Raw genomic sequence first — 1,153,433 nt, forward strand, 5'->3', positions numbered from 1 at the left:
CTTGTTTTTTTTGCATCTGAGTGGCTTATTCCCAGGTTCTCAACACAATTTTGTTTCTGATTCTTTCAAAGAAACATCTTGAAAAATTGCAGGTGCAGATGCTGGGATTTGAATTGTCCTTGTTTTTTTTGCATCTTATATGAGTGCCTTATTCCCAGATTCTCAACACAATTTTGTTTCTGATCCTTTCAAAGAAACATCTTGAAAAACTTCAAAAGCCATTTCCTAATTATTAGCAGGACCCCCTCAAAGGCAAAGGAGGATGGATTAAAAAAGGGGTGAAAGGACTGACTTACACTTTTGTCTTTAAAAAACCCCCCACAACAGACGATCCTGCTACACCCTTCTATAAAAGCACAAATCAAAACTTGTGCTTATTTACAAACCTTTTGCACTTCATACACTGGAAGCAGTTTTGATGAAGCCAGCTAACAGGGCTTAAGGTGACTTTTATAAAGTGCAAGAACTTGGGTAGTAACTCCTTCTCTGAAGTCAAGTCTCTAGGCTTACACGTCTTTGACATTAATTGAATTTTTAAACTTTCAGAGAGAACTTTTAAAATATTTTCTTCTGCCATGCTACCTTGGGGAGGTATAATTGCATTTTAACAACTGCCAATTCAAACATGATTTTTAACCTTCCACTTTTTATGTGTTCAAGTATATATAAGCCATTTCAACCTCACTTTCACTATAAAAATATTATCTACGACAAATGAGAAATTAATTTATCTATAGCTGCCAGGGAAAAAAAAATTCTAAGATCTGCTGTCAAGGAGCTACATTCATGCTCTTTAAGGAGTACAAGAGCTCCTGCTCAGAAGAAGAAATTAAAACCTCTTGTAAGACTATTGTAGATACAGGGAAACCTGATCTAAAACTCTGAGTCATGCAATTACAAACCATTAAAGCCTTATGTGTAGTTTTCTAATGGCTGGATATACAAATGGCAATTAAAAATACTGAAACTGTTGTGAGCACAATGAGCTGCTCTGAGGTATGCATTATGAGAGATAATGCCATGCTTTGGGTCATTGAATGCACTTAGCTTTACAATGCATCCGCAGGGTGACACAGCTTGTCCTGGTTTGCTGTCTAATTATTGGGGAAGATGATGATGATGGAGGAGTGCAAATAAAATAGAGAAGCCTCCGCAAACGGACCACTTCACTACTGTCCTTTTTCCAGCAAGGTATTTTGCACAAAAGCACGAATTTAATTGGAACAGCAACAAAGCTTAAACAGTATCACTGTCATCCCCTGGGATTACAGGCTGCTTCATGGGGTTTGTGATAAAGAAGGTTAAACTATGGCAATGGATTATGTTACACTGTTTCTGTTAGAGGAACAAATAATAATCGTAGCAGTGGCAGAGCGGCAGGCTCTTGAAACACATACATCTAGAGCTATTGGGGAGGGGGAAAACTATTATTTATTCCACATGTGTTGTAGTATCAATGAAAGTCTGTCTACACACAGAATTCCCAGCCCTTCAACCACATGCACATAGCAGCACAATGCCAAATTTTAAAGGCCTGATTTGGAACAGTTACTTCTGTACAGCACAGGAATGGAGCTATGCCAGGATAAAGTACCTTTATACCAACAGCTGAAATTGATATTTACCATTTTATTTGCATTTGTTAAAAAAGAAAAAAAGAAGTCGTGACCCACCTGATGTGCACACAGGGTTATAAAACTGAGCATGGGCCAGGCCTTGCAGCCACCAAATAATAAACAGTAAACTTATTGATGTAGTGAAAAGCTACAAGGGATTGCAAGTATCCTGCAGTCAAGGACAGAATTCAAAATGATCTCGACAATCAGAGAAATAGCCTGAAAAAAACAAAGGGTCTGATTCAAAGAGGACCATGTGCAGAGTCCCAGGCTCCAGCCAGAACTGGGGGCACAGTGTGCTCAGCACTGCCAGAGAGCTCCAGGGAAAGCCTCCAGCAAAAGGGTTCCTGCTGACCAGGAGCTGAACACAGGCAGTACCGTCAGGCTTTTGTGGAACAGGCAAAATAACACCAAGATGAATCCTGACGTCCCTCGGCCTCTGGAGGTCGTCAGCTGAAGCAATGCAACTGATTTTGAACACTGACTGTCAAAAAAAGATGAAAGAATCTATGGGAGAAGCATTGAGATCTAGAAAACAGGAAAAAAAGCCTGGACCAGGGGTATTGCAATTGCCTTCCATACTTCTGATACCTTTGAGCAGAACATCTGTCAGTCAGGATCACCCAGTGAATTGTTCATATGCACTTGACAGAATTAGTAATGTAAAAACATTTTTTTCAGTGGCTTATGACAGATGAGTAAGAGGCAAGACTAAGTCCAGCAGGTTGGCTTTCTAAAGACCACCGTCTTACAATGTCAAAATACACTGAACTGTCAAACATTTGACTTCATCTAGACATTGCTTTATCAGGATAATTCTTCAAACTCCAGACATCGTGTCTATTTGCATTAAAAGCTGCTATGTGATAATTTTAAAGATTTGTGCACCAGCTCGCTGAGCACATAATGGCAGCTTTACTGTGTTATAAAAACAGTTAAGCATGGAGAATTAATGGAAAGATGTCTTTTCTAATGTAATTAGTTCAAATTACTAAATCTGAGCAGAACTGAAATCACTCACTTTACTTTGAAAAGAAAGTTTCAATTAAAAAGAATAAAAGGGAACTCTATGTAACTATTTACACCATAGCTTAATTTAATCTTAACAAAAACAATATGAAATAAATCACTGAAAGGAAGCTGGGTTTCATGTTGTACTGTCTTCTCAAGACTGATGGCTCCTGTTCAGAAACAATATTACTTAAGAGAATAAAAAAAATCACCGACACTTCCTTTTTTGTCAACAGAAACATTTGTGTTCTCCAAATTAAACTGGAGGGTTTTGAAAACACAGTCTTAAGGAGGGCAAATTAAGAGGTGGGCTTCACTGATAAAACAAACACACCTGGTGGTAAGAAATGGGCACAGGCTTCCGAAAAACGATCCACTCCACGATCTCGCTGCAGGGAGGAGTAGTCAGGGAACCTGTGTAGCGGTAGTAGCTCCCCAGAGACGTTGGCAGAAGTTCCCTCAGCACAAAGGGATCCAGAAAGGTCTCCTTCTCTGCAGGGAAGATTGACAAGCAGGATTACACTTTTTTTTAACGTGTCTTTAAAACAGACATCACATCGCTAGGCAGCCTAACAAGGTGTAATGGCAACAACATATTTTATCATATATGTAATGAAAAATGGAAACCCTCTGTAAGAGCTGACGTGTGGTTTATTAAAAGAGCAGCCAAAATGCTAGTCAGCCCCATCCCAAACACACGCCCTCCTAATCTGAATGTGTGCAGGTGTGAAGTGCACTTGCTACCTCACTGGTTTATGTCAGTACAGAAATAACGCTGCAGTCAATGGTTCCAGCACTCAGAACGTGGCTCTCCAGCTTGATGGCAGCAAGGCAGAACCTAGTGGGACACAGCCAGGCCCATTGTCCTGTTTGCTGCTGCTTGACCGAAGCACACCAGGCAGTGCATCTGTCCCATCTCTGCCAGCGGCAGAAAGGGATGTAGGAGCAGAGTCAAAGCCTCAGTGGATTGCTGAGATGGAAGAGGCAGAGCCATGCTGCTCAGCCAAACTTCTCTGGGAGCTGCCAGGCAGCTGGGCTGAGGAGCAGGGACACAGGACACTGCTGAAGCTCAACGTGGTGCTCAAAGCAACATCCAAGCAGTGCTTGCTCAGGCTTGCCTGCAGCCACCCACGCTGGCACTGCCATGGTGCTGCCAGACACAGCCAGCACTGCACCACAAACAGGTCTCACAGGCAGAACTGCTGCATCTCCCAAATCCAAGAAAGTCCTTCCCAGGGTCCAGCAGTCTGGGGACAAACCATTTTTTTCTCTGAACATCTCCTTGGACAGCCTGAAATGCAGACCTAAGCACTGGAAGCATTCACCTGCAAGTAACAGTGACAAGCTGGTAATATTTAACACCGTGAGGAAAAAGAAACAAACAAAAGGAGGGAACAGCTGCAGGCAAGGCAATTTCCCTGCCGTCCCTGAGCATTTATCCTCTCCAGTTCATGTTGACTCAGAGGCTGAAGCGCCCTCTCAGCCTGGGCAAAGGTGCTCACTGCCTCGGGCAGGCTGACACACAGGGCTCTCCTGGACATGTCTATTCCTTAGTTTCAATATCCTGCATGTCTCAAACAGGAGTCCAGACTTGGGCAGAGGGAAGTCTTTTTTCTGTCTCACCAGAGCTGCTGAGCAAACCCACCACCACCCCCTCCCCGCCCCAGCAGAAGGGAGAAGCAGGTGGGCTGGTGATTGACACACACGTCTCCCAAATAGGATGAAGTCTACAGAATTCACTTCCACAGCATCCCACAGTCTTCTATGATCAAATCAGGAGTTGCCTAAACCTCTTAGAAGCACTCTGATAATTGGGAGACTTTTTTAACTCCACTGCTGCTGCATGATGCCAATGATACATACACTTCATGTATCTTCTATTTTCTGCACAATATCAACAGGCCTGTGATGTTTTCATAGCTTTTAGCATTCCAAAAGATGAGTAATTCTATTAAAGCCAAGGCACTACTGCAACCTCTTGGTGAACAATTCCTTTCCTTCTAATCTAAGTAGATTTTGACCACATCTGCATCTCCAAAAAGGAAATAAACAAATAACAATCTAATTTTTTTCCCTCATCATAGCACACCTCTGTGAGAAAAAGTGTGCTTAAGTAATAAATACTAAAATATATGTGATTGGCCAAAGTTCAAAGAGATTCTAATCAAGAAGTCATAATCACAGCAAAAGGTCGCATTTAATTTGATTGGCTCATTTTTATGCAGAAAAAAACTTGGTTGGAAAAACTAGAAACTCAGTCACAGGACTTGATGCAGCACACAAACCTTGACACTGGATTTCTATTTCAGAGCTGTCTCTGTATCAGCACTCAGCACACAGTGGGGCACGATGAATCCCAAAGAGTGGCTGAATATGCCAACATCCCCTGCATTAACAGGCAATGACTACACATGAAAGAGCTGGGAGGCAGAGGCACACTCTGAAAAGTGTTTTCCTCTTGAATTTCAGAAAAAAAGTGTTGCAGTTAAAATTAACAATTTAACTCTTTCTAACTTTTGTAATCTTTTGATTACAATGATGGAATCACTTGAGATGCTGGATAAAGGCTCTGCAAAACCACAAATATGGTATCCCTTTATCAAAGGATGGCAGGAGAAGGAAGCTCATTCTACGCTTTCAAGGATTTTTGTGCCATATGCTGACAATATTATATTTTAATAATTAATTGTTCATCAAAGGAAAAGATGAAGAACAGGGATGCTAAATTCAAAGTTATTCAAATTGCAAAAATGAATAATGCATAACTTTTATATTAAATACACACTGTATTAAGCAGTCTACATTTCATCCAACTCTGTCTTTCATTTTTAAACATTTTGAACTACAATATGAATAATCAAGTAAAGGAAGCTTATTTAGACAGAGAAATACCTTATTTGAATGCAAACTGGAAGTATCGGACTATGATTAATTTTTGGTTATCAATTACGGAGGGTTTTTTCCTAAGCACTTGGGAAGTCACACTTAGCTGTGAAAAAGAGTATTTCTCAAGGAAAAAGTAGCTTTGCTAATACACAGTTTAAGTAGGGCAGGGTGTACTCGATCTAATTTTTCATGGCTACAAGCAACGCTCTAAGTTTTCATTAATGAATGCCAAAGATTAAAATGAAAAAAATACATATAATTGGATTAAAATGACTACAAAAATAGATGATAATCAATTGATTATGCTTTAAAAATGCAACACTTTTGAAAACATGTCATTCTTTTGTATTGCTTGCCATCTAGATGCATGGTGCAGAGTTTTAGAAATCGGAGCCACAAAGATCTTCACATGAAGCTTAAAGAAAAAGGGACTTTGAAACTCCAGTGCCTGCCTGCCATATCCGTCAAGAGCATATTGAAACAGTAAATGCCATGAAATTAAAGTTCCTAAGACCTTGAGACAGTTTTGAATATGGCATTTTGAAGTCATATCATTTTAAAGATTTCAACGCTAAGTCAGTTATTGTTGTTGGTAGAACTGTAAGGAGAATAATTTCCAGGCTAAGCAAGAGCATTCACTGATTATCATAGAAATATTTTTAATATATATATATATTTATATATACACACGTGTGCATGTATATATAGCTTCTACTAAATGAAAAAGAACAAGGTTGGAAATAATAACAAACCTTTCTTCACTGTCTTTTATTACCAGCTCCTGTTTCCCATTTACAGTGTTTGGGATGGGCATGAACTGTGTCCCGGAGGCTGGGAACAGACTGAGTGAAGGGAGAAGATTCTAGGAGGAAGAAAGTGGAAAAGGCTGGAAACTACATGACTGATGAGACAGCATTTGCTGACAGGTACTAGGAAATAACTGGCAGACAAAAGCAAAATAAGACAGCAAAGCAAATGTGGTCACCTGCAAGCACCTGTGAATCACTAAAATCAATGCTGCAAAACTGACCCATGAGCCATCTACTCACTCTCACATGTAAACCAGAGCCCTGCAATGCTCTCTTCTGCTGCTCCTTGTCCTCCTCCCATCTCAGCACCAGAGCACCCAAATAGAAATATCAACAATCAGGAAAGCAGAGCCCCAGAGATCCTGACCCTGAAGACAGGCCCTTGAAGTACAGAGCGTTCCCTTGGGAAAGAACAAGAACTTGCTGCTGCCACCAGGGCTCCCAGGTGATGCAGCAAAGAGCAGTATCCAAAACATCCCCCCACTAATGCAGTTTTACCCACAGGTAACAAAGAGCAGCGCTTTGTTTACAGCACCAATGCTTGGAAAAACATGTTCACTCTAACACCTTGAAGGTAAAAATAGCAAACACCACAGATTCATTGCTGACCATTAAGACAATGAATGTGGCATTTAAAATACTAAGTGCTCCTCGGTATGAAAGGACAATATTGTATTTCAACTCTTATATTCACAACAAACAATTAACTGAGCCAGCTGGTAACATATTTGACCTTCTGACACAACATTCACATCTGCCTCTTGGTCTATGTCTCAACAGCAACGTGAAAAGTCACACCCAGCATATTCTTTGTTTGGGCTGAGAAACCTCCCCAGCATTTTGCATGGGACAAAGGGCCATTTTCTGCACAACCTGACCCAAAGGCAGAGCAACTGCAGACATGCTTTAAAAGCCTGACCTATTTACACTCTGTCAAGTCATCACCACTAGGTCTAAACTAATACTAAATTGTGCACACAGTTTACAGAGCAGAGGAAAAAATCAGATCTTAAACCAGATACCAGCAGTGGATCTCCACCAACTACTGCAGTTTTCACAAGCTGGTGCAAACAAGTATTATTTTGTAAGAGCCATCAGTTGAACATTTTGCCTTCGAGGACTTACTTGCTAAAAATACAGTCTGTAAATCAGTGGAAAAAGATAGACCTGAATTTTAACCAAATCACTAGACTAAGAGGCTTCTTGAGATATGCAGGTAAACAGCATACAGCTATCTGTGATCAAAACTCTTTTAAATCTAACAGGAACTTGGATCGGACATCACAAGAAAATAGCTATATGCCAAGTCCATTTATATCTCATGGAATGCTTTGGGACTTTCATCATGATTTTCTGTAAGAAAACAGGAACTTGGCTGCATTGAAAACAATATCTTAAAATGAGCTTATTTCCAAAATTAACGTATGTGCAGTGCCTGATAGGTACCCAGCTACACTTTGAATAACTGAAATCTGCAATACCAATATGAAGAGCTTTGAAAGTCTCCCAAATTTATCAAACAATGTTATTGCCAATTTCATTTTCACAATGAGCCAAGACATTCTAAAGCTTCTGCATTCAAACTTTCAAAAAGCAAACACACAAAAATAATCAAAAGGACACCATGTCGCACACCCACTGAGCCAGAACTTCCCAGATAAAGCAGGCAGCAAAGCATAGCCAAGGATCAGACTCGTGGGGGTGATTTTAAAGATGAGATTATAAATGTTTTATATTACTTTAACTGAAAGGATCATCAGATGAGTGCTTGCTGTGTAAATCCTGCAGGAAGAGCAGTCTCTGTATTCAGGGTAATTCTTGTCATTTATTGTGCAATTATTTTTCTCACTTTTATTTAATTTTTTTTTTTTTTTAAAAAGAGCCTCTGCTGAGCCATGTAAGGAGCTGTAAGGACGCAGAAAGCACAGCATGGCAGGGAGGAGGGGAGTGAGATAATAACACAGTCCTGCAGACTAATTTAATCTGAGACAACCAGTGAGAGGAACAAAAAACCAGGAGGAAGTAACAAAAAAGGCAAGTCTCTTATTCACAAAAAAACCCATTTCCATGCCACGTGTTTGTCTCAGGCTTAATTTTTCTCTCTCCCTTTCTTAAAACAGCTTAGGAGGAAAAGACTTAGCTGCAGAGAAGAGGTCTTAACTTTTTAAAGAAGGAAAATGTTATTCTGAACCTTTCATGCTTAAGCAGTGCCGATGCAGAGCAGCTGTTGGCATTCTAGACTGGGATGAGACTTCTCCAGGTTTCACAAAACCTGACCTGAGGCAGAGGTACATGAGGCTGGACAGGCAAGGAAACGAAGAAATACAGAATAAGCACCAGCCGTAAGAGGAAAAAGAAACTATGACAAAGTTTAGAGGAGAGGAGGATCCCTGGCAAAAACTGGACCCTGGCAGAGGCTGAAGTGAAGCAGAAGTGCCCAGAGGAGCATGGAATTGTTCACAGCTGCTCCTGCAGAGCCAGAGCAAAACCACACGTTCTCAGACTTCTCTACCCCTTATTTCTCAGTGAATATCCCCAAAGCACCGCACAGCACCAGCACCAGCACAGCACCCAAATCCTACTCCCTGCAGATGATTTGTTCACATTTAACATCAGCTTTAATTCCTGACTTTTACAAGTGTAATCTTTTTTGTTAGTTTGAGTTAGTTTTTCTGTGCAATTATTAATTCTCTGTCAACTTGCTGGTCTTTACTCAGCCGTGACCAGCACTGCTTTTTGCTGAGGAGACAGGTGAAGGACCAGAGATTTCCAACACTTCCACCATTTATTCCTTTAAATGATACAGACCCCCGCAGCTATGCACAGAGCTGCCCTATATAAAGGTGTGAACTTATCACCTCTGCTCTCATCTTCATTTCCCACTTCCCTCCTCCTCCCCTTTGCTCCACAGCAATCGTGTCCTGGCCCCTTTCACAGGGCTACTCTGACTGTGAACACAAGAACAGATCAGAAAACAAAAGAATATATCCAGCTCATCCCTGAGGAAAAAGAAATGCTCCTCCATGTTTCCTTCTCAGCTTAACATACGGTGTTGCTCTCCCTTTGATGGTCCTTCCTTGTTCCAAATTGAGCTGCTGCTTTCTTCAAAGTTTTACTTTCAAAGATGAGGTCCCACAGTATCACATCTCACCTTCACCCCTTTCCCCCACCCTTCTCTACAACCCCAGGATATTTGGTGTAGGAGGCAAACAGCTTGTCAGGCTGTTATGTTATGGTTGAAGTTCAAAACAAAAGAAAAAACGTGTCATGGTGCTAATGGTGTTTTCTTGCTATTATGCATTCTGGTGTGATAGATCCACAGGGTAACTAACACTGTCTAGATTGCTTCTTTTTTAGTGCTGATTTATTTTAACAGGTTATTCACGGATTTTTCACCTAAGACAACTGGAGAGATGTGCAACATATTTATTCTCTATCCTTTTTCATTATTAAAGCAGCTGTTTCCACTGTATTTTGATAAGTTCTCTCCAGTAAAAGCAGAAATTTTATAATCCCTTGCCTGACCACTTCTGGCCCATCTCAAGGGAGATCCAAGACTACAGACTGCTCCATGCTGGGTTCCAGTTACAGCTTTATAAGATTTTTTCCCAACCTTCCTTTTAAATAAACCAAGGTTCCTCTCCCCCTCTCACCCCACCTCATGTTCACAAACAAGCAACAGATGCCATTGATTCACTTTGTACCTAAGCTTTTGATCTGGTAGCACTTTGATTTTCAGAGCTCACTTTTGACAAGGAAGGTAATAAGAGTCCCATTTTTGTGACACTGAGCCTTTTCTGCTCTGTGGTAATTTATTTGTGCTCTAATAATAATTTTCTGCTGATCAGTGTAGATTCTTGATGACAGCCACAGAGAACAGGACAGAGTGACAAAAAACATGGTTTCCATCACTCTGAAATCTTTTCCAGGGGCCTGGGGTAGTGTGGGCTGCTGTCCCCTCTGACAACCCTTTGCAACACAGCAAAACAGGACTGTGGTCCTGTGCAGAGCAGCCATGCCAGGCTGGGAAAAGGGGAATGTCACACAGCCTCCAGCACTGGGTGCCACCCCAGGACTGACATCAGGGAAGAAGGCTCATTTTAATGCCTTTCAGGCAGTTGGTAAAAACAAGGAAAAGGCTTCTCTAAGAGGCTTACATACAAAATGGTACCAAAAAGGGCAAATCAAAGCAAAGGTGGAAAAAGCAATGTTTCTGTGCAATAGCTCCATCCTGCCAGGTGCTCCTCTGAGACCTCGCTGGAATGTGTGGCAGGCAAAAGCTTTCATAGCCATTTTAATGCAAATCAACTGTATAACACATAACCTGGTATTTCAGAGTCCCCTGTTCCCACAAGGCACAATCATTCTCTCTGAGACCTTAGCAGCCTCCTCAACCCTTGCACAAGAGCAGCTCCTCCTGCCCTGCAATCCTCAGCATCCTCAGAAGGATGAGGAATAAAGAGGGGCTCAGGGCAGAGCACCCAGCTGAGCACCTGGGCAGCAAAATGGGCAGAAGAGTCAGATGTGCAGCACCAAGACTGCCCCATGTGTGCTGCAATCACAGCCAGGCACCAGTGGCTTTTTTACCTGTGATCCAACTGCAACATGAACAACGTGCATCATCCATCCCACCGGCACCAGCAGTGCTGAAGACCCTTCCCACCAGATTTCATGATGAGAAGAGCATTTGCAGAGGAGCTAAAAAGACCCCCAGCAATCAGAGCTGAAAGAGCAAGTCAGCCCCAGAAAATCCAAAGCCCACCTGCTGGTCCCCCATTCCTTCCCCAGGGAGGGCTGCCCACTCCCAGCTGCCAGCCCTGGCTGGGCTCGGTGGCTGCTCCACATGCTCTGGGGCAGGGAAAGCAGCAGGGAGAAGAGCAGGCACCTGGCTGGCAGGAGGTGTGACAAATCCTTGGCAGAGCACAAAACCAAAAGCAATTTCAAAATCAGCAACAAGCATTTGACAGCTCGTGTAAGAGCCTTCTCGGCGTTCCTGGGCTGCTCTTGGAGGGCAGATACAGGAGCTGGGGAGAGGTGTGGGAACATCCTGTTCAGCAGCAAGAACATGGGGCAGACCCCAAAGCATTATCACAGATCCAGACATCATCTGGCAGTTTGGTGCACCATAATTTCCTTTCTAGCTAAGAAACTTTATATGGTTGCTCATGTAAAATTAAGTTTAATGTCGCCATTAAGATTCTACAAAATTATGCCTGGAGATGAGGAAACAAAATCAACTAAGTAGCAACTAAGCCTGTATTGATTTTTATGTGTATGTTTCTCTATCATTGTTACTAAGCTGGTGACACTGTGAAGGGCACAATTATTTATGTTCCATCAAATTAGTAAGTAATTCAAATCCCTGATGAAATATCAAGCAAAAATTGCTTTCACTTCTACAGAAAGTACTTATGACTTTGGAAATGTCTACATACCCCTGGAAGGGCAATGTAAGAATACAAGACCTTCACAGGAAAAAAGAAAAAGGATACAAAACATTTTTTAAAAAACTATCTCATCATACATGAGTATCATCTGTATATTCACCTGAGTGCTACAAGATCTGTCACCACTATGGGGACAGGCAGTATGGGAGCCCTGTACAGAGTGGTGCAGAGTGGAGTCCCCATACAGGGCCAGGCCTTCTAGTAAATGACAAAATGAGGATGATGAGGGCTTGTGCGGGTGTGCCATTCCCATGCTGAGAACTGAATGAGTGTGAGGAAGGAGTGAGTGTTCAGCACAACCCATGAAACATCCTCTGCCAGATGGAGGGAGAGGGACAAGAAAATCTCAACATTTGTAAATATTCTTAATATTACATTATACATATGTGCCTCTGTATTGTGACAACCACCTAAAACTAACATGGTAATGGAAATGTTATAAAATGCAAAAAAAGTAAGGTTTCAATTTTGCCTTCTTTTGTTGGATTCCTGCTTGATCCAACCTCTTTATTCAAAAGCCACAAGAGTTTTTCACTGTGTTTCAGCCAAAAAGTCCATGTTGCCTTAGGGTCCCAGTTGAATGCAAGGCAAATGGAAGGCAGGAAGAAGCTTTTCAGACAAATTCATAGAACTGTGCTCATGTAAGATGTAAGTAAACCACATCAAGAAAAGAAATGTAAGAATCTGGAATAAAACCCTCACATCTTTACTATTATTCTATACAATAACATTAAAAGAGAGATATGATATGAGAATTCTTCACTGAAGTGTTCTATCAATATTTAAGTTAAAGAGAATGATCTCTTTCAACAACTGCTTTGCAGGAGGAAATTCCTTTACTCTAACCACCAAAAGAACCTTAGAAAAGGCCTTTAATCAGGGCCTTTGAAACAGGAAGGAAAGCATGATTTTCCTCTTTTTCTTCCTTAATGTTTTGAAAAGGAAACAAGCTATTGAAATATATCAAGTGATTTCCTTTACTTGAAACACTAGCAGACTTCTGTGCATTGTGTGCAAAACAAAAATAAACGCCTTTTATCCACCCAGATTTTGCTGTGGGTAAGGCAGCACGGAGATGGACTGATCATTATGTGGTCAGGGAATCACAGCCTCAGGACGAGTCACATCCTACCCAAACAATTAATTTTGGGAACAGAATAATCCTCTAGGGAGACACTGGTGTGATTATCCATGAGTGGCTGTTTTTTGTCTGTGAGGAGCAAGACTGGGAGCAGAAAAACCTGATGAGGTGGCCAAAACACTGTGTGCTTGCAGGGGGTTGGAGTCTTGGAATAGAAAGCAGGTAAAGAACAAAACTAAAAAGAGATCCCAGTCCAGTTAAATGGCAGCTTGGCTGCAGTGTCAAATTACACAGACATTGAAAAAACCTTGCAGCCTAACGCATCCCAGCTTTGCTTTTGCTGCCCTGTTTTGTTATCCAGCAGCAACGAGGTAATAAGTTCTATTTTTGTGGAAAACCACACCAGTTTTTCAGCTCAGTGTGTTGTTTTTATTTCACGGCAGAACACTGCAATTTACAAGCAGCAAAACCTAAGGAAAATTCTCTAAATGAAGGACTTTACGGCATGTTATCATTTAACCCATTTTTCACTATGTTTGGATTTATTTGCCTTCCCAGTTGCAAAGTTAAATGATTCTGAAAGGAGAACAATTAATCTAAAATCCTATTTGTTTTAATCTAACACTGTCAACTAGTTTTAGGTTTGCAGTCAAGAGAAAAAAAATGTCTGTTAAGCTCTACAGCACTAGCTAATGTCTAAAGACAATCCTCAGAAAAGGTACAAAGATGTTTTATCACAGCACTATAGATGGAACAGAGATTTATTATTGTACTGAGCACCATTCCAGCAGATGCCTTTTGAATTACAATGAGATTATTAAAACTTTACAAATCATTATTTTAAAACCTGACAAGAGTACTTTGGGAACCAGAGCATCCTGATGTCATTGCTGATGATGCATTACCTGTGGTAAGGATTCAGGAAAATTCCCAAGTAAAAAATTGGTTATAAAAGTATAAAATATATTAATATTTATTTTAGTACCTGCTATAAGTTCAAGGATAACAGGTATATGCATCAGAATAGCTGAACGATCGTATTTATGCCAGCATTAGAAAGATGTTCATCTGCTGCAAAGTTTAATTAATTTTCATAGATAGTTAATTTTCTGTTTCATTATCAGTTCCCTAAATTTGAAAGACAAATAATTTATTTACAAATAGAAACTTCAGAGAGATGTATTTTTAGAGCAAACAGAAGATAAATAACAGAGTGAAGTATCCAGGCTGCCTTCGAAGTTCTAATATGAATGATAGATTGCAGCAGGCTGTGATTGATAACTTATGCATTCTGGAGCACTGACTGAAAAGAAACAAATTGTTTACTGTTCACCCCAAACCATGCTCAGGTAACAAATGACTCTGATCTTTACCTATCAAATAATGCCTGTGATGCCCTTAAACATCAGTGAATGAGGAATGTGTGGCCTCACTGTGTCCTTCCAGGGGTGACCTAATCCTTTAAGGACAACATTTCTGCCCCTCTCCCCTTCCCAACAAGTAGAAAGTTTAAGCAGCTACTTACCATGATGTACAACGCCCTTCAACCCATGGATAATGGGATCCAGTGCTGAATTGTCCCTCTGACTGACCTACATGCAAAGGATACAGGATTGGTTACATCTACTCTGGCATTAGGCAGAACAGTTTCAGTTTAATCTTCTAACAAGAGAAAAAAAAAAGATGTTACTTAACAAGCTGCTTAGTTCTCACATTTACAATGGATCTTCACCAAATGCCTAAGGTACATGGTGATAAAATAAAGTGAGGAAGGTTAAATAAAAACAAAAAGCCCTCTGCATTCTTTAAAACATTAATCACATTATCAGCCCTGCAAAGCCTAAAAACACAGAGCTGATTTTGCTCCATCTACTCTTGCTTTCATAGAGGAGAACTGCTGTGATAAACAGAAGTCATCTCAGACCAGTTCATTCCTTACCGACATGGCCATAAATCTGGTGCTGCCACTGCAGTCAGTGAAGCTGGATCCCTTTCAGCCCTAATGGAGTTTGGCCTTGGCATCTCATTGCTATTCATATTTTTAAATTTATTTAATTTAGTGTCACTTGGACAAAGGAAAGGCAAAAAAGCTCTGTGAGAGGATCTAGAAAAAATAATCAATTTTTGACAGTGTAATTGCCTGCACTGCCAGACCAAAACCTGCAACATTCCTTCTATCACTCAGAAATTGCTCACGTCCTCCACAACAGTGAGATCCACCACCAGAGAGAGGAGGGAAAGGCAGCAGGAAGGATTAACCCTGTTGAGCTCCACAACTTCCAAATTAAACCCATCATTTCAGTCACTTCCTTGCGCACAGCCAAGGAAATCACAACCAATAATGCAATTTTTTTTAACCTTTTGCCTCTTCAGAGGTATTGTAGGAATAACTCACAATTTCTGTGAACGTTTTCTACTATTTAAGATATTTGCCAATTTACCTTTAGGAGATAAATACTGCCATGTATCTTACTCATGGGGTACATTCTTCCTTCTTTTCCCCACCAGTCAGCTTCAGAACCTGGGCAGTGTTGATAATTTCTAGATGGACAGCTCCTAATGGGCAACACATCAGATACAAAAGACCTGCCCTGTACTTTACTGCCTGCTGATGACCTTAATGTCATGAGGAAAAACAGTTTAATCACATTATGGCTGTGTATTAATGTATTTGGAAAGGAGTGGAGACAAAAGGAGAAAACCCTGAGAAAGGACCCTGTGCCCAGCAGGGAACACAGTGATCTATGAAGGGCAGAACCAGCTTGGAGCTGTTCTTAGGAGGAGGACATCATTGACCACAGCACATCCAAAAAGTGTGCTGTAAAAATATCACAAATTTTAATAGCCTGACAAGAAAATTGGAATTCACTGCCCAAGTTTCACAAGCACAAGTGCCTCTCATCTTGTCCTTCCTCCCCGTAACTAATTAGGAATCTTAGAAACCTCATTATCTTCTCAGCCAACTGCATTGAGATAAACCAAAACAAACCACTTTTCTTTTTCTGTTCATTTGCCCTATGAACTACTCTGCTGTGTTCAAGACACATTCTCATGCACTTCTCTAGAGACAAAATGGTTTGGTGTTGTAAATGGAAATTGAAAATCCCCTCCTCATCGCAGTATTCCAGAACTTGCAATGATCATCTAGGGCAAGAAATGCAATAAAATTATCAAAGCAGCAAAAGCAGCTTTGAAATATATGCAGCTCAGATGTTACTGGACATAACACCATTACCCTGAAGGCTGCAAGCTCTTTGAAGCATGAACTTTTATATGTCCAAAGGGGTGCTCTGTACACTTTGGATCCTGTATAAATAATAATCACAGGACAGTGGACCCAATTACCCACTTTGTAGGTTCTGTCTGACATCTAACAAATCAAAAAGAAACTAAAAATACAGGGCCTGTTGTGTGACACATTCCTGCATCTTTTCCATTTATCCAGGTTTCTCCAACCACGGGCACCATTGAAAACAAAAATCATTAAAATGCTACTAGCATTTAAGGACAAGAACATAAGAAAATATTGCTCTGGTCTTAAACAATGTTTTATTTATTGCTGCCTAACTATAAGTGGTAGAGAGTTTTATTCTGTTTACTTTGGTTTTATTTCTGGTGACAGCTGCAATCAGTTTGAAAAAAGCAAATAGACAGAAAGGATCATAAAGGTTAGGGCTCTTCCTTTCGGGATTTTGTGTCAAAGTAGATCAATCCTTAACCTCAGCCCTGGCAGCGCCCCTTCAATCTGAGGTGGTGGGGCTGTATAGATCCAGCCATGCAGCCTCTTTGATAGCACATTCTGCAATGTGCTGTGCTCTTCAACAGCACAAAATCAACAGGCACAGGATTCCTATGGAGGCTGGAAGGCAAATGCTCCATGCATCTGTAATCTTGTTTTCTCCAGGGGTATGGGGAGCGGGATCTCATGTTTCTTTAAAAATCATATTCAAACAAGTACCACTTGCAGAGATGTCAGTTCAGACCTGCATGGGATATAGCTTTATTTTCCTTCCAGATGCTTTCCTTCCTTTTACCTTACGTTCACACACAGTTCTCTCACACCTCAGTACAATTGTTTCAGGATCTTGGCAAGACCATTAGAAAAGTGACCAAAAGTTTTCTTATTTTGTGGAAGGGTTCAGACTTCAGAACAGAAGTTTTTTTACATCTTTTTCTTCTTCAAATTTTAAACAACCCAAAAAACCCACCGTCAATTTCATTTCTCTCTCTTTTTTTCCCCCCCACTTTTTTGTATCCTTTTTTTCCCTGTGTTCACAGAGGAAATCAGGTTTCTGAAATCCAAAATGTCAAGTTCTATCCTCATTGCTGCACATCTCTGGTTTAACTGGCCTGCAGCTACCACACTGGTTGAGATCAGAGAATCACCCATACAAGAATACTGTCTCTCATAACAGCTGATACTTAAAAGAAAGGAAGAAAAAAAAATTTAAAAAAAGCAGAAGGAAAAAAATCTCCAGAATAGGAAGTGTCCTTCTGACCTGCTTTATGATTTCATGTCATGAAGCTTGATCTTATATCCTCCTACAAACTGTTTTTAACACATATAAAAAAACACATATAATATGTGTTTCAGACATGTATTTTTTTATCTTATGAACATATCCTGAAGGACAACCGCAATGAATTCTTCAGATTGGAATTATTACATTCCACATTTCTGCTGGTACCTTAGAGAAAGATCACACATCTGTAACTGGGTCTGGGCACTTTGGATTCACCCAACACATACCTGTCTAAGATGGGCAAACCTTTTCCTGTGAGTGAAGAGCCGTGAGTTTCCCCCTACTCCTTCAAGAACTTACCAGAAGAAACACAGAGAATGACAAATTTCTTAAGCCACAGGAATTCCAGGCACAAACACAAGCCTACAATGCTGCAGAGTGAGTATTAACAGACAGATGGAAAAGCATCCTGAAATTGCCCTAAAATACCCACAGTACCACTACTACAAATGTTGCTTCCTGTACAAGATGTTTTTGCTCAAAACTGACTAACACGCTATAGGTCTGCAGTGAACAGATGAAATAATGCTTGTGTGCATCATTTATAATTGAAAAATGCCTGTAATCCTCTTCAGCAGAAGTAAATAGGTAACTGTCATGCTAAGCGCAATGGAAAAACAAACACAGAGATATCATTAAGCAGTTTCCTGTGCTAACAGAGCTCTCACCATAGGGTAAATATGGGACAAACATGACATGAAGAAGCAAAATCTCTTGTTTATTGTACCCTTTGGGTGACTGCACTGCCTGGTGCACATGCCATTCTGAATAGAAAGAATGGCTTGATGCTAATACAATGAAGAAGACAAATATTTGCATTATGGGAAAAGGCAAGGCACAAGTGACCCCATTCTGCAGTCATAAACCAGTTATGTTCTTCACATGAAGTCATGGTGGTAATCTTACTCTAGACAGGTTAGATTTACTTACAGCTCCTGCATCTGATGCAGGGACTGAGAAATTACTCCTTCTTCAGAGAACAAGGCTGATCAGCCATGAACTCTATTGACAGCAGGGTTAACGCCTCTGAGCAGCACAATGTGCTGTCCCTGTGCTTCAAAGTGCTGCTTCTACAGCTGTACCCTTGAAGGCAGGCCAGGAAGCACAGCCCCTTCCCAGGATAACATTAAAACTCCAAAGAGGACAGTTTCAGTGACTGAGCAGAGTAGGGATGTGAGCAGAGGACAGATCAGAGCACCTCAGCCAGGTTGACCATGCTAGTCCAGCCACCAAGCCACAGCATGTGAAAACAGACTTTTCTGGGCAAGGAACTACCCCTGTGCTGCAGCTGTACTGAGCTCAGCATGTCCTCATGAGTTAAAAACCACCAACCTTCTCTATCACTCATTGTAGAGCAGCCTGTTCATCTAAAAGCTGTTCATGTAAAGCTCTCTGTTCATCTGATTATTATATAGGACATACTCAGAATCTCCTGAAGACCCTGATTTATCAAAACTCAGCAGACTCGTAAAGTGTTAAAATTTATGCCACATGCTGTATAATTAAAGCCATATGCTAAAGTCATGTAAGTAATCCATGACCTGTGTTTCTGCTGGAAACAGTTCTATAAAGCTGCAAAAAAGATCTCAGGCAAACACACTGATCTTACCATGCTTCTTTTAGAAACAGTAACAAATGAAAACAGGGAACCCCCCAAATATACACTGAGGCAGTTAGAGAGGCCACACAGCAACATCAAACCTTAACTCTAAGACCCCTGTCCAAAGCAACAGACACCCCCCATTGCCCAAAGCTCCAGGCAGCCTCTCTGAAACCCAGATTATCTTCCCAACAACCAAGGAGGTCTGGAGGGAGCATCACAAAGCTCTCTAATGATCACTGGTACCAGCTACCTTGTGAGAAGAAGGTGAATATTAACAATTTTAACAGATCAGGAGTAAGGAATATACTTTCCTTTTAAAAATATGTTGGAAGAAAAGGGTATGGGAAAAAAAGAACTGAAGAAAACTCACCTATTTGGGTTGATGCAAAATACAAATTTCTCTTTCATTTCCACCTTAAAAAATATCTGGCATTTAGACATTAAACTGTCATAAATTTGCAGCAACTGCTTTCAAGCTCATTAAATGGGCTCACAGACAGTATTGCAAAGCATCTCAAAGTGAAGGAGAATGCCACAGTCGGCTGTATTGAAAGGTGAAATGACATGCATTTTGTGCAAGGCAGAGGAAAATGAATGGCAACAATTTTGTGATACAGTACCTGAGCCTTTCCCCTCTGAATTGTGATATAATTTACTTTTCTCTCCCAATGCAACATTTGGCCCTTGACTTGGAAACTAAATCTTCCATCTATCAAGCCTTACCCATCTGCTAAGTAAAATGGCCAAGAAAATCTGCATGCCTTGAATTCGATATAGCCAGCTGCTCCCAGAGTGCTGAGCATTAACATCCAGAGACCATCCTCTCATGCTGCAAAGGACGCTGTCTGCCAAGGATGAATGACTACATACTTAACCGTGGCAGCTGAAGCCAGTGACAATGGCTGACACAGAAAGATGCCAATGTGTCAAACTCTACTTTCAATTACAACACTGAAAGTCAGGGGTAATATTCCCCCAACTGTGTGCCTTCAGCTCCCATACAGCCTGCAGTTAAGATATACAACTCACCAGCCAAAAACCTAACGCTCTGTACAAACAACTAAGAAGAAAAAGAAAACTATTATGAATTAACTGGGTTGCAGAGATTAAATTTTCCTGTAGGGTTTCAGGACAATCAACATGGTTAAACAATTTATTCTTCTATCAGTTCAGTGATGTTGGACACATGCCAGTCCCCAATCTCTGTGGGAAAGGACCTGATTTTCAGTTGGTTAGAACAGAAATTAGAAGAATCCCATTAATGTGAACACTGTGCCACACAATACTTATTTTAACATCACAGCAACAAGATTTAAAGAATCCAAGATAATCACCATCAAAAGAAACATTCTTTTCTCACTAAAGGGAAAGCACTAGGGATATTGCTTTTGAAACTCTTCAAATCCATGTCTTCAGGGCCAAATAATTTCAGGGCTAGCTATCAGCTTGGGCAGCCCTACTCCTAATCCTTCTGAACAACGATGCTTTAACCTGCATCAGTCTGCAGCACTTGGAAAGGATCCTGGCTTTGTGGTCCACACCCTTCTGCTCTGCACTAACCCCATTGTCCCACCTCTTGCCTCTCCCTTTTGAAGTCCACATTGTAAAATCTGATTGTGGATAAATATCTAGTTTCTTAAACATTGCTGAATAAAAGGAAGTGAAAGATTTCGGCCGCATCTGGAATGCGGATGAACAGATATGAAAAGTTTACATGTGTTTTGCTTTGAAATAAAGCAGGAAATATTTATCTGGAGCTTTCCAGGAGAGCTGATGGGTGAGAAGGGATACTGGTTGACACAATAGCACACTGAGCTATCTACGAAGCCAAGAAAATGCCTACAGAGCTCCCGACATAATGATAAGCTAGATTTGGTACTCTAAGTTTTTCACCTTCGCAAGCACCAAATGATCCAAGAATGATATATTCCTGCTCCTCCACAGATGATATTTTCTTCCATCTCCCCCATATAAGCTATAATTGCACATCTCCCATATGAGCTGATGCAAAAGGACAAATCTGGCCAAAAGCCTGCAGCCTGACAGAGGTGAGCAGGGAGGCAGAAGGCATTTGCTATGTAATGAATGCACTGCCCAAAGTAAGTATCCTGCAGAATATATTTGTAAGGGAAAACAAGAAATGGAAACAGCCCCCTTAATACTTCAATTTTCTACTCATGTGTAAAATCAGAGAGAATAACAGGTACCCAGGCAAGATATGACACTAAACCTTAAGGTGGCACACACACTATTGCACACAGATACCACCATGACCTTTCATTTTTTAAAAAAATGTGCATTAGAGCTGATTTTGTCTTTGCCTATGGCAACTGGTTTCAGATTTAGGGATTTGAAGGCAAATACTGTTGAGTTAAATTTGGGTTTTGGCCTTCAGGTGTTAATAATCCTGCTATGAATGAAAATATTCTGAAGTCATAGAGGTGCATATGCTGGAGGAGGGAGTGTTCCTAAATGTCTCATTCACTATGTTGTTTCAAGAGAAGAGGAAAAAAAAGTTAATGAGTCTTCCAATGATTATTTTAAATAGAGTAATGGGTGTGCATTGATCCTTCTAGCTAATTCCACTTTGAATAATACATTATTCTGACTGAAAGCTTGCTAGTGATGTATGAACTTCATATTTCACTACAGCATTGGAGGATATCTACTAGCAGGGTGTATTAACTAGCAGTGCCAAAGAAGAAGCTGCTCTTTTTCCTTTACTTATTTGAAGTCCACAATGGGTTTAAAAGCTATTGAACTGACTTTGGGGTCAGGTGTTCTGGCTGTCCCTCATTTTTGGTTGAGTGCAATAAAGCTGTTTGCAACCACAGCTCCTCACAGCCTTTAACTCAGCCCTGCATCACTTTGTACCTGCTGCCTCTGCACCTGAGTTGCAGACATTCTGGGACTAGGATGGGACAAAGTAGGTTATAGATCAGCAACTTCCCCTTTCATTATGTCCAGTAGGGATGCTTGAAAACACAAGGAGCATAAATAGTCACTTCTACACCACAGGTTGGCTGAAATACCAGTGTCACAAAAAGAGGAAAGCACTGGCTACCACAGAAGAATGTTGAACAGAATCTGTGTGTTGGTGCAATGTCCTGCAAGAGACTGTCTCAAAAAAAAAAAAAAAAAAAAAAAAAAGCAAGACCATGAAACTCCGAGGAAGAGTTAAGTCTGCTTAATAACTCAGCTCAGAGTGCTCTGTGTTTGTGCACACTGAGTTCCTTTGTTAGCACAGAGGAACATTGATCGTGCATTGCAACCTGCTGGCAGCGGCTGATTGGAGCACCAGGCTGAGGAAGACTCTGCAGCCCCCTCTCCACAGCATTTCCTCCATTCACTATCACAAGATTTGCAACCTGCAGCATGGTAAGAAACAACAGACAATGCATTTTCCTTTCTTTTTTAAGGCACTCTTGTGCTTGAACTTTGACTTATTCCATTGCTAAATTAATTAATTTCCCCAAAGCATTCTTGCACAAATGCAGCTATTTTACTGCAAGTGAATAGCACATTCACTTAACAAATAACTGAATGATCTTAATACACACATATCTAAGGAAAAACAAAAGGTATGTTCAGCCCAAAAGCCCAATCTGATTAGAGCAATAGAATATCTCAGATACAAAGTTCTGTAAAGGACAAAAATGAAATTGCAACACAGAGCAGAGGCAGCTTCAGTGGCAGCTTCTCAAAGCTGGGAAAGCTTGATTGATAGACTCTACCATCTGCAGCTGCGCAAAAAAGGGCTACAGTAGCTGCAAGTTTATTTAAAGCAATTTCAGTGCACTGAGCCTACTTGTTCTCCTTTGAGAAAATAATATGATTTCTTCATAGAGCATGTAGTCTATTTATTTAAGCAGCAGTGTGCAAGATCTCTCAATCCTACCAGCAGTTCAGCTGGAAAAATGACACACCAGGGGGTAACATTTTATCAGGATGGAGGCTATTTTATAAAAACTGCCATCAGGTATAAACTGTTCTCATCCTCTAAGTTAAAAAAAAAATTTAAAGGGGCCAAAAAAAAAAAAAAAAAAAAAAAAAAAAAAAAAAGAGTTGGGTATCTTTTAAGAGTTTTCGCAATTTGCTCAATTTACAGTTTTTAGGTAAAAATAACCATTTTGACCTAAGTAGGAAGGAAGTAGGAAGGAAAATGAAATGGTGTAATGAAAAAATGTAACAAGCACTACAGCCAGATCATCTTACAACACCCACTCCTTGATGTACAGCTTCACACATTTGGAGAGGCTTAACTCAAAACTGTGAAACCACAAATGGAAGTTAGCTCTCTCATTTTCTTCTGCTCCTGGCTCGAATTTGGTACAAAATTGTGCAAGTGAGAAGAAAGTATCTCCAGGTTTTTTTTTCCCCTTTTCTTATTTTTTTTTAAACAAAACTAAAGCCATCAAGTCTGTTGGCTAAACAGGCAAATTTCTTGGGCAAAATGCAAAGGCTGAAAAGGAATGGCTCAGATGGACATCTGGAACTCCAGCATTTTGCAGGGGTTTAATTGAATTGCTCCAGCTAAGCTTGCCTAGGATGCAGCAGAGATTTCCAGCCTTTTCCTCTTTTCTAGCCAACACAAAGGATTTTGGTGAGAGAGGTCACATCAATCTCTCCTTTAAAATAAAGAAAAGGAATTGTCTCAGCTTCCCAACATCTTTCATTCATTCTACAAGAAAAGTCCTGTCTTTTCCTCTCCCAGCACAGCCCTGGGCTCCCTCCAGCCAGGCAGCACAGATGACTCAAGCCAGCATCTATGAGTCACAAACACAGAGGATGCAGAAATGTCAATTAAGTTACACAGTCACTTCCCTAATGACAACCACACCTCAGTTCACAATTAAATTAGAAATCCAGTGAAAACAAATTATTGTAGGACAGCTTCTTCTTTTTTCCCCCCAATCTTATGCTTTGAAAAATCAAATTCCAGCACAGTTTGTTTGCCGCTCCTTTTACCTCATTTCTAAGGATGTTGGTGTAAACTGGCCTCCCAAAACTGCAGCAGGAATTTTGCTACACCAAATTCCCCATTTCTAATGCAGCAGCCATGGGCTGGGTGGGCTCTCAGGCTCCCAGACATCTTTGTGGTACAAGGACCCAATGCTAAACCAGTGCTGTTCATTAATACTTTCCAGCACAAAAGGACAACTACAATACACTCTTGCATTTGTAATTTTCTTTCAAGCAAATTCTTCCATCTTTACTTACATTTTTGTAAATTTTTCAGCGTCATATATTTCTTGCAGGTGTGTGCATGCTATGAACTTGTACAGTTTGGTGCTCATAGTACCTCAGGCAGAAAGCACCTACTAACCCTCAGTTTCCTCACTTCTGACTCCAGTTTCATGTCTGAGTTGCCTCCCTCTTCCATCACACACCTGCCACATCCTCCTCACTGTCTCTTTCCACCCAGTGAGCTGTTTCTGTCTCCTCAAATGTTACAGCCTTCTCCCTTCCCAAACTGTTCCACATACACCCTTGAGCATCCTTCCACAGCTCTCCCACCTTTTCCTCTCCACCTCCCTCTCCAAGGAAGCTCCTCTGCTCTTCCATCCCCTGAGATATTATGAATGGAGACAAGACAAAGAAGTAGCTTTGGCTGCTGAGGATGGTGAGCGCGTTTGTCCAGGGGAAACCTGGAAGCCAGCAGACAGGGTGCCAAGGGTACCAGCTGCAGGACTGCCAGTGGGAATGAAGTGTGGGTGCAGCAAGAGCCAGTCACAGAGCTGTCCCTGGGCAGTCACAGCAGTAGAACTCCAAGAAGCAGGTGAGAGAAATGAGGCAGTCCAACTCAATCTTCTTCAAGCCACTGAATTAAGAGTGGCAGGATGTGGCCTGCATATTTCCTTTTCTCAGCTGCTTCTGAACTGCTCAAGTTCCTGCAGCAACAGAAGAACAGCTCAATCCCCCTGTTTCACCTGGTGTAACACTAGACAAAACCAGTGATGATTATATGTCAAGATGTTTATTTTTCTCTTGGTTAGCATGACCCAACAACTCACTTGGTTCCTTAAAAAAACATTTCAACAAGTATCATGGCTCATGTTTAGAACAAATGGGTAAATTTTGTGCAGGAAAAACAGCACTTAGAACACAAGTGCATTAAAAGCCTGGCAAACATTCAGTTTGTGGCAGCAGTTTCTTCCTCTTGAAATACAAAGAAACACAAAAACTAACATGACATGTGTGCTTGTTTCAAGATGTTCTACATTTCAGCAGTGGCAAAGTGAATGCTATTCAATCACTGCGAGTAGGTGATAATCTTAAAGCCACAGAACTCCTCAGGATTCTCTAGCCTTCATGCCTCTGCTCCATGGGCTTCTTACAGCCTTCCTGTGCTCCTGTGGAGCATGACCTAGCTATGGAGGGCATTTTCCAGCTCTGTCTCTGGTCAGGAAGCCCTCCTTCTACACAGGGTATAACTTCAAAATTGCCAAAATCTAAAAATCTCAGGGAAAGTTATGAGAGAAGAAGCAAAATACAACTGAACAGGATTTAAAACAAAACTTAAAACAGGGTTAGAACAAAAGGTGCTCTTTGAACAAGTCTAGCCTGACCCAGAGGAGTGACGATGCTTCCTGTAGGTGAATGTATATAGGAATGCTCGCAGGAAGATTCTTCCATCTCCTCTCCTTCTCTGTGAATTTGCTCATCAGAAAATCTTGCTATTAATTTGAAGTGTTTCCTTATGTTTCCTTATTATTTTTTCGTTCTTCTCCCACCCAGCACTGTAACATCTGGGTGTGCACAGCTCATGGACAGTGGTTATGATCTGATCCCCAGTGCTGTGGCAGGTCAGCTGGACCATCCAGGCTCATGCATTGCCACAGCCCCAGTTTTGGCGTCGACCTCTAGAAAAGTCTCTTATCTCTCTTGTTAAGATCTGCCAGGCTGCATGGTCTCTTGATGTCACCATCCTCATACAACCATCTGCAACTGACACCACAACCTGCACCACCTTTTTGCCTGCCAAAAGCCTGATTGTTACGGAGGGAGCTAAAGAGCCAAGCTCTGTGAGGGCAATCCACAGAGGGCTGGCACCCAGGGACATCTGCACAGCCAGGCTGCCCAGACAGTCCTGCCCAAAGTGCCTGAGACCAACACAGTGGGAATTCCAGCCCAGCTGGAACAAGCACACCAGAAGTACTGCACTTCTGGCTGCTGTGAGGATGAGAGGCTTTCCAGGGCATCACCAGAGCCCAAAAGCTTCATGCTGGAGCATCCCATGTTCCCTGGAGTCTGGTCTGTGCCCCCAGCACACTGGTAGGATGCACCTGCACTCGCAGCTCTCTTTACACTCAGATTTTAAGGGGAGCAGCAAATAGATATGGCATGACAATGAAGGCATTAAAAAATCTCCTGTTTTTAGGGTTAAGACACTATATGTCTCAGATGGAATGCAAGCTGTAATGAATGAAGGAAGAGGGCACTTTCTAAAAGGCAGATATAGGCTGGGCACTTAGGACACAAATGCAGCATTTAAAAAAATTGCTTCTGACACAAGAACAGCTGACAGAGATAATCTCCACAGCCCAGCATGAATTTAGATAGTCTTTCAATGACTCTATTAGACAGGTGTGGTAGCAGCCAGCTGTACTGCATGCACAGACCAAGATTCTCTAAAACCTGAGGGTCCATATGGCCCTGCAACACACTGAGGTGGTGCCCAGGCATCACCCTCCTGGCCCACCACCATCTGTCCACAGAGAGGGATCAGTATCAGCCTGAGGGGTAGTGCAGAGCTGGTCTAGATAATGAGTGAGCTCAGACTCCAAAATGATGGATGTTCCCATCCACAACACAGGGACCCCCAAAGAGCTCGACCCAGACAGGTTCAAAAGCCAGCTTTACTTCTGGCCTTTAATTCTCTGCTGAAGTCATGAGCAGAGGCAAGTCAAGCCATAAGGCGGGGTGGGCTGTGTGCTATTAGGAAGGTAAGCTTATTATCTGAAATGCAATAAATCTCTGTAGATATCTGGAATAGCAGAAGGCAACAGTTTGCTCTGCCATATCACTAGTAATGAGTTGGCAAGAGGAGAGCATTCCAAAATGTTAACCTAAAGTTTAATTTGACTGGTATGCACTTTGGGAGAGTACTTAATAAGACTGGTTCACCCAAGATGGGGAACTATCTGTCTGTTCATGCCTCCCATGAAATGCAGGAGGATATAAAAGAGTGCGATTTTAGCAGTTTAGAATACAAAATGATGAGGGAAAAAAGTCTTTGAAAAGTGATTGATGCAGTCTAATCATGTTTCACACAAGAGCATTTCAAATTGTGTTAGATATTTTTATAGGATCTAGATATGATAAAGTAGGTTTGCCAGGGAGCAAGGTAGGCAGGAGGGAGGAAGGAGTAAGAAAATAATAAAATTATTTTCTTACTTTTTACACAGGCATATGGATAATGCCATACAAACCACAGACAAAATGCACCAAAAAATTGCTAGCTTAGCTGTTAAGGTTATGGAGCTTTGCTTTCTAATCAACACTTACCCATAAAGCTGTTTTTAAATATTGATCTGATATCACGATCCCAAGGGAAAATAAATATCAAAAGGGGTGATTTAATTCAATCTTCATGGTTCCTGCATAACCATGATCCTATTTCTTCCAAAACCTAGAAAGCAGTAACTTAAGTGAAGCTTACAGATCACCTAATATATTTACAGCCTTAAAATAACATGAGACACACTATAAAATACACTGAGATCCAAAGTTAATCTCTTTTAGCAATATTCTTGCAGCAAGTAAAGATGAATTTTACGGTGAAAAAAAATCCATTTCATCAGGAGCAAGACTGAGCTTTCTAATAACCAAGCTCCTTTCTAATGTGGTACATCATTTTACTTTTCTCATAAAGAACACTTTGCCAAATCTCCAGTTAGGCTTCATTTGATACAGCAGAGATGTTGCAAAACCAATATCCTCCTGCAGAAAGTCTCTTTAGACTTGATAATGACCACATTTCCATGCATTTTTGATGCACAGAAATGGTACAGTTACAATCAGCAGCTAAATACTGTTCTGATGGTGTCAGCCAGACAGCTTTTCCTTGGCTCCTCAGAGCTGTGAAGCAGTTGCAAACACCATAAGCTCATAGGAAAAATCCTGCTCCACCAAAACTCACTGTTCAGAGGTGCTGAACAGATTTAAGCAATCTTTATTGAACACTTTTCTGCATAGAATAAGATGGTGATTGGCATTCTTGACTCTCACCTATCTCCAGCAGAGCATAAGAGCACATCCCAGCCTCTGTGCTGGTTTTGTTCTGGAAACTGATACCAGCACACCTGAACTTTAAACAAAGGGAGCTTTAAATTACTCTAACCAGGACCACTGAGCTCATTTGGAACTCATCACTTGGAACTCATCACCTTAGTCAAATTTGTGTGCTTTTCAGTGAATCCCAGATGTAGAAGATACCTCTGAAAGCTACTATAAAGTTATGCTGTAAAAGGGTTCCCAGGTTTACACACCTTCAGCTCCACCCTATAAACCTGAAGATTTCTGATTTAGATTCATAGGAGGTAAAACATCAGGTACCAGGATTGCTCTGGGCAAGCTGCCATCTCAGCTGCAGAATTATTTTGGGGGTGATCTGCCATCAGCATTATCAGCTCAACCATCAGTTATACATACAAATGTCTACATCTGTACAAAGACATCAAGAAGGGACCAGACTAGATTATGATTTACTTTCATTGCCTTTTTTCTGACCTCTGGAATGAAAACCATGGGCTCAGAACGCTCTCAATAATCATCTCTCCCACAGTCATCCTGCAGCACAGAAACTACAGACAACAAAACCCAGCAACAATTCAACCCTCTGGCAGTAACCTTTAACACTGGATTTATAGTAATTTAGGACAGATGATAATTAAATTACTGGGATATTTTCCGGCATGCTTGCTCTGCATCATGTGTAACATTTAGGAATTGCACAAGAAACCACACATATCATTGGTAACAGCCGGGGTGGCGCTCACACAGACATGCCAACCTCACACCAATCCTTGTGAGCCTGAAAGTTCCCAACCATCCTCTTCTCTCCCTTGCATGCTTTTCATGCTTTCCCATCACTTCTGATCTGGGAAAATACTGACATTTCAGCCAGACCTGCTCTGTGATTTGAGTAAGGCTGAACGGTGTGGGCAGCACAAAGACACAGTCAGGATGACTGTGCAACCACCTCGCTGACTGTACCAAAAATGACACGTTCCGTTTATTTGTACAAAGAGAGCCCTAAGTGATTCTTACATCTCACAGCAACCTATTAACAAAAAGAGACTTTGTGAATGGAGTATCTGGCTAAACACTTCAAACAAATACATTAATTATGCATAGTCTGTATACTTTTTCCACCTTAGGGATCAAACTGGAACGAGACTAAAGAATCATGTTTTATTTGTATTAAAAATGTATCACTGCTGTCCGAGAAGGTTTTCCAGAACATTTGGTATGCTACCCAGGAAATTCTGTCTGAAGCTTGTATTGTTTATTCTTGCCAATACAAGGAGAAACGTGGTGCTGTTATAGCTGAGAACTACAGTAATAATTCTTCAGGCACAACAGCTTGTATTTAATAACTTTTTCATCTGAGCCAGAAGATCTAAAGGGAAAGGAAGCCCCAATTTTACCCATCTATTTTATATATTCAAACTTTACAACCAATCTCTCTTTTATGGCACAAAGTGAAACTAGACAATCATTTATGAATAGATCCTGTGCTCACCTTTGCTTAAAATGTGTCATAACACTAACTGGTAACCAGAGACACAGGAAGACTTTGCAGTTTAATGGAAGACACCGAGGGCAAAAACAGGTGTAACTTTTCTAAGGATTACACAAATCCTGTTCAAAATCCTGCAGAATTGGGCAACTATGGACTGGAGAACTGGAGTTTCTTGGCTGAAATGTTAGATTTCTCCATCTATGTCCCACGAATGTAAACCACATGTAATCCATTTGATATGATAACCCTCTGAGAGACAAATGGGTCAGAAAGCAAGATGAATAAAGAGCCTGTCAAAAAGAAAACAAAAACAAATTAAATTTTAAAATGAGGTGGGCAGACAGGCATAAAAGAATATCTTCCTGGAATCCAGGCTGGATGTCTAAAAACTGAGAGAAAAAAGGGACTTCCCAGAGGCAACTGTTATGTTTGGGAGAGAGGAGAAGAAAGGAGATGAATGTACATCCTTACATCTCCTGTGATTCTGTAACTAAGACCAATTTTAGCAAAACTCTCCAAAAACTTAGATAGCAAAAAAGATTCTTTATTTACAGCTTCTCTCTTTCTTAAAGAAAAGGTCAAGTAAAAATGTACCGGATTTGGGACATGTAAGAAGGACAGTGATGAAGCAATTGTTGGCATCACAAAGTCACAAACAAGCCACATGTGATGGCTTCTCAGTGCTCAGAGACACAGAGGGGCTGCTGCCCCTTCCCTACAGCAGTGATGGAGCCTGCAGCAAGGCTGGGGGTCTCTCCACACTGTCCCAGCTCTGGGTTTGCTTTGTGATGTTTGACAAAGTGACCAAGTGATGCATCAACAATGCACAACAGAGACCAAAATGCACAAACTACTACTGTAGTTAGGGAACTAATTTTTTTTTTAGTCTAATGATTATAATCAGTAAACTTCCTGAGTCTCAATCTTCCTGAACCACACAAGGGGTGAGATTATAGGCTGACAACTGTAATTTTTACATATTACACATGTAAGTGTCATTTGCAGGAGTCTAGTAATGAAAACTCCACGAGACATTTTCAATAAATTTAAAAATTTTTATGGCATGGCTACAAAATGGTTTGGTTTGTTTTTGTTTTTTTCTTTAAACAGGATATTTTTAAATCACAGAGAAGTAAATTGCTGTGTTTAAGAAGCTGACATTAGACATAAATATTCCTAAACTGATTTCACTTCTGAACATGAAGGGTGAAAGAAAGGAAAGGGAAGAAAAGAATTCACAAATGCATACTGAGCAAGTTCTTAAGGCAAGTAATTAAAATAAAACCACTAAAATGTAAGGGAACAGTTATGAGAATTAATGCTAACAGGTTGGTATGTAATTTAATGAAGCAAGTTAATAATGGCATCTTGCTTGGGATTAATCTCAATACATTAATCAATTAAGAATCATTCAGAAAGCAAAAAAACTGCAGGTCAAAAGCATTTACAATGCTGTGAACTGAAAGACAGTGATCCTAACATTCAAATGAACATTAAACCAAAGAGCACAGAGATCTATTCCCATGCAACACATACAGCCATCTCTCATTAATGGTTATGACTGATAACTCAAGACCTTGAGGACAGACCCCATAAAATGTGCAGAGCATTTTTCATATTTGCAGCATTGCAGAATTTTGGAGTCCAAGTCCTCTCAACAAGAAGAAAGTTTGCAGTTCTTTCCTACCAGCAATAATTGTGATTTTTCCATGAAATAAATTGGAGCAAAGGACTGTGGTTTATCACAAAAAGCAGAAGTCACTTGGTAACCCATCCTCACTGTTATCGTCCCTGCTCCTTGCTGCTGCATCCAAGCCAGAGACAGCACAAGCTGTGAGTTGTGGTCTCAGAGTTCATAGTTAAAAAAGCATTTACAGTGCATTTGAGGGAAAGAAAGGATCTAATTCTAATTTTTACCTTCAATTAGATCTTTTAGATGCTTTGGAAATTCATTTCCATAGGTATGTCTGAGATTAAAAACAAAATAAAAGCCAAAGACTCTCTGTGCATTCTGGTATTTTGCTCTGAACTGTAAAAAGAACTGCATGGCACCACTTTCAGTACTGCCCATATCCTTTAAAACTCAATCTAACAAAAATGCTTTAATTGAAAGTATTGCATTTTGGAGGTCACCAGACTTTTTGCCTTAGTGGAAAATACCATGAACAAGTTCACAGAGTGAGGAGAAGAAGGGAAAGGAAGACGATTGCTTGGGCACTGAAGAAGATAAGTGCACATAAGGTAAATTACCCCTCTACACTCCACAGTCAGCCTGTGGATAGAAAGTTTCAACACAGCAGGTTGCAGCCATCATGATCTAGAGACTGCAAATGCCTCTTGGCAGAACACAGGCAAGCAGAAGTGAAACGATGTGTTTGCTTCCAAGAACGATCTGTTTCAGCCGCCCTGTCAGTCTGTGCCTCCAAACCCAGCCCCCCTTTCGCTCACACATTTGTACCTCATTCCTCCAAGCAGGCTTGCTCAGGATGTTCAGGCTGCTGTGTGAACACCTCTGCTCTTCACACTCACAGACACAGCCACATGAGCTCCTTCTCATGACAAGCCATGACAAGTGTGCAGCCATGTGAGCAGGAGCCTGAACCCACAGCAGCCTGCCCACAGACAGAAACTCTGCTCCTGTCTGCATGGGATGTGACACCAGGGAATCCCAGGCTCTGCGCAGTAACCCAGCAGCAAAGGTGTGTCTCAGTGCTGCTCTCAACGCACTGAAAGTTTGGAGAACTGAAGCATACCTGGTACAAAAAAAACCCACAGGTGAAAGGGCTACTGTTTCTTCAGGGCAATTCAGCTCACTTACAAAGTGAGTTTCTTGAGTCCAGCAGCGTTGAGTGATGAACACCGCTGGGCTCACAGACCCCTTCCAGCTCCCTGAGCTCCCCAAATTGCTCACAGCAAGGTCCCAGGGCTCATGCCTGCAGTCTGCCCCTGCCTTGCCTCTTATCTGCCCTCCTCTTCGAGAAAGGGTTGCAGCTCTGCCCTTCTCACAACTGCATCGCCCTCCACAACTAAAAACCTTTTGAGGATTCTCTACTAAACTCAAGACTTCATCAGGGATTGTTTGCCTAGTGCTCTCAAGAGTCAGCCTTCTCATTTATGTACCAAAATAAAGGATGAAGAACATTACTAGAAGAAACCTTGATTTAAAAACAAAATAAAAAAATCTGTTGTAAACAGTAGTTTTGCTATTAAACGTCATTTGAAAGATGACTAATCTGGGCAGAGGTATGGATCAGAAGAAAGTCTCATTGTTAAGCACTGGAAATTTAATAAGCACCAAAATTGTAGATATACAGATATATATTTTACTCTCAGAGTTATTCCCCATCTGTTCTCCTTTTCCTTTCTTATTTTACATAAAATATTCAAAAAATATTCATATTTCCCTAAGAAACTTTCAACATAAGTTGAAATAAAAAATCAGAATTTTGAGCTTAGTTTAAAAAAAAAATTGTTTTCTTTAATGGAAAGGGTAGAATAGATTTTTTTAGAAACAGTTTCCATGACTTTTTGTCTTCTACCCAAACCCTCCTCCAATCAAAATGGTTTTAGAGGAAGTTAATCAGCATGAGCACTTGTTATTAGGCATCAAAACTTGCATATTTTGGCTAAAAAACACCTCTGGAGGCTGGTCTGTGCCACTGACATACTGAACTCTACTCAAATCCAACAGACCTTAAGAAATGCTCAAAATTTTGTATTTAAATTCTCCATGCTGCAAAATCACTTTTGGCAATTTTATCTCCACTTATTTGGGGAAAATGAGGAGAATCTTCTTCTGCTCCAGAGATGCTTCCTATGTCACTATACCCCCTGCTCATGCACTACACCATGTGCTCGTGCAAGGTATTTCTCAGAAAAACGTGCTCTGGTGCTGCAGTGGCCACATCCACGTGCTCTGGCTGTGTCTTTGTGTCAGGGTAGCTACTTTTTACCTCTATACTATTTTAAAACCATTTAAAGGCCCTAGTATTGCTTTTATTATTATTTTATTTTCGAACAACTGCAACATTTCAAAATGCTGCAAAACTGGACTTAATGTAGAAAAATACATTTCAAATTGTTTTTCTTGTCTTCACTCACATAGAGAGTTATTGGTATACAGCTACTGAATAAGGAGCTGTACTTACCTTCATGGTATGAAGATAATAAAAATACACCTGTACTGATACTAAATAACACTGCTAATCAATAACAACAGTTTATTATTCATGAGCTACTATTAATAAAACCCCATGGGCTCTAATGTAACCATTAAAAGAATTAATACCGTAATTCAATTTTAAGTTCTTTACATCTATCTGAAGTCTATTAAAATAAATGAAAAGTCTCTCAATGACTCTAGATGATGCTCTGCATGTTAATGATGCCATGTATTATTTTCACTCTTGCAAATCACCTTTAAGATATTGCCTAAACACTGGAGTACTGATTATGCTTCATGTGGGTGGATACAATGTTCCAAGAGAAGTGCACACCTCTCTCTCCATTCTCATTGTCAAAATCAAATTAGTTTTGCTCAGACTTTCAAAAATCATTAGAATAAAGGAGAGGCAGAATCAGGGAATTTCCAGGAATTGAGATGGGGACATGGAAGGGACCCTGTCTCCTACTGGATGTGGTTTTCTCAAAGAACATATTTAAATCACTTATTCACTGAATGTTTTGTTATGGTGGCAAACACATGAAACAGTTAATGAAAGGGAAGAACAGGGAGCAAAAAGGCTTCCAAGGGAAGTTAAAAGCTGAATCCTGTTGTTTGAGAAACATACATTTAAAAAGCGTATTTTTTGGCAAATATTCAATAGCTTTGATGGTGTTCCACCAATTTATTCTGTGTTCAGCTAATTTAGGCCCCTGTGAAATGTGAGTGATTGATCATATTGATAATGCAGATCAAGAACTACTATAAAAAATCCCACAAAAAGCAAGGCCACAAACATGCATTTTACTGAAGAACACATCCCTGGATACATGAGTAACTAGTAAATATAAAGACATTTATACGCAAATAATACACATATATATCTAAAAGTTAAAAGGGCTACAGAGTAGTTTTTTCAACAAACTTATGAAGACATGTCTGCATTGGCAGGCAACTCAGCTAAAGACATGTAAACCCTTGATTTTTATTCCATGTACTTTTAAAAATACTGCAAGTTGCACATTTGCTGCCAAGTACCTAATTACCTTTAAAAATCTAGCTCTGCACTGCTGAAGCTCTTGAGTGATCGAGGTATCAACATCACTCATCATTATGGAGCTAATTTTAATGATGAAAGCATTGCTAAAAGTTATTTTAAAATTCATTTTTACTTAATTTCTTTAGAGATGATTTGTTTGAGTACCTGAGACACAGTAACTAATCACTGACGGTTTTCTCTGCAAATATAAAATAGATTTATGTGCCCTCCCAGTAGGAACAAGAATTCCATCACCTCCTCCTGAATTTCTGAGCTATCGAATATTTGATGAGTGCTTAGGGAATCAGTATTGTGCCTTTTCACAGCAGTAATCAAGGAATGAAGTATTCTCTGCCATAATGAATCTACTGCAGGACTAAAAGATGAATATTTCAAATGCAAAAGCAATATGTTTGTTTTGAACACTTTCAAGTTTGGCTTTAATAAAGCAAGTAGTGAAGTATGCAATGAATTATATTGTTAGATGGTTAAAACAGAGCTGTGCAATATGTCTGAGTGCATTTAATCCAAGTAACTACTCATTTTAAATGTGACTTATAAATATGTATTACATGTATGATGAACGGATGACTCAGGAACCGTGAGAGACCTGGGCCTTGCCTTCCACTCCTGGTTTGCTTCAAAGCTAGCTCAGCCTGACAATTAACCAAGGCCCAGAGCCAGAACATCATTAACTCCAAGCTGAATCTTACGTGGGCTGAAATGAAACACGAGCACCAACGATTCAAGTTAGGATCATTTAAATCCAGCCTGAGGTGCCTGGCTGGGCTGGGACCTGCTGCAAGTGCTCCAGCAGCTGGTGGAACCAGCGTGCAGCCAGAGGCTTATTTAGGATTGCCACCAAACAGGGTCCCTCACCTGGGTCCATCACTACCCTTCCTGTAAATCCAGAAGCCCTTCCTGCCAGCCAAGAGGGTGCTGGCAGCAGGAGGAGATGGGCTTGTCAATTTGAACATCTCCCACCAGTACCAGCTCCACTCTGAGAAACACCAAATCACCGCAACACTGAGAGGAATGGCCATAATGTGTCCTCTTGAAAAAGGCAAGGTCTCATTTGTCATGGCATTCTTTCCTTTGTCTCCAGGGGATTTGGATTTTTGCTAAAATAACAACCGAGTTCTCTTTAACAACTAAGAAAATCCAGCTAGAGATTTCAGGCCAGCTCATCTCATTTGCAAATTGACAATATTGCTACAGAGTCCCCAGTGTGCTATTTTGTGTGAGACCCTCGCCGTGTCTATCCACAATGAGATACAGAGATGAGCAGTTATAGCAGCTTGTATTTGCAAGAATTGTTTCTTAGTTTAGTAATTTTTTTTGTCAGATCAACTAACCAGCAGCACACAAACAGAAATAGCATTTATCAACAGAGCTTAAAATGAAAGTAATGAGAAAAGCACAGCTTTAATTACAACAAAATTCCAAGTGCCTCAATTATCCAAGTTCAGAACCAATGTACTTTACCTGGAAATTGCCCCTGAAATAATGAATTCAATAAGGAAAATTCTTGTATAGTCCAAGTTAAATTATTTAAAAAGGAAGAAAGAGGGTACTTAATTATTTAATGTTTCACCAATAATTATATAGTTCAGTATAATGTTCACTCACTGGAGAACCTGATTTTCAAAGGAACATTTATGAACATCAGTCAAACAAAAAACACCTGCCAGACTATAAACTCAGCCAGTGTTGTGCACATTCATTCCAACACAGCATTACCACATTAGCAAAAATCCAAGTCTTAATGGCAAATGTATCCAATAAATTATATTAAAATATTTATATAGAAAAGCATGCATGATACAGTTTTCTAATGCATTTGTAAAAAACAGTATGACCTCTCTTGTTACAGTTTTTTAAATGAGTTCAAGATGGGACCAAAGCTCTGGGAAATAGAAAGCTGCAGTACTTGAGCAACATAAGCTGCCAATCAAAATGTGACTATGGACATCTTAGGGACATTTCATTCAAAAGTCACTAGGAATCAATTTTAAAACACAGCTTTAAATTAGGTCCATGAAACACTAGCCATGGCAAGTTTATCTGCATGGAGTCCTAGGGAGCAAGGCTCAGGGAACATCAAGTATTTCTCAAGAAAAAGGTTTCCCCAAGTCACAGACCAACAAGCTCGGCACACGATATGCAGCTGAAGGGGCTGAAACAGCACCTTGGTCAAACACAGTAGGAATCTGCAAAGGACCACCATCATCCATTAATAACCCTATGTACAACAATTCAAGCCCTATGGGACTAGCTCTGGAAAATCTTCATGATGGCCAAAACAGCAGCTGTCACACTGGTGTCCCTAAAGTTTACTTACAGGTGCCAGAATTCAGCACGTGCCCCTCTAGACTGGGGCCTCTGGGCTTTACAAATCTTCCTCAACTGTTCTCTGTCTTGGAGCAAAGCTGCCCAGAAGGAAAACCTGATACACTCACAAGTTTAACAACACAGCACTAATTTCTCATTTCAACCCAAAAGAAAAGGAAAATATGCCAAAACCCCCAAATAATTTCCCTGCAGCCACAAATCAGGTCGTCCCTGGGTCACTTTGCCAAAGAATTACTTTGACCTCACTCTTTGGAAAAGATCAGAGGGTGTCCATCAGTAATGGCCTCAGATTTCACAGCTCCCAGAGCAGAGGAGCCCAGCTGCACCATCACCCAGACTTTACAGCCTCATGTCCTGCGACCTGCAGGGCTGGAAATGTTGAGCAGTGTAGATTTCTGCTTCCCTGAGGGGACTGCAACACTCAACTGGGGTCTTGAAAAGCCTGAGGTCTCTGACAATCAAAGATGGGGGTCTTAACAGCATAACACACTATTTTAAGTTATTTTAATGGCTCCCTTGGAATAGCACAATGAGAGACTTACAGTAAGTGCAGCACTTTGCAGGTGGGCAATAACACAGTCCCACCACGATTTTAAGATCCCGTAAAAAAAAAAAAAGGATTTAGGCAATGCAGTGATGGGGCAGTGCTTCACATGGCTGATATGAAGCCCATCTGGGTAATTTAGCAGTTAAATTCCAGACAGATGATGCCACAACATGCAGTGAATACCATGGCACAAACCCATGCTCCTTCTGATATGGCACACACCCCAAACTCACAATGCTTCACTGTGGTATGAACCAGCCTTTGGTTGTTCTGCTTCTAAAATTCTGCCTTGTATGGCCAAATTGAACTTGCCCAAAGCTTCCCATAGTACACTGAGATTAAGAAGTCTGGGGAATCATCATCATGCCATGCCACTGTAAATTATCACAGCTCCAACAACTTTGCCCTAATATGAAATGCCACAGAACTGCTCAGAATCCAACAGTGATGAATTTAACATGCCTCCTTCCACTATCCTGATGTCAGCAGAGTTACAGCAATTTATGCAATACAAGGATCTGTCCTTTTCTCCTTATCAAAGCATTTGATCAAAATCAGTGTCATGCAAAAAGACAACCTTACTTAATTTGAGCAGCAGAGTCAGGCTTGTCACTCTAACATCATAAGAAAAAGGGAGGTATTTACATATGAGTACTTGCATATTCCTTTTTATCTGGCTTCACAAAGATAACAGCAAGATCACTTTCTTCCTCAGTAAAAACTAGTGTGAAACCTCACAAAGGATCAGCATTTTCCCTTGCTCTTCCCTCCCATCTTTCCTCTCTTCTGAAAACCAAGACCCCAAGACATTTCAAATCTTCATTAGCTACTTCTCTGCCTGTGACAGCCTGGTAGTGTGGAGCAGCTCCAGCTCCCTCTCTTCAATTCACCCTCAAGTCAGAAAGGTAAGACCCTGTTTCTGATGTGAGGTGACAAGGGGCTCACACTGCTGAATGCCACAGGTGACACTCCCATCACCAGCAGTGGTCCCGGCCTCACACTGCAGATTTGGAGCGTGTGGAACCACAAATGAGCTCACCCAGCAGCCCCAGATCTGCATCTCTCAGGATGCATTTCAAACAAGTGGATGCATAAATTCACTCATTTGGAAATCTGGTCTGTTCAAGAACTTGCTACTATGACAATTTAGAAGAAGCCGCTACAGATAAGATTGATGAAACGTATTGATTAATTTTCTCTCAAGCTACATTTGAATTTTAAGTTTTCCCTAAACAAAACCAGTTGGTGTTGGTTTGTTAGTATTCCAGGGACTGCAGCAATGTGTTTCAGCAGCAAAGGAAGTTCCATGATAAATGTGTTCTCCAGTCTGCATCTGTAGAGTAGCTATAAAGTCAGAACAATCCAGGCAAAATTTTTCATTATGTTTTTAAATATACTTATTTACATTTTAAATCACACATAGACAATATGAAATATCTTTCACTTAGACAGGTGGGAACAAGAAAACAGATGCATCCATTAAGCTTGAAATAATTCAATGAATTAGATAGTACTCAGTGAACACTTTGGTTTATGGATATAGCCTTTGTTTTAACTTACTTGAAAAAACACGGCCATGGCTCCTACCACCCTGTTTTCTAGAACTGCTGTTCCAAAACTGTCAAAGTCATCAGGATTGTAGAAGAAAATCTGCATCTGCAAAAATTAAAACCAACAACAGAATCACATTAGTGTTGATTCATACAGCTTTCACATGATGTAATGCATACAATGTTGTATGTAAACCCAGTGTTATGAACCTGAGATAAAGCAATTCTGCTGAACAATTGTTTAACCAGCATCTTGATTAATAGCATGACTGCCCTGCTGGGACAGTAAGCAGGGAACAGAGTTGATGCAATGCATTTTAATACCAAATCCAAAGGTAAACAGTATGGCCAGTCTGTTCAGATGTTAAACTTTGTGCTTTCTGCCAGCATCTCTTCATTTCTTTGCACATTGAAGACTCATCTCCTGCTCTGTTAAATGTGCTAAACATATTTATCTCAAAATCCATAGAGAATTTTGAAAAGGATTTCGATGTTTAGAGTTATTCCTTTACTCCTAAAGTAATTTGTAAGATAAAAGTCTGTCTCCATAGCAATGCATTTTTATGAGCCTCTGATATTCAGGTCTATCAGTTAAGGTCACACTTCTCCTTGTCTCCAGTTAAATTTCATGACTTTTATTTCCAAAGCGTTAGTACTCTGCAAAAAAACATGAGACAAAACCAGATATATTGCTATAATTTTTTAATGAATAATAAATATTAATAATCACACAAACCCCAAGTAAGAGCAGGTGAGAGCAACGATTACCCCAAACTAGCAAGTGTTGGAGTTACACAAATAGAAGACGACCAAGAACAGCCTCCTCTATACACTCTGCTGGTAAACAATCCCACTCCACCACACACATGCCATGAGTAAGGGCAGCCTACCCAGGCCTGTGGGTGCTCATGCTCTTAATTTCCTGTACAGTTCTTGTTCCACTTTACACAGTAGCTGAGCTCCCACTTCTGCCAGCTGTCTGAACACACTGCTGCTTCTCCAGTGGTTGTTCAACCCCTCCATTCCAAAAGAAGTCCCTAGTGTTAATCCATCTCTATCAGTCATGATTTGCTTGTTTGGGTTTTTCCAAAATAGTGCAGCATGACACATCCTACTGGATTCACAAATGCACCATTTTTCTCATATTTTGTATATGCCAAGAGAGATTATACCCTTTTTTCTTGCACAGATACATTCCTACTCTCATTTACTGATTCCCAGGCTTCTGACTTTATACACTGTCTGTAGTGGATAGGTGCTTTGCCAGTATTATACAGATAAAAAAACATCACATAGGGGAAAGGCCAACATGAAGGTCAAAGCATTCTGAGGTAGAGGTACTTTTTTCAGCAGAAGGAAGACCACACTCCAAATAGCCCACAAAGAAATGAAAAAATTTGGCACTCACACTAGCTTTATAAAATTTGAAAGCAATTTTCTTCCCCTTTTTTGGCCTTCCTATTCCCAGCATACTCATAGCACACACACAGATGCTGACAGTATCTCACAAAGGTGGCAGTGCCTCCAGATTCTGACAACTCGTGCATTGAACAAACGCAGAGCAAAGTACAGCCATTCATTGATGCAGAAACTAGAAACAGTTTGTTTCAGGTAGAATTGCTTAAACTTCAGTTTAGCCAGCACAGACCAAACCTGGCAAAACACTCACAAACTACATTTTGCTTCTCTTTAAAATAAAGTCTAAAATTATCTATACCTTACATAAAGCATTTCATAATATATTCCTCACAGGAGTTTATGAAGAAAAGCATCACTGAGTGAGTTCAGCATATGCCAAAATCATTTTGGATCCATTTTGCTCACGGCATTTTAAGGAAATTAATTTTTACAATGCACTTTTGCACACCAGTGCAAAGGGCTTTGGTAAAAGAGTTTTTTATTCAGATACCTCGTCTTAGCAGTTTAATCTCATAGCCTAATCAAGAACCACATTCTGCCTTGATTACCATACACATTGGAACATTTTACCATTGTTCCCTGGTGTTTTTCCAGAGAGCGTGGCTGCTCTCTCTGCATCCATCATGTCAAGGGGAACTGTCCTGTATGAAAAATTATTGTCATCTGTCATGCAGTAGCTTCCTTATGTGCTCGTACAGCTACAAGGAACATTTTAGGAATACAATATCTGAGGAATTGCTATTATTTAATTTACACACACATACCCTGCAAAAACAATGGTAAAAAGACAGTAAAATTACACCCTCAAAGCCTCATGGTTCAGGCTGCTCATAAAACCACACCTGGACACTGATGAGCATTAGCATTATGGCAATTTTCTAATTATGTGATCACATATTGTTCTCTTCCATAATACAGCCTCATCACTTTTCCCCAATTTACAATAAAATGCAAATGTATCCAATGTATTTTTGTTCTTTTATTCATAATATACATAATATTGAATGCATTTATCAGTAGATAGTTAATTTAATATTTTCTATGGGTGGGATAAGGTTCTTTATGTACAAAGTGGGAATAAGACAGTTAACTGTAAAATTAATTTCACCGCATACTTAAGTGGCCTAAACATGCTAGAAAATTTTCATTATTACTCCTTATTATATAATTAGTGTATACAATATATGGGACACTTTGCATATAAATGACTTTTACTGTCTCTGCCTGGGACGTAAAAAGCAGCAGCACAGAATGCAACAAAGAGGCTTTTAAGGTAAAGAAAATTTGGATCGTATTATAATATGCTATTTGTGAAATACAGAATGGAGAATCACCCAAGCTTACACAACCAACCTGATTTATGGCACTGACTGATTTCAGCCCCATACAACAGCATTTTTGCATGTGATTCGACAACGGCTTCTATTTTTCAAAATCACAAAATTTAAAGGCTGAGAATCCTGCAGTAAAGCCTGAAATGCCCTTTGTAGTGTGACAGTACCTGTGTGCAGTCAGAACGCTCTGCTCCACACATCCCTGCTGACTGTGCTCCAAAGAGCCTTCCCCGTGGCACAGGGCCAGGAGGGCATGAGTGTCCTGTTCTCTGTGGCACAAGAGATGAGATTTACAAGGCTTTCACATCTAGCCCCATTACAACTAACAAGGCAGGAAAAGGCTTACATGGCCTTCCTTAATCTCTGATGTGCAACACGGCAGTGCAATTGCAGTTACCTTGTAAAGAGGTATCATAAAAACCATGTGTGTACAAGCAACTTGAAATTTTCAGTATTTAGGTAAAGCCAAGCTGAGAAAAAACATCTCAAGTGAAACAAAGGTTCTTTGCCTGCAGGAAGACACTCTCCATCCTAAAAAGCTACCACTAATACTACTGCAGCTACAGAGCTTTACCAAGGCAGGGAGAGGGCAAGAGCTTGATTTTAATGGGAAAGCCTCATGCTTTGACACTCTTCAAGCTATAAAAGAATTGTTTCCAAACTTGAGAGAGATTTGCTGCACAGCACAGATTTAAGCCCGAAAAAATATCACTGAGGGCAAAATCTTCAGACTGTTACAAGTGCCTTAAAACAGAGGATTAGGGAGAAAGCCCTCACTCTGCCATAACCCAAGAGATAATCACCAGTCACCCAGAGAAAACATGTCATGTTTTCTAGTCTCTGCTGTCCAGGAAGATCCACTGGCCAACCATTACAGTTTCCAAGCACTCCAGGTCTGTCTATTCCCAGCCTACAACACTTAGACAAGTGAATACACCCTGCATATCCAACATGTGGGTGATTTTCCAGCTGGAGAGCCTTTGCCTCCAAGGTCCTACCCCTCCACCACGCCCTAGGGGCAGGAAATTGCCTCCTCCTCAGGACAACTTACTCCCTGCAGCAACACCTTTCTTCAACCGTGTGCTTTCAACCTCTACAGAAATCTGGTGTTACCCAGACCTGGCAAAATGTCTGTGCTTAGATTTTGATGCCAAACTGGGCTGCCACCATGCTGATGTTGTAAGGACAGGCTGTCCAAAACGTGTGTATTACTGAGAAATACTGCCCACCAGAGACCGGTTCTGATTTTATTAAGTGCAATTGCCTCTGAATGACTAAACCCTCATTATGAAAAGTCACTGGCTCGCAAGAGCTGAGCCTGCTTCCAATGAATGGCCTCCCCTCACCACCCACCCAGAAATAAAAGGCTCTGTCTCTCTGTTTGGCATGACAGGCATCCAGACAGAAATCACCATTCCCGTGCATGACATCTCTTTGCTGTCATTACCCCACTACAAAGACAGAAAGTTTACATCCAATACAGACTGTCATGGCCAAACTCATTCAGCACTTATGAGAGAAAAGCCACAATGAGCATTTGATAGATCCCAGAAGATGTGAGTGAGTTCAAAGCAATTCTAAGAGACTGGGAACCAAGCAAGTACATTTTCCATAGACAGATGCCAAGTATTTTTAAAATAAATAATTGAGACTTTTAAATTGGGCTGCTATCACCCTGTGCAACCTCCTACAGCAGATTTCTCTTTAGATTAAAAAATGAACAAAGGCTCATTGTGCTGTCACAGATGTGGAGTACAGAATATTCAATAGAATCAGGAATTCTGGTGCAAGGGAAAGGATCATCAGAATTATCTTTCTGCTCATTTCCTTCCAGCAATCCAAGGACTACCGTGCAATTTAAAGCATGGTAAAAAAGCATAAAAAAATAAAATAAATAGACCAGCCAATTTTTTTATGAATTAGGCAGCAGAATGCAGAGGGAGCAGCAATGTGGATTATTATGTAGTGTTTTAGAGACTGAGAGTATTTTCAGAACAGCACAACACCCAGGCAGTGCAGGTAGATTGCAACTCTTTGCAGAGTGGTGAAACAAAAATTGTGAAATGTTTGCTTTAAATGATGGAGTTAGGCACTGAATATACTAATTCTTAATTAGTGTCTTTGCTGCTTACATTGCAAGAATAAATTATTCTCAGACACTTTTACAACTGGATTTAAAACCTTTTGCACAAAAATAAATCCTCTGCTAAGATTATGAATCATACATGATTTTTCTTAATTGAAAGCTCGCATGTAACTTACTTTTGCTTTAAATATGTGCATAGATTTCCAGTGAACTGGATGATGTGATCCATTTGGCTGGAATTAAAATTTTCTACAGACATAATGTAATCTTCACTGCAGCACTAAAAATTCAAAATAACTGTCCTGCAGTCTGTGTGTTTACTGGAGTGTGAGATGTACACTGGGGCAATAAAGTCTAATGTTTGACTTCTCATTATATTCCCTTTAAAAAATCCATAAAACTTATCATTTATAACATATTCAAAATCTGCCTAGGAAAGGCAGGGGGAAGAGCGAATCGTGATGTTTTCCAGTTCTCCTACCAGAGCTTGATGTAATAACACAGAGTATATTGCATTCTTTTGAAAAGATAAAGTTGAACAGGAGCAGATAATGGCATGTTTTTCCTGCCTAGTCTATTATTCATCAGTGAATTTTTAACTATAGTTAGGCAGGTAGAGAGATGTATTTTGAATGTCATAACTTGGTATTCTGCAGTGACTAAAAGTGTGCTGGGTAAAATTGCAAAACAAAGAGTCAGACAGGGACTTTGTCCCAATGTAATTGCAACTTGATAATGAATACAATGCTAGGCTGAAAAAAAATGAAAGGAGCTGAAACACAGGAAGAGCAAGATCATGCAAATGAAATACCAGAATTTAACTCAATTTAGATGTTCATATCCCTCAGAAGTATGGCAAATTTCCCTTTCATCATCTTTAACAGTAAGCATGAATTCTTGCTTTGTTGTCTCCAAACAACGCAGTAGATGTACCTATGCTATAAATTGAGACTAAGCAATTTCAGAGTGTTTTTCAGCCTGAAGGGTGATAGGTTTTGCACCTTCTGCCCGTAAGTCTGCAGAGCATTTAAACTTCTCAGTGTTCCAGTGACAGTTCAGCAGAGCAGGCAGGAAACCCAGCACTCCTGGGATCACCCTGGGCTCCCACGCATTGCTGGATCACACCCACATATCTCAGTATTTTGAGCATTAAGTCCTGATTGTTAAGAGAGAAGGACCATGCCAAGACAGAAACTTCCCTGATTTCTACTGCCAGAAATAAATACCCCTCAGGCCTGCTCCCATCCCTAACACAAAAATCCATCTCGTGTGTACACAGTGAGTCATTACACAAGGAAGGCCCATTTGATGCTAAGAAGCTGCATGTTGCATTCATTTGTATTACCGTAATATGAAAATAACGGTGTCAGTGTTTACGCTTTCCATAACGTGAAACTTTTTTGCAATTGCTTTGTACTCCGAGTAACAGCCATATGATTCACCATGAAATGAAGTCTGGAAAATCGTTTTGGATAAATGGAACTATAAATTCAATAGAATTTCCATGACAACATAGATTGCAACACTCCACCACAAGTGAAATGTTATAAATCATTCAAAACCAACAAAAAAATCAGCAGTAAGTCTTCTCTTTCACAATGCACAAGACCCTTGAATTATAAAGCTGTGGTTATTACCTCCCAGTGCAATGTCTCTTGTTTCTGATCCTCCTTCCTCTGTGTTACAAGTGTTGTTTCATATTTGACCTCCTTCCAAACACAGGAGATTACAACATTAACACTTTAATACTGAGACATAAGCAAGAACTGAAACATAACAAACAGGAGGCTTTTTTGAACCTTTCTTTCTCATCTCCTAAAAATGTTCAAAATATCTTCATCCTGTGGTAATTATACCTGTGTACCCAGATATATCACAGCATCTTGTTAGACACACAAATTTAGGAGGCTCTTTTTCTGGAAACGTGGGTGGTAACTGGTGCAATAGGCTGCTCAGTCAGCCTGTGAAAGGGATGTGAACCACATGTCCAAGGGATGGAAGAGATCCAAGGAGAGGAGGTAAAAATAAAAAAAGGCTAAAAGATTGCCCCACACAGTATTGCTCATTTCTACCCTTCCATCAGAGGATTCCTGACAAATGGTATTTCACTTCAAGTTCAAGGAACTGAAATGATTTGATTCCAGGAGAACCCTCACTGCAATTTTAAAATCACTGTGGCTCTTGCCTCCATGCCTGGAAGAAAAGCTTAGAAAATGCAAAGCTCTTTCCTTCCTGAAAAGATTAAGAAATCCATGAAAACACAGAGAGAGAAATAGTTCAGTATTCTGGTTTGGGGTTTTTGGGTTTTTTTTTGTGTAAAAGTAGGAATATTTCTTAAATATCAAGTCTTTCGGTAACTTGATAAGTAACAACTTGTTAGCCCTTGGACTGCAAAGGCTATTAGAGAGTTTCTGCTGTCTTGCATTGATCACTGCCCTTTTCTGGGCCTCAGTTCCTCATGTGGTCATTGTCTATCCCTTCTTTAAGCAGAAGTTTTATGAAAAAAATGTTGAGAATTTTGAAATTAATGGGAAGAATGACACACAGTTGAAAACCATGTGAAATTAAGTGCCACATGGAGTATTGTTGGAGAAAAAAAATCTTTGAGGTTGCTGTTCATTTGCTTGATACTGCAAACAGGTACCTCACATAGAGTCTATTGCCTCCTTAATACTGGTACCAACTTCAAGCAGCTCATAACTGACAGGAGAAGATGTCATGAAAAGTTGTTTGTGCTGTGTCCCTGAGGTGTTCCAGGCCAGCCTGGATAGGCCTATGGATAACCTGATCCAGTGGAAGGTGTCCCTGCACATGGTAGGGAGTTGGAATCAGGGGATCTTATAGGTTCCTTCCAACCCAAACCATTCTATGCCATGTGGGTCGCATCCCTTTTACGAGCAGATGTTGCAGAGATTCAGTGCACACAACTGATGCAGGGCAGTGCACCCACACACCCAAGGGCATCTTCCCAGGCTCTGGGAGGCCAGCTGGTGTCTTTCACTGTCTTTACCTCCTCTGTCAGAGACTTTTTTGTTTATTTATTGAGTAGCTCTGAGTCTTACTCACAGTGGCATTGTCTAATGATGGCATATTCCAAGTAAGACAGCAGGAGCACACAACACTGAGGCAAACATGGCTTCCTAAAACTGCACAAATGGAAAAATTAGAGGCAATACTTAGCTGCTGTCATGGCTGAAAATCTGAAACAGGCAATTTAGAAAGTGGCTAAGCACCAAATAACACAGCAACCAAAAACAAGCTGGATGGACTAACTGTGTGAACAGAATAGCTCTGAACTCCACCCAAAAGTGGCTGTTTTAGATATCTTCTTCATCTGCTTCCCATGCGCTTCCTAAAAGAAAAAAAATCGCTACTGAAGAGTTTTAAACTTCAAAACATCCAAACTACCCATACTTCAGATCATCTTTCAGGAATCCATTTACTGTCTTAAATACCAAGAAGTGCTGCCAGAATGGAGAGAACTGGGATTTCCTTCCAAAAATACTCCAGCACTCTTGAGGAAAAACAAAGGAGCTGCACTTGAAGAATAAACCCCACAAAAGCGTACTTTTCCTAGCATGTTTGATTAACACAATTTCATGTCCCATTCACTTTAAAGATGCACTAGAAGAAGTATTCATTCCTCTGAGAGCTCATGTCTTAACACAAATTCCTCTTTTTGCACTGTGGAATTCAAAATGTCCTCTGTGTGTGGTCTTTTTTCTTAATGATGGGTTTTTCTTCTTCTTCTTCTTTTTATTTTTTTCAGTGGGAGAAGGCAAGGTCTTCCAAGAGGTTTAATGAACTTCCAAATGCCTCAGAACAAATTTTGAGGTATTTATAGTTTCACTCTGGATTCAAAGCTATGCAGCAGATGGGGCACGTTTTCAGCAGCATTTTGCTGGGCGAAAGGCCATTCCTATCTCTGAGGGGATGTGAAATCCTCCAGGCTGTACACTTGCAGAGTTATTTTTATTTATCAACTGTGAAATAGATGGACAGTTAGAGCAGAACCAGGCCAGCACAAGAGCTTACTTGGAGGGTAAAAATAATAATGGGTTTTCTCATATTTTGCAGAATACACCTTGATCTAGACCCTCATCACAGTGCCAAAGGCAGAGCAAACAGAGGGCTCAGCACTGTTCTCAGTAGCTACTTGCAAATTACTGGAGGGATGTGTGACAGCCTGTGCTGCAGGGACAGCACTGGTTCTGTCACAGCTGTCCCATTGGAACAAGAGGGATTTTTCCAATGCAGCTGCTTAATGTGGGTGTTTTACTTCAAGATTCTCAAAAAGGTTTAATATGCAAGGAGTGAGTACACTATATCCTTTCTAAAACTCAGGATCTCCTGAAAATACCTCAAATTGAAATCCTTCCCCACCATGGTCTGCCTCCCCAAATTCCCCAGTATTGGAAAACCTTACATGTAATATCACTGTACTGTCTCTAATTTTCTGGGTTTCTACCCTCTGCCTCTTCTACCAAGCAGAAAGTGAAATCTACACACATCTGGAGTGCAGTGTTAAGAAATCTGTGAACTTCTTTTCTTAAGTGTACAGACACACACACAGAGTAGCTGAGTGCAATCTTAATGGCACCAGTGTGTTAAGGACATGATTCTGGATTTACACTAACAAATCAAAAAGAAGTAGACTTCAGCACAGCAAGAAGCAAAATACTCAGGCAAGCAGCAAAACTGACAGAAAAGTAAAGTGCTGGAAATCATGTAGCCTTTTAAAGTTAAACCCTTGTCCACAGTCACAGCTGCAAACCCATTTGCAAGCACATTCTGTAATGGACCTTTGCTAAATGTCAAAGTTATTCTTCCATGCCTATGAAACAGACACACAGCTCTGATTCTCACCCCCTCCCTTGCTCTACCTGTCTGCAGACGACATGTTGAGACTCCCCTGGTGCATCTGATGCTGCTGCTCACTTATGGCATCACCTTATATAATGTTACTAAAACAACCTCTCAGCTTTAACACTTCCAATTTCTTACAGGCCCATTGATGTTGAAAAAAAAGAACACTGAACATCTTTGGAGTCCCAAAGAACACAGCAGCGCCACCAGATTGGCATTTGAGTCCAAATTTCCCAGGCTTTGGTTTGGTAGAGCTTTCAGAACACATTCCTGGTGGGAGGCATGCCCGTTATGTCCCTGCTCAACCAGGCTTTGAGCCAGTTTCATCCCTTCCCTCGACTGTATTTTAACCATAGAAACGATTTGCATGCCCAAGAGTCATATTTCCAGTGTGACTCACACCTGTGTATTTCTGAAAACATCTCTTCTGCCTCAGCATCTCACACTCAAACAATTCACCTGTGTAATGGACACCAGAGAAGTTCTGGTTCTCAGCGTGACGGCTGCTGGCTCCTCTCCAGACTCTTGGTGTCTCTGGCTGTAAAAGTGCCCAACCAATTTAATTCTGGCTCATGCCATTCCTCTCATCACCAGCACCAGATATTTGGATTGCACTGGCAAACACAAATGGGAACTGGGAACACTCCAAAGTGGTGCAGCCTCTCCCATCACACAGCAGGGAGAGCTGCCCCAAGCTGCCCAGAGCCAGGGCTGGGCAGGTACCACCTGCCACACAAATCCACACCAGTATGTGCTACTGGTGCATTCACCTCTCCTGGTGTTCTGTCCCAGAAATGCCTCAGTGGAACTTTTGAAATATGGGAGTTGCACAAGTAAAGTCTTTATCATAAATCTGATAATTAACCTGCATAACTCATTTCCCTCCTGGCAGTAGACAGGTTGGTATAAATAGGCTACTCAATACCTACTGAGAGAAGACTTCTATATTTCATGTTTACTTTAGACAAGTACAAAAACCTTTTGACAAAGGGCCTCAAAGAGTCAAATTCCTCGCAGTTTCAACAGAGCACCCTGAATAATACATAAAGCAGCTATGCTCTTATCCCTAAAACCACAGGTGTGAACCAGATGTCATGCTTATCTTCTCTTGAGATTACAGCAATCGCACGCCTTCAGAATATAAAGTAAGCTTTGGATCAAGGAACCTGAAATATATTAAAAATGTGGCACTGAAGTTAAAAATTCAAATATTAACCTAGAAATCACTGTTTCGTTCGAGAGTCTGTTTATAGCCTATGTTCTGTAAAAGTTGTATTTCTTTTATTTAACCTTTTTATAACAAGATGTATTATGAGTCATACATCTGAGATAAAACTATTTTGCATAAATCTCAGTATTGGTAAGCAGGATTTTGCCAAACAGATCTTTCAAATATACCACCATCTATTAAACATGCATCATGGCTCAAGAAACAGAATTAAAGTTAAAACTCTAATTTATATTTTAAGCTTTCTTATTATTGTAGTGAAGGCTTAGAAAAAGGTGAGCATATGCTGCACTCAAATACTGAAAAGAGATTAAACCCAGAAAGGTATCTCAAAGAGAATTTTAAAGTCAGCAATACACACTAACAAGAAATGGTGCAAATGTGCTCTAACCATACAGCCTTGATCATAATCAGTCACCTAAGAGTGCATAGCCGGAGAATTATTCAAAAATGTTCAGTTGTAAGAAAAATAACAATTTCCTTGCTCAACAAGCAAACATCACTAGTATGTGTGTTTGTTACTAGGGGCATTTCAGGAAAAGAACCTCACCAGATGCACAAAACATCCTGTCCCAGCAGATTCCAAAGGTCATACTCCCATTGCAGTATTTCTTCTCTTAAACCAGGTCCAGGCATCACCTCCTGACTCCTGTGTCAACGCCTCAGGAGCAGCAGTGATTGCTGCAAGGGTCTGTTGTCCCTGAAAGAGGGTTCATGTCCTCCTTCAGTTTTTGCTCAGCTTTCCTCCTCCACCTTGGCTAGCTTCATTCTTTAATCCAACATTCTAGTTTCCTTCCACAGCATCCCCTGTCAAACACACACACATTCCAAAGCCTGTCAGCAGCTAATGCTAACACTTCACTAAGAGAAGTCTGCTAGGTCAATTTATGACAGAAATATTGCAGGTTTGTAATTAGAGCCCTACGTAAGAAGCCTCTGTTTACTCAATAATCTCCACATTCACTTAACGGATGCATGCATCTCCTCTCTGGCTGTAGAGAAAAGGTGGTGAATGTGACCTGAATCCAACAGCTGCAATGTCACCTGCTTCATCTTGAGAGAGTTGAGCTACCTTGCTCACATACCAGTATTCACCAGTGACCCAGAGCCTCAGCCTGCCCTCCAGCAGCAGGGCCTGTGACTCCTGGGGAAAAAGCATCAAACATCTTGGCTCACTTGTGTCAAAAAACCAGAGTATGAAGAGTCGTAGGTTAAGGTGTTAACATGACCCTATCTGTAAGGCTGAACAGTCAAACTTGGTTTGAGTTTAGAGCACAGACCCAGGCTGCTCAGCTCCATGGCAACACTAATGATTTAAACATTTTTATAACTTTTAATTGAACATACAGGAGAAAAGTTGAGAACAGTACAAAAAAAAGATCAAGAATTTCAAATATAAACAATTGAGTCTTCTAGTGTCATCTATGCCTTATCTCCATCTCTGTAAGCAAATGGGTTTTTCTTACAAAAACAATCTATGGATGGTACTAAATGTGGTGAAAAACATTCTTCTTCAGAAAAATAGGTGGGACAAGCGACATCTAAGTCTGGAGTCCAGTCCTAATTTCTGCAGAAAAAAAACATGTAACAGCAAAAAGAAAAGAAGAGCACAGCCAGATAACTCAGCTTCTGCGACTGATACTTGTAACTTCATTACTGTGGAAGGCAGGCAGTGAAAATGGCTGTTATCAGCCACTTCAACACCTGGCAACTCCTGCCAGGTGGCACAGGACACAGCTTTTCCCTGCCTCGCCAGGCACGGGATCACAGCAGCGCCGTGAAAGGGAGCGTGTCTGGGCTCCCTGTGCCAGGCTGGTATTGAACAGATGGAGAAAAGAGATAGGAAGGGGAACAAGAGATGGGGGAAAGAAAAGGATAAAGAAGGAAAAGACAGCATTTCTATCTCTCACACCAAAGGGCTGTTAAGACTTCACTGAAATCAGTGGCAGCTCTGGTAGCTTCTGGTAGTGTTTTGAACTGCTGCTCTGAGCAGTTCAAAACACAATCAGGATCATGACTGGCTTCCTTGAACACCCAGTGGTTGCTGGGTTAGCATTACAGGGTCCTGACATCCCAGGAGATTGCAAAATTCAAGTATTTCAGTTCATCTCCTTCCCTGCACCAATCTGGCTCTTTCACTGCCAAGATCTCCCATCGCACAGCCTGCCAGCCAAGGGCTACGGGTGACACCAGCATATCTATCAATTACGTGCACCAATCTTCTACAAAACACCAGCCTGGTCTGCTAATTTCCAGCTCCATTCCCTTCTCATTTAAGCACATAGCTTGGAAGGCATTTTGATGGGTTTTAGATGATTTCAAGGTGCCCTCTTTCTGTTGAGTTTCTTAACAATGCTCCACACAGATCTTAAGTAGAGCAGTGTGGCCATGGATATCGTCTGATACTCCAGGCTGCAGAATACAGCTCTGGAGAGCCCTCACAAAACACTTGATTACAGCTACAGGTGCATTAGGCTCTGTATCACATCTCAGGCACTAATAGAAAGTAAATCAAGACATGGACAAAGAGCAACTGTTCCCTTTGGTATACCCCTGCAGCTTCCAGCAAGCCTCAGAGGCTTTTGTGACCTGGAAGCTGCACAAGGACCATCCTTGACTGGTGTGCCCAGAGCTCTGTTAAATCCTCTTTCTAACCTGTATTTATTGCTGACTGCTAGAAACTCATTTCCCAAGGGGCTCCACAATTCATGCACCTTGATACACTGCCAGAAAAGGGTTCCTTTGTGCACCTTCTGTCTCTCTGGACTCAGAACCTTAGCTACGCTGGGAAGCATAGCAAGTAACATTTATTTAACTTTGTTGAAATTTCCACAGCCCTGTGTAATAATGCACCCAGAGTCACCTTTTCCAAGCTGAGATGTCACAACAACTATTTATCTTTTTTTCTTGTCACTGATGGCCTCCTATATTTTCGGACATAGCCAGCATTTTTTTAGGATGGGCAGTCAGAACCACTCAATTTATATGTATCATGGAGTAAAGATTTTTCCATGCACTAATTTCCTATTATTTTCAAATCTTACTCTTTGCCTTTTTGCTGCTGCTGAGCTCACATGTTCAGACAGCTCTCTGTAAGAACTCCAGGAACACTTCCTTGAGTGGCAATAACTAATTTAATGTTCATTAGTCTATGTGCAAAGTCAGAGTCTTCTAACCCAGTTAAACTAGGAAATGAGATTTATATGATCCTGCTTTGTGTGTGTGTCTGCATATGATGGTGTCAGACCTTTATAATAATTTTAGAGTGCATTGACCAATTTGATCAAAACCCAACTGCTCACTTACCGTCTCAACTACTCAAAGACACACATTTAAGTGCCTTGGCAGTTAAGTAGTAAAGTTAAAGAGAGACCCCATTAAGTATGGATCAAATACTGAAGACACTCCCTGTCCTCCTTCACAGAGCACTTCACCATCATGCCCAGCATGGGCAGCAGACACTTCAGGGGCTCTCACATCCCCTCCAAACTCAGCAATGCTGCACACAGACAGCCTGGGCCTTTTTCAGCTTGAGAGCACTCATTTCTGCACCTGGGGATGTTATAGGTCACACAATGTACCCTCTTTCTTTTGCTCAGTGGGAATGCTATCAGTAGGTGCAGATTCCCCTGAGTCACTGAGAGAACACCAGCATTTGAATCTAAGCACACACAATATTAATAGAAATCCACCACTCTGTTTAATATTGTAATATGCTAACTTTAATCATAAAGCCTCTCAGTATTTAAATACTTCAGGCACTGTAGACATTTATACAACTAGCAGTAGATGAATTTTCAAACAGATACTTCTGAGTAATTATCCTCTTGAGACAGCACCAATTGCTAAATAATGCCTCAGTTTAAACAGCACGTAGCTATTATTCTGGGCACTATTAAATCTCTCAGAAACATAAAAAATGATGATGATAAATATCTGACACTCCATTTTAGTTTTCATGCAGATGAGGAATAGGACATTTTCCCTCACCTCTTAGTTGGTCTTTAAAGAGAATTCCTTAGAAAATTAGGAGGTAGCCCCTCCCTCTAATAAAGCAGGGTATGCAAATTTGTTCTAGACATCAGCAAAGGCTCCTTATGAGCAAAATTAGCACTCAGACTCACAAGGAAAGCTGTCTTAGCAAAACTTATCAGAGGAAGAATAACTGGATGGGATAGCTGAGTGGGAACTCCTGAGAATGTCAAAATTCCTACAGATTAGCTGGCAAGGAACAATTGTTCTGTCGCCCCAGAACATCCCTCTATCATTCCAAGGAAGAACTGCCGAGCAAAAAAGCAGAGAGAACAGAAAGAGTATTCAGTCCAAACTTCAGTGAATCAAGGCATGACTACAGAGAGAGTTTTCAGACAAACCTGCTTTTATATAACACACAAAGCCCTAGAATATCAGGAAAATGCAGACCTCTTGTTCAAATAAAACATAGGCCTTTATTCATGATCCCTTAAGATGCTTTTCCTGAAACTCCTCCTACTTGCATATTACTTATCACTAATAAAAGAGTCTGAGGAAAGAAATTTGCATTCTCTGGTTATCAGAGGTCTATGAATAGAGCGATTCATCATGCTGCTCCATAGAAAAAGTTGTCTTTTCATGGTCAAGAGTAAAAACATGGAAGAAAAATGCATAAAAATAATTGTCTCCTCATCCAGACATCCTTTCATGTCTCAGGGGTGTTCCAAAGCCTTTACAGATGATGAGCTCTCCAAAGCAAACCATGTCAGATTGTTTTTACCTTCATGCTAGTGCACAACATCTTGATTTAATTTCAAAAGCAGCCATCAACAATAGAGGCCATCTCCTTAAACACAGAAAGCAAAAATTAAAAGTACTGCAATAAAGCCAATTTGTAGCCACCAACTATCAAGTAGTTTCATCATCTATTATCAGTGCATCATGAAATGCTCCTTTTCTTAATTCCAGTTTGAATGATGACTGAATACAAGATGAAAGATTTCTTAACTTGCTGGCCAAAAATGTCCATTGTACTTTCCTCCTCAACAGAAAAAGTTACCATAAAAAAAAAGAGAAAGACTTTAAGCCATGACTGGGAGCTTCACATTTAAAAAAAAGCTCCAAAAGTAAGGACAGCAAGATATCTTTAGGTGTGCAATAACCCACAGCATTTTAACACACACACCCACACACACACACATATATATATATATATATGTGTCACTTTGAGTTCAGTATCTGATACATTTCCATTAGTATCTCACTGACAATTAAAGCACAGCTGAATACTAAATAAAGCCACATGGGTGTTCTACTAAACCCTTTTGTGGAAAAGAAGGAAGGTCTGAAAACTTGGGGGGAAAAAAGCATATGTGTGAGGTCTAATCACAAACACTTCTGTGGCCACTGCAGGGAGAGAACCAGAGGGATGTGGTCACTCCAGAGCACATGGTCACCACATGAATCGTGTCGTGGACCTGACAGTGGCCATCCCCTTGACCTGTGAAAGGTCTAACTCTGAACAGCTGAGTTACACCTTGCTTCAGTTTCTGCGGGCAAATCCTAAGGAGAAACAGAAGCAGCAACTTCTTCTGTTTTCTCATCCTAAAGCTGGGATTTAATAAATGCATAAAATAATCTTCAGAATTTTACATTCAAGAAGCATGTAGACCTGTTGGGACAGAGCTCTGGTGTATTCTGCTGTGAGTTTATACAGATGAAGCCCTCCTTTGATGCTACCTTAGGATTCAGTTAGTGATGACCCAGTCAGAGAGGATATGAAGGAAGTCCATGTCCTTAATAAATATAGCGACTTTATTATTCTGAATTCAAGACCACCTGAGAAGTTTCAGATCCAGGATTTCTATATCTACACATAATTCCTCAGGAAGCCATTCTCCCATCTGTAGATGTTCAAAACCTGGTAACACTAATGGTCTCCAGACCAAAAAAAATCAGCATATCTATAAGTATGTGATATCGAATTTAATCTTCTAGACAAATTCAGGAGTATTCATGGATACATATACTGAATTCTGTCTCTATTAAGTTACCTTTTCAGAATGTAAAGCATTTGACCAGTGCAACCTGCCAAGTGCCAGATGAGTTACAAGCAGAGCAACACAGCCCAATCAGTAAGTTAGGGTACATGTTAATTGTATCAGGCAGATATTCCTTTTTCACTTACTCACACAGACAAAACAAGTTAAAGCAGCCCTGTGCTAAACAGGGAAAAATCTCAGAAGTGGGATGCTGAGAACCAAACCAAAGGTCAGTGAGAGGGAGCCCTCGCTGCAGGAGGCTCATTTTGAAGCCACCCGTGTTTACACTGCTCAGACCTGGAGCAGCCTCCTTGCTTGGTGTTTGCACAGGATCCAGCCTGACAAACATGAAGCCTGGTTCAAAAGATGCTACAATCACAGAAGCTAGCAAACCACAGGACTTCTGCACGCTATTTTGAGCTCAAAGAACCTTAACAAAGAGGCAAGAGTTCCTTATTGTCTCTGGCCTATCTAGGCATGCAAACATTTCTGGTGGAAGGTGGTTCAAAGATCTGATGTATAGCATATATACATATATGTATATATACACATTTATATAACATAAACTACTGGAGCCAACTTAGGGGAGATTTCCTCCTCCTTCCTTCCATATCACAACTTGATTACAGTCACATACAAATCCAAGTCTGTAATCACTATTATCTTGCTCTTTTCCACGTTAACAGCAGCAAGGCATAAATAAGGATGAACTTGCCTCCTTGGCAATAATGTCAGGCATTTTACTAAATCTATGATACAAAGAAATTTCCCCCATTTTTAGATGCCCTTTATCACATGCATGTCACATCTCACCAAGAAATAGTTACATGCACGTGTTTTTCAAGGATTCAGGGCTTCCACATAAATAAACACACACATATGCCCACAAGCTTAGGGAAGCAATAGATTTGTTTTCAGCAGGATGCTGTGAAGACCGAAGTTTATTTCCCCTAAAATGCATAAAATTGCATTAACTGATTGTCAGAGCACTACAGTTTACTTATAAAACTCTAAGAAATTTTAGCTGTTCACAAACTAGCCTTGAAGGACTTCCAAAGACCTTTGTTAACACCTGTCTCCAGAGAGGACGGAGATTATGCAGGAATACCACCTGCCACAAGAAAAAAATCAGTATTTTAACATTCCTTCTGTGATACAGTTGATCCACACCTAAAAAAGAGATACCAGGAAAGTTAGCCACAGCACTTTCTGTAATTTTTCAACTCATCACACACCCAGACAAAGCTCTATGCATGATATTTTGGTTATTTTTGTCTGTATTTTCCTAGTATATTTCACAGATTGGCCTCCTTGTCTATCTAGGCTTTTAAAAAAGCAGTGATTTGTTGGACCAGACCTTAACTCCACAGATTCCACAATTTGGCTTTCCTAGGAGTTATAATTATTGGGGGCAAGGACTGAAATGAAGTTCTCAAGTGACAGTAATGGGCTCTCTTTCTCCCTTCCCCAAGACTGATGCTATTCATTTGGAGCAGGTCTGAACACAAGCCCTTCTTATCTGATCTCAGAAACCTTGGTGAGAGCTGGCTGTACCTCAACTGGAAAACAGTTCTAAAATTAATAATAAGCTGACCTTTCAGTTTAATGCTTTGGCTATCACAGTTATCTATTGGTACACTTTACCCAAGTCTCACAGCAGGACAGGAACAAAGATTAGAATTACAGCAAATTCTTTACTGCCACACAAATACAGCCACTTTAAATGCAGTTATTGACCAAGCAGACAATTTTATTTCATAATATATTCTGTTTCAGTAAAGCTTGATCTCAATCTTTGCTTATTCAAGAAAATCTTAAGACAATTGTGTGGGAGCAAAGGCTTCTTCTCTGCTCTAAGTATATAGATTAAAATGGGCTGAGGCTTGTCCAGTGACTGCAACACTGAGGTGGATAGGGACTACAGAATGCCATGGTTTCCTACTGAGTAGAAAGAAAAACATGAATACAATATCTTAATTTCTTAAATTTCAATTAATTATAATTCAATTTGGCAAGGCTAAACATAGGAAAATATCTTCACTTTCCTATCTTGTACATTTTTTAATGAATTGAGACTATATGATTGATGGAAGCTTTCAAGCTTTTAAGTAGTGGATACTATATATAAGCTTTCCTTAGATAAATGATTTCCCCAATGTGAAAATGTTAGTTTTAATGCAATGAAATAGCCTTAATTGGTTGTGATGGGAAGTAAACCCTGAGATAAACATTGCATAAATAATTCACATCCTTCCATCTGGGGAACTTCTTCCTGAACTGCAAAGTGTCTCCAATCTGAAATGCAATATACATTATTTTAGCAGCAACCAAAAAAATACAGGCTTCTTCCTATACACTGCATCTGGAGTGTAGAGCATCTGCTATTCTGGAGCTGAGTGCATATTTTAAGACACAGTTTCAGAAAGATTTTTGATTCTGGACTAGAACATTTTCTCTAAACACATGGTCTTCCACAGAACTGGTGTCCGCTGTAACCAGATCTAACTTTAACTGGATCTGTGGAAATTCACAGTTCCCATGATGAAGCAACTGGAATATGTAAAACCTTCTCCACTATTTTCATTTACACCATACTGTGGCCAAGGCAGCATCTAAAAGATATTTGGAGAGGTACAGCTGTAGCATATTTCAGACTGGTTTATGCTATATTAGCCTAATGTTCTTTCTCTGCACTTATTTATTCTGTTTATTTATTTTAAGAGTTTGTCTCCTGCTCAGGAACAACCTTTCCCCTAAGGACTTGCTTACTTACACTTACTTGCTCACTACAACACTTACTGCTGGCAAACACACTCAAGATGGGTCCCCTTGTTACAACAGAAAATACAGCTGATCACAAATTCTCTGCAGGATTTATGGCAATTACTGCATCCTGCACAGAAATCAGGGGGAGAATATGGAATCTGTGCAACCACAAAACCTGCACTTGCACTATTTGCACTATTTGATGTGATCCCATAAAATTCACCACGGAGAACGTAAGCAACCATAGCTTTTATGCGCTGGTCATTTGGGTGTTGTGCAAATGAAACCTAATAGCACATCACAAATTATTTTTTTCTAATCCCATCTCTTGTTCAGCACAGCTACTGACTTTTCCTGGGTGCCTGAAGGAAACCCAAAAAAGTTTTTTTTCAATGGTACTATTCAGAAAATATCACAACCTTTGATGAAAATAATGTAGATTTAAAACACAAATATGTAAAACAGAAGCCTCTGAAGTGAAAATTTACTATCTATACATAGCTTTTAAAAGGTTTCAGTCAACAATAATGTTGATTCAAAATGTTGTTCAAAATGTTTCAATCAACAATAATATTCTCAAAAAGGGCAACTGCTAGTGACATGCTTATTTTTCTGCCTATTACACAAAATAAATATAGAAGCATAATGAAAGAATATATTATGCTTGCTTATGTTCATTGTCACGATTTTTATAGGATCAAATCAAACAGACAATGGAAATGAGTTTTGCAGTTTCACTATGCCTTCTGGTTATCAAGTGATAAGTTCCTAGCTGTTGACCATTTTCATTCCCTTTCAATGCAGACTCCAAAATAAACAATTCCAGCACACAGAATGAAACTTTTAGGAGTAATTTCCTCCTCTCTCTGCAAAAGCTTACAGAGGTTCTCACAGATCAGGGTTGGATACAATTTTTCAGAGGATTCAGTCAGAGCATTTGCTTTTTCTTCCAGGAAAGCACAAGACACGCTGGGACTGGACTCAAATGACAGAGCTTACTAAGGCTGCCTTTACTCACTCTGAAGTCTGCTACACTTAAAAGGTTTCTCCTGGCTTGGGTAGCTCTTAAATATGGAGAAGTGCTACTGGATGAGTCACAAATCATTTAACAGGATTCTGCTCTGCTTCCAGAGAGGCACGAGCAATGCTTGCAGCTTTTTATACCTATCAAAGAGCATCAGAAAGGTGCTGAGATTTTCCACCCATGGAACAACTAAGAAAGGAAAGAAGGATTTGACATGCCAGGATTTTTGTTGTTTCCTCTTGCTGGAGAAAAGCACCTAAAACACTTGAACCTTTCATATGTCACTCCATATAATTAGCAGCTTGAACTGGTTTTCTCTATTATTTTCACACAACATGGGAAAGCGAGAAAGACAAGGAAAAAACGTGATTTTCAAACCACAACAGCGAGTGACTCAGAACAGGTACCAATTAGGAACAGTGAGTAAATGTTTTGAAATGGCCTCGATTCCACTTGGTGATGTCTCTGTTAGAACAGCTTGCTCAGAGAGGATGTGCATGAAGCCTCCTTTAAGTTACTTCATTCTTAAAGTCTAGATCTTTAACACTCAGAGCAGCTCAACAGTTTCAAAATATAAGAAAAAAGAAAAGGGGAAAAAAATAGCAAGCTTTATGCTCAGAGTAATTTTGCAGAAAATCCCCAAACTACAGAAAAACAATTGCATAGAACTTACATTTAATACTGAGGGCTATTCAGGAAATACAAAATGGTTCTTTAAAATGTTTAAACATATAAACAGCGACTGAGAAAGCATTTCTTATTAAGCATTTTTATGGTTACAGCTACTTTGCTGCTGAAAAAGCAACTACTTATAAAAATAAAGCTAATATTTATGGGCACTATAGCTCAGGAAGGGACCTCTTTTATAAGACATTTACTGCAGCAGCCATCGCAGCTGAATCATGTTATTGCACAAAAATGAGGGTTTTTTAAAACTCAAGCTACCATTTAACAACTTTAAGTAAATGATAGCATATGAAATTAACTTTCAACACTCGTAAAAGACAGAATAGCAAGGACCAAATCTGTGAGTTGTTGATCATTCTCCCACTGTGTAAGCACCTGCAATGGGGCCAAAAAGTGGGGAACACTGTGACCACCACTAAAGGAGATGATTTACAGAGCTGTGCAGGTAAATAACAAAGTATTGTGCACAGGCCACCTTTCCTTGAATGGCTGCGACCCCTGAAAGTTCAAAACTCCCCTCTGCGTTACTTCTCTCAGTATCAAGAGCTGGATACAACACATCTTCCACAATCACTGCAGGAAAAAACACCCCACCGTCCCTGTTCCCTAGGAGTTATGTCCTGAAGTTTTTCTCCTCTCCTTGGTAACTGCTGGCAGCCTCATTTGTGAAAATTCTGTTCTACAGCACCCATTACCAAAAGACCTAATTAGAGCAGTAGAGAGTTACCCTTACAAACCTCGATGGCATGACCTTTACAGTACAAGCTCAAGGTCATACTTCCATTCACCCAAAGTCCCCAAGATTATTATTTTACAATGTATGCAACAATCAAAGCCATGCTTTAGGGTTTGGCAGACAAGCTGTTCTGTCTATCAGAATAACTCACAGATGGTATGTATGTGACACAACATATTCATCATGTTATATTCTTAGTATATGCAATTTTCTTCCTTGCTAAATTTTCCAGCGTTCAGCAAGGGCTCTATGAAACTGCTGGTGCCTTGGAAGAGATACCCTTCCAGCCTTGTTGTCTTTAAATTAACTGAATAAAGAAAGAATCTAAAGGTTGAAGAAACTCATTCTCCTGTGTAATTGTAAAACATATTGAATTTGATTTTTTACCTTAGGTACTATTTTTTAACTCCTATTTTGTAGCTCATGTTTATTTTCTGCACTTCACATATTGTACTTTCCTTTTACTTGATGTGTGCCATATTGTTTTAGATTTTGCTCTTACTTCTGCTTATTTATGATCCTTTTTTGACCAGAATCTCAGTTAGATTTGCTTTAGGGGAATTTTTTTTCTCTTTTTTTCCAGGTAGTTGCATGCATAAGTGAACCATTAAAATTGAATCAGTTCAGTGAATCAAACTGAATGACAACAAACTAAAATGAGCAGAAACATACCTAAAGCAACAATCAGGTTACTTATTTTACTTATTTGTGATGCTGCTTTTTTCCTCTCCTTGAGTTCTTTTGATGAAATAAAAAGCCACTTTAAAAATACTGGATGAGATTCCCATCCTGAACACCACATAGTTTTTATGTAGGAAAACACAGAGGGAAAGTGCACCCACACAAGGTCAAGTTTCGGATGCTGGCCCAGCAGCCTGTTTTAAAGCTCATCATTTGGAGGAGTGAACCACCAGGCACAGGCAAGAGTTCATGAAAATAAACTTCCTGCTCCCAGTTTCTCTTGCTTCTGTTACATCTGTCTGTCAATTACTCCCACTTTGCTTGCGTTTTAGAGCCTCAAGGACAAAAGTCACCTCTACCACTGATCTTTGCTTTGCACAGTGTGCTGGCTTGGGTTAGTCCTTGTGAAATGAGCACAAGAGACAAAAATAAGTGAAAATTGGGTTCTCTGCTCTGGAAAGAACAAACCAACACAGCCAAAAAACCCACCTATTTTTTGTTACAGAATGATAAATGTCATTGCCATGACCAGAATTTTACAGTGGTTTTCAGTGTTTTAGCTTTTATGCCGAAAGCCAAAACATGAATAAAGCAATTGGAGTAGTAGGGATGTAACTCTATGAGTGTCAGTAGCAAGGCTTCATGTATGTCACTGTGCAGTAATAAAAGACTTCATATATAGTGTTAGCAATGGATGTTACTATTTTTATTTTTTATATGAGCAACTAAGGACAGGAATGCAAGTAAATGGAGGAGAAAAATGAAGGCAATTCCAATTAATCATTTCCCTTAGTGACATTTTAATGCATTATTACAATTATTCTAGAATGTCCTCAAAGGATCACCACACCAGCTTTTTCAGACTTCATTTTTCACAAAGTAAAAATTTAACAAGCAATCTTTTTGAAAAGTTTGGGTCTCTAAAGGGGCAATACCTGTTCATCTCTCTGACTTTGTGGAAGCAAGGCTACTGCATACACTGCCATATCAGGTGTGCTGTGTTACAAGGACCTCTTTTCATTTCCTTGTACCTTCATTGATTTGAGCTTTTCCCTGCTTCAGTTTCTTTTTTATTCTTTTTATTCCCTCCCCAATGACCTTCTTCAATTCTGCATTTTCAAAACCTGACTGAAAATATGGCAAGAAAAAACATAACAGCCAGGATGTGGGGGGGGATGAAGGAGAAGTACTGTTTTTTTTTTTTTTTTCCTTTTTTAAGCTATAAAGTTACTTTAATATTTTTTCCATTTTACAGCATATGAGTAAAATAACCTCTTCTGTCTCAGCATAATTAGTTCCCCAGTCCTGGCATGCCTAAGAGCCTCGTGTTGTTTGGGGTGCTGTTTGCCAGGGAACACTTAATATTCTCATCTATCACATGAATCAATAAAATGCAACCCTGTTTTTCAGAAGGTGGCAGTGTATTAGGAAGAGTCATATGGGCTGAGTTAATTTAAAAGTAATAGACTGAAATTGTCCACATTACTTTTATTGAACTGACAGAGCAGGTCCACTGGTGCAAAGAAATTAATCCCATTTCATGGAATCACAGAGTAAGGCCATAAAAGTTACCGGTTTATCTTAAAAAATAGTAAAAAAAATATTAAGGTCTGGTTTTTACTTTCAGAATATGGGATTTTTAAAAGGCATTACTCAGGAAATGAATAGGAGGATTAGAGCTCTGCCAGATTGATCTTATAGCCATTGGGTTAAGTTTATGTTCATCAGAGAATAAGCATCTCTCTCCTGATTACCAAAAGGTCAAAGCCTGAAAATAAACTTCAGGCACCTCTGACATGTATGAAAGTAGGAGTGGAGTAACACCATTACTTCCCTTCATCCTCACTGGAAGGATCCCTTCAGAGGGCAAATGATCCCAAGGGTTTGGTGACCCTGAAGACAGTGCAAACCATTACTGAACAGAGTGGATAACCACGGTGAAGAGTGGGAAGCAGGGACTGAGGTTTGGTCCACCTACCCAAGGTGGCCCTAAGAGGACAAAATCCTAGCAGTGAATTCCCCCAAATCGAGAGCAGGCAGGATGTTCAGCGCTGGATTGTGCTGGGGGCCTTTGCCTGCAACACTAACTCAGTCCCCCACCCCAGCTATGTTTGGGCTTGCTAACACATTGTACTTTAAAATGTTACGGTATTTTGTCCTGGACACATTTGTACAACAGAGGAGACAGGGCAGGCACAGTGCCAGAGAGGAGCATGGTGTGCATGGCAGGACAGGAGCATTAGCAGGATCTGTGTCAGCAAAGCAGATTTCACCTTCCATAATACCTCTTTTATCATTACTGGACCCATTACAGGAGGTTACCAGGCAGGAAACCTTCACTGCAGGAGACAGTGATGCACTTGTCATGGCATCCCCGCACCATGCCTGGAAATTCTGACCTTTGTTTTCCTAAAAGTTTCATCCTCAAATTGATAAATTTCCTCAGACGTGAAATTAAAATCTTCAGCAGCAAAAATATATTTGCATCCAAGGATACGTGTCATTTCTCATATTCTGCTATTTAAATCATTTGACTTTGAGTGAGATATGGGAGAAATTTAAGTTTCAGTACATTTTAGTCTCCATCATGTCAAATTTACAACCCTGGAGTAAATCACACTGCCAAGACAAATGTCTTCTCTTAAATCAGATTTGTTGCTTCCTTCCATACTTCAGAACATTAATAAAATTGGAGTTCTAGTTCATAATAATAGTTTCACCGTCACACTGCCAGGAAAACCACAAAAAGTTCACAGGAACCTTAATTCACCCTCCCCAGGCTCACTTCTCTAGGCTGAGTAATTCTAGGTCCTGTTTTTTATTAGCTGTGTGAATGTGTGTGCGTCTGACTCAGATTGTTACCAGTTCACCAGCACGCTCACAGTCAGTGCAGGTATACCAAAATTTGCTTTAAATGCCTTCTCTAAATGCTGTTCTTATCTTCAGACTTCCTGAAGATTGGAGTCATTAAAATCAACAAAACAGCTCTTTGGGAAAGGGGCAAAAGTACCTGAAAGCAAGCAAAAATGGCACGAATGTTTACAGCCCACTGAAATTACTTGACATTTCTCCCATAGGTAAAAGAAATTTCTAACAATTGTTTTTCTCTGTCATCTTTCCAACACTTCTTACATCTGTGCTCTCAAGAGAACCACGACCCTCTTTTACTTCTGGATCTGATGCTCAATTACAGGAGCTGCTGCTGAAGGGCATTTCAGATCCAGTCCCTCCAGCAGATGCAAAGGAGATGATCCCTTTATGTTCCCCCACTGCAGCACCACCCTTGACCCCAGTCAGAGGCCAAGGTGCATTGCTTTAGTCTTTGTGAAAAGTTAAAAAGCAGATCCCCACCAAGGCACACAGCACTGAGCCAAAGTGGCACAAGGGTATAAAGTGCACTGGTGTAACAGCAAGTCACAGACAGAGACCTCAATATCTTAAAAATTCCTTGAAGCTGTTTTTTTGACCCTCTGCTTTACTAATCATCATTCCTAAACCTAGATGCCAACAGAGATGGGGGTGAGTGACACAAACCTGGATTCCTGGCACAGACCAAGGAACATGAATGCACTTTCTAAGCACCACCCATGGAAACCCCTCTGGCACGTGTGGCTCCAGCATTACACGTGGTCAGGAGCTGTCTGCAATGGGAGGCACATGGCAGTGGAATGTTGCTGGGAACTCTTGTGTGATTCAAAGCCTTACTGCAGCATTATTACGGCAATCTTTCAGCATGCTTTCACTCCCCAACCTCTCCCCATTTTAACAAAACAATCCTAAGCCTTTATTAACAACGGGGTTTAATGAAAACCATACATTTCATGATGAGTGTTTGGTCATGCATGGGAGATTTGTTTGGAATCAGGATCACTTCTCTCTAGGAATATGACAGGAGATTAAATCATTAAAAATGTATAGTCTGTAATTAGTTTATCATTGCCAGAATTGCAGGAATATTTTTCAACATAAAACTGATGCCACCAGCAAGAGATGATTTTGAAAGATCAATGTTGCTGAGGTATCAAAAAACAAAGTAATTAGGAGACAGCAGGCACACTGTTCTCCTCTGCAATTTTTTTAATTTTTTTTTTTTTGTAGACACAGACGCATGCATATATGGACATAGATAAAAACTGTGTAACTCACTCCTTATAAATGCAACCAGTGATGGAACAGACTCTATGAGCCACAGAAACACTATTAGTGATTGTCTTAACTGACATGGTGATGTAAGATTATTCTGAAGCCATCTTCCAAGCCTTGAGGATTTATACTAACTGCATAATTCTGGGGAAAGCAGAGAAAGCAAAGCAAACAGGATCTTGGTATTAGTTAATTATGGCACTGCAATATTTTCACCGGAGGCATTTTAGAAATAAACTGCAGTACAGTGATGCTGTTTGTATTGCAATAGTTAAGGTGGTTTCAGACCATAAATTATAAACCTCATTTTTCAGATTTTATGACAGGGCTATAAAGAAGGAACCAGCCCTAGCCAGTTTTCTTTTATGACATAAAAAATTAGCTATTTGAAAGCTATACATTTATGCATGAGTTCAATGCCTTCAAATGCTTTTTCCCCTCCCACACTCTTTCCAGCATGGACAAAGCCATGGCCACATCTGATGGCCATTGTCCTCTTCCTCCATACTGTGCCCTAGTCCCTCAGATGTATTGCCACTTAAAATCAGATTCTTTTGTTTTCCAGAGGGAATTATCAACCTTATGTGAGTTAGCATCCCTGTACAACTCTTTGTATGTATTTAGTAAGGAAATATTAAAGCTGTCATTTTCAATATGAGGTTCACAGACCCCTGGGGGACTAATTTAAAGGGGTCTGGAAAAGATAATTAAGAAAAGTCAGTCTACTGTCAGTAGGCTTAAACTCATTGAAAAAGGGCTGACATTTCATCAGGAAAATGACTAGGAGACTCACAAATTAAAAAAAAAAAAAAAAACCAAAAAAAAAAAAAACCCCAAAAACAAAACAAAACAAAACAAAAAAAAAAAACAAAACAACCAACCAACCAACCAAACTTCACTGAAATACTAGATTTCTTTTTCCAAGGAGAATATGAATTTAAAGCAGCACAGAGGGTTGATGTCAGCTTCCAGTGCAGAATTTCACTGCAAAGCAGATGTCAGCCCTAGGCTCAGAGCTCACATGCAGCACTTAAAGCAGCAAATGCCAGCTCTTCCTGTGAACAGAGCAGGGAATTCCCACCACATCCATGGCTCTGCAGTGAGGCCACCACCTCCCCAAGCTGCCACTGAGCCTCCACCTCAAGTGGAGGCAAACACGCCAGCTCCACGCCCTTCTGAATTGAAATGGACTTACTTTCTAGATCTTGATTTTTTTGGAATTGTGAACCAGAGGAAGAAAATGTCCACCATTTTTAATAGAAAAAACAGATTGTCCTTGCCTCAACTGGTCAGTTCTTTGTCCCTTCTGACTGTGGTGAGACAGGCTACCTGGCAGGCATCTTCCTCTTTTTAGAGACCTATTTCTACAAGACAGCAGGGTATTTACACAGACATATACCAGTAGGGCCAGGAGCAAAGAACAAGCTGTTCCTGGACTAACAATTACCTTGATGCTTGTGGGCTTGACTTTTGGGAACTGAGGAAGCCACCATGTATTGACCTGAAACTATCCAGAGCCATGTGGACACAAATGGGACACTGGACCCTAAGTCACTTAATATACGTTTTTAATATACTTCCCTCTGCTCATTATTATTTCCAAATTGCTTTATGCAAGCAAGTCTTTCAGCATACAGATTGGTTTTACACATGCTTCTCAGGTAACAGGGAAAATACAATCATTTCACATGACCATTCATTCACATGGCACCGACACTTTCTAGGTGTGCAAACATCCTCATTTTATGAATTATATATATTATGTATATATAAATGAGAGAGAATGCAGAGGAAAATCACTTATCAGATATTAGTCACAACTTCTTGAAAGGGAGATAATATTTCTGTTGAAGCGCGCTTTAAGTACTTTAAATTGAGATACTGAAACCTCTTCAACATCATTAACCTGGATTGAAAATAATCAATAAATAATCATTTTGCATGTAAGTAGGAAAGACAAATGTCTGAAACATTAATTGTGAAACCCCTTCTGTACTAATGGTTGCCATAACCTAGGGGATCGATTCCATTATGGATATTTACACAGTGACCTATTAGGAATACACGGAAGTATCATTTTTTACATTGATTATCCATCCTTAAAACAGATAGTAATGTATACTTAAATGCTTGGATTGCAAAAATAATTTTTAACCTTTGTGATGTACTCTTTGTTGAAGAGGAAATCGTTTAGATATCACGGTATGAAGAACACAAATTCAATTTATGTCTTAAGAAGAGAGGACAACTATGAATGCACGTAAGAAAAAAATCTCTGATTTGTAATATTTACCTTGACCACAAATGGTTTTTATCTGAACCCAAGCAAACTATGCAGACATTGCTTGGGCATCATAAAATAAATCCATATTGAACTTTCACAAATTCTATCGCCTTTGGAAAATTCCTAAAGCAAAACTCCCCTTCTGAATAGCTCCAGTACAAACCAGTATAAATTCTAATCCGTATGGCCTGATGCTGGATGCAGAACATTTTAATTTGACAACCCTGTCCTGTGTCAAGTTTCCACAGTAAATAGCAGAACTAATGGGGAGGCAACTGCAAATCCAGCCATGAGCTCACAAGCAGCCCAAAGGTTACACCTGAGGGAGAACCCTCCAGCCACTGCTGTCTGCACCCCAGGGCATGGCACCTGCCCTTCTGGCATGGGGCAGGGCCATCGTGACACCAAGGAAAGGAATAACCTCCTCTTTGTGCCCCAAAGGAGAATAAGCCCATGGGTTACCAGGCTAGCTGGGAATGAGCAGCTGGAAATGGAAGCAAGGCTGTTATCAAGGCTCCGAGTGAGTCAAAGGCTGCTGCAAAGCTGATGCCCCCTGTCTAGGGAAGGCAGGGGAGGTGAAAGGCTGTAGTCACATCGAGAGGACAAACACTTGTCACTGATGATGGTCACTACTATCTGGAGAAAATGGAGATAGCTTAACCTGGGACAGCAGCTTCTTTGTAAAAGTGAGGTCTGGTCATCTTCAGGTTTGTTTGACAGCCAAAGAGAAGAAATGGCTTCTTTTATTTGGGTCTGTGTGGGGTTCATCCCAGAAAAGAAGGGAAAAATAAACTACAGCCTCCTAGTATATTTAAAACAAGCTGTCACTAAGTTAACCAAGCCCCAAAGAAGGCACGTAATACCTGCTCTTAGCAAACTCACTTACTGATTATCAGATCAATTTAGTGATTCAGTGAAGTGCCTGTCATCCCTCAAAGCTGTTACCACACCTGTCAACAAAACCAGGCACTGACTCCTCTCTTAAGGACATAACATGTGTCAAATTGAAGGTCCTATTCAAATCACAGCTTCCTGCCAGTTCTGATCTCCTCCTCCATCTTTCATGCCATAATCTTCTTAAAATGAAGAAAACCCACTGGCTGTGAAAGTGCTGAATTTTCCACCTGCCAGTGAAGCCGGTGGTGGCACAGCGGGGACAGCAACGGCCCTGCAATGAAGCGCCCGTCAATAATAGCAGGCAGAGGTACAAACAATTCCTCTCAGGCACTCAGAGGGCAGCCACTGATCTTTACAGCCTTTATCATAAAAATTATTTTTTGTTAATGTTGTAAGATAAATAGGTTGCTTTCAACAAAAACTTCTGCCTGGCTAGAGATGGCACATACATGTGGTGCAGCCAGGGAAGGGATACTGTCCTGTTGAATGTCTCCTTGCCTTCACAGCAGATGTCATCAAAATTAAAATTTCTAGTCCATTTCAATTCATCCAACACACATGCAGTTGGGGAAATCTGGTGAGTACACTCAGAGGAGCAGACCTAAATCTCTTGTCATACTTATCTACAGGTTACTTATTTGCATGGGCATTATTTCAACCCAATAATGTACACATTATTTCTGTGTCCTGGGATGTGCATTACAATCCCACAAATAGTTCTCTGCAATGAGAAAAGATGTGGACCAGCAGGAAACATTAACAGAAAGAAGCATCATCATGTTTAACCCAGCAACAATTTGGCACTATTAGAGCCTATGCACAATCTCAATCTACAAAAGCAAAACCTCAGCTGTGCCCAGCTCCTGTTCCTCCCCTGTCCATGAGGTCAGCAGAGCCAGCATCAGGGAAGCTCTAAATTCAAAATAACTCTTGCAGAAAACTCCCTGCCACTGTGAGCACTGCAAACTCTTAAACCTGTTCAGTATGAGGCCCCATTTTAATCTTCTCAGCATCCTTTCTTTTTAAAGCATAAGCAGATTAAGCTCACTAGGCATCTTTCTTCAGCAATCACCATAGATGCATTAAAATACAGCAAATGAAGAAGGTCCACTAAGGCTGTAATTAATGCATTATTCAAATCCCAGATTGCTATAACTTTACAGGAGTAAAACAATGAATCTAAGAACAGACTTTAAATACTGTTTCAAGGATAAAGTACTGATGTATCGATCTTATGAGTGCCATTATCAGATGGCTATCTCTGGGTGTCAGGTGAATCCATTCACTGCTAGAAAGACTCACCAGGTTGTCAAGGCCTGACAATTATCCTTACTAATTATTTCTCTCGTACTGCCTTTTTCAGTTCCAGTTTCTGACTACTGCCAAATTATTCCTTGTAGTGTTTCCAGAATACTTTTCACTGCTACCTCACTTAAGGATGATGGGAAAACATCTGAAATAACTCTGCTAACATTGCAGCAATATTATGTCAGAGATCATGCGTGGCAAGTGTTAAGCAAACCAAAATGGTTTATTAGGAAGCTTTCTTTGAAATGAGAGCTTGCTTCTTTTCTACAGAAAACATTAATTTCTTCTGACATCGTCTCATGAGAGCTTTCATATATTTCATATTTCTTTTCTTTAAAATGGACCAACACAACAGCCATTTGAGCTGCAAGAATCCAGAAACTGATGCCTTCAGTTTCTTGAAAGACTAACTTGTAACACTGTAATCCCATACCCTGGAAATAGAGCATTCGCTTCCAGGGGACACACAGCTCAATGCACACGTTCACAATGCTACAAAAAGAACAGAAAAGAAATATATTATCAGAAGCAACATAAGGAATATACATTTTCAGACTTGACCAACTTGGGTCTTGGTCTTGCTACTGCTAAACTGTCTGATAAATCACCATAAGGTTCAGTGGGAGGGCTACCAGGCTTTCAGAAATGGTATTCCAGCAACAACAGCCTGTAGCTTCCAGCATCACTGAGTAAAGAGCTCATGCTTTAACATCAGTGACTGGTATGTACGAAGGTATCTACTTCAGGTATTTGCATTTTTCCTAGTTAAAAAGGGAGCAAGAGGAATATTATTAGATGAGGTTGAAGAGAAGGACACAACTAGATGGGTGACTCAATTTATGTTCGGGAAATACTGAGTTTTACTTTTACTCTCTTGAAATTTTATCTTTTGAATGTAGGTCATTTAAGTGAGTGCTCACATTCCTGCCTCCCAAACACAATGAGAGCTCTCAAGCAAAGAATTTCAAATGAACCTTTTTCAAAATCGTCCTGTTACTGCATATCTCCTATTTTGAACTGGATGTAATGACAATTCTTTTTCTTAAGAGAAATTATGGTCCTGTCTGGAGCATGCCACCTCAGGATCAAATGTGTAACTCAACTCCCAGCAAGCCACCCCCTCCCTCAAGTGCACTAACCCGCCCTAGGAGGACACAGACCACAGAGAAAGGAGCATAGAATTTCACACTCAACCAAAGCTGATGAGAAATGAAGTAAAAGAGGCTTTCCTCTTCTTTTCAAATGAATTTTGTAATTTTGACTACTCATCTGAGGGTAGTTTTGCATTAAAAAAAGTTAACCTTCTATTCTTTGAAGACCCCTTGAGCACTGCATGCAGGCATTGAGTATTGAATTTATCTTATTTGTAGGCACTGCTGCCCTGAAGAAATGGAAGGGCTTTATGTAGGTATAAAAATTAACAAAAATCACCCTTACAGTGATCTGGTTAAGGTAAAGAGCAAACACAAGCACTATTGCAGTTCTGAACTTCAAAACACAGAAAGCAGTAAAAATGTATATAAGGGCAAAAAATACAAAATTAAAGAAATTTCATCCATTTATGGCACAACCAAATCGCGAAGATATCTTTTCCCCTTTCATAACAAATGTGTGAGAGATGTTGTACTAATGCATGTCTTTATTTCTCAAATTACATTCACCACTTGTGGTGAGCAAGTTTGCTTCTCCACCCTGCATTTGGTCCTTAAGAGTCTGTAAAAAAGTCTGCAAAAAAGTGAAATCTGCCCCCAATCCCAGAAAAGAATGATTCATCCCTAATTTAGCAGGGAAACACTCTCAATCTTCTTTTCCTGGACAATTAACAATCCCATCTGGAGAAACTAATGCTCTTTTGGCAGAGCAGGTACCATTTTCTGTGCTTGAAGAAACCATTAACAAACTGTTGGCCCACTGTAGGGGGGAAAGCTCTTTCCCACCTGGTAATGGTGTTTCTAGCTCTGGTGGGAAGTCTGAATTTGAATTTCTTACACAGTGTAGATCAGAGCTATGTTTTATTAAAAAAACCTTTCTGAATGGTCAATGACCAACAATAGCCAAGTGTCTTTGTGGGATATGCTAACAAAGGCAGTGAACACTGAGAGTAGCTGCAAGCATTTCCTATAAATACCAGCCCACTTTGCCTCCTGTCTGAAGGCAGAGGATAAAGGAAAGCCCCTTCTGCAGACAGCCAGCCTAGATGGGACAGTGACAGAAAAGGGCATTACTGGCCTTTCATAGAATGTGATGGAAAGCCCAACTATTTAGAGAAAAAAGAATGTTTCTTATTAAGCCACATAGAGAAACAGGAAGCAAGAAGACACATATTCAGGGATACAAATGTTTTCACCAAATTGTTTTTTCTTTATGGAAAGACGAGAGTCTCAAAGCATGAGCAAACACATACTTTTTTTTCTTGTTTTCAGCTACTTGATTTTTGTTTCATTTCCACCAGACAGTAAATTCTAGCTGTATTTTAGATCCTTTTTCAACTTTAGTTAACCTTCCCATCCTGTCTGGAAATACAATGCCTTTGAACTGGGAAAATAACAAGGATTATGCTCAGATTGCTGCACCCCAGACAGGAATTCCTCTGGGGCAGGTCCTGTACGAAACCAGCAAAGAGATTCTTTATCCCAAAGAGCATTTATATTCAATATAAGAAACTGCAGAGGGATTCGGGTGGAAGGGCAAGAAGGTAACTATGATACTACTGATCAGCACAGTCCACAATGAATATATTTCACAGCCTGTTCCCCCTTAGAATTAAAAAGCCTTTTGGTGACCTGCATTGGAAAATCAATTCTAATGAAAAACCTTTCTGGATACACAAATAACCAGACAAGAAGATGCATCTTCCTTTCTGGTTCACACAAGCTTTTGGTTGTCATCCCTTACAATGCAGTTCTTTAACACGTGATAAAATGATAAAAAAGAAGTGTCTGAATAAATATACACAAATGTCTCACAGCAAAAAACATGTCTGACATAATTTATTCTCTTGGCACAAAATTATAGTAACTGTTTAGAATTCTTCAGGAAAAAAAAACCCCAAACAAAACCCAAAAGAAGTAAAATGCAATCAGTAAAGCACCAGTATAATAGATAATTTAAATAATTTCCTCCTTGCTGCCTTAAATCATGATTAACATTAGTGAAATCTATTCTGATTGTTTGAGTCCCAGTGAAATGGCTTCCACGGGAAATACTCTCTGACAGTTACCAATCAGCCCATTAACCATATTAAGGTTTTGTTTTAAGATATTTGTACAATCTTTCTTTTATCCCTCACACCCCTAAATATTATCCCTCTTTGTTATTTCCAGAGGGCCTATTGGGATAATCATGAAGGGTCACACATCTCCATGGGAAGACATCTACAAGACTGTTGGACTTGCCCAACAGAAAGGGGCTGTGCTGAGCACTTACCAAGCCTCACATGTTCTTCCTAACCAACATGCCAGGATCCTCATGGGCAGCCAGCCTGGCACAGCATGGAGTGTGCCCCTGTTCTAGTGCTCAGAGCCCACAGCTCAGACACACCTGAGGGACCTGCAGCTCCTGTCCATGCAAGCCTCACACGTTTCATGGCTGTGCACTGCAAGCTGAAAAAATTGCCTTCTGGCATTTAAGTTCCCAAACTTCAAAAACTATGAGTAATTCTTGAAAACTTGGCTCTCTGTTTAAGATTGAAGTGGCCATCTCTACTGAGAGTAATCAAACAGCCCCTTTAATAGTTGCAGGAGCAAGTTTCTTTTGCAGCATTGCTGAAGCCCCCTTTTCTACCCACATTAAGTGCTTCTGTCCAAGATGTGTTTGATGCTGAGGTTCAGCTGACTCCTCACCTCACCTCACCTCACCTCTAACCCAGGTTAAAAAGCTTCAGTGCACAGCCTCCCTACCTGCACTGACCTCTCACAATCACTGCTGGGGAAAGGAAGTTGACATGATTGTGTAAGAGAACAGTTCATGCTAAACATTCTTTCAACTCGACCAAAGTCCTGGCTGCTCATTACAGTCAGGGCCAAATGAAGCCACCTCCTCATAATGAACCCCTTTTCCTTGAGGAAGACTGCTAGACACTCTCACATGGCAGATACCTAACATGCTGAAACAGCAGAAATAGCTATCACCTGCTGTCTTCTTCCTTTTCCTCCCATAATAAAGTAACTTTTCCAGAAGAACAGAATTTAGTAAGTTCCTCTACCTATTTTTCCTCCTTTTTTCATCATACTGAGTGGCCAGAGCAAATGCCAGTAAATCCAGTGGACTAAGTACACAGGAAGCTCAGCATGCAGAGCTCACCTTTACAGCTGGGGAGAGACAGTCCCATTTTTCTAACTCAGACAATCCTACATTTCAAGTAACAATCCTATTGAATCTGCTACCTTTCATTAAAGTAGCTCTTACAACTCTGTAAAATCCTCCAACCTTTGTATTGATTTTTTCTCCTATTCAAAATAACTCTCCTTTACAACAAGAGCTGGCTGTCAGCCTCTTATCTCTTATTTTCACCCCATCTGATCCTCCTTCTCCTTGTCAGTCTTTTCAGAGTCCAATTAATCATGTAGAAAATCAGGGACTTATGTTAAGAAGAATGTAGAACTCTTAGCTCATCATTAACATACTGTAATTGCAGTGTAGTGCTACTGCCTCTGACCTTTTCAACAAGTCAGTGGAAATCCTTTGGGGTAAGCAGGACATTCCCAGCTACAATGAAAAGGGTTATCTCTGATCCATGCTACTGGATAGTTACTTCAAAATAAAACTCTGGATGCATTGTAACATTTGTTATTCAGTCTAGAAATTACTGGGGCCTGGCAGACAGCAGGAAGATGCAGCCATAAAACCAAACTGCTGCTCTAGTCCTAAATTTTGTCTTAGTCTCTAACGAACAGCCCCATGATACACTAACCCCTCCACTAAACATATTTAATTTCAGACCATCCTCTCCCGTTTCTTCTTAATTATCATGGGACATTCAGAGAAAAGATCAGCCAGATGGAGACTAAATATTTCACTACTATAAGATGGAGCATTCTGCACTAAAATGGAACCTTGATTACAATAAAGTCATTAATTAAAGTCTCAACTGACTCTCCTGAAAGTATATGGGAGTCACTAAAGACAACTGAGAGGAGGCAGTGCAGCAGCTACACTAAGGAAAATAAAACAGTAAACCAGACAGTGATAAGATGATGTTTAATTTCCACTACTCACAGTGAAACAAGGCAGAAACTCAGTGATGTGTTCAATATATCCATCCATTTTATGTTTTCAAAATGATGACACACTGCTTTCCTGACAATGAGAAACTTGAACAAGATTTAAAAGAAGTGAAGAGCAAAAAGGAGTAAAGCCTAGAGACTCGGAATAAAATCTTACTTTACTGGAGATAAGACAGAGATGTAGATTTGGCTTTTTAGATAAGACAGAGACACAGATGTGGCTTTTTAGCACATTGTATGTTTAGAGTATTTTATGGCTATCTGGACCCTTGAAGACTGTGGGGAAAGGGGAGAGAGAAGACTGTAAGATAACCAAAAAACCCCTCATGCTAAGTGTCATTTTGAAGAAAAAGGAATTAAATGTGAAAATCCCCAAGCCATTTCCTTGTCTGAATGATTAAGTCAGAGGCGCTGTAAGAAATGCAGACGGAATAAGCAGAGCATGCTAAATTCCCTGGACACTCTACAGCACAGACATGAGTATGGAGCCAAATCCTCACCCAGAGTTTCACCAGCACATCTCCCATCAAAGTTACTGGGAGCTCTAAGTATCCCTTTATAAGTGTGGATTTGGTCCTTAGAGAGAACATTACACTAAAATTACTTCAGATAGTCATAGTATCTCACTGTGATATATTCCCAGTGGTCTTCTTTAGGTCCCCCTATAATTTTCTGACTTCTACTTTGCTACATCCTGCCAGATGGAGGTATGGAAATCTGAAGAGCAACAAGTAAACAAAATATAAGGAGATAAACCCATCACTGGCTCCCTGCTTCACAATTAATCTTTACTTGTGCTTGAAATCAGCACCAGAGATCTTTGCAAAATTACAGTTACCAGATATGCTGGATGCCAGAAATAATAAACCCAGCTGCAATACAGGGTGTTAGTTCTCTCCTGTATAGGAAGAGAACATGCTGTGGTATGTTCATAATTTAATGTCCTAGAGTGTGTGCAAATCTAAACAGACTCACAGCTGCACCAAGAGTAAAATTACAGAACAGAAATGGTCCCATTTCTAACATTACAAAGTAAATATTCCCTGCCATTCACAGGTGGACAGAAGTCTGGATATATACTGTAGGTGATTCCCGGTGTGACAGAAAGACTTAATATTCAGGATATAACAAAAAAAGCCACAACCTAGTAAACTGAGTAACTAATCTCAGTTTATTCCCTGTAGCAAAGCTTTTTGTGCACAGAATAGTACTCATTTCTTTTACTTTTATGACACTGATTGTCATCTGCCTGTGATAATACAAACTATCAGAATTTAAGTAATATAATGAGAGGTAGAACAGCACACAATGATAAACTCTGGCAAGGTTATCTGAGCATTCAAATTAGAGCAACCAATTGTAGATCTGGACCACACAGATGTCAGCATGTAGATTCAAAGAGAAAAGGAAGAAAATCAAAGAAGTAGCAAGAACAAAGACACCATTAGAACATAGAAAGTCTTCTAAGAAACACACTTGAAGAGCAGCAAGAATTGTTAATGCAAATTATTTTGTAATAATAACTTAATAAAGTGAATACATAGACATAATGTAAAAGGTTGTTAATTGACATAAGAGGGTGTCAGCTTTTCATTTTCTGCCGGGAAGGTTTGTGAAGGTGGTGGTTTTTTTGGTTGTTTTGTTTGGCTGGTTGTTTTGTTCGGTTGTGGGGGGTTTTTTGGGTCTTTATTTTTTTTTATTTTTTGTTTTGGTTTTTGTAATTAATGGAAAAGAACTTGAGATTTCCAACAACATGCATGTTGGTACTTGTGGGTATAAAATCACATTGCTCTTTCAGAAGCAATTTAGCCTAAACAGTGCAAGTCTGCTCATGTAAGAGTAAAAGGATGAGGTCTCTATGGCATATTGCAGTATGGTCCTTGGAATAAGATACTCATTTACTAAATAAATTACTGTATAGTACTGTATAATGGCGTTCACATTATAACTGACAATTAGCACCATTAAAGAGAACGCTCATAAACAGCCAAAGCTCACATCAAATTAACACAGCCATGATTAAAATCACTCTTCTGATTTCTGCTCTTCACAAAAATAAGCGGCATTTTGCATAAAAATTACTACCAGGCAGCTAAGGAAAAAAAAAAATAACCCCACGGTTCTGCTGGGATGGTGGTATCTCACTCCAGCAGCACACAGAGCACTGCCACGTCAGCTCCTCACTTGCTATGAAATATTAAGCATTGGGTTTCTCTCGGAGCAGCCAGCCAGCACAGCACCCTGCCTGCTGCTGGGAACCAGTTTGGTGGCACGGGAGATTAAAGTGCTGCAATTACTCCTCTTGGCTCTAATGAGGGAAACCCGGGTTCTCTCCTGGCCTGAGGGAAGCTCATCTTCTTTATTTTAATTTTGTCACTTTTCCACTTAAGTGGTTTCTAGCATTTGCATGTCCACTTATATTGCTGCGGTTTCAGAAAGAAAAAAATAACCTGAGGAATTATAGTGGAGAAGAACAATAACAAAATACAAAGGAGTCAGCAATTCATTAAAATTTAGAAAATGTAACATTAAAAACTTTTCTTAACTCTAAGAAAAAAAAAAAAAAGAGAGCCTTTTTCAAAACAGAGCCCATGTCCTCATTAGGATTCACACACCACTCACACAGCAATACACTAATGGTATCACTTTAATGCAGCATCACAGCACTACTTCCTGGCTTCACCCAGATATTGCTTGTAAAGTGGCAAGAAAGAGGGGAAAAAGAAGTTTCTAGTGAATGTTGGCCAGGTCTGGTATCAGTCTGGATGTACATGGAAGTTTGAAGCACATGGACATCTCTGATCATGAATGCTGCTTCAGAGAAAGCCAAACTCATAATGGCCTCATAAAGATCAAGTATCACTAAGGAAAATCTAGTCAATAAATAAGCAATGAAGACCACATAATGAAAGAATACCATTACATGTGCCATAGTTTAAAAAGAAGTCACAATATGCTACATTAAAGTAGTGCAAGATAATACGTCTTTGATCCAACATGCCTTTAAAGCAGGAAACAAAAGGATGTTCTCATATATCTTACTAACTAATTTAACATATAAATCATAAAAAAATATAATCCAGATGGGCTTCAGTGAAGGAAAACAATTAACGTAGACAGCCTTACCATCTGACACATTAGTTGTAATAATAAAGACCAAACAACATGGTCAAACAATAATGCTCTGTATTAGATCTGACATTTCTAATTAGTTTCTGTATCCTCTTCAAGAAAAAAAGACTACCAGCAAGCACTTTTTTCCCAGAGGAAAAAACTTCTAAACTTAATGTGCACAGACCTCATTCTATGGATGAAGCTGATCTGTCTGTGTTCCCCTGGGATGTGCTTTGGAACTAATGGGTTTTGCATAGTCCACATCTGGTTGCAAAATAAAGACTTAGAAAACATTTCCTTTCAGCTGCCTTGCCACTGTAACTGCTGCAGACCTGGAATGTCAATACCTGCACACTGCTGTAAGCTTTTCCTGCATTCATGGGCTCAGAATAACCAGAATGATTTAGGCTTTGCTTTCTGTAGGATAGAATTTTGGTTTATCCTTTCTACAGCCTCCCTAGAAATGCTACTTCTCAAATGAAGTAGAGTGTTTTTGGCACAGACTTCCCAGCATCAGGCAATTGGGGTTGCATCAGACAGTTGCAAGCTGCACCACAATTAGCATTACAAATTAAAAGCCCCACTGAGAATACATGTACAGTTGCTGTTTGAGAAGTCTAATCCCAACTATTTAGACTGGTTTTGCATCTATCAGCAATAAAAACTCAATTTTATCACCTTAGACCTACTGGACCCTCCAAAACCCACCCATAGCAATCCTTTGCAGCATGTGATTGAAAATCAGAATTCTTGTGTAGGAGGTAGACAGCATCACAACAGGGAAAGGCTTGATCTGGAAACTGTTCTTCCTTTACGGAAAAAAAAAAAAAAAAAAAAAAAAAAAAAAAAAAAAAAAAGTAAAGGAATGGCTGTGGGAATTCTACTAATGTCATCATATCAAGGAAGGCCAGAGGCCAGAGGTCCATGTCATTGCAACAAACACAAATCACTTAGAAATTATTAGGATTAACACTAAACCTATCTGATCCAGCAACTTTTCTCAGCATTCATAAACAAGCAAAAATAACATAAACATAAATTCCTAAAGGCAGTCAAGGCAGTCTCCCCCCACTTTTCAAGTTAATATTCTAAACAACTGAAATGAAGAATATTTACACTGTAAGAAAATTGTTTCTTAGAAACTTGCTTATTTCCACAGTACAAGAGCTTCCATTCATCAAGACACAATCAAATAGCCTTGGAATCCTAAGAAAGAGTTTCTGAAGTAGAAATATTATTTTTGACACAAACAAGAAGGCCTAGGATTTTTCAGCCCTCCACGTCCCCAAATTTCAGAAGAGGAGTTGACTGGCTCTGTACATTTCCTGAGTTTTACAAACACCTGAGTTTTACATCTTCCTGAGGTTTACAAACACCAGTATTGCCAACTGAGACAGAAGGGCAGCATGGCAGTGTTTGAGCCTTTGCTCCATCTGCTCAGGGGTGGCCCCTTGTGAGAAATCACAGCTACATCAAGGAGATGATAATGGAAAAGCTCATTAAAAAGAAGACAAAAATAAAATCGTTGCCTCTCAGAAAATCTAACATACAGGTACACACTTGGGATACAAAAACCAGCTTCTAATTCTTGTGTGATGGGGCAGTTTGAACAGGCAGGTGAAAATTGGAGGTTTTGATAATGCACCAGAGTCTACGACAACCTCCCTTTGAGCTTTGGAAGCCTCTTCCCACCTCCTGATAAACGTGACTTGGCTACAGCCACATGTGATGAATTATGGCAAGCTGGGGGGTGAATCAAGTCCCAAGACCACCACTTCTGCTCACCCATGAATTTTCTGGGAAAGCAAGAGCAGCTCAGGAACCACGTGCCACACTTGGGAACCGCATACCTACTTACCCACAGGCAAAGGTAATCCCAGATAACCTCTTGTTATTTCACCATGCAAAACCTTGACTATCGAGTGAAAACTATCAACAAACTCTGTTGACACAGAAAACACTGCAGTGACGAAAGAGCGACCTGGGGCTACTGCTCACAAGCCAAGATCCAACTGCACCCAGCTCCCTGAGAGTGCCTGCACTCAGGGCCCTCCAAAGGCACATCCCTGCAGTCACTGCACTGCACACAGGTGCCTGGCCCTGGCTCTGAGCCCATCTGAAGCCATGTACTTGCAGTCACTGCACACAGGTGCCTGGCCCTGGCTCTGAGCCCATCTGAAGCCATGTCCCCACAGTCACTGCACACAGGTGCCTGGCCCTGGCTCTGAGCTCATCTGAAGCCATGTCCCTGCAGTCACTGCACACAGGTGCCTGGCCCTGGCTCTGAGCAGGGCTGTGTTCCCAGGGCGCTGTGCCCGAGGCTGTCCCTCACTCCTGGGATAGCTGGGCCGCTCTTGGCTGGGGCTGGCTTGGGCCCAGCTGGCTCCAGCACAGGCAGAGCAAACACAGAGCTGTTGGCACAGATCTATGGAGAGGAACTGTTAGTGCCAGGCAGGGGACAGCAGCTGAACCCAGGTAGAGATCAGGTCCTGTGTGTGGGCAAGGAGGCAATTGCGATGACAGACAGCGGTCTCAGCACGATGGCTCCCAAACTGCTGCTATTTGTTTGTAAGCGTCATGGGAAAGGAAAAGTTTGGAGGACAACAAGGTCACTCAGCAGATATTTGTAAGCAGATCCTCCCACACACGGAAAGCTTATGGGACAAATGAGAAAAGTGGCTGTTTGCAACTTAACCCATGGGACATGAGAGCTGGCAAGGCCAGCAAAGCAGAGCTTGGAGCTGACATTGCAGAAGCACATGAGAGATGATGGATAGAGTGCTGTGAGGGCCGGAAGGGCCTGCAAAGTGATATGTTCACTGAAAGAAACATTGCCTTATTTCACAGTTGCCTCGGACTACAGCAACACATTCTGATTTTGTTTTCTCTGAGAACACAAGCACATGTCTTTCCACTCACCTCAACGGGGAACCTCTTGCCGTTGATGCTGTGTTCAGAGCCAGCTGATCCGTTGCTTTGACCCCAGTGAAACTCCACTTTCTCTGCCTTGAATCTGCCCGGTAACCCGGCACCACTGACAAAATAATCGTCCTTCAACAGGATAGCAACTGCACACACAGAACAACAAGAAAGAAACTCAGCATAGTTCTTCTGAAACACAGTTTTTGCTCATTATATCAGAATACTTTTCCTAATGCATGTAAAATGTCGGGTCATCATTTTCCTCTTTAGAGGGATTGTTAAAAATCAGGTCTGCAAGTAATGTTGGCTAATTCTGGAAATGATTATGAAGTTACACAGACTACAGAAAATCCCAAAGTCCAAATTTCTCAAGGACATTTTGCCATCCTTATTGGATTTTCATTAATTCTAAATGGAAACTACGTCGAAACCTGTTTAATGTGGTTCCAGAGGGTAATGGCTGACCATGGTCCTGCCCTTATAAAACCCTCACGGTCTGCAGATCACAAGTTAAGAAAAGAATGGGTCACCTGTTTTTTGGATTTCCTCTTTTTTGTTGTGGGGACCCCTGTGCCCTGTCCCACCTCTACTGCTGGACATGCTGGGTGCTTTCCTTAGCCTCCCTGCTCCTCCTCTCTGTAAAATCAGGAGAGTCACAATAACATTCTTGAGACCCAGTCATGAGACATCCTCCATAAGAACTGGGTTTTATTACAGTAACTCTGATATTATTATTACCTGATTCAATGAGGGTCAGAAAGATCTTCTTTGTATTCTCTTTTCACTTCCAAAAGCCTTTGTATTTTATGTAACAATAAAAGCTGTGGGTCCAGACAGAGGGCAGAATCGTATGGTGGAAGCTGGTACATGTTACAGGGGAGGCCTGTGGTCCAACCAAGAACTGATTCCAGCTTTCCAAAAATTCCTTTCTGCTACTCTCACTATAATATCCCTTTCCTTTCCAGCATATCCTGGTTTTAATACATGCCATTCCTAAAAACTGCTCCCTGCAAAATTATTTTTTCTCATCCTTCACAAAAACAGAACTAAAATTTGAATATTGTTTCTGTAAAAGTCATTGCAGACCAGTGCTTGCTGTGCCTAGAATCCTGTGATTTAAGTTGAGGGCTTGACTTTGGAGATTTTTTTCTTTTTTAATGGAAATAGCAAAACCCACAAGGATTTCTCTGTGTTCTTAAGCCAACTGTGTGTCATCACAACAGGAACATTAATATAAATCCGATTTCTTTATGTAAGAAGGAAGATTTTATTTACTGCTGAAAAAAAACAAAAGAAAGCTACTTGTGAAATAAAAGTTATTTCTCTGTTGGTGATACAGTGCAGGCTCTGCTGCAGCAGGCTTTGTGCCCTCCCCTGACAGGGACCTACACCAACATCATCTCAGGTGCAATTTTTCCACAGAGCTCAAAGTTAAACGGTTTGTGTCAAAACCATCCTAATGTTAAATTGCATGAGATGTTCGGGTGTTTCTAAACTGTGCCAGCAAAATCATGGGGCTGTTTTCTTCCATGATTTCTGCTTCTTTTTGCACTCTCTTTGCATCCAAGTGCTTTGTGTAGGAGGATGGGTGGTGCAGAAGTGCCTATAGGATACTGCGAGTGTCCGCTAGGGTACTGCTGGTAGTCTGTCTGCTTACACCAAATCCCTGAAACATAAGTGACTGAAAGCACCACTGCTCTCTACTTCCCTTAAAAAATTCTCAATGAGCTCAGCAGTATTTTAAATGGTGAAAAATCTCATTCAATTAGTTACAAATTCCATAGATGAAATTGTAGGAGATGAGGAATACAGCAAAGCAGATTCACATGCATCTGTTAAAAACCTCTGTGGAAATTCAGTTGCATCTAATAAATATTTGATAGTTCCCAAATAATTTATGGCTCTGTCAGGGGTCATTTTACTTGTTTTAGATGAATAATTAAAAAGGATAATTAGGAGGATGTACAATCTGTAATGTTCATCTAATTGTTCATTTTACAGTATTTCTTACACTGCTGAGCTGTATGACACATGTTCCCATCACCTTCCCAGCTAAGCAGCATCCCCTTACAGCCAGGAGCTTCCCTCCTTTTCCTGTGACCCCAGGTATTCAGTTCTGAAAGAACCAAACATCACTTTACTGGGCTTTGGGAGCCACTGCTTTTATCCCAGGATTTCTGTAGAGTGCAAGGAATCAAGCCCCAAAGCCCACTAATTTAAAACACTATATAATTGAGATTAAAAACCAAAGAAAGTGGTGTGCAGCCACCAGGACCACAAATGTGTAACGTCATTTTCAGGTTCCGGGCTGGTGTTGGATGCCCATCACCTCTGTGGGAGCAGGAATAAACCTGGACTCAAAGAGCTCTTCCCCTGCCCTAGCAGAGCAGCTCTGATGGTCAGGATCAGGCAGAGTGATGCACATTACATGGGATACTAAACAACATTTCTGGCAGAAATTTTACTAAGTTTTTCTGAGCAGAATTCTCCTGATTTTAGAAATTTTTTGTATGAACACAATTAATGCAAATACAACTATGAAATGTGTATATCCTCCAAGTGATCTCTAGCACTTAATACTATGGTCAGCTACTCCAGCTAAGAAATTGAACCCACATTAGTGCCTTTCCCAATGTAATTGTGCACAAAAGCACTTCTGGTCAAGACAGACCTATAAAATCCATTGATATTTTCTGAACGAAACACTGTTTTCTGTACATTGTCTGCTCTTTACCTGATAGAGAGGGGGACACAAAGAAGAAAGAGCAGAACAAATCTAAACAGAATTACCTTTCAGAGCCTAAAAATAACTCATTGTTCAAATATTAAAAAAAAAAATACTAGGTCCTACAGCCATAACAATAACCCAAGCAGCATATTTCCTGCCAGTTAATGAGCATTAAGGTTAAGGGCCTTTAGCTTTCCCAGGGACCTCTGTCTCTTTAAACCACACATTAATTGCTGAGAAATGCCCTCTACATCCATCACCATTTCTTAAACAGTTATTTAGTTTACTGTCTCTGTCAGTCTGCAATATGAAGGTCTTGTGTGGCCATCTGCTGCAAGACTCTGCTGCCAAAATGCATCGCGATTTATGGCACAGTCGGCCTCTATCTTCTACCCACAAGCCAAAACATCCTACTTGGTTTGCTGCTCTACCACTTACCACCTTAAAAATTCATGCCAGGCAAGTTTCTTCAAAAGGTCAGAAAACCAAGAAAAGGAATGGGACTTGATAAAACAAGGGAGGAGTTAGGAGCTCAGGAGAAGAAATCAGGGCTGACAGCAAGGCAAAAAGAGTCTTCACGTTACCAGTAAAAGGCCGTAAGTTACCAGGAAAAGTGACAGTTACTGTTGCTCTGAGAAGCAATAACTTGTCAGCAAAAATCCATACCCCAATGGGTGAGGAAATCAAATATAGCAGCAGTGCTAAAATCACCCAGCAGAGAAGACTGAAGCTTCAGCTTTCATTGCCAACTGCACCAAGAACCAGAAAATCTGCTGACACTTTTCACTTCAACAGAACAAGGTTCTGGCTTGCACCAGCAACAGTGTGGCCAGCAGGACCTGGGCAGTGACTGTCCCCTTGTACTCAGCTCTGGGCTCACTTTTGGGCCCCTCACTACAAGAAGGGCATTGTGGGGCTGGAGTGTGTCCAGAGAAGGCAAGGAAGCTGGGATGGGTCTGGAGCACAAGTTTGATAAGGAACTGCTGAGGGAGCTGGCAGGGCTCAGCCTGGACAAAAGGAGGCTCAGGGGGGATCTTCTTGCTCTCTACAGCTCACTGAAAGGAGGCTGCAGCCAGGCGGGGATCAGTCTCTTCTCCCAGATAACAAGTGATGGGACAAGAAGAAATGGCCTCCAGTGTTGCCAGGGGAGGTTCAGATTGAGTATTAGAATGAATTTCAAAAGGGTTGCCAAGAAGTAGAAGAGGCTGCCCCAGACAGCGCTGGAGCTCCCATCCCTGTAGGTATTTAAGAGATGTGTAGATGTGGCACTTAGGGACATGGTTTAGTGGTGTCCTTGGCAGTGCTGCATTAATGGTTGGAATCAATGTTCTTAAAGGTCTTTTCCAACCTAAATGATTGTATGATTCTAACACGGTTTCCTATTGTATGTGCAGCAATGTTTCTGTTGCATGTACAGGATAGCATTAACATCCTTAGAAGAATAGCACCATCACTTTTTCATGATCTTTCTAATTACATTTATTGCTGATCACCATAAACAGCCTCTCTGACCATAAAGGGCAGGGTGCATAACATGAGTAGATTAATTAAGCACCAAATTTCCATAGCATTCAACCTTGCCTGAACCTCATGCTGCTATCAAGGGCAACCAAGTCAGGATTTCAAAGCAAACAGGAGCACTTCTCAGTGAAGATGGGAAAAACCCCAAGTAATGCAGCAAAACCCCCAGCTATGCTTGGTGGTGGTTTATGTCAACTGGATTTGCTTTGCAGTGAAGGAAAACAGGCTACAGCCTGCCACTCCATTTCATCTGAGGGGCAATAACTCCTGCTAAGATCCTGAAATGCTGGGGCTGGACCTGAAGCACTTGCTGGACTCCAGGCCACAGCTCAGACGTGAAGTGCCCTGGAGTTGATGGGTGCATCTGAGGTCACACTGTGTGTACAGCTGAGCCACCAGCTCCAGAGCAGGTACATGCCCTGGGTCCAGCTAGCCCACCTGTGACAGGGGACATGGCACAGAGAGCACTATAGAGATGCATGTCAGATGTTAATAAAGATAAAAATATACTTCCAATAAATAAAATTGAATTAATTAGTGGTTTAATCCAATTCCCTAAAAATACTTGACCTTGTCAAATGAAGAGGGTGGCCTTATAATTTCTGCTTTTTACGTTTTTAGAATTAAAGAGTAATCAAATGCATGCAGCTTTGCATATAAATCAACCTTGACCTTTCGTTGAACTGTTTTGGTAAAAATAAGCAGTACTCATGCCTGCTCTTTTTTCTCTAAAAGCCAGAACAGACAGAGCAGAAAAGGATTCAGTTCAATGAAGAACACTGTGCTATAATCATACCAGAAAAACATTAATAAGCCCCCACTACTCTGAACAGTTATTGCTCTTTCTTCTCTAAAATCTTCCAATTTCTAAGACTTCCCCTCTCCTTCCCCCTGAGCCCTGCATCTCAGCATTCTTTTGGATTAGGTGTTGCAGCCTCCCAAAGCTGATAATTCAAGGTTACACCTTGAAACTCTTACACTGCCTTTTATTCAGAGGAATAACTGACTACCAAGAGAATTAGTTTAGACTGAGAACAAAAAAAACATCACCAAAAAAAAGCAGCCCTTAAAAAAAACTCCTCAAAATCAATCTGTAGAACTAGCTCTGCAGAGAATGCAGAGGCAGCGGTAGGTGGCTCCTACTGAAAAATTACATTTAAAAAAAAAGACAAAAATACCCAAACAACAGAACAATGAAAATGGAGGAGGGTGGAACATGGCTTGAATTTTTAATTGACTGCAGTCAGGCTATGGAGACAAGCAGAAGAGAACATACCTGTTTTTCCTGTGTTTTTCATCCAAGTCTTGTTTGAAGATTCATTGTCAAAACCATCCAGCTGCAGCTCTTGATACTCATCTCCAACATGGGCCAGGTGGTCGACGATGTCTATGGGGGACTGGTGAGACCCCCCACACTTCTCACTGGACGTCACCCAGTGCTCGGGACCATAGGTACCTGTGAAAAAGCACCAATGTCAACATCCCAGTGGCTCCACAGTGCTGGGGAACTGTTTAAGTGTGAGGATGAAGACTGAAGCTCCCCAGGTAACTCCACCACAGTTACAATTCCCACGTCTGAAAGGGGTTAAGACTTTTTAACTTATGAGGAGACTGAAATCCTTTGGCTTTGTGCTATGTTCCAACTTTGCCTCTGGCAGTAATGAACAATGGCCTTTTTTTTAAAAGCAATTATTCTATAAAACTTTCTGCAGTTCCCAAGCTCCTCCCATGCATATGTTATCAATTACCATGTTGATCCAAGAACTTCCCTAAAGTTCCAGCCTTAATATATTACTGTATAGTTTATGCTTTCATTATGGACAAATAATGCAACAGGCACACATTAACTTGTGCTCTTGCAATACTATGCCTAGATAATATGATCTTTATTAATGATCTCATTTCTTTTGGAGGTTTTGAAGCCAGAAAATAATAAAAGAAAGAATTAAACTAAATGTATGTTAGTAAATTTGAAGAAAACAACAATGGAAAAAAAAATTATTCCGGAAGAAGTAAACAAGACAATAACCTCTCAGGAATACACAGTAAATTTATTTTGTCATTATTCTTACCTGAGTTTTGTAGTTTTGATGAACAATTAAAATAATATGGAAAAATGAAAGGTCTGAGGCAAAGACCTTGTCATCCACACCACATACCAGCCCAAGATGTACTAGAACACCAGGGACTCTCAGCACCACTCTTAGGAGGATCTAAACCAAATTTCAAATTTTTCTTATGACCTGCCTCTTCAACCCTTAAGTTGTATTAACAGAGACTGAGAGCTTATCTTCCCATGAGTGCAAACAGTGGTTTAAGCTCCTGAAATAACAGCATAGATTTCTTGTAAAGCACTTGTTGCTCACAGCTCTTGAAGTGCTTTACAGCAGGAATCAGCTACACTATTCTCATGTAAAGACAAAGAAGTTGCTGGCTGAGAAGTGAAGCAACTTGCCCAAGCTCAACTACGAAAACCAAGTTACAACTCAGTAACTCTGCTCTCCTGAGAGTCCTGATGTTACACCTGTGTCACACCTCTGAACTGCAGTCAGGAGGTCTGTTCAGCAGGAAGCCAGCAGGAAATGATGCACCAATGTGCATTTATTACCCTTGCATCTGAGAGGCATATGTATATTCAATTAGTGCCATCCAAACCCAGCAGTTGGGAAGGCCAGTTTCTTTGGCCTCTGGGTTTTAATCTATCTAGTTGCAAAGTGCATTAGTGCTCTCTTCTCGTGAGCTGATGCAGGACATTTAATCAATAGCAAGATTTTGCTATACTCATCACACACAAATGCTGTTTGGTACCTAAATGATAATAAGAAAATTTTACTTTCAAGTACAATTAGGCAAAATTGCAATATAGTTTAAAAATAATTTACATCATCTGCCCAGGTTAAAAATCAGTTTTGTTTATCTCGGAGTTCAACTTATATTGTCAGCAAGAGCTGCTTTCAGTTATTTCCCAATGTACCACAACCAAGGAGAACAGAATTATTAAAACCCCTACATGGGGGAAACCAAATGTCTTCCACTCAAACACAGCTATTTTTCTCCAATCAGGATGCCCTTAGTAATTGGTCTGTAGTGAGTTAATTGGAAATTCAGATTTACTTTACATATAACCTCGCATCTACCCTATGAAATTTGGGAATTTGCTTTAAATATCTAGCACTACACATAATCAAACCCACCAGCTCTCGTTTTCTGGCTTTATAATAAACAAGGGGTGAGCTTTTCAAAAGCACTCTGCTCACAGAGGCTATCGCAGTGGTTTCAGCTGTGCATTCAAAAGGAGCTGTGCACTCCAGTTTTTCTTTTGTAAGTATTCTGGTGTCAATGAGGATTTTTTTCCCTTTTTTTAAGTAGGCAGATTTATTTTAACAGACTGTAGGGTTTCTTCCATGCATCTTGTCACAATTATTTATTTATTTGTTTTAAGTATACCCAGTTCTCAACCTATCTGCAGTGAAAACTGCCTTGTCAAAATGAATAAAATAAGCCATAAGGGTAAACAAACAAACCACCATGTTGAATTAAAACCTCAAGTGACTTAGGTACCTGAATTGACTCTTGCTGAAATGTAGTGTTTCACAGACATTTAAAGGCTTTGTTTCATTTTAAAAAACAAGTTTTCTTTTTTTTTCTTAAATTAATTTAACTTGCTTGAATTAATTTAATAGCAATAAATCTCTTTCGATAAACACAGTAGCTTCACTTGCTTGTAAATCTATAATCTAACAAAATAAAGCCTAGCAGTATCTGCTTTCTTCATGTGACAAGATAAGTTTCCATGCATAAAATGCTTCCATACTTGTGCTGAATTATTAAAGAAAAAAAAAAAATCTAATGCAGTGAAACTCTCAGCAACTCAAAACCTCAACTTAGTGCTGGTGCTGTGACTCCAAGTCCTGACATCACAAATTACAGTCATAAGGCTAAGCTCCGATTTAGAGGTTCAAGACCTGCTAGTTAAAATCAGCCCAAGATTTTATAAGTGCCTAGGCTTGCCATTAATTTCTTTCACAGGTTTTTGATATGTAAATGACTACATGCAATGTGACCTGCACCATTATGGCTGCAGCTTGAGACAGATATAGGGGCCACAACCCCAACATCTCCACTCCCAGCAGCGCAGAACTGGGGCTGCCCCAGCTTTAACAATGACCACAGAAAAGGGAAGGCAGTCCAGGGAGGGGAGAGGAAAACTTTTGAGTTCGAAAGAAAACTAAATAAATTATAGCTCCTACCCAGAAGGGAAAAAAAAAAAAAAAAAAAAAAAAGGCACTCAACAACCTATGAAATGTAATCAAGAATAGTGCAATGTGATTCACAAATTCCCAGGTGGCCACCAGAAGGGTTCAGGCCCAACTGCCTGTTTTTTTCCATGGACATTCAAGTGCACTTTCAATTAAAACTGATCTTCCACTACAGATTTCAAATTAATTCTTCTTCCAAGTGTCTCATGCTCCAGACATCCTTGCTTTGCAAAAAAGCCCTATATCATTAGAGGAGGAAATAGAACACTTTTTCCAAGCTTGCTGATATTGATTACCTATTCCTTCCATCAAAGCACAATTGCCATTCTGCACTGTATAAATCTCTTCAGCGTTAGACACTTTATAAAGTAGTGAGAATTATATCATTAATCATTTGCAGTTACACCTGTCTTACTTTATTGAATTTTTTGTTTTTTAGAACTTTAAATAAATGCTTTTAAATGAAAACATGACACTAAATAAAGACTGTTTCACTTAAACCTAGTTAAAAAAAGAAATCCTGTAATTCTGTGTGTGACATTTACCCATCTGAAACACAGGAACTTATGGCTATTTGTATTTCATTTTTCCAACAGTAAGCATGGTGACTTAAATCAAATAAAATTTCAAATGAATTTGAGTTGGCCTTTTAAGGCTGATAAATAATTCCGTTTTCAGAAACCAAGTTAAGAACCCACACCTGTGTTAACAAATAACACACATTTCCACTGAGAGGGTGGGACAACCTGCAGGCAAAGGTAAAACATCAAGCAGCCCCATTCTAGAGCTGGAATATTTGCTGCAGAGGCAGCACAGAAAGAATGATAACTGATAATGTTCTGCAGGAACTGAAGTCAGAGTCCTGCCTCCAGAAAACCATGGGCTTGGGTCCAACAGCTGGGGCAGGAGGGCTGCACCCACCCCAGGTCACCCAAATGCAAGAGCAGGGTGTGCAGGGGTGGCAGCCAGGTCTCTGTGGACCTGAACTCTCCTCTGCTGAAAGCAGGGACAAAAGGGCTCCCACGGCTGGAAGGAGAGCTTGGGTCAGGGAGCTCAGCAGCACCTGGGGTCTCACACACATTTTCAATCCATCCAGAGATGTTATCACCCATCCTTGTCTGAAATTACCTGACACTTCCTAGATTCTTTTCTCATGCAAAATCATTCTGTCAATGACTGCAGTAACTTTAATAGTTTTTTAATACACTGTCTGCTCCTTAAATATAACCCAAGATTACTTTTTTCTTCTTTTTACTGTACAAAGAAATGAGCAGTCTTCATTAATGAAAAACCATTAAAGTGTTCTGCCAAAATCTAATTAAAGCTTGTATAAAAACTTCCACTTAAAAAAATATCAAATGCATTTGTTTTTCTCACACAGGTTTTGTTTAAAACATCTGTTGTTAAAAACATTGGCATTTCCTTGATTTTGCATAACTTTTTAATTAATGGATCAGCTACTCTGATATAAACTTGTCTGTAACACATAAACCTTTACACAGATATAGTTTAACAGAAATTAGCAAATTTTGAGTAATACGATTTTCATCATCCATTCGTAAAGAAGTAGAAATAGAAACCTTTTTTAAAATTTCACTTATTTTCTAAACATTTTTACAAAAATGTGATTTTAAATCTCAGAACTGACACAGAAAGAACTAGTTTAGAGGCTTTAATTTTGGAGGTTTTTCATTATTTGTTCTTCTTGGGTCCTTTTTTTAACAGAATTACCTCAGACAAATCTTTGTGTGTACTCAATGCCTCTTTACTTTTCATTTTTGAATGAAAATGGTAATAATGATTGCAAAGCAATCAAATCCCCTCATTTCTGCAATTAACTTGATCATTTCATGGAGACATCCTATCCCATCATCTTAATATGGCAGAAAATTCCATGTTTCTCTTAGAACAAAATTCAACCAGTTATTAGGGATGGGCAGAACGAATTAGTATTTCCTCTTCAAATGAAAACAGAGGTCCCAGCCTTTGCTTGCACAGCTCTGGAGGGGCAGCCTACAGACTTCAAGAAGCACAGCAGTGAGAGGTGAGAACCTCAGTCAGGCTCTGGATAAATGGAGATGCTTCCCTTTTCAGGGACTGGCAGCTGTGACCTGCCCAAGCATTCCAGCATTTAGCTGAGCAACACTACAGATCTGAATCTCTGCCTCCAAGTCTCTGCCCTACCTGAACTGCTCCATCACGAGCCAAATCTCAAGAAATACTGAAATGTCACCACCAGCAAACAAAATCATCCTTTCTTCCACACAGAGAATGAAAAAGGAAGAGGTGCCCTTGCTCGGCTACAAAGTAATGAACTTCAACAGCAGGGTGGATTTTCAAACAGGAAAAAATTGTTTTAAACAAACAAGTACCAGTGAAATTCACTACAGAAGTGAAACGTTTTAAGATCCTTCAGAAACCTCAGTCCCAGGGCTCCTCTCTGTTATCTCCTGAAGCTGTCACTTGATGCCAGAAGATCTCACCATCACTGTTTGCCATGTAAAAGGAGCTGTATCAGTAAGTCCAGGAAGGTGCTTAAGCCACGTAAATAGTGACAGGAGGCAAGGCACATAGTGCAGATCCAGACTGGCTGAAAAATCAGCCTCCCTTTACCCTCTCCTCTCACCTGCAGTCCCCTCCTGGGAAGCAGAAATAAAGTGAAATCTGTAGGATGAAGCTTAAAGACTGCACTTAGATACAAGGCCGAAAAGAATGATTTGAATGACATATCTCTTACTGATTGATTTAGCATGAGGCTGCAGAGGTAAATGTATAAAAATCCCTGAAAGCCTTGATAAAAAATCAGTAGCATCTTTCAGAGGTCTTCCAATTGCAGAGAAAGCAGCCACGTTGTTAAATCATTATATTAGGGGGAAAAGTTGCTGAAATTTTACTGTCTTCCTCTAAAGTGATGGCATACCAAAATCAAAGGGATGGAGAAGGAGAGCCTGTAGTTAAGAGTTCACAGTGCTGCTTTGAACAAAGATTTCCTGCCCTGGGGGAAAAGGGCTTTTCATTTTATTATTCTCTGTCATCACTCTGTTTAACATGAGACACTCGTGCTTGCAGAAAATTCCAATTACTGCTTGAAAAATGAGAGCGAATACCAAGGGCAAGATCCTGACGAGCTTGCTGAGACACAAACAGGTCCAAGCAATCTGCAAGCTCAGTACAGGGAAGGTGTGCCAGGCTTGGGAGAGGTGTAAACAACCAGGGACAGTTTTCTGAGAAGTCAAAAAATCTGAAAGAAGCTTTCCCCAAGAACAATCTCTGATAAGGTACATCTTAACTAGTACTTGTTGGAACAAACACAGAATACAGGAAGATGGATTTAGATTTAGGTTGGATTTAGATAATCCTAGAGCCAGCAGCAGCAGCAGCACAGAAGCACTGATGCCACCACAGCTCCAGCTCTGCCCAGCCATGGGGCTGTGGAAGGAAAGCTGATCTTCAAAACTGATTGTGTCAGTGATACTGCCACACTGCCAGAATGTGGCAATCACAAAGAAAGGCTTTAAATCATGCTCCTAAATATAAACTATCCTTTAATGTCTGCAGCTTTTAAACTGAAAGACAGAGTGCCATGCATGTTCTCCTTAAATTTTCATATCCACAGATGCTACAGTTTTTTTACAGTGGATTTCTAATTAAACTTCCTAACTTTCAATTACCTTTGGAGAAGTTTTTAATGTGTTTTCAATCTTCATATTCCTTAGTGAACTATTCTCTATTACACAGTCACAAATGTAGTGATTTTTTATTACATATCCACCCCCCCGACCCAATAAACAGACTTTCTGCATCCCAATTTTGTTCCTCAAAAAAGTAGGAAGCTGCCATGAATCTTGTATGAAGCTCCCACAGTACCTATCAACCTGCCAGTGGCAAAATGTATGATAAATATCCAACATTAGGAAACACCAGGACCTTAGGACAAATGTTGCAGGAAGCTCACAAAAAAGTGGAATAAGTGTAATTACGAAAACAAGCTTTTTCCATAAACGTTTCAAGTTTTAGCATTTGTGAGCTGAATAATTTACCACCACACAAAAGTGAAAATAGTACTAAGTTTAGCTGTGCTGGCAAAATAGTTTGGGGCTTTTTCAGGGGTGTCTCACACAATAAACTCTAGATAGACTTGCCTAATGACCTGTTGAATTTAACAACTAATATTTCAAAATTATTTATACTGAGCACAGAGCACAACAGTGTCAATGAAATTATTATGCAGAACTCACTGAGTGGGAGGATAAATTGTGGTTTTGAAAGTTCCTGCTGGTGGCAAGTGACTGAGACAATGTATATCTACATCCTCTGTTTTTTATAATTTTCTACATTTTTAATAAATGTATCTGACATCTCACACCATTCATTTCATAACTGTCAGAGGCCTTTTAAAACTGCTCACCCTGAGCTGCACATAATAAACGAGGTGATAACTTACAATATAAGGAAAAAACAGGAGATTAATTTATATGAAGGCATCGTAAATTACCTTTCTTCTATTTTATACTAGTTCAGTAAAGCCCTATGAAGACTAGGGACAGACATAAAAATAGATTTTTTCCTAAATATAATTTAAAAAAGTATAAATCCTAATGGAAATTACAGAATGAAGATGTATTACAAATCAATGCAGTAGCTGAGTGAGAGCACTTTGTGTTGTTGGGAGGAAGACACAGATTTTAGTAATGGGTGCATTGGACAGGTCACATCCAGGCCAAGTTTCTCTGGAGAAGGATCACTCTTTTCAACTATCCTTTCTTCATTTACAGGGTAATAGCTGTATGATGATGGACCTTGACAGGAAGGATATTTATATTGCTCTAGCGCCCCAATGCAGCAAAAAGAAGAGGGGTTCCATTCTTCCAAACCTCACTAGCAAACAGCTGCTGCCTCAAAAAGCTTAAACTGAACAATGTAAGACAAGCACAATATAAAACATCTCAAACTTGAACAGATGCATCCCCCTGGGCTAACCTCCCCTTCCCTGTAACACCCTGCTTCATGCTTTCTTCTCCAAGGCCATCTTCCAGAGCTGGCACTAACACACCAGAAAGGTGATCAACCTTCCCATGAGAAAGAAAAAAAACATCACTTCTTCCAGAGAGCAAAGATAAAAGAAGAAATGAGTCTGGCATTTCATAGAACTAAACATATGAAAAAGCACAAGCTCATATAATGTTGACGTAAAGCATGGTTCCATCTGTGCTACTCCAAGGAGAAAGCACAGCATGAACAAAGCTCTCAGAAAATAAATCTGAGCAAACAAGAGGAAGAAAATGGGCAAAAAACTTTCCCACCCAAGAGTTGTTGGATGCAGATGGAGGATTCAGCGAGACTTTGCTGAAAGAAAAGGAATCAAGAGGACCTGAATTTGGCTCAGTGCTAACTACAGCCACCACTGCCAACACCCAGAGCAGGCAAAAGCCAGGAAGACAAGCAGCCAGCTTGCCACTCTGTGCCTGTGATCTTACCACTGTACTGCAGGTGAAATCCCCACAGGATCTGGAGTTGAAACTGGGAAGCAGCCTGGGAGCATTTGCTGAGCTGAAACTGTGGGAGACACACCTCAGGCTGCAGGAATAGTGAGGCAAGAAGAAAATGTGCAAGAACAGACATGATGGGCTCAGGAACCCTTATGTGGTTTTTGAGCCAGAGATCATAGGTTGTTTGAGGGCTTGACTGAGACCCTGCTGAAGCATCAATGCTCCCATGCTGCTGAACCTGCCCAGGGGCTCAGACATGAACACTGAACGACAGTGACAGTAATACACCATGACATTTACGTCAGGAAATCTAAAATTCCCATCTTGCTTCTCTGTCTCCTTCCTACCACCAGGAGCTACCTGCTCCATTTCACTCCCTTCCTTCATAAAGGGAGAAGTTCACCTGTCTTATCAGAGCAGCTGCCAAGGATTGCGCAAAACTTCAAGAGAGCTATGGAGATACAAAGCTGTGCAAGACTCAACTGTCCCACTACAGATCTTGCCAGGGTACCTGCAAACACATTTAGAAAAAAACCAGGTCCAGTTATTTCTCAAAGCACCACAGACTTGAGTTCTGTTACTTCTCACATGTACCCTTAATAGGCTTGATCTCACCAAAGAAACTGCTAACGTAAATGATGCATCACTGTAACTTAATTACCTCCAATTTGGGTGGGTACAGGAACAGAAAGTACCTTTTCTTGATTCCCATCTGTTCCTCATAACTAACCAAAGAAGCCCTCCCCAGAGCTCTGTCTCTGAAAGCCAGCATGAAAAAAAAAAAAAGAAAAGGAGAGGGAAAGACAGGAAAAAACTGTATATTTTTATTGAATTTTTGCAGGATGCAAGTTAATAAAACACCCACAGAGAGCACAGAGCAATATAGAAAGCGAATAAAGGGAGGGAAGGCTGATATCAATAAAGCTTATCCAGAGGCACTGGTGAAAGTACTCATCATTTCAAAAGGAACCTACTACAAAAATGATTTCCACTTGTTGCTTTGGCTCAGGTTTACAAAAAACAGAAGTGTCCGAAGCAGAGGGTGGATTTAAAAAATAAAGCCAGGAAGATAAAATTATCCGTTGTTGAAACACGTCACCCTCAGATTTTCAAAACCCCTTGTTGATCCTAACCTGACCAGAGACAGCCACCACATTAGGACCTCACTGTTTTAATCACATCACAGAAAACACTACAGTCCCCAAAGTCACTCATCAAATCTCGACAAATACTGCCTTTGATGTGATATTGCCTTTTTAGGTGAAAATCAACTTTTGCCCAACTAAGTTCTTAATGGCATCTCTGTTCCAACAGCCTTCTCAATCCAGCTGTCCCTTTCACTAATATGCACCAGTAAAACAGCTCCCAGGAGAGTTGCTGGGAGATTGCTAGCTTTTACTTAATGACACATCGTGAACCCTGCCCTCAATTTCTATTAACATTCAGTCTATGTTTCTACCATTAATTTAAGAGGAATGAACAGGAAGAGAATAAGCAGCCCTAGTGTCCAGCCCGAGGTACTCCATCAGACACTGCTTCTGCGGCTGACAGAGAACATTTACAACCAGTTCTCTCGTTGCTGTTCTATATCTGTCATTTCCAGTATGTTACACTACATGGCTTAAACTGCTCCAAATCAGCTTTAGTTTTCCATTAGGAAAGTCCAGAGTTAGGATAAAACAAATAAACAAACCCACCAAAAAGAAAAGAGAGAAAAAAACCCCACAAAAAACAACAACCCCAAAAACAAAACAAAGCCAAAAAACCCAACAAATCAAAGTCATGAAAGGGACCTAATGTTCCTAATGTGGATCTTATTCCCTTGTACCCCTTCTCTCCAGAGGAGTTTTAGGTAGTGACCTGTCAGTGCTGGAGGAGGGCACTGGCAGCAGCCCCTCTCTTGCCCCAGACCTCTTCCCTTCTGTCAGCACTACCCTTTGGGCAGGGCAATGCACACAAACACCTGAGCCGCTGCTCTGGGGGAAAACCAGCTGCTGCAGAGAGCTGGCAGCAAGGAACTGCTGTGATGGATGGAGTCAGGATGAGCACTACAGGAGATTCACTCCCACAGTACCTGTGGTGACCATTCAAACACCAAGTCAAATAAAAAAACCAAAAGATACCCTAGCTGGGATAAAAGTTCTTTCCTTCAGCACCATATGAACTGTTCGTTTAGGGACAGTCACCCCAGAGTGCAGCTTGCAGGCTTTGAGATGCAGCTGCTCCCAGGACAAATTTTCTGAGGGCAGTGTAAGGGCATCACCTGTTCCTCCACCTCACTGCCTGCTGCTCCCACAGCCTCCCATGGGAGCATCTTCACTTGCTGCCACCAAGGATGCTTGGAAGCAAGGCAGTGTTCCCACAGCCCTCCCTGTCCGGTGTGGGGAAGGCAGCAGCCAGCTCTGAACACAGCTCCCTGTGCTCTGCAGTCACAGCAGTGTTTGGGCAGCCCATGGTGACACATATCATAAAATGGAATCTGGAGTGTATCACTTCACTGTGAAATCTGTAAGATATTGGATTTATATGGTGTCTGCAGAGCACATTAGAAGATCATCAGCATCATCATGTCTTTTTGAGACAGCCATAATTATTCAGGCTGTTACTTTATCTCATTGGTGCTTCTGAAAAACTATTCAATATTAGCAAACTCTCACTAAAAACAATGTTTTGGTTGAGGGACTAATCTTCCTATCGGTACACAGCCATACCTGGGCTTATCTACATTACCAATTCCCTGCTGATTGAGTGGATTCATTAACAACACAATCTCTGGTGACTGAAATGAAGTCTCATTCTTCCTATCACCGGTGCCTTGCTGTTTGCTTTTCCTTCACAGTATGCACACAAGTAATTAACTTACTATGCTCCACTAGCTCCTGACACATTACTTGGCATAGAAAAATTCACGAGCAGGTAGTTAAGCATGCAAAATATTTTCAGTCAAATGAACTTCATAACAAAGCTCTACTAAGGAAAAATGCAGCTCTTTCTGATACAATGCTAACAGACAGCACACTGCCCATCCCAGCAGGAGCTTCTTGAGAGGTAACAAAAAAATGTATCATTTTTACCATTTTTGCTCAACACACAGGAAATTTCTTTAGGGGGGAAAACCTGGTAAGGAGTAGATGCTCATGGAAAGGATGAGCTTGGAGATCAACCTGACTGTCTCTTGTGGAAGCCCAACATAACAAGGACAGACACAGGGTTCACATGGTATGAAAGAAAATGGGGGAAAAAAACCAAACAATGCAAATAGGAGATTCAATTCAATGCAGCACAGCTGAGATTACAGGTGTCTGGAAGTATGGAAAAACAGTGCATTTTGACTTTAACAGCAAAATTTAAAAAAAAAAAAAAAGGTAAATTGCTATTTAAAGCATGAGTGCTTTTAAGCCTAGAGAAATGGCAGTGAAAACTCCCTAAATAAAAAAATGAAATTTATTGTATGCCCCACCTAATGAGTCCACTGAGGAACATGACTTGAAATATTTAAGTCATTTCAGTAATGTCAAGAAGTAAAACTGGAGTAAAGTTACTGCTGTATTTAAGGTTAAGGTACAAAGAGATGGTGACTTAGGACAGAAGCAGTGTGGGGATGATGGGCCAACCCCAGTGCAGACTGGTGTCACTGATGTGACAAGATTGGCACTGAGTTTGACAACACCAGGACTTTCCCTTGAGAACATAAAGACACTGCAGCCTTGTGGGGCTCTCCTCTGATTTGAACATACTCTAAATGATGATTGTAATCACCACAACATTTTTCTAGTACCAGAGGCTGGGAAGCATGAGATCCTCACATGACACTGCCGCAGTCCAGCCAGTGCTGTAGAAAACAACGTCACTTACTCTACACTCTCCTGGTCCTTCCTGTCAGCCAATAGTAGCTGAAATTCCAAAATATATGCAAAAATACTTGACAAAACCCCAGCAACCTGGGTGTGTAAAGACCCCTTCACAGTCCTTTTCATTTCAACTTTGACCTTTCAGAAATTCAATGACTGTATTGACCTAAAACACTGGAAATTGTGATCCTGAAGTTTCCTTCCACATAAGGAAAAAATTCTTAAAAATCCTTCTGAAGTCCTAGAAAATTAAACTGTTCTTTTCTTCAGTTTTTTCCAGAAGACATTTGTTTCTACCCTCTTCACATGCCACAAGGCATGTACCTTTGCCAATCTCAGACCGTTGTTTCGACTCATTCGGTCACAAAAGTTAGTTCCTCATGTTCCATCACAGCAATTTTTGCTTGGGACAAAAGAAATAGATCTGTGGAGGACAGAATTCACTGTCATTTGTGTATATCATTTTCCTCTATTCTTGCACTGCTTTCAACTCGGCTCATTTAAATATAGCTCCTGTCATACCCATCATTTTCAGTTCACCTGTTATGCAAAACCACACACTCCAACAGAGCAGCCTTTGCTGCACAGTTTGTACAGATTCTCTACTCCAGGCCTGAAATCCTTATTCATTTATGAACTAGATGTTCCTTGAACAGTATTTCCAGTTGCTTAACTGGCATGTTAAGGCACAGAATAGAAACCAGATTTTGTTTCTTTGGATTTTCATCAAAAATAAATTATCTCACTTAACCTCTGGCATCCTTGATAGATACCCAGGTCCGTGAACAGTACACTGAATCAAGGAAACCCTTGTAATATTTCCAAAAGACTGCTGAAGCTTGCTCTGTTCCAGAGGAAGGAATCTCAGGTTTTGTTTGGTTTTCCACTCTTACAATATCAGTGAAAACTAACAGGTTTTCATGCCAGAATAAACAGTTGGATAACACATACTGACATGACAAGTGTGAGTCACTACACTTCATAAACCCACCTCTCAGAGCCTTAAAAACAATTTTCATCTTGTTCAGAAAGGTATTGAGTACTGAAGAACACAAATCTTGAGCAGTCATTGCGTGTGACTTTTTGGTGGTTTTTTTTTCCTGAAGGTTGTTGCCATGTTTAATTGCAAATCAAGTTTCAATCTGCAGCTTACATCTTACACCAGCTCAGCAGGTGTCCAGTCTGGTCCTTGTTTGCCTTCCAGGTGATCTTCAGGACACAGCATCGTCCCTTGATGGAGATGCAGACTTCTTCCCTTGCAGAGGGTCGCCATCAGTAAAGGCAGTTGTGCAGGATAACTCTTCTCCAGAGGGAAGGTCTGCCAGAACTGTTGTTCAGAGAAGTCAGCCAGGCTGGGGATTCAATGACAACACTGAATAGACCCAAACAGAGCCCTCCACTGCCCTAATTAGAGGATATTTCTTGGATCAGAAATGTGTAAAGGAATCCTCTCTCTCCTAAATCACAGACATCCTCCAAAACCCTAGATTCCTTCACAGACATATAAACAGATCCAGCCTAAATACCAAACACAAATATTAAAAAACTTTTTTTCCTTCCTTCAGGTTGACCCTTATTAGTTTCATCTACAAAATTCCAGATGCTGACTGGCTCACTGTGGGGACAAGATCAATTCCAGCTATGCTGAGCAATGCACTGTTGCACTTGTTTGTATTCCTGCGGTATCTATGACCTTACACTGAATTCAGGAGGAGCCTTTTGAGGAGCAGACAGACTTTCTGGTTTTATTTTGCTCAAAGTAAAACACAAAATAGATTTCAATCCATGACTGGAATTTCTTTCCAGTACAAATGTATAGGAAGAAGTTAGAAGCATTCAAAGTATTTTAAGGCAATCACAGTGGCAGTATTTGGGAACAAGGACAAAAATATATAATTAAACACAACCTTCCTGATTACAGAGCATGTCTTAAGCAATTTAATGACTTTACTAAGGCCATAGTTGGTGGACTCAAGAGACTTGAGTCTCATGAGAATAAATTATGTCCAGCATTTTAAACTAGAAACTTTCCAGGGTCTGTGGTTTCAGAGGAAAATCTGGAAACACAAAAAAAAAAAAAAAAAAAAGATCCAGGACCCAGAAGGTAAATGAGAAACTTAAAATGACTGTCTCTTTTCTATCTCCCCTAATTTGTTTTGTTCAGTCTCACCACCTTTGAGCAACTGATCTTGGCAGTACTCCAGAGTATCTGACTTTATTGACAAATACAAAAAAAAGAATCTAATCCAGGGGAAATAACAAAAGAAACCAAACCCATCAATAGCAGGAGCTGGGTTAATACACATGGATCCACTCGGGTGTCCAAGGGCCTTTCAGTGCCTGGCCCAGAGCCACTTCCATTGTCTTTGTAAACAAATGAAAATCCATGGATTGCTATTTATCTCAGAATGGAGGTGACACCTATACTCTAGATGACACCTATACACTTCATACCATCTAACAATAAAAAAGATGGTGGTTGTTTTGTTTGGATTTTTTTTTTCCTGGTAAAATAGGATTTATTTGTATCTTTTCCAGGCCTTTGTCAATGACTGCTTTAAAAGCACATACAGCACTCTGTTTCTTCCTCAGTTGTGAAGTCCTGTACAAGTCCCTGCCCTCAGAAACACAACCTGGTGCACACCTTTGGGAGGAGATTATTTTCTAAGGGACAGAAACTCATGCAAATAGTTAAACTTTGTGATAGTGTTGCATCAATGTTTTTATGTCTCTTTTTAATTATCAGTGACTGACACTAGCTGTCTTTTACTTCTGGTCTCACTGGTCTTTTCAGGTTCTCACAGCAGCAAAAAAGCAAGCAGGGCTTATTCTGAAGTAAATTCTGGATGTAACCACTTATAACTCCACTAATACAGAGAAACTAGTAAATCAGTAGCAGAAGTTTATTAATTTAAGAGTTATTGAGACACATCTTATTGATCATTTCTCACACCCAGCCTCCAGAGTTTACCTCACAGCTCCAGTTTATGCCTCGATTAAGTGGTTCAGAGAAGCCTTGCATTTTATAGCACGCATATCATGTAGCATAATGCTCCTGCTATGATGACTTGCAAACTAAGCAGTGGATTTATTGCCCTAGAATAGACTTCAGTTTTACTCACCCCAGGCAGCCAGCACAAACACTCCTGAGTAAAGCTCACAGCTTGGAGCTTGGATGGGAGTTGCACAGAGCTAACCAGCCAACAGTGGTCTCACACCCAGCTTTAGCTCACTTGTGTAGCCACACAATATCAGCTAACTAGACATTCGTTTCCATTTTCAGTATTCACATGTTTTTCTGAACATTTCTTTTTATAGGCTCTGATTCAGCAAAGTACTCAAGCACATGCTTTACTTTAAATAGCTGAATAATCCAATGTCTTTTCAGCAAATGTTTAACTTTAATTGTGTGAATAGTTCCAGTTCAAGGGCTCCTCATATCTTGGACACTGAGCACTCATTTGTGTGCTCAATCCATTGCACAGATATAATATCATTCATGGGCTTCACATTATGTATTTACTAAAGTGCTTTGCTAAACAAGGTCCTAAAGCAAACATGCCACAGCCAGAGTTTATTTAATAATGCTTCTACAAATTCAGCTCTAAACTGTTAAGAATTTTTAACAGGAAAACTAAGTAACCATAGGACTCACTTCAATTTCTCTCATATCTGTACCTTGATTTAGCCCTGACTACGATTCTGGCAATGTGGTTTAACAAAGCATTAGCATTAATTTTTCTCAACCCGTATGAGAAGATGTGTTTGCTTCTAAAATAAAAACAAACAAAGAAACACACCAACCTAAAATAAAAATATGGTGTGTTAAAACTACCCCTGCAGGGGCTTTTCCTCTCAGCCCATATGTCACACAGAGCCATGGTCCTGCACAGGGGCTGCAGCAACACACTGGGGAGAAAAAGGGAACACCTTGGATGGAGAACTTGCCCCTCTGTTTACAGCATTCCCAATCCTACTATGCATTTCATCTCTGAAAGATGATATCTGATTACAAAAATATGACCAAAGTGTTCTGGAGGTCTTTTTATGTGACCTTTTTTTCCCCTCAGTCAGCAATACCTGGAACAGACATTCAAGTTCCTCTCCCATAACCACTGCTGCCTTTTTACACAGAAGCTGATGAATTTGCCTCTCATTAGAAGACTCCAGCAGCTGTGGCTTAAAGAAAAACACCACATGCTGTGAGAACAACAATAAAACTCCCAGACCTGGCAGTGCTGCCTCACCCCTATGGGCCATTTTTATTCCAAGCTGCTCCCCACCAAACCACACAGTGCAGGGCCCCTTTCTCCTCTGGTAGCTACTGCTTAGATGTTTCAAAATATAGTAGTTTAAATTATTAGAAAAAGGAATGCCAAAAACCCTCAACTGACCAACAGCCAGTTCTCAAAATTTGTTAGATTTAAAGGCAAAGAATAAAATTCACACTTTACAGGCATCTGCCCTCAGAGCAGGACATCTCCCTTGCCTGGCATTAAGTCATTATTTCAGATGGAAGTCCCAGCTCCAGCCCTGCATGTAAAGCAGGTTTAGGTTCTAAGGTGGCCAGAGAAGACAAATTAAAGAGGGTAAAAAAATCTAAATAGAACCAGATGCACCTGAGAACAGAAAGAAACTAAAATTGCCTTAAAAGATAAAAGGATTAAGCTCTTCTGACCAGTAGCTCTAAAATGTGTAATGAATTTAGACACTTATTTTCTAAAGGAAGAAATCTATTTGATGAGATAACTATTATTAAGATAGAGCATAATAACTACAGTGTAGAAAACTGGTCATTAGTTGGGGCTTAATTGCTCTTCCAGGTGGTGAAGAAGCAGTAATTACTATATCCAAAAAAGATCTATATTTCAAGATTACTTGCTTTTATGCATGGAACAAGAATAGTACCTTGATATTAAACAAAAATTTAGCCAGAATGTGTCCAGTGTCACCCCACTGGAACTGAACACTGACAACTGTACACTGTGGAAGTAAGAAGGAACTTTATTATAGTGAGGAATGCAATTGTACATTATTCTGAAACAGGACTTCAATATTATAGTTAGTAATTCACTATGGTCTCACTGTTTGCCTGTTTTGTTTATAAATATTTACCATATACTATCTTCATAAAATAATTGCTATTCAATGTGCACAGTAAAGAAAAGACATTAGCCATTTCTGGCTGTGTGTTTTTCCACTCTAATCTGTATGACAATATGTTAATTCAGTGTTTAACACACGAATCCTTACAGCTGAATGTCCTGAGCTTTCTTTGCCAGGTTAACGCATACAAACATTTAGAGAGAACAGTGACTGCCTGTTCAACACAGACCCCCATTTTGGTGACATTAGAGAGGATTACCAGGGACTGCAACATTTTCAACCCTCAGAAGCAATCAGTACTTCTTCACAGGGATATTTAAAGAGTCTCTTAAGAGACTCTTTAAATATCCCTGCTTCTTAACTGATACACAAATAAAATCTGAATGAAAGCACTGATCTAGGAAAGGCTTCGCCCCAAAATGCTACCATGAGAAGCCCCACCAAAGTTCAGGATGAAGGGGTCCATGTTCCATGCTAACAGGGCTTTTTTGCCAGATTCACATGGCACAACACATCTTCAAGTGGTAAACAGCCTCATGCTTTGGAGTCTGCAAGGCACAAGGTCAGTCCTCCCTTGCAGACTTCCAAGGTAATCACTGCAGCTTCATCTCAGAGCCGAGAGCTTCCTTCACCAATGTCACAAGGACATCAAGCTTTAACAGAGTGCTCCTACTACTCCTGTCCCAAACATCACCCAGGTTCACTAATGCTAAAAAAAGATAAAAGGAAAGTTTCTTTGAATTTATCATCAGCATCTGGCTGGGATCTGCAGCACCCACAAGAAGTACAACCAATTTGGTGGTACCACCTCATTCTCTCATAAATCATGGCTGTAAAACACATAATGGCAGGACAGCCAAGGTTAGAAACAATAAAATACTTTTAGGCCAGTTTTTATTTAATTTGATTGTATTTCAAGATAATGATACCCCTTTAACTATGGGAAACATGCTCCAGCTGTTCCCCAGAGCCTCTACAGGCTTGCAGTTTCCTTCCATGTGCAATTCCAGATGTTAACGGGGACCCTACGACCCAGGTTTCTTGTTCTCGCTCCCTCAACAGCACCTGGGAAGCCCAGACCAGCAGTGAAAGCTGCATCCAGCCCCAAGCACCACACAAAAAGATTGAAATGAGATTTCAGCACAGAGGGTCTGCTGCAAATCCTCGCTTTCTGTGAGAAGGTGAGATTTGCACCATCCTGGAGTTCTGAGCCCAAGGGATCAGGGAGGGTTTTCCAAGTGTCAAGGCACCAAGCCCAGATCTGCAGCACTCTTGTTTTCCTGCAGCATCTGTAACCTCACAGGCATGGCCCAAGGCTCTATCCTCCACAGAAGTACATAAATATGTTTTTTGGAACTCTGAAACTCAAGTGAACAAGATCTCTCTGAGCAGTTTTTGGGAACTGACACCACACAAGTAGTTGGCTTTTCTGTTTTATAAACCTCACATATATTTTTATCAATTAAAAACAATTTTCAAGGAAAATGAAATGTTGGAAATTTCCTCTGTGATCATATATGAAAAGGCATACATACATACATACACCTTAAACATCATTAAAATATTTTTGATCTAGATTTTGAAATCCCTTCAATGAAAAAAACCCAAACCTCTGATGTACAAAACTATGAATTTTAAATCCTGCAAAATCATTCTGTGATAATGACTAATCCCTTTCTATCACCCAGATAAACTTAAGGGAAGAATATTCAAAAGGATGAGATAAATGTAGGGTAATGTGCTATTCTGCTTTTACAAACTAGGAAGCTTTTATAGCTAGATTCAGCATCTAAACTTTCACAGAAGTAAATTGCAGTTCAAACAGATTATATCACTTTCAACTTCACTTTGCTTGTATTAATCACACTTATTCCTTTATATTTATAGAGGTTTTTTTTTTAAACAGGATCAACATTAATAGCGTAGCAGATCAAATATTATTCCAAATTTAAATAAAATCTGTTCATCATTATGGTCATTAGGTAATGGTTTCACCTTCCTTTGGGACCATAGCAAACATTAAAATTCAATTTATTTACCATTTACTGCTCATTAAAAAAAAAAAAAAAAAAAACAAAAAGAAAAAGAGAACATCATTTCCTTGCAACAATAGCAAACTCTTGGGGTCACAAAACTCTTGAGAACCAGGTTGAAAAAAAAACCCAAAACAAACAAAGTCCACCACAGTTTGAAGGCTAATGAGGAACTGAAGAAAGGACATAAACATCCACAGGATCTCCTACAAGGACTGCGTGCCGCATTCTGCAGCTTCCGATTTTCCTTCTGCTGCAAAGGCCGTAAGGCTGGGGAGCTGCAGTCTGAGCTGCACTCTGCAAACACCTCCCAAGGTGGGTGCACAGCCCAGTAAGTGCAGATTTAAACCACAGATAATTGGTTTTCTTTTCTTAGGTGTCATTCATGGATTCCTCATGGATGCCCAGGGGTGCACAAGCCCAGCCCTGGGCAGGTGGCTGCGGGTGCTCTGTGTGTGCCCCGTGCTGCAGGACAGAGCCCGACACACACAGCTGTCCTGGGCACAGCCAGCACTCTGAAACAGCTGGGTGAAAACCTTTGTTTTCCCAGTGATATATCTGCATCATTAATCAAGCTCTGATAAATGCGTTCTTTTACCTAAATTGATTTTCTTTTCAAAGCTCCCTTTGTCAGCTGATTTGCTAAGTGCTAGAGGACTGCACATCTCGCTGGAGTTCCCCTGTGTATTCATTCTCCTCACAGGTTCCCCTGCAGAACTACCAGAATTTCACTGATTATTTTTCAGTAGACACTTTGTTAGACTACTTATAAACATACTGACCCAATTGCTTTTAATTATTCCAGTGGAGTCCTGCTTTTACAGTGGCTATTTCCTCCCACACAAAAGGAGAAATACTACTGTGAGAAGCATTGAAAAATCCATAGCCTGGGCTTCTCTCTGAAGCCAAAATCAATCAGAAGTTTAATGCACACTGTAAATGTTTATGTGCATGTGTTGCTATTGTGCATGTATGCATGCATTATATAGGCCTCTTTTACACCTATATACATCCATTTATCACATAAACCAAACGGGGCTAAGAAGACGGCAAACCAAATTAATTCCCAGTTTTGGAAACAAAGTGTTTTCTTAACAGCCCTCTGAAGGATCCAGTCAAATTTGGTGTTTTCACATTCATTCCTGGCAGATGTTTAGAAAATTGTTTAAATTTTAGACATCCACCAAGCCTGTTCATAGCCACATACGTATTTCTGCAGGCTGCCCATATTAGCAAAGCTGCTGGAAATAAATGAAAGGTAAAAATACAGAAAGCCATTTTCTCTGCATCTACCCTTTAGCAGATAAAGTACCTTCACCACAAAACCTGCAAAATATCTCCTGTGAACATCAAGATGGGTTGGACCGTTAATCCAAGTGAATGTCCTTAGGATAAACAGTTCACCAGCAAAGTGAAAAAGAAGTGCAGTTCAATAGGGAAATCCATTGAGGGACAAAACCAGAAAGAGGTGATACATGGAAGTCTGTCCCAAACACACTACAGAGCTAACAGCAAGGAGATCTCTAGCTATACTTGTAACTACTCATTAAAAACGCCTTTTTATCCTTGTTGACATTTCTAAACCCAAATATATTAAAAAGAGGGGGAAACAAAAGAAGCAGAAAAGTGAAAATTAGAGCAGATGGCAGAGGCATCAAATAACTCTGCTAACTCCTCATTTTGCTCTCCAAGGACTGCACAGTACATGCAAAACCAGAGGATCTAAAGAGGAAATACCTATGCTGATAACAGCTTGCTGCCCAGAACACAGCAATATGCTGAAAGGAAGCCTTAAGCTTCCTTCAGATTTGATATTCAAATACCAAAGGAAAATTGGTATTTTCCACAAATAGAAAGAAGCTCACTTTTGAGAATCTTTTTCAGCCACAGAGTTTTGTGAAATGAGCAGCTTGTGTGTTATTCTCAACATTCAGTTTAATATTTTTCGGCAAGGAAAAAAAAAAAAGAGGCAGTATGTAGCACTTCAATTAAAACAAACAAATCAAAACAAAATAACACCCACGAGATGTCTGTGAAACTGTCCCTCCTAGTATGAAATAAGATAAGGTTGCAACAACCTGCTAGTTAAGGTGTTTGAAATCCTTTCCAAAAATGTTTTGCAACATCATTTACTCGCAACAAAGCAAATTCTTATCTTGACAATTACTTAAACATGTTCATAGCATTTTTAAATAACTTTCTTCTGGTAAGAATCTTCCCTTAAAGTTGCAAATAAATATCACAGCACAAGACAGCATTCAAAGCCTGACTATTCCATCAGTTACTGTGCCACTGCCAGTGGTTGGATTATCCGAGCACACAACTCAGAAGAAATTTCCCAAAATTCAACCAGTGCCATTCCAGATACCTGTTGTTTTTGAGAAAAGGGCCTGTCCTGTACTATTGGTACACACAGAGTTTGGATCTAGCCCCAGCTAGACAGCACTGCTCAAAGATCACAGATGATGGCTCCTACCTTCAAGTATCCACAGTGAAGGGATTTTTGGAAAGCCAGCTTCCAAAAGTTTTGCCAAACACTCAGACTGGGGACTGAACAAGCCCTGACCCCAATTCACCCACTGACAGTGCAATCCCACTACATTGAAAACATCCTCAAAAGAAGTTTTTCAGTGAAGGTTTTATCTCAGTCCTCAGTTCTTGTGTTTGACATGATACAAGCACTCAGGCTGCAGGAGAATAACTCATATTCAAGATGTAAAATATGCTCTCTCATTAGTGCATCTTTTGGGTCTCAAGCCTTTTGTGAGTGCTGTTACTGTACTATTGATCACTGCCCAGCACAGTAATATACCGTGATCCTTCATGCTGGGGGAAAGGTATGTGCCAGTCAGGTTTATGAAGGCTATAAAACTTTTACTGTGCTTGTAGAACAACCAAAAAGAAAGGGAAAAATAGTTATCTAGAAATCTAATCATATGTAATTATATGGCTTCTGTTCTTTGAGACACCTCTCCAGGGCAGTATAAGATTACTGAATACCACCTGGCTCCCTGGATCAAGGTAGTACAAGATTTTTAAAATCTCAGTGACAATTAATAGAACAATTTCCTCCTGTACATGAGCCTTTCCTAAACATGGTGCTGTTACTCCCTGACCTTGGTGCAAAGAGGCAGGTTCAGAGGTGGAAGAAATGCCAACAAATTCTGCAGAGCTGCTCTGCCAGGGCTGGTTCTCATCACCAGCCACAGCCTCCATCACCCACTGGCAGACAGTGACTGATGCTTTATTTCAGGCATTTCTTGCAACCCTCCTGCTAAAAGAGGAACAGATGGCTCCCTTTGACTGTAATATTTCTACCCTGCTACCAAAACCACCTCCTCCTGATCTGCAATTAGAAACATGGGATTGCTGAATCCCTCTATCCCACAATGTACCATTCAATTTGAACTTCTTCCATTTTAAATGCTACTTTATTTTCATGAGGAGACAAAGGTAGCAGGATTTGCCATGAATACACACAAGTTAGTCTGTGGGGTTTGTTTAAAAAGGCCAGTCTGAATCTGAATTAATCTAGTCTAATATGGGGAGTATTTTCAGCTAAAAAAAAAGTAATTTGAAAAGTTCACATGTTCACTTTGATCACCTGCAAAATATTTTATTTTTCTGTTCGGAAGAACTTCATTTTGCAGTGGAGTTATATTTTGAAAAAGAATTAAGAACATGCTTCAAAGAAATGCTGAAAAATTTTTGGTCTGTTTACATTTCACCATGAATAAATGCTATTCTTCTTTCGGGGCTGATCCAATGCTTTTCCCATCTCCAACCTTCTCTCCCTTATTTTGCAGCTTGGCCACTGTCTAAAAAATGAACTATGACATAACTACCCAGGGAGGAGATAATCCCAGCTATAAAAATTTATTCTAAAGACAGAGACAGATAACAGATTAGGGATTTTCATTCAAAAAACAACCCAACAGGCATTATGAGGAACTTACACAGCTTTGCTACATGGATTACAACGGATTCATTTTAAACAGCCTTAGTGTTTAAAAAAAGAAGGAAACAAAAATCCCATGGAAAACATCCAATAAAGTCAGGGATTATAGAAGGAAAGCAGAGTAGGAGACCGGACGTGCTGCACTCTGAGGATGTTGCACTCCTTGTTCCCACTGACCCAACCACAGACTTCCCCAACCAGCTACCAAACAGCCAGAGCCTTTCCCCTCATCCCAAAACATGAGTCCCAGCACCAGAAATGCACAGACTTTTACTGTGATAACTCAGTATCAATAAGGGCATCCAAGCAACACACAGGTTACAAAATCTAAAATAAGTAAGAAGTGCAAAATATCACTAGCTGCCAAGTTTCCTGCATGCTTTACAGTGAAACACATATCATCGTGATTTCCGATAAAAAACAACGTGAAACAAATTACTCTGGCACACTGTCTTTCTGTTCTTCACCATCATTACCAATAGTTTGATCTCATTTCCTTAGAAATAATCACCAGGCTACTTAAGTATTAACACGAGGAAAATATTAACACACTGTTGGGGAATCAAGATGAAACTGATCCTACACCCAGTCAAGCTTCCTGTCCTTAAACAATCCTAAACTCTATTACACCCAAATCTGGGTTCTGAATTCTCAGAAATATACTCAGAGGGTAGCAAAGTAACCCAGAGGAGTTGACTTGATGTCTGGGTACAGTCAAAGAAGGTGGCCCCATTTCTCCCTCCTCCTGGGTATCAGTGACAGAGCCACTGTCCATGCATCCTGCTCTTCCAATTTCACACAGGCATCTACATTCTTTAGTAACAGGGAGGATTTCTGACATTTTATTGCATCAAGAGTCCCATCATGTGAAATCCTTTTACAACATCAGATTCTCATTCTCACATAAGCACCCATGGTATTTTTGCAGATTAATTGAAACTGAATAAATTTCCTTAATATTTTGAGCCCAGGTAATTCAAGTGGCAGTCTGCCACCACAGCCGAGCCAGCAGAGCCCCACTAAAGTTCCCTGCTCGTGGTCAGCCAAGGTCTCCAGCCTGGCTGAAGACTCCTATTTAAGATTCCCCCCACAGGGAGAAGTTGCAGGAGCAATACTGCTCTTAGGGCAGCAGTGATGTCCTTCTCTTTAAAGGAAAAAGGAAGAATGTGCAGGACCAGCAAGGGCAGACTGCACAGCTGGTAGACAACTAGGAACAGAGCCAGAAGAGTGTGTCAGAAAGGGAGTCTTTCAAAGCTGGGAAGGAGCACCTGGAAATGTGACACAGGAATGCAGATGATGATGGGTAATTCCAGAATAGAGGTCTGAGGGAATGGAGTCTGTTTTGGTACCATCAAGAATGGGGGAGATGCTGAAGTTCAGGAGGAATGAGTCTGTGATCCTCTGGGGATTCTTTTCTGTTCATTTGAGTTACTCAGGGTAAAGCATCACACCCCCAAGTCCTGCTTTTACCTCCCTGCTACCCCCAAAATACATTTGCACCAGACAAGAAGCCAAGGAGGTTTTGTCATTCCTTTGGGAGCTCCATTTTCAACTCAGCTTTCCAGTCTTCCAGCTCATTCTTCAGTGATGACTGCCTCACTCCTACCAGTGTTCATATTTTTCAGTCTCACAGAGGTAGCAAAATAGTATCATGTGACTTTGAAGATGGGCAATAAGGCCCTTTTTCACAACATAAATGTCATCAGGAATTCTCCCCAAGAAGCTTCTGAGATTAATTCTCTGCATTCCAAAGGAAGAAAAGGTTACCTGAAAACAATACAGCTCGTGCTGGCACATGTTGGTAGGAAAAAAGAAAGAAATCCTCATAGAAAACAAGTGATATCTATTTTTAGTCTACACTTTTCCAAACAGTTACTGCTCATATCCACAACCCCAGCACATCTTTGTACGAGCCACTTCTGCCTCCACCAGCAGCACGTTCATAGCAGAAGAAAAGCACACAGTCCAATGTGTCAGGATGATTTCTGTAGGTTCTGGAGCCCACATAAAACAGTCCCATAAATTCACATTAGCAGTCTCTTTGATAGCTAGGGTTTGTTTGTTTTTTTCTTGTTGAAGATAATTTCTGATTTACTTTCATTGTCCTACCAGACCAAAGGGTGCACTATCACATAGTATTAAACCTTACATCTCCAGAAAACGTCCTAGCCTTAGTGTTGGAAAGCAAACACACCCCAAGCTTGTACAGGTAAACATTTGTATGTGTGGAGGAGTTACTAAAACAACTATAGCACCTCTCAAAAAGGCTCAAGATGCAAGGAAGGAGGGAGAGATGGGGACAGGAGTGCTGGGGCTTGTGTCGGTGACTCCACCTTGTTCATCAGACATATTCAAGCCAGCATATCTTTCTCTCCCAAGTGAAATCTGTTTCTACAATTTTGCCAAAACTTTTATATATGGCAGTGGCCAGCTGGCTGCTTGGAGAGCCATGTGTCAGCGGTCCTGGCGAATGCTTAATGTGTGAGATGGATCTGCGCAAACTGCAAGCACTTGGTTTGCAAACATTCCTGTTTTATGCATTTAGAAAGCAACTAGAAAAAGGAGAAGCTTCTGAAACAAAGTCACACAACATGGCAGGGACGGTATATTAAGACAGTTCCTTGGTATACAAATATATCATGGTAACTTGGTAACTCCCTTCTCCCCAGCACTGTTTGTCCCCATGGGCTGTCATGAACGTGTTCTGTCTCTTCCTGCAAAACACCATCACCTCCACTGCCACCTTTGTTTCTACAGAGGCAGGAATTCAACACCACCAAGGTTTCCCCAACAAGATGTGGGAAACCTGTGCAGCCTTCCTCCAGCCCTGCTGCCTGACTGGACCCCAGGAGGGGGGATGTCAGCAGATGTGACCACAGGCGAGGCTCCTCTCACCCCTCAGCTGGTGACACACTGGCTCCTGGGCTGCTGGCAGAGATCCCTCTGGTGAAGCCACCATCCACCCATACAGGGATCAGCAAGTCAGCCCACACAACTCTGGGAATCCAAGGGGGAGGCAGTAAAGCAGGACTGAGGCACACTTTGAGTCAATGTATTTTTGGGCTACATTACTTCTGACTGTGCCATCCAAGAGCAGACGTGAGAAGTGAAATGAGGTGGGTTTTACACAAAGAGCAGCAGAAACCGACTACATTGAAAGAGGTGCATGACTACAGTCTCCATGTATATAAAAAGTGCTCGTGACATTTAAGGCCATCTATTTAGGGATTTGTAAGTGCATTATCCCATGTGGTCTGCAGGTCTGTATACAAGATTATATACGGTTTATTGAACAATGTCACGGAAAATAGACTTCCCATCCTAGATTAAGTTTATCACAATCTCTGCAATCAGCACAGTGAGCAACAGCACAGGTGACAGAAGAGCATTCCATGGTCTCCCAAATGCCAGCAGACACCAGGTGAAAAGGCACCAGGGGAAGGTAATTCCAAGCTAAGGCTGCCTGAGCAGACCCCCCTCCTAAAGTACAATGAAGAGGCCTCTCGTTCATCTCCTCCATCCTGGCAGCTCTTGGACCCCAGAACAGTCTCATCAGCCAGGCCCCAAAATACAAAGAACACCACATATCAATACCAGCACCATGACTCGTTCCTAGAGATGAAGGGAAAGCAGGGCTGGTCTCCACCCCACTGGCAGGACAGGCTCTGCACAGCTGCAAACAGCTGGCTCCTGCACGTCTGCCCAGACATCACATCTGGGGGCTAAGTGTTCACCATCTGAGATGAATTTGGCAGATGGCTTCACTGGAAGCAGTCACGGGGAGGCTGGAGAGGAATAAAGCTTCTCTCTCTCTGCACAAGTAGAATCAATTGACTTTAACGTTTTGAATCAAGCATTTAAACCCTTCAGATCAAAATTGTGTGCCAATTACAGAAGCAAAAGAAAACCACAATGCAAAACTTAGGTCAGAAGTTTGTTCCAAACATTGTAGCTCCAAATCAAAGATTCCACAATTTGTGCACTACAGTGGTGCTCATTTCTTCTCCTCAATATTTGTAAAATAAGAATGATGATGGCATTCCCAGTGAAACTCACAGTTGTTTCCAAGTCCACCATAAAAATCAGCCAAATCTAAAACATAAGAACCTAACAGTACCTGTAAGGACATGGATAAGTAGTTCATATAAACTTAACTGCCCAGAGAAGGAAACAGAACACTCTAATAGACACAGCATCAAAATTAATCTTGATTTAAACAGGAAACCAGCATGGGGTAGTGAGCAGGACAAAATGCTGGTGTCCTCCGGGTTATCATTAAGTACTTGCTGCAAAGAATCTGGTCTTCCTCAAACTGCAATAAAGGACTCTTTTTTTCTTTCCTTACACTGCCTGAAAGCTTCTTAGGAGCACCAGCAGTTTGTAAAGATGAAAAATGTGTTTAATCAGTAATTGCAATGGGTTTAGGAACTGCTAATAAATATACAAGGAGGTTTGGAGGGGGAACACTCACTCATTCAAAGCCACTAATGCCACAAAAGTCAATCCCACACACAGTTGTCAGCCACATGACCAAATTCATTTCAAATCAGTTCTTAAACAGAAAATGCTATCAGTTCAATTAAAAAAAAAATAAAAATCAAGCTACAAATGCAGACTTGCAAGGTAAAAGTGTCTAGTACCAAGGTGGGATATAAGTCAATCTAAACATTTCCTTGTTCCTACACAAAATTTTGGCCAATACTGCTACAAAAGCCAACCTGATAAACACATCCAGCACTAAATCCAGCTGTTGTCTCGTGGGGAGCTGTAATTCACAATGAGTTGTATCTATTATATGACGTTCTCAATGGAAATAAATACAGAAAACCCAAAAGGCAGCTCTTGCAGATTAAAAAACAACATTCAGCAACGCAGAAGATGGGTCATTAGAGCTGTGAAAAGTACAAGAATGAGCTACATAACAAAATGGGTCAGCAGTGGTGGCAGGGGCAGTGAGGATTGCAGCTCTCTGCCCAGCCTCTGCTACTGCATCTGGTTATTGTTATGTGCCCCATGGAAGGAGAAGGAAAGAAAAAAGGCTACATCTGCTATGATTGCTTTGCCTGTTTAAGATTCAAAAGCTCCACTGAAAGCTTTCACAGAGCTGAAGGGAGCATGATTTATACAAAAAGCTACAAGCCTTTTACAGTCCATTTTGAGCAGAATGGACATCAGTGCTACCTGCCCTTGGAGAATAGTGTTTCCTATTTTATTTACATTTGCTCTTCATTATGCTTTTAGAGTAACTTACCAATCCAGCCAATCAATTCAAACTATTTTGCAAGCATTTCAAGTCATTTCTTAGCATCACCCTGTAGGCACTTCCTTCTATGTAATTACAATCATTTTTCTGCAGAGATTTGCCTCATTCAACTGGCTTTGCCAAGCAACAAGAAACAAAAGAATAACCGTGTCTAAAAATAAGTAGAAAAAAATGTAGGAATCCCACAACTGTATTGAATAGGGTCATCAGGAAGAGGAGAGGATAAATGTGTGCCCCCATGTCCTTCATGTCATTGCTGACAATATAATATAACAGCCCAAAAATAATGCTGTTTAATGTTTGATAGTTATGTCTCCATATTATAGCTTAAACTTATTTTAAAAAAACCTGTCTTAAAATACAGCATTTTCAATTCTTCTGGGGAGACCAGAAATAATCTAGCTAGTTGGTGCTTTTTATCATCTTTCTGTTGCAGAAGCAAATTTAACTATTTCTTTTAAGAATAAAAGAACACGTCATCACAAAAAGTCAAAAAGTGCCTCACAAAGGAAAGTATTATAACTGTCCTGATCAAGTATCAGAAAAGTGTGGGCTCTTTCCTTCATTTTAGCAGATAAGGTGGCATTTGACTTGAATTAACCTGCCTGTTGAGAGGGACACTGCTCCAGACCTGCTGCTCTCACACCTGACCAAGACACTGAAGTACAAATCCAGGGATTTTAACAATCTAAGTCCAGAAAAAAAGGACTTGGAAGAAAGGTGCAAGCCTTGAATGCCAACCATCTCCCAGTGGAAACAAAAGACACAAATGTGAGTTTCCAGCTGTCCTAGCAAGTTTAATGTTTTTATAAAAGTAGGAGGCACCATTTCCTCACTGGCAGCTCCCCTCTTTTTACTACTTCCATATTTCTTTGAGACCAAGTCCAAACCTTGTCAGCAACTGGCAGCACCAAGGATCACACAGAATCAGCCTTATCACTAGTTCTAGGGCTGCCTTAAAATAAAAGCAATCAGAAAACTTCTTAAAACTAAATATCCTTCCCCCTACCCTACATGTTGACATGGCCACTAAATCCCACTGGCTAATCTCCAGAATCCATCTGTTCCTTTTCATTCTCATCCCGAGAAGCTCCCATAGCCCCTGATTATTTCTCAACTTGTCTGAAGAAATATCCTGTCTTCTGGCTTCCCAGACATTTGTTTCACCCCCTTCTCCCCAGAGGTTTGCAGAAAAAGGCAGCTGCAAAGATTATCCACTCCAGTGTCATGCCCAGGCTCTCTTTAAATCCCTCGAGGGAGGAGACATTTTAAGAGGGAAAATGTTTAACAGAGGAGAACAAGCATCTCTCAGAACTGAGTTTCTTCTCAGTTAAATCCTGGAAGCAAGATCCACCTACAGATACCCTTTGAGCAAGCATCTCTTAAAGCACAGCTGGCTAAGAGAAGTAGGAGTTAGAGTCCTACAGTGACCACATGCAGACTCTCCACCAACACCAGGAAGATGAACTGTGCCTGGGCCAGGTTGCAGGAAAGCCCTGCCTTACCCAGCAACACAAATTAATGGCATGAGGGGGACTGGGAGCATTTACCAAAGGTCATCTCCAAATAGCAGCTGTAAGCATAAAAATGATGACATTTTCCTAATGACCACAAAGCAGCTAAAATTACAGGAATGCATGTCTTCTCCTTTTTCAGGTCAATACAGCCAGCATGTCTGTGCATTTAATGTACAAAACACAGCTGCACAAAACACTCTAAACACTTTTCATTTAACTCGAGGACTGTTAAAAGTGGTGGAGGAAAAACACACCTCTCTATTACTTGTGTTGTTGCATACAATCAAAACACAAGAACTAAAGCCACAGAGGCCCTGAGATTTAATTGTTTGCTTGTATGCTGTTATTGCTTTATTTGGAACTCGAAGCCCACCCCAGGATTACAGCTCTTGTGTTCTTTTAGGTTCCCATCCTTTTACCTGCTCCAGAATCAGTCAAAGGTACCAAAACTCCAAACAGCAAACAGTAGCTCACTGCAGGGCTTTTGTTTGCCTACAATTCCAACATCACTGCCACTCAAGTTTAATTTCAAAATTTATGGGGATGCCAAAGGGTTAAGTTTGCTTGAAATTTTCCTATTTATTGTCACTCACTTCAAAAAAAGCAAGTACTGCAGGAATTTATGATGCCCAAACCTGACAGTCACTGACTGGCTAACAAATCTTCCCTTCTGTTTTCAAAACAGTTTTGTGTTAATCTCTCAGGTCACTATCAAAGACAGCTTAGCATCTAATTTATCACCTTTTGGGCAGAGATCCATGCTGAAAAATTCACATCCAAACTGTAATTTAGTTCAGTTAATGGCCTTTTCTCAGAGGAACTGGACAATTAAAAACATATGGAAATGAAATAAGCTACTCACTTTTCAACTAAATGTTTGCTCTATGTCTTGGGAAATAAATTCAGGATGAACAAGCTGAATTCAATGAATGGATTAAGGAAAAGGAATGGACCGTTGTTATAAATCTTTTGTCCTCATTGCACAAGCCACATAGCAGTATTTCATTTTTTTTCTCTTTTTTAACAGAGCATTGTCTTACAATGGAGAAAAACCTTCAAGGTTCACACAGAATTAGCGCTATTAAAGAAGTGGGGGGGAGGGGAAATCTATGCACTATAAACATTTGACATATTTAGGCACCAAGATGAAGTAATCGCAAATGTCAGGTTAAACAAGAAAAGCATAAAGGCAAAAATAGTTTAAAATGTGTACATGGATGCACACTGGCTTTCATTATAGTGGCAATCAAGTTTCTGGTATAACTATGACATTCTATTATGTCTGAAAAATACCATGGTGCAGTTGACACCTTTACAGAAACACAAAGCCTGGAAACATATATATGGCATTTTAGCAATGTTTCTTTCTCTTTTTCTTTTTTTTCTCCCCGAGAAGTGCCAATGCCTGTGTAACAATTCACAAGCCCCTGCTGCGTGTCCTGCAGAATGTCTTTCATGGGGTTTATTGGGTGCTGGATGAGACAGAAGGAGAATATCAATGACAGCCAGCTCCTTTGCCGTGTGCCATGACCTGAGTGGTGTCTCCAGCCACTAGGAAAAATCATAGCATGGATTTGTTTGCACAATATGTACCTGAAAGTGAGGTACCAGATTTAATCCTTGTCTCATTCCCAGTCTTAGAAGCACTCCCAAGTGGGAACATCTCCCAGTGTATTCCAAAGGTGTGCTGGGTCTCACAGCTGTTCTGAGTCACCATGCCTGTGCTCTGCCAGCCTCATTAGCAATTAAACCTCAGCACAGCTCTCTCCACCGGCTGCAGGAGACAGAGCCAAGGATCTCCCAGACCAGGAGGACACACTGACAGCAACAGCCCTGAGGTCACGCCTTATTACAACTGATCACAGTCACCACTACAACAAAAAGAAATCAGATTTTAAAAAATGGCAGGATGATATTATTCTGCTTCTCACACTGCTTCGGACAAAACACGGGACCAAAGTGGTGACTTGCAGGATTAAAATGACAGGTTTGTATCCTGACCCAAAGCCCCAACACTTCTGGAGCACAGCAGTGGCAGGCTGATGATCTCCAGGGGCATGGCAATGGGAACACACCAGTGCATGGGCTGCACTAAATTTTTCAATTAAAAAAAGAAAATGTAGTCCCTAGCAACAACAGGATAAAAATAAATAATAAAAGAAAGCCCACACAGGAAGACAGAGGAAGCTACACCCTCGAAATGCCTTTTGATGTTAATGCTATGAGTCTTAGCATAATCTGCTTCTTGAAAAACTGAAAGTAAATTAAAAAAGGGAACACAAGCTTATCAACCTCTCCACCTTACAAAACTACCTAATGCCTTCAGTCTTCCTTACCATGACATGTCATTTTTTTAATTTTAGCCAGTGCAAAAAGGCCCTCAAAATACCCCTTTCAATTCTTCTCCTTAATGAAGAGTTGCTCTAAGATCAATTAACTGAGATGAGAAACAAAACCGAGGCTGTTGGTTGAGGACGTCCTTTCATAAGACCAAACGTTTGATGTTAATTTTCTGTGATGCATTTTCCAATAATCCATGAGTATGAGCTTGAGCACTGACAGAAAGAAGCGTTGTATTTCACAGCCACACAGGGGCAGACAGTTTTAAGATCATTTATTTAATTATGCAAATGCTACTCTTGTGACAACAAGAGACAGACTCAAGCTGAAGCTATACGTTGGATAATAAAGTTCATATCCAATTGAAGATTCACTACCTGCTGTGTCAACTTCAACTACTACCACATTATTATGGCTTACACTACTGTTTAGTTAAAGTTGAGATAACATTTCCAATCTAAACCTCTATTTTTAGGACAGTTAAAAAGAAGTGTTCATTTTGTATGTTTTCATTAATTGACTATTCTACGAGAGACTCTGCACGTACAAATTAAAGACAAAACCCAACCACTGCTCTGAAGCTAATCACCGTTGAATAAACAAAGAGGCTTTTTAATCAACTCAAACTTCACTTCTTTCCTGCATTTTACAGCAGTGTGTACCCAGAAGACATGCAGTGTTTTCTTTTCTCACCAACAGATGTATTAAAAGCAACCACAAAGCACCACCTCAGCAGAAGCCTCCTGCACCCCCAGTACAGACAGGATGGAACCAATACTGACCAACACAGGGAAGAGAGCAGCAGGTGCTAAATTTATTTTGAAACTACTGTTCATGCAATCCAACAAAGCTTTCACCACCTTTCATGGAGCTGTGCTACAGTCAGGAGAGCAGAAAAGGAACTTGCTACAGAAATGCTGCTCCTTGGTCCTGCTCCTCTCAAAGCATTACTCTGACTGAAACACAAAGCTAATATTCACACTGTGAACACAAACCTTCAACTCCACAGGGTTCCCAGCACAGTGGTGAAACATCAGCCACGACAAACATGGGGCAGTAATGCCTGAGGGTGAGACACAGCCCTGTGGTGGAGCTGTCCCCAGCAGGGACTGCTGCTCAAAGCTCAAAGGATGGGACCTTTCTCCTTTATACCCCTCAACTGCTCTGGCTGCTGGGCTGATCCCACAGGGACCTGGAGCTACTCCTTTTCTTCCTGGGGTGAATTCTTCCTAAAGAGACTACAAATGGGTCAGATGAGCAGAGCCCAGGAGAGGCAGCAGCACGTGGCAGTGACCAAGGACAGAACTGTGCTTTCCAGGGGTAATGCAATCTTGAGTTGGCTCAGGTGCACCACAAAACTGTGACTCTTAGGTAATTATATTTTAACATCTTCCCACTGAACAAAAAAGCTTTTGCATGTAATGGACCACTCCTTTGCAACTGATGGACCAACAGAGGATAGGAGGCATGTTTCAGCTACACTTAGGCATTTAAGGTTTAAAAGCTTACACATTTCATCTCAGGTACCACATGTACAATGAGACTGAGCAAGAAAACAAGTCCCACTTCTGCAGCAAAGTTAGTTTGCCCTTATCAGACAGCCATCTCTGGCCACAAATCTTGAGCTGCTTAAATTACAAGATTCAGGGGTACTCTAACATGTTGAGTTGGTGTCTTTTTAATTAGTATATTAAAACACTCCTTTTCAATATGTCACAGTATATAAGTATCTGGCATAAATACTTACACTTGGCTTTTCTTTTTTTTTTATTGAAGGATTTTATTATCAAAGTGGTTTTGGTAACATGCAGCTACTGCATGCCAAACACTATGCATGAAATACCTTCTTGGATAGAAGATTAATGTGCTTACTGTTATTCTGTGGACAAATTAATGTCACTGAGGAACAAAGCAAAGGCCTAAATACTAAGCACCACAAAAATCTATCCCAGTCTGCATCTTTCAGGCCTGAGAAAATGTTATATGCATGTATGTTTACATACACAGTCAGATCTAAGGTACATAAATAAAAACCTTTCAGCAAGATGAACAATACACAGAACACACATCTGATCTCCCAGCTTGAAAAATGTTCTCAGTGCTGATTTCCCTGCTCTGCTTCTCCGTGTGCTCGTGGCCCTGCACAGCTGTATTCAAGCAGCACAACGGCTGCTCAGGATGTAAGCACCCGATTTCATGAAATCCAAAGGTAAGCAGATCCAAATCTCACCAGAGCTAATGGATTTGGCCCTTATCTCCCCTTGCTAAAGCATCCTGAGTGCTGAGAGACTTATCTAAGCATTAGGAACCAATATTAGTATTAAAATGCAATATCCACGTATTATTCTCTTGTCAGTCTTTTAGCTTATATACAACACTTCAGCATAGACACTTGCTCATATTCGGTTTTCTATCTACCTTATTACAGTTTTTATACTGAATAAAAGCAAAAACATCTAAATGTGTTAGGTACATCAGCTTCTGCTGAAGTTTAATGAAGAAAAGAGTTATTTTTAACCTGGGACAGCTCCCAGATCGGCTCATTACATAGCTGAAAAACTGGCACAAGAGGAATGCATGTGGCTGGGTACAAGCTGGGGGGAGCAAGGGGAAAAAACATTGTACTCTATTTGTCACCAATAAATACAACCAAAACCCCATATGCTAGAGCAGAGAGACACTAAAGGCCAACCCAAAGGTATGAACATGTCTAGTTGGGACATAAAGTGCACCTCTGCAGCTCAGGTGCCGTTTCTAACATGTCCATGGAATTTAAATGCCTACATCATTTTGGGTGCTTTTGTGAATTTGCATGCATGCCTTACTGCATCTCTTCCAAACTTGGCCTCTACTGGCTTCCAGAGTCTGAAGAAAAGATGAACAGCAAAATTCACAGCAGAATATGTGGCTTCCAGAGCCCGGGATGGGAAACTTCACCCAGGCCAGCAGCCACACCAGATTTCATCAGCCATATAGCATCAGGCTCATATCACAGCATCAACATTTTCATTTGTCTGCCTTGACAAGAAGAAAAATTCTCAGGAAGTTTTACATACGAACAGACAAAAAGGTGAAGCATCTCAAACCCTTTTTGAGACTGCAGGTTTCCAATGCATCTTCAGATGAAAACTCAGCTTGCAAGCAGAGGCTGAGCAGGAGCATCCCTCCATCACCTCAGCTCAGCACACAGGCCTGCGAGGCTGAGGAACTACGGGAAGCGCAGGCGGCTCATCGCTTAAACACTATTTCATCCCAAGGTTCCAAAATGATAATAGACTTTATTCTAATTGGATTGTCTGCAATGAGCCAATTTAAGTGCTAAATGCTGCAAATTATTCAGCATGACATAGCAATGCAATGATCTTAGCCACTGCAGGGCAGAAGGCTTCTTGAAAGCTACAGCTCCTGAAGCATAATAAGGAGACACAAGTCTTGCTTGGCATGTCTCCACCAACCAAATTCACATTGTTTCAACAGCTGCAGTGTGCCCACTGAGCATTAACTAATGCTCTGACCTAGAAGCAACCACTGCCAGCCAGCACACCTGATTAGATGATGATTTTTCTGAACACCCCTTTAAAGCCCGTATCACTCTAATTGCTGCTTTTCAAAGAGACTAAGTACGGATGACATCCTGCGTACACTGCACAGCGCTGTGAAATATTGATCTAACCACAAGCTTTAAAATATTTAACCAACTTGAGTCTGTACTTTTGTCATCAGGGTAAGAATGTCACATCTTTTCACAAAGATTTAAGGGACAGGAAGAGACAGACATTTAAAGCTTTAGATTTTATTCTGGTGCAACTACAGCAGCATGAATTACAAATGCAAATGAAGGACCCCTGTGTTAACGCTTAGCCTTGTACACACTGAACAGTTCAAAAGACAATTATTTTTAGTAATTATGTATAAAGTGGTTTTCTACATACATTTCACTGTAAAATGTATTAAAAATATGTACTGTATTAGCAAGGAAGAAAAAGTAAAGCTCTTCTGAATTTAAGTCTTAGATTATACCAAAAATTTGCACAGTGGAATGAAAGAAAAAATATGTAATCCATGACTCCTGTTCATAACTTTTAATATAACATTATTATTCTCCTACAGTCATTAGAAGAGGCTATCCAGAATTCTCTTGGGACTACAGAATTTTAGATTACTTGAGTTAATTTGCAATTAAAGTCCAGAATCACACAGCAATGCCTACTTTGTCACTTTGTGTTGGTTTTGCACAGCCTGGTTTCTGGTAGCAGGGGGGCCCAAGAGGTGGCTTCTGTGAGAAGCTGCTGGAAGCTTCCCCTATGCCCAGCAGAGCCAGTCCCTGATGGCTCTGAGGATGGACATGCTGCTGGCCAAAACTGGGCCAGTTGCAGAGGATGGTAAAGCCTCTGTGATAACAGATTTGAGAAGAAAATCAAAACAATGGACACAAAGTATTTTCCTAGCTAGAGAAGAGGAGGAGGTGAGAACATGTGAGGGTAGAGATCCCATCTCAGCCTGTGGGGCCAGTGTCCAAACACAACACACTTACAAGATAAGAAATTTTACACCTTAGAGGTGGTCACCAAACTCTGTTCCTGGAACATTGGACCTCCAGTCCCAAAGAGCTGAGAGACAAAAGCCTCAGCATAGAAGGTAAGTGCCTTACATCTTGGCTCTCAGCTGGGTCTGCACTTCCTTCAAAACAGTTTAGCAGCATTCATCCTTAGTGGAAATCAACTTCTCAGCTCTGCAGGAACGCTTGTATCCAAGTTATCTGCCCCCGCTGATATAAAAATGATGGATTTTAATACCTTCTGTCCAATATCATGCCTACTTGTCAGTGTGATGGTACATACTTAAATCACCAACATCTCATATGAATACATCATCTGATTTACTGAACAGAAGTATTTATTAAAAGCTTCTGCCTTAACTTGACTTTGCTATTTGGCTTCTGGATTTATTAGAATTAACTCCAGTAGATGAGCAGTTTACTGTATTTTATTTTCCCACATATTTTCTAATCCAGAGAGGCACAGGAACATTAATTCAGGAATTGGCTGCAATTATTTTTTGCTATTCAGCTAGGGGCAGTAAATGCAAACAGAATTGGCTGCAGTTCAATGTCATTGCATAAGATTTCCTCTATTGTTCCCTTAGATACAGATGTTAGGGTATAGAATGCTAAATTAAAATAGTGACAGTGTTATCCCATGCACTTTCTAATGGGTTCCTGGTAGGTTCAGTTTTCTTGCTCAAAATTAATTTCCTTTACCTAAAAACAATCATAGAATTACAGAAGTAAGGCCACATCTTCCTTCACCAAAATATAAAAAGGAAAGAATGCTTCAGCTGCTCATTTTTCACATAAAGCTCAGAGTACACTGCAAATTGAGGACTGCAAGCTTCAAGCATTCACCTGAATCATGAAGGCAGTGAAAATAAGATAAATATGAAATTTGACATTGCTATTTAAACAATGATTCTTTCTCTTGCAAATGCCATTTCCTTTCACACTGAAAGCACTAGAGAGGCTTGAAAAACTCGTTCATTAATCAGGATTTCAGCACAATTCTCCAGGTTCTCAAACCAATCATCAAGAAATTCTCTTGCTCTTTGGAAACGCTGAGGGCAACAGAAAAATAAGGGGAGGCAGCCTTTTCTTTTCCGCTGTGTTTGTTCAAGATCATTGTTTTGTCTTTTAAAAGAAATGCAGATGACATGCAGCTACTGCTGCTTTTTTTTTTTTTCCTCAGAGGGAACAGAGCAAAGGGGGCTAGATTATCTACAGATTGATATTATTGCTGTTTATCACACAAAAGCCCCTTCTCCAAGGAGCAAGCTGCATGGGACAGCACAGGGATTACAGGTCCTCACTGCTGCAGATGTAACCACAACTGAAAATACTAATTATCTTCCCAAACAGAGCTCCTCTGTAGCTGCAGTAGCCCAGTGAGGGGCATTAACACAATACCCCTGAGGGCAGCCAGCCATCTTTTACTTATTTCTGTTTGCTCGTTTTATATGCTGGGGGAAAATTAAAGGAGGAAATGATGATATTAAAAAAAGGCTTTCACTGCTTGCCCCTCCCCACAGAAATAAAGATACAAACAAACAGAATCCATCTCTCTTCCCTCTTCTGGGATGCTCCTGACAACAGTTATTACAGCTCCCAGCTGGGAGCTCACTCTTCACTGCTGTCTGAAGACTGTCACAGCCACAGGTTCCTGTAAGATTAGCAGGGGTAAGAAAAGATGCTGCCAAAACTGTGTACAGTCCGTGCAACCCTTCACAGGCTGCCTGAGCACCGTGAGGCAACAGCCCGAGATCCAGCCCCAGTGTCAAAAAGCAGCCCACGAAAACATGAGCACACTCAAGAGATAATGAGTTCCCCAGGGAGGAATCCAACAGCCTGGCTTGAAAGAGGCCCGCCAGGAATACATTTTTATTTACACTCCTTTTAAATGTCCACAGCTTTGCTGCAGGAAGCTGTAATCTCAACTTTCTCAGGCATTGGCCCCCAACCTCCCAAGCCTTTTACCACTGACCTTCAGTGGCACCTAAAATGCAACTAGCACTCTTGGTAAAATTAAAATGTACATTTTAATGGATCAATCTACCTTTTTAAAATGAAGATGAAAAGTCAAGAATTGCAATTAAGAATCATGGCCTGGCTGCCTGGTCTGATCTTCTTGGTAGCTGTTTTCCACTGCGATAATTCAAAAAAGCTAATGCTTTCAATAACATTTCATTGCTTATCTTTACTAAAACTTAAATTTTAAAAAAATAGCGTAAGAATGGGGCTTGAAGGTGGCTACAGCCTGAGCAGAGGGGAAGGCACCAAGCTCCCTGCCCTGTGTCAGGCTCTGGAGCTGCTCTCTGCACACAGGATCCTGGGACAGGCACAAGGCACCACCTTTGATTTTGCCATAAAGACTAGACACCTCTACACTGCAAAAAAAAATAAATTGCTTATCCTGCATGTCATTAGAAGGTGACAGGGCAGAGCCCATTTCAGGAATCCTGAATTCCTCCTGCAGAATTTTGCAGCTCTGAACTGTGCAGAAAGGGGCTGCAGCTGTTCAGAATCCTCTACCTTCAGCTTAAGCACAGGGGAGGGAATTGCAGACCATGCACAGAACAGGAGGAAGAAGAGCATCCAAGAGGAAATGATCACATTCAGTGATTATGAAGCTAGATAAAACTCACAGTAACAAGATTAACTTGTTACACTATATGAATAAGCTACTGCTAGGACTCTGCTTATTATCAGACCATTAGAGAACAGTCAATTTTTTGCATGCAACATATTCCGTTCCAAAAGTACATTCAGCAGGTAATAACACAAAGCTCTTGGGTAGAAACTGCCCTGTGCCCTTCCACACACTCCTCTTCCCTGTATGCTACAAGGGGTTCATTTGTTTACTCAATTATTAAATCTCCAAAAGAACGTGTATTCCCCAGGTAACAGCAAAAACGTTCAGCAAAGCAGGAGCGATGCTTCAAGTGGGCATTTCCTCTAGAATTTGTGCCCGAATTAGCTATGGCAGAACCAAGGGCCTGCAGCAGGCAGCAATAAGTCAGACAGCAGCTCACCCAAGGTACACCTGGGGCAGGGACACACAAAATGAAGAAGCTGTGGCTGCCCCACCCCTGGAAGTGCCCAAGGCCAGGTTGGACAGGGATTAGAGCAACCTGGTCTGAGTAGAAGGTGTCCCTGCCCATGGCAGGGGGCTGGAATGAGATGAGCTTTAAGGTCCCTTCCAATCCAGGCCCTTCAATGATTTGATTCTGTGAAAACCCTGGCAAAGTGAGTCAGTGATGAGAACATCAGCTGCCAGCCTTGCAGTCCTCTCAGAGGCCAAGTGAGAAGCAGAGAGGTTCTCCTTAGCTGCTTCCCAAACTCACCCCAGGGTTACTCTGAGGGCAGTAAAAAAAGCCAGAAATAACTTTACCTGGGCATTTCCTTGTGCACTCAGCCTGAGTTCTGAAGTAAGCCCTTCTATTAAATACTGGTGGGGATCAAATGTGCTAAGGGTATCTTTTATGAAGATGGCTGTGCACATACAAATAAAAATTTAACACCAAGAGAAACTGTAACAGCATACAGAGATAGAGTTACTGAAAAACCAATGCTAATAAACAATGTGTATTGAATAAATGATAAAGTGACTGAGAGCTTAGCTAAACATAACTCTAAGAAAAATCAGATCGTGTGACTGCCACATCTTTATGCATTTTGTTCAAGAACCTCCATTATGTTCTGCATTGCAGAAGTCATTCTGACTGTATGCTCTACCAGCTTCTGCAGTGATTCAGAACTTCACAAATCTAGGATGATTTGTTGAGCAGTAAAAAAGAATGTTTATTTGTCTTTAAAGCTTCTAGTCTTGATTTAATGTTAAGGGTATGAACAAAACAATGAAAATTATCTTTAGTGTTTTATGTACTGTTTTAAAAGAAAACACAAACATCCAAGCATCTTCATATCTCATATATATTCAAATATTGCATATTCAAGTCAATCATAATGACAAAAATCCGTAATCTGAAATTACAGGGCAACTGTTTTGTTCTTATATGACATTTTTGGTTACAGTTTAATAAAGAAAAACCAATGCTAAAAGATGACAGACTCCTAAATCTGAATTGGTAATTACATTTTAATTTAAAAATGGAAGCAAGAAAAAGACATCTATAAAGTACCAATTTGCTTTACAGACAAATAATTTCAAAAAATCCGAATAAACAGAAAACCAAAATTAAACATTTATTTTGTTAGTTGTACAATAGCACCAATAAATATAATCACTAGCTGGTAGGTAGTCAGAAGCAGCATGAAATTCTGCTGTAAACATTTATTCTCACTTGAGCTTGAAAACATCCACAGATTCATCCCCTGAACACATCGCTTTGCAATACTGAAGGAAACCTCTCGAAGAACATTAATACATAAATATTGGAGAGTTAAATGCCCCTGGGTCAAAGGGTTAGTGTAATACAATATTTCTGCTACACTTTGCATTATTATCATTATGCTTGGTTTGCATTTTTACAGCACACAAAATCAAATTAGTTTGCTCTTCTGCTAAGTGCACGGTTCCTGGTGGCCATTAGTGTGACTCCCAGGTCAGGAGGAACCTGGAATTTGGCAAACATATGTCTCCCTTCCAGAAGCTCCTATCACCTGTAAATCCTATTGAAAAGAGTGAAAGGGAGAATAGCAGAGCATATTTTAAAATTAAGATACTGCTACCTAAGAAACTTGGAACCATAAAGTTACTTGAAGATGTTGGATGAAAAATAAAATGTATTCAAAGCATCTGAACCCTTACAGAACGAGTGACTCTTACCCACCAGAGCAATTAAATTATCTGCCACATTTCCTTGTGAGCTTTCTCTACACATCATCTTGAGGACTGAAATGTTGCAGCAATCACAGAAGCCTTACTACAAAAATGTTGGGCAGTTCCTGCTGAGCTCCCTAAAGCATAACCCCAGAAATACAAAAATCCTTATCGGACCTTGTGAATACATACACAACTATTCCATCCCTTCCCGAGATGACCTCAAAAGGAGTTTAATATTCCAGTCACACTGACATTGCTACAATAATTTTTATATCAGTATCATTCATTTTTAGGTAGATTAATTATAATAAATATATGCTATATCAACAGACTTTTCATTACGGTCCATTTAACCCCATAAAACATAATTGATTCCTATTTGCTCCCTGTGATCGATGCTCAGCACTCAGTGATGAGCTGTGTTAGTAAAGGAGAAGTCAGAGAAGGGCCATCTCTCTGTAGGATAAATAGCAAGGTTGATAATCCCATGTAGCTCTGTCTGCATAAATATATGTCTATGTACTTATGGAGAACACAAAAATTAATACTGATGCTTGACTAACTCAAAAATCACATCTGAGAAACCCATAATTTATAAATCTGCAGTATTTATTAGTTTGTGTTTCCAGGCACATGCACTAGAAGAACTAGACCTCCTATGCTACATAAATAAAAGGAATATTGGCACAATATGCAGCTTTAAAAGCTCCCATTTTTAGCTCACACTTTCCCTGCTGCTTTGGAAGATTGGTCTAAAAGTAGTTATGACCTTCTGGACTTTAGAATATGTCACAAAATGCAAGGAGGGAAAGGAAAATGAAGAGAGCAGTGTTTGTGCTGTGCCTCTTGCTACAGCCTGCTGTGTTCTCAGTAACTGGAAAGCCTCACATTTAATTTATAAAGAAAAGAATAGTGAGCACTGCTTTACACAGACCCACAGCAGAGGATCCCAGGGATGGACAAAGTGTGGGATGAGACCCACACAGGCTGGGTTAGTGATGTCCTTCCCTCCACGCCTGGGCATTTCTGACAGATATTTACATTCTGGGAAATCAGCTCTGTGCCACAAGATGAGCAATGCTGGAGCTGGCAGATCTGAACTACTCTGATTCAGGCAAGGCTGAAAGACATTATTTGCATTTCTGGGATCACAGTCTCACTTTGATCTGTCATAAGAAGATATATGGAAACATATAAAATTTATGTGCTTTTACTGAAGGAAAATAACAATGGCACATGCCTTGATACCTCAATTACTCAAAACCATGCACAGAATTCATCACTTTTGTAGGTATTAGCATATAGGATAATTGTAATGTATATTAATGCAATCTGTTGAAAAAAGACTTTCCAAAAATTTCACCTCTAAGAAATGAAATATTAACTTAACATCACTGAAGCTAACTGGGTATTCAGCTCACATCTTTAAAAAAAAAGGAAGCAAGTTTGAGATGAAAACCAACTTTAAAAAACCCCAAACGCCAAAGATGTTAGTACAGTGCTGATAACAGTGGGCAAATATTTCATAGCCAAGTCCCTAACATTCAAATTTAACTGTAGAAGAAGCTTATATTTTGAGAAAGAAATAACCTTTGTCAGAACCAGCTAATTTAGTACTTGTTGTACTGAGTTTTAGTGTGATGGATAGGAAAAAAATAACAAATAGGTATAAAGAAGGAAAACTTCAGCAGTGTATTTCTAAGTGCTGCTTTCTTAACTATGAAAGAGAGGAGAATGTATATTCTTTAAGCAAACATTTGGAGTGCAGCTTTGCCCTTTGGGCCAGTTAAAAGCTACTTAATTAAAATATTAACTTCAGCTCCCATGAAGATGTATTACTAACAGAGTTACAGTTAAACAGGTATGTCAACAAAATCATTCGCAGTCAGTTTTACCATGTGAAAAACACAGTCTCCACTATATATAAAATTATATTTCATGTTTCTCAGAAACCATTATTCAAAAGCTCACCTGCCCTGCACTTCTCTTAACGAGTTATCAATTTTTAGAACACCAGGGTATAGTAATATTTTATAGTACACACTAAATGTTAACCAAGATTTTGAAGCATTAAAAAATGCCAAGAGACAGTTTCAGATTTCAAGATGCCAAGCTTGTCCAGGCAACTAATCATCTCCCAGCACAAGAAAAACAACAGGAGAGCAGCTACAGCACAAGGACTTGGTGATTAATTTAACTCTTCCAGGTAAGCGCTTCGGGAGGAAACTCTAAAGGCTCAATTAAGGGATGCTGAAGCAGGATTTCTGAATTCTTGCTGTGAGATGATGCTAGACCCAAAAGCTTTTACTTTCCTCTCCACTAAGGCAGAAGCAATTTCCTTTCATTAAGGACTCCGACAGCCCCTTAGGTCAAGATGAAAGATCTATTTTTTCCCTGTGTGAATCTGACATGCCAATCACCCAGTCAACCTCAGTGGAATAACATTTGGCAACGAAGGCACAAATAAGCAGGCACAGCTGGGCAACAGCTCTTCAAGGAGCAGCCTGGGCAGAGTCTCCAGCCAATTCACTCCAACCACAGCACATCTGCATGCCTCCCCAGCAAACTCTCACTGCATTTCACATTGCTTATGGGCAGGGAATTAGCCACAAACCTTGCTCTTTGGAAGACCTGGGCAGGATTCACTCCCCTAAATTGGGAAGTTAGTATTACTCTAGCAGGATGTGAACATCAGGTTAATGTCTAGACACCAGAAGAAGACAAATATTAATTCAATATTTGCTTTAATAGCACACTGGCTCTTTGTGAATGAGAAACAGCCATCCACAGTGTCCTTCTGTTGAGGCAGTCAGAGCTGCTAGAGGGTATGGGGCTGCAGGGCTCACTTCAGTCTGGACACTGAATTACTCTCACATGTGAGAGAGGCCAAGAGCACTCATTCACGTTCTGCTGCCTCAGACAGCTGCATGGACTCTGCAGGAATGTACTACACATCTGCACGTACACTTTGCCCTTAAAAACTGAAACATGGGTTTTACTGTTCCACTTGAAAATTTGCAGCCTGAGAAGAGTGCTGTTTCATCAGCATAATGTCTCTATGGGTTTTAAAAGGCAACCTCAAAGGTTATAAAGGGCTAGAAATTGTAGGTGTTAGACAAGTGGAAAAAAAAGGAATTACTCCTCCTGTCCTCATGGCTCATCTGCTCTTGTCCTTCAATAAAGTATTTCCTGCCAGGTTCTCAAATCACACCCACAGAAAATTCAGAGCTGTTATTACTGAGATTACACCCCACACCCCCACAGCCCTGATTTCTTAGGCACAAAAGCATGTGAGGCACCCTGGACTTCAGCACCAAAAGAAAAGGAGACCAAAGCCATTAGTGATTTGGGCAATTCCTTGCACTTCCCTCCCTGCTCACTGTCACCTCCCATTACTTATCCCAACAAAGACACCCAGCTGAAGAACTTGGATCCATGGCAGGAAAGCATTCACACCCCTCTGAGTGCAAGAAGAGTCCCTGCCTGAGGGAGCCCCTCTGCAGGCAGAGCCAAGGGGCACAGCCAGGCTCACAGGGGCTCTGCCAGCCCCAGGCACAGCTCTGCACCTGCCTGGCTTTGCACAGGCTGGAGTTTCCCATGTCCCATTTCCAGTGCGTGTGGGAACCAAAGCCAGAGCAGCAGGATTAATCTTCTGGCATCATTTTTCATCTGCACAAGGTCAGAAAGTTGTACACCAGTATATGGGGTCATAAAATTGGATTTTATCTGAATCTGCAGGGATTCACATCTCTTTCCACACAGTCTATTTGCCCTAATTGCTGCTTTGACTCGGAGATATTCCAGCATCTATCAGTTTAAACAAAACTTTAAACATTGTTTGAATGTATCTAAATGCATTCAGAAATGTAATGAAGTCCCATTTCCCCCAACAGGCTGTGTCTATTGCCCCTAAATAGCTCAGTTGAGGATTTATTTGAATTTATAGGCATCAACCCAGTCATATATTGCTCTCTTAAATGCCTTATACAAGCAAAAACACATAACTAAGACATGAGGAGTTCAGCATAAGAGCAAACCAAAGCTTCATAAACCACAATAATTTTATAAAGCTCCTTTCTAAAAGAGTTTTAAAAATAAAATACTTTTTTCTTCAATAACTGAAGATGATCAAAACCAGCCTAATGAATTCCCTGAGCTACAGCATTTCTCACAGAGCACTCCTCAACTCCTCCCTTTACTTTGCTGCATATCCCAACATCCATTAGAGATCCAACACCAGCAAGAACTGTAAATGTCAAACATTTGAATCCAAAACTCAAATTGCAGCAGAGTGCTGTGTGTGATTTTCTATCAACAAGGCAACATCTTAACACTCTACCAAAGCCAAGTCAGCTCCTGAAATACAGTCTAGGTTTTCTAGGCTAAGGGCTTTCATTGAGAAAATGCAAGGTTGTGCACTGTGGTTCAATTTACAAATTAGTCACTGATCACTATTTATTTGCACTGCATCAAAATTAAGAAAATAGGTGATGAGTCACATCTCTGCATCAGAAATCAAGAAAAAGCCATTTAAAATACTCTAAAGTTAACATCTACAAAAAGGAACAAAATATATAAAAAAATTTCATTATTTCCACATTCACATGATAACTTGCAAATATAAAAGATTTGGGATGATGTGGGAAGTTGAATGGAACATTTAATTTTACCAAACATGCCAAGATCTGATGACTGTGTAACATTTTCCAGTGCTGGTAATTCATCCAAATGAACACACATGCTTTTTCTGGGAAGAAAAATTAAAAAAGGGGGGAGAGGGGGAGAGAAAGGAAGAAAATAAGAGAAAAAAAGGAAGAAAACAGTCCTAACAACTCAGATGATAGCTTTGCAATTTTAAGCACACACAGTTGTCCTGAGCGAACACTTCTTCACTTCTACATCATCATGTCCCTGTAGTATTAAATGCTCTTAATCAACAGTTGTTGATAATGATTTGTCACCTATCAAGATTAAAGTCTGAATGGGAAAACATCTGTTCTACTCCTTTGTTGGGAAACTGGCAACATAGTTTTTGAACACATAAAATTTGACTTTTAATTACCCTCTTACACCTTCTGTTCGGCTATTAACCAGCATTAATCCATAAAACCATTTAACACATTATGAACTATAAAACTAAGTCCTATAATGTTTCTGTATGAACAAAACAGAGAAATTTTAACACAGAATGAACGTCATCTATTTTCTCTAGTTTTTGAATCAAGTTATTAATTCTGTCATAAGGTTGGAGAAAAGTAAATTGTGCTACCTTAGACAAAACAGCTAAGAACATTGGACACAGATATTGTAATAAACTTTAATTGACAGAGGTTAAGCAGCAGCACAGCCCAGTAACTTAAACAGCACAGGATAATGTGTCATAGTTTTCTTTTACAATAATGAAACCATTTAGAATCATATTCAGCAAGCAGGAGACTAAACCACTACGTACACAAATTAAAAAGTGTTGTGTGCTATAATCATGGCCCATGTTATTCCATTTCTCTTTAATTGGGCTGAGTTCTCTGTTCGTAATTACAGAGATAACAGACAGATAACCACACAAAACACTTCTCTCTCCAGCACCTGCTTGCACAGAGTAATGTTTCAGAGAAAGGTCAGGAAAGTGCAATGTCTTAAAAAATAAATTTAAAAACACAAATGTATATTACAGCAACATGAGGTTCTAGTACAAGAAAAATTATTTGCTTTGCCATTTGCTTCACATGCCTGGCAGGACAGAACCACTCATGTCCCAAAGAATATGACTTTTCCAAAGACTCATGACTTGGGTTTACTGTCTCATGATTGGGTTTGTGTGTGTAAAGCAGAACCTGGCACAGCATAACACTTTTCCATCCCATCACCATATGCAACAGTCTTTTTGAAACAAACACATAAATGGACACAAAACTACCTGTTTGCACCACAGAGGCACAATAATGTTTAGAATTAAGGGATAATACTGTTAAAAAAAATAAATTGCAGCAACAGATACTTCAGACAAATATAGTATGTTGAAGTGCCAGCTATTCCCAGTCTTGTTAGTGCTGTAGTAATTAGGCAGCAGTTACCCCATGCTGTTGAGTGGAAAACTGCTCACTGGGACCCAATCTCCACCTGTCCTGCCCAGGCAGGGAGGGTGCAGGGAGGATGCTCACAGCCAGCTGTGATCAAACTGCCTCAGCCTCATTTCCCGCAGAGGAAATTGGCTCCAGCCTCACCCAAGTTAGCCAAGACACATCTATATCAGTCATCAGGGCTTCTTCCAAAACCAAGACATTGAAACAAGAACCTACAAAGAGCATACAAATCTGTACCTTAGGAAAAAAAAGGTGCTTGCAGAATTTTCTTTTTTTATGGTAACACTCAACCAAAATGCAGTCAGCTGCACTAACAGTTTCAAACTCTGATACGTCCAAGATATTGCATCAAAGAGATTTAACCTTGATCTGACCTAAGCCCATTGACACATAAGAAGAACAGAAATAAAAATTTATGTCATTGACAATGGCATTAATCAGCTCAGTTCTATCTACTGGCAGCTCCTTGCTGCTTGACACAAAACCCAGGACATGGCAATTTCCAAACTTAACTCCAAGCACTCAATTCCCCAGTGATTTCACAAGAGAAAAACTGCCACATTCCCCCATTACTGTGTGCCATCCAGGGAATGCACAAAGGAATTGTCTGTGCAAAAGCTGCTCTGGAAGGATTGTGATACTGCAGGGAACTCAGAGGCCACAACAACCCAAAGGATCTGCCACGACCTGTGCAGCAAGAAACCTGCAGCACGACAGGCAGGAAATATCTTGAACATATATATATATATATATATCTAAAACATTACTTGTGAGTAACACAAAAAACTGCATTAAAGCCATTTCTGTTAGCCTTCATTTCCAAAAATCCTCAAAAGAAGAAATTACCATTTTTAAATGCTGGTGCCTTAGTGTTAAATTTCTCCCACTATATGCAGTAACAGCCTGTAGAACTATACAGACTTTCCATCAAAGCAAAAACAACAAAGAATGTTATATTGTGAGACTACCAAAAGACATAATTTAAAATTACACTGCATTTATTTTTTCAAACCAAAGGCCAGGAAACTACTTTTGTGTTAAAAATAAAAGCTACATTCCTGTACAGTCACTTGGCTATTCAGAAGTGAGGGGTTGCAAAACACAGGGATCAAGATCTTCACATAAGTGCACTGCTTCTAGTGAAAGAGATGAAAATACTCATGCAGTAAATCTAGAGAAAGGGCAGGAGTCAGGTGCTGGACTGCCAGATACAGAACAAAACAAACAAACAAAAAAGCCAACAAAACCCAAAAAACCTCACAAAAAATTACTGTGAAGAATTTGTACATAAGTAGTTAGAGAATAGAAAGTTAAAGGAATTTTAAATTTCTTTTTTGCCCGTATTTTAATACTATTTGGGATAATCAGTAAGAAGATAAAAAGTCTTTGTATTTAATATCACATTAGTTCTTACAGGATGCATCTATAGCCAAGCAGCCTGTGTCTGTTTCCCATATTTCTCCATGACTGCACCCTTAAGAATTCACAATTTCTTTGCCAGAAACAAAATGATTAAAAAGTGTCAGAAAAGAGCAGTGAAGAGGTCTCCAATTTTTGCTGTACCTTCTCTGTCAACCTCTTTTCAGACTCCAATTCCTCTATAAATCTCGACCCTACACAATCCCTTGTGGAGTTGAGTGGCTCGTGGCCAACACAGTCCACATTATCCAGAGAACACAACAGATACATTCTTCACCCTCACAATGCACTTAAACTTGGGCGCCCAGTAATTTGGCCAAAGGCAGGCTTCCATTCATCCAACTTCTCAAGCAACTCCTTGTCATTTTGGCACAAGCACTTTACAACTCAATTTACAAGAAAAGTGGCAGTTTAGTTCCAGCTGCAAAGCTCCAAGAGTAATATTAGGAAAATACAAACCATATTTCACCTTCTATTGGCAGGGCACACACAGCACTTCATTAGTTTACTTAGCACCCAGGAACTGCATGTGTGGATGGATCAGTTCTTTGATCAAGCTTTCACTTATTTAAAAGAGACCAGACCTGTAGATCAGTCTTCTAGCACAGACCAAAAGCAGACATGTAAATAAAGAAATAAAAGCCCATAAAACTCAGGGAAAAGAAAAAAAAAAGAAACTGGCAATCACTTATTTACACTTAATTAAGCATAAACTAACTCCCCTCCTCCTTTGGGAAGGATATAGATAAAATATGAATGGAAATAAAGGAGTGGATGAGTAATTACTGCAGTTTCAACAATATTTCACAAGCAAAACAAGTATGATAAGATTCAGTAGCCTGTGGCTGACATTTGTTTGAGTGAACAACAAGATCTTATTTTCATACTTTTGGCCATCTCTGTAGTCTGAGGCAAACTGCCAGTTCCTACTCTACTGTCAACCCCCAGACCTAATGGAGATGAAAGGCAAAATATAGCTCTGTTCCAACTGCATTATTAATTCCTGCAGGGCCACATTTGGGCTGACAGGGCTGAGGTCATAATTTAGCCATTAGCACTAGGAACAGCAGGATTTGTCTGCCCAGAACTGCAGGACTGTGGCCACGCTTTCCCTTTTATGTCCAATCAATATTATATTTCGTGTTGTCTCGCTGGGCTAATGGAAGAACGGTCACAGTGTTGGTTTGAAGAACATTTCTAGCAAAAGACAAAATTCTCCTCACAGACTATCAGAAGTCCCACTTCTGTTTTTCTGCTAGAATACCCTGGCCACATTAAGCTTAGTTTACTTTCTACAAAGATGCAAAAGGAACATACAATATGATTAAAAAGAACTGTGCTGGCAAGAGCAGCTCTGCCTACACCTTGGGGTTTTCAAACCTCTGCAACGCTGCAGGCAGCTTCTCCTAACTAAACATGAAAACCCTCAAATATAAAATACTTATAACCCAAAATAAGCCCTACTGCAATATAATACAGCAGCATTTATGGCACAAGTACAATTTATTGCATGATCCTGCCATTTTTTATTTGCCTGCAGGCAGCCAGAAGTGTCTCCCACAAGGAGCTGTGGAGCACAAGGCCTGCAAATCCAACCTCTTTGATTTCCTCCTGGAGCTACATTTACCTTCTCATGCCTTCCAACAACTCTATGGTGGCAATTAAAAACATGCCTAAATCCAAGCTAGTACAAAAGAATTTCCTTCCCTGCTTAAATGAGTCTCCCTTGCCAGGATGTCCACTGGAGGTGGGGACATGGGACAATCAGTTCTGGCATCACCCCCCACCCTTGGGCATCACTTCTTCTAAAGACTGCCACAGGTACTGAAGAGGACTGAATTAAGGAAACTCAGTTTTACACTTCTACAGACTGCAGGATGATAGCTGGAAGGATGAAAGCTGTATCTTCTTCACACTCAACTTACAAAGACCTCAGACTTTGCAATTTCCTTCTGTGATTTCTCTGAGGACCTTTCATTTCCCTCCCCAACACTTTTAGATCCAGTCAGCTTTCACTTTACAGTCAGCTCTTAGTCAGAGCCTGTGAGCAGGAAGAGATGAAGATTTTAAGCATCTCTGTATCATTGGCTATTTTAATTAGGTTTTGTTTTTAAAATAACAACATAGAACCACTATCATTCTCCTGACTTTAAAATTGGCTGCTGAAGTTCATTGATTTTAATTATTTGCTGAAGACAAAGATGTCCCTAAATGACAGCTTCTGATATATGGTAGGGCTTTATTAAATGTTGAAATATTTAACTGAATTCAGTGACTCAGAAAAAAATCAGTGGATATAAATTCAGAGTGGTAATTTTATAGATTAAACAGCAGCCTTAAGGCCCCAAATTATTTTAAAACAAATTTTATCGACTTTTTTTGGAACATTTTAAATTTAAATGTTACTGTCAGCTCCACATAAGCTCATTTCTGCAAAGTTTTCTCACATACTATGTTACCAACTTAAATTCTAATCCATCTGCATTAAACTGGTACACACACCCTGACAGGTTATAAACAAGGGTGAACTTAAACATGTTCCCACTTTACTTAATTTGCAACAATACAACCTACTTTTAAATAAAAGAGCTAACATTAGGCAACACTAAAATATCAAAATAAAACATGTCCACATAGCATGTTAAGTTGATGCAACCCTGTTTTTAAAAAGGAAAGAAACAGGGGTAATAATTGGGCAGGTTTTCCATGGAAGGAAATTGACACTGAAGGGATTCCCACTCCAGACAGATACTCAAATCTTAATTTATCTAGGAAAAAACATTTAAAATTTTTCTGTGATTAAGTTAAAAATAGAAGTCTGTTAACCAGCAGCTCTTGACTCCTGTCATGCACCAAAAATTATTTCAAAGAGGTGTACAGGGATCTCACAGCACTGCTCAATAAACAGCAGATGAAATTCAATGACAATCAATGCAGAATCAAAGCTAATTATATATACAATGATGGACTTGAAATTAGCTGTTAATATTCAGGGAAGACTTTGGAGTAATCACTTAGGCTGGCAGCTCTCTCTGTGTCACCTCCATGCTGCACAAAGCTCTGAAGGCAAACAGAACCCAAGGAATTACTATTAAAGAATTAGAGAAGAGTGAAACGCCATCACAGCCATCTTATGAATTCACCTTCTGAATACTGCCAGCATTTCTGCCTGCTCATCTCCAAAAAAGTGATCAGGAAGGGCATGAAGGATGAGCATGGACATCCAATGGCTTCTGTTTCAAAAAGAGGACACAAAAAATCCAAGCCTGAAAACGAGATGATTCAGGGCAGACAGAGAGGAGCCTACCAGCAGCCTTTAAAAATCAGGAGTGGCATGAAGGAGATGAACACAGAACCAGACATCACACTTTGTGCCAAGAGCTCCAGAGCATCAGGTGGATGCTCCTTCCTTTGGCATGTGCTGCCACAGGACATTGTAGAGGCCAAAAATATTTAAATGGTGCAAGAAATCAGTGAGGAAAAGGCATTGCAGAAGATCCAGTCAAGGGCTATTTAAAGCAGTTGCAGAGACAGAAGCTCAGGCTGAAGAGGCCCCTCAGCCCAGAGCATCCCTGCCTGCCAGGGCAGGTCCCAAACATTCTGCCTTCCCCTTTTGCCCCATTCAGCAGCCCAGCTTACTGAGCTACCCAAACCCACAAAATGCTGGGCTGAACAGACCTCTATGGCCATTTTGGTATTTTCCTATGAAAAGCTATGAGGCTGAGACATTTAATTGTGGTGCAATGGGATCACACACTAAAAATAGTGACATCCAAAGCTCGATCACCTGCACAGGAATAAGCAGAAAATTTAAAGAGCCACTCTTGAGTCAATGTATAATTCATGCAAATTTTGCCATCTAAGCTCTTTAAGCTTTTCTTAAATAAGCAAATAATTCATCCTCCACATCCTCTGCAGTCTGAAGCTCGTACTGATTATGTTGATACCCTGCTAGAATTTAGAGCCCAGCTGAGCACAGAGTCCCATCATGTCCTCTGCAACCAGAGGAAGAGAAAGTTCTTGCCTCACAGAGCCAGCAATATTAAAAAAACATAACACAGGGATCACAGAAGACTAGAAACAGAGATGAGGCAGCTCCAAACCAGAGCCTCAAGAACAGAATTCAATATTTTAAGTTAATGTCTATGCACTTCTCCCAGACTGTCTCAAAAAGTTAGAAAAGAGTGGATCTTTCCAGATGGGCAAACTAAGCACTGTGAAAGGGCATTTAAGAATCTCATGCAGATATTGTGCCACAACTGAAGAAACATGATCCACAGAAACATTTTTAATTATTTCACATACTCATAAACCATGATGGACCCCAAGAGTAACCTTACTGCATCTTTCAGGTAATTTAAATGGAAACCATGTCCAGTAGTCCTGGGCTAGTGCTGTGAAATCTCAAGGGATAGGAAGCACAAATCACTACCAATAAATATAACACAGGTACACAAAGACATCTGGTACAGCTTTCTCAAATTCCAGACTTCAGCACTGTCAGTAATGAACAAAGTTAAAGAAACCTTTCCTTGAGGGGTCTGATTCTTCACCTTTTTTTACCATAGAATTTCTACTGTCCCAAGTCTATCACAAAGCAGACGATAAAGAAACCCACTGCCTGCTCTGTTATTAAAAAAGACTTCTGAAAGAACAAAATATCCAAACTCAAGAGAAAAATAATAGGGTCCACAGACATGTCAGCTGGTTTTTGAGGGGCTTTTTTTCTTCATATCATCTTGTATTTACATAGCTGTCTTACTCCTTAAGCAAAAGGCAACACAGACAAGGTCCCAAAGGTGTAACCAGCATGTGAGTGCACAGAATCCCCTCTAACTCCACAAACACACCAGTTGGCTTTTGATATTTTTCACAAAGTTTTGGTACAGCCTTTGACACCCAGTTTCAGTCTAGAGGTGACACGAAGTAGCACTGTTAGTATTCTAATCTGAAAAACCCCAGAAATATGAGATCCATCACAATAATGCAGTCTAGCAGTGCTATAATTTGGGTGACAGCACGAATGAGTCACAGGTAATTGTCAGGTAACAGGAGGAACACAACTGCCTTCAGTCAGCACCAGAGTCCCACTGCAGGCATTGGAAATAGTTTTTTGCAGCGGTAAAACAACTCAGGGAAGCACAACAGAGATAATCAGAGTCAAGGAAAACATGATTGAAAATATTTAATGAAAGGATTTAATGCTTATAAATAAATCACAGTCATATTCACTGTAAGGGTTCCTATTCTCCAAACTAAGAAGAATCTTTATTTTGCAATTAACACAAGCAAAAATGGATTCTCCTCCTTAGAAAAATATTCTCTTTCCCTGCTGATGGCAGTGCTGATTATACACTGGTTTTGTCCCAGTTTGCTCTGAAAAATATGCTAGAACACAGCTCCATTTCTGAGAAGGGTGTGAAGTCCAACTTGTGATATCTGATCCAAAGATACAGCAGCGTCACTTTAAATATTTAGTTTCCTGCCTAAAATTATTACTGGAATATCAAAAAGAACCCTGTGACACCTCCAGTGAAAATTCTCTCATATGAGGATCCCAATTTTAACAACAGAGATCTCAGGAACTACTTCTCTCACTTAATGAGCCTTGGCAGCCATTCAAATTAAACACTCTATTGTGCAAGGAGCTAATTATGCTGAGATTAAACCCAGAGAATGATAGGGACATTTACTGTACTTCTGGCAATTATAAGAGCTCTCAGTATTGGAGAATAGAGCTTGTATTTCATAATTCTGAAAGATGTCCCTGGTAATCCAATAAAAAAATGCATGTGCATGCTCACACATACAAGATTAATTAAATTTTTAAAACATTTTTCAACTATTTCCGACACACATTCTCAAATTATTATTATTTGTTTTGCGTTATTTCTCCCATATCTGAATGTTCATCCTGTCTCCCATATATCCATTTGTCATAATCCTCCACCATTTCTCTGATAGGCAATTAATGTTATCTCTTTCCCTAGGAACGCTGAAGTAATGACAGTAAAATATTTGCTCATTTAGTACTCTAATTTATTTTTCCAGCATCTTTGCTGATAGTGCCCTTTTCTTTCCCAGAAAGCCTAGTGGTCAGTTATCTCTGTCACTGCTGCCCAGAGACAATGCAGGTGCACAGAGGGAGTTTTCCTCACTCGGCACACGCAGGCAGGAGCACTTCTGAAATTTCAGGAGTAAAACTCATCACAGGATGATTTCCCACTTCCTCTCCACTAATGTCTACTTGGAAGAGGTTTGATTATGCAACCTAAAACCCTCTAAATCCCCATAAGAGCCTGGGGAGACTAAAGACAAGTGATCACTCTTCCGCAGCAAAATGTGTTTAACATCTCACAGGAACGCGCTCTTGCACACACGATGGGAAGCTGGGTAGCAAAGTAATGAAACCTGGATTTGTGATGGATTTTGCCTCTCGTGGTTATCTCCAGCAGCATCTAGCAGTGTGTGTAATGTGATTTAAGGTTCCCCCATTCCACAGTCCAGGCACTCACAGCAGCTGCTTCCCCAGGGGATTTGCTGGTGTCCCATGAAAGCAGAGTCCCTGCAGCACCACCCCTTGAGGGAGAGGCATCAACAGAGCTGTGTTTCTCTACCCTGCCTTTGGTTTTCATGAAACTTGTCAAACTGCCATGCACTGAACACTCCTAACCCTGCTGCTCCCATCCCATGGCATTCAGGAGCCATGCCAGCAGGTGCAAAGGCTTTTGTCAGGATAGACAGGTGGAGAGAATCATCAGCCTGAGCAATTAAACAATCTGATCTGTGCTTCAGGTTGTAAATTGTAAATCAAAAGCAGCTTTTCAAGTTTGCAGCCAAACTGGATCACCTGGCAGAAGGAAAGTTGTCTCTATCATCTTGAGGCAGCCGTGTTCCCTTGAGGAAAACTCTCCAGAAGCTGTGAGGCAAAGCCCTTTTTCCCATGGGCAGCCTTCACACACGAATTCTGCGGTGCTTCATTTCCATATTCTCTACCAACATATTGTTTTGCTTAAAATGGAAAAAAATAAATGTGAAAGGTGTGACCTCTCTGGGGCTGATGGGTGTGAATCAGGGCAAGAATGAGCTGTATCTGCAAGTAATGATGACTGAAACAAGTCCCCAGAGGACCGGAGGCAAAGCAAGGTTGGTATTATTAAATGTAGCTCACCGTAAAACAAGATAAATCAGGAAGAGTTACAGGTAATTATCTGTATGTTGTCACTGGTCAATCAACAAACTGCATTTAAGAACCTGTGATAAAGTAATTTCCTAATTAACTGCTCATCACAAGCACCTTTGGAGAGAACAGAGAGGCTGAGCTAATTGTTGCAGTAAAACCAGAAGATAAACGAATTATAAGTTTCTTTAAACAAATAAAAGAACGAGGTAGCAGAGCAATGCACCGAAGGAATGCACTTCCTAAGCTTGCACTCTGTTATTTCTATATTTCTGTTCCTGCTGCAGAGCAGGCACACACAGTGCTCCCACTGAATGCCATCCCATTCATGAGGCACATCCACACTGGGCAGCGTTCCCTGCATTCCCCCACGGTGCCATTCTAACATTCCACATTAACGTCTGCTTTTCCTCTCAGCACCTCCTGCCAAACCCAGCTCCTGCATTTCTGATAACACCAGGTGCTGGGAACAGGGCAGGGACAGCACAACCCTGAGTGTGCTCCTGCCTCCCCTCCCGGAGCATCAGGAATTACAGAACCAGCATTCAGCCTGTCACACTATGGGGCAATCTCCTCTTTTAAACTTGTACCTTTGCAATTCTGCAACAGCCACATCCTAGCAGGTGCAAAGCCTTTGCAGATGCCCCTCCTGCTCCAGCATCCCTCCCAGGATGTGCATTTCAGACTCCTCTTATAAACCTGGTCTTATCAATATCACCAGGAAAACTCTGGCCACAAATCTCTCTCAGCTGAATACACAGGTTTTGCTAGTTTCTCCCCACTAAGGTTTTAAATTATTGCTTTTAAAATAAATATAGATGAAAAATAAGTAACCTGATGAAGACAAGTATCTTTAACAGGCTGGTTTCCTAAAATCTTTGTTATATTTTTAAAAAAGGCAACGATTGCATAACACCACCACTCTGGAAAACTTTCAATTATGTAGTCAAAAGCCTTCAAAAAAGTAATGAATTTAGTGAATTAAAAATTTATCTAACTCTTTACATGTCACCATTCCCAACAGCTGGTTTTCCTGCCAGGATGCAGTATCTGTGTTTGAAAATTCTTATGCAACCTCTGATTTTTTCCATCTTGCTCCAGCAAGCTGATATAATCCAGAGTCTTCTGTGTCCCTGTGCACGTATTAGCAGTGAAGTGTGAATGCTGCATGGGAATAGCTTAAAATATTTCTTTAATATTTTATCATAACTTTAGTTCATGTTCATTTGTGTTCCCTCCAATCTCAGGTGCTGGCAGATGGAATTTCTTCTTTTTTAACTAGCAGGAGATGGAATTTTCTGGTTTGTTTTCCCTTACAGCGGATGTATTCATATCTCAATATATTTCAGTAATTTTTCTATTCCTCATCTCTTCCTTGGAGATTGACTGCTTAGTTGCACAGTATTTTTTAAATAATGATGATTTATTTTTTTCTCCTTGACAGGAGAGACAGGTTCTAACATTTTTTTGTTTAACTATTGCATGTAATTTGATAATTCCTAGTAAGAGACAGGTAATTCTCCTTATAAGTATGTGGATTGTCAAATTTTATTTTTTAAGAAGTCAAATACATTAGGGGAAAAACCCCCAAGTTTAGGTAAAGAACCAACATTCTATCAAGGCATTACACCAATAAAACTCATCTCCATTTATTCTCCAGTCTGCTGCAACTGAAGCACAGTTTCTCAGATTAATAGATCCAGTATCACTATTTAATCCTCTCCTCAGTGACAGGATATAATGATCTGATGAACATGCTACTTAATGGACTACCTGAAAGTGTTCAAAAACCCTAGTGATGAGCACAGGCTGGAAAACCATAGAAATTATCCTAGAATAGAATGAGAACTGAGAAATAAATCAGCCTGTAAGGGACAAGATTTATTCAGGGATGTATGGGGCCTTTTCTTTCCCATAAGCATTTCCATTTTTAATTCCTTTATTAATATTTTTATTGTTTCCCCAGCTCCATGTGAATGCACTGGAATCATACAAGGTCTAATCTAAATTATCTTGCAGACCAAGGTTGATAACCTCCCACAAATTATCATTAGCTCAGTAACTTGGCAGTTTGTGCATATAAATTGCCAAAGATACATGGCGCCTCCCTGCTTCCTTATAAATGTAATTTACCATGGATTTATTACTGATATTACAATACACAGTCACCCTGAGGCAGTTATTTATTTGTTTTTCATTTCAATGGGGCAGAAGTCAATTTGTCAGCCATGCAGGCTCCTTGCTCAATGGGTGATCAGGAGATTCTGAGAGCTCCTGGAGCACATCCAGCACATGGGCTGGGCAGAAGTCAGCTTCACCTGGCAGCCAGGGCAATTCCCGAACTTCTGTCAGGTCTGCCAGTGTTTATGCCAAGGACAAACATCAGCAAGGACTTCTTGGCATTGCAAATACTGGAGAGATTTCTATGCCTATCCTACACAGGGACTGCAGTACCCCTGGAATGTGCAGGAATAGGAAGATATTGGCATCCAGTCCCTCATGCAACAACCCAGTTCTGTAGAATCCACTGCACAACCACTCACAACCATCTAGTCCAGAATGCCAAGAGCCTCCCCAAGAGCTTTAAAAAGTTACACAGCTTCCTGCATAACTCACAGTAAACACATTCAGATCTATGTGGACCATGTCACCTATCTGCAAATATCAAAATCCGTTTATCCAAAGGAAGAAAAAAAAAAAAAGCCCCCACAGACATAAGATTCAACATCTTGGGATGACTGTGAAATGCCAACATAAATGAAACCTCCAAAATTTTACTGTTCTGGAGAGGGAAACATTGAATTACCAACATCTTTACATCTCAATCAAATACAAAGTTGACTTTGTTTTTAATTACCAATCAAATTAAGACCATCAGGACTATTTTATTATACAAACTACGGGATTCTTTTAGGTTTTGGTTGTTTCTATATACAGTTATAAAAGGACATATAAAATAAGGTTTTTACATCCACGCACTAATCAAAAGCAGAAGAGACTTTATGTAATAAACATTTTGTAAACAGCAGTTCACATAAAGAGCCATTTTTTAAAAGCACTCCTAATTAGATTGTCAGTTTACATGCACACACACTCTACCATGCAGAATTCCTATCCAAGGACTGTGGTGTGTCTTAGCTTCCAATTCAACCTCTTTTCAACCACATCCCATGTCTTGCCTGCTCTCTTAATTTTAACCTCATCCTTTCCTGCTTAGTAGAATGCATTTAAAGCATCAGAACTTCAGCAGAGTTCATTAATAGAATAAAAACATTCTTTGCAATTTGTCTTTTTATTTTAGTAATTAAAACATATAATTATACTAATTCACTTGCAAAATAAAAGGGAACCATAGTAGTTTTAAATACTTTGCTTATTTAAAAAACATAATCATTTCTCTGCTTTGCTTAAAAAGTAATTTTGTTACAAATATCTGTGTTTAATTTATTTTGTCAATATACAGTCACTGATAAGCCACTCAAACACATAGCCCTGGGTATAAGGTTATAAGAAAGCTACTGTCAATTAAATATCCATAATGTGACTCAATATGCACAGTCATGCTATTTGCAAACAGACAGAGGGCAGAAATTTAACTGTACAGCTGGCCTGGCACACAATCCACCTGTGATTAACAGCAAATGCACGATGTTCAGCAGGGGTGTGACTATACACAATTCCTCACGTGTTCAGTTCTGTGCTACAGCTCAAGTTGCAGCAACAGAGATGTGTCCTAATGCAGAAACAGCAGATGCATTACCATGAAAATGTTTAGAGACACCAGCATTGCTTTTTGTCAGCTCGTACATTTTGACAAGTGACAATAATGATAACCTCAAGTTTTATTTCCAATAACAGATGCAGCCTGAGGGCAACAGTACAAGTTGTATCATGTCTTTCTACGTCCTTCACCAGTCTCCACACTGATCTCCATCTGCTTGGCCCTCCTTTAAGGCTCTCTTTAGATTTTAATTTGTGCCTTTCAGTCAAGCTTCTGACCAGCTGGCAAACAGAGAATGAAAATTCCAGATACTACCATTGGTTCAGGACCCAAGCATTCATTCCATCAGGCAGACAGCTCATGTGTCCAGGTTGAATAACACTGGATCACAAGGAGGATCATTAGCTCAGGGGATTCACAAATGATCCTTAACAGCAACTGGCTCCCTAAGCCTGAAAGGTGCTGGGAAGGGACACAGCTCTGCTGCACCTGAATTAGCTCATGTTGTACATGAAAGGAAACTTTGCAAACTGCTCCCAGTTCCTCCATGCTGGGCTCTCTCGGCCATCCTTCAGTGCATCCATCAGCAAAAGGAGCATCCAGAGCCCTGACACAGTTGCTCCTGAAAGGATGACATCAGAACTTGGGAACATGTGAAATGCTCAGGCCAATGGTCCATGATTTCATGTATTTTTTATTTTTGAGACTTTAGCATGTTGGTTTTCCCTCCTCCTCTCACGGATCAAAAGGCCTGAGGTGTTTCCTTCCTGAAGAGCTGCGTTCATGAGAAGTTATTGCCTGCTCCTTCAGAAACAGGGCTAAATCACCCTGTTTCACACATGCCACTGAAAAGACCAGAATGGCATAGCTAATGCCAAGGCTAAAATTAAAGCAGTGAGAAAAACACAAGAAATAAGCGACTTCCATACAAAGAAAAAAAACCAACCCAAACAACGTCCTGTGGGATCATGTTTCATTCTGGAAAGTTTGAAAACATGGATACATAACAAATGACATTAAGGTAACACATTTCATACAATTCACATTTCCCATCTCATAAAAAGCAACAATCCCTGCCACAAACTCCTTTTGATCAAAGAACAATGGCTTCAACAGAAACAGCTTCCAGGGATGTTTGTCCATGCAATTAGAAGACCCATCTCAATTTTCAGTCAGTTGCATTAAATAACAAAAGGTGCATCCCTGTTCAGCCATTTAATAACTCACATTATCTTCACAAAAATATTTTGAACAAAGGTTGCTAATACATTAACCCACTCAGCAATATTTTTTCTAATTGGTAACCCCAGTGGCTTTAGGTATGGCATGAGACCATCCTTTGAAATCAGTTGCAGAGACATGGAGATAATTGGGATTGATTACAGCACTCAGAGCAGTAGGAACAAAGACTGACAAATTACAGTCTAAGAGACAGAATGGGAGTTTTTTTCAGACTAAACCATCAAGTCACAGAAATGGTAAACATATTCCAAATTGTCAAAAATCAGGATTTTGTTTAAGAAGCATTTTCTGTTGTACAACTGTATGACTGAGGTACAGCAGTATCATTTTGTACCTGTATCAGGGATGCTATTTATTACATTTTATTGACTTGAATTTTATTTCTCTTTATTCACACTGACTTTAAGCACAGCCAAGTCACTGCAATGAGAAAATAAAAGCATATGCTGCTCTAGGTGATTCTGCAGGGCAAGGAGCTGATCACTCTGAGCCAGACAAGCTATGCTCAACGGCCAAAGGTCATTAATTTCTGAACAATTCAGAATTTAACCAATTTTGAAGAAAGGGTGGGGCAAGACAGACTCCTGTACCTACTCTCTAATTTCAGTAGCAGTTTTAGAATAACAATCTACTCTGGAACATCAATCAGAGGATTTGTTCCACAGCATTAGAATTTAACTACATGAACAGGCTTTTCTCATCTCCCAGGAGTGAGCTAAGCTCAGTTTGACCTGTGTTTGGTAAAGTGAAGAACATACCTTGTCTGCCTTGATGTAAGGCAAGGATAATTATTTTTTACAAACACTGTTCTATCCATATTCCCAAATACCTGCTCTTTTGTTAAGCATTCCTGATCCCTTCTCAACTTCTTACAGGAACAGGTTCAACTGTAGAGCAAGCACACAAAACCAAGCCACAAATAAGCGGAACAAAGAATAAATCCATCTCTAGCCAGCTTCAACAGTCATCCTCCAGAGCAACTGCAAAATTGTCTGTCAGTGGGAGGCCAACACTCCTTCCACACAGGTACAATCTTCCTCCTGCCAAATTAAATTCTTGAGTAGTAACACTTCAGCCAAGCTGCAAAAAGGAGGATATTCTGAATTATAAGAGATCTGCAGCAGTTTAACTGCAGTAGGATGATTAAGACCAATAAACCTGCTGGCATTTTCTTAAATTTGCTTGGCAGCTCCTGTGGTGTCAGCCATGCTACAGGAGTGACACATGATCAGAGCAACAACAACCCACAGACTAAGAGAGAAACAAGTGCCCAGGTTCCACCAGCAAACCTGGGGGAAATTCCTGCTTTCAGGGACTGTTTCAGGAGAAACAAGGCAGAAATTTCAAGAAGGTGCACAAGCAGCTTAAGGATTTCTTGAGTGGAATAAGTCTATCAGCAGATATTACCCTCCTCTCCCCCTCTGCTGAACTGAGAGCTTTCCCTTCAAGAATCCAACATCAGTGACCTACTCATGACTTTAGAGATCAAAGATATCAGACACAGTTCATCCAGACTACATTGAACAAGGCTTGAAATGAGGCAGTCTGGGAGAGGAAAAGTAGCTTAGGTTTCTGCTGCTGGATCAAACCAATGAACTTTCTCCAGATGGAAACTGGAACTTTCTACAAATGGAATTGGACTGTTACCTCTGGTTTTACAGACAGAGGAATGGTGTAGGAGGTATCAGGCCAGCTGCCACAAACCATACTTGTTAGGGAGGGCTCCTTTTCTTCATAAACCCTATGAACCAATATCACTAGTCAGAAAATAATTATATGGTTTTGCATACTTCAAAAGCCTGTGGAAAAATTATACGTTGGCTGTCACTTTAGAATTTGGGTCTATTGTTTTACTTTATTTTGCTCAGAGTATAAAGCCATTACATGACTAAAATTAAATAAAACTGTTTCCTTGAGAGCTGTTTAAAATATTCTGATGTATTTGTCTTAGAGCTTCATTAATCCATTTCTAATTCATTCTGCAGGTTTACTCAACAGCTGTGCCTGATGTAAACTACAAATCTGGATAAAATTAAAGCTGCTATGCCACTAAATCAGTTTATTTTCAAAGACTTAACAAAAATCTTCTGCTACTTTAGGTCACAATGGCTTACAGGTTTTTCTACCTATAGGGAAAAAAGTACCTTTGCTGTAACATAAGAGCAAACAAATACAAGTACTAGAGGTTAAGGGTGAAATTGATTTAGATATCAAGCACAGAAAGTATTCTGTCTTACGATCTACACTTTTTTTCATTAGAGATCAGTTTTCATTTTTAATCTTCCATGTGCAGTATTGAAACAAATCTGGAACTACCACTTTATTGTTATTTATAGCATTGTAGCAGCTCTCACAACCGGCAGTTTTTCTTAAAAGAGACTGGATTTCAAAGAACAGTGAGAAGCAGCCGTAACTAAGTATTGTCTATGTCAAAGATGATTTACTGTAACAAACACCCAGTCCTCTTTCTGTTTAAGCAAAAATATAATTAAGGAGCCTAGTTATATAACATCATCTAAATCAAAGGAAATGCTGCCTTTCCAGCATTTTTGGCGATTCCCATCACTGCAGCACCTACACAGAAAATCACTCTGGGCTCAGCACCAAAGGGTGTCTGGGGGTGCAAGTGTTCAAGAAACAAGTTCAGGTGTTCATTAGGAATTGCATCCCTGCACCCTTCAGGCTTTGCTGTAGTATTCCTGTATGGCAGAGCTCCGTTCCAATTTAGGAAATGTTACACTAATTGAGTATGCAGGCACACGCTCTCCCCATCTCTGATTAATTAGCACCACTCTAGCTCTTCACATCAATCTTGTGAAAACCACTGTGACTGATCTTGTCTCACTTGGAGCTGAAAATTACTTTGCCAATAGTATAACATAATACTTTGGTATAAACAACAACAAAAAATGGGACTCTTTGGTGGCCTCAGGATCATTCTTTTCATACTGCACATCTCTCTGGTGCTTTTGAAGACAAAGGACAGGACTTTATTATCAGCAGACAAATGCAAGTCACAAAAACAAAGGCAGCATGCTGGAAGCTCTGTATTTTCACAACAATGTCTCTGATCAACAGCAATGTATTTTTTGCAACCCCTACACCGCTTCAAAGGTCACTTCTGTCTCCACACCCTTCCTTGCGATGAGGAAAAGGCCCATTTAGGAAAACATTCAGGAGCTTCAGGCATTCCAGAGCAACTCCTGGAGGATCAGTGCTAAGGCTGAACACAGCCAGACTACACAGCATGACCCAGGGCCACTCTGCCGTGTTTCCCTTTCTCAAACTTTGGGAAAAGATCTTCTCTCCCTTGCCCAGCAGCCATTTTGAACGAATGCAAAGGAACAACACGAATTGCAAGATGTTTTTTCTCACATTGTCTTTTGCTACTGACAAGTCAAACCGTTAAGCCAAGAAATGTCAGCAATACAGAGATGAAGGCTGATGATTTCAGGGCAGGAGTGAAGTTTTCGGGCAGAATTTCCCTGCTGGACCAGGCTGCTTTCATCACGTGTATCTCAGCTCCCAGGCTCGCCCAAGGCTGCGCAGCTGGCTCCCTGCTCCCAGCCCCATTGTTTTACACATTCTGCTTCCCCACAGTTATCAGCCCAGATTTCACAGGCCATATTGTCTGCCTCTGAATTCACTCACCACTTTTAACCCAGCATTTACTCAGCTCCTCAAGCTTTGTGTTCCAGACTAAACCGTAGGGAAGGTTTTGCAGCAAATACGGGCCTTTTTTCCTGAGAGCTGCAGCCTTCCAGCTGAGTGCTCCTTCTATTAGGGGCTTGTGCTCCAACATACAAAACAAAAATCAAGAGAACTGAGATCTACCCGCTGTCCTTCCACCACCACATTTTAGCAAGACCACCAGGAATTGCTGCATGTGTCCCTGTGCCTCTAAAAGCTCTCCCTCCTGCCCCAGTCCTGGTGGGAAGCAGCTCATGTTGAGGAGAGGATGTGCGCTCTGCCCAAAGGGCTGCAAAAGCAAACAGAGCTCCCTCCCAAAGAGGCGTCAGGATCTCAGTGAGGTTTGTCACTATGATCCTATTCCTGCTTGTTTTGGCTGCCTCCCTCGCCCAGTGCTCCAAGAAAAAGCCCCACCTTCCATTTATAGCTGAAGAAACTGGGTGAGAAACAGATTTGCCACTAAGTTGAAAATGAAAAGATTTTAAAGCCAGCCATTTCCAGAAGGTTTACAAAGGCTGAGATTTTGAAAGTGTCCCGAGGGAAGCAAAGAACCTCTCTGAAATTAATGGGAATTAAATGTCCAAAACCCACAGGCAATTCTGAAAATCCTATCAAAGTATCTAATACTTCTATCTGTCAAAGGCACTAACATTTAAAACAAAAGTGATTTTATCACCAGCTAAGAATCAGTTTTCAAGTGAAAGAATTGCAAAATATTAAACCAATTAGTCTGTTTGACAACTTGACATGATTCTTCCCAGATGATGAGAAAGCTGCAGCATGGCAGGAAATAGTAACATTATGACATAAAATAAGAAGTAACTTCCAAGAACTCTCAGAAATCTATAGGTCAGAGCTCAGACCTATGCATGAAGAAACAAGCACTTCTTTGTATTTGGTGTAATGTGGGTATTTACTACCTAGGCATAAGATTTATGATCTCCTTAACTATCTGTTAACCTCGTTTGAAGTGCTTAGGGTTTATAAATTCCTGATAGATAATAATATTTTTTGGTGCTTTTATCGTCTTGCTTTGTCACCTAAACCAATGGTCTTGTATATGCAATATGGATATTTGAATGCAGCATGTACTAACCTTTTTCAGAGCCTTTCCTCATATTACTAGCTCCAGCAGATTACTCATTCAAGGCAGGGATACTTGCTCAGCTTGTGTAAGACAAAGCCATGCCAATGTGAATGGTAAAGGAAATTTAAATTTAAGCTTCATTTTACATGGGGGAAAAAAACCCCACCACATTTGAACACTATAAAAGGTCACATCAGTAAACAACAGGGATTCAGAGACACAACTGCTAAACGTTCCCTATGCAATGTAACAGTTCCTAAAAGAAAAGGAAAAATGGTGACATTAAGAAACACACTTCCTGCTACTTCAGACAGTATGGTTAAATTCAGTCTCACATCCTTATTTGACCTATGAAATTAAGCTATGTGCCTCCCAACTCATACACACACATTTTCATAGAGTAAAGGTTTAGATGAAAATGCCTCATTTGCTGTTAGCAGTGACTTGTCTTCAGCTGGTTTCATGGGGACAGGAAACAGGTTCATCATCAGCCCAGCTCACCAACGAGGAAATGCCAAAGCAGCCTTTTACCACAATTCCCCAGACCTCAATTTTTGACTACTCTGACATTGTAAGAAAGAAGATTCAATTAAGATTCTTTAGGCTTACTCATCCAGCATTTTATGAACCATCTCACCTCTTATCAGGCTAAACCAGATATTTATTATAACAATAAGAGATTTCATACTAATGTTTCACATTCACTGAAGCTAGAGATATTAAACAAGATCATTTACTGCTGTCTGCTGCCATTTAAAAAACTGCATTCAGAAAATGTGACGTGTCCAAATGTTAATTTGGATTAATATCAATGGCTTTTGCTAATTTCTCCCAGTCCTTGACTCCTGTGCTTCATTGAGGACACAGGCCCCTTCCAGTTGATGTGGAACAGAGCTCAGATGCTCAGAGACAGGAATGGCTCTGCCCTCTCTCCATGCTCTGATGCTCTCATCCATCCCAGCCCACAAGCAGATTCTAAAACACCTGAATTTTCAAGACATTCACGTACAATAAAGCAGAGTAGACTTCTGGATTTCCTCATAAGCCCTCACCACCTGGATCAACCCGGAGGGCTCAGTCCATGACACATCCCTGCTCTGAAGGGTTTAAATCACAGCTATTGCTCCTGCACTCAAGGAGGGTCTCACAGCTTCAGCACAGGCACTTGCTGTCCCTGCTCTGTCCCTGCAGAGGGGAGTCACAAGGAAAGTTTCTGGGCACTTCTTCACAGCTCCTGAAAATGAACAGGTGGCTGCACACAGAGACCTACCCCAAGGCTGGCAGCTGCTGAACCTGAGCACGAGCCACGTGCCCCTACTGCACAAAGGGTTAAAAACCCTCAAGTTTAGCCAGCAAGCAAACACCAACACCCCAGACTTTCCTCCACACTTAGCCAGCAGCCATCCCCAGGCCCTAACACAGTACAACCATGCAGGACCAAGAAACACAAATTAAACTAAAATCTAACTCCAAATAGGGAATTAATAAGTACACTAAATTTAATAATGCATTTCTTTGTCTCCCCTTCTTTAGAGAAGAGTAGACTAACAATATACAATGGGCCAGATAATGAGAAGGCCAGATGGCTGGATCTTGTGGAATTTGGGAAACAAGATATGGGAGAAGTACACAGAGAGTGAAGAGCAATAGTACTTTAAAACCATTATGCTGCCAAAGACACATTTAACATATTAAAAGCATATGTCTTTTCTTCCTGAAACAGTACCAGTTGCTAGATCCCTGAATATAAATCAGGGTATCCATGCTTTAAGCACTAGCTTGGCACCTATTGCTAAAAAATAGCAAATGTCATGCAATAAGAAGACACTATTTCCATGTAAACCAATGCTACCTTTACATTTATTTTCCTTTTGCTAAATCTACTTTTCTCCTATCAAACAAATCACACACTATCATTTGCCCCACTGTATCCTGGTCCCTAGCAGTGCTCCTGGTGGCACTCCAGTTACTCATGGAAACACCACATTCTTTTTTCCTCTGGCTACTCAGCCATAGTTCTGCAAACAGGCTGATGTAGAAGGATGTTCTTCACCAAAGTCAGTTTCAGGTTAAAAAAAGCTGCAGTTCAGTCCAAGACAGAGAACAAGTTTACAGTGGAATTAGCTATGTGTTTAGTAACAAAGAGATTTGTTTCTACGTTGACACTTGAAATTAAGTACAAGCTTATTCCACGGGAAACGTTCTGGGTCAGGCTGCCTGTGTGGGAGTGCAAGGTCATCACCAGCACCATTTCACTGGCATTTCACCAGCGCATTTCAGCACCAGCTCCCAGTGTGCACCAAACTGATCATGACAGAGAGGGAGCAAACACTCCCTGCTCCCCACAGCCCCACGCTCCCCAGCTGCTGCCCCAGGGAGAGGGAGATTGCTCCAGGAGCAAAGGGCACTTCTGCACACAGCTCTGGGATGAAAGCTGTTTCCACAGCTGGGGAGGAGGCTGAAGGAGAAAGGTGGGGCAGTACACAGGGTTTCTGCTTTGTAGGGAGATCTGCACAGCAGGGTACAGGGAAAGAGCACACTTGGCTGCCCAGTGCATAAATTGCTTTGGTGGCTCCTGAAGTGCTTAAAGTGTGGAAGTGTCCTCAGACAGCAATGCAAATTACACTGGCATGCAGGGGCTGTCCCACTGTGGCAATTGCAGGAGAAATTCATGTTCAAAGCCTCTCTCTGAGCTACTGAGCAGTGAAACGAATCTCACTTTTGCAGGGAATGGAAAGTGGAAAGCAGGCACTTATCTGGCTAAGAGGGTAATTCCACAGCACAGGAAACATAACGCAGCTGTGGTAGCTTGGCATTAATATTATTAATGTACTGTGGCCTATATGGCTCCATTAGCACTGGGCTTCCATGGGCCAGGGCTCTCCAAACACGCAAGAGGAAAGCTCTGGTACAGCAGCGAGCTCTGCAGAAGGAAGTGCCATGTAAGGCATCACTCCTTTATTCAGTAGTGGTGTCTTCTAGGCAAGAAATGAGTGATGACTTCAGAAAGTATCTAAAACCCAAAGCAAAAACAGCTTCTCTTTTTCAAAGCCTCTCCCTTCCCCATTTACAAAGAGTATTTTCTTCCCCCTTCTGCAGAAATGCCACATTATAAATCTAAGGCAGCAAGACACGTCTGGCCATCCGGGAAGGTGCCCAGCCAGCAGAGCAGCTCAACCACCACATATTCCAACCCCATATTTTTCATTCTTAACTTAACCATCCAATACTTTCCAATGCCAGAGAGCATTTACTGCCAGAAAGCTATTTTCTGCTTCACGCTCATCGTTCAAATAAACAAGAGAAGGAAAGGAAAGGAAGGGAAGGGAAAGGAGGTTAGCATTAGGTCCTGGAAATCCAGGAACCAGGAAAAAAATTATATGCTCTTTTTAAAAACATGCATATCTGAGCATCATGTAACACATTTTAATGGTGGTGATGCTGGGAGGTTTAAATTTCTTTTTTAAACTAACCGAAAGCAGGAACTTTCCTGGATGAATCATCCATGGAATACGATGAACCAAGAACATGCTGGAGGCGAAGCTCACTTCCCCCAGAACTGGTTCTTAGTAAGAACTTTCTGGATGCCATGGCCCATATAGCTAACAGTCTCTGTTTAATAAAACAAAACAATCTCTTCTAAATCTGAAATCCTGAAAATTTTCAATAACAGCACTTTTATCTTCCAATCATTCTCTGCATGTCTTGCAATCTTGACCTCATGCTTCATCACTGTGATTACTGAAGTTTACCAAACTGGCAGATACTGGGAATTCGGTCAAGTGCTGAATCACACTGTTCTACTATACGAAAGGTGTCACAAAATTATTTATCATCATATTGGGGCAAAGATGGAAGTTTTAGTCTCTGTCCCTGTCTAATCATCCATCATGAAGAGCCAGAACAGGAAGAAGAAATAAAAGATCCTCTGCCCTTGCAATACCACGTGGATGGCCCCATGTGTCAGCGTGCCCTACATGTACTTAGTGCTGAGTATTCCTTAAACTAAAGGGTTTAGAAATGAGGTAGGCATTTATATCCTTTCCCAGACTACACTGCATGATTCCACATGCAAAAATGCTTTGGTATTTTGTAAACTTGTGGTTATGTTTAGTTTGCATTCCTGAAATGGTTTTATGACCTACACTCCTTAGCAGATCCAAAATGAAAAGATTCGTGAGAAAGTTCAAAACATTTTGTGCAGCACAACTAAATATTTGTCCCTTCAATTCCATCACTTCTGTCCTTAAGGGCCTGGGCAATCATCTCTAACTGAAGATCTGGCCTTTTTTTAACCTATGCTTAAATCCATTTTTCTCAACACTGGGTCTGCTCTTAGGCCCATTCCTTTAAATGTTTTTACATGAGGAGTTGGTGTCTTTGCTCTTCTTTGTTACAAAAAAAACTTTCAAGTTCAAATACCATAAGTTCAACAGCAAACATGGAGTGGCACAGTGCTCTCATTCATACAAAAAGGATAAAAGGATAAAATAACTTACACATTACTATCATCATCTCAAACCATTAATTGTGGTAAATAATTTAAAACAGGAAGGTTATCTGTCTCCACCTTGAAGAAATTTAGGACAATCCATGTTTTCCTGTTAAAGGGTGTTGTCCAAAACTGCTCAACAGAAGTCTGCAAAAATACTCTTTTTCCCTCTGTTTGAAAGCAGTGCTTGGAGCTTTTCCCATTAAAAAAGGAAATAGGCTTGTCTGAAGTGCAAAACCTTCGTATTCTTCAAAGAATACAAACAACCAAATAACCTAAACCTTTTTTGGGGGAGTTGAGGGAAGAGAAGGAAAGAGCTTATAATGTGGGATGACTGGATTTTTATCTTGATGCCATAAGGAGACTCAAATACGCAGTCTGACTAATAATTGTTTAACTTATCCTCACTAAAGTAATTAGTTTAATATATAAAACAGTTAGATGACAAAGAGACAGGAATGTTCTAGTTTTAATACAACAATGAAATGAAACTTTCCCAAATAGCTCCTAATCTTTATAGATAAATCTGCTATCTAGGTTTACACTAGCAGAATACAAAATGGTTTCCTGAGATATTCTAGACAGTAACTATGTGTTATAAAGGAGCTGCTAGACAAGAGCCATTTTTTATTTTAAATTACCTCAGCCAGTCACCTCTCTGCATGCAGAGGTTTCTCTTGTTGCTATTTGTTCTCTGGTTTTAAATGACCCGGGTGGTTTTCATCATCCTGGTCCTGCTCTTCAGAAACATAGGATGCTGCAGCTAGGAATGGCACATGACCCCAAGTCAGGAAAGGGGCCAGCAGCCAGATGGTCCTAGAGAAATCTGCTGCTCAAGCACAAAAGGCTGGGTGTGTCTACATGGGTGTCTGAGACAGAGGGGTGACACAGTCCTGACTTCCACAGCAGCAGGCAGAGCTGAGGCTGCACCTCGTGCCAAGGAAGACTCCTGACACACATCAAATTTCTCCTGAGCTGCTCCCCCCAGCTCACACGTCCCTCTTTGCTAAGAATAAATGTACTTGTTTCCTGCCAGCCACCCTTTCAGCCAAAGGGAAGCCCAACACATTCCCACCACTACACAGGAGAGATCATATCTTCTGCACTAAAAAAAAAAAAAAAAAAAAAAAAAAAACCCAGGAAAATCTTAGCAGAAGGAGGAAGGAGACAACCTCTGTTGGGTGTAAAATGACTAAAAGAAAAGCTAATGAGTGCCCAGGAAGAGGGCCAGCCATAGCTGAGAAGTATAATCTGGAACGAGGAATCGGGGTGCTTTTGGTGCCAAACATATGTCACGAGCTGTTCCAGCGACTGTCTGCCTGCTCTTCTCCAGGAGCCAGCTAAAGGAGGCAGGCAGGGCCCTGCAAGCATTCTTCCAGTTTTGACCTAGAGACTGCAGAGCAAAGGGATTATTCCATTTGCATGAAGATTGTGCTTGAGGCAGTTAGGAAAAACTGCAGCAATGAAATTCTAATCTGCCGATGTATTTATAGCTGAAACACGGCTCGCAAATAAGAATTCCAAAACATTTTAAAAGAGTCTTGCAAACAAGGACAATTTCATACATTTCATATGATTTCATAAAGACAGAGCACCATAAAAAATTAATCATAAAACCGGTGACAAAGACAACTGATTAGTTCATCATCTTCATTGCCTGCCATGGCAAAATTTTTCTCCAGAGTATATTTAAAAGCACATTCTAGATGTTAACAAAATTAGTTAACCCTACAACTATGCACGATGTAGCAAGAATAAGTGGTTTCTTACACTAAAATGGTCTAAAAATTAGGAAAGAAAGAAAGAAAAAAAATTAAGATCTTTCTTGCCATGGATCTCTTTTTGCTACAAAATCCCAAAATGCACAGTTCTGGGGCAGCACAGCTGCCAGAAAGTCTGTTCAGGTTGCAGAGCCAGCCCATCTCACAAGGTTATGAGAAGCAGCATAGAGGACACTGAAAGAGTAAAGGACTTTAAAGGACGCCAGTGAATGGGAAATCTAAAATATTTAGAGAGCAATATATTGATAATTATTTGGTTTAATCAACTGGTCTGACTTGCGCACTTAACTTTAACCCCTCACTCCTTACTGCTCACCAAAACAGCTCTTTAAACGAGCTATAAAAATCCCTGCATTGTGTAGTGGTTCTTCCTGACCCCCTGGTCCACAGACATCACAAGGTTACAAGTCCACCTCTTCCACCCTTTGTAGGTCCCTGTCTTCTTTTTGGGAATGGGAGAAGGATCTAACACCTGGTGCATTTAATCACTTCACCAGCAAGCATCTTACTCATAGTCCTTGATTTGTTTCAACCTTCTTGGCACTGCTGTGCAAGAAAGCCTTATCTGAACAAATGGACTGAAGAAGGTCCCTGCTCACAAGGGCGATGCAGGGCAGGTCTGTGCCCTCCAAAGACATCCCTGAGGTGCCTCTGCCCTTTCAGCAGGACCCATAAGATCAGTGAAGCACAGCCTCTACTCCATGGCTCCTTCCTTGGGCAAAGGCTGTGAAGGAAAGGGCCAGGTTCTGCCTGATTTCAAGTCAATGGCAGTGCAATTGCAGAGGGAAAAGCCCACAATGCCAGACCTCTTCTCCTTGGTGCATATTTGACAGCGCTCTCGTACATCTTTGTTGAGGTTCCACCAAGCACAGAAATTATTTGGAGTACCCTGGAAATCCTGTAAACAAACTAGTTCTAAGATTTTGGCTTTTGTTGTGACAAAGCAAAGCCAGAAGACAGGCAGCTAAAAGAAGTTAAAGGTATTTAAAAAAGAGGTATGTCTAGGATACTTCTGTTGTCAGCTTTCATTTAAATCCCTCGCCACTGTTAAATGGCAGCCATTCCAGTATGTGAAAAATACATACAGGAAATAATGTTTTTCCTAAGCATGTAAGGGGTTCACACTCTCTTTCTTAAAAAGAACACTCTTGCTGTCTTTGATGTTGTAAATCTTATTATGTAAAACAGACTGTTGTGTAAAATAAATGATGGCACACGATCCTGCAAGAAGCTTAGTAACCATAAGTCATTTTAAAGCCAACATGAGGAAAGGGCACTGGGCATCAAGCAAATTTCTACTGTGAACTTGTGCTAAACAGTTGCTGAATGAAAACCTCCTGAGAGAATGAAATTTAATGTAAACACAACTTGCCCAAATCACAAGTTGGCATGCTTGAGAGAAAGCGTGAGTGCAGGAAAAATTGCACAGCTCTTTCAATTGCTCAGGAAAGGGCCAAGCCACGAGGAAGACTGTTCCTGTTCAAAACCAATGCAGTAAGAAACTATCTCACCATCAGCACTGTAATCCTTAGAGACCCAAGGAGAAGTCAAGGATCTTACAAACAGGGGAAATGTATGAAGTAATTTTCGTGAGGGGCTCACAAAGTGATTTCATTCACCAGTATCAGCAGCTTTGTGATGACTAAAATGAAAGCTCCAACTCCAGAACCATGGATGCCAGTGGCAAAACTTCCACTGGTGTATGGAGGACCAGGTTTAATGAGAATGCTGTATCGCTTGTGAAAAGTGATGGACTGATTTCTCTCTCAACTGATGCTGAGCTTGGAAGACAAGCTGTTGCATGACAGTCTTGCCTCGAACGTGCTCCTCGTGCTCTCCTCAGAGTCAGGGATTTTCAGTGGCGTAATAGTAGCTAATCCTCTATGTTCTGCCAAACATCTCTCCTCTGCAGAGTCTACAAAGAGGCACAATTAGAACAAGTTGCTCTATTAAGAACTGGAGTAGAGCCATAAATTCATTTTTACTGTCCTCACAGGGCCAGCACTGATAATGGCTGTCCCCCTTCTGCTGCAGTTGGCCCAATGTGGGAAGATGACTTGAACAACCTACCAAATTGTCCATCTTTTTCTCTTTCCTCTAACAGGACCCCAGACACTTTCTGAAAGGATAAATATTGTGAATCTTCACCTTTCAATCTGGGCCACAGCAGGAGATCACGACCCTGCCACAAGCAGTGAACTGGTATTTACCCTGCTCCATGGAAACAACTTACACCAAGCAGATATTTATTTTTAGCTGGTCACTTGGCATAAAAATGGTCACATCATGTTTATTTGCATTTTTAGCTTAATCACCTCTACCCTCGTGCTGTACTTGAGGGAGTTCTAATAGGATGTTAAGAGAGAGCCTGTTCCCCACCGTACATTGCCTCAGGTTAGCTCGATGCCCCATTAGCCCATCTAATGGCTTCTCATCTGAAAGCTGAGTGTGGGCGTCCTGGAGTCAGTGTAGAGAAAAGCACAGAGGCTCAGGGAATAGAACTCCTCTTCCTGGACCTTACGTGTTCCGTCAGGCATTTTTAGCTAGTAACAATATTGTTGATTCGAGTTAAAACCTCACCCCAATTAAAATATTAATAGATACCACCTACTCAGAAAGATAAAGAATTTTTAAAATTGTAGTTGATTTAGAGAAAAGCAGAAAACCAAAACATCACATATTACTCATCTTAGGAGACTACCTTTTTCCATGGTGTTTTTACTAGGTGGTAGAAACTATCATGTTTTCTTATTTAAATTCTTACACAGCAACTTCATTGCATTGCTGTCAGATACAACAAAGGTACTTTTTTTCCCCTCTGCTTTCAGTAATGGAATCCTTTCTGATTCTACTGTGGTAACAGATCCCATTCAATGGTGCTTAGGACCAAGACTAAGCTGCTTATAACTGATATTTCCCACAGAGAACCACAGCAGGAATTGACTTTGTTCCTCATCTATTCTCATGGCTCTGTGAAATAACTGACCATCCCCACCACCTTCTCACATCTCACTGCACAGACCAAGTGGGAACAGTGAAAAAAAAAATGACATGCTTAATGTTCACTGTCCTATTGTTCAGACACGAGTAACTGAACTCTTGAGCCCAGCTCGGGATGGAGCGAGGAGGAGGAAGAGGAAGAGGAGGTTCTTTGATCTGCAGCAGGCAGAGGACTGGAACATCCACGACAGTACCAAGATCAGGTCTGTGCTCTGACTGTCGTCCTCTGCAAGGCTTGGGATGTTATTGCACTGTCCCTCAGCTTGATGCAGGAGGAAATGGCAGGATGGGCCAGAAGCCCGGAGCTCTGGTTCGTGACTTGGCTGGGGCACGCAGAGCCCGCAGGCTGCCAAGGACCAGCCCCGCTCCCCGGGCAGCACTGCCAGTCTCCAGCAGAGAGAAGGGGCTGCCATGCCCCCAGCTCTCATCCCCACCTTCAGGGAGGGTGTCTGGGCAACAGCCCACGAGCCAGAACCGCCAGAGCTGTGATTCCACCCTCTGCAACCAGCCCAAAACTTCTACTTGGCTGTGATGCAGGAGGGAGAGGAATGTGGAGTGAGCAGGGGACAACTTTCTGAGGACAAGATCCAGTGGTATTTATGTTCTCTGTGTTCTGACAAGGGTGGTAACGCCACCCTGCCTCCTAAATTATACAACATGAATATAAGTTCATTTCCTTGTTTAAAACCTCCCTCGATTTCGAACTATTTTTAAAATAACTATGATCAAGAATGTCAAAGTACAGTTCTAAATCTACTGAGGTGCTTGCCCCTGTTTATAATGCACATGTATTTCCAGAGAATTCAGCGTTCTAAATCTACTGAGGTGCTTGCAAAAAAAAAAAAACCAAAAACAAACCAAAAAAAAAAAAAAAAAACAAAAAAAAAACAAAAAAAAAAAAAAAAAAAAACCAACAAAAAATACCCCCAAAAACAAAACAAAAATAAAACCCAAGCAGGAACGTGGCAGCCACATGTTCTTTCATTCATTTGAAACAAACTCACTTCCAAACCCACTTACATATTTAAGCATCACTAGTAGGACAACCCAATTCATCCACATAAAACACTTATTAACTGCTGTTAAGTCAACAAATTTATAGATTACCAGTTCATTATTTGTGCCAGTAGGAGAAAAATAACAATCAAGATGCATTTAACAATCAAGATACATTATTCAAAGTATAATTGCACACATAGGGTGTGACCTTCACTACAAGAGGCACCTCCAGCACTAAGTAGCTTGGGTGTGAACAGGCAACAGAATCACTAAACCCCAAACATTCCAATAAGCCAAACCACCATGCATGGCTCCCTCCTGGCACATAAGTATTTTTCCTGTTATAATTTCTTATGGGGAAAGAAATAAAGCACTCATTCCAATCATACTGAGATTTGAAAATAAATTTTTCATCTTTATCACTCCAAATTATCTCTCCATCCTCCCACACCCTCAGATCCATCAATATAATGCTTTATGTTCTCCCACAAGTCTTGCATGTTACTTTCTCTTGAGTAATTTCTGATGGGATCTAAAAAACAAGTCAAATATTTTGTTTCATGCGAACCACCTCACATACCCTGAGCTACGTTTTGATGAACTGCAATATGCACAACATTTCTGAGACAAAACCTAGAAATACCAATATATTCCTGTTTCTTCTTAATTCCCTACTTATTTTGACTCACAATTAAATGGAATGGTGTAAAAGGATAAATACTTCCTAGACGTCAGTTCAAAATGTCATTGAATTGTTTGCAGTGGTTTTGAAAACACAAACATAGCAATGCTGAAAATAGAGACTAGTAGCATTATCCAATCCTTTTACTGAAAAACAAGGCAAAAAAAATTTCAAATGACAGTTACTCAAAAGAAAAGTAAGAATGTTTCAAACACACTCCAAAACCACAAATAATTTTAAGTTTGTCATTCTTATCTAGCTTTCCTGGACATTTCGGCAGTATTAGCAGTAATCCAATTTAACTTTAAATATTGTAAATGGAAAATAATCGGGATTTTCTTTTTTGACGAATTAAAGAGATTTCACTGGTAGATGGGACAAAAATTCAGGTGGAGACATTATAACACTATGATCTTTTGCAATACGAAGCACAGGGCAGCTCTAAGTATAGCACAAAAATCACCAGTTTAAATGGGTGAATATAAAGCAGCAGACATGTTGAGATTGGCAGAAATACACATAAATGTAATGAGAGCCAAAACCTCCCTGTTTAGTTTCTAGGAGCTGGTCAGATTTTTATGCTAATACAGAACAACCTTGGGTGTGTGAATGTCACAGAGACACAGGATGTGTGTGGAGAGTTGAGGTTTTGGATAACCGAGGTAATTTTCAGAGTAATTAACCAATGTCAGGGGACACGACCATGTTCCAAATAACAGAGAAGGTTAAATAATCGAATGCTGCTGTCTTACCACTTATCTTACTGAATACTGTAAAGGTTTTTACTGAAAAGCTTTTACTGAAAAGGAGTTCAAGATCAAATGAGAAGAGAGACCATTAATTTCACACACGAAAAGCACTGCTACAAGGTATTTTGTGCCAAACCACACAGTGCTCATTTGCCAGACAACAGGAAAGTGGTTTGTACCTTGAAAAGTGAATTTCCCCCTCTGGACAATTTACCATGCACGTCCTTCCTTCAGCAGCAGGAGCTACAGCAGCACCTCCAAATCCCACAACAAGGTCCCAGGGTAAGAGACCATCAGCTCTCCTTTGCATCCCCAAAACCCAGGCTCCCAGTGTCACCTCAAGTGCCGAATTTGCTGGCCTTAGCCTCATACTGTCCTTCAGAAACACCCTGCAGAGTCTGGAATTTGCTGGGTCATGGCTGTAAATGTTATTTGGAATACAAAAGCTGATCAGGAACAAGCTGGGTGACAGAGCTTTGCCAATAGGCAGGTAGCACAAAGTTAATATCTGCTCTAACCATGCACAGATTCAGCCTGGACCAAAGATGATGCTGCAACTGCAGGCCTGGCCTCGAGGCCAAAATTCTCCCAGTCTCTCTCCCCTCCAATGGTCTGTGTTAAAGGAAGTGTGAGTGACTCCTGGGCCATGGCCCTACACTGGAACATATCAGGAAGATATTCCCAATAGTGGCTTTACACACATGAATGTATTCTGTAGTTTTCATCACAGGGTGAGTGCTGCTGTCTTCCATCTCCACTTTGTTCACCACCTCTCTTGCTCAGTATTCATGAAACATTTGCAGTAATAGCAGCAGAACAGCACCTACACCACTGTGCCTGTTTTATAAGGCAATAATCCACTTCCCTCCTTGAGATAAACTACAAGGGGGAACAAGAGCTGGGTTATTGGCTTGTAAAGCAGTGTGATGATAGTATTATTGTCTAAATTAATGTCATTTAACACTCTATACACTAATGCAAAGGTCCCACCTCAAGCATTAATAATGCATTTTGCTTTTTAACATGCCACATGGGAAAATACTTGACTTCTGACATCCAAGGATTGCATCAGTAAAATATAACTAATTGGGGCAATCTGCAAGAACAAAACAGGAGACCTTGATTGTTCCTGAGAATGGTTCAGTCACTTCACCCTCCCACCCCATCTTAATCCCTCCCCTGCCCTCCCAAACACAGGCTTTTTTGTTCTTTACATTATTAATTTCTGAACAGTACAAGGAGCTAAAAATGTAACTTCCTCATATATGTTTTCTACACTAAAATGTGTAGGCATTACCTCTCCTGAGTTACCTTCTTCTCATTCATATATTCTACTCCATTTATCAATGTAAGAAACTGAAGCTTTACGAAGGAATCACACACACAAAAAAAAAATTGGAAATCATCAAACCAGGCCCTGCATTTCTAAGACACAGTAAACAAGTCCTTGGCTGATAAATTTACTTATGACAATATTGGCAGTAATTTGATTCAAATTTCAGCAAAGTCAATTTTGAATTATAACAGGGACACAAAGTAGCTGCTTTTCTTAGCTGTTAACCCCATAAAACCATAAAAGCTACTTTTTTAAACCATAACATAAGTCCAACACATTACCCTGGTGGTACAGCTTAAACCAGTGATCAGTATAAGTGAAGCATGATAAATAGCTACTGCACTACACCCCCATCAGCTGAAGTCTACACAGGTCTAGCTGTGGAAACAGAAAGGTCATTCATTACTCTGTGTGAACAAACAGACGGCACATTTGTGATAAATAATAGCTATTACAGAGCTACAATACACACTGAGCCTTTCTGCTCCGTGGCTGTGCATGACTTCCCCTGTGTTACTCTTTAAATATAATTATTTAAAATTGGCTTGTGTGTGTGTGTGTGTATCTACCCACACGTGTATTTTTAAAACCATTTGTTTGATTATGGCAAGCAGAGCACAAAGTCGTTTGTCTCATCTACTAGAAAAAAAAAGGATCCAAGCACATTTGCTTTTATTTTTACTTCTCTCATCTCTCACAATGTGGATCTCAGGATTGTAACAGAAACAGTAATTAGTCAGCCAACCTCTGGTCAGGAAACTCCGAAGATTTCAGCTCTCAGTGATTGCTATAAAAGTAATTTCAAAAAAGCAAACAGCATCCACATATGGTTTCCTTTCCCTCCCACCCCTTCCAGACGGGCAGGTCGTGCCAGGACAGTTTTCACTGGCTGTTTGATCTTGATCTTTGAAATAAAATATAATTTCTTTTGAGTATGAAAGGCTTTACTGTCAGTTCAAACCTGGTAAGCAGGTGCTGAGTCGCTCTGACATGGGGGACAGACATTGTCCTAACTCTCACAATGTGAGCACCTGCAAAAGCCACACAAGACTCTGACTTCCCATCACCCTGAGAAACATTCTACTTCCCAAGTGATCCTAGCAAAACAAAGGGACTTTTGAGACCTTGTTTGTGAAGCAAATCACAGCCACAGAAAGTTAATACACTAAAATACATTGTCTACTTTTCAATCTTTGTCCAGCATCAAGCAAAGGGAAGCATCAGCATTGCCTTCTGCCTTCTCTCTCTTGCAGGGGCACAAAGAGGGACACTCCCTTCCGATTATACCAATTTAATTTACAAATCTACCAGCTACACTGACCTCTGAACACCTCACCTTGCTGAGTTTCTGCTCTCTGTGCCACCATCTGAGCCTTTTGTGGCAATGCAGGAGTCAAGGGCTCGGTGGGCAGTAACTTTTTCAAACCGTACTAAAAACCTGACAATGTTCAGAAGCGTTTGGGATAAAACTGTTTTCTCTCACCAACACACCTGTGTCCATTTTCACAAGGCTGCTTGTGCTTTAAGCAGCACTGAGTGTGATGCTGCAGCCTCTGCTGGCTCCCAGCCCTGTGTGCTGTGTGCTGCCAGGGACAGCTCACCCTGCTCAGAGAGCAGCTCCAGCCACACACACGGGAAATTAACTGGTCACCCCATGAATGCAAGGACGTGAACGCTTGAGTGCATGAATCTGATCACAGGAAGAGAGTCCAAGCAGCGATGTGCTCCCACGTTCAGCAGGAAATTAACTCTCCTGCATTTCCATCCCAGCTCCCTGCTGAATATGCAGCAGCAGCAGCAATTAACTTTTACAGGGGTGGGGAGGGAGGGGAAAAGGGTGAAAGTTCTGAACTTTCATCAAACTTGGACCATTAATCACAATCTGTAAATTCAGGTGAAGAGACCACAGAGGCAAATGATTCCCTGTAAATTTCAATTCTTCATTTACATGGCAAACAGAAAACACAAGTCGTAACTCACAGCAACTGGAATGCAAACTATCAAATTAGCCCAATAGAGTATGTCATTGTGCAGCTTCAGAAACAAACAACAGCCAGCCAGGAAGCCTCCTGAAAGTCAGAGATATTCAACTGAGCACACTCCACAGTGTGCTGGGATGAGCGTGGTGATTACGGGGAGTAATGACATGAATAGCAAAATGATACAGAGCATTTATTTCAACCATGGAAATCAAGGAAGCCTGCAGCAATTTAAATTTCAGGCTTTGCAGCTAAACGCAAAGCAAGCTCTATAAAAAAAATCCTAACACAAAGAAAACCAGAGCTGCTTACTTTCTGATAGGTTTATATATTCCTAGTTCTATGTGGAAATTATACAGAAATTTGAAAAACAATGTACAAAACCTTCTGGTAGCAATATGATTTTCTGTTTATATGCAGAACATACATGTTAGATATACTGCTACAGCATCTCTGCATGTGTGTGTGTATGTACACAAGTGTTCAAAACTGGTTTGGTCTCATAAATATGTTTTGGGGTTTCTTTTAAGCAAAGCATATGTTTTTGATGTGTAGAAAGACTTTCTATTGTATTTTTTTCTTCCAGGTTCCCTTCTGCACCTCTCTGAAAATGGTGCTGTAACATGAGATTCAAAGGAGCAGGAACATTTGCCCAAAATATGGAGCCTTCCAGCTCCATTTCCAGCCCTGGAAGCTGGACCTTAGTGCCAAGAAGGAAGTGATTGCAAGATTCAGCTTTAAAGCACCAGACTTTGAGGAGTCTGAGAGTCTGTCTCCAGTGTGACTTGTCCTGCACAAAGAGATGGCTGCATTGGGAACAGCTCCTGTGGCAGCTTCCCAGGCCAGGCAGCAGCACAGATGCTGTCAGCACTCCCCAGCTCCCTGCCTGTGATGCTGACAGCAGAATCAAACCACAAAACCCACCCAGCTCCACGCTTGGCTGGGACCTCTCACCTGACCCCTTTTCCCCAGCACATTTCTCTGCTTTTCTGAAGCAATGTGGATGCACATAGAACATCCAGTCAGATAAACTGGAAGTCAGCCTTTTCCCCAGCACATTTCTCTGCTTTTCTGAAGCAATGTGGATGCACTGTAGAACATCCAGTCAGATAAGCTGGAAGTCAAAAGGAAAACGTGGGTCCAGCTGCAAGGGGAGCTGTTATCAATGCAGCCATCCCTTTGTGCAAGGGTCAAACCACACCAGCAAAGAGCAAAAGCCAGCTCCACAGATTTGAAGTATAACAAGATTGAGTATATCACAGTGACAAATTCATTACTTTCTACCCCAAAGCAGTAGGCCCTGGGTAGGTGACGGGGACGTACATTGAAAATTCTCTAATTGAAACTCTGAATCCTTCAACAATAACTAAATTTCAGGAAGCTCTGTTTTTCCACAAGATCTGCCTGCCTAGTCCAGGTACGAGTAGCAGGATGTTGCTCACTCCAGTTCAGGACCTTAGCTGAGAAACCTGGCTCTGCATCCACTGGTAAGAAAAGTCAAAACATGGCATTTTCTAGGACATACATATCACTGCAAGTGAGATCACAAATTATTTCCTGTTCTTGAAATACCTCTCCCCTCCTGCCTTTCTTAAATCAAGCTGTACAAACATCAGGGGAAAAGCAACAAGAACAGGGGCTAAATTATTTTTTATGTGACCAGTCACCCAGAAAAGATTTTACCTGTCAGGAGACTGAAGATGAGAGAAAAAAAAAAAAAAAGAGAAAAAAAAAATTCCACCAAATCTCCTTGACACCTGAAAGCTACAGACAGGTAAAACAGAACCAAACCCAAAAACTTCTTAAGTGTGAAAAACTCCTCCTCATTATTTAAGAGAAACAAATCTCTGGGCACAGCCCTAACGGCACTCAGACAATGCAGAGCAGCTTTCATGGTCTCTCCTTTCTTGTAAATGCCTGATTTATATTTCTTGTCTGGTTGGACCCTAGGAAGATTCCTTGGAGGCTACACAGGATCGTCCTTTCACTTGCTTAAAAAAAATGATTTGCAGAAGTAATGAGATGCTGTTCTGAGTTTCTTTTTGGAAAGCTCTCGGAGGTGCAGTTTGGGGGTCAGAGCTGCAGCCCTGCTCCCCACTCTGCAATCACACTGATTGCAGTAACTGCAGTAACCTCAGGCAGTGAGATGCAGGGAGTAGCCTGGACCTCAGGGTAGGGCTCTCATTTACATTAAGATCATTTTAAACCACTACCAAAGGGCAAAGAGCAGCATAAATGGCTTCTGTGTGGGAGTAAATTACAGGGGTACAAAAGACCAAACAATGCCAACAGCACACATAGAAAGCGACACACTTATGCAGAATTTGAAATTACTTTAACCTGTACCTTGCTTAAAATTCCTCTGAACAGGTCTCTTTTTTCCCCCCAAAGTAACTGTAGACATACTCCTGCACAAACCTTCTTTAATGGCTGTATTTATTTGGTTTTCAGATCTTTGCTGTAAGTGATCTTTGCTATGAAACACCCATACAAATTTTGATGATTTTCTGGATGAAAAGAATAGTGTTCTAGAAAACTTCAGTTCAATTATCTTTCAGGATATTGCTAGGCAGCACAGACAGAGGATGTTTATGGACTCCAAAATACTAATTTCATACCCAATTTCTACGCCCTCAGAGTCTTGCAAAGTTTCTGAGCTTCACACTTCTTTTACAAATCTGTATTTTCATGAGTTTGAACATCTTGGTGGATTCTGCTTTAAAATAAACTGTTAAACATGAATCCTAATTGAATTACATTTATTCAGTTAACTCAGTTTTCAGTTCTCTACGCAGACAAAGCTGAGAGGACTGAGAAATTCCTTCGTGCCCCAATGCAGAGAAATCCTTCCAAATATGTGCTTTGACTTAGCAACCCCCTTAGTTCAATGGGATTTACAATCACCACAAATACTCTTTTATTCACACCACTGAGGGTGAGCCAATTTATCCATTTGACAAGCCATGGCCAGAATGCCCAGGTGAGGCACAGATAATACACACAGGGATTAGGTTCTGGGCTATTACTCTGATCTGAATGACACAGTTACAGCAACACAAGCACAGAGTGGAGAAGTTAACATAGACACACAAAAAAATCCTGGGTTGCCGGCACATGCCATGAAATTTAAGTGGGTTAGGTTTGCTTACTCCAAAATCCTTTCATTCAACAATCAAAACCTGGATGAAAGAAGCTTTTTTGTTTGCCATTAGTGGGGCTGGTTTGTTTTAGGAGTAAAATAAATTACACTGAAGAACAGTGCTGGACCACAAGTTGGCATTACACCAGCTTTTAATGGTACTCTGAATGGCTCACACACTTTCCTTTCAGCCCAAGTCTCTTGATACTCCTTTGGAGTTTGTTCACAGATTCCTTTCCTTTTCCTTTTCTTTTTTTTTGAAAAAAAAAGAGGCCTGAGGATTTAAAAAGTTTGCTATCTGAGTCATCTCTACATGATTTGGGTGAGTGAGTCTTTCATTTCCAGTCCTTTTTAGAAATAAAAACTACCCAACAGAACCTGGTTGAATCTGGAGTGGAATTTGCTGTTTGATGAAGTAAGGTGCAGAAGTATGGTTAGAGCAGGGGCTGGGGAGACAGGACTGCAACACTCAATTCCCAACCTTGCCAATGACTCACTAAACCTGATTCTGCAAAGCACTTACGAATGCTCAGCCTGTGGATAAAAATTACTGCACTCCCTGAAGAACCTCACCGGCTCCAAGCCTGGATGATTTGAATTTGATTTAACTTCTCTGTACCTCAACCTGTGGCGTATGCAGTAATTCGTTTAATCTGTAATACAATTTGAGATCTCTGAATAAATATGCAATCCCCATAAATATTAATACTTTATTATTAAGTAAGTGCTTCTTGCTTGTAACTGACCTAGTAAGTTCTGAAATATCTGCTGCTGACATCAGTGAGGAAATTTTTAAATTTATATGAAAACCTGTTAGCGAGTTCAAAAGGCATGAAAAATCCACCACTTTGCTCCTTTTACAGCAAATTTTACTATACTGGTGCAAGCTCCTGAAACATCCATTTTCCATGCTGCGCTTTTTCCTCAAACACTTTCAAAATGTAATTTTAAAAAGCCAAGGCACAGGAACAGCTCTGGCCCTCCAGACCCCCAACAAGCCTGATGAACAGCCAAATCTGCTGCAGCTCCTTGCTCTGTCCAACACCCCAGGATGTCCCAGGAATAAAAGGGCAGATGAAAAGCACTGACAGTGTCTTTCATTCCCCTCTCTTCATGCAGATTTCCAGAGCAGCACAACACGTTAGATCAGCAGCTGGAGGGTTGCTGGACACATAACTGCACTTCATAAAATAGCATCTGACCTCCTGCACTCCTCGCACTAGAATGCTCTTAATGAGCTGGAGCCTGGGAATGGCTGGAGATTCCTAAAATAGTCAGTTAATGAAGACTGACATGCACCAAACTGTGACAGCAAGGGGAGCAATGGATGTGGCAGCCAGCTTGGGATTAATGCAGCACACATGGCCAGGGCTGCTGCCAAAGCTCCCAAGCTCTTCCTGAGCTGTAAGGCCTCCATAAAAGAAAAACAAACAAATATGAACCCCCTCCCACAATAAAGTTTATTTCCTAAGATGCTTTTGTGTCATTAACAGTTCATGTCTAATTACTCAGTGAGTACAGAGAAATCACTTACAGCATCCTTGTGTTTACATAACAGCCACTCTCAAAGCATGTTTATTGCCAGAGGTAACCAAGAACCTTTATCTCAGTATCTCTTACAAGAGGGAATGGATTTAAACAGCACCAGCGTGATCCTCAATCATAAAGGCAAAACTAAATAAACAAATGAAAAATTTTACAAAAAATAATATCCAAGGGTCACACAGACATATGCTGTTCAAAACTTCCTACTGAGATTATTACAATTCAAGACATGATAGTGCATAAAAAATACAAAATTTTGAAGTACTGCAGCTGCAAAGTCTGTTAGTTACAGGCACAGGAGATGAGAGAAAAAGATCTGTTATTAATCAGAATTCATATTTAAGAAACAGTGGTTGTTAAGTAACTCCCCTGAATCCTAATCACAACCAGGAGGGTACCAATTATCCTGACTCTGTTACTATTAATTAATATCACGCTGAAATCTTATTTGTTTCCACAAGCTGGGGTGGGAGATGAAGGAAATCACCTTTGAGGGGGTTGCTTTACTGGTATTTTTTGAAGTGCATCTGTACCTGAACCAGCTGAACCCACAGAGATCAGGCAGTCAGGATACAAACAAGAACTCATATTTGACTAATTGGAAGGTCAGGTAAACAAAGTTCTGTTATCATAACAAGAAGATATGTTCTTTCTGGCAGTCTTGCAATTAGTTTTATGCATCTCTTGCCCCGACAACAAATGAAACCTCTGCTGAAATGAAAGAAATACTATTATACCATTCCCTACATATTACTTTCTGAAAGGCTTTGCCCCCTCCAAGATTGACCTAATGCTTAATTAAAGTTACACACAGAAGCAGAGAAAGATCTAAAGCACCAAGCCAGCAATGACTGGAAACTGTTCCATCTGATTTTCTGTATAATGATATTCTCTTATCAGCATAAGCAAAACAACAACAAATGTGAGCTGTAATAATGGTCAAAATGTGTTAACACGTTGTGGGGAAAGCTTTTTAGTTTTTCTTTTAAGCCTCTGCCATTTTGGAAAGTAACCAAAGCATAATTCTGCTTCCCTTGATTGACAAAGCCTGCTATACCTTTAATTAAATCTGTGACTGTATGCCTCCTTTTCAGTAAGAATAAGGAATTAAAAATTGATTTTCTAGATAAAGAACCCCTTCTCCCTACTGAAAAACAGTATAATTCTTTTTTATAAATATATATATATAGCATGATTAGCTGAGATCATGTGTATGGCATTTCCAGAATAAAACTAATCAGTGTTACATGCTCTCCATCATTACTCTATTTGCATTTTCTCCTGGAAGGCTTCCAAAGAAAGACAAAAATCTGCTTAGAGAGAGGCAAAATGGTCTGAATGTCTACCCCTGAGTGGGGCATCTAGCAGAAAACCACACAGCCAGAGCCTGCTAGATCTGTTTTCACTGGAGCATCGCTGGGCAGCGTGACCTGCAGAGCACACACAGCGATGGGAGCTCCAGCCAGACCCTGCAGCCATGGAGGCACAAATGGAGCAGACTGACAGCTCAGCCAGCCTCAGTTCACACACCACTGACCTGGGGCTGCATCCCCAGAGGAGCTCACCAGGAATATTGTGCAGTGCAGCTTCCCCACAAGGGCTGGTCTGAGCGTAGCCAAAGGCAGGACAGCCACGCCCTGACTGCTTCAGGGGAAATGGGGACTTCTGGTAACTCCTCTTCAAGCTGGTGGAAAATGAAGCTCAAGAAGGCAAAGCCTCCCACATTTTGGAAATTCAGTGGCCATGTATGTGCCTGCATCTGGGATGGTTACAGGAGGATCTTACCAACTTAATCCAGAAAATGGGGAAATAAAAGTCAATCCTTCCAGGTTTCACAGAAAAGCTAAATAAATGCCACCCAAAAAGAATTAGAGAACAGCTCAAAACAAAAAAGCAGAGGACTATTTTTCTTCTTTCCTTTTGATAGTATGGGGTTTAATACCAATCTCCTGACTGAGCTTTTCAAGGATTAGGGCTGAGGGAACTGCCTGAATCTGAATACTTCCAGCCTCACTGGAGAGATGAGCAAGATACCAGAAGGATGAAAGTTTCCAGGCATTTTTCACCTTCATTATGGGATTAACAAGTCTGCAAAGATCCCTCTATTTCCATGAGTACCTAAGGGAACAGACAAGCTGAGGATAGGGCAAGAGACTCCAATGCTAAATTATCTCAGAAGAGAACACAAGAGACTCCATCCCAAGCAGCAGTGAAGATCACTTAGGAAGCAGAGTGAGGGCTCCCTGTGCCTCTGCTTTGGCTGCTCCTCCAGAAGAGTACACTGCAGCCTCAAAGTGAGCATCTCTGAGGGCAGAATTCCAAGGTTTAGGGAAAAATACTCATCTGCAGGCCCATCACAGAGGAGAATGGGACAAAGCTTGGTGCTTCAGCCATGTCCTGACAGAAAACATTTCCTCCTACAAGCAATGACAAGCAGTTGTCAAGTGACAAATATGTCATGAATATCAAGTGTCAGATTGAAAGGGTGTGAAACAACCCTGACATCAGCTTTGAGTATGAAGCTCCCTAAGGCATGTTCAGGGGGTAATCTTGTAAGCATTATTTGCTGAATTTTGAACAAACAAAATGCTTTGGGAAGCATTAGAGGGTGCATAGAATGCAACTTGTACATACAAAACTGTTCTCACTCAACAGCAACTACATCTCTGTGTAACACAGAAGGCAGGGCTCAAAACCAATCCCATGCAAAGTGAACCTTTGTGATTTAAACATTAAGATCCATTCCTCTCTGTCAAAAGGGACAGAATAAAGTAACATTTATTACCCTATCCCTGTCATGAGCTTTGCTATTGCATCTCATCACTGAAGGATCTGGGAGCTTTTCCACAGAAGCAAACTGCAGCAGAAAAGTGGACAGGAGACTGCAAAAGCTTTTCTCCTGTTCAATCTCAGCTCTGTCTGAAGTAGAATATCTTAACCAGGGAAGAAAGAATGGTCTGATGTGACTTCTTTCTTGCTAATAGCAAAAATATTTGAAAAAAGAGCTTTAAAGATGCTGAGTATGGTTGGACTTCAGGTTTTTCATCCTCCACAGGTTTATAAATAACAAGGTACATATTGAGCTGCTATAACCAAGAGGTTCTCTTGATAACTGCAGGGAGCTAAACACATCAAGCTCTAGACCAGTTAAATAAAAATACAGTTTATCTGACAAACTTAGTAGTTGGGAGCTGAACAGAAAAAGCATCCTCACACCATTTTTGAGGTAGACAGAAAAGGGGATAGATCAGAGGAAGGAGGACCACACACTGTATATATTATAATACATGAATCATGATCCAAGAATACGAAAAGAGTTGCATTCTTCCTAATTTTAGGATCTTGATGATCTTAAAAGAACTTTACTCATGAACTACAATGACCCTGAAAACTCAGCATGATTTAATCCTTTATATTACTTTTTTAACAGATTGTCAAACTCTTTATTTCCTGATATTATGCTAAATTATTCTTTTAGTTCCTTGAGACACTTTTATTTTGACCTTCAGTGTAAAGAAAAGTCAATATTTGTACCACATTAGAAGTGATACAAACACACACGAATGAAGAAGCTAAAAAGAGGTAACTAAAATTAAAATTTAATCTGCACAAAGGATGCTCTCTAACACATATTTATCTCCACTGACTCTCCCCTCTTCAAGCCAAGCGTAGCTGTGCTGATCCCACTGAATTCCACAGCATTCCTTTGCCACAGCCCACCAGTGAATCCTAAACATGGCTCATTTGCATCCCAGCAAGGCCCATGACCTGACTGCCTAGAAGCCCCACTCATGGAAGGGCTCTGCCATGGCACTGAAGGTCTGTCACCTACAGGAGCACACAGAGGTAAGAGATGCCCCAGTTTTCACAGGTCCCTGACTGTGTCAGCCGAGCCCTTGGGCATCCAGGACACTCTCAAAGCAGCAGGAAACTTTGTTCACATAATGCTCAAGTCAAAAGTACATCAGATGTTGCCTAAAAACTAACAACTTGGATTTGCACATCTTCCTTCCTCAAGGAACCAGTCACCACATTTTCCAAAGAATCCGACAGTCCACTTTAATATTCAATCCAATATGTGTAACATAATTAACATAACATAATTAAATTCCCAATCTACCCTCTGGGGCGTCTAAGCCTGCAATGATTTACAAACAGGACGTACTGAATGCAGAAAGGCTACTAACAGAGTAGTTCTGGCAAGTGTTTTTTCCTGAAGATGAAGAGGTTGAGACCCCAGTTTCCACCCCTTCTCTGTGCTGGCAGCTGTCATCCTCGAGCACTGCCTCCAAAAGATGCAGGCTACTGTCTAGATAGATAATACATCAATCTAATCAGCAGCAATGACAAATACTAACTTGTTTTATTACCAAATTAATATGCACATTTGTGCAGCTTAGCACACGTGCTGTCACCATGTCAAAGCTATTTCTGTCAAGCTCAAAATAGTCAGAGCAGAGGCTCCACTGGTCAGAAGGACATAAAGGAGAGACACAACCAGCCCCAACGCTCAGACTCCCCTCTTGCCACTGAAGTTAATGAAGTTAATGTCAGGGCAATAAAGGAAAGGGATTCAGATTTCCTTTGTCTGGTTTTTCAAACACGTGTGCACGTGTGTAATGCTCTCAACACAACTGACACCAGCAAGTTGGACAGACACTTGAGCCACTCCAGGATCAAGCTCTTAGTTAGCAGCCTGACAAGATGAGATTTTATGAACTAGTTTTCAACACTTTCCCCTTCGTTCTGCTTCTCTTCTGCAAGCTACAAAATTTAATGAACAAAAGTATTTCTTCTTTCACTCTGCAGCTCATCACTACAATGACCTGTTAAAAGCAGTGAGATTCTTCAAACAGCTAAAACTGCCTTTTTTTTCAAGGGGTTGGCAGGTTTTGATTTTTGAAATCAAACAATTAGGTCTCTACCAGAAGTTCTCTGCATGCAGGAAGGCAGCCAGCAGGTCGTTTAATTATTTATCTGCCAGAGGTCTTTTAAGGTGACTCTTGAAATATCTGAGCATCTCCATTTGAGAAAGTATTGATTAAGACAAAGTCATTAACAAGTGAATGTGTAACTGCAGGAAGAACCTTGGCAGGTCTGTAACACACACTCAGGCACTCAAAAGAGCTCTAAAGAGTATTTTAAAAGAAGTAAACAAATCTATTTTTTAAAGTATTAGACATCTAAAATACAACCAAGTGGTGGGTTTTTGTGCCTAAAATTTGTGACACAGAACTCCTTAAAGTCAGTCTAGACTAATTGCCAATATTACACATTATATGATTAATCACAGTGAAAGCTCTGAAATTTTCCTATGTGTATATGATTAGGTAATGATATTTTTTCTGTAATTAACTGAGAGCAGTCTCCTTTCTATTTCCTTAAAGGTATTGATGAATTACATCAAGGGTATCTTCAAAGATAGATCTGAAATAGAAGGTAGGATACTGTTTTTCAGATTGGAAGATGTGGTTTCTCTAAAGCTGAAAAATTTCTTTAATGTGGCACCACTTAAAACTAAAGCTGAGAGTTAAACCAAGGAAAAGGAAAATGTTCCAAAACAGGAAAAAAAAAAAACCCACTTACATTAACGAAGGTATTTAAACACTTAATTATTATTTACATATTAGTTGTTCAAATACAAAATAGTCTTAGATTTCGGAGCCTGTGAAGGAGCTACCAACTACATCCAAAAAATACAACATTTTCTTAAACATTCAAGAAAATGTTGCCTTCAGTTCTGTACAACTATTGGGCTGCTTTCTATAAATGATGAGCCTATTCTCATTTCTCAAGCTATCAAGTCAGTGGTGTAATGGTGCTCTGTCACTGGTGACAACATAGCCTTGACCACAAAAAAAACAAGAGAAAATCCAGGATTTCTAAAAAATGTTGTGGAAAGTTGACAACAGGCCAGGTTGAGGCAGAAGGCGAGGTCATGTAAAGGAGAAGCAACTTTTCTGCCCAGATTTCCATCTGCATGTGAAAAGCCTATGAAGATGTGCTCAAAAGCACAAGTGCTTTGGGGAAATAATGGCCCTGCTTCTCACAAAGACTTTGGAGGATATTACAAAGGTGGAAGCTCAGAGTTTACTGAGGCAAAACAAATATTTAATATGATGTTGTCTCTATCTCTCACATCTCAAACTTGGCTTTTTCACTTCTTTCGTGCCAAGTTCACCTCATCTGGCATGTGACCTCCACCAGAAGAAACCTGCTAAACTCCCCTCCAGCCTGCCCCAGCAGCATCCAGATGAAGGACTGCACTCTGTGCTGTGACCTGGAACTCTCTGCAGCTCAGGTCAGGAAGGGAGGCCTGTTTGTAACACAATTTTCTTCTGCTGTTCCTTCATTTTGTGCTGCAATTTCCTGGCAATCAGTGCTCTTCCCTTCTTTGTTTTAAGCCTTTCCTATTTTGAAACAGGGACAGGTAGTGGGTGTGCTATGCATAGGAACCATGCAGGGTACCCACCCAGCAGTGGAGAGGTTTTCATCAAGAACAAATCATAATTACTGTCATATTTTGAAAGATCCTCCCTTTCTACCCTAACAGCTTCCTTTGCAGACAATGGACATTTTTAAAAAGAAGCTACATCTCTGAAATTCACTGAGGATTGCTGGAGTCTTAACTGCCCATGAAGATGCTCCAGGACAGGATGAGGGACACTGGTTACAACCATCTCTTGATGATTTTGCTCATTGTTGTCAGTCAACCAATTTACCAGCACATCCTGCAGCCATCTATTTTTGGGAAGATGTATTACTGTCTCTTGACACACAGAGGCAGCATATATAAAGGTTAGGGAAGGAGACAGAAGTCACCACTGCTGGGCTCCACTGGCAGCCTTCTGCTGCCTCTTTAGTGGTGGCTGGGTCATGTATTTAAACCTGTGGTTTTAAATTCTGGGCTGTGGAACACCAATTGCAAAAGGAACATTTGCTGGTTGATGTCCTGAGAAATTGGCTGGCCAAGTACCGCTGGCTCTCCTTGCTCCCACACATGTATGTGGGATTTACTGCCAAGACAAAGGCAAAAAGGCATCAAATATTTTCTTAATTATCCTCTGCATAAAGAGATATACTGTTGTTTGAAAGTGACATGATATGGCAAATGCCTGAAATATGGGAATTGTGAATGAATACATTCAGTCATTGGGGAAAAGATTACAATTCCTCCTCTTAAATATTCCAAGCTTTAAGTTATTTGTACAGGAAAAAAAGGTGCATTTCTGACATGCCTAATGGAAAGCTATTATTCTTAATTGAGTACTGTTTGGTCTATGCTTTGAAAACCACAGGATTTGCAGAAAGAAAACAAGAGGTTTCTGACCATAAATGCCTTCCGAAAGCTGAGGTAGGAAATAAAGGAAAGGTTTGAGCAGGATTCTGCTGAGCTGATGTTACACAAGGGCTCATCCATGCTGATGTGCATCAGCAGTGTTCTATTGATTACATTGATTTTACCCAGCTCAGGGTTTGACCCACAGTCTCTGAGGAAGACCTAAAGCTAAACAACCTCTAACTAACACCAAACAATAACTATCAAAGCAATAACTATTTTTAAGAAAATAAGAGGGATCAAAACCAATGACCATTCAATAACAGCAGCACAGGAATAAACAATACACATTCTAAGGCACACAGACAGGGCCAAACCAGAATAGCTGCAGCTGGGAAAAAAATACAATATACTGAGAAAACATCAAAACTCTGAGGGATTAGGGGAGGCAAGAAAAAACAGTAGAATAAGTGAATAGCTATGCCTGACCCTGAACCAACACAATTTCCTCAAATACTGAAATACAACATACGTATTCACTATGTTTCTCATTCAAGCCAAGAAATTAAAACTAAGGACCACAGTCTTCAAAATCCCTTTTAATACATATTTTAAGTCCCCAAATTACTCTCCACCTATCAAGCCTTCTGCCAGAAAGAGCCCCAGCCCTCATGCCTGTGCCCCACACAGCCCATTGCTCCAGGGGCTCGCCCAGTCCTGCCCAAGGCAGGTTCAACACTTCCAGCACTCCTCTTGCAACAACAGCTTGGAGCTCTGCTGTTACTTCACTACCAGCAACTAACTGTGGCCTGAGGAGTTGTTGAATATGCAGCAATTTGGAGAGATTTCCTTATACATGCACAGTTTACATACACCTACAGCATAGATATAATGCAATTGAAGCTTCACATTTGCATGTAAGTGATTCTCCTTGCTCCTGCTGACTCAGAAATGCTACAATACATGCTGCTTTCCAGGAAAACAGCCACACACACACAAAAAAAAAAACCCAAAATAACCCCAAACAACCCCCCCTCAAAACAGATCTGTATTCACCTTTAATCTCTCTGTAATATAACAGAATTCCTTACAGCACATCTCTCCACAGAACCATTTTCTGTTAGAGACAGTGCTATATATATTTGTTCGGAGCTGAATAAATGATTGTACCCATGTTCTTTCACACCTCTTCCCCAAAAAAGGCCTCTCAGTGGAATCAGCCTGTATTCTATGCTCTGTCAGCATGAAATGACACTGCCAGTCACATTTGCTGACCAAACAACTGTATCTTCAAAAACACTGAGATGACACAGATGATCTAAGCAGCCTAATGTTCAAATATAAGTTATTCCCTGCTGTTTGGCCTCATTTGGCTTTGGTCAAATTTTACTCTGACTGTGCTCCAGCACAACATTGTTTAATAGGCTGTAGGGACAGAGGGGGTGTCCTGGTGCCTCAGAGAGATGCCCAGCCAGCCTACTCCTCTCTCCTGCAGCAGCAGCTGAAGGAGCTGTTTGGGAAGTGCACGAAAGCGAGTGAGGAATGTTACACAGCGCATTCCCTTTAACACTTGTCCACAGGAGGGTTCTTTTAGTAAGTGCCATGCCTTTCTTGAGGTGCAAATACTAGAAACACAGAGAGCACTCAAGATTGAGGAAAACCAAGGTTCTGTGTAGCAGCAATATAAAGTAAACATACAAGTAAGTCCTTCAGAGAACTCCTGTTTTGGCCACACTTCACTGTCAGGAGATGATAGTTAGGTATACAACACTGTATGTACATATAGGTATTGTAGCACTCTGCTACAATAACACCTATCAGCTCATGGCTCTATTGCCATCTGATGATTATTTGTGGTAAAAATATCATTAACCAACTTAGGCCCATGGCACCAATCATCTCCACCTTAGAGGGCTCTGAGAGCAGAGTTCAGCAGCGCCAGAACAGCAGAGCTGCAGGCTCTGCCCGCGAGCCAGAGCTGGAGGCATGGCCTTTAGGGTGGCAGGGGCTCCAGAGGGGCTGTTCTGCCCCATGGCCACGGTGATCTGGCATTAGAGAGCTCCCAGACAGGCCTTAACAGGAGTTTAATGAGCAAGTCACGGGTGTGGTGTCACATCCTACTCGGGGACACTTTAGTTCACGGATCACTGAAATGAAAAGCAGTAAAGGCAAACTCTTCAGAACTCCTATGAACCAGCCACCCATGCCCAAATGTCAGCTCCTTGAGCCCTTACAGAATAACTTAAACCCCTCTCTGTTCTCCCTACCCTTTTCCTGCTGGTAGAAGGGAACCTGTGTCACAAATGTAGCACCTCTTCCCCCCATCCTCCTTCAGCCACCAAGAGAGGACAAGAATGTAAAAATACCATTAATAACTAGTTTGCTCACTGTAATTAACACCTTTGCAATCTCCTTTCCAGAGAGAAATTGGCGTACTTAAAGACGGCTCAGCAAGGTGTTATTTACTTTAGGAAAAAGAAAACATTAAAGCTTTATGTGAAAGAAAATTATCTGTTCTATCTCATGGCTCTCAAATACATTTTGCAGCAGTGATTTCCCAGCCTGCAGTTAAAAAACCAGAAAGAACTTTTCTAAAAATCCATTAGGAGCTTAAAAGTATTATCTACCACTTTGCTACACTCTCTCTAATGCAACTGCCAACAATAAATTCACAAAATTGTTTCTGAGTTGCTTGTTTAGTTATTTATTTATTTATGCACGCCTGTGTTGGTGACAGAGAGGAAAAGCATCAGCCACACAGGATGTTTTTAGCATGTCACACACAGTGCCAGCCTGGGGGAGTTCCCAGCTGCCCCCCAAGTGCAGCAGCCCAGGACACTCAGCCTGCCCTGCAGGAAGGGGATGGCACTTGGGACACTCAGCCTGCCCTGCAAGAAGGGGATGGCATTTGGGACACTCAGCCTGCAGGAAAGGGATGGCACTTGGGACACTCAGCCTGCCCTGCAAGAAGGGGATGGCACTTGGGACACTCAGCCTGCCCTGCAAGAAGGGGATGGCATTTGTGATGGGAGGAGTGCTGTGGTGGGTGGGACGTGGTCCCCTGCCAGTGGGAGAATCCAGGGCTGTGGGGATCCCCTCTGGAGCACCAGAAAGGCTCTGGGAGAGCACCCCCAGGCTGGTCACACAGGGAGGACACTGCTGAACTCCTTCCAACCTGGCCACATCACACAGACCTCATTGGAAGATGGACCTGGAACTCTATTCCTCACAGCAAGTGGGAAAATAAATGTCCTTATTCAAAGGGTTTCTTTCTTCCAGTGAACTTTTCCCTTTAGGGCTGGGGTTAGCATCTCCTGCTGTCACAGGGCAGACAGCTGCTCTCTGTGGGACCCATCTTTCCTTGCCTTGAGTATGATGAACCTCACATTTTAGTTATTTGTACAACTTCCCAAGCCCTGGATGGACATCTGGGAACCATTCAAGACCCAGTGAACAAAGAGGGAGATGACAGCAGCTTCAGTCTGAGCTTCCAACCATGGCAAACAGGACATCAAGCCACCCAAAATCACACAGACAGCATTCCCATGGCTTGGAGTAAAAGGGTGGACAGGATACCCTGGTAAACCAGAGAACCTGGGGGAAAGTGTCTGATTTCTTCTTTCTCTGTTGGCCACCAGAATCTGCAAAGTACTCTTTAATAAATCTATTGTTTTTATCTGAATTCTGTCTTTGTTGCATAAGAAACAAGCTTTTAAGACAGAGAGGTCTGTTACTATAAATCCAGAAGATAAACCCCTAGAGATTATTATAAATTTAAATGTTGTTTTTAAAGTAGCTGACTGTAACCTTTTCAAAAAAAAGGACCACATTACTGTAGTCATACCTAAAATACAGTACATTAAAATAATTTTTTTTCCAAAATATTAATACAAATAATCCATGGTAGTGTTGGTGATGGCATGAAAGCACATCCATCCCCTCCTTTACTGCTGCACAATCACAGGTGATAGGCATTTGATCATTATTGCAACCACCTCTCAAGTATCACAATGAATTTTTCACATTTCAGGAGTTAAAAGGGCTTATACACCAGAAAACTGTGCAAAATACAAAGTGCATTAAAAATCTATATCTATTTAAATATCCTCTTAAGGAGGCTTACTTTTGATTAATTTTCTTGACTCTTGAGAAAACTGCTAACAGGAACAGAGGAAGAACACTTGTATTTATAAATTGGTTTGTCTAACATGTTTGAAGATTTTTTTTTCCAGTTCTCATTTTGCATGTAACTGCCTCTCCTGCTTTGCAGAAGATCCTCTGTCATATGTTCATGTAAAAAGTGTTCTTTTGAAAGTCAGGAAAAATAAATCATCTCCTGTTCAGGCAGTGGATTAGCTCTTCCAGACTACCCTTTTTTGCAGATAGCAGAGGTGTCATGTTTCTAGCCTGGCAATGACCTCACTCACAAGGTTGGCAATGTACCTGTAAGAATGGTACACAGAGACACAAATTTTAAAGAAACCTGAAGTCATCTCAAGTTCACTAAAAACAAACAGAAACCCAAACATCCACCACACAACAAAGAAAACCTTTAGCACAAGTTCAACTTTTGCCCTGAATATTTAGAAGCACACAGAGAGGGATATCAAATCCTGATCCCACCATATCCAACTCAGCAAAACACTGCATTTCTCTCCCAAGAGATTTCAGCTCTGCAGTTCAGACCTTTGCTTGTGACACCAAGCAAAGGACCATGAACTCTTTTTGGAGCAGAACAGTATAAGTGCACACAGAAGGTTCATTTGGCCAGCTGCAGGCTGAGTGTTTATAATTAATTCAGGGGCTAAGTCTACTTGGTAAGCAATTGACTGGAGTTTGCACATAAATGCTGATTTTTTTTATCTCCTTTTCCAAGTAAATTCAGTTCCTTCTCATTTTCTGCCTGGAAATCACAGGATCCAAACTGACCCTGTCCTGCAGTGTCACCTTATACTCTTTAGGGCAGGGTATGCTCCTTTTCTTAAAACCAAGGAGGCAGGTCATTCTCATTCAAGCAATGGGTAACAATTCATGAAATATATCACATCTTTTACTTTAGGATGACAAAGGATAACCAAGATTTTGAACAAATTGAAAAATTCCCTAGTCAGACAATCTGAGATGAGAGCAAGAGATAGCAGGCAGTGAAGCAGTGTCCAAGAAATGCTTGCCAGCCCAAACCAAACCATGTAAAACTTCAAAATGTCAAAAATTAAAATAGACATCCCTGCATGAACTTTTGCTTCTCAGACCTGAGTCAGATTGAATGCTGACCTGTATCAGGCTGGTGTTTGGTGTTAGTGTATCCGTATCATGCATCCTGTTTGATTTTGTCCATCAGTATTGGAGAGGCAGGAATAATTTGCAGTTCTTAGGCCACATTGTTGATTTGAGAACTAAGCTTGCTAGAAACACATCAGATATTTTCCCCCTTCCCAGTTTAGTGCTTTTTAAAAAAAACAAGTCATTAATCTGGAGCATAGAACCAGCTGAAGGATGGCCCAGCTAATTCTACTGTGGCAAGCACTGACAGTGGTTAATGCCTACACAACACAGTTTGCTTTAGTCAGAAGAGACAAATGGTTTGTGGCCTATGAATTCTTCCAGGTACCTCACTCACTTCTGATTTTTCCTGCACACTGTTAGCATAACACCCTGTCTCTTTCTCCCTTAGATATTTGTCAGTATACAAATGTCTTTCTACCCTAGATAATCATGGCAGACAGGGACAACATATTGATATACAGCACTATTTTAGACCAAGGTATGAATATTACATTAGCTGAGTTATCACTATCAGTTCTGACCTTCAACTATCCAATTTTAAATTCATTCATTTTCAAACTATTAAACTCTTCTCTGTCACATCACAGAAATAGACACTATGATGGTAAATTTTCCTGACAATGTTTTAGTCAAAACAAACTATGATGTATTAGTAGAATTTGCAAAAAGGTGTTTGTGCTATTAAAAATCTGGAAGGAGTCTGCAGCCTGTGGTCACAGCCTGACCCTGAGTAGTCAAGCAGAGAGAAGTGTCAGGTGAGTGGTTGGTTCCTGTGCTTCCTTCCTCCTCCTGATCCCTGATCGTGGGTCAGAAAGCTCAGCTGTGCTGCCAAACACAGAAATATAGGCTCCATGACCATTTCACTCCTCCTGACTGAAAAACCCCCAACGTAGGGATACTGCTGCTCTCAGGAGCAAGTCCCAAACAAAAGAACAAACTCAATTAAGAAAAGTGCAAAAGGGGAAGATTAAATGAAACTATTTCCCAACACGTTACTGGCAATCTGAAGGAAGAATAGGAAGCTGTAAAAAGCCTTCTCCTTCAGTTTGCTTCCCTGAAATCTTCTAGCAAGTCCCTAGCCTGGTACTATATCTCAGCATTCTCACTTCTCACCTAGGGCAAATAAAAAGGTAGACAAGAGATTTCTTACAGCAAGTGGTACACTCTTCTGGCAGTTAGCTAGAGCTGGATATTTTATCTTTCAAACTGCAACACATAAATTTCAAATGGAAAAGCCAAACCAACGTCAGACCCCCCTGGAGCAATGCCAACTGCTTGTGAAGAGCAGCAGGGAAGTGTTCAGCTCCACTGCCTGTAACGTGGGGGTTAAAGGGGAAAGGAGCAGCAGCATCACCACTTAATGCAGGGGATGTGACAATAGAACTCTTAAATACAGATACACACCCCCTTGGCTTCCCAAGCCCTCCTACCTGTGCAGGCCACTGCAGATAATTGTGTAATAACAGCAGGCTGTCACAGCAGTGTGGAGACATCCCTAACAGGCTGTGCAGGAGGTGTGCACGAACATTTAGACGTCAATTAGAGACACTTTTTGCCAGGTTTTAAAACATGCTGAATACAGCCAGCACCTTCATCTGTCAAGACTTTAAACAGTGAAACCTCAGTAAAAAAATAAAATAAAATTGTATGCTCTTGGATTGAATTGAAACGTGTGGTACAGAATGCCCTGATGAGCAGTTGAACACAAAGAGAGATTTACACAAAATTTTTGCTTCTATTTCACTTTCAGAATGAAAAGGATTCAAATATGCAAACAAGCCACAATTGCTTGTGGCTTGGTCAGCATCTTCTACTGACCATAGATCTGATGACTATTTCCCTCCATTCAACAAACAGTGCCCAAAAGGACTGAAATATCTCCACATGGGAACAGAAGCCATTATTTTATCAAATTGATTGCTGCTGAAACCTTTGAGCTCTAAACAAGCCTTTGCTAAAGTCCTATTGGCATTTAGGTTAACAATTATCTTTTTACACGTTCTTAAGATGCGCTGAAAGTAACAGCACCCCCTAGTTAACAGAGAGCTAATTGATGCCAGAAGGATAAGGGATGGGATTCTGGGATGTTACTATTAAAAAGAAATCACTCAGTCAGTCTAACTTTGCTCTGAATGACAGCCTAAGAAAAGAGGTTTTGAGGATTGTCTTGTGAAGAAGGTGCTGCCTGTGACAGCAGTGGGAAACCTCTTGAAATCCTAGACAGCCCAGTGAAGGGGGGAACCAAAACCAATGGAAACATCAGTCAATTACACCTACAAAAAAAGAGAACTTGAACTCAGTAAAGGGGTTTCCTTTTAAAAATTCAGGCTGTAGGCACAACAGAGCTCTAGCTGTCACGTTTATGTGGGTAGCCACTTGAATCAACCTTTTTAGCGTGTATTTTGTGTGTCTGCATTAGAAATATTAATTCTTCCTACCTGCTTTCTGAAAAGCTCTTTCAATTGAGACACTGCCTCCTCTGCAATGTCTTCTCTCATGAGTCAAAAGTCAATGCCCTAGAACTACAGGAATCTAGACTAAAAAATCCTCTTCTACTTAATGCTTCTCCATAAACAGAGGAACTTCATCTCAACTGAGAAAACAGCAATTCTTGAACTTCAGTGTATGGTAGCATAAATTTCTTACTCAGCTGAAGATTTATCAGCTCTTAAAGCCAAAAAACTGTCTTCCTCAATTCACTCCTTTGTTTCATCATCCTCAGACAACACAGCTTCTTTCAATTTTTATAAACTTTTTCTGAGGGGTCCTAATTTATGCCAAGAAAAACACTGTCTGTTATATGGTATCATTAGACTCACATGATTTCTTGTGGTGCATGTGAAGTTTTTGGTCTCCTGCATCCTAAATGATCCTTACAGTGTGAAAGAAATCAACATAAACAGCTGCTTTATTCTGTGCTCTGATAACTTAGGGAAAACAATCCTCAATGAAGAAGTCATCCTCCATTTGGGAGAAAGTAAATGGGCAAATAAGTACACAAATAAAATTAGCAGATCAGCCACTGATTTCCTCACCAAGGCACGTGTGGGCCCAAGCAAAAGTTTTCATAAGCAGAGCTCTGCCTTTTCTTATGGATTAATGAAAGATAAGGCTCTTCATCTGCTCAATGTCATTGCCACAAATACTTTGTGGATAAGAAAGAAGGCAGAAGAATAAGGAAACACAGGTTCAGATTTCTTTTTGGTTTCTGAATTCACAGGTAGTATGTGTTGATAGCAAGCCCAAAACTTCCATCCAGCCACAAAGTCACAGAAAATGGGACAAGAGGCAGGTGTCAACCATCTAGCAAACAGCTTGGTGATGACATCCATTTGCAGCCTGATAAATAGGTTCATAAAGACCTGCAAGAATTTTTCAGGCTTTAAATAAAAATACTGGGGGATCACTTCCATGCCTCACTACACTATCTCTGTCTAATGCCAGTGAGCAAACTGGAAAAAAAGTGAAAGGAAAAAAAAGTGAAAAGTGGGAGCACAAAGGAAGAAGTTAAACCATTACTTTCTCAGGAGACCAAAGGTGACAGGGAAGGGAAAAAAAGTAGTGTTCTCTTTCCATCTCTTTTGAGCTAAGGGGCACACAAGAATTTAGGGGAATAGACCCAAAGTTATCTGAGCACATGTAAGAAACACAAGAAGACAGGAGCTCAAACATAGCTCCAATATCCTGCTGCCACAGAAGAATGTTTCTCATACACATCTAAACCTTTTTTTTTGGCATGCTTTGGGTCTGATCCAAAAGTCTGACACAGCCACTAGAAATGGTTATTGGATTAAATTCTTAGACAGCACAGAAAATAGCAGGCTAAAGAATCTTAGCAGACTTTCCAAGAGTATTCATTCATCTCTGGCTTGGGAAAAGCTTGTGAAGTGTAAGACTGAAAGAGAATTTTGCCAGGAAAGTCTGGGTTTGCACCACAAGAGCAGCTGCCTATAATAGTATTGCCCAGAGAGGTATTGAACAGGTGCTAGAACAAAAAAAAAAAAGACAAGTAAACAAAACAATAAACCAAAATTGCCTAGTGCCCTCTAAGTAAGTTTCTTCATCGTGTGTAACAAAGCAACAACTCAGAGGAACTTCTGAAAGACATAAATGTCAACCCAGCACCCTGCTCAGGCTGACCTTTACAAAAGAGTTTTTCATTTTCACATTTTCCTATTTCTATAGCAATAGAGAACTCCTTTGAAAGCCTCCTCCTGGAGACTGCTGGAGAAGCACAAGCCCTGGGAAAAGAACAAGATTGCCCAATAACCCCAGTACTCATGAATTTCCAAATCTGCCCTGTCACTTGTGAGCTCTGTTAGCAGTTTGGGCAGGGAGAAGGAAGCCTCCCCCTCCTTGTCCACCTCTGCAGCTGTCCCAGCCTCCACATCTGGCAGGCATCTCGGCACGGCTGAGCAGTTGCACCCCAGGAAGAATTTGCTCCAGTGAGTCCTGTTTCTCCACAATTGCTGGCAAAGGGGGAAACAATGACAGCTTTCAAAATTCCCATGGCAACAGCTCCTTCCTTCTCTCTGCAAACTCCACTGGCAGCCCAAGCACTGCACAAAGCAGCAGCACACGGGGGATTTGCAGCCAGGTAGCAACTGCTCCTATTTCATAAAAAATTCACAAGCGCAAACCACCGGCCACAGCTGGACAGTAACACTGAACTCAGGCACCTAATTGTTGCTCCAGCATGGATCCTTCTGTGTTCCTATCTTTGCAATAATGGGCTTACCTAAAATGCTGGAAATTAGGTTTTTAAGGTCAATGGGAGACCTTTAAAATCCCTCCAAATAGAACCAAGGTCATGACTACTTGTGGTCATTGACATTACAGCAATTTCTGTAAGTACAGAGGTATTAATCCCAGGAGCCTGACAATTTCAATTTTAGTAATGACATTCTAAACGCCTAAAACTTTTAGTGAAGTTTAATATTCTTCACTCCATGTACTGATCTGTTCTGTGCTGTTCTTAAGCATTGTTAAATGGCTCTTTCATTTCACTGTGGAATTGGCTGACCACATTTCAGCTGTGCATGGAGTGAACTCTGTGTATTGTAACGTAATTACTCTCAGGGGATCCTAGGTAGTTGGAAAATGTTCTTATTTGATTTTGGATTTTTTTTTTTCTTTAAAGCAGCTACATCTTGCAAAAGCAGCCAATTATTTCTCTCCCTGGAATGAACAAAATAAAAAAAAAAATTACACCATACCAGGATTAATTGAATTTTAAAATGGAAAAGGTCCACTATAAAAATACATACTGTATAAGTAATGATGTTACTTGGGTTGAAAAAATAATATTTAAATAAGCTTGAAGAAGATTACAACAGTATTTATACTTATTTATTTCATGCACAGTTGAATGTCAGTGTCCTGACATTTATATTAAGAGTATATATGCAGTGTAATTCATAATCACCAGGTATAGTTTTACAGAATTACTGATATGAATCAAATTTCATTATTGTTTAAGTGACTGCAAAAATTGAGCTCTGCAATGGATTCCCTGTAAGTAGGATTTGAACCAAAACCTGCAGAATTTTTTTCAAATTTAAATGCTTCTGACGGGTAGCAAGAAACATCTCCTCTGGGACATGTATTTGGCTGAAAAAGGTGTCCTCAGCACAGTTAACAGCATCAGCATGGGCATCTAATCTCTATATCATGCTAAATATTTTCTTCTTTGAAGTGATAAAAATCCAACTGCCAAGAAGTGCTTGATCTGACCCAGTGCCTGGGGAAAGCTAATCAAAAGGAAGCCTTATAGGTTCCCCTGCTTAAATCCACCCACCCAAATAATCACAAGTTAGAATTTTTATGAGCTAAAAGAGACTCTGCTGTCACAGCCCGATGTTAATTGGCACAAAGGTTTGAGAATACCTTCGTTTTACTGAGCTGCTTTGATTTCAAGACTTCTGAGCTGAATTTTCTTGCTTCTTTATAATCCTGTCTTAACTATCACTGAGTTTGAAGTGAGAAAGGAGCTTAGACAGATCTATATCGGTGTTCATTCATGCCAGACTGTTGCATTTTCATCTGAAACATGGTTTGAAAAAAATTCCAATTTAGGGCAGGAGTAGCAGGGGGAGCACAGGGAATGCTAATCCCCTGTTCAGCTCTTGTGGGAGCCACAGGTGATAATTAGTCATTGGCCATCATGTCAACGACCTCTTATTTACTTCTCTGACTGGAAAAAAAACCCCATAAAAATAATTCTTGCCCCTTTCCCCTCCATCTTTGGGTTTGTACAGCTGATGCAATGATTTAGGCAATGACCTGAGGCACCTCCCAGGATGCTGACCTCCCAACTGCTGTGGGAAGTAGGCACATTCAAAATTCAGCAGAGAAATAAACCTCAGACAGTAAAAAAGATGCAGCTTGGGCTAATTTCCACCCCCCAGTTTTACTCCACGTCAGTTCAAAGGCCTGGATGTCGTCCATTTTCACCAGTGAAAACATTATCATCCACAAGACAGTAGAGTGGAAGCCACCATGGGGCTCCACCACTACTGAAAAACAAAACCCAAGATGTAGAAACACATGAACACCCAAATTAATATTGAACTACAATATGGACAGGAGAAAAAGGTTAGTGATTTGCAGATTACCTGGAAAACTGCCAGAAATGGACAAGCAGCTTACTTCACATGTAGCACTCAGTTTCAAGAGTTATCTTGTTTTCCTCTTCTGCATTTGCAGTCTCATATAGACATTCTATGTTATAAAATCCCTCTGCAATTAAAAACAAGCTAATGACACTTCACCCAATCCTTACACCTATGACTAATCACTGCAAGATTGAAACCATTTCCAGGACTAAGAATAGGATTTCTAATTTTCATAAAATTACTTCCAGTGGGACTTATATATTATTTTTTTAAGATTTGAAGTATTTGATGAAAAGAGTTTAGAGGTTCACACTTTCTACCATTTACTGTCTAGCTTTCAGTTAGTTCCACTTTTTATTTATGTGCTGAAAAGGATAGATTTTCTTCCTCCTTGTTTTATAGAACTGCCTTTACTGACAAAAATAAAAGATCCCCATTCTGCTGGCTTTGCTTATCAAATTAGAGCCAAGTGCAATAAAATGGCTGTTTGACAAAGATTTTAACAAGGTACCCAAACACAGTAATTTTCATAATCTTATAATCCACTAATATGTTTCTCCCAATATTTTCTCAAAAACTTATTTAAGTCATAAAGCCTTGCAAAAATCACCCACATTTTACAGCCTACAGTACACAAACTTGAATATTATTTTACATTTTTCTTTCTAAGTATACATGCAGCTTGCAGTGTCTAGTAAATATTATGTCTTGCCACAGATAACCAGCCATTCAACTAATTGGAGATTTCTATTAAGATTTCTCCCAAATTCCCCATTCCAGTAGCATTTTTTCATCCTAATTCATCTCCCTGAAAATGAAGTCCATTTTCTCTGTATTATCAATTTCTGTAGGAGATACTGGTATCATTTTGAACTGAAAAGCAAAGAAAAAGTTTTAAGTCTGCAGAATTTATTTATACTGCAAGGTCTTGAAATTGCCTTCTTAAACCATTGAAGACAAAATTCTCAATCTATTTTAATGCTGTGGAATATATATTCCTCTTTTCCATCAGCTGGTTTTGCTTTAAGATACATATTCAGTTAAAAAAAAAAAAAACCAACAGGAATGACGGAATATGAGAAGAGAAACTGACTATCAAAGGAGGAACTTAATTTAAATTAACTGATAAAGCATTTCCTAGATATATATAAAAATAGGTATTTAGTTCTTAATCAGAGCACTAAACACAGAAAACCTCATTTCACATTCACACAGGTTTGTTCATGAGTCCCCTGTACCCCAAGAGACAATGTGAGCACACAACTAAATCTAACACTGTCTGGTGATTCCCATCCACTGCAGCAATTCTGAATTACACCTGTGTCAATTCCATCAACACTCATTAATCTAGCAGCAGCCGTCTCCTGAATCCAACCTTCACTATTTTAAAGGTAACTGTTATTTCATGAATGAAAATCCTTGTCTGGAGGTCTGCATGTAGTAAAATTCCACTTATGGAAGTTGCCTGCGGGAAGTGCTTTTTCCTTTATCTCTCCTTTCTGTCAGAGAAGATGGACCCAGTTTCTGGCAGTTCAATCTCTCTGCCATTGAAGTCTACAGCCTTAACAGCTTCATACAAACCACATGGAGTTTCAGCTCAGGGGTTTGGGTTTTTGCCCACCTCCACGTAGAGGAGGCAGTGGAATATTCCTAGAGCATGGTCTGCAGCCCAGCCTGCTGTACAGCAATCTCTAGCAGCATACAGTGGCAGATTGCACAGGTTTAAATCACACCAGGAAGCAGTCAGGACAGGTGGCTGTAAAAATATAGGCTTCCAGGGAGCCAAAACCTGACTTTTAGGAACTGGTTTATTTTAGAAGAAGCAAGCTTTTCCTGTCAGCCCCTGGGCATGCAGCTTGCTTGAGAAACACCTCTCAGAGGCACCGGCTGGCAGGACACGGTCAGATTGTTACCAGCACTTGGGTTTAAAAACATACAGGAATGGCATTTATATTTTCATTGATTAAAAGTAATTTCTCTTTCATTTAGGGAGACAATGTGTATGCATCAAGATAACGCAGTCTAGAGTCTAAAAAAGTCAGCAATAGATCCTTTTGTGAAAGCAAGTCCTGTGGAGACAGGGCACAATTATTCACAAAGTGTTTGTGGGAGGGACTGCCAGTGTAACTGGCTGGAGATCTCTGTCTTGCTATGGATGCTCAAGGAAGAAAGATGTGTGAAGACAAGAAAACTGAGGAGTGATGAGAAGAGATAATGAGACCAGTGAGATAATCACCTCCAGCTTCAGCTGGACTGACCTGGGCTGAAGAGAAGGAGAAAGCAGAACTGCCACAGCTGGGAAACACAAGTGATTCCCACAAACACTGCTTCTCTTCTTCCAGATTTGGCAAGAAAGGCTTCTTTTACCAAGTGCAAGAGTCTGAATGGCTGCTCCCTGCTCCACAGCATCGCTGCTCCCCCAGTGTGGGTAAGTTCTGCCAGCAGCACATTATCATAGGATTTATTCAGGCAAATTCTCCACCAGCAAGAGGTCACAGAAGTCACAGTCCCACAGAAATGATACAAGGCTGTGTCCCTACATGGCCATTGGCACGAGGGGGTGGATTTGCTTTCCCCAGCCAAGCCGGAGGATGTTGATAAGGGTACAAGGCTTTTCCAGGGACAATAGAAGATTGTTATTTTTATTTTCTAAAGGCCTGAACTATACAAAACCTAAAGAGTGATTGAACAAACAGCAGGTTTCTAAGAGCCAAGCAGTGCCCCAAAAATGCTTTTAGATAAAGGTATTAAAGTTCAGTGACTTGCAAAATATGGATAGATTATTTAACCTGCACTTCTACAGTGGAGCTACAAAACATTTTTGAGCTTAAAATTGAAAACATATAAAACCAACAAGCACATCCCAAAGATATTGAAACATCTTATTAAAAAAGCTGAGACAGTTGTGAATGCAAAAGCATCCTGCCTTGCCTGCAGAACCACCCCAAGTCTTCGACTTGCACAGACCCAACACTCACAGGCAGGCAGCACCCTCCTGCACTGCAAGAATAACCTGCTCCAGAGAGCTGGAGCCTTCCAGTCAGGGAATAACACACCTGCATGGCTCATGCTACCACACACAGAGCAGGCTGTGTCTTGAAAAGGATGAAGCACATCTACAACCCTGGTTTGGACCCCAGTCTCTGCTTCCTGGGTCTCCTGGATGGCTCAGGACAGACAATGGCTTTCTTTTCTCCCTTACAGTGGTGGACTTCCTGGGTCTCCTGGATGGCTCAGGACAGACAATGGCTTTCTTTTCTCCCTTGGTGGTGGGGAGCAATGACCTCTGGCCTTACAAAGGTGCTACAAATAAGGACATCTTGGACATTCCCTCAATGAAGAGAACATTAAACATAACAAGCCACTGTCAGCTCAGTGTGATTTTTATGGACCAGACCCTACTTCAGAATTCAATGCTAAGAAACAAGGGGTTTTTTCCTAGTGAAAAAGCAGACTGGAAACAGAAGTAATGGATGCACTAAAGATCTTTAAAACAGCATTATTGCAGTGTTCTGGGTTAATCAGGCCCATACGGTTTGGTACAAAATTAATCATCTACAACTGAAGTAATAAAGTCGCACTTGGAGGCTGCGTCTCTGCTTGGCATGGGCCCAGGAATGCACACTATGTGAGACTGCTGAAAAACCATGGGGAAGGAACAGAAATAGTCATCTTCCCTACCCAAGTGCCTCAGGCGTTCTCTCCATCACACCAAACAAGGAGGTTCAACATCTCCCATCAGAATTTCACTGCATTTACTGCAGGTACGAGACAGACCCCGGTGCTCCTTCAGTCATGTGGCAACCAAGAGTTTCATTACAATAATATATATACCAATGATAATAATACATCCATTTTTCACCACAATTAGCTTTATTTGCTCTAAATTCTTGTTCCCCAAAGACACATTAGATACTAAAACACATGACTGGTCTAAAATAAATGGTTAACTCTAAATGACTGGATAATTTTTTCAGTTGACAGTGAAACAGATGCAAACTACATAAAGTTAAACAGTAATGACTCTTTGTAAAACTTCTAGTAGATGAATATAGATGCTGTTAATTGCGATTAATTCCAGCTCAGTTTTAATTTGTGGTAGAGGCAGTTGCAGTACTTTTCACCAAAAGTGCATCAAACTCAAGACATGCTCTGTTTCCTATTAACGTCATCTCTGGCAGAGCTGGGGGCACACACAGACTGGAGGCATCTGTTACACACTCAACAGGGCACTGTGTGGTCCTCCCTTCAGGAGCCAGGGCACAGGGGTAGGCTGCTGAGGGAGCAAAAACAGGTTTTGATCTCACTGTGCCTCTTATCCCCTTTCAGCTCCACTGAGGATGCTGGAACACCTTTATTTTGCCTGTTGGGAATGTCAGGAGGACAAGACTGCTCTCAGATTTTCATACTGGTAACAAAATATTTGGAAGCAGAGGGGAGAGTATTCATGCCTTTTTCTTTTCTTCTTCTCATCATGAGAAGAACTAGATACAGGCTAGTCCCAGCTCTACACAGTAATTTAAAATCAATATAATCACAGTGAACTTTGTCACCTCTGCTTCAGCTGAGTAGGTTTTTCATTCGGGTCTCTTGCCATTTTTCTCCCTGAAAATAAGTTCTTCAGTTTCTAGTCTGCCTTGAAATGAAATAAAGCCACCCTTGGCTTCAACACAGCACGTGAGCAGTCTCTCAAGACATGCAAGACACAGAGCAAACTTCCATCAATTGCACATTGCTACATTCAAACACAATGATTTCCATTAAATATTTAGGACTCAAATATTTATATCCAGTCAATTACACTGAACATTACTTATTCTCCAGGGAATTCTTGCTCTCCCTCAGCACAGAAGAGAGGATCAAAGTGCATTTCCTGTACTTAAATGTAACACCTATAAAGAAAATCGTTCCCATTAGATGCAAAGACCTTGTAAGACCTTGGAATATACATATTTAGTATAAAAGAAAACAGCAAGATCTTTTTGGGAGCCAATATTAACAAGTGCTCATCTCTGCCCCAAGAAGCTTAAAGCGTGGGCTCCAAGAGAGAGTAAAATGGTGTGTGAGGGGAGGGAAAGGTCAGTGATGTAAGAGACCTTTTCCACAGCTGTACCTTCACTCTGGAATACAGGCAGCTGGCAGGTCTGCCAGGCTGCAGAGTAATGCCCCAGGAATGGAACAGTCATCAGTACCAGAAGTTGCCACCAGTGCTGTAGGTCCTACTGGGAAGATTTACAGCTCGCATTTTGTACCAAAGAAATCACCAGCTAGACTTTGCTAATTGTGTTATCATGCTCAGTAATTCATACAGCTCTCCCACAGCAAAACCTTTTTATTACAGAATTTCAAAAACCAATACTTGAATTTTAAACTTTAATATGAACTTACATTTTAAAACATTAAATTATCCAGTGAAGCGGACGTGAATGTGAAAAAAGGCCATTTCCTCCATCATTTCATTAAATTTGAAAGTACTTATTTATTTTAATAAGTAGAGATGTCCATATGCCAGGAAATTAACATCAAAGAATGTTAAATATACCCAGTATCACTTAAAAGCCTATGGAGCATTATGCATTTTCAGAAATAGCATAACTCAGCAAAACTACTTTCCCAGCAGTTACTTTTTATTACCGTTTCCAATGGTACTTTGGGGGGAAAAAAGCTGAAAATGTTTACCATACTCTGCACTCCTGTTCGTACTGAAATCATAAGATGCAATGTTGAATGATGAGTTCAGATGCCACACCACAACACCTTCCCTCATTTAAGGTCTTCTGCTAATGCCAAACAGATGGTTGCCTACAAATCCCTCTTCCAAGGGCTCCTGAGCAGACCTCCTCCGCTGGCACATATGATCAGGGCATCAAATGGAAAGGCTGGACTTGGACTATTTCCTTTGAACAGTTATACTTCACTTAGCTCAACAGGATAGAGTTATGACTAATATTTTGATCACTTGAACCACCCAGACATTTTTCACCCTTCAGAACCCATCTGCCACACTCACAGGGGTCTCCTTGCAGAAGCAGAACTTCACTGGCACGTGTTCTGAAAAGCTACTTGGGAGCACTGGCCATTTTGAACAGGGGCCCATCATGGATTAGCCTAATTTCCTAAAGAAACAGGCTTATGTATTTGAGCCTTCTACTGCATCTGGGCTACCAACTCCCCTTCCCTCCCAGCACAACTCTCAAACTTGTGGGTAACTCTGACCCAAACTGAGGGGTGACCTTTACAGGTACAGCACAGCCACTGGTTTAGTGATGCACAAGCATCAACACAGGGAACAGTGACACACAGCACAACTGGAGCCATTAAATAATCTCAGAGCTTCTTAGGCACTGGAGACTTCTCACAGGAATATGAAGCACTTATCTGTTCATAGAGCTGCACAGCTCTGTGTTTTAACAAAAAAAAGGAAGCTCTTGGTGCCTTCTCCAGCTCATAGTCTTCACCTCATTGCACTCCGCTTCAGCCATCGATGCATTTAACACCAAGCCACCTGTCAGATGACTTGTAAAAATTTAAGGTAGAGGTAACTTTTCTGTGTTTGCACTGAGAGCAATTGTGTCCTTCAGGCATCTGGGGAGCCCTTGTGCAACATAAGCAGTAACTGAGCTACATGCACTGAGCCCTTTACAAAAGTCACATCCAATTCTCTGCAAACACCTTCACAGAGCAAATCCCCTTCCTCAGAGATCAGCATATGCTAATAGTGTATCATGAAGATAAGTGGTCTCCATTTCATGTCTCCAGCAACAGAAATATAAATTAAAAATACGATCTGAAGTGCCACAGAAGCTTCCAAGTTGGAATCTGTCTGAAAAGTTCACGTCACCTCTGGGTAGGAGCAGACTAGCATCTGGCACGTAAAATGGTTTTTCATACCCCAAGGGGCCACAGAAGGCTCCAGCAGCAGCCTGAGCTCAGCAGTCTGAGCCACACCACCACACCTCAGGAGCAAAAGACAGCATGTAAAACTGAACCTGAAGTGATCTCAACTCTCCATGACTTCACTGCTGTGCTACCTCCGGGTAAATCTTATTTCTGTACTTGGGAAATACGTTCACACAAACACAAAGTAAATCACATCACTTTCACTTCTTCATTCTGAGCCCATCCATTTAGTGGTTTGTTTGTCCAGGAGCTTGACACAAGGCATGGGTCCCAGTGCTCAAGGACCAGATGGTGTGAAATACAGCAGAGGGACCCTGGGAGGTCAAACCCAGCACAGAGCAAAAGCAAATGATCAACATTTAAGGGACTTTTGTCACCTCAGTTCTAACTGTGAGCGTATTATGGGGAGCTGGGACACACAGGAAACATTTGTTTCACTATTCCACATAAGGAAAGCAACAGAAGCTGTAGTCACATGCCAACACTTATCACCTTCAGGCATTCAGCTGCAGGGACTGTTCCTCTTTTGTTCATTTCTGAGGAAATTTATACACCAAGACAGCTCAGAAAACCTCGCAAGAGAGTCAGAAATCAAGAGCCCCACGTGGAACAGCTCCTCCTCCACTTCCTTCCAGCAGCACACCTTAGATGTTGACCTGAATGTTTAATTTAAATCAAGCTACAAAAAAAGCAGCATGGGGCAGCATCAGAGACCTCAGCTGAGGCACACTGGGGTGATGAGACGTGGCACCCAGCCTGCCTGTGCCCTCCTGGTCCTCACAGCTGTGCTCACAGCACGAGCTGCCCTCCCAGCAGCTGTGCCAAGGAGGGATGTGCAGCTGTGTGTGTTCCTGCCAGGCTGTGACCCTACAGCAGCGTGCAGAAACGTGCATGGAGTGAGGCTGCATTCACACAGGGATGCAGGGGACAGGGTTTACTTCAGCCATGGCCAGAACAGACTGGCTTAGGTTGAACTTGGCAAGTACTGTTTGGCAGAAAACAGGCAGGGTGGAGATAGAGGAGGATGGAAGGTCTAATACTCATGGCAGCAAAGACTCCTCTGCTGGAAGAGTTATTGCTGGCTGGGCAAGTCTTAGATATTTTTTAAAGAGTTACATGTTTCAAAAGCATCTCACCCTACTGAGAGTTCAACCACAAGGCCTCCATGAGTAAGCAATACCCACCAGCCCTTACTACGGCAGGTCAGGTGCCAGTCTTTGTATCTCTGCAACATGGACAAAGGGCTCCTAATTCTTCACAAATGAAACCACTCATCTCACTAATTATCCTGAAAATATTATCAACACACAGTCCCACTCATCTCACAACTGGGCAGTGTAAAGAGATGGGAATGGGTGGGAACACACACTTAGGAAACATACATTCAGGGTCGGATTGAATTAAACCCACTTGCTTTCCCTGCTTTACAAAAACATAAGTTTGATACTCAGGTTCTCAGTAAGGCTTGACATTATTTTTACACTGCAGAGCAACATACCTCTTCAATAAATCATTCCAGTACCAATAGCCTGCCTCAGATAGAAAGGCTATAGAGATGACCCTTAGAAGTTCAGAGGAGAGTTGAAAACATTTCCAGAAAATCACTCAAGTGCTGCTTAAGGATGTAATTTATATGCACAGCTCCACACTCCATTGCAGGATTTCATATTTATTTAATTTGACAAGTTAAAAGTGTGCCCATCCAACTCTTTAGGCACATGCAGTCTTTAAAAAAAAAAAAAAACCACAACTTTGTAACTTAAAGCCAAATCTCTGTGTATTGAATAGGGAAAGAATATGATCTTCCTCAAACCCACTGGATAAAACTGAAAGCATCAAACAGATTGAGCTCCAACAAAGCACCAGCACAGGGAGAAGTCTAGTTTGCTGATGAAGGAAGAATTAAGCTCCATAGCCTGATCACCTCCAGAAGACCTTCTGTTAGCTCAGGAGCTTCACAACAGCTGTGCTACCAACACAGTCTCCCCCAGAGGAGGCAGTCTCCAAGGCAACCAAGGTGTCTTCAATCAGCATCTGATAAGGTGGGACGTGTGGCCTCAGAGACACAGCACAGCCCTGGGACTGGCACTGAATTTCCCACTCTGCTGTGCATGCAAGAGCCACTCACAGTGCCCTGTCCCTCAGGCCCCACGGCAAACACGTCCACCCCAGAGTAAGAATGAGAATTCCTGCAGCTGCTGAGCACTCGTTCTGCAGTCCCAAAGGATCTAACTGGGACTCCTCCTTTCTCCAGCAGACCTTTTGACACAGAATGAACACAGGGCAGCAGTGTGCCATGGCAGCCCTGCCCAGGCTGCTGGGATGCCCAGCCTGCCCCACTCACTGCTCCCCCTGCAAGGGAGCCCAGCATGGCAGATCTGCTCCTCGTGCAGGCAGGGCTGCTCGTCAAGGATCATAATGACTAAAAACCCTAAATCTGCAATACCGCATTCTGCAAGATGGAGACACTTTTTGGGAAAGGGGAGAGATAGGGCAATTCCTGAGGCAGAGATACTGAAAAAAATATTATCTTCTGAGCAGTGACTGGGACGATACAAAGAAACCATCTGACATAATAAAAATAATGGAAATAATTCTACATCTACTGCATCGACTGCAGTACTGGCCTGGCTCAGCCATTTCATACAAAGACTCTGCTTATAATCCTGCAACTAGAATTCTCATTCATTCCTTGATTATTTCATGCTTGGACTATTGCAATAATGTTTGTGCCAAGCTACTTTTTTTTTTTTAACCACACACTACAAGGCTATTCAGAGCTTCCGTGCTTGCTTTGTTTCCCACTGAAGTATCCTTGCTGTTCACATACTTTTTTCCTCGCTGTTATTCTCCTATATGTGTTCAGTTACATATGAAATCAAGATTGGAACTTCAGTATGTCACTGCAATCATTCAAGAACCTCAAAAACAGCAGACTCAAATTTTCTGAGTATTCTCCAGCCCATTTGCCGAGCTTGTATCACAGCTGCTACCCAAATAATCCATCTTTCTTTTGCCTGCTTAAAATATATGCATTTCACGTGTTCTTATGTCTAAAGAACTTCAAATATTTTGTCCTGTTGCTTATTTCAGTGCCTAGAGATCAACTAAACTGACAACTTTTTTGCTGCACTTTAGCACATTCTCAGCCCTTTGAAACAGTGCACTGGTTGTTGTAATTCCAGAGGTTTTCCACAAATGTCCCAGTGTTCACATTGAAAGAAAATGCAACAAAAAGCACAGTACATTTAAAGAAATGAGAGGTCTCCCCTCCCCAGCTAAAGCAGCTCTTTGTGCTCCCTCATGTGAGAGGAGATCACCACAGCTGGGATTGCAGCAGTGCAAAGTGAAAATGCTTGTGATGCACTGCTGGAACAACTGCATCTGAAGCTCTGAAGATTTCATCTAGCATCTGTTGCTGATATTTTATACTTCTGTGCTGTGCTAGGGAAAATAATTCATGAAAGAGTGAAAGTTGAGGGGACTGGTTCCTTGCACATCTCCTATTTCAGCTTCTCAAAGCTGTTCATCTGCCAATGGCCTATCTGGTAAGAAACAGTAAAGAAAAAATTCACAACACTCCAAAATCAGAGATTTGCTTTAATGCACTTAAGCATGAAAACCATCAAATTCTAGTGAGAACCTTGCCAAAAAAAAGAAAAAAGGGAATTTCACCGTATCTGCATCCAACTTTTAAAAATCCAGCCAAGCATTTCAATATAGACTGGATATACCAGGATTGACTATGACAGTACTTGGAATAAACTGTTAGCATGGCACACAGGAAGAGGTGGCAAGAGAGAGAGTAAACAGTATTAATGGTATTCAATAATGAAATCGTGTCTGTGTCTAAGTAGAAACTAAATTACTATCTGAGGTTTCCTTAGCAGATTATTTAGAAACTTGCCAATAGACAAACAAAGTAAATGACAAGACTCTCAATCAGGGCTGTGGTCCCCAGCAGTATGGCTTAGCAAAAATGATACAGACTACTTGGGCTGCTCCTGGCAAGGCTGGCTCTCCTCAGGGAACTGCTAATGGTAAATACTCAACACAAGCATGATTGTGAATTCCTTATTCAAGCTGTGGTTAGGAACATGTATCCCCTTCTCTGGGAAAGGATTGTGACAACTCATTTCTTCATTCTCTGAACAGAAACAAAAGATAATATTTTGTACTGGTCCCTTCACAGGGGCAGGGTAGCTAAGGAAAGATAAAAGGAACTCTCCTTGACATCCTCTGGGTATGTGCACACTCAGATGCAGATTCTGCAGACACAGATGTGCCTCGTGCACATCTGTACAGTGTCGTGGACATGAAGCCTCATCAACCAGAAACGTCAGAATACAAACAATCAAAATATACAGCTGGTAATTCCTGTTTATTTGGGAAAACACACAGCAGGTGCTTTAGCTGTGCACATTCAAAATGAGGGTTCATGCTCAGACAGTAGCAGCAAACTCTCCAGCTATGGTTTCCTGTGTTCCCCTTATGGAAGAGTGTAGCATTGATTTCTGGAACAACTGTTCCACTAACAAGATGCATATGGAAACGAATGCCTTGCAGCTGGTTCCAGCAGGGTTCACTGAAGACTACTATTCATCTCTGATGAATGCAGATAAAAATATTCAAAGCTCAGTTTACTGATCAGATCAGATATTAATGGGAATGTTTTTACTACTTCTCTCAGCTTAGTTCCTCTTTAGAAAGTCAGCTCAAAAGAGTGAGAAAGCAAGAGAGCCAGAGCCTCCTGATTTTGACTATCCTGCAGTTAAGGGAGATGAGTACTTTTACAGAGGAATGATAACTGAACACATGGTGTGCCAGAGTTTTGGTCAATACCAAGATTTATTATTCTGAGGGACTGAAGGAGTGAAATACTGACCACAGCAAATAGCCCATTAGTTACCTCTCAGTTCAATAAGTCTTGATGCTTTCCTTGCTATGTGCTGATTATTTCCTGTCCAATTCACATTAGCAGCTTATTTAATGAGAACAATCTAAGCAAAGAGAGAAATTCACACATTTACAAAGGATATGGCCAAGTTACATTCCATCACAGTTAACACCATTTGCTGTTCTTTCAGGAAATAACCATTACCCATCATTCCTGTTTTAATGCCAGCAATTGCTTTTGAGAAGAACACTCAATTCTTACATCCACCACCGGTTATATTTTAAATAATAGCATCTTAAAGGACAGCAGTAAGTGCCTAAGTGTTGTAGGACAAAGCATTCACACACTGATAGTGTCCACTAGCTTGACAGCATGGCCAAAGTTCCTGTTCTTAATGGACACCTTTCCCCACTCTAAGGGTCATCTCTTCTCTTGTAAAGCCTGTTTTTCTTCTATTAACTTCACCTAATGTTCATGGCAGCTGCACAGAATCTTAGAAAGGATTCAACGTTTTAGACAGAAAAAACATCAGTAAGGACATGCACAAATAACAGAAGCATTGTAAGTGGTGCAAATAATTTCACATGGAATAGGAGAGACTAAAGGTACGAAGAGGAAAGAGGTGCCTTGAATGCACCATGAGATTAAAGGAAAAAAAACCAACTGTATGAGTTTTTTACACAGGATTCTTTTTACAAAGCCACAGTTAGATAAACATCTAAAAAGAACACATCTACATCCTCAGCCAGCCTCTGGTTTTTTGTTCTCTGAGAAGCCCAAATGGTTTTGATTACTCAGAAGAGTATTTCTTGAGTGAGTCAGCTCACAGCACTGAAGCTGATCAGCAGAACAGTCATCAAGGGAGGAGGGCACACCAGCCCTGCCAGTGCCAACACCCCAGCTCAGTGGGGAACTCCAGTGACAAAAGCACCATCGTCTACAACATCCTGCCCCAGAACAGGGCAGACCCATTCCATACCATTAATCACAAAAATTAGCACCAGGAATAATCAGACATCACATCTTTCACCTGAAGACTTGAAAAGGAGTTTCCTGGTTTGGGTAAGCCCCTTCCTACTTCTGGTTTTCCACAATCTCATGCACTGATTGCCACGTTAATTTTGCACAGCAGCTTTTCAAAAGACCAGTATGAGGCAAGTCCTCCAGAGCTGCCATCACTCAAGGTACAGCCATCTGCATCAGCATCTCACACTGTAATCTCCTCCTAAGGCCCTGACCCTGAAGCTACTCATTTTTTGGGCTACTGCAAGGCAAACTAGGGTCTGCTCAGATTACCAGCAAAGTGTTCTGAGAACTGACAGATGCAACACTTGACACTGAGAGGCGTCTTTAAAGGTCTGGAATGTTATGCTCCGTGAAGAAGCATACATTACACAAGGGAGGGTCAGTCAGAAAGCCCTGGATCTAGAAGATGTTTCAGTTGCATATTTCTGTAGGCATTTGTTTCAAGTATTGTTTTGGTTTTTTGTTTAAAAATCAGTTTACATATTGACAAAAATATGTCCACACTGATGATAAAGCAGATGAACTGCTACTATCTGTCACTATGATGGGTACTAGAAACATACTGAGTTCTGTGGCAATTATAAAGGTGTGCTAAAAATAATTTCGAACCTGTCCATTCAGTGGTCAGCCTAACAGAAAAGATGAGTTGGAAAAGCAAAGACTGCAGTGAAACACATTCAGGATCCACACCTGCTTCTTGTGACTGTGCTGTGCCTATTCCACATTTCTGCTGCACTACAAGTAATGTGGCCAGTCCCACTTTAGGAAGTCTTTGGCAAACTCTAAGACACAATCATGTCAATACTGAAAATCATACTATAAATAACACAATAAATACTTTGCCAAAACATACAGGAATACACATGCACAGAGAATTCCCCCCAGAAATGTAATTTGAGCTTCTTAAAAATCCTAAAAAGAACATCTAGGAGATGTCAGTCTCTGTTCAGTTTTGCTGTTCCTATTTAAAGACAAGCTAGTCTTCTGTTTTCAGCGTTTGCTCACTTCTGAATTTGGTTTAAAGAGCTGCTAGCAGAGACTTAATGAAGTTTCTTGTAAAGGGCTGATTGTGTTTCCTGCTGTCTTTTTGACAGAACCCATTCAAAATGGGCCTTCTTCATTTAATTATCTAGTCTTTACTTTTGCAAGTTTTATTTCTGAACTAGAATAAATGTTATAGTCAGAATTGTGTCTGTAGACAGGGTTATTTTAGAAGGCTTAAAATCCTTTCCAACCAGTGAAAGGAGAAGTGTGGTGCAGCTCTGCACAAGGCACTGGAGCTCACATCCACGGGAGCCTTTAGGGATGTGGGTACCCCATGCAAATGTTACAGGTCCAAGGGCTGTTCAACACCTGATCAATGCCTGAAGTTTCTCCTCTCTAAACTCTTGTGCCTGAGAGGATCAATATGACCAGGCAGCACAGGGTAATGCTGTAGATCACTCATGAAACCAGGAAAATTCCTGATCTCCGGAGTTTATACCAGCTCCTAGACCATTCACCCTCCACAAGAGCTCCAAGCAGCAGAAGGACTTCCTACAGGCTACTGAGGAAATAATCTAAAAGCACAGTATTGGACAGATATATCCTGTGGAAGATGGATATTTGAGGGCTCTTTGCAACATGGCTGTGCCCTTTTCCCACCCCCAAGCAGGAAAACCACAACTGGCTGCCTGCTCTTGGACCTCTCCACCCCCAAACTCAGGATTTATTACAGAAACCTTAAGCCCAAAAATACAAAATCTCTGCAAGCAGGCAGGCGCAGCCATAAAAAGATAGAGACCTATGCTGCTGTAAATCTGTTATACTCAAGTGAAATCAATATGAAGCCAGAGCTCAGCCTAGCACACATGGTCTGTGCTGGGGCTCAGCAGAAGCTGCCCACTGGCAGGGCTGTCAGGGGCTATCCTGGCCTTGTTTACTGCCTTCCCTCCTCAGAAGAAGCTCCAGACTCACCAGCCCTCAGCCCAGCAGAGCCTCCTTCCCTGCCCATAATTGCTGGGGCTGGGCCAGCAGCTGTTGTACAAATAACTGGAGGGGAGCTGGCCTGACCATCTGAGGATAGGGAAGGGAAGCAGCCTACCAGATAATGTCTGTAACAGAGCTTGGAAACCACTGGCACAGGCTAATTGCTTACTGCAGAGTGAAGTTTCCCCTCTCTGTGGGCTCATTTGATGCAAACTTCCCAGGCATGTCCAAAACCCTGCCCACAGGACAAATGTTAGTACATGAAGTGCTTAGCCAAGCCCTGCTCAGGGTTCCTGGGAAATATTCTGGGGAATGAGGAAACAAGGAGAAAGAAACAGATAACATGATCATCCTCCTCACTGTGCTCAGCTAGAAACAAACATCTGTCTGGTATCTGGGCTCTGCCACCCACCATTTATTCCCACTTTCAACCTAAACATAGAAGCTCAGCATTTTCATTACCTCTGATCCCCTCAGTGAGCAAATATGAACGAAATGGCATCAGATAAGAGAGGCTGAACTGGCTGAAAATCAAAAGTGGTCATTTGTCCTACATTACTGAAATGTTTAGATTTATTTTACTTGCCTGACCCCATTTGCAAATGAGATAGATTGTATTTTGAGATCTAATGGAGATAACTTGTGTATATTGATGGAAAAACCCTCTACACTTACCTATAATCATTCATTCCCAATGAAATAAATGGTCTGGATAAAAGAGGGGTGTTGGCAGTCAAAAAGTAACAGTTGCATATTTATATCACCATTCAGACCTCTTAGAAAGCAATATTTTTCCTTCAACTAAAACTAGCCCTGCACAACAACCCTCTTGGACAAGCAACAAATGTCTGAAACATATCTCAGATCTTCCAGAAAAGCACACACAAGTTCCAGATAATGCTTGAAATCTTCATAAAATCTTTCTAGATATTGGCTATCTTCCACAGAGTCAACATAGCTATTAACACCATTTCTAGAACACAGCAACCAGCAAATCAAAGACATCATTCTGAAGTGTATTTTTATTTGTGGTATTTCAAAATTGTGCAGGTACATGAGCTCTTCCATAAGACTTTGTGAAAGCAGTGGTACAAACAATAAAATACCCTTCCAGTATCCTATCTTTTCAGCACCACACATCCTGGCTCGATGCACTGACAAGTCTCATTGTTGTCATTATACACTACCACAAAAATACATGCACAGAAACAAATAACTGTAAAAATTGTGGGTTTTTTTTTTTTTTTTTTTGTTTTTTGTTTTGTTATGTTTTTTTTCACTCTGGATATATATATATGGATGCTTACAGTCTTCCTAGAAGGCACAAAATGGTGAGCTTGGGAATGTACTCATTAGACCAGAAGAGCAAAGAAAAGTTGGGGAACATGCCTGACCAAGGGTATTTCAAGAAATGAAAACAAGACTGAAATAAGGAGGAGAATAACGAGGCAAATGCTGCAGGTAAATAGCAGAAATGGAAGAATGGCAGGGGTGTGTACAGGGGGAATTTGCAAGGAAGGCAGAAGAGGAAAATACACTGTAAAACTAATTTAAACCGAGCACAGTGGTAATAAATGCAAGTAAACAATGTGATTCTGGAGACATGTCATGTTTCAGTGCTCTGAAGAAGACAAATCACTCACCCGAGTATGCCCAGTAAGGATCCCCTGAAGCCTTTCTCCTGCGGATCTGCACAGAACTCCCATGTCTGTTCTCATGCAGAGAGCCCACATAACCTTCGGTCAGAGCTGGCAAGAAAAGAAACAGGAATCGTTAGGAAAGTGCTGTTGGCTCCCTGGAGTTTGCAGAGTGAAGCTTCAATCTTTGCTGAGCAGAGAGTACAAACTGGGGATTGCTTAAAAGAATTTAACAGGCTGAAGCCTCCCCACATCCAAAGGAGAAGCCAGGACTCACTGATGCCATTATTCTGGTCTGGATGTCCATGCAACTCCAGTAATTTCCATAAGGAAATTCTGATGTACAAAAACAAACAATATGAGCCTTGACATATGACCAAATTTTCTCTGTTTAGACCCAGAAGTTAAGTTTACTTTGCCAATGACTACCAAACTATGTCTGTCAAAACACCCAATGTGCCATACCAGTGACTTACAGCATGAACGGGAGAGAACAGGAATGGAGAAATCTTTGTAAAGCTCCACAAGCTACAAGGTGTTAAATTCAAGTAAACCAGAAAAAAAACCCCACATCCTACCCCTACCCACCTACATTCCATTCCAGGACGTTTTCTTTTATACCTCCAATAATTTTTATTTTTTCTCTTGTAAAGGAATGAATTGCTTCCATGATGGGGTATTTGGGCTTTTTATGTGCAGATTTGGCTTATTGTTTCTATGCATCTGACTGAACCAAAGTGGAGGTGTGTAAATTCACAAATGTCAGTAGAAAGTCTGTAATAAATTCAACTACATTTTTCAGAGCACCATAATAAATGCACACAAACAAAAACCACCTTAGATCCATAGATATGGAATGAGGAACAAGTATGCACCAAATGGCTTTATGGAAATTTATGCCCAACTTCTCCCAAACCACTTATTTGATCAGTAAGAAACTAGCTGAATAATTCAAATTAAAGCTTCAGAAAACCCCATGAAGCACTGCTACCCATATGCAGTCACCAAGTGCTGCATTCCCTTCTATTCCCAAGCCAATTACAGCTGGGCTGGAGACAAGCCTGGAACAGGACTTTATTGAACATCATGCACCAATAACTCAGAATTTGCCTTTCTTTCCCTTTGGAAAAGCTTTTGGGAGGCTCTTGCACCACAGCAGCAGAGATCCTGCTGTGCCCGAGGTCATGCACAGCTCTGGGTACAACCTCCCCTCTGCAATGTGGATTTCTGCACGTTTTGGAAGCCTGAAGTGGTAGGAAAAGTCATGCAACTTCAGGAAAGGCAGTACAGGTTTGCCCTTGCCAAATCATCTCTTGTGCAAGCAAAGGTACTAATTGTGCCATTTGAATGAGTTTTCCAGATTCCTTGGCAACTTCCTAAATGTTAAATTCACCCTAGGCTGTGAACTAGAAACACTGGAACACATCATGCTACCAGAATTTGCAGGCAACACGACCTCACATACTTTGTTTTCCTCTCTAAAAATACTAAATTAAACATCTTACTTCAGTCTTTTTGTTTTCTCTTTATTTACTTTTATACGTCTACGTGGTTGGGAGTTAACAGGCACTCATTTCGGCAGGAAAGAATGGGTGTGGGATGTGGAGACCCAAACATTCTTGGCAAAAAAAGGCAAAACTGAACAAAGATAAGAGACCATGAAAAGCCCAAGGAAGAGAACAATGAAATAGCCTAGGCAGATGGCTGGAAAGGATACCAGGAAAAAATGGCCAACTTAGTCACTTAAAAATCACATGTGCTGACAAATACACCTGAAGCCTCTCCTTGTTACAAAATGAAAGACAGCAGTTTTTTCCTGAGCATCCTCTACAGAGAAGACAAGTAATTGTGGGATTTTTCTTGTTGAAAAAGTCTGAACCTTTCAGGCAGGAGGAAGATTGGACACTGTCTCCTCCGAAGAACAAGGTGCTCCTGCTCAGTGAGCCCTCCTGTGAGCCTTTACATCCAGAGAGAGGCACTGAGTCTAAATAATCTATATTTGTTGAAGGTACAGGTGGTGAGTCAGTGAAAAACATCTCAGGTTGTAAACACCTCTTACTTATAGCTGGAGCCATCAAAAAGCCTCACAGTAACCATGGTATGGCCATGAATCATGCCACTGATTTTCAGTGTCTTCTGTGCAGAAAATTAAATTATGCAAATCCAAGCCTTTATTAATGCCTAACTTTAATGTGAAATTGAACATTTGCTTCAGTCAGCATCTTATTCATGCAATTATAAACCTGATATTCTTATGAAAAAATGCAGTTTTAGTTTTCTGCATAGATACTTAATAGATTTGTGCATCTATCTGTATTTATAAAAGATGAAGAGACATGCTGTACAGAAATTTATTTCCACTATAAAAGATGTTACAGACCAGGAGGAAGCTCAAGTACTTTGCAGAGAACTAGGGGAAGAGACTTGCTGGTTGCTAAATAGCTTCTGTAGGACTGAAAAAGAAACAAACTGAGAAAGAAACATCCTGTTCTAAATAAAACCCTGCACCACTGCTAGATAGCCCAACATTAATGTCAATAATAATCCCCTTATAAACATGCAGTAATTCAGTAGTCATCAGCAATTTAGAGAAGATATACACTTATTGGGTAGCTGCAGAAACCCTGGGAAAAGGATGCTAGCTCAGGATCTCTGGCCATGCTGTGAAGTGGACAGGTTCTGGCTCTTACAAAAATCATGCCACGACACCCTCTTCCCTCCCTCAGCCTGTTCACAGTACAGCCAGGCATTTCTTCAGAAGCCACAGAAACACGAGAAAACACAAGTGGTGTTGTGCTAGTGAACAAACAGATATTGCTGGCCATATCTCACAGTGGTCAAGTCATCTCAGAAAAGCAGACTCGATCTCATGGTGCTTCTGTTCTTCGGTGTTAATTGGGGTCAGTGACTCTCTCATCCTCAAGAGGTCCAAGGTACAGAGCAGAGCATACAGTGGCTTTTCAGATATGTCTGGAAGAGCCAAAGCATTCAAATCAAGCTCTTTCAAAAAATTAAGTGCTTCATACAGCAAAGCAATCTTATGTTTTGGGTAAAATCACTACTTTTTCCAGATTTGGGGCAGGGAGGTGGGAATGTAACTTCTGACCAAAACAACCTGACACCAATGAAAGTTTAAGTTTTTGAGAAAATATTTAGGTTATATTAGCACCAATCACTACAGGATTCCAGAAGTCTTTTTTAAGCTGAGAGACAGTTAACAGCTCCAGAACAGGGAGCAGCCAAGTGGTTTCCTGCTCCACTCCTGCAGAGATGGATGCTGGAGAAAAGCCAGCAATTAGACAGGCTGGTCTGACAGGGAGCAAACAGGAGAGGCTCCTCTCTTCTGGGAGCCCTGCAAAAGTTGGGGAAGTGGAAATTGGGACAATAAGAGGGGCAGGAACATGCTCCAGGAAAGCTCAACATGGAGCAGCCAAATTAGAGGGGTGGAATAGAGGGACAGAGAGCAGGAGGGAGAGATGAAGAGAAGGCACAGCAGAAACCCTTGCCTCGCAAGTTTCCTTTGATCCATCAAGCCAGTGCTGATTGCAGAGGGGAAATGAAGACCATAACGTATGGTCTGAGGCTTGCAGATCCACAATTAAAAGAGAAAGGGAGTGATTGCACACTCAGATACACAAGCGTGAAATTAAACCCTGCGCAGCTCCCCTGGCTGCCGGCGCAGCGCCGGTGTGTGCTGAGCGTAACACCCGCAGCCTGTGGAGCCCTGCTCCTGCCAGGAGGAGAGGATCCTTCAAAGCCAACGTGGAGAAATCCCTTACACACGATTTCATATCATTTTAAGCAGCGCTGAACGCTACATGATTTTTCGATGATGTGCTAAATGAATCAGCCCGGGCCACAGATCTGCAGATGGCAAAAGCAACGCAGTGCTGAGCACTCAGCATCCTGAGCAGTCTCCATTCACTCTGACTCAACATATTAACTTTCCAATAAAAATTATTTGATAAGTGCCCTCAAAGGTACGATAAGGTAATTCCTGCCTGAGTACCTTACTGGTATTCATAGCTCACATGAAAACACAAAATTTTATCCCCAATCTACCTTAAATATAAAGCTATTACACTATTCAGAGAGATTATACCCTCGGCGTTAGTGTTTAAAAGGTATCAAGCCATCAGCTATGAAAGAAAAATCCTTTAAGATCGATACATTATGTCTGAATGGTGAAATCATTAGTTATAACGGTAGATTAACTAGATTGCGTGCCACACTCACATTCTTCTAAGCTTTCTTTGAAGACAAGGGTTGCACACAAATCTGTTTTCGGACTAAAACGGGACAGATTCAAAGGTACACACATTGCCCACCTCATAATCATTCTGACTTGCCACCGTGGACTATAGTAGCCGCTGAATCACAGTTTTATTCCTAGTCCCTAATGTGTATGAACTTCTTAACTGAGTGGTTCAACACAAAGCTCAAGCCAGCCTTTGGAGACAGAGCCTTGTCTGTTGGAGTCTGGACTAGTGTCACACTATGAGAACACTTCAAGCAAGGAAGTTTAAGAAAAGATCTTGTTAACATGTAACGAAAAAAGCACTAAATCATAAGGTATTCTAGCAATTAGTTCTGTATCAAATCAATGCCTGCAGAAAAGCAACTTTTCCAAACTAAGAAAACCATTCTTTTCTTGAAGACTGCACAGCACTGCATTTTAAAAAAGGCATGAAAGCACAGAGACATTACTTGAAGGGCTTTTATACCATCTTTTAAATGGAGATAAAGAAATGAGTGATCCCAGACACCCATCTGCAAGCCTAAAGCTTTATGCAAGCCTCACCAGAAAAAAGCAGCACCTTTATCTAGGTGCCTTCACTGTATTTTAATTGGAGTGTGCTAAAGAGAAGCAGGTAAGCCGGAGATATTGCAATGCTACGCACTGTAACACACGCTCTGCTGAAATCAGTTCAGGCTTCCGGGCAATTTCTTAGAATAAACGTTGCCAAATGAGCCAGAAGGAAAGAAGAAAAGAAGAGGGAGGAAACTAATAGATAATAAATTTATAATATTGGGCAATTAAAATATTTTGCACAATTAGTATAAATAATACTTAAATTCATCTCCCTAGGCTCTTTCGTGGTCAAATTCCTAAACACAACTAGGCTATTTGCCTTAAATATTTTACCACCCTTTGACAGCAAATAAATCTAGAAATATTTCAGGCACGGCCAATCCATTTTGAGAGTGCATTACTTTTAAACAGACTTTTCAGACGTGGATCTCCATATTTTACAGATTATTTTAGACCTTGCCAAAGAGGGATGGAAGTTACAACAACATGTAGTGGTCAGACAGCATCAACAAATTATATTCTGAATGAGACTTCATCCCTTGATAATGCTGCAGAGATTTCTTCCCATTATCAGATAAAAGCCAAAATCTGTTCTCCTATGAACACACAGCCAATTTTCACAACTTTCCATTAATGAAATATGGGAGTTAAAAATGATGAGTTTTTCGCAACTTAAGTGAAATAACAGGTACCCAGATGCTACATCTGCCAAGAGACATATGTCCCTTTCCCAGGTGACAGTCACCCAGACAGCCCCTTAATTCCTGTGTGAGAGGAATCCACAGGTCCATTCGTAAAACTGACACGGAGGCTTCTCACACCATTCATTCTCTGTAGCTCACGTGTCTGATAGATGATGTGGGAACAGCACAAATCCTAAGAACAAGAACATAAATGCAGAGCACAGCAGGCCTCTACAGGAACCTACCAGCAGAATGCAATTTGAAGATGAAAAATAGTCCAAGGAACACACTGTCAAACTATGGGGATTAAATTAACTGGCAGAATTAAAAGCCCTTATCCCAAACATGAATACAGCAGTCACTAGGTGTGTCCCTTGCTAACCTGTTGTGTTCAATGCCATGAGGTAAATGCAGTGCAATTTTGTAATACTCCAACGTATCAACATAATGCAAGTCCCTGAGCAGCAGAGCTGGAGTGGACAAGCAATGGAAAAGAGATTTGCAGCAGAGACTTCTTGTGTTACAAGGGATGGAGTTTAAGGGCCACAAGAAAGTCTGTGATGCCAAAGCAGACCCTGGGCACGCACTGTACTGTGGTGGCCAGTGCCATCACACTCCTCCCCAGAGCAGGTGCCCTCCCAAGGAGAAGCAAACCAGCCTCTTCAGCCACAGCTCCTGCTCTCAGCCTGCCTGGCTTTATAATCGAGATGAGCAAAGCTCGTTAGCAAGACAGTGAGGCAACTTCAAGTTGCATTAATGATGCTCCATTAAGGGGACACAGAAAAAGAAGCTTGGGAGGCCAGGAAGAGACAGATGCTGCTGGATGATTAGAAAGGGCTTGATTTTGCATTTTCATGGCTTACACTTAGCTGGCATCAGCTGTGCAAGATGTGACATAGCTGGTAAATTTGGACCACTGATGTCAACCAGCATCACCGGCAGCACTTGTGCTCAGAGTAAGCAGTCAGCCAGATAACAAACAGTGCCATCAACTTCCACCTCAAGATAAAGCCACACAACATAAACCAACTGCAACATTGCCCCTGCCAAGAGGATGGTGCCCTGCAGCAAAGCTTCTGCCAGAGAACTTGCAGAATACCCCGAGACCAAGGGCTCTCAGTCTGTGGAACATGAGCTCCCATCTACCCATGTGTGAGATACATGTAATGACAAAAGAACCAAACAAACCAGTTTGGTATTTTTCCCCCTGGAGAAAGTGCAGAAAAGATATCCCAGACAACTGTGGGGCTCCTCCAGGAAGGAGGGTCTGCTGTTCATGTCACACTGCAACAGCTGAAGAAACGAAGTCTGAGCATCCCAGGAACACTCATCCCCCAACTCTGGGAACTGCAGACACACCAAAACCAGCTGATTGTAAAACCATTATTTCACCAAACTGTTCTCTGACACTTCCCAGAGAATACAGAAATACACTCCATTTACCTTTAACACAAAGTTTTCAAATAGACTGGTACTCTAGGCATCTAAGCTGAGATGCCTTAAAAAAGACTAAAGCACATTATATTCTAAAATCTGGAGTCCTTTTACACACTTCTGATTTTGGTAGTCAGATAGAAAAATAATTGGAAGCAGCTGAAAACTCTGTAACCTTGAAAACTCTTGGTCTGTGCATCCTTCACAGTCCCTCAGACTCCTGTTAACCATCATTATCTGCATTTCTTAAAAGGAGGAATCCTCATCCTTGTTCATCTTCTCTCCCCACTGCACTTCACAAGGGTCCTGTCACCTCTGAATTTTATTTGTAGTAATGAGTGATGCAAACACAGAAATAAAACTTCAGAGGTTCATATGCAAGGCTGACCTCCAGGGAAGCTGATGCTCCCTCAGCCAATTCTGACAGAATCACAGCAGGCACTTGGGAGAAAACACATAAACTCAGTAAATTCTCCAGTACCTCGGGTAGCTTGGGCAGAGTGAGCTGAGGCAGTGAAAACCCAGATATTGGGGTAAAGTCACTGCTCACACAGCTGCAGCACCTCTGCACTGTTTCCACAAAGACAAGCTTGAAGCCAAGCTTGGAACAAGCTGGAACCCCGAGGCAGGCCAGTATATTTGTGTAGAAGAGATTTCAATCCAGGAGCCCAGGCACTCTGAGAGGGCTGCTTTGGTCTCTTCATTCGCGGCACGGTTTATATGGGAAATGTATAAACCACACACGTATAATGGAGTTTGTACAATGGATTAACAGTTGCAAAAGGGAGCTTTATTTCACTTCTTGCCTTATGGCAAGTGCCCAAACTTTAAGGGTTTTGCAACAGAAAATGCCATGGCCAGAACCACCCGTCTCACTCTTATTCTCACATAATCAGGTGCTGCAGCACGCACGGTGTTGAAAGAGCACCCTCTGAATAGCAAACAAACATGACCTTAATGGAGTATTTTGTACTTCCAGTGCCTTGCTTAATGCAGAATCATACCATTATCATTTCACTAAATCTAGCAGTACTCACAAAAACACACAAACTTATGCAAAATCAGCAGTTCCACCTCTCTGCTCTAGAAATAATTTGCTTGCATCGACTGCCAGCATTTGTGGTAGTATAGCCTTATTAAATTTTCAAAATGGATTCCCCCAAGTACATGAAATACCTTGATAAAAAAGCTATTAGACTCCTCCAAAGAACCGTGCAAGGACCATGGGACACAGATCTACTTTGTGCATGACTTCTGTCCACCCACTGCCATCCTTCCAGACATATTCCTGCCTCCTTGTTGGCAACCTATAATTTCATTTCTCATCCCATCATCCCATTAAAAGCCCCTTTGCATTCCATCAGTAGAGACAAACATCTACCTACAAACCGAGGTTTTTGCTAAACTTATGCAGAACCCCCAGAGGACAACTGTTGTTGGGCAAGAGCTTCCCCTCTGCACTCCCTGCTCCCAGGGCTCATAGAGTCCTCACTCCAAGGCATCCCCCAAATTCACCCCAAATTCAGCCTCCTCCACTCTGAAGGAGCAGCACACCCAGCATTCATCCAGCAGAAAATGCAGGGCACAGTGCTGATTTCAGTCCCACTGAGGCTCTTTATGAAGCCAACAGAGCTGCTCCACTGCATGACATGAGATCAAACATGCCCCACTATCAAATTTTCACAGAAAGGGGCTTGTCATCTAATAAAAATCCCTCCTTCTTTATACAAAATGATTTTTTTAACCTGTGTCCTTTGGCCCATTTAACAATTTATCGACTGTGGGAAATAAAGTGAGGCCACATCAATCTCTTCCTGGTTATTTGGTTCCGGCTCTCAAATTAATGCTGAAGGTGGAAAGCTCAGTAAAGAACTACTTAAGAAAAGAAAGGAGAAATGCTCTAGTCCCACTGTGAGATGTCCTCCTCTCAGTTTGCAGTCAGGTCTCGCCACCTACAGTTGCACAATCTCCTGGAGGAAAGATGGAAGAGCATAAATGTGCATGCTCCCCTGGTCTGAGCAGAAATAACTTGAGATTTGTGCCATTCTGTGCTGAAACAGATCAGTAGTGCCCAGATAGCCAGATTTAGTGCCTCCAGCATGTGACAGCAATTCCAGCCAGATCCACAAAAATTATTTTGGGATCCAACTAAAAAGCTGAGTAGAACCAAGCAGGCAAACATTTATTTTTATTTGTGTAAAAATGCATTTAATTTGGCTTATGATCCACAAAACAAGGTTTTTCATCTTTTTTTTTTTTTTTATGCTGACAGCTTGCGTGACATACAGATTTTGTAGCAAAGGGTTTCATCCACACTTATTTCCCAAAATATAAATCTAAAGTGGAAACTGACATAAATAGAGGGGGTTTTTGGTACTGACTGAACAAGTTGTTAGTCTGGGATATATGCCCCAAAAACATGACCCACCACTCTGAGAAACTCTCTCCTTCCAAATAAGTTGCACTGTTCAAAGGGAGAAGACACTAAATACTGAAGAGCTGATCTGTGAACTGAATCAAACTTCCATCCTGGCTTTTCAGTTTCCCATTAGTGTTTTCACCCAGGCAAGACTTTTTTCTGGAAATTTCCCAGCAGGACGGTCTGGTGCTGTTTAGAATCCCAAATTAATACTTGGTTCATTGGTCATTTGTCTCCAGAGAATTCAATGAAGATCTTGACATAGAACCTCATACTACTAGGAGCAAGAGCATTAAAGCCTTTGGCAGCAAGAACAAAAAACCCAAATCAAGCAAAAACAAACAAAGCAACACACACACACACAAAAAAAAAGTTCATGCTGCAATACCACTGCAGAAAAAGACAATTGCTATCCTGGGCCACATGCACAGAGATACTGGAAGCAATAACTCAGTTTTAGACAGTTTTTGGCAAGCCTGTCACTGCAGTGCCACATGCTGTTTGAGGCCTATTACTCAAAAAAAAGTAAAATTCATTTTTAGCAAAAAATCTGAGACCTGGGGCAGGGGAGGGAGGGACGACAAGGGATGACACATGACACATTAAATGAATCCAAGCACCTTTAAAGCCAACCTTGTACCCTCCTATTCTGTGCTGGCTGGGGCAGCCTCAACCCAGGCTGCTGAGCCCTGCCTGGCTGAGTCCTGGTATGCTCCTTGTCACCCTCTCCAGTCTCCAGTGCCTCACTCCACCCTCCACCTCCTTGTTTCATACATCAATTTTCATAACAAGCCTCATAAAGAGCTAGATTTTAGAGCACTCAGAAATGGTGATCTTCAGGCAAGAAGTGCTCTCACAGCACAAGAGTGAAAGAGGAGGAGGTGAAGAGCTCAGTAAGGAACAAAGGGATGCTTTCACCTTCTGCCAGGCCCAGGGGAGCCCAGATGAACACCACGATTTGAGTAAGCAAGGGGCAGGTTTGAGAGGAGGAGCTCAGTGCACTCAAGTGCTGGAAACAACACAGGCTTTGCTTGAGTGTCACTGCAGATCAGCTGAGGCTGAGAGCAGAGCACAGTGATCAGCAGAGAGGGGCACACAGCGTTCCTGAAAAGCCTCAAAGCCCAGCAGGAGACACCTTCACTCTGGCATGGGTGAAACCAGCCAGGAGCTGCACACTCCATGGCCAAGCTCTGCCTTCCCAGAGCATCTCATCCCAGGAAGGCTCAGGCACAGAACGCTGCTCCCTTCCCAACCACTCCCATCCCCAGTGCTACTAATCCTACACTTATTACAAGCACTTCAATTACTGAGAAACACAACAAAAGCACTATGCCTTGAAAGGCCAGAGAAATCTGGTGTACAGCCTGCAGCCTGACAGATGTAATTGTTTTCGTAAGGATCATGAGAATCCTCCTGAAGACTTCAGCCCACCTGCAGGAAACAAGGGTGTTGACTGCTGCAGGTCCTCACTTCCCAGGCAGATTGCTTGGCTATTTAATTACAATACAGCTTTATACTTAGTCCCCACTTGACTCAGAAAGCCCCAGAATGGTCCTCAATACCCACAGAAAGTTTAATTACTCTAGAAAATAACTGCCCCCAGGTGAGTTAATTCCAAAGAGTGCATATGTGTTCCACAGTTGTTATTTCTGTATTTTATGCTTCTTTTATGTTTCCACTGTGAACTGTAAGAATATTCCATCTCCCAGATAGCCTGTGTCGATGTTGAAAAACGGATTCACTTTTATGCAATACTTAAAAAGATTTCTTCGTGGCGATATTCTGTGTTCCAGTTTGTCAACAAAAAGGAGATATTCGTATCAAAACAGATATCCTCTCTTACTCTAAGCAATTTAAAAATACATTAAAATAAGGAAATTACTTTTTAAATAACAAATGCATTAAATATTGACAACATATCAGTGTGTGCTCTGTGACAACATTCCTCCTTCTATGCATGACAGGGATCAGCAAAGCTGCATCTAACAATTACAAAGAACTTCTATCAAAACTGCACAGACTATCAAAAATGAGTTTTCCTCAAAAAAAAGCTGTTCATCATTAAACATACTTTTATTGCTATTCTTTTTTACATTCTCCATACCCACCAGAGTCTTTGCTAGAGAAATCAGAAGTAAGTCTATTCATAAGAAAACCTCTTGTTGTCTTTCTTTTCTTAACCCCCAATTCATATTTTGTAAACAAGAAGCTCAAAGCAATCAGTTCCAGTCAGGCTTTTCAGCTTTGGATTTAAATCCTTTCATGACTTCTGCAAAACATGCATAAAAATTTCAGGGAGGGGGAGGAAGAGGACTCCTGACATTGTAATTTTCTCTGATGAACAAACTGATGCATTACAAAGAGGCATCCACACACCCAAGCTACTTGCCAACTGACAACCAAATCCGATTTGAACACAGGACTTGAAATAGCTATAAAAAAGGGTAGCAATGATTAGAAAATATCATCTACTGTATGTGGTTAGATTTAAAGGTGCAGGAGCAAATGTAGAGCACATTTGGCAACTGATATGATCCATCTTAACACAGCATATACAAAGAACGTCTTTGCTCACATGGACTGTATCCCTCTGTTTACTGCACTGCCCTGATGGGAAATAAAAGGTACAAACACACGTTAAGAAGTTAGTTTAAGCAGATCTGCTGAAATACCAAGAAACTGCAAGAAGCTTAGCTTCCAGCTGAGGTGGCTCAAGTCATTATCCTATTAAGATGGCTACTAGGATTTGCCAGGATTTTGGAAGCCCAAAACAATCACCAAATGCCCAAAAAAAAAAAAAAAAAAAAAAAAACCACCACAAAAACCCTACAGCATACACAGAAAAGAGGCAGAGAAGCTGAGGCTTCCAAAATGAACAGCAGCAAGGGGCCAGAGCCAGCCTCAGGGAGAAGGGATCAGGGACAAGACTGAGGCACAGGGAAGGTGAAGGAAATTGGTGCAGTAGAGAAAACCAGTCCCAGACTCAAAGAAACAGGTTTGGAAACAAATCATCCCATCAGCTTTCTGAACAGATACAAGACCAGCAAAGACCCTGCTGTGGACAGAATCCTGGGAGCTGTGTGGTGGGGGAGTGGAGCAGCAGGACCATTTCTGAGGGATGCTACACAGAAAGAACACAAAATTCTCAGGCACAGTCTGGTCTGGCTGGCAGACCACATTCAGGTGGCAGGTCTGACAGGTCAGCAGGACCATGGCACTGCTCACAAAAAGAAAATGTTGTGGGACAGGAACACAGCAGCCTGCCTTGGCTCCAGGCAGCAGAAGGGCAGTGACAGGAGCCAGGACTGCAGAGCAGCTCTGCCAGGGCACCCTGGGGACAGGGCAAGGATGAGAGCACCCAAACACAGGGCAGGATGAGAGCACCCAGACACAGGGCAGGGATGAGAGCACCCAAACACAGGGCAGGATGAGAGCACCCAAACCCAGGGCAGGGATGAGAGCACCCAAACACAGGGCAGGGATGAGAGCACCCAAACCCAGGGCAGGGATGAGAGCACCAAACACAGGGCAAACCAAGCAGCCACAGAAACACCACATGGACTGGTGCCCGTGGGGCCAGGGACCAGGCATGGCTTGCAATGGCACTGACCATTTTCTTACCAGGAACCCACTCTCTAAATCTAAACACTACAATAACAAAAAAAGCCACGGAGCAGGAGGCTGCTTTTGCAATTTTTAGCCACTCTGTTACAGCAGAGTGGTGTTAATGCAAAGAAACCAGGCCCTGATGTAGCTGGAAACTCTCCACTGGAGAATCTTATTTTAAGTGTAAATTTATTAGAGCCCATTAAGCAACATGTGATCAATAACTATTCATTATTTTCAGTATAAGTAAGGAAAGGAAAAAGGAAAAAGGTGCTTCTCAGGTCACAGTAAGGAATAGATCAAGTCAGGAAAGAAGAAATCCTTGAAAGAGCTGCAAGTTCTTAATTGCCACTGAGGTCCGAGGCAGCTGAGATATTCAGCAGACTCTGCATTTCTGCCCCTTAGAATTAGGTAAGTGAGAAGGTGTTACACACTCTTTATGTCATTCACAGGCAAGGGCCCTGGGTTGATGTAAGTTTATTTGTACTATACAAAGCCAATGACACTCAAATTGAGATTTAAGGTGGTTTTGTTCGTTCTCCAGTTACAGACAATGCAGAATACAGCGGGGAAAGGGGGCAGAAAAATATTTTTAAAACTTTACATTTGAATAAATACCAGTGCTTTAAGAAAAAAAAAAAATTAGAACTATATAGTGGTGCCAGAATATGGTAATAAAAAGCTGTCACTATCGGAAATTTCACTTCTTGAAAATATATCTACTTTAATTTGCTTTTTAAAAGATGACTGTGCCCTAGTAAAAAATCTGCAATTTCCAGCCAGCTACATTAATATTTCAACTTGGTAAATGATTATTTTAAAAAAGTTTTTAATAAAGTAGCACTTGCAGCACGCCTTTTAATAAGATTACATTTCTATTTATGACGTTATAATACGTTGTATTAAAAACAAAAGAAAGATTACCGTGGGAAGAACAGAGATGTCTTTCTTCATTTTAAATTTAATTTAAAATGGAGGAAAAGGATTTTTCTTTTAAATTAATATTTCCCTTGCAATGTTATGAACCCCAGCTTGTGCTATTGAATGAGAAGCAGGAAAGGAAACTTTATCATTTTTATGCAAACGCAAAGAAAAGTCAAAGCTAAACTTCATTAAGCCTCATATATACCTGTAAAGCCAAAACTTGCATCTTTGCATAGTCTAAGGGTAAAGGTCCTAAGCCAAGGTGCACATTCCTCCTGCTGAAGGGGAGGGTAACAAGGAGCTGCTATTGCTCTGTGTTATCACAGCCACCCCTAGGGCAGGTGAAGGGCAAAGGAACAGAAATCATCCTCAAATGAGTTATGCCAGTCAGAGAAGAAGCAAAATATCTGCAGTGCCTGTCCATCCTTCTCACCCTTCTACCTGGAAGGCAGGAATGTCTTGCTTGCAGTGCCAACAGAGATAAACCTTCCATACCTGTTAGGTATTTGTGTTTTCTGATTCTGGGGAATGAGAGCAGAAAGTCCCATTCTCTGGCTCCCACCCCATCATGGAGCTCTGACAGCTGCTCTCAAAAACTGCTCTTACACAGTCCTGCACAACGTGAGATACCACAGCATTTTGCAAAGACAGTCAGCACTGTCAGGAAAAACAGAGGTGCAGAGAAGACAAATCATTACCTGGTATCATCTGATAGCCATCAGTCAAAGCAGAATTAAAATGCAGGCTCAGATCTGAGTGCCAGTGGAATATTCCATCCAGGCAGTTGCACCAATTTCTCCTTCAAAGTTAAACCCAAGGTGACAAAAGTATTTCACAGACTGCACTAGTCAAAAGGTGCACCCAGGCATTCAACCACAGAAGAGACCCAAAGCAGATGTACACAAAACAAGGGGATTTGGGTGGCAGAAGAGTAACATTATCCTGGAGAAGCACTTCTATGTGTATTTGCCATATTGTAAAATTGCCATATGCTTTTTTTTCACTTCTGTTAGCTCCCACTATAGTTTGCAGGAATCTTCTAGCCCAGACTCAAAATAAACCAAACATTTTTAGGCATTCAAAGACAAAAGTACACACTAAAATAATCACCTATAGCCTGAAATGGGACTAAGGGGCAAAATCACCATCTGAGTAGAAGCCAAACCAGATTCCAAAACCCTTTCTGAATAACTAAGAATTCCCAGAATAAAGTGAGAAAGTGTGCTTAGAAATTATTTATTCACTTCAATATATTCTTGATAAAAATCAATGCTCATTATATACACCATTCCATGGAAATGACCTTTAAATAGCCAGTCTTGGCATGTCAGCAGGCCACAACCACCCTTCAGAAGGGGTGTGGAGGGTGGGAGAAGTACAAAAAAAGGATGTTCTTCAGATAGGTCTTTACTGGTCCTTGACAGTCAACAAATTTATAACAGATGTGCCTCATTCTTGGTGTGGAGAAATGAGTGCTGGTAACTGTTATTGTCAGGACAAATCAATTGGAGCCATATGTCTGCAGCAGCTGACAGCATCATGAAAATCTCAAGCAACACACAGACATGAGGATGATGCAGAAAATAGGAGCTTTCCCATTGTGTAAAGGGCCTTTGGGAGATGCCTCTTTTCTTTGAGATAGGTTTGTGGAAATTAGCTTATATATTTTTGATTCTTTCAAATGTTTGATTCTGTGTGAGACTTTGCCCTCTCTTACCTATTGCCCAGGTAGCAGGTCATAATTAACAGGAGGCAAAATTAATCATATTAATCAAATTAGTCATAGGATACACCTCATTAGGATTCTTATTTTATCTACATTAAACCAGAAACTGACACAACTGAAAACAGGGAAGTTTCCAAACCTTCTCCATCACCCTGTGCTCCCCAACAAAATGTCAGCCATTATTCCCAGTGATGAAACCCAAGGGGAATACACAACTCACAGCAAAAATGTAACTGGTGACAAAAAGGAAGAAAATGCAAGCAGCCAATTCTAACAAACTGAAGTTATGCTTTGAGAGCATTTCCTCCTACGGTGCATCTCCTGGATTTTTCCAGGAATACAAACTAGTTAGTGGCCATCAAATAGCTGCACTGTAAAACAGAGTAGTTAGCAAGCAGCTGCACTGTAAAATAGGATTGGATATGGTGGGACAGATCCATAGCCTTCTTTTTGGCCACTATGCTAGACCAAAGCAGCATAACATGCATTACAAGAAAAGGAAGTAACTACCATTGTCAAGTCAGCAGGGTCTCATGTAGGTTAAAATGTAATGCAAGTTAAGTGCCATAATTATCCATACCAAGCAATTTTTTTAGTTTATTGACTATACTGCATTCCTGAATTTATGTCCTTGGGCTTAAATTACAAAATATTATTGCAATGTGGCAGATATTATAATGCAGATACTGGTAGCCATGCAAGAGTTCTTGGTATTTCTCTGAACAGATAGGTTTCTTCAAAAAAAGAGCCTTTCTTCTACCAGTACTAATGAGGAGTCTGCCAGAACACAAGCATACGTATTTCTGAGTAAAATACACACAGAGAGCAAAACGATCAAGGCTTTCAAAGAACTTCTTTTCCAAAGAACTGTATCTAGCTCACTGGCATCCATCACTCCTGATCTATTGCACAGTGAGGAGGCTCCAAGAGCTGCATGTTCTCTCTTTCCCTAAGCCCCTTCCCCATCCCCTCTCTACACCACAACCCACAAGACTTTTCCCATTTAGGTCACCATTTCCAAGTCAACCCAGGTCCCCCTTCTGCAGCCCAGAGGCAGGAAGACAGTGAAGCATAGAGGACTTGAACTGGTTTTTCCCTCTTGGAGCAAGAATACCTCATTTTCCTCAGGAGTAATGGTGCAGGTAAGGCTGAGCAGGAGTGTCTGCTCCACCTCAAAACATGTAACAACGACCCAAAAGCACCAAAGTGAAAGTGCCACAACATCCAGTAGATCATCTTGAAAGCAACTGAAAAGATTTTAATAACAAAACCCAGCATTTTGTTTTTGACTGTTCCCTGCAAGTAGAAACTGTGCTCACACGTCCCCATGGAAGGCTGGCTACAGCCGTTGTATGAGGCTTGGCTGGAATGCTTGATGTTTTCCCAGCCTTCCAGATCTCCACCAGGGCAACTGCAACAAAATCTACTGCAGTTTTTCACCCTATTAAGAAGTGACAGGGTCACTGACACAAGCTGTAAGAGACTCCTGAAACTTGGGGCACCTGCAACACACATCTGCTTCAAATGTCAGCCTGACAACATGGGAGTAACAGGGCAGAATCCTCTGGTCTGTGCTTTGCAGGAGGTCAAATCATAATTTAAATAATCCCTCCAGCCTTAACTTTTAGTTATTTTGTACTCAGGCAGGCATGTGGGAATATATCATGTCTCAATCTTGTCAGGAATAAGAAGAGGGAGGAATAATCAGAACATACTCAAGACTTTTTGTGAAGAAGCCACACAGATAAACATTTGGCACAGGGAAAACACCATACTTGTATTAAGAAACTCATCCATCTGCTACATCTGCTACAATCAAATTTTCCTTTCCTTGGATGTGGAAGTTTCCATTACTTGTGCTGGGGCTCGGGCTATTTAAAAAGTCATTTTCCCTCTGTGTTCTTTTGTTGACATATGATTTCAATGCTTTACTGCTGTATTAATCCTATTTTGTCTTTCAGATAATAAGGATATTGTTGTTACTAAGTACTATGCTAATTGTTTTTGTCTAATATTAAAAATACATTGCACTGCCTTATTCTAATTAACTTGAGATTATTATTGAAATAATGGTTTTATTATTTTACCACTGGCATTTTACTGCCTTGGAGTCTTAGTTGTACTGAAGCTATTATGACTTTGTAGCAATTGACTAACTACAATTATTCCATTATCCAGCTTCTAACATTTAATTGGGTAAGCGCAGAAAATACTTTCCTATTACAAGATCTTTGCTTTCTGATTTATTAGAATTAACCTTCAACATAGAGACTAGACTCAGTTTATTTTTCCCTCTTCTCAAGAAATATCCTATGAGGATCACCATAAGCTTCATTTGATTTAATTAGGAGGGGGGAAAATTCAAAATATGTTACGAGATTTATATTGATGCCCTCCAGCACACACTGTTCACTTCACACTTTATGTAAGACTTCAATAGCCAACACACTAGCCTCCTCCCCAGACAATCACACGCTGCAGGGCAGGGCTGTTAAATGCCATTAGCATGAATTACTTTTTATATTGATTTTTGTTGCTCTGTTTCTCCTCCGTCCATTCGATGCACTGCAGAGTTCAGATTTAAGTTTTAATTGAAATACTTGGAAGCCTTCATACCTTACCCAGGCTGCATTTTTCCTGGCGTTCCAGCTACAGAAATCCATCAGGTTTCCCCATGCAGCAGCAGCAGCACCAGCTTGGCTGAGGAGCGTTTGCTGCTGGCTTTACTCTGAGAGGCTCCAAACCAGACCGTTCCACTTGGGGTGCTCCTCCTCACAGTGGCAGGCCTGTTACTCTACCAGCTGCCTTTTTAAGTCAGGACTAAGTGATTGGCATGTCAGGAGACAGCTCAGCCTCAGGTGCCAACCAGGGCTGGGCAGGCACCAGCTCTTGGCGGAGGCGCTGGCGCAACGAGCGCCGCGCACAGAAGGTGCCTGAAGAACTGCAAGAGCTGGCAAAGGACAGCAGAATATCAAAATGTTTGTGGCCAGTCTGAGGACATTTCTCATCCTCTGATGTGTGAATAGCTAGTTTAGAATCTGGGCACAACCTGTGCTTTTGTGGACAGTCTGCTGTATGTGGGGGGGAAGGGAGAGATTTTAAAAAACTAATCAGTAAGCAAACAAATAAACCAACCAGAATGACTGAAGGCTAAAGTGTGCTACACTTTGAACTCCTACACCCTCATTTCCAGCTTTTATTGGCATTAAGTTAGGTCATTAACATTTTATCAATATATTATGTGTATATAATGTTACTGAGATTAATGGACACAGGCAATGCTGCTCCCAAGGCAATCAGAGTTCTGTAATAAGTAATATGCTTGCTCTTCCAACAGGCTGCTCAGTGGTAGGGATGCATGGATTTTTAAACAGCTCAAAGTTTAATATGTTAGAATTAAAGGTGTGACTACACTGCAGAATTAACTTTAAAAGAACAAATAACTTAACCAAGATTAGTATGCTGCTCCCGCCAATCGAAGTTTTGAAACCCAAGTAGTTCAGACTTCAGCATATGCTTTAAGTCGATATGTATTGAACTCCAGGCCTCTGCTGCAGCTGATTAAGGACAAAGAAAGGACATGATACAATGCTACAGGAATCTTTTTTGTGTTCCAGAAGAAAGAACATTGCTCATTTTTATTAAGTCTTAAACTTTCTGATATGTGGCTACCTAATACCAGGTATGTTTACTGCCCTCATTGCTGGATTTAAACTTGAAGTACGTAGCCTCAATTGTCATTCTGCTCATCTACTCTCATTAGATGCTGCTCTCATTTAGCAAATATTCAATTATACAAGTTTTATTAGAATCCCAACCAAAACCCCACTGCCTTCCTTTTTCTCCTCCCCACTCTCCATCCTGCTGGTGTAGGTACACTCTTATGAAATATTTTTACAATTTATTATTAGGATAATTTGTGTTTACCTAAGGGACAGCCTGAAGCTTAGTAAGGTGAAATGGAAGGAGTTAACTATTTAAAGCCCCCCAGCAGCACTCGGAATTTACATAAGAGGAAGCAGACATAAGCTCCTATCTCCTGGTTAACTTCCAAATGCCACTACAAAGGAAGGGAACACCTCTAGTCATGATGGTACAGCATGGAAGGAATTTCATGTCACACTGTAACAGGTGTCAGCATGATGTATTAACTCTTTCTCAAAAGCCTTACAGATGTCTCTGCTTTGACCACCGTACACATTCATCGAGAAGTTTAATTCAAAACCCCAGGTGAGGAGACTCACCCTGTTACCAGAACTTTACACATTCTTTTATGACTGCCTTAACAGCAGGAACATTCTCCTCATTCCCGCAATACTTGGTGACAGAAATGCTGAGCAGGCTGTGAAACCTCACAGAGAGCTGTTAATCAAAGCTTCCTAAATAACAGACCACAAATATATAGCTCATTTTATCCAAAAGTGCCTGCACACCCCACCTGCACTCCTCCTCACAACCCATCCAGGCACACTGGTCCATGCTGAAGGAACAGGCTGATCCCATTTTCTTATGCAACTTCACACAATCATTTCCAAAACTATCTCATCACTGTCCAACTTGCCTACAACTCTGCCAACTAGCTTTTTCATACTTCTCCTCCACTGCTATGTCCCATTATATTAGCAGGGAAGCAGAAAATAGAACTAGCTTTCAAGTTTTCAAAATTCTTGCTTGGGAGATAAAATAGGGTACTTCCCCCCCTCTTTAACACCCTAGCCCCATTTCTGATTCACAAGCTGCATTCCCTAAAATGAATCACATTGGATAACAAAGGTTCCCACGCTGACTCAGATAACTTGGAAGAGTTATCTGAGAGTCTTCCCCCTCAATGTTTTTAAAGGCTGAGTTTTAAAATAGCAGTTCTGTTTAACTTATGATTTTCCTAAAGGTTCAAGAAGAGTTTAATTAGTGAATTGACTGATTGTACCAAGAACCTAAATTCCACCATCAGCATATCATATTCTGAGAAGTTTTTCTCAAAAAGCATTGTGAAAAATCAGATTAAGCTTCTGAAAATATTCCTTGTATTTTAAGAAATTACCTCAAATATTTTGAGAAACTATCTCAAAACCCTATCCAGTATAACAGTGATTTAAGGAGATCCACACAGGACTGAAATCAGCACTCAGTAATTTTATCATCACAGTTAACTCCCAGATAATGCACAGGTACTTTTTCTCCCTTCTCTCAAGGAATGAAACCCCATTGCCTCTCCCCATTCACTGTGCATCTGACATCCCAGTGGCAGAGAGAAGGTCACCAGCATCTGAAATCACAGTGAACAGCTACATAATTTTTTCTGCCTTGTCCATCATAATCCCTAGACTCCTTACGATGAAGGAACGAGAACTGAGCAGAAGCCATCAGTCACTGACAATGAAATGTCTCTCCCCTGTGATCATAATGACATAGTATCTAAATCTGTTCATCACAGCATAGGTGTGTTAAAAATATGCACAGAGGTGTCTTTCACACCACCACGAGAAAGAGACTCCCCTTATATTTGCTACATTATGAGATGATACCAATTTGCATTTATGTTTTGATTACATCTGACTGAATTCTAAAATGTTCAGCAATTTGTGATGGATAAAACCTGACACCATCAAAAGAAGCATGAGCTTTGCCACTGACATCAACAAGGACCTGATTTATCCTGAGTGCTCCCATATGCAAAGCTCTAAAGAAATAGAGGAGCAGACCATAGTTTGTTCTATTTTAAAACAGAATAACCCCAAATGAATCTACAGATTTAGACCATTAGAAGCAGAATTCCCCAAACTACTGTTATACCTGAGTCAAAGTTTACTGCATTACAGTTGGATGGTATTTCAGTGCTGTGCCTTATTATGTAAAATGTCACAGACTGCAAATGCAGCTGGGGCTTCCCTCCATACCTCCAGCCCTTCTGCCTTTCCACATACCAGACTTCCCAGGCTCCTCTTCAAAGTCTTGAAGGATTTTGCATTCAATGCCAGCTGAGGAAACAGCAGAAGGCAACAACAGTTTTTCATTAACTAAATCTTGAGTCCCTGAGGCCACCAATTTATCACAGCCAGGGCAATTTTGCTATCCTGGTACTTACTTGCAACATTCCAGGTTAACTGTAACTCACTTTTTAGAATGTGTTCAAAGCATACTGCCCTGATACAGCATCACACACTTACCATCATGTAGGTCCAGTTTTGATTAGCTGAACAGGTCCTTTGGGAACACAAGCCCAAGGTCAGACAGACTAAGCACATTTGGAACATTTCTGTATAACTAGGAATAAAAAAGATTAAGGTGGATATACAGTGTGTCACATATCTTACGTCAGTCCAGGAGAAGAATGCTGACAGACTTTTTCAGGAGCAAGATCTTCAGAGATATATGGGAGCTCACCTGGTATCAATTTACCAGTTCAAGAGATGAGATGCGCTATGTGCTTCCAAGAATAACAACCTTTCAAATTCCCTCTGCTGTCCCCTAAATAAAAATATTTATATGTATTTTATACATATATACACACATACATGAGGCATTCCCTCATCTTCCTTGACTGTATTTTTCAGCAGTGCCTTTGGCAAGAGGCAAAGACTGGAATGGCTTTAAGTTCTGCTTTTTCTTTTTTTTCTTTTTTCTTTTCTAGCTTCCAAAGAATTTTTCCCTACTCAGACAAATACACCCTCCAGAAGAGCACCACCCTGATTGCCCCAGCCAGTTAGATCCATTCAAGCCTAATGTCTTGCAATTGCTGGTCTTATGACTGAATCCACTTGTCAGGCAGAGAGCCAAAACTGCTCCTCTCTGATAGCCCAACATATCACCTCTAAAATCCAATATATATGCCAGTTTCTGAGACCTGAATCAATAATTGTCATCAAGAATTCAGTGCCACATTGGACTGAGCAGCTCACCTGATGTCCAAGTCTTGTGTCACCGTGAGAGTGCTGATAATCAGGAGTCAGCGAGGTTCAGCCTTGGGTCCAACTCCTCCTGTGCTGAGTGCCCTGTGCTGCACCCACCACCCTTCTGCCCTCCCTCCCTCCCTCCCAGCTATCCCTGACCTCCCTTCCACTGCTCCTCAATCTCAGCCTAAATAATTCTGCAATGTTCCCTGTCCCCTTTTTCAGCTCACATATAAGCATTAAACGCATTTTTGTAAGAAGCACAGGGAACCCTTTCCCAGGTCTAAATTTAATGTTCCATTGCTTGGCCAGGTTTCAGTCCTGACTTCTGAGGTAAAATAAAAACCCCATGAAGATTCACATATCCTGGAATATTTAAGAAGGTGGGAGTTAGTTAATGAAGAAGAGTTTAAAAGGCAATTAGAGAGGCAGAAACTGGACATCTGCTGGCACAGCAGTGCCTAAGTAAAGGGGAAACAACTTTTCAGCATAGTTTGGCAACATCATAGGGAAATTATTTTCATTAATAAAAACAAAGTCAGAGATTCTGAGCAGCTTTTAGCAACGTTCATGCTGAAGTCACAAAAAGTAGGCAGCACTCTTCTCCAAGTCACAGCGTTGATCCCATTCCTATGGGGCTTTACTTGTACAAGCCTAGGCAGAAGGGTTACCCTGTACCAGACCTAAAGCTCAGCATCTTCCCAAGAAGCTGCACTGCATTCATTTCCATCACAACAGCTCCTAGAATAACCACTGCAATTGCTGTTACCTCCAGTGTGGATTCTTGTTCTGGAATAGGACCATTTAAATGGGATACTGGTACAAGAGCAGCAGCATAAATAAATCACTACAACTGTATTGTTTCATTTCCTTGAGTGGCCTTTAAAATGATAAAAACCTTCTTGTCCTCCAGAAGACAAGAAGCTGGTGTCATTTTTTAATACATTATGTACACAGAATACTTCTGTTTGGACACTCAGACATGCAGAGAATGCTTCTTAAACAAAGCTTCACCAGCTCAGACTCAATACACAGAACAGCTGTATTCTATTAAGTATGGAATATAAATATGTTTTTCTATTTACAAAAATACCATGTCAAACACACTCCTCTGTCAGGTAACAAACACATGGAAACCAAGGTACCTAACAGGGCTGGGGCTTCTGTAAAAAGCCTATCTGAAGAATAAGTTTATTTATGAGAATAAAACCTTCACAGAATATCTCAAGTAAGTTGGTGAGAAAATTAGGACAGCGGAAAAAAACCCTGGGATTTTTTTTCCCTAAACAAATGGCTTCATATTTCAAGCAAGCACAGGAGATGCCGGGGGGGCTGGTGACAATCATCACTGATGCGAATGATGGGATATGTCAAGGAGAGAGAAATGTCATGTGGGAAATGTAATTAGCCACCATAGAAGGGGGCTGACACCTCCCCACCACTCACATGCCAAAAAGCCCAAAATAAAAGTACAGCTCCTTTTCACTCATTTGCTGTTTGATATTCTAGCACCAGACATAATTATAAACACATCGACTCTTCTTGAAGCACCACAGCATTCCAGTTACTTCCAGCCCAGGTATTACCTGAAGACATTTAATGGGAAAGGATCAACTGATCAAGTGCTCCAAATTCATTTGGGTTACTCCACAATAAATCACTTTCTTTCCTCATCAGGGTAACTAAGAAGGCAAAATGTGTCCATAACCATGAAATTTAATAGATTCTTCCTCTGCAATAGCTTTTTAGACTCAGCTGATGTTACCCACTCATTAACATTGTCAGATCATATAAGCATCTTTAACAGCAACAACAGAGTGACAGCTATACTTACTGCAATAAAATCCCTGGCCAAATTTTCTGATGTAGATTCAACAGGTTTGCAGAGAGAAATTTCCCTGGCATCCTTTGCATCTGCTCAAAACTACCTGATGTTCACAGGGCACAGCTGAATGTGACACACTCTTGTTTCCATTCCAGGGTGCAGGGCAGTGGAGGAAGAAGGGAAAAACCACAGATGCTGACCTTTCAGAGCTAAGCTGGAGGTGTGGGGAGAACTTTTCCCCAGGGGCTCAGGAGGTATCCTGGAATCAAGGTTTGCACACAAAGCAGACGTGCTGCCTTGACCTTAAGCAGGAGTTGAGGTGAGGCCCCCCCACTGCAACGCCACATCTGATAGTGGGTTCAAGCTCTGTAATCCCTGCCCTAAGCCAGTTCCCTGGCAGACCCACTGCAACCTAACAGGTTTAATAAAGTCAGCATCTCCAGCACCACAAGAGGATTAGTTGCCATTATCCTCCCTCTGCCTCCCTTTCCTGATATGCTGAAAAAAATGAGGTTTGAACAATCTCCTGAAGGCTGGGCAGGTAAGCAAGCCCTCAAATAACCAGAATATTGGTGCACTAAAACACCTCCTGGCTTCCTCAGAGTGTCAGCTTTGCTAACCCATGGTGTCCCCAGTGCTGGACAGATTTCTGTGCAAAAGACAAGATACATCTTTCCCACATTCCATTTCCCCTGGCTGGACTAAACTCCAGCCAAAAAGATATCCTTAATATTATCTTAGAGACATGTAGAAAATGGTTCCTTTTCACTAGGCACAGTTGTATGCAGAAGGGGACATGTTCCACCTTCCACAAGTTTACAAACCTAAATAGTTCTAAAGCAAGAGGCTTATTCAGAGCTGCCCAAAAACCATGAACAAGCCCAGGTTCTCAGATTTCCATTAAAGAAACTGAGCTGTATTTTCACCCTTGAGACACCTTCTTGCTCAAGAGCAGCCCATGCTGCACAAGAACACAAGGCTTCTCTCTCTGAGCCTTGGTCAGATCCACCTGTCAGACACTTCCTGGGCATCCCTACAAAAGAAAATCCCAATGTGCTGGGTACTGCAGCACTGGTGATGCTCCACCACAGAGCAGCTCCAAGCCCTGAACGCTGTGGGGCTCTCACAGAGCTGCTCCTGCTGTGATGCACAAGGAGAGCCTTGAGGGAGGGGAAATCATGCAGAGCCACTTTCAAATGTCATGTAAGCAGGCTCCAAAAGCACAAGGAAGAGATCATTCAGGCAAAGATTGCTCTTAAAAGGTGCCTGTAGTTTTCATCTCTGGAAAAAACCTGTGTGGAAAGGATCTAAAATATTCTTCAAATGCTTCAGTGCTCATGTAGTTGGGTTAAAGGTGCAACTCCAATACAATGGTATGCAATCTCTTTTTCCCTTTTTTAAATAGGGACCTTTGACTATTGTTTCCATACTCTTTCTCCTCCATCCCTTACTACATATCTCTACAAACATTAGTTGATTTCTTCAAGTTTACTTGTATGGGGTCATATTAATTTTTAAATAATGCAAGGAAAAAATGACTGTAAACAATGTCCTTGTAAATACACTTGCCAAGAAACTGATTACATGCATCCATGCAACATGCATCCAGCCATAAAAACTAGTTCTTGAATGTGACCTGAGAAACTTGAAATGATACAGCAACTCTGGTTTGGTTTTTTTGCCATTTTTTTATTGTATAAACCAAATTGCTCGGTTGAAGTTCTACTACATTGTTTTTTAGGCAACTTGTTATTCAGTGGACATAAATGTGAGCAATTGCCTTTCAAAATGCTGCGTGTTCTGACAAGACCACAAGCAAATACACAGTCCCCAAAGATTCAGGGGCCTTTGCAGTCCTATTAATTGCTAGAGGAAAGCAACCATATGGCAAGACAGTAGCATGCTCTATGAGTTGCACAGTGGGAAATATGTAGCTTACTGGGAACTTTTTATAAAGGGCAAGGGGAAAAAAACACAGAAGCTGCTAAATCTATAGATTATTCATCAGGAATTCAGTTATAGACTAGTGCATTTCTAATTACGGAGGTTCATTAAAGAACAGGGCTTTTTCTAGATAAACTAGAAAACTTTCATCCTTCTCATTACAAGAATAATTGAAATCTTGTTTCTATTAAAGTTTAGATGGCTTTAAATACCTTCCTTCAAAACTCTAACAGCATGTAATTTAATGCTTACATAGGCAACAGAATTCAAATTACATGCTTGCTACTTGACAGACACTACACCTGCATGGTGCACACAGCCTCAGGGGCACACCTGAAGTCCAGATTCCAAAGCAGTTGGATTTGAGCCATTTGCTCTGGGTGTGGGAGCCTTTGGGCTCTAGCAAGGCATGCTTTCCTGGCACAAGTAAAAGTTCAGGCATTCTCCAAGCTCTCCAATTCCATTCATTCCTCTCCCTGCTCAAAAAACCCACTTGGGCTGGTGCAGCTGTCTGTGGGTTCAAGTGGGGAACCACATTTAAGCCAAAAAAAGCCTTCAGCAAAATAACAGTTTTCTTTAATGGTTGTGTTTAGTTGAGCTCATTTCATTGACTGGGGTCACTCTGGGGGCCTGTAAATATCACATGGTGCCAACACAAGGGATGAGGAGGCAGCAGCAGAGGGAACATGCACTGCCTCCATGTCAGAAAGGCTGCAAACCATGCTCTGAGCAGGTATGTGAGCGACTCCTGTCTGCATTTCCTGCACAGAGAAGAGCCCCCTACAGCTTCGTAGCACCAATCCCAGCCATGACAAGCTCTCAAGACAAAAGCTGACCCTCACAGAAACCACAGATGTAAACACAACCCCCAGCACACAGGTACAGACTCACCGTGACATCCCTGGATATGCACAACAGCAGGAGCAAACAGACACGGGGATTTTATAAAGCCTCTCCACACAAACATTTGTAGTGGGGCTGCACAGAAGTACGGAGATAAACAGAGCACATTCCCCCCATCTCAGTTTGCCTCACAGCTGCAGCATCCTGCTTGAGCTCCAAGGCTAAGTGAGCACTTGTCTGGGGTTCACAGCACAGCCAGAGCTGCTGGTGGTGCCCCTTTCCTTCACAGAAAGGCTGGGACCCAGCACAGCTGGAACAGCCACTGTAATCCATTGGAAACAGGGCACCAAAGCTCTCCCTGAACCTAACAGACCCCACGCTGCTAAAGGCTGTCAAACACACCCCACAGCCTCTCCAACTATCATCCCAAATCCTCCCAGCCTCACTGCTCAGCTTTTCCACTTGATTAAGCTCCTTGCACCAGAAATTGAGAGAACAGATTTCTCTCTTGAAGGCAATGATCAGAGCTCCTGGCGACCTTCTTCAGGGTAACCAGCCTCAAGTCAAGTCCACCCCACTCAGTCACTCCACCTTTTCCCTTGAAGCCCAGTGCCCCAAACCAGGCACAGAGAATTCCCATGGGTCTCAGGAACAGCACGGAACAGCAGGATGGCACCAGGTGACCTGCAGGCAGCACAGCCAAGGTGACGTGGTGGCTGTTCCTCACAACAAGGAGTTTTGATTTCTCTGGAAAGTGCTCTTGCAGCAGTGGCATTGCTGACTCATGTTCAGCTTGTGACACACCACAGCTCCACATCTTTTTCTGGAAGCCTTCTGCACAAATCCAAGCCATTGTTCTACATTTCTTTGCAATGAATCACATCCATTTTTTAAAAAAGATTCTTTATGTGACGTATTTACAGCCCAGCCCAGCTTCACATCATCTGCCAGCTTAACAAGGACACTCCCTTCTGCATCATCCAAGTCATTACAAATACAGAAATATTAAACTGAACTGGTGCCAGGACAGACCTTTTCTGAGCCATGCTCAGTACATTATCCCATACATTTCTGAAAAAAACTACTGATAAGTAACCTCTGATCACTCTCACGACCATTATCTAGACAGGCTTGCATCCAACACCCAAGCAAGACACTGATCCACAGCAAGACACTGATGTCAATATCTAAAAATTGCCTCTCCTTTATCTCCAAAGGACATTAGCCTACTGTAGAGTAGATTTGATGTATACCTGTCAAATTCCCAGCAAGGCATGGGAACTGCAGTACAGGTATCAGCTGGTTATTAACTTACACTGAAAATGCACGTGAATGACAAAGGGCTGAAGTAAAGCTGCCCAAGTCTCCCAAAAGCAGCCTGGGCCACTCAGGCCCTGCAGCTCCTCCTGGTGCCTCTCTGCACCAAGGAGCCACCTGAAGATCACCCTTTTATCTCTGTCCTTCAGGCAGGCACTGGCAAAGGGCAGAATCAGCAGGCTGACCATGGCTGCTCTGGAGTGCACATTAGGGAGAGATAAATCAATTATACAAGTCTAAACAGGAGTCCAACCATCCAACCCCCCTACTGCAGCATCACCAGTGACTCACTGACCCACTGCCATGGGGTAGGAGAGCTCAGGGTGAACATCTGTCACACACTTGCCATTCTGCTAGTAGTTACTTTCAATACATATGTAAAAAATATGCAAATGCAAAAATAAAGCAAAAACAAAAAGAACCCACCACAAACACAACATTTAAAAAGGAGAACTAGCCTGCTCACACTATTTTTAGTCTTTTAAGACTTTGTACCATATATTTTCCATTTTCATAGGGAAAGTGAAGCTTCAGGGGTGTTTCACAAAGAACTGCAATACAGTCCTGGCAAATATTTCCATTTTCAGCATAACAGTGGAACACACAGATTCATGTCCTATGTTTAAGTCTAGACACACAAATACTCACTACAGAAAGCCTAAATGTCTTAGCATATGCAAGACCAGAGCTGAATTTCTGGGAACCAAGATTGCTTGCCACATCCCAATAGACAGTATGTCTTACAGGCTAGGAACTACTCACCTGGTTGATATTCACTCTGTAATTTCACATTCAATAATGAATATTTATATACAGTTTTAGGAATGCTAGCAAAATAGGAAGCTATAGAGACTGCAAGGCTAGGCAGAAACTATATGTGACATTTTAAGACTGATAGTGAGCTCTGGCTTCCTGACAGTGCCACTGCCTCATAACTGCTTAAATCAAAGGCAAATATTTCCCACTGCCTTACCCAGGCACCATCTCTCAAATCATCTTTTGCCCTAAGTCATGCCTTCAGTACAACTGAATACAGGAGAAGGGCAAGATTATCCGAGTGCTCCACCAGAGGAACAAGGATGGCAAGAAATTGTCAGCAATTGTCTTGGGCCATATCCTCATCACTTCATGATTTCTCCCACTTGGGAATTTCTTTCCTTCTCTGCCCAAGAAAATTTTTGGATAGGCACGTGGCCTTAAATGATGCTCCATCAGAGGCCCTCCCTGGAGAACAGGCTTTGCTCCAGAGCCCACAAACCTGTTCGGCAACACTTGTTACTGCACTGTGTTAGCTCCGTTACAGCCTCTGCAGCTGTGTATTCAGTGTATTAACCTAATTTTAGGAGCCCCTTTTGAGTTGTTACTTGCAGGGAAATCATTGTGCTCTCCTGTCATCAGCGAGGCTCTTTGCTGTTCTCTCTCCTTTGTTCTCTTTTGTTTCACTGAGTTAAGCTTATCTTTTGCTTTTGTTTTCCTACAGTAGTAAAACTCCATTATGATGCTTGACAGACAATTTAAGCTACTGTGACAATCATCTTTGCAAAGGGAATCTGCTTTCATAAACCCTTTCTACATGACTAAATATTCGTTTCTGAGCTAGAAGTAGGCAAAGATGCTGCCCTCCCCACTATCAAGCTCCTGATTTTAAAGCTACTTAAAAATTAGAAGAGGAGCAGCAGCTGCCTGCAGAGGATTGTTCTTTTTAAGATATCCACAATACCCTCCTCAAGAACAATTCCCCCTCAAAGACTTTGTTATTTCTACCTCATCCTGTTTCTTTTCAGAAAAGGGGTAAAGCAACACAGGATGCAAATCTGCAAGGTGTTCTCCACACTCCCCTCCCGGAGTGCACCACAGCCCAGACTGTTCACAAACAGCCTAAGAGTTGCAGAGGGATTCTTTTCCTTGTTGGGTGTTTTGTACAGAAATACTACATTAGTTTTTTAATCTTTGCTTTGGGTTTAGAACCTTATTGGGTGACATTTTTGAAGTTTTCCTCCAAGGACCAAGGATTCTTTCTCCACTAACAGGCAAACAACTCGCACATGAATACAGAAAACCCAGACAGGCTCCTCATATAACCTCATACAACTTCTCATATCCTGGTCTTGGGGCTTTCAGGGAAGCAGCACCCTAGGTTTCTGATTAAATATCACAAAAATTGGAATAACCAATACAAAGGAGTCAAGCCACAGCAGGTCATGAAGCCCTGAAACAGCCTCCATCCTACGCTTCCCTGTGTCCTGTTCATCTCCCATGAATTGCTCTGCTCTAACATGGAAAGGCGTGGTGTGGAATCACAAACACCCCACCAGGGGCTTCCCAGGAGGATGTGCAACAACTCCGGCACCAAGGGTGGCCCAAACTTGTCTCCATGACTAGAAAGAAGGAGCAGCACCACGTGGTAAATAAAACTGAACACAGAACCAGCAGAAAATGAGTTGTACGTAGGGGGTGCAGGGGGAAGAGGAGTGTGTCGGATCCCTGCTGGTGGCTGACAGCAAGGATGGAGAGCTTTGCTCTGTGCTGCTCACACCTGGCTGCTGGCACTGCAGCCTTCCCTCAGGCTGGCAGGGAGCAGCCCTGATCAGATGGACAACAGGACAGCAGCAAAACCCACTCTGGCTTTTACTAAGCCAGAGACCTAAGGCAGTAAACAAGGATGTCCCAGTGATGAGCAGGGAGGGGAAGGTTCTTTATGTTTGAGAGTCCCTCACAGCATAGGTTAGGTTGCATAAGAATTAGAAAAAAACTCACCAACACACAACAAACAGCCAAACAGGCTAACCCTACATTAACATTTTAAAAAAACCCCAAAACAAAAAAAAAAAAAAAAAACCACCATTAAAAATTAACACTTCATTATATGGCTGCCAAGAATTTTGCATTATGGGGAAAAACCCCCAGACTGTCTACTGTGAAATATTAAATTGGCAAGGAAAACCACAGAAGGATCATCTGTTGCTCTCCTAGTAGTATTTTTCTAATTCTTTGCCACTTGTTTTCATTCCATCAGGATTTTTTTTCCCCTATTAGTTATTTCATTAGTGAATAAAGCACGTTCTTAAAAAAATAAATCACAGCTCGCAGGCCCTGACCATGACCAGAAATCCACCAGGCTCAGTCTTGCACAGCCACAGAGACACTGTGGTGCCCTCTCAAGGAGCTGCTTCTCTACTTTAGAAGCAAAGGTAATAGGTGAAGATGCCAGAGGGAGAAGGCACAGACGACCACATCATGCAGTTATGTAAGTGCTCAGTTTAGGTCATCAAAGCAGTGGAGAAGGTAAAGACTTGAGGGACTTGCTGAAAATGTTTGGTAATATTGGCTGGGGGTTAAGACTGATGACTTAGAAAGGGCAGAGTCATGGGTCACTGAAAAAAAAACCCAAAAAACCACAGGCTCAACAAACTTTGATACAAACCTATCAGGGGCAACTGCCTTTGCAAAACCCCGTAATTACAGTGTAGGTTAAATTCCACTGACTGAATTCACAGAGCTGTTTTAGGAAATTTCAGTAGACATCACTGGACACTGCACACTGATTACTCCAAACCCCAGCACCTTTTAAGTTTCTACATGTTTATTTAGCTGTTCTTTCTCCCTGGAGTGAATATTATCCTGTCTTAAAGGTTTGATGTAAAATCAAACAGCATGTTGTTTGGCAAGGCTTTGCTCTTCCTTTTAAGACTGCTACTTCTTAAAAAGACATTTCAAAACACAAATATACCAGGGCATCTAAATAGAACTGACCTTACTTGGACTTAAGATCTCCATGCATCTGCCACCTCTCCCTCAGATCTTTTTAAATTGCACCTACTGGGTAATAAATAAACTATGCTGTCCCACAAAGGCACAGCTGCTTCATGCCCACTTTGGGAGAGGATCAGCCATGAGCTGCCCTGAGCCACTGCTGAGTGCCTCCTGTGTGATCGCTCCGGCACACCTTGGGCTTGCTCAAACATCCATTTATCTTCAGTGTTAAATTCATGGTGAAATTCGCTTCAAAACCAGCGCCGTGGTTTCCTGGGCTGATGTAACCAGCAGCACAGAGCACTTGCAGTCAGTGGCACAAACCTCCCCAAGCTGCTGGCTCAGGGAGGATTTGGGAGCTGGAAGCAGCCTTGTCCTCAGAGCTGGCTGTGCAGAGCCTCCTGTCCCGAGTGCCACGTTCAGCTCAGGGTCTTGCCTGGTGCACGAGCTGAATCTTCACCCCAGAGGTGCCCCAGGCTGCTCAGCAAGCAGCTTTCCCCTCCTCACAGACCTCCAAAGCCCCAAGACACAGCACAAACACAGGTGTTGGATGGAGGTCTCTCTAAACAGTAAGGCACGAATGAAAAAAGGCAAAGCAGCAAAGCTGGGAGCTTCAGAGCTCTCTGCTGCTCTAGGAAGGTGTTTCTGATGCTGCAGACCATCAAAAGGTGATACACAGCCAGGACTAACCCGAGCTGCAGTGCGACTTACCCTGCTCTTGCTCTGTGTCACTGCACTGCTCACAGCCCAGTCCCCACACTGACATGGATTTCAGGCAACAACAGCTTCGAGGCTTTTAGCAGAGATGGGAAAATGAACTTTCTTATTTGCAGAGCCATTTCGTCAATTACTTTCTGAGATTATATCATATACTGCTGAATATTAATATATCTCAAAACTGTTTCTATAATACTGTTGGACAAGAGTGCTAAAGGCATTCTAAAGCAGTTTCAGTGAACTGTTCTTAAAATTTACTAGTAAAACTGTGCAAAACAAGTCTTCCTAAAAGCATTGACCTAAAAAATTAGCAGACTTTTGTTAATCAAAAAGAAAAAAAGGCTTTTCCTTTTTCATTGAAATGAAGCAGCTCTACCATCTGATTCTAAGTTCCTCCACCTTTAGAGATGCTCAGAAGTTCTTGACTTTTGTCAGATTATTAAAAGTTCTCCTTTTAATTAACTCATTAAGGTCAAACAACTGTACTAGACATCCAGAAAAAGAGCTGAAAACAGAAATCCAATGCTTCCCACTTCCATAGAGAAGCCCTCCTGATTATCCTCTGAAGAACTAACATGGTTTATCAACACATAATTGACTACATATTGGAGAGTCTTGCTTCTTAATAGGTTTGAATGTTCTGGGTTACCTTCTGGAGGATGGTCAAAATTAAAAATAAAGGAAAAAAAATCCCCAGTCCTTGACCACGGCAGCTGCTCCAGCTCCATACAAGAGTGTTATTAGAATTCTGGTTTTGACTGAAGGTGAGATTTAACTTCCGACTGGAGAATAATTAGCTTTAAAAGAAAATGCTTCATTAAGCTGTAAAAGACAGTGTTTCAAAACTTGACAGCTCTGATGTCACTTTCAACTTAAATAAATTACTAAATTAGATACTTGTTTGGGGAAGAGTTTTTGTTGTGTCCTTTTTTTCCCACCCCCATCTGGCAGAACAAATCAGAATTGCTGTTAGGTTCAGCCAAAATAAATAACTGGTCTTCAGAAAAGCAAGTTTTCTTCAGGTCTTTTTTTTATACAACAGGAGATATACAAACTATACAAAGGTATCAGCACCTGCCTTCAGCGAGTGATGAGTCTGAGCCGGAGCTGAATTCCATGGTAGGCAGTAAGAGTGATATTCCTACTGGTATATTTTATTGTTTCCTGCAGCTCTGCTAGCAGGGTGATTGCCAGACTTGTGTGTTCATGGAGGTATGTGCTTATTTGCTGAAAAATATCTGTAATGCTTACCATATTAACAGCAAGAATTAGTAGACAGCAAAATAACAGGTTTCAATCCTGCAAGTCCAAGACTAGAGTGAAAAATATCAGAAGGCTCTACCCTATCATGCAATGCAGAATAACTGTGATTGGCAGCACAGACAAGCAACCTTCTTATTCAACCAAGACATTTTCCAGGCCATGGAGCCCTTGGCAGTGTGCTCTGCCATGCACTTTCCCTCACCAGGTTTCTCAGAGTTCTGTGAAGAACAAGGTAAACAAAATCCCACACACAAAAGAACTTTGCTCTGTTACTTTTTCCTCAGAAGCCATTTTTTGTTCACTCTAAGTTAACAGCTCAGTAATAGCCAGAGGTGGTTGCATGACAGGAGACTGACATTTAAACACATCTACACACTGGAACACAGAGCAGTAACATTAATTATTACTTTCACATCAGCTATGAATATGAAACAAAAGAAAAAAAGATTAGCCACTCCTTTTTCATTAGTTGCTCTAATTTCCTCTTGCTACTTTTACTTCAGAGAGAAGGGGCTTATGGCAAAGAAATCAATGCCTGAAATGGTATATGACTCTTTACATGTTGTTCTAGCATTACAGAGATGCCAAGTCATGAAATAAGCAATATAATTTAAATTATCATATAGGGTCCATTCTAATTTTCATGTTCTTAAAAATGAGTACTTGGAGTGTACTGGAGCATTTCAATCTTTTGGGGATTTGTGTTAGCACTGCCCTGCTCTTCCAGGCTTCTGTAGAAGTAAGGACAGCCTCAGAAGTTCAGGTGACTGTTGTAGCCCAAGCTGAGATCCAAAATAGTCCTTTTCAGTACAAAAAAAAGAATCACTCCTCCTCCCTCCAAAAATCAAAAAAAACCTCCAAAAATACAGTTTTAAGGAACAAAAATTGTGCATGAACTTATATTTAGGTGAGTAATTACAACATTCACCTGCAGACAAGCAGGTTGAAACCTCCTTTCTGGCAGATCTGGATCTCCTACTCACCAAATGTCCTTACACTACACAGCTACAGGATATTCTAAGGGCAACCCCACATCAGAGCTACTCATTCTGAATAACAACAACTTGCAAAAGCATGTGCTGGAGCTCCTGTTCCCCCACTACCAGCAAACTATACTAGGCATCAGCATATGGAGATATTCTTGTTTGCTCACTTGCTCTCAAATAATATATAGCAAATATTTGCATAAAATATTTAAATATTCATTGGATCAGAAAAAGGCTCAATTGTCTGGTGCTTGGATAATTTGCCACAGGCAGAAAACTGGCAAGAGGAAAGAATTCAATTTCAGGTTCTGCTAAAATGAGTATTTAAACTAAGCAGAAGTGGGGAGCAATAGGAGCAAGTACAATTCCAACAAGAAGAAAGCACCAATACAAAATAGATATGACAAGAGGTTCAGGGGAAAGAAACTAACAAAAGACCTAACCTGGAAAGGCACAAAACATATCTGATAGGTTTGAAATATTTCGTGTCCCTGGAACACCACTGTACCAATCTGTGATGTGCTGAGTGTTGCCACCTTCACCCAGACAAGCTGAGGACTTCATCCCACTAAGTAAATTAAAACACAAACAACAGACAGCTGTCAAAACACAAAACACATCTTGTCCCTCTGACATAAAGAGACCTGGAAATCACGCATAACACAGATGGAAATTGTGCCAATTCATCACAACCAGTGAAACCCTGCTGATGCTAAAATGCTATTCCATGCAGTCTTCCCACAGCCGGATCAGGGAGCACACAACACACAGAAAATGCAAGGACAACACAGAGGAAATAAGAGATGAATGAAAGGGTGAGTTTTTGATTTGCAGTGTCCTCTTCAATAACTGAAGAGACACCTTTCAAATTTCCCAATTTTGAAAGGCATAAAAAGAAAGCAAGGCCAAAGAGAAAAGGAAAGATGACTAGAAAAATGGTGAAATATTTTGGAAAAGAAAGCTAAATTATTTGACTAATCATATGGGGCAAGAGGGAAACTTTCTTTGGGAAGGAAGAGAGGAAACCTACATCACTCTTCAAAATAAGGCCAAAGTTGCATTTTATTCTCACTTCCATCACTGCTGCTCTTCCTGCTCCAGTTACTCACCATCTCCCAGATGTACCCAGGAGAAGTCCTGCTGGAAGAGGCCACTGGCACTGAAGACATGAGGGTGGATTTTCCCTTGTCATGAGACAGCAAGGCCTCAATCCAGGTACAGATTTAGAGGAAAACCAGACTTGTACAAAATCTGGCAGGAGGCAAGTTTAGTGTCACTTTCAGTCTCCAAATCCTTGTTATTCTACCAGGAGAATGCATCCATTAATGTTGCATTGAACAGTCACTGGTGCCCCCAGGAAGACTCGGGAAAAAAATTCTATTTAAAGACAAGCCTGTAAATGTGTCATCTGCAATATGCCTCTATTACTCCTGGGAAATTTGCATGAAAACAGGGTTGTTATTGCTCTGACATTCTTGTGTTCCTACTGTTTATTCTCACTGGAAGAGGCATGTTACCTACCCCTGCCATCACTGCACACCCAGGCTCCCATCAAAAAAAAAAAAGAAAAGAAGGAAAAAAAATTAAAGGGAGTTTTAAATGCAACCTCACTGCAGTTTCAGCTCACGTTCTTGAAATCCCTGTTTTAGTAGCAGGGAAGCTCACATGCCAAAGGAAACAGATGCTAAAAAAGCCAATAAAAAACAAATAAACATAAATAAATAACATTTTGTCACCATTAGTGAAGGTTTGTGATTATGTGAGTATTCAATAGGAGCAAATACAATTCCAACAAGAAAAAAAGTACCAATACAAAATAGATACGACAAAATTGAAGGGAAAAGGCAGACCAGAGCACTGGAACAGGCTGCCCAGAGACACTGGGCAGTCTTCTTCTCTGGATATGCAAAATCCTGGATGAGAGCCTCTGCAACCTGCTCTAGATGGACCTGCTTTGGCAGGAGGATTTGGGCAGAGGATCATCTCCAGAGGTCCCCTCCAGCCCCAAATCATCCTGTGATTAGTCAGCTAAAACAAGAAGAGACTGATTTTAAGCTGGTATTTCCCAAGTACATGACCTTTTACAACTGTGTGCTGCCACACCTAAGCAAAGTCCTTCTCTTCAAGGAGATGAAAGCAGAAAACACCAAGAGGATTTAAGGGGAGTTTGGTTACAGGGATAATTTACTTGATAGTTCAACATTAGTGGGAAACTTCCTTGTTTTTTTCATTACATTCCTCATTTTCACTGTTGCACATGAATTTCTCCGCATTTTCAAAGACATTCACAGCAAAAAGGTTCACAGAAGGGTTTATTGTTGAAGACTCCATTTGAAACAGATTGATCTGCAGCGTCAGTGCAGCTGCCTCATATGAAACATTGCATTCTAAAAATCCTTTATGACATTTCTCTTTAGACATGAATCAGCAGACTAACAGATGTCTCATTCACACCATGTTTGAGTTTCAGCTTTAGTAATGAAATTAATTTAGGGCCAAATTGTATCTTGAGTCGCACACAGAACTCTTGGTGACTTGCATATCAGCCAAATACATGCATGGGAGAAAGGAAATTTGACCTTGATTTTAATTTCATCTTTGCAACAGATTGCTAATTTGAGGCGACAGATTGTGATATCCCTTGCTTGTGTTACACACTACCTTACATCACAAATAATCCCACTGAAGACAGCAAGAATTCTGGAGCTCCACATACTCCTAGGAGGGTCAAGATCTCACAACCTGCCTGTTCCTAGTGCAGACTGACTCTGAATCTTAAGAGGTGCCAGGATGCAGCTTTCTGAGCTGTTTCTCTCTGTGCAGCCACGTGTGCTCTCCTGGCAGGACCTGCTGAGTTGTTGCTGAGTTTTGTCACGCAGCGCTCGGCACAGGCAGCAGTTGTCAGAAAAGGAGATGAGGAAGCAGCAGGGAAGTCTGCTCTTCCCCACGGGTTGTTCACAGTCTTCTGCAGGCAGATCCAAGCTTGCCTGGACCAGAGCCTGTGCAGCCAAACTGGATTTCCTCACTTTAGCCAATAATCCACTGTGTTAACTCATGGCCACAGCTACCTGTCAGAGCTCAGAGCGCAGGCACAGCTGCTGGAAGCAGAGCTCACATTCATCTGCAAACAGCCCCAGTCCCTGGCTGAGGCAATTGTGAAAAACAGCGCTGTTCCACGAGAAGCAAGCCATTGTACTGAGGGTCTTTCTAATCTCCCAGTTTTCTCAAAGGAATGTCTGAACCATGCCCTGAGCAGATCTTCCAGTAGTAATTTTTTTATTAACTGGTGTAACATCCAGTCTAACATTCCCTCATTCCCTTCACCTCAAATACCTTCTGTAACTTGGAGAAGCAACTTCTGTGCAAGTGACATTATGTTAAAAAATCCAAGCTACTGTTGGCAGAATATTCAAGAGTTTCCACTCGCATGACTTCAGTCCCCAATCACATTCTGCTTCACACTGCTCCAGGAACACACCCACATTTCTAAGTCCCATACTGTCTCTAGCAGTGACTGATGCTTATTTGGAACCAAGATAAGCTTTTATTATTTTTATTTATTAAACTTTTGACTTCACAGTTAACTCTAAGGACCCAGACATACAACAAGCATCACGATCCAACAAAGTGAAAACAAGGTTCCTTAGCAAGGAGGATGTAACAAGAGCTGAGGACAACTTCCTACTTGAAAAATAACCACCTGGAGGGCAGCTGGCTGTAACCACTGATAGGGCTAAAGACAGTCAGCAGTTAAAGCACAAGGTCAGTGAACTCCATGCATTCAGCATCTCAAGTCTGTAACTTTCTCAGGAATATCAGTGGGTTTTTTTCACTTAAGCCTGTCAGCCAAATATTATTGCTATACTTCCACAGTAGGTCTACTCTTCCCATGTTTGCTCCCCATATAGTTATGGCCAATGTTTACTCAGAGAAGAGATATCCATCCCCTGTTCTGATAAACTAAATAAAAAGCTGTACCAAAAACCTGATACTGCTATTAACAACATTCAGAGGGCGATTCTTCCTTCACTTTTTCAGCAGCTCAGGCTGGTTCACTAGCATTCTCTGGCTACTTTCAGTTATTCTCCGCCCCTGCAGAGATCACTGAGCCATATTACTGCTCCCTTTTCTATAATAGTCTGAGGCTGAATTAAACTATGACTTGAAAATAAATAGCAAAAATACCAATGGTTCCTTGAATTTGTTGCTGGGATATCTGTTTTACCCGCAGAGCCATTTCTGCTATGATTACATAGTTAAAGATGCAGAACATATTGTACAGCTTTCACCTTCCAGTGACTTGTGATAGGCTACTTCTGAAAGCATATGGTTTTCTGCATTTTAGAAAAATCTTCTTGATGGTTCATTGCAAGATGCAAGGCTCTGCTTTAGTAGCCTGTAAGCTGAACCACTGCAGTGTGAAATTTAAGAATACCAAACCAGAGGAAGAAAAATACACAAAAAAATCCCAGGAACAAAATGTTTAAACAGGCTGGCACAAAAACTGCTACAGACTCTCACATGTGCCCAGTTTTCCTGGTGTTTTTGTTGCACCCCTTCTACCCCACACTGCCCTTCATGTATTGTAACCTTCACTTGGGTTTCATATCCTATATCCCACTGCATTTTGAATTGTTACATTTATATTTAAAATCAGTCTCAAATATGTCCAACAAATATTAATGACCTCTAAATAATTTAGGGGACATTCAGAGCATGACGTGAGCCTCTGCTAGATACTCCAGAGCTCTTTGACACAAGGTCAAGACTTTGGATGCTCTAAGCAGGTACTACCTCAGCATCATCTTTTCCTAGGCCTGTGCTAGCTCCTAAGTGGGTCAAGAGTTGTCTTTGATTTTGGTACTTTAAAATACCCTCAGCTCCTTTTGTTCAAAATTAAATGAAAGAGCTTTCATTTAATTTTGAACAAAAGGAGCTGAGAGTATTGCTATTTTCTCAGCAGTACCTGGGCAGGCTCAAAGAGGCAACATCCCATTCCAAGATGGTAGGTGGTACCATGGATCTGTAACTTGCTTGGACCTCAGAACATCTCAGACATTATGCGCACATCACAGAAATGATGAAAGGTACAAATCTTCCTTAAATAATACAAAGAGCAGCACACGTATGACATGCCTAGATAAAATAATTAGGGTTTTCACACTGAAGCCTGAGCTCTGTCCAGATTACTGAAGAAAAATTCCTTTTTCAGAACTTCAATGGCAGCAAAGAACCTATTTCAGACTTTAGCCATTTTTTAAAAACACCACAAGCAAATAAAAGAACAAATTAGGGAAAGTATTAACAAGTGATCTATCTCAAACACAACTCCTCACATAAGCTGCACCAAACCTCCATCCAAGCCCATTCCACCATGAATGAGTAGCATCCCAAATACACTGGGTTTAGCACACTTAGGGCTAAAAGCTCCTACTTGGGGGGAAGGGAGCTGCAATCCGAGAGCAAATCTGAGTCCTAAGCACAGCCCTGGCCAGGGCACGAGCAGCTCAGTACAACACAACTGGGTAAGATGTGCAGCACCAAAGGTTTGCCACGTTATGTAACTTATCCACCAACTACTTCTCTCACCCATTTTCAACACGTGCTGCACATAACCACAACTGACTCTGCCCAGTAACTGCTGTTCATTACTGCTGATTTTTAGCATGGAAGTTTGATCCTTCTCATCAGCAAGAGAGCAGAGCTGACTGGAAGATGGCTTTCTCTGGAAATGCACTGACAGTGCTGCTGCTGCAGAGGAGGTGGCTGCCATGGCAGAGAGCTGGGAAAGCCCCCTGGAAGAAGCCAGGTCCTGTGCTCCAGGATCTGCTCCAGGATCACCAGCAGAACTTTATGGACAAAGAGAGAGCTAACAGGCTGGCTTGTGTTTAATAAATATTTGAGACACAGCTTTGCTTCTTGACATTGTTCCATCTGCACAAAACCCAAGAGTTTATAAAAAGACACTGGGATTTCTAGCCACGCTGCTTCCCCAAGCCAACAGCAGGGAAGGGAACACGTCCCTATTTTCCAATGTATCCATAATGCATGAAAAGCTGTAAAAGCCAGGATAGACGTTCCTGCATTATAAACTCTGAGCTATAACACACCAGATTTGTCTGTGGAGCTCCATACATATCCTGGAAACTGTTTTAAAATGTGCACAATAAAAGTTAAATTTTCATTTACAGTTTAATTTTGTCAACAAATCATGATTTACTATACCTATCTGTCAAACACTGCACTACTCCCTTTCAAATATTACAGGAACTGAAATACAAACTTCTAATTTACTTTGTCATATGAATAAGAGTTGTTCTAAAACTTCTGTCTTCAAAGCATTGAGACTTAAAGTAATAAATATTCCTTCAGAAGTAGGCCAGTTTGAATTTAATATGCACCAAATAAATATTCCCTCAATTAGATGTGAGCAAGTAAAAAGCTTTATGTTATGGCTTATAGCAATTTCAGATAAAGAGCTTGTGTGATGGAGTGAATCCAGCTACAAAATGATTGCAGTAGCACAACGTATTTTTAGCACAGGATAGCACTCATCTCAAAAATAATTCTGAGAATTTTTGTGATTTTCAGATCACACTGTTTTCATCAGGGCTACCATGCTTAATAGATTTCACAAATTACTCCTAAAAAATTAATAAGGAAAATTAAGGATCCTTGTAATGAGTCATGTAACTACTTATTTGGCAGAACTACACTCTTTTTCACTCTGTACAGGAACAAGCATCCAAGTTGTACCAAAGAGAAAAAAACAATAAAATTACCCATTTCTGTGATAAAACGTCTACATTATCACTACTTAAACAAAATTATCACTTCCAAACAAAATTTCTACTCATCAGTTTGACTGAAATCTGTCTGTCTTCACAACTATTGAACTGTTGTTACTGTGGAACAGCCTTACCACTGATTTTTTTTTTAAATTAAACAGTTCAAGTTCAAAGAATATTTATGAAACAATCTAAAAAAAAAAAGTGTATAATCCACAACTGAATCTCATACTTTTCACATATCAATCACCATAAAACTCCCTTCTGTGATGACATCTGAGAGCTAAACACTGACTACATATGTCAGATACCATTTGGACTCCTAGCAAACATTACCAGCTATTTTTTTTCTCTGGAGTGCTGTGGCTGTGTAAATAAAAAAACACTTGTTCAAGGGGTTACACACCCCCTGTTTTACACAGACCCCAAAGTCAGCAAATCACTCGGGGCAGCTGCAGGTATTGATGCAAAGCATGGCTACACTTGGCAGGCTGTGCTACGAGCCACTACTAAGCAATGGTTCTTGTCAACAAATCCATAGCCATTGCCAAAAATCAGATCTTTGCTGGAAAAGGGGGAAAAACAGTGGCAGAATCCTCCAAAGGTCACTCATGGTCTCTTCTAGAACAGGGAATTATCCAAGGGAGCAGAGACTACTTCAAGCCATACAAGTCAATATTCAGCCTTCTGACTTCAGCAGCCATACACTCATTTTTATGTAGAGGAGATCAGGCATCCTCAGCCAGCACATCCTCTGACAGACAGCTGCTGCAGGGAGCAACTGGGCAGCTATTCCCAGCCAATACCTTAACTGCTGTGGGAGACACAAAACATCTGGACAGACTTGACTGATCAAAAAGACAGGAGTACCTCTTTTCTTCCCTTTATTTTTCTCCAGTATCTGTTATGCTGGCTCAGAACACCTTCTCCCAGCAAGAGCTGGTACCAGTTCTGCAGCTGGGAACACGGCACTGAGACAGAGCAACTTCCAGCGGGGCACCCACAAACATGCACTGCTGACAGCCCTTCATTTTTACCTTGGTTCTGCTTTCAAAACAATCACATGAGGCCTGAAAGATCATTTGTGCTCTACATATTGATGTATGATGTCAAAGGAGTCCTAATACTCTGTGTTTCCCCTAAAACAGTTTAGAGAGAATCAGTGTTAGGTAAACTGGGGGGGGATGGGGGGTTGTACACATCACACACCAACCAGAGCCACATGACTACAAGTATACCTGTAATAAACTCAGGAATAATATCATTTAGTACTTTCAGTCCCTTATTACCACCAGGAAGAAGTTTGTAATTTAGCCCTACACTCGTCCCTTGAAGCAGATGCTGTGATTCTGGACATTAAAGGGTTTTATCAAAGTCACCTCATGTTTACAGAGGTAACACACAGTTACCAACATGGTCCCTTACTTCTCAAATTCTGAACTTATTCCTCCTGCAGTATCTTCCTGAATTCACAGTTAATGCTGTTTTTTCAAACTTGAAGGGACTTTGTGACACAGCATCTAGTGCTGGGTTTGAACATGTCCCTGGAACAGCTGAAGTGAAAATGACAAGTGGCTTCGGCATTACTTTAGACCAGGGCTTGTGGGTAGAGGCAGAAGATGAATTTCTGGCAATGCTTTTCAGTCCCTTCACAGTCCTTTGTTCTGGGGGATCATTGCCTGTTATTAGCCTAAATCAAGAAATTCAGCTTTGTCTCATTTACTCCTGAATGATTTAAAATTCATCTTATAAATGGAGTATAGTCTGCTGTGATTCAGAGCTGCAAGCCTACATCTATGACAGTAAGAAAGATATGACACAAAGTTCAATCTTAGGGCTGCTCATAGCTTCACTTTTCGTAAATTATTTACCATCTGTTCACAGTACTGTCTATTTAGACGAAGATGATTCAGCCATCCATGCCAGGAGTTACAAGTGGAGAGGTTGTACCAAGAAGTCAGACTGATTTCCACTTCAAGTATTATTGCTTTGTGGGTGCTGCCAGCAAATATAGATGCCAAGCATTTTCCAAACACTTTCCTGAACCTTGATTCAGGGAACAGTCAGCAATTTGTGTGTCTGTCAGCTCAGTTCACTGAGCAGCACGGCACACACAGGTCCTCAGGAGGGACTTAGCACACAGGACAGAGACCTGTGCAGAGGAAAGCAGGGAGGTCGGAAATTAACATACAGGGAGTCATGGAGAAGGCAGCACAAAGATGCATCATGAAATATCTGACAAGCAAGGAGCACAGCAGAAGTGACAAGGGACCTCGGCAAGCCCAGCAAGTGATGCTAAACGGAGAGGGTCACAGCTGTGTATAGCTTTCACAACTGACAAAAAGTATCCATCACACACAATAACTGCATGTGAAGTTTACAGGGGATTTCTAGAAAGGAGCTGCATGAACAAGTGGGTTAGAACAAGTGTTTTAGCTGGACCAACAGGACTGAGAGAACAGATTTATTTAATACATATTAATCAGAACAGGTTAGCAGAAAAATGCCCGAACAAAAAAACACCCTGGAGAAATGGAGAAAATTCAGAATAACCTATCTGCTGTGGTCCTGAGCCAAATGAGATGCTGATGTTTCTGTAACACTCTGCTTGCTCTGAGAAGACATTTGTAAGGCATTTTACAGAAACAAGCCAATATGCAAGATCGAAAAGCAGAAGTTTAGCAGTGAACAGAGACACTTTCACAAATCTGCACAGAGATGATAGCCTCAGCTACATTGATTTAGCTGTGAATTGAAGAAATTGCCTGAAGGTTAAGGTGAAGAGCAAAGGGGACAAGAACAAAGCCTTAAGAAACAACCTCTTCCCTCTCCAAATCATTGGGGAAAAGCAGAAATTGAAAATACAGCATCTCATAGAAGGGGAAAAAGGTGAAGGACCAAACACTTGGCCATTTAAAATGAGCCTATTATGATTTTTATTACAACTGTCAATGGCAACAGCTGTCCTTTCTGTCCTCAATAAAATCCCCACACCAAACATAGCCTAAACAGCTGAGCTCTTCCCAATGAGAGCAACTCCTGGAGGCACTCTGCAGCTTCAGAATGTGGCATCTCCCCTCCCTTTGTCTAGTTATAGTATGTTATTACTAATCCTACTATTACTAATCCCATGTAGAGAGCACAACAGCAGCAGCTCAGAGGCTGATAAAAGGAGATAACACACATCCCCTCAAACACAGCATCATTTTCTCAGGGATTTGTGCTTATGAGGATGCTTTACTGGCATCCTCATGCTACAGGAGATGGCTGCATCTGCTGGGTACTGCAGATGTGACCTCTGTGCTGAAGTCTGTCTATCGATCCCTGCAAGCTTTTACATTTAAATAAACATGGTGTACAAGTGTTCTTCCATCTGCTAATTACTGGACAGAGACATGGAGCTATGCTGAACAAAGGCACATTATCCTGGCCACACAGGATGGCAGTTGTCACCACCACTCCAGGTTTTCTACAGATAAATTGTACTGATGCAAGGAATCATTCCAATTCCAGATATGCAAACCGGCCTCTTACAGGTCTCGTAAATTCATACAGCTAAATGGAAATACACACACACACACACACTCTCCCTCTCTCAAAATACCAACACAAAGTGGATTGGGAATGTACACGCACAAAAAAAAAAAAAAATGACAAGCTGAAAAATTATAATTGCATAGAAAAATAGGACATGATTAACTGCTGCATATTCTAAATTCCTTTGGGACACTGAAATAAAACCAGTGAGATATATACAAGAACAAGGAACTCTACCAAGGCAGAGAGCAATAAACTCCCTAGCAGCAAAAAATTAAGCTCACATTTTAACAATCCTGCCAGAAATAAAGTACAAAGAGTATTCCTTCCTCATAATAAAAAAAACAAGCAAACAAAAACTTGAAAGAAACACTGAAAGTACAGATACTAAAGAAAATTCTTAGAGCAGCCTGCCACAGGCAAGAAACAAGCTCTCATGTAAACAGAAAAGGCCACTAAAAACATGGATATTGACAGTACTTCCTGAATTAGGGAAAATTATGCCTTGAGTTAGAGGCCTGCTGCCACCCAGATCCCATCAACTGAGCTGCAGAAAAGAAAGCTGGCTTGATATGAGATGTTGTTCCCATTTATGATGTACTGCTATCAGTACCAAAGTCAATAAAAATGAGCTATGGATGATGAGATTCAATTTTGCTTATGTGGTACCCGAGCTGTGCCAGGTTCATTCTAATGTACAGATGAAGATATTCCCTGTCTCCATCAGCACACAATCACATGTCCAGTGTGGGCAAAAAGCACATGAACTACGTAGTTTCTCCTGCATACACCACCAAGATGCTCCAAGGTGACCCACAGGGCTTTAGGTGGTGCTTTTGCAGCAGAAGGACCTGGGGAACCCACAGGTCTTGTGTCAGGTTTGCTGGCCCTGAGGGGTTGTCCCAAATACCCTCCAAGATCTGAAGAGGCACCACATGCATTCTGTGCTTATGCAGCAAAATTCTGCCCAGAATACTGATTAAAACCAGGTACACATGGGTTAAGTTTAAAATTCTAGAGCAGATTAAAATAAATTTGACAGCAGCCACTCTCCTTTTTCCTTCCAAACAAAATAAACTGGGAGTCCAATTCTCCTTCTGGTAAGAGCACCTAAGGAAGCCCAGGTGATGAGAAGGTTTCAGAGGTTACAACAAAGGCTCCCAGCTGAGACTGGGAGCTCTTGGGATGCTGAAGCCAGAGCTAGCCATGGCATTGTTCTTCAGGAAGTTTCTCAAATGAACCAGCTCAATCAGTGTGCAGCAAGGATGTGGGGGGCGGGGGCTATATTCTATTTTTAGTGTATGGAGCTGCTTCTGGGGGCTTTTTTGTTTTGCTCTCAAGTTAGAACCATCTCGAGAAGATGAGAAACACATGAGAAGAGCTGTCAGGAATCTTCACCTCTGCATGAGAGCAATGCCTCTGAGTGCACTCCCGGCTCAGGGCCCTGCAAGGTGCAGGAGGAACAGCAAGAGACACCACTTCCCTTCCAGGAATTCACTGGTTCCTGGCCAAGACAAGTCAAAACCCACAAGGAAGCCAGGACAAGCTGGAGACTAAACATACAGAAGGGGTAAGAGGCATTGGGAGGAGGAAGAAACATTAAGGTGAACAGCACCTAACAAAAGAATAAGATAAATACCAAGAAGAAACACTCATAGTAGTAAGCACTCAAATCTATTTCTGATTCTATTCAAAGAATGACAAATATTCTCAAGGGAAATAACAGTTCCTGGCACCACACCCACACATCATTATGCTAAAGCTTTTGCATTTTCTCACTGCTCACATTAATTCAAGTTCTAAAGAAACACAATCTGGAAAATTCAAAACACAAGTTGGAAGATTCTGGCCCTATTTGTGCTCCTACAGCCCCAGCCAGTTCTCAAATGCCAAAAGAGAAGTCAGCAGGGAAGACCACCAACCTGGCTGAACAGAGCTCTGGCTGGAATCCAGGGTGAAAAGGAAAGCTTATGACCTTTGGAAGTCGGGGCAGGCAACTCAGGATGTATGCAAGGATATCAGGAGGTTATGCAGGGAGAAAATTAGAAGGGCCAAAGCCCAACCAGAACTTAATCAGGATACTGCCATGCCACAATAGACAGTAAAAATGTTTCTATAAATACATTCTACAAATGTATGGTATTCTACAAATACCACTCTAAATGGACAGACTACAAAGAACATTAAAGAAAACAATACCTCGACTGTAAATAAATACTGGACTATTATATGTAAATATAACAGCATTTTGTAGTACTGTTCTAAGCTACAGCATTGACAATAATAATAAAACATCGTGTGGCTAAGGAGCCATCTAATATCAGCAGCATCCTTTGGTAGCAAGCCAGACAGGTTTCAAAAGTTCAGCCCAAAATCTTCCAAGCTTAACTTTGTTTGCAATAACAGGCAGCAACCATTTGTACTACAAATTGACCCAGGAGCCCAGCCTATTTCACAGATCACGGACACCAGAACTTTTGGGTTGTCACATCTCACATCAGCCTGCTGAAGTGACAGCACTTCCTAAAGCAGGGACTGAGGACAGCAAGACCCAGCTCTGCCCACAGCATCTGAATTTCCCACGCATCAAAGCCTCCCTTCCACACAAAAACTCAGCACTCCACCTTTAACCAATGCGTCCCTGAAGTGGGAGGCATCACTTTGACCAGCGTTGTGCCCTCTTAACATGGAGAGGCAAAATGAAAGGCAAGAAAGCACTCAGGGGAGGCTGTTCCTTGAGCTGCCACGGACACCCACTGCTGACCAGAATGAGGCCAAGGAGCCCCAAGGCAGAGCAGGGCTTCCCCTGCTCATCCCCACCAGCCACTCCACTAAACACAGCAGTGTAATCTAACAGCCAGGTTACACGGCATTTGTTCAGTGTTTACCACTATTTCACTTAATGCAAGCATTTCCAATGAGAAGTGTGTAAGAGGACAGCCAAGGGAAAACTCAGAGTGGACATAGCAAAAGCCATTGCTCCAAAAATCAGAATCATTAACATAACCAGAGAGGTGTACAGCACTGTTTCAGCAGGGCTCCATCGGCACAGATGAAGCAGTGCTTGCCTCTAGTTCCATCTCTTCTCTACATCTGAAAGACAGAAGTAAATTTCCAGTCTAAAGAAACAAAAATACTCTGGCTTTGTAAAGAGGATAGATAGAAAGAAGTTTATGCAGCAAAACAGTATGAATTAACTTGAATCTTACACCCTGGCACTTGCATGTAAATAAATCTAACTTTATTATGGCTCTTGTGTTAGCATCCAGTCTCTGAATACTTCATCACAGATGAAAATGGAAACAACTTAAAAATCCCATGCACATGATAATAAGGCTTTGCAATGTACCCAAAGAATACATATTCACAGATTTACACTCCTTGTTGAAAAACTGGATACAAAGCTGGAACAACTTAGAATTAAGGCTCAAGTTTTAAGAAGGAAACAAAATCCTCTCTCTTACTGGGCTTCTGGGTTTAGCTTTTTTGCTTGTTTAAAGATAGAACTACACTCAGTAATCTGAATTCTTAATAGAGCTATTCACTGATCTAAATTTCTCCATCATCTCTTTCCCTCCAAAATCATGTTGAAGTAGTCTGCTAAGATACAAAAGCACTACTACAGTAATTGCACTTTGGATAGGAGGAATTTCCTTGCTTTCCCTCTCTTGCAAGGCAGAGTTCCTTCTCAGGTGAGTCAGTTTTTCTCCACTGATCTACAAAATAAAGCTTCTCATTTTACTTCACATTAAAAGTAAGAGCAAAACATGGAGAAGGAAAGTCAAAACTAGGTCCTGGAGTGTCTCCCACTCTTGCTACCTGTATTTGTTTTTCAGAAATTAACTACAATCAAAGAGTATGTTTTTAAAAAAATCATTAAGAAGTCAAGGCATGCTTTTTGCTCTTCCTAGCACACAGGCAGAGTCCAAGATAAACATGATATCTACCCACATGCAAGATATTGGGGGGGGATTTTTTTGTTTGGCTTCCCCTTACATTCTTACTTCCCATTCAGGCTTATTATACCACCTTAAAAATCTGTGCATATGCTGTCAGTAACTTGGGAAGCAGAAAGATATTTCCAGCTCCTTACTGAACAACTGCTTCTATAGCTAAATGGTCAGACTTTTCAAGCACACTCCCCCTCACTTTTAATCACTTTTACTTTGGGGAAGCCACCCAGAGCTGTAAGCAGACTCCCAGCTGTGCTAACATATTTCACGTGGAAGCCCCCACTACCCAAGCTCATTCTCAGTGGTACAAGCACTCACTCCACCAGGGCTCAGTGCAAATTCCTGCACATTCTGCAATCCAGATTTCAGTGCAGCACAACTGCAGCCTCTTGAAAAAGCTGCAGGATTCGCAGCACATCTGTAGAGCAGTGCCTGAATTTTTAGCAAGCATCTCTAACACTGCAATGCTTTTGTATTTTTGGACCTAACAGAGTTTTTTATTCCAGCTTAAGCAGCAGTTCAAGAACTGAAAGAAAATGATTTTTTTTTTTTTTTTTGAAGTGAGAAATGTGTTGCTGCTGGCACTTATCTGGAATCTCTGCTCGATGCTGGCTTTAGCCAACGCCAACCGAGGTTCCAGATGGGCTGCTGAGTGTTTTTGGTTTTTAAAAAACATGGCAGCCAATGCACCCATCTGGCTGCATATAGAAGTGATGTAGGAAAAGAGATCAAGCTCTACCATTGTAATTGAGGCTGATAAATCAGGCGCTAAAATTGTGCACAGCAGGGAAGAAATATAAATGTATATACAGAGAGAAGAGCAAGCACAATTTCTCTGCATCATTAGAGTAAATGGTACCATTGAGTGATTGCCACCATGCTCCACACACAAACTTTGAACTGCTGAATCCCTGTGAACTTTTACAATGCTGGTTCTGGTATTTCAATATAGTTTACAGCAAAGAGTGGAGCTTAGATGTGCAAACTTGCCACACAAATAAAAAGCAAAGAGCAAATAATAAAGAGCAAAGCAGCAAGAGGTGCAGGTTCCAAAATTTATGCTCCAAGGGAAGTCAGAGGCCAAATTACCCTGGCATCTTGCATTATTTCCCATGGTTAGAAGTTAATAAAAGGTTATACATTTTTGTTTTGAGTCAGCTTACATTTACTTGCAGCAATAAGTACTTTCAAAAATCACACAACAGTAGAAAGCCCAGCAAACCTAGACAAAAGTGTGTTAACTGAATGGTATAACAGATGAAAGCAAAGACTTCAAACTATTTAGCTTTGCACTGCAGCAATTCTCATTGAGGCCAAATACTTCTCACATGTGCCCACAAGAACAAAAAAGGATGGAGCATATTTTGTCATTAATACAGACTCTATGTACTCTCTATTGTAAATGTCACTGATCTCTGACCTTCAGTTTTGACAATACTTGATATCTGAAGGAGGTGAACTTAAGCCTGTTGTTAGCTTTAACAGGAAAACTTCTATTCTCAGTTGCAAATGCCAGAACTGTTATTTTTTCAAAGAGCTGTGTTAAAAAAAAAAAAAAAAAACCCTAAAGCACACTTTGGTTTTGTTATTTTTATTAGTTTAAAATCAAGAGGCCCAATTTTAAATCTCTTGTCACTTAACACTGATTTAGTTACCTTAACTTCAGCAGAGTAATTTCTAATTTGCAGTGGCAGAGGCAGGAGGGAAGTGAGAATGACAGAACTCTGGGGATGAACACTGACTGAGCACACTCTTGGAGAGGTCTCTGGGCCCCAGCTCACCGTCAAGGTACACGAACACTCAAGTGTCACATTCCCCCAGCTGCCATGCAGGATGACTGCCTGGTGACAGCCTAAATTATGTGGATTTTGCTTGCTTTCCCCTTCCCTTGAACAGCTCATTGCAGCATCGATAGAATAAAAAGAAGTCATGGCAACCAAGACATGGAAGGAAAAAAGCCCAGGCATACAGAAAGCAGTGGGCATTCTGCCATCCAGGATGCTGGAGCCAGGATTTCATGCATTGTCTCATTCTATTAATATTGAAGTAATAATGAGCACAGATTTACCCAAAAGGACATCTCATTCAAGCTCTTGGATCACTGGCATCTTCTAAACATCAGCCAGATGTTCCCAGAAGCACATCCTTTGCATCCTGAAGAACAGAGCCATTTCAAGCAGCATTAACACTGGAAGGTTCTGGCCATACTTCTAACAAGAATCAGATGGGTTTGGCTCACTGAAATGCCAGCTTCCTTGGAGGCTTCATGTGCAGCAACACGGGGGAGATTCGTGTCCATCAGCAGAAACTGTTCTCTTCTTTACAGACTTTAACACAGCACCAAGAAACAAAGAAACTGAAGGCAATAACAGCATCTCCTCTTTATGTTACAGTTTCCACCTCACACTTAATAACTAAAAATAATATACTACTTTCTTAGAACCACTGAATTAGAAGTTAAACAAATACTTGAGTGAGAAGGAAAAGTGACAGGATGATCAACCCCAGCTGGGAATCCTGCTTCATCACTCAGGGGCTTTTGTTTGCTATTTCAGATACTGAAAGAAGGATTGCCAGCCTTGACCCTGCTCAGCCATACCTGCCTCACTCCAGAGCTCAGGAAGGCACTGAGAGACCAGGACCTGTCCTAGTTGTTGAACAGAGCTTTTTCTTTTTTTTTCCCCCTCTTTCTTTTAAACAATATTGCTTGCTAACTAGAATTCAAGATCACTAAATATAGACTGTAGCTGTATAAAAAAAGACAAAGCAATGTTGAGTCTACTGTCATTGTGACAAGTGCAAACATCCTGCTCAGCTCGGACTGTCAGACCCAGAACTGTGGCAGCAGCAGTATTTAAGTCACATTAGCAGCCTTTGCAGTGCTCCACGCAGAGACAGCATTGGAATCTGCTGTACCCAGCCAGCTAATTTTTTTCTATGTAAATAATATGTTAATAATACTTTATCTTCTGCTAGGTCAGGGCACTAACAATCTTTTGTAGGTAGACATTATTTCTAGGAATTTGAGCAGATTTTTGTAAAACATATTTCAGTATCAATATTTATCCAAGAAGAAAATTGAATCAGTCTGGCATCTGCCTGCCTTCTCCACTTTGAGGTCACAAAAGGAGATGCAGGATTTTTTTTTAATTGATTTTTAAGTTGCAGTAAGCCTTAGCTGCTCCTTTGTAAAGCCACCAGGCAATGAACAGCAGTTCAAAGGTGAACAAGTAACTTTAAATGAAACTGGTCCAGAAATAATGGACTTCTGCCCCAAATAATTTCTTTTACTGCAAGAGTATAGTATTGTTAATAGAACATAGCCAAAGGTTTCTTCTCCACAGGGCTCACCCAAGGCATCTCTGCTGGCATTAGGAACTGCCTGCAGTGGCTGCAAACAGCTTTGCTGGTTCTACATGAGACCAAACCAATGAAAAACATGATGAGTGATGAGCTACCTGCTCACCTCCCTGGCTTGTGTGGCAGGAGGAGGAGGTCAGGGACTACAAAAACTACAAAACACTACAGTCACATGAGTGACACTGGTAGGATTTTGTATCACATGAAAGAAGTGCAATTATCTTTGAAAATACGTCTTAAAAGCCCAGGGATTAAAAAACAAAACAAACCACAACGTATTTGAGACCTTTAAGTCTATGCAGGCTTAAATGTTATTAATGCACACAGTCTTACTCAATTCTGAGAATCTGAAAATCCTGGACTTTCCTTGGAAGAAGAACACAGTTTTCACCTATCTGAATGTACAAGAGCCTGATACACACAAGAAAAACTTCAGGAAGTCTTGTTTTTAAGGATATTAATAAGGTTTATTTCCAGGCCTCAGACACAGGGGCATTGATTTAATTTCCATTACACAGCACTTCTTCTAAAACCTAAAATTAAAGTCTGGAGAAGAAAAATATATTACTCCACAATATCCTGCAAACTTTAGATGTATACAAATACATGAAAGATGATCAAATGTATTAGCAGTTGGTGGAGTACTCAGGGTTTCAATAGAGCTTTATTTAACAATGTTTGTACAGACTGAAGGCTGAAGAGCCAGAGGCAAAACAGGCACATATTAGACATCTAGGTCAACATTAGCCTGATAGCAGGCATTTCACTGTGAGAATAAATAGAAATAAGAACTGTTTCAAAGGTGAGATCTAGCAGTATCTAGCTCCTGCACTTAAAAGGAACCAAGTCTAGCTGAAAGGTGTAAATGCACAAAACTCATGCACCAGACATATAGAAAAGACAAGACTTAACATACATCCAGTCCTTTATGTGATTTCTCTCCAGCTGAGACTACTTAAGCCATGTATTAAACTATTCATTCACAACTACCATGACACTCCTACATGAAAGGACTTATGGACATGTTAAATATAGTTACAGGCCAGAGAAAACTATCAGTTTTGCAGCTTTTGCTCACAGGAAACAGGTTTATTTGTGCACACACACAAAACCTGACCAATTAGAGCTACCAAAATCACTTATAAATTCTGCTATTCATCATCCCAAATGTTACATTTGGGAGCTGGGGGAGGAAGGAGCCTACAACCAGTCAGATTTAATCATAACATCTGCCAAGAACTCCCAACCTTCGATTTCATTCCAACAAGAAGTAACCTTTAAGAAGAACACGCAAAAAAAGCAACACTCTGTTCAACAAAACCCTCTTGAAATATTTAATGTCAAAGCACTGATAAGTTTAAGAGAAAATGTTGGGATGTTTCAGGAGCTGCATAAGGCAGTTGAAGCAAGTTGGAGATTTACAGTGTCTGCCCAGAGCTGAGTTACGCAGCATTAAAGAGGCTCAATCCAACGTGCTACTTAAATCCAAGCAAGCTTTGATTTATATTCATTCCTTCTGATTTTAAAGAGTCTGTGTCCATCTAACCCCTCCTCAGTTCACTGGGGAGACACAAGCAGCTTGGAGGATGCCATGGTGGGGGCGGCTGTCCTCAACCTGTATAAAAGCTGTCAATAACTCAGCCCAGAGCTGGGTGCCTCAAGTAAACGAAGGAAAGGGCAGAAGGAGCCGAGTCCAAGAGCAGCACAGGACACTGGTGACGCAGGTGGCTCTGGCCCCTGGCTGCCCCTCTTGTGCTGACGCTTATCACCCGAGTTCCCAGCCCCACCCTGCAGCCAAGGGGGAAAAAAAACCAAAATAAAAAAAGTTCTGCACTTCGGATTGTTCATGGAGAAAAGGGGAGGAAATGGGTTTAAAATTACAGAGGAAGGAAAGGTCTGCAGACCGAGAAGAATATTTCTTTTTCACTTCCAAAAACCACACAAAGCTGAAAGGACACAGTTCAAAAGAGCTGTAACAGCTTGAGCCCCTGAAGCTTCCTTGCACCCCACTGGAAAAGCACAATCCTCTAAGTGAAGCCTTGAACAACAAAGCACACCATAAAGTAGCCAAATTTCTATTGGTAATAGATCAGAATACACTTCAAATATAAATTAACAGATGAACAAGAAAACCCAATACAGTAACTTATGGCAATGTTCACACCAGTCAAGTTCTCCTGCAGCCAACAACACGTCAAAGGCCAAACACTCATGGAAATGTAATGCCACTTCCATTTGGAGGGTGATGGAGAACAGCTAACAGAGCTAATCCAGATTCATCTTCAAACAATTCCATAAGGTTTTTTTTCCTCCCACCATCATCACATTATATTTCCAGTTTAATTTTGTTTCAGCAATATGCTTCACAGACTAAGATATTACACTTAACATTTGACACTAATGTGTTCTAACAAAGTTGACGCATTAAAAGGATTACACATTTACAGATTACTGAACAGGTTCCTCCTGGATGGCTGCCGAAAAAATCCTGCAAATGTTCTGGCTCCAGGCTCTCTGGGTTACACCCAGCATTCATCCTGCTGGGTTGGTGTAATCGGTTTGCATGGCACCAAAGGATCTGCAGCAACTGGGCTGCTTTCACCAGAGCCAGGCAGAGCAAAAGAACCTGAATAAATTAAAAAGAAGGTTAAACACCAGCTAATTCTTCTTGCAACACATTGCCGTTTATTCTGGTGCTTTGTGAATTTAGCAATCCAGCAAAACCATATATATGGCTGTTATCTTGTATGTGCAAGCGAGAGATTATTAGGAGGGAAAGGAATTTAAATTGTCTGTAATAACAAACTGGAACATTCAGAAAGAAGAGAGAAAGGTAAAAAGGAGAAAGTTAGCAGATAAATCGTAGCTGCAAAACTGAAATAAACGTTTTATGTTTGCTTAGTTTATTTTTATGCAGCAGAAATTCACACGTTCTGAAAACCATTTAACTTCCAGGGATTCAAGTATTGAAAATGCAATGAGAGAAAAGCCATCCAGCAGGAGGGTCGGCACATTTGCCTCCCGGGCTGCTGAAGGAATGGACTCCGAGGTAAGGACAGGACTGCAATTCTGAAACAGGTTAATAATACATAAGAACTTTCCTGAGGGCATACTGCATTTCTATAGTTCCCAAACTTTCAGTGTTAATTTGAACTTCTACTTCCATGGGGGGAAAACAGGAGTTTTGAACTTAGTCTTTAATCACTTGAGGATACAACCACGCGTTCCACCAAGAAGTGTTTCTTTCAACTCCTGTATAGGGCAGGGGGGGAAGTACTGTTTGGTGCCAGTACTCATCTGAGAAAGAATTATGAAAGAGTTAAACTCACACACACCCTTCCTGCCTCTCTGGGAAAGGAAGAGTGCATTTATTTATGTATTCCATTCAGAAAGCTATATTTGAAAGCTATTTTAAGGCTGCAAACTGAAATGTTCAAGAGGCAACATTAAAGCAATCTGGACAAAAGGGGCTTTTTATCCTGCTGCTGTATCTGCATGGCACCATAGTCTTAAGTGAATTCCATATATATTTAAAAGATTTATGCCAAAATTACTGCTAAAGTGGAACAGGAGCACTGAAGAATGCACCACCACAATCTAAACTATCTTTGATTTTTACACCTGTAGAAAAATACTCTAGGAGGGCAATCCAATGCTGTTTCAAGTTGTGCTGCAATTTCGAAAGCTCGTTCTTGACAGACCTCATGTTACTGCTTCTTTTCAATTAATTTTTATGACCTTTTCAGTTGAATTTTGACATACACAAGTGCTTGAAAAGAAGAAATTTCTAGCGGCACTATCAGGAGGCATGAAATGGGAACTTAAATCCTTGGTGTTTGATGAAAATGTCATCAATGGGATAATGATTCCTTTATACAATCTGGTGCAATGAATCACTTTCTTCAAAAAGTGAATATTTCTTTTAATGGTACATCAACTGATCTTGGCAAATCCAATGATCCTCAGTAACCAAGTGAAATTTTTTTTGTTATAAAAATGCAACAAATCTGACAATTTCATGTCTTTGGTGTTACTTTCAGTAGACAAAAATACTCCAAATCTTGTTTTTCCCTTCCCTCATTCATTCCACCATTACCCTTGTCCTGTATCCTTCTATTTTCAGCACATTGCATCAACCAAATTAAAGGAAGTGTAGAGAGCTAAAACTGCTAATCACCTGCTTGTACTATTGATCAGCAGCTTTTAGGACCCATTACAGCAGAGTGAGAAACAACTACAGAAATTTAACTGGACCCTCCATTTAGACTTTTGGAAGTAGACATCCTCCCACAGCTTTCCATTAGCTAATTCCCCTCCCCCCCCCACTCTTTTAAGCACAGCAGTTTAAACAACTGTGCCCCACACCAATCTGGAACAGAAACATCTGGAAAAAATGTTGCATTTCTTAAAATATACACTTTTTTTATAGTGTCAAAAAGCAGCAAATGCATTTTTACTCAGAGTCTCAGAAATGTTATTCTACACTAAGCACAGATTTGTCAAATTGGTACCCAAAAGATATAATGCTCTAGGAGGGGACGTTCAAAATGAAACTACTCACAGAGCCTGAACTGCAGAAGTCACATTGTACCTCAGCTATCATGCAGCTGAAAGCAAATATTTTATCAATGAGGAACAGACTACATGCATTTGTTTCCTTGAACTCATTACCCCACCTGTGAAAGAATGCAACAAAATTCAACCAGTTAATTTAAAAAAAGAAAACATAATCCCCCACACACACACTTCCTGCAGCTCATCTCTCTGTCCTCTAATAATGACAAAAAAATGTTGTTTTATGTAAAGCTGATAGAGTACCACCATGTAATACCAACACCAAACAAAGCAGTGACCTGACAAGAGGCAGACAGTAATTTCACAAACCATTAAATAATTAAAGCTAAGTGTCCAAAGGATTCTTGTAACCACATGGTTTGACAGGTTTCAGGAAGCAGAACTCGATAATTCACTGCATATTCAAAAACAAGCTCGCGTGCTTTACAAGGTCTCTGCACTCCTGTGAACCTTGTCCATTACAAATACAGGCTCAAAATATATTCTCACTTTGAGATAACTTACACAGTTGACTATTTGCAGGGCAAACGAATGCAATCAAACACCAAAGCTTCAAGGAGATTAGAGAGCTGCCAAGGTCTGAACTATATCAACAGCTTGAAGTCAGCTCATTCAATAAAGCTTTGACAGTATTATGCTGGCAAAACAAACAAACCCACGGTGCTCACACTGGCCCTGGCTTCCTCTTGCACTGACTCTTTCTACTCATGGACAGGGCAAAAGGAACCTGTTCATTCCCATTTATAGAGAAACAATCTGATCCTGCTGCCCCAGGACAGCATCCAAATGTTACAACCCATGGTCTAAGTGTTCTTGCTTTATTTCAAACTGATTTTGCCCCATTTTAGCTATTGCTCCCCTCCTACCCAGCCTTCTTTTCCAAATTGTTACATGGAAAAAAAAGAACATCTTACAGAAATCAGAGAGTGCCCCATCACTGTGTTCCAGTCAAATGTGCAGCTCCATAGCAGGAAGCCTGACTGGGTCCCATAGAACAGCAATGGCATGCAGGAATTACATTACTGCCTTCTATTCACACTATTTATTGCTTTCCACATCCACTTTTCCTTATTTTGCCTGGAATGGATCTCAGGCCATCACTATCATCCATATTTCAGCCACCTGAAAGCAAAGATTGCTCCCTAATTACCTCCTGTTTCTCAGTGACTTAAAATGTACTGGAGAAAGTCATGTCATTATTTTTGCAATATGGAAACAGCAGCTCATTCCCCTCTCACTAAAAAACAGACATTCATTCAGGACCATATAGATGACTGAATATTGGCAAATTTACCATTCTCACTCATAACATTTCATATTTGGTTTGTCTCAATTAATTCAAAGTATTTTTTCTTCTTAAATGTAAATCAGTTGTCCAGTTCTTCTGAACTGACAATTACCTTCCCTTATGAGTAGTTTTACTGCTGCTGCCTTGTTTGTATTTTTTTCCTGTAAGTTTCCCTTTTTTATTTATGCTTTCTCATCCCTCTAACCAGGAATTTTCTTTTGAAAAAAACCCATACATTCATGTTCCTCTGGAAAGCATGTTTGGTTTTGAAGGGTGTACAACAAGGCATTTGAAATGGCTTCCATCTATTTCTGTTTGCATTTAGTTTCTTCCCAATCACCAAATACAACATGGTTCTTTGAGTATAGAAATAACAATCCTTCCAAAACCTTTGTGCATTACTGTATGCATGTGTGTATACAAACACACACTCAATATCTCTAAGGTGGGTTAACATTTTATTTGTACATAAACTTACTGGCTTCAAGCTCATGAGACTTGAAATTCATATACACAGGTGGAGATGCTCTTGCCTAATCTCTTTCCAAAGCTGAGTTTCATCTCCAGCAGATCTGCAAGTGGCAGGAAAACTCTACATTCTACCTCTGACAGACTCCATAGATCTTGTCCCCACAGTTTTTGCACTCAAGCACTCAAAGACAGGAGCCAGACATTGGAGCACCTATGTTCTCAGATGTCACACAGCACACAAGAATTGATGCACAGCAGTCACTGTTTGAAATGCATCATTTTCAAGCAAACCTTAATGGCACAGGTTCCATTTTGATTCAGTATCTCTTGGCTTATTACTTCTATTTGCAAGAATCTGCTTACTGAAGCGCTGAGGATTCATTTATGCATGGATGACGAAGAAACTTTTCAGAGTTATTAGAAGAAAACTGCAGGCAGTGACAGCAAAGCTGGGAGCTGGTGGAGTTTTGACCCTTTAGAACACAAAAGCAATATATTGAACAGCTTGTATTCTCCACAACATGTAACAAGTCGTTTTACCTACTGTGTGGAGAACACTTTCATTCTTGGGAGAAGGCAGAATCTCCATTTCTATAGCTCATTAGTAACCCATTTCCATAGTTCATTAGTAAGCAAAAGGAATGCAAACCGACACCTTGAAAAATTGTCCTGTGCTTAGTAATAAACTGCTTTTCTTTTCCAGGGTTAAGGCAAATATGCACAGTACGTACACTTCAGATTTGCATTTCATGAATTTAACACCAGTGCAGCAGAACAAAAATAGAATAGCTTTATCCAACCATGGACTATAATACACTAAGTTCTATCCTTCCCTAGAAAACCAAGCACTTCCCTATTAGATGTTGGACAGTTTAAGCACTTGGGAATTCACAAAATTGAAATTCTTTCCTCTGGAAACTATAGAGCCTAGCAAAACACAACCTACTTAGTATATCATACTTTTAAAAAAAAAAAACTTTCATTAGAGTTCTCTGAAAGATTGCCAGGAAAAGTAGATTAAACCTCTGAGCCTCCCTGTGAAAAACACAAGAGCATGAAAGAGATTTTTGGGGTAATAATAGTGCTAGGCATGACTCTTAGATTTCTTCATATGGACTGTACATCCATAAGAAAGTAAAAACAAAATGAACTGGAAATACTGTTTATAAAAATCCCCTATTTTTATTTCTTACAACCTTCCCTTCTCCACGTAACTATTTCAGGGTATATGGGTCCACAGAAGCCCACAGTGCAATTCAGTGATACTTCAGCATCAGAGAGCACCAAGAATGTCCCCACTCAGGACAGATAATACCTGCACACCCAAAGCAAACCACTGCCAGAGACTGAAGCAGTGAAACCAGGCACAGCCACCCTGATTCAGCAGAAGTGTGCCTGTTTAGGCTGATGGCAAATCTGACCAAGGCTCTGTATTCAAAGAGCTGCTCACCTCAGCCTATCACCACGTCCATCTAGCAGCCACAAAGTCAGCTGCCCTCCACTGTGTAAGAGCATCTACAAACACATCTGTCCCTTTGTTCTCTGAAAGGTACCCAAGCCAGCAGGATCACCACTGGCAGCAACACACCAGGCAATTCTGTCACTTGAAGGAAGTGATTCACAGCATATTGTGGTTTTGATGCTGCTCATCTGTACCAGCTGAACCAGACAGTTTTTCTTCTACCACTTCCTAGCAGTATTAATTATTATTTTAACATTTTAATAATAAATACTCATCTCCCCTTCACTTAGAGAAAAATATTTCTGCTTTTAATGCTCCTCTGAATCCTTAATCCTGTCTTCAAGAACATTATCTCTTCTATTAGGATGATGTGTGTGTGTGTGTATATGCACAAATACTCTTTCAATCATTCATTACAGTTTAGCTGACTGTTCTAGAGGCACTCCAGAAAGGCCCAGAAATAGCTGAAATTTTCAGGTAAAGCTGTTTCTTGACACCATGATACAACATGATCCACTTGATGAAGTGGCCAAAAACCTGAAGTCATTTACTTCTGTAACACTGGTTAACACTGGAAGTCTCACTGAGATCAATTTCAATCTGCCATTTATTACTACTTCAAGAACCCTACATGCCTTTAAGAGAACCTACAGTAAACCCTTGCCCTTTCTATCTGCCTCATACCCAAGATCACAAAACTAATATGCCACAAGCTTTAAGAAGATACTGCTTTCCTGTTGACTCAGATTGCTTCCAAGCAGCTTTGCACACAAAGCTATCATTGCATTACATCACAGGGACCTCTTAAACCTGCAGTGGGAGGCAGCAATAATGCATACAAAACAGCTGGCAAACAGGGGTCACTTCAGCAAGACATTTTGCAGATTCTCTTTAGAAGAAAATCTTTGTCTTCCTCTTAATGGGTTGGTACCATAAATGTTTCATGAACATAATGTTTTATGTGGGTGCTAAGTAAGGAGAAGACAAAAAATACTTTGTACTTCCAGTAAAACAACTGAAACCCGGGGCCATTGAAGGAAAGTATTCAAATCAAACATCTGCACATATATAGATACACTATAAAAAACACCCCCATTGATCAACCAAAACATTACTGGGCTACATTTGACAATTTCATGTTATTAATAAAGTATCAGCAAAACATTTCATAATAGAGCTGCAGCAGTGTGGGCCTCTACAGAATTGCAGGAGACAGGAGAGAAACCAACCTCACTCAGAGACTTCACAGGACTTGGACCCAAGGAAATTTGGATGCACTAATGCAGCAATTTCCTCACCTTAGCAGGAAAGGACATTTGAGCTGTACATGCAGCAAATTGTAAGAGCAACAGATGAGCATTTTGCAAACTAAAAGGGAAACACCAAGCAATAAATCACCTACTTGGCTTTCAAAAAAATTTACTAATAGTTTTTGAAAAACAAACAAAACAAAAACCCCAGTAATTTATCTTAGTGAGAAACTTCTCACTTTCACCATTTTGGCTCCAATTCAATAACACATTTAAAGAATTCAAGAGTTAAGTTCATGTTTAAGCATGTTCCTGAGTTAAAGCCAAGAAGTAAAAATGGGTTGTTGAGTCAATATAAAAAGAGCACAGCATTAAACCAAAAGCACTGATGGCTGCAGCCTCACACACCCAGCTGGGCACAGAGCATGAAACTTCACAGTATGAAGAGGAGTCTCTGCTACCTTGGCTAACAGCTCCTGCTCCAAAGTCAACAATGGTTCTACCCACGTTTATTTGTCTGTGACTTGAGCACAAAGTCAAAATGTCACACAGGCTGCCTGCAGGCTGGTTTTACCTTGAGTTCTGCATCTCTGCTGCTGCTGAAGGGACCCCACAAACCCTGTGTCAGCTCCACTCCACAGCTGCTGGCACCTGGCCTTTCACAGCACCAGGGTGAAACTGCAAAATGACCTTTTAGGGGGTCACCTCCCTCTGAGATTAATTTTGTCAAAGGTGCAAATCTTTCAACATTACCCATTCTGGGATATCACAGTCTGGGTTGTCTCACACCTCAGCTTCAGAAACATGAATTATTGTATCATGGGAAGAAATCAGCCTGTTTAGCAGCCAATCCTAAATTATGGAAAACAACAACAATAAAAAGCTGCTGCCATTCACAGAGGAAGGAGATAGGGAGAAGTGCTGTCCCTTAATGCTATTTATAGTACTGCAGTACTCCAGGCTTTGGGAAAGTCTGCAGATGCTGACAGAGGAGCAGTCTCTGCCCCAAACTGTTCACCCAAATGGGATGGCCAACGAATCCAGCTTGCTTGGCTCTAAAACAAACCAGCAGCTTCCAAACACTGAAATTTAAACAAACCAAACCCCACCCACAGCCTTCTGAGCCACCTCAGGCTCAGGGCTCTTTCTGCCCTGAGCTTCTCAGGATAGCAAAGCCAATTAAAATAAACAGATTTAGGATGCTCACAGCCTTTTCTGCATCGGGACCGTTCATGGAGTGGCTACAAAAAAAAAAAAAAAAAAAAAAAAAAGAAAAATCAAGAAGTACAAAGGCAATAAGGCCTGTAGCCAAAGCAGCTGGAGTTACACTGCAGGAAATACTTGAGGGATCCTGCTCACAATGGGCAGTTTCCTGCAGCTCCAGCCAGCCCTGCTCCCCCCAGCACAGCCCCACCAGGGCTCCAGAGCATTACAGCCAAGCTCTTGGCCAGAAAGCTCCAGCTTTAATCAGTGACATGATGAAAACAGGGGCAATGCTAACTACAGGTAAATCAGTGCCCTGTTTTCCCCACGTGCTCCCCTTCTGTTTCCTGCAGCTGGAGAGCAGATTCACAGAATGTTCTGCACTGGAAGGAACCAGAGAGTCCATCAGAGTCCATTACATGGGCATGTACACATGGGCCTCTGCATCTCAACCACTGGCTGTAATGATTTTAAATGGAAAGAATTTATAAAAAGGGATATATTTATAAAGCCAGAAGCACTTTTTCCCATACTCCATAATTACTTCTATTCATACTTTTAAATTATACAACATTTAGCAAGGACTATACTCTGGTTAAAATGGAAGGCAGTTTAAAAGTGTGACGTTCACTGGTCTATAAAAAGAAGGAAAAAATAGAAACAAGAAGAAAACAAAGCCAAACATCCATCCACACCATTAAATTATCATTTTCCTGTCACCACCAGTTTATTCTGACCATATGAACGCTGGCTTGTCATTCTTTTGCTTTCACAGGCGGGAAGACAGAGCTCCACTGAAATCAGAACAATACAGATGTTATCATAAGGGACATAAAACTACACCCAGGATATAAAAAGAAAATAAATCCTGCAGTCCACTGGCAGCCCCAAATTCAGGCTATAGGCTGGTGGGGATTGTCACACAGGTAGAGCTTACAGGAACCCAGCAGCTCAATACAATGCACAGTAATTTAAGCATAGCTGGACTTGAAATTCTTCAGGGCCAGGTCTGTGCTTACCCAGACACGGTGCAAAGTCTCTCACACATTTGTTGTGCTACATAAAGCACTCACTAGGTTGACCCTACAAATCCATACATTTTTAAGAGTTATGTCAAGGTACGTTTTGCTTCCATTAGTTCTTAGATCTCAAAGAAGCACTACCCCAACCACTTTTCCCCTCTTAGTAAAATAAATCACAGCATCCCATCCTTCCACTATTGAAGTCTGTGGGCACAGGCTCAAGCTCAGACTTTGCATACTCTTATTTGCCATTAGCTAGTTACTCCCACACAGAGTGAACCTGGACTACTTTCATAGTCACCTGCATCAATGTTTTGTCAAACCACAAAATTGCAGAAAAAATGAATGAATGACCATTACAAATCCATTTGGGCTACATCATTATCATTTCAGACTACAACCAAATCCCATTTTCCCTTTGCAAATTCAATTTCCATCAATAGCCCCATACATCAGTGGCTGCTCATGTTTGTGGACTCATTTTTTACATTAAAAAAATTGAAAGATTACTGCCAGTATAAAATAGGCAAACTGCATTTTCAATTCCCAACACATGTGCTTCAGGGGGAAAAAAAGAAACACAAGGAAGGGGTAAAAATGCAAATGACTGGACTGCTATCAGCTGTGTATTACCCTAGTGACATTAACATACTTCATATCTCTGGTTGCACACTTCAGATGGGGGAAAAAAACCCCACTACATTGCCATTCAAGTAAATTCTTTCATCATTTTACTGAATATTAGTTTACTCTTTAGGTTTCTATTATATTTTCCCAAAACCAAGCAGGGATGTGTCTTTCTACATATGTAGTTTTTATCTAATTTGGTAAAATTTTTCCCATGACCAACATGGATAACAAGCTAGATTTCAGGTGCAATGCTGCTTTCCAAGTGACAAGGCAAAAAAATCCAAAAAAATAAAAAATACCCCCACATACTGGAAACGTTAAGACAACTGCTTGGTGTGCCAAATCCCTTCCACCCATTCTGTGGAGCATCACAGAGTAATGATGTCTGCAGGAGTCAAAACTCTAGACTTGTCAGAAAAAAAAAAAATGTACTCCATCATTATTACAGGTACCAGTACATTCAGTAACTGGCACTGAATTTCAGCATCTGTGCTGCATGGATAATTCAGGCACGTGTTAGCTGGCCACTTCTGGTAAACACTCATTTCATTTGTGATGGGCTGCAATGCAACAGAACAGCTCTTGAGGGAATTAGAGCAGGCAGGTAGTTCCTGCCAATCATTTCAAGGGTCCATTCTCACACCAACAGACAGAAGATTCAGACACAATGCCAATTAGTGCTAATTGTAGTTTTCTCCAAGTCCCTCTGCAACCAAAGATGACAGAGACTTCATATGTGCTTCTTAACATAAGTGGCAACACTAATTTTGTTCACTTCAAAATCCTTTTTGAACACAGAGCTCTAAGCTTGATAAATAAGTTTACCAAGTTTTCAAATGGCAGAAGTGCCTCTCTTCTAAGGAATCTACTCAAGTATTTTCTTTACCTCAGTGTCACAGCAATCTGAATAGGAAATGGTTGTTCTGTAAGTTTTCACGCTGCATTTCCCTAAAAAGAAGGCTGTAAATCTTCAGAGACCTTGACAAGAAGAAATGGTGAAGTGTCTGGTGTGCACACGGGGCCCTCCTCCAGCAGTGGGGGCATCCAGCGGTGCCCCGAGCAGGCTGTGTGAAATACCCTTGGGCACAGCACAGCAGCAGGGCTGCTCCAGCACACACCTGGAGCTTCTCTGCCTCCAGCAGCACCATCTTCATTCCTTCCCTGCCTGCACACTGCTCCGCAGAGCTGCAGGAAGCCTCCCCCACACACGTAGGATTTTTGATGTCAGGAGCTGCTCACTCAGGTTCTCCTTCCCTCCCCAGCAGGCAGGATCTGCTCAGCTCTACCAGAGCTGCCCACAGCTTCCCGAAGGGCCATGCCAGGAAATCACAGGCTGAGCACAACAGAGCCACAAAGTCTTGGGGAGTTCAGGTTAATGCCGTCATATCCATCAATGGGGAACTTTAAAGGCAAAGGTTACGGGAGACAAACACAACCTCAATGTCTCCAGTGAAGTATTTGTATCATCTGTGAAATCCACATAGATAATTATGGCTTAAAAAGGATATTTTGGAAATAGTTTTTATACCTCATTTTCATACCAATCCTACCAACATCACAATCAGGCTAACAAGATTCCCCAATGTCCATCCACCCAAGCAACACACACAACTTAAGACCAAAACTGTGTTTGCTGCCAAGATTTCATGCCTTAATCATTGTATGTTTAAATAAACACATCTACAAAACAAATGCCATGTCCACAGACCACAAGCCTTAAAAAAAAGTGAAATAGAAAAATGTTAACAATTAATTAAACCAGTTCTCATTACCTCAATTTCCATCTGCAATTATAATCATTTCCCATTTAAAATATCTACCACATTTTATTCTTAATTAAAAATTACATCCTTGCAATGAAGTGCAATATGAATTAACAATTCAAATGTTATCTATGCAAATTCGTTAGTCCTTTGATTTTTCCTCCATTTATGCAAAGTCATGTATAGGTTTATTTTTATTAAGCTTGTATAACTTCACTCAACATCTTCTGCTCTGAACTCTACACATATTTCAATCCAAGGATGCAGAAATAAGTTGTAAATTACACAGTTTCTTTTCAAGTCTCATACCATTCATTTGAGAATCAATACATATGTGAAGAGGTGTCTTTCCTAAATAATTAGAAAAAAAAACAACACTGTAATTTTAAGATTCAAAGACATTTTAAGTTTCCAGTGGTTTTGACAACAGCCATTTCTTCAGGCCCTGCTGTGTAAAGCCATTGGAGAAATGACTGTAACACAACAAAACCCCATCTCTAAATGAGCTTTGCCTGCACTCAGTTCAGTGACTCAACTCCTCAACACGACTCTGCCCTCGACTCTCCCACAGGCATCTCTGATCCAATTTGGCTTTATCTCCCTCAGCAGTGTTTTGAACTCTTACCCCAGATTTAAAATTTCTCCCTGCTTCATCAGCCAAGAGCGAACTCAGACTCTCCAAGCGAACAAACCCAAAGCATTAACGCCTTAGAACGTGAATTGTTTGCCTACACAGTCTGTTGATTTCAAAGGAATTCAGCAACAAAGTAGCACCAAAACAGTAACTTTTTTTCAAAGTCCACACCTTGAGAAGACCCAAGAGTATAAAACCCATTTACTAAGAGCATCATGAGAATAATACATTCAGAATTACACATCCTACCCTCACCAATCACTACCTTGCCCAAAGCCACTCACAGCCCGTTCCAGCAGGAAACGCACGGAGCACAGGACCAGCTGAAACTGTGCCACACACACACAACGAGGGGGGATTTCTCAGCGAGGATCAGCCAGCTCCAAGAAGATGCTGTGACTCCGTGTTCTGGCTCCCCTGCCAAGAGAAGGCATTCTGCAGCTGGGAGAAATTAAGGCATCATACAGCAAGCTCCCTTCAGCTGTGTGGTCGTAAACCGAGGTTATTCAGGATGGCAATTAGCTGTGTGTGCTCAGCAAGGGAGCAAGCAAAGGTGGCCAGATGCTGCACAGATAAGATCCACACACAGATTATCATTACACAGCAGAAGATGAATTTTTCAAGGTCCAGAGGGCAGTGCAATGGCTTTAAACAGAGTATATACTTATGAGGCAATTAGACGTGTCAATGTGAGGCACAAGAAAAATGCAGCAGATTGCAGCAAGATCTGCAGTTTACCAAATTACAAGGACAGATCTTGAAGTCAAATTATACAAACACAATTACACAAATTACACTGTAACCTTCAAAGGAAGAGGTCTTCATTGTATTCCAAAAGCCTCATTGTGCTTTATTAATAAATTCTGGCAGGACAAAGTTTGAAGTCATGCATTTATTTCAGTGGCTAGTTTAAAACCCTCTTTATTCAATGATTTTTTTCTGTCATAATCTCCTTATCTAATTTAAACAGAGTGCATTCTCTTTCTATGAGTGTAATTTTCATTTAAGTTGCTATAACTTGTGCACAAAGGAGTATGTCAGTTCAGCTCACCAGCTAATACATTCTCCTGTGCTATTTGTGAGCAAAAGTAGACCATTTATATATCCCAATATGAGAGTCACTTTTTTGTAAAAAAGGCCAGATAGCATCAAGCCCCACATAGCACACCTGGGAGAAGTCACAGGACATTTTTTACACAAGCACTTACTCTTTTTTCTTTCTTTCCCAACCTGGAAAGACTGCTTGAGAGACCAGCAACCAGAAAGGACTAAGATCTGAGGCAGTTTCCTGGCATTGTCTATTCCCTCTCACTCTTTCAGAAGAAAGCACGTATGAAGTCTCTGTCTCCCCCTCCAATTATGTCATTTGTCCTCTGCTAACTCTTATCCATGTAAAAAAAAAAAAATCCTTCTATCCAAGATTGTAATTGGAGGAGCTTTAAATAGCTAATTTAACCTTGGGAGGATGTTCATTTTCACTGAGCATATCTCTCCAATCTATGAAACAGACAAACCCTTTCACCTGAGCATGCCATTCTTTAATTGTGGCAGCACTGTGAGATAATGCATTTCAAATAGTTGATCAACTCTGGGGGAATATGAATGCCCAAATATTTAACAGACAATGAGGCCTTTTAAAATGAAAACTCAGCCTTGTGAAGATGGTTATAGCATGATCAACAGCATCCCAATACCATCACACAGAAACAATTTATTTTACACACCACAAAGAACTGCTTTTTCAGAAACTAATCAGTAATTTGCAGCTGTATCATTTTTGATCTGTCTCAGGCACTGCATATCAGTTTACCAGCTCACAGCCTCTCTCAGAAGAGGTTATCTGATTAAAGAGAAATGGAAAGACTACTGCTATTTGTCCTTTTTGAAAAATTCCACCAGCTCAGTACCAATACTGATTTCATAATTATGAACCTCCAGAGCAAACCAGATTCATGCTGTAGCCAACCTTAGAGAAGCTGAAAGGTGTAGGTGTAGCTGTAGCATCCCCTTGGTCAGAGAACCTCAGATAACACTTTGGAAAGGCTCCTTTATTCTCCAGTGTAGCATGGTCTGATAAGACAGGTGTGTCCAAAAGGAATCCAAGCCATTAAAGGGAACAAAAAAAGGCTCCCTGGAGAATACACACCTTCCCTTCTTCACTGTCAGTGTACTCATACTGAGCACTACAAGACATTGGGACCCCTACGGACATCTGCTGGCATTGCCCACAAAGATACCAGAGTCCTCCCAAGCTACCTTGGATCCACGCAGTTCAAGCTGTTGCTGTGCGCACAAACTTCTCCTTGTCTTGCTTCCCAAGCGGAGAAATCAGGCAGGCTGACACCTGCACCTACAACTGCCAGGGCAAAAAGGCCTGGCTGCTCTCTCATGCTGTCGTTACAAGATTAGAGCAGGAGGAAATCTGGCTATTTGATACCTCAGCTGAGCTAAGCACAGCAAGATGCAGCACAGAAAACTGACCTCCTCCCTTGCCAGAAGAGTGAGAAGCCATCCTGGGTCGGTCAGCCTGGGTTGCATTTACCTGGGCACACACCTGCTCATCCTTGTCCAGCAAGTCTTGAAAGCACCACCAAATACTTTGCCAGCACCCTGCTGAGCCAGAGTCTGGGAGGGAGAAAGCACAGCCACCTACTCGGAGCTTCTCATCCAAACACACAAGACACAGGAACATAAAGCACCAGAACAGACTCTGTTTTATGAGTATACTGTGAAGAACATAGTCCAAATAGTTCAAATTTAATTAAATTTAATTGCTTCTAAACAGGAGTGACTTTGATCAACAGGAGAGCAGAGGAGTCCAGTTTGCCAGTCACAGGTGTGATGGGGTCACACTGGTCTTCACTGCAAGGAGGGGGTATCACATTCAGCTGTTCTGTGGCTGTCAGATCCAACCCCAGAAATAAAAGCTAGAGCAATTCAACCAGGTTCAACATCCTGGAACTGATAGAAATGCAGACTGTGCTCTGAGAAGTGCTGGTTACACACAAGCCAACTTAAGAAGGTAATTTTAAGCATGTTTGTTCAGCTTTATCACCTCAAAGAACAGCTCCAGCCCAGTGCACTGGTGCCCTTCTCAGGGATATGGGAACATCAGGAGACACTGAGATCTTCAGGGCCAACACAGCCCACCACTCTTCAAGGTGTGCTTTCTTCACAGTAAGATTCAAACCAGGACACCACTAAGATTCTCCAGTACAAAGTCTCCCATAATCATGGTAGAGTTCAGACTTTTTCCCCACAAAATTAACATCAGGACCTTTCAACTTGTTTATGCTTGAGCAAATCACCTATGATCTGGTATAATATGCCATGCAATTTCCTTTTAATTGGCACTTGCAGAATTCTCCCATATTCCACAGTGAGAATTCTGGGCCTCACGAACACCCCTGGGATGGCACCAAACAGACAGGAACTAGGAAAGGAGTGGCAAAGAAAAATATAGCTGAAGTTTAGATTAAAATACATGTTAAACTGATTTTAGAACACCAGTGTGTATTTTACACAGACACTGTTTCTACTGCTTTTTCTTGAAACACTAAAGAAAATGTATAGTTGGCAAAATAGAGCCTAGACAGAAAAAGGGAGAAATCTGGCTGTGAACATGATTGTCCAAATAGCTTGTTTCTTCACTGCTTTCCCTCATTGCAAAAAACGTGTCCATAGGCATCAGTGTTTGAAAACAAGCAATCTCCACACATTTCCCTTCCATGACACGAGCTGCCCAAACTGATGAAGCAACATGTAAACTATAAAACATCAATGCCACTGTAGCTTTTCAGGGAAGAAACTGCAATGAAATATCATTGTCCTCTATCAACGCAGCCTGTGGTAGATACGTTTTTTCTTGTCAACATTGCAATAAATCATTCACCAGTCAGATTTCATCTGATGTTGCACCATCACACTCAAGGTAGAAATCCCCACTGCCTGAAGGGGGACTTTTTTCAAGACCAAAACCAATAGTCCTGTGTACTCAACTACCTGTTTCTAGGTAATGTAGCCTTTCTCCACCATTTCAACCCTGGTGCAAAATTAACACGTGTTACCAGTTTTTATTTGGACACTTAGAATTCTGGCTTCAAACTCAACATAAAAGTAACAACAAAAGACAACACCAGCCGAAGGAATCACAAGGCCATCTGCCTTCAGTATCACACACCAAAGAGGTTTCCTGCCCTATAAAACAGCCTCGTTACTTGGTTGGACAGGACTATACTAAAAAAAAAAAAAAAAGCCAAACTGATTATGTGATGGTGTCTCTAATCATGGATTCAGACACACATTATGAGCCCCAGTGAAAAATCACTTCTACTCTACTACTGCAATATCTGCTGAATATTTGTTCTGTTCCATATTCCACCTACTGCTTCACTATTAGAAGAAACCTGTTCTCAGACAGTGATCCAAGAGCATCAGAGCATCCTCCTTCCCAGAGATGATAAATTTCTGAGAAATCAGGTCCAGGTGTCTGGAAAAGTTCTCCAACTGCTCAGCTCCTGGGGGATGGATGACACAGCTACTCACACACCCAGGAACCCAAACTCCTCCTGCAGCCCACCCACGGGCTGCACAGCAAACCCTGCTGAGTGTAAAAGCCCAGCTGCACCAGAGAGGAACAGGGCAAAGAAAGGAGCCCCCAGTCCCAACGGGAGGGCTCCTGCAGATGGGAGGCCAATGCCCACAGCAAGGCCAGCTCAGTGCTCAGGAAGGCAGCACTGCACCTCCTGCTGGGTTTTGGTTTTGCAGCCAAGGTTTTGCAAGCCTCAGGAACCCACATGGCAAACAATCAGAACCACAGAGCAGGGACCATCAGAGCAAGCCATTAGTGGAAGACAGACAAGAAAGGACAAAAATAGCAAAGCAGCTCTCTGAAGCTCTTGATAGTTCTGAATAATATACAATTCTTCAGTCTAAGGTATTTCTATGAGATGCTGCAAATACTCAAGACACTAACACTGCATTATCCTTAGAAGTCCAGCTGAAAGGTCTCTGGAGCTCTTTTTGGTTATACATCCAAACCCACAGAATTAGCTCCTTACAGCCGCCTTGGCACCACTGCAGTGTCATCCTGGAAGGCAGGACAGCAGAGTCACATCATGAAACACAAACAGTGAGCAGGCCTCTCACAGAGCACGTGTCTACAGACAGCAAGGGCAGGCAGGAAGCTCCAGTTTTTGCTGATGCTGCTTGTATCAATCACAAAAGTCAGCGAAAGGCACCAAGGGAAGCACTGGATAGCTGATCAGCTTTCCAGAGCAGGCAGGACACTACTCCTGGCTTTGATCCTTGATTCTACCCAGTACTGCATTCCCCAGCCAGCCAGTGGAAATGTGTTCACCAAAGCCATGTATTTCATGTCCACCTCACCAAGAAAAAACACTTTCAGTAAGGCCCACATGCTTCAACACAATGTCCAATGAATCCAACTGAAAGCAGCAAACTCCAGGATGGCCTTTACTACACAAAGAGAAGCAAAAAGGCAAACCAGAAGCAGAGAGACTGTAAAAATCAAACTGCAAGGCCTACGTCTCATAATGTACATAGTTTAGAAACATCTGGTTTTGCAAAGAAAGAGCTCTGCTTCATTATACAAATGAAGGGCTCACAGCCTCAGTTCAACTGAAAGCACAGCTGTCAGGCACATCAATAATTCTGTCCTGCTCTTCAGCTTTTTAGCAAGGGAACTTGTTACTAATAGGGTGCAAATAAGACAAGTTGGAGTTGTTTCTCATTGATAGTGAGTAACAACTCATTGACCTCATCTGCCTCTGCACCCAAAATGCCTGATTGTGTTTCCAAAATACAGAAGTGAAGGGGGGAATGCAATCTCAAACTGCAGGAATGAAGAGTCATTGATCAAGACAGAAGTCAGAAGTGTACAGTGTGAAGGTGTAATCAAGACTACTGTGAAATTATAACACTCCTCAGAGCCAATGAAAAAAGTTCATTTTCTTCCTAAGTTGGTTTTCACCTTGGAAACTAATTCTTGATAAAGGTCACACTGCTTAATAGCATGAAATAGGGAAAACAGTACATGCAGATAGTGCTTGACATGAAGTATTAATTACCTTTTTGGCAGAGCATCTGTTTGTGCTGTGATGTATTAGTCCTTACACTGAGCCATGGCTTGGGATTCACTTAAGGTAGGTGTCACTGGAGTATGGACAAGTCACTTTTACCTTACATCCCTGGATCCCAGGTGTGCTTATGGATTTTTAAACACAGCTGGTTTCTTGGCACATAAACATGAATTGCTGTGTGGTTTTAAGTTATTAGTAACTAATTAGCTGTTGCTGTTTTGTTACCAAATTCAAGAAATCCACACACAACTCCTATGCTGCCTCCAAGGGTTAAGGAGATGTGCTCTTCATCATGTCATCTCGTTACTAATTATGTTTTGTTCCTACAAAACACTACTTCAGCTGTTAACTTAAGAGAACAGGCTCTTGCTTTGATTACCAAGGTAGCCAGATCTGCCTTTTTTGCCCTTGGTTTGCCCTCTTCTTAACACATGAACACATCTGAATCAAAGCAAGCAGAAGGAAAAGAAAAGGTGAGAGAAAAATGAACCCAAGAAATTAAAGTAACAGGTATCTCATAACACTTAGGCACTTCAAAAGAAGGTCAAACAGGAAATGAGATTTAGACCAAGCAAAAGGTTCTTGTATTCAGAATTAAGCATTCCAGGAATTCTTCAACATTTCTTAAATTACAAGAAGCATTGAACAAGATCACAGCAACCCAAAGAACCACCTGACAAAAATACAGGCATTTACCTTTCCAGCAAACCACCAAGGATGATTTCCTTGTCACCCTGATCACCCTGTGATCAACTCACAAGAGCAGCAACACTTCCTCTTCTGGACATTTCATCAGAGCACAGCCTTCAGGTATTTTCTCTAATATTACATGATGGCTCACCATTGCCTTACCTGGGAAGCCCCAGCACTGCTGCACTGTGAATTCCATGTTGAATTTGACTCAGGGTAATTGTTATTGCTGGCAATCTGCTGGCTGTGGGGTAAAAGCCAGCTGACAACACAACAGCTTCTTACATGAGTTGGCATAATGCAGAAATATCCTGGCCAAAGACTGAAAGCACAGAGACCCAGACTCTGCTTTTTCCACTGGAAGTCATCCCTGCAGATCACTGCCCAAATGTGCCAGGGAAAGCCTGAGCTACCTTGCCAGTGCAGGACTCCAGGGTCTCAGCATTCACTACAGCCCCCAAGATATTTTTAAACTACTTCAAACTGTCAAGTATTTTTTACTTCATTTATTTCTCAGTGATGACTTGGAGTAAGTACTTATTTTTAAATCATATTTGACATTTTGTTAGGTACATTGGAAAATAAACCAATTCCTACATATGCAAAAATTAGGAATTAATGAGGCCTGGCAATTATCTTGACGGAAAGAACCAAGTGACTTAGTTGAACATACAGAGACTCACTTAAAAAAAAAAAAGTCTGCTCTAGTAGTTAAAAAACAAACGAAATTGCTTCTTATTGATTTTAATTTAGCTTGAAACACTAGCTGTCTCTCCAACAAAGCCAGAAATGGAAACAACTATAAATGAGTACAAGATGTGATAAGATAGACAGATTCTTAAGCAATCGAGTATAGAGATGACCTCCAGTTTAGACAGTAGTTAAAATATGATATCATATGTATGGATCAATAAATAAGTTTGCATTTGTCTCAGCTCCAAAAGCTAGAGAGCTACGTTCTCTTTTCTTTAGCGACTCTAAAATGTTGTCCAATTAAGCTCTGGGTTTTTTTTTTTTTTCCTTACAGATCCTCTAGATTCTAATTTACAAATAAAATCAAGAGAAGCAATTAAATATTTAGTACTATCAGCATGTTTCCCCAAGTGATGCACATGTGGAACAGAATAGAAGTAGTCCAATCTTGATACAGGAGAATGGGTTACAAATTGAAATACGTTCCCATTACCATTACTCACAGGCTTCACGCTCCAGCAAGTCCCAGAATCAGCACCACGCTGCCCATCCCTGCACAGGAGCCTGCTCCTCCAGGCTGCAGCAGCTCTGACCCACTGCCCTCCAGCCTCCAGAGCCAGCACAGACACAGGGCACGGCTCAGGGTGCATAGGAAGGGTGTGTGCAGCACAGAACAGCACTGGAAGGGACTTTTGGTAATGGCCATCCAGCCCATCGTGTTAAAGGCTAATTAAAACCTTCCTGGCAAACTGCCTGGTCACTCTTCTCTGCTCTCCAGACAGCATGCACTGCCAGGGCCTGCCTGAAGCACATCAGAGCATCAGGATCAATCAAGCATGATTTATGATCCTTTCAGCACACCAGAACTTGAGCCAGCATTACCTGGTAGGTACACATCAGGTCTTCTGTATTTTTTGTGAAGGCTCCTATATTTGGAAGGCAGGTCTCCCTCTCTCCTTTTGTCATAAATATCTCTTCACTTTCTCACATACCTTTGCATACCCCAGGCTCATCCCAGATAACACCAGCTGAGGGAGAATGGACTGGTTTTTCACTATTTGATACATGACGCTAATCACACACAATCAAGGTAAAAAGCTAAAAGCATCCAAGGGAGGTCACCTGTCACAGTTGAGATGGCCACAATACACAGAGCATCACCACACAATTTTAGAAAGCTTTAAACAGTCCCCCAAACACAGTAACACCATACCTCATCAGAAGGCTTCAAGCCATACAGAGTAACACCACATCACTTCAGAAGGCTGCAAGCATCTGCCCCTCTTGTTCTTTAGCCCAGCCTTTTATCCCCTCATGGTGATGCACTGCACCTGTGTGCCCTCTGCTCCCTTTGGTGTTGCTCAGTGCCCCTGGGCACTCCATGGCTCGTTGCTGCCAGTGCTGCTCGCAGCTGAGCCCACGGGGGATGAGGCTGGGCCAGCCCATCCCAATGACCCCAAACTGTGTCCCTACAGCCACCCGAATGGGCACAGGGGCACAGCAACAGAGCACATCTAAAATCTTGCAAACAGCCCAACATCCAGTCCCCCCACCCACTTCCAGCAGAGGAGGAAAAGAAACACTTTCTACCAAAACCAGCAGCACCATGACCAGTACCAGGCTGAGGGAATGGACAGCAAACCCTGCTCCATTTCCTGGGAAATGCACTGCTCCTTGGGATGGCACCACATTGCAGTGCCCACTCCAGGTGTCTGATGGAGCTCATCTTGGGTCGTCACTCCAGGGGGATAAGTGTGGCCAGGAGGTCACAGGCAGGGTCTGGAGCTGTGTGAAACCTTCAGTGTACCACGTCGGACAGAAGTCAAAGCCTGAGTTCCCTCCTTAGATAGCTCCACATCACCTGGACTGCTAGGGGATGCACGGATTGCTACTCCCTTAAAACTGTAGGGCATAAAAAGGAACCAAACAAAAACAGAAGAAAATATCTGACACACTAAGACTGCAGAGGACTTAAGCTTTTCTTTCTATTTCTAAAATTCCCATTATAGCAGCATTGAAGCCACATTAAAAAAAATAAATAAAAAGGGCAAAGAAAATTAATTTGAAGAGCTTATGAAAATTAAGTTAGAAACCCTAAGAATCAGTGATCCAGGCCACATCCACTGAACAGCAGAGTATTTTGTTCAGCACTGTCTCCAATAATGATCTAGAAGTCATACTAGGCAAACAATCAACATGAGCTTCCTTGCTGTGCCAGAAAAATAGGCCACTGAAAATCCCTGGACAAACAGAAAGGGCAAGAGCATTGCACATACATAATATGAACAAGACCAGTGTTCAGTTCTGGTGTGCACAACTTTAAAGAAAAAAAAAAAAAAAAAAAAAACAGAGAAAAGCAAAAAAAAACAAAATACTCTGACAAAAAATTATTCAAGGACTGGATAAAAATCTCATTACAAAGGGTTTGCGAGGCTCAGGTCACCGGGTTAATCAGGACATTGTAACATGGTTTTATCCTCATGTGGAAGTACTCTCATGGTAACAAAATATCAGAGGACTCTTTAAACTAGTAGAGAAAAGCGAAACAGGTAAGAGACAGTTGTTAAAGTAGTTGTATATTTATGACTTGACATTCAGTAATTCAAACATCACTTTTTTGGTGGCTTATTTATTTTGGTAACGACTTTTTTCACAGAAAGAAGTTGGGGATAATTTCAAAATGGGCACCAAACAAATAATTCCAAGGACTGATACATATGATAAAGCATCCTCCAGAAAGCCAGAATTTTAATGGACAGATTGGACATCTCTGCTTCACCACAGGCAGACTCATACTAGGAGGTGGTTTTGCATTTCACCACACAGTAAAAGAAGAACTTTCAGAGAAGTGTAAAGACGGCATTAAAACAGCACCCCTCTGACACAAGGCCACCCAAAGGGAATACTGACAATAACAAGCACAGTTGTATTTCAGAATAATGTCATGATGAGGGTTATGGGACAAATCCTCACCTGGTGAACGCTGCCACAGCAACAGCAGTCGTGCCATGATGGTGTGCAGCAGCTGAGGCTCTGCCATTGCACCGAGAGAAGAAATGACAGAACTTGCACATTTTGCACCCCCAGTTTGCAAATATAACAATGAATTAATTCACAGTAAACAGGAGGGAAGCGCTTTGCAATGCATAAACAATGTAGTAAGAGACAATTTAAAAGTCACAGTTTCTGAAACTGCTGTCACTGAGCACAAACTTTTAACACTTAAATAGCTAAAACTGTACAAAGGTGTCACTTCAGAACACAAACAGTTATACAGAAACCATATAATCTGATGCAAAACCCTTGGGCAAAGAAAGAAAAATAAACAACTAATTTTAGAACCTGAACACTCCATTAGCACTTCTCACCAATTAAAATATGATGCAACTGCTGTCAACAGGCAAATTTTAGTTGCATTTTAAGCATGGATTTAAATACAAAATACACAAGCTACTGCACTGTATAACAATAATAAGCCAACTACCTACAAGCAGAATGGAGGCCAACAAGAAGAAACTTTCTACTGGTTCTCTCTGCCTATCCAGTGAATGGATGCAATGCTTAAGAGACAGACACTCTGCACAATCCCTCATTTCTACTTTGACTGCAGTAAATCTATACCATAATCTCCAGAAGTCTAAAAGCACCTTAGTAATCTAAATGCCAATGAAAGTCTATAAAAATTTAATCCTGAAACTCAATTTTGACAGCAATGTAGATCTGCACTTAATTATTTGGAAGTTACTAGGTATCTTTATTGTTTCCACAGGTTCGGAATGGGGAGGGATGGCTGGACACAAGCCTCACAAGCTGAGGCCAATAAACAGAGGTTTAATAGAAACATATGTCTAAGAAAAAAATTTCACTAAACTTGCCCTAAAAAGCTCTTTGTCAAAACCTATTTATTTTGAGGCATGCATCATGAACTTCACCACCGCCTAAGATACAAACCAAATTCTTGCAAAATCCAGAAGGGGAGATGGGAGGTGGGGAAAGAGAAAAAAGATTATTCAGGATAGCATTTCTGAGCACACCAAACTGAGACAAAGGCAGAGAGCGGGTCTCAGTGATGGGAGTTACTTTAGTTACTTTTAACAACATTCTTGTTGCAAAGAAATGTACAGACCAAAACAAAGTCATTTGCTTTCAACTGAGGACCATCAACACCGGTCAGGACAGAACTGTTTTTATTTACCTTTGGAAAAATTACTTTTACAGTGCATTGACACAACATTGCCATCACATCCTGCTTATTCAGTGTTCACCTCTTCTTACACTGAAGTCCTTTTCCACTCTGGGACAAAGAACACTGGTCATCACCCAGCCTGACAACCTCCCCGAGGAACTCCAGCTCTAAGACTTCAGACTGTTAAAAAACAATAATCCAAGTAGATATTTTTATAGGAGCAAGACAAGGGCAAGGCACAACGTTGGTTAAAGCAAGTATTATAGCATTTCCTATGTCTCTTGCAAGCCTCCTGCAAGGACAGAAGATGGAAAGAGTGAGGTGTGGGAAAACTGAACGACTCTTCACTTTGCCTTCGAGAAGCTATCAGATAGCTTTCCTTTCTGTCAGCAGAATAAATTGACTCCCAACAGAACTTTTAACAGTACTCTGTCAGAGAGACAGGCACATTTTATTTCAAAAAAAAAAGAACAAAGCAGCTGCCACAAGACCAAATAACATCCCGCATTTTGCTCCTAAATACCACTGCAGCTCTTCAGGGCTCAAGGTTTCATTCATTACATTGCTGCAAGCAGAGAAAAGGATTTTTCAAAGGAGCTATCCTAAGCTAAGCATCCAAGTCTCAAAACGCCTAGATTTTCTTTAGAAAGGCCCCCACACTATGAATGCCAAGTCCCTCAAAGCAGGCACTGGACAGGATAAACATCTATCAGGCACCACTGCAGCATTTATGCATAGAAAAACTACAACACCCACATCAATTGAGATTTTATGTGCCAGTAGTGCTGGCAGGTGCATGATGCAGACATGTTTTAAGTTCTAGAAAATTGTTCATCATTATTCAAATGACTTGATAATTAAGAGCACTAGTACTTCAACTCCCAAGCAAACTTGGAGATGCATAATAAAACCACATGAAAAAAAAACCCAAAAGGCCATACAGTAACTGATTTACTTGAACCATAGTTCACTTGAATACTAATTCAAATTGCTGTAAAGTGAGCCATTCACTGTAGCAAAACACAGTGACTGCATGAACTCCTGAGCTCCCTTACTGCCCTGTGCCTTCACTCCTCCTCCTCCAAATTAGGGAGTTTATTCCCACCACTGTTTCCTCCAGCTTCCCAGTAGTAATATCAGGGGAAAGGAAAAATGAGACAAAAAACAGCAATATCCATGGAGTATCTCAGCAGCATCATTGCTGTGCTTGCAATCTGCTCCCTAATTCATCTGTTCTCTTTCAGGGTGGGAAGAGATTCTGCTTAGGCCACAAATATGTGACAGCTCAAGGCATAAAGCTGGAATCTGCTGTGTCCTGGCAGCTGTGCCTCAAGAAGATGAGTGCACATTGAAATGCAAGCATTTGGAGACACAGCCAGTGCAGCCCAGATTCATTCAAAAGGACACTTGTCCTCACTGAAGTGGGCTGTGATCACATTGGAGCATTGGAGGACCTGTTAGCACCACTGAAAGGAAGAAACCAATTTGACTTGCCCTGGCAAGTAATCTGCACCCTGCAAAACAGATAACGTGATCATCAGGGCAAGACACTGAGTAATGGAAAAATTATTATTCAGCACTCAAGGATCATTTTTCTGTGCTTTTCTTTTTTCTCTAAAGGTTTATGGACACACAAATGTGAAAACTAGTTGTTTTCATCAAAAGTTATTCTCTAGTTGGGCACCTCCAGTTGGCCACACCCCGGGTTCTTCTGCTTAAGATGAAAGAGCGCATTAATGCACATCTTCCTTCTCCACTTGGCTTCCAACCCATGCAGGTGATCGCAAAACTGATACTCCCTGGTGGAATTGGGCTGTACCTGGCAATCTGTGAAGTTATATTCCCATCAACCTGTGCAAGAAGATGCAGATCCACAATTTTCACTTGGAGGAAACGCTGACATGAGTTTACCTCATGAACAAGGGAAAAATTGATAAAGGCATTTAGGCACCTAAAGCAGCAAGCAGTCCCCAGAAGGAATATATGAACCAGAAATTAACGCATATGGTGCATTGCTAAATCCTCAGATGACGCCATATTTTTAAAAACATTTGTCTGATAAGCTTTACTTCTTAAAATAATTGTAGTTTAGAAATAAACTTAAAGTAGCATGGCACATAAGCATAAATAATTACAACTTCATCAACACACAGGAACAACTTTACAAAAATGGAAGTACAGTAACTTGGGCTAACAGAAATTAGGCTCATTTTTTCATAATTTCTCTGATTAAAGTTATATATTAGCTAAAGTACAGTGTTATTACTAGACCCTTAGGCTTCAGAGCACATCATGCCACATGTTCATTTGGCTGCTAAAAAGCAGTAACCAAATGATTAGCACTTTTTTCCAAGGACAGTTGAGATTAATAGTTTGAAGTCATTCCTTAATTTAACCATGAAACTTGAACATTTAAATTAGAGTCAACTTTAATAACATTTATTTCAGAAAACTGTAAGTATGTTAGTCCTTGAGCACTGATTATAAGATGGATAGAGCTGTTAGCTGTCTTTTCTGTAATTGGAAACAAATTCCAACTATTAAACTTACAGAACTTGATAACAGTACAGCCAACACTTGTCCCTGCAAAGACCCAGAAACTGGGAGTGGAACCATCACCCTACTGAATAAATAGGTTTTTTATGGGATCAAGAAGGATCTATTTGTTCCACAAAGATTTCTAGTGTGGATGCAGGTGGGACGGGTGAAGGACACGACATCTCTGCTTGACTCACAGAAGTCCATCAGTGCTCTAAGACACCCCTTTTCTGAACAGGATCAGAACCCCTCACATCCTCCTTTCCTAGACAAAAAAGAGAGGAAAGAAATCCTAACTCATACACACAGGCAAAAAATCCTCCGTGTTCTTCCAAGCAGAGCAACATCTCCAGCCTGGATACGGGCTTTGCACATATTGCAATATGGCTGAGGGAATTCCAGTTACCCTCAAATTGTGTTCCTTTCTCTTTTTTTGGATGTATCAAAATCCTTTCCTTCTGTGATGCCTCTTCCTCCCTCCCAACTTTAGGAAGCTCCTCCTCCGGCTGCCAGCACAGACAGCTCCTGCTTGAAGACTTTTGCAAGCTGGGTCCAGGCCCCGTTAGCCACAAACCTGCTAAGGGACAGCAAAGCTCTCCCTGGAGTTCCCCCCTCCCAGAAGCAAATCACAAGCTCAGCTCTTGCAGCCTGGGAAGGCTCACTTGACTGCCTTTATCTGCAAGGACTCCATTAGCAACTTCCTGTAACATATTTTGAAACAGCACTGAAAATAAGGGATAATTAAAATGTACGAAGTGTCATCTTCATAAAAGCCACAGGACTAAATAAAGTCTTGGAGGGCCCTCTCCTGTACATTCCGTATTTCTCTACGTGCACAATGCATCTTCCTCTGTAAAATCTTCACTAGACAAAGCCAGTCTTCTCTGTAACTTCAGAAATATCTGAAGTAGCATTTACTTAGTTCATAAGGCATAGCTCCCAGTATAATTTTTTCTCCAAGGAGAAGACAGTTACATGCAAAATTAACTCTCAACTCAGATCTGTGAGGACTCAAAATCCAAAACCCCATTTAGGCAGTTACCAGGTTAGCAACAATTTGATTCATTACCAAAGATTCATTACCAATCTAGACTCAAGAAAATTACTTTTATGTATGCATCTAGCCTAAGAAAATGTAGCAATTGTCATTTCTTAGATGACAGGAATGTCAAGGAAGAGCTAAGAACTGCACAAATGTGTACCTTTTCCTTCACAAAAAAATATTTACTCTCTTGGCAAAGAACCAAGAAATCAGATAGTAAGGATATCACCTCAGTGTTAATATTTACATCTTACTGATGTTTGGTACTGTGAATTTAGATTAATAAGCAAACAGACCCCATGGAAACAACCTCTCTTACTTTGCCTTGGTTTGATTTATTAACCAATGCAATTACCAGTGACAAGCCCACAAAGCAATGCACTAAACAGTTCAGAAAGAGGAAAACCTTACCCACATATTTTTTTGCCAGAGTGACTCCTTTCTCTCACTGCAACCAAAGGAACAACAACCAAAATACCTACTTAAACAGTGAAGCCCTATTACAACACCACTAACAAAGAAATACTGCAAAGACTTATTTTCTACATGGTTCATTTATTGTTACTGAACAAAGAAAAGAATAGCTTTTATGTTTCCTCACAAAGTAAAGTGATTTGCAGGGGAGAAAACTAGTGACCTCTCTTCCATTTAAAGGGAGCTAGATATGAAACAGAGGGAAGAATGATGCTTACAAATTAAAACCAAGCTGATAAACACCTTACTTCTTTAAACCTCTCTAGAAAATGCTATGAAAATGTACAGAAGTATTTGTGGTAGATACTAAATGGTTAATATCTGGCCGGGATTCCCTGCCAACACAAATTCCGATGATTTGCCATTGGATGTTGTCAGCACCAATGTCCTGTTATAGCCCACAGAGATCCTCCCTGCAGCTTCCCTGCCTCGGGCATCTCTGAAGTGCGGGATCAGAGTCGGAGGCTCCCCGTTTATCAGGATGTTTCACTCAGCCCTCGCTGCACGCTCACCAGCTACTGCTGCTCTTCAGAGGAAAGCTCACGGGAGCCGGTGAGCACCGAGGTCTAACATGGTAGCTCTGTAAAAAACTAAAGGCATTAAAGCCTTTCTGGAAAATAGTCTGCTTTCCAGTCAAACCTTTAGCAACGAAGAGCCCTGAAACATTCCCGAGTATTACACAGCTGTTTTATGGCTTCTGGCATTAAAGAGTTTTACCAACACTCTGCAAGCGTCCTGCTACCCTCTGCTTACATCCATCTTCATATTCGAACCATAACGCAAATATTATCTGGTTAAACACCGCTGATCTAAATCAGCAAGTCATACAATACTGTCATATTAAACCAACATCAGGGCTTGTTTTCCTGCAGCATTCCTGGAGCCTGCCTTCTAGATGTAATTACTATACAATATATATCAGAACCAGAGAGAAAAGCATCACTCCAAGGGCTGAAATTGAGAAGAAATCAATACAAAGAAGATAAATGTTTCGTCAAAAGCTGCAGAGGTTTTAACCCTCTCCCCAACTTAGTTTCTTTTTGCTTCAAATCATTTTACCATGTGAGAAGCTGCTGGAAGGAATGAGATGGGTCTATCTGCTTAGCTCTGCATTTGGTGTTAGGAAATAAAGGGTATTCCAGGAAGAAAATTTTTTTTAAAATTAAAAAAAAAAAAAAAAAATACATAAGTGAAAGTTCCTATAGAACCTCCAGAATTTAATTATTCCATTAGACTCTTGCACACCTGGCCGCGGCGAACAACCAGGGCAGCCTCAGGAACCCACGGCAAGGACCGGAGAAGCCGCGGTTCCCTGGAAGAGGGGTCCGCGCTGCCCCCGGAGCCTCACACCGCGCACCCCCCGCCCCATCCCCGCCGGGAGGGAGGAAGCCCAGGGCAAAATCAACCCCGCGATCCCTGGGGGCTCCCGGCCCTTTCCCGGCGCGGCCGCGGATCCCGGCGGGAGCGCGCGCGGGGGGGCGCGCTCGTGTACACGCTCCCGTGCACGCTCCCGCCCCGCCGCCTGTGTGTGTGTGTCTGGGGAGGTTGGGGACGGTGTGTCACCGAGCCGCGGAAATTCGCCGTTTGCAGTTTCGGGTTCCGCGCTCTCGCCCCGGCGGTGTCTGTTGGGAGTTTCTTGTCTCGTTCTGCCGCCCCCCGGTGCTGCGAGGGGGCCCTGTCCTTCGTGGTCCCCCCGCTACTTGTGTGCATCACTCGGGGTGCTGTCAGAGGGGTCCGACCCCCCCTCCCCGCCCCTCAACCACGCAGTTTCCCATTCCCTTCGAATCTGTCCCCCACAGAATCCCACAGCTCAGTGCTGTGCCGGGTATTTCCAGAAATCCTCATGGAAATCGTACAGATTTTGTTCTCCTCCAATGGTATGTATCTTTTTGGGTACTGCAAGAGACACCTCCACCCCCACTACCCCTAGAATCACATCGATTTTTCCTCCCCCAGTAATACTCATCATTCTGGGTATTGCTGGAAGCATCCCACAAAACTGCTATTTTCCCCCCAGTATTGTGCATACATATTTCCAGAGAGCCACCTCAAAATGAGATAATTCTTTGGTGTTTCTGCAAAGTCAGATGAAGGCTGTCCCAAGCCACTCTGCATCCACCCCCCACACCCCCCCGGCAGCAGTTTCTGAATGAGTGATAATTTTGCACAGGAAACAGAAGCAGAAAATGGTGTGAATTCAGGATGAAGGGATGGTTGCTTGTACTTGGTATTTCCTGGCTGTGCTGTGGTCTGCTGATGCTTAAATTTCATTCAGTGGTAGTTTTTGTCTGTTTCTTTGTTAATTACATCCATTCCAGGGATTCTGTTTCAGAAAGGAAAGGGTTTGGCCAGGTTTATCAGCGAGTAGTGTGCTCAGCCCTGGCTCTGTCATTTGCTATGCTCTTCTTCATTTACCTGCAAACCTTCCACATTTGTGGTGCTTCCAGAGGAGAGGAGATGGTCGCCAGGAGAAGGAACAGAGTAGGAAAATTCAGCAGTCATTTTTGGAATGGCAGTGATTTTCTCTCCCCCTTCCTCAGCTCAGGGGTCACTAGAGCAGCACCCTCAGGTAATTAGCACTGTCTGCAAGTGGCTTGGTGTCCGTCCAGGTTTATCCCCCTCATCACAAGATGCCAAGGCAGTGGATTATGCTACATCCAAAGGCCCCCTCATCAGGAGACATTTGTAGCCTTTCCTTTGACTTTCTCCCCACATACCAGGTCATGACTGCCAAAAATCACAGTTGGAAGGTAAAAGTGCAGTCCTTATTGGCCAAAACTGCTCATCCCAGTAGGGATTTTCAAGTGTAAGCATTTAAGGACCTGATTAGATATTCTCTGCCCTTGAGGACACTACCTGTTGGGTTGTGCAAAAATTAGAGAAGGTACTTGTGTAAAGATTTGTCTAAAGCAAAGCAAAAATTTATAGGCCCTGGAGAAAGGTCTCATCCTACTTGTCCATCAAATAATTTCTGAGAACATGGTTTCAACTCTCATAAAAAACAAAGATACAATTTTAAGAGCTACATTTTCTAGATGTTTTTTGTTCCTATGAAAATCAAAATTAAATCCCCACTTGCCTTGACCTTTTGGATTCTGCCGTGACATCTGGGCTCAGTTACTTATTGGACTGTTCAGAAAAACCTGCAAAATATTCCCCTTTTAGCAATTGATTGCAACTTTGCTGTTCTATTTCAGCAGACAGGGAGGCAGGTTCTACACCAATACTGAGCCTTGCCTCTTCAAGTGATGTCTCCCTGGTATCATAAGAGGCAATCTTAAGGTGTTTCAATTTAAAAGTGGGTTTCAACAGGTCTCATTACATGAGAAAAGTTATTACACACTATTGCAATATCACAAAAGAGGAGTAAAAGCAGTGGATTTTTTTTCAAAGAGCAGTTTGAATTAGTATTTTTCTCACTAATTCAAAATCTTTTGCAAAAGCTGTTAATTGCACCATTTTATATTTAAAACATATTTTTAAATTAGTTTAGGGTTTTCTTTCCTGGAAAATTACGAACCTGAAACTGGACCCATATTTTGGAATTGGAGGAATTTTGCATTTTCCATTCTTGGTGCAAACATGAAAGTAAGCTATAAAATGCATAATCAGAGTACAGTCTCCTGAGGAGCAGAGATGACTTCAGATCTCTCTAAGCTGCTAAGGAAGATTTTAGAATGGCAGAGCTCCCATCAAAAACCTGAGGTGTTCGGGCTGGATATTCACAGTAGTCGCCTCAGGTCTGAACTTCTTAAAACAAATCTGTAAAAGCCCAATGTCAGCACGACCAGCTTGGTTCAGCCTGCTGTGGTACAACATGTACAATGACCCACTTTTCCTGGAGTGGGAAATCAATCATTGCATCGTCACACATCAGTTTAGGAGCTGTGGTGGCAGAAGTAGCTTTGTTTCGCATTAGCAATTTGGGTGGGCAGAGAAATGGAAAGATGGATGATGGAGATGCAGAGAACAAAATTAAACACGGTTAAATGAGAATCCATTTCCTGCATGCAGTATCTCTGTGCCCGAGGCACGCTGTCTATCAACAATACACAGGTACAAATTGGCCTGCAGACGGATCTTTAACTACCCAAACACAGCAAACTGCATTAGCAGGATGCTGCTCTGCTGGGCTGTGGACCAGCCACATCTGATAGGACAGCTGATTCTTCACAGTGACTGAAGTACTGTGGTGTGATTAAAATAACTGCTGCTGTATTGAAGGGGTTGAGAGTGCAGCTAAACCAGTGCAGCTAAACCAGACCAATGGGTGCTCTGCAAATCTTGTGATATTTATGGTTAGCAAAGCAGGTGATGTCAAGGTGAGAGGAATGGGATGAGGAGCCCTGGTTTGCTTGGAACAGTGAATAAAAGATAACATTTATCCTTCTTTTCCCCCTTCCTGTTTGAAGAAGTAATATTTTTATGCTGCCTTCATCAACATATGAGCATGACTCCTGGGAAAGAAATGAAAGTCTGTTAATTTATTTGATCAGACATGAGAAATAATAGAAAACTGAAACGAAGAGTTGTATTTGTCATATGTTTGAATTAGTGAAAAGCTGAAGAAAGCAGAAAATATTGCAAGGAGTTCAAAGATGAGAGGTTTTATTGAATTAGAAAATTATTAATAACATTAATCATTTCCAAAACAGGCTTCTTAACATCTATAATGACTATGTAAAGGATTGGAGAAATAAAAATCAAAGAAAAAAGTCAGATACACAAAGTTACACTTCTTTTTGTATCTAGAAAGAAAGGGATGAATTTTCCTTTATTTACAGCCAGCCTCACTGGAATGGTTAATCTGTGGGGAAAAGACCAGGTGAGGATCTAGCCCTGAAAGGATAATTCAACATGAAGTATAAAGAAGCAGCTACAGTTCAGATTATAAGTAATGTGACATATAAACTTCCAGATTAATTCACCAGCCCTAGTTCCTGTTCAGCTTTGCATGGAAAGTTAAAAAAGGATGCCGAGTTTCATAAATTATACTATTGCAGAATTAGTTTCTTGCAGCCTCAGGAGAGATGCATTCTTCTCAGAGTATGCTGTGAGGCTTTGAAGGTCTTAACAAGGCATCTGAGAACCTGCTGAGAACCAGAGGTGGAGGGCAAGCAAAGTGCTGTGATAAAAGAGAGGGCTTTATTTCAATATAATCATAGCAATGAGCTGTGTTGTTTGATTTATGAAGACATAAAAATAAATGAACTCAGAGATGCAGGTAAAGCAAAAGGTATGAAGAATGTTAATGGTTGATGCAAGCTCTGGCTAAGACATAGGCTGTGGTCAGAGATTGCTGCGAGGGTCACAGGCTGCACATCTACAGCTCAGCCAGCATGACAGGAATGAGCACTGACTTGAGAGATGCTCCAAGATGTCCTGGCTGGGAAGTGTCCCACAGGGTTTGCACAAGGCTTTTTTGGAAGACCAATACATTTATTTTCTTGTGTTCTAAAAAAGGAGCCACCACCTTAGGGTAGCCTTAGGCTAAATCACTCAGAACAGACACTGGTCACATGCTGAGATGCCTACTTGAAAACTTGGAATTAACCTTGAAGTCAAACAGTTCTTTTGTCTCCCGAAAGGGCCTCAAAATGGCTGTGTTTGTAAAAGTGTGTATGGAGGGTTGGACTGATCAGCAGCAAGTTTCTCTTTCAAAAGCAGCTGTAGTTCAGAGTCCTGTGGTACGACCTTGCTAGGGCCCTGAGTGTGTTTAATTCACAAATCCTCTCCTGTTAAGAGAAGAATATAAAAATCTATTATCAGTGTGGCAGCGAGCAGAGCAAGTATGTTCATGACTAGAGCTGAGAGATGAGATGGAAGACCCAGTTTTCTGTCCTGCTTGTCTGTGGCCATGTCTGTGACTCAGTGGGAATTATTGCCTTGGCAGAATTAATGAAACTAATGAGACAACAGACTTAGGGTCTTCCATTATTAGTTTGTAGGTTTCAGTACTATCTGGGTTCAATGAAAGTCTTGGGATCCTCAGCTGCAGAGAAGCAGAAGTGCTTTGAGTGAGAAGGCTCTATCCATGCTCGATGTTTTTCCACTATCGTGCAGCTTGCCAGGGAGATAACTGCAACTGTTGGGTTTTTCTACATAGTGAAGTTGACTCAAGGACAGGCAGGGTTTGCAGGCAGTGTGAACTCAGGCTGAATATAAGTTGCTGTAAGGAGCAGCAGGGGTGTGGTGTGCTGGATCTAGACATGTTACAGACACAGTTATCATGAGCAATCTTCTTGTCTCTGGTATACCCACATTCCAGCCCCCTTGTCTTCCTGGACTCCACAAAGCCAGTATCATAATGAGATACCTACTCTTTAAAAGGCCTCAGGCATTACAAGCAAAATTGGTGAGAATTAATAAATTCATTGAAGGTGGAATTTCTGCTCTTTCTTTCCTCTCTTTCTGTCCACCGCTGATTTCTGCCAAAGAAGTTAGTGTGATATATCCCTGCCCTCCTGCACAGATGTCAAAAAGATGTGTCAGAAGCTACTGGTGAAGGGTAAAGACACAGGTGTGCTGTGGTCCCAAGGGGAGAGGCAGTAATGACTCTGTAACAACGCATGACCTTCTGCTGTAAACCCATTGCAAATGGTGTCCAAAGCCAGGCCCCCGAAATTGCTCCACAATGAAGACCAATCAAGCAGACTGCAAAAAACACTTTCCTAGTCAATCCCAGGAGAGCACTTTCAAGAAACAAAAATCTGTTCTATAAATGGTAGAAGCAGACTCCCAATCTGTTTAAGAAAAGAAGAGAAAGTTAAAGAGAAACGTTTGCCATACCCATGTTCACTCAGAGATACACTCTCTTTGACTGCAGGAATAAGATGATGTGCAAACTTGTATGTTCTGGCTATCTTTTTTAGTTGGTAATGTCTTACAAGAGTTTGCACAGATGTGAATAATTGCATTTCAGAAAGTAATGCAGCCCCTGGTGGGAGGGTGTGGGGAGGAACGGCCTTGACAGAACAAGGAAAGAAATAACACTTGTGAAGTACAGGAAAAGTAACTTGTTTTATTTTGGGTCTCTGTGTTGCAACAGAGAAATGCAGATATCAGATACCAGCATAGCTCTGTTTTTGCTATTCCTCTCTGGTTTCAGATATCTGTGTTTTTGGTGTTTGAGTATTTTTTTCTTAAAACATCAGCAGTTACTCAAATATAGACTTGTGTAAAGCACTCTGGATTTGAGTGTGGACAGGCAGTACATTAGCTAATATGATTCCATTTAAAAAGGATTCCATAGCCAGTGCCCCAATTAAATGAAGAAGTGCCAATATTAATAAAACTCCCAAAGAAAGGGATAAAATCAGATGCCCCAGTGACCCCTCAGACATGAGTAATTCAGATCAATACGTACCCATAAGCACCGATGGAGATAGATAAACAACAACAATGTAACCAGGCCACTGAGGTTTGGCAGTACAGCACATCCACAAAGTCTCCTTTGTTTTCTCTATTTTACTTTCCATTCCCTTATTCTCCAGTGTCAGGAGCATGAGCTACTTGTCTGCAAACTCCAGTTTCTTGCTTGGAGTTCATCCTGTCTCCTCTTGATGCCTGGACTAAAAAGGATTTCTTGGAAGCGTAAAGAGGCCGTCCAAAACGTTGAATAAGCAGTAATCCAAATCCCTGACAGTTTACATCCCTAATGCAACTGAAATGATTTTCATTCATCTTTTCAATTGTCATCAAATACAGATCCACTGCAGCTGGGCACAACTCCACTGGGCATTCCCTTTCCTGGAACTGCACCTACTTGGGTCCAAGTCAAAGTTTTGCCAGTGCAAGGAGGGATGTGACCAAATACCACAAAAATGCAGTTGTTACTTTCTACAGTGTTTTGCTACTGTGGGAGTGTGGCAAGGCTTATCTTTTCTCCCCAGATTTCATGTTCATGATGCATATCTTCGAGCCATCAAGGTCTGGTAGTTACAATGCGTCCTGCTCACAGCTACAGTGTCGAAGGGTTTAAAACATTTTAGAATTTCAGCATCTCTTTTTGTTGATTTCAGATGAATGGGAGAAGAGGATGCCAAGTTCCTGAAAACAATAAACACTTTAATAAACACAATAAATGCTGGGCCAAATTCCACCTTTGTCTATGCTGGTGTAAGTCTAACCTCTCTTCTTGCAGCTGACAGGTAATGTGAGACAGTGTAACATGGGACAGAGTCAAACCCTTTAACTTGGAAGAAGACAATTGCTTCCTCTGGCCCAAGCCCAACGAAATATACATAAGACATACAAAAGATAGTAGTAGAAACTGTAATTTTTTTTGTTTTTGTTTTTGTTTTTGTTTTTTGTTTTTGGTAAAAATATTCAATTCTGGACTGAAAACTAGGCTTTTGTAGCTAAGCCAAAAAGAGTAAATGTTTATCATAAGCGACCTGAAGAGGAGTACAACTAATGTGTGTTTAGAACCTTGAACTGTTGTGTTAGTCCACACAAATTTATAATGCCACTTTTAAAATAACTAATGATGTCCAAATAGATTTTAGCATCTATTAAAGGTATTATCTTAAGACACATTAATGGGGGAAAAGAAAACTGAGAATTGTATTAAGACTACTTCATAGCAAAAGAATATGAGCAGCATCAGTTAGTACAGTTGCCCTGTAGCAGAAACACAACAGAACGACATTATTCTCTCGGGGTCAATATTAATGGCAAATTAATATTTGCCACTTCCGAGCACGGGAGCGATCCCCGGGCCGGGTTTGCCGCCGGGTGTGAGCTCGGGCAGTCGCAGCCCGGGGCTGAGCCGGAGGCGGCTTCGAGCCACACGGGGGAGTCGCAATGCGCGCACGGCCAAGTTCGCGTCTCATAAATCACTCCTTGGAAACCTGATTTCTCCGTGCCGCCGCCTCGTCAGTCTGTCTGGGACATAACACGAGATCTGCAACACTTAGCACAGCAAAAAACAAAGCCGGAGACGCGGTGTTTCTGTAACAGAACGGCCTGTAAGTGCGGCGGGTCGGGGTTTTTGGAGGGGGAGAAATCTGCGCCAAGCGTGATTCTCTTCACTGAACGCCGAGCCACCAGCCTGCCTGGTGATGCCATGTAGAACACTAAGAAAAGTTAAAGAAATCTCAGCTATCGGTAATAAAATACTAGCGATTTGGTGTAATCCATTGGGAAAGCAGAGGGTGTGGCAGCTCATTGCGTGACAGGACAACACGGAATGTCACAGCGGCAGTGGAACAGCAGCGCTGGAGCAGGAGCCAGGCCCTGCTCCTCATCGCATTTCTCACTGCAAGGGCTGCACAGCCCTCCACCCGATAGCTGCAGGAAAACTGGGCACGGGCACGGTGTGGGCAGGCTCTGATGCCTGGCCCAGGATTTAATGATCCTACAAAAGCCACCTTCAGTGGGCACAGGCCATGAGCAGTGGACACACTGCCTGCAAATCCTGCAGCAGTGAACCATCCTCACTCCCCAGGTCCATCCCAAGGTGCAGGACACAGCGGTGATGAGGGTCCTGAGCAATGCACAGGGGGAAGCTCGGGCAGAGATCTCTCAGCATGGCACAGGTTTTCTTGCAGTACCCAGGCCATCCTAACGAACATTCCCTTGGATTTTTATACATCTTTCTTACGACCTAACCATATTACACAGGAGACTTTCCCAGCTTATTGTTACCTGCTACTAATCCAGACTGCTGCTCACACAATACACCATTATCCAGCAAAACAACACGTACTGACAAACGCTGCTCGGCGAGCACTGGCCACCAATCCGAGGGAGCCAGGGTCACTGCTGAACAATACCAAGAGAGGTCTCACTAGCTTCTTCTCCCTCCTCCATTCAATGAGCTGTTAATAGACAAGCTGTTAGAGAGAAAAAGAACTAAATAGTTTACAAGCTTACATTTGAAGGCCTGTGAATTGCATTAGCTGAGCCAGCTGAGTGAGAGCCAAGGCAATCTCCCCACGATTGTAGAAAATGGCATTGAGGCATGTGGAGGCAAAGAAAGAATGACAGTGACCAGGTTTACAATATGCAAAGCTGAAATAATTACTGCTTTCTGTGGCATAGAATTTTTAGCTGAACTACAATATGGAATCAAAGCATTCTGTTAAATGCGCAAGTGTGTTTGTGTGTGTTCATATTTTAAAACTTTCTTCTATGCAAATATTTATTTACAGCGTTAATAAAAATTTTCTGAAGCTGATTTTTATTATTTCCTCATTGGACCCCCTCCTACCTCTCATTCTCTACTGCAGAGGCCACTCTCAGTATGAGAAATGACCGCAGTATTTTTCATTACTCTCTGGGTTTTTTGGGGCCTAGCAGTTATGAATACGAATGTGAACCACTTTCAATACAATTACCTGGACAATAATTTGGGATCTGTGGAGCTGGAATGTGCAACTGAAAATATTTGTAACCCTTTAGTTACCAGTCAAGTGATTGGCATATTTCTTTTTAATATTTCATTCTGTCCTTTAACTTTACCAGAGGGGGGAAAAATTGAAAGCAGCAGAACAGGACAGATTAATAATAGTGAAATAGAAAAATTGAAAAATAAAGAATGGAACCCTCAAATAATTCATTTTAAGACATTCTGTGGCAGAAAAGAATGAAGGAAAGAACAGTTAAAAACCAGCCACTATTAAACAATCATAGTTCAAAATTTCTACCTTTGAGAAAAGTTCAGAGACTTTCAAGGGGACCATAGCTTCAAACAAAAGGATTGGTGTGGATCAAATGCACTTTCAGGTAAACTTGCTTACTAATTTTCTTCTTTATATTGTTCTTCCCATTTTCCATAATCTGGTTAGAAAGAAGCCAGGCGCTGTCTCTAGAGCAGTGCAATGACAGCGGCAAGAGCTGAGGGAGCTGGTTCAATGCAGCCCTTACAAACAACCTGAGGGGCTCAGGCAATGGCTGCTGGGCTTTCAGCAAAGGACAGTGGTGGCTTTTGCTGTAATCTCCACTAATGGGCTGCTGTCTTTGATAGCTCATTCGAAGTCCTCCTAAAGCAGTAAAAATAGGCTTGACAGCAAACACAACTTTGTCTTTTTAAAACATTTTTTTTGCGCATTACCACTTAGATCATTCACAAACTGGATTTATTTGGGTCAGTGATCCAGAAAACAGCTTTTCCAGTCAGACTTGAGCTTTGCCCATTAAACTTTGTCTCAAAATCTGAGTATATTTACCAAAGAGAAACCTTTCAGTCATGCTTAGAGTACCAGCCATCTATTGCTTATATCTGAAGGGAAAGTAATCCAGCATCCTTCTACATGGGGTAAGAATTTCTGCCACTATTTTAAGAACAATGGCAAAACTCATGCTGGCATTAGAATGGACAGTCTGGCTTCTGAATTGTTAAATGCTCTCTTTTGGTTCCAGTCCTTCAGTGTCCGTGCAGGTAAATCAGTTTCTGGAATTAGTCACCTGAGATCAGACCAAGTAGAGACTATGGATTTTCAGGTCCTTGATTATGAACATTTTTCACGTAGGCTGAGAAAAATTCTCTTTGGAGGCTTCAGAGAAACCATCATGTCAAACGTATTTTGTTTTAGTGAAAGGCTGAGGATTTATCTAGTCAAACCTGGGAATCATTCTCTTTTGTTTTGGTGGGTTGGTTTTCCTGAACTGTTGAGTGTTCCCTCCTCTTATATCCTTTCATTCAAGTTAGTAGTTTCCTTATATTGGCTGATCTTTATTTCTGCTTTTAATATTCTCTATCGATTTTATTGTAGTGCACTTACATGGTGTTCAACAGTCCCCTATTACAGTAAATAAAACGAGATAAATAACTTGGCTTTCTTTCTGCATGTGAAATATTTGGCAGCAGCCATCCCCACCCTTAACTGAGCACTTGACAGTGTCACAGTCAGTATGTGTGAGAGCAGCTCTGCATGCCCTCACATGTCACCAGTGCCCATGCTGGTTATATAAAGCCAGCTTGGGGTCTGCTGATATTGCTGGCTGGCTTTATCTAGCAAGCAGAGGTACCAGTGGCATCTGTACATCTGTTGGATGTGCAGATGGAGGCAGCTGCCCTCTCAGACACTGGCAGCAATAGCAGTTTTAACATGGGCATCTGTGACCAGGCAAGATATTGCTTATCTGCAGTGCATGGCGAAGTCACTGAGGCTCCTGTTTTCAGATCAGGCAGGTGTTATTTCTATCTATCACTGACAGACTCAGGCTTAACCGGTCACTTAAATAACCACAATAAGATCCAAACCACAGCTTCGCTTTTCCCCGTGGGACTCCGCAGACACTCGCTGTCCTCAGGGAAATAACCAGCACAGTCAGAGTACAGGAGGTGCGTTCCTTTGGCCAGCAAGAGTCTGGATGGCATTCCCAGCAGCTGCACTCCCTCCAGAGCCCTTGGTGTTGGCTCTGTGTCAGCCGGAGGTCGAAGGCTCTGCCGAAGGGCTGGGGCAGATCCAGGGCAGCACCTGGCCCTGATCCTCAGCCTGCGCTGGGCCGGGCTCTGGAGCTGGGCCTGAGCCTGGGCCTGCCCTGGGAGCACACACGGCTCATCCTGCCTGCTTGGGGCACTGACAGCAGCTGCCTTGAGCGCCTGACTGCATGCCAGGATCTGCTGCAGGCTCTGCAAGGAGGCCAACTGCATTGTTATTTCCCCCTGCCCCAGACAGACGGGGCTAGGTGCTGCTCCAGCAGTGCCCACACTGGCTGCACCCTCAGCGGTACTGATGTCCTCTGCCAAGGTTACAGGTCTCACTCTTACTGCAGGTGATGCTTACTCCCCTTAAAGTCCTGCAGGTTTATCTCCTCTTATTGTCTCTAAGCCAGCTCTGAAGATCAAACCTGGGTGGAGGTTCAGATCAGCACTGCCAACAGTCATCTGTATTTGTTCTCCAGGAATACACAGATGTATCTTCCTGCTGTGCTTTGTGTGGCTGCAGCCCAGATCGCCTCCAAAACAGACCTCCACATGGGGTATGCTCACATCCAGACATGCTGAAACTGTGCTAACGTTTTATCTGATGTCTCAAATTTTAAAGTATGGAGTTACAAGTTTTAACTGATTTTTTATTTAAATACATACTTGAGATCTAAAAAGATTGTATTTTAATTTTGTTATTGCAAAAGCAAATCTATTCCAGTAAGTTAATGCAAACTGCTTTGAAAAGAGCCGTGGAATATCCTTGTAAATATTGTGTGGAAGCAAGTAATTAGAATAGTCAAAATAAAAAGTAAAAAACACATGACTTTGAGAAAGCACATAAAGAGTAATCAAGCAGAGTAAAACCAAATAAGATTAATTGAAGTTACAGACTCAGTATACGGTGTATTGTATTCTTTGGACTGAACAGAATTGCATGCTGTGCAAGGGTGTTCTGAACTCCATTAAAGAGTAATCTTTGTACACAACAGTAGTGCTGTGCAAATAAATGTTGTGAGGCAAAATAAATAAGTTTTGAGAAATGAATGACTCTAGCAAGAGTTTGTCAATTAATTAGAACAAAGAGGGAAGTCTAGCAAACAACACAAAGAGATAAACAGGGAAGAGTTCAAGTTGCCATAACAGCATTTGCTATTTTCTTACTTTACTTTTTGCTAATTCTCCCTCTCAAAAGCTTTGTGTGATTTTCTTTGAAGGGGCAAGCAGCCAAGAGGGTGCAGTGGCAAATTTGCTCACTCATGAAATGCTGTCTTTGGGCCTTTCCTAAAAAAGGTTAATTGTAACTTGATAATTTTGTTTTAACAGGGAGTTAACAAGGAGTGTGAACTAGAATAGAGAAAGAATTACAGAAGATTTAGTTAAGTTACATGTATTGTAGACAGCAAGACCTGTTCCCCTAAAGTGGTTAAGGAATTAACCAGTGCAATTTCATAATTGTTAGTTATCATCTCTGAGAACCTGTGGAAGATAGGTCAAGTCCCAGAAAACCAGAGGAGGACAGATATAGTACCTGCTTTCAAGAAAATGGAAAAAGGAACTCTCAAGAAACCATGTATTTCTCAGCCTACCTTTAAGCAGGTTAAAACTGGAAAAAATAAATTAGATATTGTAACATTTGTAAATGACAGCATTTTGGAAGCAACTGGAAATACTAGAGAGCACCACAATCAGAATTAGTGCTCTTGGTAAACCAGGTAACTTATTCTAATTTAACAAGGTCACATTCACTCAAGTGAAATAAAAAGAGCTATATATAGGCAGGAGAAGCCAAATCTCTGCACACCAAAAAGGCAGAGGAAGCCTGGAAGATCTGAAGGTGATAACATCCACAGTAAATGAGAAGTGAGATGTACTCATAAGAAAGCAAATCTTGTAAAATGTACTACCAGTAGCACTGCTTGTAACATGACAAACATCATTACTCTGCTGTGCTCAGAAGTATTGGAGGTTTTACCCAGTTTACCCAGAATGTGGTTTAAGTACCATATTTTTAAATAAAAGGGTCAGTCCCACTGGACAGGAACAGGAATAAATAGAAACCTATAAACTATGAGAAAAGGTTGGAGAAACTGAGTTTGTTTCCTGTACACAGTTGAGGAGGGTTTGATAACAGACTTCCAGCATATAAGAAGCCACTAAAAGGAAGTACTAATCCATTGTCCTCTGAGGTTAGGGCAAGAAATATTGCTTTAATTTCCAAGAAAGGAGATTTGGGTTATCTTTCTAACTATAAACCTAGGTAAACACTGGAACAGGCTGCTGGAGTGTCTGTAGAATCTCTATTACTTGGAGTCTTAAAAACCAGATTAGATAAAAGAGCTGTCAGCCTTGTTGGATATATTTGCTCCACATTCCTCAGCAGAGGTGGACTACACCAAACATCCTCTAAGCTCCTTGTCAGCCCTACTTCCTTAGCTCCTGAAATGCTGTAGTTGCCCTTCTGTTGCACTCACACACACATTTTAATAAAAAACAGACATACAATCAATCAACAAAAAAATGCAAAAAGGAACTTGAGAAGGTGATTCTTGGCATTGCAAAGATCAGAGGTGAGTAAAACAAGTCAGTATCTTTTTGCTGATTCTGATTATTCCAAATCCAGCTGTGTTTTAACAGAAGTACAGAACTTAATCAAAGAAGGAGGATGCTGAAGGTGGGGAAGGCAGGATTGGGAAATAGCAATAACTATTCTGCTACCCATCCTTTAAGACTCTGTATGGTATCTCCTGGAAGAGAGGGGAAGTTGTGGTTCTCTTTTTTTATTCTTTCTGCTTTTGCAGAGTCCAGGCAGAGTTGCACGACCAAGAACTAATTTGGAGCTGAAAGGAGGACACCAAGGGGTCACTCTGAACATCCAGGCCAGCATTTCCATGTTCTTGTCCAGCCCCACACAGCCTGTGGATTGAGACAGAGGATCCCCAGAATGGAGCCCAAGGGATGTGGAGAGGCAGCAACAGAGGAAAGCAAGAGAGTGGTTCATGCAGATTCCTCCCCTGCACTGAGAAAGCTCCTTCCACACACATGGGTGTCCCAGCACAGAAATTTGCTGGGACAAAAGTGGCAGATTCAGCAAACACTGGGGGGTAGTTTAATATTTCTTTAACTATCCTCAAGCACTATATTTTTTTTTTTCTGTATGTTCAATTAGACTGTGGATTTATTGATAAATAAATCAAGTCTCTGCTTTCAATTTTTGCTCTGAGGGAAGCCACAGCTGAGTAGCAGAATTTCAGGAATACATTCATCTAAGCATGGGAAATTCTCTTTGGTCTTTGAATCCTCTTGCAGATAAACTACTCTTACCATATTTATGGAGTACCAGCTTTTCAACACTTATTTTATAATCTATAGTCCTCTGCCCTTTTGCAAATAACTTCTGTTTTGTCCAGAAAGGCAGACTCTCTCAGCTCACACAGCCTATGAGTTCGTGTCAGTCTGCATTATTTATATCTCCACTAAAGCCGTTCCTCTTTTCCATGTTCTTATAATGGTGCCTATCATGTAATATTTGAGCAACTGTTTGTTGTTGCTGATGAGACTTTGGCCACTGCTCTCACCTTTATGGTACAAGCTTTCAGCAGAGTTCTGAATTGTTGGGCATCCAGCAGAGTCTCAGTAGCAGCAGATGTCCATTTCACAAGTGAGTTATCAGAGGTATCTAAGGATGTTTGGAGTTTGATCTCTGCTTTTCTGAATGATGCTTTTTCATTTTGAAAACTCATGGTGTTGATGCTTGCTTCTAAGTTATCATAGCTTTTAAGTTTCATCCAGCAAGACATCAAAGTCAGAGCCCACACTGTACATTTCTTGCTCAATTACACCAAGAGAGGTGTAGATTTTCTTTGGACAAGTTGCAAGCAGTGGTTCCTACAGATTAAGTCCTTGTTTGAAAATATCTGTACTTCACAGCTGAGGGATGAAGGGACCAATACTCAAATGTTCTCTTTTTCTTCCTGGTGTAAATGCCTTTACTAGGAAAGATCCCTCCCAACCCTACCCTTGCTGAGGCTCAGAGAAGTGCACTGTGACATCCAGCCCGCCCTGATTCACTGATTCATGTGGATTCACCACCATTCAGGCCATTCCCTGACTCATGTGGATTCACCAGCCCCCAGCAGCTCCGTGCTGCTGGCTCCACATGGGAACCACAGGCTCTCTCAGGGACTGGGCTGGCAGGATGTGATAGCTGCGAGTCCTCCCAGAGCAGCTCATTCTGTCGTGCCCTGCAGAGGGATTTGAGATTTCTAGCACAGCACCTTCTGCTGAGCTACTTACACGTTAAAGGCATTCCCAATCCCTATAGTGGGATACACCTGGGAAATAATCTGTTCCCAGGAGTTGCAAAGAAAGGCTTCTGGGTTTTCAATATCAATATTTATCAAGCTCTACACCCCCAGAGGAGGTGTTTGCTCCCCACTCCAGTCTGTTGATACTTTTGTCTGAACTAACCAACTCTGTCAATTGTAATTACAATCTATAAATATTTTATATTACTTTAAAATCAGGTTTTAAAATATTTAAATTAATTTGGGCTGGTGAATTAGATAGCCAGGAATTTGAAACTGAGCTTGTCTAATCCTCTGAGCTTCTCTTTTCAGCTTTTAGCTGTAGCCCAAACACTCTCACTTTCTGCAGGGTAAACCAATGGGAGGAAATTTTACCTGCAACCTAGGAATGGTTTGACTCAGTTATCCACGTTCTGTTTTCTTGCAGCTGTTTCAGCTCACCAAAACCAGACTGAGTGTCCACATTGCCAAAGTATGAATTTAGATGGATGGGCACCACAGAAGGTCTGCCCGAGCCTTGTAAAATTTTACAGTACAACCGGGATTGGTCTGTAAAATGTGAGCCTGTTGTGATCTATCCTGTAGTCATGCTGTGTGGTGTGCCCTGTGCAGCATACCCTGGGTTTCCTAACCTGTGGTTTAGCAACAAAAAGGCTGAATGAATTGTCCCAAGATATCCTTTTCCACACTGTATCCAGTGACCCTATCAGGGTCTACAAAGGATATTTTCAAAATATTATGTGTCATAGATATGTCATGGTAATTGCCAGTATGTCCCAGAAATGTGCTAAATTCTATAGTGACTACCTGTAGGAATAATCCCACAGACTATATGCTCAAAATTTGGTTTTTAATTTGGCATTTGTGATACATATAAAGGAAACTTCAAGAGCTGAATATTACTAGTGTGATGGTTCATTTAACCAGAGACTTTGGTAGTGTCCTGTTTGAAGTGAATTACCATCGAAGACAATGTTGAGCCCCTGAATTTAAAAGGCAAGGGAAACTATTATGCTTATCAGAGTTGATTTTTAGGAAAGCTTTCTTATATTAAGAAGCTCAGACAAGCTGTTATCTTTCATAACTAGCTACCAGGATGAATTTCAAGTGTAATACTGTCAGTCTTATCCATCTACCAGTTTGTACAGTGAATGCACCTTTCAGGAGAAGAAGAGAAGAAAGCAATCATGGATGAAGGAACATTCCTGTAAACTCCATTACCAGTTATGGAGTTACTCACTTCTCACTCTTTGACCATAAAGCGCAAAATTATATTTAAGAAACTTTTCTGGTGTGAAGCTCAAGATACTGCATAGTAAAGCACAAAGTACTGAAGACAAAGCCGTGTGTGTGAAGCTGTGTCAAGGAAGGTTTAGGTTAGATATCAGGGAAAGGTTTCTCACCCAGGGAGTTTTCAGGCACTGGAACAGGCTCCCCAGGACAGTGGTCACAGCACAAATCCTTCCAGAGCTCATGGAACACTTGGACAATGAATGCTCTCAGGCCCATGGTGGGATTGTCAAGCTGTCCTGAGTGGGGCCAGGAGTTCTACTTTGATGATCCTTGTGGGTCCCTTCCAACTCAGGAATTCTATGAGTCTATGATTAACTGATACCTTTCAAATGTTACAGAAGAGTTTAGGGAGGTGTAGAGGTCAGTGTCACACACTTGGAACTCCCAGCAAAAGTAGGAAGTTTTAGACAAGCATATAGTTAGGATCTTTTCCTTAAATCTACATCTTGCTCTAGATTATTACCTTGTGTATTATCCATAAGCTGAAGCAAACTACATTTTCCCCTATTATCCTACTTAAACCCTAGAAATAGGGTTTATTTCACACACAGTGACTAGGTGGGAGCAGGGAGCAGTGTGATTGATTTTCACTGTGACAAAAGCCACCTGGTTCTCCTGGAGAGAGGACAGGGAGGGGGAACCAGACACCCTCTGATGAGCTCTTCATGTGTTTCTGCTCTACTAAAGTTTATCTAAGGCCATTTTCTCCACTTTGATTCTTGGCAAGCCATACTTTGCATTCAAAGGAAATCTGTCCCAGGACTGTAATCATGGAATTAATAGACCTATGCAGGGCTTCCCTGAATCTGCATTCACTGAAAAACCCTGTACCCAGCAGGTCTGTGAGGAACCATTCAAGCAGCTGCCTAAGTGCATAAAGCTTTTGAAAACACTGGCCTTATCTCCTCAAGAGTTGACAGCAAAATGTACAGCCATGTTGAGGTTTCTGGCAGTTCTAGAAATAGTGCCTGCTGAGCAAATAAGGTCAGAGTGGGTGGGTGAAAATAGATTGTTCTCAAAATTTGGCACATAAAACTTTAAAAGTGCTTTATGAACAGAAATCATTCTCGATCCTGCAAAAGCTCATGTGGGTAGGCTTCTCAAGATCATAAATTTAAAGATTTGTTTATGATTTTGCAGGGTGGGGTTGTAGACTAAATAAAAATTTGAAAGATTAGCCACAGGAGGCTTCACCTGGAAAGGAAGATATCCCTGCCTTTCTCTTTATTAGTTTTCCTGTGAGAAAAATACTTGACTAACTTATTTTTTTTCATTTGCCTACTCTTTCAAAACTGAAGAAGCAATTCTTCTAAGGCACTTGTTTTGATTTTTTCACTGAGGTATTCTAGAAACTCGCTTAAATCATTTGATGTTTGTGTTAATAACATAAAATCTTAGTGATCTGAAATTTTTATGTAATTAAGCAAAATAATACAGCTCCCTACATGGAACTAAAGTAGTTGGGAGCAATTCTCAGTGGAAATAAGGATGACTCATTCCTCAAGCAACACCAAGAAAAATATATATATATATATATATATACATATATATATGCTGTAAGTTCCCAACTGGAAAATAAAAATGGGGACATTTATATAATAAAGGGCTTTCTTAATCTGCATGGAAAGATGACAAGGTATTTGTGCCATTGAGACTGTATATAGGAATGTGTTTACCAGTACCCAAGTTTATTCTCAAGGGCAACATCCAGTGAATAAGACTATAGTGGTTGTAATTTTAAGTCTCACATGTATGTAAAGTCATTATGCTGTCAGTCCTTTCTGATACCAAAGTCTGCATGCTGTGCACTTAAGAGTTTATGATGAACGACTGAAAAACAATTTCTACATTTAGACATTTGGAACCAAGTAAGAGTTGGGCTTTGAGAAAAATCCAAAGAAAACCTTCTAATGACAAAGCAGCCTTAGATGCTATTAAATCCTACCTTCCTGATAGGGATATTTGATTGTGAAATTCTATCTGCAATTCAGCTTCTCCCTTTGGCATCAGCATCCCCACTTTATTTGTGGTCTAATCACAGCCACATCATTTCACGACTTGTGCCAGGTAATGGACATTGTAAGCAGCAATAGAAGCCCTTGGATGCATCTAGATCAGCTCTGCCATTTGGGGTTTTTGCCTGTCTTGCTGACAGAAAGATCCCTGTGTGGAGGAACCCAACAACTTCTAATGTCACGAGGGGTCTGTTCTGAATTAATCACGCACTGGCACCTGCCTCTGCTCCAGCCCAAAGAGAATCAGTGCCCATGCTGAAGGCTATGTAGACCCCTAATAGTCATAGGTAAGTGTCAATGATATTGGCAACACTGTTTGGTGTCCCATTGCCCTGTTTTCCTCAGCCCAGAGTGATCTGGAATCCCACATTATTTATCTCTTGTGGTATTAGACCTTGTTTCCCACTGAAATCTCATGTTCTTGTTAAGAGGTGGGGAACCAAGGCTGTGAGGAGAGACAGCCAGAGCCACAGGGAAGGCTGTGAGGGCAGGACCAGTCCTTTCCCAGAGCTCCTGTGGGCACAGCGTGGCAGCAGCAGTGTGCCACTGCAGGGCACTGTGAGGGGACACACAGCCCTCAGGGATTCTCAGGTACCACAGGGGTGGGACTGCACAGCGACCAGAGCCAGGCAGCTCTTGGTGACCTCTCCCCTTCCATGTAAGGACCACTCAGCTGGTGACAACAACAGCTTTACTGAGCCCACAGCTTTATCAACACCAGCACTTCATTCCTGCTTTCATCCCCTGTCCTCCCAGAGCTTGTCAGCAAACCCAGTGCCCATTTTCCACAGATGAGCCTCTTCTGACAGTGAACTTCACTCCCTGTGTGTCTCTGCTTACACAACACACCCAGCTACCCTGTTTCCCTCCTCAGGAGTGGGATGTTCTTTAAACTGATACATGATTTGATCCACTGTGTTTATAGTGCATATCGGATGAACACTAAATTGCAGGAAGTTTTTACAAGTGGAAAACCTTGCAAAAACACATATTATTGAATGGACATCTTGCTGTGCTTGGATCAATGAAGCTTATACTGTGGCTTAAGTCTAATCTTACGACAATTCAGCAATTGAATCCACTTATGTTAGGCTACTGGCAATGTTGCAGGATGCATTTTGTATCTACTGATTAACTGTGTTCAGTTTGTGCTGAAAATGAAAAAGAAATCAATGAAAACACTTAGAAAACTAAAACAGAGAATGACACGAACATATAAAAAAGCAAAAAGAGGAAACAGCCCTGTAAATTCTGTAGTGATGTTGAAGATTTCTCTGAATTAATATATATTTCTTGGTATCCTGGAATGATTCCAAGGTCATCACACTGAAAACTTAATTTTTAAACATTTAGTGCTTAAACTCTTAAAATAACAGCAGCTCTGGACATGTGCTGACTTAATGTGGGACCACTGCAAGATATCCACTGGAAAACCATTGACCAGCACACAGGACTGTGATGTCTAAAACATAGACAGAAATGTTTCAGACTGCTTTCCTGGAATCATGCAGCTGTGGAAATTGGCAGAGGCATGGAGGCCTTTAAGACTTTTCTACACAGTTTGTAGGCAGTGAGTAGAAAAACGTGCTCCTAATGTTTCTGCTTAGGAGGAAAAACTTCCAGTACATCTCATGCCTTACTAGATATACTAAGGGAACTACACAAAGGCAATCTGAGCATATTCCACAGAAAACCAGGCAATGTTAGTTTGGTTTGCTCAGGGAGATCCTTGCTATAAATACAGATCTGAAAATTCAGTTGTCCCAATTTAAGTGTTTTGGAAGTGATTTTCACCGTTGGATTAATCTCCAAATGGGAAAAACTGGAGACATAGCAGTCTAGATTTTGATCTTGCAAAGCATTCCCAGGATCTGTCATTAAGTTCTTGCTAAGTGGCTTCATGCAGCTAGGGATATATCTTAGTATGTGCATTTAATGCTTTTGAAAGGTGCTTAGCTGACAGTCTCAGAGGATGACTCCTGGGCACATTCTGCCTTCAGTATCTGCAAGCTACTTCTCTTGATGTCAGTGAGAACTGCCTTTGCTTATGAGAAATGTAGGCAACTCACATTTTCCTCTTGTTTCTCCCCTGCAACTCTGACATATTGGCAACCTTGAACCTTCCCTTTTTTAATTTTCACTTGTAATTCTTACATGATTCTTAAATGTTTTGTGATTGATCAAAGTTTGCCTACTGGAAGTCAGTGCTGGGACTGCAGCTCTATGGATGCTCTCATAAGTTTCCTTCATCATTTTAATCCTTAGACAAGTCTCAGCATCCCTTGATGATTTCTATAATTCTCCCCCAAACACCTCTGCTGAACACATTATTTGGTATTTGTCTATGTTCTCACACCTTGATCTGACACAGTTATCTCACATTGGATTTGTGTTCTGGTGTCTGTTTTCGTATGTGCATCTCTTCCACTGCTTTCCAAATGTGTCTGAATTGCTAAGCTCCTGTTCAGAGATTACTGCTTCCCCTCTCAAAGATCTAAATTTGCTTTCATTTCTTTGATCTTTGACTACTATTTTGGCCCACAGATCTAGCTTCCAGGTTCACTCTGTTTTATTCTGGTATCCATTGGTGCTCACAGCACCATCCAGATTGGGCTTGGGCAAAAAAACCCCAAGTATCTTGAGTGGCAGACCATCATTGCTGTCAAAATTGCCAGGCCTTGGCTGTGGGACATCTCAATTTTGCTCACCCCAGAGCCACACTGTGGCTCCTGGTGCCAGAGCAGAGGACAGGGCAGGCAGGATGTGGGGCAAGGCAGCAGCACCATCCTCCTGCTCCCCCCATGAAAGCAGAAGGTGCTGCCTTACTGTCTGCAAATCTTCTCTTGCTCCTCAGTAATTTTCTTCAGAAGACCAAGAACTAAATTTGTCAGTGCTTCTGAGAAACAAGGAGCTTTTTTTGATACCATAAGATTGAAGCATTGTGTGCTCCACATTTTGCTTAATATTCCCCCCGCCACCTTCTGTTCCCATTGCTTAGGCTTTGTCATGATTTGAATCATCTGCTTTCTGAGAGTAATCAGATTAAAATATTAGTCTTCTATATCTGAGATTTCCTTTCCTGAAACAGAAAAAAACTGCAAGATGAGGTGGTTCTTCCAAAAGCGCTATCTCAAAGTCGTGTATTTCAACTACATTGAAATTCACATTGTCTATACTCTAAACATCACTTCCACAGATTATTTTATCATTACCATTAAAAGACAATGACAAGTTCTTCTTATGCCGTACTGATTTTCTAACTTCTTTTCCATTTTAATTTAAGCTAAAAGCTATCCATATGTTCTAGTTTAAAGGACAGGTGTCTGCCAAGGAAGACACCTCTGCCCTTCCCAAGAGAAAAGCTCCTGCTAAGAGGCTGCAGCCAGCAGCACCTCTTTCCCCCACCTTGGCCACTTCTTTTGTCTCTCTTAAGCACCAGTTGTTATCATCTCTTAGGCAACAAATAGGACAAAATTCTCTGAGAGAAGGAAGAAAAAAAAAAAAAAAGGAAAAATACTAACCTCCAGTACCATAGCATTCCCACTGTTCAATCTATTGCTTCTCTGACAGAAAATCATCTGCTGCAAGTGTTGTATTTGTGACTTAACAGAACACAAATCAGAAAGGAATTTTTGGTTTTCAGAGTTATGCCCAAAGGTTAATAACTGCTGATTGTACTGCCAAATACTTTTCTCTGTGATGTTACTGTGAGCATGCAAGCAAGTCCTGCTTTTCTGACTAGTGGAAAAAAAATCAGATAACCCCAAGTGAAAATTGTACTAAATCTGAAAAGATGCTAATGTGCTAAGAACCTGGTGAGGTCATAGAGGAGATGACAAAAGGCTGCTATTTCCTAGGAAATAGATTCAGGTGAAGAAGATGAATAAGGTCCTATGGATAAAATGGAAAGTAAAGATCTGTCTCTTGTTTCCAATAAAGTGCTGCTAGAGGTTCTCCCAAGAGATTTCTGTTAGTCTATATATTTCAGATTGCTGAAGTTTAGTTGTTTCAGCACAAAAACAATGAAATAACATAAACTCATGTCACAGCACATCCTTTTGCCTTGGTATCATCTGTCTGAAGACTTTAATGTTGACCAAGATACTGCATCTCATTATTTGTAGTTTAGTTTAGGTTCATTTTTCATGGAGCTAATGGATTCTTTGAGACTTGCAAGCCTGAGTGAGCTGGACAGGTGAGGGCTGGCAAAGCTCCATGACATGGGTATAACTCAACAGCTTTGCTGTAGTTTGATTTTGAATATCATAAAAACCCAAGTTTGATAACAAATTAGTGCATCATTACCTAGTGTAATATTGTATAAACTCTGATTAATACATTCACATTTTATCAGTAAATGTAGCCACATAGACACAAAACTTGTACATTAAACAATGAACATGAACATGGTTATGTGTGTGTATATGCCTTTCCTTTGGTGCATAAAGAGTAATTTTTATTGTGTTTAACAGCAACAGCCACATTTTTTTAGCTGGTTATAAATTTCCTTAGCACAAGGCTTCTCAGTCCTCAAAGAAACAAACCCATTAGGCTCAAGAGCTGTCTCCTTACCCCTGTACATGGATGGAAGCTGGGGAATGACTCAGCAGCACCCAGACAGGTACAGGCAGCCCAGGCTTCCCCTCCGTGGTCAAATTTATAACCAAAAACCCAACACACAAAAGATAAAAGGGTAGCAGAAGGTTTCCTCCAGGGCTGAATCTAAACCCCAAACCACATCTGTGGTGGGGTCTTCCTCTTCTGTTGCCCAGGCAGCTGTTTCACACATCTTGAATTGTGTGAGGACATTTGATGTGGAGGGGCTGCAGTGAGAGCTGGGCTGCTGGCTTCTGGCTGAGCCTGGCTTCCTGCCCTGCTGGGGCTGCCCTGGTGCAAAAGAGAGAGGGCATTTGTCCCTACTTGTGGACTTAGGAGTCCTTGGGTGAAGACTGGAAAATACCCTTGCTCAGGCATCATAAGATTACAAGTCGCTGACTGCCCTGCTTTTTACCTCAAAGATTATCATTTTCAGAAATTGTCTAATAAGCAAGAAACACTCCTGAATTTTTGGAATTAGGTTTAGGTGATTTTATGTAATTCTCGCCTTTCAACTGTTGGTTTTAACTTTGCCTTTCATTCTCTCAGGTTGTTCCTTGTCATGTTCTAGTTCAGAAAACATTAAAAGTAACCTTTTCCTAATGTTACAAGATATCAGGAGAGTTGTCTGCCTCAGTAATGGAAGTGTTTAATTTCAAGAGGGGGGCAAGTTATCATCTGACTAATACAAAGGAAAGGAATTATGTCTGGAGGCAAGGTCCCTGGACTGGGACTCAGGGACTGTGTTCCCAGCTCAACTTCGTGCACTTCTTTCAACTGTATTCTGTTTTAAGCTTTCTATATCTCATTCACTTAGGCTTTAAGTTCTTTAGGGCTGAGGCTTTACCATGTACTATGAAACTATAGGGTCCTGATTTTCACTTGGAATGTCTGGGTACTCTAAGAATTGGAAAGAAAAAAAAAGTTCATGTCATTGGCTTAGTGTAGGAAACAGGCAAGTCACAGGGCTTCTGATGCAGACTCACTCCTAAAGTCTCTCTGTTCATCATCTCAGCCATTTACCCCCATCTGAAGTTGTTCTTGATATGTTTCTGCTCCAGTAAAGTGTGTGCTGAAATTTGCATCTCCCTCCTAGGGGTGTTATTAGGTTTAACACATTACCATTCATAAGCACTTTTCTATGCCTGGATGAAAGAAGCTATAGATACACAGAAATGCTCTGCATTAATGGCAAGGCTCAGCATTAATGGACTATGCACTATGGAGAGGGAAAGGGGCCCTGCATACGAGACACAGCCCCTCTGAGGGCAGCACAAACCAAAGGACATCCCAGCCCAGGGATGTGGTGCTGGGCAAAGCTTGTATTCCTTGAGCTGGATGAGACAAGGACATGCTGGTGGTCAAGGCTCACCATGGTGGGGACTGTGGTGGCCCTCAGAGTCAGAACACCTCCTCACTGTCCTTCCAAAGCACAGAACACAATCAGACAGCTCCCAGACTTCTGCAGCAAGAAGTCTAAAGAGATTTAATTGCTCCAGTTTTAGAACTGGGTAATTGTAGCTGGTCAAAGTGTTTCAGCACATGCAATTAACCATGTAGTGCACTGGTTCTCCTGACAGCCCTGATGTCGGGCTCTGCAAAACTGATTTCCTTCTTCTCTATTAATATGCATTTACAGAAAAATCTATGCCACTGACCTTATATCTTAATGATCATTTGCTTATAGGAAAAGGTGCAAGTCAGAACCTCAGAGGTTAAATGTACAGCAAAGAATACCAGTTGGTCTGGGTATTAATTTCAGTTCCCCATGAGGAAGAAAAACCTTCATTGCCTCAGATGAGTTTAAAATGCCAAGATCATCTATTTAGAAAACTCATTAAAAATATTTTGCATATCTGAGATCCTAGTTTGTTCAGGTGAACATTTTTGTTGTAAAAACCACATAAAGTAGACACTAAATATATGATATGAATTTATTCAAATTTCAGATTTCTAAAAATATTCTTGAGAGCACTATGTAACGACAAGTCCTTGTAAATAAATTCCTAGTGTAAAATAAAAGACCAGTTCCTTGAGGATTGGAAGACGCAGCAGTGATCTTGGGTAGATGTGGAGCTATGATATTTTTGAGTAACACAGCTTTGAGAACAAAAAGAAAGAGAAAAAGGCAGATTTCATGAAGCTGCTCAGCTGTTTTGGACAAATCCTGCAGACACAAGACATTTAAAGATGCTTTTGGGTTATGCTGTGTGGAGCCATGGCTGAGTTCAATTAGATTAAGTACTTGGAATCATCTGAGCCATTGTGAGGCACCTGACAAGTGTGTGTGGTCTGTGTGGCTCCAGGAAACATTTGGAAAGTACAGGAAGATCAAGCTGGGCACTTTTTTGCTAATGGGATTCATTCATTCACCAGTGTCATCTGTGTTTCAGAAGAGAAAGAGACTGCTCTGAAGAAGGTGGTATATTAGATAAGTCAGAGTTTGAGCTGACCTTAGGGGTTTGTGTCTTTCATAATATTATACTCTCATTTATTTTGTTTCAATTCATGTGAGTCAGCCTGCATAGGAAGAAATCTGCCACGAAAAAAAAAGTTTTGCAGCAGTTGTTAGGTCTTCTGCATCATTTAGAATCCCTTCAACAGCAGAACTGGGCCAATCCCAACCTTTTTGTTCTGTTTTGGGTCTCTAGAAGATTGTTATGAAAAGGGCAATTGTTCTCATTTCAGCAAATAACCCAAAGCCACACTGAAACCCTCAGCCAGTGAAAGACCAGGCCCTGCATCCAGGGGAAGACACTTCTGATGGAGAGTACCTGAGGCTGCTCACCATTGCTGGCTGTTCTCCTTTGGTAGATCTGCCAATTAAAGATGGCATTCACACTCTGCTATTGTCATTAGCAGACACATAATATTAAAGAAAGTTTGTTTCCTCTATGCAGTTGTCCAGAACTCAAAGTATGATGAAACATGACAATGAAGTAAAAGCTACAGAGTTAAAACATTCTTGAAAAGGCTATGTAATGCAAATATATATCCAGAGATTTTGCACAAGTTCCATCCCAGCATTGCATACTGCATTTCTGCTTGCAAAAGAACTATTAATTTGGAAAAAGAGAACAGGAAATATCACTACATTCAGAGAATTGTTCTGCTGAGGAAAAATAACTTATTTAATTAAAGTGAATTGACGAATTTGAAGATGTCTGGAGGTACCTCTGGGCAATACTAAGGTGAAGGACAAAATGTATAGTTTACAGGGAACATGGAAAATGATATCTTCTCTGACGATTGTCTAAAAGTATTTGATGTGAAACCTCTCTTAATGAAACTTTCCCCCAAAATAATGATTACAAGGCGCTTCAGGAAATATTTAAGTCTAATTTACCATTATTTCTGGTGTTCTAGGTTAATGAAAAGCATTCCCTAGGCAGCTGCACATTGTCTGCTGTGGTTTTTCTTTACTATGATCTCATGACATAAAGCATAAGAATATTAAAAAATATATACATGCTACAAAGTCATAATGCACTTACAAGCAGGTGGAACACAAAACAACCTGGCTACCTGCTCCAGCACTCCTCTCTGATGTCTGTGACATTAGCAGCAGGAAATAACTACAATTATTTGTGAAGAATTATCTGTGTTCTTTGTTTAAGAAAGGAAAAACATAGTGAAACATCCCATTTAAGGTGCTGAAGCACTGGAGAGCCATTTACCACCCTAACTCCTTCCTAGTGGAGACTTTGCTTGAAATACAGCACACTGCATTGCCTGTGCACTTTTCAAGGAACACCTTCAAAGATATCTTTAATGCAAAGGTATCTGCATGCATTGATATGGTAATCAAGTGTAAATGTCATAGTAGGCTACTTCAGATTATGTATTTTACAGCGCAATTACATTCCCATTAAATTAATACAGGAATCTTGCATTAGTAAGTCACACTTGCTGGCAAATATCTACTAAATGGTTGTCTGTTACAATGCAGAAAAATGCAAATTTTGACTGATGTTGAAATACAGGACTTCACTGCAACAGACAAACAATAGCTGATCCACTTCTCAGCTGTTTGTGGGTCTCTTTTTCATTATTCAGTTGCTATGTTCACAACCAGGGTACCTGATACAGTGACCTGTATTTCAATATGTGCTTGGAAAAAACCCCAACTTAGCCCCAGATATAATCACTGTGAGAATGGAGAAGTTTTCATGTCCAAGGGGAGAATATTCAAATTATTTATGTGTCTAATGCTACACCCTCTTTATCTTCAGCACACACCTCTGAGTTCCAAACTTAAGTAGTTTCCTGACTTAGGATTTTGTGTTGCAAATTTAAAGGTGTCTCAACTGATTGTCCTGTTTATAGCCTTGAGTATGTTGGCATGTTACAAGGTTCCTACACTAATGATTTGTTCCTTCCAGTTGATGGTGTAGAGCTCTGAGTATTTGGCAGTGAACACACCACCTGTGCTGGGTTACTTTGATACCAAGAGCTGGAATTCTTTTTTACTTTTTCCTTGCTGCAGCAATGGAAATCCCTACTTACAGCTTCCTGATTTGCCAGGAAAGATGGAGAAAACTCCAGAAGGAATTAGCATTCTGAAGAATTCCACCCAGCAGCTGTGTCCTTTTCTCAGAACTCTCCAGGACAAACTGGTCATTTGTTTAAGCTGGGCTCTTTGATACACTGGGAGACATTGTCACTGTCTAACTTGAAATGCTTCCATAAGAAATGCCGGATCCTCATCTTCCTCCAGTGCCTGAAAAGAGGCTGCTGAAAGTCATGGAGGCCACTGCAAAACAAAAACAATGTAATGGAAAGTTGGAGCCATTTCCTTGGCTGTGGTTGCTTACAATAACTTTCAAAAAGTCAATACTGCTACACTTAATTACTCTGAGTAAAAAATTTTGCTCCATATTTTCATCAGCCTTTCAGAGCAATAGCATCTTAGTCACCCACAGAACAGCCTTCATGGTGGCATGGACCTGAATTAACTCTGGCTATGGAACCAGCCCAGATCGATTGCTGAAGTAAAAAGCCTTGTTACTTACAAAGACAGACTTGCATTAAGTATGCACAAATCATAGGCTGAGACAGAAGAGCCTTTCCTGTAGCTATTGTCAAAGGCAATGAAACAAAGTATTTGTGTAGATTCAGTTCTCATCAGAGATATTAATGCATGCAAAATCTTTTTGGATTCCTTTCTACAGCCACAAACCTTAGCTCCATCCTTAATCTCACAATTTGGCCTCAAACTTACAAAAAAAAAAAAAAAAGCCAGTCATGTAGCTTTTGCAGCTGTCTGCAACATAATTCATAGTGGAAAATTCATTTCAGCTTGATTTATTGAGGGTGCTCACTTAAATCTTCTGTAGCACGATAGATTGCATCTCAGTAAAAGGGGCCAAACCAAATGGTATTTGGATGAAGTATAAAGCTGCAGACCCTGACCTGAGCACATTCCTAAGGCTCGATGACTTCATCATCCAGCCATTGCTAAATTAAAGATGAAGAGCGTAGGAAGTTGTGCGTAGCAGATGCAAATGTGTTTTATATAGAATATGCTAACTTTGACTATTTTTTGGTATTGTTTGCACACCCAAGGAATGAAAGATGAATTTGTACAGATTCTCTGTGGGTGTAGGAATGCACACTCATCTAATAAAGGAAACGATATATATGAAAATTCAAATTTCTTGGAATTTAACCAAATTCATCTATGTGAACTAGACAGTATTTTCACACACACACACACACACACACATATATATATTTTTCTTCTTCCAAGTACTAAAAATAATCCATCCTCATCATGAGTACATTTTAAAAGATCCATTATATGTGCTCAATAGTACCAAAATGCATAGATTACATGAAAATTCTGTGGTGATGTTGGTGTAGGACAAAAACAGAAAGTTTGCAAAGCCCAAGCTGAATATGTTTATAAAGAAAATAAGTTTTAATGTCTTCTCTGGAACTGAGAGCAGAAGAGAATTGGAAAAAAATCTCCTGTATGCTCAGAAAGAGGTAAAATGGAAAGAAAACTCAAAAGCTGCCTCATACAGCAAGTAACACTATCTGTGATCTGCATTTTAAGAGCATTTTCAGAAACTAAGTCAAAACAAGGATTATCAATACAAAAGTATCATCAGCAAGGATAGAATTTTATGAGCCTTTTTCCATGCCTAGACAAAGAGAAATAAATGTGCAAGTAGGAGGCTGAGAAAGGATTATGACATTACATGGAATGATTATGCTTTTATTTCCACAGGTAGTCAAATGAAGAAACAACTGACTCAAAACTCAAGATATCCTTGCATCTTTTTGCCCTCTGTCACTCCGAAGAGGAAATTACAAATTTACAGGTGAAGAAAAATAAGAGTTCACAAGCTATTCCTCCATCCAGTGTCAGAACTGCCAATCTGTGCCTATTTGTGTAGGGATTGTGAACAACCAGAACACAGACCTTGAGCATGGCTTAGATTTGAACAGACACAAAGGGCCTCCTCTCAAAGAAATGTGAACATAGAAAGAATGGCTGCTAAAAGGGTAAAACATGTGTGGAAATGGTCATTCATGAAAAGCAACATTCAGTGGTGAAATAGCATTGTAGTTACCGTGGCAGTGAATGGCACAGCTCTCATCTTTCTTCACATACTGCTTTTAACCCAATCTTATTTCAAGTGTCATTGTCCAAAACGCCCTGACCAACTGTTTCAAGGTGGCATTGGAATGCTTGAGACATCTCTTCCACTTTTATTTTTTGAGGTATACTTGTTAAATCATTCTTAACTGTTCCTAAGAAAGAGTTGGTATTTTTTTCTATTTCTGTATGGAGGCCTAACCCTCCTTTATTTATACAAGCACATACATTTTCAGTCATTGTATTTGACCTAAATCTTCTATTTTTTAACACTTTATTTATGTATAAAATTTACTATATCAAGACATTATGAGTCAATAGAAGAAGCAGTTACATTGTAATAAGCATGTATCTATTTCAATCTGATTAACCTTGTTACAGCTTGTAATTCAATTTCTTAATTAAAAAGATGCAACTTTGTTTCTATAGAGCACAGGATGAAAATGAAATTCTGAGCCAAAAATAAACCAAACCTCTTCTGGAACTTATAAGGAAATGTCTTACCATACTCTAATGCAAAAGGTCATTGGTTTACTACCTCTGACAAATTATAATAATTTGAAAAACAGAATGTTTCTTACCTTCATTAATATTTTTCTTTACTATAGGGATAGAGGTCTGGGACTTGGACAAAACAAGAAAGGTCACAATTAGAGCATTCATTCTTTCACTCCTTTGAGAATCTACTGAAGTCTTCAGAGAGTCAAGTTATTTAAGAATGTGCTTAAATGTCCCTTGTCACTAAAGAACATCAGCACATCCTTCTCTTTGCTTGGAGATTTAGGTATCTTTTTATTGTACTTGGTTGAATTCTAAATTCAGAGATAGAGAACAATTTGTACTGTAGGACAGACATATAAACACAAATTCCAACTTCCTCATAAAAAGGAATCTTAGGATTATTTGCTGACTACATGTAGCAGGGATGAAAGAAGATTTTATACAAGAGTACTGCTTTGACAATGGTGCTTTGCAGTGTGGATTGCTTCTTTTTTCTTTCCAGATTTTGACAATATGAACTTACCACCTTTGTGGTGGTAAGTTCTGAAAAGCAGCTGTCAGGGCTCCTATCAAAATGGTTTTGGGATCAGCATTTGAAGCAAAGGATATGCTACAACTGTTTTACCTAATCCAGCCAAGCCCAGCAGTGTTCGGCGCCAAAAGAGGTGTTATAGATGTTGTGGCCAGTTATATTGTTAAGGGTTATTACTTTCTACATAATTTTATAATAATTTGACAAAAAATAATGTAAGACATTAAATAAAGCATTGCAGTTGAAGTTTAAAAATAAACTCAGGACAGTAAATGTTTATATGTGTTAATAATAATGATGTTGCCAACCCAAACTAAGCACAAGCAAGTGTAACATCACCCGCCGTATGAAATTCCCAATCGGAGTGAACGCCCTCAGAAATCGATGTCAGTAAGTCTGTCTGCTGATATCAGCAAGCCTGCCAAACACCAAACCAAACACGGGTCATTCTGAAAGCTGGTTTTGTCTGGCTTCTCCTGGAAAACTGCATTGTGGCACTTTTAATTTTTCTCCAAGAGTCAATTAAAAAATGAATGCAGGAGAAAGGACTTTTTTTGCTGAGAGAAGTATCTTCTTGAGCTTAGATGATTATAGATTTAATGACTCATTTCATTAGCTGACACTGCTCCGAATGGCTTTTGTTAAGAAACTATCAATCACTGCTGGAAATTCAGCTTCAAGTATTTGCAAACAGTTAACAGCCAAGATGGATGACAGGAGAGGGAGAGGAAGGACATGGCAGGAGATGCTATGGTGTTGTACAGCCTTTTGTCTGCAACCAAATGCCCATTGCTCGGCCCATTCCACAGGTTCTCTGCAGTGATTTCCTGCAGAGCACAAGCCAAGGAAGGGACCTTTGCCTTGGGGCTGCACTTAGAAAGTTATGAACTCTCCAACATCGAGCATTTAATCCAACAAAGGGACACCTTGTCATCCACTGTCACTGAGTGACATCCAATTCATCCTTGCCACTAGATGACAGCACAGCAACACACATCTAGGAAGGAACCTGTATTTTGCTATGGGTTAAGAATTCCTGGGGATACAGGTTTCAGGAATTTTAGGACCAGCCCCATGGAGGCCAGAGATGACATGGAATTTCTGTGTCTTTAGACTTCTCCATCCAACGTGAATGATGAGAAGGGACTTGCGTGATGCCTGTGCTGCTGAGCAGGACAAAAGCCTCAGCAGCCCTGGAATGCTCTGCAGCTGGATGGTTTCCTGGTGTTTGTACAGGTAAAGCAGAAAAGTAGGAGAACATGGAGGCCAGCAACCCTCAATGCCAAAACACGGACCTGGCTACTAATTCCAAATGTCTAAGGAAGGTATTTGGTACAAGAAGAAACTAGGATCCTTTGGAGATCAGAGGTCTTCTGATGTTTCAGTTTCACAAGTCTTTTCTCAGTGCTGATCTGGGAACTTCAGGAATAAGGAGATCAGAGGTCTTCTGATGTTTCAGTTTCACAAGTCTTAGTGCTGATCTGGGAACTTCAGGAACAGAGTAGACCTTTACATATTGGAAGACTAGAGAACGCTGGTACTGATGGATGCTTTGGGATAGAAAACACCAATAATTCTGTCATTATTTCATGTACACTTCTTGACACACTCAGGATTTCTGGTAAAATACTTTTGTCAGATGTTGTGATGAGAAATTAAAGAAAACAAAGGGAAAAACCCTATGAGTTCAATTTCACGAATATTAATTCTGGAGAGCTGATGCAAACAACAATCTTCCTTTCTGCTCTTTTTCTCTAAGTTACAGTATTCTTCCAAGAAGAGAAAGAAGAGGGCTACCACACAAACAGGTCCCTGCTCCAAACTTCTATATCCAGTCCACTTCCTGTGCTCAGTGCAGGGAGGTGGAATACATGATCTATTGAGATCCTCTTCAATCCCAGTTTTCTTCCTTAAGTCATTGTAGTCCTTGAGTTTGAATTAATACAGTATTTAGTTATATTAATTCTTCACCCCCTCAGAAGGAAGATGTAGGAGTAGGTCAATACTCCTGTGGCATAAGACAGTGCTCTACACCATACTCTAAGGAGAAGGGTCTCTTATGCTAGAACAATTATTGAAGTAATTAACTGTTCCTTCAAATGAAGTCTTGGAATGGTCTCCCATATTTGTGCAAGCACTCTACCTTCAGGATATTCTGAGATAGATCCCAGCCTCTTTCCTCTCCTCTGCTCTTTCCCATAAATTTCTGAACATAAGACTTTTTTTTGCTTGTCAAAAAAAGCGGTACATTCTTGTGAAAACTTTTGCTTTTGAAAACGCTGCTTTTCCAAGAAACAGTCTTGTTTCCAAATTTTTCCCAATCAACAGATGGGGAGAAGATTTATAGTTTTCTGTGTGGCAAAAAGAAAAGAGGAAAAACTGTGGCTTTCATTTCAGTGAAACATTTTAAACCACCCCCCCCCCCAAAAAAAAAAAATCCCTGTCCTGCTTATCTGTCCTTTCTTAAAGGTGCACATATCCAGTCCTGAATTATTAGAGTGCTTTCCTCTACCTTTGGTCAGTCCCTGATAATTAGTGCTATTGTATATGTGTAGGTATTCACCACATACAGGTGGTGACACAACAGGACTGCAATATATTAGCATTTTGTGACCAATTCTTTAACATGTTTACCACTTTTCTTATAATTCTGCTTTCTTTCAAAGGGTAAGGAGAAATTACAGCCCACTGAGAAAAGGAGGAGAGAATAGTTGTGTGTGGGCAGAGAATAAGTGTATTACAGGATTTTGTGATTTTTTTTCATCTATTTCTTTCTATTTGATAATACAGCTGGTTGATACCATACAGGGTGTACTTTATCATTGGAAAAAAAAATGTGTAGGAGAAAAAAACCCCAAGCATGCCATTAATTGCTTATAAATATATGCTCTCAACACTAGCAATCAGCCTTCAGGATTTCTAACCTCTAAATTCTGTTCAATTCCTTCATTTGAATACAATTATCAACTTGTATCTTTTCTAGCATGATTAAACACATTGCTTGCAGGCAGGTTATGATTAAATAGGAAAGATTTCCATTTTTTGAAGTACACAGTATCTGTGTCTCTCTGTAGGTGTGTGTGCATATCCATGTCCCAATATAAACCTCCACATGTGTGCATACACACATGAATGTGTGTGCCCATGTCTGCAAGTAAATCAGGGAGTGAGGAGCAGGAAACAGGAACCAAAGCTAAGTTACATGGAATGATCTAGATGCTCAGGCCAGATTCTTCAATCTTCTGCACCCAGTTGCATCCAATGTGACATTCATAAAAGTTCAGTACTCATTTCTCAGGGAAGTTTAAGACCCAAGATGCTGAGCCTTTCTCAGTCTTCCAACCACAGAGCTTGAGGAGCTCAGCTGGAGGTTGTTATTTCTTTCCTAGAAGACATGTGTTTTAAAAGGAAGTAGGAATAAAAAAGAAAGAAACTTTCTCAGCTTGCTGAAAGCTTTTTCTTTAGACAGTCATGCCTCGCATACATATGGTTGTACTTGTAACACTATAGGAATATTAGTACAGGCCTGTTGAAAAGCTGGCCATAAAAATAATTTTCTCCAAAGCCATGGCTATAAAAAAAATTTCCTTACCCAAATTTTACATGTTTTCAAATATGTTTTTATTTCCCTTAATTATTATTTACTGTCATTCTGCCTCGCCTCCCACCCTACATAGCACCAAGCTATGCTTGAGACACAAACATTCCCTCATGTTATGATCTGATGTTATAATGTGTTCTAATACTGCAATAAAAAATGAGAAACTAGTGCCAGTAGTACAACATATCAGTATACAAGAGGAAAACCCACATGAGTGATGGCAGAAAGGGAAGTATCTCAGGTCTGCTCAGTGGTAATTGGGAATAAGGTGGGCACTTCTGCCGATCATGTGCCTGCCTATGGCAACTGAGTCTGAACTTCACTTTTCCATCACCTGGCTGGTTTAACACTAATACAGAACCATTGTGGCATTAAGACCAACTGACATTGGTAAAAAGGAGGGCAAAGTTAAGCCTCCTCTACCTTAATATCATCCAGTTGATCTTCTTTTCCTCACAGTCTCTACCTTTTCTCTGCCTGTGGCCAATTAAGTAGGAGGCTTCTTGTCCTTCTAGGGCAGGACATTTAATTTGTTGTTGCTACTCATCTTGCAGTTACAGCTGTCAATCAGCTTCAAGTTGATTAACTGTCAATTAATTTGGTCCCAGAGGGCCAAAACGCAGAGAAAGGCCATGTTACTATTTGCACTTGCGCTTCCATCATGAGAATGAGGAGTTTATCACATTAATAAGATTATGGTAAGAAGAATGCTATCTAAGCATGACAAATTCTAATGTCTTCAGATCCACACTGTTGGACAGTACAGCCTTTGTCTTAATTCATGGACTTGCTTTACAGAACTGCTGAGAGACTCTACTGTACTCCTCAGCAGAGACACTTGCAATGTAAATAGCAGGACAGACAAAAGAGAGGAAAAAGCAGAATTTTCATTCTAGTCAGGCCTTCTAGGTCTCCATGAGATTAAATGATCTGTCCAAGGCTGCACAAGTAGTCTGTGGCAGTGACAGTTTTCTGTATTTCATAGTAATTTGTAAACCTCTGTGCTACACAACCAACAGGTTTTCAAGTTGCCTTTTGATCTGTATTTCCTATAGAGATCTTTTGCCTGGAAATAAGATCATGACTATTCAACTCTGAGGAAGTTTGATGCCTTTTACAGTAGTTATCACACCTGGGAAATACTGAGCAGTTTCATTTTTTGATTCATCTGCCTCACAGTTCTGCCCACGTGGACTGCAGCACAGTGGTGGGACACCAATTTACCCTTCATGTATTCTCCCTGGCTTTGCAACCTATTAGTGCAAATGGGATTCTGCCTTTTGTCTTCTGGCATTTGTGATTCTGATACTACTCAACAGGAGTCGATCCTTTGTAGCAAAAAAAAAATTAACCTCACATATAACAGGACTTTACAAAAGTAGGAAGACTGAAAAAGTTAAGGACTAAGAGTAGTTCTGAAAATTTATTTGGTAGACACAAAGCAAAAAAATTTCAGAAAAGTCACGTATGATGAAACACGGCTGATTTCAGGAAAATTGTACAAAGTAAATTTGCCCCATTTGCTTCTCTTTCATGTGAGGGTTAAGGGAATCGACAAAGTCAGAAAGGATTAAAACAATCCCAGATAATTCAGATGAAAGGAGCTTAACTGTACAGTTGACTAGGAAGTCAAAACGACTGTAGCTGGACAAGAAAAATCCAGAATTATTTTGGTACTTGCATGGACTGCACTTAGAATGTTTGGGAATAGCATCCATAAGGTGCTAAAATTCTCTAATAAGCCAAATGTGTATTTGGGTATGTCGGAAAATCAGTTGAAAAGACTAAGAAAAGGTGGTTACACATATGGGGCAATGCTAGCATGACAGATGGTATTTGTTTTATTTATGTCTTCACAACTGTGTTTATGTTCTTTCAAGAAGCCTGTCTGGGTGGAGTCTTGCAGAGAGGTTGTACAGGCTCCTTCCTCAGGGAAGCTGTTGAGTGTGTTGAGACGGAAACAATTCCAGGCTTCATGGGGCCAGCAAAAGAGATACAGAATGAAGATGATGGCTTGAAGCTCATACAAAGACACTGCAGAGATGAGGAGGGTCAACCAGGCAAATCTCACAGATAGGTGTTCCCTTCTAAGGAGCAACAGAACAGAATTTGCTCAGTGACTTAGGAAGTCATGGAGTCAACTGGGAACACCCAACCACCTGCAAGGACAGAGGGACCTGGGACAGCCAGGTCCCTCTGTATACAAAACATTGTAATACAGCTCTGTCTGCCCCACCTGTCTTAAACAGTATTTAATAAAAAAGTTTCATTTCTAGTTTTTCTTCAAGGACACGTTGGCTTTGCTGAATTTAAAACCATTTTGTCTTCACTAGGTTGAAAGTCCAGGCACATCAAGTGTAGTGCTTGGTTGACTCACTGTCCTGGCTACAGCCAAAATATAAAAAACATTAAGACAACCTAATTTAATGCAAACACCTATTAAGCGTTTTCTGATTTCTTGGGCAAACAGAAAGTACTGGAAATTCTCAATGCTAATGAATCCTTGAATTACAATTTTGATCTTTAAACCTTTCTTTCAAGAACAACAAATTGTATTTAGAAAAATATATACAGTAAATAAGCTTCAGGAAAACACACTCTCCTAACAGAAATTTGGTTTTTTGCCAGATGTTAAGTATTGGCTCAACTGAATTTTCTCCTAGAACATAGTTCCATCTCGAGGTAAGTTTCTGAGCACATCACTAAGATATTGCTTTTTCTTTTCAGTTCTTCAGATAACTGCTTCAGGTGCTCTTGGCTAATGTAAAATAGAGCTCCTCTATGGTGAAAATATTTTGGTTTTATTTTTCAAGCCATTCCCAGAAGAACAGGATCATTCAGATGTCAGTTCCTGTTAGGTAAACAGCACATCTTGGACCTTAGTGCAGAAGCCTCTCATTGCTACCAGTGCATAGAGGATAATGCAAGCAATTTATACTTTCCATTTATGTTAATAGTGACTTATTAAAAATTCATCTGAACAACTGAAGCTGGTAGAATCACCCTAAACTCTAAATAATTAATGTCTTCCACAAAGGTGACCTAGGCTCAGCATGCAATATGTATTTTTTTGGCTTAGCATGGGAATTTCTTGTTCCTTACCAGAGGAAATAACCAGTGTCCCTATGCCAGTTCCAGGGAATAACTAGGTATCTTCCAAAGCTACACTATTGAATAAGACACTGCCAAATGTGACTGATGGTAAATGCCAAGGAGAGAAATAAATATTTCTTAATCTCTATTCTCTTCTGACATTTCCCCCCCTCAGAACATTGTAGATGTCAGGGGCTGGCTCTCTGCTTCAGATCCCTTTGCACAAAATAGAGTGAGAAGCAGCAGTGGTGTTGCTACCTTCTAGCAGGTGATCAAGGGTTAGAGCAGGAAGGATATGAAAAATACAGACTCAAATCTCATTTCAGCTTCAGCAGATTTTAAGACAGATCTTAATCCTTCTGTTTTTCTGAAGCCTGGTTGATTTTGACTGCTATAATTTCTATTTAATTAATACACTTTATTAAAAAATATAAAGTCATTGGAGAAAGAGTCCAAGACTCCTCATTTACCAAGTGAAAAGACAGATTTTATTTGCAGTGACTTTTTAAATCTCTCTCTAAATACAAATATATTGAATTTTCAATTAATAATCTTTTTTTTTTTTCTCCATGCAGTGTGCTATGAGTTCCAGAGATGTGTATTCTCTCTTAGAATAATCAATAATTGGGTTTTGAGGACAACATGATGGAATTTGCAGGGTCAAGTCACTCAATATGGATCTGTCACATCTCCAATTTGTGCATTCAAATATTTCAGCAAAATTGAGACAAACTCTGAGCACTTCAGCACTGGCAAAAGGAATTTCTGATCATGATCAATTACTTCTTGGCTGTTTATGATCAATTACTGTTGGACAAGTTTTACAGTTATAGACTTCAAGTGGTAACTGGAGAGTGAATCTGAGGATTAAATGTGGTGTGAGTCGAAACTCTGTTAGTCACCTCTAAAGAGGTGTCTAAGGCCAGTGTAAGCACTATAGGAGACCTTGTTCTTACTGAATTGCTCTCAGGTGAAAAATTAGGTGTCTAAAAAAGTGTAATTCTGTGCTTTTCATAAGCCATGTATGAGTAAATCCAATAATTCCACTGATACCAGCTGACTAAAGAGGGATGCCTTCAATTCAATTCTATAGAATGGGAATTATAAATTATTGAACTTTTCAATATATTATTATTAGAACAATGACTAAAAATACAGTAATTGTAATGAGCAATGAAGCTCTGAACTCTGTTAAAATTATACAAAACAATACTGACTTTTATAGCTGTGAAAGTTAAATTATTTGTGCAAGTGGGATTCTAAGGTACTGATCAGCAAATCCAGTCCTCCAGTGTGTTGACTTTTCTCATTCCATAAAACTTAAGTATCCATAGTCCTTTCACAGTAATTTAAAAAATGAACATGGAAATGTATTTCCCCTTCAAAGAGGCTTCAATTACTAACTCTGCTGGTTTGATAGAACAAGGACGGTGAAGTAACTCAGCGCTGAATCTGAGCCTGCCACAACAATCAGTGTTTTTGGACTGCCAGACAAATCAGTCCTAACAGCATATGTTCATTCCAGAGTCTTGACAAGTCTACAAGGATGCAATACATATTTTCTTACTGTTACCAACTTCATGTCAATCACCAAACACATGAAATTGTAACGGTTACATATTTGAGAGGACACATATCCAGCTAAGGAGGATTGGAATATTAAATAAAAAATTTGTCAGCATAGGAAATTATGGCACAAAAAAAATCTGTTGGGCTGAGGGCCGTTAGAAACAGACAAAAAGAGGCCACTGGTGAGATTTTAACATTCAGACTAGCAGACTCCCCTATTATAACCTATTTATTAGGCACAGGAAGAATTTATCTCCTTAGCAAAGGAAAATAATTCTTATTTGTTCCTCATATAACCTGGTTTTTAAATGCCTCTGTGACAGTTCTGTTTCCTGGTCTTGCTCCTATATAGCAATCAAAAAAAAAAAAAGATTATACAAAACTATAGAAGTTCTATACTAACAGTGCACTGTTTGTATAATGGGAATTGCTTCGAGTGACTTTAATGCTCCCTTAGAGCTCCCTTCATCAGTAGAGTGGCCAGTGCAGCTACACAGCAGAAGGGAGACTGAACAGTAACCTGGGTCCCCAAAAGAGAGGGACAGCTCCTGTGGAAATGAGGAAGTTGCTCTCCTGCTCCCCACTTCTGCCCCTCCTTTAGTTTGTGATCGTTTGCAATGTGCTTCTCAGAGACTGATTGTCTCTAGCTGAGTACAAAGGTAACTTTAATACCTCTGCCTCACCTTGAATTTTATTCTATTACAGTGTCCTTGAAACCCATCAGGGAAAACAAGCCTAATTCCTCGTAATTGCTCTGCATCAAAGCGTCTCTCAAAAGCAGGAGCCACCCTGACTTCCTGCACTGCGCCCTTCCAGGAGTGATAGCATCCCATATCTGATAAGGTAATCAAAGCTGACTGCAATACTGCAGGTGGAACTAGATTTTATATATTAAGTATTTTCATTAGTATTCTCTGTGTTGGCATTTTCCTCTTCCTATGGATGCATTTCAGCAAGTATGTGTTTTTTTCCAGTTCACTGGGATGATGACTTCAGATAGTTACTGAAAATAGCCCTTATCTATTCTTTTCCTGGTCAGTATTCTGCACAAATTCTCTTTTTAATAGGTACTTCCTACTTCCTTATACAAGTCCAAATTACCTGTATTGTTGGAGACCCTGAATGTCAGTTGCTCCTAATTCAAATACAGTTCATATCCCTTGGTAAAAGACTCTGAATGCCCTGTGGTTCTCCAGCTATGCAGCCTTCCATTATATATCCATGGACTCATAAGAGTTGCACATCCTGATACTCCTGGCTGACGAGCAAGGAGACAAAGAGGAAATCATTTTACTTTGTCAGACAATGTCTAGGTTTCAGAGTTATTATTACTGAGCCCATCCATAATCTTTCTTTCTTGCTGTGAGAGGCAACTTTTTTCTTTGAAGAAACTAACGCCTAAACACATGAGATAAAGGATGGAGAAAGGAATAATATTATCCATTTTATAGATAACTAACAAAGGTACAGGGAAAGTAAGATACACTCCTGTGGTCACACAGGAGGTCTTTGGCACAGGGGTGTTCCAAACAAAGCCTTCACTCTTTGGTGAGGAGTCAATGAACTGTGAGTTGCAAGAATGTTAAAGCTCTTTTGTTAAACTACAATTTCTCTTTCAAGCAACTTACAACAGGGTTTTTTTATGGGAATCTTCTATGATTTAATTAATCATCTCCAGACTCATCATTGCAGATTCAGTACCTGTATTTTTATCAAGCTGGAATTGAGTTTGGTATTTTTTGGGTTTGTGAATGATGAACCCTATCTGAATTCCTCCAGGCTCTTTGTTTTGTTTGTATTAAAGCTCCCTGTCTCCCTGTTGCTGGCCAGTGGCCTAGGTTACATGAATACTCTGTTTCCCAAGTGCAGCAGGTAACTGGCTTGTGCACACAGTGAGCAAAGTAAACGCTGCAGGTGCACCCTGGCTGTGGCTGCACGAAATCTGGGATGAACTAAGTGTGGACTGAGTTCCCACTGAGCTCTGTATTGTGTGGAAGGAGTAAACCTTACCCCAGCCTACACAGAGTCTACACAGTGTAACACTGACCTTTAATCTATACTAGGGTCTCCCTGTCCAGCAAATGAATTTGTTTTCTCCAGGATGGGGTTAGGTAAGAAATGTGTGTAGGAAATGGGGACAATGAGGAGGCTTTGACTGAGATGAATCAACACAGCAGTGCAGCTAATGCTGATTGAATCCTTCCACTCAGCACAGGATTACTTTCAGTTGGTTCCAGAATGGCCTTTTCCCTGACATACTCACAGATGTCACTAGGATTAGGAAAGGACAACCAAAGGATAACCATGAAAAGCTGTCTAATGGCATCATTCCTCTTGTATTCCCTTCCTGCTTTGTCCCAGTTTTAGAGCATGGCCTGGAAACAACCTTTAGAGAGGACAAACAAATTCTCAAACACCTTCCATAATTTGCATTGTTAGACGTGATCTGAGTCTCCAGGGGTTTCTCTGGTCCAGAGGCCAATGCTACCAGGGTCAGAAGCAAACATGGATCTGCTTCAGAATAGTTTTATTTGGGAATGGGGAGTGTCAGAGATAACTGGCAACATTTGATATGAAAGAGACCAAACCACAACTGCGCTGCTCAGGGAACAGCTTCACTCTTGGATGCATGGTTAAAAATGGGACTGAATTTGCATGTGTGCTTATGATCCCCTGAGTGGGTCAGGAACTTTCTGTGCTACAGAAGCACACAACACAAAAGCAGCCACAAAAAAGCTACAGCAGAGGCAGAAATTACTTTTCTGCTCCAGGATTAAGTGTATTCATCACATCATCTTAGCTAGAATTTTTGTGTCTTGGTTTCCTTTGTTTGGCTGCTTTGCGTGAATATTAAAGGATGATTTGGGGAGGAAGAAAAAGTGTCTCTTAAGAAATAGAAACACAAAGAAAAAACCCTTTTGTTTGCAAGTGCACCAGACCTTAGAAAAGTATATAATCCATGGACCATTGGCACAATCAACTGTAATGGCTCCAAAAGAGCCATTGTGTTAATGTGGCTGATGAGCATGAGTATTGCCTCTGCATACCAGAAATTCTCATGAAAATTTAAAAAACATGCAGATAGTGGATAAGTGAAGCATATAGTCTTTGTAAAAAATGAGAACACAGCACTGTTTCATCAGAATGCAGAATAAACCACCAGCAAAATGTAACTTTAGCAGCATCTGATATTTTTTCTCAGATAAAGTAAGTGATTTTTTGACAAAGGAAATGAAGCAGGTCTCATTCATCTGGACTTCGTAAAGGGTTTTTATATACTACCATTTGGGAAATTACCAGTTAAACATGAGAAGTTGGGGAATAGTAGAGGAAATCTAAAGTAGGCAAGGAAGTATCTAAAGGAGAGATAACAATTTAAAGGGAAAGCACTGCAATGAAAAGAGCATGCTAATGGAGTTCTTCAAAGACTCATTTAATATTTTCATTAATGAGCATGACACAGAAAGGAAAATGTGGTAATGAAATTTCCTCAAAACAGAAAACTGGGAGAGATAATCAATGCAGAAGAGGACTAGAATAACATGTGGGTCAACTTAGATGATTTGATGATCTCAGAAATACAAATACATTTGATATTGCATACTGCAAAGTCATGAGTTCAGAGATGAAAAAGAAGATTTTTGATTTTAATTGGTGAAAGTCTACAAAAGGACACTGCAAGATAACGTAATGACTAACAGAAGAGAGAAAACTTCATCTTAGGATGCATCAGGAAGATGGGAAACAGTATTGTGTTTAGACCGTGATGTAAGACCTGATCTTGAATATGACAGAATCACAGGTTGAAAGAACAGGATTAGTTATGTGATTAAAGAAAATGTATAGAATTTAATTTACCTAGTCAAAAAACCAAAGGCTGGGAAAGGTTCTGTTTAATGTCTGCCAAAAGCAAAGAGAGGTAAACACTTGACATAGAGGGTAACTATTTAAATGAAAAGTATTGCCAATAATGGGAATTTTCACATTGGCAACACATTTTTTGTAGCTGAAAATTAGGAGATTTTGGCCATTGCAGGAGTGACATACTGGAACAACTTCCAAGAGGAATCAATGTCAAACACCCAGTGGTCTCTAAAACAGGGCATGAACAGTTTGTCAGTGGGATGAACAGGAGACAGTGGTGGCAGCATTTGCATCCCAAGTGTGGTTGCATCCCAGGTGTGATCCTGTGCAATAATAGATTTTGAACAGTAACCTTACTAACTAACCTCTGAGTGACTGATCCACGATCTTGGCACATGGTCATGTGATTCAGACACTTATGTCACATCTTGTTTCATCTGTATGAGAACTGGTATTGCTTTCCATCTTACCAAGTTACACTGGGGCTGAACTTTTGCATACCAGGACTTCTGTGCATTAAAATAAATGTGTGATTCTAAGTAATTTTATTTGTACCACTCTTGTTTGTTTCTTTTTATAGTCTATGTTCTCTAGCTTTTCCGTTTCTACAAATTTGTAGCTAAATATTCTGTTTTATTGTGCAAATAATCTGTTCACTTCCAAATCTTAATCTGAGTTCAGTTTTTTGACACCCATTAACTTTTGATTTTATTCAGCAATGACTTATACTGAATGACACTAACAAAGTAGACAGAGATGGACAGAGACACAGAATTTAGAGCCTCAAAAGAGTATTCTGATGTTGTTGTGCATTAAATGATACACTATTAGTTACACTACATACTGTCACATCCTGTATGGCAGAAAAAAGTGGGAGCTTTCTTGAAATTCTCTGGTTTTTTTACCTTTTTCTGCTTCCTAGGATTTATCCCTCTTCAATCCTTTGGTACCTAACCTTTTTTCGGTGAGGTCTCAAAGATGTCTGTCAGATCCATCTCAGTCAGTTCCTTAAGATCCTTTGGTTGAATATGATTTATGTCTTCTGAATAATAAATATTTAAATTATCTAAATATTCTTTTACTTGCTTTTTATTAATTCTGCTGCTAGATATTCCCAAACCTCATTAATATTTATCTCACTGAGCTCCATGCTCTCCTTTTCTTTTCTATTAAATATAGGGAAAAAATGTAAATGTTGAGCAATCCTTTTTCTCTGTGGCCAGTATCAGTTGACCTTCCTTTTGATTTAGGAGATATTTGTTTTCTTTTATCCATAGTGTATTTATTTTCTTCATGTTTTCTCCCAGGTTACTCCATTAACTTGAATTCTATTTTGTCCTCTCCCATCCTTATTATTTCTATATTTCTGTATGACAGATGTAGCTGCTTGTATTTTTAGCTCTCATTTATTGTGTTCTTTGCCTTCTGTCAGTTTGTAAATGGACAGTGTTCCCATATTTATGACTAAGGGATTTTCTATGTAGAACTGGCAGAATGCCTCATAAAAATATTAAAATATGTGCTTTATATATTTGTCATACATGCAGCTATATAAGAATAATGCCTGCTCATTTTTACTAATTTGAAATAGTGGTATTGGAAGCAGCAATTGAAGGAGGGCTGCTGGATGCAGGTGTTTGAATATGAAAACTGTGTGATTAAATACCGGTATCATTGTAGCCTATGGGAATATTGCCATTGACTTCAGTTGGGTTAAGATTTCACTATGGTTTGTTATTGTACATCGACTCCAAACTTCAAATCTAGAACTAGACTGATGCCTTTAGCAGAAGTTGCAACACAGTAACATTAATCCTGGGCTTAAGAGCTTGATGAGCTGGGCAATATTTTTCAGGTAAGAAATGTTTTCACACAAAGAACAAATTAATGTAGAATGAAGATTTTCCTATTTTAGAGCTAATGAACAGCTTGAGTGAATCCTTCCTGTGCATTTGCTCAAAAAACAGTATCAAAATATTTATGGACAATGTGTTATTTAAAAATATCTGATATAGTCACAGTCCCATTTGCATAAGTGTCTTCCTGCAGTGCTCCATCCACAATACTCTTCAAAGAACAATTGAATAAATATTTTATTAATTATCATTAAGAAATAAAAACATCCTTAAATTGTGACATTATGCAACCCTAATTCAAAACTGGAAGGACTTCAGTCCTTCAGTTTTATTGTTGACATGACTTGATGAAGGTTGATATGTTTGAAGTTTGGGATAATGTCTTACAAAATTGCCTAAAAATACTATTGTTAGGCTATGACTACTCCCACAGTATGGGTGCTTATGTACATAAGTGGTTTTTAAACAATGATTACACCACAGAATCAAAATTTGAATTGTGTAGGTATTTGGAGTATCACAAAAAATTTAGGGCCTGGGGAGGTTTTCTGATTGTAGGGAATTCTGCAGGACACGCAGCTGATGTTGATTCATGTTTGTGAGTGTGGCTGAAAGCTATGGTGGGACTGTGGCTGCAGGCTTGGCACTTAAGGCTGGTCTAGAAATACAGGCACCTTTTTCTCATCTGACTTTTATTTATTTGGTGTGAGCAGTTCTTTGAGCTGCATCATGAGTTTTTAAGGAATTTGCTTTCTTATGTTGTGCAATTAGAAGTCTCTCTATCACAACAACAAGAAAGTACTCGCTCTTTCAAGTTCTTTGTGCAGTTTCTTATTGCCAACTCAACAAATATGGAAATTTTGAATTTCTTAAAAATTAAGGCTTGCATGGAAAAAAAGACACTATTTTAACCGCACCAAAGGCAAAGTTTGTTGTAAATATCAGGGCTCTGATATTGTAAAAGCTCTTTTATTGTAAAAGCTATCTTAATGATTTCATTCAGAATCAATAATGACAAATAAACCAAGTTCTTCAAACACTGCATAAAAGGACAATACACAGACCACATTTCAAAAAAGTCTGGTTTTACAGGTTATTAATATGGATTGAGATGACTGTATTTTTGTAATTCAGATTCCATCTGGTTTTAACTTATGCTCTAGAAAATGAAAGTTTAGATAGAGGTCTTGAGTATCTGTCTTACTGCCTAGAACTGCTTGGAGCTGTAGTGCCAAAAGAATGAATGTGAAAACTGACATGCAATGAAGGCTGATAAATAGAGACGCAATAGCATGAAAATTATAGTTATGAATAAAAGATTTATCCTCAACCCCATGATTTTTTGTATCATTTATATCATCATAGTATACAATTTTCCACTGTCACTTACTCCACGCTTCCGAGATTCTTCACAGGAAAGTAACTGATACTTTCAAGTCAGAAATACCAGCAATTGTTCAATAGCTAAAACAGGCAGTTGCAGGAGAAATGGCCATAACAATGAGCTGGAGCTGCTCATCTGGGATCATTTTGTTTATATTGATCTCTTGCCAGTGTTTTCACAGAATAAAATATCTTAGCTGGTTTGTAGTTTGGAAATAAATATAAATGTCTAAGGATGTATTGCCTTTATCCTTTCCCAAATGCTGGTGTGCCAGCAGGACAGTTTCCAATTTGTTTGTCTTCTTTCTTAAGTATATAAAAGCCCGTTCATACCAAGAATAATTAAAGTAATAAACAGACATTACTGAGTCCAACTAAAGAGAAAATGAATATTCCTAAATATTTACCAAAGGCTTGTTGCAAAGTGGCAGCATTATTCAAGTAAATCAACCAAGATGGCTCCCACCATTAACAAATAAACATGTATGAAAAATGAACAGAATCCCCACTGCTTTTCCACTGTTGTGCAGCTTTAACTCCAGGATTGTTTCCAGTGTGGCAATGCATTAATGTTGAATTTCAAGCTTGGCAGCTGCCAGAGGTTCTCTGTTCCCATAAGGGGAAGGAGTGGAAACAGAATGGTGCCTGCACTACTGGGTGCTCCTCTGCCACAGGCTCTTTTTCAGAGTATGATGTTTAAAACCCCAAATCTAACACTCTGCTCTGGTTCTGGACCATCATTTCTTCACCTCACATCCATTCATTTCCCTCTGGAAAGTGAGATGTCTCATTGCTAAGCAAAGAGGGAAGAAATTGATGCAGTTGAATTCTTACAAACCTTCTCCTGCAGACTCATATTGTATCTTACTGAATACTAAATACAAAGCAGATGCAACTTATGCTATGCAGTAAAATTGCACTAGGCACCATCTTTATTGTATGTTTATTTGAAAGTGGAAAATGTCACCATGCTAAACATTCTCTGATATTTAATACTATTCATGTTTGATTACAGAAACAGAGTATGGATTTCAAAGTTAAAATCCTCATTGCACTTGAGGCATTACACACAGCTCGTTACATGAGATACTGAACACAATTTTGCACAAAATTATGAAAATCTCCTTCCTGCATGAAATTATTCAGGTTTTTCTAATTCATGGGAGGCCATGTTGGATATATCAGAGAAAGGTGATTTTCTAAAGTGAGTTGCAATGCATACTTTAAAAGGCTTCCTCATATTCTAAGTACAAAACAAGTCAAAAAAAGATAATATGAATTTAACATGAAAACTCAGGTCAAATTTATCCCTCACACTCCAGTAATATCTTTTTCACTGGCTTATTTTACTGAAGTCAGTACAAATACATGAACTTAGTCTAAATCTTGAAAAATTTCATCAGATACTGTTTGATTTAGTAAAATTTGTTCAGCACTGCTTATGTTGATGTCAATGCACAAATATTCACATATCTTAGTATTCTTCAGGTATAATCCCCCATAGCATTCAAGTGGAATGTCTGCAGTTTTGTAATAGGGAAAATACCTGCACAGAGATAGGCTTTACATTTTATGCTAAATATATTAAAATTCAAATGATGTCTTATGGAAAAGAGACTGAAACTGAGAGCCATTTATTAAATACTGCATAAAAACTTTAGAGCAGCCAGAGCCAGATTCTGCTCCCTGTGGAGACAGATCATAACAAAGGGTAGAACTGAGAACACAGATATTAGGAAAAAACATGGCAACCTTATATTTCAGCACAATAAGATGGTTATAATTTCACCTCAGTGCCCAAGGATAGGGTTGCACTCCTTTGAACACTGCAGCTGCAAGATGGAATTCTCTTTTACTGAGTTTCTATATATCCTATTATCTATATCCTCTTCCCAATCTATCCATTGTATTCTGCTATGGTGTTACTAGATCCAACTGCATCCTGCTTTGTTTTTAAGCAGAGAGTACATTTTGGAGACTGAGTGAGGACCAGAGAATCCTTCCCCATCTTACAGGAATCATAAAATATATCAGCTAAGTCAAGCCTTTTTGCCTACTCACTGTGTGTTTGGAATGTCAATTTAGGTTAAAATTCTGCCTATAGCTTATACTCATTCTCCTCTACCAAATATAAAATTTTCCTCTACCAAAATGAAGGGATTTTTTCCCACCACTTATTTAGGGAAGCGTACTACATTGCATTTAAATGTTCCTGTGTGGCCTCATGTCTGCGAGACTGGAATTTATCTGAACGTTTTTGTTGCCATTCTGTTGGCAATCAGTCCAGGCTTGCTGTCTTGCCAGCTAAGGGATCTTAATAGTACTATCTGTTTCTTGAGTAGCACCATTTTTCTCTGTATTGCTCTATTTGCCTCTCATGCTAATTTTGCTTTGCTTAGAAGTTTCTTGTGATAGGAATGCAGTTTTGCTTTATACTCTAATATTAAAAAAAAAAAAAGGTATGAAAGCAAACCAACAATTTACAGATTTTTGTTTCTCTATTGAATTATTATGTTCTAGAAGACAAGCGGTTTCATAATGAATCCACTTGGGAGACATATAAAGGAGTAATTTGAAACCTCAAATATCTTGGTCTTCCCCTGGAATTTAGCAATATAGCTTTTGATTCATTCATGCAGCTTGTATTTTTATAAAGTTAGTCTCAGATGGTTTGGCTCACTTCTAAACACTTGCTAGGGAGCCCACAGCAGCCATGGTCACAGAGTACTGATGAAGGAGAAAGCAGAATGGCAGCCTCCAGTTACTTACTGTGAATCATCCATAAACCCAGACCCCTTCAGATTCTCCCTCTCTCCAACCAGCAGCAGTGGCACTTTACTGATACCCCAGTTTGGAATGCCTTCCTTTCCCCAAAGGAGTGGTACAGCTGAGAATGAAGTGACAAGACTGTGCTGAGCCTGTGAGACAGTGAGACTGAGTGCTGTGAATTTTTGTCAGTCCATGCACAGGGCCATGCCTGCTTTCCTACTTGCAGACTATATTCCCAGATTAATGCCACAGAAAGCTGGTCATGGTCTTCTGTTAGTCAATGAACACCTATTCAAAACTCCATGGGTTTCTTATTGAAAGAAATGTAAGACAGGGTCATATGCGCTTTATTAAAATTCCCAAATATGAACAAGAAGACATGTTACTCAAACTACTTGTGATTCTAAACCAATGTCAGCAAACAAAAAGCATACTGACATCTAGTTAATGCTTAAAGTAATAGCTTTGACACATTCTGAACAGGGTTAAGAAAACTGTTTGGCTACAGCTGACAAATAAAGAATTTTTCAGGCCATATTTGTGATTTATATTGGTTAAGAAATGGTACCAAACCCAAGTTTCTTAATGTCCGAATCATAATTGTGATATCTGATGTGAAGCTTCCTCCTGTAGAAATCACACTAAGTTTGAAGTTGCACCGGGTATTTGGGATTTCCATAGTGGAGGCTCACTCTGCCCTCTTAGCAGTCACAGGAGATTTACAGAAACAGCTTAGCAGGTCAGAAGGGGAGGACTACTGTTGTCAGTTGTCCCCAGTGCCTTATCTGACATGGGCAGCATGGCATGGGACCAGGGAGAGACCGTGCTGCTCTGTGCACTCCTTCCCCACCTGCAGCTCCAGAGATCAACTGTCCTTGCAACTGTTCCGAATGATCTTGAGGAACAGTGGTTTGATGACTCCCATTTACCAAAAGTACTCTAATAATATCAGTTCCTTATGACTTTAAAGGTCAGAATATGCTGCAATAAAAATTACTATAAGAGAGTATTTTAGAACAGTTTAAAACTTGTTCCTGTGTTTTCTAGCTCCTCTCCTTTGCTGACTGCTTGGGTGCTCACAGAGGTAGGTGCAGACAGACACAGTTTATGAAACCTACAGTCACTTTCAAACCCCCATATCCCCCTGAAAAAAGCATTTTCCAGAGAAACCAACCAAAAATAAATGTAAAAACATCAGAATATCCCTCACCTACTCAAAAGAGAGCATAAAGAGAAAAACACAAAATATTTAAGCTGTCAAGAGTACAGAAACTCTTCAGCTTTCTGAGTTTTCTGTGGCCTAGTCAAGATTGCAACTGCATTTAAGTAGCTGCTGGCACAGCTGTTTCAACCACTGAATGTTTTTCACAAGCACAAGAATTGTCAAAGGATAAGTTACACTTTTGTCAATACTTTATCATACTGTTCTCAAGGTAAATTTCCTTTGGGTAATCTATGGATTCAAAGGACAAGCTCTAAAATAGGCCAGCAGAATTTGATTAAAAACAGTAACTGATTTAAATCAGTTTTATGGGATTTAGGAAAAAAAACTCCTTAAATGACATTGTGTAAATGACATATGGAAATTTTAGAAACATTACTCTATAGCTATACTGAGCCCTTCAACAATAGTCCACCAACCAATTTAAAATACATTTGAGCAAACCTGTGATTGGTTTTGTTACTTCCAGTGAGATGCTTACAAGGGAAATTTAGTCCATTTTTCTCTGTGAAACAGAGCTCTAAATCAACTTACCTTATCAAATCTTCAGAAGGAAAAGATAATTTCAAGCTTCTCAAAATGAAACCCCTCCATGTAAAAAATTTTGAATTTTATGTAAGTTCTGTAAATCCATACGAACCATATTTCTCACCCCGAGCCTGTCTGTAAGACTAGGCCTAGTTTGCCAAAGACCAAAGACTGTAACCATGCTTACCTATGCTGCTTTAGGAGCTGTGAGTCTCCTGCAACTCTCCTGCCTTTTGCCTCTTCCTTCCTAGTAAAGCACAATACTTTATAAGCAATATACTCAGTATATCTTGAAAACGTTTTATGATTGCTTTGGACATGACATGTCAAACCAAGTGCCAAAAGAAAAGCAATTTTCCCTTGACTTTGCAAAAATGTACTCCACTTTGATGTACGCCTTTGATAGTATCACAATATGAATATTCTTTGCATTAATATTCCCATCTATTGTTTAACAACTTCTGTAGGTAATATATGTGATGCTCAACCTTTTCTTTTATATTTAATTATTGTAATATGTTTTATGTCTGGTTCCTCACCAGATTGCTAAGCAGATTTTTAATGTTAAATAAGTTTTCTGTTGTACATGAAAGCTTGTTGTTTTCTGGTTTTTGGTTTTGTTTTTTTTTTTGTTTTTTTTTTTTTTTAAATTTTTTTTGTGATAAAGATCTAGTTTTTTTAATATTAAAATGATCTAAAGGTTTTTGTTGCTCTTTTAGTTAAATGGGCACCATATACCATCTTTCTTTTCTAGCATTCCCGAAAGAATTAAAATAAAACCTGAAACAAAGTGAAAATATTTACTGTTGTTTTTAGAAAAAGTGATCATAAGAGTCAAGTAAATACTGAAGTCTTTGTGTATAAACCTGCTTGATTTTCTGCCTTTAAAATTTTAACACTTTGAGTCCCTTGTGTAAACTGAATATCTTCAGTTACCAAAAATATTTGGGTTAAAAATACATTAAGGAATTTCACTGCTCCTTAGTTTCAAACCACAAAATTGATTTACTTGAAAGAGAAGTTTTCCAGCATCAGAAGACAAAGATTGGTCTTCATTCAAAAGTACAATGTTAACAATCTAAGGAATTACCTAATTTATTTAGTCTGCACTGATTAACTTCGTTCTTGATGGAGACAGCTGCTATTGCATGTGATGAAAAATGAAACTCCCTGCTATGCTGCAAAGTTTTCTGACTAAATTGGCTGTTTTCCTACTAGTCTCAATGGCCACAGAGAGCATGAAGAAAGAAACACAAGAAAGAAAGACTTGTGGTGTTTTTTAGGTTGTTTTTTTTTCTGTTCTTAAAATTTGAATTCAAACTATCAAGCTGTGTTGATTTGAAAATTGGTGTTTATATTTTATTAATTGTATTGTGTGCTGTGACACATCTGTGAACCTACAACAATTAACTAGCTTATTTTTCCAAGATATGAGTGTTGTTTCAATTATCCTTTTGAAATTTTATTTGTGGCATGCTGTAATTATACCTTGCACATACATTTTGTAAAGTTTCCCATTGAACTGAGAAACTGTGCATTGTGCTGACAAACCCCAGCTTGTCGTGTATGCTGTTTTAAGTGTGCTGTGAAAGCTGGTCCCTTGTGCTCCAAATGTAAATTGGACACAGCTAATTGCACCCACAGCTGGTGAGCAGGTTCAGTGAGTGCCGATTTCTGGAGGGAAATGTGCCTCCACTCCTCATGCCTAGATAGAGCTTTGAGTCCTCCTTTAGATGTGCTTCATTATTGGCAGGGGTAGGCTTCACTGCCACTGCTTCTTATGGGAAAACAGAACATTCTGTATTTGTTGATAGAAACCCAGAAATGTTTTTCTGTTTTGAATGTAGACTATTTCTCATTAATTTCTGTGCAAAACTCACTTCCCAAAACCCTAAGTGTTGAAACTTATTCTGAAAGTAAAAGCAATCTTACACTCTTGTGCTGTTTGTAGAGTCCTTCACTCCAGAGAGAAGTACAACACCTAACACAAAGAGAGGCTGCACTTCTGTGGTGAGCTGCAGCTGCTGAGGTACGGAAGAGGAGAGCTCAAAAAAGGATGTGGTGTTATTATTGAAAATTCAGTCACTCGTGGATGCCTTGTGGGTGCAGTTATGGGAAATGCACAGGGTGTAAACTCAGCAGACATCTGGCGGTGGCAAGATACCAGAGAGGAATTAATGACTGGCTTCTCAGGAGGAGCTGTTTTGGTTAGATGCAGTATCATTGTTACTCTGCCAGATACATGAACATCTTTCCTGGTTTTGAGGAAAAATGACTAAAAGGAAGTTAGAAGGAACAACCAGTTGGTCTTAAGTAGCTGATGCGTTGTCCATTGGAAAATACATTGTGGCTTGGAGAAAATACTTAGTGAGAGCAAGCCTGCATCAGTAATAAAGAAGTTGCCATGAAAGTGAAACTGCATGAACGCCCAAGGCCCAGCCTCCTTAGGACAGTGTTAATCCAACACATTACAGTCTCTGTATCCCACCTAAATAAAACCAACAAAATACAGCTTTAGAATTGAACTACTAAAGAAAGGAGTGAAAACTTTAAAAATCCTATGATAGTTTGCTGATTGCTACACTGATGGCTACACACTGAGATCTCACAGAAGCTTTTGGATTGTGAATTATATAATTTCACACAAAAGAAGTAAACACACACTTTAAATTGCACAACCCAGAAGAAAGAGACCATGAGAAGAATCACCTTATTATATGACAAAACTGCAGGATTTTAATTTACTCATACCATTTTTACTTCAGAACTACTATGTCCCTATTTCTTGGAAACACAACAAATACTGAGGCAAAAGACAACAGAAAGTTTGTTTGAAAATACATGCTATATAACATCACAGATCTAAGGCTTGTACTTTAATGTAATTTAAGACAGTTTCATATTGGAAACCAAAGAATTCACTAAAAAATAAATACAATTACCATGCATCACAGAGGAAGAGAGATTCTCATGTATCGTTTTGCATATAAAACACCTTTTATAAGGACTTGACTTACTGAAACTTTGAAATTGGCAAAGTCAAATATTAAGGGCTCATGCTCCTCAGGATTAGAGGGAGGAAAAATACTTTCTGTGTTAGTATAAAGTAGCTCAGTGTAAAGGAACAAAGTGAACTGCCCCACTGAACAAAGAAGAAGCAGTGAGCTAAAGGAATGTTTTCCTGGGATCTCTATCAGGTTTTTCTTCAAGAGATTTCATGCTCAGCTGAATGTTAGAAGCAGATTATCTACAAACACTTCACTTCTGCTTATGTATTAGATTTCCCTGGTAATAATAGAATATTAAAGCTGTTTTCTTGGTAAGACAAGGCTTCTGATGTAGCAGTAGCCCACCTTTTTGTGTGTCTCCCACATATTTTAGCAGTTGGAAGTACTTAATACATAATCTCTGGTTACAGACAGAGTTTGCAGAGGTAGAAGTGGAGAATTATGTCTAGAGCTATTCAAAGAGATTAGAATTTGCAGTTTGTTTTCAACAGTGTTGGATAACATTCAGGATTGTTTGTTGGTGGTGTTTTTCTGTTGGTTTTAAAACTTTGTGACATATTTAAGCAGATTTTCTGATGTGCTGCTTTACTGAAGTGTCTGCTTTCTCAGCATATATTTCAGTACAGTGTTTTCACAGTATCATGAGCATGTGCTTGGCACAACAAAACTGTCTTAAATTTTTATCTTTTCTTGTCGACCTTAAAAGAGGAAATGTTTTTGAATATTTTTTAAAAAGATGAGTCAACAAGAGACAACTCACATAAAAGGAGTGTATTTTCATGAGGGCATGATGGACACATCATTTCACACAGCATCCCTTGATTTGGATGGATTTTCATCTGCAAATGGCAGTGAAATTTTCCATATAAAAGTCTGATGGCCTTTGCTTTTACTAGTGATATGGTCTCCTTAACAATTAATGACAGTAAAACATGCCAGGAAGGGAAAAGTGTGATCATTAAGAAAGAAAGCGACCCTGTGATGGCAAACCACTTCACTTGTACTAGGAAAGGGAATTGCTCCCACTGTGTTTGCTTTTGTGAAGAAAATGAGTGGTCAGGATGTTTCTCAGGACCAAGTGCATATAGGAGGAGCAGCCACTACTGGATTCTCAATTGCTTAATCCTAGAAGACAGGAGCACACACTGTAAAAGGGACATATCTAGGGTACCTTTAGCAGACAAATGTCTCAAGGGACCTGTTGCTGTGCAGTGTCACAAAGGGCTGACAAAATGTGTAACAGCAGGGGAATTGATGCTGTCACTTCAGCACAGAGTGGTTCTTGGGATTAGACAAGGGACTTTGCTGTATGGGAAGTACAGACACTGAGACATAATGCACAGCAGTGGCATCAAAAGGCAGTCTTGGTGCTCTATTGGCATTCAGTACTAATGACACTTGGTACCACATTCATGGGTTGGTGACAACGTCTTCAATGTGAGTTTACAGGATAAACTATGACAACTGGAGTACTGGTCATTATTTGTGGCAGTGTTGATTAATGCAGCAGTAGGAGTGTCTTGAACTAATTCTTAGTGGTACTGGCTCAGCAAATACATCCAACATGTTCTTTACTATATACACTAAAGTTCAAGGTTTGGGCCTGAGCTCAGCATCTCTGATGGCTCAAAGTGCTGGACTAACAGTAATGTTCAGCAACTTCACTCCCCTACAATGGACATACACAAAAGTAGCTGTGTGAGAGTTTGTTTTTTTTTTTTTGGATATCAAACAAAACTCTCAACAAACAAAAGACCCATTGAAATCCTGGCTTTCTGCTGTAAGACCTTGTCTTCACCAAAAAAATCTCAGTTCGTCTGAACGAAAGCAAGGCATTAACCATAATTTTTTCCTTTAGGAAAAGGGTGGAAGGAGAAATACTTAATGGCAGAAGCTGATTTTGGTGCTGGATGTGCTGCTCTGGAAGGAGCTGCTGCTAGAGAGATCCCTGTGTGACTCCAATACTGAACTGAAGGAGCTCCAACACCTGTGCCTGTGCCAGGGAATTCAGCAGGGACATCACTGCCTGCACGGAAGCACAGACTGATAGTCTCACTATTGCTACAGAGAACTAAAAATTAAGGCAAGATGAGAGCAAAATGGAAGGTATCATCCCAAGTCTTGTCTCCAGCAGGGTCTAAACCAGATACGCAGGGCAGCAGCACGAGCACAGCACACACTGTAACATCACTTTCTCCACTTGTAGTGGTGTGAGCCACTCGTTTTGCCAAGGGAAGTGCCCACACAATTAGTGAAGCTTTTCCCCGCGGGCTCCCCTCGGGCACGGCTGGCCCTGAGCACGGCGCTCCCGCACTCCCCTCACCTCCGGGAGCGCTGGCACCTGCGGGGCGCCACGGCGGCCAAGCCTCCGCTCGCCTCACGATCCTACTGTGCCCGCCACAAGCGGGGAAATCGGCGACAGGGAGGAAAATCGGCGATAGGCACAAAAATCAGCCGCAGCCACCCAGCCACCGTCCCAGCTGGCCCTGACAGAAAGGCGATCCCGCCTCCCGGCCGTGCGCCGCCACAGGCGGGGCCGCGCACGCGTGTCACAGCGGCACTGTAAGTCTCCATTTTGTGTTAATTTCACCCCTTCTCCCTGTCCCCGCTGCGGATCGTTCCGGCGAGCGGGAGGAGCGGGCTGCGGGCCCTGCCGGGGAGCCCCAGGGCAGCGCTGCCCCGCTCCCTGAGGCGCTGCCGTGCCCTCCGCCCGCCGCCCCCTCACGGCCCCACCGTCCTCCTGTCCCTCCCCTCCGGCTACTGAAATACCCTCGTGGGGAGGTTTCGCGCTAATTAAAATTGTTTTATTTGCCCCTCGGGGAGCGGCAGAAATAGAGTGTGTTAAAGCAGATCCATTAATTCCCATGCTCAGCAGAACGCAAGGCACTCGTTGCAACAGCCAGCCCATGCTGGGATCACTGAGACTGAGCAGCCGCTGAAGTTTGAATTTCTGTGTAAGGCAGTAACGCTTAAAACCATTTCAGAAACCTTACGTGCTTTCTCGAAGTGGTCGATCAAATGCTTTTATACCAGTTCCTAAATGATTTTAGCGGAACATGGGTAGGCTGCATGACTATACCATACACTAGATAAAGGTGGCTGTGTTTTTCTGAGGATACCATGTGTCCAAGGAATAGATTCATATTGCAGATTCCTAGTAATCCATTTCAGAAATGAATAAAATCAAGATTAAGGACAAGAAAAAGCCCCACTCCCTACTCCCTCCCTAAAATAGTCCTCTTGTTCTTGGCTGTAGGATGGAACCTAAAATGTGAGCTCAGGGATTTTCAGCGAAAAGTTTTAAGACAAAAAATTATTTTAGGTTTAATTTTTTTTTTTTTTGGGGTGTAGTGTAATTAAAAATCTTACATGATATCATAATCTTAAAAAGAGGAAAATACAAAGTTCAGTTCAAGGAGCAATTGTACAATATGTCCACCTGTAAGCAGTTTTTAAAGTATTTAATTTTTGAATGTTGGATGTTAGTGATTCAGATAAGATATTACAGAACATGTGCTAAAATGTTAATTTTAAATTGAATCACTGAAATGTCTAATGGAAAAATGGCATTAAATATTTTGTATTTTTTCTCAGGACAGGATGTCTCATCTCAAATAAATAGCAGGTCCCCATATTTTATAACCTACATTCACATTTCCTTTCAAATGCACTTTTAGACATTCTGAATAATTTCAAGTCTTTGAATGACAGGAGAGTACTTTTCCTATCTTTAAAAGTTACATTCTGTGTGCTGAAAAATTCAAGCTTAGGTGGAGCTGGCACCTCACCCATGCCCATGGAAACCCTTCCTGCACAGCCCTCTGAGGGACAAGGAGACAGCACCAACAAAACCACTGAGCTGTGCACAGAACCCGTGCAGACAGCTCGCACTTGGATCGCGCTGGAGTTTGGATAAAGTTGGAAAAAGCAGCCTACACCCTCCTGGTACCAGTGCAAGCAGCACTGGGCTAAGGCTGGTTAAAATGAGAAAGCCGTGGAGGAAGCTGTGTTGTGACAGTTCTGTGTTCCCCTTGGCACGCCTTTTGCAGCTGCAGTATGCTTCGAGCTCTGGGCTTTGTGCTTTTCAAAACCCTAACCCTAGGCAGTAAAAGCAGCCTTGAGCTAAGAGACAGTTCTGTGTTCCCCTTGGCATGCCTTTTGCAGCTGCAGTATGCTTCGAGCTCTGGGCTTTGTGCTTTTCAGAACCCAAATCCTAGGCATAAACCTAACCCTAACTGAGGGAGTAAAGGTTTCATGGGGATGAGGCTGGTGGCAAGCAGAAAGCTGTGGAGGGAGCTATATTATGGCAGTTCTGTGTTCCCCTTGGCACGCCTTTTGCAGCTGCAGTGTGCCTGGAGCTCTGGGCTTTGTGCTTTTCAAAACCCTAACCCTAGGCATAACCCTACCCCTAACCCTAGGCAGTAAAAGCAGCCTTGAGCTAAGACTGGTTCCAAGGAAAAAGCTGTGGAGGAAAGCATGTTGTGGCAGTTCTGTGTTTCCCTCGGGATGCCCTTTGCACCTGCAGTGTGCCTGGAGCTTTGAGGTTTTCAGAACCCTAACCATAGGTGTAACCCTAACCCTAGGTGAGCAAGCAAAATTTCCATGGGGTTGAGGCTGCTGCCAAGCAGAAAGGTGGGGAGGGAGCCATATTGTGGCAGTTTTGTGTTCCCCTTGGCTTGTCTTTCGCAGCTGCAGTGTGCCTGGATCTCTGGGTGTTGTGGTTTTCAGAACTCTTACCCTAGTTGTAAGCCTACCGCTGGGCCGAGGAGTATGGAAAAAGCTGTGGAGGGAGCCATGTTTTGGCAGTTATAGCCTATAGACCACACTGCTTTTATCCTGTGTTTGGCTGAGTGCTGGGAAAAGCTGAGTTTAGTTTACTTGTCAATTTCAGCACTTACTGTGAAACCTTTAGTTTATTTCTTTCGGCTTGATTTTCTTTTATTTTTTTTCCCTTGTGAGACATTTCAACAGAGGTGCTGCTAGTTTCATTCAATGGGAACTGTTGCTTTTTCAAGTATAACACTTGTAATGCAAGTTCTAATTCAATCGCTTCAAAAAGTGCTATTATAATAATGCTAATTTAATTGGTATTGTAGTTTTGAGAAAACTTAGAAGAAATAAGGCAGCAATATGTGAAAGCTGTGGAGCATACTTGTTTTCATTCACTTATTTATTAAACATTTAATCCATTTTTCAGATGCTTTTATTCAGTTTATAATTTTGTTTTCTTTGTTATGGCTTTTTTTCTCAATATTAGAGTGCAATGAGAAGAATATGTTACACAAAGCCTGTAGTTACAGTAATATATTTTAGTTTGACAGCCTTTGAACCATGTGTTTGCAGTTTCCATTGACTTTGCTAGTGACCAAGTTAATGCTTTTACATGTTGGGAAAATTGGAGGATATAGAGATGCTATTGGAAACAATGGGTCAACTCATGTAATTTAACACTGAACATGGGATTATCCACTTGTCTTGCATATTACAACTGTGTATGTATTTTATAGGATTTGCCTTTTTATAGTTACAATGTATAATCCTCTCATTCGTTTTGTCATCTGTCACATGAAGCCTTTTGTGAATTTGCAGAAAATTGAATTATTCAGTTTTATACATGTCAGTCATTCTTTCTTCTCCAGAATCTGCAGATTCAATTATGTCAATTACATTTATTTATATTATAATTTTGCCTATTTCTGCAAAGGTTAAAAATATTGTCACTTTCCAACTTTGTCAGCTGATTTGTGTATAGAACCTCTTTAGTGTGTAAATAAACAGCTTCAGACAAATTGGCCATGCTTACTACAGAGGGCCAAATGTTGATATGTTAAGTCTCCAAGAAAAGCGTTGTTGACTTCTGTACCTCAGATCCTAACAGGAGAATGATTACAGAATGCAAATTGATTACTTTCAAATATTTTGGTGCTGTGTAGGCAATGTTTTATTTTGTGCATCAATCTAAGTTGATCCAGTTGATCCAGTATCATCCATATATTCTCCTTATTAAAATAATATCTCAAGTGTCTTTTTTGCCTTCCTGTAGATATTTTATCACTTAGATTAAAGTTATTCTTACAGGGCTACATAGTTTTGTTGCTTTGTTATTTCCGTAAGCTCTAGGGGGAGATGGACGCTTTAAAGAAAGTCTTAATAAATTACATTCATTCTTCTTGTCTTTCTCAACTCCACCAGTAATTTATCAAATAAAACTCTCAGACATGTTCGGTGCAATGTGTTCCTTGTGCATCCTTGCAGTTTATAACTCATGTTTTCCAAGTGCAGTATTCAAATGCATATGTAATTTTGGTTTTTTGTTTGCTTGTTTGTTTTTTATTTATTTATTTCTTTTTAAGGTCTAACCAAATTTTAGTTTGTTTTGTTTGCTGATAAGATGCCTGCTGGGTTCCTTTGGGTACCAGGGAGGGAAATATGATTGTCTCTAAAGCTACAGGATAATTCTGAGTATCCATGGTAAACAGTCAATGTTAGATTTGAAGCCTTTCACTTTTGCATGTAAGTTTTTGTAGTGAAGAAGTAACCTCTCCACATAATAATGTGCACACAAACTACGGATGAAATTGGGTTGTATGGGAAAAGCAGCTTCATAATCAGCATTTAAGAAGCTTTACTGGTAAAAAGGGAACTTGCATTGGTTGAATATGATTCCTGTTGGAAAGGGTTGGATCTGGCCCTGATTGTGCCTAACCCAGCACCCTCAGTGTCCCTGCAGTGCCACTGGGGGCTGTGCAATTAGATTTCACTTGTGCTTTCTGTGAAAGGGTTTCTGCAGAAGCCCTTCATTAAGATTAGTTCCTCCTCCCTTCCCTTAAATTCCAAGACGGTCTGCTAACTGAATTCCTACATGGAACAGACTGGAAAATTGTTGAAAGAGCTCTCCTCCACCAGTGCTTGGACTGTGAGGGCGAATCCCAAGCTGTAAAAGGCCCCAGAGTGGAGGTTCCTGAGACTGTATTCCCTGAGGGGGATGTGTCAGGGTGGGAGGAATGAGGGTACCTGCAGAAAGGAGCAGGTGTTTGCACAGGTACCTGCAGGTTGTTACAGGGTAGAATTTTTCAAATTTAGAGAGCACTTCTGAAGGCCTGCTCCTCTTGGAAATGGCATGGCTATTCTAGTAGCAAATTTGAAAAATTGTAAAGAGGTCTTGGGAAAAAAAGCTGGTTTTAATCTTTTGGACAATACTAAAGAAAATGTCCTAATTGTGAGATTTAAATAAACTTTTTTATTTTATTCAGACTGTGTGCTTCTCCTCTCATCAGTTTGCACTGCAATACTGAATATTCCCAGTGTAGCTCATCGGATTTGCATTGTAACACATAACAACAGCTGCATTTTTCTGCTTCACATTTGTAGCTTCTCCAAAGTACAGAATTCCTGTATTGGCACTGCAGTGATGCCTGTTACTTTATCAAAATAATAATGCTCTGTCTTAATGAGGAGCCAAAAACATTTGTATCAATTCTTCTGAATATAAAGATTTTTTTAACATTAATGTTTGCAGAGATTTAACAAGGTCTTAAGTCACTAAAAACCGGATGTGTCTGGTAGGTATTGGCCTTGGCAGGTATTTTGTTGTTCAGAAGTCATTGCATACTGACTTGTTGGAATACTTTATATATGTCATTTAATTTGCTTTCAAAGTTATTTCTGAAATGTTAAAGAATAAGGCTTTAAATTGGCGTAGTGCTGATGGTTGGCACTAATTATGCATATTATTGATCCTGTTCAGTGTTATTATGCAAATACTGAAAATTAAGTACCTTCTAAACTGTTTTGCTGGATTTGTGCACAAGTCTTAACTGAGAACTAAGAGATAACGAAGGCCTGTTAGAAAGCAGTAGGTAACACATGAGGCTCAAATTTGCATTTAGCTGGCATTAGGAATGAACATCAGTCTTCTCTTAGTGAAAACAAAATAACGATTCCTTAAACTGGTAGGAAGTAAAGTGTTTCATAGGGACTTTGGATTTTGAAATAGCTTTTAAATAGAATTAATGCAGTGATGTTTTTCTAGATGGTCACTAAAATAAAAAGGTGCTTGATTTTGTTGTTTTCTGTTGTCACTACTTTGCCTGTTTTGATGCTTTATCTGCCTTTTGCTACCTTCCTGGTGCTTCCCTCTCAAAAAGAAGGAAAAAAAGGAAAAATTATTAACTTTGTATTCTTTATCCATGGTCTTTTTGGTATTTTTATGAATCAAAACCAATAGCTTCATTACTTGCTTGTTTAATATACAGTAGCAGAGTGACCTAGCTGACAGTCTTTAGATCCCTCTGTGAAAGGACTTTGAAATTGCACTTGCAGAGAAATGTATGTCTCCTTTTTATTTCTTGTGATGTGACATCTAATGATTTCAGGGTTTCAGTCTCTTTTTAGTGCATGTTGTGTTATTAAATATTTAAGAATTATATGGCTGTGATGAATCCTATTTCAGAAGAGCAGAGTTTGGTTCATTGCAGAGAAATTTTCAGGCAATATTTGTTTTTGAAACATTCAATATTAGGACCCAGGACTTCAGCTTCCATTGCTCTGCAGGCCTTTATAGGGCTTGGATTGAAGCTGCAGTGATGTTATTGTTTGGGGAAGTGTTGATTGTCAAACTTCTGTGCCTGTTTGTGTGTTGCTGCAAACTATTGTCAACTAAAGTGTTCAGCTATCATTTTAGACTGGTGTAAGACTGGTTATTTGCCTATTAAAAACTGTAGTGAAATATTTATGTTATAAACATAAGAAGTTTTTATAAGTGTAGCTATCATGAGTTGTCCTACTAAGGACTGAATTGGAAAAGGGAGAATACAGAGAGTATTCTTGGCAGTCCCACTGTAGCAATGACTGTTCAGTGGGGATAGTAAATAGCTGTGGGGTGGGAATAGCTACTTGTCTGCAACTTCGTAATCAAGATTAGTGTTTGAAGTTCCATGAGATGATTTGAATCAGGAAAGAGGTAGTTGGATATTGAAGCTAAACAGTGCAAAGAATCTTACTCAGGATACAATTTGAGGTACTCGAAGGTTAGACAAAACAGTTCATTTTAGTATAGGTATTTTGATAGGAGTAGTCAAATAAAGGAAAATTACTTTCTCAGGAAAACAAGTTTTTTAAAAGGTGTTTGTTTGTCTAAAGATGTAGAAAATTGCTTAAAAATTTGAAAGGAAAATATAAAACTAAAAGTTCTATTCAATTTGGCAGCTGTTTTTCCTTTATTTTTCTAGTATGATGTTAGTTTTTGGTCGTGTGTGAGCATTCATTGTATATTGAAAATAGGAATACGAAGGCAGCATTAGCAAGGATAAAATCATTCTACATTATTTCTTAAATGTTTTATAGTTATTATTACACATTGTAACAATTTCCGTTGTGTACTGAGACTCAATGATGCAGTTATTAATAATATTTGCCAATATTGTAAGGAACCACCCACTGCACTCAGTGTGATTTATTTCCAGGTGCCAGGGCCTCTGTAACTTTGTTTGCAAGGTCAGAATGCTTCACACTGACAGACTGTGCAAGTGTCTGTACACAGTGATCAGCTCCCTTCTCAGCTTCCTGATAAGCTGAATAAATTAAACTCCTTAATAGGAAAAGATGAGGATATCAGATAGCTGTTGCAGACAAGCTGTAAAATTCTCTGTGAGTAAAGGAGAGGGAAGACCAGAATAGTGTGGCAGAAGAGAAATGTGGTTCTTGTCATAATCTGAAAGGGTTAGCTGGCCTGCAGCAGTTTCAGAGAATGAATCAGTGTCACACAAATGGAGGAATGCTGTTCTGGAAACCTGTGTTGTTCATGATCCCACCTCAACATGTGTTAGCTCTCAGCAAAGCTGGTTTTCAGAATGCTATTCTCTTGCTTATTGACTCAGAGGCCGTGTCAAATAGTACCAGGTTTGCTCATGATGATCTGAGTGGGGGTAAGGGAACCAAATTATTTAGAAACACATTTGACTCATCTTGCTGCTCATAAGAATTACAAGGGTAGTACAGGTTCTACAAGGAAACAGCCAATATAGAAAATTCATTTGTGAGCCATGAATACTTATAAATTCATATAGTTAATAGTATTTATTTTACGTTTCCTTTCCAGCTGTTCTAAGTGATTTATTAAACTGAACATCTTTTTGTAAATGCTAAGAAGTGAAGCTTTAAAAGCAACTAGGCCAGGAGTAGTTTGGACTGGTGCTGTTAGATAAAGTGCATTATTTGACAAATCTACATTGTCATATTGTATCCCCCAACTGGGCAAATAATTAATGAAGATCTCTGTCCTGCTCACTGTTGCTTTTCCTCAAAAGTACCAAAGCCAAACTTCAGCTTTTAAAGTGTCTTTGTTTAGTTAGATTTTCCTCTCATGCTGTCTTTTCCAGCTTGGGCAGAATCCTCTTGTTGCTGTTGGCATGGAAGCTCTAATTTGATGGAGGCTGAACATTGTGAACCTAAACAGGGCTTTCAGCTCCCCATGCTAATTATTTTAATTTCACCAGGCACAAGTAATAGAACCACTTGCAGTGACCTGCTTTGGGGCTTCTATAAAGTATAAGGTTTAACTCCTGGTGTAACATCTGTCCTTCCACAAAGGAAGGTGCTGCCAGGTACTTCAGCTAAGGCTCATTTGTGTATATTTCTGAGAACTTCTGCTCTTTGTAACTTGAGGTTTTTCACTAGTCAGCACTGCTTGTCAGGTTATTTATGCTGCAGATCTTGATTATTTTTAGTCATTAGGTCTGAAAAATCTAAGATGATCAATGTAACTGAGAAGCTTTAAGCAGCCATTGCATGCTAGGTGATCAAGGAGGTAACTACAGGCCACTCCCACAAAACCCGATTTTTAAAATATTTGTGTAAATTACTTTCTTATTTTTCCTTTTGATGTCAAGTCTTCATCTTGACTGAGACAGAAATGTGCATAATTGGCAGAAAGGACTTTTCTGTCTAGAGCTGAGTTATGCGCCTTAGCCTGATAGTGAGGGAGTAGAATTTCAGAGGAATTGTTTCTGAATCTGAGACTCTTAGGGATATTTAAAAAAATATTTGAAGATGGTTTTATTTTGGTAAAATGTTGTCTTTTTCTTTCCTTAAGTAGTTTTGTCATCTTTGTGTTACTACAAGGAACCTGAGACAGACTAACATTGTGCAAATCTGATTAAAATTATCTGTGCTGTTTCAAAGGTCAGGCACACTCAGTGAATTTGCTTTCAAATTATTTTGTTTATTCTGTCTACGTATGCATCTTGAGCTCTATAAAGGTCAGCAGAGAAGATTCATTTTGGAATTTAAAATAAGTTGGGTTTTTACTGCTGGTAGCCCTGGTTAGTTTTATTTGAACTGATGAAAATTGTTTTCCATTGTTGGTTTTATTCTGCTGTCAGATTTATTTTTCTTGTGAAACTTGTTTGTAACTATGAAGTTTATTTGAAAATAAGACAGTATTAGTAATGCATTTTATTTTTTTAATATTTTATGTGATCTTAAAAATTAAGTACTGTTTGTACAAATTAAATAGAAGTCTTACTTGGTTTTTGGTTTCTTGGCTTCTTTAATTCATCTGGTAGACTAACTGTTTTCTCAACTAGAATGATATATTTAAAGGATACACAATGTTTAACTGTCCCTTGCCACAAATGGTTTAATAAAATAGGCATGGTGATGCAATTCCTGTAGAATTTATAAGAGTTCTGCTATTAATGTTCAGGCTGAATAATATAACCACAAAAGGATTCGTGTGTGTGTTGTGAAGTGTAACTAATTGCAGTTTTCGGTCACAGAAACAGTGACAATTAGTAAGGGCTTCTATTAAATACAAAAGAACTGCATCGCAAAAGCCTAATTTTCATCCTAAAAAAGGCTGTTATATAAACCTCCTTGCATTCCAGTTCTGTCTCTAGAATGGTTGAAATATTTGGTGTTGTTTGACACAAAAAAAAAAAAAAAAAAAAAAAAAAAAAAAATTAATATTTGTAGGAATGAAGAAATTTTCAAAACAATAATAATGATTTTCACTAAAAAGTGAGTATATTTTTCAAAGTTTACATTCACTTGAAAAGTCTTGAGCTGTTTAACCAAATCAGATTTTCCTGTCAAGAACATTCTGACATTTTCTATTCTGACTTAAGGAGGTGAAATCTGAATGAGGCAGAACATGCTGATTGAATGAATGTAGTACTAAAACTTAACAAAATTCTGTGTTTTAATGCACATTTTACTGGAAGGATGGACAAATTTTGCAGTTATGTGAGAGGTTAAGAAAATTGTTCTGACTCTTTTTATGTGTAGAAGAATGTAAATCTCATGTGGGCAGTTCTATCTCATGTGGGCAGTTCTGGTGCTTTCAGAAGTAAGTAATCAATGTTGTTGTAAGCAGAGCACTCATCTACCTTGCCAAAGATGGGTTCAGTGTGTGTTTAACCTGCAGTTGCTTCAGTCTGTGTGGATGTAACCAAGCTTGGCCATTAGTAGCAACACTCTGGTTTTTTTTCAGTTTATGCAAAAAAAGTTGAAAAACTTGCTTTAGTAAGTTGGGTGTTTGCCCAGGCTGGATGGCTCTAATTTCATAGGGCAAATGTTGACTGCTGGGTGCCTCCTTTGAAGGACACAGAAGATGGTGGGGCCTCAACTGGCTGCCTTTGCTTGTGGGGGTTTTTTCAAGATGCTGCTCCTGCTTTGAGGCTCTTATTTTTCTTGCCTGCTTCTTACTAATTAGTATAATTTGTAAGCTTCCCTCCACAGAGTCATTATTTTTGGTAGCAGGCACTGTCATTTCTCTTTACCTAAGTGTTTCCAATGAGAAAGATTTCTGTGTCAGCTTTTCCTCAGCTTTGCTGTTTGAATCCTAGTCCATTAATTAACTTCAGTGTTTTATACCTATTGTGAGATGTAGCCTTCCCAGTGCTGCAGCTGAAGCTGTAGCTGTTAGGCCTTGAGCGTGTAATTTAAGAAAAATTTTAAAAAATTCAAATTGGGACTTTTTGGACATTTGTATTAGAATACATTTACTAACACAAAGCCCCCAAACCCCAAGCATTGTGTATATTTGACTTACTTGGAAAAATTTCTGTTAAATGTAATCCTGTTTTTCACTTTCCCAGGTGCCAGGGAAAAAAAAATGCCTTCCAATATTGCGATATTAACACTTTTCATGTCACGTTAATTCTGATGCATGGCTGGGTTTAGAAGACTTTCTTAGGTAGGATAAAGTCCCAGTGTGATGGATGCTGTGATGGCACATCTCTGAGAGGAGAGCTTGAGGGTACAGACTGAGTATCAGGATCTGAGTGCAGGTGAATAGAGAAGAACAGAGGTAGAAATGGTAGAAATGTTTTGTAGAGGAAGATTAATAACACTTAATTTTGGGAGTGATATGTAAGGGCTGGTGTTGCACATAATCAGGATTTTGGCTTATAAAAATGCTTTGGATGCTACTTGGAGATTCTAAAATAACTTTATTGTTTTCTTCCAGATCTGTGTTGTGATATAGAACCACATTCATGTTCATATACTTACACGTAATAAAACATTTGTTCCAGTGGATCTTTTAAACTTTGATATACAAAAGAAACTCTTTTGAACAAAAGTTTGGGGTTGGTAGTAGATTCTGAGGTATTAGATACTAAGCATCCTGTGAGATAAATTTGGAATCCTAGAATTAGGAATACTCAGTCTTTGAACTTTTTTTGTTATTATTTGATACTGGGACCAGAGCAGCGGCTTTCTGTCTGTGGAAATTTGGTGTATGCTGTGACTGCTATTGTGGGCACTGCATAATCATGTACTTTGCTGCATTTGCACATTTATTTTACTGTCATTAGGAAGGTTATAATGGCTATTTCTCTTGCAGTGTAAGAGTTACTTCCTAGATAGGATTCTTTAATGGATGGTCTCAAACTGGTGTAGCTTTATCTGAATATATATATATGTATTAATTTTGATATAGTGTATTGAATCTCTTTGCTGCCATGTTGTGGTGAATTGCTTCAGTTCCCTTGGGTGCTTCTCATTTATGCTGTGTGTGCAATGCAGGTGATTCTAGGAGCATTCTGGGACTCTTCCTTTCAGCTTCCTGTGAAAATGGAGTGTAAACAATGGAAACTCAATCTGAGCACAGCTGATGTTTTCTGAAATACAAAGCACACAAGTGCCTCGCTGTTCCTGCAGTTGTGTGTGCACCTGGGATGGCAAATATCAGTGGCTGCTCTTGTTTTCTGGCGACAGCACTGCTGCTTTTGTGCCTGGAAACTCCTGAGGCTGAAAAGTCGTGACTGGATTCTTCCTTTGAGCATTATTCATTCTGTCCACATGTATCATGTGTTTCTCTTGTTATCTGCTTAGGCTTCCATGCTCAAAATTGGCTGAATTAGTTATGCATTTGTTGAGTTCCCTTTTGTTTTAGAGAATGTGTACCGTGTCTTCAGGAAGTTTGAAGAAAAAACTGAAGAATGCAAATAATTAAGTGTTGTTGGTGTTGATGAAAAACATAAGTCAGAAAAAAAAATTGATAGCATTGTTTAAATAACTTCTCATAAATGTGTAAGATTCTCATTAGTTCAACATCAGAAGTCTAATGAATATTAATGAATGAGATCAAAGACATTTAGAAATCAAAGCAAGTAAACAACAATTATTTTTAAGAATTATATAAGTTTTTAACTGCACAAAAATATGAATCATATTAATGGTATGGCTCCATGAGAAGTTTTTCTTGAAAATATTTTTCCTGAAAATTTTTGTGTTGAACTAGAAAGGCAAGTGTGTAACATGAACCAGAAAAATAGATACATCAAAACCTGAAATATATAAAATGTCTTCATTATGCTGTATTGAAGTACCTAAATTAAACTGTGGAGTCTAACAGGCTGGGAATTTTTTACTTGGCCTGAGTCCATGATTTGAGCTTGACTCAGACTGTCAACATAAATTGGTAAATATTGAGAAGGAAATTACTTTTGGATGTCTCGGACCTTTACTGTTTCCTTCTACATTTCTAGTGCTTTTGGACTAAATGTATCCGTGCTGAAACATATACATAGTGTAATTCTGTTAAAAAAGATGGGTTCACACATCATTTAATGCATTCAAGATTTTGATCATCAAATATCAGAGTATGACCAGAACTATCTTCATCTCATTATCTGCTTTTCCAAATCTTATCTAGAACCAGCATGTGGTGTGACCTGTATACCACAGTTATTTAATCTTTGAACAGTACATGCTTGTAATATAGCCTGGGGTATTCCAGCATCACAGTGTGGTGTGAGTAAATCTTCGAAGACTGAGGGAAATAATTGGAACAATTTATTAAATATTACTTTTCATTTATCTTTACATTTTTGCTATCATTCATTTAATAATTCATTTATTTCACTAAAAATAAAAAGTTAATTTTTATATGAGATGGTGATCTAAAAATCAAAATAATAGGTGCAGACATGAGTTCAGGCATCTTTTATTTTTCTTACTGCAATTAAAGGAAACATTTTATATCTGTATAATTTTCTTTAAAAGTCTGTGATGATTTTAATGCATTTAATTCACAAAGGCCATAATGGTGCTGTAACTCCAAAGGCCCCTCTTCCCCGGTGCAACACGGAGAGTGTTGTGCTCATAAAGCACCCGCTGGCTTTGGGCAATAGTGACATTATTTGACAGTTTGTGATTCCTACGAACTTTAATGGCAAAGAGGATCCTTCAAATACTGTCAGAGAAACAGTTTCATTTTAACTTGGATATAAAGCTAATGGTATCTAACAGCTTTTAGTGTCACTGAATCAAATTCCTCACGTAGAAAGAAGGGGTGACATTCTGTTTTAAAGTGACCGTATGTTTGACCCAGTTTGGTGATGGTGGTGTCATCACAATTGTATCTTGCTGCTGTAGGCTCTTGCAGCCTGACAGGCGGAACAAGTTGCTTTAGCTCACAGAGCTCATCTGTCACACTGAGCAGCTTGCAGGTTTCTGTTATCTGAATGAAATGTGGAGAGAGGACTTCTCCCTGCTCCCCGCCTATCAGCATAGTCAGCAACCTGCTCACACTCCATTCATATGAAATGCTAGAAGAAGAAAGAATTAAAAAACTATTTCCAGAGATGCAAATGCAAGCCACATTTAGTAATTAAATGAGATGTGGTTCAAAAATAATAATTAAAAAAAACATGTCCAGGAACTAGATGGAAAGTTAATTTCCAAAGAAGAATTGCAATTTCCTTATCTGAAATGAGAGATGGAAAGCTTTTAATTGTATATTTAAGACCCAAAACTAAGAACAGTTTTATAATTCGGTAGGGCAGTGACAGGCATCTTTTTTCATCACGAGCACTTACTTAGCATTTGAAGTGTTCAAACCTTTATCAAGATTTTATTACATTTCCCAAAATAGTGCATCTAGAATTTTGTACCTTGGGCCAAATCTTGCCATAATCTCTACACTCTTTGTAGTTCTGTGATAGGAGCAATGTTCAGGCACTGAGTTTGTGCTGGTTGCTCTTTGAAGTTCATATATGACTGACTTGGCTGCTTTATTGTTGCAATGACCAATTTTTACTTATTTTGAGAATATTGGCAAAAGGTGCACAAACCATAATGCTTAGTAAATGCTGATTAGTGGTTTTTTCCTATGTTAAGCATAGGAAGAAATTTTTCTAGCCTATTATGTCTAGTTTTAAAAATGTTTTTACTAGAGTAAAATTTCCAAATAAAACTTCAGCCAGTAACAACTATCAAGTGGTTTCTGTTTGTTACAATAATAATGATTGTGGCAGTCCACAAACAAAATGATTAACATGTGACACATGTCAGGAATGCCTTCTGTTATTCAAAAATTAGATAGATTATAGTTGGGGAGAAACTGTTAATAATGTTTTATTCAGAGTGATGCTGTACAACATTATTCAAAAGGAATACACCAGTTGGTATTTTCATCATGGAAATGATGAGCTGAATCAGCCCAATCTAATAAAAAATAGGACTATGGAATGTATGGTGTGTGTATGAATTAGGAAGATATTTCTGACTTTGGATTTTGCAGCTTCAGTGGAATAGAAAGGGTCGTTCTGTGATCGATGGATTTGTGGTGATTTGCACAAGATCTGAGAAAATGAGGATTGCATTTATCACATCTAAGGCGAATGTCAAAGTGTGTGACTGCCCATAACCCCATCAGTGGTAAAATGATGACAATGTGCCTTTGGGAGATACCAATCAATATGACTGTTGTAAAGCTCAACAACGACTGATGCCATTCTATCTGATGAACTCTGGGGGTGGCTTAGAGAGCCATGGAAAGAAAAAAGCAAAGAAAAACATCAGGTTTGTACCCAAGACCTGCTTTGCAAAAGTTTGAAATAAGTCTTATGAAAATGAAATGGGACACAATGCTCTAGGTTTGAAGAAGATGTTCAGCTGAATTAGATAAAGATGTTCAGCTGAATTCTGATCACCTGATCATTATAGACAGCATGTACACACTATATAATCATTGGGAGCATGACACAGAACCAGAATGAGTGTGTAATGAACTTTCCAGAGTGCAGTTAGTTGGGAAAACCAGTAGTTCTTGGCCTCCTTAAAAAAAAAAAAAAAAAAAGGAAAGAAAAAAAAAGAAAAATAAAGAAGTTGATGATAATTGATTCAGAAAGCTCAGTGGTTTGCTCAACAGAAATAAATCCTATGATTTCTGACCAGAATAAATCATTGGCAATGTCACAAATGAAGAATATCCAAAACAAGCTCAGAAGTAAAATGTAAGTGAACAGGAACTTTTTAAACAGCAGAAAGCTGCTGCTTCTGTCACAAAACCTGTAACATATAAAGGCTGAAATATATTTTGTATATATTGTTTTTCTTTTCCCAGTAAGAACTCTAAAACCTGAATCAGATTTTCTGTGGACAAGAGTGAGGGATTTCTAAGGGAATAACCCAAATGCATGCTGATAAAAACATGCATATATAATGTATATAGGCACACTTAAAATCTCTCTAAGTATTTTCAGCAGTGGTGAAGACAAAAGCACCTGAAATCTGTGCTGCTATTTCCTAACTCTGAAGTTCCTAGCTAAAAGACATGCAGCTTTATTCCTTGATTTGAACTGTTTTTGTTGGAATGGGTATCTTACTCCTTATGTAGCCAGCTCTTGCTAGTCTAAATAATTTGAAGAATCATTATAATTTAGGTGCAATTCTGAAATTAAAAGAGGGAAGAGGGTAGAAATGGGAGTTTTTTTGGGAGCAGTGACAAGGTGCAGACAAGAAGTAATTCTCCATCAATTTTTCCAGGAAAACTGAAGGAAAGTCTCAAACAATTTTGGTTTTGCAGAAATTTATGTTTCTTTTTGTGCTAAACTTAGATAAAAATTGTACCTAGAGTTACGAGGTAGAGACTAATAGTTGTAGAGATCAAAAGAGATCGCTGAAGTTCTTCCTTTGAGCTCCTGTTGGGGAATGTAAATGTCTCTCGTTTCCCTGGATGGAGGCTGGTAACATGCTCAGCTGAAGTGGATCTGCTGGAAAGATTCTCTTCATTTGAAGAGACTGAGAGGGATTCAGTGCCTACTTCCTTTGGTAGTTAGTTCTACCTGTTTGTTAATCATCTTCCAGATTAAACTTGGGGTTGTACAAGTTGATCTTTTATCTCTGTTGAGTTGTCTTGCTGACATGCAGGGCAGCGCCTTTTAACTTCTGTGGCAAATTGGCATTGGCCAAAATTGCTTCAGCCTTGGCTCCCCTGTCCATGTACAGGACTGCTGGATGAGTTCAGTGTTAGTGACCAAACAATGGGGTCATTCAAGCAGTAGAGGGAAGCAACATCTGTTTGTACAGACTTTTTCCACACAGTAGTAGCTGTACAAAATAAACATCATTATTAATGTATAGGCCAAACATGTATTTATTATCCCTTTGTAGTTTCAAATTACAGAAAGAGGATACTCTGAAGGTAAGTGTATTTCTTACATTGCTGTGACAAGCATTGCCTTACACCCTTTGTGTTGCATTCACAGATCTGCATGCAGAGATTGAAGATTAAGCTGACAGGACAACTTCTTTAGCCACCTGGCTTCGCTATCAGACAAAAGGGGTGAGTGACAGAGGGAAAATGTAAAGAAAGTTGATATGCTGAGCGTCTCCAAATCTTAGAGAATAAGTGCTGACTTCTGCTTTGTTCACAGTGGTTAAGTTGTGCTGTTGTAGTTATGTTTGCAAAGATTAATGCCAGTGTATTTAAAAATAAATGCACTGGTCCTGCGTCTGCTCCCTTGATTAATAATACCAGGTGGGAAAAACAAGAAAATTGAAAGTGACTTTTTAATGGTTCTTCTGAATTTGCATGAGGCTTGCTTATGTAGTAGTGTGCATCAAGGATTTCTATGGAAAGCAGGAAATTAAGATAGTTAAGGCTGCATAACTGTGGATTTTCATTGTGTATTGAGTGGATAAATACCTAAAATTTAGGTAGCAGAGCATAATAGTTATCTGTGTGAATAATATCACAATAACTGAAGTCTTTTGAGATAATTCAGCATTTTGTACTTGCTCATAAACGTATAACATAATTGTTCTTTGATTAATAGCTAAAGTAGAAATAGGATTTTTTTTGCTAAAAAGAAACTGGATATTTCAGGCAGCCTGACAAAGACCCGTTTTCATCAATAAGCTATTTTGCTGAGATTCAGGTATCCCATAAGCTTATATTTGTTTCAGCAACTTCACCTTTTCATTTTTCACTTCACTTTTTTCTGTTGTCACATTCAGAAAATTGAACTGGGATAATTAAAGCAGCCTTCAACATAAAAGAAAGATGTAGAAATTCTAGATAGTCACATTATGCAGTGAAATTTAAATTGATATGATTTTGTGTCATTATAAGTTGTAAATCACTGTGATCAATTGTTTAAAGACCAGTCAAACATCAGATTTGTATAGCCCAGAAGAAGCAAATGTATGCTGTGCTGTGGTGTGAGTTTACTTGTTTTTCCTGATCATGTTTGCCTTTTATGACATGGTACATGAATTTTTAATTTATATATGCAGTTGAGCTGTTAATTGGTAAAAAAAACATATCAGAAAAAAGAGATTGGAGCAAGCAAATATTTCTAATAAATAAAAGTATTTTCAAAGGAAAACATTTAAGAGAAGCTAAAAAGTGGAGCTCTGTACGTGGCAGCAGCACTCTAGGTTAACAGCTGTTGTACCTGTCTAATCTTTTTACCTGAAGTTATTGTGGTAACTGTGGTGTTGTCTGCCATAGGTGACCTTGAACCAAATAACCTCCTTATAATTAATTTAGATAGATCTGGCTTCCATTTCGTACTCACACATGCACACATCCAGTTCTTTCTCCTGTTCTGTATTTGAGAACAGGCTGAAAATGTCAGTTCGATCCCTCACAATACCTGCGTCCTTTAGGTGGCACATCTGCACAGCTGCTGTCGGGTGCTGTTGCCTACATTAATTGTCAGACTTGCTTTTCCCTGGAGAGATCCTGGCAGGAGGAAAATTCTCTGGAGAGGAGGTGGTGACTAATTCTGCCCTTGTATGAGCACGTTTCTTAGATGCTCTAGTCATGTAGGTAGAAACTCACCACGCCTTTGTTGTGAACTGGTGAATACGAGCCAGCTCCGTCCTGAAGCTGCTGTCTCACCCCTTTAGCTCTGAGTTCAACTCAAGCTGCTATGTATGATTTGCCCCTTAGCGTTGGCTACTGATCTGGGTTTGATGTCAAATTAAGAGAATCGTGCAGCTTTTGTTCGGATTGAAGAGGCAGTTTAGGTCTGTCCTTTGTGTGTTAGTGGGATGTTAAGCACAGGGGTTGGGTGAGCAGAAAATGGCAGTGAAGCGTCAGGACTGCAGAACCTTGTCCTTGGCTGTAATGGAATTGCACGTGATGATCTCTGTGGCTCGTTGAGAGCCTGATTGCTTTGCTTTTGAGCCCTGAGCAGCCCTGGTGAACTGAATCAATTTATCTTTTTGTGAGAACATGAGGCTTGAATTCCTGATTCTCTGGGCATGTTTGTGCTTGAGCTGATATTAGTCTGGCTCCAGACAGAGAAAACAGGAACTCTGAAGGGAACTTAGACAAGAAAGGAATGAACGGTCTTTCCTTCTGGAATTCTATGCTCAGTTCAAGTAATCAGCAGAGGAGTTAAGAATTACAAGAGTTCTTTCTTGTTGGTCATTTTTATATTGTGGAATGTACATTTAGAATCGTTTAGGTTGGAAAGACCTTTAAGATCATTGAGTCCCACCATTAGCACAGCACTACCACTAGACCATGTCCCTAAGAGCCACATCTGCACAGTCTGTATTTGAATATAGGATACTGGTGTACCTAGAATGTATGAAATATGGGACTTGCTTATCATGTCATTGAGAATTAATTTTATGTACTGTCAGTTTTAAAATAGTCTCAGATTTTCCAGATGGAGGAAGAGTGAATAAAGGAAAAAAAAAAGAATAATAAAACCTTAATTACTGGCACATCACAATCTGGCAATAACAGTACTATTTATTAGGTGGAAAGATGGAAAAGTTCCATTTGCAAAGCAGCACACTATGTATTCACATTTTTTTACTGCTTGCATTGCAGTGGATCTTAATTTGATCAAGTATCTTTGTCATTGAGAGGCAATAAATGTTTCCCCACTAATTGTTTCTAATGCATTTCTTTTAATTTATTGTGGACATGAGAGTTGGAAACACTGAAAGTTGCTCAGATTTCATGAAAGAGCTGGAGCAATGTTGCCTTGAAATAAAACAGGAGTGTCGAGCTCCTAGAGGAAGAAGTGTATTCCCTGAATGCGTTTTTCCAAACCAGCTCTTTCATATGTCAGAGATTTTTAAGACAATTTTCTATAGTATTTGTTTACTCGTAAAATGATTGACTTTAATATTTTTCTGGGACCATTGTATATCAGAGGCATCAAAGAGTACACTTAGATACACTTTGAAAATATAATTGCATAGACCAGCATAGATTTAATTATTTTAAGTAAGTTATCTGAATTTGGAAGCACCTAACTTTGGAAACCTGCTATGTCCTGTAGAAAGAAGCATGTTAGAATGGGAGTGTGTAGTTAATGTCTCTTTTTTAAAGAGAATATTCATAGTACCAGAATACCAATTACATTATTGGCCCTGCAGAAGAACTGGAAGGTGATTGCCTGAATTAAGGTGACATTGGGCGTGAGTGTGATCAAATTTAAGTTCCCTCTTACCAAACACAATTGGTAAGCCCTTAGAATCTCCAAATAAATACTTGTGCTTTAAGGTCAGTCCAGACCTCATGGATTGCTTTTCCTTTCCCTGATAAAAGCAGATGCAAGCATGCCAAATTGCTTTGCTCCGGCTTAACCCCAGCACTGTTTGAATTCATAAATGCTACAAAAGGAAAGCTTATTACCGCATGCGACGGTGAAGTGGGAAAATGTCATGCCTACCTAATCTATTTCCTGGGAAGGGGAGAACAATCTTTTATTCTTTTACTAAGACCTGGGGAATAAAGTAAGGACTGGATGTGATGCTGATAATCAAGGATTGTCTTTCATATTTTAAATTGATATCAACCCTGTATTTTCTGTTGTCTGGGATATATTTTCTCAGAAATGAGACAGTAAAGGATTTTTTTCTGTGTTGAATTAGAATAATATACTGTATTTAAATAGTTTTTGTTTTTTTAAACTTATTTTACTTGTTTTTTTACTATTAAGCAGCTATTTCTCTGAAGCTCTTGGTTTAAGGATAAATTGTTCAAACACTGGCACATGGTTTAGCAGATGAAACAAAGCAGTGCTGCATTTGGGCTTTATATGGTAACTATAGCAGTATTAGAAAGAGCATCAATGTTCTGAATTGATAACAAGTACATAGTTTTAAATAACTTGGACAAGAACAAAACACTCCTAAAATAGAGTGCTTGAGGGGAAAGTAGGTTTTCACCCTGTAAACAGTGTTCTTTGAAGGCTGGGAGAAGGAAAAAAAATGCTGTAGCATAGTACAGTTAAATCATTATATTAATTGAACATTTGCCTCTTTGCAGTGTTTTTGCTTTGTGGATGTCAGTAAGATGAATGGTTGAGAAGGGAAGTGAAAAGGAAGTAGTAGTGGGTAACGTTCAAAACAAAATAATTAATATTCATAGGGTTTAATTGTGGGTAATGTAAGTTCACTTTCCTGAAAGTTGCTTAGTGGTGTTCTAAACTACTACCTGTAATCGACTTAGCAAATCTACAAACACAAATTTTGTAATAATATGTTCCTCAAGTTTTAAGTGAGCATGACTAACATCTTGTATCAATGAATCTATTTTATTTCATCATAAATGTTTTGTGAAATTTCACTTCATTGTAAAGGTGAAATTCTGCATCCAACAGGTGTTGAATCCTTTTCTTTTGGAAGGTGGTACTTAAACCTGAATGCCTTTCGTTGTAGTTCTAAGCCTAAAATAGGGCAGATATTTCTTAAGCTATTTGGTAGACAATGAGGTATTGACAGGATTTTATAGGATGCAGATGGTGGAGGAAAATATAGTATTTCACTGTTAGCATTTTGTTTCTGATGACGATCCAGTTATTAGGTTGCTGGTTTTCTCACAAAACATAGCAGGTGGCTACCTAATTGGATTGCTTTAAAGCCTGTTGCAAATGCTGATATGTTTCTTGTAATCCTTTTGCCTTGGGTTGCTGTTGTTAAAGGCTAACTTCTCAGTTTTGGGAAAAAGGCTTGTTCACTGGGTTAAACATGAAAAATGCATTATGCTTGATGTTCTGCTTGATGCTCTTGGTTAAAGTGTAATGTGCAACAGAATTCTCTCTATACTGTGGCTCTTGAAGCTGTAGCTGCTGGGCAATAATGGCAAAAAGGTGCTCTGATTACAGTTGTAGGAACTCTACTTAATCATAATTGGTAAGAGATTAAACTTTAATCATTCAATTAAAGCTTTTGGTGCAACTGTTTTAAAAAGAGTATCTATAATGGAAAAACTTGGTTCCGGTAAGTCTGTGTTATTTGACACTGCAGGCAGCATTGTCTTTGTACAGCATACTGCATATACATTGCACTGGAAGGGTTTGCATTTTATTAGGTACTTAAGAAAGTGGAAGGTTTTTTTTTGTTTTTTTTTTTTTAAGTATGCTTTAAATTGTCCATGAATGAAACATACACGTCCAAGGCTTCACTGTACACTTTTAACTCTAAAAAGGGAACCCATGCTTCTGTGTGAGAGCAGTAAGAAATATGTTTTAGGGAATTGCTTATTTAAAGGTACTCAAAGGCAGTTGCAGAGAACTGGAGTCACCAAGAAGATTTAGTGTAATCAGGGTAAACACAAAACTAAAGTTTGAAGCTATTCAGTTGTCATGTGAGCAAAAGCAGATCCCAAACTGGCATGTGTTTATTGTTTTATTGATAATACTTCTGAAGTAAAGCTACTGAAATGCATCTTTAACCCCACACCACATTTTTGTATCTCAATCTATTATTCTCCGTTTTCAAATTATTCAAAGAATTTATTGGAATCTCTGCCAATCTTCTCAAAGAAATTATGTGAACAAGGAAGGTGGAAAATAACCAGTTTGTTCCAGCTGCTCTCCTGAAATACTGTGTCTGGTGGCTGTCTCAGTCTCAGGTGAGCTGAACTGAGGGCTTGCAGTGAGTGCTCAGGAGTGGCTTCACTGTGCAGAAGCTCAAACTTGGGTTCAGTGCCACAAAGTGAGGATGACTTTTGGCCACATTCTTGTTATGAAATGTTGTAGTCTTTTTGTCCTTTCAAGTGTTGGCACTAATGCTTAGAACACAGAAGCTGCAGTAGCCAATTGATTCTTTTTTCCAGTATCGGCATTCTGTATTCTGCATGAGAAACATAAATCCTTACCATAATACACAAGTACAGTTTAAAATAATAGGCAAACCTGTTAACCTGCAGGTAGGTAAACCTGCTTTTTCTTGTTATCATGAAAATTAGATGAAAATTAGAAAATATTTTCTTACTTTCAAGCCTGGACAATGCTCAAAGGTCCTGAAAAGCACTTGCCCATTCCTTATGTGTTTAAAGATTCATGATAAGGGTAAAAATTTAGTGATGAATACAGAATTCTAGTTTAATTGGAGAGTACTAGAATGCATTTTTTTCCCTCTAAGAAAGTGAATTTTTTTTCACTTTTTTCCTACCTGACAAAAGCTAATTTAAGCCAACCAGATTGCACATCCAAAATGTACAGAAGTTTGGTCCTATTTACTGAGTATTGCTCCCTGGGTGTATATCTCAACTTCCCCTCACAGGACTGACAGATGCCTAAATGTAAGAGATTGTTCTTGTCATGGGAGGCACAGACACAAATTCAGTTGCATGGGTTGTTGGCTCTGTCTGATGTTGTCCCTTCTAATGCTACTGAACAAATCACCTTACACAAGGTAAGCAGCATGCCCTGTCTGCCTTTTATTGAAATCTGTTTCTTCAGATCTGTCATGTCATGATATCCTGTTCTTGAACAGTCTTGTGTTCAAGCCAAACTTTCACAGCAGTTTTCTGTTGCAGAGTGATCTCCTATGCAGCGTTTGACTGTGGATGAGTATCAAAGGGCCTATTCATTGCAACATGAAAGGCTTTTACCTGCTGTGACTAAACCATGTTAAATTGTTACAGACATGCAGGTGTACCGTGTCTTGGCAGGAGTGTTCGAACAGAAATACCTTTGTTCAATCACCAGGTAATGAAACCAATGAACTTGATTTGTCTCCTTCATATGAATTAAAGAAACAGATTGACTAAGAGAGATCTTGCTGAAGGAGCATTTGCTTCTAAAAAAGGTCCATCTTTTCTTTAAACTATATTTTGTTCACTATATTTTATGGGTCTTCTAATTGCATGGTTGTTCAGAAGAGGTTTACTGTAAACTCTGCATGGCGTGCTCACAGTTGTATTGAAAGAGAATGTGATAAGCTACAGCTTTGTTGAACTAATTAAGTACTTCCTGGCTTTGTTAGTGTTCAGAAAACTTGACAACAGTTGTACTGTACTTTCCCCTGTATGTTTTGAAAAAGCTCTATTGTAAATGATACAAGGACAATTTTTTTGCTAGAGCGGTACCTTCTGTTGCACTGCTGACCCTGATGAAAAAGGTAAAAAGACACCTCTGGCCATTTTTTCTCATTATCAGGTTCCTAATTAAATATTTCCCTATGCACATTGTAAATAAAGTCATTTTGTAAAAGTGTGGAAAGGAAGATGTTCCTGTTGACCCTCTCGGTCTCGGAGAAAAAGTGTTGATAGACAAATCTGCTCTCCAAAGGAGGAAGAAGCATTAACAGTCTTCAAGACAACTTTTGGAACAAATACAGGTATGGGCAGCCCTCTTTCTTGGGAGGGGACAGTGTGAGTGAAAATTTTAAACCCCATAATGGTTTATGGATTCTCTGTCCACTGGAGTGTCCATACTGCAGAGTACCATGTTTTCAGCTTGAGTTCTCAGAGTAAGCTGCCATGGGTGGGGATGAGATGTTCACTTTTATTACAGCTGTATTCTAGTCAAGCCTTTCCCTAGGTTTTTTTAGAGTAAGTAGTATGTACTTGGGATATGAAAATGAGATGTTGGTTTACTTGAGAATGCAACAATTCAGAGCATCCTAGAGTTTTTTTATTACAATGTTTTTAGTGTTTTGGTAGACACAAAGAGGTGGAAGGAGCAGAGGTAAAATACAGTCATCTTCAGTAAGATGGAGTAGAGTTAATAATGTATTCCTCTACTTGAAAAACTTTTGAGAATTTTTTCAGAAGATATTTTGATGAGTTCAGAGAGAAGTTGGTGGTATCATTAAATAAGTTGACAACTTCTGTAATCAGCTTTTTGGTATTATAGCTCAAGGGAAAGTCAATAAACTTTGATTCCCAGCATTAATGTAATTATTTTTCCCCTCTTTTTTTTCTTTTCTGGCTCCTTCTGCAGTAAGACTGCAGTAATGTAATATCAGATGGCCAAAAGCAATTCAGTGTTCAGAAAGTCAGTGTCCCCTAGGATGACGTACAAATGTGGGAAGACTGGGGGTGGAATAAATCATTTTCTCTGATCTTGTTAGGGATGAAATTATTATAGAGAAGCAAACGTAATTTGCTGAATATTCTGTGAGATAGAGAAGTATGGAGCTCCTTTGATTATTAAAGGTATTTTTTAAAAGTTTTTTTGTTTTCCCCTCACCTACAGTATTTTCCTTACACAGTGTGCAAAAGTGTGTTCTCATTGCCACTTGTTTTGGTACTTGTACTACTTTAAGTTAGCTGCTATGCTGCTTTAAGTCAGTTGCTATATTTTGGTTGATTGGGCTAATTGGACTTTAATTTTCATCTTCTCCTGATCTTGGCCTAGTGAGAAATTACTTTAAATGTTTCAGTGAAAAACTTGCATTGCATTTCATATTATTTAATTATTCTGATATTAATGTATTCAATTTCATTCTCATAAGAGAATACAAGACAGGTGATATGAGTGAATCATTACAATATAAATGCCCTGGTGAATAGTATAGGCCAAAGAACTTGCAAATTGACCTAAACCCACAAAAGCTTGATCAACCTCCTGTGAAAATATTCTTTTTTTATGAAAAAAATAAAGGTGATGCACTGAATCTTTAAAACCAAACCGTTCCATAGGTTTATCATCAGTGTGGTTATTTGAGGCTGACCAACAACATTCAGTTGGAAGTTTCAGGTGCAGGATTAAAGGTGTGATTTCAGGTGTGATGTAGCAGCTGTGGTCGTGTAAATCTGCTTTCAGTCACGTGAACAGGCAGCAGCCAGCAGAGCAGACTGGCTTCAGTGCGTGTCTGAATGTAAGTCTGCTCTGAAGAGTCCAGCACTAAGAACTTTAACTGGGTAAATACAACTCTATCTAATTCCCTAACTTTATAATCTGGGATTTGAAGTGCATTGCTTTCCAGTTTAAGCCTGAAGTTGCTTAGAATTTTCAGGTATTGTTATGAAGGAGTAATGTCTATAGTGCTTAAATTTAAGGGTTAAAAAAAGATATACCCAACTGACTGAAGTGTTTATGTTCCAGTTTGGGGCGAGACTTGCCTTTGAGGAAGGTGGACACGTTTTTATCTCATGAGTTCAATGAACAGTAAGAGATACTGAATTTACTGCTTGGTGGTTACTCTATAGTTATTTCCTGGGTAAATACTTGTAGAGCACAACTAATGCAAGATGCTTTTCTGTGCACTTCCCAACTTTCAGAGAGAATCAGTAGATTGTGTCATGGTTGTTTTCCCTTTTGTCTGTCTTAGTAACTTCCCCAGAAGAACTTGGTCAGTTCTCCCAAGTCTTAGAGCCTTGTCAGTAGAGAGGAACAGGTTTCACAAAGCAGTTACAGATTTGGATAATGCAGCTGAGCATGTCTTATGAACTCCACTATGTGCATTATTAGACAGTGAGAATTTGGTGACCTGTGGTAATTAGATTGTGTGATCTTGCAAAATAAGGACCAACCTCACATAATTGGCTTAGGTACTTTGAAAAATTGTATTTTTTGATGTTTATCTTATGCAACTGATATTTTCTGGCATTTAATAGGGAAAATATTTTACTATGTGTAAAACTGAACCTGAGCAAAGTAATCTAAAATTTCTTCCTTGTGGTTTCTCCTTGTTTTTTTCTTATTTCCTTTTTGGAAGAAACTGGTAATCAGAGTAGCAGACCTCTGGCTGATAAGACCTGTTTTGTGTAGCTCTCAGTAGTGGAGTGGTGGTACACTTTGAAATACTGATAGGCCGTGCATAAACCAAGAGCGGATTTTTCTTGCCCCCTGGCAAGAAAACAAGATCACGATGCGTTATTATTGAGGCAGTTCCTTGAGTAGTGTAGCTAGACCTTAGCCAAATTTATAAAATGGAATCTTCATTTCTGCAGGTAGTAAAACTGTATTGCACTTCTATTGTTGTTGAGTGTGCTTTGTTTTTCTTGTGTCACTTTCTTAAGTGGTTAAAATGGTTGGTTTGTTTGTTTTTTCTGAAGGCATAATTTCACCTTTCCCAAGCATGTATTTTACCCTTTGAAGTTATCATTAGAGTATTTCCTTTGGCAATATATTTTACTGGAACATTAGCAATGCAGTTGAGTCACTGAAAAATGTGGGAGCCATGGGCACATGAGACTTGCCTGGTAGTTTTGTGTTAGTAATCAGATTTTTTAGTGGTCTTTAGTAGAGACAACTGTCAGTAATGTTTACCTTGGCAAAAACAAGGCATTGGGAGTAGAATAAGCCATAAAGAGACTGTGTAGGTAATACATGATAATAATGATGGTGCTTATAAGCACATGACACATTTGCATGTGAAACAGATTGGATGAAGAGCTGTCCTGTATACTCTACTTCGGGAACATCCAGTGCCAGTTGATAAATAAGTGTTTAATGGGCTTAATGACTTTTTGCATGGTTTCTTGAAGAATGTCTGTGGTTACAGTTAATGATAGCATCACAGGATTATTTTGCATAGTGACTCATATTTTCTTCTTAGGTATGTGTATATAGAGATCATTAAATTTCTGTTCATGGTGCAAACATTTACATAGGTTCAAAATCCTGAATGACCAAGCAAATTTTATAGTTTGAAGTAATCTTCCACAGGCAGTTGACTGTATGACTAATAGAATTACATATGCGTAAAATTGCTTTTACTGGAGAAGCCAAAATGCAGAATAATAGCTTGTCAAACTGCCATTTGCCAGTGAGAGCATAGATTTTGTAGTCCAAATTAGGTTGTGTTCTTTTTCTTTTTGTCAGGTCACATTCTAATAACCATATTGTGCATTAAACCCTGTGATTATCTGAACACTTGACAGATGGTAGGATGTTAATTTATATGTAAGAGACAGTGATTGCCTGTGCAGCAATGGCATTTAACAAAATATGAAATGTCAAAATTCCCTTTTTTTTGTTATGTCTTCACTTATTTCAACAAGGTAATTCTAGCAGAGGAATATTTTGTGTAGCTAAACGTATGCTTCATTTACTACTATTATTAACAGGTTTTGGAGTTTTGAATCTTAATTTTTATATTGAGAGGTGTTTACATGATGGTCTAGTGTACAAGAAAATTGTAGAGTACAATTTGAGAGTGAGAGTGAAGGAGGTTATTATATTTATGAATCTAAACTTTTGAATATGCATATATTTTAAGGAAAATGAGATTACTTTTAGGTTCACTTAAGAGTTACTATGATACCCCTGAGTTTGCTTTATGATAACACAATTGTCCTAACTTAAACCAGAGTTCTAGTAATTGTTGTCAAAATGAGTAGTTAGTTGCTCCTAATATTTTACTTAATTGTAACTTGTGTAAAATGTCATGGGAAAAATGTGTTTGTACCCAAAGGATTTTGCCTTTTTTCTGGATTTGGGACAGTTGGGGCTATAACGTAGAGCTGAGGGAGAAGTGTAAAAAGTGGCACCGTTCAGCACCACACACTCAATACTTGAAATAGCTTTCTAAAGCTGGAATACAAATACCCAAAGAAACAAGCTAAGGTTATAGTTTCCTTTAACAGTGCTGTTTTCAGAAAATTCTTTCTAGCTTTACATCTTGTCAACACATTCCTTGTTCCTTTCAGTTTATTGTATACAATTCTTCTCTACCTGTTTTTTCACAGGATTTGCTTATCTGTTGCTGATTTTTTGTCACTGTTACTCATGTTATCTGTTGGACCTTCAACTAAATGGTAGCACCTTTGAGTTGAAAAACTTTCCTTTTTATGAGTTAAAATCCCCAAAATACTTGGCTTTTGAACAAGGGGTTTAAGTTTGTTGGTTTTTAGTACTGAGGAAAAAAGTATTTAATTTGCTTGAAACAGTTTTCCAGCAAAAGGGAGTTGAGGTAGAAAATCCCAAGTCTTAATGATGTATTTTTGCAGTTCAGTTGTCTTTGGCTGAGACATCATTATTATGCATTTATAATAAATCACTGCTGTATTTAGGTATTCAGTAACTCTTGACTTATGTAAGAGTACATTCCTTATTAATGTTCCTTAATCACTAAGAAAATTAGTTTTCTGTAAACTGTTTCAGTACACCAAGAAAGAAGTCATCAAGCCCTAGAGAGTGGTAATTACTTTGCTTGTGCCACAGCAGCATTGTGTTGCTGTTTTCAGTGTGTGGGAAGTCTGAAAGGCTGTGAATTGGTGCTTCCAGAGGGCAAACAGCAGAGATCGTTTCTGTTGAGTATATAAGTTATAGAAATTCCTTGTTGGCTTCTGTGCTTGAGGAAAAACGTGGTCATCAGTGTAGTCAATATGTGTTATGTAAATACTTTCTATAGTAATATTAGCTCTGAAGCATAATGTTCTTTAGGAAGAACAACAGGGACAAGAATTTCACAAACAAAATATGTTGTACTTTGTAGGCTGCTACTTGAAGTTGAGTGTTGTAATCTCTCAGGCATTATGAAGATATGTTCAGTCATGAATGCTTGTGACATTTTGGAGGACTGAAGAATAGTGCAGTGTATGATTACCTGTACTTCATGTTATAATGACACTTCATAGAAACTTTTCCAAATTTATGGAAAAGCGTTGTTTCTCTACTCCAATAATAATACAAGTATGTACTGCTAAAGTGACAAATTAAAATGTAAATACCAGAATTTTTGCAGCTATTCCATTTGTCTGCAGTTTTGCTTGCAGTTTTCTATAAAAGCCCTATTAAAATGCTTTCAAAAGATAAAATATAATGTTAAGATGAGCTTTTTTGTACGAAATAGTAGGAAAAAAGCTACCTAGCCTATCAAACTAAGCTGCTGTTTAGTACGTCTTTTTTGAAAATACGTTCCTTAACTTTGGAGTAATGTAAAAGCTTCTTTTTTGATATTTTATTTATTAATTTTCTGTGGTGATCTTAATAACTGGGCTTGAAGATATTGACACAGAGCCAAACAATTATTAGTATATCTGTCATTTCTGGATAAAAGTTCTTCAGTTGAGCATTAGTAACCTCTTAAAAAATATTCTAAAGGTTTTGTGGCCTCAGTTAATTGTTCTTAGGCTTTCTGTTGTACTGAAAAGCACTAAGAGTCCCCACTGTAGGATAAAGAGTAACTGTACAAAACACACTAGCTAAAGCCTTTAATAGAGTTATAATGTTATTTTAACACAGCTGTCAATGTAGATATTCCAATTTCATGTAGAAGTGTTGTATCTGGTTTTTGTTACCTGTTTTTTGCAGGATTGGATAAATTTAGGGGCATTATTTAAAGCACACTACAGCAGCTGTAATGTGATATTGTAGTATTTAACTAATTCATGTGTTTATATACAAGTGACAAAGGATTGCCCTGAGTGTTACTTTTGTTGCTTGCTGTTGAAACCTTTGATAGATGGAATTGTAATCAGAAGATTAAAACTTGTAACAGAGGCCAAACTACAAAGTTCCCCTGGAATCTCCTTTGAAAAGAAAGACTTGAACAAAATTATTTTAATTTAAATAATAATTTTTTAATTTCAATAATAAACTATTCTAAATGCACTCTTCTTTGTGTGAAAATCTCTTCCATTAAATTGCTTCTGTAAGGATGTAAAATGAAATGTATAAATGCATGTAAAATGATGTAAAAATGCTCTGAATCATGCACATGCAATACCTGTATTAGCAGCTCTTTGAGGGGGATGTGGGGAACTAGCATACCTCATGATTTAGATTTTTTTCCAGACCTAAATATGTTAGAAATTGTGGCTCCGTCAAACTTCAGAGTTGTTGAAATAGATAAATCACACAATAAAGGAGAGAAAAATAATTGTTCTTACTGGGAATATGAAAGAAACAAACCAAACTGTGAACAAGTGAAGACATTGGTGACTTCAGAAGCGAAAAGTGTATTTTAATTAGAGGGAGCTAACTTTTCTGAGAGCAATGATGTATGGATGTTCAGGTTCCAGGGAAGCCTGGAACTGCTTTTAAATGTACCATTTTGAAGAACTTTGTGTGGCATAAAGCCTGTTTCTCTTTGAGAGAGCAGTGTGCTCAGCTAAGAATTTGCCAACCATGCTAGCTGGAAGAAAGAATGCTGGTGCTCAGAACTCTCAAAAAGTTGGTGCTGCATCTTCTCAATTTCCCCCTTCATTCCAAATAACCTTGGTAACCCTTTGAGAGGTCAGTTACCTCATCCACCCTGGTTTCAACTCTCACCTTGTAGGTTTTGCAATGAACTCCTTCCTGTTGCAGTCTTTTCTTGAAGTCAGATAAGAATCAGGGAGTGAAATAATAAAACATACAATGAAATACTTCAATATTTGCACCGGAGCTGCACTGGAAATGAAGTTTACACCTTTGCAGTCAGAAGTAGATTCTGTATTGAGGATTTTGGTGCACTGGCAGACTCTGAGGAACTCTTCAAAGTTGATTGCAATGTTTGTGACTGCTGGTGATGAGAATTCGAGTTCTATAAATGCATAGTGATAATTGTGTATGTAGCTGAGATAAGAGATGTAATATGTGGCCTTTTTTTGGTTGTTTTTCTTGTGATTTTTGATATGGTGTGGAGTGTAGTTTCAGTGCACCTAAAGCCACTTGAGTACTACTCATGAAGTGACATTTTACTTGACAGTGAGATGTGTTTTCAAATAAGAATTATGTTTCAAACTAGTGTTTGAAATACTGAGCTTGTTTCTCTTTCTACAGTATATCCATTTAAGGATCTCTCAGCATTTCATAAGCATTAATGAAATAAGCCTCACTGCAAGCCAGGTATTATCCCAATTTCACAGATTGCAGGGAGGTTAATTAACTTCCCCAGAATCACTCAGTAGTCTGTGATGAAAATTGGTTTCTATTTAAAAATGGATTTGCCATCTCATGCTTCAACCATTAGACTGTGCTTCCAAAATAATATTTGTGGTTGCAAATAGTGTTTGGCTTATTATCAAGATACCATAAGCTTTGTCTATGCACAAAATTGAGTTGAAGTGACCAAATCAGTTTTAACTCTACCTTCGTACATTCCAACTGAATGGAGTTGGGTTTGGGCTGGGTTTAATCGAAAAGAAATTTAAACCAGGTAAATAGAGACATAGGCTTGGCATTAAGTCTATTTAATGTGCAAATTTGTGCTAGTTTATGTCAAAGGACCAAGTAAAACTAATTTTCCTTATTGGTCCAAGTTTTTAATGGAAACATTATAATTTCACTTAATCTGGTTTAACGGAAATAGCATAATTTGAACAGTGAGGGGAAAAGACATTTTTCAAATATCTTTAGAAGTCCATCAGGCATGTGGCCTGTTCGTTCCTATTATTTCAGTTGTATACACACCAGTTTTAATTTAAAAAAACATAAAAATTAGTTTCCTGTTAAGTGTTCTCACTTTCATTAATGAAACATACAAATTCAGCTGGAGCAACTTATTAAAGTATAAAACTTTATTTCTGGGAGGATCCTTCTTTATAGTTTTGTTGACTTGGAAGGAAAGAAAGTAATTTAGGAGAGAGGGCTTTATTTTTCTTGATGTGTAGCCCCATTTTCCCTGGTTCTTTACCCAAATATGCAAATCTGGTTGTAAAAGTGATGATGCTTGGGTCTTAAACCTGCAACTTTTTCACATTTGCACTGTTGACTCTTTATGTATCCTCTGACGGGTCATTTCAACAGGTTTTAATATAGTTTCTACATTTAAAAAATTGGCATAATGCTTCTGAAATGCTTTGAAAATTTGAAATTTGAAAATTTGATTGGGAAGGTATTAATTTTATTATAAAAGTGTAGGAAACTTTTCAAAATGGAATGATCTTTGGTTTTGACTGTAGATTTAATCTAGTGAATCCCAGCCAAATGCAATTCTGTTTAATGAAAAAGACTGGAATTCATCACCTAATTAACAGCACTTGACTTTATGCACCGAAATGCCTGATTTAAAAGTAGTTATTTCTTTCAAGTTTGTTTTTTTTTTTTTTTAATAAACTATTTTAAGGCATAAATGTTTTTCAAATGTCACATAAATGTCTCCATATAATTGCTGATTACATGTAATGCAACACATATGTAGGGCATGCAATTGTGGATCTTTTCTTTGAGCATTGCTGCATCTAAGGTACTGCAGTAATTAGGTGAGTGCTGAATTCAGACAAATTTTTTGCATCTTCAAATGCAGTAAATTTTTAACATCTAAGTTAATACATTCAGAGATTTTTTAAAAAAAAGAAATAAGATGCTCAATGAGCTTTTTGGTACTTCCTCCTCATTATCCCTCCTTTCACATTCTTTGATTTTGTTTGAAGGCCAGCATATATTTGTATCCTCACCCACTGAAGGTTTCCTCGGTTTCTTTCTATACTTTTTTGTCCAAGCAATGAGAAAATTTCTAAGACTGTTCTGAAGGTAGTGGTCTACTTAGTGCTGACAGCAAAAATCTGTCTCTTCACTTGTATCTAATTTCCATAAGGACACTGTGGCCTGTAAGTGCAATATAATATAAATAATGCAACATGCCAACCAGGAAAAAGAGTTTGATTTAATTAATGTTCCTCCAACACATTAGTCCTTCATTACATATAATTACTTGGGGACTCAAAGTAGGCACAGCTGTAATATGGCTGGTGTTAAAGTTGAGATTTCTCAATAATGCATCTCATAGGTTACTTTTTCATGTTTCCTTCAAGTTCCCTTCTCTTAGTGTTGTGCAGAAAATGACTTCAGTCATTGACCAGGGAATGTTCAGTCTTGCTGCCACTCAGATGTCTGGGAGAGCAGACTGAATTGTTCAGTTACAGGGATGTTAAATTTATAGCAGGTAAAAGCTTTCTGTGTTTGTCAGACTATTCCTTGAACACAAAGTGATTGCACCCTCGAGGCAAAGAGCCTCAATGAAAAGTGGCTGTACATAAATACAAACTAAATTCCTAGCCAAACAATTCCTAAACTTCAAGAACATGTTGCAAAGGAATGCAGAGTGCCAGCCAAAGGCATATGTCAAGATTTGCCTAATTATATTTGTACTGTACCAAAAAGAATAAAGTATACGTTTCACCAGAGTATTTAACTTCATAGTATTTTTAGTCTTGGTCTTAAACTGCTTTGCTGAAAGCATTTATTTGTCACTTTTTGTACATATAGATACTCTGGTGAAGGGACTTAGTGATTTGCACTTGCCCTTGCATCCAGCTAATGCTCTTCACTGTAAAAGAAACATTGTCTAGTCACATAGAAAATTGTTTTGAGTACCTGGCCATGCTGAAAACAGAACTTGCTGAGAGTAGCACCCAGATTTTCTGTGAATGGGAGTCCAGTCTCTTCTATTGATTTATTCCTAAACAGAAATAAATTTTGTGTGATATTCTCAAAAAAAAAAAAAAAAAAAGATGCCACTGTTGAGGGAATAGATATTCAGGTAACACTGTACTTCTGTGGGTAGGACAATATTCATTGGTTGTGTATTGCCTAATAACAGGGTCAGGTTTATTATAGTCAATATTTTCTCTTAATATTGCCTTCAAATATTTTGAAGGTTGAGTTGGTGTTGTCTATGCCCCAAAAATATGACATTGTGTCCCAGGTCCGTTAGATACTCTTGAGAATTTACTTCAGGTTTGTGTAGATATGTTTGAATGTCTTGTCAAAGTTGGAAATGACAGGGTTCATTATTATTGGTAGATCTTGATAACTTATTTCATGTTTCTTCATAATTGCTGAAGGCTAAATACCTTCAGTCACGGTTTGCTGGGATTTATGGACTGACAGTTCCAGGCAGGGTGTGGGAGTTTCCTTTTCACCCATGTTTGCTACAGCCCTCAGGGTTTTCACAGGTATTTAAGCCTTTCCATATTTTCCCTCATGTTAAAGCCTTTTGGTTGGTAAATAAGACTTAGTAATAGTAGTAATGTAGTTTCTCTGAGTGCTTGGGAAAGCTAATACCTGCTGCCAAGGGACTGAGCATCAAAAGAGACCGTGGATTAATGCTGACTCTGAAAGTTTTTATCTTTTCTCATTCAATCGTATTTCTAACACATGCCTGTGGCATGTCAAGAGCATAATTGTTCCCTGGAATTGTTTTATTAATACTCAAATTTATTATAGTTCTGTCTAGTGACTCTGAAATGATTTTATGGAGGATTAAAAAACCATAAAAAATCTACTAAAAAGACGTCTTAACAAGTGAAAATTTTGGATGAAAACTGACTTCCTTTTGTCTTTATAAGAATAACAAAGAACATAGCCTAGTTCAAATTAAGGGCAGACCACAGTGCTGAAGGTGTGCCTGATCAAATGGCTGTTGAAGATAGTAATTTATAAACAGCAAAATGTTTCGAAGATTTTTTTTCACTGACTTGCTTTGAGCATAATGTACAGAAATCTGTAATGTAGGAGATAGAGCATGTTATTAGCTGACTTAAGAGAAAAATGAAGTTGTAGCAAAAGGTTGGTTTCTCTTTTTTTGTCTCTGTGTCTGTGTTCAATCTTTTATTCACCATAGCCCTGCTTTCCACTTTTCTATTAAATACTTTAGTGTGGTTCTCTGAGAGCTGAAGCCAAAAAAGTGTGGATTTAGAACTAAATATGAAAAGCAGGGATGAGAAGCATCGGACTCCTATTTATGTTTATATTTGGAGTATAAGAACCATGTATCAGCAACAGAAACTTGAAAGTAAAAATGAACAAAAAGTGTTATTCCTGTGCTTTAGCAGCACATGTAGCTTAACGTGGGAGTTGCTTTGTGCTAATAAGATTGTGTTTCATGCCTAAAAGTGATGTTAAACAGAAATGAAAACCTTTTCTAGCTATTGTAACAACTATGGGCTTCAAGTTAATGTTGGTTTATACCTGCTGCTTTAACATAACAGCCCTCACAGTGAAATGCCTCACCTGGATCAAGTTGATTATATGCATAAATCTTTGCAAGACTGGAGCATTTCATTAAATGCAAAATGGTAAACTTTTTATGGTTCTACACTTAATGTTTTTGTAAACCAATCTATAATTTAATTATGGCAGGGGAAATTGTATGAGCTTTATGATAAGCTGTCTAAACAATGACAAGTTTTTTTTGAAGGAAGGAGAGAAAATAAATGTAGATATTCTCAGCACTAAGGTAGATTTTTATTTATTTATTTATTTTTTTTTTTTACTGTGGTTCTTTTTTTGACAGAGCTGGGTGCATCCCTGCACATCTTGTAGTTTGAGAATGTTTGTTTAATGAGGATCTATCCCTTGCTGCTTCTCCCTCTCTGTACCCCTGGCTCAAAGGAGAAAGGCAAAAAAGCTTGTATGCTTACAGGTCTTGGTAAAAGACTGTAATTACATTTATCTTATCATTGTTTTTACTTTGCTATATGGCTCTTTTGGTACTCTCATCTATCATGTCATGTCTTTTGATCAAGACTCTTAACACTTCTGCCTCTTTCTAGGCCAAATGCTTAGCCTGGGAGAGTTTACTAATTGTCCTTGGCTACCTTCACATTCAGGAGGGGGAGAAGCTGCTGCAGAGTGTGACTTTGAGCACCTCCAGCACAGCTCACCAGGCTCTGCTTCCCCCAGGGACTTTAAAGGCAGCTGTGCATGACTAAAGACACACAGGTTGCTGTCATATTTTAATGTCCCACACTTGATTTTTGTTGTAAAGCAAGGAAAATGAGATTTTTAAGACTAGGGTCATAAGATTTTATAACAGTTCAATACTTGTTTTATAAAATATTGTGGTTGTAGTTAGAGAAACTACTCATCAGTTGTGGGGTTTGAGGTCACTTCTGTCCAGATTTGCAGCATGTCCCAATTTAATGTATTCAGATAATAAGCATGATATAAGACTTTGCATACCTGAGAAGGTCGGAACTTGTGACTTGAACTTCAATTCTGGCAGTTCAGAGGATGTGATGCTCAGACTTGTTTTGAATGTGGCAGATTGTGGGTTTTTTTCTGGTTTGATTTTTCTTTTTCCCCTGGAGAACAGCAGTAAATAGCAAAGTGTGTCTTTTCAGTGATTGCTGAAGTTCTTGGTCTGAAGTAAAGATGTAAATTCTTCAAACTTTGACTCAAATAACTGATGTTAATGGCTTTTCTTTTGATTGGCAGAAAATACTTTGATCATAACTTGATCGTAAAACATAAGAGTCAAAATGCTGCTCTAAATTTTACTGTTCCTTTGTGCAAGGAATGAATTACTGGTGATAGAATATACGAATTATTTATTTTGAGAAAAGAAAATTAAGTTTTTTTGTAAAATTTTATTTGACTAAATTTTACTTGAAGTTGTGATACATGCAATTTTCTAAGACATATGTAAATGAATACATTAGTGCACAGTCATATTGAAATCTATTTTGGCCCTGGGATAATTTGTATTTCCAAAGCATGACATGCCATTACTGATTCCGAAAAAAATTTTCTTTGTTTCTTTAAATGTGAATTTATTTCTATTTCTTCATTCCATCTTACATATATATAGCACCCAACATAAGGGAGATGTTTTCTTTCCCCTCCTTTATATTTTCAAATAAATGCTCAAACAGACTTTGGAATTAATCTTGCAGTTAGGCCAGTGGAGGGAGCAGAGCAATCTGTGGTGACAGGCAAAGGGATAAGGGTGGAAAGGGTCCTTCTGAGATGCTGCTAGGATAGCATTTATGGACTCATCCCAGGGGAACTGCTTGGTATCCAAAGCAAGTAGGAAAGTGCTTGCAGAATTGGTAGCTGAGTGCAAATAGAATATTCTATGTGGCACTTCAAATATTGTGATAAATTTGCTCCAAATAAATCTATGCTTCCTACAGTCATTTTAGGTTTTTTTGTTGCTAAAATCAAGTCTCAGTGTACTTGGAAATTTGCATTTAGCATGTAACATGTAAAGTTCAGTTTCTACACTTGTAGAAATTCTTTTTCTGATCTGATTTTACAGAAATTGTGTAAAAGTAGAAATATTCGGTTGTACTATCACTCTGCTACAGTAGTTGGTTGGAGTTTTTGTTCTGGTCATTTTTAGTTTTGTTTTTTTGTTTCAAGAAAAGTATCTGATTGGATTAAAACCCAAACTTGGTGCAAATATAAATTAATTGATTGACAGCAGCTTTTGGATCCTGCTAATGCCCTTCAGGGCGTTGGATTTGTACCATATTTGTTAATGGTCTGGAGTGGATCTTCAGTAACACATTAATGTCTTAAACAACGGCAGGGTTTAAAGTTTCAAGTGTTTATGTGGATAGAAACAAGATTGTGTTTTTCAGTTTTTTGTTTGTAATTGTTTCGTCTACTGTCCTTCTCCTCTTCTGAAATGTGTTTGTGAGATAATCTGAGGGATGTAATCAGAGCTCACCAAAACATTTGCTGGTTTCTGCTTAGAATCTCGTTGTAGGGGGTTTGGAGAGGCCTGAGGCTGATCTGCGCTGAGCTTTTGTTGACAGACCTTGAATTGAGTTTGATATTCTATGACTTTATTCTTCAGCACTTAGCTACAGGGATCACTTTAAAAAACAATGGCAACCAAACCCAACAGAAGCAATCCCTCAAACAAAGCTTTATGAAGTCATTCTAATCCAACATCAGAAAAAACCCCAAACAACTATGAAAATAATAAATTTGAGGTCACTGTAACTGACCTAGCCCTGTGAATATGGAGGGCTTTTATCTGTTAAATTTGTTTATATAATAATAGATTATATACCTAGTATTCCAGTTTATAATTGTAATAGGTATTTTGGCTTTAGAGAACTCATAAGACTATATATTTTCCTGAAACTTTAGTTTACTGAATGTGCCCTACTTTCTAAAATTAATCAGTGTTGTCATTGGAATGCAATTACTAGAAAGTGTGTTGGATGTTCTGGAGTTGCTTTGTAAAAAATAATTCCACACACCCCCAGCCACTAACTCCTCCCCCCAAAACTGAAGCAAAATAAATCCAACTCGAACCTTAATTAATTATGAACTAATTCATTTGGGAAGAAAAAACATTTGAAGTATATACTGTAATGTGTTTAATTTTGCCAGAGATCTTGACCTCTCTGGCATACCCGAGGTACCAGATGCAAGATTCTTAATGAGCAGAAAAAAAATGAAAATCAAATGGATTATATAAATTGTGGTTTAAGAAATTATACTGGCAGATGTTAAAAATATTCCTTGGAGTGTACAATTTGGTTAATGTAAATTATTTTTGTGGGTTTAATGATCCATGGATAGTAAATGTTTCTCATTTGTTACAAATATCCTGTGTCAAATCAAGAATAAGCTGCTGTTTTGTTTTACTTCATATTTACACAATCAGTTTAGCTCCTTTAACCCTGCTGAAAGAAATTATGAAGAAGTTGCCAATGGTGTTCATAAATTTTCAGAATTTCTGTCTTGTGTCCTTGAAATTTCTGCTTAAGTCTCCCCTCCTTAAATTGCTTAAACTTACATTGGAAGCACAACAAATATGATAAAGAAATAGAGTCTGTCTGGATCCTTGTTTTCTTTTCTAAGGTATATAAGGTAAAAGGAAATAAATCCTTTGTGCCAAATATAATTTTGGGAAGGGATGCAATCTGAAATGGTTTGAAATGCTCCTCTTTTTTGGGAAAAAAAATCAATTAGGCTTCCTTTAGAGTACACAGTATTTTGATTATTGCAAATGGGATGTGATCTCATGTTCACAATCTCTTAAGAACAGGATGAGTAGACAGAGCTGGTTCCTGGTAGTTGTTCTGTCATCCTGACCTTACCACGACTTTTGTTTAATTCTGTGAAATACAATTTACTCCTTAAAAGCAATTTGATTAAAAAAACATTGGAATCAAAACTGGGCCATTGAAAATGCAGTTCAGTTCCTGGTTGTGGTTCATGTTCCTTGTAACCTTGATACGGAGACCAAATTCAGTTGTTTCAGTGTCTTTTAATATGTGGTAATAGATGTTTTAGAGCAGTAATTTACTGAAGTATGAATTAAATGAAAAGTACAGGGGTTTTTCTTTTTTTATTAAGTACAGCTAAAATGAAGTGCAGGGAATGAAAGTGCTTTATAAGATGAAATATTCACATAAATGTTTGAATATTTCCATTTTGCTTAAACCTTTTTATTTCCTTATTTGCAATAGAAATGTGCTGCTGCTGACAGTGATGACTGAACCATCCTTATCTTCCCTCTTTTGCAGCTTCACAGTGGGAAGTCTTGCAGCTCTTCCCATTTGGGCAGGGTGACCAGTTTGAGGGAACAAGCTTTTTGGCTCCATTTTGTACTTATCACTCTGGGTCTTGATTGCTTCTGGTTGTTTGATTGCTTCCAGCTCTCTTCAAAGGGTCTTGCCTGTAATCACACAAAATTGAGCAAAAAGAGTTGCATGTGAATATATTGAGGTGGCATATTGATAAATCAGTGCTGCCTTAGCAACCATTGGTGCTTGAGTGGTTTAAATTTAAAAAAAAAGTCATTAAACTTCCAAGTAGTCTATGGACAACTTAAAAGCATTGGTGGAGGAATAACAAGTTCAATGAATTAAGGACTTATTTGGTGTTACTTGAGAACTTTTCAGTGTTAGGAATCTCACCCAGTGTGACAATACACTGGAGGACTTTGCTCGCCCTGGAACAGGGTGACACACGGCCTCCTCCTTTGTGGCTGTGCTTATTGCCTGAAGAATGTCTCTTTATGTGATGAGGTATAGAGAATACCATCAGAGAATGGTTTGGGTTGCAAAGGAGTTGAAAGATCATCTCATTCCAGCAGCCCTGCCATGGGCTGGGGCACCTTTCACTGGACCTGATTGTTCAGTGCCCCATCCAACCTTCCAGGGCATCCACAACTTCTCTGAGCAGCCTGCTCCAGCACCTCAGCACCCTCACAGGAGTGAGGTACTGGGACAGGCTGCCCCAGGAAGGATCCTATGATGAGTTGGGTATTCTCCAGGGGCTTCAAAATTATATTTATTAACTGTTTGGGAGAGGAGGAACTATAAAATAGAGATATATTTAACAATATTTTTTGTTTTGGAATTTTTCTGTGGATTTTAAAAATGTTTTCCTGATTTACAGACATTTTACTTACCACTTAAGAGATGATGGATGATGTGCTTTGCATCAAGGAACAGGTTACTTTTAATGCAATGGGAATCAGTTTATTATCAAGCTTTTTTCCTTCCACAGGAGAATTCTTAGCCTTCAACAAACTTGTACTTAAATGCTGACTTTTTTATAGTACAATTTAGGTTAAGCTGTTTAAAATGAGGGTTGAAAATAACATTTTTGTTTTTTAATACATGTCATGGTTTAACCCCAGCTGGTGTCTCAGTACCACATAGCCCCTTGCTCACTCTCTCCCTTCATTCCCCCAGAAAGGAGGAGGATTAATTGGAGACAAAATATAAAACTCCTGGGTTAAGAATGGTTTAATAATGGAAACAAAAAAATACAATAATAGTGATGATGATAATAACAGTGACAATAATAATAGTAGTAATAATTGTGCTGAAAGGGAGACAGTGAGGACTAAAAGTGAAGAGAAACAAGTGATGCTCAGTACAATTGTTGAGCACCCACTGGTGTCCAGCCTGTCCCTGAGCAACCATTGGCAGCTCAGTCTATACCAAGATGAAGCAGATTGGGTTTTTTTCCTCAAAGGCAGAAGAGCATCCTTGTGAGTGAAGTTTATTGAAGAAGTGATAATAGATTAAAATGTGTGCTTGGGCATTTGGTGTGTAGAATTTATAAAGCTGTATCCCATCTAAACCAGCTATGTTCAGGACTCAGTTATTGGCATTTTAGATTTTCTTATACTCTGTTATACCATTATACTCTGTTTTAGAGTTCCATACATTTATTGATTTGGGACATATGCCAGTCCCTAATTGTTTCTTTCAAGTAGCATTTGTTGGGAGTTCTGACTCCATTATACAAATTCAGACTGTACAATCCATTGCCATATTGTGACAATCTCCCTGAGCAATTTTAGGGACTGTGGACTTGATCAATCCTAGTCTTTGTCTTGCCAAATTCTGTCTTTCATACTTAAAGCATCTTGAAACTGCTTGACTGTTGCTAGTTGCTGTATTTCTTTTTTTCTGCATGTTAGTCTGTGTAGTTGTATTGTGGATATCAGTCAATATCTCTGCCAGGTGGAAGCATTCTGTGTGTCACTTTACCTCTGAATCCTCTTGTGTACCATTTTCTCTCTGCAGTCAAGCAGCTCCTCAATCTTTTGGACAGATTTTTCCAGCTCTTCTCCCTGGAGGAAATTTCAGTTATGTTTTTTGCTGGTTGCTTATTTTCACATCATTATGCCCCAAGCCCTCAAAATTAAAAAAGTGCTTGTCCCACAGTTTTCTTTCATTGCAGCTCAGACTTTCCTGTTTTGATTCTCCTTTCATTCCATTATTTGCAGATAGGGAGGAGAAAGTCTTATTTCATATATGTATATACACAGACACACATTATAAATGTAGATAGTTTGTTAGAAAAAATAAAGGATATCTTGCCAATTGGAAATACTATTAGTGGAAGGGTTTTGGGGTGATGGTTCATTCCCCTCCCCCTCATTATAATTCTGATAATTTTTTCCTGAAAAGTTTTAAATCGAATACAGGGACATTTCTTCTTTGGTTATGTCTAACATGGATTTTGGAATACATTTCTCCAATTGAATGTGACAGACATCTATTTGAAAATGAAGATTATTTCTAGTCTTTAAATTAGCCCTGGAGCTGTAAATATTACAGTAGTGCTGAAAAATAAAGGAAAGCTTGGGGTGAAAGCAGTTGATTTAAGTTCAACAAATATGAGTTCAGTTCCTGCCTCTTGCTCTTTCCTGACTTCATTCCTGACAGTGGTAAAATAATTTTGGTTTTGACAAGTATTTTGAGGATTGTCTTCATTATTCCTACTGACTTACATTGTAAAAGGAATGTAGATGTGGACATGAATTATTTGCAAAAATTTTACCTTTCATTCTTTGCTTCCATATGAGAGATAGATGATGATAATTCTCGTGCTTTATCTCAACTTGTCTTCACCAAACATGGGAACTGGCCTCCTGCTCATGAACAGCCACCATCCCAGTCGGACATTCTGAGAGTTCCAGAACTCATAGATGGCTGTAGGGGATTCATTCATGAAAGCGCACTAAGCTGTGTTGAGGAGTCTTCAAGGTCTTGAAAACTGCAAGTGAAAAGCACTTTTCTTAGTGCATTTGTGCAGAAATATAGTAAACGTTTCTATTGTGTCAGCAGATTTCTTAGCTGGGCTGATGTTCAGCATACCTTTAAAAAAAGCAATGTAATACAGTTTTAGTGGATATAGATTCTTTATGCAAAATGTCCATACCACTGTAGTCTCTGCATTAAAATTCCAAGGAGGAATATTTTGTTTTAGCTTTCCAGTAGAAAAATTAAAACAACAAATTCAACTTCCCAGATAAAACAAGTATGAGAAGAGTTTTTGTAAGTATTTGGTTGTCTTAAATGCCTTGTCAAGGTGCTGGCCAGAACTGGATTTCAGTCCAAGTTAATGGCAGAACTGATAATAAGAGCTGTCAGCAAGGAGCAATAGGAGTAACTCTGATTTCTTGGCATGTCAAGAATTCCAGGAATTACTGTGTTTCCCTGAGACAGCGTGACTCCTACAGTTGTGTGGGAATGTATTCAGTGTCTTCAGAAGACAAATAAATAGGTTCTAATCAAAATTAGCCTGGATGATGCATAAAAAAACTGGGGACTGAAACAGGCAGTTGTTTGTGCTGACTGGAAGGGTACCATTTCAGTCATGTCCCTGCCCGCCAGCCTGTGCTGCTCTGTTTCAGAAGATGCCTTCCCAGCCACTTTCTTTTTAGAATAAAATAAAGATGTGCTTTGCTTGTTGACACCTATGGAATAATTTATTTTTTAATGTAGAAGTTTTTAAAGTTAGTGAAGAGATACAGAGTTTTTAATAGTTGGTAAAGAGATTTAAAACATGAAGGCTTTTAGTAATAGGCTAAGTAGGAGTCTTATTTATGGTGTTGCAGAAGAGTTTTGTTTTGTCCTATGTTGGCTGTTTCTTGGGAAAGCTGTAGTTCAGGATGTAGTGCTGTCTAGGTCATTTTCAGAAGAGTTTTGTTTTGTCCTATGTTGACTGTTTCTTGGGAAAGCTGTCTAGGTCATTTGTGAAAAAATTAAAAGTGCTGCTGGATAATGCTCAAGCCTTTTGATGATAAGGCTGAAAACCTTTTAGAGGATTTCAGCATGGGAACCTGTCTAATGGTGTCAGGTAAAAGAATTGATGTAGTACTTCCAGGAATTGTGTATTGGTAGAATTATTAGAAAATACAAATTCAGTTAATCTAGTTGAAAAGTCAAAAATACTATAGGTGTCACAAGAAACTGAAGGTTACATAGGTTTTCATTTAGAGGTGAATAGGACAGGACTCTGCTGAACTATTGAGTGTGTAGATTCCCTCCCCCCTTAACTGTTATATACAATGCACAGTTAAACAAGTTGTAGTGGCTGTGCAGCTTTGCTGCCTGATTCATTGTGCATTTAATTTAATTCACTAAAGGTGACCTTTTTGTATTTCAGTACCTTGACACAAACTTTGCTGGCTTTGATTACCCAGGCTTATGTTGGGACTTCCCATGGTAGAAAGGACATGATAATTGTACTCACGTGCTGTCATGTGACCTGGCCTTTGAGTGTTTATTTAAGTGTTTTGACACAATTTGAATTTTCTCATCAGAATTGCTCTCTTTCAGGGGGTTGGCTAAAAAGGTATCTCAGCCATGTCCTTACCCATTATGTGCAAGCTACCCTAGTAGCAGCTGCTTCAGCACAGTGCAGAAAATGTTTTGGACTCATAATTGTTGAATGTTTGGGTCTCTGATCTAGAGAAGAATTACTTTGTTATATATACACACACACTCTGATACCTCTGAAGATACAATATGATACCTATTATCTCCAAAGAAATGGTGAAATTATGACTTGTAAGAGAGCTTTTTTTCCTTTCTTTTTTTTTTTTCCTGAGTACTTTTTTTGGAGGTGGATGGTAACTGTAGGTGGTTGTAGTTGTGTTTTGCTAAACAGGTATCTTTTGGAAGACCTGGGAATTGATGCCTGCAGAAGCTTTCCCAAGGAATGGAAATTTAAATAATTGCTTAGACAAGGAGGACAAGGCTTCACTCTGGTCTTTTGCCCACCTCTCATACTTAAGTTTATAAGAAAACAGTTGAATGCCTGATAAGCCTTTCACTGGGATAGATCATCTCCTGTCTAGCTCTGGATTTTCTTTGTCCTTCCTGGAAATCACAGGTCTCAAGTCAGTTTTCTAGGAAAGTTTGATTCAGTAAAGCTCTGAGTTACTTTTCCTCAGTATTAAATTCCAAGAGTAAATCTAGGCATTTACTGTGAAATACAGATTTTTACTCTGCCTCTTTTTTGTTTCATAATAAAATGTCTTAGAGTAGCAGTATTTTTTTTCTGTGTTCAGCTCCAATTTAATGTTAGAAGTCAATCGAATTGACTTATTTCAGTTTTCCAATAGAAGTTTGACTCTAATTTGATGTTTAGACACAGGTTGAATCTTATCTTTGCTTATTAATAAGTATTCTAGAAATAGAATTTTCACAGCAATAAATTTTAACAATTTCTGGTTTTACAGCATTAGAAAACATCTGGTGTTATCAAAACCCAGACAAAATGAACTTGCTTTAGAGAAGACTGCTTTTCTGCTTGTAATGGCTTCAGCTGTTTATTTTGCACCTAAATAAAAACAAATTTGTGTTCATGGAATAATATCAAGATGCTTGCATTAATAGATTTTGATGTTTTCTAAAGCCTGGGGAGATGTTCTTGTGGCCTTTCACTACTTAAAAGGGGCTTGTAAGAGAGAACAGTTTCACAGAACCTGTTGTGATAGGACAAGGGGTAATGGTTTTAGGCTAAGGGGAGGTGGGTTCCGACTGGATTCAAGGAAGACATTTTTTATGATGAGGGTAAAATCACTGGCACAGATTTCCTGGAGGTGTAGATGTTCCACACCTGGACACATTCCAGGTCAGGTTGTATGGGGCTCTAAGCAACCTGATTTACTTGAGGATATTTCTACTCACTGCAGGCCAGTTGGGGTAGATGACTTTCAAAGGTCCCTTCCTACTAAAACTCTGCTTTTATGATTTTCAAATATAATTTTTTTTTTTAAGATGGGATAATGAAAGTAGATATTTACGTGAAAGAAGAAATCACACAGAGTTTGTAATCATTCATATGGATGATATATGACATTGGTAAATACTGCCTTAACAGTTTTGCTTGAACACAGTCAGTGAAGCCAAATCTCTGTTTAAAAACGTTGCCTCTTGCATTTGCTGATTTCATCTGTTGAATCATTTAATAAGTTCTTTTCTGCAGATGATATTATAGAAGTAGTCAATGGTTAATTACCATAAATCAATAGTTTGTCTGGTTCTTGAAATGTCTACCATAAAACAGCATTAGTCTTGAATCTGTGAACAAGGGGATAAATTAATTTTGGGAATTTGCACAGAAGCATCATAAAGTACAAGTTATGTATGGTGAGGTGGAGGGAAGGAGGCTCCTGACTTAAAGCTGAGGTGTCAGTCTCCTTTTGACAGAAGTAATGCAACTCCACTGTGCTGTGTTTTGAGGCTGAGTGCTGAAAATGACAGCAGGGAGCATGAACAACTAAGTGATGAACAATGGTTTTGGTAGTTTAGTGCTACAAGATTTGATTGGACTTTTTCTCAGGAAAGTGCTGATATTTAACGAATTACTAATCTAAGGAAAGTGTTGTTTGAACAATAGTATTTGATGTGTAATTTGTGGAAAAGACATTCTCTTAAGGTCTTATGAAGCTTACTGCTGTGGCAATTGAGGATTTTCCAAGGTTGAGAGAAACTCAAGTAAGTTAGGTCCATCAAATAATCAACATGAAGTGGCAAGAAAAGAAATAATTGTTTCCTAGTTTTGATTTATTAAGAACAAAAACTCTGGTTATGTTCTTTTATGTGATGTTTTATATGAAAAATTTAAACGTTGCGTCAGGAACAAAACATTTTCATTACAGTTTATTATCATTACTGGTAAAGATGATTTTAATTAGAATAAAATTTTAAAAAGGAAACAAGGAAAAGTGGCTTGAGGAGTAATTGAAAGGTTGTGTTATTGAAACGAAGTTATATTTTGATCTTAAAATTAAGAACCATTCATTACCTCTTTCAGGATAGGTTTATCAGATAGACAAAATTTCTTTATGCTATACTCTTCATTTTTTAAACTGGTTTTGAAGAATATGTTGAAACAGTCTCCTTGGCTATAGTATGTGGGGTTTTCTTTTTGTTTTGTAGAGTTAACTCTACTATATTACAGAAGCTTTATTTTAACTTTAGAATGTTTTTGCTTTATTGCAGTAGAAGAGTAAACATCAGTCCCTAACATCAAATGTCTTGTGTAGTGTTTAGTCATAGGTGGAAAGTGCTTCAGTATCTCACAATTGTTATCTTCAAATTTTCATAATGAAGGTAGTAAGTTATGACGGTTCATTTGCTCAGTGCAATGGTGTCAGTATTTGCAGGGGAGCAACATAGCCATCTCCAGTCAGCTCCTCTTTTCCTACCAATTTCCTTTCTCTAAATTCCCCCTCTCCTCCCTAAAGTTTCAGAGAAACAGAACAATTCCAGTGCTGTTGTTCCTCGTGTTCACATGTTGCATTGTGGAGCAGAGTGATGTTAGCTCGTGTTCTGTATTTCCAATTGAATGCTTTTGGAGCTGCTTAACTATATCAGTAAGGTGGAATTTCATTTATCTGGGAACATGACAAAAAGCAGGTGTGAGAGCTGAAGCTTTTTCAAAAGAGTTTAGTCTTCCTATCAGGTTTGAAAAGAAACATGTTGGACAAGCTCTTATCCCTGTCTCACTATTCCCTTAAATCTGAAGTTCTTGTAGAATCCCTGCAGGCTTCCTTTTTTCCAGATTTGGTTGATGTTGCTCACCACAGACACTTGTCTTTTGTTAGCAACTAATTATTGGGCTGGTAGAGCCACAAGGACCAGAATAAGAGAGATCTTTTCTCTGTGGAACATTTCTGTTTGGCTTTCAGAAGTCCTGAGCTTGACCAGGACTTGGGGCACTCTGAGCTGAAGCATTGTCTCCTTGTAGGAGATCAGACAAGTATGTTCACTCATCTATTGATATCTTTTCAGGTGCATTATTTGCATCATGCCACACAGGTGAAACTGACAAAGATGTTTGTCATTTTCTGGCTGCTTTTGCAATTTTAGGGATTCCTCAACAGATTAAAACTGATAATGGTCCTGCTTACACTTCGGAAGGACTTGTCTCCTTTCTCGCCCTATGGGGAATCTCTCAAATCACTGGCATCATGGACAAGCAATTATTGAACATGCTCATTCAACACTTAAGTGTCTTCTAGCTCAACAGAAAGGGGGAATGCAGGGATGTATGCCAAGGGAGTGGCTACATAAAGCACTGTGTGTTTTCAATTTTTTAAATTGCTATGCTGATAGCAAACTTCCCCCTATAATAAAGCACTTTTCTACTTATAAGGAAATGTTATTGGACATGGGCCAAAAAGCATGAGTCCTTGTAAAAGACCCAGAAAGTGATAAAATCATAGGCCCATTTCCCCTCATTACATGGGGTACGGGTTATGTTTGTGTTTCCACAGATACTGGTCCTCGTTGGGTTCCAGTCAAGAACATCAGGCCCTTCATCGAACAACCAGCTGATCAAAATACAGAAAAGGATTAATGTCCTTGAAGAGGTGGTTTGGGTTTCCTAGAGACGTCAAAGTCATAAAAGACAAGTCTTCCGTCCTCGGGGAGCCGGTTGATCATATGTCCAGAGGTGGTCGGTACTGTGCTCCCTTTCCTTTTGATGACCTTTTTCTTGCTCTAGACTGGCAACACCCAGATCCCAGCCAGTTTGTAACATCTTTTGAACGTGAGCTTTCTGCAGGTCTGTTAATCTCCTTTCCCTGCTTGACCTGTCACACAGGGCATCATCAAGCGTGGACTCTGTGTGAATGTCAAAGGTGTGGGTGCCTTTGGTATTGTGCATCTCATAAAAGAAGAGCTGACTGTCGGCATTGTGACCCTTTAAGGAGCAGTCGGAATAATATACAAATTAAACAGCTGGTGTGTGGGCATCAATATGGTTTGCCCGAACATCAGGAGTTAACAAGTGAGCAATGGCTTGCTGTTATTAATAAGTTTTGTAGTGTCAGTTCTAACTCCTCCCACAGTGGCAATGCAGAGTCCTCCATTGCCTCAAGCTAGTACTTTGCTTACACTAGCAAAGGCTTTTCGAGTATTAGTACTTCCTCCTGTTACTTTTACTTGGCATATCAATCAGCCAAAAACAAATGTACGGAAAACTTTAGCCAACTTAAAAGGACAAGATACTTTATGCTTGGCTACAGCCTCTCCTGAAAACCCATTTACTACTTGTCTTGTTGCTTTGCCTTTAGATACAAGGCCACATCCCCCTTCAGCTCATGTTCTTCATTTTGGGAATAATGCTGATGTGTGGAACCAATGGTCCCATATCTCCCTCATGCAGCCCTTGAGCCTCAGGAATTAGAACTTTTAGGATCTGTAAAAATGGACCTTTGTATTAAATTTAATTATTCTGGGGCCAACCAGTCTAAAGCATGGGATGTTTCTCTGAGCCAACCCATATTCAAGAATGAAAATGCCTGTTGTAATTGCACTTCCATCAACATCTCTCTACTAATGCTCCATTATCATTGCGAGCAGGAATGTTTTTAATTTGTGGAGACAGAGCTTGGGCTGCTATTCCAACACATATTGAGGGAGGCCCCTGCAGTTTAGGGCAAATCTCACTGTTGACACCAGAGCTTGGGCTGCTATTCCAACGCATATTGAGGGAGGCCCCTGCAGTTTAGGGCAAATCTCACTGTTGACACCCAACACATCCATAATTTCACAAGAAATTTCTGTGGAGAGGGAAGCGCAATATTCATGTGTTTACCCCTGATTGTGATGATAACCTCGCCTTTTGGTCACTACAACAGTGTTGGGCTGTCTCCTTTTTGCTCCAGCAGTAGAGGCTGGAAAGGCATTGGGCTTGTTAAACCAGCTGGACTGCTGGTTAGCTCAACAAACTAATGCTGTTTCACTTGCTTTAACAGGATTGTTAACCAATATTGATTTGATTAGATATGTTGCATTGCAGAATCAAGAGGTATTGAGTTTTTGCTTTTAGCCCATGGACATGGATGTGAAGATTTTGATGGAATGTGTTAATTTGAACCTTTCTGATCACTCACAATCTATTCCTGTGAATATTAAAGCTTTACAAGATATTGTAACCAAATTAAAAATAATAGATGGAGCTGATTGGTTTAACAATCTTTTTGGAGACTGGGGGATCACTGGACGGGTCAAAAATTGAATTAAGATGGGAATGTTTGTATTAGGGATGCTATTAATTATAGTGATACCTGCCTTGCTTGATTCATTGTATTCAGAGATTGATTAATAAATCAGAATAATGATTATAGAACAGAAAGGGGGAAATGTAGAAGATCAGACAGCTGCAGAAGCTGAGTTGGGTGGCACCGCAGACCTCCTGGCCCTGGTCCAGTGGAAGCCGTGGGAGAGAAACTCAAGGCAAGAACAAGAAGTGAAGACATCACGTGTGATTGCTCTGGTGCAAGAGGATGTTAACAAGGACTTGATAACTGAAAAGATTATGTTGCTAAGGGAACAGGGGCAAGGGGGTCTGAGTGGAAAATTTTGTGTGGAAGTTAGAGAACTCTAAATTCTGGTGATTAGTGTAATAAATTGGCTTTGCTTGCATACAGCATGGTCTCTCTGAATTTCTGCATCTCCTGGCTCAGGGGATGGCCATGGGCTGCCCTTTGTGTTCTGACAGGAGAAAATCCTGATAAAAGGCACAGGTTCCATGGTTCCAGGAAAATACTCATGCTTTCTTCTCCAGCTCTGAGTGTAAATAGCTTTGCTAGGGAAACCTTGCTCACTCCTTCCAGCCCTGGCCCTCTAAGTCACACTCTTGTTTTCTGCTTTCTCAGGATTAAACTCATAATTGCTTCTTGGCCTTTTAAAGTTTTTTTCCTTCTGGCACCTCCACCAAGCTGGGCTGAGGTCATGGGGGTTAAATCAGTGGAATGCCCCCGGCTTTGCAAAAACATTTCTACTACTTCAAGGTTGATTATTTCCCAAAAGTAGCTTCTAACAGAGGCCTTTAGGAGAGATCCAATGACTGGGTAAACAGCTTCTGCTGTTTCAGTTCCGTGAATTTTTTAAGAAGCTTAAGTGCTTATATAATTTAGCTGAAGAAAGGTGATTTAAGATATTAAAAATAATGATTGCAAATTTCACAAACTACTTTCGGAGTCCAGGTAGTAACTTTTTGTGATCTGCGCAATTGAAACAAAGCAGCTGCTGTCTGCAGAGAAGTGAATGTTTGGACAATTGGTCTACTTTTGGAAAAACCACAGTACCTTTTACGAAGATATACGGAAAAATAGAGGAAATTTGTAATTTTCAGAAGAAAATCCAAATGGTAATTTTCGTTACTTTCATCTTTTAAAATTTACAATAAGATGATATTCCATAGTACTTATTTCTTTGCAGAGAGAAATATCTAAAATTTTATTAGATACAACTTGCTAAAAGCATTTCATTCAAGGAGGTCTTCATGGTTGTTATTGAGCACTTAGCACTAACAACAGGTAAGGATTGTTAGTCTAAATTACATTTTGTTTTGACAGTTGACCACTATGTCAGTTTTCCAGAGTCTATTTTCTTCTTGCAGTGAATGTGACATAAGGAGAATGGTTCATCTATGAATATTGTTCCTTGTAGATTTTTTGTTCTTACAAAGATGCTTTAACAGGCTTCAAGATTCCTGGGAAGAATGAGTTTTTTCATTCTCTGGAGTTTTTTTCAGTGCAGAAGTTGTGAAGTGTTGAAAGCATAGATTTTCCTTGATTAATATAGCCTTTGAGATTCTCAGCTTCTTGGCAGCATGTCCCTGAAAATTCCGATTCCTTTTCTTTTTTTTTTTTTTTTTTTTTTTTTTTTTTTTTTTCCTTCTTCCCACCATCTTCTCCCTCTTCTCTCCAAGATACAGAGGAGTAAAAAGGTATCTACCTGCCAGGGAAAAATATGCTTGAGCATAGCAAGGGGAATTAGTCTTCTTCCTGGCTTTAAAAATGAAATTGTTCCTGAGGTGTTGTACAGATATAAGGCATTCTGGATCTGTGAAAACAATGTGACATAACAGAAACTTCATTTAGTGTAGCAACAGTTGAGCCTATGATTATGCACTCCCGATTCTGAATTGTTGTCTGTAGGTCTTTGCATTTAGAATGCCTTTAAAAGAACCAGACTCCACTGATTCAAAACCATGCTGGTTTGCTTTAGATTAGGAAGCAAACCCAGTTATATGCTCTCTTTGCATACAGAATAACATGAATGTCATGAAGTAGTGAAGACAGTGTGCATAGTCTTTTCTAATTGTCTTGAGTTTCTAAAAGATGCTTCATGTTGTAGTTTCCCCTTTCTGTGCCTGACTCTAGGAATGCCTGTTGTTAAGTGGTGGTGGGTATGTGAAAAGACTTGCAAGAAAAATGTGTTATGTTTGATCTGTTTGTTTAAAAAGATGCAATAGTATTTAGTCTGTGAACTTTAGTTATGAACCCTTCCATGTCAGGTGATTTGTGTGTAAGGCTGATGAGGAAATGTAGAGCACTTGGAAAAGTATTTCATTCTAGTGAACTGCTAATAAAAATAGATACAGGCAGAGTGGTGAGAGTGGCAAGACTTTAAGCTGGTTGTGCTCTTCCTTCTCACAGATTGCTGTGCTCTGCTGCTGAGTAGGCAGTGAGCAGGTCAGGGACAGAGGGACCTGTGCTGCCATCCCAGCAGGAGTTCTTTGGGATAAATCTGGCCCTGCAGGTCCCAGCAGTGGTGTGTGGGGATGGTTGGACTGGAGGGCTGAACTAAAAGATAACGAAGGGAACTCTTCTCATGATCCTATTCAGTCTATGTGTAGAATGCAATTAGTAATGTTCTGATCTTTCACATGATTTAGTGACTTTTAAAACCTTGTGTCAGATATTTGTAGTTGGGTTTGATCTGCCTTATTACTGTCTGTGTAGGCTTAACCAATGACTATTAGAATAAGCAGTGCAACTGCAGAGGAAAAAGCCACAGCTCTCAGGTTTTTGATGTTCAGTTTGTCATGCCTTTTTTGTCATTGGCTCAAAATCTTTTTTTTCTTCTGAACATTTTAGGAATTGGGCTACATAGCAATGACTCTTGATGCTGAACGTGGGGATTTTTAACTGCAGCTGTCCCTGGAGTACAACTCACCAATGACATGAATAAATGAGAACACTTCTCTTGTCTGTGAGAAGCTTACAAAGCTGCTTTCACTCTGACAATTGATGCAGAATTGGTTGAGACTTAAAGAACCTTAAGACGTAACATTTTCCCACAGTTTTTCACATTTCTTACCTGAGAGCTTCCTTGTGTTAATTCATGGATTTTGTAATATAAATAATGCTACTTAATGAAGAGCAGTATTACACATATATATTTTCTATATGTAAGTGTGTGTGAGTGAACTACAGTTTGGGTTTAGTATAACTAACGCTAAAATTGAGATGTGGAGTCATGAATGCCAGTCTTTAAAAAAAATTATTTTTTTTTTAATAGCTGGGGTGATGTCATTGTGCTAAAACATGTATTTTTTTTTTCCACCTGTGCAGGAGCCAGATTTGTTTTGTTCAGGTATCCTCAGGTGATTAAATTTCCTGACAGAGCCTTATGAGGCCAAGACTCTCACTGTGGACAAGACATTTTGTGTGTTTTGTGTGCACGAATATGTATTTAATTCACTTTAAGGTGTATGATAAAACTTCCTCAACACTTTTCTTTGTTTGTAAAGTTCCAGCATAGACAGCAACTTCTATAAGAATATAAAAGGGCATGAAAAACTGTATTTGGAACTTCTGGGAACTAGTAGAAGAATATGAAAAGTAGTAGGCTTTAGAGCAGGTTAAGTATGTCTTCCACTTTTATCTGAAGTTATTGCAGCTGTTGACAGTCAGACAAGTTTCTTACCAAACAGTTTTAGGAAATCAAAAGGTATTGCAAGATCTGGTATGTAAAATATCAGCTCTGAAACAATGATCTGAATCACTGCCTTTCCCAGGCTTTGTAGATGATTGGTGTGGCTGATCAATAGGTTTTCTCTTAGAGGAGAATGTGGTGAACCCTCCTCTCTTGGTCCCATTCCAGTGTTGGATAATAAGAACAAAACTAATTCATCATCTCTCTACAGTTTGCCAGTAATCTGTTATTAATGCTTGCATTCACGTAAATAAAACTAAACCTGACAGATGTAAAAACTGTTGTATTCACATCCTGATGATGCAGTGAGGTGTAAAAAATTGGCTAGGAACTGAAAAGTATAGCTTTTCATGGAACCTAATGACAGTGTCTAACTTCCTGATGAAAACACATTTTTGTGAATGTCAGTGCACAGAGAATTGTTTAGACAGACTGCAATGATGATTGCTAAAGAAATATTGAAAGCAATAAAATATAGAATAACAACCTTCCATTGGTTTTGTTATAATTCAAATACGTTATCACTTGTGTAGTATCATTTCATATGAAGAGTCACATGGAGTGTGACAGTTGATCCTTGAAAAGGAAGTCATGGGGAAAAAGGTTTTCTTCTGATATCTTGAAGACTTAATATGGATGTAGTCATGTGTTTTGTGTCTAAAACCCAATATTATGGAAATTTGAGATGGAAGAAACTTTGAATTAAACTTCTTTTTTCTTGTGGGTGATGTTTGAGGCTCCAATTAACTTTCATTGGTAATTAAAAAGATCCACTTCTGAAGAGAATTGATTTGGAGAGTAATCTTACTCAGTGGAAATACTTTGTTTAAGGGAGTATCTGGTTGCATCTTTTTGCCTCTGCAAATCAAGCCAACAAAAGTAGGCTGCTCTTTAATTGTATCCAATACAAAAGGTTACGTTTATGAAAGGTGATTGTTTCCTTAGGATTGTTTATGTATTGCATTTATGCTGAGGTACTGCTTATCTGATAATGGCAACACTTAGTGGTATAATTACTTTTTTAGAAAGGAAAAGTTTCTATCCTTTTAAAATAATGGGTCACTATGTACATGAGTTACTAAAACCCTTGGAGTTCCCTTGACATTGGAAATAAATTGCGAATATTTGATCTAATTTGTCTAAGTTATACCTCTGCTAGGAAATCTCAATTAGAGGTTAGCGGGGTGCAGGCAGTCGAGCTGCACTGCTCTTAGGTTCTTACAACCGAAGGAAGCCTTGGGCGGGGGCACGTGTGTGTGCTCTACCTAATCCCTGGCTCTCCTGAAGCCTGGAATGCAGGGCTGTGCAGAGCTGTCTGCTGCATCAGGCATTTGGAAACAAGGCCACATCCTCTGAATGAGCTCAGGAATTTGGCTGTTCTGGGTTACTCTTAGTCTCTCATTATCTGCTGCTTTGACAAGAGGTGCTTGTCCTGTTATTGCTTGTGTGTCAGTATGTCCTTGAGGAGTCAGGGGCATTCTCACTCAAAACCAGAAAGTAGAACTCCAGGTTCAAGTGATTGCTCAGAGTATAAAAAAATCTGCCCTGAATTTACAATGCTTATAATAATATGCTTATTAGCTGTTTGTAAAATCTTCACGAATCCCAAGTCTTTCTGCCTTAGCTCCACACACCCTGTCCTTTCTGAATGAGTTAGGTTGTCTTTAAAGCAAGTGAAAATATCACAGTCTTAATTTGTTTGTTCTGCTAGAGAAAATTAATTATTTACATGATCAGCAAAAAATGCTTTAGGATACAAACTTTGATACTATTTTTCTTTTTAATTTTAAAACAGCTGCTTTTAAAACCTTCATTCAGTGTTGGTTTATGGTGTCATGGGAGGGAAACAAAAGGAACTTTGGAAGAATTGGATTTTATTTTCTCTTAAGGGGTTAAAATAATATACCTGTAGATTGTTTTGCTGTAACAGTATTTATCAGAGTAGAGTCGATTTGAGCTTTTGCTCTGTTGCATCTGTGGAGAGACAGATGGCTGAAAAGAATATAAAGAATGCAGTATTTTTTCAGTTATTTCTGAACAGTGAAAGTGCTCCTTGGGTCCCTTGGCTGCCTGAAGACAGATGCAGAAAGCAGGAAGAGATAGTGCAAGAAAAAGAATTTGTATATGAAATTTTATCCAGTGAAATACAGAAAAAACTCCCCATCTTCTCCACTCCTTCAAAACCAAATTACTGAAACCTAAATAACAACAAAATCCTAAAAATTCATCTCTTAACTGAGTTTTTGCATTGGTCATGTTGTGTGCTCTTGGACAAACTGGGCTGACTTTTTTTTAGATGTTAAACTTTTATAAGTGGTCACGCACAGTACTTTGTTCTGTCACTTTGAATTTCTGTTCATATCTCCAGTTCAATAAACCTTTTCCAGTGGTATCAAACATGACTCAGTACTGGGAAATGCTATCAGAATATTAAATTTGAGGTGCGTTGTTTAATTTTCAAGTTTCATTTATTGATAGGACACATCCCTCTAATATGCATAATTAATGAAACACCTTAAGCCCAGTTCATCTGAGTGCTGCTGGCTATCAGCTGGTAGCAGAGGGTTCATCATAAATCAAAGCCATTTGTTCTATTGTTAAAAGAAAACCTAACCTTTTTGCACTCTCATATTTTATATTTATTATATATTTATATTGAAAGAAACCCCAACAAACCAACAACCACAAGAAACTGTCTCCTGGTGGTAAGGTCAGAGGTGATTGCTGTCACACAAAGGAGGAGCTTGACTCCTGCTGCAGAGAGATGCAAGTAGAGCTGGCTTAATGAAAGGACAGATTAGCCTCTAAAGGGGCAGTGAAGGAGACTTGCTGAGGCTTCAGGGTCTAAGAAAAGGTTTTTAAACTTAGACGTAGTGGCAGAGTAGACAGCCAGGTGATGGGAAGCTGTAGAAAATAAAAGAGGGATACCTGGGAACAAGAGATGTTAAGGAATGTGAAGGAAGTTCTAGACTAAAAGGATGTATTGTAATCCACAGAAGAAATGCATTTGATATAGGAGATATGGTAAAATATGGAGTGCAGGGATGATGAGGTACTATTTCTAATAAGCAGCTTGCACTTACATTCATCACTGCATTTCAATCATTGAAAAATCAAAACTTTATTTAAGGAAAAAAAATGTTCAGAAATAGCCCTTTGTATAGTTAATAGCCTGCCTGGTCAGTGAGCTGCCAAATATATGCTGAGCTTAGTAGTCCCACTGTGATTTCTTTTTCCATAATGGAAAGAGCAGGAATGGCTTTCATAAAGACTATTTGTCATCTTTTAAAGGATGTATTGGATTTTTTTTCCATTCTAAAAACATGGCCTTTGGCATTCACAACATGCATTTTTCATAAATGCAATTCCTTGGCAGAGTGAACCATTCTGATGTTTGTAAGAAGTAGAATTGGTTCAGGCAAAAAACTTTAAGTTGTTGAATGCAGGCTACTATAGAGTTTTCATAATGCAAAAAAAGTGTTTTCTAGACAAAAAAAACCAACCCATCAGATTGTTTTAAAGTTTTAATGAAAATATTTTACTTTGAAAGCTTAAATTATATTTGATCTATTTAAATTTTGTGCTTTTTCCTACATTCTTGCTTAAATTATTATTAGAATGTTAGTTCAGAGATACAATTTCTAATGAAGCCTGCTCATGTAATTGTTGGAAAACTATGTTGGAATGGTTGGAAAATTCTTGCAAAAATTAAGTTTCCCTAACTCTGGTAATTCACTAAAGATAAAATGAATTAGCGTAAAACGAAAATTCTCTTTCTTTTTCCCTTTCCCTCAAAAAAACCCCAAACCCAAACAACCGACCCCAAATTTTACCTGTCCTGTTGCTTTCAGGTGTTATTTATAGATAAACCTTTTGGTGTTAGAATATCTAGCTTTCAGTTTAGCAGAAAATTGTGCTGACCACCTCTCCTGTTGGCCTTGGTACAATTCTTACCATTTGGTATGAAAGGTAGGAATCTGAAAAATGAACAATAACTGCCAGCAGTATGAAAAAGTATATTTTAAATTACTTTATTAAAGCTGTTTAGCTCACTAGCTTTGATAGTGATAGATAGCATAGATATCTTAGATATTGAATAATTACTCAATTTCTGTTACTGTAGTTGAAAAATTGTAAATCTTTTTGCCTTCTCAAAAATCTACAATGCCTTCTAAAAATCACATTTGCAACAGTTTTTAAATGGCATTCTTAAATCCCCAACTGTAATCAACAGCAGTAAAACTTTAGTGGCTATTGACTACTGAAACTGTATTTGTTTCAGTATGAAATGTTCTGTTTTACAAGGACATTTATGGAGTAAAAAGAATTCTTTGCTCCTTTCCTCCCCAGAATTAATAATTTTGTCATGTGCCCTCTCTGTGCCTCTTCTGTAACCATGACTCACCTTAATACCAGTGTTTGACATTAGAAGCCTCTCCAGAGAGGAAGAAAATCATTCAGAAATGAGCTGTATAAAGGTTATTAAACCAACACTTAAGATTCTAGTCCTGCACATTTTCCTTTGCCCCTAATTACATGCCAAGAACAGCAATGTAGAATTTTCAGTATATACATATGCTGAATATATCTTTATCAGTGGAAAAGTACCTACAGTGAACTGAAAGTTTGCTCCCAGCAGTAACATATATTGCTTAAATATACTTAGAATGCTGTTTTTTTTTCAAGAATGGGGATGAAATCTTGGGGGTTGAGTATCCTAAAATTACAAGTTGAAGTACATATGTAATAGGATTCTCTCCTTACCCCTTGTTGTATGGGTCGGGTTTTTAGCTGAAGTTGTTTTGTTGACTGCCCTGTTACTCTTTCTGTAAGTAAAGGCAAATTGCACAAGAAAGTTTGGAACATTGAGTCGACGCTGTGTAAATGCATCCCTGCTTGCAAACTTCTCATTTGTCACCTCCCAGAAAGCTCCAGGTCTAACCTGAATATCAACAGCCACGATACATGGAACAGTGTCTTAATTTTCTCAATAACTTTGCAATGTAGGCAAAAACCAACTTACCTTAAGTTTTTCTGTTTCTAAAGCTTCTAAAATCCATGTGGACTGGGAAAAAGTTTATTTTTAATCACCAGAGTGTAGCATGCTCAGTTACATTGCCTTTACAGGTAGCAGACAGTGGCAGCTGCAAAGCAGTGATAATTTGCAGTGTGGCTGTTCCAGCTTGCAGTGCATGACCTGGCGAGGTCGGGTCCTTTCAATTAGCAGGATGAGGCAGGGAATTCCCCTGCTAGTATGTTCTTGTTGCCAGGGTCTGCTACTGATTTACAGAGTATTGCACAGGTTGGCCATTGAAGTCTAATTAATTCAATAACAATTTAACACAAACTTCCTTTCCTAATGTATAAAACTGTATGTCTCTTTTTCTAAGCAATTTTTTCAACCTTGTGCATGTCAAATGAATGATTTGAGACTATAGAAGGTCTCTAGATCTTTATTTTTTTGTTGGCTTTTTCAGTGAAGTTTGCCTAATACTGGATGAAATTATTTTGCCCTCATGAGGGGTAAAGAGGTAATTCAGCTGAGGAAAGGTGAAATTTTTGTTATTTAGTGCTTACTGAAAAAAAAAATCAAGTAATTGTGGCATTTATAAAAGCTTTAGGACTCCTAACCTGATTAGGCTGCTGCTGCTAATTAATAATAATAAGGCGGCACCACAAAAGCATGTTGTAGCCTACATGAGAATTTCCTAAATTGAGAGAACTTTTAATGGAGTCTTTTCAAGAAACAGAAAAGGCAGTGCTAGAAAAAAAGAAGCTGTGAATTATGAAAATCTGGAAATTCTATTTTATCCCTAGGCATGGTTTGTAAAATAGCATTTAGTTGAGCTTATTTCTCAGTTCTTCAAATTCAGATTTTTTTTTGACAATAAAAAATCGGAATACTAAGCTTGAAATTACTGACCTGGTTAGCTAAGTCAAAGCAAGAGACAGATATTGTAGAATTATGCTGCATGTGTATGTACTGCAATTTTTTGTCTTGTTTATGGTTCAGTTTTCAATTAAATACCCACTAAAAAAGGTAGTTAAACTGGGCATGAACAATTATCAGGGGTTATGTCTTTAATGGTTGTTTTCCTACTTTAACATCTATGAATACAAATTTTGTTTTCTTAACAAAATATACAGGTTTTTTTTTAAAGCTTTCCCTATTTCTTCATTTCAAGAATGCATCCCTGTTTGTTTTGGTTTTCTAAGCATGTTATAATCCTAATTTGTAAATCAAATAATTCTGTTTATTTTGAAACACTTTCCCCAAGTGTAGTTATGATGTTCTGGCCCTTGTGTCATTATTGATGTTTGAGGCAATGGGAATGGGGCAGCATTTCTGCTGCTCTTTAGCTCTTAAAATTCATGTCATTTGCTTAAAAAGTAACTTTCATGGTGCACAAGCAATAATAAGGGCATCTGTTGAAAAACTTATTGACATTATTTTTAGATGCTCTTCCTTTCAATATGTGTTGCTTTTAATATTCTTTGTCAAATGATGAGGAAACAGCTACACTGTAGTGTTATCACTATTGATACCTTAGGAGTGTTTATACTCAATTAAAATATGCAAAATTGAGAAATAAGTTTTCATTAAAAACTCATTTTACTTAGCTGATGTGAAGTTTGATAAAGGTTTTGAATCTCTGAACTAGCATTCATGTTAGTGCACCAGCATCTATGCTGTGTTCCAGATTTCTTTCTGATATTGCCTTCAAAATGAGTATCATGTCTCCTTATAGTTCTCTGCTGGATATTTTCTGGTTTGCCAGAAGGTGTTTAATTACAAACTAAGCTTATGCAAGTATTTAATTGAAACTGAAAAACGTTATTTGGATTTTTTTATCTAATCCTTTGTGATGTTTTTACTTATATAGATTGTAATATGCCTATTTTAGTAATTTAGAAATGTTTAGATACTTTACATTTACTTTCAGGGTTGTCAGATTTTTTGTGTGATGCAGTCTGAATTCCTCACTGTTACTGGTGCGGCTTCTCCCTTGTTCACACACAGGTTATGTGCACATGTTTGTATTTTTACATTTGTGAGTATTTTCCTATGTATCTCACTCTCTGTCTTCTATCTTGAGAAGTAATTTGGGAACATGAAATTATCAATATGTACCAAAAAATTGTAATAATTCAAGAATCATGACTGCTGCTGCTTTGTCAGAATCTGTTGCTCTGTTGTAAAATGAATAAGCAGATTTAATTAGGGGAGTTGGTAGGAGTATTACTTGAGAGAAAGAAGCATTCTGATGCATGATTGATGCTAATGCAGGTATTTTAGGTACAATTTTTGACCAGATGATTCCTGCCTTGACACCTGGAGGATGCCCTGTTGTTTGTGTGTTCTGGGGAGGAGCTGTAGGGTCACTGTTTATCTGCAGCTGTCCAGGGGATTGCAGCCATTCATTTCCTAATGGTGGTTTTATTATCTGCTTGTTTATAGGTTTTCCTGTTCCAGTCTTGTCCCATCCTCTGTTTGAGGTGGAAGTGAGCAAAGTTCCTGCTAACAGACAGGCAAAGCACAAGTCATGTCATGGCCCGCTGGGGTTAACTCATTCTCAAGCCTCAGTAAGGGCTTTAAGTTCCTCTCTTGATACTTAGTCTGGAATTTAGTTAATTAAGAGCCTGACTTTTATCTTAAATCTCTATGAAATGAGATTTGTTGGAATACATGCACAGCTTGAACTTCAGTCAAAAGCCTGCATTTAGGGAACACGTTCCCTTTCATGGTCACCCACAGAGCAAACATTTAGAAATGCTTTGCAGACAATTGATTTGCTTAATCCTTTATCAAGTTATGTTTTGGATCTCAGTTTTGTAGCACATTTTTTGTGATAACTGCATTATTGATATCTGCAGAAATAAGTATTCTATTTCTTATGTTATCCCAGGCTTTTTCTGACTGCAGTTAATTCACTGTGTGTTATATCCCTTCCGCAGAAAGTCAGGTGCAAGTATCTCCCATGTTTGCTTTCATCATGGGCATTATGGCATACAGGAGTGAATCAGTTCTACATTTGACCAGTAGCTCAGTAACCAGCACTATGAATCTCTTTCTTAGATAAAATCCTGACCTTTAAAAGGTCTCATCAAATGTGATGTGTTTTGTGCACTGAGTGCATGTCTCCCCTCCAAGCCTGGCAATAGGAATGGCAAACTGATAGATATTCTGGGTGAGGTACAGATCAGATTGATTTACTTGGTGTACAGTTGCTTTGAACCTGTTTGCAATGGAGACTTGTGGTACTAATGAAGATCTTTTCTCTTGGAATAATTTCACTCCCATAATCCTCTTTTTTCTGTTTTTTTTTTTTCTTTTTCTTTTATTTTTTCTTTTTATTTTTTTAATGGTACTGTTGCACCATCTTATTGCACAATAAACTCTGAATTTGTGATAAAGCTATAGTGTTCCATTAAAACTATTGTAGCTGCTTGCTTGAGTCCAGTTTTGATAAAGCAGAAAATTAATTCAGTTTCTAAACCAAGTCAAATGTCTACCAACCTGTCTCATTTTCAGTGAGAACTTGTGAGATTTTGTAGTTTCAGGATTCTTCCTCTGTTACTGGTACAGATCAGTGGAACTGAAGCAACTTAATATTTATGTTGGAATGGGGATGAAAGGATAGACTTTCCTATGCTAAGCAACAGGGCTGGCTGTTGCCTATGGAAAAATTGATTATAAGAATTTTCTTTATTGCAGTGCTAATAAAACCAGGCTGCACTGGTATATGGTATGCATGGACACCTCCCTCGTCCTTGATTTATAGCAGCTCTGTAATTTTTAGAAAAGGAACTTTTAAATTTCTTGTAATAAGAACTTTTCGTATTTTCTCTTTTTCTGTGTGATTTATCAGAAGTCTGTTTCTCTTTTATACATTGGCCTGATTTGTAGGAAGATTTTGTAAGTGTTCCTAATTGCCATTTTGCACCCAGAAATCAGAATTACCGATTGCTTTGGGCCAATTTGTAATGTCTCGTATAACTGTACTGAATTTAGGAATTACAGTATCACAATACAGTTCTAATAGAGGCTGAACTGCCTTTTTTTTCTTCTCATATTTGTCATTACCACTCAAATAACTCACTCCAAAGTGTCTGTTGGTGTGCTGCCTCATGAGTGCTTAATGATGACTTTCATTCAGTCTGAGCTGTCAGTAGGTCAGAGATGCCTCATATCTTGGATGGAGTTATGAAATATCCTGAGTTTATTACCCTATTAAAATTCATTTTAAATGTCAAAGTTTCTAATTTGAACAAGGAAATTTAGTTTAGGAGCATCTTCAAAGTAGCACACAATTTTCTCCTTGAGTACCAAGTGAAGTGTCAGATAAAAATAAAAAGAATTTTACAGAATATAATATTTAATTCTTTCTGTGTTTTAACTTCAGGTAGTTTGCAGAGGGGGCTATAAGAAATAATAATTCTGTAGTCTTTTATGATTTACTTTTTATGTTAAAATCAGTTTGGAGAAAAAGCCTGTCTAACCAAAGATAACAATGATTTTAATAAAACAAGCCCCAACATTCTTAGCAAAGCCCACTGCAATTTTTCCTTTAGAGAATTCTATGCTTTGCCATCCCCAGAATGCCTCATTGTTTACTTTGACCCAGTTTGTTGTCTGTTCTGTTCTGTTCTGTGATGATAATTTAATTTTTCTCCCTTGCCAAGCTGTGGCCGGTCTGCACCAGGCCTTGTCCTCTTGCTGGCTGGGGTGTGTTGGGTCCTCTTCTCATGGTAGTGGTTTCCTGCCCAGGGGGCTGCAGCTTCAAGGCCTGAATGTTCTACAGCTGGTAAAATATTACAGGGCAGCTAGAGGCCAAGCTAGATGGTGGTGCGAGTCTAAAACTGTCCAGATGAGCATGAAGATTATCAGGTAATGATCAAAAGAAATTATTTTCTGAGCCCTTTCACTGTGGTTCTGTTTCTAAAGCTGGACCCAGAGTTGTTCCATCAGCTGCTTGTAAAACCTGAAGCTGGAGCTTTAATAGTCTCTTTTCTTGTTAATAAAGAAATGTCATTAATGATATCAGATATCAGAGGTACTGGCTTGTTGCTCTCTGATTAATTCCTTGTGTGGAAGTATGAGATTAACAATGGAGGACAAAAGACATGATAACTTCAGTTAGTGATAAGGACTTAGAGTAGTCAGGAAGTAGCTTGTTGGTTTGTGAAGCTTAAATGTTAAATTCCCTCACAAAAAAAATATAAATAGTTGTGGTGTTCATTTCAGTATCACTAGATCACTGTTGAGTTTTGAGGATGGATCATGTGAAGCTCAATGAGGCAAAGAGCATGTGCAATGTATGTCTCAAATTCTGTTAAATAGTTATCATTTGGGATCACACAGGAATTTTAATTTCAAAAGGAAATTATAGCAGCATAGGAGAAAATAACTGTAATTTTTTTTTTTATAAGGGTAATGAATTTTGTTTGAAACAAGCCTCTTAGTGTTTGATACCTCCATCATAATGGTGTGTAACACTCTCCAGAATCCCCCAATTACTGTAACTTTCTCTCCAGGCTAATTTACATGTTTGCATACTCAGAGTCTGTACAAAGAGGTATCATTTTCAGAGATGCTGGCCTGCATCTTGAAATGATCATTGCTGTACCTGTGGGGCTGAGTAGCTATCCCTGAGGTCAGTAGTCTATTTTGAATGTTAGAAGTCTGTATTGTATTCCAAAATACTTAATAAAGCAGCCTTAAATTGCTTATATTTTAAAAAAAAAGATAATGACATTATTGCCAATAAAAACTTAGATTTAATAATCACATTTTCATGACTTGAACTTCAAAAGTTTTGATGACATCCTGCGTTTATTTAGAATGTAAGTCTCAGTTATCCAGTCATTATCAAATGTTAGCCTTCTCAGCTGAATCTGTTCCTCTGAAAAATTTGCAAAAAATACTTGTTTCTTGTGGCCCCACAGAAAAGAGACTCTTGGTTTTGTTCTACAACATGAATAAAAATGCAACCTGTCTTAAATTCTGGTATTGATGTAAGAAGAGTTAATATTGGGAAATTGAATTGCTTTCATGTGCTCTAAATATAAGTTTCAAGACAGTTAATTTCAGGATGGCGTTTCTCAGCAGATGTGTGGAATTTATAATAGAGCTCATCTTCACTATGAGCCTTAATATACAATTATATAAAAATTCTAGAAATGTCAAGTTGGGTAAAATTCTTAATGCAAATCAATAACAATTTGGCCGTATTGCTAGATCAGTTGTATTTTGTGGTTTGTAATTTTTCAATGAATAGACAATAATGTTTTACATAAGCATTGTAATTTCTTTTTCTATTGATTTGTCTTGATAGTTCCTTCTAGTTATTAGCATGACTATTATTTGTTTGACACTACCACCTAGCGAATGTCGTTCTTCTCATAAGCTGCAGTGCAACTTCCTGCTCACACATAGAAGACACCTTGCCAATAATACCAAAAGTAGGACAAAATATTATCTCCCTTTTACAGATGGTCTGTTTAACATGAGTACTTACCTTGGTTTCTGGGCAGAATTGTACCATGCATGCTGGAAACTTTGCTGCCGCAATCAAATTGTCACTGGTTCTTTTGGGATTCAAACTGAAGCCATTTGGATTCTCTGTGTATTAACTGCAAAAGCAGACCTTGCTTTGAGCTGTAGGGTTGTGTACCTGGCACCTCAATGGGGTGGCAAGTTCTGTCGTCAGTACTCTGTTATTAAGAGCTAATAAAAAAAGTCTTCCAAGCTGTGTTTGTTTAATCCCCCATTCAAAACAGCCCAGTTTCTTGGATAGTTAAATCCTTGCTTTGGTGGGGAGCTCATGTATTCAGGGTGTTTTGTATTAAGGTCCAGAAAAAAATTTGAGTGGAGAAATCGAGTTGCTGCAGAAGCCTGAGTCCCTGTGGTTGGAGCAGCTCATCCTCCCATCTTCTCATGCTTCTCTCTGTTTCCTTGCCACAGGATTTGGGAATCTCATTGCTGCTCTTTTCATTAAGGCCCAGAGGTCCCTTTTGTGCTCCACTAGTGAGTTGGTGGTAGTTTCCAGAGTGATGTAGTGATTGGGTTTGGATGGGGGGGTTGTGCTTGGTAGTGTATTTTCAGTGGTTTTTCACTATCCTTGTGCATTGCTGGGTTCTTTACTCAAGTGCACTCACACAGATGAGGACAGACTGCAAAGAATGTTCTGATCATTCTGATCACTTCTGTGATCCCCTGAATTTTATTGATGCAAATGATTGTGTTTTGGTATTGAAGGGCATGTATCACGTGCTGGCTCAAACAAGAAGTTCATTTGGTTTGCTCAGTTTGTGTGTTTTTAATATTGTTTGGTACAGCTACTGTTGAGTGAGGACATATACTCTTAGGGGTGACACAAATTAATTCCACTCCCATCATAGAATCTCTCTATGGATTTATCACAAATTGCTGCAGTTGTGAGTGATTCCATGCTCTCATGAGAAGCATGAGATTAAATTCTGTCACTACTGTACTGTTTTTAATTAATTTAACCTCCAAACTAATCATTTCCCCATGTCAGTTTCTCTCTCTTTGGTCAGTAGATAAATTAGTTAATGGCAAATTAATTAGTTAATGCAGTCAATGTTTAAAAGCTCCATAAAAGGGATAAGAATGACTGGTGCAGATTCTGTACATGTTGCAGAAGTAGGGGTTCATGTCTTTAACAGGAAAAACAGAAGTTGCATTTTTGCATTGGTTGCTTGACTATTACTGTTGAATTAACTGTGGAAAATGCTCAGCTATAAAATTAGAGTGGAAGCTGAAATTTTGAACTAGTCTGACAATGAAATGTACACCTTGCCCTCTGTACACTGTCAGTTGCCATATTAAGAACTTCAACACTTGAGTTTGATTAAAAGTTGTTTTAAATTGGATTTACTGCCTTTAATATAGATAGTGGCTCAATAGGGAGGATGCAATGCATGTTTTGTGAGTTTAATGAGCCATTTCAAATGACACTTTGTTATTAGTTTCAAAAGTGACATTGTGTTTTGTCATGACTTTTTCTAAATCAAATGTAAATGGGAAAAACACTGCAAGTTATCCTGAAGGTGCTCAGACAGGAAGCAGCAAAAACTGTTTAAACTATTAATATATAGGAAATGGAATTACTTAGTAAGTGGTTGAATCCTTGCCAGTTAAATGGGTGTCAAAACAGATAATGGTTAACATAATTGCAAAGGAGGTAATTTTTTTCAAAATACAGATGCTCATATGAAACAATTGCATACACAAAACTCAGTAACAATTTTGGAAAACTGTCTCCTGTTATGCTGCATTTGACTGAACAGATTTGGTGTTTGTCAGTATTTAGGGATGCAGACTTGGATATTAATTTTTAGGAAAGACTTTCTAGCTTCAGCTGGAGAATGTCTTCTTTCAATACATTATTTGTGTGAGGGTTTTGTGTGTTCTAGGAGACTTTAGTGAAGATGTATGCCCTGTTGGGTGTATATGAGGCTAATTCTACTGTGGTTTGTGTTTAATACTTCATAGCATGCTCTGTGTCTCAGGTCAGTATGTATAATTCGAAGGCTAATATGCTTGCTCAGTGCTCACAGGAATCTGCTCTTTGAAACTTGAATTTTGTTTTTTGGTATTGTTTTGGGTTTTTTTCTGGTTTCCCCCAACCCCTCCATGCTACCTGCTGTTTAAGAAATAATGGTATTTCTCCTGTGATGGCTCAGGTGTACTTTGAATTTTATTGGTGTTTCTTGTGTTTCATGCTTAATCTTTTCAAATGCAATTATCCATGTGATGTATTATAAGCTTCTGGGGAGAACAGAACATTATAGTTTCTACATGAATAGCTTGTAAGAAAATGACTAAGTGGACCTGTTTATAGACCTAATGCACCAGGATTCAACTCTAAAAGGAATGTAAGAACAATGAGCCCTGGTTAACATTCTGTGGAAGTCAGCAGCTTTGATGTATGTATTTGTAGATGTCTGCAGAATACAGATAATCATTATTTGAGGTGTGCAAATTGAAGATCTACTTGACCAGTCATAATTACAGCACTGTAAGGGTAGAATGGCAGTGAGAAGTAATAAAATGGTCTTTAATCTCTTGCACTGTAAATTATAATCTGTTTGTGGTTAAGAGAAAATGTTTTGGTGGCTGCATTATCCCATTCATGTGGCTGCTAGGGGGGATTTTCTTACCTTCCAGATTTTACTTTGAGCAGGTATTGCTTAGGAATTTCCTCCAAGAGGAAAAGCCACTAAAAATGTTCTTTATTTATTGATTAAAGGTTTATCTGTCAGGGGGGTTTGACTGTTACTCTGACTTCCTTTTTTAGTATTGGAAGCCAGTTGGGGTTTATTATATGATGCTTTACCTGCCTTCATTTTATTGAGATACTACGATATCTTAGCATTTTGAAAGTTAATATGTCTGTCTTTTGGTTAGTGGAAAGTATCTCCATTTGATTGTTTTGTCAGTTTTACCCAATTATTAGTCAGGGTTTTTAGGTGCAGTACCTTTACTGTATTTTCTAATGCTGCTTTTTTACTTAGTTTTTATATTCCCCCACTAAATTTTGATTAATTATACTGAATAGAAATACAAGTGTTTCTTGTACTTAGGCTCTCTATTATATCAACAGAAAGCATGAAATGTCAGATTAAATGTTCAAAAGAAAGAAGAATGGACTGAAGTCCTACACTGCTCACTGTGCGGGAGGAAATGTACAATGAATGCAAAGTGTGGGGAAGGTCCTGGTAGATCCCAAGGGAAAGGCTGGCATTGCTGGGGCTGGTTCTGGTGACAGGTGCTCTGGCTGTTGGTGCTCACACAGAACTGGTGTGCTGGGCACGCTGTGTTTCACTTCTTTTGCCAGGTATTTCTCTTGCTTTGAGCTGGGATCCAGCCTTAGGAAACTGTACTCAGGCTACCTGGACCGCTTCCATAACTCAGCAGGAGTAGGAGCCATAATTTCCGCTACAGTGAGTACAAGTAAAGTTAAGTAGAAAAGATGGTCTGTCCAGAAGTCTGCAAGAGTTAATTGCACATATCTGATAACACAATTCAGTAATTTTGGTCTGCTGGGTGCTCTAGTTACTATTACTATTTTCTCTCTATTATTTATGAGAATAAATAATTGTTTTGATGGCTGTCTTGTGAACACTTGAACAATAATTTTGTCTTGAAGAGTATTTTCAGCAGTTATCTGCATTTGTAACCATTTTGGTAACATATCAAACAACTTCAGTGTTTATGAAAGGAATAAAGTTCCTGAGGTCTTAATAGCTGCATTTTAATTGCATTGATAGTAAATGAGGAATATTGTGAATTTGGAGTTAGAAACTTGGCAAGATTGAGAATTGCTGGTGTTTTTTCTTCTCTCACATGAAGAATGACTGTTCCATTAGTTTGCTTCATTTCTAGCTTGGCCAAATACACTGAAAATTGGGATACGGTGCAGAGTATCTTGGTTGTAGGTTTGCAGTTCAGGCTATTAAATGCCAGCTATATTTAAAACCTCATACAATTTTAGTAGCTTTCCCAGTAGTGTTAATGGAATTGTCTCAACCTTTGCTATGTTGTTTAAAGTGCTGATAAAAATGGAAGCCTGAACTATAGCAAATACAGATTTTTTTTTTTCCTATACAGAACTGCCATTCTCTTGTTTCTATCATACTTTGATCATTACAGTCAAATAGTTTCAAGCATATTCCTTTCATTGACTTTTTTCTTTCAGCTAGAGTTAGTCCTGTTGCACCGGTGCTATTCAGGAGAAGATGAACTGATAGTAACTCTGCTGTGTCTCTCTTGTGACCACACCAGAGTACTTTAGACCTTCCTAATCTTGCACTGTGTGATAAAAGCTTTCATGTCCTTTGCTGTTGCCCTGATACCAGTGCAGCTGCCTCACTCGTGGTTCTTGTTATCCCATTACTAACATTACATTCCTTATATTGGCTAACTTGAAAAATCTGCTAAAAAATTTCCAGTGGTAACTGGCAGGAGAGGCAGCACTGTTTCACAGCAAGTGCTTGTGAATAATTTGAAACACACACACACATCTGTCTTCTATTTAAGTGAGAATGTGTTTCTGTGATACTTAAGTGTCTTTCTTCATCTGAAACAGGCACCTGAAGGCCAAGGAGTAGTTAGAATGGAATAAATGTTTGAAATTGGAGAGAAGGATTTATTTGCCTCTAAGTAGAATTTTACAATCTCTGGACAGTTGCTTTCTCCCAGTTAATTCTCTCCAATGTACACACTCCATCTGACAGTCTGGATATGTTTCTTGTTGTCAGATGATCTTCCTCTGTGCATTGAAGCTTCTTGACATTCTGTCTTGCTGGGAAGTATAACTCTAGCAGGAAAGCAAGATGGAAAACAAAAAACAGCAAAGAAAATGCAGGATTCCCTTAGGGCAGTAAGTTTTACTTTTATGTAGCAGCCATTTTCTGACAGGACACATAACAAGTTCCTTGTATTTTTTCCTTGTGTGACTCTCCATGTTCCACACAAGCCATACAGAGATGTTTATGCCTTTTTCTACTTCATTAAAGCACTTCCTGGAGGAACAGTTCCTTTCCTCTCCATGGCTTTGTATGGCTTGTTCTGTATAGAAGTACAAAGATGAGGGAGGTTAATGCTATTACTTTTTTCAACAGGAACAAAATATGTGGTTTTTTAAGTATTGTATAGAAGCAGGCTTGCAGGCAGGATGAGAGAATGTAAGTAAATACAGCTCTTACAGGCATCTGGTTTATAGACAGTAAGTATTTATCAAGCAAGACAAAAGCCATATTCATATGAATATAAATGATATCCTGAAATTTTATCACTCATAAATGTGTACTGATCTGAAACATTCTTCAAAACGGTAGAAATAATTTATTCTTGTCTTTTGTAATGCCTGTTTTCATCAGAATATCTCTGAATAGAATTCTCTTCACTTTGACATAATAATAACATGGAAATCAGGAATGTCACTGGCAGAAGTGATGGACCCACAGAGAATTAAAGATATATATATATATATATATATACACACACACCATATATATTTGCTTTAAAAACATACTTCCCTCAAGTAAGGATTTGATGAATTTTAGCACTTGGGGTGGTGGAGTTTGAAAAAAGAATGGTGAAAGGGTGATTCAAAAGACATTAAACAGTAGTAATTAGCTTAGAATTTTATGCTAACAAACGATTTTAGCATATGGCTCTCTTCAGCTTTTGTGAGGTACCTTGTAAATAGTGTTGAAAAATATGTTAGTCTAAAGATGATTTTTATGCTGTATCGTTTTATATAGAGCAGTGTCACATGTCCCATATTGCTCTGTCACATAGAGAGAAGTTGAATAAGCAGAATTAGAAACTTTTTTTTTTTAGATGTGAAGCTCTCATTTATGGATTTCAGATAGTTCAGATGTCACTCCCATGCATGAGAAAGGGTTCCAGACCACTGCTGCTCTTCCTTTCAAAGCCGGATTTCCCTGGACCAAAGAGGAGATGTGGGCCACTGATGTATACCAGGCAGATAACAGAATGTAGGCATCATGGCATGTGTAATGAAAATTTACTGAACAATGAAATAGATATTGACAACACGGATTTCTTAGAGAAAGACAAATGGCACGTGACATAATAGAAACATGAAGTGTAGTGCTTTGTGTTGCAAATAAGCAACTCCCTTGAGAAACTTGAAGCATCTTGTTAAATGGAGACATTACTTCCACTGGATTGAAGTCCACATTTTTACTATTTCTACTTTTCTTATGACAGCATATTTATATTAGGAAAAAGCTTTCTTTGATTCTTCTAAATGCAGATGCCCCACTGAAGGTTTTCACATTGACATAATTATTCTTCCTTAGGAATTACTGTGCTGTAACACTAGATATCAGTAAAATATATCTGTTCTATGGCTTGTATTGGTGGATCAAGTTAATACTACAGCAGTAGTTAAGGTATTTCATCTTAGAAAACTCTAAATTGTTCTATTGGTGGGTCTGGGTAACAGAAAGTTTGCTGTAGTATCATCCTTATGATAAATACAACCAAGGACTGTACTGTTGCTGCTACAGTTTATCTATCACATGTAGAGAGTGTTGTTCATGAAAAGAGAAAATTCCCCATAAAAATTGTCTCTGCTGAGAAGTTTGATCAGTGATTTCACCTTACTTCTCATGACTGATATAGCAGGGTCAGTGCAGACCTTATGTATATACAGATTATAGGATTTGAATTCTGGTCAAAACCATCAATAACACATAAATTATCTGTGTTCTTTTTTAAGCTAGACTTATAAGCCTAGTAATACTTAGAAAGTGTCATTTAAGATAAAAGAGGGTGGTTGAGAGAAAAGACTTTAGACATAAAAGTTAATAAATATTATAAATACTCAACATTGGTCTAATTTGCTTCATTTTGAGAGGTCTTACAAACTTGAATTTTGAATGCTGGCTTTCCTTTTTTGAAGGTTGTATGCTTGTTTTAGGGGTGCATGGCAAATGGGTTAACTTTAAAGAATTGTCAGGCACGTACTTTTTTAAAGTGATTTGAGCATGTTGAACTTTGGAGTGGCTTAGCCATTTGTGTATTTAGGGATGTTGTATAGGATAGAATGTTCTAGGTGTCAGAATGATCTGGGAGAACTGGCACACACAGGCTTCCAAAGTCCTTTGGAATAGTTGGAATTTTTTTGGCATTAAATAAGGGAATTAGAAGAGAAAAGGTGAAAAGGAAAAAATAAAGCCTGCCCTAGAGCAGTCACTGGGGACACTACCATTTTAATTTAAGATAATTGCAGAAGGTGGTAAAAGAGAGTTTTAAAAAATTTGATGTTACTGCCTGTTTTCTCAGACTTCCTGCTGTCTGCTGATGACAGCTGCTTCATTGAGATTATTGGTTGTGGCTCTTATTGTAAGAGTTTGGAAGCTGTTAATAAATAATGTATGAATAAACCAAATGGAAGCATATCCATATCTGCTTCATTAGCAAACAGACTTACAGGAATATACCAACTTTTTGAACTCGCAATACCTAAAGTCAGTCCTTAATTTGTGCAACAAATTTCTTTTATGCATTTGTCCCCAAATGACACCCTTATACTCCTATGAGTGACTTTTCAATGGGAAGCTTTGCATGAAAATAATGGCAAATGGGTGATGTGGCAAGAAGCTTCAAATAAATTGTGTAATTTAAAAAACAATTATTTATCAAGTGAATATAATTTTACTTAGACTTGTACTTAACTGGGAATTCTTGTATACTTTTTGGTGAGATGCTGAAGACAAGAACAACGTATGACCTCAAAATAATCATGATGCTACCTGACTCTGGCTGCATTGCTGTCTTTGTATGCACTGGATTAGCGTATGATTGACTTAATATATTTCTTACCACTCTTTGTAAATGTTTGTTTATCTTGTCTCACCTATTTGTGTATTTCTACACCTTCAGTTCATTGTTGTTCTTTATGGATTTGTTCTTTTACAGCAAATTGCCTTGTGTAAGGCTAGGTCTTTCCTGCAGTGGATTGAACCATCAGAAATCCTTTTTTTCAGATGCAAATTCTTGGGTGTAATAATAGTTTTTGCTTCAGTTACAAATCCATTGACCTCTTCATCAGCAGTTACCTCAGGGCTACCTTCCTGTTAGTAGGCTGGGAAGAGTAAATTTAGGACTAGATTTAAGTCTGTTTTCTAAAATATATGTAACCCTTTGTTCCTTATTTATATCTTTGATTTCATATCTATTAAATGCAAGGGATGCAATTAGCTGTGGTTGTTGTTGTTGCTGTTGCACGATGAAAGGCATATAATTCTCCTCTCTCCTTTCCAGCCCTGGCCCCCTAGGCCCTTCCAAAAAAACCCATAAAAACATCCCAAACAATCTCCAAACTCTCAAGAAGGTAAAAGGACCATGGGTTTTGGGATACCTTTTAGAAAAACTTATTCTCAGTATCTTTTCTGAAGTTATGTTCAATCACCTGTACTGTATCATCTCCTATTTGCCTACTACTGCGCAGTTCCATTGATGTGGAAAAGTCTCATGGAAAAGAAATTCAAGATTGTTATCTTTTTACTGCACTGAAAAATATCTAGAGTTTTACAAAGCCTTCAGTAAATTATTTGCAGTCCATTTAAGGAAGCTGGCTGAACTATCAATAGATAAGTCAGGTTTTTGCTTGTCTGAGATATCCTTAAAAGCCTGAATTTTCTACTTGAATTTAACAGTGGCAGTTGTTCCAGAGTGAGCGCTGAAAAAAATCACTGCATATTTTTATCCAGCTCTTCTTTGCTGAAATTGTAATGAAGGCTGCTGAGAGCATTTATTTTTTGATAATATAAAATTTTTATTTTACTTTTAAAGTATAACTCTGGTTTAGAGACCACTTTCAGATCTGAGACTTCCATAGTTACTCTGCTACAAAAATAATAGTATTTTCAGCTTTTGAGACTGAAGGTAGTTTAGATCTTGCCTTTCTACTTTTATGGTTCATAATCGGGTCCTATATTCCCAGTGGCCCTGCAGGGAAGGGAGCATCTCAAACTCTTGGTGTACAAGTTCGGTGCATCTTGTGTTTAGCCCCCCCAGTGGGGAATGCAATATTTGTGTAGGTGTATGCTCAAGTAGGCCTTGGTCTTACTGTGCTGTTTTGGGCTGGGGTACAGTTACTTTTCTTCACAGTAGCTGGTTTGGATTTGTGCAGGAAACTCTGTTGATAACTCAGGGATGTTTTAGTTATTGCTGTGTCATCAAGACCTTTATGCATTAAACTGACTTTTCCTCAACACATGAGTTTTCACACTTCTACTCCTCTAATTCCCTCCCCAGTTATTGTTTTGATGCAGTTTCGAATCATGACTTTATTTGGGATTTGTACCTATCTGTCTGTGCAGCACCATTATAATTTGTAGCATAATTATGGATGTAAGGTATTTAAAAATCTATATGTGGTGAATGTGATGCCTGGAAGATACCTGTGGTGTATTCAGTTTGTCACTATTTTAATGATCTTTTGTTACTGTCAATGTTTATAAACCAGATTAATTTATCCCTTGAAAAATTTTAGTCTGTTTCTGGTAGCAAATGTCAGGACTCTGGTAACCTTTATTAATAATTGTTCCGAAATACTGAAAATTCACCAACTTGAAAATGGCATCTGGGCTGTGTGCCCACCTGTCAATAACTGGTATTGAGTTGGGTGAAGTTGCTTCCAGGATTGAAGGGAATTCTGTGCCTGGCTGACAGCAGGTCACTGCCTCAGGCTGCCAGGGGGATGAACTGAAGTTGCAGCAATGCTTTGGAAGGAAAGTTGCAGAGAGCTGCTGGGTAAAAGAACTTTCCACTGTGCTCATATTTTTGTGTAACCTTGAGAACCTCAGATGTCATTCTTCTCGTGCATTCCTTTTGGAGAAATCTAGGCTGCTTTGAAGTTAGTGGAAGTTCACTGATTCTAGATCTGAAGTTCCTGGATATGCATACCCATTTAGGTAATGAATTTGGATTGCAGAACACTACATTTTCTGCCCCTTTTTTGGTAATTTTGGGTTTAAAAAATTTGTTTTAAAAAATTATTTTATTTTTATTATAAGGCAATAAGGAAAAGGTTAAAAATTACGCTGCTTAAAGCAGCTCTCAATCTGAAGATTTTTGTAGTCAAGCAGGAAGGTGATCAGGGCATTACCACCAATCTGTTGTAAATCCTTTCCTTGTTCTTAGAAAGCTCATGCATAATGAAACTTTGCTTGAAATTATTCTAAGCAGGGAAGAAACTTCCCCAGATAAGCATGAAAAATAGAGTGGATCTTTCTAGATGCTTCTTTCCTGAACATTTTATGGCTTATTTCCAAGTGAAAATAGAAACCATCAGGTCAGCAGCTGGCTGCCCTGGCAGGGGCCTGGCTGATCAGAGTATTTGAGAGCTTGGGAATTCTGTATAGCCTTAGATTTCACAGTGGGACAGAAGTTTGTTTGCTGCTTTATCATGTGTAACAAAACATGGTCTGAAAACCCTGGTTGATGTGGACATGCTCTTAGGGACGAAAAAAGCATGAAAAGTCAAAATCCATTAGGCAGTTTAGGAATGGGGTTACAGTAGTGGGTGTGGCATGACATGCTGACATAAACTATGTCTGTGAGGTTATCAAGTCAAATATTGACTTGGTACTTCAGTTGTAGCCTTTGGGCAAATAGTCATTGAAACTTAAAGGTTTTCTTGGCTGTGGCCTGGTTCCTTTTGGCTGATTCCAGTCTTTGTTTCTCTTCTGGTGATTTACAAGCGATTAGACTTCCAGGTGTTGCTAAAGCATGACTCTGGACTTACTGAAAGCCACCCTAAGTACAGGAGAAAGTGAATCATTGAAGTTTTTGCCTTATTTGGCCAGAATTCTGAGCATTCATCTTTTTTGGAAAATTCCCATTTCTCTCTGCTAGCTGAGATACAGCAGGTATTTATCGTACTGAGTTAGACTCAGAAGGACTCCTGGGAGCTACAGGTTGAAAGTTCAGCCTACAAAGTTGTGGTTGAGAAACTTTATCCTCTGTGTGTGCTCAGGGATGTTTTGTGTGAGTTTCTTTGTTTTTGTGGTGGTGCTTTTTTTCTTTTTCTAAAAATGTGTATAAAAATGGTGACAGAGTAGATAGAGGAACTATTTTAAAGAGGATAAATGGAGTTCTAGACCTTTCAAAGGAAAAGCAAGGCATTCCCCCAAAACTGAGGGAGCATGAGAAAATGGGGCATGAGTATGTCTCAAGTTGATAAATATTTAATGTTTTTCTTTTCCTTGGGTTTACTGTGTTTCCTGGCATTTGGGCTGGCAGCAAATCTAAGGATATGAGTATGACTATCTCCTTTAGTTACCTGTCTTCTTTTTGAGGAAATGTGCTTCTCCAAGTACAGTCTCCTTGTAAAATGCTGCAGTTTTATATCCTACCTGTTTGGAAAATAATGACCTGGGAAGTACAAGGTAAGTCCTGCCCTGCTCTAAGAAAGAGGAAAGCTGTTTGTTTTCAGAAGCCAAGCTTTACGTCATCCTCACGCATCAGTGCTGTGAATAGGGGGGCAAATTCAGTAGGCTGTTTTGCGTTGCTGACTTTTCTTTAGAGAAACTTCTGAAATGCAAGAATTTTAGATAAAGATGTAAAATAACTGTACCATGGTCAAGGCAAGGATCAGACCAGTTCACTGTCCCTCTAATTTGTTACAATGCTTTTTTGTAAATTTCCTGCATTCTTCAGTATTTGTGCAGAGTTCAGCCCAAACTGAGTACCTTAAACAAGGCACTGTTCAGTATTGCACCAAATCCCAAGCTTTTCTTTCATGATTTCAAGAGATCTTTATCTTCTCATACAAGATTTTAAAAAAAATCCTGGGGAAGAAGAGAACTACAAGAAAGATGGAAAGAGACTACTTACAAGGGCATGTAGTAACAGGAGTAGGGGGAATGGCTTCAAAATGAGAGTAGCTTTAGATTGAGTATAAGGAAGAAATCCTTCCCTGTGCAGGTGGGGAGGCCCCATCCCTGGAAGGGTCCAAGGCCTGGTTGGACAGGGCTTGGAGCAACCCGGGGTTGGGGAAAGTGTCCCTGCCCATGGCAGGGGGTGGAATTAGATGATCTTTAAGGTCTCTTCCAACCCAAAACATTCCATGATTGGAAAAATGATTAAGGCTGAAAACATTTTTTGCAGATCTCTACATTTTGGATGTAAGGGTTCCGGATACAAATTATTTCCCAAAACTTAAGTGTTTTGATATTCCTCTCTTTATGGCATTCCCTAAAGATTCAGTTGCTGAAGTTTTTATATTGCCTTCAAGAATCAGATTTTTAGGATGGTTTCAGAGTGACCAAATACAGTCATTATGTTATAAAAAGCTTTATCTCAAAGCATTGCAATAAATTATTATGAGGTCCTTCCAAATGTTTTTGAAATTTCTATAACTCCTAGCAATCTGAAAGTTTCCCCAGATGTCTGATAAACACAAGATTTCAAGCAGTATAGTAGACGTGGCAGACACTAAATTCTGCAGAATGTAAATTACAGTCATTGTGCCTATAAATCCTCTTGGCATTTTTCTCCTGTAGGCTCAGCACAGTGTTACTCCAGTGAGTCCCATTTACCAGGAGGCTGGAGTTTAACTGCATGGGATACCAGTTAAAAAATCTCAACCAGGTCACTAGCAACTCTTGATGTACAAAATTTACTCGCTATTTTAGGTCTTTGATTTTCTCATTTGATTTTGTGTTATGGTTTGTTCTTATGTCACCAAATTCTAGCAGTAGATGTTAAAAAAAGTATCCATTCCAAAGTCTGTTCTAGTGGAAGCTGGTCTTAAATGTCTGGGTTTTGTTTTTTTTAGCAACTGCCACTTAAAAGCTTGTGCATATGGGTTTTAGAAAATTAGAGACTTTAATTTTCAAACAACTTCTCTGTTTTCTCCAATGACTGCTCTGTATTTTCAAATTGGTCCAAGCTCCTCATACTCCCACATAATGGTAAAATTTCACTAGTATTTGAATTTCTCAATGTATTCTAATTTTTCACATTTTATAGGTTTGACAAGCCACATTCCTATAAATTGAATTACTTTAGTAAGGAGTGATTAAGCTGCAAATCAGGAGCCCCTTTGAGAGCTGCCTTACAGACCTATAGGGAGGAAGTTCTCTGATCCAGGGAGCTTAAAGCCTGTAAGTGGAAGCCTGGAAACAGCCAGTGTGGGCAAATAGATGTGAGTGTGGAACTTACTGAGAGGACAAATTCAGGAATCTTCCCCCATACAACCTGATAAAGGAATGCCTCCTTCTCTCCAACATTGCAAATGCCAAACCCCTATAAAAGCTTCATGATATATATATAAAATTTACAGTTTCTGCTCTGATTTTCCTGTATTTCTCTTTGAGTTCTCTTCATCCTCAAAGCTATGTGGTAATTTATGATAATTAATAATTTACCGCTTTAGGTTATACTGAAGAGCCCACCAAAACAATCAAGTTTCTTGCTGCTCCTTGTTTAAAAGGCTGTCCTAGGTTCTGCCCTGTAAACCTGAGCCTATGGTTCTGAGATTTAGATCCTGTATGCTCTATCCCAAGGAATCAAAATGGTGGAACTTACAGTCAAACCACAGGATAAACCTTCCTGGAACTGAGAACTGATGGAGTTTTAACATAATGAGCTGCAATCCTACCTGTAACCTTTGACAGTTATTTTAAAGTGTCTCTCATGTGTCTCTCTGCTTTAGTCTTAAATAATGATTCTAAGAGAGACACTGAGGAGCAAATGTGTGTGATGTCAAGGAAGGTCAAATTACTGAAATATTGGTATAGTTCTAAAACATACCTGAAATATGTTCAAGAATAAAGCTTCTTAATTAGTAGATGTCTGAGCTTTTTGTTAACATTGCATCAGTCAGTGTCTTCAAAGTGTTGGCTCGAAAACTCATGCTTATACTCATATATGTATAAATAAATTTCTCTAAATTGGCCTCTAGAGTCACCTTTGTGCTGTCAAATTGCTTGGCTCAAAAATAGGGGTAGGGTCCTTTTGCAGGCTAAAGAGTAGAAGGTTTTAGCACCAGTCCTAGAGTGACCATCTAGTGTGGTCACTAACAGTCAAGTTTAACTTTTAGAAGTCCTTAAGGTAGATATTTTTAAATCCAATTTTTAAATCCCTACCAATCAGAATTTTCCCTTCCTTCAAGCCTTTCTTTCCCATGTTAACTTCTTGTAATACCTAATGCTGTGCTTTTTGTTGTTAACTTTTTGTTTACCATTGAGAATGATGCTTTGGAAAAATAGGTGATAAAGTATGAATTTCTCCATTCTTCTGATTCAATAATTGATCCCAATTTACAGAATTACTGGAATTTCTGGAACAAAATATTTCCTCTTTATAAAGGCTTATGCTACTTCCATGAAACCAAAGGGTTTTATTGGATGACAATAATTGTATGGTTGGCAAGTAAACAATAGATAAGTTACTGACAAGCACAGAGTGGGCACCTGGATAGAGGGATTTAATAGAATCATTAAATAGCCTTAATTTAATGGAACTACTACTTAGAGCACTTTCCAGTGTTTTTAAACTCTCTGTAGACTGACAAAATTCCACATTAGGTTAGTTCTGTTCATGGTGGCTTTTTTTACTTACACTGAGAGAAATCTTCATGTCACTAATTTGCAATAACTGTGGATTGTTGCAGAATCTTGTCTCCTAAACACTGGCATATTTCTTACCCCAGGATCATATTTGCTAATAACTCATTATCAAATCACATTTGGAGAAGGGACTGCTGAATTACTTAGCTAGAATGCAGTCATAGGTTTGGCCTTACTCATGACCTTCACCAAATAATAAGAGGCAGCTGCATAGATCTTGTGCATGACAGGAATGTTAATCTCCATTCTCCTATAGCACACCAGTGTAATTGATGGTGAAATGCATAGGGCATATTGTCCCTTCCTTACACACTGCAAAAAATCACTCTAATCATGCTCTGCACTGAGCTGTATGGTATAGACTTTCTTTCCTCAGGCTTGGAGCTAAAATAGGTCCTAACAAGGAGCTCCTAGCAGTGTGCAAGAATGAGAAATATCTTTGCTTTTCCTTCTCTTCAGACCATGCATTGCTTTACTGTATAGGTTTGGGAAGTTCATGTCAATTATGTAACTCAGTCAGAATTCTGATTAGCTGTGGCTATGTGATCTGTAAGGATAGAGTTGGACTTGTTCTAAAGCAGACCTAATGAAAACCTGGAATTCATAATATTTGGAGTGAGGCTTAAAAGAAAATCTGAATGAAAAGAGGTAATGTTAAAGTTTCTCACCAAAGAAACATTAGTTTTTTCAATGTTTTGCTTTATGACAGAATTCCTATGTGGTGCTTATAAAATACGTTATATTGGTGATAATGATTTCCAATCATGATATTTTTTACTAAATTGTCAATTTGGTGGCTGGCTCTTCAACATACAGCAGATGATTGATGCTCTAAATATTAGTGATTATTGAATTAATTTTGGTTTGATTGTTTTGTAGCAAAAAAAAAAAAAAAAAAAGGCAAATACCAATTGAGTTCTACCAGACTGAACTGTTCTGTTCTGAGGAATTCAGTAAGGCTCCCATTGAGAGTACATCTCTTTCCACACAACAAGCACTTATGCTTGAATTTCTCCACTGAATAATTTTGTGACCCTTTCTAGTAAAGTCCTCCAAGTTGTGTTTTCTTTCAGGTGATTGAGTAATACATAGAAGAGGCCTCCTGCAACCTCCTAATGTGAGCTTGTATTTCTCATATGAACATTCTGCTCTGGTTGCTGGAACATGAATAAGACCCATCAGTGATTTCTTTACAAGGTTCTGCAGCAATGAACAAAGAAATGAATACCAAAATCCATATGACACATATTTGTTGTGTCCTTATTTCAACAATGATTGCAAACACCTTTGGGGAAAAAAAAAAAACCCACCCCAAATTAGGTAAATAATGTAACACTGACCTCTGTGAGTCTCTTAATCTACATGCCTTGTCTTTGAACTGGGAACACAATATTGTTCATCAGAACATTTTGGAAAGAAAATAAGCATTATTATAGATCCAGTAATGTGAAACAGCTTTAGGTACTCAGGACACAAACTACATCTAAAGCTCTTCTGAATGTGAAATAAGGCTGGACAGTCCAACCCCCAGCAGCCAGAGCAGGGGTGATGGTTATTTCATGATTTCTGATTGAGATTTTTCCTCTATAGCTCTTGCAAAAATTTTTTAATCCAATCACAAAAGCCAATTTTATGAAGCCAAGAGGCTTGGCATTGGTAAATAGAGTGCCCAGCTGTACACCCTAACCCCTGGAGAGGGATTGACTTTCTGCTGAAATACCTTGTTCTCCTGTTCTCTTCTGCTTTCCTGCTTGTAGCCTTCTGCATCTTCTAATTCTTCACTAAGCTAATGTTATTTAATGGGGAGCTGAATTGTGCAGCTGGTGTGCCTATGAGAATTTTGAAATTAAAGTTTCATCAAGCCAGGATATCTCCAGACATTGAAGCCTTCAGTCTTTCCCACTCGAATGCGTGTGGCAATAATGGAACCCCAAGTGAGCCGGTAACTGTAACAGTAATTCCCCAGAGAAATTATGTAATGAAATCAAAATCTTACAATACTGAACTGTTAGTTTTGCAGGGAGGAAACCTCACTGGTTTTAAAGCTAAAAGAAAAATCTTACTATAAATATTATAAAAATCTCCACTTCTCATAAGGAGCTACCATGATACTTCTGATTTGGAAAGTGGAGGTTTGTCCATTTGTACGCTGAAGGTTTGTACATTTAGGCTTAATTTTCTTGGTTTTGCCCCCCTTTGACAGGGCTGTGAGTTTGTTTTGTTAAATTGCAATAGATATGATCCAAGAAAGCATGAGACAGAGTATGTGGGTGGCACAAAATGTATCAAAGTATCAAAGCCTTGGGTTTACCACAAATTAATCATCTGTGGTCTCAGCTTCTGGAGGTGGGGGGAAGTGTGAGTTATTCCCACTCTGTAAATAAACTTCTTGGCTAACATAGGGGTGATGTGGTTGAAGAGGAGTCTCACTTGGTTTATCATTTCTGGAGTATTTCTCAGCCTCCAAGTTCTCAAGAACTGAGGTTGTTTAGCACACGAGTGATCATTGCAAACAAGGGAAATACTATAACAACTTTTTTTTTTTTTTTTTTTTTTTTTTTTTTTTTTTCCCTTTAGGCATAAACAGAACAGCTGAAACAGAATTGAAATTTGAACAAACTTTGAGGTTAGATAAGAAATACAAGGCTAGTTGAGCGTACAAATGGATCAGAAACCCAATAATCTTAATATGAATAGGTTAGGAAAAAACTTGTGTCAGGCTGCCCTTGCAGCTCCTGGGTTCTTTGATCACCTTTGCAGAGTAAAATGGCAAATACTGACCTGAACTGGGTTTGTCCTGCCAGAATTAAAATATGAATTGGATCACATGCAGGGTTGTTTGCTTGCACTTTGACTCACTGAGTGGCAGAAAATGTACATGCTGCAGGAAAGTGCATTTCTATTTTTATGAAGACAAAGAATTACCATCAGTCAGTTTATGAAAAAAACCATTATTAAATATGTAATGTGAAAAGAAAAACTGTTACTTGAAAAGCACTGGCTACATTAATTGTTAATTTGCATTCTGTAAAAAAATGTTTTGAGATTGCTACTTATGTAATAGTTTAGCTGTGGAACAAACTTTAGCAACTGATGTATTGGCAGATACATACCTAGTAAATTAGTTTTATATTATTTACTGCTAACCAGCAGCTATCATGTGTGTGATATTCATCCCTCTTCTCTTGTATAAAGCTGTGGATGGTCATTATTAATTCTTTATGGAAGCAACTGTTGCTTTTTGATGATAGGGAAAAGGATTTGCTCTTTAATTTTGTGCTTTATTTGAGAAATTTCTACTTCCTTATCTATGTCAGAGAATTTTTTTCTTTTGTAAACATGTCACTTGCAATCAGGAAATAAAATTTAAAGTTTTACACTTGTAACATAAATCTTTTTCTTCCTTTCCTGCCATGACCTCTGCTTTTCTCCAGCGACATGAGGTCTTGTCCAGCAGGGGGTTACTCAAAGTTGACCAAATAGCAGGAGACATTTTCATTCTAGTGACAGAGAGGAACAAATAGATGTGTCTTCCCCTATCCCAGCTTTACAATTGAAGTCAGAAGGAGGCAAAAAAAACCCGACGGAGTCTGTTAGAGACAGCTTGCTTCTCAAAGGAGAACAAAAGAGACGGTGGAGTGCTGAGAATAGTAGGGGGGTTTCTCCCCTGCAGTTTGTTTTGTTGTGGGTGGTTTTTTGCCCCCATTCCACTTGTCTAGTGGGAAGGGGCTGGAAGCTGATGCAAGCACAACTCAAACGTGTTTTCCCAGGGTGCAGCAAAGTGACTCTGATGGCTGTGAGCTCTGTCCTGACACTGGAGGTGAGCAAGGTCAGGGCTTCTCTGTGAAATGAGCAGCAGCAGGTAGTCAAGGAGCATCAGGATTGGCTTGCCTAAAGTATACAGAAAATTCCAAATAGCCAAGCATGTTGGTTTTAGTCTCTGTTTTGGATGTGTGGAGATGATTGCTCAAATGCAGTAGTCTAAAGTTTGTAGTCCATTCCAATGATTCTCTTCAACCATCTTGATCTTCAAAGATCTCTTGACAGATAAGAAATGTGCTATTCCTTACAACCAGATCACCAGGGTACACCTGGAGTAGCATATATTTTTCTTCAATTTAAATAAATTTTAAAATTGATACTAAACTTCTAATATTTTTTAACTCTGAAAATGATTGTATCATTTTGGATCTTTGCAGAATCCTGTACATAGTGTACTGCTTTTGAGACAAAAAAGTTATAAATGAACATTAGAGATTTTAGTACATGATGTGTTTGGTTTAGTATCTCAGATAAGAGATGCTTGTGACTGCTTCCTGAGAACAAATTAGCTGGTATTTATTTGGGAAGTATTCAGAAGACACCTTGTTAGTGATTCATTGCATGATCTGGCATCTGGTAAACTGATATATTTTCTTTATGGTGAAAGTCACCAAAAATCATTAAAGAACTATTCAACTTCTTTATGCTTTCTAATAATACAGTAATTATGGTTAAAATTGTTCTTATTAGCAACATTACTGAATGATGGTAAGCCAAGATCAATCTCATAGTAGAATCTGTTAGCACAGATAATAAAAAATGTTAATTCCAGTGGTAGTTTCCCTCTTCAGCATGCAGGTGGCTGTGGTTAGTTGAGCCTCTTTTCTGTTTTGCATATGGTATAATAGAGTGGAGTTAATTTTTAAAGTAATCTTGTCATTTTTAGCTGTTTTATTGATCCCTTCACTGAAGAACTGAGCATCTGGAGCCATCTTGGTTTGATGATCTATATTTGTTTTGGTGAGATTTTTTTATGATCAGTTATTTTTTACTTTTGAAACTGTGTGTGCCCTTGAATATGTAATGAAGATGACATCAAGTTCCTTTTTGAACCTTCCTGAGAATACAGTTCCAAATGGAGCCTGGATTTCCCCAGAGGCTTGTCTGCTTTATGAAAGTTTCCCTTGTCTGTTCTGCAGCTGAATTTAAGAAGTAATATTCAATGTAGAATTCAAAAGTAATATTCAACTTGATATTTCATAGCATGGTTTAAAAAAAGATTTTTTTTCTGACATTTGAATATGTGGGATTTAGAGTGATATCCAGATGACAGAAGATAAATTTTCAAGGTTTTTTAATATGTAGCTTGAGTGTATTTTTAATGGGTAGTCACTTAAGATTATGCATTTGGTTTATAAAACACAAATGATTGAATCAAAACTTGTTAAAAGACTCATTACAAGAGAAATGAAGGCTCTGAAATAGATAGGGCAAGATTTATTCCTTCACTGAAATGAGTAAGTTCAGGCAATAACATTTGTAGATGGAATCTCTAAGACCCATTTCAACTGTCAGGATCTTCTTGTTAGATCCTTCAGTTCAGTTTGGTGTCAATTTTCTCTTTTTAGTGAATTTCGGAGGCAGCAGATAGGGCTGAAATGCTGGTGATTTAAAGATGGATGGATGCAAAGTCAAGTTTTGAAAAGGCCAGACAGCTCTCTCTCCCTCTTTCTATATTTGCACAATAACTGTCTCTCCCATGCTTGTCACCCTTTAAAGTTTATATCACTTGTTGCAAAGGTTGTCATAGCGGTTTATTTTCCGTTGCAACCACTCGCTGTGTAAAACCTTTCTTCCAGCATTCCCTTTGAAGATGACCCTTCCTTAGCTTAAGTTCATGCCCTTTGTTGTTATATTTGACACAATTTTCTGTAGCCTTATAAACTATATCTTTTGTTCTTTTACAAAATTCTTGTGCAACTTTGCAAAATCTGCTGTTAATTTATTTTTCTAAGGGTTAGATCTCAATCCTCTGAGGAGTTTTTTTATGATCACAGATCTTCCAGCACGTACATGATTCAGTGATGTGTTTATATCTTTATTTTTTGCATTCTTCTCCTAAAACAGTGATTGAAAATTTTGGATGTTGTTCAACAAATGCTTTCAGTCTCATATCTGTGCAACAGATAATGTTCCTCTGCCTAACAGCATCTTCATGTGTGAAACCATTCAAAATTGTATAAATAGGTAATCATTGCATTTTAACCCACAATAGAATAGGATTAAATGCTCTTTTTGCTTTTTTTAGGATAGCATTTACTCAAAAAATGGTTCTGTGTAATAGACAACTAAAGAATTAACCCCATTTATGGGCATAAATCTGCACTAGCAAAAGTCAGCTACCAACCAACAGCAATCTGGCTTTTTTATCAACTGAATTGCTGTACAAAGTCATACACCTGCTTTAAAAGTATCTGCATAAAATGGAAATTTATCAAGGTAAATCTGTAATTGGTTTAAGCTATTTTGGGTTCTGTAGGAATAAATTCACAATTCAAAAGGGAATTGAAAAAAGAATAAAAAGAGGCTACAAAAGAGTCTTCAAATTATTCCTTTCATGTGCCCCAGAATGCTATTTGTAGCTTCATTGTTTATCTTCTGAAATTGACTCAAAATTTAAAATTTTCTCAATTTTTATTCTATTTTGCTACATGGCTCATTGCAAGCATCTGTTGATTTCTTTTGCCTTCCTGTAAGGGAAGGGACCAATTTAGTAATTATCACATAAAATTCAGTTTTGCACTGTGCAGTATGATAGAAAACAGGCTTTCTAAGGAAACTGTCAGCAAGGTTGATTAGATAATAATATTTTCTTTAGAATTCTGTAATATTTAAAATTAGCTGCATGGAAGGATTATGAACTTTGTTATAAATGTTTTTGTATCTTTTCATAGAACAGAATTGGTGATGTCTGTAAGACTTGCTGGTTTGTCAGTACTATATTAATGACCCAGGATTATTAAATACTGTAGGATTGTGGCAGGTTGACCCTGGCTGGATGTCAGGTACCAAAGGCTCTCCATCATCCCCCCTGCTCAGCTGGACAGGGAGAGGCAATAGAATGAAAGGCTCATGTGTCAAGAGATCACTCACAAATTACCATCTCCAGCAAAAGAGACCTGACTTGGGAAAATTAGTTTAATTTATTACCAATCAAGTCAGAACAAGGTAAAGAGAAATAAAACCAAATGTTAAACCCACCTTTCTCCCTCTCCCACCCCTTCCCCCCTTCCAGGGCTCAACTTTACTCCTGCCTTTCTTATGGAAAGTATCACTAAAATTTTGTTTATTTTCCAGTATATGATAAAATTAACTAATTTTGATTACTGCTTCTTAGTTTTTTTCTTATCAAAAGAAAAATTCTTTCAGAATATTTTAATATTAACAAAATTTCATTCTCTATGTCTGAAACCATACTTACCTGAAATCTGCTCCCTCTGGCATGGATTGTTTTTGCAGTTGCTCACAAATAGCTGGCAGCACCTTTCTGAGAAAAACAGGCTATGAATACAAAATATTAATAAACCAGAAACATGCAGTTCCAAGACAAAGAGTTTTTAAAAATTGCATTATGTATACTTAATGTCTAACTGACCTTTTCTGCTGTTTCTTAAATCTCTTAAAAATTCATCTAATTTCAAAGCCAGAGTATTAGCCCATTTATATGTAAATTGCCTTTAATTCATGCATTGATTTGAAAGACTAATCCAAAAGACCCTTTACCACAGGTGACCTTTTTGACACTGTACTTCTGGGAAGACTGTAAAGTGGTTTCTTACGACCTCACATCCACCTGTAGCATAAAACATGTGCCTACTTCAGTCTGTATAAATCAATCATAAGAGAGTGGTTTTCAAGCAACAATGAATTATTAACAGTGTAACTGTCTTGGTTAGTCATAGTTAAAATAGGTCCTATTTAAACCAATAATTATTTTCTGTTGGCATCCTTGCATATTTTAGGTGTTAAACACAGTTAAGGCATTCACTGATTATGCCCCTTAAATAATAAATAGTAGTATAATCTAGCTTTTAATGATGATCTCCAAAGATTGTAAATTTCCACAAGCATTCAATATTTATTATTTGTCAAAATTTCATTAACCACAAGAGCTGCTAGAAGAAATATGCTAAAGCTGACTCCTAAGCCCTTTCCTTTGCAAAGGAGAGTATACAAAATTGGGATGATTAAGTATTAGGATTTGGAAATATACGTTTTCATCTATTTGTGCTCCAGAAAGTGACTTTTGATCCACACCTGCTGCAGAGTACATTTCACTGCACGATGAAGGCTCACCTGGCTTGATGGACAGTCTATTATTTATTATTTTCTCCCTGTGACAGGTTTTTCCTGGGGAGCTCCGTAATAATTCTGTTGAATTACTGCAGGTTTTTATTAATAATACATAATGTTATAGAAAATAAATGCTGTATTTGCATCTGATTTCTTTTTGAAAATAAAATTCGTTTTTTCAATCAGTTAATTCTACAGAAGATAAATGGTACAAAGAGCTAACATTAAAGATCATTGCCTACTTGCATAGTCATCAATAAAACAAGAAATTATTTGATGTTCTGAAAACGCATTTTAGTTCCGAAAAGAAGAATTTTTTGGACTAAGGAAACCCAAAATCTACCTTTTAAAATCCATTTAGGCAATGAAGTGTACCAGACAGTGCATGCCTATATTATTATTATTATACAATAAATGAAGATTATTTGTGTTGCATGCTTCATATGAGAAGACATAAAATATTTTACCAGTTATAATAAAGGAATAATCCCTTGCCAAGGTACATACAGCCTTGGAAACGTGCAGTAACTGAAAAAAGTGTGCGATAACGAGATCCAAATTGGTCTCTGTCTAGAACTATCACACACTTCTCTGTTTTATCAGGATAAATAAATACAAATGGTCTTTGTGGAGGGACAGGCCTGTCTGCTCTCTGACTAAGGAGATTTTTTCAGAAGAATGAGAACAAGGTGACAGAAGTAGTATTTTATCATTTTCTGTTAACATAGACACAAAAAAATCCCCAAACTCATATGGCATTGTTTGCAGAATAAGATAAATTGCTTTAAGAAGAAGAATGCTAAACCCCTAAAAAAGAAGTAGCTGCTGTAAGCAAGAATATTTCCTAACAGATACTTTTAGTAATGAAGCTATCTGCTTACCTGTTGTTTTAGCCATAAGTTGTTAATTATATCCTAATGTGGCTTGTTGAGGTTTCCTATCATTAATAAGCTGTCCATAAATATTGGTTATAATATTTCTTTTCTGAAGTACTGATCAAGTGTAGCTACCATGTTAAATAGTGTTGTCTTGGCATATAAGGATCAAAAGGAATTTTATGCAGGAACACTGGCAGAATACATTTGGTGACAAAGAAATTGGCATTTTGGTGAATTGAACAAGTACCTATTGAAAATGTTTCTTTCTTAAAATAACACCACCAAAACACTTCCCCCAAGACCCTGTTGATTGTGGGAGGGCATCCTTGTGATCTTTTTTACTGATGGCCTGAATGGCTGCAGCTGTGAAAATCACATACACAAGGGACAGGGATAGATGTCAGTATCCTTCTCTGGTCTGCTTATGCATGTGATTGATTATCCTTGTTATTTGCTATGGTAATACAGTTGTCTGCTCAAAAAATAGATATAATTAGGAAATTGAAGGGATAGATGTAGGAAAGGGTACTGAAAATTAGCTGCTCGTGCCAACAACTGTGATGGTGTTTTTGGCTGAGCTAAGACCAAGAACGAAGATGTCTAACACCAGATTGGTAATTCTGAAAGTTTTTCTGGGTTTGAAGATGCACATGAATAGCTTGAAATGGAAATATTTTATTTAATTACCAAATCTGGCAGGCAGTTTCCATATGAGGGCCAATTGGTTTTCCTGTTATCATGGGGTGATGTGATGAAGAGTAGGACATTGTTTCCTGTTCCAGACTTTGTCAGCTTCTGGATGATTGAGAGAAAAAAATAATTCCAGTTTGTCTTACACTGGTCTAAATACAGACAGAAATACCTGTGTGTGTTTGTTTGTGGACTTGGGCTTATTACCCAGAGAACAAAATGCGGAGGTTGTAGTGTTAAGAAGTGAATAGGAATGAGAGGGAAAGAAGTTTTAATTAGCACTAGTATTTAAATATTCTCATTATCTGTTTTCCCTGGCTGATAACTATAGTTGATGTGTTCTGTTCTGGAGTGTACACAAGCAGGATGGAGGAAAAAAAGCACAGAAAGACCCCAACTTTCAAGTGTTTTCTGAATTGGTCAAAAATATGTTGCACTATGAAGAGTGATAATACTCTTACAGCTTTACTACAGTTTATTACAGCAGTGAATCTGTGCCACTAATGACAGTGTTTCTGAAAGCTGTGCATTATCCTCCTCCTGACTCAGGACTGGGGTTCTGGTTAACAGATATGAAAAATGCTGGATTTTGATACTGGGTAGCAGTGCAGAGGAAAAAATGCTTCAATTTTCAGCTGTTTTAAATGGCAAGGATTCTGCTTCACGATGTATGCATGTGAAGGTCTCACTGTTGTGCATACAAATACTTGTCTTATACTAACTGTGTGCTAAGGGTATAAAATTATGAACTATTTTTTTGTGTAAGTCTTTAATCAGTATTTTTGTGAAAGTATAAAGCGGCGTTCCAGTGTGACGGGGGAGGTGATACTGCACAAAGTATTAGGTTGAATAGCACTTTGTGTGGGTGTGAAAAATTAGCTGGTGCTTCCAGGGTCCATGTTTTTACTCCTGTTGTTGCTGAATGTTTTCTTCACCACAGAACACAACAAACATGTCTCTCAGTAGTGCTGCTTTCAAGTAAAGCCTCTGTTGCAGCAAGTAGCATTTAATGGGGTGGGACTTATGACTTTATGGAAGTCAATTCCTGAGAGGTGAATTTATGTACAAACGTGGGAGGATCAGGGAGATTGATAATGATATATTCACAGGGTAGCTGTCAGGAAGAACAGGACTGCAGCACCAGGGATAAATGAAGATCTTGACTCAGCAACATAATACTTCACAGAGTGATAGCGAAAATAAGATGACAGAAAAGATTTATATTGATCAAAAGAAATACTGGCCTTGGGCTAAAGGACCAAAGTGATTAACAAAAAGTGGTGCAACTGACATTCCATGTGTAAGTTTTGACAGGATTTAGTGATCGCACCTTGGAAAACGTGTGAATTCACATGTGAGGAGAGGCTTTGATGGCTCTCTTAGTTCTGAAGTATTCTTCGACTGGATGCAAACATAAAAAAGGATAAAGGGGCATGTGCAATGGTACCCCCAATGTCAGGAGTTGAGGAAGGGCTGCATTAACCTCTGAGTGCCACAGAGACAGCCCTGTCTGTGAGTGGGTGGGTGCATGCAGGATGGGCTGATTTACTGCCCAGCAAAGGCATAACAGCACTGGCCTTCATAAAGGATGTTCCAGTTCACCAGGTTTAATGTGCTGTGTTAGTGTGCTTGTGTTTTATGAGAGTTACACGTGTTACAAGGAGAATGGGGGCCCTTTCTGTAAAGACAGAAGATGCCCATTATTCCCTGATGTGATCTCCATGCCTGGAGTTGCACAATGTTACAGTGATGAGATATTAATAAAACAGGAAATTAATTTTCCTATTGGAGGAAAGGTGCAATCCTGTCCTGTCACATCCCACGGGTGTTCAGTGGCCTGGTGTCTCAGGATAAATGTCAGCTGCTCAGGGATGGGCTCACTGCTCTCTTTGGTCCTCTAGTAAACAGGGTAGGGCTCTGTGCTCCCTGTGAACTTGTGAAGTACAGGGCTCAGTCCTCTGTGAAACATTGTCTGACTTCTGCTGTGCCTCAGAGGAGCAGCAGCATTGCAGAAAATAACTGTGTCAAAGATAAAGTTTAGCTGAATCCAGGGAGGGGAGCTGAACAGTGCCATGGGATAACTGAGCCTGAGCTGTGACAGGGTGGAGGAGTAGAAGGACAGGTGTGTTTGAAGTAGTCTTACCTTTCAGAGAGGATACTCTGAAGCTGTGCTCAGGATGTATACATCAGAAAATCCATGCAAAGTGAGATTTGCCTCTAAGCTTCTATTGCACTGGAATTTCTCTCCTTTTTAATTATGTTTTCAGGATACTCTGATTGATATGGAGAGCAGCTTAGATTTTTCCATGGAATTTTCAGAGAAGGCTGTTATGCCTTCTAAGGACTGAACTCCACTATTTTCTAAGCCAGTTTCAATAGAAGTAAATGAATGAAACCCTATCAGTATTGCCTGAAGAGATCTCCTCTTGCAGCGGGGAAGTCTCCTGAGAGAGTGATGCTCTTTCAAATCCTTTCTAACCGAAACCACTCTATGATTCTGTGACATTTGCATCCTCAGTATCAGTTTTGTTTGCATATCAGGCAGATGAAAATGTGGGATGGAGGTGACCCATGGCTTTGTGAGTTCTATGCAAAAAAATTATATTTCTGAGGTGAGATAATCAAAAAACATGACAACAAGCTTTGACTATGAAATATTGTTGAGAGAATTGTTTCATGCTTTGACTGTACCTATCCCACTTTTGTTTCCTTTTAGAGTATTTAAGTTGAAAATATCCCTGCTAGGATTTTTTTCTTTCCTGTGGCGTAACAGCTTCCAGAGTCTTCCATACTGACTTTGCTTAATCCAGTTCTTAATTTAACATGTTTATCTTTCTGTTCAAAAGGAACCACAGATCACAGGCAGGATTCTAGCAATCCTTTGCAGACCTTTTGTTAGGTGCTGATTGGTGTTCTGGTATTTCTGGTCCTTGCTGCACACAAATATTCAGCAAAGAACTCATGAAAGGTTATATTTCTAATTTAAAAGAAACAGTCTGAGAACCTTTATATCTTGCATTTCTTTTCCCATTTGAATTTTGATACTAGACCAATTTCATTGGGTTTTTTTTTTTTTTTTTATGAACTTCAATTTGGAGCTTCTTTTATTGTTCCTCACAAACTTTCTTTCCATGACAAGTGGATCTGATTTTCAAGACGTTTAATTTTTTTGCCTCTTGATATAATAGATAATCCAAATACCATGCAGTATTGGGAGAACATTTGTAGCCTTCTGCAAATAGCATTTTCTCGTGTGAATTCTGAAAAGCAAATTGTTTTGCTTGTCCAATTTGTCTTGTGTAATATGCAGTTAAACTAAAGGTTAAGGGTCACTTGTTCTTCCTATCTGCAGACTATTTTATGGTTTTGATATAGTAGCTAGTTTTGGGGTAATTCTCTGTATGTGTAGAGCCTTATCCATGAGGCATATTTGTCTGATATTTAAATTTATTTTTTCTTCTGGAAATGAAACAAAATGGAATATTTACTTGTTTATACCTCCAGTTGATTAGTTCAATATCTTTACTTTGTGCTGCAGCATCTCTTTGTCATACTTGTAAATTGTGTGCTGGTTTTGCTGGAGAAGAATACCTTATCTAATACAAATAACTTGATCCTATTTCAATCTCAGCCAAAAGGTGTTTAATGTTACCAGGCTGTACACTCAGCATTACATCTTGTTAGGAGATCTGGAGTATGTTACAAGTGTTAAAGATGTGCTCTGGCTGAGGAATGGTTTAGTCTTGGATTTGGATTAAAGGCAGCTGTTGCTTTCACAGAGTGGATAAACCTGTTTGGGTTTGAGACAAATACCTGTGTTCCAGCCCCTTTTTCTTTTAGAGTGAACAGAAGTGTGGCTCTCAAGGTAAGGGAGTGGATTTCTATTCTGATTTTTGTGTTTTTCTGTTTTTGTTTGTTTTTTTTTTTTTTTTTTTATTCACATATTTCAGTATCAGTGTGTTTTAATAATAAATATCTAATTTCTCCACTACTTTATTATTTTCTCCTCCCTCTTGATATGATGAAAAAAAGAAACCCTCTTTTCTGGTTACACATAGTTCCTGAAAAATTAGCTTAAAACCCTTTTCTCCCCACCTTAAATAGTAAAGCAGATATCTCCTTATTTGAGTTATTTCTGTTTTCTTTTCCTGAAGGCAGAAATATATTTGTTTCCAAATTAAGTTAGAATTACTTAATCAGAAAAATTACTTTTATGCATGAACACCCATAATTTACTATCATTGCTTTATTATTAATAGTTACAACAAAGCCACAGAGGTCAGTTTGCCAATGGCATGGCAGTTATAGATTCTGATGTTTTTAGTAACGTTAAAAGTAATTAAACCCAGCTTTTCTCTTCCAATGGAAGGTGCAGTTGCTCTCACATGCCTTCATGGTTGGCTGGCACCAAGTGCTGCACATTTCTCCTGCCTGCTGCTGCTCCAGCTTCACCTGAGGGACTGTTCAGTTCCTTCCTCTGCCTCACTCAGTGCTGGGGGCTCAGAGAAGGCACTGCAATGTCCACAGGAGCTGATTTGTGCTGATAATCCGGATGTTTTGAGCAAGGAACAAAGTTTCAGCAGGTTTGGTCATCACCTTGGAGTGTTACTCCTGTCAGGGTTGTCCCTGGCTGTTTGTGTCTGTGCTGGAACTCAGAGTGGATGTGTATCGGGACTGCCTGCAGAGCCACTGAGGCTTCCCCAAGCAGAGAAGGTCATACCTTTGCCTATGGTCAGGGCAAAAAGTAGGGAAATATTACAACACTAGGTATTTTTATCTGTCTACATATATTGTTACTGTTTTGCTTATTGGGTACGTTAATATATCACAGAGGACTTGATATAGATAACATTTTGTATTCTGTTGTAAATAATGGGTTATGAAAAATAAGAAGTAGTATGGACTGTAAATAAAAAAGGGCACACTTTGTGAAATATCCTTCTATAGGGTTTCCCTTTGGAAAATTTCTTTGTCTCCATAAAAATAGCTGTTCTCTGATCCTGTTCTGTGGAAAATCTGTTGGTATGAACTCCTGTGAGCTGGTAGAGCCCAGCATGGTGATAACATAACAGTTTAAATCTTCAGTGTGTTAACTAGCAATTCCATATTCTAACATCCCACTGATTGACTTACTGAAGAGCCAGCCTGATTGCATTGTGGTTCTGTGAAGGTCAGGACCTTGGTTTAGAAGGATCACAGAACTTGCTGTTCTCTTCAAATGGTGAACAAGAATAAACCCACTAGATCATGCAAATACTTGACATTTTTCTTCCTGAGCTAGAGGACTCTTATCAAAATACACATCTGCCTTCATACAGTCTGAAGCATAGGAAGGCTCTCTTCATATTGATTATGGGTTTTCTCTCTCTTGTTACTGATTGCAGAATTTGTTTCTTGAAGAAAAGAAAATCATAAACTTCCCACGTTATTTACTGCCTGAACATCTAGACTTCTCAGAATTTTCCCTTCCAGAGTTCTTCAGAGCAATTTTGGAAATAAATAGCTAATCACTTTGGTACTCTTCTTGCAGTAAGTGTGATGTAAATTATGGCACAGGTTTTATTGACTTCAAAATAACAACAACAGCAAAAGGAAAATTCAACAATGTCCTCACTTTGCAAATACAATTTTTAAATAAAATTATTTCAAAGGCCTTTGATTTATTTATTTGGAAACAGTGAACTTTGGATCAAACAGAAAATTATTTCCCCTTCATCTCTTCCTACCTCTTGTCTAACAAATTTGTTTCTTTCCCCATTCCTGATGATTTTTATGTGATTTTATACGTCTACCTATATGTATATTCCACACTATTTAAACAAAGACCAGAGCCACTCATAATGCTGCCTAGGGAAATTTTATCAACATCAGGATAATATTAAGAGGATGAGTCAAGCAATTAATTTATTTCAAGGTAAGATCAGCATATCTGACTAGATATTATATTACTATGTGTAGCAAAATTTCAAAGTTAATTTAGGCTATGTGAAGTAAAGTCATCCTTTTTCAAATGCATGAGAAGAGATTATTAAATTCCAGATTCCAGTGTAAATTAGCTTCTAAACATAGAGGTTTGCAGCTTGAATTGAATCAAGGAGTGTTTCAGAGGTTCAGAGTGTTAACTATTTGCTGATGGCTTTGCTCAATTCATTTCTGAAAAGGATATCTCACTGGGCTTGTCCAATTCTCAGTATATAATGGATTAATGGCTTGGAACTTTATCTATAATTCCTTGGTTTTATGTTTAAACACTTCATAAACTCTTGATATCCTTTTTTCCCTCTTGAGTTCATTAAGAAAATACCATAAAGGAAAGCTAGCCCTTTCTATTCTTTGTATTCAATTATTTAGAAAATGCATGGTGATATCAATATTCTAAACCACTGTAATGTAATAATTTAAGGACTTTGGAAAAGTAAAAAACAAAACTCAGTTTTTTGTTGAGGCTTCTCTGTTAAGAAGAGCTGTAATGAGCAAATTCATCAAATGCCTGATAGGTAGAGTAGTTACTTTTATAAAGCTTAGAAAGCCAATATGCCTTTTCTGCCCAACTTTTGCAAACTGGGATACAGTGACCATGCATAAGGCAGCAGCTTGAATGCAAAGCACTGGTTTTATTCTCTGCTTATTTCATTAACTCTTTTAACACAAAGCCTAATTCTAAAATGCGTAATCTGCATTCCTGTGCAGAGGTTTAATTGTTGAGTATAAAGAAACATTTTGAACCATTTTTGATCCTTCATATTTCCATGTTCCTTTCATTACTGTTTCTTACCTCTTCCCTTAAAGGAAACACAGTAAAAACAAACAACAACCAAAAAAACCCAACAACCTCCCCCTGCAAAATAGCACACTCCCCAAAACCCCCAAACCAATAAGAAAACCACGACCCACAGGGAGCTGACTTTGTCCAATATATACACTATAAATACACCATGTTTCCAACATCAACAAGCCCTGCAACTGTGGAAGCATTTCTCCTTCAAGGGTTCAGCTCTTGGTGCCTAAGTACAGCTGATTTAAGTCAAGGAGGCAAAGGGCAAAGTGTGGTTTCTCAACATTTCCAGAAGCATGAACTCTTGCAATGCAATATTTTTTGGCTTGGTAATGCCAAGTATGAGCTATTCAGTGGCTTCTCTCGTCTTAGTTTTCAATTCTGGAATTTATACTTCAGCAAAGGACCCATATTATTAAGAAATTGAGAGAAAGGAATCAAGATGGATTTGTTTTTCTTGGTTCCAAATGTATTTAGCCAAATTCTCTGTACAGTGATATCTGCATTTCACCAAATAATTTTTGCTCTTTGCTAAAAAGCAGTATAGCTTTTTTTGTGCTTCTTGAGATTCTAAACTGCTGGGAAGCAATGTGAATAATTGATACCTTTTATTACTCATTGCTCATTGCTCTTGCATAAAGAACAAAAAATGTCCTTTATAGTTTGCTCTCCTGTGTACTAAACTGGCTTTAGGCATGGAGAAATTAGCAGCTATAGAAACTACTATTTCTGAAGAGGCTTTCTGTTTTGTGACTAGCTTGATGGACTTGCACTTTTAATTAACAAATCAACAAGCATTAATGTGGTAGCAGTAGAGCTTAGGTCAAACATAATCAGCCAAACCCGTTCTAATGAGTGAAATTACTCTAGGGATTAATCTGACAATGCAAAATGAAAGGGCTAGGGAAGGAGCTGCTATTCCACTTCCTTGGGTGATACATGTTTTCCTTCCAAAATATTTTATAAACACTTAGATATTTGATGTTGCACACTTCTCTGATGGGAGCTAGTCAATATTTGAGATTTATGTGCTGTTTGTATTTGTTGTCAAATGAAGTATAAAATAGGGCATTGCAGTTGTGTTAAAATGTATTAACACTAATTCTGATTCTAGCTAAATTCATCTGAAGAGAACAAGGAATTAATTTTACAGGTCAACTTGAGATATTCTCACTGGTGTGTACTAGAAGCTGGTTTAGAGAAGGTTTTGCAGGCTGCTGTCATGGTATTTTTAATACATTTTAACTTTCCTTTGGCACAAAGATACTCTAATGCTAGTAGGCTTTGTATTTTCATGTAAATTATAGGATAAATGTGAAGCTCTGTAGCCTTGCAAGGAGGATAAGGAACAGGATGTCATATCTAAATTCTGTCTCCAGCTTTTTCACTGTTAAGACATTTGCCATGTTACTTATCCTTTTGTGCCTTGTTCAATAAAAAAGGGATAATGATGCTAGCTTAATATTGTAAAGTGTTTTCAGGATGAGAAGAACTTGCAGTGTGGCAGCATTGCTTCTCTTAGTGTGTTACTGGTGAAGTTCAGTTCTAAAAACCACTTTGATCCTTTGGGAGAGAACATTCTCAAGTCTGTCCCCTGCATGTAAGGTTTGGGGAAGGATGGTGCTTTGGGTGTTTTAATGAGAATGCTGTTTAAAAAGTGCTGCTGCCACAAGAACAGAGGGTGATCTCTCACTATATTGCAGTGAATTAGTGACTGTTCTGTATTTTTTTCTTGTGTTTTTTTTTTTTTTTTGCCTTTTTTTTTTTTGGTAGATTTTTGGTTCTTTTTGGGTTTTTTGTTTCTTTGTTTGGTTAGGTTTTTGGGATTTTTTGGGGGTTTTTTCGGTGTTTTTTGTTTGTTTTTTTTTTTTTTTTTTGTTTTTTTTTTTTTTTTTTTTTTTTTTTTTTTTTTTTTTTTTTTTTTTTTTTTTTTTTTTTTTTTGTTTTTTTTTTTTTTTTTTTTTTTTTTTTTTTTGTACTTGTATTTAGTGCCCACTTAAAAATACCAAAAAAACTGTATTGGACTGAAGTAAAAGAATAGAAAGCAGGAATTCAGGAACGAGCCATTTTGCAGTACTCTTCGGTCTTGTTTTTTCCCAATTTATGTCTTTGTAGAATGATGAAATAAAGCACAAATACTTAGCTGTGATGCATTAGAAATAAGACACATGCACAAAAAGGAAAATGAACAAACTCAATACAGCATAAGCACAATGTTTTCCTTATCACAAAATGAACTTTTTTATGTCATATACTTTCCCAGTTCATTCTTGTCATGGGAACACAATGCTGTTATCGACACAGCATTCCCTAGCCTGCTTTCCAGAACATCTCAAGTTCATTATTCTCTGTTAAGATATTTAGGAGCTAAATTGAGCAATGCCATTTCATTACAAAATATAACGATTGGAAAGAGGACAAATGGTTGTATCCTGAATCTTGTTTATCAGTTAATTCTTTATTATAGTACAGCAGCAATTGCATATGCAAAATGGAATTCTAATTACATTCTGCATAGCTGTTGTAGTAGTTTTATCAATGCTATTTAGTTGCATAATGCACAGTGCACAAACTATGGTACAGCAATATAAATAATTGGTTTAATTTGCTATTAATGACTCTTCAAAATGAAATTATATTAGTATTTTCAGAACAAGTGGTTAATTACAAACATCATTTGCATATTACCCTCTGTTGCTGTTGGATGTATTTTTTGACATTGGTTATAATTATTTTGTGGAGAATTTCTCATAGTGGGTCGTGCCAGGGGGTTTGTGCCAAGCTGTCTAAATTTTGGCCCAGACATCTCCCTTTCGGCTCCTGCGCTAAGCTGATAGTGAAGGTATTTTGGGGGTTTGAGTCGTTTTGGTAATGGGCAAATAGAAGAAGGTGTAAGAGACATGATGGGAGGCTGCTTTTTCTCATGCACCACAGGCATGGTTTCATGTACCTTCTAGCTATAAAACAGATTAGGTCTGAAAATGTGATTTACCAAAGATCATTCATGCTTTGTCTTTTTTGCAAAGAATTTTGCTGTCAGAAGGTCACGGTGTTTCTGACTGCAGCAGTTCAGCAGTTTACTCATGTGGGCTGTGTTTTATGCTTTTGCAGGAGGAGCAAAATGTAAGTGGGCCCTGAAAACCCAGTCAGTCGGCAAACATAGTGTGAGGTGTAATTACCCAGTCACTGTGTGGTTTTTAGGAAAAGAAGCTAGGGGGTAGTTAAATACACCTGAAAGACTGGCCCCAGAAAGCTCCCTCCTCCAGTTCAATCAATATCTTATTACATAATAAACCATGATAGAGAGCTGCAAATTATGCATTCATGGCCAAGGCTTTGTTCTGCAAAGGTTGCTGGAATCAGATAATCAATATAATTGTTACTGCCAGATGTTATCTTGTTAGGGGAAAGTAGCACTGATTACATCTCCTTTGTGGACAAGGTAATACTTATTGCTAACTGTGGTGAAAAATTATTAAGTTTTTAAGGCTGAAGTTCAGTTATGTTGACTGTCATTTGAAAATAAGTGTTTGTGGTTTTGTCTGCCTTTGAGCAGAGATTCCTTTCACTGTAATCTCAAAATTCCTTTTGTTGTCCTGTTTTTATTAAACTAGTTGGCATTCTGTGTTGATCATCATCTTCAGGAACTCCAGTAAGGCTGAAAGAGCAACAAGCACATTTCCTTTTCATCGTTTAGCTCTAAGTGGTTCAGTATCTTAATTTTTTAAAACTACATTGTGTTGACAATAAGCTTCTAATCTAAATAACTGTTTGCTCAAAGGAGCTGAGTACCTAAATTATCCAGCTGCTTGAACATCTGTCTCTTCATTGATATCTGAACATGAGCTGCCTGAAGGTAGATGGTGCATATCTGGGCTACCTGCATTTCTCCCTCTCCTGTTGTCTCTGGACTGAAGAATGGCATCCTATTAAACTTTCAGTTTCCACCTCTCCTGGCCTTCAATAGATGTAGTTTGTTTCTGTGCTGTGGCTGCTTCTAGGGATAGAGGAATTTTAGTATTTACCACAGTTGTTTGAGGTATTTACCTCTGCAGGTCTCTTTTGATAGCTAAAAAAAAGGGTATAGAAAAAACAACATAACCTGTTAGTGGAACTAAGAGAACAATTCAGTGTGTATCAGCTTCAACTCAAGGGACAAGCCCAGCTTGCCTTGGGTACTGTTTTCCTGTTCTTCAGCTATTTGAAAATGCCATCACTTCTTTTCTGGTCTAAGGCTGTTCCTTTCCTTTGTTTTCTACCAAGTGATGTTTTTGGTTGATGATTTCAAAAAGAATCCAACAGTTATCTAAAATGTTATACTTTAAACTGCTGCAGGCTATTAGCTAGCTGCTCTGTAAATGTTTTGCTTAGAGTAATAATATGTGTGCTGCCCGTGCCCATGATGCCTCACGTCTTCCATCAAGAGAAATATGCAGCAGCACTGGTATGAGCCCATGGTCTTCATGGTTCTTTCTTCAGCATCACTCATCAGTTTGCTTCTGACACTGGCCCTCTCTCAATGGAGTCAGCAAGGCATGATGTCAGATGTTTTAATTCTCTGTCTATATTACTTGCTTCTTGATCGTTCTTTGTTTTTCATCTTAGAGAAGACTTGTGGTAGCCTGGGGATTTCAGTTTCTTCACATGAGAAATATATGTTTGAGGGGGAGGTGAATAAGATGCTGAAACCTCTGCCCCTGCTTTTCTCTTGATTCTTACAGACTCTACCATGTAATTGTGCTGAAGTTGTACTTCACTTGATTCAGGATTTTGTTCTTAACTGAAATTTCTTTGGTTTTCCACCCTGCTTTTTCTACTCTAATAAGCAGAATGAGGATTGGTGCTGTTGAAACATGTACACCCTCTGTTAAGCCATGTGAACCTGCAAATCTTTTTGCTAAGATTTGAAAAGTCAGACATTAAAGAGAATCATGGAAAGGGTACTGACTGGTCAACAGCAAGTTTATTCAATTCAGTGTTGCAGTTAGACTTATTAGTCTTCATATCTGCTTCTCTGGAACCAGAACTGCAATTTCTTTTTATCTGTAGTGGCTGCAGACTCGCAGAGTACATGTGTTAACCAGGGCAAATGGTCTGTAGTTAGTTTAGGAATTTAATCTAAAACAAAATTGGAGATTTATCCTCCTTCCTGGTTTATCAGTCATATTTCCTGCTCTGTTCACTGTTCTTGGCTTCCCTTCCCACCTGGGACATTGCTGCTGCCCTGGGAAGGTTGGATGAAAGTTGAGCCAGTTTGTGTTGCACCACTGCCTGCAGTTAGTGCTGCTGGGCATTCCTGGCCCAAGTCCTGGGAATTCCCTGGCATTCATATCCATACCTCTGTTTGATGGGTAGGCTCTTCCCTTGCTTCCAGAATGATTTCTCCAGCCAGGACAATCCCCTGCTGCCTGGTAGCATTCTCAGTGTAAACTGTTTTTTCCACATGCTGAGGTTCTGTAGTCAAATTGGTAAAATAAGATCTTTCTTAAAGCAACTTAGATTTTTCTCTTCTTTTATTGTTTTGTTGGTATTTTTGCTTCCAGAAGAGCAGGTTTCTTTATGTTGCATAATTTTCAACTGCACTTTGATGAATGAATGATAAAATATCTACACAGCCCCACTGTGTGAAGAGGACCTGTGTGACAGGAGTTTTGTTCATTTTTAACTAAAGTATTAACTGCTTTGGCCCAGGGTCCTTGTACAATATTGATTTTTAACTTTGCAGAAAAAGAGATCAGTGTTTGTATTTAAGAAAAAGGAATTGAGAAGTGCTGCATCAGAGCAGTGGAACCACAGGAGAAAGATTAATATTAGCTGCATCTGACTACTTGTTATTCTATCTCAGCATTTCATTAACATTGTAAGGTTGTTTGGCACTTGGTTTCCCAGGGAATATGAAGCTTAATGTTGAAAGACATCTAGTCTGGCAGTTCTGCCCTCTGGAGGGCTTAGAAAGGGCTTTTTCAGAGGACCTGCCCCTTTCAGGGCCTCTGTTGTTGGTCCTGTGCTAATTACTCATAAAAAACTTGCTATTCCTTCAGCAGACATCAAAGGCAATTTTGCTAATTTTTTTTTTTGAGGATTTGTCCTGGAAATAGAGATGACCACTTAGAAAGTAAGAGCTTTTTGAATTTCATCGAAGCTGTCCTGCATAAGGCCATCCTGAAAAAAATGAATCTTTCAATTAGAAATATGAAATGGACATACCAGAAATTATCAATATTAAACATTTATTAACTGAAGTATTCCAATATTGAAATAGTCTCATATTTCTTCTTGGGCTGCTCAGTAGGTATGTGAGATTTAACTTCAATTCCAGATAATGGATTTGACATTATATACAGGAGTGGGCTGTGTTTACTGTGTAAGTAATGGCAAGTTTAAAATAAATTGGCTATTTGTGTTTTTAATATTTGTGTTTTGATGTTGCAGCATCAAGCAATTTGTGTTTCAGGTGCTGTTTTATAGAGTATGTGCTTTCAGGTAGTATTCTATGATAGTCATCAGTTGACCATGACTCCACAAGCTTATAAAATAAGAATCTTTCACTTTGAAAAGCAGTAACTTTTTCAGCTCAGGAAGTTTGATTTGAATGTCTGTGCAGGTACAGACTTTAAAGCACTTGACAATGACTAAAGAATTCAGATTTGACATGCCATTTCTAATTATTGATACATGAAAACACCCAGCAAGGGGAGCATACTGGAAGTTTGTGCAGAATTGCAGGAGCTTGTTCTGGTTGGTGGAGTTTGGCAGTGGGGCAGTCTCCTGGCTGGAGTTCTGAAATGTGTGGCTCTAGAATTAAGAGACTGGGAATGGGGAGTGTTTTGAATGCAGGGAGCTCTGCTTTGAAATAGGAGATGAGTCCATGGAGAGCTCTTTGGGTAAAGATTCATTAAGTAAAATGATCATCAGGAAAAATCTTTCTCCCTTACAGTGTTCAAGTTTGAATACTAAGGGCTGGAAACACTTGGCATCAGTTATTGTTTCCTAAGAACCTTCTGTATCATCCCCTTTGAGACTGGCAAACTTTAAGGGGAGTATATAAATTTATTATGAAGTATTTGCATATAATATTGAGCAACCTGCATACTAAAATTTATAAAACTAAGGTATTCCTTCCTTGTTATTGCTAAAGAAAGGGCAAGAACGAGTAAAATCATAGGGACTGGTAAAAGCAGATTCCATTCTAAGAAGGAGAAATGAGGAAAAAGTAGGTTTTTTTGGTCTGTGTTTTTTTAGTCAAAGATCAGTGGACCAGGAGGATCATAAAGTGACAAATGTGCAGTGGTATTACTGGGAAGTCCTCTTGTCTTTTGTGAGAAAAAGACACAATTTCCACAAGGACATTCTTCCTATTCTGAGGCATCCAGAGGCTAATTGGAATGAAAAATAAGTTTTACCTCATGATGAAAGATCACAGGGTTGATAAGGTCTACCACAGTTTCCTAGGCATGGAATAAGCTGGGTTTGATTGCTTAATACTTTCACTTTTTGGCCAGACTTAAAAAAAGAAAATTAAAAATTCTATGACTAAACCTCCTACTGTTCCTGTGAGTTTTCTGAAATGTTCAATTTCCAGTAATTCTCATTAATGTTCATGCAGGACTCTTTCAAAAAAACACACAAAGATTATCTGTAATCTGGAATGCAACAAGCTGGAAATAAAATAGATTTTTAGCATGTTCCTTAGTAATGAGATACACTTGCTTTATCAAAATAAACAAAGTAGAAGAAGAGAGGCATGTCTAGTCTTTAAAAGAAATCATAGGCCTGCCTGATAATGAAGAACTGTTCAAGAGCCATTCATCCTTGGGAAATTATTACCTCTGTCATCCACCCAAGGTCAGTGACACATTCAGTTAACAGCTACATCAAAGGCAGAAGCATAAATTAAAAGAATTCCATGACTCCAAGTCAGTTTGAGCATAAAGTCTAAAATACCCTGCAGTTTGTAGGATCTCCCTTAGCCTTTTCAGTTTTTGCATTAGCTTTTGTTGTATTTTCTGTGCTATTTTTTTTGTTGTTAATAATTCTTTACCAAATTGCTTCCAGGAGAGCCCAGGAAAATCAAATCTTCATTGTGCTCTGGTACTGCCAGGATGCTGTAGACAGTAAACAATTCTCTAGGTGCGCACAGTCAGTATGTTGGTGAGCCTGGAAGTAATCCTACTAAAATGAATTTGACTACTAATAGTTGTCACTAAGTAAAAGAGGAAATTTCTGTCCTCAAAAGCAGAACATTTCCAGTACTGGGGGTAGGGGGGCATGCACATGCCCTGGCACTCAGACTCCACAAGTAGTGCTGTCACAGCCAATATTTGTATATACATGAGGGTGGTTATTTTATTTGTGTCAGACACTGACATTTTAAAAGTTAAAATATAAATTTGAAGGACTTAAATTATGCTGTCTCCTTTTGTGCCCTACTGCCCCACCAGTCAACCAGAATTCCTTATCACTTCTTTTCCTGCAGCTTGATTTAAAGGTTATAAATAATTCTCCTCAATAGGTTCTGCTTTGGAGTCCAACTTTTGAACTTTAATATACACCACTATATTATATTGTTACATTGGCAAACAGTTGACTGAGACTAGGTAATATGGTTATAAAGGTGTTTGCTCTTGCCTACTTTAATAAAAAAAAGAAAAATAACAACAGAAAATGTGACTTAAATAGGCCTGAATGGTGTTAGGGCAAGATGATTTTGTTACCACAAGAGAAACCTTGTTTGGTGTCACATGGGAGTATTGGGGATGCTCTGTAGCTTTTGAAGGAAAATAAGCTGTGGTGTTTTCTAAAGTTTCATGTTCCTTTCCACTTCTCTCTGTCTGTCTGTTGCAGGTATTCACACTGGGGATGGTCTGAGGCAGAAATCATGTTGCTTTTTCTGTCTGGATGTCATGTAGTGACTCTGGATACTTGTTTGAGAACTTCACGTAATGATATTTAATTGCACAATACCAACAGGGGCTTCTTCCTGGGTATAGACCCTGCCACTTTATGTAGCATGACTTGTGGGGAGTAAAGTTTTAGGTTTATTTCCTCTTTGCTTTGACTTTACAAATAGCTGTTTTTAGAAGCTTCCTGCACTTTATGAAGAAGGTTTTATTTATTTTTTAAATTACAATGGCTGTGATGCAGGAATAGGAAGGAAATGTAGCTGTGTTAATCAAAGCTGTCAGCTCTTGTTACTGGAGCACTATTTGTATCAATTTTTAAAGTGTTTAATAAAACATAGGGACCGTTTCTCCTCTTTCTAGTCTGTAGCCATCTGACTACACTGAAGTCAAAGAAGGTACTTTTCATGTGCAGTGCAGTAATGAGAAGAGAATGATAGATTCTTTGCTGCTGAAAGTTTCAGCATCTGGTAAGCAGTTTCTTTTTCTAGGTTGGAAAAGAAAGCAGCAGTAGGTAGTGGCCTCTGTTTAAAACTCTTGATGCACTGTTGGCAGCTTTTCCTGGCTAGCTTTCATATACTGGTTATCTTCCATATGAATTTTGGGTCAAATTCTAAGTAAATTTACTTCTGTGAATCAAATACAGCTCTAATTCATTTTGCTGGTGGAAGGACTGAGAGGATAATTTCATTTCTTGGTTTTATTACATATTGTGATTTTGCAATTTCATCCATTTTTATTAAAAATATCTGAGAGTTCTTGTTTTTTCATGAGGCCCAGAAATGCAGTGCCATCCTTTCTGAAGACTCCAAAGTCTATGTTGTATGCTAAGTGCATCAGTAGTTCTGCTGGGTTTGCAGGCAATCATTCCTGAGGCAGACTTTGGCAGCCACATAATTAAGATAGGACAGAGTGCACCAGTTTAGCTCTGGAAACAAGCAAGAGTTTTACACTGAATTGAGATGGAAATTATGAGGATGCATCTCAGTCAGCTCAGGCTATCCAGCTGCTGTAACTACAGGAGAGAAAGGAACTCTGCACTTCTTGCTGATGAAAGATAAAAACTTGTTTTGCTGTGATCCTATAAGAGAAGACATTGAGTAAAGGCATCTATGTAAAAGTTAGTGCTGAAAACTTTGCAGAAGGAAATAGAAAAGTGTTTACAAGAACCATTTAAAAACTTAGAATGTAAAATAGTTGCAGGTCTGACAATGGTGTGATGACCTGTTTATTTTTTTTCTTCCCATTTCCCATTTAGCAGATTTTCATTGAATTTTACATCTGCAGCCTTCAGAACAAATTCTGTCAAGAGTATTCAGTGTCAGGCTTTCCCACCCCTCCTCAAATCTGTTTTCCCAGAGACCCCATCCCTCTTGTTGATGGGCTCAGCATTGGCCAGTGATGGATCCATCCTGGAGCCACTGGCATTGGCTCCACTGGAGATGGGGGAAGCTTCTGGCAGCTTCTTACAAAAGCCACCCCTGTGGCCCCCTGCTACCAAAACCTGGCCACACAAACCCAATACACTTACCACGAGGGTGAGGTGTTTCCTCAGGACAGAAGAAAAGTCAACTCCTATGAATTCCTGTTTCTCATACAAAGACATGCCTTGAACACTCTATAATGAAATTTTTATATGTGAGAGAGATTGTCAACATCATCCTATATTGTTCTTTGATGTGCCCCAAAAATACTGCAGCAGAAGGTATTAAAGAATAAATCATGTGCATAGCCCCCCCCAGCACAGTTTGTCTCTTTACTCTTAACCAGTTTGTGTCAGGGTGAATTTCCTCCTTCCCTTGGTTTTCTGTTTGTGTCATGGGTGTGTTAGTACATTCTTGCTCAGCATCCATTACCACATTATTTCATAATTTCAGGGGGAAAGGTAAAGCAGTAACAATCTTGTGTCAATGTCCTCTACACAGTGGAAGCAAACCTCCTTTACCCTTTGGATGCAAAGAAATGCTTTGCACAGTGGTTGTGTTTTAGTATCACTGAGCTGGTAATTGTGTGAAACATTAGGTCCAAGTCTTTAAGTACCAGCTGTTGCCAGTCTCCAGAGAATTTGCTGTGACCTGTGAGTATATCAGATGTAAGAAAATCCAGAAGTGTGTGCATCTCAGTGCATATGACCCCCCTACCCACACAACTGCATTAAAAATTAAAGAGCCATTTCTTTGCAGTGCTGCTGTAGTTGCTCTGTGTTCCCCTCATACTGGGATGAATATTAAGATCAATTATTTCCCCTCTTTCTCTCTGAAAAAATCCTAAACTCCAGTTCTGGATCCAAGGCTTAGGTCCAATATACTTAAATTTTAAAATTTGTATAATTAGAATTTTATCCTCTTCCTTAAAGAGTGTTGTACCTTTCTAAATTTCAGTAATGGAGAAATGTAAATTAAACAGAGCTCACTCTTTAGTCTTTCTTACTGGTTTTTGTTCTTGCCTTTTCATAGATAAGATTAAGGTCCCAGTCTTGCCTAAAGGGCTGCTAATCTATTTGCTCTTGATCTTTTCAACCTCTTTCCAAGAGGCCACAATACTAACTCTAAGTTTTCTGGGTTGTTCTTTCCTTTGCTTTTCAATCCCTAAAGACTACAGGGCCTCCTGCTAAGACAGTTATTTTTATGTTCTTTCCTGTAGTAAAAAGTGTGCTGCATTTTAACAAGACTTCTGTTTTTAAACAAATGAAGAGGTGCCCTGAGCAGAGGTATTTGTACAACACCGTAACCATTACAATGGTTCTCTTCAGGCAAAGGCAGACACAGTAAATAAGGTCCTTTCTTATCCTGACTCTGCAATCATTAAAGTGGGAGGCTAATGAAGTACAATTGTAAATTCTGAAGGAGTGTGGGCTTTATGGGGATGTGTGTGTGTTTGTGTTAGGACTCTGCTGTTTCATCTGCTGAATGCAGGCAAAGCTTTCTCCTGGTTCTGGGAGACCTGGCCCCCTCTTATCACTGAAGTGCTGTTTGGCATTCTTGGGTCTCTGTTTATGAATCCATCTCTTCAGCTTTTGGAATTACATAGCAAATTCTTTTTCTTTCTTCATGCTGGAGCTGCTGCCTAGCATTAGTAATTTTAGGGCTTTTTTAGTTTTGATGTAGTGCTGAGAAATATCTTCCTTGGCCCCACATCCCAATGAAAGGAGCATAAAGAAATAATAATCCACACAGCATTCTGATGAAGATGGTTCTCTGCACTAGAGAAATAGTTACTTTTCCCTCAAAAACCTAAGGCTGAAAGCAGTAGGTAGGTGAAAATAGAGACATGTAGATGATAAGAACATCTGCAGTCTGCTAAGTGATGGTTTCTTGCCAGAGATTTAGTCGTGGTACTTCTACTAGCCCTGGAAGGGGCTTGGAGCCCAGAAGCCTCTCTGTTACTGCTCATCCCTGCTAGCTGAAGATACTGGCAGTTCTGGATTGGTGGTGTAACTGCCATACCTAATCCAAAGATGGCTACATTTCTGGAATCAGAGAAATTACTCCTGTATAAGTAACCTCTAAATTGAACATTTGAAATTTTACAGTTTGTCAAAAAGGGTTTGATTATTTGGAGGAAATAGCCTCTGTTTAGAACTGTCTTTCTTGTTGGAAGAGTTCGTCTTGGGTGACATTAGCTGGACTTGATATGCAGGCTAATTTTCTTTTGTGAAACTTGATTTTCCTTTTATAGTTGTTAGACTTACCTGGGAATGCATTGGCTTATACAGGTCTGTAAGAATTACATCCACCTTTCATCCAAACTAGAGGCAGGGTGTGGTTAGAATGTGCTAGCAGAACATTGCAGGTAAGTTCCAGTGCCAGAGGAACTTTCTCTTGGGATTGTGGGAGACCTTTAGTAGACTTTTGACAGGCCTTGCACCAGCCCTGTAGGATGTGGATATGCATTTCAGAAACTGGAGGAGGTACACTTTGATTGGTTTTCCTCCCTCCACACCTCCCAACCCCACCCCCCCCCCCCCCAAAAAAAAAAATCATACAGCTTTGATTTACATTAAGGATCAAAACAAATGCTGCATTTCATGTTCTAAGTTGTCCTTTCCTAAAATTTTCAAAGGTTTTCTGTTTAGAGTATTGCTTATATTTCAGATGCCATCAAAATACATCTGAAATTTTGACAGCCTTTTTAGTGCTGTCTGGAATAGGAATAGCCTTCTCCCCTTCTTTAAAAAAGAAAGAAAACCTGTGCATATGTGTATTTCTGAAAAAATCAGACATACAGACATACTGTGGTAGCAGTGGCAGCTGAATTGCTCTGAAAATTTAGAGCTATGTTGTATGAATTTCAGACAGAATCTCATCTTGAAAAAGACCACTGGACACAAAAGGCCGCTTTTCCAGGTGCTGGTTCATAGAACTCCCCAAGGGTTACTTACTTTTGCTGGTACTGGTTATGAGCTGTTGTACCTTGTGGTAAGCTGGTAGCTGGGAGTTGATGGAATTCCAGACCACACAGACATTTAACCATGTGCCCTGTTTGTTTTCTCTTGATTTAGCTTTGCCCAGTTCAAGCTAAACAATTTTGGAATAAGGGACTGCAGAGAGAAAAAGCCAAATATTTGTTTACTTTTTGCAAATGAAAATATTGTGCTTAGTTTACTGTAAATTTAAACTTTAATTTTCTACCTGATTGCAAATAGAAACATATGTGTGATTAGTGACAACCAGCCTTCCAACTGTCATCCTAAACTTCTTAAGTTATATTTTGAAAGTAAATGTAAATCACTCTTTTTCTGCTTGTGATGGCAGACTTTTTTGGCACTCAGAAAAGAGGCTGCATACCAAGTTTTTAAAAAGGTACAAAGATAATGTTGATTAATGTATGTTATTATGTAAGTACTGGACCAGAATTCATAACAGAATCAAAGGTGTAATAGAAATTAAACTTACATTTAATTTTAATTACAGATTACCTCATTTACTCAGTCCCCTACCACACTGCTCAGTGATCATTACCATGACAAAAAAAAAGCACTGCAATATTTGTGAGCCTGCAATGTGCAGCAGTAAAATTCCTTAAAGGAACTAATTCCTAGTTCCAAGGGGCTAGTTCTAATGTAGTCACCTTAGAGTGCCTTCCACTGTCGCTGGACAAAGCCATATGACTTTCCCAAATAAATTATTGTTGGAATTATATTTCAGATAATCCTAACTTATTTGTTAAAAATTACTCTTGATGAAAGATCCTGACCTGGGTAATTTGTTCAAATAAGTTATTTTTAAGTGAAATGTACCAAACAAAACATGCACTTTATTTCTGAGCTCATCTCTTTCAATAGTTGTCATTTTCAAACAATAGAAGCTTTTATACCTTTTTGTTTCGAAATTGCTAAGCTCTGCATGGCTTGTGGCTACTTTTGCACTCAAGACACTCCTTAAGCTTCCCTTCTACAAGAGAGATAGATGGAGTTCTGTGCCCTTTGGCAAAGTACGTTTTCTAATTGATTTGTTGTGTTTATGTTGCTTGAATATTCTCCGATATATCTGCCTGATTAAAAAAATTATAATTCCTTGCATGAGGCCTTATTCCATCTCTGGCTGCACTGGTGCCAAGTGCAGAAAGTAATTTAACATCCATTTGTGAGCTTGGGACTTCCCTGTGCATGTCCAGCCATGAGGCTGAACCTTTGCTGCAAAGTCTCTGAAATTGATCCCAGTGACTCCAGAACTCTTCTAAACTCCTGATTCTCAGTGAATATTCTTGATATGCAAATATGGCAACAGACAGTTGATAATTTGGTGTTTTGCACAGCCTCTGCTTCTCTTTGCTCAGCTTTCTCAGTCAAACGATTTTCTTGCTGAACATTTGTGTTCTACTCTATATCAGAACATTCTTCAGTCTATTATGCAAAAGCTTTATCTGCAATGATTTGAATTTCCTTTTAAATACCAGTAACAATGTTAGTATGGAATTAAATGCCAAATTCTGCAGTGTTCATCTAAACCCAGATTATTCTAATTTACAGTTATTTATTAGTGTCTGTTAGTGATTAAAAAAAAAGTTATCTTCTGTATGTCATCTTGAATTGTTCTAGTTCTTAATGAAAATGTCCTGTGCTGTTGTTTTTTGAAAATGTAACCTTTTGAAGGGTACCCTGATTTTGAGGATGTACCCTTTTTTATCAGTCAAGCTTTCTAATGCATGTAAAGAAAAAAAAAAAAGTGAATCCCAGGTAGCTAACTTGATTTCCCATAAATCTCTCTCATGTGGCATTAATTTTGCCTTATTTTACTTGCCTATTAGTAAAGTCATACATCAACCATTCCAGTATTTTGCCTGACTTGCCCAATTTATGGATATTGGTTTTGCTTGTTTGTTTTTTAAAGCTTAGCAATGTAATCTCTTTTTGACACTCTTATTGCTGCTTGGCTAACTGTCTCAAAATTTTGGGATGCAAATTATCCAGATCTATTTCATTTCAGCGACTGTTAATTAACTTTCTCTCTAATAATTGTAGAAAGCACTCACCCTGCAATGGCATCATCTTGCTTCTTCCTGAAGACCAATACTTAGTGGATGCTTTTGTCTTTTTACTGTATTATTGCTTCTATTAATACTTCTGCCACAAACTATGCATATATACAGCACAGTTATAATTCTGTGTTCTTAATGAAATCTCTTAGTGTCCTCTGCTGCCCATTTTTTTAATATATTTTTTTCCTTGATCAGTTATGCAGTTGTTAGTCCTGACTCCTATGCATTGCTGGGAATGGCTTTACTTTCTTTCATTCATTGTGTGCCTTTCACTACTGATCTAAATCATGTTGATTATTTTGATTTTTTTTAACCAATATAACCTAATTTCTGTTTGAATTAGGACTATCCCTGAGTTTGGAACTAGTTCTTAAACAGTGCCCAACTTTATACAAATAACTTTTTCTCTGTTGACTTCTGTAGTGAACAATTCACAAGTTTTTTTAAGTTCAGATTTCCGTAATTGCAAAGTTCATTGAAGGCTGGCTTAGTTTGCTGTCAGTCACTTTGTTCTTTTACATCATGGGGAGTTTTATTTTGGATACCTTGATCTTACAGTTTTGAAGAAGGGGGAAGCAAAGGCAAGAGGGTGATGTGTTCTAAATATTCTTCCAAGAACTGAGCCATCACATTAATTTCTTTTTTTTTTGGTCTAAGGTTGGTAGATCAATCTGGAAGTCTACAAATTTATTTGTGAGAAGACACATCTGTTAGATGAAGGGTTCAAGTGCTCTCATCTGGAATAGGGATTTTGAGGTAGAAGTTGATAGATTAAATACTGAAACAATACCATCCACAGATTGTGAGTTTAAGCTTAGTAAACACAATCATTGTATTATTCTCCCTCCTCACTTGAATATTTGCCTGAGAAAAAACAGTTCCTGAATTATCTTGCTACAAAAGGACATTTGAGGATAGCAAGTTTTTAGATTTAGAACATGTTCTGAATTTTTTTCTCCGACTGATACTTATAAAAGCAAAAATTGTGCTTTGGTTTGGTTTTGAATATGAACACTTATTTTCTATAAAGCAACATAAAATGTGCTCACTGTAACAGTGAAAAAGTATGCGAACTGCTGGAAGTTAATCAGATGACACAGAAAATTAACTTGTATCATCTTAGGGTTACCTCTGTTTGCAGAAATCACTCTTTGCCCTGAGTAGGTGGTTCAAATAAACTGTTCCAATAGACAATGAGTTAATGGAATAAATTAGAAGGGGATTAATAGTAGATGTACTTTATTCATCAGAGAAATGTCAGAGTACTGTATATACACTACTTAAGAAATACATTTTCCAGTTTCCATACTATTTCATACTATTGTTTTGATATGAAATAATGGGATGAATGAAGTAATAGGAGTGTTCTTGAGTGGGTTAGGCATACCCATTTATAATCCACTTTTTATTCCTCTTCAAGTTTAGGTAACTTGATGTTATTAAAGTCAGTTAAATATGGGTCAAATATGAGTCTCATATCTGGGAGATCCCTACCACTGACTGATGAAACGGACATATAGGCTATAAATTCTTTCAAAGAGTAAAATAAATTATGGAAAATTTACCTACATTAACTTTCTGTAAGTGAAGGGGCACTAAACAACTGCAGGGAAGACTGGACCTACAATATTGGTGTGATAAGTACCATTTCTGAGAAGATATTTTAAGTCAATTCAAGTGTTATGGTAATTTTTCCTTCCTGTGAAGAGGCTTTGGATTGTGCCTTCAGTAAATGAAACCACAATAAAATAAGAAATGAATTTAAAACTGTGTTGATTCAGAAATAATTAAATATGGCAACGCATCTAGCACACTTCAAGGACCGTAAGTGAATACATATCGCACTTAGGCTGTCCTGAATGTTTACATATTATATGCACTGCAGTATAATAGTTTTAAATATCTTTAAATGCAAACTGCTGCTGCAGTTTGATTGCTGATTTGAGATAATACTTCACTTATGTTTGGAAAAATTAATTCCTCTGGAGGAATCAGTATTTGTCCTGTCAGATTCCATACCTTGGTTTGTTGGGGGACAGGGTGGCCTCTGGGGAAGAGCTGATTGTTCATATACATTAGCAAGATCTATTTGTGGAATAAAGGATTGCTCAGTCCAGATCCCTCTGTCATCCTGCTCTCTTCTGTCTCTTCCCTGAACACCCTGCACTGGGGTGGGTAAATTCTGCATTCTGAACTTGAGAAACTAAAGGCTCTGCCTCCTGCTGCCATGGCTTGTTTCCTCTGCAGCCAGTAGTGTTTGACTGTGTGTGTGTTCTGTAGGGATGGGGAATATAAGTGTGTGGGAAGGACAAAGGGCGTTTCAAATACCTGGAGATATTAGCAAGGTTTCTCTCCAGCTCAGAAATAATGACAAGCCATGCAATGGAACTGCCTTGTTTTCCTTTGTTGTTCAGTGGGTGTAGGCATATATGTGTGTGTGCAGCAAATGTGCATAAAATAAACGACACACTACTGATATGCTCTGTCTTCAGAATTCTCCCATGGACAGAATCATGCTCACGATGCTCTGAAGAATACATCACACATATTTCTTCTCTATGTAAATTCCTTTGTTTCCAATTTAGCAAGCTATGTGTCTCTGTGGACATGTAGAAATTGCAGGATAAAAAAAAAATTACCCAGCCCAGTAAACAAAGTCACTTATGTACCTGAGTAGGCACAAGATAGGCACAAGCAGGATCCCTCCTTCCGGAGGGTGAATCTCCTACAAAATGGGGTCAGTGCACTGTTTACCCATGCACAGAACTACAGGGGGAATGAGGCTGCTCCCCACACTGCTTTGGGTTTGAAATGACATTTCAAGGGATGCAATTGCTTCAGGGACTTCTTGTGAGATTGTGTGATTTCTTCATCCCAAATTGTTAATTCCACAGAGTAGCTGTTATCAGGAATGCAGTGAGCCCCCAAAGCCCCCTTGCCTGCTTTAAAAGTGCAAATGTCCAGGGCACAGGCACAACCTGAGAGGCTGCACCTGAGCAAATTTAGAGCTGCAGTATCCTGTGCTGTACATTCTGAAGAGATGGAAATCAAAGTCCTTTGTAAAAGTAATAATTTTGAGTAAAATATTCAGCTGTAGGATCATGGATTAGCCATTGCCATGGCAACCTGTACACATTCTTCAGTTGAACAATGAACTACAGAGTATTAGTCCTACACCTTAAAAGAGCAAGGCCCAACATTTCATTCTTTAAGGTTAACACAAGTGAGTCACAGCTTGGAATATCTATGTGTGGAACTGGAACAGTTGCTGTGTAACTGTTGAATTTCTCTTTCCAGCAAAGAAGCTGAAGGGGGTAATACATATCTGACATAAGAACCTGGTGCCCTATAAGGCTTGTGGTGTTTTTGGCGGAAATCTAAGGATTGTTTTCTTTAGTGTTCATTCATAACCTACATTTTTTTCCCCTTCATATTGAAGAATATTGTTTCTGGGGTTGGTTGTAGAATGTCCATCCCTGGAGATTCAGCAGGCCAAAGCCATGGTTGAAATGATTAAGTGTTTGCCACAGTTCCATTGTTGTCTCGAGGTCGGAGTTGACACTTGGAGATCTCCCTTCCTGCCAACATCTTCTAGACAGCATAGGAGTTCTAATAGAATGAGCTACTCCTTCTCTCTTCACCTTCACTTTTCTGATCATCTGATGCTGGGGGAAGAGGAAAATGCACTGTTTAGCTGGTTACATTGCTGTCAGAAAGAGAAAATAGCTAAGTCAAGTTTGAAGGCAAGGAGTTTTGTTTATTACTTTATTTTGGCCAATTTACCTCTTGATTTTTTTTAAAAAAAGTATTAATTATTAAAATTTTAAAATTTTAAATTTCATACCACTTTGTCATTGGAAAAGGCAAATTTGCTGGCAGGCAATGACATCTGTGTTTGGTATTTTAAGGTTTTTACAAGTCATACCCTGGAAATACAATACGTGCTTTTTTTGGCAGTGTTTGTGTGCTTCTGTATTTGTTACTGTTTACTGAAATTTGGTTTCTTGGCAATTAAGTACTTCCTCAATAGAGAGAAAAAATGAGAAAGCTTTTCTTTTTTTCCAAAAGCTCATTAAGTGAGAAATGTGTGACCGTTTTATTAGTTGTGTGATTATAGGTTGGTTTGTGTTTTTTTTTTTTTTGTTTTGTTTTGTTTTTTTTTTGTTTGTTTTTTGTTTTTTGTTTTGTTTTGTTTTTCCTTTTGCTAGGGAATGTTAGATCATTTACAAGATTTCTAGTTTCTGGATAACTGTTTACCATTTCAAGAAGCCAGAGCTTAGATTTCTCAGCTGTATTTTGCCTTTACTTTGTATGACTGGATATTATATGAATCTGGACTTCAGTACGTTCTAGCAGATTTTAAATAAACCTTTTCTAAATTAGTGAAAGAAAATTAGAAAATTTCCAGGGAAATCCCTTGCTAGGTATCACATCTGTCAATTCATGTCAGGCTGGAGTAATTTTCATCAGCCTCAATCAGCAGTTTTGTTCAAAACTCAATTGTAGTATTTGCTAAAGACAAATACAATTATTTTTGGGCATATCTCGAACTTTGATCAAGTACCAAATATTTTGCTGTTGAAACTGTAATGTCCCAACTTATATCAACAATGAACTAGTTAAATAAAAAGCTAAAAAAAAAATCTGAAATGATGCACAACAGTGTGAAAATCTCTGGAGACCTTCTGTAAGCAAAGTGAAACAGAAATCACTACCCTTGCAAGTACTGATAACACACAGAGATGTTTGTCTTCATCACTAGCTGAGAATGTGGCATATCACTATGTAAATTTGATTTGTGTCCTAATTAAATATTTAAAAGATGTTGGCTTTCTGTTGCCTTTTTGAGAAGATGGCATATTCTAGGCAGAAAACCTTCTGGCTTCTTATTCCTATATATTTGTTATATTATGAAATATTTGTTCACAAAGTAAAATGAATTTGGTGTTGATTTGAATAAAAAATGTCTGCTAATTACTCTCTGAAGACAGCTATTTTAAATGGAATATAACAGGTTTTACTTCTCTTGGGGATGTTTAAGAGCACTGATCATACATAAATGATATTAATGAAATGGGAGTATTCTTTTCTTAAGGGTTTGTGCAAGTAGTCTCTGGGAAATCTAATTTTTCATATTATTTTGTATTAACAAAATTAGTTTGAGTTTGAATACTATTTTAGTACTTGAGTTCTAGAAAACTTTTTGAGCTGCAGGGTCTGGGTCTGGTCTTTTATTTCTGGGTGTAACTCTTCTGGATTTTAAGGAGCAACTTAGATATCAGCAGAATGAAGTCAGGCCTGGGAACTGTCCATGCTCCTGGAGTCTGCTGGCTTGGTCGGGTGGCAGAGCTGTTTGTGTAGGGCTCTTTCTGGGAGGGCTGTGCTCTCCCAGGGCACTCACAGTGGTATCCATTGCCTTCAGTGTTTTTGTGCAGTCTGGAGCCGGAGGTTGTCACCAGAAAAGCACCATCACCTACTTCTGCAAGTGCAGGGGGGATTTTTTGGATGAGGAAGAAGGCACTGGAGAGCATGCTGGGGAGATGCTATTCCTCTGGGATTCCCAAGTGCAGTTCTATCTTAATTTCTGCCTGATTTACTTCCATGGGAACTGGCAAGGGGAACGTGTCAGCTGCTGTTGTTGTTGAAAATTAAAATTTAATGCCTAGGATTAAAATTAAAAGGACAGTGCCCTGATGAGTTTTCCCTTTCCAAGTGTCTTATGGCAGTGCACAGTAAGTGTGAACAGAAGTAACACTTGGACCATTCCAAGCAACTGAAGAGGAAATTCAGTGGAAGCCCTGCTAAATTTACCAAGCCTAGGCAAGAGTGGTATTTTGTTTTTCTAATGAAATTTTTTAAAACCAAGATTTCTTTCATTACCACTTGTGCATGGAAATCAGAGATTCACAATGAGATTATAATTAATTCTTTTTTATATAAATGTTACATGTATAAACTTCATGAAGAGAACATTATTAAGAATGCAAAAGCAAGTGGGCACAAGAAGAGAGTGTTAAGACCAGCATTGCAACAGAAATTCAACTTCTCTTACACATATACATTCTGATGAAGTAATCAGAATTATGTAAAACACGTAATATTTTCCAGAAAACTTCTTCCTTTCTCAGTGCACAAGATGGACAGTGCTCAATTAATGAGCAGCTATTTGAGGTGCTGTTTTATCCTGAGTGTTTGATACGTGGCCCTAAGCCTTATTTCCAGCACATTGTTCAGACCCTGCTCAGACGTCAGAATTATTAATTTCCTCATGAGCTGTTCTGTGCTGCTCATCACTACTGTATCCAAGTGCTACACAGGTTTTAAATTAAATTTATCTCCACAAAGCCTCAGTGAGGGATGTGGTATTATCTCTGTTTTACAGATGCGGAGCTGACAGAGATTAAGGTCAGAAAAATTCACCAAATTTGGATGTACATTTTAGAACATAAGATTGGATTTTAGCGCCCTTCAGATCATCCAGGATGTTTTGTGTTCAGAAAACACCACTTGCTACTTCAGCATCAGGCATGTTCTTCTTGTGCCTGGATAACTTCCCCAGGACCTCAAGGCTGCGAACTGAACATTTTCATGGCTCTACTTATCACTAAAGAAAACTTTGTGTTTGATATCTTGGGCAGTATCACACAGGAACTCAGAGCTTTCTCTGAAATAGGCAGAACTTCAGTGAAGCACCTGCAGAAATGAGGCACTAGGGCTTGCTGAAAACTCTTATATGACTATATTATTAAAGACTGTTCCTTAATGCTTGCATGTAAATTGGCTTTACAAAAGCCATCTGAATTCTCATCCTTGTCAGTTTAGTTGTTTGATTTTTGCAATGGAGAAAGAATAATTTGGACTATTGGAATTTGTGATCCAGTTAATTTGGGGAATGAATATTAATTGAGAAACCATATTGCCTCAAAGATGGTACTGTCTTCTCTGTGATAAACATGAAGAGGATCTTTCCAAATGAACTTTCATTTATTTTCATTGTATATTCATATTTCTTATCCCTGTGAAGATATTCTACATACCAGAAGATTTGTGAGCAAGTCTAGCAAAGTACTGTTTCTCTATTTGGGAAAATTTTAATTGGTGATTTTTATGTGTAGTGTCCACATTTTGTTTACTGAGTACATTTCCATTATTTTCCTTGCATTTTCTCCACTGGAAGTTTGTGCTAGTTTTTGTTTTAGGCCTGCTGATTGCTTATAGAGTAGCATAGAGAATTCAAGGTAAGCCCTTAGTTCTCCACAATTCTTTAAAAGCAGCAGCATAGATTTGCACCATGGCTAAACAGTGATATGTGAGTCTTTCTGTTAATTTTTGAGAATTTTGGTAGCATTAATTTGACCAGGGAAAAAAAAATTTCACTGTATCATTTTGTGCTTCTTAAAGTCTATCTCTGCTTTGTTTTCTTATCTGTTAGATTCCTGTTTCTTAGATTCCTGTTTTCCCAAAGCTCTTTGAAATCTTTAACTGGCAATGATTAGAGAAGTGAAATGTTTCTTACATTCATCAAGAAAGGTACCAGGATAGTGGCTGGTATGATAGAATTATGTGGAGAGTTAGAGTGTGTATGGAGTTGGAGAGTTTTTCCTAGCTATGAAGTGTACTCAGTGAAGCCAAAATGTCTCTTATAACAGCACAAGAAAATTAATTTTTCAGTAGTTTCAAAGTCTCTTTTGTTTACAGTTGTATTCATTTCCAGACTGCTGAGAGCTAGCTATTCCCAGAGCTTTATGGTATTGCTGTGGCATTACTTACAGAACAACTGCTTGCTATTGAGGAAAAAAATGAAAGTTAGTGAGAACTTCACTTGACTAAGTACGATTTCCTACTGGGCAGCTTGGGTAGTACATGTGTATTGTGCAAATCACCTTTTAAATAATAAATTGCATCCATTATTTAAGAAGTGCAATGGTAGTCCAAAGTTTTCATTGGAAATAAACCATTTATGCCTACCTTCTATAAAACATGCTAGTGTGGGGCAGTCAGGGCTGTGGGTGCGGGGCAGTGGCACTGAGCTGGCAGCCCAATTTATGAGTTACCTGTCCAGGGGAGTCAGAGGAATTCAGAAATAAATCAGAGTTTCAGCTTTGACAAATTCTTGGAGCTACAGAGGGGACCCTGATTGAGGTCTCTGCCAGTTTGCCATATTTCAGCCTAAACATTTATCCTGCAGATTGCAGATTAAGATTTAATCATGTCTATAGATTTCTAACTACTCACAAGTATCTTTTTAGAAACCCTGGCTGGCAAGGAGTTCCAAAGACCTTTCAGTAAATCGTACAATAAATTTGTTCCCCAATTAGTTGCAGAACAGTCATCTGACACCCAATTCTTGTTTAAAGTGTTAGCAAGTTTACAGAAAAATAAGAACATAATACTCTCAGCTATTCCAATCCACCATGTGACTATAAATGTTTTTTAATCTTGAAAAGTTAAAGCAGGAACATGAAAACATTTTTTGTTGATGCCTGAAGTGATACAGTATGGGAAAGCGAGCCAGAAATACAGCAGAAACATACAAAACTATTTGCTTGGTTTATGGCTTGATTATATGACTCATGCAGTTCTCTGTGGTGAGTCTAGGTTAAAAAATAATCATATAGATTGTTTTCTAAAAGGAAAAAACATGAAGAATCATATGGTAATTACAGATAGATGAAAATGCATGTTTTTAAGGACATTTGGCAATCATGAAGTAAACAGCAATGAGGAGAATGAAGTACAGATACAGTAAAATGTGTAATTATTAGATGAATAAGAAAATTAAAATAATACATTTGTAAAAATAAGGAGCACTTAAAAAATTTCCTATGTTTATGTAATTTTTAAAGCATTTCTTAATCTTTTACCAAGGACAATGCAGGCTAGCATATTGAATATAGGTTTAGGCTCTTTATCACATTTGGTTTTGGTTTCTCTGTATTTCTGCTTCTAGTATTACAGTGGAGGAAATGCTTTATTACATCAGTGATTTTGAAATTTGACCTTAAGAATATTGACAAGATCATCTTTGACTTCTCTTACTTCTGTAAATCAGTCAAAGGAGTTGCTGGACTTAAGGCCTGATTCTGAAAGTAACCTAGTGAAGCCAGAAAAAACTGTTTAATAGATTTTAGTGGTTAATTTGCTAAGAGCACCTGTCTAGTGGGAGAAGATTCCTGAAGAGCAACCTGAGGTAACCCCAAATGTAACCCCAAAATTAAGAAGAGCAACTTGAGGTAACCCCAAATGTAACCCCAAATTTCTCAGGCTTAGTATCCTACTGGAATAAATCTAATGCTTGTATGTATTACATAACAGGAACTGCAAGCCACTTTCTCTCAGCAGAAAATACCTTATGAAAAGAAGTCATATTCAGTAAATAGTTGTATTTTAATATAACTGTGTTTTCTGCTACCAGATATGAAACTTCTCACAAAAATATCATGTAAGACCGCCTGTATTTACCTACATTTTTTTAAGTCATAGTGTTCAGAATTAATCTAACCAAAAATCTGTAAGTAGGTTCCTGTCATGCTTTAATGCTTGTTTGACAGAGTGTTTCCTTTTCCAAAATTTCCTTATTTTTTCAGTTGATTTGCAACCCAGATATTATTCAACATAACCTTGTTCAGCAAGGACCCTCATAGTGCTCTGTACAAAAATGCAGAAAGCTCTGATTGCTGCCACAGGTTTCTTTGAAAAAGGTAGGGAAGTGACCAGAAAGTAGGAAGGGTATTTGCCATTTTCCAAACATATGGTCAAGTAAAGAGAATTGGGGAAATTTGGGGAAAATCAGAGGGAAAATCTGCACAGAGGGGGAAAGTTAAACCTAGAAAAGTGTGGACTGCATGCAAAGAACAATTTAACTTGTTTAAATGAACCAGAAATAGTAAAAACAAATCACATCAGGTTGCATTTTTCCAGTGAGTATAGTACAAACTTTTTCAAAAATATCTGTCAAATTTCAGCATTAGAGCAGCACTTCTACTTTGTGTTAATTAGATAATTAGATATGTATGTGTACCATGGTAGTTCTGTAATTACACTGTACGGTCCTAACAGTTCACTTTTTGGCCAGTGGCCCTGACCTGCTTTGCATGGTGGGAGCCTCTTTTTCCTCCCTGCTGCTTCCCAGGGTGGGCTGGCAGCTCTTCACATGGATAACCCTGGGAGCCCTGCTGGAATTACCTGCCTGGGATACACTCAGGGCTGTGTCAGAGGCCTCTCATTCTGTGGGGGACCAAAGGAGGTGGAGAAAGATGTGGACATAAATCCTTTGAAATGATGCTTCATTAATTCCAGCATTTGTAGAACAATCTGGTTTAAGTGGTTTCATTTTGGAGAGCAAGCACATATATAAAGTGATGAAATGAGAACTAATGGGGTTTGTCTTAAAGATTCCAACATCTAGAAATAAACATAAATGCACTGTACATAAATGTGAAGGATCCACTATATAGTCTTATTAGCTATATATAAATGTTAATATGACAATAAATTTTCATTAAATGTCTATTTTAATTTATATGCCCGAGGAATTGTTAGACTAAGTACGGTGTCTGCATTTTCCTCTGAATATTTGTGTCACATTTATTAATTCAGCAAGCTGAAATGCTTGCAGAAATACTCAAGTCTCCCAGGAACTGCTCTAAATATAATAAATTCAAATTCATAGTATTACCAAATAGCCATAGTCTAATAATAATAAGTTTGCCTTCAGAATGAAATTCTGGGCAAAAGGACAAAAGAATAAAATACAGGAAATAAATCTTTAAAGGTGTTTACTGGTTCAGGAGAGCTTTTGGAAGTGGTGTAGCTGATTTTTCAGTGAAGAAATGATAAAATTCTGGACTGTATCTGGAAACTCATCATCCAGCATTTCTGGCTCATACTACACTTCTTTTTGCCTGGACTTGTGCTGGCTCTGAGTTGTGTGGACCAGCCTTTTGCCATAGCACACCCTGTGCTCTCTCGCTCTCTCTCTCTCTGATTGTGCTTTGGTTTATAACACCATAAAGGTTTGGGAAGAGCCATTACTCTCTTCTCCCAATGGACTTCTGTACTCCTTGAATCTTTTCACTGAACTCCCTGCAGCTTGTCTTCTGCAGCTCTCTTGGCCCCATCTCTGCTGTCCAGCACTGTAGATGTCCAAATTGCATTCACTCAGAGGAAATAGGAAGCCACTTCAGGGGAAGGCTTAGTCTTGGTGTGAATGTCTAAAGCCTGTAAAGTGACTTTATATTTTGCAATATAAGTAATAATAATAATAAAAGATAGAATAACTTTTTCTTCACTCCACATTTTTAAAGCCGCCTTTTTTTTTTCCACTGAAGGGTTCAGGAAAAGAACATTCCTAGTTGTTCCATCATGTCTGGTCTCTTAGTCTGTAGCTTCAAAAGGAATGAGCTTCCTCCCCCATCCCTCCTTTTGCTGGGGTAAAGTTTTCCTTACATTTATACATCTCAAGAGATGTCACAATTTTTTATTGCTCCTCTACCATGTAATGTAGCCCTAGGTAGCCACACTAGGGAAAAAGGATTTTCATGGTGTAATTTCTACCATTTAATGCATACTGTAAAGCATTTTCTTAATTTTTTCCTTTTCTGCCTTTCACCTCTCTGCTCAAAAAAAGGGCATGATTGATATTAATATTTTTCCCTAATAAAAATGTATTTTCCCTTGATCTTAGTGTTGGTAATACATTATTCAGTGTTCCTTCTTAATAAAAGCCATTGGTTGTTCCATTACTCACAGCAGTTATTACAACACTAAAGGTCTCGTTCATCAGAATGACTTGCAGAGGCAAAATCAAACCCCTGAGTTCTCCATGCATCAGGATAATAGCTGTGGTACATGCAAGTTGTTAAAAAATGGAAATATAATGTGTGTTGCTTTGTTTTGTTTGCCTTTTTTTTTTCTTTTCCCCTCCCCTCTCTAGAAGATTAGACACTAAAGAAGGATCTGTGAACATCAGTTATTTTATTGGATATATGTGGGTTTGCATGTATTTTGTTCTTTTGGTAGAAGTTGTTGAGAATGAATGGTTGATTTTGATTGATTTTATCCTGTTTCACAAAACATCTTCCTTAAAATCACAGATATAGTCCATGGATTTTGAGTTGTTCATAATTAACAGACTTGTCTTTGAATTCCTGCTGAATTTTTGTTGGATAATGATAGAAGGAAGTATAATCTTAGATAACCTCTGCTAATATGAGGAAAAATGGGCACAGTTTTTGAGCAGAGAAGATTGTGAGAAGATCTAGATCAAGTCTTGGGACTGGAATTCTTGTGAGAGACAACCTCTGTAACACTGTGGTGCATTGAGTTTCTGCATTCTGGCATAAAATGGACATACTGCAGGATAATGCAAGACAGCAATCTTATTTCATGCTCGTAATTGTAAAAGGTTTTTTAAAAAAGTAAAGTTGCAGGTCTAGCTAGGATGTCAAAACAACAACAAAGTGATGTTTGGAAACAAATTCTCATATTTGAAGTTGGCTGTTACCTCAGCACAGAGGCAAAGAAGGGCTTCCAGTGCCAGACTGATTTTCTCAGCATGGTTAAATGGTGTATGAGTCATCTTCTGAGGCACACAGTGTACACACGGACACTTGAAGAATGTCGAGCCTGTTTAGTGCTTTCACGACTCTTCTAAACCCTCATTTTTCTACAAGCTTAATGTATTATACAACTCTTTTGCCTCTACAAACCTTTTCATTTATTGTTTATAACTTTGCACTCTTTACCTGAATTATAAGAAAAAACCAAGTTGGCCTAATTTGTATTCCAAAACGCTTGCTGTAGAAATGAATTTGACAACTACGTCTACATCATTTAAAAATATTTATGCCCTCTCCATGTATTATGGATGTTATATCGCCTTTGATGTCTAGCTTGATTCTGCATTTGCTGATTAACTTGTCAAAATTGCAGTGGCTTTACAGTGTTGCTACAGGGTTGCTCACTTGCTTTTAGGTGTCTGCGTTGTTCTTGGTCAACAGGGTTCTGGGTATCTGAAGTTTGAGTTGTTTTTTGGGGTAGTTGTGAGGATTTTGGGAGCAGGGGAGAGGTCTTTAAAAATTTCTTTTGATGGTGGACCAGAAAATTGGGAAAGAAAACTGAGGACAGACTTAGGTACATGTTGCATTTGTGTACCCACACATTGCCTGACCAGGTGCAGTAGACAAGATGTGTAATGCCGGAAGAAGGATGGATAATTTTGAGAAGTCTGTATGCTAGGACCCAAAAAAATGAGAATGCTAGTATGTTATTTGACCTGTAGCTTTTAAATAGGCTATAGTCTTTGTTTGAATTTTGTGTGTTTTCTGCTTTAGATAAGTTGATGGGACAGCTGAACTGGTTGCACAAAGTATTTTGAGACAAGTTTGGGGGCAATGCAGCTTTCCTGTCAGGAGCCAAAGGCGAAGATGTACATCAGCTCACTAGTAATGAGCAGAATGGAGAAAAAGTGAAAGCCTTGTACAGCAATGGCCAAAACATTGTTGTTTTATCAGCACTGATTGGGTTACAAAACCAAACTGCAGGACCATACTGGCTTCTGTGAACAAAAGCCCATCCCAGTCAGACCCAGTACAACTGGGAACTGTCTGTTTTTTATCAGGACCTCAGAGCTCCCTCAGATCACTGCTCATCACGCTGTCCACGTCCTGTGCTGTGCTCAGGGGTGGTGCTGCTTGCCCAGGGAGCTTGCAGCAGTCTCCTCCTTGGGCTCACTGCTGTCACCCAAAAGCCACAGCCAGGCAGGGGAAGGGACAGTTCTCATGATGGTCACAGTCACACCCTAGGACCACCCACTGTAACAACAACATTGGGATTTTCAGGGGTGAGACTCTGAGACCAGAATGGAAAATCCTGTCCCAGAGGGGCTGGGAAACTGCTGAAGCTCAGGGGAAAGGGAGCAGAGCTGCAAGGCAAAGGCTGTGGGATTGCAGATGGATGTCTGTGGCATCACGCATGGAAGGTGCTGAGGTGCTATGCAATGGGCCACAGTCTATTTTCATTCTAAGTGTAGATAATTTAGCTTGATTGACCATGCTAAGAAAATGGCTATATAGTTAAACAGTAATAATTTTGATGTTTTCTTCCCTGCTAGATTAAGCAGGGGAAGCCACGTGTAGTGGATTTGAGTCCATCATAATCTGTCTGTGATGGGAGGAATCGGTCCTTGTCAACGCCACAGGATAGGTTACATGCATCACATTTAATGGCCTTGCTGTTCAGCAGCTTCCTTGGGTGGTGAAAATGAAAAATAATCCACACAAGCTTTTCCCTTCAATGTCGTGTAGAGCATTAAATACCATCCCCATGGAGAGAATCTAGGCTATGGCTGTCAAAGATACAGGAGAACCTTTTCTAGTTTTGTAATTCCTCTTGGCTTTTTCAGAACAGAAATGGCATAGTATGTGGTGTTTTGGCTGACTGAGAGGGAGAGCAATTTTTAATTAGAGGCCATTTTCTGGAACTGGAAGAACACAAAATACATAGTTAAATTTTGTGCAAGAGTGGGAGTGAAGGGTGCTGAGAGATAAAGCTGTTCTAGGACATAGAGCCAGTAGAAGAACTAAGTGATTTGAGAATAAAATAATTTATTTCTATTAGTGCTTTTAGGTATTTCTTGATGAAAATGTCAAATTCTGGCTGCTGGTAACAAGCACATTTATTGCTAGGTGCTTAAGTTAAATAAGTAATATTCTGACTTGTGTGGATTTCATCCTTACAAAGTGGCAGTGAGAGGAGAGAATAAGTAAAAAATACCAAAGCGTGGAAGGAGGGAAGGTAGCCTGCAGTGCAGGTCTTCATTGCACATTACTTTTTGAATATGGTGCAAAATTCAGATGTCTAAGTAGGCCTATCACTTTCCCCATAAACAAACCTTTGAAAGGGAACAATGCCAAATATGAATTTAAGGATATAGGTACTTTATTCCCTTAACTACAGTGTGTAACACAAGTTTTTGTATCTGGATGAATTAAAAAAAAAATTAGTATTTTTGTAAGACCTTAAAGAAAATTAGAAAGGAGGAAGTTTTGCCACATAAATTTGCAGTGTTTTTACAGTGAAATTGAGTATTGGAATCAGGACTGTCAAAATTTTGAAGAGGTGATGTTAATATGGTAAAATAAACTTTAAAATGTAAGAATACTCCTGGGAGTGTTTCTAAACCAGTCCTTTCTATTAGCACAGAGAGATAATGGTATTGTAATTGGTTTCCTTTAATGCACACATTTAAGTTAGCAGCCCATTTTGCATTCTCATCTTCTCCCTTTACAGCCAGATGTGCAGCTTTCCTAAAACAGTGCTCAGGGGATTCTCAGCAAAAGCCTTGAGCTTGGTTCCCAGCAGGTGCTGATCTCAACACCTTGTTCTAAGGAGGAGTAATTGCATTTAAAAAAAAAAAGGGATTTTGGAGTACCAACACCATCTCAATTAAGCATCCAGTGGGGAGGCCTGTGGCAGCAGGAAGAGAACATTAAAGAACTGCTGCCATCACTCCTTGTAGTCAGCAAACTTCCAGCACTTTTCCAGGTCTCTGATTTTAGCTATGACCTGTAACAAGCAGATACCCATCTTGATGTCCTGTGCACCTGTTTTTAGGTGAACTTACCTTCTGTCCAGAAGAGAACTTATTTTCTCTTCAGAGTTCTCACTGTGTATTTGACACAAATGATTCTACAGCTTATGCTGTTTAAAAACTGAAGCACAAAACAAAGCCCCTAACCCTGAAACTGAATAAATCTGGAAAAGTGAGATATGTACAGATTTCTTCTCACAAAATACATTTAATATATGAGTAGTGCTTATACAGACTGGGGAAATGCCATGTGCCTGTGATACCTTTTTCTTGGATCTAAAATTAAGAGCCAGGCATGGTTAAAGGATAAAGGGTTTTTATTTCGGTATTTCATCAGGATCCTTATGGTGCAACATTTGGCCAAGGTGGAATACACCAAAATGCACATTCACAGTAGATCCTGCATACAATTTTATAGACCTTGCAAATTACTATATTCAACAAAGATGCCCCAATGAGAGGCTTGAATGAATAGTGTGATATCTTCCTATCCCTTCTAGATGGGCTTAATTTTAGTTTACAGGATGTATTCTATAGGGCACCTTGGTTTCTCAAGATAGCTTAAGGCTTTCTGGCCTCCAGCTGTGAGGCCTTTAGGATGTTTGATCTCCTGGCCTAACAGAATACCAGGACTGTACTAAATTATCAGACTGAAGGAGAATACATAAAAGGTATATAAAAGAAAAGGCAAAAAATCATCATGGCATCGCCTACTGAAGTTTTACAAAACTGTAAAAATATTTGAAAACATTTCAGTGTATCTCAGTATTTTTTTTTTAATTTTAGCACTCTGTTTTTTTCATGGCATAATGTAGATTTCCAGTGTCTTTTTTTCTTTTTTCTTTTCCTAGTATGGTTTATACAGATTTGAGGTCTGTTGTGGCTGTAAAATTAGTCTACTTGCTGTGTTAGCCTTTAATACTGTATTCCCACGTACAACTGCAGTAACACAGCTTGAAGAGAATTTAATTAGGAAAATGAGGCAGATGAAATAGGCAATATAATGTATATCTGCAATATGAAGAAGAGTAAATACACTTTTCATCTGAATAGTCAGAATAGAAACTGTGTTAAACTGGGCTGAAATTTAATCAGAAATGGATTTGTTTCATTTTCTAACATTACTGTGTAATTGTCCTCCTTATTACTGAGGATTAGAAAGGCTACCATCATTAAAGAGGAAACATCTTTAACCAATTATGTGTTGTTTCTAGTTTGTATGGCACTGACCTCCTCTTTATGTGAAAAATAGAAATCCCTGGAGGAACAGACTTAGTGTGGTCATTCCAGCCTGGGATTTGGGAAGCCTTGTGCACACACTGTTTGCATCTCATGACCTGTGCGCACACACCTGTGCTCATTGATTCCTGCTGCTTTACAGATCATGCAAGCAATAAGTGGTAGAGTTCAGGTGACTAAAATCTTGCTCTGCCAGTAGCAGTTTCCTGCCTGGCAGCACTCTGGAATATTCCAGCCTTGCTGTAGTGTGTTGCTGCACAGTCATGGATATTTCACTTGTACCCATTACTTATTTCCCTAATGCATTTTTTAGCATTTGTGTTGGTTCTGAGCACAGATGATTGTACTGTGCAGAAAAACACAGAGGATCACTAGGGCAGAAGGCAGCTGAAGTAATATATAATAGATCATGAATAATTGTATAAGAAAAAGTCTCCCATAATCCCTTTGCAGAATTGGAGAAAGTAGCACTGGAAAGTCTGCAATATTACACAGCACAACCAGTACAACTGACACATTAGTTTGAAACACATTTATTTAGTCTGAATCAAGAGATAGAAATACATTATTCAGGTACAGTTTTGCACAGTAAACAAACAGAAGGTGTTTTAATAAATGCTTTAATTCTTTGCATGAGATTTTTTAATGTTCTAATAGTTCTGGATCAACCTACTTGGGCTGTAATGTGATTCTTCAGACTATTCCAGAGAGAGGTATGACATTAGTGCTTTTACTTTACTGATTTTTCTAGGTATTTTAAAAACAAGACAGGTAGTTAAATAAGTAAATATAATGTGGTAGGTGCATGATGAAAACACAGTACAGGCAACCTAATGTCACCAATCTTATTTCAACTACTTTTTGCTGTTTTTTGCTTATGGCAGCAATCAGTCAGAGGACTTCTCCAGTTGATTACCGGATCTCAGGGTCTCTCCCTCCTTAAGTCAAATTTCAAATCATCACATTTTACATTTAGCATTTGTGATTTTGAAGCCTTGTTTCTGTGCTTAGGTCTGTGCCATGCCTCTGGACAGTACCTTTATTTTCAGTGTCCTGGAAGGCAGAACAAGAAACCATCAGTAGTACTTTGATTTTCATCCGTAGCATTGCCAAGTGCAAGGGCAGGTACTACATTTGATTGTCCAGTTTCTGGAGACACCAGCTTATCATTTCATCACTGGAGGGTAGTCCTGCCTATGGAATGTTTCTCTCCTTTGTCAGAAGCATTTCCTTCATTGCAAAGAGAACCATGTCTCTTTACTGAATTGTGTGAAAACATTCTTGCATGTTTTAATCAGAATGAAAAACCCCCACGGGGGGTTGCTGATGGCCTGCTTAAGAGAAATGAGGCAGATTGATTGAAGTTCCTAATAGTTATTTTTTCAAGCATCAGCACAATATAGCAGGTGTTTTCTCTGCTAAGCAATTCTTCTAGTAGCTAAAGAGACTTGATTTTTGTATGTTGTCAACTTTCAAGTTTAATATATGCTAAGGGACACATCTCAGATACTTAATCTTCTGTTGTCTTTATGTGGAAAAGGATGTAGAGCCTTTTTAAATCTTTGAACCAGGCATAGTTAAAATCTCTACTCTTCCATGGTCTGTTCAAGCATTTCCTTTCATCTGTGATTTTCAAAAAAAACCACAAGACATGGTGCCTGCTTGGAAAATGTTTATTACATGGAAATGTAGTAATCTTATTTGTTACTGTATCTTATACTAAGATTTATACATGTTTTTCTGGTGTAAACCTTGATTAGATGCATCTGCTGCCCTTAATTTAAGTTCTTCTGTGGAATCAGACCCTTACAAAGCCAGAATTTCCTTTAGAAAACAAGTATTTCTCAAAGACATTTTCAAATTGTGTGCACTTAGAGGGGGTTGTTATGTGTAGTTTTCTTATAGGAGCAGGTGCAAGTGTGTAGGGACACAGTTTGTGGTGACTGGGAGTGGGACTGTGGCCCAGCCTCATCTCCAGTGGGTGCAGCTGTGAGCAGCAGGTGAGCAGCACTGGCAGCAATGAGCCATGGAGTGCCCAGGGGCACTGACCAACCACCAAAGGGAGCAGAGGGCACACAGGGGCACTGCATGAATGTGAGGGGTATAAAAGGTTCTGCTGAAGAACAAGAAGGGCAGGTGCTTGAAGCTTTCTGATGGGGTGTAGTGTCGCTGTGTATGGGTGAATGCTTGAAGCCTTCTGAAATTGTGTGGTGATACTCTGTGTATTGTGGCCATCTCAACTGTGATATATGCTGTGGCACAAGTGGGATGATAAATCAGAATAAATCTCTTAGATCAAGAACCAAATTTAGGTCTTACTGTGTGCAGTAATCTTCCAAGAAAAGAACTGCAACAGAAGACCCTCCATGGCTGTAGCAGAGATTTCCCTGTCTCAGTCAACATATGAAACTGAATTTCCTGATTAGTCACTTGGTTCAAGCTGGGTAATGTGAATGTAATGCTTCCGATGTGTCTGAAGTATTGTCACATGAAATTTGTCATTTCTTCATTTTCCACCCTGCAGTACCTTGGATATTTCTGATTGAATTAAATACTTTAAATACTCTAGGGCTTAAAGACCTAAAATAGACACAACTGAGACAGTGCTGTATCTATTTAAGAGGGATTTTCATTCTTGTCACGGAGAGAGAATTTTAGTGAATGAAAGTGGAATTCTTTGACTTCCTATGAGAGAAAATGTCTTCACATTCCAGTTGCTCAAGCTAGAAAATGTGGATGGAAAATGGCTAAATAAACTTTCTTCAATTTGCCAGTATTTCTTTAGTTGAGGTATTTAATGGAGAGATTAGGAATTGTGGTTTATTTCATAAGTCCTGTGTGCACTGATTTGCATTATGGCAGAAAAAATGTGAAATCCTGTTTGTGCTTTTCAAAGAACATATGATCCAAATTTTTACAATGCAGGACAAATGGAAATGGGAGGGACAAATTGCATTCCCTAGAATTTTGTAGCCCTGCCAAGATGATGAGAGAAGTCTTTAAGAAATTATATGTAAACTTTTTGCTTTGGAAAGAAGCCTTTTTCACCGCTCCTTCAAAGACATGATCATATTAAGGAAGATGTATCAAACATTCCAAGACATCCAATGCTTTGATGGGCCCAGGAGGCGCTTTCTGCTAGAAGCTGCATAGACAGGTTGATTGTTTTATTCCTGCTGCTTGGAAAGGCAGAGTCAGTCCTTTAATTATCTTAACAATTGTCTCTTTCAGACCCTGAAGATCAACCCTGACCATGCTGAGATTCGGGCAGCACCTCATCAAGCCCTCGGTGGTGTTCCTGAGGACGGAGCTGTGCTTTGCTCTGGTGAACCGCAGGCCGGTGGTGCCAGGACGTATCCTTTCCATGGTGCTGCTCTCCTGGGAAAGGCAGGACGCCATCAGGGAACTTGGAAGCCCAGGTAGGATGTGACGTGGGTTTATTCCAAATCCAGGCAGTGATGCTTGATCAGAAGATGCTTGAGCAGTGTTGCAGAACTGCCGAAAACAGTTGCTTAGCAACTGTGACCTTCGAGGTGAGTTTCTATTGACCTTTTCACCACAGAAGATATATAAACAACCAGGTGCTATAAAAGCATTTTAAAGTCTATTGGAGGTGGTGCTGTTCAAATTCCATATTATGCTAAATAACACATCCTGCTTCCCTTTTAATAATGTCACTTATTTTTAGATGTGGCAACTTGTTTATGGAGGATTTTCAACTTTTCCTGGCTAAATGTACACTATTTGTCAAATGACAGTAGAACCCTGTATGAAGACTTTGAAGACTTTTTTTTTCTGGGGGGGAGGGGCGGGGGAATGGACGGACAGATTGCTTTGATTAATTTAGGTGGGAATGGATTAAATAAACCATCTGTATAGTGCTCACATTTTGTGATGAAAATATGAAGCATCATGGTGTAAGTAAAATTCTTGAGTTTGAAATTGTATTGTAACTTGATTATACAAGATGCTTAATGTACCTATTTAATGTATTTTGTAGTGTAGTGGGTTATTTTCCAGTCAAAATTCTGCTGCTCTGTAACTTGTGCTGATTTTAGTGGCTGAAAGTGCAATTTTTCAGAAGTAATCAAGACTGATCTCTTCTTCCATAGATGTTATGATGAAATTTTAGTAGGAGCTCTGGCAAAGAATGACTATGTTGGGGAGAAAAAGGAAGTTGTCTGGAATTTATTGAGAGATTTCTTGTTAGTTTTGTAGTTTTATGTTGTTTCTTTCATAACTTAAAATGAAGTGAATTTTAATATATATATTTTTTAACCCAAAAATTTAATTCCTCTGAAATGTGAGACCTTTCTTTCCTCCCCTCACTTCTGTAGATTATAATTGTTCAATATTGGACTTTTCTCTCCACATGTTTTGAATGGTGTTTGTGTGTACCAGGAGTCAGACTTCATAAAAACTTTAAAGGTGTTACTGACTCGCCAATATACTTTAATGAATTAAATTAACAGTTTTTCTGATCTTTGAGTTTCTGAAATTCCTGATGTAAATCCAAGGTGATTTACAGATCTGTCATAACAAAAACCATTTCAAAGCTATATAAAGACAATGTCACATTGGTCACTGTGTGATGCAGGGCCTGTGAGTGCCTGAGCAGTTGCTGTATGCATTGTGTGGATCAGAGAGTAAATAAACTCTTATCTGTTCTGTGAGTGCAGGTTTTAAAAACAATATTTGACTTTTTTAAAATTAACCAGTTAAGTGAACAATTGCATCTGTTGTTAAAAATAGAGTATTTCAGATGAAGCATTCTTGTTTTAAAGTTTTGTGAGCACCTCGTAATGACAAGTTAAGGAGCCTATAAAACTTAATTATTACAAGCTTCTTTTCTTCTTAAATAATTAAAGATTATAAACTCTTGTTGTATAATTATTGCTGACTTTTGGCAGATACATTTATTTGCTCAGGGTTTAGCTTTGTTATCCCATAATGAGTATTGCAACGTATTTTATAGTGTCACATTGTTTTAATAGCTTGTGTTGTAACATATAATGTAGTTTTTGTTTCTCCATTGAATAAATGTTCAGGTAATAAAAACACAACCCTTTTCCTTTCTCATTACAATAAGAAGAAATTAGGAGAGATCTTGATGTAAAGGCTAGAATACAGTATGTAAAGTAGAGCAATTTGCACTTATAAGCCTTTTAAAGTGTCTGTATAATGCAGCATTCATCTTGAGACCTGGCAGTAAGAAGTGTATTTTCTTTGTTTTATTGCAATAATTTTATCTGCCTTGTCTTTGGCACATGTGTGACATTTTTTTTTTTTCAGTAGAAAATAAAATATTAATGTATGTGAATTAGAGAGACAAAGGAAATCAGTTTGAAAGCCAGATCACTCCAGGTGGTGGCTTTAATTAACTAGTAAGGTTGAAATTCCATCTTGAAACAGAACATAGGGTTGGAATTATGAATTTGCAGTAATAGTTTTAACATAAAACTATTCTCTGGGAGAAAGTCTGTCAGAGTGGCCTTGTGGAGTTCAGTGTGACTTGAGCAATGCCAAAGCAGTCTCGTTCACTTAACACATTGCAAAGTTTTGTTTTGTTTATTTTGAGCTGCCAATCCTGTGAATTTAGCTTGACATTTGAAAGGCAAATTGTGCTAACAGTCCAAAATTATGTAGAGTAGGAGTACAGTGTTTATGGTAAGGAAAGGGTTCTCCTGTTCCTAGATAGAGGTACCTCATTTTTCCCATTAGACTTCTGCCCAATGGGTGCACCAAGTTCACAGACTCAGGAGCCTGTTTGTATTGGGATTCCTTCAAGTGATTACTGCACATTCTTGGTTAGGAAGGTGCTGGGTTCTTATTATTGAGTGAGGGATATCCAACGTTAAACTGGAATTTTCAGTGCACAAGCTACAATGTACACATGTGTGGGACAGTAGGAAACATTGACCTCTTTTGGCACAAGGAGACCGAGGAGAGCTGCAGGTGGTCAGGGTGCAGGATTAGTGCCTGTTCCCCTCGGGAGATCCAATCCCTTTGTTGTCACCTAGCAGGCAAAGACTCAGAGGTGTTGGAACACAGGCTGTCTGGTGACATTGTCACTCAACACTTGTAATAATAAGGGGTCTGTATCTGCTCTGCTCTTGCCTTCTCCTTGTCTGATATCAGAGCAGAAGGCACATGGCATTGGGGACAGTGTTGATTAATGAGAAACTGGGTTTTGGGCTGTACTTTTTATGACTTTCTAGCATTGTCACGGAGCCAAGAGTCTGGGTGGGAACACAAATACTGTATTCAGTGCACATCTGGGCTGTAAGCTTGCGAGTGGGGAGGAGGTTGCTGGGTGTTCTGGAAGCTTGCTGGGATAAACTTATACAGGTACCCATTCCCTTTTTTTACAAGGGTCCTTGTTTCCTCTCTGTTCTGTCAGCTCGCTGCTTTGCAGAGGGTGATTGTGAAAAGCAGTCACTTGTGGCTCCCTTGAACAGCTCTGTGGTTGTTTTGGAGGAGGCAGCTATTCAATAGCAGGAGCAGTGCAGGGATGTGTCTATAGTCAGCAAATGCATTGTTTCTGTCACACGAAAGGCACAAGATGAACTGAATCAGCTCATGCAAGCAGCATGAGCTCAGCTTCTCCTTGGCTTCTTGCTTGAATTACTTCATTCAGAAGCTTGCTGCCTCCATAGAGCAGAACTGTGGTGCTGTTTGAAGCAAATTCCGTCTACTCTTTGGCATGGACCTTTTGTGCTTTCATATGGTAACAAATACCTTGTGAATGACCTACCAGTTTATTGATATTTTCTCAGTCCTTCACCAGAGCTTTACATGATTTTGCTCACATCTTCAATAAATATGAACTGGTTTTTATCACTGCCTTTTTCATGGTGTTGTTCAGGGTACTTGTTTTCATCTTGTGTTAAATATGAAAAATGAATTTCAACATTAGCAGAATCCATTTGGGGACTAGAACTTTTTATTATAAATAAAATTATTCATTAGTTATGTCCATTTTTTTTCAGTAGACAAGGTATTGATCTTTAGATTTGTGTTCAGGATGCCATAAGAACTAGCACAAAAGGAACACAGCAACATTTGTAAATTGATTGAATGCAGTATGTAATGACAGAGACAAACAGCAGATCTATGGCAATACTATATTATACAAAGCATTTTTCAGCAGTTTATTGAATTGGTTATTAAAAGGAACAGTCTTTCCAGCTGGGAACAGCAAGCTGAGGGTTATTGGGACCAAGTAATTTTATAGAAATTTGTGGACACTTTGGCTCCCTTACTAAGGGCACATGTATGTGTGTAATAAATTAAAAGAAACACTTCACCACAACTTTTCATATGGGATTGATTATGAAAAGGTTTTTCCATCTAAAAAACCCCAACAAAATGGAAAGAAAAAAGGAAGACTGTTTAACTGTTATTTACTGAATTTCTCTGGAGTATTTTGTACTGCTCTTTTCATAGATATCGAAATTTTCCCACCAGAAAGTATTCTGTTTGTGGGGTATAGACCGTGTATAAACCCCAAAGCATATGACATTTTCTGGCACCTTTATCACTACATGGAGATAATGGTCATTATTTGTTGCTGAAGCCGTGTGCTGTTCTGTGAGTTACTGCCGCTTGTTCCTGTTATTAACGAGCAGAGAAAACATTAGTTGAACCAGATGCTCCCTTCAAAGGCCTGCTCACACCCCGAGCTGCAGTGTAATTGGTCTGCTGCAGGGGTGGGACGGGATCCAGGGTCAGGCAATGTGAGAGCAGCATCTGCTCTGCTGCACAGTTTGTCTGGCTGGGAGCTCCCTGTCATCTGCTGTCACAACGGCTGTACTGCTTCAGACTGATGCGTTCTGTAGTGCCACAAATATTTTCCTAATGCTTTCCTTAAAAGTTTTGCAGTTAAAAAGAAACGATCTTTTAGAATTATTGTTGATGCTTAATATATTTTCAAAGTAATTTTCATTTAGTTGTGGACCTGACAGAGTTTCTACTGAAGATAGCACTCTAGAAAGAACGGTAGCAAGTTTGGTTGAAAACCATGGTATTTATCTTGTACATGAAATTTTAATTCTTCATAAATGTACAGAATTGCTGTTATGATTTTATTTGTACATTACACATTTATCATATCTCTATTTATGCTCTGTAAGTATGAATTTTATGGGTTTTAGCCTAAATAAGTGTTAATATTTACCATAAAACTAAGATTAAGAAAATAAAATTAAGTTATATTGAGAATATATGTTTATATCTACATATTCCTATAATGTACACTGCATGTTTGCAACAACTTGTTTGAGAGATCTAATCTTGTAGGAAAGTACTATTTAGTGCTCATTACAGAAGCTTCCCATACATTACTACTATTATTAGTTTCTTTAGCACAATGTTAAGGAGCAGGCATGTTCCATTTAGCTCTTTAGCAAAGAGCTAAAAAAAAAGGGGTTTGGTGAAGGCTTTATAATTTAAATAGGAGGCTGGAGATGCGAGGGAATCACAATGGAGACACAAAACGTTCTTTGGTGCAATAAGGCCTGGACTACTTAGGTTAATTTCTCAAAATGTGTAATAACTCCAGAACAGGAGGGCATTAGAAAGAGGATGCAGTTCCTTTGCTGGTGCAGCAAAGACCTCCTGATCGGGAAGAACTGATGTAAATCATGCATCTTATTTGAAAATGGGGGGAAGTATAGAATATATCTCTTCATCAGGAGTGCAGAGGAAATTCAGACTTTATGTATTATAAGTATCTGAAGCTTATGAGAATCAGTGAAAACTCCTGATTTTTTTTTACCTCAGATCCCAAATAAAGCTGTTCCATGGCTCTTCCTTACTGATCCCTCAAGTAGGATTTATTAATGCCTTATAATATTTACTTGTACAAATGAGTGTAAGAAAAACAGTTCCTTTGTTTAATAACTTCAGCAGAATTAAGCTGTGTTGTACAGAGGGCAAGGAGTGGGACTTTGCCCTTGGCAGCCCCAAGCCAACAGAGTGTTTGCTGTATTCTCCAGTTCCCTTCTGGGAACAGGGCTCTCCTCCAACAGCCCAAAGAACGACTGATGCGCTCTGTGTATGCAAACCACTTGAACTTGCTGGTGATAGAGAGGCCAGTTAATTATCTCAGGGCTGGAGTCATTTTGTTTGCAGTCTACAAACAAAAGGATGGTGTTTGACTCGCATTAAGAAATGCTGCTTCTGAAGATAAGAGATTCAGGGCTCTGTGCACAAAGGCTTGTCTGTATGGCTTATTTGTGGGGATGGAATTCAGCTGTCTCATTTGGTCTGATAAAAATACTTTCTGTCCCTTCAAATCTTGTCTTGCTTGGAAGGTGCTGACTGTTTAAAGAGGATGTCCTTCACCATAAGGATATATAATTCTGTTTGCATTGTTATAGTTGTGTTAATATACTGGTATTGATGAAAATCCCATTCTAAATCCTTTGTGCTAGTATTGTAAATATAAAAGAAAAAAAGTAAAGTAACATGATCAGAAGTATTTCTTGCCTGTTTGCAAATGGAGTAAGTTACCAGTTAAATCACTTATTTACATGTACTCAGCAGATTAGTGGTAAGAATTTCTCAGGCTGTAGTACAACCTACATTGGAAGAGGTGCTAGAAAAGCTGTGTAAGGCCATACATATAAGGGAGAGGCAGCAGCTCCTAGGGTGGAGCCTGTTGCATCTTATCAGGGCTGTGGAGGGTGAGCTGTCTCTTATTAGTCATGTGTTGAACCAGCCTTCAACCCTGACTGTGTGGAGACTAATGAAATCTCTGGGCTTGTAAGCAGTGTCATAATAAATTGGATTTATGCAACTAAATTTCTTGACTACATTGCTAACAAATATTAAAATTCAGCTAAAAAATGCCAATTCCATTTTTGTCTAATGGCTTTTATTCACCTGTTTGTCATCATCATTGATTGGAACTTATAAATGGCTTAAACCACATTATGCATGAACCTCTCTACTGCTTTGTGTGTTTCAGGGGCACTTACTGTCCAGTTCTGAAGGTCTGTTAGTAATGTGTGTCTTGTAAAAGTGGAACTGCTTGTCCTTACATGCTCCAGGGACATGCAGAAGGGCTTCCATTTTGTCATATTTACACTCGTTATCAATTTTCAAAGCATGTTACAACTTTAGTTTCAAAGTAACTGAAGTGAATCTACTTTGACATTTCTGTCATTGGGGTGACAGAAATACCTGGTAAAAGAATTTATTTTAGCATAGCAAGAAACCTGACCAAACGTTTAGTGAGAAAAGCCTCAATCTAAGGAGCTGGAAGTCAAGCTTAAAAAGCAGAAGAGCAAAGCAATGTGGAAGGTTGTGAAATTAAGTGATAGCAAACTTTTGTATGAAAAGTGGCAGGGAACCTAAGGCAGGACTCAGGAAACATTAAATGAGTGATGTCTTGAGGTTTAACACAATAATGGGCATTCTTGTTTAAAATACTGTGAAGTCCTGTGTATCTTATCACTCTCTAGAACTACCTGAAAGGAGGTGGTAGGGAGGTGGAGATCAGTGTCTTCTCCCAAGGAGCAGGAAATAGGACAGAGTAGTGGCCTGAAGTTGTTCTGAGGGGGGTTTAGATTGAACATTAGGGAAAATGTATTTGTCAAAAGGGTTGTCCAGCCCTGGCTGCCCAGTGCAGTGGAGGGGTCGCCATCTCTGGGAGGATTTAAATGATGTGTAGATGTGGCATTTGGGTACACGGGTTAGCAGTGGCCTTGGCAGTGTTGAGTAAAGGGTTGGACTTCAAGGTCTTTCCCAAACTAACCCATTCTATGATTCTGTAAATAATGAATACTTTTAGTCCAGCAGTTACTTTCTAGTCTAGTAGAGAGCAACTTTGTAATTGGTGTGCTTATTGAACAAACCTGTAATTTTATCCTTTTTATCATATCAGTAATACCCACACAAACAAATGGACAGTAGATAACAAGTATAAAGGAGGTGTTTGCTGCTGTTGCACTTTTGACACTATAGAAAATTTGTGTTCCTGCATCAGTAGCAGATAACCACAAGCTTTGCATTTAAATTCCAATTACTACAAACTTTAGAAAAGAAAGGAGTACAAACAAGATTTTTCCCTCAGTATATAACTGGATTTAAGTTCAGGTTTTCTTACTCATTTAAGTAGGTTCTGGCTAATGAAGGAGATGACAGTTACAAGCCATTCCTGTTACACTTTGTGCACCTTTGTCCTCAATATAGCCATTAGAAAGTGATAAGCAGCGCACACAGAGTTAACCAAGTCTGGGCAAGCTATTGCATGACTTGCTCTTACAGCAGAATATAATTAAAAGAGATGATTGGAATACATGGTTATTCATAATAGATGTCACACAATTACCATAAGTAATGCAATACATGCAAAATCTCCATTTGTAATGAGAATAGATTTGCTGGAAAGTCAATTGGAAATTTCATTTATTGCTTATTGTTTCCAGCGTATTGGGCTATTTTGTGCTATTCAGTGTAATACAACTATGTGTTTTCTTCAGGAACACATTTTTGAGAGGCATCTGGCATGAACTTCCTATTGCAACTCCTCAGAGGAGATCCAATGTTAATCTGTTATCTCTTGTCCTTGCTGTGAAGAGGGGATTGTTCTGATGAAACATACATTAATATTCCTTAATGTACCATAATTATAATCTAGAGAAGATATTTCATAATTTCAAAAGTAACCATTTTGTACTCCTTATATTTTGAGGACCTCTATCATGGTTTAACCCTGGTCAACAACTAATCACCACATAGTTGAGTGTTGGGCTTCAGCTCTTCTGGCTTCTATTGTTTTTAGGTCGGGCGAGGTCCTTCCCTCCCTGTTTTCCTCCTCTCCAGTGCTGTGCTGTCCCCCACTGGCTGCTCCAGAGGGGAGCACGTACACCACCTCCTGTGTGTCCAAAGGTGCTCACCTGTGCTCCTTCTTTTGTTCAGGGAACGTTTTCCTCTGTGGTTTGAAGTGATAAGTGAGACTATCAAGTACAGTGATTCCAAAAGGCACCATAATTGCTTTGCAGATCTTCAGCAGAGGGTCAAGCACCTTCTCTGAGCAGGTAATTGGGTAAATTATGTTTTAGTAAGTTGTCTTGAGTAAAGTTTGATATCAACATAGCAGACAATGGAGGCTTTGTTGTAAAATGAGGCTACAGTAGGAAGTGGAGTACATAATTCATGGATACAGATGTATTTCACTTTATCACTCATACCATATCTGGGTTTCTAAGGCTGCACAAGTGTGCACAGTCTGCTATTCATTTGCTAATGTATTTTACTTGTGCTGCTCCTTGTAACCTGCCGACTTCTACTGCTTCTAATCAAAACATGAAAACCTCAGCATCTCTCAGTGATCTCTCTTGAGAAAATATTCATATTGTACAATAAAAGTTGAATACTCTCCTTCTGATGCTCCAGTGTAAGATTGTACTGCTTTCAGATGAGTGATCTCTCTAAGAGTCTGCCTAAGAGCTGTTGCTTTTAGTTCAGGATTCAGTGATCTTTACCTGTTAGTAACTGGGAATGTATTGAGGTGCCTTGTTGCTGTTTGCTTCATAAAATTAGAAATTGTGTGCAATGAGTATGAGTTTAAGTAGGTAGATTTGGAAATTCTGCTTTTTGTTGGTCTAATGAACTTTGTGTATCAGAATACAAGATTTTGCTCCAACGTGTATGTAAAAATGGAACTATTTTAAATGGAACATATTTTAAAAATGTGTCATTGTTTCATTCAATATTTCTTTTTCTATCACTCCCAGGTAGAATTTGCCTGGTTGGAGAGAAAGAATATATGATGCAGATTATATATTTAAATTATGCCATAGAAATGAACATTGCCAGAATTCAGGCACTGTGAGCACATATTGCAGGAATGCTTTCTTAGGCTCAGATTTGTTCATGATGTTTTAGTTGGGTAAAGCCTAACTAATTTGGGATTTAATTCACTTTACTACCTTCATACACCAAAGATAAAGATGAGGAAAAAATATAATGAGCACATGGCTCAGTAAATAAACTGTATTTCTGGCTGAGAAGAATCCTAGAGCCCAATTGTGAAAGCATTACATTTCTGGTGACACTATTGAGTTGAAAATCATGTGTGATTTGGGGAGCAAGAGGAAGAAGGAGAAGTAGAGAAGGGGGAAGGGGAAACATGTTTATATATATGGGAACAAATTTTCTAGGAATAAAAGTCTTAGATTAACAATGGCATTCATAAGAGCTATAGCTGTAAATCTGAATCTGGGGATTCCTGAACTAGGAGCAGTGATTTTTTTTATATTTAGAGTAAACTTTGTGACTGAAACAAATTGCTGGAGATGAGGAACATTTGTTATTATCTGGTACTTTGAAATCAAGATTGAACTTTTCTTTAAGATTAATAAGAAGCTAATATCTGTATGGAGGAAGGAAAATGGAATCTAGGTTGACATGGAGGAATTGAGAATAATTTCTCTCTTTTTCTCTCACTCACTGACTGATGTGGACTCTTAGTGGGACAACAATGAGCTGTGACATTCTTTGCCATTCTCAAGCCTTCAAAATCGAATTTCATCTTCTTTAAAAGAAATATTGATATAAAAAGGAAGGGAAAAAGATGTGTTAGGAAATGAAGTCAAGATAATTGGATAAGCTTTCAAAGGAGAGGTGCATCTTATTTCTGAAGGGGTATCATTTAAGTTTGAAAATAGGAATGGAGAATTACAAATAAAGCAGCTTTATTGACCTTTTAACCTCATATTCCTGCCAGGAGTTTGAAAGGGAACATAAAGTTACTCTATTTCTAAATATCTGTTAATAGCTAATTTAGAATTTGTTAAAATTCTGTGTAACTCATGTATAGTAACTCATATATTAGTGATTGTATTTCTATACATTTTAACTCTTCTCTGAATTGCATTCATTGTAGGGCAAAATTCAATTAATTAGAACTGCATCTGAAAAAAACTCTGATGTTTTGGGTTTTTAACTGCCTGATCATGAGAACATAGCAGGGCACCTCTGTCAAGCTTTACCTGCCTGTTGAGTGTTTGGTGCAAGCACCACTAGCAATGCTGCAAACAATCAAATGCTTCCTTGTTAGAGCAAATTGCCTCCTGTCTCAGTGTTCTGTAGAAAACTTTGGTATATTTTCAAAATGAAATCGTGTGTTCTTCTCCCTGCCAATTGCTTTAGCTCCAGGTAGTGCAAATTAAGGACAAAATGAAGGCAAACTTTTAAATTCAATAGCTCTGTTATGGTGGAGAGTAATTATGTTGGGAGTGAAAACTCTGTAAACACTTTGAAACAGGATAAATGTATTTTTCAAATTACTCTCCTTAAAGAAAATTTGTGAGATAGTTGAGACATGGCTGCTTACACTGAGAAGCAGAGGAACTAGCAGGGTATTGCAAGAAAGTTTTCTTTTAGCTGTGGTTTTTTTTCTACAGTCATTTTCAGTGAATACAGTACATGAAATTGCCACCCTTCTTAGGTAGTGAGAAGATTTTCAGGATAAAAAAAAAGAAAGCCACTTAATTAGTATCCAGTCATGTGGAAGCATACTAATGACATTTCTGCTCAATTAATGTTTCCTTACTATGACCCTATCAATATTAATAAAATAAGTTTTACTTGCTTGTCTTTCAAAAAAAATTCTGAATTTGACCCGGAGAAAGTTCATCACAAAAATATTGCGGAGTTGTACAATTCTATTTTTATAAGCAATGTTAATGAAGCACTGCTGACTTAACATAATATTTTGCTGAGGCTATTTTATCTTAGAAAACAATGCAAGTTTTTCCCTTTTCTCTTATGTTCCTTAACAAAATTAAATTAAATGAATCTAGTATCAATTATGACTTATTTATAAATACCTGTGGTATTGAATATATATTTTTTTAATGTGGAGAAACATCCTTCTTACATGAAAGTTTGGTGTTAAAAGAAAGGACACAGTGGTTTTTATAACATTTATTACATCTTTATATACAAATCTTAAGCTTGTTTGACCCATTTTTAAACTGGAGGGACACAAAATGTCAATATGAGTTTTCTTTTTCTGTGTATGAAGGATAATCTTAATCCAAACCTCCAGTAGGAGTCCAGGTCAGGATTTATTCATCCTTAAACAAGAAAAATTTGGTTTATTTATCTGGCATTCACAGCAGCATTGCTTGTTTTACTGGAACCCTGATGTGTGATGTGGATTCTTTATTCTTGTTGAGGACTAGTTTTTTACATTCCTTGGTGTTTTAGAAGCCCATGTATTTATCTGCTCATTTGTAACTGTCCAGTGCTTGCAGTGTAGCAGGCACTTTGCAAAACTGACTGCTAAAAACAGGGATGTTTTTGTGTGCAAATTAAACATATGATTTTATGTACCTGCCATAGGTAAGAGTTGAGGTAATTATATGTGGGACCTATTTGGAAATGTAACGGGGTTTGATCTTCCTAACTGAAATAACAGCACACATAATAATGACTATTTTGATATGAAACAGATACAAAGAATGTGACTTTACTAAATGAAAGAGTAAAATAATTACTATTTTAACCAAGCTGTAAAAATGCAAGGTCCTTTTCTGTGCAATGGTTAGATGGCTGTTGTACCTATGTATTCCAAAAATCTACTGCTTTTGAGATATTCTGTTTATTCCACATGGGGGCATGGTGAGGGAGCAGGGAAAGGGAGTGGTGTGCAATCCAGCTTTGAGTCTTTTCTCAGATCTCCCTTGATCTTTAACCATCACATTGATGGTACCTGAATGAATTTAACTTTGTACCTCAGCTAAAGTGTTGTCCATGGGGGATGATTTTATATTGCCTACAAGACATCAGAGTAAAGGAAATAATATGATTTGATACCTGTGTTTTGTCACGATTGAAAAGGCACAGAGAGATGCTCTATTTGTCTTTTTAAATAATGAAAGTTAAATCAAGATTGTCATCTGATCTGTCAGAGGATTCAGCAGCAATAACTATCTACCATCTTAATACTTCTCCTTCCCTTTTTAAACTTTTTAATCTTTGCAAGAAAAATTGTCAACTGTTGTAGATCTGCAGTGTTTGTTGTGCCCATTTACTGCGTTGACATAAGGATAGGTTCTTATTTCTAAAGCCTATTTCCCAAGTTGGTGATTTTGTGAGGAGATGACAGTGTTCTCACCTGTCAGACACCTCCTGTGTTCCTTATCCCTTATCCCCTTCAGGTTTGAAGACAAAAAACAATAATTTACTAAATCCATGCTCTTTATCCCTGCAGGTTTGAAGAGAGAAAAATAATGATTTATCTAATCAGATTCTGGTTTTAATTTGTATTTTGGTTTAAAATGGTATTTAAGGCTTTTTCTGCCATGTGTATTTGGTGGCTTTGATTTTTCAAAGCCATTGCTGAGATCACATTGAGGATCTCCTTTGATAATTGTTTCTACTTGTAGGCAGCGGCAATTTCATTAACTCTAAAAAAATCAATATTTGTCCTTCTTAGCAAGATGTGCATACTTGTTATTCTTAACACTGTACCAGTTTGTCAGTAGTCACAGACTGATCAAAATTGTTCATTTCTACCTACAAGGGGTAGAAGATAGCTTTAAGAGTAAGATACTCTGAAACATAAGCAATTTGAGACTATTTCCCAGTTGGAATTCACATATTTGGGAACATGTGACCATCAAAAATATGTATTTACAAGTGTTTTATTTAAAAACTAAAAATGCTACTACAAATACTGAACAGAAAAGGAAGTGAAACAGTGTGGAGGTATAAAACATGTTCTGTGTTTCTCATGAGAGACAGTGGACCTTTGACTGTCCCACTGTTGCAAGGCTGAGGGGGTTCCCTCTGAGTTCCCTGTCCCATTGTCCTTGTTCCTTGTATTGGAGTGTAGTGAAATCCAGCAGACTCATCTAAAACTAATGTTATTCCAACTCTTGAATCTAATTTTTGTTAGTTGTCAGTTGAGCTGCTGCACTCTGCAAAGCCTCTGCTGTCAGAGCCACAGAATTCTCAATATCTGTTTGAGAAGGTCCTTTGTGACATCCTAATTATGTTCCATGACAGCGTTGTTAGTTCAGTAAAATAATGAAACTGAAAACTTCCAAAATTAGTTTATACATAAACACATATTATATGCAACACAGTGATACCTCGTGCAAGTGCCATTCCCATTGAGTAATTAAATATCATTACCTGTAGTGACTGCTGGATGGTCTGTTGTTTGTTAAGGAAAGGGAAGCGCAAGGGTGCTGCATATACTGAAAGCAATTCAATTTGCCCAGCTAGCAGCAAGGTTCAAGATTGATTTCAGTTTCATGATTCATCTGATGATATTAGTTGTTTTGTGCCTTTTGATATAAAAATATTAGCCCTAAAATGTTTTTTTTATTTTATATTGTTGAGGCTTAAATTAACTCTGAAAGTTTCCATGCAGATTCAGTTGAAAATTAAGTTTAAAATATCCATTCCATGTGAAAGAAATAAAGGCAGTCATCGTCTTTCTGTCCTCCTCCTTGTAGTTCTGGGCACACTGAATGGCAAGGATGTGACACAGGCTGCTGTTTTCTTTAGGGCTTCAAATCTGCTCTGTTAGACACTGAATCCCAGGGCCTGGCCTTCACCACTCTGCAGTAGTTGGTAATAAGGATGTGATGATGCATTTGGCACTAACAAAAGGAAGTAGAGAAGTAATTAATTAGGTTTGATTCTGCAGATGACAGTGTAGCTCAGATCACTTTGAACTATAAAAATACCACAAATGAAAGACATTTGGAAGTAGTTCCCAATAAGTGGAAAAATGTCTTCTTTACTGGAAGATAATTTTAATGAAGCTAGAGAAACAGTAGGGAATAACTCCGAAACTGGTAGGCTCTTTATTCCCAGTTCCCTCCAATACCTTTTGGCAGCTATCAGAGATTGAGAAGAGTGAAGAATGGGTAATGTGAAGGAAAACAATACTTTTTTCAGAAAGCAAAGAAAGATAATTAAACTTAAACTCTTTAGTTCCACTAGTTGTTTATGATGGCAGCTATTTACTCAATTAAAATGCCTCCATTTATTCTCCAAGGCTGTACTGGTATAGTTGTTTCAGCTGTAAGTTAGGGATGCCAACAGACATACATTGCTCCATGAATGAGGCTGGACTAATATGGAGAAGGAAACCCTATAATTTACTCAGGTCATGTTCAACAGGATTCTTGAATTTTGCTGAACTTCTCCTGTTTCATTCATGACTGAGTTGATTTTGATTACTTAAAAGCACATAGGCCATCAATGGTTCAAGCTAGATGAAGAACTGAAGAATATAACTGTTGTAATCTAATGAATTTTCTTATTTTCCCATACATAAAATACTCTAATAAATTAAAAACAATCTGATAAAAAGGCAGATTTTTTCTTTTAATATTAGACTCAGAGACTCATTTCCGAAGTAGCCAATTTGTAGCTAAGAGGAAAGTTGGATTTTAATAAGGCTGTTGTAATCTAGTAAAATACAATAATCAAAAAAAGTCTTGTCCTTACTTGTATTTTTTGTAGATTTTAAACATATTTTTCCTTGTATTCATTTTTCTATTTCTTTGTCTATTGTGTATGTGTCTCATTTAGAAGATTGTGGTGGAAAGGGGATTCCTAATAAAGTCATGAGGACTATGATTTCTTAAAGAGTCCACTTAAATCAATAAATAGCTACTGATAGCTGCTTAATGGCTAAGAACCTCTTACTGTTTTTCTTGACAATTGTTTTGATGGGAGAAAAAAAAGTTGTATTCATGCAAAGCAAGTCTTTTAGGTTACTTCCTGTAGTAGTTTGGTAGTAAGTATTTACACTGATAAGCTGGGCTGAGTGTAGTATTTTGTAATGTTAAGTATCAGTAAAATAGAACTTTTTAAACGCCACGGCTGAATATGGTTCTTTTATTTTTCTGATGTTGATTTTGATCCACTGCAGGAGATTTTGAGTTGTGTTGAGGTAAACTTTAAGTCATTGCTTTCAAGAAGAGGAAAATATTACTGATAATAAATTTCCTTGCATAAATGCTACATTCTCATTTTGGATCCAGACAGCTTTAGTCAGCAATTGTTTTCCTGGGGCAGTTATGTCTCAGTGTTTGAGCCCTTGTTAGGATCACTAAATAACCCATGGGACCAGCAGATATTATGATAAACTTGGTGTGTGAAGAACGTGGTGTTTTTAGTGAACTCATCTTCACATCAGGATTTGCTAGAGCTGAACAACTACTGTTTGAATTTTCAATATATTACTTTGTCACCAGCAAATATTCAAAATCATGATCCTTCTTTTAAGTGAGATGCATCACACTAAAAATAAAATCTAAATGATATGTGCTAGTTTCATTTGGAAGTATAATTAAGGTGTATAATGTCATTTAACTGTTTAATGAACTCTGCATAATGTAATGGAATACAAATATTTGACCTTCCTGACAGTGACTGATGGATTGAAGTTGCACAGCATGATATCATTAGAATGTCAAATAACATCATTATTCATGATTATCAGGAATTATTCAGGTGAAATGGCAAACGTAATAGAAAGCTATTATTTTTGTGGGGGTCTCAGATTGACTTTCTTTGTCAGTATCAGTCTTTTGATGATACAGGGGGAAGATACTCAGATTTATTGAGCTACAAGGAATTAATGTTATAGGTTAAACAAATGTCAGTAATATCAGAAAGGTACTTTCAATAGGTCACGTCATGTATTAAGTGTCTAAGAGTAACTATTAGAGGTAATGTTTTAACTTCTGCTTTTACTTCTGCTGAAAACTAAAGCCATCTTTAGATTACAGGTGTTTGCAGCATAAAAATATACCAATCACCACTATTTTCTGGCTGATATTTTTGATCAGCAGAAGTGAAAAATGCCATACAGTCTTTTCAATGGAACTGCAATTTCACCCTCTTTTCTCAGAGCCTACCTTTGGAGACCAGACCTTTGTTCTGAGAGAATTTAAACTGAAATCACAACAAGGTGTTATTCTGTCACTTAAATGCTCAGGAAGTTGATGGACTGGGGCAGGAAGTACCATGTTCTTGGAATACTCAAGTGCCTAAAGCTGAGCACACACTTCTACAGTTTGTTGAATCATGGCCTATAGAAATAAATGCTGAGTAACCTCTTTTGATTTTGGATAATTAAGGCCTTACACCCAAGACATGAATGAGCTCTGCAAGTGCAATTTGCCTGTTGGGACAAAAACTGTAACAACATTTTATGATGTGTTTTCTGCTGAATGTGAGTCAGGCAAAAGGTTATGTTTTGGCCCTGATCTGCAGATACCAAGCACGCTGTTCTCTCCAGTGGGAGGTGGCAGTGCTTCAGAAGGAGCAGCTGCTGTTTGCAGTGAAAACAGGATGAAGTTCCAAACAGGCCATTTTCTCAGGACTCCTGGAATTTCCATAGAGTTTGGGTGGTGGTTGTGGTGCCTACAATGAGTATTTTGTATACAACTTGGCTTTTATTATTAAGACGTGATCCAGGGACAGGTCATGGTATGGGCAAGGGTGGAGCAAACACTGAGTGATCAGGGAAGCTGTGTGGTGGTGGTTGCATGATGTGCTGCAACACATTAATGTCATTTTAGTGTTGAGACAGGATTGAGCCTTGCCTTGGGGTCCGATGCTAGATGTTGGTAGTTTAGTTGGGGATGGTTGTCCCTACTTCCTTCCTAGCACAAGCACTTCTGTGCTTTGAAGCTTTAAAAATATGTGATTGACCATTGTAGATGGCTAAGACTAACCACCTTCCTAATTTCTATAGCTGCCTAGGTAAACACATGCTGTCCAAAGATATTAAAACTACTGTCTTTGTGAGGTACTCCTACAGATTAACCACAAACAATAGAATTTAGCATGGAATTCAGTACAATTGGCTTTTCTTCTACTTCCCTGTTGAATTTTGCAATTCCTGTTTAGTTCTATACAGCCTCAGAGGAAGCATCCCTTCTTTTTACCCTCCTTTTCCCCCTCTGTAGATACACTGACAGTAATTTGGAGTGCTTCTTGATTTGTGTATTAAACCTAAATCGCAATCCTAATTCTCCAATTTACTTTTTGTTCATGATGTCATAAAGTCATAAAACCTGGATGAAGTTGATAGCTTGGAATTCATGTGGAAGGATATTTTCTCTTAAGTGCCTGTACGATGTAAATGTGCTTGAATGGGCTGACAGAAGGCCAGGTGATTTCCAGTACCTATTTTTAGGGTGATAAAATCTTCTGAATACTCTTTTGCTCCTTGCTGCTCTGAGCTTCTACCTCAGTCAACAGGTTTTCAATCTCACCAGAACTCCCACTTCACAAGTTGTCAAAGGACTGCTCAAGCAGGAAATGGGAACCTTGAACACTGTGTGTATGATTTGAGGTGTGTGTTATTAACAGGGAGTTGGAAAGTAGCCTATCCTTGGATATGCAAAAGATGGTGAGATATAACCCTGTACTGATTAGGAAAGTCTGGCAATGAGAGAGAAGTTATTGTTGACGCATTTTTTTTTTCTTTTTAAAGCACTGGGATACAATTACAAAACTTTGTTGGGGTTTGCCAGCTGTTCACCCCTCAGCAGCTGGGTGGGCAGTGCCTTGCATGCCAGGGGGCTGCAGCTGCAGCAGTGCCAAGGTTTGGTGGCAGAATGGGGGCAGTGTTTATCAGGCGCTTCCAAGTTGAACCTCGTGCACATACACAGTGTGCTGCTCCTCTGAATACAGAGGATTCTGGCTTGCAAAGCAGTTCCACAAGAAAAATCCCTGGGCCAGAAAGATGCAGGCTTGAGCCAAGGGTGCTGACCGAGTCATGTGTACAACATAAACAAATTCCTTTGTGATTTTCATCATCATGTTCTGTTATTTTATTGCACTTAGCTTACAGAACAGAATAAAACAAGCAGAAGACCAGTCAAAGTGGTGCTGATTTGAACTCTGTGTACTTGTGTGAATAGTCCTTATTAATTTAAGGTCTTTCTACTTATTCAAATGAGGCCATTTAATAAAACTAGCTTTGTGTAGAACTTTCTAGGAGCAGGTGCTGTATTTATAGAGCAGAAACATAATTTTAAAGCTTTATGAAATCATAATTTAAAAAACCCCCCAGATTATTGCATATTATTATCTTTAGTTACTCATTTATAATTTATTCTAAATAAAAGGAATTATGTATATGTGGGGCCAATACATTGTTTTCTCATAGATTCAACTGTCTTTCCTAACTGAGCTTGCCAGTTTGGGCTAAACTCGCAAGGAAAGAAGTATAAAGGATTTTGGATATGAACATTTATCATGTGTGTAGCATGATAACATTTACATTTTATACTTTGTCTTTAGGCTGGAAAAGTTAATTCCCTGCAGATTTGGCAGAAGGGGCAGATTGTATGTCAAAAGGAAGTAGGCAGCAGAGCGGAGGAGAGTTACTGATGGTGACCCAAAATGAAGATTTTACAGGGGTTTGCCTTTTATTAGATAGTAGAGAAATGACACTAATCTGATGCCCTGAGGCATAGATCCATATGAAAACAGTTTGAGTTTGGGTGGGCTCTTAAATTGTTTTCACTGCTTTTGAAACCCTTTGTTTATTGTATCATTAGTAAAATAGAAATGAAGAAAGTCTTCCTATTTAAGAATCACATTTCTCTTGAAGCCTTTGAAATATTTTACTAAGCATATAATATTGTAATCACATTATAGCTTAAAGTACATCTGAGAATGGAATTTGTGTATTCAGATGCTCCTGATTGTTGATCAGGCATGTGTTTTATTTTCAAGAAGCTGCAACACTAGTACAATATAATTTAGCTGATTCCATTCTCAGGTTACTTTGTTGCTTTAGTCCAATGCTTGTGCATATGTTATCTTGCTTGATGACATGGGAAAAAGTGTAATGGGTTAAAATGCTTTTTAATGAATTATAATTACCTGTATTCATAAGATATATGAAGTAGAAATTGCTTTGTGAGCCATAACAGTTAGAGGAGGAGATCTAAATTCTGTAAGTGTTTTATTTATCTCAAACTGATGAAAAGAGAAACTGAGTTATGATATGGAAAATAAACATGAGATTTAGGCTTTTATCCTTTCCAGTGCAGGTGACTGAAGTTTTCCATAGGAGGGTACATTTGCTATAATTTTACTTGAAAGAGGACTAATTATGCATATGTGGTGTCCTTGATCTCTCAACTCCTTTTCCTTTGCCTATACAGGCCAAACAAACAGCAAACAAAGGGAAAAGCCCTAATTTAATGATTCTAGTTGCCTAAAAAAATAGTAGGGTGAAAATTGCATCTTATCAATTTTTTTATGGCCATTATTGGAGTCAGGGACTGTGTTCAGCACATACTTTTCACTTTGATTGTAAACAGCTGCTATGTTCCATCTTGGAGTCTCAGTCTTTTCTGCTGGCTTGTAGGGATTATCAGGTCTCTTATAGTGAGTTTAATGGATCAACAATCAGATTTTATCTAAAAGATACTGTTTTCCTGTATAATAAAGAAAATCTCCAGTCTCCTAGGACTTGCTTTCTTTAGTTTTCCATCCTGTCTGACCATGGATCCAAGCAGAAGTTTCACATACTTATTATAGGGCTATTTATATTCATGACTATTTCTATATAGAAACAACAAAATGAACTTTTGAATAATACCTTCATTAACATTAAAAAAAAAAAGCTTTTAAGAAGTCTGTTGTTTTGATGTAAATATGGAGTAAGGAGAACATGATTCATCTTAAGGATAATGGTATTTGAATTCCTTGTTTTTTCTTCATCTTCAGGGAAGGTTGATTTTCCAGTAATGTAGGGCTGTGCACTGTAAACATAAAGAGGTATTAGAATGATTACACACAGAGTACTTCTCATAAATATCTTTTTAGCCTAGTTTAGACACTAGAACAAGTACTGTTGTAATGGCACATGTAGTTCTCTTCCTGATGTAGTAAATTTTAAGGGGTCAATAACAGCTTACAGACAGAATTAGTAGCTACCTCGCATGTCTCCATATGAATGTAATGGCTGTCTTATCTGTGAGGAGCTGATGGCTATAAAATGAAATGCATTTAAATAAATGCCTAAGGATGATTAAAATATCATACAGAACCAAAGCACTTCAGCTGTAGATAGTCATTAAATTGACCATTAATAACTTACAATATAAGGGAATATTACTGTATTCATAAATTTTGCATGCAGATTTTATTAAGCTGGCATATTATATGAATTGATTCCCTGACACCTTCTGGCTGTGGCTGTATAGATAGTAGTGTCTTGTAGGAGTTTTCTATAATCTGGGAATTCTGATTGACTGTTTCCAGCTGGAAATCAGTTTTGTTCTGGATGGCAATTCTTTCTACCAACTGTTAATCAAAGAATGTAATTACAGCATTGTGTTTAGAATGGTTGTAATGTTTTGTCAGCATTTCTGTCACAAACTCCTTTTCTTCCAGTGCTTGTAACTTGAATATGAGAACATTCTCAGACCTGTCAATTATGGTTACAGTGTAGTCAGGCCCTCAGTGACATTTCTTATACGTGCATTAAGAGCAAATATTCCAAATTATAAAACAAGGTATATCTTTTGCATGTGATAATCATTATAGAATGCTTTTTAATACTGTTCAGGGAGAGAACTTGGTAGGACATAGCAATAATAACCTATAAATTTCTTTTTATTAAAAAAAATTAAGAAGAAATTAGAAATAAATCAGAATGAAAAGTTTGAATCTGATTATTTCCACAACATAAACTTTGGTTGATTTCAAATGCATTCAGGAAAATACAATATGTGGATCATAAAGAAAATTTAATTTCTGTGGTTTGAAAATATAATTTCTCTGGTATAAAAATATCTCCTGCTGATAAATTTCATCTTTCATACAAAGTATGAGGTTTTTCTCAACTGGAATATGTTTTAGTTTTTAGAATCATTTAAGTAAAATTAACCAGAAGGATAAAGATGAAATATTTTTAGCTTATCACGAGGTGAGAATTCATTTAAACAATTCACCTGTAGGAAATGTTACTTTAAGCAACCTATTCTTGCAATATGTTTCCATTTTAATATGGGGTCTTTTTTCTACAGAAAACAGGTTTCTAAACAAAATCAGGTTGTTAAGGTTTGCTTAGAAATAGCAGGTTGCCAGAAAGGTGGTGAGGAAACTAGTTCTTAGCAAAATGCCTTTCTCTCAATGTCCCTGTGTGAAAATTTTCTGCTTACACTTTCTTCTATAAGAAATAATCTGACTTGTTTAGAAGCAAAGTCTAGTTAAAGGAACAACTTTTAATGTGCAAGACTTATCTCGATCCACAGGTAAAAGCTAAATTCATACTTCAATCAGAACTACAACGCAGAGCAGGGCTGTTTTAGAGGGCTGGAACAAAAAGTATGGTAAGAGAGTTCCGCATTAAGGCGCTTTCTACATGTCAGCTCTTGGAAAGGCAGAAGGTTTTGTTTTCCCATTTTACACTTCTGTTAGCCCTGAGGCTGAGGCTGCTCTCCGGGTCAGCAATCTGAGCACTCGGTGGGTGCTGAGCACACAGAGCCCAGCCAGAGGCGGGAGTCAGCATCAACCAGAGGCTGCTCTGCCTGGGTGAGGGTGACACGGGGCTTTTGGCAGGGGAAGGGTGTCACACTGCTTCTGGCTGGGTGAGGGTGACACAGAGCTTTTGGCAGGGGGAGGGTGACACAGAGCTTTTGGCAGGGGGAGGGTGACACGGTGCTTTTGGCTTTACACATCAGTTGTTCATAGGTGTAAGATGCTCAATGAAATTTAAAGGCATTGCTAGAATCAACTTCCTCGCATGATTTGGCTGTGGGATGCAGGCTTTTTCTCCAAGCTTCTTCAGCCTAAAGCAGACTCCTTATCTGCTAAATTTGCCCAATGCAGAATTTTTTGACACTCAAATACACACAGAGGAATGCTCACAGACAAATTTCCATGGCAACCCTGAAGTCACCTCTCAACAGACTTTATTCTGCTTTTCTATCCAGCTCTTTCACAGTACTATTACCAATAAATAAACTGAGAATTAAAAGTTTCTCTCAAAGCATATGTTTGGCAGGTGTTTGTATGACACACAGTGACCTCCGTAAGAATCTGCTGGACTCTGAATTGTTTAGCTAACTTCTTATTTTAAGTGCATTAAAGTGTAGTTGTTTAATGAGATAAACTAAGAGAAATTAATGAGAAACTAACAGAGAACATCTTTCATTCATATTCCAACAAGCAAAAATCTAGTCAAAATTCAGTTAAGAGTTCTTGAAGTTGAAAGTTTGTGAAAAGAAATCCCAAACACTCTTATTGTAATTCAAAGAAGGAGCCTACACCACCTCAAGATGTTTCCATATATTTTTCATCTCTCTGATAGATACTGCCTCACCTTGCTGAGGTTAAACTATTTATTGTTGATTATATGTGCATTTCTGCACATAGTCCTGGTAGGAGAGTGAATGAGGTTTGAACACACAATGTTGGAACATTGGCAGTATTTTCAAGCTTGTGTAAGGGAATGGGAGGTTGGATATAGGGTTCTACAGGGAGGGACTTCAAAAGATTAGCCTAGGAATATTTCCTGCTTTTTTTGATGAAGGGTTGTTACATGTACTGTCCTAAATGATCATTAAAGAAGTAGCAAACTAAAACAACTAGAGAATCTATGTAGTCAGCGATACATTAAAAAAAAAAGTAACTAATAAAAGGGTTTGGGGTATAACTGAATGCAGAAAAAGCTGCCTTGGCCTAAAAAAACTGATTTGGTGTTACAGGCTTTTCCCCTCAGCTGTATTCTTACTTGGATATATTTCCTTTCACTTCTTTTTCCCTGGATGAAACATTCCTACACTTGACAGACAATAACAAACCAGTCCCACTGAGCCCAGTGGGGTTAGTCAGGGCTTGGGGGTTATATCTTGAGTGTTACATATATTACACTGCCTGTGGTATATATATTTTTTCCTGGTGTTGTTGTGGATGCTTGTTGTCTAGCAGCTCCACTGGAAAGGTTTAGATTGTGCTACTTTGGAACTTGCCAGCCCTGCAGCTCTCTGAGCTCTTTGGGTTTCCTTTCTGCCTTGGATGCTGAGAGGAGCAAGCACAGCAGCACTGGAGGGTGTCTTGGAGCTGTGCAGGGGGACAAACCAAAATGGTGTGACTGGGGGGCTTAATCCCGTGAACTTTCCTTTTGCAGTGCTGAATATTAATCAGGGAAAGGATGGATTATGAAGATTTCCAAATAGTGCAAGAGATACATGTGTATGAAGTATGTTAGATTGAGAAGCTGATAAATATTACAAAAGACGTCTGTAACTTATTTCTCTTTGATGTGCCAGAATGCTTCCTGCCATACACGTTATCTTTGATACATTGAACTGATATTAGAAAGTCTTATGTATAATCCTTTCACTTATGTTGAGCTTTAGAACTTAAAACACTGAATTGTAATTTAAATTAACTCTTTATATTCTCTTTAAAAAAAACATAACTAGCTGAGCAGAAATCACATTTTATGCTTGCCTTTGAAAAATTCTTTCTTGTCAACAAACCATATTGGTGTCAGAAAGTAAAAGTTTGTAGTTGTTTGATGATCTTTTTTTGTTCAATATGTTGAATTGAAATCATGGAAACATAAGCATAAAAATGCTGGGGAGCCTGTCACATAGGGTGCTGCCTTCTCTTGCTTGCTTATTTTTGGTGCTTCAGCTGTTCCTTTGATGTCCTGTAGCCCTGCTTGCAAAGCTAAGGCTGAAAAGCCAAAAGATATTGGACATGAAAAGAGACCTAGTAAAATATCTAGGTAGACAAATCTGGTGACTGGAAAAATCAGGGACTAAGAGAAAACTAGCAAAAATCCTGGTCAAATCTTAGAAAGTAATATTAGGTGGTGAGCTTAACAATTATCACCATGTGTGGTGCTTAAGCCAGTAGAGTAGAAACAATATTTTCCTTCTTATTTCTTTCTTTGCTAAGCACAGAATGAAAACTTTCCAAATATTTTTGTTTTGATTCAATCAAAAGGGTTTGTTCTATTCTTGAACATAAAAGAATATTTGAAGTATTAACACAAATATAATTTCAATTTAAGAGCTGATAGTTATTAAAACATTTATTTCTGAAAAATCAGAAATATTATGTTAGTAAACACTATTTTAGTATTTTTAAGGGATGCTTAAACCAACTTTTTCTTGAACTTCTTCTTCTTCTTCAAGGGCAAGTGTTCACCTCCTTCCTTTGCTGACAGACTTCTCCAGTTAGCCAACTGCATTGAATTTCTATTCCTATGTCCTTGTGCTCTTCCTTTTTAGCATTCAGGTCTGTAAACAATGGTCTTATTGCTGTTGCATCTCTTCTGGACAGGCTGTAAGAACATTGTCCCATGTGCTCTGTAAATACTGGTGGGTAAGGGGAGAAAAACTTGCACATCACTCCTTTTGCAGTGGGAGGAAAGGAGAGATTTGTTCTCCCATGCAGTATCCCTATTTTCCCTTCTCTTTCTTCAAGCCCATTAATGAAAGACAGATGCACTTTCTAGACATTGGAAGGGCAGTGAGTCTCTAGAAGAGCAGAAGCCAGAAGAATGAGAATCTCCAAGTTGTTTTTGGCCTTCCCAAACAATTTATAATGCTCAGAGTGTGTCTTTGAGCATTTCAGCTGGAAGAGCTTGTTTTAGTGTCATTAAGCTGAATTGTGCTTAATCTGTTGCTGCCTCCCGGCAGATCGCAAAAGGCTTTCTGGAAAATTTGTCCAACATTGCTGTGTATGCTTCCAGCAGGTTGTTACATGGCTTTGATGGATAGGATACAGGTAGGAAAAATCACCACAACATCTGGGAAAGCAAGAATGCAGGCAGAGATACTCTTCTGGAAGGTGACTACCTAGAGGTGCTGACAGATGGTGAATAAACAAACTTATCATGTGATTTGATCAACTAATTATGTGTTTGGACCACAAAATGCAGTGATATCTGCAGTCTATATTTGTTGCTGATTTGAGAGTACCTGGCACTTTGACTCAACTTAATCTCTGTTGTGTAACTTCTTCCACCTCAGCAATTATGATGGAGGAGAACATTGTTCTGTCCCTGACACTGCTGTCATAAATAGTGTCATGATGATATCAATGTGAATGCTGCTATCAAAGGAGGCACCGAGGTTATTCTTTGTGGAGAGGATATAACTTACACCCATTCTGCCTTAGACAATGATGGATTGCTATGGAACGTTCAAATAGAAAAGAAACTTTTATCAAGTCAATGAAAAGTAATGTGCTAGAGATTAATAAGACACAATAGGGAGGGAGAAAAAGCAGCAGCAGAAGCCTTGACTGTCACAAAGTTCCTGAGAGTAAGATGTGCAATTAATGTATTTCTAGTCTGTTATGCCTTGTATTTTTAAAATTTAGTGGTTAAAACTGATACCACATTATAGGACAAGGGTTCTATGCTTGTGGAGAAGTACTATGAGATGATTAATAACCATTATTGAAATTTCTAAGAGGCTTTGACATCTGGGAAATTAAGGCCTGAGGGACTTCATCACTGAGCTTTGCAATTCTAAAAAGTGTGCAGCATTTTTTACTTGTCTTATTGATGGTAACAAATTAGGCTTAATCCCGATTTATCTACTTTTCCTGAAAAATCAAGACTTAACTGAGTTTTTTAATAATATGCATATATTACTAATGAAACTTGATCTACATAATTTAACATTAAGAATAAAAGCAGACTTTTCTCTTGTATGCTTTAGCGTTCTGTGAGGCAAATGGTAAATGCCAGTTTTTGGGAGGAAGCAAGTAATGTTTATTCAAGCCACTTGATTTTCCTGCAATTTATGGGATATGATAATTGCTGCAATTTTAAGATCAAAAAGTCATTTCTATTCATTTGAACACTAATGTCTTTAGGGGTTTGGGACTTTCTATTAATCCAAAATTTACAAAGGCTTAAAAAAAGTAAAATCCCAAACTGTAGCAATGAGTTTCAAGGAGTGCATGAAATATGATGGTTCTCTATGTGAAATGAATATCATGGAGAGTTTTATCAGTAGGGGTGAATTAAACACACTGGAAATCCATGAATTGCCAATATTGGAATAAAGAAATCTATGTGCTGTGCTTCGATATAATGGATTGGAAGCATAGGGAGTGTATGTACATGTATACAAATATGCAGTTAGAGAATTTAAAAAGCTTTTATCAAGAAAAAAGTATTAGAGTAGTGTGAGAAAGTTTCTAATTCTAATGCATGAACTCTTTAACATGCTGGTAATGCTGCTTCATTTAAATTGAAAATAAAAGAGGATATGAAAAGAATATTCCCTAAATGGCATCCATGGACTAGAAATAAATGCTGTCGGCGGAAGTGCTGTACTTTAATCCTTGTGCTTTCAAGAGTCTGTGTTATAAAATGTCTCTTCATTTGTGTGTGTCACACTGGAGCAGTGTCTGCAGCCTGGTCCTGAGTGAGGCTGTGCCCAGTGAGGCCACATTGAGTGACAGGATGAGGGCAGGCTGGCCACACTTGCACTGTCTGATTTGGTGGCAATAGCTGTGGATAATGCTTTCTCCTCGAGATGGTTCTGAAGTTTTGTCAAGCTTGTGGCTTGTGCTCAGGACAGCTTGTGCATCCTTCTTGGAAAACTGTTGTAATGCTGTGGTTGATCCAGTCTTCTCTTCCGTGGTGGCTTGCTGTGTTTCCTGTCAGCACAGGGCAAGCAGACTCTTCAGGGTACAAATTTGATCCATATTGTGCCACTTCCTGGCACCTTCCAATGGCTTCGTAAAAGCCAGTGGTAGACTTGCCAAGGTGAGGTATTTGGGACTGGAGTTCCTGCTCCAGGCTGCTGGGGACCCTAAATACTGTATTTTGTCATGAACATAGTTGCATGATAGGGCTTTAATATCTGCAGGCTTTTGTATCTATTTTTAGACAGTCTCTTTTTTGGTAACAAAAATCACTGTGGTGAAACCATAGAGCATTTAATAGAGTTGATAATCTTTCCCCTGGGAAGTGCTTTCATTAATGACTGGGTCCATAGGCTCTTATCCTAGATGGTGTACCTGTTATTGTCAAAAATAGACCTCACTCAGCACAACCAGCCTATGGATTAAAACAATGAGCTGTAATCTTAGAAGAGTGAAAGCATCTGCATCCAAGTCTTTCTAGAGGGGTGTTTCTCTGGGTGATGCTGCAGGAGTGCACAAAATGTTTAAGTTCAAATATGACAAATTAGCAACCTAAATTTAAAACCAGTTTGTTAATAGCAGTTAACTACAAATTTTCTGCAGTATTACCTCAGAATCACAGATCATTCACTTGCTCCACTGCACAGAGATGCTTTTTTTGCACTGGCCCCTGGTACTACTGACAGACACAAACACTCCTTACAGTGTCTGGACAGATGCCTCCTTTTTGGCAGGCTTTGTTTAGGTTGGAACACTTTACTGGCCATAACTTTTGATTGTTTGGCAATTGTTATTGCAGAATAAAACCCAAAACCAACCAACCAACCAAACCCTAATATAAAATCAAAACCCCACTAGCAGGAGGATGACTGCAACCCTTCCTGCTTGCTGTGCCATACTCGTTTGCCCGCTCCTGTTCACTGCCCTCCCCAGAACCTTCTTTTAATTGCACCTGTCTGTGCCTGAATGGCTAACAAGAGGACCTCATTCCCGTCTGCCTGTTTGCCAGCATATTAAAATATCAATTGTGTGAAACTTGACTGGGATTTTCTGGTGTCCTTAAGCAGGAAGGCTACAGAGCTCAAACGCTGTTCATGTTTTCCCTGAATTAGTGGTAAAACCTGAAAGGTGCTCTAGACTGAAGAGCATTAGAAAAATTAGCCAGGGCTAATCTGGGACAGAAGACATCACTAAAATTTGCCTCCCACTGTAATGACAGCATAGGACCCTAAGGGTTCAGAGGACTGGGTACCTAAATATTTTAATATGCAAGTTCTCACATTTTTCAGATAGCTGAGGCATTTTTTAGTGCCATAAGGTTGGGGGGGGGAAAAGGAAATCCTTGGGAAAAAAAACCCTGGGAGGAAGAGAAACATATCTGCTAGGCAATTGGAAAGCCTTCCTACTAAGAAGCAACATCTGGCAGGTGTCATACTTTTGATAAATTTTCTAGGAAGCTGTGTCACTACAAAACAATGGCAAATGGGCTTTCCTAGGTGTAAGAACTTCCTTTCCAGCTTAAAATAAAGCCTTATACTCCAAACCGAGGAAAGAAAAAACAGCTGGTAAGGTTTAAAATTTGATTAACACAAAAAAAAAAAAAAAAAAGGAGGAAGGAATGGGTTCACTTCCGACAGAAAGCATCCAAGGGTTTTGGCTGGTATGTAATGCCATTTTTTCTGGAGCATGTGCAAGAATTCAATGAACACATATTTATATTTTATAAACTCAAGTTACCAGTCCATGTTTCCTTGGTCACTCTGAGTTAAGAGGGTTACATATGGTTGATGTTTAAAGACAGTGAAGCTGAGAAAAAACAAATAAACATGTGGTTCTCTGGTTGGCATTAATTTTTATTACAGAACCCCAAATGAGAGGTTGGAACCTAGAAAGAAAGGCAGATAAAATGTCATTTTTATAATTGAATTCTCTCCAAAGAACTGTGCCAATCATGCAACTGGTAAATTGCTATCACCCAAGATGAGAATTCAAGTTCAGTGGCTTATTGAATTATATCAGTTGAATGATTAACTCCCCTGTTTTGTTACCAGTGCATGGTGTAAAGAGAGTATACAAATAAAAAAATCAAAGATGCCAAAGAGTTGATACATTTCCTCATTTCTCTTTTGTGAACTTTATTGTTTAGAGAATCAAGTAATTTTAACTTGGAAACTGTAGTGGAGATTTTTGGGAAGAGTTAGAGTGTTTCACTGGAATGCAAAGAATTTTATTCTCTGGTAGAAGGCAGCTGTTCTTTAGAAAACTAACACAGAAACTTTACCCACTGGGTTTCTTGCTTTCTCTCCCCCTTTAGCATGCAAAGATGTACAAAAATTAAGCCTATGAGTTATTTTTATTGCTACTGCCTTACATGTGAAATAATGACACCTTTCCTTAGACTCTTTAGCGAAGTTGTGATCAAGTAAAGGCTGTGCTGCAGGGCGTGAAGAAATGAAGGAGTGATGAAATCAGGGGCTAAGTCACAGCCCAGATTTCTTGCTGCCTTGTGTTTTCCTTACGTGCTTGTTCTCAGTGGATTCCTGCACAGGTATTGAACTGAAAAGCTTCAGGTATAGAAGCCATGAAGTACTTCATGGTTTTTGAAATTGGGAGACATTTAAAATCAGTTTTATTACTTTTGTGATTCACTTTAGAACGTATTTCTCTAGAGTCATATAAATATTTGAAAAATATCAAGTGGAAATGAAGAACTACTGGTGCTTGGTTTTGTAATGTGTATTTTCTACAAGTTGAAAACAACTCAGCACTGGCTGTTCATGGCATTCTTTTGGGCAGCCAAGATAATGAGAAACACATAAGAAACAGTCTGGAAATTCTGCCGTTGGATGTTTTGAAAGATACTTCAAGGGAGTTTTTTGATCTTGTGCCTTTTAGGAAGATGTGTGGCATTGGTCTCCTGTCTTCTCTAACCCTCCACACCCCTCAAAAATTTTAAAAAATAAAACACACAGTAACAATAGAATTTTCAAGAGCTGACTGACTGAAGAAGATATTTTTTTATTTGAGGAATTTTTATATGTTGTTTTAAGAAAATAGGATATATCCCAATAGAGATAACTTTCTAAACGGCTGGGAAATAGTCACAGATATCCTTTTTGAGTTTGTTCTTCTATTTTTTTTTAATTTTTTTTTTTTAATAATGCTTCTAGCATAATTCCATGTACTATCAATTAAAAGGAGGAAAAAATACTGGCATTTCCAGGGCTGCAACAGGGATAAAGGAATGAATACTTCTACTGTTTGCAAGAAGTCTTAAATCTGAACATTTCAGGTGAAGTCACAGCCTTCAAAATTAAATGTACAAACCTTTCATCTCCTTAGGAGCCATAAATCCATACAGAAAGCACTTCCTTTTTGAGCAGGGCTGAAGACATCTGCTCCACACCAGCAGCACAGGCAGTGAGTGGGATTACAGACTTATAATGGCCTAAGAGACCTATTTTAATATGGCTAAGAAAAAAAGTAAAGTATAATTTCTTTTTATCCTCTCATAAGAGTTTAATTATAGGTTTTGTTTTCTTGAGGCAATCCTAATCCTGGCAGTACAGTAGGAGTAGAATAAATTGGTGTGACACATGCTTGGTAAAAAGGGCAAAATCTTGCACATTCTAAAAATGTTTAGTTTTTGGTGTTTTTCTCTGGCGATGTTAAAACAAATTTCACTATAAAAATTATAAAGTATTAGAAACTCAGAATATCTCAAAATCTGTCATCTTTCGTAAAACCAAGTTACAGAAATCTTGTTTGGGGGAAGGAAATCCCATCTATCACAATACTTGTTTTGATGAAATGTGTAGATATTAATGGAAATATGAAATAAAGAAAAGAAAAAAATTTGATGATGTAAATAATGTGACAGCAAATTTCACCACATTTTCTTTTTAGACTGATTTTTTTGGTTTTTTTTGGTTTTTTTTTTATTTTTATTTTTTTGTTGTTGTTTTGTGTTTGGTGTTTTTTTTGTTTGGTTTTTTTTTTTTTGAGTAGTATTGCTGACTTTAGTGTTGAATTTAAAGCAAGCAAACAGTTTGAGTTGTGCTGTGTCTGGAATGAGTAGGTTCAGGGAAAATGTTGTTTTGGTTGATCGTATGGAAAGCCACACATTTTTGATCAAAACTCCATTAGTTTACTGCTGTTTCCCAGCAGTACAAATATATGGTGAACTCACTTTTTATAGATTTCTGTTTGACTGTTGGGTCATCTTGCTGTTGGTGGGGATGTTCTCAAAGCATCATTACTGTTCAAGCACAACTGTTGTGTTACTGCAGAGGGGCAAATCCTGGGACAGAGTGCTCAGCTGTTGTTAAGGCTGGCAGTAAAGTCTGCAGAAGGCTGGATTCCCTTCCCAGCTCTGCCAGTAACTTTCCTATTCTTTTATCTTTGTCTCAAAAGCTCAGGAATGGCAGTGCTGTTCCCACAAGGCTGAGCAGATACTTTCTGATCCCAAAGTGTCTGGCATTTGACACTGCAAATATGATAGGAATGTGAATATTTGTAAGATGCTCTGACAGCCTCATGGTTACCTACGACATCATCATCATCATAAACATTCTTAAATACTGGGAAAAAGCATGATGCATTTAAAAATAGCATGGCAAACAGGACACTCTTTCCTTCAGCCAAAACAAGATCAGAGAGATGCAGATTTTGAACTACCCTGTGATTCATCCCCAAAACCTAATATTAATAGTAACCGATATTTCATAATTTGTCCAAACTTTGCTTTTAGAGAAGAGAAAATTATGTGTGGGTGCCAGTTACGTTCTGCTGCTCACTGCAAAAGTGGAATGCTCTGCTTTGTATTGCCCTGGTTAGGTCTTTCCTTCTTCTTAGATCCATATGGTACTCTTTAAAAATTAAAAATCTTCCTGAAGAATAACTTTTAAAGTAAACTTTCGCAGATGGGTTTTGGTAAGATGTCAACAAACATGACCTTTCAATCTCTAGTGCAAATGGCAATAAAACCCAAGCCTATCTAATCTGCCTGCAAATAGCTGTAGCTTCACTGATCTAGTCTAATCAAAGGAACAAGCCCACAGGGGTTTAAAGGATTTCTTGCTGTTGCTGCAGCCATTAATTTAATTGCTAGAGTACGGTGAACTCTCAGAGTACAGTAAATGTTTGGATCTGCAGGGGGATAAACAGCTGAACCCTTGGAAATAAAATCTAAAGCAAATAGGGTTTTCTCTGCAATTAGTGTTGTCTTAAAGTATGTTTTAAAAGCAGGCCCCAGTAGAGCTGACGTGAGTTATCATCTGCATTTCCATGTGATGTACCACTGGTTATTCCAACGTGTCCTGCAGGAACTCCAGTGAATTGCCTGCAACTGCCAAGTGAAATGCTGAGCAATAACAAGTGGCAGGAGTGCACGTGGGGGTGGTAGCACTTATTCCATCATCTGCCTGGCTGCTGCCATCCTCATCCTCTTAAAATTATAGTTTCCATTTTGAGATGCTTTTCCCCCCCAAGGATGAATTTTCAAGGTACTACTGTACTTTTAAATTACATTTAAAGGTAATTACTATACAGGGCAGAGATTAAATTATTAGTGGAATGTAAAAATCTGATGATATGGATGACAAGGACTTCTTGAACAGACTCTCAACTCTGAAGGTCTAAAGTGATTCCAGATTGAGGAAGGTGCCTGAATTTTAATTTTATGTGGTGCTTCTCAGGGCGGAGTTGCCTTCCTTTCAATCTCAAAGATATTTTGCTTTTGGTATTAATATTAATAGAAGCATGGCTTTAGCAATTGTTGTATAAGGTGTCTTTTTGTTTTAATGAAGAACAGAAAATGAATGTTTTTTCCAGGAAAAATTGTTTCTCTGTAAAAGTCTGAGCAATTTACTGGTCAGCAAAGTTGGGTGCTTTCCCTTTTGGCAATGCATATTCCCACTTATGGAATGATGAATCGATTTCATTTAATAATGAGAATTGGCTTGAGGCAAAGCCAAGCTTAGAATAAAACAAAAGAGAATCTTATTGGGTTAGAGTTTAAATTGCCCTCTACCCAGTCTCCATCCTAGCTCTACACATGGCTCCTTTAGCTGCCCTCTTGCTGGCAGATGTAGGACTGGGGAAAGTCACTGTCCAGCCTGTGGGGGTCATGGGACAGAGGAGGGTTGTATGAAGATGCAAATGTTCATATAAACAGTGTAGAATTTAAAATCATGTGTAGCTGGAAATGCAGAATCCCAAGTACAGTTGTAGGTTCTTAGGATGTTTGTGTGAGATTTTCAGATATTTTGACGAGCAAGGACTTATATTCATGAGTCTGAATTCTAATTAATTGGTGAACAATAAATACTGAAGATTTAAGTGTAGCTTCCAGTGCTGCCAAATATTTTGGAGAAACAAAGCTTTTTATGGTATCTTTTTATGGTATCTTTTTAGTGAGGAATGTAAGAGTACAGATGTATTAAGGAATTTATGTGTATGCTTTGTTTTTAATGGAAAATTAAAGAGCCCCTTTTGGTTTCGCATTGACAACCACAAACCCCACTGGAATGTCATCATAATGAAGGACAGGCAGTTTAGTGCTTCCTCCCAGCTTCACAATGTCATGTGGGTCATCCCTTGTCATCCCTTGCCATGTACTTTAGGCAATTTTATGAAATGTATTTCTCACTGGGCTTCGGTAATCCGGCAGAATTATTAATGAGAAGGCTAAAAAAGCTCTCTACAACTTGGCAAGTTTATTTATAGATCAAATGTGACCACTGAAATGCAGGAAATCTCTAGGGAAAACTGTTATTACCTGCCTCTAACAGTGTGATCCAAATTAGAGTCTTTTATAAACGTACAGTTGAAACAACCCCTGCCTTGCCAGTAGAACCTCCCTTGTGTGGAGCCCTCCATTGATTCAGGCACGTTTTTCTTTAATGCAAATGGCTTTCCAGTGTAGTTATTCAATGAGCAGCATTGCATCAGCAGGTCCCAAAATGGGGCTTGGCAGCTTTTTTTGCAGTACTGTGCAGTTCTTTTGCAGTACTTTGCAGTACTTGTGCATCAGATGTGTGACACTGTCTGTTAGCAATGTAAGAGCTAAGGATAGGCTTTAAGCAGTGTTTAAGCACTAAAGATACAGCTGACTCTCCAACAATTTCAAAATTACTTTGGTGAATATTAATTTTTAATGAAAACCTTTTGTAGTTCTGTCTGACCGCAGCCAATATCTCTAAGAAGAGAAACAAACATGAATTGTCATTTAATGCCAATTGGTGACTTTTTATTTCAGGGTGTTTATGTACTTTTTGTTTGTGTTTGTGTGTGTCAGAAGGGAATGAATTTCTATGTGGTGGTATTGTAATCTAGGACAACAGATTACAATGTACTTAAAATCAGTCAGGTATAGAAGTAAGAAAATTCCAACAGTGCCCTAATTTTTTAAAAAAAGGTTTGCTCAGGCACGTGGTAATTAAACTGTCCATGACCGCATGTAATTACATCATTATGTACACAATCCTGTTTCTGCAGTTTGGATCATTGGAGGGCAAAGTGTCAAAATCTCTCTAATGATGTTTAATTCCATTCTAACATTTCCTAGAGGAATTGCTTTGAGTTTATTTTCAAACCACAAAACTTAGGAAACCCGTTGAAGTTTGTGGGAATTATGTAAGTTACAGCTACTTTTCTGAACTGGTTTGATCATGCCATCACTAGTTGCCATACCTTCTGATCTGTCTCTTTGATTCTAACAAACAGGCAACATTTAGAGTAACCTAGTTCTCCCAGGTTTTCTCAGTACTTTTAGGAGCCTGAATATGGGTTGAATTGATTTCATTTTAACACAAAATACATACTTTAATTCTTTTAGTTTTTAATTACTTTGCAGAAATTTTATATGTTAGCATGAATTTTTGCAGTGAAGTACAGTATAGGAATTGCCATTGGACTCTTTATTGAAATCTGCAAAATAATCTACTGTGGATTTTATTGCTTATGCTGGGCTCTCATGTGTTCTGTTTAAAAAAAATGAGAAGGGTATACTTCAAAAAAAGGGTATACCTTGAGAGCTATAAATATAAATATGGGCTTTTCCCCCTCGGTTAAGATTTTTTCACTTTGCAGAAATATTTTCAAAGTAATTATATTCCTAGAATAGTAATTCAGAAGGTTTGTGATTAATTACTACTGTTCTGCCATTAAATCTCAAGATTTTTAAAGACACTCTTTCTTACAGTTGGATTCATCATATGAAATGAGTAACTGCAAGGGTTTTTAATGAAAGATTTAATCTTGGCTGCTCCTAAGAGTCTGACCATTGAATTCAGTAGGCTTTGAATTGAGATGGAGAATAGGATAAAGAGCTGCACTGAATCTTACAGGATGCAAGGTCAAGTCTCTGGTCTTTCAGTGACCAAATTTGGTGCTGAAATGATTTTTGCCTCTGCCTCCCTCATTTTCTCTGTCTCAGCAATAGTGACACTGTAATCACAGTCACTGAAAGCTCCAAGAACTCAGATTACTTTCTGAAATGATGTTGTGGAAGAAGTGGCAGTTTCTCCATGGATGATAGAGTGTGCCTAAAGCAGCAGGAGGGCTAATTAGGCAGAATCTAAGCCTCTGTGTCTCTGTTACTCCATAAACGAGAGCAGAATAATTGTTCCACTTCCCGCCCATGTTTTTAAATAAAAATGCACTCATTAAAATGTAACCTTTTTGAGACAGACTCTCCCTTATTATGCATGAAGCATAATAAGGGGCTATTTTTAGTCTAAATTAATAGATAAATCAAAAAATATTTTGGGTTTTAAAAATGAATAAAATTAGTTAGTATCTTAAGCAGATACATGCTTAATATTTCTCTGGAAGCCAGAGAAGTATTTTGAAATTTTTATACAAAGGTTTTATTTTTAAAAGTACATAAAATACCAGTAGCAGTTTGCATTGAGAAGAAAATTTATCTAATACCAGGTAGTTTGATTCCTTCAAGAACACTGGTAGCTCTCCAGAGGTCTGTCTATAATTGGCCTCTTGGGATGTCTGCTTTGTTTTCTATGTAGTGGACAGGGTGAGCATGATGCCCAATTATAAACTAGCACAAGCCAACAGAGTAATCACTTTAAAAAAAAAATCTTGATGCTTTTCCCAGGCTTAATAATAGTGTCTGTTTGTTATATGTTGGCTACTAGGGACACAACCTGGAAATCAGGAGTGCTATTAAACTAATTACAACACAGACCAAAACATGTTCTTGCTCCAAAAGGATGAGAGTGCACAATATACACAAATTGCATATGGTTCCTTTAATAGTGGTGTGTATGAACAGTAAATATAATTTATCCCTGCCCTTTCTATTTATAGAGCTTTGCAGATATAGAGACAAGAAGGGAAAGAAGATGACTTTCCCCTACCAAGTTTGAGAGGTAGGGACAAACCAGTACTTATGGAAAGACAATTCATTGTTTAAGTGCCAGGAAGACATGTTCATTTACTAGAATTCAGCATCAAAGTGGACAAGAGACACTGCTGGACAAACAAGGCTTCCCAGATTCCTTGTAAACATACTGTAAAATGTCCTAGCAACTTGTTAGATGAGAGAGGATGGCAGCTTTCAAATGCCAAGGAATCACTGAAATGCCTATTGGCTACAGGAAGAAAAATGAGATAGCATGGGCTTTTAAAGCTTGGAAAGGTTTTGACTGCCAGGCTTGGAATAATCAAAGAATTTATTTCATAGCAAACATACTAGACATATAAGAAGTCAAGAAAGCTTTATAAGGAATATTTAGACTTTATAAGGAATATTTAGCACAAAATGAGGAGTAGATAAGCCAAGTATCCCAGGAAGAGAATAATTAGAAGAAAGCCAGCAGTCTAAAGACAAACAATTAGAAACTGGCATACATCCAGCTGCTATAAAGTCAGATTATTTTAGGGCAAGAAATATACCACTGTACACTGAAATTACAGTCTGCTTATCTTAAGCAGCAGCTTGTATGCAGGCAGTGTGTGGTGTTGTGTTCTGAATAAACAGAAACTATATCTCATTGGCAAAAAATCAAAAGTAAATTTGTGTGCAGAGGTGTTTGTCATCACGAATTATGTATTTAAACAGACAAATTCTTCAGGATGCTAATATTGTATGTATTAGGGGGAGAAAGAGAGAATTTTGGGTTTAGACAAACACCATACCGCTACTTCAAGAGTGCACTTTGTAAAAATCTGAAAATGCTCTCTGAGACAAGATCTTGTTTGCAGTAGAGTTACCTGGCATAGAGTGAGGTCTTGGTGAGATTTTGGGGGAGCTGTCAGTAAACTTACACTATTTCAAACTGTAGCTAATGAAATATCTACTCTTAGTGCTTTCATAGAGAAGTTCATTACTCACTTGAAGAACTTCAGCAACATGAAAGCACCTCTGTCCCTCTCTGCTGCTTCCAAAGAGAGATTCTGGTGTGATTATTCCAAATATATTTGGCCTTTGACCTCAGAGTAACATTGACATGGCTCTTCATTTTGTCAAGAACCTTCTTGTATGGCTGTGGGGAAGGTGAGAAGAGTTATAAGCCTGTGGTTTCCGCTGTGTCTTACAGGTAATAAAGGCTAACATGCTGCCCTGGTAGTGCTTCATACACTTTATGTGGATTTTTATTATATCAGTTCTTAAAATACAAACATCAATTTATAATATACAGAAGAGTGGCTGAAAAAATCAATACAGCAGTTGTCTAGCAGTGATGGTTTGAAAGAATGCGACAGGTCATTATGGATGGGAGGAGGCTGGAGAGAACATGTTGGTTTATAAACTTCCTAAGAGGCGTGGCAGGTTTGAAAGAAAGTGAAAACCACATATTTTCCTCTCTTCGCTTCATGCTGAATATCCATATCCACAGCCTTTCCTCTAGACTTTGACCTGAATGCTGCATATGGTGTTCCTGGAATTTCTCCTCACACAGCATTTCAGAGCATTAATAAATCCACACTATGCATTCCCTGTTCCTTCCACCCTCACCCTTGTCCTTCTGTTTCTGTTCTTTGAAATAACACCAATGACAACATTTTTAACAAAAGGTCTGAAATAGAATTGCTCCAGTGGTATATTTTTCTCTCCCCTCACCTGCTCCTCTAAAAAGCAGTTGCTTCCGGAAAAGCATGTCAGGAGCAACAAGCTTCCTGTCAGGCACCAGCATTCCCTGGCTTTGTTAGTTCTGAAGCCACAGACAGCACATATTGGAAAAGCACATGCCACCTCACCAAACTGCCTTCCCACAGGGTCAGCTGCAAGCCACTTTTACATATTTGAGCTTGTTTTCAACTTATTTTCCATTCTTGTCATGGTTATTTCTATTTCACATGATATCTTGGCAGGTAATACTTTAATAGCTAATAGACAAATGGGCCATTCTCAGAAATTATTCCTGTATTTAAGAGTGTTTTATTTAAATATGACAATCTTCTCATTGTTTTTCCAGAATGACAACTCTACAGAATCCTTTCTGCCAGGTCAATCTTGAAAGCTTTAATTGTAATCTCAGCAGCAGGAAACTTGTTCCAATGCAGTCAATGGAAGAATATCTGTCATGCTGTAAATCACTTTAATAACAGGGGCCTTTTCATCTTCAGTAAGTAAAGCCATTATTATTACCAGAAAAATAACATGTCTTATTTGCTGGACACAGCTTTTCATGCTGTGTGAAGTCCAAAGACAACTAATGAAGACTGCAAGGAAAAGGAGTACCATCCTTCCAAGAAAACTCAATCTTGTCTGTCTCTCTATAAATACAGAAAACCTAGAAGAAGATAGATATTGCAAAGTCAGTAGGGAGTTAGGAAATGTCAGAATTAAAATAATTTTACAGGGTTTTTTGTTCCCATGTATACACACCAATTCTAATTACATCATCAAACTATTTCTTGCTTTCAGATCTCTTCATCTTTCAGTATGCAGAAACAGTGGTAGAAGCTTTAGAAGCAGCTGTTGAGAGTTTTGCTTCTTTGCATGATTGAGTATATGGCCCTGTTTTTTATACACTGTGCTGGGACTATCTGCAGTATCATTTGCTATATAGACTTTCCTGTGACACTTATCAAATCGTAGCTACTTCACAGAAGTAGTGAACCTCTGCTCACACTCTCTGCTGAGAAACCATGTGATGGTTTTAATGCTCATTTGTCTTCATAGAGAAACAGTGGACATTAACATCAGCTAATTTGGGAAACTCAATCTGAGTCATTATTTTTCAGAGCTCTGTTTCATGCAAAGTTCATATCTTCCTTTATTTGCAGCTACGATTCAATAATTCAATGTAGATGACAATTCAGTAATTGCACCACAACATGCAGGGTTTATTTCTGTTGCCCTTTTTCTAGATAGGGCACAATCCTCCTATGCCATTCCCTTTAGATGGTCTCTGTCCTTTTCTCTCATGTCACTTGGCTATCTAACCAGATTTTCCCTCGCTCAATCCTTTTCTAAGTCTTCACACTTCTTTGTTTTCCTTTCTTCGCCTGTTCTTCTCTTGGTCTCTGAGCCCTTAACAGGATGAAGAAGCTTAACTGCTTATGTTTTTGTGCTGCAACGTGTACTCTGACCACTTTCCATTCTCCCCCATAGTTCGGGGCAGTTTTTAGTGGCAGCAGAACCAAGAAGTTCCTCCATGAGAGGTGATGGGGGTAATGTACGAGCAGTTGCATCTCATGAGAAATGTGTGAGCAAAAGAAACCCGGGGATGATTTTTAAGAGCAGAGCTGATCCTTTAATTTAGCACTTGGAGCTGTGAAAGCATCAAACCTCTACAGAGGGAGGCTGTGTGGTGATGTATTTATTTGACTGAGGGTGTTGGAATGGCAGTCTCCAGCTGGCTTTATTGCACATCCAAATGGAGAGGGATTTTTGGCAGATGACCAGTGAGCTCCTTCTTCCCACTGTCCGTGCCTAAAGTGCAGGAGGGTAATCAAATAAAAGGTCACCAAACCTTTATAATAGGTAAAAGAAAGTTGTCCACCATAAAGCCCACTGACCAAAATAGCCCCAAAGGTTGGTTAAATGCCATCGGCTTAGAAACAATGGTGTTGGGCATTCAGGGAGGATTTAGCTGGATAATGAGCCACATGCAGAAGTGCAGCACATTTGTAACAGCTCTTTGCTGAAAAGGAAATGTCCCAAAGCTTTTAAGCTTTTTTTTTTTTTTTTTGCTATGGGGTTGCTGGGCAGTCCAGTTTCTGAGTACTTAAAAATTATGAAATGTTGTGAGAGAATCAAAATGGTTAAAATATATGAATCTCTTGATTATGTTTTTATGTTGGTGTTAAAACTTTCAAGAAGAGTTTAAAAATGTAATACAAATATATAAGACATAAAAAACCTAACACTGGATCTGACTTTGAAACATAGCCTGAGGTAGCAGGCATTTTCTCACTGAGAGCATTTGATCACTGACTAACATCAAGGTGTTAGCTCTGCCACAGACTCAATTCATGACTGAGATCAACTATTACATGAACTGTTTCAAAAGCATTTAGTCACTGTCTGGGGGAGAGAGCCTGTGCTCTGATCAGATCCAGCAGACCTGTGAACAAACCTGTGTGGACACTGCCTGCAGTGTAAACTTGGAACAGTGTACACTTGTGTATTTGGCATAGCTGAACACATGCAACCCCACTAAAATGAAATATAAAGGAATAAATGTAGATGAAAAAGCACCATGGAAGGTACTGATCCCATGATGTTGATTTTACATCTGAATCATTATTTAAAAGGTATTAGGTATGCTAAAATATTGTAGGGTGGTGGGAGGGAGGTTTTTTTGTTTTTTTGTTTTTTTTTTTTTTTTTTTTTTTTTTTTGTTTTTTTTTTTTTTTTTTTTTTTTTTTTGGTTTTTTTTTGTTTTGCTATGGGGTTGCTGGGCAGTGCCAGTTTATTTGGGTTTGAGACTGGAAAGGTCTGGACCCATTAATTCAGGGACTACAGTATAAAGAATGCCTGCATTTCCAGTGAAGTATCAGGACTGTAAAATTAAATATTTTATTACAATGTAAAATCTAGAAATTGGTAGTTTAAAGAACATGACTGAGTCGAGTGTTTTGGTATAAGCTTAATGTCATAACCATTAATTTGTTAAAAAAGTGATAGATCTTTGTAAGCACAGTTCTGCTGGATGTGTTGTGTAGTACTGTAATTGTACATGCTTCTTGAGAATTGGAATGTGAATCATATTTACCTCTAGAATAAAATAATTTGATTAGTGAATGTATACAAATAGTCCATTTTGCAAAACAGTCTGTACAACAACAAAGCTTGGATTTAACCTCTTTGTTACAGAAGGCACATTCTAGTTTGTCAGTGCATATTGGACAGTAAATCAATCTTCAGTAAAGATCTGCTTAGGATTTTTATTCCTTAGCAAATTCCTGCAGTCACTGTGATATTTTACACCAGGATGGGCAGAGCAGGCAGCCAGAGTCACCTAGCAGGGTTTCTGCCAACTTTCACTGTAGCCCTTTGTGAGCTTCACTGCAAGCTTTGTGTTCATGTGTGTGTCTGAGGGAAGGAGGAAAAAGAATTTGTGAGTGTGTATGTGCATGGTAAATTTTCAAAACACCGTACAGAAAATTGGCAGCATTATTTTACTACGGGAAAAGTTTCTGGAAACATATCAGTATGGTGCTTGGTTTCTAGAGTATACTTCCAAGACCTTAGAATATATCACTTAGGCTTTTGGTACTTGGTTTTTTCCATTTCTAAATGAGGATTAGTTCTAATACTCTTGTTGCTTTGCATATTAGTTATTTAACTCATCACAATACATGGAAAATCTAAAACTTTGATTTTATTTTCTGATTCCATAATTGCAGGAAACAAGTCACATTGGGCATTTAAAAAGTAAGACACTATTTAAAATAAGTTTAAAGTAAAATTGCTGATCTTGAGTGTCATGAAAATATCTGGTGATGTTACAGGACAATACTGTGGTAATGAGATGTAAAGTTCATTGCTTTGGGAATGATGGGAGGTAATTGACAGTCAGACCCAATGTTCTGCACTTCCCTCTGTCCTTTTCTCAGTGATGCCTATTTTTAAAGTGACTGGCCAGAAGGCTCTTCTAGGAACCATTTTGTTAGACTGTAACCAGGAGATTGCTGTCTGTGTTGTATTTATTTGGTAAGAGAAACGGAGCATTGATCAAATATTTTTTGCAATTGACTGGTCTCCATAGTGGGAATACTGAAGGAATAACTGTGTTTGGGAAGAAATTTAGATGATAAATGAGCTGAATGCCCATATTGTGTCTTCTAGCCCTGTTCTAATCACTGTTCTAAGTGACTCTGTGTGGTTTTTTTTAACCTTAAATGAGGTAGGATTGTTTTTACTCTTTGCAGATGTGATTGTCTTTGAGAAGAGCATCTCCATTTATTTCTTACAAATGGCTAGTTGCAAATTTTATCTGCTGCTCTAGTTTTGCATATAAACAACTTTGGATTTTATTTCTATAAAAGCACATTAACATGAAACAACTTTTTGTACTGTATTGTACAAAGAAACAGATCTTTGTGAAGTTTAAACAGGACAAGTTAAATAAAATTACTTTGTCATGAGGAATTTTGAGACAGTCTTAACTGTATTTGCAAAAACATGTCAGAGGCATTTTTAAGTCCTCATGTTTTAAGTGCCCAAAATGCTGAACTACCACACATAAAAACTTTACTTTTAAAAATAGCCAGTTATTAAATTTGCCTTCATTTGAACAAATGAATAGATGCAAGACAGAAATTAGTTTCCTACTTCTAGATCTTGATTTATCTTCAGAAGATACATTCAGTAACATTTTTCTTCTATGTGTTTTCTGAGTTAGAGCTTCTCAGTGTAAGTAAATATGTGTGTTTTTCTCATTACTTGTTTTTCAGTGTATTAATATATTTATAAACTCTTGCAGTTTCACAACTTTTTCCATAATGGCAGAAAATATTGCTAGTAAGTAAATCTGTATAAAGCAGTATTTTACTTCTTTTGCTTTAATAAGATTGTGTACACTCTTGAAAATCCCTACAGGATAAGTTATCTGTATAAAGCAGTATTTTACTTCTTTTGCTTTAATAAGATTGTGTACACTCTTATTGAAAATCCCTACAGGATAAGTGTGGACTTTGAGTATCTGCAAGCACTGCAGAGCATTTCAGGGAACAGCTCTACAAGACCTCTGCAAGAGGAACCCAAGTCCCTTCCTTGGGCTAAGTACAATCATGGTTAAGCTGAAATCCTGCTTAGATAAAGGCTGGAACTATTTCAGCACCTTTGTTTCCTTCCAGAGCTGTTCTGTGTGGCTGAAAATACTGAAGTAATCATTTAAGGAGAGGGAAGGAGTAAGTTCTTACTCTGTGGAGGACTCCTGGAGTAGCAGTCTGGCTCCAGAGCATGCAGTAGAGCAGCATGGGCTGTGAGACTGGCAGGACTCCACCAGCCAAGGGGTCTGTGATACATCTCCAGGGAGTAGAGAGAGGCAAGTGAACGTGGATTTCTGGGCTTAGGGAAGGGCATTTTAAGTTTGAGCTGTACCATTAAAAGAGAACTGGCTCTACCTTCAACTTTTTTGAAGCCGGTTCTTGTTTTCTCTTTGCCTTTCTTATAGGTACCCACAATAAATATTTGATGTCAGATTGAATTAACCATGTTGTGCTGAACTGAGAAAATGTTGTGCCACTTCATTGCAGTCTGTTGGGGAAAAACAAGATAAATAATGAAATAACTTAATCAAAAGCAGTTTGGGGTTCTTTAGTGTGTTGTTTGCTTGGTGTTTGATTTTATTTTTTACTTTCTAGTTTCTGCTTTCATCTGGAAAAACACTTATTGATACTATTCTTCTTGTGGAGTCATGAACTGATTTGTGACCCAACTCACTTGCAAAAATCCAAGATGGTTTCAGAAGCAGTGCCAAACTATTTTTTCAATGCTGTGTACCAGACAGTATTGAAGCCATTAAAAAAATAAAGGCTAAAACTTGTGTATTTTGTATATTGACCATGATAAAAATCTGTTGCTATCAGGAAAAAGAAAGGAAAAAATAATGACTTCAATGCATGAGGATGTGCAGTCACTTAGTGTGCTTGAAAAACATTCTCTATATCTTCATTTGTCATCATTAGAATGCACTTCCAAAAGAGTGAATTTACCTTTATCAAGTTGTGAAAGGCATTTGCCTTCATGCATCCTTACCCATGTAAACTAAAATGTTTTATTTTGATATTTTTGATAAATGCACATGCGCTACTCTTCATAAAAGTCTAAATGACAAAATATGGATGTAGTTTCTAAAACTAAAAATAAAATAAGCAAAATTGAAAGTTTTATGTAAAAAGATTAGGGCCAAAGGAAAAAAATCAAATGTTGGACATAGAACACTAAATACAGAATAACAGTTTGTTCTCTGCACTAGAATTCAGCAGTAGAAAATGATGCATTATAGCTTTCAAATAATTTGTACAGTTTAAGACTATATTTTAAGTAAAATCAGTAGCCAGAGTCTCAGCAGGTATAAATAATTGTGCTTCCATTTACCTTGAGATATTTTTGTCATCTGTTAAAATGGCTGTGGAAGAGGAGTGCTGGTCACAAGTAGAATGTTTTCCAGTGCAGGGCTGGATGTGTTGGAGATAATCTCCAGAGCTGTGCAGCATCTGATGTGTGGCTGCAGACTGGAATTGTTTAACCTACCAGTTTAGCCTAAAATCCATCACAGTAAAGAAATGTGCCTGCAGGAATTGAAAACTCTTTCCTCATACTCTGTATGTTAAGTTTGGTGCTGAGCAGCAGAAGGTGTTTGTGGTTTGCATGTCAGTCTCTCGTGGGCCTGGCAAGAAGCCACATGCAAGCTGATGCATCCTGAGCCTCAACAGAAGTGATAAACAATCAAAATAAACCAAAAAGTGCCTCTGTCTGCACAAGCAGCTTCTTCTTGCAGAAGGCAACTGATGAGTGGTGACACTTCTCCTCTCTGCGTTTTTGCAGCAGTTCCATTGGTTGTAAGCAGGCACAAGCTGTGATAGGTATCGAGTACGTTCCTTGTTTTCATATCCTGGGGATGCCTGTGGGCTAAAGAGAATATTTTCTATTTTTGAGTTTGATTGCTCTTTTGCTGCTTGGGGAACATGAATTGCAACTGTAAAATGAGGATGCTGTTAAGATGAGCAGGTACATCTCTGAAAAAGTGCTGAAAGTTTGAAGTGAGCAGGCAGGAGTCTGTGAATTAGCTGATAATTTTGGTTGTCTTTTGTGGATAACTGCAATGGGGTAACCATATTCTCCTGGGGGTTTTTTATGCCTTTGTAACTAGTTTTCCTTTTTATTGTCTTCCCAGTTTGTCACCTTTGCTCTCAGACTATGACTTTTCTAACTCATCATCATCCATTCAGTAAAATCTCTATTTTCCCTGATAGATTTTGATCCCATTTAGAACTTATACATCTTCTAGAGAAGAGAGAAATACCCTTTGTTTTCTGTAACCTACATGCATATAACAAATTGTATGTTTAGTTATTTTGTCCTGTGATGCTTAGGTGCTCCAGTGACGTTAGAGGCAGGTTGTGCCTGCTCTGCAGTAGGGAACTGCTGCTTCTGCCTCATGGAACAGTTCTATTTCATTACCTCTTTTCAGTGTTGAGACAGGGGTTTGCTTGTATTTTGGTTATTCTTTAATAGCTTCTTTTTTTGTCACTTTCTATTCATAGCCATGTTGACACCTTGTGTATTTTCTGTGCCTGATATGCACATGATTTTTACTCAGGTAAATTAACATGATTTTCCTTAGCTGGCAATTCCTCTCCTGTTGGTCTCTCTGAAACTCAAGCTTTGAAGAAATGACATGGAGGATACACAGTGCCAGTGGCATCTGGGTCTTTTCAAAGACTCAGACTGATGTCAGGGACCAGCAGGTCATCTTCTTCACTTCTCATATTTGTTCCTTTTTTTTCCTCCCTCAGCAATGTTTGCAGTCCATTTTATTCTATTTTTCTACCTCTTTTCTTTGTTCTATGTCCTGTAAGGCTGAACCAGCCTGTCCAATAGGTTACAGCTTTAGAGTTCCCAAAGCTGCTGTGAGATGAGCTTTGAAAAGCTTCCAGCATTCCCCTGGCTGCCAAAATGAGTCAGGTAGCTCCGATACTCCATGAATGATGACTTTCAGAACTGTGAAAAGCAATGAGCATTCTTTTTCTGAAAATTAAAAACTTGGCAACATGAATCCATATTTCAGACCATCCTTGTAATTTTTTTCTTGCTTTATAATTAGATGTATTTACTAATGAACTGTTCTTTCTTTCTACTACTTCTGTTCTCCAACTAAATCAGCATGGTCCTTATTAGTCTTTACTTTCTTTGAAAGCAACATCTATATTCTACTTTTTGCCATTTTCCCTTTGTTGTGTCACATCTACAAGTACATAAACTTGTTATGCTCCATAATCAAAAGCAAAATTTAAAACCTTTTCATTTAATGGAATATATAAATTTCTTTTTCTCTCTTTTTTAAAAATTCAAAATATGTCTATTTCAGCTAATGTGGAAAAATGAAATTTGGGATTAAAAGACAACTTTTCTGGCACAACCAATTCTTGCTTGTTTCTGATATGAATTCAAGATAAATATTGCCCATAAAATTGCTGCCTTGTGTTTCTCTTACAGAGGCATAATAATGATGAAAAAGAGCTTTCTCTATTTCTGCATTACCACTATGGAATGTTTCACATTTGTGTATTTACAGAGACATACCTGCTGTGCAGCAATTATTATTTTCATAAACATGAGAAGAAAAAGAAGAGTTTGCCATTATTCTGAATCAGAGATAATGACTGGATGCTTGGCAGCTTTTTTTGAAGTAGCAAATGAAGAAGACAAGGACTGCAGATGCCTTGGTCAGGCTGGCCCCTGCAGGTGTCTGAATGGGAAGCTGGGGGTAGGATGTGAAATAAAGATTACATTTAGACTGGTGGCATGATAATTTAACTTCTTCCACTAGAGCTTGAAATTGCATCTTTTTATGTTTCTATGATCCATTATTTCTGAAAGGAACACATGTATTGGAGCATCCTGCACTGTCACAAAGATCTTGCTGTAGGTGTGAAATGAATCTGTGCTTACAGACCAACTATAAAATATTTCTTCCCTTTACTAACTGTGAGCTGTAAGCATGGGAAAAAGTGTTCAGGTTTTGAAAGGAACAGCAAATGTTCTGTAATTGAGATTGCTAATATTATAATAATATAATAATAATGTAATTTTTAATCACAATTCTATATCTTGAATGTGATACAAGAAAGGGAAAATTAGAAATATGCTGGAGTAAAGATGTTGCCTGTAAGGGAAGAGATGGATAACAAGTACAGTGCTGATATAGCTGAGCAACAGAAGTGATTTCAGAGTTGTTAATAAATATGTGGATATATAATATACTATGGAAAGAGGGAAAATATAAATATTAAGCTGAAAATGACAGTCTGAAGAAAAGAAAAATATTTTGATGACTTTAATATTGGCTGCTGTTAGGAAGTCTAGAAGAAATATAAATACATATGGCTTTATAATAGTAGCGTGATTTATTTTGTTTCCTGTGTTATATCCTTGCATATGCAGTTCTTCCAGAAAAATAAAGAAACAAAGTGGAAAAAAAGATCAAATACAAGTAATGATTTTGAATTTATAGAATAAATCAATTTTGTTTAACTATTTTCAGTTTAGCTGGTTTAAAAAGTGTATAATTTCAGAAAATTAGAAAATTGATTTCTTTAATAGAGCAAAATTCTGTATGACTGTAGCAGCTTTATTCTTTTATCCTTCCTTATAGTCTATTTTGACCAGTTATTTCATGGCTTGAAAAAGGCATGAAGAAAGGAAGAACAGACAGTCCTGATTGTGGCTGAGTAGATTCCAGTGGTATTGAGAGGATGGAATACATAAAAGGAGTAAGAAGAGATAAAAATGATTGGATATGACATTTAGGAAACTAAAGATATACTGGAATACTGGAATAATCATAAGCAGTGTAATGGTTGCAAGAAGTGAAGTCTTTCATTAGATCAACTTATATTGCTGGGAAAAGAAAAACATATTTTGAGACAGAAGCATGTTTTCAGCTCTTTAGTTGTGGTCCACTTACTCTCCCTGGGTCCTGATAGATTCCGCATACCATTCTCCTTTATTTTTTGCACAGTATCATTCAACTTTCAATTTTTTTCAGAACTCATCTTCAGTTTCAGGCTTAGGAAGTATGGTGGCTGGTTGGAATAAATATCTCATTACAAGGAGAATTGGCTGCTCAGTGCCTGATTTGGTAGTTTGTTTTTTTTTTAATCAATTTTACATGTGATGTTTTAAAATTCACATGAACGGTTTGAGAAATTTCTTATCAAATGCAGAAATTTCTTCTGTCATTACAGTGAGACAAGAAGTTTTGACTTTAGAAGTTTTGTGACCTACTAACTCCAAATGATACCAATAATGGAGTTCTAAACCTCTCCTCTCCATATAAGTTACACTTGTATAAAATGCTGCTGAAACATTGTACCTTTAGTCTTATTTAGCCTATGGCTTCAGTGATTTTAATGCACAGTGTCCCACTGATTGTAAAAAATACAGTTTACCTTGCTAACAGCAGAATTTATATTATGTATCTCTATTGCACTCAGCACTGGGAAATATCACTTCTTTTGGTTTATGTTAGGGAAATCATGCTTGCCAAAGCACAGAATTTTGAATTTGAAATTAGGACATTTTTTGTTTGACTGCCATGACATCTGTTTCAGCTGCTTCAGTGCACATGGCTGTAGTTTATTGCACATTCTCTGGAAACAGTTTTAAACTGCAGGGCAGGTATGTATTTTGAGCATTTTAAGTCCTGTTGCAAGGCTTTCCCTGCACACACCTGACACTAGGAAAGAGGTCATATACAGGTGGCACTGGTATTTTGGATAAAAGATTTAGACCCTTTTATTTTAATGGAAGATATTTTTGGTGATAACTAAGACCTTGTCAGAGGAGACAAGCATGTAAATGAAGTCAACTTTTCAGACCTCTGGGATCTGTTACAGCATGAGTTACTCTTAACAGTTAATTAGCTGGGGCTGTTAATCAAGTTGAACAGGTGTTGAGTAATGAACCGAGGCAGGGCAGCTGCTGTGACCCGCCTCTCACTCTAATCTGGTTAGGGAACCTAATGCCAGTTGGAGCCCAGAGTGCTTTGTAGTGACATCCAGCATTGCATTTTCCTGATGCTTCCATCAGTGCTGTGACATCAAAGAATGCTGGCTTTACAACAGGAATACATAAGGAATCAGCCCAAAATTCCCAAAGTGGAAGATATTAAAGAATAGGCTCCTTTTCTTTACTTTGAAAGCATTTCTTTGCTCAAGTTGAATGAGCAGTTGAACTTCTGTCCATGTTTATATCTGTTTGCCTTCCAAAATGTAATGAAATCCATTTCAGACTGCTGCTTAACTAGGATCATGTAGAGCACTGTTGTCAAAGGGATGGGAAATTATAGTTTCAGCATGTCATTTCCAAGACCTCTTTGCAATAAGAACTTTGCAACTTCATATTATGTATTAAATTATTTTGCATATTTAAGAGATCCAGGCTTTGCAATCCAATGTCACTGAGTAGCAGCTTCAACTCTTTGACCTTTCTGTAAACTCCTACCTTGACCATTAAGCTGCCTGTTTTTCCCTGCATTCTGTCCTCAGAATGGGCAGTGTCAGCTTGGAGTGTGAGGCCACATTTGGAGCTGGCTGACAGGATTGATTGTTAGGGACACCCTTGGTGCTCACTTTGGGTCAATCAAATTGTTTAGGGAAGGGGAATCCAGTGCTGCTGAGTACGTTGTCTGTGTGTTGTGTCAGAATACAGAGTAATTTCCTATGTTTTCTTTTTTTTTTTTTAATATAAACTTGCTTCAATTTATTTGCTGTACCCTTTACATCTCTTTCCAACTTTTTGCCCAAAAGCAAAAAGTAACTTTAATTTCCTTCCTCTTACTAGATTAATCAGAAATGCTTCAAGCAAAAGTGAAGGCTGAGTCATTCTGTGAATATTGCAATTCTGTGATTCTAACCAAGTCTGAGGCTTTTAGACCTGTCTTGCCATTAAATGGCAAAACCTGTGTAATGTTGCATCTGTGGCTATTTTCTGCAGAGCTCTTTTATAATCTACTTTACTTATGCTGGTCATTTTATATCTCTGTGATCAAATTCATAGCAATGTTTCCAGCTCTTCACTTTTTCAGTATAGCGTGGACTTGTGTATCCAATAATTAGCATAATGCATAGAATAAGTGTGTTTATAGCAAGTGGATAATTCAAAATTGTAACCAACATTCCTGGCAGAAGAAACAGCAATATTTCTGCTGTTGGCAGTGTTTGACATATGTCTTTTGATTGGCGTGAGAGATTATGGTGCTCTCATTTATACAGGACTTAAAGTCTGAGATTTTGATTATAGATCCCTGAAATGATCACAGGAATTAGAAAACCCTCTGCAGTATTTCCTTACATGAAAAGTAAAATTCTGATCCAGTGGGCTTGGCAGGCAGTTCCCACTGAGCTCAGGAGATTTAGGTTATCGCCCGGCAAGTCGGGAAAAGCTCAGTAGAATTGATATAATATAAAGCAAAAAGTGAGGCAAGAAACAAGCCCAGAATAACTACATGGGAATTCAGAATAAGGGAGATGAAGATATCACACAGCTACAGAGAGAGCAGGAGGAAAATGGAATATAATCAGAAATTGTGCTAGGAAGGGAAGGAGGATCACATAGAGAGTGAATTTTGGGTGAGCAGTCTGGAGAAGATCAGGAGAGGAATATGGGCCAGTTGGTAACCTGGGCATGGGGAGAAAACATCCCCAGTGCAGTAATGGAGGAGCAGAGTCAGAGCCAGGAGGCCAGAGAACCTGTGCCCTGCTGCTCCCTTTTCAGGAACAGGTGTGTATAATGTCTTGTGTAATTTTTCTTCTAAAAGCTTGTCAGTATGGAGTTGTGCTTGGCTGTTTAATTAGCTATATCCTTTCTATATGTTTTGGGTTTTTTTGGGTTTTTTTGTTGTTTTTTTAGTTTAGGATATGTGATTTTCTTTAATGGGAGCCATTCCTGTCTATTATGTACATTAAAAAGTATGGTAAAATTCCTTGGGAAAGTTCTTAATATATGTGCAAAGTAGCCATAATCCAAAGTAGCCATATTTCATACATGGGTATTTGATATTTCATTTCCCCTATGCTCAAAAGTATGAAAAGTGATTATCCCCTATTAAGGACTTATCCAATTTTATTTAAAAATTCTGGTTTGCAGTGCTGTGATCCTCAAGACCCTCTGGGAAATTGCATGGAGTCTCATGACAAGAGTGATATTAACCTGTGCCATTATTGCAAATAACAATTTTTAGAGTTTCTGAATGTGGTTTTCCCTTTCTCTTATTCATTTTGAGACTTTGTACATCTCTTCTGCATTGGCCTGTGTAACCTTAGGGAGGATTATGGCTCTGCTTAACTGTTTGCCATCTTAAGCCATCTGGATAAAGATGCCTTCCTTTCATTGTGGTAGTAAGACACCTTTAACTTTCAGAAAGAGCAAAATTAAATTTTAGGTCTGTCTCTCCTCTGGATTAAAAAAAGAAAAAAGAATAGGTGTCAAAACTTGGGATATCTCCCTTGATGTTAGTTTTGTCGACATATATAGTACTGGCTCTCTAAACTCCTTTCCTGCATTCAAAATTAACCTGTCTGCTCCTCTGAGCCTTTAACCTTTGATCCAAAAGATAAATCACTTCCTGGAAATGTCTGAAAACTGTTGGAATGGTTTCCCCCCTCAGCAATGTCTTTTCTACAAATGCTTTTGTTAAGTACAGTAGGTTTTAGTACTTCATAGGTCTGTGACTCTTTAACAAGTTTTTTAAGTGATATTTTCTTTCCCTTTTTAGGTTTTTTGCACTTCAAATTTTGTTGTTTTCAGAGTGCTTTAATAACTGGCAGTACTACGTGATTTTTGACTTTTTGTGAGTGCACAGTGAAATTGCTTTTGTAAGTAGTCAGAGTATTCTGTTCATCTCATTTCATACATGAAAACAAATGGTTTCTTTGAAGTTAGATGATCCTTTGTGTCACATCACTGGAAGTCATGTAGGCTCTAGAAAATATTTTTGTTGTCCAGTCCTTGCTGGTGATTAACTTGCAGATAGAACAGAATAGCTGCAGAAGGCAGCAAGAACTGTGGTGTATCACCTTCAAATTCTTTTTAGTGGCAAAGACAGGGCTTTGTAGATTTTGCAAGTTTCTCCAGAAGGACTTTGACTTTATTAATTTGACTTTGATATCTTTCTGAGAAGTATGTAATGGACACAGTAGAAATGTGGATGTGTGGCAGCAGGTTGTCATTCTCTGATTCCAAAATACACACTGCTGTGTACATAAGGAAAATGTCTTGGTCTATCAGTGCCAGGAATAGAAACTGAAGCTCTTTTGTGTTTCCCCTGGATTTCTGCAACATGCATTTTTGATTAGACTAGTTATACCAGGGAATCAGAACAATCACAAGAAACTCCATGTCAGAAGTGCTTCCATATAAACTTTTCAAGATTATTCAAATAATCTTAGGAGTCTTCCACTATTTCCACTCTGTTTTAGAGGTGCAGACCTGGCCAATATTATTAATTAATCAAAAGAGCAATGAAGTGTAAACTAGTGTTAGGATAAATTAAAAGTACAAGTTAATTTATATAAAAGTAGAAATTGACAGTTGTTTCATTCAATAGATGCAGCACTGTATTACCATGAAATTTGTCGGTATGAATTGATCTCTCTATCTATATATACAGATATGGGTGCAGAGATCAACTGTTCAAAAATCACTTTTTTCTTTCCTACCAGGATCTGTTGCTGAAAATAATAAATTTTAGTTTCTAAACTTGGTCTGTTTGAAGATTCAAAATTTTTTTCTAAAGGTTTCTGTGCAAACTGGGACCCAGTCACTCCATCAATTATGGTAGGAGTGTGCTAATTTGTATGGTGCTATCTAAAACTTCTGCACTGCCTTGATTATATTGATATCTGGCAGACTACAGGAAGCAGTAAACACCCCAGGCTTAGTTACCAGCAAGTGTTCTGGCTTTTGGTGTAGAGGAGAAAAGTACAATGGCTGTATCTTTGTTCAGATGCTGCTTCTGAGAATCTGGAAAGGAATTCTCTTTGATTAAACCAGGGCTGAGAAAAAGGCTCTTGTTTTCTGTCTGTATGTTGGTGTGCATCTGACAGGTGTCAGCTTCAAAGCCAAGACAAAGACATAAAAGCATATTTTGGAAAGTCTTTTGGGAGAGCAATTCTTGAAATAAGTATTGGAAAGGAAAAATAGTTGTGATAGTTGTGGTGCTTCAGCCAGACGAGAATTCATAGAGCTTGATGGGGGGAAGTTGGAGGTGGCTCAGTGTGTGTCACTGAGCCTATTTCAAAGCCATTGTATTTGGCAGAGAGGCACAGGATGCTGACTGCTGTTGCAGGAATCAAGAAGCTGCCTCCACTCTTTTACTATTTGTTACTCAGTGTGTTTATGTCACTCATGGTCTTTGGCACTGCAGGATTTGTTTCAGAATGGCTTTTTTGGACTGCCTCGAGCTCAGTGTCTGCAGCCTCAGAAGCTCTTCCTACACAGCTGCATCTGAGTGCAGCCTTTTGCAGTGCTTACTACAATGCCCACAGCAACACTGACCCTGCACCACATTCTGCTTATTTGTACTCAAAAAATGAGTTGATAGTATTCTTACTTGCCTTCCCATTCCACTCCCACACATCCACCAAATCACTTCTAAGTGATTTTGCTTTTGAAGCCAAGCAGAATCATAAATATTTAAAAACAGTATTTTAGTATTGTGAGACTTTGCTCAGGTTATGAGAAGAGCAAGTGAAATTTGGATTGTAGGAACTACTGTTAATGACTGCAACAGTAGTGTAGGTTTGTTTGGTTTTTTTTACATGCCAGACTTTGTTTGTTTTACTGAAGTGAACCATATTATATTTTCCAACAGGAAGGAAGCTTCCGTGGATCTTGGTTTTTATAATTCTTATAATAGCATCAAACTGAACATTCTTACAGCAGAGACATCTGTTTTCACAGTTGCCTTCTGTAGGAAGAGACTTTGTTTTGTTTTGAAATTCATAGTTCATGTATTTTAGCAGATGATCATATTTAAGCCAGATTCTGATTGTCATCAGTACAAATTGGGAATTAACTCAGTGTATTTCACTTCATCTCTCCCAATTTATGTTAGTGTAAAGGAAAACTGAATCTAATGAATTGGCTGTTCTATTTCTGTGTTTAATTGTGCCGACAAGTATTATTTTTAGAGAAATGAGACAATGCAATTGCAGATAGCTCAAAAAGATCCAGTATTCTGGCAGCTTATTGCATTTATTTTGCTGTCCAATAGAGTGATTAGAAGACTTCATTTGGGTTTGACAAACAGTATGTAATATTCCAGCCTTCCATATGAAGCTTTCAGCATGCTGACACATACTTCCAATCTAAAAAGATTTTGTACATTTTATTAGAAGAATTTGTATTTGTTCTCTCAGGTGCTCCATTCTGTATAGATTTTTATAAAACCTGTAGATTTTGGTATTAGGTGGAAAAGGTTCACTTTCCAGCATGTTGTAGCTACTGCAGTACATTTTCTAAAACATGAATATCAGTTGTGCTCCAAAGGAGCACTCTGTGAACTCTTTCAAATTATACTCCTAAATCTGTGCAAGCAAATGTTCTGACTTTCGGACTTCTTCAAGGCAAATTTGAGAGCTACACTTGGTTTCAGTGTGTGGAAATTCAACTATAAACCCAAGTATGTTGGGCTCAAATTGGTCTATTTTTCTTCCTGGTTTTATTTAGCTCTTGGAATGGAAATAGATGTCCTTAGTAAATCCTGAAGCTTTTATAGCTCTAGTTTTATCTCAGACAAATTATTGGAAAATGCATAATGCCATTGATCTGACTAGAACTAATAGGAGTTTTAAATAGCAAAGAAAATAAGACCTTTAATGCTGAAAACCTCTTCCTCTCTTTTCTTTCTTTCTTCCTTCCTTCCCCAAAACATCAGCAAAAGGAGCTAATAAATGCAATTGATTTATTTTGAAGTGCTGTCTGTCTTTTTTCACTTTTCTTTTGAATAGCAGAGTCTGTGCCAGCCCTGGCTCCAGATGTCTGCGAGACAAGCTGTAATATGTTTCAGAAATCCCTGTTTGATGGCAATTGTCTGGGGAGAAAAATGAAATAAGCTTTGTCTTTGCTACAGTAACACTTGGCTCCCAAGAACAGCCTCGGAAGGAGAGAGGGCATTTCTGATCTAGGATTAGAAAACCTCTGTTTGCAGTTGTTTTGGCATATTTTTAGTAAGCACAAGCAGTGGTGGTGTTTTTCTGCAGCACATGCAGATGGACATCCTGTAGTTGTACTTTTCTACTGTAATTTCTGAGGCAATATAACAGAATGCAACGAGCCATTCTGGAGTCTGCGGATTGAAGAACTTTGTCCTGAACGTGTTATGTAAGAGCTGTGATGTTTTGCTCACAGAGAGCAAATATTTTAAGCATGAACTATTTACTTGGTGGGCCTTATATTCCTGAGAACTTGGAATACTGCACCCATCTTTCTTGGAGATAGCCTCAAATATTTCATTAGAGCAGAAAAGGCCAGAAGTCAAGGTGCTCCCATGCTGTGTTTGCTTTCCAGTTTGTGTAACACTTTGCTGGAACCACAGGATTTTCTTTGCCATCAGCACTGGTTAGTGGTCAGTTCAAACTCTGCATGTACTCTGGTGAGAAAATTCAAGACATGTAATTTCCATGCTGAGAAATTTGGGCAGCATGACTTGTGTGCTTCTCTTGCTGGCAGCATTCTTCAAAGCATTTAAAATGGAAAGAAAATGGAAAGAATTCCACCTGTGCCAAATTTTCAAAGAAAGGACAGTAACAGCAGAAATTATCTAACCTCACCAATCTTGACTTTACAAAGGGAGAATTTATTATTAATGTTTTTTAAGGTTAAACTTGTTCATGTGTGTCAGATATAATCTTACTAATTCCATGTTCTTGGCTTATGTGCCACATTTAATTGCAGTAATTGGAATGGATTTCAGGAAACGATAGTGTCCCAGTGTCAAGTGGGTTACATTTTCTTGTTTGTTAAAAATGAAAAATTCTGGGAGTTGGATCTTGGCTCTAAGAGAATCAGCTATATTTCTCCTGAAGTGTGAGTTCTTTCCCAAGTTGGCTCATTTTATTTGTCCTTTATTCAATTTTCAGTGGAAACATAGTCAGCTGTAGCCAGAAAAATGAAGCTAAAATTTCCTTAGGAGATTTTATGCATATTTGGTAAGATTCTGGAAGATATGTCTGTGTGGATTTGCTTTGGTGAAGAACAGTTACTGAGTACTAAGTCTCCAAACAGGTTGGAAAAGTATGATACCAAGATTTGGTAGACTTGCTTTCCTAGAAAGAGCAGTTTGCTCACTGAATGTGGCTTTTCTCATTGGTGTTTTTTATCTGTGTATTAAGTGAAGAGATGCTTCACCTTTGCTTATGGAATGCCTAGATAACAATTAGACAGGGATAGGAATGTAATCATGCTCTACTCCTGAGCTGTGTCATAGGAATAGTACAAGAAGATTTAGTCTTATGTTTGCTACTAGTGTTACTTACTGCCCTGTTTATTTATTGTATTAAAATCTATATAAAATAGTTTTTTTTGGTGTTTTTTTTTTTTTTTTTTTTTTAATTTCTGTGTAATTGCATTCTTTGCTGCTTTAGAAATAACAGGTTTTGAACCATATTAGACAGCGGGTCTCAACCTTGCTCAGTTGAATGCAGTTTCTCAAATAAAAGTCTGCATGAATTTTATACTTAATGTAAGAAGAAATATTCTCCTTGCTCTTAATGCAAGACTGGTCAAGGAGTCTTGTTTGAGTAGTTACTGCTAATTGGAAACTTCTTCTATTCCACTTGTCTTGGTTTATTTGCACTGTAGTTTTACTCTGTTACGTCCCTTCCAATCCAGATATGAATGTGGATCATCTGACAGTACTGTGAGTTAGGGATGTGTCACTTGCACCACTCTGTACCTTGTTTCTGCCTCCTCTTCTAAAAGGTTTCCCAAGGGTCTTGTTAGAATTTTCCAGTTTAGTGAAGTAAGTGTATGATTACAGTCACCAGTCTGTTCTTGTCTTTTCTTTGTTAAAGGAAGCTTGATGTCCACAATTCTGGATCCTGAGGCCTTGAAGAACCCATTTTCCTGACATTTCTTTTTATTCTCCTCTCTAAATAATGTCTTGTATTAAATGTAGGTACAGAGACTAAATGAAAGTGTTGTAAGAGAAAGCTGGCCTGTTACAGCCCTTGATTGCTGCTGGAAGTGAAATACTGCAGAATAGACTAAATCAAAGCATTGGGAGGTGAGATATGGAGAGAAAACATTTCCTGGCTTATAAAATATCAAGGGAAGTAAACAAATGCACTCTATTTTCCTTGCTATTGAAAGCCAGAATGTCCTTTTTCCATTAGGAGTGTTTTGCTATTCTTTTGGAAATCTCTTTTAATTAAGGCTGTATAATATGTTTCCAAGGATATGAAAGAAATAATTCACCATGGCTCCAGCAGCCACTGTTCCTTCCTGATGAAGAAAAGCAAATATTTCTTATCACTTGGAGAGGCAGCAATGATTAGAAATAGTCTATAGTCAGGAATCAATTAATCTTTCTCTGGACAGCTTCAAAATATTGTTGGCCATTTTGCTGTGTAATTCTGTGGTGTGATGGTACTGCAGCAAGGTGTTGTGATCCTTGCTGTGCTGAGACACTGCTGGCAGTAGCTCTCCAGCACATGAACTTGGCTGAACCCATTTAAAAGTTACTGGGGTGCTACAGAATGTTTGCAATATCATCACAGAAGCCACTACAGTGGATTTGACACCGAGTAAGGGCATCCAAACAGGACCAGAATTACTCTGAGCTCCCCAGCTCATAAAGCTGCCTGCCAGCCTGGAGGTGTTGTCAGGGCACTTTTATCCAGAATGAACACAGTCCTGTTTCTGCAGTGTCAGGTGGACAAAGAGGAATGTTTCATTAGCTTCCTGTACTAACACAGAATTTGCTCAGAGTAATTCTTGGTTGTCCCAAAAAGAGCAGGAGGTGAAGAGGGAGCACTGACCACTGTGCCAGTGACCCTGGAACTGAAGAAGAATCTCATGTGTGCCCCTCAGAAGTACAGCAGGGTTTCAGCTCCTGCCCATGCTGCTCCAGGACCTGTTAATGCCTGCTCAGGCACAGTCTCCCCCTTCCCTCACCTTCACAACCCGACCTGAATTCCTCTGTCTGCTTTCTGGTGATTAGCTTAGTCTCATTCACAATGTAGGTTCATCATAGGGAAAAACTGCCTGAGAAGAGGGAAGGTGAGCTGCTAAATATGACAGTGCTAGAAAGTAAAAAAAAGAGGATCTTTCTGCATTGCAAAAGGTGATGTCCTTGTAAAAGGCTTCAGTCTGCTTTTTGTACAACATTTTGCTGAAGAACTGTCCGTCTCATTTACTTCCTCACTGCTAACAAAGAGAAACACTGACAGCACTGGCTCCAGGTATCTGTCAGGAGAGCAATAAAAGTTTCAGCCATGCCCAGTGTGATTGTGTTTGATAGGTAAAAACAGACAGATGCTAATTTCAAAACTCGACTTTCAAGCAGACAATTCTCTGTATGTCAGGTTAAGGAAATGAGAAGTATATGTGACTTATAGAAACAAGTCACTGAGTTTCTTTTGTGATTAAAAATATTAAATTACTCTTTCTTTTTATAGTGCTGGTCATAATTTTTTACCAATAAAGCATGTGCATTTATTTTCTGCAGACACTGCAGTTTTACTGTCTTCAGAACAGAGATGTTGGAAATGAATCAAATGTGATTCACAGGACATACAATGACTGCCTTTGAACAGCACTAATGGCTCCAAGAGCAGGATGTATCCAGTATCATCTCTGTTGTACAAACCCTGTAGTCAGTGGGGTTAAGGTTGACAAAACCCAGGCCCCTTTATCTTTTCCTCTCTTTTCCTTTAGTTTCTCCTGCTATTCTCCCTTTTGCATTTTATTTTTAACTTCCATTTTAGGTCTGTTATGAAAGTGCTTTTGTCAAATTATTGCTTTATTTATAGAAAGGTTAAAGGGTTGGCATGGGACTGAACAGCACAGTTTTTGCTTTCCCTTCAGGGCTCCAGGAAAGCTCTCTTAGGAATTGCTGAAGGAGTGCTGGACCTGTTGATTCAATAATACTTTGGTGTGAATATGGCATCTACTTGGACATTTGAGACACCTCATTTGTAGTACAAATAGTAAACATTTTATGAGCATGCTCAAGTGGCAGAATTAACTGGCCTTCAAGTTCTTGATGGACCACTTTCAATGGTAATATAAATAACACATCTCAACATACAAGTAAGCAGCTTCTATATAATTATATGAAATTGTTTACTTGTAAGGGTACTAAGGCTTACCTATGAAAAAGGGCAGTATTTATTTCCAGAATGCACCCTTTTCTCCCTCCTCTAGGTGAATTTATTCTCAATATGCTATTCTGTACCATGTAATTGAATGAAAATTTAAAGTTTTTATCTGGAAATTGCATTGATTTCCTTTTTGCTTCTTGGATATTCTTCAAAGTGATGGTGCTTGTGGCAAATGTCACTTTATCAACAGTCACACAGTACGTTATTTCCAGCTACTAAGCACCATGAATGTATTCAGAGAAGCAAATAAAAGCTCTGAAGGATTGTTAGGATGGACAACTGCAATACCATTGCCATCAGAATTACCTTAAATTCATTGCATACTCTGTGTACTTTAATTAGTGTGTTGGTGAAATAAATGGGGACATATGTTACCACAGGAAAGTAGTAGGAGATGACAATCCATTAAGCCCTGACAGGTATTGTAGGCTTGAGAATGAATAATGAAAAAAAGTGACAGTAATTAAAACATGTTTACTTAAGATGACAATTACTTGAAATACGGTTGCATAGTAAAGACCTCATTACGAGCCAGACTCTGTACGTAAAAATTATCCATATGCCAAGGGGTAATTAATTTGTTCTGGTAGGTGAGTGATAGGTCACTTGTGGTTCTGTCTCACCTTGTTTACATTTGATGGTAATGGAGATGATATTGTACTTTGATCTCTCATATACTTTAAGGTTCAACATGATGGTTTTATTATATCTTTTAAATGAAAGTATCTTTATGGATTCTGAGTGAAGACATGGTCAAGTCTTGAAACAAACTTTCAGACAATGTGTTCTGCATAATGAGATTTCCTGTTGCTGAAATAGTTGTTGCAGCCTATTTGCATCTTGTATCTCCCAGTTTTTACTTTGGCAGAGTGGAACTCAGAACTGTAATTGAACTATTACAGTTTCAGGAGAGCATTTGAGAGATGTAAAAATAATCCAAGAAAAGCAGTTGACATATTTTAGAGATGCTCTAAGACAGGAGTTTCTAGGAAGTCTCAGTACTCTGAGGTTTGTTCAAGACTCTAGAATCACTGGACATGTAACATTTACAATGTTCTAAGAGTCCCAAGGATGGTTAATTTTTTTCAAGTTCAAACAACAGATGCTGCTGAGGTGGCTGTCAGTCTTAACATTTTCAGAGCCTTGTCTAAGGATGCTTTACAGATTTATATTTGTGAGTAACCTCAGAAGAAGAGCTGAAGATTTTTGAACTATTTTTACATTCACTTTCCGGATGTAATTTTTTCTTCTCCTCATTGTAAGTGCTTACGAAAGACAGATGGCCACTTCATTTCTCCTCTTTTACACTTGCCACCTTGTGTCATAATCTTCTGCTGCAGTTAAAATCTTTTTGATTACAAAAGTTTGGCGATGTGAAAAAACTGAAGCTTGTTGAGAATCCCCAAAGGATTTTTGTTACTGCATTTGAAATACGTTTTGTATAATACAACACAGTAAAATAATGATAATATACAAAGTTGTCTTGGGGATGGTTTATTATCCCATACCATTTTTGGGTTTTTTGATCTGTTTTGTTTTGTTGTGCCCAGGGTGGCTGCTGTCCCTGCTCCAGCCCCCATCCTGCCTGGCTCTGGGGCTGTTGCAATAAATGGGAGCCAAGCTGGGGTTTCTGGAGGGAGCTGGATGCAGGGTGAGAGGCAGCCTTTCCTTTGAGCGTTCTGTTCCACTGGACACACGCGGCCGGTACAGTAAAACCTCTTTTTTATAGCATTTAAATGTAAGCATTATTAAAAAGAGGATGTGGTGTTAAAATGTCCTCCATTCCAAATGATTAGTATCTTATTTCTCACTGCCCCTTAGGAATGAAAGATACTGAGTTGCCAAACTGGTATCAGAAACATCTCCCCTGCTCAGTGTGTAGTGTTGTCTCATTTTTCTTGTATGTATTAATTGTTAATCAGTCATGGCAGTGTGAAGTCTGATAAACAAATTGTGCTTTCACTGCTTCAGTGAAGAACTAACAGATCCTTTTAATATGTCTTGGGAATGCAAGAATTGCTTTACAGCATCATGCTACTGGTCTGTCGTGTCCATTATCCTGTTTCTCTAACAGTGCTGAAAATCAAATGCTGCAAGGAAAATGAAACAATTCACTTACTAAAGCATTATGGATTGACGTGGTACATGGGAGGGGTTGGGAAGAAAAATTCCTACACTGTGAGCTTCAGAAACACCTTATCTGCTTTTCTGTTTCCACCAAGTTGCTGTACCAATATTCTGACACTTATGCTTATGCTGTGGGTGAGGAGAGAGGGATTGAGGAAAGTTCTCTTCTAACTGTTGTCCTTTAACAGGAAGAATGCATTAGGCATATCTTTGCTACGTTTTATGACCTCTTAATTTTGTATTAATTAGTGGTATCAGAATGTCTGTACTATTTTAGGTAAATTTTAACTAAAGATCATACTTTACTTCTCATCCCTCTGTACTTATTTTCCTAAATTGTCTTTTGCATGGGGACTTTGAGGAAAAAAATTATTCTCAAATAATTTTTTCAAATAATATTCCTTTATGCTAGAATTCATGTTTCAGCTTCATAGCAGGTTAGCTGTGCATTTACACAAGTTTTTTGCTGACATGGGAATAACTTGATAAACAGATGCAATTGCCTCCATATTGTGACTTTCATAAATAAAAATGTTAATTTCTGACTGGTTCTGTTCAGGCATTTCATTGCTGCTTTCCTTCTGTACTGTTCACTTGTTGCAGAGAAAACCAGACTTTTCCCTCAAACTCTGGCCATCTGAAGAAACCTATGATTTCTAAATTGAAAGAAAAAATTGATCCCAGAGTAAAAGATAACACTCATGGTTTCCAGGTCTGCAAGGCTGACTGAAGAAAATTGGGAGGAAGGGTGCTGTCACCCTTGAGGGTGCAAAAAATACAGGATAAGGATGGAGCAAACCAAAACTGTGGGAAACATAAGTCACATTTTTAGTTTCAGAATATGGATTATGAATTTTGTAAATCTTTGATATAAGCTTGGATATCAGCTTTTTCACTAGTGTGAGATTATTTGACCTTACTAACACTTCTAACATGAGTCCATTTTTTCTGTATAGGTATTTTTAGGATTAGCAAAAGCCAGCATATATATAATTCTTCTTCTGGAAATAATTTTAAGTTAATGGAACAGGTTGAGCTTTTGTATTTTGTTCTGTGATTTTGCAAATCACTTTTCTTACTAAACTACTGCTCTTCTGAAAGAATTTTATATTTTCTATCTCAAAGTGTCAGATTTAGTATAAACAAATCTCACTGTACTACTATAGATAAAGGAACAATAACCTTTATCATAATATAATGACAGATTTTCTGAGAAGTTTTTTGCTGGTATAGATCACATTGATTAAACTCACAGTGAATTTTCTATCACTTTGTGTAATTTCAGGCTAATATTTAGTAGAGCTCAGTCTGAGCTGGGAGTGAGCCCGCTGTGGTCAGTACTTACCCTCTTTCTGCTTTCACTCCTATTGATTCCAGTAATTTAGTTCAGAGATTTTGAATTCCCACAACTACTCCTTGACCTGCTATTGAAGAATAGGGTGGATTTGTCTTGGCAACACAGTGTTGGAGTTCCTTAAATACCCATTAGCTTTAAGTTTATCCTTATTTCACTTAGACACACACATGAACATGGAGTCATTTGTTTGCTCTTAGCTTACATTTTCTGGATCACATCTACTTATAAAGACATCCTTGCAGAGAGCAAATGCTCATTACTATCTCAGTAATTCCCCACTAAGGTCTAATTGATTGGCCTGTAGTCCCCAAGTCTACATTGGAGAAGGTTTTATCCTATTAGAATAGCTGGCAAATTGCTTAACTCCCATTGCATGACAGGCAAAACTGTCCTTGATGAAAGTAAAATTCTTCTGTGATGTGCAAAACTGGCTTTAATAGGAGATTTATCTATCTGTGATTCCTTTTGTTGTGTGATTCATTTTGTTGTGTTGATTCCTTTTGTTCTGTGATTCCTTTTGTTTTGGTTTACCTAGGGTTTTTTTGTGTTGGTTATTTTGGGTTTCCCCCACTGGAGGGTAAATGCTTCATGACAATGCTAAGAATTTATAAAATTTAGTAAGCTTGATTTGATATGAAAAAGAGCCAAATCTGTCATTGAACATTTTTCTTAGTGTTAGAAAAGTAAAATTTGACTGCAGGCAAAATCAGACACTTGGCCCAAAGTAAAATTTTGCTTTCCTCAAAGGAATCCTTCATAATTTCAACAGTCAGAGTGTGGCTTCTGAGAGAGGGTAAGAAAAGCTGGAAACATTAAACCTATGTTTTCATGAAATCAAAAGGAAATTTGAGATAAAATTGGTACGAACCATGATTTTTATTTACCATTTTTGAAAGCAGTTGGATTTGGTGTTGATGTTTTTTTCCTATAGCTTCACCAGTCATTCAAATTTCTTATTTGAATAAAGACTCTCGGGGGCATATTGGGCTCTTGGTCTGTGCCTGAGATTCCCACTGACAGCAGTGGGAGATCTGTGTGTGAGCCAATGAAGGTTTGTGGCCCATAGTTATTCTGTGCCTTAAAGGCACAATACATTTCTGCCACTAAAGATTTCATTTACATATTCATTTTACATAGGGCTACCGAGTTCTTCCCCATAATAATTCTTCAAAACTTGCGGGAAAGGAGATTTGCTGCTGTTACAGTGCCCTATTGACCAAATCTGCAGAGTGATTGGACTTGGGATGCTGAGTTGTCCCAGGGCAGAATTGGCCTTTGGAGCTGATGCTGAGTTAATGTTCAGGCTCCTACAGTGAAACGTGTGGGGAGTGGGATGTGACAGTCACTATCTTTGTGACCTCAGCTTATTCACACTGAACTCAGAACAGTGTTGTTTAAATCCTGCCCATGGGAAGGAACTTCCACATTATCTCAGATGTGGGGTAAAGCGCTTCTGGCAGAGACCTGAACCTCTGGAGGGAGGGCAGCTGTATCATCAGAAGCTGAACCAGGAATGTCCCTTCCTTAGAAAGCAGCCTGGAAAGGGGATATTGATGGTGCCTCCTCCACACAGCAGATGAGGAAGGGCTCCCTTGGTCAGCGTGGTCCATCCTCAGCTCTCGTGGGTCAGACAGGCTCTGTGCCACTGCAGAGGGATGTTTCATCTTCTCAGGGTAGTCCATGCCTTTTGCAAAGGAAAAAAGAAGTGAGGATGTGTTTATATATTTATGAATATTTTCAAGCTTCAGTCAACCAGAGACAGGGAAGGGGGAGACTGATGCAATGACCTAGAGATTGGGAAACTGAGGGGAAATTAGTTATAGTCAGAAATCCCAGGATCCAGTCTCTGCTCCAAGGTCTTCCTATGCATTTTACATTAACTGAGCACTGCAGAAAATGAAACTTCAGGTGATATTGCCTGTAACAGTTAGCAGCATCTGCTTTTGCTGATTCACAGGGATTTGATTGATGTGTTTTAAAATTGCTTTGAGGTAGCAAAATCCACATGGAGTAGGAACTCAATATTTATTAAACAGAAATTTGCAACCAGCTTCACATGGTGGCTCCTAGCTTTGCAAATAGCCATTTATTACAAATTGCCATTTTTATACATGGTACTGTAGAGATATCCAAACCTATGATATCCCATTCAAATGTCTTGAATTTGCTTTTAGATCTTTCCGATTTTATTTTCAGGGCTAAGCTCTGATACAAACACATTTTAGATCTTATGCTGAATGGTTTCATCATGTTTGCACTCTTTTGTTGATAATATTGCAAAGTTTAGATGAAGTTATTAATCTATTTCCAAAAAGAAAATTAAGGAAAATGTTTTTGGAAATATTCCTGTGGTGTTGCCTTTGAAAAAGAGATTCTGATCCTGAGCTGTGTCAGCATTTCTTAAGGGACAGAGTGTTGGAGAACCGTCTGTACTTCAAGCATTCACACTCCTCATTCTGTTTGAAAATAAAGGTGCAAAAACAGGGAGAGGAAGAGAGAGCACTGAAATTAAGGGCAAGAGGAGTTGATATCATGCCTTTGAAATCATGCCTTTGGACTGATGCATGAGGAGAGCATTTCTCACTGATGGAAGTGCTAGAGTAGCAAAAAAGCTATAGGCTTTTTTTCATAAAGCTGGTTTAAGTTTTATCCAGGCCTTGCTTTATCTATTATATTTTTTCTACAATTTCTGTGTACTTTCAACCTCTCCTAATAAGATCACTTTCAGACCCCAAGTGGTGCTTCTATGTACAGCCTTTGGGGAAAAAAAACCCAAACTGGTTAATGGATTTGGCTGTGAAAGTCACAGAATTATGGAAAACTGGAATATTTATAGACAGACCTGCCAGAGAATTTGCTAAATAATAATGGAAAATTACAGACAGAAAGATGGTCTCATATTTGGTACAGAATTAAATCAAGCAACCAGCAGAATTTGTTTAACCTTTCTGTGAAATTGTAATGAATTGCATCAGGCAACAGCAACTGCTCTGCAGACCCTGTGGGGTTGTTTGTTTTTTTTTTAAACATAGTTCTAAAAGTTCATGGTGAAGTTTCCTCTAGATGAATACTGGAAATACTGCTTTTCAAACAAATTACCAACCTGTTTAAAAAAAAAAACAAAACTGCAGTAAGTTTCTCTGTCTATTTTAATTACACAAACCCTACTGGCATATCCTTAGCACTACAAATTAGCAGGAATTCCTTTTGCACAGGGAAATGAGAAGAGGGATCTTTGCATTTGAAATTGTAAGTAGATGGGGGTGGATGGAAGGAAGCTCTACCAGTTAGTGACTGATTTTTTTTTTGGTGCAGCAAAACTTGTAGAAGACCTTTCCCAGTTCACAGGAAATCATTGTCTGTTAGAGCAGTTTCTGCATGCTGGGGGAGCCTGGTTGGAGCCCAGCTTTGCTGCCTCCCTGGAGGAGGAAGGGGAGATGCAGACCCATCCCTGAGCAGAAAGCCTTACATTCTGCCTGTTCTTTGGGAGAAGTGGCCAGGTGCTGAATTATCTGGACTTCTGTTGCTTTTATGCTGGAACAGGGAATGCTGCAAGCCCTCTGAGAACTTCTGGGGAGCTTTTGGGAGCTCTCAAGTCTGAATCACTCTTTCTTTAAGTCTTGTGCTCTGCAGTTTAGCACACCACCACTTTGAAACAACTGTTTGAGAAGAGCATCAATGTTTTGGATCTGTCTGCAAGTTTTTGCAGTATTTCTGCCCTTCTTAGCATTGCTTCTTTACTTCTAATGATCATCTTCTGGAGCTTGGGAACAGCAGATCCCGAGATCTCCAGGTCAGTGGTGAAGCCCAAAAACTGAGCAGAGAGCCCTGGGGAGAGCTCCACTGCAGGTAAAATATACCTGGAAAGGTAAAACCCAAAACTAAGGCAAAATCAAAGGGTGGGAATCATAGAATGGTTTGGGTTGGAAGGGGACCTTAAATATCATCAAGTTCCAACCCCAGTTCTGTGAGCAGAGATATCTTTCACTAGACCAAATTGCTCAAAGCCCCAACCAACCCAGTCTTGAGCACATCCATGGATGGGGCATCCACAGCTTCTCTGGGCAACCTGTTCAGTGCCTCACCACCCTCAACATAAACAATGTGTTCCTTATATCTAATCTAAATCTTCCTATTTTTAGTTTAAAACTGTTGTCCCTTTTGCTATCACTACAAACCCTGGTAAAAAATGTCTATCTTTGTTATACACACCCATCAGGTACTGAAAGGACATAATCAGGTCTCCCTTCTTCTGACAAAGAAACCCAGCTCTGGCAGCCTGTCTTCACGGGAGAGGTATTCCAGCCCTCTGATCGTTAACCTATGACTGTACCTCTGACTGAGGCATTTCTTGAGCCTCTTTTGGGGGAGTGATGAGGTTTTAGTACCCATTGATATGCTACTTCTCATAAACATCCAGCCTAGTGCTGGGACTGTGACTTTTGACTGCTGCTTTCTGGTGATACTCTCTCACATGGCAGCCTAAAGACGTGTCTGTTGTGATAAAGCATTTGTGTTGCTTTGATTGTGACATATCCAGCCTTTTCCAGCCTGCAGACAGGGGAATATGAGACTTGTTAGCCTTCCACTATGGCCCACTGTGTGTGTGGCACCCAGCATAGCCCAGATTAAACACAGGAACAATGAGTGTGGTTTGAAAACAGTGTGTTTACAGATGGTATTATTTGAAGCGAAAGTCATCACTTATGTAACATAAAGCTTGGCCCTGAGATGTCTTTTGTCCAACCCTTTCATCTTGTTAAAAGATAGTTCAAGTAGTTACTTTGTTTCCTGCTGGGCAGCTGATTGCACTGATTTAAAGCCCAATGGCTGGCACAACAGACATGCAAATGGAGCAAGAGATGGAGATAAAGCAGGGTCTGTTAGAGCAGCTTGGGTTTGTCTGTTCAGGACACTAAATGTTATTCATTAAATATACCCCTGCAGCCATGATACTGTCACTTTTATGACTGTACTCAGAGATGGTTGGAGTTGTGCTTCTGTAATGAACGAGAGTCTTCAGTGCTTTAAAAATATACACACTATTTGGGAAGGTAGAAAGTTTTACACTTTTATTCTCTGCAATCACTGCCTGAATGAGCTGAGTTTAATGAGAAATTGATATTGTACTTGTCCAAATATATTTTAAAAAACCCTGAAGTCATCCTGAGTTCAAGTCAACTCTAATTTTTCCCTGTAGAAGACTGATGAAAGGCAATGACATCAGCCTTGATAATAGCCCTTCCTTTAGCTTATTGTTAATGATCACCATCGAATCAAATGCAGACTTGGTGGAATTCCAAGGACTTAAACGGAGCTGCTCCAGAGATAAATTTTGCACAGTTTAGATACCAGGAATATAAACATTGAGACCCATGTCATGCCCAATGAGCCACTTACTGCACTAACAGATGGTTGTTCTTGTTAGGACAATGGGAATTTACTAACTCTGTCTTTCCCTCTTAGAAACAATTGAACAAATTTGCACATTTTAATAACTTCCCTCAGCAAGAGTAGTCCATCTGTATCATGCCTTTTTTACCTTATTTTCAGTGTTTTGCCTATGTCAAGAGAAACCCGCATTTTGCAGGAATTATCACCATGCTAAGTACATATTGTCAAAGGAACTTCCTGCTGGGACACATCTGTTGCTTGATAAGAAAGCAGATACAGAATTATACCTGTTCTACTGCAGCATGCTGTAAGGAGGTAATACAATTAACATAGGCTAATTAGTTGTATTTTACTCATGATATTTTATCATAAACATAAAACTGCCTAAACTTGTGGAAAGCTTAGTTCAGGAGCATCCCTGGAACAAAAACCATTTATTTTTCTGATTTGTCTTCCTCCATTTCCTGTTTTAAAATGCAGAGAGAAAATACTTCCTTGGCTATTTAAAAGCATGGTTAGGTTCATCAGCTGGAATCGTTTTTTATTATATTATTGCTCTAGTTCCTCTGGTTATTATCACCTGAATATATTCCCTTTTAGTCACATCAATTTTTGCTAGAAATTAGACGAACTCCACAAGCAGCATTATTTACAGTTTGAAATTAGGAGGAATTGCTTGGGAGAAAGGTTATTCTATAGCTGAAGTCTGTATTGCAGTACAGGAATGGAATGTATAGAGCTAAGGGATTCTGAACTCTGGAATTTCCTCATCGAAGAATGCTTCACTTCATTATATTCACATTTTGAGGTGGATTTCTGCAAAATCTTAGAAGTTTTGAGTGGGAAGGGAAAGTTTTTTCAGCTCATACTGGTGAATTGGGATTGAAGAGTTTTATTGTTTCAATGTAGAATTTACAGTACTCTGAGCTCTAAGTTCATTTAGGTGTAATGTTGTTTGCTGTGGTGCTCAGCTCTTCAAGTCTTTGTGCCTATTTGATGACAATGCACGGATTAAACAAAAGAATCAGAAAGATTACAATGACAAAGCAAAGCTTTCTGTAAATTGAGGTGCTTACATAATGAACACAATTTACAAGTAGATTTCAAGCAGCAGATCTCAGTCACACCCGCATATTAAATAATTATCTACATGACTTAGGAATTACTGCAGTTATTTGACAGTGGGGCTTTGGATAAGGAAAAGGAATGCTGAGAACTACAGTAAAAATTCCTTATATATCTTAATTGACAAACATTTTTTAAGTTCAATAACCTTTCCGAAAAACCTTCTTTCAGTTGATTTCGTGCTCTGCTTTTAAAGCTGTTTAAGTTTACAACTTATGCATAATTTTGTCTCTGTGCAAAGTTTGTTGTTTTTTGTTTGTTTTTTTTTTTTTTTTTTTTTTTAACAAATGACATGGATTTCATATTTGACAAAATAAATGTGTAGCTTTTGGAGTATTTTTGAGAACTAAATGTCATTATTATGCTTTTCCCTTTTCTTTTTTTTGTAACACCATCTGTTTAGTAAACATCAAGATGGATTGATATGAAACTTAAAAAGTTTATAACAACAACAAAATAGTGCATGACAGATTATATAAGAACAAGTCATTAAAATGGCCTATAAAAGGACAACCATCTGTAGCACTAAAATAATCTTTCTATTGAAGACAGTAATGACTTTCTAAGTCGATGACAATTTTGGATTTACAGCATAAATAGTAATCATGTGAACCAAATAATTGGAATGTATTTTTTGTAATTAATGAACTCTTTTCACCCCCCCCATTACTGTTGTGAAGAAGCAGAATTAATACAAAATACACATGTATGCTTAATAATGATTTGTATGTTTTCTCCCAAGTTCATGTAAAGCAATTATAAGTTCATGAAATATATTATATGTAACTCTAAGTCTGAAGAAAATAAGTTTGTGTTTATGGAAAAAGTTTCTGATGTCCTCTGTCACTCTGAAAATCTTTGCAGTAGGCAAGAAGAGTGAAAAATGCTGAGGATGCAACTTCAGTAAAGATTCAGATGCACATAGATCCCCTCTTAGAGAGGCCAGTGGGTGTTTTCTGAACAGAGAACAGCCAGCAGGTGTCCCAAGAGGAGAATATCTGTGAATTATTTTAATTAAAAAGGTACCTGTTTGTAATGGTTTGATTTTTTTTTTTTTTTCACCTGTTCAAGGGCACATTATAGGGAAGTGTCTACTCTTAGTTGCACACAACCTCTGCCTGGGAACCAGCAGCTGCCTCTCTCACACCAGGATGCCATGGTCACCTCTGATGATTTGTGTCTTGCTGGAGGTCTCCACCCTCTAACAGATTGATCCTGTTGGGAATTGATTTAATTCCTTGTACATGAAAATTTATGTTCTTGGACTTAAAGCAACCCTTGTAATTCACTTTCAATGCAAAAAGGAATCCACTGAATAGAAGGTATTACCTTTACTTCTTTTATTAGGCATATAGTTAAAGCTTTTAATCTCCAAAGTACTTTAAAAATGCTAATTAACCTTCACAAAATTTCCCTCCCCTTAATGGTAGGTGGCACACGAATGACTCCCTGCTACATTATAATCCAGCCATTTCAGTAATTAGTTTTGAAGTACAGCACATGAACTAATTAGAAAATTGTGCAACTACCAGGCACCTGTTGGCCACAAATGCCTGGGAACTATCCAAAAATGTCACGTACTTTCAAGTGATGCTGTAGCTATGTACCTCATGGAGTAATTAATTTTTTGTATGCCTCGAGTTGGGTCTCTGGGAGTCAGCAATATGGGAGCTTTCCTCCTTCCCAACCCCTCACTGAGCCTGTAGGACTGTCTCTCAGTGTTGGAGAGCTCTGAGGACCCTGGAGGGCTGTGCCAGGGAGCTTTTATTTTTTTTTATTTGCATATTTTATTAATTGTGTGTATTGTGCACAGGCAGAGCTGTGGCCAGGAGCCTTTCCTGGCTGGGGGCAGAGCAGGCTGGGGCCACAGCTGGGTGGTGTCACTAAGCAGGGGGACCAGATCACCCCCAGTTTTCAAGCAGAGCCCAAAGCCATCACAAAGCATGTGGAAAAGGAAGCTTGGCCAGGTGCTTCAGCTTTCTCTCCTGTGAGGGAGGTTTTACATTCCTGGTAAAGGAGAGGCACAGTAGGTCCATGTTGAGTGCTTTTAGCCTGTAAAGTTATTTTTCTTCTTCGTTCTCAACTGTAAATCAGAAATGAAACTTGTAACAAAAACTGAGTGTTTGGAGTGTGCGTTACCTGACTATGTAAGTGTTGGCTATAAAAACACTTCACCCTGTCCATTCTTGCTGCTTGAGTCTGCTCTCCTGAAATGAAGTTCCTTGGTGCTTCTCAAAGCCTGTTTTGCTGCCAAACAACAGAGCTCTAATTTCAGCTCAGAAGCTGTCTGTATTGAATAAGCAATAGCCATGTTTCTGTGACATAAATTTAATTAAAGAAAACTATCTCCAGTCAAACAGTTCTTGCCCTAGAAGATGGAGCAAGCAAACCTGGCTTCATTTGGGGGTCAGAGCTCTCAAGGACAACAATCTCTTGCTTTGTGCTTTTCATGTTTTTTGTTCAATGCACAGCCAAGGAGAACAGCCTGGAAGTGGAAATGGAGTGTTTCACTTCTGGTTTGCTGCAGTGGCACAGTCCTCATGTCTTACTGACACTTTCAGTGTTGGTGGTGCTCTGATTTTTAATAGCATATGAGACAGACTCTGTTGCTCAGATAAGCACAGCTGAATTCCAGTTACTTCCTGTGGTAGGGTAGTGAAGTTGGTTGCCTTTATCCATGTTATGGTATTGTGTACAGCCTAGGGTAAATCCATTTATAGCATGGATTGTGACATGTGGGAATGTCATATCACTGGGTTTTGTCTGAGTTGAAGAAGTTTAACAAGTTCCTCTGATATTCTGTCTTTTAAAGGTAGATCGGATTTCCTCCATTTTAAATTCAAACAATTTTGTGTGATCATGGTTGTTATTGCTGTGTCAGTTTTCCATATCTCAACATCCAGCTGCATACAGTGTACAATGATCACTTCCAACATTTTGGCATTTCCCTTTTCTCTGCTGCCCAAACATCTCTCCAAAACTCAGTGGTAAAACCCCATAAACAATATTATTTCACACTAAAACAAAAATCATTGCATCTATTGAAGACAAGAACTAAACTGTTTAGGACATTTTTCTAGAATTTGTCATGTCAACTTTCAATGAATTTGTTCAGTTGTTTTCCAAGATGAAATTATTTGACTAGTTTTGCACAGTGATGCCTAGCTGTGGACTTTGTATCCTTTCAAGCATATGCTGAATCTGTTATTTAATATTGGAATTCTTCAAAAATTTTGTTAATATTTTTTTCAATAAGAGGAGAGTCCCCATTCTTCTATGCTGGCAGAATTATGTTGGCGCCAGTCTGTGTAGAAAGATTTTGTTGTCCTGAAATTCACTACTTCACAATCAGGCCATATTCCTCTGCCTGCTAGCATCTCTCCAGCAGAGGTTACCGGGCGGTTTCAGGAGCAGCCCAGACTGGTCAGATCAGGCTGCCTGGAGCAGTCCTTACCCTGAGGGTAGAAGGGTTTGCTCTTGTTGTCTGGTGTGGGTTTTTCTCAATCACAGTGATTTTCTTTGCTTAAGATGGTGATTTTTCTATCTGTGTGGGTTGAGGTTTCCTGTAGATGTTACATAAACTTGATACAAAATTAAGCCTTTGAAATGTAATATTTCTGTGCTTTTTACCTTTACATACCTTCAAAGGAAAGAACAAATTTTTTTGCCAGAAAATCACAGAGACTCTCATGTGCATTTCCTTTAATCATTTACTCTCAACCTTCTTCCTGAAATTAATCCTGTCCTCATCCCCAAGAAATAAAAATCCAAATAAATATTGAAGATAGAATTTTTTTAAAACTTGAAATTGTATTTATTCCCATACAGCTGTGTTTATCCACATTTAGTTTTTATATAATTTTGAGTGCCTCCAAGGTTTTGTGGACCTCAGTGTAAGACTTCTTGTTCATCAGTAGTTTTGAAAATATAATATTTTCCTTAAGTAGGCATTAGACATATATATTAGACTAACATATACTTAAATAACTAAGTAATTTTAATCTTTTCAGTAACAGTAATCAGCTATGAAGCGTACTAGAGATGTGTCACAACAGTAAAAGCCTTTTTGTTTGTTTTTTTTTTCTACTTGTTTAATAACGATAATTTTTAATTCTCACCTGCTGTGCTGCACTAATTTAATATTGCTGAATTGTGGTTGATTGAAACTGTAAACTTTAGCAGAGAATTTAGTGCTTTAATATTATTAATGAATTCAGTATTGGATTTTCTAAGCACTCACTGAATGAAAGCAGCAATAAATTAGGAGCTGTTTAGTTTAGTTCTTCTGTACTGGCTTTGCAGGGGGTTCACTGGAGGTGATTTTATGGAAAAAGGTGCTGAGCAACTGACGTGGATTTTCTCCCTTTCCTGTTTTCCCTTTTCCTTAGACAAGCTGAATTATTTAGGCTGTTGGTCAAAGAGGGCAGGATGATAGCAGTGGCTTTTCCTTAGGAAATTAAAAGAATTTGAGAAGCTGTAAAAGCTGCTGGGACCACTGTTAATTCAGAATGAGAGTTATCATGGTCACCTTGCTACCTCTATGTCCTCATCTTGGCTGCCCAGGGAAAGTTGGGGGTTTTCAGTCATGCCTGAGTTTCAGCAGTGGTTGTGATAGGAAAGACTTTGATATTTGTTTCACAATATTTATAGCGTTGATCCATCTAGTATTTAATGGATATTTGCCTGTTTCATGAGTTTTCAGGGTGACAACTGAAGTAAAAAAAATAGTGCATTTGATTTTGTGAGAGCCTGCATCCTGTCAAAGCGATATACATCTTTCTTGACAAGCTCATCTGATTTCTAAATTCACATGATCCATAGAAGATTTTATATAGTTAATTATATATTAATTTATATAAGTGGGTCTCAGCACTTTTGTTTATAATAATACTTGGTAAAATACTTAGGTATTCACTGCACAAAAATAGAAATAGTGCTTGGTGGCACTTGCAGACAGCACTAATCCTGTCATCTCAGGGCATACTCAGACTTTTCTAATGCTTTGTGTGATTGTCACCAGCTTCTCCTCACAGCTGACTGGATAACAGGATTGTAGATACTTTGGGTAAGGTAGGTCTTGAAAGTTCAAGAGCAAAAGTTGGCTGATTCATGTGTGATGAGTTATCCTCTGGAATTCATAATCACAAGTAAAAGGATACAGGTGCCTCTTACTAATTCACAGTCTGTAGTGTATTGGAAATATGAAGCTTATTAAATTTTAGCTTATCGTTTGGGTGACAGGGAAATTAATGTAAAAAATATTAATTTTTTCACCTGCAATAAACCTGTACCTAATTAACAAATTTATTACTTGCCTCGTGTGGTATTCATGGTGTTTTGCAGTCTGAGAGTTCCTTTGTCAAATGTGTCGAGTCCTTGCTTCGAGGTCACCGTGCCATGTGTTACACACTGGCCTGGATTTGCTTACTCCAGAAAATGACATTTGTGCAAATATGCAGGTGCTGACACTCCACACATTCTTGAGAACTTAATTTATTTTCTGTAATGATGTTGTTAATCAGAGAAAAAGATTATTCTGTGTTAGCCTGAGGGCAGACTCAATGAAAATTACATGATCAAACTGGGTCACTCACTTGTTTTATCTCCTTTGTGGTTTATTTGTGCAGAAACCCTTGGGTGTTCCTGCACAGGCTGAGGCCCCACTTGCACCCAGGGTGCCCCACTATTCTGAGATGAGGAACATCGGCTCTGCAGCCTCGGGCAGCTGCACACACAGCTGGGTGTGCTGAGCAGGGCTTTCCTTGCCCCAGGCAGGAGCTGCCCTCACCCACAGCATCACCTGGTGGCACTTGTATCATTCTGGTCTTGGCTAAGACATGTTCACTTCTTGGTTTACTTTTTTTTTTCTTTTTTTTGTAATACTCAAAAACCAAACAAATAACCACTCACAAATTTATTCTCTTACGTTACACTTACTTTTTTTTCCTGCATTGTCCTTTAGCTTAAAGGTTCTTGCCTCCTTTTGTAATTTCCTATCCCATCTCAATCCCTTATGGCAGAGATATTACAACAGCTGAGATTTGTTTGTCAGCTCCTATTCTGGTACACTGAACAAGTCTGAGTTTTCCAATAATGAGATATATTGAATAAACACTTAAGGATATGGCAATAAATTAAAGAATGAGCATTGCTTTTCTCTAGCCCAGTTAATATTATCTTGTATATATCTTGGTAAGTCACTTAGATTTACTTAAGTACAATGTAAAATGCTATAACCTCTTCCCTTGCTGCTTCCCCAAAAAAATAGATATACCATTTTTATTTGATTAAGCAGACATTTTTGCTAAGTAAAAAATGGAAACACAACTTTCCAGGCTGTGGAAGTCTTTTAGGATTTTGCACTAGTTTAAGAAGCTGGTCATAGAAGATAACTTGGGGTCAAACTACTTTGTTTTTCCCTTGGTTTTGGTTGCGTTCTTAGAAGTCTTTTTTGTCTCTCAGAAGAAAGTAAATGGTAAGGCTCCCAGATATCTCAGATATGATCCAAACTATCCATAGCAAGATTATATAGGCATCCTATTAACTGCTGTTGCTTACCATGGTGTACAGTGAGTGCTCACCTGCCCAAGGAGTGCTAAGTACTGTGTAAGGCTGCAAGATTCAGGGGTGCTGGAGAAAGGTTTTGGTTTATTTTATTTTTTTTTTTTAAGACAATGGGACTAAGGAATATGATAGACGTCTTTGAAACCTGACAGTATTTTAACAGGCTAGAACCAAAGCCTGTTTAAGCTTTCCCTTCTGCTTTTGCGTAAATCTGACAATTTTTGAGCTCAGCACCTTTTCCAATCTAGGTCTGATTACAGAACTGCTAAAAAGAGAGCTTTGTAATAGGAATTGATTGCAACTTTAACTTGGGAGCTGTTACTTCCTTTACATAATGTTCTTTTCTCCCTCCTTCAGCTTACTCTTTATTAAATCATTCTCTCATGCTGCCTGTTTGACACAGGCACAGTTGTGTCGCTGCTGGCCCATAACAAAATGTTTGTGGCACAGGTGGTTTGGGGAGAACAGGAGCTCCTCTCAGGCTGTCAGTTGCTTGGTACTTTGATGTCTGGAAGACAGCTTTTTTAATTTCATTAAATAGAAGGTGGTCCAGAAAATTAAATGTGCTGACGATTCTAAGCAGCTGGTTATAGGCTGGTTATTATTCCTTGTAGTTTCCTGACAGCAATAATTGTTCACATTTTTTTAAAACTTAAACATTCAGAAAAACAATGAAAATCAGGTGGAGCATTTAATATGTAATAAGATGAGGGCAGCTTTTATGCTAATATTCTGGATTTCTTGTCCCTCTAGTTAGGCTAAAGTTTGTTCAAAAATCATCACCATCACTGTCCCTTTTTAGAGAGAAGAGGAATATATTAAAAATGGAGTGGGTTTTATACTTTTGTGCTCTGTCTTCAAAATTTTTCTGATATAACTCTACCTTGGTTGCATATGTCCAGCATGATTTTAGTATTGACCTTTCTTACCTTTATGCTTCAACAAGCCTATTTTCCCTCTGTTTGTGTTTTCTGCTTTTCTGCTAATAGCTGTTCCAGTAAATGAGTATCATGCTCAAGAACCTGCAGTCATGTTTCTTTGACTGAATTTACTGTAAGACAAACTTATGATTCCCCAGCTGTCACAGCAGCACAGTCCTTACAACCTTTGCCTGATATACTGGAAATGCTTTTATTTCACCATGCAAGCCTGTGAACATGATGATGATGTTCTTTGATTCTGCAATAGTATGGGTAGTTTTTTTCAATTGTGGTTTTTTTGTTATTGCTGATGTTGGTTTGGTTTTGTTTTGGTTTTTTTTAATACACAGTAGGAGGTGGCAATGTCTGTAGTTTTCTGCCTTTAGTCTAAGGAACTGTTACTCATAACCTTACCTTTACTGTGCCTTATATACTGAACTTCTGTATTCCCTGTGTTCAGGCACAATCTCCTTAGCACAGCATATTGACCAAAGGTTTGAGAGCCCTTGATTCAAAACCAGTTGTCCCTTTTGCTTTGTGTATTAAGTTGCATGAACAGCAGTGTCTAAGCTTTATGCCCTGCTTTCTTTATGGTGCACTATATTTGTAAACATGTTTCTTAACTTCAAAACATGTTTGTTCTGCCTCATTTATTTGCAGATAACTTACTGTCTCTTGGATCTTTAGCTTCTTGTTCTAATGATTGCTTTGAAATATTATTTTAATGAACCCATGTAACACATCATTGTATTCTTTTTTGTGGTTGGACTGCTAATGATACCCATCCATTAAGTAAATGGTTTTGTAAGCAATACAAATGTAATAAATAAAGTTAGTCGGCTCTTTTTTACCACTTTTGTGCTGATAGGCATACCCCATGCTGGGGAGCTAATGTCTCATGACCAGAATATTTCAGGCTCTAGGCAGCCTGCGAATCTTTGTGTTTAGGTTCAGTCAAAGAGCTTCTGAGAACTTCCTGAACTATGATTTATATACACTAGAGTTTATAATTTTGAATCTGGTTGCAATGTCCCTTGGGAGGTGATCCTGAAGGGCAGAGAAGTCCAGGAAGGTTGGACATTGTTGAAGAAGGAAATCTTGGGTGCACAGGTTCAGGCTGTTCCCATGTGCTGGAAGATGAGCCAGCAGGAATGAGACCAGCCTGGCTGAATGGAGAACTTTGGCTGAAACTCAGGTAAAAATAAAAGGAGAGTTTATGAATGTTGGAAAAAGGAACAAACAATGCAGGAGGTATGCAAGGGTGTCATGAGTTTATACAGGGAGAAAATTAAAGGGTCAAAGCCCAACTGGAACTACCTAGACTTTCGTGACTACGCTTTATATAAATGGCTATAAATAACATCATTTCTTTAACCAGCAAGGGTTAGCATTATGACAAGTATCTCTTATTTTTAATATTTCTAACATGAACACTTATAATGATAGCTCAAGGTGGATAGCAGGGGTTAATGTTTAGAATAAAGCCATTGCCCCTGTCATCCTAAATTTTCTAAATGAAAAGAAGTGTTTCCTTTGAGTTCTTGAGAGATCAATAACAAATGTCACTGTAAAACTTCTAGGGATGTGCCAACAGCATAAAAATATCAAGCTGCTTATAAGTTATAAATGAGACCTTTGCTTGAACTACTAGAGATGATTCCCTAATGAGATTCACATTGCTTGATTTATTTTTTAATATATTTTAATTCTCTAAGGATATCAAAAATCTGTAAATTACAGCTCTGGAATGTAATCAGACTTAGTCATGAGAAGGCAAGTTCTAACCACGCATGTGGAAATTACATAATATTTTACCAGGTAATTATAGCTGGAAAATTTAGGTTGAAAGGATGGGTCAGAAGTCCTCTTTGAAATGTTATTAATTCACTGAAGAAATGAGAGTTACTATAAAAATTATTATTTCTTTTGGAGAAAATAGTGCCTTTGCACTACTTCCAGTGATTTAGTGAGATTTAAGCCAGATCACACAAGCGAATATTCACTTCCCCTAGAATTTTGAAGGTACCTGCCACTAAAGATGAAAACTGACTTTATTAATGTTTTATGAGGTCTTCTACAATCACTACTAATTTTGGAGCAGGTGTAGGGCAAGCATTGTCAGCAAGAATGCTTCTATTACCCCTCCTTCTTTTTCTTTTTTTTCTTTTTTTTTTTTTGAATAGCATTTTAACATGATTGCCTCAGGCATTCATTCAGGGAAAGCATAGGGGTGATGGAAAATGGCAATTTTCATGTATTCCACACATTAGGATGATTTGGGAAAATTATCCCATTTTCTAAATGTCCTACCATCATGAATTGCACAGAAGATTAGGGTTTGCTTTGATTGAATGGCATTTTTCTTAGGTTTTGACTGTTCTGAACTCTAATGTCTTCTTGACTGGGAGTTGAAACACAGGGCAGGCTGCAAATTCTGGGTTAAAGTTTTTGACTAGTGGAATTTTCATTTTTTTCAAACATCCTTCTACAATGCACTTAATAAAGGCAAATACAAATTCAGGTGGCATTTCAGGTTGATGCAAATTAGATTGAAATGTTATCCTAAAACTTCTGCATGTTGGTGAAGAGAGAAATTAAGTTAAGAAGTTAAAACAGAGTTGATAATTGTGTACTGCATGGAGATGTTAGGCCCTGGGCATATCCTAAAGGAGAAATCATTCAGGATTTTATTTATGATACAGAGATGCAGATTAAGCACACAATGCAGAAGTTTGGGGTTGGTTAGGAGATGCTTGCTCTCTGAATTGACTCTTCCGAACCTCTGAATTCCTAAGTTGTTTTTTTGCAATCCATGAAACTCAGATTTTTATTTATTTATGTCTAAATACAATACATCCTACAGTTTCAAAGATGCTATCCCAGGAGATGCATTAATAATAGAGATGTGTCCTACTCTCCAGACATCAGATACAAACATCTCAGGAAGAAAAAAAAGCCCTGAAACTTTTGGGAAATACTAAGATACTTCTGAGGACTTTTTGCTTTGAGTTTTACAATGACCCTATTTTTCTGATTCAGTTCACAGCTACTAACTTAGAATTGCTATCAATATAGGGATGTGTGCAGAAAAAATTGGTGTTTGCTGATATACTGGAATGTGTGGTTAAAAGACAAAAAATACACATCATTGAGGACCTTTCCTAAATGACAATTAATTACTCTTTTAAGGTTTTTGGTTTTTTTTCCCCAGAGAAATGCTGAACTGCTTAACAGTAATTTGGAGTTGGCAGACCATGGACTCTTTCCTGTCTGCCCTCCTTCTGCTGGCCAGCTTTTGCTGGAACATTGCAGGTTTCCCGTTTGGAAGTGAAGTGGGAAATGTTGTCCTTTAAATTTTAGCTGTCGTGTCAAATTGGGTCAGAGTTTACAGCGTGCCATGGCACAAAGTGATGCAGTGTGTTATGAACAGAGCCTGCTAAACGTGTGTTCCTTCTGCTGCCAGTTGTACATTATTTGAGAATGAAGTGACTTTCTGCTTATAAATCTTCATTGGATTCATAGCTCTCCTGAAAAGATGAATAGTGGGAATTACTGGGTCCTGCAATGTTGCAAATCACTTGTGTTGTTTGACTGTTCTGCTGAAAAATCTATTGCAGTCAATAGCTCCAGTTTTCTGGAGGGTGGAGGTCTGTGCAAAGCACTGAATCACTTAATAAAATAATTTTTGTGCAGGAAAGTTAAGCATAACACAATTTGAAGCCTCAGAGATTTTGCAGGTGGCTTTACTGATTTACTGATCTACAGAAATGATCGAATTGCTATCAAAAAGGTGAAGAAAAGCTAGGCTTTGTTTTTGCATGTAAGCAGAAGATTGTGAAGGAGAGCTCCACCCATTGGAAAAATGGAGCTCTTCTGTTACCAGCCCATTAAACCAGTCTGTTAAACATGCTGGCAAGAGAAATCCATGATATTGCACTTTTTAGGCTGCTGGTTCTGTGACTGGAAAAGTAATTCCCTGTGTCAAACCTGGACAAAGGAATTAATGAGGGGAAAAAAAATCAAAAATACATCCTGCTCCACCTTCCCTTAAGCATTCATAAGATGAGAAAGATTGATTGATGTGCATTATCTAGAACTGTTTTGGCCAGACTCTCCACTACCCTGGATATGAATTGAAGGGTGAAACCCATATCCAGAAAAAGTACCAAATGCAATAATGTACTTCAGGCACAATGTCTGGTGGAAGTCTTATGTTAGATATGGAAAATCAGTCCAATATCCACTGCTGGCTGTACTAGCTGGGATTTTTTTTATTTGCCATACATGGTGTCAGGTGTCATATTGTCACAGGTGTTTCCTGCCACCACTGGCTGATCAGGAATTGCACAATGCAGGAGACAACAACTCAACACAGGGATGCAGAGGAGTGCCAAGGCCAATGGAAGAGCCTTGGAAATGGAAAAGCCTATGGCTTTTATATGCCATATATATATGTACCTTTAGATGCCACATTCCTCAAAATCCAGAGTTATTGGTTGACCTGATTCATGGTGCTCGTGGTGTGCTCAAAATAGGGAGTGTGTGACAACAGGTGTCATAAAAAATGTGATGAATGAGAGATTGCACTTCAGTGTTCGTGGCCTGCCTGGGGGACAATGACCCAGCCACACTCCTTATCTTGTGTCAGGCATAAACAGTGCAAAGCTCTGGATTAAGCTCCTTGAGGTGCCAGTGAAAACTGAGAGCTTGTCTGCTTGTTTGTCATGGTAGTTTAGATAAATTTGAAAGATAGCATGACAGGATTCAGAATAAGAGCAGATAAAGAAGTTCTGGCTAACAGCCTGTCTATCACTTAATACTCTGATAAACCAGCAGCACTGACTTTCACGGCTGTAGGTGAGGCTGCTGAGTGCATAATGGCTGCTGTGTTTATTTGGCAACAAGAAGCACTTTGCTCTCCTTTAGCATGCCACCTGCTGCTAAAGGCTTTGCTGTCTCTTTCTCTAATATGTCCATGGCAATTCTATACCTCAAAAAGGCTATTATTACTGTTAAAGAGAAATGGAAATGTGTGCATACAAACCAGAAAAGCCTGTGTGTGCGCACACACATTGTAGATGTTTATTATTCTGCACCATGGACTAAGAAACTGTATAATACACTGCTTTTTCATTTTTTTTTTTCCATATTGAACTTAGTTTCCCTGCATCCCTCTTTAAAAAGGGATGTTAAAAAAACTAACCATGGAAATGTATATTGTTATTTATAGCATGATGAAATGTAATGGTTCAAACCAAGTATTTGAATTTCATAATATTTAAATATCTGGAAAGAGATTATCTCCTGCTCTGAAAATCATCCCATCAGAAAGTGCAAAGTCCATGAATGACTGTGAGAGCAAAAGACCTAAGTTCTAAAGGGTCAGCACATTTGGTCAAGGTTAAAGATCAGCCTCAAGACCTTCATGGCTTAAGCAAAAAGAAAATTATTCTCCCAATAATAGTGAATTTCTTTAATTTGCATGCAAATCAAGAGAATTAGAAGGGACATTTGGTTGCACTTGATTCATTTGGCTAAGATATGCTTGGTTCCCAGTTGCTCTTTCCACTGAATTTTCAGCTGCTTCCACAGAGTGTCCAGGGCAGTCCTCAGAGCTCTCCTCTGCCAGGAAACCACTGACTGCTGGGCTGTTTCCTGACAACAACCACGAGTTTCCTTTGGCAGCTTTGTGATTTTAGCCTTTAGCACCTCCTGTGTGCAGGTGATACTGGTATTAGATGTGTTTTCTCTGTATGTGCAAACTGTGTGGCAAGGGCTTGAACAGCATTGCTCAGCACATTCACCACAAACAATTCCCTGGAGCTGTCCTTTGACAAGACCTGACAGGTAGGGAGGATCAACAGGCTGGGAAGGTAACAGCAGGTCAGCTTAGCCTGCTAGGGGCTGCTCTCCATCTTTTCTTGGCCAAACAGAGATGGCTAAAGATTCCCAGCATTTCTCCCTCTTACACTTCCAAGGAGACTCACTCCATTTTGTAATTTTATATACTAATATGTTATTTAATAGATTCACTGATGAACAAGTAAATAATTCAGTGTTGTGTTTATGGAACCACAGCTGCTTAAGAGGGGTGTTTCTAAGCCCAGTAAATCAAAACCAAAAGGTTTTGAAATAATAGCCGTGCTTGAACTGAAATTAAAATATTTGCATGTTGAATCACCCCAAGGAACATAATCCAGCTGTTTAGATCATGCTTGCTGTGACTGATTGACAGTGCACTGCTCTGCCTTTTTTAAAAATTATTTTTCAGTCAGGAGAAAGTCCACTAACCACAGGGAAATCCCTGTTCTTGAGACATCCCAGAGTAGCAATTTGATGAAGTTAAGAACAATAATGAAAAATAAAGAGATGAGAATACAGAACATCATCATCCCCCCCCTCCCCCCCCCATCTGAGGTAATTTACCAGGTGGATGAAAGCAAAGATCTCAAGGCCTTTCTGGGCATATCTGCCAGGCAACACAATGCAGATAATTTCAGCTGTTCATGTGATTTACTGCTCTTAAGAAACAAAGAATCATCCATTGCTCGGTTGGGTTCAGATAAGTGTTTTTTATTGTGTTGGTTTTGTTTGGTTTTTTTGGTTGGCTTTTAAAAAAAATAAAATTAATTCTGATAGGATTTTTTGTCTTATTGTGAGCCCTAAAGACAGAAAAGAGCATTATAAGGCTCTGCAGAGAAATGGTATGGAGTTTGGGAGGTTAGAGAATGCAGACAGAGCAGCAGACCTAGCAGGGCTTGAAATCTGGTTTTGAGTACCTGACAGGGAGGTCACAAGTAGTGTGTTCTCTCCAGTTAAAGGATAGGGACATTGGAACCCATTGGCTTTAGACACATCTTGATTCAATTTTCTGTCTAAATATGATGATTCAGTAGAGCATTTGCTTTAACATTTTTACAAAGTTTATGCTGACTTAGATTTTCTGATTTTCTAGTGAGGTGTCAGATATGTAAGTGGATTACTTACTCGTCTTCCTGGCCCTAAGCAACTGCTTATCAGTCGATGTGATCCAATCTTTTATGAGCCATATTCCTCACAAGCCAGAGTTATTTGCCTTATATGTGCATGCAGTACCAAGCTGAACCTATTCTTTCCTTTTTTCCTACTTTATAATCTTTCTACATAGAGCATTTTATGTATATTCCAACCCCAGAATTGGTGTCATAGTCTGACTCAGATATTTCAATGTAATTATTACATTTTTAAGCTATTCCATTTATCACATTATGGGGTTACAGACCAGTTCAAAACATCCTAATTTCCAAAGGCTGTTGCCCTGGAGCCTTCATAGCTCACCACATCTAAAATAGTGTACCCAGAAAAATGACTGTGTCTCATTTTCATTTCCTCAGGATCTGAGATACAGAGATGATGTGTGATTCTGAGACTGAAATGAACACAAAAGAGGTGTTTAAGAGGTGTTTAACACAATTAGAGGTGTTTAATAAACCCATCTGAACTCCATAGAGGAGGGCAGAAATCAGGCAGAAGACTGTTTTTGTCTTGCAACATGTGATGTAGGACGGCATTATCCAATTGCAAAGCTTCAGGAAAGGCTGTCCTTGAACGTGCAGCTTGTAGACAGAATCTTGTAATACCCAAGAACAGCTGAATCATAGAATCACAGAGTGTTTTGGCCTGGAAGCATCTTTAAAGATCATCCAATTCCAACCCACTGTCATGGGCAGGAGCACCTTCCACTAGACCAGGCTGCTCCAAGCCCTGTCCAACCTGGCCTTGAACACTTCCAGAGGTGGAGTGTCTACAGCTTGTGTGGGCAATGTGTGCCAGGGTCTTCCCAGATTCTCTTTTAAGGAGGGAATTTCTTCTTCCTCTCTGATGTAAATCCACCCTCTTTCAGTTTAAAGCCATTAGCCCTCACCCTGTGTCCCCATGCCCATGTAAAAAGTTCCCCTCTACCTCTCTTGTGGCCCCCTTCAAGTACTGTAATGTGCTGTGAGGTCCCCCCAGAGCCCCCTTTCCTCCAGGCTGAACAGCTCCAGCTCCCCCAGTCTGACTCTAGAGCAGAGGTGCTCCAGCCTCCTCTGGACCCACTCCAACACATCCCTGTCCTTCTTATGTTGGGGCCCCAGAGCTGGATGCTGTGCTCCAGGTGGGACCTTATGGGAGCTGAGTAGAGGGGGAGAAGGAAAGACTCTTCTAAAAGCTTGGGGTTTCATAAGGGGAATGATACCTTCATGCATTTGATTTGAACAATTTTAAGCTGACATTGATGAAGAATCCAAAGCTTCCATAATAAAATAATGGGGAGGATGAAATAAAAGATTTAATCATTCCTGTAGTTGCTCAAGTTATTTGGTTAGTGTATTTTGTCATATTTAACTTGGAACTTAGATTAAAACTGAACTACATCCCTATAAACATAACACTACATATCCAAATCATAGTCTGTATCAATAAACTACCAAAGAGTTTTCAGCTGGTAGACATTCCTGATTTTTGCCATGTTTTTAGTGCAGATACAAATGCACAGATTGCTGCTGATTTAAAGCATGTGGGAAAAGCCCATGGAGATTTATATTTCTTTCATGATTGAATGCTGGTACTTGGTGTTATGTGGAAAAGCAGTCACTTGGTTTAATAGTTGCACAGCTGGTGTTATCTGAAAAATAATCATTATGATAGAAAGCACACATTTTTCATGTTTTTTGTCAGGTCTGTCAGAATATGTTCTGTGCTAAGTCTACACTCTCCATCTGACATCCCTTAAATTAATATATTAACATATAATACTTTTAAGAATGTCAGTTATAAAATGTGACTGTAATTGAAACATAACAGAGTATGGCTGTGTGAAACAAAGCAATTTGCAGGACCCATAAAGTGAGAAAGTCACTATGATCCATGTTTAGAAACAACATAACATTATTGTCTGGAAAGCAAGTGACAAATTGCAAGAATTAAAATTATGCATAACCAGTTCAGCTTGGTAATATGTACTGATTTGAACATCTTTAAATTACAGCAAATATGAAAATATTAATTTGAAGTACAAAACAGCTTGATTACAAAATCTGGATTTCTCTTTGCTCCTCTGTACCTTATCAGGGCTTTTCAGCAAGCGAGGAGAGGCAGATCAATTCAGGCTGTAAACGAGCACATGATGTCACTTGTGAGGAGCTGGGGACTTGCTGGATGTCCATTATTTCTATCTTTGGTAACTGGACAGCTGAACTTTTTATCTTCTCACTGCCAGAGGCAGGGGTCAGCCTGGGAAAAAGAAGCTTATTTACCCAGTCTTCTCTCTTTTTTATATGTTAATGGACTACACACTAACACATAATTCTGTCCTGTGTGGACTCCAGCAACAGAAGGAAGGATAAGGAGGGGGTAGAGTGTGAATGCAAAATGATCTGCAGTGGCACAAGTTATAGAGAGCTCCTCCTCTTGTCACTTTGTCAAGTGGCAGAGGTTTAATCTCCCAAATAAAGGGATTGTGTGAGCTCCAGAAGGAAATGTTTCTAGTTCTGAATTTGAATTATCTTTCAAACTCATGAATGGAATGTGAGTGGCTCCATGCTGAATTGAAACCCCTCACTGTTACAGATGGTTCTGTGCCAGGAAGGAAAGCTGGTGAGTTAAGTTCCATGGGCTGGTGCCTTTTCCTTGGCTATTCCACATGTGCAGTTCCTACAGGAAACTGAAGATCTTGAGGAGGAAGAAGTTCTATAATGGAAGAAGTAGCACACTAATTCTGTACTCAGAAAGACTTGTAGAATTTACCTGAAGCATAAACCTTAATGTGTAAATGATATTGAATGTAATCTGTTGCTATCAGAAAATCCAAAGATTTGACTTAGGAAAACTCATAATATTTATATTGCTTGCTTTTACGTTGCCATGACATTTTAAAACTCTTCACAGTATTTAAAAGCTTAACCCCACACTAAAGAGGTTTCTCTTTTTTTTTTTTTTGCCATGAATATTTCATAGCAAAGAAGAATACAGTAAGCTCGATTCAAATAGAAAAATTCAGGATTTACATGGATGTGCTCCAGCATATGTTATTGTTCTAGTTAGCTGCTTCAGGAAAAATCCTATAGAAAATTCACCTTTCCTGACATCACTAGAACTTTCCAGGCACTCATAGCCAGGGCTCATTTGATGAAGTAGCAATGACTGCCCAGTTTTAGTTTTCATACAAGTAGCAAATATAAGGATAATAGCAGAAAATATAACCTGCAAGTCACAAGAGTGTCAATGATCCTCAGTTCCCCACAGTTCAGGCAGAAAAGAAAAAGTGTTTATGATCCAAAATGGAAGAAATCTTGAATATGTCCTTAATATTGAAGACAAATGCACTTACTCAAATGTTGCATTCAAGAAGTTCAGTTCACAGAGATGGCTCTTTTATTTTAGTGATTGAGTGTTTCTTTGTAAAGGTAAAAGGCGTTCTGCACTACTAAAAAGTGATGCTGAGTTGCCATGGTGGCTTTGAGATGAGTAGTAAAAGGCTGTTTGTTTGCAAATGTAACTGTTTCCTCCCCCTCTGCCCTTGCTGCAATACTTGGCAATTTCCAAAGTGAATCTTGAGCTAATTGCTGATAGTGCATTAGTGGTTTTTTTCACCCTGTCTAGTTCACCCACAGAAACACAATGGACACAAAAGGAAATTGTTTGAAAGAGAAGGAAAGTCCATCAGAATGAATTCTGATCTGTTCAGCAGCATTTATTAGCAGTGTTCACCCCTATTGTGCTGTTTTCATTAATTAATTTGCCTTTTCATGACAATTTTCAGTTCCCTTCACACCCATTTTTGTCAGTCTTTAATTGAAGACACCAAGTCATGATGAGCCAGTGCAACTGCTCTGACAGAAGGAGCTGCTCTGGTCCAACAAGGGAAACACTGTGGTTGTGTCTGTCACTAATTGTCATCTCTACTTGCTGGTGAGGGGGATGAATTGGCTGCCACTTAAATGGGCTGCACTGTGCCAGGCCCTCCTGTAGCACAGGACTATTGCTGTGAACTCCAAAAATGAGCCTGAAGGAGCTGATCCCAAGCAAATGTGAGTTAAAAGTGTTGAGTTACAGTGGAGACACCAAGGTATCAGACAAACGTTTAAATAAACAGATAGTTTTGAGCAGCTGCCTCATTCCTGTATTAATTTTAGTGCTTTTGTTTTAAAGCATTCTTATTTCTTGTGTTTTTGCAGCACAGCGATATCCTGCTATGTGTGGATCAATCCAAAATATTGTAATTAGTCAAGAGAAGTTTGACTTCTTTCTGAAAATACACTTGCAAATCTAATGTGCTGTTTTTTCTTTGCAGTTAGAGATTTACTAAATACTATTGTTGTGACACAAGGAAGTGCATGCTCATTCTTAGTTTTTCAGTAAGATCTCAAGCCAGCATATTTCGTTCCTTTATTTTCAGGACACAGGAATTTAAATACATGGAAAATAAAGAGCCTGTGTTGTTTCATATCATAAACAATAGGCATCAGGAAAAAAACAGGGTAGAAAAAGACTGTAATTTTAAAATGAGGTGATCCCTACTACTGTGTGTTCTGGCTGTGGTTTCACTTACATTCTTCTAGAATTTTCCAGGAGTATTAACGTTGAGCCCATGCTTCCCACCTTCCCAGTTGTTCACAGATGTGTTCAGCCAGCATGGATCCAGGTGGAAAGTTGCTTTTGCTTTTATCTGCCAGGATATTGGTGAGTACACATCCTGTGACACGCAGCAGGAGTAAGGATGTCCCCTCGTTGGCTGCTGGGCACAGCAGGGATGGGCTTCCCTCTCCTCCATCCCATCCAGGACCTCAGGCCTCCCTTTGATCCTGACAGCGGGCTTTCCACTAAAGCCTTTAATGCTTCTGAAGTGAAAGCTCTTCTCTCCCTCTGTGTTTGGGGCCTAGCACACACTAAAGAAAGAGCAGAGTTTTGCCCTTTTATGTTTATATGATGGATTTTGTCTTTATAGATCCCAAATCACTTCACAATATTTGTAGGCTGCAAAGAGACCTTGAGAGTTTATCTAGTTTATCCCTCTGCCAAAAGGGAGCCCAAATTATACCTGATTGATTCTTGTCCAATTTAAACTTTTGCAGTATTTCTAGGATTGTTATCACTGGACAATTACAGTTCTTTTCAAATCTGAGTGGTTTTTGATTGCTTTTAATTTCTTCAGCATTTTGGTGAACCTATTTTTTATAAGGATCATCTTTCTACTCCTCCCTGTACTGATTTAGGGATTGAAGCTCCAGATTAGAATCAAAGAGAATTTTGTGCTCAGATTTATTCTAATAAGTAGTTGTATTTCAGTAAGTGGGGTTACTCAAATATGATGTAAGTCAATCCAAAGTTTATATGCTTGGCTGGACAAGACTTTAATATCTGATATTGTAATTTTTTTTTTCAATGATTATAACATTTTTAGTTGTTTATGATTAGCTGTATATTATTTTCAAACCTTTCTGGTGTCACTATGTATATAACATTATTATCTATTATCAAATAAGGTCATTGGATCTGTTCAGACTAATCTGTCCTGAGTATTGTAAAAAAGGTTTCAGATTGCTTTGGGGTTATGTGTTTCTTGTTTCACATGCAATAGTTTATTTCTTTCTCATAAAATAGGGGGGATTGAAAACACAGATTGATTTCCAGGCCTATTTAGTTATGGGTATTGATCAGGTTCTAAGTTTTAGAAGAAAAGTGCTTTGGATAAAGAACTTTAGATAGAAGTTTTGGATAAAGAACTTTATATAATAACAGCCATGGCAGGCTTATTTCTCTTTATTGCTCTGCTGTATTAGGGCTGGAAACAGTACAAGGATCTTGTAAACCCCCATTATTGGAATACAGCTTCTGCTTTGGTTTATCTTGCTAAATACTATGATTTATGCTTTAATATTTTGGAATATAGTCAGAAGATTTTCAACTTAAAACAGTTTTACATTAATAAAATATATTTTACCCACCTGCTATGTAGAAATGTATTTTATATATTCCTGAATTGCTTGATAAATATGCATGGCGAGAGAAATTTGGTTTGGAAGCAATGTGATAGGAATAACTTGCCTGTTTCCAAACAGAAAAGATGAAACCTCTAAGGGATGTGTGTTTGAAAGGGACTGGCGGGTGCTAAACACAGCTCTCTGGTGTGAAAGCAGTTTTGGGCTCATGGGACTGCCAGCCATCCCTCAGGAGGGCCAGGCAGGAACGATGTGGGAAACACAGCTGGAGTCAGAGGTGCTCCATGGAGCCGCCAGAGCCGGGGCACCATGGAGGGTCTGGGGCTGTGCAGGTGAACTGGGCATCCCAGAGGTGCAGAGACAGAGCTTCCTGCTTTGTGTACCTGGGAATGTGTGTGCTGGAATTCCCCAGGAAGCCAAGAGAAAACTCTCAGATAATGAGGGAAGTGCAGTTGCAAGGCAGAGCAGAGATGGGGATTGTGTAGGGATCAGACCCAGCTGGAAAGGCAAAGCTGGAAACCGCTTTGTTTTTTGTAATTTTTATTTTATTTTCCAGTAAGCTTTTTATGTTGTAGCAGAAGATCACTTGATTTATACCACTGTTTTTTTTTTTTTTTTTGTCCTCCTGGGAACATGACATCACTGTTACATTGGCTGACTCCTTTGCTGAGGACATGAAAAGATCCAGTCTCAAATGTACACCTGTGTAGCTGAACGAGCGAGGAGTTCATTCTGCAGGTTACAGCAACCCAAGAAATTAATTATCATGTGTTCAGCCTTACTCCAAAACATGAGCTGAACATAAAAGCTTTAGCAGTTTATAGCAGTGAAGAGAATCTGAGCTAGATTAACTTTGGGACTGTATGAGTGTGGAATTGTGTGGTTGTAGGATGGAGTAGAGAAAGGGAGCAAACCTTTTGTGGAAGATTTTATTGAGCCAGCTAAGCCTAGCGTTAGATTATTACAGCACTTTTCCAGTGTATAACAGTGGGTTTTCTCTCTCTCTCTCTCTTTTTTTTTTTTTTCCTTCTTTTTCCACAGGAGCATAATTAGATATGAAAACATTACAATCAAAGTATTGTGTCCCAAGCTGCCAGGATTGTGTTGGGTTTTCATTTCATGCTTGTAGTTTATTGTAGCTGCCTTGGTTATATGCCAGGTTATCTGAACTATTGTAAAAGCAAATGTTTTGGGCTATTCTAAGCACTTTGAGCTTTTTGAAGAGCAGTTTCCTTTTTGTGTGCTTAATTTGGGCATGGAACCCTGACCTGGGTTTTGAATGAAAGATTTCTAACATTCAGTGCTCTGCCACACTCCCACTTTCTGTGCTCAGGGGTACTCTGGCCCCCCTTTCTTCTCAGTGCATTTGTCTTGAAGAGCTTAAACCCAAATGGCTGTGCCTGATTTCAGCACCCAGTTTTGGAAATCTGAATCTACATTAAAAAGCAGTCTTAGTATAAGGACCACCAGCAGAGTTTTGAGAGTGTCTTAAATTACCATCACGGCAGTTATGATTAATATATTTGTCTCTTTAGGGCTTTTGTGGCACTGATAATATTTGCTGTTCTCACTAAGTCTCGATTAAATGAGTGCCTGAGACTGACGGGCAGTTTGTCTGTAATGACAAGTGCTTTACTGTAGCAGAAAAGGATGAGCTGCCCCAGGGAGACATCACCACCCACTTGAGCGAGATCCATGAAGGGTTTATGACCCGTTTGAATCCTGATTGAGCATCACTGTCTTGACCCTCAGGGAGCCAATTGTCTGGAATACTTGCTCTGTCAGTCTGAGCGATGTGCTCAGAATCCCTCTGAAACCTGTATGTCTTGATTGTGTGTAATACACACAGTGAATTATCAAAATGGTATAAAAGATAGGAAAATATTTTGTCACTGGGTATCTGGGTGTCGTTATTTAGAGAGCACACTGTTTTACTTGCCAAGTAAAATGTACTGTGAGCTTAACCCTTTCAGGAATAAATTATTTCATGTCTGACATTTAATGTATGAAGGGTTTCCTTTGAGAAAAATGTGTCTGATAGGTGATTGCTGAATGAAATTAAACTCCTTGAGGCAGAAAGTCTGTGCCTGGAGCTCTGGGGAAGCCTGGGGCCAAATCCAATTGCAGGGATGGTCAGTGGCCCTCCATGGGAGCCCAGGTGGGCACAGGCTGGTCACAAGGTCTGGCAAGTAGAGCAGCTCTAAGTGAAAGCCAGGCTGATGGGGAGGGCAGAGCTTAGCACAGAAATGGCTTCTGTGCTTCTTCTGGTCATAAAGAAGGTTTTGTGAGTCCACAGCAAGAGCCGAGCTGGAATCCTGTCTCTGCAGTGGGGAGTGTTGGGAAGGGGCTGTTCAGGAGGGTGTTGCAGGTCTTTTTCTCTTATTGGTGTCATTGGCCTTTTAAATTTCAAGTGCTCTTGTTCCAAACTCAGGATGGTCAAGCCATAACCCCCTGTGGAACAAGAGAGGGGTGCTCCTAGTAATAAATAAACTGTGCTTCATCTGCTGGGCAGCCTTTAGACTGTGTGTTTATGTAGTAGGGAAGAAGGAGATAGTTGACTGTTGTTGCAAAAATTTTAGAAGAAAAAAAGCTTCACAAAAAATCAAAACTGAAACTCGAACAACAAGATCACAAAAAGAACCCTTCCTCCATTTTACCCTCATCATGCAAAAGCAGAAAACAACACCCAGTACCAGAAATGGGAAAAAAAAGTCCTCCTTTGTTTTATAGTTAAGTGTTTCACAGCCAGCTAATCTTTATTATTATGGCTATTGAAGCAATTAAACAGATTAAACAGAATTAACTGTTGTTTTTCTACTAACAGAAAGATGGCCTCTTAATCCCAAATGCCCTTTTTTCTAAGTAAATTGTACTTTCATTCCTAATTCCAAGAAGATTGTGGTGGGGTATGTTTTTTTATCTATGCAGGTACTGTTGCTGTTAGCAACATTTTTTAAAATGACCAACTAGCATATGTAACTAAAACCTTGTTAAAAAAACTCATTAAATCTTAAAAATGGTTAGATAAATTAAAGGAAGTAGTAGCAGACTCCTGTATAACTCAGTACAAGAGAACATCAATATTGTTCATTGAACAGTGTATTCTTCTAATTTTAAAAGAACAACTATTTGTCATGGTTCCTGTCCTTGGGCTGGCAGTTATCTAATTAAATGCATATGAAATTCAAAAGCCTTTACTGAGGGACAGTAATTTTCCTTGGTTGTTTTTAAAGTCACCAAGAGGAAAGAAGAATTACATTGAACAGATAATGGATAAATTTCTCCATTGTGCATTAAGGTCTTGGATTGACTAATCATCCCATTGTTATTAATCAGTGTGTTATCTTATAGTTTGAAATTAGAGGTTCCGTTCTCATTACTGCTGACTCCAGGTAATAATACTTCCAGTCCTTGATTACTATGACAGTCCAATGTACTGCCTTACAATATACCCCAAAACTAATCCAAACCAGGTCAGATCTATAAAGAACAGCCCCAGTGCATCATGTTTACATGACTCTTTAGCAGGGTATTTTTCAGTCTAGGCTTTCCAGAATCCCCTCTGTGCTGTTTTCACATTGATGTGTATCTGCCTCTTTTTCCTTATCACCATCCAAATGGAATGTGCTGCTTTACATTTGATGGTATTGGAAGATAGAGACATTGCTTGAGATTTTTGCTTAAAGGAGGTGATTCCCTCAGTCATGCCAGAACAATTCCAAAGGGTGGATTGTTGCAGGTGCCCAGTAAGTACATGTGCAACATAGACAGAAAATAGCATTATAAAGTTGTGATTTCTGTACTAAATATGATGCAGTGTTCAAAGGGAGTTTGTAGACACGAACTAGCCCTGACTGCACCTTGTGAAGGTAGCCTGGCAAATTAGAAGGCACAGCAATATGTAAATATATATATTTTAGCACTATTAGTCATATATTCTGGTGTTTCTGGAGACCTGTTTTTGACTACTGATTATATATAAAGATGAAAAGATATTAAAGTAGCAGATATGAAGATGGATTCATGGGAAGGTTTTATTACTTTCACCCCTATAGTGGTTTCTTATTTCTTTACTTCTGCCCTAGGGTCAGAAATCCTCAGGCTTAGTGCACTTGAGGACCTTCTCTCCTATGGCTCATACTGAAGTTATATTATTTAGAGAGAAAAATAGTCCCTGATTCTGTAATTGAAGCTTTTAAGGGCATGATACAGACACAAAGATCTGACTATTCATGTGCAGCTGTGGAATTGGGATATTAGAACTAGATATTAGAATTGGAACAATCAAGTTAAACAAGTCTTGATCTGTACCACAATTATAGTGAAAAATCCAGAGCGTGATGTTGGTTTCTTAACAGATCTGTGGTATTATGTAGTTTGAATTCAGCATTAAAAAATACACTGTAAAATGTTTCTCATCAATGTCAAAGACAGTGCACTGTTTAAGGAGCAGAATGCTGCTTCTAACCCAAATTATCATTTAGTGAACTGCCAATAATGATCTCGGCTCAGGAATTTCCAGTATTGAACTCTTTTGATGGCAGAATAATGATGCTGTGAACAGACTCCTATTTCTGATTTTGTCTACATCAGTGTCATGTTCAAAAGCAGTGAAATAATTCTAATTTTTGGGCTTGTTGCTGTGTGAATGCACACTTTTGTTGCTTTTTTAAATACTGGAAAAAGGCACTAAAAAGTCATTTCATGAATAGTGCATGTGGTTTAAAGCTAAATATTTTAGAGGTCTAGCATTCAACAGAGGTGAATAATGATAGACTTCACATTTAAAAAGTAAGGTATCCATTGTATTGGAGGAAGCCTGAGAAAGAGCAAGTCATTATGCACGATCAAATGAAACAACCTTTCTGTGGTGTGTTGGGATTCATATCATCTACTTTAGCAGATAAGCTACGACATAGCAGAGATTAATCAGTTATTTGCTGTAATTAAATCACAAAAGTGCTTCATCAGCTTCCTGATTTCAGTGCTCTTCCACTTGCTTATATCCTGGCTGTGCTTGAGCCAACACAAACATGGAAAAAAAATGAACTCTTTGAAAGAAATTATATCCCAACATGTCAGAGCTAAAACCTCCACAGTATTAAAATTATACCCTGCTGAAACTTATAATGTCCTGGAGAGATTTCATTATACTACGTACACTGAAGTTTGTGCTGAACTCCAAAATACAGTTCACACATCTGATAAAATATTAAAGAAGGACAAATGTAGGGCTTGCCAAGCTGAGGTGCTGTACACTTGTCCGTGCATATTTGGCCTTTCATGACTTCTCGTGCATCTTTATTTATTGTTTCCAAACGAAGTGCATTGTCACGAAAATGACATTGTACTTGGAAAAATCCTATCAGGCAAAGTCAACCCCTAAAATAAGTGTTATAATAAATATGCAGAAATGTCATTCTTTACATTAGCCCAAAGGTTTTGTATAGCTTAAGGATATGTGCAGTAAGCTAACTATAAAAATAGAAGCTTGACAGTGGGGATGAATGTGTGTGTCAAAATAATATTACTCTTTCTGGGAGGATGGCAGAAAAAATGACACTACATCCACCAGCATGATTTTTATAGATCTGCCTCTTTGCCAGATGTCACCTTTTATAAACTACTTTATAAAAACATGACAGCGTAGTGAAGTAGTGTGTTTATAGCTTGATAAACTTTTGTAATAAAGTTGGGATTGGGTGAAAATTAAAGCCTTAGAGCCTACTCATTAAGCATTTGAGAAGCTTGCTCAGATTTAAAAAGTAAAATATTAAAGAAATATGCAGAATGAGTCACAGGCAGTAAGTGGTCTTTTTCAAGAGAGAATGGCTTATGGTTGTGTTTACCAGCATGCCATGCAATAACCTTTCCAGATATATTACTGGGATTTTAGAGAATAAAGTTTGCATTACTTTAAATGTAAACACACAGAGACAAAATATACAGTGTGTATTAAATTATATGTTTCCAAAGAGTGCTATGAGGACATACAGGATTATACTATAAATATCACCCCAGCACACAATTGTTTTATTACATAATAAAGGTCTGTATATTACCCTCTGCTGCACCATACGACACATAATTCAGATTTTTCATGACATGTCTAATTTATACAAGTCTCTGGCTCTGGAAATCATACAGGAATAATATCTTATACTCAAACTGTTACTAGCCTGAAAGACTTTAACATTGGAATTGCTATCCCAGAACAAACACTGGTCTGTGGAGGCTGGGGTCACCTCTCTGTGTGCTTCACTAACTGCAGTGCAGGGAGAAAAGTCCCCTCTGGTCTGCAGGAAGGTTTGACAGACACCTTGAAGGCAGAGATGCAAAGACCTCCTGTATACCCTCTTGCCTCTTAGAGAATTCCTGTCATACCTCTCTCCTTGCTTCTTCACCCTGAGAAACTTTTGAAACTATTCCAGCAGACTTTATTCCATCCATATTAATAGCTGTGAGGAGAGGCCATGGGCAGTATGTGCAGGGTCTTGGGCATCAGCTGCCATCACAGCGGGGCTCTCCTGGACAATATGAGGTGAAATCCTCTGTGTGCACATGGATTGCTCATAACTGGAAGTGCTGAGCCACTGAGAAGTAGAAATGCCACCACTTGAAGCCACCTGTGTTTATTTGCTCAGCCACCTCTTTTTGACAGACACAACTTGAAGTTAAAATCATCCTCTAACATACAGGATCTTCTGTACAGGGTGAACCATAAGCAAGCTGCTTTTTCACAAATCATTTCTATACCTGAGAGTTTTCTAGCAATGTGAAACATATTCAACCCAATGTTGAAAATATTACTATCCTTTTAGTCGTGTTTGAAGTTCTTAACCTTTCCCACGTCTGCCCCCCTAGAGATGCACTTTCTTGTGTAACTTCAAACTAAACACAGTCTTTCTCTTGAGCTATGTAGGTTTGCATTTTGTGGGGAAAAACACACACAAACACGATTTAGAATCATAGGAAAATAGGCTTGGAAGTCTCCCAGGAGGCAGTCAGCGCACTCTGCCATCCCATGGCAGTACCAGCCTGTGTTGGTTTATGCTGATGCTCTGCCTCTCATATGTTTGTTTAATCCTTTTTTCCCACAGATCTTTGGTGATGGAAGCTCCACAATATTTCCAGGAAAATCCGTTCCAGTATTACACTATTAATTTGGGGATATGTTGCGGGGAGGGTTTTTTCCCAGGTGTCTAACCCAGCCCTGTCAAATTTCCAGAAGCAAACTGTTTGGGATTTTTTTGGTTTTCTCAAGGGGTTGGATTTGGGTTTTTTTTGTTGTTGTTGTTGTGGTAGAGTTTTTGGGGTTTTTTTTCCGCGGGGTGGGAGGGCAAGGTGTTTGGGTTTTTTAATAAGCCTAGTAAAAAAAAGAGAAAACTGTTCTATCAAATTGTACTAAGCCTAATTTGTAGTCCTTGTGTATCCCAAGAAAATGGTGCAGGACAACTAGAAGCTGAGCTTTACTTTAGTATTTAGTATGGAAATCAATCTAAAAGAACCTTTTGTTCTGTAATACATCTAATGGATGGGAGTTCTGCTTTGGATGGCATAATAGGAAAAGTGGCTTGCTCATGTGATTGATGGTCTCTTGCAGGTGTAGTCACAGTGGGTGCCTCTCTAAGTGTGAAAGCTCCCACAACAATATGGAGGGCACAGGATACTGGGTTTTTCTGGGAATTGTTCCTAATAGCTGAGCACACATGAGCATGATGAGGGAGGGCATCTCCTGTACTGACTGCAAGATCCCCAATGACACCAATCCCAAAACCCCTGTGACCCATCAGGTAACAGAACAGTAAAGGAGTCACCTTTACTGTTACGCACCATTACAATGCCCAAGAGGCAGGGCTCCTTGGGAGGGAGAACGTGGCAAGAGCTTGAAATGAAGGAGTCTCACAAAAAATAGCACAGCGTATTTGTTCACAATAGCACACAATATTTGTTCAGAAAATAGCACAGACTTCTCTCAGCCCATCCTCTCAGTGAGGAGCAGCCACAAAGGAGGTGCTTCCAGGGCATGTCCTTCCTGTGCCCATCTCCTGGACCCCAGTCTGTTGATAGCTGATGTGTCTCTGAGCACTGCTGACTATTCCCCTCTCAAGAAAAATGTAGGTTATGCTAGAGACAGATCTGCTCCTTAAATTCTCTGCCCATGAAACTTGACCACACAGATTTTGACAATGGTAATAGATTTTTGGAGAAGACACCTGGCTGTTTGGGCCCGGTGTCCCTTACATGTCCCTGAATTTATCCTATTGTTTGTGCAGTGCTCCATCTGCTCTTGGTACTTATCAGACTGTTAAGTAGTTCTTGCCTCAGAGAGGCAAGTGAATGCTCTAATGGAGGAATATGAGGTGCTCTGGTAAATATCTAAGTATTCATGATTGGTTGAAATGGAAATAGAGGAAAATTACATTACGGCATTAGAGTGTGTTAGATCTTATGATCTATTTTTCGTGTGGTGGGTGTTAGTTTTGTTTCTCTAAGACTCCATATAGCTCTAAACATGGGATCTTAGAAAACATTGGTTTTCCTGTTGATCCTGCTGTCCGTGGTTTAAGTAAACAAGTTTCACTTCTTTCCCTGTGCTGAGCTTCATGCTACTGCAGCCAAATGCAACTATCCTGAAACTAAATAGTTCAGACTTGAGGCTCTTTGGCTTGACTGCTTTTCTGCTGATTTTGTAGACTGAGTGGACTCCCTGAGGATTCACATGAACAGTGGGGTCAAATGCACTGTAGTTTGTCCAGACAAGTTTTTGACTGTGCAGTTATTTTCAGGTTCTAATACACCTAAAAATTTCTATATTCAGGTGTTGATATTTGTAAATTAAAGAATTTCCAGATGCATGTGATCTACTGATGGAAGGAAGTTCTTACACTACAAGTGGAGCACTTAAACTGCACTGCCTATTTTCTGCTAATATTCTGGCTTTTTCTTGATCTTTTTCCTGTCATGTGGCTGGTTGTGTTTCTTAGAGTCTTGGCAAAATGAAATCCTTTGTGGCAAATGTCATTTTTCTATGCATGATTCCAAAGGGGATGGGACTGTTTAGACTTTTATCTTTGCTCTGCTCAGTTCTAAAGAAAAAATAGGGGGTAACCACACCCCCCTCCCCATGTTATACTTGTGAAAACAGATCAAACTTACTGTAACAGCACCAAAATGACACTGTGAATTGTGTAGCCATTTCACGCATTCTCTGTATGTTATGTGTGTTAATTTGCATGAAATTCAGTCTAAGTGCCCTTGGAAAGGTGTAGGTGCTCCCATGTGCAGGAGGTTTAACTCTGGCTCTGTGTGCTTGATGGGCTCCCAGCTCAACCTGTGCAAGTGCTTCACAGAATGTCTCAGGAGGGGGCTTGACCTACTGGGTTTGTATCCAAAGTTGGATTTAAAGCCCAGAGGAATGCAGCAGTGTTTTGTCTGACTCGTTTCTGTGGAAGGTGCTCGCTCCCTGCCAGCACTGAGTGTCAGCTGTAAAGGTAGGGGGTGATTCTGCATCACACACAAGGCACTGCCTTGTTCCATTCCATTTGTTCAATACTTTGTCCTTTATGTTTTCACTCTCTGGTCCTTGACGGTTCTTGAGAAAGCACAAAGTGAGGTTTTGTGGGAAATAGAATTATGAAAAGTTCTGTCAGGTATATAATGTGGTGATTTGGTCTTTTGCCATATCTGCTACTTCATTTCATGTTATTTAAAAAAAAAAAAAGATGAGATTTCTTTAAATTCTACTTGAAAGTTATTTTTAAATTGATTATACACAAAATATGAAGTAATTATAAAATGAAATGAAATGAAGTGAAAGGATTACAGAGCCTTCCATTGTATTCCTAAGCATTAGGCAGGAAAGATTTCAGCCAAACTAAATATGTAGCTAGCCATTTCCTTGTTTCAATGCTGATTTTTTTTTTAATGGAATTTTATTGTACTTCTCTTGAAATAACTTTTGGAAACAGTAGTTTTCCATGACTTGTTGCCAGTGAGAGCTGTCTGGATCATTGTCAGGTATTCAGGCTCCTCAGCTGGGGTTTCTTATGCTGAGTAAGTTCCTTCTGAAATTTAATGTCACAGTCTACCTTCTTCTGTTACTTTTGGAATATGTTGCAAAGACAAATGGAATTCAATTCGTTTTAACCCACAAGCCCCGCTTCTTTTGCTCAGCAGAAATCTTTCACCCTCTTTATCTTCTCTTGGTTTTGGAGATTTTACAGAGGGAGATTGAGCATGAAGGCATGGAAGCAAGGCAGCAATGAGGAAATGTAACTAATTTTCCTTCTCAGAAAAGGAAAGATGCTAGAAAAAATGTAGTTTATGTAGAAGAAAGGTGTTTGATTAACTTTATTGGACTTAGTACCTGATTCAAAGTAGGTCAGCAGTGAGACACTGTGTGACGGTGTGATGAGATTGGAGAGAATTATTCCAAAAGCAGGATAATCTCTGAATTAGAAAAAGCACATGAAGGAATGGATCAAGAAGGGGTGTAAGTAGAGTGTTTTCCAGAATATTAATAATAAAACTTTTTAGATTATTGTTTCTGGTAAAACAGGCAATGTTCTTAAAACTGAATATGGTTTTTCTGGATGAGTACTTAGGACTTTGTGGCAATAAATCATTACTTAGTTGAGAAAATCCTGTCAGAAAAAAAGAGCGATATTTTGATAGAAGGAAAGCTTTTACAAATTATTCATTCACTTTTTTAACTTCAACTTGGATAGTTATGAAACTCATCCCAGGGGTGTTGTTGTCTGGCATTGTCATTTTGGTAAATACTTGAGCGAGGCTTACAGAGATGAATACAGGATTATACAGGTGTCATTTAGTATCCATCATTTTTTCTTACTAGTTTGGTAAATAATATTTAATTTTATTTATAAATGAAAAATACAAGCAGCAAAATACTTCACTTTTACATCTTAATATTAGCTGAAATAAATAATTTTGTTTGTGAAACAAAGATACAGGCCCCTTTGTTTCTGCAGTCTTTGGCAGATGCAAAGTAGGCTTCTTTTAAATAAAACTGCTTAAAACAAACAAAAAACATGTTCAGAAAGTAAAAGAGGCTGTGTAAATAATGGCCACTTACAATTTCAGAATCTGAGGATCTCGGTAAATGACTTCTTCTGACTTTGAAATTTTTGCCTGTGCATGTGGTTGTTTTCTTTTACAAAGAAAATTAAGTGAAATGATCAAAGCACCAATTTTCATTACTCTTGTTTTCCTGACTGCCCCCAAATGATGATGATTGATGTTTGTATTTTAACAGCTTCAGCTGAAGGGTCCACTTAACTGCATTTGTTTTCTATTTTATAATGGGCCAAGGTAAATCATCTTTTTCTTATATGTACAGTCTACCTTTGTTGGGGTTTTTTTGTGGGCAGAGGAAATCTACTTAAAATTCCATTAGTTCCTAAGAGTTGATTCTTGAGACCATATAAAACATGTCCAAAAATGTGAACCATGAGCATACCAGAGCTATTCACCACAGCTGTCAGAGGAATATGTGTTATTCCTCTGTGTTCCATGCTTTAAAATAAATAGTTTGTGGTTTCCATGTCTGCCATCTCTGGCTACTCTGGAAGTGATGTTGATCTTGGCCACATGGTATAAAGACAATAATTGTTTTCCACAAGGTAATAATTATTTTCTGTTAATGTTATTGAAGTTGATTAAGAAATATTTTACTTGTGGAACTCTGCTTTTCCAAGTAACAGTAACTATTCCTCTGGAAATATAATATTTTAAGTTTGTGTGGTAGAAATATCAAACTACTCCAGTACAGGTGATTTCAATTTTTTGACGGGCTCCGAAAGATAGCAACAGGGTTCACCTTGTGGAGCTGTAATTTCAGGAATGTCAGGTACTGAAATTAATTTTCAGATAAACCCGAAAGAAATATATAGAGAGGGAAACTTTGTGACTGATTAAAAGAGTTTGTAGTTCATCCCAGTTACAGGAACTAGGCAGCCAGCTGGTTTGAACTTTTATGAAATTTCAGTTCAGATTTTGATTAAGGGACTTCTTCTGGGTCTGCAATTCAAGGACCTGTTCATATAAAAGCCCTGGAATTTCGTTGCAAACAGATTTGAAAGGGACAGTTAAACCACCTCAACTTCAACCTCAGACAGAATGGATCTTCTTAATCATTATGAACCCGTGCCATTAGTGCTGAGGTGGATGATAAATAGCCTGTCTGATGTCTCCATCCAGCTATCCTCCTTTGTAGCTGTGGTATTGCAACACTTTAAACTTCCACTTCTTTTTGGTGAGCTAGGAGACCATAGATAATCACTTAAGTTCAGTTCATATTAATTATATTGACAGCAAAATGAAGTATCTTAATTTCCCACCATTGATTAGAAGATTCTTTGTGAGGCTGCAGGGCTTGGAAAGCTGTCTGTTGGACCTGGTCTTCATGCCAGAGGTCCACAAAGTGTCTCATATGCAGCCTTTTGCTATCCTCCATAAAATCTAATTTCTCATTTCATAGATGTTTTGTGTACTGACCAACACTGGGATATGACTGTGCATTTAAGGGGTCAGTCTGTAAGGCACAAAAGAAAAAGTAACCCATTTATATCAACCTCGAATGTCAGCTAAACTCTCATGAGAAGCCAGTGCAGCTGAAAGTGTGTGAAACACTGCAGATGGAGCTCTGGAAAGCGTCCCAGCCATGTGAGCAGCAGAATTCTTTTCCTGAAGGTGGGAGGTTTTTGTAACAGCCCATTGTTAGCAAAGTTCTTGGTTTATTCATAATTAATCATGTGCTGCTCTTTGACAGTATGTAATAGAACTAGAAAGCAATCACTTACAACAGGAAGCAACTGTCAATTAATATACTAATACACTAATGAATCAAGTTTACCAAAGGTGAAGTGATGGGAAAAATGAAACACTGAGCTTCTGTGTGCAGAGAATTCGTCCTTTAGCGTTTCAGATCTGTTCTGGTGGTTTTCAAGCAGTGGCTCCTCCTTGTCCTTGCAGTGCTTATGTTGGTTCATGCTGATGCTGAGCTTGCACAGGTTTAAACTTCCAACTTGATTAAATCTCACCTCTATAGTTCAGAAAACCTGTATTTATTTTAGTGAACCTCTATAGCTCAGAAAACCTGTATTTATTTTAGTGAAAACATGAGAAGGCTCTGAAGCCAGTGCCCAGTTTCATTCAGCAATGTTTTTATTATTATTCAGGTGGTCATTGTTTTCATAAGAGTGAGTCACATAATAAATGTGGTGGTGTACCAGACATTACCTGTAGTAGGTATTCCTAATATTTGACAGCCAGACAGATTTATTGGTTTGGGTTTTTTTTTTAAGGTCTGTCATATCACTGGTACTTGCACGCACAGTCCAAAATGTGCTGGGATATTTCTGTTTGCAATTCTGTGTACTCTGCCACAGGTAGGTGAAAACAAAAGCCTGAGACATTTCCATTTAAGAAACAGACTCCTGGCAATTTGGTATTGTGCCTCAAGGTTTCAGTAACCCATACTTCAGATTTCATTACAATGTGTTCTGTGATGTTGTTCTACATTATTTTTGTTTCCTGTTTAAAAACAAAAAACCCCCAAAACAACAAAAAAAGAATGCAGTGATTTTGTGAGCCGTAAGGTGTCTTTGCAGTAAGAGTTGGCAAATCTCAGCATCCTCCCCTGGAATCTAGGCATGGATACCTATATTTTGGAAATAAATCCTGCTGATTTGGCATCAGATGCACTGCGAAGGGGATGCAAACAATGAATCTGTGAAGCTGTCAGCACTGTATATTGCCTCGTGGGCTGGGGTGTCCAGCAGTGCACAGTTCTTTCCATCTCCATGAAGGAGCAAGGCTGTGGAATGCCATATATATGGATTAATCTCAACCATGCAATTTATGGATTTGAAAGCTGTTGTAAATTTACCCCAGTGTTTTGCATTGAGGTGATTTGTATCTTCCAGCAGGAAACTGTGTGTATTTCCTGGGCAAATCATTGTGATATTTTAAGTGTCCTGGAAGCAGTCTGGCACAAAGGAATGCTGCAGTTCTGCTAATGGTGTTTGCCAGCTGTGGATATTGTGGTCAGCAGTGAAACCCTGGGTGTGGTGTAATTACGGTTTTGGGTTTATTTCACTGATTTTAAATCATATAGGCCCCTGTGGTACTTAGGTTTGGAGTTTTTACTCTCTTGATACAAAAGAAATTTAAATGACATGTAATTACGTTTGAAGTAAAATGGACACAGCCTTTAAAATTGGTTTGTAATGTTATTTCAGGAAGGGGTGTTCCTTGGGAAGGTGACATGTGGTTTGAAAATGTCAGTAAACTAGCACTTTTTTCAGATTGCCAGTGTGTGTTGTGTACATTAAAATATTTCGAATTAGCTTTTGATTTATGTAAAAAATCAAGTAAGGTTTGGCTCTATAGTGTATAAAATCAAGTAGTATGTTTTAAATATTTTGCTTTGTACCTGCTTTAAAAGTAGCACAGGCAGCAAAAAACTATTTTATTATAAAATTTTGTTTAATTATCTATGCTGAACAAGTCAGCAACACAGCATAAATAGGAAATAATATTGCTTTTATACTTTAATATATATATATAAGTAGCCTTGTAAGTTGTTCTCCTGCTTGAGGCATTTGGCAGTTTATTTCTTATTTCCTGAATATTTCAAGATGTAAGCTTTTTAATGTTCAAAAGAAGCAGGGCCATAAAGCAAATTGTTTTGAAACTCCAAGATGAATGGACGATTGCAGACATCGTTCCTTTAAAGCACCAGCTGGGAGACTCCATTAAGTTGTGGCAGCAGCACACGGACCCACATGGAGATTTCTGCAGCCTGAAATATTGTTATTGGCAGGTTCCTGAATAATTTCACAAAGGCACTTCAGGCCAGGAATCTTGTTAGTGGAACCCAGTCTTTATATCTCCAGCATGTAAAACTCAGCTGTATCCTCCTAAGACTCCGAGTATTATTTTTTTATTCAATTCACTGGCTGTGATTGACACGGACCTCTTCATGAATATGTTAAGAAAGAACTGTTTCCTGGATATTATGTCCTTTCATATCTGTCATAACTAGAATATTCATGATGCTGCTTTTAACAGGCCTTCCATTGTAAAAGAAATATCACGGAAACATATTCTAGTTTTTATAAAGTCCAGGGAAAAATGAATGCCTTTGGGGCTGATAGGTAAGGGTTTTTTTTAACAATTTAGAAATACAATGTGACAGCTGGCAGAATATATATCAGTGAGCAGAAAGCTCTTAAATATCACAGTCACAGGCCTAGAATTGATAAACTGGTAGGGGTTGTATAGGTATTTTTGTATTTTCTGATGGCTGTAGTTACATAATAATTTCTTGTGCGTATCTCCACTTAAAGATGCAATTATGAATCAATTTCTTTACAATTTTTATTTCTGGTTGCTGAGAGCCTTTTTTTTTCTGTAAATCCTGCCAAAACTTCAACATGCACAGCCATATGTCTTTGTTATACAGGAACATTGGGCTGGTGAATGCCAGCTGCCCTTTGGGGTTCAATGCTGGCATCTCCAACAGAGGGATTCTGTGACAGAGAAGAGGGCAGTGGAACTGAAAGCCGTGAAGAGCAGCCACCTCTTCCCTGAAGAAAGAGGCAGATGCAAACCCCCATGTTTTAAAGCAGGCTGAATTAGTTGTGGGAGAGATTTTCTAAGCAAAAATATTTATTTGTAAAAAAAAAAAATCTGTTTAATAGAACATATTTATTTGGTCAAAAGGTTTCTTTCAATAATAAATAGAAGAGAACAGTCCATTGAAGGTGTCCCTGCCCACCTGTCCCTGCAGGGGGTTTGGAGCTAGATGATTTTTAAGGTTCCTTCCAACCCATTCCATGTTTCTATGATTTTACTATTTTGACCTAACTTTATTTTGACTTGCAAAGGTAGTTTAATGTCAGTTTTTGAGATTAAAAGACAAATAAGATATTTTTTTGTAGTCAGAATTGCAATTTTGATTTACAGTATCATGTGACTTTGATCTCAGTCAAAGGTAAACACATTTGCTTTTTAGATGAGTTAAATATTTCCCATGGACAAATCCTTCTTATTTGTCTTCCCTCAGAAACACTAAAGCTTCTTCTAGGGCAAAGAAGTGTTTTTCTAGCTAATTCTAATGATTTCTAGTCCAAGAGGCATTATGTGTTACTGAACAGTTCAGCTGTGTTACATAACTTTGTTAATGTTGATCCTGTGCACTTGCTGCATATCTCCAAATTAGTGATGGAGACACTTAGAAATGTGTTATGCACTTTAATGCAGATGAGGAGACTTCTACCACTCTACCTGAAGCTGGAATTGGTAGAATTCAGCTCATTATTTCCTGGGAAAAGATTGGTCTAAGTATTGCATATATGCAAGTAACTTTTCTGTAACTGCTGGATGTCATCAGTTTATTCAAAATACATTGTTATCCTTCTGTAGGGGGGGAAAAAATGCTCAATGTGTTATTGGAGAACCACTGCATTCTCTGTGGTTATTCATAGCATCCTTTTGGCTGGATGTGCCAGGGCTGGGTGCTGGCAGCAGATTCCTGCGGGCTGCAGAGCCATTAAGGCGCTGTGCGTGCCCGGTGGAAGCGCATCTGTCACCGCAATTCCGTGCAACAAATGGGGCAGCCCCATGTTTTCTTTTATGAACGTAAGAGGAGCAAAGCTGACAAGAGCACTGTGTTCCACCTGATCTCAGTGCAACACGATCGACTTTCCGTCAGCAGGAGCTGGCTGCTCCCGGGGCTGAGCGCGCCCGTCCCCGCCGGAGCTCGGAGCATCCCCGGGGCTGCGGCCCCTGCGGAGCTCACGGCTGCGAGACCAAGCTGCATAAGCGGGGCTGAAATTGAGCACACTGACCTGCAGGTGAAAGGCTCTGCATCCTATTAGACATCTTAGTATCGTACAATCCCCCAAAGTAAATAAGTCCTGATCAAAAAGCCGGAAAGCAGCCCTGCTTAGAAGCAAGTGCAAACTCATTGTGCGGATCGGTGTGCTTAGGAAGGACGTGCCTGCCTGTCGCTGGGAGTGAGTACGGCTGGGTGTTTTCTCTGTCAGAAGGAAAAAAATGTCTTTCGCAAGGAAGAGTGAGATGTTTGTTCCCTGTCTCTTTGGTTTCTCTTCAGATGTTTTCTCAGGGCTTTTGTTTTTGTAGGAAAGTTTTATGGCAGTGAGAGAAGTTCCAGATCGCTTTGAATGTTCAGTGATCCCGGGGTGATGGGAGCTACAGTAAGAACTGAAAGGCACTGGGTTTTGCTTTGTCTCCAAAGAGCTTTCATCTGACGTTGTTCTTACACCTGCCCATAAAATAAATACAACACAAATTGTGGAGGCTTCACTTTGCTTAATGCGAGTGACCCAGGCAGCACAAGGGAAGTTAGGGATGCTCATTTTTGTGGTGTTCCCTGTGTGGATGGGTTTCCCACCTTTATGTTCAGTGCGATCTGTACTGGCATAAACTGGATTAAGACTGACCCAGGGCCTGCAATTCACTGTTCATGTCTTAAGGATGCTCATAATAGAGATATTAATATTTTATTTCTAATAGCTAATGGAGTCCTGAAGACTTTATGAACATTTTACCCCTTTATGTCACTGGTTTTGCATCGTAAGTCACTGGTGATTCATTGAGATCTCAGCACAGGTCCACAAGATTCTTCCACAGGCGTCATTGAACTAAATATTAAATTACCTTTTTCTTACCCTTTGTAACCTCTGTCTGTAACTCTTATGGCTAAAGGGAAAAAGAGAAAATGGAGCTGGGTTGAGTTAAACCTGGATGCTGTCTGTCTGAAACACGATTAAGTAGAAAAAAAAAAAGAAAGCAATCAAAGTGGTGTTTTTATGCCAAAAAGCAGTGAATAAAGAATGCTGCTGGCTTCTGTCTTAATCCATAAAAATCCCACAGCCAGAATGTCTATGGAATAATCCTGTAAGAAAGAAACACAGGAAGAGAGAGAATTCACATTGACTTATAACAATGCATGGGTGTTAAACTTTGCTCATCAGCACAATGAAATAAATACAACACCACAAAACCAAACAAACAAAACCCCCAGCCAGACAGGTTGGCATCCTTAGTGCTTGTGGTATCTAGTTCATGTGTGGGTTTCTCTTTAGGTGTGCTGCAGCTACATTTCTGGCTCTGGACTGACGTGGCAAAATTATGATAAATGAAAGAAATTATGATCTTGTGTGCTTTGTTTTTTGTCACATTTGAGTTATAAATTTTCTCCTGCTTTGAATAATAAATACAAGCTAGTATTTAGTGTTGCATAGTGATGAAAGAAGCAAGGATGATGAGGAACTGTATGTTTTCAGTGAAGAAATTCTTAATTTCTATGTAGGTTCCTGCATTTGGGCATTGATTGGTTAGTGACATGTAAGGATAAAACAATCTAACTAGTTTCACAATGCTGCTAAAATATAATTCACATCCCAGGTAATACAGGCAAATGCCCCTTTGTTGTGTCTGTAATGCACAATAATGTCTCTATGGCATGTTAATATTCTGAGATTTGTATTTATTTCCTCTTAGACCCCTGGTTTTGTGAAGCTGCAGACACCTGATCAAGTATCAATATAAAGTGTGAGGTAATTAGAGCTCTGCTTGACAAGCAAGTCTGTGCTCAAAGTATGCACAGCCTGGGTGGTTGGGAAGTTCTGACATGAAGGGGGAGTAGCTGAAATAGCAGAGGATGAGTGACCTCATTGAGATAGTGAAATGGTGAAACAGGAGAACTGGGAGCTGGGAAGAAAGGAAAAGGCATTGAGAGCTTTTGGGCAGAGGGTGATGAAATGGAAAATTCACATTCAAATGGTCTTGAAGGATAAAGCTTGAAAGGCTTCTTGGGGTGGGAGTTGTTTTACTATACAGCAGCTTTTGCTGCAGCTTGCAGACCCCATGGGGCCATGTCCCACTCCTGTTCCCAAGGTGTCCCCTGCCTGCAGTGTGGGACAGGGGACTGCTGTTGGAGAGATGCTGAATGCATTTACAGCTGATGTCCCTCTCCATTTTGGAGCTGAAAGTGTGACCCACAGTGATGGCAGGATGTTCATGTGGGATAGAAAACAAATGGTTGGGAATGACAGTGCCTTGTGACAGGTCTGTGCCTCAGTTCCCAATAATGCCCAATAATGTCCTATGTCCATCCTAGCATGACTCTGGGAAGTATTCTAGTGGTACATTTGTGAAAAGAAATGGTTAATTTTATTTAATTTCATTTTATTATTTTATTTTATTTTTTAATTTTTTTTTTAAATTTAACATACTCTGTAGCATTTTCCTAAAAATAATGACATGAAATTATTGGGGCAGAATATGTGTGGAAGGTAGAACACAGTGATATCTCCCCCATGTCTCTGAACAGAAAACAGGAAAACAAATCACCAAGTAACTTTTTTATCAAATGGTGTGGAGCTGATCCACAGTAACAGCCATCCCATAAAATGTTCACCTTAAATCTGTGTTTTCCTGGCCACCATTTTAGGATATGTTTAACAAAGAACATTGAGTATCTTTTGTACAGCACCACCAATACTGAATAATTAGAATAGGAAGACTTTCAAGCTGGCTTCAAGTTTTAGGTTGTTATATAAATAAGTTCACAGGAATCTCAGATGCTTTACATAAATCTGACAGCAACTATAAAAGGCTTTTGAACATTTTTGTTGCCAAAGTCCCAGGGATTGCTGGAATCTTAAATAGCCTGTTTTAAGCTTCAATTCAGAAGCTTTTTGTCATGTTTAATAATATGGTGAATAATTCCTTTCCTGTTGTTAGTTTTCACATTTATAATCCACAAGGATCTTTGAGGCATGGAATAGATGCTTTCCAGATCCATAAGGGTGAGGGGTTTTTCCTACCCCAAACTCAAAACTTGCTTTCAAGCTCTCTTTGTACTAGTCTTTGTCAGCGTCTGGCTTCTTCTAAAGGGCTGTCATTAGAAGCTGCTAAAATCAGAAGTTGTTAGTAGTCTGCAGAATTATGTTTGAGATATCAAAGTGAGAGAGACTAACCCTGATGATAAATACTTTGTAAAACCAGATGTGCAACATGCAGCTGGGTTAGGGAAAGGTCTGAACAGCAGAAGGGTGGGATCCATGGCTCAGGCTCAGCCCAGGGAGTCCAGCCCCACTAAGCTGCACCAATGCATTTTTAGAGAGAATTGCACTGCAGTGCAACAAGGCAATTAAAGCAAAGAACGTGCTGGAAACACGAGGCACAGACATTCACTGAGGCTCAGAAATGCCAGCACCTGTCATCCCTGGATGACACAGCGTGTTGTTCCTGCTGTCGCTGTCAGCCTGGGAGCTCCTAGAGCTGCAGGGTCAGAATTTCATTGCAGTGTAGTAAAAATGAGTAGAGCTTTGCCTGGTTTAGCTGTATTTAATGGCATTCTGAATATGAATTAAACTCTTCCCATGCACCAGCCAGGTCAAGTTTCAGAAGTGGCCTCATGCTAACTATTGTAGTTCCTTCAGCTTTGTGCAGGCTCTGAAATTGCACCAGTGTGTGTGTGTGTGTGTTGCATTCCCAAACCTGGTTGTTAGTTTCAGGGGTAAGCAGGAATAATTATGTATAATTTTCCTTTTGAAATTTGATTTTGAAAGATAGAATTGTTTGAGTAAGCCTGATTTTATACCTTGTGAATAAGTATTGGGAATATTAGGTTTAAGACAGTGTTGATGAAAATACATCTGTGTTTGAGCTAAACAGTTTTCTTTGAAGTTTCACTTCTTCCTCTTCGTCATCTCCATGAGAAAACACTATTTCTCAATGCACTGTGAAGGAATCATTATTTAGCAAAATCATTTCAGAAGTATCTTGCTATGTAAATATGTGGAATGGTAAATGTTCTTAAAGGAATCTTTTTAGGGCTAAACATACCGAATGGTGGCTTATTTGAGATCGTTTAAGTCCACACTAAAGCTATCTACAAACTTTAGAAATATCATTCTAACACATATGAGTATTCTGAATAGCTCTTTTGATCCAAAACCATGGAATTTGTCACAGGCATTCATTTTGTAATCAAAACTTTAAGAATTTTTAGGAAAATGAAACAGATTTTTAAATGGCTTTAAAATGAAACTTATTTAATTGCAGAGCATGGTGTAAATTGGATTTTCATTTTGTGGTTGAATGAAAAAGGTTTATCTGCCTGTTTTCATACCTTTTACTGATTCTGCCTCAATGATATTAATGCCCCACATTGTTGAGCTTTCATCAAAAGATGCAATAAATGGTTTTCTTTTTGTGAATAGCTATGCTGTTTTGCAATCAAACATCTCTCTGCCATTTGTCATTGTATTTACCACCTTCCAGTTTCACTCTTTAATAAGCTTCTTGTATTTGCTGTTGTACATTTTCTGAGAATAATTTTTCTGTTTCAGAATAGAGGTTTGGTTTACTGTAGTTTTTCTAATCTCATTTGATTTTACAGAGTCAAAGAATGAGATTGTCTTTCTTTTCTCCCCATTTTATTGTATGGCCTTCTTATTACATGGTTCCTACTACTTTATGACACACTCTCCTACTTCACTTCGCAGTTATTTCCAACAGATTTAGCATTTAGCTGTCCACATCCACTTTATGGCTATGTATAATGTATGTGTGGCAGTACAGTGCCATTAATTTTTAATGAATTGGCTCTTTATCTAGTGCTATCTAATAAAGATGATCATCAGAGTGCATTGTCATACTGCAGGGCCCAAGAAACTTTTTAATATTCCTTATTGCATATGCATATTCCCAGATCCTCTCTTACTCTCATTTGGTTTACCGTGGCTCAATCACATTTCCATTATTTAGTTGAAAATCTGCATGTTTCATTCCTAATACCTTGCAGCTTGTGTTGAGCAGTAAATTGGCAGAGGGATGTGCAGAAATATTAAAAGTTCCAGTGAGCACTGACTTCTTACTATAGTTTTATTCTCTGCTTTTCTGGAACTGAGAATTACTAACTTAAACTGAAAATTAAACCAAATGAGTGCATCTGTGCTGATTCATTAAAGACTTGGTGTTTCCAGTTGCTTGGCTTTCTTACTGCAATTTCTCTGATGTCTCCCAGGTAACTCAAATCGGACACTGTGGTGAGGCTGGGCAGTGGAGGAGGCAGAGTTACATCTGCTGAGTTAATTGTGGCTCTGCAGATGTGCTGGCAGAGAAACCCTGAGCTCAGAGTAAATAAGTATTTATTCACAAAATTATTTTATTCTGTCTGAAAGCTCACTACATCTGCCAGCAGTGAATGAGCTGAATTTTTTTCCTTAGAAAAGTGGTATTTCAAGTTCTCAAAGTGCATAACCTGTTCTTTGTGCCATGCAGAATGCTTTTCCTGCTGCCTCTGTACCTGTCTGTGCTGTGCCTGTGCAGGTGTGGATATAGCCTTTTAGAGGTGTGAATGAGCAATTCCAGAGGAGGAACTCAGTGCAGCCTGAGCCAACCTGCACAACAGCCACCTCATTACAAGCCCACATTATTCTCATTCCAGAACCACTTTCCATGAATCTTGCTTAGCCATGGAACTGTCAGAATGGTGAGAGATTGCAACTGTGCTGTGACAGCTGTCCATAAAAACATGGAGTGGAGCAGGGAGTTAATCTAACAGGGGTCATGTGAATGCCCCTGGATGGTCACCTTCAGTCACTCCTGAATTTGAACCAAAGATGGGAATGGAAGCATTTGTTTTACAAAGGTTTGATTTCTGCCAATGCACGGGTTTATACAGCAAATGTAAATACTCCATTCAGGTTTCATGTTGAGGATAGGTCACCTTTTATAATTGACAATGAGTATTTAGTATTAAAATGTAATGGGCTGGTGTGAAAGTCCCTGAAATAAATTTTAAATCATCTCTCTCCATGCTGGTGTTCGTGAGAATAGTAAAAGACTTCAAATCGAAGGCTTTAGTTTACATAATTAAATGTGAACCAACCTGCTGCATCAGTTCTTAGACTGTTCTGCTTATAACTCTCATATCCCCCATTATTTCTCAGTTTTCTTCCATGGCTGATCCAGAGGCAATCTCCCCTTGCCTCCCTGCTGTGTGGCCTGTGGAGCCATGTCTCACTTCCTCTTTGCATGTTTCTGAGGCACACTGAACTTTGGAGAAGCAAAAGTAAATGAGACTGGACTTGAGGCATGCCCAGAGGGCCATCACCCCCTCTTTGTGCCGTGGCAGCACCTCAGCATGTCCCAGGGGAGGTGTCGGGCCACAACACAGTGCTGCCATCTGAAACCCTCCTCTGGCCTCCAGTGAACATGTTAAGGAACCAGTTTTATTTTATTACTATAAATGCTAGATGTTATCATGTTCTGATAGTCACATAACTTAATAATTGATCTTCAGATACAGACAATTCTCTTGGGAATATAGTAAAATTACCATTTGGGTTCTGAGTGTTTCAGTAAGTATTTGAATTTGTTTCTTTTGCTAGAACTAAAGTGCCATCTGTGTGTCAGTGCATATATAAAGTCCCTTTCTGTTAAGTAAGTGGCTCTTAAAACCCAGGAGATAGTATTTAATTGCTGCTTTGAATGGATGCTGTCATTATTATTAATGTTGACTGGATTCGTAGTGTTGTTTAAAGCATTGGGAAACTGATTTTGTTGCTTAAACAAAGGCACTTCAGTTCTAATTTGCTAAAAGATTTTTTAAATTTTAAGCTTTCTTTATAAAGAAAATAATAAGACTATTGGTATATTTTCTACTGGTGTATTTTCTATAAGTATATCCATACCAGATCCAGCTGAAGTTGGAAACAAAGGTAGCTGTGTTCATTTATATACATGGTATGTGGGGAAGCCCTTTTGTCCTTGCTCAGGCTGTAAGATTGTGAATTACATTTGGTTTTCTCTTATGTTCAGAAGGCTTTGTGGTTTTTCAAGACATTGTAAGATGCTATGCAATGCTGCAGACTTTTTGGTGTCTGCTCTTAAAACAGATGTTATGGAATGACATTTGGCTTCAAAAAAGTGCTTTGTAGGTGAATCTTGACTGCTGGAATGAGGCAATGGCAGTTGAAAAAAAAAAAAACCCACTGAAATAGTTAATGGATTTCTGGCCTTAAAGAAACACAGTCTCCCTGGGAACATCTGTATTGTAGTCACTTCTGTAGCTTGCATCAGACCTATCTTGGCTTCAGACTGTTTAAAGAGACCCGTGGTTGGCATGGCTGGGACAAGAGTGCCATAAATCCCAGGAGCACTGGTGGCAGCCCCCACTGGGCATCAGGGCACTGCAGCACCCAGCCCAGTTAGGACTGAACAAGCTGCAATTCCTGCTGGTGATTCACAGCATCTTCCTTTACATTTGTACTTTCACAGCTAAAGAGCATGTGGCTTGTGTGGTTTTATCTGGCATCTGCTGTTTCTCATCCTGGTCTCTGTTCCTGCACATAAATCATTTAGGGGGCAGTCAGAGGGAGTGGGGAACTCCTGCAGTGGTGTTGAATTACAGCTGTGTCTAAAATCACAGCCAGCCCAACAACCGGAATTTAAAAGCAAATCTAATGTCTTCTTTTTTATCTATAGTTTGTCTTAGTTGTTTTAGAATGAAAAAGAACAACCGTGGCTATTGAATATTGGCTTTCACAAAGATCGAGTTCTTTCCAACAAAGCAGATAAAAGAACACTCCCCAAACCCACTGGAATACATTTTGCCCTTCTACACAGCATTGTTGTGCTATTATTATCCTCCCTGTCTTTCCCCTTTTGCCTAATAAGGATGTTTTTATATGACCAAATAAAGAATATCAGGTCTGTCATAATAGTAAAAAACTTACTTGGTACATGCCTGTGTATTAGAGTGCATAAGGATGCTTTGAAATAGCATTCTTTCTTTGAAATTTTGTTTCAGTGGTCAAGAAACTGGCAGTCATAAAGACTGAGGTGATAGTGGAGCTCTGATAGTGCAGCTATTGATTTCAGTGGGACCAGGATTCCAGTCCAGGAAAGAATGATTTGGCTATTGTTCTCCAAATGGGAGGAACATGTGATATTCTCCTTCTGCTGAGTATAAAATATGTTCATTTTCAATAAATATAACCTTGTCTTGAGGTTTATATTGCTGTGTTTTATATTAATTATCTGAACATTTTCCTCAGAAAGTCCAAGGCAGCATATTCTCAGATTTCATGGATTCTCTGCAATCTCTGTTTTCAGGATGAAACTGTTTCAGGGACCAGGGACTTGATTAGTTTTTTTGGTACTTTGGATGTAGGCTTCTGGTGTTCTGGGAAATATGTGGCATTATTTCTGTTTCAGAGCAATCTGCTTGGTAAGTACGTGCTGTCTGGTTCGTGTGGAATTCTTGCTTCCCAGGGTTATCCCATTAGCTTAACTGTTATCCCATCAGAAGGAAAAGGGCAGTTATTGTAGGAAGCTGTGTGGAGGTTTTATCTCTCTTTAGCAAAGAACAAGTATTAAGTGAGAAATTCCTGAGAATGCATAGGAGCCATTTCTGACTGTGCATTGTCCCCAAGGGCAGAAACCTTGATCCAATCCAAGTCCTTTTTAACTCTCTCCTGGAGGACACATCTACCTTCATAATAAAATAAAATTAAAAGGCATAATTGTGTCACCAGCTGGACAATTTTCAAAGAAAAAATAGATGATTTCATGAGAGATGTAAAAATCTCTGTTGCATGTGCTTATTTGTGTGCCTGATGCCTTCTGTCTTATCCTTCCCATTCCCTGATCTCCAACAGCAGTGACATTATCCCAGCCAGCACTAGTTTGACATTTCCAAATTAGTGTAAGGAACAGCCTACATTACTATTTATTTAACTTACTTTTTAGTATGCCCCATCATCCTAAAAACAATGGCAGGTTATGCAAATTCCTTTAAAAAAAAAAAAAATAAATCGGTTCCTTTTCTCTGGGGTCAAGTGTCCCAAACCTGATTACTGAGGGTTTTGTGTATAATTTGCACTCACAGAAGCTACTTGTACAGGAAAATATGTCATTAGTCCCCTTAGACTTGCAGCCAGTGGTGGCCAGCCAGCTTTTAACTCAAATATGTTCTTTTCGGAAAGAGTGGCACACCTCCCATTCGCTGTCCCAAGGGCACAGGCTGGACTGTGTAAGGCTCAGCCAAGGTTTGTCCCTGGCTCCAAAGGCCACCTGGCTGCCAGCAGGTCCTTGGGGTGGGAGCTTTGTTCTGGGCTCCAGGGGGGCTGTAAACATCTGCCTGCACACATCAGCTTGTGCTGGTTCAGTCTGAATTAGTACAGTGTTCAAATGAGCTGGCAGTGTGTTTGATCAGAACAGCTGTGATTTTTCTTTTTTCTTTTGCTGTCATATACACAGACATTTCTCTTTGCTCCGGAACTTTGTCTTAGTTTGTAAATTCTCAGGAGACTAGCAAACCCAGAAACTTCTAGAGCAAGGATGTATTGAACCAGAAAAAACAGGACCTGCAGCTTTGAGACACTGAATCTCTCTCTTGATAAGAGCTGAAGCCCTGGGGCATACACATATATAGCCAAACCCACAATACATATCAATGCACAAAATGTGTCACCAGGAAAGGAACTGAGAATTCACTCTGGGAACAAAGATCTGCAAATCAATAAAAAAGGGGGGAAAGAGAGATTTAATAAGAAAACATACTGTTTTTCAAGAATACCACCATCTGCCCCATCCAGTGACCAAGAGCAGGACTTTACATTAAAAGCTCTGCAGAGATAAGTCGTGCTGTGATTTGCTCACACTACTGCTATTTTTCAAACTGTTTAAATACCATGAATATAAAATTATCCTGATGAAAGAGAATTGTATGTGAGCCTGGATATACTGCAAGGCAAGCACAGTGGCAGAAATGTGTTTCTCTTACAGATAGGCACCTTCAGCACTATATTGAGCTTTCCTTCAGAGGCACTGCCTGTTGTGGAAATCATGGCACATCTGATGTCTGGACCTCCAATGGTATTTTAATGGTATTATTTACAACTTGCATGCAGTTGAAGGCTTGACAGCTGCTTCACAAACAAGTATATAGGGAGGATTGCAGCCACATGTAGCTTATCACACAGAAGGCATGGTGAAGCCAGGGCAAAAAAAATCGGGGGGAATATTTGCCTGTTGGTCTTAGTCTCAAGTTGTTGGGTTTATTAGTCAGGAGAGAAAAGTAGCCTAACTAGATGCCTTTAAGTGGAGGAGCTCTGCTCAGGAAGATACGGAAAAACTGGGCGTATCTGTGTGTATATATAAAAGTTAGACATGAGTGGGAGAAAGTGGAGACCATCAGAGTATGGAGCTGAATTATTTGGGCTCAGGAGGATGGGAGGGTGAGAGGAAATGTGTGAAGGGAGGGAGGTGATATTGAGAAAGCAGAGTGACCCATCACACTGAGCAAATCCAAGTGTGGAAGTGCAATAGAGAGAAGGCAAGTGTGTGTGTGGAAATGAACAGGTCTGTTGGGGAGCTCTGAGATCAAAACATGCAGTATTTCTCATAGACTATCTAAAATTAGGCACACTTGTAAAATGGAGGAAAAGAGCTGGGGCTGACAAAGACAAACTAAGACATTTTGCTGTTAGTTCTCCTGGGAGAAGTATTCCAAATGTCTGTAACCTGGTGTCCTGCCCATGAAGAATTTCCTTCCAGGTAACAAAGTGTTAGCTTGGTATTTGGGATCAGGCACCCACTGGAGGAGCTCACTTTTAGGGCCAGGTTCCTTACGCCAAGTTGGTCTGGTTTTCTTATGGGTGATGAGCTGGCAATTTGTAAATGCTCTTGAAGTGCCCTGGCTTTGTCAGAGGGAGAAGTGACCACAATGGACAAGTGATCTTGGTATCTTCCCCCTCTCCACCCCCTGTAGCTGTCTTTTAGAATCATTGACAAAAACAAACAAACAAAAAAGAATGTTGAAACTGCATACTATTTTACATCTACGCTTTAAAAAAATCAGATATGCCAAAATGTTATACTAATTACAGACAACTCCTGTGCTTATCAGGATCTCTTATCAGGTTGTTCATTCTTCTCTGACCACTGCCTACATGACCTGAATTTGTGTGCAGCCTGGGTGTGCCAATTTCTGCACAGATCATTTATGTAACACTGACTTTGCAAAGGAAAACCAGGGTTCTGCCTTGTTTAAACACTTTTCTATATCAGTAAAATACTATCAGAGATCTAATATAACCTGATTCAGGGTTTCTTTTGGTCATTGTAACCCTAGATTAAAGCTAATTACTTGATAGTATCAGTCAGTCAATCAAACAAGCCTTGTAAAAATCAATATAGCTCGTAACATAATAATATGCTTTGTCCAGGCTCTTTATACATCATCTGCCACCTTAATTGGTACTGATGTCAAGCCACACAATGGTTCAAATCTGAGCTGATTTGTTTTAGCAGTAACATGTTACCCAGCTAATGCAGGATCATTAACATAATTTTTCCAGTTACTGACCTTGGAGCAGCTGTTCATAGTTTGCTTATGAAAATTGTCGTTACCCTTTACTTGTTTTTATTCTTCTACTTCTGTTTGGATTACTCTTGACAAGAAGAGTCCAGAGCTAAGTTTCAGCTGATTGCTGAGCTTATTTTTTCTAGCTGATAGGAATTATTTTTCAGCAATGAAGTTCTTATGATAACTAAGCAAAATTAAATCTCTTCAGTGTGTGACCTCCAAAATGATGATACTACACATCATAAGGCTTATGGATCAGCAGCAAGAGCCTGGAAGGAGACTATTACTTAACTTATTCACATCTTTGCCCCTATAATGCATATAAATATAGAATCTGACAGTTGTTGTATGGACATTTAAAAGGATGGAGGAGAAATTGTTTAAAGAAATTCTTAGGAAGCCCTTTGGATTAACCAGTTTCCTGTCACCCAGTGTGCCAGATGACTGCTCAGACTATAGGAATTGCATCTTCCAAACTTTTCTGTGCTTGAGAAATTTATCAACTCTGTCACATTTAAGAAATTTCTTTCCCTGCGATATGAACATTTCTCCAGGGATTTACAAATTTAGCAAAAGCTTTGCAAATAAATGGGATAAATTCCCTAGGCCAAATCCAAGCCTTGCTGAAATCAAATGAAATTGTGACAATAATTTTTAGAGACCAAAATGAGGTTTACCATGTTGCTGTACATACACTGGAAGCTGATGTCTACTGGGAGGCGGTAAATAAGATTACCAAAAAAAATGAACATAGGTAGAATTTATGTTGCTGCATGAAGATTACATGATATCTGCCAAATAGTGATAAGGGTGAGCAGCAAGCAAAATATGTACTGTAGGATATAACCTGAAATAAGATACTTCATGCTCAGTGAAAACTCTTTGCTAGTTGTCACCTTAGAAGGTGCCATGATAGCAGGCAAAAAGTTTATTATTATTATTATTAGAAAATATTTGTTTTGGTTTGTCTAAATGGTCCTCCAGCCAGAGCTACCCATTTAACACCAAAACCTTTTGGGAAGCTTTTGGTAGTGTTTTAGGTTTTGAAGGCTTTATTTTCTAAATCAATAAGTATATGTCATATTAAAATGACAGACAGTGTCTTACAGAACCTATTGAGGGTTGAAGTACTCTTGTTGTTAATAGGGATAGGGCTTATACAAGACATGTGAAACATGATTTAAATATAGATATATATGAAGGAATTTTCCCTTTAGATTTCTTTAAATCTATGCCTGCCAGTTAAGCAGTAATTGTATAAATAATAGTAAGACAGTAGCAATGGGAAAATGTGACCCTCAGATCCATTCATGTCCAAAGTGAACGCAGTGCTCATGGACCTCATTTTCAGCACTGCTTCCAGCACCTTTTTCAGTGCCCTTAGGCACAAGAGCTCCCAGTGTACTCCCATAAAATGATGTTGGTTTTCCTCCAAAACACTCCTTAAATATCTCATTTTCTATGGTATATACACACAAATGTACTGGTTATTGGGAGAGGTTGTTCAGGAGCTAGAGACAGCCGTGGAGATGCTGGACAGCAGATTTCTGTTGTGTGTTTCTATTAGGGTTCCTTGTATTCGTCTGGATTTTGAGGTTCTCATGGAAGAGGGCTTTATATCCTCCCTGAACTGCTCTCGCTCTGAGGGTTGTGTTCTGGGGGTTCTGACTTGTTTCCCACGTTCTATGTTAATGTAAATTTGAGGCTGGTGGCAAACTTGGGTCCATCCCTTCAGGGCCTCACCTGCCCCAGCCTTTGTAAAGGATGGGGCAGGAAACCTGCTGCCCTCCTTGTGGATTATTGGCCATGAACCCTGCAGGAACGTGCTGAGCTCTTCTGTGCTGCTCTCTGCAAATGCTGCCAGGCTGCATTAGGACTTCCCTCAGCTTCAGAGAGTCACAGTGAGGAGGTTTTGCTGCTTGCAGTGAAGATTAAAAAATACAGCACTGGCAGGGTGGCCATCATCGCTTCTACTTGGTGGAAGAAACCAAGGGAATTTGTTTAGATATGCACAGCACAGTCCCAGGGTTTAACCATGACATATAATGGTAGAATTCCATTAGGCCCAAATCTGAAGGAATACAGGTATCTTACTTCATCAGTGATTAGATGTCCATTAATTAGATGCAACTTACAGGCTTTAAAAGAGAAGTAAATGCAGCTGGTATTAGTTTAACATTTAGCTGTCATAAGTAAAGAAAAACAACCTCAAAATAACCTTCCTTTAAGTCTCCCCAGGCTTGTCTACCACGTTTCATTCTCATATTCACACAGGATGAAAAAAAAAATAAAAGAAAGCTGAAACAGAATATTGCAATGATTCAAACCCCTTTCATCTGAGCCTCTCTCAGCATGTTATTCACCATATCACAACAGAAATGATCACACCCCTCAGATTTAATTGGCAAATCCCATTGTTATGAGGCCTCAGCATATACTAAAGTGTCTCTATTTTGCAGTGAGCTTGCAATGTGCTATTCTCTGCTGCACACAATGAATATTTATATTCTTCCACTCTGGGAGATTCAGAATTGTTTTGCGGTAGCAGCATCCTTCAGGACTCTTTCATTTTGTTTCCCATTTCAAGCCTGAGTATTTTCAGTGATTGTGAAAGTGCCTTGCCAGTTCCTTCTGTCACTGTCAGGTCCTGGTTCTTAGACTGATGCTTATGGTATTTTTCTGGAAAAAACCCACTTTTTCTTTGATATTGTTATTTAACATAATGAGAAACTGGAAGATGAGTTGTGACAACAATAAAAGCCATCTTAGAAAAAGTTTTGTTCCACGCAAAAGATATTTCTTCCTCCTCCCTGTGGTCCTAGTAGTGCATTATCATAAGGATAATTTAGAATCTCACCATCAGTGTGTGATTTATGAAGTTGCTTTGTTAGAGTAGATGCAAAGAGAATATAAGTATTTTACCTTAAACTAATCCCAGAAATTCTTAACTTTCCTTTGACCATGGGAAAAAGAAAAAAAGTGCCATGTACATGATAACACACAAAAAATATTCATAATTACAGCTTAAAGACCCTCTGTATTGTGCTTGGGAATATGATTATCTCAGAAGGCATGTTAAATACTGTACAAGTGCTGGAATAATCCCAAAGCTACCTGCTACAGACAATTCCAATTTTATTTAAATTTGTATTTTCACGTGGATATCACTGTCCTTTCTGAGGGATACAAGGTTTTACTATTGATTTTACGGGTAGGGTTGTCAAGAGTATCTGTAAAGCTTGAATTGATTTAATGTCTAATCCAAATACCACATTACTCCTCTGGAAATCTAATTAATTGTAATATATGCCATTTTAACATATTTCTAGTGAATGCTGTTCACCAACACTTGTAACAAATAGTTTAGCTTCATTTCCTGGGGGAAGAAAAATGAAGTTTTCTTGATAATGGTAAAGAACACTTTCTAATTTGTCTCAGGATTCACAGTGCATAGAAGTTTTATTCATGTGACTACTTACAGATGGAACTACATCAGGATGTTCCATATTCACAGTGTCCCTTTTCACATGGAGTTGCCCAGCATTTCTTGCTAGGCTGGTCACAATGTATTATATCCATGTACTAAACCTTCTCTCCAAAGAGCTAAAATGGAAGCAGAAGATGATTTGTGAATGTTTTTGATAAAGTCAGTTCTGATGGAAAACTCTCAAAACTGAACAAAAATAAAAATGGAATAGTTGGCAGGCATCAGTGTCTCTGCATTGCTGTTGTGACATCTGGTATTACAGGGACTGGAACCCTGATTCTGTGTCAAACAACACTATATGTTATTGCATACATATGCCTTATTTGCATGCTATGCCTGAGTTTTGAGACTTATTAGAGGAAAAAAGTGCAGTAAAACTTAATTTATGTCAGAATCGTTGTTTCATAGTGAAACTCTGAAATTATTGCCTCAGTAGAAATTTTTAGCTCAATAATTTTTGCGATGGCAGTTGTCTATGGACATTTGATGTGTAATAATAACATGGTTGGAAGCTGAAATGGAAATTTTTGTTCCTGGAACTCTTTTCCATTGTAGACTATGTGTCACTGTACTTTCTGAGGTATCCAAGTTATCTTTCAAATTATCTCTTTTTAGTCTTCAAGATTTCCTTTCTGCCACAAAATTAATTGGGAGACGATTTCTAATTACACTGAATTATATAATTTTAAATACTCGAGGCAGAATGTACCATGCTTAAAAATCTAAGAAGACATGTAGAAGATTTAGACATGTTTTTTCAGGCTGTTGCATCTAAATAGCAATCCCACAGGCAATTATTGGTGTTGTCTGTCTACTTCTCATGGGATGCTTTGAAAAGGTACGCCTCTGGCATAATGATGCAGAGATACAATAGCATGCTGTCATCATCAATAATACTTATTTTTCCTTCGGAGCTGATCATCCATACTGACAATTTAATGATTTTTCTTGGGGACTCCAGACAGGTGGAAACTATGTATGTATTTTTTAGTTACCTCATTTGGAAGATGGCTACAAACATCAATATTCATTACCCTGAATGCAGCAGACACCCAACGTTAGTTTTAGTTGGAAAAAGTGCATAGTTTCCTTTTCTGACCAACATCAATTACAGCAGTTGGAGGGGACAGCCAGGAGAGAGCAATGCTTGGTTGCAGTGTGGTTGTTTTGGGCTGTGCTCAGATGCACTCTGGCATGCACGGCTCTGCTCCCACAGCTCTCAGCAGGAGCTGCTGCTGCCCAGGCTGGGCTGGGGACAGTGGAGCTGCACTGCTGCAGCACCAGTGCTCTGCACGTGCCTGGCTACTCACTCCTGGCTCCAACAGATGTTTTCACTTCTTGGCCAATGGAACTTTGTGAACCAGCTTTTGTCTTTCTGATAACAAATAAGAAAGTAGAAACAGCTGAAGCAGCTTTTTTCTTTTTGTGAAATACAAGTGACTATATTACCACGACCACACATGCCACATCCTTTTGTTTCTCTGTGGTTTTAATATCTTTTTCCAAATAACAGACCCATCAAAGTATTTTTATTTTCTCCATATTGAAACAAGGTGGCTTGAAAATAGTGCATATGGAATTTCAAATGAAATGTAGATCTCATTTCCATATCACTGTTTTCTTTACTCTTTTTTTTTTCTTCAGAAAAGAGTTAAGGAGTCATTATATTTTCCAGCAAGCTGTCTTGTACACCCTGAAGGGAATATTATAAGATTAAATGCAGAGTAGCATTCCTCTAGCAAGGTGAATGTTTCTCATTACAGAGATCCCTAGTTGATCTCCTAAATATAATTCCCTGTAATAATGTGAAACTTCTGAATTATTTATTTTTTCATATTAGATCAGGAGTATAATTTCTGAAAATAAATTTATTGTCATGAGCAAATCAGCTTATGAAGGTTATCCATAACCATGGAATGAAAGAGAACAGATGCCGTGTTTTGCAAGACGATCTATTGTAGCCACTTTTTGGCTTTTAGGAGGAAGCTCTAAATGTGGACTTAAAAATTGATGAACCATGATTCTGTTAATGTGCAGGCTCAGAGTCATAGCACTTTGTGTCTTTACTATTATATTTGATTGAATAAAAACATCTCTGAGTGAAGGTTTGTGCTTGGCTGTGACCCCCTCTGCCTGCCCAGCCCCAGGGACTGCCTGGGCACTCCACTGAGCGCTGGCTTGGCTCCCAAAGGGCACAAAATCATGAGTGACTCCGCAATGCCACCACTTCACAAACCACTGAGGGGCCCATCAACTTTTGAGTCTTTTCAGAAGCTACAGGTGCCTTTTATTCACACAGTCTCCTCTCCTCCAGAAACAGAGTGGCTTGGATCAATGTGTCCCAAGCTTCCAGCTCCATCAGATATTTCCTTGCCTTGCAGGTTGGCTTCTGCCAGGTTCTCTAAGTGGTCTTTGATGGCTGTTCCTCACAGTGATTTCTGGCACTGCTGGATCTCTTTCAGATGCAGTGAAACTAATAGAGGGGAAATATTTCTGAGTGTCAGGGTGTGCCAGCCAAGGGCCCTGCTCTTGGTAAAGATGGACCTTGGTTCACATTGAGCTTCCCCTGGGTATAGCACTCAAGGTGCTTGGGGAAAATTGAGCATTGAAGGGAGTATTTTCATGATGAGTGAAAATTTCTCATGTTTTTCCAATGCCTCTGGGTTTTTTTTCCCAATAGGTTCACCCTCTGTTGTGTTTGGGTGTACATTTTCAGTCTCCCCATACTTGAGGAGCAGATGAGGGAGCAAGACCTGTGCCTACTAATAGGAGACAGACTAGGACAAATTTTGGGTTCTCCTGGCAGAGACAGAGCCCTCTTTCTGCACAGGTCTTGGCACTGGCAGCTTACACTGCATTTTATCTTCTCAGGGCATCCCTAGCAAGGGGTTAAAAAGCTGCTGGTTGACAAATCAAGTACAACTGTGTCAGCTCATTAGTAAAATAAACAGCGGTGTGCAAAATCAAACTGGTTTTTCGTCTGACAGCACTGAGAAGCCCATAAAAAACACTTCCACAGAATGATTTGCTCTCCAAATCCTGGCCTGTTTTGCAGAGCAGGCATTTACTGTTCTATATCTGGTCAGACACTTAGGAAAAACGTTGCCCATGTTAGGCTGAAGGACTCAGCAGGTGGAGTGTCTGTCTCCTGTCTGGGACAGAGGTTTAAGTCACAGTTGAAGTTTCAATTAACAGGACCTCGTGGTTTCCTACTGTGACTCTAATGGATAATGGTTCACATTAAAAAGAACTAAACATAATTTAGCACATTTTGGTGCAGATGGCTGTCGATGTTGAAGAGATGGCCACCTGGTGACTGTATTATTTTTCACCCCTGAAGAATGGCTGCTGAGGTCAAGTTTTCAATCATTGGCAGGGACGTGGAGGGGAATTTGTGCTGTGACTCTGTGTGCCACCTGGCCTCTCTAATTAAGGACTACCATTGTCTGCTTTGATATCCCCTCTGCTTTGGCGTCCACAAAATTCAGAATGATTACAGGCATCTCAAACTAATGAATGCTCTCTGGATCTGAGGAGGAAAACATGGTGATTTTTTTTCTTTGTTCATTCTGTTTTGTAATTAAAAATATAGAAGTGAAGAAAAAATGTTTTGTTCTGTGTGTGCCTTGAAGTATCTTCTGGGAATTGATATAAAGTTGAAATCATGCCTGAATCATTGCAGCTGAGAGAGAGCAGGGAACTGCAGGCCTCCTGTGTGCAACAGTTTCCTTAGCTGACTGTTACGTTGCAAAAAATTCTACCAGGCCATTTATACAAGAATTTTGTTACAAAATGTTTTAATTATGAACAATTAAGTAGTTGTCTAAGAGTCAAAAATTGCATTTCTTCTACCCTTGTGCATCTATTTTATCACTCTGGTAAAGCTTAGAATACAAATTCCCGCAGAGAAGTTTACATAATGCATGTAAAAGACCTTTCTTTTTAATATTAAAACCCAAGAATTATAATTTCAGCACCAAGCTGGGAAATGATTCATTATTTGGATAATCAGAGAAACAAAGATGAGCTGCTCAGATGTATTATGATCCCTTTTGTGAAATTCATTAAATGGAGCCCCTGACTTCTAGAATCCATATCAGTGTTCTCTGTCTTAGGGGGATTAAACTCTGTTATAGATTATATTTCATTCAACCATAGTGGATTAGTTGCAGTTTCTACCTTTTAATTAAACAGCTGCTGTAACTAAACACAAATTTGAATTATTTAAAAGTCCACAGAATTTTAGTCAACTTACAGTGCTTGGATTTTTTAATTATATGAAGCTATACATTTTTTATGATGAAGGCTTTAGTCAGATCAATCAACAGTCACTAATAACTCAGCCTTTCTAGAAGGCTACAGCATTTTCCCAGTGCATGAAAGTATTTCAATTAAATTAAAAATATAAAGCTATCTAAGAAAAGGCCTGTGTTACCTAATTTTTTTGTGGCTTTTGATGAGATATTTGTGGTGTCTTCATTGTTTTTAAAACTATTCTATTGGCTTAGTGTGTTGTCTAATTTACAATGTCTGTCTCATTATATCCAAGTGTAAACACTGCAGCTTAGTTTAAAAGGTGGTTGTTGTGCTAGATTGATGAGCATCATGCTCAGATCAAAATGTCATGATACTGGGAGTGTGTCAAAGCAAATAAACATTTGGTAGTTTTGTTTTAGGAATAGCTGCTCTGAATGCACACACTACTTCTTTATGATATACATAGAGCAAATCAATCAGTCAAACAACTGTTATCAACAAGAATTTGTACAGCTGAAATAATCCCTTACACGTGGTTAACTTTTATGTCTAAGCCATTGCTTACTTTTTACTTTCTTGGAATAAAAATGGCTGAATAATTCAGAGTATCCATGAACCCTATATAGCCTAAAAAGATTTTTGGAGCAATTATATAAAAACTCAAGGCAAGAATGTCAAACTCCTGGGTAGCAGTGATCTGAAGGGCAGGTGTGAATCCCTTTGACCAATAAGAAGAAAATATAGTGAACCGTGTGAAAATGCTATTAACAAAATATAATTAAGACCAATAAAGCCAAACAAATTCCAGGTGCATGAAGGGTGCACATGAGTTAGAGGAAAAATCTGAAAACTCAGTGCTGAAGTGGCTTGATATATAAATACTGATATGGCCAGATTTGGAAAAAATGTGAAGCTTTTGTCTACAAAGTAATTCTGTTAGGAGAAAACCTCCTATTTGATATTTGATTATATAATATTTTATAGCCTCAAATGGTCCAAATGTTCTTCCATGTTAGTTTGTTGATCAATCAGAAAATAAAAGCAGAGCCTTATTAAATGAACATTAGAAAAAAATTTCAATTTAAACTGTTTCAAAATAATTTCTGTTAAGAATAATAAAACTCATTAAAATCTGAATATTTATATGGAAATTATAATCACTTTAAATTGAGATTATATTGTGGTTGGGATGAGAGAACCTGGAGTTTGAGAGTTGAGCATTTTATAGAATTTCCTGGCTGGTCCTACTCATAACTACAGACAAATGAATCCCAGGATCCAGAGTCTCAGTTCAGAGGTATCAATCCACGTTGCCCTTTGGGGTGACTCTGCACACTGGGAAGTTTCTGACTTCCAAGCTCAAGAACCTCAACGTGTGGGTGGCTTATTACAGAAAGGTGAAGTTCAATGCTTGGATTTTTTCTCATGTTGAAAAATTAACACAACAGAATTCAGGGAGCAGGACAGTCACTCACTCCTTTTTTATCTACCACAAGGGTTTCCACTTGCCATAGACCTCCAGGGAAGGAATTGGCTTTCCACTTGAAACACATGTCTTCCTCTGAAGCTAGAAAGGTCATTATTGAGGGATAACAATACAGAGAATTAAAAAAAAAAAAAAAAAAAAAAAAAGAAGTTGCATTGGTAAGGATAACTAGAAATTCAACAAGACTCTCTGTGTCTTCTTGAAAGTGCATTGTCCTCTGACCCTCTGATACAGAGGTTGCACACAACAGATGCATCAACTGTGACCAAGCAAAATTATTTCTGTCATCTTTTCCTTGCAAGATTTCCTGCATTTCTTCTACTTGAACCTAACACCACGTATGTGCACTTCTGTGAAATGCCCTTTGCAGGCATAAACTGGTGGTTTAAATCCTCATGAAGTCACAGACTGTTATTTCACCCTGTTTTTCTAAGGCACGTGCTGCACTGAGGTGTTTGTGTCCTTGATGAGGATTTGTCCTGTACTGTAGCCTAACCCATGTGGATTGTGGTTGCCCAAACTCTGAGCATTCCCACAGCAAAAATGTGAATGTGCCATGGTCGTTGTGGACAGCAGAATAAGCCTGAAGCTGTGTTAGCTGTACCTTGGGAAGTGTGGCAGTGTTTTGGTCTCCAAGCTTTTCAGCTGGGTATGATCAGTCCTGTTGAGTGCAGTCCTTGACTGAGCTGGGCTGATTTTCACTGCAGTGTGGGTTCACTGGTGTTGGTGAGGCTGTGGGGTTGGGGACAGCTGCTAGGGCTGGACCAGCTGCCTCTCTTGTCCTTTAGCTTGGCAGTTCCACCAGAGAGAGCACTTGGTCAAGTGACCATTCGAGGTTTGTTTATTCAGTCTTTGCCTGAGAATAAGTACCTCAATTACCTCATTGGAATCCAACTTGGGAATCTGCTCTTGTACAATAAAAAGGGTTTTTGGGGCAGCAGTGACCTTCAGACTGTGGGGTCTCTGTATGATCTTGGTGTGTGTTTTGGCTGAGCAGGTTATTTAGCCTTTAGGAAGGTAATTTCTATCAATGTACTTGTTTTCCCTTGATACCAAAAAGCAGCATGTGTGTTTGTGTCTGTACTTTTGGATAAAAATCCCCACAGAGTACAATCAATGCACATTCTATGGATTATTATTAATGCATTTTTCTTTAAAACCTACGTGCTGAGGCTCCTCAGGGCTGTAAGACTGCTGATGTTCAAGTTATGTGTTCAGTGGCTGTTTAGTTAGGGTTAACCTAATGCATTACCACAACAAGTGTATTCTGAAAGGAATGCAAGAAATAAAAATGAAAAAGAAAGATGACTAAATATTGTTGGCACTTGAATAAAACAGAAAACGTAGAGTAATAATTTCCACAGTCCCTGCAGTCATTCCTGAATTTTTAATATTGCTTTGTTTATTGTACCTTTACATTGCAGTCATGTTGTTTACCAAATAATTTCAGGTCATTGTAGTTGGAGAGTGATGGCTTCCCAGAGTCACATTTTCTAGTTGTCAATATGTGGTAGAAGCTCCTGGCTGGGCTCTGTTCCTATTTGATTTATTTGATTGTAGGCTGTCAAGTTTGGGGGATTTTTAAATAATTTTTTCAATTGTGAGGTTACAAATGAGTCATTCTGAAGTGTTTCCCTTTCAATGTTTTTAACGTTTGGGAAAAATAAGTCTAAAAAGGTCGTCATGTTTTTTCCTCACTCTTTTATTACCAGATCTTAGAAGTGAAAGTCCTTTTTACAGTTACTTTCAAGATATAATTACAGCCCCATACATATATAAAATAAAAAGGTTTAGAATTCGTATGAAGTGCAAGCTGCACAAACATTTCAAATGCAATATTATTGCATTAGGGTTATACTCCCTTATTTTGGCAGAGGGACCCAGAGAAGTTCATTTTAGGCTCCCTTGTGCCTGAAGGAGCACAGATAACCCTGGTACAGCAATCACAGGTTCCAAAAGGGACCAGCAGAACTGGGCAGGTAAATAGACACTTCCCCTGAAGTAATTCCCAGTCTCCAACAGGGGTGTTTTTTCTGGCTAGTGACTGAGTTATTAATGTTGTTGAAGGAGCAAACAGTAAGGGCCATGCACTACACCTACACCTCTGGGAAAAAGGTTTTCACAGGAGGAGATGCCCAACCAAAGTCACCAACTGTACTTTTAATTTGGCTGCATTGCCTTGATGGGAGACACGGTGTTTCCATTTGTGTCTGTGTGAGACGCGCTCTTCCCTCAGTTGCCTTTGACCCTTTCTGCTGTATTTCAGCAGTGCAGTGTGCAGGCTGTGCTTTATGCTCCTGCAGCCGTGTCCTTTGCTAAGAGGGATCTGAGCACAGTGGAGATGGAGAGCTAAACAGTGTAATCTCCCAGTGGCATCCTGCATCCTGCTCCTTGTATACCAGCTCCTCTGTTCCTTGCTCAATTTTCACAGTCTTTACAGAAGCAATTTTCCTTTGACCTATATAGGTGTTTGCTTGAGTGAAAAAGGAGTTCAGAAGCCAGATTCAGCTCACTTGTGGCTGAGATGACAAATAGACTGAGAATGCTGTTACATTTGGGGTTACCATGTGGGAAAGGGCGAGTCTGGTATTGCTTACACATTTAATTTGTATACGCTCACATCTAATTTTTAGAGAAATGGATATATGTTAACCATAAGGAAAATGAGAATTTATACCCATTCTTTTCCCAGGGTATACATAGGACTGTGAAAATTATTCTACTCCAGTGAGTCTTCTGTTGCATCCATAGATCAGGATAATTTGCTGGAATGTTTTTGGCCAGCTATGACAAGAACCTCCATGCTCTTGTGTCTCAGCCGAGCATGATTTTATAATGGTGGCAATGTAGATGGCTATGCTGCAATCATAGTTGATTCCTGGATTTTCAGACTAGAAAGGACCTTTAAGATAAGATAGGCTGTTTTTTCGAGTAACACAGCAGTGGATGAATCACAGAATATCCTAAACTGGAAATGATCCACAAGGATCATTGACTCCAACTCTTAATACCCATGGCAGCCCCTTCAGACAGAAATTGCTTGGTCTGAGCTTGTTTGCTAGGCTGGATCATGACACCAACATCTCTTTAAAGAAGGCTTTGGACAATTTGTATTTAAACTTTGGTGAAAGAAATTGTGCATGCAAGCAGAAATCTATACCCTAGGCCTATGTAATTGGAACAGTAACATAAAGTTAGACTAAAGGAGGAAATTCATTATCGTGCAATGTAATCAGGTGCGGCAAGCTCCTGGTCGTTAGTTTTTACATGTAAGAAGGAGAAACTATAGTTCAGGAAGATGCACAGAAAGAGTAATGTCAAAAAGAGTTAAATTTTACTTGGAATTAATCTAGTGCAAAAAATTATGTATTTGTCAAAAGATAATGTATATAAACAATGAGCACTGCAGAGGAGTGGTGGACAACAACGAGGCGTGAAAGTCCATCACAAATCCTCATGATAGCAGAGAATCACCCCCAAAAGAACCAAAAAAGCCATTGATAAAAATCTTAAAAATCAATTTTTTAAGCATCATGGAATAACTGAAGGAAAATCAAAGTGTGCTTAATATGCTGAGGTTGCTTAACACAAGATACGGCTGTTGCACCTGAATATAAAGTATGCTGAAGTATGACATAAACCTGCAAATACATATTTAATAATCAAGACATGGTGTTGTACATTTACCGTATGAACAAACAGCTGCCACATAATGTCCTCCTCACACTGGAGGCAGCCTATGAATTCTTCTTCATCTTTCTGATTAAAGTGAAGCCAGACATAGCCATTAGAGCTGTCTGCAAATGAAAGCTTTCAAATATACCTGCTCTTTCTCTGACTCAAATCTTCTCTGGCTTATTTTAATCTTTATCCACATCTTGGTCAGGCAGAATAAGGATATATTTTTTATGTGATGGTTCACAGGTACTGGGGAGCCTTTCAGCTTAAGGAGGAAAAACTGACCTAGTTTATAGGATGTTATTTATCTCTAAAGTATTTCTTCTTATTTGGTATTTGCTACATAATGAAGAATTTTGCCATACATGTTATACTTTGATCAGAAGTCACAAAAAGAGCCTTAAACTTACTATCTTTCAGGAAGATATTGAAACTTTTGTGAATAAGGTAGGTTGTTAATACTACAATAAAAAAATAGTGGGTACAGCTAGAAACTAATGCAAAGTGTAGGAAAAATCATCTGAAAGGAAGAAATAAAAGGAATACTCATCTTTCTCTTAGCATCTCTAGGCATTTTTAAGCCTCAGTTCATCATTTCAAACTGCTTAAATAAAGGTAATTTCCAGTTAGAAGGGAGCCAGCTATTAAAAAAGCATAAGCAATATCTTGTTGTATCTCCTTTGTAATATTTTATGTGCTTTCCCAAGGACAGTAGAAGATACATTGTATAAAATCTCATTTGACCCCAAACATGATCACTTTTAAAACTTAAAAAAGGAGAGATTTATGTGCTACCTTATTGTTACAGTTGAATTCCAGCTGGAGATGCAAAGAGGAACAGGTATAATCAGATATTGTCCTTATGATTTTCAAACTTATTTTTCAGAACTTACTCTCCCTTGGTTTTTTTTGAGCCAACCCTCAACAGTTTAGATAACCCACTCCTTTTTTTTTTTTTTTTTTTTTTTTTGCAGAACTCTCAGAACAAATAACTTCAGGTCCAGTAGTTTCAGGGAATGGTGCAGTAAGCAATTGTTTTGATGTCATTCTGAATAGGCTCCATTCATAATCCTGTGCTGAGCCTCCTGCTTGGTGATAGGGAGACAGGTCCATGGAGAAACATGAGTGGTGGTTGTGCACAGACGTTTTTCTCTTATACTGTGTGTGTTGGGGAAGAGATATTTCTAGGTAAGAAGCTTCCTTTTTTTTTTGCTAAACATGTTAGCTGGGTGTTTGAGCCACACATAAATGTGGAGTTTTCTCCTGGGAGAATGTGTGCCCAATTTACTTTTTGTGTGCCCAAGCATCAAAGCTATTGAGAAGTTAATGGAATGCAGTGTCAGCAGCACCTTTAGGAATGGGGAGTTTAGGAACAGCAATGACTCTACTGATGCATGTTCTCCTTCTCTCTTCAGCTAGAACGTGCTTCAAATGAAAAATTGCTATAGAGGGAATTAGGAAAGGCTATTTTTTACCCACCAGTGCATTTAAGACTGTGTGTGGAGGGTCACACGTGTAGGAGGTTTCCATAAAATTTATAATCTCAGAAATACCATACCTTTCAGGAAACAGTTAATATTAAAATGCTTGATTCAGTTTTTGATGTTCCTCATAGCACACAAGTCCTCAAATAAGTGAGATATGGAAAGAATTGAAATAAAGCAAAACAAAACATTTCTCCATTAGACCATGTCACAGAAAGGGAAAGTTATACTTTTGTATTCACCTGTAACCTTATCAGGGAATGCCAGACAGTAATTCCTTTCTAGCTGCCACATAAAAATATCTTCAACAAACATAGTGATTGCTTTCCAGGAAAAGACTAATCTTTAATACAACAATAAAAAGGGCAAGGAAGAGAGAGGGGATGGTTGATGTATGAGCAATGTGTAATATATTGTACCTGCTCAAATTTAAAACCAGTTAGATCACAAGAGGCACATGTACCCCATATCCTGGGCTGCATGCAGAACAGGTTAGGGGGGGTTCTGCCCCTCTGCCCTGCTCTGGTGGGACCCCACCTGCAGATCTGCTTCCAGCTCTGGGGTTCCAGCACAGGGAGGACATGGAGCTGCTGGAGAAAGCCCAGAGGAGGCCACCAAAATGATCAGAAGGATGGAGCACCTCTGCATGAGGAAAGGCTGAGGGAATTGGGATTGTTCAGTCTGGAAAAGAAGGCTTCAGGGAGAGCTGGTTGTGTCCTTCCAGTACCTGAAGGGAACTTCCATGAAAAAGTAGAGAGAGTATTTACATAGGGAATGGTTTTAAACGGAGAGTGGGTTTAGATTAGATATAAGAAAGAAATTCTTTTATGTGAGGGTGTTACTCCCACAAAGAGAAGTGCCTTAATCTTCCCACTGTCACTGGGAAGCCAGATGCTATTGGCACCCTGACATTTTTCTGGCAGCTAAATCATAGTAACCATCAGTGCTCTTCCTTGACATTCTGTGCTAACAACAGTGCCCCACAAGTGGAGGGTGGAAGAAACTCTAATTCATTGTGGCCTGATTTGCACTGTCCTCTCATCTGTGCCCTAGAATCCCCAAATTTCTCACTACTGTTTCCCTGTGAGCATGGAAGCAGAGGTGCTGACCAGAGCAGGGTCTCTTAAGGGGCTGTGGGGCAGGTGTTGGTGTTGCATTCATGCTTTTACTGATCTAGACTCTTCTGTGGCTCCTCATGCTTGTGTTTTTACGACTGATATTAAAAATGCTGTTGTTGTTGTGCCCAAAGTTTTAGTCAGAGCAACACGACACCATTTTAATTGTGTGGTATTATCACAGAGTGACCCAGAATCCAATGCAGAGCCTGTGGAAGAGCCTGATTTCTCTCTGATCCCTGCACAAAACCAGCTGAGGTATTGCTGGAGCTGCCTCTCCACAAACTTAAACAGATTTTGCCAGAACTAATGCTCTATTTTAAGATTTTGAAAGTGCATTAACTTAAGGATGTGTACCTAACACTGCTTTCTTTTTCTCTAAGCATCTGTAGAAATGCTTTTGTGAAGGAGAAATCTAATGATCTTATTGCAGAACTTTGAAAGATAATTGAGTTGTCTCCCATAAACTAATGTCTCTTATTCACTCCTGTTGAAAGATCACAAATCTTTCTTAGGTGTGAGCTAGTTCTTATGTAAATTGTAGTAAATAATATATGTATGCATGGGCCAGCTAATGTAGGACTATACACTGTTTGGGTTTGAAGAATTGTACACACTTGGCAGTGCAAAGGCAGAGAGGAGGGAGGAGGAGCAGTTAGTATTTCATATCCATGCATTGCAGGAAATAAAAGTTAACAGCTCTAGTAAAATTCATGTGCTAGACAACTGTAGAGCTGAAGAGACAGTGAATCCCAGAGGGTTAACTCCTCCTCACCTAAGCAAAGTAAATTATTTGACTTTTTGAAATGTCTTCTGAAATGTAATAAAATCTGAAGGGGGTAAGGATCTTCATCTCATTAATACAGGGTCCCAGCAAATGTCATTTTCTAAGCTGCTTTGGGAAATGGGATTCTTTTCAGATTTCAGCGAATAGTTCACAGTCACAGTGTATTACTTTAGCAGCACATTTCTCTTCCTTACACATTACATGCAGCACAGTTTAAACAGTAGAGTGAGCTTATTTTGGCTTCATTCCTTTATATGAACAGAGAGAATTTTGATTTGCTATATATTTCACTGCTGCTGTAGATTCCCTCTCCATCTTAAATGGTAGTTTATTAAGATTAAGTGCTTTCTTATGTAGATGTATTGAAAGGACCTTTGATTTGGTTTAAATTAAATTTGATTCAATTAAAATGTAAGATAGATTGAAGCACATTTGTGAAGAGAAAATGAAAAAGGCTCCATTAAAGAGAACCAAAGCCATAATAGACATGGAATCAGAAGGTTGCTATCAGGTAGGCAGGTTGTGAAAATTGGATACCAGAACATTACTTTCAATGAAGAGTCCAACCTTGTGGTATATAGGTGGGTATACAAAGAGCAAATCACATGGCTCATGCCCTAAGAAATTATCCAAAGTGACTAACTGGCTGGGTCAGGTCTTGTTAGCATTCAGCACCACTGCTTGGGCATGAAGAGAGAAAGAAGAAAAGAAACATGAAAGGAGACATTAAAGGAGGGGAATGAGAAAGGAAAAAAAGAAGGATTTGTGAAGGCATTATGAACCCAATCCTTTTTCCTTTGTACTCTCGTCGACCCACATTAAATCCAGGCTCCAGGATGTCCTCTGGACAGGGCAGAAGAGGATTGTGTGTAGCTCATCTGTGCTCAAATCACTGCTCGAGACCTCTAAAAAGTTTGCCTTGGTACTGAACCTTTGAGTAGTTTTTCACCCTCACCCGGTTGGGTTTGTGAGTTCAGAGCCACAGTGAGCAGTGGGTTTGGAGCCCAAGCACTTCTGTAAAACATTTGTTCACTAAAACATGAGTGTCAGGCACCCCAGCTGTGCCCGGGAGGGGTTACAGCCTGGAGAAAAGAGCTGAGCCTCTCCTGGGAGCTGGCCCTGACATCCTGCCTGGTGAGGAAAGTTTCCAAGGTGGAGACCTTATCCACTCCTGCAAAACCACTGATTTTTTCCATACAGACCATGTCACATTTAAGCAGCTTTTGGTCATTTCCAACACAGACTGAATTTAAATCAGAAGCCTTGAAATAGGAACTATTTTATTTTATTGTGAGCAACCAGAGCTGCTTAGCCTTTTGCATAAAGTTTAGAAAAGCTTTCTTTTTATCCCCTTTTTTTCTTTGCATATGTATGCCTTATTACAGACTGGAAATGCATAAAGACTTTTGCATTCAGTAGCATTATATATAGATAAGATATTTTACCATTAAGTCATTGTATGCTTATAAGTCACTATGATCAATGTAGCAGAGATGTTGGTTTAGCCATTTCAATACTAGTAGGCCACCAAAGAAACAGTTCATTTTGTCAGTTATGAATAAACTCTCTTCTCATTTACATAATTGAAATTCTTTAAAATACTTGGATTTTTTTTCACACTGTCAAAGTTAAATATTTAAATTCTCAGCACCGCTTTGAAGAATTTATTTTTTGCTTTCTGAGGCAGTCACAAATATAAATTTGTGATTTTAGAAACAGTCATCTATAAGAATGCCAATTTCAACACTTTGTCTTGATTTAGTGAACTGCATTTAGATATTTTTCAGTCTGTTTATTGAGTAATATTACACATCAGATATACTTCACTTGTCGTGTTGACCTAGATCTGATATTTTCTACATATATAAAGTTATTTGAACTTGCAGAAGTTTTTTCCTCTGTGCTGCTTGGTACCAATTAATGAGAGTTTGTCCCTAACTTGGCACTAATATCCTATTTTTAAAAACGGTGATTTGGATGTTGCCAAAGGAAAGAAAACAGTAAAATTCTATTTTAAAAAGAAGTCACTAGATTCAGATATATTGAGTATATGCACAGTGTTCTTGGAGTAAGTGCAGATATGTGACTTTCTTAGCAAAACTAACTCATAGTGTGTGCTCTGAGTGCACATTAGTAAGAGAAAATAGACTGTGGAAAAATGTATTAGCTATTAAATAGGTCAATAATATATAATGTGCATTTCTGTTAATTGATGTAGCCAATGTACAGTGTAATAGCTGCAAAGGAGCTGTTGTGGTGCATGCTGTGAAGACATATTAAAACAATACACAATAGTAATTTAAATTCTAATAAGTCCTTTAACATGCAGCAGTATTGGATCCAAGAGTATCTCTATGATTTCCCTGTCTCAAAGGGACAAGCTGTATGGTTTCATTTCTACAATATTAATAGAAAAGAAATTATGAGCCCAGTTACTTTAGTGTATGGACTAAATGATGTGTATACATCATGTTTTGGTATCATGTAACCCGAGTTTATTTTAGGTTAAAGAAGATTGAATAATCTTTGTGCTTTTAGTATGAGCATCTAAATAGCAGTTCCTGATAGTACACTGCTGATAACCACTTTAAAGGGTCTTTGCTGATTAAAAAGCAGTTGTGCATGATTCTTTTAAACAACTCTATACTTACTTGCCTGTGTAATCTAATGCACTTCAAACATGCAAGATGTTCATAGTTTTTGACCTCAGTAAATGTGATAGCTATGGATAAAGAATTTTTCAATTACCAGAGAACAAAGCTTTGTGGCTAGGAAAATACAGTGATACAGTAAGATACAGTATTTGTGGCATAGAAGGAAAAATGGGCACTGAACAAGGAGAAAGGATAATAAAGGTAAACACAAAGGATGTTATTTCCCATGTATAATTCTCTGGACAATACTCTATCTTTAAGAACATGATGCCCAGAAGCAGTGATCACAAATTAATCAAATATCACCTGAACTAGGGCTGAAAAGGATCGAGTTAATAAAGCAGGGGGGGAGCTAAAAGTAAGGATAGCATGGGAAGTGTTGTTTGCCTGGAATACAGCAATAAAGATAAAGATGAGTGTTCTAAAAATTGCAGTAAATTCATATCTCACAGAGTAATACTAGGATATTTTTGTAGTTCATATATTAAAAAATAAAATAAAATCTGCCTTTAGGGATTTATACTGTAAAACCATAGAACTAATCCTTTTATAGTATCACCACAAAGGAAACCTCCTAATCCTTGTCAATGACTGTGTATCCAGTTATTGCATCAGTTCAAAATTTTTTGACAAATTTCATTGCAGCCAGACTTGTCTCAGAGCAAGATATTCTTGGATGTCTGGAACAGGCTGTAGAAAAGCTGCTCTTTCCGTGTGAGACACTGTATAGACCCTTTGAAAGTTCATCTAATGAATTTCAGTTTATACTAAAGAAGTGTTGCTACTTAGCTGTCACCTCCCATTTGTCTTGAATGTACCACTGCAAGACTGAAAGTTCAAAGGTGTGTACCAGAATTTAGAGCAGTGGCAATTGTTGGAGCTGAGTTTAAGGTAGACCTCCTGGCAAGATTTACAAATATGTCCTGGAACTCACTTTTCACACCCTTTAAATCATTAATAATTAGATATGTTGTCTGGAAAAAGCTTGACTTGGGAATAATTTGTGCAGCAGATTATTTTTGCTGCATTTTATACCATTTGCTTTTACTGAATGGGAAGAGTTCAGCTGGCTGAATCAGTTTTAAGGAGACAAAATATAATTTGTGCTGCAGCACAAGGTGAGAGTTTCAGTCCTACTCCAAAACTAAATCCTATGTCCATATTTGATTTCACAGAAGTGGCCCACAACTGCTGGAAACATGCCCTGGTGGTAGCAAGCCTGGACAAGTATTTTCTAGCTTGCACAAGCTAATTTTCAAGCTATGATACTTCAGTTTGGAAGGAAGGGAAAGGCTTTGCTGGTCTGTGACAGTGCTTGTCTCTTTTGGCCCAACAGAGTTTTGCTGCTTTCTGCAGCCCCGCTGATCTGCGAGCTGCCAAGCATTACCACCTCTGTCTCTTTTTTAAAAAGAGCTAATATCACATGTGAAGGGGAACAAGCAAGTGCCTTCTACCCAGAGAGCAGCAGAATGGAAGAGATCACCATGGCAGCAGCGTTATTAAGTGCAAAACCACTTTTCAATCATTTTCATTATATACCAGCTCCCCAGCTGGAATCTTTTCCCCTAAAGGTGGCAACTCTATTGCAGGCTGGCTGCCAGGTCCAGGAGCCCAGTTCAGAAATGCCTCACCGAGGTAGCTTTGAACCCAATAAAAACACTGCCTTGTAAGCTCTCTGCCACAGGCTGCAGGCTGCTGCAGGGACAGATGTGGATGTGGTTTATGGGAGTGGTGTCAGTCCACAGGACTGATGTGAACTTCCCCTTTCTGATAACAGGGTATGGGTTTGGTTTTTTTTTTTTCCCTTGTCAGTGCCTCTTCTTTTCAGTGAGACACAGCAGGGAATAAGCTCATGAGTGAGACACCTTCGGAGTTAGCTACATGAAATGCACTTAGATTCCTCATAAAGTCCTGGAACTGCAATAGGTTTGAGATAATTACACCACTATTATGCTTGATTGCTTAAATATACTTTAAGAATTCATAAACAAGCATAGACTCCTCATGAAATAATAATGAAATAAACATGGCAGATGCAAATTTCCATTTCAAATTTAGATGAGGTGCCTCTGAGTTCAGTTTGTTATTAATTTTACTGAAATACAATATATGTAATTTGGCTATTTAGATGCAACATTCTTCCCTGTACCCTCTGGCCTGCTCTGTATACATTGCCTGAACGTTTCACTGAACCCCCTGTGTCTCATGACATATTTCAGGAAGGTTCTGCTGTGTCTGTGTTTGTTACATTGGGGCATAGGAGTGGCTGCCCCATCCCTGAAAATTTCCAAGGCCAGGTTGGATGGGGCTAGGAGCAATCTGGGATAGTGGAAGGTGGCAGGAACTGGATTGAGATGGTCTTTAAAGTCCCCTCCAACCCAAACCATCCTGTGATTCCACGAGCTGTTACCGAATCTGCAGGGAAGTGATGGGTCTCATTCTGCCCATACCTTCAATAAAATGGGCTGTTTGTGTCCATCCCTCACTGTGGCCTTTGCTTGGTAACAAACTTTCTGTTTTAGCTCAAATAATGATGGACTAACAGGAACTCACCTGTGTTGTTTAACCTCCTCAACAGGTTCTACGTGTGTCTCTGCTTCCTGATTTCTTCTGTGGCAGTGAGTGCAGTGGGCTGGCACTGGAATTTAATTTTTTTTCTGCTCTCTGGACAGCAGGACTAAGTCTCTTGGGGGCTATAAAAAGAATGTAAGATGCCCTGTCTGTTGGTCTAGGAATGCCATGCCTTCTACTGGCTGGGGTGTATCTTTCCCCTTCAAATGTCTTTAAGGATAGCACCTTTTTGAGCAAAAAAGACAAAAAATTGCGTATTAACAATACTAGAAGGAAAGCAAACACAACACTGATCAAAGAAAGCTCAAATTTAGTATTTACATGTGAGTCTTTCTAATATCTGAATTGAAGCAGATAGAAAGAGAAAATGCACTGTTCTTTCTGTTTAAAAATTAACAGTACTGTAACTATTCCTTTTTATTTCAAGGAAGGAATAATTACAATGACTTAGTGTTTGAGAGCTCTTGGCAAAAACTGTTTTCTTAAAACAGTAACTGTATTGCCCAAGGAAAATAGAAAGGTTAAGTTTCTCAGAGAAACCAAATTGAAATATGCCTCTAACAAGCTTTCTGCATATTGGTGAGCAGAACAGACAAACTTATTGGTTGAAATCTCCTATAAAGGACGTGGTGATGGGATAAGCAGGTATCCATCACCAGTGAGTTATTTTAGTAACTCAGTGTGCTTTGCCTCTGCCGGATACACAAGACATGGAGTTCACCCAGGGATTCTTTAGATTTACCAGTGGTTGAGAACAAAAATTATAGGTAATTTTCCTTTCATCTCTTCTTTCCCATTTATATTTCAAGGTCATCATCATCCCCTTAATATCAGGACCCCTCCCTGGAGCAATATGCGAAGATTACTCTTATTTTCTTGGAGGTAATGCTATGAAATTACCTATAGTCTTCAGGTAATTTACACAGTCATGTGAATGAAATCATATTTTTCCTAGACAGATTGCCATCTGCTAGTAGGCTGCTTTGATGCCATGTTGGACAAGGTTTACCGAAAATCTCAACAATAATTTTTTAATCTTCTATAAATTCAGTATTTTTAAATGTATTTTCATGTTGCTTTGATGTGTAGTTGTAAGCTGTATTTAGTTGTCAAGTATGAGGGCTGACTTCATGAGGATTGTGAGATCTTTTAAAAAGTTATAGTAGGTTTAAAAAAGGAAAAAAGACAACTACTATATTTTTTTTTAGTAAAATTTGCTAACTGTAGTTTCACATTTAATAGAACATTTATATCTATTTTACCCCCACAATCAAAACAAGCTGGTGCCAGTATTCACCTGGCAAGTATTTATATAGCAATTAGAAACTGATAGAGAAAACTCTCCTCTTGCTAGCAGAAGGAGTGCTATTAGATTACAGAAAATATTATCCTCTGTGCAGTACATTTTGCATTTATTTATGTTCAGAGATTTTTTTTTTTTGCATTTAATCATTTATGATTTTCTGTACTGATTTCAGGAGAAATATGTATAAGCTCATGAATGAAATGGGTATTCATGTTTAATAATGGTTCTGAGGCTCTGTACAGCCCCAGCAGTGTGAAACACCATTAACAGGAAAGGTTAATGAAGGCACAGAGAAACAAAGTTGTTTGCTGATGTTGCATTGCTAAGTTTAGGACCCAAGAAAGAAGTAAGATTGCTTCACTTTCTGTCAAATATCTTAATAATGGGATTTTCTCTTTTCTGTGGGGATGTAACATAGAACACATTGCATTAACATTTTTAGGTATTGACTGTAAGGTCACTGAACACCACACAGCCCATAACTAAAAGCACTCAGTGGGACAGAGCCTAATACCAATATTTGTAATTGAACAAGGCTTGTTTAGACAAAGAGAAATGTGAAAACCAAATAACATTGATTGATTGTCCATCAGGAATTGGACATCAGCCTCCATTCAAAAATTCTGCAAAACTTGGCAAAGAGGCCTTATTTATTCACCTTTTATTGTGGCAGCCACAGCTGAGTTCTGCTGAGTGAAACTTTTTTGCTTTCTTATTTTAATATTTGTAATCCGTGGCATGGATTGATGCTGATAATGTTAATTTCTGGTGTATATGGTCTGTACTGTACCTTGTCTATCTCTTTTACACACACACCCCCCTCTAGTTTTGGTTTCCATTAGCTGCCCAACCTGCTCATTGCAAGAAATTGTGATGGATGGAAATTGGTGTGATGCTGTGTAGAGACTGTCTAGGTCAGTCCAGGCACAAGGAGGATGTTCTGGCTTCATTTTAGCATCCTGACCCTGCAAATCTGGTGATGGCAGAGCTTCACTAACTCAGCCAGATGTGTGGGAGAGGAAGGGGAGTTAAACAAGAGGGTAGGTAGCAGCTTCCCATGCTGTGTCACAGGTTTTTGTAACACTGGGCTGTCCCCAGTTTTAATGTAACACACTGGGTGTGCAGGAGGTTGTTTTATGGCTGGATTTTGCTATGTCTAAGGAAGCCTTTTATTAATTTTTTTTTAATGAGAGAACATTAAGCTCCTATTTCAGTTTTCAAGGCACCTCGAAATCTCTGAAAAGGACCAACTGAGAAAGGTACCTAGCAGTTCAAGTTAGAAGAAGTGAAGATTGTAGTTTCTGTGCCCTTACTACTTTAGATAGCTTCTTATTTCAATAGATTTAGGTATTAACAGGCTTTTGCGATACCCTTTCAGATTTTGAATTTCACTCTAGGCTCATATCAAATTTTTAAAAGTGAATTTACAAATAAAGTTTTGTGATTCCAGGGCATCCTTGGCTCACGTCATGCTGGGCAAGACATCAAAGAAACTGGTCAGGTTTCCAGCAATGGCACACATTTATATCACTTTTCCTATAAAAATGTGATTAAAGTAATAATAATGGGGTTTTGCCCAAAGCACTCTGAATTTCTTTGATTTAGCATATCTTCACAGTGATGTGCTTGGCTTTCTCATCATGTCCTTTATGCAGATTAAAGGTAAATATGTCCTGAATGATTGATCAGATGGAATCTATACTCTTTGAATGCATAATTTTAGCAACTATAATTTAGCAACCTCTGCACGTGTGTGTTGATATATATGCAGGTCTTTATAGATGGCACACACCTCTGCTTTTCTGCGTGCCCTCTTGATGCACACATGGTAGATTCTGTATATATCCTGTCTCACTGGATGCTCTCCAACTTTCTGTCTGGTAGCAGTCTGTGTCAGGTTTCTCTTGAAAATATCTATTTCATCATCCCCAGCCAAGTGAGGGATTTCACTGCTCAAATGTTGTACTGAAACCCAGGTCAGGGACCAATGTAAGGTAGAGTGTTTTCCAAGACACCAAATCTTACCTTGAGTTTTTCATCACTTGAGCAGAAATTTCTAACAGTCTTTCTGGACCTGTCAGGTGCAGAGAAAGTTAAATTGTGTCATTTCCATGTAAAGAGATTACTTTATGTCATTTCCTCCCAACCAAGCATGTGAGATGGAAATAGTCACAAAAAGCTTTATTCACAGAGGCTTCTGTTTCTAGGGGAAGGGCCCACAGCAGCTCTGGATGAACATCAGATCAACCATACCAAAATCAGAGAAAGAGATTTATCAGCCGCACTGCTGTAAGGTGAAGAATCCCAAACAAAGTAAAGCAAATTGATGAATAGCTGTTGTGAGTTACTCATTTCAGGAGCTTCTGCCAAACTGTCCAGCCAGCTGTGGAGGTGGGAGATTGTGCAAAACCTTTGTCCCTGAGGGCTTTCCAGCTGGTGGTGCCTCTGTGAACACCCCTGGGTGCTGCATGGGGTTCCACAGGACTGGTCTCTCTGGGGCCCCTTCACAAAACCTCCCCCAGATTTTTGATGCCATGCATTTATGGGTGCTCAGTGCACTTTTTAACCAAGAGGTGCAATCCTCCTTTGGATGGAGTCACACTGGCTTAAAACCTTGGGGGTTTTTAACCTTGTTTGATAACACTGTATCTCCTCCTTATAGGGAAAATGTGATATTTTAAAAACACAAACTGTAAAGATACAGTGGAGTTTTATTTACTTTCCTTGAGCTACCAATGAGCCCACAGTCAGAACAGTCCAAGTTCCTGACACTAAGCAAGGCCTAGTGGAGCAATGCCGTTGTTTGAAGCATTTTGTGAGGAAGCATCATCCTTTCATCTTTCTTTACGTGCTTCCTGAATCCCTGTAATTTACAATGTGTTTACAGAAGAATTGGGGTTACCTGGCCATGGTTGGAAGCTCTGAAAATTAATTGTGCTGAGCAATCTCTGTATTTGTTTTCCTTTTGAGTCTATAATGCAATGTTCTGCTTGGGTCCTCTGAACACAGCTGCAGTCAACTTTTGAAACAAATCTGCTGCCCCTCTTATCACTGTAACACATAACTGTTTAAAAGGAAGCTGAAAGAACTAATTTGAGCTTTTTCCCTAGGAGGTGTCAGCTGGCAATCTTTGTTTAAACACTGAGAATGTTATTAAACTTAGTATTTACTTCACTTTTAATTTTAAAATTAGGCAGTCCAGCTTTGAATCCATTCCCATCAAGAAGTGAAGATTAGGTCTATGTCTTGAGCAGCAAACAGATTTTTAATCTGCTGTGTGGCTTTTAATGCAGTCCAAATTCAGTGTCATTATGAACCATCTGAATCATGAATTAGTAACTCTGAACATAAATCTACATAATATACACTACATGTGTAATGTGTACTTAGTAGATAAAATGCAGCCAATGAAGATAGCACTCGTACTGCTATAAACCCCTTGCTAACCGTTTTAGGAGGCTATATTGTCAATTGTCATTGAAATACCTGGCTCTTGCACATAAGATTCATGACAGCAATGGGGGACATGTTCTCACTTAACAATGGAAATTCAGCATTGCAGGGGTCTTGCAGTGTCATTTTACAGAGGCATGAATTTTCATTCTGTGTCTAGTTCATGTAATGGTGTAAGCAAAGATTAATTTGACGTGTCAGAAGTTGAAAGGATAGCTACATTTAGGACTGTAATCTTCCCTTATAACATATTAATGACAGTTTTATATCTCTGTCAAAAGGAAAATGTACCTCTTATTACCCTTAGTAGTAGAGTATAATTTATTTATTTTATTGGTAAGACAAAGGACACAAGATGTGAATTGGTATTTCAGCCAATTGTCTTTAAAATTACGGAGTGTAAGGGTATAATTTCTATCTTCCAAAATGCTGGCTGGATTTCTTAATGACGCCTAAAGGTTGTGGTGCCACTTGGAGCAATTACTATTATGTCTCTCATTGCTGCCCTTTAGCATGACTGAAGCCAGAGGCCTAACTGCAAAAGTCAGAAAAAAATACCAATCCATTAAATTGACTATTCTGTTGTAACTACTGGAGATTTAACTGATGTCTTTACTTCTTTGTTGAAAATAATTGATTTTCTGTAGTACCTCAACTTCTTGCAATAGGTGATAAAGGCAGAATGCTGAGATAAATTCAGTTATTAAAGAAATATTTACTTAACACTTTAATGAATCAAACCATATTTGAGTACTTCAGATCAAAGCTATTGAGAAAATTAATCTCGAATTATCTTCAAGTTTTTTGAGAAGATTGAGGTAATTTCATTTATTCTTGAATGAAGACATGTAGAATGTTAATATGTCTGGCAGGGAGACTCCAGTTCCGAGGTGCACAAAAACATGATACTGTGAAATCAGCTTCATTTTCACTGGAATGAAAAGACATTTTGAGAGATTTTACAAAATACAAGTGCAGGTAATCTGCTGCACTTCAAAGTTACTAAGTGCTTAGGGCATTCCTTTGGCAGGAACCAGGTTCAAGCTACTGAGAGAAACAGCAAAGGGATTTGAAGTTAAGTTTTCTGCATCCTAGATGAGGGTTCTGCTTTTGTAGCCTTTTTTTATTTTTCTTCATTTCAGCGTGTTGACTGCTGAATACATTTGTTCTACACGTGGGGCATAGACAATAAACGTGTGGTGGTTTCCTGTTGTCCCTTGATAACAGTCAAACAAGTCTCTCAAAGTGAAGTGTGTTCAGATGAACAGTTTTGCCCATCCCTTGAGGTCTGTCCAAGCTGACTTTGGTTAGAAGACTTTAATTGCCACTCTGCCATATTACAGCCACATGTGCAGTTCCATGGTGGCTTTAGCTCATTCAGCTTTCTCACAAAGCTTCTCTGGGATAATTTGTCTTCTGGCCTGTCCAAGATGCAAATCCATGGAATCAGCTGGAGCACTGTCTCTTTGCTCTTTTGGCCTTGAACCTGTGTTTCCAAGCTTTAAGGAAAAGAGCACCAGGGATGGGATTTTTTGGAAGTTGTCAAGAGGCAAAAATTGCCTCTCAGCTCTCATGCTCACTGCATCTGATCTGTGTTTTTGTGGGGGATGAGGAACCTTCTGCAATGGATGGTGCTGGAAGCTTGGCAGATCTTCAGTGGGAAGACAGTAATACCAAGTAAGCTGGAGAATATTTATGTAATAGAAATACTTGTGCATTCTGGTAACTCAGAAAGGTGATGACACCCTGATGTGAGCTGTTTGGGTTTTTTTCCCCTTTCTTTGTGCTACTGCTTTATTACTGCTTTATTTGAGAGGAGATGGCTTCAGAAATGTGTTCCTTGTAAATACATGTTCTAAAATTCTGTCTCTGCTTTGGTCCCTTTCAAAACTAAATGGGAAACAGTTAGTAGAACACTTGATAAAATTTTAGGTTTTCTATTCTGAAAGCTTTCCTTAGGCTGCCTTATGATTTCTTAAGTGGCACATTTCAGTGGCTGATTATGCTACTAGTTATGCAGTACATAACTTGTAACAGAAAAAAATCTATTATATGGCTGTAAAAATGCATATGGGCACTGTCCTCAGCTGCCATATCCATCTCAGCCATGCTAATTTTAATATTAACATCAGTTAATATTAAAATCCTGGTAGTTCTATGTTTTGTGGATTAGGTGCTGGTAGTAGAGAAATGCTGAGCTTATCAAGGTTTTTTTCTTTTTTTGCTTTATGATCATCATGTAATCTGTGAAGAAGGAAAAACAATAGGTCAGTAAGAGACAGAAGTGGCCCAAGCCCTGTTGTCTGGAGTGGGCAGTGTCCAGTTTGCTGGTGCTGAGGGGCAGAACCAGCTTGGGACAATGTGGCACAGGACATCACTCCTCCATCAGAGCAGCAACTGTGCTGTCTGGTCTAAATCAAAGCTGGAACCCCACCAAGTTACAGGCTGCACAAACATAAAAAAAATTATTTGGAAAAGACTGAAAGCTAAGTAAGAATAATAAGCAAATATGGCAGGAGAACAGGGCAGAGCTAAGATGCTGTTTGGAGAAGATGGTAAGTGAATGGCAGAGCTCAAATAGACTCAGGCATCCTGACATCCACACTAACATTCTGTCCCCTTCACTGCATTGCTTGTGAAAACATCCTGCCCTGAAAAATGGCAGTAGGTGCATACTGAAGTAACCTGTGTCAAGCTAGATGTTTCATTTTATTTTCATTTATAATTCAGGAAACACATTTTGCAGAAAAATGTCTCAATGGTTGTAGTTATTACAGGCAGTGTGTGCTGCAGGAGGCTCATTCTGGGCAGAGAAATATTGTGCTTGCCCTCTGAATCTTTATTACAGCAAACAACTATCTTAAGCTCTGAATGGAATATTTGTGATTAAAGATATGTTTCAATCTGGAAGAGGCCTGGTAAATAGAATAAATATTTCCTTTGAGCAGGACAGGTGATGCCAGTGCCATCTAAATATTTAGCATTCCTTTTCTGACATGTTCTTCTGACTGCAGTGACACTTACTGAGATGATATTGGATTCTTATTTTACAATACCTTTTTTCCAAATTAATTGTCTTTCCGTAATCAGTCAACCATGGCTGCTGTTTGCAAGCAACATCTTCTGTACAACTCTGAACAAGTGAATTAATGCCAATTAATTTCCATTTATTATTCAAGAAACAGAATGATAGTTGGGGCAGTAGTGTCTCGCTGTCTTTATGAATAGTCTCTTGAGATCCTAACGTCTAATGAAATAAAAAGAGGCAGATAGGAGGAGAGCATCATCATACGCTTTGTGAAAAATAGTGTTTGGTGTTTAAATGCCCTCTTCATGAAGGGAAACTGGAGTGCTGGGTGTCAAGAGGAAAGTTTAGAGCAATAATCCCACAGGCTGAAAAAGGAGCATGACACTGCACAACATGCAAAGGCTCCCCTTTGAAAGCAGAGTTCTATTAATAGTCACATAATGATGTTGTCCCTTGCTACAGGTGACTTTTTCTTTTTAGGAAGATATTTAGATATTTTGAAGTTTCACATATAGATTAAAAAAAAGTTATCACTTGCAGGGATTTTTATTCCTCCCAGGAGATGGTCCAGTTTGCAGAGGGGTTTTTTTGTTGCTGCATCAGAATAGAGATGGAGTCTTAAATGGAGCAATTTTTTATCTAATATGTCTAAAATGTGATGTGTTTGGACATGGGTGGATGGTGGAAGAGAATTGCTGCCAGGCCAGCCAAAAAATGAGGCTGTGAGACGGTGGCTTCACCTGGGATCAAACCAGGATGGCAAGGTAGGAGAAGCTTTGGGATGTGTTGTGTTGGGAGCACTGCTAAGAGGAGATGGAGCAGGCTTGGGATGGGGAGGAAAATCAGTGAGAAACAAAGTCTTACTGCTGAGGATACAGAAATAATGGAAAGTGACAACATAAGGTGATGAAAATGAATATATGTACATATGAATATATAATTGCAAAAAGCCTTGTTAATATATTGGAATTTATTCTCATGCTGCCACTAAAAAGCACACTTAGAATTCAGAACAGTCTTCTTGCCATCAGAGATGAACTGGTTCTGGAACAATTAGACTATGCTTTTGTCTTTAGTATTTACAAGGCTGAATTAAGCTGCAAAATTAATACAGCTAAAATCATTGCTGGGTCGATACTTTTTTAATTCAATTTTTCTTCTTTCTGGTTGTAAACTGAGAGATTTGTTTTGTAAATGCTGGTGTCCCTATATTTATCTCACTTTCATTATTGCCCATCAAGGCATCTAAGACTGGAAAAACATCAGTATCACCCTTTGAGACCAGCGCTGAGTTATGTAGGGTTTGTTCCTTTGGATGGATTTTCCTTTCCTGGCTTCAGAGACATTCTGCATTTACCTCTTTTCATGTGCAATAAACATCCTGCTGGTTCTCTGTAACTTGTGGAATGTTTTCTTTCAAAAGGGTCCAGAAATATGATTCTCTGAATAGAAACCATTGATAGAAACATACAAACTTGTGCAAAAATTTGGGTTTATTTCTTGTGACTCACTTGAGCTGTGATATTAAGTGGATTCCTGTTTATTATTAAAGTCAAGAGTACAAGAAGGATATGAGTCTTTCCCTGGAAAAGATGAGATGTAAGATGAACTGATCCAAACAAACTAAGAATAAGGCTAATATCCTTTCTGTTTCTTATTTAAATTAAAAATAATTCTTGGGAAACAAATTTTGAACTGAAATATCCTGTGGCTATTGAATTAGAGACAGAATTTTGTGCCATTTGTTTTATTCATACATAATAAATTATTCCTGTAAATTTAATGATTTTAATGTAATACCTACATTCATTCAAAAATAATTCTTAAATAAAGTATTTTAGACATGTTTTGAGTTACGTGCAGCTTTTTAGGGGGGTGTATCTATATTGCTGTGTGTATTTTCCTAGACAAGCCTATTTCCTAGTTTATTGACAAGGTATTCTTTTTCATCAGGCTTTAATTTGCTGACACATATGTATGTGTTGCTCTCTGCAGCAGCTGAGTTGTTCTATCTAAATGTAAAGAGTTTTCCTGGCTCGGATGCAGGTACAGGATGAGAGAAGTCTCTGGAGTCTTGCTCACAATCATAAGCTGACACTGAGAGCATTTTGCAGATGGTGCTTGGGTGGACAAAAGAAGTGAACATATACAGATCTAATGAACGTGCTGAATTGGTTTCTGTTCAACATTTCTCACTGGACTACCAGAGAAAGGAAATTAAATCAACTCACGACAGCTATCTTGCACATCTCACCTGGGAAGGTATGCATGAGGTAGGACAGGCACTGCTTAACATTAATCAGTCTCCTGAAGTCATTACATTCATGAGGAAATGTAATTCACATGTGATTACTTTTTAATTTACTCTGTAATCACATTCCAAGTGAACAGGGCAAGCTTAAAATGAAATTTAAAAGTCAAATACTGCTTTGTATTAAGAATTCACAATTTTTATATGCACTTAGGTTAATAAAGATTTTACAATAACCATTTGTGACTGAACATATAATTTTTTGATGGAAGCTGGTGCCATATTTTTGGATAAAATGTATTTGAATTTTGTCCAAGCATTGTAGTGGACCCTAGGACTTTAAGGATTATGTTTCATACCAAATTTTCCTATTGTTTGAACTTTCTTATTTTAATAATGGAACAAAACAAAACAGATATATCCCAGATCTCATTTTGCATGAATTAATGCATTTTTAATTTCTGCTTTGCCTCTGAGGCAAATTATACACTTGTTATATCCATCATCAGGAAAGGCAGGCAGGATTTCCTAGAAACAGAACTGATTTTATAGAATGGCAAACATGGATGTACAGTAATTTCATACTTTCTTCAAGAGTTTCTTACACTTTTGTTTTAGTCCTAATTTCACTGAATCAGTTGTGAAATTCCTGTTTGTCATAGGCTCAAACCTTTCCAGAATAACTAACCTTGAAATCATCTAAACTCTTCATCACTTTTAGCTCTAAGCTTATCACTTCCTAGGAATTGTTTGAAGTGAGGTGGTCAGAAGATAGTTCAGTGTTACTGCAGCTGAGTATTGTGAAAGAAGGTGAGTGCTGGAGGATGTCTGGGGTAAATTAAAGCCAATTTACTTTAGTTTAAAAGCAAAGTGAGATCTTTCATGTAACACTGGATTTTTGTTTTGTAGGTGCAAATCCAGCCCTCCCTGTGGGGTGGGAATGACGTTGTTATGCTTTCCCAGAGTGTGCAGAGCACAGTGGTGTGTCCCAGAGAGCCCTGATCCCAATTTCCCTTGCCTGGGACAGGGGCTTTGTCAGCAACAGAGGGAGAACCATGAATTCACCTCTACACACTCATCAAGCTGAGGATGGAGAGCCAGATATCACACTGGCTGTCACTGAGGCTTTGTTTCTCTGCGTTTTTGGGTCCAGAAAGTTGAGTGGGGCGCTCTCCTTTGAGCTGGACTGCCCAGCCTGTGGATGAGGAGAGGGTTGGAAGGGTGCTTAGTGTTGGAAAATAGTTGCAATTATTTTATTCTGGTTGTGTCCCTTAAAAGAACAAGAAAAGAAACTTTTTTTTTTTTTTTCCTTCACAGTTGGCTCTGTGAAAGTGTTGATTTGATACATATGTTATAAATGATCTCTTGGCAAAGAAGCACTATGATTAAAAAAGGTAGCAGCCACCTACATACAAATTCATGCATTTTAGGAGTTCGGTTCATTTTCTACTGGTTATGGCAGAACACTCATTGCACTCTGTATTTCTACACAGAGGGAAAGGGACACTGTGAATTGAGATGGAGAAATTCCTGTTGCCTCCACCCTTTCTCAAGCAAGAAAGAATATTCTGCTAGTGGAGCTCTGCTTTCTGAGTGTCCCCGAAGTCTTATGCCCTTTGGTTTGCTTTGCAGCATCTTCCAGAGTGAGAAAACAAAGACAAACCTCACCTGTGGGTCTTGGCAGGTTTGGTGCAATCCCTGTCTTCAAAGCTCTCTGGCTCTCTCAGAATACCCCTTGCTTAGTGGGCAGTCTGCATGCCCTGTGTCACCTGGGACTGTGATTTCTGTCCCTCTGCCTTCACATGTGCCCCTCCTGAGGGTGGAATCAGGGGAATTTGGGACATTGCTTTTCACTGGCACCTTTTCATGGGAGGGAGACTCATCTGAATTGAAGTTTCCTCTGCTGTTCAGCTTGTGGCTCACGACTGGTTTGGGGATTTCTGATGCCACAGGCTGGAAGTCATTGGCAGAAAGGAGACCATGCTGCTAACATGTAAAATATGAACACAGATTTTTATCTTGTGAAATATTTTCTTTGTGAGCATTAGTATAAAATGGTTGTTTTGGTAGCATTTCTTAGATGACTAGTAAAAGCCTGGTTTACATTTTGAAGGCTCATGGTGTAATGTGGTAAAACATGGCTAAGAACTGGTTTAAACTAAGATCCTCAGTCTCCTAAAAAGCAAAATAAACATCTAAAAATCCTTTAAAAAAATAACTGAAACCATGGTTGCAGGATCCTTCCTGGACTCTTTAAGTCTTTGACTCCTTCATGTTTAACAATACAAACTGTTGTTAGATGAGCCTTCAGGTCAACTTCTGGATCTAAGCTGCTTGGGAAGTTTTACCTTCAAAGCAGAGATTGTCAGTTAAATCAGGCTTTGTTGTGTCCCTTGCTGTTTGTGTGACTTAAGCTATCATGATGTGTTTCAAGCTTCAGTAGTGAAAAACTTCTGTAAAAGGACAAGCAGAGGCTTTATATATTTCTAAGGCAGATAACCTTCATAAATAAGGGCACTGAGCATGCTGTTGCTAAATTACAGCTAAAATATGGTGAGATAGTTGGAATTAGGTTTCCCATGTGCTTGATCTGTGCCCAGCTCTTCGTATGGGTTTATGGAGCATGAATAATGAAAGAGACTTTGTACACTAACATCTGGAAAGCCATAAAAGTGTATTTATCACCACCCAAGACAGCAAAGCTGGAAAGTGCTGCGGACCTTGTATGGGTTGCAGTAGTGACTGAGGAGGTGACTTTAATTGATAAAGCTCTCCTGAGTCTATTCTGAGCTATGTCTCTTGTCAGATTATTAGAATTGCAATTATGATCAAGATAATTATTGTCTTTTATTGTCAAGGACTGGGTGAAATGCAGGTCATATTCTGCTAGCCTTGGTCAAGACAGCATCTCAAACAGCTGAAGGTGGGCTGTGAACCATGCCAGAGGTTGTGCTGTAGTGGCTTTGCTCATCCTTTCTAGGGAGAAATGTGGAAATCTTTCAGCAGTGCCGAGTAATATGTAAGACCTGGAAAAAAAATCCATCTTTCAGGCTTCAACAATAAAGTCTGTAAGGAGTTGTGGTCAAAATGTAGCTGAAAATCACCTACAGTGGCAAGTTGCCCATTCCTGAGAGTATACAAATCACTGTAGGGATGAAGAACACCGAGGCTTCAGGTCTGGTTTTTTTGGTGCCAAATCTTGGTCCCCAGATTTACTCCTCAGCCCCTACCTGTCCTTGCAGTGAGATTCTGCATCTGTAATATTTCAGAGGGATGCAAGAACGATCACCCACTCAATCTCCAGGGCTTTCCTGGGCTTCACCTGGTAGTGCTACATTGGAGACCTGCCATGGGATCTCTCCTGTTCCTACACGTGCATTTCACTTCCAGTGAAATGGGCTTGTTATTTTTCTTTAATCACTTTTCTGGGAATTGTTATCTAGAATTCAGTTTGAAAATATTAACCTGTTAGTTTCAGGGGACAAACTGCAGGTTGTATGACCACAGCACCTTTTGTTTTGATGAATTTGAAGCAGTCTTTGCTCTAAGTGGAGCTGCTGAAGTATTTCCAAAGCCTTTCACTTTCTCACTCATCACATCAGAGAGGCCAGTGCTAGGATACCTTGCTGAGCTCTGGTGCTCACAGGACACTGAAAAACAGTGAGACTGCAGAAAAGAATAATAACAGTGAATCAAGAAGTGAAGAAAATACCTGCAAGTGTAAGAGAGTAATGTGCATATAAGAATAAGGCAGAAAGAGCCCTCAAGGACCAGCTTCAGGTGGGGTTGCTGGTGTCTTAAGCTGTGAGTAACAAAAGCCAAAGTTTGTCCCACAATTAGTTAAGACACAGAAACAACAAACAAATAGTTTCATGCCACTTTAAGCAAAGATACAGAGGAAACTAAATTTGTGTTTTTGTTTTTTTTCACACAAAGGACTTAGCTGCAGCTTAAAATGGTCGATGAGAAACATGTTTCTATAGTTAGCATGCACAGCTGTAGGTAAATATTCCTTAGATTTGACATGTTATAAATAAATAATTTGAATTTTTGTTTCAGAATGACATTTTCTTCTGAGATCAGTCTGATTTAATTGAACAAGTTCCATCATCACACATGCATCCTAACCTCAAAATCATTTAGTAGGACTTGAAGGGACAGCTCTGGTTAACCTGGAAAAAATGTGTCATATCAGATGGTTTGGCTGGTTTTTTGGGTTTGTTTTAATTTAAAACATCCCCACATTTTAAATATTTTGACATTGTGAAGTTATAGGTTCTCTGCTTGTTTTTATTTTTTCTCCTGTTTAGACAATGATCTCAAGAAGAAATTATTTAATAGCTCTAGACCTCTAGATCTCCTTTTCTTGTTTTTTTTTTTTTTTTTTTAGTTGTACTAAAGATTAGCAGAGTAGCAGATGTACATGAATATCAGCATTTTCTGTAAGACTTCCACAGTAATTGAAAATGTTGCTTTCCTGTTTCCTTTGGCCTGTCCAGCTGGGTTTTGCTCTTTCCAGTGAGCTTCAATAACTGCTTTTCATTTGGGAGCAGAAGACAGCATTCTCTAATAAAACACATCTGGTGTAGCTGAAGGATCAGTCATGAGCTGACCTAAATGTGGGTTGGAAGTGCTCCTGAGGGGACACTTCTTTCTTCAGTCCTTTTAATCTTTTTAAAATCCTTAGAAGTGGCAGCCCAGCTCTCTAAGTAGTTCCCAGTCCTAATTAACAGCCCTACCTTGTGGATGTAGTCGTGTATAGACTTTGCTAAGTCAGTCTTCAGTGAGACTGATTTGTGTTTACCTTTCATTAGGTCAGTGCCTCTTCCATCACAAAAACCCTTTTCTTGGAGGGAGCAGTCACAGGTAAATGTCACACAGTTTTTAAAGGAGACTCTCTTCATGCATTCAAGTTTAATTAACACAAATCTTCTTTGGAAGAGTGTTTTCAGTGATTTCTCTGTAGCTTGGCAAGGTGTCCCCAGCAACAGGTCTGTCTCAGCAGTGTGACTTTGCTGAATCCTATCAGATTTATATGCAACCCAGTTATACAGGTGCTGGAACAGAGAGGGAAGCAAAGTTGTGCTGCTCAGCAGAACTGTCCAGAACTAGGAAACAAAAGCTGAAGTGATTGATTGGGTGAAGATTTCTGCAAATGATACCAAAATTAAAACATTAAGCTAATGACTTTAAGGAAAATTGCATTGCCATGTCCAATTTATTCACTAGAGAGAAAGCAAATGTGGTTTTACTTTCACAAAAAAAGACTTAAATAAAATTGAGCAAAGGAACCTTATTTCTCTCCTTCTTTCTCTGTCTGCTTCTCCCTGGAACTTCTAAACTGAGTGGCTGTCAGAATGTTTCATCCATTTGACCTGTCACAGGAGAGGTCAGCAGTGATCAGTGACTATACTTTTTAACAGATGGAGGGCTGTAATTGAGAATAATTCCTCAGCAATTTGGTAGGCAGGGGTTGTTTCAAACTGGCTTTCAAAGGCAGTGCCAGAATGGAAATATTAGAAACTCTGGAAGTGAATCAGTTTTTATTTGTGAGGCTGCAGATTTCTTTTTTACTTTATCTCTGGTTTTGGGGACCTTTTTTTTGTTTGGTTTTGTTTTGTTTTATCTAATGAAAAAACTGCAGAATAGGAGCACTCACATTTTAAACAGCCATGTATTTTCCAGCAATTACTTGAAGTGTAATCAATTTTTACCATCTCCTGGGGGGCCCTGCAGCTAAGATGAGAAGGAGCCCAGAAATGCAGTGACAAAGAGCTGACTGGGAGGGCTCAGATGCCCTGGGCTGGACATGTGGCCCAGACAGCTGAGGCACAAATGCCCAAGCAGCTGCTGCACCGTGGGCTCATGCTCAGCAAGAGAGGCACGACTGCCAGAGAAGAATTTTAGAGCTTATCAGAAGTAGTACTTGAAATAAATGAGTTTATCTGTTGAGCACTGTCAGTCCTTGGTGAGAACTAGGAAGCCCAGGTAAAGCTTCTGCAGCACAAAACTGGGTTGAGAACCGCAGTCTGTGCACAGGATGGAGGGAGCTGTGGCACTTCTGTGCTGGCCTTTGTCCAAGGGTGAGCCAGTGAGCACAGGGGGAAGTGTTCTAACCCAAGATTTATAGGAATTGCAAGGGAAATTCACAGACCAGTGATGGGGGAAATGCCCAGAGCCAGAGTTTCATGGGGGCTGATAAGGAGCCCAGGTTTGTGCTCACTCCGTTCATCTCCTCAGGCAGAGCATCCCTTGAATCTGAGCCACTCCTGTCCCTGTGCCACCACCTGCAGCCAGGGCCTGGGTATTGGTGAGGTTTTTGGGTGGCTTTGTAGATGATGAGGTTAAAGTATCTTGAACAGTGCTAAAGGACAAATTCTGCTAAATGCCAATCTATGGCATTTTTTCTCACTTTCTGAAAGAAACAGTTGGTTCTTTAGTTAGAAATCTGTGAACCTTTGATGGTATAAGCATTTGGGTGGCTCAGTACCACAACATCTCTAAAGTCCTTTCCTATTTTTTTACTTAAAGTACTGCATATGTTTGTGGGTTTTATGTTTGGGTTTTCCACCGCAGCTTGGTTCCTTGTACAAATCCTGTTTGGAGTTGTCACAGATGTTGAGGTGCCTGTTCATTAGGTGCTGACAGGTCAGGCACATAGGAATTTTTACAAAATAAAAATTGTAATGTTTTCTTTTTTTTTTAATCTTTCTCCCAACCCCACCTTTTTTAGCTAAGTAAATCCCTTTCTTTGTCTTGCTAACACTGTATAGAAATTTTTAAAACTTCAGGTCATTTGAATATCACTAACAGACTGCAATGAGAATTTCCTGAATGAGAAATGTATGTTAGTGCTGCAGTTCCATACCTTCTCTGTACTTAGACCTGATTATGTAAATTAATATGTTCAGCTTGGTAATGTAAATTGAGTTGATTTAGATCACAGCCCAGGCTGAGTACAATGACTATTTGGGGTTATTTGGCAGGATACAATATTATTCCCTTCCTCTCCACTGGATATGGCTGCATACTCCCAATAGGCCACAGCACAATTAATTTAGAAACATGATCAAATTCTGCAATCATTACTGGATGTTGTCCACAGTCTCCAGAGACCACTGATAAGAACAACAATAGACTAAGACATGATAGTCCTCTCATCCAAAGTCTAATTACAAAGTTACACACTTCAGTTCTCAAAGGACAGCCTTTTAGCACAACTTCAGCATCTTTTGATTATCTTTTTGCATTATATCTATAATTTGATCCATCTTTCTTTCTTTCTTTCTTTTACAAGTCATAAGAAACAGGGGATAAATGTGCAGTAATGTGAGTCTGGGGTGAAAGAAATAAGGGCTCTGTCCCTTATGGATTTGCTGCTGTGATTTCTGTATGTGAGTGACTGAGAAATCTTTATTTTATCATCTGTAAACAGACACAGAGAGAACAGGGAAGTGGTTCAGAATTCCTACCATTCCATTTCTCGTGGTGCCCCTGAGACAGCAAAACATTTTTTTGACCTTGTCATGGATTTACTTGCCTCCTGCAGACTGTAATTATGTTCACTTTAATTTTTAAAATAATAATAATAGTAATAATAATAATAATAATAGTATAAAGGAAGTAAGAGCTCTGGGGCAGATAGACCAAAATTATCACATAGCTTGAATAAAGGGAAAAGATTTACTTTTAGAAACTGAGAAATGAGATGAAATCACGATTTACATATCACCTCTGAATCATTAAGTCTCAGGCAGACTTTAAACTAAAAAACCCTGCTAACATAATTAAAGACATCTTATTGATATCTGATTTTTTTTCCTTAAATGTTAGTGTTCTGAATATAACATAGCATTTCTAATCTTTGTTATCTCAGAATTCCCAAATACTAATTTGTAAAAAATTTCTTACCACTGGGTATGCTATCCTTCATCCAGATGGAGCAATGACTTGAAAAACAACATGGACACACATATTGCTACATTCTGATCTTGTGAAAACAATTTTACTGGTTCCTGCATTCAGAATTTACACTTTTTTTTCCTGGAATTCAGAAACAATAATATGAACAAGTCCAGTCACACAGCAAAGGCATCTAACAAATATTGATCTGTTTGACTGGAGCTCCAGCTGCCCTGGCTGGCAGATTGGACCCAGAGCTGCATTTGTGCTTTTCCATGAGGCAGTTCCAGAAGGAATTCCAAAGGAATAGGATAGCCTAGGAAGCCTGAATTCCCAAGGCAGTTCCTGAGTTACATTAAATGGACATTGAGGATAAATACAGAAAATTTTGACTCAGACTTCTCTCAGTATAGGAGCAGAGGGATGCTTATCTGTATTAGAATAAGTTACTTTGCTGTTCTTGTATACCAGCTGTGTTTTGAACTTCAAAATATCCAAGTTATTTTTTTTTTTTAAAAAAAAAAGATTAATGTCAGTGAAAGTAATGATGGGACTTTTTTCAGTGAGAAAGTAAAATTGACTCTTTTTTTCTTGCTGTTTTTTTTAAGGTTTTTGGGGAGGATTAGTTGGAATTACTGTGCTGTATAATGGCACATCCCAGCTAATTCTCTGTGCATTCATAGCAGGCAGTTCTGCTGTAATGCAGACTCTTAGCACATATTTTGATTGATGTGAGTAAAGAAACAACTGGGTTACCTGAAACGGGTGTAGTGGAGCAGAGCTTCATTTGGCACAAACAACAATTAGTGAATGCTTCCATTTTGGCATGTAGAACAAAATAATTTTAAACATTTACTTTTGTCACTTTCTAAAATAAAATAGTTTCCATTTTCAGAATAAGATTTCTTTCAAACCATCTGCTTAAAAGTTAGCACTTCTTAATTTTCTTTAAGTTTTAGACTAAAATGCAACATTTAAATTTTGTTAAAGAGAAAACTTTTTTCCAGTATTTCTGATCTGCCAGTTTTAATAATTGTTTTTTGTTTGTTTGTTTGTTTTTTTGTTGTTGTTTTGGGGGTTATTTTTTGGTTTTCGGGTTTTTTGGGTTTTTTTTTTTTTTTCCCAGTTATGTGTGATCTAAATATCTGGCATGATTTTTCCCTCTGACTTCTAATGTGTGAGAATTTATTTTAATATACACAGAAATTAATTCTAATTGAGTTTTTCTCAATAGTTTTATATCTAGAATAAAATTTCTCTAGGGCTTTTAAAAATACAAACCCCATGGAAACCTGGTTCTGAGGTCCTGCTGTCATGGCAAAAATATTGGTAAATATAAAACATACCATTTGGCCCATCAATATCTCCAGAAGGCAGAGAGACAAATGTGTGGGATGTCAAATCATCCTTGGGATTTTGCACTGCAACTTCGTTTAAAGCTCTGTTACTTGTTCTAAGTATTTTTATTGGTAAAGCTGTACACTGAAGTTTTATTTATAGTTTCATCATCTTTATGCTGAAGTGCTAAGGGACACAGACTCAAAGATGTCGTGTTAATCTTCATAAAAATCCTAGCCTGTATGGCCATACCCCTGATCTGCGTTTTTAAGAGGGCTTTGGTTTGATTATTCTGGTTTTTTCACTTCCCCAAAAAGATGCCAGTAAGAAAAAGATTTTTTTTTTTTTTTTTTTTTTTTTTTTTTCATTCTCTTGTTTTTGTAAACATAAATTTTAGGGGAAAAAATTGCTGAAGTCTCATTGCCACTAAACTGGCTTACAAGTTAAGCTGGAAAAGAGCTCAAGATACCACTTGAGCCATAAATGCAGTCGCTCCTTTAATGCTATTAAAAAGTCTCTGCCTAAAGAAATCCATTGATGCTGTATATTCTAATTTACAGTTCTGTAACTCACATTTGTAGATATCAGCACCAGCTGCCAACACAGTCAATTCCAGCAATTCAGAGTATACTGATTTATGATAAGATTCCCCTGGAAGGAAGCTCAGAAAAACAGGTACTGGAAAAAATAAATGTTATTGTATGTTTCAAAATGATCTTGTGTTCATTCCGTTTTCCAAATAAGATTACCAAACAGGCAGGAAAATGATGTCAAGATCGTCTGATTAAAATGACTATTAAAAGTTAAAGGTGCCAAAGTACCTCCTGTAATTTTTCCCTGCTGTTTGTAATAGCACCCTGTGAGGCTTGAAATTGGAATTGGATTGTCATCTGCAGCTTTACTGTCCAATGTTGCTTTACAACTTCTCAGCATCCTGCCTGGCTGTGCTGGTGCTGAGAATGGCTTGAGAGAAACGCATTGCACTAAAAGCTGCTCCTCTGCAGTGCCACGGGGAGCAAGGCAAAGGCAGAGGCTGATTCTGCTCCTGCTGAGGTCCATCAGGTGGACCTGGTGCTAAACTCCAAGAAACAAATCTTTACAAGCCCCTGTGTTACAGCTGAAGCACTTTTGGAGGTTTTGTGAGCCCAGTCGTTATAGAATTGTTTCCTACATACAAGAGGAGAACACGGTGGTCACAGGAAGGTCAGGTGAGCAGAGCCCTGTGTCCTGAGCAGGGCAATGCACAGCAGGAATCAGGAGTTCAAGGCACCTTGGCCTTGCGCTTTAAAGAATTCCTGCTATTAACACAGCCTTTGTTTCTTCTACCTGAGGCGCCTGTAGTGGTGAGATAGCCTGAAATACTGAAAGGTTTATAGCCTGAAAGGTTTATAGGAGTGGAGAGAGTGAGCCAACACCTTCCAGTATTGCCACTGGTCGTGGCTGTCAGTGGCCAGTGGTGAGGAGGTGCACATTCCAGATCTTCTCATTCTGGGATGAATTGCTGTAGCAGTAAAGCCAAGACTGGTTTTGTCCTCTGCTTCCCACTCCATATCCCCAGTGAGCCTGTTCTTGTGATGCTGTTTGAAAGGGTTATTCAACTTTTGCTCATTCTGATATCTTGTTTCCAGTTTAAATCTGTTTCCTGATGACTTGTTTCAGTGAGCCTTTCTGAAATCGTGCTTACTGAAAGACTATGAATCTGTTGGGCAAGATTTGTCCTTCCCTCTTATTTCCTGCTGCAAGGTAGTTTCATATATCTCCCTTAGTCACATCCATCATTTTACTGGGGGAGTTACCTCCCTTCTCCACATTTTATACTAAGAAGTTGCTATACTCATAAATGGGATTAAAGGCTCTGCATGTGGGAAAGGCTTTTCAGTAGGGCTCTGGTTCTGACGGAGAGCTGTCTGCTGCTGTCCCTGTGAACAGGGAATTCAACACTGTCACTGTTCAGCAGTGAATAATAGCTGTGGTATGGACACATGCTTGTGGCTCTGATTCTGCAGAAATTGAGGTAAACACTCCAACCCACAGTGGTGTGAGTTCTGGTAGTGCCAGTGTTCACCACCTTTGACTGACTGGTTGCTGCATTCCTGCCAGGAAGTCATTTGGGACCCAACCTGTATCAGGGGTGCTCATGTGGGAGCATTTGCAGGATCAGATTTTGTGTTTGTGCTCTGAAGTCATAAATCTCCCAGGGAAGAGTGTCATTTTTACATGGTGTTTTAGACATAAAATCTGTTTGATGTTTAGGGTAGAAAATTTGATTAAAATTCAAAATTAAAAATTTTAGTACCTCATCATTTGATGGTACCTGTCAACTTCCAGCCCAGGCTATGCATTTCAAATTCATGGGATATTTACTTGAAAATAAATTACAAAATTATGTCGTGTGGGTGGTTTTTTAACTTCAGAATGTAGCTTGTGTATCCCATTATAGAATATTTTACCATCTCCTCTTAACCATCAAAAATGGATTTGTGTGTAATTGGTATAACTTGAAAATAATATGCTAAGATGTAATTTGTTGTTTTTGTGGTAATAGCTCAGGTAAATCGCTTTCAGTTATTCCTGCTGTTTACAGAGTACTTCAAACCCCCTGCCTGACTCTGGTTTCTGAACTTCTTTTTTTTCTTTTTGTGCTGTGTGCATCATTTAAATTCTGTTTTATGCTTTGTAAGTGAACACTAATATTTTGTATTTTGCAAAAGACAGCTGTGAGGCTCCTTTTTTTTCCTCTTCAGGGCTTTTTACAGTTTCTTTACACATATAGTGTTAGAATACTTCCCTTGTGTTCTTCACCATTGAAATGCTTCTGCTTTCAGCCTGACAATTTTAAGCTCTACTGGGCTGTTTTCCCTTTCATCAATTAATTTGTCAGGAAAACCTGTTTGTCTCCCACTGCACTTCATGAGAGATTGGTGAAATGACTGGCCAGGAATAAAACCAGACAGATTTTGGTACATTTAGTGATTCTAGAACCTCCCTGCCCTCCATCATTAGCCACACTGATCCTAGTATCATACAATAAATGGTGTCACAACAGGGTCCAGGTGGAATAATTTCAGCTGGGACACTGCCCTTGAGCTTGCCTGAAGAGAAGCCAGTTGTCCCAATCTTTCTGTGTTACAGCTGAGGAAGGATTCCTTTTCTGAAAAAGTGAAATAATGTGAAAATACACATTGGGGCAGATCCCAGCCACAGCTGGGAAGTGCTGCTCTCCTCAGAAGGGGAATCATAAGCCTGCCTGGGCTCTTCCAGTGCAAATCACAGCAAGGTGGCCTTAAATAGCTGAAGATGATTTAAGCAGAAGTGTTTTCCTTTGCTCTGAGTTAGAACTGGTTGCCTCACATGCCTGGTCACTGTCTCAGCTGAAGGGACATAGCTTGAGGCTGGGCTGCAGCTTCTCAAACTCTGCCTCAGCAAGGTTATTGCCCCGAGAGAGAGGCTGCTGCAGTGTCTCAGGGGAAGGAGCAGCCTGTAGAGGAAGAAGGCTCAGCATCACTGAAGTGCTGAAGATGTGACTTACCAAATACCAGTATTTTAAAGGTTCCCATATTAAGGTGGTTTTAAGCAGAATAATCTGATGCCTGCAGTGATGATTTACAAAGTAGCAGAAGTTCTTATAGCCCTGGTCATTTTCTGCTGTAACCCGTAGCACTTGTAGTTCTTCCTCCTATATTTTCTCAAGTCACAAAGGTGAGAAAATGAGAAAGGAGCAAATGTGTCCTTAACTTGGGCAAACCAAAAGCTTCAATGTCACTTCATGATGAGTCCACTGCTGGTGAGAGACAGGATGTTGTATTTTATTTTATATTTTATTTATTAGAAACAGCTCCCCATGCATCTTATTTTTAGGCACCATTTTCCTTCACTGGTGTCACAATATTTTCTATCTTTAGGTAAAAATTAGAATTAATATATTTTTTAATTAGACCTTTTAACTGATAACAGTGAAACACAACTGCAGCTAAGCTTCTCCTGCTGATTTTGGCTTGTGCTTCTTTTAAAAAAGGTCTGTCACAGAGTGAGTTAATTTATATGTACCTGAGTGCATGGTCTATCAAGAGAGACCTTGTAATTTGATTTGGTCACTGCACTTCTGGTATGACCCTTTTTATCACCTCTGATTCCACTGAAAAGCTTTGCATTGGTCATATATATCTATATTTATTATTAATACGTTGCACACTGTGGCATTTCTCTCTAACCTGTCAACAAAGAGCAATTAAATTGTACCCTGACAACAGAACAAATAATCTTAAACAATATGAATATACCTCATCTCTCAAATCGGAGAGCTGTTGCTATCCTGTTGGTTTACCTACTAGTGGCATAATCTGAGTAATATTTTTTGCTTTTCATCCTGTTTTTACAGTGCTGTTTGTTTTGCATTTATCTACATAGCCAGTGTGGGAGAGCACATAGAAGAGAGGAATGGAGTGTCTTGACCTACATTAACTCACAGCTGGGGAGCAGCAGTGTTTCTGATTTGATCTGACAACATCTGGTTAAGTTGATGCTTTATCTTTCCTCGCTGTTACTTTTTGAGATCACACTCTGTGATCTTCCCTGCCTGTGTGTGCTCTCACCAACCCTCAGCTGCTCAGGGCATTTTTGTTCTGGGGAAGATAGTGGGTGACTGTGCGGGCCCATGACCCTTCCCCAAGCTGTGTAGGAAGGGATCCTGGAGGATGGTAGGCAGAAGTAATTTCCTTTCTCAAGTAGAAGCACTGCCTATTTGAGAGCCTTTATTATGTATGAACTGCTCTGGAGCTTAAGACAAAGAGAGATGAGGAAAGAACAGAGCTCTGGCTGCAGTCCTCATGCTGTCAGCAGAGATCCCTCTGTGCTCACAAGTAGGGATGGATGTGCAGTCCCTCTGGGCTCTTCCTGGATCTTTAACCCTTTCTGAGAAGGGTTTCTTGACAGCCCTTTTTCAAATAATCAGCCTGTATGTCTTTATGTTTCTAACCACTCAGCAGCTGTTCTTTGGGCAGCTTTACCTCTGGTTATGCCAGTTACCCATAACTGCTTTGGAGGACTGAGGATGTCCATGTTAGCTCTGGGTACCCTGGCAGAGTGAAGCTTGACACTGGTTTCACTGACAGAAAAAAAGAGACATTAACTTCACTGCCTGTGTGCTGGATGGGCCATGGTCTCAGCTAAGGGTGAGACACAGGCAAGCAGCTGAGAGTTACAGAGATGGATTGTGTCATGGCTTCTTCCAGCTGGGGACTAAATACAGGATTCCAGTTCTGATGAGTGCCCAGGGTGTGAGCACTGCCCTTTGAGAATGAAGCTCAGCATTTCTTTTGCAAGTGCTTAAATAGGCAGTGTATCAATCTTAATCTTGGCCTTGTTTAGCTTTATTTTCCTTAACCACATCTGATCTGTGTGAATGGGCTTTTTCTGCTCTTAGAAAAAACACCAGCAGTATTTGCCTTGTGTTGGCATATTCATGTATATTTGACTTTTAAGATGTCCACAGTTTGTTTAACAAAGCATCTGTCTATGCTGTTGGCACTCCTGTAAATGCAAACACCACACAGTGCATCACAGCAGACCAACACCCTCCCACAGGGTAGAAAATACTGCTCCATCTTAATGAACAGCTCTCCTGATTTCACAGCCTTAACCTGAAACTGCAGCCAGCCTTATAGCATGTCTTAGAAGTCAATTGATGTGGGCCAAAGGATTGGAGGGAGATGTTGGTTTCAGCAGTCTGTCATCTGCTGCAGACATCCATGTATGCTCATGAACCCTCTTCACCCTCCAGAAAAAGTGTGCAAACACTTCTTCCTCTTGCAGCCCTTCTTTTCTCTTTGTGTCTCTGCTATATGCCTCATTGCCTGCTTTTATTCCAGATGAATGCTGCCTCTTCAGCTCTTTGTGTGTTTCTACTCTTTCTACTTGTGTGACAGCCTCCAGCTCCTTTGAACACTTGTCTTTGTAATTCCTCCTTTTACCTACAAAACTCTCCTTCTACTGATGTTCTGCTGCTATCTGTTGCCCATCATTCTGCACCTCTCTCCACATATTTATCTTTGTGCTGTACCCTTTTGTGTGTCTCTTCTCTCATCTGTGCAGTGAAAATCCAGTGCTTCTTGTCCTATTGGTAATTGTGGAAAGAGGTGAAAGTTATGGAGAGATGTGATGGCAAGTCTGGAGATCCTCCTTGCCAGACTTGATCTGTTGTGCTCTTGCTGGTGACATGGACATTTCCTGGGTTGATATTGGCATTGACCTAGTTAATTCCAATTCCTGTAGTGCACCTTCTGTTTCCCTGGTTCAAGCTCTGTCATGGTGCACTGTTTTGCACAGCAGAATTTCTGCCTGACCAACACCTTTGTGTGGTTGCAAGTTACAGTATTTGTGTGTTATACATCCACACACTCTTCCCCACTACAGAGTCCCCATCTCTTACCCACAAATACACATTTTCCTGTATGGCATCTGCCTTCCCAGATGTTTTTTTGTTTTCTGGCATGCAACTGCTGGTTGTCAAGTGTCTGTCCATTGTAGTCCCAAGACCTACAATGTAAGTCAGCATGGTTTCATGTTCAGTTATTCTGCTTTGAGCAATTTCTAGTGCTTTGTTCTTTCTAGGTTGGTTTTGTCAAAGGTCATCTTTGAGTTTACCAATAATTTATATCCCAAACTAGTCCTGGTGTCTCTGAGATAGGCTGCCCAGAGTGTCTATGAAAATGGTAATCTCTCTCCTGGCCAGTCATGTATTGTATTTAAACTGTTGTGTAATTGCTACCAGCTTAAGGCTGTGCTAGTTTTTGTCTTGCTGCTGCAGTTTCTTGAAAGATTTGTTACTGAGAATATCAGCTGCTCTCAAACTTTTAATGAAACTGTACAGTGTGTGTTTTTTCAACCTGCAAATTTCCAGCCCAATGTTCCTTACCATATTACTCTCAGTGCAGCCTGTGAAAGGGTTTCTGTATATTAAATCCAGTCCCTCTGATCTGAGCTATGCTGTGTAATTTCACTAATGTTGCAGTCAGATTCTCTAATGTACACTTAAGGTGATTAGTAAGAGTTTAGTGTTCTTTCTCTGTCTCTTACCCTCTTTATTTTTTCTGTCACTGTTACCCAAAGGAATTAAGAGCAGAAACTGTATGGAAACACTTCCCTTGTTACATCATTGCTTCACGTTGTCAAATTCCCTATATAATGTATTCAATACCCTGTAATTATTCCCACTGTAACACTGGGAACACAGCTCTGGTAATTCTGATGCTCTGTTTCACCACTGAAGTAACATTAGTTTTGGATTTAATAGGACAGTATATCCAAGTTTAGTGTATCTCACAGTTTTACAGCATTGGCATTCAGTGTACTGAGATTATCCATTTTCAGCTGCTGCATATTAATGTTGGCTTTGTGTGTATGAACTTCTGTTTTATGAACATGCTGCAGTGCACTGGGCTGAAATTTGCAGATAGGCCTAACATAGCATTTTGGCTATGCAAGATAAAATTTGAGAGCACCGTAATAGCACAGCTTTCTGACAAGTGTAAATGCTGCTTGGAGAGAGTGCAGCAGAAAAGCTGAGGAGACAACCAAGAAGATTTTTCCCAACCATTAGGGGAGATGGAAAGAGAAATCCTAATCCTTGTGTCACACACTGTTCTTGCTAGTTAAAAGAATTGCTGATAACTCAGGTGTCTGTGAAAGCTCCTGCTCAGGCTGTGGTTTCAAAGTACAGGTAAATATTTAACCAAAATCCAATGGAACAATTATCCTGTGATATTGCTGTTCAAATGAATGCTGTAAATCCTTTTCAGCAGCAACCGAGTGGAGCCCAGTCTAATGCAGGGATGCATGGGTATCATGAGAGACAGCAGGATGGAAAGGGAATAAATGTCCCTTGGGTTTCACCTTCACCTCTATACATCCCTAGGTGTCTTTACAATTTGTTTCTCAGAAATTGCCTTTCACATGTGACAACTGTTGCAGAATGTTGAGGAATCAAAGCTTGGCCAGGACATTCAGTCTTGTAGAGTAAATGAGGACATCCTGGGTTCCACTAATTCCTGAAAATTGCATTGCACTTCTTCCTAAGCCTTCTGAACATAATGTATAAAATATGATATCCTGGGTAAATTGTAAGTTTCAGGATTACATTCTATTTTATCTATATTCCTCCTGCTGCACTATAATTACCACATTTTTCTTAGCTTCCCACACAAGAATATACCCAGTGAAGATTATACAGAGTGGTTTTTATGGTCCTTGTACTGAAGATCTGCAGCCCTGCTCAGTGAGGTTGGGAAGGTCTGTAAGAGTTACTGTCAGTGAAGTGGCTGCACTTTACCTGAGGGTACCCTGATTCTTCTGTGTACAGTCAGAAGAGCACTTGAAATTAAAGCATTATAAAGATGCAATTTGCTACTTAGAAATCTAAGCCTGTCTATAAAATCAATAGTTTTATTTTTCAATCCATTGATAGTGTATCATTCTGGCTGTCTTTACTCCACCTGTGTTTCTCACTAATGGCTCTTTTAGGGCTCTACTACTGGGGAAAAAAAAAAAAAAAAAAAAAAAAGAAAAAAGAAAAAAAGGACCAAAAAAGCAACATCCGTACCATCATTCACCTTGTATTGATGCTGCCCTGACTACCAGCCTAATGGCACACACATGACATCTTACCTACCTTTGTTGTACCCAAGTGGTCTTTGACAGTTCTGAAGGTTTTTAGGCACTTTTCTTGCTGAGGTGAATTGCATTGCTTTGGGGTGAAAATAAAGCAGTGAAAAAATAATTGTAAAATTTGATTGACAGGGCTTCCTTTCACAATCCCCACATTTCCAACTCCTTCTCTGCAGGAAGCAACCATAAAGAACAATCTCTACCTGGTACTTAAAGACCTAGAAGCAATGTTTTTACCCTCACTGCAATTTCCAGTCCAGGTTGCTTTGTGGGATTTTGAAATCACATTGTGAGGGCTTAGATCACATTGGCTGAACTCAAGGATGTTCAGCTGCCACAACAGTTGATTTAACAATTTTTCAAATGTTTCCCTGATGCCAGAGAAAATGACATCTGTTCCTTATTAAATCTGTGCATTCCTTTTCCCTTTCTGTCGAAAGGTGATGTCTAGCATTGGCCTGGTCAATGGATTAAGCTGTTTTTTCTCTGTTAGGTCACATCCATGCTTTTACCTGGTGTTACAGAATGTCCTGGCACAGTTTCAAGCAGTACCCAAGGGCTGGACATTTGATAAAGTTTGTTTGATGATTCCCAGCACATCAAGCTGGTCTTCCTAATTTAATTTCTTCAGGGCTTGTAGTGCTCTTCCTTAGGAGCTTTAAAACATAATTCAGTTTTTATTTTTTAAAGGAATGAGAGAACATAACTGTTCAAACTCAAGTGTTTTCTTAGAGAGAAGTAGCAGTTGTTAAAGAAGCACCCTCTGACTTTTAAATTTCAAATGACTTTGTGTCCAATTCTACTGATAAGCTAAAGAGTACAGATGTACAGAGGTTGAGCACAAATACTTCTTTATTTGGCAGCAGAATAATGTGTGCAATCATTTTGCTTTATTCTTTTTTATTCTATTTTATTTCTGCTTTTTTTTTTTTAACTAAATACTCAGTAAGTACAACTACTGCTAAAAAAGAATGATTTATTGGGAAAATAACCTGGGTCTGCAAAACATTCCAGGTGATAGGGTTAACACAGTGGTGCTGTAACTCCTAAGACAGACAAGAGGATGCCTCTGTGTTTTGGATAGAAACTATTGCTGGATTAATGACTGGCATTGGTACAGATTTGGAGCAGAAAATACAGTTTAATACAGGTGGGTTTGGAAGCTGAGTGCTTGGAAAATGTTTTATGCTTGGAATTGTGTAGAATGAATCAACCCATTGAATGGTGACTGGAGTCTCTCACTGGGTATTTGAGAAACATCAATTTCTCATCAGCCCTGGTATGTTTTTTAAAATAAAGATCATGGCTTGTGAAAAGTTCTCAAAGAGTGGTGATGTCCAGAGAGTTAGAAAAAGACATTTTGAAATGTGTAAACTCAAAGGGGAAACAGTGATTTCCCAATGCATATAAATAGCTGTAAACATTAATTTTGTGAGACTCCTGGCAGGAAGGTCAAAAAGGGTTTCTTAAAGTGTTTTGATTGTCCTCTAAGTTGTCAGTTCTGACAAAAGAAAAAGGCAGGTGGAAACGAGAGGAAACAAAAGCAGATCTTGTCTAGCTCACAGTCATTAAAATGAAAGGCATGTATCCTGCAAGGGACAGCAGAGCTCTGCTCTTGCCTCACAGGCTGCTGAGGGAAGGTGGGAGCAAACAGCACTAAGGAATGTTTATTCACTGCTGGCACAGGTAGCTCTCTGGAGGACTCTCTGTACAAGGTGTAAAATTCCTAGCAATATGACCTTTCCTGAGGTCTTCACAGAGAATTCTTCAGAAGAAAGCTCTAAAGGCAAAATAAATATATTAAAGGACTTTCCTAACATAAGTATTTCTATGCCTATTAAATCATCCACTAAGTCCTCCCAGGGCATAAAGGTTGGTGTACATTATCATGTCTATCAAATGGGAGCATCTAAGGCCTTCATATGGTTTATTCTTAAAGTAAATCTAGCTGAGTCATGTCATCATATGTCATCGTATTTGAGAGATATTTGTAGGTATATTGAACATTTAATGTTTACAGAGGCTGCTTAGTATCAAAAGGCTGTATATTCAAGTATTTTTGAAATTCCTTTGTATTAAAGGAGACCCTTGAGGCACAGTCTAGTGGAAATGGGGAAATCCAGTGTAGTAAATGCTTTTTAGCTTTGCATTTATTGTTATTCGGAAAAGTTTGTAGGTAAAATGAGTGCATTGCTCTGAACTTTCAAATCTCCTTTCAGCCATGCAAGTACCTGCAGTAACACACTGTTTTGAAGTTAACAGAGGAGCTCTGGGCTCATGAACTCACCAGCTATTATTTGCACTTACTCATGTCTGATTTCTCTGGCATATGGGACTGGATCAGGGTTGCAGGTGAACTCGGTTTAGGTCCTAGAGAAATCCATGGAGGAGACTGCAACTATGAGCACCTTCACTTTGTGCCCCTGAACAAGAAAGCTTTTGTCCTTTGCAGTGCCTGCCAGGTACCTGTGTTGTGCCTGAGGGCAGAAGGAAGCACTCATTTGAGCCAGAGGCTCTTTCAAAAGGTCTACACAGGACATGCCTGAGGCTCCAGGCTCTCTGAGGACACAGGGAGAAAGAGAGGTCCTGCCCACAGGAGCAGAACAAAAATTAGCAAAACAAGAAGTTCAAATATGTGTTGAGACTGAAATTGTTTGAATTACTGTCTGGTTCTCCTCAGAAAAGGGTATTCCGGGCAGCATTTCCATGTGTGCTCACACACAGACCACAGTGAGAAAAGCATTGTCTGAGCATTCCTGAAAATGTAGCTCTTAGTCTTGTTTTGAAGTGTTTTCAAGAGCTGTGGGAATAGTTGGATGAATGTTTGAATCTCTTAAACAATGGAGGAGAGAAAGAAAAAGTTAAAAGCTAGACAGTCTTCCACCTCACTCTTCAGACAACCCAAGCTCTAAGAGAGCTGCACAACCAATAAAAAAATGGTAAGATTTTTCCTCAGCAGACAGTTCAGACCTCAATTTAAATTTAGTTCAGTTTCTTTAGTTTAGTTTGTACTTGGCATTGGCCTGGGGTTTTCTCTGTCTTGGTATGTTGACTGCAAACTCTAAAAGGAGGAATTGTGCTTTTCTGTTATTTGGTGCCTGCCATGGCAGTTTCTGCAGTGAGGTGGCATGAGAAGAATGGCAATGAGCAGGGATTTAAATGTGGGATACAAAAGGTTCTACTTGCCTGCAATAGATGGTGTCCCACAGGTGAAGGACTGACAACTACTTAAGTGTTTTCCAGAAATTTTGACTCCCTTGGATTGGTATTTTCTAACATCAATCCAAGGGTTGAAATCTGTATAGATAAGTCCAAAAGCCATAAAACCATGAAATCTTTTTCCTTCCCTAACACAAATAACAATATCAGACAACTCAATTAAAATCAGCTTGGCTGAAGAAAAAGGGCTTGTGTGGTGGCTGTGTGGACCAAGCCTCAGCTTAGAGCAATTTTGTAATTTGAGTATAAATCCTTGCAAACTGGGATGTGCACAGGTAGCAATGGTGCAGCCTTAGCTGTGCAACATGAGCACAAACTGGTTTTTTAACACAGCTAAGAGCAGCTGAACTAAGGGAGCAAGGTCAGAGTAGACTCCTTCACTGAGTCTTTCCTGTTGATCACTGAAAACCACCCAAGTACAGATGGGATGCAATCTATGTGCCTGAAAGCACCTGTATCCTAAATAATTAACATGACATTTACAAGGCTGTTTGCTTACTCTTTTCCTCTTTTCTTCTACTTTTTTCTTTTTACCAATTACTTCCAATAATGGTAGCAAGTAGGTTTCTGCTCCTGACTGAGTTAGTGATTATAATGTCAAAGGGGCTTGTGTAATGTCTTCTGTGTCTTAATAAACCTGTCAGCTGAGGTTACATTGCTTTCTAATTTTCACCAGTGTAACATGCTGCTGCACAGCTGGGGAGAAATGGCAGACTCGGGAGCATTGTAGCCTGCTGTTGTATTTTATTATTAGATTGTGTCCTGATAAAACCATACAAAGTGGTTAAGCTTTAAGTTTACAGATTAATCCTACACTCTAGAAATCGGTCTGCTGCTGTCTTTGTGTGTTTGGTTTTGAGTGTTTGATCTGGATTGTCAGCTTTTTGCATCATTTTTCTTAGTTTCCTGGGCAATGCCTCATTTTAACATACAGAACATAAATTCTGTCTGCAGCAGGGACAAACAATTAGTAATCAACAATAATAACAGCTAGGAAATCCTAATGAATTGCTGTGGAATATGTATGTCTTGATTTGTCTCTGTGTGTGTGATGTTTTAGAGCAAACTAAAGCAAGAATTTAGGGGAGGAGAATCCATAGCTCTGCAGCTGGCTGGAAATAAAAGCATCTTATTACTAAGGTGGATGCAGTGGGAGCATTAGATTAATGGCTGCACTGTGTGAGTTCAGTCCCTTATATTTACTGTACATAATGATTTGCTTATAAGTAAGTGAGGCCTTGCAAACAGGTCTGCAGAGACAGTGCATTCAGATAATTGTGATTTCTACCAGGCAATTCTCCCCTTTACTGAAATTTCCAGGAGATCAGCAGGGGCTGTTTGAAGGGGAATCCAAGGCAGCTCTCTTCTGGACTTCCTGCGCTGGTGCAAGAGTTGCATTCCTTCCCTCATCAGGATCCACTGTCATTGGATATTTATTTCGTGTTTTAGTCTGTCTCCTTCTTTCCTCAAGCACAATCTGTGTTATTCCGTGGCTTGTTTCCCCCCTACTCTTGCCACTTATGGGTTTCCTCTTTGTTTCCTCAAGCAGGATCAACTTGCCTGACAGTGTCTCCTCTCCTGGACACCAAGGAGAAAGGACCAGGCCCAGCCCATCCTCTACAACATGCATAATTTCCAAATTAGGACTTAATCATCCATATAAAAGATCAATGGTACCTCTATCAGGGCGAGTGCAACTCTGAGTATATGACAGAGGTTGACAGGACCTGGTCCAGCATGCTGGACATGAATTCAGCCTGCAAAGGGGGCTGGATTCAACACTTCAGTTAAATTTGACAAACATGAGAAATTTCTTTCCTCTTCTTCTCATTACATTTTCAAATTTGCATTTCACAGAGTTAATCAATTATTAAAAGTGCCTCAAAATCTTCTCAAGACATATGGGGATTATTGGCATCTGTGTGTTTAAGGAAGCAGGTATTTTACAGCTTGAAAATAGCATATGCCTGAGGTTCTAATGTAACAATTTAGTTTTCAAGAGCTGCAGCAGCAACACAAGTGCTTGAAACTCACCTACCATATGCTGTGGTGTGAGGGGACAGCAACAAACACATTACATATCCTGTTTCTTTGCTGCAGCTAGCTAAAAATGTGTATTGAAATGTGTTTGGGTGTTCAAAATGGAAAATAACATCAATTTAATTTTTTTTTTTTAAATAGAAACCAGAGTTTTAGTGGGCTGTGTTTACTGTAGAAATGAAACTGCCATGGTGTGTCCTGACAAGCTGGGTTTCTGCTCAAAAGCATGGAGTCCAATGGATGTCACCAGACTTCTGTACCTTGGTCACTAAAGCACCACTGGCAATTCCATCTGGAAGCCACTATTCCAGCTTCCATGTTTTTCAAGGGCTGTGAGTCTGCAAACATCGATCACAATTTAAAGCATTTGTCCTTTATTTAGTTAACAAGAAGGCACAGCTGTTTCCCTCCTTTGCCCACCAATCCCTTTTGCAGCAAAGTTGTCTCAGAGGACTGAGCTTACCTTGAGTCTCTCTACTCATGTAATTCTCCATATGTTTTGGGAAAACATTTCCCCAAATATTTCCCAAACATCTTTCTCCTAATTAAAAAATCCAGGGTATACCCTTAAATAAGGTGTGAGCCAACCAGCATTTAGGATTTTATCTAATCTTAACAGGTTGCTTAAGACTGAAGGCAATTTTGTCCACTTTTACTTGAAGCCTGACTTTAAGGCAGAAATTTGTATTTTAGTAATTTATTTTATGGCTACTTTCCTCCCAAGTCATATTTTGGAGAGCATTAAAGCCATTGGCCCAAACACACAAAGACTATAATCTTTCCCTTGGAGGAATGCTGTCTGACAAGGCTGCTAATGTGTCACCTTCTAATAATCTGATAATTATAAATGATGCAAACAGGAGCGTGGGGTGGTGGAGCAGCAGCACACGCCAGGCAGTGCTGGCCTGATGATTGCAGCACAAAAGGGAGGGGGATTTGTAAGCTACAAGTCCAAAGGCCGTACTTGAAACACCAGGGGCATGTTTAATTACCCTGCAAGGCACAGCCTGTCATGTTCCATTGCTATTGCAGGTGTATTATGGGAATAAGGTGTTATTTATACATCAGAGGCCTTATTGTAAATTATATTCTGCCTTTTATGAATTTAGAAAAGAGGTTGAGTTTTGTCATCAAATCTGGTGTTCTGTTCTTCCAGAGGAAAAAAAAAGTATAATTTGTACTTTAATTAACATTTTTTTTCTAGATTGCAGCCTGTTTTGCAACTAAGAGAGTGTTATTGGTTTGGAATTGATTTTGGTGTCATATGTTGTCATTTGACAAAAAACAGTTTTACTAAGCTGTTTGACATTCGAACAGCTGGTAATGTCACTTTTGTTAATGTCTTTAACCACATTTTTAACAAAACAGCAGATGCTCATCACAAAAGCCATTTTCCTCTTCTATCCAAATGTGTAAAATCAGCTAACTTACTGCTTCAATTAGAGCTGAACCTTCTAAACAAGGGAACTGACCTGAAAACAGGCAGCCCTTTAAGGAATGCCCTTTAGGTGTATATCTGGTTAACCTCTAAACCTAGGAAATACCGTTTTTGGAGAAATATGTTCTTCAGTACATAGGACTGCTGCAAATGGTCCCCAGATTTGCTGCCTCTGAACACTGAAGGGTCTGTTTCAGTGCTGAAATACTCAGTAGTCATGGAAAGAATTTTTAACTGTATATATAGAGCTATATGTTTTAACATCATAGAATATTTACAACTGAATAGTTGAGGAACTAAGAGGAGCTGTAGTCTGGGGTTTTGTATTTGTCAGATTGTGCCATATATAAAATTGTTTATGCTTATAAAATGTGACTGCATTTTGTTTGGTCACACAAAAGAGGATTTCCAGCCAGAGTTGCATGTCAGAGATGATTCTGACAAGCAAGAACTTCCCCAGAACCTGATCCTTTCTTTTGGTTAGTGCAAATTTTATACCTATTTGATTTACAGTGAAAACAAAACTTAATATGCATTTAGCAATCACAGCACACATAGGTAATTCTTTATGTTGTTCTTTGGAGTTTCTCAGACATCAAAAGTTCAATTCAATTTGGCTTTTTACTAGGGTTTAACCTGGCAGGCAGCTCAACACCACACAGGCACCTGCTCACCCTATCCCCGACAGTTGAGATGGGGGAGACAGCTGGAAGAAAAAAGGTAAAATCTGTGGGTTGAGATAAAGAGAGCTTAATAGGACAGGAAAGGAAAATGATGATAATGATTATGATAATAATGATAATAATAATTGATGATGACGATGAAATAATTAGACTATACAAAACAAGGGATGCACAGCTCAATTGCTCACCACTCACTGATTGATGCTGGGCCAGTTCCCAAGCAGCAGCCCCCAGCCAACTTCCCCCAGCTCTGTATGCTGAGCTGTGTGCCTGGGATAGCCCTTGGATCCCTTGGGATCAGCTGTCCCAGCTGGGTCCCCTCCCACCTCCCTGGCCTGCCCCAGCTTCCTCACTGCTGGGATGGGATGAGGAGCAGCAAAGACCTCTGTGTAGGCACTGCCCAGCAATAACCACATCCCTGAGTTACCCACGTTATTCTCATCTTAAATCCAAAGCACAGCACTGTACCAGCTACTAGGAAGAAAATTAACTTTATCCCAGCAGAAACCAGGACACTTTTGCTGTCAAGGTGACAGACTCATCCTCTGTGTCGTATTTTAGCAACACTTCATAAAATCTGAGCTTGGATGGTGAAGTGGGAAATGGCTTAACAAGGGAATTATTTAACTCTTCCAGGCATTTTATAGGAAGAAGTTTAAATGAACCTTTAGAAATGGTAGCAAAATAATTTTAAAATAATTTTATATTTTTAGTAGTGCAATACTGTCTTCTTGTCTTTTTTTTTATTTTATATTTTCTCTTTTTTTAGCTGAAGGTCAGTTACAAGACTGTAACTGTTACTAGGCAACAATTAAAAATGCTATTTCTACAGCTTATAAATTCTGTTTATTACATAGAATATATTAAGCCTGCACATGCTTACTATAAAAATGAAATTATTGGGTTCTCTTTATATTTGTGATGACAGCAAGAGATACCAATGTCTCATGATCAAGAAACATTTAGTTCATATTCTAAAACTGACATTAAAAAAATAATCTACGTCCGTAACAATCCCTGATAGTAGAAATTTGTTAAACTTTGTTACTAATTGTTACTGACAAAGAATAGTAAAATTACCAAAATTTTATATGAATGAGGTAAACGTTTTTCCAATTTATCATTTGTGCGATAGTATTGTGGATCTAACAGTACTGCCCTTGTGGCTGTTACACTGTGCTCCAAAATTTCTGCTGCTGTCTTCTACCATATGTAGCCAAGTGAAATACCTGTTTGCATGTTTACTCTCTCTGTGATTATTTGAACAGATGTATGCGCTAGGCAGACTAGCAGTAGGAAAAGCAAGTATTTACCAGGAACAATACTTATGGAGAGTGAAATTTATATTCCTAACAGTGACCATTCATGCTCTGTGCTGGATTGCAATAGGTACACATTTCAGTTAAAGAAAGGAAATTTTCAGGTGGCCTCCATTTAGTGACAAATTGAAAGAAACTGATCCCAAATGTCAGGTTCTGAACATTTACAATGAACTGTATCTTACACTCTAATTCCCTGAAAAATTATATCTGTTCCACCTTCTGAAGGCATCTCATTGATCAGCTAGAACTATAAAGGTAAATGATAAATGGTTGATTTATCAACATTTATATAATTTATAACAGCACAGGCAAAATTCAAATTGATTTACTGTGTTTAGAGTTTCACCCACTTAGACAAATGAAAGGTAAAAAGTTTTTTGTTCTATTCTTTGTATATACCTTACTATCTTATGCATTTTCATTATGTAGAAAATACTTCAGCAAAGTAGCCTGTTTTAGTTGTTAGAGAGTGTGGCAGAGCAGCTGAAACATCAATATTTGCTGGCAGCGTGCGACTGTGTTCTGAGTTTATCAAAGGATGGTCCTGTAGAAAGGGTCTTAGGCCCCTTATTTTCACATTTACCTGACAAATTTCTTGTCAGTATTTCTCTGGGTACAGTTTATTCCACTTGTGTCCAAACCATCATGGCTCTGTTCCTCTTCTCTTGCTTCTTTGACCCAAATAATAGCTCTGAATGCTGACTCATATTTTGTGCTCAGTGATCGCAAATTGTTCATTCCTTGTCTACTTTTCTTTTTTACCCAGAATGACATTCCTGCAAATAGAGGAGGTTTACTAGTTCTGTGATTTTGGAGCTGACTTTTCTGAGTGGGTTTTTCTATCAGGTTTTAAGTGCACAGAAATCACAGTTTCTCTTGGAGTCACATTCATGACTGCTTTCCTCTGCTGCTTTAATTAATTTGGAGTGTTGGGACAATCTCTGGGTTTTGAGTCAGTCTCCAAGAAGTGCTTCTTGTTCTTACCCTGAAGTACAATTTGCCCAAAACCTTTTAGATGATGCTCTGGTGTGTGGTACCTCACTGCTTCCAGCTGCTGCTCCTTCCTTTCTGTCCAGATAATGACAGTCTTTCTATTTGGGCAGAGAAATGCGTCAAGGAACCCTTTTATGTTTCCTCCAACAAAGGCTTCACACATTTAAAATGTGCAAAATGTGTGCTATATACCTATACAGAGATGTTGATTCACTGCAGTTAATTAACTGTAATTTTGTTAAGATCCCTTTCACCCTCTGGAGAGCAAGACCTAAAGGCCAATATCCAGCCTTCCACTGACTTCAGCTTGTATCAGATCAATTCCTGATCAGTATCTATATACTATACAATAATTCAATTGAGTTTAAAGATGGGTTTTAATTCCAATATCAATGTTTTTCTTAAAACCTCCAAATAAATTATATTTGAAAGTGGGAAATGAAATCCCCAAAGTACATCCTCCAAAAGAGTTGTTTATTACTATCATCCATCTTTTGGTAATAATAACAACAACTCAGAAGTCAGGAAATACTGAGGATTAGCAAGCCTAAAAAAAGTCTGAATAATGTGTCAGTTCTATTCAAAGTGGTTATTGAATGTAAGCTGACAAGAAGTCAAGGGGAAATTTGCCATAAATTATTGCTAACTGTTTCTTTTGTTTTCAGAAAGTCAATCTTTCTCTCAGAAGTCAAAAGTAATTGAAGTTGTTTCTCTGAATTTTCATGATAATTCCTTTTTAAAAAATGGCTGAGGTAATTTGGATAAATAACTTAAATATCTCAAAAAAGCAACAGATTTCTATAAATTATGATATGCATGCATTACATTGGTTGTCAATAACCACCTGTGCCTGAATACAGCTGAATTGTTGAACTATTCAACTTTATCAAGCATCAAAAGCCTGAACTTATTTTTTTAAACATTATATAATTTATATAGTGCACAAAATTATTTTAGAAACACATACCAAAGTGGAGTTAGAAAATTCTAAAATTAAAGTTGCCTGTGCAATTGACTGGGAAAAGCTTCTTTTGCCACTTGGATCCACTTACAAAGTAGAACCAATGGACAGTGTGGAGTGTCTGGTTTTAATTCCATTTGGATGCAAACCTTTCATGGCCCATGAGAGTGGGATGTTTCTTGTGAAGGGATGTCCCAAACAAACAGGTCCCTCTTGCAGAGTTTGTAATGGATTGAGCCACAGGGAGCAAACAACAGTTTTAATCTTGCTGCTTAATGTGCTACTGGGAGAAACTGGTCTGTTATGGGACTAATCATTACATAAAAATGGTGGGTGTGTGGGTGTGTGTGTGTGTGTGTATATATATATAAATATATATTCTGGGTTTACAACTCTGAGTGGTAAATTACACAACAAATCCCTTCTCCAGCAGCTTGCACAGCCAGTCGGTATTTACTCTCTGAGTCCTCACTATCAGACTTGAAGTATTTGGATTTAACTGATAACTCAGCCCACAAATGCTTTTCCCTGGAAAGACAAATTCCCTTTACCTGCTCCATAAGTAGCACCACCAACAACCTGCTCTCCTTCTGCACTTCAGGAAAGCCTCATAAACTGCACACAATTTTTTGACCTGAAGTCTTCCTTGATCTGACTTAAGAGTTGTGTTGTGAAATGACAAAATTTCAGCTGCTTCGTTCAGCTGAGTGTGTTTCAGCTGAAATCTCCCTGGTTCAATGAACTTTTCTGCATAAGCAATAATACTGGAACTGTCTGATCTGGCTGAAAAAAAAATGTTAATATCACTTTTTCAATCACAGCTGCCTGTGAGCCACAACTACCTTTTTACCAGCTCCAGTGCTGATCAAATTCACATAGAATCACAGAATAATTCAGGTTGTAAGGGACTTCACAACTTCAATGGGATCTTCAATTTGTCTAAACTTCAATCTCTTACTAGACTGCAGAGATCTGGGAATAGAAGGAAAGGAAGTTTTTCATTTGTCCTGCAGTTTGTGACACGGTTTGGGGATTTGTGGTTTTTCTTTTGTCTTTATCCAAGAACTGTGAGCATGAAAGATAAATGGAGTAAAAGATGTGTGACACCACAGAGGAGCAGGAGATAACAAGCATCCTGAAGAGGGAGGAAGTGCATGTGTATGCAGAGATGTGGTGGAGTGAAGGGCTGGGGGATCCTGGCATGGGCTGGGAAGTGGTGTGCATTGAGGAATGAACATTGGCTTGGGGAGAGAGTAAGAAACCCTTCCTGGTGGCAGAGAAGGTGAAAAGTGTGAAGGAGAAGAGGAATACAGATGAAAAGGCAGAAGGGATGTGAGGGTGTTTGGGACATGGTGTGCTCTGTCTAAGAAGGAGAGGAGGACAAGCTGTTCCCTGGTCATGGAGAAGGATTTGTGGGCTGCAGGCAGCCCCAATGGTGTGGGGAAGGAGGACCTGGCCAGCCAGGAGATCAGCGTGGAGCAAGGCATGGAAACAAGGGATGGAAGTCCTGGACTTCTGCAGAGAACTCAGTCTATGGAGCCAGACCCACTGCTATCCCATATTTTTTATGGTAACTTCATTAAAAATGCCAACCCCTCAGTTCTGTGAGGGGAACACTAATATTTCATATTCATTACAGTGAGTGTAGATCTTTGAATCAGTGCATAATGAGTTTGTTATGTGTTGCACCCAAAACTGGTGTCACATTTTTCTGAATAGCACATAAGACATTTTGACATAATGCAGCTTTCTTGTTCCAACCTTTTAGCTAAATACTGCAAAATAATAACAATAAAATAGTTTCTGCAAAGAAGAAGAAGAAGTATTTTATGACAAAAACGGCATTTGGAGTAACATTCTAGAAGAGTAGAGACACATTTTTACTCCCTTGTCACTCTCATTAAGGCTCTGAGAGACTTTTTTGTACTGTCTCTCTGTTGGAATACCTGTCTCCAAACAGCTTTCTGTAGTGGAAAATCCAATTTAATCTCAAAGAGTTTTATCACTTCTGCACTACTTTTTTCTTCTATTGGAAAATAAAATAAAAAGATCATATGTCAACTAGACTACAAGGTGTAAAGCTTCTGAGCTTACATTAATAAATGTATACATCAATTATATGCTTGCACATTCATATATGTATAGCTGAAGCCTCTTTCTTGGCCAAGGTTTATTTATGCTGCATAGAATACATTTTTCCAATTTCTAGTGTTCTTGAAAGGCAGATTTTTTTCCAGAGATTGTCCAGCTTTCAAGTCTTCTTGAGATGAAACTTAATTTCTTTTCCAGGGATAAGGAACATGGGAAATTAAATAAACTTTCAGTCTGAGAATGCAACATGCATTTAATTACTTTAATTTAAATGTTCACTAATTTTTTCACTGTGTGCTCCAGCTGGTGAAGGCGACTGCATGCACTCATTCATTCTGTGCCTTCTACAAACTGGGGTGGGTTTGGAGAGCCCAAAGGAAGAGCTTACAGAAGACTTTTGCTTGAACTCTGCAATTCACAATGTATTTCACACAGAATTCAGAATGACTGGGTTGGAAAAAGCCTTCAAGATCATCAAGTCCAACCCATGCCCTAACACCTAACAATATATTTGAACAGAGGGATCTCAGAATTTCCACCTCCTCCTTCCTTCTGAGTTAAGACAGACATGCCTGCCAAGGCTTCTGCACCAGGTGCAGCCCATCTCCAGGGCTCTGATTGTGCTGAATTGTCCCAGGACCTTCTCCCATACCCTCTCAGCTTTCTGCCCCCAGGTCTAGGCTTAGCCCTGAGCTGTGTTTGTGCCTGTCTGCAGCCCTGGGTGGGTTCTGGTCTCTGGTTTGCTGTTACTGGGATGCTTGAAGGACTCTAGAAGAAACATCTTTCTTCTCTCCCCCACTTTTAGTGGCCCCACTCCAGTGACTTGCCTGTGGCACCTTGCTGCCTTAAAGCAGCATCATGGCAGCTCTGAATTTCATATCCCTCTCTGCCTCCTGGATCAGGTGTGTCCATCAGCTCCGTGGGTTTCCCTACAGCTGTGCTCACTTCTGTGTGCAGGGAATGTGCTGAAGGAGGCTGGAGGGGCTGCCTGGAGGAAAACCCCTCTGTGGCTGCTCCTGGCCTGGTTTGGGGGCAGCCCTGTTACCTCCAGGGCTGGAAGATCAGTTCTCATCCATGTAGATGAGAATGTAGGAAGGGTAGACTGGAAAGAGAAGCCCAGTTTCCTTCCTAAACAGCATCTGTGCAGTTGTACCCCTAGGAGGGAGTGCTTACCTTGGCTGTGAAATAATGCCTGTAGCTAAAAAGCTTTCGGCATTGTAAATGATCACACGCTTCATTTCAAGGCATTTTCCCTTTCCTTTGGGCAGTGTTGTACAACTCTATTCCTCAAAACATGATGCTAGTTAATACTGCATCAAACACTTGGAAAATAACACTAATGCAACAGTAGGAGTAAAAAGTACCCCAAAGTCAGGAAATACCAAGGGTCTCGCTACTTCTGGAGCCATTTGCTTTGCTATCCTCCACCCTCTTACATATTTTATGATGTACTGAGGTATCGCACTGCTAACACATTTATAAGGTCTGGGTTTGTGAAAGAGCAATAGAGACAAGCAGGTGAGGCTTCAGTTAAAATTTTGAACCTGCTGGAATTTGTCAGTTCTTGTAGTAAAGCTTGCCCCAAGACCAAGTTCTTTTACCTTTAACTACCTGTTGGAGGTAGATACAAAGCTTTGTCTGAAGGGACTGTAAGATCTGGGTGTTGTAGGGCTGCCCTGACTGTCTCACTGCAGCTGTACCTGGAGGCTCAGCTTCCCCAGAGAGTCTGGGGAATGGTGGGGCTGGAGCAGCCTCAGGGCGAAAGAAGTGGCTGTGGGAGGTGCTGGCCCTGCTCAGGGCTCTGGTGGGTGCAGGAGGGATGAAAACTGAAAGGGACTAAGAACAGAAGCCATCCTCGTGGCTCTCCTTTGGATACCCTCTAATAGCTTAATGTCTCTGCCTGGGGCCTGTGCTCTTATGGGGATTTTGGTTGGTACCCAAAACAGGTGATACTATTGTGCAGGATGGGAAATTCCAGGCCAGGAGGTGCATCTGCCACACATCCCACTCACTGCAGGAGGGCTGGAAGGGGACCTTGTGAGTGGGGACTGGGCTCACCTGGAGATGAGCAAAATCCCATGGAGCAGCTGTCAGGAATCAGAACCTTCAGCTGAGCACAGGTGTTACATTATTTTCACTTGGATATTAACTGGTAGTTAGTATTTTGTGTGAGCATGTCTGCAACATGGTATGTGCTGCATTTACTGATCCTGAAAACATCAGTGGTCTTTCACCTCATCATCTGAGCTGTGCTTCAGGTAAAGCCATCTTTGCTTGTGTTGTGAACGTTTATTTCTTGCCTCTACTGTTTGTAAATACAATTTATAATGATCTGCTGCTGGTTATTATCAAGTATAGTGTAGTCCTTTGTAGAAAATAGTACAATGTATGAGGGTTAGTAGTGAATCTTCTCAATAACGTGTGTGTGGGCATGCAGTTTGTCATTGGTTGTGATACCAAAGGAAAAGGAGACTAAAACAGTAATCCAAATGATACAGACAAATATACTCAACAAGGCTTATTTGGTGGTATTTTCACATTATGTTTTTCAACCAGACTGTAAAGCATGATAGGTGTTAGAGCTGTGCTATTGCATATCATTCTGGAATCTGTGTGGTGCCTGATTGGAGAAAATTTTATACAAGCCTAAGCTGCAGAAAGAGCTGTTTGTAATAAGTGTTGGTGATGGATAGACTTGCAGTAGTAACAGCCTTGATTTTCACAGCTTTAATAGTAAATCTACTTTATTTATTGCTGTAGGTACTATGTATGTTAAATGATCAGTTAGGGGACTTCAATGTAAGAGCACTTTGGTATTCTTTAAGGGTGATCTGAGCCCATGAGCTTTTTGAAAAAATTATTTAATATGTTTTTTATGATTGAAGTAGACTAAGCTGAAAAACATTCTGTACAGTCCCTGAATAGAGTAGAATTTTCACGCTGATAATCTGCCTGATTTCTGGGTGTCACTGGAATATGTTTATTTTCTTTGACATTTACAGCAGATGTATTGTCCTCTGATGTGGACAGTATCAGTGTTTGGCTGTCACATCTGACAAACAACAGCTGAGTCAAACGAGGGCCCTTAGTTCAGCTAAATGCATCTGTGTGCATCTATAGCCAAATGTGTGTCCAAGTCAGCTTCTCTTTGCTCATTTGGCCTTCAAAGTCACCTGTAAACTTTGGCCATGACCCTGCACCCTGCTCTGCATGGGCAGGTTAGAGAGGGGTGTTTTACAGAAGTGGAGCCACACTGAAGGCCCTTGGGATATCATTGATACACAGCATTCCTTATTACCCTCTTGCATCCTGTCCTCTGGCAATATTTATTTGATTGACTGAAATTACACTTAAGTAAAACTTGCTATAACAGTAAAAAACAATCACAGGGCAAGTGTCACCTAGTTTGGGTTTTCCTGAGCTCTAAGTATCTGATATGTGTATTTAAATAAACAGCTTCCTCTGCCCTTTCTCTGTCCAAAGGGTTGATATCTTTCTCTCTTTTAGCATTATAAAGATTTGGTGTGTTGGGAGATGTATACACGTCAGTGTTTAGAAACATCAAAAGAGATGTTGTGTTCGCATCAGTGGTCAGCACTGAGTATCAAGCAGCATTTGGGAAAGAATCTGGCATATCCCTCAGTGACTTATCTGGGAAGTGTGAATGGCATTTAATAAAACAGATTTTCTGGCAAACGACAGGCCAGAGCCTTGAAGCAAAAAGTGCTTCTGCCCCGTGCCAATCATTCACTTTCTTCCAGCTCACTGATTTCTCCCATGTAAAACGTTCCTGTATTTAAACAGATCCACACTGCAGCAATAGTAAGGTGTCAAATCCCTCACTGAAGCCATGTAATAAAATATGAAAACCTGACCACTAACCAGAGTTAGGTTACTCATCACTGCATGGTCTGCCTGCAGCATCTGCCAGTGCCTCACCTTCCTCACAGGAAAGGATTTGTTCCTAATATCTAATCCAAATCTACCTTCCTTCAGTTTAAAGCAATATCCCCTTGTCCTATCACTACATGTCTTTGTGGAAAATCTCTCTCCAGGTCTTCTGGAGCCCTTTTAGGTACTAAAAGGAACCTCAAGGTTTTCCCAAAACCTTCTCTTCTCCAGGATGAATAGCACCAACTCTCTCAGCCTCCCTGCACAGCAGAAGTTCTTCAGCCCTGTGAGCAGCTTAGTTCTGCTCTGGACTCATTCCAACAGGTCCATGTCATTCTTGTGTTGGGGGACCCCAGATCTGGACCATCCAAAGACATCTCTTTACCTTTCCTGCTCCCCTCTGCTTACCCTGGCTTTAGGCTTTGAGTTTTAATTTCATTCTACTTACTCCATTCTTCCTTGTATTGTTCCTAGTAACAATAAGCTTGTTGCCTAGTACACCTTTCAAGCTTAAAATTGTAGTGTAGACAAGATACTTTTAAATTTTAATATGCACTGTGCATGCTAAGAAAGCATTAGTATTCTGTCTTGTTTGCTTCCACTAATAAAATTATAATAAAAGTATAGTTTGCCTTATCTAACCTGATTTTTAACACATTAAATACCTCTTAACCAATATGTTCCTTTCTTTTTTCCCCACAAAATTGTTGTTCAATGTAAATTATGCCCTAACCACCTTTTCTGAGTTTAAATCACGCTGCCAGTTACATCAGCATTGTCCATGACAGAAAATAATGCCCTATTGTTCCAAGGTCCTATGCTCTTTTTTACAGATCATGAAAAAGTAATGCATTGCAGAATATTGTGACATTAAGCAAGTTCAGTTGTGTTTTAAGGTTGTTAATTACCCTTACAAGGTGGATAAGAATTCTGTGGGGAATCTCTTAAAAGAGAAGTGCTTTGCCCTTGGGATGTGTATTACCATATGGAAAGCAGGCTTATGTTCTTAGTTAATTATCTTTGTTGTTTCAGTTCATTTAAAGGAAATGTAATAATTTGTTGGTTGTTAGTACCTGTGTATTTTAAAGTGGGAAATTGTTAGAATAATAAACACCCCAAGGGTGTGCTTACAGTGCTCCAGGAAGACACTTTCAATTATTTTTTCCCAAGGCATTAATTTTTTTAAGTGGAACTGACAAAAATGTTAAACAAAGGTGATGTATGGCATCTTTGGGAAAGCCTATTTCATTATGACTGCCATTTTTTGCAGATGGTTCAAAACTTTTCTCCCAGTGATAATCACATTCTTACTACTTTCAGTGAGAGTGGAATCACACTGAATTTGACAGCTTTGAGCAACAAAATATCAGAGTAATAAAACTGAAATTGGCTAGGATGATAGTACTTAGTCTTGTCTCATGGAAATGTGAAGGTCATGGAAATAGGTGAGGGGAAAGTCAGCATTATAATAAACAAATGGATGTGGGTAGGATCCTACTGAAAGGAGAGCCTGGGATTAGTTCACTTGGCTGGTAACAGGATGCTCCTTCTGTCACAGAAAATAGAATTCCTTCCTCTGTAAGGTGTTAGGAAGCTCTCTGTTATTTGGGGGCGGTGTGCATCCTGCAGAGCTGTGTGGGATGCTGGTGATGCTACTTTTCTAAAAGGGTCTTGGCTGTGCCCAGGACTGAGGCCATGCTTGTTTTGCTGCTCCTACTGCAACTGTAGCTGCACAGTTCTATTAACTTTTGGCATTATTTGGAAAAGCTTAATTTTTTATTCTTTAAGGTAAAGTTAGAGTAACTTTTTCTTCTCAGTCAAACTGAAGTTGTAGTTTATTGTTATTTATCATTTGTACCTTTTGCTTGTACCTTATTTTTTATATAAGCTTATGAAAATGAGGGTCAAATTGGAGAGGTTATTCTACTGATTTCAAGTAGTTGCTTTGGATTTACTTCCCTAAGACAGAGTGAGAAGCATCATCTAAATAAAAGAGCAATTATTTCCAAAGCACTCAGAAATTAGTGGGTTTTATTATGTTTCATTTCCTAGAAGAAAACAAAATCATGTCTAAGCATTTCTTTCCTAAGCATTAGCTTAGGAAATCATCATTATTCTCCCAAGCTGAATCCAAAAATGGTAGGGAACTTGCTATGTATGTTGCAGATTTGGTGTACCCATTCCACCTGACAGTGGCTTGCAGTAGGATGGATAGACCTAATTTAGGAGGAAATAAATTGAACAATTGGCATCTGTTGCTTCCCATGAACACTAGGAGTCTTATGACTAAGATGTTCTGAAATGGGGGGAAAAAAAAAGCCTGAAGAGGAATTAAAGCACCCCATTTGTTCCTGTGTCACCAAACAGGGAAATCAGCGCTGTGCACAGCTCCCCTGTGCTGGGCGCTGGAAGAACTGATGGACCCTTTTACCAGTGTTCACAGGCATGAGTAAAAGTCTTCAAATATGTTCCCAGAGGAGCTGCTGGGAGCTTGGAATGGACTTCATCTAAAAGTCCTTACTTAGACTCTCTTTTCAAACTGCAGCCGTTTTTCCTCTGCTTACTACAAGTAGCTGGTTACCGAATTGCTTTAAAGTTAGAAAAATCACCTAAGAATGTCTTTGCCAACAAACCAGTCTTGTGTACATGCTGAGCCATGTGTGCTGCCTTTCTCACATTTGTACTTGCTTTGTGTTAAACTCCCAGAGCCAGGATTGCCCAGGTGTAACTGAGGGCAGGATTTGGTCAGGACAATCTCTGTGGTGGGAGCCAGAGAGCACAACCTGACTTTCATAGGCCTGAGGTTGAGTTTGCAGAAAGATGAGCAAATTTTCTCTGGAAATGCCAGTCAGACTGATGCCTTAAGTTTTTGCTTTTATATTTTTCAGTTCAGTACTGCTTTAGTGTAGAATTCTAAAACTCCATAGCCTGTCAGCTTTTGTTCTCCCATTTTATTCAGACAAAACAATTTCTCTCTATGCTTGAAACTCAAGGACACCTCACTTTCTCAGGCCCCATAAAATGTAAACAACGGTGAAGTAGGGGGCCAAATTGGGGGAATGTGGGTCCATTACCTGAAGCAGTAATTGGACAGTTAAGATTTGGTGCACAAATAGACCAAACTTATATCTGTCCAAAAAACCTGTGACCATTGTCCATCTTGGGTGTAGCCTCTGTGAGACTGTTGTACTGCCAAGGTGTATCCTTTGAAGGCCTTTCAATGAATACCTACTTTTATCTTTTACCTCTGTCTAGCCTCTGTTCTAGGTAGCCTCTCAAGGCATCAAGACCAGAGCAGAACTGTGTTTTAATTTGGTGAAGTGGCCAGTTCTGGCTAGCCTGGGTCTGGCAGTGTCTAAAGGCAGTGTCTCCTTGCAGTGGACTTGCCATTGAAAAGCTGAGTCCTGTACCAAGGCCAGCAATGTTGCTGTGTGGTTCCAATCAACCTTTTTGTGGAGGTGCCTCCTTTCAGCATTGGTTTGAGCCTTCCTTAATCAGAGCATTTCAGGGTAGTAAGACATCTTTAGCAAAACAACTTTTGTTTTGTGTCTCTCCCCTCTGATAATTTGTCACATCGGTTTATTAGTATCTTTCAGAAGAAAAGAATGCAAAAACATATTAGGTGGAATGGAGGTAATTCTGCTGTCTTTGGGGAAATGCTTTGGATGTGTGTGGGAGTAGAGCTTGCATTTATGTAGTTCATGTTCACATTCCCAAATCCAAGACTGCCTTGTTGGATGGAGGTTCTGCCAGGCTCATGGGGTGGCATGTAAACTCTTTCTGAAAATAGACCAATTTTGTTATGAACTGTAGTTTCCATCTAGTCTTTTAATTAAGTGTCTTTACACACAAGAAGTATCCAAGCTTACATTGTGAAGCTCTTACCTGCCTGATTATGTTCCAGTTTGATTTCTGTAAAATCTACTCTGAAAAAAATCAATTGAATGTAAAATTATGCTGGTAATACCGACATGATTTTCACTTGTCATGAGCTTTGATTCAAGATTGGCAGGTGGTCATTTTGCAGTGCTTTCCAGATATGGTGGTAAAAGATATATTTATCTTCTGAACTGCTATTTTAAACATCATAGCTACAAATGAGAGTGACGGTAGCTTGTAGTTTAGGTGACTTGGTACATCCCAGGTTATTATAAAACAAGCACATAGGCTGAGGTTAAACACTGCCCTGGCTTTTTAGCTTGGAGAGAGCCACCTATATTGGTGTATAATACTAGGAGATCCTGACTTAATTAATAGACTTATTGTCTAAATAACTATTAGCCGCTGCTTTAGTCTTTATATAAGCCTTTCTTCTCAATTAGCAGGGTATAAATTTGTTTTCAAAAAGTCTTTGTTTTCTCTCTGGTGTTGTTTACTTTCACTTAGATGATCTCATTTGATCAATAGAAATGTAGCTATGGAGAAGGGAAGGAAGGAGAAAATGTAAACAGCATGTTCATTTGAAGGTCACCCCAACATGGTGAAATGAAAGATTGGTTAACTTTACAGTCAAGAGGGAGTTTCTTTGCTGTACTATTTCATATTTCTCTCAGGTAATGTGAAGGGTTGCTGTGTAACTCCAGTCAGGAGCCAGTTGAGCTGCCAAATGATGCCCAAGCAGCCCCTCTCTGCTTAAGTGCTTCTCTGTGGCAGCCTCCTCCTTCTCCCCAGTGTGGCTGTTGCTGGGAGGTCTGTCTGGTTCATTACTGCTGAAGGAACAGTTTGCAAATAGCCTTGGTCCAGTTGTGGGCAGCTTAGGCTCCCAGATCAGGATAGGAGGAGTTGGTCTGGGCTGAACTGGGGTCCTGAGTAGGTATCCAGCACATATTTGCCCGAGCAGATGGCTGACATCTGCATGTGTGGACAACTTCAACATTTTAAATAGGCCAGAAATAGTAAATAAGCAAGGTGTAAGCTTTATTCTAGCCCTCCCAAAGAGATAAGGCTTGATTAGAGGTTAAATGGCACTGAGCATCCTTTGGGCTAACATCATTTGGAAACTTTGTCTGGTGTTGGAGGCAGCAGACAGAAGAGAAGGCAATGTAGCCACCATCAGCTTTGCCCACAGGAGAGTTCAAAGAGCAAGACGGAGAAAATAACTCATTCAAAGACATCCAACCATTTATCTGTGTGGACTGGAATGTGTGAGGATGTCCTGCTGTGTGCTCAGCAGCCTGCAGGTTTTTCAATGTAGAGCGAAAAGTACAGCAGCAGCTCCAGGAATTAACACTTGAGAAGTTGGTTCTCCTCACTGCTCCTTGAAGGATTGCTTATAGGAGAGGGAGGATTCAGAACAAAAGATTTATCTGAGATATTAAGCTGTATCACTGAAAAATGGGCAGGAAAACACCTCAACAAGCTGTGTGAGGAACTCAAAGGCCATTTAGCTGGAGAGAAGCTGCAGGGTATTCTGAGCATGGTGCGCAGAGGAGCTGAAGAAATGCTGTGCATTAGACTTTAATGAGCATTACACAAGATCTTCCTAAAGTATTGATTAGCTAGACATGAGGGACTTTTGAACCTTAAATGCCTGCAAAAGCATGCAGGGTTTAAAAGACTCATCACTACTCCACAGAATAAGAATCAGGTTCTGGGTAAAAGGACTGAATAGGGCAAAGGCTTTGGTTCAGCTATTTTGGGCTACAAAGAGCCTTTGAGTGCTCAACAATAGCATCGGTGTTCAGAACCCAAGAAGAGAAAAGAACAGACAAGCCATATATTGTGAAAGTCATCTACATGGCATTTCAGCTTGGCTGGGAGAGAATGAAAAGATGCAGATAAAACATGGTGCTGCATGAAAAAGCCTTTCTCTCATTTACATCCTCACCTCCTATTTGGAGAGACTCTTTAGAAGCTAGGACTATGAGAAGGAAAAGACACAGTGAACAATATGTATGTCTAGTGTTTTCAGACCTCAGTACTTCAAGTTCTTGGGGCTGGGATCATTTTCATAGTCTGGTAGTACTTTCCAGTGGTGCAAATGTGCTCAACTCTTCACCCAAAATGACAGCTCTGAGAAACAATGGGTCCTACAAATCAAGGGTGCTTGAGTCTGCTGAGGGCTGGGTGTGCCAGCAGGTTAAGGTAGCCCCACTGAAGAGACAATAGGAGAAAGCAGTTGTCAAAATTATAGACTTGGTATCCTTGGTATTTGATGTGTTCCGCCTACTAACTGATTTGGTTTCTTTTCTTTCTCAAAAACTTGTAAAAACAGTCAGATAATTTAAAGTAAATTAGGACTGTTGTTTTTTTGAAATTCATATAAATATCTGTCTAGACCTAAATATATTAAATAGATATAGAGAAAGATGTATGACACAAGAAGTAGAAAAAAGTTGCAGTGGATGTGAAAGAATTGAATGCTAATTAAGAAGTCTCTGATGACTTGGCCAAAGAAGATGAGCATCAAAGACAGATTAACATTATTTGAATTTCCAAACACAATAATGAACCAGTCTTTTTCACTTCAAATATTCACATAACAGCTGTTCCATATAGAGATGCTCAAAGACATAGAATAAGACTGAAGTTGAAAGGATAAAATTCTGGAATTAGATATTCTCTTCATATGGAGGAAGGAAGGAAAAGAAAGAGAAAGAAAGAAAAAAGAAATCAACCATACTAAATAAAACTGAAGAAAATGAAGTCAAATAAGCAGAAGGTGAACCTGTATCTGATGGGGCAGATATGTGCAGTAAAACACTGCAAGCTTTGCAGAACATGCTTACTTTAACAAAGAGATGCTGGTGTGGCTATAATGACCTGGGATTGGTCCAGTACTGGAAGGAATAATGCTGGGACAAAGCATACTTGAGGCACAGTTTGCATGATTACTATCTTTTTGATCTTTATATAAACAATAACTTGCCATTTAGTGCAAATTTTGTGGTTATGTTTACTACTTTTATACACTTAGGAAAATACTGCTATTTAGATCTGGCTGATCTGCTATTTCACCACTGGTTAATTATTTCACTGGTTAATTTACCCAACATGGATATGTGTCTGATTAAAATATAATATTTTTCCAAATACCTGCTAAGTTATTATGAGAAGAGACATAATTTTGATTAATTCCAAACTAAACAAAAGCAATTAAAGATTTTTTTTTCTATTTCTGTTTCCTCAGCACTTCACTGAATATTCAGGGATTTACCTCTGCATAGTTTATTCACCTGTGAGAAACTGCACTGGGTGAGAATCAATGGGTAGTCCAGAAAAGAATTAGCAAAGCATCTCCCTGCTTCCATGTGGATATGCAACAGGCATGAGAAGGGCATGCAAATATCCTTTCTCATCTGTTATTTACTGAGGACAGTGAAGGAGGGACAGCAGTGCTAATGCTGGTGTATATTTGCAATTAACAGCTTTCACAGCTAATGTACATCCTTATCTTTCTGTGACATTTAATCACCTGCAGAAAGCACTTTTTCACTTGTATATTCTAACATGAATGTTATCCTTTAATTGTAAACAAGCAGAAGTCAATTACCAGCCTAGAGAAAGTCACTGCAGCAAACAAAGAATATGTAGTCAAAAGATTGCACTTAACAGCCATTGCTCATTTTTCTACTAGACCTCCTACATTTCAGCATGCTCACTTTCTCCTGGGAGCTTTTGAATCCATTGTCAGCCTGTAAAATTAGAAAGAAGAGTGAGTTAAAACCTATGTAGAGACTAGAATTTTCCTATTACAAACCATCTCTGCCTCAGTAGACGATCTGCATATCCATCCATTACAAACTGTTCTGAAACCTTTTCATCCTGTCACTATGTTCTTCTTATGCTACTTTAGTGCATTTAGCAACTCCCCAGTTTGCCTGTGTAGTGCTACATAAGTGAAAGTAAATTCTCATGAGAGATGGGGAAAAGGTGAGGCAGGCAAACTATGACAGGTCTGAGATGTATGCAAAGTTGATATGCAGAGTCAATTCCTACTAAATAAACAAATGGCTGGGGAGAGATAGTGAACAGGGCATTTTAGCAGATGATTACATTATTATAATATTAAGAGAATAAAGACTCTATGGCTCTGTTACTCTTCTGTACATTCAAGTCTGTCACATTTCACTTAGATGAGATGGTACTTGGGCAGATTTATGCATAGGAAATTTGTCAGTTGTTAAAGGCCAGATCCTGCAGCAGGCTCCACGGTGGGGCTGTGGTTTGTTAGAACAGGGCAAAGCCTTTCCTTTGGACATAGAAAGTGTTTTATGTAAAGGAGTAGTGGATTACAGCTCAGCAATCCTTTTCCATTAAGCACAGGTCTGGATTAGTTGCAGCACAAGACAGAGTGCAGAAACAAGTAAAATTCTGAGGAGGGGGGAAATTAAAGCATCACACTGGAGTCTGTTTATAGGGATGGTTTCTAAGCAGGAACCTGGTAGTCCAGAACACTGAACATCCCAGTAATCCATACTGCTGGGACTTGTGCTGCTGCTGTTGCAGCAAGGATTAGACTATCACAATAGGATGATGAATGAATAAATATATGAATATATCCTGTTAGTGCTGCATCTCAGGGGAGAGGAACAGTGAGGTGGTAAGGTATTGATTCAATTATTTTCCTAATTAAACAAGAAATATTGCAGGTAACTAAAGGCAAAGAAAGAGGTAGCAGAAATGCCCTCTGTGGAAAATGCACACAATAGAGTTGTTAAATGTGCCAAGGATGTGGTGTTCATTCAGTCTCATCTGTGCCCTGTGCATGTGGGGGCAGTGCAGGGGAGAAGATGTTTAGATTGCTCTGGATTCACTGGCAAAATAATGATGGATCTACAGAAGGAATTTTCAGAAGTTTTTGTGGCCAAGATTGCTAAGCAGAAAGATCACCATGACAAAACTTTCTGTGACTCCACATTCAATTTGGTTAGTAATTCTTTCAGATAGATATTTTCTGAGGAGGTATAAGGGCTTGATTTAGCAGAAATACCAGTCCTTCATTTAGCTGTTTTGTTTCTCGAATGTGTATTTTAATTTGATAGGGTATTTGAAACAGTAGAATTTCTTACATGATCGGGCAATTAATTGTCTAGTTTATTCAATTTCATATGAATAAATAGTGTCAACAGGGTTACAAAATTCTGTTGCTCAGCAGTGGCAGGGGGTTTGTAATATCTGAATTGTGCAAATGTTTTAACTTAGAAATAAACAGTCCTGTCTCAGAGGCCCTGCTCTATAGATACCAAGTACTTCAGGATAACTCCTGAATGGGGTTTAAACATGTTTTCAGGGAATCTCCTGTGACATCACTTGGAGGCCTTGCTGCTGTTCACAATCAGAAATGCTGTTGCCTTGGTCTGTTGCACAGGTAAAATCAGTATTGGGCAGCATGCAGAGCACAAATGGTCTGTGGGTGTGCAAAAGGAAGAGACATTTTTGCTCATTGTCAGTTCCCACCTGCCTGGGCACACTTGAGGTGCTGTTTGAGTCTCCAGGTGTGTTTTCTGTACTGCTGGCACAGAGCTCTGCCACAGCCTGCCTGATTTGTCTGAGGACATGGTACTTATTTTCTTATCAAAAGATAATTCATGAGTATTATTAAGACAATGGATTTGACTTTTCAATGAGTTTATGTCTTTAAGAATAGTTTTCAGAGAATGAGTCAGCCATATGTTAAATCAAATTTAACATCCATTATGAAACACTGAATCATACTTTATATCTCTGTAATGATAATAAATGATCATCTCTCCTATGTTCCCCTCATTTGTACTACTGCTCATCAATCTTGCTAATATCACAAAGATTTATTAAATGAATAATCTTCAAAGTATAGCTGCTTTAATATTAATAGCCCCATTTTATGTTGTTTCTCTTACGATAATTCCATTTGTGTTTAAGCATGCTGACTTTAAAAGTAATAATCCTTTTTACAGTGAAATTTAATGAATAGAAAACCAGTAAATCAATAATAAAGTCCTTCTTAATGAGATTTTGTAATTATACCAATACATTACGAAATACAGGAAACTTCTGAATGCCCTTCACATGTAGGAGAATCACAGAATTAACAAACTATACAGTGAAATCTGAGGTAGTACTTAAATTGAAGAGATGTTGAGATACCATTGTGAATACATGCAGATGAATAACATAGTTATTCCATGTTTAAAAGTATCCCAAGGTTGTTGTGTTGTGCTCAGTGAGTTATGACTCATCTCCAGAGTAAACTCTCTGTTAAAGTACATTCTGCATGATTAGCTCTCATGACTTTGTTAACACCAGTCCTGGTGGTAGTCATAGTTGACTTGTCTTAATTTTTGTTTCCCAAGAGTCTTTGGTATCCCTTGGTTGTATTTCCAGGCTGACTGGAGGGAGGAATCACTGCAGCCCTCTGCTAATACAGCAAATTATCTGCTCTGTACTTTAACCCCACAACTGAGTAAAGTGTTAAGCATCTTCTTAGTAAAGTTTCTTGCATTAAAAAAGTTCCATTCAACATCAAAGTGGTGAAATTTGAAATATTATTTTTTTTTAAATTATTCTCATTCAAAACTAGAGAGCTGGGAGTTACGTGGGTGAATTGGGTGATGTCGAGGAGAATTGAGAAAGCCTGGCCAGTCTTGAATATTTTCCTTTTAGTGAAATAAATAGGTTTGAGCAGATGAAGAGTGGGTCTGTTGGCTGAATTTGACAGGAGAATCCCTGGGCTCTGGGAGGGTGTGAAGGCAAGTCTGCTTTTTCCCAGGGCAGGGGAAATCAGTGTTCTGATGTGTAGAGCACCACACAGTGCTCAACAAGTCCTGAACCTCTCTCTGCCGTGTCATTAATAACCAAATAACACCCAGAGGGGCCAAATCTATTTCTTGGGCTCGTTGCTGGTGCAGATATGGAGAGCTATTATTAGAGGTGGGTTGGGAGACAAGAGCTGCAGTTTGCTGCCTTCCCCGAGGTTCTTGTTTAGCTCTCAGCATGGGTGCAGTGGGTTGTGCTCACTGACAGCTACTTATCCCTCCAGCTTCAATATTTTTGCTGTGTTGCAGTCTGTGAAGTGCCTGGTCTGGAAGGCATGTGAAGAATGTGTTTTGATAATCCAGCTGAGATGTAATGAAAGCATGAATGACAGCCTAGCACCCTCCTGAGACAGCCTTGGTTGTGGCTGTACTTACTATCCTCTGCAGATGTAGAAGTTTTTGTTATGTAGCTAAACTGATAATCAAAAGCTGGGCTGATATCAAAGATGACCTCCAGGTCAGGAACCTTCAAACCAGACACTCTGAAACTTCCTTGAAAAGGAGCTGCAAAGGATAAAGTGAAATTCAAAAGGTATCAGGCACCAGCCAAAATAAGCTCAACAATTTAAAAATCTAATTGTAGGGCATGTTATTCTGATACCCACAGCTAAATGTCATTTAGGTGTCTCCTCAAACAGGAAATTATTTTCCTTGGGTCGCCTGTTGCAGGAAAATAAACCTGGCCTTAGCAGTATAAGAATAGTTTTGAATTATACCTCTTAGTCATAGTTCCTAATAAAACCCTAGGAGCACATGGCAGGCACCCGTGAATTTCAGCCTGAGAGTCTCCATAGCACATTTCTGGAGAGAAAAAAACAATTAAAAGGCCTTATTCTGTCTGTGTCAGTGAAGACACCAGGAAGGCCACTTGGCATGGGGCAGTGCTCTAGGGCATGGAGTTAAAAAGGAGTGGTGTGGTTAATAAACCAGGTTAATAAATCTGGTTAATAAACCAAGCAGGGGACTTGAGGCTGAGGGTCAGTTCCCTGATCTACGTGTGTCTTAAAGCCTTTGCCACAATTTACTTTTGCTGTTCCTTGTCAATTTGGATTTTAATGTGATGGCAACATTAGGTACAGTGTAGCTTTTATCAGAGCTGAAGTCTCTCACATATTCTATTACACAAGTGATAAAATAGTTCCTCTCTGTGTTGGTCTGGTTATTTTAACCTCATGTACTTTCCAGATAAAAATGTCCTCATAAAGGTAGGTATTTTTCCCTTTAAAAGGTTTATACCTTAATTCTACTGTCATTTTACTCTAAATTTTAACTGATAAACTGAATCATAACAGCAAATTCTATGGTTTTGGTTTGGTTTTTTTTTTTTAATGTAAATCTAACAGAGCATTTTGTGTATAACTGATCTTATAGGAAACCTAGCTAACAATTACTCACAGTTTCTAAAAGCTGAACAGTTGCTTCCTTCTCTCTAAAAGGAATTTAGCAGCACGTAAGCTCTCTTGAGCTGCTGCACTCAAGCATCACAGCTCCTCACTTTGCCCTTCTACTCCTCTCCCAAGCTTCTCTAACTTCGTGAAATCAGACATTTTAGATGACTTGGGCCTCAAGGGCTCTCACATTTTAAGAAACAATCTTCCCCTTCTGGACCTTAGAACTACATACTGGAAATCTTATCATCCATTTAGTTCAGCTTGTATTAAAATTTGGCAATTAATTATCTGCAGTTCTAATCCAGTGAGTCTGTGCAATTAACATCTGGGATTCAGCACATCCTTTTGCTGACTTTTTAATTTTAGGACTTGGAGGCAGTAGATCCCCTCTAGGAGAACTGAAATAAGCGAAAGTAACCTATACTTGGAATTTTTAACACCTATCATAGGGCCCATCCTGTTACTCACTGGCTCTCTAGTACCTTGGTACTTCTGAGCAGCTCCTTTAACGTGTGACAGCAAACTTGTGTGCCCTGATGTGGTCTAATGGATACAGGAAATGTGGAAATGGGGATTACTCTGTTCTCCCTTCCATAGCCAGCAGATGACATTGACTTTTCTGTCCTTTTGTAAAATAGAATCACAGACTCATAGAATGGTTTGGGTTGGAAGGTGCCTTAAAGATCTTGTAACAATTCCCTGCCATGGGCAGGCACACTGTCCACTAGACCAGGATGCTGAGAGCTCCATCCAGCCTGGCCTAATCTGAATGCTCTTTGTGTTCCTGGTATGACAGATTCAATTAATAAACAAACTTATCCTGAAAACCTATTACAGGATGGTATAAATGCGGAAAAAATCCCCTGACTACTAACATTAGCAAAAGTTTCTTCAGCCCTGCCTATGGAGCTTAGTTACATATTCATAGAAAGTCTTGGGCTGGAAGAGACCTTAAAGATCATCTGGTTCTAGTTTCATTTAGTAATCAGGGCATTTACTATTAAACAGAAAGACAAACAAGTAGAAACAAAAATTAAAATTCTACACGTGGGTCTGAGAAACAAGGGGACTTCATTTCTAGGGAACAACAGTGGAAAATGCAGCTATTTGTTTTACAATTAAAAAATGGTAGGGAACTCCCTTCTGGAAAGGACTGTAGAAACGACTGTAAGTTTCTGAGCAGTAAAGCACTCAGCCATGCCTTATTCTCAAGCAGAGCATCATCCTGTCTCTTCACATCTTTTATAGGCAAAAGCTCTGTTCAGGATACAGTCCTATTTCTGCATTATCAAAGAGCCTTAAGTGCATCAAAGGAAAAATGGACATTTGTCCTTCATTCTCTGGGTGCAAATTGCACCTGTGTTACTTAAAATCCTGCTGACAATTCTGCTGATACCTAAAATCCTGCTGACAAATCCTACTTAAAATCCTGCCCACAATTCTTAAATCCCTTATTATTCGGCTGTGGTGACATGCTGTGACAACAAAATGTCATTTACAAAATGACACAGCAATGTCCTGGTAGAAGCCATCACCAGTGATGACTCCGCTTTCTTGGGGTAAGGTCCTTCAGCATTTTACTTAATTTATCAGTATAATGTGCTTTTCTTTTGAAAAGACACTTAATTTCAATTATGTATTTGTAGTGAAGCAAAAATTTTTGAGTGGGATAAAAACCCACTTTTTTTCCTTTCTTTCTTATCTATACCTCTCTTGTACAATTACATCCTGCACCTGTTCTTCTGAAGGATTTAGCATTCAGGATGGACTTGAGGTAGATTATCTGCAAAGGTGAGAATTGGCAAGTTTCTGTGTTTCAATACTGGTTTTTTCTCTTGCCTGAAATATTCCTGAGCACTGTTGGAAGACCTTGTGAGAATATGTAAAGGCATAACTTAATCAGCCTTCACATTGTATGTGGATGTGCCACAGAAGGAAGTATAAAAAATCTAGAATAGTGTAACTTCTTACAGATGTTCAGTGATTTACAGGATTGTATCTAGAAGCTAGAATATCATGTAGAAGGTGTGGATTAAATATTTAAGAGCTAAGAGACAAACACTCTTTAGTCTCTGTGTTTGGCTGCGGGCATATGGGTAACACAAGAGGGATGGACTTGAGGTAGATTATCTGCAAAGGTGAGAATTGGCAAGTTTCTATGTTTCAATACTGGTTTTTTCTCTTGCCTGAAATATTCCTTCCTATTACTGTTGGAAGACCTTGTGAGAATATGTAAAGGCATAACTTAATCAGCCTTCACATTGTATGTGGATGTGCCACAGAAGGAAGTATAAAAAATCTAGAATAGTGTAACTTCTTACAGATGTTCAGTGATTTACAGGATTGTATCTAGAAGCTAGAATATCATGTAGAAGGTGTGGATTAAATATTTAAGAGCTAAGAGACAAACTCTCTTTAGTCTCTGTGTTTCGCTGCAGGCATATGGGTAACACAAGAGAAGATGAACTCCTGTGTTTTTCTTTTTTTTTCTCCTGTTGTAATGATTTAGTTTACATGCCATGGAACATGCATTTGATTTCAGTGCAGCATGGCGTGCATGCAAATAATACTCGGGTAGGTACTGTCTGTTCAGAAGTTGTAGGTGTGTGATCCATTTTCTCTTCTTGATCTGTTTGGAGTGAATAGGTATACGTAAAACAATCAAGAAAATAACACCAGGCCTTTCTCCAATTAGAAAGGCAGATGTATTTCAAAACCAGAAGCTAAAACTGAAGGACCTGAGTACTGACCCCTGCTCCTTTTGCTGTTATACATCTTTGAAGTCTCCTGAGTTAAATACCTGTTTTTTGAGACAGGACTCAAAAGCTGCTCAGTTTCAGCAGTTGCTGGTTTTGCATAGCTGTGTGTTATCAAGGACTAAGGATGAGGTGCAGGTTTAAAGGCTGCTAAGGGAAGGGTTGGCTGAACAGCATTTGCCTTGGAATTTAAAGCTGAAACTTCCAGATTTATAACATGCTAAGTGCAGCATCTATTAACTGGAGTGCAGTGATAATATAAGCATTTTTCCTCACTCTCTCCCCAGACCTTTGTGTTTTGTAAACCACCCTTAGCATTTACCGTTTTGTTTGGGATTAATAGAAAAACACAGGGAGCTTGAACTGAGGTCAAGAGCAAAGCCTGCCAGCATCCATTCTCCTCATGGTCCTAACACTGAAAGGAGGAAAGTTGGTAAAAAAACATATTTAATGCAGGTTTGAGTCTCTGTAGAGGACAGCACTGGTTTCCATAGCATCACCAGAAACATCTCTCTGAATATGGAAGAGGATGTTTAGGCTCAGGGTTCATCTGGTTTGGCAGCAGGCATGGAGTTAAAGCGCCTTAGTCCAGAATGCTTATTCCGTGGCCAGTGGGCACACAAGGGCATTTCCGCAGGATGAAAGCATTTCCTAACAGACTATTGAGGTCCCCCAGTATGAGGAGGCTTCTCTTAAGAGACTGGTTTTAGAGGTGAAAAGAACTGGGCAGTTTTACAAGCATATAAACCAACTCAGATACACATATAATGCTACAGTGCCTTTGACTCCTGCTCTTTCCTCTTGGCAGCTCAGCTGCTGAACTCTTTTGCTTCATGGTTTTACAGGAAATATGCCCCATTTATTTCAGCTGGGCTGTGGTTTCACATTTAGTCACAGCTTAATGGTTTCTGTCCTTGATGTTGCCCTGGTTCCTGCTCTCCACTGCAAGCCACCCATTGTGCTGTGGTGGCACAGCGTGGTGACCCGGATCAAGGGACTTTGCTGGCAGATTACAACCCATTATGTGGATCCCCAGCCTCACAAAGACAGGCTCAAAACAGCCAAGAGATTTTAAAGTACTTTTTTAAAAAGGAAATCCACGTGAGCAGAGGGGGAGATAAGGAATCTCTCTGCAATGGGAAGTGCAGATAGAGGATTTTTTCCCAGGGTTAGCTGGCAGGCTGAGGCAGAATCTTTCTTCCTCTAGAATTGGAATACACAACTTTGTATTTTCATCATCTTTGACATTAGCAGTCAGTATGACTAGTTCTGGCTATTCTCTTTACACTTCCACTCATGTTGTGCAGGACTCTTGAGAATGGATTGGAATATCTTTCACTTTAAAATTACTTTTTCTCTATAAATCTCTGCTCAAAGATGTCGTGGGCACTAGTTAATCTAACATTTCCTTCTGGCTAGTATGTTGTAATTATAAAGTGCAGAGCATGGGAAGATGATTTTAAGATAACTCTGATTAAAGGATATTTCTGTCTGTTGCAGCTGCTATTAGAGAAACAGTATGGCAGTTCTGGAGAGTCATAGACTTTGTGTGTGTGCACATCCAGCTGAATGAGACTTTTAAAAAAAAAATATTTTTTTCACTGCTTAGAAATTTATAGGAAAATAAAAAGTAAATAGCAATATGTATTCTGTGGCAGGTCTCTCTAGTCCTGCTAATATCACAGTCATGAAGAGCTTCAGGGAAATGACCACTGTTGCTACCTTTGTCCCTTTCACATTGCTTCTGGTAAAGGTCAGACCTAAAGCCCAGAATCTCATCTTCTGGGTCCCCTGAAGGGCCAGGGGGTGCTGAGCCCAGCTGCAGGCCCTCTGGCAAGGGAGGGGGTGCAGGTCACTGAACCACCTAAAGGGGAGGGAGGAAAAGGCAGGGTTCATATATATATATATATGTACACTGATATATGTGACATGCCTGCATGTGTGTGTACAAAAAATAAATTGGTCTCTCAGTGGGTGTTGCTCTGTGGCCTTTCATATAAAAGCAGTCATTTAATATTTTCCCTCTCTGGAGAACCTTACACTTGTTTTATTAGTATATATTTTTTAAATTATCAAGTAAATATATAAATAACTGGAGCAGATATATTATTAATGCAGAACACTTGTGTAAGTCACTGAAAGTCGCAGATGTGTCATAAAAATAGATGGCAATCAATAGTCACAGGAAAATGTTATTTGTTTCTTGCAAAGCTGCAGCTATAAACTCCCCTTCCTGCCAGTAGGAGTGTTTCTGCCAAAGCTCTGCATAGGTAGTTCAGAACAGACTGTATCATTCACAGTTTTAAAGAAATCAGCTTCAAGAAGCAGACTTTCAAGCAAATGCAGCACTGGCCTATATTGCAGAGTAGGGCTATTTAAAAACAAACCAGAAAAAGCTGCCCAGACTCTGAAAGACATCTTTACATGGAGATGAATATTGTCTCTCCTTAATGTATGCTTAGTTTTGGCCACTGTTTCCACTAGCTTTCTCATGTAAGTAAAGGTAATGTAAGAGGGAAGAGGGGATTTACTGAAATTTACTGTAAAGCTAGGACTTGTTTAAGCAGGCTTGCAGGCTCAGAGGTGTGCATGCTGCCTAGGTTATTCTGTGACTGCATCATTTGATAACACTAATAACATTCAGACAGCCCATCTGTGTGATAGTCTTCCCTTTAATTTCAAAGAACAGGTATTTAAAAATCCCTTTTTACAAAAAGGAGCCAGTGCTACACTCGTGTACCTATTTCCTTCCTGTGGTCATGAGCCCATGTGCAGATTTGAAACTGTCCATCTTTGTGATTGCTCCATTTTCCTCAGTCCTTTTGATAGGTCTCCTATAAAATACATTAACTAAAGATTTTTTTGAGCATGTTGGTGTGGCTCAGTTTTGATGGCTTTGATTTTTCTGAAGTGATTTCATTGTTTGTTGTTAGTGTGTCTGACACTCACTGGGGTTTTGTAAAGAAAAGGGAGCTTGGGTTTCTGGTGTGTGTCCGTGGAAAATAGGTGTGAGGAAGACCCCATGGAGAATCTGCAGGCACTGCAGTTGTGGGGTGCTGAGCTGGGCTGTTGATTTGGCCACACTTCAGCATCTCTGCTCCTCTGCCAGGCCTACCAGGTGAAGCACAAATTGTCCCCTTCCCACTGCCCTGTGTAAATTATTCCAGGGTGGGATTAAGCCCTCAATAATCACAGCTTTTCTTAAGCATGGCTGGGCAGGACCTGTCTTTACAGTTCGACCCAGTCTAATTTTGTGCCAAACAGGAAGTGTTGGTGTGTAGCTGCCACCTTCTTTTCATAGGTATATGGTTTCTGTGACTTATGAATCATGAACTATGAAAATGAAAAACCCTGTTGTGATGTGCTTTTGGCATCTTATTTCTTTTCACGGATTTCTTATTACACTTTGACAGGTGTCTGACACAAGAAACTGTCACTACTGTGATTTAACCTTGGTGCACCACCTCCAGTTTCAATGACTGAAACAATAGAACTCATCTGAGCTGTTGAAACATCAATAAAATTGCATTTAATGTTTTTAGAGATGCTCTGTGTGTTGCAGATTTTTTTTTTTTTTTTAATCCTGGTGCTCAGGATAGAAGCCAAATTTGCACACATTTTTGTGATTTTTAGGCTATCTTTTATGGGAATTTTTCTCAGAGAAGGCAGCTCACACCAGCCTAATGTTTTGCAAAGAACTCAGTAAAATAGAGACAGTTGCTTGCTACTTCCTTATATAATTGTAAATTGATTCATTATAAATATCTACGCTGTTAATACCAAAACAGTGTTACATGGATAAATGGGAAGCAATCCATACAGGTATTTTTTAAGATAATTTATTTCCTCAGAAACCTGCGGTGAGTCAACCGCAATCTACTTGGGTGCAGCAATTTTGTTTAATTCTCCAGTTCCCAGAATTTGTGACTAACAGAAAAATGCCTCTTGTTCTGCTTGTGGCACTCGGGGCGCTGTGGCAGCACCTGCTGCTGGTCTGCCCTGCCCTGTGGCACTGCCAGAGCTGCTCCCCTGTGTGGTGGCAGGTGATGTCCCTGATGTGCTGCAGACAGGGGCACCAAACAGATCCCAATCCCAGTTTAGCACTCCCTTAAAGGATCCTTGTGGCTCTGCTGTTCCTGCGCTCCTGAACACCCAATCCCAAGCCCAGCTCCTGCACACCCAATTCCAAATCCTGCACACTCCCACAAACCTGGGCTCCTGAGGCTTCTCTGCAGCAGAATCCTGTTTTATGAGACTGAGTCCAGACCCAGCAAGTGCCTGGCCCAGTTTCCAGCCTGGCTTCCAGCATGATTTCCTGCAGAGCGAGAGGAGCACCCAATACAAGTCATTAGTGATCGTGGCACTGCGTTTCCTGCCAAACTGGAGTCTGGCATTTCAAAATGTGCTGCCCTGTGTCAACCCTAAAGTATCAAAGATGACGCTGTTGTCACCCTGCAGTGCTGGTAGGTGCTGTAGAGCAGGCTGTCATCTGGGCTTCATTGATCACACTAAGCAGCTTCTTTACTTTCAATTACTCACAGATGTCAGGAGGAGAAAGAGAACACTGGAGAGGTATTATACGTAGTGGCACTTCAAAGGTGATTACTCTTTCTTCCTATCAATCATGTTAAGGAAATTCTCCTAGTGCACTTAATAATCCTATTTTCCTTTGAAGAAAAGAAAAAGTCTTGATTCGAAGCTAGCCATAGAATTAGCAGTGTCATTACACATTTTTGAACTCATTAGAGTGTACTTAGTATGCCTGAGATGTAATAGATTTGAAAAGCAATTTCTCCAATGATGGCTTCAAGTGGATAACAAATTTTTCCTAAAACAAATCATGAATCAACTCATCATTATTTTTTTTTTCCCTAGATTTTCCTGTACAAAGGTATCACAGTTCTTTAGTTGTGTGATTCATGAGGGGTTAAAATTAATTTAAAGAAACAATATAAGGACACAATATAGCAAATAACATACATAGCATACATTTTGATTGAATGCAAATTCTTCTATATGATTTCCAAGCCTGTTGTGATGGTTCCATTTTCTATTGCTTAAATCATGGTACTTACACATTTAGATTAAATCCAAGATTCACGTACAGCCAATCTATACAGAGGGTTTTGTTTACTTTGAAATCAATAGATTTGATAAGTGTGGGGTGGAGCAAGATTTGAATCTTAATAAAGATAAGGGATTTATTGTCAGCCCTTTCTAATAGGTTATGCCTGTTCTCCTGGCACTTTGCAGAAAAACTGTTTTGTGAGAAAATGGCACTGGTTTGTCTGTGGCTGGAACATTGAGGTGATGCATGTGGTACAGATTGGAAAAACTTTGCAAAGGACTAATGGTTCACATCCCATGGCTCTTGTCTTACAACAAATCTCAGCAGAGACTGCTGGGTTTGCTGCAAAAGTGGGGTGCCTCCTGTAGGCCTTTTCAATCAAGTCTTCCAACTTCTGTGCTGTCTTTATTTCCTTTATTTTATAACCCTTTCCCAATTTGTCTTACAAGTGTCAGAAAGCATGAGCCCCTTGAGCTTTTTAGGGACCACTAATGACGAGCCCATTTGATTTCCCTTTGGGCTTGATTACATGCCTGACAGAGCAGAAGCTTCCCAAGGGGTCAAAGAGTCTGAGGGGAGAAAAAAATTGAGACAAATCAAGAGAATTTCAAACAAATCCCCCTGCTTCATCCCCCAGGCAACACATGTGAGTCCAGCAGTGTTTTGAGCTGAAAAACGAATGGCTCACTTTGAGAGATTTCATTTGTTGTTAGCTCCTCTCCAGACTCAGCATGGTTTGGACACTAGAGTCAGGATCTTCTACTAAGAATGTTTGCTGTTCTGTCTGAGTGCAGCTGCTGGGAAACATTTTCTTTTTATTTGTGTAATTGCAAATTGGTGGAAAATACAGCTGACTGCTCTGCAGTATGACCAGGATCACCAAGACTGTTAATTTTCCTGGAATACCTAATCTGTCATAAACCTCCACCTGATTTACATAGTTAATTTATCTCTAGAAAGGTGCCACCCACCAGGTCCTTTATTTCCAAAGCCTTATGATCACTTGCCCTTGTGAGCAGGGCATTGTGCATCAGACTGACAACCAAGGATGCTGAGACACAGATGAGATGTTTTTCCCAGTGCCACAATAGGGAATCAGCCTGTGAATAGCACAGAGTGTCCATCCCCTACTCACTGCTAGATGTAAAGACCTAAACAAAGGACAGTGCTTGGGGAGAAATCATTTGAACCAACATTCTCAACAGCTTTTGGTTACAACATGTTGAACTGTTATAACACAAGCACATCACACCAGTTGGGCAGAAGTGTGAGTGTGAGATCTGCAGAAGGCTGCAAACTTTCTCAGTGTATCACAATTATAGCCATCACAGCACCCAACAGCACTGTGAAAACACAGGGTTGTGTAACCTGCAAGTTCTCACATCTTCCCTGGGCTGGGGTAGATTTTGGGTAAAAATAGGACAGTGCAGGATAAATCAAAAGGATTTGGGATTTGGATTGCCTCTCTCCTTGATGAGGTTCTATTTTTGCTTTGGTCAGCTCATGACAGTCCGAAGTGAGAATCAAACCCTGCTTTGATGCGATGGCAAAATGCCTTAATCACTCTCCAATGTATTGAATTTCTAAAATCCATTGTTTTTCAAACTGTTTTGGCTGCCTGTGACTGCTGGGAGCAGGTGCTCCTCCAGGGCTGGGGAAAAGAACGTGCACGCACTGATTAGTGGCTTCAGCAGCAAAGACTCATTCTCTGCCCCTGAGAGCTCTGCCAGCCGTGGTTAATGTCAGTGCTTTGTGATCCTTTTGAAATCTTCTGCCTCTCTCTGGGGAAAACCATTGTTTTTCCATGGTTTGATAAACACTGGATGAATCTGTTTGGGCTCTGTTAACAAGCAGTTGGCACAAAAGGTGTGTGGGGTTCAGCAGAGAGCTTATTCTGCCAATCTGCAGCAGATCAGTGCTCCCACAGCTGCCTCTGCAGGAAGCAGAGCAAGATGCCAAAGATCTCAGACTTCATTCAGTTCTTTTATTGGCACAGCCTGTACTAGCAGATCCCTCTGTTACTCAGGGTGGACTTTTCGGATGTCATGAGTGTTAGGGAAGAAAGCATCAGGCTCTTGGCATTATACATAGGTCTAGAGGACCATTCAGACACATACACTTTTAACAGGTTTATTTGTTTGGTTGGTTTTTTGTAGTGACTTTCAAGCATGTTAAAAGCTTAAATCTTACATACAATTTTAAAATTCTTTTAGAGAAAGATATGAGGACATGAACCAGAAATACATAAGACCAAGGTAGGTAAAACTACTTGCCTGAAGAAAATGTGATTCTGATAGTCAGGCTAAGAAACACTTCATCTTGTCCTTGGACAATTGGTGAAATACTTGATGGTCAGGGAGGCCACCAATGGCTCCTTGCTTCTGCAGTCATCCAGGGATATCTGACAATGAGGTATAAAATAGTAAACAAATACCTGTGTAAGCTGTCCTTCACAGCCAGGGTGGGGTTGGAGTCATTGCCTGAATGTGTTAGAAAAGACCTTGCTCTTGATTCAGATGGAATTTCAGAGATAATGATTATTGCTAACTGCAGGCTAATAGGCCAGGGTAGATAAATGCTGTTCAAAGTATGGAGTGTTCTTATACTGCTTAAAATGATGGGGAACATGAGCGATTAGAATTATGTGTTTTGTTTTCACTTTGTTACACTTTGATATCCTCATACCTTTGGGACAAGCACACATCTATTGTCTCCTTGTGTCCAGTGCTGAATACACTGCTAACTGTTTGCTCTCTCTCAGCAAAAGATGAGAGACCCCTTAATGGAAGGCTCTTAATTATAGGCCTTACCATACAAAATTCTGATTTTATGTTTTAGGGTTTTTTCCCCTTCTAAAATAAGAGAAATGACAATTGGTTTATGGCAACTGTTTCTATAATAATTATAGTTGCTACCTTTGATGGAAAATGGATGCTTTTCCTGGAGCTGGGTCTATAGTAGTTTCTGGTTTAAGGTTAAAGAAAAATTGCATTTAAAAAATATCAGAGAAGCATTTTTTCCCCTAGATTTCACTTTTGGGAATTAACCCAGATTGTATTATCAACATAATATATCATTAAAATAATGACACTAAATGATAGTTTACAATGTTCAGTACACACTCAAGTGGAAAAATATAATTAGCACATCTCTGTTGCAACTCTTTATTAGTTGGTTTAACACCAGTGTAGATTCTGGTAAGGACCCTAAATCACAGCCTCTGTCACTGCAGTCCTGCTGCCAATAGGTTGTTGCAGCCCTTAGATGAGAATTACCAAGTTTTCTGTGCCACTTGCTTTTCTCACCCCATAATCAGGGGTTATATTTTACTGTGACTCCTTGGTGGCTAGAAAATGTTGCAGGATTCAGGGGAAGACATAGAAATGAGTTATCAACTGCAGTGGGAGCAATCTTCAGCTTTTATCCATGCCTTTTCCTTTTTTCTTTATTGTCTTTTTTACCCTTGAATTACTGCTTCTTTAAAAGAAGAGACAGAAAAATGAGAGGGTGGGACAAGAAAATATTGACAGATGACAGCAGAGAAATAGATGGGGAGGAATGCAGAATAAATGGACAGAAAGGTTCTGGGCAGATAGAAAAAGAATGGAAGCAGAAAGAAGGAGACAGGATGATGTCTTCAGAAAGGAAATGAAATAAAGCCTTCTGCCCCCATTGGCCTCATGGTGCCCCCGAGCTGCCAGCCTTGTGTTGTATTTTGAAAAGCTTGTTTGTGTGATGGGATTCACAAGCACAGGTCTGACCAGGGCATACAGGAAGCAGCAGATTTGCCAATGAGCTCAGTAGAACCAGTGCTTGCCTGGTCCTAGTAGATAAAACCCCTACATTTTAAAAGGCACCATCACCTTGTAACTTGCATTTGTGCACATTTCTGCACTAGCATCCATAACAACTTGCTACAGAAACACAAGGAAATTATTTATAAAAATATATTTTCTCCTTTACCTCATGCAGTTGTCATTAGTGAGGTACTTAAGCACAATGCCTGGGCTTAAAATTAGCTAGAGGCATAAATCAGTAGAATTGCTGAGAAGGTAGCCAGCACCTGGAGTCTAGCAGACTATTTCCTCAGGGAGAGTAAGCAGATGAGCCAAACTGGATTTCTTTGCAGCCATCAAGTTTATTCACAAAGAAAGCACCCTGTGACCCATTTCTCCAGACATGAGAGAGCAGATAACAAGGCTACTTCTCTGTGAAGCCAAGCCTTTCCTGGTTAGGACTTTAGTCAAAGGCTCTATTTCTGGTCTCAGAGGGCAAATTACCAATTCTGTTCTTAATGCATAACTTTTGGGATGATAGCACTTAAAAGCTTTAAGGTGTTTCTCTTCTTTCTGCTTTCTACATGCATACATATCTTGACGTTATTATCTAGTAAAACATTCCTGTCCATGTAGGCTGATTCCTAGCTTTCCCCGAGGTTTCTGTTTGGATGGATGAATCGCTACTGCTTCAATTGTTCTACTTTATAACGGCTTCCTAGATTTAGTCCAAATGAAATGAAGCTACTGAATGCCTTTGCTTCAGATCTCACCCATAATCATAGAATCAACTAGGTTGGAAATCTTGGTTGAGATCATCAAGTCCAACCCATGGCCTAACACCTCCTCACCAACTAAACCATGGCACTGAGTGCCACATCCAGTCTTTTTTTAAACACATGCAGGGATGGTGTCTCCACCACCTCCCTGGGCAGATGAATCCATTGCCCAGCCACTCTTCCAGTGAAGACATTTTTTCCTGATGTATAACTTACACTTCCCCTGGCACAGCTTGAGACTGTAATACTGGCTTGTTGTACTAATTTGGAAGAAAACCAGTGAGAGATTCCAAGTCAGAGCTACAATTTAACAGGAAAATTAAAATAAAGTCAGAAAGCACTGTCTTAAACTGACAGTCAGGATACAACCTGACACCCTGCTGGTCAGGGTGGTGGCAGCAGTCTGATTAACTGGTGGCTGCAGTCCTGTTGAAGGGATAGATGTGGTTCTGTTGAAGTGCTGATCCTGTAGAAGGGTCTGGTCTTCCTCCTAAGATCCAGTGGTGGTTATGTAGCTCTTGTCCTCTGGGAATCCAGTAGGTAGTTCTGCTCATTGCGTTCCCAATCTCAGATTATATCCAGGTAGGAATACTTGGTTCCTCCCCCTGGGCAGCGCATCTCACAAAGGGATGACGTAATTTTGTGAGTCATGGAGTGACACTTGATGGCCCATTAAGGGAGAGGGAGTTATCAGGGATGTGTCATGGAAGTGATAAAGAACACTGCCCCACAGTTTATGAAGATGGTAATAGAATATATACTTTTGGTTACATTTTACATTGTAACCTAAGACACTTGTTCACTCAGTTCCTGAGTTTCTTTTGTAGGGCAGGCATTTTCTTCCTACCAAACAAGAAGCAGGAAATTCATTAAAATAAAAAGGAATGTAAAAATGATAATTTCAAATGTGCTACCTAAAAAGAATCCTCCAAAGGATTCTTCTTTTGTAATGAATTCAGGAAAAACAGAGCCATTGTGATGATGCACTGGTTGGTTGGACATTACTTCTGCCACTGAGAAGTCTCCCTGTGTCATCTTGGCATGGGGTTTGGGATACAGGTCTGTGTTGGTGCAGATATTGCTCAGATATACCCTGCTTTTCCTTGATGCATCTTTGAAGTAGTCCAAAACTCCAGGTTTGGCAACACCTATGCTGCCACCTTTTATCCATTTTCGGACAATGCAGAAGGAGATGAGACAAAGCACAAAAACTGGCTGGTCCTGTAATTACGTGGATATGTCAGGCCTGGATTGTATCTCTGTTAAGCTTTTTGCTACAACATATTAATCCTGGTGTTCCCATATCCTCTTGCTGGTTTCCAGTACTTCCTGAAAACCATTGAGCTGGAAATTTGATCCTTCCATGTTACTGGTGTCAAAAGAACAGCACAGATAGAAGGTCTATTCCAGCCATGGCTGGGCATTTCTGATTTATCATGGCTCATTAGGACAGCACAGAAAAGAGGGAACTGAAAACGAGGCATAGGCACTTATATTCAAATCAATACTGGTTCTTCAGGCTCGCAGTAAATATGTTGTTCCTAATAAGATGACCTTGAACCTTCAGAAATGAACTGGAATTGTACAGCCTCATTTTCTGTGTATAATAATGGGCCAGAAACCCTAATATATTACTCACGTCTCTTTCTGTATCATGATCACATCAGATGATCTTTCTTATTTCCCCTTTTACATTGCAGAAAACTAATTTGAAATATAATTATGTTGCTGCTGGAGATCAACGTGGCTGTTGGGCTGCAGAGTGCTCACCATTTGCTGGGTGACATTGTGTGATATTATCTCCTCATCTATCACAGTCCCTTCCTCTCTCATCCCTGCACAATTCCAGCTAATACCCCAGCCTCTGCCTGGTGAGCCTGCATGGATAATGATAGCTGTGAGTTTATGCTTGTATGTTTTTGTTTTGTTTCTTTTCATCCCAGGTCAGCAATGATTGCAAAATGCTGCCTTAATACGGGAAGAAACACAAAGGTTTGTAATCAACCCATGGTTCTATCAGCACAGAGATTGGAGTTGTATTCACCAATGCTTTTAATACTTTTTAGGAAGGATTTTTTAAAAAGGTCACTTGAAAATGAAAGCTGATTTTTCTTTTCCTTTTTAAAAAAACCCCTAATGTTACATTGGCAGAGGGAGGGTGTTTTAATGAGAATGCTTCAGTGAGGGTGCCTGCTTTTCTACAGTGCATTGCCTGAGGATTTGATCCCATTTCGATCTGTGAAAGCATCACTTACTTGTCATGCTAAAAAATAGAGTTCTTTTGTTTTAAGAGTGCAACTTTCTGACACCTGTCTATGCTTTGCTGTTTCCTTTTCTTATTTTGTTACATGTAAGCCTTGCTATTTCAGCCTTTTGTTTTGTTTTCTGAATGAGCTTGTATGAGGAGCACTTGCAATGCTGTTTTTGTGGAGCACAAAAAAGCAGCTGGATGGTGGTAAACATGGAGCATTGGAGCAGGGAAAAGTGGCCTGTGAATCTGGGGGGTTTCACACCCTGAAATATATTAACATATGGAGCTGTCCAATTTTCAGGATTTCTTGAGAAAAAGAGGATACATTTTTACTTGAAATATTTCTTGTTGTGTGTCCATGCTTCTGCTTGAAGAGATTCTTTCTGGATGATTCCTAGAAGTAATTGGCACTGCGTTTAAGATCTTTATTTAAAGACAACTCTTTCTTCTCCTCCTCGGGAGATGAAAGCCATGCTGAAAGCTATGTCTTTGAAAATGAGTTTCTGCTGTTGATGGGTCACTTGATGTGGTTGTCCTAAGAACCAGCCAACCCTGTTCTACAGACTGAAATGATACCTTTTTGAAGTTGGGAAAACATGTCAATATGTGTACTAAATCTTGCAGTTGGAAGAAAACAGTCTGTTCCTTTCAGCCTTTCTGGGTCTCTGTGGGGAAAAAAAAAATAGAAGACCAAAATCCTAGATAAAATCACTGGAAGTCTCAGGAGTGCCAGTGTGTAGTTTATCCTCTGTACTTGGCATAACTTTATTGGCTGTCTTGGCAGCTCTGCCTGCACAGTGTGCCCAATGATGAGACCAATTTGACCTCATTGCATCAAATGTCTCTTTTATAGCCAGTGGCTAAATTGTTTTAATTGTTCAATGCAAAATGGAACATCTTTCAAGTTCTGCTCTGTAACATCTGCTGTTATCTAGAATTCATGCATTCCTCACCTTGGTATGGAAACCATTTGCTAGGGCTTTTTCAAATCTTACAGCTTCCCCATCGTGATGAATGCAACATATGTCAGAATCATATAAAAAACATTCCAAAGACACTTCAGATATTGTTTAATCTGTTCTCTATCCCAGGACTTGTCACCTATGCTTTTATCACCAGTGCAAGATGCCTCAGTCTCTTTGGAAACATCTGCCCTTGAGTGCTACTTGGTAGCCCTCAAAAGAAACATTTTCTTTTCTCTGGTGGTCCCTTTGTGCTACAGTTTAAGTTCACTATGTTTTCTGGCCAGACACACTGAGAGCAGTGATTCCTCTTTGCAATAGATTTATATATACCTCAAGATTGTTATGTTCACATATTTCCTTCCTTAGGTTCCTCTAGTCCGTTACCAGTGATGTTATTTAAGATTTTTATCTAAAGCCTTCAGCATCCTCGCTCTAGGCAGAAGAAATTTTCAAGAGCTCAGTGGTCACTGATGTGTGACTGCTCATTGTAAACGAACATCACTAATAGAGGTGTTGTACATGCCGACAAAAACCTGATAAACAGAAGCAGTAAAATTCCTCAGTTCTCAACTTTATTCTGTCCTTCCCATTACAGGTTTAAATGCTCACATCTTCTAGATGTTCTTACATATAGCATGAAAGAAATAGCTGCCCTCGTTGTGATTTCTTTGTCAGGATGTGCAAGATCTCCTTAATTTTGCAATAATTCTCTCCAAGCTCATTATGTCCTCCTGTGGACAGCTGATATGTGTTGGTTGCTTCAGCTGTGCCAGGATGTTTTGCCTGCATTAGCAGACATTGAGTTGAGAGGCATTTTGGTTTTATTAGCATGTGCCTGCCACTCTTCTGCTTACATAATATCTTGCTTATTTGCTGTAATGCTACTGAAAATCGTTTCTACCACAAGAAGAAAAGTAAAAAAGGCAGGAACAGCAGGCTCACCATGGACACTCCTGACAGTATGCAACTCCCTGGAATTTTTGCTGCTTCAGTGACTGAGTACCTTCATGTTTTAACTTGCACCACATTATCTGATATATTTCCCAATACTCCCATCAATGGCATCAATGTGTTTTTAATGTTTTTTTCTTTTTTTTTTTTTCTTCCCTGGGTGCCAGCAGAGGATAATGTGCTGTCCTTGCTGTTTTTGCCTACAGCAGAGTAATTTCAATATGCCATTCTTCCTTTGGCAGAACAGGAACAGATGACACTCATAAAACGGATCTTTGCATTAGTCCTGAGCCCTTCTCCCACGTCCCTGGCACCAGTAAGATTTATTATTCTTCTAAATATCTCCTGGCAGGCTACTCAGAATGTTGGAAAAATTATAATAAAGGATTTCAGTCTGAGCACAAACAGCATGCTTTGCTGTTCAAAAAGTATGGTAAAGTATATTCTTCTGCCTGTTAGGCAGACACTCAAAGAAGATATATCATAAAATTATGGATAAGTAAGATGCTGTGTGGACCCTTATGTTTGATCTACAGCCCTGGCTGAAATGGAGAGGAAACTTTGCCTAAACTTTGCAGGACCTCTAGAGTCCCCATTTATTATTGAAGGTCCTGTTGCACCATCCCAATGGAGTTGGGAATTGCCCGTAGAGCCCAAGGGAGGCTGAAGGATGAGGAGATGGTGTGATGTGCTCTCCAGTGCCTCTGCTCATGATGGAAACATCTGGACTTTCTGTAGATTAAAAGCAATTAAAAATATAATTGGAGACTCTGGAACTTCCAAATCCACCATGTGCATCATCCAAAGCAAAATTTAAAGGATTTTTTTTGCCAGTTACTTCTGCCAATATGACAATTCTGCTAATAAATGCAGTGCTCTGGAGTTTCTATATAAATGGAGTGTATAAGCAAAGCAGTTTTGTAGTCTCGAGACAAACTTTTTTTCCTAAATTTAGGATCTCCAGAGGTTATCTCAATTAGAAGCTAAGTTTGGTGCTTGATCCACTGGATCCTTTGAATAATCTGATTGCAGATTATTCAAAAAATAAAAAATCCAATCCTGCACTGAAGGAATCATCAAAACAATTGCTGCTCATGGCACCATTACCCCAAAGTTTTTGTCAGGATCACTGAAGCTGGGTTGGGTTGTGCTTTTTGTTTAATCTCTTTCTGACCTTTCTCTCTTTCAAATGTGTGACCACACTCATAAGTCAACTGATATACAGAAAACTTATTTTTCCTTGTGTGGAAGCATAGCTGTGTCCCAGGGCTGGAACCTGTTGCAGTTTTTTTACTCCTGAGTCTGTAAGTGAGTTCAGTGATCCCCCACAACTCTCCCAAATGAAGGGCAGCTGTTATGGTCATCACTCTCAGCAAGGTTCCCTGCAATGCACCACAACATTAATAGGTTGTACTCACAGGTTATTTCCAGTACCACTGACACAACGTTGGGTTAATATATTAATTTAATGGCAGCCCAGAGGGAAATGAGATAGGGGATGAGAAAAGCCTCTGCAAATACGACAAGATGTTGATTCCCACTAGTAAACCTCTTTTGGGTAATAGTATTAGAGACTGTAATATGCTCCCTGCTGAAATAAAACAGTTTTCCTGTTCCCAGCTGCCGTGGGTTGAAGAGCTGACGTGGCTGGGAGAGCTGCTCTGACCAGAGAGGCCAGAGAATGTCTGCTCTGCTTAGACATATCTATTCAATATTGCTGCAAAATGCATGGTGCTCTCTTTTGGCAGTGGGCAGAAAGGTAGGAGATGCAGTGCTGTGTGAAATCCAGGTTTCAAGAGCCATGCAAATATTGTCACCTGTGTAAAGCACCTTCAAAACAAGCAGCACCAAGGAGCAAACAGGCAGCAGTTTGCTGCACCCTGCGGGCCCTGCCTAATGGGGGTGATGGTTTCAGTTTTAGAAATTTCTTTCAGTTATGTGACATTTCAAGGGAAGTCATAGAGGGAATGAGTGGTCTGTTCCTTTTCTAATGGTCCTAATTAGGGAGCTGCTGTTGCTTTGAGTGCTTGGGGGAAGATGAATCCCTTTCTCAGAAGAGGGCTATTGCAGCACTTTGCCTACTCACACACATGTTTTCTCAGGAAGCCTGAATGTTCCCATTCTCCAGGGATGTTGAATATTTCTCTTTAGATCTTCAGAGTCTCCAGGTTAGCTATAGCCCTCAAAGCACTTGTATTGGCTTCTCCCAAAACCAGAACTTGTGATGGGGAGTTTAGAAAGGTCCTTCTCTGATCCGCATTTTGCATCTCCCCCTATTCCTGTTTGCAGTCTGAAACCTAAACTTCAAACATCTCAGCGCAGCTGTCTGATCATAAATGGAATAATACATGGAGCACACATCCTGTCCTACATCCCTGACATTCCAGATGTGCCAAGCAGCCCCAACAGCTCTCAGAGGTTGTGGCTGCTGCTGTCCCCAGCCCGTCTCTCAGTGTGATGTTACCTCCAACACTCCCTTCTCCTCCTGCCAATTGCTGTGGAATATCTATGAATTTTTATGTTGAGAGTGTTCCTTGCTGAGGTGTGTCAAACCCCACTGCTCAAGGTCAAGGCATTTGGGGATGGGAAATGTGGGGAAGAGAGGCTGGTGCCCAGAACAAGGGACAGAGAGCAGGTTTATTGCTTGGGCTTCTTCCTCTGAGGAGATCAGGAGACTACAGCTCCTCCAGAGCACACACTTAGCAGTTAGATCACATAAAAAATTCAGATAGGACTCACAGTCTGAGGGAAGGACCTTGTTCTTTTTCTTTACCATCAGGCAAAAGAAATGGACCAAATACTTTGGGAAAAGGATGCAATTCTAATGAGATGCAAGATTTCATTCATGTTTCTCTTGAGAGGTTTGTAATAATAATAGACAGTGTTCAACTCTTCCACAAAACTTCTCAGGAAAAATAAAGTTTCACTTATTAGTAAGCAGTGCATGATTTCTAGACATCTGTTAGAGTTTTCCCAGTTTATTTTGTTGGAAGTGGTAAATGTCACACTACCCAAGGTGGAGGAGACAGTGAGGATTTTTCCTTTGGAATTAAATTCTTCCTTAAAACATTTTCACACTATTTTAAGAGCATTAAGTATTTAATCATATTTCTTCATTAATAATTTAAAGGGAATTCAGCTTTGTAATCATACAAAGAAGAATCTTGGATTTTGTTGTTTTGGAGTTTAATAGCACTTAAGGTCAGTGTTTGGAAAGTAAACATTTCAATGGCAATATCATAATGAAAGTGCTTTTGCTCTGCCTTGAAACACAGTGTATTTAATAATCTTGAATTTAAGAAATATTTATTTAGTAAGATACATTCTCAGTTGATTTCAGTGAGAATATGGAGCTAACATACAAAGTAGCCCTGAACTAGGGATTGCTTTCCAACTGTGTGAGGAAAAAATGTTCTTAGTTAAGGGGCTCTTCTCTGGTAAAAGAAACTAAAATATTGCTGTAATTTCACTTCCTTTAGCCCACCCTTTATCAAAAGGTCTCATTTGGCATGATAATGTATGATTAAATTTATCAATTTTTCCCAGTATACCCTGCTGGCACCAATATGGAGAAATCTCCAGAAGGAACCCAACAGAAATAACTTATGTGCTGTGATTTGCTACACTCGCCTTCTGTAGTAAAGAAATATAGATTACAGGGATAATTCAGATATTGAAGAGGACCTTCTGTTGGAATACACTGGCACAGGTTTCCAAGTTTCTGCATTTTCCCTTGGTTAAGGATTCAGCCCTTCACCTCCCCAGAAAATTGACTTGGAAAATGTTGCACCTTTTGTGATACATTAAAGATGCATTATGGATAAAAAAGGAAAAGCAATACAGAAGAAAAATGGGAGATGTTAACAGCTCCTGTGGCCTGTTCCTGTGTTTGCTCCTGTCTCAGTGCAGCACAGCCCATTTTCCTTGGTGGAATCAGGGCAGGTTGTTTACAGCTGGAGTTGGTGGCAGGAGGAACAGGGAGTGCTGGAAGGCCTCCGTGTGCTCTGCTCAGATGCAGGGTAGATTTCCCTGTTCAGGATGGAAGGAAATGACAGAACAGAGCAAAGCAAGTGCAGCACATTAGTCATAGTTACACTCCTTCATTACTGCTTCAAATTGAAAAATGCCAACCACTGCACAGCTCGCTGGAGTAAGTTCAGAGAGAACTGCACACATTCAAAGGTCAGGAAAAGGAAAATTATAAACTATATTGTTTTACTGCCTCCACAAAATGATTTATTTTTTCTTTGTCTTTCTTTCAAAGTTTAAAAGAGAGAGGGATTGTGCTAGGGAATGAAATTTTAGAAATTAAATTTACTTGCAATGCAACAGCTCTTTTATTTGAGTAGAAAGCTGTAAAGCCGGGCTGTATTTAGAGGCATCCTTTGGGAACTGAGCCTCGCAAGGTGAGATTTGAGAAGAATTGGAGGCTGATTTCTGCATATAAGGCATGATAATTTAGCAGGATAGTGGGAGTATTTGCCTCTCCTAACTGCCTAATTTAATTTACCATTTTTTATAATTAGCTATAAAGCACTTTCATTTTATGTGATTTCCATGTTGTGGGATAACATTATTCTGCACACTTGAAATGTTCCTAATTCTTTTTACTCTAACAAATAGCATGTGAGAAAATTTCACTATCCAAAACTTGTTCTAACTTCTTGGGCTTTGTTTTTTCTCTCTCTATTTTTTTTTTAAGTTTTGTTGTTCTTTGATTGGGTTTTTTAGATTTCCTTTTTTTCTCTTTTTTTTTTTTTCTGGCACATTCTGTTGTTTGACTGACTGCATGCTCTGGAATTGCATCTATTTATAAACCAAAAACCTATATATATAAGACTGTGCTGAGAATATTATGGGGTAAAGATTCCCATGTTGTTTGGGTTTTGTTTTCATTGTGCTCTTCTGGTGCAAATATTTTTGTTTGTACAAACTTCACAGTAATGGGTCTCAATGCAATTTTGTCTGAAATTTGCTACATATCAACAGATTTCTTTTAGTCTTTTTGAAAACAGGCAAATATAAAATAGACATGAAAGGTGTGCTCTATTTCTGGTTGAGACTATTGTGTTAACCATAACTTGTAGCACAGTCCACTGACACAAAAATGGCAACAAAAACATCCCTGTGGGATTCTGATATGAATAAAATAGCAACAAGTATTATTTCAGCTACAGATAGCAAACAGTAGATATTCTGAGAGATTGCTGTTTAAGACCTGTTGGTTATGTCCTTTTAAGGCATTTGTTATTCCTGTATGTGGGGTAGATTTTTAGATTAACATCTTTTATTCGGTTTTTCTCAAAGTATGGCTAATTAGTGTAGTCTCCATTATTTGAAAGGTTTTAGGTAGATTTATCTCAACTGTGCCCTGGCTTTTTCAGCCAAGGTTCTGGAGACCTGACTGCAAGACCAGAGCTTTCTTTGGCACTGGAAAGTTGCTCTGTGGAGATGAAGATTATTGATGGGGGGGCAACATTTGTTTAATGCTGTTGTAAAAAAACAAAACCAAAATTATTCTCATGTACCTCTTGTATCCCCTTTAATATTTTCTGAGAATGAGGTGCAAAACTGAGAGAAAAAACATATTCTAGCATGATATAATTAAAAACATATTCCAGCATGATATAATTTATTAGCAATACAATTTGAGTGGCAGTGTTCTTTCTATGTAATGCAGTGAATCACTGGTAAAATAAGAGATTGAACTACACAAATACAATGTAGTCTGTTTACGAGGTTTTTTGCAGAAAACAGTCAAGCCAGTTGTCTTTATGAAAAAAAAATTAGCTATATTTTTCTACTTTATAGTGTTTATTTGAATAATTTTCATTTTAAATTCTCCTTCTATGTTAGAAGATGTAGAGGTCCAATTAACATCAAGCTTGTGGAAAGACTGAAATGACAAGGAAGCAAGCATGCATTTCATATCTCCAGTTAAGAGCATGAAGCCTATGAATTTTGTAACATGCTTTCATTTTTGAGATGACTTTAATTCCTTATGTAATATATTCAGCACTGATTTTTAATCAGTACACAGTTTGTTGATTCTTATTGTGTGAATTTGTAAAAATAACTAGTAATTGTGTCCTGCATAGTAAAAGGATGGTATTTTCATGGATCAATAATGAAGGATTCAGTGGTCCTTAGTAAATCCCTAGATATCGATTCCATGATCTAAATTCATTTTAAGTTGATTTTTCTCCAGCTGTATTGTAGTGCTGTCCTCTGAAATCTCACTAGTACTCCTCATTTGTTTTATTAATATGTATTACACATTAAAGATATGTCAAATGATTCAAGCAATTTGAGTGACACTTGATTGTTGAGATACTTGTTTGGCTTGGAGTGGTTATTATTTCCTTCTAATCATAATAACCAATTTGCTGTGAAACTTCATCTTTTTCATTGTTCAAACAAGGTATAGAGCTTTCCTAGGGTTATTGTGCAATTTCATGTTGCCAGTGTCTGTCAACCATAAATAAATGTGACTGTCTTGATTTTTCTTTACACATCTAGATAGATTGCCCAGTGGAGCAGGGAATGCCAATTTAACACTATTTAGGACAGGATTCTGAAGTATATCTTGAGCTATGAATTATCACTCAGGAGATGCCAGTGGGATCTAAGTTCAAAAAGGATGTTCCTAAGAATGTGAAATCCTTAAACACAGTTTCTGTGTGCTGATTAGTTGGGTGCAAAAGGAAAAAAGGTTCCTTTTTTGGTGGCCTTTTAACAGAGCAGAGGTTTTCCATCAGTGAGAGATTATCCTGAGTTTTTTCTAAAGTCTGTCTGAAAGCAATTAAGTAAGAATGAAACACTTTAAAGCCACAAAAGTGTAGGACCCCAAGAGGTGGAATAATCAAACTGGGTTTTATAATGGAAAAAAATACTGTCTCAGATTAAACCAAAACTGATTAAATTTGGAGGAACCTGGAAGAAGAAAGGTTGGACACTGACTTCCAGAAAACCTTTGCACTGCACTTTACAAAATGTAAAAGTCTGACATGTCTTGAAATGAGCCCTGTAAGTTACATAAGTGTTTCTCAAAATAACTTTCATGATATAAGTTTGACTCACAATGCTTCTATAGTCAAGTTTGCTGAAGCCAATAGTTTTAATTCCTAACAGGGAGTTACCAGATACTATAAGTTAATGGTGAGTACAGCTGAATGAATTACTTATTTTCTTTTGGTCCTTAGAAGTGGCAATCAAAAAAAAAAAAAAAAAACCAACCAAAAAACCAAAACACATATATAAAAATAATATGTAACTGTATTTCATACAAAGTTCCTACTTTCAGAAAAGTAGTTTGAAGCTATTTAAATTTTGACCTCTGTAATATTTAGAAAAAAGTTTGATTTTGCTTATTTAGTCAATTGAAATGGTCAGCTGCTGGCACCCAGACTGGGTGGATTTTTTCTTGGAAACCTCTCTCATGTAAGTGTAATCAGTCTAGTTTTTGTTGCTGCTATTACAGTTAGTGAAGCATTAGGTACATAGTAGGAAATAGGTTACTTAGATAAACCTTTGAAATATGAAGTGTACTTTTTAAAAATAGTTTGTCTCATTTATATTTTACATGATATGCACAACTTTGTTATTCAGATTTCACTGTCTTGCTTCAGGGAGATATTATGAACAGCTGAGTTGTTTGTTATATGCATATTATTTACACTCCCATTTTGTGACACATTATCTGCTTGATCATATAAAGTAACACAATTTCAGGAACTATTTAATATATTCTGTCCCCTGCCCCTAAAATCAGTAGGTACAATTCCCTAGAGGAAATCTATCACTGCCTGTTCTTCATCTGTTGCTTGGAGCTGTGCTATTCTTTAGTCAAAAAAGCTCTGTAGGACCTGGCCTGAAACTCAGGCAATTCACTGAAAACCTTTCTAGTGACTTTGGAAAACTCTCAGAAAATTGTAAGAATGGTGGAAAATACTCTATTTTGAAACATAAACCCCAAACCAGTAGTCAGCCACTAATTAGAAAGCTCAGTCTGGACTATCAGAATCCAGCAGTAGTTAATAAACCTGTACTTATATAGGTGTGCAGGGATTCCACTTTGGGAATACCAGTGTGGCAAAAGAAATCAAATTATCTGGGGCAGTCAGGAAAGCCTCAGTCCAAAACATAACTTTTCATTGACTGCTGCCCACTAGGCATCTGCTGAGCATTGCTTGTTTAGGCTGATTAAAGGAAACCTTGGAATGATATTTGGCTGTGTATTCCATGTATGTGTAAATATAATGAAATGGTAGAACAAAAATTAATTGCTTTTTGGCCTTCTTCCCATTTTTGTGTAGTCATTCCCTAGCTCTTTGAAGTCAGCCTTGGTGCCCAATATTGCTACCAGGGAAGTGTAGTAAGCTATGGATTAATTTTGCTGAAAGAGAGTTCCAAAATATGGAGTGAAATTAAATTTCATTGAGGTTGGTTTTAGAAATGCATCATCTTAGGCTTTAAGTTCAAATCTGTGTTATAAGTTTGCATTCTGGCTTTTGAAAAGATAATTTTAAAAATGTTTAGATAATTAGTGTGCTGTCTTGAGAAACCCTCATCTAAGTGTAAAAGAAAATGTGTTGCCACCTGTTCTTGACTGGAAGACCATCCTTTACATCCTTTTACTTTAGTTCTTGATCTGAAGTCTTGGCACAAAAGGAATTCACTACTATGCCAAGAACAGTAATGAAATAAATTTCATTTTAAATCACATCTGGGTTTGAAGAGATTGAGATCACACTGGTTTTAGATGTTATGCTGCAGACCTCTATTGCTATGGCAGTCTCTCTGCCTTACCAACTAGAATTCTTTATAAATTCTTTGTACCTCCTCAAATCCATTACTGAATTTTTTTTCTTTGCTCTCTCACCTCAAGCCAAACACCTTTGCACTGCATGAAGTTGCAGCTGTATTCATGTAGACGTGAATACAGGATCATGTATTTAGCATTATTATTAGCATTATTTAGCTAACAGTATGCTCATCACCACCGAGGAGATGCCAAAGAGTTTTGGGGCTGGGCAGGAGGGAAGTGTTGACCTCTGTTTTCTCTTCAGAGGTTGATCCTCAGTCTTGCTGAGGTCAGTCTTTTGCTTTTTTGATTCTTATTTCTTACACTTTTATGTATTTGCAAGTCAGTGCTTTTGTTTGCATGGCTAATAGTCATCAACTCAACAATTGCACTTTGATCTTTTTGTTCTTATTTTGCATGGCTTTAGCTCACGTTCTCAATTCCAGTTCAAGCAACAGTTTTCTCAGTAAAGCTTGACCAAGATCACCCAGCAACGTTGCTCCAAGCTAGTCCTTGGGCTACAGGTATTTGAAACCTGGCCCTGGGTTGTAATTTTGGCAGGAAGAAATACCTGGGTTGTTTAGCTGGCTGTGCAGGTGGGTGCTGTGCTGCTCCTGGGCTGGGCAGAGCTCCCTTCTGGCAGCTCTGCTTAGCTGAGCTTCTGTTCTCAAATATTTTATTCTGGAATAAGCAAAACTACCTGGAAATGAGCCTGTAAGTACTGAGAAGTTGCAGATGTGTTACTGGGAAGGCTGTGCACAGTACAGCAGTGCAGAAGGGGCATAAAGCTGGGTCAAGAGTGGAATTAGAAAGTCTTAAGCATAAATGGCAGCTTTTCTTGTGGTTGAGCTGTCTGGCTGCTCAGTTTCTGTCTTTGTGAAATGGTTTTTTCTGATATGTGTTACAGAGCAGACAGTGAAGATTGTGTGATTAATGCTTGCATGGTATTTTGTGAATGCAAAGTGCCATCTATCTTCAAGATGAAGCTGTTAGAAGCAATATATAAACCTGAAAAGCAAAGATTCTGTTACAAGTTTAGTATTAGCCCTTATCTAAACATTTTAATTCAAAAAATTTGACTATATATAGATTTGTCTTCAGACCAAGGTATTTGAAAAGCACAGATCTTTCTACCACGTCATACTGCAAACCCTTTATGTTTAAAAATGGGGTTCTGATCATATAACATCTGGCGTGATTACATTTTTCAGTGTTTCCCTCAAGTTTTTATTTTTATTTTAAAATGGAATACTATCCTACTCAGTGTCAAAATCTCAGTATTTTTGGGGGGAGCTTTCATTTTTGTCTATTCAAAGTGAAAACAAATGGTGAACTCCCAGAATTTTCCCTTAAAAGAAAATTTTGTTTTCCAGTTCTTTAAAATATTTAAATAATTTTAATTCCAGCACTGTCCTGTCTTCCTATGACTGACAAGTTGTCTGGACATGTAGGTAGAGCAGGTCCATGGGGATTGTTTTCCAAGGGGCAAGCTGAGCCACTCTCAACTTTTCTCAGTGTGGAAAGAAGCCCAGCTGGTGCAGAAAGCAGGTCCTTGTTTATCTTCTGGCCATTATATATTTTAAAGCCAAAAGAATTGATTGGGCAACATAAGTTGTCTTTGTACCAGAGTGAAGGATATTCAATAAACAAATAACTGCTTATTTTTGTACACTAAGAATTAGGGAACTGGAAGCTTATTCAATGGCCATTGTGATGGATTTCCTGGGTGTTAGAGATATCTCCAATGTGTAATTCTGCTCTTGAGTGTTTGCACAAAGTTTTATTTGTTCATAAATATTCTTGTTACTCTGTAGATAGATTTCTTTATACTTAAGCAGCTACTTAAAGTATTTATATGGAAGAGAGGAAACCTTCAGAGCAATGCCACTGGGCTTGCAGATTCATAATCAATGCGGAGTATTATAACTGTGCATCACTCACCACATTTCTCACTGCCTTTTCTGGGTAGAGGATTCTGTTTTAAAATACTCTCTTCCATCTAGAGACTCATGTGTCTAGAAGAGTGTTTGACAGGAATTTCTTTCTTTTTGTGCTAAGGCAGGGTAAAGTGACAAGGAGATGCACACTAGAGATGTCAGTTCATAGCATCCTGGATCTGGAATTGCTAATGAAGTCTCTTCTGTGCCTCATAGAGGATGTGCCAGTGCATTTCAGCTTCAAGAGGAGAGGAGTACAAAGCAGTCAAGGGTACCTTCCTTATCACATAAGAAGAGAGGTTAAAAATACAAAAGAATGAGACTGTAATTCTGAATGGGAATGTTCTATTATTCATAAAGTATTTTGTTTCTGTAGAGAATCATATTATGAGATGACATTCAGATCTTATTACTCCTTTTGTTACTGTTGTGCTGTGTGGCTGTTCCACATTAGGGGGCTTCTCCTCCATTTGTTTTGCAGAACAATCCTTTTTCAGCTTTTTTCATATTTCTAGGGTGTGGTGAAGGCAAGAAAATTTGTGCTTTCTTGAATTTTTTACTCTTTTAAGAACTATTCATAATTTCTTCCTGAGTCACTAAGCAATGTGATTGGCTATAAGAAATGAATACCAGAATTGAAGATCAGGGATAGTAGTAAGAGATATATAAAGCTTAAAAAAATCTTCAAAGTGTTGATGGACTATGCATTTATAACACTCTTTATATGTTGTTACACCCTCCTGCATTTTAATTGTGACACTTCAGGAGTAATACAAATGTTTTCCATAGCTCATTTGTATGCAGTGTAATAATTCTTCCTAAGTTTGTGGGGCTTCTGTTCCAAGGGGGGAAGAGGAACTGCCTCTCTACACTTGTATGATGAAATTTCTGACTTCCAATTAGTAAGAATAGGGGTTTTTTTCTGCAGAAAATTCTATTCTCCATTTCATTTTATGGCTATTTCTTTCTTCTCAATCTGGCACTGTGATTACCCACTGTATATCTGAGCAGAAGTTTGGATAAATGCTTCTGAAATATAGCACACTGCAAATCAGTACAAAATGCAGATAATAGGTGGGTGATTTAGATTTTCTGTTCAGGTCTTAAGGGGGATAAACATACCTCAGATTTTTCTCTGTAGTGCATCCTATCTCTATTTGTAGTAGTACCATTTCCAACAAACTTGCTATTTCATGCTGGGTAGGAAAAAAAAAATAAACCAAAAAACCACACTGCAATTCTGAGTAGCTCTGGTGAATAAAAAACATTTAGTCTTAGATATGATTTCCTTCCATGGAAAGGAAAATGCCACTCTTTCCACAGAGCATCAGCTTAACAAATTCACTGTGAAGGGCCAAAGCTGGCACAAGAGGAAGCAACAGCTCCAGTTTCTTCATGCCACTTGGTTTTTCAGCAGAACCCCTTCATTTGTGGTCCCACCAGTAAGCTGTTTGGATACAAGCAAAGCAAATCATGCATAAATGCATGATTGTTGGTACAAAATTGTGTATATGATTTGAATAGGCAGTAATAAAAAAGGCAGTCGGGATGCTGTAAAATGCAGAGCTCCTGGAAGTTTTCTCTTATATATTCAAGCACACTTATTTTTCTGTCCCACAACAGACATCGTATAATCTAATGACTGTGATCTTTATGTGGCATTAAATAGCTAATATTTGCAATTTATCAAGCTAATGAAATAGGGTGTGGTCTGACACATGGCCTGTGGAACTGACAGGTTTCCAGAGCAAGATTTTCCATGCTATGGTACAAAAGTCTGAAGTTAGAAATTAAAAAAGCCCGAATTTGTGAGCAGGTGAGATGTGAGGTAGGCAATACAGCCTACGTCTTGGCATGGACACCTGCACATTTAAGGTACTGCAAGTTTGTGTTTGGTTTTTTTAATGTGCATTTGTGTTCAGAAAATCAAAGTCTAAAGTGGTACAGGAAGAGAAATATGCCATTTTCTCAGTCCTTGTGATCTCTATTAATAGCTTTCATCCCTGGTGTGTGCTGGGATTTACATAACAGAGACAAACATACAAGAATCTCTGAATAAGAACACAATATTCTCAATCTCCGGCCCTTTGAGAACTCTGTTCCGAAATAATAGGCACTAGACAAAACAAGATCTTACTGCTTGCAGTGGGCCACAAGACCCTTGTTGTTTGCCACAATGTTTAATTTGTTTCTTTCTATCTCCTTGGCTGATAATTGGAATACTCAACCTATGACTTTTAATAAGCTGCCAGTCCCAAGGTTAATAGACTGAAGTTTTGTAGATGCTTTGGCTTCTTGTGCTTGGAATAAATTGCCCACAATAGAAAATGTAGATCAAGACCTCGGAAATCAAATTGACTAATTTTAGGAAGAAATGAGAGCGAGAGAGACTGTTATTTACAATTACTGTTTCTTTTTGCACATTTTATCTCCATTTCTTTTTGTTAGATAAATGCCTATGCAGGCAGATATATTTATCAATTTAGACATGTATGTGGTTCCTGTAATATATTTGCCATTCTGCTTCCTTGCTTTTGCTCTCTCTCCCTGAAGCTTTATATTCCAGCGATTAAAAACATAGCTAGGTGTCTATGGCAATTTTGTAACTTTAATATGGGGAGAAGCTTTAAATTTAATTATTTTCTAAAGCTTAAATTACAATCTGTGACAAAATAATTAGGAAAAATCAAAACTATCTCAAAGTTTCATGTGACTTCAAATGCTCAGTATTTTGTTGTAAATCAGAGTTCAGACTGGTAGAACTGTGACGTGGGAAGGATGAGGACAGGTTTTCCTAGTAGTGTTATTCATCCATTTCTACATGATAATGATTGAACAGGAATTAGCAGTTAGGAACTTGAAATATTGCAAAATAATTTGGTAGTCAGGGAAAAGTCAGGCATAATATTCTTTGTTTGTTGTCATTTGTTACATTTAACATGTAGCTTACATTCTTGTGCTTTTTAAGAGTTGACCATTAATGTTGACTGTTAATAAGGCTCTGAAGGCTTTGATGTCCAGAAGAGTAGAGCAATCTAATGTTGTGGTACTATTTAAAAGTTGTAAGCTTGGCTTTTATGACAAAATAACAGAGAGATTCATGTCAGTTTTAATTAATAATGCTGATGAAATGAAACGAAGATGATGCTTATCACTGTACATTTGGAGCAAATGGTTCTTATGGGACTGGCTGGACAGGCTTAAATTTGATTTCAAGCTGATAAAGCTGATAATACTGCTGTAAGATTTCCGTGTATCTTCAACTTGGTTTCCCTTGCCAATGCTTCTAGTTCTTGTGTCAGTAGTGGGGACAAAGGCACTGCACTCTCACTGTTCAGTTTTGCAGATTACGCAGACCAGGGTGAGACAAATAACAAAGAGAATGACTTGCTAGCACTGAGCCCACCTGGACACAGTACCTAGTATAAGTGTTAGAAATCAGGACCTGCTCCCAGATTTTTTGGTGCCTTTGTAGCACACACTGCCTGCCCGGCTCCTGTCCTGATACACTTGACTGTAATTCAGCACAAGTTCATGACACTACCACCGTTTCTGCTTTCTGCTGTCAGCTGTTCCCCACTACAGTTTGTGCAAGACAGGAATTGATGACTTTCTCATTTGCTTGGAGTCTGTCAAGTCTGGGGCTGTTGATTTTTAGGAGCCAGGGGCAGCCTTTTCTTCCTCGATCAGAAAGCAGCCCTAGGATAAAGCCGTAAGCCAGGCAAAGTCCCCTCATAACCTTCCTCCTCCTGGGGCAAGCTGAAATCTCCATTTGTTTGCTGGGCACAATATCCCCTCACACACTCACACCCTACGGTACCCAGCCCTTCCTTTCACATGGGTCAGCACTGCTCTCTGGCAGCTATCCAGGCTGAAAAGAATCAGATTCCAGCAGGCAATTTATCCTGCTTGCCTGAGATAGCTGCCATAGGACAGGAAAATTGCATTCTAGAGAAATCTTGCTTTTCCCCCTGAGGGATGGCTATAAACTAGATTTACACATATTTAAAGTATGCTAATATTTAGATGGCTAAAGTTAGGTGAAGTGACCAAAAAGTGTGGCATGAAATGAGTGGGCAAGTTTAAGGCTTTCATATTTTCGTATTTAGGACACAAGGAGAATTTTCCCTCAGTTCACCCTGCAGCGTCTATTGGATTCAAGAACAGAATTTTTTTCTTTCTTAGCATCTTGAGAACCAGCAGGAAGCTGCCTGGGCTAGAAATGTTTCTAAACTGCTGCTCTCAGGCCCTTCCCCTGCCCTCAGTAACAGAAATAGCTTTGCCATTCCAAGTGCTACTGGGCAACACTTGCAGCAGCTCTTGACTGTCTCACTGACTGCAAGAAAAACATTATCTGGGAAGAACCTACTTTGCCCAGATCCTTAGGAGCCCATAACAATTCCTAGAGAATATCACTCAACAGGGACACCTAAAGAAGAAATAAAAGATAGTTTACCTACTCCTGAAGCTGAGAGTCGCTTTCAAGTAGTGTCTAAAATTCTGTGTCAGGTAACAGGCTTTAGGATTAACTCTTGGGACCCTGAGGAAATGGCAGGGACACCTGGTTTTATTCTATTCACACTTAGGCACCAGGCTACTTGAAATGCTGCCCACACAACCGTGGCTTTACTCCAGAGTAACCCCCAGGAGTGGTAAAGGCGCTGCACACGTTTGTGTATCATCAGGAGCACGGTGAGAATGATCCAAATAAGGGAGTAACTAAGAAGCCTTTGATGGGGAACTGTACTTGCAAGTTATAATTTTCCCTCTGTTCTGATCCCCATGCAATTTATTCTGAAGTCATTATGTAAAGAAACTGCAGGCTTTCTGTCAGAAAGGTGGCTGTGAGGAGCGTTCATTAGAGCAGCAGAGAGAGGAGTGACGCTGAGGGTATTTGCCTGTCCTCCCTCCTTTCCTCCCACAGAGTGCAGGAGCAAACGTGCCTGTGGCTGGCTTCTACCTTACACCTCTTCAAAGAAGTTTCTTTGAAAGTCTCTTACACAAGTCTTCTGTAGAGAGCTAAATATGCAGATGGAAGTTAACTGAGTGCACTGTGTACCGCAGGATACTGGACTTTGGTGTTTATTCTATAAACACAGAAACCCCTGGGAAGTAGCAGCTAATTTATGTGGAGCACTGGCAGCCAAGCCAGAAAAGCCCTGGCCACTTTCATGGGCAGCACTGGGCCATGTTTGATGGTGCAGCTTCGGGGTACTTTTGACTTTCAGCATTTTGTGACAAACTTCACTGCCTCTCTGCACCGGGCAGAGTCCATACAAGATGGCACATGGAGTGGTATTTTATATCCCTTCATCCACAGCTTCCTGCTGGTCTCACATGAGCATTGCTTGCTCCAGTGGGGAGCTGCTCTTGTGGTACAGCAAGTGATCTGCACTTTGTGTAACAGGAAAAGAGCAGGGGGGACAGGGCTCTTCATGAATTTGCAAAACAAAGACAAGACTGTGGCAAGCTGGACACAGAGCAGCATGTGAGGGTTTTCTGGACCTCATAGCTAAACAGGAATATTCTTTGCTTGAGCACAAGCTAAGTCCCTTCTATTCATTGAGGGCTGCTAGAATGTGCTTGTATGGCTACTGTGATTCAGCTGATGGGTGGTAGCTTTGTGTCCCTGGCAGTTTTGCAATTATTTGTTGTTTACATATTATAAAAACTCAGGTAATGAGCAAACATTGTATGGGTCAGGATATAAATGTTTTGTAAAAACCACATTTAGTCAGCTCTTGATGCTTGGTAGTCAGGCAAGTAGCAGCCAGGTAGAGAGGTGGCAAGTTATGCTGCCCTAAAGCCATGTAGACTTATGTGAAAATGTCCTACTTATGCAAATGGATCATAAAAAAGGACAGAGTCTGGCCTCCAGCACATTTAATAGCATTCATAGACTTTGCCAGGCAAGTGTTGCTTCCTGCCTCATGGTTTTGATAGATGGAAAGTTACTGCTAATGCATTTTTAACTCTGAGTATTGTAGTGAAAATGTCACCGACTGAAATGCATTCTCTCTTCTACGTGTGCTGGCTCCCTTAACATGTCAAACTCTGCTAAGCAGATATAAGGTGTGTCTGCCACGTCCTGCCTGGCTGATGGACTCTGTTCTCTCAGTGTCCAGAATTTCTCATACCAGCTCCATCCATCCATTTCATTCCAGCCAGGATCCATCGTGAGCCAGACCCTCAGTGGTGCCAGAGTTCAGCTGGACTCTCTGAGAGCCAGAATTGACCAAGGTTTTAGAGAGCACGACTCCAGGCTGTGGTGCTGTCAGGTCGTGGGGATGGCAGAGCAATGGCAGGACAAGGCCCGTGCTCAGCAGCTGCCTTTGGAGGCAGAACCCCTGCCTTGGCAGCTCTGGCACTGCCTGGGCTGGGCTGGGCTGCGGCTCCCACAGCACTGAGTGTGTGACCCGTGTCTGTGTGCTCTGCTTGCTGTGCCTGACTTCAGAGTTCAAGAGGAACTCCTTCTTATTCAAAGGAGCCCAACGTGTTTCTAAGTGCATTTCCTTAAAAAACACATGGGGATTGTTAAAAGTTTTTTATCCATGTTTTTCTCCTTTCTCAGGCAAATGGTGCGGTTGATTTTCCTGTGTATCTATGATGTGGCATATTTTCTGCAGTCCATCCTTTTTCTGCATGAGTCCTCACGTGTGTATCAATTATGAGAATGTTTTATTTATGAAAATAAGGACCTTTAAATCCTTGTTTAGGGCAGACATTGTAGGTATTCATGATTTCCAGCACTCTCTTCTTTTAATTTAGCTGGAGCAGAGCCTGCTAGGTTGTGCTGTCATGCAGGGGGCTTGTGGGGAGTAACTGTGGCCAAAGGCAGCTGATATGTAACTATTCAAACTTAAATATTCACTGAAGCATTTTCTTTTCTGAGAGCTCTCAAATCTTGGGTATGTGATCTGTGTGCTGAAGCTGTGCCAACCAAATATTTACTGTTAGTCTACTGCTTCCTGAAAAATTTAGAGTTCACACATATTACAAAAAGTAGCATTTTTCAGAACAGACATCACTGAAAGATGTGCTCTATTAGTTAAAGTGGTTTGTTTTGCACTGTTGTAATTAGGGTTTAGCTCAGACAATGTTTTCTCAGTAGCCGCATGTTGTTTAAATAATTCAACTAAGAATATTCTGAGCTAAACTCTGCTTTAATTCCAGCCAATTTATGAACCTTCATTCAAACGCTCTCCAAGATGCCACCATTTTAAAATTAAAATATTTTGCCTTTCTAGTTACTGATTTCAAATGTCTTCCTTCTGCTTGTCTAGCATCCTTTGATGCTAGACGTAAAATTTTTGATTTAGACGTAAAATACGAAGTGACATAACATGATGTTGGCATTTTTGTCTGATGGAAACAACTAAACTTTTTGGTACTGATTTGCTTTTATGCTGTCTTAAAATGAGTCCACATGGATATGAGGATTCACATTGCAAACACTGCTGGGTTCCTCAGTTACCTGCAGCACTGTTCTGCTGAGTTAGATTATGGAAGATGTTTAGCACAGTTTCCCTAGGAAAGGACATTTATATTCTTGTGCTGCACACCTCTGTTCTGAACATGTGCTTTATTTCTTCTCCTTCTGTGTTCCTGTCCCCAGTCTCTCCTGCATGGTTTCTGAGCAGGGACTATTTCTTTCTTCATCTGTGCAGGACCTCCCACCTTGTCTCAGGTTTAGCTTTTGGGGCCTGAGGGGATTTTATAGTGCAGATAAAGAAAACCCCAACAAACTGATGTTGCTAATGAACCATCTGCCTTGTCTACCGTCAAACCAAGAGAAAAAATGGATTCAGATCCAAGCATTCCCTGGAACTTTAAGCCCATTGACCAGCTTTGAGAGGAAAGTGGTCTTCAGTGGTGGGAAGGGAAAAAGGAAGGGAAAGGGAATATGTCCAGAGGTTCCCTGGGGACCATGTGAGATGTTTGGGTGCAGGAGGCAGACCCTGAGTATCCTTTTTCTGAGTATCCCTTGTTCTCTCATGGAGGGCTGGAAGTGTGAACTGACAGCAATAAGGCACAGGCCCTTATAAATGGGAACCAGCAGAGAGGTGACTTGGGTTTGCAACCTCCTGCACAGCAGGGGCCAGGAGTCTTTTGAAATGCAATCCAAAGCCAGACTGTTCCTTTTTAAGCCTTCCTTGAATTTGTTAATAAACCAAATTTGGAGGAATTCTTTCTCACTATTAGGAAAAATACAATTTTAGTAATCTTTAAAGAAAGTCCTTGTTCCCTTGGTCTGTAATTCCACCGTATCTAGTACTTTGGAGGAAGGTCAACATTAAGTGAAACCAAGCTTGTAGTAATTTTAAGGAGCAGTGCATACCCAGTGAATTGTGAAAAATACAGGGATTAATATATAGGTCTTAAACCTTAGGGAAACACTTTGGACTTCTATAGGCAGCTTAATCTAATCTAAAGGGTGGGCATGGTTCTAAATGTATTTTCTAGTGAGCTCTGTGCTCCTGGAAGCAGTAGAGAAAATTGCTTGACCAGCTAATGGGATTAGCCAACCACATTCAAAGGTTTACAGTCCACTATGGAGCATCTAATTGAGTAAGATGGATATTTCTAATATTCATTGCTTTAATTTTTATGTTTTATTAAAGTATAAAAGGCTCAGTGCCTGCTTGTAAGATAGCTGGAAGATCTCCTGAGAGAGGGATTGTTTAGGGTAAAATAAACCAGAAAGACAGTAAAAAGAGGTAGAGAAGAAAATGTTCTGAAAGCTTCTATTGTGCTAGGGGTGTTTGTGCATCTATACAAATTACTCAACTGGACCATATTACCTTCCTGTGATGGTGTCATTGATGTGGAGGAAATTGTGACTTTAGAAGCTAGAATAAAGGATTATGGAAATAAAAACTGTTGTTAGAATTATCTGAAAATGCAGCTGGTTTTCCCTATTTACAGCTGTTGTAGTGCTTGCAAGAAGACACAAAATGCAAGGACCACAGGCTGAATCTTCCTGTGCAGGATTCTGGCAGCTGTAGGAGTAGAAGGATGGTTCTCCCTGTCTTTTTTCCTTTCCACCATATCTTCTTTATGACTCTGATGTCTGAACAAAACGTAGCTGTAAATGAATCTCCATGTCCTTATTGCCTGTGGCCTAAGTACCAGCTGGGGATGTAGGTGACAATGTCAGTGTTTCCCTGCAGGATGTGGGACTGAGGGTGCCCTGCAGCCTGAAGCAGCCTGGCCTGCAGGCACCCAGCACAGCTGGACATCCTCTGCCCCAGCCAGACCCCATGGCACTGATATCAGCCTGGCCTGCAGGCACCCAGCACAGCTGGACATCCTCTGCCCCAGCCAGACCCCGTGGCACTGATATCAGGCTCACACCAAGTCCTGAGGTGTCAGACCCCCAGTCGGAGTCGTTTCAAGTCTTTTCCAGTCCAGTAAGCTGTCAAGGGACAGGGACAGCTGTGAGTCTGTAGAGAGAAGCAAACCCCAAGTACAAACTGTTCCTCACTCCTGAGAGCAGCACCAGTGGGGAATCAAGCATTCCCACACGTGCACTGGGATGGCCAGAACTGTGGGAAGTCATGGCAGGCCTGCAGGGCAAAAGGACTTCTTGCAATCAGCTCTGTCTGAGCATTCCCAAATCTTCTGGGTGGGAGAGCCAGACTGCTGTGTGTGCACTGAGGCACTTCTTGCTCAGTTCTGAACAAGTGAGGGAAAGGGCACACAGAAATGTACATTTAACATCTCCAGTGGTACATTGTCCAAGTAGGGATTGAAACAAGCACGCTACAAGCCTTAGGAAAGAAAGAAACAGAAATGAACAAAATCTGTAAGATACTTATGCCATAAAGTCATAAGAAGTCGTCCTGATAATAAACATACAAAAGGTTGCAAAGATAGTGGGGAATTAACCCCATTAACTTGAAAGGGGAAACAAAAGCATGTGTCAATAAATATTTACTCTCCTTCTGGTATTTGAAAGTGTTCTTATGTGCAGAGCAAACTGAAATCTTTTCTGTGGGATTTTGTAGAAGTAATATTAATATTAACTTTGTGTCTTTGTTGCTTTACTTTATTTCTTTGAAACAAGTAGTAAATTTACCATTGCAAAAATGAGATTTTTTTTTTTCAGTTGTAAAATTTATCTCAGCTCATTTGTCATGAAAATTTGCCCCTTAGGACTAGTTTGAACAGTATCCCAGGTGTTTAATGTTGTTCACCTAATGAAGGCACAACTCATGAAAACAACTATTGAACTGTGGTACACTTCATGAATACTGAGGAGGCATTCAATTTTAAAATGCATGTAGTGGTAACTGGGTCTATAAACTTCTGCTCCTGAAGCCTCAATGCTGGATGCATATTTCTCCAAATGAACGTTTTTCACTTGTATGTTTTTCTATTTACTGAAGCAGTTTGTAGATCTCCATTTAGCTTCATCAAGCTGCAGAGAGTATGGTTATAATTAGTTTGGCCGTGGAACGCTTGGCAGATTTTTTTGTGAAATACTCTACTTCATAACATGCCTTACTAGTCACATTTCTGTCCTCTTAAATAAGAGGAAATGAATCGTAGTTGGATGCAAATAATGTAGGAGAAGAGGTACAGAGCAAAGAAAGAAGGCTTTTATGTCCAGGTGTGAGGGCCTGCTGTGCATCACACTTTGTTAAAAGAGCTCGCTGTGTGAGGAGGAGGCAGGGATATTGGGTGGATGAGGAGAAACCTGCTGAAATGTGTCCAAAAGGAGTTTTAAAAAAAGAAAAAGCCTGACCCAGTTGCACCCCTTAGAGAGGAAGGGAACCAAATAAAAGGATCTGTGTAGACACTGAGCACCACAGGAGCAGCCTCTGCCAAGGCAGAGCAGGAGATCTCCTGCACAAATGTGCCATTGAGATGCTCCAGCAAAGCTGCAGGTTCTGGGAAGAGAGTATGCCTGGAGTGCCTGCTCTAGAGGATGTCTTGGGGTGAGGCTGCTGTTGAAATGAGATGTCACCCTTACTACAGGGGAGCTGCAGCTCTGTCAGTCGTAGCCTGAAAACAGAAAGTCTGTATTCCAGGGAGCTGAAATGAAATTGCTGTCGTTGTCTGCCACCCTGATGACAAGCTCACTTTTCCTTTCTTTTTTCCTTTTTTTTTTAAGCTTCATTTTGCAGTGCCTGGCCCAAAGGCAGGGGGATTTTGCTCTCTTCTCTGAGCTGATGTTGCTTAGCTCTACTAAAAATGTGTATCAGCATTTGCCAGACGCAAATCATTGTTCTTGACAGATTATGCAACTTGGATTATTAAAATCCAATGTATTTCTCTTTCTGTCTGAAAATTCGCAACTTGCCAGCATGGTGGGAGGCATTAGTGTTCTCATTTAATTCTGAGAATTAAGCATATTTTCAAATTTAGGCTGGCTAAAAGAAAGAGTTCTGTTCTGAGAAAAAAATTGTTGATGTGCTTCTGTCTGTTGTTGCTGAAATGGCTGTTGAATTTCTCATTAAAAATCACCGTGAGTGTGTAACGCAGCACAGAACAGTCAGGATACTCATAGCAGGAGACAGGTCTCTATGCAGAACTACCAGGCTCCAAATAAATGCTCAGATGCCCATATTTTTGACTGATCTGAGATCACTTAGAGTCTGGAATCTCAATTTTTCTTTTATTTTATTTTTAACTAGTAATTGTTTAGTAACCCTGAAAAACATTTACTTGTGAACCATCACTAACTGCATCAGGAAAATAAAAAAGAATGCCAGATAGCTCTATTCTTCAACTTTTACTGTATCCCAAAATAGCTCTAGACCTCATTCTGCTCTGAGATCTGCAGTGCACATCTCTGCTCTGATATGCTGCTCTCTGTCCTGTATTTTTAGGGAAACCAGTAGGAGCTCAGAGTATGTGGGACTGCAGAATCCTTGCTGACCTGAGACTAGGTTTTCTTTCTGTGTTTGAAATGGATGTGCTGTGATATTAAAAACGACTGAAAATTTTCATTCTTGTTGCAACCAGGTGGTCAGGATTTTGCATTTAGCCCTTTGTGTTTCCACTCAAAGAGCAAAGATGAACTCCTGATTCTGGGGATTTATTTTACTTTTGTTTTATATTGAGGCTGCCTTGTATGAACGCTGCAGATTCACTACATGGTGTCACCTCTGCCATGATTCCTGTGGCTGAGATACAAGAAGATTTTTATTTAAAGAGCCTAAACTACCAGATTTGGTAAATAATGTGTCTCATGTATTGAAATGGTAAAGAGTGAAATGGTGAGCTGGTGAAGAAATCTTACTGGCATATCAAATTTCTTAGCTGTTTTGCTTGAAAGCCAGACACTTAACATCATTTTAATGCAGTTTTTGTGTTTGAATTGATATAATAAATGTCAATGTTGAATAGCATAAGGTCATATTTTACTACTTTGACCACAAGTGCAATCTTCCAGGATTCAGTTTTATTACTATTATAACAGTCAAGCTGGAGAAGGTCACCAATATATCTTTCAATATGAAGTAACATATGAATGAATAGTTTACACCAACTTTATTCTCTGCAATGTGCTGTGAGCTGTATTGACAAGGACCTGCCTGGGATATATTCTCTGTAGCTCTGGAGCTGCAGCAATTGTGAGTTGCTTATGATCATTAGGGCCTTAGTCTTTGCAAAGAAATGAACCTTTGAGGTTTGTACTCTGCTACTTCAAAAGAAAAAGGGCATTTTCTTCAGCAGTATAGATATTTACTCTGAAAAGCACAGCTATACACCACACAGCATGATGAAAATGATCCAGCTTTTGCATACATACACTTTGGTTGAACAACAACAGTCCCCAGCAGTGCCAGATTTCAAAGGTAATACATCAAGAGTGTGAATCAAAACCTGTGTGCACCCTCTGCTTATAAAGAGAAAGACTACACTGATCTTTAAAGCTGAAGTAATTGGACACCTACCTGCATATTTACATTGCCTGACATAGTGTTACAATTACTTTTTTTTGTGGCTTCCAAGGTGCATTTTCACAAGATGCAATAGATACCCTTGATTTTTCTTTTGAGTGAAGGGGTTGTGTTCCAAGTGAGGCTGTCTCTGTTGCCCTGTGTGGAAGCTCTAGCACTACTGATTTTCTTCTGCTTGGGATTCATCCTGGGAGGTTTTTTTAAGAATTTTAAATTAATTTTTATCATGTGAGGATGAAATGCTACTCAACTTATTAACTTGTATATCTTACTTCCTTAGAGAAAAGTCACCAGTTTTTGTGGAAATTGAGAGTGGAAAAAAAATGAGGGGTTAAAAGGTTTAGCAACATCCAGTGCTGTACTGAATTATGTAAGGCAAAAATATTAAGTAATAATATTTTTCTTATTGCACATAGTCTGTCTGGGGATTATGTGCAGCAGAATGTATGGATCCCAGGCTCCTTTCTTTACTTTTTTGGGGGCTTTAAAGCATTCTTGTAGCTAAAAAAGTTGTTACCTTGGAAAACTTTTTTGCCTTTTTTTTTTTTTTTTTGTATCTCAAGGGTTAGCATTACTGAACAGTAAAACTATTTTGTAAAGCTGAAGTCCCCAAACTGTTTCTGCTTTGTGTGGTTTTGAGTGCACAGCAAACAATATCAGCTTGCTGCTCCTGCTGTCAGTCAAGATTTCCTATAGCTGTTGCAGAAGATTTGTGCATCCCATGCCAGAGGAGCTGGGTTTCAAATCTTGTTTGACAGCTCTGGAGGGGCCCGTGCTGTGCATGCAGCTATTTTTGAGGTGAAAGCTATGTAATGTAGGATGTTAGATATTTCAGGTGGGTTTTTCTGCGCGCTGGATTTGCGCTGGGAGCTCCCTGAGCACCAAGAGGATGCCCAAGGGGAGACTCCCGAGGTGAGAGCTGTGTCCTACTGTGCTGCACCCTCCTGCCCTTGGCTCTGCTCCCTGGCCTTGCTCTCCTGTGTGCCAGCAGCACATCCAGCCCTGCCTGGGGTTCCCCTTGCTGTGCCCAGGGCGGGGGAAGAGGTCCCAATGCTCTCCCACCCACACAGGTGTAATGGGAGGATAGGGCTGAAAATGTCCCAGCTGTTCAGCCCAGCCTCTTCTCCATCCATGCTTCAGAAAACTATTTTTAAATCCTTTTCCTTGAAGAGTCTGAATCAAGGTAAATAATTTTCCTGACATCTGCTTCCACAATGTTTTGCTTGCCATTATGTGCAGATCTGTTCTATTGCATAGCGTGGGAACATTTTGTGCTCTGATGTATTCAAAATTATGTTAATGACTTTAGCCTTCACCTATTAGGACTTTTATTTCTGGAAAATGTTTATAGCATGCAAACAGAGGAAGCAGGTGTGAACGTGCAGGCACATAAGCTAAACCTCCAAGAGAGAGTTGGTAAGTTTTGGGAGTTTTTTGATAGATCAGTGGCAGTCTCAGAAATGTCATCCTCCAAAACACAATTGTGTGCCTATGCGAGTTAAGGCAAGAAAAAAATTTTTAAAATTGTATTTTAAGATGTTCATTACCCTAGGAATCTCTCCTGCTTTGTTAAAACTGGTTTCCTTTTGTCCTGTAGGTTGTCCTAGAGCACATTTGGAGAGATTGGAGATGTTTTGATATTGGAGTTCTGAACAAGGAAACACGCTATGAGTTTCAGTGCACGTACACATCTATATATCTATAGCTTACACAAGTTTAAAGGAAATCAATTAGCAATTGACTATTGCAGAGCAATGGTGATAGCATCTGGAAGTGCGGATAGTTTTCTAAGTCTGAGCAAGGCTTTTGAATGTTCCAGTACTTTTTGAGGGCAAAATTACTCAAGGAGGAAGCTTGAGTAATTGCAGAATTTCATTATTTTAGGATTTCTGTAAGTGCAGATGAAAATGCAGAGGTGTAATTTGTCACCAAATGTTTCCAAATCTAAAATCTGTAAGACAGAGTTGCTCTCAAGGCATTCTCTAAGTGGCCCCTATGGCTTTGAGCTCTGTCTGCTCCTTTTGACCTTTAAAGTATACTGGAGGACTCATCCCTTCCCTGGGCCTTGAGGAGGGAGGCATGGCTACCAAACGTAATTCCTGGTACTTCTTTCCTGCTCAGTCCTTGCTGGTTGGAAGGCTTAGGTGAAACTGCCCAAGATGCCCAAAGGCAAACACATTCTTCTGAACAAACGGAAAGAAAATGAAAGCGTGTAAAGCAAAACGAGTCCGACCATTCCTTCTCAGCAGCAGAGTTTGCTTTTAGCTTTGTTCAAACATTGGTTCCCCATTCCTCCTCCCACTGGAAAACATTAAATTATTATAAGTGATAGTGAGTGTTTCATGCATTTTGTAGTACCTCAGGTCATAGAGGTTGCCAGTATGTGCAGGGTTTTACTTCCAAGCGTGGGCCTCTTGATGTCCTGGCTGCTGCCACTGGAGGTTTAGGTGTCAGAATTGTGCTACATATGTGGTGTCAGCTCTGCCTGTGAGCATAAGCTACAGCTCCATTTCCCAGCCTCCTAATTGCTATTAAAGGAGACAGCAGCAACCTTGCAGCTGGCATCTCATTTCATCAAAGCAATGATAAACTATATTCAAAAAATCCTTCTCTCACTTCAAAATCCTTTAGTTTTGGTGACAAATGTTGGGGTATATTTGCATACAAATCCTTTTCTTCCAGGAAAATGCTGATTTTTTTGTTGCTGCTGTTGTTTTTTTTAATGCTTTCTAAACATAGTTTGTCTGAAAGTTTTATGAGCCATTCCTCTTTTTTTTTTTTTGTTTTTTTTTTTTTTTTATACACAGCCTGATGAGCTGCTTCTGGAACAGAAGATACAGAAACAACATTAAATTGCTTCTTGGTTCCTCTTTTGAAGACAGCCTAAGCATGTTTTGCTATAGAACAATTTCCCCTGCCTCTTACAATTCTTTGGCTTCTCATCTCCATTCATAACTTTGCTTATCTTGCACATATTAATTAGTAATACGAATATAATTGGATCTGGCATCATGGCTGCAAGGGGTTTTTAAAACTTTTCACTATTGGTTTAACTTTTTTTCAAGTTTGGTTTAAAAGGTTGGGGGTTTTATTCATTAACTTTCCATTCTAATCAACTGTCCTAAGAAAGTGGCAGTCAAATGGAAATTTTATTTACTCTTTCTGATGGGAAATATGGTTTAAGAGAGTTTAATTCTCTCCTACTGAAAATCTACCCTGTAGAAGCATTTTTATCTCTTGATGACTGGTTGCATGGCAAAAACATCTCAGCCTAATCTATCGTCTTCTTGGACACCATTTTATCTCCTCTGCAATCGAATTTGTCTGTAGTGGAACCAACATTCTTTTTATCACCCAAGGTCTGATCTTCCAGCTTTCACCTTCAAAAGCACAGCCATCCTTAGGCAGACTGGTAGCTCAGAATGATTTATAACTGAGGAGAACTTTGAAGTTCCTATAAATAACCAAAAAAAGCAGTGTTTTCTGCCTTTTTTAGTTATACTCCAGTTTGCTTGCTTATGCTTAGGCATCTCTTGTGTCTTCCATTCTCTATCAGTGACATGCAGCCAGTAATGACTGTGCCACCAGTTTCTGAGTGGCCTGATAAGAATCCTAAGATAGTAATGTAAAGCCCAGGGAAAAAATGATTCTCAAGTGTTTTTCACACCAGTGGCAAGGATCAGCATGGGGCTGCATGTGAAATGCAGACGCCACATTCAAGGGGACTCTGTAGAGAACACGTTTAATTTACAGAGCAGCAAGTCTGCACATCACTTTTGTGAGACTGAGCTCTCCAACTGCACACAGCCATCACTGACATGTTGGGAGGTCGCTGAGTGATTCACATCCAGCAGCTTAGCAAGGGGAAGCTGAACAAATGACAGTGGAGATGCTTTCATTTGGAGGAATACCAAATGTTCCTGCTCTTTCAGCCCCTAGATATGGGATATCTACTTTGTGACCTTCAGAAAGAAAAAGAAATTCACATTTCTCAGCAAGGTGGCTTTGATGGTGATCATAAACCCCCAAGATATGCTGTGTGCTTGTAATTTAAGGAAGAAACACAGAGATCTGGAAATTCATTTACATATACCAAATCCAACATCAATTTTCTCCCTCACATCCAGGATGCAGTTGGAATACTATCATCTTTCTTTGCTGGATTTTTTTCCCCAATTGTTTGTTTGTTTGTTTTTGGCATATATTTACTTTCTCTTTTAACACTGATACCATGTCAGATTTAAACCATTTTTTTTCTTCCCTCCAGGGAACTGTCTACTGGAAATAAGTGCAGTGACATATTGTTGTTATCAGCTCGTATTATGGTAACACAGAGAGTTCCAAAGCAAAGATCACAGCCCAAATCTTTGGGGATATGTAGACATGCTGTGGAGTTCTAACAGCTGCTCAGATCTTGCTCCAGTAAGACTTTTAGGTCTGGGATTAATTTGGAGTGCACAGGGATCTTGCAGGTTGTCCCACTGGTTCCAGCAGTGGAAAGGGAAATACTTACTATTGAGGGTGAGTTAGGATGTAGAGAGTTGAAGGGCCATAAAATCAGATGATTGCCTTAAGGGACATCAGCTAAAGTAACTGAAAACCTCACAGTCTAAAGCACTTATAGGGAGCTGCATGCAGGTATTGAGGTTCATATGGGTGTTTCCATCTGGAACTTTGCAATAAAGTGGAGAAGGGAGCAGGAGGGAGGAGAGCAGGTTTGAGTCTCTGCAGAGCAGAAACCACAGTCGTAAACACAAAATATTTCACCTCTGCAAACGTCCTTTCATACCACTTGTGTGGTTGATTTTTGTGTTGATCTCACACCTACAAGACATTCAGAGTCTTCCCTTGCTACTTGTGTGTTGGAGCATTTGTTTTTCCCAGAACTGACCCTGTGCTGGGCATGAACATCCTTGGCTACTTTCAGTAGTGTCAACACAGGAAGAAAAAAATCAGTGGCTTTTACAAGTAACTCATGTCATGCAGGACACCATTTTTAGACTTAGCTCCTAAAGAATGTGTGCACTTCTGTGCCTCTCCACAAAGGTTGGCTGCTGCTGACACTGGCACAGGCAGATCTGCACCCAGCTGCTTTCCTGGAGGTGATGGGCTAATGGAAGTGACGGGAGTGGAAATGCTCCTGTGGGCAGAAAGCCATGCCAGCTCCTGCTGCACACGGCCCTGAAGGGATTTTGTGCTGCATGTGATGGGGCTTGGCCCTTACAGAGGGCAGAGGAGAGGGGGGAGATGCCTTCCCCCCCATCTCCTCCATTAGCACCTGTTAAAGAGCTAAGCATACACTGTTCTGGATTTGCAAATCATTATAATGACAGACTGTGACAATAAAAAGAGCCATGAAAATAGATCATGTAAAGAAGTCCTGGATTAAAAATCCCCTGGTACACGGGGACATGATAAAACTCCACTAAGTCAATAATCTGTGCATTAAGAACTCCTCTGGTTATGTAAAGGAACTAAAACAGTCTGTTTTTCTCAGTGAGCCAGAGGAAGCAGTAGCTGGGGTATGTAATAGGATGATAAAGAGTGCTTGCTTTTCAGTAGCCCTTACAGTCTAACTTGATTTACAGATCAGATCTCTGCTGCTGACAGCAGAAAGACTGTAATGATGCCAATGACCGTGTCTAAGAGAGTCTCAGTTGTGTCTTTATTCCAAGTCCTCAGAAAGGAAATAATAAAAACAGATAATCACATTAAAGTAATGGTTTCAGATGACACTCACACAAAATAAGGTTATTCAGATAAGCTGCTAGTTTGTCTTCTTCATTCCCGTGTTCTTGAATATTACAGGAGTTCTGGATGAGAGTATGAATTTATGTACCGTGCATCGCGGAGCGATTCAGCAGAGCTGGGAACAATGCGCATTAATGACAATAATAGTATTAGAACAGCATCTACAGAGGCAATCATGACACAGGGCCCTGCTGTCCTTATCCAAGGGAGCTTATTATGCAAGTGAAAAACAAGAAGGAGACCTACTTTCTGATTCCCTCCTCCTTTATAGCTTTCATTGTCTCGGGTGCTTTGTAAGCTATGTGTTTACCATCTCTGCTTGAGTTTTATTTTGTATTAAAAGGAGTGCTTTTTATGGATAGTTTCATGTTGAAGATGTACTCCATATCTGTTTTACATTCTCTCAGCTCTTAAGTATGACTTTCTCAAAACTGACTCCCCTGGCAGGGGAAGAAAAATGCTCCTTTAGGAGCATTTTGTCCTGACACACACCTTCTCTGTGAACCTTCTCATTGACACCCAGCTTTTTGTGTTAAAGCAGGTATGAAATAAGTTGTCAAAATTAAGTTGCTAAAGAATAGTGGCTTAAAATAATTTATTTTCATGTTGAGCTACCTCTTAGTCTCTGCATAAATGCTACACAGGGTCTTTGATATTTCCACCCCACCTTTCTCTCTGCTGCAGCTGAGTGAGGGCTGATTCCCTGCTTAGCTGCGCTCGTGATTTTAATCCCCAGAGACATAAACTACAGAAGAGACTATTGCTCTATCCCTTTTCCTTCTGAAGTACCTCTGAGAGCCCCCACTTGCCTTTCCCTTGTTTACCCTTTCAGTGTCCTTGTCATCCAGCTATTAATGTTTGTAAGGGTGTCCTGACACACAGAGGGGTGTGTGTGCACCTGGGCTTCTCTGGTGGATGCTGCAGAACTCCTTTGGGAGTTAACAGGGATGCTTTCAGTAGTCCTGCTGAACAGCAAAGAAATTTACATTTACAAAAACAGTAATCAACTCTCTTACTTGGAAAGTCATTTCTCTACTACATCCACTTCAACAGTGTATTCGGCCAATGCAGTAGAGATACACATCCATTATCACGGACTTTGCAATTTTAAGCATTCAAAGGAAGTGATGAAAATACACTGGGACATTTATCACATCAAAAATGTGATATTGCACGGCAGAGATGACATAGTTTGTCTCTCTGTCATGCAAGTGTGATGAACAGCTCTTTCACAAGGGAGACAGAAGATTCTCTCACCTTTTGGTCTGTTCCTGAAGGTGCTGATGCTTTAACAGAGGGCTAAGCCATACCTGCAAGGGGTGCAGTAATTTAGGCTCATCCTACTCTCATGGAATAGTTCCCTGGAACAGCATAGCCTATCCTGTTTCTTTAGGTGCAATTTCAGTAACTAACTATGCAAAATATGCCATGAGCACTGCCAGTTTAAGGCAAACACTGCTCTCCATTGATTTTAATTGGAGCAGTTTTCTGAATACCCTAACAGAGCCAGGTGGAAAACCAATCCTAGAAATTAATGAGAATCAGGTGGTTTAGTCCATTTAAAAACTTTGAAAATCCCAGCACACATTACAATATTCTTTGAGGAATATGCTTAGTGTAAGATAGCCTGAATTATCCAAATTCAGTTTTCCAAAATTCCCTGTTATTCGTGTTTCTCATTATCTATAAATTACATTCAAAATTACCTTAATTACCTGAAACCTTGGTTATCCAGACATATTTGTTGTCCCCTGTGATGCTCTGGTAATTGATCTTGTACTGCACTGCTGCAGCTGATGCTTCACTGGTTACGGAGTGAAGGCACCGTTGGTCTGCCGCGTGCTGCTACAGGTTTGTCTTTCTCTGTGTTGCTCAACATAAAGTTGATGCAGAGCTACAAAGAGTACATGGAAAGCTCTTAATCATCTGCATTGATAGGTATTTGGAGAAAGTAGAGCTGTTATCAACTTCTCCAGGTATAACAGGACCTTCCTTGACTTAACTGTGGAGAAAACAGAAGAGGATGAAATGAAACTTCCCAAGCAGCAAAGTACTTCAACAGTGCCAATAAAGATCTGGCTTTTCACAGTTCCAGATCCTCTGGTTTACTCTGGTCAAACCAATTTGCCTTCAAAATTAGGTGAGAGAAAACCCAGGGATATTCACCAATTTTTAATCTGATTAATTTACTACTGTTACCCACCATAGGTGTCCAAAACAGAAGAAAAATATTGTGCTTTCAAGTGCCATAGACAAAAATGTCAATAATGCTTATGGTTTGTACAGAACCTTAATTCCCACATTCTCTGGTATCTTTCTACCAGGTAAAATATCGTTTCCAGGAAAACTTATTGTCTGGTATATGGCATCCAATAAATTTCAAGAAAGTAAATTTGTCATAACTAATATTTAGTAATTAGTTATTCCCTCATTATAGCTCCTGAATCATGACCTAGAATATAGCTTCATAATGATCACATTCATTTTTGAATATGATGGTGCTGCAGCCTTAATTAAGACCAAATGCTGAAGCATTTTCTCACAATATTCTCAGGTGGAGGGGCTGGATCACGAGCTCTCTTTGAAATGTTTGAAATGAGGCATTGCAATAACATGTTACAATGGCATGTTGCAATTCCAGCAGGGTTATTTTGGTAAATTGAATTTTTCTGGTGCTGCAGGTCATTTGGACAAGACTTGCAGCTGCTGAGTAGCTTTGCATGAACAAATCAGTTGCTATGACAAATGCCATCGCTCCAATATTTAGGCCAAAACACTGGTTTTTGACTGTTGCACCCCAAATATTGTTTGGTCTCTGCTGTCAGCTTTGGGCGTGGCTCTTTATTTCAGTGGTCTTGTACATTTACTGTTGCTATAGGGGCATTGATAGCTTCAGGTAATTGTGACCAGTTTTGTCATTCATTTAGAAAAAAGATATATCAACTGGAACGGGTTCCTGTACAGCAGAATTTCTTTACAGGTCTCAAAGCATCACAGCAGTTATAGATGGCATCCTTCTATATTGGAACTTCTGCATTTCTGTGTTGGTCACTGGTTTTGCTTTTTTTGGGCCTTCCAAGATCAGAAGCTTAGTGTGACTCTAAGAATGTTGTCGTGATTCCTGTTACAAATGTAAGTTTAGATCTTGAGTAAATTTCCACCAAATGAGACTTGGATCAGAGGTGGTTTCTGAGCCACAAACTCCCACAGCTGCTCTCACTGTGGTTCCACTTAGGTACCTGCTACTGCCCGAGGCTGTCCCCGAGGCCAGGAGCCAGCAGAAAAGGACAAATCCTGCACTAAAATACCACTTGCTATGAGGAACTGAGCTTTTAGTTGACCTACTTGACATACCCTAAAGGCATTTAAAGGGAATATCAACTGTATGAAAGACTTGTTTAAATGAAAAGTGAGCAGTTCTGAATCTCACATTTCCCCACTGTGGCCCTGTGTCTTGTGGAGTCACTGTACTTTGTGTAGCAGGACTTTGTACTTTGCTGTGCTATCTAGCAAGATTCAGACTATAAGCCTTATCTATATTTAAATTAATAAGCCATATCTATATTTAAATTAGATGTATTGACTTTTAAAAGTAAACTAATGTTTATTGTTCATTTCTTGGAACTATTGCATGTTTCACTGACATGAAAAGTTATTTTAAGTCCTTTCAGTGGGGTGAGAAGATCAAGTAGAATAAAAACTCCACTGTATAAAAGCTGCAATGTGGTCTTCAAAGAGTGTACTTATCATAGTGTGGAGAGATCCATGTCAAAGATTTGCAGTGATTGCTCTTTGTTCTAGTGGAACCACCAGTTCTCTGATATATTGCATAAATCTGATCTTCTGCATTAGTGTAAACATGTACTGAGCTGCCTTATCAAGATCAAATTATTTAGATAATTTGTCTTATCTTAATGGCTTTTTTTTATTAATGCTAATATGTGGCAGAGCAATATATATATAAAAAGTTGTATGTGAGTTTAATAGTCTGAAGCAATTTTTAGTTTTTATTGTAACTTTATTGCATTTGCATTAGTTCTTAATCATCTTTATTGTCCAGAGCTATGTTTTTTCCCAAACTAGCAAACTCTGTGATGTACTACTATTTCCCATAGTGTACCAAGAAACTCCTCTAACATATATTTAAATACAGTTCTACATGTAAAATCCATTAAAGAGTTCTCCTTCACATTTTCCTGTTATGAGATACTTACTCTTAATCCAAACACCTCTACAGATTTCCTCCCTGAAGTCAGTCACTCCATCTTACTGAATAAGGCTTGTTCTGGTTTTGCATTGCTACAGGTTTATGGATGTCCTAATTCTGTGGGTTTACTGGGAACTGAATGGGTGCCCCGACATATTGTTGTAATGAAGCAAAATATGCATTTGATTAATTGTTAAAGGCTTTTTTGATGTCCTCTGTGTGTATGTGTGTGTGCTATTTCAGTGTTCTCTTCCTTCTTAACTCCTCCTACAGGCAGCATCTGTGAAACCATTATTGTTTTCCTCACACAGAGAAATTGCTCCCATAGCCTTCAAAATTTGAAGAATTGTTCAAGGGCATAAAAAAAGATAAATGACTGGCAGTTGTTTTTCAGTTATATTAATTTTATTAGTCATGCATTCTCCTGTGTTTTTTCAGAGCTCTGGGACTTCTTTCTCTGAGCAATTAGAGATTTTGAACAAAGAAAACTTCTGCTTAGATGCAATGATGAATTTAATACCCCTGCCCACACTCCTCAGCTGAATCTGGGGACATTGTGGTGAGTTTTAATACCTGAAGCTTTGTCTGTGTGATTCTCTATGCTTGGGGCTCTTGATGCAAATTCATGTAAAACAGTGTAAGAAAAGAATAATCGCCCCTGCTGCCCCCCACGGCGCATTATTTCTGCATTCCCTCAGCTTATGGCTGTGCAGAAGGGTTCTTTCATACAGATGCATGAAATAGTTGGAAATAATAATTTATTACAGTTTTTTTGCAGCTGGTTATTCTGGCCCCTGAGCTCCCAGCACCCACCTCAGGGCATTTTCCTCCCGCTCAGTGAGGGCTGGGCTGGCCCCTGAGCAGCTCCTGGTGGACATCTCCCATGCCCATCAAGTTCTTCCCGCTGGTACCAAGAGATGGTGGCAGTATCTAATCTGCATTAATCCTAAAATGAGCACAGCCCCCATTTCCAAGGCAGGAGGAAATCCCTGTTGGGGGTTGCTCTGTGAGTGACTGGGTGTTTTCAGCCTGCAGGGAGAGCAGAGGCTGCTGTGCTTTAAGTCACTTACCTAAGCTTATGAAATGCATGCAGGAATATTAAGTCTCTATAGTTTGGGACAGTTTTTTAATGAAAACCAATTAGTCAAAACCAAACCATTAATTAAAAAGTAGTTTTTGAGGTGTGTCCCAAAATTAAATCATTAAAGAAAATTTTGACTATTAACTAAAGCACTTTTTATGTAAAAAAAACTAGAATGCTAAAAATAGATATCTAAGACTTTTTAAACTTTTGGAGATTTTATTTTAAACTTTTGGAGATTTTATTTTAGAGATTTTGACTTTTTGTCATTAAAATATGTCTTTGGTTGTTTTTGTGGGGGTTTTGGTTGTTGTTGTTTGCTGTTGTTTTGGCTTGCTATTGTTTTTTAGATGTTGACTCTTGCACTCCCTCTTGTGAGAGGGAAGACTGTTTAATGAAATGGGAAATGCTTCTAGTCTAATGTGAGCTATGAATTCCTGACTGTGTGAAAATAAATAATTCTCCTAAGTTAAAAAATTTTATAACAAATGGTATAGAAAGCTAACAATATTGGTGAAACCCAGGAGCTTCATAAAGTGGCAATTACCCTTTCACTTTTAGATATTTTCCCTTTTTTCCCTTGTATTTTGTTCTTTTAAAGCCTCACATATTAAGAAAACCTGTCAATTTTAATGTTTTTAAGTGGTTCTTCAAAAAGACAAAGAGAAAAAAAAGAACTTTATTCCTATTGTTAGAGTGTCAGTACCTGGAGAGCCTTTAATTTTTTCCTTTTTAAAGCTTTGAATTGTTCTGTTTGAAGTTCAAATTCAGAAATAAAACAAGAGTCAAAACTGAAAGTGTGTTTCTATATAGCAAATTAATGGACTTAACCAGGAAAAAGCTGTGTTCAGCTCTAAAGCTTGTCACATAAAAGGAATTTTAACCTCTTTGGGATTTCTTTTTTTTTGGTTTTCTTTCTTTTTTGACCCCCCAAAGGCCATTTTTCCAACATTTCAGAACTACAGAACATGTGTACCTTGATAGTTGTGTGTGAAAATTTATAATAGGCACTTTGTGAGGTTGAGTGGAGTCCCATTGAAGCGAACAGAGAGCTTGGCCTAGGCCTTAAATACACAATTACAATAATTTAAGCTTCTAAGTCAAAATCCATATAAAGCAAATAAAAATTACTGCTGAGCCTTTGAATTTCAGCCTTCACTCTGTGTGTATTAGTGGAAGGAAAATTACATTTGAAGTGGTCACCATGCAGATGTTGGCCAGGTGTTTTGTTTTTCTTATAGAATCTGAGCAGTCAGGTGGGGTTGGTCTCTTTCTCCAGGCAGCAACTGGCAGAACAAGAGGTCACAGTCTCAAGCTGTGCCAAGGGAAATATAGGTTGGATATTAGGAAAAAGCTTTTCATGAAAAATGTTGTAATGGCCTGCCAGGGGAGGTGGTGGAGTCACCATCCCTGGATGTGTTTAAAAAGCCTGGATGTGGCACTGGGTGCCAGGGTTTAGCTGAGGTGTCAGGGAACAGGTTGGACTGGATGATCTTGAAGGTCTCTTCCAACCTTGTGATTCTGTGGTTCTCTCTCTGATCACCCCCAAGCCAGCGTGCAGTTAGCACGTGCTGACTTTTCAGTCATGCCCCAAAATCCCGAGCGAGCACATCCTTCAATTCACAAACCCAAGGGGGATTTTTCCAACACAGATTGATTTGTGTATGTGTATTTAGGTGTTAGGGAGAGAAGTAAGGCTGTTGAGAGACTTCTGCAAGCTTTAGAGAGAGAAACAGTTGTTACAGGTTATAATAAGGTGTAAAGGTTCTTCACTCCCTAAAATGGAGAAGCTGACATATTAAATTGCATGTGCTCTAGTGATGTGGACTGACTCAGAGAACTTGAAGGAAATAACAGCTGTGCACATCAAAGCTTAAAAATAGAAACTTCATCAGTCAGTAGCAGTTCAGAATGAATGAAAAAATAAAAAAAAATATTAATTACAGTGCTTAGACAAAGGAAAGTTAAAGTTCAAACTTTCTGAAGGCAGAATGTTGTCAGCAGTGCTGCAGCATGTCTGTGCTGGGTGGCAGCCCCTTGTCCTGCTGAGCCACTCTGTTAATGGGGGGCTCTTGGACACACGCAGGACACTACAGCCATTTCAGATACCCCAAGATGACTCAGGGTTCCCACCTGACTGGCAGTTATGATGTAGGAAATATGGGAGACTCCTGCCCTTCTGGAGTGGCAGCTGGATGCCCTGAGGCATCTCAGATGGCAGTAGATGCTTCAGTCTAAGGAGTAATTGCACATAAACATAAGTACAGACTCACTTTCCCTCATGTTTTTAATACATAGTCACCTGAAGTGGTTTCATAGCAGTGTTTGCAGTGGGTTATTGTAAAAAATAATGAACAGTTTATCTAATTTTAAACTTCGTAAGAATTCTGAGGTGACTAGAAAAGGTGTACAGCTTAAAATCAAACCAGGTATAAAATTAAAAACTATCCTAGCATCAAAAATTTTAGTTAAAAACTATGATTTAAAGTTGCAGTGGATGGTTGTTTTCCTAATGACCTCAAATTCATGAATTCCTTCTAACTTTTTCCTTTTAATATATTCATAGTTAAATATAACTTGAATGTTGTCCTAATTACATTCTCATGTTAATTTAGCTTTGATTCAGAATTTCTGTGATTATTCTTTGTAGAATTATTTTGAAATGATGGAAAGTTCAGAAAAGATGCTCCATTCTGTGATTGTGCCTTTGAATTATTTATCGAATTCAAAGACAGAAATATAGCTAAAATCTAGTTTGAGTTGTAAATGAGTTCTGGCAATGTAAGGAGGAAGTGCAAGTCCTTTCTGCAGAATGCCACGGGTGCAGCATTAGGTGCTGCAGGAGCACTGCTGGCCCCACATGAGCAGAGAGCTTCGTGGTTAATAAGAAACCTCTGCTGCTCCAGCTGGCAAGTGCTGTCTAAGCAGATAAGACAGATGATGTGTGGAAGAGGAGAGGCAAAGAGAGATACAGAGAACTTGCAAAATGACAGTGCAGATTAGTGACAAAATTAAGAGAAAACCTGTCCTGTCTTGGTCAGAAGTGGCCCTCACTCCCTCTGCGATGTGCCATGGAAACAAAAGCTTTCCCAAGAACTGTTTGACTCATGTTTTCCACAACCCATTGCAGTGGCAAACAGTACAGGGCTAACATCAATTGTAGGAACCAGCATTAATTCAGAAATTGTGGCTGTGGCCCTGAGCTAGGTAGAGAACAAATAATTGCTGGTGAGGCACTGCTGGGGAAAACTCAAAAGGAGAAAAGGAAACTGTCTTAATGTAAGCAGCAGTTTTGCTAGAGGTAAATGAAGGGAAATTCTTCATTGATAAATGGTTCATTGAGCCATGATAATAAAGCAGTCCTGCAGAAGAAGGATAATTATCTACTTAAGTATCAGATGCCCTAAGGGTACAAGCTTCCCTTCTCTCCTTTGGAAAAACGAACTCAGATTAAAGGAATGTCCTTTTTCCTGTTCTAGTGTTGACATGGGTTTCCTTTTTATGAGTAAAATTAATTAGTTTTTCTATTCCTTTATTCCTAGTATGGAAATCATGTCTGCCAGTCAACTTTGCAGCTCTCCCCTTGGGCCCAAAGTTTAGCCAATAGCACTGTTTATGGATGTGCTCTGTACAATGCACTGGGAAGGCACAAATGAATTACAAGGGTTTACTGTGCCTGGTAATTTACCAAGGGACACAGCATTGCAGAACTAAAACCCCACAAAACTAGGGGTTTTGTCTCCATCCAGGATTGTTTTGTTTACAAGTACCTGCTTTCTAAATATATTTTTCTCCTTTCTTAAATGTTAATAACATAAGCTGTAACAAGCGAAAAGAGGAATAGTAGTTTCTGTATTCTGATTCTGTACAAAAAAAGCCCTGAGAGACAGATTTTCAAAGCAGATTAGCACCCACAGCTGGGACCAGTCTTCTCCTGTTCTCTTGGGAGCTGCTACAGGTAGAGCTTGCTCAATTCTGCTCCCACTATAGCAAATATCCATTACAGACTTGTCTGTTCTCATCTGGATTTAGAAAAATGATCAAAACCTGCCACTACATCTTTACTTTGAGAAAATGTCTGGTTTTCTGTCCTATCAAAATGATAAGTGTGATTCTTATAATATAGCCTAGGTGTATGTAAACATGTTGTCTCTGTGCCTATGGAAATAATTGATCTTTCATATGTATTAATCTCTCCTTATTTCAAATGTCTCACATGGTTCTTGCCAATCAGGTTGATGTAACCTTTTCGTGAACCTGTTAACTGCAGAGCAGTTCCTAGTTACCTTTCCTGGATTATAGAGAATATTCCTGAACACCTGCAGGCTTCAAGATGCAGTAAAAATAAAGATGACTGTAATACAATGGCATGGAACTTAATTTTCTTCAAATAGTCCTTTGAATACTTATTTTAATACTGGAAAAAATAGTTTTCATAGCCTTTGGTCATGAAAGTTCAAGTGGTGTTAAAGGTTACTTTAAGGTCTTCATTCTACAAATTCTATTCTGTAAGTCAGCAAAGAATCCTGTCTGCAGGGAATTGAAATGAGAATCAAGTACTTGCTTGTTGGATCTACACAACTGAGGCTCTGTTAAGAATTCTGGACCATATTAATAATGTTGCATAATTGACTTTCAAGTGAGGAATCATAGCAGTTATTAATTACTGTGAACACAGCACATCAGATGACTGTAAGCAGCATCTGTGCACTTCCATTATTTACTTTATAGCTTCATTTCACTGACTCTCAAATCACAGTCACCAAGGTAGAATTAAATCAAAGTATATTTACAGGATTGTGAACACTGTTCTTTAAAGGAAATAGGCTTAATTATCTTAATGTATTTTTAAAAACTCATTATACTTACAACAGGTGAGCATTCCTTGTGAATTGTAAATAATGTGTAGAAATAAGTGATCTGCTATGATCAGCATAGTGCCAGCTTGTCATATTTAGGTGCCTAAAATTAGAGGTGTGAGATCAAGATTTTCAAAAATGTATATTACATATGGGGAAAAGCATTGTAATCTGCTGACTCAGACAACACATCCAAAGCCCTCTTAAATTTCTTTGGCTTTGCCCCATTTTTAATCACAAAAGAAAATATCTCTGACTTTCACAGGAGATAAATACCAGCATTTCTCCGTTGCGATGGTAAGTTTGAGTCTGTGAAAAAATTGCTTTCCCTTAAAGGTCTCAGTACAGCACAAGAGCCTTACCAATTTTGCCCATATCTGAGGGGTTTGAGGAAAAGAATTCTGAACACAGCATCATATAATTCCCTGTAATTCACCCTATGTTTCTGACGCTCTTGCTGTATCACCAGACAGGAAGAGCTCAGGCGCTTCAAGCGTGATCAGAACCAGGTTACAGGCTGGGGACTGAGACTGTTCTGGACCACTCAGATTTGTGTTTGTGCCTTGACACTGCCACCTTCAGATGTCCTTGTTTGTCCCCTGCGGCCGGTGGAGCGTTTCCGTGACCTGTGTCCCGAGGAAGTGGCTGATTTGTTTTGTACAGCACAAAGGGTCGGGAACGTGGTGGAGAAACATTTCTGTGGCACTTCGCTCACCTTTTCCATCCAGGTTGGTAAACCAGTCTGCTAAGAAAGCTTTAATGGTTTGTTTTATCAAGCCTTCAGCCTTTTCCCCTTGTCCAATCACAAAAGGACATTGAAACTTCAAGGGGTAATAAATGCAAAATAACAGTAATAACAGACAAGAAGCCAAATAACTGCATTGCAGTCTTCCAGATTTGCCATTGAGAAATCTAAAGAGAAAACCAGTGGGAAAGTGTGGTTAATTAACAACTGCAAAGCCTTGGATAAAGCCAGCAAACACTCTCAAATGGTGTGCTTGTTTGTGAGTATTTCAGGAAATAGTCTTCCTTCAAAGTGTTTGCAGGGTTGACCTCTAGAGAAGGCAGCCACAGCCCCTGTTCCACACACAGCCCACTGCACACACTTGAGATAGGTGATCACTCCTCACAGATATTTATATGCAGGCAGAGAGCTGTAGCCATGTAAATACATTATAAATTCTGACCTTTCAGTTGTTTGTGCTGGGTGTTTTTATACCAAAAATGAACTCTGTTTAAAGCAAACCAGGAGACTAAGCCCATTCATTAGAATCAGAATTTAAGCAAGCATAGTTTGATTAAATTCTTATTTCCACGTGTGATTTTATGTTCACAAGGATCAGAAATTTATTGCTAGCTATTGAAAAATAGAATCTGAAAAAATGAAAAATAGAAACTGTTGTTTTTGTGATTTGAGACAGTTTCCCTCTTTGCTGGGTTCTGATATGGAAAGGAGCTTTGTCCAAAAAATTAGTGTTGAATGGTCCTCAGGAAAAATATGCTAATTTAACAGACAGAGTAATTGATGTAAATTATTATTAAGATTTCTGAATTTCTGTGTGATTTGTGATTCCTTGTTAGATCCTCTAACCTGAGACTTTTCCCTTTGCTTACAGGATGGCCCTGAAGCTGGACAAACAGTGAAGGTGAGTGCTTGTTATGCAGAATACAAATTAACACACAATTATAGGAACTAATAAAAGATCAAAGCTCGTCATCTGCAGTGCATTGCTGTATTGTTACTTTATCCTTGAGATAAAAAACCCAAGTGTACAATAGCAGTAAATACTTTTTATTGAAATTGCACAAGATAATGTTTACACGTTTTCTTCCTGAACAAAAATTTTCAATCAAGAAAATATCTTTTCTAAGCTGCTGGGTGTATTTATGCAAGGAAAGCCTCATGAAAAAGGCATCTGGTTTAGTTTTTTGTTTGTTTTATGGATAAAATATTGCCCTTCCATTCAGGATCTCTTTGTTTTTCTGTTTATTGCCTAATGAGTTGTAGCTAATTGTAGGAACAGTTAAACTGAACCACATAATGAAAATATACCTTTTGTCTACGATTTCTCTCAACGTATTCATATCACATTCTTGCTACTGAAGTTCAAATGTAATGGGCCCAGTGAAGCTAAAAACCAGATTTTAAGTGCACTCCCAAAGAAAAAGGTGGGAGGGTGGAAGGGAAGAGAAGGATTTATGATTATATTCTCCACTTGAGTAATAACACAGATAACATCCAAGATGTCTCTCCAGCCATGTTTCACTGCCTCATAATGCAAATGCAATTGCATGTGTAGTTAGATGATATGCCTCAACATTAGATAAAGACCATTTTTTACATTTGGAATCAGAGGAAATTCAAATATGACTATGGGTTAGCACTTTGTAAAATCAAATTAGATGTCTCAGAGAACCTGTTTGAGTTGATTAAGATAACTGTAACAACCAAATGATGGTGGATAGGAACATTTTACTTTTTTTTCAATTTGCTGAATTGACCTTATTTTTCCTTCTGCCTTTTGCTGGCTGCTTTGAATATTTAACAGAGAGATAATAGGGAGAGGGAAGAAGAAATTAGAATATCACCAAGCTTGGGATGTGATGAAGGAATGTAACACATTTTATTTCTGTACTGTGACAAAACAGATTCCTTGACTCATGACTTTGAGTGCATTGGGTGGGTTTCACTGGCAGTGTCTATTGATAGGTAAAATAATAAGTTTAACTATTTTTGAAGTAAATTTTGTTATTATCACCAATATGATTTACGAAGAAAATCTGAGGATTTATTTTAATAACTTGAACAAGTGTATTTCTCTCTATTAAGAAAGGGTATATAGGAATGGTTATATGTGAGAAGAATTATTTATATGAGTGAGCAAAGGAAGATGTAAAAATACCCATCTTCTGTAATTGTGAATGGTAACAAATGCTTATGTAGGCCTTAAAAAGGCAGGAAGTTCTGTATTGCTTTGGGTTTGTACTGGAAACAAAGAGCATTAAGTGTTTATTGCAAAATGGCAGCCACCCTTCATGCCTCCTTCTCACACTTTTAATAAACACTGAGATGAAAATGACCTGTTCTTACAACTGTGAACCCCTAGACTTTGCAATTATGAGTGTGTATTCATAAATCAGAGGTTATCAGTTTACATTTCTCTACTTTTCTGCATCATTGGGCAACACTGTAATTTATCATCATCGCTTTGGGATGTTTATCATCCAAAAATGCCAACAACTATTTTCTTCAGAGAATTTAGAGCTTTCAAAACTTCAATCAGGAAAGAAATTACTGTGATCAAGATCTTCTTTTAAGTGAACAATAGGGTGGATACATAAATAGCTTGTTTCATTTAAACTTTTCTGAATCACAAAACTTGAAACAACACCTATGTGACCTACAAATTATTTATGAACCTTAAATTCAATGTGTCATGTTTCTGGATGTGGATTTATTTGAGGGTTTTTTTAATGTATGAGAATCCACAATAATCCAGCCTCCTCTGAGAGAGCTTTTAATTAAAATTTCTGGAACAGACCAAACATTAGAAAAACATTCTAAAAGTAAAAATAGCAAAACATCACAAATATTCCAGGGACTTTGTGGAGACTGTTTAAGTAGGGTAGGCAAGTGTATCTCAGGAGCTAATTAGGTGTAGCTGATTTTGCTTTGAATGGGGTTACATACCAGATGGTTTCAAGAGTCTTTTCCAGTTGTATTTTTTGTAATTCTGTATACCTGTGTAAATATATAAATAAATACTGTATGTGCTGTGGAGGAACAGAAATACAGGAAGCAGGAGAAGAGTACTGACTTTTCAATTGCTCAGTACAAAATTTTACTGCAAAATGGGAAAAGCTATCAGCCTAGCTGAAGACAAAACCTGAGAAATTCAGTCTGAAAAAGATTAAAGAATTCTCCTTCTTTGTCCACAAGAAGAAATTATAATCCATGTACAAGAAAAATCTTGAATCTGAGTCTCAGGTCGTTCTTAGCAATGGAGGTGCTGAAAATTATATGTGCAAACTATGCAACAGTTTGGAAGGAGATGATCCTTTCCATGTGATTTTGGCTAGAAATCAGTGATAAGATTGTCTGCCAGTGTTACATGTCCCTTTTGGTGGTGTGAAAGCTGCTGGTTTGTGCATCTTGTGTTAAACCCTTTCTAGTTACCCAATGGGAAGCTGTTCAGGATCTAATTGTAGTTTCTTTATTGCTGTACTCTGTTCCTCCTTTGCATCTAAGGTAGCAGAGCCTGCAGGACAATGTTCTAGGGCAGCTTATGGCCCTTGAAATTCCACTTTACTGTGTGTTTTCACTGGATGGGTCTTTGAAAGTAATTATACCTGACCCTCAGCTCACCAATATTTTTAAGTATAGGTGGGTCTTTTCCCACCCTTTAGCAGCTGGAAATATACACATGGTAAGGGATTCTGAACCATGTCCCCAGTCTCAGACAGCAAAATAATGCAATATATTCCTTCATATCATTTTTCATAGCTTTCCACCTATTTTACCTATTCCAGCCCTGTCACCTGTTTATGAGAGAAACAATTGTCCTTCTCCAAAGATGATCACAGAATTGCACACTGCTTTATTGTGAGAGGTTCTTGAACCACTCACAACAGAGAACTTGAGTATCTCTGGCACCTGAACAGTGTGTCATCAAGCAAAACCATCTTTTGGCATTCAAGAGATTTTGAATACTTGTTACTTGAGAAAAGGAGGAAATTGTGTTTAGGTCCTTCCTTAAAGACTATTAATCTCTGCAATTTTGAGCTTTTTGTTGGAGAACACAAAACCCATGGTGTCCTTGTGCCAGAAATGGAGGGTGGGTTTCATGCTGGTTCTGTTTGAGAATGCCTTAAATATCCAGGCAATTTCATGGATCAGGGAAATCAGCTCTGCATCTTAATGCAGGGCTCTTATTGCTATGTCAAGTGAGCGACGTTTCAAGATTTCCCTGGTATGTTTTATAGCCTTCTTTTCATCATCAAGTCAGCAAACGCTCTGGCTGCCTGGGTGGATGTATAGCTTAGTGTAGAATAAGCTCTCAGGTTTACCTTTTACGTGAGATTCAATCACAAGAAACTCCATGGATTCTGTACTCTGTAAAGGCTAAACAAATCAAGCTGGCAGGAGCATGAAGCAACTAATTTATCTGTAGAGACAAGATAATATTGCACAGCAAGTGTCCATTGCACAAACACGTATGAACACATCCTCTATTTTGCAGCAGTGTTGAAGTCTCCAGCAGCTCAGCACCTCCTCTGTTACCCATGAGAAAGGGAGGGCCTGTTTGCCAATTACAGGTCCCCCTAAATAAATGAGAAAGCAAAGCTGATGGTGGCTGTGTGGGTATGTGTGCAGAAACTTATTTTATATGTCACACATTCCACTGGTTATTTTATACTGACAAGATTGTCTCATGATTATTTTTGATGTACATATTTTTCTTTTCCAGATGTTTTTTAATGCTGTGTTAAATCAATCCACCTGGCTTGCATTCCTCAGAAATCTTAACCTGAGCTGTGGAGCCCAGGGCTCATTTAAGCTCACAGCAGCCTACTCTTTCATCCTCTTTGTCTATTTATGTCTTGACCCGAAGTACTGGTCTGGAGGGTTGAGTCTTTAAATTTAATCAGATCACATTGCAGACTAATTGCATCGGAAGGATTAAATTCACTAACTGCAGTGCTTTTGATGCCTCAGCCTCTTTCCCTGCAGACCAGCAGAAGTGAGCCCTGGTTTAGTGAAGTACTAGAAACCCTCTTTTGCTCTCTTAGAAGAACAAAAAAAGCTGGTGCTTGAGAAATGTGAAGATTTTTCTTACCTTTAAACAAATCTAAAAACTCAGATACAAAAAGACATGGAAGCGACAAATTTTTGAAAACCAGATTGTGCTGAAATATGTGAACAAATTGTCTCCTGTGCTTTACCCTTAAGAATGATAATTCTCTTGGAAGCTTGTGAGACATCCAAAAATGATTTGAGGAAGTGCAGCAGTGTCTTTGAATTGCTCTGAGAACCACACTAATAGTATTTGGTTGGAGACTATATAATATTGTGGACAGGTAATTGGTACAGCAAATTCAGTAGTCTCAGGGCTGCTACGTCTGTTTTGAGCTCAAAATTTTCTGTTTCAGTACTATATTTAGTTTGGGGTGGTTTGGGGTTAGTGATGTATATTTTCAAAGCTAGGGTTATACTGCCCCTTACAGAGACAGAGAAGCAGCAGGATCATCCAGATCATTTCTTCCCCCTTCCTTGAAGTCTTTTGCCAGCTCTATGGTTTCTGCTCACTCTAAATAATAATTCCTGCCCTTTCCTTCAGGGATTTTTTTTCAAAATCTGCCTTGTGTTGGTCTAAATTTCCTTTCAGTCCTTTATGTTTTCTATGATGCAAAATAAGTCCTAATAAGTCTTTGCTTTCTGAGCTCCTTACTTCTGTTCTTAACATGTAACATTTAGTTTTTGACTGAACAATAAGCTTTCCAGAAAAAAACATCATATTGTTATTTTGTTTGCCATGCTTATAGATTTAAGAGGCACTGGTAAATCTGTAAACCCTTCCCTAAAACAAATAATAATATACAGGGCCTAGAATGAAAACAGTTCTTTTGCCCCCACAATTTGTACAGATCAGTTCCTGTACTTCAAACATGTAACAGCTGACAGAAGTAAGAGGTGTCTGTGTCCAGAATATACCCATGGAAAGTTTTAGAGATTGTTTTGAAGACTGAAGAAGATGAAAGAAAAGTGGGAAGATGGAAACAGCCTAGTGATTGATGGACATAACACCATCCTGGCTGTGAATACCAAAGGCCCCAAGGCACTGATAAATTGGAATGATGACCTGGATAATGAAGTCTGATCTAGAAATACTGGGTTGTGAAGTTCCCTGAAGGGATGGGGACTGAAATTTTTGAAAGATTCTCTTTAGCAGTGAATTATGATAGTTCTGCATCTAGATTATTTTGAATTTCAAGTAGTGAATGTCATGACATGCTGTACCTCTGACTTGTATAGCAATATAATCCTGTCTCTGTACAAACAGGGAATAGTCTGTATAGACTATAAATATAAAAAACATAACCAAACAAACAAACAAAAAAAATCACCCAACAAAGCATTGTTAGAAATAGGCCAGTATAAATGAGGATAGTAAATTAAATTTCCAGAGATTTAAGTTGAAGAATGGTGATGAAAAGGAACATTTTACTATTCTGTGCTAGCAGTTCTACCCTTCTCTCCTGCCATATGGATTTCTTAGATGAATGTTCTCTTTAGGTAGTTTAATTCCAAAAATATCCCCAGAGCTAGTCACAGATATTGACACTGTCTAAATTAAACCATAATAAGCAAGTAAGTGGGTTCAAATGCTTGTTTAAATTGCTTTGGCGTGCAGATATTAAAAGTCCTGCAGCTCTGCTGGCCACCTCCAGCTCCCTCCTGGCTGGGCACGTTCCAGTTCAGCCCCAGAGCTGCCACTGGGGTTTTCCTCTCCCAAAGTCTGGCGGGTGGGAGCTGGACCATGGAATGTGTGGTTCTGTGAGTCAGGAGGGCAGTGAGCACTCCCAGGAGTGTCCCTGGCAGGGTGATGTGCCTGTGCCAGTCCCAGCAGCCCCATCCTGGCTGAGCAGAGCCCGGGGAGCCGGGGGCTGGGCCAGCAGCTGCTCCAAGGGAACCCAGCGGTCGCCTTGGGTGACCTGACTAATTCCCACAGGAAAGGGTTAAACACTGCCAGGGCTCGCTGCATTCTGCCCCTCTGCAGCTCCAGGACAGCCTGCTCCTGCTCCGACAAAAGATTTTTAAATATCCTTTTTTTTTTTTTTTTTTTTTTAACCCTGGTATATGTTCAGATATTTGCAATTTTCGTGACAGAAGAATCTTGAACAAATCGGTCTTTTTTTTCCCTTCAATAAACAGAGTTACATTTCAAAATGAAAAAGTATTTCTAGCGAAAAGGTAGAAAAATTTTCCTCTGGAAATGCTATAACTGAGTATTTGACAACAAAAACTTTTTCTTTGTGAAAACAAAACCTCCTTTGGAAATGCTGTTTTATTGAATTGGCATGTTTTGACCAAAAAAAACAATAGAGGGAGGGGTGTTGAGAAATCCATGACATGCTGCTCTTTATTTGCCCCACAATGACTGAGATTAGGATCAAAAATCCTCTGTTTTAATTAGAAAGTATCTTTCACTTCTTTGTTCCCATGTTACAGCAATATGTATTGCATTTAAAGCATTCTCTGTCTCAGAGTATGTACAATCAATCAAATGCCACTCTTTGAGTACAGGTCCTACAAATACTGTATTGTATTTGAAATGTAAAACCTTTTGACATCCCATGCATCAGGTCTAAAATCATTAATAGCACAGTCAAGGTGTCTGATTAATTTTTGTGTGGTTAGTGTATGAATTTCTTTTCAAGCTCCATCTCATCCATAATACTTCTTCTCTTTGTCAGTCTCATATCTTATAAAACTCTTAATCTAAGAGGGGATGCTTGCATTTGTTTTGTTTCTTTTTTTTTCCAATTTTGTTATAAAACCTTGTTTTCAACTAAAAAGTATCTCACCAAGAAATGTGCAAAATTATTCCCATTTAATTCAGATGCATAACCCGATGTTTTTCTGTGTTTTGTAGTAGGTGAAAATTGTTTATTAAACAAGCGTTGCAAAGCTAGATTCCAGTTAAATAGGTTTCTAACTCTTTCTTTAAATTAATATAATGCTTTAAAATGAAACATGATGTGTCTGTGCCCCGATCTCATGTGATTTTGCACATTTGTCTTTGCATTTTTACCAACCAGGTACTGTTTTTCCCAAGATCCATAGAAATTTATTTCTAAAACGACCACAGATTAGAAGGGATGTCAAAAGACTTCTCTGCCTCATGCCAATGTGTGCTTCCATAAGCAGGCACTAACCCACACTTAAGCTGTTCCTGGTTGGGTTTATTGGGTGTTCTTGCCCAAGGGCTTTTTCAGTTGAGTGCTCTGTGTTGACTTTGGTGCCCCAGCTCTCTGGCAGGATGCTGTGACAGGGCAGGGTCACGATTCTTTGCACATGGTGGTGGCCCAGTTTTGGCCAGACAAAGGCAGCCCACCCACCAGAGCCCTGGATGCCTTATCAGTGCAATAAGAAAGAAAATGTTGCCTCCATATTTTTTCCCCTGAAAGTCACCTCCACTTCTGAAAAGGAAAGAAGTGTGTAGTTAAAACTGCCCCTGCAAATTTCCAAAGAGTCTGCACAGCTTGGAGGAGTTTGCTTCTTAAAAATGTCAACAAAGAAAGAGTGTATGCAACATATTTGCATGTAATATCAAGAGAATGGAAGCCTTTCCTAGCCCTGTGCTCCTCTGCCATGTGAAAGAGTGGGTGGTTACACTGCCCTGTAATCTGTGGAAAGCACATCTGAAATACAGGGATATCTGACCTAGTCCATTTTAGTCTGTTCTGGCAGCACCATGTTAGCCCATGCAGGACTTCCTTTCTTAGAGGAAATCTGCTGCTTGAAGTGATTTAGAAATGGAAAACTAAGGTTAAAATAATAGAATAAAACTTGCTTGGCAAGCTCCAGAGAGGATGACAGGGTGAAAAGTAGGTAATATTTTTACTGTTTAAAAAAAAAAAAAGCCAATAATTCAGGATACTGCAGTGTGTTTCAGTTCATGCTTACATTGGACAAGCCAAGAGCTTCCTGCAGAACAGCAAAACCCTTCTCTCAAGCCTCATTTGCCCCATCTCTCCTGAAAGCTGCTTGGGTGCCCTCTGGGAAGACCACTCATATTCTGGGTCTCTGCTCATTCCATAAACCCAAGCTGTCCTTTGAAAGAATTTGAAATATGCCCTTAAAATCCAGTCTCAGGGAGCTTTATCTTCAGCTGGTGTGCTCACATTTTACACTGACCTTTCCCTTGCATGCAGGGATGGGGTAAAACCCTGCACTTTGCAGTGCAGCTCAGCTGGGGACTCCCCTGGGCAGACTCTCAGCCAGGGTGGGTTTTGGAGCTCTGGACTCCCCTCTGCCTGCCTGGTTTGCAGTTTCAGGGACAGAGAAATCCTCTGTTCCTTGCACTGTGCTGCTTTTCCAGGCAGGTGAGGTGCAGCACTCCCTGCAGGGAGAAAAAAACAAACCTTCTCTTCTGCAGAAATCTGTCTCTGGGTGGATTGTGCACACACACACATACCAAATGTTAGGAGATGTGCCTTTAAAAAGAGAAAGGAACAGTCACAAAACATAGCCTGATTCTTCTGTAAATGTAGGCAGTTACCTGCTAAAATCAGGTTAAGGTGTTTGGCCTCTTCTCAGCTTTGGATCACATAAAAGAAATCAGCACCTAGGGCAGAAGCTCAGCACGGCTGCCTGGCTTTTTCTGGAGAGAAATTCCTGGTAGATAACTTGTCAGTAGAGGAGTAGGATTTTTAAAATAAATGATTCTGTGTCTGAATCAGGTGCTGTTGCTCAGGATTTTCTTTCAATACATAACCACTATTCAGTCCCTTGTTTTTGAAGGAAAGGAAAATTATCATTGAAACTTCTGTATAGCAAGTTCTGTAAATTAAAAGCATCACTGGGTATTTTAGTAATGATGCCACAATTGACATAAACTGGGGGAAAAAACAAAATTAATCTACAAACAATTCCACTGTTTCCTTAACTGAGATTACAGACAGAAAATGTGAGGAGACTTATACTTCTTCTGAGATACCACCTTCATTGCTACCATAAAATCTTCATTTCACGTCGTCTGCCTGGCATCAGTGATCCAAATTCTCTCTGTGAGAGGCTGAAAGAAAATAAACTAGAAAGAAAATAAGCTAGACCAGATGGAAAGTGCTCATGTGAATGATTGTCTCGATCTTATTTGTAATGTTAAATCTCTAATGATGAATAATTCCTCTGATTTCATGAATGTTGAATTTCTCTGATTTCAATTATAATTTTTAGTATTTGAAGTAAAGATCATGCCCGGAAGTAACATCTTTTTTTAATGGATCTGTGAATGATTACTAATTCTCCATTGAGAAGGTATAGAAAAGGTAATATCACTGTGCTATTTCCTCACCTGACCTTCCAGCACCTCAGGTGGAGGGGATTTATCTTTAGGGAGTGGTCAGTCTGCCCAGACTGAGGAGTGGATCAGTTCACACTGCATTTAATCAATCCTTTTTTTCCTGCAAATAAGTCATGTCTGTGATCAACAAAAGCCATTCTTTCAATTGTGCCTTTTGGTGAGGCCACCCTGAGTTAAATTCAGAATTATGATCCAGCAGAATATGAATTTATAACCCGTCTTCGATTGTCTGAGCCTGATGTAAGTAGCACAACCTTGGTGTCTGGGGCAAGATTTTTCTTTGGTATAAATGGTTCAACTCACTTGTGAAAATATGTGAAATAAATCAATGGGGCTTTTTCTGCTTCTTTACAAACATTTTTAATCCTACAGTTGTAATATTTTGATTTCATATAGTGTATCATTTAAGCCTACAGTTATTAGTGATGTGTGTAAATCTAACAATTCTGAATGAAAAATAGCATTTTGAGAAAATAACCTATGAAGCATAATTCAATGTAACATTTTTTATTGTTTCTTTAAATATGTTTCACTTCACCTGGAGAAGTTCAGTTATAATAACTATAAAATAAAAAAAAAAATTAAAAAGGAAAATACCAGTATTTATTATGTTCTAATAAACTCCCCTCAGTGCATATCCATTTAGTATCTTTCATTAACATTAATGAGAATTGTGTATGGATCCTGGGGAGACTAGGCCCTGTAGTTTTATTTCTAATCTTTGTTTTCTGTACTAAATCTTGTCCTGCAGTCAGTTCCATAGGGCAGACAGGCATTCCCACTGCTCAATTGTTTCCTCTGCTTAATACAAACAGTTGGAGCACCTCCTTTAGTATAGTGAAGGTAAAAAGTTCATAAATTAAAAAAAAACAACAAACAACAACTAACAGAATTTGTGGCCACACATAAAAACAAGGGATATGCAAATTAATGAATTAATAGATTGCTATTGATTACCAGTAAGGCCTAATTAAATAATAAATTTTCCCACACACAATTACTTGTTTCATGTTATTAAGTGATCAAATCCATAACTAGTTTGGAAGCTCAGCCTCCCAGAATTAAATGAGGTTCTCAAGAGGGCAAAGTTGTGTTTTGGAGCAACCAAGACAGAGGCAGGGTCTAGTTACATGGATTTATGATTTAATTTTCTATGTAATCTAATTTAATGTAACTATTGAGTTTCTAAAAAAAATGAACTTTGATTAGATTTTGCTGATGAACATAAATACAAAATACAGGGTAGTTTATTCATTATCTGTTGCATATTGAGAGAAGTGGCTCGTGGGTATTTCTGTACATTAAGGGGCTTTTTTTTTCCTCATTTCCTCTGCTTTTAGCTGTCCTGCACAGCAGTAACTCATCCTTCAGAGCCCATCCAGGTGCAGCACATTCCAAAGGTACAAAATCAGGAGGATTCAAAAACTCATTTCTGTGGGAACCTTAATTCATTTTGTATAACTAACAGCTTCATCACTTCTCATTTCTGGATAGGCATCAATATTTCACAGCATTAACTACGTGTAAGTCCAGGGAAGTGCTGCGTTGGAGAAGGAGAGAAAGCAAATAAAGCTCTCCAGTTTGACATACTTTCACTTAATTGGGAGCTTTAAGAGCAGATCATGGGAGCAGGAAATGAGTCTTTCAGCTAATTCCCTTCTGCATAAAAGATGCTTGGTGCCAAAGCAGAGCTGTCCTGGTGAGCAAACTCCTGCGGTGAGATTCCTCAGCCCGGGGCTCAGGGGCCGCGTCCCCGGCTGGCTCCGTAATTTACAGCACATTACAGAGTGAGATCCTGCATCTCATTCATTGGCTTTAGGGATGTTTGGCCTCTTCTCAGCTTTGGATCACATAAAAGAAATCAACATCTATGGGTGCAGATCAGCACAGCTGCGTGGCTTTTTCTGGAGAGAAATTCCTGGTAGATAATTTGTTAGTTCAGGATTAGGATTTTAAAAATAAATGATTCTGTGTCTGAATCAGGTGCTGTTGCTCAGGATTTTCTTTCAATACATAACCACTGTTCAGTCCCTTGCTTTTGAAGGAAAGAAAAAAAATTTGCTCAGGTTTGCTGGGCTTGCCTGGCAGCAGACCAGGGTGAGGAGACAAGATCTTGTTCTGCTCTAGGACTCTGCACGTCTGCATGGCCCCGGTGTGGTTTAATCACCACTGTGCTGGGAATGTGCTGTCCTGGGCTGGCTCCCAAAGCTGGGCTCAGGGAAGGGCTTAGGAGAGCCCAAAGGTTTGGGCAGAGCCCAGTTCCAGCTGGGCTTTATTTGTGTGATGCCCTGGAGACTTTGGCTGGCTGTGCCCCATCCTGGCCTGAGGCCAAGCTGCTGCCCCTGTGCTGCAGGGGCAGGACCCTGGCTCTGCTCGTGGTGATGGTCCTGGAGAGAGGAGGGATGGTTTAGGGATACAGGGATTCACTCCAAACTCCTCAGCAGGGGGATTGGGGGCCCTTTGAACGAGCTGTGTATGAGAAAAGCCAACATTGTCCTTCCTTGAGAGCTGGAAGGGTTTGCTTTGCTTCTTCAGTACATAAAATGCATGGACCTCTCTGCCTCGTCTTTCCATTTTCTTATGATTAGCATATTCAATTTCTATATGAATCTTTCTATTTGTTGAACACCTGGATACAGGAGCAAAAAGAAGTTTTTCTGTAGTAGCCTGCCTGGGTGACTGTAATTAGCAGCAGATTGCAGTGAATGACATCCTGTTCCTTAATGGTCAGGGCTGTGTTTTGCTTATGTTGAGTTGACTTGACCTCAGGAGGTCTGGGCTGGCAAGCAGATGTCAGCTTTGTTCAGCAGAATATCTTCTGGTCGCTCCAGTAAAACAGGGAATATCTGTGCAGAAGTGAGAGGCAGAATATTTGCAGTAGCTCTTGAGTGAAACATGCAAACAAATTTCAGTAAGCAGGCAACGACAGGTTTGAAACCCTATTGGGAAATGATAAATTGCTGTTAAATGTTGTAATTATCCCATGACATTCAGGACTGAAACTTAAATAAATTCTGCTGAAAACTTAAAAAATAATGGGGAGCAGTAATATGGTTTAATAAATTAGCCACAGAGTAAGAAAAAAAAATAGAGCACAACAGAAAATTAATATTTATATTTTACCAGTATATAACAGACTTTGTTAAAAATTGTCAGAAAGTGAAGAAGAGTTTGTTAGACAAATTATAATTTTAATTGCAGACGTAATTGATTATACACAGCATGCTCATTAGGTTAAGGGAGAATATGAGGCAACTCTCAAGGTCATTACAGTAATAGATATTGTAGGCATGTAATTTGCGATAAGCTGGTTCCTGAACGTCTAATTGCTCATTCATGGCAGTGTGTCTGGCACTTTTACTCCCCAAACACCTCTTTGTCCAATTTATTTAACACCCCTTAATATTCCAGGGTCAAATTTACTACAGGAGGCATCAAGCAGTGAATTTTCAGCCTCCAAATTATTACAGCACCTCACCCTTTTTGTGCCTCAAAGACAGAGCGTGCATTACTAAAAGTTAGTGGTCTGGCACTAAGCAGGGTACATACAAATAGAAATACTCACCCACAGAGACCAGCTAGGATTTCTCATGGAAAACAGCTGTTCCCTGCCCTCCCCCATGGCAGTCAGACATTGCAGTAGGATGCCAAAAGAAATGTTCCTTTTTATAATATGCACTAATTACTAAGAACTTTGTATTGTTCCCTGAAAGAACACACACTAACAGTGCTTTGTTAACTCTTTTGTTATTTTGTTTCACTGCTTTGACACAAAGTCATCAATATTAGATGTCTCCTTGGATGAACATTAGTTGGGATGTCACTCCTCAGTTCTTACAGACAAACAAAATAGAAAGAAGCACTTATAAATATATCCACTTACAATGTATATCAACTATAAGTGACAACCGTTCCTCACTTTGATATAATGCTTTACATTCTTAGAATCTGATTGTTGACATGCAAATAGTTGAATCCAGACTACAGCACCAGGACAGGACTGGAAATTGAAGCCAGACATCCTGAGGTGCAGGTTGACTAATTTTCTATTTCCTCTCTCCCATCATTCCATCTTAACACAGGATCAGGCAGTCCCAATGAATTAACCAGTGCCATCAGGCTATGTAGCATTGCAGAGTGGTGGCTGACATAAGACAACCAAATTCATTCCCCTTGGACTAAGAAGTAAGGAGAAAATACAACTTTTGATTCAAATATCTTTGGCTGTATTACAGGAATCAAGGACTCAGAGTTTAATTAGGATTTGCTTTTTTGTTTTTTTTAATAAATAAACATCGAGGCTCTCAGAGCAGCCTAACTTTCCTGTATAATTATTACCTTATTTGCAAGATATTATCTTCACTTAACACGACATAGTCCATAATTATCTGTTGTTTAATGCTGAAGAGTGCAGTAGATACAGCTATAGATATTTATTCATGCACCAAATGAATCCCAGTATGATATTATAGCCATTCTTTGTTAATATTATTTTTAAGATTTGGAAGTTTGAAGTCTCTCAGGTAAAGGATTCTATCTAGAAGCATCATTTTCCATTACTGGTTCTACTCTTGGTACTATGGTTTTGCTCTTTAAAGAATTGTCCATAATGATATATATTTGCTAAACCTCTCCTTTGCAATATAGAAATTACTCTGTTGACTGACAGTCTGATTGATAGTGCAAAAAATAATCCCCATGTTCACCAATATATATCAATCCCTATAACTACCTTGTAGACTGACCTGCCCAAAAAAATTGTTATGCAAACACACTGCCATCTGTTGTGTAGTTATTCTTCAGTAATGGAACATAAACTGGGGTATGTCAAAGTAATTTAGTAACTCCACAAATGTAAAATGAGACTTGGTAAATATAGTGTGTTACACTGAGTTTATAAACCCCTGTCATATGCAACCACATAACAGGGATACCCAACGTCGGCAAGTCTGGCTTGTTTTGTTTCATCCATCAAATGCTGATGCCAGATCTAGTTATAAAGAACATGATGTGAATTATAATAATTAATTTTAAAATAAGGATTTTAAGAATTCTGTGGTTGATACAAAGCCCACTAAAAATTCTGGGAAGTTGCAAGCAATTTATAAGACTGTCAGTGAGTTCTAAGCATCTTCATTTAATGAGTTCAGAGTGTACATTCACATTCATACTGGTGGTTGTGCTACCTGTTCAAGAATGTATATGTGGATTTATCACTCATTTTAGCAATGAAGCCAGCAGTACCCAAATAAAACAGATATCTCATAGAAGTAGGTGCTGTTTCTTAATTGGAGTATTACAGTAAACTCAACAGATTAATGAAAAAATTATTATTTGGATTCTGGTTCTGTAAGTGCAGTTCTCAAAATGGTGTTTAGACATCGCGATAATTAATGAAGAGGTTTCAAATGAAGCATTTTCCAGTATCCCTTCCCTTTGCTAATTTCCATTTTCTTAATTAAGAAAAGATAAATTGTATCCAATTATTGAAAATTATGTAGGTCATTATCTTGAATGAAACTGCAATTAAACTCAGTTTTCACACAGAAAGAGGTTATCTTGTCACAGTGTGGGTGTTGGTGTCCCTGCTTGGCTGTCACCCCTGCCTTGGGGCCAAGGCCACTGTAGGCTCAGGTCCTGCCTCTGACCAAGAGCTGGGTTTGGCTGGGACTGTGCCGAGAGACTCTTCAGTGCCCCAGGAACAGGAGCCCAAATCCCACTGGGTGCAGCCCAAGTGTTCACTGTCTCATAGCAGCTTTTGTTTAAGCAACCAGCAGGGGATAAATCTCCTTTTCCCCAAGCAGAGATTCCCCTTTCCCAGACAGAACAAGCTGCAGCAGCTGGGGTGGATGTGGGGTGATCTGTTCCCTGCACAGCTGCTCCCCAAAGCTCTGTGGGATCCAGAGCCAGGCTCCTCACCTGAGCCTGGGCACCAAGGCACAGGTTTTATCCCAAATGACTGGTAATTCCCTGTAAATGGAAGGGGCAGGGTGGTGGGAGCTCTGCTGGATCCTACCCCTCCTGCTGCTGGGATTCCCTTTGGCATCTCTCCCTCCTTTGGCCAGTAGCCTGCCAGGCAATGGGCACAGGGTGGGAAGGTCCTGGGCTTGAAGGAGGAGGAGAAACCCTGCAGGGAGCTGTGAGAGCATCCCTGAGGAGCAAAACTGAGAGGAAAGGACAGGGAGAGATAGTGACCCCAAAAAACAAGCTCAGCAAGATTCTCCTGCATTTACAAGGTCTCTAATTCGACCCCAAATAATCTTTTTCCTTTTAAAACAAACAAGCAAAGCCATCCAAGCATAAACCCAGGAGAATTTTATTGAAAGAATTAAGGAGGGCTATAGGGACAAGGTTATTTAACTGCTTACATTACTCAAAATGCTGTACCTGAGCAAATGTAAAGAAACTAAATTTATTCTGCTTTCTAGCCAATTTAAGTAAACTAATTTAACCCTCTACCTTATGTTAAACTGCTTTATGGTTTTCATATTAGTTTCACCTTAGATTTAACTCTGATTATAACAGACTTGGCTGCAATCATTGGTAATTACAGCTTCCCATCCTTTTCCAGAAATACAGAATGTGAAGTGCTTTGCACTTTAAACTTTTTTCTATTTATTGTTCACATCCAGTTGGATGTACTAATAAGCATTAACATGCAAATAATTATCACCAATATTTGATATTCATAGAGAGCAAATGCTAATACAGTTAATACATCAAATATGAAAGAGGTTTTTAATTCAAAAAAAGAAAAAAGATTAAAAATATTAGCTTTTTATATAAAAAAGCATTTGCAATGATTATAAATTCTATTGAGCTTGCAGAAAACTTGAGCTTTGAGTTTGCAATATCTCTCATTAATGTTTAGCCTCAAGAAAGAGTTTATAATAAAGGGACTTATGCAGACAACAGATAAATACAAATGATACAGCCAAGAGGGTTGAAGAGTCCTGGGTATGTTTGTTGTCATTCTACCGTGCTGATTTCCATCAGAGGTGCTGAATATGCTAAGACTTAGGTAGAAGACAAAGTGAAATGCAATATGCATTGATAACAGCTAAGGTTGAAATGCCAGGAAATTATTTTCTTTTGATTCTCCTCTAGGTTTCTTTTTCTTGTTATAACTTCCTGTGGGATGGAACAGGTTAGCCCTGTTCTTGCAAAGTCAGCTGGTTGGTCTAAACCTGCAGATCTCAGTGGAATGGTAATTAGGAGGAATCTAATGTGCTGTAAAACAGAGGTCAGTGTGGGTAATCTGGTGTCCCCTGCTGGTTTTAAAAACTGTGAGCATCTCCTGCAGATGGGAGGGAAATGTTGTCTGTGCAGGCACAGTGTGCCTCGTGTGACTTTGCTGCTTCTGTGCACTGGTATCCAGGTCCCTCTGGGTGTGGCTGGGGCTGTAGTGAGGAAAAGGGATGGAAATAAATCATCTTTGTTTTTATGGGAAGGCTGAGCTGAGTAGTTTGCTCCATGGTGGTAAAACAAAAAAAAAAATTTAAAAAAGGACTCTACCATTTGTTGCAGACAGAATTTAGTTTATACTGGGAGGAGTATCTGAATTATGTGGCAGGGAAGGGAAGAGAGGATGCTCAAGAGCAATGGAGGGGGACACAGAGCTGAGATTAGGTGGGAAAGGGTGGCAGGATCTTGTCTGCAGATTGGGTTAGATGTGGCAAGAGCTCAGCAGGGAACACTGAGATGTTTGGGCAAGGTGCCCAAACCATTTCCCTGTAGGTTTGGGATCAGACCACTTGGAAATTCTGTGTGCTTCTGTTGAGTTGTATGTGTCCCTAAATAACACCTGCTAAAAGCGATCCTCAAATGAAAAATGAAAATGCACCACAAGTACGAGCAATATCAGCACTTTGTTTTCACAGTGTTTGCAATAAATGCTTTCGGTGTTCTGAGGCTGAACTAGGAGAGTCCTTTTTCTAAATAGATTGGGTTTTTTTATAGCCCAGTCAATAAATGCTAGTAACCATAATCTCTTTCCCTAAGTGTCATTATGTTTTATGAATTTTTAATAGAAATTAATCACTGAAATATTTAAGTCTTAATTAATTAATTACACCAGAAATTTACAGCCAATGCAGTGTGATGTCTGTTAGAAAAAATTATTTAATAGGCTTTTAGTCCTGCCATTGTGCTGCCTTGTCAATGAATTACTTAAGTGTCATTTGTTAAATAAGTTAGGTCAATAAAGTTCTTTAGCTATTTTTCAGAGTGTGAGCATTATTTCCAGATAATGTATATCTAATTCTCTTTCTACTTTAGTCTGTCTGTATTGGCTAGTGTGGGTTAGTATTAATTAGCCCTTCAAAGCAGATTAGGCAGGAGAGATCATAACACAGTCATACATAAAGGTTCACAGTGACAGAATTCTTTAATTAGGAAGTGTGGGTTAGTGGTGAGCAGTGTCCTCAAATGGATTGCCATCTGTTAAATTAAAGCTGCTTTCCTTCATTTGCTTATGTAATGTTTCTAAAGAAAGTGGCTCTTTTTATTTATGGAAATTATATATTCCCTTTCATTATTTTCTCTTAATTGATTCTGCATTCCTGTAATTAGTAAGCAATGGAAACTCAGTGCAAGAGGAGAGCCACAGTAATGGACAATATGACCCTGTAGTAATTGCCATATGAACTGGAGAATATCATTCTGCTCTAAGATGTTCCCTTTGAAGTGTTTGGATTAAATTAATGTAAATTTAAATTCCTGTTTCCAGGGGAATAAGCTGCATCAGTTTGTGTCCTTTTTTAATAGGTTACAGCAAACTCTGGAGTGGGCCTAGATATGCAGCCTTTTCTCTTTTAGCTTTTTTAGACTAAAAGACAAAGATTCTTGCTTTCACATTCTTGCACAACTTACTGATTTGGTTTGTAAATTACTGAAATAATTAATCCTGGGTTACTTAAATAATCATAGTGTGTTGGGGAGCAACATAAACAATAAACATAAACATAAACATTCACATAAGAGAAATTGATTTTTGGGGAAATCTCCCTGATACTCAAGAGCATCCTAGAAATCTTGGACAGCTATTGACAGCTTTGGAGTCCATAGTTTTGTGGGTTTGCTCTTTTGCACAGCAATTTTCATGAAAGAACACGTATCTAGAAAAACAAAACCTCCTTGAGCTGAAACTCTTTTCCTTCTTTCTCTGATTTCTTTTAAAGAAGGAGCAATCTGGTCCTGCAATAATGGCTGTGGAGGGAAGGCAATTAGCACTCAGCCTCTGATAGCTGTGTAGACACACCCTTTATCACCAGGGAAGGAAAGCCCTGCTGCTGTTGTCAGTGGCTGCAGTAATGAACTCAGAAGTTTGGATCTAATGTTGGGCAGCTTCTGTTTGAAGCATGACATCTGTGATGGCACAAGTTACAAATTATAGTTAAGTCAAGGATTATATCTCCAAGTTCTGCAGCTATTGATTGCCATGTGGAGATATAAAGAGCTCTTCTTTCTCCCCTGGATAATATAGATAATTAGATGTGCTGTTAAGAGATATTCAGCTTCTGCTGCAGCATCTGGCAATTGCCAGTCCCTCAGCAAGAGATTGGCCCTGATGGATTGCTTGGCTGGCTGGGTGGGTGGTGGCACTTTTGTTGTGAAGGGTGTCACAGGGTGGTGCCCCTCAGGGGACTGGTGTTAAAATGGGATGTGCTGGAGGCCTTTCAGGAAGGAGCAAGGAAAGGGTCTGAACTTGTGCCAGACAATCCCAGAAGTCTTTTCCACTGCATATTCTAGGGTTTTCATGTGGGTTTTCCTTCATTTGTGCAACATAGATATGGTAATTTGTGCATTATGTATTGAGAAATGGATCAATTAAAAGCATAGAAACAGAATTAATCAGATGTTCACTTTATTTATGAACATATGTTCCATATTATATTTCCACCGGGATATCTAATGAAACTAAGTCAGAAAAAGAGCAGTTCCTAACATGCTCCTTATATGTTCTTCCCTCTCTGCTTTCAGTTAGAAACAAAGTTGTTTCTAGTTTCTTTGAATTTCTTTTTAATGTGGTATTTGATGTAGCTTTAACAAGCAAGAAGTACTATAGAAGTCTCTACAAAGCTAAAAAATATTTCCTTCACCAACAAAAGTTTGAAAGCAACAGAAGGAAAAGACTCAGAGAGTTTAATTTAAAAACTCAATATACAATTCCTGAAGATACCCCCAAGAGGATAAAGGAATCACTGAGGAGAGCAAGTGCTAGATTGCAACATAAAAATATTCTACTTTTAAGTTATCTCACCACAAGAGGGTCTTTAAATTGGAGCAGAGAAGTTGAGCCTGTGTCAAGCTATGGACAAGGCATTAATAGCAGTTTTTTGGTTTGGTTTTTGTCCTCTTGTGTGTTAAGATCTGATGGGGGGGGAAATGCCAAGACCTGATACAGAACAGAGAAAACACATGGAGAGGGAAAAAAGGCCTTTATGCTGCTAGTAGAAAGAATGCATAAAAATATGTGTACAGGTAATATCTTCTCTAGCACTTATTTTCTCAGTTCCAAACACACTTTACCTTTGAAACAGACAGGTGAACCACAGAGAGAGAAATATATTGTAATTTTCTTCTAATAGTCCCAAACTCTTCCTGAAAATGCAACAAACCAACTCAGCAACTTTAGTGCCAGATGGTGAAAAAAATTTGCATATTACGCTTTCTTTGTTAATTAAAAATGGAGTACCAAGGTTTAGGTTTACAAATGTCTCTGAACAGGATGGTGTCTTGGGACAGGGTGCTGCTAATGCACTCAGTATTGGCCTTGGATATTGTTTTGTTTGAATGTTAACAAGGTGATGTTATACAGGAGTGAAACAAAGGTACACCAGGAGCATACCACAGGAAGCAGTCCTGCAGGGGTAGGGGTCCAGACAAGATAGCTTCAGAATTTTGTTCTAGGCCTGATGCTTATCTTCCTATTTGAAGTCTATTGCATTTATGTAAATTTAATGACGCTTAAGTTTAGCACCCCGAGTGAGAGGTACGCAGAGTGCTCGCACACACTCCCAGCAAAATTCAATTTGGGCTGTCTACAGTCCAGAGCCCAGCTCACCCTGCAAGGCAAAGCCTCTGCTGAATTTGCATGTGCTCATCTCCATAAAAATGTTTTAGCTGAGGCATGCTGTGGGTTGCCGTGTTTAACTGATGCTCCTCGGCTTTCTCCTGTAGGCCCAGAAGTGTTCAAGGTGAGAGAAGTCAGAGCTGCCTCTTTGCTGCATCTCAGATAAAAAGGAGAAGCTGTTTGATCAAAGGGAGGATTCTTATCATGACACGCTGCTGGTTCTGTTTGTCTTGTATCTCTTGCAAATGACATAAGGGCTTGGTTAACAGGACTGGATTTGGCGGTGAGGTTTTGGAGGTAGGGTGGGGGTGCTACAGCGGTGGCTCCCAAGAGATGCTTCCAGAAACTTCCCCTGTGTCTGATGCCAGCATTTCCAAGAGAGACCCTCCAAAGCTGAAGCCATCAGCACCAGGGGTAGTGTCTCTGAGAGACCCACGTTACTCTATTCTGATTTGATTGGCAATAAATTAAATCAATTTCTCCAAGTCAGGTCTGTTTTGTCTGTAAGAATAATTGGTGATTGATTTCCCCCCATCCTTATCTTGACCCACAGGACTTTCCAGCTGTGGAAAGTTAGTGATATGTGGCTTTGGTGGGCACCTGCCATCCAGCCAGGGTCACTCCACCACACTTTAATGCATTCAGGATTTTCATGCAACTACACAGGTCCATCTGCTGAGTTGGCTTCTCTGCAGTGTAGTAGGGAGAGAGATTGACAGGAGAGCATCAGGTTTTAGGCCACCAAATTTAGTGATAAACACCAAAACAATATCTGGTAAGTATCAGGCACTACCAGATCAGTGCTGCCTTTTTTTTGGGTTTTTTTTTTTTTTTTTTTTTTTCCCTACACAGCAGCTGAGTGTAAAGAGATGAGTGGTTTTGCTTACCTTGCAGCTGTTCCCAGGTGACAGCTCTGTTACCACCCAGCAAGTCTGACACAGAACTGGCTGCAACAGATTGCCTGTTCCCACATTCCTCAACTGCTAGAGAGCAGTGGATTACTGTATTTTTAGAACAAATGAGGATAAAAGCCACACTGTCATTTTAGAGGGCAAAATTTGGGGTTATATTCTGCTGTTCAGTGGTATTTTTCAGTGATTTCTACTCTTAAACAAGAATAAGGAATGAATATCTGTCATATGTAAAGGAAATAATGCAGTTACCCTCTAAGCACAGAATAAGTATATTCCATAATACAAATTCAGTGGATGAAGATGGATGATATTTCAGCTTCTGCCTATCAGAACTCTCAATGTGCCTGGCTCATGTAATTTTGTCTGCTTGAAAATGTTGGCAGAAATTAATTCTTTACTAAAAAGCATAAGTGCATCTATTTCCTTTACTTAAAAAGCAAAACAAAATTATTGCCAGGCATTGCCTCTATCATAGCAGAAGTCTTATAATCATGCTTGCAATTATACAAATGTTGTCTTTATCTTAAAATAAAATATTTGACAGCAGAAAAGAATGCAATAGGGAAGTGATAGAGATGTCTCTCACAAGAGAAAAAACTTTAGTGTTTGGTGAAATCAAGATGAGACAGTGAACTCATGCAGGGATGAAAAGAGAGAAGCAGGATGTTAAAAATAACAGGCAAAGGGAAGATATTTACAGGATTTTGGGGTAGGTGTAAGCTGAGATGGAACTTGCTGTGGTCTCAGACAATGGCCTGGCCCAGCAGGGCAGGCAGGGAGGAGCTGCACTCTGCCCTGGGGAGTGGGACAGGCTCTGCACGGGGGCATTGCCCAGGAAAGGGAGGGAGCCAAGGATCCAACAGAGCATGGAGGGGGAATGACAAGGAAAAGGAAGGATTTTCTAAAGATATACTTAGAGAAAATCGAAAAGTAGAGAGCAACCCAAGAGAAGACTGACTTTTACTGGCAAGAGAAGGGCAGGATTTAAAGGAGAGTTCATTAAGAAAAGACAGCTGGAAATACAACAGCCAAGAACTCCTCACATTATCATATTTATGTTACAATAAACTATGTTTATGGCCAGAAGGGCTTATTAGAAATCCTGTTGCTCTGTAGGTTTGCTGAGATCTGATTTTTTTGCAGATAGCTGAACAGGAATCTGTCCCTGAATGTTGCATTTCTCTCCTAGTGTCTCAAAGGCTTTTTGTAGAGGAACTGTCATGGTGCAAGTCAGAAAACCAACCACACCAGAATGTTTTTAGTTTTACAGGAGAAAATACACTTTTTGGTTTTGCTAAACATAAAAACCAGGAACCATAAGCATGTTAGCAAAAGGAGGTAAAAACGAGCATGAATTATTTAAAAATAAAATCATAGCAGAAAACTTATTTGACAACATAGTTAACTTCATTTGCTAACATACAGAAATAATCCAGCCTTTCACTCTGCTTGCTCTGGATTTTGTCTTACAGAGAGTTTTTTTTAAATTTATTGATTTTCAACATTGCCTCTTTCTTATAATACTGTGGCAGAACTTTGCAGATTTTTATTTTTATAATCAAAATACTAAAATTTGAAATTCAAGCAGAATAAATATTAGTCTGTATGTCCTCCAACAAAAGATATTCCTTGATATTCTTACAGAATACTGATATGTCCAAGGCAAATGTGAGAAGAGAGATTTGTCTGAATAGTGAATTTATTGTTTCATGTTGCCACTAAAAGGATCAGCCTTGAATGTATCTCTGGCCCTAAGTGCTGTTTGTTCTCAGAGCACTTCATGTCAACTGATTTTTAATAATAATCAATAACTTTTTCTACTTTTGCTGATCCTGCAGTTAGTTCACACTCTTGAACAGATATCTATGGTCCTGATGGGTTATCAACGTGGGCCAAGGTAAAGTGAGTTTTGACCTCAGATTCCCTCTGTAAAGCCTTTGTGTGTTCCACTCTTTTTTTACTTCATGGATTTTTAACTTAATGTCATCTACTTAATGCCCATTTGACTCACTTATTTCACATGTGCTTTATCCACATATCTGATTTCTGGTGAATTGCTGACTTCACCAAAGCTTTTATACTTAATTTCTGTTCTAAGATAATTTTAAAAAATTAAGATGCTAAAATTTTTCTATTGTTTCCTTTGTTCAGCAAAAAAAGTTTGCTGTACTACAATTGTTTTTCCCATGCTGTGAAGCTGCTTTGTCAGTGCTGTGGGGATGGAGCAAAGTCTCCACTGTGAGGTCCTGTCACCTGATTTATCTGCTATATCTGATGTGGGTGTTATTTTGGGTTAGCAGTGTCCAACAGAGGTTTAGGTGCTGAGCTGGTGCCAAGCAGCTTCAGAGCAGAATTACTGCATTTGTTTTGCCCTCCAGTCATTCCCAGCCCAAGAAGCCTGGCATCCAGCAAGCACTGCACTCTGCTGCATCCTTGGGAAGCAGCAGGGTGTAAGTGATGCTCAAGTGAACATTATGTTGCAGTGATGTAGCTGTGCTATAAACCTTTTCATCTGTCCTGTGTTTTAATTACGCTGCAGAGCTCCCTGGTGAGGCAGGTAAAATGATATATTAAAATCATTCCATCTGTCAGAAAACAGAGCCACATCTTTGGGAAAAAAATATACTGCTATCATTTAAAAGCAGCCCAGGAAAAGGTCATAAGAAAAATCTGATGGCTGGTTAAAAGGTGGGAGAGTGGGATGTAAATTAGGTATTTTTCCTTCACTTGCAATCTGCCCAGGATGTTGGTGCCAGCCTGTGTGTTTATACAGAGCAGAGGGCTGGGATCTAATCTGGGAAGAGCAGGAGACAGCACTTCAGCCTTGTATCTTTGCTGAGGGTTTGTCTCTCTTCCTTTTTACCTGCAACTATTCAGTCTCACAGCATTCACCTAGTTGATATTTTTATGCATAGAAATCTCTGGGTGGAGAGTTGGTTAATAAATGAGCTTTCTGCTTCTGTAGATAGCTGGATGTGACAGATGTTTCACCTCCAGCCATGCTGTGATCCAAGGCCCTTTTCCACTCATTTCCAGTTTGGGGGTTTTGTCTCTTGTAGCTTATCAGCACCATATGTAAGCTCTGGGGACATGTAGCAACCTTTCACCTCTCCTACAATCCTTTTTTGGGTGAATTAACACTGTTCTGCATGAACAGATGAGCCTAATGAGCCTGAGTGTTTCAGGAGGGGTGAAGGTGATCGAGCTGTTCTCCATGCTCTGTTCTTTAATCACTGCAGACTTCCTCATTCAATCCCCATAAGCAGTAATTGCTCCTTATGCCACTGAGACAGGCATGAATAAATGTATTTTTGGGCACTGTTCAGACAAACTTTCAGCAGTAACTCTGTGGGGGATCCCAAGAGGGATCCCCCATGGTTATTGTGTGACATGCAGGACAGCTGGAGGAGCTGAACATCCCTCAGGGTGAGCTTGTGCTGCTGATCCACAGCTGTGCCAGCAAAGGCTCATGGAGCTCCTGAATCCTGAACTTCTCTGCAAGGATCCAGTGCAAAAGCCTCTGAGGTGTGAGGGGTTGTGTGAGTGCCAGGTAAGGGCTCTGTCCGTGAAAGGGTGTTGGAATCAAAGCTCTGGCTGCAGGCAGGGCAGTGCCACTCTCTGCAGCATTCCCAAGGACCAAGGCTCTTTTCCTGGACTCCACAGTGGCTTGCTGCTTGTCCTCTCTAAGTCAGTGGCTGGTGGTATGACTGTGGGCAAGCCATTCCTCACTATTTCCTCTCCCACCCTTTGACTGTCCTGTCTGTTTAGGCTGAAAATAAAATTTCTTCAGGACAGTAACTTGTCTCTTAGGATGTATTTGTTCAGCAAGTACAAATAAGATCAAGGCCCCATGGCTGGGGTTTCTGTGTGCTCCCACAGCATGAATAATAAATAATAGCAGAGGTAAACTGATTGTGTTAGCACCATTTATGTGCAGAGGTATTATTGAATGAGACAACAAAGGAAGACAGTGGGAACATTCCTAAGTATTGCAGTAGAAAATGATAATTTTTAAATTGTGGGGGGAAATTTACAAAACAGATGTCTGCTTGCAACTGATGCAAAGATTGCACTGTACTTGTGTGGTAACAGCAGTGCTTTTAATCTCATATATGGAAATTTTGTTGTTACTATTTCAGGAATGGAAAAAAAAATTAAAATGCTGGTCTTCTTGAGATAAATACAAAAGGACTCTTCACCATCAAGGAGGGTTTGACAGTAGCTGAGATTTAAACCTTTGAGTATTGTGAGTGTTATCTGCTTCCACAGAAAGGCTGCCTCATTTCCCTCTGGGACTTCTGATCCCAGCCACACACTAAAACTATGCATGGCTGGATGCTAATGTTGCTATCTATAGGCTTTGAAGTGATTGAACTCCCACCAGAACTTAGATTTTAATCATCACTTTGATCTGAAGCTGTGCTACAGGACCAGTTACAAATGTGTCTTGAATCTGTAAACCTCAAATTGTGCAGGACTACTACGTGTCACCTATTTCAGGAGCAGCGCAAATGAAGGTATTTGTGAATCAAATTTAAGTCCGAGGGGAAACGTATGGAAAGTTACTAGAGATTTTAAAATAATCTCTATCAATTTGTCCTGTTCTGTTTCTTCAGCTAGAAATAAGAAAATTCTAAAGACATTGTCAACTTTTTGTGTGTTTACTTTCTAAAGTAGGAGAGAAAACTAAATTCCTCTTATGACAATGGTCAAAGCATTGATGGTTTTGTATATTTTTTAGTAAAGGGATATTTTTTGAGTGTTTATCATCATCCTGTCTCCCCTTGTCTGACTTCTGCAATTAAACTTCCAGCATTTACAGCACAGGCTGAATTAATCCAACGTTGATTATTTCCTTAAAAGCTGCTATAGAGTTCATTCTTGTCTGCACAGAAATAACTGCCAGAGACCCATTTGATGACTTCCAGTAAGTCAGTATTTTACTGTTTTCATCCTACACTAAGGCTAATGAGCCAAGTGGAAATTTCATATGTGATCAGCCACAGAAGTAAAAGGTGAAGGATTATGTGCTCAGGGTATTGTATCTACACAAAAAAAGACAGGGCAAATACATATTTTCAGAAAACTTTTCTTAGTTATAGAAGCATGGGGTATACTTAGCACTACAGCAGGATGAAATAGTTGAAACAGAATTTCCAAATTAATTCTTTCCTTGGAAAATTCATTTTGTTGTGACTGAGCATATTTCTGTTACAAAGAAAAAGATCATTATTCCATGAAGATCTTTCATGTTATAGCTGAAACAAGGCAGAGAGACATGAAGGGCATGCTCAGCAAAGCAGTAATGTTATTTGTTTGGGGATGTTCCTTGAAGTATGGACAGAAGCCATTCTGGGTGGTAGACAGGCATGCACTTCACCTTTTTAAAGAGGTTTCTTTTTACTTTCATAAGTTCATAATCAAAAGCTATCGAATGGATAGACATGCTTTTATATATATATATATATATATATGTATGTATGTATGTATATTTAAATTTTCTATAAACATTTTGATGTATCAGGAGAATTAAACAAATAAAGGAGGGTGGGGATCAGCAATGAAGGCTGGACACCCCCATGTCTGCCAAACACACCTGACTCAGCCTTGAGAGAAGCTGAGTGGCTGCGGTGTGAAATTAATACCAGAGTCCCAAATGGCTGTGGATGAGACACTGGTTCACCACATGATTTCAAGACAGGAACTCTGATGTGGTATCTGCATGGTTTTGGTCCAATTTGTCTGATTCAAGTTGCCTTTTTTGAGGGAGAGAAGTAAGATTGTGAGGCATTCGGAGCATCTGTGGTGTGAGCATAGAGCTCTACTGTGAGAGGTCCTTTCTGTCTTATTTAAAAATAAATGGTGAAGCTAAAAGAGAACGGAACAACTGGTGCCAGTGTATGCTGAAAAACACCAGAGTAAGGCCTGACTAATTTTGTTCCTTTGTGGAATTATTTTAGTTTTTCAGTACCCAAGAGGCAAGATCAAATTTTGGGTCAGTCACTTAGGATTTCAACTGAAATACTGACCATAGCAAAAAAGGTAGAATGAATGTTTCAACTGGCATCAAATAAGCCTCCCTATTGTATAATGCACATTAGAGTTCCTTTGTTTTCATCATAATGGATTTGGCATTCCTCTAGTTACAGTTTTCATGTTTTATTTTGCCAAATCCCAGTTTAAGGTTAGCCATGTCATCTTGTTGCCCAAGGGAAGAGAAAGACAGTTTTGAGTACATTCACTAATCTCATTTTGAAGAGAATGCAGAATTGCTGTTCTTTAGTTGAGCCTCTGTACTTCAAAAAAGAAGAGAAACAAAAATAAGATATTGTAATATGATAGAATATTTTGTTTTGGGAGCTGCTTCCTTTCAGCTGTGACCTTATCTGTCACTGTATTCCTTATGGTCCTTATTTCTTTAAGCAATATATTAATCACTATCTTTTTCAATCATCATCAAAAATGCAGAAAACAACAAATATGAGGAGGTGTTTCAGAAGTATAAAAAAAAAAGCATGTTGCTAATTTGGGCTGTGGCTTGCTAAAATCTCTCCAGGTCTGCTGTTGAGTGTAACCAGGCTCAGTGGAAAGCAAGCTGGACACTGCAGCTAGTTGCTGCCAGGTGTTGAGGTATAAACTGATCCTTTCAGGTAGGAATGCAGCTGTGCTTGACAGACTGAATTTGACCACTTGTCATAGAGGAGGGAGCTGTTGTGTTACAATTTCCCATCCTATACTAATAATACCTAAACAACAGCTACTCACATTTGTATTCAGTCAAATACAATCAATAGACATCTGTTGGTACATGAATGACTGTACACTGGTACCTGTTTACTGCTAATTAAGCTTCATTAGTGATTAGTTTGTCTTCAGAAGGGGAAAGAAACAACTGTAATTAAAGGCTAGCATATTATGTGGTCCCATATTTTCCCTTTTCAGAACTTGCATTCTAACAGGACCATTAGTCTGCAGTGCATTTGTCTGTATTTAAGTGTAACTACATTTCCTTGAAAAGACCATCTGTTCATAAAGACCATCTTTTTCATGCTCCCTGCAGTAAACTTTAGAGAGTGGTAGAATTAGCAAAGGACTGTATTTAAATGAAAATATATGTGGATTGAAACTAGGTAAAGCTGTTCTGTACACAGAATAGTTCTGTGCTGGAAAGATTGTAATTATCTTCCTCCTTTACTTTTACAGAGTTATTAATCTGCACTGAATTTTGCCACCTTTGACTGAGTAATTTTGTTCTTTTTACCTACACCTGAATGGAAAGTACCAAGTGGCAAATTATTTGAGTAGTGATTGTGGTGAAGGTGGTTTTACTTTGCAGAAAATGAAGCACTTATATTTTGATTTTGCTTGGATTGATCATAAATAGTCACATTTTAAACTGCAGTATAAAGGTCTGGATTTCATCCTACCACAGTTCCAGCAAGTGCTGCTTTATTCCACAAATTGTCCTGCTGTAGAGTTAGGTAGTATTCAGTTTTACAGTGGCCTGAACAGCAAGTTGGTCTCCTTTAAATAAAAATTTCTGTTTAAATCAATCCTATGGACAAACTGGGAGAGCAGACTAAACTGAGTGTTGTGAGGCAGAACTCACCACCACAGAGATTTATATGAAAAAATGTGAAATACCCAGCAGTATTAAAAAAAAAAAAAAAAAAAAATGGAAAATTTGTAAACGTAAATGTTTTCATATTGCACAAAACAGATCAAGTATTCCTGCTACTTCAGTGTAGATTATGCAAATACAGCCCTTGAAGATCTGCACAAACAGAAGAATGACAATAGAGAGCAAACAAGATAACATTCTTATCCAGAATGCAGACAAGAAGGATAAATGTTAACTCCATGAAAAAGTTAAGATAAACTTTTTTGGTTTTGTTTAACGGTTCATTTCTTATACAGCTCAAGTGTGTATCCTGGGCTTTCTTAGAAACCTCAGCAAAACACACAGTAACTTCAACCAGAAATAATGAACTGAGCAGTGCTGAAGTACTTGGAATGTGATTAATTTTTTTCCCCAAAGATAAAAGGAAGATCTTCTCATTAACTAATAGCTTCTTCTCTTGCAGTAATCAGTGTAACCAACAATAAGGGAATCCTGTGGTCATGAGTTCAATAGAAATGTTTCACAGAAGTAAATTTCAGACAAAAATGGGTCTGGTTTATGGTGCAGCCAAGTGACACCTCTGCACTGTGGGAGTTATCAAACCTTCAATATCAATATGACCTTCTGTGTACTCTTATCAGAAGCATGTGCATCTCTTCCATGACAAGATAACTCTGTATGGCAGGGAGGTCGCCAAACCATCTTATTGTCTGTGTTTTCCACGTGCTGTTATCTAGAGGAGCTTCACATCATAGCTGAGTTATGTATAAATGCAAGGTTCTCCTTTTTTTAAGAGCTTCTTCCAATGAAAAAAAACATACCTGGGACTCTGCCTGGGATGCAGCTCAGGGGGATGCAAGGCAGCACTGGTCCAGAAGCCCTGAGGCTGTGTTAGCCCTGTGGTGAATGCCAATTAATGAACCTGGAAACCTGGGCTGGGTTTTCTCTGAATTGTGGTCCTGGTGCTTGGATGCACCCTGGCCTGCGTCCCACTCTCTGGACAGACAAACAGTGAGCTCCTGTTTGTCTTCCAAAGGCTGTAGACAGACCCAAAACTGGAGGATGAGGGGTTTTCTAGTCCTGATTGACAGGAGGTATTTTCTCCTTTCTAATCTAGAAGCATTTTCTAAGGCTTATTTTCTGTAAGTGGGTTGATAAGCTCTGGTAACAAAGTGTATGTTAACGAGGTGCTGTGGTTCTACATATATTAGGCAAGAGAGGAAACTTTAATCAGCATTCAGATTTCCTCCAATACCCTCTACCTCTCTGTCAGTACTATGCCAGGAATGCAGGGGAAGAAACAATATTAGAGCCCTTGGATTTGTCCAGATTTCACATTCATGTTTTGAAGATACATAAATAGGGCAGAAAATTGAAAAATACTAGGGTTTTGTTGGTTTGTTTGTTTCTCTTTACAGATGGCATTGTTGGATCAAAAGTGGAGAGCACTGGGTAACAGTCCTTAAGAAGTGCAGATGGATCTACTGAAATTACAAATGTTTGTATCTGAGTGTGCAATTTCAACACTCTGAAAAAGCTCAGGAAGTGCTAAAGTAAATTTTGCATTACAAAGATAGTAGGGCCAACTGTGGATGCTGCTGTTCAGTCTGTGCCTGCAAGGAGTGTATAAACAAGTGAGGTTTAGTAGGAATATGTCCTTGAGCTTGCTTTCAATTGCTCAGCATTACTAAAAGCCACATCCTTTCTCTGACATGAATTACAAAAATCTAAATCAGCATAAAACAAACTATGCAGCTTTGATTTCAGTTACAAAACTGTCTATTTATTTCTCTTTATGGCGCTGCTCTGCTCCCATTGTGCTGGTGATGATCTTGAGAGTGTTTTCAGTCGTGATTCTTGCTGCTGTTTGATGCCTTCTTGGTGCTTCAGACTTGGAGATAACATTTGTTTAATGCCTCTGAAGTTCTGTGTCAAGTATCTCTGCCTGCAACTACAAAAGGGATTCAGTCAAAGATTGCTCCCACTTGCCTTATTGCAAATCCCTTTTCCAGAGACCCTCTGTTTTCCTGTGTTTTGCCCAAATGGGTTGCTCAGCTTACACTGCTTGTTTTCATACTGCTCAGGTGGTCCTGTGTTCTTCAGTCACACTGTTTGTTCATGTAACTCAAGTCTAATTTCAACAGCCTGCATATGCCTTTTAGAACTCCTTTAGAACTTAGAAATAATGAAAGCACCCTGCTTCTGTGTTCTCATTTCTGGTCATTTTTTTTATTAAACAGTTTTTCACAAAGGGTGGACAGCTGTTGAACTTTCACAAAAGAGAGGCAAGAGCTTGTCAGAGGTGTTGAAATGGTGCTTGTTGGAGTTCCCCTCACTATTTGCACATGTTTATTAGCACTGTTTTAGAGAGGTAAGAAACACAGAGGTTGCTCTGTACAAATGTGCACCAGGAGCCTCCATCAAGAGCAGCTTTGCACACAGGTGAGAATTGCAATTACATGCCTCAGAAACATCTCTGCAGTTAATCCTGTGCTCTACATATAAGCCCTCCATCATAAGCAGATCCCTTTGCAACTAAACAAATCCTGCCCATAATTTCTGTTTTCTTTGGAGTAGTGGTGTTGCTCAGAAAATGTGTAACAGGAAAAGAAATCAATATCATATCAATGCAATCGTTATTAGACTCAACTTCTTAAAGCTAGCATGAGATTAACTGAAACAAATCTGAAGGCTGAAAGTTTGATGTTGATGTCCTAAATCAAATTAAAATTGAGCTAGAATCGAGCACAGCATAAAATCTTATTTACACAACTTACATATTCTATTAAATCTTATCTTGTTAGTTTAATGTTACTTGATAGCACCTCAAAATTTCTAATTTTAAAAAGATCCAATGTTCTTATTTAATGAATATAGCAATTAAATGTAATGCTATGTTATGATTCATGGGATCATTCCATTAGGATTTACTGTGCTAGTATACTGGATATAAATCATTCTTGCCAGAGATGGGTGAATTATTACTGATGTGCAAAAACTACTATGTTTAAAGAAAGTTAGAACTGTAAAATTAAACTGAAGGATTAGGAAAAGGCAGAATTAAGGCTGTCTGTGTAGCTTTAATTTGGAAGATGAATGTGATACAGTCTTAAAGACTCGATCACAAGCTGCTTCTTTATTCTGTGCACAGGGTGGACAAGATCAAGTGTTTATTTTTATCTGCATCATTCAGTGTGAAGTTCCAGATGCCATCCAAACTCTGCCCTGAATACAAGGTTATTAATGTCCTCTGAGCTTTCACACAGAGCCTCTCAGCAGAGTATCTGAATGTCTCTGAAGCATTAATACACATATTTTATACTTTAAGTAATGCTCATTCTCTTTGGGTGACAACTTAGCTTTAGAGCTTGATTTCTTTTGCATACTTAGCAACCTAAATGACAGATTCAGCTCATGGCTCTTAGAACTACAGTTAAACTTGTCATTGCTCAGGATTTCTGCAGACCAGTCCAGTGTGTTTCATGTGGATGCCCAGAAGGTGACCAACTGTGAGATGTTCTGTTTGAAATTACTTTCCAAGTGGTGCAAAATTGTGGCAGAGAAAAGGATAGGCTCACTGCTATAAAGTGCTGTCTGATTACCTTATCCATGGATTTGTCCTTAAATAAAGCAGCCTTATGCACAGTTTGCTGTGCTTTCTGAAATGTCTCTACCAGATAGAGCAAGGACCATATCACAGAAAGCCTCACTTAACCTCGGTCTGCTGTCAGAACTCTCTCTTGAACTTTGCATGATACCACATCTTCTTGAAACAGTATTTTCATTGTTCTTGCTTTTGATTAAATGCTTTAACTGATAATTAAGCATCTATACTGCATTGCTTATCATCATACAGACTGATGAAAATTTAATTTTCCAGCATGAAGCTGGTTAAAAGCCAGTGTGGATGCTGGTAGGCAGAGTCTCCTTGGAACAGCCCCTGATGAAAACCTCTGCACTGCAGCTGTTGAATTGGATGCTAAATGGCTCAGAAGGCTTTCTTGAAATTGTGCTCATCCCTGGTGTGAGCACCTTGAGGACCTAGTACGCTGTAGGATCATCTGCACCAGTTTCCCCTCTCTGGAGGTGTCTCTAAGCATGTTGTTACTCCTGGAAATCTCTTGTACAGGTTTTTGTTCCAGTGTTGGTGGACCCTGGATCTTTGTGAAAATGTGTCGCTGCTCTTTGGGAGGACAGGTCCTGCCTAGCTGTGATGCAGGGCTGGTTTTGGCTAATTTGATCTATTATGCAGCTCAGGGGGAAGTTAACTGAGCAACACATTTTTGCAGTATTTCAACAGGCAGGGGAAAAAAATTTCCTTCTGCACTCTGTAATGAGTGAGGATGGGAAAACTCCAGCATTGTATTTGAGAAGCATTGGGATTAAATGATGTCATTTAAGAACTCATTAGCCTGTCTTTCAAGAGTATGCACTTTGGGGAATAATCATCTTTCCTCTCCTGCTTTGCCTTTGAGTTGTTCGTGTGTCATATCTCTTGTGCCTGGGAACTGCAGCTTTATGGCACTTTGGATTGGATAAAACCCCTTAGCTTTGAAATGTTAAAGCCTTGTTGAAGACTAAAGGCCAAATATTTCAAATGTGGGCACCTGAAGTCGACAGGAGCTGGAGGCATTCATCACCTTGGAAAATCAAACTGGATCATTTAGGGAGCTAAATTTCGATGCAGATACCTTGCTTTGGCCAGCCCAGTTTAATCACTGAGTCCTATAGTATTACTCTGGATCATATGTTTTTTCTCTACCCTTTGGAGTTCTGCTTTCCTTTCTGTGGAGGGAAAAGGCTGGAATTTATGTTTAGATATTCATGTTACAATGTCCTCTTGTCCCAGCAAGCTGCTCCCTGTGAAAATCTCCATCCCACTCCTTGTGCTAAAATCACCTACTGGCTTCAATAGTCTAAAGCCAAAGTAGGCCCCTAAAAATTGCTTAGCAAGGTCTGCATTTGCCTACCAAAAACAAATACTACTTTATATAGTCTGGGTGAACCTGTGGCCTGTTTTTCTGTCATTAGCCACTATCCCTCCAAGATGTGCTTTCTGGCTATCAACAATGCATGTCCTCTGGTCAGGATGGTCCAAAAAAAAAAATCCTGTCTTTCTAAATCTTCCCTTTGAAATGTATTTGGGCACTATGAAGGCTTGTATCCTACCCATAAATTTTGACTAACTCCATAGTTTTGAAGGGAAGAAGCGATTAATTGAGGGTTGTGTAGTTTGGACACCTCCTTCTACCTATACACATGGAAGGAATTGATTTCTTTAACTGATTTTTTAACTGAGTGAAGTGGCAGAAGGAGTATGGACAACAGTTTGCTTGTGCAAATTTAGGTGTGTAGTGATGCAACTGCCCAAAGAAGTAAATCCACAAGTAAAGAGAGTTTTTTAGAGATTTGTATTCTTAAGATGAAAAGCTTCTGAAAGAATGCAACAACTCTGGGACTAAAATGCCTTTCCATTGCCATGATCTTCTGCTTCTGCTGATTGTGAATGCTGAAAGTCTTCTATGCTTCCCCAGAGTCCTGATAGGAAATTCATTGTCAGAACTGGAAAGGCAGAAAACTAGCAGAGACAAAACCCCAAACAAACAAAACTCTCAAACCCCCAAACAAGGAAAGGAGATTTCTTAATTATAGTTTACCCTAAGCAGATGTTAACAAGTCTATTCAAACCTGTAATCTGCTGCTGCCCTCCTGTCTTCATCCATCGTGGCATTTCCCTGATCAGCTAATTCTGCCCTGATTAGCATTTCAGAAATTGAGGGGTTTTGTCAAACAGCTTCAGGAGCTGCTTTGGAATACCCCCTTGGGTTGTTGATTTTTGTGAGCTGAGATTACAAAGGATGCTTTCCCAGCCTGCTCCATTATATTTATTCTTGCTTTGATTCTACATGAGAAGGATTTGTGACACTGAGATGCTCCTCCTTGCTGGACACAGTTTCACTGCCCCTGCTTGGATGGTTTCAGCCTTGCTCATTATCCTGCTGCTATCCCAGCATCAGCCCCTCGCTCCACGTCCTCCTTCCTTGGCAGGGCAGTCCCTGCTTCTCTGGGTGAAAAACCTCTCTGAAGAGGCAAAGAAGAGATTTGTCCATCCTGCCTGTCCTGTATCTCCCCAGCTTTTCCCTCTTGTGAGGGATCTGAGATCTGGCTCCATGCTTGGAGAAGTACAAAACTGAGAGTTTGTTTCCTCATAGAAATGGGGGAGGGAAATTCTTTATTTTCAAGCTGTTAAACTGTTTTCCCATTCAAATTTGGGGGAAAAGCATTCCCTTAAAATTCTTCCTAGATGAGGATTTTGGTGTAACTTAATTCATTGCAGTTTTTATTTTCTTTGTGGAGATATCCCTGGCCATATTTTGTGTGGTGCTTCCCCAAAGGCACCTTCTTTCCTTGGACTTGCAAATATGGACCTCTTCCTTTCTCATGCCTAAGAATATGGAATACTTCATCCCTGTCTTCATCTTCTTATGCTCTCCTTCTGCCAATACAGGAGTATTCTATGTCCCTGAATATACCATGTGCTGCTTTCCCACACCTCCTGCTGAGAGTTACTTATGGCAGTTCTCCTTGGAAAATATATTCTTATCACCCAAGAAGAACTTCTTTTCCCAGCGTTATCAAGATTTTCTTAATATCTGGTCTTGCTCCCTCTCTCCAGCAGTAGCAAGAGGAGGTTTGTTTGCTTGACTCAGTTTGAAACAATACAGAGGTAAATGTTCCCAGCAGCTGAGTTACCAACAGAGGAGTCTGTGTAGTGCTATTTTTAACTTGAAGCTTGTCTTCATTGTACTTATTTGAGATGAAGGTCCTGTGATGATAGAAGATTTTTGATAAATAGACACAGTGGGATTGATCCCAGTTTCTTTACAATTTTGGATAGATTGAACTAGAAAATAATTCCCTGTGAAAAGGGCCTTGACGTGTCTCTAAAATATTCAAAGAATAGCTTCTGAAGTGCCTAAACACCATTTGGAAAAAAAACATATAGGTGGAAGTTTTCATGAGAGCTTAACACAGATGAAACAGGGTTTTCAGAACTGATTGGCAATAATGCAGGTGGCTAATTTCTTTGAAGTGTGCTGAATGTTGAAGTGCTTTGAAAATCTGACAAGACGTGTTGATGTCAGTTGCTGCTCTTTGCTGAGTGAGTTTAGAAATTTGGCTTTAAATTTGGATGTTTGATGATCTGGCTTAAGAGCAATGGCTACCTAAGAAGCAAATAGACTGATTTATTTTTGCTTTCTTTTCAGGTTAGATGCCCAAGGGAAAGCTCTTAAGTGAGCATTTCTAATTTCTGGATTTGTGATTTGAGTTTCAGAACATAATTTTGCTTGCTAGCTGTCACTTTGCACACTCTAACTTCTAACATAGAGGCTAGCTCTGTTCATGTTGTTTAGCAAATTCCTATGTAGTAGGAATGTCAATGGCATCCACTCTCTGTGAGCATGACTTTCACTTCAGGCTCCTCCACTGTTTAAATCTGAAGCTAAAATTCAGGTTTATTTTTATGTTTGCAACCTGAACTATGAGGTTTTGTATTTATTGCATTCTTAATCAGCTAAGATGCCAAGAGACTGCCATGATATGATTCACACGACTGGGGTTTTGCTTCCTTGACTATAACAAAATAATAGCAATAAAGACCAAGCTCATCCCTGATGCACTGCCTGGAGGCAGGGACTGTTCTGCTGAGGAGTAAATAGAGCTCATTAGGAGTATCCCTATGTAGCTGCTGCTGCTTATTAGAGAGTGAGAACTGCTGCATCCAGAGCAGCACCCCAAGAGTATTACCCTTCATCTTCCAGAAATGTGCCCTCATGTAAAAATGCTTGTCTGCAGGTGCTCTTCTGGCACCTGGCTGTGGAAGCATTGAGCTTCTGATGCTGGAGAGAGGAACAAGTAGTTGGCACCTCTAAAATTCAGGCCTTTGCTCCTGGTAAGCTGAAAGAAAACCAGAGACTGCAGACTGATCTGGGGAGCTTCAGATTCTCAGAGATAACAGAAGGTTTGAGGGGAGCTTTGGATCAAGTCCAGTCTTAGCTGACCTGATTTGCTTATTCCCAGGCAGCACATATTGCTCTCTGAACATCCCTTGTTAGGAGTGCCGACTACATTTCTGGAGCAGCAGCTTCACACTGTACAAGTAGCACCTTTTTTTTTTTTTTTTTTAATGTGTAACTGGCCTGAAAGTTGGAGTGCCCAACTCTGCTAATTACATGAAACTCTTTAATGTGATGCTGGAGGTGTTAAACAATTGTACCTGCATTAAATATGCTGTGCTTATGCAAACATGGCACACAGATTGCAAGTTCTAAAATTTATCAGGCAGACTAATTATTTAAATGTGAGCTATAGGTTACATAAATAAATAGCTCTCCCTCAGTAAATGGTAAGGTGTCATGGTGTTAACCACGTGGCTTGTAGCAGAGTAGAATTAATGCTAACACTTCTGTAGCTTTCTTTCTCTGATTACTAATTCTTTCGATGTTGGTAGATGAACTGAATTTATGAAAGTTTTGCCTGCCCTCTAGGTCCCTGTTTTGTATTCCTTGTGCATTACAGCTTGCTTTTGACTCTGGCAGCAATGCTGGATACTAAAAACCATGGATAGCTTGGGCTGCCTGCTCAGCATGTGGGATGAGGCAGATCCAGACCAAACTGGGAGCTTTACTGGGGCGAGATCTCCACTCCCCCAGCTCCTGCAACCTGGTCCACCAGCTACAGAAGCAGCCCAATTACAATTAGCAGCATTTATATCTCAGAGCAATGACACAGAATTGCATATGCCAAGAAAATAGAGATCACTCTGTTAATAAATCAAGAGTTTGCCGTGATGGGCTCCTGACATTTTGCTGTTATACGTGTGCTGTAGAAAGGGTGCATTTGTGTTCACAGAGGCACAAAGTGATAATATGCTGCCTGTAACTTTTGAGAATGGTTTTTGAGTGCAGAGTTATGAAAGCTCCAGAAAATCCTATATGAGAAAAGCAGCTCTAGCTAGTCAGAGAGAGTTTCATTAAAGTTTCTTGCTGTTATTAGTTTTAAATTCACTTACGTCTCCTTCAGTTTCATTTCCGGAGGCACCTGCTCTGGTGGTTTGCTGGCAGAAACACTGCAGAGGGTGGGGAGTGTTAAGTGACAGGTTGCATATTCCTCCTTGGTCTCCTAGAATTGCCTTTTTCCCCCTCCAGTCATGCTAATTTACGCACAGCTTTCATAATGAAACTTGAGCAGGCATCCTTCCCCATCTGCCCCAATTCCCAGTCCTCTTCTGCTGCACCAGCCGGGTTGCCTGATTTCACAGAAGTGGAAACCGGGTGAGTGTTTCACACTTCACCCACGGGGAGGCTGTGGGTCTGATCCTGCCCCCTTCAAACCCTGTTCTGGCAAAGCGCTGTTCTGGCAAAGCAAAGGGTGGGCCAGGGTGAGTGGCCACAAACAGAGGCTATTTTCCAGGGGAAAAAGAAGTCATTTGCCCAGGCTCTGGGTATCAGATGAAAGCTGGCGATTAGGGCTCTCAGGAGGTGCAGGGACCTGGATTCTGACCACTTTAGTTTTGGAGAAATCCAGCAAAAATTGCAAATTTCTAGCTTGGGTGGAAGGAGCTGAGCAATGTGCAAGGGCTCCCAGCCCAGGCAGTGCTGTGCTCTCCTGCATCGCAGGGAGCCTCCTGCCCGCCCGTTCCACGGCGGATTGAGGAGGAAGATCGCGGTTTCATGGCAGTCATTCAGCAGCAGTGCCTGCGTTGCCGTGTCTGCGGAGGAAGCAATCGGATCAACTCCGTTAGTGCAAGGGATTAAAAGAAGCCAGATGCTCTGTTAATGCACAAACATACGGCGAAGTTGCAAACTTGGCCTTTTGGGGAAATTGAAAGCAGTTTAGCTCGGGTTCAGCTCAAAGGGTCGGGAAAGCAATTGTCTATTAGTGTCACACCAGGCTGACAGCGCACCCGCACCGGGCTCGCAGATGCTGAGGAGCCGCCAGGCCGAGCCCCCGGCACCGGCCGGGCCTGCAGCTCCTCGGCCTGGCAGCCACAACCCCGAGGGTCTGAGCAGCATCTCCCGAGCCCAGCCGTCAGACTGGTGCGAGCAGGGCACGTCTGTGCAGTGTCAGCTCTGCAGTGCGAGGCAAACTCTGCAGCGCTGCTGAACGCGCCTCGCCCCAGAGCGCCGGGCCCGCAGCAGGAGGGGCAGGACTCGGTCACCTGAGCAGCCTCCGGCCATCGCTTCTGGAGAGCTGCAGCAGGTTTGGGCCAACCAAATCCCTTCCCAGCCCCCAGAGAAAAGAGAAAGGAGTCACGTTGTGAGCCCGAGTAACAGGCTGCTCGCAGCTCTGATCCCAGGGCAGCAGATCAGCATTCAAGGCTGGTGGTGGATCTGTGCTGTAAGCCCTCACAGGTAACCTTTGTGTTCACTGAAAATCCAGGTTGCTCTGCTAGTCTTTTCCTAGTCTATGGAAAGGGAACAGGCAATAATAGTGACTGCAGCTCCTTCTGTTTTCATTTTATTCTGTGAACAGCCACTGGTGAATTATGAGTCTACTGTTAAAGTACAGTTTCAAGTTCTGCATAAAGTTACACTGTTTAAATTTAATTAAATTCCTTCATTGCTAAATATTTCCTTCCTCCCTTACTCCCTTCCTTCTTCCCTTCCTTCCTCCCTTCTTTCCTTCCCTTCCTTTTCCTCCCTCTTGTTTCCTGAGCAGCTTCTATATCATCAAGGTGTTGAGCTGCAAGCACAGAAGGCCACACAAACAAGACCAAGGCAGATGCACAAGTTTTACACACTTTAATTAAGTTGTGGGGCTTCAGAGGAATTTGGCTCCAGCCTCTGATGCTTCCATGCCCTGTCTTCTGTTCCAGTGTGGATGTTAAATCGTGCAGAAATGGACCGTGACCTAACTTTCAAGCCAGCTGATCTGGCTGTAGCTGTTTTCGTGTAACTAATTTAAAAAGATTGATTGTTGGTTAATTACATTAATGAACTGAACCAACATGGGCACAGACCAGAGCTCAGCAGTCTCCTAAGCAGTCATTAAGAATAGACATCTATCTTTTTACCTGCTTGTACAGCCTCCTGTTGGGTGGCAGAGTGTGTGGAATGGTAATTCTGAAGGTTAAATGACTTAGGGACGTAATCACAGACTGTTCACCTCTGCTCCCCCCTGCCCATATGGCCCTGCTCGTCCCAGTCAAAGTCCATTTGGACAAAGTGTCTCTTGAAAGGTCTCCAGGACAGCAAGTCTGGTGGTTTCAGCTGGCCTCCTGGCAAACACCAGTGTGTGTTATAAATCCACCAAAGCTCCCTGTTGAAATGAATCTGTGGATTTAAACAATTTTGAAATAACTTCTCTCCCAATTAGGGTAATTCATGTTTATCAAGGTGAAAGTGTACTGAGCAGAACAGTTCACTCTTCTCTCTAGCCAGCTCATGAATATGAAGAAAGATTGAATCAATAATACATTTCTCTGATTAAATTGGTAAGTTAAAATGATCGAGTTCTTGTTTTAGCAGGCGCTTAATGGAAGATGCATTTCTGGGTGTTTATCAGTGTTGGCCTTGCATTCACCACACTTAGATGGGAGCTGTGCAAATGTTGCCTGCCACACAAGGGCTTACAAAAGTAGAGTGAGAAGTTAATAAAATGTTTGAGAGAGGGATATTGGCACATTTTCTAAACTAACTTGAAAATATTACAGAATGAATAAAGACAATGGAGTGCTTTTTATTTGCACTCCATTGGTGAAGTTTGGTGAAGTCTGTGGACATACTATTATATATCCTTTGCCATTATTAGCCCACCTTTTTGCCAGATTTAGTCAAACCAGGAAGGACTTCAGCTGAAGTTAATGTGTTGCCATTGGCTTGAGCAGAAAAAGAATGGAAGCAGGGCTGGATATTATGAAAGATGGTGAGAAAAATCATCCTAATTATTTGGGAAGTCAAGAAGGACAGTACTTTGGCACTGGTAGCCTGGAGGCAGATGTTGGTCTGTAAAGGCTGTTAGAATCTTTAAAGGTGTCAGTGCTGCTACCACGGTGTTCTGCAAACCTGATCCAACAGCTGCTGGAACCAAGGAGTTGTTGCAGGGATTTCAGTCCCCTTTGGGTGATGTTGTAGGTGCCCTGTGAAGTCTGATGATTTTCAAGGAGGCTTTTCTGTATCCCAAATTCAACACTGAGTGGGGAAATAAGTCAAAGAAAAGTGGGATTGACCTGCAGTCATAAGCTACAGGCCGAAAATCTGTTTTTTTCATTTTCAGCTCCCTCACTGATGCATCATTGAAATGGTTTGAGGTGACAAGGGAGGAGACTTAATGCTGAAGGGTTTTTGGAGACTGGTCCATTCCCCATGGTCCCAGAGGCTTCTGTGGACTGTTGAGGGGTGAGCACCTGGGTGGTTGCACAAGGGATTTCAGGCATTGGTTCATGACACCTTAAAAATACTTTAAATGAGAGACAGAAAAGTTGTGGAATTACACATATGCAAAATAGCATTAAATTATGGTTTTATGTAAGATCTTATGTTGCAAGCTAATTGAAAGACAGAGGCCACTGCTGCAGGAGAAAAATATGAAAAGAAAACTATACTGAAACATAAAAGTGTTTCTGATCAAGTAAAATTCTGTTTCTGTTGAATGTTTTATTTTGTTCCAGTCACATAAATTACCATCTTTGAAATACTAAAACTCCCACAATCAGCTTTTTATAACAGAAAATAATTTACATTTAAAAGGTATAACTGAAGCAGCTAAACCTTAGTGATGAATGTGCACATTTGGCAGTAAAACAGGGAAATAGCCCACGTTTTGGAACCCATAGCTGCTATATATAATTTTAATATTATAAAGAACTAAATACAGTCTAGTGAGTGCTACAGGTATGCACTGAGATATTTGCTAGTTCCTGGGAAATGTATTCTTAAGGGTCTATAGTACTGACACTGAGCCTTGGAAATCTCCTTTAGCACTGATGGATTCTGTGATGCGAAGCAGCATGGCTTGAATGCATTTCATCCTCCACAGAAACTTATGAACTTGGTCACATTGCCATCACCAGAAACCATTTCTTTCTCAGTGCAGTAGCACCTCTCTTCCATCTTGTGCTGGGCTGACCCTGCCTGGACACCAGGTACCCACCAAGTTGCTCTATCAATTCCCTTCCTCAGCTGGACAGGGGGGAGAAAATACATCAAAAGGCTTGTAGGTAGAGATAAGGATGGGGAGAGATCAATCACAATTTACTGTCATCAGCAAAACAGACCTGACTTGGAGAAATTCTTTTAATTTATTACCAATCAAATCACAGTAGGGTAATGAAAAATAAAACCAAATCTTAAAGCCACCTTCCCTCTACCCCACCCTTTTTCTCAGGCTTGACTGCACTCCTGATTTTCTCTCCCTCCTCCCTTCCAGTGGCACAGGAGGGTGGGGAATGGGGGCTGTGGTAAATTCATCCTATTTGTCTCTGCTGCTCCTTTTCCCCACAGGGGCAGGACTCTTCATGCTGCTCCCCTGCTCCAGCATGGGCTTCTCTGAGATCTCAGCCTTCTTTGGGCATCCCCTGTCCCACTGTGATCTTCTGCAGGGGCACAGCTCCCTGTCCATGTTTTGCACCAGGGGCTGCAGCAGCTCCTGCTGCTCTGCCTGGAGCAGCTCCTGCCCCTCCTGCTCTGATCTTCGTGTCTGCAGGGCTGTTTCTCTCACTTCTCTCTCTCTGGCTGTGGTTGCTTTTGCACAGGGCACTTTCCCCTTCCTCAAATCTGTTTTCCCAGAGGCCTAACATTGGCCAGTGATGGATCCATCCTGGAGCTGCAGGAATTGGCTCCATTGGATGTGGGGGAAGCTTCTGGCAGCTTCTCACAGAAGACACCCCTGTGGCCCCCTGCTACCTGGCCACACAAACCCAATACACATCTTTAAATAATGAAAGAGGAGACATAGTATTTTCATTCTGCAGGAACCTTGTCATCATCCTAGAAGAGATTGCAGCAGTTGTCTAAAAGGACCACAAAATAGCCACAAAAATTAGAGGTAATGATTTCCTCTTCAGAATTACTGGTATGTAAGGTTTGTCTTCCCCCTGTCACGTACATTCCTGATTTATCTTCTCTTCCTCTCCCCTACTCCCTGCATTAAAGGGGGAGTGGGCCATTGCTGCTGTAATGCTCTTATTCCCTGCTAGAGCAGAGAAGATATATTTCAGTTTTATGCTCTCCTCAAATGTACTCTGACATATGGAAGAAATACCTTACAGGTGTTTGTATTCTTGCAGAGGCTCCAGAGAATTGAAAACCCTCTGTATTCCAACAATAATCTTTCCCTCGACCTAGTGTGCTTTATATCTCATGTGGGAGACTGAGTTCTGCCATTACTGGAGTCAGTGAGAAAATGGGTGGAAGTTTCAGCAAAGTGGGAATGAGACCCTGTGTGTTAATTGTGGGGCTGCAGGGCTCTGTGGGGGGAGCAGCTGTGCCCAGCTTTGTGCAGAACTCAGCCTGCTCTGACCGAGCCGGATGTTCCTTGACATCTACAGGATTTGCCTGGGGGATTTGGTCCTTCCTCTTATTAATATCACAAAGTAAATTAGCTTTATGTTGCCCTTCATATCAGACCCTTCAGGGGTCTCCTATCCTTTTAATTTAGCCTGGGTCTCTGAGGGGAAAACCCAGTAAAAACACACCGGTGTGGTGATTAGTAAGCACATTTTATATAATTACAGTGTTGGCATCTCAGGGGGGAAATGAAAGTTTGTGCTGTCCCTTTAACAGGACAATTTGATAATCCTCTTAGCATTTTCTCTTTTGGCTGATAATATTTCACACAGTTTTACTTTGTAAAATATTCCTAAAGGGAGGCTTAAGCAATAATGCACAGATTATGGAAATGACTCTCATTAAATATAGGCAGAGACTTCAGCAAAGCCATGAACTGCTTCGAAACATGTAACCCCCATTAGGAGCTTCATTTAAATGTTTATTCACAGAGCAGTAAATGTTTATTATAGAACATTTTATTGAAACATAAATTAAAGAACCCTAATTATACATATCACAAGTATTCAAACAATATGCATTTATCAAGACTTAACTAAAGATCAGAGGTGGAGGAAATGCAGTCGTGCTTTCATTTGCATCTCAGCAACACCAAGTTTGCACAAAAATATCTGGGCAAAGTGACCCTGATGGAAGGCACAGGGCCTCAAGGCAGGTGCTCTCCAGCTATCCCTGAGCATGTGCAGCCTTCCAAATTAACTTCAGAGACACCTTCACTGGTCATTCCCATTTGTAAAAAAGGCTGGGGGCTACCAGGGTTTTGGGTTGTTTTTACACAGTAATGTTTACTGCTCCTGTGTGTCTGCCCATCCTTCCCTGGGGGTGCTGTAGAGGGGATGGACAATGAGTAAAGGCAGGTGATGGTCCTTGGCCTGACCTTCCCCCCACCATGCATGGTCCTTCATTCTTAGACTTGCAGAGCAGCTTAGAGGTCAGGAAATCCAAGTTCAAAGAATCAATCAACCTTTATTTCCAATTGGTTTATTAATTTTCTGCCTTTCAGAGGATCTCTTAAGAGATGTTCAAAGACATGTACATTTGGATCACCACTTCCAACAATCAGGCTTATAACCCTCATTATTGTGCCAGTTTTCTTGGGTTTGGGGCTGAAGAGGAGGGGTTGGCACTTCTCTTGCAAATGATGAAGCTGCCCTTAGCCATGGGAGTTATAACTACAGATATCAAGTGGGTTAAAAAATCTTTCTGTGCTTGTTTTCATGAGGTCTACATCCCTTTTCTAGCTCACCCACAGCTCATTTCTTTAAACTTCATAGCAGTTGACATATGCATTATTTATTGAGAATGCTGAATCTGCACATTTCTGAACCTACATGTTTAAAGATGTACTCTGCTGCAAGTCCCCCACTTGGTTTGGCTTCTGAGACGTTTGCAAATTCTCTTAATTTTGTTGCTTTCCAAAGTGCATGCTTTCTGTGCTGAGCAAGTATCTTGATAATTACTCTTCCAGAGGTAAATCCATGGTGTAAGTGTTGGTAGGGACCATTGAAAAGCTTTACTTTTCCTCCTAAGGATGCACAGTGATGCAGATTTACACAAAGGTCCTCACCCTCCAGCTTGGTAGCACATGGACAGCCTGTGTGACTTCTCTCCCAAGACTTGTTCCAGTTCCTTGTTTTCTTTCTTTGCAGTCTCTTTCTGCACAACGTTTTTGATTCACAAAATCTTGACAACTGCCTTTGTTCTATCAACAGCTTCAACACTTCCTGTTTTCCAGTGGCTCTTCTAGTCCATCCTCACATCTGCTATTTCCTCTGCTGCTGCCCTGGGCTTTGAGACAGCCATGGATTTCCCTGTCCTTCCCTTGCAAGCATCAATTTGTTCCCCTGCGCATCCTGCTCTCGAGCCTGGCAGTCTGTGCCACTCCTTTCCATCTGTACCACGTCCTTCTGCTCCTCACGACAGCAGAAAAGCAAAACTCACTTTTGTGTTTTAATAAACCAGAGCCAGAGGTGCTACAGGGGTGTGTCAGGCCATGCAGCCTCCCGGAATTTGGAGCAATCCTCACCCCCAGCACGGCAGAGCTGCCAGCTGGGGAGGAGATGCCAAGGGCCTGCATCTGTGCAGCCTCGTGCACAAGGCTTTAGTAAAGCTGGAAAAGAAAGCACTGATTCCTAGAAATGGGGCAGTTTTGTAGGAAAGGAATGGTTTCAAGCAGTTTCCTGTCATGTTTTATTATTTTATAAAAATTAGCTCCTTTAAAGTGGTCTGTCTTTGACTAATTTAGAACTCCTGAAATGGGGGGAAAAAACCACTAGTAATGCAGGCAATAATTTTAAAGGCTGGTAAAATTGAGTGTTTTAGTTGTCCAAAACTCTTTTCCTAATGTTGGATAGGACTTGAAAAAAATTTTAAATTTGTTTCTCCATCTCAAACGAATTCAGGACTTAGAAAAACATCAAGAACTCGTAAATACTCACTGAATAGAACTGTTTTCCCAAGAAGATGACTCTTTCAGGACTTGCAGGTCAAGGGCCCTGGAAATGGGCTTTCAGTGCCTAGAAAGAGCAGTTGTACCAGGTGTGCCTGTGGCCGGTGACACATTGGATTTTCAGGGGCAGCAGAGGGAGAGCTTCCTGCTAATGAGCTGCAGATATACAGGCAGGGCTTTCCATGGAATAACTTTGTAACAGGGACAATTGAACAGTTAATCAAGAATAGCAAACAAGGGCTCCGTGGAAGCCCAGTTTACAGAGAGGACAAAATTGCCCTATTTTTCATGTCGATATCTCTGTATTATGGTTGATTTTCTTTATCGCCCGCTAACAGTCTTACTTGGAGAATGGTTATTAGTTTGGAATTTCTACAGTTAATCTGGTAGTTTAGAAGAAGCATTATCACAGCCTCCCATAGGAAGCCCCTGTCTGTAATGGACAGGGCACTTTGCAGCAAGTGAGGTCTTATCTGAGAACCACCATCCCTTTTCCCAGTGAACTGGCTGGTGAGTGTCTCCTGGCCAGCTGGTCTTGCTGCTGGGAGCTGTTGATTCACTTCCAGCCCTTCCTCCTGCCTGGCCACAACCACAGCAGGTCACAGCTTTTCCTGTCCTGCACCATGACACCATGGAAACCCACAGCTGCCGAGCTTTGACTGGAGAATAAATGAAAAGGAACAAAGGGAAGGATGAAGCTGCTGAAAGGCAGCTGGTTTTGCTGCATGAAGGCACAGGTCAGCCATGTTCTGCTTTTGCAGATGTAGGGAGAACAGCCCTTCCTCTGCCAACGTTGTGGCAGCTCCCCATCCTCAGGGTTGTATGACCCTTTGCCAGCTTTTCTGTATTCATGCTATAAGAACATTTTTTGCCAATAGACCCTGGATGTTGAGCAGCTCATGTACAGACTATTATCTCCCTTTCAACTGGAAGCTGAGCTCTGTTGCCCTCCTAACCAGCACAGCAGCTGAGTGAACACAACATAATGCCCATGAATTATTGTAGGCAATGCCCATGTCCTCCCCAGTGGTGTGTGGCAGGGTCATCTGCTCTTCACTGTTCTGGTCTGCTTGGGAAATCTGTTTTGGTGTCTATTTTTGTCCAGTATTTTCACTTGAAATCCAGTGCAGTGGTGACACATTGGTTATTTGACCATAATTCAGTATATAAAACCAGCCGTAACCAGGAACATTGCTTTCTGCATGGCCTTGAGTGCTGAAGTAAAACTCACCTGATCTGAATGCTTGTTTCTGCAGCAACACAAGCTCCAGGTCTTTTGGCTGAGACTTTCTGGGCATTTTGCAGCCCTGGTTTACTGGAGAGCAGCTTTAGTGGTGTAATCTCACAAATGCCTGTGATGCGGACAGATTCTGGCAGTGGTGGCACGAGTGTGCTTCAGAGTGCCCATGAGCAGCCCTGTGTTCCCACAGTCCTGACTGGAATGCCATGGAGCTCATCAGAGCATCCTCTTGCTGCAGTGGGAGGCCAGAGGCATCACACCCTGGCTCTGGCTCATTAGTTCCCCAAGGCACTACAGATCTGTTCCTTGCAGTGCATTTTCTAATGCTCTTGTCATTCTGGGTATAAAGGTCTTGAAGAAACTTCTCTTACAAGTGGTTCTGCATCACCGGATAACTCTCACCATTAGAGGTTTCTCAAACTGAGATTTTGTTTACATTGCAAAGCAGGGGGAGCTGCAGTCCCTACCCTAGAAAACTGTCAGTCTAATAATTTTAATTTTGAAGGTCCTATAAAATCCAGCTTCCACAGCCTCCTTCCAGCTACTGCTACTCTAAATATCCCTGACTGGAAATCTTGCCCCCAGTTTCAGAAGCAACGAGCGAGGCTCAGGCATCTTTAACTCACACAGTGCCCCCCACCTGGGGACTTCTGCTGCATTATCACATTGTCACTGTTGTCACACCCAGTGTGGCAGTGTCCTGCTTGCTCCATCAGTGCCTGATGAGCAGGGATGAGCCTAAGCAATGCAGGTGTGTGCCTGCATTTTTGTGCCCTGATGTGGGTGATATTGATTGGTCCATTAGTGTAAATGGCTTGGCTGTTGTGTGTTGCTTTCCTTGCTTATTAATCAAAACCATGCAAAATGAGGGGAAAGCAATTTTTTTTAGGAAAAAAATGAAATACCATCAACAGTGACTGATTACAGCCTGCTGGAATGTGATGGGGCTGTCTGCCACCCACCAGGCATGAGGATCCCTACAATAACTGGAGAAAAAAAATTAAAATGCTTTATTTTGACAATTTTGGTAAATGTTTAGATGTTCTGTTCAAGCAGTATTTTGATAGAAGATTTGCTAAATCTATTTGTTTGGTTAAAAAAAAAGGAAGCATCCCAGTGTTTTGTTTGCATCTGATGTATTTCAGTCAATTGCAAATGGGTTTTTTTAGATATGTGGGTTTTTGTTTTGCTTGGAAAACAAATGAAAGGAAACAACTTTAATTTGGGGGCACCTTGAAGTTAGTTTTGCTACTGCCATTTAGGGAGACCTCTCTGTAGCCAGTAGTAGATGCAAAACATAAACAAAACACCTGGCATGTGAAAATTCTCACTGAACCAATTCACAGGTTGGAAATGGAGCTGGTGCTTAGGTGCCTTGGTGCATTGAGGCTATAGCAGTAACAAATAGTACTAAGGAGTAAAAAATTATCAATTAAAGATCTCCTGATGAATCTAAGTATCAGCCAGTCTGAGTTGAGAAGGGCAGAAGCTGAAAGGCAGATTGGAGAAGGTGTGGAATCTCCCTGTTCAGTGTTTCTGACTGCGTGGTAGCCACAGCTCTGTGCTGCTTGTATTTCTTGGTAAAACTGAAGAGAAGGGAAATATGTGAGACAATACTGCTGAACGTGTTTGTTTCTGTTATACAGTGGAGAGAATCCAGATATTTATTTCTTTCCCATACACAAAATTATATAAAAAAACAATAACAACAAAAAAAACCAAACCAAAAACGGATGACTGGAAGAAATTACTCTCTTTTAAATTGATTGTTGTTACTGCAAACCTTGGGAATATTCATTTGTTTTGTGATACAGCTGATGGATTCTGCTATGCAGCCTGGCAGCGTGTGAGAACATAATGCATGTAGTAAAGGTGACTAACCCCTGAGAACATCCCCACCGATGCCAAGTGGCCCATATGCTGTCATAAACACTTTTTATTCTTTTTTTTTTTTTCCACACTGATCATAAGAGCCCATTTTGGGTAGAAGATCACATTAGGCTCATTCATTACCTGCTGTGCTGGTCTGTGCATCTGCAGTGCAGCATCTCTGCACTGAGCTTTGGACTCATCCCTAGGTTTTTTCTGATACTCCAAATCGTCTGCCACGGGTATACACAGATCTTCTCATGTGTGTGTCCTGCAGCATTCTGCACCAGAGATAAAAAGTATGCTTAAAGGTGGCTAAACTTCTGGGGAATATGGTTGTTGATAGCTGATGTTAGGTTTTATATATATCGTCAAGAGAAATTCCTACAAATTGATACTTGTAGCAAAACTATCATTCCTTGTAGCAGAAGAGAAGGAAACTGACTGGCAGATGAACTGGCTCTATTCATATGAATAAATTTAAAATCTAATGAGAACAACAGATGTGAGACAGTAGTGAAATTTTACAGTATCCCTGCAAACTTTAATCTACACTTTTATTTTTCTTGAAGGTCTGTCCAAAAGCGAAATTTCAGGCCTAGGGCTACTGAAGACTGTCTTTAAAGTTGCTTTGTGATTTTGAGCAATACATCATACGAGCAGTGATGTTCAGATGATACATTGCACTAATACATCACAGGAGCACTTTTGCTCTTATGATATATTAGTATAATACACTATCAGAACACTATCACTGATATATTACTCAAAAACACAGTTTCTGACCCTCAAGATTCACCCTCATCTCTAGTCTGAATACACTGAAAGCTGTGGATAATGATAAGAATAAGAAATCACATATTCAGTTTCTCTAGGGTAAAGCTGAGAAAAAAAAATAGTGTGGTATTTGGAATATTTCATTAACTGAAACATCCTTGTGTTTTCATTTTATTCACTGAGCAAATGGTATTATGGATAGAAGCTAACACAATATAGGTGTGTTTGAATTCTGTTACAAATAGCCTAAGAAAACCTTTTTTGATTTCATATTTCATTATAGACTTAAGCCATGTTTTGAGAATGTTTCCATGAGGTGCAGGAGTTTCAGCTGATTTCTACCTCATCAATTGAATCAGGTGCAAGCTATCTAAATTCTATGCAAACGATTTGGTGCTGTTTGTGATGCAGTAATTTATTTTTTTAAAGGATTTAGGCACCATCTAAAAAGATCTGAAGATGCATAAATGTGATCTATCACTTGGATTATTTGCAGCCTCTCCTCACTGAGGTGTTGGGTTTTTTTCCCTGAAGAATTATTCTCAGTTGTTTTTGTTTCTTTACTCAAGAGTGAAAGACAAAGGGAAAAAGAAAAAAAGAATGCATTACAATGTTGCTAGTAGTTGAACTTACTGCAGAAGGTAGAGTTTGGGTCTTGAGGACCTTCCTTTATGGTGTGAACAGAGTGTCAGAAAAAAAAAAAAAAAAAGGTAATAGTAATAACACAACACTAAGGTGCCAAGTCATATATTTGTGTTGTGCCTATAATTTTGTTTGTATTCCCCAGATCTCATCAGCACTTTTGACAAAAACACATCACCATTCACCTCCTCCCCAAACTGGGTGACCCGAAGCTGCCTGTGCAGCTCAGTTCTCAGCCCTGCTACCCCGTGGGCCGTGGCCCTGTGCCAGGAGAGGGACACACTTCAGGCTCTGCCAAACTGGTCTCATAATCCTTGTGCCTCACAGGTTTTGGGCCACCTGGCACTCTGTCCCTGCTGGTGTGTCCCCAACATGAGCCTTGTGCCCACAGGTTTGAGTTTGTTGTATTTAGGCTACAGCCTCCGGGGAGGAAAGGAAGCATTTTAATGTCTTTTTAAAGTCTTTTTTACCTTGTGAGAGGCACTGTCCTCTCTGTCAGCTCTTCTGCCCACATGCTGTCCATGGTGTGGCAGCAGCTGCTTTGTCCCCAAACAGGGAGCCCTGAGCCCAGGCTGCCCACACGAGCTCTCCATCTCCAGCACCTTCTTCTTCCCATCTATTCCAAAGCCACAATGCTCAGCTTCAAGGGACGTTGTTATTTCAAAGCTGTGGCTAAATATGCCTCTGACTGACAACTATGAATAATTCCATAGAGCCCCTAAACTTCCAGGCATTTCACTCTGAAGCTCATATAATACACCAGGGCTGCTCTCTCATGTTTTTCATCTTTTATATTCTCCAAAGAGCTGAGATACAGTTATGGAACAGGTTAATGTATTTTCCTCTGAATATAATGCTGTGGGAGCCTGTGCACGGTTACTTGTGTGTGTTGAGAATAATGCTGACAGTTCAGAAAAGAAAGTCATGAACTTGATAATCATTATTTTGTTTCACATTTTCAGCATGTTCACGTCCATGTGCTGCCAAGGAGGGCTGGAGACTTCAGCAGGAATGATGATGTCTACGAGGAGGTAAGAGTTACTCTCCATCTTTCTTCAGAGCTGGTTTTGCTGTTAGTAAATTGCTTTAATGGCCCAGGCTCTCCCATGGGTGGAGGGATGGGATCTCTGCATTTTTATTTCTTGCAAAGATCCTGTGACAGCACCAAGATCTATACTGGGATTTCCTTGTGAGCTCCCTCTCTGAGGGAGGATACAGTTGACACCTTTGGTACTTCAGTCTTTCACTGCACACAAGGTGCATCTCTACAAATAATTGTGGTCTCTTATTTTGAGGGCACAGGGAAAAAGGGTGACCACATGGTCAGCCTGGCATGCAGGGAGGGTGTCCTCTGCCAGCTGCTCGCCTGGGGTGCCAAACCTCCCCCTTCCAAGCAGAGAAAAAACAGGCAGCTTGTTACAGCTCAATCACAAATTGCCTTCTGGCCTGATTTTTGTAGGGCTCTGCTCAGCTCTGGACAAATCACATTGTAGCCCCAAAGATGGAAATTAAAGAGCAACTCTGCATATAGATGGAATATCAGCATGTGTGCAGATTGTGCAGCAGAGCTCAGCTCATGAGCTGTTCCAGTGTGACTGAATCACTGGCTTTTGTTTAAATGAACAATTGTACTGGCATTAACAAAAAGTTTTCCCCAGTTTGACAGCTGTCATAATGATTCTATGAAAAAATCTCACTATTGTTAAATTTATGGCTTGTTCTTCGTGGGTTTGGTAGGATCCTCTATCTGAAATATGACATCTTCTTCTCTTTCTGAAAGTAATTAATATAAACTTGTTCAGTGCTACTGCAATATACCATCTGCTTGAAAGAGACATCATGACATTTTCTGCTTTTGTATTTTTTCCTTTGTGATATCTACATGACGACAAGTCTCCACTCACCAAAAAATGGTGGAGTGTTTTAAAGTTTCTCAATTACTTAAATATGCAAAAATGGAGAAAAAAGCATGTTACTGACAAGTTATATGAAATGTAGTGCCTGAAAACTCCACTAGTAAGGGTAAAAGCTTAATGAGACTGCTGAGCAAGGAGATCCAATGGAAGTAAATTATGGCAATCTTTGATGGTGTGGTGGTTGAAAGCAGTTGAATGAGACAAAAGTTAATAGGGTTAAAGGCTTGTCAGGCACTGGAAGAGGCTGTTCAGCGAAGTGGTGGAGTCACCATCCCTGAGGTATTTAAAAGATGTGTAGATGGGGCCCTCAGGAACGTGGGTAACTGGTGGGCTTGGTAGAGCTGGGTTGATGGCTGGATTCAGCGACGTTACCCTTGTTTTTCCACCTAAATGGTTGTATGGTTCTATGATCTGTTCCTTTTCACATGTGTTCAGGGGTTTCAAATGCTGCATCAACCCATCAAATCTCTTTCCATTTCTGTCATATTTAGAATTCCATTTGCTTCTTTTTAAACACAATTATTTCGCCTTTGTTATAGCTAAACAGAAACAGGCAAAATTCTAATGGACTGGACTATATATTTAGTGTTGTTAGATGCAAAAGGGTGGCAAATTGGGGAAGAATTTCTTTTTTATTTTGTCATTTCCAATTACAGAAATTGTAGGTGTTGCTTTTAGCAAACAGGAACCATAAATATTTAGACATAGATGTGATAATGTATCTTTTAGCAGAAGAATGTATAGCCTCAGAGTCTAACTAGCTATTCTTGAACACCACAGAGCTAGCATGCTTTTGTGCAGACTGTAGCTGAAGAAAGATTTAATTTTTTTCAGGATGCCAGGGAAACAAAAACACATTTGCTGCTATAAAAAGTTTGGTGCCGAGTTCTATCACGGTCTGGATTGAGGATGGAGGGACTTAAGCAATTTGCTATCACAGGTGAATAAAGCTATTTTGAAAAATGAAAAAGGGACAAATTATTGAAAATACAGCTGACTTTGGAAATAATTTGGAGCTTATGTCAGTACAGCAAAAACATTTTGATATAATGCATCTCTGTGTGATGTCAGCAAGTCATATCCTTTTGACAAGAAGATACTTTAAAAGATTTAGGAAGATATGTAGATCATGGTGGGGCAACAGGCTGGAAATCAACAAGGGATAAAGTACCATTAGGTGAGATGTGGGTACTGGAGAGAGCTTTAAATCTATTTTTCATGAAATTTGTACTTTAAAAATCCAAAACCAGTTCGTAAATTACTTCATTTCCATGTGTTTGAGTGATAGATGGAGTTGTAGGCAAAGATAGATGGACTTTAGGCAGCAAAGACCACCTTCCAAGATCATCCCAACAGCCTTTTCCTTGTAAAATGTGACATGGAGGCTGATCAGCCTTCCTCAGTCTGTGCAATTGTAAAGCACACCGAGGATAAATTGTGCATATTGCACTGCCTGGTTTAGCTACCACAGCTAAAGGTTTAACAGCAATTGGGAGCAATTTTCATAGGCTCCCGCTCTCAGCTCTGGCTCAACATGTCTTTTGCTAACCCCTTTCTATCTGTAAGTGCCTTTGAGCTCTCCAAGCTCTGCAGTTGTCATCTGTATATGCTCAGCAGATTGCTGATAAATCCCACTGCTCTTAGTCTGACAGTGAAAGGAATGCCCAGATGCTGAGACATCACTCCTCTTAGGAGCCTTCTAGAATTGAGACAGCCAGAAAGAACTTGCAGTCTCTCACTGTGTGCTTAATTTCTCCCATTCAGTTTTGGAGTGAGCACTCATCTGATGGAAAAGGCAGAAGAAAGCATATCAGGTTGTTCCCTGCTTAGGCTGTTTACTGGGCTCTGAGATCTTCAGGCTTTTGGCTCTGATGCTCTGACACAGCCCTGTCTAAAGCAGTTTTTAAGTGTAAAGAGTATAATTAAAGGTAAGGTGTTTCTTAGCACTTGTATTTTAATCAGGTATCTGAAGGACACAAATGTCTGCTGATTTCTGGATATATTTTTAGAACTGTGGCAGTGGAAAATTAATTGTAGAAGGAATAAAACAGGGTCTGACACTTATTTCACAGCACCTTCTCTAAGGCATTCCTTGGTAGAATGTGTCACTTAATATTTTAGGGTTTTTTTCCTCAGTGCATATGAAAGAAGTCACTGTATGATTTTTCCAAGATACAAAGAGAATCACTAATAGTAAAAAAAATCTGCATTTCATATTTTAGATGTATTTCCTCTGCATCTTTGCAGGGCTATTTTTTGGAAGGATATTTCCTGGGAAGTGTTAGTTATCCACTCTCTGGGCTCACTGTAGTGGAAGGCTAAAGCTATAGTTTATCAGTTCTTACATTTCTCTGCAATTATTTGAAGCCTAATCCTGCAAGTGTGCACATGCCAAAGTTAAATTGGTCTTACAGGATTTTTTATAGGATCAGGCCCTTCATCTTTTACTATTGCTAGATTACTTTTCTCATCTTCATCTTGAATAGTTCCTATTCATTGATTCTTTATTTCTTGGACAGCAGAACAATAGCAGCTAAATATTAGGAAAACCTTCCATTAGAATAACTCTTTATACCTCTGTATTTTCTGTTTGGTTTGAAAGAGATTATATTTTACATTTATTAATCAAGGAACTTAAAAGCCTCTTATGAAGTAGTTGCTTGCTTTGAAGTAGATGAGTTCTTTACTATTATAAGGGCATGTCACAGTGACTGATAAAAATTTGGTATGAAAGAACATTTTTAGTGTAGAACAGCCCCCAGTGTTGTTGCAGTCAGCACAAGTACTGCAGTTGATGGAGATCATCGTGTCCAAGACATTCAAGAACATTATCCGGAAAAGCCTTGGCACTTCCAGGCATCTGCGGGCAGCCCTCATTCAGTGGGTGTTTGAAAAGTCCATAGCACAGCCTGTCCCTGGTCTCCACTGAGTGGTTAGCCATTACTGCAATATAAATAACATTCATCATCCTTTAGGCTGGCAGGTAATAGCTGCACTGGGCCAGAGACAATGGGGCTCTCTCAGAAAGGAAGACTCAATCAAAACTCTGCACTCCTGTTATGAGTGCTGACCTCAGTCAGTTAATTTTGAGGCTGACAGACTTGGATGGGTAAGGGCAGCCTGGCATCTCAGTGAAACCCTGAACATCCCTGGCATGCTGAGGTGAGTTTTGTGGTGCACACCCCTGTTCCTCCCCAGATTCTGTGTTCCACTTGGTGCCTGAAGCCTCCTGTAACAGATGCAGCTGCACAGCAATGCACACCCAGGGCTGTGCACGCAGGGCAAAGAGTGCCCAGCCACTCACCAGCCTTACTCTTGTGCCCTCCTTGTTTCACTGCCTGTCTGCAGTTCCCAGTCTAGACCGGAGAGCACTGAAAAAGGGGAAAGTGTGAAAGAGAGAGGTTAACCCAAACCCCTGTGTCTCCCTCCTCCTCTGCCTGCCAGACCTGCGTCATGGATCTCTTCTAATGAACCTGAGTGAAACTTCCTACTGTGGCTTCTTCAGTAATTTATGAAATTTTGTAAAAAGCCAGCAAAAGAATTTGCTTCATGCTATCCTCCTTCCCCTCTGGCATTCAGGCAAGCAGTGAGAGACTCACTTAGGAAAAGATACTTTGACTTAGTGATCTCATTCAGCACGTTATGCTAAATCATTTCAGCAAGAATACCTATTAGTAATCATTTCCAGTTCCAGGAAGGATGAAGGAGGCATTTTGGCATATGAGTCAAGAACCTGCTGGGCTGTTTCTTCAGGCTGGCAACACAGGAGAACTGTGGTGAATTCAGAAGTTTAGTCAAACAAGCCTGAAGTTTAATTCTCCCTGAATGGCTTTGACTGTGACATGCCATCACTCCGAGCTGCAGACAGCATCCTGCCTGCTGCTGGGCACTGAGCCTGGTACAGGGCTGGAAACCTGCACAGCTGCACTGAGCTGCTTAAAGGGCTTAAAGGTAAGGTATGAAGTAAAATGATAAATAAGCCCTCATCCAGGTCCTGCGAGACAAAATGGAAAGATGCCCAACAGCTCCTGTGAGCATCAGATTGAACTATTCATGAAAATTAATGGCATGCAGAGCTAATAGGCTGTTCCTTGGCCTCAGAATGATACTGTACCTTCTGGGAACATATTGTAGCCTGCTGGGAGATCAGTCTGCTGTGTCTGAACTCCCTTGGGGCCAGACGCTGCCCTCTGCACCCTGCATGGTTAAACCCATAGAAAAGGACAGAAGCAGCACAGAATCTAAGTAGTTTTGTGGGGTGTTTTTTAAAACTCTGGTTTTCCCAGGTGCAAGTTTATTTCCTAATCTCCTGATGCAGCAGTTAAATTCTTCCCAGTAGGCTTCAGGTTTTACCCTGATCTTGCCAATGCTGCTTCTTCTATCTGGAAGCATCAGAGGAGGTTCTCCTAGCCAAGGAGTAGGAGCCTTTCCCAACTGATTCCTGAGTCTTGTGATATTTTAGTGACTCCAGCAGGGCAGGGCAGAGGAACTGTGTGTGAATATTCCCAGCTGGGAGTATTGCAATAGAACCTAGAACTGTGCTAATAATTACGGTTTTGATCTTGTAGATGGATGGACAAAAAAATCATTTTTATTTAACCTGAAACAGTGGTTTCTCTCATCAAATGAATTTCCTTTTTGATTTAAACAGGATAATTTATTTTCTGGACCATAACATTTTGTCTGACTAGGATTGGAAATCCCCTGGATAATGCTGGAATGCCCTGCAAGCTTATTCCATGTCCTCACCTACATGAGGCAAAACTGACACATTTGTCAGTAAGGCCCAGTATCAATCCTGGGAGACATCCTAGGGACACATCTCCCTCGATGAAAACCCCACTGTTTGTGGTATTTTCTGCCCTTTCCAGCCCTGTGAGGTATTTCTTAATTTGACACCTGAAATCTCTGAGACCTTCTCCTACACTGTCTGTGTCACTGCACTTACTTTAAGATAGCAGGATATCATCATGTGATCTGATTAAGAGCCATTTCATTCATTGTGATATCTTCCATAGGATCTAGGGAAATGGAAACAGCTCAGCTATAGAAAGGAATTAGAAGTGGTTGAAGGTTTGCCATTAAGGCAGCCATCCCTCATGACCACACACCTGCCCTTTACACCTAGGCTTTGTCTGGAAGGCAATGTGCATTTGGCATTTTACATGCCATGGATCAACCTCATTGCCCTCTACTCTGGCTGTCTCTCTGCATTCCATCACTGCTCTTGATGCTTCTTACCCTCTCCTGCCTCAGGGATTTCACAATAATTGTCCTCCCAGGTTAAAAGACGTTGGCTACCAGGATCCACTTACATTTCATCTATAATGTAGTAGATGCAAATTTTTGTGACCATTGCAAAAGATCTCTTGGCTCCTTGTGTAGGATGTTTATTGTGTTTAGCTCAGTGGAGTATTTGCTCTTCTGTGTCCTTGATGGTACTTCATTGGCAAGTGACTTTGTGACAAAAAACCTCAGACCAAGGACAGCTTGCTGATAAGAAGATTAAAGTGAGCATGGTCTCTGAGGCCTGATCATGCTGTCAGTGCTTAGACTTGCTCAGATGCTTCCTGTGTATTCCCAGACCTGAGGTAAAACTGTCTTCAGATCTCTGCTTATCCTTTGAGGAATATAGATTGAACTCATTCTGGTTGGGAGAACATGTCCCATTGGTATCCTAGGTACTCATCTTTTTGGAATTGATGATATGAAATGCAAACAAATCTATCAGGGAGCTGCTGTTTTCTAAAGAGAGATTTTTCTTTGCCAAATTAAAATGCTACCTTAAGCTTCAAATGAAATTCTCTCCTGTTCCCTTTAAGGTTCAGGATATTGGAGCAGGTAGTTGGTAAGCACAAACCAAATCACGCCAAAATTCAGTACAGACCTGGCAAGGGATTAAGGCCAGAAGAGAAGCTGATGATAAAATGAGGAGAGAATGAGAATGGATTTTATATTTTGTTGCAGTGGTTTTGCCAGGAAAGCAATGCAAAGTAACCACAGACCTGATGCCATACTGGGGGCAAAGAAAGTGTTATTTCAGTTTGAGAAAAGAAATTTTAATAATACATTGCAGCAGAGTGAGAATTTAGTTTAACAGAGTGTTAGCATAATTGTGCACAATTTGGTTTTATTTAAATACATTAAGCACCATTGTTTCTTTTCCATGTTAAGGATTGACTTTGCTGCTAGGTTGCAGCAGTTTTCCTTAATTGCTTTAATCCTTGGCCTTAAGGAAATGAATGCTTTAAATTCACACTTGTTAAGTACACTGCTAATGAAGAACAGGCTTCAGCAATATTTGGTGAGCCCAAACTATATGTTAAAAAAAAAAAAAAAAAAAAAAAAAAAGGGGGAGAGAGAAAAAAAGAGAGAGAGAGAAAAAAAGGGAGAAGCTAATCACCAACCATTCTGGTAATGCTTATTTTAATCATCTTGCCTGCCCTTGCTGGCAGACAGAGCCATTTGGCTGCAGAGGCAGGAGGCAGCGATCGCCTCAAATGGCACTGATGTTGAGAATTGGGCCCAGGAGGACAATCTGACTTGTCAGTTTATATAGACATAAAGCTTCATTGTTGTGCACAGACACAACTAGCTTTTTAAAAGCCTATTTCCCTCCTGATGATGTGAGAATCTGCTCCCCTCTCTCCTACTGTTCTCCAGCCCTCAGATTTATTAGACAGTGTTTGTAGCCCTGCTCAGTGTTTCTGTGGTGCCATAGGGGCAGGTGGGGACCAGCAGTGCCACGAGCAGAGCACAGTGACCAAATGCCCAGCTTTGAACCACAGGGTCCTGTGGGGGCTGGGGGAGTAAAGAGCTGTGACTGCACACTGGATGATGTCTCCTCAGAGAGTTTTAACATACTGATATATATCCCCGATGGAATATTCTCTGTGGAATTAAGTGTGTGTTTTAAAACACACAGGATGCTCAGAAGAGAGGAGCTAACAGCATTTCCTTGGGGGCCAGAAGTGAAACATCTCCAAAATTCAATTAATTACCAGAAACGTATGATCTGTTTTCAAAAAGAGCTCATGCTGCTATTTTGCATATGCAGGAAACTTTTATCTTTCTGACAACTAAGAGTTGCAGCTGGCAAAGTGAGCTCACAACTTGTTCTGGCTGCCTGTGCCTTCCCATGCTGCAGGGAGCCCCTGGAAGGGTTTCAGGTAGCGCAGTGCAGCATTTTTCCCATTTCAGCTTTTGTGTCCTGCAAATTGGAGAAAGTGACAACTGGTGCCCACATCGAGCAGTAGCATTTACTGCTCCAAGGAAAAGAAAGCTACAAAATCCTGCTTGGCTGAGTTACAACCCAATTATAGCTATCCAAGCACAGGAATTCCAAAAAAACAGAGAAACAGGGAAGTAAGGCGGCCTTTGTCCCACTTTGCCCAGATAGCTGGAGCATTGTGTATGAGGTTGCCAAAGAATCCCCTCCTGCATTTAATTGCAGAAATTGATCATAGGTTTGTGGTAAACATACAAGCAAATCCAGCAAAACATTTGTGTCTCCCTTTTGCTATGTAAATTACTTCAGTGTACTGGTGTCTTACTTCTAGTAATTGTAATCTCTGTGGAAGTGGGAAGGTATTGCAATAAATAGAGTTTGAATGGAAGGCCTGTTTTTAGAATTTCTCTTTTCTTTGAACAATGACCTTTTTCTTTTTTTTGTAAGGAAAAATCTATTCTCATTCATTGCATGAGTGTCTTTGAAGGGGCAAATGCACACAACTGCCAGGCCATGTACAGCACAGGCTCTATGCAGGGTTCGCTTCAGCTGAGGCATGATTTGGAGCAGTAATTGAGATTAGCTCCCTAGGAGATGGGCCTCTGCTCTCTTCCTGGCTTTTTTCTCAGTAAAATAGTTGCATTTAATGCATTTGTGAGTAGACTATAAGTGCTAACATACTTTCTTCCCAAACCCCTGCCATTTCCATGGCAGGCTAACTGAAGAAATAACAATACATAAAGCTGCATAAACACTTAAGGTCTTCAGTGTCTGCTGCCATTGGCACTTTCAGATTTTCTATTTGAAGATATGTTCATTTCACACTTTTACATCTGAAGAGCCTGTTTTTGAAGATCTCAGAGTATATTTTTTTATATATATAAATGAAGTTTCCTTCTGCCTCTCTGAGTATGTTAAGTAACAGTACTTGCAGGTTTGATGCAGAGAGGTGAAGAGACCTTGTGAAGTTCTGGAGTGAGTCAGGGCAAAACAGCTGAGTGCAGATACATCCCTGAATCCCTGAACAAGCAAAAGGTGGATTGATCACCCAGCTGCAGCTACATGGAGTAATACCACACATAAAGCCCTTGCTTCCCTGTATGAACGTGTGGTCCTAAGACTGGTAGATATTCCTAAGCTAGTAGATATTCCAGGATGTGCTCCCCAGTGTTCAGCATCATTGAAAACTGGAATGACTCTCAAGAACTTTGCTTCCATTTTTGGATTTGTTTTTTTTTAATTTTTTTTTCCCCCTGAAGAATAATACTACTACTGGCATTTAAAAATTTAGAATGTCACCTGGTAGTGCACTGGCTTCATTCAGCCAAGGCCTGTGAGCAGCAGCAATTGCTGCTCTCTGAAGGTGAACACCTCAGGTATTTTAACAAGAGGTGACATGTTCACCCAGCTGTAGAAAAGGGGGTCTATCTTCACTGGTATGGTGTCTCCTGGGACACCAGGAAGGAAATGCTTAGGGAAAAAATGAGAAGAATGAACATATGTATGAAATGTCCTAGCTTTTTGTCTCCAGAAAGGCAGATTCAAGGAGTCCTTTGCCATAAGTGGATTCTCAGGTGGTTTTCTAAAAAAAGATAAGCAAAACAGCCACTGACTTTCAACAAGAGTCAGATGTCGGAATGCCTTAAAGACTTTGGAAAAGCCAGCCCTTTATCCTCTGTATCAGGTTGCAGTGGCAGTATTGACACTCAGCAGAATGTTATTGGCATGTGATTTTCTCTTTTCATCTTGCACAAGGGCATGAGGCAGAATTGCCCTCTGCTGCTGCGTGAGCAGAGGAGCTGTGGATTGATGTATCAGCACTTCGTGTTTCTGGGCTGTTCTCAGGAACATGTGCAAAAGGGAAATAACAGCAGAACAAGGACACTTCCCAGGTTAGGTAATGTGCTCCACTGACATCCTTTACTTTGCTTTTAAGAGTGATAAGCATAATGAAGCTGAGAACAATCTGGTGTTTTTCCACCACTTTTAGCAACCTCTTGTCATTTTAAGCTGCTGATGTTTCTTCTCAGGTGCTACCTGGTGATCCTTTTAACGTGTTTATTACTGTTGCTTCTTCTCAATAAATAAATTTGCTGAGAGTAAAGAAAGTTGCTCATTAGGGCAATGTAATTAAAGGAAAAGTAGACATCATGCCAAGTTCCGTTTTCTCTACAAAGCACCACCTTGGAGATTGCTTGAAACTCAATTACTCATTGCTATGCTTATTAGGGAGAACAATATGCTGAAATGATCCCTACTTCTAATAACCTTGTTTTCTACATGTGAATCATGTTAATACTTTTTGCTTTAGTGACTTAATCACCATGTGTAAAATGGGTCTGTTTCTAGAGGGGGAATAGGGAAGGTGGGCCACATGGTGGGTGTTCTCTGAATTGCCACTCTCCATGGAGAGTTTCTTGTTTCCTGCTGGTCCACAGTCATTTTGTGGTGCTTTTTTTTGTTGTTGTTTTTTTCTTTTAATTACATGAAACAGCATTTGTTAACAGATTATATCTTGATAGTCCGATTTCCTCTGGTGCAATGAAAATGTTCATCCTCTGCCCTGACCTTTCAGGGCAGGAGTGTTCAGTATCTTTCATGTCTCAGTCTCTTCTTTGTTACCTCATGTCTTCCCCAACACAAATAATTTCTGCAACAGAAAGCTGATATTAGCACTTGCTAAATAACCTTATTCTGATAATCAGTCTGGTGTCGTTTTCTTTGAATGAGCTACTCTGATACCTTCCTGCTGTCCTCCTATCATGATGTCTTCAGCTTCTCTGAACAAGCTGTCCCTATGGACCCAAAAATCCTGTGTACCCTGCAGTTGTGTTAGAAGGAACTGTAAATACCAGTATTCTGTCCAGGGCTTTGGAAGAGACCTGAAGCCATGAAGGAAACATGATGTACTTCCATCCAGCCCACAACATAATTACCCTCCTTAGCTTCATGCTCAAGCCGTTTCCTCTAAACATGCAGGAAACCTTTGTTAACGGGGTATTCCATCAGAACTGAAGGACAGAAGTCTTAATCATGCTAGTAAGGACAATGAAAATTGCCATAGGAATATGGGGAAATTGCCTGAGGTTCAAGCTCTGTGGTGGCCAAGTTCATTTAAGATATCAGTAAGTTTCCCTGAAATTCTTTGTCAAAAATGCTACAAGCACTCATAAAATAGTTGTGTGCAAACTTCACTTTTGATCAAAATCATGGATGAAACCATGGAAGTGGCTGAATGTTGAAAATATCTAAGGGAGAAGGAGGGAAGTAATTTTTTCCTAAGCAAAATAGCTTGACTGGCAAAGCTTCACTTTCAGAGTGGAAAAGAACTGAAGAAATGTAAGGCTGTTTTTTCTTTGGTGCATGTCTCCACCCCTGGAATTGTTCAGAGCCACATTGCATGAGGCTTGGTCCAAACTCATCTAGTGGAAGGTGCTCCTGCCCATGACAGAGGAGTTGGACTGGATGATTTTTAAGGTCCTTTCCAACACAAACCATTCAATGTTTCTATGATAGGAAGAGGAAACTAGTCCAGGAGATCAGTTCATGTACCACTGGTGTCTTATACATCATGTAAGACAGGTATCCTCCTTACCAACTATGTCATATGAATACCAAGAAATTACTGCTCCTAAGAAATGTTGTGTGTTTATCTCAGAAGGAACTGCATGGCTGTGCAGTTAACCATTCCCTCTCCTTCTTTCATGTCAGAATATTTCAGTCCTTTTATGCAGAGCACAGGCAGACATGATTGAAAAGGAAAGTCTTACCCTTTGATGTTTGTTTGTTGTATTATCCACTTTTCATGGCTCTATTATTCCAGAATCCTATTGAGCCATTCATTGGCAAGTGGAAATTTCCACTGCAGTCAGTAGGGTATTTCTGCCTCTAAATCACTTAATTTGGCCCCTGATATTTAACTTGGGGCCAGATTATCAAAAGTGTTGAGTACCAGCTTTCTGAAGGCTTAGCACCTCCCACTGAGGCTCTAAACAGAGCAGCTCCTGTTGTGACCCTTTAAGGACAGATTTGCAAAAGAACTCAGCAGTTCCATTTCACCAAAGAGCTGAGTCCTTTCCAAAATCTGTCCAGCTTTGCTTGGTGCCAGGCTGGAAGATAAGGACTTTTGAAAATGTAGATTTTAGCAAGCTCTCTGATGTGGAAAAATACTAAGTTCCAAACATTGGGAAGGACTTAAAACAAATGCTTGCAAAGAGAAAAACCTCCACATTTCAAGATGTGCCAATTTTATTGACTGATAGAGGGGCTGGAAGAAAATTTTGGATCTGAACAGGTTTTCCCATAATTGCCCACTAGGAGGTTTTCTGCACATTCTCCTGCAGCAGCTGCCAGGCAGGATGCTGGGGCAGAGCACTGCTGTGCTGAGGCAGCACGGCAATTCCTGTGTTATCAGAAATGCATTCACTTAGCAAAATGTGGTTTGTAAGCAAAGTAGCACAAAGCAGCCATTACTCTTTCTGGGGAGTAAAATACAAAAAAACCCAACACAACAAAACAAAACAAAAAAAAAAAAAAAAAAAAAAAAAAAAAAAAAAAAAAAAAAAAAAAAATTTTTTTAAACCCTCAAAAAAAAAAAAAGAAAAAAAATGAGAGAAAAGATTGATTTAAGCCTCATAAAAATCAAGTGAAGTTTACTTTTGAAATTTTAGACCCAGGATTCCCCTTCCATGCTCTATACTGCCTTGTTTTCCAGAGAGCCTTTTCTGGTGTGGCTAGCAAGAAAAGTCTTCACAGAACAGTTTGTGTAACCTTGGAAGCTTCTGGGTTTCTAGGTGAGTTCTTCACCTGAAAGTTATTGTAGGCAGGTGGCAATGGAGGATGTGATGCAGAGAGGATATTTCAGTATCTAAAATTCATGACTTTAGGCTTTAATCCTAGGCAGCACTTAAGCTCCCAGGAAGGCAGTTCTGTTAGACTTTCAGAAAACTGAAGCTGCACATTCTGCACGTGTGCTCTGGAAGGTGGTGTGTTCTTGTGTGTTCTGGAAGGTGGGTGTTCCCTCCCCCATGGGAGCAGGCAAAGGAGCACTAAAGCCTCGGCAGCCACTTTGGGACCTGGCACAGCCCAGTGCGAATCAGACATTTGGTTTTGGTCTCCTGTGCTGCAGGAGCCTTGGCACATACAGACTTCAGTCCTCTGTGAACTTGGAGGGTGCTTTTCCTCTCCTTATTCAGCCCCACTTTGACATAAAGTACTTTTTAAAATAATGAAATAGATGTAAAAGAAATAAAGCAAAGGAGGAGGCACAGGCTTGCTAAAAGCCTTTACTGCTGTCACAGGACTGTGCAGCTTCTGTGATTATCCCTTGCCTTGTTCAGCAGTGTATAATTTAATGATTGCATCCAGGGCATGCTATTAACTTTCTTTTCTACTTCTTTGACCCCAAAGCTCATTAATTCTTTTTACTATTCCCCAATTGACACGTGTGTATGTGTATGGGGAGGGCAGTGGCTAAAGAAGTGTTATGGATTTCATATCTTTGCTTCGTCTGCCACATTATAGCAAATGACAGTTGATTAGGTCTTTCTATAGATCATTACCAATTGTTTTCTACCTTGCAAATGCTGCTATTACGACAAATCTATCATATCCTAGAGATCCTATGCAGCTTGTTATTTCTGTGTGATTTATTACACTCGCAGTAGAAATGTTGTTAGCGAACATTGGGGAAGCAGTGAATATATTGAGAAATATCAATGTATCCTCATGTTCTGGCTTGCAGTGACAGTCAGTGATCCATCTCACTGACACTTACCTTGTTAACATTTTGATCAGATGGCAAATTTGTCATTTTTCCTGGTAACAAGTATAAGTTTGTACAAGAATTGCAGAAACATGGGGAAGATAAAGGGCCCCTCTCTTAGTTTTTTCCAATGTGATGTAATCAGTAATCTTTCTGGAAAATGAAATAATTACTCTGTGAAAAAGCTTATCCACTAGAAAATGTACCAGTGTTAGAAAGCTCAGATTTCTCTTCATTTGAGGATTGAATGAGTTCTCTTTGCAGCCATTACTGACACATTGATTAACACACCAAACCAACGTGAAATGATAATATAGAACAAAGAGGTTTACAGTCAGATTTCCTCTCCTTGATTGTAGTGAGGAACACAAAGATCTTGCAAGTAAAAGGGAAGGCATTATCTCTGGGAACAATGGAGTACAAAATACTACAAACACAATGTTGCAAATTTCTTCTAATCCTCACACTCAAAGCTTTTTCTCAGCTGGGCTGTCGGCTCTGCAACTCCCTTGTTCCATAGCGTGGGCATGAAAACTGTGCTCACAACACAAGTGGCTACACTGGGGAAAATTACAGCCCCTAATGAAACAGTCACTTCAAAGAGCCAGTGACTCACCTGATAACCCACTAACATGGGGAAGGGGGCAAGAAGAAGAGTGGGATGTTGCCTTTGGAGATTTAGAGTTGTTTGCCTCTGTGCATGGCGTTAATAAGGGCTTGTCTATGCAAGGGAATGAACGTGGCAGCACTGACACAAAATCATAGAATCAAAGAATCATTTAGGTTGGAAAAGATTTATAAGATCATCAAATCCAGCCATGAACCCAGCACTGCCAAGCCACCACTAAACCATGTCCCTGAGTGCCACCTCTACACGTCTTCTACAAACCTCCAAGGATGGTGACTCAACCACTCCCCTGGGCAGCCTGTTCACTGCTTGACAACATTTTCAGTGGAGAAATTTTTCTCAATATCCAATCTAAATGGGCTTGGACAGAGGATGTGTGTTTGACTCAAGTTTCGGTTCAGGACCAAACCAGAAGAAACCCTACACAAATAGCCCTTATTTCAGAACTTGTATGAAAGTTTCTTTCATTCCATTGGGTTTTTTTCAGTTTAATCCAGTGAAAACTTGGCTGCATTATTTCAAATGGCCAGTGCTAAATGTAAGCTCTCAGTCAACATTATAAAAAAATCAGGGGTCAAACAGTTATTCATTTCAACAGGATAGATTAAAAAATACAGACTTGGTAGATCTTGAGAGTACTTGGATGAGAGTTTAATTGAAATGATACAGCTTTTCATTCTCATCTTCACTAAATGACTTGGGAGGTCTGATCCTCAGCTGGGTTTGGTTTTATCTTGTTGCTGCTTTTTTGACTTTCTTTGTAGTGTATTGTCAGGCTGTAATGCTGTGAACAAAGGCTCAGATTGTATTGAGAGAGCACACACAGAAGCTGAGCACTGCTTCAGTTGTGTCCTTTTGGTCATAACAGTATAGCTTGGAATTAATTCTTCTGATGTTATGCATAGCAATGCAATAGTTCAGGCATCAGAGAACTCGAGGAACGAGTATTAGTGTTCTGCATCAGTCTGAGAAAGCACAATGTCATCTTGTAGAAAGTCTAATTGTTATGATTAATATTTAGCATAGGGAAGTCTATGTGGAAGGGCAAAGTTGCATCTTCTTGTTGAATTGAATGAGTTACTGATTTTTCATTTCCTTTTATTTTCAGCATCCCACTGAATAGCAGAAAATGTACAAGTACACATTTTCTGCAGCAGTATCTCTTGGACTGTGCCTCTTACAAAGCCCCTCCTCAGGTGCCTGGCCCAGGGGAGCAGGTGGGCAGCAGCACGTTTGCTGTTGGCTGAACTGTGAGTTGGGACCTTTAGCAGGGAGACACTGAGGTGCATCAGAGGTGCAGCTGCACCAAACTGCAGAGACAAACAGATGCAGGAATGGGGATAATGAGGTGATAAGAGACAGGAGTAAGCTCTGGAGAGGGGTAAGGGCTGGCTTTACTTCTTGAAACCAACTCTGACAGGGCATCTCACAGATGTATTGGACCTGTTGGCACAATCTTTCTATTGAACACTCCAGCACCATAACTGCAACTTCCTGGAAACTCTGGTCACTTAGTAAGTGCTTTTTCTCACTGAAAACAAAGGGTCTTCATTAAAAACTAAGAAAAATATGAAAATTCCAGCAAGTATTGCTGAAGAAACTTGGGCAAAATGTTTTGTGAGAGAAAAGCTAACAGTGAAACAGGTGCAAGGAGAATGCACAGCGAAGTTTAACAGAGCTGGTTGACAAGATATTGCTGCAATTTGTCTTTAGGATCACACAGAAAGCTGACAGATTTCACTAGGTCCTGGTGACATTCATATAAAAAAGTTTCCTAAATCACCAGCTGAAATTTCAGACAATGGTTTCTGATAAAGGGATGTCAGAAAGTTTCACCTTCTGAAATTGGTGACTCATTTACCATTATCTTCATTGAACAGCTGAGATCCTTCCTTTAGGAAGAGAAATGAAAAATTATCTTTGAATGTACCATATTGCTTCCGATTCCAGAGAGGAGAAGGGAATTAATGTTGAGGATGGTGTTGCAGTAATTAGTTTCAGATGCAAAGGGCTGAAAGTAAATCCCAACAAGCAGCAAGAAAGAGATTCACCAGCAGAGCAGCTGGAGGGTGGTATTTTTTTTTTTTAGAATATGCAATCAGTGTTGTTCATCAGTGTTTTGCTCCTTAATAATTAGAGCAAGATTAAAAAAAATAATAAGAAGAAGAGCAGATTATTGCTGAGAACTCATTTATGGCTGTATCAGGAGTTAATGTGGAACTCTGAAGGTGGTTAACACTCTTGGTGGAGCTAGCATATGGGGGTGTTCAGTGCCTGACAGTGGGACGATTCCCACATTAGCGGGAATGCAGAGCACCAGCTCCTGCTCTGTGGTTGTGAGCACATGTGCTCACACAGGCTGCTTGGAGTCCAATCCCATTCCTATTTAAACCAGTGTGAAGATCTATTAAACTTGCTTAGCATTAGGCTGGGCTGTTGAATTAAAAATTCTCCATTGAGTACATGTAACACAGCAGAACCCTCTCTTTTCTCTCTTTCTTCACCTAAGTGGCAGAACTCCTACTCTTGGGCTGTTGGCATCTCGCTTTTGCTGTCATTGGCACAGAAGAATTTCCTGGGCCTGAGGACTCTATTTTATCAGGTCTGCTGGATCATGCAGAAGAGTGTTTTCTCAGACTGTGTTTTATGAGCTGGCAAATTGCAACTTGTGACTCTCTAAGGAGTTTTGTTCAGTCATTTAGGTTTTACCTGTTTTTAAAATAGAATTTTTTAGTCAGCCCAACTTATTTGGGTTTACAAAGAACAAACATGTTTGCCCTCCAATTTGCATTAAGGAAGGTTTCCATTACTCTTTCATTTCATTTCACTACTGTGAAAACTAAACCCAAACCAAAATAAACCAGCACCACTGATGCAGCAAGAAAAAAAGGTGTTGTTTAGTAAACATCTGTGGCTTTTGATGGCTTTGGATAACTGCTTGCTGGTGCCTGGAAAACCTGGCTACAGACTTAGAGTGAGGGCTCCATCCTGTGATGACCCAAAACTGCAGTGGCACTGCCTGGCAGTTTTGATATGCATACAGCTGAGCCACAGCCCACCTTGGGAAACAGAGATCAAAATGTCAGAGACTGAAGAGAGCCAGGAAAGAGGCTCCTTACTGGGATCTCTGCATTTGCAGGGAGTTTTCTTTAGATTAAACACTGCTCTCATAATAAATCCAGTTGAGTGCCTCTCAGTTTCTCAGTTCAATTCCATGTCTGCTGTGCTGGGGTTTCTCCTCACCCTTGCACCTTGAGGGTGTGTGCAGGATAAAAGGGAGAGGGAGATGGGGGCTCTGACAGGGAAGCCCTGCTGGCATTTCCAAGCAGCAAAGGTGAGATCAGCCACAACACAGTTCTTTGACTTCAGCTCAGTTTGCTGGGGCCCCTGGCTGACAGCACTCCCTCCCTGCTTCTGCTACTCCAACATTTATTTCACAGTAAAGGCTGTGAAATAAATTTCACAGTTTCATTTAATCATCAGTATTCTAGGACTAAAATTACCTCCTTTTTATTTCATTTGTTTTACCAAGAGTTGAAAGGTAAATATCATTTCAGTACAAAGCTGTAAGTAGCATGATTTCTGTGATTTCTCCTCTTTCACACATCCTCAGCCTTATTCATAGATACCTGACAAGGAAGCAGCAGCAGATGTTAAAAAAGTACATCTTGCCAACAGTAAGACAGGCCATCATCAAAACAATGTTTTTGTATGCAGGTTTTTATTTTTTATTTTTGGCATCCAGTATCAGTAGGGAGGTTTTAATCTGAAGCAGAAAAAGCCTGAACAGGGTCTCCAAAAGTCAAACTTTTACCCAAGAGGGTCAGGAGAACTCTGAACTCCAGTGAGGTTATAGACCAATATTGAGTTTTGTTCATTGCAAGCTCGACAGCCCACTTAGCACAGTTCACTGGCCCTTGCTAATGGACGTGTTGTAATGTCCTGTATCTCTCAGAGCCATGAGTTTAGTTTTTAATGGATCTGAGGTCACTTTGGCTGAGAAGTCCATACACTGACTTCTTGTTAATAGTGCTTAACATTTCTATGAAACTTAGTTGTGTTTCTTAATTTCTTTATTATGGGAATATTGCACTCATGGCCCTACTGAAATGAGGATGTAATGGATCCCTGTCTCCACCTCCAATTTTCCTCTGCTGAGCAAACCTTCCACTGGGAGAGATGGACTTAGGTTGTTGTGGGCATGAGAGGCATAACTTATGCAGGATTCACAAAGAACCACAAAGGGTTTATGGAACTGCTGTGAGGTTTATGTTTGCTTTTTTGCTTTGTAATGGGCTGGCAACTCAGTAGCATGAGCTGAGTGGCTGCCCATGTCTGTGTGGTATTATTTGTCTACAAGTGCCAGATTGTCATGTCAGGAAATCAAACCCACAGAATATACTTTCATTGCCAAAAATTATTGTAAATTTGGGGGTTGGGTTTTTGTTTGTCTTTACTTTTGGGGGGTACTTTTTCCAGGTTTTTTTCTGGATTTGGGGTTTTTCCCCCCCCCACAGAATAGGAGTCCTACTTCTATATTTGCTCTGCCAGGATCTCCTGCTTTCACTTCTATCCTGGCAGGGCGAGCCTGATTTTGTTTTGCCAGAAATCTGACAGCACTTCTGTATTGCAGAGTTGTTATCAAAGTGTTTTAACAGCAGGTGGGGGACACTCGTGGAGTTCAGGTGCCCAGTGCATAAACTGTGTCTGTAGGTGCCACGGAGAACCTGCAGGTCCTTTCATGCAAAACTTCAACTTGGTTTGGACACTAACTTAATCAGGGAGTTGCTTAGTGTAGAAATACACAAATTTTTCACATTTGAAATTATTTATTTGATTTTTTTGAGACTGTATTTATTCTACTAAGATTTTAATTAGGAATTTGGTGCTTGTTTCTTGGATGTGGTGGCCCTTGGTTGGCATTCTAGTGTGCTGCAAAGAGAAGTCAATCTTCTCTGCCACTGTTTTTCAAAATATTTACCACTAGGAGATAGTACTCAATTTTAAAAAGCATTGAGGGCTTTGCACATCTGAGCATGTTGGATTCAAAGGATATGAAGTGTGTACACAGAAAATAAGGGGTTAAGTCAGAGATGTTCACTTTTGCTGCAGTTACTGGGATGGCTGCCTGCATTCCCGATGAATACCCCCATTTGGAAAGATTTTAAATAGACTGGGCTGGATACATGGGAAAAGCAAAAAAGAGTTCAACCGATGGGAGCATTTTGTCAGGATGATGGACTGGAAAATACAGCAGGTATTTTCTGTCTTTTAACGTACAAGGCTGTGTAATACAGTTGGGCTCTCCCACCTGAGGGACGTGTGTGCCAGTTGGCACCCGGCTCCCCTCTGGCTTGGCATGGCTGCCTTTCTGGGCCAGCCTTACTGAAGGAATGTGATTTGCTATGAAAAATGTGTTGATCAGGCTTGGTTTTCTGCCACCAGGCAGATTAGTGAATTGCCTTGTCTGCCTCCCATTGCTTTACTCCAGCCAGCAACATCTAAGCCTTTATGATTTTGCAGGTCTTCATTAAAAATAGCTGTTTCTATATCTGATTACTGAGCCCCATCTGGGGAGAAATGAGCCTTTCATCTGTGTATTATGAGGCCATATCTGAGCACATTGATTCCATAACAGAGTAAAATCAGACAAACTTTCTGTTCAATTGCTTTTCCAGCTCATCTCCAAGTTCTCTATGAGCCCTGTCCTGTCCCCAGCACATAATGTCTGGGGTTAGGGCTTTTGTTTTGTTTTGTTTTAATTGCTCTTTTACTGCTAAATGTAATTTTTGTAATTGCTTACATAACTCCAGGGTTTTATTTTAAATTAATCTAGCTTTGCAGTCATTCTACATATGTTGCTCCTAACATTGCCTATTATTTGGATTAATTCCACTAATTTATCACCTCTGTTTAGATATGCATTGTTTTTATAATCCTTACAACTGAATTAAAGCACACTTGTTGGGCTAAAGGCGAAGTTTGCCTCAGTAAATCAAGTGGCTTTCTTTTCCCTCTTGGTTACTCCATATTTATTTGGACAGGGTTTTTTTCTGTGTGTGCTCTGGTAGCTGACTGTAAAATTAGCAAATATTCTAGTAAATCAATTTAAATTATTTTGATTATATAATAAAATTAATGGGTAGTGCAGGAATTTATTTTTCTTTTTGTCAAATTCTAAAATATTTCTCAAGATTTAAACATCTAATTAGCAGCCAACTTCTTTTACCTAAGGTTAGCTCTAAAGCTTGATGGTGGCATTAGTGAAAGGAGCAGAACTCATTATTAGCTTGTATTTTTAGTTGGTGCCTGGCTATTCATCTCTTGAGTATATTTTTAAATGGTTGGGTAGGCATAACCTAAAAGCCAGTACAGCCTGTCCTCATAAGCAAGAGCTGTGCCATCAGGTGCTTTCTTTATGCACAGAGCAAATGGAGACATTTAATGGTGGTGCTCATCTCTCATCTTCCCATTTTTCCCACCAGTGCATTGTAAAGGGACCAAGCCGATACATAATGTGGGACTTATGGGCAAATTACTTTCTTAAAGGAAAATTTCCTTTGAAAATGGGCTTCCACTGTGAACAGGCTGTTCTTCCATGAGTACAAATACAGAACGAGAAACACTGAAATCTTTCACTGCCTGTATATTGAAGCTGTCTTTAGGGACGGGAAGGAAAGGCTTTTTTCTGAATGTGCATGAAAGGAACAGCACACAGTTTATTGTTCGACAGCCCCTGCCAAACTCTTTTTTGATGAATACATGCATATATTTCTGGGATTTGGCATGTGAAAAACCCTTGTGGGATATCTCTTTGGGTGTGATATAGTGTTAAAATATGACAGGTACCAAGTCCAACGTTTTCTCAACTGAAAAACTCCTCCATTGATGGCGACACTGCAAACAGCAGAAATGTGAGCCAAGGGTTTCTCAGATGTGCAGCAGAGCTCAGCTTTCCCATTCACTGTGAGCAGGCAAGGAGGATTCATAGGGCTACCAAAGGATGCAGGCTGGATTAGTAAAGGGCAACTCACATTTTGTCTAAAATAAGGAACAGTCAGGGGTTTTCTCCTAACTGAGTGGCTGATCAAGTCAGTACATGTGAAAAGATCTTTTTTAAACAGAAACAAACCAATTCCCTTAGATTCCACTATTAATTGCATGTAATACACAGTGTATCTATTTTACTATAGTGTTAACATTTTTGAGATTGCATATAGTTATTTTTCTTCCAGCATGTGGCGCTTTAATGATTTCTCACAAATTGCAATTTTTAATCTTAAATTGAAAATGTGTCCAGAAATTTAACTAGGCCCAGACTTGCATTGTAGAAAATAAAGGAAAGGATTGCAGCTCTCATAAACTCTTATCCATGAGTAATTATCTTGTTATGTTAAAGTGGTTCTCCTGAATATTAAAATAATTAGGACCAACGATCTCAGCAATACTTTCCTCAGATGTTGTAATTGGCAGGGGGTGTTAACTAATTAAATGTATTTCTATTGCTGGCTGGCTAAAGAAAAGGATGAAGCACTTATAATTGCCGAGATTTAGCAAGAGCACTTGTTTACTACAGTATAAACACAGAGATTACGGTGTTTGTGATGGGCTAATAGCTGAGACAGGAACAAAAATGCTTCCTGAGGGCATTTCTCCTTGCTCAAGGGGAGCTGGAATAAGGGGTGTTGGCAGAGGATGGGGCTCTCCCCGTGAGCTCAGCAGTGGCTGCTGCAGCACTGGATCTCACAGGATGGGTCCCAAAGCACTGGGAATTGCTGTGGGCTGGAGGGAAAAGGCACACGTCTCTCTGCAAGGGCTCATGATGGAAACAGGCTGGCAGGTCAGCCAAGGCATCCATCCAGCCCTGAGCAGTGTTTGTGTACCAGTGCTGGGTTAAACACCTGCCCTGTGTGCTGTATCCTGGGATCCTGTTCCTGCCCCGTGGCAGCAGATGTTGGGTTGGTCTGCAATGAACCACTGCTGGTGTCTCAGAAAGCTGGTGGTTACTTGCGCTTATTTCAAAAGTGGCTCTTTCTCTCTCTCTCTCTCTCTCTCTCTTTTTTTTTTTTTTTTTTTTTTAAAGTTCATAGGAAAGACTTTAAAAAAATCACTCTAAAATTGGCTATTGTCTGATCTCTGAAGTAATCAATTTTGGATTCAGCCCCCTATAACAGTTTGACATTTCAGGGTCAGCAGAACAACTTTCTGGCAGATTGAAAAGCTGTGTTTCTGGCCCCAGGGTAGATTAGAGTAAAACTGGGCCAAATAAAATGAGGTTTCAAAGCATCTCACTTCCATTTCACTGCAGTTGGAAAAGGCAGTGAGGGCTGTTTTTAGGGAGCACAGATGCCAGAAACCTTGCCTCTTTCCATGCTTCCCTGTCTCCATTTCCCCACTTGGGCTTCCTCCTCTTCCTTTGGAGCAATCCCAGGTGCAGCCATCACTGGCTGGATCAATCCAGCACAGGCTGGATCAGTGACAGCTCCTCTCCAAAGCATCCCTAAAATGCACAGGAGGGACTGTCCCCTTGGAGAGGTGGGACATGAAAGCAGGGAGATGTATCCCCCATCCCCAGCATTTTCCTGCTTCCTCTCCTCCTCCTTCATCCTCCTTCACTACCTTTGCCCCTCCTCTCCCCTACCACTCCAGCTTTGTTCTCCTCTGTTTTTTTCATTCTCCTGCCATTTTTTCTTGTATTCTCTGCCATCCCTCAGTCCACTCTCATGACAGCACAGAACAGCAGCAGTCTTTTCCCTAGCTGGGGGGAAGCTGGAGCCCATTAGCTGCCTCAGCCAAAATTCACCTCCCCTGCTCACTCCTTGCTTTTAGCCTCCTTATAAATGTAAATTCAGTTCACTAGAAAGGACATATGTTTACAATCCCACAGCTGGTAGGTACGTGTGTAGCAGGAGTGTGTGCCAAGCTTATATAGACACATGTCACTTCTATCCCAGAATCCCATTTGGTGCATGGGAACATCTTCATGCTGTAATGTTGTGGAGGTCATTATTACTCCCTGTAATCCTCCATGAAGGTTTTCTATTTTCATTTATACATAGTAATAAAACACACATCTCAGCATCAGGCATTAGGATTAGGACTGACAAGGCTTAAGCTGAAATGTTTTAAGGATGCATTTGCAATGTGGATAGAATAGCTAGCACACAGCATGCAATTGTGCTGGCTTCATGGAGGGTAGGATTCATGCTTCAGCCCTGTTCATATCACAGTGACACCAACAGCATAAAAAGAGATTTTTTTTTAATGAAGATTGAATTAATTTTTACATTGTAGTACTAATCCAGTATTGTTAATTTATTTTAAGTTTCTAATGTTGATAAGCCACTGGAAGTGTGAAGAGAAATGCCCTTTCTAATTTCATCATCTCTTTGTTATTTCTTTGAGGAAGTTGAAATCCTGGGAGGCTGCAATGTGGGGTTGGCTGGCTGTGTTCAGAGCAGGGACTGGTGAGTGTGATGGCTCTGGACAGAGCTGCCTGGGGACAGAGTGAGTGCCTGGGCAGGACCCTGAGCCTGCTGTTCTTTGCTGATGCAGCTTTGAGCTCTTGTGCTTAAGTCTCATGGCATCCAACAGGGCTGCAGCCCATTGCTAAATGTGTGTGAACATGAGCATGTGCCTTGCTAACCCAGTGCCTGTGCATTTAGAGCCCAGCTACAGCTGCTGCAGGCAGGCCAGGGGGTACATCCCCAGGGGAGATCACAGCCCCTGAAGCATGGGCTGCACCCAGGGGAGGGACAGAGCACTGAGCTGGGAGAGCTCACCCCCTTCTTGTCTTCCATCTCCCCTGAAAGTCACAGTCCTGTTTTAGCAGCCAGGAGAAAGCTGTTCTCTCCCTGTCATCTCCTGCCATCTGCTTCTCCTCTTCCTCAACTGGAAGGAATAATGTCATAATCCCCTGGAGCATCCTTGGAGGATGCATGAGGACTGGATGAAATGGAAAAGAATGAGAGATACTTCTGGTGCAGCCAATAGGTGTGACAGTCCTCATCTTGCTGCCCCATGGCCAAAACGTGGGGTAAAACCAGGGCCAACCCAGTAACCAACCCAGGTGCATTGCCCCAGAGGGAGTCCTGCCTCCTGAAAATTCCCATCACACACCCCAGTCCAAGCAACAGAAGGCTTTAGACCTCTCCTCCCCTATCCCTGCATTGTGGAGGAATAGCTGGCCTCATAACAAAACATAAATTCCCAGTGCAGAATGAATGAAAAGGAGCAAATGGATCCATTACAGGCAATCATGTTTTGCCCAAATTTTTCTAAGAGCCCTGGTTACTTAAGTGGAGGAGCCTGGCACAAGCATGGTCAATGGGTTATATATTCACTTCTGCTTTCTGGCCATTCCACACTACAATAAACACAACTGGAGCCCAGCAGGTTCAGCCTGCTTTTACATTGCTAGATTTACAGTTGCTGGCATACTGGAGATATGAAGGATTGAGAAGCAATTTCATATATTGCTGTTGCCACTGCTGGCAGTTCCCTGCCCTTCAAGATATTTGTTGTGATAGCACGGAACCACCCCCTCTGAAGGATATATATTTAAAAAGCCCAAGGTGCTGAAGGAATGCTTTAGCTCAGTGTTCTTGCCAAGGTTTTAGTAAATATCATGTATATTTAGTATATTTGTCATTATTTTCGGTTTTCTTTTCTAATTCATAATTGGGGTTTAATTGCAGCCTTAAATGTGTTTTTATTTTAGCAGAAATAGAAAAAAAAATCACTCAGCCTATCATAAGAAGGAAAACAGATATGAGAAAACCGAAGTTTGTGGTATTAATCTTTCCCTCCTGACTTCCCCATCTTTGCAGTGAAAAGATGCAATTGGCTGCCTTTTAGGATGGGTGCTAAAAAAAAGGCAAAACTTAAAGACCTTAATTCACCAGCCTTAGACACCCCTCTGTGATTACCTACCCCTGACAACGTGACAATGCTGGGTTCTGAAACTGCCTGAAAAATAGTGTATGGTGGGGAAAGCCACCCAACCAAAAGCTCTGGGCAGCTCTCCATGGCTTTTGTACTGAGCATGTCCCAGTGAGACCCAGCAGCTGCCCTGAGCAGTGCACAAATGCAGTAGCAGGAATAGCTGTAAGTGGCAGCTGCATAGTGCCTTTTGCAAAGCACCAGGCACTAGCGTCATATTTTATGGCTGGTGGAAATTCAGCCACTGAAAAGCCAAAAGAAATGTGTATCAGATGTTGTCTCAAGTCAGACAACTAAATAATACAAAGTCTTGTTGCAGTTGGTGAATCAGGTCTCAGAGTAACTTACTCTTAGGCTCAGCTTCCACTAGGGCATCAGCACTGTTGTTACTCTGTGATGTAACCAGTTTATGGTGCAGCATTGCTTGTTTGTGGTAGGGCAGTTCCCAGGTCCTGGAGGGGCTGGGAATGTCAGCCCTGTATGAAGCCAGGGAGGCAGAGGCAGCCTGGCCCTGCAGGAGGTGCTGGCACTGTCCCATCACAGCTCTGCACGCTGTCCCCTGGTCGTGCTGCTGCATTTCTCTCATGCTCTTGTCCATTTGGTGGCTAATGCCTCCCTGTGTAGATGAGAGCAATTTCTGTAGCTGCAGGAATGGGGGCACACACACATCCCCTGAGCTGGGCAGAGTGTTTGTGCTCACAGCTCTGACACCCCATAGGAGCTGCCAGCATCCTGCTTCCCTCAGACACCATTTCTGTGGATTTCAGGGGGTCACTCCTCCCAGGACTAGTGCCCAGACCCCAGGGCCTCTGCTCTGCAGAGCTCCCTACATAAACCCAAGCTCAGGAGCAGAGCACTGCTGATCATGCATCTTCTGAAATTTAAGAACCAAAAAGCACATTATCATTGCAATTCATGTAGTAGTGCCATACGTGTCAGCTCGTGGGACAAAGGAAAATCTGTGAGGAATAAAAGATAGCAAGTCCCTAGCACAATGAACATTTTCCTGGTATAAAAACTTTTCATGATGAAATGGCCTCATCTCTGAGCAAAATCACTGTATTGCCCAAGCTGTTGTCAAAAACTTTTATGCATTGACTGCTTTTTCCACTAGATGATATTTACACTTCTCCCTTCACCCCACTGATCTTCATTTTTGCAGGAATTTTTTTGGGGGTAAAATATAACCTTTTTTTTTTTTTTTTTTTCTTTTAAGGTAAACTTCCAAGAATTGTACTTGAGGGAAGATATACAGGGTAGATGTAGTGACAACTTAATAGCCTGTAGTATATCAGATGTCTTCTATGCTGCCATCTTCTTGGGGAAAGTATTTCTATTCTGTGCATTAAACTATGCACATAGAAAGCTGTATAAACACCCTCATTTTTTTCTCTTTCAGGAATTGGCACTGGCAGAATGTGTGTGTTGTACAGGAGCTGCACTGCTCCTCTCCTGCAGGAAATAGAATAAAACATTTATTCCATTGCTCACACATTCACAGCAAGCCTGTAGATTAACTGTCCTTTCACAGAACACTATTTACTCGTTTCACAGAAAATACATTATTTCCTTGATTTAGTTTCTATTTGGTGTGCTAAAGAAATCAAATTTCCATATAGAAAAGTATACACAAAGGATATGACCTTTTAAGTTTAGCAGAGAAAATAACTGAGTGAATGTAATTAATATGCCATATAAATGCCAACAACAACATTAATGCACCATAAAATCAGGACAGTTAAAATGATATAGTCTGGAAATGAAAAAGTTAAGTTTCTGGTAGCTTCATTAATTTGCTCACATAGTATTTCAATGAAAGAAGCACAATCTCCTTATCTGAAGCAGGAGACTAGATATGGAAGGAGAAAATGTATTTTTGTTAGGAGGAAACTGGATCTTGCTTAAGGCTTGACCAAACTCCTGAGTTGGCAGCCCTACTTATGCACTTAGTATCATTTTTTCAGTGCTTATACCCTTTAATTTTTCCGTTCTGCATGTCTCAGATCCAAAGCCTGTCCACGCCTGTAGGTCTGTCAGCAGTAGTGTAGTAAAATGCTTGCATTGCCGTAGTTATACCACTGCAATGTGTCTTTTTCTAGACTAAATATTTTTCCTGAAGTTGCTTTCTCATACAGAGCATTTCCCTACCATGTTCATAGTCCAATATCCTCCTGTGAGTAAGGTATTCCCAGGGGATAAATGCTTCCTAAAGTTCAGGTGGGCAGTTTGTACCTGACTTTAACAAAGAGGTCTCCAGAGGAAAAAGCCTGTGGGGTTTTTTTGGGCTTTTTTGTTTGTTTGGGTTTTTTTGGGGGGGGGGTTTTGGTTGTTTTTTTGTTTTCTTGTTTGTGGGTTTTTTGGGTTTTTTTTTGGTTTTTTTTGTTTTTTTGTTTTTTGGGTTTTTTTTTGTATTTCTAGAATGCAAAAATAACAACCAAATAACAGCTAAACTTTCCAGTAAAGGGTAAACAGTGGGGCAGGGGTCAGCCAGGCAAAATGTGATCCCCACAACGTGGGAATGCTGCTTAAGAGCTGAAACTTCATTTCAAGTCACTCTGCCACCTCTATTCTGGGGCTGGCAAACGCTTCCATCACTGCAAGGGTGTGTTGTGGCTTAGTGACCACAACTAAGGCACCTGTCCAGCTGTTCCAGCCTTAGGTTAGTTGTTAGAGGTGAAAGAAATGGTGGAGAAAAGAGACAAAGCTTTAGCTTAAATATGAGGGGATCTATTCTTCCCACTGTGTGTGCCCAGCTCCCATTAATAATGAAATGTTAATGATAGTTATGTGTTCACATCAAAGGCAGAGCACAGCCTTTCATCTCACTTAAATCTTATTCAAATAATTAATGGAAGTAGTTGTCTATGAAAAAAAATATTAAGAAATTCCTTTGTAGAGCATTTCAAACTTTGCTGTCCCTGGGGAGCAGCTCCTAGAATCGAGGAAGCTAACAAATTGCATTTAAGTGGGTCTGTCCCTGCTTTCCACCAGCCTTGACTGCATTGCATCCTAAAAAACTGTGAAACGTTATTGGCATTGCAATAGATAATCCAACCAAAATCAAATCAAAAATCCCTGACAAGGCCTATGTTATGAAAATAATCATAAATCTTCTGCTGTGGTAGCTGTGTGTACCAGCATTAAGCATTCTGCTCAGACCTGTGTCAATATAAAAGAAATGGGGGAAAAGATGTCATCTGAAGTTCTGGTATCTACTCTGCATCTGTTGTCTGGTGTGCCTGGTCCTGCCAAGCGCAGCCACTGCCCCTTGCTTTGGTCACAGCCACAGGCCTGGAACAGCTCCCCTGGAGAGGCAAAGAGGGATAAGCCCAGTCCCCTGGCATTAGAGCCAGCCTCATTTCTTGTGGCTTTTAGCCCTTCTGCAAAGGCTGACGTGGCCCCTGCAGCTGGGGAGTGCTCTCTGGGAATGCTCTCTGGGAATGTTCTATGGGAATGCTCTCTGGGAATGCTCGTTGGGAATGCTCTCTGGGAATGCTGTTGGGTTTCTCTTGCAGGGTTGCTTCTGGTGGTGCTGCCTCAGGGAAGGGAGGTAGGAAGGTGCAGCCCTGGGCTGGTGCTCCATCTCTGGAGGGCTCCACATTGCTCATCCCAGGTACTGCAGCCTTGGGACTCAGGGAAAACTCTTCATGGGCACCAAGATGGTAAGAAGGGTCTTGAAGGAACAGCCTGCTCCTCTCAACCCTGACAACATGCACACGATTTCTGCTTCTCCAGCTTCACTCTGCCTTGCATGATCCCCAGTCCAAGAGAAACTCCTGAGACACAGCACAAATATTGATTCCAGGAAGAAAGTTTGCTCAACGTTTTGGTTGCTATCTGGAGCCCTCCCTACCATGGGTCACTGCTGTGTGTACAAAGCTGGAGCAAACAGCATTTGCTGGAGCTGCAGAGACACAGCCTGCCAGGAAATGCTTCCTTGGATATACATGGCATAACTACTCTGAAAATGATGCTGGTGTGGATATATAATGTCTGTAACAGAATGTAGTATGCAGGGGCAGCAGTTTGGTAATTTGGCATTAATATATCCATGGCATATGGATCCCTGCCATTTGCAAACCATGACTCCTTCAATCTGTGACTTCCTCAAAAAAGACCTTGAAAGTAGAGGACAGTAATATATTTTAGAACTTTGGAAATCAGAAAGCTTTTTTATACATAGATGTGCGCCATAGAAGGGCCTATAAATAGATATTAAAACGTGCAATTTATAGCCTATCATTTCATGGCCTTTCAAGGCTAGAAATAAAGCCATATTTTACTATGAAAATGAGATTTGTAGTTTTCCATGGCTTAAAGGACCCCTGATGGGCTGCAAGATGTTGGACAAGATACCTGTCACAGGTCCAGAATACATATATATATATATATATATATACATAAAATATCTATGAGTGTATATAAATTAGTGGAAAATTATGATGTTTCTACCAGTAAATGAACAAGTTAAGAGATTGTAAGATAACTTGCTGGGACCTGAGGGAAATACTTCCAGTGAGAGTAATTTTTATTCCTCAGTGGTGGTAACAAAAGCAATTAATCCACTCTCCCAGCAAACGAAGTCAACGGCATCATAACCTCCTAATAGTGCTCCAAGGTAAAATGAGCTCTTTTAATGTGCTTCTGAAATCATTTTGAAGGTGCAGCAACTCCTGTGGCAGTGGGCCAAGGGTCCTGCCTGGAGGATCTGGCTCCAAGGTTGGCTTACTCCTGGAGGGGATGTGCTCAATCCAAGCTTCCTGTGGGAAGGAAAAGCTGCCACGGCTGCAAAGCAAAAGATCAATTAACAAAATGAGGGACCAAATAAGCAAGGGGCTCAGTTTCATCCTTAGACTCGTTTCTCATTTGTCTCTGAGTGTTTCACGGGGCTCAGTGATGTGTTATATTTGTATTAATCCATGCAAATCTGTCCAAGGTGGGTACGTGCCCTCCTCAGTCTCAAAGACCTCAGCTTGTCCTGATGGCAGGGGAAGGGTGCTGGGACATGTCACTTGAATTAGATGCCTAAAATCAGACTTTCTGTCCTCAAAACTCCTCCTGTTCCTGATTTTTATGTGGATGTATCCAGAATCTTTAAACCCAGTTTTCCTTATAAAAGATTAGGATTTGAAAGAATATGTGAACAAGATATAGCTGAGCTGCTAAAAATTTAAGTAAATAATTTAAATAACTTATTCAATATATATAAAAATTAAATGACCAGCAACCAGTATCCCTCTTTTAGCATTACATATTTATTAAAACAATTTGAAGATGTAAATTATAATCAGTCATAGGTATGTGCCTAACCCTGAATTTTAATCTTAGCTATTCCATCCCTCCAAATTAATTTTAAAAATGTATGATTTTTTTTTTTTTGTAATCTAAATCTAGCAAGAATTTTTATTCAGAAGTGTTTTAAAATATAACTGCTGTGTCCCAAACCAGGATTGCAAATGAGGTTCTGTCTTTAACTAAAGCATAGTTTCTGGCCACAGCATTTATTTTGGTGAGATGATAGTTGCACAAGTGCAACTTGTAACCTTCACTGTAACCTTGTAAGATATAATAGTTTTTGAAAAAAATATTCTAACTAATTAAAAATGGCTGGTCAAGATATTAATTTGAACTGTAGAAGAACTGAGAATTACTGTGCTGTGGTTGGGACACACAACAAAGATGGGAAATTGCAGAATAAACCAGAGACATTTTTGATATCTTGACATTCAGCATCCATTGTAATCTTCTTTCCCTTTTCTTCCCAGAACTCACAATTTTCTATGAACAGAACTTCCTTTTGGGCATATGGCATTTATTATATTTGGGCTCAGTACAGCACCGAATTTTTTGAATTTAGGGAAATTTCAGGGAAATCCATGAAACCAGACAGCTTCAAGAGAATCTCCATGACTTCCCTGGGAAGGCAGACTGGACAGGTTAAGGTCCTCTGGCTGGAAAAGAGAAAAAGAATGAAATATATCTCTAAAAATCACAGGACAACATGGGAAGAGTGAGTAGGAGAGGGTTATCCACTATTCCTCTGAAGAAAGGACAGGACAGTGGTGGAATTCTGAAGCAGAATATTTGATACAACTTCTAGAATTAGGTGGTGCATTATTGAGCTGTGAAGGGCAGGAGCAGTTCTGGAGATGTGCTGGATCTCCTGGTTCTGCACATGGCAGGTGGGTGGCTGTCACTCCCGTGCTGGTGAGGGTTCACACTTGTCACCCTGAGGAGCTGAGCAGCTTTGGCAGAGTGCTGGGGATGGCCATGCTGGGGCCTCACACTCTTCCAGCTATGGAGAGCGAGAAAACAATCCCCCCCAAATTACAGACTGGTTCCTAAACTGCTGTCTGCTCGTTTAGGATTGTGGCAGAGACTGTCCTGGACTTGGGGGGAAGTCCCTGATCCCTGGATAACGAGTGTTGTCAGGGAAGCAAAGGGTTAAATCGGGGGGGGGGGGAAGACACAAAAACTCCACTTTTTTGTTAATAACCTCCATTCCAGACAGAGCTTTTCAGTCGCACATTTGTCAGCACTGGCAAGGGCAGTCGCTGGTTCCTGAATGAATGTGTCTGCAGTGGAATTTCTCCCAGGTCCAGGTTTCCCCTGCCAGGCTGGCACAGCCACTGCCACATGAAGGACCTGCTCATGTACAACAGAGGTGCCACGTGTGTCCTCTGAGGGGATCAAAGTGCCCTGACCTGCAAGAGATATGCAAGGGAGGGGTTTTAATTGAAACATTAAATTAAAAACTTTGCAAATTACAGGCACATTTTCAATTTCTGACCTCTTAGGTTAGGGTACTTGCTCTGAGACTGCCTCATTAACTGCAATAACTCAGCCTCTAGGATCTCTGTGCTGTTTGATGAGGCAGATATCCTATCTCTTCTGTAATTTGAGAGAAGATACGTACTTTTTTTTTTTTTTTTTTTTTTTTTTTTTTTTTTTTTTTTTCCTGAGGGCTGAGGTCCTCTAGTGTTAGACTGCATCTGAATTTTACTGTAATGTGGGAGCTCAGCAAAGTTACAGGACTCTGCTCACTGGATGATTGGTATCTCATGACTTCAGAATGTTTATTCATGAAGGTGGACATTATGAACAAAGGTAGATGGCAAAGGGATGTATTTGCTGTTTGGAAACTTCTTAGCAAAATCTTCAAATTTAGAAGTTTGTCTCTAGATGATGAAGACTGGCAGTTTTCTCTCATTTGGATGCTAATGGTTGCTCTTCCTATTTCATAACTTGCATGGAAATCCTGACAGCTTTGTGTTAACAGTTACTGTTACATTTTTTTTCTCTGAAGCAGGACTACTTCTGTCAAGGAGAATTTAGTTTAGAAAACTTCATCCTCACACACACTGCGTGCAGCTCATTTCCTAACCTCCAGATATATTTCTGTGTGTACACATACATATTCTTCAACAGAGGCAGACAGGTGGTTATTGAGGGACGTGGGGGGTGTTTCTATAATTTTTACATTTTGGGAAGAAAGGCACTAAAGAGATTAAATATACCTTTAAACTGCCAGAGCAGTATCTAGAAACTTTCCATAGTTATGTCTTTTCAAAACTTGTGGGGAAAAAAGTACTGGAAGCAGAGGATGAAAAATTAATCTCTGAAAGTGCAGCAGTACCAGTAGTGGGTGAAGCAGGGCTGGGAGACAAAAGCTCTTACAGTTCACCAAGAAGGACTTTCTTTGTACTGAAGAGCACAGCTCACAAGTCCACAGAAATGTCTTAGATGTACAAAGTTAAAAAAAACAAAACAAAACCCCACATGTATTTCTGGATGCTGTGGGAGAAGCTGCTTCCAAGGGGGGGAAAACCTGCAGCAGTGACTGCAAAGAGGAAAACAGAAAATGGACTTGAGGCTCCCAGAGCCACAGTCCCTCTTGGAGGGGGAGCAGAAAGAGCCTGGTGCAGCTGAGATGAAATGAAAATGCAAAAGGAATCCAGGACTACGACTAGACTGTGCCTGCTGGGATGCAGGATCAGACTCCAGTGCCTCCCCTGGCTGAGCCATTGAGTTAGAGGCAATGTCACCATTGTCACAGCTTAGGGGACTCATTCCCAGCAGCTGCTGACCTTTCTGAGGGTGGCAGGGCCAGTTGTGCCCATCCACAAGGCTGCTGAGGTGCTCTACCAGCCTCAGGTGTCCCCAGATGCCTTTGGATGCCGCGTCAGCATCCTGCAGAGTGTGGCTGGAGCTCCCAAGTTGTGACATTGCAGTGGCACACGATCAGTGCCCCTTGCTGTTAGTTGATAGCCCCCTGCTCTCAACTTTCCTTATTGAACCATCCCTGGGTTCTTTCAAAGCATAACGTTTGTGCATTTGGACTTAAATTATTGCCCTCTCCACCCTCCAATAACATTTAAAGCTGAATAAGGACCCGCTAGAAACATGGGATATGTAAATAAAGATAAAAGAAGGTCCACTGCAAGCAGCCAGGCATCTCTTGTTGGTCAGAAAGAAAAGAAGGAGCATGGGGCTCTTGGGTTAACTGTGTTTGTGAAGGCAAAGGAAGTAACTTTCAAAATACTTTTCCAGTTTTTAGTTCAGTGCCTTTTTTCCATCATTATTTCCCCAGTGTTGTTGAACCTGGGGTCCTCCTGATACAGCTGCATTGTTTTGCCCCAGACTGTTTCCTCACAGCCAGTTCCATGGCAGTAAATCTTTATTCACTCAGAGTGTGTGTCACAGTGAAAGCCCCAAGCATGTCCAAAACCTGTAAAATTCTGAATTTATTCAAATATTTTTGTTGTTTCCTGGTTTTTGCCTGTAAGAGAAAATAACAACAAAATATCAAGTATGCATGGTGAATGGGGTACCTGAACTCCCCCCAAAAAAACAACCCCAAATTTTCACTTGAGGCTAAGAGCTGAAAAAGCAAATAATAAATTTACATGTTCTAATGAACATATTTTTACTTTGCAGATATTCTAAAGACTAATTAAGATCTGAATTTAGCTGAGCAACTTAATAAATTATTAACACTTCTGTTTAGATGCATAATTTATATATAAATGGAAAAAGGAATTTTGTGATGCAGTTTAAATTTTAAGTGCAGTCTCTGTGTATATGCTGTGTTGCTATCCATTTTAAAAAGGAGCTTTGATAACCATGATTAATCCATGGCCCTGCATTAAAGCTTTTCTCCAATCTCATGTTTTTGCAAATAGTTAAGAAAAGGTACAAATCTTGAGAGAGACAGAGAATCACACAAGGTGCAATACAACCTTGCCATCTCAGAGAGACAGATTAGGATTTATAAACTCTACAACTGCCAGGATAAGAGTTGAGGGAATGAATATTAAATGTATGAAGCCAATGCCAAAACAGAATGGAAGGTGTAAAGCCTGCAATGTATAAATCAAGTTTTTCTCTTGGTGGATAAATTCTGTGGTGAGAACACCCAGATGCTGGATGTTCCAGCAATCTTTGCTGCAGTATTGTTTGTGAATAGGTGATGGGCAGCGTGATGGAAATGGTGTCAGACCAAGCTGTGGCTCCAGCAGTAAGAGAGGAAGGCTCTGAGAGAAAAAAGAAATCCCAGTTTGAATGAAAAGCACAATGAAAGCACTGATAGCAGAAGCACTGCTTGGAGGACATGTGAATTGACAAATGAATTCCTGAAATTTTTAAGGAGTTTCAGGATCCTCAGCAGCTGAGCAGTGCTGAAAATATGTATTGGCAATTCTAGCTGCAGTGTCTGATGGAACAAGGCACCATCCCCTGCCTGCAGAGCTGGGGCTGGAGCCTCTCAGAGGGAACCAGCATTGTGGTCACTGAAGATGAGTTTAGGGTTAATGCAAGACTTAAATTTGGAAGGAGTGTGGGATCCTGTGCTCAGCAGGGCCGTGCGGACAGCCCTGGGAATGCTGCAGCTGAGCTGTACAGGGACAGGCTGGGGCTGCCCGTGCCTGCAGAAGTGTGGAAATGCACTTTACCTGCACCTGCAGCAAGTTCTGAAAGCTTAAAGTTGGGAGTGATCTCCTCCGTAAATCAGATTATACCCACAGCACTGTATCCTTAAGGAGACACTCTTGTTTCTGTGCTGAAGAGGCAAGGGAGATTATTCCTTCTGATGCAGGCTTGCTATTAGAAGAGCAGCTAAAGATGGTAATTTTTTAATCCCCTTTCCTAAAAAACTTCAGAGAAAGCAGACTTTTTTTTTTTTTTTTTTTTTTTTTTTTCCTGCTGTGGTATTGTTATATCAAAGAGATTATCTTGAGCAAAACAGATTTACTTTGAATAGATCTACCCCAATACTGCTGCAAAGTTTGGGGATTCAGACACTGACAGATTCTGAAAATTGCATAGAAAATACAGGATTTTGGGGATTGCTTGTTAATTGGGTGTTCTGGGTGTTCTGCCTTGTAGGCTGAAAATCAGCAAAGCCACACTACCACACATAGAGATTTAAAATGTTTAATTATTTTGTAACTTTGTCAGTAAGGGCCTCCAAACCATGCTAAGGAACAATTCTGATTTTGGACTAAATCATAATTGCTACAAACATATTTTATTCTAATATAAATATAATATTTTATGGAAAATAATAATTTTTACAAATGGACTGTTTAATAAGTATTTTTTAAATTGAAGCTGTTAGTTTTCCCATTGATAAACTGCATATTTAAATGTTCATTCTCTAATATTTTTCTGATACTCTTGAATAATCTGTTTCAACAAATCTAATATAGGTTCTTGACTTGTTCTTTAATCTTATTTTTAGGCATTTAAGTAAGAGACTGAATCTCCATAAATGCCTATTACCCAGAAATTTTGTTGCCTTAAAGAACAAAACTCACAACAAGTGCCTAAGCAGGTTTTCAGGAGAAAAATTGCAAAAAACATGCAGAGCACTTATATAGGGGCCTTTCTGGTGTTCTCAAGTGACATCCTATGGTCCAACTTGTTATTGAGAAGTTAAAATCCAGAGGGCATTTCCCCATTCTCTGTTAGGCAAAAAAGAAAATGTAACCCCATATTGATTTTCTTTCCCTTCAAACAGGCTGTGTATAACCCTGTGTAATGGAATTCCAGTGTTAGGTGCTAACGGATGAAAATGCTCTGTTTGACCTCCTGTAATGTACTCAGGAAAGCAAAATGGAACAGCCTAAAAACATGGAAATAAAAATGGGCAGGATAACACAAGATTAAATTGATGGTTGTAAAATAAAATTATTTTTCTTATGCCTTTTCTGACATACCTCCAATCTGAAATATACAAGGGGTAATTTTTTTTTTGGTTTTTTGGCTTGATGATGTGCTGCCCAGATTGCTGCTGGTTGCAAAATTATACACTGATAGAAATAGTGTTTGAAGATGCACTGTAGGAAACTTCATCACCTTTATCTGGTCTTTTGGGTATTTCTGTCATTGTCTTCACTTTGGAGTTGAGATGGATGCTGACTCCATTAGTTGTTAATGGGGAGGAGAAGGGAGAGATCTTATTTCAAGTTTTTCCAGACTGCTCAGGGATGTATTTTCAACCAATGTCAGACAAGGTTCCATCTTGCACTAATGCAGGGTTTTCTCTTAATTATTTCACATCAATTGTAGCAGAAAGTAGCAAGTCTTTCATTACACTTCTTTAGTAGTAACAATAAAAGATGAGATGAATGCATTAGCTGCATTATTCTGCGAAATAATAAAACACATTTCCTTTCTCAGAAAGACTCCACCCAAACATCCTGCACATGCTGTGGTTTAAATAAGCAGGCTGCCCATGTCAGTCCACCTCACTGAATCAGAAAATGGATTTCAAGCAAATAAAATGCCACTCTTGTTTCTAGCAAGACTTGAAAGCTACAGTTTTATTTAGCTGTAAATTTACTGAAGAAAGATTCCTTTAATATTTTATGGCTCTAGTGGATTAAACCTTGTATAAATCAACAAATTAGCAGTCACTCTATATTTGCGTTCAGAAGAGGGCTGGGGAAGGTGAAGGCAAGATTACTCCTTCCTGGCAGGCTGACCAAACTGGAAAGCTAAATTGAATGACTTCAGCATGCTTAGAGCAATGCAGCAGTGAGGTGAGGATGATAAATAATACACACTGGCTGCAGCTAAAGCAGGTGCAAAGTAGCAGGATTTTCATTCTTCTTTGAAGTTTTCTTTTACTTCCCCTTTGGAGTGGATCAAAGGCATCTCAGTTTTGGGGGGTTCTTTGGAAACTCAAAATCCATGACATGGTGACTTGTATGCAACTTCTTCTGCCCTGATACATGTACATCTCTAGTCAAATTTTCAACAATGTTGCTTGCAACAGCTGGCCAAAAAAGAATTCAGTCTCCTTAAAATATTCAGAGGCACTATTCCTTCTCATAATTTCTCAACTTTTTTTTTGTTTGTTTACATAAATAATTTAAATCAGGAAAGAAATGCAGATCGATGAAAACAGGTGCTCCAAGTGCGGAGTGGGCTTTGGGGACTGATTTGAAACAGAAGCAAATGGTCCTTGGCATCTTGTGAAAACGTTGAATGGTTTTATTGTGCTTTCCACCCGCCAGTGTGGTTTCCTTCCTTGTAAGTAGCAAAGTGCTGCAATGGCAGAGGGGATGGCTCTGTGTCCAGCAGAGAAGAGCAAATGCCCTGCAGTGAGATGCTGCTGTCATATTCCATGTTTTGTTACAAATATGGTGTGAACCTGCACGGCTGAGCCTGTTGCCAATTCAGATTTTTGAGATCCAAAATCAGAACAGCACCTTTGGGAGAAAGAACCTGAGAAAGAGGTGTGCCTACAACACATGAAAACATTTGAAATACTTTAAAAAATTCAAGCCTTAAGGCAACTGGTTTTCTGAAAACAGAGTATCCTACAGTTGGTAGTTTGGAAAATTAATGCAAAAACACCATCTGCTAAACTTCAGATGTATGAATACTATTTGGTCTATAGAGAGTACAGACTGTACAGGAAACTATTGATCCCCCATCTGCCTCAAAATTATCTTTTAAGAATTTCTCTCACTGAATCAAGTACTACATTAGTAACATAACATTATACAGAGCACAGCTTCCCAGTTGCTGTTAGAGGTGCAGCAAGTAGAGATGTTCTTCTGTCACCCATCAGCCACCAGAGCACAGAAACAGCTCTTGGCTTTCTGCAGGTTTATTTTCTGTGCAGCCAAGAAAATAAGGTGTAAATCTCAAGTAGATGCCCTTGTCTGCTGACATCATGGGTTTGGAAGTGTTGTCAGATATTCATGGGGGAGACCGCACCTTGCAGACAGTGAGCTTCCTTCGTGTCCTCTACCTCCTAATTAATAATTAGATAATGTCCAGATGGTGAACCAGTAGGAAGTCTAGTTTTTGTTACTGTACTTCATAAAGTTCTTGTCCCTGAGTGCATTGAGGCTGAGATTTCTGTTCTAAACCTTCATGCCTAAGACAAATATTCCAACTCCAACTTGTGCCAGTGGAATTGAAGACCAGCTGAGCGAGGAGCCTCCCTGAGCACAATGTGTCTCTTTCAAAATCCAGCACTTCTTTATATGTAAATTCCTCCATATTTCTAGACAGTTTTGCTGACCCTGTCATGGGTAGCCATCAAACATCTAAAATCATGTTCTGAAAAGGAGAAAGTGTCATTTGTACTTCATTGTAACAGACTGCAAATGATTAAGAAGAGTTAGTGTAAAATAAGCAAAAAATAAATTACAGAAATATGCCCCCACCAAGAATACTCTGTGTGTGTCTGTGTGGATTCACAAGACAAGCAGATAATTAACTTGTTTAGTTTATAGAAATACTATTTTATTGTTGTAAAATACATGGGCTTAAAAATGTTAAGTATTTATTTCTGTTGTTGAACTTCTCCTGGAATAAGACCTGTGCAGAAATAAATGTATCAGATTTTCACCAAAACTTCAGATTAATTCTGATTTTGACTTTCTAAGGAGTTGAATGTTGGCTTAGCATACTCTTCAATGCCAGCATAAACCCACAACTCTGGCTTTCCAGCCTTTTGGGCCAGCATCCATTTGTCAGTGCCCATAATTTCTTAGGGATAGCATGCAGACTCATCAAGGAGCACTAAATTTAAAATACCCAAAGGGTGTTATGTCTCTGTGGGCCAGATCAGGTTTGCAGCAAGGGCTGCACAGGCTGTCAGTAATCTGTGAACCTTAACTCAGGAAGTGGTGACACAGAATATCAGTCATTCCCTGTAAGATTCACAGCTCCTTTTGCAGATAAAACTGGCTACATTCCATACGGAGTTCCATTTATAAATTAAAGGTTAATATATTAGTGTTAGCAGTGATATATCTGTTCATCAGGGAGCCAGTTGTTATACAGCCCCACAGCTTCAAAAAATAATTATCACCATCATCTCTAAGGCTTTCTTTTGTCGTATTTAGGACCATGTCTAATGCATTATATTCATGTCTCTACATGTAATAACTATTAACCATTTCTAGGCTTTTGTGAGCAACTTAGAAAAGCCTGATGCAGGAAATTCAGGGTAGGAGAAGAGTTTGGGAAGTAACAACATATGCTCAGCCTGCTCTTTCCTGCTTTTCTTGGGACCCAATACTACTCTCTCATAGAGACAGGTTCTGGGCTGGAGGGATTTGTGGTCAGACCATTCTCAACACTAATCAGGATTCTGAATCTGAGTTCAAACCTACATTTGAGCCTTGTGAGCAGGGGATAAAAACCAGAAGTACTGCACCACATGAAAGTGTTAAATGTGAGTCAGGTTGATGTTTCCACTTAAACAGAAACTGTGAGAAATTAAATGTGTTGTGAAATGCATATAAGCCTAGGGACTGGGGTACTCAAAGACAATTAGCAACTAAACATTTCATTAATGAATAATGATTAATTATAATTACTAATTAAAATTCAGGATTATGGTGTTGGTTTTGAGCATTAACAGGAGTAATGACATTACCATTTTTAATGAAATTCCAATAAAGAAAATTATAATACAAGTTAAAAAATTAGGTACAGGCAGCAGCAAGATTAGGAGTTATTGTTAAGCCCAGAGGCATAGAATTTTCCCAGCTGGTGAACTTAAGTTAAGTAAATTTAGTGCACTGTAATTTAATTACTAATCACAGTTTTTCTTCACAATGGGAATTGATACTAGGTTTATGTTTTACAAGAACAAAAATCAGAATTTGAATACATGCTCTGTGATGGGTGATGACATTTTGCTATGGGCTACAAATAAAACAATATTTTGCAGACTTCTGTATAACATTTGGATTTAGTTATATTAGAGTATGATTTAAATATTATTTATTTAATGATTACTGGATTAGAAATTAAGTAGTCAGTCCCTATAGGTTTTTAATACAAATATAACGCAGCCTTTGTGAAGAGCATGCTCAGTACAATTTTGTATATATATGAAATATATATTTGAATAATTCAGAGAGGCATATTAGTAAATGTCAAATTCCCACAAGAAGAAGGAATTTGACCTACATTAATAAAGCTATTTAGGATTCATTAATTGTAGACAGATGTCTTAAACTATTTGCTATTACTCACCTTTTCATGCATAATGCAATATGTTGGCTTAAATACAATTCCTAATTTACATGCTGGTGGATCTGTTGCTCTTCTTGCTATTCACTATTCGACTTCTCTTAACCTGCCTGACTTATAGGTTCTCTTAGTAATTTGTCAGCTTGTGAAGTTCTCAAATATCAAGGTCAATTAGAAGTTCTGCCACAGTTGGTTGAAGCCGAGCAATGAATGAAATTTCATTTTTCCTGAATTTTCTGGGAGAATAAGGAAGGATTTAATGAAACAATTCTGATGAGAAACCTGACTCATCTTTCCCTTGCTGGTGAGGAAGATAGATTCCACAAAAGGAGACTTCATTCTGTTGGATGTGCATGTTAGGAATGTAAACCAATGGGAAGAGTTTTGCCAACACTCAGTAAATACATTTGTAATTCTTCAAGCTGAAATATGGAACCTACATACATGCTAAATGTATGTATTTTCAAAGAAAATTTGCCTTGAGAGATAAAAGGCTTTTTATTGTTATTGATATTTATAATGAAGTCTTTGTGCTCCAAAGAGATATTACAACCAAGACAGTGAGAAAATTGGCACAGAGTGTGCCTGAGTATGTACAAGTAGATAGAGAAATGGCTTTGTAGGAAATGTGTGAATCCAGTCCAGTGAAAAGCTTGGTGTGGTGGCAGCTGAGGAATATTAAAATCTTTTCATTAAATTAGTCTTTAGCTCTCTTGGAGGTTTGAGGCAGCCTCAGCCAGCAGAGACGAACCATTCTCTAAATGAAGTTGGATATGAAGTTGCCGTGGGACAGGCAGTGTTCAGAGTTGCTACCCTAAATTAATGGTGATGTGAAAGCCCCAGGCATACCGTGGAAGACAGGTTTTTGAGGAATGATGCTTCCTTCTTGTGTTTGGAAAGTAATCAAATCTTCCTGAGAGCAATGGGCTTTCAATCACAGCCATGTGTGTTTGTGTTGGAGCGTTAGAGGGAGATCCTCTCTCAAGAGATGACAACCAAACCTCCATTCCACCATTACTGCTTTTTGCTCTTGTAATCTTTTCTTCTTTCTGTGTTTGTATTGTGGGTAAAATTCAAATCAACAAACCAATTGTTGTTGTGATTTCAGCAGGTAATTAATTTGAGGAAAGCTTAGCACATTGCCAGCTTTTCCTCCTGATGTTGCTGCTGGCACTGGCCTGTTTTGAAGACACTCAGAAACTGAGCATATCTGTTACCATAATAAAACAACCCCATACTGTTAAGTTACATAAAATAGCATGGAGAAGCAGCAAAGGAAGCCCAGTTTTGCAAACTAGGCTCCTAGGTTTTGTAATTAGTCTGCAGCAAAGATGAAGTTTGACAGTCTTGCTCTTATATTGCTCTCTGGGGTACAAGTGCATACGTAGCTTTCCGAGAAGAGCTGAAAATCAACTAGTACCTGGAATACTAATCTGTTATCTGTACCCCTCTGAATGACAAAACTGTGCCTTCTGGCAGACTGGGAAATGCATTGCTTTCGTGCCTCTCCTTCGCTTAGAGGCTGTGTACAGTGATCACCATGGAGAACCCAATAACTGGGGAGTTTCTCCTTACATTAGCATGTTCCCCTGAAAAAATTGCACATAGGCATAAAGTACTACTAATACTTGTGACATTAAATATCAGCTCATTTGTATTCTTCTTCTGTCCCAAGAGTCCTGGTCAGGCTGCAGATACTGGGGGTAACCTTCCAGGCAGCAGAATATCTTTGCCTGAGAAAAATAGCAAATAACTGTGACATGCCATTGTCCCCACTGAGCTGAAACAATCCATCAAAAACTGTACTTGGGTACTGTGTGCACACATATTTGGCAGGGTAAATAAATACAAAAGAATCTTATTAGTTGTTAGAATGTAAAACTTACAATATGTGATAATTGCAAAAACTTCTAATTGGATATAATTATAATCTTCAAAGCATGTTGAATAGGGTAGTGTTTGATCATGCTGTTGACCTTTTCACTCTACTTTCAGGAGAAACCCTTAGAAATGAGGTGTTTTAAAATTCATCAGAGAGCAATTAATTTGTGCAATTAGAGGGATATAATCTGAATTAATGCCTATGTACATATCAGAACATAAATGGACTTTAATGTGGCTGCACAGGCTTCAGCTGGTAATGAGAATTCATTGTATGACAACTAAGAGAATACATGAATAGGACCTTGCTCATGTGAGACAGGCTCAGTGGTAGTCCAGGCATAAGTGGAAAACCAGTACAAATTGTCATTGACTATTTGAAACTTTTTATCTGATATGAAAAGGCAAAGCAATCTATTTTCTTAAGCCCAAGTTCTTGTCAAAAGAAATAAACCTTTAATATTTGTTTAAAAATAGGAATTTTCTGCCTCATTTTACATTTTCCAAAGTGTAGGATGTCCTATTTTTCCTTGGCCTGTGTGAATTGAGTCCAGCACAGTCCTCACTTTAAAACAGGCTAAGAAAGAGCTACCTAAGCCTACTGCTGCTGGTCCTGTGTCTTTGTCTCATGATATCATTAACAGATAGCAAAGAGCACACCAAAACTAGAACACTGCATCATTCATGTGACTCTGTTCACTTTAGAGACTCAAATCCAATCTGCAGGCACCATCTCTCTTTGCACTGTGGCTCTTAGGTATAAATTTTGCTTTTCAATTAAAGGACAGGAAGAAGGATATGAGATAAAAATTGCATAAAGCTATAAATAAGAAGCAGAGGCTCTCATGAATCTGTTTTTCTTTTGTATCTCTCTGGGAAAATGTTTTCTATTACTGGTAACTGGATCAAAGACACAGATTTGATGGGGCTTTTTCTGACACATGTAGTCCAGAAGCACAGTTTAAAAAAAAATATGTATTAGTTTTAATTCAAACTTGATGCTCCCTGATTTTTAAAGCATAATTATTCTTTAGTTCTTCAGATATTCCTTTCATATTATACTTTTAGATAATATTTTCAACCCACCACTCCACTTATTTTTAATTTTCCTTCATTAGTTCTTAGTTTTCTGTAAAGTGTGGTCATTGCCCAACACTGGGTACAAGTCTTTGATATTAACCTGGTGTGATTTCAGACTCCTCAGCTGCAATGAGTGCTCATTGGAACTGCCCCTCTGCGAGCATCCCATGCTCCTCTTGTTCCCATTCTGTATTTTCTAAATTACTGAAGCACAGCTCCAATAAATAAGCCTACCTTAAAATCTGTGCCAGTCAAAATATTTTTCACAGTTTTATGTGGAGGCATACATTGTTTTTATGCAGCTGTCTCTTTCTGAACTAATTTTATTGCCATACATCAAGCTTTAAAGACCATCTCATGTGAAACTTTGCCAATGCTTTAATGGGCTTAAAGTGCTAAGTATTCTTATTTATTTCTTTGTATTTACTTATAGGCACTGTAATGACAAGCAAATGTATGATCAGTGGCACAGAAAGCAGTATATTCAGGCTGAACATACTGCACACAAGCACGTGCATTCTGAGTCTAAGGAAATCCACAACCAGGACAGCCCGTGGCTGTCTCCTCTTCCACTCTGCAGGTTCTCATCTCCTGTGGGGAGCAGGAGCTGTGGACCCCCATACCTGCTCCCAATTCTCACTGTGAGCTGGGAGCCAGACCTGATGCCAGCTCTCAGCCCACAGAATCCCACAGAGCTGATTTGGCCTGGTAGGGGCAGAGGTGAGTGCTGAAAGGGGGCAGAGGTGAGTGCTAAAAGCCAGGGGCAGTTGTGGCACAGCTGGGGAGAACCAACCTGGACATATCCAGAGCTGGAGGGAACCAGGGGATAAGCTGCTTTCTGCCTCACAGCAGCAGAGGTGTTGGGACCCTCTGGGTCACATTTTCACTCAGGCTGGGTGATGCAGTTTGTGCTGCAGGCAGGTGACCCCTGTGGGATCACAGCTGCATTCTGAGACAGCTGATTACCTCCTCCTTTGGCAGCTTTTGGTTTTGCTGCTGCTCTCCTGCTGTAGAGGGGTTGTTTCACTCAGCCATGGCTGGGTAAGTGGTTTCTCTCCTCCCTCAGCAGCTGAAGGTTGGATCTGAAAATCTCTGCTCAAAGTGCAGGTGATCCCTGTGGCTCCTGCCCTCAGCCTCACACCCAGGATTCAGCTGGCATTTGAAGGGCTACTGTCCTGGTGGAAGTTGTCACGTTGTAAATGGGCATTTCAAATGAGAACAAATGCAGGAGGAAAATTAAGTTGTTGAGACATTTTAACTGAAAGAGGGAAAGGGAGACTTCAGATTGATAAAGCTGTAAAAAGCTATTCTGTGTATCTATTGGAAGCCTGAAGCTCACAGTCATGCTGCAGAGGTGTCCCTAATAACCTGAGTGACCCCAGGAGCCAGGCTGAGATATGTGTGCAGTAGTATTCCCCCTGTGGATAAGGAGCCCCTGTCCCCTGGGGAAAGGCATTGTACTGACCTCAGCCTAATGGCTGAGGGCAATTGCATACATAAGGTGTCATTTGATATCTGGGCCAGAGAAATAAAATGTCTAGAGGGTTTGATAGGCAGAAAAAATGGTCAGAGCTGTGGTTAAAAAGCAGCTGGTTCCATCTGCTAGGTGGCAAGATTTAAAGCTTTGCTGTAGGTTGGCCAGCACACTTGTGCAGCCACAGGGACCTGCTGAGACTCTCCTGGGCTGACTTCACCTGTAACTCTCCATGCCAGAGTCAAAGGTTTCTCTGCTTGTTTCTATTTTTCTTGTACCTTTATAATATTGGTGTCCATTTCCTCCTCACCCTTAAACAACTTCCAACATTTTCATTGCATGTCTAACTTAATGAGAAACCTCAGATGTGCCTGGAGCTGTATCCAGGGCTATGCTCAGATGTTGAAACCACTGCCTGAAAATTGGCTTCCTATGTAATAACCCAGAGCTCGGTGTATGAAGTGTACTGTGCTGTAGATGTTCTCTCAGTGCAATTTCTTTGAAGAAATAAATTGCCACTGTGTTTTGTGTTGGGAGAAAGAGTGTTTTGTTGTTATAAGTGACCCATAAAGATAACAGTTCCAGAATCTGGCACTTTACCTTTGTGGGTCTTTTTCAATAGATTTAAATGATGATAAAGGATTTCTTATTATAAAGGTCTCTGAATTACTTATCTAAATTATGAGTGAGGTGGATGTTATCCTTCAAAGGATAAGCTTTCTGCTTGCTGTGCTCTCAGACAAAGTATTTTCCAACAACGTGGTCTTCAGTGTTTGCCCATTTTTGCACTGTAATGAGATGTATGCCACTACAAAACTGCATTAAAGGATTTTTTAATGCAGTCGGGAGCCACAGCTAACAGGCCTTCTATCAGTGTAAGTGCCATAGCTCAAACTGATAAAGAGCTAAATCCCTAACAAGCTCTAAGTTGCAGCATGGAAACAGAAAGTAGACTTTCTCCATACACGTTTTAAGTACCTCATTAGTTCTCAATATGTCTACATGAGCTGAAAGTAATTGATCTCATTACTATGTATGTAAATGTGGCAAATTTCTTAAATTTTGCAACTTAGCTATGTTCAATTAACCGGTTTGTTAAAATATATGACTCTTCAATTAATTGTAGGGGTGAGAGCGTGAAAGGGAATGTATGCATATGTTAGGGTTTTGAGGACAGAGATTCTGAGTCTCATCCAAATCTCAGCTATGGAATTTTTGGATTTTGAAAAAGCCACCCTCCACAGAACACAGTGCACAGTAAGGGGTGTTGGCTGCTGGGGTGGGAGAGCAGCTGTGCCCTGCTGCTCCAGGTAACAGGCTGGGTGGTGACTGCTTCAGTGATGCTGAAGATTGTTCTCTGTGTTACCCAGAGCATTCTTCACCTGTTTTGTTTTTCTTTTTCCTTCTGAAACTTGTCTGAAAGAGATGCTTTGAGGACTGGGAGAGCCTGTACCTTCCTGCAGCGTGTAGCCAAGTCTGCACTGGTGCTTAAACTGGCTTTGGTGGATCCTTGCAAGGCACCTGGGGCCCAGATGTGAGAGTGTTACTGACCTCTGGTGCACAGGAGGGTGTGCAATGAACAATGAGAGTGTTACTGACCTCTGGTGCACAATGAACAGCCCTTGTGTACACTCTCTGCTCAGGGGATTTCACTGCATCTCAGTACTAAGAGTAGATTTGCAGGCTGGATTTTCCAAGCCTTCTGAACACAAGATGGTTCCCTATAAATGCCTGCAAAATGGTCACAATATCCTTAAACAATCACAGCAAATTCCTCTGCATCCTCTGCATCTCTGCAGTGCAGCAGTTCCTGCTCCCCCAGAGCTGAGATATTTCCTGTCCTCTCCAGGAGAGCCCAGCAAGAGTTGGCCTAAGGTTTGTGAAAGGAGCTGTGAGGGGCTTGTTCACATGCACTCCTAGCCCTGAGCAAAGGCCTTGGAGGCAAAGTGACTTCTGTGGAAGCCATACCATGATGGGGCTCTGGGCTGTGAACTCACATCTGGAAAGATCAGGATACCTAGGAAAAAGTCCACTCAGACAAAATAATTGGGCTAGAACAAAGTAAACCATTTATGTGAAAAATGTATGGTAGTGCAGTATCTGAGATATTGAAATAAATGTGATAAGACTGGGAAGTCCACGGTGGAGCCTGTTTAATACACTTTTGTAGAAGATCTGTAACTAAAATTGTAGTAGCTGTGACCAAGTAGAGTGATTTCTAATAGTCCTTGAGGCTTTATTTGTTATGTGATGCTCACTGATAAAAAAAAAAAAGAGCCATAAGGATGGAACAACTGACATGGGGTTTTTATTTTTACCTTCAGAAATTCTTGAACTTGCCTGGACATCACATGTTCCTGGCTAAGGCTACCCTTAGGCAAAGATCTCCTTGTCTGCAGTGAAAGCTTTGCCATGCTCAGAATTATGAGATTTGGTTCTGGGGTTATTTCTTCCTCCAGTGTTCCTGACAAACTGTTTTCCCCTCCTTAGAGCTTGTGACTTCTAAGAATTTTTTGAACAAAGTGATTTGTTCAGTTAGTTGCACTACATAAACCATACCTATAAATGTTTGCAGTATGCCCTGCTACTTCTTCTTCAGTAATAAAAGAACATGTTCTTGTTCTATTAATTCTACCTTTTGGAGGGCAGGGGGTTATTTGTTTTGTGAGTAGTTTTGTGTGCGACTTTACCCATAAACCAGATGTTAACACAAGACTCCACATGTTTGTGATCATTAGACAATATTAAAAACTATCACTCAGTCACCATTTGGGAACAAGAACACTGGGGGCTCTGCTACCTGCAAAGCAATAAAATTATTATCTGACACATTTACAATCCCAGACCTGGCAATCTGCTTTTGCACAGAATACGGTGTGTGGATACAATAGAGTGTCTTGCTGAGCTGTTCATATATAACATTTGCATTAGGTAATTTAATTTAAATACATAAAGCACAGTTGTAGGTCTTATAGGTAAGATAATGAGATAATCTTCAGATAGGTACTTCTGTAAATAATTGTCTCATTCTGAATTAATTCTGAAAATTTTTTTACCTGTTTTCTGTTAACCTTTGCCATTTTTGCCAAAGAGATTATAAAAAGCTAGATATTTGCAAACACTTGAGAACTATATTTCTATTTTATTTAACCATTCTTTTTTAACCTGGAAACAGTATCAGCATATTTTCCAGTTTCCAGGGGGTTTTGAAAAGAATGATAGGAAACCATAAAACTCCTGAAAGGACTTTACCTTGGCTGAAGACTTTATATATAAAGAGATCAATTTTCTGATAAGATTCTCTGGAATGAAAGGACATTTTGTAATTTTAGCAAACATGAATACCAAAACTAGGGAAGGCTGATTGGGACCTGGAGCCTGATACAAACCTCATTATAGACTACAAAAAGTTTCCTGGAACTTTTATGGCCTTTGGATCTGGTCCTTTAATGTGTCTGGTAAGGTAATGGTTGAAATAGCTTCAGTGTTCTGGCCTGTTCTCTGAATGTCACAATGCTGCCAATTTCTGTGGAAGGGCTTTAACTCTCTGACATTTCAGGGTGGGGGGAGAATGTTCCAGTGTTAGGAGCAATTACAATGCAATATTACACCTCCTACCCGTGTCTGTTCCAGCCTAACATCCATAACAAGAAGCAAAGTCTGGTTATCTCTGCTGATTACACAGTGACAAATAACTTCTGCACAAAGCCCTGCTTTCATGGCAGTAAGTCAGTGTTCAGCTGACACCACTTGCACAAAGGAGACGTGCCCTTGTTAAAAATTTCCACTGAAGGTGCCCAGCCTGGGGGCTGTGCTGGCTCTCCTGCAGGCTGTGTTTGCTGTGCTCTCATGGTGACCACCCCCTTGCCCCTGACTGATGGGAAGGTGAGGAAAGTGTGGGTGGGACATGAATTTTTGATCACTTTGGAAGGTGTGTGCATGTGTTACCCTGCTATCCAAAACTGGTGCTGATCATGTCTTTTATAATCAAATCTGGCATGTCAGGAAAATGGACTCTTCTAACCCAAGACCAGTGAGAATGTTCATAGGCGAATAGAACTCCAGAAACATTAGTATCACTTGTCTTTGTACAGTACTTGGATATTAAATGCAGTGATTTCATCAGAAATTCATGAGTTTGTTCATTTGGGAACAGAACTGGAAACCTACTGAGTTCAGTAGGAAGGCAAACTTGCTTCAGTACCCTTCTGTCAGGTTAAGGCTTCCCTTTTCTCCTTGAACTGCCTGAGAAATGCCTGCACGAGCTCAAAGCAAAATTTTTCTGTGGTTCTGTGGGTTTTAGTTCCAGGCACAGGCTGCATGGCTGCTTTTGGCCACATTAGCTGCATCATAATAAATGCCTTCTGCTCACCAGCAGGAGGGAAGGATGGTGACCAGATCAGCTTTGCCCCTGACCCTGGGCTTCCTCCAGCTGCACAGCACTTCCTGCAGCCTCCCTTTGCCAAAAGCCTGCCTCCAGTGCTGTGCTTGGATTTGTGGGATGTGTCATTTCCAGCACTGTGGATGCTGCCCTTCAACCTCAACAACCCTCTAAGGCTCACACAGCTCATCTGCATTGCCTGGTGGGTGTTTTAACCCTATTAGCAGGTAAAAAGTGCAATTGAAATAGGAAGATTTCATCCAGCTGAAAATGAGCACAGACCTTCAACAAGCAGGTAGCCACAGAAATAAAGAACATGGGATAACCTGAGATAAACCAAAGAGATAATTGTAAGTGGGGAAAAGCCCAGGAAAACAGGGTATAAGCAGATAATTGATACAATAACTTTCTCAGTTATTTGCCGTATTACTCAGATTTCTATTTATTTTTAATTATTATTTTTTTGTTGCTTGGTTGCTGGCTGAGTTTAACACTTTCCAACAAGAAAGGCTCCTGACAAGGAGGTGGATTGTATTGCAGGTCGAGGTCCTGGATTGCTGCCATGCAAAGTGGTTTAGACAGAGAGGCTCCCACTAAGTGCTACAGTAGTTGCAAATTGGCAGATCTTCTATGTGTGGATGCCAAATAGCCAATTCCCACTTCACAATGTTGAATAATGAGCATTGTTTCTACATTCTTTCAAGAATAAATTCCATTAAGATGCTTGGAATGTAAATACTTCCTCTTAGAGAAAGTAATGATTTTAATTTGCTTTAATTCTATTATTAAGTCTGTTAATAAAAATGCCTATTTAAACTATTTAAGACATCCACTGAAATTCTACAATATTAATTTTATGGAAAACTTCCAAAGAACTCTATTAGTTTTCCTCCATTAAGATAACATTATGGACTTTTAATAGAGCTCCTGGCTACAGCAATTTTTATTGACCTAGTTAGTAAATGAATTAATGTTAGTCCCAGTGTCTTCAAAATATGTGATATACTTTAAAAAATAAAGTTTTTTAAAAGTATTTAATAATTTATCAATTACAGCAACTTTTACCACCCCTTGATAACACATATACATGCACTGAGTGAATTTTAGGTATGATTTAGTTTTGCTTAAGACTTTCTGGACACCTCACATAATGATTTTTCATCTCTCCATAACCTTATTTTTTAAGTTGGGCAGAAAAATCAATTCTTACATGATCTCACCCACAAGTTGGTTCCATACAAATAAATCTCAGGACGGGATGTGTTAATTCTTTTAATAATGCTCTTTCTGCTCAATCAGATTGAATAAATGCACCTAGGTTACCTACAGTGGTGGCTGATTTCTTTTTACCAAATTGTGCATGAAGTTTAGCCATGGTTGTTTGCATCTTGCTTCTATTTTTGACAGAATTGTTTTTTCTGTAGTCTTGGACAGAGATTGCTCTGGTTTCCTCAGGGGTTGCTCTGAGCTCCTGCCCATGACTCCGAGGAGGAACCTAATCCTTTTCCAAGAGCTCAGATCTGGTCTGCTCTGACAGCCCAAGCCCCTGCTCAGTCTGGGGATCTCAGCTGGATCTCAGCATGGTATTCCAAGCAAAGGATCATGACTGACAGTATCCTAAATTCATTATGAAAACATACAATTCTTCTGGTCCTGGGGACGTTCTGTATTTCTCTTGCACAGGCATTGGACACACATGACATTTGCATGCTCTTTAAAGCACTGTGCCATTAATTAGTCAATCCAGTGATCCACTAATGAGAATTTTACTTGAAAGGTAAAAGCAAAACAGATTAATGGTGTCTGAGTTAATAGTTCACTGAAGCTTATTTAAAGTCTGTGTTAGGTAGGTTATAGATGAACAATGTAACTTTTTTCCCAAGGGCTATTTCTTATAAAACAGCACTGTCTTATCTTCAGCATGAAGAATGATGATTTAGGTTTGATTTGTTGCTTTTCAGTGAATCCATCCACATTGCATTTCATATTCTGGACTGTCATGTTCATATGAGTATGAGCCAGTAGCACATCATAGATTATTTGTGTGATGCAAGTCCTTTGTAATGTCTCTTCATCCTCAAATCTGAGCATAAAACAAGAGGTAGCCAGAAAAGTGAATCTATATTGCTACCAATTCTTTGCATGCTGTTTTGTTTGGGTGCACTGGACAGATTACATTCCTGCCTTCCACAGCTGACACCAGAGAGATGGATGCTTAGCCACTGTACAGAGTCCCACCAGTAATTCAGTAAGTGACTTGGGCTTTTCCTGAGTGCCCTCTTGAGGGTTTTTAAATTACCTGTAGGTTATTTACTGGGTTTCTGCATAAGAATCAAGCTCATTTCTGGCCACTGAATGCCCAGATGTGCCAGAGTGACTGATTCCATGTTGTAGGAACTTGTGGTTTAGGTCGTGATCTTTTAAACACTTGCTACTTAATTTAGCTTTATTCCTGGGCACAAAGTTGCTTCAATTTCATTTAATTTACAGCTTTATTGGATCTGTCTGATGAATGTTAAGCACAGCATTTTTACATTTGGGTGTTCTGAGGTGGGCAAGACTACAAGCACTGTTGCTAAATCCTCTTTTGATACACCAGGATCTTCTTAGGAGTGGGCTGGCACAGACTACAGATGATGGGCAAGGATACAAAGCTGGATATGGAAAAGAACAAGGCTTAAATGTGTCATTGCTGTCGTTCTCTGCTTGAAAATGCCACTGTGGAAGCTATGTGTGAGCACTAGACCTTGCTAGTCTGAAAGCCTAAAGGTTGTGGAGACTTGCTAGTGGAGGTCAAGGGAGGGATGTTTATTTTCAGCACTGTTCTCACACTGACAACTTGAGAGTGGAAGGGATCCATGGATGCGTATGCTGGGTGATTTCAAGTAGCACTCTTGCCACTTAGTTAGAACTGAGTAATTTCTGGCCAACACATCTATGCCACTTTGCTACTCATGTATCATAGCTTCAGGCCCAAGAGCTAAATTTGAGATTGTTTAGTGTTTGTTTATTAATATTTTTAAAACAGTGTAGCATAGCGCAGTTATGTTTGACTATTCAAAATATAAAACAATATGGTGATGCTCATGCATCATTTCAGTCTGTGCTAAAAACTCCTCAGGTAGCAGAGTATGTTTAGGGATTGACTTGTCTACACTGTAAAATATAGGGAGCCCATAAGGCAAATCTGACATATGTATCATGTACTGCTGAGAGGTCAGGTCAGCTCTGCACTTGGGCAAACTTTTGACAAACAAAGAGTTTGTGTGGTAGATAAGTGATTCCTGGTGTGCATGTGTACTCCTTGTGTTGTTCATGGAGATTTCTGTGTGTGCCAGTTGTTAATCAGTGGCTGGCAGACTGTGTAATTGCATGTTCCCTTCCCTGAATAGAGAAATAGAGGCTCCTCAAGCGCCAGAGCTCAAGGATCCTTTCACAGCCACAGTATCAGGAGCCTTTAAGCAATCTGACCATGCTAAGAGCAAAAGCTGCAGTGTTTTCAGGGTCCCTCCTTATTTCCAAAAGCAGTGATGCATCTCAGCAATGCATGCAGCCTTTGCTTGTCTTTTTGCAGGCTCTGCAAGCAACTCCTTTGTACAGTCTTTCCACACTAGCTTAGGAACCTTTGCTGCTGTTTCTACCATCTGGAGCAGCCTCTGTGTATCTTTCTGCTTCATCAACTCCTCATCTTTTCAACTTTTGTCTTTTTATCTTAAGTAGATTTTCTCATCTCTGTATGCCTCTGTTTTCATTTTTTTCCTCACTCTTTTATTGGCCTTGTTGCTCGGTGCCTTAATTTATTCATCAAACAGTGTCTTGACAGCACTTTACATCACTGTGTCACAATACACACATCTACTGTGCATTGCCTTAGTTCACTTCTTCCTTCTATTTAATGCTGTCCATCTGGGAATGCAGTTGGTATGAAAGGCAGTATAAGTTGTAAAGTTGTATTATATTGTGAGAGAGACAGCAGCATCTGCTGCTATACATATAAATACTCTAACTTTGCAATTCTTCAATAAAGGAAATCATTTGGGCTGGTTTTAAACAGAAAAATTATTAAGTGATAAGACGTATGCAATTACTTTCAAAACAGAACTTGAGACCTTTAAGAATAGGGGCCAAGGACAAGGTTTGTTAACTTTTGTTTTTCATATGTATAATATATACGAATATATATTTTAATATAATATGTTTAAATGTATATTTGTACATGTGTTTGTGTGTACATATATATATATTTTTATATAATGCAGTATTGTTAAAAATCTCTGTTCTTGGAGCTCTGGATCAAAGGAAGCCATTGCTTTCTTCTCTTTTCCTTTGGTTCATCTTTTTGACAATTTTGAAAATTGAAGCTTCCACCAGGGGAGCTCTGCATCTGACTGTCCTGGCTCCCAGGAGTGCAGGCTGCCTTTTACATCTGCACTTCTGTGCTGGAGTTTGCTGTTGGCACAACACCTGAGCTACTCTGAACCTGCTTGCCTCTCTTTGCAGATAATCTGAATTCCTCAAGTTAGAAGACAGATTTGAGAAATGTACCTCATAAAACAAATACCCGTGGCTTTGTTTGTCCAAGTGAGAATTAAATTCAAAATTTGATTTTCAGAAATCTCATCAGTCAAATAACAGCAGTAATGCTGTTCTGACCTCCCAGTAGTGCATTCCTGGGGCTGAAAGTCTCCACCCCTTCAAACTTCTGAAAGCTCTGAGGTTTTCCAACACCCTCAGGATTGCACAACTTGTGGATGTTGGACTCTGATCTCGTGAGTCCCTTCTGCTGGCAGGGGGCCCTGCAGGGCTGGGCAGGATTGCTGGGACCAATCCACGGCCCACAGTAAAGGCAATCAGTATTTAAGTGTTCAGGGGACAAAAGCAGTTGATCATGGTTTGTGCTCAGAGAATCCTGTTCCTGGTCATCCCAGGACTATCCTGAAATCCCAAAGGTTTGTGGGTATGGCTGAACATTACTGTTTTAATGATGTAACCAGTATATGTTGATTCTGAATTTTTTTCTTCACTTATTCAATTTTGCAACCTTTGTCCAAGCTGCTGTTTGTCTGAACTTCATAAGCTGAACTAGAATAACAAGAGACAACTATTTAAAGAAAATAATTTAAACATGAGAGTGTTGGTAATAAAAAGAGTTCATCTGTGCAACAATATTACATTTGCCATTTTATTTGATTACTAATGAACATGGAGTATTCATCTTAGCAACAAGCAGAAAAGGGGAGGAAAGAGCTTTTGTATTAAATCAACTAAACGATGAAGTGAGTCAGTGGAGGCTGTTTCAGTGTTCAGAATGCAAAATGTGCAGCTCATAACTATGAAATTTACTGTACCTTTTATAAGCATATTTTGATTGTAAATGTGTGGGAGATAAAAATGCTTCGTTTTTAAGTCAAGATGGACAGCTAATTTTTTTAAAGCATGACATTAATGGCTGGAACTGTAATGCCCTTGTTATTCAATCTTGAAAAAGTTTGCTTACAGTTCACTTCTAATGGCTCTTTCATACCATTATCAAATGACTGATAGTCATTGCAAGCATTTTAGCAGCTTTCAGATCTGTTATATTTTTAATTAAATTGGCTGTGAATTGTGTAAGTAGCAAAGGTTGACAAACTAGCACTCAGTGCAGCATCACTGCTTCTCAGTGAAGCTGTCACAGGACATGCATGATCTTGATTTCTTTAAACACTTTATGATTCTTTTAATCTGTATCAGCTGTTGACTTGGAACAGTAAGTAAACAGCTCTGGAGAGCAGGATGGGATGTTGCAGAAGTTCCCCTGAGGTGCTTCCATGGAAGCAGCCTGGTTCAGGGTTCATGGAGCAGCCTGAGCTGTGTGATGGCTGCGGATTTGTGGAGAGTGTGGTCTCTGTGCTCCAGGCCAAAGGACTTGTATGTGGTGCACATGTGCATGCTGCCAACACTGTGCCCTGCTTTCCAGCTGGAAAATGTCAGTAGGGTCTCTGGGGCTTGCTGTTATTGGAGCAACAGCCACTTTCCTCCCCAGGGAGCTGCAGATGTACCTCAACCACCTGTGGACTGGTGCTCAGGCAGCTGCTTGCTTGAAGAATAAAGGATGAAAAATCAGAGGCTTTCCTGTGGCTGATGTGCCATTTATTTTTAAAGCATGTTTCAGTTAACATTGCCTTTGCTGCCTTTGTCTCTTTCTGCAAAGCTCCCTTCCAAACTGGTAGAGCAACACTGCAAACTTAGGAGAATGTGGCTCTTCTTGTGTTAGGCTGATTTGCAATGTCTCATTCAAAACTATGTTAGACCAAACTAATTCACCCCAAAACCGTGGGTGCCATCAATGGGATGTAAAGCTGTGATTTTTAAGAGATCAGGAAATCCTAAAGAAAATAAACTAGTCTTTAGTATTTTGTTTTCAAATGTATGGGCCAAATCTTGAAGACTCTTTAGTTTGTCTTTACTTGGGCAAAACCGTATCAGAGAAAAAAGGCCTGGGGAAAAAAGATCCAATCTCAAGTCTGACTTTTTCTCAAGAGTTTATTATTTTTTCCCCTATTTCTTTTGTTTTGCTGTGTCCCTTTCCATGTACATATCACTTTCTAAGAATATCCTAACATATTCCAGAATACAGAAAGCTTAAATTTTTAGAACAAAAGTGCAAAAATCATTGATTTTCATTGCTTTCTGAGTTTCTGCTCTTACTTGACCCTTGTATTTGGTGTCAATGGACAGCCACAGTTTGCTTAGAGCTTTGATCCAAGGAATGTGATATTTTCATGCTTAGCAGGCACCTGATCAACTGCTCTTCTTGCTATGGGGCTGCTGGTGGGATAAAAGGCACTTGTTTCCCATCAAAGTGTTCTGCAGTGATTCAGCCAGGGAAAAACACTGGGGGAAGGTTTTTCAGGGAGCTGCTGTGTCTCATCTTCAGAGAATCACCTGATAACCTCAGGCCTGGCTCAAGATAGCAGTGAAAATGCAGGCATATACAAACAGGGTTTTTTTTTTGAACAGAGACACTTGAATCTAAATTCAGCCTCTACAGAGGTTGGCTTCAGTCAATGGGGTCAGATCCATCCCTGCTTCACCAGGGTGGTAGTTTGTGCTTAAATGGATTAGCAGCCATCCATATCCGCTTGTTAGCATTGCAATTACAAATTAGTACAACATAAAAGCTTGGTATAATTGTGCTGGAAATGAAAAATATCCCTTTATGTTGCACATTTCACAGCCACATTAGCCTTGCAGAGTATTGTGACAATGATTACTTTTTGCTGAGGGGGAGAGAAAAAGATAAATGCCTTCTAAATCACCACATGACTCAGCCTGCAAGCTCTGAGTTTATTTGTGAGACATTTATCTCCTTGTATACTCACCAGGAAAAAAAAATCATTTAATTAATAAAGGTAATAGCCTGAGGTATTCTGATCAATAAGAAATAGTTTGAGAACAGGGCCTGATGCAGTGAAATATTGAGTTGTCTGCAGACAAACCCATGATTTTCTTTAAAGCCAATCATACTTCTGCCTGGTTAGTTAGGGGAGCCTGCGTGGTAAAGCACAGTGCTCTGCTGAAAATCAAACTGATAGACCAGCTTGAACAAAAAAATTGAAGCAGCTCCTTGCGCCTTGAAACAATTTCCCCTTTATGTTTTCTCTGCGTGACCTTTTGAGCTTTGTTTCCCTGCTGGTGCTGAAGCACAGAACGAGCTTCCAGTGAAGCCAATGGATGCTGCGGAATGCAGCAAACCCTGCTTGGGTCAAATTCTGCTGCCAGTGGGGCCTGGTCCTCCTGTGACATTAGGTCAGAGCCCCATTACAGCTCTGCAAATCCAGAGTTCCCATGCTGGCTCCAGGGCTTATCCTGGATAATGCAGAATAACCAACAGCAAGACATGCCCTGGCCTCCTGTTGGCGGCGGCTCCGACGTGAGCAGGGGGAGCTGCCTGGCAGGATGGGCTGTGTTTGCTTTCCCTCAGCCCCAGTATGATTTCACTGCTTGCCAAGGCAGCCAAAGGCTGATCTAATGCTTGCTGGGGGAAATACACAAATGTGTCATTTCTTTCATTCAACCTGTGCTAAAAATGTGTCCTTAAAGAAAAAAGCTGTGGAGATTGGGCTTTGTAAGCATGCAGAAACAGCAGGAATTTTTCATCTCAGTTTGCAGGGCAGCTTTACAGTGGCAGATAGAAATGGAAGAAATACACCTTTTCTCCCAAACAGTTGCATAGAATTAGCACCACATGTCATTCTGACATCAGTGGTAAATGAAGTACGGGGTTTAACTGGAACACGCTTTTTGAAACAAGAAGAAACAATGCTGTGGACACCAGAACTTGATTGGGAATTAGTGGTTCTCAGCTCTTGCTTCCTGCATTGAAAGGCCCAGATGCCCTCATGGTTCTCCTCTCTGGATTAGGATTGTGGATTAGGTACCTTGTGCTGGGTGCTGCACAGCATCCGCTTGGCCATCAGATGAAACTGAAAGTGGGAGAAAAAGAAAGTCATAATGGAGGATGGGAAAAGAGACAAAGGAAGGGAGGGATGGCCTGGATGGTGGTGGATCTTCTTCAAGAGCTGCAGTTGTAGTTGACAAATATGCTGGCCTCAGTGTAGTTCTGGCTGACGCTGAATATCTGGAGCAGAAAGGAGCACTCTCCTCACTTCCTCTGGAGCCTGCTTCACCCTTTTTGTTCTCACACTGCCTTTTTGAAGCTCCAAAGTGAAATGGAAATACTGGAGTCAGTATTATTCACCTTAATTTTCACAAAATTAATGTAATAGTATAATTAATATAAATTGTGCCAATTGTGATTCACTAATTTATCCTGCGTTAACACAATATTGAGTTTATATACAAAGCTGTCTTGTTTGGATGAATGGAGGCTCCTCCCTTTCTGTGCTGTTTTTATTAGCAGTGATTGTTACAGTTTTCCAGATTGTTGTGTTAAACCTTGCATTTCCCTGTGCTGAGGGAAACAATTATGGAAGCCCTACAGACCCCAATTATCACTGCAGGTCAAAGGGCATACTACTGAAATGCTTGTGAGTAAACACTGCAGGATGTGGTCATTCCTTGCTGGGGCTCTTTTTGCCTCTTAAGCACCATGCATCTTTCCTATATTTTTTTATTAAAAAAGATCAAATGTTCATTAGCAACAACTGAAACATGACAGTGGTGAAGAGTGGTAATGAGAGAAACTTCTGAAGATGCAAGAGAAGAGACATTAACAGTGAAGAAAATGTTGTTTTCCTAAAATTGGTCAGAATGTTTAGGTTTGAACTAGCAAATAATGTCTTCATGAAGAATTTCATCTAATGTCTCATATTTTTTCCCTAGTGTTAATCCAGCCCTACATGCAATTTTCTGACTCACATGATGACTTAATTTCTTTTTCTGTGAGCATTCAGATGTCTTCACTTGATCACTTTAATTAAAGCAGGAGTCCTTACTCTCACATGTGGACAATGAGTAACACAGCCAGCTATGCTTGTTAGGCTCAGAAGGGTTTTTTTAATTACAGATGTGCCTACTGGTATTCAGTGCAATCCCATTTTAGCATTTTAGCATTTAAGAAGTGATCAGCTTAAGTGAGTTCAAACAGCTCTTAAGCATTGAAAAAAAACTTAAATGCCCTGCTGAATGGGGACATGAATCAGCTTCAGATTTACTGGCAAATTTGTCTAGAGAGAGTGTCCTTCCTACCTAGGATCTTACTACATGAGTTGGAGATTTTGCTTTTCCTACTGGTGCCAAAATCAGCACAAGGTCTGTCTTCACATCACAAACTGCAAATTGACACACACTATTTTCCTTTCTTTAGCTCATTGTCAGCCTTTTCTACTCTCTTTAGTAAAGAATGAACATGAGATATTTCTAAATTTTTCAGGAGGCTCTTTAGGTGTGAACTGGGATTTTTTTTTTTTTCAATAGCAGATTTATCCAAATTTTTATGGATGTTCCAAAACCCCAGTGATGAGTTGAAAGGATCAAAACTCTTGACTCGACCTGTGCCACTGAAATGATCCCTAGGAGAGAATTCACAGCTTTCCTAATGTTCTCAAGGCTATCTCCTGAAATGTCTCCAGTTTCTGGGCGCTGTCACTGCAGCAAACTCTTAAGGAAATAAATATGAAATTATCAGCTCAGATAGTGCCAGTAAGCTGTGATAGGAGCAGTGAATTGCTGTCCTGTGGGCTCTCTCTGGCTCTAAGGCAGCTGAGAGTCCTGCCAGGGTTTTTCTGGAGGCAGGATGGACACCAAAGCCAGGAGAAAGTGTGGGAAGGAGTGTGGAGGGTGCATTGCTCAGGTGGAGCACCACGCAGAAGTTTGGTCCTGAACACCTGCTCAGGGATAAAAGTGCCCATTTCATGTAAAGAATTTCTCCCCAGAGGGAGAAGGATCCCCTTTGGCTGAGGGGATCAGAGCCACTCCAGGAGCCCAGAGACACTTGATAAAGAGTTGGAGTAAAATCAGGCTTGAAACAGGTTTTGACATAAGAACAGATTCATGCATAAATGCAGTGTGGTGTTGGTTATAAATGGATGAAGTGGAAATAGAATGTTAGCAGAGAGTTTATTTTTAACTACTATTTAGACTTTCCAAAGTGTTGTATGTGATAAAAACCAAGGGCTGGAAAAAATTCAGGTAAGGGCAAAATGTTACAATATTCAGTATTTTCTGAGAGTAGATAAAATACCAGAGAAGAATGTTATTGTGGTAATGTGATAAGAAAAATAATTACTCCATCTAAAAATATTCATTTATAATGTTAGCTAAATTAAGCAGTTATTGATTTTTAATATATGTTCTCCTCTTATTGGCTTTTTTTTTTTTAAGCTTTCAGAATTTATTATGGAATGCTCTCACTTTGAGTGGCATAGTGAAAGATACAGGCTCTGCAGCATGCTGGCTGTTCTGCCAGCAAAGTAAACAGCACTTCAGATAAGATTTGGGCTTGCAGCTTCTCTTAATGAGAACATCATCTTTCAGGGCAGGGATTTGCTCATGCAACCAAATAGGCCATGCATGCCCCTATTTATTATAAAAATTAATATACAAAACAAACTCTATGTATCTATATGGGCAAGCTATATTATGCCTGTGTCCTATCTGCATAACTTAATTATAGCAGTGCTCAGCAGCTCAGAGAAGGAATGGCAGTGAAGCTCGGTGGTATCATGTGGGTGCTTCAGCTGGGAAGGAAAATCCAGCATTCCTGATATGAGAAGGAGCCCTGTACTGTATCCCCACATGTCTCTGTGCTGGCAGTGCTCCTCTTCACAGGGAGCTCTAGATGATATGCGCAGCACAAAATGCTTAGCTCTACACTGAGGTTAAAATCAGTATGGAATAGAACATAGGAGGTGGTGCTGTGTGGTATTTGATGATAAAATTAAATTGGATGCCTGTAAGAGGAATAACAGCTATGCCATATTGCTGCGTGGATGCTGTTATCTTACATGTGTGTTCATTTTTCTTAATTCTAAAATAATGCTGCAAACATGGAGTGAAAAGGAAAATAACGTCAGATTTGTAATCTGTTCACAAATGCTGCTCCTTTTACCACAACCGTGATGCAGAGCAAGAGCTTCATCACCATGCTTCCCCATTAAAGTGGGAATGAGATTAAATGACACTGTCTTCTCATAAAATTCACCAGGAAAAACAAGGGAAGTAGAAGGGAAGGGCTGCCCTGCTCTTGAGGCTGCTCAGTGGCTTCCCTGTCTCAGAGGCATTTGATAAGTGTGAGATCTCTGTTACAGAGCTGTCCTTCTACCAGTGCCACACCATCAACAGGGTGTACTATGCAAAAGTTTTCTTTATTTTGCAATAGCTTTTTGTGTAATTGTAGTTCCACAGTGGCCTAGAAGGCAGTGTGTTCTCCTTCTAGACCTCTCAATAAATCTGTGGTTTTCCTTTTTTATGTTTTCTTTTTAAATTAAAATATTTTAGTTGTACCGATTGAGTTTTCTTTCCTAATATAAAACCTTCAACCAAAAAGCATTCTTTAAAAGCTCTAGAGATGAAAAATGTAAACTAAACTTTAAAATTTGCTAATTGTGAATCCCTTTGTCTTTGGATTGCTGCATAGCAGATCAATTCCAAGTAATTATAATGTGAAAAATGTAGGACTTTTTGGTTCATATGTGTATTGAAGAGATGCAAAGCCAATATTAAAAGAATTTTAATTGGTTTGAGATAGTAGCAGGAAATGATTTTCCTTCATTTGTAGAATCAAAAAAATGAAAGTATCTCAGCTATTAAATTTGGGAAAGGAGTGCGTATTTCAGTACTGCAGTTACTGATGTGTGAAATACAGAAAAATGTTAATTGAGGTAGGCTTGTGAAGTGAAATTAGTTGCAAGTGGACTGTAGATGAGCAAAGGGATTCTTAGGGTGTTGCACCTCAGCCATACTTTGAGGTTAATTCATTAGAGATAATTGGAATGTTAAATAGTTTTCTATAAGGAATTGCTGCTACAGTGGTCTAACACTTTTAATCTGATTGAATGAAATGCTAATTATCAATATTCAGATTTATGCTATGCTTATTTATGTACTTGCCACCCTTATTACTTCCCTGACTGCTGATAATATTTTCTGTCAAGGGTGACAGCCCTTCAATCATCTGAAAATAAGGGCTTGAGTGAGGGAAACTTCAGCAAGGGCTGCCTGTCCTGTCTCTATCCATGAAGTCTGTTAAAACACAGGAGTAGCTGAGCAGTCTTCTGGTGTTCCACAGCTGATTAAATCCTCACCAGTACCTCCAGAGCAAATGCATACCTTTGGTGTGGTTCTCTGTTTGGGCTTGACAGCATTTATGCACCATTGCACCCAAAATTCCAACAAATGGCAATTCTTGGCATAGACATGAGTGGGTTTGCAGCCTGAGTACCCAAATGTGGTCTGGGTGCCTTTGGGACCAACAGGATTTGTTGCTCTCCGGTCAGCAGCACAGATCCATGGTCTCTGGAAGCAGGGAGAGGAGGTCTGCTCCTCCTGGCTCTGTCCCACTGGCAGAGCCAATTCAGTGTGGTGGGACACAGTGTCCATGCTCTCAGCCAGGAGTGAGACAAATCAAATAATGCAGGATATATTCTCCACAGAACACCAAGGTGAGCTGTCAGGAATGAAGAGAAATGCTGATTTACACCAGAAACCCAAATACAAACCCATAGCCTGTCACAGATTTTCTTTTTTCTTTACTTTATTTATGACTGTGACATAAGTGTCCTCTGCATCTATTTACTCTTACCTGGGGTCTCAGGCTTGCATATTTCATTTGCCCAGATGGGCTGCATCACTCTGTGAAGGATGATCTCTCTGTGCTGGAGAGGTGCCTGTGCCAGGTCCCATGCATGTTATCTCTTATTTATTGCCTCCCTGGAGACAGGCTGTCGCCAACAGGCGGATAATTAGAGTGGCTCAGGCTGGAGACCTGTGGAAAGTCTGAGTACTTTCATAATTAGCCCATAAATGCTGTAGGTTTTTGCTAGAATCCTCTATAATTTCCTCTATCAGAAGCTCAAGGTTCTTTCTTCAGTGACATATTTATCTTTTATTCTTATAAAAAGAGGAAATCCTTGCATTATGGATCTGTTCTCGTTTGTGCTGACTTAGTTTTGATGGCTTCCTATTTAAAACAGACAGCTTTTGCTTTTGGAGAGCCTTGGAGTCATTTAAAGAGAAAAACAGTCCCTCTTTCTGCTTGTGCTCCCACCCTGTACAGAAAGAGAAAAAGCAAAAGGAAAAAGTAAGAATAGGAGAAAAGTGTTGTCAGAAACAGCTAAACCAACAGCATAATCTGCAAGTTCTGTGTGTACTGTTATGATATCTGAAACATAATTATCAAGCTTAAGTTAATTAGACTAATGCTTAGAAAATCTGGCATGGCAGATTGTGGTAAGTAATTATATATCCCGATTAAAAGATGTAATATGCAGTGAGCAAAAGCAAAAAGAAAATTCCATTTGATACAGCCAGTGAACACAGACAATTAAGAAGTCAAGTAGATGAGCACCAACAAAGATACTGAACTTTGTGGAAGATGATGGGCAAGATGCCAATTTTTCAGTGGAACAGATTTTGCATAGTATCAGTCAAACTTTTGTTTTATGAAAATCCATGCTACTGTTTCCTAACTGAAATACATGAAGGGCCACTTGCTTTTGCATTAGGGCTAGCTGACATGAATACAAGGGAATGTGCAAACAAGAATGTGACATTAGACTACTAGTTTACATATATATAGAAGTTGTGTAAATGGCTTTTCTTAAAAGCAATTCACAAGATGTCATATGAGAAATAAAGCTGTGAAGACAGTGTCTTCTGCAATTAAGTTTAATAATGATTATGGGTCAGGATGAATGGGGAGAGCTTGTGTGCCTTTGTACCACACAGTATGTGCAGAGGAAAACCCTGAAACACACTGAGAACATGATCTTTTTTTTTTAACTTTCGCTTGAAGAAGAAAGTTTTGCTTGAAGAAGAAAGTTTTGCTTGAAGAAGAAGATAGTTTAAAGAAAAAAGACCTAAAGAAAGGAGAGAAATGTAACAACAGACCTGTGAAGGAAGTTCGGATTGCAACTTCAAAATGTGTCTAAATAAATAAAATCATTTTGCAAGTTCTCCACAAAGTGTGTGACTGCACAACTGATTCCCCAATCAACTCCCTCCTGAAGGAGGAGTGAGAAACCTGCAAAGCCCTAGTCTGGTAAATTCAGATGAAGCAAGTCCATGCGTGATCCATTCTTACAGTGTTTAATCCACAAGTTTTTGACTGTGCTTCTGGAATAACATCCGAGTTCTTCTCAGCAGAGCCACGTGTTTTATTCATATCTGCTGGAAATTGCTTTCATTTCCGTTGATCTCATTGTTTCCTAAGGCATGAAGAAACTGATTGAGCTGAAAGCATACAAAATTACTTTTTTGTCTCTGAAAATTGGGAATGTTTGGGTTGCTTTAGGTTGTCTTTGTACCTTTCCTACCCTCCATCCTGCATGGTCATGTGTTCCCCCCCCAAGCAGTGAGGGATTTTCTGTAGCTCTGGAGCATGTCCTGTGGATTATGCAGAGAGAAGGTGGTGATCTGCTGCCAGGGTTTCATCACCAGAACAGAACTTGCAAAAATATTGCAAAGTAAAAAAGTTCCTGTGACTTTTCAGATGAGTATTTTTAAAATATCCATGCTCAAAGGTTTTAATATTAATTCAGTCCAAAAGCAATGATACTGAAGTCTACATATTAAATAATAATTGTTATGCAAATGCTATCAGTTTATGATTCCTACACAGAAACATGGGATGTCTGGGAGGTTTTGGCATGGGCAATAGCAACTGTTTTTTCCTAGGCAGTTTAATAATATTTTCAATATATTTTCATCAAAAACACATTTCTACAAGTAGGAGCTACCAGGCTTAATTAACTGCCAGTCTATCCAGCTAAAATTAATTCTTCACAAATTCACAGTCCCTTCACTTAAATTAATTTCAGAATATTCTATTCCATGGCTATTATGCCATCCTTATTTTTCTGCATGGGCATTATGTGGGTACAACTTAGTCCCCAGAAGAAGGATTTCAACAGAAGGCAAACACTGCAACATAAATACATCTTTGTGACGTTTGTACAATAGGGAAAAAATTACATGGGCAAAGCCTCCTGTGATGTCCCTTAATAAGACAACTTCCTGCATAAGTTTTACAGCAATATTAATGGGCTGGATAAACTGGAAGAGGGGATTGGCCATCTGAAATCTCCAATTCTGCTCCCATATATGGGTCTGGTACTATCCACTGCCGCTGGATTGTTGAGATGTGTGAGCCTCCACTGGGTCTAAAAACTGTTCCAGGTATTGAAGATTTTCTTCCCTTTAACTGCTGTTACTTTAAGAAATGAATTTACAGACTCTGGGGCATTTGCCCTTGATAAAATTTGTTTGGTTCTTATCCCACTAGGTCAGTGGAATATCAATAGATTCTTAATGCAGTCTGTCTTTTAGAGTTTCTTTCATTTCTCAGAGCAAAAGTAAATGTCATTCATATTGGCAGGTTGTAATGGGAACATTGAGACAGTAGTTTTTAAAAATATACACAACTTCTTTCAAACAGTCTTTGTCTCTGTCTTGTTTCTTCAATGTGTCTATAGAAATTACAAGTTTAGATATCCCTTAAGATGGTAGAAAAGGTCATTTTGTTGTCTTTTCTACCCCATGCCTCAGTGAAATATTCATGCTACAGCTCAGGTATTGGGCTTGGGTTTAATGTTTCGTTGCATTGCCATCTGTTTTGTTGTTGCAGTTGTTGTTGTTTTGTCCCTTGGAGGGGGCTGAGGGAGCATGGAGGCATCAGTGAGGGATGCTGGCATACGAGCCCAGACCTGATGGAAAAGAGGAGCAGTGAATCTGCAGGAGCAGAGTAGCTCCTTTGATCCACACTCTTCTTTTTCAACATTAAAAGCCCTTCTGGTGAAAATCTGCCTTTATGCATGTGGCTCATCACTAGTAGATGTGGTAGGCTCTGTGCCTCCTCAAAGGCTACGAAGCCACATCAAAGTAGTCTTTTATATTATTTGTAAAGTTCATTTATATGACAGCAGAGACATTGAAGCCCAGCTCCTCACTGAGCCAAATGGCACTAACAAGGTCCAAGGGTGTGTGTGCAGCAGAGCTTTCCAGGGTGCTGCAGTGGCTCGGGGGCAAAGGGCAGCACAGAGAAAGGATGAGCCTGCAAGGGGCTGCAGAGCACCAGGACTTGGCAGCAGGTGCCCAAGTCCCTTGGCCACAGCTTGACCCCAGCTGCCACCACCCAGCTGTCACAGACCTGGGGACACCACAAGGACACAGAGACCTGGGCAGGGAGGGTTTCTCTACAGTGGGTTTCTCACAGGTGAGTTTTAAGCTCTTTTGTGACTGTTTTTACTGTAATGACACTGTTTGGCCCATAATGACTCACCAGGATTTTTCAGATGCTTTTTGATCATCTTGCTCTTTTTCAGCATTTCCCTCTTACTGCTGTTGATTTAAATGTCATGACATTTTAAACATGACTTATTATAACAAAACAGTATATAAAACAATATGCTGCATAATAAATGCAGCCATATTTTTTTGAGTGAATGTTAAATGAGAGCAATTTACTCTTCAACCTATTTTACTACCTACTTACTAGAGGATATTGGCTGCCTAAATCCCAGGGAGGCAATCTAGGTGGTGAAGTAGCCTTGCAAGTCTGAAAGCCAAAGAAGTATTTGAGGGGTGCCTGGGGGGAAAGGCAGACCTGGGGATGTAGCTTTATCCAGGAGTGTTGTGATCCAGAGCACTGTGGGGAAAGCAGAGCAGGCAGGATCATCCTGGGAAGGTCTGTTGGTGAGTGAGGGGTGCCCTGAGAAGCACACACAAAATCAGCCCCCATGGTTCACCTCAAATATGTGGTATGTGTCATTTCAGACCCTGAAGTCTCCTTGAAATCCTTCTACAGTCAGTGGAGGGAGTGACTCAGAGTATGAGTTACTCCAGAACACATTGATGGAATGTTTTCATCTCCACTTCACAAAGTGTTGCAGTGGGTGAGGAATTTTTTAAATAGAAATAAGCTAATTCCCCAGAGAAGAAGAAATACACTTTGACCACTATGGGCTCTTCCTGCACATCCCAGAGATGCGGTGAGAGAGGTGGAACTCCCCCCTGGAGATGAGGGCATGCTCCCATTCCCCTTCATGGTGCACTGGCTCTGTGCCAATGCCACAGCACCTGCAGCTGATATCCTTTGTGCTGTCAGAAAAAGACAAAGAAAGCAAATAAACCAAATCAACCTCCTTAACACACATGTGTTTTCCTTGGCATGTCATGAATCTTATTGAGAGCATGGCAAATATTTGTCTAAAGTTAAGAAGATTACTGAGGGAAGTTGTGACTTTGAAACTCACTGCAGCAGGAGCCAGAATACATCACCCTGATTCAGGCACCTCGAGGTTATCTCTGCTCCTGGAGTGGGATATGCACATCTCTCTGCAGCTCTGACCTCTTGGGAAGAGGCTTTCAGTCAAGTAATGCATGCACCTGCATGAAATTTTTGAATCACTGACTCTATCCTTGATTAAAGTGCTTTTCCTTGATTAAAAATAGCCTTTTTCCCAATGAGTAATGTTGCATGACAGGCTGTGCACGCAGGATAAGGGTTCCTCCAACATTATCACACTGATGACATTGCCATTTCTCAGCCAGGTCTGTGTGACACATTTCTCATGAGTAGACAGCCCTCTGTAGCCAAGGCCATTAGGAAACTCCCCACAAAAATCCACCTTCTCTTCCCAGGTGAGGAAGACTACAGAGGTGTTTCTAACATTATCTGCTAACTTGGAGGACAATGGCATGGTGAAAATGTATCTAAACACTTTTATAGATTCTTGCCTGCATTCAAATCAGGTTGTAAATTGCAGTTCCTCAAGTCTTTGGCAAGACTTCTTACCCCAGTGGATATTCCTTCAAGTATCTTCTTTATAATGTGCTCACTTTCCAAGAATTTTATCTCAGTTGGAGCCAAACTGGAAGTCTGTCAAGATCTGAGCTCTTCAGAGTGCAATCTGCATATTTCACCGAATGGTAAACGTGTTTTCCATGCAACTGTTGTTCTGCTTGTGGGCTTGCTTGTCTTTTATATTTTCAAAAGCAACTTTCTTAAGATTCCTTTTATATTTAGTCTTTCTTTTTTTCTTATCAGAATTGTTAGAAATGACGGTTTGCAAAGTTTATTTTAGCAAAGCACTTGAACATGTATGCTTAAGGGTTTTACTTAACCTTTATGTGTTTTCACAAAATTCTCTTCATCTAAGTGCTAAATAGGGTGCAGTTATTCATATGTGTGGGGTTCAAGTCTTTCCTCAAAGCACAACAATAAAACTGAAAAAATATTTGCAGTCACTATGACAAAGAGTCGACAGGAGGGTAAAGAACCACCACTCTCTAAAACACTCTTTTGATAAACTGAGGTTTCCAATGGAATATATGCTTTGCAACAATATCAGCAGCTGTGAGATAGCAGCATATTTCATGCAGAAACAGTAAAACAATTGGAGAAGGATTTTCCAGTAGATACTTAAAAAATTGTCTCATATAAAATGCAGATAATTTAGGCTTTTTCCCCATCTCCTTAAATAATTCAGATTTAATGCAGCATGTAAAACCCACCCCAAAATCAGGGATTTCTGATTCATGCAAACGCAGATATCTGTATGATATAGAATCATAAGCAAAGTCAGCAGATGAGAAAATTATAGGATGTGGATTTTTTTTCTGCAGTGTTCACTGTAAATTAGAGCAATTAAATTACAGCAGTTTTGTAGCTGTAATTAAATATGGAGATGGGCCCAGAGATGCAGAAAGCACTGAACTGCCTGAGCTGCTCAGGCTGGGAGGGGGAGCAGTGGGAAAGGAGCCTGGAAAGGGGTCCTGATCCCACAGCAGCTGCTGGGGCAGAGAGGCCTCCAGCACTGTATTAACACAAAGTCTGGTGAGTTTTCTGTGTGGTCAAGGGGGAGCCTGCTGGGCTTGTTCTCTGCCTTGTTCTTGCCTTTCCTGGGCCCTGAGCAGAGCTGGGGCATTGCTCAGCTGGGAGAGAAGCCCAGGACTGGGAGCTGCTGCAATGATTTTCCCCACAATGATTTTTCCCAGGTAGGTGGAACAGGATGGGTAAGGCCATGTGATTTCAGCATCCCTGGGAAGCTGCTTTGTGAAACTGCTGTGTTTCATCCATTATTCTTTCACTTTACATTGCAAGTCAAGTCGAGACTTGAGGCACAGCTGAAGGCAAATGGGATGGAGGCAGGAGGCTCAGACTGGCAGGGGAGGGCACCTACCAAAAAGCTCACACTCCTTTCAGCAAGACAGCAGAGAGTGAGGAAAGGCTGGAGCATAGCAGGAGGTACAGATAATAGCAGTAAATGCTGCATTTAATCACATTGTGCAGTGGGGTGGAAATGAAGTCTTACTCTGAGAGAAGTGAAAGGAAAGGAAGCAGTGGGGGAAAAGAGCAAGGAGGTCAAGACCAGGGGGAACAGGGCAAAGGAAACAATTCAGGAGTTAAGTTGTAAAAGCAGTAGCAGAGGAGGCTTAGATGGCTGGAAGGCGTCACCAGGACCTGGAGGCTCCCAGTATCACCAAAGGGCTGAGGAGCCACAGCCAGCTCAGCCCTGGAGCTTTTCCCCCGAGGGGTGGGAGCTCCCCCAGAGCTGCAGTGCAAGAAGAGGAGCAGGGGTGTGCTCTGGAGTGTTTTGGTCACACGACTCTGCTGCCAGAAGGGGTTTGGGGGAAGGAAGGTGTAGCAGCAGCCCTGGGATAAAGTTTGTCTCCAGCCTCTGGAAAAAGGTTGCTACTGAAATTAGATTTTCAGCCTCCTCATGGTTCATGTGTTAATCTGATGTTGAGATATCACTCTGAATATTTCACCACAGTATAGCATTTAACTATGGAAAAGGTGCCTGGATATCCCAAGGTGTGTTGGTAATAATGAACACCAGCAGCTGGGTAAAGCCTGATCTCTGATTCAAGCCACTGGCAAAAGTTCATTCTTTTTACTTTTTGGTAGCTGCTGGTTTTGATAATACTATATTTTATAATTGCTGAAGCAGCTGAGTTTTGTTATGTTGCTGCAGTTTTGTGTAATTACTCTCCATCACTATAATTTTTCTTTTAGTTAAATGCATTGGAGGTTATAAACTCTTAACTATCAACTATAAATATTCATGGGGAGTGAGAATAGTTCTAACTACCATAAAAGCTTTTTCCCAATAATTTTGGCTAGTGCTGTGTATTTACACAGGCTGCTTTTCTGATGGTGTTATGGCATAAGTAGAAAAAAAATAATATACATATCACTTCAAGCAACAGCCAGCCACAGACCCATGTCCCCTGTAGTCGGCTGTGCTGAGAATTCTGGGCTCCTCCACAAAGGGCAAGAAGGAGAGGTCCCCCAATGTGAATGTGCTATAAAACAATATTGTGTTTCCCTTAAGAATTGCAGTGATAAAAACATAGCCCATTGTGCAGCGCTAGCAACTTTAATAAAATAACATAAAGCACAGCTGTCAGGTCTGCCAGCATCTCACACTGGGAGACATGAGTGAGAAAATGAACACTTTTCACAAGCAGAAATATTCAAAGAGCTCCACTGTTTACATGCAATCAAGACTGACAGTCATAGATTATCGGTGGAAGAGCATTTTCTGCTTGAGGTGAAAGAAGAGGATAATTTATCAGGAAGCCCAAGAAGTCAGACATCAGTAATGATCTGCTTGAAGAAGGGCACATCTTAGAAATAGTGCATTTATTTCTACTGCAAGGCAAGAAGATGTTTGGAGTTAAAAACACGAGTCTTGGTGCTTGAAGAATGCTGAGCAGATACAGTGTGTAATTTGCTGGGCAACTGCGATTAGAGAACTGACTAATGTGTGTCCCGGTGCTTGTTCAGAATATTAAAAGAAAAATTTAGCATACTAGAGATTGTCTAAAAGAGCTGCTCATGCTCTCTCATCCTGTTCCCTCCTTTTAGTGTTATCCAAGCTCTGCTGAGGACATTGCTCACCTTCCTGTTGATGCTCAGGGTTCAGAGACACTCTTGTAGAGTCTTTACAAACAGGTTTGGTTTTAGAGAATTTGGGGCTTTCAGAGTTTTGCAGTAAAACGTTTTGTCCACCTGGTGCAATGCTTTTGCATCACTTTTCTCTTATGAAAACAGGCCAAGTACCATGTGCTTTGAACTGGTAACTAATTTGGAGCCCTACAGAAAAGGTTTAATAGGCTCACCTTGCCTTAGAGGGCACTGAGTTTGCAGAAGTGGAATTGTGTACAGAAAGTATCACAAACTTCAAGCTAGACTGTGTTTGGATATATCTGAGTAAGGATGTCAGCTCAACTTATCCAGCTTTTACTCTGACAGGGATAGGAAAGGTGGATAAATCACTAATTTTTATGGATGGATATCTGGCAAATAGAGGCACTTTTTTACCCTTTAGCTTGAGCAGAACCTTGGAGTGTTCTTGAGGTGCAAGAGAGTGATGCTTCCTCAGATTAATCCAAACTTTCAATAGAAGTCAGATGTTTGCAAAGATTCACAGCTGGGACTTGGATGTGTGTGTGAACATGAACACACTCTTAAGGCACAGAAGTCCCTAAGAAACAAGTAACAACTGTTATGTTTGTTCCCCACCTGAATTCTAAATCAGTACAATTTGTAACTGAAATATCTATGTTCTCCTCTCCTGAAAGCAGCTTTATAATTTAGCTAAAATACTACAGAGACTGTCTTAATCTCTCTTAATTAAAACAAACAAAAACATTTTACATAAAATACAATTTACATAAAGTAAAATTTTACATAAAGTAAAAAAAAAGTAGAAAATAGCTTCAGCTTACAGAGGCCCTTATGGGGAGAACTGAACCTGGCTGAAATGTACCTTACATAAGAACACATGAAATAACCAGGTGAGACCAAACCCATCCATGATCACATTCCCTTGTCGCCATTAGGGATCCCTAGCAGATCCTGGAGATTTGAAGAACCAGCAAGGTGCTCAGGAGGACCTGCATTGTGCTTTTCAGCTTCCATAGATTTGTAGTATGTGCAATCCCTGAGCTAGAGCTGATATCAGCAACCTTTATTTTGTCGTCTGTTTGTTGGTACTGTTGATCTTCAACCTGCCAAATGTTTAGCATCCAGAACACCATGGAATGTTGTGGGGCTGGAACAGACTGTAAATATTACCTAGTTCCAGACTGCTTCTGCCATGGACAGGGACACCTCCCACTGGACCAGGCTGCTCAAGGCCTTATCCAGTGTGGCTTTGAGCACTGCCAGCGCTGGGGCATTCACAACTTCTCTGGGCAACCTGTGCCAGCATCTCACCACCCTCACAGTAAAAATGAGCTTCCTAATATCCAACCTAAATTTCCCCTATTTCAAGTTGTACCCATTACTCCTTGTCCTGTCATTACAATTCCCAATGAGTTCCTTTGCCTTCTCTGTGGACTTCCTTCAACTACTGAAAGGTGCTGTGGGGTCTCCATGCAATCTGCTCTTCTTCAGGCTGAACAGCCCAAATTTTCTCAGCCTGTGTTCATAGAGAAGGTGCTCCTGTCCTCTTATTAACTTCTTGGCCTCCTCTGGACTCCTCATCTAGCAAGGTTATCCATAATTTAATTATTTTGCATCAAAGTGGCTCTCTCTGTGCTTTGGCTTATACTGGAGCTGCAGGATGGTGGTGTCAGAGAAGGATAGGAGGCCACCAGAGGTGATTTTCCCAATACCTCCAGTGTTAGTTTGGTAATATCACAAGCTAAGTGGCTCTGGGGTGATAATTGTGGATTGCACCTCAGAAATGATTGGCACAGTAAGAGCTCTGAGCACAGAGTAGTCCTAGGATGCTGTGTGGGGGTAGATGTAGCAATTTTATACTGAAATAATACTCATCTATGAGTCAGTTAACAATGAATACCTTGGCTGTGGCAGTGGTTTACCACCTCAGGCTGTTGTTTGACATTCTCAGTGTGCCCACAAAATGTGGAGGCACCTTTTCAGTGAGAGAGGCTCGAGATGCCTGAGCTGAGCTCCCATCCAGGCTGGGCTGCTCTGTCTCCTGGGGGCTGTGCACTGGCAGCCAGAGCTGCTGGGCTTCCAGGAAAGTTTCAGGATTCATTGCTGCTCTCCATACATCTGTTTTAACCTCAAAGATTGATTATTTTTAAAGGTTAGCTGTTATGTAGCAGAAGAAACCCTCACCTTTGCCAGGTTTGAGAAGACACTGTGGTCTGTAACCGCGCAGTTTTAATTTAGACAACAACAGCCATTGCAGTTTAACCCTCCTTATTACCACTCAGTTTTCTTGAACAGGAAAAAAAATATCACCACCTGCCAGTCACACCCCCACTTTACCAGTCTCCACATGGAGCCAGCTCTCTCCTGGATTGTGCAGAAACGAGATAGCAAGGGAGAACAGCAGCCAAATCATGTCACTAAAAGCAATTCTGGATTAAACAAGAAGACCTTGAGGAACAGGGGCAGCTCTCCCTTGCCTTCCAGCTTTTGCCTGCTGTACCTCCTACCAGGCTGAATGAGCAAAACACTGCTTTTTTTTCAGAAAACAGCTCACACCTCAGTCAGATTTACCACCACTTGCCTTGTCCTGGTGCATTCTCTTGTCCATAGAAAGTACAGGGTGATGGATACTCTTTCCAATAACTCATTGCCAGGTCACCCTGTGGGTGTGTGCAGAGGGTGGCAGCAGACCTGTGGACCCAGGGCATGTGCTGATAGTGTGTACACTGTACCAGTCCCTGCCTTTTAAATCTTTCTCTCTTATTCTGTGGCATTATTACAAGATGGATTTATAACATACTTAGTACTAATGGAACAAGGAAGATTAGTCTTCTCTGAGTCGAACAGTAATATACTTTAATTTGCCTACAGCTACTGCATTGTATTGGCATGAAAGGAAATGGCTTTCTAATGCAGCTTCATCTGCTGAGCAGGGGGAATTCTGTGCTGCAGAGTGTAAAACTACATGGGACTCTAGCTGGCAGCAAAATTCAGAGTAGGAGAAACATAGCATAAATAAAAGTATTTGTGAGTTGGAGGTATGCTAACAATCCTAGTTTGTTGCTAAACATTCCATATACAGTAATGTACTTTGCTTGGAGGTTCATGATGGCTTCATCTTTGTTTTTTCACCACTTCATCTTCTATACTATAATTTTTCCTGGAATAAGAGGTGTAAATTCTTTAGTTTTCAATTTTTTTGTGACATTAACAGGAAGTTGATATTATGAAATTCCTTAGAAGCACTGGTGCAGTTAATGCAGTCTGTGCCGTGCTCTAAACCTAGAGAACCATTGGAATCTCAATACTTGATCCGTTAAGTAAATGTTTCTGCTGTCTGGTGTAAATGCTGCCTTCACTTGACAAGTGTCAGGCGTTCTTTGAAGGGACGTGCACAAACAGTCACTCAAGTGCCAGTATTTACCCTAATATGGAGCTCCCTTCTTCAGGAAAGCAGCAAAGCTGTCAGCTTCTCCCTTCTTCTTGAGTGGCAAAGGAAGAAATTATCATGTCTGAGACAATATCATGTAACAGTTACTGCCTATGGGATAGAGCAAATTTTTGCGGGCACAGTGTGCCAGTTGGACCCAAAAATTATATGTTCCTTATACTTTTTTTTTTTCCCAAGAAACCAATGAAATATAATTATGCTTAAAGTAACAGGTTTTGTTTCTAGACTAGGGATGTGTCTTGCTTTCAACAATGGCAGGGAAGGATTAATGACTTACATGCAGAGAAGGAATGAAAAAAAATATTAATATAAACTGCTGATGGGAAACAATTGCAACAGGGCTTTGTTATCACAATAGGTCTTTGATAGGAAATGTGGTCCCATGAGCAGAGGAACAGACAGAGAGAAAAATTCACAGGAAATAGTGACAAGGTGTCCAGCTCACTCCACTGGTGGGGTGAGTGCTTCAAAGGACCTGAGTGTTTTCCTGTTGTTTTACCTGCCAGCTTTGCATCAAAGACTCACAAGGTGTCTGACCATCAGCCCACAAAGCTGAGCCTGTCCCTGCCTGTCCCTCACCCTGGCACCTGGTGCTGTCCTTGTAAATGCAGCCACTGTCACCACTCTAAACCAGCAACCTTCACCCTTCCTCTCTTCATCACCAGGTCCATCCATCCTGAAGACACGTGGAATAGTTAGATTCATTGCCCTAAATTTGACATTAAAACTGAAAAAATAATAAACTGACTTTTTTTTCTTTTCTCCCTGAAAAAGCTGCAGCGACACGACAAAGATGATTCCCCTGACAAGTGGAGGACAGAGGAAGAAATGGCAGCTGAAGCAGAAATTCTGAAGAAGTATTTCCAGGAAAATTAGAGGTAACGATCTGACCACTGACTTGCTCCTGCAGCACCCCAACCTTTGCTCAAGCCTCCAGAAGCTTCTTGAGGACAGCAGGGCAAATATCTAGAATGAAACAAAAGAAAACAAAGCTCTTAATTTTCTGTTGTTTCTAAAAGGTCATGGCACTCCAAGAGTGGCTGAAATGACATGCTCCTTCTTGAACAAATCAGCACCATCCTAGAGTATTTTGTTTCCAAAAAGCAAAAATAATGGTGTATCTAGAAAAGAGAAATTTACTTAAGAGGAGTCTTTAACCTAACATATCCTCCCTCTGTTTTTAGGACAGAAAACAGTCCTGGTACCTCTACACAGAGCTATAACTGGTGTGTCTGTGTACAACCACATATGCATATGCACCTATGCATACAAAATTGCATCAGAATTCAGACTATAGATTGCATAAGCAAATACTAACCTCACCTGTCAAGTATTAAATAATTTGATCAGTTCAACTTCCAAAACTAAACCTGCTGGAAAACTGCCTGTTCTGCTAAATTTTCCACTGACCTTAAAAGAAAAAGATTTGTAGGGAGGAATGGAAGGGAGAAAACACTTGGCAAACACTAACATTAGTGCTCTAGAAATTGAGTTTTTCATTTTGTACCTGGAGTCCCAGGAGCCGGATTCTTCCAGCAGAAATGAACTGGCCCCCGGAGATCAATGTGAGTTCGGCTGGGATGTAATACTGCAGCAAGGATGCCAAATCTCCCTCTCCCCTGCTCCCCATATGCTGTTTGCCATCACTGAGCACTCTCACTTCTCTGTCATTTCTCACTGTTTCATGTTTTTCCTTTGAAGAACCAAAATCCCAGAAATAACCTTCCTCTCTGTGTGACTCACTGATTGCAGCATGGCTTGAGAAATCTTGAGCTAAACCACACATTGTATGGGTGGCACTCTTAGGTGGCAGCTCTCATCTCCTGTGCCGTTCTGCCATTTGGATGGCATTTTGGATAACTCCATTTGGAGTTCATCAGACTTCCCCTTCCATTTTTTTTCTTGCATCGTGACCATGCTCTTGTCTTCTCCAGCCAAAGGAGCTGTGCCAGCCCTTCTGTGGATGCACAGAAAAAGCCATGTAACACATGTAATTCCCATCTGTGAAGGAAATTTCTCCCCAGCAGCTGGACCTCCAGGGTTTGGAGCAGCAGGGTTTGCGCTACACGGTCACATTTCTGCAGTGGCTGCTGGAGTTGCATTTAGACACCTACTTTTCACCTTCTCAGAAATATGCTGCTCAAAAGTGAATTACTCAGCCAGGAAGAGCATAATGCATGTGTAAGGACTCTTCTCTGACAGAGACATGATGTGGTGCTTCATCTGTGGCCCAGCTTAGGGGAAAATGGCACAGCCCTATTCCAGTGTGATATTGCTTCCCTTTATTGATTTGGTAGGTTTTGGTGGGATTTTTTTCTGGTCTCTTCAGAAATGAATTGGAAATGCATTTTTTCCTAAAGATTCTCAAAGGTTGGAATTAAATCCCCACATATCAATAAAATGTTCTTTTCTCTTCTGATACTAAACACGAAGCTGGATAGATGGTGTAAATCCTTGCCTGCAAGAAAATTCATGTGGCTGGACATCTATTTCCATTTATTATGAAAATGAGTCAGCATGTGTCTGCATGGATGACCTCTTGATACATTTCCTGGGATATTAAGGTCATTACCTTTCCTAGAACAAACTGGTAAATTAAATCTTCCTGGCATCATTATCGTGAGAGTGTCTAGTCCTTCCAACCCTTGATTCCCAACATTAGGCATCACTGTCAATCTCTTGTCCCCAACATTATTTTGCTTCTGAGGTTTAAGGCTCTGAACCTGAGATAAAGGTATATCTATGCACCTTCTGCATTTCTCAGCCTTTGTCTTCTCTCTTAACCTTGCTTCTAAAGTGATGAAGATTGAAAACTTTTATCAAATTAACCAGGCTATATCCATCCTTCTTTGAAGCTATTTTTGTATTTCACCTACAAAGGATTTATTTTGACATTTGTGGCTTTACCTGAATGACACTTGAGTTTTTTCATGCAGCATAAGGAAAGTCAGAAAAAGCTGAATGTGGGTGTTCTGCAGCAAATAAATAGTGATTTTTAAGGCCTCATGCATTATTTTTGTACTTCATTATTTTGTTTAAGAAGCCCAGCTTAGATGGCTTAGCCTGGGCAGACTGAGCTGTGTTTTAGGGCTTTTCCAGCTACCCTTACTTTTATCACGAGCCCTTCACCACCTGCCACAACTCCTGTATTACTGGACAAGGTCCTGTAGCATCTTTTACCTGTATTTAGAGACTATCTGATCAAGAAGGACTTGTGAGTAACTTTTTCCTAATAAATACTTGAGTAAGGCAACAAGCTCATAGTTCTCTCCCTACTTCATTTGCTGCTGCTTCTACATCAGTCCCCAGGTGACCCAAAATATCCACTTGCTTAAGGAAATGAACACATTTAGCCTTGCTAAGTTTACACCCTTAAGAAAATGCTTATCTTTAAATATTTTCTCTATGTGTGCAATATCAGTGAGTGAATTTGTGCTTTGCATGTGTTTCTGGTTTTCCCCTGGGTGTCCCCATGACACTGTATCCCTCCTTATTAGAAGTACTTGTTCTTTCTGCTCACAGAACTGTGTCTGCAGAGCTGAAGCTCAGGAGAACTTCATGTCACTCTGGAAAAGAGAAAGAAAAGGAAGGAAAAACTTTCTAGGGGGAGAATATTTAATATAGAATTTCCCCAGTTAGTCACTCTTGTTAGTAGCACCAAGATTTTACCTCTTTGGAGCCTCTTTGGGAGCTGTTTCTCATTCTGTGTGGCTGTGCTCTGGTCAGCTGTGTTTGGTAGCTTGGCTGCTTTTTGACATGGATCCACAGGGAAAAGGTCCTTACTCAAAGAGCAGGATTGGATGCAGCACCCTAATTTCCAAGACTATTTTCAGATGTGCCTTTTGAATTTTCTAGCTATGTATAGCTGGGTGTTTTGATAGTCTGTTTTGAGCATTTTAAATTGCACATGCCAGCAAAAAGGCTAAAGATTAAAAGACTTTAACCTTCAGATACTATGTGAAAAATGTTTCTCTTCAAAGGCAGCTTCAGTCTGTGTTGTTATTTCTGAAGAAAGAACCAGGCTGCACAAGTTTCAGTAGTTTTCCTATTTTGTGCGTAACTGAAGTAATACTTTTATGCCATTAGAAAAGTAGTCAGTCTTCAGTACAATGTCCAAATGTCCCTTTGCATAAAGAAGTTGACAGTGATATTCTGTTGCCAAGTGCTTAGAGTTACAAATATTCAATAGCTTTTAATTGCTTAACCACCTGAATATTTTGTGTCCTGCAACATGCCAAATTATTGTAGAAATCCCATCAAATAATGTGTCCTGCACAGCCTTGAAGGATTTCTGATGTCAATTCTCCCCCTTGTCCCCAGTCTGGCAATGTTTCTGGATAATATAGTCTTTCCAGCTTTTCCAGAGAGTATAAATTTTACTCTTTTTTCCCCCCCACTCATTCTTTGAGAGCACTCATCCTGCCTCACAGCTGCCTGTTCTGCACCAAGATCTTGGCATGTGTGAAAAAATGCTGTTCTATTGACTTCAGCAGGGAAATTACCCCTGACAGCAGCAGCTGGCCAGGGGGGAATTTAAACTGGCAATTTGACTTGCATCTGATTTTGCTCCAACATCTCTGGAGTGTGACAATCCGTTCTGCATACATGAGAGTGAACACCAATCCCATCACTTTCCTTAAATTTAGGCAAGTATGACAAAATGACTTGCAACACCCATCTTTGCTTGTTTTACTGTAAGAAAAACCCTCCTATCATTTCTGGTACTTTAAAGTGCATAAACCCACAAAGTAATGGCTATGTCTGTGGTCCACAGAGTGCATCTGGGATGCAGTGAGGACAGTCTGCCCCAGAAGATGCTGTACCTGCACTGTGGGCCACAGAGCAGGTTGTCCCCTGGGTGGGCACCAAGGGCGTGGTGCAGGTATTTTCTGCACTTGGTGCTGCCTGTTGGCAAAGCAGAGTCACCAGGCAGCTTTGAGAAGCCCAGGGAGCATTTTCCCACTCTGGCAGGGGAAATGGGAGCAGGGACAAGGGGTGCAGCAATCAGAGACCCTCAGTATTTTCAGAGCCTCACTTGATAAAGCAGGGCAACCTTCTGAGTGCTTACACTGGAGTTAGAGTCAGGTGGTGCCAGGGCCTGGGCAATTCCCAGAGGGCATGGTCTAGGAGCTGTTTGTGTGTAATCCTGAAGTAAACACACATCCCAGTAATCTGCTATAGATTTGTCTGCACTCCAGACTTAAGTGCTATTAATTATCTCCCCCACTCAGAAGCCTCCAAGAAGCATTAATTAGAAAGCAGGAGCTGGCAGTTTTCTTGCCTGTGTGAAACTATTATGACCTGAGAATGAAGTATAAGCTTCAAAAGAAACACATTTTATGAAGGTCACCTTGAAAAATATCATAAAAATCTGTCAGAAGAGAATGCAGCACTCCAAGTGTGCATTTCAGTGTGACATTATGCTTTTAGTAGTTGGAAATAACAAAGAGAAGATGGATCAGATCATAGGGTCTGTGCTTTTCCACCCAAAATTCTCTTTTTTCTGCAGTAAGTACATATAAAGTAATGTTTTTGTCATTTCAATGGGATGCAAGGAAAATTAATTATCAACACAAATCCAACAAACATAATCTGGCCCTTGCTGGTATTTTTAAAGTGTAAAATATCCAAACTCTCCAACCCTGCATCAGGGAGAAGGTTTATACACAGGAATTACATTACCTCTCCAAGGTGTAAACAGCCAGAAGTGGTGCAGTGACTGTACAGCAGTGACACCCAGACTAGAAAGCTCAGGGCAAAAGGCTTCCCCAAATAAATGTGCTAATGCACAGCAGCCTCAGTGTTGAGGTTGATTATTTTTCTGGTTGAAAAACGTGATTCTTTCTTATGAAAACAGAGTTACAGGAGAGCTAGCTAGAGTTATAAATGAAATGTCATCCTCTTGTGGGAGGCAATGATGTTCCCCTCACACCCATTCCAGCTCTGTTTTGAGGCTGGAAGTAGTACTGTCCTCAAAGTTATACACCTCATTCTCTGGACTTTCATTTCCCTATAGGTGGCCATTTAATTCATTAATTCCACAGAGCACTGCTTGGATCCTGTAATCATGGCTACAGTAGAAACATCAGGGCCAGGGACACAGACACGATTGTACAGCATAAATGCAAAGCAGCAAATGCTTTACTGTTGGTGAAGAAAGCTGACAGCCAAATGTTCTCTTGACCTGCACATCCAGCAGCCTGAATGCCTACCTGGGCTGCCTGTCAAAATCAGATGTTGTCAGTGGGATCAGTTCTTGATTCATCTTTGGCTTTGTGTGTCACATTGTCTGAGAGGAAAATGGGGAAAGCTGAGCATAAGTGGTGGACATTTGTCTGAGGACCTGGGGTAAAAGAGCTGAGGTACAGGACAATGCTGAGCTTCAAATAAGGATGATATCAACTGTGACTAGGTATTCTTACACCCAAACCTGTGCTAAAATGATGCTAATCTCTTGCCCCCAAAGCTGCCAGAGGATGCTCTTCACGAGCAGCCAGACCCTCCTCGAAGCAGATTCTCAAAATACGTGCCAAGTGATTCACAGGCTGCCATCGAACTGTCAGTCAGGAGGGGCTTACAATGGAAACTGTTGCTCAAAATGCCGTGGGAATGGGAAACATATGTTTCAGTGAGAGAGACAATCAAACAAAGAAGTGGGTGGCTGGGGAATTGCAGCCACAACAGCAGCAAGATCCGAGCCTCGCGCGCAGCCCCGGGGAGCGAGTTCGGGGGCCGTGCCCTCATCTAACACTTGGGTAACAGCTTTGTGTTTAATAAGCTGAGATAATTTTCCCAGTATTGAAGCCAGCTCTAAACATGTTCTGAAGTGAAGGTACAAAACGGAAGATACCAAGCCAAAAGCCTATTTCATGCTCAATTATTAGCAAAGGTTTGTATCGTGGTATCCTGTTGCTGTAGCTGCTGCATAATAGAACTGCCCAGAGAGACTTTGGAACCAGCAACTCGAACATGACCTCAGAGCTTCAACACTGCCTTTGTGTGAGTGTCGGTGTCTAGGCTGTGTAGGTGGAAAGGCATTAATAACTCCTGCAGTAAGTAGTTATTTGAGAAAGGAAGGGAGTGATGGATGTTGGAAATGTGTTGGACTGAGCGTACTTGAGGCTCTGTTGTTTGCCAGGATGTCAGTCTCTACACAAAAGCAGAGGTATTGCAGGAATAAACTCAAATGCCCCATTTGTGTCAGCACCTGGGGCTGCTGCAAGCCTCCAGCTACCACTGCAGCAGCACCTGTGCCATGAGTTTGTGCAGGGATTTCACACACAGCTTCCACAGCTTCAGGCTCTCAGCATTCCTATTTCTCTGCTTCAGGAACACCTTCCACATCTGTCATGTCACCTGTTACAGGTCTTTTACGAGAATGGGCCACCAAGAGATGCATAAAATTGGAGCAGACATGGCAAGAATTGCCCCATTCATTCTCCAGTGTGGGGGCATTTTCTGGGTGATGGTTCCAAATCACTGGTGTGTAATTCCTTGGCATTAGGCAGAGTCCCACCACATGGTCAGGATGGATGAGGATAAACAAGAGATGATAGTCTTGAAAGATTATTTGTAGGAGCTTATATAAGAGATCATGAGCCCCAAAGAGTCTTGCATGAGGTTATTATAGCAAAATAGATTTTGAAGTGTAAGAAGCTGGATTTGATGACACAAGATGCCCTTTCTAATCCTTTGTTCCTATGAGGAGCGGTCAACAGGGCTGGGGACTGTGCTGTCTTACTCAGGGACATCAGAGAGGTGGCCTCACTTCATGTTTGTTTTTTGTAAAATGATCCTGACCTCTGTCCAAGGATGCTTTGTGAGTTAGGAATGAAAAGCACGATGTGAAAGGCAGGCATTGCTATTATTTGCAAGTGCAGTTTATTGAAAAAGCAGATAAGAAATCGGACAAATCTCTTTCTTGCTCTGGTAAATAATTTTAAAATAGTTGTGTGCAAGGCATTTCTCCTTCCTCTGTTGCATAGGAGCTGCAATGTGCTGTGTGGGGGTTTAACACTGAACATTTTCTTTTGCCTACTGCTGTCAGGGACTCCTGTCAGAACACACTAATGAGCACCTAAGTCGTTAGTAATAAACAGCCTCACATTTTGTCTTACTAACAAAGATCAAAGCTGCTATTATATGTAATGATCTGTTATGTTTGATACTTCTCAGGTAACAAAGTGTTTGGAACACTTCCCAAGACACCAGAAAGTCCCCAGAAAGAACAACCTCATTCTCCAGTTCTCAGTGGCCCTGGAACTGCAGCTCAACAATTTTATTATGTTCTACAAGTATGGGATTCTTCCATGAAAAATTTTATTGGACCTTTGGATATCATCAAGGTTGAATTCCAGCTAAGACAACTAAACAGCACTGGTTCAAAATATTGCTCCGAATTGTAACTCATATTTTTCTGAATTGTGTACTTGGGAATGAATCTTTTTAAATTGTCCCTTGGCCTAAATAGAAATAAAGTGCCAGGAAAATCAAGTAGCTACTGCGTTTAGGTACGTTATAAAGTGTTTACTCCTTGTGTGCTCTTTGATTCAGTTACTGTATGTAGGCTATTTTATCATAGAAAAATTAGATCTTTTAGCAGTGTGGCAATTCATACAAACCAAGACTTTGTTACAGACTAGCCAAGATAAACTTGGAAAGCTGTTTTTTCTTCAGGTGAGTTCTATAACAAGAAATATTAAGCTTCCTGAGATCTTTATTTTTTCTGTTCTTTTAAAGCATTATGAAAAGGCTTATATTTTTAAGTGACACAAAACACTTCTGTAAAACAATTAATATGGGAAGTTGCTCATGGGATAATAATCACATTAGGGTTAGGCTGGCATGAATGGCTGCTCCCAGCCACAAACAAGGAGTGGGAGCCTCCCACGTGGAACAATCTCTGGGCAAGAAATGCTGTGTTGAGAACCCTGCACAGGAAGAAACCCACCACGGGTTAGTTGTTGATTGCTAACACATAATACAGGAAAAGAAGGCAAACAACAGATGGAAGAGAGAAGAAATGAGTCCGTAAGATCTGCATGAAAAGAGCACCCATAATCCTCCTCTGGAACTGCAGGGAAGCAAACAACCAAAGCTTTCTGTGTCCCCCAAAGTCAGGATGAAAAAGAAAATGCTCCCAGGTCTTTCAACAAGAGTCATGCTGAGGGAGGCCACAGGGTGCAGAGCCTGTGGAGTCAAGTCCAGACCTGAGCCTGGTAGAGCTTTTCCTGCCTGGCAGCACAGTGTGATCATGTTCAGAACAAATTCAGCTGCTCCATGATAGTCTGTCCTGGAGGGTTACAGCCTGACCCGAGAAGTATGAAAATGCACAATGGATGAGTTCTAATCATTTTCACCAAGTCTCTCTCTGCTCTCTGCTCTGCAGAGCCATTCAGTCCAATGGCTTGAAGTCCTTATGCTTGTCAAATATAAATAGAAATACTAGAGCAAAATCACTGATGTTTGATTCCAGTTTTTACTGTCGTGCTATTTAAATATTGCTCCTGAAAACCACTTTGATTCAAAGACTTACCATGACCCAATGTGGCCCCCAGTATCTTCCATTAGCCCTTTAAAAACTGTACAGATTGTAACACTATTTCTTTTTCTGTGCAGAGTAAATGAAAAGTCCATTTTGATGGTGTCTGCACTTTTTAGACCCTGAGCAAGGGCTGAATAAACAGGAAATGAAGGTCAGGGAGCAAGAAGCAACAGAGAAGGTAAGGTGAGCAGACAGAATGGTCAAAGATGCTGGCAAATGGGCCAACATAAATGGTTGTCCTTTTGCACTTTAGCATTTCAAGTTGCTGTGATTTCACATAGAAGGAAGACAATGGTTGTGCTGCTGGGCAACACTAAAGAAAAACCTCAGCATCAGTTACATTTGCAAGGCATTTTCAAACCTGCTGCTCAATGGCTTCCTATTTATTATGGAATATTCTGTATTAATTCTGTAGCCTGTGATGAGCAGGCTCTGTGCCAGGCATTTTGCATGGGGGCTGCAGAGCAGATGAGTGCTGAGCTTCATGGAAGATTTCATTTGTGTAAATGAGGAGGCCGTTATCACAGCACTAAAGGTCCTGGTTTTAAAAAAGGCCTCCTGTGACATTATGCACAAAACAACCTATTTATGCAGCATGAAAATATTTATGTGCTTCGCTCCAGCTTAAAAAGGGAATTTGCAATAGATGAGGGACATGAGAAAGGATTGGAGTGAGAGATAAGGAGAGATTAGAAAAGGCAGATCATGAAGTACATGACATCCTGCAGCAGTATGTGGAGTAAACCCTCACGGTTTTTTTAAGATGTGGACCTTGAAGATGCTGTCTGGATCATTTATATACTTCTTACAGACTTAATTTTCCACAGGCAAGGAGCTGTATGCAGAGGTGCCGTTGCAGGAAATGTGAGGAGATGCTGTGCTGAAGACACTGGTGAACTTTGTAACCATCTTTGTCCTTTTCAGCCTTCATCTCTCACTCTCATGGGGTCGTGCCTGGGGCTTGCCTGTGGGCTGGGGAATGCCGCAGTGCTGAGCTCCCTCACCCAAAGCAGGAAACATGGGAAAAATCCCTAGTGCAGGGGCTCAGATGGATGTGGCACAAGAGGAGTTGTCCCAGTGGGGTGGCTTCATAACAGGACAGAGCTCAGATCCTGTCCTTACCCAGAAGGAAATCTCCCAGATTTTTTCAATTCCCAAGATTTTTTCCTGAAGCAGCAGCTCCTCTGAAGGGCTGCAAGGGCTGTGCATGTGTGCCTCTTTTTCCATGAGTAAACCAGATGTGGTTCAGCCACAGCTCTCCTCACTGACTTAGAGGAGCAGCTTGGGAGCTCCACATGTCCCCTGACTGCCCTGGAACAGAAATTGCAGAGGAGGTGACCCAGGACACGGCCAGGAGAGCAGACAGGTTATTGGGAGCTCGATCTGATGGGACACATCAGCCCATGCATCCACTGCCATGCCAGGCAGCTCAAGTGCTTTCAGCAAAGGCTGTGAGTGCAGCATGGGGATGTTTGTTATTTGTCTTTCAGCAGTTCAACATTGTTCTTGCTCCAGATGCAGATGTACCAGCTCCAGGTTATCCATGGGACAGCTGATGCTGCCCCAGGCAGCTCAAAACGGGTGTGTGCTGACAGGTGAATGGGCTGGGGATGGGCTGTGTCAGCTCCTTGAAGATTTTGTGGGTTAATTCAGAAACCTATGCTGCTTCTAAGCTCCCCCAGCACACATTCACCCACCCCCAGGTATCAGGCTCTCTTTTGATTCTGTGCTCAAATAAGCCAGTGTTTTGTTTTTAGGTAATGTTGGAGAGAAGGGAAAATGTTCTGCTGGTCTCTGTGGGAGCCTGACTGGGCTGCAGACAGGCTGATGCCAAGACAGCAGGTCCTGGCTGCAATGGGGGGAGTCAAGGTCAGCTCCTGAGCATGTGACAGTACCCTGAAATGTGGCCAGGGACTGAGCAGTCCTGAAATAAAAATACCTGAGTCCATGTGGAATCTGGGCTGATCTCATACCCAGCCATAAAGCAATAAAATTCTAAATGCCCCAGTACCCACAGAGCTCATGAAAAACTCTCAAGCCCAAATACACACATAGTGACAGCCATGAAAGTACCAAAATAATATCTGTGCCAGCTTTCTGTGTCCTCCCATCCACTCCCCACCTCTCACTGTCACTGTGGTCGATGGCTGCTGAAAAGCCTTGTCCAATTCCCGCATCCTGACGTGCAGGCCAGCAACTCTGTGAAGGAGAAAATGCTGCTGCTCATGTAAGCTGTCCTGTGTGTTGGCAGGGCTGTGAGTTTCAGAACAGAGTGATATATTTCAGCTCTTGTGAAATTTCTGAATAATCAGCTCATCAAAAAATATCATGCAGAGTTCCCTTGTAGTCCTTTCCAACTTGCCACCTCTCCTGCCAATAGCTCCGTAGGGTGACCACAGCTTGGCAGAGCCCATTAGCACAGCTCTGCACAATCACTCATGAGTAGAGCTGGCTGGAAAATACTGTGTTCCCTCCTGAAAAAAAAAAAGAAAGAAAAAAGATGAGGTGGGGCAGAGGGTGTGTTTCAGGATGAAGATTTTCCCCACTTCTCTGACCAGAGCCCTCTTCTGCTCCCCCATTGCACCTCACCCTTTTTCTTCCTTTGACTCCAAGAAAATAAAAAATTCAGCGTAACATGGCAAAGACATTGGATGCTGTTTGATCTGCTGGTGACTCCTGGCCCCCAGGGCTTGGACTGTCACTGCAGGATGGGCACCAACACACTGGCACCTTCTCCACCAGAGACTCCTGAGCAAGCTGTCCTTGGACCTGCACATTTTGGTGCAATGGCCCAGTTTCTTCTTTGGAGTTTCTTGAGAAGATATTCTTGAGATAGATTTCTCTTCTTTAGCAGCACAGCAACCTGCTGCTTGGGCATCTGGGAGCTGGTACCTTGTCTCTGTGCTTGGTGAGATGGGGGATGCTGGAAGAGCCTCAGGAAAACCTGACCAGCAGTGCTGCAGAGCCAGAGGGCAGAGCAGCCAGAGTCCCTTCATCTGCTCCTCACAGTCCTGGGCTGCCTCCAGGCATGCCCCGCTGTGCTTTCCCATTCATTGTAGACACCTGTTTCCAAGTCCCAGGTGAACCTTCCTTTGGCTGGGAAGAGCAGAGTTCCTCTGTGTCCTCTAAGGATGCTCAGCTGCTGCCGCTGTGGGGAGGAGGCTGCAGACCCCCTTAGGGCAGGGGGTAAACAAGGAAGGTGGTGCAAAAATCAATGGTTAGTGCATTAGGATTAAAACTGTGGCACAAAAGCCTCGTATGACTGAGATCATTCTATTTTTTAGGTCTGTGGTAGCTGCATTGGCTGTGACACTTGGTGCAACATGGGTTTAGTCCTTGTGTCACATTGCAAACCCCTGTGTGGGACACGACTGCATCCAGCAGTAGCAATGGCTCCAGCACAGGTTTCCTGCACTGCCTGTCCCCTCCTGGACCTACCTTGACCTGGCTGCAGCTGCCAAGCATTTGCTCTGTCCCTCTCTACTTGTGTCACCATATCTTTCTGCTCAGGCTTTTGTCATTTCTTTTGTCACCATAGTGACAGGAAAAGAGTGATGATTGCTGGAGTAATTTCCTATATTAGCTAGCACTGGCTTTTCAGCCTAAATCAGCACTTCATTTTCCCTGTGCTCTGGCTGAGCATCACTGGAGCACCATTAAAGAGCAGTGGCAGAGGGGCCTTGGTGTGTTGTGGGGCTGCCAGTGCTCCTTGGGGACAGCCAAGGCAGGGACAGGGCCTTCAGGGCACCTTATGTCCCACCAAGAATGCAAAGAGAGAAGGGGAAGACAAAAAAAAATGTATTTGCAAAGGTTTCTCCCTGAGTGCATTTGCTCAGTCTCAAGGTCAATAAAAGCAGGAATTTGAGCACTTCTGCCTGTCCTGGGGCACGTGCCTGTCTGCAGGGCAGTAAGAAGAGCTCCCCAGAGGGAACTGCTCATCCTGACTGATGTAGTGAGTGGGCAAAGACCCCCCTGTGCCCCCAGTCTGTGCCCTCTGCTCTGCACAGCCCTTGCAGCACAGCCCAAACCTGGGCTGGGACCAAACCTGGGCTCCCAAGAGGGTGGCTTGGTGCCAAATCCTGCTCTCTGTCATTAGCCATGCAGTGCATCTCAGAGAGATACCCAGCACACACACACAAATACATACTTAAAAATCAAGATCATTAAGTAAGCAAATGTGTTTAAATAGCAAACAAGCTACTGAAAAGCAGAGAAAGGTCACAAAATGTGAAATGAAAGCAGCTCTTCTGTTCCCTGTGCCAGCAGCACTGGTCCTGCCTCAGAGGATATATTAAGAAGAGTCAACCTTCATTTTGAGCACGATGCCTTTTGTCCTTCTATCACAACATTAACATTATCCCCACATAATTTTATGTATTTAATTTTACAATAGACTGTGTCAGTGAGCACTGCCTGTAAATATTTGATCACCACCGTTCCTCTAGGATTATCTTATCAAGAGTAAAGATATTAAAATAGAAATCTTGTCATATTGCTGCCTTTATACTTCCAGCCTAAGAGTTGATTGACAGAAAATGAACTGCCCGAACTAGCTGTAAAGTGTCTTTTCACTGAGAGTTTTAATGCCAGAGGCTATAGAAAAAAAGGTTAGCTAGTCATTGGGAACTTATGCCTTAGTTATGGAGCTTTTGTACTGAAGATTAAAAAATATGAATCTGCTAGGGGTATTTTTACAAGTGTAAAATGGCGTTGGTCTTTTTGTATCTTTTTGCCATCACTAATGAGCCTTAAAAAGAGCTTTTCCTTTTTCTGCTGCACTTGAATATTAGATGCAGCTTCACTGCAGCTCACAGATACAGGCTGAAGTTTTGCAAGATTAAACTCTTGACTTACCTAACCTACAAAATTTCTTTTTGGTGAAAAAATGGCTTGCAAGCCAGGACTAAATGTTCTTGTCTAGCTTGGACTATCAAACCACTGTAGACAAGTCAAGGTTTCTATTTATGGCCAGTTAAAGGCACAGTGGTAATGCTGTCTTAATGTTACTAAATTGTGCTGAAATTGTCATGTGTCTGAAGAGCACCACGCTGCAAATATACAGCTGGTCCCTGGGGGCTCACTCAGCCTGTGCTCCAGCACGGATCAATGCCAGTTTTTGCTGGAGTAAGGACCCAAGTGCCAATTCAGGAAGGTACAGCACGAGCAAACTTTAATCACAAGCTTAGAAATCAATAAAGAAGCTGGCTGGAGTGAGGAGAAGGGGGGTGTGGGTCCCATATCTCTGCAGCTCCTGCACCCAGGTGGGCATTGGAGCAACAGCTCCTGGCATCCTTAATAAATCTGGCTTTGTCTTGTCCTGATCCTGGAGGGCAGGAGAGGGTGGTTAGTTCACAGATCTGTCCAATGACAAACTGTAGCCACCAGCATTAAACCATCCAAAGTCTTCCAGACATTAACAAAGTGGGATGGCTGAGGCTGGAGTGGCCAGAGGAAGCAACCTGGAGCATTCTGCTTTAACCAGAGCATCCCTCCCACTTTTTACCCTCCAACATGAACAATAACTGTATGAAATGAAACTAATTGCACGTTCAGCAGCCCATTGTTGAGCTGTCATAAAGGGATTTACATGGGTGTCTCCATTAACAGCAGTGGGTGGTCCCCTCCATGCTCTCCATGGGCTCAGAATGTAGAGAAGCTTGTTCTAACATTTCACTCATGAGAAAGGTCAAGAGCTGTGCTTTTTGTTCAGAGTGCTCAATATATTCAATTAAAATATACTGCTGTGTTCATCAGCTATTAACTGTCTTCGCAATAGCTGTAATTAAACAGGTACTTCCCTGTGAAAGAAAATCTTTGAAGACAAATTCTGACATGGGGAGAGAGTGGGAATTTCTCCAGAGTGGGTTTGCTTTGTGTCTCCACATGAATCCCTCAGCCACTGGGTGTTTTCCTTTCCCTGTTGGAGCAAGCATGGCTTGGAGGTGACGGGCTGGCCAGATCCAGGTCCTGGCATGTCCCTTCCCTGGGCACACTGGGGGTGAGCTGGACACCAGCAGATGCTTGGCAGCTGTGGGGGAATAAAACCAGCCAGGCAATTTCTTCAACCAGGAAATTCATTTGCAGAAACATCATTTACAAAGTTCCACTTAGAGCCCCGGGGGTAAGAAATGGAGAATGAGAGGAGTTGGCTGCTCAGGAGAGTTTAACAAACAGAGGTTTTAGAGGGTTTAGCAGCTGGTGGCCTCCAATCCAATGGGTGAAAGAGTTAAAAGCCACACACCCTGCTTTCAAAACTTCCTCCAAAAAGCCTGAAATGAAGAAAAACCCCAAAAGGCAAACTAGAGGAAATCAGAGGAAGGAACTGAAAGAAGAAAAATAGAAATTACCTGAGCCAACTGTTCTAATTATATACACACAGCAGTCAAACAGTGATAGCAATTGTTGGCACTCTTAAGATGGATAGCAGGGAAATGGAGATACAGTGCAAAATAACACACATTAAGGAATTAGTATTCAATTATGCTAAAGAAGGGGGTGTGTATTTACATCAGTCAGAAATCAGGCATGCAGAGAGATGGGTGACAGCAGGGAGAAGTACAGCAAGAAAACCAGAGCGTGGTTGTGACAGGTTTCCCTGGTAGCTGTGAACAAGGGGGTGCTGAACCAGGCGTGGTACCACCAGCATTGCTTGATTATGTCACAGCTTCTTGCATCTGACAGCATCCAACACGCAGCTGCAGAAGCCTCCAGGCACAGGGATGGAGCAGGGCACGAGGAAATTCAGAGCCTTGGTGCACCACATGAGATAAACTGAGTGTGCTCCCTCTTGCCATGGGCTTTGGGGGACAGTAGAGTGCCTTTTACCATGCTGCACCAGTTGGTTTTGACCTCCTGTGTGTTCATGGTCTTCCAGGTCCTTTCACTAAAATATCCCAAAGCTCCTTATGTGTTTGCCATCATCCCCACCAGATTCCCTCAGCAAACGCCCCTGTTCCTCTGCTGAGGCCTTTAATGCAGATAGAGAATGATCAAAGTAAGCTGCAGCCCAGTCCTTGAAAAAGCTCTCTTACCACTACTGGGCCCTATTAGCCAATTCCTCACCTATTTCTGAGTTATTTAATTAATCCTCATCTTCTCCAGCATGACTTACACTGTTGGATATTCAGAGCACAAAAGCAGGGGATTCACTGAAATCCTGGAGAGGGGAACTGTTGGATTTCCTTTATCTGCAAGATCAGTTGGGGATTTTAGGTTAATCTTTCTTGATAAATCATGTTGCATCTTATCCCATTTGCCTTCATGTCTCTGTAAATGGTCTTTCTTTCATAAAAATGTGACCAAGTTCTCAGTACTGGACCCAGCAAGCCCTTCTCAAATACCTGCACAACATGGGACACACTCCTTGTACACAATCCCACCCCTGAGCTTATAAGATGGTCAAGCACCCACCTTGAAAACTGCAGGAGAAAGACTGCCCACTCTCTGCTGTTGGGAGCCCAAGCCTGCACTTTAGGTGCCCAGTAAACCCAGCAAACGATGTAAATACCCCAAAAATATCCTGTTGTAAGTTCCTACTGGTTGACCAGAATCTATACAACCCAGAATCTATAAAACCCAGCTCAGCAGGGGCTCATGTGTTTGGGATTTCATTTCTGCACATCTTTCTTAACCTCCAATTTTGCTCCAAATCCTCCTCATCCAAAAGCCAGGTATTTTTCCCACTTTGAGGAAGAGGCCGCATAACCTGTCCATATACTCCTGCCCTGTGCTTTGAGCCAGCTGCTCTCCCTCCAGGCTGCTCTCCCTGGTCCTCCTCATGCCCTGTGTTTGTAGAAGTTGTGCATTTGAATAGTCTTTCCAAGGTCTAAATCTCAGCAAGTGTCCCTTCATCATTCCCTTCCTGACCTATTCACACAGCTTACTTTATTGCCAAAGCTTCTTTCATTATGCCACTTAGATTCTGCTAATTCCTGTTCTTTTTAATAACATATTTTTCATCCAATTCTGCTTCCAGTTCCTCCCTAGACGTTTTTTTTCCTTTTAAACTGATCTGGAGCAGGTGGGACCTGCCTGCTGTGTGACAATGCAGATGGTGGAGTTGCAAAGCTCCTTGGGTGGTCAAGCACTTTATAAATTTTGAGCCAGAGATAAACAAAACAATGGCCAAAAGAAAAGTCTTTCCAGGGAGCAGAAAATCAACATAACAGCTTTGGCTGGCTGCATGTAGGCAAGAATGCTGCACTGCCCAGGTGCGTGTGCTCCAGCTGAGTTTTCCAGGTACTGCCCCATCCTGAATTTACTCCAGCAGCACTTGCAAGCCCCACTGAGTCCTGTAACCAGAAGGGAAGGGAACACTCAATCCCAAGCTTCTCCTGGTGTAAGCCAGGCTGCAGGTGATAAACAAACCATCAGTATCTGTGCTACAGACACTAAACAGAAGATTCCTAGTCAAATCCAGCAGCTGAGAAGCAAAGCATCCCTTTCCACCCCTGGGTCTCCTCTCCAAAGGCCCAGGCACCTCTGCTGGCCCTGCAGCAGGGAGCTGGCTCTGCCCTGTCCTCAGCCACTCTCCAGAGTCACTTTTGGACTAGGCTGAGACACTGGCTGTCAGGAAAACAAGAGGGAAAATTAACAGTGGCAAGACAGCAAGCCCTGGGTGTGTGCACACCTGTGCATCTCCCCCAGGACAGACTGCAGCACACTCCCTGTTTATCAGCTCTAAACACAGACAGATGCCAGGAAATGCTCAGAGGGGTGGCAGAGGGGGAATTGAAATCTCATTGTTTATAGAGTGGCATCGAGGGACAGAGAAACAAATACAAATGCTCAGGCACAAGCTCAGCCAAGGGTGTTTTGGGCACTTAGCCACAGGTCCCTGAACAGGGGGGCAGCAGCAGCAGCAGCCCATAGAGAGGGGGACTTCCCCCAGACCTGGGCGGGTGAGAGGGGCACTGCTGAGCACAGCTGAGCCAAGCACCAGAGCCACAGCCCCTGCAAAATGAAAAAAAATTCACTAGATATAGATGATAGATAGATATAGAATGTTTTCAGGTATTTATAGACAAATATATTTACATATCTGAACTCAGGTGGTTTTCATTGTTTAAAATGTGTGCATATATGTATATTTATGTGCATATATATATATATATATATATATATGGTGGTTGTATATATCTATTAAAAGACCTTTTAAAAGGTCTTTATAGATACACACATGCATATGCATGTATAACATCTTTCTACATGTATGTATATACCAGGTATTTATAGACAAATATATTTACAGATCTAAACTCCAGTGGTTTTCATTGTTTAAAATGTGCGCATATATGTATATTTATGTGCATATATATATATATATATATATATATGGTGGTTGTATATATCTATTAAAAGACCTTTTAAAAGGTCTTTATAGATACACACATGCATATGCATGTATAACATCTTTCTACATGTATGTATATACATATTACATTATATTATATCATATCATATTTATATATGTATGAAATATTTAATCTAAACATAAGTATATAAAGGTCTTTTAGAGGGCTATATGTGGATATTTATATGCATATATAAGTATACTACATTAAATTATTATAAGCAATAAATATTATTAGATATACATATACTATAAACCATTAAATTACCTCATATTTTCATGCATCTCAAAGCACTGAGGAGCCAGTGCTGGCGCGTGATGGAGGGGGAGAAAAAGAGGCCAGGATGGATCTGGTGTCATCCCACTTTGTGCCAGGAGACACCACCCAAGAGCAGCCACCAAATTTGCATGTCTTACTTTTAAATCCACGAGCTGCTGCCTTTGGGTGTGACAGGTGCCCTTACACCTCTGTGTTCCTGCTGCCCCCCATCAGGAGCTGTGCTGTCTGTCTGTCTGTCCGGGTGCTGTGTGCTGGCTGCTGCCAGAGGCCCCCACTCCCACGTGCAGCTGGGACAGAGGAGCTGTCATGCCATGACATTTCTCTCCTTCTCTGGCAAAGGGATCCTACTGAAAGAAGTGAGGGAATAACATGAAAACCCCAGCCAGAGGCTGACAAGCAAACTGACATTTAGCAAAAAAAAAAAAAAAAAAAAAAAAAATCGGTGAGGTGGGAAGAAAAGCCTGGGTGGGTAGTTCAGATTTTTTCTATAACTGCAAATCTTTTGGATGAGCCTTTCTGACTCCACAAATGCACTTGCAGTCGTAAAATGCCAGGACAGGTATTTCCCCCTGTTTTCACTGTCATTAGCAGCTCTCCCTGAACTGCAGCAGCTCTCCCACACCCAGCAGCAGCTGTTGAGATGGGTTTGTCACCATCTTCAGCTCCAGCAGCAGAGAGAGGTAGGCAGGCAAGGGTTAAGCAACAATTTATTTACGAGTGACAGGTGTGTGCAGAAACCTGGAAGATTTTTTTCCAATTTTCATTTGGTGACAGACACTTTATGGGCAGTTCTGCTGCCCCTGGGAACGTCAGTGTGAAATGGAGAACCAGTGGCATTTACAGGCTGAAGTTTCTCTTTGTCCTCAATGACAAAATAAAGTGGAAAAATTTAAAAACTAAGCCATGAATTTTTTTAACCAGGAGATCTTCCAACCTGGTTTAATGCCAGCTCTAACTCTGGCTGGTTAGACTCACTGCTTTCTGCAGCAAGGCCTGCTTGAGCTGCTGGTGGACAGCACTCAAACTATTTCTCACTCAACTCTTTCTCACTCAATTATATCCTGCACTTACACTTTTACAGAGAGCAGATGTGAAGGCTTACCTTGGGACAGATACATTATGTACACAGCATTAACTTCACACCCATACAGCCCCCATTTTAATTACACAGCCAGTGGGGGACTCAGGATAGTTTGCTGGCAGAGCAGTTGGTTTCATTAGCAATTCCCAAGGCCTCAGCTGTCTGCAGCATCCTCACTCATGCAGGATGAGCTGCACTGGAGATCCAGCCCATGGCAGCCAAGGATGCACTGCCTGACTTCTGGGCAAACACCCCAAAAAAGTGTGCAGCTGCCAGGGCACACTCTGGGCTGGTACAAGCTCCAGCCTGAGTTTCATCTTAAACATGAGCATTTTGGAAAAACCTTAATGTGATATGCAATGTGAGGCCAAAGGACATTGAAAGGATATGAAAGACAACTTGGATATAGATCACTGAGGAAGTTTGTTTGATCTCTGACCCCTGTCAGGGAAACATCACTGTGACAGGTCCCTGCAGGCTGCATCTCACCGCTAATAAAAGCCTTTTAGCAACTCTCAGAGAAGGGGTTTGATCAGAGCCTCTTGCTGGGTTTAACAGGTGGCAAAGCACAAGGCAGCATTAGGTTTGTCACTGCATTATGAGCTCAGTGTGAGTGAGCAGAGCGTGGCTGCAGCAGAGGGACACTGCAGCAGGCTGGGTGCCATCACCAAGGGCATCACCATCAGAGATGAAGCAGTCATTACCCCACTTTACCCAGCACTGGTTGGCTCACACCTGGAATTCTGTGCTCAGTTCTGGCCTGAGACATAAAAAGGATGTGAACAGGCAGAGAGAGTCCAGAGAAAGGCTGCAAGGTGAGCCAAGGACTGGGAAGGGCTGCCATGTAAGGAAAGGCTGAGAGAGCTGGGTTTGTTCAGCCTTGAGCAAACCAGCCTTAGGGAAGGCATTTATAGCCATGCTCCACTGTTTAGAGGGTGGCTACAAAGAAAACAGAGACTCCCTTTCCACAGGAGTCCCAGGGAAAAGGGAGGGATAATGGGTACAAATTACTTACTGGGAAGATTCCAGCTAGACACTAGAAGAAAAAATTTCACAGTGGGAGAATCAGCCAGGGGAGTAATCTCCCCAGGGAAGTGGTGGATTCCCTGACATTGGACACTTCTAAGATTCAGCAGGACAGGGTGATGGACCATCTTGTCTGACACTGCTTTTGCTAAGAAATGTTGGACCAGGTGATCCATGAGGTCACTTCCAGCCTGGTGCTCTATGATTTGACACATCTCCTCTTTGAAGTGACATAAGAAATGTCTTTTTGCTCAAGCTACAATAAAGCAGGAAAATTTTAAAAGAGCAGCATTTAATCCATCAAACCCACAGCATCACACCCAGGGAAGGAGACGGCTTCTGCAGTTGTTTCTTCCCAAGGTGAACTGAAAGAAGGGCTATTTTGCTACATTCTCCTTTAAAATTTTTCCAGGTGACAAGTGGCTCTCCTGAACCCTTTCCCCACAGCCACTTCTTGTTAGCAGAGCTGCCCTTCTCACTGCCCAGAGTGCAGCCACACCATCCTCTGGTTCCAGCCCAGGAGAGAAACCATCAATATCAACGTCAGGTGAAATTAAAATTGTCCCTATGAGTTATTCTATGACACAAGCTAGCACTGGCTATATTAAATCCTATTAATTGATGTTAAATTAATTATTTTCCTTGCCTATAAACACAGAGTGTTACTGTAGAGCACAGAAGCAATTATTATCCAGGATGCTTCAAGATATAAGTTTCAGAGTCACAAAAACTGCATATTTGTTAGAAACACAATGACAAATCTGTCACTGTTAAAGCCACTCTACCAGGATAAGAAAAATCCTGAATAAACTACAATAGGTCAACAATTTGCCAGAAATATCAGCTGAATCAGGAGCCTGAGGTTTCATCTCACTGGAACACTACACAATATGTGCACAAAGAGCACTACCTCAGCATAACACTGTGTGTTACTTACCGAGGGGCCAGCAAGGCATAGCTCATGTTTCACTACCTTCTGCTCATTCAGCCTTAATTCTTTGCTGCTCCTCTGCTTTGGGAATGGGTGAGGAAGGACACGGGGAGCTTTGAGGATGGCGGGACAGGCAAACTCTGCCCTTCGCAGTGGCAGCTGATGGAGCACAGCAGTGGGCAAGACTCAGCTGAACTGAGCAAGTTTCAGCAGGCACGGCACTGACTGCTCCTCACTGCCTGGGAAGTGAGGCAAAAAGCAAGAGAGCAAGTCTCTCTTTGTTTCTGCTTGCTGGGAAAATGTTCTTCCAGCCAGCAGTGCTTTTGCAGGGCTGCATGCCCTTGCTGTGCCCTCCCCACATGGCTGGTTTGGACAAGGGGGTGGCTGCCCCATTCCCACAGGATCCAGCACCACTGGCTGGAGTGGTATAAATGGCTCTATCAGGCTGGTGGATAAGAAGCCACCAGCTATCTGCCAGCTGCTCACCAGGTCATAGCTGTGCTCCTTCCGAAGGCAGAAATGCTCTTGGTCTCCGTGCCTCCCAGAGAGACTGCTGATGACATTTATTCAGGTCATGACTTTCTCAGTGATCCTAGGAGACCTGGAAGGCAAATCTCTCAAACAAAAGCCTTGATGGCCTTTTGAAAAGCTCATCTCTCTGTTTCCCTGCTTGAAGTAGAAGAGTGAAAAAAATACCCCTTTACTGAAGCTGTTATGCAATGAGTCATTTGTGGTGCACAGGAGATGGGCCAGCTTCCCTCTCTGCGCCGCAGTGATTTGACTAATTACTCCTATCTGCTCCAGCAGAAGAGCAGCCTCCTCCAGCCTTTCCGCTGGCTGAGCCCTGTCTGTCAGCAGCAGAGAAGTGGGAAGTGATGGGAAACTGCATCCTTCTGCTTTGAGAGGTGACATTTTGTCTGGTCCTTACCCCTGCTGGGTGGCAGGTCCCCAAGTCGAGCTCAGTGAAACATCTAGAGACTCCGACGTCAAGACTGGGTAGACTGGTTATTCTGGGGCTGTCACACAGGGGTTCACATCCTCTCAACAGCCACGGTGGCTCGTTTCACAGCAGCCCATTGTCTCCATGTGCCCCTGGGCTCTGTGGCTGCTGGGGGACAGGATGAGGAGGATGCACAGCACATCTCCCTGTGGTGCTCCCAGCCATCAGAGCCTCCCCAGGGTTTAGGCATGGAGCAGCCATCAGGCTTCACAGGAAACAGCATGGAATTTTCAGGCAGTATTTTCTTTCAGCTTGCATCTGATGAGTTCTCATGGAGGACTTGGGGGCTGAAGGGTGACAGGTCTCACTCCAAAACATCATCCAAAACATCTGGACAGAGGGCAAGGATAGGGACACACGTGGGGCTTCTTCCAGCGCTTCCAAAATGCTACAGTCTCTTCTGAGCTGCTAAACAGGGCCCAGGGTTTCCACAGCTGTTAATTGGAGGTGAATGTTATTAAAGTATATTAGAAAGAAAAGGCAGCTGCATATGCAAACTAATTGTATTTTTACACTTGTTTAAAATCACAACTCTGATTTTTAATTATAGTGGATCAAAGAAAAGAACCATATTAATCCAATGTAATCACGTGCGAGTTGATAACAACATTGTATTTAATTGGCAGCAAGCTCAGGCAATGTTAAATACAAATGAAAAGCACTGACACATTCTGAAGACTAATTAATATGACAGACTGGTAGCAAATGCATTGTTTATTAGTACTAATTTCCAGTGGCTGGTTCAACACCATTTTGTTGCCACAATCCCCAGTGCTGTGTCCATCAATGCATGATATTTAAAAGGAAAATTAAATACTATTTATTTTAAGAAGGAACAAAGTAGTTCAAAGATAATTAAATTATGCATTTCAAATACCAAGTTGCAGATAAAGAGCTTTAAAATACAGGATTTTTCTCTTTCCCCTTGATATGTGCATATAATTCACATTAATGTGCTACATCGGTGACAGAAGACATTTCTTTCTCTGCACATTTTAATGCAGTTAACAAATGGAGATTTTTTTCAGGGCTGACACAACTCTCAGTGAAGTAAACAGAAGGATTACCCTCAGGACCCTGCCAAAGCCCAGCAACTCATTGGAAGAATTTCCCTTGACTCCCATGGACTCTCAATCATATTTTAAGCTTTTCAGATCAGGACCTGTTATTTTCTTTTTTCATCCTTAGCAAGTACCTAGCAGAAATGAAGACCATTAATTCAGGTAACATCTTTTAAATGCAGTGTCCTGGAAGTTTGCTAAGGCTTTCCAGAAATTCGTGTGCATTAAAATTCTCCTGCCTGACTGCAGCACCTTCCAGAGCTGGTTATGGACTGTAATGGCACGGATTTGTCACACCTTGTTACAGCCTTGGTCAATAGAATAATGGAATAATCAATCATCTATATTTTAGTGTGAGACAAAATAAATACAGTGCATAATAGTCAATCAGGTCTTCACCAAGGAAAAGTTGAACAATTACAGTGGTTGTCAGTGGTAAACTGCCTATGATAAGTATGCAAACATTGACCCCAAGTGTTACATTGAGAACATGGAAATTAAAACCATCTATCTTACTTGATTCAAAGTCTCCCAGATAACAAGGGTGGTATTTAAGGAAAACCTCAGCTGGACTTGGATTGCTTCTTTCTGTTAGATTAGAATTAAATTCAGTCAAAATTTAGAAAATACTGTTTTAATTAAAGATACTTCACTAGCTCATAAATTATACATTCGCTGTCCTGTTGCAAAGTGTGAGTTTGATATTAGGTGTCAGAGCTGCAGAGGATTCCTAAAGGTTAGTTCACATTTATGTGCTGTATAAGCAGACTTTTGGGAATGAAGGAGTAATTATTGAAGTTCCCAAATTGCTACCCCAGTCTGCTCAGCAAGTGCAGTCTCCCAGATTTCAGCAAAAGCAGTGTTTTCTTCAGAAGCTTAATACTAATATGCAAAATAAGATGGTCAAAAGGGACCTTGGCCAAAAGCAGACACTGGCATAGAATCAAGCATGAAATATTAATAGATAATCATCTAGAAACTAATTACAAAATGTAAAAAAGTCCAGCTATCTTGCACAGACCACTGCAAGGAAAAGTATTTCAGTTTCATTAGCACAGCAGCAGAAGGAGAATCCTTGCAAAGTAGTTTTCTGAGCTTCCTACTGCTCATACCAATGTACATCTATGCTCGATAAAGCAATATTCATTTAAATTAGCAGCATAAAAAAAAACCTAACAATGAAGATAATAACTCACTGAAATATACTTGTCCTGGTTTCAGCTGGTATAAAGTCAATTATCTTCTCAGGAGCTGGTACAGGGCTGTGTTTTGGATTTTGGAGGAGAATAACAGCAATAACACAGCGATGTTTAGCTGTGGCCAGGCAGTGCTTACTCTGAGTCAGGGGCTTTTCAGAGTCCCTGGCAGTGAGCAGGGCCATGAGGGGCTGGGAGGGGCATGGCTGGGAGCTGTCCTGACCTGGCCAAGGGCATGTTCCATATGCTCAGTGTATTTACCTGGGGGGAGCCACTGATTGATGCGTGGGGACAGGCTGAGCTTCCATCTGTGGGTGGTGAGAGATTGTCCTTTGAATCACTTGGAATAAAATCATCCTGGTTTTTATTCCACTCTCTGTTTTCATAACAACAACAACAACAACATCATCATGTTGTTCTTGTTAATATTGCTATTAAAGTTATTTACATTATTAAATTGCTCTTATCTCAACACATGAGTTTCACCTTTTTTCCAGGTCTCCTCCCCATTGCACTTGGGAGGGCAGGGAGTGAACTAGTGATTGTGTGGTTCTTAATTGCCAGTTGGGATTAAACTATATCAATATTGTTGATAGAAATGAGAAAACAGAACAAAACAAAGAAATATTGAGAGCAATGCCTTCCTAGAAATGATGGATTCCAGTGCAACTGTTGGGTCATCTCTAGGAACACAGACCAGAATGAAATGGCTGCTCATATAAAGGTGGGAGACTTTGTGACTAGCTTGAACTTTCAATCTCCTCTTAAAATGCACTTGGTCCAAAAAAATTAAAATTAAATTTAGTGGGAATTAGCTGGACTCAGATTTAAGCATGAATCAAAAAGCCATCCCTGAACTCTCCATCCTTGCTTTGCTCTCTCAGCAGTAGTGCCAAACTCTCCTGCCAACATCTCCACACTAGGAATTGGTTTGTGCCAGCACACATAGCTGTGGCAGTCCTTCCCCTTCCTGATTGTTAGACCAGGTTACAAAAGGCAGCCTTCCCCTGAGTGGATTTCCTCATTCATTTAATGCCAAGCTTATGCCCCACCTGTGCCCTGCCCATATCCACTGTGGTGAGCAAATGGGCAGGGCCATACCCACCATCAATGGTCTCTGCTGGATCCCCTGCCACGCTGCCAAGGCTGCCATTGCAGCCCAGAAGTCTGACAAGCTCTGCCTTTGAGAGTGGGGCTGCCCTGGGTAACACAGATCCTCAGCAGCCTGTGGCCAGGAACAGCAGCATTTCCAACCAAGATGCTTCCAACACACACTGGCAAGAGCTAGGCACTGAGACAGGGGGTAACAGATGCCCATCAGGGCTGAGAACACGGCTGGAGATGAAGATGGGAGAGGTAAACTCCCAGGCTCCAGGAAACTTGGAGGAGAACTGGAGACATCATTGATTTGCAGCGCTGCTGAGAGGCTCCCTTGCTGCTAGGCAGCACTGGCACTCAGCAAGATGAGACCCTCCATCCAAAAAGCATCTGTGATTGCCTGAACCACTGTTGAAGATGCACATCAGTGCATCCTGAAACGTCCTCATACATTGACCCAGCAATTAGCAGGCTGCTGGAGTCAGAACAGGGAGCAGAGCCCTCTGTGCAGCTCCCAGCCGCATCTACCACATTGCAGAGCTTTGCAGAGCCACAAAAATCCCTCTGAGATGGTTTCAAAAACCCAGCACTGATTATTCAGATAAGCCACGATGAGATAAGCTCTGATATCATCAGAAAGGGTGCAAGGCACTGTCACACGAGGGAGAGAGATGGGAAGGATGTGAACTCTATTTAAGCGGTCCCACAGTGAAACAGTTTGCAGAGAGTGCACAACTTACTGACAGCTCTCTGTGAGCAGCTCCTTTGATTGCACTGCTCTGTGAAGGAGCACTTGTCACTTTTTATTGAAGGAGAGGGAAAGAAAGCAAAGCAGCTTGTTGCCAGGAGAAAAGATGCCACTCACTTTAAGTTAAAATATAGACAGTTGCAATGCCCTGGCTGCTGGTGATGGAGGACCAGCAGAAGTGTGAAGGAAGTATCAATGCAGGGCAAGAAAAAGAAAACAGCAAGAGACTAAAGCAAACACAGAGCAGGAAAGGATGAGGCTCAGATTCCCTGTTTGTAACTGGGAATGCCTGACCATGCATGAAGGGAAAACAGCAGCCACATGCCCTTCGAAACCAGCAGCTCCCATCAGGCTGAGCCAGGGTGCTATTCCCACAACTCTTGTACCCAAACACCTGTGAGACACCTGGACTGGGATAAAACCCAGACTCAGAAAGACCCACTGCAGAGGAGCTTTTTAAATCCTCTCTAATAAAAGTGCAGTGGGTTGTTTTGCTTTGCCATACCGTGGCTGATCATTCCTTGCAGCGTTATCCTCACTCAGCAGGTATCAGCTCTAAAGGCTGTGGGGAAGAGCTGTAGCCCTGCACAGCCTGTCCTGCAGCCTCTGCCTTCCCACATCATCAAGCTCAGTGAAATCCACCTTGCAGAGCCAGAAATCCCTCACCCCAAAGCAAGAGTATTAAAGCTTTGTGATTCTATCTCTGTAACCCAGCAAGCAGAGGAAAACAACCTGGAGAAGGTACAAAAGCTCAACGGGAGCAGCCCCTTCCCCCCTCCCTTCATTTGTCAGGATTCTGCTTGTTCAAGATAGTAATCAGCAAACAGAAAACCCTGCACAAAGAGGCTCTGGTGGAGAAAGCCCAATTTCCCTTCAGCCTCTGGTGCTTCTGCTGAGAGTTACTGTGGAATATTAAAAGGCACAAGAGATGACAGAAGTAACTGCAAAGATGGAGGAAATGACTCTGCAGATATAGAAGAGAACAAAAATGCAAGGCAATATTACAGTATCCCAAGTACCACAAGGCAAAGCATTTCCCACTGGAACTGGGAAAGCTGCTATTTAACAGCTGGATCCTGCAGACTAACCAATTTACTTCCACTTTTTTTTTTTCTTTTTTTTTTTTTTTTTACTTATAGCAAAGCAGAAAATATTAATAGCTACTGTTTTCCTAAATTCAGTTTCATCCTTGCCCTATTTGTCAACACAACTGGTGCAATTTCTGGCAAGACTCTTAGACTGTACTTCCTCTCCCACACTTTGTGAGGTGTTTTGCAATTCCAGCTACTTCTCCAATGGCAGAGAGGCTCCAACACCTTGTCCCAGCTACCAGGTTTAAAGGATCATATTCCTGTGCAATATAAGGGTCTGGAGTGTGAGTCTGATGAGGATCACCTGAGGGAACTGGGGATTTTTAGCCCGGAGAAGAAGAGGCTTAGGGGAGATTTTATCCCTCTCTGAAAGGAGGTTGTAACCAGGTAGGAATTCATTTCTTCTCCTAAGTAAAAAGCAACAAGACAAGATGAAATTTCCTCAGGTTGTGCTGGGTGGGTGTTAGGCTGGATATCTGGAGCTTGGGACTCTCTGCTCTGGTGCCTGGAGCACCTCCTCCCCTCCTTCTTCCCTGACCCAGCTGTCTGCAGAGCTGTTTCTCTCACAGATGCTCCCCCCTCATTCCAGCTGCAATCGTGCAGGGGTTTGGTTTTTTCTGCCCTTATTAAACTTGTTATCCCACCCTCCACCACCACTGATGGGCTCAGCCCTGGCCAGTGGCAGATCTGACTTGGCTCTATCAGACAGAAGCTTCCCACCCTTGTAGCCCCCCACTACCAAAACCTTGTCACACAGACCTGATACAATTGCAGGATTGTAAGACTCTAAGTGTAGAAATCACAAATGGTGCATCTGTCCTGAACTGATGATGGATAAAGTCACTAAAATCCCGTATCCATTCACTTTAGAGGCATTAAAACATGATTAACTTGGCCTGCTGCAATGGAGGGAAAAGTGGAGGGGCTGATTTTTCATCGTTTCTTGTCATGCTGTATTTTTCTTTTCCTGTGAGCACAAGAGCTCACTCAGATTCCACAGGAGTGCCACTAATGCCAGTGTGTGTCTCATGGCAGCACACAGCCATCCATCCTGGCAGTGGAGAGCAATTGCTAAGGAATTACACACACATTTGGCAACAGGCAATACCAATGTCACCTTCCAAACAGGCAACCCAGGCATGCAGGAGCAAACAGAACAGCCTTTTCCCTGGAAGCAGAGGAAGGCAGAGGCTCCAAGTCCTGCAGTACTGGGTTGTCATCTGGACCTGGCTGCATTTCCCTGAGCCTCACTTCTCCTCATCTCAGCCTCTGGCTGGGACAGGTGGCATATGGACATCTTCGTGCTCCTGGCCGTCTTGCCAGAGGTCACAGCTTTCATTCCCCCAGCAGGCAGGGGGAGGTCCCTGGAAGCACTGTGCACTCTTCCCATCCTCTCTGAGCTCGTTCGCTGTCTGCTGTGCGCTGACTTTGTGTGGAAGGACTTCAGGAGCGACCCTGCAGCTTCAGAACCGCGGCATCTTCTCCTTCAGTAAAACCCCAATTTCTGTACAGAGCTGCAGCACTCCACAGGCACCACGGGAGCATCCCTCATGCCAGCAATGGATATGGGATAAGGCAACCTCAGAAGTGTCAAACACAGCATGGCAGCAGTGCCATGGCCTGTGGGGACAGGCCACACAGAGCCCCTGGGGACAGAGAGCCAGCGCTGTCCCACGGCACTGGGGGAGCACACCGGGTGTGCCTGAGCTGAGACAGCATCTCTGCTGTGGAAGGAAGTGAAAAGGCTTTTTTGCTGTTTTTTAAGGTTGGGGTTTTTTTTTTTGTTTTTAAGAGAGAAGACTGCAGATCTTGTCTGTCCCAGGAAATACGTTATAAAACTGCAATTTGCCTGTCTTGGCTCTTTCACCCTAGCATTGACCCTAACGATGAACTCCCACGAACAAGTCTAATCCTGTTTTTCATGTTTCCCCAGGCTAATGAATATTTATGAATTGTTTCTCCAGAGCCAAAGCATGGCCCTTACAACCGGCCATGATAGTTCAATTTGTTTGCTTGCCAATTCTTCGAATTGTTTTTTTGTTGTTGTTCTTTTTGAAACTTAGAGGAAAAAAAGAATCTCATTCCCAGTTGGCTCTTATCAAAGTGTGTGGGGTTTTTGTTTAGTTGTTGGGTTTTTTTTAAACTCAGCTGGTGCTTGGAGATTTTCCAATAAGCTTGAATGATTAATGTGGTGCCACTGACTTGTTTTGTGTTTGTATTAACAACAACAAAAAAAAAGCACAATTCATGTTTTCCAAAGAGCCAGTTAGGTATCTCTGATTGACCACACCATGTAAGTTTTAAATTGTCCTTTGTATGCACAAAATGTATAGTAAAAAGGAAGCATTTCTACAGAGATGAATCGAAAATTCAGGGTTAGAGACACGAGCAAAATACCTCCTCTCAGCAAGCTGTGTACTAGGCTATAATCATTGCAAAGCCAGGTCTTAATATCTTACATTTATTTAGGGGAAAAGATTTGTTCCTTTGCCTGCTATTTATTTAGCTAGTCTAAATTCAGTTTGAATAGTAAAACAGCTTTCCCAGTTTAGCTGCATTATCAAGTCAAGGTCATTCCCCTCAGAGAAAGATCAAGATCCTCTATAAGGAAGAAAAAAAATAAATTACTCTCCCCTTGATTGATCTACTGAACATCATTAGCGAAGCGTAAGAGATATCTAAACATGCTCTGTAGTCCACTGATGTGCATGGTGCTTTTTAGTGAGAAACAGAAGGAAGTTATGCAATTACCTTGAGGGAAAAAACTGTTCCTTTAGTGGTGTTTGGAAATAAAACAGAGTTGTGAATGGGGGGGTGTCCTGAAGGACTCCTACGAGCTGCATGTTTGTGAGCCAATAAAGTGGTAAAGAAATGCAGCTCTGTTGATTTGCATTATGTGCCTCTTTGCAGGTGAGAGTTCAGCCTTTTCCAGTGTTTTTCATCCAATGTTATAATAATATCTACAGACGTTTAATGGCACTTAATAGCATGTATTCCTTTAGAAATAATAACTGTTTGTGCTTAAACTCAGATTAAGATGCGCCATTGTAACGCCATGGCTCAGAGACTGCTTGGCAAAGCACACAGGGGCTCCACCCAGCAAGGGGAAACTTCACACCAGCCAATATATATTGCATCATAAACCCCCAACCAACAAAAGTTATCACACTAATTTCTGTTATTTTATCCTTCTGTCAGAGGGGGAAAAAAAAGGTCATTTGAAACCTGAGAGTGAAGGGCAGCCTTTCCCAAATCGTTTTGCTGCAAGGAGACAGACCATTAGCAGGGATCCAGAAAATGTTCCAGGGGTTGAAATTACTCACAGCATATTATGGGGGTCTTTTCCACGTGCTCAGAACTCCCCAGGGTGTGCAGGGGGTGAGTGGGCTGCACTGCACCAGCCTGGCCAGGGGACAGTGCTCCCCATCCAGGGCCCTGGGGGATCTCCAGGGCAGGAGCTGCTTCCTCTGATTTCTTTGAGAAGAGCAAACACAGCTGCACCCCAGAGAGGCAAGTGACCAAGAGCTGTGGTTGGGGCAGCACTGCAAATTCAGCACAGGGCAAGAATGCAGGGGAGGCTGGCTGGGAGGAGGTGGCACTGCTGGGGTGACTGGCTCCTGGACCCCCAGCCCAGTGTGTGCAGGAGCCCTGGGCTGCCCTCCCTGCAGCCCCCAGGGACAGCTCAGGGCCTCCAGGGCACCTCCCTGCCCACGCAGCACACGTCTGTGTACAGACATACAAGAGGTGCACGCACACCTCAGCCCCTGACAGCTTAACCAGCCAAAACTCTGTTGGGGGGACACCCAGAAGAGGTCTGGGAAGGCTCAGTCAGTTTTGGATTGCAACTCCTTTTTAACAATTGAAAGTGTACATAGTGATTGCTGTGAAAAGAGCCTTTTTATCCACAGAATCTCCAAGATCCAGGTGGCTCAGCCCCTCTGGAGGAGTGGAGGTGCTCCTGGTGACTCCACCACACTCCCAGGCATGTTGGTGGGGCAGGGACAGCCAGCACAGCTTAGATTTATCTGCTGGCAGTGTCCTGCAGATAAATCACACCACGGAGGAGAAACGGCTACAGCAGTCTCCTCTGCCTCCCTGCCTGGCCACTGCCCAAGCTAAGGAGAGAACAGCCCTGCTATGGCTTGAAATTAAAGAAAATAACCATTTTTTGCCAGCTCACCTGGATCACATTCACCCTGCTAGTAATGATGAGTCGGTGAGCTCACACTACCCAGGGCTGGAGGAGATACCCAGAGTGGGAGTTATGATAACCAGAACCCAAATCTTAATGAACCATTAAGGAAAAGCATTGCAGAAAGCCCCTGAGACCCATGCAGGTTCCTTGGGCACATGCATCAGGCAGCTCTGGCAGCACGTTGCTGGTTATCATTGCTGTAAATCAAAGCAGAATTAGCATAATTTTTCAGGTCTGGGGTTTGTTTTTACTGAGGTCATAAACAAGCTGATAACACTGGGGGTTTTTTACAGCACATTGTAATTATGTTGGCAGCCTAATTTTCAACACTGTGCTCACCTGTGCTCAGTCACAACCGTGTTAATGCCAACTTTCTTCGAAAGAAAACCAAATTGTTCCAGGAGCAAATCTGAATTCAGTGATATTTCTGTCAATCCAGTGGGCTGCCTTTCCTTCTGCCTTCCTTAGGAGACAATCATTGCCTGCTGGGACTTTATGCATAGATTGCTAACTTGCTGTGCATAAGCTGATGCAAAGAATGAGCTTTGCAATTTAAATAACAACTGTGGAATTGGTGACAGGCACACGCGGTCATTCACCCAGTGGCAGAAAACTGACAATGAAGGCTCCAGCAGGAAGGTGGAGCCTTCCCCTTTTTTCAGGGAACAGACACACAGCCTGCAGCCATGGACATCTCTTGGAGGACATCATCAGCAAAATAAAGCAGATCCCCCCAAAACAGAAGGGTTTACACAGTATCCTGCTCAGAGCAGAGAGGCTCCTGCTCTGTGCTGCTCACGCCCATTCCACCTGGCTGGATCTTCAGTGAAACTCTGATGAAAAGAGGAGATGTTCCTTCTTGCTAGGAGATTGGAGAAATAAAGTGGGCTTTGGTAAAATGCTGCTGGTGGCTCTGTGGTCCCTGAGAAGGGCAGCTGGGGAGGATTGAGCCGGGAGCTCAGGCATGGCAGCACCTCTCTGCCAGGCAGGGTCACACCCACCAACATTCCTGCACCATCAAGGGGCTCCCTCTGCCTCCAAACTGAGCCTGTGGCCCCTGGACACACCGATTTCCATCCAGGCACAGGCTGAGCCACTGGTGTGTGTCCCTGTGCCTGCACTGAGCGCTCTGAACCTGCAGCTGGAGCAGCGCATGGGGAGACCCCTGGGAAACACCCTGAGCAAAACAGCTCTGAGAGACCCCACGGGCAGGCACAGAGCCAGGGAGAGCCCTCCTGGGGCTGGATGGGGCTCCAGGAAAAGCAGAAGAGGGGGTGGGTGGACATGAGCATGGGCCAAGGCTGGGCAGAGGCTCAGGCTGCATGACAGAGCCGGGCCTGGCCAGAATTCACCTTGCAGAGCAAGTCAAGGGTTCTGCAGACAATAACAATGACAGCAAGAATACAGAAAACAACCATAAATACCTGTTCAGGTAAAACAAACCTCCCTAATCTGGTATGTCTCATTTGCATAACAACAAAGTCTTTGTTTGGGTTTTTTTTTTTTAAGGTTGATAAATACCTTTTCGTTTTGAAAAGAAACAAAGTCTCTGACAAGGCCTTTCATCATCAAATCAGTACAAACAATATTATAATACATTAGACTTGGAAATTATAACCTGTGATTATGCATCAACTAATTAAATTAGTACTGACAGTTTTCAAAGTGTAGGAGAATAAGGCAAAATACATCTCTTGCTTTCAGGGATGATTTTTCCTGGAAGAAGTGAAGACAGACAAGCTGCAATGAGTTTTCACACAGGAAACTCCCACACCTGAAACACAACCTCTGCCAATGCTTGCCAGGAAACCCATTTCACAAGTGGTCAGCAGTGAGGAATAAGCAACAAGTCGAAGTTCTGCTTATAATGAAACCCAAGGAGTTTGCCCTAGAAAAGACCAGGTACAGCTGCTCTGCCACGGAGCAGGAGCTACCAGCCTTCTGGAAACAGATTGTTTCATTGTTCAGGAAGATGAAAGCCTTCACTTGGCTGAGAAACAGCATAAAAACAATTCATAAACGAGCAAGACAAAGAGTATTTCTGCATAAGTAGCATTAATAGCCTTTTGAGGGATCTTCTAATAATTTAGGGTTGCTATGCAACACACAGATCCAAAGAGGATTCCAGCAGCAGCAACTGAGCAGATCCTCTGGTGGTTTTTATAGCACCTGGAGAGAGCCTGCACAGCCTCTGCTGGCTGCACCCAGCACAGTGTCCCAGCTGCTCAGTGCCCAGGGAACTGGGGCTAAAAGGCAGCATAAGCATCCCAACCATGCTGCTGATGCTCTTTGGCTTTTGCCTTTTTTCTTTTCTACGTTCTCTGTATTCTTTCCACATATATCTGTAGCTCTGTAGTCTGTTGTATTATTAGCTAGTTTTCCCAGTGTTTTTCCATGGCCTTTCCCTAGGCAGAAAGACAAAGATTCAGAGCTCCAAGCCCAGGGGGGCACAAGGCCCCTGTCCTGTCTTGGCTCTTCCTGGGAACCAGGGCTGAGAACAACTCCTGGAGCCACATTTCATGGACAAAGTACATCCAGTGCTGAGGGGAGGCTCCAGAGAAGGGGCTTGACCTGGGGGGGGAATTGCATCACCACTGTCCTCCTAACTGGTGCTTTTTATAATTATGCTAATTTCCTGAAACCTATAAAGATGTACTCATCCCTGGAAGGGGTGTGGGGTGCTTTTGTTGACCAAAATTATCTCGAGTTTCATTCCCAGGCTGGGGAAAAGGCAGCACTGCACATAGCTGTGTTTCCATTCCAGGGAATAATAGAGATTGTGGAAACAGAAACTCCTCTCAGTCCAAACTTGTGCCACATGCAACACTTGTCAAACTGTCAAGATGTTACTTTATATAAATGAGCTTAATTTACATGTTAATAACACTAAAAACCATGGTGTGAGAGAGGAGACTGAGGAGAAAGTGGGGAAGCAACTTCCATTTGAAACCTTGTCAGAAATAGGAATTTTGAAATATTTCAATGAGCTCAAAATAAAATCCATCCATTAAGCCTACTTGCATTTCATGTCTGGACTCTCCAGTTGTACACCAGCTTTTCATCTTCTGGAAATCCTTGCAGGTGGCAAGGTTTGGAAAGCTTCAATTGACTGGTTGTATGCAGGCACAGCCCCATGATAAATGGGCTTGGGGTGAATACATGGAGAGAATTGGGAGGAGCAAAGCCAGTCAGCTCTGTGTTTGTGTATGAGGGGAGGGCTGGGGGAGGAGGGAAATCAGACTGCTAATATCCATTCAAAAACTAAAAAAGGTGAAAAATAAGTTTGCAGTGCAAGTGGCAGCAGCCAAGAGTCTCAGCCATCCCACATTGCCACAGGTCATTTTGGTTTAGCTGCCCATCCCTGGCACAGCAAAGCCAGCAAAGCTTGCAGGAGCAGTCCAACAATTCAGCTTAGGAGACAGCAGAATGCAATATTTTCTGTATTCAATTACTTTTTAATAACTGCCTGTGTCATCATTTCATCATTTGTGTTTGCCTGAGTGTTTCAGGGCTGAAGCAAAATTAAGGTTTTCATCTGATCCTTTGTACTTGGCCATATCATATCCTTACAAAAATCCCTCATCAATTCATTTGTGCATGAAAGGACAGATAGAGCATCCTTCCCAAAGGGCCCCTCCTAGCACAGAGGTGACTTGGAAAGTGACAATTAAAAGTGAATTTACCCAGGACTTGCAGCCCCTGTACAGTTGCACATATTTAGAGACGTGTGAGGCCCCTCTTCTTCCCTCTGCCCCTTCCCAGGCCTCATGGTTGTGTTTTCAGAGGTGATGCAGCCCCAGAATGGATCTCCAGAGGTGCTGCTGAGCACAGCCAGGGATGAAGCCCAGAGACCTCTTCCCTCTCCCCAGGGCTCTCACATGGGCTATGAGGAGATGTAGATCCATCAGGTGTAAAACATTCGACTTTTAGAGCCAACTTTCTGTCCTCCAGTACACATCAGATAAACAAACCCACCATAGAATAAGTACAACCAGTACTAGAAAAACTCCTGCAGCCAGCAAGTATCTCCTGCATATTTTATCCAATAATCCACTGCACTAATACTTAACCACCACACCAAGCAGGTGGAAGTTTGAGGGCCATTGAGCACTGTGAATTTTCCCAATGCATCACAATTACCAAAACACCTGTGCTAAATAACTTTGCGCTGAGCCACTGTGAAAATTCACAGAGTGCTCAATAGCCCTTGAAATTTCTCATTTCTAACTGGCAGCAGAGTGGCTGACTGCTCACACATCACACAGCAGCACAGCACACACAGACACCGGATCAGGACCTCGGAAAGGCCCTTTTCTCCTCGGCAGGATGTTTTGCCATCCCTGTGATTTTCAGGCTGCTCCTGCTTTGTCTCTGCAATTACACTCACTTGGAGCCGGTGAACTTCTGTGTGAGCAGACTCCAAACACAGCCAGGCTCCCCAGCTCTCCTGTCCCTCCTCCCCAGTCCAGCACAGCTGCCTGTCTCAGGACTTCCCTTTTCCTCTTGCAGAGCCAGGGCAGATGCCAAGTTAGAGGCAGAAAAACCCTGTGGCCATGACAGACTTAAACCCAGCTCAGGACTGGCCTCTCCGTGCTGCCCGTCCCCTTTTCTTGCAGACACCAGAGAGGGATTAAGGGCTCAGCTTCCCTCTGGACACGGCAGCAGCTGAGGACAAGCTCAGCCCTGGCATGCACAGGGCAGGGCAAGGCTCAGTGGATGGCCAGAAGCTCTTCGGCTGCGGTGGAAGCCGTGAAAGGCTGCACGAGCCCCTGCTGCACCCAGCTGGAGAAGAGGACGAGAACAAATGGGAGGGGTTTCTGCAGGCAAAAGCAAGAAGAATGGGAGGTTGATAAACCTCCCTTATGGTGGGGGACTACAGATATTCAATCCATTTAGTCTGTCCCTGGGAAGGCTTAGAGGTGACTCCAGAGTGGTCAGCAAATTCCTTCACAGAGAGAGGGGTAAGAAGAAGAGGCTCTTTGATCTGGCAGATGAAGGCATCTTGAGCTCCAGTGGCTGGAAACCAAAGGCATTTCTACAGAGAAATAAAATTGTTCTTGGTGCAGAACAACTGAGGCAATTAATTAATCAGTGTAACAATTTACCTGAGGATGAGACAGATTCTCTGGCACTTCAGCTCTTCAGAATGGGCCTCTGTGGGACAGCTGAACTCCACCTGAGCATCTGGGTTTTGACAACTGGAGGGGCAAGGGGAAGTCTTGCAGGAAGAATTGTTAGTGTGGGCTCTTGGGGGCTCCTTCTGCATCTCACCCTGTGTCCCCAGAGCCCTGCAGGGAGGGCTGTGTCTGCTCTCTGCCCTTTGCTGCCCAAAAGGAGCAGGGCAGCAGAAGAGCACCTGAGCACGGCCCCTCTGTGCCCACTGCGGGCTGTGGGCTGCCCCAGCCACAGCCTGGCATGCAGGGCTGGGGTTCCACAGCCTGGCTGCTCGCCAGCTCATCTGTGGGACTGCACAGCCTCAGCCTCTCTGTAACAGCTCCACCACTTATTTGTAAAATGTTGCCATGATAATGAAGTTGAATTTCTATAGCAAATCTGTTGATACAAGTACTATAAACCTAATTTTCAGGGTTGCTTAGCTCATTGCTAAAAGGTTCACTGCATCTCTAGCAACCTCCAGCTGAAATCCAGATTATTTTTCAAGAGATGACTTTTGAGAAGCCTTAGGCTTTTATGTTACTTCTTGTATTTTAGAAAAGACATGTTTTGGAGCCCTTGACACAAATAGGAGGTGAAGTTCAATGGTCCCAATTTAAATGTGTTTTAGAGTTAGTGATGTTTAAATATGATTATTTTTGCTACATTAGCATAAGAATGTTGGGACAAAAGCCCAATTTTCTCTTGTGGTTTTCTAGTAATTAGACACTTCTGATTATAAAATTATACAAATACATCAATTCAGTAATACTGAGCAAAATAATTTAAAAACCTAAACAAACAAAAGAGAAAGGAGCAAATCACATACACACAAACAGACAGGGGTGATTAAAACCTGGCTGGACAGGCACAACATCCCCCTTTGCCTCAGAGATCCATCACACACAGACCCATCCAAACGAGGAGCAAAAAGAACCACGAACACCAAGCTCTGGAAAAGTAACTTCCTGCTTAATCCCCAATTAATGAGGCTGCCTGGCAGATTTCCATCTCCACAAAAGCAGCTGGAAAATCCCAGGGCCCCTGACTGCCCGCTCACAGCGTGCACCGAGGCTCACGAGCCCAGCCGAACCCCAGAGCCCCCGGAGCCCCGCTCTGAGCCGGGGTTCTGCAGGGCAGCACAGGCACCCTCAGCCTGCCTGGGCTGCAGCAGCCTCCCCACCAGCTGGGCTTTCCCTGACTCCCTCTCCTGGGGCTCTTCTTGAATATTTTCTTCCTCTCTGCCACTGCTCATCTGCAGACAGCAGGACTGTGTGACCTCAGTGCTGTTTCATAACGTGTCAAACTGCCTGGGCAATACAACAATTTACATTTTCCATGTGTTTTGGTGTATTTCTTGTTAGGTAATAACAAAAAACAAACATTACGTTGCTCTGAGTACATAAAAGGCTTATTTCACTGATTACCCAGGCTTTAATTTTCTTTAGCAACTCTAAATGGGTGGTATTTGGGTGCAATTAGCCATCCAATAATCACAGTATTGCAGCCAAGAACCATTGTAGGCTGTCCAGAAGTCTCATGACTTCACTATGATGCACGGAGAAGGACTAATCAAAGTCCCATTATAATCATAACAAATCCAATGGCCTGCTCATTAGGTCAATGTGAACAAAAGTGACTCTCCAATGTCTGTGTTGGAAGGTTCACACAGATGCTGCTCTCTCTGCAGCAAGCAAGAGACCACTCCAAATGTGACTGGAAGGTTGTTTTGCTTCGTAATAGGCACCTGAGTTTTATTTGGCTGGCTTCTAAATGATTCCCCCCTCCTTTCTGATTAGCAGAGCTTTCAGATCTTACACACAGGGCTCTCAGTCTCTTTGTTCTTCGGGAATTCTTTTCTAATTAAAAAAAATAAAAACACACCAAAAAAAACCAAAAAAAACCCAACTCAAATCTGCAAACAGAAATGCAGGAAGAGAGCCAAAAATCAGATCCTGAGCATTAACATTTAGCTATGGCTGTATTTCACTGTGGGCCTGTAGACATCTTGTACAAAGGCAGAGGCCCTTATGCTCCGTGTCCCCTGGAAGCAGGAAGTACACATGCTCCATTCATAATTAATGGCCCAGCTTTTCCAGAAGCACTAACAACTGCATCTGTTCCTGTCTGCTGAGGGTTTGACCCTCAAGGTTTAGCTTCAGCAGACTAATGCTCTGCCTGCAAAGTACCCACCTAGGACACGCTGGAGCCAGGATTCGCCACCTGAGCCCAGGAGCATCCACGCCAGCAGCAGACATAACCCCACCCGTCCTCTGAAATCAGTGCTGCCTTTGGCACCCGTTCTGAGGGCAGTGAGCTTGGCCCCCAGCACACAGGTTTCCAAGTGCTTGGGATTGGGACTAAGACCTCCTGAAGCCTCAAGCAGGCTGAGAGCCTCAGCAGCCCTGCCAAGCTGAATTACTGCGTGATTGCAAGGTTTGCTCTGCCCAGAGGACAGACACGGCACAGCGCTGCAGAGCTGTGCCTGCAGCAGGCAGCCACACCTCAGCTCTCAGCAGGGCAGCAGCGAGGCTCCTGGCAGGCAGATTGCTGCTGAAAGGCATCAAAAGTCACCTGGAAATGGGCTGATTGGTTTCACTGGCTTCTTACCTGGTCCATGGAGTGAGATATGCCCTATTTGTTCTGCTGAGGCAACCAGAAAGAAAGCCTCACTAAAGCAGGCTCTCTACTGCCAGAGGACTGATTCCAGTACGTTTTTGATTTTCAAGGGAACACAAATATTTTTTCTAGTTCAGACTTGACCTGAAAACAATTCTCCATTCCTTTTTCTTGTGGCTTTTATTTGTGCTTCTCTTCACCCAGTGAGAAAGGCCCCTCTTGTGGCCCCTTGAGAGGCTTCTCAACAAGAAAAATAAAAGTTTGGGCCAAGCAGAAGGCATCAGAGGCTCTGGATGTGCCCTAGGAGAGCCCCCCATGCCAGTGCCTTCCACTGAGCTGGTGGCCCAAGTGTTGCATGGCAATATTCCTCAGTCAAAACAAAGCTGCAGAGAGGAAACCCCTGAAAATAACACCCACAACTGCAGAAATTAAACTTCTTTGTCAAGAAGACCCCCACATGGGTTCAAAAGACATTGGTTGGAAGAACACACCCTGATATACTTGTCTGTTTTCACCTCGGTGTTGTCTGTTTCTCTCTTGTTTTACATGATTCTTCTGTACTTTTGAGTGATCCATGTAAAAATAAAGGGATAACATGAAGGGAACAAAGCTGAATAAAAACCTTAGAGTACTTGCCAAATTGAAAAAATAAAAGAAAGAAAGAAAAAAGGAAAGAAAACATCAAGCCACGCCAAGCCAAATATCCCTCTACTTTTGTGTTCTTTGTTACATTGTTTTATTATTAATTTGTAACAAAGTAGGGTGGATAATGCAGACCTGCATCACAAACCTGTATCTGCATAAGAAATCACTCATGTTCCACAAAGGATTGGATAACAAAAATAGATCCCTCTGATTTGCAAAAGGGGTTGGTGGTGCAAGCCTGAGTGCAGATCTCTCAAGGCCAGCTCCTCAAGCAGTGCTGAACGGGTGACTCTCACAGTGAAGTGGTCATGTCCTCACCAGAGCATTCCAGCCCTGTGGACACAGCCCAGCCCTGTGTATTCAAGCCTGCCAAGATGTCCTGAAAGCACATCTGGGAGCACAGGATGGATTTGGGGCAGCTGCTTCCAGGTGGATGGCCCAGGAGACACCCACGTGTGGGTGGGCCAAGTGATCTCCCAGAAAATGCTGGGAAATTTCAACCCTGTCTCAAAAGCCAAGCATGGCAAAGGTCTGAGCCTGCTGAGGTCTGAGTCTGACTCATGTAGCTCAGGGATAATCTTTCAGTTCAGGGTCAGCTCTATCTCCACCAGGTCACCCAGGCTCTTTTGGGTGTCAAAGCCCAAGAGCTCCAGGCTTTGCAAACACAAAGGAAAACATTCCCTGTCCAAGCTGCTTGTATTTCTGACTGAATGTGTTGGGTGGACAAATGCAAAGGGGAAGCAAGCAGATGGTGACATCACATAAAACAGACCAGGCTTTACAGATGAGTTTATTGCCCTTCCAACACTAGCCCCTTAAACTGAAATTCCAGCATTTTTCTTGTTTTCTTAACATTCCAAATATTTCACTCAAATTCTGTGAGGAGTTGCGTCACAAACATATTAGGCTTTCCTAAAATTCAAGATTTCTACATACTAATCCCTGGCTGTGCCTGTCACTTGTGTCCTTCATCCAGGATCACAAAACACCCCAGGGAAGCAGGGAATAATTCCAGCTCCCCCCCTGCTGCCCACCCTGCTCCCAGGAGCTGCTCCAGGAACGATAACCACAGTGCTGGAGAGGGCATCTCCCAGGTGACAGCAGCTAGAAACGAGCTGAGCAAGCAGGAGAAAAAGCATCCAGGGCTGGATTGCAGGAAGGCTGCAGGTGTTACAATTATTGTAAGTTTGGCAAAGCAGGGGAACAGCACACGTTTCTAAAACGACAGCACAGGCTTTTATACTTTCATTGCACATCTGTGCATCAGTGTCTCAGCCACTCTCCCAGGCATTTCAAAAGTACACCAGAGCCACACAAAACCTTGGAGGGAAGTTCCAAACACTCAACAAAGTGATAAACGGGATCACAACCTGCTCTGCTCTCTCACACCAACCAGACCAGCTGCTGAGATGGGAATGTGTGGCACAGTGAGAGGTGACTTGGGGGGATGCTTCATGGTGCTGTGGCTGCTACAGAGAGGGGAACCTGTCCCTGCTGGACACTTTCAGCCATTTGGCTTGGTGAATCCTTCCCAGCTATGCAGGAAATAAGAACAGAGCAGTTTCATGCCTTTTGCAAACTAGCCCTGAGGGAAGAAGTAGCCAACAGGAAAGGTTTCCACATCTGCCAGCTCTAACTCCTCATCTTCCTTTTTAATTTATTGTTTCCCCTAATTTTCAAACACTTGCCAATTTTCCCAAAACTTCTGTATAAGAATATAGATTATTTTCTGCTATAAGACCCCAACAATAAAGGAACATTTATTAGAGCAAGTATTTCCCCATCTCTGCTGAAGCAGAATTTCTCCTGTGGAAGGGGAACCCAAGCAAGTTTACCAGCTTTTGCTTTTCTGTGCATCCTGTAAACACACATTACCATTTCCTGCTCACCAATCCTGCAAAGGGGCACTTTGCAGTGCATTTAGTATGGTTTTCCTCCCTTGCCAGCTCCCTGTGGTCCCATGCAGTTTCTGATCTGAAGGGCAATCAATAAGGAAGCCCTGCCATCCGTCGAGGTTCCCAGTGAGAGCAGCAAAGCCCAACGTGCTGGTTTATTACCCAACAGCAGCAGCTGGCCTTGGCAGTGCCAGTGCTGGGTTTAGATGTTTGTGTTTGAGTAACAAGGCAGTGAGGGCTGGGGAAGTCAGCAGGGCTGTTCTGTGCCAAACTACACAGATTCACTCACCGAGCTCTGCAGTTCCATCCCAGGGTGCTTTCGCCAACTGGTTGCATGGAGGTGGATGTCCATGTCATCATTTTAATTGCTCAAAACAGCAAATGGGTGAATTTCTGGCTTGTCAAGGACATTGTACAGAAAAGAGACATTATTAATCTCTCCAAATCCTAGCTGGTGAGCGGGGCCTTAAAACAGCTGAACAGCAAAGCAAACACACTCGGCAAGTGGGCAGCCTGCCACGGTGAGGGACAGCATGGACCAGGGCTCCAGGGGAAGGTGCTGCTGGCTGGTGAGCTCTTCTCCAGCTGCTAATAAATAATGCTAAAAAGCCTGGCAGGAGGCAGCATAAACAGAAGGTGCTGCTCCATCTCATATAGTTTTCAGAAAGAGGGATATATATTTTCTTGAGGCACCACAAGTGTACTTTATGCACCCCTGAAGTGGCAGTGCCAGCAGCTGCTCGTGCCAGTGGGGTGCTGCCAGGGCCTGGCCTGCAGGAGGCAAAGGCATGCCCTGATGCCACCAGTGAAAAAAGCTGCTTGGCTGGCCCAGAACTGGCCTGAGGAGACTGTGCAGACAGCAGGGGCTGTGAAAACAAGCTCTGTCTGCCTCTCCCACAGCCACTGGGATTTGTGCTCTGCGGCATATCTGTGCTGACGTGCTGGCTGTGGAAAGGAGCAGGATGTGACAGGAACAGCTGGTTTGCAGGTAGCTGAAAAGAGAATCCCATCCTGCCCCACTGAAGTTTTTAAGTGCTTTTTAAATTAAAATCAAACTAATTCTCCAAAGGTTTTGACAGGATGGGGCTGTCCTTGCAGGGAAGCACTGCCCACCCACGGGGGATTTATTCCTCTTACCTCTCTCCTTGGGTCACCAAGCTCCAGTCACTGCAGAGAACACACCTGCACAGGGGAGCAGCTCAGTCCAGGGTTCCTCATCACACAAAGGAAGGTTCCAGGTTGGTAGAATCAGTTTAGTTAAGTTAGTTTAGTTTCATTCAGTTTAGTTTATTGGGTTTTTTCAATACAGCCACTGGTGGAGGAAGGGGTGGGAGCCCCTGAGAGACACAGTGTCCCCATTTTCTCCAGCTGCCCTCATGTCACCATTTTCCCTGCCTTTAACTCACTCAGCTCAGCCAGTGAGGCTCACCTTGCTGCACATCCACTGCTGGAGCCCAGCTGCTCTCCTTCTCCCTTTGTCCATCAAAAAACCCCCAGTCAGTCACGCCACTCCCCCAAAGCAGTGACTTTTGAACTTAAAATCAGATGCACAGCAAAAGCAGCAGCATGTTCTGGCTCCAGCCAGCACAGCCCAGCACCTCAGAAGTGATGAGCAGACTCTGCTCCCGCAGGCAGCCAAATCAAACAGCTGCCAAATGCAGAGTCCTTCCCCACAGAGGTTCTAAACCTGTGCTTAGGTATTTCAGGAGCACAGAGCTCCAACCAGCACCGAGAAGGAAGCACATCACAGGGCCAAACCTCTCCCAGACAGCACACTGCCTTCTGTTAATGGTCTTAAATCCTTCTTAACCACAGAAGTGCAAGAAGCAGATTTGGAAATAAAGGATGATAGTGGTCACTCAGCAGGGGGTGGCATTATCCTAGGTGTGCCTCCCCCAGGAGGGCAGCAGAGATCATTAGAGGAATTGCTTGTCCTTATTTAAGCCTCCCCAACTGTACCAGGAGCCCAGCTGACCTGCTGTTATCTGGTGGGTAAGCACAGATACAAGAGACTCATTACTCTAAGCTAAGGCATTGCAGGTCACTGTGCCACCTAAGAAGTAAAAAAGATAAAAGATTCCCAATTTTCCTGCTTCCTGAGAGCAGCAGCCATTTCGCACCTCCATAAAGCAGGTCTCATCTGAGCAATTTGGCCTATACAATAAGTAGCCAGCACTAACTAGCTGCCAGCTGAACACTAGCAAAAATGTTATATTCCTTCTTCAGTCCTATTTTTAAGCACTGACATTAAAAGAAAAGACACAAGGGAATTAAATCTGTGGGAAGTCTTTAAGAGAGAACACATTTCTTCCACCTGCACTTTGCAGATAACACCCTACATTTCCAGCTTTTCTGATTTATCCCACTCATTTTTCTCTTCTCCTACCCACCCAATGAGTGGGATATTAGCAGACTAGGCAGAGCTGCAGACACCTCTCACAGGTAGACAGATCATCCTACAGCTGCCTTCCAGCTCACCCCCACAATTCCACATCCCTCTCTTAAGTAGCAAAGTTCTTCCTCCTACTGTGCCCTCAGGTGATGCACTCCCCACCTGATCTGTCTGTATTAACAACTTGGCTACTTCTAATAGATGTTGGGTTGGATTTGGCTTGGTTTGGTTTTGTTTGGTTTGGTTTTCCAGGTGAGTATTCAGATTGACAGCTGCAGCCAAGAAACAGTCTCAGAAAATTTGGTGACAAATGGGCACAGAGGAGGAAATTAAACTAAAGGATGTCCTGGCAGACTAGAGACATGCAGGAGAGCCAGGCAGACCCATCAAAGCCATTGCTGTCAGGCAAAGACCTGTCTGGAGGAGGAGGGAGATGGCTCCAACTTTCATGCAGGAAAGTCAGCTGAAAGGAAGAGCAGCTGCTCTCCTTAGGTAGTGCTTTAAGCGGGGAGATTTTCAAGACCTTCTAACAATTTCTGTGCTTTATAACTGTGCTTTACAGTATTTTTGCTTGAGACAAAGCTGATGCTCCAGGCCAAACACTGCTGCCAGGAAGTGACAGCTCCCCAGGGATTTCATTTGGCTGTTTGCCCAGGCCCTTCCACAAGTCCCTCAGCAGGGCATCTTCCTCTCTCAGAGCCCAAGAGTCACAGCCTTGATTAGGCCTGGCAATTCCTACCAAATTGGACCAGGACAGACAAGAACCCTGGATCCAGAGGATCCATAGCAAAGCCTAGACATGGAGTTTGAGCCAAATCACACCAGAGGTTTGCAGGGTGACTCAGCTTGAGTCTCTCTGTCCAAGCTAGTGTTGAGGCATGCTAACAGGCATTTCACAAGGTCTCCCAAATTACTGTTAGGATTACTGGCAAGGTGGCCCCAGGGCCACCCTACTCCCAGGATTGTCCTCCTCATTCACAAAGCCCATGACACAATTCTTCCTTCAGTGCATTGCAGCAAAGCAAAAGTTGAAGCACAACTGAGAAGCCGCTGCAATGAGGGACTGCATCTGCTGCTCTAAGGCTTGGGTTGAGACCAGAGCCTCCAAACCTGAACTTCCCAGACCTCTCTCCATGCAGCACCTGAAACTCTGGCCATGGCTGAACCTGGTGGCAGGACAAAGGGCTCCTGCTGGCAGCAGGGCTGGCCCCTCTGCTGTGCAGCAGGTTAAATAAATGCCTCAGTGCCATGCTGCGAAAAGCCTCAAGCACTGATGGCTTCCTCTGCTGCTGAAATAGCCTCATCTCCCCAACTCTTATTAAGCCCAAGCCCCACGGATCCAGCTCTTTGCTGAACAGAGCCCTAAACAAGTAAATCAATCATTCTCCGGCGGATGATCTGTGGCCGCCTGCTGCGGCGCCATCCGCGCTCCCCCAGCCTCTCAGACAGCTCGTGCTGGCATTCAGCGGGCACTGCAGATGGGAGCTGCTGCCCGGGGTGTCCCAGAGGGCTCTGCAGACCCTGCAGGCAGCACCCCTCAGTGCCACAGCCCAGCAGGAGCCTGTGGCCTCATGCCGTGCTAATGACCAGGACAAATCTCTGAGCCGCTCCAGGGCCCTGCTTGGTGCAGGCGGTGATGTGCCAGTGACAGGGCAGCATTTGTCTTCCTCAGCCCACAGATGCCAGCCAAATCCCTCAGCCCTCCATCCCCTGCCTGCAGTGCAGCTGTGAGAGGGAAGATCACCCTGCACTGCCCAACCTCCTCCCTGTGCTGAACTGAGAGAGAAACCTCAGTGCAGGTGCTCAGCACCCTGCTCCACTGCAGAGGTACCTCTGTAGAGACCAGGCTGCCTTATAGGAATACTTCATCCATGATTCATGGGTTGCAGAAAACCACTGTAAAGAACTAAGTTACATGCATGGAAATGCCAGTATTCCTCCTCCTTTCCCATACATGAATTTCAAATACCTCAGCATCCAAAGGGACCTCAGCATCCAAAGAGTCAGGCTGGAGTGAGAGCTGTCTGCTATTAGCAGCAGGGACTTGTCTGTGCTAGGAAAGCTGAGAGGCATTGAAAGCAAAGGCACAGCATTGCCACCTGCAAAGTCCATCCCATTCTATGTGCAACCCAAACTCATGCTCTGAAGTGCACCAGGTTTGCTAGGGGAGGGAGAATCATGCCAGGGGCTATCCCAGATTATGAGCTAGAAGTCTGCAACTATGCACTGGCAGTGCATTAATTTCCCTATTATACTAGAATCTAACCCTAACCCTTAAAAATTCTCCTGGCCCGTGATAAGACAGTGTATGTGACTTTCTTGTTTGCCTTACTCTCCCTCACCCTACACAGCCAGTATCAGCTCTAGCATTGTGGCCACAAACACTTTATGTCTTTGTATTAATTAGTAAGTTATAAGTTTTCCTCCCCAAGAGCTTATAGGAGCTCAGTCTGGATCTCCCAGTGTTTCCCAGGCAGAGAGGAACACACAGTACTCTGCAGGAGAGGGAGGAATACCTGGCTGCTTGGCTGAGCTCTCACTGCTCCACTGGACACAGCAAAGAACAATCCAGGGAGCTGTGTTTTGTGACTTCTTTCTAATGAGGTCAGGCATCATGGTATTTTAGCTGGATTAAGGGTCTGCAATCACATGCCTGGTCTTTGGTTTCCATGAGCTGCTTTCTGCTATTAGGGCCTGAGGCTGGAATCAGTCACTGCTGTACTGCAGCTTCACCTTTCATGCAATTAGCTCAGCATTTCTGGAGCAGCACCATGGCTTCAGAAGCATGAGATCTTTACACAAATCATTAGCAGGACTCAGCTCTGCAGGGCTGGGTGACAGGAACCCACCACTTTGGGCTGCCCAGGGTCCTGGCCCTGAGAGCTGCAGAGAACTGCAGGACTCCTGCTGCCTTTGGGGAGCTGGGCTGCACCTCAGCCAGAGTGTCAGGAGGATTTCAATGCCAGAGGCTGAGAGACCATCCTGATTTTTGGGAAATCTTCCCCAAAAATGAGAGGAGGCTGCTGTGGGAGGTCTGGGGTCACTCTCACACTGCAAAACAGAGAGTTCCATTTCCCCCTGCCCCACAAAGGTTTCTGCCCCCAGATGAACCTCAGTCACAAGCAGAAAAGAAACATAAAGCCTGCACATTCGGGAGGGGAAAGGTAACAGGACAGTTCAGGTCAATGCAAGATTGGAGACGGTGCCAGCAGCTTCCTCCAAGGAGAGATTTAAGGGGCAAACTGCAAACACCCAGGAGCAACTTGAGCTTCCTCTCCCACGCAGCTCAGTCCAAGACGGCAGTGGCCATTCCTTAAGATCCCTGAGAGAAGCAAAGTTGTGAGGGGCACAGAAAACTGCTGATGAAAAAGGCACGACACACTTGAGGGGTGAAGGCAGGCACAGCCCCAAGGGCAGCTCTCATCTCCTCACCCTCCCCACTGCTCCCCTGGCAAAACCCTGTGGCAAAGCACGCTGTGAAATGCAGCATTCTGTGTAGTGTTTTGGAATCAAGACCAAAACAGCTTTCACGGAGGAAATCTGAGTTAAAAGTAAGAGATAACTCAAAGGATGACACATCCTTAGTGCCTGCTGAGGAACTCCAAGGGGAGCCCAGCCCAGAGCTCTCTGCATACGGAATTGCACCAAGCTGCTCTCCCGGCACTGCCTGGGCACAAACACACTCCACATCACAGCAGCACCTTAAGGCAAGAGCTTTGAAAATCCAGAATTAGATGTTGCTATTAGACACTACAAGAGAAGAGATGCTGGCTTTTCATGTTGCTTCCATCCTGAGACTGGTTTGCACAGATAGGAAGAAACATTGTGTTTGTTTGCATTACTCACCAGGAGCGAAGGCATCAGCAGCACCCATTGATAGCCCTGCTCTCCCTTTCGTGGACATGCATCAGCCTCTGCTGAACTCCAGCAGCAAAACTCCCAGGCAGCATCTGGCTAGAGCTAGTGCATGTTGTATATAGACTGTAAGAGCTTGATCCTATTCATTTTCAGAGGAAGAAATTAAAAATCTGAGTTGTGGAGCAATTTGTGTCAGTAGACAAGAACCAGCGCTCCATGTCTAGCTGGAACTGTCCTGTCTGTGCACCTCTGTCCCATGCAGGAGAACCCCCATTACCCTGTTAGTAATAGCAAAAAACAGAGCATTGTTCCAGGAGATAAATCCGTGTTTATTCCATGAAAGTGGGACATGGAAACAATTTTTAATCCCAACATTATTTGCAAATACATGACCTGCTGGCAGATGACTCCACAGTCACTGGGCAATGCCTTTCTCCATAAATGATCATGAAGGAAAGAAGGCTGAAACAAAGGTAGTGATCAACCCAAAATCAGAGTGTTCATACATCCACTCATTTACATATCACACTAGAGGTAAAAGTAGTGCCTTATAGAACAATGCCAGAAAAAGTAAGTTAAACAATGTCAGAAAAAGAAAGTTAAACAGTAGAAAGGAAAAAGACTGACTGCTATGTCAAATCATCAGACTGCCAAGGAATAAAACCTTGTCATATATCATTCATGCACTAAATACAGCAGTCTCACTTCTGCAGCCTCTTCCTTCCTTCCTTCCTTGGATCTCAACACTATTTGCAAACATAGATGAATAAACCCTCTCACCTCCCATGAAGCAGGTAATTTGTTTTTATTAATACATAAATGATAGAGGAAATTAATTAAGGAACAGAAAGGGCAAGAGGCCCAAGATCACACAGCAAGAGCACTTTAATCACTGCATTCTGGCCACTTAAGAGTAGTGCTTGCATGTTAATGCTTTCTTGTAGGCAGCAAGCATTTCCAGCAGACCACCTCTCCTCACACTCAGGCCTCCCCCAGTCCTGGCTAGATTTCCAGCTTTGCAACATCAGGGACATGGAGTTTTTCTTCACATTCACACCACACCTCTGTCCCCTGGTTTAATTATTATTTATGTTGAATATAAATAGCACAGGAGATGATCCTAAGATGAATAATGTAAAGGCAACAAGAGACAGAAAAACTGCTCCAGTCAGCTCATATCCTACCTGCTTTATATTAAACACATCTGAGCACTGGCTCTCTGCACACTGGAGGAGGATGGGTGAGTTTTAGGGCCATTGCACAGTATGAACTTTCCCAATGTATCACAGTTACAGAACCTCCCATGCCAAATAACTTTGTGCTGATCCCCAGTGAAAATTCACAGTGTTCAACAGCCCTTGAAATTTCTAATTTGTGAGTCCCCACAGAGGAGTGGTGCAGGGGGTGCATTTCTTGCTGCATACCCTGCCTTGGGCAGGGGATCAGGTACTCCTTGGAGCCTGACTGCACTGCCCAAAATCTGTGCTCCTATTTTAATGAATAAGCAATGTATATCTATCTGCTTCCCCATTTGCATCTAGTGCTGTTAATGACAAGAAAATACATCTTTTTAAAATGCTAACCTAGTAAGAGGTATTAGGAAAAGCGAAAGCTATTACATGTGCAAATTTCAGAGCAATTAGTCACGGAGGCAGAAGCACAGACAGGAGATTAGTTCTCGAGTCCTCATTCCCATCTGCTTTCCCACTGGAGCCAGCAGTTTTGTGCAGACCCAGGAGGTGAAGGCCACGCTCAGCCCCACCAGCACGTGTCAAACCAATTTCCCTGCACCCACCTTGCTGTCAGCAAGTGCAGCGCCCTGCAGTCAGCATCTCCCACAGCTCGGCCGGGCTCAGGACTGGGTGCAGGCTGCCAGAGGCTGGCCAAGGGCAGGACTCAGAGCAGGCTCACATCTAAAGAAACAGTTTTCTTTCCCCATTTCCCTGCAGCCAACATGATCCCGCTGAAGGAAAAAAACACTAAGTGCATCTGGAAAGAGAACACAAATAGCTAAATTCTGTTCATGTGAAGATTTCTTCCCCTGACAGTGCTATTCTAGATGCATCACTGCATATTTGCAGTGGAAGATGGAAATACTTCTAACATTAAAGATAGTGACATTCTCAATTTATCTCACTTGTGGAAAGGTGTGTGTGGGAGTGTGAGTGACTCTTAGGAATATGTCCTAAGTAGTCTGATGAAGAATAGTACACATTTCTCCCAGGATTTTTTTTTAATAAAGCTCAAAATTGTAGTAGAAGATTCTTGGCAAGAGTTTAGAAAAAAACAGCTTTGGGAAATAAATCTCATACTGTGCTCCTTCTTGCAGGATTTTTGAGTCCTCTATCTCTCTATATAAAAATACATTAAATTATTAAAAAATGGAATCCAAATTATTTTTACACTACAACACTTCTGAGCACTTGATTGCTCCCAGTTTTTAACAAATCTGTGGCTAGGGTTGTGTTGTGGCAAGGAAAACCTTGTGCCTGAACAGCCAGTGTTTGTCACAGACCTGTACCACCAAACTGCTCCGAAAAACAAAAACAAAACAAAACAAAAAAATAAAAAATAAAAAAAGGATCTGGTTTTCAGCATCAGAATGGACTCTTGCTGTTGTCAGTTAAAATCACTCCCCAGAGATGTGGGGAATTTTAAGCCATTTGAGCAGAAGCAGCCACCCCTGCTCTTCACCCTGACCCTCATCTCGCCCCGGACTCTTGCTGTTGTCAGTTAAAATCACTCCCCAGAGATGTGGGGAATTTTAAGCCATTTGAGCAGAAGCAGCCACCCCTGCCTGAGCTCTTCACCCTGACCCTCATCTCCCCCGAGCTGGGCCAGCCCAGCCCAGCCCTGCTCCGTCACCATCCAGAGCTGGCAGGGACACCCCGAGAGCAGGGCAGGCTCCCAGCTCAGCCTCAGCATGTCCAGAAGTGCCTCCCCACATCCCCAAAGCTGCTCCAATTCCTCACAGGAAATTGCAGAGTAAAAGTGCAACGGGGCACAGATGGGGCTCCAGATCCACCCCCCAATACAAGAGCTACAAATAGTCTATTTTCCTCTGGCTGACAATGCATTAGCAGACACATTTTTGTTGCTCGTGGATGTTCACAGAAGGCCTAAACATAGCCTAGTATTGTCAACAGAAAATGCAATTCAATTCCCTAAAAATATCAGAAGCACAGGCTATGAAGAGTTTGTTTTTCCCCAGTAATGCACTTTTTCATTATTGCCCTGGATTAAAATTAAATTGCTAACATAAGGACAAGCAGATGAATCTGTGGTTATGATAGCATAGAAAAATGTCAATACAATGCTTGTACACTGTATGCTCCTTCAGTATTTAAAGATTCTTATCTCCAGAATATTATAAACTGAAACACATTGTGAGGATCTCATGCTATTAAATCAAGCAATGCTGCTCATATTGCTTCACTTTGCCATCAGCCAGGCAGTGCATCACCTTTGGGAAGAAAATTTCAAGACTGTTTTCTGGGTCTCCTGCAGCATTTTCATTGCTCAGAAGCAGAACAGGACTGTGTTTTCATGCATGCAAATCCAACTGTAACATTGGTAAAATAAAACTCCTAAAATCTGATATTGACCCTAATCAAAACAAGCCCTGGCTCACAGCGTATTTGTAGTGGGGACAATGAGCTGCCAATTTTTGGTGACGCTTAATAATACAATGACCTAAGGAGTCAAATGAATATATAAATGAGTATAATTTCTAATTCCACATTTAAAAGAAAACAAAAAAAAAAAGCAATATAGAAACAAACTGCCATTTCAGAAAAAGACACATTTATACATTCTTCCAAGGTGCTTTACCTTGTCTCTGAAAATGTCTTTTGTCTTTCCAGAGTAGCAGCACACAGAGGTGGAGGCTGCAGCCAAATGCCACAAAACTGCATTGAATCTCATTGCCCCACACATTCCCCCAGAGCAGGAGCTGGTCCTGGCAGCTCCAGCTTCACCCTGGAAAAGTTCCCTTACAAACCCTCCTTCTCCCAGTGTCAGTATTCTCCTTGGATTTCCTTTTCAGCTGGTGAAGGGTGATTTTAAGTTGCAAAATACATAATTTCACACGTTTCCAAGTAGTTTCATCACTAAGCCCTATGTAAATACATGGGACCAGGGACTGACAGAAGAAGGTTGCCAAAACCAATCATTTTGAACCAACTAATTGGGAAACACTTTTGACTGGTAATTTTTTATTTTTCTTAGCAGCTGTATTTCACAAGGGTTATTCCCAGGATTCTGCACAAACGGACTTTCCCCATGAGACCAGTGGCTGGTATGGACACTTGGCAGTCCCAGAGAGAGAACTACCACGAGAGCAGGATTAAAGCATGTGAAGCTGCATGAAATCAGGCTGTGGAGTGTCTGAACTCAGTGCAAACTGCATCTTGCACATGCTGCAGGCAGCCCTGCTGGCTCCTGGGCTCTCTTAGGAGATCAGACAGGAAACCATGGCTTTGTTCTAGGAAAGGCATAAAGGGCTTCAGAAGTCACATTACCAAAGAACTCTGCAGGCATGGGCCAGAGTGCAACATTTTGTTATGTAGTCTCACCTTGCTGGAAACACACTGTCAGCTTCTAAAGAAAAAGAATAAGGATTGGATTTATTTCTGTAAGCCAAATCCTTTCTTGATTTACTTGCTGGCCAACTGTTGAGGCCCATGCTTCTATATATTGCTGTTTGGAAAATATTAATCTAAAATAATATGGACAAAAAAACTATCACTGCTATGTGTTCTCAGAGGAACATCAAATGGCAAAAAAAAAAAAAAAATCTGGACAACTTCTGCTCTCCTGTAATGAAAAAAGTAAATGGAAGTTTCAAAGTGACACCTCCATCTAGTAGAATTAAGGAATTGACTTTTCCTATCTTGAGTCAGAACACTGCAAAAAAATTCTGACAACCTCAGTTTAGAAACCTGTCATAGGGAAAGCAGGTAATTCATTCCTCAATGCAGCCCTTTAATGTATAAGAAAGTATACTTTGCAAACTAATATACCTACTGAATTTTACTCTACATTATTTTTGTCTCACGTTTCACTTCCATGCTTTCACTAATTGAGCTTCTGTCTTTTGTTATTTGTACAACAATATCTCAGGGGATCCTCTTGTTCCCTTTATAAAAATCTAGTTAAAGTGCTTCCGTTATATAACCATGTCTTTTTATTAACTTGTATTAGTGGGTGTACTTTAGCTGCGTAGCTGGAACATTTAAACATACTGGAGAGGATGCAGAGTATATAGAAAGCTTGGATGGTGTTTACATAGCCTTCCCACGCATTTTGGCAAAACTGTATTGCTCCAAGTCCTGTGACATGCTAAACAAAAACAAATTTGAGCACCAACAAGGGCAAACCTCAAGAGCAGAAACACATAATATGTGAATACAAGTGTTATTTACCATAAATCATATGGCTGAGAGCTTTAAAGGAAGCTCTTTTCCTATAGGATCTTGGTGTTACTGAAAGGAGTCTCCCTTCAGGATGTGATATTCTCCACAGGAGAGCTGAACATTAGTGCTCCACAATTATGTTTCATGAGACCTCACCATATGCCACACACAAAATTCATGTAGTGTAGCAATCAAGGCTCTATCCTACAAGCAGCTATGAGAAAGCTCAGCCATATTCATGCAAAGAGAGAAAAAAAAAAAAAAAGAAAGTAAAACTAATTATTGAAATTTATGGGTTCAGGTATTTACATAATGATTACAATTAACAAGGTGTTTATCTCTATTTTTATTCTTCATCTATGCGCTTGACATTTCTATCAGTCATAGAAATTACATATTTAAAAAAGGAGAAGGTAATTCAGGTCAGCCAGGAAAAGTTTTTTGGGATCAAACTGGAGCAAGAGCTGCACAGACTGGAAGCAGCCCTTCGTGCCTGTCTGCATTTAGGGTCCAGCATGGCAAATATCAGAGCTGTGAGCTCCCAGAGACCTGGCCCTCAGCCTGGCTGGAAACACAGAGGTGGCAGCAGCCCCGTGTTCCCACCAGGTGAGGATGCTGAGGTGCCTCAGAGCAAAGGTGACAATGGTGACAAACGGCTCCCAGGTAAACAAACAAACTTACCCACCCAAAAGGAAACCTGCCTGTGAGTGCAATACATCTGCAGCAGCCCTCAGTGCTCTGTGCTGGGGACAGCTTTGGGCCAGTTTGTGGGCAGAAATGACCTCCTGACCATGCACCACAGCCTGGGTGTGCAGAGGGGCACCTGCTCCAGCAGGGCACGGGGCTCCACGGGTGCTCAGCTCCTCACCAGCTGAGAGTGAAACCCTGCAGGGCTGGGACATAAAAACCTATGAAGATGAAATCTGGAGAGACAAGATTCCAGAGGAGAGCATCCATTTCCAAAAACAGCCTGAGAGGGCCACTGACTCCCAAGTGCCACCAGAAGCCACGTGGAGTGTGCCATCCTCACTCCTGTTCACCCACATCCGATGCATTCCTTGCAAACACAGACAGAGATGCAATGACAGTGAAGACTACAGGGGTTTGCTGCTGCTGTTGGAATTTAAACTGATAGTCAGAGACTGAGCCTCTTCTGAAGCTACAGTGAGAAAACACCTTTGCTCTTCCTGCCCCTCCAGGGCAGATCCCAAGGAATGACAGGAGGGTAGTGAGGAGGCTGCGCTGGTGCAAATGGGTCACAGAATTATCCTTTGTGCTGTGTCAATAGCACAGGCATTCACAGCCCCTTGTGCTCCACTTGAATGCCCTCTATGGGACATTTTCTGGGACTTTTCATGGGTTGCATTCATCTTCATATAGCAAATGAGCATTTTTTGTCAACAATCAGTTCTTTACACATTTTGGCACCTGACCTACACATGGCACACCCAGTCAAACTGCATGATGCATTACATTAAAGCTGCAAGGAAAGATAGATATAGATATAGGATATAGATATAGATGGATATAGATATAGATTTGATATAGATGATATAGACAAAATGAGCATTTTTTGTCAACAATCAGTTCTTTACACATTTTGGCACCTGACCTACACATGGCACACCCAGTCAAACTGCATGATGCATTACATTAAAGCTGCAAGGAAAGATAGTTATAGATATAGGATATAGATATGGATAGATAGATATAGATATAGATGATATAGATATAGATAGATACAGATATAGATTAGATATAGTTACATAGATATAGATATAGATATATAAATAGATATAGATACACTATATATTTATACATATGCACTGTATTGTTTTTCCGAAGTGTCAGATCACTACATTATAACAGAGAGGCTATTACAGACAGGTTTAGTTAGCTGTGCATCATTTCACACCTTCATTACAATCTTTACTGGGAAAATGGATTGCTTTTGAGCCTCTCTCCATTCTCATTAAACTTCCACTCTTGCGAGGTGTCAGAACTGTAAAATGCCTAATACAGACAGTTAATTATAACAGCACTCACTACTTCAGCCTTTTCAATTACCCACATTTCCAGCAGCTGGAGCAGCCAAGCTCCCATCCAGGGTGAGTCAGAGCACCACTAACAAGGGAGACCAAGGGGTGGCCAGGGGACAACACGCTCTGCCAGACCATGCAGAACCTGGAAAACCATCACAAAGCTTTCCACTGGCAGGAAGCAGCATTTCTGGGGAGGTGGAATGGGAGATCTGTGATCATGCAAGGATGAAAGATGGAGATGCAGAGTTGTTTTCGACTTCCTTTGCTAATACTAAACTAAATTTGAACAATATAAACATTATTAAGGAAGCTGTCCTTGGAGTTGCTCAGGGTAATAGAAGCACTTTGTCAGATGAAAAATTGGCAGAAATTAGCCTGAAATTGTTACCGAAAATGAAATCACATAAACAACTTTGATTTCTGCTTCAGGACACAAGCTGCCAGATAGGAGTTACCTCTCCTTGTCACATTCAGGCACGTGTGCAAGCAGAAACCTCAGCTGATTGCAGCTCCCAGGGATCAGACACTTCTTCCAAGTCTTCTTGGAAGTCTTCTCCTGGTCCAACGGGACAACTTCCACTCCCTCCTGCAAATGGGAACTGTTCAGACAGAATCTCTGACACATGCAGAGCAAACTGTGTCCATGCCCCTAGAGTTTGTGGTGGTCTTGGGAGTATCTGGCATTCTGGGGTGAAATGAGGCTCTCTGCAGTTTCTGAACAGCACAAACACTGTGGTGGCTGTAAAGCCTGGCAGATCTTCAGCAGCTGCCCCACAGGGAAAGAAACACCTCTGAGCAGCCCCCCTGAGTCCCCTGCCAGAGCCACCCCACCAGCTCCCACCTGAGCTGACTCCCACCTCTCAAAGAAACCCCAGCTTCAGGTTTCTCATAGCAGCAAATCCACTCAGATGCAAACCAAGATTTTCCCAGGCTAAAAGACCCTCCTAGATTGCAGGCACTGCACATGGCCACAAAAGGTCACTGCTTTTCATAGCTCTTTTCTCTTTTTACAAAAACCACACAGCTGAGGATTGTCCAAGTCACACCTTGCTGTACAAATGAGAATTCCATTTTGAGCAGGAAACTCCCAATGTATTTAGGAAGAGAGCATCCTTGCTGTAAAGGAATGCCATGTTCCAGCAGAGACATCCCAAACACAGGAGAAAAAGCCATCTCCCTTATGAGGGATCAGAAGATCAGAGCTGTGTTTTATTAGTTGTATAAAAAGTATCTTTAGCTCTCAGTTGAAAGGAAAAATTTGCATTTAAATAGAAAGATTAATAACTGTAATACACAGAGCCCACACTGAATAATTTTTTTGTAACAGAAAATAATTCATATTTTTGTATAAATTGTTCACCTTAAGTCAAGCTACAAAAAATTATAATCATAATATTTTATGGAACAATTTTAATCTAATACAGCTTTGTTACATTATAATTCTCCAGTGTAAATAATGCATGCCTGCAGTTTTGAAAAAGGCCAGATTTTAAATACCTGTCTCTGAAAATTCAATAGGGTGTGTGCTTTTTGGTGTGTTTACACTGTGCCTGGGTTTTACCTATTAAAATAAAAAGAATCTTTCAGAAGGATAGTAACAAACCATTCCTTCTACTGCAAGGACAGGCCAGGAGGTGATGCTTGTGGAGAGCTTAATGAACTTTTCTGGAAAGAAAGCTTTTTCTCTAGAACACACAGATTTGGATTCACTCAAGTATTTCAACATGATACTGAACTCTTGGGTTGTTTTGATCAGGCTTAAAACCTGGTCAGTTGGACAGAAAAGCTGCATTTTCCACCGTGTCCTGGGAAAGAGGCCAGTGCAGCCCAGGGGCTGCAGCAACTGCTTGAAGCAGCTCTACTGCTGCCTTCTCTCTGCTGGAAGAAGGCAATTCCTTTGCTTTCCCCTCCTGGACTCATGCCAGCAGAGCTCTACCACCCTCAGAGCATTTGTTTTGGCTTTACCCAGGGGATGGCTCCTACACCCCATGGCCAGTTGGCTCACACTGGCCACTGTCCCCAGGCACAGCAAACCTGGCAGGATGCCTCCAGGCTGGGAGTGCCACAAGCTCCTGTTTGCAGTGGGAAAGGAGCAGTTTCTTCCCTGGCCTTGCTGTGAGATGCAGAATCTATTTCCTGCTGCAGAATGAGCACGGTGTGGGGAACTCACAACGTTTAATTTATCACATCCTCATATATTACAGACCTTCCACATAAAAATCTTTTAATTAGAGAAGAATCAGGAGGGAGTTGTCTAGTGTTTCTCCAGTGCCACACAGATAATAGCAGAAAGCAAACCCCCTTATTCTGCTTGGAGCCACTGGCACCACTAATTACTCTCCCAAAATTCAGCTCAGGTTCCTCTCGCTGCTCATTTAATCTTTGTCACTCTTGCTGCCTTCCATTTCATCACTCAAGCACCGAGCAACAGGCACAGACACAATCAAGGAAGTTTGGAAGAGCTGCTGCTGGCGTGCAGTGGAAAGCCCAGCACTGCTGGGAGCGAGGGCTCGACAGCAGACAATCAGCAGAAGATGCAGGATGCTCAAAACCACGGCGTGCGTCCATTAGGGAGCTCAGCTCGCTTTAGACTCTAATGCATCTGGACTCCAGAGGCTGCAGGCTTCACTGCCATGGGATATGTGCCACTTCCCAGCCTGCTTTTAGGTTGGATGGTAGTGCAAGAATCGAGATATTCATCTTCACCTTCCTGCTCTCACCCCCTGTGTCACTATGTGCCCAGAGCCCACAGTCTGGTGCCACCAGCAGGGAGACCTGGCAAGGCTGGCAGCTCCTGGAGAGCCCCTCTCATCACTGTAACTGCAGAATTACAACAAAAACCAAAGGGGTTCAGGAAACCACTGTAACTTGTGAAATGCTGTACAGACACTAATGCATCAATAATCTAATTTAAAAAGGCCCTTTAAACAGTCAAAATGAAAAGGCAAAGCCCTTGATGACAACCAGTGAAGAGCACATGGGAGCTAATGAGGACAAGCCCCAGGATTAACAACAGCCCACCTGGGCAGCAGGTGAGGCTTGGGTGACCAAACACCTGACATGACAGTGCTGGCTGGACTCCTCCTGCCCCATCTGCTCCCTTTGGTTTGGCAGCTCAGCCCCTCAGGGGGGACACAAAAAGATGGCAGGAGGTCACGGGCATCTCTTTCCCAGAGAGTGAGCTGGGCTTGAATTTGGTTAAGGAGGTGCTTTGTCTCAGGAGATTTGGTACCAGGGATGTGAGGTGGATGGATGGCAGTAGGTCACACAGCTGGAATTTCAGCTTTCATTGCTGCCTCAGGACCTAATGACACAAACAAGTACAAGCCAAAACATATGTCCCTTTGTTCCTACAGAAAAATAAATCTTAAAAAAAACGCCAAAACTGGTGCTCACGTAGGAATTTATGTTACAAGTTTTCCCTTGCTGGAAAAGGCTTTTGGAGAATCTCCACCACAGCAGAGCTGGTTTAGGAACCATCAGGGCAGTGCTGGGTCTGGGAGGCTGAGCTGAGCTGAAGGACAAGTGACCCACACACAGGCAGGGCTTGGGCAGGTCCCTTCACCCCAGTGTCCCCAGCAGGTCCAACTCTTGCTCCTGCCTCTGCTCCCAAGGTGATGCAGCTTCCAGAGTTCACAGGAGTTTGCTGCGAGGGGCAGGGGGGGAATGTGCCACAGGTAGGGGATTTCTGCTCCAGGGATGATGGGCAACTGGTTTAAACCCCAGCTCTTACAGCAGGGTCCCAAGATGCTGCTGTTGCACATTGCTCTCCTGTGCAGAGACACTCTGCCACCAGGGACCCTTCCTCCAGCAGCTGTCATGACTTCAGGCAGCTTCACAGGCATTTGTGGTACAGTCACCTTTTTTTGCCTACTGAGAGGGCCAAGACTGATCAAATCTTTTAGCAATAAAAGGAAACTAATTCTCTTGTGCACAGTGTCAGTTAGCTTTACAATATTCTGTCATATATTCCGTAGCTACTCAATGTTACATCGGGAGCTTCTGAATGCAAATATTGCCTGAAAGAAGGATGAAACCAGATGATTTTTTTATCTCAGTTATACATTCACATATCACATATCCAAAGTTAACAAGTGACTCTCTGGTGTAAAGCCATTTTCTGCTTTCCATGCATCCCAAATAACAGCTATGAAAATCCTTGTCTATTATATAGTAAGATAGTTTGCTGCCTTTATTTTTCTGACCACTTGTGTATTGTACAAGCAGAGGACAGAGGCTTTCATGCTATCATCCTGCTCCCTGGTAATCTCATTCTGCAATCTCTGCTTTTTCATTGCCATTTTCAGATGTTTAATGAAGCAACACTTGGATATGAGATACCCCTGATATTTCTTTTGCCCAGTCTCCATCATTTTCAATCTCAGAACTACTGAATAAATGGAAATCTATTTACCAGGGCTGCTTTGCACTTCCTGAACAGAACTCCCTCTGGAGGCAAAGAGAAATGTGGCTAACATAGACAATCCAAGTGTAAGTCTCCTTTTTTTCCCCACATTGCCTGTGTGGAAGAACACAAAAAGAACACATTCACAGTTAATAGGCCTTGTCTGCTCCTAAGCCAAATATTACCATTAGGAAAGAGTGTTTCCTAAATGAAGAATCTATGTTTACACTCCACCACTGCCATTCCCTTACCTAGTTGTCTTCCCTTTGAGACCTTGTGCAAGTACCAGCAAAAGACATAAAAGTGCCACACTCTGCACACGGGTGGGGACTTGCCCAAGAAAGCCATGCTAAAGATCATTTCTTCCCATTTCCAGCTCAGAGCTGCCCCACTGACCTTTTCTTCCCACACAGCCATCTCAAACAACAGGAATGATCAGGCTTCACACTGAAGGTCAGCAACATCAGCCTTGTCCATTTTGCCCTTGCACACAAGCTCACACCCATCCCTCCACTCCCTGGGATCACGCTCAGCCCACTGGTCTGTGAGAGCATACATTAGAGGGAATTTTAATGACTTGAACTCGTGCTGAACTTCCTCTTTTAGCTGCTATTTTAGTGATTTGTTGACTCTCCAAGGCTCATTCAGGACTTTTTTTTTTTTTTAGCCTTGACAGAGTAGATAGAGTAGACGTGGATTTTATGTGCCAACTCTTCTGTATTTTTGGCACTCCACTCGTCACATTGCAGGTCAGTGAAATACAAGTTCAAGAAACAGAGGATGCCTCCCACATATATCTGTGATGTCTCAAAGTAGCCTAAACTAATCTCTTCCTCTCTTCACCATTAGCAGTGATGCTAAGCTGGAAGCAACGGCTGAGGATGATTTAACAGCCACATGGAATCTTAATAAGATCTACTTACATTTATATTGTCCATTTCAGGCTGGCTGGCTGTTTCCTTAGCCACAGCCTCACAAAAGGAGCTGAGTGCACTGTTTCATTTTTTTGGTGAGCTTTTTAATTATTTTAGCATTGTCTCTGATTTTTGTATCAGCCATCTGCAAAGTGTGGCAGGATATGTGTAATCTTCTGTGGCACTTGTTGTACTTTCTCCATTATTATCAGATGGGAAAGAAAACCAAAGTTAAGGGAGATTAAGGTCAGCTACTCTCAACATCCAATCGCTGTATAATCCACTGCGTTATCGCCAGAGAAGATTATCAGCCCTGATAGGAACCATTCCTTGAGCCATTCAGCTCGGAGGAAGCCCACTTCTCTGACAGAATGGCACTTGTGTTCCATCTGAAGGCAGAGAAATTGTACATAAATTTTCCACCATGTCCCACTAATGTGCAGCAAGCGGCTGTGCAGGACATGGAAGAGGTGCTTCACTGCAAAGCACAGCTGAGCCCTGTGCTGTGCCCTGTGCTGTGCTCTGTGCCCTATGTCCAGTGCTCTGTGCCCTGTGCTCTTTGCTGGGCCAGAGCAGAAGCAATGCAGTTCTGCCCCACCAGTCATTTGGAGACAGCCTCTCCCCTCCCCAGCTGCTAAAACACCTCGGGGGTGAAGGAGAGAGAAGCAGCTGCACTGAGCAAGGGGCTCCCTGCCAGCCAGGGCAGGATGAGGCCTCACAAGGCACAAATCCCATGCTGTTTCTTGCAAAGGGCTTCACAGACTTTTTTTTGATGTTAAATGGACCAAAGAATTATTTGGGGAGGGTGAGGCACAAAGTGCAGTGTGCTTGGGATGAGTGGCTCCATGCCCTGCCTCCACTCTCCCAGCAGAGATGTGTGACATTCCAGAAAATACCCTGAAATGCATTATCTCCTAGCAGGAGCAATGAATCTCTCTCTAGTAGGACTATAACTCAGCAGACACGCTTCATCTACCAAAGTTCAGTGAGGCTGGGCCCCACACAACTCTGAGCAGCACCACATTGACCTGTTAATGGTCTCTGCATGTCTCTGTGTGATGGGAGAGAGCAGAGACAGGACCCAGCAGATGCTGGGCTCTGCCACACTCTGCATGGCTAAAACACCTCCATGGCTCAAGAGCAAGCAGAATATCCCATATTCCAGGATAATTTCCCTCTGTTTGTAGTTAATGGATAGAAATAGAAGTATTTTCCAACTACCTTAACTCACAGTTTGTTACCAACTTCCAACAAGCTGATGACTGCTGCTCTTCCAGAAGCTGTCTCTTAGCAACAAAGAGGCTCATCAGCTCGGAGGACTCCCTCCAACTCCATGCTGGGGCTTCATAAGGGATGTCAAAGGAAGGCAAGATGGAAGAGCAGCTGCCGACCCCGGGCAGGCATCATTCAGCTCCAGGAAACTCCCTCTCAATTATCACATTGTGCACAAGTGAATGAGGGCTCATCCGCCCGGCGCCCGGAAGGGACAGAGCAGGAGGCACCATCTCTTTCCCACAGGAAGATCCACCATGGATTCCAGGAGCCAATGCCTCACTGCAAGCCTCTGCTGCAGAATCTGCTTCTTAAAAAAGGCCTACAGCAGGCAATGGCTGCAGTCAGGCTGCAGGAAAATGCCAGAGGCCGATTGTAATTTGGTCAGAGGTACCAAACCAACACCTGCGTTTGCTCCTGGGGCTTTTCAACCACTTGCAAGTCACTTGTGTCATACCTACACCTTAATAGTCCAAATTCCACAGCTCCTTTCCGTGGATTTCCACTTATTTTTTTTGTTTTCAATGACTTGGGATTGCAGTACTCATCTTCTGCATCTGTAGCTTAAATACTGTGGATAACACATGGGACAGGAATGGAAACTTCAAAACTGATGGATTTGGAACTCAGCAAATGAGAAACCAAAGCCAATACTGTGGAAAGAATCAAAATAACACAATTACAGCAAGCTACAAGCAAAGGAGGAATAAAAATTCATAAGATACTTCCATTGTTGGAAAACACAAGGCAAATAATCCAAACACACCAACATGTTTAATTTTAAAAAGTAAAAATATTTCATTTCAGCATCACACAAATGTAGCTTGTAGCTTTTTCTCTCCAAAATCTTTTTGGTGTGTAATTCAGTTTTAAAAAGAAGAATGCAAGATAGTTTTTCAAAGGATCAGATCACATACAAAGCAGCTACAACATCCTTTGGTTCATTCAAAAATTATTCAGAAATTGCAGCCACAGGTATCTCCTTTGAAAAATGAGGATAACTGGGGAGAGATGGGATCCATCTCATGAAACGGGGCAAGAAGAAGCCAATATCCTACTGAGAACATCAGTCAGTGAAATCCACAGGGACTGGATACTGAAGCCCACAGGAGAGCAGGTGGACTGGTAGGGAGGAAGAAGATGTGCACAGGGCAAGGGGAAGACCCTGAAAAAGACCTGAGCTTCTAAATTATATTAAAAAATCAATTAAAATAACAGACAACATTTTGCTACATTGCTTACTTGGGCAATAAATGACTGTAGCTGTCATGAGGAAGGTAAAGGAGGAGAGGCAGACAGTGAAGCAACTAAACCAAGGTTTTTTTCCAGCAGCAGAAAAGATCTGGAGAGCTAAGAGTCAGGTCCTGACTGTGCTTCTGGGAAAGTTCTGCTTTTTGTCTCAGGGTTTCCTGGAAGAGAACAGATCACCACTAATCCCACAGAACGTGCCACAGCTCTGCTCAGAAAAATGGAAAAAAGCAGTCAAGGGCTGAGGGGTGCCCAGACCTCCCACGCAAACAGGACCTGTGTGAGAGCAGCAAGGTCCAGGACATTCCCTAGCAGAGAGGGACTGTCCTGGAGCCAGTGTGGGGAACCTTCCTGGTGCCAGCTTTACAGCCAGGCTAAGGTCTTCATTCTGGTGTACTTTTAAGTATTTTCTTGTATCTTTAGCATTGCTGCATCATATACAACTGTACTTTCATGCTTGGGTAGCAGCAGTAATAGATCAGCATCAAGATTTCTTGCATCTAATCTCAGGAGAAAAGGTTTTATTAAATCATTAAATAAAATTGTCACATGGACTGCCTTTACAAAATAATAAAAAACCCTCAGCTTTAGAACTGAAACACCAGTGGGAAAGAGTGGGAAAGTAGTCATGAGCACTGTCCCACAGCAGCTGAGGTAGATGCTGCCTATCAAGGATATAGAGTACACAAATTCAAGACAAAAAAGAGAAAAAAAAGAAAAGCAAAACAAAAGATCCTTTTGAATTAAGCCTTTTCTCACTTCTAACAAGGCTCTAGAAACAGCACTAATCAATCCAAACGACTTTAGTATAGAGATCTATTATATTCCTCAATGATCATATGGCTTTATATGTTATAATTTGGTTCTGAATTATGACCTACATCAATTATAATTGAATGCTGCTTCCCATTCTACAATCAGACTGTGATGAGAACAGAAAGGCAGTGGACATTAGAGGATTACTATCAGAACAACCTAATTTAATTAAGGAGGAGATTTATTAAAATGGTAACATTAACAGGTGTTTTATGAGACTAATAATTAATAAGGTTTCTGTAGAACATTTGTAAGAGAAATAGACAATATGCACTGGCAGCAGAACTCCCTGTAATGGGATAACAATAAAGCATTAGGAACTGCAGATAAGATATTATGATAATAATCTGATACTGTAAATTATGGCTTGAAAAGGATTAAATATCATTACTGCAAATTAGTATTTACTGCAAATTAGTATTTATTTAAGCTCCAGCGGGCCTTTGCACACTGCCTGGAGGAAAGGTGGGCTGTGGACAGGCTCTGCAGCATGGACACTTGATGTTCTCCTGAATCCTGCTGCAGTGAGTTGGGATCTGCCAGCACAGCAATAACGCTGCCACTGCCCACCCAGGAAACCACACTGGGACTACGAGAGAGGGTTTCTTGACGGTGAAGTTCAGCAATTCATTTTTGACCTTTCTGAAGTTACCTTCAAGCTCTGGACACAGGCAGGCCCAAGCTGCTTCCCAGGCTCAGATGTGGCCCCAGGGGCAGAGGTGTCCCCTGGGGCTCCAACTCTCTCCCAGCACCCAGGACAGAAATGTGTGGGAATGGCAGGGCTGATTTCTCCCTTCCTACTGCAAAACCTGCAGGTACAGCACGAGGTGAATTTCAGAAGCATGAGGAGGAAAAGTGGGGAGTGGGGCTGAAAAGCAAGAGGGAGGAGTGTGCTTTCACAGCACAGAGCAGTGTCCCAGCTCACTAAAGGAAGGAGTAGAGAGAAAACAGCCTCAGGATCTTTTCTGGAAATGAAGGTGCTGAGGGGTTTTGCCAGGGTTACTTAGCAATTTACTGCTCATGTTAACACCTTTCTTAGCTCTAGGCTTAAAAAAGTTTTATCCCAGCCCTAGTCCTGGTGGCCCCCAGGTAAGAGGTGGGAGACAGCCACAGAGCACTTTCTCCAAACAGCTCCGATCCCTGACACAGTGATGGAAGAGGATATTAGCAGTGGGAAATTTTTTCAAGGCCAGTACTTTAATGAGCTCCTAAATAATGACTTTATCTTAGAGGCACACTCAATATTCCTTCAGCATTGCACCAGAACAAACCACTGCCTGACACCAGTCAACAGCAAACAAGTGCAGAGGGAGCAGCCCTCCACTTTGGGAAGCAGGGATGGACAGGGCAAAGCCCCGCTGGGCCCAGGGTGGGAGACTTCCCTGGAGTGGCAGAAGGTGGAGTGGGCTGTGTGCCCCTCTGTCAGCTGAGCGTGTGGCGCTGCTCACTGCTGTTATCAGTAAAAGTTATGTTAAATTAGATTAGAATTCAATTATATTGTATTAATTGTGTTATGTTAAGAGTTAGAATTGTTAGAATGTTCTGGAAGAAGGGTCCAGGGTTTGGTGGCGGGGCAGTCTAGCGGGCAGAGCCAGAATGAAGAAGATTGGACGGAGGATCTGACCAATCATTTGACGCCCTGCAGAAATGATTGGTCCAGAATGAATGGCATTGAAGACCAATGAGAGGCCTGGAAGCGGACCAATCACCATGCGGATCCAAAATCCACCAATCCTGGACTCGAAGCGGGCTATAAAAGGGGGAAGTTCGATTTAGCTTGGTTCTTTCTGGAAACTTGTTTTCTGGGGAGAACCCAGTATGGTTCAGAACACGTACTGTTTTGTTTTTTGAGTTGCTGTGTGAGTGCTAGGGCCTATCCTGGGCACTCTGTTCCTTGTAGCTATTTAAATAAAGAACCTCTTTCTCTTGAGAAAGTTTGGCCTCGTTCATATTTATAACAACTGCCACCTGTCCTGCACCAAGTCAAAGATGCCTGGGCTCCTGCACGGCTCAATGGGATGTTCATGCCACCCAGTCAAGGTCTGAAGTGTGTTTTTTCCACTTTTAATTGGCAACTGATGTCAACAACAAGCACAGTTTGCAGAGCAATGAAACAGCCACTTAGTGTCAAAGCAGGTGTTACTTCTCCTCTTGGGTGCACAGCTGCTGATTTGGGACCAGACCTCAGCTCCTTCTTTGCTCAGGGGTGGGTGGGAATTGCTTTTTAATCAGGCTGAGCCAAGGGAGAAGGCCTTTGGCTTTGCTCCTAGCACCCAGTCCAGCAAACACTTTGTCACAGTCCTCTTTCTTGAATTGCCACCAAATGGCTTTGGGTTATTTCAAACATGCCCATTAATCAGTTTTGCTTCTGGGAATCATTCTGGTCAGTACACCCCAACTCGACAGTTTTGATGAAACTTTTCCTTGTTTTTTGTTTCCAAGTTGTGGACTACAAACATCTTGGAGATTTATGCCTAACTCAACATGAAATACTGTCTCTGCCAGACTTTGGGGACTTCCTGCAGGAGGCTGTTTCCATTACAATTTTCCCAGTCCAGAAACAGACTCCGGACATGTCATTTTTATGGTTCTGGGACACTTAGGAAAGCAGATTGGTAACTAACCTGTCTTGACAGAGAAACCATCCAGCAGCCTCTGAAGCTCTCATATATCTTCTTTCAAGTTTCATTTAATTTTTAGCAGTGTCCTTTACTTGTGTGTGTCCCCAGTCCCAAGCTGGAGTGCTGGGAACACCTTGTTTTCCCCAGCAAGCACCTCGTGGGCAGTGGAGACTGAGAAATTTCTCTCACCAGAGCAGTGTTACAGATCTTGGAGGTTCACAGCACGTAACAAAATCTCCATCCTATTTTTCATGGGCAAACAAAGACTCCCAGGCATTTTGAAGGACTCATGTCCAGCTCCCACTCACTGACTGGCTCTGAATCCAAACCTCATGAGGTCCTTTGAAATTCCCACCAGTAAGATGCACACCTTTTGGGACTATTAATTAGCCAAATGTCTTCAGTTTCACAGGAATTGCTCTTTTCATTTGCCTTGTATCATGAATTACATGAAGAACAGGCTGGGGCTTGTTTGAACAGAGAGCAGCCCTGTGCCCTACACAAATAACGTGTTCCCACCTACAACCCAAAAATTCATACCTGCTTTCAAAGGCTGCACCCAGCTGTGCCCACAGCAGGAATCCTGTTGGCTTCACAGGCATAGCACAGGGCTGCAAGAAATACACATGACATATTTCAAAGGAAAAAGGTGCCCAGTCTATTCCCTCCATCCAAGGGAGTTCCTCTGTGGCAGTTTGAGCAAAATCGTTGCAAAGGCAAAGCCTGCTTTCTTCCCTGGAACTGCTATTTAAATTACTTCTATGGGATGCCAATGTCAGTCACTGAGTTTTAATATTACCACAGCAACATTACAGGAGAATGAGTGCTGAATCAATAAAAAAATTAAGGAAATACAGTTTTTATTACAGAGTGATATTTGGAATTGATCCCTCAGGCTTTGCAGTTGCCTCAGTTTTGTTTTATATGCCCATGGATGGAGCATTGTTCAAAGCAGTTTGAATGCAAGAACCAATCAGTCGTAATCTAATTTTAAATGGACCACAAGCAAACTGAGAAAATAAAGACAGGCAGGGGCATCATGTTGACAGATGTGCCCATGGTATATTGGAACTCTGCTCTGCCTAACTAGGAGAAATACTTTCTGAAATTGCTTTATCTATGTATAATGTCAATAACAAGAACAATAGAGGGGAAACTTGGTTTCTGCAGAGACATGAAGAATAAATTTATAGAAAAATGGTGAAAAGAAAAAATAATGTCATCCCTTCATGGCTTCACTTGTAAAATGCCAAACTAACAGCCAGCAAGCACATGAAAAGCATAGAAGAAGCAGCATGGATGTTTTACTTGCTCAAGTTAACAAGAATTTCTCTCTGAGGCCAAAATACAATTGTTCCTCCAACTCCTGAAGTGAAGGGGCTACTATTTGCCTTGAGGGGTTGTGGACAAACAAAGAGATTGTGACAATCAGCAGGTAGTTACACACACACTCTGTGCAGCTTTCTGCAACTTCACCTCACGCTGCAGTGCTAATTAATTTCAGCTGCTTTCACCTGCTATTTGCAATTATGATTTCCTCTCTCATTTCTACCAAGAGCTCTCACAGCTGACTGACCCCTCCCCTGCTCCATCACAGCCTCAGTGTCCCAGAGCAGGGGGACAGCAGCACTGAACTGCCAGCTCAGCTCCCACAGCCAGATCCTGACCCCCAAAAGTTCTGTCCCCAGTCTCAGCAAATATCACAAGATATTTGGATGCTTGAAGTTCAGCCTCTGCTCCTTCCTCCAGGAGGCCTGATGGCTCTCAAATGTCCATCTTGTACCTGCCAGCCCGTGAGAGTGATTTGCCCACTTATCACACCGTGGCTCAACCTGAGCTAATTCAGATGGATTTTCCAGATAATTTATTTAGCTGGGTAATCCAGCTAATTTCAGCCGCTGGCCCTTCCTGAGTCAACAGCTTTTATTGGTCCTTTACTGAATTTGCACCTTTTACCTCTTTATCACCCGTGGCTGTAATTTCTACTCTGTCCTGACTAAAACAGCTGTGTTTGCTTCCTAAACACAAAGAAAACAGGATTAGAGGCTTTTCTTTAAATTTAAGACCCAGTTACTATAGGATACTACCATGGTGCATTGAGAGCTGTCCCTCCAGACCCCTCCAGACCTACTGAAATACATTACCATGACATGAGGAAAAAATTACACTACCACAGGGGCTCAAATTCAGGAAACACTTTGGAAACTGATAACTATCTAACAGAAAAAAAATACAGTTGCACTGAGGCGGTTCAGCAGTCAATCTACCTGGATAAAAAAAACAGATGAAGAGAACGAATCGCCAACCTAAATATTCATCATGGATTCACAGCTAGCAATCATGGCCACATTTCATTGTGCTCTGCAGATACCTGCTTGACCAGTAATGCTGGCTGCTGGTACTCTAGAAAACCAGCAAGGCAAAACAGGAACTGAAAATGCTTTTCAGGCAAATAAACTGAGTGAATAATAAACAGGAGACAAGAGAAACAAACAACCCTTTCAACCATGAAAGAAGGTTTCTTTAAAAAGCAAAAATACCCAATTAAAATGAAAGCTGTAAAAATGCTTTTAAATGCAATTACAAATGGAGAAGTCATGGCTATGATCTCAAGGACTATAGATCAGCAGCAAGGAAGAGCAGACAACAAGAAAAAGGAACCTAAAGATAACAATGTAAATTCTAAAACTTGTAGAATAATAAAAATATGGAAATTTAATACAATAGCATGATATTAAACTCTAGCCAGATTGCAAATTTCATATTAGATGAGGATGGAAAAATTGTCAGACACGATGCAGGAAATACAGAAATAAACTGCAAACATTTCTGTTCTGTATTTAAAATGGTGGAGAATTTGTTCATCTTTTACAGAGACATGGCAACAATTTCTATCTCAACAGTAACAGATTTTAAATAGATACTAAATATAAAGATTTAAGTATGATACTGAATAATTTGCTCTGCAGACTACCAAAATAATTGACAAAGATCCCCCTGGAGCAGCCACATTTTTTTTTAATCATCTGCATTCAATGAGGAAGCCTCAAAGAAACTCCAAGAAATTCAGGACCACCCCCATACTGAGCAGCAGGGTAACCACAGCACTTACCCCCCACATCCACAGGCTGGGGTCTCATCCCTACCCTACCCCAGACCAATGAGAAAAGGCACTGCTATGTTATTTCTTTGCTTTGAAAACTCTTTGCTGTCAGTTTTGCTTCCCTGTTCCCCAGCCCACCTCAGAGGATGTTATTTGTTAAACTGATCCTACTTGAGAGAGTGAGTATATTTTGATTGGATTTGACTATCCCATTTAAACCTCAGAGCACTTGGGCTGGTCAGGAACATAAATACAATTAGTAGTAGTAAAAAAAAATAAAGCAAAGCTGCACTCACTCAGTGCAGAATGCTCTTTAAGCCCTGGCCAAACCACTGCTCTTGCTTTCCTTTCCTGCCTGCTGTTTTTGCAGCAGATGCTCTTCAGAGGAAAAGCTGTATCACCTTCACCCAGAGCCCAGGTGTGACTTTACTCCACGTTTGCTCTCTTGCTTAAGATATGCCAGCCCATCTGCAGGCAAATCTAATCCTCTTGTTAGCGAGCTGCTGGTAGCTCAGCTCTGCTCTGCTTCGCATTACACAGATCAGCCAAGTATTGATGCAACATCACTGAGGAGAATCTAGATTTTTTTTTTATTATTATTTCCCTGTGCTTTCTTCTTTGGAAACTTAAAATGCATGCTGGAAATAATTTCAAGGGCTGCTGAGCATTGCCACTGGGGGAATGCAAGGGGCTTTCAATACTAAGACTTAAAGACAGTTGGAATTTGAAAGCGGTTACCTTTGAAATTAGATTTTGAGGTTAAATTCAAAGAAACTTGTGTAGCTTTTCCCAGTCCCTCAATACAAGCAGTGCTTCTGGCAGGGGGTAACAAAAGCTCTTCTCTCTTGCTGGGTTTTGAGCCCACTGTGTCTCATGCCAGAGCCTTGGCCCAAATGCCCGTCTGTGAGGGGCCAGCAGCAGCGCCGGCCAGGGAGGCCAAACCAGCCCTGCAAACTGACCAGCACAGCCACCCTGAGAGGAAGGTGCAGTTCAGCCCAATATGCAAACAAAACTCCACATTTCTTCTGAGCCAACTCACCAGCAGAGGCAGGATGGTGAGGGCTCACTTACCACATCTCCATCCCACCAGGTCCTGGATCACCAGGGACAAACTCCAGCCACCAAATGCTGCTGCAAGTCTTGTGGTGTTATTTTCCATCTCTGTTTCAAAAGCTCCAAAGGAAGACAGGACTGCCTCTGTTACATCCTTCCAATGACAAATCCTTTCCAAATCCTTTCACAAAGAATTGACACTCAGACTAGGCGAGGTAGACCAAAAATATTATGAATGCAACACTACAGGCAGGAAAAAAACCATGAAACTTGCTAAATTGCACAGAAGTCTTCTGTGGTTCAAAAACAGGGGAAAAAATTAAATCCAGTTATCCTCAGCTCAGACACTCCCTACAATCCATTTATCTGAATTCCCAATGCTCCCTGACCTTCTGAGGCACATCAGTGCCCATCTCCTGTTAAATAAAGGAAAGCACTGCTGTATCAGAAGGGGAGCTGGTCAGAGCAGTCTTTGGCCAGCAAGTTGTGTTTCCCACTTGGTACTAATTTCCATTCATATGATAAGAGTTTTACATTACAAATTTTCACTTTCATCTTCTTGTAACCTCAACAGAGCCATGTTTGCTTCTGTGCCATCTCCATTTCCATGCACTGAGTGAAGGACATGTGCCAAATTGTCCTCATGGAGAGGTCACTTAATTTTGGTTTGTAAAGCCAAATCTCCTGTGATCTCCACACTTATCAATCAATACATAAATAGCAAAATTAAGCCCCATTATTCTCATTTGCCACAAAATTAAATGAATTAATTAAACATGGGAAAAGTGCTGATGTCTGCCAAATTGTTATTTCCAACAGATAAAAACAAATTGAGGAATGATATGCAGACAGAAGAAGAAAATTAGCTTTCCATCCAGCAATGCAGTGAACTATAGCAAGGAAAACTGTAAATAACAATCAGTGGGCCAGCCTTCTGCATCTGAACACAGATGAGAGGAACACATTCTTTGTTGTAGAGGAAAAAACCACTCTGAAACAATCCCCTTGTTTTTGCAGAACAGAAAAGGCCCTGGAGACTGGTAACAACAGGCTTCAGCAAGAATTGTTCTTTCAAACTCTGATTTGCAAAAGGACTTCTGCTTTGTAATTATCATGAATGGTTTTTGCGAAACATCTCAAAGGAACAAAAAAGAGAGCAAACATTTGGAGACAAGTTGTGACCACTGGAAGTTTTTGCAGGTGGCTGAATAATAGTAGGGAGAGAGACTTTTCAGGACTCAGGTTTGGAAAATAGGGAAAAATTGAACCAGAGCATTGGAGAATTTGGAAACTTCAGCATTTTCTCCTGTCCTAATGAAGATGCATCAACAGGCTGGTTCTGAAGTTACAATCATAAGACAAATGCATCACTGCAAGCAGTGTTTGAAAGACACTTGCAATTACAGCTGCTCTGGAACAATGAAATATATACTGTTCCTTAAATAAACTGAAAAAATGATAACCTCTTTTAACTGTCGTGGTGTAGTAGAGAGATCTTCATATCTTCCTTAATGAGATTTTTATTGCCAGTGTAAATTTATCTTGAACTGAATTTTTGTCTTGGGAACTCTGAATTATGTTATACCAAGTTGTTCCTGGTAAGCATGCAGGCTTGCACACATTTTTTGCTGTGAAAATGGCTCCTTCTGGCAAACTGAAAGCAATTGAAGCTCAATTTAATTAGCTGCCTTCTGTAAATATGCCATTATTCTTCTAGCTCAACGCTGGAGTTATATTTACAAAGAGAACAGATAGCAATAATTATTTTGGGCCATAGTTAGTCAGCATTAGTTAATGCCTGAGTGTAATTGAGAGGAAATTAAGACAAGTGTAGTCTTTGGGGGGGAGAAAAAAGAATCTATCAGTCTACAGCAGTACAGACACCGCACCTGTGTGCTCCTTCTCGGGCTGGAATACAGAGAAAAGTTTGGCTAAAAAAAAGCAAACATTTGCTCTGTGCTCTGGAACCAGAGAAGGATAATAATAAACACTTTACATATTCAGTCATTCAAAATTTGGTGAAAGTTTGAAATAACTCTTACCAACCACCTTCTCTGAGTTTCGATTTGCTTCTGAAGTTTCAGCCCTGTGACCAGACACTGCTGTATTCTCCTCACTGAGGAAAGGAGCCCAGAGCCAAACAGCTCAGACAGCTCAGAAGATCCACAGCTTGAGGGGCACAAGTTGCTTGGAAAGGTTCTGCAGATGATGTCCAAGAGTCCTTATGTGGCTCAGAACAGGGGGAACCTGTTCCAAGGACATTTTACTGCATCTCTGCAGGAATACTTTCCAATTCCCATCTTAACAGAATTCTTCAAAGTGCCCCATAGGCCTTTTCATTGGTCTGGATCTGCTATTCAAATTAACCCTCAGAACATAATAGTTTAATTGCATCTCTATGTAGTTGCATCTATTTAAAATTAAAGAGGCCTTAATTCAATTTACCTTCATCCACTTTCAAAGTAAATTATAGCAAATGAAGAGTTTGCTAATTCTGAATGATTGTTCACACTCAGGTTAAATGCAGTTTGACTAACTCTCTTTAAATGTATGTATCTACTTAATTTTCATTACTTCCCCTTTATGTCACCACAACCCAATGAGAGCTGAGAAACTTGCCCAGGCCATCAAAACTGTCCCTGCTGGGATCTTGCACTGAGAGCTGCTCTGCTAAATGGCTCCTGGCTCCAGGGCTCACTCACTTGCTGTGCTGCCTGGCATGATGGAGAAACTCCCTCTCTGGTCCACATTTCCTCTAAGACAGGCCCACAAAACACTTTTTTTTCACCTGCTGAATGCCCGTCCAGTCTGTGGGCTCCGCACACCAGGGCTCACAGCACCCTGCTCCCAAATGCACTGCTGTCCACAGCCTTCCTTGAAACTTGCCTTGAAATCAGGGGTTTCTCTCTGCACTTAATGGTTGGCTAATCAGCAACACTACAAAAAACCCACAAAGCCACTTAAGCTGCAGGGGACAAGTAATGGGGTTTGAGTGGCAAGACTCTGACAAGCCAGAAAGTGCCCAAACTCCACTGATGCTACTGATTCCTGTGCTATTTCCATGCCATACAGAGCTCCACAGCAAATCAAAGGACCCCCAGGGTACCTATTCAACAGGTAAAAAACTCAGCCCTTATGCAAATGAAATGCTAAAAATGTTCTTTTGTTTCTCTGAGGTATTAGCAATATTAATGCAAGGTGCACAAACTTCATAATGAAGTAAAATAATACCTTGTGGTACTTGCAAAGTGCCAGAAGTTTATTGACTCTGTCTCTAGGAGACCAGCAATACTCATGGAGCTTTAGATGTCCTTTAGCCAAAGTTCAAACGAAAAATGTTTTCATAATTTAAAATTCTGTTGTAAAGTAGGATGGGAAATGGCATGCACCTGGCATGCAGCTACTTAGAAATGAAGAGTTAGTACAATAACAATAAAAAAAGATCTAGTGTATGTGAGCACACATGGTTTCTCCTTTGTGTAACTTATGATTTCAGAGCATCTTGCCAAAGCTAAGCTGAACTATGAATACCAACTATTTTAGTCTTCAAGAGTTATAGTGCAGGAAATTCACATCTCTGTATTCTTCCCGTAGCTGTCACTCAGGCTGCTCCTTGTGAAAGACCTGAATTCAAAAGGCAGCTTTGGACATTAATTTGACAGCAGATGGATCAGATAGATTGGCCCCCCATTTCAGCAGTACAAAGCTGGAATACATTGCTGCCATGCAGGCAGAATTGCTGCAGTGCCTGACTGCACAACAGTCCCCCTTTGCCCTGCAGAATGGCACCACTGCTCCATGGGCTGGTGATCCATGGGTCTGTCCCAGGCTACTGCTGACCTACAGAATCTCACAGGCAGATGCAATCACAACAGCCACACTGGCAGTTATGGGAAACCAAGGAGAAGCATCACTTTCACAGAATCCCTACAGAGAACTGCTCTGAACCAAGCCTCATCTGCTCTTACGGCTTCCAGCTGCTGGCAAAGTTGATAAAATATCAAAGACAGATACTCAGAGAAACATCTGATACTCTAAGTGGGCCTTCTCTCACAGAAAATACATCCATCACACCCCACAATTCCACTAGTTTAAGTTCATTCCCTGTACCCAACTTCAAACAGAGCACTCAATAATAAAACTGAGTGCTAGGGCTGCATTCAGCAAAGCAGCTCTGAGCAAGTGCCACCAACACTGACCCAAGCATAAGCCATGTCAGAATGTTCCACCAGGCACAGATATTTGGTTCTGATGTCCACAAAACTCTGCTGAGAGCAGGTGTCAGATATTCTAGCACAGGGACAGGAGATGCAGAGACAGGCCCAGAACACAGGGAGAAGAAGGAAATTGAGACATTCCAGGTGTGCAGCATTTGCTTGCACTGGGGGAGACTCAGAGGAGGAGCAGCTGCTAAAGAACAGAGCTGTGGGTCCAAATGAGACCCCTGGAGAGGAAAGATACAGATCATGGCTCCTGGGAAGATCACAGGCAGCTGGGGGTGTGCGTGAGTTTGAGGGGCTGGAGAAGTAGAAAGGTACAGGGTAAGATTTCCAGAGAGGGAGGCAAGGACAGAGTGGAGAGTGGCTTTCAAAGTCAGAAGCATTGGTTGGAAAGGCAAGGAAGGGTTCAGAGCAGGCAGTGGGTTGAACCAGATGCAGCAGAAACATGAGCTCAACCTACCTGCCAAGAGCCTTGAAACAGCAGCAGGCAGAGAGCCTAGGAGCTGCTGGAAACTCCTCCCAGCTCAGCAGTAGCTCTTCCCAAGCAATGCAGCCACAAGAAATGCTTTTTTCTATACCTCAGAGTAATTCCAAGTGGAGCATTAAATGGTTTTAACAGAGGAATAAACACGAGTGGACTGTGAAGGACTCCTTGGGCAGTGAGTCTGGGCTTCTGCAGGACTCACCCCCATAATCCCTTTCACACCCTGAGGATCCTCCTTTAAAAAACCAGCTGTGGGTTTTCCCTGATGTTCCTACTGTGCCATTGTCCCAGAATTGCCCTGACCAGACATGAAGGAGCTTCTGGCATCCTAAATTAATTCAGGACAAATCTAGCCCTCTTTGTTCTCCTGCTAGTATTATCCTCAGCTGAAACTGCTCTTCCCCACCCTCTTGGGCTTTTGCCCCTTGATGTGCTCACAGAAAACTAATCCCTTCTCAGCTTTTGTTTTTCATGGCTAAGGAGGTCAAACTGAAGTTTAAATCTATTTGTTAGCTAAGATTTTGTAGCAGTTCCCATTAGTTTTTAAAGGGAGTTGAAATTATGTGATAAGGACCACTGGTTTGTTGGGTTTTTTCCCTGGTACAGGCACAAACTAGAGATACAGACACCAGGCAAATGAAATGCATACAGGATGGTTAACACAACAATCCAAAGCTCAGTTCTACTGATTACCATGTGCAACCAGGTAGGGTGGTTGAAAAGAAGCCAAATTTAACCCTCTTGAAATAGAGGGAAGCCTGCCAAAAAGATGTGCCTTCCTAATGTAAAATACCTATGTTCAGAGGAAACTATTTGCATTCCTGTTAGGTCTGCTTTGCAACTAAAAACTTCTAATGCTTTTGAAATGCAGCAGAATTAACACTGAAGCCTGGGTATCTTGTACCCAGAGACAAACTGACAGCAAGGCTCTGTAGAGGGAGATCTCAACAGTGCAGTCTCAGAGGGGAAAATTAGGAAATGTCCAAAGGACATGCACTGGAGCAGGGAAACCTGGGAAGTAAGGAGGTGCAGAGGCACAGCAAGGCACAGTGTCCAGAGGCAGCTGGAAGATGGTGTTATTGCCCCATCAGTGACGTTAAGAGAGAAATGAGAAAATCTACAAAGGGCTAGATTCCCATTAGCTTGCAGGGGCCAAATGCTGACCTCTTTTATTCCAAACTTATCTGGGTACAACAGCCATTCTGATGAGCAGCAGGTAGTTCAGGGCAGGCACAGCCACGAGTACATAATTGGAGCAGGGCTGTGCTTTGCGTGGCAGGAGAGCTGTCTCAGTGATACAGATGAAAATATGCCATTAGACCTGTTATGCTGCTCAGCACTGCCATATATAAAAATATTTTTTGAAGACACAATTCACTACAAAAAGAGCTGAGTACATTTCTCTGTCACAGTAAGGAAAAAAATATGGGTAGTTAGGTTTAAAGGAGAAGAAAGCATGTGCCCTGCTTTCTGACCCTGGTTTTTGTTTATTGTTTGGATCCTACACCATATTTTTCTTGTTTACTCCTTCAATTATTTATTAAGAAAAAAAGAGATGGAGAAGGGTTCTCTGTTCTTGTTTGTGCCAGAACTCATGGCTGCTGCTGTGGGAATACTGCTAACAGCAGCTACTAGTGTTTTATTAAAACATTGTTTTAATATTGTTACCATAAAATACCAATGTGATCAAAAGGATTATTCTGTTATGCCCTTGTCTATGTTTCAGCTGTAAATTAGAGCTCAGGTAAAAACAATCTACAGTAGAGTATATAAAGTTTGAAAATGATAATGTATTTCTATACAAACTATTATGTTAATCAGATACATATATCACAGAACACTCCCCTGACCAAAAGCAGGAATTTAACATGTATTTTTTTTACACTGACGCTTTCATTCTGTACTTTATAGATGCGCAGGAGCCGATCAGCTCAACGCCACTGCCTTGCACAGCGCTGCTCGGGATGCGGCCCCGCTCCCCCCGCAGTGAGGCGCGTCCCCCAGAGCAGGAGCACTGCTCCATCTGCTGGGCTCCCGCACCAGGACAAGGGCAGGGTGAGGGCTGGAGGGGCACGGTGCCAGCGGCAAACCCGAGGGATATGACACCGGCATTAGGGCACTCAATTCCCCAGACTGAGGGCGGCCAAAGCGAAGCGCAGCGAGCGCGGTGCCTTGGGCAGCGCTGGATGCACGGCGAGAAGCGGCTGCACACCACACAAACTCTCCCAGCACTCATCACCCTTCCCAGCTACTCCTACACCACCTCCCGTGTAAGCACACACACCTTTGGTGATGATCCCGAGGTGCATTCCAGGCTCCCACAGATTCCAGGCTCCTCGCTGAGAATCACAACCTGCCTTTGGTAAAGTATTGTTTCTTGGTGGCACATAAATCTTGTTTTTATTTTCAGCCCACAGCACCAATAGCTCTCAACTATTACTAGGGAGTCTCTTCCACTACCTGCTCTCTGTTCTGGTTTGTCATATATACACAGAGTAAACGGCACAGAAAAAACAGACCTGAGGCACATTCAAACACACCTTCCAGTGCTCGTCTTCCAAATGCAGGTGGGCAGAATCTTATTCTGCCCCCTACACACTCATTCCTTCAGAAATAAGTGTGAGTTAGATGAATAAAATTGTGTCTTTCCCCTGCAATATAGCATGGCTTTGCATTGAAACAATCTGTTTAAAACCTCTCATTTTTAAAAAAAATGTCCTGGTCTTGATTATTATTCAGCGCATATTCAATGATTCAAGTAAAAAAAAATAGACATTTGCATTTAACTTCTCTTTTTATTGTGCTTTATTCTCTTCCTGCATTTCTAAGAGCTCAGCCAGTACAAAATACAGGAACTGTCTTCTTGGCTTTGTTTTTTACATTTTAGCATATCATCACCTTACAGTCAATTAACTTCAGGGTCTTTTTTCATTAACAAAAAGCACCAACATCTGGATTGCAAATGCTGCAACGTGATGTTGATTTTTACAAAAAATGTTCTGCTGAAAATAAAGACGCAAAAGAATGTAATTTCTGGAGGTTTTTTATTACCTCAGCAGCCAGCAGAGTATGAGAGCAGTACCAAAACAGAGGGACTGGGTGACCTGGTGACCTCTCTGTAACACTCAGGGATGGTTTTAAACTCAGAAGTTTGGGATATGAATATTGCCAGACAAAGTTTTGGGGAGAACCCTTGCAGCAGGAAGCATTTGCAGAAGCCTCTGCTGCACACCTTGAGCCAGCTCAGGCTGCAGGTGAGCAGTGAGCACTGCTCACCACTGCACTGGGAAACAGAGATTCCCTGGGAGCACACTGATCCAGGAGCAGGATAACAGGTGGCAAGTGAAGGGAGCTCAGAGATGATGAAGTGAAGTGGGTTTATGCATCCAGGATGCATAGTAAAGCAGCAGTCTTATCCCCTAGCATTAAGCATTATATTGATGGAGTGACTTTTTGGTCAGAAGCCATCTGCTGTTTCCAGGGGTAGGAGTCTAAAAGAATTAGCAAAGCTGGCTATCAAAAGGGGAGAAGTTTTATATGGCTGTGGGTGTTTTCATGAGGCACCAGACTAGCAACAACATGGAGGTACAAAATAAAACCATTTCTAAAACAAATGCACAAGGCAGCCTGCTGCTGAGGCCCCAGGGTGATGGGCAGTGACAGTTGCCAATGTCAGCTGCCCTTGGAGGGACAGAAGGCACCAGTCTGGTTTTCCTGCAAGAACTGAGGTAACTCCCTGGGTCTACAGCTCTGAGATGGGCAGGGATTGGGATTGATGCTTTTATGGACTTCAAATCTGATAAGGAGAGAAGGGGAAATGAGAGACAGCAAGGAGAAGAAGCAAAGATGGAGCAGGGCAGGAAAGGGCAGCAGGGAAGGCAGGGGCCAGGGGTTATGAGGCCACCAGAGACTGCTGCAAGAACAGGAACAAGCTAACAAAGAGTGGCTGCCAACCCATACTGACACCTGAGGTTCTGGCGGCCAAAGCACTCCACAAACCCATGAGCAAGGCTGCATCCTGCAGCAGGGTGCCACAGGAGCACTGCTGGCACAGGAGAGGCAGGATCTTGTGCACATCCTCTGGGGCTGTACTGCCACAACAGCCCCTGTGCATCCAGGAGAGGCCAGGGAGGGTGTGAAGGAAGTGATGTGCTTTTTCCTGAACAGGTTCTAAATTAATACACACCACTCCAACAATCCCCCCACACGGCCCAGCCTGCCAGTCCCTTAGTTCAGAGCTGAGAACACACCATGTGCCAGTTCTCTCTGCTCCTGACCATGCTGCAGCAGCTGGACTTTCTGGTTTCCCTGGAGTGTCACAGTCTGTCTGAATGCCACAAGAAGTGCTCAGCCATGGATGCACAGCCAGGGCCAAGGCATCCCCTGGAGCAATGGCCCTGACCAGATGCTTAGGGCATTTATTTGTTCCTCTCCACACTCTCATCTCCACCTGTGCAGAATAAACAGCAACATTTAAGGTGAAATGGAGCCTCACAGCTGACAGTGTAAGATAAGAGCCCAAGTCACTGGTAAGAAGATGGGCAGCTTTTCAAATTTTCAAGCAGGTCAAGGCAGGGGCAGAGGAGGGACAGGACAGGATGGCAGGAGCAGCCAGGACTGCTCCTCTGCTGTCACTCCTCTGGCACAAAGCAGCCAAATCCCTTCAGTTGTCAAATGTGCACTATGCTATTGTTAATGATGCTATTACTTACCATATGTTTAACAGTATGGCTGGATTTATTCACTTTATTCAAATGTGGGATTGAACATTTTGGTGTAGCAAGCGGCCTCAGGCTCGGGGGGGTCGAACTGTGGGAGAAAGCAAAAGCTACTGCAGAGGAGGAAAAATGTTAGTTACTTAACAAGGTCAATAGCATAAATTCTTATTTTGTTTACTTCAGAGAGCACAGAAGCCAGTGTTTACACCCTGTTTCTGTTAATTACTTTCAGAGTAGGCTGTGAAATCATTTGCTCTCCACATAAAATTGTGCTTTATGCTGTTAAAAAGAGCCTCCTGCCATTTCACCCAGGAATGGCTACACTCTAGAGAAGGATAAACTGATTCTTTTCCATCATTGTAGATGGGGGTCAAGCTTTGATATTCAGATCCAGTGCTTGCAGGACCCGGAACACTGGCTCAGCCACTTGAAAAGGAAAGGTTATTTGTGAAATTTAGATTGAGATTCCGATTTCAAACTTGTCCAAAGATTTGAGTTAACCAAAGAGAAGACTCTGTTAAGAGCTGGCTTGCCTGGGTTTATCTCCTAATCACAAGTGCTCCCATCAATTTCATATAAATCTGTGTTCTGCATGTTGAAAAAAAAAGGCTTGATAATCACTGAAAGAAGCATAATGTTCCAGAAGGTATAGAAACAGAGTATTAGGAAAAATTAAATTAGTTTGAAAGCAGAATAAGCCCAATACCTGTTTTTCTTCCCTTTGCCTTGCAGCCATAAAACAGATATCACCACCAGATATCCCCACCATGTATCTTACTCAGTACAACCAGTTTAATTACCAAGATCTTCCTATTACCTGAACGTATTCTGGTACTCTAGAAAATCCTGCAGATTTGGCTGCTTTTGCAGAATAATGCACCACAGTGACCTTTTTCAACCCTACTAGTGCCATATTCTGGCTCTTCTTTGATATATCCAAGCACAGTTCTAAATCCATCACCAGCCCAAATTCATATTTTTATTCTGGCAGGCCTGCTGACAAGAGTCAACAGAAAGGAAACATTATCCAAAATTATCTTAAAATCCCATTTTATTGAGAGTCCTTAGTAAAACTAATAAAACATAGAGCTGGAGTAATATGCAATTGGTGCCAGCTGATTTGCAGTTTGATTGGATTATGTAGTGAAGAGGAAAGAAACAGCAAAGTTGCAGAACAGTAACTGCAACCATAGTATTTTTTAAAGTAGCAAGCAACCTTGCAAGACCTCTTCAGCTATTTAAAAATCAAATATTCTTCCAGATATTAACTCATCTCAGTGTAACTTAGTTCAATGCCCATGAACTGCACCTTCACTGCTCATGGTTTCCAAGGAACAGACATGGCAGTAATTAGTGGGCATAAAAATCAATTGTGAAGACTCCAAAGACAATCTGTAATTGTGGAAGTGACTGTGCCTGGAATAACAAGAAATACACTTTGCATTCAGAACAAGACAGGCTCTTCCTTTGACCACAACCACACTTCTGTGACACCGTCCTTCAAGCCAAACAAGAGGTAGCTCTGAACCCAACCACTGCATGAAACTAGCAGGTGAAACACCTTTCCTGAAGAATTAAAAATGCTTGCTGAAATCAGTGTTGCAAAACCAACTCCTGGCCTGGCTTTCATGAAACTACAGAGCTCTGCCTTAATATCCAAGACTGTCCTAATTAGCACTTTCCTGCAGTGTCTAACATGGTGCTCTTGGAGCAGGCTATATTTCTGCAGCAACAAGGAGATGGAGATATGACCCTCAACCCTCTAATCCTCTGATGATTCTAAAAGAGTGTAATAGGCCCTTACTTGCCAATCAGTGCACTGACAACACAGGGAACTGAACGCTCACCTCATGCAGAGTACCAATCCAAACCCATTCTGGTTACAGCCCTGGGAACATGATGTCCCAACACACACTAGATAATAGAGGAGTATTTCATACCTCATTTTAGTGGATCTTCAAAACAGAGAGCCCATCAGCTTCTTCAAGGCTAAAAGGTACTTCGCAGAGAAGAGCAGCCATCAAGCAAATTTGCAACAAAAAGCATGAACAAAACCAGCAAGTTTCTCCTGCAAACAGCATCATGTGCTCTCTGTAGATAGCACTGTAATTTACTCAAAGCATCACCAGCCTGGCTGAGAGGCTCCTATTTTACAGGAACACACTACATGGGCAACCCCAAGGGGCACCTCATCAATGGATAATACAAGGATGGTTCTTGCAGCACCAGGTCTTGGTTAAAACAGAAATTGTGTTTTTTCCAGAATGGCTGCAAGGCCAAGGTGCTTTGTGGCACACACAAAACAGTAAATAACTGGATGTCCTTACTGCTCTGAGCAAATACAGCGCAATCATTTACAAAAAAAACCCAACTCATCAGTAGCTGCCTTCATTACTTTCACCTTTGCACACAATGCTGCAGATGTGGGGTCACAAGCACGATGCCAAATAACAGAGAAGCAAAAACCTCAGCCCACTTGAAATTCTATGTGCAACAGCAAAACCTCCTCAAGGGTACCATGACAGGAGCTGGCAGCCTGCTTTCAGTGCCCCAGTGCTGCTGGCACTGCTGGCACACCACTCCTGGGCCAGGCAGGACCAGTCCCTGCTGTGCAGCCCAGCCTCTGGCTGCATCACTTCCCAACACTGCTCCAAGCACAGCCCCACTTCCATTACAGCTGGGGTGTAAAAGATTAATGGCACAAAGAAATCCCAGGTCAAGGGTAACAAAGTAAGCAGAGAAAAAGGAAACTTCCGGTCATACAAAACACAGAAAGTAAAAATGCTACATGTAAAAAGAAATTTTGACAAGACATTTCTTTGGGTCAAGATCTAGGGCCTGGCTTGGTGAAGTAAAAGCCATGAGGAAAGAACAGTAACAGATGCAAAAGCATCTGGGACTGAAAATGAAAAAAAAAAATTAGAAGAAAAAAAAAAGAAACATTTCAGCCCTGAAACTTAATAGTAGCAGGCTGTTCTTTAGCACAAATTCTGCTTTGATCTGTCATAGCTTGCCTATGGGTTTGCTATCTTCAGCATTTCAAAGAAATCTCTTATCATTGTATACCTGCCTCAGAGAAATCATACCACTGAAGGAACAAAAAGGTTGATTGTTATTTTAATTGAATTTGTTTTCAATTTATTTTCAAGCTGTCTGGGGGAAACCTTTTACACGTGCATTGTTTGATTTGTTTTTAACTTTGGTTCCATTATCCTAATAATGAAGCTTTTAAGGCATTTTAAGAAGCCTGTTTGTCCAAAAGGGTACTCGCATTGATCAGATCAATACCTACGTAAGCGCCTGAAAGCAGGAAATAAATATGGATTTTAAAAAGCCAGCATTATTTTACAGAATTTGGGTTTTGTTGTGAATTCAGATGCTCAGCATGAACTGCTGGCTTGATCTCTGCCAACACACACAGCCATGAGCTAATGTGCCAGAGGATTATTTTCCAGCATCCCTTAATGCAGGCTACCTGCATGTGGTCTCTTTCTCAGAGGTGCTGAACACTTGCAGCTCATGCTGCTCCTGGTGTTAAGCTCCAGGCCAAACAGGACAGAAGGAATCCTTGAATGAGATTAACAGTAAAGCCAGGATTTGTGCTACAATAGGTTAATTAGTTTTCCAGGTAGTTAGCTAATAATTCTTTTCCATTTATAACAAACCAGTGTCGTAGGAGCTGTGGAGCTGCAGGAAAGGGCACTGCACAAAGAAAGGGCTGTCAGGCAGCTCTGCCCCTCTTCTGCAGCTCCCATTTACACCACGGGCTTTGACATGAGGCCCTGAGCTGCACCAGCTCTTTCTTCTTCCCCCACCAGCTCTTTATGTTCCCCTAGAGTATAAAGGGATCCTGTAATCCCCTGCTCAGGGCAGCAGCATCCTCCCACTGCCCTTCACACTCCTGCCTGTGGAGCTGCACTCTGCCATCCTGGACCTTTTTGCAAATCTGTTTATCCTGCAAGCCCAGCTGGAACTGCTGTGTGATGGCAGCTCTCTCACTGCCCACCCCCCTCCCACTCTCATAGATCAGTCAGGCAAAACATCCTATTGCACAAGAAATAGAGAGGGTTCTGTGTTAAGACAAAAAGGATTCAGTTACCTTTTCACTTCTGAGCTTTCTTCTCTGAGTGATATAGGCTTCATTCTTTAAAAGATGTTTGGAGTCTTTTTACACATAGAAGTAGTTTTCATTAATAATGAAGGAGTTTCAGCTGATCTTCTAATGATCCCTTCCTTTAGTGCATCTTTGTCTCAGTTAATAGCTCAGTTTGCCTGTGTTGCCTGATGCAACAGTGATGGCTTACACCAAGTACTTACAGTCACTTTTTACATTTATGAATTAAATTCATTATTTCTTTTCCATGGTAGTAAAACAGTGGGGTGGCATTAGACAGACAGGCCTCATTTAATGTTATTATTCCAGTGGCGATCTATTAATTTTTCTGAATATGAAATTTCTTGAATAGCAGAATGAAAGGACAAAAAAGACTTGTAATGAGTTGTTTCTGTCACTCTCTTCCCTTTCGTCTTGCCCCAAAAAGGAAATAAACTGTCAGCACCATTAATTTTTAAAATGCCATTTTAAAATTAAATATTGAGCTAGGTTTTTAAAAGACAGGACAGTTTTAAAAATTAAAGCACTAAAACTAAACTAAGTACTTTTTCAGAGTACAGAGTATTTCTTTTTGGCCACTCAACTATGGCTGCTTATTCCATCTTGCCAATTTTTCATTTTTACTACAGATCCGAAAGGTGCACGATTTACTCAGCTCTGTCTTCACCTAGAGCAGCAAACCAGAAGTTTTAATAATCTGAAGAGGAATCTATTTAATATAAAGTCCTTAGGGAAGGGCCTGCCATTAGTCAGATGTTTGTTCAGCATTAAGTTCAGTCTCAGTTCCCTGTGAGCCTGTATTGCAGTGTATAAGGAGAACCCTTATGGCTGTGGGATCCATTAGACAGGCTGTGCACAAGGCAGGAATGCTAATGTGGGTACCCTGGGCCAAACCTAAACCCAGGCAATGACACCAAAGAAATTTATCTGAAGACAGGGGGGATCTCTCAGAGCTGCAATAATGTTTTAAAGTCATGCCTAGGATGAGCACAGTTCATGTTTTGGATCCAGTGGGATGGGTGAGAGCCGCAGCTGCCTGCCTGGGTCCCAGGGCAGGTCTCACATGTCTGCCCTGGGCATGGTACATGAAAAACTGCTCCAGTCTCATTTGTTTTCATATGTCCTCATGAAAGCAGTAAGCTGAGGGGAGTTGCTGCTCTGTGCTTAGATCACACCACCCCTACCTGTGTCAAGGAGCACTTTGCTGTTCAGGCAGTCCCACTGAGATGGATAAAAGTCTCCAGAAGTATTAGATATGCAGGAAAGAGCAGGCTGGCCCAGAGTAAACACCACTGCCACAAGAGTGTCTTTTGAAAAGGAAACCTCTATTTGTGCACCTGAGAGGGCAACTCCTTACCCAGCATCAGCTCTGTGCCAGCCTGCTGCTGGCAAGGCAAATCTCTGCCAGGGAGTGTCAGAGGGGCTGATGGCAGCACCGAGCAGAGGATGGAGGCCTGCCCTCCTCACACACAGCTGGGGCACAGCTCTGCAGCTGTGTGGGGACTTGGTGCTACACCCCAAGGCTTGGCTACACCCCGGCCAAAACAGCCACGGCCAGCCATGAGCTCTGGCAGGCATTGCACTGGGTAGTGTTCATGCTCCTCCAGCTGGAAAACCTTCATGGCTCCACTCCTCCCTCACTTTTGGCAGCCAGCAAAGCAGGAGGGACACGTGGCTGTGGCCTCTACAGGTGGGCACTACCACCAGCCTGGTCCCTTGGTGTGTGCACAGGGAACAGTCCCCCCGGAGCAGCACACCTGCCTGCCAGCCTGCCCAGCCTCCTCATGCACTGCTGATTTAGATGCCACCACACTGCCCTCCCACTTCAACTTTAATTTCTGCTCCCTGCTGCTCTCAGTAGTGAACAATGATGCATTACAATTTTCAGGTGCCTAAGGCTCGCAGAGCTTTCTCAATATAATCAGCAGAAAAGAAGGATTTTGAATCGAAAGCCAGTGCCAACATCCCTGCAGTGATAACCATCCTTGTATAATTAAAATGAACATTTCACAAAATGTCATCTCCAAGCAGCATATTTTAGATTAATAAAAAAAAATAAAAAAAAAACATTTCCATGATCAAAAGGAGAAAATGATAATTGGGAAAGGGTGGAGGTGGGGGAGGACAGTGTGACAGCCCCAAGAAATATTACCATTATTATGAGGAAAAGTTTGCTAAAATACCAACTGCATACCCACAGCCAAAGGAAGCACCAGTTTACTTGTTAATCGCCTTAATTAATTAACTGGCATTGTCCTGGATTTCCTGAAGCTGGGTTTACTGTGGGAATCAATTTTAAAGAGCTTCCAGAAAGAAAATTTAAATTTCTGCTTAAAGACTTTACAGCTTAGTAAACAAGAGCCTGCTTCCAAACCATTTGGATGAAACCACAGCCATGATTTATGGAGACAAAGTCCTTTTTCCCACAGAGTCTGTTGTGATCAGCTATATTGACCTATTGCACAGCACAAACTTCCCTGAATTAATTCCTCTTTGAACTACAGCAGCTCTTTTGGAAAAACACCCCATCCTGATTATAAAACTGGCAGGGAATCAGAAGCCAGTGTCATCAGGGTGTGCTTACCAGGGGCTCCCTGCTCCTTCCCACCACTGATGTGTTCAGTTCCACACTCCACCCACTGCTGGCCTTCCCCTCTGCTGGATCAAGGGCAATTTGGCAAACCCTTGCTCCCTGTACAAGAACTTACAGATGGTGAGTGAGTTTTCATTACTGGGGCTGTGATCTTCCAGACTTTCTCAATTAAATGGGAATGAAAACAGGCCATGAGCTCCCTCACGGTCCTCTGAGGCTTTTCCATCTCTTCATGCTTTTCAAGCTCAGGACGTAGTTGTACCCAGTGACAGATATTAGAGCAGCACCAATTTACTGAGAGTCCTGTTAACATACACAATTATCTGCTCTGTAACTTCTGACCACAACAGTGCATTAGACTTTCTCCCATCCCACAGGTTATCTAACTTGTGCTCTAAATTTTACTTTAATCACTGTTTCCAGGGTTAGCAATTCTCACTCTGCAAACTTGACTACTGGTCCCTCATTGGCTGTGGTGAAACAGATCCTAAAGATATCTGTTACATGAAACAGCAACTAGGAAAGCACACACATACACACACAAGAGTTTTCACATGTTAAACTCAATTTTTCTCATCTTGATTTCACCAGACCTGACCCATCAAGGCCCAGAACCCAAAATGTCCTTTGTGATCAAGAGTGGAAGAGGTGCTTTTAGAAATCATCTCTCTGCTCTTATACATCTATTTTTTAGATGATAAATGACATCTCTAAAGTACCAACTTCTTCTCACTGACTGTGGTAGAAACTACATGTCCAAATTAAGATGAACACAACTACATCAGGTCAGGTGAGTCTCGGCTTTTGAGTCTAAATAAAACAGTGCAGATAAGAAAAGCATAATATGTATGCTGTTATTAAAGTGTTCCAGCAGTAAAACAGCCATCACATAAATATGGAAGTGCATACTTCTTTAAATAATGCATTTTAAGTGCTAAATTTGGTGTCAGATTCCGCTCTCATATGCCTCTAACTAGACAAGAGTAAGTTAGGAGTTCTCCCAGCTCAGACTTGGTAAAAAATAGCTGTAAAGAATAGACCTTGTAAAGAATCTGCCCCTCCCAAGAAGAGGCACACAGAGATGGTTGTTTGGCTCTCCAACAAGGTCAGCAGCACCAAGTGGGGTGGAGAATGTATCCCCTTCACCTGTGCAAGAACATCACAGTCATTTTCTGCCTGGAGGTGCAGGAGAAGATCACAGTCTGGCAACATTTCTCTTCTCTATTTTGTGGGATGGCTCATTTAGCAATGACAAAATTTTCCTTGGGAAAACTATAGTCTGTGAAGGAAAGGCTCAACAAATCAAAAAAAGTTTTAAAGAGAAAGCTGAATGGAATGCACACACAGCCATTTTTCATCTGTTTTTCCTAATATGCAAATAAAACAGTTCCCCACTTCTCCTGGCAGGAGCAGAGGAGCAACTAATGGGGCAACGCTGATCTCCTAAAGACAGAGAACATCTCAGAAAAATGACATGGAAGAGGTGTGCCTGCCATGCTGATGGATTACACCAGGCATTTGGGTGTTTATCCTGCCAAACAGCTACATGAGCTGCAAAGAAAATGGTGAGAACTGCTGCAAGGAAGATGTAGAATTTGCATAAATTTGTGTATATCTCAGCCCCTGAACATGCACTTCTATGAAGGACTGAGAGTAAGAGAGTCATCCATGTGGTGGTGTCAGCTTTGGGGTGAAATGTATCCTCTGGCACTGAATGGGGGCATTTACATAAGGAAGAAAGTGTTGGATTTTCTGTTGTGTTGTTCATCAGCTGCAGAGAAATCTGGCGAGACCTGAGGAGGGGCAGCAAACACAGTGGGAAACAGAGGGAGAGAAGGGAAGAGGGACATACATGGTCAGTGGAGTGTTGGCTGACATTTTTCATCAGCTTGTCATCCAACAGCTTCCCCCAGCTTAGAAAGGGCTCCTTTTCTCAGCACAGCTCTTTTGCACTTGTCTGACTGTGAATTCCTCTCAAGGAAGCTGGAGTTGGTCTCATGGCAGTGGGGAGGACCTGGAACATGGCATTATGGATGCAAGGAAGGAGCTGTGTGCTGCCAGGGGCTGCCCAGGCACTGGGCAAGGCTGTGAAACTCTGCAGTTTGGTGGTTTTGGCCCACCTGGAGCTGCAGCAGTCCTGGCCCAGCTGGACAGGCTTCAATTTGCACACACCCAACCTCAGAGCAGATAAACTGGAGCTCATCTGCCATGGCCACTTCTCTGAATATCCAGCACTGGTCATTTCCAGGAGAAGACCTTCCCATTAACTTCTTGAAAGATTTGACTGAAGCTGTTCAGTGAACCCTGTATTACATTTTTGATAATCCCTAGCACTAGAAATTCAGTCCTTGCCACTCAACCAGGTGACCAATGGGAGGCCAGAAAAGGAGCCTAAGAGGCAGAAGGGAAAGTAGAACAAGGGGGACTGACAAATGTCAGGCAAATACTGGGGCAGAAACATCAAAGCAGCCCACACCAAGAGTGCACTTTGGAAGGATAAATCTGCAAAGACTGAAACAGGAAAGTTAATTTTTTGCTGTAGGAAATCAAGTTGCAGTGATGGGTGCTGGGTAACCTGTCCCCAGTCAGGGCATAAAACCACACCATGAGCAGTTCCCACCCCCTCTCCCCTCAGAAGCTGTTCTACCTTGTCTGGAGACAGGAAAGGCACACAGTGTCTTTCTTCACCATTGAAACCTCTTCCACTCATCACTGAGCTTTTGGGTGGGATGATACACCAATAATCCTGCACAGCAGGGGGAATTTCTGCCGGACAACTAGCTGAGCACCCCAGCTTTATGGGGCTTTGCTTGACTTCATCTCCACCAATAGCAAAATTCACCTGACAGTTCTGCCTTTCCTCTGCAAAAATCCTCCAGTACCAACACAGAGGCACAGATAAGTCATGTGCTGGCCCACTGCCCAGCTTAGTGCTTGGCTTGGCTTCAGCAGTTCAGCTGACATGCACATCTTTCTTTCATTTCCTTTCCCAAGTCCCTTCTCCTCCTGCTCCACCACCTTCCACCACCACTCACTCCCATGCACACACTCCATTCACAGGCAGGGCTGCTTGTGACGCCCTGCTCTGCTCACACAGGCCCCTGTTCAGCCTGTGCTGTGCCTTATTCTGCAAATTATCACACAAAAAGAATAGAATTAAAATCTATAGAATTACTAAGTAGGATATACCAGACCTGACTGGAAAAGAGCAAAAGAGTCCAGAGAGAAAAGTGGGAGATGATCTTGTCATGTCACATCCAGCTTTTCCACACAGCCATGTGCTGCCTCCTGCAGCACCAGCCCAGCCCATTAGACACACTCAGCCCTTCTCTCACCTCTTTAGACACCAGTCATTGATAACCTGTGCAATTAGTGTAAGGCTTACGGTTGGACTCAATGATCTTAAAGGTCTTTTCCAACCTGAATGATTCCATGATTAATCTTGGCTGTCAGTAAAGCTACAGCATCTCTGCATACAGCAATACCCTACCACAGCTGAATATATTGCATAAGAGCAAGAATCTTCTTAATGGATTTCTGCAGCAGGAGTGGAAAATGGGGGTGTTCCCAGCCACATATATCCTAGTGAGAGGTAATGAACAGCACACCCATAGCATTTTGCTAATAACCTCAAATAGAGTGAAGAGTTCAGCTGGGAGGGGAGAATTTTTTTTTCTGTTAAAAGTTTGATGAGCTTTCAGAATCAAATATTTCAGAGCTTGCTCATTGCTAATTAAGGGTTAGTATACTAAATTAGCAGTAAATTAACATTCATTTCTCTGCTAGTACACTAGAGCTGCAGGAAATTACCCAAATTATTCAGGTAGTGACATTCATCACTGGGTGGAATTACTGTAGCTTAAACAAGATTTAGTGCTACTCTGTAGCTAATATTCACAGCTGCAGGAAAAGAGAGGCAGGCTCCCTCATTCACAGCAATTTTGACAGCAGAGGTGCCAAGACAGTGGAAAATGTTCATCTGAGCTGTTGATTATTGAGACAAGAGAACAGGACAGGCCAGGCTTTGCTGAGATCACTGCATGCTTGGGGTGCAAATGGTGAGGTGGCACCTGGCTGGTGGCTGCAAGTGACCGAGTGCTGCTGTAAAATGAAAATATCACCCTAAAAATATCTTTGTGCAGTTGCCGGGGATAATTGATGCTGGTGCAGCATTACTTCAAACCACTCATAAAGCTCCATCTGTAGCTGCAGCTCTATAGACATTTCATAATTATGTTTAATATTGCAATCCCCTATTTCTAGGGAGGATTTGAGGATCTCGGCACATTTGTCTAAGTGATGAGCATTTTATCCAGGGCTTAGGAGCTTTCCTTCCTCCCTGGGGAATAGCTGCCTCAGGAAGCTGCTGACTGCCTTCAGAGCCCTCCCTAACCCCTTTTTAGGTCAAACACAACCCAACCATAGCAGGCTGAAGAAACCAGACAAGTTTTGATAGTCTAGGAAAGAGGTAATGAGCATCTCACTGGCACCACGTGCCCATACCCAGCAGACCTTTCCTGATACATTCACCTCCAAAGAAAAGAGTACACCTGATGTGCTGGAGCTTGGAGCTTGCTGCATTCCCAGGCCAGCTGGCTCCCAACCACTTTTGCATCATGAAGAATGTGAAACATGCACAGCAGGGCTTTCCTGGGCACTCTGAGGTTTTGGGCAGGCAGCAGAAAAGGTGGGCAGCAGGGAAAGTCCCCTTGGGGAGGACAAGGATGGTTTATGGCCTAGTGCAAGTCAGCCGGAGGGAGGGAAGCAGAGTTCCTGTGAGAGAAGAAAGGTGGCAAAGGGGAAGATGAAGCCTGAGAACAAAGCACTGCTGCCTTTTCATTCACTAAAACTGTGTGTCAAGAGCCAAACACCTATAATACTTGAGGAGAAACTCCTCAGGATACCATTTTACCGTTGATTATTAAGAACAGCCACTCTGTAGAATGCATATGCCTGAACAGACACAGTTACATAGACAACAGGACATATCCCTTTTGATCACAAAGAAGTCCACGTGCTGTCTGAAGCCTTGTGCAGAATGGCAGCAGGGGTCTTCACACTCTATTTTTAAATTTTCCAGCACTCATACTAGGGGAATGAGCTGCTGCCCCCTGCAAATGAAGGCCCTATCTAAAGCAGGCATGCTTTTAAGCTCACGGATGGAGATTTCAGATGTCACCACTATTAATTTTCACTCTTCTGGCTATGTTCCTTGTCTGCTGCTGGCAATCACAGTGGGATCAAGAATGAGTCTCAAAACAGGAGGAAAAGACAGTTGTCTAGTTGTGCTTTTTACATTCTCTCACAAGCAGCCCACAGCAGAAATGATAATGCATATCTTAATTAACCAAGACCCTCCACAAACTGCCTGGGGCAGATTTTTATAAATACTGGCTTCTGGCTGGACAACTGGCAAGTAGACTTTTACTGCCTGGAAATAAAGGCATTGCAAAAAGCCAGTAAGTTAAATCAATGTTCTATTAATTCATTTTTAAAGTCTCACAGGAACATTGTACTCTTTGTCCAAAAATGTTCCAGAGCTTTAACAGCTGCACTGCTAGCATGGGAAGCAGAACAACAGGATCTTTAGATGTCCGTGTGAGCAGAGACACAGTTCTCTTCTGTTTAAAATCCACCAGGTTTCATACAAAGCTGGTATTGGCCCACTTTTGTCATCCAGCTTGCCCTTAAGATGAAGAATCACCACATTGCTGTACTAGGAAGAAGCAAATCTCTCATCTGTGGGACAGGGGGAGCCCCCCCCTCCCAAGAGTTTCTCTCCCCCTTCCTTATCCTTTATGACACAGGATCCCCACATATGTACCCTAATGCTAAGCAGTGGCAGGAGGAACAAATCCACTGTCACCACTTCTCAGCCACTCCTAGGGGACAGTAATAGAGGAATCTATTTACTTGCTCCTTTGTGACCTGCAGTGGAGAATGAATTTTGCTCAGTGCTCTCAGGAGGAGCAGCTGCTGCCTCCTCTCCCAAAGGGATGAAGTTTGCTCTCCAGGCAATGTGGAGAGGATAGCAAGGGAACTGAAGTCCCCTAGATCTTATTTAGGAACAGGACTGTTTCTCTCATTAGCCATGGCCTCCTCAGTATCAGCTCCTCACAGAGCCCCTTCTGCAGGACCTCATCACAGAGAGCCTCGGTGGAAAACAGCACTTCCAAATGTGACTGTTGAGGGTTACATGGGATAAAATCTGAGACTACAGGAAGAAGGGACGAACAGAGAAGCCCAGATGTGTTATTTGCTACTGAAGTGTGTGACGCTGTGAGGGGCAGGAAAGCTGTCAGCTCACAGCACTGGGGCTGCTGGGGTGACTGCACCCCGACACGGCCCCATGCACAGCTCCATCCTCAGGAGGAGCAGGAACCAGCTCACCCTAAATTTAGTCTCACTGTTCCCCAGCAGCTCACAGAGCCCTTCTGTGGGACTGCAGGTTCCCAATCCCCATTCTGGAGAGAACTGAGGTTTCTGCAGTGACTTCCCTAAGCTCACCCAGGGGGCTGAGCAGAGCCAAGAACAGACTGCAGGACTCCTGCATGCCAAGTTACCAGTTCTACATTAGGCTAAACTGTCCTGCAAGCACAAAGTACCTCAGAGCACAATGTTTGGGCACAGAGTTGGAGCTGTACAGAGCAGAGCATCTGTGCCGGCGCTGTACCCCAGCCTCAGCATGCTCTGTCTTTATCAACCCATCTGTACCTTCCCCTTTTCCCAAAGGGCTCTCCCCAACCAAACACCAATGTACATTTGAAGGATTCCCATCCCACAGATATTTCGTATGTTTTTAACTTTCTACATTTTCAAAAGAAAACCAAAATAAGCAATTAATGTCTTGCAACGGCAAAGAACGTATGCTGTGGCATTGGAAAACATGCAGCATGTGATCAACAAAAGCTGTAGAACTGGTCTGTTACAGGGAGGAACTCACAGTGCCAATTTTTTAATGCTGTTTACCAAATCAAACAGGCATTCTGCAGCCCACCTGTTCCTACTGCCTCTGACTTCATGATAGCCATTTTCTGAAGCCAGAGAAATAATTACTGGACCAGTTTATTGATGGCAGCTGGTTTGGAGTGAAAAAGTCCAAAATGTGCAATAATTAAAGACTGTAAGGGATGCAAGCTATTAAGAGGACAAAGGAAGCAAAATAAATCGATCCAGAATGGGCAAATGGACACCTTCCATGGGAAGTCAAAACCTCTCCTCAAAGCTGATGTACTCAGTCAGCTCAGAGGGAAGTCCAAAAGGTGGGGTGGGGGGAAACCACAACAATCCAAATATCTGCAGTTGTTTTTTTAATCCAGGAATTATTACCCAGTCCTTGTCATTAACACAGAATTCAAAGTCCTGGAGTCAAGCAATGGCCTAGAGACCAACATGTGCCAGCTGCTTCAAAAGGCCCTGTAAAATCCCATAAAGGAGAATTGTACACCAGCATGCCTGAGGGATAAGCTGTGTGCAGCACACAGCCCAAAGTGCAAGGGATGGAGCTCCCACCCAAGTGGAGATGGTATTGCCAACCATACAAACAATGCCAGGCTGTCAGTCTCAATATCCTACCTTGTGGCAATGAGTCCCACAGGGTAATTAAAACTTAGGTTAAGAGTGCTTCCTATCAAAGCTGTTCAATGCATTGACTTCAAATTTAATTTTATGTCTCTCTTTCTTATCCAAGAGAGGAAAAAGCCATGGTTTTATTTATATCCATCATGGCCTGTCTCTCAGTGGCACGTCCCATGTATTGTTCTGCCTAAAATAAACAGACTTAACCTTTGCAGTCTCTGCTGCATGCAAATCTTCCCTCTAAAGTATTTTCTATGCTTCTGATTAGGTTTGCTGCCCTTCACTGAACCTCTTCTATTTCCTGCTCTATCATTTTTTAATTAGGGTAACCAAACCAAGCACGCTTCTCAAGGTGAGGCCACATCACCATCTCTAGAACAACACTGTCATATTTTCAGTGTTGTCCTCTATTCAACAAATTAATGTCATGCCATTTTATATTTATGCTTTCCTGATCACTGCTCAGACCTCAGCAGATGTTTTCCATTGAGCTCTTTGAGATATTTTTTTTGTTTTGAGGCTCACCCCATTAGACAATCAACTGTTCCATCCAATTAACAGTAACTTCCTCTTACTCACATTGCATTTTATTATCAGTATTTTGATTAATACAGCCTTGGTAAATTCAAAGGAAATTCTTAGTCACACTTAGATTTGATTAAATTTTGGAGCATCAAATTTCAGCAATTTGCTACTTACTTTTTCAGATTATCATAAAATACTAAGTACAGGCTCAAGGAGTGCCTACCATAAAATGTCTGTATGTGTAATTACTGAAGCTCTCCACAGAAACATGATTTTCAAAGAATGCATGTATCATAATATAAGTAAAAACCTAATTTATTTTTAAAGCGTTTTAAAATCTCAAACCTTGACTTTCTGTACCTGCACCACAAGTCTACAAAGAGGGAAGCAGTAAAGCCTCTGTCACTTCCCAGGGTGCACTCACATGCACATCACCAAGCCAAACAAACCCTCCTCCTCTGGCTGCTGTAACACAATTTTCAAGAAAGGTGAACATGACAGTCTTCAAAGGGATTTAAACAAAGCAATGCCAGGAAAGGTTTCACCACCCCTTGTACCACACACTTCTATAGCCTGTGTAAAGAAATACCCCTCAGTGAAATTCAGACTACATAAGGTTTTTGAATTCAGAATGTCTTTTTATAATGATATATTCACGCTTGCTGCCATCCATCAGAAACTTCCTATAGAGTGAATGCTTTTCTGTCAGAGAAAAAAAAAAAAAAAGAAGCTGAATGACTTTAGATGGAATCAAGTTTTTGAACATCTACAGGGGGAAGAAGAGAAGTGAAGGGAATCTTCAGCAGTTTCTCATCTAGATGGATGTCCCTTTCCAAGGATTTTGTCACAGAATGGTTTGGGTTGGAAGGCAGCTTAAAGATCCCCCACTTCCAAAACCCCTGCCATGGGCAGGGACACCTCTCTCCTATCCAGTCTGGTCTTGAACACTCCCAGGGATGGAGCATCCAGAATTTCTCTGAGCAACCTGTGCCAATGCCTCACCACCCTCACAGTCAGAACTTCTTCCTGTCTCATATAAACCTACTCTCAGTTTAAATGCATTTCCTCCTGTCCCATCAATACACATCCTTGTAACAAGTCCCTCTCCACTCCCTCATAGACCCTTTGGGTACCCAAAACCTTCTCCAGGCTGAATAACCTCAGCTCTCTCAGCCTGCCTTTGTAGGAGAGGTTCAGCCAACAGGAATATTGCACAGCAGTAGTCTCAACACCAACCTCCAAGGATTCCACACCTCACTGGCCTCCACTTGGGTATGAAGTCAGTGACCAAAGGCATGGAAGCAGATAGACAGCTCTCTTCCCACCACAGAAATATTCCCAAGTTCTTCTTGGCAGCAGCCTCCTGCAGGAAGGCATCTTGCTGTTCCGACACCTGGAGCTCACCACAAATCACCAGTTAGTGCTGAGGCTGTTGGCAGTGGCTTCTGGGATATTATTAATTACAGGAATTTATTTTAAAAAAATATTTTCCCCAGCATATGACACACTAAGTTGCCACAAGTAACTTTCTTCTAATGAGAATTTCTGCATATTAGATAAGAGTCCATAAGCATAGCTGGGTGTTATTTAAAAAAGCTGTGTTTCTGATGGGAAGGAAAAATCATCACATTTTCCAGAGATCAGTTTTCTAGAAAGGAAAAATAGCAACTTTCTTTTTAGGACAAAAGCAATAGTTTTTACCTCAGCTAAAGAATCCCATCTGCTGCGGGCTCTGAGTCATTGGCTTATTAGCAAAATTGTCTGAAAGAAGCATAAATCTGATTTGCTCAGAAACCAAATCTGCACACAGACAAAAATTACAGTCTGCCACTTCTTTGAAAATTAGGCTCCTTCCCTGTCCTCAGTTCATTTCCATGGACAATGGGTAGCACCTGCTGCCAGTCAGATTCCTGCAGCACTTTCCCTTTATCCAGGAGGCTTTAGGCCAGTGCCAGCCCCTAAAGGCTGGTGCTTCACTCCCCAACAGGCAGCCCATCCACACACTGTAATTTCTGGCTTATGCTAAAACTCCTTTTTGGCCATATGCACAGACACCCCCTTTTTTTCTTTTTCCTCTCTCTGCCTCTCTATCTTCTGAACACAGCACCCTGTCAGAACCCCATGCTGGTTTGTGTCTTTTCACGGCTGTCACCACTCAGCAGCTCAGCCCCTGCTTCCCTTTTAATGGCACATTTCTCCTCTGCTTTACACTGAGCCATCTATTACCACTTGGATGATCAGCACAGCATACTTCTGGGGTCAGGTGTGAGACTGTAAGTTTGCTGGGGTTAATTTCAGAGTTGGATTTTTGCTGGTACTTAGACACACACTCTTAGTAAATCATCAGAGCTAATGGGGGAGGGAGTCTGAAGAGGATGGTGGAGGCACAATTTACAGGCAATGTTTACAGCTCTTTTTTCTTTCCTCCACCCAAGCCTGTCATCTGGGGAGGCAGCACATCCTGATCTCTACCAACACAAGATCAAAGCTTTCCAGGTCTGTCAGAACTCTGAGCCTGTCGCTATCTCTATTTACACTTGTTTATTTTTATTATTGTTACCATTAATAGTAATTCATCTTGACAACTCCTGAGCAGCCACATGGGCAAGGACCTTATCCCACTAAATGCTGTAAAAATGCAAACCAAAATGACAAGAGCTTACAGCTCTTAGGACAAGCTCGCAGCAGAGAAGCTGTTTAAATGTGGCCTTCATTCAGGTCGAGTTGGTGCAGGCAGAGCCAGGCTGCACAGGCCAGCTCATCCCTGGAGTTTAGGGCCCCACTTCTGTTACACTGAGACAGAATCAGGCAGCCAGATGTCTTTGAAGTTCAGTCCCTGTGCACCTCATTTTCACCAGCAGTCAAATTATTGGACTGTTGTGTCCCTCACAACAACCTGCTCCAGGAACTTCACTGCTCAGTTCATCAGCCACCCCACTCCCCCACAAGCAGCAAAGTGCTCAAGTTCCTGAGGAGTCTGAGAGCTTGCTTCATTTTGGCAGAGTAACCCCCAAGGTGTGAGATGCCAGGAGCACAAAATCATCATGTTCATAAGCACAGAGTTTCACTTCCAACCACTTCTGTGATAAACAGCACCAAAGGAGATGCGTGCCAAATGCAGTTGGAGTTTTATGGTTGTTCCTTTAGCACCTCTTCGGATTTTGTTTAGTTCACTTCTGCAGCAACAGCTGGGAGTAGTATTTCCTTCAAATTACAGAAAGATTTAGTGTTACCTTAATGTGATACAAGTGTAGGCTGAATTATATTTAGGAGGAAGTACAATATGTGCTAATGAATAATAAAGACTGTCTACCAGGGTATTAGCCTGTCTCTGGCTGCTGCTGCTGCCCCAGCCAGTTCTCACCTTCTGGATGGTGCTGGCAAGTCACAATGGCTCTGCCACTCAACAGCCCCTTCCCAAGGCACCATACTGGAAGCATTCTCCATTTGCTAAGGTTTCAGCTGGAAAGAGGTCCCTATTTCCAAACAGAAGAACTGAGCCGGAAAGCAGACTTTCCTTTCTGCTAAACACGCCCTGCAGGATTGCAAATCCAACACCTGTAAACCAGGGCTGTCCAAATCCACCACTTGAAAACTGACAGGCACAGAAAGAGTTTGGGAAGAGGCTCAGCCCCAGTTTCACCCCAAAAACTGGCAGCAAGTCCCAGATGCAGTCCTTATTTTGCCCTTCCCAGTTTGTCCATGTGCAATACAAGCGGGCATTTGGCAGGACATTCATGTCTGAATCACTGCTAGGGACGTGTGGCTGGTGGGAAACAGAAGTTCAGCCTAGTCAACAGTGAACTGACAGCTGCAACCAAGAATAGCACCAATATGGTTCACTGATTATCTGAATTACTTCAGGGTACCTTAGAAAATCCCTGCAATGTATCACAGCCACCAAAGGAACACATTATTTTATGCAAAGAACATTTTTGAAAGATGCAACAAAATACCCACTGATACAAATAGCTGAGAAAATGCAGTGCTAATGCATATTCCTTTCCTTCTACATTATTTATCTTTCATAAAATACTACATAAACACACTTGTTCCTACAGGGAGTCAAAAATAACATATTTTACTTATCTGTTTAAGAAATAGTGACATGTGTCAACCAAAACGTTCCAACACAGGATTTTTCAGTTTCAACAACTGTCAGAGGGCTCCTCTATTGAAAATAATCAATGCCTTTGACAGATAAAGGGAGGTAATATTATGACTTATTTTGATACAACTTGACAGCTTTTTTTTGGACAGTATTTTTCACTGTCAGTCTATTGGATTTGAATTTTAGCTGGGGCCCATGAGAAAAGTGCTTTTGGTCTTTAGCACTGAATCTCTGCAAATCAAAAGGGCAGTGGGAGCGCAGTAGTTACCTGCTTTTTATTTGCCATTATCTATCAGTCTCCAGTTTTAATTATTCATTTTTAATACCCTTCCCAATTTTTATACTCATGAGATGTCATAATAAGCCACATTTAAACTATACTTTGCTGCTCCCTTGGCAAGAAAGGACATTTCACACAGCTAGACTTGGAAATGGAGCGATTTCCTAATGTCACAGTGTTCGGACTGACAGTTCACTTCCATCAAGAGCTCATCTGTTCTGCTCTTATGAGACTGCAGCAACTTAAAAGAAGTTATTAATATTGATTATGAAATATTCAAACACTTGCCCAGGCAGGAGATTGTGGGGGTAAGGATCTCTTCATTAAAATTCTTTATCCAAAACACATCCATTAATTGAATTTTTTTTTTTTTTATAAAATTCAACAATGGATCCAGATCTGAATTCTTGTAAAACAAAATCAAGGCATTTAAAAGAATCACTTAAATCACAAGCCAGTCCTTCACTGCTGCAAAGCTCCACCAAAAAGGTGAGGAGTTCTAGACTTGCTGCTGGCAGACATTGACCTGGAACAAAGAGAAGGCAGGGGGGTGGTGAAGAGGATAAAGGGAAATTTCTCATTACACTGTATTTTGATAAGAACCTTTTGATAACTACCATTGTGAACAACTTCTCCCACTGAGCAGTCAGGCAGAGTTCACTTATTCTGACCCAAACTGTTTGTTCCTGGCTGCAATTTCCATGAACATTGTCACCATATTTTGCCCTTGATATAAATATGTCACCTTGTAGGGTTTAGTATCTAAATATTTATTTGTTTCCAAGCCTAAATTCACAGCGTGATGTGTGAAAATTCCCCTTGGTATAACAATGCTCAAAGAGAAAAGGCTGTGAGATGACTGAAGGTACAAAGGTGCAGGAAATAAAAGGACTTGTATTCCCAACTCATCATTCCATATACTGCTCAAGACAAGAATTGCATCTTGGCTTTTGATGTATTGTTGTTGTATATGTTGAGAGCTCAGTTATGTTTAAATGTAGTACTTCAGCTCCTTTGCTTAACAACACCTGCTAACTTGCTTGACATCTCAAAGAGTTTCTTAAAATATTCTTAAACCTTTGGCATCCCTTCCTGCCCTGGGCTCCATGAATAAAACATTTATCCAGTCAGCAGCTTTAGCAAAGAGGAACAGCCAAGTTCCATCCATCAACGTCAGCAGCTGAATTACTGAGTGATTTCAGATCCTTTAATAACTCTGTTTCTTTATGACTGTGTTGGTAAACAATCAAACAGTGCTGGCACCTGGCTTTCAGTGAACATTAACTTTTTTTGCATTATCAAATACTACTAATAGAGCTCGTTGCTGTTATTGTTATTTCAATTTAAAAAATGTCTGCAACGCTGTCTACCTTTGTGAGAATGCACTGAGGTTTACTCTTGATTTGTTACGAAGGTCATCAAAAGCTACTCACATTAAACCTGCTGGGACTTAGGAAAAAAAAAAGCACAAGGATAAATAGAGCCTTTACTTCACATATAATGTGCTTCATTTATCATTGGGATCACCACGTAGCAATACACTGCCCTTTTGTAAGGTTGTTAATAGAAACTAAGCATTTTGGGGTGAAAAACCAATGATATAAAGCTCCTGTTGTTGTAGAAGTCCAAGGAAGCTTGGAGGTCCAAGTACTACAAGGAAATTGCCTACAGATATTCAAAAACAAGTTCCTGGTATGAGCCTCTGTGTGAAGGAGGGGGAATGGGGAGAAGAAAAATCAGCCTTCTGAATTGAAAACCTAGCCAGAATGTATATGAGCACATTTAGTTTGAATTAAATGGATATTCAAGATAAAAATCTTTTCCTAGGACTTAACATTGACAGAACAGGAGGAAGAGATTTTCCACACGCTTGGATGCAAGGAACAGTTTAGACTCTAACCAGGATATGCAAATGGAAAGCCCTGGTATTCAATCCTCTAACCTCTCACAAAGGAAAACTATTCTTAGGCATGCAGGAGTAACACACTGAAGTCAAAAGGGTCATCTAAATAAGGATGTGTGGCCAGGGTAGAGCCCCTGGCCAGCCTCTGTTCACCAGGGGTTTGTGCCTGGAATATAAACAGCAAATATCCACAGACACACTAATAGGAGAAAAACTTTTGAGTATCTGATCCTGCAAAAAGGATCCTTCCCAGCTCCGGGGCAGAAAAAATTACCAACATTTGCAGAGGATGAAAAACATGTGGAGTACCAACAAGAGAAAAGCATGAGCCTCCCTAAGCCCACCTAGACTCTTGCTCCAAAGACCTTTGGGCTCAGATGAAGGTGCCAGTGCAGGATCACTCTAGAGACAGTTCCGGGGGGTTCCAATGTTTCCTCTCCCCTCTGGCGAGTCTCTCTTACCAAGCAACATTTCTTGTGCCAGGTTTGAGCAGAGCAATGTGTACAGAAATATGGGAGGGGTTTTCTCACGTCCTAATATGCATTCCCAGCTGCAGAACCAGAGGAAAACATAGGCTGATTGCACCAGAGAAAACATGCTTTTTATAGGTTTCTGCATATTTAAATGAGCTCTGTGCTACTGAAGTCAAGGGGCACACAGGTAGAGACCAGTAACATTTTCATTTAGAGGCATCTTAGAGCCTCTCCATAGGAAAATAAACAGACTCTTCAGTAGAATTACACCCAATTAAGCCACAGGTAAATAATTAAGCCACAGGCTTCACTATTTAAGCACTTCCCAGTTGCCTGGATAAGTGAAGTGTCACCATTATGGATTAAGCTTCTACACTCTAAGTTTTCTCTGTGGCATCTTAAAAATAAAAAGCAACACTTAGTTATATCTAACCAAAGACTGTCTCTGTTTCCTTTGTTGAAATGAAGGCAGATACTGCTCCTGAGGAGCACAAATTAGCTCATTCTTTGATTCCCAGGAAGGGTGATGGCAACGATTATTAACCATGGACGTGCTGGCTTGGTAAAACAAACCCCCATGGCAGAGAAGCCCAGCCCCAAACCCTCCTACACAGCTGGCTTGCACAGCCATGCACACAAACTCATGCATGTGCTGATCATGGCTCCTCATGCCCACCCAACCCACCATCTCTTTCTCCCATCTGCTCCTGGATACCCAGGGCTCACATCCTCTTGTGTCCTGCCCAAAGCCCTGCACACCCAGGCTGGCTCGTGAGCCTTTACTGACTCCTTTGGGAGCACTGACCAAGGACAGGGAGGAGAAGTTCCCATCAAGGTCTTCTCTCACCTGCACAGAGCAGTCCAACAAGGGCAGAACTGGAGCCAGGTGGACTTTAGGAGTGAGACGATGCCTGTCCTGCTGTCACTGGCAGAGGTTTGGGGACAGTCTCAGGAATCTGCCTCCCTTGGTGAGCCAGAGACAGGAGCTCCCACTTGCCCTGCTACAACACAGAGCTGGGATCAGCCACAGCTTTGAGACCTGAGGGGATTTTTCTATATTTCTTTTAAAATTTGCAATTCTTCCTATGCCCTGTTGAAGGAAAAACATAGGACCCAATGGAGGTCTTTGTGCTGGCTCTGGAGTAAGACCTGTGAATTTCTATTTTCAGTTAAAAAAAAAAAAAAAATCCAACCCTCATTCCATTTTATTGCTTGATCCCAGGCTCTACAGCTGTAAACACAAAAAGCACCTCACTCATTTGAAATCTGCAACCTCTCCACCATAAATCAATCTCCAGAGAAATTAGTAACTACATTTCTGGGGGGATTTTTCTGTTTTGTTTGTCAATTTTAAAGATTGTGGATTACATAACCAGACATGTGGGTATCAACAGCAGCTGCAACTGGAATGCTCAAGGCGAAAAACCCTCTGTCTTGAATTTTAAAGAAGTCTGTTCCCCCCCTCATATCCCCACTGAAACAAGTTTCACACTTTCCTACTGGAAACATACCCTGAAGACATTTACATCACAGGCTTTGTTATTATAAAGTTATAGCAAAAGACAAAAGGAACAAGGTTTTGTAACCAGAGGGCAAACATCACAACTGCTAATTTGTTAGGGGGTGACATTTCTGATAATGCCATTTTAGTCGAACTCCATATTGTAACTTCATCATGGTATCACATCACGGCACTTAAAAGGAGAGATACATGTGAACAGATCTATTACCTAAAACAAACAGAAGTATTATTAGGAAACTTCTTAGGACTGAGTTGTATATTGACTTCTGGTCAGCATTTCCAGAGAACTTCATTATATTTATGTCATCAAAAACGTAACTTATGGACCTCCTGAACGGGAACTCGTAGCAGCAGGAGTAACAATTGTTTTTCCCCATTTTGTGATTTATCATCCATTCTATTACATGCTACACGGACTGTCATTTTTCTTTAAATGTGTTTGATAAAAGACTTCTTGTTCTACTGGGTCAGGTATTATTATTCACCAACATTATGTACTAACCAGCACGGATGTCAGCAGCAGCTGCAGAGCTGGGGCTGAATATCAGAGTAAGGCTGGGCTTTTCCCCACTACACATCGCCCCATAAACTGGGGAAGGGGAGAAGGGGGAGCACTGTGCCAAGCAGGACACAGGCACCCTGGCAGCTGGTACCACAGCAGGAGGCTGTGAGACAGAGTGGATATTTTCCAGGGTAGAAATCCATTTTAATTTCGGTGAAAGGTATGTCTTCGAATTAAGTCTGTAGCTTGCAAACACAGCTGTTTGGTCTGACTGCCTTTCTCGCAAAAGGCCCATGCTCGAAGAAACTGCTTCAGCCAAAGGACAGAGATAAGGGAGGCTCCTTGAACTCAGACAGATGGAAAGGCTGCTGCAGGAGACAGGGCAGGATGACCCAGGAGTTCTCCCTGGTAAAAAACTAGCGGCAAATGTAACCAAAATCAGTAGCACGAATATGTATGAACCTATTGTGAAATTGCACAATTGTGAAATATGGATTAGAAAGGGAGATAAAAAAGGATCTGGAGCTCCCAGAGGTACACATTCATTTAAGGGGAACGATCCCCACATGCGTCCAGCGCTGTAATAAACATTCCGGCTTTACAACTTTCACAAAAGTTGTGGAGTTTGTTTGCTTCCACAGATCAGCTGCAGGGAGAGACACCAGCTCTGCCTTCCACAGCACAGCCCGCGGGCAGCTGCGCCAGGGCTGCCTGTGCCCCCAGCACCCCGGGCACTGGAACTGCTCTCTCTCTCGCCGCTCTCGCCCCCCCAGCACAGCCAACTTCACAGGGATTTGGGAGCACAGGGTGGCAGCGGCACTGCCGGGAGCGAGGTTCGAGGCATGGGAAGTGCCCAGAGCCCAGCAGCCCTGGCACAGCTGAGCCTCCTGCTCGCCCTGTGCAGCGACTGCTCCCGGCCCGCAGCCTGAGACCAGGGCCCTCAGCAGAGGCAGGAGCCCTCTTTGCACTGTTTGCCGGTACTTTAGATGGTCCCTTCTCTGCTCTTAATTACACAAGCTATTTTTACACTGTTCCACCCCCCCTTTCCTAATTGCCTGATCCTATTTCCTGATCGTTTTGTGCTGAAGATGAATTTCAGGAGCTCAGGCCATTTCCCGACGTAATTAACACCACCACTCCCCTCATTAGGGGGTGGCCTACTTTCCCTCCAGCACTACCATCCCCCCCAAACGTTTGGAAGGACTTATTATCCCCCTGTAGCTCTCTGGCTAACATTAACTCCTTGTGCTTCACAGGACTCTCTCTCCCTCTCTGCAGCTGGAAGATCCTGCTGGAGGATTGCTGCTTTCCTTCTCAAGTCCTTGCGCTGGGCAGTTGCAGCTGCCACTCCTGGATGGAGAGCTGTGCTGCCTGTCCCACTGCAGAGTCCCATTTTGCCACCCATCAGCAGTCAGGATACATTCTAGGTGCTGCCCAGACACATAAGAGTGATCCAGTCCCAGAGGGATTGCAATCAATTCAGACAAAACAAGGAAAAATCTTGGAAATTCTGGGTTGCGAAGCACAAATACATGCAGCTTACAGCAAACCTGGCTTTACAGTTGGGTTACAAACCATCCTCTAAGAACCCAAGTGCAATTCCTTCTCTGCACTCAAGCTGAACATCTCTTGACTTCAGTGTGAGTTTTCCTCAAGCAAGAGGAGCTGATTTGGCACAGCAGACTGGACTGTTCCACATTCCCCCTCCCTCAGTCCAGCGCCCTGGTACTGCCGTGTCCTATGAACCCATCACTCAGGAAGCAAAACCAAAAGCTTGTTTGCAGAGCTAACCCATCAAGAGCCCACATAGGAGGCTAAACTTAATTGTCTGTGGCTGTAGCAATATCAGATAAGCCCTGCAGAGGTAAACAAGCAGACTTGAGGGATTAACATTTTCTTTGATATAAACTTTGTAGGATGCTCTCTTGTCAAAAAGTCCACAGAGATTACTTGTGCTGTAGTAGGTGGCACTTCATTTTCCAGAATCTATGACCCAGCAGAAATTACTGTCAACTCCCCGAGCAGCCGAGGGGTATCGATTCCCCCGTTACTACAGCAACCCATTAGTTATTCGATTGTGTCTCATATGCAGTGACTAATCTGCCTCAGCGAGGGCTCGGATTTTGACACTTTTTCATTCTAATCTTTAATTAGTTTATTTGATGCGGCCTGCACGTTTTATTTTTATACTAAGTAGTTATTGAAAACACAGTCAAACCGAGCGGAGATCAAAGGAGCAAAACCAGTCTGCTGTCAACTAAACTAGTTATGCAAAAAAATAATAAGGAAAAAAAGAGTAGCATGCCATATTGAATGTGTAAACCAGTTTCACTCAGCGCTCCTGAAGCTGCACAGAAACCAACCCAAGACGCTCCTCCATCCCCAGCCACTTGAAACATAAGTGCCCCTGATATGTCACCTCCTTTGCATCCCCCATTTCAATGATTACACTAAAAGACAAGAAAGCGTTCACCAGCAACTTTATCAACTTCCTTTGATACCTGGCTCTAGAGAGGAATAGACTTGGAGAGCTATCTCCCCAAAATAGCCAGAGACTGGGCACCCTTTAATGGCTTCTCCTCTCTTTGATGTCAAGTAGTGAGTGAGGGGTCTGCACAGCAAGCCAAACCTGGACAGAGGAGCACCCATTCTCACAAACCACTTTACACATAAAACTCAAAGTTTTGCCCCCAGACATAAACAATTTTAACTTTATATCACACTCATTAATAAACCCCCTCTTTCACCTGGCAAAAAAAAAAAAAAAAATCCCCATAATGGAAACAAAAAAAAATCTTCACATAAATTCAGCAAGTTACGCATATTCAAAAAAACCCACAAAAAATGGAGACAATGCAGTACCAAAGCCAAGGGGAAAAAAGATATTAATTTATGTTTAATTGAGGTGCTATAATATCAATATTTTGCATCTCTTTGGGGCACAAAACACCCACCAGATTCCTGTGCACTTAAATGGACAAATATGTAAAACCAATGAAATTCCATAGGTTTTATCTCTGCTCCGTTTCTACATAGCAGGGTGTCCACAGGTCTCAGCTGCATGTTTGAGCTTACACAAGCAAGATGCACTTAGTAAAGCATATGAATCCCCTTAGTAAAGGGATGAAAATATTTTATGCAGTAAGGAGAGGTTTTGCTTTAACTTAATTTGGTAGCAAACTATGGATTTATGCTATGGCTTTTCTCCAGCTTGATGAATCAAGTGGGCGAAAAGGATCCTAAAGATGAAAGGCTTAGGATAAATATCTAGACATCTAACTGCAGGCATTTCCATTGCTTGGTATTATCACCAGGCTAGAGTGCAGCAAAAGTAATTGCAAAAGCAATTCAAGCTATGGACACCGTTTCACCAGTATTCCCTTTCCCCACAATTTAAACTTCACAACACTGAAGAGATAGGAAGTGAACATTTGGACCACTCACTCACCAGCCCCAAGACACTCCATTTAGCACAATCTCCAGTGTTTCATTCAACTTCAAAAGTCTCAAATAGATGAAAAGTGAACAGACTAAAATAGAACAGAATTCAGATTTTGTTTTGTCTGTGTGATGCAGCGTGGGAGTGCACATACATGTGCCAGCAGTTTTCCAAAACACACCCACTTTGGTCCATTAGGAAATTGATCCAGTGTGCTCAAGACAGTGGCTTGAGTTAACCCAAGTAACCCATTTGTGTTATCATCCCTCTTGAACAATTCCCTGGATGTAATGCATGGAACTGCAGGCCAGTTATTAAATCACAACACTGCTCTCCAGAGAAACCTGACAGAGACTGAGCCTGTAACAGAGTCAAGTGGTCCACCTGTACACAGCCAAGCTGGGCATTCCCTATTACCTAAATGGAAGCCTGTAGGAACACTGGATTTGGTAGTAAACTGTGCAGTATTTTATTAAGATACGTTTCACTGAAGATGGACAGAAGCACTAACAAATCACAAAAGGGAGTTTCTAATCACTGCTGCTGAAGATGCAGTAACACATTAAGGTAAAGCAAGATGCATCTGCACCATTTTTTATCTGTTAAAAATAACACTTAGAAAATTCAAGGGCATTGGCAATTGGAAACTGACATTTTATATAATTGGACATACAATTAGGGAACGTGATTGACCAACTTACACTTTCTGACAAGGTATTTCATATCATCCATCCCTGCTTTGCCATAGGTGAGACTTTCAGCTCAGCCTTTTTTCTGTAAGCCTAACATTCTGCTTAGGGGTAAACCAGTGATTATTTGAGGCATACAGTGAGATCTTGAATCCCCTGTATGCCTCTAACTCCTGTGTCCTTGGCTGGCTTGGGGAGTAAATACTGGTATTCTCTGAGATTTCCCTTCCAAGAGCTTCCATTTCATCCCAGAGCAGGCCAGGAAAAGCAGTCCCCAAAGCCCTTTCCTATATTAAATGCCTTCTCAATTTTTTATGAAGTGAGTGGGAGTTCAGCATGCGCCACAAACTCCTGTGGAGGTTGTAGATCCAATCCCAAAGGCCCAGCCTTGTTAACACTGCAGCTGAACACAAGGCACGTCAGCCATCCCCTAGAAGTCTATTTTATTTAATTACCACTGTCAACTGTCTAAAAGGCTGCTGGTTTAGAAAGAACATCAGGAAAGTGAGGTGAAGAAGAGAAGCAGTGCTAGGAGAGGAAGCTTACAAATGATTGTGATGAATGAGAAAGCAGAAGAGACATTGCATCTTAGTAGCTGCTCCTGAGTCTTTATACACCATTACATATGCAGTTACACACAAATAAAGCACATTCATGCTCCTCTCCATATCATATTTCACTCTAGTTATGAATAATTCGATATGCCTGTAAGCAGAGTCCAGATTCAACAATATTAAGGAATTGCACAGATACAGTAATAATGAAACAAAATTCCTAAGCCAGAGAAAAACCAGCTGTGTGTAATTCATTATGTCACAAGACTGTCGTGTTGCTCAACAGAAAAGCCTGCATTTTGCCTGGCCAGGAATCACCCTAAACCTATAGCAAAATATAAATTATGCTTCAGGACATTATATATTTGTTTTGCAAACATAACTTGACTTTAGGCACTTCCAAGAATAAAGGAATATACAGATGTGCATCCACTGGTAGTGACATGACAAAGCTACTGTTCTGCTGGAGCAGAGCATCCCTCAAGCATGAGTTCTGGCAGCATCCCCATGTCCATGGGCCACATCCTCACACTGGTACTGATTAGTGTAATCCCTTTACTGCAGGGCAGCTCTGCAGAGGAGCCCCAGAGGAGCATGTGGTTTAACAGCCTGTGTGCTAAGTGAGGGCAAGAACCAGTGGAGAGGAAAAGGAACAGGGCTGTAGCAGCCAGTTTATCACACTTGAACCAAGGACTTGCTCCTCTTATACACTGCCCTTCCCAGCTGCCATGGCTTGGAGGCATTTTCTCTGCTCAGGGAGAGCTGTGCACATGGCACCTCCCCCGTGGTGGCTGGCTGTGATCCCATCACTGCTGTGTGGAGCATTAAGGTCAATACGCCTGTAACCATAAATACTCAAATACATTTTGCTAATGATCAACCATCGTCACTGAGCAAAGACAAATGTGTTCACCACACACTCCAAGAGCACCACAGCATTGCTTTTAGAGGAAAATACACTGAAGAACCTGGACTTCTTGTCCCTGGAAATAAGCCATGTCTTCATGGCCTAGTCACCTCTATAAATACAATGAAGTATGGTAAATACATCTGGGATTACATTAGACACTGAGCAATTTGGGAAGATTGGTCGACTGTGGAAATCTAAAATGGTCTCACTAAAGCAGCTTAAGTGCTACTAGCTAAGCAGGTTTGGAGCCCACATTTCAATGCACAATACCATGCTATATGGGAACTCACTTTGCAAAACTGTCCAGGCTCAATGTTCATTACTAGACTGCTTGATGATTTACTGTGTCATAAACTGGAACTTCTCCTAGTGCCCTTTGTGTTGATGATGTCATTTGAAGATCACTTCTCTTTATGGTTGGTACATGCAGTAAAAAGATTTACAGTGTTCATATGTCTCCACCAATGGCTCTTATGTACAACCTTTAAGATCCAAACCCTGTTAGAGGGTGGGATTCATCTCACCTAACCAACATCCCAAAACCAGGCCAGCTTTGCTGTAAGGGTTGTTCTTCTGTAGAGAATGAAAAAAGAAGAGGCATGTCCAGATCATGCATCTTTCCACATAGCTCAACTATCTACTTGATGAATCCAAGCCAGGATAAAGTCACATACTTATCTGACAAAGCTATAGATGTTCAGCAGGATAGGACAGGACAGACCAGAGAGACCTCTGCCCTGTAAGCAAAATAATTTAGAAGGAGAGGAGGTGTATTAAGATGATACATGCCCACCTTATCTGTGTTAAATCCAACTTGCATTATATATTAGTGAGATTCTTCCTTCAAGTTTCTCTTACCCTGGAAAGACAGTGAAACGAGAATAAGTGAAAAGACCCAAACTCAAGGCATTTATAAGGCTAAATCACATCACAATTCTCAGGTTTCTGCAGATGCAAGCCCCGTAACCAGCACAGAAAAGCAGTGGAGGTGATTTTATCCAAGTGTTCTCCAATTCCGCAGGTGCACCACTCCTGCCTCGCTGAGCTTTGGGGTAATAGTGTCCCAGGAAGGATTTGCCCATTTTCACCAGTAACAGAGAGTTCATCACAGGCATGATGAAAACCAAGCCACAACAGCCACTGATCTCAGCTTCAGTTGCAGGGAATAATTACTCCTCCCATCTCATGGGAGGAACATGCAATTTGGGCACCACAACAAGTGGAGATATCCACATTTCTGGGTGCTGGGGTACCCATCTTCCCAAGTCGCCTGTGGGACACCAGCAGGAGCACCAGTCAGCATCCCATCCCAAATCCAACCTCTGCACCCACAGCAAAAATTAAACCAATTACACAACATCCCACCTCTTTAAGATCCTGTAGCAAAATTAGTAAAACATGCAGCTACTCTATGTCATTTTTATTGTATATAAAAAGAACCCATTACATTTATTTGTTACTTTTTGTTGCTGTCACGAATGCCTAAATAATCCTTCAGTGTTTAGAAACAAGCCACTAGGGACCAATGAGACACATTTATTGTAATTACATGATTCTTCTAATTAATTTTTGTCAGGAAATTTGAAAGTAAAAATCTCCAGCTAAATGGTCCTCCCCCTCCTCGCTTCCCTCCAGCCAACAGACACATTCCTGAGCCTTGTTTAAAAAGCTCGTTTTCTTTTTGCCTAGTTGAAATAAAGTGGAATTGTAATTGAGAGTGGGCAGAAAGGAGAGAACATTGTCATTAGACCACATTGTTTAAATCAACCCGTAACAAGCATTTCATTTCGTTTGGGTCATTAACTACATTTGAGTGAAAAATGTAGTTTGCCTGGCAAGTTGGTTGGTGGCCAAATGCCTCTAACAGGAGACTTGCCTGGGTGAAACCCAGAGACCACAGCACAGGCACACAAATTTTACAGGTGGGGAACTTAACCATAAAGGAAAAATGTTTCAAACCAGCATTTAAAAAGTGGATGCTTATCAAAGATATACACAAAATTTGATATTTACTGATCTATGAGGTTGTACAGCCTGAGGCATTATTCTCATAATTTATTCTATTCTCCCCTGTAACACAGATCACTGAATGTCATAGAGAAATTCAGATGAGATAGCCTGTAATTAGGGATTAATGCTATCAGCTGCTGGACTCACAGCCACTTGTGACATACGATACCCAGGTGACTTTACTAAAACAGTTTACCAGATCCCTGGATAAGCCCCAAACAAATCCATTTGAAGAGTCAACCTTCCTTTTCCAAGCCACACCAGGACTTGGCAATAGTTCACTTACTTTCTCTCTTTCTTTTTCTCATACAGCCCACTAGGGAACTGACCTGCCACGTGCTCAGCAGCAGTGTCATTTACCCCACCTCTTTGGTGGTCCACAGCTGTGTCCCTGACAGAATTCCTGTTCCCACACTCAGAGCCTTGCAGCAGACACACCACAACTTCAGCCTGAGTCTCCCATGGCCAAGTCCTCCCTGAATAAGTTCTAACTCTTCTACCTGGACTCTATCCATAGGCATTTTCTACCAAGCCTCTGGTACAGCTTTTAAATTATAACATTGACTGCACACAAGACCTGAAGTTCCTCCTTTGTAGTCCTGATGCTGACATACTTAAGACATTTGACTGATTGACCCATTCATTTTCTTCTTGTGACAATTATCCCTCAACCTCTCCCAGTTCTTGTTCATGCCAGTGGTTTGATGCACCACTATCCTTGCCAATCCTATTTTCAATCCTTCTCAACAGCAGCAGCAAATCTCTCCCCATTGTCTGTTTCCTGCACATGTGGTTCCTCTGGGACAGCACATAACATGGGGACAGTGTCTAACAGTGTCCAACATTGTGTTTGGTCCCTGCTACTCCCAATCTCATCTCTTGCTGCATGTCATACTAACTGCAGAGATGCTTATTTGAAACAACCCCAAGTTATTCTCTCCTGTCCTCCTATTTATGGAAAAGCACTGATTAGCCAGAAGTATTTTTATTTAAACCAAAAACCAATTTATATTATATACGAAAGAAAAAAAAAAAGGTCAGGTAGATACTCCATTTATCACTATTACAAAGGGCTGTAACACAGTGATGAAAAGAAAGAGAAATTAATTACAAGTCAGAGGCTGCAATAACTCTCTTTGTAATTGTGACGAAAAATTTAAATTAACATTTCTGTCACCAGGAGAAGTTTGATTAATTTTACAATAGTGGAGATGCTATCACCTTAATATTGGTGGGTAAGGAAATTTTACTATTTGCAATTTAGATGTAGATCATTTCTTTAAGACTCAAAAAGTGCCTGCGAGGCACCTTCACACTTTATTAACAGCTCAATCAGTGCCATGCTAGAAATAATTAGCCAAGAGACCATGTAGTAAATACATCTAGACTAGGAAACCTGCAGAATAAAAAGCACATGATAAAAACCCAGAGCCCTACAAGAGGAGCAGCCTCTCTCCAAAGCGATCACCACTACTGAGCTGCCTGCTATGGCACTCTGCCTTCAAGGAAACAACACAAATAGCAGGGTTTCTGACAGATTTGTTTTGTTTTGTGCTTTTAAGCCTCTGCTTGGCTGCAAAACCCGAGGGCAGAGGGGATGGATCCAAGCAGTGGTCACTGCCCATGTCCTGGGTGCCCTACGAGGGGCTGGCTTCCCTCTGGGGCTGGTGGATGCAAGAGGTGGGAGGAAGAAGAGCTGCTAAGGAAAGCTGCTGCTGACAGATGGTGAGTGGAATGCTGTAAGAAAGAAACTGAGGCAAGCAGGGATTCCCATGGTGTAGGACCAAGGGCTCTGCAGCAGCCAGGCAGGCCTCCTGCTCCCAGCCCATGGACACAGGCTTTACCTTCTTGGGTTCTGTTTTGTTCTCCTCAGCTTTCAGTCCTCACAAGATCCTGACCAGAGCTGGGGTCTTAGACAGGTCTTGGACATGCACAACCACCTGGAACATCAGCAGGCTTTGATACTAAACACCTCACAGACAGATCCTGGCCAGTCCCTGCTTTCTCTGCAACTTGAGGGTTTCCTGCCCCTTCAGAGAGTACAGAGCTCCATGCAGGACAGAACAGGACCAGGCAGCCTCTCCACTCTTGCTGGGAGAAGAGGCACCCTTTGATCTCACCCTTGCAGCTTCAGGCTTTGTAGAAAGCAGCATCAAAGCAAGGAAGGGCAGCACTGCCTTGGGTCCCCTCTGGGACTACTCATGTCAACAGCCCAAATATCCCTGTCTGCACTGTGCCTATAAGGGAAAATTCATGTGTTTCTGTCTCCTGAAGACCTTCCCCAGCTGCAGCACACATGGGAGCAGAGGAGGTGACCCAGAGGGAGCACAGGAGCCCCAGAGCCAGGCTCTGTGGGTGACACCAGTCCCCAGCCTTTGCCACCAGGGCAACCCATGCAAAAGCCCAAGGATATAATGCAAGTAAGGATCAGACCACAACCCTGGGAAGCTTTCCCAGTTTTTCTCTGCACTATTTAGCAAGGGCCAATAATTTCTTCCTTTCATAAACACTGTGAATGACAAAAATCTGAGAAATAAAATGAGCCTAATGAAAATGTTCTGGTTCTAAGGCAATCAATGGCATTTGGCTTACAGAGAAAGGGAAACGCAGCTCCCATCTGCACTCTGCTCCCTGTAGTCAACCAGGCTGACTGTTTCCAGCATGGATCAATGAACCATTCGTTAGGGGAAGCAAACCCAGATGAACAGCATTCATCTCCCTCCTTCAAGATCAAACTGACCTGCATGGGAAGTTTCAAAAATGCTCTCAAAACTGCGAGTTTAGGGAAAGTTGGAGCACTTGAAGTTTCTCTGCACATAATGGTTTCTAATAAACCACAGTACTTGCTGCACCCAGATGCTGAGCAGAAAGAAGCTAAGATTGTGCTCATGGGGGTTGGATCACCTCCTCTGCAGCACAAAGGCAACACTGCACCATGGGTGCAGGGGCTGCTGAAAGTACTGGGGTGAGTAGGGCGGAAGGAGCTTTCTAATGCTGTCAGCTTGTAAGCAATATTAGACAGCTGATACAAATTTTTCAATGAACATCTTTAGATAGAGTGAAGTTAAATTGGAGGGTGGGGGTAGGAAGGAGAAAACAAAAATTAAAAGTAAGGATGGAAGGCAGGATGGAAGGCAACAGTGGGGCAATACAATCAAAGCAGTGAATTCACCATTAAAAAACTTTAGAAAATAGAACTTCGCCCTAAAAAGTTGAAGATCCTTACAAGGAATGCTATGAATAAATGTTTACTCCAGCAGTAAAGACATCCCCAAAAACAGGCCAGGAGCTGGCAATGCCACAGTCTGCTACAGAGAGCTCTGGGGCTCCAAAGCAATTGTGCTGGAGAGGGAGAGAGAGGCAACTGCTCTGTCAAGTGCCAGGCCCTTTCCTGAGACACATCAGCACAGCCTCTGACAAATGGTACCTCCAGGATGGCTGTCAGAGGCTGTCACTGGGCAGGTACCAGCAGCCAGTGTAATTCACCGTGACAGTAACAGGCATGGGGCAGCACAAGGTCCCCAAACCACACTCATTTAAGTAACTACAAAGCCAAGAGAAGCACAGGCTGGCCAAGGAGGTGAACTGCAGCAGGCACATAACAAATGTTTATTGCACATGGCTAAGGTAAGGCCACGTTCCTTCCTCCTCTTGAACTGACACAAAATTTAATGGGAGAGCTTTATAAGGACAGGCTATGGAAAGAGGCACTAAAGGCTGTTTCCAATGACATTTAGAAGTAGGAAACAATAAAAAGAGGAAATTATAAAATACAGCTACCAGACTGTCTGCAAAATTTAAAGGTGGAATTTCTGCATGTTCTGAACATTGTTGCAAGCCAGGGAGGAAACAGCTGCCCTCTGAAAAACAGTTGGAAAAGCAAGGTATGGAAAGCAGAGTGAGTGTGAGAGGACAATTCCACTGGAGCAGTGTTTACTGTAGTCTGAGCTGCTGATGTCAATAGAACTGGACCATCCCAAAAAGACAGCACTGGAAACAAAAACACAGCACAGTCCTACCAACTCCAGCCACCAAAAGCATTTACCCAAAGATGGGGTCAGTGTCATCAGGCAACTAAAACCAGTTTTCCTTGAATTGTTTCCATAGCTTTATGGCTGAGCTGCATCTTGGGACAAGGCACTGCCAATGTCCGCCAAGGGGAAGGATTTTCTGGCTGGTCAGTGATAATCCTGTTGCCAAGACGATTTAGTAGGGCCTTTCCTTTACACTAAAACCTGCAAACACTCCCCTTTAGTGCTTTGGTAGCACACAGCAGAAGGGGACAGACCCTGGTGACAACATCCCCTCCCCACCTCGGCTCCTGTAGGTGCCTTTTGCCAGTAGCTGACAGTGCCAGAGTATAACAGAAACATGAGCAGTCCTCCAGTAAGTATTTGACAGATTAAACATTGCCTTGAGCTTTATTTCTTCAGCAGAGTTATGGAAAACTAACTTCCACTGGAATTAGCATTTAGTGGTAGTTTTCAGTGACTGCCTGAGGCTCTGCTTTGGAGCACATCTGCATCTGGCAGGGATCCCTCTGACCCATCAGATCTGTCTCCTGCTCTCATGGTGCTGCAAAAACAGGAGCTGAGATCTGGTGCTCCAGCTGCCCTGCAGGGACGACCATCATGAGAATGGGGCAGAGTTTGTGTGATACAGAGGCTGTTTTAATGTTCTGGAATTAAACATTATAGCACAATTGGAGTTTGCCCCAGAGGTCTGATGGAGTCATCCCCAAGGAGGGGGTCTAACAGGGGGCAAGATGCTGTACATCTACCCACATGGCAATTGAAAGAAGAAAAAAGTAGGAGAAATCATATGATTCTTTATTTGCGAGCTAAAGACACATTTAGAACTCATGAATCACCTCAAAGAGCTACACAATTGTGTGACCTGGCAAGATAGGAGGCTTTCCAAGAAACTTACTATGTCTGGACAAACAGATGTCATAAAGTACCCAGCTTCTCTGCTACATGTTTTCTTCATCCTCATCTCCATCAAGAAGTAGTTTCTCAGCTCAGGCAAAAGCCACAGAGAATCAATTGAACCTGCTTATTGAGAAAATACTTTCAAACAACTGATTCCTTATCATAAAGGATGCACTTGGGAACTGCACACCATCTGTGAATTAGAGCCAAAAGCTCTCTAAAACTTCGTGTCTTTGAATGGTAAAGCCTTTAAGAGGGAAGGGGAAAAAAAAGAAAAAGGAAGGAAATCCTGGTCCAATAACAATGCTAGCAGCAGTTTACCTTTGACTACTGAGGGGAAAAAAAAAAGAAAATCATTAAATGTATCTCTCACAGAATCCATTTTACAAGCTAATGTCACTTTGCTTTGCTTTCAATCAGAGATTAAGGTTAATCTCCAGAACTACTGGTGCACATGCAGACACAGTGAAAAAATGCAAATAATTCCACCAAGGAGGCACAGAGAAGAAAGCTCTTTCTTCAACAGAAATCTATGATACTGCATTAAAATGCACCATCAGATTTACAGTCCCTGTTGGGTACTGAAGTACAGCTGGGAACAGGCAGAAGCTCTGAGTACAGCACCAAGAATGCAAATGAGTGCACATGTAGCAGTCCAGTGGGGGGCAGGGGGCAAATGTGGGCACATGCTTTAAGTGCCTGTGGGTTACTGACCTAAACACACCTCATTTCAGCCCATTGTAAGAGCTCTGCAACGAGCCTGAATGAATGCAGAAGGGTCTGTTTATGAAGATACAACCCTCATGGTGCCCTATAGCACAAACAAGCAGTGACCGCTTCCCAAGCCCTCCATGGAGCGGTTTGATTCCCTAGGGATGAACAGGAAACCCCAGCAAGAGAATAAACGTTGCACACAAAAATATCACCTCACAAGATTGCTGTGTGCTGGACACAGCTCCCCTGCACTGAAGGCAGCTGTCTGACCCCATAACAGCAGGAACTTGGCAGCCACCAGGATTGCATCAGTGTGTTTCTCCTGAAAGAGACTGGTAGCTTTATTCCAGGACTGGAGTCCACAGCACCATCCTTAACAAAAGCTATCCAAGGTGCAAGGTACTGCTGGGGAAAAGAAAAAAAAACCCTACATTTAAACTTTTAATTATTCCAATTACCAAGTTGTCCATAAGCCCTGTAACACAGAGACTGTATTACAGTTCTTTCAAATACAAGAGTTATTGGTCCTAAAAATGAATGGACGTGAAAAGGATGTGTAACAGCTCAAATACACATGATGAAGAACACACTAAGGGACAAGCCACTTCCGTTCCTTAGTGCCAAGCTTTTGTGTCCTGCCCCTCAACAGGTTTTCAGAGACCATCCTCAAAAACATTCCCCAGCTGGTCTCGCTTCAGCTGTGCCCTAAATTATCCCATCACTGGAGTGTGATGCTGCTGCCTATACCATTCCAAAGCTTTTTCCTCCCTTATTCTCTTTCTCCTCACTTTTCTTTGCTTGGTTTTGTCTGTGCTTAACCAGAGCATGACTTTACTGGCCTCAGCTGACCTGAGGCATTTCAATGACATGTTGGTCTATTTACCATTATATTGCTTACAGAACCATACTTTCCTTTTAACTTGAATTTGCCCCTTGCAGACCCATTAACAGCCACAGGGAAGCTGGCAAATAATTGTTTTTTACTGTGGAGTAATTCCCTATATCCCAAATTTTCTTTAGAGCTGGCTGTACCACTGCAGCACATCCACCTGAGCAGAAGCACACAGAATGGAGCAAACCCCATTTGGGACTGCATGAAAAAGACAATCTAGAAATGTGTCAGCAAGGAAAGCCTGAGGACACTATTTTGTAAAATGTGTCTCAAAGCTGTGGAAGGTCTGTCTTGTAGTCAAGACCTCATCATTAAAATTCAATCAAGAAAGGCAGTATAACCTTCTAAGTTAAAACACTAAATAAAAGGAGATCAAGATAAATAGCAGATATCATCTGAGCCAGTCATAAGAATGGATGTGCATCAATCTCCAAAAAAGTCACTCAAGATTGATAACACCAAAAGACAACATCTTGATAATCAGTTTTACAGTGATGGATTGAGGGAAAGTTTAATGAGTCAACTGCCAGACTGGAATTTCATTAGAGACTTTACCAGAGCTAGAAAAACCTGTAAAAACATAAGAAAAATCTGCCTTGTAAAATACAATAGTGAATACATTTCTGTCCACACAGTGAATTATCACATACATTTGCGTCAGGAACAGTTTGACTGGAATCTACTGCAGAAAATCCACTGCCTACTACTGTGTAATTTAGCAGTTTGAGAGCTGATCTAACATAATGTAATTGTATTTTAATGTCTTCTATGAGACAAAGACTCATTAGTCATCCCCTAAAGAGAAGCACAAGCTGAAGTCACATGTCATTATACCAAGTTGTCGGCTGTGTGGTGCTCACCACTCTCTTCACACTAAACTTCAAGTCAGGCTCTGCTGGTAAATGCAATCTGATGGAAGGACCCTTAAGGATGTGAAGCTGGATTTTAGCTTCAAACTAAAATAAAACGTGTTTTGTCTTCCACATTAACAAGTATCGTGGTTTAACATCAGCCAAGAGCTCAGCCCCACACAGCTGCTCACTCTCTCCTCCTTAGTAGCACAGGGAGAGAATCAGAAGGGTGAAAGAAAATTCTTGTGTAGAAATAAAGACAGTTTAATGGGTCAAACAAAAGCTTCACAAGAACAATGCAAAACAAGGCATTCATTATCCACTTCCCATGGTCAGGCAGGTAAATCCGTCTCCAGGAAAGCAGGGCAGAAATGTGAAATGGTGATTAGGGAGGACAAACACCATTGCTCTGAATCTTACACACCGTACTTTTTCTTCCCCCAGCTCTACATGCTGAGCATGATGCCCTGTGGGCTGGGACATCCCTTGGGTCAGCTGGGATCAGCTGCTCCAGCTGTGCTCCCTCCCAGCTCCTTGTGCACCCCCAGCCTTCTCACTGGTGGGGTGGGGAGAGAAGCAGCAAAGGCCTTGAGTCTGTATGAGCACTGCCCAGCAAACACCCCCAAATTACCAACACTCTTCCAGCACAAATCTAAAACCCAACTCCTTACTAGCTATTAGGAGGAATACTGACTAATCCAACCCATTCAGCACAGTAGGGCTGGTAAAAAACGTGCCATGTTTCTTGGCTGAAATCCTCATTTTATTTAAAGCAGCTGACCCTGGATGCAGTTGATCTCTAGATGACTTCACAGCCAAGGGCTGTGCTGACATTGCATCAGTAGAGAAGCACCCATGTTTGTCAAAACCATACTCTCCTCTTTACAGAATACACTGGTTGCACTCCTCCTCTGGAGGCTTTGCTCCTCCGTTTGTTAATCCACCTGGCCATTTGCTTATCTGTGGGGTATAAATCCAAATACATGTCACACATGCTGCTTCAGGAGCTACAAGGCCAACATGGAGCTCTAAAACCTCGGAGAGTGCTACAGCATAACAAGAGGGTCCCAATTTGATTGTTTAAAGTAAAACTCTAAGTTTTTAAACTTTTAGTTTGAGAAAAGATAGTTTTTTCCCTGTTGTTGATCCAAATGCCATAAGCAATGTGAATGCTAATATCACAGACACACAGTGATTATCAAACTCTCTAGGTGCTGCATTAAATATGTTGCCAACAGCATGTTTCTCACTGGAAGGCAACTCACTTTGTAAGATTTTCTTCTTTTATGGCTGAAAGATTTTTCCTTATTACATTAAAAGTGTATAATAATGATCCAGCAATGTGAGCATCATGAACAAGAGCATAACCCTGTACACAAGCTATCTGTGCAAATTAATGACATAGGCAAAAACACCAGGAGAAAAGTTGAACTATCAAAATAGCTATATAGCCCCTGAGACTACCTAGCAGTGATAAAACAGCTTATTATCCCTTTTGTAGGATAGCTATTTGTGAAAAAATTACATTTTTCATGCCCTAGAAATGAATTATTAATAACAACGAGCACATCCTTGCCAGCCAAGTCCTGCCTGTGTAATCCATGTGGAGAGACACCACCACAAGGTGCTGCAGCCTGGTGTAACACTGACTGCAAGAGGGCAGAGCTTGGAGCTGAAGCCACACCTGTGCTTCACCAGAACAGGCATCCCAGATGTCTCAGTTTTAACCCAAGCTCCTACCCCAGAGAGTGCTGGGCTGAAGGCAGACAGGAGCAGCTCAAGAGGCAGGGAGAGACCAAGCCCAGCCTGGCCAGGCAGATAACCTGGCATGGGCACCCTGCCAGGTGCCTGGAGGGGCTCCTCATTCCTAAGACAGAGAGATCTCGCTGCCACAAAATTCAACCCCTTCCTCTGATGCCTTAAATTTTTAGTGTTTGTATTTTTCAGATGCTGTACTGCACTAGTGTATAACTCTGAACTCTTTACAGTGTTAGCAAGCTCTCTTCACATTTTGGTCAGACGAAACAATCCTTCTGGGCCTGAGAACCAAGGACATCCTCTGCCTCAGGCCCTGAAAAGGATAAAAAAAAGTTAATTGGGAGGAATCAAACTGGGGGAATATAACTTCATTTTCTGAAGCTGTAATTGGAGAAGTAACCCCTAATATGCAAATAGACCAAATTTATATCTGAAAAACTCATGACCATTGTCCATCTTGGGTGCAGCCTCTGCAAGGCTTTGCACTGCCCAAGGTGTATCTATTGAAGGCCTTTAATAAATACACACTTTTTTCTCTTAACTCTGTCTGGCCTCTGTTCTAGGCTGCCTCTCCAGGAATCACCTCCAGGGACATTGGCCACACCACGGTGCCCAGTTTGCAAGGAGGACCAGGTGCTTCTCCCAGACTGAGTGTAGTCAGAACTAAATGCAAGCAAACCTGTGCTGCTTTCTCCAGAAACCACAGCAGTGGCCATTTCTGCAGTTTCCATTTTAAAAACGTAATATTCTGGCATGAGGAGAGATCTCTGTGTCCTTTGCAGGGTTTCCATTGCCACCAGATTTGCCCAAAGGGTGAGTCCCAGGAAAACCCTCTCAGAGCATCACTGTGACTCATCAGCAAGAACAGGGCAGGAAATCTTCTTTTAAACTGTGAAAAAAATGAACATATTTAACAGATGTTGAAGTGAATCCCTCTCTGGAAACCAAACCGGCAGACGTTTGGGTTTTCTTAAGTGGATAATTGATCACAAGGCTATGCCAGTGATGTTACAGCAAGGAAACAAAGAGTGAACTGGGATTTAAGGATCTCAAATAAGCCTGTCAAAAACATGTAATAATACTGTCAGATCAATTTGCTGTCAAATACAGGTATGATGTGATAAAACCACAGAGTTTTTAGTATATTGTATTATTGAAGCAGTAATTTAAGAACACCTTCTAGGTAATAAATTACAATAAATCAAAATTTAGAACTTGAAAGCATGTACCAGAAGACACACGGTGTATGATGTGAGAAAGACAAGTAAATTTAAACCATATTCCCAAGCTGGAATAAAGCAAATTCAATTGCTTTAGAAAGATAATGATCAAAACCTATTTTTGTATTAAATCAATAAATCTTGCAAAGTTACAAAGAAAAACCTGCTAAATGCTTCTGCCCTTCACCCTCCTGTGTGTCTCAGTGCAGCATAAGCAAAGGTGATAAAGGAGTTCAAGAGAATGTCCTCAGAAAACACAGTGGTCAGTCATAAATACTGCACAGACACAATGGGTGGCATTAACAAAGAAGTTTTACATAAGAAAAGTCCAATTTCTCTACCAACATCGCTTCACCAAAAAGAAAAATATTTTAGGGAAAAAACTTGGCTTTCATTTAAAAAGGAAGGGGGGGGGGGGCAGGTGAATGTTCATGAAAAGAATATTAATGTCTTCAAATTTCCCCAAAAGTGAGTGTGTCTACAGCTCATAGTCCATAGTTCACCTGTTTCTGTCCTCGCACAACAAAAGGGCAAGAAGAAAAATCTGAAGTCACAGGTTGGACCAGATGGGAAAAATGCCATGGGGATGAGCACAAAAACACATGGCAAAAACACATGGTGCTTAAACAGCTTCAACAGGATGCTACCAGCAGCAGGACAGTATCACATCTGATGCTGCCTTAGGGCCTGTCACAGTTTAACCCCAGCCACTCACTCCTCAGCCTCCTCACAGGTGGGGTGAGGAGCAGGAGGGGCCTTGGCTCAGTGTAGGGTCTGCCCAGCAGTAACAAAACCATCCCTGAGTTACCAGCGCTGTTCCCAGCCCTGATCCAAAGCACAAACCCATACCAACTACTATGGAGAAGATTCACTCCACTCCAGGCCAAACCAGCTTAGTGAAAATGAAAGGAAAACAGTGATCAATTATTGGATTGGCAGCCAGGAGAGGTCAGGGAAGAAAACAAATGAAATCATATCCAGATCAGAGAAAAAAAAAAAGTTCTGGCAGCCTTGAGCAAAGACCTTACAGCAAGAGATATTTCCTAAAACCTTATGAGCACCTATTATACCCTGTGCTCATAAGTTATGAGGGTATTGCTCATATGTTTTCCAAGTCAATCCATTTTGAAATTGGAGTAAATTTTAAATTCCAGAAGAAAAAAAAGAAGTTACATATATGTATCCTCTCCTATTTCTTATTGCATTTAGTATCACACGGCATCTCTGCCACAGCCATTGGAGTTAGGCGGAGAAAAAGCATAAAGGAGAGTATTTAATGTATTTTTAATGCCTTTCAACACACTTCAACACCTGGATTCCAGGATCCAGCAGGATATGGCCAGACAGCACTCTCCTCTGAAAAGGGATCATTTATTGCTTTACTCAAGGGAACATTTTTCCAGCACAGCAGGAGCACATGAGCTGGAGCCTGGCAGCTAATGCTCCACTGCCCAGGGATCAGAATCAGCAAAATGTTTCCTCTTTTATATTTTACATAGGCTTTCTTACAGAGAATATTGTATTTCTCTGCCTTTGATGAACCTCTTTTCCCAGCAATCATTTGCCTCAGGTTTTCCCTTTAGAATCTGGGTCATGAGAAGCTTTGCTGACTTAACTTTCTGGTGCAGTATATTTCCCCCTGAGAAGCAGAGCCCAAGAGCCAGGTCAGTATTACAGCAGAGCTCCTCTTTCTGCTCCGAGCTGGAACTGTTCCACAAAGATGTGTGGATACCCAATTTCTGTCAGGGCTTGCACTTAAAATGCACTGTCAGTTCTCATTTCTCACATTACCCTCTTAAATGGGCAGAAAAGGACAACTAACCCGGCAATCAGCTTCCAAAAAGAGAAGGTCAGGCTGGACTATCTCACATGAGGAGCTGTTGGCTGCCATGAGGAGCCCATAATCGCTGCAGCCAGCAGAGCAGCACGTTTCATCAGCTCACTGGAGGAGCTCACACCTGGGCAGGCCATCCCAGGGGATGCAGCATGGAAAGCACATCAGTGAAGTCCTCCTCCATCAGATCCAGCCCCAGTGTGGTTCTGCTTTGCTGACTTAGGTGATGCACAGAATCTCAAGCAAACTCTTCACCCAGGAGAAGGATTCCAGCTGGTTTTTCCTAAAACTACACCACAGAGCAGAACCATGCAGAGATTCCTGCCTGGCAGGCACTGAGGCCGCCTGTCCTTGAACCTGCTCACGGGACACTCCCAGAGCTGAAGGGCCCCAGGGAAGGGCACACAATGGCACTGAACAGCACCAGGCAAAAACCACACCAGAGTACAGGGACACTCAAGCCATGTAAACACTCCACCTCCTCTGAATGAATGACACAGACATGACAGTCCTCCCTTGGCTTGGAGCACCCCCTCCAATGAATGAGGCACCCCTGTATCAGACACTGAACTTCAGCAAAGCCCCTAAGAAATGCTGGTACTCAGCAACTTGGCAAGAGCAAGGACTGAACTGGAAACAAGCCCTTCCCTGTTCCTGGCTGGAAAGCACAACACAAAAACAATGTCTGCTTTGCCCAGGTACTGACCACAGGGCTGGTCAGAGCCCGGTGCAGCACCACACAGCACCTGGTGCAAGCTGAAGTGAGCTGAGCATTGTCACAAACTCCAGCACACGTTCAAAGCTGGCACCTGTATCCCTTCCCCACCCAGAAATTGAATTGATACTGAACCGATTCCTTCTGCTGCTGCAACAAAATAAAGGTGAAAAGCCAGGGGCAATGGAAACCATGGTGCTTTCACTGATTGTGGTGTTTCCAGTTAAGTGAGTTTTGCCTGTGGCCATTGTCCCTGAAGCAGGTGCCAGGCAGGGGAAGCGCTGCACTGCTCCAACCAATAGCTTTTAGGAAATAGAAATCTGCACCTGTTTAATAGATGTTTCCAATTTCTTACATCACCATCAGTAGCCATTTGTCACTTGGCAGGTTTTCTGTAGCTTCTTAGGTCCAAGCTGATTTCAAACCCAATTGGTAATGTCAATGTGACTTCAAGATTTAATGATTCATTATTTTTCAGGTGCGAGAGCAAGAGAATGTGTTAATTTTTTTGCCTGCACAGGCTCAGTGATTTCCTTCTGGTTTATTCGCTTATGTATCATTAAAAAAAGGGTTGATAAGAAAGAAAAAACCCTCAGTGACACATACCAAAAAGAGACTTCTTTAGTTTAAAAAAATACTGTAAACATTTTACCTTTTATAACCTGCAGACAATTACAAAGGCAGCAGCTCTCCATGAAAAACACCTGGAGATTCCTGGAGAGCCAGGAATATTAGGCTAGTGAAAACTCACCACTCTACACTTAGATAAAATTCACATGCACACATATGCATTGGACATATGCTAGAAAATTTTGAGCCTTGTTCCTTCTCCTACTTATAATAAAAGAGCAAGGAAAAAACCAAGCCACCCAATGCCACCAACACACACCTTCTGAGATAACCAGTGAGCACTGGGTGAGTTCTGGAATGATCTGTCCAATCAGGCTCTTCCACAGCTTGTTCTAGACCTGCACACCTCACTGCATTTTGACTAGTATTTGCTGCTTACCCACAATTGCCAGAGCCTGGAGACAGAATGAAGGTTGGAAGAATTCACCAAAGGTTTCCCTTTTTGCCCTAACTTTGCTGTTATGTATGGGGAAAGATGTTATGTACATAAAAAGAACTAGATGATGGCAGCGACTCTGGAAAGGTGATGAATTTGGTTGTCACCATTCAGTCAGTGCTGTCCTCTGCATAGCTGAGGCCCCTCATGTTTCTCCAGGGCCAAGAAATCAACAGAAGTTGCAAAGGGACAAGTCAGGGATCTTCAGGTGGGCATTCTGTTGATGTGGGGTCACAGCCAGCACTACCCTGCCCCGTGCCACTCACATGTGACTTCCTGCCTCCTGCAAAAGGAGAGTGACATGTGCTGGTGGATCCCATGCAGAGGGCATAGGTCATGCCAGAGAAATGTTCTTCTTCTGAAGGGTTTATTTTACAAACAGCTGTTAACATTGGCTCCTTCATGATCAATGGCTTTGGGGTCTTGGCAGCAAAAGTACAGCCACCACTAAGATGTCTGCAGTCTCCCTCTCAATAATTCAACCTCTGCATGTCTCAGGAGCTGGGAAAGATTTTTTTCCTGCCACAGGAATCAAGACTGGGACCTGAATGCACCAGGAGGAAAGTGAGTTACACACTGGATTGGGGTATACAGAAAGGGAAAAAGGAAAATATTTCAACCAAACCTTCCTAATTAGAAGGGAATGTGCTGGTTTCAATGCAGGTAGGGATGGACTTGGAGTTGAGACAGGGCTGCTGTTTCATTCAGTCATTCCTTGCTTGTGGGAATTGAGAAAACAGCCAGTGTGCAGCCCCAGAGGCACCCAGCTGGTGCAAGAAGCTGCCCCTGTTAGTGGGGCTGAGAGCAGCGCTGGCTCTGGGGGAAGGAACCTGCTCACAGAGACATTAACATGCTGAATACTCCTCAGCTAAATGGCCTCATTCAGCCCAGAATGAAGAAGCAGTTTCACAGAATTTAATGACTGATTAATATTCATTTAATAATTCTTGCCTAAAACTGCAGCAAATGATTTTAAATTATGCCATTTGGGAGACAGCAGACTCAATTCAGCAGGATCACTGGGCTCAGACTGTTGAAGTCACTCCCTGGATTATTTGGTTCTTCCTTCCCTTGCCAGTAACTCTCATGTGTCTACCTTGCCTTTCTTTTTTGTGCTTATTTCTGCCTTTTTCTTTGTTTTCCTTGTTTTCTTTTTTTTTCCCCCCATGATTCTTTTAAAATACATGCAGCTCTAACAGGACACACAGAGTAATAGCTACCAGAGTGAGGCAAGGAGCCCTACTGTTCTCACAAACCTTTGGAGACAGCAGGCTGCTGCAGACCAGGAGGACAGGCCATGCTTGATGTGCTGCCAGCAGACTCCAAAGGGAGCAGTAAGAGGAGCATGCAGGGTAGAAAGCAGATCTGAGCTAGCAAGTAGAGCAGCTTGGATCTGGTCCTGCTCTGTAGAAAGACTGGGAATTTAAAGGTGCTTTTTAAAAAATGCGCAACCAGAACAAAGTTAAAGTCTGATGGATCCCTGGCACCCACCACTCAGCAGTCATAGCACCAAAACCTGCACCCACCAGCCCACAAGAGAGTCCAGGGGAGAACAGTCAAGGGAGAAAATCCACATTATATTAGCTTGTCCTTGGGGAGCTGGATCAGTGCATTGTGCAAGGCAGGATAGTCAGGCTCTTCACAACAAGCCCATAAAGCAGCAACCTCCAGCATCATCTCCATCATCTGAAGCTCACACCAAGCACTGGCCCCACACCAGCTCCAGCACAGGCACATGGAAGTAGTGTCCAAGGAGCATCTCTGGAGGGAGAGGATCCACAGCACTACAGCTGGAGCCAAGGCACAGAAACATGAATTTTTGTAGCTGGAGACACCCCAAACCCAACCTCACCCTCCCATCCAAGCAAAGCCCTGACAAGAGCCCAGGCACTGAGCAGCCTGTGCTGTTCCAAGTGGAGAACGGCCATGAAAATACAAAGGCAGTGGTGCAGTGGTGCCCCTCAAATCCCAGAGAACTTAATTCCCTCTCCTATTCTATCCACAATGCCCTCCAGTGCAGACAGTATCACCTTTTCCTTGCTGTACTATGCCCTTTGTGTGGGCCCTTTTTTCCAGAGCCAATCTCCCTCGCCATTCCCAGAGCCTGGCACTTGCCTTGCTGGCACCTTCACCTGCAACTTCTTTAACGTACCTGCATCTAGACAACTACAATTCTTCCCTTTTCAATTTTTATTGATTCTTGAGGCACTCATTTCTGAGATGTATGGTATCATTGGATTATACTGTTTAGCAATTTATTTGTGTCTCTCTTTATGTTCTGGATTGATTCTTTTTTCCGCCGAGTCTCAAAAAAGATGCTGCCACTGTTGTTATTTGGCTATCACAACAGCTCACATAGCACTGGACTATTAGGCATTGCTGCTCCAAGAAATTTTGTGCTGAGGTAATTTGGAGATTAAATCAAGTTTTATCACTGAATGAGGTTAGTGGATATTAATGGGAAGGCAGGAGTTTGCACTGAATCATTAATGTGGACAAATGGAGAATGCTTGTTTAATACTTTCTACAGCAAGTGCTAATAATGCCTTTAAATGGTGGGGAAATATTGCAAGTTGTATTTAAACACAGAGAAGGAGGCCTAATTTGACCTGTTCTGGTACATTAGCTGTGACCATACACTGGGACCCTCTGTTAGCCTCAGCCTCTCTCTGTGCTGCTCTGCCTCAGTGTTCACATCCTCACTTTGAGCAATCTTTCTGAGCAAAAGAAATACAGTTGGGGCTGGGATAATATGTATTTGAGGGAAATTACTGCAAACAAACATTTCCAGGAACCTGAAATTTAAAATCATTTTTAAACAAAGAAAATTAACTTTAAAAGAAATAACAGTAGAAGCTACATGTGACTCCCAGAATCTGCTCATCAGTGAAATGCAAAATGCTTCCCACACAGGCCCATGTGTACACTGATTAAGTTGTTCAGAAGTGCTCAGAAATACTGTGACCTTTGTAAGGTGAGCATGAAGCAGCTGTCTGGGACATATGGCCTGACCTGTGAGTCAAACATCCAGCACTTTCAGAAGTCTCTCTGTGAATGAATGCATGGAAAGAATGGACTTAGAGAGATGGACAAAGCCAGAGCACACTTCTGCAGGTATTTTAACAGACCAGAGCAATGCAGAACACAGAGCATTCACACATTTTACGTGCAGGAAGAAATTCAGTGGCAGTGGAATGGTTTGCACTGCAGCTCTGGTGCTGTCAGAGTTTGCTAAAGGAATCCTGCAACAACAGGCACTTTCACCACCAAGCAATCACTAGGGCATTTATTCCCTGGTAATTCACACTAAGCAAGCAAAGTGAAGGTACATTATCAGAAGCAGACACACAGGTCTGAGGTCACCCACTCTGGTAAGGAACATGCAGTCTTTGTACACAGAAGACAGGCTGCAAGATGAGGGGATTATAGAGGAACACTGAAGTGTTCTTATGCTTGTAAAAGTAACACGGTATTCTCTGTTTTCCAAGCAAAAGCAACTGCTCAAAGCTTGCATTGACTCCCTGTAACAGTAAGAATGAAGCTCAGCAGTACTCACTAGCTGAAGAGACAGACCACAGCTAGTTATAAAACAGCATCTGCTAGGCTGCTCTCCCACATATAAAAAGCAAGCCCTGGAAAAAGCAAACTAGGAGAAAAGACTCCAAGAAAAAGGAAGCCCTGCAGGGGGAGAGTTAAAAAAGGACTAGCAAGTCAAAGAGGTGCTGTTTGAATAGGGATGACCCATACTGTTAGAAGAGCTTAGGTCCCCTTTTAAAAAACTAAATGAAATGAATAATACTCTGAATAGGGCCCCTCCTGACCCAGCACGAGCTGAAGACAGGGCTGTTTGTCACAATAAAATGTTTGCCATAGGTGAGTGGGGTGTGATCTGCCCTTCCCCAAACACAGCTGATAAATAAGCAGCTGATAATTAGATAATAAAATGCCTCTCAGCATCACAGACCATCTGATTCCTTGTTGTCAAACTGGTCTCAGAAGTGCTGGTCAGTGTAGGTCCCTTTGGGATTGTCCCAAGTGCTCCACTTTCTTCATGTCCTCAGCACTGCCTTTACTAAGCTGTGTTTCCAAGAAGCTGCAATGACACAAGTGTTTTAAGGGTTTCTAAAATTCTCCAGTGCCTGCAATGTCTTGGCAGGACACAGGGAGCCTCAGATACCTCCTGAGCACAGCTGGTGCTCTGTTCCTGCAGGCAAGGCAGGTGGATGCTGCACTCCATTTCCAAGGCACAATTTTTCCAACCAATCTTCCGAGTGCACCAGCACTGCTTTGCAATATTTAGCATTCATTAGCCTAAGTGGGCATCAGTGAAGCAGTTAGTGTGAAGCTTGTTGAAGTTTGGAGGATGCTTTTATGGAGAGGCAGTTTGTCACAACTGCAACTCAGGAGAGTTTTCATCTACTGAGAAAAGACATGGGTGAGCAGTCTTTCAGAGATACATAAGCTGATGCTGGTTTTTGATTTTTCCTTCAGAAATTCAACTATGTATTTTGTAGCCCCCACATGTTGAATTATATTCCTTTGCAGGCTTCTCTGACTGCAGGTTTGATTTTGTACTAGGACTCTGCCTGGCCTGTGCAAATTGAACACACTTGAGAGCACTCAGGAGTGTAGAGCAGAGAGCTAAAACTGTGAGGCACCAGGGGGGCATCCTTTCCCAGACAAGGAGGGGAAAGCACAGAGCTCAGATCAAGTCTGGCCTGCTCCATGTTCCCAGCCAGGATAGAAAACAATGAGGCTGTTCCAGGGAGACAAACAGGGAAGGAATATGTGCAAGCTACTTAATGTACATTGTGGCTGTTCAATCAGCTTGGGTTGGACAGCTGCAGTGGGACTGGCAAGGGATGTGATGGAAGTCCCTGGCTCCCTGCAGGGAGTTAGTGATCCCAGATGTGCTGGGGACTGTGCAGTGCAAGGTCCTGGCTGTGAGCACCCCACAGCTGCAGCCACCCAGAGCCTGCTAGGAGAGCTGCTTCCCCTGCAAATCCTTCAAAGATTAGAAAATTCAAATTGAGTTTCTCCAAAACTTTCTCAGGAGTAAGGGGTTTAACCCAGTTGCAACTCACAGATCAAGCCATGCAGCTGAAAATTTACCACTTCATTGGCTTTTCCAAGTAATAAGCTTCTGATATCATCATATTTTGTTGAATGCATTTCACAGAGTGAATTTTGAAATGCAAAGTAAAGCCCTGCTGCCAGTGTGCCATCACCAGCCTTGTCTAAGCTGACCCAAGTAATTCCCTCTCTAATTCTGATGGAGCAGAGCACTGCAGCCATTTGAGAGGAAAGCAGCTGTTTCAGGAATGAATGACTAAGTCAAATGAAATTAAATTGTTCCTGTGACCTCAGTTGTTCTTTGCAGCTCTAAGTGCAATTGCAATTCATTCAGTATTTACCAATGAATCCTTCTTGTTATTTCAGAAAGTCCACTGATATTTTCACTGATATACATTTACTGAAAAAGCACTGGCAAGTGCAGGAAGTGAAGAGTTAAAATGATGCTAAAGCTACAGCAAAGAAGAACACATGGGAAATGGAACATCACATAGCAACGAAAGAATGATGATGAAGAAATGATTACAGTGTAGAAAGGGCACAAAAGAACGATATAAAAGACTTAGTTATAAAAAGAATTTTGTGTAAGGGGAAAATACACATAAGTAGGGAAGATGCAGAGAACTAAAGAAAATGCTTTTGAAACTCTGAAATCTTTGGGTTAACACAGAACTATAATATTTTACAATATTTTCTTTTGCAGAAATTTACACTGTTCTGCAAATTTATGCAGATTGAGGAAGCAGATGTTTATAGAACTTATAGAGGATCAAGGACAAAAGAGATATTTAATTTTTTTTCTCTGATTTTCTTTCTAACAGAACAAGGACTGGAATTTCACTTTGTGAGTATTTAGGAGACATCCCCTATTGATCTGAACAACCCACTGGTGGAAAATCTGCCACCTCTTCCTTTATGGTGTTTCAATTATTTATTACACTCATAGTTTAAAAATGAATCTTATTTCCAGTGCAAACTTTGATGCTTTTTTCTATTCTCTGCTGTGAAATAATATGCAGTTTACTAACTGGGTAAGTGAAATGTTTTAAGCAGAAATTATTTTTTTAAATTGCTCTCTGAACATCTTTTAAAGAACAAACATTGGAGCAATGATCACAGTTTCCATTAATTCAATACAGTTTTATACATTATGAGATTTTATATCACATGTCCTTAGGAGGGCATGGAAGGGCACTGCTCATTTGCACAGCTTTTCAAGCCTTTGGAATATCCCAACAGTCTTTCAAGCACTTGGATTATCCAGTAGCCTGCTGCCTCTCAGGAACAGAGGGTGAGACATAGTGAAGAATTGTCACTGCTTGGCAAACTCCCATCACGTCAATCCCTGCACTCAGAGGTAATAGTTGGGGTGATCAAGTATTTTCAATGTGTTTTCCAGCTTTCATTAAAGAGACCTCATTGCAGCTTGGTTATCTGATGAGGCACCTGCTAGGAATCCGTCTTTTGGTTTCCTCTGTCTCTTCTTAAATTCTTTCCCTCTTAGTGTGAAAAGAGTACAACTTATGTTTGGAAAAGCAGGGAACAGAGAGATGGTTGTGGCATTGCTGCTGGAAGATTTCCTGCACTCAGACCCACAGTGCTCCAGGGAAACTCAGATTACTGCAAAGAGAGCAGGGGATGAAATCTGTCTGGAGACAGGCATCAGCCTCATGCTGGGACCCTCACTTCAAATCCAAGCTTCAAAGGTTAGGCTGGATGGGTTCCAAAAGCTGAAGGCTTCCCTACAGAGGGGAATAGTGGCACAATGAGCCATAGCAGCTCCATCTCTGCAAAGGACAGCATTTCCCTGAGAATGAGGTATTGAAAAGCCACAACAATCTCTTTAGTCCTAACTGCAAATGTACCAATTTCCAAGGCAATATTCTTGGACCTGGAAAGTCTCTCTCTCTCTTTCACAGAAAATAAATTCAAGCAGGAATGCTACAGGGAGTGGAGTGTGTGTGGGTGGGTAGGTGTGAAAGAAAATAATTATTTAGAAGTCTTAAAACCAGGGAGAGAAACTTATTTGGAAAACACACATTTCTTCCAAGGCAAACATTACCCCTGCAGCAGCTCCCTTCAAATCATCCCTGAGCATGCTCAGGGTGACTGCAGAAATACTGCAAACGCTGGGGTTGAAGAGTGACAGAACAAGAAATCACAGAGGGTCTATTTTACAGTATAACTCTAAGATAAAAAATTCACATTTGCTTTGTGTATCCCACTGAAGATGCAAGAGCTTTTTTTCAAAGCAGTATGGCAGTCTATAAAGAGATGGAAGTGCAAGGCTCACCCCTCTTTAAAAAGCACCATTCCCATCCTGCAGCCATATAACCCACATCAGCAGTGCCAATAAAACATTCTCCTATTATGGTCCAGGGCATTGCAGCTACAAAAGGTTTCCTTTCAAACTCAATCTTTCTTTGTGCATCCTGAAGGCAATTTTACCACTATGGCCTTAAACCAGAGGCGGTTCCAGGGGTGCAGTGGGACCTGTGCTGCTTATCAGGAACAGGGGAATGCAAGAAGGGAGAACTTCATGCAGGAGTGCAGTGGCATCGTGGGTGTGGCAGCCTGATGGGACCTGGTCAGGATGGAAAACTGCCACTTGAATAGTGCCACTCTACACCTTCCCATGGAAAACCCAATTCCTGCTCCATTATTACCAATTCTCTGTGTTACCACAGCTGCACCACTAAAAATAATCGTCAAAGGGATGGTTCTGCTCCAGAGGGGATGGAGTAAGAAGGCATCTGAGAAAGGGGCTGCAAGAGAGGGGATCTGCACTCACCAAGCAGGGAGAAGGCAGGGACAGACACAGAAACCCAGCTGAGCATAAAGATGCTCATCCACAGCCACCATTTCATCCCCTTTTTTTTCCCAGGCAGGTCCAACATTTAATCCCCATTTTATTTCTCAGCTGCCTTGGGCAGCTCCCTGCTTAACCTGTGCCTGCAGCCCTGCTGATGGGGCCTGTCTTGTGACCTGTGGCGCTGAAAAAGTCCTGCAGGGTGCTTTTTTCCCTTGAGGAATCAGGTGGGGAGCATTTCCAGGAGCTGAAGACTGTGCTGAAATCAGTCAAGTTAAATGGTGGTATATGAGAATAGGAATGAATAAACCTCGAGGGATATAATTTGTCATTTACTGTACTTGATAAAAGTTACAAAACAGCAGTTCAGCAGAGGTTAGAGAAAGGACAATGCAAGAACACAAACTTCCAACCCATTTCCAAAGCTCCCTACAGCTCCAGTATTTTCCAGAAAGATGAAAATTTCATAAAGAAGAAAATACTAAGGATTAAAAGGAAACTTATTTAATTGAAAAGTAATAAGCTGTTCAGATCTTTCAATTGCCAGCAACCACTGCTTATAAGGTGAGAGACCCTGATCCAACCATCAAGAATTTTTGAACAATAAAATGTCCATGAACAAACACATGAAAATGATAATAAAGAAAACTGCACAACCAGAGGTCAAACCTACTTTATACTAGAAGCTGAACTCTGATAATTCACAGTAGATTAAATTCAGCAGCAGTAGAAGCTTAGTAAGAAATTTGGATGTTAGGAAGATTTAAGCTGGGAATACGTCTTACTCTTATTTTACCAAAGGCCAGACATAGACTCATACATGTTTATGAGGAAAAAGGAAAAGTGACTGAATTTCAAAGAACAGGCTGTGTAGAAAATACTTTGGGCTTAGCATGGTCTATGGAAAATGCTGTCAAAAGTTAGAGGGTAGTAACTTAAATTTTCATCAGTGACTTTCAACTTTACTTCCAAATGTCAAAAGCCAAAAACCAGGGCCAGGAATACTAAGTAGAAAATGGTTTTTGAGCAGACTTTTCATCTTCCAATGTGAAACTGAGAATTTTGAAAGAAAGCAAATGCTTATGATCACAATTTTTGATGTTACTCAATATCAAGCTTTTGACTTCAAAACATTTTGAGGATTTTTTTTTCATTTATTATACTTTTAAGTCCAATCCCATTTCCTTTGGAAATAACACAGTGTTTTGGATTATAGAGGGTGTAGGAACCTTCAGAGCAAAGCAGGAGGCTCAGTAGCTCAGGGCTGCACTGTGACACCCCTGGGTGGGCACCAAGGAAGGCATCAGGCTGGGGACAAAGAGCAGCATCCTGGATTTGCTCCAAAGCAAATATCACCATGTGTTCACCACTGCCTCCCATCCCCTGCCTTCATCTATCTGGAATATTTATGTTATATGCTCTTCTCTGCACAAAAATTTATTTTGGCAATTGCAGACTTCAAAGAGTCCATCCTGGCATTTACTTTGAAATAAGGTGATTTTTTGTGGGCCAAGAAGCCTCTTCCACATGGCAGAGCCCTGCAGCCATTCCCCTATCTTCTCACTGAACCATCATTGATGGTTCAGGGATTCTGTGGGAGGTTTCTGTGCAAAGGAATTGCAGGCTGGAATTTTTCAGTGACAGCACAGAAGGGAATTTGAAGGGCAGTAGGGCAAATCTGCCTTCCATTATTATTAGCAGGTGACTACTACTATAGCTTCCTGTCAGAGTTAAATTACAGCCTGTGAGATCTTTAGCTATTCCTGTCCATAGTCTCTTTTTGAGAGTCAGTTGCCACTGAAGACAAGATATAATTTTGATACCTGCCTAATTTGTGTACCTATATCCTGCCTGACAGAATGATTTCCCTGCCTTTAAAAATGGAAGCGTGTTCCTCTCAATTGGCATTCAGTCCTCTGGCTGCATGAGCATCCATCTGTCCAAAATCTTTAGAGAAACAGTTCACAGAGAGCAGTTAACTATGATCTCTCTCAAAAAAATTAGTTCCTGTTTTTCCTCTGACAAATGAAGACATTGTTTCAACAATATTTCCCTTCTCCACTGACAGTGCTAAATATTTATAACCTGTGCCTCCTAGAAATGCTGGTCTCCTCATGAATAAACACTAGGCTAACAAGGAGCAGCTTCCAAGAAGAATGCAGGGTGTAGCTGACCTATTCACATTCCTTCCCCTCTCCAATACCTGGTTCCCCATGACAGCCATTTAAAATCAACACTGATCCTGATACCTGACCCAGATTTTTTTGTGTTTGCCAGAAAACATACTTGAGTAGGCCCATCTTGGCAGTACGTAACAAGGTCAAGCCTTGCATTGCAAAATGTTACAATCCAAACCACATATTAAAAATGCACAAATAAAATTAACATGTTGTCTGTAAGCCTTGGTAAATGCATCCCACCTCTGCCAGCTCCCAATTCAGCATGTGAGCAAGTACTGGTGTGGCATCCTTCTTTCCCCCCAGTCTTTGCAGGTTGACTTCTTTGGTGTGGGGGCTCTAATTTGAAGGGGAAGGCACCTCTCTAAGCACCATGGCCTGAGCACATCTCTGCCTTGGAGAATGTGGGTTCAAACCTCCAGCACTCTCAGCTTTCCAGCTGTTTGTCACTGCTCAGCCTCCCAGATGAGGCAAAGCTGCTGAGCAGCTCTGGCCAGCAGTAACCCTTCCTCCCCAAAGCAAAGATCTTACTCTCTCTTACATTTTTATTTCAAGTTCAAAAGGAACAAAGGAAGAAAGCAAAATTTTGATGTCTACTGACGTTATTTTCACCGTTTACCATTTTCATTCTTCTGCAGTTTAGGACTACCTCATGCACTGGGAACCAGGTGCATCAGCTCTGCTTGTGTCCAAAGCCCCTCTCTTCCCTAGGACTTCACCTACAGCAAGGCCATTTGCAAAGATGTCAAAATAATCACACAATTACAAGTATAAGGTTCCTTTGTTGTGAAGGGTGTCAGAAAGGCAGACAGTTTACTGCAAGGAAAGAGCTTTGTATTCTAATTGCTGCAAAGTAGGACTCCAGCACTATCAAACTAAATAGGTTGTCTTTTCTGGGACATGAGCGTATGAGCTGATGTGGCGATTTTTTTCCTACATTAAAGGACTGGTTCACCAACTGGATAAAGCTACAGCACTGCTCCCAAAAGGTGCAGTTCCATACTTTCTACTCATATGGCTATTCAGCATTATTCCCCATTACAGGACTGTTTTCCCTTTTGTTTGAGCTGTTGTTTTTGTTGTATTTGTACAATCACCTCTTTCCCCTTTCCTTCTCAAACCTCCTGTGCCTGTTATGAGCCTTCATGGAGTTCCCAGCTCGTGTTTCTGCTGTTAACACGGCACTGCCCTCTTCTACCTGGCAGAGCTTTTCAGTTCTCAATCCCAGCTCCCTCTGGAACAACCAAGCAGCCTGCAGCAATCTTTCCTCCAGCTTTACCCCTCTTATTATCACACAACTCCCATCTGAAATTAGCCCATCAGTATTTAACTTCCATCACTGCAGCTGGTATGGAGCATGCACACTCCCATCCCTTGCTTGCTCACTCCCACTGAGCACTGCTGAAAATGATGCCTATGATATTGGGGAGCAAGCACAAGTGAGGTAAATAAAGTCCTACATAACTTCTCCTAGAAAATAACAGAAAAATTTCCCATCATTTCGGTACATATAATTACAATTTCTCTGCATGACTCCAGAGAAGCACAGAGTTTCTGCTGCTAAAGACATTTCTACTCTATCTCTTTTATAGATTAACTAAACTATGAGTGAGCCAACCCCTCTTAAAAATTTCCTAGCAAACTGCATTGACACAAGTTAAGTAACCCAGTTAATGGCATGAAGAGTCCAAAGAGGAAGAGGCTTCCTCTGGAAGCCCCCTTGCACCAAGCACACAGCAACTGCTCAATTCCTTTAAGTTCCATTGACTTCCATTTCTCAGTAATTCAGTACCACCTTCCAGATGGAAAAGAAACTAAACAATTCATATTTAAATAATTGCTTTATTTGATTCCAAGAATACTTACTGAAAGAAATAAAAACCAAACATCTTTTCTCTGGACAGAAAACTTTATCAGCAGTTGCCTAGTTGGCCAAGATCCCATCTGCATGACATTATTTGATTCTTAATAAAGAGGATTCCAGAAGCATCATTCCTAATAGTGTTTAGATCTCAGATAAAGATGCTTATTTATTTATTTTCTTAAAGATTAGCTTTTAAATCCTCACAGTTGCCTGACTTTCGAAAAGCCTAGTAGGGTTTTTATTTTATTTAAAGGTCTATCACCACCTGTCAGTTCAGCATCAAGAAAACCCTGGAATGTGCCATTACTTCAGAGCTTCAGTAGGACAGATGAGCTTTTTTAGTAGCTGTACTGTATTAATGCCTTGTTAGGGTTCTTATATGTCTCTTGATAATAGGAATTACCTTTGGAGCAATAGCAATTTATCCATACATCTAGCTCACCCTGCTTGTCACAGATAGTAACAGTTGATAACCCTCTTAGGCTGCTTTTCATCTTCTGTGGAAGCAGTCTCATTCCAGAATACATTATTTTAACCTGTCAGCGTATGAACAGGACAATTACTTAGACCAATGTAGGCTGAAAGTGTTGATAACTAAAGTTAAATCCAGCATTGTCACTCTAATGTTTTCCTGCTAAGTCAAGCCCAATGAGGCAGCATGTCTTCTCAAATGAAAACATTTGTCAAACTCATTAATTCAAAATCGACCTAGTGCAGACCTTGATTTGCACTGCTTGCTGACAAGATCAGGAAAGCAGCAATGGAAACAGTGAACTGATTATTGGGGCAAAGAGAGAAAATTATCAAGCAGAAAGAATGAAGCTGGTTTGTGTCTGTGAAGGAAGAACTCAGCACACTCCAAGAACAACCCCTCCCATTGCACTCAGGTATTGTAAGACTTGCACAAAACCCAGGGCTGCTCCACACTCCTGAGTGCAGTTTTGTGTCCACAAAAGCTGCTTTGCTGCTCTGCATCCCTCTCCAGCCTGTTTCCCACCAGCACACACAGCTGCATTAACAGCAACATCATTTTGCTGAAGAGACCACCAGCAGCAAAGCTCCAGCCCATGCAAGTCACCTGCTCTTGCTGATGAATTTCTATGAAGCAAAAAGGCAAAAGATGTCAAAACCATTTCTTTCCTCGCTTTCCCTCTTCCCACAGCGCCTCTGCCTCGTTTATCCCATGGGCACATCATTTCCTGCTAAGCAGAGCCAACGCTGATGCTGCTCTCTAACCTTTCTGCTTTCTCCTTCAGGGACTGCCTCAGTGCTCTCTCTCAGATTTGACCTTATCTTCCTCCTCTCCTTGTTCAAACCAAACACAAACTCCCCTGAAATCACCCTCTCTGAAATCTCTGCTGACCAAACCTGGGGATTTGTTCTCTACCTGCAGCTTCCTAAAGCATTCTGCTCCTCTGATGCTATTTTCCTGACTTGCATTCTGCTTTCCTATTTAGCCATTAGCCCCTGATACAGCCCTGGACAGGCTGTGCTGAGACCTTGTCACTTCATCCTTCCTGACACTTTGTAAAAAGCCCTTAAAGAAAAGTAGATCCAAGTGCCTCATCCCTGCCATATCCTCCCTGCTAAAAACAATCCCTGGGTTTGTGTGGTGCTCTCTGACACCAGTGCTTCAGGGAGGAGAAAAGCAGCACACTGTCACTAACCAAAAAGGAACATGAATACAGTTTGAGCAAAAACGTGATACCATGTGTAGTTTTGTATCAAATCTTCACTAGACAGTACGTATTGGCTAAAAAGTTTATGCAGAGTTTCAGAGGAAGAAAAGGGCTGAGTTTCTTTGACTCTCCAGGGTGGGTCACTGCAAACCAGCAGGATTGCTCACAATCCAGACCTAGGACCAAGTTGAACTTGCTTTACCTTCTGTGCTATGCCTCATTTTACATTAAAATAGCTTGAAAGCCAGAAATGTAAACAACCCAGCTGCAAGTAAATTAATGTCATTGATTAAGTTCCTCTTCTACTTTGTTGCCATAACACTTAGCCCAGTTTTCATTTCCCTGCCATTCTGTGAAGACAAATATTTGCTTATAGCAATCTGATAATTAATATGAAAAATTTGGATTGAAAAGAATCTGTGTACTTATTTCTGTGTTCCTTCAATGCCCATCAATTATGAACACTTATATGAAATTATATACCTTTCATTCTTTCTTTTAGTTTATAACATTTTTAAAATTTTTTCCCAATTTTTTTATTTTAGATTGACAACCAGGCTTTGTAAAACACTCACCATACCCTTCAATCTAAGGTTCAGATGGTAACACATCTTTTTATAATAGTTTGGGCAGGTAATTATAGCAATAACCATATGTACAGCTTATTGTTTGCACCTCTGGGTAAGGTCTTGAACCCATGGTTTTGAGTAAGACTTGGAAAAACAAGAGTGGAAACTAATGACCACATAATTTCTGTATGAAAACTGGAAACAGGAGATCCCAAATAACCATCCATCAAGGCAGAAGGACTTGGGTTCAGCACAAAAGGGAATGCAAAGCTGGTTGGATCCCATTCAGTGTTAATATTATCAGTACCCCTCCACTGATGAGACTGATGGAAAAGATATGATTTAATAACCCATGCTCCATTTAAAGTCTCAGGTTTATTAGACATAGAGGCTAGAAACATAAATGTTTAAAATGCAATCAGAAAAGTTATAGATGGCTTCATTGAATATTTCACCTGCCTGTGCCACAGAGAATGAGGAAATCTGTAGGAGTTTTCATACACTGCAGCTTCTTATTGCAAAGTAAGCCAAACACTTGACACACATGTTAATATATCCTTCCAGCTTCTCTTTTCACTGTTTATTCTTTTCTTAAGCTTATTTTTGTGTCATTTTCTTTTCTAGTTTGTGAACACGGTTTCAATGTCTTAAATTTTTTCAAAGTCTTCATTGACCTCTCTATGTCATTTTTTGGTTGTTTAAAAGGCCAAATTCCTTATTCATCACTCTGTTGGCCTCTTAATATCTACAGGTGGTTCTTTCACACTATTTGTTTCTTTATTTCACTAGGACTAAACCCAAAAGTATCAGTTTGAAAGAGACAGAATGTATTTTCCACTGTGGCATTCTTCCCACTCCTTTGGGTGTCTCTAAAGGTCTCTATGATCTGTTTGAAATTACAGACAGCAGTTTAGCAAACAAGAAAATAATCCCCATTCAACCTTTACAACCCTCCCATCTCCTGAACTGCAGGCTGTGGGCCCACTGAGAGAAATAAATAAACTCTGGACCTGTCAAAAAACTCACCACCATAGGACCACTGTTACTGTGCTGGATAACTGTAGGAGGCACATTGTTCCTTAAACTAAAAGAATCCTGTTATTTCCATTTAGTTCACACTATCATGGGATAAAGTGACGTTTTCTTCTTCATTTTCTCTTTTTACTATTGATGTTAGAACCAGAGGTATTTATTTATTTGAAAACATTGTTAAGACCAACCAGAGAGAGGCCTGAGACCTAAGCAGTACTGAATATTGTGCTGAAGGTCAGAAGCTTTATAATCTTGTTTAGGTGTACCACAGGCAGTGCATTGAAGAACACAGGGCTGATAATTGCAATAATACCTTGAACAAACCATCTAATTGTGACATGATGGGAGAGTGAAAGTCATTAAAAATGAGGGAAATGCCAATAAATGTCAAATGCAAAAGAGAGAAAATTGGCAGCAATGCACTAGGAGCCAGGAATGACACAAAATTAATAAGAGAAGAAAAAGGACAACTGAAGAAATCAATGGTCAATAAAACTAAGGACAATAAAATGAAGTTTATAAACTGTGTTGTAACGAAGAGTATCTAACCAATAGCTACTGGCCTGTTACCACTATGGAAATGATAACATTGTCAATAATACTGCAAGAAAGAACATGTTCAATAAACACTTCTGTGTTCAGTTCTGTGTTTCAGCTAATGCCAGTGATGGACACGTACAACAGATCAATGATGATTAAATACTGCATTTTCCAGTAATAATCAATTAATAAAGATGTTAGACACCATCTCTTACAGTCATCATCTTTAATTAGAAATACAGACAATTAATATCAAAGAGCTTAAAGCCTCTGGCTGAAGACTTCTTATGACCTTTTCCAGTTGGTCTTAGACATTCACAAAATTCCAGGCTCCAGTAAAGTTACTCTTGTCACAGTATTTAAAATATTGAAGAAAAGTTCATTAATTCATTGTTGGTTTCAAAGCAAGAAACCAAAAAAAAAAAAAATCTGCAATTTAGCTAACAAAGAATTAATAGAAAATAGCTCTAAGCAGAAGTTTAAGAAGAACAAACACTTTTGCTTTGTGTTGCATAAGATTACAGAGATATTTAATACAGATCATAACTCTGACTAAACTAAACCATATTTCTCCTACCCCATTTGGCTTCCACAGTGTTTTGGAAGAGAAAACAGAACAGCCTAAATTTACTGAAACAGACATTAAGCACGTGGCAAAGAGATGGAACCACTGACTGGAGAAACTCTTGGGCCAGCCCAGCCAGGACAAACACTGCCCTGCCTGGACAGGTCAGGTCACATTCTCCCATTCTCAGCACCTCCACACCCAGCACTGCCCCACACAGGCAACAAAAGCTGGGGATCACATTAAAGGAAATAATTTGATATCCAGATCAATGCAGTTAAAATACAGCAGGGCCAAGAAAACATTCTCTGAGCAACCCTGAATTTATGGACAGGGGCACTGGCAAAGTAAGAGCAGAGGCTTTGCTGTAGGACTTTGTGGATCAATGTACAAATTGTTATACTCATTGTTCAGTAGAACAATTACTAAAATCCATTTGCCGGTAAATGTGCCTTGTCTTGTAAATCATTGGGTCATTAACCTTAACAATGTCAGTGTGTTGTCACTATCCAATTCAATTAAATTACTGACCAAGGTAATACCTAAAAGCACATTTCAGACAAAGGGATCTACTATTATATCATTATCTGTGATGACACTTAGCAGTATCTTAATTTTGTACCTGGAAATATGAATATATCCTAAAACTCTAAAAGCCAGGTGAAGAGACGCACAAACATCCTGAGCAGAAAAAATGGGCATGGAAAGGTTAGGAAAAGGGGAAGAGAGAGGGAGAAAATGGAAAATTGCACCAGTCACCTCCATGGGGTCATGTGTGCGTTGTTATTTGCCATATTTCACTGTTCCGTGAGGTCAGAAGACAGGGACGCAGGATCTTCTCCTGCCCATCAATTATTAACTCTGGCAATATGCCTTAGCAAATGTCCAGTGATGCAGTTTCTAAAAAGGGGCACTCTCTCCACCATGCCAGAGTGAGTAATACAGCAGCACATGGGAAGGGTGAACAAAGAAAGTCTCCCATGACCTTCCCGGGCCAGCAGTGAAGCACAAGCCCAGCAGTCTGTTTAACTTGGAGGGGAAAAAGCAGTCACTCATTTCCAGTTTCACTCGAAAAAAACAAGTGTGTGTGCAATTCATGAGGGCTGTTGAGCTGCTTTCATCACACTAAAGACTCTCATTTAGATGTCTGCATGTGCTTCCATGCAGATATTTTGATATTTCAGGCAGATTCTCAGCCCACACTTCAGGGCAGTAATTTTTTTTTTTTCTTTTATCTCCCTTTGTTTCCCTCCAGTTTTTTTCTTGCCCCTAAAAACCCACAACTTTATGATGGAAGACACAAGCAGGCAGGCTCAGTGAGGTCACTTACTGCTATTGTTTATATGCCTCTTGCTTTTCCGTGGCCTGAGAGCTCACTGTGTGAGGTGCTGCAGAAAGCACAAGAGGAAAGGATGGTCTGTGCCATCAGAGAGATGCCAGAGGGCTGTGGGCAGATGGCTGGAGAGCGTGTGGAAACCACAAGACCATTTTTACCAGTACATCAGGCAATAAACAGCCTTGCTCCTGACAGTCTTTTTGTAAACCAGAGGGCAAACAAGCTTGCCTTACTCTGGGGTCTGTGGTCCAGGCACTGAATTGGAGAACTCAGTCCCGTTTTTAACCCTCAGCAATCCTGTGGAGTGCCCTTGTACGGGCATTGCTGGGGTACATCTGCTAAGGAGCAATGACTGACTTTGAACATGTAATTTCTAGCCATCCCAGGTTCTGGAGGGCTTCCTGGGGGATGTCCTTGTGAAGCAACAACTCAGGGTCACCACACTAAACTCAACAAGCTCAGCCAGGAGCAGCAGCCCCTGGCTTTAGAACTGCTGATTCTGAGGCACTGACAAAAACTGTGCTCCTGCCTCAGAAGTTTTGAGCTAGGTCATATTTTGTTCCTCTTTTGGAAGAATACACAATTTCAGGCTGAATCAAGAGCTTTATGCGCCTGGGATGCACAGGGAGCCCTCCGTGCTGTATGGCACACAATGCCACATGTGCTCTTCACATTTTACAGAAAAGGTATCTCAGCCCTCAGAGGCAGAGGGAGGAACACAGTGAAATAAAGCAGAAAAAACCCAACTTCACGCTTTATATAGGGGAAATTTTTGACCAAATAAATGCATTTTACTTTATATTTTACTCAGTACAAGTTTTATCTTGAATGGAAAAATGAAAATGATTCTATCAAATGTTTTCTGAAAAGTTATTTGGTCTACAAAGAAAGAAAATAGAACAGGGTGGAAATGAACTGAACTAAATCACCTGCAAAACTTCTCTTTTTATGGGAGACACAATGACAGGAATGGGCTTTAAGGATAACAGCATACACAAAAGGTAGAGAGCTGCTTTGTTAATGGAATTACACTGTGGATCCCGAGCCAAATGGATGCAATTTTATGTGAACTGCACACACAAAAAATTCCCTCAATAAACATATGGAACATGAGGCTTCTTTTCCCCTTACTTTAACTAGGCAGCAGGGAAACATTATAACCAAAGAGTAGACATCAGTGCTAGAAAACTTATAGGGCTGCTTAAAAGGGAGTTCAAAATAAAATAGAAGGCAGACAAAATAATTGCTTGAGCACCATAAGAGATTATTGTTTTCCTTATAAGTTTTTCTCTTCTTTCAGGACATACAAACCCAGGCACACATACACATTTTTGGAATTGTATTTTTCTTTTAACAGCAGAAGTATCTCCTAGATGTATGAAGAGAATAATGCAACCCATATAGTCTGTTACAAGAGCTTGAGGGCTTTGAGAAGGAAAATATATTTATAACAAAGGAACATCTGAATAAACAGACACAAAGCAAGGCTTAAAGAATGCTTTGTGCTATCTAGTGATTTTTTTCAGGTAACATACAATTAATTAGAAACCACTGACGCTAACAACATTGGACTTGTATTACTTTCCTTGCTTTGGAATCTGGATTTGGCAGCACACTTAAGAGCTTTTCAGAAGGCTCCTGTTGATAAACTATTAGAGTGAAATCCACATCCCATTTGCAGTTAACTCTCCTCATCAGATCATCTTTTAGTAGTCCCAGCTTGCATCCCTGCTGGCAGTGACTATTTGTTTTTAATAGAGCATCTCTTTTTAAAACTTACCTGACTCTAAGATGCTCATTATGTTTGAAATTATAGGAAACAAGGACAACAGTTCTGGACCCAAAAAACACTGGCTGTCACTGCCCTCCTGCTCCCCAGTGCCAGGGATGTAAGGATGATTGCAGTGCAATCTTTAAAACTGTTGTCTTCACCCCTCGGGCCTTGCAAGGAAGGATCTCAACAACACCCTAAAGCTTGCTAAGAGACAATAACTCATTCAGAGACAACTGCAGCAGCTTCCAGGGACAGATTTTCCTCACAAAAGTTACACAGATACTCCAAGTACTTTATTGCTGTTTGGGAAAAAAAAAAATCCTCTTAGCTGCTGCAGTTTCCAAACCCTGCTTTTAGAATTCTCTGCAGAATCAATATTTTACTGCAAAACTCTTTGCTCCTTCCCAGCTCTGAGCCACAATTTCAAATTATAGTATCTCAGAGGTCTGCCTGAAATGGCCTTGGGTTTGCTCCCTCCAGTCTAATGGCAAATGTCTTAAAATGTGCAAGACTTCCCAGCAGGGAATGTGAAGGGTGGTTCAAGTAGGTAAAATCCAATATCCACAATCTGATAAAGTATCCAGGCATGTAACAACGTCATGATCCTGAAGAACAAACCTTGTGGTTCTATGATGCTTATTTTCAAATCCTTTTCATTATTTAAAAGTCATTCTGGCTCACCAAGTGCTAATGCTTAGGGCCAACCAATGGGAAGTTATTGATTATTGCCGAAATCTCCAGGCTGCCAGGAGCTCTGACACACGTGTGCCACAGAGCACGGTGTGAATACCAACACATGTAATCTGCTGTGCTGATTCAGAGAGCCTTAATTGCAACAGACCTCACATACTTCATCATCCTGATAAGTTCTTATCCCATGAATCATCTTATGGATTAGCTTTCACTGCTTGTTCTGATCTTTGTTTCCTACAGAGGCGCAGCCACACTCTGCCACTCACTCAGCAGGGATTCCACACCTCATTCCCCACCTTTCCTGAGGGTTTGCAGAGTGGCCAATGCTGAAATCACTTCACTTACACCTGTCTCACTTTGCCACACCCTTAGGAAACTGGAATTCTCCAAAAACTCCAAAACAAGACTGGCTTTCCTCTGTTGCAAACTCCTGCTTCAGGAGCACAGGGAAACTAGACAGAATTTTTAGTACGCCTCAGCTTCTAAAAAAGCTGTATAAGAAGGTCATACTTCACTAACCCACAGCTAGGCAAGTCTGCTCAATTTTTAATCATGGATAACCAGAAAAACACCCTGAAAACAATACAGGAAATCCTAACACAACCTTCAAACATCAGTGCCTGGACAAGTTGATTTGCTACAGCGAGGGAAGCCTTGAGGTTACTGAAATGCATTATCTTAGCTCAGCCACAATTCCAGGGTGTTTCTGCAGTCTTCTCTTACCAGAAGAATGGCTTCTTCTCAGCAACACTTTTTTACTACATAAAGGTGAGCAGCAAATACTCCAAAATCCTATCTAAGGCATAAGCACAATGCAATCTCTGTGTCCAATTGTTGCAAAATAAATAATTTTCTCACCGTTTCAATGAAAAATTATTCAAATTGAATAAAGATATTCTACAAAAGATGTAATGGAAGTATGAACAAGCAATTAGGAATGTTGTTCCGTTTCCTAAATACATTGTAATTAAGCAAATGTCAGCAGTTCAGCTTTATGCAGAGATGATTTGACAGTACTTGAGAATCTCAAATGTACAGTTCAAGACAGTTCAGGGGCCTTGTTATTGTTTGCATTTTTTTTTCTTATGCATTTTGTACTAAAAACCTCTTAGCCAAATCATATTCATCTTTAATAAACATCAGTTCTAACTAGACCTGGATGCATCATTATAAAACCTTGCTCTCCATCACAAGTGAAAAAGGTAAGGTAATCCTGTTGACCATTTTCCAGATTTAGAAACTCAGAAAGACCCAACATTCTGTAGATATTGAAATCAAGATTGAATCCTTCAGTGTCAGAGCCAGCGTCAGCTCTGTTCCCAAGGGACAGCAGTCTTTGTTCAAATACCTTAAATGCTTTAGCTACCTGAAGCTGGCAGGAACTCCAACCAAAAGCCACATTCCAGTGCTAGGAGACATCAAGAGAGAAATTACCACAGCACTTTTCCTCAGCGTGACTCTCAGGTACACAGGAGGAGCAGGTCTGTGAGTGTTAATGCAAGGCTTCACACAGACCTGTCAGCAGAACAGCTGAACACCACAAACACCATTCCCAGGGGAGAACAGCAACCCCCAGGATGTACTGCCTGGGAAACTGACTGGAGAGCAGAAGGGAGAAGCCCAGAAAGCTCTACTCACATGCTGAGCTTTGCAGGCAGGACTTTCTCCTGCTCCTGTTCAGAAACCCCCACCCATGGACTGGAGGCAGAAAGATGAGAAAGAAGAGAATGTCAGCTCCATTCCTGGTTGCTAATTACAGGAGAATGCAAGTGACCCCTAGATATACCTCACAGAAAGACCATGCCCAAAGCTCTGTGTTTCCTGTATGTCACAGGATTATGGAATCTTTAACAATAATGAGACATCCAGCAGAGGAAGGAGCTAGCACATAACAGCATCCACTTTTATCCTGGAACAAGAGAGTTAAATCATTTCAAGCACCTGGCAGCATTTCTTTCTAGCAAGGGCTGAACATAACTATTACAGATTCTGGATACTCAGGCAGCAGCAGCGCTCTGAGTGCTGCTCTATGGTGCCCATCATATTTGTCTCCTCCTGTGCTCAACTTTCTTGTGCTGAGAAATGAACAGTTAGAAGCTCTTTGTTATATAAATGTCAGCAGAGGCAAGCAGAGTGGAAATTTGGTGGTCAAGTGTAGGTGGCCAAATACCCATAAAAAAAGATTAGGTAGCTGATAGGGAATGGTATTTACCAGCTGCATGAGGTGTCAGGTGTCGGGGAGAGACATTGTTTTCTCAAGAAAAGCTTGAAATAGGTTCCTTTTGTTTCTCCCAGGCTTTTATGCTCTCTGGAAAGGAACCCACTGATCTCCACAAGGTAGAGATGATCCTTGAAAATACTTGAATGCATGGCTGAACCCCTGGAACCCCTTCCACGGTGCTGCTGCATGGTGCCTTTGTGCTGAGATTGAAATCACAGCAATACAGCTTTCTCACGAGAAGTGAAATCAGCCACCACTGACTCAAACATCTTACCAAGCTCCTCAGTTTCTCTGAAGGACATTTATCAAGTATTTGTAATTATAAGTCGCCTGTGCTGCCACTTGCTTCAGAGGACAGTGGAGTCAAACGCCTGCTCTCAATGTCACAAGTTTCCAATGAATTGCAAGAAACTTCAAGCATTTTCTGTGCAGACCTTCAGGCAGGATAAATTACAACTGTTCTCTCCAGTCAGTGGAGCTGTGCTGATTTACATCTTGGGAAGATCTGCTCCCTTGTGTGGGACAAGTTTAAAGGGTGAAATAGATTGCGCCTTGCTTGTTCCTTATCTTTGTCTCGAGTCTTCAGTTAAAAATATATTCCTTGATTATATCAAGATGAATTCTAAATTTGTTATTCTTTGGTCCTGCCCTGACCTCTGCCATGGGTGTGGAGGGATGGCAGACCCAGCTGCAGCACTGCTGCAGTGAGGGAGCAGGTAGGAAGTTGCTGAGTGCTTCTGTGTATTGAGGCTTTGCTAAACACTCATTTTTCATTACAACAGGGCACATCCTCACCTGTTTGTGACTCAGACCCAGAGCCAGGATAGCCTGGTGGGACAGCACCTCTTGATCAATGGGTCACATTTCTTCTTTACCTGACATTTAATTCCTTACTAGGACTTGTGACTGCTTGAAATCCAATATAAAAAGAACACATGTGCATAAACATAAATGCTCTAATAAGAACCTCAGTAACATCAGGCACCAACTCCTCACCATGAGGAGAGCTGGTTACTAATTAAAAGTGTGAATGAACAGACGTGAGAGATAAACAAAGTTCCTCTTTGGCTGCAGTGTGATGTGAAAACTGCTGAGCTGCCGCTGACAAAGCTGAAGGTCTGGTCGCACAGCAAGCCCTAATTCCATGATGAACATATTTTAGCTGCTCTTTGTCACTGTTTTTATTTCAGTGATTCTTAAAGGTCATTGAAGTGTGACTCCTACATTCAAGTGGCTGGTTTGGCAGCAGAGGACAGAGCACAGATTTTGGTGCATGCCTTATGAGCTTGGGCATCAACACTGCATGGCAGAAACCTGATCTGCTGCAGCTACACCACTTATAATTAGCAATCTGTGCCCTGTCTATACATGCTAAAGAATCACATTTCACAGCAAAATGCAAACTTAACCCATCTTAGAGTCCACCCAGGGATTTTGTACCAATTTTAATTAAATCGTTCTCCAGAACAATTTGACTACTTTCCTTGTGTAGGCATAACCCAGAAGCAAATGGATTGTAAAATTTCTCACTCTCATTTATTATCGATTTCATGTTAACAATTGTTCTTCAGGTCTTAACTTCTGGAGTCGTGTTATTGTCTAGGAAATTCAACTTGCATATTTCTTCTAATCCTGTGTTTCAAAGGATGACGTGAAAAGATAACCTTGTGTCCCAAAACTACTTAAAAATTTGCATACAAATTATCCAATATGCATTGTTCTTCCTTTTAAATAGCAGTTATTTGTATGCCAGTCCCACGCTGTGCAGGAGCTGTACTCCAGATCTTTGAACCCACAAGTAAACAGAATGAAATTAGAACAAAAGTACTTCAGAGACACTTAACTGAGACAGCTGACTGAGCTGTTAGCTCTACAATCTTCAAAGCACCTGAGAAGACTCAGGAACCCCAAGAAGTGGTCCTGATCTCGACCATAAGGAGCAGCCCTTGGTGGCACCTCTCTCTGCAGAGTCTCCTTGAGAAGCCCAGGGGTGCCCTGTGAAGGCTGGCCATTAAGCAGGACAAATTCAGCCCCTGTGCATGCACAGCAGTGATCCTGCTCTGCTCCCTCCTGCAGAGGGGCACTGCAGTGCCCACACCCCCAGCAGCCCTCACAGGAAGGCTGAAGTCCTTCCCTGAAATATGATGAACAAAGACTGCTCTGGGAGGATCTGTGCTGCAGTCACAGCTGCAAGTGCAGTTTCTCTGCAGCCCCAGGGACACCAGGATTTAGCCTGTAAAAGGTTCCTGCCTGCCCATGTACTCCTGCAATTCCTCCTCCTCCTGGCAGTCTGGCTGTCATCCCCATGACACCAATTCTGGTACTGAATGGAGGGGCAGCCACCCTGCCAGGCAGTGGTGAATCACCTGCCATCCCACTCCAAAACTGCCAGCACAAAGGAGTTAACAAAATCTGTTTGAGCTGAAAGTATTTATGCTTCAGCAGTTCCATTAATAGGTATTAAATAACACTCCTTTAAGCTACAATGCTGCTTCATAGGGTTTCAGCCTCATCTTTATGGATGCCTTGTCATAATTTCTAGAATTATAGAATTTCCAGCCACACACCTACATATATCTGCAAAGTTACAAAACAGCCAAAGATTATTTTTTCTGCCCACAACTAGCAGAAATGACTTTTCATTAATCAAGATCAGATGAGATGAAATTAAATCAATTCTTCTCCTTAAAGTTTGAGACGCATACAGAGAGAGCAAACAACTCTTCTCAACCCTCAGCTCAGGAGCTGTAGTGAAACCCCAGCTCTGGGAGCATTGTCCCTGGGGGGAATTGCCCCGCCATGTGAGCACTTACTACCTCTGCTGGCTGTTCCCCTGCACACATGCACAAATACTGCCTCAGTTCCCATTGACTGGACACTTAGGGGACCCTCCCCTCTTTATGTCCTTGGATTATTCCCAAAAATTCAACCACTGCCTAACCCACATGTTCTTTCTTTTACTTTGTATATCATACACTCCCCATTAGGCATCATCTCCAAAAAGGACCTTCCAGGAGATATAACTCCCCATTCCTTCAAGCAATTCCAAATAGACTCAGAGGAGGTAGTGAGGCAATCTCCTACACATGGCAAATTGTGTTGGAGAGTAAAAAGATACCAGGTATGGAAATGTAATAGTGCCTGAGGAGGAGATAAGTAAATGGGCTTCATTGTAGCAATGTAAAATTCAGATTGCAGCTGACTCCAGGACTCCCACTGGCCCAGAATCTGAGCTCAAATCTCACATGCACCATTCCTAGCATTTGTATGTGTGAATGCATCCATGGCATAGCAGGAGACTGGGAAAAAAAGGAGGAATCTGTTACTCTTCCTGCTGAAATCCACGGGTGTTTTGGTTAAAACCTCTCTGAGGATCCCCAAGCACAGAGAGATGCTCTTTGCGATCGCAGGCAGCGCTCTCCAGGACACAGCAAGCCTTGCTGAGCACCTGTCCTCATACCCATTTATCTCCACATGACATTGGTGGGAGGCCTTTCCTACTGACAGAGCCTATTCTGCCCAGCCCAAAAGCATCCAGAGCAGTTCTTAGAACCTTCTGCTTGATAAACGGGAAACTTAAAAAAACATGGGGGAGGCACATCAAAGTGCAGTAAAATGAGATGACATCCTCTGCTCTGCAGAGGCCCAGACAGATTTCTGACTACACTGTAGCAGCAAACCAGCATGATAAAAGAGCTAAAGCAAGAGGTTATGATATGCTTGAATCACTCCCGAGAAAGCAAGTGCTGTGTGTAACTAGGGAGATAAATAATCAGGCAGACAGTGTAGCACTGCCCCCTCACTCACTTAAATCAAAGCAGGTTCTTTTGCCACCTCTCCACCCACTTGGAACTGGCATCAGGGGAGTTTAAAAGTTGTCATTGGCAGGAAGAAATAGAGAAGTGCAATTCTGGAGCTGAGATACAAACCCAGAGGCACCAGCAATGCCTCCTCAGCAGTGCTAGCAGGGGTCTCTCAGGCCTGCTCCCCTCGATGGCAGCAGCACAGCCAGAGCCACCCAAAGCTTGAAAATATTCACTGCCCTCACAAGGAGCTTGGGCATCAGCAAAGCTGGACTGCTGTACCCAGGATTTATCCTGGCCAGCACATACAAGCCAAAATACAGCAGCAAACCACACTGAGGCATGCTTGGCACAAGCCTTTCCTTTGAAATCCCAGTGGCATGTTGTCTGATTAGCTGGCAGCGTCTGGCCCATGACTGACTGATGCTGCTACTCAGCAGCTTGGATTTGACCCTCAGCAGGATTTACATTCTGCCTGAAGAGCCATGCATTGAAATCAGAGGGCCATGGGAGTATGTCCAAGGTCAGGTTTTACTGTAATACCCTCCACCTCAAAAGCAGCTGCATGTTTCTTACAATTATTTGAGGAGGTAATTGAACTCAGCTCTTTCAAATGTGATTTCCATACAATATGCACTGTACTTTGATCCCGAGTTGGAAAAAGGAATAAATAATCCTGTTTTAACCTTGACTTGACATGGCACTTGCTAGGCAAACACCCTGCCTGCAGATCTCACAGCCCAAGGAGGAAAGAATGTGATATTCTAGCATGGGGGAAGAGCTATTATTTGATATTTCTGCCCTTTAGTTCATGGTGTCAAAAAGACATCTAAGCTCACAAAACAGGTAAAAAACTGAAAAGAAAAATCTGCTTTGGCCCCCCACTACATTCTTGAAAAGGGAAACTGAAAACTACACATCTCACAAGGAGCAGGTACTTGATGATGAAAGGAGAATCTTCCGTTCTCTCGCATTACCTTCGTAGTGGGCGAAGACAGAGTATTTGTTGTGCCTCAAATTAAGAATGTTTTTCCTAATGTAAGAAAAATAAAATCAAGTTTCCAAAATGCACCTTTCACGTTGCATGCAAGGCTGAGGAGGACCAGCCGTGAGAGAGAATCACAGGTTTTCTTCATAAGCTCTGGCATGATCACAGCAAGAATATCAAGGAACAGGAAAGAAGTTTCCATGCAGACAGGACTCCAGGGAGCAACCTGCCTGTGTGACTGTACTCACAGGGCTCTCCCCAGCAGAGGGGCACGAGATTCAGGGAGTTTATTCTTGCAGCACTCCGAGGAGTTAGAGAAGTGACTTATTCTCCAGCTGGGAACAAAGACAGAGGGAGTCCCAAGAAGGAGAATTTGGTGGATCAGAGAGCTGCCCCCAGCTCTGAGTTAGCTGAGCTATCCAAGCATCCTAGAGGAAGTCTGGTAAGAGGAGAGGGAGAGAAGAGAGTACCCTGACAAAGTTATGTGTGCACACCCATCCAACCTCTTGAACCACGGGGTAATTTCACACCTAAATTACAGTGCAAAAGCACACACCTCTCTGCAAGCAAAAAGTGAGGCCCTGCCTAAGATCTAACTTTTGGGGTGCAGAGTACAACTCTGAGCTTCCCTTCTGTGAAAAGTAAGGACATTCCAGAACGCACCAGGGTTTGGAAAGAAACATAGAAACAGGCAAAGAAATGCAACAAAATGCGTGGAAAAAAGGAACATTATCATTCCAAAAGTGCCTGAGAACGCCAGCGGCAAACTAGGGGCACAACTTCCCTAGAAATATATATCAAAGGAAAACATACATGATTGCAGAAAATGAGGTGAGGTACCAGTCTGGCTCAGCATGGCAAATTCTGACAGAAGGCACAGAGGCAGTGATGGGACAGTAACTCCCTGATATTTGCATGAGGTTGTATTTAAACATCCAGCGAGCTTTGATCTGCTACTCTTGCAAAGAAGCTGTTCTTAGGAGTCCTTCTGATCTAATCCCTGTAAGCTGCTCTGTTTACCCTGCTGACAGCTCTGTACAAAAGATGCATCAAATACAGCGGTGCACACTTGGGTGCAGGTATGTGCATGCATGCACAAGGATGTGCACAGGGCATGGGAAAGAAGAAAAACTCTACATCCCTTTTGTCTTTGCAACCAGACCTCTAACACAGGACAGAAACCAAATGCCTTTTCATCCTTCACTGTGCCTGACTTCAGCAGAACCATTGCAGAATCAAATACTGCTCATGGTGAGGGAGAACAGAAAACTCCATCTCCAAATATGTAACGATCCACTCAGAATACACCAAGGGATTCAGTGAGTCTCTACATATGCTTCCTCTCAGCATGCAGGTGTAAGATTTAAAAATCCATATTTTTCTCCAATAAACTTAAAAACAGCTATAATACCAAGTACCAAAAGCACCATCTGTGCTTCACATATAGTGATGATGTTTTTTTCAGAGTTGGTGCTGTTTCTTAGTATAGCTCGATCTTATTTTGTCAACCGCATCATGAAAAGTGCAAAGAACCCCTGTGGATCCAAATGTCTCTGAACAAGCTGCTTTTACAAGAGCATACAACATATTTCTGCTTCTTTAAGTCAACTATATTGTTGGCTCGCATACTCAGTAACATTTAAATGTGTAGAAATGTTCAACCTGGACACCAAAGTGCTCCATACACCTTGGCAGTGACTGACTGGAGGTTGCTGTGGCCAGCACAAGACAAGGATTTCTTGATGAAAAAAAGAAGCTGAAAAATGCAAGTGCTCACAAAGATTTATTTTCCTTGCTGTGCAGGCAGCACCCCCCCGCTGTCCATCTCCCCTTTACTGCACATCCACCACTTACAGCCCTCCAAGAAAGTCCAGGCACTGCCCTCTTGTACACCTACCAAGTGCCAAAGCTTTTCTAAAGTACACTGAGGACCTTGCTGCCCAAACAGGTCTGCAACAGCCAGCAGTCTGAGGCCTCAGTGATGGACTCACATATCAAACTCAAAGACAGAGTCCAGGCAAGATAAGTTTGACAAACTCCTGTCTGGTCTTCCCCTGCTTCACTTTCCTCAGATGTAAACTGTAACTTAAACCTGGATCTGCTGCATCTCCTCAGAGCTGTGTTAATGCTATTTCCATTAACCTGCTCTGTTCAGGGCCATGTGAGCACCCACCATCCTTCTCAGAGGTACTGCAGGGATTTCTCACCACATTCAAATGTGGATGTGAGTGTGGTTGTCTACTTTAAACATACAGTTACCAGTTTGACATTTGGTATTTTACTTGACTCAGAATCATAGAATTATTAGGGTTGGAAAAGAGCAACCCTAAGATCATTAAGTCCAACCTTTGATCAAACACTATCATGCCAACCAATCCACAGCACAAAGTGTTATGTACAGACCCTGCTGCACTCTGTCCCTGGTAGAGCACCTGTCCTCGTTCCTTCTCCAAGGCCTTTTTTCTCTCAGTTCCTTTAATTCCTTCTTTTGTGTCTTGTAATGCCCATAGACAGAAACATTACTAAATGTTTCTTTACAGAAGTCTTCAGCATGGTACTGAGACAGCATTTAACCGAAAAGTTCCCCAATAAATTCCTGGAAAGAAACATCACCTTTGAGCTATGTTCCTCATATTGATTTCCCTTGTCATCCTTTGGTTGGTTTATTTTCTTTCCTCACCTTTGTCTTTCCAGTGGAATACAGCTTCATGCAGCCACTTTCTCTGCAGCAGGAATGTATCTCAGCAAGGCCAGTGCCCTGCTCTGTGGCACCACCTCCTCCTCCAGCACCTGTAACATTTCAGATGAGGATGAACCAGGTGGCTGCCACCCATAAACAGGTAACACACCAAGGGAGCACCTCTTAGGTGTATATCCTGACTTCTCTATGGCCTTCTCACTGTGCCTTCCTACTGAACTCAGCATGTTCAGTGAGTAAAACATCACAGCATTTCATCTACCATCTCATACCACACATGTCTTTTGAAAGTTCAGATGTATTAATTTTGACCCAAACCCTTTTGTCCAAGTTCCCTTGTGCTGTGCTGCAGGGGATGCTCCAGATGGATTCTCCTCCAAGCAAGCAATGCCGTACAAAGCAAGGATATGATGACAGATATCAAACTGCATTCTCTGCTGGTGATAATCAGAGTAGTTTCACTCATAGTTTTGCCAGTTTATAACAACACAAAATACATCCCTGAATTTCTTCTCAGCCTGTCACTTTTTAATCAGTTGGAATGACAATCATTCTATTCAGATTTGCTGGAGCTCACAGCCACTACTCAGAACCATTGCTTGAATGCTGATTTTTTTTATATATATACCATTCTTTGTTATATATCTAATTCTTTCATAATTCTTTGCAAACACAAAAAAAAAGAGAGAGAGAATATAAATTATTTACTAGTGAAGCATATTAACATTTAAAACCAATGACCAATTAGAGATTTGAAAACATCTGAATAAGCCTACTATTGAAAATGCCATCTGGTCTCCTGATTATTCCTTCCATGTACTTCTTTACAATAACAACAAAAAGAAGATTTGGACCAAAAAAAAAAATCTTGAATTAAAAAAATCACTTTTACTGTACTTAGCTGCTGTCACCATTGGGCAGGGCGAACAATCAGCCTCCAAAAAAAAAATGCTCAAAGAGAGATTACTGGTACAGACTTTTCTTCCACTACTTTCTTTTTATGCAGTTTCCAACCAACACCTATTGACTTAGAGAGAAAAGCAGCAAGCATACCTAAAGCTGTACTCTAAATTCACCCCCATTACCTTTGTGTTGACACTTCCTCCTAGAAGATATATGCTGAGCTCCAGGTAGATCATTTGTAACCTTTATAATGATGATGGCAACAAATATAGCACAGTGCCCTCCAACTGACAGGGAATGGATACTCAATGCTTTACTATTCTGCAATGAATAAATTGCTTGTCAACATACGTGCACTAGCAGTTTTCCCCGCAATTTAATGATCACACAGCCATGACACAGCAGATATCCACGTGTTAGAATGATCAGGAAAGTCTGATTGAAAGATTTGGAGAATGAATTTCAAGCCAAAGTTGCTGCTGCCCTGGAAAGCAGCAGTATGAATTGATTTCTGGGTTGGAGTCATGCTGCACAGCAATTTCATCTTGCATAGGGGTGACCTTCATTAAAATCCAGTTCCTTTGTAGGCACAATAAAAGCTCTCTGCTATGAAGCACATTGTCATGGACAGCAGGCTGCAATACCTGTGTCTGTCCATAAATTGGGCATTTGTCCTGGCAGCTGGGTGACTGAACACCTGACTGTGTACATGGTCAATATATTGAGAGCAGAGATGCACTAAGGTACCCAAAGGCCATGCTGTAGCCAATAAGTTTACATAAAATTGTGAGCCATTTCCCTTTTCTATACAAGTTTTCTGCAGGAAAACAATCTGTATAGGTCTGTATAGGCAGAGACCTCCTGCACTGGGAGCATCTGTATCTTGGGAGCAGGATTCTTTTATGGACACTGGGAAGTACAGAATCTCTCTGGAAAAGTGAACACGACCTACATCCACATCCCCCCTGCACACCAGGAGAGCCCTCACTCAGATGCTGAGCTCTCTGCAATGAGACAATGCTGCTGTCTCAGCCTTGCTGCATTTCAGGACATTCAGCAAGATTTTTCAGAAAGAAGTAGAGGTTTTGACATTAAAATTCCCAGTGATGGTTCCTCCCTCTTTAATGAATTTTTTTTTTTTTTTCAGGTGTCCAATCACAACTCTGTTTTTTTGGTTTGGGATTGTTTTTTTTTTCCCCCCAGCTGGTCTGAGACCACTCAATCTTTGCAGACAAATAAACACCTCGAGATTTCAGATGTTTATTTGCAGTTTTACTGTTTCAGCAAAGTGTAGAATATTTCTTATTAACAAAATAGAAGTTTCCATAGGAAAAGCTAGATACCACTAGTGCATTCTGTTTCCCAGCATGTACAGATCCATCTAGCACAGAATCAAATTGCTCATGACCCTCCAGCAACACCTTCAGCATTAGGGACTGCTTAATCCCACTCTGCTTGTAACTGGAATTAGAAAAACAGAGAGGAAAGTGGTCCTTTATTGATGTTAACAATCTTCCTTATGAATTTACAGTATGACTTCTTTAAAAATTCACAGAAAGTATTATACTTTGAACACTAATGTAAAAAAATTACATTGCAATGGATTGATAATCATAAATTATGTGTTACATTTAAGACTAATCCCTGCACAAAAGGCACAATTGGTTTAATTTAGGGATAGAAAATATTTGTGATGAAAGTTAACAACAGAATTATTATCCTGCCCCATTCATCTTGTCAGCTGTCAAAGGGGAGAAAGTTCTTTGAAACTGAAGGGTTTTTCCCTTCATTTTTCTAAACTTTAGGCATTTTTAATGTCTTCCAGCTCCCCAGATTATGCCTACATACACATGCATACCCCATGCAATTTAAGCACTGAAAAGCAATGCTTGCTTTTACTCCTTTCTTTACCTCTTTCTACATTATATTGTTCAAAGTGAGACTTTCACCCCTGGGGTTCTCATTTCTTTTTCTTAATTATTTCCAGGCAGGAAAAAGTCAAGCAAGTGAGGATAAGTCATTTTCACCTTTAGTTCTACAGTGGGAGAAAACCCAAGGACTCTAGACGTGCTCTGGAGTATAACAATTAGCATAGCAATTAATTATGGTATCCTCTACCAATGAAAATTTGGTTCAGCGCAACAGCAACACCACGCGACACTGCCTCACATTCTGCATACATTTATTTCCTCCCAAATTACACATGTAGGCCTAGAAATGTCTCACTTTTTTAATTAGCATCATACCAGATGGGATGACTAAGAGCCCGAGTTTAAAATTCATGTGCAAAACTTCTCTTCTGCAGAAGCCTATGATGTCATTTAGTGACACAGGCCCCACCCCAGCCATGGGACAGCAGTCCTCCCTTCCAGGACATAAATGGTCGCTGCAGAAACAACTTTTGTGACCTCCAGGCAATGTTCAGAACCTTCACAGAATCACCATAAAGTCGTAGAATGGTTTGGGTTAGAAGGGATTTCTGAAGATCATCCAGCTCCAAGCCCCTGCCCTGGGCAGAAATGCCATTCAACAGCCTGGGCTGCTCAAGGATCCCCATCCAAGCTGGCCTTGAGCAGCTCCAGGAATGGAGCACCCACAGCCTTCCTGGGCAACCTCACAACTCTTCCAGCCTGATCACCCTCACAATGATTTCTTCCTGATATCTAATTTAAATCACTAAGCTATTACCTCTTGTCCTATTACTCCATATTGTTTTTAGAAGTCCCTCTCTGGCTCTCTTGCAGCCCTTTTAGGTACTGGAAGGTGCTACAAGGTCTCCCTGAAGCCTTCTCTTCTCCATGCTGGACACTCCCAGCCCTCTCAAGCTGTCTGCACAGGAGTGGTGCTCCAGCCCTGTGATCACCTCCATGGCCCTCACCTTCCAGCAGTGGAGCCTTCACTTGGATTCTGCACTCCATGTGCAGCTTGAATTCATTGCACAACTTGAAAAGAACATTCTGGGTTTAGACCAACGCCTTTGCACATCCCTGCAGCAAACATCAGCTCTTCATGCCCCAGGCTGATAAAGGCAGATCAAGACAAGGCAAGACGAGCCACTTGCAACTCAGGCCAGGGTGTGAATTGACATGGGAAGTTACAGTCAGCCTCCTCTTCCTCCCTCACTGTGCTCCAAGGGGCAGCTCAGCAGCTACTCTGCAGATTTCCCTTCTGCCTTAGCTGTGGCAGCCAGTCTTTGAAACTGCTTGCAGCTGTTATTATATTTCTGTGCTTTTTAAAATTACACGTTTCCCTTTAAACACAGTATTTGATTTAAATATTTGGAGAATGCAAATTTCTTTATTTACACATGACTGAAAAAAAAACAAACCTCTGACTGCTGTGTTCCCTGGGTAATTCAGGAATTCTCACCAGCCTCCTTTCAGTTAATTACTCTGTGAGACTGCCTGGTGAAAAATGAATCCTGCCTGATTCCCCTCCTGAAAAACATGCAGCAAGTGGCAAGTCAGACTAATTCTTGCTGCAAGAGAGCTGTGCACACAGCAAACACAGCATGTGAAACAAATCAATACTGTAATCACCAATGCAACCTATCAAACCCAACTCCAGGGTCAATCAATACTGTATCTTCCCAGATGACAACTAGGGAACAGAAGCTTTTAATACCTTTCCAAGATAAATCTCTTCCTTTACAATGTGGGACACAATTTTCCAGTATGTTCTGTAGTAAGGGGAGGATTTTCCTAGAAATTAGCCAGATCTTAGATTAAAGCAGCAAAAGCTTTCTGCATTTAGGAGACCTTCCATACACCTCCCCACTCAGAGATGCCATTTATTTTTAGCAGTAACCCTTCCTGTTCCTGTTCTACACACCAAGCAATGCAAACCCTCCAATTTTGCCTCTTCAGGAGAGCAGATCATTTCATGACTGAATTGTATCTGCCAAATTAAACACTTAATAGCCCAGAAACTCTTCTGTGCCGCCATCCCACTGTGCTTTCAGGGACCAGTTTATGTAAATCCCAGATACCAATGTGTTAATGTTAGCTTTATGTGATCATGGTCTATATATGTGCTTCTTCTGGGAATGAAACCCATCTGTCTCAGCACTGTGCAATGATTAATAGGTTTTTATCCCATCCTACCTCCATGATGCAGTGGGCTATTAGACCCCCTTGACAGAACTGAGACACAGGGAGATTAAGGGGCTAGCCTACATGGATAGGTGCAGGCAGACACACACTGCCCTGCCTGTGCTGGCTGGATGTGGCTCTGTTTGAGCCTGGAAGCCACGAGCAGGCTGCTGTGCTTGGGCCATGCTCAGCAGAGCCCTTTTCCCTGGCACAGCATCCTGCCAGTGGCTCCCAGGCAGGAGGAGCTGCCTCAGGAGCAGCCAGCCAGGGAGCAGAGGGCACAGGTCTGTCTGCAGCAAGCCCTGGGACACCTCTGCAGGGACAGGGACATTGACTGCCCTGGGGACACATCTGCAGGGACAGGGACTGACTGACTGAGAGCACAGGTCTGTCTGCAGCGAGCCCTGGGGACATTTTCAGGGACATGGATCCTGATCAGGGACATTGCCCTGACCAAGGGCACCCAGCCAGTAGCAATGGAAGGGTGAGCAAGGCTGAAGCCTGAGTAGCCAACTCACAAAATCATCAGGACTTGAGAGAATGGCCTGAATTTGTGTCAGGGGAGGTTTAGGTTAGATAATAGTAAAAGGTTCTTCACCCAGAGGGTGGTTGGGCACTGGAACAGGCTCCTCAGGGAAGTGGTCACAGCTCCAAGGCTCCAAGAGTTCAGGAAGCATTTGGGCAATGCTCTCAGGCACATGGGGGATCCCTGGGGATGGTCCTGTGCAGGGCCAGGAGCTGGATCTGATGATCCTGATGGGTCCCTTCCAACTCAGCATATTCCGTGATTCTGTGACTGTTCCTATCCTTCATCTGATAAACTACAACAAGCACACTAACTGCAAGGCAGTACCTCAGAGAAGAGGAGGAAGAGAGAACCTTTAGAGGGTGCTCCTTCCATCCCAGAGTTGGGAACAGGGCCCAGGAAATGAAGGGGATCAGCCACTGGAGCACAGCAAATTACGCACATGTTTGCAGCAGGGGATCTTCCATTTCACTGCTTTTCATTTTAGCAGAAAAGCCCTTCTGGCAGCTCCAGGAACATATCATAGCTGTGAATGACTGCTATTATTGCCCATTTTAAAAACACACTAGGAAAAAAATAAACAACAACATATTTATCTCTATTTAGGATGGATCATGTTTAGATTAATTTGGTAAAAATCCTTAAAATACACCTGCAAATGCCCAGCCATGATTCTGGCATACACTCCACGTGTCAAAGCTTGTGCCTTGTGGAGGTCTGCCCTTTGGAGGGTCAAGAAGCACACAAAGAGCATGAACTACATATTGGATACAAACCTGTTTATAACAGCTCTCATTAGAAAAGGAGAAGGGAGCACCCTTGGAAAGAAGCGACTGAATGATTAGTTCTTTGATTAATTGATTTTCAGGCCATTAAGGACCATTTTGGTCCTCTCACCCATTCTCCTGTGTGAAAAGTCAGGGGATTTTCCCAAAGATTGCCAGGGCTCTGCTGGAGATGATGAGATGTCTGTGGGGACAACCATCTGCCCAAGCACTGCCAGCCCCCAGATCAGTGCCTCAGTCTAGCAAGGGCCAAATTTCACAGCCTGCAGACATTTCATTTTCCATTTGGCGTCCTGCTGATTTCATCAGAAGTGTTAACTGAGAAAAGACTGCACGTGGACCCTAAACCAGAACCTGAAACAGACAGGAATTTTTTAAAAAGTATTTCCCTCAGCCTCTTAAACAGCATGTTGAGTGCTCTGGTTCCCTCTGCCCCTGAGACATTGTACCAAAACTCCTTTTCCTTAGGAAGCCTCTCCAAGCCTCTGATGTGCATATTTTATAGAGAGAATCGGAAAATGAGGATGACAGTCTTGTGCACTACTCTACTTTTTAGCATTTTTTCTCTTCTTTAACTTTCCACTTCAGCAAGCGAAGTTTAACAGAATCAATTTCTCTATGTGCTCAGTAAAATCCTCAGTGGGAGCCACTGCTCCATAGGCTTCTTTTGGTTATTTATTGCCTGCCTCCTGCATATGTTAAGAGATGTGCTACCAGCTTAAAAAACAATTAATCCTATTACTGTTTGGAACATGCATGCTGCAGAAGCAGTAACAGCACCAAGGTTAACTCTGCAGAAGGACTCAAATAAAAAAAAATCGTTCCGGGTGTGGAAATACTTCCCCTCATGCACAGCATTATTGCCGATATTTTGACTTCCCAGAGTTTGGATGTTTACAGAAAACATGACGTATTTGGGTTACACTCACCTGCCAGACCAGCAGCTATAAACAGGAGCTCCAATATTCTCTCCCTGGAGGAGCCCTCCCTGAACTGAGCACATTCCTGCTACCCATTATCATCCTAACACATCTACAGTTGTCAACAGCAGTATTTGTTCCTAAACTCAGTCATTTTAAATCCAAGTGTCTCTCACTTCCACTGACCTGCTAACAGAAAAAGCTGTTCTGAATGTGGAGATGAAGACAGGTCTCAGTGTGACAATTTGGATGACACAGGTCTGCCTGAGCTCACCCTGACCAGGCATGTTGGTGCTGCCACAGCTACTGCCTTTCAGAGGACATAAACAAGATTTCAACCCCGGGGCCAGGAGAGATCCCTGAGCACTTTGCACTCAGGCAGCAGCATTAGCAGCATGCCCTGGCTGAGCTCCACACTGCTGTCAGAGCTGGCCACTCACCACACAGGGCACCTGCAAAGGCAGCTTGCTTTCAAAGACAAAACCTGCACTCAAAGCACAAGAGCCATCAGACTGCGAGGAGGGGATGCTGTTGTGCAGCAATAGCCAGGACAAGCTGCCACAGACTCAGCACAGACACCTGTGTGTGTCACCAGCAGTGTCAGCAAGTGACATCCCTGCCCCAGAGAATGACAAACATCAAGTGTTTGGTGGACGTGTTGGGCAAAGAGCCGGCTCTTGCTCCTCTGGTGTATTGTGCTTTCAAGTTTGCAGAAGTGATGGGACTGTGACCATTTTTCACTCAGTCTCACTAAATCAATTTATCTGCAGGTTAAATCGATTCATCTCTCTTTGCCATCCTTTCTACATCTAGAAAATAGGGATAGAATCAGCAGCCTTCCTCTTCAGCAAAGCACTTTGGGATCATGATGAGCATGATATGAGAATTCAAGTTTGTTATACAGTGGCAGTTATAGTATCCCACAACTCTTAATTCCAAATGAAGGCAGTGGTGCTTTGAAAAATTTCAGAAATCACAATTTTGTACTCAATCAAGACAAAACAATATATCAGGCGTGGGAATCCCTTTCCTCTCTTGGGCCCCACAGCCCCGGTTCTGTCTGTGGATTCCTGTACCACACAGAGCAAGTCCCTCTGGCTCCCTCCAGGAACAGCAACCTGTCTGGGCAAAGGGACACCTATGGGGGCTCCAGCTGAGGGACCCTGTGACAGCCCATGGTGCAGTGACCAGAAAAACATCAAATATCTTTATCAAATTTGCCTGACCTGAAGCTAGTTCACATTGAACTTTCCCAGCAGAAACCTCATATTCCCCTTTGACCACTTCCAGTGAGGAACCAGTGTACAGAACACCTTTCATCTGCTCTGCTCCAGGCTGTCACAGCCCCTGTACATATCTGGGCATCCAAACTTCATGAATTTGTCTGCCTTCCTCTGACCTTCAAGTCCAGGACTTTTTTTTTCCCCGTTTGTTGGGGTGGCAATTGCTCCTGCTAGAATTTTATGGCATGTGGCAGATGATGACACCATTCATTCCTGGTACTTGTCAGACTGACAGAGCCCTACAGGTGAGCACCAGCACTGATCTCTGGCAGGTCAGCCACTGCTGGTTTTTCTCTGTCAGGTCCTGGTTCTGTCAGGGCAAGGCTGTGGCTCCAGACACGCTGAGACAGCCAAGGCTGAGGTGCTGCTGTAAATACCTTTGCTCTCAGATAACAAGTTTGCTGCCACCAGGACCTCTGTGCCATGGACAAATAAAAAAACATCCCTGAAAACCCATCCACACTCCAAATCCTCTCCTTCTTGCAAGAGAAGTGAGCCATTCCTGTGCAGTCCAAGAGGTCTCTGAAGGAGACTCCTGAGCTGTGGTTTCCTGGCTAAAAGCACTGCTCCATCTTCTGATTGCTGCTCTCATATCTGAATTACTTAAGATTTCCTGGGCAGAGTAGTACCCCTCTTCCAGACTGCACATCCTTCCTCCTCTGGGCAGGATCACAAGTGTTCTCTCGGGTATTCTTCACCCTCTCTCTCTCTATTCCCTCATCCTACCTCCTGCTCTTTTGCCCTTGCTTGTAAGGAGATTTTGTTCCCAGCCCCAGCTCTCAGTCCCTTGGGATTAGGGAATTCAGCAGCCCTTCAGGTGTCAGGAACATTCTGCTACTCACTCACCCAAAAGAGAGCCTGGCCCCCACAGCTGGAGGCTCCCCCTCCCCTTGCACATGAAGCAGGGGCAAGCAGCTTCTCCTTTGCAGCTCAGGCTCCAGGGGAAATGTTTTCACAAATAGAACGTAATTCTGTCTAAACATCAGAAGGCAGAAAGCAGTGAAACAGAAATTTAAAAATAATGAAACAGCTTGGCAACGCAATTCTCCACCCTGAAGTCCTCCAAAACAGCAATTCACCGCTTGAGTTATGGACAGAAGTGATTGCTGAGCAAATCTGACCACTGCTACCAGAAAGGGAAATAAAGACTCTCTCTGGCTTTGCCTTCAGCCCCTGACAGCACAGAAAATTCAGGTGAACAGGGGGAAAAGCAATACAGGTGAGCAAAGGGAAGATCCCCCAGCTAGGAACATCATTGCCTAAATTCTGCCGTGGTTTCAAGCTTCACTTCTGGGCATTTGTGATTTTGACTCACTTTAATAATTGCTAATATTTACAAGTCTCCTGTTGATTCTATTTATTGGTAAATTCTATATATAGCTCTTATCCTAAGTGAAAAGATTATTAAAGTCAATAGTTTTTCTATGAGCTTTTAATTCTATTCCCTAACTGCAAATAAAAAAAAAAAAAATCTGTCCAAGCCAATTTCAACAAAGCACCATCAAAACATTTACAGGACAGTTTTACTTGAGAATTTCTATTGTGTACATCTCTGCTGTGCTTACAGAACATCAGACATGAAATGAGAGTTTTCCATTGCTCCAGAAACACAACCTATTGCTTCTACTTTGACAGGACCAGGACCAAACTCTACAACAAACACCAAAAATCAGCAGCTGGTACAGGCAGACAGCACCATCAGCAGATGTGCTTTCACTGTTTGGGATGCCTGACTTTGGCCAGGAATTTTCACATCCACCAAATGGAGCGGTCTGTCCCTGCTGCTGCTCCCTGTAAAGCTGATTCTGCACCCACAGCTGTGTACATCATCTTGTGAGGAATATTTTCCATCTAAACCTGGAGCTTTATTAGCCCTGTTACAGGGACTCCTGCCACCCTGAAACCTGCCTGGCACCAAGCTCCCACTGATGATTTTCTGGGTGGGTTACTACAGACAGAAGGATACTGCCAATACTCAGTGCAATTTTCAAAGCATTATTAAAGCAATATTTTTTCTATTATTACCTAAGTCTAATACTGTTTTGAATTTGCAGTTTTGGAGTTCATTTTAAAGCACTTAATTATACTTTGAGAAGAAACAGTCTTATAGCACAAGTCATTTTTTCAAGTACACTTGAAGAAAGGATAGTCCATGGCTCAGTAAATACAACAGTCTGAAAAGTTATGAGCTATCAGACTAAGCTGAATTGACTTACTGATATTACCTGCAATGAATGAGTTTTAGATAGCCTCTCATAAATAGGCAGCTACTGAGCCTACAATTTTATGGATGTCTTGTACTTATCAATATATATGAGAAATGATGCTGTCAGGCTTTTGAGGGGATACTAGGTGAACCACACCACTGTCAATTTAATTTTTATGATTAAATATTTGGTGCTGTTAAAGGTTATTTAACATTTAATATAGCTGCTCTTCTACATAGCTGATAACTGTCATCTTTACATAATGCTGAAGCTGAAAATGGATGGGGAAGGCATATTTTTTAGAAGGTACCAATTTTTTTTTCCAATTTACTGTTAGATGTGTTCCAGTAATAGAATAATATTAGGTGAGTTTAAAAGGTTTTCAATATTCAGATCTACAAAAATTTAGTCTTAATGACAGCTGCAGCTGAGCTCAACATTTGATACAGAAGTTGCTGAATTTTCATCTGTGATAGAAAAACCTCTCCCAAGGTGTTGGGGGATGGCAGCTCATCCCACTGTGGGATCTTCAGGGCTCATATCCAGGCTTATCACTTTTTATATCTTTAAGAGAGATAGCATCAATTTAAACATCACATTCCTGTTTGATTTTTTTTTTATTTTTACTTGTTAAGGTTAGTGTAGCTGAGAGAAATGAAAGACAATACTATTTTTATATGTGGTTTTGCAGAAGCCACACTGTGAAGTGACAGAATTCTGCCTGGGCAGGCACAGGGTCCCCACACAACCACCCAATATTTAAAGAGTTAAGAGAAAAATGAGACTACTCAGCTCTTGGTAAGACGACTAACATGTGTAAAGATGGGTACACAGGCATAATTTCCAGAGCTCTTGCATACAACAGCACACAGAGGGAGAAAGAAAAAAAAAAATATACAATTCTTAAAACCAAGGAAATTGTCAGTAAACTGCACAGACTTAATGGAAAGATTTGGTGCTTACACCACTCCGCTATTTTTTTTCCTTTCAACAGCTGAACATGTTAGCTATGTTTCCTAAGAACAGTCCAAAGCTATTCTTTGTTTTTTCTGCACCCACACATCAAAAAATTGCAATTTTAAAAACACCTAGAGGCAGAAAATGTTTCTATAATTAAAAATAAAGCCAAAATGTATAAACAAAACCAACCACACAACTAGAGTACAGAACAGGTCAGTTCAGGTCCTGATCTCAATTACATTTTCTGTCAAGTGGATCCTTTGTGGAACTGAGACTTTGTATTTTCTTCAGTAACACTTACTACAGTACATTTACAAAGAAATTTTTATTGCTTTTCAGTGATGGAATTATATTTTTCTGTAATAAAAGCCTTTATGTGGACTTCTCTTACTGAAGCACTAAAGGAAAAGTGCAAGCCTTTTTAATCTCCAAAAGGTACCACTCAATTTTGCTACAGTTTAGGGTCTTTGAAGGTACTGTCCTGTGTCCTGGCTCAGGTCCCACCAGCTGGTTCTGGGCTTCACCAAGGCACCCCAAAGACAGACAAGTCTTTTTATTCTATTCATTCTATTCAAGTCATTGTTTTGCAGGCTGCAGTGTCTTTCCTGTGACAACACCCATTAATTGGGATGGTGCCCCTGGACAACAGAGAAACCGGAGCAAATATCATTTATCACTGACGTCACTTATCAGTGACATTAAAAATGCTCCTGGGGGCTGTTGTAGAAAAACACACACAAACAGCAGAGCCCCAGTGCTCTGGGGGTCAGTGCACAGAGCCCTGGGCATCAGCTGCTCCTGCGCACAGACAGCTGGCCCGCTGTGATGGACCAGGGGGATGTGCTGGGCTGGAGCTGCTGCTCAGCCCCTCCTGCAGCCGCGCTGGTCAGGCTGGTGCCACGCACACCACGCTTCCAGGCTCTGCCTCACAGCTGTGAGAATTCACCATGTAAACTGAAATATCAATATGAGTGGCGCTGTCTCACAGATGGGGTAGTGCTCACTGCTTCACCTCCTTTAATACAAAACACTTAAAGAGAGATCAAATTTTAACTACTCTGAACTGCAATGATCACGTGCAACCTCTTCATATATAACTTGAGAGTCAAGCAGTCTCTGAACTTGTGGATCACTGAATTAAGGATTTTTTTGTGGGGGAAACATTTTTCAAATGAAACCTCTAATATGGCCTAGTGCTCCCATTCAGAGCAGCAGAGCAAATTCAGATATTAAATTAAATAGACATGGTTTCAGATATTCAAATTAAGTTTCTACATCCCCCAGCGAGGTATATTTCATTATTTCAGGTCAAACCTGCAAAATAAATAGGGCAGAAATACAGCTTTCCATATTAAAAAAAGAAATGAGAAATTTTTAGTAAAAATTCTCAAACACTTGAAAGGCCTCTTCTATCTCTTTGCAACAGAGGTAGGAAGGGCAGAAAATTATGACACAGTAATTATTATGATGGATGTTGAGCCAGTCCTTTCTATTAGATACACTGCTTGTGCAGGAAGCAGCACTACAGATTGCATCCTTCACTAAGCAGGACACTCGAGATTATAATGGGCAATGCAGATTAACAACATTAGGTTAAAGCAGGATAATTCTTCTTCTTTCTCATTGCTATTCCTTTCCCATGGAACAGCTTCTGCTTCACATTTCCGTGCTCCTTGCTCCCAAGCCTTAATCTACACATCAAGCAGGCATTTTTCCATTTCAGCAGGTACAAATCTCCAGTAATTGGCTGGAAATTTATAAAATTGCACTGGTGTAAAATTCAGCTATGACTTAACCTATCTGTTTTGAATTAAAGGTGATGATGTCTTTGCTTTTGCCATCTCATGCAAACAGCAGGAAAGATTTATCTTATTCAAAAGCAGCATGAGAATTTAAGAGAAAGACTTGTCTTGGCACGGTGTAAATAATCAGCTAAAGGGTTGATTGATAATTTCAGCAATTATTTCAGTGTCTGTGAAACCAGAGCAGCAAAACACTTTTAATATAGGTAGGAGCTGAACACTGTCCTGTACTCATCCCTCAGATTTGGGGTTGCCACCAAGAAAAAGCCAAACTGTGCCTCAGTAATGATTCTCCCCAGATGTAGCCTGACTCCTGCTGTTCAAGGGGAATCAGCTGAATTCCTTGGAGAGCTCTGACTCAGATCCTTGTCCCAGCAGCCCAGAGCTGAGCAGGGGCTACCTGCACACAGCATCTAACCAGCCCCTCTTCTCCTTGGCCCCGGGTCAGTACAGCTGCACTGGGAGGATTCTCCAAGTGGGTTAACAAACCTGAAGATAAATTAGCCTGCAGATTCATGGTGACACCAGGGACAGCAAAGCAGTCGTTCCTTTGGCCCTAATTCATTCCCTTCTCTGGTGACTCGGCATTTCAGGTGCTAAACTTTACCCAGGAAGGGTCTGAGGTGTCATAGGTGCTGGATGGGTGCAGCTTTATCCATTTCCAGCCAGTGACAGGGACACTGAGCAGCACTGCTCCCCTTTCCACAAGATAATGCAGCAAGTACACTTTGCTTTTAAGCCTCATGTTACAGCCACTCTGTCCTGACCAACACATACAAAAAAGATCCAGAAGTCCTCAGCACATCACACATTCATTCCCAGCCACCCAAGACGGCTCACACAATGGCAGGCTGCTTGCTATTCTGTTGTGCTAAGCAATTGTCCATGCCTCTCTCCACAGGCCATTCCAGGCAGAGCATGGAGGAAGCCAGAACATGGCTTGGATTCTTAATGAATTTTTTGCACTCTCTTGTGCATCCTCAGGGAGTCCTGAGCATGGGATGCCAAGGCTCCCTTGCTCAGCAGGCTCTAGCTCCTGGCAGGGCTTCCAGCCAGCTGCATTCCCACTGCTTGCTCTACACAGATTCCTGAAGGAGCACTTTGCCATGTGTCTGTGACCCCTCCCAGCATGTATAGGACTGGATTCCAGTCTGGCTCATGAGGAGAGCTCTTAAATGTTTAATGTTAGCTGCAGTGGAGAAATGCTGTAAACATTCCTGTAATTGGTCTGCTTTAAAAAATTGATGTTGTGTGAAACAGCAAAGGAAGTTCACACTGCACTTTGTGGCTCAGAAGTGTTTGCAGGGCCTAAGAGGTAAAATCAGAGGGAAGACATTGTCTTGGCAGCACTTCTCTTTCAGCTGATCTGGAGAGCAAATGTGCCTGTCCCCAGCTGTGTGCATGGTGCTGCCCTCAGCCAGAGCCATGGGGTGAGGAAAGAAGGGGCTACACTGATCTTCAGGCCTTTGTTGTTTCTCCTGTGCTCAGCTCAGGGCTGCAAGGATGGACACAAATGCAACAAACATCTGCAGAAGGGGAAAAAGTGAAGCACGAGCATAAGGAAGGGAAATCTGCGACTCAGGTGACAAAGACTGAAAAGACTGGAGATTACTTGTGCTGTGCCTTATCAGTCCTAAGGACTGGTGATAGCAGAGATAACACAAAAGCAAGCTTTCTGTGAATTTATGAATTGGTTAGTCAGTTTGTTGTAACAGCTCTCAGTAAATCATTGTTTGTTCCTGCATTTCTGTAATGCGTTCTGTTGCGCATTCCCTACCTGCTCTCTGACTTTATCTCAGTTTGCTTCATATTTGTCAGACTAAGAATTCAAGATTTCTCCTAAATCACCTTAGCAAAACTGACATTTTCCCTCCTCTTGGTTCTTAGAAAAATGACGGGGAAAGTGGCTCATTGTTTTGAGTCCTCATTCATCTAGCTGCAATCTCTGCAGAGTTGGGTAAGTCATTTTCTTACACAGAGAACAGGTTGTCACCACTGGATATCTGGGTCAGAGGTGGGGAATGGCTCAGTGAGCATGACCTGAACACACAAGAATGCATTGCTCAGCTCCTGGCTCTGTTGGTCAGATTTTTGGTAAAGACACAGAGCCTCCTCCTCTGCTCACAGCTGTTGAGCAGTGAAGGTATTTCCCTGTATTCAGCCTCTCTGCATTTCAGCTCCTGTCCTTCCAGGGAGATCATTGCCTATTTACAGTAGACTTTCTACTCCTGTGAGTACATACACTTTGTCTTTGATCCTGTCCAGCTTGGAGCATCTCAGTGCTACCAAGCAGAGGCTTGAATGTCCCTCTGCTTCCCAGGATTTACCAGCCTGGAGTGGGTATTAACTGATTGTTCTGTTCATTTTGGTATGCAGGATTTCCCCATGTTATCACCATAACATGGAAGTGTTTTCTTGCTTATAGGGGGTTATGCTATATCCCTTTCTATCCTCTGAACACTGGCAGTATCACCTATATCTCTGTATTAAAAAAAACCCTCAAAATACACACAAAACTACCTATCCTTGTCACTACAGAGCTTGTGCTGTGCTCCCATTCATTCTCTATGTGTGCCTGTCACTTTCCCTTATTACTTACGCAAGAAAATAATTTGTCCTGTCAAAAGTTCTGTTGCTCCTTTAATAAGGAGTAATTATATATGGAAATAAACAATCTCTCTATTTTCCTCCAGGCACAGAGATTGATTGGCTGATTCTTTAGCTGCATGTACTAGACTGTTGCCTACATGTGTGCAAAGGAGCAGGTGTGTGTGCAAAAGCAAGGGAAAGAAGGAATTAATGAGGGAAACACTGCTTAAAGAAATCAGATTTGCATTTAGATTGATTTCTGTCCTGAAGCCAGATTAGTGTAACTTGACTAAGACCAAGGTTGCCAGAAGTGACTTATGAGGTTGCACACACAATCTGAGGCAATCCCATGGCTTCCACAATCACACACCAGGAAAAAAAAAAATTAAAAAAAAAACGTTGGTCTGATTGTTGGCATTACAACCCAAAACACTTGGTTCAAAAGTCATTATTCAACTTCATGCTAGCAGAGTTTATGAATTGTGCAAAGAACAACCTCACAAACACAAAGCATTGCCTTGAAAGGAGAGAACTATTCACATTGATCAGGCATGTCCAGTCTCCCCAGAATTAAATCAGTTCTGGTATCTCACAGAGAAATTAAAGAATTAAACAGTCCCAATTAAGAGGAGTAGGATATTTTGTAAGACAATATTATGCATGTCATACTATGATTTATTACCAACACATTGCCAAAAAAAAAAGTTCTAACTTCCCCTCCATTTCCATTACCAACACAAAAAAAAAAAAAAAAGTTCTAACTTCCCCTCAATTTCTAAAATGGTATTTTAACTTACACTTCCAAGAAAGCTTCAGAAAGCTTTTCTTTGTACCAAACAGGAAGGAACACACACATTGAAATTAAAACATTTTCTGAAAAATAAACTCACAAGATCAATTCATTGCTACTTCCTGTATCGTAGGAACTCAATAACAGTCATGGTCCAGTCTTGTCTGGTGTAATATATCAAAGAAAATGCTCTGGCTTTTAGCAATCATTGTCTTCAAGCTGTTTTTTCCCTTGAAGGTTATTAAACCTACAGGCACTATTAATTCTCTTACAATGACCCTTTTGTTGTCAGAGGATGGGGCATTCCATAAGGAAATGTAATACTGAGGATGAGTAGGTGCCCATTCTTGACTATAGGTCAAGAATATTCAAGAGATTTTGTAATTTAACCTGCTGAAGAAAGGAATAATTATGTGGCCCAAGGATTCTTGTGCTGCTGCAGAAAAAGGCCTTTTCTTGTTGGATTTCTTGGTTTTCATCACCGCTTGCTGCAGGGATTAGGGTAAGCTCTTTTCACTTACAAGTAGAGTTGCTCAGGAAAAGAGGAGCTTTCTTTCCTTTTCTTAGATAAAAGCCCAAGCTTTGTGTGCTTTTAAATAAAATTCTAAAGAAAACACCTCCCAGATTTCTCCACACAAGAAGAAGCCGGTACACCTCGGGCTCTCCTCTCCAAGAGATGTTTCAAACATTCCCAACTCTTTGGTAAAATGTGAATGACATAAGCACACTATATTAAATTAATAAATAGCAATAAATATGTCCTGCAGCTGGGTGTGGGAACATCAGACAGCTCTTGAAGAAGAGCTGGTAGTGATGGTGAGCTGGGGTATCAGCAAGACCAAGAGGGACAGGAGGGAAGTCCAGGAGGGAAAAACTAAACCTACAAGGAGACGGGATGCTGGAGACCCCAGAAAAGCTGCTTGTCCCAGACGCAAGACAAGAGAGAGCAAACAGCCAACAATGTAGTTGAGAAAAATACTTGAGATGAAAGTATTTATTCTAGAAAATTCCTCTGAGTTGAAAGGTGAACATGAGAAGCAGGATCAGCAGAAATATTCTTTACAATGTAACTGAGTGATGCCATTAGGAAGATTAGAGCTGCAAGATTGCTTAGCTCTAAAAACAAGAGCTGCCTAGAAATTATTATTAGAAAACTAAGAAATTGCAGAAAAAAGGCTAGGCATTCATGGGAGGCATGGAAGATATTTAGTAACCCATAGGAGTTGCTTAGAAGAAATGCTTGCTACATATTCTTTCAAAAAATCAAATAAATTGCTGATGTGATCAAACAGGATAAAAAATACAGAAAACAGGTTAATAAGAGGTCCTTGTTTAAAAGTTCAACTCAGAAACATTAGATACAAAGTTTAAAAAGGTAGGCAAAAATGCATCAAATGAACAAAGATGAATTAACATGCCAAAGACACAAAAAAGTAGATAGCTAAAAATTTTTCAACCCACAACTCAAAAAAGAATCTTACCAAAGAATTTGCAGGGCTGATAAGAAATTGAGTTGTAAAGAAAGATTGAAAGAAGATAAAACCATTGCAGAAATTTAAAACAAAAAAAAAAAAAAAAGGAGGAAGAAAAATCCAGCCATAACTGCATTTTTTGCATGAGCTTTCTTGATGGAAGATTAAGGATGTTCTGATATCAGAGTGGGTTTTTGTGGGGTTTTGTCAGGGTTTTTTTTCCCCTCTTCTGCACAGGAAATATGTCTGAGAAATTGTGTCAAACTGAAATGTCAGTAAGAGACATTTCAGAATAAATGAATAAAATTACCAGTAACAAGTTACCAGCACCAACACAGAGCTGGATATGAAATTGCCAAAGCACTTACTGTGGCTTGTACCCTATCGTTTATGTTCACTTCAGTATTAAAGACAGGAAGAAATGAAAAAAATGACAGCAATTTTAAACAGGTTTTTCACAAGACTGAAAGAGCTAGGTCCATTAAATCTGACTGGTGGCTAAAACTGCAACAAAGGAAAGAATAAGCAGGCACTTAAATAAATACAATGCTGTGAGAATGCACCAACATGGCTACTGAAAAACATCTTGGCTCACAAATAGGCTGGATGAATGACCTAGGTGATTTTACCTCCACTTCAGAAAAGCTGACCCAAATATGGGTCATATTCCTCATGAAAAGCTCTTCAAGAGCTCCAGATGTGCTGGGATGGGACGTGGTGATGTTCTGAGCCCACTAACAGGGCCAGAGGCAGCAAACTCAGCACAAGGAGGAGCCATCTGTGCCATGGGATCTGCTCACTGCGTTCACTGTGACAGGAAAACTGATGGGAATCCTTGAGCCACCAATACTAATGAACACACAAAACTGCTCCAGATACTCAGAACCTAAAAATTGTCTGTGAGGTATCTCACACATAAAACAATGGGGTGATAAAATGGCAGATGAAACTCAACACCAAAACAGGAAAGACTTTCAGAGGAAACACAAACATATATTCACAAACATATTGATTGTCTCCAGCTCACCATCCTGAAATATCTTTGCCATTCAATACAGGAAAAACAAAAGAATTATACACAAAATCCTTCCAATTTTGAAAATAAAATTAATTTTTATGTGTTCATCATCCAGGTCACACAGCAGAGAACAAATGGAAAACAGCCTGACAAAATGAAGACACAAACACTTCCTTAGAAGTTAAAGGGAAGTAGATCTTACTATGGTTTATTTGAAATTAAGCTCCAAGAATCTACCAACACTGAACTGTGATGACCAGGTTCTTCAGCTGCTTCAGGCAGCAAGCACCAGCCCTGCCTTTGCTCTGGAGAAATCACAGCCTCCACTGTACAGCCTTTTTCAGTCTCAACCCAGGTTCTGTTTTGTAATGCATCACCAGGCTTGTTTGAGAGGCACAGCCACGTTTGGTGTCTTCAGCTCGTGATTTTGCCTTTACTTTGTACAAGTCACTTCCAGAGTAATTCTCTCTTACATGAGCAGGAGCAAAATACCATAGAACAAAGTCTACTGAACTCCCAAGGACCTGGAGTGATGTGGCAGAGCAGGGGTACAGTGCATCCCTGCTGGAAAGCTGCTAATCTTGATGATCTCTAAGGACAATGATCGAATTGCATAGCAAACCTGGAGTACACAACATAATTCAGTCTTGAGATTCATATCACAGCCTTTCCAACAGCACTGGAGTTTAACTGCCCTAGCTCAATTCACTGAAGGGAACTTCAAAACCAGCATTTCAAAAGGTCCTGAGTTCCTTGCAATGGTCTGCAATGCATAGCAAAACCAAGATATATTACCTGAAAAATATCCTCTTAAATAATTTCCCACAAGTTAGGGAAGATGAGCAGTCCAGGCAAACCCTTTCCTTTTACTCTCTTCTAGATGCAAAAGCAGAAGCACAAACCTTTCCATTTGCATTTTCAGGGTTTTCAAGCTGTACAAGTTGTACTATATTACACAGTCTTGCTGAAATGCTCCTAATTCAAGTGGCAAGTAATAGTGAATGCATGCTGGAGTTTTAACTTGGTTTGGATTAAGCATCTCTTAATTTTTTACCATTAATTATGTTTATCACTGACTGTCAGCTTCGTGTCAAACTGTTACAGGTACGTACATCATGAATTGTCTAAAAACCAGATAAACATAAGGTCTCTGCATTTGTATTTCCCAAGAATAAAGCATATTAGTCTCATTTAAAATTTTGCCTCAGTTAATTTCATTTCAGAATGGAAAAAAAATCTTGAACTGCTCTGAGATTTCAAGTATTTCTACCCTTCTCCTGTGTACAGGGATTGTTTTTGCAAAAAGCAAAATCTGTTCTTAAACAGCAGCTGTACAAACCAGCTCCTTTCAGAGAATGAGCTTAACCTGTTTGTTTCTTTTTTTCCTAGGACTTCAAGGTACACCTCTTGACCTCAGTCTTGACTTTCACCCTGTGCTGTCTGTGTGGAAGTGATCAATGAAAAACATGTTAAGGAGATGGAAGGGACTTGTCTTGCTCAACCTGAAATACTTGTTGGGGGATTTCTGCAAAATTCATTTTGGATTGATCCAGAGCATTTCATTTGACCAAAAGAAAATAATCCTAGCTTCTTCACTATATGGATCATTTAATTTATTTTTTTTTTTAACCTTGAAATTCAGGTCACACTATTTCATGAGAAATTATTCTTTGTAACAACAGGTTGAAAAGTTTTTCTTGATGCAGTGTGGCTGTGCAATGCCAAAGTGAAATGTTTCATTTGATTACTGTGGGGAAGAGTACATGAGGTTGCTGCCCTGGGGTGAGGCTCAGGCCACATCACAGCTCTGTGCCCCCATCGTGGGCTTGGCAGCACCTGCAGGAGGAGAGAGGATTTCAGCCACCTGTGAAAGAGAGCTTTGACATATTCCAAGTTTCTGTCCCTGTTTTATTTTGAGTTACTGAGAGAACTCCATCTAAATTTGTAAATGGCATACATCACACCATCAAAATCTTCATTTCTCAGCATGCACTCTCTTCACCAAAATAGCATCAGTTCCTTCCAAACCTTCTGGACACATGAACAAGACACACCTGAAACAGGTTTTCACTCCATAGTTTTGCATCCCAGTGAACTCCTCCCCAGCCACTCTGCCCAGCAGCATTTCCTGGGACACTTCCCTGCTGGACCTTGGGCTGTGCTCCCAGGGGACTTGGGCAGCCACAGCCCTCAGCTGCCTGAGCTTACCCCCCTGTTCCATCCACAAAACCTTCCACAAGCTACAGCAAGGGGAAGTACTTCATATACACAGTCCCAAAATTTTATATCCTTCAGTGTGCACCACCCCAATCACAAATCCCAGGGGGCACAGCAGCAGCTCTCACTGACACGCCAAATTGCAGCCAATTCACACTGCATATTAATAATGCTGGGAAATTTAAATACTATGGGGAAAACCAGCCCTTCCTCCAGCCAAAACTCTGTCCTAACTCTTCAGCAGAAAGCCACATGCTGTGACAATGATCTGAGTTTAAATGTCTCTGTTTCCACTCATTTACACCCAGGCAACTGTGAATCAAGGAGTTAGAGCCCACTTATTCCCCCGTGTCTCCAAGTGTTTTTAAGAAGTAATTTCAGCCAAGAAAAGGATCTGGTTTTGCATGTTTACATTTCTTCTACTCTCAGCTCTCACCCCTCTTTTGAATCTGATTTACAAGTGACAGCCCTGAAGAAAGTGCTTTTAACACAGTGTACTAATAAATTATGAAAAAAACAGATTTACAATCTAATCTCCTCATGTGCAGTGATGTGTATTAAATGAATCGTTAACATCAGGAACCACAGTAAATTTGGTGTATGCCTAAGAAACTATAACCCATATTATCGACAGCAAAAGTTGTGGCTTTTCCTCAGTGCCACTACTTAGATAAACTGGAAGCAGTCATATTGTAAAAAAATACAATTTTCAGAGCATGCTCTTCATTAGTTCAAAGCAGCAACAGTCCACTCAAAAAAAAGTTAATTTTTTGTTGATTTTTCTGAGTAGTGTCTACTCTTTAGTCATTAGCTAGCAAAATGTTTACTCCTATAAAAATATCCATTTCCTAGGGCTTTTTAATTATACTTATTGAGAAACAATCAGTTCTTTAGTTGAGTTACCCACCCCTTTACAAAATTAAAAGCTGAGATATTCATTTTTGCAATGAATATCTATCCAGTAATTACCATATTTACTTTTCATTTATGGGGGAATAATCTGTTTTAATTAAGCCTAACTGAAGAACTTTTATCAGATGTAATTATCCCTTTCGATAAATATGTCTCTAGTAATTACAGTTAACCATGGGATTTATAGCTCTTAAGTCATTTGGTGGGAAACATAATAAATCTTTAGTAATACATGCTAAATTACTATAAATTAATTCAGATCATTAACATAATAAACAAATTAGGAAAATTTCACTTAATTAGTTTGGGTGGTTAACTCAAAATCCCTTGTAAAGCTTCATAGTAATCAAAATTTTACCAGTATTTTTAGAGATAAATTTTTCGTAACAAACCTGCTTGAATATTTACACAGAAAATCAGATCCCTGCTGGAACTCAGAACACATGTATCCCTTTTAGATCACAGAGCCCTTAGGAATTGATGCAGGGTAATATTTTAAACATAGTTAATTGTGCCTCACAGGTTTTCAGGTCTGTACCATTGCATAGTGAAGAACCTGCATGGTGGTAAAGTAAGATTTTAGAAGTAAAGGTGCTTCCTCTCTCCTTCCCTTTGCTCATTTCTGTGAGTCCTCAAAAAGGCAGGGACAGGGAAAGGTAACAGCTGAGCACTCAGAGACCAGGAGCAAGGGATTCCACAGGGAAAGCAAAGCCCTTGAGCAGGCGGGGTGGGTGCCAGCCTGGATTAACCCCCTGCACCAGGAGGGGGTTAATGGGGGGACCAGAGCTGGGCCAACAACCCACCAGGACAGTCCTGCAGCCCTGCCTGGGCTCGTCCCAGCCAGCACTGCCGATCCAGCAAGCGCAGCCGTCTCCTTGCAAATCACTCTCGCTCCCTGTTCCACACCCAGACAGCCCAAGAACGGTGCTGGGGCAGGGAACTGAGATCAGGCACGTGAGGCAGTGGCTCTCAGAAATCCCTTTTGCCATCTTCTTCTTGAGCTGAACTGCCAGTGTATCCACCAAAGGCTTCCTGAGAGGATCCTGCTACAGGAGCATTGCTCTCCTCCTCTGCATGGGCTGGGCAGACAAACCCTACAGAATGTCACTGGGCTGGCACACAAGCAGTTCACAGCTCCTGCTGACACACACACCACCCCAGCAGTGTTTCCACCTCCTGCTGGCTGGAGATAAGTCTTGAGCTTAGTTCAGCCAAGCCAAAGCCCATCTCTATATTTATATCGAAACCACTCATCAGATTACGTGTTCAAGGTGAGGAATACAGATGAGCACAGATGAGTTTTTCAGTCATGAACTTTTGGAGTTAATCTTCTTAGATAAACTCAGACAAGCAAAGAGCTTCCCTGCAGGCAAAATATCCTTCATAAATAGAGAACAAAGCATTCACCAAAACTTACTATTAAAAGAACATTTTAAATCCTTTTTTCCCTGAAGTGTTATTGGATCTTTCTGGTGGGAATGTTCCCTTTATTCCATGCTGTCCTACTTTGCTGTGGTGATCTGAGAGGGACAGAGGGTATTTGGCTCAGGCTGGCTGATTTTTTTCTGCTCTTTAATTTGCAGCCTGTATAGGTGAAGGACATAGGAAAGAAAAACTTTCCATGTCCTGGCTTCAGGTCTCAGACAATTCTCTGCATATAAACAAAAAGAGAAAACCATTTTGGGGGATTTTGACTCAATTTTTATGTACCAATTTTGGAGTTAGCTTTTTCCCTACTCCCTCCCTGCCTAGCACCAGTCTTTTGGCTCCCTGTAAGGATCTTCTCTGGCCTCCATGGACAGTTTTGCCCATAGTGATCCAGGGTCCTGCCTCTCCTGCTCCAGTCCCAGGAGGGGCAAGGATCTTCTCTGGCCTCCATGGACAGTTTTGCCCATAGTGATCCAGGGTCCAGAGAATATCTCCTCTGCCTCTCCTGCTCCAGTCCCAGGAGCGGGGCAGGCAGGAAGGAAAGGGCAGAAATCACAACGTTGTCACAGAAGCTCTCAGGAATACGGAGGAGCAAAAGGAAAAAGAAAGAAAATCAAAGTAATGACTTCAAACAGGTCTTTGTTTCACCCAGGAGCCCTGGCAGGACTCAGCAGCCCTTTTCCACACCAACAGAGAGGCTGCAGAAACTGGTCAGTTGATAGGCAGTAGTGTTTAAATTGTCCTAAGATAGAAGAGTGCACAACAGACCCCTCATGGGAGGCAGAGCAGATCCTCCCTTCCCTGAAGGCATTGAGTTTTAGGGTTCAAACTCTTTGGGAAAAACTCCCTCCTAAAACCTACAAAATACCCAGGACCAAGGCAATACGAAGCATGCATCATGCACAGAGTTGGAGCTGTCCATCTGCAAATGAATTAATTTCACCCTGAACTGAACCTTTTAACACATCAGAAATTGTCCATCTTCATGTTTTATTTTCTAAAGATGGATGGTGCAGCTGTGTTATTTGACTTACTGCTGGGAAACTCAAAATCCTATTTGTATTTCCCAAGTGCCATGTTAACTTTCCTCCCATTTTTACTTAACTCATTTTTTACCTTAGTCATATTAATGGTTATATAATAATATTAGACAACGTTTGCTAACCATTAACTCCAAAAATAATGGTTGTGCTAAATCAGAGCTAATTAGTGTGTCACAAACTCCAGTCCTAGCACAGGGTGATGACTGAACAAAAAGAATGTAATGTCACTTCACCAAGAATTACATATACAATTTTAAGAGGTATTTTAAATATTTTTCTTAATAGCTGTCAGCAGGAACGATGGGATGTGATTCTTTAGAGAGCATTGCTCTTTACTAAGTACAGGCAAGTGAGTCATCACCAGCCTTACACTGGCTGCAGAAAACAGATTTAATATTAATTTATGAATAGCTGAACTTTTTCTCTTTAACGTCTAACAGTGAATTATGCTCTAAAGCCTTTGTATTTCACTGCACATCAGCAAGGTTGTCAGGAGCAAAAGATCAGGATAACATAATTCTTATGGCTTGTTCTCACGCACCCCTCATTTACTCCTAAAGCAGCCTGAATCATCCTGAAAGTAAGATGCATGGGGTGGCAAAATTTAAATGTGAAAGGAGTTGCTCTTTAAGGGCCATCAAGTTTTTAAAAGCATAACTTCCAGTGAAACCGTGGGAGTGGGATTTGTTCTCTCAGACAGACACTGAGTCATTCACATTCATTTCCAGCGCCGTGAGCAAAGGAAGGTCAGGCCACTGGCTGTGCCTCTGTACCTGCACCCCAGCTCGCAGCAGAGGCTGGAGGAAAATGCAGATGCAAAAGCCTCCCAAGGCTCAGGATTTTCACCTTTTCAAATCTTTTCTCTAATTCACTTAATGGTATGATGCAATGTGCAGCTACACCAGATCCTTGGTGCCTCAGAGGTCACAGAGCAGGCTGCCAAAAGAGTAACTTCTGCCATTGTATCCAACAGGTCATGGCATTTTATGGATTCCATACATTTTTAACTCTCCTATGTCTTTGCAATGTAGAGCTGATACATCAGATCTCCACACAGAGCAGAAAACTACATAACAGTTATGGTAGTCCCCACAACCAGACCCCTAAACCCAAATTTCACAACTGTGTAGGCAAAGACACTTTAAACATGCTCATGGCACACTGCAGATTCATATTAACACTGGGTTTCCCTTTTAACTTTTTCTTGCTTTTCACATTTATGAAACATCTACAAACATACACAAAATCAGATACTGCCAGTGAGAAGATGAAAAAAAAATCAGACCTAAAGGATCTATTTATAGAAGATGTCTTGGCAGATTTTTTTTCTTCTTTTTTCCTTTCAAATGTAAAGTTATCGCCAAGGGCTTCACAAGACCAGCAGAAAGTGTGATTCTGTCACCACACAAGGCAGTGTCTTGGCAAAGCCCTACCCAGCTTCCTCCCAACGCTTCCTGTGCAACATGGGATGAGGAGCAACACTACCAAAAACCCCACACAAAATTCACTGATGTCACATCAGGCTGAGCTTTTTATATTGACTTTGAGAGATGACAGCCCTATTCCCCTTCCTTTCCTTTCTTGATATTCCATCTTTGAACTCCATAGATGTCAGGTCCTACCCTGCCTTAGGATTCCCCAAAAGCACTGAGATAATCTTAGTCTTTAAGCCCTTCAGGGCAAAGGGTTACAAAAAACCTCAAGAGTACATAACCACAAATTTCCCTTCTGCTGCTTCTACCATGATATGCTTGGACACAAGCACAAAAGAACTTTGATTTTTCTGCTACTCAAAGTAAGATATTAAAATGCAATAATTCATTATCATTTATTTTGAAATAGGCAAAAAAAGCTGTTAATTACAGGCTCCTGGAAGTCCGGGCATCATTTTAGTATTGCCAGCAAGTGTGGAAGGAAGAGGCTTCAAGCTCTAGGGAGCAGGCTCCAGCTTAGCTGCACTCAAAAAGCTAACTTAGACCAAGTTGTAAAGACATCAAATACCTGGTACAATGTTCAAAGACACGTGGGCTGCAGCAGTGTAACTTTCACTGCTGAGCTTTGACAGATGAACTGCATTTCTCTAACATTTCAGAAACCTGAGATGCTTCGATTAGACCCTGCAAGAGAGACTCTCTAACACCTGATGCAGGAGAAGGCTTCGGCTAAGTATCTGACCTCTGGTATTGTGATGATTTAGGAGGACAGCAAGTCCTCCTCAGGAACATCCACAGGACATTTAATGGAACACTATTCCCTTACCAAGCAGACAAAGGAAGAAAGAAGGTGAAAGCTTTTGTGTAGAACTCTATTATTACCACTACTACCTAGGTGTTCTGTCTGCTCGAGCGATCTCTGTGATCTCTCAGGTGTGGTGAAACACTGACTAATACTGGACATAAAATTGGTTACCCTCGATGATCTTAGTAACTCTCAACACTTCCTGAGCAGTGAAATCTCAACATGCAGCTGCTCTCTCCTCCCCAGGCTGCTTTTTCTGTGACAGTAAATACATCCAGCACCACTGCTGTATCACCCCTCCAAGTGCTGCTGGTACAAACCATCAATTATAATTTTATAATGCCATAGAGGCTGGTTGTTATATTAGGTAATCATGAGACAGTTACAGAACTACGCAAGGAAAGTGAAGCCTCAGGCTGTTACGGTAGCTAACAAACCTGTCATTAATTACTGAGAAAAAACCTTCTGCCTTCTAAATAATTTATATAGCTGGATCTACAGTAGCAAAAGATTAAACCTAATTAAAACGGAATCTTTAAATTCCAAGGGAAAGGCTGACCTCTGGACTTGGCCACCACCAGCAGAGCACAGATAAGGACCATGGCTAATGACGATCCTGCCCCAAGCTGGCACACAGCACTTCCAGCTCCTGCTCTGGGCTGGGATTCCCTTTATGAAATAATTTCAGACAAAGATAAAGACCTGCTAATCTCAAGCTTGCACATTGGATGCCTTGCTTAAGCACTTTATCCCTATGACCAGCATATCTTTGGAAGGGTTTCTTTGTTTTGGTCTTTGAGGTTTAGTGAAGAGTAATGTAATCTTCCAACAGGGTTACTGCGCTCCTAGGTCTCAGTTTAATTGGGCTGTGCTGTAGTTCAATTCCTATGTACACTTAAAAAAATCTTGGGGTGAATTCAATCTATATATATATTATAGCCCCCTAGTATGCAAAGCAGTGTGCAAATGCACTCCAAACTCATTTGCATTCTTCTTTCACAGGGAGCAGCTTTTATTATACTGTATTTTAAACTGAAGTAAAACATGGCAAAATATTAATCTCATCATTATGCTTCCTTATAGCAGTCCTTGCTGTATCTCCTGTTATGTCTGAAAATAGATCAGTACTGCCCCAGTTTTCTGAACTCCAAAGCTTACTGAGAGGGCTCTCTTTTCCAGTCTGGTGATTCAGGTATTAAGCCTCAACAAGTCCTCAGATCAAATGCTTTCAAAGGTCTTGGACACTTTGGCTTTCCAGAGTAGTTCCAGAGTTTTAAAGATCTACTCTTCTAGCATAATATGGAAAAAAATCTGCATACACATATATTTATAAATATATATTATATATACATACTTACACATACATGCACTGTATGTCCCATCACTGTAACAGGATATAACTGTGCTAATCCTCAATCTGAGCAGTCCATCCAATGGGCATCCCAATCAGGAGAAATAACTTCTAGCTATGCTGGGGCTTTGGGATCTGGTTTTTAATTACTCATTTTAATAGTACTTCAAAGCATTCTATTATCTCTGATTAGAAGGTAAGAGACCTTCCTTCAGTGCAGATTGAGGTCTTTTTGTACATATCCAATATCTTATTTTCAAATTAAAATTGTCGCACCACTGTTTCCATTTGTGTGCAGGCTCTAGTCAACACTTATGTTGCTTTATCTCTCTGCACAGAGGGACAACATCACACAGCATATATTTTTCACTACTACAGTAGTCTTCCTTAAAACTACCTACCAGTTAACATTTTTCAGATAACCTTAACACTGAAAAGTAATAAAAAAGTTTATTTGACATTAGCATCTACCCACTATACTGAGCATTCCCTAAACCACATTTGTTAACCTAGACTAACCTCCACATGGTTAAATTAGCCTTTCATGTCTAATTATGCCCTGTGATGGGATATATTAGTTCCAATCCTCACAGTCACAAGGGACCTGTAGTTTCAAGTGACCTCTATAGTTGGAGAGTAATCCAAATAAAAAGAGACATGAAAGCAGGATCAAGGCCTAGACATGAAGGATTTTGTAATATTTCCCAAGGTCAGTTTCAAGATTGAAGACTCTTGGCACTGTTCTAATTAAGAGCTCCTGGAAAATTAACCTGTTACAAAACCAACAGCAGGAAAGAGTAAAGAATCTCTGTGTGCACAAATTGACTTTTTATCACATGTTTGTATCCTGACAGATTCATGTGCTGTCCTCAGCTCCCTGTGCTAGCAATTCACATCCTATATTGGAGAACATATAGAAGCACTTTGGAATGAACTAATGGTTTTACCTGAATGACAAACTGTCATTATCTAATTGTTACACAATAATCAAAGTGGGTTTTGATGTTCTGTTAATTTATTATTTCGCAGGTGATATCTTCCCATCCATTTACTGTCCTTATTTATGTAGCCTAATTCTGATATAATTTGATTGTTTGGTAATTTTGCTAAACCGTTCAATTTGCATTTAAAACCCAGTCAATGTAAGTTAATAAAATTGTGTCAACTAATCAGTAAGGAAATGTTAAATTAGTACAAAATAAACCTTACTTAAAGTAGATCTCAGAAGAAAAGACAATTGCTTTGCAAACTGGACAAAGCTGTTCAGACTGAAAAGCTCATGGAGCCAAGGAGAAGAGCTGTACGGAATCAAGTCTTAAGCTATTGCTGTTAACAATTCTTCACTGAAAATTCAAATATATTAAAATAAAATAAAAAGCATGTGGGTCTTAGTGTTACTGTTTTTCTTACATGGCAACTGTCCCTCACTGCATTCCTCTTAAGGCCACATTTCAGTTGTGCAACTGTGCATGAGCAGGATGAAAGAGATGTGCCAGGAATACTCAGCCAAAAATCAAGGCATCTTGTGTCCTTATGCTCCACATCACCAGCCTGAAACTTGCTGAACTCTGCCCAGCACCTGAAGCAGCTTCTCTCTAGCAGGCTTGTAGAGTCTGAGGGCATGTCAGGTGGAGGAAGAAAATATCACTGCCAGATGATCTTCACTAAATAACTTGTGGCTGCAGCAGAGAACTGAAGCTTGAAGTTCGTTTTTTCTGGTTGTTTAGATATCTAGAGAGACATCTGGAAAAAATGGGAGTTTTGCCACTGGCTTCACTAAGGTGAGGGTATTGCCCTTCAGTCAGAAGCTGTTCTGACCCTGCAGCGAGCCCCAAAGAGAGCCTTTGTTCAAGCAGATCAGCAACTTCCCCCTCCTCATTCACTGTTCATGCTGACCTGGCCCTTTGGTGGCTTCCCTGCAGGGACACACATCAACTCAGCAACAAACACATCTATTGGGTGTCCTCACTTTATGTAATCTCCATCTCATCCAAGTACTTTTGGCCCTGGTACTATGTTTTGTTACTGTTTAGCACAACGTGGGGGTTATATTCATCTCCTCACTCCCTTCCCACCTCTAGGTTCAGCTGTCACAGACAGTAACAGGAGGTTTTGTTTATCAGTTCTGCCTCCCCAGTAATGCACCGAGGGCACAGCAGCGCTGCTCTCACAGGTCACCCCTCCCACAGCTGGCAGTCACCGTGTTTGCACACCCACCATGCCCTCAGTCTGCTCTCTGCATCACATTTTCCTCACACACAGCTGAGAGTCCCTTCCCCACTCCACAGACCAAAACCCCTCTTGTGTTGGATGGTCATGGATAAGAAATGCAGGGGTTCCTGTGCCATGGGAGACTGTTACCTGCCCTGAAAGGACACAATCCAAAAAAAAAGACCCCAGGGCAGGAAACAGAGTATGCCTGAGCAACCCCAGCCTGTCATGTTGACTTACATCAAGGGACACCTTCCCCCAGGCAGCCCTCCAGGTCACCTCCTGCCATCTCCAGCTCAGGAGTGAAAATGCAAAATGACAAACCCTGGTCCTGTGGGGTCTTCCCCAGAGCATTAACAAATCCCACACAGTCTCTTCTACCACGGACTCCACAGAAATGACAAAACCCACAAAGTTCAATATTTTTTTCCAGCTCAATGGCAAGCCTTCTGGCAGTTACTCAGCAGATACAAAGCAACACAGTCCTATCCCTACAGTCCTGTAGGATAGGAAAGATGCTGAAAATCCATGAAGTTGCACTAGTTGCTATGAATGGAGGATCTAGACCACTGTAGTTTACAAAAGCTGGCTATGGATCAAAACACTACAAATATTTAGGGTCTGTAAAGAGATAAAGCGAATAGAACATTCATAGCAGGCAGGGAAAAAAAGTACCCAAAAGCAGAGAAGATGATGTAATTATGTTCTATAATTTCCTAAAGTATTTTCAGCGCCCACATCTCAGTGTATGACTTTTATTATTAATGACTTAACTGCATAAGTAACAAAGGACTGTGATACCATTTGCAGTTCATAATTATGCCACATTTGCCTGCCACCACTGATTCACTAATACTAATTTTGTTTAACATACACTGTTGAGAACAGTGCAATAAATCTTGTGACATAAAGTAACAACCACTCCAGCCTTGTCTGTATGATTTCTCTCATTCCACCCAGAGTAGTTTTTTTCATAGTCTCTATACACATTTAAAGAATTAATAGCAATAAATGCATGGTTTTGTTGCATAAAATGTGAATTTGAGTGGAATTGTATTTGTTGAAAGGTCAGTGATAAAAACGTCTCACTGAACATGGTAGATCAGCTGGGAATCAAAGGTCCAGAAAGTATAAAATATATTACCAGTGGAGTCAGATCTAATTTGGCATTCTTTTCTGATACACACCACCATGAAAATACTTTATTTGTCAGTGCATTTCTCCATGTGACACAGATATCTTCTTTAATGCTATATTGGTACACTCCAATTGGTACCATTTGCTCTCTTAGCCCTTTAGCCAGATTCTTCTGCTGTATGTCTGAATAATTGGGCTAGATTTTATATTCATTTTCACAACAGCCCACCATATTATTACATTACAGGTCTTTGTAGATAAATCAATATTCAAAGTTACCTTTATATTCTGCATGAAGTTTCCATATTTCTATTCTGCAACTACAGTGGGTATAGTTTGTATTATTCAAAGTTCCTACAGCAACCCCATGAATATTATAGTATTATTCTAAAATTAACTTTATGTGCATTTTGTTGCAAGACAGATGAGCAAAGAATATAAAGACAGTTAAGTTCATACATAGTAACTTCTTCTGAACAAGTTTTGGAGACAGTCAAAATGTTATCTATCTGGGGAGTGAATCAATAAAATGAAAAAAAAATGTTTTACAAAGTACTTGGCTTACAGAAACCTTTAATGAATACTCTCAGTAGAGAATTAAAATTCAATGCTTATTCATTGCAAGATATTGGCATTTCTTACCAACTTTGCTTTAGTTTTTTAAGAAACTGAGAACTAAAAATAATTCAGAATTTTGTGAGCCACAATACCTATTAGTGCAAATTTTATGGATATAGTAATATTTGCTGCACTTCTATCTACAGCAACTGATTTTGATCTGACCAAGATTATTTCTTATCTGTGGAGGACAAGAGTGCTCCTGGCCAGTTTTGTGGTTACAAAACTTCACCCATCATTCTCCAAATATCACCAAAATATCAAACAATCTACCCAGAACATCATCCTGATCTAGTAGGCAAACCAGTTACAGGAGGTATCAACACTCTTCACATCTGTTTTCCCTTTCCTTACCATCCTGCCATTCTATATTATGTATAAAGCAGGACAACACAGACAAGTAGGATTTAATGAGCCTCTAAAAACCCAGAAGTGGAACGTGGCTGACACTTCACCTGTTTGTTTCCTCTAGTTCAAACCCAGGAAAGCAGTGCAGCAGTGTTCAGCTCTGGCTTTGCTCGCAGTAATACCAGAAGCAAATGCTTAACTTGGGTCCTGTCAGTGCTCTCATCCTGGACTTGTTTGTCACCCTGTTGCAGATGCTTTCCAGAGCAATGTCTTCATGCCATTGTTAAGATTCATTTGCACAGATTTAATGGACCAGCTCCAGACCCTTTTCTTAGCAATGTCAACCGAGGGCCACCTGAGACATCTGCACATTATGGGCAGGACAGTGCCCAGAGTTGTGACAGCCACACAGCCTGATCCTACCAACTCTGCCTACACTGACAAGTTCCTCCTCAAACAGGCAGCCCTTCCACAGAAGCAGCAGCAAGGGGAATCATGGCAGCTCTGTCCTGCAGTCAGTGCTGGAACAGTCAGCCACATGCAGAAGTTTCATCTCACACTCCAAAATAAAGAACAAACAAGATCATATTACTTGGTCCAAACAGTATCTCTTCTTGTAAATGGATCTTTCTGTACTCTTCTGAATACCTTGTGTCTTCCATGAAGTAAGAAACATACAGCAAAATCTGAGCCAATCTCCTAAAAGACCAATGGGCAATTAGCTTTTTGATTAAGGTGTATCATTACCATAGCCTTTCAGAAAAAGAGTGATAAAAAATAAAACCTGGTTATATAAGAAATCTCTCTGATTTCAAAAGTCCAGCCTTAAACCATCTTCTCTCTCCCAAGAGGGAGCACCAATTATCTGTCCTTACTCAAGATAGTGTTTGATCCATGTTGCAGAGGTAGAAGAGTATATTTAGATTGTATCACACAGGCAGTACAAAGCTCAACACCAAAAGTATTTTGCACTGAAATCTCTGCCATCACTGCTTGCTATCCTTTACAAGATACCAGAGAAGTACTCTGTGCTGGAGGGAAAAAGAATATTATTTTGTTTGTATATCAAAGTGTACAAATCCAAATAAGGAATATTTGGAAGCTGGCCACATCCTCCACTGATTTCCAGCCACACCAAGACACTGCCTGCCATGTAATGTGTTCTAGCTGGAATCTGCTTCTTTATATGCTCAGACTTTTTCAGCTACATAATTACATTCTTAATTCTTAGGGGAGGGAAAAATGTATATGCAGTTATCCATTAAATAATTTTCCATTATTAAATGGGAAATTAGGAAGAAAGATGAAAGTCTTTATCCTTTACAAAACCAGAAGGGCCTTGACTGCATACCTCGGTATTTGACTTTCAGTACAATATTACTGTAACCACAGAGCTCCCACTAATGAAACACATGCCATTACACAACCATGCTGCTCCCTTGATAGAATTTAGCACTAGATGAACTGAGAAATCTAAAATTTTCATTATATTATTAACTGCCTATGCAGTGGAAAAGTTCTGAAACACTTGCAAAAACTCTGCACAAAATACACAAATTCAAAATTATACTTCAGCATTTTACCATAAGCTCCTAAGCCCAACAAAATATGAATTCATATCAGTCCTTAGAGGATGAAAAAAAGAAAAATCTAGTTTGGACACAAGGGAATATCAGATTTCTTCAGTAAGTGAGAACTTGGAAAAACTAAGTTCTGCCGTGCCCTAGCTCCTGTCAGATGGACTTCTGAACATAATGCAAAGTTGAAAAAACAGCAACTAGAGGACAATCCTTTCTTGGAAAGAAGCCATTTAGGTAGTGGCACTATTTTCAGACATCAGCAAACACAGAGACAGCAAAGGAGCCCCCTTTACTCCCAAGTCACTGACACAAACCTAGTACATGTAAGAGCCATGACAAAGCCGCTCCTTGGGCAGCCATGGGTGAAACAGAAACTCTGTACTCTGCTCCTGGCAAATGAGTTACTGGAAACTGAAAAGTATGGCCATAACCTGAGTCCTTTCCCTTCTAGTGACAAGCTCCAGAATGAAATAAATGCCTGTAACCAGTTTCTTGTTCAGCTGTCATGACTTTGGCCCTGGAGACCCTTTGTTCAGTCCCCTGATCCACGTTCACTGCCTAGGAATAGGTGGCTGCACTGTGCTGCAGGTGGATTTCCACTGCAAGGCTTGTCATCCTGCACTGCTCTCAAAATAACAATGCTTTTCCCCCAGATGACTGCTTCATTGCATTGACTCTGATGATGAATGAGCAGTAAACATACCACAAAATTAATTCAACCCTATGGCAGATTATCGTTAGAAGTTGAAAATTACAAAAATAGACTCATTCTTATTACAGCTTTAAGACTGATAGGTAAATCTCATTCACAAAAGGAAACTATAATGACACTAACATAAATGTTAATGTGAGGTTCAAATGCAATTTTAAATATTTATCTTGCAGAGGTAAACAGCCACAGTGAATATCTGAAGAGTAAACACATATTAAATCAATTCAAGTGCTTGCAAACTAATCTATTTTCAAATGCATTTACTTAAAGGCAAAGAGTCTACAATGCCAAGAACCCAGACATTCACTGATGTCAACATACTTGAAAAGCACCAATCTCTTGTGAGCAGCCTTCTCAGCAGGTCAGCTCTCTGCCCAGCCATCACATTTCCTGGACTTTCTCATCACAAATTCTCAGGGCAGTTTTGTGCACTTTAAAGTAGAGATTGAACATTTTCCAAAAGGTGCACACACATGTCAAAAATACTAAAACCAAAACCCTCCTAACCCCTCCCTGCTGTCTTTGAGATGGAAGACAGTTTAAAAATCCAAAACATGGATCCACATGTGTATACCATTTTTATTTCATTGTCAAAATCCTGGACTAGCACCCAATTGCAGCAGCAGATCTAAAACCCAGGAAACTCCCATGGGCTCACCCTCACACTGTGTGAATGTTGACTTTTCAATGGTTTTGAATAAGTTTATTTTGATGGTTAATGTTCTAACATCCCACAACTTACAGCTTTGGAAACATGAATTCTTGCCTTAGCTTCTTCTGAACCATAGCTCTGGCATGCAGATTCCAGAACAAAGGAGGTTGCATGAACTGTGGTGGTCTTCTCTTTTAGCATTGTTGGCACATAGGGAAGAACCGAAGCAGACAGGAAGTCCTTCTGAAACCTTCACCCTTCTTAACAAATGTAATGATATCCTCAGAATGTAATAACTATTGCCAGGTACAGGGAAATGAGCCATATGGGAAACTAACATCTCTTCATAAGGTGATGATTGTATTTCCATATAATAAAGCCAACAAGATAAGCTTGTACCAAGACATAAAAAAAAAAATTTAAAAAAGCAATTAGGAAGTGTCAGATTGCTCCCTCCTCATTACATATAAAATGGTTTAGGTATCAGTAATTAAAACTACAGGATAGGAAAGTGAAGTCTCAATAACTCTCTATTTTAAATAAACACTTGGTCTGGACTTTTTAACACATGCACTTTTGAGCTTTCAGAATATCTCAGGACAGTAATTTCACACGTTGCCAGAGCAGGACATTACCTACAAAACAGTAATTATGATGTTCAATGAAGAGCAGTTAGCAAGTCAGAGATCTTTCTAGCTTGATGACAGCATACCAACAAAGAGTTGGAAATAAGGATATCTAATTTTTTTCTGCATAATGTAACTAATTATGCGACAATTCACAGATTAAACAAACTTTGTATAAACATAATGGCTTCATTTGTAGGAATTCCCTCAGTTTAGTTAAGCAATTGCTTTTCCAATTCTTGAGGTATCATTAAAACCTTCCTAATTTGAAGAGACACAGATGTGTACCATAATACCATTTCCAAATGTAACCCTTGATACTTCCATAAATAAATGAAGGAAGAATTGTATTTTTCTCATGTACTACTAATTACTTGGCGTAAGAGGAAAACAGCAATTGCTAATGACAAAATTAAGGGTTTCAAGATGTAATTCTGTTAGGTTTTTGCATACAGAAATATTTCTCAAGGTGATTTCCAATTGACATGGGGCATAATGTATTTTTAAAGGAAAATAATCTAAATCCCTAGTACATTATTTAAAACTTGGTCACTTCTATAAAACAGCAGACAATTCCTTGGCTATAGCACTAAAAGATGGCTGGATATGGAGACCACTGGCAGTCTGAGCCAAAGAGGAAGGCAGTTAACGGACCAACATCAGATGTTCTTGGATTATGAAGATGCTTATTTTACAGGATGTTATTATGCTAATATGTTGTAAAAGAGTTTATAAGTACCTGGCTTTAATGTGTTCACCTCTGAATGCGGTCCAAAATCTGCTTTCTAGGCAATGCTCATGAATTCTTACAAATTTAAAAAACTCTTTCTGTGGTATCAGCTTTCAGGCTGTACATTCAGTAAAAAGAATAAGCAATCTAATAGAAGAGAGATCACTTACAGACAGAGAATACAGTAATATAAGATTGATTAAATAAAGTTAGGTACAATTAAAATCTGATAAATTAGATAAACAGACACTTTCTCAAACACACACACAAAATAAATGGGGCTTATTCATCCAGGAACTGCAGAATATTTCATGGGCATTGGGTTGAACATTAGGCACCAAAGTTCACATCTAATTCAGTTTGCCACTTTTCCCCTACTACTTCCAACATCTCGCAGCAGCTGCTTCATACCTGGGAGCCTCTAGCAATGCCACATCCCTTTTCCTTCCCAGCTGTTCTTCTTGCATGTGAGGAAAGGAAAACAGACTGATAGACAGATCAGCCCAGGTTGGCACCATCTCTGGAGAAACCCATCCAAACCAAACCTCTGTGCATATGTTTGCCAGGTCCCTTGTGGCAATGAATCTCACTTGAAGACACCTGCCTGAAGACACGCAGCCTTCACACTGTGGCAAGTCCTGGGCTCCTTAGGCAGACATAAGCTCCCTGTTCTTCTGCCACATTACTCTTAATTTCAGAGGCACAAGTCTCATCAGGCTCTGAAAGGTGGCACACACAGGCAGCAGGAACTGCTGGTGGAAAATGGTGTGTTTTATTTAGGAACCAGTCCAAGGGTGCCTCACGACCTCACTGCTGCAGCAACGACTGAATCTGAAAGGCTGCGCTTGGCAGTAGGGCAGGTCTTGATACAGCATTGTTAGGCACAATTTATGGCTATAATTTCAAAATTAAACTAAGACAAAGCACTGAACTGAAAAGAGCTCAATTAACATGCAGGAGGCCAAACTTCCTGCTGATATAATTTCTCCAACTTCAATGGAACCGGAACAGAAGCGAATCTGGCTCATTATTTGCTATTCTTCTGAAGACAGAGATGATATTATCTGTTATACTGTTATCACAGCATGGAAGGAGTTCTGCATAGTGACCACCAGTGCCCAGTGCTGGGGAGAAGATAAATGCTATTTCTTGCTTCCAAACAATGAACAGAGAGATTGAATCTGGTCTCAAATGAGCCAATGTTCAGTGTAAGCCCTTATACTGTACCCTGATAGCTGCCATACTCTGGCTAAAAATGAAGAAAGCCATGGATGCAGACATTTGAACAAGCAAATTAAAAACATTAAATACTCTTCTCAGGCTAAAGTAAGGAAACACAGAACCTGGTCCAAATCCCTCTGCAAATGTGGGTGATGTCAGTGCTAGGAGCAGAGGGTTTTTTCCTCAGAGTTCAGATTTTACCCCGTTATGGAGTTATGTCTCAAACATAATTCTATCTTTTTTCTTTCTAATTTCAAAGCTGTAGCCTATTTTGCCTATCCTAGGGTTGGGATTTACACATCTTGGCTTTGGTACACTGGTATTTGCAAAGCTCTGTGCTGCACTTTCAAAACAGAGATTAACTTCTCCCTTTAGCTCTTTTTATGCACAGATTTCCAGTCTGCACACAGGTTCCCTATACCCGCCCTACAAACTGTGGATCACAAAAAAAATTTTCCTGTGGAATGGTACACCAGAAAATTATGAAAGCACGTTACTCTGTACTTTTATCTTCAAACATTTTATTTTATTTTTTTACATATGCAAACACTGCCACGTAGCACTAGCCTAGGTACAAACACTATATTTAGCCAGGCTTGGTGTCTTTCTAGCACTTAGTCCTTTTCAGCAGTAGCAACCCAAGAGATTTCATTAGTCTCATTCTACTCTAGTCAAACATTTCCACTGAGGAACGGCAACTAATTAAGCACATCAAGATTAATGAAAAATATAAGAAGCAAAGATACTGCAGTTGTTAAATCTAAAATACCTCTTGTGCCGGTACTTAAAAAAATTATATATCAAATTTCATTACAGTCTCATTTGAAGAAATGCTAGGAATTAATATTAACAGCAAATCTTCATTTCTTAGCTAGTCATTAGCAGTTACAAGGCCAGATTTCTGCAGTGGGATACCTTCCTTTATTTCTATAAAGAATTAAACACAGTTGCATGCTGGACCAGAAAGATAAGAGGAAGTCTCAAGAACTGCCTTGAGAAAACAGGCACTGTTAGAAGATCCCTGTGGGTCAGATTTCACAGGTAGGCCATGTTCTGCCATCTGCTAATGCTATCACAGAGCATTATCAACAGAGACAGGGTGCACCGCTGCCTGGTGAGATACTGGACAGCTCTACAGCTGCTTTGGAAGAATTAGCCAGGCCACATCAATTTGGTGACTTAACTGTAATGAAATGATAGATGGCCAGCTGGTGGGAAAGGCCACGGATTCCTGGACCCATGCAGCATTACCTTCTGAATCAAAGCTGACACCAAGACAGGGACATCTCTCCTCAGGTGGAACAAGCCTTCAAGGAAGCCAAAGCTCTTGAAAGAAAAATATAAGCTTAAGCTCAGCAGAAACTGAGCTGCAAAGAACAGCATTGTGTTTAAGGAGTCCAACATGTTCTTCCTATAGCAAAAGATAGCTTCAGCTGTCAAAAAGCTAAAACTGGCTTAGAAGAGGAAAGATTTGCTTATGATAAAATTCACCACTGTCCTATGAGTAACAACATTTACATTAAAAAGTTGCAATTACTATTGCACTCCTGTCTTGGAGATGAGTTCAATGTATATTTCCATGTGTTTTTCATACACGGATTTAAAATATTTTTGCCATGGCCAAGGTGCTACCAAAGTTTTGCACTTCACAATTCATCTCATGCTGCATTTTTGATTGAAAACTGAAAGCCAGCCTTATGTAAATATTCTGTTAATTTATAGCCTTGTGAGTCCAACTTTCTTGAAGCCAGAAGAAGTTTGGCATTGAATTCTGGATCAGGCCATGGCTTTGCCACGGGATCCAAGATGCAACTCTAGATTCCATCACATTTTGCTTGAGCCTTTACCAGCATTTGGCTTCTAATGTGGCTGATTACACACCAGCAACAATTCTGTGCTACTCACTATCCTCACCAGATGTATCAATATCCCAATGAATTAAGCTGCAATTCTTTTTATCACACCTTTGGAATATGCTGCAACCAATACATGAACAGGTTGCTTCCTTGTTTTATATTTCAGCCCAAATATGCTCACATTAAAACCCCTATTTGCTCATCATTAGAGGGGGCAATGTCTGACCCTGATTCTCCTGGGACACGGAGGGCTGCCTTGGCAGATGCAGCCACACACAAGTGCCACACTCACTGCTTTCATAGAATGTTCAAGGCTGCTGCTCAGATTTTTTTCGTAGCAAGCCCATAAAACTGCCCACGATGTTTCTGGCTAAGTGGGTAAGAAAAAAGAATGCTTCCTGCATGAGCTAAAAATGAAAAGGGCTAATTAAATCAACTCTGAAATAATACTGAAACGATGCAGTAAAGGTTCCTCTCTCTCACGCAAATGCATAAAGTTCAGCCTGCTCTGACCCGATTACTGCAGCCCAGGATGACAAAAGCAGTGACCCAGTGGAAGAAGAAATCTCTCTGGGCACTTGCTGGCACGTGGTTCTGAACAATGGGAAAATGCTGACATGCTGTAGGCTCATCAGGAGGTCTGTGGGGTAGGTGCCACAAACCCATGAGTCACATCCCGTTCAAGGCTCTGAAACCTGTTTGTTGTGAAAAGTTGGCAGTTTCCTTTGGGAGCTGATGACTGGGTAATGCTGAGAGTGGATCTGCATGCAGGGCTGCTGGAGCAACCATAAGACACCACTGCTCAAAACTGGCCTGAAAGAAGGGAATGGCCAATTTTTATTTTTTTTTTTTTTGGCAGACAGAAAGACAGACTCCTAAAGCCATTCATGCACAGCCACGGGGAACACTGAGCTGGTGGGCTCAGGCAGCTGAAGCTCTCCAGGCTTCAGCTGAGCTTTTTCCTCTACTCAGAAGAATGACAGCAAAAATAGCGGTTTACCTGTTTTGGAACATATTTTACTCTGCACTCACTGAGGTCAGAAACTTTATTTGGCTTCTTCACGTCTCCTCACAGCATAAAGGAGCATGAATTGTTCCTGTCCAAATCCTGAGCTCTCAGTTTCCTTCTGATAAACCAGCAGTACGAGAATCTCCTGGCATTCCAGAGCTCCAACTGGCCTTGTCATTCTAGAGTCTAGGGGACTAACAACATTTACACTTGCTGCTGCCAAAACCAGGACAGAGCAGACATAAACCAAACAAAATGCTGTTAATCTTCAACAACTATTTTCCAGATTAAAAGTTCAGTCATGCAGGTGTTACACCTGTGGTGCAGAGGTGTAGTATCTCAGGCAATATGACTTGTTCAGGAAAATTTTTCTTGTCTCCCACCAAAGTAGCAGGAAAAAATAAAAAGGAAAAAAAAGCAAAACAACACACACTCAGAAAAAGGAAAAAATCAAACCACCTTTCACTATTTTTTTCAGCTACACAAGAACTACACTGTATTTTTTATCTGTAGCTTGCTCAGATTTATCCTTTCTGCCCACATTGATATAAACATGCTGCTTACTGATGCTGTTGTTTGCATACAGTCTTATGCTACTTTCTTAGGGAGGAGAAAAATTACCAACAAATGTGCACTCCAGCAGACGGTGCATGCCGTGTGCTCGTTAGCAAGGTATCTTTATAACAGCAAAGCAGTTAAATATTGATCATGAAGTTGAGCAAGGGCACAAATGCTTTATCTAAATTACCTTGAGGTTTGAGGAGGTTGCTGAAGATAAAGTAGTCTACAGGGCTTACAAGAAATCAGCCCACACACGCATCTGCTGTGGAACTATCAGCAAAACTGTTCCGAGACAGATTGCAGTCTGACAGCCCAGGACTCACGTAGTCTGTAACTGCTCTATCAAATACCACCAAGGAATGCTGCCAATGGCTCTTTATTCACAGGGGAAAAGGGCTGTAGCCACCTTAGCTTGCTTAATTCTGTAGCACAGCAAAGAGGAAAGGAGTGGGCATGGGATCCTGAAGTAATGTCACAGCAGGAATTCAGCTTTGATCATTATGAGGGAAAATAAAGGCTGTGCAGGGAGATTCCTTCTGGTCCTAGCTGTGTCTCAAAGATACTGCATGAGCACAGTGGGTATCCACACCAAGAGACTTCCAGACACCAGATAAAACAGGGACATGTTGCAATATCTCCATTCAGTAGAAGACTAAATAAATTAATTTGATTACATTTTTTTCCAGATCTAACATGTCCACTCATCTTCCCTGCGTATACATCAGGGCCAGACCGGCCAGAAAGGGAGGGCAGACACAAAGAGGTCTGAGGAGGTTTCACCTACAACACCCAGAAGTATCTCACTTCTAATCCACACCGTCAGCACCAAGTTTACACACCAGCATGATTTGCAGATGTGAGATTTTAAAAAGAGGGACCAAGAGAGCACATCTGTTCTCAATAGGCACACTGAGCCAAGCTGGGAGCCCAGAACCCTCTCAGTGCTGTCCCAGATCAGCACCAGAGTGGACTGGCCTCTGCTCTGCTCCAGCCCCACAGCACTCATGAAATGCTGGGGAAAGCAGAGAGCTCCAGTTACCATGACACCCCAGACAGCAGCCCTCCAAGCCTTACACTAATGACTCTGGATTCTGCTGTTTACATGCCTAGTTTAAAAGTATAATGATTTAGGAGTCGGCAGGATTAAATCAGAGTAAGAGAAAAGCATTTTGCCTCAAGGCTTTCTTTAGAAATTAGACATATCACTTTCAAACATGCCTAGTAGCATTTTAGTGTACCATTGAGATGTTTCAGCTAGGGTATGGCGTCTCAAAAGCACGGGAAGAAAACGCAGGTCTTCAACATCTAGACTGTGTGGGAAGAAGAGAGGTTGGTGTCCCCAAGAAAACAGTTCTTAGGGCTTATGTATGGAATCACTTTGTAATTCAGACTTTCTAATAAGACTCACAAAAAAGGGTCTGAAATCTCCATGCCTTTTGACTGATAAAGTAGGAGTACCCCTGGGCAGAACGAGGACAGCAGCAAACATGCTTTAAATTAAAGGGAAAGCAAGATGAGCAAGATGTGACCCAAATATCTGTGTGCCAGTGTACAGGCAGCATTTCTTGTCCTAGCCTCAGGGAATTCACAAGGCACTGTTCAAGCACTGCTGCTCCAGCACTACACACACCCCAGAACTAGTGTTCACAGTCACATTCTCGTGTATTTTTGCTCAGTTCCTCTCATGGTAGCACTGAGCCAGAGAGACAAAACAGACCAAGCAGAAGAAACAAAAAATGCAGTTACACTTGATGGTGCTTAAGTGTTTAATTTTCACCATTATGGGGCTTCAATTTTCTAAAAATAAGTCTCCCATAATTATTGCAGGATTTTGGCCTAATTCCAGTTAAGGCTTTAATTTTTTGACAAGACATAGGATATTGTCCCAATGGGGTCTCATTTGGATATGGGCCACCTGCAATTACCAATGAGCAGAGCTATGCAAGATTAAAAGCACAGGCAGTGTAATTTCTACCTTGTGTCCCAGGCTCTGTGGATTTGTTACTCATACAGTCTGTCCATCTGGGGAGCAAACAGCATGTACTCCTTGATGAGAAACTCTGGCCAACCGACCAGCTGTGAAAAAAATAGATTACTCTTGTCATTTTTTTTCTCCTAGGTAATTTGCTGGGAGTAAAAATATAATTTCTTTGAAGGTTTGCAGTTAAAAGAAGATCTAAGGGATGGGTCTTATTTGTATTTAAAGTCCACCACACTTTTATTTGCTAAATGCAGTTTTGAAGATATAATGCTGATTAAACAGTTTTCCCTGTCATATGGGACACTGGAAAAGTGAATTTCTATTATTCACAGTATACCAAAACCAAATTACTGTTAAAGAGAAAAGTCTCTTTTAAAAGCAATACTATACTGTCTGAGAGAAAGAAGATTTTTTTTTTCTGTCATTTTCTTAATATCTTTTTAATAATCATATGTTCCTGCTGCACCCAGGAAACTGAACAGACAGTTTTTGTCGTATTCAAGAGGGTTTTGGGCAAAATTCCATGGTAGTTTTGAAACTGAAAGTTAAGAACAAGTCAGTGACCTAGAACTGCTCTTAAAAGGCAGATTGCAAGTGACAGAATAAACGGCATTATAATATGAAAATTATTCTTTTTAGCTTAAATTCCATTGTAGTCACAGCAGTTCACACATCATGCTTGCTGATAGATTCACAGCTTGAGCTAAAAAGGCAGAGGGTTTTGCCACAGATTCTACCATTTTCTCCAGAACACATCACAAGAGGGTGCCAGAAAACTCACTTTTGTGAAAACAAAGAATGAGAAACCAAGCAGGTCCAGACAGTACTTTGGCTTTTAGATGTATTCAACCAATTTCTGCTCTGTATTTCTTAGACCTTGTATCTGATGAGCCAAGACTGCTGCTTTTAAAATGCTAACCTATCTTCCCAACTACCAGCTCATTTTAGGAAGTTATTGGTGATTAGCACAGCAGCAGGACTTACCACTCAGCACCTGTCCTAAATCTACAACTGCTGGGTGTAGTTTAGGAGTATCAGTGCAGCAATCACCCTTTCAGGGACAGTAGCTCTGTGGGAGTAAATCATATAAACTTAAAAGCAATGAACATAGTATGGCCTCAAACTGCATCATGAGAAATGAAATGCTTTAAATCACCCTGTCTTTTCCCACTGCCTGCTACAGTTCTAAAATTAAAAAAGTAAATACTATTACTTTCTTATACCTAAAGGAATGTAAGAATCACAGAAAAGTAGTCTGAAATAGAGAAAATACTGCTCTCCTTTATGATTCCCTCATTATCTCTGTTCCACATGATAGAAATACCTTTCCATGCATACTGCACTTTCAATATTAGGTAATGGAAAGAGATGGATCTCAGTAATTACGAAGAGAGGAAGTCACAACAGGGGAATCAGTGCTTGCTGTGTCTGATGCAGCAATTGCTAACCTGACCTGACTGGCAGAGGTCATGCACAAGGTACAGCTCCAGTGCTGTCTGATGCCTCTGACTTTACCCACCAAACTCCTCCAGAACAGCCAGAGTTGGTGAGAGCAGCATCCTCAATGTTAAAAGGAGAGAGAAGAACAGATGTGTTCCTCCAACTGCAAAAATTCTCTGCTAGCAGCTGAGCTTTGGAAAGAAGGTGATGGCAGGGAATCTGCACTGCAAGCAACTGCACAGACTTCCCCTATGATGTCAAAGACAGAATGTCCCCGTGGACAGCACTTGTCCAGCACCTGCAGCACTAAAACACCAAGAGAGGTTCTTTAGCAGAGATGACCTCAAGAAATTAAACTGCTCCCCATTCTTGTTTTGAAAATTTGATCCAAGGAAATAAGAAAAACTTGACAGAAAGCAAAATTTCTTTTGTTGCCTTTATCATTTGTGTATTTCAATTTATCACAAAGGAAAACAGTGACTAAATTCTCAGTGGGTTATGAGTGCAGAGCGAGTCAGATGAACCAGTTCACCTTGTAAGACTCAACCAGTCTTGACTTAAGTAAACTTTCAGTAGATAACAAGGAAAAACACCTGCCAAGGACTTAGTAAAAATCAGTGGTAAAAATTCTACCATTTTCAAACACTTTTCACTCTAAACTTATTCTATTCTTCTACTTTTCCATGAAAGTATGTATAAAAACAGCATGGATGCACCCAAAGGTACACATTGAAGTAGTCAAATTCAATATTAGGCCTTTCTTTCTTACATATTAATAAGTAGTCAATCCAATGGAAGTCATTCCAAATAAATGTTTACGACAGTTTTATTTTAAAAAGACCATATATATATATAAAAAAAAGATACTTATTTTTGTATCCTAAAACACCAAAATTCACAGATCTGGTCATTCAATTATAAATATATTCCACACTACACATAGAGGGATAAATATTTGAAATATATCTGCACAGAAAACATGTATGTATTTTCAACACAATATTTCAAGTGTATTCTAATCAATGATTTACCATAAATAGAAGACAGACTGTTCTCCATTCATGATGCAGACAGCTGTGGTGAACATTATAAAATACTGACCCAATGCACATTTGTTTTGTTTTGACTGCACTGAAATCTATCTAGTAGTGAATATCCCCACTGCAAAGAGAGCCTGACACTGAATTAGGAGCCATTTAAGTCTGAAAAATTAGTCTTTATCAGACCTGTGCACAGAACTAAGTTTCACATAATGAAGGCAACACGATTCAACTGCGCAAGGCTGTGTTTTAAATAAAATGGACAGAAGGCAACATGCCCAAAACCTACAGTGTTCTGCTGCTACATGAAATGAAAAGATATTTAGCCAAATAATCTGCTGGCATATGCCCATGCACTTGGAGTCAAAGCAGTCATAGTAGTACAGAATCTGCTAACAATTATCCATATTCTCACACAGAAATGCACTGACATGGATCCACACATGCACAAGCTTATTTCTCACGCAGTTTTCAGATCACTCATCTTGTGGGTACAAAAAGATACATGCTCATATTTTATACAGTACATTTGAAGTCTGAGCTACAAAAAGATTTCTGCATGTAAACGTATGGGTACATTTCCTCCGGGTGGAGAGGTACGTCAGGAGAATCTGATTTCACAGCCAGATCTGCAGCAGCCACCCCCGAGATAACCTCAGAGGCAGTTTCACAGCCAGCTGTTCCGAGTTCACAAAGAATTCAGGCAGTAAGCCAGAGCCAGGCCCAGATGCTGCTATTGGGAACTTTCCAAAGCTTTACATCTGGATCCTGCTTCTGCCAAATGCCCCATCTGCCTGCAAGGTGATAAATTCCACCTCTCGGAGGACAAGAAGCAAGAGAAGACAGCAGGAAAAGAGAGCACCAACAGCATCAAATCAACTCCAGGGATAGTTAACATTTGGTTGGAATTTAATAAAGTATTTTCTCAATATTCTCCTGCTCCACATTCCTACATCAGCTTTCCACAGAAGGCCTAAATTTCTGCTTTTCCATCGTTTTCAACTACTGGAACACTTCATATCCTGGAGACCTAAAGCAACAAGGCATATGCCAAATGTGCAAGGGCAATACAAATGGTTTGTGGGGGGATTTTTTTTCTTCCCCAAGATACCAAGAGATGGCTCAGATACGTCTGAAAAGTGCAAGGGTTGAAAACACTCCAAACACAGATGCATCAGTATGAGTCTGCCCAGAGGCAGGGCTGTCCTTGGGAAGGGTTGTAGGTTTTAAAAAACTGATCAGGAGACATAATTAGTACTGTGAGAGTTAAAAATGTATCCCTTTATGCTCATGAACAGCAGGGAGGAAGAGAAAACAGCACAGGAAAAAACATGCTCCTATTAGTGAGGCAACATATATTTGCAACTGAGAACAGTATCAGAACAGTCAAAAAAAGAAGAATTCAGTCCAAGAGAAGTCACAAAGGATATTCTGTATCCAGAATTGTAAAAAAAGACAACAAACACTGTGGAAGTGGTTTTATGTGCTTTAGGGTTTCTATTGCACCCCTTTTTGGTACTTTCTCTTTTAAAACCAGCAGCAGCTCAAATCCCTCTGAATATCACAGAAGTGTGAGCTCTTCTCTCACACCAAACTGCAGAAAGCTCAGCTTGGGGTGGACTCTCAGTGAAAAGAACTTCTCTGAAAAAAAAAATCCATAGCATTCTATAGCTCAAAGCCTTTGTAACATCACTATTCTTAACAGCACTGGCTTGTACACTGCCCTAGAAAACCACAATTTTTCAATAGGGCTAAGCATTTGAGGAAAGCTTACATCGCATCCACACTTAAAACAGATTTAAGGGCCAAACTAGAAAACTACAGAGCTGTAGCACAGGCAAAGATCCTAAACTCAGTGATAAGGCAAAGAACAGAAGACTATTCAGGCAGGCTGCATAGCCTGGTCCAAGAAGACTTTTAAAGGGGAGTTATGTTCAGCAAAACTTTTGTGAGCACAGCAATGAAAAGCTGTTGGGACTCAAGCTAGAAATACCAGCTACTTGAAATAAAAGGTCCAGGAATGCTTTTTAGACCATACTGTATAACACCAGTATATAAAGATTAATAAGTATAGCAATGATGGCACAATTCATGGACAGGAAACAAGCTCAGTGCTACACCTAAGTTCAGTGATTAGCAACAGATGGGTTCAACTTGGAAAGAGGGAGAAGTGAATTGTGTTGCAATCTGGTTTTGCACAGGACCCAATTAATAAATACCTAACAGCACTGCGGAGGAAGCAACTGAGCTTACTTCCTACCTATACATTCATAGTTAGCCAAAGCCTTTATCAATCCTGGAAAAACAACAGAAAATACTTCTACATTTCAAAGACAAAAAGGTAATTTGCAACCCAATGACTTACACATAGTAATATTTTAACATAAAATATAACAGAGCACATAGTGCTGTTTACAGGCCTATCAAGCTGGTAACCTTGTACAAAGTGCCATGAAAACAGAATAAATATCACCCTCCACTTCAAAGGCCTTATAAAATAGAAAGTACATGGTACAGTGGGTTTGACATTTCAAGATAAAAACCTAATGGCAAACATGCTAAAGAATCCACAAGGAAAGCAGTCCAGAGAGAAAAAGACAAAAATTGGAAACCAAACAAGGGTCTGGCAGTGAGAAGCCACAGAATCAACCAAGATTGACAACAAGCAACCCAAAAAACCTCCTCAGAAGGTCTTGCAAAAAAGAGGTAACAAGGTTCTAAAGACAAGAGCTAGAACATACAGGTATGCATACACATGTGTATATTGACATATCTAAACGAACAAAAGGATGAGCCTTCCCTGGAACTGAGGCAGAGGTGTGAGCTCACAGAGGCTGTACTTGAGGACAGCAAAGGGAATAGAATAACAGAACTGGACTTTCAGCACCAAATTGTGGCTTTTACTGTTGCTTTTTACTATTTAGTACAGCTACATTCCCTCAAGTCCTTTTGGTTTGGGGAACTAATATAGGAGATTTGGGGTCCTTTTAGGTCTAGACTGACCTGCGCTATTTTCCAGTGTGGAAAGCCAAAGATTTATGTACATTAGTGAAAAGTCAGAATATTTCATGACAAGGCAAGAACACAGCATGCTGCCAAAAGAGCAGAGCCTCTTACTGGCAGGAATGGAACACATTTCTGCAAAGGACTGGGCACATTTTGATTTAACAGAAGAGCAATGCTGCATTTCTGTCTATCAGCCAGTGTAAGATTAATGCCTTCTGATGTGAGACTACTGCACACCAGAGAGAGCTGACTGACAGAAGCATTAACTAATGTTTGTAACATGATGGTTTTACAATCACTACCCTCATATCTTTTTAACTAAGGGCTCCTATAAAGCAGGAGGTAACACCACGTCACTTCAATAAATCTCTAGAAGCTAAATTCAAAATCTAGCTGTTTGTGCATGGAGAAATACATATGTGTGTATGTGCACATATATGTGCACTACATTATATTTCTTTTAAATTAGCACTTATAATTACGGGTACAGAATTGCACAAGCTGAGAAGAATTGCTCCTTTTTAAAGGAAAAAATCCCAGCATTGTTGAATTAGGGGATTTCTAAATTTTAGGGAGAATATTTTTGGCCCTAAAAGTACTCCTCTGAGAACTCTATTTTATTTATGCCATTTTCTCTCAGGGCACATTAAGTTGGCACAAAAATTCTATCTCATTGCCAACGAAGTAGTCAAGTGGATTTACAGCAAATTTCAATATGGTTTACAAGGGGGAAGCCCAAATTCCAGCTTTGACTTTACTGCAAAACTGATACTGAGCAATTTTAATATTGGAGATGAAAGAAAAGGTGCTTGCAGACTCAGGCTTCATTCTAAGAAAAAAGCAAAACAAAGAACAAAATTAGTATTCTGAAGCCTGTGGTTAACTCTGCTGAGCTGGAGACTTCTCATTTATCCATTGCTGATTTGTGAAATTTAAGACATGTCCCCAGCTTCAGTAGGACTAAAATCAAAACTATTTCTACTTTTCCTCATCACTAATGCAGATTAATTCATTAAGAACTAAGCAAAGACCATCAATCAAACTTCCAGGTAATCAATAATAGAGTTCTATAGGTTCAGACTGACCCATCTCTATTTTCACTGGGAAGCAATTAGCAGGTTGAGTGTTATTAGAGTATATTGGACCAATTCCAATAAAGATGTAATGAATGGAATTAAACTGATTTCATTAACACCTGCATATTGAAACACATACAGAACAGGCTTGGTGAGAAACCAACAAGTGTGAAATGTTGATCCCAACCTGAATCTTCTCTTCAAACTGCTCTCCAGAAAAAGACAACCCAGCTCTACTGACTAAGTCTCTATGTTTCAGCCAGATTTTTTTTTTTTAGTTAATTTCTCATTCCCATCCAGTTGTCCTCTTCTTTTGCTTGCACATGAATAATAAAACATTATTAAAAAAATAAAACTAGAGAAGGATCATTTGACAGAAATGCATTCATTCTTCTTTAACTCAAAACACTGACAACTCCAGCAGCTACCTCATATCTCCAGGTTCCAGCAGACTACTGGAAGAATTGATAACCAGCCTGCAAATAATGTCTATGTCTGTGAACACATTAAATACAGATTGTTTCTCTTCTGTGGTAAAGAATCTGTACCACCATCCTGGCTCTCCTTAAGACTTTTCTACTGCTGCTTTTATGCTTCACTTAGGGTAGGGAGAAAAAAATTAAAAGATCTCTGTTAATCTTTTCTTGACAGGTACAGTTTAGAAGTGGCAATGGAGCAGGTAACGAGTTTGACCTTGTGGGAGTGGTGGGGGCCTCAGGGTACCCTGCTCTCGTGCTCTCTTCCTTTCTCTGGGACCCTGCAAGCAATGGACAGAGGCTTATGAGGAGATGAAAAGATTCCTTTTCAGTTGCTGTTGAAATTAACTGATCAGACTGCCATCTGTAGGGTCCTGCTCTTCCTTTTCTTGTATTCTCCCTGCTGTGGGAATGAAACTGCAAAGGGAACAAAAGTGCCACTCATTTCAGCTAAAAGAAGTTCTCTGAAATGGCAAGCTGTTAATGTACATACTAAAGATCATCTCCCATTGTGCTTGTCAACCAATTTGCCCATCATTTAAGCTAACACTATCTCTTTGCTTTATCTTGAAAGTCCATGAGTTGCCATGACAAGTCTGGAAAAAAAAAATCTTAAACACTTCTTCAGATAATTGATGACATGTTAAGCTTGGGTTAATAAAGGCTAAGTATCAATTCCTGTCCATTTCAGCAAGGTAGGGATATTTCAGAAAAGAGCTCTGCAGACTTCACACAAAATCCAGCTACAAAAGAAGAGCTACGGAAGTCTCCAGAAGTTTGCATCACTCTCACAGAGGAGCAAGGCTTGGGATGCTACAGCAGTAGAAGATAAACCTAAGGACAACATTCCCAAATAACTCATTTTGATAGGTAGGATCAAAACCCAAATGATACATCCACTGCAGAACAGAGTTATGCAAGAGGGACAGACTGGTTTTCCAGTATGAAGAAGCAGCAGACAAACGTAACAAGTGAAGACAGTCAGTGTTCTGCATAAAGGTCATAATTTTTAGCTGCATTTCCTAAAGGACAGAGATCTGATGTGTCAGCATTTGCAGGCAAAACTCAACACATAATCAGCCTTCATAGCTAACTGTTTGCATTGGGAGACTTTTGGTTAAGTCAGTAGTGACTCCATGATATTCTTATCATGGAGAAGTAGTTTCAGGGTGGAATAAGTGTGATTTTCTGATGGTAAAGGGCAGGGGCAAGAAGAAACAAGAGCTAAAAACAACTGATGAGTGAAATCTCCATGGAGAAAAAATATTACTACCATTTTTAATTTTTTCTTTAAATCTCAATATCACCATTAGAAATTAATGCTTGCTATGCAAAGGTGCAATGCAGCATAAATTTGGTGAAGACTATGGTTAGATCAATATTCCTTTAGCTTGTAAAAAGGTGTCATGACCTAAAAAGCTCTAAAATACCTGTTGTCAATAAAGCAAACAAAAATTTGCAAACTCTCAGGTTACATTATCTAGTACCTGATGCAAAAATGTTTATAAGAACTCTCTACAATGTTTGGGAATTTCTGCTATCTTTATGTAAAATTTGGGAATTGAGCTAGAGTACTTGAACACAATGTACATTGTTTGTGCAAGCAGCTTTCAAGCTGAGGGAAATTTAGAACACTGAAAATTCTTTGTGTTTCCTATTCATATGTGCATACACTGAATTACCTGGAAACCAGATGCTTTGAACGTGCTGGGGCTCCTTTGTAGCTACGACAGAAATCGTCTAGTAAGAGTTTCTAGCTTTTTAGAGAACACCTTACTTTAAATTATCTCTTCTCTCTTTCATCAAGATCATTAATTGCATGTGTATTTGCAGTGCTATCTGGGACAGGTGTCACATATCTTTGCCCAACTCATTTGATTAATTGCCTCCAAAGCCTGCCTCTGGCTAAGGGGCATGCCACCTTTTACTACAATCCCTGCCAGTCACCAGCAATTTATTTGTCACATGTACATACACAGCCCTAGCCAAGAACAGTAAGAACTCATGTTACCATGCCCATCTCATTCAATTAATTGCTTCAGTGACAAGCCCCTGGCCAGGACAAATTTGGGTAACTGTAGTGTTAAATCACCCATACAAACATTTTCCATGTATATACTAAATCCATTTGCTGGATTTACCACTCACCCATTTTCTGTCACCATTTACCCCAGTCCTTGCCATTCATTTGAAGGTTAAATATCACATGCACAATCTCAGCTCCAGCTGTTGATCTTGACTCTGTCTGCCCTTTGCTCCATGTTCTGCAGTTAGAACACACTAGGTGAGATGTTGTTTCTCCCAAATCCAAATATATATATTTTAGGTAGAAAGTGTCAGCATTAAGAAGGCAGGTGGTGTAAAATTCACATAATGTCACATTTGTATTTTGTGGAATTTACCTATACCCCTTGTTTTTCACAATGCCCAGAGAGCTGCAGTTTATACCAGGTGTGCAATGACCAGGAACTTACACACCCTGAGGAGGATACAACAGTGAGAATGGGGAATTCCAGAATGCCCAGCTCAATAAACAGCACAGGCCAGCAAAAGTATTAGATCAGGGTACACACATCCATAGATTTTGATGGAGAGGATTCACATTTTAACTGCAGTTGGGACCAAAGCCTGTACAGTGTGAATCAGGCACAGGCATGAGGAAAAGGAGGGAATACACTGCTGCAAGCTCCCAAACACAGAAAATACCAGATGAGATCCCTTCAGCAGAGCCCAAACTTCACAAAAATCAATAGAGGATATGGAACTGTCATTACCTACAGCAGGACTCCATCTTAGTCTGGCACTCATAGCTGATTTTACAAAGCCAGAACTACAACTGGTACACTTTACTTCTAATTTCTTTGTAATAATGATTAATCACTAAACTCTCCCTCTCTCAAAAGTTACCCAGTAATGAAAAAGCACCATGAAAACAGGATTATAAATGTGTCTGATAAACAATGCAGCCTGATTTCTAGTAATTTTGTCATGGTTTAAAACCCCAGCCAGCAGACAAACACCACACGCCACTCACTCCCCCAAAATTGGGGGAGAGGATTGAGAACTGGAAGGGTAAAAGTCAGAAAACATGGGTTGAGACAAAGACAGTTTAAAAGGGAGAGCAAAAACCATGCACAAAGCAAAGCAAAACAAGGAATGAATTCACGGTTTCCCATGAGCAGGCAGGAGTTCATCCATCTCCAGGAGAGCAGGGCCCCATCACATGTATCAGTGATTGGGAAGACAAACACAATCACTCCAAACATCTCCTTTTCCTCCTTCTTCCCCCCACTCTATCTATTGAGCAGGAATATCCTGCTGTATATCTCTATATGTGGTCTGGAATATCCCTTTGGTCAGTTGGGCTGTGCCTCCTCCTAACCTCTCACACTCCATTTCCTTGCCAGCATGGCAGTATGGAAAGGAGAAAAGGCCTCAGCTCTGTGTAAACCCTGCTCAGCAGGAACAAAAGCACCTCTGTTACCATCATCACTGTGTTCAGCACAAATCCAAAACACAGCCCCCATAGTCACTGGGAAGAAAAATAACCCTACCCCAGCCATCACCAGCATAATATTATTTAACTTCAACATCTGCAATAAAAGTGAGTCAAAACCATCTGAAGTATTAGAGAAAGTAATTTATGGGGCAGAAAGTAAAAATTCAGAAAAGAAACAATACTGGAAAAATCTTGCTGTTCTGGCATGGGTGAGCTGGTTCTGACAAACAGGCACCTGCTGCTGAAGAACCCTTCATATGCAACAGTCACACGCTGCATCTGATCAGTCATGAAAGCACAAATTCTACCCTCAGACTGAATCAGAAAGAAGCTACATGACAAGCAGTTATCCTCCAGGTTCACAAAATTACACAAAAGGTCACATCTGCCCTGGCCATTCTTCATTTAAGTGTCACCCACACAGCCATGTGTTCACAGGAGATTTATACACCAGTTAAGCAACTGCTGCTCATTCTGGATGCAGGACCATGCTCTGACTAGCTACTGCAGTATAGCTGTATGCATTGGGAATGATACTATGATTTCTCTGGATATTGTCCACATTTATGGAGCCTTATTTATTGATCCAGCAAAGGTTTCTGATACAGTTGACCGCCCATTTTTGTTACAGCAATTTAAGCATGACACAGATTTTACTGTAGCTTGGTTTAGCAGCAATATAATTGGTCACTGGGTATTATGGGGAAGCTGGCATTGCAACAGCTCTGCTGTGTCCATGCAACAAAGGAAGGACATCTATTGCCCCAGACTGTTTGCCTAGCACCTTCCCCAAGTGTGGCACATTCTCTCTCCACAACCTGCAGGAGTCCACTGAAACGTCTGTGACAAACACTCAGTTTTCTTCTTCAATGGAAGCTGTCCATATCTGGCAGCCTAGACAAATCAAGAGACAACAATTTTAAATACCCTCTCTGCTCCTCAGAAGGGCAACATCAGAACTCAGAAGCCCCCAGCATCATCTTCCAGGCTTTCCCCAAATTCTGCAATTTAGTATTTAGTATCACTTTCTCTAACCCTCATCCTAGCAGATGTCTAATTCTTGGGCTTGCAGAAGGGTGTGTAAAATCCCTTACAAGCTGCAGTAAGTGATTTCACTTCACCTGACAGCAGTTTATTTTAATAAGTATGCTGTTTTCCAAAAAGCACAAATGCAAAGATAAATAGTTAATTCTGTGAAAAGAAGTGCTTCCTGCTTTATTTACTATGCTTCTCATGTACCTCACAAAGCACAGAAATACACAGGAGAATCTCAGCTACAGGAAGTGGTGTGACATGAGTTTGGAGGAAACAGGGAAGTTCTGGTCTCAGAGGTCTGGCAGGATGAAGGCAGAGGGGAGAAGCCACTGCAGGACCAGCACAACTCCAGCATCCAGAGAAGCAATAAAGTTGCTGGCATCATAAAACACCAGAATTTTAACTAAAGAACAGGGTTTGAACCCACTACTCAGCCTGGAAACGGAAGGGAAGAGCAGGAGCAAATCCAGGAATGCCCCTGGGCAGGTCCTTTAGCCACAAAGCACAGCAAGCAACAGCAGCCCTTGATTTTCCTCAGTACTCAGCTCAACTTTTGAAAAATTATTGTAATCAGATCTTTCATTTCAGGGCCTGATCATCTCCCAGAGCTAAAAAAGAATTTGTTTTCCTCCCAGTTGAGCAGATGTATTTGAGTTCTTAAGGTTTCTCCACCTCTAGCCCTAAAGCACCAGAGCACCCATGTGTTCATGGGTGCTGCAGGCACAGGGGAGAGGCATATCCTTGGTTTTCTGCCTGTGACACATCTGCTTTTTCCAAAGGCTAAATACTTCAGCCTGACTAAAAGCACTGGGTTAACAGTGCAGGCATCTGTGAGGGTAATTATCTCTGTTACACAAAATTGACTTAATATTTAAGATGATCGTGTGTCCTCATGTCACCTTTATGATGACAGTATCTTAAGTAAACATAGCTGATTCCTCTTGATGTTCAGCAGGAAATATCACATCATCTCTAAACTGAGCAATTAATTCACTTTTTCTTACAGAATATAAAATAAATTGAACTTTGAATGATATATAGCACCTAAGATTATGGATCAGATTGCCTTTCTCAAAATTCCTTAGCAGAAGCAATGAATGGTCCAAAGAACCAATCACTGGAGGGAGGAAGGCAGAAAACATTCCTCCACAAAGCCAAGGATATAGGGAGATGCTCTCTTATCCCAGTGGATCCTGGCATCCACAGCATGGTCCTTGACAGAACTTCAGACACATGTGCAATATGTGTTAAGTGTTACAAAAGGAGCACATACAGCCAGGAACTCTCACAACCTCACTTGTGTTGTTTGCCCCATGGAAATAGCTGCTTAAATCATCTCATACCCTGAAGGAAACTCTAGTGTTTCCACTCTATAGTATCCTTTCTTTCTATTCCAGCTCATCTCAGGTGATATTTCCATACCTTATATGAAACAGCAAAGCTGATCTCTCTTTCACATTCTGATTAAAGGTACTGGAGTGCATTCCCTGTACACTTACACACAAAACGGCTTAGGTCCCATTCCAAATTATACACACTTACTGAAATGGGATCCAAAAATGGATAGAACTTGAGATCACACATTTATATTAATTTTAATGTTCTCAAGATTAGTCAGAATTTTTTAAGCAAATCATTCATTTACTTGAATCTCTGTTTCACATTAGAGAGGATGGTTGTACTGAGATTTTAAATCAATTTTGGAGTCCTTTTCTACTGAGGATTAAGCTTGATGATTAAAGGGACTTCATGTTAATTTCAATAAAATTTTGCTTCCCCTTTCATTTACTATTTCATCAATTCAGTAAGAGAATTTTGCAGTCCCAGAGCTCATCTCTTGAGGTCTCACACAACAGTTTCTTGGTAGGCTGTTCTTTCTCCCTTTTCCACTGACTGTGATAGAGCCTAACAGTGGTCTCTCTCCCCTTTGACACTGACCTGCTGGAAGACTCCTGATGCTCTCCTCACACCCCACTGTTCTCACTAAATGTATTTTGACAAAAGATCAAAAAGGTGAATGACCAGCACATCCCTGTGGCTGCTCTGGGTTTACACCTATGGGGGTAAAAGAACAAATACAAATCAGTCTGTGTGCAAAAAGTTAAGAATAATAGACTCACAAGGCAGCACTGCTGGTGCCCCTAGAAAGCCTCCCTCCCAGTTATGAAAATCCCAGAAACCGCTAAACAACATGAGACCAACACACCAAGAGAAAATTTCAGCCCCATTTAGAGTCAGTTTTACAGAAGCCACGAAAGCCTCAGCCTAAAAACCACACAAGAAAGGGCAGGAAAAGGCTCCAGGTTCACCAAACCCATTCTCTATCCCAAGGCAGGAACATGCCTAGCTGTTCCTCTCAAGTATTTGCCTATTCAACTCTGCCCCCTCTGTCCAGGTCTGCACAGCTGAAAAAGACCCACACTGGCATCATCAGGAGCTCCCTGGGAAGGAACAGTCCTCCAGCACACACATCCCCAACACTCCACCCCAGGGGTTGTGGGCTCAAATGGGACCTCTGTTCCATATTCTTGTGCAATGAATGTAAACAAACTCAAAACAAGCTGTGATGGCTTTTGACAGAACAGAGAATTTTTCTCTGCATTGTGATAATAGTAATTTTCCACAAATTTTCTTAAAGATTAGATTTTTCTAACTGTGAGAGAAATATTCATAACCACACCAAATTTCATTTTATTTTCCCAATTAAAAAAAAAAATCCCTTCAATAAAAACTAATGTATTTTCAAATTCCAAAGCCTTTGTCACCGTAAGTTTCTTTTTTTCCAAGTACACCTACCAAGTCCAGTAAAATATTGTCCAATTCCAAACCTGATATCAGCTTTGCAGACATAGTACTCAAGGTCATCCCAGATGTCAAATAGCTCAACAAATGGTGAGGCTAGAAAACACTCTCAGCTGCATGACCACCTCCACAGCACCTTGCCCCTGTGCCATCTTATCCCTCTCAGCTCTGTACTTGCATTAAGAAAAGCTACATAACTGACACCACCTACATACTGTCCATAGCTATTTTTAACACTTCAAATCTGTTGCAAGTCTCTCCCTTATCCCTTTTTAAAGTAAACCTATCAAAGAAGTAAGTCATTCTCTCTACAGAACATGGATATTTTTTCCTCTCAAGAGACAGGATAAATTTAAGACCCAACACCTAATGACTGAGCAGAGATGGAAGAAGGAAATGTTCAGCAGTAAAAAGGGAAGAATTTCAACTTTTTGCTCTGAAAAGCACAGGATTTCCTTCTTCCCTAAGTGTTCCCAATAAACATATGCCTAGAAAAGAGATTTGAGATAGTTTTAAGGTGTTTTATTCTCCACTGAGCCCTGTGCATTTGAACTCATGACAGCACTATGGAAAGATTGCAGTGGATTCCAGTCATTCACTTTTCACCACACACATTTCAAATTCATCAACCAGGAGTGGTTTGCTCTTCCTGCTTCCAATGGAAATTACCAAGCAACATCTCCAATGCTTTTGCTCATAGGCTGAGGACCAATTTTGCCATTGTAAATAGTTTCTTTAGGTCTACTACCACAGCATGGATGTCTTAACAAATGTTTGTGCTAACCTTTCTCCCAATGTGTGGTTTTACTGCTATCTCAAACAAGACCACCTGGGCCTGTGTCTTGTTATTCCTCAGGCTTTACCCAAAATCTTCTCACCACTCATTTCTCCTGCCAAGGGAGCAGCTCCCTCCAAGGCCCTGGCACAGGCTGCCCAGAGAAGCTGTGGCTATCCCAGCCCTGGCAGTGTTCAAGGCCAGGCTGGATGGGGCTTTGAGCAAGTTTGTCTAGTGGAAGATCTGCCCTGCCCATGGCAGGGGCTTGGAACTAAGAGATCTTTAAGGCATCGCTCAAGTCAAACCATTCTGTGATCCTCATCCTCACTCACAGCAAACAGGCAGAAGTTCCCAAGCATGAACAACCTCAGTGTACCCCTACAAAATATTTCTCCTTAAAATTAAATCTGGAGTGTGCTGTGCTAATCTGCTACTTAGTCCTACTCTCCAATTCCCTCTCAGGCTAAAAAAGGGTACAGAAGCAGTGTTGCCCTGTCCTTTAGATAAGCAATTATTCTTGTATTGCTTTCAGCAGTTTGATTAACACAGCTACTGCTCAGTACAGACTCCAGAGCTCCTTTTGGGAGACATTTAGGCAAAAGGTTTGATTGAGAAAGTCACAAGAATCAGCCTGGGTTTAAGAAAGTAGTTTAACACACCAATGTACTATTAAATGCACAGAAGCTTATGGCTTCCTTGCACCTGTGAATGCAGAGCTGTTAGAGAACATCTTTATTATAACAAATATATAGAAACCCTTTGTGTTCATCTAGGGTTTTGAGCTGAGCCCAGGCTGCAGCCAACAGTATCTATTTCATGGTACAGAGTTCTCAAGATGCCTCTGAAGCTTTTACCAGATACTTCAGCACACAGGTATTGAGCACAGGTGACAAAACACAAGAGTGCTTCCACCTCTGTCTGCACTCCACGATGGAAGAAAACAGGTTCTGTGTTCTGTGCCACTGCTGCCATCCAGAGCCAGTAGGAATGGCTGTTTTTTGGGAGTCTGACTCCAGCAGTAGGATATCTGCTAGAATTTCATGCTGCAGCATTGCTATGTTTTATTTGCTGCATTTGCAATGCCATCCTTCTTCCCCTTTAAACAAATTGACTGTTAGAGCACATCACAGAGTGAAAACAGCTCTGAGAATGCTGGCACTTTGAATGTTCTGCTGGAGTATGGGAAATTTGTATCTTTTGATGGAACAAAGTCAGTGGCTTTACTTTGCTGTCGCATTTTGTTAAGCATGTGTCCAGTTTCATTTACATGGCTGTTAACATCCCTTTTTCCTTGCTTAGAAACACTGAGGCCAATAACACAGAGCTCACACTGGAAATGGAAATACAAGAATGCATCTCTCTATTTATACACTCACAGCCATAATGTCAGAGCCAGGGGCAGCAAGAAGAAAAATACCTGTGTGTCTTACTTATGACAGCCAGGTAAAGTCTCAAATTCAGGAATTTGATGTCCAAAATATGCATGATTAGTTTTCTAATTAAACAAAGCTGTATTTGCTGTGTGCTGAGAGCTTTTTTTTTCTTGTTGTTCTTTAGACTGTTGTAGGGATGTGAAAAAGGGGAGGCATGCATCCTGCATCTTACTGCTAGATGCTTTTACATGAGTCTGTCCACTACATGGTGTTCTCTTCTACTTTCCCAATTAAGAGCTTCACAGCAAGCTCTTAGGCATAACATTTTCTGCCAGATAATGCCAGAAGTACACAGTATGTTACAGTTTTACATGTTGGATTTAGTTCCCAAAGGTGTCAGAGCTATACTTGTGACAAGTGGACACTGGTCCTGGCATTTGTAAAGCTGAGCATGTAGCAGAGGATGGTCATCAAACAAACCAGCCCCTTCAGACTAACCCTGCCCAGGTAGAAAAGGGGTAAGGCAAGGGCATATGTAGGATTTAAACACAACAGAAAGGTCTTTCCATATATGATATGATGCATAAACATGCAAGGTAACATGCAAGGGGTGCTGGACTGCATATACCAGGTGGTGCCACAGAGATTACTCAAACCCAGCAGTACCTGACATAACCCAGGACATTCCTTGGGAGCAGGAGCTCATTTCAGCTACACAGACTCTCAACAGCACTGTTCTGCATCAGCATCCCATTAAAAGGACCAGGAGCATTTAAAGACATATTAATTATTGATAAGGTGGGTAGGATTCAGCCTATAATGGCTTCAGAAAAGTGAAGTTGTTCTAGGCAGCAGGGGGACTGTTCCATCAAACTGCTGAATGCAGTGAAGGCATTTGCTCACTTCCACAAAATGACTGCCTGTCTCAGTCAGTTTAGACTCATTTGACAGCGTTCTTGGTAAAATCAAATATTTCTAAATTTAGAAATTCAACAGGGAATCTCTCTTTGTCTGAAACTTGAGAACATTGCCATCTTCTAGACAAGTTACTACTAGCACTGCAATTCAAATTTTATTTCTTTTTATGTTTCAGTACTAATAATTGTGAAAAATGCATCAGGCCAATTTAACAACAGAAAAACCCATTTTTGGTATAATTTCCAAAGATTTTGCCTTATGACACACTTAGTGAAACAAATCTTATGCTCTGAAGATGAATATTTCATTTGATTTTTTAAACCATGTTGTACCCCGTGTTCTACATAAGAAACAGGCAGGGTATGTGCCTGTGCCTTAATCAAAACCAACACCATTTCATTAAGACTCACATTCCCTTTGAGAAGAAAGGTTAGGCTGGGATTCAGCAGGTGGCACTGTTACACATAATTTAACACTTTTACAGGCTAGACATACTTTTTGATATGGAGATGGATTATGCCTTTGTTAGACTTTCCAGAGAAGTTCCTTTCTGGGGAGCAGAAAAAAAAAAAAAAGACAGGTCTTCCAAAGTGTAGGAGGCTCTCTCTCCACTCTCTCACAGGAGTCAGCAGTTGAAACAGAAGTCAAGGTGTACATTGGAAATGCTGGGAGACATGAGGCATTTAACTTTGAGACCATTTTTCTTCCAGGAACCAGTTGAACATTGAAATAAATTTCATATCACTTTGAAGAGAGCCATCATCCACATGACTCTGCTTTTAACAGGGAATCAACTTACACAAATTCCTGAGGTGCAAAACCTTTACATTGAGAATGCTCACAATATTTAGTGGCAGTTATAAAAAAATAAAATTACTAATACTTTTTCTTACACTGAATGTTACTTTATTGTACTGAAATTGGTCCTCTCCTCAATGCAAGCTCCCCAAGTCTACTGGGGTTACCAGGGGAAGAAATCTGGGTACAATATTTCAATTTCACTTTCTTTTCCTGCTGTTTCTTTCTGGGTTAAGTGCAGCCTTAAGTCCTTGGCTTGGTGCCCTCTACCATAACTATTCCCACTACTAGAAGCTCCCAGATGAGAGGCACTGACTTGTAGTTCCACACCAAGGAAGAGTTAAACATAGAGAAGCCTTCTAGCAGCTAGGAAAACTAATTTCCTGCTATTTTGGCATATCCATCACTCTCCAGTCTACTCCTTAAGATCACCAACCACCTCCCAGCAACGTGCACTGCAGTTATGAATTTGCTTTGATGGCAGAAAGCTTTTCTCTAGGCTCCACACTTGTTTTCCTAGATGTCCCTGACTCACCCACTGCCACTGTCACACACGACAGAACTAGTTACTGGCCTGCTCCCTCTCCACTTCCCAGAACACAGCAGGGTCCCCCTCTGACTGTCCATCAACTCTTCACAAGAAGTTTTGAAATGGGGCTTCAGTTTCAAAGAATTGATTCTTTATCACCTTTGGTAGTATTGCAAGGAATGAGATTTTCAATTGCTGCCTTTTCCTGCACAGCCAATGATGGTAGCCAACATTTGAATCAAATCTAGTGCTGTGTTATGTGTTTTGTCTGGGTATTTTTTCCCAACTACTTGCATGGATTTCATCAAACATGAAACAAAGTACTTTTTTCCTGGTGATTTTTTGAGGAGTTTTTGTTTGTTGGGATTTTTTTAAATCATATCATTTAAACAGATTTGTGCCAACATCAAAAGCTTTGAACTTTTATCTAGGAGGTTGAGCCGAGCAAATAACAGATATTGCTGCCTGAGCTTTTGGGAAAAAGCAAGGATGTGGAAGTATCAGGAAAGATTTATGAGAGAGGAGTTCAGTCTCTTTTGAGGCAAATCTATACTGAGATTACAACAGCTTTTAAAACAGATGTTTGAGCCAGGAAACCACAGGTGGGAAGAGTCAGATGGCATCTTCTTAGAAAGACTAAAGGACTCTGGAGAGAAGATCTATAAGAGGCAGACTAGTATCCATTACAAACTCTGAACAAGCAGCCTTACTGGCAGATGACATGTAGGAAAAAAATGGGGAAGATGTAAAAAAAGAAAGGAAATTACCAGATCATTCTATTCTACCTGTGAGCAGGCTTATTTCTTTGTCAAGGTGGTGGTCAAACACTGGGACAGGTGTTCAAGAAAGATGGTTGATGCTCCAAGCTTGTCAGTGTTTAAGGAGCATTTGGACAATAGCCTTAGGAAACATGCTTTAACTTTTGGTCAGACAAGTTATCCCTTGAGTGGAAATGATTTAAAAATAATTTGTTCCTGGATACTAGACAAGGAGACTGTACTTTCAAAGACATGCTGCTGCTTTGAATTAGCATTTGCCTTTGAACTCATGTCCATTTGTAATGTTAAGGCTTTGGCACCAAGAAGAGCATCAATGCTGTACAAAAGCTGCCTATTTGGGAATGAATTTTTCAGTGACCTTCACAGGACATGGCCAATTTCCAGGCCTGCAAGTTATTCTGATAGGAAACTAATATATGCAATTTGAAGACAATGCATAAGCTGAGGAAACCAGCAGAAAAAAAACTCAGAGACCAGTATCAGATGGGCTCAAAGAGACTTTTAATATGGCAGGACATGCTGGGCTATTCTCTCTGTAAAACAATACCATCTGCCTTCCCCCTTTAAAAATTAAAATTCAAACAGAAGCATAATTCTTACTGTTTCAGCCTTTATCAAACTCAACTGTTCAGCACAGCATTAAATAGTATGAAATAAGGACTCTTGGAGGACTGTGCATACTGCATGAAAGCATTCATTAAGTCTAAGTTATGGTTACTTCTGCTGTCAAGTCAACAATGCACAATCAGTGGTGGCTAAAATTTTAGGCTGGTATGTTAGACTAACAAATAGCTTTTCAGTCATATAAATTCTGTTTCCTGCTAATGAGGACAAATTATATGTCACCACAGAATTAATTTCTTTCTTCACACTAAACAAAATAACAGGAAGAAACTTCTACAGATACAACTTTGTAAAAACTTGCAATTTTTTGCCAGAAGCAGCAGTTCTATTTTCAGCATAAGTGTATACAAAGATGAGGCAAAGGGAAAAACGTCTGGATTCAGACTTTTAAGAAAAAGAACAGAAAATAAATTAAAAATTACACCTATACATGATTCTGCAAGAGCCCCATGCTATCAAAAATATTCAGATTCACACAAAAATGAAACATCTCTGAAGTTCAGCCTATACTGAATCCAAATACAAACTTTATGACCAGGACCATCATTAGTTAGGATGGCATCCTACAGTATCACAGACCACCAACCTGAGCTACTAGATTTTATTGAACACTTGCAAAAGTTCAGAGGCTGCTCCTTGCTGGGTCACCAAATGCCATCTCAGAGTCATTCAAATCAGCACTACAAAACAAGGTCCCCATCTCATTTCTCTCTGACTGTATCACCATCATCTCCTATAAACCACTTGCCATAAAGCACAAAACCTTGTCATAGACCTATTGAATAGCTTGGGTTGAAAGGGATCTTAGAGATCATTTATCTAGAAAACATTAGGTATATGGTATTTAGAGTAGGATTTGGAAATAACACCACTGGCCACACCACCATGGATCACATTAAGAGCATATAACCCCTCATGGAGGACAAAACTTATGCCTCAGGGTCAAAACAGGAATTAAAGAAGCATTCTACAATCACTGTACTTCTTCAGGATCACTAAAACAAAAAATTACATGTTTTGCAGTCCAGACCATGCAGCTGAATCAAGATAAAAATGGCCCATAGCTCTGTAGAGCTCTATTTCCAGCGGGCAAGAGCCCCAGAAAGCAAGTGTTGTATAGGAGCTACAAGGTGCACAAACTGAACTTGTGTCAAAGAAAAGGACTGGTTTTTTCCATATAAACAATGGTAAAGCCTGCTAGAGATGGTTCAGAAGAAAAGACAAAGAAGAGTCCAAACCTACCTTAACCCTGTGTTGCACTGGAACAAAGGGAAAAGCTTGCACAAAGCAGCCCAACAGCAATAGCTTCAAATTTCATCCGGAGGCACAAAGAGCCCACCTCCTCCAGAGTCTCAAAACACCCGGAGGCATTTGGTTGGTACCTGCTCCTCAGCCCAGGTGCTCCTGGGAAGTGCAATTCAAGGTAGTTTAATGACAAAAACTGTGCATCTGAGGGAATTACAGACTGTGAGTCCACAGAATTGTGTATTTGTATGCAAGAGAAATCAGTAACCCCTTGATTATAGAAGAGTAAACCAAGTGTTTTCAGGTGAAAAGACCTAAATCTATGGGTCAGTGCAAGAGGTTAAATTTCTTCTACAAAGTCACATTAACATCTCAGTTAAGGGAGTTCGGATAGAGTTATCCTAGGAAAACATTCCATAAACATTGATGCACTCATTGTTATATTTTATAGGAAGTTCTAAAAGCTTAAATATTTTCTATGAAGTCTGCTAATATTTTTAACTAAAAGAGATGTTTTTAATCAATTTTTCCATTTCTTCAGGAGCAAGCCTGCCAGTCACAATTGATCCCTGCTTTCCCAGTACCTCACAAGAATGTCATCTCTTTCTTTTTAAACCAAATCTTTTCTAGCATTTCAGAAGACAGAAATAAAATCATCTGCTCTCAGTTTTAGCTACAATCGTTCTGAATAATTTATATGTAGGAAGAGAAGGAGAAGAGATGTACAGCATATGACTGATCATATTAGTGTAGAACAGCCTGATAAACTGTTTTCCAGAGGAATGTCAGTCTAGTTGCATCTTTGTAAATAATACACTGAAAACTGAACAAGAAGCCACTTCCAAAATGTAAATATTTCTAATGAAATCATTGCATATAAGAGTAGCTTCCCCTATCTTATTGCATACATTTTTTTCTTATAAAGGCAGATAATTATTTGACTATCAAAATCCTATTAGATTAAGAGAAGGTGCACTGAGTATAGGCCTGAGAAGCAGGAATTCAGGTCTCATCTATCCATTAACTGTTCTTTCAGAGGCAGTGATGGATGGAGGATCTTGCTGAAAGGCAGAAGGCAAGTTCTGTTCCCAGCTCTGCCAAGTGATCCCAGACAAGACACTTGTCCTGTTACAATACTATGGTCTTCACAGTATAGCAATAGACTTCTGTGACTTCTTTCTTTTAAGGTCTGCAAGACATAAAAATCTACAAAGTCTAATGAGATCAAAAAATAAAAGGAACCTTGGTGCTTGTTCTAACGTGAAAGAATTCGTGAATTGCCCAAATAATTAGCTATATTACACTCCAGTTAGAAAAACACACAAACTCTAACAAATAAAACCCACAACTCTCAGTCCAACTGGTCTACTTCCATGTGCATTTGTAGGCTGGCATCCACATTAGAATGTGAACTAGAACTAGAAATTTTCCAGTATATGCCAAATAAAGGCCTTACTGGGAGGTGAGTAGGTCCCTGGGTATGGGAATAGTCCTTTGCTCTTCCAGCACAGCCATACAGAATTAATGAAATGGAACATTTAGAGTTTAACAGGCTCAGCAGATGATGCAAATTTCACCCTTCATCTCTCCACAGTATTCCCTGATTGTATCATTAGCAGAACAGCTCCCACCAGGAAAGAAGTGGGTGTGAGTGAAAAAGACTTTATGTACTATACATATACAGAAAAGTACACAGGAAGAAGCTGGTCTGAAAAAGAAATTAGTCAAATGACTGAAACAAGACAAAGAGAACACAAGGAGAACCATTTCATTCATTGCTGTGTGACCCTCTGCTCCCTAAAAGGATGAATTATGACGGTGATTGCTGTGTAGATGGTAGGAACATATTTACATACTTAAAAATCCCTTTCTACCATTGGGTCAGACTCCTGAGAGAGGAAATAGCACAAGAGCCACTTGACCAATTCTGTGTAAGGTTAAAGTATTGGCTTTTAAATTTAGACCAAAGTGACTGCTCTTCCAGCTCTCTATTCTGAAGCTGCTTGCTGAGAAGTGACAGCTTCCTCACCTCATCCCGGGCCGCACTTACAAAGGGGATTCTGGCAGGGAAAGAAAGAGGTGTTCTGCTCCGATTTGGACAAGGCTGCTGTGTGCTGGTAACCCAGTACAGCCAACAAAGCAGGTTGTATCAGTGTCACAGCTTAGTCAGTCCCTCCTTAGCACACTGACCATGCAAAAGAGGGCAATATTCTTCTTTCTCTTGTAATAGAGAAAAACAAGTTAAACTTAATAAATCGTCAGTAAAAGTGCTTCTCAAATTGATATTCAACTTTTGGGAGACATTTTACATCCAAGGAAGTATTTTCCAATCATCTCTGATACTTCTTATTTTCCAGGCATCCTAGACACTGCCATGAGGAAGCAGGAAATTGATTGAGGCCTCAAGATTTAATGTATTCACTGAACCTTGGTCTACTAACAGCTCATATTCATCTCAATAACAATTGAATCAGCAGGTCACATCATGCCACCAGGATAATTACAGACAGAATGTATGAGATTTTTTAAATCCACTATTTTTTGTGTAGCTTTAGTTTATATCAAGAATGAATGACAAGGAAGGTCCAAAAGGTTAAAGCAAACGCTTAGCACAAAAATCAGACAGCTGTGATATTCTGTGATATTCAGAACATAACCTGCTAAGTTTAGGAAGGTAAAACACAGTTATTTTCACTTGGAAGATTGTTTTTTCAAAGGTTTTGGGTTTGATTTTTTTCCAAATAACTTTTGGCCTTATTCACGTCTGAATTTAAAGGCACTTCATTACAATTTATAGTGAAACTCAGAGTGCAAATATGCATTTTAAAGTATTTATAAAAGCAATCACTTCTACACTCTGTAATTTCCACACTTAAATTTGGATCTTATTTCTTCACATTTTGTTAGTTACACAGTAATTTCTGCTTATCCAAGAATGCACTGCTCAGATGTAATATCGCGCTTTCAGCAAGGCCCTGCTTTTTACCCAATTTTTCACAGCTAAATTCATTGGAGTAGAAGAAGGTCAATAAGCAACTCTCTCAAGAGTCTTAATATATAATCCAATTATTTTATGCATTTTTTTAACTTGACAATGTGAAGGGTTGATAAATTGAGAGTTAGGCAGACACACTGGAAACAGATGTTGGAGGCAAACTCTTCTGGCTCCCTGGTCTCTGGGTCCTGGCCATCAGCCAGATTATGAGACTCCTGCTCATCCATACCAAGAACACTTCATTTAGAAAGCACTTACACCCACCAACTGCATCTCAAGGCTAATGACTATCCAGGCTAATGTCAGATGTGGGTACCTACACGATTTTGCTGAATTGTGACCAGCACCAGCTTTGCAGCAGCTCTTGTGGAGCTGCAGGTAAATTCTGACATTTCCATTGTGAGTGTTGGCAAGATACAGGTGGGAGAGATGATGCTACCAGGGCATTAGGAGCAGTCACAGACTTCTAATATTTCCAGGTACTCCTAGGTATCACGGAAAAAGAATTTATCCCTGAAACAATGTTTAATATTGGAGATTTCAATGTAGGCAGGCAAAATAGTGCTTAGCAACAGGCCAGATAACCAGAGGTGTATCCTACAAGAATGTGAATGCTGCCAACAAAGAAGCTGGTAAATCCTCTTGGAATGACCAAGGAATGCGTTGATTTGGGAAGGCAGGTGCAGTAAGTGGGATAGTATTGGAGGGATTTGGAGATGGACTCAATGACAGAAGTCACTTGTAATTGCCTCAGATTAGATGACGGCAATGGCTGTTTCCATCTGAGAACTTTGCACATTCCCATGCCAGTGGAATAACGGCTGTATAATAAGATGGGATCTATGGTGATCTGACTGCCATAAAAAAAGTAAATAAGCCTATTACAAATAATATCTCATAAATAATTATTACATACATAAAAATAGAGCAGCAAGGTTAATAACTGGGCAACTGGAAGTCTTTTGAATGACTGAAAGAAAAATTTAAAAATACATTTAATACTGATAATTATTTTCAGATAGGGAAATTTCAGGCCATTATGCTGCAACTTGCTGTTTGAAAGATTCAGGATGCAAATGTGGTTAACTTGGTATCAATAGCCTGGCACAGTTAATCACTGCCAAAGTAACCAAAGTGTTATTGAAATTACCATCATAACACTTAGGACTCACAGTCAAGCATTACAAGTTCTGTATATTAAAAAGACAGAACAGAAAGATGGTACCTACTGTGAGCAGCTTAAAAACTGGGTTGTCATGTGAGACAACAAAAGAATGGATACAAACAAGCAGGAGAAAACACACACTGGCAATGCATAAAGCTCATAGCAGAATGCCCTGCAGAGATGCTCCAAGTTTGTTGCTACGTTCACACCAGAAAATAGCAACATGTAAATGAGGTCCTACTGCTTGAGCACCTGCAATAGTCTACACTCGTGCAGGCTGAATTGTGTTGTGGTCAGTAGAAGCCAAGGCTCCAGCAGAAGGTAACAGCTCCCATTCCCTGCAGGAAGAGAGGACCTCACTCAAAAAGTGAAATTCATCTGAACTGCTGCCAGCGGTTCAAACTCAGCCCACCTTCCTTTGATACAAATGCTGCAATTGCCAGCACATGCCCTTGGCTGCCACCAGTAAATTAGATGAATCATTACGATTTGTTGCCATAATTTTTTTTCTCTGATATTTTAAACAGTTTCCATCCTAAAGGTTGTCCATTCCCTCCTTATATAGTAATTTTGGGATGTTTGCTCTAAAATTGTCATGTGATGGAGCACTATGGTGTGTGTTGGTGATTAAAGATAAAAAACTCTGTGTATGGTTCAAAAGTTCAGCTCCAATTTGAAGGCTCTGGAATAGAAAGCGATAAAAGAGGAGAGAAAATGAAGGGAGAAAATATAGGATAAAAAAATGCAGTTGAGAGGAGGAAGTAGAAAGTTGAAAATAAGCATAGAAGCAATTTAATTACTATATACAGCACACTTGTCAAACGCTACATTTCTCTGCTTTAACACCTGATCTACAGAGAAAAGCTGTTTGCTGCTCCTTCAGAAGCAGTTTGGTTTTGCTTTATTGATTCAGCAAATACCATTGAATCCTCTGCTCTTGACCTCTGCCAAAATATAGCCCAGAGAATTTCACCAGTGGATTACTGCACGGAGCTCAATAACATCTTGTTGAATGGGGGCACAACTTTTAGGAAGACATCTGCTCCTGACTGGATCCATAGGTGAGTTGTTTCAATTATTAATTTCCCTTGCTTTAAAAAAAAATGACTTTATTTCCCATTTGAATTTGCCAGCCTTTGTTCTAACAGTCACAGGTTTGTACCCTGATGACAGCTCATCTATCAGTTCAGCATTAGACAATTCATATGTGCCAACAATCCTGTCTTTGGAAGGACTTTCCTTTAGAGGGAGCGAGAAAAACAACCGTTAATAAAAACTCCTCAGCAAGAAAAACAGCCTTTAATAAAATTTCCTCTGTAACTAAAGAGTGAATCCAAAACTCCAGGGAGAAACGGTACAGGGATCAATCGGTAATGGCTCTAGAAGCTAGAGTGACAAGCTTGAATGTTACAGCCTGAAAGCCTGCTGCTGATGCAAAACTAGAACACCTTCTCAATGATTTTTTAATGACTCAGTGGTTCACATTGAACTCTGCAAATCATCTCTAAAATGGAATGAAATTTTGGTGCCCAAAATTTTCTATCTTTATCACCCAGACGGAGGCACTGTAGCAAAAAGTTACCATAGTTACATCTTAAAGACAGCAAAAGGAGGTTTCAGAGCTGAGCACTGTTGCTGCTTTTAACTCCTCTCCAATATTTGTTGCTACTCACAAATATCCAAATATCACCACATCAACACCAGCTGCCCAAAGCAGAGAAGTGGAAGGACCAGGGAAGGGTCTACTTCCCTGTAGCACCAGCGAATGCAACTCAGCTGGCTGAGGAAATCAGCTGTGTGATCCTGGTGTAGGGTTAACCCACCAAAGGCAAAAGGGCTTGGCCAAGGAACACGATATTTCCACGGCTGGCTTTGCAGAATATGCAGTTTTGACTGAAATGCACAGTCTTGAGGGACACAAATGACTGTTTCATGTATATACACCTTCTGCCAAATTCCAAAGAGGGAAGAGAACAGAGAACTAGCCAAAAAATAAATTTTAAAAATAAAAATCACAATTTTTATAAGTAGTATTAACTATTCAGGCACACAGTAATACTGGCCAGATAGAGATTTGTATTAAAGCAGCAGAATCTTGATTATATCCTCTAGTATCTCTCCATCTAGACTTTCCCAGGTTTCTGTTAGCAGGTGTTCTATGTACTTTCCTAAAAGCCAAAAGCTGAAATCCATGCACCCATCAATTTACTCACTTGCAAGCTCCACATTACTCTCTTACTGCATATAGACACACACATATGCAAACATAGCTATGCCCAGTATGCATCTGTGTAGGTGCTAGTTTAATTGTAGTCAACACAGCACTTATATTTCACCACAAATGAATTATTTCTTGCATTATATATCTTACATACATTCCTTTATCTTCTCTCCATTTGAGTTATTTCAAGTCCTTTTCTTCTGGCTACCATTGTTTTATGTTATATAGGTGGACGTGTCAGGCAAACCAAAGGACTGGAAATGTATCACCATCTGACCCAATGTCAACCAGCATTTCCTACATATTCCCCAATTCTGACATTCTCAATCTGAGAGATGTAAATGCACTCATGAGATGGAACAACACTCTGACCTTGCACGGAGAGCAGGCATAGAAGAAGTGATTTTCAGCCAAAACAGTTTGCTTTTTGCTCTGTGTATCAGGCATGAAATTAAAAATCATCAGAGCCATGTCTTAGTAACTAAGTTTAAGTTTTCTTGCATGCATCTACAACTTTGTCTATGAGAGACCAGCAGGTAGATCACTGAGCACTGGAAGGGTTTGAATCAATATATGCTTTTGACTGACAGGTGCTCAACCACTATGAAGGAAACTTCCCTGTCTGTCAGTCCTGGAGCCACTCTGGCAGCCACATTCACACCACCTGGGCTGGGACTGAGGCCCCTCAAGAGCTACAAATCCTATGTAGTCAGACAGAGTTGAACAGAAGTTTCCTTTTCTGCTCAACCCAAGGTTTCCCATAGCAGAGCGGGCGATATCTCAATCTTTAAAATAATTTAATCATGCTGCAACAACAAAATGACACCTCTAGCTCAAGGTAGGTGCCTCCATGGAGGAATCCTGAACAAAGGAAGCCATAGATTTTATACTCTTGCAGTCTGAGCACACAAAAGTCAGGGGTCATCAGCTCCTGTCGTGTCTCTGAGTGTCCAGTCACAGTTCCCAGCCCCTTGCCTGGGGCTCCTGTCACCCAGAGCTCAACCTGCAGCTGCACACCAAGCTACCTGCATGGAATGTATTCCTCAACACCACACAGCACAAAATTACTCCAAAAAGAGCCTCCTGGATGCTGTACCAAAGCAGCTAAGCAGCTATCCAGGTTACTGTGGAAAAACAAAATGGGAAAGACTAATGTCAAAAACTGTGAATATCCAATTACTGCTCTCTCTTCTGTACAAATCCTCTCCAGAAGGTTTGGTAGACCACACAGGACATATGCTGGATGGCAAGCAGACTGTTGACTGTCCCTGTGGGGGACACCACAGCAGGATGAATGGCCATCATACAGCAATTCAGCTTTTGCTCAGAGCACTCGTCCCATTGTGCAGGCTCACTAAATGCAGCTGAGTAGTTGCATTACTATGAATTCTTTAACAAAGAATTATCATTACGAATATAAAATTATCATTATGAAAAAATTACCATTATGAAAAAAGAAGTACTGGAACAGCCTGTCCTGCTGCAATGCCTCCTGATTACAGCTACCACAAGGCATGTAAAGTTCTCTAGAAGGACACCCCAGTTAATAAATTGGAGAAAATGCAGCAAGATTTTTTGTCTTTGCATTGTAACCACAGATCTTGTAATTAGAGAAAGACGGGAAAGTTTCAGTGCAGTAAGGTTTTCTCAGCTGCTTGAGAGCAGTTGCCTGGTGGAACAATCACTGAGGTCTGGCTAGCAGGAATATCTTTATGCCCTTTTTGAAAGTCTTCAGCCAGAACCATTTGCCTCCCCACAGCAGCTAAGAATGTCATCTTGTGTTACTGTCCTTTAGTTCCAGCTCTACACCCCCTTATTTCAGCTCCATCCATCCCTATTTCTATGGCTGGTACTTTAGTAATTGAACCTACTCACACTTTTTTGATGTTAACTTTAATTTCAGTTTCTGCAGAACAGGTGTCATGAGGAATTAGTACCATTGCATTTAGCAATTCAATTAATGAAAGTATATTAAAATTACAGTGGTAATGAGTAAAAAACTATTCAAACAGTTAGGAGTGTCAGAACTCCCAAATTTCAGTAAAAATATGCAACCCTAATGAATTAATGTTAACTCTCAAGACTGAGAACAAAATTTGAACTCCTTGCCATCCAATTACATCTCTGCTCTTGGCCTAAACAGTTATTAATAATTTCTCTGCTGGTGATGAGGGCTATTTTGCCATTTTATTTCATCAATTTCTAGTAGAGCAAAGAGGACGTGTAGTTTGGTTCCATTTTTCATCTCTAAAGACATGAGTAAATTTGAGTTTCTGACATTTAAATAAATCATTTTCTCCTATAGAAATGACAATAAACAAAAGTCAAACCCTTATTGATCTTCATCATGCATTTGCCACACTGAATCACAGAACTGGTATCCAGAACCTGAGTGTATAATAGATATTTTTTAGCATTATAATTATGGAGCTAAGCCTGAATTTTGACAGCAAAAAAGCATATGTCACTGCTGCCTGTCAGCATATGTGGACAGCTTGAATAAAGCTCTAGAGGTGTCAGCTGCTCTCCTCTTCTCCCTGACAGCCAGGTAGACCCCACAGCTCTGCAGCTGTAGCATATGTCAATTAGCCAACATCCAAATGCAAATTTTTTCTTATGAGACTTGCCCTGCCCCAGCAAGATATGACATGACTTCCTGCCAGACCCACTTGTAGTCACTTCAGCTTTCCATCTTTCAGAGAGAAAGGCTTGGAACAACTTGAGAATGAGTTGAGAGGCAATGGAGCAGGCAGGGAGATTGCTGATAAAGCAATCTGCAAATGATCACATGTAAGAAAAGGGAGATTCTACACTGGATTTCTCAAAGAGCAGAATTATAGGAGAAGAATTACGAAGTTCTTCTGCAAACCATTACAGGCAACCCAATCTGCAAAAATAATGACTGACAGATACAATCCTTTACACATTTAATGTCACCTATTATATTTAAATATAGGACTGTAGATGTGCAGGCTTTGGTGACACCCCAAAAAGAGTGAGAATGACAAACATACCCTGCTAAGAGAACAATTTAAGAGAGTAAAACATTCTGGAATTACTAATACCTAATGTAGGATTGAATGTTGAATAAAGTGATTCAATTTTGCCAGAGACCTTCACTGAACATAGCGGTCACACTTGAATGGATTACAGGAGCTGATAAATTTATGTATTCACTTCAAGATTTTAAAAATATAGATTAAAAATACTTTGAATAAAAATGTAAAATTACATCCCATTACAAAGCCCTAGTAGTGATAAATTAAAGTGGTAGAAAGTGTGGTTTTGAATATTTCTCCACACCCTCACACTCTTTGGACTATGTAGGGCAAAAATATCTATTTTCTATCTATTTAACTTAGAAATCAATTGAAAAAAAAGTGGCCAGGGTTTAAAGAAATAATTCTAATTAAAGCTCAGCATTTCCAGAGTACAGAAGAAGTTTCACATACAATCAGCTACATTCATTTCAGTAGGAAATTTCCCACTGATAGTTATGGAAGCAAGACTGGATCCTGAATTACAGAGAACATTTGCATTCTTCATTTTAGTAGCTGCTCGAAGTTTTGTTTGACTAAGTGGCCACAAAGAGCCACGAGAATGTGGTGACCAAAGACCCATGCCAGGGAGGACTGGCACAGACACAGGCAACTGCCATTCATGTCACACACAGCCAGCAAAGCTGCCAGCTATGTCAGGCTCCCTCCTCTTCCCCTCAAAACCTGTAAAATCTTCTTAAATACTCAAGAAGTATTGGCTAATAAGCCAAGGCAGCTGAATAAATGATATCTGGAACCAGATTTTTAGCTGCATAAAACAGCTGTCACGAGTCAAAGTCAAGATGTGTTGAGGCAAGACTGCCCCAGAGGGACAGAGCTTTGTGCAGGGAAGGAAGAAGGGCCCACGGAGAGCTGCACGGGCACTGTGTGCAACAGCGTTCCTGAGCTGGGGGACTGATCCATGCACGTGTCATTTAGCAGTCTAAAATGTGAACAAAGCTTTGCCCACCATCAGAGGCATTGTCCTTTCACAGGGCTTATGTTCTGTAAATACTGTGGACCCTCAGTGAGATTTCCAGGACACTATTTTCCTCAAAACTGTTCATGACTTCACCTAGGTATCAGCCAGCAATTAATTTTCTGAAGCAGTTTTATAATGACAGTGCCGTGACCTTACTCCAATGAAATTAATTCTATAGCCCTTTTTAACCTAATCCAACAAAAACCTACTCATCTCAACATAGACTCATGAATCTTTTTAATATATACATTTATACTAGTACAATTAGTGTTATTAATATAAATGAAATGAGAACCCTAACATTATTTTACACAGACTATGATAGAATTATTAATGCCAGTGAGTATTAGGACAGTATTGAATATTAAATATGTTGTAGGTCATAGGTGTTTTTAAAGTACATGATCAGAGAAAATCTGTTCACTTTAAAAAATGTAGGTTCTTTTTGTTTTATTTCATGTAAGTGATTTTTTTATCTACACAAGTTAAACATGTACACAGAGAATGATTTACACAATATCCCAATGTTAAATCCCTTCAGTGAAAATTAAAATCCTTGACAGCAGGCATAAGTTTCATTTCCTTAACCTACTTCTGTCCCTGCATGTCTTCACTCAGGCACTACCTTTTCTGATGGGGACTAGTACATATTTTTCTTACTGTAAGAGACCTCCAGCAGAACATCAGTTTCATTAGAAACATGAAAGTATGAGAAGATCTGCTTTGTTCTGTATTTAATACCTACTCAATTAACAGAATGTTGAATTATTTTTCAGCTGTATCCTTCTTGTCTGGAGAAGCTTCACTCAACTTTTCCAGGGTCTCCAAACCACATGTCTACAAAAGACAAACTATTTTTATCTGGATTTTTTCCCCTTATATTTAAGGGACAACCATGCCTTCTTCACCTGTCCTCCAATCACCACTCTTCATGAAGACCTTTCCTTCTCCAAAACACCAGCTGAGAGCCACCTCCTACTTTAATAGCAACAAGAGCAGTAGATCACCAGCAAGGAGGAAAGATGGACCTTCTTTATAGAAGAGACTATTACAGAATAATATCCTCAACATCTTTACATTTCAACAAGCACAAGTGCAAATCATTTTCCAAAAAGTAGAAAATCATCATTTATTCCAAACACAAATTCAAGAAGTATAAAATCATTAACTTTATGCAGCTTGAGAAGTTCAGAGTATTCTGCCTGGCAAAAAAAGACTGAAACTAGACACTAAATGTTATTAAAAATCCATTTTCATTTCATGTTCATTCCCAAAATAATGATGGATTTCTTTTATTGGGTATCCTGATAAATTATCACACTAGGAGATTTACTGCATGTTCTGTATAAGATAAATGCTGAAGTCTTCATTTAAACCAAGTGCTGACCCTAACTATAGAATCACCACCAGAGCTTCTGGAAATCCATATGGACATCTTTTCTGGTGTGGAAAGACACACGCTATTACACTAAAATCAGCAAGGCCAAGAAAGTGTTTCTGCATTTGAAACAGCTTTCTGCACAAAGCGTGACATCTTTGTAAGAGATATGCATAGAACAGACCTTAATCTTAAAGCTTTTGCTGAGAGAAATGAAGTTTAAGGAGTATGATTTCGTTAAACCAAAAAGCAAGTGCAAATATCTAATAAGTGATATACTGGAGATGCATGAACAGAATGAAGGTTGCCTTGTCAAGTATTGTAGAAAATTATATCTATGTTTATATTAGGGACAGATACCTCAGGGAAAAAAAAAAAAAAAGGAAAAAAAAAAAAAGGAGCATTTGATTTCATGAGTAGAAAACATTCATCTGACAGATTAATTATTTTTGAAGCAACAGCAGCAATGAACTGATTAATACATGGAGCTCTCGATCTCCATGCTCGTATAACCATCACATTAAATAAATTCCATTTCCCTGAAAAGATTCTGACTTACTGAAAGGTCTTTATGCACTTATAAATGTGTCAACAAGCGACAAGGAGGTAATAGTTTCCAGGAGGTACTACTGCAATGTATATTTGATAATGAAATTTGCTTGGTAAATTAGCCAAAGAAAAAGTATAAAGGTCTAATGGGCTTAGTCTACCATTCAATGAAGCACACACTGCTGGCTGTAGCAAAGATGTGATGGATGCTTTCTGCCATGCAGTATCACAACCAGCCAGGACAGAGATTAATTTATCTGTTTGCAAGGGAGATATTTTTACAAATAAATTTGGCCATGAGAACAAAGTCTTTTCTTTGACAAACCAACCCCCATTACCATACTTATCAGTTTACCAAAAAAATCTGTCTTTTGTCTAGATCCCTGCAATTTGCCCACTCCAGGAATCCTGCAGTGGATATCCACTGAGGGTCAGCGATCACTTAAATCATAAGGTATCACTGCTGTTCTGATCTCTAAACAGATTGTTCAAGTTAGAAAGTGATAAACAGCAAACCAGCAGGTCCATTCTGAACATTTGGATGCTTTCAATTTGTACTTAAATTAATATTTTTAGATTTGCAGTATAAGGTGAAGATTCAGTGACTTCAGGGAGCTGTTCAAACAGCACACACTGGGAATTGTATGCCCCAAAAAATTAATATAAATCAAACTCAAAGCTTCTACTCTACCAAAATAACTTTAAATCACTTTTGTTAATAGTTGATTAGCCATACCAGCTAAACAGGGCAATGAGTGCTGCTTATTACACTGGAGAGAAGAGCTGCCTGAAAGCAGAAATCAAAAACTCAAAGCTTTAAAGATGCAGAGCACTGGGGAAGCCATTTGACCAGTACTCAGTCATACTCTCAGATTATATGATGAGTGGCTTATAAGAAAGGATTCAAGTGTCAGAAATGTGTCCTGTGCTATCATGGAACGCAATTCAATATATATATCACTTTTGTCACTTCAGCTCATTGTTTAAGAAAAGGAAAAACCTAGTAGGATGTAGCAAAATGGCAATGGTATATTTATGTAAATGCATCCTTCTCATAAAGCTTCTCATCAAACAAGATGAATTACAGTTCTTCCTCAACTTGAGACAAACTATAAAATATCAGAATATATTACAGTTATGCAAGTATTATCACCTGGAAGAACCCAATCTAAAGGGGTGATATAATGCAGTGGGGAGCTCTGGGACAGAATTTCCTTAAGTAAATACTTCCCATATTTCTGTAGAGAAAAAATTCACACTGCAGAGTTCTATATTAATATAGCATCATGAAAAAAAATTTAAAACTATACTGGTATGTTAATGGATGAGGTCTTCAATATAGGAGCCAGATTTAAATTTTTTCTTATGAAATGCAACAAGTCCTTTCACATTCTTTCTGAAGTGAAGAGAATTAATGCTCATTTCTGGAAGTGTGAGAAATTGTTTTATCTGTAAATATAATATATTTACAGATTCTAGTGTGAAATTAATACATCACTACTACATAAAATGTGTAATTCATGTACTGATAGCCAGTTAGATGTAGCAGCCATGAAAACAGAGGCTTCTGCAAATCATCAGCATACATCTGCAAAACAAGTGTCAGCAACAATCCTCTAAAAGTGGACTATTGCGGGAGGAGTGGGGTTTAAGTCCAAATTTTCACTGCCTGTTACCTTTGCAAGTTAAGGTTCAAAATGGAAATTATACTTAGAAAAAAAGATAAATTTTGGGGGTTTTTGTGTGTGTGTTTGTGTGTGTGTTTGTTTGTTTAAAATCATTATGTATAAGTAGGAAGAGAATTAGTTGTTTTAGACTCTAGAAGACAAACACCAATGCACAATGAATATAATTATGGCACAAGCTCTAGGAGAATAGCAGGGGCATACATTGAAACAATGATGTAGCTTGTAAGTGTTGCTGAGAGCAGGATTTGGGAAATACAGTGAGCAAATCAGGAGCTAGTGACACAGAACGCAGGCAGACCTTCACAAACTCCCATTTACTTTGAGTCCTTCTCTGTTGCAGACCAGAGTGTGAAGGATCCTCCCCAGCACATCCAGAAGGTCACAGATCTCCCATAAAGTCGCCAGGAGCAGATTGCAGGGGACAGAATGGAACGTATAACATGTACCACAGAAAAGAATAAAAGAAACGTATAAAGTTGTGGATTTGCTTGTGAGTAATTTAAACAATGAAAAGGCAGATATCCTGAATATAAATTTATGTACCAAGAAACAAAACAATATCCCAAAGAAGCCAGAATCTGTACAACATATTTAATGAGAGTAAGAACTGACTGGATTTGAGAGTGTGCATAATAGGCACTCAGTGTCTGATGTAGTGGCTATCACAGTGGATATACAGTGGATATCACAGAGTGAAAATGAGGGAACAAAATGCCATGCATCTGCCATGGCTGCAGTGCCAGAGTGTAGGAATCACAGCAGGAAACCCAGTGCAAAATGCCTCATTTCTGTAGCTCTTTACAGAGACCTCTTTCACATTCAAGTCAGTGCCAATGCCCCCACACAACCAGAATATGACCTGAAAGGCAGTTGACTTTGTTGCCTGAACCTCAGAGTATTCCCCCAAAGCATTCCCACTCATCCTTATGGGAAAATGCCAACAGGATTTGCACGACCTTGCAGAGAAGCCACAGAGACAGAGGCCTCATTCTGTTCTCAGTCACCCAAGGCTATACAAAAAGATCCCTCTCCCCAGTGAGCGTGATCCTGCTTTGCTTGCCAGCTGCCATTCATTGTTCTAATGGCTTCAAGCAGCCCTAAAGCCCATTAGCCACTCACTGGCAAGAAACTGAACATTTCCAAAGCACCCCGAATGTGCTGCAGTCCCAAGCTGTCAGAAGAGCCTCTACAGACACGGGCAGAGAAGGAAGGGGAGGAGACCTTTCACCAGAAGTGCAGAAGCTGGTAGAAGCCTCAGGGTACTCATGGCATAAAAGACGGACATTAAACCACCTTCATATGGAGCCACAAATGAGGGTCTGGCTCTTTGAATGGGACTAAAACATGAAAAGAATCTTTTAGAAGGATACAAGAGCAAAGAAACATTTTGTATTGGCTAGTCCTGTTCTCCCTGCTGTGATCTCCACACGTTGGCATGCTGGCCTTGACAGATGCAAAGCATTTTTTGCTCGTTCACTCTCATTTTGCAGTGGTGGCACAACTACAAGAAGCATAGTGAATCCATTAATCAATTACTCTCAAATACCCAGCTTCTCCTCAGTCCAAAGAGATGTCCCACAAACTTGTCACTGCATGTCTCAGGGTGCCTTTGTGAAAAAAGTTCTTTAGTTTGCTTTATTTATATTAAATAAAGAATTAGCAGAAGAAGCTATGTGTAAGGTTTGAGGAATAAGCAGAACTTGGTATCACAGAATCATAGAATGGTTTGGGTTGGAAGGGACCTTAAAAATCTTTTTCTTCCAACTCCCCTGCCATGGGGAGACACCCTTCCACCAGGTCAGGTTGCTTGGGTGTCTATCCAACCTGGTCAAGAACACTTCCAGGGATGGGGTATCCACAATTTCTCTGGGTAACCTGATCCAGTTTCTCACCAACTTCTTAGTAAAGAACATCTACTTAACATATTATCTAAATATCCCCTCTGTTAATTTAATTTCTCTTTGCCCCGACAATTCTCATGGGAAAACTGTTCCAGAATTTTACTTCATCAACAACTAAAAATGTCCTAGTTTCCAAATTTAATTGTATTTATGGTTGCTTTATGCTCATTTGTCCTTTTGCCAACACTGCTCTTTAGCTTCAGCACTTCTGCTTCCTCAGTCATTTCCCATACACAAGCTTGCAACTTATTAGTCTCCAAATGCATGACCTTGCATCACATAGCAGTGAATTTCATCTGATTTTCACTACTCCAGGCCTTAAGTTCATCCACTTCTTCCTAGCTGACAGACTGCTCCTGTTGAGAGTTCTTTCATCTGTATATTTCACATGTACACATCTCCTTTTTGGGAAATGATGAGAACAAAAATACCAAAAAATAAGTCAGAAGACCAGTCCCTAAAAATTGTACAGTAACCTAGTCCTTCAATTAAAATTTTCTAGTGTCTCCTGTAGCTCTCAAACCCTCATGATTCTTTGCTTGCTTTGCAACTTTCTTTCTGATGAGTATTATCCCTAATTTCTCTAGGAAATGCCAGATCACATACACAACTACAGTCCAGCTAGAGAAGTCCAATTGCATTTTCCTATACAGAAAATGAGTTATCTGATCAACGAGGTCCCTATAGATTTATCCTCAATTTATTCCATCAAATCAGTGCTGAGCAGTGGCCAAAAGGACAAGTTACTGAAAGATTGTTTGCAAAAGCGCCAGGTGCTGTATATTTTATCCAGCACAGTTCACCTTCATTTCTCATAACCCAAACCTCTATTAGTGGCTAATGTGACACCAGTGCCAATGTTTGCCCCTGCAAGTTGAACCAAATTCCATCATGCCTGGGACCTGAGTATCCCTATTTAGCTCAGCAGCCATCCCAGGGCACAGAACCTCCCCAGTCTTCCCTGTTTTTAGACTCATGTTGTACCAAGGTGCAGTATAGTCTACAGTAGCCTGTGGTAGAAAGTTACACCCCTAGCAGTAAGCTCCAAAAAGAACGGTCAGAGAAGGGACAAGACAAAAATGTGATCTCCCAGATTCATGACATTCATGAAAAACTGAGCCAATAAACACAGCATCATGATGGCACTGGTGTGCACGACTCCTGAATTATGCCAGTATGATTTGCATCCCAAACTTCTCCAGAAGTGGAGGGTAACATGACAGAAACTGAAGAGTGAAAAACTTTTTCTATTTTAGCAATTCCCTAAAGCCTATTAGTCCACACTTACTTTGCATCTGGCTTTATTCATAAGATCTAATGATGAAAGAATTCAAACTGTATTAGCAGAGTTCTGTGAAAGCTCAGATCATCAGTGCACACAAAAGCACTGTGTGCTTTCATGCACATTGCTAAAAGCAATAGATCCTGGTAAGAAGTAAATAAATGTACCACTACACAAACTATCCGCTGTGAGGGTGGCTGCTGCTCCACAGGCAACCCCCAGAACTTGGTTCTTTAATTTAAAATGAAAGACATAGTAATTCAAATTTTATCCTTTAAGAGGAATCAGTTAAAGTCATACAGAATTCATGCTTTGGAAGGGAGCAATGTATTTATGTCACATTGCCTACTATCAAGTCTTTGTAGTAGTACCAAGCAAGAATATAAATGTATAAAAGGAATATCACATTCATTTTGGTAGGTTTAAAGTTTTTCATGCTCCCCTCATGACAGAAGAATTTGTCAGCTCCCTCTAAGAAATATACAGAAACATTTGTTTTAAGTCGTTTAAAATGAACCTATCACAAAATTATCTAAGACACGGCTCCCCTCCTTTTCCGTCTGCTTACAACAGAAAATAAAAGCTAGCTGCATCTGAAAGAGGAGCACAGCTTTAACCTCCACCAGCCTTGGAGGTTTTGACAACCAGCTACTCAGTCATAACACAGTAAATATTGATTTATATTTCAGATCAAAGATATGAACAGAAGACCAAAGACAGTCAACTTTCAGAATACAGTGTATTACATAGAAATGTAAGATATTAGGTCAAGTACTCCAAATCTTCCTCTCAAAATTGGTGACATTTTTTAGCCTTACTTCATATGGAATATCCTAAGACATTTAGCTCCTGAAAGGTTTATGAGAATACACAGCAGGATGCAGAACAGATGTTATTGATGCTGCCATTAGTGAAAGGTGGGAAGAAATGAAGTCACTACTCATTTGCTTTGGCAGCAGCCAGGCTGACGTGCACTCCCTGGCTCTCCACTCAGCACAGCTCCTGCTGGACACACCACAGCACAGACTTTCTTTTCTGGCTGCTGAGCAGGAAAAACACAGAAAGGAGCTTGGACATCTGGAACTCTGCATTGCAGGAAGAGTTTTAGGAAAGCAGAAACTGGTCAAGATACAAGATAAATGGGTGGGGATGTAGAAATGTGAAAATATTATAGAAGAAAAAGGAAAAACAAGTGGGATTGTTGTCTTAAGACAATTATGAGAGACAGAGGAAGTTGAGGTTGTTAGACAGGAGGAACTCAGGACACAAATCTGCATGATATCTGTCTTCATGAAGACTTTTTTTCAGAGAACAATTTTGTGAGAACCAAAATTAAGAATGCTGCATGGAATCTAGAGACTCAGTCCAAAGAAATTAATTGAAAACTGCAGATGCTCTTTATTTCTCAAAATTTGTATTTGTGTTTGTATGTTTATTTATATTTCAAATGTGTAAAGAATTTTATTTGAAAGTGCTTGTATTTCTGAAAAAAACCCATAAATTTTAAAAAATTAATTTAAAAGATAACACAATAGAGGCATTTATATGAAGTGCCTACTATGAGAAACCTTAAACTCTAACAATGTGAACAACAGTTGAATGAAAAAGCAGTATCAAAACACTAAACAAAAATCTGACAAGTTGGATGAGCAACATCAAACTATATATTGACTTCTTTTTTTATCTTGTCAGTAAAAATAAAATCAAAGGTGGAGAGAAAGGAAAATAAGCCCCACAGTTATCAGAACAAATAATGGCTGTGTTTATCCCATCTCAGCACAAAAGAACACAGGAAATGTATAGAAGATTCCATTTTGACCCATTGCAGCCAATATCTTTCTTTCTAATATTTTATACTGCTTCAAAGGAAATACTCCATGGCATTCTCATTCTTTGTACAAACTATGTGATGGAGAGATTAAGAAATTCCTCTGTGAGTCCACATAGCCATCCATTTTAACACTGGATCATGATGCTGCTCCTGAAATTCCAATTTTTATTCTTGTCTGGGCAAGTTACTGAAACTTTTTAGGTACTATAAACTATCTGCCTTAATAGTAAATTGCAGTGGTTACATTTTTTTATATATATACACTTCAATCAATGGGATAAAGACCATTGGTACATTTTGGAGGCAAAACTCTGTGCAGCACTGGACTGGTGTGGAGATGGTTTCATTCTGAGAACAGCAGCTTGAAGATCATTTCATTCCAGACTGAGAACACTCTCCGATTTACAATAGATAATGTGCTGAGTGCGTAACACAGAAAACGTACAATGATTTCTTAAGAAATCATTGGCACCTTAATTGTGTTATAAAAATCAATGGTTTATCACTTAATGGATTTACTGGACAGAGAAGAGAGGCTATGCTATTTAAAGTTCCCACCAGTCATCCAGAGGCTGTTTTTCTTTAATCCTATTCAAAAAGTCTCTGAATCAAAGAAGCATGACCGAACTACAAAAGGCATTACACAAAATATCCTTTCTACACTGCAGAGCTGAAATGAAACAACCAATAGATTGGCATAGTTTGGGGTTTGTGAAGACTGTAACTCCTGTAAAGCACAGCAGCAGGTGCAAAGAGAACCTACAAATGTTTTTCACTCCAACATAACTCGCCAAACTTAAGCACAGGTTACTTCAATACTAAGGCAAACCATGGCAGGTTTTCACTTTTCCTGTATGCCTTCCTTGTTGTTACAGAGCTTTAATGAACTATCTGAAGGAAAAAGGGGATTAGCACATACACTGCATAAAGCTGATGGATCTTTCAGCTACAGAAATTCACCGCCTTTCTTCAGATGATACCACATTTTTTAATCCGTAAGCAGATACCAGTTGCCTCAAAATAAACCAAACAAATAATGAAACAGGAATAAATTAATAATCTTTTTAACCCTGTGCTAATTGTCTTTCTACATCCATGAATGCTGGGTAGTTCTATTTAGGCATCCTCATTAAATAAATCATGATTTAAGGTTTTAATTGCCTGCTCTGAACTGAAATGTAGCCAACTGGTCACATGGGTGGATTCCTCTAATGTCTGACAAGACATAAGCAGCCAGTTTCAAATATTACTGTCTGAGAACTCAATGCTTTCTGGAGTGGCACAACACATTTATTTTACAGAAAGACTACGATTTTTTCCATGCTTTGTCATCAGAATTACTCTGGTGATGGAGAGGTGTCTTTGCTCTCTACTCACCACTGTCCAGTGTGTTGTATAGAACAAAGAGGTGCAGAAGGAATGTCTCCACAACTTTTCCATCCCTGCTGCAGCTGTGTCTATCGCCTTGTCAGTGCCTTTGACAATGACCCTTCCATGTTTGAGCATCAGGACTACACATCAGTGAGAGGAAACTTCATGAAAGTCTGATCTTGGAAGTAGACACCACAGAAATTGGCCCAACTGTGTTTTGTCATAACTATCCACAACCCCCAAATAAGGATTCTTACAGAATGTCCACGATTAAGTATTTGTGGGGCCTTGGAAAATGGGTTGTGAACTGATTCTCAATTTTAACGTATTTACCCAAGAAGAGTCTTCTGCAAACTGATGTTTTCTGAATCAAAGGTGTTACTCTATCCTTCTAAAAGCAAAGCCTTAAGATGATGGAGAGATTATATGCATCTCTCACAGAATTCATTTTGTTCCAGAAGACCAAACAGACAGTCACGCTAATTATTATTTATTTGAACAGTAATTCTATCAAAAGACCAAGGTACAAATAAAAATGAGAAAAAATTCAGAGCTCGTGTACATGGGTGAAGAAGGAGGAAGCGTTCTGCTGAAAATTGTTCAGAGAGCCACAAATAGTGGTGGATACAATGGTGACTAGGCAGTTAAATTACCCTGCATGATGTAATCTTGGCAAACATACTCCTAGGAAGGTGACTGGCTGAGCAGAACGTTCAGAGGAAATGCAGAGTGGCCTGGCACTGGGGCAAGCACGCCTTGGCTCCATGGCAGCTGTCACCAAGTGAAGGCTAAGCAGGCAGCAACTCACATCGTGTCTCCCTTCCCTGCACATCAAGAATGGCAAGAAGGATCTACAGAAAATTTCATAGGATTCCTGGGTGTCTTCTTTTTTAGCTTAAATAGCATTTATAATACATATAGATCTCAAAACAAAACATAGCATTTTACAAAATACTGCATGAACTAGAAAGATAAGAGATCTCCAGACTACATGAACTTACAGTCTTAAAAAGCACAAACCAAACCAATTCAGAAGAATTCTGTACTGAACAGACTGGCAAATGGTCATCAGAGCTGAAATGGAGCTTTGCACAGAGGGAAGGGAGACTGCTCCAAGTGTGAGCAATGATATGTAATAAGGCTAAGTCAGGAAAGGATGAAAGAAAATACAGAATTATTCCTACTCAAACCCAAGCTATGTCAGTGGGGGTCCTTTAAAAATGGCTGGATTTAATATCACACATCAGATATCTAATGCACATTGAATACTCTCCTAAATTAAATCAATTCATTTCCCAGCATGATGCTCCCAGCTTCTCAGTATTTTAATTTAAGACAGGAGACCTAACCACACCTTATGCTTGGGTTATTTATGAGAAGAAGGGATGTTCATGTGTTCCATTTTCCTAGTCCAAGACACAATAGAAATCTCTTCACTGAAATATGTTCTAACATGTAAGGGGTGAAGATAAATGTATTTGAGTTCTCACAGTTTTTCCTGCATTATTCCAGGCACTTGCTGAACACTCTGTCTTTCCAGGGCTTTAGTAGTTGTACACTGCACAGAGGCTTCAAATATTTAGCCAAAGAAAAGTTCATAACCCAGCAGTTCAGGTACCAACTGCAGGTGCAATTTCAAATAATTAATCAAATTCAAATAAATAGATTGTCTCATCACTATTTTTACAATGTTTCCCACATCACCGTAATTTCAAAATAGAATATGAAAGTATGATGTGCTCAGGCTATGGACGAACCAAATTTAATGGCACAAGATTCCTTGCCAGTCTTACATTACCTGTAATTTTTGGGTCACAAGATATGAGATTTTTTTCTGTAAAACTGGAAAAAAACAGCGGAAAGAAATTCCCCTCACAGTATGTCTAAAACCAGTTTCCAGTGGCAGCTGGCAAAGGGCACTTGGGCAGCCCAGTTTTGCCCCCAGCAGGCAGGAAGCTCTTTACACCTTACACTTATGGCTGCTTCATACACCATTTTGAGTTTAGGTTTTTCAGCCCAAATCTCAGTTTTTAACCAGGATTTCTAAACTATTCAGACCTTAGGATAACTCATGTCAGAAAGGGTGCAGGGTTTTTACATACAGCACTATGTGTAATTAATTTCAAAACGACTTCAGGTTAAACTGTATGTAATGAACTACGTAGTTTCTGTTGGCTACAGAACTCCACAATGGTTTTTTAACCTTTCTTTTCCTACTGTTGTCTCTCTTCTATCCTTGTTCTATTAACTGTTTTCATTTAATTACCTGTAGCTCTGCTTTAGTATTATTGTTTTCCTTATCTCCAATACCTAAGAACTCTGATCAGTGTAATCCAGTGTATGATAAAACAACATTGGATTTCTTTGAAAATCCTAAGGTAAAATGAGAAAGCTAAATACATCCTAAAACTGATTTAACTCATTCCCTTCCTTGGCAAAATCAGGACAAAAAGCGAGGAAGGTGAGCAGAGCAATGGTGAGCTGAGCACAGCAGGTCCCACTGGCAGCTCAGCCCTTCCAGTTCATCTATTTCATTATGCTGTGATGGGTTACAAGACTCTTAATAATTGCTCTTCATAGAAACATTAAGACACACTTTGAGGAAGAAAACAGTATTCCAGTACTTTTCTGTGAAAAGGCTACAAAGTTCCGTGAAGAAATGATGTGATCAAAAAAGCAGTCACTTCAAGGGAAGACCTTTGACTAATATCTCATTATAAAACCACAGATCAAATTGGTTCCCCATAACCTTGTTCCCAGAGGTTTTTGAAGCCATCGGAAGGTGTTTGCTTGTACTTGTCAGTGATGTTAAACTAATGGGGCTGTCCTTCTTGCTTCCCTCTCATAGGGAAAAATGCCAGACCTCCGAGGCCACTGTAATTCCTTTAAAACCAAGGACTTTGATGTGGCTGCTGTAGATCACCTTTCATCCCTCTCAAAAAAACAAAACAAAACAAAAGAGGAAAACAATCACATATATTTGAAGATGCAGCCTTAAAGGGGAAAGGGCAAATATGTTTAATGAGTTGACATGTCAACGACATTTGCACTTGAGGCACCTGCACGGGCCCTGGTGACACGGCGTCATTTCCCACACGCTTGGGGGCACCTGTGAGGCGCCAGCACAGGCTCTGCGACAGCCTGGGCTATTTGTGAGTGACTTGGTGCGGGGCCGGGCACCTCGGGCCCGCAGCCCCGAGGGGCCGCCGCCGGTGCCCCGAGCCGGTACCGGCCCTCAGGGGCCGCCCCGCGCCGTCCCGCCCGCGCCGCCATCTTCAACGGCCCCGCCGCCCTCACACAGGTGGGACCCGGCGGGGACGGAGCTCCCCGGGCTTGGCGGCCCCGGCCCCTATCCTGAGCCCAATCCCGGCCCCGACCCCGACCCCGACCGGGATCCCGACCCCGATCCCCGTTCCGACTCCGGCCCCGAACCCCACCTTGGTCCCAGCCCCGGCCGCTGTGGCTGCTCAGCAAAGGCGGAGCCGCAGGTGGTCGCGGGTCTTGTGTCAAAGCGTTTTGCGGTCCAATTTTTATAAAGCGAAAGCCTCGATTTTAAGTTATTTTTCCCCTTAATTCTGCACGTTGTGCATAAAAGCTTTGCCCGTTGGAGCAGCAGTAGTCTTGCAATAGCTTATTAATGGTCTTTCTGCTCATTTATTATGGTAACTTGTATTTTGAGAAAATATATAGTGGTGTTACAAACTCAGCTTTAAATATTTAATATGTGGAATTCATTTGTCTGGGAGATACTAAAACCCTTCATCAGTGATGAACTGCTTTCCCTGGCGTGTCCCAGGCACCATAAATCAGCTCTGGCTTTGGGCCCATGACGGTGAGTTATATGTATGAACAGTCTTGGGTCTAAGCCTGTGTGCCCTGCCAAAAATAGTGTATTCGTGTCATTTTCAATGCAAATTCCTAGTATGTGCAAATTCACTTTATTTTGCTTCACAGATACGACTTTGGAATTAAAAAATCTTAAATAAACATTGCTTTTCCAACATTGGGATATTGATCAGAAGCTTGTATTCTTATACTTATGTAAATAGTGCCTTTTAAGATAAGGGACTAAGCATGACTGTGAAGGGTTTTAGGTCTGTGTGAGTCTGTCCATCCTGTCTCTCCTGGATTTAGAACAGTGCTTAGTACTAATTAGATTAAGAAAGCATGAACTCTGTTTGCATTTGCTGTTTGTGAAATACTCTTTTTGCTTGTCACTTTCAAAGGACCAGTTGTTGGAATCCGGGGCTACAAAACACCAAATATTATTAAAATATATATAAGAAGCTGTCATAGAATGGAGATATTTTTGCAGAGTCCTGAGTGTCTTGGGTGAATGGAAGGAATAAGGGGCCCTTTGGATACTGCTACTTTATTGTTCATGTAAGAAGCATGGTGAAACTATAACCAAAGTCACTGCACAAACCAAGACATCACAAGGTAAATTCAGATAGGAATCTGTTAAAAAATAAATATCTTTCATTGTTGGTTAACTTTATAAATTACTTTCTTGATTATTTGTCATTGACTGATATGTTAGGCCTGTGTTTCCAGTTGGACAGACATACATGGTTCATGGTTCAGGGTAATAAAAAAATAATTTTGACCTGTGACTGAAAAATGATAAAGCTACTAATTTATGGCATTCTACAAAGATGTCATAAAACTCCTATTTATTTGATATCTATGCAAAAAAAATTGAGGACTTGAATTTCAAATTGCTGTTGATTTTTTTTTTAAATAGTCCCTCTGGATTTTAAGTACTCTTGGATTTTAGACTTTCTGGAGGGACTGGGAAGAGGAAAGGTGAAAAGAGGAAAAATACCACAACTATCAATTTTCCAGACCGTTCTCTCCTTTAAGAATAGCTTACTATAATTCAACACAATAATACTTGATGCATAATAGAAGCACTTTTTAACGTTACCTCAGTAATTATGTGACAAATATGTCATTCACTTAATGGTTTTAGTGGCTACCAATCTTAATAGCAAAGGTAATTTCTAGTCTTCATTTGTAGTAATGAAACTTGGTAAGTTATAATTAAGAAATATAGGAGCAAAGATGTATTGCAATGTCACTTGCAGTATTTTTCCTGCCTTAATGAAAAACAAACTGACATTTCGCTGATTTCACAGAGGTGTTTACAATGATCAGATTTGTAGCTGAATGACTTGTCCAAACACAAATGCTTGTAAACTGAGGGTCAGTTTACCTTCCACTGAAGTTAGGAGGAGTCACGTGGTTATGAATTTGGTACCTACGACAGTCATCCGTTTTCTGAGTCTGCTTAGAATGTGTTCTGCAAATTAGCAGATAATCTACCTTGTCCCTATGAATGTCAGTTCGAAACACAACTGCACTGATGACAAATTTTAAGCCAGAATACTGGTAGTAGTCCCTGAAAGAGATGAGTTCGTTTTTTCAGTCTCAGAACTTAAAACTTTTTACGTGGTGACTTCTAGATGAGAATTCTTCACATTTATTTAGTCCTAATATTTTTCCTGAGAAGTAATAAGGCATAACAGACCTGCAAAATATGTGAGTGCTGTGGTAGGTGCATGATGCTTGGCAAGTCTGAAACTGATCTTTAAAGCAAAAGTTAGTAAAAATACTTTGACCCAAGGGAAAAGCAGTGTATTCCTTTGCATCTCCTTGACTTAAAATTAATAATAAATAAAACCTGGGTGATGGGAACATCCTCAGTCCTAGAATGACAAGAGCCTCAGAGTATAAGTTACAGGGGTACACTCATCAGGAGGGCTTGGCTCCTGTCTCTCATTCACTGCAGGTCCTTCACATTCTGCTCTGGCAAAGGGAATCAAAACAGATTCATGATGCCACTACTTCTCACCAAGACATGAATCATACAATTTTGAGTAGTTCTGGCTTGTTTAAAGGCTGTAGATAATAATAAAGATAGGGCTGCAGACAGAAAAATGAACAGTGATTTCAGAAATAACTGATCTTTATGTTAGAGAGAAGGAAAAGGCTAATACACTTGCTTTAAAAGTGCATTCTTCAAAAGGTATTTCTAAAATGTCTTGTTCATAATTAAGTAGTTCAATATAACTATTAATGTAGTAATTTTTTTTAAAATGCCAACAAGTAGAAAATCTCTATAGGAAATGGTCTAAAACATAGGATAATGCAACTGGTGTTTTAGAAGTGCAGTGACCATATTAGTTAAATTTGATCAAAGTGCTAACTACAAGTTTTGATAGGCCTGTTACAAATGCTGTGGTTTTTAAATTTCATTTTCCTTATAATAAAAAAAAAAAAATTATGAACTAATATTTCTGGAAACAGCGTGGGATAAATTTACAATATCTGATTGTTTTTCCATTTTTCTGATGTTTCTTCCATGTTTTTCCAAGAATGAGAAGGTCTTCATTGATTAAAAATAAGGACTGACATAAAATTACTAGTTCTACTTGGAATATAAGCAAAGGCAGCCCTGAGTACTTGATGCACAAAGAGAATGTCTTCCAAGACAGGGTCAATATTAATATTATTTTGGTGTTAATTCTTTTGCAGTAGCACTCTGATGCAGTTGATAAACATTTCTACTCAAAAAAATACTTAATAATAGTATTCATAGGTTTTAAAATATGGCTGGAGTGTCATTACAGGATTTTTTTCAGGTCAAATCCTACATAAAGTTGTTTGTTTGTTTTTCAGCATAGCTTGCAAGTGTCTTTACTGACTGAGAAGCTAAAATTATTTTCTGCCTATGAAAGCTGGAAAAATGTTCAGAAACCACTATCAGGTAAAACAGAAATAATTCTAATTTTTACCCATTTTCATTTTGTCTCTGAGAGAGCTCAATTAAAATAGTTTATCCTGAGATGCAAAAAGTCCAGCTACAGAGTGTTTTGGAGTGTTTCATAATTCAGTATTTTTGTAGAAGTGTTACGAAGTAGTGGGTACCTGTCAGGTCTAGAATGGGCACAACATGAGTTTGCCAAAGGCTTTTGTTCCTCACCCATGTGAGCCAGGGAAGGACATCTGCTTCCATGCAGTCATGGAAGGAGTCCCAGCTCCTAAGGTGTAGTCAGAAAAGGGGGTTGGTTTATTCCCTTGGTCCAGCACAAGCTTGTGACAACAGCAGTCACATTATTTGTAACTTCATTATCTCTTTTACTCTTTCCTGGCCTCTCTTTCCACCACACTTTGCCCTCCCTTTCTCTGCACCAGTCCCATCCTGAGAGAACAGCCCACCCCAACTACATTTTCCCCTCTGGTCCCAGATGTGCTACTTCTGTACCCAAAATTGGCATTTCTGATGCTGTTCCCTAGGCTGTCTCAGCTTTTCATGGAATTTCTGATGCCTAGCTGCCACTGGCTTTACAGGTTGTGCTCCCAAAGATGCCCCATACTCCCCTCCAGTTGATTCTGGAGTTTGGCAGTTTCTTGCCTAACTTCACTGGGACCCCTCGTGCAACCCAGCCATCCTCCACAGCACCAACTTTTGTCAGCAAAAGTTGCATCACTGTTTGTTTGACATTTTCTTTTGTCATGTCTGGTATTTTTCCATGTCCTGTTCAGTTTAACCTCAAATCAGAGCCAACTCAAGGGCTGTGCTATTAACAAAATATATTTGTAAAGATGGAAGAAAAAGCCACTTGTTTAAGATTTGCTGCAAGCACACAGAGCTTGGCAGTTAAAAATCTTTTAACTTTTTGAGAGCTTGATCCTGTAGCCCTTAAATAAATGAGGTAATTTGGAAGCTGATAGTATACCATATTAAAAAAAAATCATCCATTGTAAGTTTAAAAAATATTTTGCGTACAGTTTATGGACTGCCATTTTGAATTTCCTTAAAACTTAGTCCAGTCACTGGGATCAGCCATGTGGCTGAAGCTGCCAGGTGTGTGTGGGCAGAGGAAAATACCTAATTCATATACACTGCGGAGTTGATGTTCTCTGAAAAATTTTTCAATCTGAGGAGCATTTCTTTTGCTTGCCCCTCTTGCTCATTCTGACTTGCAGGCAATTGCTTGGGCAGCTGAGCATAAAGAGAATTGGGGAGTGCAGGCAACTAGAAATGAGAAGGGAATGGCAGAGTTGTAATGATTGATTAGGTCAACCATGCTGCTGAAAAATGCTTAGCAAACTGCAGGCTGAGTGCATCAGATGTCATAAAAAATGCGAGATCAAATGGCAAAAATCTAGAAGCAAGTAATTCCCTAAGCAGAGGTGATAAAGCCAACCTCCCCAAGAGCCTGTGTTTGGATTCCTTGATGTCCAATAGGGCACATGCTCTGTGTCAGGAGTTTTCACCTGACAGGGACATCTATAATAATCTTTTTCCAGTAGTAATTCTCTGTTCCCTCATGAAGGCTGTAGCCCTAACCCTTTTCATGGTGATACTGACTGGAACAGATCTGCTCCCAGGCTGCTTAAGTTGGCCCAGAAAAGTTAGTGAATTTTTGTTTTTTCAAATCAGGTTGAAATGTGGTAAGTAGAAGTTACTGAAAAATATGTAGGCAGAGCCATTCACATATGTAGACAAATGATGTAAACTTCATTTCCTTTGGAAATCAGACAAAACATCCAATCTGCAACACCTTTTATTTTTTTTAGCAGCATGTTTTAAAACTCAATTCATTTGGCATATTGTAGAAATAAATCTTATCTAAATATAAATTAATCATCTCTTGCATGGTTTTTGAATATCTACAACAGTTTTGCTTTTTAGAGAATGACATAATAGATAAAATAATTTTTAAATACTCCTACAATTTTATCTTCTAATCCTCTAGTAAAGCCAAATATTGACTACAAGAATTGATATGTTATAGTAGTCTAGAAGTTGTTATTGATATTCTGCTGTCTCACTGATCAGTAGTACTGACTGTGGTAACAACATGATACAGAGGGATTCTTAGGTTCTCATCTTGACCCTTGATCATTTAGTGCTGAGCATTTGACTGGCTGATGTATCCTTAAACCATTTTATCATAGGGGGGCCGGTTTGTTGAAATATTCAGTGCTCAAGGCAAGAACCCAGGAGCAAAATGGAAGATTTTTGGCAACCCATCAGCTATATCAAAAGTAAGTTTTTAAAGAAATCTATAAAACCTAGAGTATAAACCAGAAAAATGTGAATGAAGCTTAAAATTAGAAGGTAATGAGGGCTTTGACCTGACAGTGGAGTTGTCGCTTGCAGTTCTGTCATTTTGGCAGACTAAATGACTACTTAAATTACTTCTATATGCCTGCTTGCAGACTGAGTTGGTCACAGTGTAATTTTACAGTTTAAATATTTAGAAAGTAATTTTGGCACTCTGTTAAGCAATGAATTGGGCTTTGCTCACTGAATCGTGAATCCTGTTTGTCAGCAATATTTGTTCATAAAACATACAAGGACAAATTTGTGTGGATTATATTTTTGCCATCAAATGTGAACCAGTCATACATGCAGTGCCATCTGCATTTTCTGATATGTTACTAGCATGGTTAGTTAACAGGAGGAGAATTCTATCAGGATGCTTATGTTTGTTGTTCCTTTCTGTAGGAATACGACAAAGAACTAAAAGGCTTTGTTTTTGTGCTTGAAGGAAACAGTCTAATCAACAAAATGAAGCTACCAAGGGAAACCAAACAAACTTGTAGGTATCAAAAATTAAATGTCTGTGATGCTGTTCTGATTATTACATCAATCTTGTACTGGATGCTAAACATTATTCTCCCTTAGTTCAGGCATAATTCAGCATAGGAAAAGTTTTTTCATTAACTTTTTAGCAGGTCACTGACAAATAAGTAAACTTAGAGAAATGCCATATTAGAGTGTGTTGTAGGAAAGATCTAACATGTCCTGGTGCTGCCAGTTCACTTTGTACCTGGTCCTGCTAAAGACTGATAAATAACCTCTGACTCCATTCAGCACTTACTGCAGTTAGTAATTCTTCTGGCATTAATTAATGTGAACTAGGTTCCTGTCCCCTTTCTTATTTTACTTTTTAAAGACTTTTTACTTTTGTATCAAATAAGCACTAGTGGTACAAGAAAGTTATACCCAAATACTCAAATTTCCACTGTGTTTATGTAATCAGTGTTTAAGGGTTCTATGGAGTGTTTTCCCAGGATGTCTGTTGCAGCACAATAATCCAGAATCCAAGCAGTCTGCAATGCAGAAGTCATCATATGCTTTAAACTCCATGTCAGGGTGCTGTACCTTATAAGGCTTGTGGGAGTGAATTGAGCTGGCTTAGAATTAACTGCTTGCTTTTGAAGACAAATTGAGATGGATTTAAACAAATGGAATGGGAATCTTCTAGTGTACTTCTAATGCAGGGTATACAGTAAGACATAAGTTTTTTTCCAATAAACACAAGAAAAAAGAAGAAAAAGAATAAATTATTTGGGCTGGTGACTCTGTAAGGCCTTGAAGTTTAGTCTGATTTTCATAAAAGAAATTGGGTGTTATCTTCATTAAAATAAATATTAATGCAATGTATATTTTTGAGAAACCAAACTAATTTATTTTCAATGGTACAATAAACTAATATAGCAAACAGTAAACAGTTAAAAGAAGAACAATTGCTAACTGTTGCTAAATATTAAAATGAGGATTAAGAATTAATTGTGTGGGTAATCACTGCTAAAAATAGTTTGGTTTTAAATTTACTTTTGCTAATGCTGCAATACTGCAGTCAGGTTTCCATCTGTTACCATTCTGTTTCCTTCTGTCTTGGTCTCTTCCTCTCTTGAGGTGTATGTACCTCAAGTATTTAATTAATCAAGTATATGATCTCCCAGTTGCACTGGAACTTCATATAGTCTTCCAAAATAAAAGATACTATATATGCAAATCTAATTTGACGTTTTAAGGTGTCATTTGGCCCTCAAAAGAAGAAAGTTCTGATTTGTCATTCTTTAGAGGAGGAGCCAGTGTTTCTGTTCAGGCTCGTGAAGTCAATGAAAAGCAGCCTGTATCGTCCCTGATGGAATATCTAAGAAAACAACATATGCTTCAATTCAGACAGCTTTGTACTGTTTTCCCTAGATAGGGAGCTACCTGCATTTTTTTGTTTTCTCCCTCAGTCAAACTCCTTTGCTATTATTCTAAAAATCAGAAACCTCCACTGAGCAGCATTGTCATGATCTGAATTGCATCCTTACCCAAGAGTTTTGTTGAAGTTGCTTAGCAAGGTGTACATTGTCACCAACATGAGTGTAAATGTAATGTGACTATAAAATAATCTTGATAGCACAGTATTACTTCATTTTATAATTCTTATGGGATATTTATTGTCTTCATGCTCTTGGAGCACAAAAATTGTAAGCTAAAAAAAAGGTTTCCTTTGCTTTCATGAGAATTTCACCAAAGCCACAGATGGGACTTTTAAAACAATACTTTTATTGCAGTTTGAATTGGATTTCTTCAGGTTTTTCTCGTGTTCATATGTTGTGTGAACCTTGGGAAATAGTGTTGTAGGAGCATAGCATATGGTACAAAATCGAAATGCTGGACAGTGAAATGTGCATCTGCATGCACACAGCACTTTTTTTTTTTTTTTCCTTTTTCTAGTGGGACTGGTGCAGCAATTTCTGACACTTCAGATTTTTGTGCCATTGGGAAAAGACTTCTCCACTGAGTTACTGTAAGATGCATAAAATTTCTTTGAATACTTAAAGTGAATTCCTGATTGCGGTTATTAATTGTGGTGGCATATTTTGCATTAAAGCATGGTGACTTGTCAAGTCAATAAAAAGTAATTAAGCTAATGAGATCATTATTTCTTAGATGTTTTAAATACTGACATTCCTTTGAAGACAGAACAAACTCAAAAAAATCCTGAATGAAGATGATGAAAAATCCAAAGAAATGAAGCACAAATTTGTCAAACATATGAAAATACTAATGCATGAGGACTGCCTGAAAATTCATAAGAGACTTATTCATAAGTCATAAGAGAGGGCCCTTTGGTCCAGGGCAAAAGAAATACATATTCTAATAACTGGAGGAGAAAAACACAACCAAACAAATACTGAAAAGCTAGAAAATCTAATGGAGTGCTTGATGAGTATCATTTGTTCCACACTGTGAAGAAAGAGAGATACAGCAGAAGCAGACATTTTATTAGTTAGGTGTGAAATGATTTAATGGAGTTTTAAACTTGGGCAGTTGTCAGGCTTTGGACAACATTTCTCCCTTAGTGACACCATCTGTTTATACTATATATAAACAGCACAACTCACTCAGCTTTGTAGCCTATAGAATGTCTGAGATTGGACTAAGAAAAGAAATATTAGGCCATTAGAAGCTCTGCAAGAAAAGATGGGTCGAATGATATCAATTAAATTAGCAATTAAATTGTGTAAAGTGAAAGAAGGATTTGATTTTTGTTTGACTTTCTGTAAGTTTGCATTTAAAGGGACAAAGGGACAAAAGAAACAGGATATGTCATGCAGCACACAGAGACCAAACACCAAGTACCAACTCAAAACCAAGATTTGTTTCACGTTCATTCTGTAGGCAGGGACAGAGATTTAATGACAGGTGCAGGAATTCAGATTTTTTTGTAGTGTCATCTTCAGTTTGATTCTTTTGGGTATTTGCCACCTTCTTAACAAGAACCTCTTTTCTACTTCTACTTATTTTTTTTTTCTCATTGCTTGCTTTTTGATAAAAACGTTTTCTATCACCTCTTCCACACTTATTTGCCTTTTCTCTTTCCAGACTTTACATTTTTTTCATCTTCTCTTTCTACTTCCTGTTCCCATCTTTACTATGCCACTCTTATAAAAGAAAATATATGTTCTTATTATATTCTTAGGTACTTGTATAGATTTAAATACGTGTATTTTGTATTTGCTATATATATTTTTAATGTAACATATACTGTATTGCTATATAATGCATATAATATAAACTATATTAACTATATTTTCTCTGTAGCTCCAGTTACTTGGAATGAAGGTGTTTATGTCTTAAAAGTACAATATTATTTGTTCCCCACTTAGTGCTGAATGAAAAAGTTAATAAAAATTCTTTAAAAATATACTTAATATTAAGTTTTATATTTGAAATCCACTATAACTTTATAACCCATAAAGTCCTCCAAGACTTGCAGAATAGTCAATGCATTATTTTATCCTAGCAGACTTAAGATAATCCAGTAAATAATAAAGACAAGTCCTTCTTGCCATGTGACTGCTGTTCAGCTCCCTTCTTTTCAGATATTTTGAAAGAAATTTCTTGCTTGTTTGCAGACAGAGTGTTGATGGTGTTGTTACTGCCTGAAGTTTAATGTTCAAAGATGGTTTCTTATGCAGCCTGACTACTTAGTGCTGAATCTTTGAGCAGCTTCAAGTGAAAATTGATAGCATGCCAAGCTATGAAATTTACTTTATGTAAAAATCACTGACAAGTTTTGTAATAGCTGAGCATGAAGCTTTATGTTGCATTTCTTGCTCTCCCATTCTGCAGAGAAATGGAAATAGGAATTTAGTTTGAGCGTCATCTTCTTTCGCATTCTGTTCAGTGATTGATTTGGTCAGCAAACAAGAATTTCTTTAAGACCATCCATCACTGCTGGAATCAGCAGAGCTAAACTGTCTAACTTGCTGTTGTCAACCAGTCATTCGAGATTCCTGCCATAAATACTGAAATGTAACCATATATTAGCTGGTTTGTCTTTTCTTCAAAGGAAATCTTAATAGAATTTTAGATACTTTTTTATGTGGCATGATTAGATGAATACCACCACATTAACAGTCAATGTATTGATCTGCATAAAAATGTGTAAAATAGATTGTGGATGAAAAAATTGATGAAGCATAATAAAATCACAACTAAGGTAGAGAGCTTGTAATTTATGCAGCTTCTTTGGAGCAAATAATAGCAAAGCTATTAGTAATGCTGAATATAGCTGTCTGCTGCAAATGCAGTAGCCAGTTGTTAAATCTTCAGTGTTATGGATTTTGCTACTTTTCTGAAAAAGCAAAGGTAACTCAGTGTTTGAAAAAATATCTGCATGTAAAAGAAAACAGCATCTGGCTTGTGTTGTTAATTTTTGCTTTAATTCCCAATACATGGACATGTGGGTGTTAGTACTTCTGCTTGGCATTTTGACAAGCATTCAAACATTTATTCTTAAAGAACTGTAATGGAAGTCATGGTCATACTTTGTTTCTGATACAGTTTTGGGGTCTTGTATGAGTCCCTGTGTATTGCTCATTTTTTTCCCAGTTCAGGCATGGTACTTACATCCATTGCTGCAGCTCTGAAGTCACGCTGCCTCTCTCACTGATGGCCAATTCATGCTGCTTCAAACTTGTTTAAATCTTAGCATAACAAACAGCTGTAAATCACATGTGGCACAACTTGTAGCTAGGGAGGTCTGAGTTCTCTTATGAGATCCCCTCAGCTCTGACATGAAAACCTGCAGAGCAAGCGTGCCCATTGTCAGTGGGAGCTGCTGCTGCCCCCAAGCCCAGACTTGGTGCTCGGTGTTAACATGCCGTGGGGCTCTGCTGTGCTGCCACTTCCTAGATTCACTCAGTACCTCATGGACCATCTTTCCTGCCAGAATGTGCTGAGGATTCACATGATTGCTCATTCACTCTAATGGTACCTATGTCTCTTAATTTAATTCTTCCTGATGTTCCAGCCTCAGCCTTTCAACCTTTGCTCAGCTGGCAAAGTGCTTATCAGCAGGTTGGCTCAGTTACTATCTCACTGTTCAGAGTCAAATTAGCTTTACTTGCCACCAGCCTTAGCCAGCTCCAGAAGGCATCAACTCTTGTTATATTGTGAATTAATGTAAACTCTGTGAGAGTTTCACACTCTGGAACATACATGTTAAGTTTTCTGTTGAAACTAGTTATGAAGGAATCTGTGGGGGAAAAGGGGTTAAAATCTCTTTATTCCTGAAGTAGTTGTGCTTGCTGATAAGAAATCTTATTGCAAGGCATGTGGACAGTACAGTGAAATATATATTTTGGTACCATATTTCCTGTTTTAAACAGTTGTTTCTATAAATATAAGCTTATTACTTTGAGATTTTTAATAACCACAACATAATAGGATTTACAGGCATAGCTAATTTATTCATAGATACCGTAACAGTTTGAATTTATGTGAATTAGATGCTATCATAATCAGTCATCATTTTAGCTTTGTTGACAGAGATATCATAAATTATTCGTGTTAACCTAAACACCCAGCATGTTTTCAGATACAGAACAATATGAATCTTGGTTAGTCTTGCAAAACTTAGACCAACATCTTAAAATTCACAGCAGGACAGAGATGCTAATTCCATCATGTACATCTGAAATTATTGGATGATTTTAGATGGAGACTGGAGGTAAACTTTATTGAATAGATTTAGCTGAGAGATTATTTGAAATTCTGGTATTTAGTAGCATGAGACATGTTTGTTGATTTTTTGTGAAGCAGGAGTGAAATACAGAAATATTCTTGGAAGTATTAGGGTATGTTAAATTTCATCATTTGCAAAGGAGATTTTAACTCATATATTTGCAAGTAAAAAAATTTTTAATAACTCTCCTAGTAACCACATCTTCTAGAACTTTAGATGGAAGCACTAATAAGTACTAAAGTACTAATTATTTATATTTTGGTTGGGAGAGGTCAGGATTCACCATTTCTTCATAACTGCTCATATTTTGAAAGATTTTCATTCTAACAACCAGATTTGATGATTCTTGTTTTGTGCCTGCCACTTGTGTTACTCCCTCTTTATGGATACTGGTTAAGGGCACTTTGTGGGGTTTTTTCCTTAATGCTCTCCAGAAAAAAAAACCACTATCAACAGGAAATTCCAGTATACAGTACAACTTGTTCTGTAGATCTGGGTGACATATCAGTCTTCCAGATCTCTTGTTTTGTAGAGATTTGATGATTTTCAACATAACTACTTCTGTTTTTATGAGGGCAGGATACATTGCTCTGGATTGCAGATCATCAGGCAGCCACTTTAGTAACCCAGTGTCTCCTACAAGACCAATTTACAAGTAGCACATGAAATAAAATGTATTGAAGTACAGAGTGCCTCTGAATAAGGAAATTTGAGAATCTGAAAACATGGCAAATCAGCCAACAATTCGTATTCCTTTGTTTTCTGTCTTTAAAATGGAGGTGATGATGATGATAATGATGCTACCATGTAATGTTTAGGAAGCACACGCCTTTTATGGAGAAAATGGCACTACGGTTGTTAAGTACTAATATACTAATGTACCAATAGTGAAGCATTAGCAGAGAATTCTCTCTGGATTTTGGCCAACAACTAACAAAGAGATTTCTGTTAGTATTCAATTGCATGGAAGCTTAGCAACATCGATGAAATACCTGCTTTCATGTTTGGTAAACTTTCTGTTTATATCATTTATAAAAAGAAAAACACTTTCATTTGAAGACCAAGTGATCCTGAGAAATGAAGCATCCCTTCAACAGTTCAGTATTGTTTTTCCTAAGTTCATTTTTAGCCTTGAATTGAACATTAACAAATGGTTATAAATTATTATCCATACAGAAGCAAAGTGAATAGGCAATCTGAGCAGATGAGTCTGTCTGTGCTCTTGGGTAGTTGCTACCATTCACTTGCAATCTCACTATAGTTACCATTGTGAGGAAAATAGTCAATCAAATTTGAAGATGTAAAATAAAATTGAAAATTGAATTGGAAGGTAATTTTACTTTCAAATGGCTTGCAAATGTAGATGTTAAGTGTGAAATGAATGCAGTTAATGACCATAGCTGGAAGAGTTATGCACCTGCTGATCACAGGAATATTATTATAAATGAGGTTGATTTTCTTGTTGACCACCTCATTTTTCTCAACATGGTCTCATTACTTTTCTATCACGTCTGACCCTTAGATATAAATACTCAAGCACAGACATAATAAAAATACATTAACTCCCATATAGATTTTTTAAATTCATCTTTGAAAATCAAGATGTGTGCTGCAGATGTTTCTTGCTATTGTAGGTTTAATGTAAGTTCTGGTTTTGGATAGCAGGAAAAAAAGTTGTGTGTCACCAAAAGTACTCCAGAGTAATTTTGTAACTGAGAGATCTGATGTTCTAGCTCTCATTGTCTGAATTATTTCAGAAATTTCTTTATTTTTATTTTCCAATAAGCAATGTAATTTAAAAGTCTGAAAGTTACACTAACTCTTAAATAATTATCTTCCTTCTCCTGGGAAATAAATCATTTTATATAATTTTAAGCCCATCTTTTTTTTTTTTTTTAATTTGCCTGTTTGAATGTTTCACCTACTTTTGCCTGTGGAACATAAGTTTTTTTATTAATTTAAATATATTTACAGAAATAAATTACACTTCTTTAGGAGTGATCATATCTATGCATCTCAGGTTTGCCCCTTCCTTATGGCACATCTGTTGTCATAAAAAGTCTTACTTTAGACTTGTATGAGAGAGTCTGATATAAATGTATGTCTTTTGATCTTAACAACTGTGTTCAGTGTTACATTCTGGAATTTAACTGAGTTGTAAATTTACCAATGGCCCTATGGCCCTTCTATAACCAAGGTTCTTTTTTTTTTTTTTTTTTTTTCATGAGGGAGAGAGATAAACCTATTCCTGTAAGAAATAAATAATAAAATTTAAACGAATTGATAGTATTGAGTGAACTTAGATTTCATTGTCAGTTGTTTGGAGATATGCATGACTTAATTCTAGGCTCCTACTGTTCTGTTATAGCCTCATTTAAAGCAACATTCTCTGTTGAGAATTATGCAGTTTGAGGTTCAGCAGGGATAGTATTTTTGTTTCTCATTACTCAGGTTATTGCAACTGCCTGGTTTCTCAGCATAATTGCTCAGATCTAAATGCAGCCAAGAAATCCAGGGAGTTTCAAGCAGCCACTGCTTTGGACTTTTTTGGTGCACCGAATTTTAGCACTTCTGAACACCCAAAATTTAGAGTGAAGAGCTTCTGGAAACTAGATTCATAGGTTTTTCACCAAAGGCTATATGGGAAGTAAAGTGATGGGTGGAACTATGCCTTAATCAAAGGCTTAGCCACGTGGCCCATTTGTTGGTGATCATCATGGAATTATTTCACATCTTGCTTAAACTTCTTCAAAAGTAAGATCAAACCCAGGTACCAGCAGTGTAAGACACTGGGAGGTGTTCTGATGAAATCACTTTTCAAAGACTTGGTATAATTAGTCCATTCATAAAAATGTGTGCAGCTGATTCTGGAATCTTTCATGTCAAACAATAGCAATAGTGAGGATATAATAATTTTTTCTTGGTGCAGTAGTGGAATTTCTGCTTTTCAAGTGCACATGATTTTTAAAAGGAACTGCCAGTCTTTAAAAATGAAACAGATAGTAGAATCTTCCATTTTGTTTTCATTTGCCCACCCATGTTATGAGGATGAAGAGATTAAAGGTCAGGTTATCTGCAAGGGAGAGGAAAGAATCAGCAAGTTCTGGAAAGCTGGTGAACAGTTTGCTTTGGAGGATAGTCTTAATGACTATGGGGGAACCAGAAGGTGCTTATGTATTTTCATTGCCTGTACTGGCAGCACCTTTTGATATTTACATAGTTGGAGTATACTTAGTACTGTGCTTGTTTAAACTTTCAAATTGGTAAAAATAACTAAAGTATGTAATTTTCCCCAGAGTTAATGTCCTCCTAAGTTGACCTAAGGAAACCTGTGAATGTTTTAGGGTGTTAGTCTGCAAATTTTCGGTGATGGCATTTCATTATTTAAGCTACAGGTAGTCCTTAGTTAATGAAAAAGTGTTTTCTGTAATAAATTAAAAAAAAAAAACCCACAAAAAAAACCACAAACAAACCAAGGCTACAGGGCAGTCTCACTATTTTAAAGTGAAACCCAGCATTTGAATGATTATGAGTAATTACTTTTAGCAACACTAAGTAGTGACAAAAAGTTGGTTTTTATAAGTATTTGTCATCTCAGAGGGGCTGCTAATTACAGAGAAATACCCATCTGTTAGAAATAGGCTTGTTCAAAATAATAGGTAAATTAATCATTGTTTCCCCATACATTAAGCATATTCTCCCAGACTGCAGCCTTTAAAGTAATATCTGTGCTCTGGAGTGTTGAGGGAGGACTGTTGGGGAATGTCAAGGCTGTGCTGCTCTTGTGGTTTCACCCCAGGAAGCAGCTGAGCCACAGTAGCCCCTCTCTCTCCTGGGGAAGAGAATACACAAGGCTAAAAGTGCAAAACCTTGTGCACTGAGATAAATACAGTTTAATAGGGGGAGAAAAAGCTGCACATGGAACCAGAATCTAAACAAGGCATTAGCTCCTTCCCATGGGCCTGCAGATGTTCAGCCATCTCCAGGAGCTTAGGGCTTCATGCTGTGTAATGGCTGCATGGGAAAACAACGTGGCTCTGAGCTTCCCCCATTCCTTCTCCTTCCCTGCAGTTCTTTCTGCTGAGCATGGCACCGTGTTATCTGAAACATCCCCTGGGTCAGCAGGCATCAGCTGTCCTGACTGTGTCCCTGCCCAGCTCCCCATACATCCCCAGCCTGCTGGCTGGTGAGATGAGGTGAGGAGCAGCAAAGGCCTTGGCTCTGTGTAAGCAGTGCCCAGCAGCAGTGAAAACATCCCTGAGTTACCAACTCTGCTTCCAGCACAATCCCAAAGCACAGAACTCTCCAAGATACTCTGATGAAATTTAACTGGGTCCCAGCCAAAACCACTACAGCTGCTAACAAGACTTGAAGGAAACAGGACATAAAAATGACCCTCTTTATCAGTTTAAAGGAGACCTTTTTTTGTGTGTGTGTGACAGTAGCTGTAGTCTGAATTTATTTGAAATGTTGAAATTCAGTGTCCTTGGTATCATTGTGAGATGACCTGAATAGTGAGCAATAAACTTCTGCATTATAATTCACCTTTGAAGATAGGTCCCCTTGAAGTAAAACAAATAGAAAATGTATTGTGTTTACCTTTAAGCTGAAAAAAATCTATATGCAGTGACAGAGGCATTTTTAGGAAAAGAAAGCAAATAATGTTTTTCTAGTTAGCAGGCCCCAAGATAAGACAAGCTTAAGGGGCCAAAATACGTGTGATTATTAAAGGCTACTTGGTTCTTAGTTCATACAAATTGAATTCTTTCATACTCTGAAGGGCTGTGGAAATCTAGCAGAGTGTAGACTGTTGAAATGAAATTAGCATGTAAAGTGATTTTATATATGCAGGGATATAGCCACGAAGTTTGAATTAGAGAAAGAAATCTCATTACTCATCTTGTAAAAGAATTTCTAAATTCCATATTTGCTGTCACTGACATAAAGGTTTTGCACATGAACAGGTTTTTTGTGATTTCCCAAAGATACTGGATTATTGAATTGACAAAGATCTGTTCCATTCTCTCCTGACTTTTCTTTTATAGGATAACTGATTTTGACAATATTAAAAGAAGATTGTATTTGTCAACAGTCCACAAGGAGTTGTCTGTAACCCCTCTGCATGCAAAAATTCCTCTGTTTATGATCAAGCGCAAAATAGTAGGTACCTTGGGACTATTACCTGGACTGAGGTTGAGCATGTTTTCTAATCAGAAATATTTTGTGTATATTATGAACTTTTTGAAATTATTGCTTGTTTAGAACTCAGCTCCTACTGATATTTGTGTATGTCCCCTGTACCAGATGGCAGCAGAACCACGTAGTGCTGCACCTCTTCTATCCTTCTTCTTATATTATGAATTCATTCTCATTTTACAAAATTACTGCTGTTTGTGATGCTTCTTAACCTTTCCTGTTGATCCAGCCTCTATAAAATTCTCTGTGTCCCTGATCATTCTTCATGATAGTGCTCCTGCTCATGTATCCCTTCTCCTGTAGTGACCTCCGATGACATCCACTGCAGGTAGGCTGTATCTGATGGCTGCTTTCACATTCCTCAGGTTCTTCCAAATGCTGGTATATGTAGAACAATCTATGTGTCAAACTGATGAGAACAAAACAAAAACCTTTTTATTCTCCTCATTCCCCTCTGCCATGCCCAGCCACAACATATGATAATACAGGATACAAAGCCTGATGGTTACTGTATAACCATGTAAGGATTGAAGTCACAAAAACTGCTGTAGAAAATAAACTTGATATGAGAATAGTTAGATTTCAAATATTTTTAAATGTATATTTGGGTGAAGAGAACTAGATAACAGTATACTAAGCAGTTGTGAATTTAAGGCTAGACATGAGAGAGAATATTTTACAAAAAAACCTCTGAATTTATAATTTTTTTTGAGATAGGTTAAGTAATAGCAACTGTGGTAACTTCAAACTGAAAAGCTTTCTACTTTGTGGGAAGAAGTAGTTGGATTATTTTTTAATGAATATGTATCAGATCATACCCCGAAGTTGCTGTTAATTCAAAATCCAATGAAATTAAGTTCTTTTTCTTCATTGTAATTTCAGTTAGTTGGTGTCAGACTAGTACAGGTATTTCAGGATTAACGTGTGCATTAATGTACACCAAGTTAAACTCCAGCAGAAGATGAACTTCAGTTATGAATTTTAATTTCGATCATAAAGCATGAATCAGATATGTCTAGATGCTCTGATCATTTATAATGACAAAATATTTTAATAACCTTAATGCTTGACCAACATTAAAGAGTAGATCTATATTCCTTAGTGTATCTGAATACATATCTGTCTCCCTTAAATGGTTATCTGCCTTTTTACCATTACTTTTGTTTAAAAGAGGGAGCATGCTGCTTTCAGTGATTAGACAGATCTTTTACGTGGCTCTGATCATTCAACTTACTGTATGCACAAGCTGATTGTTATTATCAGCATGAGGGGTTGTGAATCAGGATATATAATAAGTTGTTTGTTCCATCAGCAGAACATTGTTTGCATTTTCACATGCTAGCTTTCTGTATTGTATTGCTACAAATTATTCCATTTTTCAACCTCATCACTAGAAGTAGCAAGTATAATTAAATACTGAATTTTTCAGTCCATTGCTTGGTGTCATCAAAACAAGTATTACTTTCCTTCCAAAATTTCAGATTTAAGACCTGAACAGTAATGTATGCACCTAAATTTTTCTCAAAATTATTTGCTGTTTGTTGATTAGAAGCTAATATTTCTACCTTGACTTTATAAGGAAATTAGGCATGTACAATCATTATGTTTTTACTTTTCTTTTCCCTTAAAATTTCACCCATTGATCAGCTAAATTTAACACATGAGTACTCATATAAAATATATTACAGTTCTGCAAATTGAATGAAAATTGGAAAATTCCTGCATTTCAACTCAAGGCTGTCTTGTTTATTTGTATAGAAAGTGTGTTAGCCTCAGCTCATGGGTTTTACTAAAGAGTATTGTTTCTCTTTTCTAGTGGTGCAATATGTGTATTGACTTGGTAACGTTTACCTATAAAATATTCAGAGGAGCTCTCTTCCAGTCCTTGGATGGAATTACTATTTCAGCCAACTGTAAGCTAAGAAAGGTCTTCACTTTAAAATTCAAGCCTCCAGTTACATCTGAGGAAGATGGTGTGTTTTAATTACTGTCTAGTCTTAATCATAACTGTTCATGTTATAAAATCAAAAGCTTCTTACTCATCAGATTGGAAATTTGAAGGATTACAGATGGTGTGTTTTAATTACTGTCTAGTCTTAATCATAACTGTTCATGTTATTCATCAGATTGGAAATTTGAATGATTTCTTAAAAATTAAAGTGGTAGTACAGCATATTAAATCTGCTAGTGTTGGACTTAGGGCAACTAATTAAATATGTGTGTACTCCTGTGTTTTAAACACTGAATTCCTTAGAAGTATTTTATTGAAAAAATTCTGGCAAGATTTATCAAGTAGAGAGCTTGTTTTAATGGGGGTATCTTATGCTGATAGAAATCATATTTTGGCCAGGAACATAGTATCTGAGAGAAAAGATACTGAAAACAGCAGCTGTTTGCTTTCTTAATTTTGGATGTTAGCAGCTGATGAAAGATTTCTTTCTGAAATAATGCAGACAAAATTGTAACAAAACATATGAAACAGAGCTATGAAACTATGATAAACACCTCAGATCATGTCCAGTTATCCTAATGTGGTCTTGTTTATTGTAAGTAATATTGGTGGTGAGCTGAAAAACAACGGGGTTTTTTTTGTAATAGATCAGGATACTGGTCAAATTTACCAGTCTCCAGACTCGCATCATAATCCTGAATCATCATTTTCTAAGGGGAGAACTTCATTCCTCACTGGTATTTGCAGTAATACAGGAGAAATTTCAAAAGCACAGCTGGCACTTTCTTATTTTAAAGGCACTCCTAGGAATAACTCAGCTTCTATTTCATTCAAATTTTCATTTTCTGGCTTTTAAGGAACACACCTGAAAAACGTTTCTGGTTTCAGAAGGAGGTGTAGTTAACAGTATTGTAAGTGTAGCAAAATGTATCTTCCGTTTGGAAACAACCAACCAATAGGAGAGAGTAGGCAAACCTTGTGATTACTCCTCTGATTTTTTGTTGGTAAGACTGGAAAAAATATTAATTAAAAATGTCTACAGAGAAAATATGGTAAATTCTCAGCAGTAAACTGCAGTTCAAGCTCTCACTGGCATTCATTTAATTTAATTCCATTGGTGCATTGTTTTTTCCCTTCCATTCTAAACAGCTTCTGAAATGTGCTTAAATATTCTAAATGAGTTCCAAAATTCTAAAATGCAGCTAACATAATGAGCCAACAGCTTTAATAAACTGTAAGCATACTAAAATATTACACTTTTAATTACTTCATTATCAATTCTATGATTATTACACAGCTGGTGGGCATTAGTACTTTCTGTGTGCTTTTGAATTTCCTTATCTAGGCAACTCATAGAATCAGAATCATGGAATTGGTTAGGTTGGAAAATACTTTTAAGGTATTTTGAGTCCAACAGATAAGCCAGCACTGCCAAGGCCACCACTAAGCCATGTCCCTAAGAACCCCACCCACATGGCTTTTAAATAGCACCAGGAATGTTGACTCCACCACCCTGGGCAGCCTGTTCCAGGGCTTGAGAACCCTTTTGATGAAGAAAGTCTTCCTAATATCCAGTCTAAACATCCTCTGGCACAACTTGGGGCTATTTCCTCTCATGTTGGTGCTTTTTACTTGGGAGAAGACACCAACACCTACCTCTCTACAAGGTCTCCCTCCACGCTGAGCAACCCCTGTTCCCTCAGCTACTCCTCTAAACTCCTCTAGACCCATCTTAAATTTCCATTGCAGCTGAAGGTTTGGCTGAATTTAAATGATTCTATGTTCGTACCAAATTAAAGAAAAAACAATAGTAAGATTTTTTTTTATTATTAATTAAGTTTCAGATAACAATTACTCTTTAATAAAACTTTTTCCCCTCTCAGAATAACTGGACCAGTTAGTTGAGCCCCACTGAATGCAGTGGCATAGCAACTTGTATTGAGAGTTGTGCTTTAACCTTGGCCAGCAACTAAGCAGCACACAGCCACTGCCCTCAGTGGGATGGGGGAAAGAATCAGAAGGGTAAAAGTAGGAAAATATATGGGTTGAGATAAGAACACCTTAATAATGCTAAACTGTAATGACAAGGGGGAAAAAAAAAGATAAATAAAACCCAAGAAGGACAATTGTATTTTATTTGCATGATTTGTTTACCACCAGCAGCTCCCCCCAGTGAGCTTTCCCTCTAGTTGATATGCTGAGCACACTGCCATGTGGTCTGGAATATCCCTTGGGTCAGTTGGGGTCAACTGTCCTGCCTGTGTCCCCTCCCAGCTTCTTGTGCCCCTCTGCCATCTGCTCCCTGACAGGGCAGCTTGGGGAGCTGAACAACAACTCACACACCAGTGTGTCATCAGCACTGGTCACATGCCAGATCCAACACACAGCCCTCTACCAGCTACTGGGACAAAAGTTAAATCTTTCCCAGCAGAAATCAGGACAAGGATCGAGTTCTTTGCTTCAAATTCTTGGTGTGATGGAAGTACTGACTTCAAGATGCAATGAGTGTGTTACTCTTTTCAAGTAGCAAGTATACAGTATGTTTTGAATTTTTAAAATGACAGTAAATGCAAAGGAGAAACCACATATATGAAGAAATTATTTCAGTATGAGATCATTGAGATAGAAGAGGAAATACTTCACCTTTCCTGCCTCATGACACTGAAGCATACAAGTATAACCTATACCTAGTTTCTTGTTTCCATAGTGATGCAGAACTTATGTATGGGTTTTTATCACTAAGTATTGCCCAACAGTGATAAATAATGTACTGGCTTGGTAAAAAAAAACAAAAAAAACCCACATTGAAAAAATATGTCCTGTACTGAAATACAGCATGGGACATTTGATTTTCTTATTAAAATCTTAATACTTGATCCCTTATTCATGTTTCGGCTTCAGGTTGGGTTTTCCTCTTCTTTTCCTTGGAAAATAGGCTAATTCATTTGCTTATTATATTCAAGTATTCTAAAATTTGCACTGAATTTGTGTTGTAACATCAGGAATGGTTCTGACATGGATTCCTTTCTTTGCAGAGAGCAGCTTTCATAAACTCAATCTATATTGGTTATCAAAGGGAAAGCACAGATAATCAGCTCACATTCTACTAGTGCCTGGTGTCACAAGAATACATAGGTTGACAGCTTTGTAGTTTATCATGAAAGCATAATGGAGTCCAAAGTTTGGAACTAAAGCTTGTTAAATTCTTTATTTGCATATATGGGACTTCTTTGCTACTTCAGTCCCACAGATAGGAATACCATATTTAGCTGTTCATTTTATCAGAAAATCAGTGTGTCAGTGTTACAATTATAGCTGAGTAGTAATAAAATTAACAAAATGTATTTCATTATTGTTTTGTTTGCTCTCTGGACATTTCAAAGTTGATTTTCCATTGCTATTCCAGCCATTAGTGAATATTTCTATAACTGTATTCAAAATGTTTGGCCTAAAAGTATACACAACATCATTTTAAAATTTGCAATAACCAATGGCAACAAATTTTTTTAAATTACCATAACCTTTTTATAGCCATGTGAACTAAAGTATATGTAATCTACCAAATAATATAAGTCAAATTGAATTCCATAGTGTCATGAAGTAAAGACCATGGTTTTTTTTATTCTAGGTGCATGCATTGTTTCACCTGGGCCATATGAGGCCTCAGATGATATTCCTCTAACCTGCCAGCTCAATTCTGATGTCCCACAAGTTACACAAGTGCTGGATCTAAATGAAATTCACAAGCCAAAAATAAAATGTAGGGAAAATGCAGTGCAAGAAACAGGTATTCTGTTGTATTAAAATACTGTGAATACAATCCATACAGTATGTGTAGAAAGAACTAATTGTTTTGTAAATGTCCATGTTAGGAGTTCCAATGTCTTAAAATGAAACATGACAGCTCCTGCACACCTGTAGTGCCTCAGGCACATGGACACATGTCTGTTCTATAGTTTGAGATCTGTGTGGAGCCTCAACAGTTCTAATTCAAGCATGAGATTTATAACAATATTTGAGATGTCATATGAATGTTCATTGAAGCATTTTGCAGTGAAGTTGTTACACTTCTTTTTAAAGTATGTTCACATCAATGAAACTTTGCTGGCAATATGAGCATGCAGTGTCCTCAGCTTATACTCTGAAAAGGGAAATCTTTTCTTATTGGTGTCTTGTCTTATTTGAATGTTTCTTTAAGCTACAAAATAATAAACCATATAATTTAGACTTTGGCAGCATTGCATTGATTTACTAAAGAAGCTGGGCAGTTGTGTGCTACAATACAAGCTATTGACTTGGATAAAAGCTAAGAGAAAGCAAAGAAAATATTAAATTTTAAATTATTGTTACAGATGAAGGCTAACAGCAGGAGACCTAAAAGGTTTTTGTTCTAGTCTCTGTATTGTTTATCATAATTATGAATAATCTCAACAGAGAAGTGAATAACAGGGGAGCAAAATTTTGTTATGATACAGATACTGGTTTTATAAAGAGTGGGACTTCAGAAAGTTTTAAGCTTGTGAGATGGGCAATCCCATATTTACTTTTTCCTGAAAAACAAAGCAGGTAACATGCAGGAAATATCACAGTTTTCAAAATAAGGTTTTCAGTTTTCTGGTTTTATGTCTTGTGGCCACTGTGTTGAAAAATTATGGTCTAGGGACCACTGTATGGGGTAAATGTGGAACATGACATCACATAAAATCTAGCTTTGCTAAATGCAGAGGATTCTACATTGGGGAGGAACGATAACTACAGTTAAGCTTTAAAGGATCAAAATTAAATGACTCAAGGCAGGCAGGTTATCATCACCATAGATACAGCTCAGTAGAACTTTCAGATTTTAATACATTTTAAAAAACTAAGTAGCAGGAAATTCAAATTCATAGGAAATGAAAAAGGTATCAAACCTTTAAATCATTTTTGCATTATTATCTGAAATACTTTATACATTATCAGCTAAACCATCTCAGAAAATATCTTACAGACCAAGAAGTGATTCAGGGAGAAGCAGCATGAATGATAATCTCTCACATAAGATATGCTGAAAACATTAAAAATTTACATAAGGGCATTTAAAAAGTAACCAGTGATACAAAGGATGTTCAGTAAAAGCTGTTTTTCTTATCTTGTGGCACAAAAGCAAGACATCGTTTGATGTGATTATGCAGTTGAAAATTAAAAACTCATAAAAGAAAATGCCATGTTACACAGAATATCATTAAAAAAGAGGCTAAAAGAGGCTGGTAAAGAAACTGATGTGATTCCAAAATCAGTTGCCAATTTATATAGGTAACAGTAATGTTGTATTTAGCAGCAATAAAAATGTGAAAATTCAATTTTGTACTTCCAAGTTTTTCCAACCTTACACTAAGAACTGTGTTGAAGGCAGATGATTTCAAAAATCCATACTGAATTATCTTGTGCTATTTCTGAAGTGTTGGGTTTGGCCTTTGGAACTGAATGTTAGAGAGATTATTGGCCTGTTCTAGAGTAGCCTTTCCTGTGTTTTTATGTTTAAGTTGGCATGTCTGCTTGAGTAAGATCTGTAAGCCAAGAATCAGTAGAAACTGAATTGTAGATACAAATGCCAAGATGTGAAATTGCTTAAACAGACTTGGGTCAGACGATTGAGAGCTTTTTAGTAAAGCTGCTATTTTGGTTTAAAACTCTGTATTGCATCCTACCTTCACTAAAGTCAACAGCAGAATTTCACCATGGCAAATATATTTAGAGTCCTTATTGTCTTGATTCAAAATACTGATTATATCTTTAAAACAATTTTGTAAAGAGATAGATCATCATTAAAAAACAGCAGTAGAGAGAAACATAGATTATTTATGTTCATTATTGGAAATCTGGAGTTGGAAAATTATTCATAAGCAGTAGTGGTCTTCAGTCCCACCTAATAAACATAGCATGTGTCCTTCCAGACATGTTTTTTAAATTTCAGAAGTTAGCCTGCTTGAAATTGGAAACTTTGGTATATTTAGGTACTTTTTAATTGGAAAATCTTATTTTAATGCACTAAACTTTTTGTTTATTTGATAATCAAAAGCCCAAATTATTTTTAGTATCATCCACTTTTAATTACACATATTATTTCATTATGTCATCAACACACTGTTATGTGTAGATGTGGGTAATTAATTGCAGTCAATTAATGTGGTCATTAAGAGAGATTTTAATGCAAATAGCTTTTCTAATTGGAGCTAACAACATCCCAAGGTAGCCAGTAAAAAAGAAATTGATGTTAAACCAAGACAGGTCATCTGATCTTGTGAAATGGCAGCTGTTAACAGCAACCAAATGTCACATCAGGAAAAGAGTCAGGTAATGGCAGTAAGTAGGTTCTTCTGTGCTTATTAGTACAGTAAATGATGATATTGGTGGCTAATGTATGATCTGTTTTTCATTTCCTTGATGACGCTGTAAATAAAGCTGATCTTGAAATAAGGTTATGAAAAATGCTCAAGGGAATCGGCAGAATATTTTGTTTCTACTTTATTGCATTATGAAGGTGTCAAATCTCTGAAGTGAGACAGCAATTTAATACGAGTTGTAGCAAGAAAATATCTTTGGACATTGTAAATATTAAATATAAATTAATGTGAAGATACCATTTTTATCAGCTCTGGAAAGGAGAATCCACTGACAATATTGGAGAATTATAAAAGGAAAATAGATACTGCATGCAGCTCAACAACCTCGATGGTAAAATTAATGTGCAACCATTTTACTGTCCTTCCTTTTTAAATTTTTTGGAGAACATTCACCTTAATTCCATATTTACTTTTGTCTTGAAGACTGGTTGGCAATTTCCATGCTTTAAAAGACTTATAGAAATAAAGCTACAGTTTAAACAGTAAAAAAAAAAACAGTGAAAATGGTAGAATATTTTAGCAGCAATAGAGTGCATTTGCAATATTAGGGCTCAGCCCAGGTAATACAGTAGATTCAGTAATTTCAAAAAGCAGGGTACATGTAAATAGCTCTCTGAGCTGCGACTGATACCTTGGCAGTCTTGCCTTCATTTTTTGTGTTATTATTTATTTATTCTGTTATTTATTAATTAGAGTTCTTTTTTCTTCCTGTCAGAAGTTAGGTTTTCATTGAAGTTCTAAAGAAATCCTGCAAACCTTTTTGTTGTTGTTGTTGTTTATAAATAACCCACTTTTAAATAAATCTTTAAAGCAAGAAGATTAGAATTATGTCTCTATAATAGACCAAAAGTTTCTTGCTGATATGTTGACACACTTTTATAAAATGTGCATTTGCTATTCCTGTATTTCTAGGGAGTGCACCTTAAAGGAACATAACTCTAATATATGTTTAGTATTCATAATTATTTTCTTTTAATTTATTTTAAAAAAGCCCTACTTCTTACTGTTTGTAAGTACTGTAAATTTTTTAACTCCTAATTTTCTTAACTTAGGTATCTTGGGTAATAGAGGCCAAGGCAACATATGCAATGGCAAAACTCAGGATGTGTCACATATTGCATTTGGGTCAAAGATCCTTGGGCCACCTCCATCTTCAAACAGAAGAACCAATGCAAAGGTACCTGGAAAGGTAAGAAGGGCTAAATTCCAACAACACCACTGGCCCTTTTGCAAAGGAAGATATTGATAAGCAGGGGAGATAACTACAGGTTTATTTGAGAGGCTGCCTCCAGAGAACTGTCACAGGTCATGGACCTCCAGTGCCAGAGATGCTGCAACATCCAGAGGAGGGCAAGGAAAATGCATGGGTGGCTCCAGCACAGGGCATGGGTTTATGGGCCCACAGAAGAGAAAGCTAGGAGGAAATCTAGTTGCTATTTTCAATGAATGCAGGGCTGTAGAGAAGCCAGGTCTCTTCTGAAAGGCCAAGGGCAGTGGGCCCTAATTGCAGGGAGATTCTAAATACAACAAAGAAGTGATTCAGTACTGCAACTGAGTCACAAGAGAGTGGAGAATTTCAAAACTTCTGAAGATATCAAAACTTAAATGAAACAGGCTGATTCAGCATCAGATATAAAGATGCCTCTTTCTACTGAAATTACTCTTATCATTCTTACTTTTCTGAATTTTTTTCCTAGATGCTGAAATTTCTGTGTGTGTGTGTGTGTAAATATTTTGCCTTATGATGAGAGCTATAATCCAGAGCAGAAATTACATTTCAGGATGCTCTGATAGTCAGCCTTACAGTAGCTTATGTGATGCTGTCAATTACAATGCCAGGGAAAACACCTGATCCCAGTCTGCCAGCAACAAATATACAGGTTTTTGGAATCTGATCAGGACTTTAGTTTTCAGTTGAACACAGAGAATAAGGGATCCAGCCAGCTCTTGTGTAGAAAGTCACTTGAAAGGCAGGATGTAAAATGATATTTTTTTCTTCAAAGAAAATACTCTTGAGGTCTAGAATAACTACAAGTTTTAGTCTTTTATTCTTATAGTGAATTCTAATTTTTTTCCATTTTATTTGCATTGTTCCATCCACTAAGTGAAAAAAAAACCTCTGCTTGCTACTTGACTGTTAAGATTGAAGATACCACACTGAATAGAGCCTACCATAAGGTTTTGTGAAAAGATAGTGTTTAAAAAAATATCTGGAAATATACATTTTTTTTTAAAAAGTGTCATTCATAATCTGTGTTTTACCTTTGAGTATTTTGAAAGCTGTTATATTTTTGTCTTTCATCAAGAAATAATGTCTTTCAAGGTAAAAAAGACCTTGGGTAGCAAAACATCATGCCAACTTCAAAACTCAGGAATGCCAACTGAAACCATACCAGAAAATGAGAGATTGGAGCTACCACTCTGGCCATGCAATGATACTTTAGATCAAGGAGGCAAAAGAAGTAGTCTCCAAACAACTGCAAATGAATATCAAAATGGTAAGAGCATAAAGCAATGAATATGTAGACTTTTCAAAGTGCCAAATTTTTGCATGATTGTGCCTTTGAATCTAGGAATTAATTCTTTGTTTTTCTAATCCTTTATCTACTTAATTAATTACTGAAGACATATTCATTAAATCATGATTTATTCTCCTGTATGAGGGTGAATAAATGCTCATTCTCTCTGCAGCTATTTGTATCGTGAGTGATTGAGCCAGGGATCATCACCTGCTGGCAGTACCCACAATTTATACACATGCTCCTCTTTCCTCATGCTGTGAAAATAACTGAGCTGCTGCAGTGCTTCTTGATTGTTTTGCAACTTTTGCAAGCCTGTTTTTTTATAATTACTATGGTTTGCCCTTCTTCCATACCTAGTGTTAAATTTTTCCTTCCTTGTGGCTGCCCTGTTCCTGCTGCCCTGAAAGATTCCCATGCTGTTTAGATGACCCATATATACACTATATGAGTCTTCACAGGCATTTCATTTCTGCATTGCATTTCAGACCCTGAAATTGAGACTCAGAAAACATCTGTAAGTGGAGAAGCAGATTTTCAGCTCACCTCACCACAAGTACCATCACCAGACAAGGACAGTCATATAAGATTATCTCTAAAAAATGCAGCCAAACCCACATGGGAGATAACCAGTGGTATGGTACTCATTTTCTGTTATTTTACATTTCAGTTCTATGTGTTCTGAAGGACTGTTGTAAATTTCAAAGGACCCAAAAGCAGTTCATATAAAAAATAAACATCTGTGTTGTGGGGGATTATGGAAATCAAGCACCCTGCAACAGAATTGCTTTTGAGCATTGATAAAGATTTGCAGGATTAAGCAGAGTACCAGAGCAGTGAATGAATATCAAAAGAAAAATTCCATACTCTCATGATTAAAGGAAAAGAACTAAAAATAATTTATTCTTTAAATCCCTAATAAATTTAACACTGAAGACTCCAAATATTAAATGTACAAGAAATTGTATGTGTCCTAGATAAGAATTTAGAATATTAACTACAGTACCTATGTAATATTGGGAGGGGAGGTGGGGGGAAAGAGGGGGAAAGGGTTGTTTTCTTTATAGAGTTCAGTGGTGATTTATTTCTTTTGTTATTCACAGAAAGACACCTCAGCTTATGTTTTGAGTTTTTTCCCTTTCTCACCTCTCTGCCAAAAAATGTGGATTTTTTTGTCATACATTGTCAATCAACTTCCTTTGAGTCTGGGAATTGCATTATGGGGAAAAAGTATCCCTTGTCTCTATGAAAAACTAGTGTTACTTTTTAATAGAAGGCATAGCTACCAATTTAAAAAATGGTGGGACTACTCAGAAGTTCTCAAAATTGACCAATGAGATTTTCCTTCATATTGTGAGTGATTTCCTTTGTGTTTATTCTTTGGGGATATTTAGAAGTAATTATACAGTCTGGCAGTTTCAGTAATTCATAATTGCTGTTATGGGTTCCATAATTTGACTGAAAGAGATCCAAGATGTTCAGGCAAATAGAGAATTCTTCTGGAGAATTTTTTAATTCCTTCCTATTTATCTGAATTTTGAGAACTCTGGGGCAGGAACCACTGTCTTAACTTGTTTTTCATCTAGAACACCAAAACCTCTATCTAGTGCCAGAAATAAAAAAAAAAAATTAATCCACACTTGTTATTTTATGAAAATATAGATGATATGAAAAGACAGCTTTAGGGCAGTAAGCTGGCCTGTCTAAATGCCCTCTCATAAATTCAGAGGCAGAGAACTGAGGAAGAAGGATATGTGTAAACTCTGTTCTTTTGTTGTTAGAATTTCAAAGAATAAAAACTGTTTCTTTATAATCTTAGTTGTGTGTACAGGCAGATGAGTGCATTATGTGAGTTCATAAGGTACAGTTCTAGAAATTTTTTCCCTGTATTTTCATTGCTTGTCACTGTTGTCACTCTCAGCCTGCAGATTTCTGTTTCTTTTCAGTATATGAAGTTATCTCATTTTATGTAGATGACTTAATCATCTCTTTATCCATTAGTACTGGATTTATTTTTTCTGAAGAACTTCTTATAAGCCACTTCTCCATCAGCAAAGTGCCCTTCTAGGCTTTCTTCTGGACCTCTTCCAAAGTGGGATAAACTTGACCTGAGAGAAGAAATAAAATGAGTGAACACTGTTTATGCCAATCTTATTTACTCAATGCTGAAGCCTTCATTATAATGTTAGGCTGTGATTAGAAGTTTTAGCATAAGTCTGACTGTGTAGAAGAGCTAATTAGATGTTAAGGTGATCATTCTTGCATTTATGTTTTTTGCTGCAATGTTGTGATTACGTAGTAGTTTGCATATTTTACTCAGAATGTACTCCAAATTATTCATTACAGTTGACATGGAAATTATGAGTTAAAAAGAAATTCTAGTATAGTTTTTGTTGGAGAGGTAATGGGATTTTGTTTAGTCCAAAACTCACTGTATCTTTCACTTGTGGACTGTTGAAAGACTGCTACACTGACTACAGGTTACAGAAGTTGCTGAACTCTGTAACCACCATAAAATGTCGTCTTCAAATCATACAGACCTTTTTGTCTGCCCCCTGGATATTTCATTAGGAATAAGGACTGTGCTATGCAAATGAATGTTTGGGTTTGACTTATTCCTAACAAGTGTTTCTACAACAACTCTGGAAATGAATGTAGTTCTTTACAGTATGGCTTAGACTAAAAAGACAGAATATTCAGGTTAATATTATATAGATAGTAATCATTTTAAAGTAGTTCTTTGTATTTCTGAACTCCTTTTGGTCTGGGCAAGACATTATAATGGTGTAAGAAATTTTTGGATATCTGAGGCAGAGCCAGGATTAGAAATCAGGAGTTTAAGGCTCTAATTGCCTCAAGTTCTCAAAACCCTTGAAAAAACTGTTGCTCTAGGATTTCTTTTCCATGTTTTGATACTTCATTCAAAATTGACTTAAAATCATAAAAAGCAAGTGATTCATCACATTGTCTCCTTCAGAATTCATTACACAATTTTATCTGACCTCTACAAATTAAACAGCAACAACTGCACTGGAAGTTATTCTGGAATGAGAATAGAACAGATGACATTGCATTGTGGGAAGTGGGTTGTTGCAAGTCAGTAGACAAAAAAATTAAGCTACTCCTCTCTACTCTTTCCCAGTTCTGTGTGCATAAGAATTAGTGAATTCTCCTGAAGAGGATTGTACACTAAGTGTATAACCATACCCTAGAGGGCTCTTCACAGTGGTCTGAGCTATTAGTGCATATTTGTAAACCACAAAGGCAGCATGAGACATGTCAAATCTAATTTTATCATGGGGAAAAGACCTTCTGAATACTGAAGGAGTGTATGTTATGTATTTTGGTGTTAGTCTTGACACTGACAGGGAAACCTAATAAAATGTGTCTAGATTAAACTGGAAGGGTGGGTGCCAGACTGGAAAGAAGACTTCAAAGTGCTGAGATAAGAAAAAATACAAAAAGTTTCTTAGCTAGGTAACTTTTGAATATTTTTTTTGTTTGTTTTGAAAAATGCAGCAAGTAAAAATTGTAATATTTTTGCCTTAGGAAAAAGGGTAAACATAATTTTAGACTTACCAACTAAAATAGCTGGGAAAAAGATTCTTCACATCCTGAAGAGTTGTCTAGTTAAAGTTTGGGGATAAGTAATATTTTTGTTCCATTTCTGTATGGCACTTTCTGGAGTTGTGAACAAGGCATCTCCAGGTTCTAAGACTTTCAAAACAATCTCAGTCTTGATGAGCCAGATTCCTACAGGATAAATAATTGAATAATTGAAAATACTGTTTTAGTGTGACAGAGTTTTTCAATCATGTTAGGTCATAGAATCAGTTTGGGAAAAAACAGTTCCTGAGTATTTGTCCTTGAACATCCAAATACTGTGTTCAGCCTCACTTGAAAAGCTCATGAAAATATCCCTCTTCTCATTTCATTTTTATAGGGGAAATGGTAGCTTAATAAAGGTAACTTATATAGATATAAAGTATACCAAAAGCATAAAATCTGTGAAATGTTCATGACTGTGTTTTCTCTTATGCTTTCAGTTGTTTTATTTGTGTATCACTCTTCACATGTAATTCCAATTGCCTTTGAAAAATATGTTATCAGAGGAATGTGACACAATGTTGAATGATAGTAGACTGGAGAATTCTGCCCCAATACCCTTCTTTGAAGAACCTGTAGTTGTGGATACAGAACTAAAAGTCATTTGGTTTACTCACTGAAGGGTGTTTCCTGAAAGTTTTGAGTAGTCTCACTCACTTCTTGATGCTCTTGGAAGAACTAGTCCAAAATATTTATAAAATAAATTAAATCACTTGCACGTTCAGCTTTCAAGGCTTATAATAATTAAAAGCGGAATCTACTACATTGTTTTAAACCAGAACGATTTTCTAATAGAGTAAGAGTTTACTTGAAAAGCCTTGGGTGTTCTTACTAAAGATGGTCTTCATGAAGAGATTGAAAAATGGCCTTTTCTGGAACAAGAAGATGCAAGCCATGGTCGTACAAGATACATCAAGTTCCAACTTTCCACTGGTTCCTGGATATTAACTGGGGTTTGGTAGCCTTACTGTCTGTCTTCAGTAAACTGGAAAAATCACAGCAACCAGTGAGAAGCAAGAAGACAGCTGTTTCTCCTGGCATCTCATTCTTCTTTCTTTTGCCTTCATTTGTGGTGATTCAAAGTTCCTCCCACCCTCTCAGTCCTCCCAAGCTGCTGAATGTGCCTGAAGTGGTAATTCTAACAAAACTAAAAGTAAAATATCACAGTAAAGCACAAAACACCCCACTAAACTTATTGTCTTCTGTGGTGGCAAGCATTTTATTATTGCAATGCTACTTTATTATTACATTTTTAGTATTCTTTCATTGGGTTTTTTAATATGGTTGATGGTAACTTTGTTTTATGGAGCTGGAAAGTTTCAATATCTAGTGAATAATCCACACCACACTACCTTTAATGAAGATGAGGGAGTATTGCATACTTGAGCAATTCTCCTTTTCTTAGATGCTATTCAAGATTAGTTGTAATCAATCAAATTGACATTTTTTTCTATACCATCATTCCAAACAGTAAAATATAAGTTAACAATAAGAACATAAAAATGGTCTTTTCATGTGTATCTGGTGCACTCAATCTTTAAATCCATTTCTGTAGTTTATTGTTTGTTTTAAAATTGTCAGATTAGTTGTCCTATATTCAGGGAAACCTGGTGAAACAGATATCTTTATACATTTTTCATGTCACACTTTTTTATCAGAACAGTAGTTTGAAATTGAGATTTAAGCCATAAGTTCTGAATGTAAAAGTGTGGACTTTCAGTAGTAAAGAAGGAACAGATTGTAATACTATGAGCTTTCCACCAATGTCTGATTATTTTTTAAATGTCAGATGCCAAAAATACCTATAGAAAAAGATAAATGGCCATAATAAATAAAATCATGCTTTCCTAAAATAAAATTCAGTTGTGGGTTTCAAATCTTGATGGCTAAACAGTTTCAGGTTTGAAAATGGCAGGTTTGCATGTCCTGTACCAGAGCTCTGTTTAGAAATATTTTATTACCTTGCTGCACTTGGAAAGCAACCTGATCTTTTTCATTGCATCCTCATCACTCTTATTCTTTGATAGGCAAAATGTTTCTGTATTAGAAAAACTTACTTTGCTGTCCAATTTTCAGAGAAAATGAGAATGATCAGAGTAGCTCACAATTTACATATTTGGCATTGGAATTGTGTGTTTCAGATGAATGGGCGTTTCCAGAGAGGTTCACTGAGAATAATCAGTTGGATAGGAAGGAGCACTTTGAATCTACTGGAAGTTCAGCCTGCTCTAATTTACCCTCAGCCCAGAATGCCTCTGTTGGACATCCCAACAGGGAAACAGCTGATAATCAAAGGAGTAAGAAAGAGGTTTTCACATTTTCATCAAAACCTCGATCAGCTCCTTATGGAAAGTCTCCCAATATATCACCAGAAAGTTACATTTTCCCATTGGAACTGGAGCTACACAGTAAGGGAGAACACGAACAAACCACAACTGAAGATAGCTTTGAAGGAACTGACAGCAGTGAGGAGGTTGACAGCAGTGAGGAGGTAGGCCACTTTGTGCATGTAACTCTTGATAAAGCAGTCCTCATTCTCAAACTCCTAGGATGAGATTCTGTCTTCAAGCCAGACAGAGAGGATAAATCATCTTTTCCCCATATACCAACGGGTAGATTTGTCTCTGTCAGGTTGCTGTGTCTAACCAGATACAGGACTCAGTGCAGGTGTACCCTGTGTAACAAGCTGACAAAAGAAAGCTAACTCTGTCAGCTCCTGTGCTAACAGAGTGATGCCAGAACTGTGCATCATTACTAAAAAAAAAAAAAAAAAAAAAGCCTGCATCATAGAGGTGAGTGAGATCCAAGTCCTTTATGGTTGCTCAAGACTTCAGTAAATAAGACTTCATTGTGCCTTTTAAAACTGCAAATGGAGATTGGTTTTGCTCATTGACATTGTTTAAAGTGAATTACAAAATTCCAGCTTTTGAATGTTACTTGATTATTGGTATTTCTGCTGCATGTTCTATCTGAGCATCACCAACTTTAATTCTTTTGCAATGTGGAAATCTTCCAGCAATGAAATTAATGAAAGAAAACAAACAACTTTTTAGTATATCTGTCTAGTATCATTTGATACTATACAGAAATTTGCTGAATTGTCAATATATGCAATAATTTCATTATGTCATGAATGACATAATGACTGCTAAAGTTCCTAATTTTATGAACATTCTAGTGTATTTCACTTCTAACTGTTTCTTAGCATTCTTAGCACTTCTGTTTCTTAGATTTTAAAATCTGTTTCGTAGCATTTCAATCTGTAGCTCACAGCAGAGAAATAAAATGTAATTGAGTTGCATAATAGCAAGATGGACTGAATTTAATTGTTTTACAAAATAACTGAGGGAATCAAACTATAAATTTCCAAAATGTGTACCATTAATAAAACGGAGGTATTATCTTCTTGAACGTACATTTCATGCTGTGTAATCCTGAACTCACTGAAGTCAGTAACAATCTTGGATCACTTTCATGTGCAGCAGGATTGCACCTCAGCTGTGAGAGGCACTGCAGGTGATCCTGCCTGACATCCTCTGTGGGACCATATGGCAGAGGAGCAGCATCACGAGATGAGGATGAGGCTGCTCTCATCCTTTCTTTCTTGGGAATAAGAACACTGAGGCAAACACTAGATGCACTCCTGCATTATTTCTCTTTCCCTTCTTTTCAGTCCTGCTGATTGCTGTTGAGATGGGGTATGAGTGAACATCATACACTTGATTCATGGGATATTTTGCAGAGACTTTGTTAGAAGCATGGATATAAGGTTAATAAACTAACCTCTAAAATTCTTTAAATTGTATTCAAATGGTAATGAATATGATATCCAGTACCATATGATTACCAGAGCAGAGCAAAGTGATCTCAGCAGCAGTTACTGCTTCTACATTTAAGTTGAAGATGCAATGTGAAAATATGGAATATTAATAATTCAATGGAAAGACACCGTCATGGACACATTGCTTAGTTTTGGTTTACAGCTGTAATAAATTCTATTGAAATTATGAATGTCAGGTAAGACACAGGTCTTGGACATTATACCAGCATTCAAAATCTGACCTGACATTTTGAAAAGTGTAATCAGCTTCAGATGTAAAAATATGTTTATGGTACAGTCAGTGTATTTGCCAGGAAAAGCAGCTGTTTTTCAGAATCCTTGTAAATTTAGAAACAGGAGGCAGAGATTAAAGAGAGATTTTGAAGTAAGGTTATGTAAAACTGAACTGTGTAATGATGAGAGGGAACCAACCACTCTTGCTCTTTTCCTAAATTTAGGATGACAACAGTGAACTCATCCAGAGTGCTGAGAACATTGAGAACAGCCACAGTAGACAAGGAACATCTGATTCAGCAGTTTTTAAAGAGATCCCATTAAATAAGATGTCACAGGGAAATGAGTACTGGAAGAATAAGGAAAACAGCAAATATAACTTCGAAGAGGTCGTCTTATCAAAACCACAGAGTTCCACCGTGAGAAAAACAGAATCTATTAGCTTTCAGAGAAGTTTAAAGCCTATCCTTTCTCTTTCTCCAATTCAAAGTAAATCCAAATCCTTTAGAGTAATTAGAAATGTATCTGAAGAAACTGAAAGATATGAAGGAGTTTTAGATCAATTCGAAAGATCTGTCAGTAAAACATCTCTCAAGAAAGTTTCAAATGGAAATTCATGTCTGACAGCACAGACTTGTGTAAGTGATTTTTACTTTGAAATTGAATTACTAGATTGTATAGAGAAGCTATATTTGATATTCCCATTTGCATGAAGTGATTAATAGTATATCTTTCATTCTGATATATTCTGGCTTCATCATAACTGCATTTACTGTGCTCAGTCTGTTGAAAGTTGATTTTGTAGGGGTTTGTGGAACACAAAATCATACTCCAAATATAACAGAAATGACAAAGGTTTGTAGATAAAAAGATGTGTAACTGAGCAACTCACATTTTGGAAATAAATTAGTTAGAAAATAGTTTGGGGCTGAAAGGTTACAGAGGAAAATTGTGAGATTTTAAATTGCTGTGTTAACGAATGACCACAGAAGGAGTGTTAATTTGGGTACTTCATGGTCTCTCTGCTCAGCCCTGATTAATGGTAAATTATGTGACTGAGAGCCAACAGCAAGGCAGCTTCTGTCCAGCAGTCAGCCCTAGATGTCTGGAGAGAATAACAGGGCAAGGACAGGGAAAGCACCCAGGGGTACCTCAGCAGCAGGGCCCTGAAGGCTTCCTTCCAGCAGTCCTTAGCTTAGCCATTTCTTCAGGAAAGGTGGTGTCTGTGGTGAAAAACTGGTGGTAGAGGTTTTTTCCCCAGAGATTTGTGTGTTTGCTTTCTGCATCTATATGGCCTTTGCCTTGTGACAGCGAATTTCAAATTTTAACTGCTATTTGTGGGAAAAAAAACATGTATCTTCATTTTTTAAATGCGTTTTCTCATTCCTGATGCTTACTTATTCTTCTATTTGTTATAAAAAAGCAATTTTTTTAATTAATATTCTTACCTGTGCCACTTCCTACTTCATTGCTGTGTATCATATTCCCCTGCAGGTGTCTCATTTACAGGTCTAGGAGTTTTATGGTACTTAGTCCCGTGATTGCTGTTTTGTGAATTTTTGTGGATAGTTTTACCCAGGGATGTTGAATTGAATTACTGCATGATTGTTATTGTAAGCATGGGGTTTGTTTTCTACTATCTTGGATATATCTTGAATTTCTTATAATACCTTTGGATCCCAGGTATTGCACACCTCTGGGGACAAAAGGAATAGACCCTTCTCTTTTGGGGGGCTCTATGAAGTAGTTAAGCATTGTTTGAAAAAATGTTTCTACTTTCATGTCTTAGAATATGACCTGTACCTCATTTACATGAAGGAAATGGACATCTATAATTTTTGTGTCCTTGTGGTTTGTCTCATCTGCTGCAGGAAAGGGATTGTGCTGTGATTCTGCTGGGGGAATGTTGGTCTGTAGCACTTCTGTGACCAGTTGATAGAGCAATTTTAGTTAGCTGATTTGACAGCCTCTGTGAAGAGGGAAGCAGCAGCGATGACTTCCATGGGACAGGGCTGCTGCTGCTGCTGGGGATGGACAGCCCTGCAGGGAGCTGTGGGTATGGAAATCCAGGCTGGGAGGAGCAATCTGAATTGGGCACCACATTAAACAGTAGTGTCTAGGAAAACATGTTCAGCTTTTCTGTGTGTCCTTGATGGGGAAATGCTCATCCTGCCCTGCCACAGAGTCATTTTTGTGGAATGAGTCTCTTTCAGTACTGGTGCAGGGCTGGGGTTTATGTGTCTCAGTGCTGTGAGGTTGTCTCTCAGACTGGGGATTCTGGAAAGCTCTTCCTGTATCCTGCAAGTAGTTTATTGGATTGGTGAAGACCCTGTACTTTTCTTCATAAAAACAGAACATCCTTTTCCATGAAGGTTTCCTTTGGGAAAGAAGTAAATTAGGGGGAAGCAAGGGGAATGAAACACAGCAGTGCAAGTGAAAATCAGAAACAGTGCTGAGACTTTATTATCATGAGAAGTATCAGTGGCTGGTGATTTTAAAGACTATGAAAAGAAAAAGAATTAAAAGAATTAAAAAGCAAAGAAAATCCTTTCAATAGCAGCATATGTTCTGTGTATTTATGATCTGGAAAAGCCATTAGAATTGCCACTAGTGATGTAGAAAATGTGGAAGAAAGCAATGCATGGGTTCATTTCTATTTGGAAAGAAGATCATGTTTATGTAATTTTCAGTGATAGGAAAAGCCCCAGTTGATACCAGTAATCTCATTCTCTTTTTCTTTGAGATGGTAATATGCAGTCAATGTGTATGATAAAATTTGTTTATATTTTTCATTGCCTTACCCTCCTATTATAGTTCATAGCAATTTAATCCTTCTTTTTTCCAGTAGCTACTTACATCTTTGCAATTAAATGTATTCCTTGTTTCCTGATACTTTCAAGTTTTAGAAAATTGTTCCAATTACAGTCCAATTATGTTTAATGCTTATCATAACTGTAGCCTATTTGTCCATAATAAATGAAATTATACATGTATTACTTTTCCTAAAGATATTATCTGTGTTTAATGCAGTCATCAACTTTGTCCTGTAGAACACAGCTAAATGTAGACTCTCTGGGTGGATTGCAATAGTTGATTACTAATTGAGACAATAAGGTTATTACCATACTGCAGTTGTAGCTGTAAATGTATTGCACATGTGATTTGTTGCTTGTAAGTATTTTTTTTTCAAGAACAAATCCTATTATTAATGTATAGAAACTCATTAGCTACAGATTTTGTTTTATTGCTACAAAACATAAGATTAAAGTATCTGGCAGATCTAGGTCTTAACACTTGATCAAGTCTTAAAATTTTATAGAAGCCCTTCCTTGGAATTCTTTGACATTTCTTTTTGTGCTCATACAAGGGACTAGTCAAGGAAAAAAAGTGCTTAACCAAGTCTTCTGCAATTGATTTGCCTGCTGCTTAATATGCTTTAAGGACCTGGTTTCTTGCAATGTTTTATTCATGTTTTAATAGAGTTCTCTATTATTAAGTTCAAATATTTTTAATTAAGAAAGAAGTATAGCCCTCTGGGAAATATTGCAAGCATGTAGATAGCTGGTAATTAAAGTTTTCCACACGTATAACTACATTCAAACAATTCTGAATAAATCATTTGAACCTAGAAGAATGCAAATATCATTATGTATGAAAAAAAATCCTTTAAACAACAGGTTTTATCAATCTAGCAAAAGTTTTAAGTGCTTAATAAAAATATTTTATTGTAAGGGAAGAATATTCAAATAGACAAGATAAGCTTTTAATTACTAAATGAAATATTAATTTTAGACAAATTTACGAGTATTGCAAAATTACTTCTTACATCAAAAGATTTTCCTAAATTACAAAGTTAACTTAATTTCAAATTCAGTTTTCAAATTCTCTCTTTGAAAGCCAACAAAGACAACATAAAATTTTTGAAGCGGCTTTTGGTGGTAGTCATCGGAACTTGAAGAATAAATATTCCAAACTATTTCTCCTTCATTAGTTTATTTTAGGGGATGTTTAACACAGAAAATGGTCGTAGCATCTCTTCTCCTTCCTGAGTGTGGTATTTTCAGAGTGAGACCATTAGAGGAAAAGAAAACAGAATGACAATTTGAAATAAGCTGGGGAGGGGAACGGCAGATGTTTAGAATTATGCTGTAATAATTCCACAAATCTATGCATCTTTCTTTATAGATGTAAAGGAAAAGACAAGCAAGTTTAGGAGCTTTTTTTGTGCTTTTATTAAAAAGAGAATAAGAAAAATGTTCTTTCAATAGCTAAAGCTTTTATTCTGCAGAGCACCAGTTCATTCTGTCAGTTTAATGACTGCATACCAATTATATGAAGGAAGAAAGATAAGCCAAAGCTTCTCTTATAATAATCAAATAACTGCAGAAGGTTTATATATAGGAAATTTAACAGGAAATCCGCATGTTCAATAAGATCAATAAAAGTTACAGCAGCTGCAGATCTGGTAGAATATTGATACATTAGAGCAAAGCAGGCTCCCCAGGCACAACAAAGCTTTGGGTGAGGTGAACAAATGACTAATAGTCACTGAGCTAGTAACAGGCATTCAGAAAGGGTCTAGAGAAAACATCTCAGATAATTTTAGGATTAAAAATGGTAGTAGTCATCACAATATTCAGGAATTAAGCTTGGACCTCATTAGCGAGGTTTGTAAAAATGGAATGGTAACTGTGCAAACCGCTTCTGTCATCTTATGCTTTGTGTATTCTGTCATCTTCTTGTACTTTGTATTTTACATACATAGGAAGAAAGCAAAGGAGTTAAAATTTCACTGTGAATTCTGGTGTAAGGTGACTTCTGTACCCCTTGAAGATACACTGAAACATTATACACCACATTTCATAGCAAGAAAAGTTGTCAATGTTCATATCCCTTGTACTGCTGACTTGTATGTATTCTTGAGGTCTTCAGTTACCCAGTGCCTTCTCACAGCAAAAGAGACGGAGATCCTCCCTTCTGCCATGAATATGATTCATTTCTGGTCTAAAAGCTCCATTCTCTTCGCTAGAATCAATGCTCTGTCCCTCTTTGGGATACTGTTATATAGCATCTCACAGCCCACTGGCCAATACTCCAGGCATCTAAATCCATTCAAGTCCTCATCACTGCCTGGATTCACTTTTCAAGCAGAAATGCTTTGTACTTACATTTAGAACCAAAACTAAATGTCTCAAGTATTAGACTTGTTCCTTTGTGAAAGAACAATCCATGTGGACCCTTTAAAAAGGGGAAAGCTTTTCTTAAAGGAGGTGTTCTTTAAACAAAGAAAATGCCAACAGCAGGTGTGGTGACTTTAAACTATCTCATCTTAAGGTTTTGAGCGAGGCTTAAGTATCAACTGCAAAATGGTTAGTATGTGTCTGTAGCTTTTGGCCTGTGGATCAAGTTAGGTATAACAATTAGGATTATATTAACAATTCCACCAGTGGATTTGAAGAAAAGTGAAAAGACATTGAAGTTCACTTGAAAATTCATACACTAGCAAACTGCCAGAATAACCTTTGAAATTTAGTGTTGACATGGCTTTACAGAGAAATGTTATGCTGTGCTTGACCAGTAACTAAATGTTACATTGATGGTGTTGATGATACTGTGATAACTGTGGGATTGGCTTTAATTCAAGATTTGCATTTAAAAGCTGATGGATTTTTGAACTTCTTAAGACCTGTTTTTATCTCCTATTTTTAATTGCAGTGGAACAGCAACTTCACCAAACACCCTGGATCAAAACTGCAGTCCATTACAGTGTTTGTAGTGTTCTTCCTGCCTGTAATTGTTTATAAATATGCTTGATCTTCACAGATGAACAGAAATCTGTTAACTAATTTTTTTCTAGTAAACATTTCGTTTCTCTTTCAGTATTGGAGCTTTTTGAAGATTCTCTGAGAGATTCTCCAAGGTCTCTCTGGGTTTCATTCATCTATTCTGTTCGGTGATCCTGTCTATATTGTTGACTTTTCCATTTTATTTCACAGGAGTATGACAGGAAAAAGTTGCAGTCAAATAGACTGAGTTCACCTGAACTACAGATGCTGGCCAGCAAGAAGAGACAACAAAACGAAGAATTATGGGATGCTGGGATCTCCCATGGGCTGAGCGCCACACAGATCGATTGCTGCAATGTCAACCTAAGTATAAGCAGTGATGATGATACAGCAACCTGGAACTCTTGTTTCCCCCCAGTAAGTCTAAACCCACAGTATTTTCTCAGGGGTCTTGAACACTAGATTTTCTTTGAGTAGAGTTGAAATTTAAGGTATCATTACCAAAGGCTCTTAGAACTTATCAAGGAACAACATTTAACCAAGACACACGCACTTCCAGCATGTTCTCTAGTACCACCATGGATAAAGAGCAAATCTATTATATATACTCCTTCCTAGAATCCTGAATAATCATGTAGGCTGTACAGTTCATCACAATAGTGGCTGACAACGTGCAGGTGTGTGATATAGTACTTAAAAATAGTTCCAAAATGAATGAAACCTAGATATACCAGTCAGCAGCTGCATTACAGTGTGAGTAATGGAAAATAATTGCTTCTTACAACGATAAAGTCTCATTACTGAAAAGCTAAATGTTTAAAGAACTGAACCAGGAGAAAGCAGCAAAAAGCTACAGTAGTTCTGAGCACTTAGTATGTGATCATTATGTGTTTTGCACCTTGGATCATTATTTGTCCTGGTACAAAGTGGTACAGAATCACACACAGCTGCACTATGTGACAGTACTGCTGTAAGAAGCAGAGTATTTGTTGCATTCCACCAAAAAGTATTGAATGCATGAAAGCACAGAATAGCATTTCAGGAGCTATATAAAGGTACTAGCAGGAGCTGCTGTAAAACTAGATAACCTCATACTCCATATATATATCAGCAATATAGCTGTTATTTTATTACAGTTGAGGCAATAATAAACAATGAATGTGGCTTAAGTAAAGCACACAGCACAGCTCTGAGGCAAATCCAATGTTAGAGAACTAAACACAGCTGTGTTGTCCCAATATAAACTATTGCAGAGTAAATGCTCTAAAATGTTAGGTGCAAATTACCTTCAAGGTTCTACAGGGTCCAAATAGAGGCCTGTAGCAGCAACTTCCCACAATGAATGATCAATACAGTGCTGGAACTTTGGAGTACCCTGTTAAATGAAGGTTTCAAATGAGAAGAAATGTGTTAATAAGTGGGTAATTGTACAAATAAGAACTTGATTTATAGAGGAATATTTTGCAGGACATCAGAGAAACATTAGTTGGTATTAACTATTTGATATACATCTCCATTACAATTTTTGTTAATTTCATATTTCCAATGTGTTTTGTCCGTACTCATTAAACAGGCTCAAACATGGTACAAATCTGCAAGACCAGACAAATGGAACTCAATTAAATATACAGAATAGCAGTCTCATTATTTTTTTAGTAGTTTAATTATAAGGAAAATGATAAGAATATTTAGACATATCAGGTTTGGTTAATACAAATTACATGACTAAAACAAAACAAACTTTTAAAGTAAGATGTACTGCAGCAGCATTCAGTGAAGCACAATGTAACTGCAAAGACTATTCTTTGATCTTACTTCCTTGATCAACTTCTATAGCTTCAATCTAAAAGGGTGTTTAGATATAATAGGTTAGTAATATAAATTTGATATAGTTGTAATTTTTCATAACAGCCCTTTATGGCCATCTTTCTCTACATAATTCAAGCATAAAAAACAAGATTTTGTCTTTGAGAGAGTTCATCACATTTCACTCAGCTGACTGAAGTTTGGTGTGCCTTACACATTCATCCTTGTCAGGTTTCTCCTCTGCATTTTGCAAGGTGGACATTGAGGGTTTAAGATTAAATGGCAAGAACCTCATTTCCAAGGAGGAATAACTTAGGAAAGAAACCGAATATTTCTCAGATAAAGACTACCACTTAGTCCCTCACAAAAACAAAGAAATTCAGCTTTCAAGGTCTTCTGTACTCACTTACCTCAGCCTTTATGGAGAGCAGCACTGTGCCAGTACAATGTCAGTCAGTCCCCAGAATCTCCTGTTTCACTTCATATTTTCCTTGCTGAGAAATCAGCCAGAGCACCAGCTATTCATGGATACGATGGAAGTTTTTTGAGCATGGACTTGTGTGTTTAACACTACTCAATGTAATTCTGTTCCAACATTTGGAAAAATGCAGAGTATCTATGTGAGGGTGATAATTCACTTTGTAGACCTTTGGTATCTAAGAAGGCTTTAACAATATTTGTTAATGGAGGTGATTATTTAATCACCCCACATTCTTTTAACACAGAAGCTTTTAAAAGAGTACTTGGGGGAATTGTTGGTATGCTGATGTTAAATGTCAGTATATTTTGATATGCTTACAACATTTCAGAAGACTTGGGAGTAGCAATGCTGTGCCAGTACTCAAATGGTTAGCTGAAATTAATGCCTTCAGTCATGCATTCTCTTTCTGTAAGACCTAAAATAAGGAAATTATAGAAGACTTTCATTTGGAAGGGACCTTTAAAGGTCATCTAGTCCATCCCTCCTACCACTGGGCAAGAACACCCTCCACTAAAACCAGTTGCTCAGGTCCCCATCCAGGCCTTGAACATTTGTAGGGATGGGCAGTCACAGCTGCTCTGGGCAATCTGTCCCAATGCCTCACCACCCGCATTGTAAAAAACTTTTTCCTAACACCTAAATCTACACTCTTTTAGTTTAAAACTGTTGTCCTTTGTCCTATCACAACAGGCCCTACTACAAACTCTGTCCCCATATTTCTTGTAAAGCCTTCTTTAGGCTCTGCATGGCTGCAGGAAGACCTTCTCAGAGCCTCCTTTTCTCCATGTTGAAACCCCAGCTCTCTCAGACTCTCTCCATAGGAGACATCTTCCAGTCCTCTGATAATCTGTGCAGCCCTGCTCTGGACTCACTCCAGCAGGTCCATGTCTTTCCTGTGCTGAGGACCCCAGAGCTGGACACAGTGCCCCAGGGGGGGTCTCACAGGGGCAGAGCAGAGGGGCAGAATTCCCCCCCTGAACCTGCTGCCAGTGCTTCCTTTGGATGCAGCCCGGGATACAATTGGCATTCTGGTCTGACAGGTCATGTCTAGCTGTTCATCCCCCAATACTCCCAAATCCTTCTCCACAGAGCTGCTCTCAATCCCTTCATCCCCCAGTACTAGTAAACTCATCATTTTCTCAGCTTCTAGTTTTTACAAAGAAGCGTTTCTTATATATATATTTATTTCTTATATATATATTTCTTACGTTAAAAATATATGTGTAGAATAAAAGCAGATTTGTTTTTGTCTCTGATCTTTAGTACCACTATCGTTTGAGTTAAGAGAATTTTCAAATGCTCAATCCTTCCAAAATCAGATGTACAAACTGCAGAAAACTTTATAGAGCTTTATATATAGATATAGATCTGTAGCCATCTTCCAGTTGCATAGGTAAATTATTTTAGCAGTGCAGTATATTGAAAAGAAATAGAAATAATCCTCATACTGGAATTTGAGAAATTAAGTACAGCTTGAAATTCTTGTCATGATTAAACTTTCATGCTTACATGTGTTTCCAGGTTGTATCTTTCAGATTCTTTAAATCAGTAGTATCAATTGCTTTCTCTTATGTTTTTCAAAGATAAATAAGAAGTATTTTCTTACAAATTTTTCTTCATTTTATTCATTTGTGTCCTTTAGGTGGAATCTATGGCAACAGCACCACCAGAAGGCAGCTTTTTGTGTATCTTTAATTTTGAAATACCTTTGATGTTTTGCAAGGCAGGGCAGGGTATAATCATGTTAGATAGTGCATTTATGTATCAAAGTAATAT

The 1,153,433-nt window shown here is 40.2% G+C and overlaps 3 protein-coding genes across 5 annotated transcripts in view; 2 read left to right on the forward strand and 1 right to left on the reverse strand.

Annotated features, from left to right (window-relative positions):
• PTPRG (protein tyrosine phosphatase receptor type G) overlaps positions 1–284,323 on the reverse strand; it is a 382,051-nt gene extending 97,728 nt beyond the window's left edge. Inside the window, exons 1-7 of the mRNA XM_041461824.1 lie at positions 284,305–284,323; positions 209,245–209,349; positions 87,633–87,812; positions 82,105–82,253; positions 39,384–39,479; positions 14,376–14,442; positions 2,962–3,119 (exon numbers count right to left, since the gene is read on the reverse strand). Of these exons, the coding sequence (XP_041317758.1) occupies positions 2,962–3,119; positions 14,376–14,442; positions 39,384–39,479; positions 82,105–82,253; positions 87,633–87,654 (492 nt within the window). The 5' untranslated portion in view covers positions 87,655–87,812; positions 209,245–209,349; positions 284,305–284,323. The remainder of the gene's footprint in view (positions 1–2,961; positions 3,120–14,375; positions 14,443–39,383; positions 39,480–82,104; positions 82,254–87,632; positions 87,813–209,244; positions 209,350–284,304) is intronic.
• Positions 284,324–349,576: 65,253 nt separating this feature from the next.
• Positions 349,577–870,995, forward strand: FHIT (fragile histidine triad diadenosine triphosphatase). 3 transcript variants are annotated; one of them, XM_041463375.1, is made up of 9 exons: positions 349,577–349,720; positions 366,157–366,233; positions 481,257–481,378; positions 734,981–735,126; positions 736,015–736,044; positions 787,604–787,672; positions 811,583–811,644; positions 863,241–863,344; positions 870,642–870,995. In XM_041463375.1, the coding sequence occupies exons 3-8, from the start codon at positions 481,279–481,281 to the stop codon at positions 863,317–863,319; spliced, it is 486 nt and encodes a 161-aa protein (XP_041319309.1). In that variant the 5' UTR covers positions 349,577–349,720; positions 366,157–366,233; positions 481,257–481,278; the 3' UTR covers positions 863,320–863,344; positions 870,642–870,995. The 3 variants fall into 3 exon arrangements, 2 of the variants coding, with proteins under 2 accessions (XP_041319309.1, XP_041319319.1); XR_005954783.1 differs by having other exon boundaries at positions 349,578–349,720; positions 811,587–811,644; XM_041463385.1 differs by lacking the exon at positions 811,583–811,644 and having other exon boundaries at positions 349,581–349,720.
• Positions 870,996–1,111,288: 240,293 nt separating this feature from the next.
• On the forward strand, positions 1,111,289–1,127,055 carry CFAP20DC (CFAP20 domain containing). The gene is made up of 6 exons (XM_041464649.1): positions 1,111,289–1,111,309; positions 1,113,508–1,113,597; positions 1,114,061–1,114,154; positions 1,116,077–1,116,149; positions 1,124,921–1,125,035; positions 1,126,888–1,127,055. Exons 1-6 carry the CDS (start codon positions 1,111,289–1,111,291, stop codon positions 1,127,053–1,127,055), a joined length of 561 nt encoding a protein of 186 aa, XP_041320583.1.
• Positions 1,127,056–1,153,433: the final 26,378 nt, after the last annotated feature.

Source organism: Pyrgilauda ruficollis, unplaced genomic scaffold (assembly GCF_017590135.1).
Source record: "Pyrgilauda ruficollis isolate IOZ18807 unplaced genomic scaffold, ASM1759013v1 scaffold10, whole genome shotgun sequence".
Lineage (NCBI taxonomy): Eukaryota > Metazoa > Chordata > Aves > Passeriformes > Passeridae > Pyrgilauda > Pyrgilauda ruficollis.

Bases quoted from the DNA above. Each gene is read 5' to 3' on its own strand.
- FHIT (XM_041463375.1), top strand. From the start codon at position 481,279: ATGCTGAGATTCGGGCAGCACCTCATCAAGCCCTCGGTGGTGTTCCTG. The intron at 735,127-736,014 runs GTTGGTAAACCA...CTTTGCTTACAG, and splicing joins CGCTCACCTTTTCCATCCAG to GATGGCCCTGAAGCTGGACA. The intron at 811,645-863,240 runs GTGAGTGTGATG...TCCCTGAAAAAG, and splicing joins TGTGTTCAGAGCAGGGACTG to CTGCAGCGACACGACAAAGA.
- CFAP20DC (XM_041464649.1), top strand. From the start codon at position 1,111,289: ATGTTCAGAAACCACTATCAG. The intron at 1,111,310-1,113,507 runs GTAAAACAGAAA...ATTTTATCATAG, and splicing joins TGTTCAGAAACCACTATCAG to GGGGGCCGGTTTGTTGAAAT. The intron at 1,113,598-1,114,060 runs GTAAGTTTTTAA...TCCTTTCTGTAG, and splicing joins ACCCATCAGCTATATCAAAA to GAATACGACAAAGAACTAAA.